Below are 1102756 nucleotides of genomic sequence, written 5' to 3'. Positions count from 1 at the left end.
TCTTGCTTTAAGAATGGAAAAATCTGAAAATTAAAGCATGAATGCAAAATCTTAAATCAATGGAAAAATTAGAAAATTTAATCATTATGCATGTTTTTTAATATATATTTTTATGTTTTTTTTTAGTTCCAAATTTGCCATGTAATTTCTGTAGTCTAACTTAAATATTTATCTATTTTTAAAATATTTATATTGTAGCTTAAAAACTCAACAATGAAATTAGGCTGAAGCGAACATCATTTTATTTATTTACTTCAGCAATTGAAAATAATATTTTCAAATACTTTAGATATTCTAGAATTTGTATTCAATGTTCTTCAAAAGAACATAATTTTCAAATGAAATTAAATAATATTAATAATGCAAGAATTTCAAGCTCTCTAATTTCATTGCGTTGATACTTAACGAAAATGAGTTTTGAAGTCAAAGTCTAATAATTTAAATGAATTGCAGAGCTGAAAGCAATCGACAAAGTAAGCTGTCTTTAATCACTTAGTAATCGATTCATGTGAAAAAGTGCTTGCCAAAAATTGGTGTGTATGTGTGTCAAACGTTGTGTGTGTGCTTGTCTAGGCGGCGGACCAAGAAATTCATGTGGGCGAAGCTGCTAAGTGGGCGCGGTTAGGCAGAGAAGCTATAGTACGCTGTTGCCCAGCTTGGAAGTACTATTTGCACTCAACTGTTGCTCAACAGTTGCACAGTTTCAAGGCTTTGCATTCGGGTAATCAAAGTATTGTGCCTGAAAAAATGTCATGCCAAAAATTTTTATGTACATAAGTGAACCAAATTATGCTTGGATGCTTGACTAGGCGGGGGACCGAGATATTTGAGAAGGGGAAGCTGCTAAGTGGGCGTGGTCAGGCAGAGCAGCTTCACAAAGTTTGATGTGCATGTGTTAGTTTGAGTGTGTGTGTTTCTTATTTATTGATACTCAACAGTTCAGCTGCTAATGAATTATCACTCAACAGTTGACTATTTTGAAGGCACTTCAACTAATCGACTGCAAAAATGTCATGCCAAAAATTTGATTGTACGTGAACCAAATTTTAAGTGGATGCTTGACTAGGCGGCGGACCAAGAATGCGAATAAGCGAAGGCGTTCAGTGAGCGTGGTCAAGCAGAGGAGCTATAGTAAGCTATTGCCCAGCTTAGATATGATGCTTCTACTCAACTGTTGCTCAGCTGTGCAGTATATCAAGGCTTTGCAATGCATTGGGGTAATCAAAGTATTGTACCTGAAAAAATGTCATGCCAAAAATTTGTGTGTAAGTGGCCCAAATTAAGCGTGGATGCTTGACAAGGCGTCGGACCGAGATATCAGAAAAGGTGAAGCTGCTAAGTGGGCGTGTCCAAACAAAGAAACTTCACAAGGTTACTCAGCTTACATGTACATGTGTTAGTGTGTATGTGTGTGCTTCTAAAAGCTTCTTAAAAGTAGCCAACAGTTCAGCTGCTACTCAACTATTACTCAACAGTTGCCTCTTTTGATGGCATTTCAACTGATCAAGTGTAAAAATGGTTTGCCAAAAATTTTAATCTATGTCTGCCAAATTATGCATGGGAGCTTAACTAGGCGGCGGACCAAGATATTCAAAGCAGCGAAGGCGTTCAGTGGGCGTGGTCAAGCAGAGGAGCTTGCACAGCTTAGCTTAGCTTAGATGTACATCAACTGCTCTTCAACAGTTGAGCAGCACTTTAAGACATAGCATATTGTATGTAACGACTGAGAAGTGAAGGTTGATTACTAAGCAAGTGCAAGTCTTTGAGGTTTCACTCAACAGCTGCTCAACAGTTGTGCAAAACCTCAACGTGTTGTAGCTATTCACTTAGTAAACCATCGCGACGTAAAAATGGCATGCCAAAAATGTAAGTTAATCGATGCTAAATGCATGTCAATGTGTTTGGCTAGGCGGCGGACCAAGATATTAGTGTGGGCGGAACTGATAAATGGGCGTGGTCAGGCAGAGGAGTTTCACAAAGTTGCCCAGCTTCGATGAGTATGTGTTAATGTGTATGTGTGCATTTCTAGTCAAATGGGACTCAACAGCTCAGCTGCTACTCAACTATTATTCAACAGTTGCCCATTTTAAAGGCATTTCAAGGCTTCAGAAAGGTTTGCAAATTATTTAAGTGCACATGTGTGTGTGTGATCTAATAATCAGCTCCCTTTGAGAATGTCACATAATTATGCACTTTTCTATCAAGAAAAACTTTGCACAGATCTGAGTCATTGCGATCGATTATAAAATAGAACTATTATCTGATTTGATAGATGTAAATTTAATGCTTGAATTCTGTTAATTGAAAGTTGCTTTCAAATAGAATTATAAACTCAAAATATGAACAAAAAAGCCACAAAAAAAAGTCTGGAACTTTGCTAAACTCTAATTGTAGTTTACAGTAATAAACAAGTAAGAAAGCTCTTTATTTTTTGAATAATTTACATAATGTTTATTTGATCACAATCAAATTCTCAGGAATAATAAATACTATAAGTAGTTATTATTATCTGTACTAAAATTCGCGACTCTTGTGAATATTTCGCTATTGAACTCTGTGCTGTTTATTATCATATTTCATGCAGAAATCTTTACTGTCTTAGTAGTTTTATTGAGTGTTGTAAAACTTATGCTAGTTGATCTTTAGCATTAGTCATGCCTTGAGGCTTGAGGCATGCTTAAATGGATGCTTTTATGGATGCATCAACTGCTCCAATTACGTTCGATGCCATTTGTGATGCTGCGTTTTCGACTGCCGTTGGCTGCTGCTGTGGCCAATTAAGCCATTAAAATCTAGACATGCACCAATTTAGGTGCCTTCAAATTATTCGGCGACCACACATTATAAATTTTAAAGCAGCAAACCATCAAAATACCGACAACGATCACGAAAAAAAACAACGACAAAAATGTCAAACTGCTGGTGATTTACCTTCAGTGTCTGCTGGCAATCGAATGGAACACAAAAAACTAAACTTGATACAGACGATCCAGCAAAGGTCTCTGTTTTGAGTGGCAACTTTTGGGTGTCTTTCTGGCTGCTATGATGTTTGATTGCCGAGAAATTAAAACGTTACGCTACCCAAAAGTGAAGTTGACATCCTACTTCTTTTTTTTTTAGCTTTTCATTTTATTCCTTGGCCATCAATCAAGCTGAAAGAGAGAGAGAGAACAAAAAACATAAACGACTTGTCGACAGTCGAAGGCCAAAATGCATTTCTTGCCCATTTTTACTAATAAAATTTCATGAATTATATGCAAAGCATTATTCAGTCTTGTTGCAGTCTCGTTTTGCGGGTGGATCGAATGCGATCCGAATGCGTTTTCAATGCCCAGCGGCAACTTGGCAACACTCAGTCGCTTTTTTTTTTTTTGGTTTGCTGCACAACTCGTGTTATTCGCATTATAAAACTTTCAACACCTCTGCGAACGTACAACTCAAATGTTTATTGCAGCGAAGGTCTCTGTGTCTCTTTAAATTGTTTCTGATTAGCTGACTCTCTGCACTGCAATGAAGTCTTCAAGCCGATACGATATATTCCCCCCTGCCTCAAACAAGCGAGAAAACTACAGTTGAGTGTGCTTGACTGTGGAATACCCAAAGATAATTCTTAACACATACCAAATGACTTTTTTGGTATATTTATATAATATTACCTTCAAAATATACCAGAGACTATATTTGGAATACTATTACAATCAAAATATACCATATATTTAGTGTACTGAAAAGAGACTGAAAACATACCGAGTGCTATATTTGGTATATCGATATATTATTATTATTATTATTACCTTTAAAATATACCAAAAATACTACAATATACCAGAGACTATATTTGGAATACTATTACAATCAAAATATACCATATATATAATATACTGAAAAGAGACTGAAAACATACCGAATGATAGATTTGGTATATCGATATATTATTACCTTCAAAATATACTATACCGAAGACTATATTTAGTATATCCACATACTATTATATTTAAAATATAACATAATAATATACTGCAAATGTACTGAAAATATACCGAGGACTATATTCGGTATATCCACATACTATTACATTTAAAATATACCATATATGTATGCAGTATACTGAAATTTACTAGATATATACCGAAGGCTATCATTAGTATATCGATATCTTAGTGAATTTAAATACAGAGTTATATACTGTACTCTTTAATATTATTTAAATGTAATAGATATTCGATATACTACAGATAGCCTTCGGTATATAGGATGACAATCTGTTATATTCTGTACACTATGGCATATTTGAAATTAAGATTGTCAACCAAAGCAACTAAGACTCAACTACAGCAGCCTTTGCTATAATACCCTTCAATCCTATGGATATCGGGTATAGAAACGTTGTTCAACTGTTGTCCAGTTGCGTGTTGCTGCATCCATCCTCTCTCTCTGGTGATATATCTGCCATTGCGTTTCTTGCATATATAATTAAGGCGTTAGTTCTGCTCCGCATTTTCTTCTGGTCAGTTATCGACACCCAATGCGAAAAATACAGAAAGTAACTTAACTTACGACAAGCTTGAAGTTTAGTTTAGTTGCTTAGATTCAATAATCAAATAATTCATATTTACAGCACTTTCCATCATTGTTGTAAATTAAGAAAAATGAATAAATTGCAACTTTACTATTTATTTATTTGATCTTCACTTTAAGGCTAACTTTAAGTAATCAAATCTTATCAAAAATTAAAAATTAAATATAAATGTATCAAAGTTCTTTCTCTTTTTAGGAGTTGTCTCTTCATTATCATCATCACATGCAATTTGGTAAGTGATTTACTTGATTCGTATATAATTCGGCAGAAAATATAGCGACAATCTATATTATTACTAATTTTATTAATTGCGGTTTAAAATTATAAAGACATTCACAACTCATTTTTAGTTGCACAATTTATTATGATCACTTGATGTTTAAGTGCATTTTTTGTTAAAACTGCCAAATGCAAAAATTTGCCACAATATTGTTATTTCATTAACATAATTTTTATTTGCATTTTTATTTATCTATATTTATTTTTGTATCGGGTACAGAGCATTAACGATAATAACTATATTTTTTATGATTCCCGAGGTGTAAATACTTTTTGTATGGGCAAAAAATACTTATTTATTTTGCACTCCATGGTATATTTGAAATGTACTAATATATCAATATACCAAATATCAAAGCCATGATATATTTATATTATTTTGACGGTATATTATTGTAATATATTCTAAGATTAATACCACACTGTTTTGCCTCATTAAAAATGTTTAGCGGGTATTTCAAGTCGAGCATACTCAACTATAGATTTCTTGTTTCAATTTGTTTTGCTTAGCCAATTGTCTACTGGGGCTTTTGCTTAGACCAGCAGCACGCAACTTGCCGCTGTTCTCCCCTTCCCTCTTCCTCTCCCCCTCCACCGTCTGTTGCACCTTGCTGACGCCCTCGCAGACAGAGTGAGACAAAATGTGGACGCTCGCTGTCTCTGCTCTCCAGAGATTGTCATCATCTGCTTGGGCTTGGACCTTGCTGCTCTTGCACTTCATCCGCCTAACTTGTATATTTGGTGTACAAACACACACACACACACACACACACACACATCCTGTGCGTTGGTTGTGTTAGAAGAGGAAGAGAAGGAGGGGAAGCCATCAGCCATTCGATGCCTAATGCAATAACAAATATTTATACTTTTTGCGATAAATGTTTGCGTTGGTTAATAAAGCGATTTGTTATTTCAGTTTCGTGCTCATAATTTATATGCTTAAATTGGATTAACTCGCCGACTGGCTACACGCATGCCCCCCCTTTCCCCTTTCCCCTGGCCACCTCCTCCTCCTCCTCGATCACTTTACTTTTTGTGTGGCTTTTGCGAAGGCGTTGAGTTGGGATTGGATTGGATCTGGTCTTTTGCTTTTGCAGCATCTCGCTAGCGCCGCAGGCTAAAAATGAAAAAAAATACTGTGAAGGTGTGAAAAAAATAACATTAAAAAAAGCAACTCAAGCAAGTTTATTTACTTTTATGCCGCGCTGGTTTATTTTATTGTTTTTCGTATTTTTCTCCCTTGAACGCAAAACGATAATTTTGATGTGCAGTTTGTAGCCTTGTTAGAGGATACATAATTATTTTACAACGCGATGTGGAAACATTTTTCACACTTTCCACAACTAAGTTTAAAGCTGAAAGTGTTTTTAATTTTTTTTTTACTATACTTTACCTTAAACATGTAGTTGAAATGTTTAACGTTTGTTGCTTGCTTTGTGATTTAAATTTAGTTTCATTATTTTTTTTTTATATTTTTTACACTTTCTACAACTATGCTGAAGCTGAAAACTTTTACTTTACTTTATTTTCGATGTGTAGTTGATATTGATAACATTGATAACATATGATAATTGAGTTTCCTTTTCTATACAGCAAAAAAGATCGCCAAAGATTAATAGAAGTGCTTGAAAATTAGTTTGGTTTCTTGATGTCTATCAATCAATTACGTAATGAAAATTAGTTGAAATCTTCTGGATGTATTGTTAAATGGTTTCTTGATGTCTGGATGAATTTATTAAAGCACTGCAGCCAAAGCTCTGATTAATTTCGTCGATGAATATTTGAATTGTTTCTATTGAGAGGTATTGCTGATTCTGAAATACATGATGAACCCATTATATTTGAAATCGTTCACAATCTTGCATAACTGACTTGGTCTATTTACTGGATATTTGGTTCTTTGTTTCTTTCTCGGCTCGATCTTAGTGCCAAAGAAGTGCAGAAGCTGAGAATAATGTATTGTTGATAAACATAGTACACAATTTTGTTGCTTTTATTTGCTCAATCTCCTCAGTTTTCATTATCTCTCTTAAGTATATATATTGAGTACATACATATTTTATATTTTATGTTGAATATTTTTTTTAACTTATAATATTGTTTGAATGTCTTGATTGAATCTCATTGTATAGTTATTTCTTGTGGCTTTCCTAGTAAAGTTGTATTGAGCTTCAATATACATTTAATCCCTCTAAACATTTATATCGAACACTTTGTATTCTCTGCCAACGAAGTTCGTTCTCCTTCCTTTTGGGTTTTATTATTTTTTCTTATTGTTTTTAGCATTTTAATCTGTGCAAGTGCTTAATGGTTTTTTTTTGTTGGTGTACATGGCAAATTACTTAACCGGCAATGTTTAATGACAACACCTACAAAATGAAAAGCAAACTCGGAGTCGACGTCGAAGTCGAAGTCGGTGTCGGAGTCTAGCCAACTTATAGGTAGCTGGGAGCCGAGCACAGCTTGAGAGTCAGCAGGAGCTGTTGCTGCAGCAGGAACTAAGCGATCATTTACAGGCAGCGATCATTTATTTAAAAATTATTGCCACATCGATCACAGCAAGACACACAGAGAGCAAGAAGAGGCTGCAACTGAGACAGCAAATGCAACTGAGACGAAGACTGAGACAGAGACAGAGACACACGATCATCGTTGTCCGTATTGAGAGAAGAAGAAGGAATCAGGAATCAGGAATCAGACTTTGGCACTGCCCTCGTGTGCCATTTCATTATTATAGGGCATGTCTCTTTGCTAGATTACTACAGATCGTTTCGTCGTTTGACTTTGTTTTCTATACCCAGTCGTGCATAGCGAAGAAGAGTATTTTTGTACATTGATAATTGGCATAGAGATTTCTCTTGTTTGTTATGTTTAGTTATCAGTCTGACCGTTCGATGAAATCATCTACTAATTTCATAAAATTTTATAAGAATATTCACTTGGGTATTTTTTCAAAAAATCCTTAATAGAATTGACATCTTTTGTTGTCTTGAAATGTATAGAAAATCGCAAATTTCTCTGCAAATTAAAAATATTAAATCAATTTGGAGATGCACGCTGCCCGTTTTTAATTAATTTACTTCAAAAATATACCAACAAAAAATACCCATAATATACCGAAATGCATGTTTGGTATATTCATATAACTAGTGCTGACGAACAAAAAAGTATATATAGAAATATATATAAAAATATACCGAAAATACTTCAAATAAATAAAGTAAATATACCGAAATGCACATTTGGTATATTGATACAATAAGTGCTGTCGAACAAAAAAGTATATATGCAAATATATATAAAAGTATACCAAGAATACTTTAAATATACCAACTAAATATACCAAAAATATACCGGAATACATATACATACATTATATTGATATAACAAGTACCCTCTAACAAAAATATAATTAGACAGGTATATTTTATAAATATACCAAATATACTTTACTCGAACAAAAAGTAGATCTACAAACAAATATTGATTTGGTTTTGTATAAAGAGTACCATAATTTGGAGTACCGGGTATTCTGAAGTTGATTGTGCACTCTCATTGTTGTTGCACTCGGTTTTCTTGCACACACACACACATTTGATGGACCTGCCGAAGTGAATCTGAAGCCGGGCATCGCATCGAGTCGCATCGGATCGCATCGCATTGCTGGCGGACCGGATACGCAGCACACGCACCAGCCGAATGGACTACATTTATTTATGGATCCGCCTGCTCGATCGCCCGCTCTAACTGCTGCCTTCTCCCTCTCTCCCTCTCTCTCTCTATCTCTCTATGGCTGCCTCGCACTTGCAAAAATCAATTGTAATCTTTGAGTTTGATGAATTGATTTAAGATTGCGTAGATTTTGATAAGTCGACTACTTGTGCTTCGCCTTTGCTGTGGATTGTGGACTGTCATTAGATCGCCTTGCGATCGCAATTAAGCACACACACTTCCCTTCTCTCTCTCTCTCTCTCTCACTCTCCTGCTCTCCTGCTCTCTTTCGCACTTGAGGCGATAAGCATAGACATTATAGGCAATTTGTTGTAATTGAAAATTAAAGTGTCAGCCTGTGGCATTCATTAATGCAACAGCCACAAAACAGCGGGCACGCCTTTGCAACGTTGCTTGGGGTACGTGGACAGTTTTGTCATCGGGGCATCGGACATGATCGGCTGTGGCGATAAGACGTCTCTCTCTCTCTCCCTTTCTCTCTCTCTCTCGTATGGAGCTTTACAAAACTGTGCAGATCCCTTGGCCTTACATTAAGCTGATATGCAAATTATGCGGCTGGGGCTTATTCCAATGAAACTCCTGGCTTGCCTTGCCTTGCCATCGCATCGCATCGCATCGTTTAAATTAGCGTTAGTAAAAGTATGCCAGGGACAGAGACAGAGACAGAGACTCGCGATCCCAGGGCCAGAGAGGATCACTGCAGATTATCGATTGATTGCCCTTGCTCTTGGTCTCCTTCTCTGTATTTGTATTTAAAAATTTACAACTTTTTGTTGTGTGCGCCCTTTGCCAACAACGTTTTAATAATGTTTTGATGAATTTTATATGCGCCGCTTGTCGTCGCTGATCATCGTGGCTTTGATCATGGCTTTCGGCGCTTAACCGATCGATCGCTGTCTCCGACTCTGACTCAGTCTCAGTCTCAATTCGAGGCGCGAGTGTCAGTTTATGAGCTTCATTATTTTGAGCTTCTCTCTTTTATACTCATGTTTTTTTTTTTGCTATAAGCATCAGCACTTTGTCATCAGTCTGCACAAATTGCTGATCGACAGTTTGAGACAACACTCATTGCACTGTTCTCTTCTCTCTCCCTCTCTCGATTGATTGCGCCAAATTTGTTGATAACAGTTTGAAGCTCAGTTGCGCTTTCAACTTGACGCGACTCTAATTGAATGTAATCATTGCGCAACTTTGATTGATTGAAGCGGACTGCAAAACAGCTTCAACATTGATGCAATTGAAGCAATTTACGCATTATTGAATTCATATTCATATTAGAATTAATTAATAATATTAATACAGTTTATTATATTCGTTGTTGCCGATCATGTTAAAGTGTATTCCATGAAAAGTTTGAAAAATCAAAACAAGAGAGCTAATGGGATTCACATTTATTAATTATTAATTAATATTGCAAATATATGAATATTTGTCAAATGAATACAAAAATATATATTATTCAGTATATATTTAGTATACGAATTTCCTCATTTATGGTATATTTTAAAGATATTAGTATATCGATATATTAAATATAGCATTTGGTATATTTTAGTATTTTTTAGTATATTAACTTGATACTTATTAATATATTTAAAAAGTACTAGCAAATCGATATATCAAATATCGCATTCAGTATATTTTTTGTATTTTTTCAGTATATAATTTTGGTACTCTGATGTATGTTTTATATATAATAGTATATTTATATACCAAAGGATTCAGTCCATTTTAGAATTGATTTAGTATATTTGTTACTTTAAATGTAACTGTATATGAATATACCAAATATAGCATTCAGTATTTTTGAAGAAGACTAATAATGTAGTTTATAGTATATTTTAATTTTAATAGTGAATCGAAATGCGAAATGCGAAATTTAGAATTCAGTATATTTTTAGTATATTGATTTAGTATTCTATGGTATTATAGTATTTTATCAGTATATTATCTGTATTATCTGTATTTAAAGAATAATATTGACCTATTTTTAGTTTTATTGGTATCTCACAGTCGATCACACTCAACTGTAGCTTTATTACTTGGTTTCTTTTGTTGCTTTACTGCCAAGTTGCTTGCACTTTTAATAGGCAGCGGCGCATTGTCGCGATAGGCGATCAATGGAACAGAGCAGGGCAGAGCAGAGTAGAGAGAGCAAGTGAAACAACTCTGTTGTTGGGGATCTTGATCATTGATTATGTTGTTGGCATTTTTAACGATCAGCTATGCATATGGATGAGTTTGTCTCCTCTCTCTGTGTGTGTGTGTGTGTTTGTTACTACTTTGTCCTGGCACTGTCAGCCATTTGACAATGCACTAATTTACGAAACACCGTACACCGCACACCGCAACGCATCGCACACACGGGATCGCTTGAGAAGATCTCTGAGAGCGATCGTTAATCGATTAAAGCTGCTTCGCGAATCAGCTTTTGTCCCCTTTTGTGTGCTTTGTATTTATTTGTGTGGCTCGTTGGCTAATAAAGAACGTGATAAATTACACGCACACACAATGTCAAGCCAAATTGAAATTGTTGAATACGGTTATACGACTAACTACACTGTAGTCCCCACTTCCACTTCTATCTCCTCTTTCCTCTCTTTTTTTGGGAGCATTTTCCCAGATTGAAGAGGATCACTTGCTGAATTGATTGTTGTGTTGGGGAGGCGCATCTCTGGTGGCCACTTGCAGCAACTTAATTTCAATCGTTGTTTCGGTTTATTGTTATGGGTTGCTCTCTGTCTCTCTCGCTCTCTCATTTGCCTTCTCGCTTGCACTTGCGTGTGTCCTGCTGTGAAAACAATGGAAACTAAAACAGAAACTCAAACTGAAACTGAAACTGAAACTGGAACTGGAGCACACCCAAGCTGCATGCGGCGATAATAAAGTTTAAGGATCTGCGACGATCGCCGATCAAACTGCTCCATCTCTCTCTCCCTCTCTCTCTCTCTTTTTACGCTACTTCTCTGTCGCACTTGCTACTCGCAAATATCGCAAGTCCAATTATAGTGTGCGTTGTTGCAATAAATTCGTTTATCGCCGCTACGTCAGCCAAAATCATTTAAAAGCGATCATTTTTTGCTCGTTTTTCGTTGGGCTTTTTGTAGTTCAGATTAAGTGATTGGGCCAAAAGTTTTATGGGTAGTTGGTAGTCTTTTCCGTCTCTTCGAATTATACTCTCTAGCAAATGGAAAGCATGCACAATTTTAAAACATTTGAGGAGCATCAGAAAGACACAAATGTAGCTAATAATAATATGCTAACTTCTTCATTTCCTATTCTTAGTAAAATAAAAAGTTTTTAAAATTAAAATTTAAAATTAAATCCTAATGCTAGCAATTTTTGGTATTATTTTGACAAATTTGGCATTCTTTGTTTTAAGAATTTGTTTTAAAAGAGTTCTAGTTTTAAGAACACAATTTTAAAGACAAATGTTTTACTATCTTTTTGTTTGCCCATTATTTATGATGAAGGAAATTTGTTATAAATTGTTAAATATGCATCAGACAATATTCATCTGGGCACACTGTCAGTAAGTATCGATAGTTTGATGGCCTTTATAAAGTAAAAGTATTTCTTAAGTTTTGCAACTACTTTATATATTTTGAATGCATCAATAAAAACTCTGTTATAATCAATTTACATCACAATTATTTAGCTCTGTTTAGCATAACTTTTCTCTATTATTTTCTACCTTTTATTTATTTTAATTTATTATATTAAATCTAGTATTTAATACAACGCTTAATTTGCTGGTGCCTTTGACTCTTTATTTTCATAATTATAATTGGTTAAAATCAACAAATATCATAATAAAAAAAATATGGAAAGAGTATTTGCGTCTTCGTCTCTTCCTTGTCTTTCGTCTTTCAGCATTTGCTGTTGTTTTTGTTGTTGCTTTTTTTCTGTTCGGTTAGTTTACAAATTGATTGAGTTATGTAATTGCGTTTTCAGTGGACTCGCTGCTTTACATGACTGCGCTTCACATTTTAATTAAACAAGCTGCGCGGAGTTGAGAGAGAGGATCAAAAATGGAAATGGGGCAAGGAGTAGGGAGAAGGGGGAGAGAAGAGTGCAGTTGTCACAACAGCAACATTTTGGCATTTTGGCAGCGATCAATGCCATTTCACGTGGCTTGTCGAACGCTGACTACAAAAGCCCGAGTGCCAAGTGTTGCCTGCTCCTGTTGCATGCCACCTCCTGGCTGCCTGCCTGCCTCCCCTCTCCCTCCCCTGCTTCCCCTTCCCATACGCCTGCAGTGCTTGAAGCACATCATAAATCACGCAACACATCGAAGGCAACAGTCAACGACGACGACGACGTTGACGTCGCCGTTAACGTTGACGTCTCTTTAGCATTTCAGCGCGCACTTGCTGTAAATTTCGTCAGAAAACGCGTCGACGCTGGACATGCACAAGTGTGTGGCTGCCTGCCACTGGTTGCTGCTGCTGCTGCTGCTGCCACGTTTCGTTTCGATTCGTTTCGCTTTTATATCCGGTAGCCAGAGGATTGAAGGGTATTATAACTTTGTGCAGAGAGAAAGAGGCATCTCCATCCACATAAACTATATTCTCGATCAGCATCAACAGCTGAGGCGATATAGCCAAGTCCGTCTGCCTGTCTGTCCGTCTGCCTGTCTGTCCGTCAGTATGAACACCTACAGAAATAAAGCTATCTTTCTTTGTCGACAGCACGCAGATCAAGTTTGTTTCAAATTTTTGTAGAAGTTTTTTAAGAAATACTTTAGTACGTAAAAAAACGCCTTTTATATGTGGTACTATATCAATATACCAAATATAGCCTTTGGTATATATTCAATATTTTTGCGGTATAAGTTTGGTATATTTGTAGAATATGGTTTAATTGAAAATGGGTAGCGGTCAAGTACATTCGGTATGTTTTTAGTATATATGCGGTATATTAATTTGGTATATTCAAAGCATTATACCGAACTGGGCTGCGTTTATTCAAAATGTATAGTGTGTATCTCACAGTCGGTATATTTGTAGTATTTTTGTGGTATATTCTTAGTATAAATGTAGAATATATTTTTAGTGAACATGGGTAGCGAGTATTTAACAGTTGTGCACACTCTGTATATTTTAGTATATTTATATCGGACATACTCAGTATATTTATGTATTTGTAGTATATTTGTAGAATATGGTCTTTATTAAAAAATGAACAGTCGAGCACACTTGGTATATTCTAGTAGTATTACGGTATATTTTTGGTATATTTGTAGAATTAGGTTATATTACAAATTTAATTTCAGTATTTTGCGATATACTATTGGTATATTTGTACCATATAGTTTTATTAAAAATGTGTATCGGGTGTCTCAAAGTCGAGCACACTCGACTGACGCTTTCTTATTTCTTTTTTTTTCTTTTTGCTGCCACATGACGTGCGCACAATGCGTGCGCATAATTCAGTTGCTGTTGCCACGGCAGCCACAGGAACAACAACAACGCATCGTGTTGCATGCAACACCATGCCGCCCCATGCATGCTGCATGCTGCATGCTGCATGCTGGAAGCGCAAGCGCAAGCTCATTCATTCATGCAACAGGCGGAGGCAGAGAGTTTTAGGCTCATTGATTCACGGCGTGCACACACACATTCCTTTTGCTTGCCACTTGTCAACACTTCATTGCAGTTGTTGCTGCGGCTGCGGCTGCCGCTGTTCAGTCAACTACTCCTTTTGATAAGTCAATCATGCCAAGTGGCAAGTGGCAAGTTCGAGTGTTGCTGCTGCTGCTTGTGGCATTGTTTGTGCTAAATTTCGTGCTTGGCTTCAAGTTGTCTTGGGCTCCGCTTTTGTTCTTGGCTGCTAGCTGCTTGCTGCTTGCTTCTCAAGCTTCTTATTGTTTGATCCTTTGGGCATCCTTTTGACGATCCTTCGATTTGCATGACGTGCAGCATGCAGCAAGTGCAACAGAGCCAAAGTTCCATGGGAAACACTAATCGAATCGCATCGCATCGCTTCGCATTCATTAAACACTTTACAGTGTCTATAAATCGCGTTGATTGATCCACGTCTGATGCACAAAAATAAGTGTGTTAAACATGCAAACTGAACAATAACTTAACTTGGCAGCCATTCAAAATGTTTGCAAAACAACTTTTTCATCAGTCAACAAATGAACCAAAAATAAAGATTACTTTTATTTAGTTTTTAAGTTTTCATTAAATATTTATTCATTTTCAAAACTCTTTTATAAAAAATAATGCTCATAACAAAATTATTTAGATATTTCAGAGCCCAATAGCGGCTTCTATTTTGTCACTTTCAACTATACATCTGTCTGTCCGTCCGTCACTTTAAACAGTTGCAGCTCAGAGACTGTCAGAGTGAGCGCCAAACAATTTGTGCACTAGATTATTTAAGTACACAAGCATCCGAGAATAGTTTTCTCTCACATGCTTTCGCTATTTCTAATACTTCTTCACTATCGCATAAAATTAAAGTGCTGAAATGTCCTTTAAAGTAATTGGCTTAAACCGAGATATTTAGTAAGATTTTCCACTTCGCATTCCATTTTCCATTCAACAATAATTTGTTGATTCTCTTAAGTAGTTTTAACTATCTGTCTGTCTGTCCGTCCGTCACTTTTAGCAGCTGCAGCTCAAAGACTGTCAGAATTAGCGTCAAATAATTTGTGCACATGAATCTTCAAGTATAAAAGCATTCGAAAACAGTTTTCTATATATATATATATATATATATATATATATTTTTTTTCTTATATATTATATTTTCTTAAGTTTTCACTGCCATTGACAAAAAAAAACAACCTTCAACTTAAATAGAAATGTCATTTTCAGTATTAAAGTTTGCTAGTTTTAGCAACTGCTCCTAGTTGGGTGCTTTAGGAACCTTTTTTTTATGTATAAAACAAAAAAAAACATGTTGCTCGACAGCAGTCAAAGCACTTTCGCGTAATTTGCTGCTACTTAGTTCGAAATATTTAGCGAGATGTTTCATAATTGTGGTGTTGTGCTTATTGTCTTATCCTTATTCTTTTCTCTTTTAATAAAAATCAAAAAATCTCTTCTAAGTTACGAAATGTTTATGAAACAATTCATTTGGTATCAATTTTGTCAAAAGTTCCCACTCCTTTTATAAAAATAGCTTAAACATTTTAAATTAAAATATCTTTTTGCCGCTTTAGCAACTTAGCTCCTAACTGAGTTCTTTAGAAAACTTGTTTGCACATTTTATAAAACGCCAAAAATTTGTTCGAAAGCCGTTACAGCGCTTTCACGTAATTTGCTCCCACTTAGCAGCGAAATATTTGTCGAGATTTTCCATTTTGGGGTATTTTTGGTTTTGCAGATCCTTCTTCTTTTTTTTGTGGTTGTTGTTGTTGTTGTTGGGGATAATCTCGAGAGCTGAGCTGAGCTGAGAGCAAAGGTAAACGTGCCTTTGGCTTATCTTGTAAAGTGTTGCTCCAAATATTTTTTCACAGCTCATTAAAATGTAATTTGAGGCGCGAAATGTTTTGCGCTTTGCGGCAAAAGTAATAAACCGTTGCAGCGATGTTATCAAGAGAGAGTGAGAGAGAGAGAGAGCGGAGAGGGGAGCGAAAGAGAGGGAAGCTAAATGGCAACTTAGCGTTGCACTTGCGCATTCAACAATTTAATTAAAATGAAATTTTCGAATCACAGAAGAAGCAACAGCAAGGACTGGAAATGCAACAGCGATGTGCTCAAGATAGCACTTAGTTGGTGGTAGAGAGAGGGGAAGGAGGGGGGGAGGGAGGGGAGCAACTGAGTGGTTGTAATGCCGCCGCCAAAGTCAAAAGCTTTGGGTTCCCCCAGTGCTGAGACGATGATCAATGATTGCAGCGCCGCAGCGAACGCAACACGTGATAAAGATCACAGCAATGACAGAGAGAGAGAGAGGAGGTGAGAGAGGGAGAGGGAGAGAGGAGAGAGGAGAGCGAAGCATAAGCGGCATGTAATGCGCCATGCATTACGCGTATCTCGTGTTGTCATCGTGTCAGTTCACCTCGCATATTATTAATTGGCTGCTCCATAGAAGTGGCAGCTAGTAAAAGCTGGAAAGAGAGGCGCAGAGAGAGGGAGAGTGGGGAAAAGGAGAGGGGGAGAGAGGGAGAGAGAGAGAGAAGCACACTCTCATAAATGCGCTAGAATTTATGTGTTAATTTGTCTCGCCGCCAACTGTTGATTTATTTGTAATTATTTTTGTGGGGCAGCCACAAGTTGCACTGCTGACTTGGTCTCCTGTTTTTGTTGTTGTTGCAAGTTGCAAGTTGCTGCCTCCAATTTGTTGCATTGCCCAGACATCGCAGACAGACAGACAGACGGACAGACAGACACATAATCATTTCTTTTGTGCGCCGCAATTTGTATTGTTCGCATAATTAAATTGACGCTTGGCATTCCAATGCAGCCAAGTTGCAAGTTGCACAGTTGCAAGGTCTGACAGTGACACGCGCAGTTGCAAGTTGCAAGTTGCACAGTTGCAAGTTGCGCGGTATAATTAGCAACGATTAAACACTTGTCCCACCCAAAGCTGCTGCTTCTTCTGCTGCAACAAAAGCTACAAAAGCATTTTGCCGACATTGTGGGATTCTTGCAACGAGCTTCGCTTCGCTTCTCTTTGTTTCTCTCTTTCTGCAGCTCTATTTAGCTATTTTATGAGGCACATTGTGCTTTGTGTGCGCCACAGCCTCCTTGCATCCATTCTCTGTGTTCTCTGTTCTCTGAGTTCTCTGTGGCTGGCTGGCTTGAGGAATTTGTCAAGCGCAAGGACACATTGTTGCCGGCAATTAGGAGAAGCTTCGGCTCCCAATGGCAATTGTTGTCAGCCTTGTTTGATTACCATGTAATTGCTCTCTCTTACACAGCGACAGATAGAGATAGATAGACATATAAAGAGACAGAGAGAGAGGGAGAGCGATACATGTAAATACTCAATTTATTGATTTTAATGAACGTTATCAATTTGCAATATTAAACTACGAGAACACGAACAACAAAAAGCCAACTTAACCAGCAAAGATCACAGGCGATGTGGCAGACTAGCAAATACCCTGCAAATGTGAGCAACACATGTTGCTCAACTGTTAAAAGAAAAGCTAAAATGAAGTGAAGTGAAATGAAATGAATTGAAACCGAATGAACTAGAATAAAAAAAAATTTAATGGATTGAAATTGAATTAAATGGAATGAAAAGTAATAATATAAAAAAATGGAAATTAAATGATAATAATTGAAATGGAAATTAAGAACAAATGAAATTGAACGAAGTGGAATGACATAGAAATGAAATGAAATAAAATAAAATAAAATGGCAATGAAATGGAAACAAAATATAAATGGAAATGAAACGGAAATTAAATGGGAATGAAATGGAAACGAATTGGGAGTGAAAGGGAAAGGGAAATGAAATGAAAATGAATTGGAAATGAAATGGAAATGAATTGGAAATGAATTGGAAATGAAATGAAAATGAAATGGAACGAAATGCAATAACATGGAAATGAAGTGGAATAAAATAAAATAAAATGGCAATGAAATGGAAATAAAATAGAAATGGAAATAAAATGGAAATGAAACGGAAATGAAATGGAAATGAAACGGAAATGAAATGGAAATAAATTGGAAATGAAATGGAATTATAATAGAAATGGAAATGAAATGGAAAGGAAAATGAAATAGAAATGAATTGGAAATGAAATGGAAATGAATTGGAAATGAAATGAAGGTAAAATAGAAATGGAAATGAAATGGGAATGAACTGGAAATGAAATGGAAAGAGAAATTAAATGGAAATGAATTGGAAATGAAATGGAAGTAAAATAGAAATGGAAATGAAATGTGAATGAATTGGAAATAAAATGGAAATGAAATTAATTGGAAATGAAATAAAGGTAAAATAGAAATGGAAATGAAATGGAAATGAATTGGAAATTAAATGGAAATGAAATAAAATGGGACTGAATTGGAAATGACATGGAAATGAATTGGAATTGAAATGAAAATGAAATGGGAATGAAATGAAAATGAAATGGAAATGAAATGGGAATGAATTGGAAATTAAATGGAAATACAAAAGAAATGGAAATGAATTGAAATGAAATGCCTCTCTTAACCTTAGCTCCGTGTATACACAGTATAAAAATGTTTCAACAATATATCAATCAAGCTCTTCGATGGCATCAGTTTCGTCATCATCATCATCATTATCATCATCATTAAGTAACAAGGTCATCGTTGCTATCCATAGGCTTAATTACAAGTCTCAGGTCACATCACTTGTCGCTCTCTTTTTGGTTGGTGTCGTTTATGGTGGTCGTTGTTTTTACTTTTTAATGTGTAGCTGCACTTGCAATCACAATTGGATCGCAAACTGTTGAGAGCAGCAACAGTACTACTATTTAACATCTTGTTGTTTTAATCGTTGGCAACATTCAAATTCATATTCTTGTCTCACTTCCCATAGTGTATAAGGGTCTATCTGTCTATCTGTCCGTATAATTACTTATGTATATTTCAGAGTCGCGATTTCTCGTAGAATCAAATACATATTGTAAAGCTAGTTAAGAAATACTTTATCGATATACCAAAAATAGGCTTCAATATTTTTGTTTTATATTTGCATTATGTTATTTAGTATATTTTAGGAATAATACCACACCGCTTTTGCTTTTATTGAAAATTGTTCACAATTGACTGTTATTCGCAAATTAGATATTTACTAAGTATTTCATAATAATTTATCTTCATAAATACCCAAAAAGGTTGATCAATTCAATATCTCTATCTCTTAAAGTCTATAAAATCTAGGTGTTCATACGGATGAATAGACAACCGGATTTGACTTTATCGTATCGTTGTGGACGCTAATCAAGAGTATACTTTATAAGGTCGGTTTATGGACATAAATATCCCAAACTTGTTAGTTAACATTGCGCTCAATTCATGCTCAATTATTTCTACGACAATTATAAACCTATTCGATGGCATTTTGTCGACTGCTTCGAAATAGTATGTAAATGTTAAGAGTGCTGGTGGATGGAGGAGGGGGGGAATGCGTGAAGCCGAATGGCAATTGAAAGCTGTGCAAACAGTGCGCCGAAGTCAAAGTCGAAGTCGAAGGATATGCAAACAAATAAATAAATATTTATGAGGAAGAGCGTCGACGACGACAGCGACGAAGGAGCTCAAGAAGCGAAGGACACACACACACACACAGAGAGACACACACACAGAGACACACACACACACACACAAACAGAGACACGCGTCAGCGAGGCAAAATAGACAAACAACAGCAAAGAAAATAGACAAGCTGCAAAATGTGCAGAAGGAGACACAAACACCGTTAAGAGGACGAAGACGAAGAGGAAGAGGAAGACACTGATTCGGTGGCAGCGGAGTGGAGTGGAGGGGGCTGAACAGGAAGAAATGTGCAAACGCGTGCCCCGATGCCACTTTGCGTCTCAAGTGATAAGAGGGAGAATCGAAATGGGAATCGAAATGGGAATGGGAATGGGAAGGAGTAAAAGGACTCTCGACGACGACGACGCCAGGAAAATATTAATTTACACGATTTTTTGTTGTCAGCTGTCAAGGCAAAGCAAGCTGGCCTCGAAAGGGCTACGAAGAGTGAGCGAGAGAGACAGATAGAGTGAGAGAGAGGGTTGCAGTCAAGGTGCAACTGTGCAACAGCGGCACGTCCTCAATGTGGCATGTTGTGGCATGCGACGCGCCAAGCAAATATAAGAGAAACCCAAGCGCGACACGTTGCTAACCCTATCACACACGCACACACACACACACACATCGATACACACACCTTTGAATACACCTCTCGTTGTTGTTGTTGTGCATTGGAATCAAGCACGAAATCAAAGACATTAAACAGCAGTTGACAGGCGACGCCCCCGACATGTGCAACATTGCGTTGCAGCTTGTCTACGCTGATGGCTATGATTAAGCCACACACAAACACACACACACACACACACACACTCGTGCGTTGCACACTTGTGTTTACTTGCAACATGTTGCCAAAGGGCTTCAGCTTCTGCTTGCAACTAGAGCAACTTCGGCTGGGGCGTCGCTCAACTTGTTTGTACTCATAACTACAAACGCTTTGCCACCTCGGGCGGCTGCTGCGACATCACTTAGATCTAATCTCGCTGGGCTAATGAGTGGAAAGCTGCAAGTTGCAAGTTGCAAAGGGAAAAATGGAATGCGGAATGAGGAGAAAAGAGTAGCGAAAAGGAATGAAGAGGAGTTATGAACTCGGCTTAACTAGCAATTAAAAACGATGAATTCTTGGAAAACGATTAGAAAATTGTTTGAATCAAATAACTTGGAAAACATTTTATTTACTCTCTATTACTAGTTGAAAGTTTTTATAAATGAGTTAATGAGTTAAGATAACTAATTTTAAACTACAAGATTTATTTATTTAAAATCAGCCAACATAAGTAATCCACTTACAAACACTTTGAACTATAAATTATTATGATTTTTGCTGTTGTTACAAAAATTCGAATAAGCAAATGACCCGGATTTATTTATTGATGTATGTTTCACTGAAATTATTTTCTAAACATTATATTTACTCTCAATTTTTAGTTGAACTTTCAGCATGAAGAGAACTAAATTTTGACATGTTTTTAACATGTGAACTTATTTCCACAAAAGCGTTGAATGAATAAAGTCAGTAATAGTTTAAGTTGCTTTTATTCATTGCTTAATTCCAAAATACATTAAACAATTTAGTTTTTAAATATGTTTCATTTTAAGACAATTGGCAAATTAACAAAATTTCAATTGGCACAACATATTTTTGATTACTTTCTAATTCAAAATATGCTGAATTAGTTTAGTAATCGTTAGATACTCTCAATTACTTTGCATGTATACCAAAATCTTTTGTCCTCAGCCTTAATAATCGAAATCTTTTCTAATAACCTAAACTTATTCTCGCACTAACAAAAATTCCGCTAAACAACTGAGTTTGAAATTAAAGCTTAAAGTTTTTATGTTAATATTAATATACGAAAAATATAAGTATATTTTAATATTGTATATCAAAATGTATCTTAGCTAATTTGCAAGTTTCTTTTATCAAATTTTCATTTTTACTTTTAAGGTTTCAGTTCTAAAAATAATTGAAGTTGCCTTTACTTTTGTTTGATTTCAAAATTTATTAAGCAATTAAGTTTTTAAATATGTTTAATTTTAAGACAACTTGAATTATTAAGGAAAAGTAGGCAACAAACATTTCAAATACATTTCAATTGCCACTATGAAGCAATAACTTTATTATCTGACAGCTAAGATATAAAGGAATACTCTTATCATACAAAATAAATTTGATTTTAAATAGATTTCTAAATCGTGTGAATTATTTACTTAATATATTTTCTAATTTTTAAAGCCCTTCACTTTGCTTGGTATTTAGCAATCGCAAATATTTCGTTCTTGTTCAGCATTCAGCTAATTACTTTGTTATTTTATTTGCAGCATATTTTCAGAGCAAGTTCAAATGTTATTTTTGATGCTTGTAAATGGCTTCAAATCTTTGCTGATCGCGATTGTTTTGTGTGTGTGTGTTTGTTTATGTCATAATTGTGGGCTTGCATTTGCATTTGCTTTGGTGGTCTTTGGTGGATTTTTGCAAATGGGATTTGCATTACGAATGCGGCCGCAAATTATGCAAAATTCCCTTAAAGATTGCCGCATAGATTAGAGAGATCGATAAGTAGAAGATTCTCTTTATTTCTCTCTGCTCTGCTCTGTTTCCTCACTCTAGTTGGCTGTTGGCTTAGCCGCAACTAAATGCGGCTTATGCGTCTTGTTAGGCGTGAGATTTGTGTTTTGTGGTCTCGTTTTCGTTTTCGTTTTGCGTCGGCGAAATTTCAAATACGCATTTTCCGGGAAAATGCCAAAAGAAGGAAAGAAAGAAAATGCTTGGAATGCAGGCCAAAATATCAATAGACACAATGACAAGAGTTGTTGCTGTTGTTGTTGTTGGTCAGGATATAGTTTACATATATGCATATGCTAGGATTTGTTTACACATCCTCGTGCCTGTGTGTGTGTGTGTGTGTGTGTAACTAGTATGTGTAACCTGAGCCGTCGACACGAGTCTCAAGTCTCTCTTCAAACTCGGCTGATGTTTATCATCAGCTTGCATCAGCGAAAAAAGTCAAAGAAATACTAAAAGTCAGTTGAGCCCGAGGCAAAACACATCCTGAAAACACAACTGAAATCATCTCTTTGCCATCATCAGATACGAGTACGAGATGTTGGCAATCAGCTTTAGAATCCTTTCATGTCAGTTGGCTATAGACATATATTATATGGTGAGCCTCCTCAGCAGGCTGTCTCTCCTTTTCATTTCAATTCCTTCAGTCTTTTTGTTTTTTTGGGCTGGCTGCCAAAATAATTAAGTCGTTTGTGCAACAATTAAATAAAATTCTTTGCCCAAACGAGAATTAAACGAAGAAAACGAGAACGACATGAAATAAAGTTCTTATTTCGAAGCGCATTTTGCTTTTTGCTTTTTGTTGTATTTGTGTTTGGCTCGCAATTTGTTTAATTGCGCTTCTGGCTGCAAGCGACAGTTTAACATACGAGACGACGCCTCAACACACAGCGTGAGAAAAGCCCAAAGCATTGTCCCACTGCCTCGATCGTGGACATTCATCATCCCATGCCGCGCACACTGACACTCAAGACTTGGTTAAGGATATTCAGAATGAATGCTAGAAATTTTGTAAATATAATTTAAAAGTAAGAGTCGAAGGCAGCCAGCGTTCTTTTTTTTTGTATTAATATAGTAAAAAATAAATTACTCAAAAAATACTAAAAATATACTAAAGACAATAATCAAAATATACCATAGAGTGTATTATATACTATATTGTGGGGTATAATTCTTCTAAAATATCATATTAATATACAAATATATACCGAATGATTTATTTGGTATATTAATACAGTAGACTATTACATTTAGGGCATACCACAGAGTGCATAAAATTCTAGATTGTGAAGTGTCGTTCTTAGAATATACCAAATTAGTATACCGAATAATACTAAAATATACCGAAGCCCATACTTGGTATATTGGTATATTACTACATTCAAGACATACCACAAAGTACATAATATACCAGATGGTGAAAAAATACCAAATATACCAAAGACTGTATTTGGTATATTGATATAGTACTACATTCAAAACACACTATAGAGTGCAAATTATACCAGATTGTCAAAATATACCAAATTCTGCCTTTCACATACATTTCCTCAAGGCACAAAGCTATAATATCTTTTTAACCTATGGGTAGCGATTATAATAATGAAATTATGTTTGATATTTCTTTTTAATTTTTTTATTTATTTTTTTATTTAGCTTGTTTCCACGAGTTACTCTTTCGATTTTGTTATTTTCATGATTCCCAATAACCCATTTCCTTTCCTTTCCTTTCCCATTCCATTTCTCTCATTTGCTGTGTTTCATCAGCTGTTACTTTATCATTCAGATTTGCATAGCCTTTTTCTATAGTTCTGCACCACTGTGCTGGGTGCGTGGAGCAGGCGCTGTGGTTGTGGTTGTGGCTGTGGCTTTCACTGCCGCCAGTGGCAAGTTCATCTCTCTGTCTGTCTGTCCGTCTGTCCGTCCGTGTGCCTGTCGCTGTCGCTGACGACGGCGTTGGCAGCCAGAGACTACTGTGCAACGCCCACTTTTTAGGGGCGCGCGCATAATTACGTTTTATTTTTTTGTACGTTGTTGTTGTTGGCCGCAAATTCCAGGAGCTGTCCAGGCTCTCGTTCTTTCTCTTTCTCCTTCTCTCTGTCTCTGTCTCTCTCCCTCGAGCGGTGGTCAGCGGTAGTTGAGAATGTCATTGCTGTTCGCTGTTGTCTTTCAGTTGGTGCGTGCCGAGCGGCAATTGTCATTGTTCCGTCCATTGTGCGAGTTGAAAGAGACAAGGAGAGAGGGGAAGGGGAAGCTGATCGCAGCACTCGAGACAATGTCACATATGTGTGTGTACATAATGTGGGCGTAGTTCGAGCAAATCGTCTTAGGTCTTAGCCAAAGTCCCATTCCGAGTCTAGTTTGTCAAAGGCAATTAAGTTGCTTTTTGTTTCACGGGGCGTGCAAAGCGGTTTTAAAGATCTACGGATAACACCAGAGATAGATCACACGTACATCTATGTGCATACACGTACATATATCGCAGTGCTCTAGTTTAGTCACTGCAATTGAGCCAATTTATGTCATACACTTGGCTCTTTGTCCAGCGATTTCGCAGGTTTGCCAACATCACCCATTGTCACATGGAAATCTTTGAAAACTCAACAAATCGGATGATCTAGTTCTGCTTTAGAGGCTTGACTTTGCCGCCAGTACTCGTATTTCACGGTTTACAGATTTACCAAAATCCGCTGATCTAGTTCGACGGCAAAGCCAAAGAGGCTTGACTTTTGTCACATGTCCACATCCTATTAAGAGTCCACATTGTTGTTCCAGATGCGTGAAGTGTGAGTGTTAAAATAATCGCAATTTTTTTGGTCACGCAAGTTCGCTGCCTAAGTCATTTGTGCAGTCTGGAGCGCTGCCCAAGTCAAGTTTGCTGTCTAAGTCATCTGTGCAGTCGAGTTCCTTTCAAAAGTCATTTGAGTAGTCTAGGCCGTTGCCTAAGTCTAGTTCGTTGTCTCAGTCATCTGATCAGTCTAGTTCGTTGTCTAAGTCATTTTGTATAGTCTAGTTCGTTGCTTAAGTCAAGTTCGTTGCCTAAGTCATCTGAACAGTTCAGTTCGTCGCCTAAGTCATTTGTGTATCCTAGTTTGTTGCCTAAGTCATTTGTGTAGTCTAGTATGTTGCCTAAGTCGAGTTCGTTGCCTAAGTCATTTGTGCAGCCAAGTTCGTCGCCTCAGTCATTTGCCACAACAAGTTCGCTGCCCAAGTCGTTTTATCTCGTCAAGTTCGTTGCCAAAGTCTTTGCAATCCAAGTTTTTTGCTTGAGTCACTTGCCCAATCAAGTTTGTTGTCTAAGTCATTTTGCAAATCAAGTTCGTTGCCTAAGTCATTTGTTTTTGTTTGCAATTTTCATCAATTTCTTTTGTTTTTTCGCCAGTTTTTGTTACTAGCATCCTCTACCCTCCCTTTCCCCCTCTTTCCACTCCCCTCACTTCTCTACCGCCCGCTCCAATCAATCAAAGTGATGCGCTTTGATTCGACATATCATATAAACGAATGCACCCGAATCGAGAGCATGCGAAATATATTTAACTAACAAAGCAGCAGCAAAGCGAATGGGGGAACAAAAGTTGCGGGAAGAACCCGTCTCGAGATTTTTTTTTTTTGGTCTTCCTTGTTTTTTTAGCATAAAAGCAATCATAATCCCCACACAGTGCTGACAAAAAGTTGTCAATTAGGTTCATCAAAAAGCGCGCATAATATTCAGAACCCACAATTCCGATGATCGCATGATCCACATACGAGATTTCGAACGTTTCAACGTTTTGCTTCCCCAAGTGTATGTTAATGCGGCCGCCCGAGTAGTCAAATGGATCGCTCTATGCAGGTCCATCGCATCGTTGTCTGCATCTCCAGCATCATGATGTTCATAATAATGATCAACTTGATCGTCGTCTTCGTTGTTGCTGTCGTTGATCGTCAGGGCCAACCACCCAGGCAGCGATCGCATTTATTATGATTGCATTTTCGGGCAAATATTTGTTGTTGTTGCTGCTGTTGCTGTTGTTGTTGCTGTTGCTGCTACCCCGCAGCTTAGTTAAATGAGACATCAAGAAAAGAAAAAGCAAAAAAGAGGAAATAAGCGGAGCCTCAAATCCAATTGGAATCACATCGCATCCCATTTTGATTTCCATAGAGTTGGCTACCGCAGTAGCTGTCGCTGATCTTGGGCATCTCTCTCGCTCTTGCTCTTGCTCTGCACTTGCCACTTGCCACTTGTTGTTGTTATTGTTAATAATGATGTTAAGTTGTTGTTTTTGCATGTAATGCCCCCTACAACTCGCTCCCTCCTCCCTTTCTCTCTCTCTCTCTCTCTCTCTCTCTCAGTGTGAGAAAGCGAATCGTTGCAGACGCAGCAACGCTCAGCACATTTAATGTCTTCATTACGCTTCTTCTCCCCACAAAACAGACTGAGAAAAAGTCGGGCTACAGCCTACGCCCGATTCCGATTGCGATTCCCAATCTCAAGTCCAAGTCCAAGTCCAACGTTGTCGTCGTCGTCGTCTTTGCTTTTGCTCTTATATTGTTTATTTATGAATGTCATTCAATTTATTATATCATTGTATATTTGACTTGAGAGGGAAATGAACGCATTTGTTGCTGTCTTCTGCCACAGCGCAACAAAAGGGCGCTGACCAGACAAACACACACACACACATACACACATAAACAGATACAGACATTCGCACACTAACGGGCACTTCTTGTAGGAGTCGTCGGATCGTTAGCATCGTCATCATCTTCCGACTTTTGTTGGCTGCTTTGTCGTCGTCGTCGTCGTCATCTCTGTGCAGCATTTGCATCGCCGAAGCTCATCTGATCATCGTCATCATTTTGCTTTGCGCTTCCGCTGCGAGTCCACTGCACAACTGAAGCATCAGAATTAAGAGTAACAAGTGTTGTACACAAAAATTAATTAGAAATTTATAGACGGGGAAGCAACTAAAACTAAGCGTAAATGAATGAGGAAATAACTCAATCAAGACAGCCAAATAGAACTGAGTTTTGTGCTTAGTAATGCTATATCTTAACTTAACAAACTTTTAGATTATAGATTGTAATGTTTGCATAAAGAAATATAGTATAGAAAACTTTGATAATAATATTTTTATTATTATAGATTATTATTAAGCAGCTATTATTAAGCAGCTTATTTATGTAGTTTACCTAAATTATGTTTACCATTTCATTAAGTTATTTAAATAAAATAAATATTCATATAGTTTTTTTCTTCATTTTAATTTCAGCAATTGCAATGATTTTTTGGAGTTAACTTATTATTATTTTGCATATAAATACTTTGAAGAATAGACTAGTATTGTAATTTGTGGGAACTCATATTATTTGATATACTTTGAAGAATAGCATTTTGTGGGGTTTTATATTATTGTGCCATGATTATTTTACGACAATTTTTAATGTATAAATCATAGATAAGTGCATTTCTATTATTTTTCCTAATGCTTAAACATATCTCTCTTAATTGAGCAGCTCATTCATATATTTAGCGTTTCTGTGCTTCAAATTATGAACACAACAAATTTCCAACAAATTTACTTCATTAAATTCATTTAAAATTATTATTACTACAAAATTGTTAACTACAAATCTACTTTATTGAATTCTTGAGACATTTTTTTGATTTAAGTTGAAATTGAATAGTTTTTTCCCTTAACTATATTCACTTTTTAGAGCATTCATTGTTCGTTCTGTTTTTGGCAGCGAGAACGGGAATATTTAGCTTGTGTTCTGATCGCGAGCAGTGCTCGATTATTGTATATCATCATGCTATGCTATGCTATGCAATGCTGTGTGTCTCCTCGCACCTCCACGGCAACGTCAAAGATCTCTTTCGAGGCGCTTAACAAGTTTGCCAATGCTTATGAAATGTGCGTGTCTCTCTTGCTCTCTGTTGCGCTCACTCTCTCACACTCGCATTGCATAAGATAATTGGTGATTTTCATATCGATTTATGCATCCTGTGCTCGGCTCGAATGTTTTGTCAAAGTCTGATCAAATGTCTGATAAAACGTGAACACACAGCGGGACACAGCGTATGAAAACAATAATTAAATCATAAATTTCTGTGTCGAGAGCGAGTTCGAGGCGTAGCTAAATCAATGTCAACACGAAGAATTTATTGCTCTATTTTGTGGTGTGGTGAAAGTGATCGCGACTTCCAATCAAATCACAATAAAAATAGTCACACGCCCACATTTAAGTTGTGAGATTTTCGGGCGCTGATAGCCCGATGAAAAGGCAAAACATTTAGTAAATATTTTCGAAAGGATCAACGTAGCCCGCTGTGAGTTTGCTTCTTCGCGGTTTGACTTTCTCTCGATCCGACACGAAAAACGAAAAACGGGGTGTAAACGTTGATTTTCCATTTCTTTTTCGAGCGAGAAAGGGTTTCTTATTATTATTTTTTTTTTTGGCTGCGACGCGTTTCTCGGAAGGTCCTTCGAGGGGGCTAACTTGGCTTGTTAATGGCCATCATAATCAGCGCAATTATATTGCATTTTCCACATTTTGCTTTTCCAAGAGTTCTTGCTTGTTCAACAAATGAGCCGCGCAGCCACTTTGTAGCGTGCCGCCGATATCCTTGTTATCCTTGCCGCACCGCGCCATGCAACCGCACAAATGTACTAACGAATCTTGCAGCCGTCGGTCGTCGATCGTCGGTCGCCATGCACAAACATTGCCCAATTAACGCGAAGTCGCAGTGTGCGCAAACTGAAATCGAAACTACGAAAAACTACACTGGAAAAACTCTCGATTGCCGGGGCGTTAAACGTTCTCGCACCTCGCTGACTCGCTGACTCGGCGAAAACACATAAGAAACAAAACACAAAAAACGTAAAACGAAACACAAACTGTAATCCTCAAGCCTTCGAAATGAGCGCAGCAAAACCTCAAGTGATCGTGATCAAGTGCTTTGCCCACAGACTGCCACTGTTTGCTGTTTGCGCTAACTGTTGCTTCTACCTCGACTTGAAAAGGTCGATAAAGTAATGAGAATGTTGAAAAAGTGTTATGGATGCGAAAGTTGAAGACTGATGATGACTCTATTCGCGGCCATATGCTGAAGACGATGTCTGAGACTACGTTTGAAATCATTTTCATAGTCTATGTTATATTTCGAAAGTATATTAGTATATCAATATACCAAGCATACAGTTTGGTATATTTCAGTAGTTTTCGTTAGTATATAAAATTGGTTAATTTTAACCTTGCTATGTAATTATATATAATTTGCGGTATTATTTTTTAAATATACTGCAAAATACTGAAAATATACCGAATGTATATGAATTTGGTATATTTTGAACTAATGCGAGCACTGTCGACTTTAAATTTCTTATTAGGTTTTCATTTATTTGCCATTTGCGGAATCATCATAAAATATATTTTTAAAAACTACAATATACTGAAAATATACCAAATATATATATGAATTTGGTATATTTTAAACGAATGTGAGCACTGTCGACTTTAATTTTTTTTTAAAGGTTTTTATTTATTTGCCATTTGCGGAATCTTCTTAAAATATATAAAAATATATATACTAAAATATACTGAAAACATACCAAATATGTATGAAGTTGTTATATTTGATTGAATGCAGAGCGCAGTCGACTTTAAATTTCTTATTAGGATTTATTTGCCATTTGCGGAATCTTCTTAAAATATATACAAAATAATATACTAAAATATACTGAAAATATGCCAAATATTTATGAAGTTGGTATATTTTAATGAATGCAGAGCGCAGTCGACTTTGGCTTTCTTATTTGTTTATTTTTTATTTAAAATATACCAAATTAATAAACTGAAAAATACTAAAAATATATTAAGTGCTATGTTTACTATATCAATTGCTTTCTTTCTTTTTTATTTGTTATTTATTTACTTGCAGCTTTCGTTATTATGCTTGAAATATACCAAATTGATATACTAAAAAACGCAGAAATTATACTGAATGCTACATTTGGTAGATCGATGTAATATTTCATTCAAAATATTCATGTTAATTATTCAAATTTTATTGCCAAACCAAAGATGAATCGATGTTGACTGCAGCTAGAGAAATGTTCGCACTAATTATTCCTGATGCAATTGAGATAACTTTGCTATCATTTCTTAATTAGTCGACTATGAGTTTCGTTACACAGCTTCATAAACTCTGCAGTTAAATGCTAAACAAAGTAGCAGTTGATGATGTCTGCGACATTAGAATAGCAGCTACTATGTTAGTTGTGCTCGAGTTTGGCTTTCGTTTTAGCTGCATTTCCACAGAAGGCGGTTCATTAACTGCTCTGCGTCTGTGTGCGGAAACGTGTTTTAATTTAGCTGAACCTGAAACTGAACTCTGATTTGAATATAAAGTATGGTCAGAATGGTTGTAATCTTTCTTCTTGTTGTCCCTTGTCTCCTGCTCCCATCTCTTGCTCTTCGCTTTTCATTACTCTGCTTGGGTGGTGTGGACATCGAGTGATCCACTTCGATTTCGATTTCAAGTTCGACTCTGCGACTTTGCATATCGCATGTCTCCAAATGCGTGCGGCTTACAACATTGAGTAGTGAGCGACACTAATCCTGAACAGATCCGATTACTCTTGACAGCATCAGCAGCAGCAGCTCCAAAGCAGCTCAAGACATTTGCCTGACAAGTGGCGAAACATCTCTTGCCTCAACGGATTGGCAGTTCGACATGCTAAACTTGAGTTGAGCTACAGCAAAATCAGCGACTTTCAGTCTTTGGGGACCTTAAGTGCTATCTGCACATTGGGTGGGAATCGCGTCCCGCCAAGAATTTCTGTCTTTTCCTTTTCCTTTCAAACATTTAACTCAACGCTGTGATGATCACTTTCTATTTTAGTGGAGAACAAGTTCTTAGCAATTTAAAATTGAATTCATTTTGCTGATTAGTTAACGTTTTTTGATCTCATGTTAATATTATTGGTTGTCTGTTTTACCCTTTTATCCGTTATCCAACGGATATAACCTCCAGCAAATATATGTAACAGGTAGAATCTAGTATATTTTGACAATCTGGTATATTTTTCAATCTCTGGTAAATTTTAACTGTCGTTCTATATCAATATGCCAAATACAGCCTTTGATTGTTTTGTAATATTTTTGCGGTATATTCATTTTGTATATTTTAACAAGTAGAATCTGGTATATTGTGACAATCTTGTATATTTTGCACTATATTTTGAATGTGATACTTTAGCAACATACCAAGTTATACTCTGGTATATATTTTAATGCTTTGCTGTATATTAATTCAGTATATTTTAATATGTAGAATCTGATATATTTTGACAATCTTGTATATATACAAGTAGTATTTTTAATTTGGTACTATGCCAATATACCAAATATAGCCTTTGTGCTGTGGCTTATCAATTTGTCATTCAAATCGAATGACATTAGTATTAAATACTAGATTTAATATAATAATAAACAAATAATAATAATTATCATTAGCTTCACTTTTAACCAGAAATTTGAGTTAGGTTAATCACTATACGATTTAGCTTTTGTGAAGAAGAGAACGTTTCTTATTGTTTTTATAGTCTTATTATCTTTTGTCAATAATGCTTTAAAATGATGTCTTTGTGCTCCATTTATTTTTCTCCCTTGAACTTCACTGGCATTACTCTTTTTATTTATAAATTTTCTCACCTTCTTCTCAGCAATTTCTCCCCAGACAATTTGAACCTCTTTCACAGCTTGTGAAATAAGTCAACTGTTGGATATTAAGTCATTATTCAAGCTAATATAATAAAGACGCGGCATTGTTAGCGATCTCGCCATGTGATCTATAACATGAGCGCGAGTCCTTGCTACAGAAAGAGTGAGAGAGGGAGAATGAGAGAGAGAGAGCTCCTAAAGAGATCCTTGTTAAACAATTGTTTCATTTGTTCTTTGCCCCCATATAAGCATAATCATTGCTGTGTTGCATTGTGTTCTCGGTTGCGCTGTGCATTGTGTCATAAATCGGTCGCTAATCGTTCTAGTATCCTGGCATTGTCCTGTGCACTGATCTCATTAGTACGCCCCATTTAACACCTTTTGTGTGCTGTTCGTTCGTTGGTTGCCGCGGATCAGGTGCATCGGCTTGCTTTTGATCTATCCAAGGTGAATTTGTGTAACGATCTATTGTTGATGGGCCACAACACGCCCCACTTTCCACTAATGATCCTCGAAGGATCTCTCTTCAAATTGCGTTGCTTCACTTTACTTTGCTTTGCTTCTCACGCCGCTGCAACGAATCGCAACGGCTTTCACGCTCCCATCAAATGACCATTAATCGTTTGCTCAGGATGTGAACTGAGATATAAAATTGAAATGTGAGAAAGAGAGAGAAATGGAGAGAATGGAATTTTGCTGGGCAAATATTTGCATAAGCCTTTGCGGAAACCGGAAAAGCAAAAACCGCTAAAAGCAACAGCATTATTTCCCTTCCCACACAGACAGACAGACAAACAAACAGAGAAAGGAAACCGCTTTAGCGGATTTTGATCTACGTTTTACAGCTAAGCAAATATGCGTAGCGAAAAGATCGCATTCGATTTCCTTACCCACATCAAAATCAAACAGATTTTCGATCGATCGATCGACTGAGTGTATTCATGAATAACCATTTGGCAGTGGCTGACTCACAAAATTGATTTCAACGCCCCCGCCCCCGCCCTCGCCTGCAGACCACGCCCAGCGATCAACAGCTCATCAGCATAACAACAAAAACAGATCAAAATCGAAAACCCTTTTTTGGCACTTCCTCCCTTGACGTGCCTGCAACAGAATTTCATTTAATTTTTTTCCGTTTTCACACAGGTGCTTGGCATACGCAGCATTATTATCATTATTATTCTCTTGTTGTTGTTTTTGTTGTTGGTTGTAGTTTTCCTAGAAATATGCGCAGCAGCCAAAAATTGATTCGGATGCGTTCGTTCGATTTGCTTAATTGAATTTCGTGTTCAGCTCAACGATCGACGTTCGACGTTCGATTGTAGCCAAAAACGAAAAAAAGAAGAAAAAAGGCGGCTGCCACTTTAATAGATTCACACGCACGCTATAGATCACAGGAAGAGCAGAAAAGAGAGCGAAACAGAGAGAGAGAGAGAGAGAGAGAGAGAGATAGAAAGAGGAAGCAAAGGTAATAAACTATACAACATTTGCCTTCAAGTTATTTGCAGATTTTATTATAAAACTATATGTTTATATATTAAAATGAAGGTTCAAAAAGAATTCTAGCAACTTCTATAATTGAAGTCCTTCAAATAGGTCAGAAAAATAAAATTTGATTCGCAAAGAAGAATTACTTTCTAATATGTTGTATTTACACTGAATTTTGAATTTGTATTCTTTATTTACCCAAATTCGGAATATTCTAGTATATCCTTTCTATCATTTTTAAAAACAGCAACAAAATGAAATTTGATTTTCAAAAGAAGAATTTCTTCTGAATATGTTTGGTTCTAATTTGATTAATTATAGAATTTGATTGTTTATATTTGTGTACTAATAATATAAATTTCATTGCTTTTTAAACAAAAAATATATACTTTTTAACATATAGTAAAAGGGATAAATTAGATTGGGAATATTTTAGTTATCTGTTTATCTTTTGTTAGCAAACATATGATTCAAGTATTTAAATTATTAAAAGCAACAGCAAAATAAAAGAAGAAATACTTTTCAATATGTTGTATTTAATAGTTTTAATTTGGTTATGTAATAATAATGTTTATTGTAATGCCTTTTTAACAAAATATATATTTACAGCACAGAGCAATGAATTAAGAGTAAGATATTTTAGGTATATTTTGATACATAAATTTCTTATTTAGCTGCTTCAAATAGTTTGCTTGGTTTGTTGATTAATTATTTAGTTTTGCGAAGCATGTTTTGTAGCAACTTCGAATGCCACTCGAACTTAAAGTGTTGCAACGATCATTAGTTAGTTATGAGATCCATCAAGTGGATGTTTGTTGGACACGTTCTCTCTCTCTCTCTCTCTCTCTCTCAGCATTTTGGAAGTCGGAAAACATAGAAGTTGGCATTCATTAGAAGCGAATCTCTGGTCAACAATGAATGCTAAATGGATATTGTATTGCGGGTCACCCACTGACTTCGTCGTAAGATGCGCGCCAAAGTTGAAAGGTTTCCATTTCCTATGGCTTGCTGACAAGACTGTGGCTTCTGCTCCTGCCGCGTGTCAACTCAGAGATAAAGAGAGAAGGAATGAGTGAGAAAGAGAGTGAGAGAGAGAGAGGGAGAGGGAGAGCGGAAGAACAATGGCAAGCCGGACTCGCAATTAGAAACACATTTTTGGGCGCAACCTCTGAAGAGGCTTACAAACGCCTACCAAAAATGTGAAAAGAATGAAGAGCAGAGGGGAGAAGAGCTACAGAAGGGCCTTATGCAATTTACGCCGACTACTTTTCATTATTAACAATTGTCATTGTCAATTGTCAACCGGACAATGGGCTGTCTGATTCTCAGTTTGCAGGCCACGTGCACATCCTTGGAGAAAGGATAATAGTTGTTCCTTGTTGTGTTTGCCGATTTGGTTTCTCGGTTCTCGGTTCTCGGTTTCTCGGACATTCGCCACACGCTGCTTTGGACCGATGTTTTGGCCCACGGTGAATTTACTTGCCGATTGTCAAAGCGAAGCCGTGAAATGATCTGCATAAATGTTGCACAGCTGGTGAGTTGCAACTGAGAGTTGCTTATGCAATGACTTTCAACGGAAGCGCATCTTCAAAGCCATGAGCCGAATAATTGTCTCTCCTAGTCTTTGCTTCTGACCTTGCCTCCGCATCCGCATCCAGATCCACATCCACATCCGAAGTTAAAGTCGTCTGTCATTCGATGCAATCATAACATTTCATTGCCATAATTTCTTATGCAAATATCCTGTGGCAGCGTTGCGAATTTATTAATTACTCGACAAATGCCCGCAACAAAATAAAATTCGCAAAAAATTTCGAGTCTACTACGAGAGATCGCTGTCTTCTCTTGTTTTTTTTTTTTGGTTTTTGGCTACCGGTTCCCGAATTCACAACTGGAAACCTGGGCGCCGTCTCTCATCTCCCTCTCTCTTTCTCTCTCTGTCTCTGTCTCTCCATCTCTATCTCAGTCGCTGTCTCAGTCCCTACTGTATAATTAAAATGTTAAAAAAGCGACAGTGTTCATTTTTTCATCATAAATTTCAAAAAGATTGCAATTTTTGCCAAGTTTTTTTTCGCTTTTTTCGCTTTTTTTTTTGGTGAGTCGCGCGCGCGTCGCCCATTTGAAGTGAGCCGCATGACGCGCGGCAATGACAACGGCTGTAGTGGCTGCTGTGGCTGCCACAGATTGGGGCAATATTGTGGAGAATGGCAAAAGCTTAATGGGAATAGAGCTCTGAGCGTTGAGACGCAACTCGGATCATGACTTGAAATACTTTTTTTTTTTGGTTTTAAGTTTTGAATTCAGTTTCGAATTGTGCACTACATTAAATTGGCAGCCACTGGCGTACGAAGTCAACGAAAAACCAGTTTAGCAATAGCCAATCTATTCGACATTTTGATGCTCTGTAAAGAGAACTAGATTCAAAGACTGTATCATGTTGAATATTACAAAGAACTGATACTTAGAAAACCATATAAGTTATAAAATTGGCAAACGGCGGGAAATAAATTAATAATTTATCTTTGCTAGTCCAATTAAACTCGGGATCTGTGGGAGTTAGAGTTCTGAAATTTTGCACAAAAGTGCTGACGATTAAGATAATACAAATTACATAGAGAATTCTTTAATAATAGATATGATTGCTGGTGAAAGTGCAAAGTAAATATGATATAATATAAAATTTTCAGAAAAATAATAATCTATAAATATAAATGCTCATATTGATACTAATAAAACCATATAATAATATAAATAATACAAGTAAGTTGGCTAGCGGCAGAAACAAGAGTGAAATATTTTCTAGTCTCAATGAACTTGGGATCTGTGGGAATTAGAGTTCTGAAATTTTGCACAAAAGTGCTGACGACTAATCTAACACATATTATGTAGAGAAGTCTTTAATAACTGACATAAGTGCATAAAAAATATAACGATATAATATAAAATGTTGAGAAAACTAATAATCTATAAATGTAAATGCTCATATTATATCATTAAACTAAGTAAATAACTTACAGATTGAATAATAACAGGCAAGTTAAAAAAAGCTGGCTAAAAAAGTGAGGAAATTTAACTTGAATGTGCTTTCAAAAAGAATCTATAAAAAAAATTGGAAACTACAAAAATAATGCTAGTCATTTGAATTTAAATGGATTGAAATTACATTTGTTGGTTTGTTAAAGAACATTATTGTGTTGTTTACATTGTCTTATAACGCTTGAAAACTTATTACACTACACTATAAATATCCATTTATATTTTCTGATATATTTAGATTTTATATTATATTTGATTCCATTTATATTTGCTGGTAGAGTTTTCTCTCTATGTATGTGGATAGATAGTAGCTACAAATTGAAACTGAACTTAATTGTAAAGTTAGTGAAATACATATATATACATATATGAAAGTTATACTCGTATTTTCCTTACCTCTCCTCTAAAATACTGCGATCCGGCTTTGATAATTTTCAAATTGTGCAGAGAGAATTACCAATTACAGGGTATTTGTTCGTGTCGCATGTGTCACAACAACTAGAGCAGTTTCACTTGGGGTTTTTTTTTTGTTGTTGGTGTGTTTCGAGTAATTTTCAAATCCAACCAAGGTCTGGGACTGTCCAGGCGACTTGAGGCGATGTTTTTGGCATGCGCGTGCGCAGCGGCAATTTGATGAAATACATATGAAATCAAAAGTGAATTACCGAGAGATTCGCCGGCAACAACAACAATAACAACAACAGCAACAACAGCAAGTAGCTGCGCCAACATTAAAAGTCAACTAATTGGAACAGTCACGCAGCATATATGCACAATATATATTCACAATAGTGCAATGCTGAATGTGGAATGTTGAGAGGCTGCTGCAATGCCAAATTGATGGACTGATGACATGAATCATTGGCAGTTGTCTAGGCAAGGAATGCGCTTGAGGGTTTTGGCAATTAAATATTGTAAATATCATTATAAAAATATAAAACTAAAGTTTGAAATAAATGAAACTCTGTGACGCACACGCAGCTATCAAAAAAGAGTGACGCGATGGAAATTTAATTTCAACTTGCTCTCAAATTTATTTTTGATAATGAACTATTACTTCTTTATTTACAATCCGTCTTGCGATAATAATTTCAATTTGTAATTGAGTGCAAGCTGATTTAGTAAATAATTTAATCAATTCTTTAACTTAGCTGTATCACAATTTGTTTCCATATTCATAATATTTATACCCATAGGGTCAAATCTGGTATACTCTTCGGAGTACTTTGAATGTAGTACTAAATCGATATGCCAAATAAACAATTTAATATATTTGTAGTATTTTTTTCAATATATTAATTTGGTATATTTGATATAATAAATAAATTATTCGGTATATTTTTAGCATTTTTCAAGTAAATGATTGATTGTAAAGAATAAATCAGCACCTTTTTACTTGTATTATCGATATACAATATCATATTGTATATTAATTTGATATATAGAAATATGCTGCACTTTTTTTTTTTTTTAAATTAAAACGTGTATTTCACTTGCCTGTATTTTTCTATATTGTATATATTGTATATTGTTATTATTATTTGTAGCTTATCTTAAGTACTTGTTATGTCTATAAATAACTAATTCATTAATTCATTAAATTGCCTAAGATCTTGCTTATCCACAATTATTTGTATTTTCTCTTTTACAGAAAATTAATACTCTGCAAAAGGCCTATCAAATTAATTTCTATTGACAATGGTAAGTGCATAACATTATTTTAAAGTTCAGTATTAAATATACTACAATATATTCATTGAAATAGTGCATATTTACTCATTCATTCATTCATACAAAAAGTTTTGTTAAGCTTCTGCAACTTGAAGTTGATTCTACCAACTCTGCAACAAAATGAAACTCAACTCAACTTTGTTCTGTTGCTGTTTCTGTGTTTTCTTTTTGGTGGCAATTAAATTCTGTGGCAAAAAGACTACAATTAAAGGAAAATAATACAAAAAGGGCGAAGAGCCAAGGAGAAGTGGCATTTTTGTGATGAATTCGCTGCTCACTTTGTGTAATTAATTTAAATAATTTCGTTGGCCCCATTTGTGTATATGCAGAGAAAGTGCCTCGAGCTAATTGAGACATTTGTCGTTGTCGGCAATTAAATGCCAAAAACACAACAAAAAAACTTTGTCAAATTCAACATCATGCTTTTTTTTTAGGGTAGCAACAGCCAAAGTGCAGCTTTTTCTTCAGGCACTTTTAAAGAATACTTTTTGCGTATGCATTTATAAGCAACAAAGTTATATGATAGAAATTTGTAATAATTCGAGTTTACTTTTTCGATGTTGACATTCTTCATTATTTTTGCATTTGTTTTGAGATTGGAAAAGTATAAAGTTCTATAGAAATCGAAGTTTATGATAGATCCAGTTTCAATATACCGAATATAGTTAATTTAGTTTTATTTTCGTTAATATTTGTTGGTATATCAATTTGGTATATTTTATGTATAATACCACACTCTATTGCTTTTACTTAATATCAGTTTCTCACCTGTTTATTTTGAGCCTAGCTAAAATATTTGTTGTCAAATTTTGTATTTTTTATTAGACAACTTAAATAATCTATTAAATATCAAATTGTGCTGCATGATTTTCCTTGAATTTTCTACTAATTATGTATTAAATACAATTCCATAATAATGATAAATTCTAGATTTAAAAATATCCCGCTTAGTTTCAAGATTTTCACTCATCTTTTTGCCTTTCCCATTCTCCTACGACGATCATGAGCTCTTTAAGTACTTAAAACGTAATTTATAATAGTTAATTTTGAATAGCTATCTCTACAGACCCTGCAAATTGAAGATTGTGTAATTGTCACTGTCCAATTTAGCTGCATTCAATCCAATTACTTATGAGCAGCGGCACACTCGACTAATCTCCCTTTCCCCGCCATTCAATTGAATCAAGTGAGTTCCTATTGTTGATTTTTCAGCTGGAAATCGACGACTATCAACCCATCGACCTGTCTCTACTCAGCTCTAATCAGCTTAGCTAATGAAAACTTCACAATCCCGAACAATCGATGACACGCAATGCGAACGATCGAAAGAGATCGTGCAACACGCAATTGTCCTTTTTCCCATCCCATTGCTCCAGTTCGTGGGCGTTTTTTTTAATGGTTCTGCTCATTGGAAATTTTAGGAAAATTGTAACAATAGCTAAGCGGTTAATTTACGATCACAGCCAGCAACAAGTGGATGAAATTCTCGTTTGACCTGAGGAACAAGTGCACGAACGAATTCTTGATAGTTTGAGCAGCAATTGTTTGGCACTGGCAATGCCCACTTTTGCGTGTCAATAACTGCAATTGGCAATCCAGCAATCAGGTGACAATATCTCTTTTTATCTCGTCGTTTTCGTCGAATGCTGCACTTGTTACTTACTTCAACTATCTAAGGATGCCGTTCAATTGGTGCCCACTTTTTATGACGGGTTCTTGCAACCGCAGTCGAGGTGACAATAGTTTCATTCTTTTGCTATTTTCAACTACTTCCCACAGTATATTTTACGCTTATGATGATTACCGAGCGAGTTCACTTGAAAAATACTTTGTATTATTCTTCACTTATTATTTCTTACTTAAATATAGTTGTCTTAGTTGCTTTGGCTGACAATTTGGTATATTTTGTAATCAGTGGTATATTTTCAATTTAATACAATATCGATATACCAAGGTTGCGGTATTTTCTAGTATTTTTGTGGTTCATTATTAGTATATTTTTTATTTTTTATTTTAGAACACCGCACTGCCTTTCAAGGTATAGTATATATATATACCGAATAAAGTTGACGGTATATTTTTTAGTATTTTTGTGGTACATTTTCAGAATAATACCGCACTGTTTTAAGGTATAGTACTTAGTATAAAGATATACTAACTAAAGTTGGCGGTATATTTTTAGTATTTTTGTGGAATATCATTTGGTACATTTTCAGAAAATTATCGCACTGTGTTTCAAGGTATAGTATATAAATATAGCAAGTAAAGATGTCGGTATATTTTAGTATTTTGTGGTATATTATTTGCTATATTTTCAGAATAATACCGCACTGCCTTTCAAGGTATAGTTAATAGTATAAAGATATACCAAATAAAGTTGGTAGTAAATTTATTAGTATTTTTGTGGTATATTATTTGGTATATTTTCAGAATAATACCGCACTGTGTTTCAAGGTATAGTATATAGTATATATATATACCAAATAAAGTTGTCAGTATATTTTAGTATTTTTGCGGTATATTAATTTGGTATACCTTAAGAGTAATTTGCTTGTATACAAACTGAAAAGAGCACACTCAACTGTAGCTTTATTTCTTATTTCTCATATGTATGAAAGATTTTGTTTTTCATTTGCTCGAATCTTGTAGTTGAAGATAAGTTTATTAACCCTTATAATATGATACTTTTATCTCCCTCGTTATTCTTTCCTTTTTGGTTAAGCTATATAGCTTTCTTTATGCATTTATATTTCTTTTTGCTGTTTCTATTCTGATTAAGTCAGCAATTGCTCATTTTTCTTTTTATATAACGCATACACTTTGTATATCCTTGGCTTTCTCCCTTCTCGACTTCTTTCTCTGGGTCTCTGTCTCTCTCTCTCTAACCCTCTTTTGCGATATCAAGTTGGTAGTTGGTGAAATCTGCCAGCGTTGACAGGCAAAAATGTCACATAAATTACATTATTCTTTGTCAACATTTGTGAGTCAAAAACCGTGTTCAGTCTTCATGTTAAACAAATAACTCACTTGCTCTGCTCTGCTCTGCTTTGCTGTGCTGTGAATGTTTTGCCCCAGCTTTTATTCAATGTTTTTGCTGCTGTTGTTGTTGATGTTGTTGTTGTTTATGCGAGTGTTATTTACGAGACATCAGTCTCTGGCAGACGATGAAGAAGATGCTTTTGCAGCTCTCTCGTGTTGTAATCAGAGCATCCTTAATAAATCATAAATTTATACGGCGTATACTCCTCGTCGTCATCTTCTGTCCCCCCCCCACACTTTATCACCAGACTCCGTCACACACTCCAAATGCATGTAAAGGAGTTGGCCTCAGTTTCGCCTCGAGTCTGGATGGACCCAAAGGCAGCAACTTATCTCGCTCTCGGCTCTCGGCTCTCGGCTGCAGGGCGCATGAATATACTTTTGCTTTGCCCTGGGGGCATTCTGCATAACAACACAACACAACGCAGAGCAACTCGATCGCTGGGGTTTCGTTTCACATTTTGATCATGTCAAACGCGTATTATTAACTTCACACAAAAAGCGTTCGATTTTGCACCGTTTGCTGTCGCCGAGTTTTGTCGTATGTCGCCCAATGCGACCGCCACCAAAGGCTTCTCTCTCCCTCTCTCTCTTTGTCTCTGTGACTGTCTGTCTCTTTCTCTCACTCTGTTGTTGTCTCTTTCTGTGCATATATTATGCTGGCGCAAACCGGAAATAATAATTCGATAAATGCGGCATGAAGATGCGGCCCCAAAAACAAAACCGTTTCTTTTAGCTGCTGGCTGCGTTGCGAATTGTTTTGCCAGACCCACAAAAAAAACACACACACAACAACAAAACAAGTAATAAAGTTACATTCGAGTGGGCTCGACTGTGAGATACCCGCAAAAATACTTAATTATACCGAAAACTATATTTGGTATATCGATATATCACTTTAAAAAGCAGTGCGGTATTTTTATATAAAAATGTACCAAATTGATATACTGCAAAGATACTCAAATATAACAAAAATTTATTTCCATAAACTATTACGTCGAAGTTCAGTGCGGTATTAATCTGAAAATATAGTATATCTAATTTACATACTGAAAAAATACTGAAATATACCGAAAACTTTATTTGGTATATCAATGTACTATTATCTTGAATAGCAGTGCGATATAATTATTAAAATATAGCTCATTATTATACTGAAAAAAAATACTGAAACATACCAAAACATACCATACATACTGTTACGTTAAAAAGCAGCTTAGTATTCCTTTAAAAATATACCAAATTCGCATTCCGCAAAAATCCTAAAGCATACCGAAACTTGTATTTGGTATATTGCTATACTATTATGTTGAAATCAGTGCAAAAAAAAACTGTGTTTGATATATATATATACTATTACTTTGAACATATACCATCGCGTTAAAAATATACCAGATTGTTAGTTAAGAACATATACCACAGAGCTAAAAATATACCAGATTGTTAGCAGCACTAGCACTATCCGATATAAATGATTTCTTAAGCTAAACTTTCACACTTTTTTGACGTTGATTATGAATATCTGCACTTTTTGGGATCGTAGATGAATCCACAAAGCTGTAATACCCTTCTACGGGGCTAAAAACAAAGTAAAGTCAGAACATGCAACGTGCAACGCAATTGGAAACAAGTTGCAGTTGCAATTGTAGTTATAGTTGGAGTTCGGGTTCGGGTTCGGGTTCGAGTTGTTCCCCATTTCAAAATGACGGAAATGCGTATGCCAATTCATTGATCTATTAATGAGCCGCCTTCTGCGAGGCAGAGCGAGACAGACAGACAGACAGACAGAGAGAGAGAGAGAGAGTGAGGTGAAACAGACAACGGAAATGCGCGTGGGAGTCTTCTTCTGGGGCTGTCTAGAATCTGCAGCACATCCTGAACTGAACAGGACATGGCTGCAATTGTTGTCGTTCTTCTGCTTCTTCGTCGTCTTCATCTTCTTCTTCTTTTTCTTCTTCTGCGTTGTTATCTGGGCAAAAAGCATCGCGAATCACAATGCAGCCGCCGGCTTCCGTTCCAGAGTCGCCCCAAAAGCCAGCACAAAAAAATGCAGCCCAACAATTCCCTTTTGGAGCAGCACTTTACTTTACTTTAGCTTTGCTCTTTTGTCTCGCTTTGTTGTTTTTGGGGGCGATGCACAACAAGTTGTTCAGATTTTGTATTTTTTACTTTACTTGCACATGCAGATGATTAACTTCTCATTATGGAAGCGTAGTTAATTACTTTACTAAGAAGCAAATTTATTGATTTTTGTTAAATATTTTTTTCTTTAAAAGTCGCTTTGGCAAGAATTCATAAAATTCGTCATAAATTCATATTATAGATTGTTCGAAAAAATAAACAAAACATCATTTTAACATTAAAATAAACTGTATCTTTTTGTGTTTTTTGTAAAATAGTTTTTGGACTAAAAAATAGAGTTTTCAATTCAATTTTTTACAATTTTGCCTTTCATTGAAGTAACTTTTTTTGTATTGCAAAAAATGTTGGGCTATATACTTGAGAATGTTACTTTATTCTAAATAAATTACAGTTTTGTATACAAATTTATAGATCATTAAAAGTATAAATACTTTTTTAAAAGTCTCTGTAATCAATGGAAAATCATCAAGAATTTTCTTGATTCTTTTCTATATTCTAATACAAGTAAAGAAAGTCAAATAATTACAACTTTGACCGTTTCTCGAAGAGTATTTCATCGTCGTTATAATGCCCGCTGATTTAGTTATACGCGAATTGAGATTGTGTTTTGCATACATTTTGCACATATCTCAAAATTAGTTCAATAAAGCAGCAGCAGGCATAAAACTGCGGGTATCGATCGATTGAGATCATTTTCGAATTGTCGGCATTCAATGGTCGGGGCACAAATAAAAACCTTTTTCTTCATTCGATTGATTAACTTGCGCTTCATATGCAAAAATGCAGCAAGTAATTTAGCAAGTAAGGAAATAACATAAAATCGTTTGCATAATTCACTTTGCCGGACGCATTTTCTCATCTGCCACTACAAATTTGTCGCAAGTAGCTAAAGAAGAATGTAACGGGAAATGTACTTTCAAATTGACAATAAAAGACGATTTAATTTCGTGAGTATATTCATTGGTTTTCGGTATCTGACTTAAATTTTAACTACGCCATTGTTTCGATTTGCTTAATGCTTTCATAGTCCACAGGAATTGCAATTTTTAAGCAAGGTTTGGTACAATAAAAAACTATAGTATTTATCCTATAAAAAAGTGTTAAACTTAAGAAAACTTAGTTGCTTTGGCTGGCAATCTAGTATATTTTGTTTTCTATGGTTTATTTTGAATGTAGTGCTAAACAAATATTTTATTTTTGTGGTATATTATTCGATATATTTTATGCAAAATAAGTAGCGGGTATCTCTCGAGCACACTCGACCAATATACCCAAGCATAGTCTTTGGTATACTTTCAGTAATATTTGGTAATTTTCAAATGATTACCGCTCTTTTTACTTTTATTTAAATTGGGTAGCGGGTATCTCGCAGTCGAGCATACTTGACTGTAGCTTTCTTTCGTGTTAATTTCAATTGTATTGCAATGAAATCTAAATAATGAATGCTTAAAGCTGAACGTAGTAAAAGAAAATTATTGTAATAAGTTTAAAATACAAATGAATAAAACTCATTATTAGAGAATGCTGAAAGTCGAAAGTTGGCTAAAAATAGAAGTCTTAGGTATTTTTTAATATTTAAACAATTTACTAGTATTCAAGGCAAGTAAATTCATTCACAATTTATAAATTAGGTTTTGAAATGCAACAAAAAATCCTTCGAAGAGAATTGTATAAGTCGAAAGTAGCAAAAAAAAAAAGAAAAAAACGTTGGTAATAAGCTGAAAATATAAATCTTTAGCATGTTTCAATGTTTCTCTTTGCTAGTTTCCAAGGCAAGTAAATTCATTTGAAAATTTATAAATTAGTTTTGTAATGAAATGAAAATTTCTTTAAAAATCAATTCGTAGAATGAACAGTCAAAGCAGAAAGTAGTAAAAGTACCTTTACTTTTACTTTACCTTTACTTTAAACAAATAATTCAAAATTCTTTTTTGAATTCTTTTAAAATTCTTCCCCAGCCCCAAACAGAAACCAAATTTGTAAATTCTTTTTAAAAATTGTTTTTAGCTATAGCTATCAGTTTAATGTCCTCCATGTTTGTTTGAAAAAAAATTAACTTAAATATTAAATTGTCTTCCATATTAAACTAAGCCTTATAAACTATATAAAAATATAAACACAGGCACAAAACAGCGCTCTCTCTCTCTTAAAAATAATTTGTACAAAAGTCTTTGAAAAAAAAAAAATGCAAATAAATAAAATACTTTGTGGTTGCTGAGGTAATACTTTGTCAGTGGTTGTTGTTGTTGTTGTTGTCGATGGTGGGCGTGGCAGTGTGACTAGTTGTAGCAATAAGTTGGCTGCTATTTCAACGATCTAGAGATCGTCCTGCCAGAGTGAGATGTAGTCAAGGATGTCATCATCCTCGGCGCCCGAGCTGCACGAATTGTTGCGATAATCTTCGTAGCTGCTGTTGGCTGTTGTCTCCTGCTTCAGTTGTGTTGCTGCTGGCGTGCCATAATAGTTGCTGGCGGAGGATGAAGTCGAAGTGGAGGTGGATGTGGAAGTGGAAGAGCTGCAGCTGCCGCTGGGCGAAATCATTTGCAGTTGCTGTTGCAGCGCATAGAAATGTTGCTGTTGCTGCAACTGTTGCTGGTAGCTCAAGTGTTGTTGCTGCTGCTGTTGTTGCTGTTGTTGCTGCTGCTGTTGCTGCTGCTGATCGTTGTCATCGATGAGTCGCTGCAAACGTCGAATGTACTCCACAGCCATCTTCAGTGTGCTCACTTTGCTCAGCTTCTTGTTGGCACCGGGTCCGATGCCTCGTCGCCCGTTGCTCAGATCAGCGATGATGGCAACGGGAATGTGCTGACGCAGTTGGCTAAAGCCGTTGTTCACCTGCTTGACACGATTGCGTTCGCGTGCATTGCGACGCACAACGGAGGCGCCACCAACCAGCATCGATTGCTGCTCGCTGCCATCCAGCGAATCATCGGAAAGTTCGAAATGTTGTTGCTGTTGCGGTTGCTGATGTGACTGTTGCTGCTGATGATGATGATGATGATGATGATAGCTTGGCTTGGTGTATGGCGCAAGCTGATGCTGATAGTGTTGCTTGTGGCTGCCCAATGCCATTGTTAAATAGTTAGTTGTAGAGTATAGAGAGTGTATAGAGTATATAGTTAGAATGTAGAGACGACTTTTGTGGTTGTTGCCCCTGCGAACGCTGTCGCTGTTCTGATGCCCTTCCCTGCGCCGTGCTCTCTTTTTATAGGGCTGCAGCCCCCTTCGACAGCAGCAGCGCATCTCTCGGTTCTGCTCGATTCTCAAATCTCACCTGCCTACCTGACCAAAAGGTGCAAACCCAGCAACGACAACAACAACAACGACCGCAGCAGCAGCAGCAGCAGTCAACAATAAAAGGCAGCATCACTCAAGGATCAGCAAGTCAGTTTGTTCACTCACTTGTTTTACTCGCTCACTCAGCTCATTGAATCACTCGACTCATTCCCTCACTCTCTCTCTCTCTCTCTCTCTCTCTCTCTCTCACTCTCTCTCTCTGCATCTCTCTCTTTGGCTCAGTTCGCTCACATTGCATTTGCACTCACACTCAGTCGTAAGATATCTTCGGTTGTAAGTCCTTAGCTCATTTCTTTGATTTCTATCTAAAATTCACACTGTCTTTGCTTTAGCAATTTCATTTTACTGTGTGTAACATCATTTTAGGCTTTTACATTTAAATACATGCTTTCTTTATATTCATAATTGCTTTCATGTATATTCATAATTATACAATAATTTGTAGGCATTTGCATTATTACAAAATATATAAACATTTGTAAATATATTTATATAACTATTCGCTTTCCTTATTTGCTTTTTTAGTTTTTTTTTTTTACTTCTTTTATTTAGTCTTTGATGCCTTCACTTATTGTTCAATAATTTTCGCATTCAAGTTTTCAATGCAAGATTGCTCTCAAGCTAATTATTATTAGATATTGACATTTTCGTTTATTTATTTATATTACACTTAACTTGTAATAACAAATGTGAAAGCAAAGTTTATAATAATTTTTAATACTTTTTTTAAATCTCTAGATTGAGAGATTATGTTAGTTGAACATTGTTGTTGAGAATGAACTAGGAAATATGCTGGAAATATTCCAATAATGAATAGTCTGAAGACCTTTGTTAGTCTAGCTATATGATTCAATTGCATTATTTAATTCTAGTCTATACAATCATTATCAAAATCAAGAAAAAAAGCATGCCAATAAAATTGGCAAATTGCAAAAGAAACTGGTATCAATCTCCATTCGCTTCTTTGGATATTATTAATATTGTTATTATTATTTTATTGAAATATTGAATACCATTCCTTATTGCAAAGAAATGAGCCAGAACGACAAATATCCTTGTGGTTATTAAGGCATTAATATTTAGGTGTTTGTAATAGAGATTAATATTATTTCTTCACTCAAATGCTTTAATAATTGATTATTATGATATAGACTGAAATTATTTTTTGTACTTAATGCTTTAGTGAGTGATTATTATAATAGAGATTGATAACATTTCTTTACTCACATGCTTTGAAATTTGATTGTTTTAATTGAAGTTGGTATTATTTCTTTACACAAATGCTTTAATCATTTTTTTTTTATTTATTCTATTTATTATATTATATCGAGTATTTAATACTACATTTAAATAGAGAATAGAGTACTGGCTGCTGGGGCCTTCGACTCGGCTTTATTAATCTATTATTTTAATAGAGATTGATATTATTTCTTAATGAGATTGATGTTATTTGTCAACTTAATGCTTTACAAATTTGTTATTATAACAGAAATAAATATTATTATTTTACTTAATGCTTAAATACTTCTTCTACTCAAGTATTTCAAATTAGTTGTTTAACTATTATTTTCAGTCCTCAATATTTATTGCTCTTAATGTTGTTATTACGTCGAATCTTCTTTCACTTGTTCACATATTCGTGCTTCATTCAGTTTCTGCAGGCTGAGTTCTCTCTCGCTTTTGAGCTGCACTTGAACATTGAGTTCTGAGCATGTTCTTTTTTCTCAGTTTACAGTAGAGTAAAACTCATTTTGAGTGGAAGTTGAGATCGAGTTTCTTTTAGTCAGTTTTCAGAGTTCTGTTTGCTCTCTTTCTTGCTGATTTTGACTCCAATTTGAGCTGTCTAATGGAGTTGTAGCTGGAAAGGAAGTTGGAATTGAAGTTGAAGTTGAAGTTGGAATTTGAATTGAAGTTGGAGTTGAATTCGCAATTTATTTTTAGTTTGAGCTGAGTTGATTCATAAAGTTTGAGCTGCGTTTATTCACAGAGTTTGAGCTGAGTTGATTCATAAAGTTTGAGCTGCGTTTATTCACAGAGTTTGAGCTGCATTTCATAGTTCGTAGTTTCGAGTGGAAGTTGAAGTTGGCGCTGTGATCTTTTAGCTTGGCTGCAGCTGCTCCTGTGATTATATTGCCAGCCCTACAGCTTGATGTCGCTCTCTCACTTTTTGCTCTCTTTCGCTCTCTAGCTCTCTGTCTTTCTCTCTCTCTCTGCTCGCTGTCGCGTGCCGCGCTGTGAACCGGTTAACTTGGCTTTCGGCTTCGCGTTTTTGCGGTCGTGTGGCTACGATCACTGCTCCTTCTTCGCCTGCCATTTCAGTGCTCCCTTTCTCTCTCCTCCGCCCCAAAAAGTGGCAACGAAGACGTTTAATGCATTAATAGCCGCCGTCTCTTCAGTCTAGCTATAAATTAGACCCAAGACAGCAGCAGACAGCAGACTGAAGGAAACTCAAGGTCTGCTCCTGCTGCTCGACGGTTCGACACCTCGACCCGCCGGAGGCAGTTTTCTATTAACACTTCTAATGCCTCGTTGTCCTTTATGAGCAACGTTCTCTCTCTATGCAACGCAACCTTGTGACAACACTAACGAAGGCTACTCGAAAGCATTTTGAAAGCATTTAGCTCATTTACGATTTTTAGCATTTCAGCATTTCAGCATTTCAGCATTTGCAGCATTTGAACATTTGGCATTCGTGCTGTTGTTGACCTTTTATGACATCCTCTGGTTGCACGCTATGCCAACCGTGTCAAACTGGACATCAGATCACAGCTCATGCGGCGCATGCTGCGTTTGCATTTAGCATTTAGCACTTGGCACTGCTTGGCAGCTTCAACAGCGGGAGATTCCAACACTGTGACACAGAGATTGCATATATTCTATACTATATATAATAGTATTCAATCAAAGAGTCAACCAGATGGTCAGATGGTCACAATTTCCCTTTCCTTCACTTCTAATCTGTATTTCGTCCTTTGGCGACCTTAGCGAATCCTTGTTGATGCAATAGACATTCGCTGTGCAACAGTGAAAGGATCGTATCGATCCTGAGATTCTTCCCTCTCTCTCTCTCACTTACTTCACTTGCTCTCTCATATAAATTGTAAATTATTTTTAAGTTTTTAGCATTTCGCGTTTCATTCGAACGTTAAGCAGGCCGGTTCGGCACGCTTAATGCCGCCTGAACAGGCCACAAAAGCCGCCAGCATATATTCCCCCTTTTTTTTTTGTTGAGTGTACGACACTTGAATGCTCTTCCTTATTATTAACTTTGTACTGGCAAGAAATGTAGGAAGGAAGAAAGCATCTCCAACTCCATAAAGTATATATATTCATGATCAGCGAGACGATTTAGACATGTTCGTCTGTCCGTCCGTCTGTCTGTCCGTACGTATGAACACCTAGATCTCAGAGACTATAAGAGATAGAGCTATAAATATTTTTCGACACTATTTGAGCTGTTTGCACACAGATCAGGTTTGTTTAAATTTTTTGCCACGCCCACTTCCGCCTCCGCAAATTGACAATAATCGAGTAACAAGCGTTATTTTGAAGCTAGAGTCGCGAATTTTGTTGTAGACAATAATAACTATATTATTTGTGATTCCTGAGAATCGGATAAAAATATGTATACGATTTTTCAGAAAAACTTTTGTATGGGCAAATTACGCCTATTCCCTACAGGTCTCTGTAGCTTTGGCAGTAAATCTGGTATATAATATACTGATGGTATATTTTAAATGTAGTGATATATCCATATACCAAATGTAGCCTTTGGTATATTTTTAGTATTTTTGTAGTATTAAGTTGGTATATTTTCAAGTTAATACCGCCCTGTTTTGCTTGTACTCAAAATGTAGTGATATATCCATATATAAAATGTAGCATTTTGGTATATTTTTAGTATTTTTGCAGTATTAAGTTGGTATATTTTTAAATTAATACCGAACTCTTTTGCTTTTATTCAAAATGTAGTAATATATCCATACCAAATGTAGCCGTTGGTATATTTTTAGTATTTTTGCAGTATTAAGTTGGTATATTTTTTAAATTAATACCTCACTCTTTTGCTTGTATTCAAAATGTAGTAATATATCCATATACCAAATGTAGCCGTTGGTATATTTTTAGTATTTTTGCAGTATTAAGTTGGTATATTTTTAAATTAATAGTGTATTCACAATGAGTAGCGGGTATCTCACAGTTAAGGACACCCGACTGTAGCTTTCTTACTTGTTTAATAATTAAACATGTTTAAATAGTTTGTATACCGAAATCTGAAGAATTTACTCAGAGTTGTTTCTCATTATTTTGCCAAATTATTCCAGTATGCTTTTAAAGTTAGTGCTTCCAATTATGCTTTATATATTAGTATTCTTTCTAAATTATAATTTTATAATGGCAAGTCACAACATTAATAGAAGACAGCTAAATTAAACATTAAATGGCATACATTAAACTTTTAACTTTTATCCATGCGAGGATTTTTGAATTTCATTTAGCAAAAGTCTGTGGCAAGTTGCCTCGGTTAGCTGTTGTTGCCACCAGAGCAGAGAAGATTGCGACGGGGCCATAATCAACAACTGTGGATGCCGCCACCGTTTCATGGTGGTAAGGTGAGAAGCTGGAAGAGCAGAGACTTGGCTGGGAAGGAAAATAAAAAAAAGCTGTTGTGGAGGCAACAATAACAAGAAAAGAGAAGGAGAGAGAAGAGGATAAGAGCAGAGAAGAGAAGAGAAGAGAAGAGTTGAGGGCAGCGCATGCAGATATATTTTGCGATCGGCAGCAGGCGCTATCATTATCTGACACAAAAATTTAATATAAATTATGTTGACATGTTGGCTTAAATATGGGACTGAAACTGGCAACTGGAAACTCGAGAGCGCAGAGCGCAGAGCGAAAGGGATGGCGAAATAATTGTGAGAGTGAGACACCGAGACACGGAGACTTGAGATTGAAACTCCTAGCAGACTAGACTTCGAATTCTGATCCCTGAATCGAACAGTAATTGCTAGCAAGACGGAGGCAACAACAAACAACAAAACGCGATGCCAAAAAAGAAATGAAATGAAATCGTATTCGTATTCGTATTTGTATTCGTATTCGAAATGTGAATCGATGCGAATGGATTCGAACCTTAAGAAGCGGCGACTGCGAATGGCAATCGCAATATCCGCGAATGAAGTCGTCATTAATATCGACTCGGGCCTGTCAATAACTTGACATCGCATCATCATTTTCTGTTTCTCTTTTTTGTTGTTGTCTTTCCTCTCTTTCCTCCTTCTCTTGCTCTCTCTCTCTCTCTCTCTCCGTCTGTAACTGTCTCCAAGCGGCTCCTGGAACTCTTTTGCGACTGCAGTTCTGCAACTCTCGATGTTGTTTTTCTTTTTTCGATATTTTTGTTAACTTTCAGACACTTTGCGGTACGAATTTTGACGCGCCCCAAGCCAAGGTCGAGCTGCCACGTGTTTTTCTTGTTGTTGTTGTTGTTGTCTTCTGCGTCTGTTGTTGTTGTTGTTGTCATTACTGCACTTTGCATAAGTTGAATGTTAATCACATTTCGACTGTGTCATTTTGAGTTTTCAATGTAATGCGCCTCTTGATGTCGATGTATGTTGCCCAACTGACTTCACTTCAGTCCTTGTCGCTGTTTCAGTTGTTGTCGTTGTTGCTGTTGTTGTTGTTGCTGTTGCTGTTGCCGGCCACAGGCAACAGGACATCAATGCAATCGATCGCCAGCGATCTTTCGATTTTCGATTTTTGACCACACAAAATACACGAAGACTGACAGCGACACTCAGTTATTATCATAAGTGCGAGTAAAAGTGCTTGAATTATAAGTGCATTCCTCATCAAGTAAAAAACACGATCACGTTTTCAAAATGAAACGAATCAAATTAAAAAGCAATTTTTATTTCACTTTTCATTCATTTGAAGATCAATGCGTATAAATACTTAGTTTGTTTCTAACTAAAAGCCAAAGCAGCCAGCGCTTGGAACTTAACACTAGATTATAAATTCATTTGTAATCTATGCTTTAATGATAATAATAAATACTTAGTTTGGTCAAACGATTTAGGTTTCAATCTGATATGGTGGCTTATATGGTGCTGTTCATTTTATGTTCCTTAAATTCTTTTTTCTTTATTGAATTTGTTTAAGTGGAAAAAGATGTACTCTTGATTTCTTATGTTTAGTTTAAAACGACTGTTCAAAAATTCCCATATAAGTTGTTTATTTATTTGCTAAATAATATCGAATAAAAATTGACTTTTTACATTTATTTAATATACTAAAATTAGTATTAAATTCTAAATGATATTATACATTGAAGAGAGTTCTAGCTGCTGAGGCCAGCGACTCAATAATGGACTTTTTTTTTTAATAATATTCAATGTGATTTCACTTATTGCATAGAAATATATTGAATAATTTGAGGCACCGATTTAAATACTAGTTATTTCTTTATTTGATATAACTGAATATTTTTGTATACCTGATACATTTTTAGAGTAATTTAAATAACAAATACGTTCGTATAGCTAAAAAACGTCTACGGCAATCGGTTCTTAGTTGTTTTAGCTGGCAATCTGAACTATTTTGCGATCTTTTGTACGTATATTTTTAATAAATTACAATATCGATATACCAAATGTAGTCTTTGGTATATTTCAGTATTTTTTAGGTATATTTTCAGAATATAGTTGTATGGAATGTAGTACAATATACAATATACCAAATATAGAATGCGATATATCTTGGTATTTTTTCGGTATATGTTTGGTATAATTTAGCTATATTTTTAGCGGGCAATCTGGAAGTTTTGTGCTCTTTTGTGTATTTTGTATGAACATTATCGATATTAGTACCAAAAATATATCGTTTGTTATGTTTTAGTATTTTTTCGGTACATTTTTGGTATGTTTTTAGAATATGGTTACATTAAAATCGAGGTAGCCGTAGCTAGTATTTTTGTGGTATATATTTGGTATATTTTTAGAATATGGTTTTATTGAAAAAGGTCACAGTATTTCTACTCTAGTAATTTTAAATGGAATTTGAGTGAATTCACTTATGTAACTATTCCAACATTTTGTATAAACATATTCATTATAATAAGCATATCATATCTTAGACTTGATAATAGAAAATATTTGTAGTTTTTGCTGTATACAACTGCAAATCTAAAATTTAATCTTCGATTAACAAAACCTTCAACTATGCAATAGAATCTAAAAACTTCTTCATATATAAATCAGTAACTCAATGTCTCGTCTTTAACTTTTCATTACTGATGCCGAACTTCCTCCCAATATCTCTCTCTCTCTCTCTTTCTTTTTCTTCTTCCCTCTCTGTTTTTGATTTTGTGTGTGTTTCGCTTGCCTTCTCGTTCTGTTGATGATCGAATTGTTGACATCTCGACTGTCAACTGTTCATGGCCATCAAATTGCCGCCTGGTTGATGCTCACTTGAAAGCGCAAAAGCCGCAAAAGCACAGCAAACTTCAGAGTGACACCCACTCGCAAGAGAGAGAGAGAGAGAGAGACAGAGAGAGAGATAAGGAAAGAGCAACAGCTTGAACTGATTTATGTGCGCCTGTCAGCGGCTGCTTCGAAAGCGGCTTCTAAGGTGCGCATTTTGACGCCGCCGCCAATTCTATTGGCCACAACATTCGCAATGATATTTATGGCTACAACGCGAGAGAAAAGAGGAGAAGATGAAGGAGGGGAATACATATATAGAGGTTGCTCTGCGATTTTTGATTAATTGTAATGCGAGAACTTTGATTAATTGCGGCCACGTTGCGGCCCCAACATAACAATTTGTTTTCGCATTGCATTAAATCAACGAGAGCAGCAGAGCACAGAGAGGTTTCTTCTTCACATCGATCGATCGATCGTTCGATCGTTCGTCTCCCGCTCCGTGTGATTGTATGGCCAACACCTTGCCTCAATGCTATCGATGCTGCGATATATCGATAGTATTTATGAGTTGTTTGCCTGAATTTATGAATGGCCCCCAAAAAAAAAAAAAACATATATCCAAGCGAACGTTCGGCAATTATGCAAAAACTTGTCAAATGGGGCATGGGGCAAGGGGCAAGGGGCAAGGGGCAAGGGGCAGGGGGCGTGCCTGCTGTGACTATCAACGAATTATAATCAACAACATATAATGACAACAACAACACGACGACGACGACGACGACGACGAAAAAAAAATTACCAAACGAAAATTGTACCAGTTTTCGTTATTCGGCCAGCAATTTACATGTCGTGCAACCGTCTCCCCCTCTGTGCACCTCCCCTTTGTCTACGCCCTTTGTTGCCACACTGTCTTCATCCTCTTCAACAAAACCAATCAACGCGTCTGTCAGTCGCAAGTCGCAAGTCGCAAGTCGCAAGCCGTTGCCGCTTATCGGTAGCCGCGCTGAAATCAGCTTCTGGCACATCACGATCACGTTGCGGTAACCCTGTTGGCCCCCCTTCCCCTTCCCCTTCCCCTTCGTTTGCCCTTTCTCTCGACTGTATGTGTGTGCCTCCCCCTTTGGTCTATATTTGCCAGCCAGTGGCCGAGCCTTTGGCGATCCGTGCTCGTTGCTCCTGTCACAATTACAACGGCAAGTGCAGCAGACTAATGACAACCACGACGACGACGATGACGACGACGGTGGCAGTTGCCACCGCTGCACAGTGGTGCAAAAGCACTTGAAACAAGCTTGAAAAATAAAGTATAGTGTTTCTGTAAAATTTAACGACGTTCAACAAAAAACAAACAGGCAAGAAAGCTACAGCTGAGTGTGCTCGACTGTGAAATGCTCGCTACCCGCTTTGAATAAAAGCTAAGCTCGGCATATTATTCTTAAAATATACTAAGTTAATATACCAAAAAAAAATCTAAAATACATCAACGCATTTATTTGGTATACTAATATTAGGTTGGCCAAAAAGTCTTGCGGTATTTCCGATAGGTGTCTTTGCAAGCGCGTAGTTCTAGTTCTATTTATCGAATCGGTTCATGCGATACCTTTTTGGAAAGCTCTTTTCCCGCGCTAACACGTGTTTGATTTATTGTTGTTTGTCTTGAGTCGTTCGTGAGTTATAGCGTCACAAACATGGAGCAAAATAAAGAGAAAATACGGCATATTTTACAGTACTACTACGATAAAGGCAAAAATGCAACTCATGCTGCCAATAAAATTTGTGCAGTTTATGGACCCGATACAGTTTCCATTTCCACCGCACAACGATGGTTTCAACGTTTTCGTTCTGGTGCAGAGGTGGTCGAAGATGCGCCACGGTCCGGAAGGCCTGTCGTCGAAAATTGCGATAAAATCGCCGAATTGATCGAAAGAGATCGGCATAGTAGCACCCGTAGCATCGGCCAAGAGCTTGGCATGAGTCATCAAACCGTTTTAAACCATTTGAAGAAGCTTGGATTAAAAAAAAAGCTAGATGTATGGGTGCCACACGACTTGACGCAAAAAAACATTTTTGGCCGTATGGATGCATGCGAATCGCTTCTGAATCGCAACAAAATCGACCCGTTTTGAAGCGGATGGTGACTGGCGATGAAAAGTGGATCACTTACGATAACGTGAAGCGCAAACGGTCGTGGTCGAAAAGCGGTGAAGCTGCCCAGACGGTGGCCAAGCTTGGATTGACGGCCAGGAAGGTTCTTCTGTGTGTTTGGTGGGATTGGCAGGGAATCATCCACTATGAGCTGCTCTCCTATGGCCAAACGCTCAATTCGGACCTGTACTTAACCGCTTGAATGCAGCACTCATGCAGAAGAGTCCATCTTTGATCAACAGAGGCCGAATTGTCTTCCATCAGGACAACGCCAGGCCACACACATCTTTGGTGACGCGCCAGAAGCTCCGGGAGCTCGGATGGGAGGTTCTTTTGCATCCACCGTATAGTCCGGATCTCGCACCAAGTGATTACCACCTATTTCTGTCCATGGCGAACGACCTTGGTAGTCGGAAATTGGTCACAAGAGAGTCCTGTGAAAATTGGCTCTCCGAGTTTTTTGCCAATAGAAAAGCGAGCTTCTATAAGAGGGGCATTATGAAGTTGGCATCTCGTTGGGAACTCGTCATCGAACAAAACGGCGCATATTTGACTTAAATCGCATTATTCTAACCAATTTTATGAACAATTGAAAATTCAATAAAAATACCACAAGACTTTTTGGCCAACCAATATAATACTATATTTTTAAATATATAGCGTAATTCGCTATACCTCAAAAATACTAAAACAAAATGCCAAGGACTATATTTGGTATACAGATATGGTACTACATTAAAAAATATACCAAATTAATATACCACAGAAATAATAACAATAATATACATTGGGCTACATAAGGTATATTGATATAGTACTACATTATCAAATATACCAAATGAATATACCATAAAATACTATTAATATACCAAGATATATGTTTGGTATATTGATATACTACAACATTGTTAATATGTATAAAATATACTATATTAATATAACCTAAAAATACTAAAATATACCAAAGGCTTTATTTGGTATACTGACATAGTGTTACCATATATACCACATAGTGAAAAATATACTATATTATCAGCCAAAGAAACTAAGTTCGTTTTTACCCATCTTAACTATGTTAACTTCTACACATTTGAACTAATCGCAACCATATTTATTTTAAAATAAGCCGCAAAAATACTAAGCATATACCAAATACTATATATGGTATATTGATAAAGTACCAAGTTTTAAATATACCTTAAAGTGTAAAATATACCAAACAGACGGACATAATCAAGAATATATGCCTTCTTCTTATAATACCCTTCAACCCTAAGGGTAGCGAGCCTATACATAAATATATTTTCTATCAACGTTCGTTTAATTAAAATTAGTTGAACTTCGTCTCAAGATTTTGATGGTTAGTATTGTAGGTATTTGCCCACTGTGCGGCGGTGGCTGGGGCAAGTTGACACGGAAACTTGATATGGCACACACGCGTCTTGGCCCGCGACTTGTTGGCTTGCTTTAGCTTGACTTGGCTTCGAGTTCGAGTTGGAGTTGGAGTTGAAGTTAGTCGTCTGGCCTGTGGCGTGCGCGTGCAGCGCAATTAACTTTGTTGTAAGGCAACCAGGCAGCACTTTGACATTGACTGGCTGCCCCTGCCACTGTTCACTTTACACTGGTTTTTTTTTGATTTTTTTTTTTTGTATCAAAGTGTGGAACAGAGATCGACTGAGACGGAGACTGCGACTTTGACTGAAACTTGGGGCGCACGGCGACAATTTCACCTGTTGCAACGTGCAACGCGCGCTGACATAGTAACTTATATTATTTGCATGCCACTGCAACAGACTCTGCTCTGCTCTGCTCTGCTGTGATGTGTTGTTGATGCCAACTGGTTTTTGGGAGTTGTCAGCGAGCAAAATGATGGCGTAATGAGCCATAGCCGAAGACGAAGTCGTAGCCTGTTGCCTGTTTTGCCTGTTGCCCGTTGCACGTTGCCTGCCACGTGCAATGCCAACAAAGTGGGCTGTGCCCCCGGGTCAGTGGCTAATTAGAGCACAACATTATATTCAGAGATGAGGCGAAACGAGGCGAAACGAGGCGAGGCAAGTAGTGTAGAGCAGCTCTCGATAACTAGATCACCCGCTGTGTGCGAATCCAGCCCTGAAGTGAGCCCAAGCTAATCCTTGTTGGGTCTAGGCTAGAACAGTGCTGACTCTTTAGCTCTTTTTCTAGCTGACTCTTTAGCTCTTTTTCTAGCTGACTCTAAATCGAAACAAGCCACTTTTGGCTGACAAATTTGCAAAGACAATTGCAGCTGACTTCAAAATTTGTATTACTGCAATTTTTATACCCGAGATATTCGGTAAATATTTGGTATATTTTGCACTTTATGGTATATATCGAATGTAGGATACTAGAAATATACCACAAAAATACTCGAATATACCGAAGGCTATATCTGATATATCGATAAAGTGGTATATCAAATATATCTTCAGTATATTCTGGTATTTTTGTGGTATATTTTTAGTATATTTGTAAAATATGGTTTAATTGTCGACTAACTCGACACTAATATTCTTACTTTTTATAAATTTTTCCATTCCATTTACTATCCCGATTATATTCATTAAATTTATTTCTGGTACTTAATGAAAATAGAAAAACCCTCAATATATTCTGGTATTTTTGCGGTATATTTTTGGTGTACTCAAAACTATTTTTTATTATATCGATTATATGTATTAAATTTCTTTTTAGAACTTAATGAACACATAGATATAAGTACGTAGTAAATGAATACTATACCATTCTAGAAAACTCTTTATAAAATGTGAATAATTCTAGTTAAGTTATTCTTTTCTTTTCTACTTTCGATACTTTCTGAAATATTTATGCTTTGCAATGTTTAGCTTTTATTGATAAATAAGTAGCTGATGTCTTGTGGATTGTTATTCATACAAATATTATATAATAATAGTAAAATATACCGAAAGCTTCATATTGAATTCTTTAAATATATATATGTACATATTTATGCCAAAAACGTTTAATTGTCTTATCGCTGTTTTTTTTATTCACTCATAAATCTGCATCATAAATAATAATAAAATAAATATATATCTGCGCCAAATTTCTTCTGGCTAACTACAAACACGTTTTAGCTGTTATTTTAATAGATCCACAACTAATTCAAGCTGAAAATCCAGCTGAAATAGCTGCTTGCCGCTGCCTGATCTCACCTGTAATGTAGCTACTCCTTAATGAACCCTGAGCTCTTCCTCTTGCTACCAAAGTGATCCTCGCTGACCTCGCCTCGCCTCGCCTCTCTGTGTCTCATTTGCCAATTAAATGTGGGTCAGTCAGCATTGCAATTAATATTTGCAGCTTAGCACATCATTAGAAGCAGCAACAAGCAAACAGACAGCGGACAGACAGACAGACAGACAGCTATGTTGCATGCCCCTCAATGAGCCGATTGCGTGCATCTTTCGCTCTCTGTTGCTGTTGCTGTTGCTGTTGCTGTCTTTGTCTTTGATTCTCGTTTCATGTGCAAGTTTGTCTCTGCTTTGCCGTTGCGTCAGTCTTAACTGATTCTCATTGATTAATTGCCATCATTAGCATATGGAAAGGACAACGCCATGATTGATATGATATGGCAACTTAGTGTACGAACACTCGACTCTCGGCCCCCAAATATGGAGAGGAGACCACACAACGAGGCAGCAAGGCAGCAGCAACGTTGCAGCAACGTTGCAGCAACGCGGAATGCGGCTCTCTTAATGTGGCCGCCTTAAAAGGGCTTTGGCCCAAAGACAACAAGTGTAGCGCCAACTTTGCAGCTTAGAGAACGCACGCAAAGCAGAGCAGGAGGAGGGGGGGAAAGAGAGGGGGTAGGGAGTTGAGTACTGGGGCCAAGACCGAGCGCTAATTGTTAACAAATTGTGGGCCCAAGCAATTGTGGCCCTGTTTTCCCCTTCGGCCAAATGCCAACGACACGCAACGAGACGATGACGATGACTTCGAATCTTTGACTCTGACTCTGCACCTGAAGCTGCAACTGCAACTGTGGAGCGACCTCCAAAAGGAGGGGAGGAGGGAGAGGGGAGAGGGGAGGAAGAGGGCAACAAGTCGCACGCAATCCGCGCGTAACTGAAAATCCATTACAAGCGGGTCACGACACGCCACCAACAATCCAAGCAACGAACTTGCAACAAATCGTGGCACCAACAATACAGTAAAACAGTAGCCAACTGTCTGTCCTGTCCTGTCTCCGCTTGCGTTGCAATCTCGGCTCAATTTGCGGCGGCTTTTGCGGCTTTTATTAGACGCGTGCAACAAAATACGCGCAAGGTTGTTGCACCACAAACATTGAAGAAGAATTGAAGCATTTTAAAGAAGTGCAGTTGAATTGAAAATACAGTTTGAAAAGCAATAAACATTTTATAAATTTACTACTAATTTCACCTTTTTCTACATTTTCGTTGCTTTATTTTACCCATGTTATATATATTTTTTATTTATTTACAATCTATCTATCTAAGGATAATAATTAAATTCTATGACGAAGAGAATGACAGAAAACTTTTAATTCCCCATGTTATATGTTATTTTAAAATATTGAAAAGCATATACAGCTGTGAACTTTGAAATAGCAGTGCCTACGACCTACGCGTTTAAATTTTAGTGCAACTTTAAGCATATTATTATTATTATTATTATTTGATAACAGCTTAGTACATTTATTTTTAAATAATTCAACAATTTGTTCATTATTGGTAACTCAATATGATAAACTTATTCGCTTCAGTTGAATTGCAACATTTCCATTTGGGCTAACTTATTTATAAATAAATAAAGAATAATACATAAATGATAAGATTTAAGCAAATTTATTTGGGTGTTTGTTCGGTTTACTACATAGCAATTATTTTTCGATGCACTACATTTTGATTGTGATTAGTTAAAATGTATGTAACATACAATTTTAAAGACGAAAACGTTGTATTACAAAATGTGGCTGCTAGAATCGAGTTTTAGTTGATTTATTTGGTAATCTTTGTTTACTCTTTCGTATATTTTCAACGTAATAGTATATCGATATAGATCATACCATATACATTTCAATATTTTAGGAATAATACTGCAACCTTTTTGTTTCTATTAAGAATAAGTAGGTTGTTATTCTTAGCACACTTGAATGTAGGTTGATATTCTTAAATATATAAATATATATATATATACTGAACAAATGCAAAAATATACAGAAAGATATATTAAAAACATACCACATTAATATACTGCACAAATACTAAATTAGACCTGAAGCTTCATCGAGCACATCCGACTGTAGCTTCTCATTTTTAAATACTAATATATACCTGAAGCTTCATATATTAGTGACTATCTCATAGTGAAGCACTCGACTGTTACTTGTCATTCTTGAATATATACCAAATTAATATACTGAAAAGATATACCAAAATATATCGAAAGCTATCACACTATTTTTGTACAAAATTCAAAATGAAATTAAGAAGATGTTGCTTATTGAGTTATAATACAATTTTACTTACATATTCATCTGTTGTCTATCTATTAAACGTTTTTAGATTGTACATCATTAATATTATGTGTTGTGGAAATGTCATGTAGTTTAATTTGTATTTGAGAGTCATATTTATAGCCAAGTACAATTCTTAATTTCACTCATAAAACATCAACTTCAACTGATTAATTGCCAATTGCAATTGGCTTTGTGGTTCATCATCATCAGCAGCAGAATATGCAAATGACTTCCTTAAGAGCGTTGTTGTGTGCTCTAATTAAAGTTCGATTCGCATACGATGATTGTCAAGTTCCGTTCTGCTTTTTTAGTTGCAGTTGCTTATTAAGAACAAAAAATTAAAACGAGTTGTTTGCTTACAATGTAAGTCAAGTTCTGCGCTGAGAGAAAAAGAGAGAAGTGAGATTGGATTGTGCCTAATTTCTCTGTCGAGTCTTTTCGACTCGTCTTTCAATTTCGTTTTGGCGCATTTGCACGTTCCCATTTATGTGCAGCTTGAGTTTTCAGTTTTCAGTTTAAAAGTTGAACTAATTGGCCGCCTATAGGTCGCAAGTAAGTATGTTATCAATGGCTAGATTGCCGCCCCATAATCTGCGACCATCATCATCAAGTAGCTGCTGCTGCACTTGCTGCTCGCTTCTGGCTGCTGCTGGCTACCGATCATCGTCAATAACTTTCCATCGAAGAGTTTCAATTTCAATATTTTTAAACGCACTTCTGATGCGACAGTGGCAATTGCTTCGATCGCTGCGATCGCTCCGATCCATCCATCGATCGCCGGGTAAAAGTGAATAACTACCTGTTTTTTTTCCCTCGCTTTCTGGGATGATCAAGTGGAGTCTCCCTGGTCATTTTTTTTCTTTCTTACTCTTTTTTTTTTTTTTTTTTTTTGGGTTTTTGTGTTTTGCCTTCGGCCCCATTGGAAATTCATTTTCACTCTGGGCGCAGCCGCAAGGCAACTTCATCATCAGCTTCATACGTTCGTCGTCGGCGTCGTCGTCATCTTCATCATCGTCATCGGCCAGATGATGATCGACCGCAGGCAAAAGTGTGCTCCAGTTTAATTGAAAGCGGTTTTTTGTGTAACGGCCTTGATGACCAACAACAACAACAACAACAACAACAACAACTCGTCCGTGGCATGCTTCCAGTTCAACAGAGGTGTGAGGCTTTATCAGAGAGCCCCAAACAAATATGCACTAGTTACACACGCCAAAAGAGCTTAATAACACTGCGCTCATGTTGGCAACAGGCAACAACAGGCAACTGGGGCGAAAAGTTGTCAATAATATCTCACATCTGTTTTGCTGACTGACTGACTGACTGACAGATATCAATGCTTACAACTCGATTAACTCAGCTAAAGCTAGAGCTAAACGCATGATTTTATTTTGATTTTTGTATTTATATGAAAACGAAATTGCACTTACTACGTAAATGACAACAAGTGACAAAGATGCTATGAAATTGTTCATTTGATTTATTTATAATTATAAATAATACACGGAAATATGTTGATCATATAAAATTGAGAAAATAATGCAAATATTTAAGCATGTTTATCAGTCTGTTTGTTTGTCTGTCTTTCGTTTTAATTGAAATGTTAAGATTAGTCATTAATACTATGTTAGCTGTCATTTTGTAAGCAAAATATAATTTGAATTCTGCCCTATTCGACTGACTTCAACTGTTCATTGATTTACATGCTTCGATCTCGCAAATGCACTCAAAAAACGAACACTTTTCTAGATCTAGATCTAGAACATTCATCTTCATCACAGTCTTTATGTTTGCTGAAAATTTGTTTCGGTCGGATAAAAATTGTAAAAGTTACTTATGAAATAATTTTATATGTTTACTCTAAGCTATATTTTGAATGTAATTTTAGTATTCTTAGTATATATTTCCGATAATAATATCGTACGGCTTTTTTTAATGAACATTTTTTCCTCTATGATATATTTTCAGTGTAATCAGAGTATTTTTTAGTATATATATTACTTTTTTAGTATTAATTCGGTATATATTGAGAATTATACCGCATGAATTTTCTTTATGTAGGTATATTTTTACTATATCTTATGTTTTAATGCAATTTTTGTATTTTCTGGTGAATGCAGTATTTTTCAGTATTTTGATAATACTACTGCACGACATTATTTAGGTATATTTTTGAGAAAAAAACGCGTTGTAGTTGGTATATTTTTACTCTATGGTATATTTTGAAAGTCATTTTGGTATTTTTAGTATATCTAGCATTTTGTCAGTATTTATTTGGTATATTTTGAGAAGTGTACCTCCTGATTTTTATTTCTTTTTTAAATTTGTATAGTATAATGTTAGTATTTTTAGTATGTTTTTTCAGTATTAATTCAGTAAATTTTGAGTATAACACCAAACGGTTTTGCTTTTATTGAAAATAGGTAGCGGATATCTCACTCGACTGTAGTTTTATTATATGTTGTAAGTTGATTAAATGCTGGATCAATAATCATTATTAATAGGTGAAATATTTGAAATATATTATATTTTGTAAATAATTCCAAGGCAAACACAACTCACTTACAGCATATCACGTAGTCGAGTTGTCTTTGTAGCCGCTTTCTTACTTGTTTCCCCACTGGCTGCATTTACATTGATTGTATTGACGAAATGGAAATTTGTCAATTCTCACCTGGCAGCTGAGAGATGAGAGCTGAGAGCTCGCTCGCATATTTGTGGTCTTGTGGCAGCTACTAAATTGAACTGAATTAAATATATAGCTGAGAGTCTGAGCTTTTTCTTTTGCGGCTTTTTGCAGACTTTCAGTTTTCGAATGCGAATGCGGTTGACCCAGAGCCAAGGTCGCAAGCAGCTGAACGCTGGACGCTAGAGGGGAAAGCAGAAGAGAACAGGAAAAGGAAAAGGAAAGAAAAAATGGGCATGAAAAGTCTTTAAGATAAGTTGCGTTTGCGAGTTGCGTTTCGAACAACTCAATTGCAATTCAATCACAAGCAGCGGCAGCAACAGTTTCAGTCGTTTATCAATGGGTTTTATCGTGTCGCCGAGTACAAGAATAACCTTTTAATTAAACCATGCAACAGTTATTGCTGGAGCGACAACGATAACAAAATCGTTTGACGCTCGCTCTCATCGCTCGTTCACGCGTGTTTGTCATATCGGAAACCCGACTCTCGACTCTCAACTCTCGTCTCGACCGAACCGAATCTCCGTCTGAGACCGATTCTGATGTCCTATCCGCATTTCATATCCGACTTTGGGCTATGCCACATTTTATCGTCTCTCTCTTGACCACGATGACGATTGTCGCACGCAGCGTTTGCCTCGCGTTGCACGTTGCACGCTGCACTTGTGTTTTTATCAATGAACGATTGAGCCAAAGGTAACCCTAACTCTCAACCCTAAACCCAAACACAAACCCAAACTCAAACTCAAAACCAAAACTCTAAACCTCAAACTACAGCGAAAAAAGAAGAGTGTATAAAACGCTCTCATGAATGAATGAAACTGTTGCCTTCTGGCATTTGGCAAGCGATTAGATTGCGACTGCGTTTTGATACCCAGTAAACAGAGAAAGCCGAAAGCGGGTAGAATTGACGAGACTAGAGAGAACTGAACTTGAATAGCAAAGCAATGGACTGAGTTGTTTTGAGAATCACGTGGAATATAAAATAATTAAGAACTTTACATTACTAAAAAACAATTCAGCTAGTTGATTTTGTTTTTGATTTTGATAACATGAAAATATTATTAGAGAACTAATTTAAAGAGGAGATATAAATAATATATTAGCATATAAAATGAATATAATATAATACGTAACTTTAGATTTAGTTATTTATATTTATTATTGATTTTGTTAAAATTGAAAAAATATATTACTTTTCTTGGAATACTGAAAAGTGATTACAGATTCAGCTGCTTAAATTTGCTTTTAATTTTAATAGATTAAAGATTTAGCTGACAATATGTGAAATATAAATTTGTATTTTATTTATTTTTAGGAAAAATTAAAAAGCAATGTTTGTGAAATAAGCTGATGGCTTGCGCAGCAGTCAAAATCAACTAAGTGTAAAATTTTTGAAGATTATTCTTTTATTTCAATTAAGTCTTCAACTTTAATATCCATATTTTTAAAAAGCTGAAATTGATTTGAATTTTTTGCGTAAATTATGAATTTCAATCGAAGCTCATAGAAAAAAGGGAAAATCATTTTCAAAGATTATTCTCTAAATTGAATTAAACTAAAATCTTGAATTTATAGTATACATGTTGAAATGATAGAAAACGTTTACGCTAAGGAGAAAAGCGTTTTCAAAATTATTATTATCATTGTTGAATTAAATATAAGGTATATTTTGTGCTCTATTATATATTTTAAATGTAATTTCATTACATTTTTAGTACCGATTCGGGAGGAGAAAAGTGTTTTTATAATTATTATTTTCATCAATGAATTAAATCAAAATCATCTAACATTAATAGACAACTTTTTGGAAAAACTGAAATTAAAACTGAATAAAATTTATTGTATAAAAAATATGAAATGCAATTTATGAAGAACTAGCATTTAAATGCATTTGCTAATAGTAAAAGAAATGCTTCATGCGAACTAATTGAAGCTGATCTAATAATATGAGCAATTCTATAGGGTAGAAGGACAGTGTTGCTTGTCATTGAGTTTGAGATTGAGGCAAGTGCATTAGTTGCTGTTGCACAGCTGCATTCGATTTGATGATCGAATGGCAAAAAGAGGCAGGCAGAACAGATCAGAACTGAGCAGTCTAAAGGCAGAGACGGAGGAAGAGGCGGAGGATCTACCTGAGAGATACACGCGTATCAATGGCCAAGATACAATTGTATCTCATACTCATCATGTGCGTGTGTGTGTGTGGCTTTGTGTGTGTGTGTTGCTTGGACACACGCGACACACTTGTCCAGCCAAATATCCGACTATCAGCAGCATTTTTTTTATGCGCTTGCCACCAACAAAGCAACGTAGAGAACTCTTCTTCTTCTTCTTGCAATGCAATGCAAACAATTTCTTTAGTTGTCCTTTGATGTTGTTTTTTGTTGGTTACGTTTAAAGCGGCATAAAATGTCAGTCAATCAAGATAGTTTTCGCAAACTGAATTGAGCGATTAAAATGCACTTTCTTTTTATGTAGTTGTGTTGTTGTGTTTTTTTTTTTCATTTTCTTTACAGCTTCTTTTATTCACAATGCCATTCAATGAGTATTCAGGTTTATTTCTGTTTAACGCATTTCACGCCTTCACTTTTTACCGCTGCCATCAAAATCAATTACAACTTAGTTAAAAGACGCATAAAAATTGTTTACGCGTCGCTTTTAATTGAAAAAATACAAATCTGTGCGATGGCGAAACGAAAGACTTAAGCAACGAACTTGCCCCGACTGATGACTTAAGCAACGAACTTGTCACAGCGGGTCACAATTGTTGTTCGTTTGAGTGTGTGTGTTGCTGTATTGTTGGTGTTGCCACGCCCCATAGCCAGCGCCCGCTGTTTGTTGGCGCCTTCAATTAAGTAGCTCTATTTACAGCGGATGAGCTGCAATAACAACAACAACAACAGCAACAACAACGAGAGAACGTCAAGCTGCTGCTCAATCAGCAGCGGAAGCCATAAATGGCAGCTTGTTATTAACGCCGTCTAGCAGCAAATTAGCAGCAAGCAAAAAAAACTGAAAACTGAAAACAACCGCCAAAATCAGCGGCCAAAAGAACCGCACAAAAAAAAAATAAGTGCAACTAAAATCGAGCGCAAATACTCGCGATTTATTGCATTTGAATAAGCGAAAACCGTCACTAATGATAGTGCTCAAGCAGTCAGGGAAAGAGGGGAGAAAGGGGAGTAGAGGGAAGAAGGGGAGCAGAGGGAAAGAGACGGGTGCAGAGGTAGAGAAGGGAACTAAAAGTAGGAAGAGTGAAGAAAGATGCGTGGAAGAGTGACAGATATAGGGGAACTAAGAGCAAGAAGAAGGAAAAGAGAAGAGTGAGGAAAGGGAAGAGGAGGAAGAACTAAGGGGAGGTGGAAGAGCTAAGAGCAAGAAGAGGGGTGACCGAAGAGGGGAGCAGTCGGGAGAACTGAGGGAAGGAGAAAGACCTAAGGAGAGGTAGAAGACCTAAGGAGAGTTGGTAGAACTAAGGAGAGGTAGCAGAGGTAAGAGTAAGGAGAAGGCAGAGAGAGGAGCGAGGAAGGGGAGAAGGAGAAGGAGAAAGGGAAAGGGGAGGAAGAGGAAGAGGAACTAAGGGGAGGAGGAAGACCTAAGGAGAGATGGAAGATCAGGAGAATTGGAGAAAGAAGAAGATAGAAGAGCTAAAAGTGAGAACGTAAAGCTACCTAAATATTTGTTTAAGCTGTCAGAGGTGAGGGGAGCAAATGAAGAGAGGAGGAACTGAGAGCAAGATGAAGGGGAGGGAGAACTGCGAGGAGGAAGGAAGGAAGAACTAAGGGGAGGAGGAAGACCTAAGGAGAATTGAAAGAACTAAGAGTAAGAGTGAGAAGCTAAAGACTATCTCAATATTTGTTTTAGCTGCCAGTCAATGAAAATTTCTATAATTTGCATGCGGTGTTTTTTGCTGCTGCTTTGCTGCTGCTGTTCGGGATGCGCTCGCTCTAAAGCTCTTTTAGAATCCTGGCCAAGCGCTGCCCTATGTAAATCATGCCACAACACAAACCGCAAATTAGCCACACGTATTCCGACTGCCGACTGTCGACTGCTGCTGTCCAATTCCAGAGTACGTTTCTCGTTAACTCGATGCGATGCCTTGTTGTTGTTGTTGTTGTTGCTGGTTGCTCGTTGCTGGGCTGCTTAATGTTTTTCAATAAATTTTCAGACACGATTCGCGCGATTCACGATTCGCGGGGAGGAATCGGAATCCGGCAGCGTCAGACGCGTTAATAGAGCAAGTGTTGTTTTGCTCACTTTTGGCGTTAAGTGTTTCGCACAGCAGCCGCAAGGGAGATGGGGAAGGGGAAGGGAGGGGGGACAACGGCAGTTCGTAATCAAAAAGTAAATAAATGCCGGCCAGAGAGTCTTGAGCTGCTGCTGCTGCTGCTGCTTGGCTTTCGCCTTGTTTGTTTTGCTTGTCTGTTTTTCCCATTGCGAAAGTCACAAGGCAAGTGTGCCACGCCCACAATGCAGCACGCCCGCCCGGTCGCCGGCATAAATCATGCACCTAAATGACGCAAAGAGAGTGAGAGAGAGAGAGAGAGGGGGTGGCGGGTTTGGCAGACATCGCTCACAGGCAACTTTGCTGAAGCAGAAGCTTCGCAGAGCAGTTTCCCCCTTTGTAATTATGTGTGAATTTTGGCACAACCAGCGCGATGTCTCCCCCCTTCTCCCCTTCCCTTGCCCCTCTTTGGCAAGCCAACCCAGTTGCCACTTTAGTAGCTGCCCATTTCGGTTCGTTTTGCGTGGCGGGCGTGTGCATGCAAATGACTTTGGGATGCGGCGCCGACAGAGAGAGAGAAAGAGGCAGCCACAACCACCAAAAAAATAAATGCATTTATATTCGCCAACAAAAAATAAGATGAAACGAGTTTTTAGTGCTCTTCAACGATGCTGCCGTCAGCAGTATTATGAATCAATATTCACATTTGAATGCGTCAGTGAGTGAGTACAGCCGCCATTCAGTTGCGAGTGCCACTTAAAGCGATAGCCAAAGTGCGAAATTTTTTCATTGCTTGCATTGCATTTTGAGTAGTCCTAAAAGTATGCTGCAGTTTTTGTTTGTGTTGTGTGGGGCGCCAACTAGCGGCCATATTCAGTACTGCAGTGCTAAGTGGAGCGAGCAGCTAAAAGTATGCTATGAAAAGTGAAACCTAGCATTTCATTCATGAAAAACTTAGAAAGATGTTTTTAGTATTCAGTATTAGCTACTCTACTTACTAAAGTTAAACGATTTGATACTATTACTTAAATATATTTATTAACATTCAATAATGAGTGCTTAAATGAACCATAATGCACACAGAATTTGTAAATTCACAGCACAATCAATTGAGCATACAAAGTTAAGAAATTCAACTTGAAAAGTGCAATGTAACAGTAACCATAGAACTTGATTTGGAATGTGGCATTCACGTCTAAGTTTTGTTGTGCCTCAATAAGGACATTAATTAAATATTTTTGATCATTGTGTGGGGCGCCAACTAGCGACCATATTCAGTACTGCAGTAGTAAGTAGAGCGAGCAGCTAAAAGTATGCTATGAAAAGTGAAGCAACAAAGAAAGATCTCATCACATCTCTACTCTAAAATTAAGTGAGTTATTTTCTACTATTAATTAAATATATATATTAATATTCAAAAATGAATACTTGACTACTAAATAACTTGAGCTATGCAACATGTATATTGCAACAGGAACTTGTAAATTAATAACACAATGAATAAATATAGAAAATGATTTGATTTTTTTCAACTACAAAATTACTTTTTCTAACATGGCGTTTATATTATATGTAACATAGTAATAGAGATAGAAAATTTATGTTATTAAATGAAGAAATTTAGGTATTGTTAATCTTTTTGGAACAGAGATAGATAGATACTATAACAGATTATAGTAATAAGTATAGAATATAAACGTTATTAAATGAAGAAATTTAGGTATTTTTAATCTTTTTGAAACAGATAACTTTGTGGTAAATTATTTTCTATGGGTTGTATTTGCTTTTTTCTGACAATCTGGTATATTTTGCAGTCTATGGTATATTTAGAATGTAGTACTGCATCAATATTCTAAATATAGCCTTTGGTATATTTTTTAGTATTTTTGTGGTATATAAATTCGGTATATTGTGAATGTAGTATTATATCAATATACCAAATGAAGTCAACTTTAGTATATTTTGGTATATTTGATATAACCAAATATAGTATATTTTAATATGTTTGGTATATCTTGAAAGTAATACTATATTAATATACTAACTATAGCCTTTGATATATTTTTAGTATTTTGCAGTATTTTAAGTTGGTATATTTTAAATGTGGTACTACAGCGTATAACCAAATATAGTATATTTTAGTATGTTTGGTATATCTTGAAAGTAATACTATATCAATATACTAACTATAGCCTTTGATATATTTTTAGTATTTTGCAGTATTTTGAGTTGGTATATTTTAAATGTGGTACTACAGCGTATAACCAAATATAGTATATTTTATTATGTTTGGTATATCTTGAAAGTAATACTATATCAATATACTAACTATATAGCCTTTGATATATTTTTAGTATTTTGCAGTATTTTGAGTTGGTATATTATAAATGTGGTACTACAGCGTTGTTTTGCTTTTATTCAAAAGGGGTAGCGGGTATCTCGGAGTCGAGCACACTCGACTGGAGCTCGTAGAATCAATGAAATAATTCCAGAATCGATAATTATGAATTGAAATAAAAGAAGCGACCGAAGTTGTTTACAAAGATTTAATTTATTTATTTCTTACATGACTATAATGCAGATAAAATAGACAGCAGACAAAAAAAAACAGAGACATGAATAGTTGGCAATTAAAAAAAAATTAAAAACTTTATGAGTGTATGTGTGTGGGTGTATTTGTTTGTTTGTTTGTGTGCATCAAGTAGAAACAGTGCTGAAGTCCTTTTGTGATGGGTGAAAGCAATTCGTGGAGCGCTCTCTGCTCTCTGCTCTATCCTTAACCCTGATGATGATGATGCCACCAGCCGGATTGACGGGCATTCACATAGCTCTTGAGCGCCTCTCGCTGCTGTGGCGCCTGTGGCTGATGTGTGGGAAAGAGATGGGGTCCGCTCGTCTCGTAGTTGATGCCGTTGTGCTGATTGAACACATACGCCTTGGGCACATCCAAACCTCCGTTCGTTGAAGTGGAAACACTGACGCTTGAGACTGGCGATTGTCCAACGCCAGGGGCTGAGACGGCGGGCAAATAGGTGCGCGGGGGCGGTGGCGATGGTGTCCAGCTGGTGGAGAGCTGTGGCTTCTGCGGTGGTCGATACGGTTTGTAGATGGGCGTGACAACGGCGGGTTGTTTGGGCAGCGAGACCGCGTTCGAGGGTCCATAAGCATTGTTGCGCAGATCACAAACGGTATTCTCGATGAGGGCGCCCAGGGGTGCGGTGTAGATGCGGAAGTTGACATCGCTGTAATCGAGATCGGAGAGCAAAAAGACCGGCATCCGATCGGATAGAACCCAAACGTTCTTGTGCTCATCGATCTTGACGTCGGCGGGGAAAACCAAACCGACATCATCGCGATCAACGATGCCATGGAATTGCGGTGTATACGGCATCGACGAATGCCAACATCCGATGGCATTCTGATCGATCAGATTGAACAACTCGACACCATCGTCGCTCATCACACGCGCCGTTGTGTGCGCATTGCTGCCACGCTCATCGAGGGCAATGAACTCATGGTAACTGTCCTCGGTGCGCGATTCGTCGCGCAGAATGCGTGTCGACACAGCGAACTGACGATGACTGGCCAACGGACTGAAGTACAAGGTGCGATAGCCATCCGACCGGATGGGCGACAACGCAATGCCAAAGATGCCCTCTTCACCCCACTGGAAGTTCAGTCCAGCAATGTTGTAATCACCGCGCAGGGGATCGGGGAAGAAATATGAATGAGCGGAGAAACGCCACGATTTGTTCTGTTCCCACGAGTAGGCAATCAGTCCGTAGCCCAATTCATCCGAGAAATACGCGAAAGCATCGTCACAACTCTTTCCAATATCCACAGCGATGTTGGCAATAAACGTATTCGGGTTTGTGTCATCGCTGCGCAATTCGTAGCGACGAATGCGTGTGTTCGTGGTCAAATCAAACACATTCACCGCATAGGGACAGGGATTCGTTGTTGTGTTTCCGATTCCCACGGTGCCGGTGTCGAGCACCCAAAGACGTCCGCATTCATCGACTTTGATGCGATACGCTGTCGTTATGCTGTTCGCGCAATCTCCGGCCGTATTGCTGCGCCAATCCGGATACGGTATCAGCTCTGGCGACCCAGTCAAACTGTGATCCATATTGATGTAGGTCAGTGTGGCCGGAATGCCTGCAATAAACAGAGAGAGACACACAGAGAAACACGGCAAATTAGTTAATTGAGGAGCAATTATCGTTCGTTGTCATTAGACGGTAATTGCAAACAACGGCAAGAAGGCAATGACATCAGTTTAATTATATATTTGCATCATCATTAGACAAAGCTTTAAACTGTGTGTGTTGAGAGCATAGCAAAGGAAGACAACAGCGAAGACAGCAACCAATAATACAGTCGTGAATAAAGCATATGATAGGTAGCCGAGACATCAGCCAAGATAGCAGGCAAGACAGCAAACAAAACCACAACCAAGACAGACAAAACAACTACCAAGAAAGCAGCTAAGAAAGTAGTCGAGATATTAGTTACGGAAGCAGCCAAGATGGCAGTCGAGACAACAGCAGCAAACAAGACAGCAACCAAGACAGCAACCAAAACAGCAACCAAGACAGCAGACAAGTCAACAGCAAAGACAGGAGTCGAAACAGCAGTCGATACATTAGCCAAGGCAGCAGCCAAAGCAGCAACCAAGACAACAGCCAAGATACCAGTAAATACAGCAAACAAAACAATAACCAAGACAGCAGCCAAGAAAGCAGTCGAGACATCAGCCAAAGCAGCAGCCAAGACAATAATCAAGACTCCAACCAAAAGAACTCCCAAGACAGCAACCAAGACCAAGACAAGCAACCAAAGCTATCGAAGACACTATTCACAACGAGCACAACTTCATCATCTTCATTTATAAATATTTGATATATATATCACATATTCAATGTACTATTGAAAACCATAGCAAACACAATACACTAGGCAGCAGCCAACAAAGTAGCTAAGACAGCAACCAAGACATCGACTAAGCCAAGATAGCTGTCGAAAAGATCAGCCAAGACAACAGCAACAGAAGCAACCATGATAGCCGCCAAGACGATAAACAATGTCTCTACGGGACTTCATCATCGTTATTGATGAATAATTGATATTTATATCACATATTCAAATAGCAAACACAATAAACTAGGCAGCAGCCAGACTGCAGACAAGCCAACAGCCAATAATATTCTTTGGTTAGTGACAGCAGCCAATAAATCAATACAGCAGCCAAGAATATTAGTGACAACAGGCAAGACAACAGCTAAGACAGCAGCCACTACAAAAGTCAAGACAACAGTCATCAGCAACCAAGACAGTAGCAAAGACAGTAGCTAAGATATCAACCGATACAACAGCCAAGACAACAATTCAAATAACAATTAAGACAACAATCAAGACAACAGCCAAGACAGCAGTCGTGAGCACCAACAATAGCAGTCCTCAGCAGCCAAGATAGCAGCTAAGACAGCAACCAAGACAACAGTCGTCAGCAGCCAAGACAGCAACCGAGACAACAGCCGAGATAGCAGTCGCAACATCAGTCAATACAACAGCAACAGAAGCAACCACGAAAGCAGCCAAGATGATAAACAATGTCTCTACGAGACTTCATCATCGTTATTTATAAATAATTGATATCACATATTCGATGTACTATTTAAAACAACAGCAAACACAATAAACTAGGCAATAGCCAAGACAGCATTCAAGACACCAGCTAAGAGCAACACCAACAAAAAGATCAACACAAATAACGGATATAACATCACAAGTATTTTCATCATCATCAAAGTCTTCGTATTTGTCATGTTTGAGCCATGTTTAGCTTTGACTGTCGCATTTCCGCTCCAGTTGACGCGTTTTGCGGGCGTTTGTTTTTGCTGCCACCTGCCACTCTTGCCAACTCTGTAAACGTCTTGCCTAGATCCTCCTTCCCCTCCCCACCTCCCCCAACACAAATTGTGTTTACAATTCTTTCGTTGCGCTTTTATTGCACATTAGCTCCGACAATTTTGATTGTTCCTGCTGCTGCAACTTGCTTGCTGACTGCATTTAGACTTTATTAACTCGATTACCAGCATAAGATACACATCGCTTGAGCTCTGTGTTGCCACGCTGTTTGCCGCCGTGGGGGGCATTTGATAATCACCAAGCTGTGGCAAGTTGTGTGCCATAATTATCACTTGATACCCGTTTGGCAGCTGGTTTTGTAAATTGTCGAAACATTGAATATTAGTCGTGGTATTCTACAATTGGTCTTTGAATTGAATGTTCAAATAAATATAATTAAATGGATTTGTAAATATAATTACGATATTTTACATCGATTGCTGGAAACTAACAGTGTAAGACTTTAACATTTTCTAATTTATATAAAAATTCTTTTTTTTAAATTAAAAATCTTAAGTAGTACTTAAGAACTTTCATATTGCATAAAAGAGTAACTTCTCATACAATATTTTTGAATTTCTGTCTATTCGCTACACTTGATTTTTATATACAATAAGTTCAGTCTGATACCCCTTCAATTTAGCTTGAAACTAATAGTTTAAGACTTTATATTGATCCTTTTTATATTGCTTATATATAAATTGATACATTGAAACTTTGCTAAGCGAATTAATCTATAAAATATAAAAGAAACTCTAATATACAATATTATATGTAGAATATTTCGAGTTAATACATTTTTTTGGTATACTTGGTTTTTTCTCGATTTTTCTTTTCTAGAAGTGATGTTTGGTTAACAAAGACTTTAGTTTAATAGTTAAAGACTTTATAATTTCATATAACAATATTAGAGTTTTTTTTTTTCATAGAATATCTTTGTCTTGCTATCGATTTTTCATTACTAGAAATAAAATTTATGAATCGAAGATTTTGCTGTTACTTTTGGCTATATTTTGGTGATCGATTCGATCGATTTTCAAGCAGCCTTTAAAATTGAAAATGCCATTTTCATAGCAATTCAATTCATATTAAATTGAAAATAAGTAAGAAATGAATTCGTATTTTTGTTGGAATTGAATGCAAACTTATTCAATCAATTCATTCGCTTAAACTTTGCAGTAAAGTCAAAGATGCTTAACTTGAAATTTTCTCCAACTTTCCCACGTCGAGTTTGTGGCAACAATGTTGCAAAGTTGATGCAGGTGGCATTTAAATGAATGTGATTGGTAAATTTGATCCATTAGCTTGCTCAACTTCAGCACAAGTTGCATGACAGTTTCAATCAAACTCGTATCAAAGTTGAGCACACTAAGTGGATTTTTTATGTGTTTTTGTTGTTATTAGTGTAACGACTTGGCAGGCAATTAACTAGGCAAGTATCTCAATCTGAACGCTAAGTGGAGGATCAGTTGTCCAACAAGCTGTATCCTGGATCCTGAATGAACATTTGATTTAATGATGGGTTTCGGTTAACGCCCGAAAGCGTGGTAAATTTAACGTTTTTCTTCAAGTTTTGACATTGGATGCTTGTCAAGGCTGTCAAGCGAACAAGCGATCAAATGACCAAATGTCCAAGTGATCAACTGATCAGGCGTTCAACTGGTTGTTGGCAATCTATAGAAATTTCCAGTTGAATGCATATTGCAGATATTTTGCCGCCTGTGTGGTGGCAATCCGCAAAACGTTTGTTCCGACTGCAACTTGTTGCCTGTTGCCTGTTGCTGCCATCTCTCCACGAACAAAAACATGTGAGAAAGCTACAGTTGAGTGTACTCGACTGTGAGATACTCGCCATAAAAGTGCGGTATTAATATACAAACAAAAATATTTGAAATGAATATATGAATAAGATTTGAAATATACCATAATCAATATTTAGTATTTTGCTTGACTGTATTATTGGTATTATTATACAAATATACCAAAAATATACCAAAATCAATAATAGTTGAAATGAATATATAAAAAATATTTGAAATATACCATGATCAATATTTAGTATTTTGCTTGACTGTATTATCGGTAGTATTATACAAATATACCAAAAATATACCAAAATCAATAATATTTGAAATTAATATGTAAATTTTTTTTTTGAAATATACCATAATCAATATTTAGTAATTTGCTTGACTAAATTATCGGTCTTAGTATATAAATATACCAAAAATATACCAAAATCAATAATATTTTAAATTAATATATAAAAAATATTTGAAATATACCATTATCATTATTTAGTATTTTGCTTGACTGTATTATCGAACTTAGTATACAAATATACCAAAAATATACCAATATCAAAATTTGGTATTTCAAGCGATTATGAAATCCTCGTCATATTGGTGCGGTAATATTGTAAACATATATCAAATGAATATACCAACTATACTTAAATATACCACAATCAGTATTTGGTATTTCGATTACAAAATATACCAGATTTTCAATCAAAGCAGTCGGAACAGTGCGGTATTATTATAAAAATATATGAAATGAATATACCAAAAAATACAAAAATATACCATAATCAATATATGATTATGATATTTCCATAAGTCATAGATTACAAAATATGTTAGATAACTAAAGCTTAATTAAACTCAACTGCGGTAGCTGCTTTTTTTGCATATGAAATGTTTTGCTAAATAACTTTTACAATTTTTATTTGATAGCAAATGGGAATAAGCAATCATAAAATCTGTAGGTATGCTTGCATGTGAATTACGCTTCCTATTCGATTCATTTCATCTAAAGCAAACTTGATCTGCATGACGCGGATTACGAATAAATATGTATTTGTATATACCGCATATATATATAATCTACAGCTTATCCAAATACCAAATATTGATGATGGTATATTTTGATACTTTTGCTACATTTATCTATTATATTTGTATAATAGTACCGCATTATTACGGCGAGTATCTCGCGGTGAAGTGAAATACTACACTTGGATTATGGTATATTTTAGTATTTTTGGTATATATTTGTATATTAATACGGTCTATCGCACTTAAAATGTCGAAATACCAAATATTGATAATAGTATATAATAGTATTATTTGTTATATTCATTTTAGTATATTTTGATATTTTTGGTATATACATTTTTTATATATATTTTTATCAAGTCGAAGGCCCCAGCAGCCAGTTCTCTCTCTTCTCTAATAAATGTAGTATTAAATACTAGATTTAATATAATACAATAAGATACAATTTTTATAGGAATTAACACTTGACACTTGCTGATGCTACCCTTCTAAGCTATAGCTACCTCGTATCAAACACCGAAAACAGAAAAATGTTTAAAAAGCAATATCAAAACAACGCGCGGTGGCACATTTGATAAATCATTAACAACGCTTAGCGCATTTGCAAAATATTATATGAGTGTGTGTTTGGGTTGGGGAAAATGGAAATGGAAATGGCCAATGAATTTAGCGAAAACATTGAAACAAGCATTGAAACTTGAGAGCAAACAACCAGTTTGTCAAATCAAATCACATAAAGCAGCACATTAAAAGCTAAGCTCTGAACGCTCTGGCGATCGGTGGATCGATCGATTTGTAATTCAATTCGTTTGGTCAATTGCAATTGCAAATGACATGACAGACAATTTGTGGCGACTTCGATTCTGTGTTTGGTTTTTATTTTTAAATAATGTGAGAACTGCAATCATCGAGCAAACATTATTCAAAAAATCTGTCGTGTCGCATAAAAATCACAATAAACAGAAAATATATTGATTCATTGATACACATTTGATTGAGTATAACTTGTCAATTGTTGACATTGTTTGTTTGTTGCAATTATGAGTTTTACTTTTGATTAGCTAATTGATCTCTCTGTTTTGTTGTTGTTGTTGTTGTTGCTGTTGTTGTGGCTTTTGTGACTTTCGCTCTTTCGCTTCCATTGAAGCGAGAGATCATTGATTGTTGTGGCTTTTTTTTTTCGTTGAACCCTCTACTCATTACTCGATTTTCGACCTTCTGGGCCTAGCGGATATTAATGCAGACATTGGCATTCCAATTTTTTTTGTTTTATTTTTTTTTTTTTTGTGGGCATTGTGTTTGCCATTCTTAAGTAACCAAGGCCTAGGCTGGAAAGTTACTCAGGGATTAGCCCCAAAAAATATAAAAATGTAAAGTGCTGTCGAATGAGATTTTATGAAAAGCGAACGATAAGACAAAGATAAATTGCTGTTTAATACAAATTTTGAGACTCGGAATTTAAACACTTCAAATGGGAAACAATTCAACTTTAGCTTAAACAGCAATTTAGCTAACTACATTTGTCTTGTTGTCTTCAAAATGTAAAGAGAAATAAAGTAGTTTTGTAAATATTGTAAATTTGTAAAATGTATTTGTAAACTGGGGAAAAATGCTGAATAAGTGAATAGGAAAAAAGTATTTTATAAATACGAATACGAACTACAATATTTGTGAAATAAACTTTTTCTATTTTCATTTTCAGCAGATTCCAATATTTTGAAAATACATTTTTTCGATTCAAAATTTTTTTAAAATACTTTTTTCTATTTCCTTTTTTAGCAATTTAAAATATTGTTTAATACCTCGTTTCGCTATTTACATTTTTAACAGCTTACAATATTCTAAAACACCTTTTGTGGGTTCTAAATTGTTAAGCAGCTTACAATATTTGTAAAAAGCTTTTTTTTCTTTTTAAAATTTTAGTAGCTTACAATATTTATGAAATACTTTTCTTGCTATTTTAATTTTGAAGGCAGCAAGTGAAATGCAGTTAGAAAAAGTGCTGTTTAAGCTGAAGTTAACTTGATTTCAATTTAACTGGTTTAATTATAGTCACAAAATCGGTATTAAACAGCAAATTTATCGTTGTCTTATCGCCAACAGTTTACAATGTATTCAAAAATACGTGTTTTCTATTTACAATTTGGAGCAGTTTACAATATTTGTAAGATACCTTTTTTCTGTTTACATTTTAAGCAATTGACAATATTTCCAAAAATATTTATTTTCCATTCAAGCCTTTAAACAGTTTACAATATTTTCAAAAATACTTATTTCTGTTTAAATTTTAAGCAGTTTACACTATATTTTAAATACTTTCTTTACATTGAAAACATTGAAGAGTTTACAATACTTTTGAAAAACATTTTTTAAAAACACTTTTTCAGCAGCTTGCTATATATTCAAAAATACTTTTTTCCCAATCAAAATTTTTAGTAACTTAAAGAATTTTGTAAAATACTTTTAAATTTTCAACATTTTTCAGTAGTTTATAATATATTTTAAATAAATGTTTCTATTTATATTTACAGCAACTTTAATGAATAGAATTTATCACGAAGCGGAAGTTTGACTAATATTATAAGGTTAGTCTTGAGTAATAAATTTGAATAATTTAAACAAAGTCTGCACTACTTTTGCTTCATTAATGCATTCAATATCGATTAGTTTAATTGATGAATTTGCATTATGAATAATTGCAATGCAAATATTTTTATTTGGTGGCCAACTCCCTTGACCACACAGAGCAAAAAAAAAAAAGAATAGAAGAGGTTAAGCCAACATTCGAACTCAAGCTCGAACATTCGAATACGAATATGAATATGAATGCGAATGCGAGTATTCACACTCGTTGCACTCGAAATGCAACTCTCACTTTGCCAGCTAAACGCGATACGCGATACGTACTTATATTTATATTTAATTTTGTTTCGTTTCGATTATTTGTTTTTTTTTTTCTTCGCATTTGTAACGGTAAAGCTATAGTCAAGGCTATGAAGAAGCCTTCACAATTGGCACTTGTTATTTATTTCGTTATTTATTGGTTCGTTTTGTTTGTGATGAAGAACCAAAATCAAAACCAAACTCAATGCCGCATTCATTCATTTAAACACTTTGCTGTTGATTTCAACTGTTCAATTGCATTTATTTGCTAGAAATTGGTTTTATTTTTTTGGGAAATTCTAACTCTGCTATTATTTTTTGTGTGCTGAATTCGTTGTCATTGTATTGGCTTTTTCATGTTGTTTAAATATTTGTTTAGTAGAAGAAAAGTGACCAAATTAATTTAAAACCAAGAAATTCTAACATTTGGCATTCGCATTTTCATAAAAATTTTTCTTCATAAATATTTTTATTTGAAAAAATAATAATTTGCGGAAATATTTCTCATGTATTTATTATGATCTACAAAAATTTGTTTTCACACAGTTTAAAGAAGCTTTTATTAATAAATTTGTAATATGAATTTTAAACTTACATAATTTAAAAGCACAGTTTAGGAAATACTTCATTTTTTGGTGAATTAGTAATACGAATTTTTATCAGCTTTAACAGCATTGAGAAATTAGTAAAAATATACTAAACAAATATATACCAAAGATTCTAAAATATACCATAATTAATATTTGGTATTACACTAAAATAAAATGTAATTAAAGTCTTGAGCTCAAAACAGATTTAATAAAAAAGAAAAATCAGCTTCAAGAGCGTTGAGAAATTAATAAAAATATGGTCAATGAATATACCAAAAATTCTAAAATTATACCAAAAACAAAATTTGATATTCCACTAATATAAAATACAATTAAACACTTAAAGACAGAAAACAAGATAATTACAGAAGGAAAAATCGAATTAACGGTTTGACTAGATAAGACAAGATAATTTAAGGAAAAAGAAAGATCTAAATCAAAAAAATGTGAATTAGCTAATTAAAACGCAGCATCGAAAACAAGTGAAAAATTGCTTGAATTCTTGCGTGTGGAATTAGCCAAGACTGCTCTGTTAGCCTATAGGCAGATTGTCAGAGATTAGCTTCAGCGAAGACAAGTTACCAAAACCAAAACAAACAAAAAAAACTTGCATAAATTGCAGCAGCAGCTAACTGTTTGTTAGTCAGCGTTAACTGTATTCACTTGATCAATTTGTATGCTCGACTGTGTCACGGGGGAAAACAGAACGAAATCGGAATTGGAATCGCGAATCGCGAATCACGAATGTGCGAAAGATTTCCTTTTGAAAAGCTTTGCTAATGATGACCAAAGCTGGAGGAAGTCTCTATTTGTTTTTTGTTTCTCGATTTTTCTCGATTGTTTCCACATTTTGTTTATGGATGTATGCAACTTACCATCACGCCAACGGGGAACGGTGACAAACAGACGATTGCCAAAGTGCTCGACGCCAACGGGCAGAGCGTTCTGTGGAATGTAATCGCCGGTGGCAATCGCCTGCTCCTTCAGCCTCTCGCTGGGGAACGCAAAGTCCAGTTGATTCCAGCTGTAACGCTCCTGCAGCTTGTACGCAGCTTGCGTTAGGCTGGCGCAGAGCAACAGCAGAAGAAGGATGTTTTTAATTGCCTGTTGTGCGTACATGGCGTATGCGCAATTTAATTAGTTCACACACACACACACACAAACTCAGTGAGCAGCACACACCAACAACAGTAAAAAAAAAAATGTGTAAAGCAAGTGTTGTCCTTTAGCTTTTTTTTGTGTATATATATTTTTGTGTTTTTTTTTCGGCTTTGAAGTTTGTTTTATTAGAAATTTAAGGACTCCTTTTTTTTGAGTAGTGTGTAGGGGGGAAAACTCAGCTCAAGCGGCTGCCGCGTTTCTGACTGTGTGGCCATAATTTAGCGTCGACGTTTTATATAAACTTATTTTGCAGTCAGCGTCGGCGTCGACGCAGCCAACGCAACGCCAAGCAGAGCAGAGCAAAGCAAAGCAGAGCAACGCCTCCTCTTCGGCGAGGCTCGTTTTTTGAGCTTCGTCTTCGTCGTCGTCTTCGTCGTCGTCTTTGGCGCGCAACAACTTCGGCTACGCTTCGGCTTCGGCTTCGGTTTCGATTTCGGCTTCGACTTCGGCTTCACTTTAACTTCAACTTCCACTTCGACTTCGGCTTCACTTTGTCTTTCTTCCATGATTGATTTTCACGCATGTTTAGATCTGTCGCTGCCGCTGCCCCGCTGCTTGCCTTCTCCCCGCCCCTCTTTCCACCCCACCGTTGAGCAATTGCAGTTCCGTTTAATGAATTCGCCTTTTAATCAAAACATGGCCAAACTGAAACAAAAAAGCGGGCAAAAAGCCACCCGTGACCTAACTGACCACGGCCCCTCGCCGACGCCTTTCGCTGCGTTTTTAATTGGCCTCAAAAACAAAAACAAAAACAAAAAAACCAAAAAGTTTCTTACCGCCTTTTTGCTCGCTTTGTTTGACTTTGATGACTCATCGCCGAGGGTCAAAAAAAATAGTAAAGCGCGTAGTTTCCGCCTAAGGTGCCTGATTACATACCCTTCACTGCCCAAAGGTTCCTCTCACACTCCGATGCCATTTAATTCTTCTACTCGTTTTCTTTCAGAACATTTTCAATTCTCTCATTTTGTTGGGCAATTTCAATTGGTTTTCCACCAACAACAAAGTTTGCGGAAATGTCAATGAATAAATTTTATTAAGATGGGGAAAAATTATATATAAACCGAAGATACTTTAATTGACATAATCTAGACTTTGGGGAATGTATTTCAATACATATAACAATATATTTCAATTAAGTTTCATTCAAATAAAAAACTGGTACGCAAAAGTTTGCAAAATTTCTTTAAATTCTAGCAACAATATTATGTTCAATTTTAATACATATCAAAAATACAATTCGCAATTAAAAACATTAACTCTGATAATATTATTAAAAATCATATAATTATATTATATTTTATTTTATTTTTATATAGTTTTTATAATTTATAATTGTATTTACTTTTATTATTTAATTAAAAGGAAACTACAAGCTAAAAAAAAAATAATGCTTAACCTAAAAGTAGAAGAATTTTTTTTTATTTCTAACAATATTTTTAGAAGTAAATTTAATCACTTTATTTAATCTAATAATATTGTATTTTTCAAATATAATTTTATAATTTAATATTATTTTATTATTTTATGTAATTTTTGTCTTATTTAATTTTTTAAGTGAAAAAAAACAAAGCTTTACCCAAACGTAAGAGATATTTCTTTTATTTCCAACAATATTCTTACAATGGCATTTAATTTTTTTGGTTTATTTAGTTATTTTTGTATGTATAATTTTATAATTTATAATACTGAATACTTTTATTATTTAAACTACAAAATACAAATAGAAAAATCTAGAATTTGAATAATATATTGCAAAAACAATAATAATGCTTCATGTAATTTTGAATACAGCTGAGTTATAATTTCGAAAACGTCAAGAATTAAATGCGATTTAGTTCACAATTTTATTAAGCTGATTTTGTCGTTGTCACTGTTGTCTTACAACTGAGAATGAATTCAAGATTCCTGTACTATAAAGTGCACACCTTCGTTAACAAATAAAAAATATATGTGACAGTTGTTCTCAAAATGGCAATTAACTCAAATCAAGTTCAACATTTCGCATTTATCTTTAATGTGCAGCTAAGTGTTGAGGCATTAATTTTGTATAGAGTAAACTTGATGCGTTGTTCAACAATTTGCTTTTTCTGCGATTGGCAAAGAAATAAATTGTAATTGCTTTTTTGGGTTTTTTTGAATTGTTTACGCGTGAACCGGAGCTCTAATCTCGCAGCTTAGAGACAAGCTCTCTCGTTGCTATGTTTTAGGGCCGTCGATCAATACAGCTAAGCAGGTGTGTGTATCGGTGTGTGTATCGGTGTGTGTGTGTATTAGTGTGTGTGTGTGTGTGTTTGGCTTAGTCAGCATTGCAGAAAATTATCTTAAGATTTTGCCAATTTCTCATATGAAGCACTGATTTATGCAGCTGCCTAGAACTTAATGCTTTTGATAGCCAATGCAACAGTTGCTAGGTGAGTGAAATTATTTCATTCCAAGCAACTAAGCTGAATGCCATGGTTGTTGTTCTTATTGTTATATTTGCTACATATAGGGTAGAAGAGTATTATTATAAGTCCAGGAAATGTATTTAACGGGCAGAAGAAATCATCTCCGATTCCATGAAGTCTATACTATATAGTATATACTTGATCAGCGTCAGCAGTCGAATCGATATTCGACTATGTACATCTGTCTGGTATATTTTGTACTCTATTGTATATTTCGAATATAGTATTTTGGTATATTTTTTTAGTATTTTTGTAGATAATCTTTATACGAATTTCAATAATAACAAATACTGTTATATCAGTGTACCAAATAGAACATTCTGTATAATCTTAGTATAATATTGTAGTATATTTCAAGAACAATAATTAGTACAATATTTTATCAACATACCAAACATAGAATTTAGTATATGTTAGTATTTTTTATTTGGTATTTAGCATTCTATGGTATATTTTGAATGTATTACAATGTCAATATACCACATATAGCCTTTGGCATGTTTTAGTATTTTTGCAGCATATTTTCGGTATATTTTCAGAATAAAGTTTTATAGAAAATTGATGTTGGGCTATCGAACAGTCGAGTATATTTGGTATATTTTTGTGTTTGCGGTATATTTTTCTGTATGTATTTGTAGAGTATGGTTTTATTTAAAAATAGTCTTGGGTATCTCACTTTTAGTATTTTTGCAGTATATTTGTGGTATAGTTGTAAAATACTGTTTTATTGCAATTATGTAACGGGTATCTCGGGTCGAGAAGTCTCGGTATATTTTAAGTATTTTGTGGTATAATTTTGGTATATAGAATATGGACATATTGGTGATGGATAGCGCGTATCTGACACATATTTCGGTATATTTTAGCTATATTTGTATAATTTGTATAATCAGGTATCTCACTTTTAGTATTTTTGCGGTGTATTATTTGGAATATTTGTAGAATTTGGATTCATAGAAAATGAGAAGCGGGTATCTCACATATATATGTGTATATTTTTGGTATATTTATAGAATATGAATTAATTAAAAGTATGAAGCGGGTATCTCACAGTCGATCACACTCGACTTTCCTAATTTTTGTTGTTGTTGTTGGGGCCTCGTCAAGGTGTTGTGAGTATTCAACAAACCGATTAAAGTGCCGCCAAAAATGTGGCCGCATTAACGCATTTTCTGCATATGAGCGACACGGCATGTGGCATGCAGCATGCGGCTTGTGGCTTGTGGCAGCATTAACCAAAGCGGCAACAAAATCACACAAACACTTGACACGACTCGCGAATGAGCGAAACGCGTTGCTGTTTTGCCGCGTTGCAAATGCAAATTAGCTCATAAATTACACCTTATTACTTTGCACTGACCGCAAAGCCAAAAAGAAGCCGCAGATCATAAAGAGTTTGATGCGGAATGCGAATGCGAATGGAAATACGAATACGAATACGAATGCGAATGCGAATGGTTGTTCAATCATTGAAAGTTGCTACTCAACATCAACATCAAAACATCAGCATCGACATCGACATCAACATCGACATCAATTGATTTATGCCTTGCTTCCATTACAAATGTGCCTCACTTTATCATCAACGAACTACGCAACTTTCACTTCACCTTCAGCAGCCAAATGCCAATTAATGTGAGGGAGGACAGCAAAGGCAGCAGACAGCAGACAGCACAACTGCAGCATATTTGCCAGTCGAATAGACTTGAACAAACTTGTTGTTGCATATTTTTGATTTATTTTTTCATTTGCTTCTAAGCACACCAAACTAAGGCTTAACATACACTAACCTTACTATTTTAAATATCCAAGTCCTACACTAATAAAATGTTTCTTTTTTTTATTTTATAACAATGTTAAATATGGCAAAAATCAAAAAAATATCACGAACTATTTTGTTGATCTTCAAATAAGAATTTGCGTCTAAAATGTGGGTCTTAAACGATATAAAACACATCTTAATTTCAAGAAGATTGAATATAAGACCAAGTTCTTATTAATAAGAGGAATAATTTTTATATTTTTTTTATCTTATGATAAGATTGTTTGTCTTACAACTAGTATTATTAAAGCATCAAAATAATAATACAATATTCAATAAAATTATTTTGTTTTTTTCATGAATATTTTATTATTTTATTAGCTCTTTGAGTCATTCAGTTGTATGTTTATCACTCTATGAAATTCTTAACATTAAATCGAGCAACATTTGAAAACCGAGGACTCGACTAACGTTCTAGGTTTTAAGAATTTGATCTTCAAGTGGTCTTATTTTAAGAACGCATTTCTTACGCTATGCAATTCTGCTCAACTGTTCAATAACAGTTGAGTAAAAGCATCTCAATTTAGTTGCTTCCTATTTTACTGAAGCCCTTCTGTCTGAACACGCCCACTTAACAGTTCCGCCCACAGTGATATCTTGGTCCGCCGCCTAATCAAGCTTCCATGCATAATTTGGTCCGTTTACATTAAAATTTTTGGCATGCTATTTTTACACTCAATCAATTGCAATGCCTTCAAAATGGGCAACTGTTGAGTAATAGTTGAGTAGCAGCTGAGCTGTTAGCTTTTGATTAGAAGTACACACATACGCACTAACACATGTACATGTAAGCTGGGCAAACTTTGTGAAGCTCCTCTGCTTGACCACGCCCATTGAACGCCTTCGCTCCTTCGAATATCTTGGTCCGCCGCCTAGTCAAGCACCCACTAAAAATTTGGTTCACGTACAGTCAAATTTTTGGCATGACATTTTTGCAGTCGATCAGTTGAAATGCTTTCAAAATAATCAACTGTTGAGTAATAGTTTAGTACAAGCTGAACTGTTGAGTAACAATTGATTATAAATGCACATATGGGTAATTCCATGACGAGACTCTTTACATTGAAAATAACATAAACCGAAACAATTTTGAAAATAAGAAAAGTTGATTTTTATAGCTCTAGACAAGTACTTTAATTAGAGCTAAGAATGGTTTTGGAATTTTCGTTCTGTTTTGTTTTCTGTTGTGATAATTGCAAAAATTTATCAATTTGTACGCAAAACCAAAAAATGAACGAAATTATATATTTTATCGGAAAACAGATCAAGTTCCTAAAATGAATCTTAGCTCTAAATATAGTGCTTATCTAGAGCTTTACGAATAACATTCACTTATTTTTTAAATTGTTTCAGTTTATGTTATTTTCGCCGTGGAATTACCCATATGTATACTACATACTGCACACACTAATAAATGTACATATAAACTGGGCAATCTTTCTTTCGCTTCTCTGCTTGACCACGCCCATTTATCAGTTCCGCCCATACTGATATCTCGGTCCGCCGCCTAGCCAAACACATTGACATGCATGTAACATAGATTACCTTAAATTTTTGGCAAACCATTTTTACGTCGCGATGGTTTACTAAGTGAATGGCTACAACACGTTGAGGTTCTGCACAACTGTTGAGCAGCTGTTGAGTGAAGCCTCAAAGACTTGCACTTGCTTAGTAATCAACCTTCACTTCTCAGTTGTTACATACAATAACTTCTACTATGCCTTAAAGTCCTGTTCAACTGTTGAGTAACAGTTGATGTACATCTAAGCTGATCTAAGCTGTGCAAGCTCCTCTGCTTAACCACGCCCACTGAACGCCTTCGCTGCTTTGAATATCTTGGTCCGCCGCCTAGTCAAGCTCCCATGCATAATTTGGCAGACATACATTAAAATTTTTGGCAAACCATTTTTACACTTGATCAGTTGAAATGCCTTAAAAATAAGCAGAACTGTTGAGTAATAGTTTAGTACAAGCTGAGCTGTTGAGTACCATTTGATTAGAAGTGCACATATACTACATACTTCACACACTAATACATGTACATCTAAGCTGGGTAAACTCTGTGAAGCTCCTATTCCTGACCACGCCCACTTATCAGCTTCGCCCACACTGATATCTCGGTCCGCCGCCTAGTCAAGCATCCACGCATAATTTGGTTCACTTACATAAAACTTTTTGGCATGACATTTTTGCAGTCGATTAGTTGAAGTGCCTTCAAAATAGGCAACTGTTGAGTGATAATTCATTAGCAGCTGAACTGTTGAGTATCAATAAATAAGAAACACACACACTCAAACTAACACATGCACATCAAACTTTGTGAAGCTGCTCTGCCTGACCACGCCCACTTAGCAGCTTCCCCTTCTCAAATATCTCGGTCCCCCGCCTAGTCAAGCATTCAGGCTTAATTTGATCCAAGTACAATAAAATTTTTGGCATGACAGTTTTTCAGACACAATACTTTGATTAACCCAATGCAAAGCCTTGAAATACTGCACAACTGTTGAGCAACAGTTGAGTGGAAATAGTACTTCCAAGCTGGGCAACAGCTTACTATAGTTTCTCTGCCTAACCACGCCCACTTAGCAGCTTCGCCCACATGAATTTCTTGGTCCGCCGCCTAGACAAGCACACACACACCGTTTGGCACACATACACACCAATTTTTGGCACATCATTTTTACACATGAATCGATTACTAAGTGATTAAAGACAGTTTACTTTGTTCATCTTGCAATTTGTTGCATTTTATTCTTCTTTTAATTTCCTCCACCTAAGCTGAAGTCCTCTGCAGCCAGTGCTTTATAAATATATTGCCAATTTTAATTATATCTAAAAAAAAAAATTCCTCTACTAAAATCGAGTCATTTGAGTGCAAAGTTCGTATAGAAAAAAATTTAATTTGAGGCACTTCTTGACTTTATAGAATTTTCAATAAGTATCATAGTAAAAGGGAAAATATTTGTAATATTGTTTTTTTAATCTCGAATTTCTATTTTACTAACTGCTCTACAAGCTGTAACAAAATATGAAATAATTTTTAAGTTTTAAACAAACACAAAAAGTGCAGAACTAAATTTCAAGAGTATAAATTGGACTTTTCCTTTATAACGATGCGTATTATATACTATATACGTAAGAATATACTTTAAAGTATTATTTTTCCTTTATAGACTTTTTCACAACGTTGCGAATTATTCATATCTTTTTGATTTGCTTAGTTTGTAATCTAAAATTCAACACTATAAAAGATAACTTTTCGTTTCATATTACTAATTTGTATTTATTTCATTTAGTGTTTATTGATCAGTACATAGTAGAAATTGAAGCTTCACTTTAGAGACTTTTTGCCAGCGTTGCGTATTATTAATTTCTCAAATGCAACAGTTTTTCCTTATCTTAAAAAATAACTTTTTTTTAACTTTATATTATTAATTTCTATTTGATTTACTTAATTTTTAATTTAAAATTAAAGAATACAAAATATAATTTTTCGTTGCGTATTATTAATTTTGATTTTATGTATTCTACTCTTATTCTCAAATTCAAGAGTTTGAAGTAGAATTTCGGTTTTTCCTTAATTCAAAAAAAAGAACTTGTATTGCTTAATCACATTTGCATCGTAAATAAGCAATGTTCCACAATATGTGAAATCCGCTTTAATTAATTAGTCAATCGCCATTTAGAGATAAGATTAATTTCTTGGATTTAGCCGAGCTTGAGTTGAGTTAATCCAATGGGTGGCCATTTGCTATTTATGGATCGAATCGGATTATAGGCAGACAGCTGAATTTGGGCTTCAAAGGAGTGCGACAAATGCGACGAAGAATGCAATTTACCAGTGTTAAATCGAGGATGCGAGAAGCGGGAGTTTTAATCGTTGTTGTGTGTGAGATTGTGGAATGTGGAATTACCTTTTTTCTTATGTTTGAAATGTTAGAACATGCTTTGCGCATTTTCTATGCGCATGTTATTAATTAATTTTGATTTGTACGAACCAAATTGCAAAATTGCATTTGTTGAGGTTTTTCTTTCGTCTTTCTGTTTTTCCTTGATTTTCCACGCACACCACACACACATAATTAATTAGCTGTGTATTGACAGACGGTCAGCCGTAAGGAGCATAACAAACAACCGCAACAGCAACATCAAACAACATGTGGAATTAAATACACTGCAACATTGTTGAATAAGTTGCCAGCGAACATAATAAAGAGAGCAGACAAAAACTTACATTCAAGATGGATGGTTAATGATGTTGATGTTGTTGTTGTTGTTGCTGTTGTTGTTGTGATGTGGTGGTGGGTCAGTTGTTGTGGTTGGCTAACGAGTGTGTGCATGTCGAGGAAGCTCACAATGTTTAGACCGCTCTAAGGGGGGAAAGGGGACCAGACGATCTTCAAGTGCGATAGTACTCGTATTGAATTAATGCTGCATTTTCATGTATTTACTTGTATATGTATAATTTATGATTTTTGCTTCAACGCTTGTCTCTCTGCCTCTCCTTCTCTGTTCACTTCCCCTCCCCACCCCCCACGAATCTCTTTCTGCTTTGTCGCATTGCACAAAGTCACATTCGGCAAAAACAATTTTCCCAATAATTGAAACAAGTTTTGCCGCCGTCTCATTTCGCCTCATTTCGTGTCGTTTCGCTTCGCTTTTGAGTCAGTCGCAAGCAAAACAACTTTATCAATTGGCCAAAAGCGATTGCTCAAAGTCTTCACATTATATTAGCTGCATAAACATATGTGTGTATGTGTATTTGTAGACATCCATATATTAGCTGCATCCTCCATTCCACACATAAACAACTTTGTTGCAGCTAACACCTGGAGGCGTCTTTCCACCACCCATCTCGCTGTATATCGGCTTTTAATTTCCATTTCATTTGCATGTCGCCTCAAAGAAAGTCCTTTTGCTTGAAGCAACTGCAGCTGCAGCTGCAGCATCGAAGCCAAAATGCTCTAGACAGCCCAGTTTTATTTGCAGTTGTTGGTATTATTAGCATTGTATAGTATATTTATAGTATTATATTTGGTATACTTAAATGGAGTTTAGAATTACAATTGATCACTTCATTTAATAGCAGAAAGTTTACACAATTTGTAAATGAAATTGATAGTGTTTTTAGCATAGTTATTTATATAGTAGTATTAAAGTTAGTAATTTAAGCATAGTATAGTATATTCATAATAATAATAATTTGATATAACAATCGATCATTAGATATAATAGCAATAAGTTTATACAAATTATGAACGCAATTGAAAGAATTTCAGCAGAGTATATTTTTAGTATTATATATAGTATTATTAAATACGATCAAGAATTACAAGTGTGAATGCAATTGATGGTATTTTTAGCATAGTACAGTATATTTATAGTATTATATTTAGTATAGTTAAATTCAATCTTGTGTTACAATTGATCAATAGATTTAATAACAGAAACTTTATACAATTTGTTAATGAAATTGATAGTATTTTTAGCATAGTATATTTTAGTACTATATATAGTATTATTAAATACAATTTGGTATTACAATTGGTCAATAGATTTCATAGCAGAAAGTTTATGCAATTCATGTAATGCAATTGATAGTATTTTTAGCAGAGTATAGTATATTTATATAGTATTTTTTATTAGCAAAAAGCTATTAATATTTATGAATGTAATTGATAGTATTTTTAGCAGAGTATCGTATATCAAGAATAATGTATTTATGGTATTTCAATTGATCTTTAAATTTCATAGCAATAAGTTTATACAATCGAAAGTTTTTTCGGCAATTGAAAGTTTTACGGTACTATATGTAGTATTATAAAAAACAATTTGGTATTCAAATTGGTCATTAGATTTAATAGTAACAAGTTTATACAATTTATAGTATTTTAGTGTAGTATATTTATTGTACTATTCAAGACAATTTAGTTTTACAATTGATCATTAGAGGTAATAGCAAAAACGGAATACAATTTATGAATACGTTTCGTTGTGGTTTTTTATTATAACACAGCTTATTTTATAGTATTATATATAGTTTTATTAAGTACAATCTAAAAATACATTTAAGCATTTACTTATTTACTTATATCACTAAATTTGATTCTAAGAATATATGCACTTATTATCCAAATTTCGATTTATTGCATGCCAACTCTTAAGTCTAATCCAGGCATTGATTAGTGAACATTCAGAAGAATATGTAAATACTGTACTAAATAAATTCAGTATTTTTGACACAGCAAAACAGAGCAGTATTAATTTTGAAATATACTGAAAACATACCAAATCAATACACCGCAAAAGTATTACATATATGCCGAATGTTATATTTGTCATATTAATATACAACATTTGTTATATATTGTATACTAACATAATACACTTTAAGTATACCAAAGTGTGCAAAATATACCAGATTGTCAGCCAAAGCAACTAAGACCTCTACTAAGTTACTATATATAATATCTTCGACCCTATGGGTAGCGGTGTAAAAAAACATTACCTTATTTTAAAGGAAAAATAAATAGGAATTTTGATAAGCTTTTAATATGTACAACGAATTTATGACAAAAGTTACTAATTAATTAAGAAGAGAACCAACTTGAAGTCGGCTGCCGTTTGAAGTCAGAAATAGTGTAATTCAATAGACAATTTGAATGGTCTTCAGTCGAGTAGAAAAATGCACTTAATGCATGCTTAGCGAGGGCTTCACGCACAATTTCAGCTGCCAGCTGCCATCTGCCAGTTGCAACTTGCAACCGCTTGACGCATTGGCGTTATCTGTTTTGGTTGCAGTTGCAGTTTTCTATTTGTAGTTTGCAGTTTGGGTGTGTTGATGCTGTGTGTTGACTTTTGTTTTTGGCTTGTTGCTGCCACTAATTATCTGCTTATAACTGTAAATGGCGGCATTCACATTTTCCGCATCCATTTGGCTCTGGAAACTGGAACCCGAACCCGATGCCGCAGCCCCTGTCGCAGTTGCATCCACAATCGAACCTGAACCTGTTGCTGCAACTGGCAACTTGCAACTCGCAACTCCCAAGCTTGCAACTCCATGTTGCAAATGCCGCTGCAGTTCCCGCTTCAAGTTCAATGTCATTGGCCGTGACATGCAAGGCATTTGTGTTTTTTTTCGAGAGTTTGGAGTTTTGTTATACCCGCTAACCATCGTGGGGAAGGGTATTATAATTTAATGGCTGCAAGAAATGTATGCAATAGGCAGAATAAGGCATCTTCTCAGTGTTGACAGCCGAGACTTTATATTTTGAATGTATAATCCTATCAATATATCACATATTATATACAGCATTTATTATATTTGTAGTATTTATGGTATATAATTTTGGTATATTTGAAGAAGTATTATATAATAGTATTATATAAATACACCATTATAATATCATATACCATTTGGTCTAATTCTTAGTATTTTTGGTATATAATTTTGGTATATTTCAAGCATATGATTTTATCAGTATACCATATATATTAAATTTGGTATATTGGTAGTATTTCGGTATATTTCAAGAATACTGGTGTTATATAAATATATCATATATAACATTTGGTAGATTTGTATTGTTTTTGGTATATTTCGAGAGTAATAGTATTATATCAATATACCACATATATAATTTGGTATATTGGTGGAATTTTTGGTATATTATTTTGGTATATAGTCGCGTTGCTTTGCTTTTATTCAAAATGAGCAAATGGTATCTCCACCAAAAGTTATATTTGGTATATTTTAGTATTTTTGGTGTATATTATTTTGGTATATTTTAAGAATAATACGATTCTTCTTTTATTCAAAATGGGCAACGGGTATCTCTATATATAGCATTTGGTGCATTTTCAGTATATTTGCGGTATATTGATTTGGTATATTTTAAAACTAATATCACAAATAATGGCTAGCGGGTATCTCCAAGTCAAGCACACTCGACTGTAGCTTTCTTACTTGTTTTGTTTATTTTTATATTTTTTTTGTTAGCTTTGATTTATTTGTTTTTCGAGCGGTTTTGTTGTTTTTTGGTGGGAATAACAACAAGACTTTTGTCATGTTGTTTGTTGCCAGTTAGAGCGTTGTGTGTGTTTCTGTTATCCGCTTAGATTTCCTGGTCCGATGCAAATGCTAATGAACGTCTTGTGGAGTAGAGTATGCAAAAACACAATAACGCAGACACAGTCACAGTCTCAGTCTCAGTCGCAGCCACACGCAAGCACGCTTCACTCATTTGGTTAACCAGGCTGGCCAACTAGCTAACTGGCTGACAACATTTGGCCAACAACAGCGACACAACAATTGCCACAGACAGTCATAGACATAATTTGCTTGCAATTTTTACTCCTTGTGTCAGCGCGCAAACTTGTCGATGAAGTTGAAATTGAAATTGATTGCATTAATCGCCGATGCCGCCTTCTGTTTGCTGTTTGCTGTTTACTATTTGCTGTTTACTATTTCTGTTTCTGTTTTTCTACTAATTCTTTTGCATCACCGCCAAATGCAGCGAACACTTCACTTCACTTCAGTTCAGTTCAGAAGCCACCGCAATAGTCACAGCCACAGACACGAAGTCTGTGTCTGCCTCTAAACAACAACTCAATTATCTAAATCACTCGCTTAGCTCACAATATACACTTGACAATCTCACAAACACACATACACTCGAACACACACACACACTCGCAGTGACGGACAGCTTCAGTTTTGAATGGTAAATGAATGAGCGAATCCGATAAGCATTAACAAATCTTTCAGACACGAGCCAAAGTCATTCCAAAGACATTCGCGTTGAGACTCATTCTCCACGTATCGTGCATACACTATGAATGTTATTTTATTAACGAATGCTATGCAAATTAATGTGTTTCATGGTATAAGTTGGATGTAGTAGTATATAAGCTATACTTACTATAGCTTTTGGTATATTTTTACATTTTAGGTATGTTTGCAATTGAATGTTCTATGGTATATTTTGCATGTAGTAGTATATAATAAGTACAGATTTTGGTATATTTTGTATGAGGTATTATTTACAAAATTTCTCAATTTAATTCAAATTCAAATATCGCTAAATTTGAATTTAAACTGCGTATTTCTTTTGTGTATCTCAAACATTCAATAAAGTAAAATGTTTTATTTTATTGTATGGAGAGTAGCAAGACTTGCTGGAATTTCATATGATTTTGAGCAATTATTTTAATTAAGCTAACAACTTTGCTTCATTGTTGAAAGAGATTGTTATTAGTACTCAGTAATATATCCAAATCAGAACATCAGGGTAATTCTTCGTCGTTGTGACTTCTTAAGCCGTTTAAAGGAAATTCCAGTAGCTCTAAGCATAAATCATATGATAACTGACTTAGCGAGAAGTGAGCAAGCATGTGTGTTGTTTAGATTGTGAATCTTCGCACAGTGGCAAAGAGAGAGTCAAAGCACTTTGGTATAATAGTTTTTTTGTACATAGAGTAAAATAAAGTATTTAAGATACTATACAACAAATGTCTTAGTATTTTATGTAGCATATTTTAGTAGTGGTTTTTTAGGATAACAAGTCGCATAGTATAAGTAGGAAACATAAACAAACCTTGGTCTAATAGTTCTTTTTACAAATATACAGTACTTAAGAAAGTATATAACAAACGTCTTTTTTATTTTTTAAAATAGCAAGAAAAGTAACTTTTGGTATAATAGTTTATGTGCACATCAAATAATATATAGTATTTAAGATAGTATATACAAGTGGCATAGTATTGTAGTAAACAACAAAAAGAAAACTTTGTTATAATAGTTTATAAGCATAGAAAATTTTGGTATAATTTCAAATAGAATAATATATAGTATGTAAGACAGTATTGAATAAATGACTTTCTATTTTATTAAATAACAAAAGACACACACTCAGTATATAATAAATGACTTAGTATTTAATTAAATAACAGAAAAAAAATAAACTTCGGTATAATTGTTTATGTGCACATAGTATATAACAATTGACTTAGTATTTTATTAAATAACAAAAAAAAAAACAACTTAAGAGCCAATTAGGAATGCAGGATCTTTCACAAACTGAAATGTTGCTATCCTTTACCACCACCAGGGATGTGGTGCAGGTGTGTAATCGGCGACATCGATATAATCGGCAGCCACAATATCGGCTTTGGGCTCCGCAACCTCCACAACTGATGCACTCGAGTCCTGGACTTCCTCGGCGACTTCGACGGCATCGACGGGCTCGATGGCCGCTGTCCAGACCAATGGGGCAACCAGGGCCAAGACGAAGAATAGACTGAATACAATGTGCCACTTCATGGTGTTCCAAAGCGAGATTGTTATGTGCTCCATTCTCCCGTTTCCCAGCTGCTTATATATGATGTCTTCCCGAGTTGAGTGCGATAACTGAAACACTTTTTTTTTTTTGCACACTTTGCATTGTTTGTTATCGGAGACAGTTTGTTTATCTTGAAAGTGGGTTATCTCTCCTCTCTTCGCTCTCTTTATCTCTGACTTGTAATGGGGTTATTAAACTGCCACGATCTGTTAAGAGGTTGGATTTATTTATTGGAAATTAGCCGCTGCGTTAGTTATTCATAGTTTTCAAACACCAGCAACTATTAATCATAATTTAAGCATTCATCATCATACTTAGTCATAATAATAATAATAATTTCGAATCCAATTACACTTTTTCTTTTGGGCTCAGATAATTTGTTAATTGCGTGGAAAATTTCATCGGATTGTTCGATCTGGCTTCAACTAGTTAAAAGCACATGTTAAGCCCATCTCAATGCCAAAATGTTATGATTCATGAATATGTAGATATAATTGCCTTTATCTTGGGTGGCCTTCTTCTCAATAAAGTTAAGCTCGAAAGCAGACAGATTGTAAAATAAAACGATTTGATAACTTTTCGTTCTATTTTCTCTCTTAACCTTGAAATAAATCCATTTCGGGTTTTATCTGTTGTGTAAGTTATTTTTAACTATTTTTGTTTTCTTCTTTTCAGTGCAGTGCAGAAAAATAACACAACTCTATTGTCAAGGTAAGATTTCTCTATTTTTTATTTCGATCCATTTTCAGAAATTTAGTGCACAACTTCAACACATTTAGATTTAATAATTTTATTGTGACAAGTCTTTGGCATATTTAAATTTATAAATATCATAACTCACATATTTAAATATGGGGAGCTGTCGATATCGCATCGATAAGAAGTCAACTTGTCCGGCAAGCTAGGAAATCTCGCTGACAAATGGGTAACAATTCGCAAATTGGAAATTGAGCAAGCAAAAAAAAACACGAAAGACACCAAAAAAAAAAAAGAAAAATATCGAAGAAAATGTGAAATTCGAAATGCGAAATGCGAAGTTTAATTGAAATTGAAATTGGACACTTTGCTCGCCTTGCATTTTATGTGCGTGCGAATTGTCTATGTCGATCGTCGATCGTCGATCGTCGATCGTGCGTACGTTCATTATGTTCGTTATTTATTTGTTATTTTGTTTTCCTGGTGAAAAGTTGTCATTGTTGATTTGTTGTTGGTGTTGCTGTTGTTGTTGTTGTTCGTGTTTGCTACTGCTGGAATACATGAAGTTGAGACAAGACGATATATCAGCCAGTTGCCAACTTTGTCCAGTTTTGGCACTTTTCAGCTCAATTAGTTTTCAATTAAAAACTATTTAAATCGCCTATCTGCGCCTGCTAACGGGTTACATCTCTCCTCATGCACCATCGATTCCCGTTTGTTTTGACGCCATTCGCAAAATTCTTCGAATTGCCATTAAATATTCGCAACAAATCCAAAATAATAAGGAAAACTTAATAAGTTAATGATGCTTTTACAGTCTGCTCTCACTAAACACAATAGAAATAACATGCCTATGAAAATGCACTATTATTCCAAAAATATACCAAATTAATATACCGAAGACTATATTTGGTATATTTTGCTATATTCTCAAAATGATAATCAAAGCAAAACATTGTGGTATTATTTTAAAAATATACTAAATTAATATACCAAATGCTGTACTTGGTATATTTTGCTAACTTCTCTCTAACGGATAGCAGATACAAAAATGTCAAAATTATAATCAAAGCAAAGCATTGCGGTATTATTCCAAAAATATACCAAATTAAAAATAGCGAATACTATATGTAGTATATCCTTATATACAAATGTCAAATTATGGTATTATTATAAAAATATACCAAATTAATATACCAAAGACTATATTTGGTATATACTTATATCTTCTACGCCACAAGAAGAAGATATACAAATTTAAAATTGCTGCATTATTCCAGAAATATACCGAATTAATATACCAACGGCTATATTTGGTATATTTTGCTAACTTCTCTCTAACGGATAGCGGATACAAAAATGTCAAAATGATAATGAAAGCAAAACATTGCGGTATAATTCCAGAAATATACCAAATTAATATACCGAATATTATATGTAGTATATCCTTATATAAAAATGTCAAATTTGTGGTATTATTATAAAATATACCAAAGACTATATTTGGTATATCCTTACATCTTCAGATATAAAAATGTCAAATTGCAGTATTATTCCAGAAATATACCAAATTAATATACCAAACACTATATTTGGTATATCCTTACATCTTCTACACCACGAAAAGCGGATATAAAAATCGAAAAAACGATAACAGCTTTATGTCGACGTTGATTGGCAAATTAAAGATTTGTTTATTCCCTCGATAAGTCAGTTGAGTATGCAAATCGCGCAACTCAATGATCATGATCAGCGCATTATGAGCTACTTAATTTTAATGCACTTCAGCTATCAATAAAACTCAGTGCACTTTACCAAATGAGCTACTTAATTGATGATTACCAGTTAAGTTAATTCAAATCACTGAAAGACGACGCTTAACATGAAAGTCAGCATAAACAGTGATTAGCTGCAATGCAGATTGGTAAAATTAATAAAATATTTGTATATACTTTGAATAACTTTGTGAGTATAGGCTGATAATCTGGTATATTTTGTATTTGAAATAGTATATGGATATACCAAATATATCATTCTGCATATTTTAGTATTTCTTCGATATAAATTATTCTGAAAGTAATTAAAATCTAACTTTCGGTATATTTTAGTATTTTTTTCGATATAAAGTCCACATACCAAGTACAGCTTTCAGTATAGTTTAGTCGCACTTAGCTTTTATTAAAATTTGCTATATGTGGTATATTTCTGTATTTTTCAGTATACTCTGTTCGGTATAATTTAAGAATAATACCACACTTACCCTTATTAATAGGGTATATTCGGTATATTTCAGTATTTTTCGGTATTTTAAGAATAAGATCGCATTGTTTAGATTTTATGATTTAGTTTTTATATCGAATGATATCATAAATATTGAAATGATTTTTTTGTTCTACATCATAATGCTAAGTGTGAATTTGATATTTGCTTAAAATAACATCAATAATTTTCCAGACACTTTAAACTCTACTCTACCGAGAGCTCACTGTATTGGTAAGCCTTCTGTCAAGTAAAATTTATTTCATGCCAATAATAAATGGATATTTTTACTAGTTTTTTTTTTATGTCAACAATCGCTCCACTTTAGTTTTGGTATTATTAAATATTGTTTTCCGTATTAAATACTGAAGAGCCAATGAAAACTAATTATGATTTTAATGTTTGCTTATTACATATCTATTTATTGAGACCTCACTGTGTTGTGTTTTTTTGAGGAGGGGGCAATTATCGAGCAACGATGATCGGCTCGTCTAAGATACAAGTGTTCCCCCTCATTTGTGAGTTAGTCTCTTTAGTGTGATAGTTAAGCAACGTTGGTTGGTGGCACAAACTGCTTTCAACATTTAATTGCCTGTTACGAGTGTGCGCGCTCACATTAGTAGTTGAGCACCCTGCTGGCAATGTGAAGGACTTGGATATTATTATCTGAGTTTTTTGGTGGGGGAAACGCCCAAATACTTGACGTCTAATTATGCATAGAAACAGTGCTTTTGTGTAATTTAAAATTGGAAAATGTAATTGTAACTCGATAGCTTGTAATTGGTAACCCATCATGAAAAGCAAAAGTAACGCCAGGGCAACATTTAATTAAGTTGGTATTTATGACAGAAGTGAACCAAAGTTGAACTGTGTGTGCGAGTATTATTCGATTATTCGAGTACTCGACTCGAATCCAAATGACAGCTAGTTTGGCTAATACTTGTCGATGTCGATGATGTTTATACAACTGGCTTCAACAACATAAACTATGTTAAATGAAGTTCGCTCTAGCTCTGAGTTCTCTTTGGCTTGGGGCAGCCCAGAGTGACGATGTCGATGTCGATGTCTCGACCTTGTCACGGTTCTGCTCTGCTTCGTCTACAGCACTTTTGACGACAGACTCAACTGCTACAGCTACAGCTACTGAGCTCTAGGCATTGCAATGCTCGACGATCGCTAACTACAAAATTCATTTGGCAATTTTTGCAAATCGCAATTGCAAATCGAAAGTGCCAAATACCACAAATCTTAAACCATATCTGATTAGAGAGAAGTCCATTCCAATTCTATTTTTGTCAATTGACACTACACGCTACCCATATTTTATAAAAGCCATACAGTGCGGTACTATTCTTAAAATCTACCATAAATAAAATACCAAAAATACTAAAATTTTAATTAAAACCTAGAGAGTGCGATATTATTATTACAATATACTGAAAATGATGTACAAAAAATACTAAAATATACCGAATATATCACATTAAGAAAAGCTAAACAGTGTGGTATTATTCTTAAAATATACCGGAAATAATATACCGAAAATATACTAAGACGTACTGAAGGCTATATTTAGTATTATTTTTAATATACTAAAATATACCTAATATACCCATTTTTTATTTATGCTAAATAGCTCTGAAGTATATTTCTGAAAATATACCGAAAATATACTAAAATATTCTTCATCGATATACAAAATGTATGTTACTTTCAAAATACTTCATACCGAAAAAATCTTTAAATATACCAAATATATCACTTTTTAAAAAAAGCTAAACAGTGTGGTATTATTCCTGTAATATACCGGAAATAATGTATCGAAAATATACTAAGGCGCACTGAAAGCTATACTTAATTTCTTGATGTAGTATTACTTTTAAAATACTTGATAACGAAAAATACTAAAATATACCTAATATACCCATTTTTTATTAAAGCTAAATAGCTCCATCAATTTCTGAAAACATACCGAAAATATACTAAAATATACCTCATACATTTTATATATCGATGTACTATTACTTTCAAAATACTTCATACCGATAAAATACTGAAATATATACCAAAACCTATATTTGGTATACTATTACCTTCTACAACACTTCATACCGAAATAAAACTAAAATATATAATATAAAATATACATTCAAAATACTTTATAGAGATGTTTGATTTCAATTCTTTGCTTAAATCGCGCTCAAAACTTCACTAGATTACTTGTTGCATCTCTGAAATTCACTTTTACCTATTCACTTTCGCTTTTCACAGCTATTTTTGTCGAATATTTGTTAAATAAACTGGACAATAATTGTTGTAATTAATGTTGATGATCTGCAGAAAGAGAGCCCAATTACAAAATTGGTTAGTCATTAACAAAAAGCAACAACAAAATCAAATCTAAGCAGCTCTGGGCTGTCGAAAGGGAATGATAAATTTCCATGTTAAACAGAATTAATGCGGAACTCTTGTTCAATGCGTTCAAAAATACGTTACTCTATAAAATGAATTTCAATTGCTTGACCAATGGGCCATAGTTCACTTACCGTTGCACTGATTGCGTATACGCCCCGTATGGCCGTCAAGGCTACTCCATAGCAATGAATTGGGTGTTGTGAATTTGCCAATTTTGCCAAACGGATGTTTGCTGCGTAATGGTCCAAGAAAAGTGCCCAAGTGCCCAAGCACACAAAACAGAGAATGCTGCAGCAAATTGAGCAACAAAAGCCAAACAAAGTGCCAAAAGTGACCCCCGCCTCACCCCTCAGTCGCTAGATGGCATTGACTTGTTGTTTGCAATTCGATCAATCAATCAAATGGCAAATAAAAACTGCTGTGCAGCATTTCACTTTGCAACCGCCAAAAATAGTAACCCAATAAAGATTGTGAGTGTGGAGTGAGAGAGAGATGGCAATATAAATGAAATATAAATAGAATTAAATGATAAATTAAATGATAAATTATATTAAATAAATATTATTTTGCTTATTTATTAAGCCAACATCAACATCAACTAGAGCTTGACAGAGTTCGAAAACCAACCAACCGTAGAGCTTACTCTCAAAAGCTGCCTGCTATGCTGTGGTGTTGGTTTGTGTCGTGGCTAAGCGCAGCCTTCTCCTGAGCTTTGTGTTGTGTTCACAACTTGGACTTGGACTTAAAGCTAGTTGTAGAGTAACGCAAAAAAAAAGGAAGTTAAAAGCGAACTGATCAAAGTGTATGCAAATAAATATGCATCAAAAGCTGTGTGCACTTTAAAACCACCAAACAGGCGGAGCTGGAGTATTGTCCGCCACATCAATATAGGCGGGATTCACTTCGGGTGGTTGTGACAACGAGGGGAAGGTGTTTTGACGTGGCTCTATTGGATCCAGGTACTCTTCCTCCTCTTCATCTTCCTCTTGCAACTCGAGCAGTCTGCTGTTGTTGCGCCATTGCAAACGCTTGCTGTTGCTGCGCTGCGGGACGTTGTCGTCGGGTGGTGAAACTTGGCTACGACGACGCTGCAGCTCGGCCTCATTAATTGCCTGAATGGCGACCGCCCACAGGCGCATTAAATCCCGATTATCCACATCTGCAACAGCGGAGGCGGGGGCGGGGGGCGGACTCGGGAGAAGCGGCACGTGCGTTGACTCTGTGGCAACTGATGCTGACTGAAAGTAGCGACACAATAATCCACAGGAATTGCATGTTGCTGCAGCCGCTGGAAGTCGTTGATAACTTTTGCTCGGCTCGCGACTTCTGCGCTCAGCTTTTATACTTGTCAACTCGAGGTGGGTGCGTGGGTGAGGGAGGGAGGCAACTAGAAACAGATAAATAAATAAAGTGCAATAGGCGAATGTTAGGCAAGTCTTGACATCGATTCGATTCTATTTGAATTCGAGAGAGAGATAGAGATGTTATCAATGGAAGTGTTTCCCAAATAGTACGCGTCTCTTGCTTCTTACGTTACGTAACGCTGACCATGTGCTACAATTAGGCTTACGCCATCTTACGTCATCTGCCAGCTGTCAGCTTTTTTGGCAATTGAATACACAAGGCAGTCAAAGAGGGCTTGTCATCACGCCAAAAGGTCAAGATCATCTTCATATCGAGTTCTTTGTTCTATTGACTCAACGTAGAACGCATCGCATTGCTTCAATTCACTTTTGTTTACATTCTCAGCATTTTTACAGGGTATCATTGAGTTGTGTAAACACACACTGACTTTTCAAATACAAAGTTATTTATCTAAAATGCAATATTATCATTCAAATCACTTTCATTGTTGATGAAGTCAGGGAAGTTGCAAGACTAGTAAGTCCAGGAAGTCAAAGCACAGTGGTATGTTTACTTAAAATAGTACAATCATTTTGTGAAACAAGGGAGAAAGCTACGGTTGAGTGTGATCGACTGTGAGATACCCTCTAACAGTTTTGAGTGAAAACAAAAGTGTGCAACATTAATTTTAAAATATACCTAATAAATACTGAAAATATACCAACGGCTATATTTTGTATATGCATATATTAATACCCTCAACGTATACCATAGAATAGTGCGGTATTCATTTTAAAATATACTGCCAAAAATACTAAAATATACCAAATTCGATATTTGGTATACTGATATAGTTCCACATTTAAGTATATCACACAGTTCAAAATATACCAGATACAATTTTTACAATATTTTTTTATTTCATTACGAAATTTATTTGGCAAACTAATTTTATTTATATTTACTATATCATTTATTTTCATTGTTACCATAAATTCTTGCAAAAGCTTCAAAAACATTCGTCTTAAAAACTGTGTTTTTAAAGTACGACCACTTTAACGACAATAAATACAACAATAACAAAATAAAAGCAATATAATACGTATAATGTAATATTTTTGTAATTCTTTAACTAGCTTTTTGGTCTTAAAACTTTAAGATAGATTCCCTTTAATTAAGAAGAACTTTGGTTTTATATAAAATGTTCCAGAAATCAAGATGTGTTTTCTAACATTAAGATTTTCATGTTCATGACGCACTTTTAAGACCAACATTTTTAGTACTAAGACTAGTACTAAATCTAGATTAGACTTATTGATTAAACCTATTTTTTTAGTGTAGTACAATTTTACAATTTCAATTAACATTATACTTCGCATCAAATACTTTACTTTACTTACGTGCTTGCACAGTTTGTCCCACTGTGCGCACTGTCGAAATAATGGGAACTGAGTCGAGACAATTAATGAGCCACCAGCTGCTGCTGTTGCTGTTGCTGACGCTGCCTTTTATTTTTTGACTGCTGCTCTGGGTCACAATAGCAAAACGTCAGTTTGCCAGTCCATTGCCCCCCATTCGAATTCCCGTCTCCACTCTCCACTCCACCCCCCCCTCAACATTGCTGGGCTATTTTCTATGTGTGCACGTGCTGCACATTATAACGGTACATTTGCTCACCGACTCGAACGACTCACGACGATTCTCACTCGAAGTTTGCCGAGCTATGCGCACAATCGTTGAGTGAGTTTAAGTCTTCGGCATTTGAGTGCAAACAAATATGGGGAAATTCTCTGCGTTTTGGGAAGTTTTTTTTGCTGTTGTTTATGATTTGCAAATTGCCGGCAATTGGACTTTGGCTTTCAGTTGTGGCCAAAGGCTTCCATCTTCGCCATTTACGCTACTCGCACCCCGAGGGCCAATGAATGTCGAGCTGCTCAGCTGCTGAGCTGCACGTGTTGATTTCCATCTCGACTGGGACACATTTTTGGCAAATGGCGCTGGCTGAGCTGACGAATTGACCATTTTTATTAGACATCAGAATGATACAAATATTTCCTATTTCATATTTTTACTATTTTCATTTTAATCGATTTAATGCTGACTACTTTGCTTTAAGTATAAGCTGCTTTGCCTGCAGATTGCATCGGACTGCAGTTAAGCCTTTGCTACACAGAGAGAAACAAATCTAGATGGAATAGTAGATTGAAAATTTTGATTTAAAAACTTGTAGATTTAAATAAAATCTTGAAACAAGATTTTTAGGCTGCATAAAACACAAAACAAGATTGTAGTTGAAAAAAAAACAGCACAAAAACAACATTTTTTTATTCAAGCTTAGTTTTTGGATTAAAAAATTTTCTTTTAAGATGGCAAAAATCTCAAATTCACACAGAAAGAAAAAACGTGCTAAAATAAAGAAAAATAATCTTAAAACAACAAGATTGTTTGCATCGCAAAATTGAACAAAAAAGGTTGACTCTTAAATCAAGATCAAAAATCTACAGAAAATCTAGATTGGTTAATCTTGAAATTCAAGAATAGAAAAAGCATAAAATGAAATTAAGATTGTCAAATTTTAAATCAAGCTCAAACGTTCTAGATTAATTATGGATTGTAATTACTTCATATAAGATTGATTGTGACTCAAATGTGAAAATGAAAAGTTTCATAAATTTTGTTCTTATTTCTTAAAATGTTGGGATTCCTTTTCTTGAAAACTAGAACCTATTTTTTATGGTGATATAAGATTTTCTATTCTTGATTCAATTTTGAGAATTTTCCATTCTTAAAACAAAATTTCACGATTTTGCGAATTCTTTTAGAGTATTGATCTTGATATAAGAATAAACCTTCTTTATTAAGTTTTGAGATACAATCTTGATTTAAGAAAGACTGTTTTCTTGATTTTAGCGCGCTTGTTTTTCTATGGTTCAAGGTGGACATCTTTTAATATTGATTTAAGAGTTCATTCTTGTTTTTAGTAGGGTTTTCCTTCTGTGTACTTATTTCTATTGAGTTAATCGACTATAGCTTAATGTCTGCTGCTGCTCAGATTTCAAATGTGTTGAACTACTTAGAGCTGTTTTCAGTATGAAGAAAACTCAACTTGAACTATATCAAATTGCTGTTCAATTTGTTTTCTTTTTTTAAATGATTTACACTGCATCTCATTCACTTTTGGTAATCCATTTCAAATTGTTTTAGATTGACTAAAGAGTACAATTTATTGAACAATTTATTTGAAGTTGCAGTTGATGTTCACTCTGTCTGGCTTTTATTTATTCCCCACTTCCCTCTCTGAAAATACTGTTGGATTCCGTCAGTAGTTTTATCTACTACAAGTGAAGCAAATACTTTAATGCAATCAAGCTTATCCATTCGCTCCGTTGTTGCCACTTTTTAATTGTCTGTCTGAGGGCAGGGAAGAGCGATTCATCATCATGGCAGCTTATTGCTAATTTCATTTATAATTGCATAATTAATGCTGAAATGGAGCTGTAATTGCTGTCGAATAAAAAACCATTTGTCGAAATATTTCTTTTTACTTATTTTTTGTTGTTGTTTATTTAAAAACGTATAATTAAAAGTCGTTTGTTTATAGTGTATCAAAAAAAAGAAGTGGGAGAGAGAGATAGAGAGAAAAAGGGATTATATTATAACATCTTGCATAACATCGTGCAAGATCTTGAGCTCTGTATTATCATCTCTGACATGCCCAACATAAATGGAATTCTTTTTTCTTTTCTTTTTTTTTATAATCTTAACGGTCTACAAGTGGCTGCGTTTTTTGCGTTTTTTTTAGTTTTTTCCATCGTTTAGTTTTTCTTCATTTTGGTGACTTTTTTTTTTGTTCACAAAGTGGTAGACAACTTAAATAATATATTTCAATATTTTAATTATTGTATGTGTAAAAAGCTAATCGCGTTTTAAGAACGAAAACAGACAAAAGAGAGAGAGAGAAAGTGTTGTTAATGGGGAAAAGAAATAGAAGCAACATATTACAGAAGATATTTATCGCTGGCCGAGTGCGCCCACAGAGGGCGCCACTCAAATTAGGAGTGTAGCAGCACAAGAAATTGGAATTTGAATTGGAAGTCAAAGAAAGCGCCAAAAAGCGTCGAAAGGAAGTTGAAATAGAAAAGGAGACGAGAGAGAGAGAAAGAGGGCAGCGGCGGTTGGCTGTGGGCAAGGATTGGGGTTTAGAGATTGTGGGGTAGAAGAAGAAGAATAAGAAGAAGGGCGGAGCGGGAGGTGCAACTGCACTTCCGCTACAGCTTCATTTCCGCATCATCCGTTGAAAGTGTCACGCTGGAAGTGGAAGTAGACGGAAGAAAACGGGCTGATGCTGCTGCTGTTGCTGTTGCTTTTGCTGTTAACGGGCTAACGGGTTAACGGGTCAACGGATGAACCGGTTAACCGGTTTACAGTATGGTGCCGGGCTTTCGCAGTGGCAAACGACGACGCTGTCCAAGCAGACCCAAACCGCGTGCCTGCTGCTTTGTGGTGGCCTCGGCGGGCTCAGTTGTCTCCTGCTCCTTGGCCTCGCCGGACTCCTCAGAGTTTGCCGCAGCGCCAGCATTATCCTTGGCTGCTGTCTGCTCAGCGGAACCATCTGCGTGCTCCTCCTCGGCGGGTGCTTCTGTAAAATAGACACAAGCGTTTAGTAGATTAGAGTAAAGAAGAGTAAAGTAGAGTAGAAGAGAGAAGAGTAAAGTAGAGTAGAGTAGAGTAGAGTAGAAGAGAGAAGAGTAGAATAGAGTAAAGTAGTAGGTGCGGAAGATCCTTCGGGAGGAAAACTCTGAGAGGAACTTAAGCGGAGTTCAAGAAGAAACAAAATCTAAAGGAATTTTAGACTTGTGATAGAAGAGAACTTAAAGAAAGCTTGAAAGGAAATAAGCTGCTGAGCAACTCTTCGTACTTAGTTGTGAAGTATTTCAGGAGGAGCTTAGGAGGGATGTAGAATGAGAGAATCATCTTGAAATAATGATGTGATTAGATTACTCAGGGAAGATCTGAATTTGAAAAGAGCTTGAAAGAAGCTTGACATCTCGGGAAAGGCAGTAGGAAATAAGCTGCTGAGCAACTCCTCCTACTTAGCTCAGGGGTGTCTCTAGGAGGAAGAGAAAATACTTCGGATGCAAATGAAAAGAATCATTTCGAAATAATGATGTGATAAGAATACTCAGGATAGTTAGACGAGAACAGAATTTAAAAAGAGTTGGAAATGAACTTGATAACAAGGTTGAAACACTAGGAAATAAGCTCATTCCTCGTATTTAGTTCGGAAGTAATTCAAGATAAGCTCAGGAGAGGTGTCCTTACGACGAAGAGCGTATATTTCGGTTGTAGATTGAGAGAATCATCTTGAAATAATATGTGATTGAAGAATGCTCAGTGTAGTTAGAGGAGCTTTGGGATTTATCAAGACAGGAAAATATCTCAAGGTATTTCAGTTCAGCAACCTACCTGTGGTCGAGGTAGCCGCTGCAGCGCCACCAAGATGCAGGCGACGCTTGGCTAGCAGCGGATTGATTTTGCGGGGCGCCACCGCCGCTGACGACGACGACGACGACGCTGGCGAGGCGGAAGCAGCAGCTGGTGCGGCACCGCCGGCTACTGTGGCTGCGGCAGCCGATTTCGACTTGGCCGCATCAGTCTTGTGCAATGCATTGAGGCGCGGACGGTTCTTGAGGCGATTGAGACCGGACACGGGTCCGGCATGGTTGGCAGCGCTGCCGGCAGCGGCATCGCCTTCCTCAGTCTTCTCACCGGTCTCGCCGGCCTCCGCCTCGTTGCCCTTCACATCATTGTGATGGCTGCTATCCGCTGCCGAATCCTCAGCCGCGTCCTTCGGTGCCTCGGTGCTGGCGCCAGCGCGTCCCAGTTTGCCACGTGGCAGCAATCGATTGCCACCGGCACGATGCAGATTGAAGCGTGACGGACGCACAGACTCAGCACCAGCAGCAGCTGGCGCGGCTCCTGATGACTTGGCTGCCGCCTCCTCACCCTGGCTACCCTCCTCGGCAGGAGCACCGCTGTCGGCAGCTGGCGCCTTGGTGGTGGTGATGCGACTGCGTCCACGCAGATTCAGTCCGGGACGACTGCGCAGTGTGCTGCGTGCTGTGGTGCTGGGTGCGGCATCTGCAGAGCTGGCTGCGCCATCGGAGCTCTCCTCATCGGCTGAACCGGCGGGTTTCTCGGTGGTTGATGTGCTTGTGCCGCGCAGATTGAAGCGGTTGCGTGCTGTCAATTGAGGCGAGAAGTCAGAAGATGTCTTTAACATACGGAAGCTCAGCTACTTACGTCTGCCACGTGCAAAACCTGAGCTCACGGGCTTCACTTCCTTGACGGGCGCAGCTTCTTCCTCAACAGCAGCTTCGGCTGCGGGTTCAGGGCTGGCGGTGGTGCGTGCACCGGGACGAGAGCGACCGCCAATTGAGGGACGCGAGAAACGATCTGCGGAAGAGAGAATCTAGGTGAACAAGCAGTCTCATAATGGTAAAAACCTTGAAGCTGTATTGGGAGAATGATGAGTGTTGCAGACCAGCCAGGAACTGTTTAGGTAAGATCCTTCAATTGCCCAAAATACAGACTCTCCATGAAACTTTTAGAATTTCTGAACTCTCTTGGTAAAACGTCTTGAATAAACTCTATGCAAAAAATCTTCAAGGTTCAAAAACTATACTAAACACGCCGGGGCAACCTCTTAGGAATTGAGCAACTGCCCAAAATACAGACTCTTCATGAAACTTTTAGGACTTATGCACTGTCTTGGCAAAACTTCTCTATGCAAAATCTCCTTAGGTTTCAGTATAAAAACACCCCGAGGTATATAACCAAAATGGGCTAAGGAACTTTTACTTTACGGGATGATCAGGATTAAGAGAGTATCCTCAATATTTTAGAAAGTGTAATTGAGGTTCATGTTTAAAACTATTTAAAGAGGACTAAGGGACTTTCACTTTATGGAATTATCAGTGTTAATAAAGTATCCTCAGTATGTTAGACAGTTCAGACATTCAGAAAAATCTAAAGTGAAAAACCCAATTTCGAAGTTTATCCCTCCTTGAGCCTAGGGACTTTCTGCTTCACTTACTTCTGCCAGTCTTGGTGGGTTCTGTAGGCGTTGACTCAGTGGTTGTTGTGGTGGTTGTGGAGCCGCCCTCGCGCAGCTTGAAGCGATTGCGTCCGGCGAGACCATTGAGACCCGATCGTCGGCCGCCAAAGAGCGAAGGTGCCGCTGTTGTTGTGGTTGTGGTTGTGGTCGGTGCCTCTGTCGTCGTTGTGGTGGTGGTTGTGGTCGTTGTGGTTGTGGTTGTCGTTGTCGACGACAGCTCCTCGGGCACTGTGGTGGCATCGTCGGCATCGGTGCTGGCGGTATCGGGACTGAGGGTGGTCTCATCGATGCCATCGGCAGCGGTTGTCTCCTCCATGTTGAGATTCTCGTTGGTCAGTATGGCATACAGATCGAGGGCAGCCTTCTCCATCGATGGCGTTGTCTGTTCCGTCTCATCATCCAACTTGGCTGTGATCTCGCTGTCGCTCTCGCTATCACGCTCCTTTGCCTTTGCTGCTGCGGCGGCTGCTGCTGCGGCAGCTGCCTCCTGTTCGACGGCAATCACGGGTTTCAGCTCCTTGTCGCCGTTGCGTGAACCCTTCTGCTGCTTCTCATCGGTATTGAAGGTTTCGCTGTCGACCAGTTCGAGGCTGGGACGTTTGACGCTGATCTTCTTACGTTCTGCGGCCGTTTCCAGCGAGTCCAGCGCCGGTGTCGGTTGCACATCGATGTTCTTGCCGCGGCTGGGGAAACGAGTGTTCAACGGCAGACGCTCGGCCTCAATGTCTTCGGAGGTATCCACACTGTTGCTGGCCGCACGTCCCTTGGCCTTGCCGCTCTGCAGACTGTTCTCACTGGGCGTGGCCGCTGTGCTGCGATCGATGTTCGAGTAGCGAGTCTTGCCACGTGTGTCCAGATCGGCGGGCGCTTCAACGGCAGCGGGAGCGGCCACAGCTGGCTTTGCCTTGCTGTCGGTATTGGCATCCTCTTCGTCCTCGTAATAGTAGACATACTCGTACTCGTAGTCCTGGCCGTTGGGTCCCTTTTTGATCTCGATGCGTGACTTCTTGTTGTTCTCGCTGCCGGCGCCGTCGAGCGCAAAGTTCTGATTGACAAACTCATCGTGTGGATCGACCAGCATGTCATCGTCCAGATTATCGATCTTCTTGGCCGCCGTTGGCTGTGGTGTGGTCAACGGCAGGGCTGGCTGATCGGTGCTCGACTTGAGAGCCAACTCAGCTTGGGCAGCCTCCTCGATTTCGCGACGCACCTCGGCGAGTTCCTCCTCCTCGATGGCACGCTTCGCCTCGATGCTCTTCATCACATCCTCGTTGATGAGCGCACTGAGCACGGGATTCAGTTCGGGGCGCTCCTTTGTGGCCAGCAAATTCATGGAGTAATCACCGCCATCCGCCGAACGAATGCTGATCTTGTGCGATGTGTGGAAACCTTCATCGCCCTGCGAACTCGCTCCTGGCACCTTGTGCGCTGTCTCGAACTCTTCGCGCTTCACCAGCGGATCGGACAGTTGCTTCTCCAATGGCACCGTGGCGAGCTCCTCGCTGGCCACCAGCATGGCCAGACAGCCTAGTAGACAACTGCAAAGAAGGGAAGAAAATGTGTTCAATTAGTATAATTGATTATATTGATCGACTTCAAGGGAAGCTTTTTTATTCGGTCAGGGTAAAGTTTTTAACCAGAATGCTCTTAAGGAATAAGTCAAGTAAGTAGAAATATTTTTATAGGAGGCAAGATATGTGTTAGATTTATTATTGTATTATTCAGCAAGCTTTTTGAAAGGTTATCAATATAACTTCTGTTTTTGGAATACACGTAAATTATTCCTTATGATTCCTAAGCAAATAATTCCTTCTCGGCAGAATTCCTTTCCGTTCTTTCTTTCCATACTTTCCATACTCATAGAGCAGAAGTCTTTAAGACTTAAAACACATTTAACTGGCATTCCTCACTGAACCTCTTACATCAGAGCTTGACCCTGATTAGCTTTATGTATTGCAATCAAATTGAATAAAGATGCATCTGCTGCGGGTTTGTTAATCAGCTAGCTAGGAATGAACTTGACCCACTCTCCTAATGCTGCTATTGATTCAATGAAGCCAATCAAGCCTTAAGCTCTCCGAAAATAAAAGTACTAAAGAGTATATTGTATTAAAAATCAAGTCTTTCTCTATCTGCATTTCAGATCAGTTTCGTTGTTGTTTGCTTTGGTTTGGTTTGGTTTGGTTTTGGTGTCTAGTCAATGTCTACGGCGTGTCTATTCAAACTGTCTGCTGCTAGAGTCTCGGTTCACTATGATCATGACCTAGTCTCCCATTGCGTTCCCCCAAATTGAACACTGATTGGGTATAATTAAATCATTTGATCAAATTACGTCCGAAAATAATAATGATTGTGCTTATCTGGTTTGAAGTGGAGCTAAGCTAAGGAGGGGATGATTGATTTGGCTTTAGGCAAAGATCATCGCGTGCTGATCGCCGCCTAATGATCAATCATGTTTGGACGCCGTAACGCAGAGTGATTGGAGTGATGTCGATATGCTGCTTGTGCAGATGCAGCATCAACACAGACAACAACAGAAAAAAACCTTTCACAATTTCATTACTCCAATCTCTTTGGTCTTTTATGTAGATGAAGAGATTGTGCATGCGATCGTCATGTCGTGCAATTGCAGCAATAGTTCATTGGGCTTTGCGAATCCGCATTGCGATGCAACCAAATAGTTGTCGATGATGATTGTAGGGAGAGAGAGAAAGGGAGGTGGATGTTGAGAGGGGGAAAGCAGCGAGTTGCCAACGATGGCTCAAGGCAAACCACAAAATGAAAAGCAGAGAGACAGAAAGACAGAGAGTAAATAAGAAATAAAATCAAATAAAATATTGACCACTGGCCACCGGCCAGCTGAAGTCCGATGTCGGGAAACTTGAGACAAGGAATATACATACATATATATGTATATACGATACATACATATACAGTATAGTAGACAGATATGTGCATATAATGCGCGTAGTAGTCGATGTTGTTAACGTTCATGTTAATGTTAACGTTAACGTATCGAACCGAATCGAACCGGTTTTCGAACAAAAGGTGTTAACCCATTTCGAATTCGATTTCAATTTCAATTTCGATTTCGATTTCGTTGGCCATTTCAACAGAGCCCAGCCTCAGTCTCGAGGTTCAACTCCCGAGCCGGCAAATGTTGCTGCGAGTGTGTTCGATATCTTAAAGACAAGACTCTCGAGCGGGGTCGCGGGTCGCCTCGAAATTCCCTCCCTCCTCTCTCTCCTGTCTCTCTCTCTCTCTCTCTGTCTCTCTTTGCTTCCCAATCCATATGTTGGCGCTCTTGACGATAACTTTTAACATTTTGAATTATGTGCAGTTGGCATCGTTTTGCAGCCCCATTCGCTTTTTTTTTCTCTCTTTTCTGTATGGCGAACAAGTTTCGACAACAGCTCGTTGTAAAGGTAGACAACTTCAACTTATTTTAATTGCAACAGCAACAGCTAAAGCTACAGCTACAGCTACAACAACACTAACACTAGCAACAACAACAACAACAACAGTAACAACTGACAGCCCAAATGGCCCAAGAAACAATAGCTCCAAGAAAAGTTATAATTATGTCTACACATCGTGCAAATTGCCAGCAGAGGAGCAATTCTTTTTTATTTTCGCAAATACCCAGCAACTGTTAAGCGAATGTCGATGGGATGTGATGAACGCAATACAAACAAAATTGTATTTCAGTTGTAATTCATAAATTCCAATTACAATTTTCTTATACACAATTCTACAGAGTAAATACTCAAATGGTCAGCTTAGCTAATTAAAGTGAAGTGCTGCTAGTTAAAGGTCAAATTACTTAGTTATTCAGCTAATATTCAATTTATGATAACGCTATAAAATACTATGTAAATGTGATAAAGCTAGTTAAAAACCTACTGTAGCTAGAGATGCATACAAAATTTAATATATTTTCAATCAGTAAAAACTCTGTAATAACTAATTAACGAATTGCCTGTAAATTGAGGAATCTTCAAAAAGTTTTCAACATTTCCAAACCATAAAATGTAAGTCGTTAAATGTTAAATATTAAAAGAATTTTAAACAACTTTTGAAATGTTTGACTTTATGTAAATAACAGTATTACAATGTAACTAGTAAGTGACCTTTCAGTTCCTAAAGTCTCCGAATAACCTTCAAACATTTCCAAAGGCATAACATTCAAGACGATAAATGTTAAATATTCAAAGGCTCTTAAAGGAAATTAAAATGTTTAAAATCTATTAAGAGCTTTCAGTAATTAATAGCATTAAAATTAATTATTAAATGACCTTTCTCTGAAGAAGTTTGCAGAAGAAAAATAGAAAAAGACTGAAGAAGAACAGGGCATTTGGCATGTCTATAACTCGTCGATATAGTCTGGCATTCGCTTTAGCTCTAATTGTGTTGTCTGAGGTAACAGCAAGCCCAAGCCAAGGGAGGGGAAAGGAAGGGAAGGGGAGGCAGGTAAGCAATGGTGTGCTTGTGGTTTTCGAGTCAGCTGTCCGACTTCTTGGACATGTTATGCATGAGGTGACAATGCGCACATCGCCACACAGACACAGACACACACACACTGACACAATATACCTAACACAATGCAAGAGATCCGCACTGAGCAACAGCGAACAATGTGCAATATTGGCGTGCTGGCACAGTGGGCTGGCATATGCCAAAAATGGCACGAAAAAGATTGAGGAAAAACCATTAATACGCCCACATGGCGAATAATTGTTGACTTGATTTATCGCTTGTTGTGTCGCTCGACGGGAAGAGTGCAACTTACCCAAATGATTGATTGTGGTAGATAATTTGATGACTATGCCATCGTAACTGTCACTCCTTAAAATTTTACTTCATTTTTTTTATGTGCTTGTTTTACTATCTGTTTATCTGCACATTTTTCACAATTTGCTTTGGCTCACAGTTGCAGTTTTAAAAGTTGTGAAATATGTCAAGCTTATTAGAGAAATATTTGCATTTAACATAGTTTTGACTTTTCCTTTTTTATTTTCTTTTTCTTTTCAGGAACAACTGTCAACTATTGAATTTGTTCGGTAAGTTTGATAGACTTTTTACAAATATTTGCGAGAATTGCGATTAATATGAGAAAATTCTTTTAACTTTAATATTAGAATCATATTTAATTTGAGAAATAGGTGAGAGGGAATTACTTTAATTTGTAAATAGTGAGCGCTTTAAAAGCAATATAACCTTGTATTCTTATTAGCCATTTATATTATAAAAGTAATACTTGGTTTTACTTTTTAAATTGAACGAAGATCAACAAATTATTTTGATATTAATTTTATTAAAGAAATACTTGGTTTGACTGTTTTAAAAAGAACAACAATTACTTAGATTGACATTTTATATCAATATTATTTTAAAACACTCGAGTCCCAATAGAAATGTGTTCATTAACATGACTAGCGTGTCGTAATTAGAATTCTTTAGAAATGTAACCGGCTTTAGCTTGCACCTTTGAAAAGTTGTTCTCTAGAGAGTTACATTGAACTCTCAGCCAACCTTTCTATCACAGCTTTTACAGTCACACCCCTCGGACATTCACTTGACAATATTCTAGGCACACACACTTTTACTTCCTCTTCGAGTTAATTTTCTTTGCGTTGCGTTGCATTTAATGTGACATTCTATTTTCAAGGCGTGTTCAATTGATTGTGCACCACGGTGACACAATGTCAGAGAGCAAAGCAAACGACAACAACAACAGCAGCAACAACAACGGCAAGTGTGTTGTGAATGTGAATGACTGATTAACCGTTAGAGTAGGAGTAAGTAACGGGACTGAGCATTTGGGGGTGAGTGCGCCAAGTATTGCGAGTACTTTTGAGCATGTAACGTTAGACTGACTGACTGACTGACTGAGTGAGTAAGCGAGCGAGTGAGCGAGCGAGAGAGTGAATGAACGAATGACTCGCATTGCCAGCAGCTGCTGCTGTTGTTGTTGTTGTTGCTGCCCTCCCATTGTGTTGTCTGTTTAGCTGGCGATCTCACATTGGAAAGGCCACTTGGCAACTGGGCGACGTTTTTCTTATAGCTTCGCTTTGATTGTGGGGGAGTGTGTATGTGTGAGTGTATGTGTATGTGAGTGTATGTGTGTGTTGGGTGTGGCATGCATGCGATTTGTGTTTTTCATTCGGCAATTCATTTGTTGGCCACAAATTAAAATACAAAAAAATGCCAAAAAAGCTTAAAGCCAAAAATGAAGCGTGGCAGCCGCGCATGCGTTTTGACGCTTTTTGGCCATTAGATGCGGCGTCGTTGTCTCACTTCACGTGTGTGTGTGTGTGTGTCTTAGCTGGAGGCCATTGACGTCGTTGGGAGCAGTGAAGCAGCAACAGGCAGCAGACAACAGACTCACAGACAAACACCAGCAACAATGTTGCTCAAATGTAAAATACGTTTTTTATTTATAATTTTTTTTTTTGCATTGCATTGTTGTTGGATGCGTTGCAAAAAGGTTTTTGACTCCCCATCTTCGAGCCCAACGCTTTGCCTCGCGTTGACCTTTCAAACACGCAGCAGCAGCCGCAACAAGAGAAACCAACGCTGAAGCTGAAGTTGAAGCTGAAGCTGAAGTTGAAGCTGAAGCCGAAGCGAAGCCAAAGCCAATTAGTAGCTGGCTTTTTGGGAATTTTTGGCCTTTGCATTTGGCCTTTTGCATAACCGTTTAAAAAGCAGTCAAAAGGCTGTCATATTTATTTATTGGCCAACTAGTTGACTAAACAACTAACTAACTCACTAACTGACTGACTGATTGACTGACCACAACTGATTGACTGCCCGTCTGTCTGTCTGTCCGTCCGTCTGTCTGTTTCACCGTTTTTAATGCCCAAGCAAAGCAAACTTGTTGACCAAGGCCAACACAATCTGCATGCCAAATTCATGTGCTGTGTGTTTTCACTGCTCTCGAGGCTGCGCAGCTTTGGTCTGTCATAAAAAGCTGCAGCATCGCATTTTTATGTGCCTGCTGCAGCTGGCTCACATTGTAAACCAACAGACAAGATGGAGAAGAGGGAGACGAGGGAGTGGAAGAAGAAGACTTGCATCCTTTTACTCAGGGATTATTGCCTCAAACAACAGCAACGTAAACATCAACAGCAACAGCAACAACAATGTTGTGCCCGAGAGTATGTTTATGGGTAATCACTGACCAACAAGTTGGCCAAGTTAACAACAGCAACAAAAGCAACAACAACTCCTCGGTGTGTGTGGCTAATGTCAAAAGGTGCTCGCTGCTGTTGCAACTTGTGGCCAAAGCTGCAAAGCTGGCATCCAGAATGCAGTTAACCGTAAAATTGGCCAATTGCCCAGACGCACACGCTGCGTATACGCAATGTGCTCGAGGGACTTTTGTTGCTGGGCAGTGGATAAGCGCGTCAAAAGCGACAAGCGCAACTTAAACAATACTCCACAAAAGAAATAGTAAAATGAATAAATACCACAAGCAAAATTTGTTTATCACAAATTAAAAGGAAGAAACGAAAAAGTAAACGAAGTGCAAGAAATTTGCTACTGAGAGTAAAGAAATCGAACAGATTTGGGAAAATTATTACTCAGCTGAAGACAAATTAAGAATTGTTATTCTTACAAATAAATTGAAAGTAAAGCAGGCTTAAAACAATTAATTTAATACTTCATTTGTTGCATAAAAATGAGTGAACAAACTACGAATACTTCTCAAGCTTATTCAAATACTATTAACATCTTTTTGAAATGTTCAAACTTGTTGCACTTCAAAGAATATAATTTAATAGCAATAATTATTTTGAATTTTTTGTGCTACTTCTTTACTTTAAATTCATATTCGCATATTTAAATATGATATTTTGTTGTCTATAATTTTCTCAGCTTTACTTTAGCATATTTCTGATTTGACCGATTTATGTTAACTGCAATTTGAGACAATCAATTCTTTAGACATTTTTATTAAATCATTTTTAAACAGATTTTCCAAACATTTCTGTGATCAAATGCTGAGCTTTGTGAACTTTGCGGTATTATTGTTAACTTATGACAAATACATGCATATACCGAGAAAGCTACTACAATACCGAAGGCTTTATTTGGTATATTAATTAGTACTATTTTAGTTCTATATAGACTACTAAAATATACTAGATTGTCAGCCAAAGCAACTAAGAACAGTAGTTTCTCATGCAAATGCATTTATTAAACCTCGCAAGTATACAAATTGTAAGAACAATTTGGCAGTAAAGCTGGAAAATAATCCCAGTTCCGAATTCAGCTTTTTCGCTTAATAACAAGTAAGAAAGCTACTTATTGTCAATGAAACTATATTCATTAAAAATACCAAAAAGATACCGCAAAAATACTCAAATATACCAAGTGTGCTTGACTTTTACAACCAATCACAACTTAATTTTACATGAATAGGAAATACTATAGTTATCATTTTCTATACCAAAATTGGCGACCCAATCTCCAAAATTTTTGACAATTTGCTAGGGCCGAGGGTGCTACGTAGCAACCATTTGCTGTTGAAAAAAAAGTATAACTCTATCTCTTATAGTCTCTGTGATCTAGGAGTTCATACGGACGGACAGACAGACAGACAGACAGACGAACACATGCTAATCAAGAATATGCCTTATAGGGTCAGAGATACTTCCTTCTGCCTGTTAAAATACACTTTGGATATTCAAATTCCAATCTCTCTCTCGCTGATAACTGATGCGTTATGGCTTTGATGGCCATCAAAGAGCTTAATTAAAGTGTGTTCTCGCATTTTTGTGGTTCATTTTGTGTAGCAAACTTTTTAATTTAGATCTGTCCTCCTCCCCACTTTTGTGGCAACGTTTTAGGTAATTGAAATGTAATATTGAATACTCACATTTTGAGCAGCATTTTAGCTATTTGTGTGATTGTTTGTTGATGTTGGTTTTGTAGTTGTTTTTGTTGTTGTCTTTGCTCCTGCAGCAGCTCAAGTTGTTTTCGTTATTTGTTGTTTGTTGTTTTATTTGAATTTGCACTTTTGAAAGTCAAATGTTCAACTATTGAAAAATAAAAACATTAAAAAAATGAGAAAAAAATGTAAGTAAAATTGATGCATTTCTTTATTGATTAATTTCGCATTTATCGATTATTTTTGGCGAACGCGAACGCGATTCAATTCGATTTGTTTTTGATTTTGTTTACTTGTTTTTTTTTAGTATTTTTCGTTGTGCTCTTGTTATAATTTGGTTGTTTTGTTATATTCACAATATTGTGTGTGTTGTTGTTGTTGTTGCACTTTCACTTTTCACTTTGAAGTTTTTTTCGACACAAAATCAATTAAAAATCTCCAAAAATCAACTTCAGCCTCCCCCCAACGAACGAAAAAAAAATATAAAACATTTGCATGTGGCTGCGCTTCTATGTGTGAGTCGATGTGTGTATGTGTGTGTGTGTGTGTTAGAAATTTTTGAAAAAATTACCCAACGAAAAAAAAATTAAATACAAAAATTGAAAATGGAATTTAGTTTGAAAACAATTTTTGATATTTTTTTCTGTTTTTTTTTTCGCGGAAATTTTGTTCAAGTTTGTTTTTTGAGTTTTTTGTTTGTTCGCGTTGCATGTAAAATGAAGTCGCGGCACTTGAAGCGGCTGCCTTTATATGCGGCCAACACACACACACACATACAAGTACACACACACACACACATACACACGCACACACACACACAGATACACACGCACAACTGTTGCTGCTTCTTATACCATGAAATTGTCGTCGTCGTCGTCGTCGTCGATCTCTCGATCGCTTCGCCTTTTTTTTTTTGCCTTCGCTTACGCGTTTCAATATTCAATATTTATTACTTTGTTTTAATATGATTTATATAATTTCGTTTAGTTTTCAATTTTTTAGGTTATATATTTTTCTTTGTTGTTTTTTTTCGGGATATATTTAATATATTTTTTTTTGCTTGTGATCTTGGCGCAGCTTTTTCGGTCGGAGCAATCACTTTCGATTTCGCTGCCAGCTGAACGTGAAATGGCAAAATGATGAACGCAACAACCATCGAAAACCGTTGCTGTTGCCGTTGCCGTTTGCAGTCGCAGTCGCTGCCAGCGTTGACGCCGACGCCGACGTCGGCTGAGCGGCAACATAACTGTTAGAGCGAGATGGCGCGAGGCGGCGCCGAAGCGTTCAGCAGGAGCGCGCTGTTGTTGGCTTTTGGTTATGGCCATGTTAACACTAAATCATTCACACCTGCTGCTGTGGTTGCTGCTGTTGCTGTTGCTGTTGCTGTTGCTATTGCTGTGGTTGCTGCTGTTGTGGTTGCTGTTGGTGTTATACTTTCTGAAACGCAGTCGTGTTTTTTCAATGGCGCTGCGACTTACTAGGAAGTTCAGTCAGCGCCAAAGTTGCAGCACTTAATAGTTGCTCAGCTCAGCTTTGGTTGCTCTGGTTGCTCTGGTTGCTGCTGCTGTTGAGGGGGTAAAACCCAGCAGCGACATTCACTTGCATTTCGGGGGATTCTCTGCGATCAGCGATCACTGCTCTACTCTACCAACGATCTCTCTTTCCCCCTCTCTAGCTCTCTCTCTCTCCCTCAGTCTGTCTCTTCTTGCTTGCTCTTTCTTTGGTATTTCGTAAGCACAAACCAAACTGGTTGCTGCTGCTGCTGGCCTCAAGGCCGTTTATCGCCGTCGCCAACAGCAGCAGCAGCAGCAGCAGCAACATCATGATCATCATCATCATCAGCATGATCATTATCATCGTTGATTAACCGCATTACACATACGACGCGTTGGCTTCGCTACGCTTTGCTTTGCTTGCAATTAGCAGGGCAACTCGATTGCCGAAGCTAAAGTTGATGCTGAAGCTGAAGCCGAAGTCGAATCCGGGCAGCAATCAACGACGATCGCAGATCATCGCCATGTAAATTATGCCAAAGATTTTGTCGCTACTCCGGCCGGCTTCTCCCCTCTCTCTCTCTCTCTCTCTCTCTCTCTCTCACTGTCTGGACCAACTTGATCAAGTTGACCAACCAACAGTTGTTGTTGTTGCTGTTGTTGTTATTGTAAATATTATTATTCAATCTTTTTTAGCTTATTGATTAACCGTTGTTCATTTGCCTATTTATGCAATTTTATCATTTATGCCACACGTTTTTTTACTCTCCACTCTTTGCTTTAAATTTGTCTTTGTGTGTGTGTTTGGTCTCATGACTGCGAAATGCACCAATAAACGGGAATCTTAATCGAGATTGTGCTGCGCTCATAAATGACTTTCGATTTTTTTGCAAAGAAATGCCACAACGTATTGCACCTAGATTTTCAGCTAGCTTCTGCTCACTGTGAACCATTTGCAAAGTGGTTCTCGAACTTAGTTCGACAGAAAAGCTAAATAGAAGAGACGAAAATACAAATGAACCAAATACATAAGTAAACAAGTAAGAGAGCTACAGTCGAGTGTATTCGACTGTGACATAAATATACCAAATATACCAAATGAATATACCGCAAAAATAATAAAACATATCAAAGGTAATATTTGGTGTGTTAATATTTTACTACATATAAAATATACCAAAATAACATACCGCAAAAATACTAGAAATATACCAAAATCAATGTTTGGTATATTGATATAGTATTCAATTATAAAATATACTAATTTCATATACCACGAAAATACTAGAAATATACCAAAGACAATAATTGGTATATTGATATAGTATTAAATTATAAAATATACCGCAAAATACTAAAATATAGCAAATACAATATTTGGTGTATTAACATAGTAGTACATTATAATTATACCAAAATAATATACCACAAAAATACTAAAAGTATACCAAAAGATATATTTGGTATATTTATATATTTATTCTTGAAATATACAACAAATACTGAAAATATACCGAAGTCTTTTTTTGGTATATTGAAATAGTACTACATTCAAAATATACCTTATAGAAATTAAATAAACCAGATTGACAGCCGAAGCAAATAATCCAAAATAATAGAAAGTCTTGAAATCGTTTCAAAAGTGGTTCAGCAGGAAATCTAGTTCTCTTGTTATCTGAATATATCATTCTAAGACCAAAGGCTTGATTCACTAAGACTCAACTCATTGCAATTAGGAATTGTATTGTTGATTTCAATAAAATAATAATAGTAATATAATCCTTAGCATGAACTTCAGCTCAGCAGTTCACAACAAGTGAAAAATAATAACAAATGTTCTTTAAACCGTTTCTTGATATATCTAAAATAAGTTCACCTAACAAGCGAACTCGCAATTGGACCACTTGAAGCAAAAACCGGTTCACAACAAAATTACATGTTTCGAACCGTGAAAACTGAGTTTGAAATAAATAATAGAAAATAATAAACCGTTTTAAAAATAGCTCTTCATATATCTGAAAATATCCTAAGTATAAACTTAAATTCAGTTCACCTAAGAAGCAAACTCGCAGCACTGGCACACTTGAATCAAAAACCGGTTCGCAACAAGTGGTTTACCCACAAAATTGCATGTTTCGATATGTCAACAAAATATTGGGGATTCAAATGTAATCAGCTTATGACATTAAAAGCTAATTATCGTCATGTGTATTAACAATAATATTATAGTATTCAAAATAATCCAATGCGAACGAGTTGCAAACCGGTTCAAAAGTGGTTCAGCTCAGCTCTGCTCTGCTCGTGCAAAAGTGCAAAAGCATCGGCATCGACAGTTGTTGTAATGCTGAAACTTTTGTTGGTATGCTGACTCCAAGTGTGAAGTTTCGGCGAATGGAGATCGAAGTAAACTGGTTCAAAAATGAGTCAAATGTATTGAATTTCACACTCTCACACCACCTACACTAGTCGACAGCCAGAGATCGGAGGAGGAGGAGGAGGAGGAGGAGGAGTGAAGAGCAGAGGAGGAGAAGAGTGCTGCGATTGAGTTGAGGCGAGTTCGAATGGCATCACTTAAAGGTGTTTTTTTTTTCTTTTTGTTAGTGGTTTTATAACGCGACAAAAGCAAACTCGAGCTTGGCTTATTTGGTTTTGTTTGGGCGATTGATCAATCGATTTTCTAATTAGCATTGATCGATACTGAAACTCGAAATGAGTGCTCTTTTATTTATTTTCAATTTGGGGGAATGCGACAAATAATCAATATTTGCCTTGCTTAATGGATGTCACATATTTGCAATATTTACAGTATGTGTGCAAATACCTCCGAAGATCAAATATGTATGCAAGAAACCAAACCAAAAAACCAGGCCAGCGAACCGGGAAGCAATCCTGTTGAAACAGCAGAAGAGAAGCTCTTCATTCTCTTCTCTTTGCTCTCCTCTTAAATAATGTTGGTCATGTAACTTAACTACAGCAGATTTCGGTTTGGTTTTTTTTTCCTTGGTGTATTTTCCCTCCTCATTATTGCAATCTTTCCTTTCTTGGCCTTGACGATGGCAACGTTGGCCAGGCCGATTAAATTTCAAGTGATCGTCGTCGCCTGGAGCCAGAACAGCTTCAAAAAATGAGTCAAGTTATGTCGAGGTCACGTTGATCAAGTTACCACAGAGAGTCTCGTTAACAGACAAGACAAGTCAGAAAAACAAAAGCAACAAAGAAGCAGGACAAGCGAGGAGCGAGTGTTAATGCCACATGCAAGATTGGGGCGTGGCGACAGTCGAAGGACAATGCTAATGATCATAATTGTCCATTAAAATAATGATCGTCTTTTGAAATAGCAAACCTCTTGGGAAGCCTCTTCAAAAGCCTCACAAGTGTCAATCAATGCATCAGTTTGCAACACGCATTCAGCAGTTTCTTTGTTTGAGTTTTCAAATAAAACATATAATATATGATTTCTTAAACGAACTCAGGACAACGAGCAAGATGAGAGAATATAAAAAAAAACATTTTCAAGAATAGGAAATAAAAGCTACACAAATTTATAACAAATCCTGTTTTTAAATATCAATTTTGTTTGCATTCATTGTCAAAGTGTAAAAGGAATAAAAACAAGAAAAGTTGATGCGGTCAAGTTAATGATAGTGAAACAGGGCGGTATTATTCTTAAAATATACCAACTTCATATACTGACAAAATTCTAAAATATACCAAAAAAAATTCGGTATATCAATATACCATTCAAAACACTTGTTGTGGAAATCATTCACTTAGACCTAATATACCGAATAAAGACTCAAATATACCAAAGTCTTCATTTGGTATACAAATATACCACACAAAAGTCTTGGTGTAGAAATGATTCGCTTAAACTTAATATACTGACAAAATGCTAAAATATACCGAAGTCCACATTTTGGTATATCAGCATATCATTCAAAACACTTATAGTGGAAATGATTTCCTTAGACTTAATAGACTGACAAATTCTAAAATATACCAAAGTATTTATTTGGTATATCAATCTTCCAGACAAAAGTTTTCGTGTAGAAAGGATTCTCTTGGTATATACATAAATATACCGTTCAAAATATTGTTGTGAAAAGGATTCACTTTGACTTAACGTACTGAAAAACTTCTAAAATATACCAAGGTCTTCAATTGGTATACGAATTAATATTAAAATATACCAAAGGGTTCATATACTGACAAAATACTTCAATATACCGAAGTCCATATTTGGTTTATCAATAAACCATTCAAAAGACTTAATGTGAAAATAATTTACTTAGACAGTTGTAAGCTCTTGTGGATTAATTGCTAAAAACGTTAGGAAAGTTGCAAGCTTCAAAACAAAAGTTGAATTCACATTCACACCTAAAAATAAAGACGCGGTTTATAATGAATGTTTGATGAAGTGAAATGACTTTAAAAAACAAATTGGGTCTAAAAGAATTTGAAGAATTTAAATCACATTCATTTGTTACCTGCGTAAAGTTGTTGATTAAAATGTGTGTGTGTGTGTGTGTGTGTGTTGGAGCTGTTAGCAAATTGTGACAAATGTGTTAAACTTAGTTAATGCTCAGTTAACACTCGAATGAGAATGAAAAGCAAACAATTCATTTTTAGACTCTGCACAACAACAACAAAAATAAGGTCAAGGTCAATGCAGAAGCAGTTTTTGCCTTTTTTTTTTTGGTATTCGCTCTTTGCTTTTTGGCTTTTGCCTTTTTCGAATAAAGTCAGTGAAAGAGAGTTGCGATGTGGCATTTGAAATGCAACTCGCATCTTTTGCAACTTGCAGCATAATCGCGATGTTGATGGCGATAATCTGATGCATTTTTTGTTGTCTCTCTCTCTCTCTCTCTCTACGTCTCTCTGTCTCTATCTGTCTCTCTTTTGAGTTGAGACTAATTAAGTCGGGAGTTAGGTCACAACTTAAGCCGTTGAGTTGTTAATGGGATATTTTGGCGGAGCACTTGAGCGAGACTTTTATCTTCTTGACAGCATTTAAAACAGTTTTTGAATCCGAAAAGCGAAATAAAACAAGAAAATAAACAAGCAAATGGCATTCAAATCTTTTTGGTATGCGCATCGTTGACGTTGACTGTTTTATGAGTGACCAACACAACGCGAATGAATAAAATAATAATAAAGAAATGCAAATAAAATTTCAAAGGAGTGACCAACTCGGTAAATGAATTAAATAATACTATAGAGTAATAAAATCCAAAAGAAATTCAAATACAATTTTGAAAAGGAACTTTCAGAGACAGTGTGAAGAAAATCAAAACTAAAGTTTGATAAGTAAAAAGTAAAACAAAAATATGTAATAAAAAACAAAACAACAACAACAACAACAACTGTTATTCAACAATTTGTGAGCAAGTGTGTGTGTGTGTGTGTGTGTGGAGTGTATAAATAAACAGGAGTGGCCAACTTGGAATGTTAATGCGCTGCAATCGCTGGTGTTGCCGAGAGCCACTCCAAAAAGAGTCGCACGTAGGCAACAACAAGACCGACAATGACGTCGCTGTCGCTGTTGCTGCCTCTGCCGCTGCTGCTGTTGCTGCTGTCGACGTCGCTGCTGCAGACGCTGACAACGCCAACGCTCGTTGGCATCGCTTACAAAGCTCAGCTTGCCTCGCCTTGCTTCAGCTCTGCTTCTGTCTCTGCCTCTGCCGCTGCTCGTGTCTTCTCGCCTTGGCCCTGCGTTGTGCCCAAAAGTTACGTGAACTTTGCACAGGGCAAAGCAAAGGGAGTGGGAAGGAGGGAAAGGGAGAGATGGAGAGGTAGAGAGAGAGGCGGGAGTGATAGGAGCTAAAGGCGCAACAGAGGCAGAGAGAAAGGGAAAGATGACAAACGGTGCCTGTAAGGGAAAGAGAGAAAGACAGAAAAGGAGGTAAAAGTGACTGAAAGGGAAAGAGAAAGGGAGAGAGAGTGAGAGAACAGGAGATAAAAGTGACTGAAACGGGGAAAAAAGAGAGAAGAAGAGGTAAAAGTGACTGAAAGGGAAAGAGAGAGAAAGAGTGAGAGAAGAGGTGATAAAAGTGACTGAAATAGAAACAAAATAGAGAGGAGAAGAGATAAAAGTGCCTTAAAGGGAAAGATTGAGCGAGAGAGAGCGAGAACGAGAGTGAGATAACAGGAGATAAAAGTGAGTGAAACGGAGAAAAAAAAGAGACAAGAATAGGTAAATGTGACTGAAAGGGAAAGAGAGAAAGAAGAAAAGTGACGAGGAGGGTCAAAGAAAGGGAGAGAGAAAGGATGCAAAGATATAATAGAAAGAAAGGAATGAGAGAAAGGAAAGAAAGAAAGAAAGAAAAGAAAAGAAAAGAAAAGAAAAGAAAAGAAAAGAAAAGAAAAGAAAAGAAAAGAAAAGAAAAGAAAAGAAAAGAAAAGAAAAGGAAAGAAAAGGAAAGGAAAGAAAAGGAGACAGAGAGGAGGCCGAGGTATAGCTGAAAGGGAATAGACGTTACAGGGAGAGAGTGCATAAAGGAGTAGTAGAAAGGCAGAAAGAGAGAGGTGATGGGACAGTCTCAGTAGAATAACCTAAACAGGACTAAAAGAGAATTAAAAAAGGGAGAGAAAGAGAGAAGACAAAGGGAGAATGTCGAAGATATTGATGAAGGTGCCAAAAATTAAAGCGAACTAGAAAGATAAAGAGCCAAAGAGAGTTGAGAGAAAGAGAAAGAAAGGCAGAGAGAGACACAGAGAGAATAAGCGAGAAAAGAAAGAAAGAGAGATGAATAAAGAGAGAGCTAGAAGAGTTGCCTGCTTACAGCCGCAGAAGGAAGAAATGGGGGAATTCAAGTGAAGAGCCGTCTCTCTAGACGGCTGGACAAAAGCCAAAAGAATTAACCGGCCTGCAGTGTAGCCTCTCTCTGTCTCTCTCTCTCTCTCTCTCTCTCTCTATCCACTCCCCCCCCGCTGTCAATCTAGTAGTTGAGTCGCATGTGCATGTGTGTGTGTGTGTGTGTGTGTGGAGAGACAAGTAAAATTTATAACTGTCAATTATTATGCAAGAGTTGTGAGCAGCAACGATTGCTGATCCCGTCCTCCTCCCGCCACGCCCCTCTCCGGCTCGACGTGTCGCGCAAAAGCAATCAGGAAATACCCGAATCCAGAGGGAACGAGACGGAGACGGAGATGGAGTGCGAAAGAGACAGCAGCAGCAGCAGAGACAGCAAACTAAAGTTATAAACACTTTACACACACACACACACACTCACACACACACACACACACACACACCGTTACAAGTTTAGCCCAAAATAAGTGCCGAAAATAAGAAAGAAACAATTCCCTATATCTAGAGTTGAAGTAAGAAGAGGGAGAAGTAGTAGAAGAAGAAGAAGCAGACAATGAAGCGTACCGCAATCCACTCGCATAATCGAAGCACGTAGTATTTTCCTACCCCTCCCCCTCCTCCTCCTCCTCCACACTTCTCACTCCATATCCCTCAACACTCCCTATTCCCCGTTCTCCATTCTCCACATTCCCGTTGCGCGTTCTCTGTTCTTCTTTCCCCATTCCCCATTCTCCATTCCCTGTTATCCGTTGTCTGCTTTTGTTGGAGTCGCCGCCTGTTGTTAACAGTTTGTCGCGTCTTCTCGCATTATGTGTTCTTTGATTTTTTTTAGTACTTCTTTTTAATACCCTGTAGAGTGTTGACTTTCTGCACGAATCTTCTGCGAAATCACAGCTAATAAGCTTATGAATTTTATTTCATGTATCGTAGTATTTTCTTGTTGTTCCCTCATCTCTCCTCCACTTATCTCTCATCTGCATCAATATCTCATGTCTGCAATCTTTTCGAAAACGCAGACAGGATACGCTACTAATCTGTCTTAAGGTTGTCAAGTACTCTGAGGAAGCTTGACAAAAAAAAAGCTTACACTTTGCGCTACTCAACAAAATAAACCAACTTAAAATTTGGAAAATTATTCAAATAATTTCGTACTATCCAAAGAATGATTTGTTTTATTGATTATATTGAATCTAGTTTTAAATACTACATTTAATTTTAGATAAAAGTGAGTCCTGGAGTTTTAAAACTTTATTTCAATAGCTTAAGAAATATCTAATCTGAAAACACCGAAGCGCAAGTAACTTCATTTAAAGATTCCAAAAGCGTTCATATTTCACTACTTAAAAAACCAAGATCAAATTTTTACTATTTCTTAGGAAGTTTTGATCTACTTATGTATTGTGTATTTTTTTCCTTTCCTACTCTAACATAGCATTTTGTTCCTTCATAATGTATTTCATATAAATGAAATAAATTTCTGCTCTATATATCGCTTTATATCTCATCAACTTTGTAGGGTATCTGCCAGTCACCATACTACATTCACTTTAATTATTTAAGCGTCCACTCAATTATTTGATGACTTCTTTTTTTGTTTTTGTGTGTGTTTTACACGCAAAACACTTTTTATGTTGAGTATTTTTGTAAATTGTTTTGTTTTGTTTTTTTTTTATGTGGCTTTGGGCTTATTATATTGGCCATTGGCGGCGTGTTCTTGGGAGTGCCAAGTGCCGGTCCAGGCCAAACCCTCAGTTCTCGGTTCTCAGTCCTCGGTCCAGTCGCAATCGCTGTCCCCATCCCAATTCCAGGCAACGTTGAGGTTCAATGTACGTTGTGAAGAACCTTAAGAGAGTAGACAGCCAAAAGAGTTAAGAAGTCAAGTGGAGAGTGAAGAGCGACGACGACGGGGCAAAAGTGTATTTACTTATTTCGTGTTTGTGTGTGGGGCGACAATTGTTGACAGCAACAGCAACAGCAACAGCAACAGCAACAACAACAATAACGAAATCATCATGTTGCTAATGATGATGATAGATTTTTGATGTCGGCTGACATTTAATGATTCACTGCAACTGTTGTGACTGTTTCTACATTTAAGTTTTTTCCTTTTTCTACCCGCTACCTATAGGATAGAAGGGTATTCATGGCTTTGTGCTTGCTGGAAATGAGGCAGAAGGAGGTATCTCTGACATATCTGTCTGCCTGTCTGTCCGTCCGTGTAAACACCTACATCTCAGAGACTATAAGAGATTGAGATATAATTCTTTTCTTATAATGTTCATGAAATATTTTTGTATGGTAAAAAAAATACCTACTTAATACGGGACTTAGTATATGGTATAATGGAATGGTATATGGTATATTTTAAATGTTGTGCTAGATAAATATACCAAATAGAACTTTGGCTATATTTCAGTATTTTTGCAGTATATAAATTTGGTATATTTAAAGTTTGTGCAATATTATTCTTAAAATATACCAAGTTATTATACTAAAAATACCAAAATATACCAATATACTCATATAACTACGGGTCTTATTATAAGGAATTAATCATTAATTATTAAATATACTGATATATAAATATACCAACTACAACTTGCCAATCAAACACGACTGTTGGCATATTTTTGGTATTTTTGCGATATATATACTTGGTATATTTTAAGTTGGTGCGATATTCTTATTAAAATATAGCAAATTAATATATTACAAGAGTGCTAAAATATAACAAAAGTTACATAACTACACCTTATATGATGGTGTATTGGTATATTTTAAGTGTAAGGACTTATAAATATAATAAATACAAAATTCCAACCAAATACAACTTTTGGTATATTTTAGCATTGTTGCAGTATTTAAATGTGATATATTAAACTTTATGTAGTATTATTATAAATATACCAAACTAATATACTACAAAAATACTAAAATATACCACAAGTTACATTTCGTTGAAAAGTTGTTCAGTCTTGCTTTTCTTCAAAATGAATATCAGGTATCTCACAGTCGAGTACACTCGATTGTAGCTTTCGTACTTGTTTTTTTTTGCGACAACATTGAAAACTTGGAGTTGATTCTGATGCAAACACACAAAAAGCGAGTATTGCGACCTTCATTGATGTTTTCACGATTTCCGGTCTGATGCGAGGGTATTTTTCAGTTTTTTCGTTATACTTTTTTCTTGGTATTTTTAGTATTCCACGAGTCACAATCTTCAATTTTGAAGTTCGAGTAGTGCATAATTAAGTTTGCAAGCTGCTGTTTTTGTTTTTACGTTTCGTTTAGCAACAATTGGAGGTCTCTTTGATCAATTTATAGATCAAGTCGGTGAAGTGTGAAGCATCAGAAGCAGCAGCAAGCGAAACGAAAATGAAACTGAAACTGAAACTGAATTAACTGCATACTAAACAGATCATCGAGAAGGACAAAGATCTAAACGAAACGCAACTAAGCAGCATTAAAACAGGAAGACAAAATCTAGATATTTTATAATGACAAAGATGACAGATGTGTGCTAACAACTTGAGTCGAAAAGCAAAGCAAAAAACGATAAAAATAAAAACCAAAATTAATATATAAATGCTAAACGAAGTAGGAATTTAGAAGATAGGTCAAGCACTATTTAAAAAAAAATCTTAGAATATTTATTATTGAAAAATGTAAATGGGGAAAATAGCAAGGAAATCTTAGTAGGAAATTAAATAATAGAATTAGTATTAAATCACATTACAAATTTAAATGCAGTTTATCTCAATATATATTTATGTAAGAAAGAAGAAACCAACCTCATTTAACAAAGTAAAACATGAAACCGAATCAATGCAAAACTTCTGTCAACGGCGAATATAACAAAATTAGGATGCCGAACACTACAAAGATACATCAAGTTATATATTTCATTCACCAATATACCTTAACATTCGGAATAAACCAAACGTTACACAGTAAGATGCGAAAAAATACAATGCGGTATATATCGAATGTTATGTTATGACAATCTAGTATAATTTGTAATATATGGTATATTTCGAATTTGATGTTATGGTTATTGGCTTATGAAATAGATATCTTGGTATTTCGTGTGTCGTACATTTGGTATATGAAACATATATTTTTCATATTTATATTTCATATTCCAATATACCATAACATTCGAAATAATCCCAAGATATAGATTTTATCGTGCAAATATACCATATCATACAAAATATACCATACTTTGCAAATAAAGATGCCGAAAAGTAGAAAGAGGCATATTTTGAATGTTATGGTATATTGGTATAATAAATATATATGTATCATAGTATAACATATATTTCATATACAAATTCATATTGTACCAAGATATATTTAATTCATATACCAATATATCATTCTTTGAAAATATACCATACATTGCTAATTATACCAGCTTGTTACCCAAACTTCAATCGGTTTATACTTCATCAAATTATTGCCTGAACAATAACTTCAAAGATTAAACTGATCGCAGTCAATTTTTAGGCAATCATAAAAAATCATATACATTTTTTGCATATTTCCTAAAATTACATTGCTTAGCAAATTCGTTGTGCATTTTAATTACATTTCTTAAAATGAAGCCTACATTTCTCATTTTAAGAAATGCAATTAAAATATACAAATAATTTGCTTAGCAATGCAATTTAAAGAAATATGAAAAAAGGAATATGATTTTTGTTAGACACAAAACTAAATGCAGTCTTTGTTTTAGTGATTTAGATAAATGAGCTTCGCCTAAAAACAAATGATCAAGTAATTGTAATAAATTATTAGTTATTGTTCAGCTTGAGCTTCAGCTTCATCTATGTTATGTGCAGTGTGTGTTTATGTAATTCCCCCCAACTTGAGGCTGAACTTAACAGCCAAGGTCTGAAGCTTAAACATTCTGCACGTTGCATCGTCTTTGTTTTTGTTTTTGTTTTTGTTTGTTGGTTTCTGAACAAGAAAAGTGAATCATGCATTCATCATAATGAGTCGTGTTTTCTTTGGGTCAAGTCTTGAGTTGGTCTTGAGTCTGCGAAATTGTTAGATCATAAATCTTGAGAGCGAGAGGGAGAGGGAGGAGAAGAAGAGGAGGGGAGGGGAAGGGGAGCAGCAGCGGTTTGGTTGCGACTCCCCGCTGCTGTCTAATGACTGTCCAGTTGCAGTCAAGTCACTCAATCAAGCCAGCGCAGTCGGTCAATCAATCAATCAATGCGCCATTGAAATTATGCATCAACAGCAGCGACGCCCAGTCTCTCTCTCTCTCTCTCGCTCTCTCTCTATCTCTCTCGCTCTCTCTCAAGTGCAAAAAAAAAAAGAAAAACTCAAATATTGATTATTAAATTATGAGCCAGTTTTGTGTAGTCAGTATTCCACTTTACACTATTCAGTATTCAGTATTCAATATTCAGTATTTGTTTTGTTTTTTGGGGTATTCAGTATTTTTAATCGCGTTGTAGTTTTTGACCCACTTTGGTAGTTGTTGTTTCCTTTTTGCTGTGCGCTCGCGCGCTCTTTCATTACAAAATTTGTTTAATTTTAAATTGTTTAACTTGAAATTGAGTCACGGCATCTGACTGCGCAGTCAACGGCGACGCCGACGCCGACGTCGACAGCGCAGCCTCGAGAAGTTACATAAAATGGCATTAAAACGATTCAAAGATTGAGTTGTGGGGACCAAGCATAACGGCGGCCAAGCGATGAAGAAGAAGAAGTGGAAGAAGAGGAAGAAGCAGAAGACATGGAGAAGAGGAAGGTGCGGAGTGGGGGAGGTGAGGTAAGGTAGGAGAGTCTCTCCTGAGGCGAAAACCTGATACAGAGTTAAAGACGAACAGACATTTGGCATTTGCATGCAGCCCAAGAGTGTGTGTGTGTGTGTGTGTGAGTATTGAATATATGTATGAGTGTGTGTAAGTATGCAATGTATGTGTGTGCGTGTCGATCAGGTGGAACAGCAACAACAACAACAACAACAAGAGAAGCAGCGAATGCAGCGATTGACAGACAAAAGCGTAAAAGGTGAACAACATTTTTGCCAACTCCCCTCCCCCCTCTGCACTTGCCCTTCCTCTCTCGCCCCTTCTCTCCCATTGTTTTCTCACTTTTCTCGCTTTGACATTTAGCACTCAAGTGACATTATGGCCAAAGTCAGTCAGCAGTTGATCACTGATCACTGATCACCGATCACCGATCATCAATCTTATGCTAAATGCTTCAAGCTAACTTCTTTGACTTCTTCCGTCTTCTTCTTCTTCTTTTGCTTCTTTTTCTTATGCTGCTAATGACGCTTCTTTCTGCCAATTGACGACAACTTTATTAAAATGATTTCTGCTCATTTTTTTCCATCTTTTTATTCTTCATTTTTTTGATAATTTGCATTAACTCAAAACTTGGTCTATTTTTTATGGCCCAAGCCATAATGCTGATGGCTGATTGCTGATGGCTTCAACTCTAGGCTGAAGCTGATGCTGAATCTGAATCTGAATCTGAAGCTCAAGGTTAAGCCCAGAGACGTCAGTCAGCAGTAAGTTAGCAGCATTTCAGTATTCAGAGTCTCAGCCTTAGAGACAGACAACTTTATATGCTAACTAACTAGTTGAACTAGATTTTTGTGGCCCGGTTTGAGTGTTCGATATTGAGATCAAAAGCGTCAAATCGAAACCGGAGAGGGAAGCGGGGGAAACGGGGAGAAACGCGCTGATCGAGAGATGCTTAGAGATGCCAAATGTTTCTCTCACTCTCGTCTCGTGTTCGCCATTTACAATACAATTCTTTCACGCTTTTCACTGTGATTGAAGTACTTTAGTTCAACAAATAATATAATACAGTTTTTGTTTTTCAGCAAAATCGTGACTGATGTGAAAGGGTAAGCTTGTAAACAAATTTCAATTCTTTTTGGTGTCGATTAAGTGTTATTTAAATAAAGAGAAACATATTTCATTATTCAGCAATTGGAAATAAAGAATTTAGGTAGAGAAATTTAAGTTTAAAAAAAATATTGTAAGAAGAAATAAGGAAAAAAATGTAAAAAGATAGAGTGAACTTTATTATATTATTCAACAATTAAAAATTTAAAATTTAGATATTAAAACTTATTAATATTCAGCATTTGAAAGTGCATAATTTAGTAAGCAAAAGATGCAGCTTCTTAATTAAAAAAGAAGATATGTTAGAAAAAAGAAGGAAACATCATTTAAACCCTAAACTACGGAAGAAATTAGAATGTAAAAAGTGCGATTTAAAGACAGAGAAAGATATTCTATTATTCAGAAATTATGAAGTAAGGAATTAAGATAAAGATTCAGTTTATGAAACTAAAGAAAAAAGAAGGTAACATCATTTAACATCCAAACTAAGAAAGAAATAAGAATGTAAAAATTGGTATATAAATAGAAAGATATTGTATTATTCAGCAATTGAAAGTTAGGAATTTAGATATTGAAATATATTTATATTCAACAATTGTGAAATTAAGAATTTAGATAGGGAAAGATGTATTTTTTTAAACCAAAACAAAGAAATGTTACAACAAAGAAGAGAACATAATTTACCACGCAATCAAAGACAGAAATAAATAATGTGATTTAAAATATTCTTAAGAATTTAGAGAGAGAATGATTTAGTTTATGAAACTTAAAAATAAAGAAGGTAACCATTTGAATCATTCAACATCCAAACATTACTTTCTTATTAAAAAGTGTAACTTAAATAGAGAAAATAATATTCTAGTAAATCAGCAATAGAAACTGAAGAATTTAGATATTGAACGATATTTATATTCGAAATTCAAAATTTGGAATATAGATATTAGATTTAGATTTAGAACATCATTTAACACGCAAAAAACAACAAAAAGAGAAGAATGTAAGAGAATTATATTATATTATTGAGAAATTGTGAAAATTAGAATTCAGATAGAGATATTTATATTTAGCAATTGAAAATTAAGAATTTTCATTATAAAGATTAAGTTACAGAAAGATCTTCATATTCAACTAGTTTTTAAGTAAACGTTATGTGGGATTAAATACAAATTGCAAAAGCAATTTATTTGCAATTCAAGTTAATGTGCAAATCGAAGTCCAAGAAATTAATTTCTCGCATTACTTTAAGTAGAATTTAAGCTAGAGAAATATATATTGTATGAATGAGATTAATTATAAGTTACAATAGTAATTTAATTGCCATCAAAGTTTGCAAATCGATGTGAAAGAAACTAATTTATTGCATTACCTCAAAATTCAAATTGAATCGTTTGCTTTGCTGTTGAATAATACAAATCTGTCGCTGTTCATAACTAAACTACAGATCAAGCTGCACATTGATATGGAAATGAACTTGCAGCTGTTTTATTTTTTGTTTGCATTTTCGAATGGAATTCAAGTCAAGATCAAGTCGATGTTCGTCTCTATGAAAGTGAGAGTGAGAGATTATGCTAAAGAAATGCGAGTTGAATGAACGCAAGAAAACAAAAACAAAAAAGAGATTAAGTTGAATCGATTTATAGATTTGCTAATTTCGCAGCTTAGAGTTCTGCTTTGATCTAAAGCGATTTAGTTGGAATTGTGAAGTGATCGACGATCGGTGAAGATCAGTAACCGAATTATCAATAATTGCAAACCGCAAAATGCGATGATTAAGTTGAGTTTGAGTTGATTTTGCTCGGTGTACTTTTTTTTTGTGTGTTTGGGTTTTGTGGTGATCGGTGATCGTGATCTACTTGTCAACACCTACACGATTTTTGGGCTTTTTTTCTTCGAGTTGTCGCTGGTTCCGGTTTCCAGTTGCCGTTTGTCGTCAGTCGTCGATCGTTGATCGTTTTGTTATTTGCCTTTTGGCCATTTGCCTTTTGCCGTTTGCCGTTTGGCGTTGCGGTTAAGTGAACAGAGCGCTGATCGCTGATCGTCGATCGTCGATCGCTGATCGCCGATGGTCAGGTTATGCATTTGGTCATTTGGCATGCGGCTTGTGTCTCGTCTTCACTCTCGACTCTCGAGTCTCTGTCTCTGTCTCTGTCTCTGGCATCCACTTAGCCTACAGTCTTAACTAATTATGTGTGGCCCGAAGGGAGGAAGACACAAAACACAAGACACAGAAGACAGAAGCGTTAAAGGGGAGAGGAATCGATTTTGATTTTATTTTCTTGCTGTTGCTTTTATTTTTGTTTTTGCTTTTTGACGCTGACGTAAGACTAAATTGATAATAAAAACAAAATGATGATGGGCACCGAAAAAACAAAAAGAAACAAAAATTAAACACACATTTTTGTTTTGTTTTTTTTTTTGAGGTGCTCGCTTGATTGGTGAAAAGTTTTTGGCATGTGAGTTGCATAGTATTCATAGTATTCATTTGTAGTCAACGTTTTTGTTGTTGTTATGCTTGTAGCCTCTAACTGTTGCTGCTCTCATTGTTGTTGTTGTTGTTTCGGTTGTGCATGAATGGAAAGTGCACTGAAGATTCGCCATCTATTCGTAATTGTGAAAGAAAGTTGTTGTGGATGAACCAAGGCAATTAGCGACACAAACACACACACACACAAATACACACTAATACATTCAAACACTTACCAGCCAAATGAAAATCGCCTTTAACATTTTGGTTATCTTAAGCGTTAAGTTTAAGCTCTGCACATTTGACACTGACATTTTAATACGCAACAAGCCGGCTTTTGATAAGTGTGCATAATTATGAAGCCAGTTTGCTGATTTAGTTTCAGCTTGATATCTCATTTAGATCCTCAGATATCACATCGAACCCACCAAAGAACTCATTTCGAAATTGCTTCAAGTTGTCAAAATAGTATGTTGATTTGATGTAGAACTTAGTTTTTATAAAGTTAATGATGTTTCTCAATCGTATAACAAATTTTACCAGATTACCTTAAAAAGATCCTGAGATATCACGACGAACCACCAAAGAACTCATTTCGAAATTGCTTAAAGTTAGCAAATGATGTTGATTTGATGTACAACTTAGTTTTAATGAAATTATTTTGGTAAAGTCTCTTAGTTTAACAAATTTCAGCAGAATTGTTTAAAAAGATCCCGAGATATGACTAAGAACCACTAAACATCTCATTTCGAAACTGTCAAATTATGTTTTATTGAATGTGTATCTTACTATTTATCAAATTATTCTGGTAAAGTACCTTAGCAAAAATTTCAGAAGAATATTTCAAAAAGATCCTGAGATATCACACCGAACCCCCAAAGGACTTATTTCGAAATTGCTTCAAGTTGTGAAATTATGTTTATTTTGATTATAGAGCTAAGTTTTTATAAAGTCCCCTCAGAGAATGATGTTTCGCAATCGTATAACAAATTTGACCAAAATACTTCAAAAAGTTCCTGAGATATCATGAAGAACCTTAAAAGAATTCAATTCGAAAGTGTCAAAAGATGTGTAGCCTCATTTTTATTAATTTATTTATTCTCAAGCACATTGAAACATTTTGCGGAAATTTAATATCCTAAGGTATCTAAGGTACCATCAAAGAACTCAAATTTCCACAAGTTTTCAAATGATGTTGATTTAATGTATTGGCTAGTTTTTATGAAATTATTTGGTAAAATGTCTTAGCAAATTTCAGCAGAAAGAACCTTCGACGAACTCATTTCGAAACCGTCAAATGATGTGTTGTTGTTCAATGCTTAGTTTCGTTTTTATTACATTTATTTGGTAATGATTTTTCTCAATTGTAGAACAAATTTTAGCAGAATACTTTAAAAAGATCCTAAAATATATTCGGTTGAAACCCTCCAGAAGCCAGCTTATGAAACTTCTGTTAAATTTAATGAAGATGAATGAAGAGTGATGATATCAATTATTATTCATCTTTAATGGCATCGCTTTCTTGTGCGTTCATTAGTTGAAAAATGTTGTAAAATGATTGAATAGAAATTCACACATTTTGAATAATTGTTTAAACGTTGATAGAGTATTTATTTATGGCGTGAAACAACTTTTGCGCTGTGCAGTTGGAATTGGAATTGGAATTTGATTTTCCACTTTATTTCGAATTAAAAATTGCACTTGCAACTTCCACTTCCACTTCCACTTTGAAATCGCGAACATTGCTTGAAATCACGAGTCCAAAGCGAAGAGTTTGTGCTCTTGAGACTCGATGTTGCTCTCATCTCGTTTTCTAAAAACATCAGTCAAAGTAATCACAACAACAACTTGCTGGAAGTGGGCGACTGTTTCAATTTCAAGGCTAATTGTGTTGGCCACAATTCGCAATTCGCAATTCGCGATTCGAGGTGGCCATTTATTTGTTGTCCAGCATCATGAATTGATCATGTGATTGCAATCGTACTTGCAACAAACTTAGAAAACTCGTTGTCTGCGACTTTCATTATTCGATGCGATGCGATGCGATTGAACAATCGATCGAACTTGTTGTTTTTGTTTTTGTTTTTTGTATGTTTTGGAAATTGGCAAAAGCAAAGAAATTGCCGGCAATAAATATGGCGTAGAAAGACAGAAAGAAAGAAAGAAAGAAAGAAATAAACAAACAGTGAGTGAGTTGTACTCATGAGTACACTCACAAGTGAGTAGTGAGTATTGTGAGTGCGCCGAAACGAAATGCACTTAAATGGCAAAGACCGTGAAAACAACCGACTCTTAGGAATACAAAAAATAACAAAAAACAAAACGTCTGATCGCCTGAATACCCTGTAATGTCTAAGCAGAGCGGGTGGTTGCATTTGTTGTGGAAAATAAACTTACTCCATAACTCCATTCGTAATTTTAGAGCACTCAAAACAATATTTTAGTATATATGTGATATTTTGGTACATTTTAGTATATGTTTAGTATATTTTTGTCATTTAAAGCGAAGTGGTAAAAAATGCAATTCAATTCTCAATTCTATTCTAGAAGTTCAAACAAAAAAAAAAACACTAAAACATTGTTTTAGTATATATATTATAATATATAATATATATTTCTAGTATAATATTATAAATATACTAAAAGAAAGAAAGAAAAAGAAAAAACCATAATATTATACATATATACTTAAATATTGTTTTTATATTTAATCGAAATGTTAAGAAATTGAAATTGAATTCTCAATTCTATTCTTGAAGATAGTGCAAAAATACCCTGTAATGGCTGTAAAAAGTGGATGGTTAAATTTCCAATGACAAATAAAAGGGGGAATAATACTAGGTACCATTTATAGTATACTATAAATATACTAAGAATATTGTTTAGCATATTTAGTATATTTATAATAAACAATATTTTAGTATATTGTATTATATTTATTATATACTATAATTAGACTAATGTATAATATGTATTTATGTTTTAGTATATCAAATATTGTTTAGTAAATATACTAAAATATTGTTTTAGTATATTTAAGCGAAATGTTAACAAATTCAACTGAATTCTCAATTCTATTCTTGAAGCTAGCACAAAAACAACAGTTAATTAAAAAAGTGCACTAAAATATGTTCTATGCTGATAATCAAAATATTAGAGAGAAAAGAAAATTAGAGAGAAAGAGAGAGAGAGAGAGAGAGAGAGAGAGAGAAACTGACTTATATCGAATTAAGCGAAAGAAATAGTCGCAAAGTAATCAAATCATAAATTGAAGTTACGAATTTAGAAAATGCTTTTTGATTGAGCTGAAATTCAATTTTATTTATATACTAAAATATGGTTTTAGTTGCATACAAATTCAATTGAATTCTTAATTATTCAATATATTCTTGAAGCTAGTAGAAAAATACCCTGTAATGCATGTTAATTTGATTGAATTTCTAATGAAAGAGGAAATTATACTATCTACTATTTGGAGTGTACTAAAAATATACTAACATATTGACTAAGTTTATTCAAGAGTGTTTGTTAGTCTAAACTGTTTAAAGTCTACTTTCATCTTTAGTCTGTTTTATAATATTAGTATTAGTTTGTCAAAAGTTATTTGCAGAGTTTGCAAGTTTTACAGGGTAGGAGAATCTTCGATCAGCTTTGCTTTGCTTACCGCTTTTGTAGTCGCTGTCATCAATAGTAAATTATGCGAAATATTGATGAGTGTTGATCGAAATGATGTTGCAACAACCACCGCAACAGCAACATCAACTTGGACATGAACAGCAAATGTTGATGATAATAATAACAGTAATATGTAGTTGCAGTAACAACAACAACAACAACACATAACACATAAAGATAACAACACTTCACTAAGCGCCCTTTTCACTTTTTATTGGCGTTCTTCAGCAACAGCAACAAAATGGTAATAATCAAAAAAAAAAAGAAAACAAAAAACAAAAAAAAATGCATTTGTTTGGTTTGTTTAACGTTTTGTAGCGAAGCTTTAAATCAGCGTTAATAAAAATCCAGCGAATGTTGTTGGCTTTTGCTTAGTTAATTGCATAGTTGTTAGTGTATGCGTGTGTGTGTGTGTGTGTGTGTGTTTTCTTTTGTTTTGTTTTTTTATGTTTATTTTTGCAGCACACTCTCTTAGCTTCGCTGCTTCTGCTTCAGGGCTTGACTATCTGCCCATCATCATCATCGTCGTTTCACTTCCTACAACCCACACTCTCCCCCTCTTCCCCCTTCCCCTTCCCCTTTCCCTCCTACCACCTCCAAGTGTTACACACACACAGACAGACAGACACACTCTCTTAAATATGCACAGAGCTCTTTAAACGCGTCCAATTACCTCAACAGACTTTCCGTTAATGTTTCGAATTTCGAAGAAAACAAAACTGAACAAAATAGCAACGGGCAACAGAAAATCCAAAACCCAAAAGCCAAAACGCCAAACAGCAACACAATCAAAATACAAAAACATAGCAAACAAACATAACTCCAACACACACACATACAGATACAGGTACAACTATACGTATACATAATATATGCCAAAGTAAACTGGGAATGGAAAATGCGAGTTGAGTTTGGAATTAGATTGAAGCGTGGACTCTGCAACATTGAGTGGGGGAGTGCAACAGTTGTTTGCCTCTTGTCACACACACACACTAACACACACACATACACACACACATACACACACACCAACACACACACATACACACACACACAGAGGACAACAGCAGCCTGCAAAAGTTTAACTGAGATCGAAAAGCAAACGCTGAATCGTTGACTGCGACGTCAACTGCAACGGCGACTGCGACGTCGACTGAGACAGAGACTTGGTTGACTGCCTCATGGACTCTGTGTGTGTGTGTGTTGCCAACTGTTGCACACACGTCGCCATCGTCGTCGTCGTCGTCGTCGTCGTTGCTGGCGAGACCAGAATTGTTGATTTTGTAATTGTTGTTTGTTGCATTCGGTTTTTCTTTTTATACGCTGCGGTTTCTTGTTGTTTTTTATGTCTTTATTGCAGTCTGCTCAACTTGCTGTTGACTTTTTTATAGCTATTGTTGTTGTTGTTGTTGGGCAAGCGAAGTCGAAGCCAAGCTTAAGGCTCAAAACAAAGACTTGTCACGAAGATCATTTGAGATTGTCTGCGCATGAGTCACATTCACCTACTACACATACATATATATGTGCTTTATAAGAATCGAGTCTTTGTGCTGCACTTAAAACTGCACTATGTGTGTGCGTGTGTGTGTGTGTGTGTGTGTGTGAATGAATCACAAATCAATTGGCAATTGGCAATTGGCATGCAACACTTGGCTTTCTTAATGAACTTCCGTTCGTTAACCTAGAAATTGGCGATTGAAATACCTTTTGTAGCTTAGATCAATTCTTTAGCAATTATCTTTCATTCATTTGATTTGGTTTTAATTAGGTTTTGCATAGTTTTTCATACAAGTTCTCTTTGAACTGCGCGCTCTTTTACATAGCAAGCAGCTAACATACAATATTGTGCATAGCAGGCAGCTTTTTTTTTGCTTGTTAGTATGAGTCTTTGCTAAAGTTTAGGCGGGACTTTTTTTTTGGAAAGTGCTAAACGGTTAGATGCGTGTCTAAATAAGTCAGAGTGTGCTAAAATAGCTAAGAGAGCGTTGAGAAGTAATGAGAGGCTCCCTTAAGGTGAAACGGTTATGACTTAAGTCAAATGCTTGGAGATTACTTGTGATTTTTTGTAGTTCTTTGTTGATGTTGAATACTTATGTATATGGGAGGAATAGTAAATAGGGAAAGGAATAGATATGGTCATAAATATGATAGCGTAAAGTTGTTATAGTTGTTGCCTTAGAATTGTTTTTAGTTCTTTTACATACAACTCAACTGGAATGTAAAATACTTTTATGGGGGAAATGGTAAATAGGGAAAGAAATATAGATAGCCATGAATAAGATTTGAATTGTTTTTAGTTCTTTTACATACAACTCAACTGAGATGTGGTAAATAGGAAAACAATAGGAATAGTCATAAATACTAAAGCCAGTTTTACATTTGAATTGGTTTTAGTACTTACATATATGAGGGAATGGTGAATAAGGAAGCAATAGGAATAGTCATAATACATTTGAATTGCTTTTAGTTCTTGTAGCTACAACTCAACTGAGAAGTGAAATATGTACTTATATGATATAATGATAGGGTAAACTAGTTTGAGTTTTAAATTTGAATTGTGGCGCCTTCTTTGTGCTCTTTCTAACTACAGCGCAGTTTAAGTGCATGACATAGTCTCTTATACTGTTCGTCAAGTGTTCACGTGCTGCTTTAGGCGGGACACAAACCCAAGCACCAGAAACTGTTCCCAGCGGCGCTACAAATGTGTTCCACACTTGACGAAGCAAAGCATGCTGAAATGCATTGCATACTTTTGGGCGCCAATAGAAAATTGTTATACTACTCGAAAAAGATTGGAAGTCATAAAATGAATTAAGATTAGATAAAAACCAAATTGCAGATAATAATTGGTGAGCAGTAAAAGCATAAAGTATTGTGAATCATTATGCTGAGTTGTGATTTGATTTTACGAGCATTTAACAGACATTTAATGTTTTTTTTTGGCAATTTAGTTTGTGTTTGTGTTGGGAAATTTGATTAGTGGCTTTGGCATTTATTAATGACGGGGCTAATTTCGGGGATATTTGGACTGCTTAACTGGTTTTTCCCCCCCCCCCCACCAATTAGAATTACACTTGCTTTGGATAAGTTATCCAGAGATCGAGATGACATCATGCGCTGTTTGAATGAAATCGATCGCATGAATGACCTAATAAAATACTACAATGTGAATATGCTATGAATCAACAACAATGTACAGTAATTTGCCATTGGAATTGCACCCGAAAGTGCAGCGGAGAGAGGGAGCAGAAGAGGAGGAGGGGTGGTGGGGAAGAGGGAAGAGGAGAGGAATATTTCGAGCCAGACTAACGCTTTGAATTTCATCAGAAACAGACGCGGTGTCGCCAGTTCCGCCACACACACACACACACACACACACACACTTGCCACACCCATCACACGCCTTTTACCAGCCTCCCCTCCCCCTTCCCCTTCTCCAGCCTACCTCACACCCCCTTTTTTGCACCCTGCTGTGTGTGTTTTATGTGGGCGTGTTGGGCATCAATTGGACAACGCGTGACGTGAGCAGAAAGAAAGATTGAGTGAGAGAAAGAGATAGAGAAAGGCTGTGTGGAAAAGAGAGAGAGAGAGACAGAGAGAGAGAGATCGTTTGGAACGCAGTGTTAATTAATTGCAATCGTAGCAATAAAATATTCCAATTCGTTTAATCATATCTTTTTTAATTGCCTCCTCCTCCTCCTCTTCTTCCTCCACCTCTCCTCCTCTTACCTTCTCCCTTCTCCCACGCTTCTCATTGCAATGGGAAAAAATCGCAATCGGCATCGAGAACACAGTTCATCTTTTCTATTACGCATTGGCCTCCATTGAACTGCGTTGTGACGCCTTCGATTTACTTTTTGTTTATCATCACACACACACACACACACACGTACACACACACATACACCTACATTGATGATGATACAGGCAAAAGAACACCCACAGCTGAAAGTAGGAGGCAGCGTCCAGTTGAAGCACCTGAAGAACTCATCAGACTAAACTAAACTAAATGTGAATGTGAATCACTTCGGCTTTCTTTTGTTTCTGCTTCTCATAACGACTAGGAGTATACCCTGTAATGGAGAGAGCGAAGGCAGAAAGTGTTAACTCTTGAAAATGAAATATCTGCTAAAGTTTACGCTGGTATCGATAGTCTCACGCATTCAAAAATGAATCGATAGTATGAATGCATGCAATATATGCAATTCGTCCAAGTTGAAATGTGATTCAATTGCATGCTTTCAGCTATCTATTGAAGTTTTCGATTGCAGCTCAAAAATAGCCAACGATAATTCACACAGTTATCGATAGTCTCTCAATATAGGATAATAATAAGAAAGATAGTTATAGTTAAAGATAGTTTTGATGCTTAATCCATAATCGATACAAAATGTATCGATATCATGAATATATCGATGTATACATGTTAATATGTGAGTCAATTGAACGCTCTCATATTAGTAATATTATAAATGCACTCAGCTTTTTGTTGAAGTTTACGATTGCAGCCTTAAAGCCGTCAACGATAGTTCGCAAAGTTATCGATAGTCTCACGCGATTCTCTAATTAGTCTGAAACACTAATATAAGCTAATAATAATAATAAAGATTAAGTTATATTATGCTTTTAAAATTATATTCAAATCACATTTCTATAATCGATACAAGATGAATCGATAGCATGAACGTATGATTATATCGATGTATCACATATTAATAAGTGTTATTCAATTGAATGCTTTCATATTAGTAAGATTGATAAGCACCGAAAGTGAACTAATAAGAATAATAATAATAATATATATCACGCTTAGTGTGCACTGATGACACATTCGATTACTCTGCGTGGTTACTATCGATGACTCGTGATTGATAGTCTAGATTGTGAGACAATATTTTGACGCTGACTCGCAACAAAAAAACATATTAATAACGATTAAGTTATGTTAATGCGACTCAAAATAGAACACAATAAAATGTGTGTTATCATCAAAAAAAGAGCGAGAGATAAGCACACATTACTTTTCAAAAATGTTTGATCAATTATTTGAAAGATTAACAAAAGTGATTCGAGTCTTTGCACTTTTTATATGACTGTCATTAAATTTCGAGTTCAAGGAACGGAAGCTCTAATCAAAAATGGGTTAATAACTCACCAAAACTGAGCTGTCTGTCTGCAATTGAAGACGTCGAGGCATTCGCTTTGTTTGGAATTCCCCATAGACGAAATAAATTAGATCAAATTTCGATTTGTGCTCCTGTCTTTTATCATGTTCGCAATGTGATTCCCACGATTTATCAGTTGCCTTAATTTATGGCCACCCTCCGAGAGAGAGAGAGAGAGTGAAAGAGAGGGAGAGAGGGAGAGAGATAACTATTCTAACTAAAACTTAAACTCTGATAACTTTGCCAAATTCACATTTGCGTCATTACGCACACATAAACTAATATGCCCGATGGCGTCTGAATTTGAAAGTTGAATTTCCATTCGACCAATTTGCATTTGCATTTCCCCCATAAATCGTCAATGAACTTTTAAGATGGATAAACGCGTAATTAGAATCCCCAAACAGCAGTGAAATGAAAAATCAACATTTGAATTGAGAACGCAAAACGAAATCGAAATCGAAATACAAATGATTTTGAATGTGGAATGTAAATCAATTTACGATTTGATTCCAAATCAATTTTTCAACTGCGCCCACAATCATAATAATCACAGATGGTGAGTGGAAGCAGGGAGAGGGACAGAAGAGAGGGGGAGAGCGCAGCTTTGTTCATTACTCATACGCCACGTTGGCCAATTGACGTTGTAAAAACGTTGGATAATAAAACGCTTAAAGCTAAACGATGTTGGTGTCGCACATTATTGCCCAAGGCAAGGCAAGGCAACTCCCCTAATAGCCCCCACACCCCACCACCCCCCTCTGTGTCACCCACCTCTCCTCGCCCCTTAGCAGCAGCAGCTTGATAAGTGCAGACAACTGCATGTACTAGCGCATACCCTGGAATTAGGTGGATTGAAAGTTGTAAGGAAAACAAAAAAATATAGATTCGGCAAATTTGGCTTACTTTTGTTACACTGTATTCCTATAAAGTTTGGTATTTTATTATGGTTTCTAATCTGGTCACACTTGATCAACTGCTTCTTTCCTTTCTTTGATAGATTTGAAAACTTGCCTTACTTTTATAAAGACCTTCAAAGTTTACCAATGAATAAAATAAGAAATGTGTTGAACTACTCCTATTCAAATGTACAAAAATACAATCGATCAATTTGAAGTGTTGGTATTTGATTATGACACCTAAGCTGGTCACTCTTGATATTCATCAACTGCCGCTTTTTTCCTATCTTCTTTGATGTATACGAAAACATGGCTTTAAAGTTTTTTACAATGAATGTTAAAAATGTAAAGAATAGGAAATGTGTTGAAGTACAATAGTTGAATATTAAGTTTGGTATTTGAGAGATTCGAAAACTTGGCTTATGTGAAGTGGTTCAATCTTTAAGAAATGTGTTGAAATACAATACAATTTAAGCTGGTCACACTTAATCAACTGCCTCTTTATTCTTTGCTTTAAAAACATGTCTTACTTTTATAGAAAGAGCTTCAAAGTTTTACAATGAATGTAACGAAATGTAACGTAAAAATCGCTGACTATATTATAAGGATTACCTAAGCTGATCACACTTCATTGAGTGTCTCTTCTTTCACCTTTCTTTTTTGATGGATTCGAGAACTTTGCTTACTTTTGTCGAGAGCTTCAAAGTGTTAAAATGAATACAAAAAAATGTCAAATAAGAAATGTGGCGAAATACTTATATTTAAATATACAAAACTACAATCGATCAATAGTATATTTTGGTATTTAATTATGATAGTTAAGCTGGTCACACTTGATCAACAGCCTCTTTCCTTTCTACATTGATAGATTCAACAACTTGACTTACTTTTATTTAGCGATTACTTCCAGAGAGCTTATTATCCACTTATAGACAGTGCAGAGTATCTGCAAGTCAGTCATCGTGTGAAAGTGAGTTTGTAGCATTCTAGCTAGTTGAGATTTTGTATTGTTTTTATGGGGATTTGATGATGTGTGATATATGACACGCAATGAAAAGCACAAAACATTATTATGCAAATGCGACGCTTTGTTTTATGGCCCATAAAAGCCATCAACTTGCAATCGTGTGTTGCCAACTGTTGCCAAGTGTTGCCAGGTTGCAAGCACAGAGACTGAGACGGAGACGGAGACTTCAACTGTGGCAAGCTGTGAGGTTGCAACGGCAACTTTGACTGCGACTGAGGTAAATTAATTGCAACTAATTACAAGCAAATGCCACAATCAACAGCAGCAACAGTCGAGGGAGAGGGAGAGGGAGAGACCACACGTGCTGAACGTCTGCGTCTGTGTGGCATAAGCTTAACCCCGTTGCCACATGCCACATGCCGCATAGTAGGAAAAACCCGGAAGATGATGCTGCACAATTCATGCGCTTCTCCGTCTGTCTGTCCGTCTGTCTGTCTGTCTGTCTGTCTGTCTGTCAGAAGAGTGGCAGCTAGAGAAATGGCAAATGCGTTGATTAAACCAAGTTGCAACAACATTTGCTTGCGCTTCGCGGCACGTTGCAACTGCAACTGCATTTGCAACCGCAACAATAAATGCAGTTTCATTGAAGTTAATCAGCCATCGCCCAGTCGAACAGTCGCTGAACCCGATCCCGATCCCAATCCCGGCGCCGATCTTGTCAAGCGTTTTGCATAAGAAAACAACCAGCAACCAGCAGCAACAACAACAACAACAACCAGCAACATCAACTAACAGCAGCAACTTTGAACAAGCAACAACAACACATAAAACAAATTAACAAATTGAATGAAGCATTGAGCGTTGAGTTGAGTTGCATCTGAATACACTGACAAAAACTTTAAACGAGTTGCAATTTAAACGTAGTGACAAATTCAGCTGCGGGTAAACTAAATTACTCATTACTTAGTAATATATATATTATATAGATATTTTAGATATATTTATAAAATGCAAGTTTAATTACAACTAATTCTTAGCCGACAAAATTCATCAACAAATAATATTTCTTTTACTTTTTTATACTGTAATTGATTTACAATTCTGTGCATATGTATAAAGAGAACTACTTCTATTAATAAAAAAGTAACACCTGAATGCTGTCAAATACTATAATTATCTTATATATTACTTTGTAGTATAACCCTTTTGAAGCCATGGCGAGTGCCAAAAAGTGAGAAGTCATCACTTGAAATACCAGGCGAACAGAAATCAGCAGCAAGCAGAAATAGAGCAAGTCACTTGTTTAGGCAAAGAATGTAACGATTGTTTTTGAAGTGTGGTCAAATTTAGGCTCATAAATGTAGAGAAAAACGGTCACACTAAAATTGGTCAAAGTAGCAAAATAATTCGCTTTTTCACAAGTCATTTAATTCGTTAATCTGCGAACAGAACTTAAGAACTTCTTTATTTTTCTTTTACCATTTCCCTGTCAAATTTAGGCACATAAAGGTTGATAAAAACGGTCACACCAAACTTGGGAAATATTTAAATTTTTTACAAGTCATTTAATTCGTTCATCTTTAAGAACTACTTTCTTCTTATGGCTTCTGCTTTTCTCTCACAGAGTTGATTGACCCACAGATTTCTCTCAGTGCAGCAAGCTGCATATGTGACTGCTGCTGCTGCTGTTGATAGGGTCAACTGCTGTTGGCATGTTCTCTTTTCATTTTTCGCGAATACGCGCGTTCATTTCTTATTTCATTTATTGGAATTTATTGTGGACGTTTGCATATTTATGTTGTGCCCCTCGCTTGCTTGCTCGTTGTTGTTGGTGTTGTTGCTGCTGTGTTGCATTAAGATGAAGCAGCTCCGATAATGTCATTTGTACTTATATTCGTCTCGCAGCTGAACACTGAGACTCTGAGTTGTGTTCTGAGCTGTGTTGTGTCCCTGCCATTTGAATTCAAATTGGAATTGAAATTGGAATTGAAATGACTTTGTTGCAATGTCGTCCAATCAAATTCACATTTCGCTTCGGCGCCGCCATTGAATTGTCTGCCAAAGTGATTGTCTCCCTCCTTCTCCCCTCTCTTTGCTTGCAGTTACTGTAATTGCTGATAAGCTCAAACAATTAAATATTGAATATAGTCTCATTAAAATTAAACAACTTTGCAAGCCTTTTTTCGTTGCATGATTCATTCTCAACTTTATGGGAGACGCTTTTATTAAGTTCAAATTTGAACTGAAATCAAGTTAAGATAATCTTCAAATCTTTGAAACTTTGTAAGCATTCTAAATGCAAAGTTTAACCAATTTTTTGCTTGTTCACTTTTCTTGTTTTACTTTTCACTTTTCTACTTAATTTTAGTTACTTCATTTTTAGTTACTGCAAATATATCCTATGTGTTGGATATGCATATGGCAGCATATAGCATTTATTTGGGCACACTGTCAATAAGTAGCGATAAGTTCGATCGATAGTTCAATACAATTCTTTTTGAAGTTAGTTACTTTTAATACATACTATAAATAAAAACTTTGCTATAATTAAATTAAATCAGCATGTTTCAATTACCAACTATTATTTCTTCTTTAATAACTTGCCTTGTATTTCTTTATCTTCTTCTTAATTACACAGAGAGAAAAAAATCTATATTGAAAAGTAGATTGACAATCTTGATTTAAGATTTTTTTTATCTTTATGCTAAATGTGAATTTTAAGATTAAAAAGTAGATTGCAAATCTTGATTTAAGAACTTTTTCATCTTCAAAAAATCTTGGAGCAAGTATTTTGTGTTGAAAATATGTTAAAATACGATGATGTTCCTTAATCATTGCTTTGAGATTACAAAATCTTCTTTGAGATCAAAAAGGTCGCAAATTCAAGAATTTTTTTTTTCGTTTCTTAAAAACATTGGAATTCCATTTATTGAAAATTATTACCTAACTAGATCTTGATTTACGAGTTTGCCTTCCTGGTTCAATTTTGAGATGTTTCTAGCCTTGCAACAAGATTACAATTTTAAATTTCCAGAATTTTTGTAGCATTTTAATCTTCACGTAAGAATAATGCTTCTTGGTTCAATCTTGATTCAAGATTTTATTCTTGATTTGAGTCGTTGGTTCTTTACAGATATTATTTTGAATATAATTCACTACAATATTTTGATCGTTATCTTTTCTTTTTCTTATTACAGCTGCTGTCTCCAAGTTGAACGTGGATTGCAAAAAAAAGTGGATTACGCATCGAATTTATTCGTAGAATATCTGAAATGTGGAATTGGAATGCTGTTGTAAATAAAGAAACTAAATATAGCATTTGATTGCATTTCGATTTTGATTTGGTTTTTTTGTTTCAGTTTTATTTTGACTACTCGTACTTTTGATAGCTCTTCAGAGAGAGAAAGATTGCAGGGCAAACTGTTGTTGTTGATTGACACAAAGCGTCAATAATAAGTTGCATAAATAATAAGTTCAGCCTAAACAACTCGAGACAGTTGATGTCGATGTCGATGGCCTTGTTGACTTTGCACAACGCTTTTCGCTTGGCATGTAAAAAAGTTTTTCCGCTTTTCCGTCCAGCCTGCAAAAGGAATTCAACACTGATTGGCAGCGTACGTGCGGGCGTGCTGCAAACTTGCCCCAAGAAGGGGGAAGAGGGGAGAGGAGGGGGAGAGTGCGTTGTTGTGCCTAGTGTCAATTATAAGACATGCCACAGCGAAAGAGAGATAGAGATAGAGCTCTTGGCCAAGTGCTTTGGGCGTAATTTATGCATGGCTCATGCAAATATTTACAAAGAGTGAGGCAAGAAGAAGGAGGAGGCAAAGAGGTGAAGAGTGGAAAGACATTCAATCGATCGATCGATCGATCGATGGATGGCTGAATCGTCGTGGATCTATCGATGCCATCGATCAATTGCAAAAGTCGAGAAGCGAGAACCGAACCTAAATAAATGTCAAATAAATAAAATGAACAGGCAATAAAAGCTGACCAACAATGCCAACTTTATGGGGTGGGGAAGCGAGAGGGGAGCGGGCAGGGTGGCCACTTCAAATGGAGGTGTGAATGTGGCCACTTTAATGAAAACAATAAATCTTCATCACTGCTTGCAAAAAACAAAAATAAAACAAAAAAAAGCGAAGCGAAGTGAATCGCATCGCCGCACAATGAATTCAACTGGCAACAAGTTGCAACTGGCGAGTGCCTAGGGTTGCCGCCAGGGTTGCCGCCACAACCGCAGCACTCTACTTGCCTCGCAATTAGTAATTTATTGAATAAAAATGCACTTACAATTCAAACGAAACAATTTATGTACCTCTCACTCTCTTTCTTTTTTCGCTCTGAAACGGAAGCGTGATATTTTTTATTAATTGAAATGAAAATGAAAATACATAAAAGACACATCAAATCAAACAACTCTTAAATAACAGACGCATAAATACCCTGTCAATATAAGATAACAGTTCCCAGTAGAGAAGAAGTGAAGGAAGAAGTTACCGAACTTCTCTTTTTTTTTTACAATGAAATAAGGTTCAAAACATAAAAATTATTATCAGACTTGGTAAGTTTAAAGACGATTTAAATAGCCTTTTGGTATTTTATCTGCTGATTTTGGTTTTTTTCTAAAATATCAAAAATAACTACAGCCACATGACCTTACTGAACACCAGAAAATTTTAATTAGTAATGAAGTTCAACTAACAGAAAAGCAAATCCAAAATTTTGAAAATAACGTACAAAAAGTTTCAAATTTGAAAAATTTGTAAAGCATACTTTAAGGATGCGACAAGAATCCTTTTCCAAAAACAAGCCATATCTCGGCCATATCCTGTCGCATTTTCAAAGGACACGTATTGCTAGGATTGCAAGGACTTCCTCTATCGATCGGCATCAACAAATTATTTGGTTATCTAAGGACCCAACACTTCAAATTTTTCGGTCTGGAGGCCACGGGAAATTGGCGGAATTCGAAAATTCCAGGATAACTCGAGAACTGCAAGGACGATTTGAATGTCCTTTGGCACGAAGATAGCTCTCATCAAAGGACTTCATTTGACATAGCACCCGCAAGGATCCGACAGGATATCACCGAGATATACGTAATTTTCTCTACGCGAAAAAGTCATTCTATTTCGAGTCCTGTAAGGACTTTCGTCCTTTTTCGCACACCAATCGGTTTATATTTATTAATATTATTCTTGTGCCAAAGGACATCCTGATCGTCCTTGAAATTGCTGAGATACAGCGAATTTTTCACATTGTTGGCTATTTTTCTATGTGTACCCCTTTCAAAAAACTGAAGGTCCTTTTTTTGAAAGATCCTTGGAATCCTTGAATGGAAATCGATAGTCCTGATTTCGGTGATTACAGAATGGTAAGTCCTGTTAAGATCCTTAACGATTTGGCGGAGATATTGTAAAAAAACGAAATAAGAATAATACAAAATAATTTTTGAATTTTAACGAATTTGTTTTTTTTTTGTCGCTTACTTTCAAATTTAAAATTAGCGCCAACGAATTGAAAATTTTTGTAGCATACTTTAAGGATGCGCACAGGATTCTTTTTCTAAAACAAGCCATATCTCGGCCGTATCCTGTCGTATTTTCAAAGGACAAGTATTTCTAGGATCGCAAGGACCTCCCCTATTGATCGAAATAAAAAAATATGGGGTGATCAAAGGATCCAACACTTCTAATTTTCCGGGCTGTGGACTAAAGAAAACTGATCAAAATCCCAAATTCCAGGATAACTCAAGAACGGTAAGGACGATTTGAATGTCCTTTGGCATGATGATAGTTCTCATTAAAAAACTACGATTGACACAGGACTCGTAAGGATCAGACAGGATATGACCGAGAAAAACGCTACTTTCTCTAAACAAAAAGGTCCCTTTATCTCGGGTCCTGTAAGGACTTTCGTCCTTTTGAGCACCCCAATCAGTTTGTTTTGATAAAAGCAATCCTTGTGCCAAAGGACATCCTGATCGTCCTTGAGATGACCGAGATACAGTGGATTTCTGAATTTTTGGCCATTTTTTATACTAACCCCTTCGAAAAATATTTTAAGTTTCATTTTTGTAACTTTGATGGAATTTTTGACAGTTACTTTTAAATTTGAATTTAGCGCCAACCAAATTCAAATTTTTATAGCATACTTTGAGGATGCGCCCAGGATTCTTTTTCTAAAACAAGCTATATTTCGGCTAAATCCTGTCGCATTTTCGAAGGATATGTATTGCTAGGATAGCAAGGATTTCTTCTATCGATCGGCATCAATAAAATATGAGGTCATCTAAGGATCCAATACTTGAAATTTTCCAGGATTTGGGCTAAAGAAAACTGACCGAAATCCAAAATTCCAGGATAACTCGAGTACCGCAAGGTCGATTTGAATGACCTTTGGCACAATGATAGCTATATTCAAAGGACTTTATTTGACACATGACCCGCAAGGATCAGACAGGATATGGCCGAGATATACATAAGTTTCTCTACGCAAAAAAGTCATTATATCTCGAGTCCTGTAAGGACTTTCATCCTTTTTGGAATACCAATCGGCTTATATTCATTAACATTATCCTTGTGCCAAAGGACATCCTGATCGTCCTTGAAATGACCGAGATACAGTGGATTTCTCAATTTTTTGCCATTTTTTTATACTTACCCCTTAAAAAAAATTTTAAGTGTCATTTTTGTAACTTTAATGGAATTTTTGACAGTTACTTTCAAATTTGATGTTAGCGCCAACCAAATTCAAATTTGTATAGCATACTTTGAGGATGAGCCCAGGATTCTTTTTCGAAAACTAGCTATATCTCGGCCAAATCCTATCGCATAGTCAAAGGACATATATTGCTAGGATCGCAAGGACCTGCTCTATCAATCGGCATCAATAAAATATGGGGTCATCTAAGGATCCAACACTTGTAAATTTTCAGTCTGCAGGTTAAAAAAAAAATGACCGAAATCGAAAATTTTAGGATAACTTAAGAACTACAAGGACGATTTGAATGTCCTTTGGCATGATGATAGCTCTCATAAAAGCAATTCGATGGCCGAGATTTACGCAATTTTCTCAATTCAAAAAGGTAATTTTATCTCTGGTCCTGTAAGGATTTTGTTTGTATTTTCTAACAATTTCCTTGTGCCAAAGGACACCGCGATCGTTCTTCTAATGACCAAGATACAGCGGATTTATTAATATTTACCCATTTTTCTATACTCACCCCTTTACAAATTTGTCGGTATAATTTTTAGATAATTTAACGGATTTTTTGTTCTATTTTTAAATTTTAAGAAATAAAATATGCAAAAATATTTATTTTTATCGGCTTTTATTTTAACATCTTAATGAATTGCATTTTTTGTTTGCTACAATTTTCAAATTAGCGCCAAGGAAACTGCAATGCTAATTTGGAATGCAGCTTGTGAAGAGCTTAGCATATATTCGCTTTGTTCCAGCTTGCCCTCGTTTATCAGAAGCAGCTGCTCCTCGTCCGGTCGAGTTGATGGCATGCCTAGGGTGTCACCGACTCTTCTTGCAGTTCACTCTGAGTTTTTTGTTGTTGTGGAAGACACCGTGTGATGATATAGCTGTAAATGATATGAAATAATGAATTTAGCAAGTCTGATGAGATCGATATATCTCGACTGTAAACTAACAACTTACTCTGTCACATTTGATTTTGGCTTCGTTAAGTATAGTCTCCAATCTTGTCAGCCTGGACTCGGTATAGCACGCAATTATCCAATTATCTTCGGTCATTTTATGCCTAGAGACCGTCATCAACGTCCCGACAAAGGGAGCCCAAGCACGTAGCTGCTCCACCTTTGCCCGATATGGTGAGTCCTCAATTACTTCGATAACCTCATCTTCCGTGTCCTTTTGTTTAATGCTATTACGATAGATGGCGCCGCTTGGTATCGTAGCGCGTTCAAATCGCTCAGCTTGTGAAGAACTTAGCATATATTCGCTCTGTTCCAGCTTGCCCTCGTTTATCAGAAGCAGCTGCTCCTCGTCCGGTCGAGTTGGTAGCATGCCTAGGGTGTCACCGACTCTCCTTGCAGTTCAGCCATTGGCTGTCCGTTGGCTTGCTCAGACTCCTTGAGGATTTCCTCTAACTGCGCACAACGTGCGCCAACGCAAAGCCTGTTGTGGAAGACTCCGTGTGACGATATAGCTGTAAATGATATGAAATAATGAATTTAACAAATCTGATGAGATCGATATATCTCGACTGTAAACTAACAACTTACTCTGTCACATTTGATTTTGGCTTCGTTAAGTATAGTCTCCAATCTTGTCAGCCTGGACTCGGTATAGCACGCAATTATCCAATTATCTTCGGTCATTTTATGCCTAGAGACCGTCATCAACGTCCCGACAAAGGGAGCCCAAGCACGTAGCTGCTCCACCTTTGCCCGATATGGTGAGTCCTCAATTAGTTCGATAACCTCATCTTCCGTGTCCTTTTGATTACAGCTTCTGGTGACATGAAACGAAATTCAAATTTTCAGGAATCACAAATATAGTTATAGTTAATTTTGTATATACAAATTGTCTATTGTATATAAAATTCGGGACTCTAGCTTTAAAATTACGCTTGCTATAGCTCTATCTCTTATATCAACTTGATTTATGTTTGCCTGGTATTTGAGCAGCTGATTCAGAACTTTTTGAACTTCACGAGCTTAACTGTAGTAGCGATCGATACCCAAAGATGGCGCCACATGAGCGACTTTCTATATTCTCACTCGCTGCTGATTTATGTTCGCCTAGTATTTCTGCTGCTGTCTTTGCATTTTTTGCCTTTATGTGTTGGTTGGGCTACAACCCAACCCTTGAAGCCGACGCCGAATCATTAATTGAAAAATAGGCAACCAGAACTACAGCAAGCCACTTGCTTACTTAATTAATAAATCGTTTATTGCTACTTAAAAGGAATTGACTTGTCGGAAGGATCGGGAATAACATCGCAACTGAGTGATCAGGCAGTGTTGCCAGCACATTGAAGTGGACGAGTGCTTACAGGGTATTCTCTCGCATTATTGAGCAGTTGGGTGCCGAGTTAAAATTAGCAATCACACGTAATTGCCCCGCAGAGTGGGTGTGTCTCGCCAGCCAGAGTCTCCGAAGCAGGGGAAAGCAGGTTGGCCATCGCATCGTCGTCGTCGTCGACGTTGTCGTTGGCGTCATTGGCACTGACAAATAACTGAAGAGCCGCTGAGCTGTGAGATGTGAGCTGTGAGCTGCTGTGAGAAATGATCTGTCAGACGACAATTATGCAACCCATTTGCCATTTGCCACTTGCCAATTGCCCAAATGCCATTTGAATTTCCCCATCAGTCGGCCTCCGTCTCATCGCGTCTCATCTCGTCTCCATCTCATTGCCAAATGACAGGCGATAAATCTGCGGATAGTTAAATGCAATTTATCGATACATTTCGATCGTTTGTCAATCGATCAAGCTGCATTACCATAAACACCCAAGTCGATAAATTGCATTTTATTTGTGATGGCATCCGCTTAATTAAACCAGCTGCAAATAACACTTAATCTCACATTCCAAGTGCCAAAAGATACGCAGTTAGTTTGTTTTCAATCGAATTGAAGTAGAGAAAAGATGCAGAAATAAATATGACAAGATACAATTAAGTGCTTGGGATTATGTTTTACGTGATTTCGCTAACTAATTAAAGGGTGTGTCCTCCCTCTCTCTCTCTCTCTATCTCCTATCGCCTTCCCTGTTCCCCGATTTTCTGTGTCTTTCTGTCTGACCCCAGCACGCGCCCAGTTGTCGGCAATGGCGATGGCGACAACAATTCACAATTGACATTCACCGGCGCAATTAATCATCATCACCGACTGATTGACAAACGAATCACAAATAAATCAAAATTCAAAGCGACAACAACAAAAACCACAGCAACAACAACAGCAATAACAAGATATATTGCCAGTGACCACGTAATGTACAATATTGCAGTTTCACACACCAAATGGGGTATGCTCGAAATGTGTGATACCCTAAGACAACAAGAAGGGCAAGTCCAAAGGTGAGGAAAGCTAAACTGTGAAGTATTATCGTTAAATATACCGAAATAATATACTAAAAATACTGAAGATATATAGTATATATAACAAATATACCGAATTAGTATACCAAAAGTTCTAAAAATGTGTCACTTGTTGTATTTTAAATACAAGTAACCAAAATAGTTAAATATGCCAAATGTGTTCGTTAAAATATGCCAAATTCATATACTAAAAATAAAAATAACACGCCATTTTGCTTAGATTTATGTACTGCTCTACATAAATAGTAAAAACATATAAAGCAAAGCAGTGTGGTATAATCGTTCAATTATATCAAAATAATATACCAAAAATACTACAAATATACCTCATGCTATATTTCGTATATTTACGTAGTACAAGCATATCAATCAAAGTGGCGTTGTATTATTGTTAAAATAGAGCTAATGAATATACCAAAAAATACTAAAGATATGCCACATATATACCAAATTAGTATACTCAAAGTACTAAAAATATACTATATAATGTATTTTAAATACAAGTATTTGGTATATTTTAACAAACATATTTGATTTATTTAATACCAAATATGTTCGTTAAAATATACCAAATTCATATACCATAAATACTCAAAATATACCGCATGCTATTTTTCGAATATTTGTATCTACTCCGCATAAAAATTTCAAGTATATAAATACTTTGAAAGGGTCTAATTAAGCGTAGACTTATCTCTGACTTATATAACCAGAAGCAATAAATCTGTAGGTAACACAAATCATGAATTGAATATATATATCTTAGCCCTGCATTTACAGGGTATTGTTTCGTAAGCAATTAACAGCTTCGCTAAGCTATGCAAATGAACAAATTTGTGCCATGTTTCATTTGAGCTGACAGCATTTTACAGGGCAAAACTTATGCGTCTTATTTGATTATTATGTAATTATAGATATTTTGATGTAAAGCCCCTCTTCTATTGCAATGCCTTCACAGGGTATCTGTCTACTCCAGTTGACAGCAGAAATCAGCGGCCAGTGTACCGCAAATAAATCAATCAATGGCAACAAACCCGAAACCGAAACTGAAACAGAAACCCAAACTCAAACGCAAACTGAAGTCGGGTTCCAACGAACACGCGTTCTGTCGTAATCGTGTAATCCTGTAGACCAGGACTTGGGAAAGTGGGAATATTGCACGTTGCATGTGTGGTGGCAAGGTGACAGAGTGGCAAGTGCGTGCCGCATCCATGTGTGGCAACAGATGACGCACGTTTTTGTTTTAGCCCGCGGGGAAAACCCCGTCCGACATCGACACTCCGACACCGATACCGTGTGTTTTTCTCGATAAACTCAACGCAATACAATAACCCAAGACACAGCGATGATCTACAAGAGACAGCGAGACAGAGAGAGAAAGAGAGCGAGCTGCTTGTCACCATATGGGTTAAGGTGCCGGGAATTCCCAAACCCGACCAAGGAAAACAGGTAGCCGAACGGAGAACGGGGTCAGGTCAGAGATCGGAGGTCAGCACCGGGGGACAGGTCAGTTTGACAGCTTCGATTCGCAATGCAGCGTTCGCAACGCCCGCCAAGAAGCCAATTTAAATAAGCAGCATAAACAAAGGACCAAAAAGGACGCGACACACAAACGTCGATGTTGTTTTTATGACGCCGCCCGATGAGGACCGATTATGAGGTAGCCGCCGCGTCTCTCTGTCTGCCTGTCTATCTCTCTATCGTATACAGCAGGTTCCTCACATTCTGGGCTTTTCCCACGGCCCAAAAATCGCATTTCTCACCTCGCTGTTGCTGCTGCTGCGCCCCGTTTTATGGGCCACTGCGACACCGCACTGCACCGCACCGCATCTGTTTTTCGCACTTTTCACGTCTCACAATTGTTCTTCTTCTGGCTGTTTTTATGATCCGCCGCCGCCGCTTCTATGGTGGGAATTTACGTGTTTCCGCAGTTTCCGCGGATTAAATCAACCTTGATACCTTTTACCTGTCTCCGTCTCCGTCTCTGTCCACACAACAACACAACACAACCCACCTATAACCCAATCCAATCCGAAACGCAATAATCAAACACTTTCGACACCTTTTGCAGCAACCGCAGCGAAACCGAACCACAATTCCCTGACTTTGTAGTTGGCTTATGAGTTCTATGACAAAAAACTTCGTTTTGCCCTGACTCCAGATCGATCAATTGTTTGTCCAGATCTCCGCTAACTCCCGTATAGATCCACAACAAAGTGTAGTCCATGTTCTTTGTGGTTTTGTCGAGGATTATGAAGCATTTCAGCATTTTTTTTTAAATTGCTCTTAAGTACAATACTTAAATTAATACAATTAAATCTGTATGTTAAAACCGAAGTATAGGAACTATAAGAAATTACTGTATTAAAAATAATAATAATGCTAATACTAATGCTAATGGTAATATTAACACTAATACTAATGCTAATGCTAATGCTAATACTAATGCTAATGCTAATGCTAATGCTAATGCTAATGCTAATGCTAATGCTAATGCTAATGTTAATGCTAATGCTAATACTAATGCTAATGCTTACAATAGCATAGCTAATGCTAATGATATTACCAAATACCGCAAAAATACCAAAATATACCGAAGGCCATATTCGGTATATTTATGTAGTACATTCAAAATATACTATAAGGTACTAAAATATAGCAGATTATCAGAAGAACCGTAGTAAGTAGGCGTTTTTCTTATACCTTAGAGGTAGCGGGTATATAAACAGTCCTTTGCTAATCCTTAATCCTAATCGAAACATAACTCTCTATATTATCCCGCCTTTATTTCAAAAGTGTTCTAATATCCCTTTCTTCTGACTTCCCTTATCGATCTGAGCCTATTTATTTGCCCAATATAAGTTTGTCGCCTTTTATTATCCTATCTATTAACTCAAAAGTCCTACTCAGCTACCAAAAGCTGTACTCAGATTTAATTCGCTGAAACTATGAGAAACTATCTATAGTATATAACAATAAAAGCGAACCGCTGACATATGTGAATTCGATGGTCGATTTTAGTGTTTGTTTTTGTTTCTCAGCACACATATTTCAAACTTAATGGAAATAGCTGAAGTAATTGCTTTACTTAAGATTATTTGTGTGATATTTGTATGCCCCTCACTCCTCACTCCTCTTCCCTGGCACTGTGATATTGTTGTTTGTCTTGTGATCATGTCGCAAATATTTGAATAATTTTCGTACATTATTTTGTTGATTTGCAATTCCCAAATGGCGGCGAAACAACAAAATTCTTTTTTTGAATGCGAGTGTTTTGTTTCGCCAGTTTTTGAATTAAAACTTTCGCATGGCTGCCACTTGAAAGCAGTCCACCTCCACCTCCACCTCTCTTACCCCCCTCCCTTACCACCACCACCACCCGCTGCTAATGTTGGCTCCTTTTTGACCAGCTGCTGGCTTTTAAGCTGCTGGCGCCGGCGCCGTCGGCGTCGTCAATCTTGATGGCACTTTGAGCGACATTTCGCTTGTTCAATGTCCGATTTCTCTATGTGTGTTTGTCGTTTGTGTCGATATATAGTACTTGTGTCTATTATATTGGGATGTAGCTACACACAAAACAATAACAACAAAAAAAAAAGAGAAACACACACAAAAAACGGCAAATGATCGGCGCCAGACGGGCATAAAAAAAATGCGCCAAGCAAGGAAGCAACAAGCGGTGGGTAGTAAGAGGGGGGGATGGGGGAGGGGAGCCGTGGGAAGCGGGCGAGTGGCGCATTCCCATTTGTTTATTGTTCAAAATGAATTTGTTTTAATGCTTTTCCTTTCAGTAACAACACAATTTTTGGCAGCTTTATTATATGCTCTCGGACCGGATCGAATTGGATCAAATGGGATGTGGGGATCGGACCATAATGCCATGCATGATACCATAACATGCCATAATAATAATCAGCAGCAGACTGGGTGGGTTGGGAAAAGAGGAAGAGAGAGACAGATCCAATTAATGCGATGCGATTTACTTTTTATCTGATGCTGATGATCTTTATAACTTTTATATCGCATCTTTATCCATTTTTGCATTTACTTTGCTCTCCTTTACGACTGCGCATTAATAAATGATCTATGTATGCCTTTCCCTCTCAGTCTTGCTGTCTCTATCTATCGAGTCTATCTGTTGGCCAAGTCAATGCCATTAATGTGGTCATAAAGCAAACATTTTTTGTTTTTCCTTTGCTGCTGTTTGATTTTCGTTGTCTGTCTGGCTGTGCTGCTTTTGTTCTATTCGGTTCTTTTCTGGCAGCATTCGGTCGGTCGGTCGGTTAGTTCATTTAACGCCCACTCCCACGCCCATTGGCGAATGCCACGCCCAATATGCCAATTGCCAATGTCGTTTCCCCAGCCAAAACCAAACTGCCCCGTAGCCGTAGTCATGATTCATTAAAGAGTCTAAAGAGCTAACTAATAGTCGAAAATTTCATTAAATTTGCGTGTTTCCAACTTTTTTTTTTTCGTTAATTTTTTTTGTGCGGCATACCCTGTATTTATATTTATACACCAGGCATATAGTGGGTAGTTGAAACTCATAACTGGTATCAAAAGGATTTTATAGCAATACTATGCATAATAATAATATTGCATTTTGAAAATATCTTTAGAATGGCAATAAGAGAAAATAAGTTCTTGAAGGTCTGTCGCAATCTGCTGATATCATTGCACTCTAGGATTTAAGTAAATTGATATAATGAATGATAAACGCTTACCTCTGAAAAGCTTATTTCAGTCAACTTTGAACTCAGGATGGAAAGCATCGAAGGTCACATCAAACTGCAAAAGATAAGAATAACTAATTTATACAACAAAATGTATAAAATATAATAAAAAGAAGAAAGATATATAGATAATACATATATGAATATACAACTTTACAATAGCTAATGTAAAACGGTGCTTTAATTAAAAGCAAATCTGAATTCTATGAACACGAAATCGCTTCTCGAAACTTTTCGTTTAAACAAGTAACACACACGACTGTAAGATACTCGCTATCTCTTTTGGATAAGATCAAAACACTGTGGAATTATTCTTAAAATATACCGAATTAATATACAGCAAAAATACTAAAATATAACAATAGCTGTATTTGGTATATTTATAAAGTATTACATAAAACATTTTCAACCATAGAGATAAATATAACAAATTTGTCCGCCAAACAACTAAGCCCGTAAAAAGTAGGCGATTTTTTCCCATGCAAAAGTATTTCTTTAATAAGTGGGTGTGAAAAATACATTTTGTTTCAAAAATGTCGAGTGCTGTCGGAAAAAATGATATAGTCTCTGAAGTCCAGGTGTTCATGCGGACAGACAGACGGACGGACAGACAGATATGGTAATATCGTCTCGACTGTTAACGCTGATCAAGAATTTATATACTTTATGGGGTCAGAGATGCCTCCTTCTGCCCATTACACACATTTTCTAGAAGCAGATACTCTAGGGTATATCACAGTCTCGTTACTTAGTTAATGTAAAATGATTTTTAATAGAAAGCTAATCTTAAACTCTATTTTTGAAGCATTCTAGGGTATTTTGTAGTCGTGCACACTCGATCGCTGCATAGTTAGTTGGCTTTTTTATTGTTGTAGATTTCTGTTGCGTTTTTTCTTCTCATTTTTTGCGCCCATTTCCATTTTATTCGTGCTTTCTGTTCAAAGCGCTCGACATTACGCGCAACAACAACACTATGGAAAATGGGGAAAACAAATTTATTGTGCCCGTGAGCATATGTGTGTGTGTGTGTGTGTTTGGTTGCCTTTTGATTTCGCTAATCGTCAACAAAAACCAACCCAGAGATGATCTAATTATTGACGCACGAATCCGCAATGGCCAAGCAACAACAACAACAACAACAAAAGCACAAAAAGAAAATTTCTCAAATATTGTATCTAAGCAATTTTTGTTTTCTTTCTTTCTTTCGTTTTTTTTTTTTTTGGGTCTATTTGAAAAGCCAGTCAGACAAACAAAAGACGAGACCAGCCGCAAAAGAAGGAGGAAGAGGAGGAGCCGAATAGGGGAAAGGGGAAATGGCGAAGCAGCAGCGATAGGGGGCGGGGTCGGGGGCGTGGGGCGAGCGCATTAAACATGGCAAATGAAATGAACGAAATCAAAAATCATTATCCAAGTCATTAGCTCTTTGGCGGCTGTTGTTGTCGCCTCGATATTGTTGTTGCTGTTGTTGTTGTTGTTGCTGTTGTTGTTGCTGTTGTTGTTGAGTATAATAAATCTGCTAATGTATGCGCCAAAAATAAATTGGCCCGCTCGAAATCGTTTCAAGCGTTCCAAAAACGCTGCCAAAGGAGGCGCGCGTTTTTTCCACGCGTTTAAAATCGCGCCATTATTGGACACAGTTTTATAATGTTAAAAAACGCCTCGGAAAACGAACGACTCTAGTCGACATAGCTTGCAATGTGAGCTAAACAATAACAAGCAACACGCGTTTTTCAAGCGTTTTTTTCCACGCGTTTAAAAACGCACGATTACTGGACACAGCTTGTTAATGTGATCTACACACTAATAAGCGTTTAAAAACGCCCCGAAAAAAACGCGTACGCCTTCGCTCAACACTGCTTGTAATATGAACTAAAGATTAACACGCGTTTTTTCGACGCGTTTAAAAACGCCTCTGAAAACGCGCCCTTACTCAATTGTTTGTAATGTGAACTAAAATCAACGCCTTTTGAAAAACGCGCGCGTCTTTGAACGCTTCAGCAGCTGCTGCCCAGCATTCACTCACACACACACACACACACACACCCTCACACACACACACACACACACACTCGCTCTGCCTCTGGTCTAGTGTAGTTCATATTTGTAGTTTATGGCGAGTGCTTTAAAATTGGTTCATGGCCAAAAGCAGCTTTTGGCCTCGACAGATAATTTTCTTGTTGCTGTTTTTTTGTTGTTGTTGTTCGTTCGTTTGTTCTTCTTCTTCTTCTAGTCAGTTGTTGTTAGTTCGTTGCTGGAGGTTTTTGCTCTGCGAAGATTTAATTGAAAAATAAACAAATTAACTAACTAAACAAGTTGACTAAACTTTACTCACACCCCACTGATAACACACATTGGTCATATCTCCCTCTCCCTCTCTCTCTCTCTCTCTCGCTCTCTCCTTCTGTTTTTCTCTTTTTGTTACTCCGAGATCTTTTCTTTTTGATCGCAGAAGAAGGTCTGGAAGATTTTCCAGACGCTAAAAATGAATCTGTTTGATTTGGAAATCCCCCCAACACAATAATAAATAACAGCTAAGAAAGCTACAGTCGAGTGTGATTGACTGTGAAATACCCGCTACTTATGTTTTAAAAATATACCACAAAAATACTGTAATATACTGAAAGTTGTATTTCGAATATAGATATAGCACTACACTCACTATTTTTATAAATAAATATTTATATTACAAAGATTTCAAATACTCCCACTTTCATCATAGATATTTAAAGTGGAAAACATAGTTTATTTAGAAACACAAAAGTATGGTGTATAAAATGCAAAAATTTGTAAATATTTTCTTGGCTTGAAGAGTAGAAGAATAATATTATTATATAAAAAATACGAAGCAATAAAATTCATTACTCACATATTGATAATGAAGTATATTAAGCAGTATAGTTTATAATTTAAAAGATTTAAGCTGAATTTTGAAGCAAAGATAATAAATAGTTAGAGTGTCGAAGTTTTCAACAAATTTTCAAAATTATTAAGCAAGTATAAGTACCTACAAAACGAGTCGAAGTTTATATCAAGTTTTCAACAAATTGACAACTATATTCGATTTTTAATAAATTAAAACTCATGATATGAATGCATTATACAAGTATATTCAACATATTGAAATTCATGAAATTTGAAACAAATAAATAAATAAATGAAGTAAGGAATAAAAGATATTCGCTTATTAATTTAATCCAAGCTATATAAATATCTGTATTTGCATTTATTTTCAAATTGTTTCAAATTTCATGAAGTGTGTTTGAAGGGGATTGAACAATATGTTTGGAAAAAGTTTAAGAAGACTAAACTAAAGGAGTCGATAGACAGACAGACAGACAGACAGACAGGGTTGAAGGCAATATTGTGAATTTACGTGATCCAGATTAAGTTGTTGGCATTATCGGCTGTAATGACTATGTGATTATGATCATTATTATCAAGAGCAGACAAGACGCAAAAAAACGATGGCGACGGCAGCAATTTCGCGCTTAAAATAAAAAAAACAAAAAGCAGGCCAAAAGGAAGGCTGTTGTATTTTCGTACACATATGATTATAAATATTATTGCAGTGTTGCATTTTGATACCCGTTACCTATAGAGAAGAAGGGTATTATACCTTTGTGTCTGCAGAAAATGTATGTAACAGGCTGAAGGAGACACTTCAAATCCCACAAAGTATATGTATATATTCTAGTATATTTTACTTTTATGGTATATTTTGAATGGTATTTTATTATTTTTGTGGTATATTAATTTGGTATATTTTGAAATTAGTACTTCATCGATATACCAAATATGGCTTTCGGTATATTTTAATATTTTTGTGGTATATTATTTGGGTATATTTTGAATTAAGTACTTCATCGATATACCAAATAAACCCTTCGTTATATTATTAGTATTGCTGCGGTATATTAAGTTGGTATATTTCATATGAGGTATTTCATCGATATACCAAATGTGACGTTTGGTATGTTTTTGTATTTATGCGGTATATGAATTTGGTATATTTCGTATATATGTAGTATTATATAAATTCACGAAATACAACATTCGGTATATTTTAGTATGTTTGAGGTACATTTACTTGGTATGTTTCGTGTGTTGTGATTCATCAATATACCAAATATGACACTTGGTATATTTTAGTACTTTTTGTGGTATATTAATGTCGTGTATTTCGAATGAAGTACTTTACTGATGTGTTAAATATGGTGTTCGGTATATTTTAGTATTTTTGTGGTATTTCAATTCGGTATATTCCACACGAGATACTTCATCGATATACCAAGTGAGTAAGTATTTTTGTGGTTTATTAATTTGGTATATTTCGTATGTAGTATTATATAAATTCACCAAGTACAACATTCGGTATATTTGAGTATTATTGTGGTATATTGTTTTGGTATATTTTATTGAAAATGCGTAGCGAGTATCTCACAGTCGATCACACTTGACTATAACTTGCTTTTTTCTTAAGCTGACAACTGGCAGCAGAAGAAGAGCGACAGCAGTCCAATGATAAGATGTCCCTCGCCCTCCCCCTCCCTCACCCTCTCTCCAATGCAATGGGATTGCTGGGGATGATGATTCCGCTCGGTTCAGCTTCAGCTTCGACTTCGGCGTGCGTATCAAAATATATCCATAATAAAAATGCTCGTAATGATGCATCATAAATCGCGCCAAATGCCGCCGGCTCGCGCTTTTTTTTTTGTTTTGTTTTTTGCATGATGCGACGACTAAGAGGAGGCGAATTAAAGCAGTACAAAGAGAAGGGGGAAGGGAGCGGATTGAGTGAGGTATGTGTGTGTGTGGGATAGAAGACCTACCTGTGCTGCCATTTTTCATCGTTGTTGTTGCCGCGCTGTCAATTCAGTGTAAATTTCAACTATTAAATGCCAATTTATGGCGCGTAGCTTACAATTTTTTATTATCGTTTTTATAACACCTTCGCCGAAGTGTGTGAGAGAGAGGGAGAGAGAGAGAGGTGAGGGCGGGGCTTGACACTGGCTGGCAATGGGCGTACACCGTTTAACCAAACTGAGGCCCTTCAGCAGCATTCCGCCCGCTGTCTCAGCCTCAAGTCTCAAGTCTCGATCTTCGATCCTCAGCTTCCTTCCTCATCCCCATCCTCATCACACAATTTGAGTTTTGTTTCTCGCTTTGCTGTGGCGTGAGAAGAGATTGAAAGAAGGAATTTACAGATAAATCACACTAAATCATTTCAATGCTGCCCCCGGTACCTGGCGCATGCGGCAATGCAACTTGCAGCCTGGCAACCTGGCAACTTTGCAACGTTCGCAACGTTCACAGTTTGCAGCGTGGCAACAACGAGCGGCAATGAGCGCTGCGAATTTTGAACGCCGGCGCGTACTAATCACTCGCATTGTTACACGATCACGGCGCAACCAAGTGCAACAGAGACAGCAACAACAAGAGAGAGAGAGCGAGGGGGAGAGGGAGAGGGAGGGAGAGTCAAGCCAAGTTGAAAGTCTTGCCTTGACTCTGTGCGCGAGCGAACAGCAGACAAACTGGAGTCCAACTCTGACGCTCAATTTGCAATTTGCTGTTGCAAACTATTCACATACCCTGCACTCACTAAATTGTTGGAGGAGTATGCACGACTATTCTAAGTCATTGCAAACAGAACTGCAAATGAAATATTGTACAGTTAAGCTATAAAACTTTGAGAACATATTTGTGACTTATGTAAATTTAATAAAAAAACATGTAATAAAGCTTCTCATTTTCAATAAAACCATGTTCCAATAATATACCTAATTATTATACCTATAAAATATTAAAATCATATTCTTAAATATATCTAAAATATACCAATTTACTACAATATACTGAGGGCTATATTTGGTATATCGATATAATTAAATAAATTTAATAAAAAATAAGAGAGCTACCCATTTAAATATAATCATATTCTTAAAAAATACCAAATTAATATACCAAAAATACTGAAATTTACTAAAGGCTATATTTTGTATAACGATATACATTCTACATTCAAAATACATTCAAAACAAAAAATTACTAAAATACATTAAATGCTATATTTGGTATGTCAAGAGGACAACAAATACTAGATTGTCAGTCAAAGCAACTAAGACCCTATTGCAATAGTTGTATAAATCATACACTCTGTAGTTTCATTATTATGTGTACCAAAATTGGCGACTCTAGCAAAGCAAATAAAGTGTGGCAAAAATTTTAAACAAATAACAAGTAAGAAAGCTACAGTCAAGTGTAATCGCCTCTGAGATACATGTACATATACAATAGCTAAACAGTATAGTATTATTCTTATAATATCCTAAATAAATACACCGCAAATATACTGAAAATATATCCAATGGTATAGTTGGTATATATATTGATATAATACTATATTCAAAATATATAATGTAATGTCAAATATACCTGATTGCAAAACCGTCCAGTATTTTTCTTATAATATACCACAAAAGTATTGAAAAATGCCAAAGACTGTATTTGGTATATTAACCTAAATTGAAAATATAACATGGACTGTCAGTCAAATTTGGTATATCCACACAATATACTAAAAAGTTCAAAATATATCAGATTGACTTGTTTCCTATTCTCATAACGAAATTTAGATTTCAATCGTTATTCAAATTATGTAGAAACTTCGTATTAAAAAATAAAGGCAGCCAAATCAACTCAGACTCTCATGCTGAGTAGAATACTTCAAACATTTCAAAATAATTATTGAAATTGTCGTGTTGAATTTGAAATCTTTCTGATTAGTTTTTGCAATCAAATTATTTGTATAATATTCTATTTTAATTCATAACATTTAACCATGCTTCAATTTGAGATGATCGTCAATCTAAAATCGTCTTAAATCTGAGACTTGCGCACTTTTTTCTTAACTTCTTAAAGGTTTATCAATTGCAACTCAGTTCCCACAAGTTCTTCCCCCCACACATCTTTCTCTCTCCCTCTCCCTCTCTCTCTTTCTCTTTCTCTGTCGGTGTCGCTGTCACTGTCTCAATTCCCATTGGCAGCAATTGGTCATGTGCCCTGTGGAAAAGCACGCACTAAATTGTCAATTATGGGAAACAAATGAAAAGGGAACAAACAAAGACAACTCGAATCTGAGTTGCCGAGTTTCAAATTGCGCTAATAGAGTACTTAAGCTTTTCAGCAAGAGCAAGAGGAATGAGGAATGAGGAGAGGAAACTGAAGGAGAAGTAGAAGCAGTAGGAGTTCTCCCAGCTCGGGGAAAACATTTCGACAAGCTCAGAGGGAAAAGTTCAGTACTCCTCTTCTCGATGATGATGATGATGACCAACGCCCTGGCTCTGGCTCTGCTCACCAGCTCAGCAGCTGTCAGCAGTGACATGCACAATGTCCAATGTCCACTGTCCACTGTCCAGAGTCCAGTGTTCAGTGCAGAACTCTCGACTCGACTTGACTCGACAGACAACGCGGTGGCAGGCTGAATGACTGCCTTCCTCTTCAGTGTGCAGTGTGACTGCCTGGGCTGAGGCTGAGGAGTATTAAAATTCCAACAATTAGGGAACATTTCACATGCCTTTCTAATAGCCAACAACGCAGCCAACGGCCACTGCAACACAGCAGAGATCGAAGAGGGGGAGTCACAGAAAAAAAGAGGGAAGCGATGCAACAAGCTGATTGTTGAGCTTCGACTGAAGCTGAAGCTGAGGCAGCAGCTCGTCAAGCGGCTTTGTTCCTGTTGTTATACCCTGTAAATAGCAAGCAAGCGTTGGGTATGTACAACTAACTACAAGTTTGTCTTTGCTTATCAATCGAGGCAGAAAAGTTTGTTAGCTTAGCAAATGCTAACTTTGATTGATTTTCTTAATAATAGTTTGAGAATTTCTTAAAAAAAAGTTTGTTTTTGCTTCTCAATCGAGGCAGATTAGTTTGTTAGCTTAGTTTGATATACCAAATATATATTTTCAATATATTTTAGTATTATTTGGTTTATTATTGTAAATGTAGAACTATCATATATGGATATACCAAATATATCCCTTTGATTGATTGATTTTCTTATTTATGCAATTGGTTTGTTGGCTTAGCAACTCTGCGAACTTTGATTGATTGAATAACATTTTTCCAAAATTAATTATGAATTTCAATTCATTCGTAGCATAACTGTTAGTTGATCAATTTTAGTCAGTTTGTCCAGGCGCAAAACTATGCAATTTCATAGCAAAGTTCTCACATACAATAGACTGGCGAACAACAGAGCAAGGAGTCTCAGTCTCAGTCTCAGCCTCAGCTCCAACTTCGTCTTCGTCTTCGACTTCGACTCAATTGCAAACCCCAATCCCCAACTTAAACTCCATCTACAGCCCCAGAGAGCAACAACATGTTGGCATGTCAATAATCTTGTAGTACTACAGCATCAAGCCCAGCCTCAGCCTCAGCCTCAGCCTCAGCATCAGCTTCAGCTTTAGTTGCCTGCCATCTTCAGTTTTCTGTCCTCGATCTACTGTCTTCAGTCTTCAGTCTTCTATCTTCAGTCTTCTCACTCGCGGTGGGAGTTGCTGCCTGGGCAGGAAAGGAAAAGTGCGCAACAACAACAACAACAGCAAAACATGAATAGCATGCGCAATTCAAGTGAAGAAACGACTAGAAAATACCCTGTAAAGCTTGAATAATACCTTCATACTTTGACTCTTAGAAGTGCATTAAATAAAGTCTAGAATAAATCTCAATAATTTTACTTTACATAGTGAAGTAGTAATGTAAAGTTATGGAAATTTATTTTAAACTTTATTTAAAGCAATTCTTAGATACATTTATTATAATATATAAATATAATATACATAAAAATAAATCTCACATGAGTTCCAATTTGGCATGAAAAAACCCAAATGATATTTCGAAAATCTCAGATTATGTAATTTTGAATGTCTTTGTTTTGCACTATGAATAATTTGAATTGAATTTTATGTAATTTTATAAAAAGTAATATGAGTTTACTAATCTAAATTACATATCTTAGACTTTACTTGACATTTTATGTAATTTTATTGAATTGAATTTAAATTATTAAATTTGTATTTAATTTGTCAGGTATTTAGACTTAACTTTACAATTCAAATATATCATTTATTATTTTAAATGTGTCTTTCATTTAAGTTAAAGCCGAAAACTTCAACTGTAATTATTTACGCTCTAATATTAATTGAATCTAAATTATATATAATTTGTTCAGTATTTAGACTTTAATTTAGTCTTGAATCTCAATTATATTTGATTTATTCATTATTTTGGCATTAAATTACAATTCAAATATAAAATATATGTATTTATTATTTGACTTCAATTATTTACACTCAAACTATTTCTATTATTTTGTGTCTAGGTTGTCAATGAGGGACAGTAAGCATAAGTTTTTTTCTAAAAAATTTCCGAAATACTGAGATAATATTGCATTTTGCGCTCCTAAACTTAAAATGATAATAAATGATAATGAGAATACTTTTAAAATGCTTAACACTTAAAGCTTTTTAAATGCACTACCAACAATCAAACATACCCTTGTTTAGCTCATCCTTTTGTTGGCTACAGGGTATGCGAAAACAAGTTGGCATTGTCGATGTTGTAGTTGCTGTGGCAAGAGCAACCGTTGCTGCTGCTGCTGCTGCTGCTGCGTGTCAGCGATCGCAGTGCGAATGAGCCTGAGACATTGTGAACGCACACACACACACACATTTTGAACAGTGTTGTAGGTGTGAGGCAATCAAACATAGACGATGCTGATTTGAATAGCTGCGAAGCACAAAAACAACAATATACTATATACTTCTACTTCCAAATAGTATATACTTCTACTACAAAACAATATATACTTCAACTATATATAATATATACTTCTACTGTATTTGTTTGTAGTAAGATATGCCTTCGACCTGTACGTGACTTTTGATTTCCGTTTCAGCTGCTGCTTCCACTTTCTCTACTACAAAATTTTCCAACTAAAAATGCGAAAACAACAACAGCCACAAAAAAAAAAGGAACAAATTGAAAATACAATTGAGAAGTGGAAAATCGAAAATACCAAAAATACCAAAATGAGGCGCAATCCGCCGTCACATTCATCAATTATTTTAGCACACACACGACGACCCGAAACACAATCATCATGCTGCTGCAGTCTCATCATTATCATCATCATCATCATCATCGTGATCTCTGATCTTCACCTCTCTTGTCACGCACAGCGACAGACAGACAGAGAGAAAGAGAGAGATCGCGTGGGTGCGAGAAGGAAAGAGAGGGAAGTCAAGATAAACGTGCCAAATAGAACGAACACGCACATTGACAACAAAATGAGTCTGACTGAAATTGCAATAGAATCAAGATATTCGAGTTGCGTCTCCCTCAACTCGATCACGCGGTCACCCCGCCTTTTGTCGCCTTCTTTTTTGTTATTTTGCGAACGTGAGACGTGGCCAAGAGACTGACCAACAACAACAACAACAGCAAACAAGTCAACATTGTTGGCCCTCACACGTGCGATTCCATTGACAACCAAATCAAACATCACAGCAGACAGCAGACAGCAAAAGCAATAGCAAAAGCAACAACTATTTTGATAGAGTCACATCCATTGGCAGACAATCACATCCGATACACGACTGTGATTATTTATCGGCTAATGTATGCATCTATGTTATCGCATCAAATTGCGATTGTACGCACAATGTGACCACAAGTTTGGCCAAGTTTGAAAACATACCAATGTTGAATGCGTTAAGCATAATGCATTCCATTCTAATGATGATGCACAAAATAATGATAATGACAATGCTAAACATTCAACTTAGGACCACCTCAATAATAATGGTAATGATAATCACATTGCTGAGCATCAACACTAATGAAAATATCTTTTATGATAATGATAATGCTGATAATAATACTAATAACAATGCTGAACATCTGACTAATGACAATGATTACTTCAATGAAAATGATAATTCTAGCAATATTGTCACACATTGAACCAACGAAAAGTTTAATAATAATGCTAATGATAGTACGTATAAGAAAATTGGATAGAAACTACTGACAAAATCAATGATAATGATCATCATAAATGCCAAAAAATCCTAATACATAAAATATTTTATGTTCAATGAAATTATTAAGACTGCAAATTATGGTGTTCATAATAATTCTATGGATTGATGTGTGATGTAACGTAAACCCTACAGCTAATGCAGCAGCAAACAGAAATGGAAATACTAATGAAAATACTAATGCTAATGCTAATGCTAATGCTAATGCTAATGCTAATACTGATGCTAATGCTAATGCTAATGCTAATGCTAATGCTAATGCTAATGCTAATGCTAATGCTGATGCTAATGCTAATGTTAATGCTTATGATAATGTTAATGGTAATGCTAATGATAATGCTAATGGTAATGCCAATGCTAATGCTAATGCTATTACTAATACTAATGCCAATGCTAATGCTAATGATAATGGTAATGCCAATGCTAATGCTAATGCTATTACTAATACTAATGCCAATGCTAATGCTAATGATAATGGTAATGCCAATGCTAATGCTAATGCTTAGGAAAATTCTAATGCTAATGCTAATAAGAATGATAATGTTACTTTCAATGCCTAAGCTAAGAAAAATGCTAAGGCCTATGCTGTTAATATTATATTAATGTATAAATAAGTTCAAAGTCAAATTTTGTTTCCTAATTTGCTTACACAAATAATTAATTTGCTTAATTTGCTTACACAAATATTGAATTTAATGCAAATGCTTGCCAATGCATTAAATAATAACACAAGCAATGCTGATATCAACGAATGCCAATAAAAATTGCAAACTTAAGATTACAACACAAATAATTGCTAATGGTTAAACCAACTCATAAAACGATGATGAACGAGAATTATAATTATAATCGCAACGACAGAATCTCGTCACCAACTAATTATAACAATTATATTTCTAATTGTTCTCGAAAATCGAGAATAAAAACACTTTTGACACAGTGGAAAAATTACAAAAATGTTTGGCTTCTCAAAGCTTGTCAAAGATTTGTACAAACATTGCGCATACGTCGTGTGATGGCAAATATTGCGATATTGCGCATACGCCGCATAGTACAGTGATGTACTATAGCAACAGTAGAAAAATGAAAAGATATCGATATGAAATTGACTAAGAAATATTTAAATATATTTGTATTTCTATTGTCGTTTCTGGTACTGGTACTGCTGCCTCGCTGCCACGCCCCCTCGCAGCAGACTCGTAAATAAATAAATAATTACCCAACAATTTTTGGGTGCTGTCTGCAAATTGCGATTGTGATCAATGAAAAAAGTTCCGAGGCGCAATGGGCAATGCCTTCTTGCCACTTGGCAGCAACATCGCAACATCTCTGTGTGTGTGTGTGTGTGTGTCGCAACGCAATGTGACACACACACTAGAAGAAATACTCTTACGTCTTACGTGTACGTAAACTATTGTCTTAATTATGTTGCTGTGGCTGCCGCTGTTCAAGGCATGACTATCTAATGCTAGACAGCCGCAGCCGCTTCGCTTACTCATCGCCTCATCAACACACAGAGATGTAGAGCTCTCCCCCTCTCTTGCTCTCGCTCTCCCTTTTCCCCAAATAAAAAGCGTTACGCTCTCGTTGCTGACCATCGGCATCATCATCATCATGATCATGATCATCATCAGCACATCGCGATCGGCATCGGCATCAACGTCACCGGCGGCCGCCACTTGTTTATGTCTATTTGAGACTCTTGCAAGATCACGCGCCGTCGCGATCGCTGATAAAATTGTCTTCTTATTGTTGTTGTTGTTGTTTCTGTGTGTTGTCTGTGACGAGATGAGATCGACTACGAGTTGGGTGCTTGCTCTTAATCTTGCGACTGTTCTAATTTAACGATACACCACAACAATAAACTAAAACATCCTTTACACAAAAATATGTTGCATGCAATTGATTAATCATCCGCATACCTCATCATTATACTCTCTCTCACTCTCTCTCTCTCTCTCTTATGTAAATATAGTTGCCTTAGAAAGTATTTTTAATGCCAAACTATTTATATAATTGCATATACTAACTCTGTTCTTCAATGATATTAATGAAGTACAATAATAATAGCAAATTTTACTGGGCCCATTCTTCCCACAAGCTATTCATAAACTGGAGGTCATTAGACTACCACAGAAATCAGCTAAATTTAGCATTGATGTGTTCTGATTGATTGTAGAGATCGTTTTTGATGTTCCCAAATACTCATTGACTGACAACTGAAATGCTTCAATCATAAAAAGTTGCGCCAAAGCAATTGTTTTCAATATTTTTGTTTCTATGCTGATCAGTTTCGAGAAAGAAATTTCATAATAAGAAGTAAAATTCAGTATATACCACATTGCGAATTTTATACCATTCAATGGATCTATCAACACTGATGAGTTTTAAGAGAAAGCAATTTCATAGGCTGTCAATTAAATAAATATTACACACTTAGAAGTACGATTTAGTATATACCACATTTCGAATGTAATACCATTCACAATAACTTGATCAACAGATCTATGGATCTATCTACGCTATCTACGCTACGATAAAGAACATTTCATATTACGAATAATGCACAGTAAGAAGCTAGAATATTCCACATGGTACACCACATTTCAAAGTTAAATACCATTCACAATAAATGAGATCTATGATAATTATAAACCTATGCAAAAATAATTCAGTTTCTATCAAACTATGTCATATATAAAACTGACAACTCTTGAGTTCAATGAAAGTATTAAAGTATTTATATAAGATAGATGTAAATAAAATAATATAACAAATAATACAACATCTCTTGTAAACCGAAATGTATAAATAAAAAAGAAGGATTAATTTGACAGAAATGAATAAAATAAAATAAAATAATGAATAATACCCTATATAAAAAATACTCTTCTTTAAGCTGGTGTAAACCCAAATATACTATTTCAAATTGAATTGAATTGAATCTGCAGACATTAATAAATAAAAAAGTAGGAAAGCTACAGTCGAGTGTGCAAAAGAGCAAAGCAGTGCTGTATTATTCTTTAAATATATCAAATTAATATACATCAAAAATACTGCAAATATACCAAAAACCATATTTGTTATATTGGATATTGTACAACATTCTGAATATGCCATATAGTGTCAAAATAACATATTTGGTATGTCGATATAGTTCTTTCCACATTCAAATTAAAAAGTGTAAAATATAATAAAAACAAGTAAGAATGTTACAGTCGAGTGTGCTCGACTGTGAGATACCCGCTACCCATTTTTAATAAGGGCAAAATATTGTGGTATTATTTTCAAAATATACCGAAAATACTAAAAAAATACTAAAAATATACTAAATGGTATGTTTGGTATACCGATACAGCACACCATTCAAAATATACCATAGACGGCACAATGTACCAGATTGTCAGCCAAAGCAACTCAGACCCCTAGTAAGTAGGCGTTTTTGCCCATACAAAAGTATTTCTTTAATAACTTCCACAATTTTTATCTGATCGCAACCAAATTTTCAGGAATCATAACTACTATAGTAATTATAGTTTATACCAAAATTCACAGCTCTAGCTTTAAATTTACGCTTGTTATTCGATTTTTTTTGATTTGCGGGGGCGGAAGTGGGCGTGGCAAAAATTTGAAACAAATTTGATCTGCGTGCAAACATAACAATTGCTGTCGAAAAAAAAATATAGTTCTATCTCTTATAGTCTCTGAGATCTAGGTGTTCATACGGACAGACGGACGGACACACAGACGGACAGACGGACAGACACACAGACGGACAGACGGACATGGCTAGATCGTCTCGGCTGTTGACGCTGATCAAGAATATATATACTTTATAGGGTCGGAGATGCCTCCTTCTGCCTGTTACATACATTTCCTGCCGGCACAAAGTTATAATACCCTTCTACCCTATGGGTAGCGGGTATAATTACTATACATAAAAAATACTACAAATATACCAAAAAACAATATTTGTTATATTGATATTGTTCAACATTCTGAATATGCCATAGTGTCAAAATAATATACTGAAGACTATATTTGGTATGTCGACTATATTTGGTAGTTCTTTCCACATTCAAATTATACCATAGAGTGTAAAATATACTAGAACTGTAGTAAGTATACTAAAGTATTTCTTAAACGTCTTCTATCAGATCGCAATCAAATTTAAAGAAATCATATTGTATATACCATTTATTTGTCAGAGTTTCTCATTGCTAGCCCTTTGTTAACCCTTTCATGCCCAAATTAAACTGGGGACACATAGAAACTATTTAATATATTTAATGATTAATAGGAGCCCCAAGTATCTATGATCAGGAAATGGGACTGTTACTAATTGTATTTCGGTATCCCACTCACACTTCCATTTCCATTTCTACTTTCACTCCCATTTCCATTTCCTTTTCCATTTCGATTGCCTCTCTTTCCGAGTGTCTAATTTCAGATATATGGCCAACGTGGTCTCGGTAATTATGTCCATTCGCGTTCATTGTTTGGATTGCAATAAGTTATTGAGGCATTTTTGTTTTGTTTTTTTTTTTGTGTTTTTGGCATCATGTGCTTAGCGCTCTGATTTATTTCGATCTCGGGATCTCTTCTAAACACTCACAGTGTTGGCAAAGGGAAGGAAAGGGAAGCGGGGTTATATTTTTGCAGTTAGCGTCAAATGCACGTGCCGCATTATTTATGATCGCGTGTTCTTTGTTTGTTTTTGTTTACTTCGCTATCTCGCGTTGGCTTTTCGACTCTTTTCAACTCTTCTCCCCCCACAACTACAAAATGCGCTAATTGGCGCGGCATTCTGGAATCGCAGATCGCAGATCGCTGCTGATCACCGATCGCTGCTGATCACCGATCGCTGACCGCGTGCGCCATTCCCGAAAAAAAAACTACAAACAAATAGAAAATGTATGTAGTACAGCCCAAAAAAAAAAATGAGTCTAAGCAGCAGCTGATTAGGCGCTAAATGCTTGGCAAATATTGCGAATACGAAATGGTAAACACAACTCAGTTTGCTCTCATTGCTGTCTTCCTCCGGAATCTTAATGATCTGGTCCAGCGAAAGCTATGCAAGTAGAATTCGAAACAATTTGAACTAGCAACAATAGTATTTGAAGCAAGGCAACACAAAATCAGGGAATTTAAAAGTGAGAAATAAATCAGTTCAATGTGGTAATTAAAACAATAGTAAGGAAATCATTTGGAACAGTTGGGAATGATGTAAAGTTAAAGTTGGAGCAGTAAAATCAGGGAATATCAAAGTTTACATTCCAACAAAAGAGTGAGAAATTAAACAGTTCAATTTGGTAAATAGTAAGTGGAGAATTGGGACACCTGGAAGTGAAACTGCAGATGATATTTCATTGAATAATAAGACTTACACTACTTAACGTTAATTAAAAATAGTGTCGAATAATTTGGAATTAAGTAATATGTGGAAAGTTTAAATTTGGGATTCAAAGTAAGAAAATCTGAGTATTTGAAAATGAAAGATATTAGAATGGTTTCAAAGCAAACACTCATATTCGAAGCACATGAATTTAAAGCACTTTGAATTCTCTACTTAACTTTCAATGTAAAGCTCGGAAGAATGGGAAGAGAAATTACAAAAATGGGACTCAAAGTCAAAAAAAACTATGGAACCAAGAACATTTGATATCGCTATTACTTAAAAGCGTTTAAATCACTTTCATATCAAACTTGATATTTATTAAAATAATGGCAAATGAAACAGTGCTATACAGGTTGGAAGAATGGGATAATAAACTGCAAAAATGGGACTCAAAGTAAGAAAAACTAAGAAAGCACTTTTGAAGCGATCTTTTTTACAAATCATTGAAATCACTTTGCAATGGACCGATGGCAAATGGAACAAAGGTCTGCGAATGTCGTCATCATCGTCGTCATCAGCTGCTTTAGACGTAGTTCAGTTCAGTTGAGATCTGTTCTGATCTAATCAATTGGCAGTTGGCCACTTGGCTGCAACCCTCTTGAGTTGGAGTAGATGCTGCTGCTGTTGCTGCTGCTGATGGAGTTGCAGTTGCAGTTGCAGTTGCAATTACAATTTGCTGACTGACTCGACTAAGCATATTGAAAGCGATGTCTGAGTAGTAGACGCCGGATCGTGACGGAATATGAATTGAAAGGGAAACCAGATTAGAAGTATGACAACGACAATGAGTGTGAGTGTGAGTGTATGACTATGAGTATAAGTATGACTATGACTACGAGTGTATGAGTGTGAGTGTATGTGAGTAAGTGAGTGCTTAGGCTAGGTAAATAGTTGGTTCGCTGGGCGAGCACTCAACGTCTCTCTCTACCACGAGACACATTCCATGCACACAAATGTTTTACGACTATTTTTAGCTGGCAGTCTCGAAATGCATAATACATTCTAAATAGACGTAGTATGCACTTGCATATCAGCTGCTGCTGTTGCTGTTGCTGTGACTACGACTATACTTTAAGTATACAAAACACAACGCAACACAACTACTCAGAATAGTCGGTTGGTTGGTATCTAAATTTGTCTAGGCAAACAACAACAATAACAACAGTGAACGCGACTCGTGATGAGAACGAGAAAGAGACAGAGATGGAGACAGAGACGGAGACGGAGAAATGAGGATGAGAAGAGGCTGACGATGATGGATCATTGTGATGGCATCTCCAGCATTTCTCGCCAAATGACGTCAGCAGCTGCAATTCTCACACACACACACACACACACACACACACACACACACACACACACACACACACTCAAACGCTGCACATGATCATCAGTTTGTGGTTAAGTTTGGGGCCCGACATTCCAAAAATATCGCCGCATATTTTTGGCCAAAAATCAAAAAACATATTTGTGCAATATCCTTCAAAATATTTTATTTCGATTTACAGATTTTCGTCGAAACTGATCAATGGAATGCTTCACTTAAAGATAGTCTACAAAATTTGATCTCAACTTTAAGATATTCTCAAAACTGATTAATGGATTGATTTACATAAAGATATCCTACAAAAATTCCATCTCAACTTTCAGATTCTCCTCGACTCTGATCAAATTGAAATTTCTTACAGATATCGTACAAAATATTCCATCTCAACTTTAAGGCTTTCATCGAAACTGATCAATTAATTAATACACTTAAAAATATTCGACAAAATTTCATCTAAACTTTCAATCCGTTTTCGAAACTGATTAACCTGATTCTTCTTGAAGATATCCTACAAAATATGATCTCAACTTTCAGATATTCTCAAAATTGATCAATAGATTTCATCATTTGATAAAAATATTTCAGCTCAACTTTCGGATTCTCCTCTAAATTCGATTTAATTCAAGCTAACTTCAAAATGCTCCTCGAAACTGATTAATTAATCAATGGATTAATTAATGGATTGCTCTATTTAAACACACCCTACAAAATGCAATCTCTACTTTCAGATTCTCTTCGAAATGAAACCAAAATTCTAACAAGCTTTTTAGACTTCTTTTCGAAAAATCACTTTGGTTTTGTATCTCTTTTAGTGTCCACAAGAAAAGTGACTGCATGACTTTGTTTTAATCTAAAGAATTTCGTTTATCTCTAGTCTAAAAGCTGCACCCCACCCCCCAAAAAAAGAAAGAACATAAATGTTTGTCTTTGAAATATTTGTGCACAATAAATGACTGCTCAACTATGTGGCACCTTATGACATTAAGATTAACAGTTTCATTTGTTTACCGTGAGACTTTCAAAAGACTTTGCTACTTAGCTGTGAAATGTTTGCTCGACATTGTGATACCCTGTGATAAGTTGAGCTTGGGCTTAATAGAAAACGAACATACTTAATGTGATTTCTCAAAATTAAATAGAGTCTCACAGGAATTTGGTTTTAATTTCGGAATATAACAATAAAATGTTGAAATATTTAACTAAGAATGTACTTTATCATTTTCCCCATTATTCAGTATATTAATATATTGAAATATATAAATGTATATACATATTTCTATTTCAAGCGAGTATTCAGTATATTAATATACTGAAATGTATATACATATGTTTATATATTTTTCTATTTCAAGTGAATATTTAGTATATTAATATATAAATGTATTTATATGTTTTTCTATTTTAAGTGTATATTAATATACTGAAATATATGAATGTATTACACATATATTATATATTTTATTCTATTGAAAAATGGGTAAAAAATAAATATATATTTGTATATTGCAGTATATTAATATACTGAATATTGTGAAAACATCACTTGAAATAGTTTATTTAATATATTATTTCATGGGTATACATCACGAAAGATTTACATGTATTATATATTTATATATTTTATCCCATTTTCAAATAAATAAAATATTTAATTGAATTATTTGGTGTTTAAAATAATATTTCATTACATTTCCAGTAAATGTTATAAAATCATTTTAACAAATTTCAAGAAAAAAAAAGTTTACTAATGAATTGAATTTCAATAAAGTTCAGTTCAGCACAAAATAATGTACTATGAAGTGATCATAAGCTATTAATTACATCATCTTTAATGCAACAACTGCAAATCAATTGCTTCTTCTCAGAAAATAAACAAAATTCCCCTTGATATTTTAGATCGCTAAATATTTATTACAATTGTAAATAGAAATATTTTCTGAGAGACCGTCAAACTCTTTTTCACCGCGTTTCGTTTTATAGGGTATTTTGGTGCTCATTGTTTTTGCAGCGATTCGAATTTCAATGTAAGAAACATTTGTGCGCATACATTGCGCATACGCCGCGTGCGCCAATACGACGCTGCCTGTCGTAGGTTAGTATCGAGTTGCTGCGTTGGGGCTTGGGGCGTGGAATTGAAATTAGAATTGGACGCGGGCTGGGTTTTGTGCTTTAGCGTTGAGCGTTGAACGTTGAACGCTACGACAGCAGCAGAGCACGCTTCATTGATCAGCGCCCGAGGCAGCGACGATCGATCGTCGATCGATGGATTAATCGAAGTGCGCGGGTGTCTCAGGTGAGAGCGGCAAGGTTGGGGTTGACTTGGTTGGGTAGCTGGGTGGGTCGAACGGGGTTTAATGGCTGAAAACGAAGCGATTACCACGTTATGTGGTAGCTGAAAAAGCGACAAATGAAATTAAAATCCACAATAAGCCAAAGAGCAACAACAAACTAATCCAGTAAACCAAATAAAAAGAAAAAACCGAATACAACAAAAGTTCCACAACAAAAGAACGTCAACGTCAGCGTTGACGTCGACGTCGACGGGGGCTGCGACGCCAGCGTCGTCGTCAGTGTCAAGAAGCGCAGCTGTCGGTCGTTGTCTATTTTGCGATTGTCACATAGCAAAATGTATAAAACAAAAGCAGAAAGAGCGCAAAATTTGATAGAGCAATAGACAGAGAGTGAGAGAGAGAGAGAGCGAGAGAGTTTTTTGGGGAGAGAGCAAAGCTGACAAAGCAGCGAACGCCAGCAGAGCGACAGCGACGGCGACGACGCTTTTAATCTAACATCAGTTTGTCCAAGATCGCGAACGCCGCTGGGAAAGACGAAAGACGAACGCGCGCGCGACAAAAAAAAAACGACGCAAAACGCAGCGAGCGAAAAAGAACGAAACAGAAAAATAGCAGCAACAGCAGCAGAAGAAGAAGAAGAGACAAACCCTCCCCCCACGAACCGAAAAACGAAAACACAAAAAAAGAAAACGCGCGAAACACGAGACACACGATCCGAATGTCCAGCATTGTGTCCTGCAACACAAGGAAAAAGGAAAAGACGGGCAACATTTTCTCCAAGTGCGAAGTGAATAATTAATAATTATTAGAAACCACGATATATAAAATCGATAGCTTAAGAGAGACTCCATCTATACAGTCTATATATATTCGATAGCATAAGTAAGGGGCAACCTCACTCACTCACTCTGCCTGCACTTTAGCCGCCAATTGAAATGTTGTCGTTAAGCCCCTCGCTAAGTATTTAAGGTATGCTAATCGCCGACGTCGATGCCAACTAATCAAAATTCACATAAATCGTTTCAACTTAAGCATATTCTACATACATATCTCTTTCTATATGGTCCCATCATATGCTAAAGCACATTCCCAGCTAATTTGAACGAGTTATTAATGTGTTCAGTGTATTTTGTGCACTTCTCCCAACTATGCTCTGCACAACTGTCCAAGTGAACTCGACTTGTGGAGTAGTTACGAACATGAAACTTGGCATAGTTAGTTCTTACGATTATATTTAACGAAATATATTGAATTGAGCTTACAACTTTAGTTGTAAGACTATGCTTGGTACAACAGTCCACTGGAACTCGGCTTGTGGAGCGGCTAGGAACATGAAACTTGGCATAATTGGTTCTTATGATTGTATTTTTCGAAATATATTGAAATGAGTGGACAACTTTTAGCTGTAAAACTATGCTCGGTACAACTGTCCAAGTGAACTCGACTTTTCACGTAGCTAGGAACATGAAACTTGGCAAAATAGGTTCTTACGATTATATCTAACGATATATAGTGAAATTAGTTGACAACTTTAGTTGTAAACCAACGCACTTCACAACTGTCCAAGTGAACTCGACTTGTGGAGCAGTTACGAACATGAAACTTGGCATGGTTAGTTCTTATGATTGTATCTAACGACATATAGAGAAATTAGTTGACAACTTCAGTTATAAATGCTCGGTACAACTGTCTAAGTGAACTCGACTTGGGGAGCAGTTACGAACATGAAACTTGGCATGATTAGTTCTTTGGATAGTCTTTAACGATATAAATTGAAATCAGTAGACAACTTTACATAATTAGCTGAGTAATGATATCATATGATATTATATTCTTCGAATCAATTATGAATATGAATCTGAATCTTTCACAACATACAATTCCTTAATGAAATAGAAAGTGCATACACTAGTCACCATTTCGTGTTGGTTTTTTTTTCGGTTTTTGGGCCGCAGGAATGCTGTGATATCAGAGCCACAGAGCCAAGGCCCCATCATAGCACTTAGCCAAGACACACACCCCAAAAAAAAAAAAAAAAAAAAAGCGAAATCAAAGAAAGGAAAAATGCCAATTATCTGGCAATGAAGTTGGCTTTTATTACTATGTTTAGACTGAAGGGCGACCCAAAAAACAAAAAAAAATAAAGAAGAAACAAAATTATGTACAGTGAAAAAAAGTAGAAAAATCAATCGATCGATTGATCGTTTTAGTTTTTGTTTTTTGGTTTTGTAGATGCCATCGAATCTCTGTGGCATGATGAAATGTTGTTGGAGCAAAAAAAAAAAGCACAATTTACAATTTACAATTCAATGGCTGCTCGGATCGCGTCGGGCATTAGCAATTGGTGTGACTTACAGCATGGAGCGATCACTGATCGCTGAACGGTGATCACAGCACAGCACAGCACAGCACAGCACAGCACAGCAGAAGGGCGTGGCAGGCGGTGGCGACATCGAATAGAGAGGCGGGGGTTGCTGGGCTAACTGGCTGGCTGGCAACAGCAGCGGAGGGCGGACGGTTGAGAAGGGGGCGTGTGAAGGGGCGGGGTGGACAGCCGGCGACGTTGGCATTAAATAAGCACATAAATTGCTGGCGCTGTGATGACGCAGCCTTTGCTATTTTTTCGTTTTTTTTCTGCTTCTGTGTATGTTTCTTTTTTTGCTTATTGCTCTGCCTCCAAACACATTCTTTGGGTATTTCGCTGTAGTTGTTGTTGTTGTTGCTGTTTGCCATTTGTTTTTTAAATGGTGCGCCACATTGAATGCACTTTAAAAGTCGACCTTAGCAAATGCCAACGAAATGAAACAGTGGAAGTGGAACATTAGCTAGCAAATCCAATCAAGTTGAAAGTGATGAGTGAAATGTGGCTGGGAAATGGAATAGAATTTGTTAGAGAAACAGTGGAAATGGAACATTGTGGAATTAAAACAAAACACAAATTACTATTCGAAATGTGGGTCATTGAAACGGGTTTTCAATCTAGAGAAATTATGGGAATGGAACATTGTGGAATTGAAACAAAACACAAATTAGCTTTCTAAATATAGGAGTACTAAACACTAAAAGATATTTATATTCGAAAATATTCGAAACATGTTTGAAAATGTGAAACGTTGGCATTGGAATGAAACGAAAATGAAACACAAATTAGCTTTTAAAATACAGGAATACTTAACACTAAGAAATATTGACATGGAGACATGCTTGACAATCTGAAACGTTGGCATTGGAATGAAACGAAAATGAAACACGTCCATAAAGCGCTTAGAGTATAAAATGACTTTTCATTTGCAAACTGTTGCACTTGGAATAATACGAAACAATGGAAATCAAACACAATCCTAACACAAGTAAACTTCAAAAGTGTGGAACAATGAAAATGCAACACATTTGTAATAAACAGAAATATCAAATTGAATGCAGGGTAGTTTATAACTGGGGAGACTCGTATTTATTTCTCTTTTTTCTTTTTTTTGGTAAAACCCCCATCCATAAAAAATTGGATGATTGATTGTTCAGCACTTTTGTTTTCTAATGATTTTCCCACAATGAATCATCGTCGAAAAGAAGCAACGTTGAGTCTACCATCAAAATGCTTCAATCTAGTTCTGGAGTCTTCCATATTCATGAGCTCGAATTACACTCGGGTGATGATCATGATCATGATGAAGATGATGATGATCAATGATCCATACTGTCACACATTAAAAATGGTTTAATTTATGCAATTTGGCACCACTGTGCAAGCGTTCGTTCGTTCGATCGATCGATCGATCAATTGCGAACTGTGATCTATGGGATTGGATCAGACGCTGGCTTTAACGGTCGTTGTCAGCCAGTTGTCAGACGGTAAATTGGCGAAATAATCGCATAAATATTCATACAACTCAATTCGTTGAATGTCTTGATTCCACTTTAAACTTTCCCAACTTTAATCACTTTTCAAACGCACACATGACGTATACTTAATATCAGGCGTAGCGCGCGCGCGCGCTCTGTAGATAAAAACAGCGTAACCAGCGATGGGAGAAGGGGGGCAGTGGCAGAGGGGAGAGGAGGGGGTGATGAGTCAGAACCGCAGCTGTGATTAAGTTGTTACTAAGTCATAAAATAATAAAGAATTTCGCTTACCCAAAAAAAGTGACACAAGCTGAAACCTGAAAATAAAAGTGTAGAAAAATCATGATTAATATCTAGTATGTAGATTAATCCTTAAAGATTTTTTAAGCTACTCTTCTGCTATGAATTCGAGCAAACTATAGATGAATAAACAATTGCACATGGCTTTCAATATGAATGAGAAACACATGTGCAATGCAGTTCAGTTTAAACTTTTGCTGCCTTTTGCCATTTAAATCAGACACAATTTTTTGTGATTTACTTTGATTGGCATCTAATTTATGATTGACAGTTACAAACGTTGCGTCGACGATCAACGGTCAATGAGCAATGTGACAACGAAAACGACAACAGCAGAGGCAAAAAAAAAAGATAGATAGATACATTTGAGCCTACCGCAAATGCGGATGCAAGCAAATAGAAATTAAGATGAATTCAAATATAGAAATACACTCAAAGATACAAAGGGTTAGAGCGTTAACTTGACTAAAGTAGATGCAATTGATTTTACAGAAATCAAAATGTAGTTCGAGATGAAGCTCGGGATGCATAAGATATAATAAGAAATTCAATGTAGTTATATAGAATAAAAAAAGGGAAATAAAAACTGGCGAAATAAAAAGTGCTAAGATGAAGAATGAAATCTTGAATCTAGATTATATGATGTCAAAATATAAGCATTCTTAAATTCTTTTTAAATAATGATAAAAATTATAATTTTAAAGAAAAAATTCCATCATTTAAAAAAAAAAACAAAAACAAACCTTAAATTTGAAATGTTTTCGATCTTAAAAGAAAATTGATTAATCTAAAAACGATGATTGACTAACAAGATCTTGATTGAACATTTGTCAACCTTGAAATCTTTTTCCAAGATTTTGTTTAAGATCGAAATGTTCTTAAATCAAGATTTGTATTCTTCTTTTCAATCTAGACTTCTTGAAACAAGATTTTTATCTTAAAATAAGATTTCATAATCTTAAAATTAAAATTTAGCATACATATCTTGGTTTAAGATCTTATCAACCTTAAACTTTATTTCAACATTTTTCATAGATCGAAAAAATCATTAATCAAAATTTGCAATCTAGATTTTTAGATACAGATACTTCGGGGTAGATAGTTAAAGATTTCAATATTTACAATTTATGCCAAAACATGTGAAGCGAATATAGATAAAACTGCAAATTCATCCACACATTTAGCAGCTGCCATTTAAATTACATTAAAGTACAAATGAGAATATCTAAGAAAGAAAGAAAGAAACAGTGGAGTGTGCTCGACTGAGAGATACGAGCTGAACACTTTGAATAAAAGTATTCATGAAGTATTCATTTTCAAATATACCAAATTAATATACCCCAAAAGACTGAGATATACCAAATGCTAGATATGAAGATATCTGCTAACCACTTTGAATAAAAGCAAATATTATTCTTAAAATATACCAAATATTAAATACTAAAATTCTAAGAATATACCAAACTCCATCGATATACTGATTAAGTATTCAAAATATACCATAGAGGATAAAATATACCAGATTGTTATTGCTTCTACCTTCAAAATTACCTTTCTTATTCGATTATCGTTGATTGGCGGGGACGGAAGTAGATTCAGAAACCGATTTAAAGCTAATGAAATTTATATGAATAGTGGATATGATTTAAAAATATATCTAAATAAATATTTAAATATTCAAATACTCAAATATGTGTTAACCTCAGACATGATATAAGTGATTCTGGCAAATTAATAATTGGATTGAATCACAAATTTAAGGGAAACGAATAGTGAAGGAAAACAGCGAAAACAGATACAAAAATCCAGACATAAAGTACTTAGAAAGGTTGATAAAAAGGCAGAGAGATAGAGAAAGAGAGAGGGAGAAAGAGATTGATGGAGGTAGTGAAAATTGTCTCGTTTGGTTTACCTGATTGTCAGTCGATGTCGATGTCGAAGTCAAAGTCTGAGACGTTGTCGATGTCGATGTCGATGTCGAAGTCTCCGACGATCGCTGCGGTTGTCGGTGCGTCAAAAAGCCAAGACACGCTGCCAGCTACCGTTCGTTTCGATGGCTATATAGCATACATATACATATACATATCTCAGTCGCAGTTGCAGTCGCAGTCTCGGGTCTCGGTGTCTCGGATTACGCGTCGTATGCGCAACGTCAGTGCAAAATGTGGCGGCAAACTGCATCGAATGTTCCAGTTATCAGTCAACCCAATTAGTTAGCGCACACACACACACATTCTGGGCCAAGCAATTACATCAACAACAACAACGAAAACAACAACAACAACGAAAACAACAACAACTGCAACTGCAACTGAACAATAATCAATCAACGCAATAATAGCGATGATATAATTCTTAGACTAACGATCAATTCGATGTCGTCGTTGCTACCGTCGTCAATTCGGTGTAAACACATTAAAGTCTTAACTTGGACAACAGACCCAAGATCGATAAGCAACTAATCTATATATGCACTTTATATATATGCAATTTATTTAGTCGTAGAGTGCAAAGCTTTATGCAGTTACTAATAATTCTGATCAGGATTCGTAATGGGAAATAAAGTGTCTATGAAAATGTTATGTACACATAAATACATATACATATATAGATTAGTTAGACTCGTGCATTCATTCAGCTAAAATACAATTGCACTCATCTAGAAGCAGTTTTTCCATCGATCGCTCAATATCTCAAGTCTCAAGTGCTTCCCCAAAAACTTGTCAGCCAAATTGTTTTTCGTTGTCTGTTTAGACAAAAGAATTACTAAGAGTTGAATTTATGTATGACTGTATAATAGTAATATTATAGTAATTTTCAGTTATCTCAATGATTAAATTACTCCTTTTCCTAAATCATATAATTTCTTATTAAAAAACGAAGGAAATTACTTTAAAGTCAAACAAACAGAAAAGCTACTGAAATGAACCAAAGACTATACTCAAAATATACCAGGTTGTCAGTATCTATTTTGCTAATGAACCATATTCTAAAAGTATACAAAAATATACACTTGGTATATCGATGCAGTACGACGTTCAAAATATACCACAGAATACAAAATATACCAAGTTGTCCGAAACTACATTTTAAAATAAACTAAATTGATATATCAAAAATACTACAATATACCAAAGGCTATAATTGGTATATGGATACAGTAAAACATTCAAAATATACCAAATTATTAGTCGATGATAAATTTTCTTTACATTTTCCAGCTTCTTACACTTTTTCAAATCATTCTCTAAAAAAATGATATTAGTTTAATGTCATTTTTCTTGTTGCTACTTTCTTCTAACTTCTATTGCTTAATTTCCAATTTTCTTGTTGAAATATAAAACTTACTTCGACTATATTCTTCCAACTTTTATCGCTTAATTTTTAATTAAGTCATTGATATAGAAGAAAATTAATTGAAATCCTGTAATTTCCTTTTTTTTTGCTTACTTTCTTTTCGTAAAAACTTTTAGAACTAAATAAAAATTATATAGTACTCCAACAAAGATTAGATGAAGAACAAAAACTAAAAGACTCGCTGCTTCCTGATTGTTCCTATGCTAATATCACAAGTCGAGAAGTTCTTTAAGAGTCAGTGAGAGAGACAGAAAGAGAGAGAGAGAGAGGGAGAGAGAGAGAGATGGAGATAGAGAGAGAGAAAGAGAGAGAAGTTAAGTGAAACAATCTTGCGGCTAATTTGCATGGAAGTTAGTTGCTGCAAGATGCTGCTGCAAGTGCAACACGAATCAAATTCAGTCAGCGCTGTGTGTGTGTGTATGTATGTGTGTGTGTGCTGCTACAGCGCTGTCTACGCTGACGCTGACGCCGACGTCAACGTCGCTGTTAACGTCGATCGCTAAAAGTACATAAATCAAAGGAAAAAGCATTTTTGCTGTTGCTGTTTCATTTGCCCCGTCTAGAAAAACAGTTTTCTTCATTCCCATTTCAATAATTCTTCTTTTTTTTTCCTGCTTTTTCGTTCGCTGCCTCTGATTGTTGATTGCCGTCTGTTTGTAGTATTTGTTGCTGTTGTTGCTGTTGCTGCTGATTTTGCATTAGCATTTTGTACGCATGTTTCAGACATTTAACATTTCTTTTCATATTATAGACAAGCGACAGATATCGCACTTCTGCACAGATTTGTATATCACACACACACACACACACACACACACACATACGTAATATATTTCATTCTATATGTTTGAGGCCAAAAGCATTTATAGGAATATTTCGACGTCGCTGCGAGCAGCGCTTTAAATGAGGCTGACAACAAAACACAGAGCAAAAAAAAAACCAAAAAGAAACGTGAAGTAAATAAAACACAAATATTTCTAGCGTAAAAATGCTATGCAAAAAAAAAAAAAACAAAAACGAAATATGAAATGGAAAAGCGGCTAAAAGCCAAAAAAAAAAAGAAAACTACCGAATACAAAACAAGAAAAGAGCAAATAATAATAATAAATAAATAATAAAATGAAAATGCGTGTAGCTGTCGCTTTAGTTGTTGTTGTTGTTGTTGTCGGTTGCCATCTGCCTATTTTCGTGCATATTATTTCATAATTTTCTATTCTTTGCGCTTTAGTTGCCTCTGCAACTATTTTAATTTGTTTTATTTTTGCTTTAAGAGTGACAGAAATTATTGTTAACGATATCGCCCGCGATTTTATTGCCAACGCCTGGCGCTACATTTTAATTGTTGTTGTTGTTCTTGTTGTCGCCGTCTGCTGTCTGCTTTATGTTTTTTTTTGTCTTTGCTGCTGTCTTCTGCTTGTTGATAATGAAATCGACATCGAAAGCAAACAAATTAATTAACTAAACGCCCTCTTCTCTCCCACTCCAACCGTCGCAGTCAGCAGCAACAGCAACAGTTAGCGGCAATCGTCAGTCGGCACTCGTCACTTGGCACCCAGAGTACAAGAGTTTTCTGTCTGACTCGAGTTTGTGCATATTTATACTCTACCCAAGAACCGGGTATTCTCATCCCACCAACTGCTTTGCAACAATTTTAGCCATCAAGCATTTGTGCAACTTCTCTTTTATCCTAGCTAACTATAGGAACTCAGTTGTTAGCAATAATATCATTACGAAATATTATATTCCCTTTTCCTAGACTATAGGAACTCAGTTGCTTGCAATGATATCATTATGAAATTTTGTATTCCCTTTTCCTACATTAAAAGAAGAAATATCAGCTATAAAGCATTTGTTCTATTTCTTTCCAATTCTAACTAACCATCGGAACTCAGTTTTTTGCAATGATTTCGTTATGAAATTTGTTATTCTCACTTCTTAGACTAAAACAAGAAATATCAGCTATAAAGCATTTGTTCTATTTCTTTTCAATTCTAACTAACTATAGGAACTCAGTTGTTTGCAATGATTTCGTTATGAAATTTGTTATTCCCACTTTTTAGACTAAAAAAAGAAATATCAGACATCAAACATATTACTTACTTCTTTTCAATCCTAACTAACTATCGGAACTCAGTTGTTTGGAATGATATCATTACAAAATTTGGTATTCTCCCTTCTTAGAGTAAACGAAGAAAATTTAGATATCAAGCTGCTTTGCGCTACCTTTCTTTCATCATAACTAACTTTTAGAACTCAGTTGTTAGCATTAATATTATTACGAAATTTTGCATTCCCTTTTCCTAGACTAAAAGAAGAAATATCATCCTAACTAACTATCCGAACTCAGTTGTTTGCAATAATATCTTTACCAAATTTGTTACTCCCACTTCTTAGATTAAAATAAGAAATATCAGACATCAAGCATTTGAGCTAGGATCTCAGATGTTTGCAGTGGTATCATTATGAAATTTATTCTAGTCACTTTTTTAGGTAAAAGCTATGATTTATGATTTTCGAATGAAATAATAACTAACTACCTGAACTCAGCTATAGTGGCACTATCTAAGAAAGTTTGTATAGCGACTTCTTACGCTAAAACCATATTATACACAAAAAAAGGGAATTTAACTTTCATCACATATGAAATGGCTATTCGAATTCAGCTGTCAGCAAAAATATCAATATACGATTTTGTAGATCATTTCTATACTATAAGAAACAATATACGCAATAAAAAATGATTGCTTATCCATCTATCTTAAATCTTAACTATCTGAACTTAGTTTCCAATGAAGCGATTCCACTGAAATTTGATAGAGTAGCTTCTAGGTGCATTAAAATCGAAATCGAAACCGATACGATTTGTTTGAATAAAACAGAAGAGAACGTTAACGACCTTGATTCTATTTCGACTTTTAGGAAAGCGCATTTCGTATTCGAGGTGACCGCATTTAAGATGCGCCACTCGCATTGTGAATGTACATTGTCATAATTTCTTTCATATTTTTCTTTTGCTACATTATTTATTACTAATACTTAATATATTTGTGACCATTTTTTTAATTGCGCTCACACGTGCCACAAGAGAGAGAGAGACAGAGGGGAAAAAAAAGAGCAAACATATGAAGACATAAATATGCGAAACATACTACTTATGTTATGTCTCTTCTACACTTTTATATATACACTTTTTTTTGCGAGTGTTTTCTGGCTTTAAAATGATATATCGGCGGCCATAAAGGGATTTGTCGCCAGCCAAGCAACCAGTCAGCTAGTCAGAGAAGAGCAAAAAAAAAGAAATTAAATGAAATGAAAATCAAATCAAATGAAATGAACAGAAACGAAATGAAAATGAAATGAAATGAAATGTGAAAAATGGCCAAAGGAAAATTTAGCGCAAAAGTCAAGTCGAATGTTTTTTGTATGATTAATCTGCTGATTTAGTCATTCCCAGAATATTTTCGTCTTGTGTAGTATTTTTCTGTGGTCCGTGGTTAATTGATCGTATAATCAAGAAATTAGCAGCTTTTGATTAACGCCTTGCCATGACTCTGCAAAATTTCGCATAATCAAATCTCGCTGTATCTTCTCTCAGCTGGTCCTTGGCATAAAACTCAAAAACTAGTTTCGATTAAACCAACTGCTGCACAGGGAATTCTTCAGGAAGAAGATGAAGATGAAATGAATCATCATTATCATCATCTCGGAACCACTTTAAACCAAATGTTTTAAATTGAATTTGAAATGCAAATGATTTTATAATGTTGCTAAAGAAATCCATAAAAAATAATATACTATTAGGTTGGCCAAAAAGTCTTGCGGTATTTCCGATAGGTGTCTTTGCAAGCGCGTAGTTCTAGTTCTATTTATCGAATCGGTTCATGCGATACCTTTTTGGAAAGCTCTTTTCCCGCGCTAACACGTGTTTGATTTATTGTTTGTCTTGAGTCGTTCGTTAGTTATAGCGTCACAAACATGGAGCAAAATAAAGAGAAAATACGGCATATTTTACAGTACTACTACGATAAAGGCAAAAATGCAACTCATGCTGCCAATAAAATTTGTGCAGTTTATGGACCCGATACAGTTTCCATTTCCACCGCACAACGATGGTTTCAACGTTTTCGTTCTGGTGCGGAGGTGGTCGAAGATGCGCCACGGTCCGGAAGGCCTGTCGTCGAAAATTGCGATAAAATCGCCGAATTGATCGAAAGAGATCGGCATAGTAGCACCCGTAGCATCGGCCAAGAGCTTGGCATGAGTCATCAAACCGTTTTAAACCATTTGAAGAAGCTTGGATTAAAAAAAAAGCTAGATGTATGGGTGCCACACGACTTGACGCAAAAAAACATTTTTGGCCGTATGGATGCATGCGAATCGCTTCTGAATCGCAACAAAATCGACCCGTTTTTGAAGCGGATGGTGACTGGCGATGAAAAGTGGATCACTTACGATAACGTGAAGCGCAAACGGTCGTGGTCGAAAAGCGGTGAAGCTGCCCAGACGGTGGCCAAGCCTGGATTGACGGCCAGGGAGGTTCTTCTGTGTGTTTGGTGGGATTAGCAGGGAATCATCCACTATGAGCTGCTCCCCTATGGCCAAACGCTCAATTCGGACCTGTACTTAACCGCTTGAATGCAGCACTCATGCAGAAGAGTCCATCTTTGATCAACAGAGGCCGAATTGTCTTCCATCAGGACAACGCCAGGCCACACACATCTTTGGTGACGCGCCAGAAGCTCCGGGAGCTCGGATGGGAGGTTCTATTGCATCCACCGTATAGTCCGGATCTCGCACCAAGTGATTACCACCTATTTCTGTCTATGGCGAACGAGCTTGGTAGTCGGAAATTGGCCACAAGAGAGTCCTGTGAAAATTGGCTCTCCGAGTTTTTTTGCCAATAGAAAAGAGAGCTTCTATAAGAGGGGCATTATGAAGTTGGCATCTCGTTGGGAACTCGTCATCGAACAAAACGGCGCATATTTGACTTAAATCGCATTATTATAACCAATTTTATGAACAATTGAAAATTCAATAAAAATACCGCAAGACTTTTTGGCCAACCTTATATATTGTTTTAAGTGCTCATTCATTATCAAAATATTTTTTGGTGGAAGGTTGAATTTATTATCTCAAAAAACTGTAATACGATTTAGTTTCGGAATGAAAATTAAAAACTTTAACTAAAATGGAATAACTCTTTTTTTATTATTCTAACATTTGTATTTAAAGTCGATCAAAATACTTTTGCAGAAGTTTAAAATTTTAATATATCAAAAATATAGTTTCCGAATGGCAATTAAAGAATTTTAGCTAATATCTAATAAATCTTATTTTTGTAGAAATTTAAAGTTTTAATATCCCCAAAGTTTAGTTTCTTTAACTTCTTCCTAACATCTAATAACTCTTATGTTTATAAACCAATCATTATGAAATTTTTAGAATAGATGAGGCATATCAAATGCTTAACACATAATAAAAATCAAACGAAATAGCTATAGAAACAAATTTATAGATTTATTACACAGAAAGTCGAGTGCATTATAATGAAGTTGGTGAAAGAGATAGCAACAAAAGCATCCTGGCGCATAACTCTATTTTTCTCGCTCTTTCATATTGAAACGAATTAATAGCAGCTGTCAATAGGCATTAAAGATTAAAAATGTCGATAGTTGAGCTCAAAAATTAAGTTTTTCCTTTAACTGAAATGTTTCGATATTAAATATTGTCATTATAAGAACTAAAATCGAAAAGATTTCATCTAAATTATGAAACAGACAAAAAAGTAGAGTGTTAAGCAGTGCGGTGTTCTCTTTCAAATGCAAGTCTGCGATTGGTGCACAGGATGCGCAACTCACACGCACACACACACACACACAGAGACGAAGACATAGAGTGCATAGAGTGTGTGCCTATCTCTTTCTCGCTCAGCCCGCAGACGCCCATGCAACTTCATTTCCCTCGCCCACTGAGCTGCTCATAGAGAGGCTGACGCTGACGTTGACGCAGCCGCTCACGCCTACGCACAGTCAACGCTACGCAATTTGCACAAGCAGCGAGCCAGGTAGACAAACACAGACGGTGGTCAGGTGAACGGGTGGCGGGTTAGCAACATGTTGCGGCAACATGTTGATACGTGTTGAAAAGAGATGCACGCAATGTTTGCCAAACGTTATGAAGTGGGCGGCACTAAAGAGGGCGAGGAAGAGAGAGAGAGAGCGAGTGTGTGGAGGGGGAGGCAAAGTGTTAAGCGAAGGCGAAGGCACGCATGCGCCGCATTCAGTGCTCATTCAACTTTGCATTGAAGCGTCGACGTTGATGTTGATGTCGACGTCGACGTCGATGCGTCCGTCGTTCGTCATCATCAAGCGAGCATCGCTGTGACACGCGACTCAAGCAACCTCAAGCAGCCTCAGCCTCAGCAGCAGCAAAGTTTAGCAAACAATAGCAGCAAACAACACACAGCAATAACAACAACAACAGCAACCACAAAGCAAAATGAAAATCGCTGCCGCAGTCGCAGTCGCTGCTGCTGCTGCGGTTGCTGCTGCCCAAAACCGCTAGCGACAGCCGAAGAGCCGAACAAACTCGCGCACGACGACGACGATCAGCAAAACGACGAAGCAAACGACGACGACAGCAGCAGCCGCAACTTTGTTGCTCTCTCACAAATGCGCTCTCTCGCGCTCTCCGTATGTTGCGCTCGTCTCTCTCTCTCTTTGCCTCTTTCACGCTGTCTGCAATTTTATTTGCCTGCGCCTGCTAGTCTGGCTCTGCGCTGCGCTCTCTCGCTCTCCCTCTCTCTCTCTGTGCTGTGCTGTGCTATTGATGTTGCGCTCTCTCTTGATGTTGCGCGCTGCTTGCGTTTGCGCTGCTTGCGTTTGCGCTGGCAGCGCTGCCAACGTCGATTGCGCTTTAGTTTATTTATTCAAGCGACCGATACCGTGTGTGGACATTATTTTTCTAAACGTTCGCAACCGCACAACAAACACACACGCACACACACCGACACGTAACGAAACACGCAAGTCGTCATCGCAAACACATACACACACACATATACGCAAACGCAAACGCAAGCAGCGACAGCGCAAGCAGCGGCGCAGCAGCCAACAGAGCCCATATACTCGCCGTGTGCGCCCCGTGAGCTATCTAGTAGATAAAAACTCGCCGACTCGCCGACAACAAGCAACAGACAACAGTCAACAATCAGCCAAGAGGCAACCAACACACACATACACACACACGCACACTCACACTTGAACACACTCTTAACAACAACAACAAACTTAAGTAAATGAATTCTTTTTTTCCATAAATGTGCAAAAATTGTGTATTACAAAAATTGCAGCCAAAAATGCAAATCGAAGATTAACAACAAAAAATCAATTACTAAGATTTTTGTCGAATTCAATTACAAAATTTCGGTGGCAAAAATAAAGTGCAAGCAAAACGAAGAAGCGAAAAAAAAACAACACAACTGAAAAAAAGGCAAAAAAAACACGCGTGTGTTATCTAATCGTAAATATACAGAAGAGAGAGCGAGAGAGAAAGAGTACAACAAAAGTCTAGTATATGCGAGTAATAAAAATAATTATAATAATAATAATGATATACAAATATCGGAAATAAAAGCGAATTGCTCAAGAAAAGTCGAAGAAAGCAATAACAACAACAACAACATCACAACTTTCGAGTGCTTTTGCGGTAAAAACGGTTAACGGTAAACGGTTCGGTTTCTCGGTTTTCGAATACAAAACAACAGATATTTTCATAACGTATTTTTTTACTGTTTGCCCCAAAAAAATTGTAATCAATTTATATTTTTTTTTGCTGTGGTGCTGTGACTAAAATAAAAAGTTCTTAACGAAAACAAAACAAATCCAAATCAAAAATGAATGATAATAATAATAATAATGCCGCCTTGGCCACGGCCACAGGAACAGTGCAAACCCTGGAGAACAACAACAACAACAGCAGCAGTGAACAAACAACAGGAGAAAACAACAACAACAACAAGAACAACACATCGAACCACATCGCATATCATTATCAGAGCAAATTGCATCACCTGCTGCTTGTGGCGCTTCTCATCTGCCTGTCCAGTGTGACCAGCTGGCCCCAAACGGTGCAAGCGCGACGTCATGCTCCGCTCATGTTCGAGGAGGCCGACACGGCCAGACGTTCCAATAGACCAGCTGGTAAGTCCAATTCTATATATCTATTTAAATACTTGTAATATCACATTGCATTGCATAAGTTGAACACTCAGATTGCGCATACGCAGGGGCGTACACAACAACAAGAAGAAAAACCTGCGAGGGTTTTTCCCCTCAGTACGCAGGTACTCACTAAGGTTCCTTAGGTCGTCTTTCTTCAGCCCTGCTCGCACCCTTAATCCCCTAGCTCAGTAAAATGTTCGTTCGGGGTTTTCCATTCTTGGGTTTCGGTTTCAGGGCTGCGTTTTTTATTGTACTCGGTATGTGTGCCTGTGCTAATCCGGAAAACGGGAATTCCCTTCCGCTTGCACTGACCTGACCCAGAGACACAACGGCGACTACCCAAAAAAAAGAAGAAAGAATTCTTTCTTTCTATTTCTTTCTTTCTCTGTGTGTATTGTGTTTAAGCTGCTTAGTAGCTGCTGCTTTCAATTTGTTACAACTCAGTTGCTTGATTAGCTGCATTTCCTGTTTTTGCTACCTTTACCTAGCTAATTCCTTTCGTTTAGTACATTACTCTTATTATTATTTGTATTATTATTGTTCACCTCTCTCTTTCCCTCTCTCTTCCTCGCTCTTCCATTGTTTTCAATTAAAAACCGATTGCGGTTTTTTTTTATTTTTTATTGTAACGACTTTGAGCCGTTTCTCATCTTACACATGCAAAAAATACGCTTGCTGATGATGATGATGATGAGTGTGTAGTGCTCAATAAACTGTAACTAACCACGCTAAAACAAAAGTCTTTAATGCAAACAACCTATTTCCATCTCTAGTTATGTTCCACTTAATTTCACTGCAATTCATAGTCATTTAACCAAAGTGATTCAGTTTGAATGAGGTTAACTTTTGATTAAACTGCATATTCTTATGATTAGTAGCATGATGTGAAATTTCAAAGCATTCCTACGTCGATTAACAGAAATTAGATTCAAGAAATGAGGCTAGAGCTTATTATTTCGCGTAACTAACCACGCTAGAACAAAAGTCTTTAATGCAAACAACCTATTTCCATCTCTAGTTAGGTTCAACTTAATTTCACTGCAATTCATAGTCGTTTAACCAAAGTGATTCAGTTTGAATGAGGTTAACTTTTGATTAAACTGCATAGTTTCTTCAGTACTTGCTTTAAGTGAAATTTCAAAGCAATCCTAAGTCGTTTAAAAGTAGTAGTGGAGACTAAAACAGATTATAATGTTTAACAACTTTGACAAACGACAACAATGGGGAAGGGGAAGGGGAACTGACTATTCATTCAAATTGTTAATGGTAGATATGTAAACCGTTATTAGACGAGTATAGGTCGTAAAGCTTGAACGAAATGATCGTTGATCGTTAACACAAAGGCGAAAAACAACTTAAGATTGGTTCAACTTCATAACTTAAAGAGCTAAAGAGCCAGAGAAACAAATCAATGGCTTATCACGGCCACCCACACAACAACGTATGAGGAACGGACAGACAGACGAATGGACGGACGGACAGACGGACGGATAGCGACACCCATTGCACCCACTGAGAGTTGATGGATGTGGAGAGCAGAGAGTGCTAATTAAAAGCTCAGCATAATTTAGTCGTTAGTCGTGGCCCACAGACGCGCTAGACAACAAATTCGGGCAACGGCAAATGCCACCAACACACAACATGGCACAACAAACACACACACACACACACACACACACACACACACACACATTCGAACACACTCAGCCTTATAATTTTTTTAATGAATGAAAAACCAACGCAAACACACTCGCTTTTCGGGGAGTTCAAAATAGGGAAGGGGGGGGAAAGAGATGGAGGTAGGCTAATCAAACATCAGAGCAACCACGCACGTTTCGAGTGTGCGAAAGAGAGGGAGACAGACATACAGAGAGAGACAGAGAGAGAGAGAGAGGGAGATCTGTCCAACTACTAACTACCAATTCGTTTTGTTCATTTCGCATTTAATTTAGCTGATTAACAAGCGTTCGCCCCCTCCTCCCCTTCCCCCCCCCTCTTGCTGCTCCCTGCCGAGCTGCCTACATGCTGCTTCCCCCCCCCCACCCCCTCCCCACCTCAGCTGTTCTGCTTGTTTGGGCATTGCTTTTGGCCCATTCGCCATTCGTCAGCATAATTCATTTATTCAACTGTCTGCCGCCCAGTTAGGTGTTAAAAAGTTGTTAACTTATTTTTAATGAATGCGTGTAAAAGACAACAATACACAACACAACAACACAGCGCAGACCACAGCAACAACAGCAACAACAACAACGATGGCGACGACGTCGACGAAAATCAAGATGTGCCTACGTAAAGCAGCAAAACGAGACGACGACGACGACGATGAAGCGTTCCGTTTTGGCATCTCGGCAAACATATCCATGATCTTTAACGAATACAACAAGAAGATGAAAAGCAACAACAACAACAGTAACAACAACAACAGTAACAACAACGAAACACGTTAAAACGTTAAGTCGCAGTCTCAGCCACAGTCGAAGTCGAAGTCGAGAGTCAGACTCAGACTCAGACTCAGAGCAACGACGTCTGTCAGACGCCAAAAGTTTTGCCTTCTTTTTTTTTTGTACCCCAACGATTTTTTTGTTGTTTTCTCATACACTTTCCATTGGGAGTCGATCGCTTTTCAGCTGTCAAAGGCAACAGACTTTTATGAACAATTTTAGTAGACTTTCATATTTTCATGTTGAATTTTTAATTTCGAAAATTTTAACTAATTTTCAACTTTTTCCAATATTTAAATATTTTCGATTTTTTCAATTTACTTTATTTTGCAAATTTTGAACTTTTATTTCTAAACTATTTACCGATTTTTATCTTTTTTTGTTTTTCAATATTTAAATTCTTTGTCGAATTTGATTTTATTTTACAAAATTTGGACTGATTTTTAATTTTTTATTTCGAAAATTTTAACCGATCTTATTTTTTTTTGCAATATTTAAATCTTTGTTGATTTTCCAAATTTTTAATTATGAAAATTTTGGCAGATTTTCCAATTTTTATTTATTTTACAAATTTTGTCAGACTTTTAATGGTTTATTTTGAAAATTTCGAAATTTTTCTTAAATTTATCAATACCAAATATAATGTTTGGTATATTTTTAGTACTTTTGCAGATATATATATATATATATATATATATATATATATATACATAAGCAAAATAGTGCGGTATTATTCTGAAATTATGCCAAAAAAAACATACTGAAATATATCGAAATGATATGCCTCGATGTAGTAACACATTCGAAATATACCAAACATAGCCTTGGCGGTATATTTCAGTATTTTTGTGGTATATTATTGTGTATACTTTAAGAACAATACATTAATTCAGTATTTTTTTGGTATATTATTTAATAATACCGCACTGTTTTGCTTTCATTCTAGTATTTCACAGTCAAGCACACTTTGGAGTAGCTTTCTTACTTGTTTTGAATTTTTCTTAGTGCTGAGTCTTTGCTTTCTCTATATACCACTTTATAATAACTGTTTATAGGTTTTCTTATATTTTTTCTTAGAGTTAAGTTTATATATTTTTTGAGTAAGCGCATTTAAAGTGCGTCTAGTTGAGCTTCATTTTAGTGTGTTTGCTGTTTTGGGGCTGTCGCGACAGCCTCCCAAAAACGAATGAGCCTTCCGTCCGTCCGTCTGTCCGTCCGTCCGTCTGTCTGTCTGTCCGTCTGTGCTGTGCTGTCGTCGTCGTCAGTGTCAGTTGCATGTCAGGCAGGCAGGCAGTCGAAAACGAAAAACGAAATGCAACCAATTTGTTGCCGGTTGCAACAACGGCAAAACAACTGCAATATAACTGCAACAACATTGCCACAGCCTTTTTTTGGTTTGGCTTCGAGACGAGGCGTCGCCATCCTCTGCGATGCGATTGCAAACTTAACTTGCGGCGGCTTAACTTGGCTTAGCTTCGATGTATGTGTGTCTGTGTGTGTGTGTGTGTGTGTAGGCAGAGGAAGCACTTAATGCCCACAAAAGTGTCAAATTGCAGCAGAGAGTTCGAGTTCGACTTCGTTCGAGTTGCACTTCGAGTTTTTCGCTTTTTTCGTTTTTGTTTTTTTTTTCGGTTCGCCCACCCAAAAATACAAAAAAGAAAAGCCAGACGCATGGCTAGAAAAAAAAACAACCGATTATGTGTGTGTGTTAATTAATTTGACTCTTTTTTTTTTGTCGATTTTGGCTGCCGCCGCCGCGTAGGCAAATAAGATACAGATACAAGCTATAGATACAGATACAAAGATACATCCCCAACAGAGCTCGGTTGCTACAGATACGCTTCACAGATTTCGTGGGTTTCAGTTTCAGCTTTTTTTTTTTTTTTTGGCATTTCCGCTCCGCAAGTTGGAGGGGAGGGAGAAGGGAAGAAGGAGAAGCGAATGCAAATCAAATGCGAGTTTGATTTTCATCGTCATTTCATTTTAGGTTTTTCATTGATGAATTTATTCGATGACGAATTATCTATTGCACCAAAAGACGCACAACAAAAAAAAAATATTCACGGCAGTTGCCACTTTCCACTTTCCACTTGCCTCTTGCCACTTGCCACTTGCCACGTCGAGTCGCTCGCTTTGCGTTTGCTCTACTCGCAATTTCACATCGCCGCATTTCGCATTCTTGTCATGCATTAATTATCAAGGCGCAATCAGCGCCTCTTTTTTTTCTTTTTGTTTTTGCTTTGCAACATTCTAAATAACTTAAGAGATTTTTCCTTTTTGTTGTTGTTGCTGTTGTTGTTGTTGTTCGGCTGCGCATCATCAAAATTGTGCATCTCTGATACGAACAGCAGCAAGCAGCCTTTGCAGTCAGTTTCTATGATGTGTTTTACATGTGCAACTGTTTAGACATTTTCTTTGTGTGTGCTGGCAAATCGCAAATTTCCCCAATTTGTGCACCGACTTGCAAAATACCCTCGAAAGCACATTAAAGCTTTTACATGAATCACATTTTTGATGCTTTATTGTACTTTAGGTTATTTGTCAGACAAAAGCTAACCGAAATTGAATTTCCATTCTCTCGACACACACAAAAAGCACATTAAAGTTTCGAATTAATCACTTTTTTAATCTATCTAAGCATTGCAATTATGTGTATTTGACTGTTAAAAGCTGCTAAAAGCTGTCGACTCTAATTCCGCTCTACTCTAGCACAAAAAGCACATTAAAGCTTTTCAAACTTATCAGCTTTTACATTGATCACATTTTGTACCTTTCTAAGTATTGCAAATTTGTTGCATTGCCTGTTAAAAGCTGTTAAAAGCTAATCCGAAAGCACATGCAAGCTCTGCATTTCATTCAAACAAGCTTAAAGCTGCTTATTTTTGTAATTTATTGAACTTTAAATGTCAATTGAACATTCTCTTGCATTCTTGTTGTTCTATCAAGTCGCGTGCAACGCGCGATCATCATCGTCATCATCATTATCATCAACGTCATCAGCAGCTGCCCCCAGCCCTCAGTCACCCCTCCCTCTTCTCTCTTCTCTTCTTCCTCTTTTCCTGCAGAAGACTAAAAAGAATAACAACAACAACAAGAACAACAAACACACATCCTTAGAATATTTGTGCAACTTATCAGCGCATTTAAAATTAGCAACAACAACAACAACAACAACGTACTTTCGTCTGCTGCTTCTGCCTCTGCCTCAGCCTCAGCCGCTGTCTGCGTCTGCGTCGCTGCCCGCGTCGCTGTTCACGTCTCTGCCTGAACTTTTGACGACATCTGCGACGACGGGGCAAAAATCGCAGTCGCGTGATTTGTTTTGTAAATGAGGAAAAATGCAAAACTAAAACCAAAAACCAAAAGCTCAACAACAACAACAAGAGAAATACGCTAAAAACAAAACCAAAAAAGCACAAAAAAAACAACAACAACAAAATAAAAATAAAAATAGTCATTGAACATGTTTACGGCCGCCAGAGACGTTGCCAATTGCCTTTTGCCTCTGTTCCAAAATAGCCAACACACACACACAGACACACACACTCCAACACACACACACACACACAGAGAGAGAAACACAGACAAGGGGGAGAAATTAGCTGCTTTGGTAGACCAAGCGCAAATTGTCTAAACAAATTTCACAGACACGAAAAAATAATTGCAACCGCGTTCGATCAACACTGCCTCACAGCAAGCAGCGCACACACACACAACAAACTCAACACTGCTGCACCAAAATGCACACACACACAACATTTTGTATAGAAAATTATGCGCAGCAGTCGAAGAAAATTCAAGCAAAATTCACAAATTTCTCTCGTATGAAGTTCAAGCTATTATTCTTATATTATAATATTTTTCATTTAAAAAACGATTTTTTATATAGAAAAATCTACACAAATCTTTGAATATTATCGTTTAAAAAAAAATTGAATATAGAAAATCTATACAAATCTTTGAATATTATCGTTTTAAACATTTTTGAGCTAGATTTGATTTTTCCTTCCACATTTCATTGCTAATTTCTTCTTAGTCTTCTCTTACATCTTTCAAAACTTTCGACTATTTCGACATGAAATTTTCAGCGACAATCTTCCATTAAAAATTTTCTGCTTGTCTGCCTTTTAAAGCCAGTTTTAGGTTAGTTCTTAACTTTTAGTTATAGTTAAGTCTTCTTTGAATCTATTCACTATTCTATTCAATATTGAAGCGCCAATCTTCCGTTTAAGCTGCTAATTTCTTCTTCAAAATGTTAAGTACAAAATATCCTAAAATATTTGACGTTCTTTTGAAAATCCAGAATATGACAGTCTTTTAATGTCGGGTTTAAATAAGTTCTTTAACTTTATAGTCACTTTGACTCAATTAACTTCAATTTAAAATGCCAATCTAATGAGAAGAATATTATTAATTATTGTATACTTCAAAACATTCGACTATTCACTTCAAGTTCGTCAATCTTATATTTTAAACTGCAAATTTCTTCTTCAAAATATAAATTTCCGGAATTATTTGACTACCTTCAATTTGAAGTTAGTTCTTAACTTTAACCGATTTTATGTGAAGCTTTTTTTTAAGTCAGTTTTAGGTTAGTTCTTAACTTGAACCGGAATTATTTGACTTTCTTTGAAATTAGTTCTTCAACTTTACAGTCGCTTCCAAATCTAGTTAGTTAGTATAAAAAATTATTTCTTCACTACTATTTCCGTAATTCCTTCCTTCAAGTTTTAGGTTAGTTCTTCAACTTTACAGTCTCTCCCAAAATTTGTGTCTTTCTTCTTTGACTACGCTTCGAGCAACCCTTTTTTTTCTGGTTGTTGTTTTTTTTTTTTTGCTAGCGAATATATTGAGTATGGCAACCATCAACGATTCGATTCGAGTCGAGTCGCGAGTCGCGTCGCCTCGTCACCGGATGCGGTTCAGTTATATCATCTATATATACTATATATGTATATGTATTGTATGTGTGTATAAGATATATAAATTGTATTCTGGGTTATGTGTGATGGGCCACCAAACTTTGCTTGGCTAATTGCATAGCAATTGTCACTCATTATGATTGAGCTGCTCCCCACTCCGCACTCCCCCTTCCCTCCTCACTTCGCTCCTCTTTCGTTTGCCTCTTCCTCTTTGACTTCCTTCTTTGTTGCTGTTGTTGTTGTGTGTTTTACATAAGCAGCAAAAGCAAAGCGCACAATGTTTTTCGTTTCATTAGTTTGTTCGTTCTTTTTGGGCAATTGTTGTTGCCAAGGCAGCAGCAGCAACAACAACCGTTGAACGAGCCCCTTTTCGTATGTGTGTGTGTGTATGTGTGTGTGTGTGTGTTGTTAGCGATCGACGCGCGCGACTTTTGCTAGCGACTTTAAACGCGCGTCGCTCGCTGCGGCTTTTTCACTTTTGAACTTTTTCTTTTCGGTAATGAGAATATTTTCGAAGTGTCAAAGGAGGTGTAGTGGAAAGAGGGGGAGAGGAGGAGGGGAGTGGGGAGTGCTGTCTACAGGGCGTGAACAACACACACACACACACTCACACACATCTATGTTGTGTGTTTGTCCATCGGCAACGACTTTTTTTGTTTGCCGTCGCCGCCGCCGCCGCCGTCTTCGTCTGTTTGCACTCTCTTCCCCCTCTTCTTCTCCTGCTCCTCCTCCCCCCACCACCATCAGCGTTCTCTATCTCGTCTCACACCTACCGCAGCTGTCATAAATTATCAAGAACAAGCAAGCCAAAGAAAAAAAGACTCCCAACTTCGTGGCGGCCGCACTTAATCAGCCATTAGAGATCTCTTCATTTCTCCGCGAGTCAAAAACAAAGAAGAAACACTTCAAATTGAACGACTAAGCAACTACCCTGGCTTTCAAGTGTGACCGTACTATGCAGCTAAAGTGAGAAAAGCTGCAACTTTGCATTGCTTTCATATTAATGACATTCCTTGCTTTAGCTTTAGTGTGACCATGCCAAGTCAGAAGAGCTTCTAATAAGATTGGTGTGTGACCGTACTAAGCATTGGTGTGACCATGCCATGTGATAAAAGCTTTTACTTGGCAAGCATTCACAGTCCTTGCTTGCTATGTCTCAAGCGTCCTCAGAGTAAGCATTAGTGTTTCCGTGTCATGCGAGGAAAGCTTGTAATAAGATAGGTCTCAAGTGTGACCGTACTAATGTTACTATTCCATGTGAGAAAAGCCTCGACTTGACAAGCTTTCATAATCAAGTCAAGCCAAAAAGACATTCTTTGCTTGCTAGGTCTTAAGTGTGACCGTAGTAAGCAGTAGTGTGACCATGTCATATTTAAAAAGCTTTCACTTTACATTGCTTTCATATTCATGTCATCCATAAAAGACATTCTTTGCTTTCTAGGTCTCAAGTGTGACCGTACTAAGCAGCAGTGTGACCATGGTATATGAGAAAAGATGTAACTTTGCATTGCACTCATATTCATGTCATGCAAATAAGACAAAAGCTTGTAATAAGTTATTTAGTGTGACCATATTTTAACGGACAAAAACTTTAGGGCAGGGATGCTCAACACCTATACACTGAGTGCACTTTTGTTTTTGTAGATGCTCTGTGCTTATGGCTAGTGCGCCCATACGCACCGTGCATATGGGCTTCGATTTGCATGCGAAACAAAAACAATTTTGCTTGTTTCTCCATTCCATCTCTTTCCGTCGTCACGCTTCGCTGACCGCAATGTATTTTGTTTTTGTTTTTTTCTCGAGCACATGCACTGGAACTTATTCTTCTGTCTGGGTTGGGTTTTGATTTATTTCGTGGTCGACCATCGTTAGCGTTATGTTAAATTTTTTGGTGGGTTAGAAAAATGAGTGATGAATTGGAGAGCACTTTTTTTTACCAAAAACTTTAAATGTGAATATAATGCGAAATATGCTTCGTAGTTCTGGATGTAAACACAAAATAGAATCGTAATTTCTCTCAGTGCACAGCTGCGCCCCAACACAAAAGCGCCGCTACATATGTACACGTTTTCTTGTGTCTGTGTTAGTAAACGCACTGCCATAAGACGAATTTGAGCACCCTTGCTTTAGGGTAACAGCAAATGATTGAAATGATTGATTGATTGATTGAATGAACCTTAAACGAAATATAATATTTTGTAGTCAGTGTTTTATTTGATGCCACCCTCTTTGCTCTGACTCGCTTTTTACAGGGTATGTGCAACTGTGAAATGCAGCGCGCAAACATTTCGAAGCGGTTGCTGTCGTTGTGCTTTGTTAGCTTTGCACTTAAATAATTTAATTGCTTATAAAATAAATAAACTGGGGCGCGGTATGACGAGAGAGAACCGAATGTGTGTCTGTGTCTGTGTGTGTGTGTGTATGTGTGTGTGTGTTTGTCGCTTTTCCACCGAATGCATTTTCCAAAAATAAAATCACAAGTGAAAAGGCAAAACACTCGTATATATAATTTTTGTTGGTTTACTTTAGACAGCGACTTGTTCATAATAATAAATATTTGTGTGCGCTTTCTTTTTGTTGTTCGCCGCGACGATCGATCGATCGATCGATCGATACGATCAGCGATCAGCGATACGATCAACGCGATTCAATTCGTTTGGTTTGGTTTCGATTCGATTCGATTCGATTTGATTGATTGCCCCCATTGACTGATTGACAGTTCAACACTTGCAGCTGTCAAATTTGTGAGCAACGCCAATAAAAGTGCCGCAACAACAGCAACAACAACAACAATCAATCTGTGGGCGTGGCACAGCAAAAGTTTGTATTTATTATATTCGGTATTTTTTTTAAGATTTTTTTTTTTTTGAGTTAATCGCTCATCGTCGTATTTTATTGCACTTTATGAGCGACAACGTTGAGCTTTAACTTTTGCGCTAATTATTTTGCAACAATTTAATGAAGGCGCAAAAACAGAAATAAACATTTAAAAGAGCCAAAGAAATGACTAAATGACTAACTGACTGACTGACTGACTGACTGAGTGTTCTATATAGCGCACAGACCATGGCTATATGCTAAAGTTGATGCCGATGCTGATCTGTGTTGATCTTTTAACTCAATTAAAAGCGCGCAACGCAGCCAACAAAAACGAAAACTTGCCTCGACTCGAAGTTACCCTAGAAAAGCAGTCTTCTTCTTTTTCTACTTGTCTCATTTTCAAAGGCATCTCTTTGCGTGCGTAGTATTTGGGACTACAACAAAAAAAGGAAAAGAAAAGAGAGAGAGAATACAGAACGACAAAGTGCGCCAAAGAGACGCCTCTGCCGCAGTCAGCGTCGACGTCAGCAGCGAGGTTCTGCGTCATGTGAGTCAGCAACGCATTTGGCAAGAGACACACAAGAAGCGAACAAAAACCAAAACAAAAGCAAAAGCAACAAAGAAAAAGAACAAAAAAAAAAGCCAAGGCAAAATTCAGTGCGCTGCAAACAAATGACCACAGCAAGACCAAAGACACTAATACACACGCACTAGTACACACACACACACACACACACATATACAGTGGGGCCACGTGTTGGCGATGTTTGTTAGAAGTTGAAATGCCTGTCGCTGCCTTTTGACTGTAATTAGCACATTGTGCGACTGCTTCTCATCTGTTTGTTTGTTTGTTGCACACACACATACACACACACACACACACATATACACACACACACACATGTGTTGCAAGCACATATTGTCTCTGTTGTTACCAACCTAAAATTTGACATCACTCAATTCGAATATTTTAGGATGAACTTTTGCTTAACTTGAGCTTTGGCTTAAATAAGCTTTGTAAAACGTAGCCTGTGGCTTTCTTCGCAGTCCATTTCCCAAAAATTATTATTACTCCATTGTACTTTTATAATCACAAGTATGTTTGTCTCAACTTTTGCTTAAACGAAACTTAAGCTTTGGATTAATGCAGATTTTCACAAAAAAAAATGTAGCTGTGTCCTTATTTCATATTTTGTTTGCACTTTTATATCCACAATTATGTTTGTCTCAACTTTTGCTTAAACGAAACTTGAGCTTTGGCTTAATGCAACATTACAAAATTTGTAGCTTATGATGTATGCTTATTTCATATTCTGTTCTTAGTGTGTTCAACTTTCCCAAACTAATTAGTCAGTTGTACTTTTATATCTATGAACTTGGTGGAACTATCGATTAAACTTAAGTTAATGCTTCAAAAGCTTTGTTAAGTTTGCAAGTTTGACTACTTTTAAATTTAAATTGAAATTAAATCAGTGCTTCAACTGTTTTTAGTAACTTTTTAATAATTCAATGAACTCAAATTGCATTTAGCTGCAATTGCAGTTGCTTGAAGAGCTTTAAGCAACTTTATGCTAATAAGCAGCTTTGATAAGTACAACTTTTTGCTAAGCTTTCAGTTGCATTCAATATAATTTCAGCCACTTTTTAAGCTGCACTTTCAGTTGTTTGAAAAGCTTTCAGCAACTTTCGGCTATTAAGCATCTTAAGGTAGTTTGGAAGTAATTGCATATGTTTAAAAAGCTTTAGTCCTGTGGAAGCTTTTCTTCAGTTTCTTTAATTGCTGCAGCATTAATTTGTTGCTTGTGTGTAAGTGTGTGTGTGTGTGTGTGTGTCAATGCACTGCCAAAAATAAAACAGCAATGCGAACAAAAAGGCGTAAATTTATTTGTAGATCTTTCGTCTGAAATGCAAATTATAAATAACACACGTCTCCTCTTCTCTCTCTCTCTCTCTCTGTGTGGCGCACTCTCAATGCACTTGTATAAAAAGAGAGAGAGAGAGAGAGCAAGAGGGAGTGCCACGCCCCGCATTTTTGGCATTATTGTTACGTTGTGCATCGATGAATGAATTTGGCACAAACAATAAATTCAGTCTGGAAATGATTTCTTTGCTCTGCCAAATGCCAAAATCAAAACACAAAGAATACTATAAGCTAAGCCATAAATCAAATCAAGTCTAGACAAAATGCAGCAAATACATAAAATACATACATATATAATATATTGCCGATGCTTTTTTGCATGGACAAATAAAGAGCAATAGATCGATCAGTGCATAATTAACAGCTGGCTTTTAGTTGCTTTCTGCTGTTGCTGATGATGAGTTTGTTGGCTCTCGACTCCAACGATCAACGATCAACGGAAATGAGGGGCGGGTCGGCAAAACGGCAAACAACAACAGCAAACAGCAAACAGGAAGAGGAAGAGCGAGAGACTGTGTGTTAACATTGCAAAAGCAGAAGCAGAAGCAGAAGGCAAAACTCGCAATGTTATTGGCTGCACAGCTGCTGCAAACGGAAGCAGCGACGTCGGCAGCGGCAGCGAGCAACGGCAGCGAGCAACATTTGTAGCTGTAATGTAGCTTGGCAACATTTGCTGCCAACGCACGCAGCGCCAATGCAAACATTTGATGCCAGGCAACATTTTTAGTGCTGTAAAGCTTAGCAACATTTGTGATGCAGTGTTGCCAACATTTTTACTATGAAGTGTTGCCAACCTTTTTTTGATGCTGTAAAGCTTAGCAGCATTTGTTGCCAACGCAGCGATATGAAATGAAGCGCAGCGAGTGCAATTATATAAGTGGAAACCCAAAAAAACAAAAAAAAACGAATGATAGAAAAATACTTAATACATATTTAACATTTTTGGCGACTCTTATATGTATATAAGAGAGAAGAGGAGACACACACACACACGCATACACATAAATATTTATAAATCTATTGCGCGTAAATCGGCAGCTTGTATCAAAGGCGATTCCGTTGTCTCTCTTCTCGCTGATTAAATTTCTATTGTTGTTGCTTGCATTTAAATTGTGTTTCTTTATTTTCGCACGCAAATAAAACTGGCGCCAATGAAAGCAACAACAACAGTAACAGCAGCAACAACAACAACAGCAACAACAACAAATTATAATAAGACCGCCACTTGATAAACGTCGCGCGTCGTTAGCGCCACTTATCACGTATACGCCATGTCGGGCAATGCCGCCCCTGCTTGTTCGGCTAAGGTTGCCGTTGTTGTTGTTGTTACTGCTGTTGTTGTTACTGTTGTTGTTGTTGTTGTCGCTGCTGAGGTTGTTTCGTTGTTGCTCTGATGTTTGCCTGGGCGTTGTTTTCATTTTTTTTTCTGCTTAGATAGTTGATTTGTTGTTGCTGCCTTTTTTCTTCTTCTTTTATTTATTTTTTAGTTTAGTTTATTGGTTTTGTTTTTTTCGGTGATTTTTTTTGTGTGTGTGTTTTAGTTAATCAGTTGTAGCCCAGTTTCTGCCAGCGTTGCTTTTCAATGATAACGCCAAAAAAGTTGAGCAACTGCAAGAAGCAGAAGCAGAAGCAAAAGCCACACAACAATCCATCAAGCAAGCAAAAAATACGCGCTGATATTTACGCCCCATTCATTGCCATCGATTTTAACTATTCCACTTAATACCCTCGACCATCGATCGGAGGCGGCATATTAGCTAGCAATTTAGCTTGAAAAAAGCCAAATTCAAAAGCATCGAAAACATTGCATTCTTTAGCTATTTTTTTTAGTTTTCATTTTGGAATTTACTTGCCAACTTTTACGCAGTATTCTTAAGCAATTTAGCTTGAAAAGAGCCAAATTAGAAGCTATTTTGTTAATTTTCAATTTCGGAATTAGCTTTTAAACTTTTGCACAGTATTCTTTAATCTAGCTATTGTAAAATTAGCAAAAAAAAAACAAAAAAAACCATATCAAAGCATAGCAATTGCAAAATTAGCAATTTAGCTTGAAAAGAGCCAAATGAAAAGCATAGAAATCAACGCTTTCTTTAGCTATTTTTCTATGTTCCATTTTAGAATTTACTTTTGAGCTTTAAAGAGGTATTTTTTAGTCGTGAGCTTGAAAAAAGCTGAATTAAAGCCATTTTTTCGTCTTTGGAATTTATTCTCGAACTCTTACGCGGTATTCTTTAGTCGTGCAGCCCCCGCCGTCGTTTATTTGGGAATTTCTATTAAGTATTTTGAATGTTTCTTTTTATGGCTGATGTGTGGCGCCAAAGAGTTTAAAGTTTTAGCATTTGTAATTTTTTGGAGAGACGAGAGCTAAGCTGCCTGTGTGCGCCTGGTAATTAAAATATATTAATAATTTAACGCGCTTTTGCCCGATTTGCATACCAAATAACAGCGCCACACAAAATGCCATCCAATTAACAACACCGAACAGCAGCAGCAACAACAGCAACAACAATAATAAAACACAAAATGCCGCTAATGAAATTGAGTCTAAAAGTCAAATCTTGCCGCCCCCCTTCTCCCCTCCCCACCCCTTTCCCCTGCTAACAAGTTGACACTTGCTGGCGCCACAAACAATTTTTTTTTCTGTTTCTGTTTCATTTGTAAAATTGTAAAAACGCTGCCTGCCGGAAACGATATTTGAATGTGGCGCCAGCTAGCAACATTTGTTGCTGCCGCTTGGCAACATGTTGCGATACGTAGTCTCCTCTTCCACCTCCCTCTCCCTCTCCCCCTCCTCTTAACTTTTCCATTCCCATACTCGCATTGACATTGACTAAATTTCATTTATATGGGCAAATGCAATTAACTCTGGCGCCAGCATTTTCAACAAAAAACAAATGCAACAACAACAACAAAAAAAACCATAAAATTGTATATTTAGACAAATGGACTTTTATAGCCAGAGAGCAACAACAACAACAACAACACAACTGGCAATTGATGCAATGCAATTTAATTCATATAGACAAACTCTATTTGCTTTTTGTTTGATTTTTAATTAATTTTATATTTATTTTCTTTGCAGTAACCGAATGTCAATTTGGCAAAGTTCTTCGTGAATTGGGCTCCACTTGGTATGCGGATCTTGGGCCGCCTTTTGGTGTCATGTATTGCATCAAATGCGAATGCGTTGCGGTAAGTCAAAGCTCTTTATTTGTATTTGTGTTAAGTTAAGTTTAAGAGGGAACTACTTCATGAGTGAAGCTTAGCTTTCCTAAGCTTTAGTTAAATTTAAATGCAATAATACAGTGAGGAAGATTTCAATGAGTGTCTAGCAACTTGTCAAAGCTTTCAACGGCTTTTTTAATGAAACAAAATACAGCAAGAAAGCTGCATTTAGTTTTGTCAAAGCTTTCGATCAAATTCAAAATCAAATTGCAGCAGTTTAATAGCAATGTTCAACGGTGTAAAGTATTTAGTTTAGCCAGCGCAACTTTAAGTGAGATTTAATCAAACTTTCAGCTGCAAAAATCGAATTGTAGGAGCTTTAGATTAATGTTCAAGTATCTAGTTTAGTCAGCTCAATTGTCAGTAAGCTTTCATCATCTTTTTTGTCAAAGCTTTCAACAGCTTTTAAATGCAGCAAAAATGAAATTGTCGGAGGAAGCAAAATAAGTCAATTGCAGAGCTTTCAGCAACTTTCAGCAACAAAGCTGTCGGCTGGTAAAGTAAGAAGTTTGCTTTAACTATTTAGTTGTGTGTTTGCGAAACTTTCAACAGCTTTAAGTAGTTTTTTTAAATAAGAACTTGCTGATTTTCGAGATACTTTTGTATGTCTTTGTTTGTGAAACTTTCAGCAGCTTTTGAGTAGAGCTTTCAGCAGCTTTTCAATGAGAACTTGCTGCTTAATAACTGCAACAACATCAACCATTGCATATCGATTTAAGCTACTCATTTTCGAGATACATTTGTATCTAATTTTTTGTTGTGCAACTTTCAGCAACTTTCAGTGAAGCTTTCAGCAAATTTTAAAATGAGAACTTGTTGCAACAACAACTATTGCATATAGATATGCGTTATTCATTTTGCACGATACTTTTGTATCTCTTTTTTTTTTGGTTTTATTGTGCGACGGCGACGGCGGCGGCTGACTGAACAAATTAAGTCAAGTCTGCGCTGATAGGCGGCCAACTAATTGACTAATGACTGCCGACATTTGCTACAAGCGACAAGACAGAAAGAACAACACAACAACGTTGCCAAAAAATACTATAAAAATATCGAAGGAAGGAAAATAGGAAAAATTATTGGCGAAAAATGTATTTTCACTTAAGTTGGGGCCAAAACGTGGCAATGGAAGGCAAAAGAAGAGGCGCATAATTTATGGCATTTTTACGCATGATTAATATTGATTTTAAAGCTCTTTTTATAATGGCGAATGCGACAAAAACGACGAATCGTATACTCTATACACACACACTTAGATACTTAGTATCTACGTAGAATTCGAATTCGAATGCGAATGCGAAGAAACCAAATACCAAAACCTTTGCCAAAAACAAATTGAAAATTGCGTTTTCCTTCCCATTTATTGTCGTGGTTGTTGTTGATTGAATTGTTGTTTAAAGCGAATTTTTTTTTTTTGCAATTACGTCGACCCACAAAAAACCGAAAAAAATCGAAAAAACAGCATTGAAAATGTCAAACTTGTGTGTGTAAAAATAACAAAAACAACAACCCAATTTATACACATCAAATATCAAATATATATTATTCCCCCCACTCTCTCCCTCTCTCTCTTTCATACTCTATATATCATATATAATATATATAAGCAGGCCCCGAAAATTAATTGACGCCATAAAGTCTTCTTATTGTTGTTGTTGTTGTTGTCATTGTGCGTCTGCCATCGACCAGACGACCCACACAGACACAAGCCCAAAAACAAAACAAAAAAAAACCAAAAAAGAGCCCCACAACAAGTACAACAATATATCTTCAGATCGTACAAATACTGATGATATAGCCAAACAGTTGGCTACAGACTTCAATCAGATTTTTGAGATATTTCGATATTTTGAATCCTTACTGAATCACACACATTAATTCCATTATTTTCAAATAACTCTTTTAATTCTATCAGATTTTTGAGATATTTCGATATTTTGAATCTTCCTTATTTAATTTCCTTACTGAAGTACAAATTCATTTGATTCATTTTGAAAGAACTCTTTTAGTTCTTTAAGCAGATTTCAATCAAATTTTTTAGATATTTCAATACTTTTTTACCTTTATAACCACATATTCATTTCAAAGAACTTTTTTAGTACTTTGAACAGAGTTTAATCACATTTTTGAGATATTTCGATTTGCTTCGAATCCTACAAATTAATTGCATCCATTATGAATGAACTATTTAAGTTCTTTATCTAGACTTCAATCAGATTTTCGAGACATTTCGATATTTAGAATTCTTTTTTTTTACATCCTTATTCAATTACACATTCATTTAAAACATTTTAAAGAACTCTTTTGGGTCTTTAAGCAGACTTTAATTAGATATTTTTAAGATACATCGATTTATGCTGATCTTCTTAGAATCCTTTTTCAATCTGACCCTATAAAGTAAATATATATTCCTAATCAGTCATTAACAACCGAAGTAGTAGAAATTATTTAAGAAATACTTTTGAAGGGTAAAAAAAACTTAGACTTGGTTGCCTGAGCTGACAATTTGGTATATTTTTCCATGCTATAGTATATTTTAAGTGAAGTAATATATCAATATACCAAATATAGGCTTTGATATATATTTTAGTATTTTTTCGTTATATTAATTTGGTATATTTTAAAACGAATACCGTAGTGTTTTGCACTCTTTTTTAACTTTAATATTCATTACCTATTCAATGCTCTGATATCTAACTCTCTCTTCATGGAAAACCATCTTTCAATCTATAAACTCCCATTCAATCCTGCCTCTAACATTCGTATCTAAATAATGAGTGAACACAGACAACTCGTAAAGTTGTTAAAGCGTCGAGCATTTGCGTTGTTAAGTTGTTTAATGAGTTGGTTTTATTTATGTTTTAATTTAAGCAGTTGTACTTTTGGTTATTAACTTTTCTCTCTTTTGCAAATTGTCGAGCTAATTGAAGAGCTGTCTTCTGTCTTCAGTCTTCTGTTCTCCCCTCCACTTGAGTGCTCTTCTTTTGAAGAGAGAGAGAGAGAGGAGAGCGGAGAGAGAGGGAACGAAATGATCGTCAGTTAGTCGCAGTTTCTTCGACTCGATTCGCGATTCGCGATTTAATGGACCTGTCCAGCCACTGGGCATTTGGTCATTTGGTCATTTGGCCATTGCATAAAAGTCAGTTTTGTATTAATTAATTATAATTTATGTGGCTGCAAGACTTATAAACGAGCACATCATAAAATGATAGCTGTGCTGCCTTCGCCTTCGCCTTCTGTTCTGTTTCTGTTTCTCTTCCTCTTCTCATCTCTTCGTCTGTGTTTTGCTGTAAGACTTAAAAACTGATATGCCATCGTTAAAAGCAACAACGTTGGCAGGCCAATAAAAATGAATTCATATAAACATCAAAAAGACAACGACACAACACTCTCAGTCAGTCCAGTTTCGACCAACCAACCAGAGATCTGAAATGAATTAACACAACAGAACAGAAAAAAAAGAAGGCGACACGCAAAATGCCAAAAAAAAAAAAAAAAAAAAATAAAAAAATACAAAATAAAATGGAATGATATAGAAAATTATAAATATATTCATATATTTATATTAAGAAAATCGCAATTTGATTTAGTTCTAAAATTAAAACAGCGCTAACTCTAAACTAGACAAAAGTGTGTAGTATAGAACACCCAGATACTCTGTAAAACTTGGTAAAATTTCGAGAACTCCTAAAGCATACATTCTAATTACTATATACGAAATATAGGCAATGTAACCTTAGTCGATCAAAAGTTATGTAACTTCAAAAGTACACACTAAAGTCGAGGAATAATGTAAAAATTAGCAAGTTATTATCAAACATGAACTTACCAAGCAAATTCCAGTTAGTTAGCATCAACCGATGCTGAGTTCACTCGGTCAGTTTGAGCTGCAATGGCATAAAATGACAGGGTATGAGAGCATAGAAATGTTTAAACGTATGTGTGTTGGAATGGCAGCGCTAATTAATTTTGCGGCTACAGAAATTATATAAAAAGTGAATAAAAAAATAAATAAAATATACAGTAATGGGCATCAGGACAGACAGAAGTGACACATTGGCTCATCCACTCAGCATAACTAATGAGATATTATATACAAAAAAAATGTTGTCTTTTTGTTGTTGCTAATAAATGTTTTCATTTTCGTTTTTTTTTTTTTTTTTCTTGCAGATACCGAAGAAGCGACGCATTGTTGCACGTGTGCAATGTCGCAACATTAAGAACGAGTGTCCGCCAGCTAAATGCGATGATCCCATCTCATTGCCCGGCAAATGCTGTAAGACCTGTCCCGGAGATCGTAACGGTAAGTGAAGAAAACATATCATATCATATCATAACATATATACATATATACTTTCTCATGCCATCGAGATGCGTCATCATCGCGTCAAAAGCAATCAGAGAGTCGAGTCTCGGGGATTATAAATTAGGAAAATATCTCAATATTTTGACACATGCAATTGTTTGTTAAGCATCATAAAAAATATCAAAAACATATACAATTGGATTATCAGACAGGCTATAAAAATGATATGACTTGCTGTTGCTTGTTGCTTGTAAAGAATTCTGTTGAACTCAATCTATATAGTAGATATATGCTGTGTATCTATGAATAATTAAGCGTAGCATCCACGGCAGCTGTACAACACTTTTTTTTTGTTTTGCTCAGATCACATAATGTCCAATGTATATAGAGCATATATATCTGTGATATGTATATATGTATACAGATATATATGTATGCAGATAGTTCGAGTATGAATCGCACCGCAACGAAACGCGTAAATTGTTTATGAAAAATTACTTGGACCGAAATGAAGGTCAACGCTACGCAATTTATAATTCTTTTTTATGCCATTTCGCTGTGTTTTTTTCCCCTCCATTTTTTGTTTTCTTTCTGTCGCCTACCCCCAACAACAACATATTTCGATCTACATACATATAGATCACCTTTCCTTCCCCAAAACGTTTCATCCTCTCTCTCTCTCTCTCTGGCTTTTTTTCTCACAGTCTGTCGCTTGATGTATGTTATTTCACTTTTTTTTTTTTTTTTGTGTTGTGTGTTTTTTGCATTTATTTATTCGTCGACTTTTTTGCATGTTTCGTCGTGTTCGGTGTCGTCTGCTCCGATTTATTTTATATCGCACAACTTATGATCGTCCGTCTGTTCGTTGTATGTTGCTGGTGTATTGTGATTAATAATATTATTATTATTATTACTATTCGGGGAACTGGGACTCGCGACTTTTCTTTCAAATGGTTCATGATGATGGCATTGAGCGCATTCTTCGACTATTCCAACAGAATTTCATCTGTTTTCGGCCGCGCTGATCCCATTGGGAACACACACGTGCCATGCCATTAAAATGTTGTTTTTGAGGCTGTCAACAATCAGATCATTACTCAAAATAAACCACAGATGGCAACCCTGAGAGAAAAACATAAAAAAAAAGTTTCCAATTCACAAAAAATACATTTATAAAGCTCTCAATTTGTTTCAAAGTTCTTTGGCAACCGGCGACAACTCTATTTCATGTACTTGGCAACCCTAAAACTGACCAGGTGGCAACGCCAAATTAAAGCTTCTTCAGCTTAACTTGATTAAGTTATAAACAAGTCGAATTTGCAACTCTACACATATTTTTCCTTTTTTCTGGTATGCTTGGCAACCCTAAACCCGTCCAGGTGGCAACACCAAATTGAAGCTTCTTTAGCTTAACTGGATTAAGTCGAATTTGCAACTCTATTCATATTTTTTCTTTTTTTTGTGTGCTCGACAACCCTAAAACCAGGTGGCAACGCCAAATTAAAGCTTCTTTGGCTTAACTCGATTAAGTTATAAACAAGAAAAATGAGCAGCTTTATACATTCTTACCCCTTTCTTTGGTATGCTTGGCAACCCTAAAACTGATCAGGTGGCAACACTAAATTCAACTTTCTTCAGCTTAACTCGATTAAGTTCTAAACAAGTCAAATTTGCAACTTTATACATTCTTACCCCTTTCTTTGGCGTGCTTGGCAACCCTAAATCCGTCCAGGTGGCAACGCCAAATGCAGCTTGCTGCTGAAGTTGAAGTTCAATATGCAGCGATCGCACTGAATCACTGGGCAATTCTTTGGCTTTTGCTAATTTTCTGCATGAATTGAATTCATAATTAGAAAAGCAGCAAAAAAAAACTTATGAGGAAAGTCGTCGCTAGTGTGTGTGTGAGTGTGTGTATAAGTGTGTGTGTGTGTGACATTTTTCACATAATCAGGCGAGTGCTGGCTGAAAATTCCAGTCAGCCGTTTTGCCGCTGTGTGGCATGAAGCTGCTGAAGCTGAAGCTGCTGTTGCTGCTGCTGCTCTAAACTGGTTGCAACTGCCACAACGACTTGCAGCAAGTTGCAAGCAAGCTGGCAGCACATCATTAGTTTCCGTTTTGCGGCAATATTTCATTTGCTTATGCAAAGCCGTTGACCTTTGGTCGTCCCCAATTGGCTGCCCCAATCCCTGTCTCTTTCTTTCTTTCTTTCTCTCTCGCTCGCTCTCTCTCTCTCTAGCACTCTCTCGCTGTGTCTCGCTGAAGATTTCACTTTTATTCCAAGTTGGCCAAGTTGCCACAAATTGCGACTGCCACGTCAAAAAGCAAAAAAAAATGGCAACAGCAGCTTCAGCATCGACTTCGACTTGGTTGCAACTCGTTTGCCATAAATAGTTAGAAGGCACGGGCGCGGCCCCAACTTGGCTTGCCACATGCCCCTGCCCCTGCCACATGCCCCTGCCCCGCCGCTGTTTTGCAGCAAGCTCTGTGGCAGCTATTGTAAAAATATTTGCGAGCAGCAACAACAGAAAACAGGCAACGAGCTGCTTTTGATTTACCAAAGTTATTTCTATTTTTTAGCCTAACTTGGTGCATGCCACGGCTGCCGCTGGTTGCATCTACCACACACACACACACACACACACACACACACACACACACACACACACACATGCACACATATTTATGTATAGCCAAGTTTAGTGAAGCAACTTGCAACTCGCTCTGCAAAAATTGCACCAACGTTAAATGCCCATTTTTGGGGGCAGAGCCGAGCAGCAAAATGTTTGTTGCTTCTTGCCACATCTCGTTTCTCTCTGCATTAATTTATGCATTTTTTCGTCGCTTCTTTGTGGCTTCTTTTTCGCTGTCTTTCTTTCTTTTTTTTTTATAATGACATAACTCGAGCATTTTAACGCTTATTAAATTATCTCATTTGCCGCCGCTAACAGCGGGCGGTCCACAGATCGACCAAGATATCGATTTGAAGATGGGAACACAGGGAAGAGTGGGAAGAGGGACGGGACGGGGGGGGAAAACATTTACCAGGTAGAGACAATAAAAGTTAATGTCTCTTGGCAATGTCAATCGTCGTCTGCAATCATTTCCTCTCATTTTTGCCTCTTTTCGATCCGATTCGATTCGTTTTGGGATCCATTAAGAGAGAGAGAGAGACGTTGGCGCATCGCAGACAATTCAAGTTGATGACATCTTTTGTGGTCAATGCGTTTCCTTTTTAGAGCATTTTATGGCCTAACCCCAGGCCAAAGAGATTCCCAACATTCCAACATTGTAGCCAGCCACACAATCAACTCAAAAGGATTGCCCAAAACAAAAAAAAAATAACGTATCAAAGATGATTATCACAGAGGCGTGAGTCCCTGTTTCTCTTATCTGCTTATAGCTATCTTTATCTACCTTCGCCCCTCTCGTTGCCTCTGGGCCATAAAAATTTCAACTTTATCGTTCGGGCATCAAAACGGAACTGTCTATTAAAAAAAAAAACCAAAAATCAAAAAAGATCGAAACAACAAAACTCAAACTGTGCACGATCGCATTTAGATTGCTCACAAAACGCTGTCTTCAGGTAGTTTCAGCTCTGTATGTGTGTGAGTCTGTGTGTGTGTGATCTCTTACTCTCACACACACTTAAGTGATCATCATACAAAAGATCTTCAGCTTCAGTTTTTTGCAAAAGTGCATTGATAAAAGCTTCTCTTTTCTACACAAACAACTTTGTATTTTATATCGCAAAATTTGCTGTTTTGAGTTTCAAGATATATTTCCCATTATATTATTATATTCCACATTGAGCTAAAATTCTTCTTTTAGTTTCAAAATGTTCTCAAAAAATCTTTCCCAATATTGATATGTATTATTACATTAATTTTTCCATACCACTTTTATATATTCAAGATTATTTCATAATGCAAAATTTAGTATTTAAAAAAGAAAAAAGATTTGCAATGCAAAAACTATAATACTTCAGATAAGAAAAGAAAGATCACCTCTTCATCTCACACTCTAAGCTCAATTTGATCCCACCAAAACTCTTTAAGTCTTTAGTCATCATCAACTAGCAACGCTTCCTCTCGCCTTCGCCTTCTTCTTCTTCCTCGCCCCGCCTCCTTGGCCACACCCCCAGCCAAGAAAAAAAAAAAACACTTGGCTTACTTTTAAGCAGCTGTAGAGCTCGTTTCATTAGAGCGAAGAACTACTAAAAAAAACACTTTCCAACTTTTTGTTAATGAGCTGCAAGATTTGAAGATTTCAAGATTCTGATTTCAGTTGAGGAGTGTGGGGACAGAGGGGAAGGGTAAGGGGAAGGGGCAGGGGTAAGGGTTAGTGGAGAGGGGGAAGCCAGCCACATACCAAAGCGTTGACTCAATGCCGAACGAAGGTGTCGTTTGTCTTTTCCACTGGCTTTGTCGGCTTCTGTCCAAACGTCCAGCTGACTGTCCGTCTGTCTGTCTGTCCGTCTGTCTGTCCGTCCGTCTGTCTGTCCGTCCGTTGCTCGTTGTGCGTTTATCGTGGTTGTCATGATGGGCAACGTGTCGTCGTCTTTGTGCGCACCAAAACTCATTTATCTTGGCTTACAGAAAATACAAAAAAACACCGAAGACCAAGACTGAGACTGAGAGAAGAAGAAGAAGTACCACACACGGCATAAAAATGAAACGAAACGAAACGAAATTCATTCATCTGCAAAGCGAGCGCGAGTCAAGGGCAATGCCGAGGGTCTCGCTCCCTCTCGTTCTCCCTCTCGTTCTCCCTCTCTTTCTCTCTCTCTTTTGGGGTCCCGGGGACCTCTGAAGCTGGGATCTTTGTGCTGCGATCGACCGATCGACCAATAAGCAAAAGAATGCGCCGCAGACGACGCGTCAAATTGAAAAACGCAAAGAGGCAAGCTGATGAAGGAAGGAGAGAGGAAGGTGGTGAGACAGGCGGGGGGAGGGAGTCAGAGGGGCCTTTCGGTCAGAAGTGGCTCGTATTAAGATCAGGCGATAAGATCGGACAGCGAGAGACATTGAAGCTACACACACACACACACACACACACAGAGACACTAATACAAACGCAGTCGGGCAACCGCAACGCGGTCTTGGCCCCTTCCCCCTTCCCCTTTGCCACCGCCCCTCTTCAGCGAGTCGATATCACCTCGGCCTCGGCTCAATAAAATGCTATACAAGGTGTCAGATTTGTCGCCCTTCATTATGCGGCAAGAAGTTGATTTTATTTTATTTTTTTTTTTTTTTGCCCTCACTCTTTTTTATCGGCTTCTTGTGCTTTTTTGCGGCTTAACGCAGCATGAGAGGTCGTGAGTTTGGGCAAGAGATCGACTGCAGAAGGCGATGAACGAGGAGGAGAAGGAGGAGGGTAGAAAAGAAATAATCGAAATTCCAATGCAGCATCAACTTCAGCTTTAGCTTTAGACTCGAACACAACTTCTTTGTGCTTTGTGTTTTTCTGTCGAGTTTATTTTTATGTCGATACCCTGCAAGTTTCAACAACATAAGCTTAAGGGAACCTGAGTTACTTGGGGTTAAAAGCGAATATTATGTGACCATTTGGGAATAGAGTTGTACAACTGAAATAATTCGTAGATTTAAGTTACTAGCTGCATATTCTGAAAGTTTCAGCTGCATAAGCTTAAGGGAAGCTGAGTTACTTGAGGTAGGCAAAACGGTGTAGAACTGAAAATTATGGGAAAATTCGATACTAGAATTGCACAATTGAAATAATTAGTGGATTTAAGTTATTAGCTGCATGTTCTGCAAATTTCAACTAGATGTTCTTAAGGAAAGCTGAGTTACTTGAGATGTAGAACCGAATATTATGGAAAAATATAATACTAGAGTTGCACAATTGAAATAATCTGTAAATTTACGCAATTATCTGCACATTCTGCAAATTTCATCTGCATTGATTCACAGAAAGCCGAGTTACTTAAGATGAGCTAAAAGTTTATGCATATGTTCTGCAAATTTCAACTGATTAGCTACACACCAAACCGAGTTACTTGAGTTGGGTGCAGTGTTTATTGCAGGGTATAACTGATTGTTGTGTGCAGAGCGGCGTTCTAGGCTCGTTTTTTTTTATAATCAGCTTTAGGAAGCGACTTCTAACGAAGTTGAAGCTGAGATGGTGATTTATGTGCCACTGTCAATCAACTCTTGTGTTGTGAATGCACAGACTATGTGTGTGTGTGTGTGTATGGTGTTTATGCCTCTGCCCCTTGTCACGCCGGAAATGTCCACCTACTTTCACGCCAAGCCAATTCCTGGAAGCTGCATTTCGGGTCTAGTTTACCTGCTGTGTCTCAATTTATGCACGATTAATGAATGCCACCTGGACGCACACACACACACGCACAGAACTCCCTCTGTCTCTCTCTTTCTCTCTTTTGGGTTCGTTTTACCTGTCCTTTATTCAGTTCATTCATTCATTCAGTATTTCATTCAGTGCGTGCGGCATGCGCTTTGAACCTCTGCATTCCAATGTAGAGCAAATTCCAGCAACAACAACTCAACAACAACTACAACTGATTTCCCATTCATTTCATTTCATTTACAGACACGGACGTCGCTTTGGATGTGCCTGTGCCCAGCGAAGAGGAGGAGCGCAACATGAAACGTAAGTAACACCATTCGATTATTACATTATTAACTATGCATGCGATATATCGGTTATAGATGGCAATACTCAAACTTAACCATCGATCTTAAAACAAAGTCAAACATCAAAGTTCATGAAGAAGATATTTCATTTTACACGAAAAACTATCTTAGTAAAGTGATTTTTAAGAATACAATTCCTTATTGCAATGAGGCGTTCAGTCTAGTTTTTTAAACACTAATTTCTTAACAGCTTTGAGAATAATTTTTGCGATTGGCATTTAAATCCTTAAACTTTGTGGAATACCAACAATTTTGCAACTATCAAGTTTCTCACGATAATCGAAAGTACCGATACTACAAACGATTATTAAACAGGCAATTTCTTCAAACATTTTCTCAGCTAAAAACTAATGCAACATTTCCACAGATTCAACAACATCTGCTCTACTATAATCGTTTGTATACTCAATAGTTAAACTGGTTCCGATACTATAACCGATAGTAAAACATCCAGTTTCTCTTTTTCTACATCACTCAGCTTCAAAACTAACACAAAATTTGACCACCGTCAACAACATCTTCTCTACTATAATCGATAGTTAACCCTGTACCGATACTATAACCGATAGTAAAACACGCATTCTACATCGCAATTTCTTCATCAAAATTTTGACCACCACATCAACAAAATCTTCTTTTCCCAAAATTAGATTACGCGGCTCTGCTAACGGGACGCACATCCTACTTCCTGAAGGGCGAAGAAATGAAATCGATGTACACGACATACAATCCACAAAACGTTGTGGCCACCGCCCGCTTTCTGTTCCACAAGAAGAACCTCTACTATTCGTTCTACACATCGGCGAAAATCGGTCGCCCCCGTGCCATACAATTCGTCGACGATGGCGGCGTCATCCTCGAGGAGCATCAACTGGAGACGACACTCAGCGGCACCCTGAGCGTGTATCAGAATGCCACCGGAAAGATTTGCGGCGTGTGGCGACGCGTGCCACGCGATTACAAGCGCATCTTGCGCGACGATCGGTTGCACGTCGTGCTGCTGTGGGGCAACAAACATCAAGCGGAATTGGCCCTCGCCGGAAAGATCGCCAAATACACGGCTCTGCAAACGGAACTCTTCAGTTCACTGCTGGAGCCTCCACTCACGGCTAGCGGTAAACCCGATCCTCAGCTTGCCGGCGCCGGTGGCACAGCGATTGTCTCGACATCGAGTGGCGCAGCGAGTTCGATGCATTTGACCCTCGTTTTCAACGGTGTTTTTGGTGTCGAAGAGTTTGCCGATGCAGCGTTGAATGTGCGCATCGAATTGCCGGAACGCAAAGAACTGATCTTCGATGAGTTGCCCCGTGTGCGAAAACCCTCAGCTGAGATCAACGTACTTGAGTTGTCCTCTCCGATTACCATACAGAATTTGCGTCTGATGTCGCGGGGCAAACTCCTGTTGACCGTCGAGTCGAAGAAATATCCCCAACTGCGCATCCAGGGACACATTGTGACCCGGGCGAGTTGTGAGATCTTCCAGACACTCTTGGCCCCGCCGCATGGCAACGAATTGAGCACGAGGAGCAGCGGTTTGGCTTGGGTCTATCTCAACACGGACGGTTCGTTGGCGTACAACATTGAGACGGATCATGTGAATACTCGCGATCGTCCGAACATCAGTCTGATCGAGGAGCAGGGCAAACGCAAGGCAAAGCTCGAGGATCTAACGCCCAGTTTCAATTTCAATCAGGCCATCGGCAGTGTGGAGAAGCTGGGACCCAAAGTCCTAGAGTCTTTGTATGCGGGTGAACTCGGTGTCAATGTGGCCACCGAGCATGAGGCGAGTTTGATACGCGGTCGTTTGGTGCCACGTCCTGTGGCCGATGCTCGCGACTCTGCGGAACCAATTCTCCTGAAGCAACACGGCGAGGGAGCAACTGGAGCCATGGCCATGGCCTGGATGTCGATTGACAACGAATGCAATCTCCACTACGAACTGACGTTGAGTGGCATCAACACGGCGCAGGATTTGCAATTGTATTTGGAGGAGAAACCAATTGAGGCAATCGGGGCACCGGTCACACGGAAATTGCTCGAGGAATTCACTGGCAATTACATGGAAGGCTTTGTCCTCGGCATGCCATCGGCGGAGCTGATTAAACTCGAGACGAGTGTCTGCTATTTGGAGTTGCACACAAAGCACACGCATCAGTTGTTGTTGCGTGGCAAGCTGAAGAGCACCAAAGTCCCCGCGCATTGTTTCCCCATCTATACGGATAATAATGTCCCGGTGCCGGGGGATCACAACGATAATCAGATGTTGAATGGCGGCGAAACGAAATGCTTTCACTCCGGTCGCTTCTACAACGAGTCGGAGCAGTGGCGCAGTGCTCAGGATACGTGCCACATGTGTGCGTGTCAACGGGGTCAAGCGAATTGTGAGCTGATCAAGTGTCCCGCCCTGAAGTGCAAGGCGGCCACCGAACAGTTGTTGCAACGCGACGGCGAATGCTGCCCCACTTGTGTGGCACGTCGCGAAACCGCCGCCGATTGGCATGCCACAACACCGGACGGTGCAAGTTCATCCTCATCATCCTCGTCGCCCGCTTTGAATGCCAGCGATCTGCTGTTGCAGCCACGTCGTGGCTGCCGGTTGGGCGATCAATTCCATGCCGCCGGAGCCAGTTGGCATCCGTTCTTGCCACCGAATGGCTTCGACACGTGCACCACATGCAGCTGCGATGCTGCCACACTTGAGGTGCGCTGCCCCCGCATGGTTTGTCCCCCCTTGCAGTGCAGCGAGAAGCTCGCCTATCGACCGGACAAGAAGGCCTGCTGCAAGGTTTGTCCCGAGGGCAAACAGAGCAATCATGGCAGCAAGCATACGCCCAGTAATCCCAATGTGTTGCACGATCAGGCCATGCAACGTTCGGCGGCGCATAGTGCTGAGGAAACGCTTGCCGCCGGTGGTTGCAAGGTGGTCAACAAGATCTACGAGAACGGACAGGAATGGCATCCGATTCTGCTGTCGCACGGCGAACAGAAGTGCATCAAATGCCGCTGCAAGGTAAGTTTCAATCAACTTGGTGTTAAACACACATATTTTCCCAACAAAACAAACTTCATCATCACTTTAAATATTTGAAAAAGTTCGAGAAAAGTTCTTCAAGTTCAAAATTTCACTTTAAATATTTGAAAAAGTTCGAGAAAAGTTCTTTAAGTTCAAGAGTTCACTTTCAAATTAAGGTTTTTATCATTCTACAACAAAGTCTGAAATTTTATTGAGTAATAAGAATTATTTGGCAATTTTATTTCACAAATTCAATTTAACAAATAATTTAAAATTCTTTAAATTCAATTTTAGCTTTGAAATTAAGGTTTTTATATCCACATCAAAACAAATTCCAAATTTTACAGGAAATTTTATTTTGATTAATTCAATTTAAACTCTAATTAAATATTTTTAAACTTACATCATAAAATTTTTATTTTAAAAATTTGACTCTTATTTAAACGCAAATTTCGTCTCTTTAATTGGTATTATACAAGTTTGTCAAGTTCTTGACAACTTATAAATTTGTGTAATACAAATTATTTGACAATTTTTCTATATCCAAAAACAAATTTCGAACTTCAACTCAAATTTAGTATTTTTAGTATAAGTTCAAATACTAATACTTAAATTAAGTATTAATACAAATACAATTCAGCATTTTGAATATGAATACAAATACTTAAAATACTAAATTTGATTATAAGAATACCAAAAATACTACATTTGAGTTGAAATGCAAAATTCATTGTTAGAAATAGAAAAATTTTTATGAAATTTACTAAATTTGAGACGAGTTTCGAAATTCGTTTGTGAAACTAATAAAAAATAGAAACATTGCCAAAATTTAAGATTTCAAATTTCAAATCACAATTAGAAATGTTCTTTTCTTCGACAATCAATTTGATTTTCCCTTTAAATAACAAATACTGCAGTTCAACTGTAACTGCAATGTTGTCTTCTAAAATATATATAAACCTTACTCTGTACTAATCACAATTTTTTCCTTTATTCTTTTACAGGACTCGAAGGTGAACTGCGATCGCAAACGATGCTCGCGATCAACGTGTCAGCAAACGCGTGTCTCGAACAAGCGTCGCGTGTTCGATAAACCTGGCAGCGAGTTGGCAGCCCCGCCAATCGATGAATGCTGTTCGACGCAATGCCGGCGATCGCGGCGTCATCACAAACGGCAGCCGCATCATCAGCAACGTGCCACAAGCAGCTGAGCGAGAGACAGATAGCGAGAGAGTGAAAGAGAGCGAGAAGAAAACTTGTATTATATGAAAAAAAAAAACTGGAAAACACACACAAACACACACAGAACGCACAGAGAATGAAACCGTGAGAGAGAGAGAGAGAGAGACAGCGAGCGACAGCAAGAAGGAGTGATCGATAAATCGATCGATATACGATATATGATACACACATTATATGTAGGCTATAACCAGTGCAGAGTTGGCTTTAACAACAAAAATTCTCTTCTTGTAGCGCGCATTTTGTTCGATCTATTTTTTTTTTAATTTTTGAAGCAAAACAAAAACGAAAAAAAAAACCAAAATCGAAATCGCAATCGCAATTCTCCCCGCTTCTACTATGCACAATCTATTCTGCTTCTTCTTCTTCATTTCAATGAATTTAAATTCACATTTAAATTGCAATTTGAAAGCGTAAGAAACAAATCAATAAAAAAAAAAACCAGAAAAAAAGAAAAATAAAAATAAAGAATAACAAAAATACACTTGGAAAAAAGAAAAAGAAGAAAAATACACAAGCGATATATATCGATTATAGTATATCGAAAGATATAGACACCACATACATACGAGAGCATGTATATACATACATAATATATACGATTATATGTCTATATTATATACTTTAATCAAACAATTTTTTTTTTCTAATTTATGAGAAACAAAACGCAGTGGGAAACGCTTTTGGGCGCGATTAAACGCTTGTTATCGTTATCGTTCGTTCACTTTATCGATACACAAACCCACACATACACACACACACACACACACACACACACACACACACACACACACACACACATAAGCACGCACAACCCGTCGCGGCGCCAACCAAAAGTTTCGACTGATTGACTGAATGGCAAAAAAAATATCTAAACAAATATTTTTTAGTGAATAAGCAAAAGATTTTTTTTTTTGTTTTTTTATTTCGTGGCAGAGCGAGAGAGAGAAAGAAAAAATGCAAAAAAAGAAAATGAAAAAGAAATTGAAAATTAAGCTTTTCAATAGTGAAATTATTTTGTACTAATTGTTACTTACTCACACACACACACATGCATAAACACACACACACACACACACATTTGAGCGTATTAAAAGAAAAAGAGAGAAAAAACATTTTTTTTTTATAATAAAGAAAAAAATTATGTACAAAATTTGTTAAAATGAAAAATTCGAAAGCAAACACGAAAATGCCATGTACACATATTTATACACACACACACACACACACACATGCAATGGAAATGAAAAACAAACAACAAAAAACAAAAATGAAATTGTATTAATTTTTATTAAATTTTATTCTATTAAATTATTCTTATTATTATAATTTTTATGTTTATTTCTTGTAGCTTATAAATATATACATACATATATCTATATATATATTGATATATTGATGAATTAATTGTAAACAATTCATTGCGAAATATTTACTAAAAAAAAAACACAACAAAATAAAAAAAAAACCAACACCAAGAAAAAGAAATTATGAGAAAACGCAAAAAGCAAAAACAATTGTACTAATAATTTACATTTAGTGTTTATAAATTTAAAACAAAAACAACAAAAAAAGCAAAAACCAAAAACCCCAAAACAACAAAAAACCAACACAATAAACAACAACAAAAAACAACAAAATACAAAAACGATTCTCGATTATTTTTATTTTTTAATTTTTTTTACTACATTTTATTACAGTCCAAAATGGAAAAAGAAACCATACAAAACAAAACAAAAAAATCCATGAAAATAAATGCGAAAATTTATAAATATCAGTTTATAAAAATATTTAATAACAATTCTAAAGTGTTTGTTTTTCTTTTCTCTGGTTTTCTGGGAAATTTCAGATTTATAAACGAGGAAGAAATTTAAAGTCGACTTTGCTCGACTGTGCAGTATTAATTTGAAAATATGCCAATTTAATGCACCGAAAAAATACTACAAATATACTCAAAATATTATAACATTTTACCCTATGGGTAACGGTGATAATTACCTCATTTAGCAGCGGACACTAATTTACAGGGTTTCGAAAGAGAAACAGATGTATAAACAAGAAAAATAACCGATAAATTAAGTTGAAAATATACCGAATTTGTGAAATATACCATATAATTATACCAAAGAATACTACAAAATATATTATATGTAAACACAAAGTTATAATACCCTTATACCCTTTGGATAATGAGTATAATTCTTTTAGTCGACTATTCCCCATTTAGAAGCGGACACCATTTTACAGGGTATGCGAAATGTTCATGTCTTACATACATTGAGTATGCGAACTTGTTGTTAAAAGTATTTAAAAACAATTCCAAATTTGGTTTTTTTCCTGGCAATTTTTAGATGTAGAAACAATTAAGAAAGTTTAAAATATACCAAATTTTTAAAATATACTAAATTTTGTACTACAAAAATACTACAAAAAAACAATATGTTGGCACAAAGTTTGAATACCCATCAGCGCGAAATGTGCAAGAAGAATGAAAAATAGGTAACAACAATTCGAAAGACTTTTTTTTTTGTTTTCTAGGAAATTTCAGATCTATTGCGGTATTAGTTTTGAAATATACCACAATGAATATACCACAAAAATACTAAAACTATCTAATATCGAAGTTAAAAGTTATAATGCACTTTTACCCCTCGGATAACGAGTAAAATTCTTTTAGTCGACTATTCCCCATTTAGAAGCGGACACTATTTTACAGGGTATGCGAAATGTGCATGACTTACATTGAGTATGCGAACTTGTTGCTCTCTAAGATCACAATATCGTGCATATTAGGCTGCAAATGATGATTGCATGACTCGAAATGGAGAGCGTCGATTGCCCATTTAAAGTGCGCCGCCTCTTTTCTCTCTCTCTCTCTATCGCTATCTCTATCTCTATCTTTAGTTGGGAACTGTTTTGCGATATATCAAGATCCGACATCCGCCGGAATCGGCGAGGCGACAATTTTGGCCAAAAGTCGTTGAGGCAACCAATAAAAGTTGATTGACATGCGACAGTTTTTTTATGACTGGCCGAACAACAAACATATTATGGAATTAATGCGATTCCAAGTTGATTGAAATGTGAGAATTGCAAATTGGAAAGCGCAAAAGAATCGAGTTTCCTACTTCACATCCTATACTATATAAATATATATTTCAATATTATTTTATTATTGCCAATTTAAATAAAAATATGTTGAAAGTGCATCTGAACTTGCTGAAAAGTGAAATATATGGGAAAAAAGACTAAAAGCTAAAGAGTTACTTAAAAAAAAATGAATGGAAAAGTTAAATTTCGAATTTCATAAAATTTAAACAAAGAAATGCATTGAATTTTAATAAGAATATTTCAAATAAAATTAAAATTTAACAAAGAAATATACATTCGACTTTAATGAAAAGATTTCAACTTGAAGTCATAGAAATTAATGATATTATTATAAGAAATTGAAATGTTCTTATTGTATAAGCATCTGACAACCCTTTTTATGTTAATCTGGTCACACTGTGTATAAGTATCGATACAATCTTTTTTGAAGTTAAGAGTCTCTCTTAAATTCTGAATGTAACTACTACTTCATAAAGTTTTAATACACATCAATAAAAACTCTTTTATAATCAAATAAAATCCAAAAATATTATTCAATTCCCATCATTTGACTATCAAATCTTTGCTGACGTTTGCGCACTTTATTTATAGTGTTTTAGTCAAATGTTTTGTACGCAAATGTTTAACAAATTTTAAGCAACATCAGCAGCAACAACAACAATAAAAGCATTAAGCTAACGTAAATAGTTCAGCTAATGCACTCATTGAACGAGCGACAGAGATAGACTACAAAGACTAAGAGAGAGTAAGAGCAAACGTTACATCAAGTTCGCCGTGTGAAAAAGTCTAGTTGCTGACTAAGAAATACCCTCTAAAATGAATGTATCATTTATATGTTCAAGATAATATACGATGTGATTTTACGATGTTTGAACTAAAAAAAAATGTTAGTATTTAGCTTAAAAAGCTAAGATTACAATAAAGTTATTATACAGAAGATATAACAAAAGTTTACTCGAATCGAGTATAATGTACAATATTGTCTAAAATTAAAGTTTCTTTATAAAAGAAATCCCAAAAATGTGTGCATCTACTATAAGAAACTCTCCTTTAAGTTTCAACTTGATGACAACTTGATAACTGACATTAGAAAAAAGTCTGATTTAATAAATTAGAAGCAGCTAAATCTTATTTTGTCATAGAACAAATAATTGTTATTAACCTCACTAATTTTGTGACAATTACATTTCCTTCTCAGAACAAAGTTACTTAAATTTTCAATATAAAAAGGAAAGCTGTGCTTATTATGAATTTTAGAATCAAACATTAAGAAACGATATAAAAATTAAATCTGTTGTTGCTTATTATGAATTTCAGAATCAAGCATTAATCAACTCAAACGAATCTATAAAAGTTGCTATTTAAACTTTCGTTTTTCTGATATAAGAAATTGTATAATATAATTATAACATATAGAACTCGCTTACCTTTAAAAATTATTGAAGAAACTTCGAAGAATTGAGCATTTTAAATTTTGTAACACAACAAAAAAAGCACTTTGGCTGTCATCTGGAATAAAATAAAGTAATTATTAGTACATTATAAACATACATTTCTTAAATGATGAATGAAATGTAATTTGAAATTTGAAATTGATGAACACTTGGCATACCCTTTGCACATTGAGAGAGGTTTGCAGGGTATGCGTCGACTAATACGCTGGCTGCGCAGTTTGCTTTTGGGGTCCGAATGCAAAAAGCAAATGAAATCGAATAATTAAATATTGGCATAGTCACACCTTGTTGACAATTATTGACAGGCTGATTGGCAAACAGCAAACAAATGAATACGTCGCCATTTGAGGTGACGACTAAACACAGAGCGAGACGGAGAGTTTGGCAGAGAGGGGGAAGGGTTAGGGGTTAGGGGAGAGGCTGCTGTGGTGGGTGTGGCCCACAAAAGGCAGCTAAAGTATGTGTTAGCTACTGTGCAAAGACACAACACGCAAGGGTCGAAGCAGCAGCAGCAGCAGCAAATGCAATCTGCGATCGAAATGCAAAACAAAACAACAACAAAAAACACAAGCAAGAAAGCTACAGTCGAGTGTGCTCGACTGAGAGATACCCGGCTATCATTTTGAATAATATGTAGTAAGAGTTCGTTCTTCAAAATATACTGAATTAATAAACCACAAAAATACTAAGATATACCAACGACTTTATTTGGTATATTAACAAAGCACTGCATTCTGAATATACCATACATGTAAAATATACCAAATAAGCCATCGTAAAATCAAAACAGTGCGGTATTATTCGTAAAACAAAATAATATACCGAAAACATGCTAAAAATATACCAAAAATAATATTTGGTATAACGATTAAATATTTTGTATACAGAAATATACCAAACAAACCCGATACCAATTTCGAGTAAAAGCAAAAACAGTGTGGTATTAATTTCAAAATATGTCAAATTAATATATCAGAAAATTAGTAAAAATATACCAAAGACTACATTTGGTATATCGATGAAGTACTACATTTGAAATATATAGAGTAAATATATAGAGTAAAACAAATATACCAAAGGCTATATTTGGTATTTCGAAAATATACCAAATTTGTGAGGCAAAGCAACTAAGACCCGTATTAATCAGCCATTTTTCACACAAAAGTATTTGAGAAAAACTTGATCTGTCTGCAAATATGTATAACAAGTTCTGTCGAAAAAGAATGATAGCTCTATCTCTTATAGTCTCTGAAATCTAGGAGTTCATATAGACGGACAGACAGAAAGATACACGGATACATTGTCTAATGTCTACAATATTGTACATACGCTGATCAAGATTATACAGCTGTGAACGTTAAAATAGCAGTGTGACAGAAAAAAAACTAAATATCGAATTTTTTGCATAATCCTTTTTGTTAGTTGATCCCTGGCACATTATTTTTGTAAAATGGAGCATGGAGATTTTTCAATTTGAAATGCTAGTACTGCTATTTCAAAGTTCACAGCTGTATATACTTTATAGGATCGTAGATGACTCCTTTTCTTACTGTTACATACAAAGTTATAATACCCTTTTGTCTTATAGATAGCGGGTATAAAAACACCAAAACAGATGCGAAATACAGATAGAGGCAGCATAGAGGAAGGGAGAGATAAAGAGGGAGAGAGAGAGGAGAAGAATTGAGCCAAGTATGGCTGCAAGTGGCGCTTGTGGCGTTGGCGTCTGTCGTGTTGACAGTTCGAGATGGCATCTTATATTGACTATATATGGCCGATAAATCGCATCACATCGCATCGTATCGTATCGCATCGCAGGGAGACACAATTGTCATTTGCATTGATATCAAAAGCAAAGCACAGCGAATCGCATTGAATGGCATCGAATGGAATGGAATTGGCCAAACCTTAAAGCGCCCACATTTGGTGCTGTTGACTGACTGACAACAACAACAACAACAGCAACAACAACAACAACAACAACAGCAACAACAACAACAAGCGCAGCACGAATCGCTTAGATGATATCTAACAGCTCTCAACTCTCTATCGACTACTCTACAGACTATTTACAACTACTGATAGCTGAATTCTCATGTGCTCGACTGCGAGATACCTGGTAAATTAAAGAATTTGCTAGCAACAATTTCATTGTTCAGAATACAGCATACTAACTAATACAGAAAATACTAAATTCTGTACTTAAAGCATACTAATTAATACTGAAAATACCTTACTGCGTATTTTTGTTGATTCAGAAAATAGCAATTAATTTTAAACTCTTTAATTGATAATAACACCGAATATACTATGTTAAATACTTCATTTATCAATACTGCAAGTAATAAATACTACTGAATATACTATTATGTAGTATTTTATATTTTTAGTATTTTATACTAACTAAACTTAAAAATGCTGTAGTTAATCTTTAATTCATATCAATACAGAAAATACTAATATTTGGATTGATACTAAAAAATAGTGAAAGAAACCAATAATACTGAATCTAGTATTTTTATACTAATTACGTTACTTTAAGTATTAGTTAGATTGCAAATAATTTTATTTTAAGTGATAATTACTATTATTAAGTATTTCCGCAATATTAACTAATACTTAAAGTAGTGTAGTTAATGTTTAATTCGTTCTAATACCAAAATACTAATATTTTAATTGATAATAATTTAGTTATTTAGTATTTTTTTTATACCAACATACACTTAATGTAGTAATAACGAAAATACTAATATTTTAATTGATACTAACTCATACTTAAAGTGTTAAGTAATACTTAAGTAATTAATAATACTGAATATACTATTATTTAGTATTTTTGTATACTCCTCCATAGCTACTCAGAATATACATAGCTATTAATTTGACACTCCTTAATTGATATTAACTATTACTGAATATACAATTATTTAGTATCTAACTGATTCTTAAATATAGTCAATCATTAATTTATACTAATACTGAAAATACTGACATTTTAATTAATACCGAAAGTAATAAGCAATACTGAATATACTATTATTTAGTATTTTTTTTTTATATTCAGCATTATTTATTACCTAAGTACCTACTTAATACTTTCAGTATTAGTTAGTATCAATTAAAATATTAGTATTTTCGTTATTACTATGAATTAAAGTTGAACTATAGTACTTTAAGTGTATGTTGGTATAATAAAATACTAAGTAACACCATATTCCGTATTCTTTATTTCTACAAGCAATAAATTAATAGGAATTATGAGTTTTACAGCTTGCAGATTACAATTATTTCTATTTACAATTTATATACATTTGATTTTCTCATTGAATCTTATCTGTCTGTCAAATTGAACTATTTTTGTGCTCCAAACATTCTTCCATCTCTAAATTTTCACACACACTCATCATGCCTTGTCAGCCGATCGAATAGGTCGGGTATAGCAACTATAGCATTGGCTCACTTGATTTACGAGACACATCCAATCCTACATGTGTATAAACATACTCGCATTCTCATTCGCACTCGCACTCAGCGGTTGCAACAGTTATAAAAAACAGCAACAACAACAAAAAAAAAAAAGAAGAAAAAAAAACTTGCTCACGACATTTAACCGACACTCATAATCATCAATTATCTCAGCTGTCGACTCGGGCGATTGAAATTGAACATGAAATTGAAATTGAAAATGAGAATGAGATTCAGATTGAAAATGCTATTGCAATTGCAATTGCAATTGTAAATCCGATTCTGATTCGGAGTCTGATTCTGATTCCAAATCCATCGCAATTTCATTTGGAATTGGAAGTGCGGCAAATATGCAAAGCATTTTTCATAACTCATTTTATTGATCTCAAGTTACGACTACTAAGGATTAATTCCCCCTTCCCTCTTCCCAATCTGTTTTATTGATTCTCATTCCAAATCATTCGCTGTTTTGACTGCAACTGTCAGCCAATTGATTGCTTGATTAGTTGAATGCATGATTAAGCGATTGTTCTTGGATTGGCAATATTTGAATAAAAGATACATATTGAGAGATTATTTTATTAACTGTTGAGAACATTTTGTTCTTTACTTTTGCAAGATTGAAATAAAATGTTCAATATATAATAAATTGATTAAAATAAATATAATAGAAATATGATCAATATCATTTATTGAATCATAAAATGATATAATAATAATATATTAACAAATATATAATATAATAAATGAAAACAATAAAATATAATATACATTTTTATTCCCATCTTCTAATAAGATTTTTTCTTCTTATTTATAAAAAATTGGGTCGCATATTAAATGTTCTTTAAGCTAAAAGCCTTTGCATCCATTGCTTTAGTATTGTTAGTATTCATTTGAATTATAGCCAACCCTATTAAATAAATAAATGTTCTTGAAATCAACATGTGTCTTCTAACATTAAAATTTTCATGTTCCTGACGCACTTTTGAAACTGAAATTCATAGTTCTAATTCTTGATTTTAGCATTTTTTTCTGACTACTTAATTGTAAATTTGTTTTTATGTTAAAATCAAAATACTTTAGTTAATTGATTCCTTTTTAATGACTGAATATTTGACCAACTTTTGAGACCAAAATTAATAGTTCTAAGATCAAAATCTTGACTTCAGAAGTTTTTTTCGGAGTACTTAAGTGTAAATTTGTTTTTTGTTTGTTAAAAAACTTTAAGAAAAATACCAAATTTCTTTTAATGACTGAATATTTGACCAACTAATTGAAATGCCAATCGATTATTCCGGCACACACTCAACATTGATCACTCAGTATGCAACATTTGGTATTCAACATTGAATTGAAATTGAATTTCGTTGCAAATTCGCTTCCTTCATCTGTTGTTGTTATTGTTTGCTTGATTGCAAATGCAAATGCGGCAATGGGTCAAATCACGTTGACACTCGACTGTCGTTGGCTAATTGCTGCAACAAGCAACGACAACAACAACAACAACAGCAACAACAACAGCAACAACAACAACAACAACAATGACAGCAATAACACTTCACTCCACATGAACATCATTGTGATCTCAAAGTGAACCCGAGGGATCGCCTAAAAGTTACTTGAGATCAGCTTGATCAGCTGACAACACCCATTTAATACCCTATAAAACATATGGATAAGAATGCAAACTGGAGAGAACCTAAACTTCTGTGTGATCTTTTAGTTTAAAATCACTTCTTCTCTGACATTTAGAATTCAGATTAGAAACTAAGCTAAAAATAAATAAATAAATGTAAGAATATTATAAAAACGTTTCAAACTAAAAGTCTTTAGACTATTTCTTCATGCTTTAAGCTAAGCTTAAGTATCAATTTCTGTTTAAACTTTTCTCAAATAAATGAAAATAAATGTAAAATATTGAGAACTGTGAAAAGTTTTCACAAAACAGTTTACAAAAAAGGAAACAGATTCAAATATGCATTTACAGAAGAAAGCTTAAGTGTTTTTTCTATTCAAAGTTCATCTTATAAAGTAATAGAGAATTGTATTCGTTATTACAATATAATAAACAAATAATAATGTAAGCATATTATTAAAAGGTTTCGATCTGAAAGTCTTGCTTTAAGCTTAGCCTATTATATCAATTGCTGTTTTAACTTTTCACAATTAAACTGTGAAAAGTTTCCACAAGAGTTTACAAAAAAAAAGGAAACAAATAGGCATTTGCAGAAGAAACTTTAAATGCTGAATACAAATTTAGCGAGCGTAAAGCTTTTAGCTTTTCTAAATTTTTATAACTAGACACAATATGTTTGAATAATTCATTTAGAAAAGACCTTTTGGTATATTTTAGTACTTTAATTTAATATGGTATATATTAATGTGGTATATTTTAATGATAATACCGCAATATTCAGCATTTATATGTTGTTGATCACATGGAACTTATGGCTCTGTGCTAATAAAAATTCTACAACTTATTAGTTAAAAAGAATTTAGATATTCTTTAGAGCAATTAAAGTTACATTGAGATCAAGCATTTTCGAAAGTATTAAATATAAAATGAAAAAGTGTTTATAGTATAAAAACATGCTAAAACCAAGATCTATTTACAACTTTGGAACGTTACTAAACTCTTTTTATTCACAAAAAACAAAAACAAAAAAAAAAAAAACAATTCATTATGATATGATTGATTTGCAGCTTATTGGTGATAAGCTATATATAAATCAATTATCTATGCCATATTGTGATATATATATATATATATATATAGATATATTTAGAAAAAACCCCAAACAAACTGAACATTATTATTATTATTTCTTTTTGTATTATGATTGATGCCAACGACTTGAAATTGAACTTGCAACTTCAATTGAATGAAATTGACAATTGGACAACAAACGGCAAATGGAAAACACAAAACACACCCCACCATCAATCTAACTGTAAAGCAAGAATGGAGAATGTTTTTTTGTTTTGTTGTTGTTGTGTTTCGGCTTGTCTTTCAATTTGCTTTGCTCCAGTTTCAACCGCAAAAGCGATTTGCTTTCAACCAATTTGTTGACCACGCGCAAAACAAGAAAAACTCTACAAAATTCGACAAATCAAAATAATAATAAACAAAAGAGTGCTCTCAACACAAACACACACAAACAACGACGAGCAGTTACCCTGGAGAGTGAATGAAAACACAACAAGTAAGAAAGCTTCAATCGAGTGTGCTCGACTGTGAGATACCCGCAGTAACGCACTTTCAATAAAACCATATTCTACAAATATACTCAAAATATACTGCAAAAAAAACTAAAGTATACCAAAGGATGTGTTTCGTATATTGATATATCACAAATATACTAAAATATACTTCAGTCTATATTTGGTATATCGATAAGTACTGTATTCAAAATATACCATAAATCCATTTTCAATATATGTATGTATATAATATTTTCAATGTTATATAAATATACCAAAAACTATATCGCAAAAATACTTGAATATACCAAACGGTATATTAGCTATATTGATATCGTACTACTTTCAAAATATACCATAAGCATATATTATCAATAAAACCATAATCTAAATATATACCCAAAATATACCGCAAAAAATATTAAAATATATCAAAGGTTATATTTGGTATGTCGATATTGGACTGCATTCAAAATATACCATATAAACCCATTTTCAGTATAACCATAGTCCACAAATATACCAAAAATACTGAAATCATAACAAAGGCTACATTTCGTATATTGATATTGCTCTACTTTAGAAATATACCATATGAACTTTTTACTTAAACCATATTCAAAAAATATACCAAAAATATTGGAATATACCGAAATATGTATTTGGTATATTGATATTGTACTACATTCATAAGTCAATTTTCCCTAAAACCATATTCAAAAAATATACCAAAATATGTATTTGGAATAAAGATATTGTACTACATTCTATTTCAATGAAACCATATTCTACAAAAATATACCAAAAATACCACAAAAATACTAAAATATATTAAAGTCTATATGTGATATATCGATATTGTATTACATTCAAAATATACTATAGAGTCCAATATATACCAGACTCTCCAGGCAAAGCAACTAAGACCCGATTGCAGTAGGAGTTATTTTGCCTTATAAAAATAATTCTTAAGGAGAATATGGATACATTATAAGATCAGAGATGCCTCATTCTCTGTCTGTGGAACACATTTCCTGCAGCCATACAAGTTGTTCACACCCTAAAGTGACTCGAATGCAGGGTATGACCGAAAAAAGCAAAGCGAAAAATTTGATCATTTTTTTTTGTTTTATGAATTTTACGCCAATTTGGCGAGAACATGTTGACCAGGCCAAGACAGGCCAGGCCAGGCCAGGCTGCGTCGAACTGGACATGACCAAAAAAACCGGCTGCAAAGACAAATTTGGAGCTAATTATAAATGCAAGGCAGGCGGCGGGCAGCGCCGAAAAAGTCACTTTGGCCAGGTCTCAATCAATTTGTGGGCGGACTACTGCCAACAACCAACAAAAAATTTCAACGAAGCAGTCAATGAATGGAATCTAAAGACCGGATGGTTGGCTCTGTTCATGAATGAATTGAATTGAATATGAGAAAAGACAAGCTTCAGCCTCTGCTTCAGCTTCAGCTTCAGCTTCGTTCGTTGGTGTTCCGCTTGTGGGCGAGAAACTTCACAGAATCTCGCAATATTTTGTTGTTGTTGTTGCTGTGTTTTGTGGTGGCTTTTGGCAATTTGGCGATTTGCAAAGTGTGAAACTAATTTGTCAGCATGACAATAACAGCCAAAAGCCATAAACATCATAATAATATTCAATAAACATCAACAAAATGCGACAATTAGTTGCCACCGATTTTGGCCAGCAGCAAAAACAACAACAGCAGCAAATGCAAACAATAAACGCACCACGCGGCGTATACGTAATGTGACAAGGGCAGCTGCTTCTTGGCTGCACTTTAACACATTGCTTTAACTTTACTTGCTTAACTCAAAATTTGTATAACAAAAATTTGGTCCACAAAAAAAATCCTCCAGAAAAGAAATGCGAAAATAATTTTGAAATTGCTTAGCAGGCAATTCTTTAAAAAGACAATTGACAAAAAGGAGAAGTACACATTAGAAAAATTACGTAAATGAAATGAAAATTTAAAGGCATCATTATCCAAGTGAAAAGATATGAGTAATGAAATTAAGATACCACAAATCATATAAATATTCAAATTAATTGATAACTTCTAAAAAATATATTGTATATGAAATAAATTAAAAGATTTTTTGATCGCTTAAGAAGTTAATAACTAAAACCCACTAAAGATTATATGATGTTATTGAACAATAATAATAAGAATAACTCAAGTAAACAAACAAAAAAGTTTATGATATTTACTACTAAATAACAAGAAAATAGAAGAAAAAACTCTACAGACTGTGAGTTACCCGAAACCCATTTTGAGTAAGAGCAAATTAGTGTGGTATAGATTTTAAAATGTACCAAATTAATATACTACAAAATACTAAAAATATACCGAATGCCATCTTTTGTTTATTGATATATTACTATATTCGAAATATAAATTATAACAAATTAATATACATCACCAGACAAAGTAACTAAGACTAAGGATTTTTAAGGGATCATAAAAACTATGGCTACAATTTGAAAGCTTGAAAATTACGTTGTTATTCGATTTTTTTGATTTGCGGAGGCGGAAGTAGGCGTGGCAAAATTTTTAAACAAACTTGATCTGCGTGCAAACATAACAAATGCTGTCGAAAAAAAAAATTAGAGCTCTATCTCTTATAGTCTCTGAGATCCAGTGTTTCATACGGACAGACGGACAGACAGACAGACAGACGGACATGGCTAGATCGTCTCGGCAGTTGATGTTGATGAAGAATATATATAATTTATAGGGTCGGAGATGCCTCCTTCTACCTGTTACATACATTTCCTGCCGGCACAAAGTTATAATACCCTTCTACGCTATGGGTAGCGGGTATAAAAATCTATCTCTATCTCTTATAGTCTCTGAAATCTAAGTTTCAGACGCTGGTCAAGAACTTATATACTTTATATCTATATCTTAGATCTGAGATACCTTCTATCGAAAATAATGCTAACAAATTAATAAAAGAGATTATACAAATCAAATTCTAAACAAAAAAAAACAATGAAAATACTTAATTTGATTGCAGTTAAATCAACAAACAAATTGCAGTTGGCTGCAACAGAAATTCAGATGAAAACTGGAAGCACTTTAGCGTCAGCAGCTTGTAGCCATAGATCAAATGGATCGATTGCTCGCTTAATCCGGCTCGATGATGATGTTGATGATGGAGAGAAGAGAAGAGAAGAGGGGTCGGAGATGGAAATGCTGTTGGTACATTTCATAATTATAATAATTGTCTATTTGCTGTGTGTTGTTGCAACAATTTAATTGAATTATAAACGTTCGAGGCTAATAAAATCGATGATGTAAATTGCGCTCGCTTGCATTTAACACCTTCGTCAATGGAATTTCATCTATTTTTATTTATGATCCATACATGTTGAACAAAACATGTTGCCCACTCCACTCTACCTCCAACCTCCCGCCTCCATCCTCCAGCCTCCATCCACCCCCGCACAGTTCCCCAACTCAGCAGCCGGGTTGCCGTTAATCGCATGCAAATTGTATGCAATCGCAAGCGCTAAAACAAAACCAAATCAAATCGTATCGCATGCGACAGCGATAGAGACTGAGACAGAGACAGAGATAGAGATAGAGGCACAGATTTACAGCGATATGCGAGGTTAGTTTGATGTACTTCATCAAATATATTTTATAAAATATGCTCTCTATAAAATTCCCCCCACTTGGATTAAATTTCTGTCTAAATATATTTATAAGAAGTCTGTTTCATGGATGTTCAATAGGAAAAGAAGCTCTACAAACAATGAAACAAGTAAAAAAGCTGTATTTTTTTTTTAAATATACCGAATAATATACTACAAACGTACTAAAAATATACCGAAGGGTATACTTGATATATCTATGACATTCGAAATATACCATATACGTAAGATATATCAAATAAAATACCGTCAATTTGATAAAAAAAAATATATTTCATATTTAGTATATCGATGAAATACTACAATCGAAATATACCACAGAGGCAAAAATATACAAAAAAAAAATATAAAAAAAAATATACAGAAAAAATATTGAAAATATATCGAAGGCCATATTCGGTATACTTGCCATACATACATACATAAGTATTAATCAAATAATAACATAATCTAATGAAAATTAACTTCCACCTAACCCAATTGCGGTTCAAATGTAAAATATGTCCACTTTTCATTAAAATTCACTACTGAATTCTTACATAAAATTTAAAATTTCGTAACTAAAAATCTATAACATTATAGAGCAAAGCTTTTAATTATCAATCATTGGGAATATCAGTAAATGAAGCGTCATCTTTAGTAATCGATTTGATAACGCAAGTGCAGCCTTATATCGATAGCAATTTTAAGCAGTTTAAGACAGTTAAAAGCATGTAAAGTGTATTTTCAAATAAATAAAATAAAGAATTGGCAAATAAGTAAATGAAACGTGGTATTCAGTGATCAATTTCAAAACAAATTACAGCCTTAAATCGGTAACAATTTGAAGCAACTTAAAAGCTTTCAAACGTTTGCTGTATTTAATACAATTTCAAATTAATAAAATAATGAATCAAGCTGAATGTGGACTATAAAAATATAAGCTGTGCCATATCTCAAATGAAATTTTGATATTTACCGATAGTAAAGAAAATAGCTAACAGCAAGCGATAGTAAGCGATAACATTATAAATATGATTAAGCGATAGTATGCGATGGCATTATTGAAATGTTTGATCGTTGATCAATGATTAAATAAAACTACTTAGCTAAATCAATCAAACGTCCCTCGATAGAGGGAGAAATAGTTCAAGACTGGAAGAGAGCTCATGAGAGCTGCTTTGATATCGTAAGTGTGCATATCGTAGTATCGCATGATATCGAATTGTATCGTAGCGTGTCGTGTCATATTGTTGTTGTTCTTGTTTTTGTTGTTGTTGTCTTAGTCTGGTCTCGTTGTCTCTGTAACAGCAACTGCATCAGTATTTGTATTTTCATCTGTATCTGCAACTCTGACTCTGTCTCTGTCTCGTTGCCTATCTCGCTGTCCGTCCGTCTGTCTGTCCATCCGTCTGTCTGTCCGTCCATCCGTCCATCCGTCTGTCTGTCCGTCTGTCTTGCTCTGTGGTGGCTCTGGTTAAAACGCCTCGAAATGCCGCCGGGCTGTGTAATTGTAACGCAACAATCAAAATCAATTGCTATGTAAATAAAATTGCAAATTAAATTACAAATTGATTACCTCACTGAGTCATTAATTAAATCGACAAATTCAAGCAATGACAACAACAACAACAACAACAGCTGCAAAGACAGCTTACTGAGGGGAACTGAACTGTTAACATTGATAGATGAATTCAAAATATTTTGCTGATCTCACTAAGTAGTTCGATTAACTAAAAGTAAAGCAAGTCTAATTCTGATCAATTTTTTAATTCGATAAAAGTTTCCTTAGGGATCATCATCTTTTTCTTACGTTTTTTTCACCTTTCTTTTTCCAACTTTATATTTTTTCTTTGTTTTCTTAAGATTCTTAATCTTTTTCCTTCTGATTTACAGTTTCACTTCCTTTTTCACAATTTTTAAAAGTTTTCTTGAACGAATCATCTTTTTCTTATCTAATCTTTCTTCTTCAGACTTTCTTTTCACTTTCTCAAACAATTTTTAAAGGTTCCTTTAAGGAATCATCTTTTTTAGGTTTCTTTATCTTTCTTCTTGCGATATTCAGTTTCACTTTGTTTTTCAGTTTTTAAAAATGATTTTTTTATTACTTCTTTGCAAGAAATTTTAATTTGTTATTTTTATTTTATATTTGAAACTATTTCTTTAACATTATTTTTAACTTTTCTTCAACTTATTTCTTTCTAATTTAATATTTTCATCACTTTTTAAACATATAATGCTGTCTTTAATCATTTCTCATCGCTTTGATAAGACAAACATTATATCCCCTAATAATATTTAACTATTAACTTTTGTCTTTAAAAATTCCTTAGCTCGCTTCTTCTCATATAAATTCATTTATTGCATTTTCCATTTTGAACATTAGTTTAGCTCTTAGTCAGTTCTTCTCTTTAGCTTTACTACAACTCAGTTCTAGGAATTTACGAAGTTAGATCTATAAAATCATAAATCGAATATCAAAGTATTGAACTTTAGTTTAGTTCATAGTTATCTTTAGATTTTTAGCCACAATCTCATTTACGTAATCTTATTCATAAAATCGTAAATTAAATATCAAAGTATTAACATTACTTAAGTTCTTAGTCAGTTATTGTCTTTAGCTTTTCTACAACTCATGAAGTGGTAGTTTAATATTCATAAATCGAATATTAAAGTATTATATTGATTTGCGAAACATATTCAACACGTTGTTACTTAACAAATTCTAGCAATCAGTTCTTCAGCTCTTTCTGCGCGTTCCAAGACCGAATTGCCATTAACTATAGAGAATTCATGCTGTCAATGAGTAAGTCGATCCATCGATCAGAGTTGATCAAGTCGATCGATCGCTAATGGAGCAGCAAAGCCAAAGTGGCACAGTGGGTAAAATGCAATCAAAGCAACAAAGTCGTTTAACAAATGCTCCAATTAGCACAAAATGTGGGCGACGAGAGGAAGTAGAAAAAAGAGAGGCAGAGATAGAGACAGAGATAGAGAGGAAACTGCGACGCGTGCCAAAAGACTTAATGAGCGGCGAGAGGAAGGCAAAACAACAAAGAACAGAAAGAGACAGAGACAGAGAGGGAAAGAGAGAGAAGTTGAGAGCTCGTGTTTCGGTTCTAGGTGGAGTTGCATATTGTGGAGAACTTTGGGCGCAGCAAGCCAAAACAACTTGGCTACAGAAATCACAATAACATTTTTCGGGCGGGGCTCAACTGAAATAACTAATAGCAAATGCACGACTAGCAAATACCCTAGACTAGCCGATAAAGACTAGAAAAAACTAACAAGAAAGATCAACCTATTTACCGAAAAATACAAAAAATATACCGAACGCCGATAAATAATCAAAAACATCGCTGCGAAACAATATTAAAATATACTGAAAGCTATAATTTGTATATCGATATCCTACTACATTCAAAATACACCAATTTTTAAAACAAAACAGTAGCAAAAATAATAAACAATATTTAATAGAAACAAAATAAATGCACGACTAACAAATGCCATAGACTACACAAAAACAAAACAAGCAAAAAAAAAAAGCTGACCTCAACTCATTGATCTTAAAATATACCAAACTAAGCTATAATTATTTATCGATATACAAACAATAATAAATATATACAAAACTGACATACCGAAAAAAATACTAAAATATGCCGAAAGCTATAATTGGTATGTCTAAAAGTTTGAAAATATACCACTTTTTGAAACCAAACTGAAGAACAAACTATATATAAGCAACATTTAATACCAACAAAAAATACTCGTTAACTTTTAAATTAAATTTAATTCATGTCACACATATTTGAAAAACACTTAGAACTAAACTAAATGAAAAGTTTCGTTTAAATGATTATCGCAATAATTGAAAAAATACTAACGCATACCGAAATATATAATTGGAATGTCGATACTTTAAAAATATACCAATTTTGGTATATTTGTAGCAAAAATAATAAGCATCAATTAATAATCACACAAAAAATAACAACTTCTTAAGCTTCAGTCAAAATTTGTTGCAGAAATTTGCAGTATTTCTCTGTTATATGTATATTGAAATTAGATATAATCATATAATCGTTTGCATTTGGCAACTTTTGATGCTATCCAATTACCACCTAAAGGGGTGTTAATTATCAAAAAGACAAATATATCTCATTTGTATAACTTAGATTGCCAAAAATATAGCAACAAATTCAATACAAATGTTTACCAAATATTTGCACAACTAATTTATAGAATAATTACCAAGAAAGAGGTGTAAAGCAAAAAAAACCTCTTCAAGGCAATTTTGGAATAATCGTGAGTAGCAATTGTTGTTAATGAGGTTGAGGTAAATTAAAAGATACTTTTAATAATGTGTAGTCAAATTATAGATGACTTTGAAATTATGCTTCACAGCAATATTTGACGAATATAAAATAACTATTATATAAATTATTTATTTATATCTAAAGAAAAACATTATCCAAAAAGAACAAAATTAAATAATAACTATATCATTAATAGAAACTTTACTTTGAAAAACTTATCGCGAGTTGTCTGAAGTTGGTTAAAGTTATGTAATTTTAATTGTGATTTAATTGTGAATTATTATAATCAAAAATTAAGTTAATTTGTGAGCTATATAATAATAATAATAGTAGAAAATAATGTAATAGAATAGAATTAATAGAAACATCGAAATCGTGAATTACTTTTTATTATTTACACAGAAAGAAAGAAGTTTTAAATTCAAAAAGTTCTAAATTCAAATCATTATCAGCCACAGATATGTTGGCAACCCTTTTGCATCATCTGGTCACACTGCCAATAAGTATCGATAGTTCGCTACAATCCTTTATAAAGCAAAAGTCTCTAGAAGTCTTTTAAGTTCCACTTTATATAGTTTTAATACACATTACTAAAAACTCTGTTATAATCCAATCACTTCATGTTTTATTCATAGAAAAATGTAAATATAAATTAACAATTCCAAATTGACTTAATGCAGCACCTAACTACCCCATTCACTCACCTGTCTAGGGTATCTTTGAAGCAGTTAAATGTGTGCACACAATAGTCAGAGGCAGAGGCACAGAATTGTTGGAGCCAAGATCAGTTGACTGTTTGTTGTTGGCACGACATTTGGCTAAGTTATGGCCTGACTCCAAGCCTGTGCTTCAGAGCTAGGTCACACAGCAGAGTGGAGAGGGAGAAGGGGGAGGTAGGTAGGTAAGCAGGGGGGGAAGAGGGAAAGGTAAGCAGGGAAAATCGACGCTTTTAGCTGTGTGTGTGTGTGTCGCTTGACCAAACGAGGACAGTTTGTTCAATCTGTTTTGCGTTGACTGCAATTTGGACAAACTGCTCCCCGCGACCCTCTCCTACTACTTCCCCTTCCCCTACCTTCTCACTCCTCTTCTCACTATGTGTTTTCTTAGCTTGAACTCCCTCGCCAATTGTTTAGCTTTTTAGCCGTGCCCAAGCCTGGCGCTGTGTCAATCACCAGCCGAGGGAGAGGGAGTGGGAGAGGGGCAAGGGGAGGCTGTCGGCCAGTTATGGGGCGTGCCCGACCCCAAATGCCAAAGCCGAGTTTGTTGTACGTTCGTTCGTTTGTTTGTTATTCCCGGTACTTATTGGTTAGAAGGGTATAACATAACTTTGTGCCTGATGGAAATGTATTTAACAGACAGAAGGAAGCATCTCCGATCCCATAAAGTATATATATTCTTGATCAGCATCAACAGTCGAGACTATATGACCATGTCCGTCCGTCCGTCCGTCCGTCCGTCCGTCCGTCCGTCCGTATAAACACCTATATCTCAGAGACTATAAAAGATAGAGCTATCATTCTTTTAAGATTACACACAGATCAATTTCGTTTCAAATAATCCCAAAAATCAACAAAAGTCGATTACAAAAGGTATTTTTAAGGTTAGAGTCGTGAATTTTGGTACATACAATAATAACTATAGAATTTTTTATTTCTGAATTTGATTGCGATCAGATAAACAACGAAAAAGTTATTTAAGAAATGCTTTTGTAGAGAAAAAAACTTCAATACTTCATACTTCAAATCTGGTGTTATTTATTTTGGCTAAGAATATGGTATATTGTGAACTCTATGGTATATTTTGAATGTAGTACAGCATCAACTGTTGTATATATTTTAGTACATTTTTAGTATTAGATGCTTTGACTGACAATCTTGCAAATTTTCCATATAGCACATATACCGAATATATGCGTTGGTATATTTCCAATATTTTTGTAGTATACTAATTTGATATAATTTGAATAATAATACCGCTTTGTTTTGCTTTATATATTTTAAACGGAATGTAGTTTAAAATATATACAAAAATATACCAAAAATATATAATTCGATATAAAATATAACACATATACAGTCGAAAAATACCATGCATTCGGTAAACAATATACCAAATTAATAACCGACAAAATACTAAAATATACTGACATCGTACCTCATTTTAGTATATTTAAAGAGTACAAAATATACTGGAGACTATATTTGGTATACTGACACAGCACATTGAAAATATGCCAAAGAGTAAAAAATCTATCAGATTCTTTTGCTTTCATTAAAAATGCGTAGCGGGTATCTCAGAGTCGAGCATACTCGCCTCTAGTTTTCTTACTTGTTTGTTGTTGTTGTTGTTGCTGTTGTTGTTATTCTCTTTCATTAGTCGTGATTAGTTTTGAAAAGCCAAAGCAAGCAACACAACCAACGAATGGCAAAAATCGCTGCCAATTTTAAATTGTTGTTATTGTTGTTGTTGTTATTGTGTGACTGCCACACGTCGCGAAGAACAACAACAACAACAACAACAACAAAGAGAACAAGAAACGCGGCAACAAACAAATCAAGCGCCACTTGCGACTCTTGACAAATTGTGAGCAGCGTTTGCAATTGAAACAATTTAATCCAAACAGCAGCAGCAACAACAACAATAACAACAACAATCAGAGCAGCAACAACTCCAAAATATATACAACGCACAGTGGGGCGAAAGCAGCAAACACACATTAAATTGCAAATTACGAATGAAAATAAATATTAATAAATTCAAAATTTAGTTAAAGAAAATACAAATGTTGTAATGAAAACAAACAAAAATAAATATTTTAAACTGAGTAAAAAAAATAAGAAATACTAATAAAAATAAAGACAATAGATACAAATTAAGTATTATTTCAAAGTGTTTAAAAATAAATAAAAAGTTTAACATTTTCTGCAAATTAAAATCAATATTTAAACAAGTTTGAAAGTTTTTCTGAAATTTTGATAGATACTGATAGAAACTGAGCTTTTTGCTATTGATTCAAATTACGCATACGCAATGTGCACACAAGAGTCTGAATAATTTTATGTTTAAGCTCGACAATATTGCATTTTATAATTGAAATCTCCAAAATTGTTCAAGTACCAAGTATTTGTCAGTAAAAGAATGAATATATATTTTCTCAATATATTTCTAACTATTATGGAAATGCAAAAAAATTTGTGTTTAATCGAGCTGGTGATGAATAAAAAATATGACTAAAAGAAAAGTGAACGTAAGCCTAAAAAAAAGAATCCAGAAATAGAGAATTTCAATACGTTACGCATTGGAACCAACAAAAAGAACTAGTTCACACAAAATCACACAAAACTGGATATGGTAAAAGAGAGAATGATAAGAATTTGTGTTTAATCGAACTGGTGATGAATGCAAAGTGTGTAAAAAAATTAAAGAAGTAAAGTGAAGTGAGTAAGAAAGAAAAACGTAAATGAAGAGTTTTGATACCCTACGACTTGAAACCGAAAATATAACTAGTTCACAAAGAAAATATGAAAACTTTGTTATTAATCGAATTGCAGATGAAAGCAAAGTGAGTTGAAAAAAGTGAATGGAGTGGAAGTGAGTAAACCTAAAAAAAAAAGAACACGAAATAGAGAACATTAATACTTTGCAAATTGGAAGCGAAAAATAGAACTAGTTCACATTACCAAGATTGCAGATGATAAAATAAAATGCTAGAAATAGATGATTTGAAAAATTTGATGAAAGAAAAATGTGACTTAAAGACAAGTGAATGAAGTAAGTAAACCTCAAAGAGAGTTAAGAAATATACAATTTAAATATGTTACGAATTGGAACCAAAAAACAAGAACTAGTTCACACAAAACCCTCAAAACAGCAGATGGCAAAAGAAAATGCTACAAATTGAGTGAATGAAGTGAGTAAACCTCAAAAAAAAAATCAAGAAATATATAATTTAAATACGTTACGAACTAGAACCAACAAAATAAAAAGAACTAGTTCACACAAAATCACACAAAACTGCAGATGGTTGAAGAGAATAATAAAAATTTGTAATAAATCGAACTAGGAATGAATAAAGTGAATATAAGAAAAAAAAATGAAGTAAGTGGAAGTGAGTATAGCTTAGAAAACATAAATGAACCGAAAAAATAGAACTAGTTCATACAAAACTGTGGATGACAAAAGCAAATGTGAAAAATGTGTGATTAATCGTGACTAAAGATAAACGAATGAAGTGAGTAAACCTTCAAGAAATAAAGAATTTTAAACATTTTGAATTGGAAACGAAAAATTGAACTAGTTCACATAAGCACATAAGATTGCAGATGACAGAAGAAAATGTGAAAAATGTGTGATTAATGAAGCAAAATGACTAAAAGAAAAGTGAATGAAGTGAGTAAAGTGTTTATTCAGATCGAATGCTTAGGCATTTAAGTGCACTGAGGCAAAAAAACATAAATGAACCGAAAAAATAGAACTAGTTCATACAAAACTGTGGATGACAAAAGCAAATGTGAAAAATGTGTGATTAATCGAACTGCAGATCAATACAAAGTGAGTAAAAGAAAAGATAATGATGTGAGTGGAAGTGAGTAAACCTAAAAAAAAAAAAGAATACTTTGCAAATTTGAGCCGAATAATAGAATTAGTTCACATAAACAGAGAAGACTGCAGATGGTAAAATAAAATGCTAGAAATGTATGATTAACCGAGTTGGTGACGAATTAAAAATGTGAATAAAAGAAGCGAGTAAGCCTCAAGAAATAAAGAACTTTAATTCTTAACAAATTGGAACCAATAAAAAAAGAACTAGTTCACACAAAACCCACAAAACAGCAGATGGTTAAAGAAAATGCTACAAATTTGTGATTAATGAAGCAAAGTGACTAAAAGAAAAGTGAATGAAGTGAGTAAAGTGTTTATTCAGATCGAATGCTTAGGCATTTAAGTGCACTGAGGCAAAGAACTGGTTCATTGGAGATAACACACATTTAGCACAACGTTCACAACGATCGAAGTGAGCACTCAAATGGGACATTAAAATAGCAAAGGCAAAGCCAAAGTGATTAATAGCCATTTTACCGTTTCAAAGTGTGTGTTATCGAGTGCAGCAATAAGTGAATAAGTGAATAGTTTATGAATCAACGAGTGCTATTAATGCGCTCGAGGAAGCGATTAGCAGCAAACGAAAGAGTGAGTGAGTGAGCGGGTGTCGAAGTCAACGTCGAAGTTGTGTGTTTGTTATCGATAACAACAAATTGCAAAAATGCTGCATGCATAAACATGTCAACAAGTTGTATGCAAATGCCTCAGCGAGCAAACACATGTCAAGAAAATCAAAGAAGAGAAGAGTAAAGAGTAGAGAGAAGAGAAGTTAGCGCTCCTTGTGGCTTGTAACACCGGGCGTATGATGAATGTGCATTTAATTGCGCCCTGCCAACGTCTTGGGTCAATGAGAAGAAAGGGCGACAGAGAGGTGGAGGGGAGGGGGAGGGGCAGGGGGAAAGGCAAGTTGTAGGCGATCGCTAAATGTTTCCATTTATTCGCATTAAAGATTAAATTCTATAAACAAGTGCAAAAGGCATTGCGAACACGACAGCAAAATAGATAATAAATAAATAATAAATAAAGTAAACAACCCGAGCAACAACAACAACAACAACGACAACAACAACAACAACAACTGCTCATTTGCATATCAACATTTCACATTCAATTCGTTTGAAAGCTTTTCTCACTTTAGCGTCAATTTTGTCTTTTTTCCCCATCTTTTTTCCATTTGTTTTGTTGTATATTTTTTTTCTCTTCTTATTTTTTTAATTTTTACTGAAATTCAATGAGTCGCATTTCCAGCCACAACTCGCACTTACCCCAACGGATCCCGCAGCACATGACAGCTAGAGATGACACCGTGAGCAGCCAAACACAACACACGCGACGCGTGACACGAACGCGATATTAATCAGCACGAGTATGAAATGATTTAGTCACGATAGATCGTGTGACACGATCACGAAATTTGACAATGAAATGATCGAGTTACGAGTAAGACACGAAAGCACGAGCACAAAAGCGAACTAAGAGTCACGATAGACGAGTAAAGAACTAAAGCAAATTAAGGGATACGATAGACACGATGAAAACACGTGACACGAACACAAATCGAAGACACGAGGACGAAACGATTATCAATGAATGAAAACGATGAAACGATTAAGTCACAACACAACACACAAGACGCGTGACACGAACATGAAATGAATGAGCACGAATATGAAACGATTGAGTCACGACTAGGCGAACTAGGAAACACGAAAACGAACGTATAAATCACGAATCACGCACGCAGGAGACAAGAAACTTCACAAAACGAAACTGCAAAGAAAAAAGAAATACAGAAAAGTTTTCAATTAGAAACCCATTGTACGTCAAAATACATATTTTTCATAAATTCAAGTGTTTTTGGCATTTAAAGCAGGCAGCAAATGTTGGACTATGAAATACTCTGTAATTTAGTTGTAAGTAAGCAATATATCGAAAAAAAAAATGATTAACTAACGCAAAGATTACAACATACAACCAAAACTCACTTAACGGCCTCAATAAGAATTTAAGTTTTCTGTGCTTTCTTTTTAGACAGTAAATTTTAACTATGAGATACCCTGTAATTTAGCTCTAAGTAAACAATAAAACAAAAAAAATGACTAACTAATGCAAAGATTACAATATACAACTAAAATTCACTTAACGGCCTCAATATGAATTGCAGTTAAGTGAATTGCATCCAATTTGTAATGTTTGATGCACTCTTCCATTAGGCTTTGTATTGTTATGAGTGTGTAATGTGGTTTGAGAAATGATGGTAAAAAAAACAGCGTTGCCACTAAGTGCAGCAGAGTGACCATTAAGTGAGAGTGTTAAAAAAAAAGCACCCAAGCAAATTTTGATTGTTTCTCGAATTTGAAAAAAATTGCACAACACGACATGCGCTTGCATGTCACGACATGCATCCCGACCATCGCTATGGCATCCGATGCGATCAGTTTGCTATCGATTCTGATGCCCACTAATGTATTTATTGGCATTGATTTACTCGTACGCCCTGCCCCAGGGGCCATACTGCTGTATGGCTGCCACAAGTATTTATGGATGGCATTAAGTAAATGCCAGTTGCTAGTAAAATGCAAAATAATATGCAAAACGTAAATTGTAATAAATTATTGTTTAGCACAAAATTAACACGAAATATAACACAACATAGTTTTATCTCGTTTCGCATTATCAATTAACACAAACGCTGTCTGCGTTGTGTTGACAATTTCAAGTGAAAATGTGAAATGTCACACGTTCTTGACGGGCGGGGAAAAACCTAAGAATTATAAATTAAATACATTTTTCACTCAATGAAATTAGTATTTAAGTTGGTGCCTAAAAGTATGCCACACTTTTTGACTCTATAAAAATTTAACGAACGTGGCGCAGTAGCCGAGACATATGTAGTTAGCGCACACTTAGCCGAGACACGCACCCTTAGCTGTTGCTCACTCAACGAAAACTGAACGCGTGTCGCTTTTAACAGTCGAGCTGAGCTGCTGTTAACAGCAAACTGTTATCGATAAAATGGAGCGGCAAACATATCTGTGGACAATATTTATGACACATTTGTCAAGCTTTAATTTCTCATGTTCAAATTTAAAGAAAAAATACAAATTTATATTTGTATTGTATATTCAAATGCTAGCAAATAGTTTGCTTTGACAATCAAGGCAGCAATAAAGTTACTCAAAAAGTTGCGCAAGTCTTAAAAACATAGCCGAGACATAGTTGGCACACACCTAGCCGAGACACACACCCTTAGCTGTTGCTCACTCAGCGCCTTGCATTTAACAGCTGCTGTTAACAGCAATAGTTACACCTGTTATCGATAAAACGATGCGGCAACCATATCCTGCGGACAATATTTGTGACAAAACAGTTTTGTTTTTTTTGTTTTAAGCTTAAGTTTCTCATATCTTATATTTGTCATGGTTAAAAAAAAATGCAATTAATTAACTTTTAAAAAGTATTTTCGATTGCTAACAAAATAGTTTGGCAGCAATAAATGTACTCAAAAAGCTGCGCAAGTCTCAAATAGCTTGCGGTATATTTTGGTATATTGTTTTTACGTTAAATAGGATATTTTCAAAATGGAAGCAGCGGTCACGCTGCTTGGCAACATTCCCACTGAAAAGCCGAAGACGACGGCAGCAGGATCGGTCGGTTTTAAGTTTTGTGAATTAAATTTCTTGAATTAAACACTCACACTCACACACACATTTAAGCTTAGAAGTTAGCCAGCAAATTGGTGCAAATATTAGTTGTTGTTGTTGTTGTGTTGTTTTTTTCCTGACTGCAGCTGACAGTGACAAATTAAAGTGAAGCCAACTTAAAGTGCGAATTTTTAATAAATTGTCTTACTTTTTTTTGGCAATATTTTTGCATTAATTGTTGAATATGCAAATGTGTGTGTGTACCGAGTGATTGTGTGTGTGTGTGTGTGTAAAGTGTGTAGTTGTAGTTGTGCTGCTGTTGGCAACGCCAACGCATAATTAAATTCAAGTGAAAAATCAATACGAGTGTATACCGTTAGGTATAACGATAGTTAGTATTTTTTTGTGCATTGCGCACACAGCTGCGTGCGTGTGTATGTGTATGTGTGTGTGCGTGTATATTTTGTTGAATTTGAAAGAAAAGCATACAAAAAAGCAACAACTCGACAAAAACTCTTTTACCTAGCTTTGTGTGAGTGTGCGTGTGTGTATGTGTGGTATTTGCTGTTGCCAAGCAAACGCATTTGCCTGCCACTCCCCCCCTTCCCACCCACCTGCCATCACTCCTACTCTGCCCACCACATGCAACTCGTGCCAACTCGTTCTTACAGTTATCCATTATCCGCTTCCTTCTTTTGTTGTTGCTGTTTTCCGTCTTGCTTTTTGTGCTCTTCTTTTTAGGTCACAGCCAGCAACAACAACAGCAACGAGAAGAAGAAGAACAGTCGGGATTCGATTTATACGCCTTCATCATCGTCATCATCTCTCTCTGCTCCTCTGTTCTGCTGCTGCATTTGTGCATTTGCTGCTGCCGGTCACACACACTTACACACACACACATAGATGCAGTGTGTATGTATTGGTGGCAGCATGCTCAACACTTACGCAACGCTGGCGACATCTGACGGCGACATTAGTCAACACTAAGCCAGCAACGGAAAAAAGTTTCACACCAACAACAACAACAACAAAAGCAACAGTAGAAGGAGCATAAGAGAAGGACAGAAGAAGTAGTGGAGAGAAAGAAGCGGAACGAAGCGGAGCAGGAAGAGAAGTAGAAAAACAAACAAAAAATAACTAGGCACAAGTTATTATGGCAACCAACACGAGCATCTCGTCGGCGACGCCATCGTTGGCCACAACGCCGGCAACAACGCCCACAGCAATGACAACAGCAGCGACGACAGCCAAGCGACTTGGCTACACATCGCCAGCCGTGTCCTCGTTGTCAGCTGCCTCTGCCTCTGCCTCGGCTGCGTCGGCGTCGGCAGCATCGGCGACCACAGCATCGGTCATCTGCGAGGAGGTCTTCGACGAAGCCTGCCTCCCATCATCCGAGGGTGAGTCGAGTCCCTCTCTCCCTCCCTCTTCCCTCCCGAAGATGTCGCCCTAGATACTATTTTCTGTGTTTCTTATTTTGCAAAACCCAAGTCGAACTTTTAATTACAAAATATAAATTTCATGCTCATTAAAATGCGAAAAAGTCAAAAAAGTTGTACATAATATAAATATCACAGGAAAATGTTTATATGGTCTCTTGTTATGCAAAATGTATAAATTTTTATTATATTTTAACTCACGTAGTTTTAAAAATTAATTAAATATATTTTTGGTTTCTTGTCATCCTATGAATGTATACATTATTTAAGTTGAACTTCTGTAGTGTTATTTGTAATATTTTATGTTGTAGAAATGACAAAATTTAAATTTTTATTAAAAAAATTCCAAGTCTTGTAAAGATCAAAGATAAAAAGCATAAATTATAATTTTTGTTTTTTTTTTATATTTTGTAATACTTATTTTGATCTTTAAACGCAAAAATTATAAAATCATGAAATTTTATTTAATTTTTAATTATATTTGTAATAATTATGTTGTAAATTTAACTGCAAAATTAATAACAAAAAAAAACTATAAAACTTTAATTTTTATTGTAAACTTTCAAATAAGTTTGAAACATAAAAAAATTCAGTTTCTCGCAAAACTTCAAAAAAAGCATAAATAATATTATTTTTTTGATATTCTTGGTAACACTTATTAAGTTATTTAAACGCCAAAATTATAAGCTCATGGAAATATTTTATGTTATAGATTAAAATGAAAAATGAATATAAAAAAAGAACATTGAATATTAAAATTTTCATTGTAAAAACTTCCAAATAAGTACCCAAATATAAAAAAAATCAAGGTCTCGTTAAAGATTGTTAATAGTAATTTTTTTTATACTTATGTTGTTTTCTTTTGTAAAATCATGAAATTTTAATTTGTTTAAAAAAGTTATTTAATTTAATTTTTTGATTCTTCAATAAAAATGTTAATCAATATAATTTCTGCATCTTATTTTTTGTTGGTCAAGCTAAGAGAAAATGATATCGATGTCACGCGGTTGTCACAATCTTAAATCAACGCTCTTAATGTCCTGTTGTCAAACTAAATCCGTCACCTTTTTCAATTTTATGCAGAATGTCATTATTGAAATGCGTCATAAAGTTGCACAAGCTGTCTGTCACCGACAGTTAAAGACTTTTGCCAACAGACAGACAGTCAATCCACGCTATGACGCATGACCCTTTAATGGACGTTTTATGCAAAACTTTGTTGGTGTCATTTTGCAGCTCAAACGATTTCCAATAAGTTATGCAGGCAAAAGTTGCAATTGGTTTCGGTTGAGTGTGTTTAGAGATAGAGTCATCATATTTAAAAAAGCTACAATCGAGTGTGATCGACTGCAGGATACTGATTTTCTGACCAAAATATACCAAATGAATATACCAAAGGCTACATTTGGTATATCGATGTAGTAAATTAATATACCGAAAAACGATTGAAATATACCGAGGAATATATTTGGTATATCGATATAGGAAATCAATATACCAAAAAAATACTCAAATATACCAAATGGCAATATCACATATCGATATAGTACATTATTCATAATATAGTAAATTAATATACTAAAAATAATACTAAAGTGTACCAAAGGCAACATTTGGTATACCTTTATAGTAAATTAATATACCGAAAAAATATTTGGAATATCGACATAGTAGATAAATATATCAAAGACATACTAAATGCTACATTTGGTGTATCGATTTAGTCTATTCAGACATACAACAGAATTTCTTAAATATCTTTTACAATTTTTATATAATGGCAACAAAAATTTCGGGAATCATAGATACCGTAAACTTGATCAGCGCAAACGTCGAAAATATATTTCGTATAATTTCATAGATATAGGAGTTCAGACGGAGCTGACTATATCGTCTCATCTGTTGACGCTGATCAAGAATATATGTATATACTTTATAGGGTCGGAGATGCCTGTTTCTCTGCCTGAGAAACAAAGTTATAATACTCGTTTCTTTAGAGTATAAAAGTGTTTCTGAAAACCCAGGAAACAGAAACCACAATAATTACACAAGAATGTTTCGGAGTCTTTCGATGACGAAATTTGTGAAATGTCATCACCTTTTCCAAGTATGGGACTATCTATCACTCGAAGAGGTCGTAAAAAGGAGAAGCAAAGTAGTTGCTTTGCTTCAGAATGCAATTTGCAACATATTCCGAAGCATTCACTTAAGATTGCATGATATGTCAAACCGCAGTCCTAACCGCAGCCATAAAATCTTCTTTATGCAGCAGACTATCAATCAACTATAATTTCTATCCTTGACCTTTCCTTGATTCGAATGAGATATTTCTTCTTCCGTCTGAGATTTATTCTTCTTCAGCAATTTTCACTGTACGAGGGCTTAATGCGATTAGTTTGTTGACTAGAAATGAAATGCGATTACATGATACTATATGTATATACTTAATTATACACCACCACCGCTGTATATTAATTATGAAGTATGTTATATTGTTTGCTGGTGGTCTGGGGCGTATTTCTCAGTCCTTGGGGTTTGTTATTTAATGCGTTTAACGTTGTCCTTCAAGCGCGTTCGTTTTTAATGGGTCAACCTGCAATGCTTTGTGTAGCCAACAACAACACCAACAACAAAATGGGGGTTGTTGTCTCCCTGCTTTGTGCCTTTGTTTTTGTTTCCCCTTTTCGGTTTAGGGTTTGGTTTCGGTTTTGGGGTTGGAGATGGAGGACACCAACAGCTGTTCCGGGGCTGGAACTTTATACTATAGAGAGAGTGAGAGAGAGAGGGAGAACAACGGAACTACTCGAGCTTGTGGAACATTCGGTGACTGTTGTTGACATGCCTTTTGGCTTTCATTGTTACCACAGTTGGAATATTGCAAGTTGTCAAGACCTGACTGGACCTGCGCCTAACCAAAATTGTCTCGTCTCAAACGTGAGTGTGCCTGAATGTGCCCTTAAAATAACAAATAACACCCCGTTGAGAAGTGCGTGGAACTACAACGTAATTCAAAGACTTTCAACTAATGCGAAATGATAATTAAATACCCTATAATACCGAACACTAAGAATGGCTTTAATAAAACTAATAAAAAAAAAGCTACAGTCGAGAAAGCATAACAGTGCGGTGTTAATTTGAAAATACCGCGAAAATACTAAGAATATACCAAAGGCTATATTTGGTATATTGATATAGTACCCGCTAGTCATTTTGAATAAAATGAAAATTGTGCGGTATTATTTTCAAAATATACCAAGTTAATATACCGAAAATATACCAAATAATATATTTGCATGAAAATTATACCATAGAGTGTACAATATATTACATTGTCAGTCAAAACAATTAACACCAAAATATACGAAACGCTATCATTATCATTGATATAGTACTTCATGCAAAATATACCAGATTGTCAGTGAAAGCAACTAAGACCCGTAGCAATAGACATTTTTTTGCCAACAAATTCCACAATTTTTATCCAATTATATATACAATACCAATATTCGAGACTTTAGCTTCAAAATTACGCAAAATTTACATAACTTTAAAATACTTTCATTCCAAAATATCAATCGTAAAAATTACTACGACACAACAAAGTTGTACAGGGTATTGAAAAGTTGATTCAATATACGTTTTTAAATTTAGTGGTTGGATTGCAAATTTAAATGAATATGAATACAAAATATGAAATACACAAAGAAAAAAAAAATGATTTTACGATATCAAACTTGTTGATAATCTTAATGATTAATAGGAATTACTTAACTGTTTCTATAAAATTCTAAGCCAATGCTGATTATTCTCAGGTTTAAGTTTAGAATATTATTTTGTGAAATGAAACATTTCAATCAAGTGAATTTGGTTTCTTAATAAAACCGAAATGAAAGAGGTTTTCTTTTCCGAAATGCAACCTGATAATTCTAATCGATATGTTTACAGAGTATTGATCAATTGAGAGCTCTGTTACATAGTTGACATGCGGTTGTGCATACCCAACTAATTAACAGGCAAATATAAGCAAATGTTTTCGTGTAGTGCTTTTGCTCATTACCTCGATTCGTTGTGTTTATAAAGTATTCATCGATTGAATACTCTGTTACATAGTTGACATGCGGTGTACATACCCAGTGTGTGACTAATTAACAGGGTATTTAGCAAGTTTTTGTGGTGCTTTTGCTCGTTGCCAGTGGAAACGCATAAACTGACCGCTGGCTCAAGTCTGCTCTTGTTGTGTGGCGTCGACTGTAGTGTCAAGTCGTTGGCGCCGTTCAGTGGTTGCAGTGGGTCAAATAAAGAGACAGACAGAGAGAGAGAGAGCGAGGGAAGAAAGGGAAGGAGTAAGCTGAAATCGATAAGCGTAATGCAAAATGCAGGCGACGTCAACAACGAAGAAGAAGAACAAGAAGAAGACATTCTTAGCCCGGCTTTTGCTTTGCTTTTGCCCACAATTGGATGTGTTTACCCAACCAAATGGAATTTTTAAGCATTTTCAGTTTCAGTCTCAGAGTGCAGCTTAAGCTTCCATTGAGATTTTGTGATTTGCGATGCAAGATTTGAAGCTTTGTTTGTGCCCTCCTCAATTTCAATGAAAGGCGCGACGCTCCATTGAAAGCAAGGAAAATCTCTTTCACTTTTATTCACATTTTTTTTCTCATTTATTTTTGTTGTGTGTGTTTAACAAGGATTTCCTTTCACTGCTGCATTGACGTCAGGCACACGCTTTGACACAGTTTGTAGTGCTTTCATTTGAGTTAATTGCTATTATAAATATTATGTCAGCTAACTGGGCCAGCTCAGTTCAGCACACGAAACAAATAAACCCAAGGCACAGTCTTTAGGAATTTCACAAAGAATTGCAAACAGTGCTCAATACGTGAGGATAGATTAGGGAGATTAAGAGCCAGAGATTTATTCAAAAAACATACCGAAACGGTTTTCAAAATTCAGTATTTTTTTATTAAAATTTTAATAATAGTTTTACAGCAACACATTTTTGTATTAGTTGCCAAATCAAACAAACAACAAAAACCGATTTAAATTAAAGTCAAACTCTTCCTCAAATTGAAATATAATTCTCTCATCGGTTTAACGAAATTCAATTCAAATCATTATAAATAAACTCTTCTAGAAACACTTTACAACAAACTTTATTACAATCAATATCCGTAGCTTTAAATAAAACTCCTTCAAAAATTAACAAAATAACAAGTGAAACTAACCATTAATTTCTCAACTTTAACTTCAATGAAAATATTACATTTATCGCTTATTAAATGACTAGAAGAAAGTGAAATTAACAAACAAAAAACGAGTTTAATTTGTAATTTTTTTGTTTCCAATAAACTTTAAAAATGGAAACGAATAAAGCGCGCATATTTCCAAATAAATTTGTTCCGGCTTGCAAAACAAATGTACCGCAAAAATACTAAAAATATACCATATTTGATTAAAATGCAAAGTGAAATCAACTCCGTTTACATTTAAAGTAAGTTGAGCGCGGTATTAATTTTAATATATACCACCAAAATACTAAAAGTATACCAAAAGCTTTATATATATGACAGAGTGCTAAAAATACCAGATTGTCAGCCAAAGCAACTAATACTACAAATATACCAAATGATATATTTGGTATATTGATATAGTACTACTATAGAGTGCAAAATATACCATAGAGTTCAAAATATACAGCCAAATCAACTAAAACCCCGTAGTTCAAACTTTTCCTGAAAGCACAAAGTAATAATACCCTTCTACAAAAATAAAAAATGAAATCAAGTCAGTTTAATTAATTTTAAGAATTTCCCATCACAATTTTAGCATTTTCAATGAAAATGAAAATGTATATAAACGGAAATACAAAATAGATTTTATTTGTAACACTGCTAAAAGTTGAATTATTTTTCCATATTGCAGAGATCAACGATTATGCGACGCTGATTGGCATTGAGCCCGGCAAGGAGACACATTTGCTATACCTGGCCAAGGAAGGTCTTATGGCCGCCCTGCCGCCCGAGTGGAAGATCTGGTAAGTCCTCCAAACAAAGCCAAAATGCAAAACACAAACTAAGTGAAAGAATTGTCTTCTAGCTACTCGGAGGAGAAGAGCGGACATTACTATCACAATACGCGGACAAAGCAATCGCAGTGGGATCATCCGCTGGACGCCGTCTATCGTGAGCTCGTCGAGCAGACGCGACAAAAGCTCGCCACCGGAGGCAGCGTCGGAGCAGCGACTCCCATCATTGACAACTCGGATGATGTGTCGCAGCTGGACTCGGGAATACGCAGCATGCAGGGCACCGACGAATTGCTCGACGACATGAGTTCACCCCTCAACAATGGCAGCAGTCAGAATCAGCATCAACAGCAGCAGCAGCAACCGCAACAACCACAGCAATTGAAAGCGAGCGGAGCAAATAGTTTTCCCGGTCCGAGCGGATTTAGCGGCGGTGTCAGTCGCTTTTTGGAGTCGCGCAGCAAGAACTTTGGTCCCATCTTTCAGCCGGTGAAGAACACACGCTTCGAGGTGGCCAAAACGAATTCACAAATCAGTCTGGCCATGAAATTCGGCGGACAATCTCCCGCAGCTGCGGGTGGAGAAACACCGGGAGCAGCGGGGGCGGCAACGCAACGTTCAGGCGGAGCATTTCAATTGTCCGGCACCGGGGCCATGTTCCTCAAGTCGCGACGTCACCTCGAACAGCAGCAACAGCCACAAACTGTTGCCCCGACAAGCTCGGCAGCAGCGACAGCAACTCCGCCTCCCATTGAGCTGGGCAGCACACCGGGCGTCAAGGGAATTCTACGCGACTCCAGTTTAACGGATATGCGGCGACGTTTCGATCGCGAACGCGATCGCGATGAGGATGCTGTGATTGTGGTGGGTGCCAGTGGCGGTGGAGAGGATAAGAAGAGCGTGCGGTTCAATCTGGAGGACACGATACGCTTGCGTAGCTCACCCGAGGAGGAGGATAACAACAGTCTGCGCAAACTCAACCAAAGTCCCGAGTTGTCCATCAACTCTGAAGACGAGGGTGGCGATGAATCCGAACGCGATGCTGACAACGATGACGAGGAGGAAGAAGAGGAGGAGGAGGAAGACGATGACGATGACGTCTGGGATGAGGATGTGATTGATCCTGATGCCATGGAGGGCATGTGCAGTCTGAATCCCTTCATCAGTGATGCCAACAAATCCATACGCATCATCAATCTGCCCAAGGCACAAACCATACAGATGCTAAAATCCGCACAGAGCTCCGTTCCCGAACTGGAACCCGTCAAGCTAGGCGAGTCGAGTGGCAGCGGCGGAGGGGTGACGACAACAGCTAGCAGTTACCTCGACAAGCTGAAGGAAAGCGCCGCTGTCAAGCCTTTATATGAGGACACCGACTCGGATTCGAAGGGCAGCTCGGTGCGCAGTTTCATCATCAACAAATCGGAGCAGGAATCGCTGCACTCGTCAACTACGCCCGCGGGCAACAATCCCTTCGATCTCGACGAGCTGGGACGCAAGCACAGTCACGAATTGGAGCAACTTCAACGCAAGTCCGCGCAATCCGCGGCTCAGCTGGCAACCGATAAACTCGGTCTGCGGTCCCTGAAGATGGCCAGCAAGCTGGTGGGACTGCTGAAGCAGAAGGACAGCAACAGCCAGTCGTCTGCAAGCGGCGAGGGAGTGTTGAACGAGGCCGCAGCTCTGCAGCAGCTACAACAGGATATGGAGCACGTTAAGCGCGAGCACGAGACGCGTCTGAAGAGTCTGCGGCACGAGTACGATTTGCGGCTGACCTCACATCAGCATCAGCTCGAGGAGGCCTTCGAGCTGCAGCTAGAGGAATATCGCTCACAGCTCGAACATCAGCTGCAGGCGAAGCGCGCTCAGGTTGTCAGCGAGCACAAGGCACGCATGGCAACGCTGCAGTCGAATCACGCGGAGCTTTTGCACGAACTCGAACGGGATTTGCGCAGCGAACAGGAAATATTGCGACGCGAACATGCCGCAAAGTTGACGCAAATGCGCGACAAGCTCGCCCACGAACTGGAGCTGGAGAAACAACGATTGCGGGACACCGGTGAGGAGCGATTGTACGAGAAGGTGCGCTGCGAGAAGCGGCTGCTTGAGGACAAATACCGTTGCCTCAAGGAGAAGTATGTGCGCCTGAAGACCGACGTCAAGTTGTCGCTGGAGCGACGCAGTCGTCGCCGCGAGGCGCAGGCGTTGCAACAGCACAACAACGCCCATCATCATGGGACACATCACGGCCATCACAACAATCACACCAATACGAATACGACAACGGGTTCCGAGACGGAACGTTCGATCTCGCAGAAACCCTCGATCGGCAACAGCGAGAATCGTTCGCTTAGCTACTCGGAGCAAGCGACCGCCGCCGGTGGCCTAAGTCCCGCAACGACCGGCGGCAGTCAGGGTGCAGCGGCCAAGGTGAAGCCACCGGTGCCCCCGAAGACGCATCTAAGTAAACCTGGGATTGCCAGCAAGTACATTAAGACACTGCAGCTGCAGGACGATACGAACACCTCGTTGAGTCAATCGGACACAACGATCTCCAACAATTACAGCAAGGGACGGTATTTGGCTGCGATGGCGACACCGACGGCGACACCAACGCCCTCGGCATCGGCGGTGGTGTTGAGCGATAATGGGAATTCCGATTCCGAGGCGGTGGCTCTGCAGCAGCAGGAGAACAACAACAACAATAACAATAAATCATTGTCGGTGGTGCAGCCCCGGAAGAAACTGTTTTCGCGCACCAAATCCGCGTCGACCTCACGTCTCAATTCGGACAATTCGAACAACTACGGCAAGCAGCAACCACAGCAACAGCAGCTGGTGGAGCAACGTCCCTGCACACCGGTGGAGAATTTGCGACATCAATTGCAGAAACTCGAGGATCTCGAGGATCAGTTTCCCGAGCATACGCTCGACACCACCTATCATCTCCGTTATCCCTTCACGGACATTTCCAATGAACATGCAGCGGTCGTGGGTTCGGTGGTCGGTTCCGAACTGGAGTTCTTCAAGCATCGCATACACCTGGAACGGGATTCGGTGAGGCGAGCCAAGGAATCGTTGCGCACGCAACGCACCAACTTCCGGGCACGTCAGCGTGAGATTAAGCAACGCCACAAGACAATTGCGTTGGCAGCACCGCGTCACTCGCTCGATCAACTGATACAGGAGGAAAAGGAGCTCACCGAAATGGAGGTGAATTTGCATCGAACACGCGCGTTGCTCGGGGAGAAGGTGATCCGATTGCGACACCTGGAGCAGAGTTTGTTGCGCATCTACGAGAAGGAGAAACCGACGCTAGAGCAAGAGCCCAAGGACGATGCGACCACATTGAGTGATCTCTCGTCGCACTCGAGTTCGGGTTTCAGCAGCACGGACTTTGCCAGCGGTGCCGATTTGCACAAGCGCAAGGAATACTTTCAACAGGAGTCAAACGAATGCATACAAAATCTCGAGATACTGAATGCCGAGATACGTGAAATACTCGACATACTAAGCCAAAAGCAACAGCACCAACACCAGACAGCCTCACATCAGGCATTGTCCACGCTTAACATGGGCATGTCCATGCCCCCGATGATATCCCCGAATGAGCTCAGCTGGTCGCACATGCTGAGCCAACAGCAGCAGCATCAGCAATCATCGTCAGCTGTCGCTGCAATGCCAACGCTTCAGAGCAGCAGCTCGACACACAGTCTCAGCGGTGCCACAACTCAACAAACCCAGGCAGCTGCTGTGGCAGCAGCGGCGGCAGCTGCAGCTGCGGTCCATGCCCCACAATCGATACCCACGCTCGCCGATCGCCTTGAGACGTATCGCCAATTGGCCGCCGGCCGCATGCACAGCTCGATGGGCGGCGCCATTCTGGCGGCCAACACAATTGTCTCCCAGAGTCCTCGGGCTGTGAACTACACCACAAGTCTGGTGGAACGGACCCGGGATTTACGCAACTGGTTGCGTCAGGCGAAGACCGAGCATGAGCTCCTCACCGGCATGGGGATGCAGCATGGCCTGGCGATGCACTCGGCCAGCGGTGCGGGTGGCATCAGTGGCATTGGTGCCGCAATCGGTGGCAACTCCTCCGGAGGCTCTTCGGCTAGCGGTGGAGGCGGTGGCGGAGGCGGTGCCACCGCTTCGGTTGTTGTCCCAGCTGCGGGAACAGCAACAGGTACAGGAACAACAGCCGGAGCAGCGGTTGCAACTGCGGCAGCCGCACAAACTAATTTGTAAGAGAAACATATTCCCCCTTATCATTATATACGTTACGTTTCTATTTCTAGTCAAGACTATGTTAGGACTTTTAGTTGTTAATTGCTGTGTATATATGAAACGCCTTTTTGCCTCTTTGCCTTTTGGTTGCAAACACAAGATTTAACTTAAATAACCTGAGCTACTTTGGGAGTTATAAACTTGTTTTTCCCCCCTCACTCCCAGCAAATAATAATTTACTCGTTATAAATTAAAAGAAAACTCTCGTATTGAATAATTTAACTAAGTAAATTAACTCAAAGTTAATCTGACTGTCATAGTTAATTAACAAAAAAGAAAAGAAAAAACCAAGTGAATGAAAACAATCCACAGGCTACTAAATAATTAACGTAATTATTACATTTTTATTAATTGTTGCAAATGTTTGAAGCGTGCAAATGTTTAGACTACAATTCATAAAGAAATGTTAATTCCGTAAAAGGAACTGACACAAATACCCTTGCTTTCTCACTTTCAAATACATCTAAATATATAAAGTGCATTAACTGTGCCAAGTTTCAGCTGAATCTATTGAGAAGAAGCCAAGTTACATTAGGCTAGTCATCGACATTTTTACATCGAAAACAGAGCATTGAAATTCTCAAACTTCATCAACTGATCTATATGATTACAACATATCCTTATAGCACACCTCATGAGACACAACTCTACCAAATTTCAGTTGATTACCTCTAGTAAAAGTCCAGTTCCCATAGGATAGTTCCGATTAGCTATATTATAGACTGCAAGGGTATATGCCACTCATCAAATAATTACTGATATTATGATTTCTCAATGTGACTCGTAACTACAAAAAAAAAAAGAATGCACAACTAACTATAGTAAGATATATAAGACGCTAATCAAATGTAATTCGTATTATCCGATATCAGAAACGAGAAAACGAAATCAAACACTACAAATACGTAAGAGAAAGCAACATTGTTTTCTTCAGAATCTCCAATCTATAGTTCTATCAACGATATTACACTTAGTAAAATATCTCAAATTTGAGCGAAGCTCGGAAACAAAAAAACCAACTTTACACTTCTCGAAACTATTTTCGATGTCTCTAAAGTGAGTTTTTATCGCCGTGCAACGTTTGAAAAATCTCGATTATATAATAAACGAAAAATAAGCAGAAAAGTTACAGTAATACATAATAATATTATTGAATGTTTAAATGTTTTATCTTATAGATATAAACCAGAGAGCAAGTTTGAATAAAGAACAAAAACAAAAACAGAAAAGAGAGATAGACAGAGAGAACAGAGTGGAAGGGAGATGGCAAATCTCAAGCACAAATATTGCAGGAAATATTATTGTTGAAGGTTGTTTTACTTAGGCATGGATGAAACAAATCAAATATGATATCGATAAAGCAAAATAATACTTATACAATTTAGCTAAACGAAGATACTCTAAACAATTAGACGAGATACACACACATATGTACGTATTCTTCCCTCCCTCCCCCCTTCCACTATTCTCCTACTTAACCAAAACCAAGCTATCGATATATCGAAATTAGCTAATGTTTTTTCGAAATATTTTTATGATAGACCATCCACAGATACAGCAGATAATACTCGATACTTTTTCTACTATTTTCTATGGCATTTCTAGAGTATTACATCTTAGAAACTTGACACTATTTCAGTTCCTGACCATACACACACACACACACATAACATACATCTAGATATCGTAGAAGGTTAAGTCTGAATCTGAATTACCGACAGTTGTGCCCCCCATCATCAGTGAAAGTATCAGAGAGAAACAAACAAACATGATAGCGAGAAAGAAAGAAAGAGAAAAAAGTGTGCCCATATATGCCATATATAAATATATAGATATACGATTGCATACGATTATTATCGATCGATTATCGATTACCGTTTATAATATATATGTACTTATGTATATGTGATGTTGTGATATTTGACTCTAGCGATATAAGGCTTATGTTCCATTGATTTCAGCTTTTACTTCCGTCCTGAGTTTGTTTTCAGTTTCTGTTTGTTTCCCCCAAAATCCCCAATGAAATAAAAAGACGGCGTCAATTGGTTTTCCTAGATACCATACATACAAATATATTCATGTGATAGTTACACGAAAATTGAGAAAAACTTACGACTTTAACTTTAACAACATTGCGAGTTCTGTTTGTTAGATAAGTATTACCCGATATTAATCTATATATAGTATATAGTATGAAATATCGATTATGATTCGAGTGAATTATGTTTGAAATGCACCGCTAAAAATCATACAACAACAATCTATGTATATCAAGTAATACTTATCGTGAATCGATAGCACAATTTACAATTAGTTGCCCACGATTCCCGCCACCCCGGTGAAAATTGTAATACTACTTATAATGGATAATGAGAATATTGAAATTTGAAAAATTGTTGTTTCGGTTTTTTGTCGATAATTGAGTACAAAAAAAGTAAAATGTATTTTGGCCTAAAGCAAAAATCAAATGAGAAATTCTATGAATAATGCATTAAACTATCTGAAATATAAATGTGAACAAATTATTATATTGATTGATTATATATATACACATTATATGTATGTGGTTTGTGCAAACTATCGATAGCTTTTTGCTACATTCTCTCGTAAACACTTTCAACTATCGTTAGTACTATCGATAGTTTGCCTCAATCCCAATATATAGAATACGATATGCGAACAGCCTTATAAAGCAGACGATGCGCGGCCACAGAGAAAGCGAAGTGATCGACACATTAGAAGAGAGAGGGAGAGAGCAACATCTTGGCCAGTGAATGGATCTAATGAATTTTGCTTGAGAAAACAAAAACACACACATACACACAGAAAAAACAAGATAAACGAGATTCCCATAAACCAAATAGAACGAAAAATAAATAAAACAACAATTAATGAAAACAAACTAAATAATTAGCACGAAATTTAACATGAATTAGTAAAGAATGGCAAATAAAGCTAAATAATACAATTATATTCACGTGTCTTTCATTTCTATCTTTAGACTTTTTAGCAAATCAACTTGAATGGGAATTCTTTTCTTCGATATATTGACCAAAAAAAAAAAAAATGTAATAAAATTAAAAAGCGACTTACTGAAATAAAAACACATCTTTCAAACGTTTCGTTCATTCCATATAACATAATTGTAGCATATTTTCAGGAACCACATAGAAGACGCTTCATCGTAATCTAAAAAAAAGTGTAAAAGAGAAAATATATTAAAAACATTTCTGAAATAGAAAGTCGTCTATTATCAAGGTGAAGTTCAAGGTGGAAAAACCGGTATTAAAACATTTTTAAACTAAAATGCATTACAACAAATTAGGTATTGTCAAGACTGCATTTTCATCATTGCTTCAAGTGTTAAGCCCCCCTCGTAAGCTGCGTAAAAAATGCGCCCTCTGTGGGTGAGAAACGTAAGTGCAAGGTCAATTGTTTTGTCATAGCTGTAGCTCTACCTATCGGCGTATCTATCTATCTACCATCAGTAGTCTGTTATTTATGTTCGTTTTCAGACTACTCTTTACAACCTTGCAAAGAGTATATCGGTTGACTTCAGCAAGCTTAAAAATCAGAGTTTGTTAATGGAAAAGTATTTAACATTATATTTATAAATTTAAAAACAAATTTTCTTGTTATTTTTTTTTATATTTTTATTTCCAACTTTTGATAAAATATTAGAAATTTGCAGAAATTATTCAAGTACAACTTTAAAAATCATCGTTGGACAAATAAATAAAATTGTGATATAATGAAAAATGTTTATTAAATTTTATACATTTTTAGATCTGATGATATTTTGGAATCTAAGAAAGGGTATTCAGTCGTTATCAACAGCGAGTTAATTGCACGATTCAGTTTTTTAGTCTGTTTTTTATGGCCATTTGCTTGCCAATATTCTTGTCAATTCGATAATGAGTGTGTGTGTGTGTGTATGTTTGTGTGGGCCATGGGGACACCCAGGGGCATGCATTTGGCATGCTAACGTTGCTTGTTGCCAACACAGACAAAAAGCTGGCGAAGAATCGCAGAGGAGCTGAAACATTCGCCATTCGTTGATTACCCGCGCTCATAAGAGCACAACCCACGTCGTGTTCTGATTTACCGTTACGCAAAGCAAACGCAGCAACAACAACCATAACAATAACAAGAACAGCAACGAAAAGGTTTTATCAATAATTCTTAAGCATGAATTACAATTACCTTTCCCCGCCCGCGCTTCAACACGAAGAAACTAACGAACCGCAGCAAAATCAACAACAGCAGCAGCAGTTGTCGAACAGCAGCAGCCGAGTGTGCAGTCGGTCGGCTTCGCCTTGTCGCCGCGGTCGCGAACGTGAGCGCGCCAATTCGTTGACGCCGCCGCAGCAGCAGGAATCGATTTCGCCGCTGACGTCGACGCCGACGCAGGACTCGATTTCGCCACTGCCGATGCGTAAGCGTCCACCCCCGAGACCAACAACAACAACAACGTCGCAGCAGCAGCAGCAGCTCAACGAGATCTTTCGACCGCGCTGCAATACAGATCCGAGTCGCAGCCCAAATCACAACGGTAAAAAGCCGACAGTGACACGAAGTGTGTTGGGCTCGCTCTTGCGCCAAACACTCAAGGTGACTTCGGCTTCGGTGGGCTTCAGCGCCAGCGAGGAACGGTAAGCTTTAGTTAGTTGATCAAAGCTTTTAAGTCGCTTGTGCATGTGTGTTTGATGAACTTACATATGATCAAAGCAAAACCCAGAGTTGACCTCATTTCTCAACGTTGCGCTCTAGTTTCCTCCCCCTGCGCCCCAGCCACCTCTTTCTGCTGGGTCATGGCATTAAAATTTGCATGTAATTGTTATTGTTGAAATATTTTGTTGTTGGTATTTGTAAAACATTTGCAATTACATTGCATTTCGTTTAGTTTTTGTTTTGTTTATCTACATTTTTGGCGCTGTTTGAACATTTCCTCACCCTCTCTTCTCCAACGATTCGTTGCCAATTAATTTATTGCATGTGCTTTTCGTTTTGTTTTCGTTTGCACAATAAACAAATGCATACAAATACACACGCACACACACACAGTGAAAAGCATGTGATTGGTTGCGGCTGACAGCCGATAGATGGCAGTGCCGCAAACTTACATCAGCTGCTAATGAGCTTGACCTTTTGCGTCTTTGCATTTTTGCTTTTCTCACTCACCAATTGGCAATTGACGCCGCCACCGCGGCGTTAGAGATGAGCGCACGCTGTGAGAGATCGCTTGAGTCACGCGAATCACGCAAGCAAAAATAAACAATTACATACATACAATGCGTGTGTGTGAGTGTATGTATGGATACGTGTGTACATGCGATTAGCAGCAAGTCTGTTAATTTAGTTTTGTTGCCAAGTCATCTGCAGTCATTAATTAAAAGCACTAGAATATAATTAATGTAAAACCTAGTGGGGGGACGACGTCGACGACAACACACGATAGTCGGTGACATCACGTGTGCATCTCACAGCCGCGCCCACAACACACGGCATCCAACAACAACTACAACTTGACTGACACACACACACACACACATGCATATATACTCTGTACAGCATAGACAAGCTGCTCCTGACCTCCTACATAATCGCTCACACATGCATGTGTTTGCTTGTAGGTGTGTGCATGCGCAGATTGCGGTAAAAGAAAACAAGCCTTGCTCCTCTCACGACGAGAGAGTATGCGACAAAATGCCGGCCACCAAAGCAGCATCTGAGCGCGGCTCACCAATACTTGCATACAGACATCTGACGCCTGCAACACACACACACTTATATGTACACGGTATATATATAAAATTTCTATTTGCATATTCTGCTCTCCAACATGCATTGCTGACGCTCTTCACACAGCACCATGGGGTGTTTTGCTTGGTCACTCGCTCTCTTTCTTTGCAAATTCTACTTTTATGGACTCGCCATTTTATAAATGGGGGTTCGCCTTCCATAAGCTGTATGTAACAGTAAAAATACCAATTGGACTTACCAGCAAAAGCGTTTGCGAATGTTTGCGTGTACCACTGTACCACTGTAGCAGTGTTTTTTCGAGGGTTGCTTGCAAGCTTACACATCTGGCGCCCACTGTAGTGGGTTCGTTCTGTTCTCCCGCACAACGCACACACACTAAATTCACCACCACCCAGCGCAGCAGCTGCGACGTCGCTGCAGGCTCACGACGCTACTTGCTGCTGCCTGGTGCTGCTGCTGCTGTGAATGTCATAATGCCTCACATAGACAGAGAAGCAGAAACAGAAGCAAAAGCAGAAGTGTAGCAAGCACACACACACATACAAAAGAGCACCAAGCAGCAGCGGCTTTATTTTCACATTTTATTTGTGTAGTGAACTCGACGGCGCGTTGTTGTTAACGAAACTTACGGCATTCGAATATTATATTCGCGAAATTTATATTTCGATTATTATCCCGAAACACAATAAAATCGAATTTGGTTTTTTTTTTCCGTGCGCGCCATTTAAGCTAAACACGCAATTCCGCTCGCTGCGTTCTGTCCACTGTCTGTCTTCTTAATAGTCGCGCGTCCCATTTGCCATTTTTTTTTTCTTGTGGTGTGGTCGCCTAGCGTGTGTGTAAGAAGAAGAAAAATAACTGTAGCGACAAAAGGAAAGGCAAAACGAAAAGTTAAAGCGCACGCACAGCAATCTAAACACAACAACAATTCACAAAAAGTGCAAAAAGTGTCTGGAAAACTTGTATCAAACGCAACAGCATGTAAAACTATTTCGAAAATTTGGCAAAAATCTGTGTGCGAATGCGAAATCAAGGTGAGCAGCACTCCACCACCTCCCCTCTCACCAACATCCTCCGCCTACTCACCTCATCTACTCCACCTTCTTCGCCTTCAACATTCACTCTCACTCTCTTTGACTCTCTCTCTCAACGGAGGACGCGCGCGTGTATTTGATGTGTGCGTGTGTCGGCTTTTGGGCAAAGTGATGAGAGGAAGTAGAAGAAGAGCTGAATTTTGTTGTTGTTTGTTTATTATATTTCCTAATGTGGGCTGCTGCTGCTTGCAGTTTACCTCTGCTTTGTTTTGCCATTCCCAAGTCCACCACACACACACACAAACTCACACATATTTATACGCATACAGGGGGCTTCCTTCTGATTGTGTAATTGTGAATTATGAAAGTGCAAAGCACAAAGCGCAACCTTTAGCTTTGTACCTGGCTGTGTCAAGGTTTGCACAGTGGAACCACACTATGTGAAAAGAGTTCTTAGATCGTTTTCATTGTTATTTCATAATTAATTTAATTTCTTATAATTTAATTTTTGAAAAATTTAAATTTGAGGGCTATTTTATTATTCGAAGCGATAAGCGATAATATAAGTCGTTTTTACATAATTTTATATATGTATATTCAAAAATAAATTAGCTAGATTTTAATATATAATGTATATTATATTTGTATTTATATTTGTGCTATTGTATTTATTTAAAGTTCCCTTTACATCATAAAATTGATGACTTTCGATTAGACAATATTTATTTTCTTATAATTCAAGTGTTTCTAATTGTCATCTGCTTTCCACAGATTAACACAACTTGCCACAACTGGTTCGCTAGGCGACAATGCGAAGCGGAAGCACTCGAGGTGAGTCTATAATTGATATGATAATATCTAGCAATAATAGTTATCGTAATCGTCATCATCATCATCATCAACATCAGTTACCATACACTTAATGGGCAGATGTTTAAGGTGTGCGTCGAAACAATTACACCAATAACAATGAATAATATAATATAATGGGACGACAAAAGTGTTTTTATATAAACATTCTGCTGAATTAGAGATTTAATCTCTTCTTCTTGCGAGTGTACTCTAGGGTTCAGAGAGTCGTTATATGTATGTACTATACAAACTGATTATTTGATACGCCTGCCTAGGTCATCAGATTGAGAATTGGGCTCAATGAACGACTTGAACGACTTTGGAATGAAAACAATAATAACAAATCACTTAATCACACTTCTGCCACATTTCTTCACTGAGTACATCGTCAACGCAATCTTCGAAGTATCGCCCCCGAAAATACAAAAGTGGATTGATTATACATACATAATATATGTAACATGAATCTTTCCATCTTACTACACACAAGCAGAGTATTAGACCCCCGCTATCATAGCGATAGACGTGCCTTTGCTATATATAGATCAGGCATATATAGCATGCCGATTTGCCTGCGTCAATTCCAATCCCAAAGCCAAAGAGCGAGTTCATTTTGATTAGAAAACTCTTTCGTCATCAAAATTGTCTTGCCTTCTTCTTATTAATATACCCTAGATGAGAGTATCTCTATTATTCACACTTAATATTTTCGCAACTAATTAAATATTTTCGCATTGTAAAGTGTATTGAGGCGTCGACAAACGTAAATAACAGAGCTGCTCAGTTTTCTTGACATCAACTCGCTTTGCTCGTGACTGATAGCTATGAAGAAGCTCTCCATTCACAGAATACTTACATACATATATATTCAACTGTATATATAGATCATAAATTTGTACGACTTGTGTCAAAATATTTGGTTGCGCATTAAAATGGATCTGTCAGTTGAAAGCCGGGTGGTCTTTTCCCAAAAGACGAGTCAACTTATCATCCGTAGCCCACGAATCGAGATAAAAGCATCTATTTTTATTGCAGAATTCTACGTAGTTGAATTCTTTATTTACTAACACTGAATACGTATACGTATACATGAACTTGATTTCAAATTGTTGTAAGTGTGGCCACATTATGCATAACAAAAGTGACTGAATTAAGTTTAAGTTATCCTTTACTTTTTTGTATGGTCACACTTGATCTTCACTCTCTCTTTGCCTTGTAAGTGAGGCCATATTATGCATAACAAAAGTGACTGAATTAAGTTTAAGTTATCCTTTACTTTTTTGTATGGTCACACTTGATCTTCACTTTCTCTTTGTCTGTACATTCGGTGTGGTTAGATGATATATTTTAAACTAAATCGATGTGGATATTGGCTATCAAATATAAATTAATGTTTTAACAATGAAATTTATAGCGTTGTGTTCTTCAAGTACTTGAAATTTAACCCAGTTTCCATAATCTATCCGATCGCATTGATTTTTCCTAAAATCAAAAAAAAAAGAAGAAATTAAAGTTTTCACAATGAATTTATATCGCTGATCTGTATTTAGTTTTACTTCAATTACCTTTGATCAAATCTAAAATCCATTTAATATATTGATATAAATTGACAAAGAAACCACGTTTCATATGTTTTAGATGTGCTTTGGATGCAGCGAACATTCCCACGACAATATTTTGCGATTCATTTGCATTGTGTATAACGATGGGACTTCCAACATTTGCCACGTCCGCGAGTTCTTTTTTATAACGCAAAATAGACAAATCTTTACCGAATTTTGTTACCTTCGTTTCCACAAATCCTAAAACAATGTCCGCCGAGTTCTCTAGTAAAATTAATAAATTTTTGTTTTATATATGTAGATGTAAAATTCAATTATGAATTGAATATGCATACGTACTATAACTTTTATGCCATCCAGATATGATCATATTTTGGCCAGCGTAGGAACTAATATCGGATTTGCGTGGTAGTAAAGCTGCTTGAACATACTCATTGAATTCCAGATCATAGGGTAGTACAATGATCCCTATATTGTTCTCTAAGGTAACAGGATTATAATCTGCATACCGCACAAAACCAATTTCGCTTCGATTTAGGGTAACTTGAGTTTGTCCTATTTCGCATGGATTTGAAATATTGACGGCGCCAAAGTAAATGCGTATCAAGTCGCTTAGAAGAAAGAGAATTGAATTTTGTTGTAATTAAAATTTATATTAAATTCCCAAAACTTACAACTTGGTGTCCAGACAAGAAGCTGCTGTCCCAATTCCATTTTTTGCGAAGATTGTGCCGCTACACTGAGGACTCCATTGTTGATCGGTTTGCGAATAATTGGCTATCGAATAAAATACTTGATATGGAAATTGTTTGGGAATCGCCCACTTCAATGCTAAGTGCTCAGCAGGGATGTTCCAAAATAGGATTAGAGAGGTCAAGAAAATTAGCAACCAACTCCATTGTTTCACCATCTTCAATGTTAGTACAAGAACTGAAATATCGAATGAACAATTTCGATCTTTAAGCTATAGTATTTAAAAGAATGCAACTAGTTGATGGACTTATGAGCATGATAACGTTAATTGAATGTCGACTTTGTTAATTAGTAACAATTTGCAACTTGCAATATAGAACCTAATCTATAGAAGAATAAAGTATAAGGTTTGTAATTCACTTTGAAACCAACATATTTGTATATGAAATACGGTACACTGAAAAAATATTAGTTTCTAAAATCAAGAAATTGCGTCTTAAATATTGTGTTCTTAAAATAAAACTATTTTAACAACAAATTCTTAAAACTAAGAACATTAGTCTTAAAAATTTTTAATTCTCAAGATATGACCATTAATACCAAATTTTGTGTTACAAAGTTCTGTAATCCACCGAAATTCCTATAAAGTTTTTATATAGCTTTGAGTGTTTTCGTTTATAGCTTCGTTCCATTCTATATAAGAAAAATGGTCGATGATAAGTATTTCGTAAGTAAATAGATTAACATACAAGTACAATTGAATAATAATAAGTGCGCTAATTAAATACAAAAGTATTAAAAACAAAAAACAATAAACAAAATAATATAAATAAAATATATAAATGTGATCTTATTATAAAATGGTTTTGGTCTTAAAACTACACGATTTTGAGTCTTATATTAAATGTTATTGAATTAGGATTTCTACCATTAGGATTGCATGTTCTTGACGTACTTTTGAAATCTAAATTCTTATTGATTTTAGAACTTCTTTTTTGCAGTGTATTAATTTGCAACTTGCAATATGGTATTTTATCTATAGTAGAATAAAGAAGATGGATTGGGATGTGAACTAAATATTATATATACGATCTGCAATAATTCAATGCCAACAAATCTGAAAATGGAATACAGTAGACACCACTTAATTACTTTCTTTTGTTAGAATTTTATTGATAGCATAGCAAATACTATTTATAGTATAGAATAGTTAAAGATGTGAAAAATGAAGATTGGACGTTACTCAATTAAAAAAATGAGACCGTTAGATTGCGATCCGAAAGTTATCGACCTCTATTAGTCACTTATCAGGTGTTAGACGACGTTCTACTCTATAAGTCATATTCTTCCGGGTCTAAATTGGAAATTCATTATTTCATTCATTATTACAAGCAATGTCAGTGCCAGAGACCACCTGCACGGCAATGGCTATATAGATATTGATATAGATAGATAGACAGGTGGGTGAGTGTGTAGTTTTTCTTTTTTTTCGGGGTTCCTATCATAATTTATTTGCTCGCTTGCTTCATTCCGACCAGGTGTACAGCATATTGTATGTTGACTTGTCGCGCGTTGTCGTCGCATTTAACACCTGGAAGGCATTAGTCATATGATTTTGCCAACAGGAGTACAAAGATTAATTCAGTTTTTTTGTTATTTGTTTTTACTTTTTGCTTTTTTTTCATAGCGCTTAGCAATTGGCTCTTACGCAAGGGGTTCTATCAATGACGTATTATCGACACTATCTTGAAAAATTGTTGTTGTTGAACTTTATTAATTGCATTTGAAGAGCTTTTCTTTTCTGTGATTTCTCTAAAAAAAAAACAACAAAAAATTTCCTTGCTTTGTCATCTTTGATATGCATGTTTTGAGGCACAAGTGTGTCATTGTCTCTCGGATTTTCTTCATCTTCTTTTTAATTACACACTTCTATAGATAGATGAAATATTGTAGTTTTTAATGAGACTATTAAACCGAAAAACAAACACACACAAACAAAAAAACGCCCCATGAAAGTGACGCCCCACATTAAAACAAAGCATAAATATTTGCATCGAGTATGCTCGACTCGGGGATGCCCTGTAAGTGGTGTAAAATAGAGAAATGAAGTCTATTTCTGTAAAAGTATAGTTTTAATCGTTAATGTTCATACGATCCCAGTTCCATAACATTCTTCCTGTGATAAACGAGAGAATTTGATAATAAAAACGAATGTGCAAGCAACTTGTTATCGCCATCCAAGCGGTATTATCTCGCAATTCTTTCAAAGATAATCTTAAAATGTCGCCGTAAGCTACACATTATATCTGTCTTTATAATAATACGAGTTTTTTCCAGATAAAAAACGTTCAATAGAGTAAACTGGACAACTTTACAGCGTATTTTATATCTGTTTTTGAAGTATAACAAGATTTCTTAAAGACAAAAAGAAAATGTTTAATACATTAAACATAAAGTTTAAAACTTAGTAGTTAGACCAAATTTTTGTGAGAAGAATTGTGCATCATAAAAAGTATCTTTGATTACTTTACTTAAGAGTAAAGTCAATTGCCAGACAATTTTTACTTATTTTAGTAGAACCAATATATTTAATTTTATTAGTTTATTATAATGACTAATTTTCTATGAATGAGTTGAAAATAAAATGTCTGAGGCCTGTACTTTTCTAATATTATGTAAATGCGGTCACACTTGTGAAATATTATAAGTCACTCAATTTCATAATTAATACAAGCAACCTCTTAAGCTGCTGATAATTAAAGGGTATCAGATCAAAAGTTAGACAAAGCGAAGGTTCCAACTGATGTTTTTGTTGTTGTTGTTGTGGTGGGTTGGATGTTGCGGTTTTGAGCTGGCCGCCAGAGGCCGCTTTGGGGTGACCATGACTAGAGGGGTTAGGTTAAGCAGTCGAACTTGGCAGCTGCGCTTCTATAGGTGTGTGTGTGTGTGTGTGTATACGTGTGAGGAATGGTGCCATAATGTCACAGGCAAAGCAGTGCTGCCATATCGATAAATGGGCCGCACTTATCTTTGCGCTTTTATCAAATAAAGTGCTAAAAGTTCAATTACTGCTGAACAGAACCTTGCGCTCTGTTCCATGGGCGTGGTGTGGGTGGGGGCGGTGGTGAAGCACATGCAATTCACTGTTCACCACGTTTCTTTTCTTCGTTTTTTTCCTACTTCTGTCGTTTCGCATTATTTTAATGCTGTTTAGTTTTTTTTCTCCCTTCCTTTTTTTTTGTGTCATTATTTTTGCACAATGACAAAATGGAAAAAACTGACAAATCATCATCATAGGTAAAAAAAAAGAAAAAAAAAACTAAAGAGCTGCACGTGTGTGCTTGTGTGCGTGTGTTTGTTTGTATTGACAAATTTGTAGTTTTAGGGTCAGTCCAAGAAGAAGACAACAAAAAGTTTTGCGAAAGCAATGACAAAGAAACTTGAAGCTCTGCTGCAGATCTCTTTGACATCCATCAGCTGCTCCTTTCCAAGAGGGAGAGAGAGAGAACGGGCGCAAATATACTCTGATGAGTATAGTTTGTGTGTTGCTTCTTCTTCATCTGTCTATTTCATTGTTGAATTTCTTAACAACAATAACAATAACAAGGCAGCTAGCTAGCAGCAGCTGCGACGCCAACGCACGACCGCATGATAAGCAGCCCATCGAAGAAGAAGTTTAATACACACACACACACACACACGCGCGCACACACATATACACGGCAAGCATACATATTTATAGTGCCGTTGCGACGCGTCGCCGTCGTCTCGGATGTTATTGTTGTTGATGTTGTTAGGCCGCCGCCGCTGTTTCTGCTGCTTCTGCTTCTGCTGCTGTTGCTGGACGTGCGGTCGCCGTCGTCGTTGTCGGTCTGGCAGCAACGGCGCTTCAATTTCAAATTCAGTGCGAAAGCGAACGACAACGCGAACGGGCAGCACACAGCGTGAGAGAGCGAGCGAGCGAGGGAGAGCAGCGAGCTTTTTTTTTTTAAAGCAGCAGCAGCAAAGCAGAAGGCAGCGTTGGCCGCTTTTCCACATTTCGTTTCTTTCGTCTTTTTTTTTTTTGGTTTAGTGTTCTTTTTTTTGTTAGTGTGTGCGTGTTTTTTTTTATTCTATTTGGTGTGTGCTGCGTGTGTGTGTTTATTTTTTAACGTTTTTGTTGTTTGCTGCAGTACTCGGAAATTTATCAACAAATACGAAAAAAAGTTATTTATATGCAGACAAACACACAGTCAACAGAAAAAAACACACTTATACATAGAACTTGGTTTTTTTGTATATGAATTACGTTGAATTAGTTTGCGCGTTAATAACAAAACAATAGTTAACCAAACAGTGTAGTAATAATAACATTATTTCGCCGATCGGGAGTTCAAGTGACATCATAAAAATACAAAAAAAAATATAGCAGCAAAGTGACGGAAACTATTGTTGCCCATTTTGCCATTCACCGTTTACCGTGTGTGTGTTGTGTCGTGGCCAAAAATAAATGCAAAAACAAAACAAAAATACAATATTCAGAAAAGCAAAATAAGAATTGTACTCCAAAGAACTACTAGAAGAAGAGGAAGAAGAAGAAGAAGCAGCGGCAGCAGCAACAGCAACAACATGTGGTAAAAGCCCAGAGAGTTTTTGTTGCCTAGTCCATGATACAATAACACAAGGTAGTCTCGTCGTGTGCCTTTTCGTTCGGCTTCGAGCCGTTATCGCTCAGTGCGCTCGTGCTTGTTGAAGGGAAAGGTTGTATGCGGACGATCTTTTCTCTAAATATTAACCCTTGCGCAAGGCAAAAATGTCAGATTGCAATTATATTATATATATATTTGAACTTTATGATAGAATTAAAAAACCTGAACAAAATAATTAGTAATCAAAAACAAAAATAACGATTACTATCAATTTCTAAACTGTAAAAAATTAAATTATAAAAACATTTCAACTCTTCTTAATACAGTGGAACAATTAAACCATATGCGCCATTTAAGGGTTAATCACAAAGCTCTACTGTCGATTCTTTCGCACTCACTAGGCGCAGTCGTTTCACTCGCACTTATGTATGGTATAGATAACGGATAGCTTTTGCCGACGAGACTACCTTGTGTTATTGTATCATGGCCTAGTCAAAACAAACCAACAACAGCTCTGTGTATGTGTGTGTGTGTGTTTGGCGGTGGGAGAGAGAGTTTGTGTAAGCAGAGAGAATGGGAGAGAGCGAGTGAGCAAGCAAATGGATTCATTGAAATGCCGGGCGGCTGCTGTGTGGCGCCATCTATGTATGACCGGGCAACAGAACAAACAGCTGATGTGTGAAACTCAACAACAATGCAAATCAACAGTGTATAGAGACAAAAAAAAAAAGAGAGGGCGACAACTGTTATTATTATCTATCTTCTATTATATCATGATACAATTATAGAAGGTAGTCTCGTCGGCAAAAGCTTTCGTCAGTACGCATTCGTTTTTCGACGCAAGAGGTTGTCTGCGGACGAATTTTTTTTCTGCAATTAACCCTTGTGGAAAACGACATTTTGCAATGTATGCCGTAGACACGGATAGAATTTAAACATTTCGAGAATTAGAGAATTCTCATATATATTATTAATATTGTTCCTAAATAATTTACATTTTAGAAATATGTCAAAAAGACATTAATGTTAGCTTAAAAATATGTAAATATTAATATCATCGTATAAGGGTTAATGCGCATTTCATTGTCGTCTCGCTCACACTGCTGTGCTGAGACTCTTTCACTCGCACTCATTTGTATGATTATAGAGGTTGTGCTTTTTCCGACGAGACTACCTTCTATAATTGTATCATGTATTATATATTATCTAAATCTAGACAAAAGCAATGATTGATAATTCTAAATAATTATCAGCATTTTGTGTGGTACCTAAAACAAAAAAAAAAGTTTCGCGTCGAAATCGAAAATCTAAATGAGAGAAAAGTGTCGAGCTTGTATAACAGTATAGCTGTAAAACTAAAAAAAAAAACCCAAAACATTGCCCATAAAACCAAATGTGTTCGAATTCTAATTTTGACTGCTGCATGCATAACAAATTCCTACGAAATTGGAGCTTAAGATGATTTCGATACCAACAAAATTTCTATTTCCGGTTTCATCAGTAAATTTGGGTCACCAACGCAAACGATGATGGATCGCCACAAAATTGAAGAGCTGTCTGAATAAGTGTTCTATTTTTATGGTCTCCTCGACCATTTAGCAGTTTATTGCATATTAAGTAATAATAATTGCATGCAAATTTGATTAATCTCGATGTTGAACAGTTTTTTTTTTTGATATGTAGATGCGTTTCAATTAAAAAAGCGCTTGCTCGCTCATTGGGGTTAATGGGTGGTACTTAGGGTTATGGTGTCCTACAAACTGTTATACACCCACAAACACACACACACAAAGCTTTCGAAAGCTCACTAATACTAATGCGTGTATAACCTGAAATCATTTCTTTGCGCTAGTCCAATGAACTGATGATGATGTGATGATCATGTTGTTGATAGTGAAAATAAGCAAAAGAACAAAGTAATCAACAAATCAAAAAAGCAAAAAAAAAAGACTGTGAAATCAAAAGCAACAAGCTAAAGTCGAACAAGAAAGAAGAAGAAACTACGCGAAGAGGAAAAGTAACTAGCACAATGTCCACGATCAGCGAAAATGAGGCAGCTTCAACCGAGGGCGAGAGCACAGAGAGTACTCTGCAGCAGCTGAAGGCCAAAAAGAACAAATCCAATTTGTTTCTCATCAAATCGTACAGCTTCATTGACAAAACCAACACCATCAATAACAATAATAATAACAATAACATCAACAATAATAATAATAGTAGTAAACATAATAATAATAATATTAGTAGAGCATGTGCCAAGCTGACAACAGCTGAGCTGCTGTCGCCCGACTTGGATCCCTTTGTCGATATTTCATCCCTGGTTCTCTCGCAACCCGATGCCGACAAAAAGCAATCGCGTCTCAAGAAGCCCAAGAAACAAAAGCCGCCCAAGACAAAGACAAAGTCAAAGGCAAAGACAACAAAGCAACCGCAGCAGCAACACGAAGTGGATGAAGAACTGGAGATCAGTGAACAGGAAGCGATGCTCTTGCGTCGCAATGCGCCCCATGAATACGAGGAGTTATTGCAGCATCTGCCCAACGCCAACGGTGGCTCATTGCCACGCCCCCAATCGCTGCCAGCCAAAGTCCACTTGGAGGCGGCGTCCAGCGTTCTGATCGCTCCTCGAGCCCCAACGCCAGCCAAGCGTCTGAGCAACAACAACAACAACATCAAGCGCGAATCGTTTTTGCGCCAGAGTCTGCAGTCGATACGTCGCAGCTTTGGCTCCAACAAACACTCGTCGAAGCTAGCGATGATCGCCGCCTCAACGGCATCATCGCCAACAGCATCGCCGCTGCCTTCGCCATCGCCAAAGTCGCGTGTCTTCTCGAATGGTTCGACAACGTCTTCGGCTTCCACCACATCGTCGACGACGTCGTCGTGCTCCTCGTCGGCGGCCATCAGTCTGCTGATGAAGGCGCAGGCTCACAATCACATTCTCGACGAGTTCCTGCCCACACCTGTTGTTCTGCTGCTCAACGATCATTCCCAGGATGTTGGCGATGCGGGACGCCTTTCCAATAGGTAAGCGTCGGTTATTCAAGTTCAAGTTAAATCTTCAGTTTTAATTGAGATATTAAACGAGAAAAGCTTGCGGTCTTAAAGTGCTTTGAAAGTTTATGCCTAAGCTAACATATGTTGTTTTTGTCTAAATGATTTTTAAAGCTTTAATGCGCTTTTACAATTTTACAGCTTTCATGTGCTTTTAAGCTCCGAAAATGTATGTAGTTAAACCTTACGCCTCAATTAAGTTTTTCAACGAGCAAAGCTTGCTCTTTTAAAAGTGTTTGTAAAGCTTATAACTTACGAAGCTTTTTTTATATTTTTACATAGATCGTAAGAAAAGGGTTATTGGTATTGGCTTTTGTCCAAATGAGCTTACAAAGATTTACGCATTACAATTGATGCGTTGTACAGCTTTAATGTGCTTTTAGCAACTTTTAAATGTGCTTTCAAAGTCACCAAAAAGGTATTGAGCAATTGAAATTTTATAAATCAGCCAACAAGGGTTAACGGTTATACGTGTTTGTCTAAATGATCAGTAAAGCTTTAATGCGCTTTTACAATGTTAACGTAGTTCATAGCTTTAATGCGGTTAGAACCAATTTCAAATGTGCTTTCATAGACAGCAATAAGCAAGCTTCAAAAATGTATTGAACAATTGCGTTGTTGCAATAAAGTTGTTGAACGAGCAAAGCATGAGCATAAACCTTTTCATATTTTTACGAAGCTTTTTCATGTTTTACATAGATCGTCAGACAAGGGCGAATGGTTATACAATGGTTAAAAGTTTAAAAGCTTTAATGTGCTTTTAACAAAGGATTACAAATTATTACTTGTGTGTCTGAATAAGCTTTAAAGCTTTGGCATGTTTTTTACAATTTTAATGTGCTTTTAACCAAATTTAAATGCTCTTTCATAAAGAGCAAAAATGTATTGAATAATTGAAGCTCCAAAAATGTTGCACTAATTGAGTTGCCAAATAGCGACAAAATGCCAACTCGTTATTTTGTGATTGGATTGCTTTTGTATTACCTGATCTAAGATCTAAAGTGATCTTAGGGGGACAACAAACGACTTCCCCAAAAAAAAAAAAAATTGCCCATTCGGCCATCCGTCAATGGGGGGCAATTGAGAGACCGCTTGATGATATTCCGATTTGCATTCAATTCGTGTGTCTCATTCCCAACAAATACAGTAAAGTGAATGAGCGATTGACTGAATGACAAGACGAGACATCTATAAATAGATATATGGATAGACAGATAAGTCGGTGTATGTGTGTGTGAGTATATATATAGTATGTAATTACGCAAACATCGGCATAATGCCGTCACATATTTGGTATCCATATCATATCGTATTTGGGCGCTGAAATGCAATTTGCCGTTGCCAAAGTTTTGCGATGGAATTTATCATTGACGTCACACAACAAGAAGCTTCAAATTTTTTTGATTGTTTTAGATTCTAAAACATTTCGAAGAGCTCAACTTACAGATAAACTTTGGAGAGACAATACAAAAGTTCTCTAACTTTTATCAATTTAAAGATTTATTTTTTGAATAGAGTAATTTATTTCTAGTGACGTGTTAGCAAAAAAAAACAACAAGTGTTTTTCCACTTTTCACATTTAGGAAATATGCAAAATATTATTTTCTCACTTTTTTTCTCAGAAAATATTGTGGGAATTTTGATCGTGTTGAAAGCAATTTATGTTGTTGTTGAACATTACATTGCAGAAATCTTGAAATGTTTATGAATTTTGTTTATAGAGCGATGCGTCGCTATAAATTCCACTATTTTTCTATTTTTTATTGACTATGCTCGTTATGTGTTCCTAGAAATGCATTTCTTTATAATTCGCGTTGCTTTCGCTCGCATTCTATTATTGAACAAAATGGAACTATAAAGGCTGTTGTAAATCTTTTTATCGCACAAGAGAAAGCAAATATGATGATGTATATACAAAGTGTCAAGTCTGAAGCGAGAGACTTGATGGCGCATTTATTACGCACAAGAGTGAAGTGTATCAAGTGTGCTTAACCCTTTAGTGCCCCCGCAATGCTTTAATGCAATCTGAGCAATTGAGCATTAAGATGCGTGCAATTTGTTGCCGTTGTCCATTGCACTCTGTTCTGTTGTGTGCTCTGTGCGATTGTGGGCGATTCACTTAACTTGAAATAGTGCAAAAAATAAATATATGTATATATATTTTGAGTGCATTCGCGTTGATTGAATTTGCAGCGCTCTTTTGTTATCAGAGTAGCACCCTCTCACTCTTCCACACTCTCTCTCTCTCTTTCTCTCTTTCTCTCACTCTTGCCATAACATTAACACAAATAGGTCAATTGTTCGTTATAGGTTTTGAATTTCATTGCAATTTGTTGACAAATGTACAAATTTGTTGTAAATTTGCTAAATAAATGCAGCAGCAGCGAACGCGCAAGTGAACGCAACTAAACTGTGCTTCTGCCTCTCTCTCTCGGCTGTGCAAAGTTTATGCAAGCTGATAAACAGCTCATAAAAAATGCTAAAAATAATTCACTTTTTTTTGTTTTGTTATTATTTATATGCACACACACATACAAACATTTACACTTAGTAAGAATCAACAGCAGTTTGTTTATGAAAAGTGCTGCTGCACATTGTCGTGCTTTTCACGATAAACAAGTGGATCAAATGTAAAACAAAGCTTTATGACAGCGCAAAGATTAAATGTGCTTTTATAAGCCAATTACGTTTCCATGCAGTTGGCAAGCTTAAAGGTTGACAGACATAATCTTTTGATATCGTTTTATAATAGTTGCTTTAGAATTGCTTGGCTTAAACTGATTTACAAACTAGTCAAGCAGCTTTAATGTGCTTCCACAAAGTCTTTCATGTGCATTCATGACTCAAATGTTGTCTAACTAAAAAGTTGTATTACTCAATTGATTTCCTTAACAATTAATGTGGTTTTAAAATAACAAGAAGCTTCTCGAACTTTAGAGTGCTTTTCACAACTAAATTGAATTTATATATTTATAATATTTTCCAGTTTTTAATAGTTGCTTTTTAAATTTTGAGCTGTAACAGATTTGTTAAACAAGTAATCCAAATTTATAATAATGAAAAGCTCATTTATATAGTTGGGAAGCTTTAATGTGCTTTACACAAACACATTGAATGGGAAATGGAAAGTTGCTTTAGAAATTTGTAGCGAAAACTGTGGTTTTAAAATAATAAGAAGCACTTTTAAATAGTTGATAAACTTTAATGTGCTTTGATTAGCTTTTATGTGCTTTTCGCAAACAAGTTGAATTGATTTATTTATAATGTTTTCTTATTATGGAAAGTGACATTATAAATTCTGAGCTTAAATTCATTTGTTTGCCAATTAATGTAGTTTAATAATGACAAAAAGCTACTTTATATAGTGTATAAGCTTTAATGTGCTTCAAAAACCTTTTGTGTGCTTTTTACAATCAAATTAAATTGATTTATTTAAAATATTTTCTAAATATGAAAAATGGCTTTATAAATTCGAAGCTTTGACTGCTTTAATGTGCTTCAAGAAGAAGCTTTTATGTGATTTTACTTATTTAATGTCTGATTATAGATGTCTATAACATTTTCATCAATCAATCGAGCTTTATTTATTCTGAGCTAAGACTGTTTTAATGCGCTTCAAGAAGAAGCTTTACTTATTAAACTCCAGCTTATAGATTTCTATAACATTTGCAGCCTTTTCATCAATCAATCGAGTGCAACAAATGCTTTTGAGCTTCCGCTTTTCAGCTGGTGTTTGTTGTTGGTTAGGCGTGAAAGCGTGTTTGATTGATGTGCGCTCCAGTTGAGGCAAAGAACAATGCGAATTTTGCTCGCACAATCAGCTGACGGTGTTGTCGTTGTTCTTGTTGTTGTCGGTGTCGTTGATTACACACTTGTGTGTGTGTGTACAGTGGTTGATAATCCATCCCGTTTCCATCTCCACCTTTGTCTTGACGAGATTAGCGTTTCGTTTAAAGATAATCGCCTGCATTTAAAGCATTTGCACTCGCAACACCCATAAAGACTGCTTGTGTTGTCCCCCTCCCCTTCCCCTTTTTTGTTCCCCCCTCGGCGTTGTTGTTGTTGCCCTGTTTCCATTCAAAAACGTTGCGAGCGAGCGAGCGACAGACGTGAAGCACACTTCGCATTCAATTGACAGCGATCCGCTCAGTCTCTTATTTGTCTCTGTGTGTGTGTGAACACACATAGGGTGTGTGTTTGTGTATTTGTAGTTCTACTTAGATGCTATGCCATTGAATGGATTTTAATAATTTCACATATTTCAGTCTGTCTGTCGAGTCAGTTTCAGTCGCCGTTGAGCGGCCGGCGAATTCAAATCCACAACAAAACGAAACGAAACGAAACAAACACATACACACACACAGAGAGAGAAACAAACACTCAATCATCATAATAATAAATAGTAACAAACAGAAATAAAATGTTATAAAAATACTCGGCGTATTTATTTAAACACATTGCAACAAAGCACGCCTCATAAATTGTATTTTGGGTATGTTTTAATTATCATTAATTCATTTATACAAATATTTCGCTAGCCAACTTTTATTTCACTTGTTGTGTTTTGTTTTGCTTCGGTTTTTTCTGTATTTTTTTTTTGGCTGTCAAGTGAAAGTGTTTCGACGATTTTATGTGATATTTTTGATGAAAGTTTTAAGAAAAGAACGGACAGAAACAGCAGCGAAAAAAAAAAACAGCTGTGTGTTTGGGGTGTGTCGAATGCGAGAAATACACTTTGCGAAATGCTTGTAGTAAAGAAGCTTTTGTAACAACTTTTGAAGCTGATTAAAGATCTACCAAAGCAGAAACTGGTAAGTTTGAAAGACACAAATTCGGTTTGCTTGCTTTAAATTATAAATTATTTTACTTACTACGATTTCTTTTAATCAAATGTTATGTTAATGTTGACAAAGCTGCTTAAAGCTCCTTAAAAGCTCACACTTGTCAGCAAAAGATACATTAATCTTGAAAGAAATGAAATTTGGCTTGTTTAATATTTATTTATTACATTAAATCAAGTATTAAATACTGAATTTAATTTACAGAAAAGAAAGCGCTGTCTGCTAGGGTTTTCGACTCGAAATTCAGCTTATAATCAAGTACATTACCTTCAAAAGTTGAAAAAATTATGCTGACAATGTTCTACGATCTAGTTGCTTCCAGTTATATTCTCTGAGAGTTCAAATAAGTAATTATTATTTCAACTTCGAGCGATATAACTTTAGCGGCAAAGCTGCATAAAGCTCGCTAAAAGCTCACACTTATTAACAAAAGCTATATTAATCTTGAAAAAAAGGGAAATTGATTTATAATCAAGTACATTGCAAGCAAAAGTTTAATTACTTAAGCTAACATTCATATATATATATATATATATATATATATATATATATATATCTAGTTGCTTCCAGTTATATCCTCTGAAAGTTATTCAAATAACCAACTATTTTGACAACTTTGAGCAATCTAGATTTATAGAGAAAGCTGATTAAAGCTCGTTAAAATCTGCATTAATCTTGAAAGAATGGAAATTTGATTTATAATCAAGTACATCGTATACGATCTAGTTGCTTCCAGTTATATCCTCTGAGAGTTCAAATAAGCATTTGTTCTGTCAACTTTGAGCGATCTAGCTTTAGCGAGTCCCAAGTTCAGATAGGCAGGAAGATAGTCGGACAGCCTCCGTGACTCGTTAAGCGTTTCAACGATAAGTGACTACAGTGGGATCTCACTCACGGAGATAATAAACAATATGTTTTTGCTGTTGTTGTTGCTGTTGTTGTTGTTGTTTGTGATAAGCGCGCAAACACAAATGAATTCTTTGGGAAAAACGTAGCTCCCACACACTTATATATATGTATAGCTTAATTTAATGTCTTTTAAGTGTGAACCGGTTCGTTATAAATGTATATACTACTATAGTATAGAGTAGGGGAAGGAGAAAAAAAACTAAATTATCGTCAAGTGACAAACAAATAAACAAACAAACAAACGGACAGACATCCGGACGAACGGACATTGAAACTTGGTAAATTGTCGTAATTATATCATCACAATTATAAAAGAACGTAACACACACACACATTATATTGTCATAAAGCATTTCGAACTTTGCGCTAAACTATTCAGATACGTTCCGTATATAGTATAAATATAGCAGTCCGAATGGGAACTGACTGAAAATCATGTTCACGGTTCTATTGGCTGCCTGACTCATTAGCAAAGCCGTGTCTAATGCGGCGTTTCTTAGCCAAGTTGTTCCACCATCATCAGAGCCATGGCAAATCAATGGAACCACGTAATTGGAATTAAATAAAATGAAATCGACATGAAAACATTGCGAAAATAGAAGAAAGAGTGAGAGAGGACAGAGAAGGGAGAAGAGAGAGGGAAGTCAGCGGAAAACAATCATTAACTAACTGTTTATATCGTGTGTGTGGAAAAATAATTGCTTACGATACATTATAAAACACTTTTTTATTTTTGGCCAGCAGCTAGAAGAAGCGTTGAACAATAGAACAGTCAAATAACACGGTGACTAAGGGAAATACTGTTAGAATTTTGGAGGGAGAGAGAAGGAGAGAGAATTTTAACCATATTTATATACCCTGTAATTCGGCATTTGGTAAGCAGTACGCATAGAATAAATGTTATTTTTGCTTCTGCGGTATATTAATTTGGTATATTTTTATAGACAAAGAGAAAGATAGAGATCAGAGGGGAGATTTTTAACCATATTAATATACCCTGTAATTAGTACAAGTTTTTTTTAGCTGTAAGCATAAGAGAATTAATGTTCTGTGGCTCTGCTCTATACACTTTTTCATAGTATTTTTGCGGTATATTATTATTGGTACATTTTTGGAGAGAGAAAGTGTGAAGGGGGGAGATTTTTAACCATATCAATATACCCTGTAATTATAAACACTTTGTTTAGATGTGTAAAGACATTTGGTAAGCAGTAAGCATAGGCAAATAAATGTTCTTTTTGCTACTGCGGTATATTAATTTGGTATATTTTTCATAGAGAAAGAGAAAGCTAGACAGAAGAGGGACGATTTCTAACCATTTTAATATACCCTATAATTATTAAAACTTAAGATGTGTAAAGACATTTGGTAAGCTGCAAGCAAATACATGTTCATTGGTAGTGCTCTTTGTACTTTTCAGTATTTTTTTCAGTATATTAATTTGGTAGATTTTTAAAATATGGTTTTATTGATAATTGATAGCGAATATCTCACAGTCGAGCACACTTGACTCTTGTTTTGCTACTTGTTTTTAGTATATTTGCGGTATATTAATTCGGTATATTTTTAGAATATGGTTTTATTGACAATTGGTAGCGGGTATCTGCTTCCTTACTTGTTTGTAAAACCAATAATGCAAATAATAAATATTAAACATTATTTATAGTTGTAACAAAAATAATATAAAAACAGAAAATTCAAAAACTAAAGAAGATAAACGCTTTCAATGTCACTTTATTTAATTTCTCAGTTAAATTTACACATAGTTTGCACTTTACAGCATAACTGCTAGTCGAGCATCTCTTGTTGTTGCCCTGTTGTTGTAGCTGTGTGGGCAAATAAAACAACGGCAATAAATCGACAAGCATGCCAATAATATATACAGTTCAGAGGCCCAAACAATTATTTATGATATCGCAATGAACTTCAAAGCTGACGCAAGCGAAAATTGCCAATTATTTGCCTAAACCCGCCCCCTTTATCTCTCTCTTTCTCTCTCTATCTGTATACATATATATATCTCGATCGTTCCACCTTCTCGATTTGTTTGGAAAAATAGCACATATTTTATAGAACAAATACAATTTTGCATCTCAGAGCGCCCAAAATATATTTTTGGTTAGCCGGTAATGCAAATCGCATGTCGTTTCTAGATTTTTGCGATGGGATGGAATGGGATGGGATATAATAATAATAATAAATCATAAACCATTGGAATATCACATAGTATCTCTAATCATTTAGGTAACTAAGAGCTCTGATTACATTTGCTGCTGCCACCAAGTGTAAATTTGCAATGGAATGGGCAACTGGATAATTTGTGGAGTCATGATACGATAAGTCTTTATTAGTGATTGCTTTATAGTCCGGCATTTGAAATGCCCTCGAAATCATTTAAATGTGTGAAAGCGCGATACAAAACGAATTTATTTTTAAGTTTATACTTGTTATCCATAGATTTGAAGGGTATTATAATTGAAGGAGTCATATCCGACCACATAAAAGGTATATATTCTTGATCAGCAGTTGTCCGTCTGTCTGTCTGTCCGTGCGTATGCATACCCAGATCTCAGAGATTATAATAGGTAGAGCTATAATGTTTTCGAAAGTTGTAAAAGCTATTTAAGAAATACTTTTATATATTTATAATAGCAAAAATTCCTACTCCAATCGGATCTTAGTTTGCTTTGCCTGACAAACTGGTGTATTTTATATTCTATGGTATATTTTGAGTGTTATAAAATATCGATATCGATACCAAACAGTTGTTGGTATATTTTAGTATTTTGCGGTATATTTTTAATGTTTGGTGATTATAAATTTAATATATAATATATATTTAATATTTAATTTATATATTTTTGCATTTTTTGTGGTATATTTTTGGTATGGCGTAGCGTAAAATTTTGGTAAATGTGTAGCGGGTATCTCATAGTCGAGCACACTCGTCTGTAGTATTCTTACTTGTTTTCTTACAACTATAAAATTTGCATGTGAACTTAAAATATGTACATATTCTCTATAAGAACATTGCCGATTTGAATGAGACATAGTTTAGTATTTAATTGACAAGTTCTACTATTTGCATAGCCATTAATGAACATCAAAGAATAGTAATTAGAAATGACAAGTTCTCATGGAAATTATTGACTTCCAGGGTATCTGACAGTCACGCGCTTTCATTCACACTTAATTGAAACACACACACACACAACCAAAAAGTCGCTGAACTGATAAGCAGTATTGATATTATGTATAAACATTTAACTGCATACATATATACATAATAAATATATATCGAGACTAGGTATACATATACGTATTGGATGACTCATTGTGCTATTTGTTAATGGGTCAGAGAAAAACCCTGAGATATATATTATTATTATATATATATGTAGCTATGTGATTTTGTTTTTCACTCTTTTGCTTTCTTGGCATCCATAAAAACAGCTTGTAGTTGGATTCTTCCTGGATTCTGTTGTTGTTGTTGCTCAACTGATTTCCAAGATATTTACGAGCGACGTCAAAGCAAATATTTGTTCAATTTGGCACCGCGCACCCCACACAGACACATTTTCTCGTTTTACGTTTTTGGCACAAAATGAAAATTCATTTTCATTACTAAATGTGCTTTGATTTCAACGTAAATTCCATAATTATCAAACTTACAGAGCTAAGGAAGTTTATACACAATTTTTACTACAATTTAATGCTACAATTTCCGCTAACAAATGAACAGAAAAAAACCGCAAGAAAACAGAAATCAAATGTCTTCTTTCCGTTGGTTAAAGGTTTTGTTGAACCTTCTTAAAATCAATACTTTGATTAGCTTTAAGCTCTTGAATCGGTTCTAAAAATGATTTACCTTTAAATTATGCAGTTTAGTAATCAATATAGTAATAATTGTGTATGCCAAAAGCATAAACAGTATTTAAATTCCTTCCTGAACCGGTTCACAAGGCGGTTCATTGTGTTATCTCTGCTCCTAGTCAAATGTCATACTTATTAAACAGAAAACACACATCTTTCCTGATCTGTATTTTAATAATTTGGTATGGCAAAAGAAGAGTCGTTGGTTGAATGTCTTGTTGAACCGGTTTAAAGCCAATACTATGATTAGCTTTAAGTTTTTAAACCGGTTCTTAAAATGGTTCACTTGATTCACCCTTAAATTAGTTGTTTAAAAATTAATACACTAATAATTGGGTATGCCAAAAGCATAATTAGTATTGAAACTTCTTCCTGAACCGGTTCACAAAGCGGTTCAGTGCGATACCTCTGCTCATAGTCAAATGTCATAATTAGCGTACTTACAGCAAGGCAAAAACAGTGCGGAGGAAGTTAGTTTATACACAATTTTTACTACAATTTAGTGCTACAATTTCCGCCAACAGCAGACAGAAAAAAAATCCACAACAAAGCAGAAAGAAATAAAATAAATAAAAAATCGCGCGTTTTTCTCACTTTGTTGCAGCGTGGATGGAAAGGGGAAAGAAGGAGGCAACTCTGGTGTGGAGACAACGTCGTCGACATTTAATTAGTTGCGTGTCTGACTTTCTGTCTGCCGCCTCTGCCACATTTGCTGCCGCCTCACCGTTGCCACTTGCTCCGCTGGTAAAAATCTCTTTTATGGCCGCCAAGCATGAAAATTTAATGCTGACCTGTCGCCACATTGCCCAGTCACCAAGAGAGGGAAGCGAAGGCGGGTGTGGGTGCAGGGGCATCTCTCTGTCTCTTGGTGCCTGCTTAATGCAATTTGCGTTGCATTTCTTCAATATGATATGGTCCTCTCATTCTCCAACTCATGGACTCACGCGGTGGTTGCACATGCCACACAATGGGTTAATAAACTTTGCCCTTGCTCGGCTTGCAAACTATGCAATTGAATGCTGTCAAAAGGGTTGCGAGGGTGCTTCGTAAAGTTGCGCGATTTAGCGAAACATCAATTTTAGATTGAGTGCGAAATAAAATAATGTCAAACTGATTTGCAACGAATATCTTTATATTAACTAAATTCGAAAAAGATTTTTATAAAAAAAAATATGAAGCAGTTAGTTTTAAAACACATTTATCTCTAATAAAATTTTTTGAATTGATGGGAAGTAGACTACAAACTGAATTTGACTTAAACTGTCTATTCTACAAGATTTTATATAGAAAATTAATGAAGCAATAATTTCTGAAACATATTTATTTCAAATACTTTGTTTAAAAATGATTATAGTTTTACTATAAACTGCATTTGTTTTCTACAAGATTTTATAAACAAAATATAATGAAGTAATTATTTCTAAAGCAACTTATAAATGTTGGAATTTATTTATATAAATCACATTTCATTTGCGCTGTTGCCAAACAAAAAAGTTTAAAAAAGTTGCCATTCATTGCTAATTTCTATTTGTTCCAGAAATTTACCAACATTTTCCGTAATTTAAATATTACACATATAATTAATAATTCAATATTATGCTAATACAATATTTTGAGCCATATTTAAATTCCATATAACTATTTTTCAACATTCTTCCATTTCAGTCTCTTTTGTATTACGCAAATTCAATAAATTTTTCAAACTGCCCTCGCAACTGCTCGTTTCGTACATGCTTGTGAAACTTGGCAACTATGTTGCATAAGTTCTTCAGGCACATAAGCCACACTTTGGCAATCGATATTGAAATGCAGAACTTGCTGCTGTTGTTTGGCTCACTCGTCTTTCTTCTCTCGTTGCTCGTTTCTTGTTGCTCGCATTCTCTTCTTACATTTCTTGAGCATTTCGCTTTGCCATTTTCAATTACGAAAATCGAGAATGCAATTCACAAAAAAAATGTTTCAGGGACAGGGCCATGGGAACTTAGACAGCTGTCAATTGTGCATTCAGCTCGCTGGGGAGAAGAAGGAGGAGAAAGGGGAGGCGTTGCTTTTATTGGGTTGGGTTTCTCCCGACCCTGAAAATGCAAATTAAGTGTTGCAAAACGTTCTATATTTAACTCATTGTTGGCTTCGCGTAATTTCCTGGTTCACACAAACTTTGTGTGTTACTTGTATAACAATATTTATCATTTGAATTAAACGTGTGTTCCAAAGTCAATGCTTTAACTTGCTGAACCGGTTCGCTCTCTTGGCGTTTAGAATATGTTGATTTATTATCAATTTATCTATAATTTAATTTACCACAAAAACAGTTGTTGTTTATTCTTATTTTTGAAGCGCTTCAAATTCAATGATATGTTAAACTTTTATTTGCTGAACCGGTTCACGCAATGTTTTGCCTCGTTGAGTTTTTTACCTTCAAAATATGTTCTTTTCGTATCGGTATTTCTATAATTTGGTATGTGAAAAGAAGATTTGTTGGTTTAATGTCTTGTCGAACCGGTTTAAAGTCAATACTCTAATTTTCCTTAAGTTTTTGAACCGGTTCTCAAAATGGTTCACTTGATTCAGCCTTCAATTATGTTGTTTAATAATCAATACAGTAATAATTAAGAATCCCAAAAGCATAATTAGTGTGGTACTCCTTGTTGAACCGGTTCACAAAGTGGTTCAGTGCGTTATCTCTGCTCATAGTCAAGCTACCTTGTTGAAATTTGGCATGCACGAAGCTCAGGTGCTCGTCCTTTTTGCGCATTCCGGTTGCGGTTGAGTGTGTGGCGAAGCAGCCCTGGTTTTTGGCCCTAAGGCGGTATAAAATTGATGTGTAGGCTCATTTGGGCCAACAGTCAGTGTCGTGTTCTTGTGCCGTGCTAAGCAAAAATGCTAATTACACTTCAGAGTATACGAATAATCGTGAATGCACTCGAATTTGTATTCGTTGTCGTCTTGGTATTTGCATTTGCATGCACATAAAATGCAAGTGGCTATTACATTTTGCTTATTTGTTTGTTTGTTGTTTTTTTTCGTGGAATACAAAACCCGAAGCATGCTAAATTCAGAGACTCTTCGTGTGTTAGTGTATATGTGTGTCTATTTTAATGCTTATCGCAGCGTTTAATGCTCACACACCCACGCGACCATCAAACTTAATTTAATTAAGTTATCACAAGCTGCAAAATTGGACGCGCGCACATATCTTGCGGATACTTTCGTAAAATCCAAAAAGAAAAACGAAAAAAAAAATGTATCGCACAGGCAGCGGCAGCGCTTTGCTGTGTCTCGCTCAGAGTTTAACTGCTAGCCACGCCTCCAACTGGAATCGACTTGGCCACAACACTGCCAACGACCAGGATGTTATACCAGAGCAACAAGAGCAGCGACGCAAAAATGGCAACAAGCGCATTTTACTCAAGGCCAGGTACGCAAATGATTAAAGTCAGAGAGTTGGGAGGAAGATTTTGTTCCGCCTCCAAATAGAGATGCTCCGACTGAGGTCATCACTGAAAATGAGTCAGGCAACGTTTTGTTTTGTCGAGAAACGTTTCGAAGTTGAAACTCGGAGATTGCAGGCTTTGAAATGGAATATTTTGGAAGTGAAATACATTAAAAGTGCATTCTACAATATACGATACGAATTTAGTAAAAGGAAGATTCTACAGTTTGTTTATGCGAAACATATTGGAATGAAACAGAAATTATGGGTCAGGCAATGTTTTGTTTTGTCGAGGAATGTTTGAAAGTTGAAACATTCGGAGATTGCTAATCTTCAAATGGAATATTTTAGAAGTGAAATATATACATTAAAAGTGCATATTTGTTGGATACGAATTTAGTAAAGGGAAGATTCTACAGTTTATGTGAAACATGTTGGAATGAAACACTTCACTGCAGTTTGCTTGCTTCTAATGAAGTGAAATTGTGCTTAAACATTTTGATTTTGAAACAAGTTTGGAGATTTTGTTAAATGAAAAGTAGTAGAAAATGTAAGAATGACTTTAGTTTAGTTGTTTGTAATCAAATGAAATGATTCTGAAAAGGTTTGGAATCGAAACATGACAGAAAGCTTTCTAGATTTTATTTAAATAAATAGTGGTTGGTCACGTTTTGGAAACACATTTGCATTTCTTGTCGAACTTATTAAACAAATTTATTGAAATATTATTAAAAAAAAACATGCTGGAATCAAAAAAATAGTTCGGTTGTTTCCAATAAAATGAAATGATTCTGAAACAATGACAGAAAGTTTTGCAAATTTAATTTAAATTAAATTTAGGTGTTTCAAATGGAATTAAATGATGCTGAAACGGTTTGGTATTGAAACATGTTTTTTAGATAATTGAATAGTATTACGTTGGTTACATTTTGTAAAACCGTTTGCATTTGTTAATGAATTTGATAACCAAATTTATAAAGATTACAGTTTGATGTTCACGAAACATGTTGAAATGAAACACTTCACTTTAGCATGCAATAAAATTAAATGATTTTAAAACGATATTGAATTGAAACAGTTTGAAGTTTTTTCAAATTTGATTGAAATATATTGTAATACTTTTAAATTTGACGCTTGCGAAACATGTGAGAAAAGAAACACTTTACTGTAGTTTACTCTGAAATACTTTCGATGAATTTATGCTTGCTCCCAGCTGTAAGATTGTAGGATAAAAACACTTTCCAGCATTTTCTTGTCAGTTTACTTTTGTTTGCTCATCTAGAATTTTGGGAGTTCTTGTTCGAGATGTTTCTGATTTCTCCTCTCGAGAGACACAAATGGTTGCATCATAGGCAACTGAACTGAAAAATACACAAATGGATGCAGAACAGAAAAGAGAAGAAGAAAGTCTTTCGATATAGCTGATGATGATTTTACTCAAATACACAATTTACACTTGTGCAAAAAAGGGAATGTGCTGGCATTATTTGGAATGTGGAACATATGAAGTGGATTGCGAGTTTTTTTCTCTCTCTTTTCTAAAGGAAACAATGTAATACAAATATATTGAATATGGAATGCAAGTGTTAATGCTTTCTTTCATAATGTATTCTGCAACTGTGGCATTTGTGGCATCATCAATCAGATGACGCTGGTGTATTCGTATGCCGTTTGCGTAGACAAGTGCCAAGGGCCTCGTAGCTGAGCATCGAGGTGGATGCCAAATGTTGTGAACTGCTGCAGAGCTTCACCGGTGATTTACCCATTTGCATAAGCAACTCTTCGATGCGTTCCGTCTTCACCTTGATGATGTTCTCCATGTGGGCCAAACGCTTTTGATTCGCATCGATGATCGCCTCTTTGGCTAAATTATCACGTGCCATCTTCTCGTACAGCGAATAGAGAATCATCTTTTGTGGCACCTGAACGATGCCATCGCCCACCTGTTTATTGACCACCACCGTTTTCACCTCATCATTCTCCTCCCAGATCTGCTCTTGGGCCAAGATCGCATTCCGTGTCTCCACCACACGTTGGCGTTTCTTCAATCGCATTATCTCATGCAACATCACTTCCGCGGCTCCGTGTGCTCCGGTTGATAATTGCTCCATGAACTCACGACTCAAATTCAGATTGAATTTGGCCAACACCTTGTAGTTGAATGTCTCCCAATTGGCGATCTTCAATTGAACGCTGCTTCGCTTTGGGAAATTGTTGAGATCGATCAGTCGCGGGTGATCGCGTTTCATCATCTCGGCGAGGGGCAAAACATCGGAGAAATCGCGACGCAATCGTGATGTATTGATGTCGTTATGTTGCAGCCATTTGTGCACATCGACAATCTCCTCGTTGCTCAGCGTCTTGTTGCTTATGGTGTGCATTGTATTCTCTTTTTCCTGTTCTGTTGATTTGTATATATGTGGTTGGTATCCACACACTCCCACACACACACACACACACACTGGATAGGTAGATCGCACGTGTATCGAGCTGTGTGAGAGCTGTTCGTTTTTTTTTCGAGCTAAGCTCTCTCTCTCAATTTCAGTTGCACTGTTTGCTATGATTTCAAATTTATTTTTCTTTTCTTTATTTGTCACAAATCGCAGTTGCGAATATAGACAACAACACTGGGTGATACTTGCTGCTCAAAATAGTATAAATATACTAAACAAAATACTTAAATATACTAAATGTTTTATTTGGTATCGAGCTCACATTCAATAAAAGCAAATTCACATTCAATATTATCGTTAAAATGAACAAACAAAAAATTTAAATATATACCAAATGTTGTATTTGGTATCGAGCGTACATTCAATTAAAGAAAAACAATGCCAGAGCCCTATAATCGTTAAAATATACTTTAAAAAAATACGCAAAAATATACCAAATATCATATTTGGTATCTTGTTTACATTCAATAAAAATAAATACACATTCAATATTATCTTTAAAGTATAAAAACAGTAAATTTAAATATACCAAAAGTTCTATTTGGTATCGAGGTTACATTCAATAAAAACAAATTCAATTTCAAAAAAATCAATACAAATCCAGGGTTGTATTATCGTTGAAATATACCAACAAAAAATACATTAATATACAATATATTATATTTGGTATATTAAGCTCACATAGGTCAGACTGGCATGCAAACTCAACTGATGCGAGCTTTCGCTCAAGCTATTCATTAGAGCTTTCCATAGTGCCAAAGTTCATGGACAAACGCTTTTAGTTCGTAAACTAAATGCAAAAGATAAGCTAGGAGGAAGTGATTACTTGAAAACTAGCTAAGGATAAATCTCAAAAATTAAGCTAAACTGCTGCGAGCTTTCGTTCATAATGTTGCAATGCAACTAGATTTTATTAGAGCTTTCCGCAGTGGCAAAGCTCATAGACAAGCGCTTTAGTTCGTAAACTAAATGCAAAATCCATAAAGATAAGGTCGATAAGTTGATAGCGATTACGTAGTAAAGCCTTCAAAGCTCAGTGATAAGCTTCGATAATGCGGGCAAATCGATTACGTATTGTAATTGTGATAAACGCGTGTGATAACGCAAAAAGTGCAATTAACAATGACAGCAAAGCTTTTGCTTTTTTGTTGACTAAAAGAAAGAAAGTTGATGGGGCTTTTTTGCGCAAGTAGCTTAATGAGCTTTAAGTTTAAGTCAAGCTGTTATCCATTTAATTGTAAAGTGCATTAAAGCTTTGGAATTGATTTGATCTTTATCTTTATTAATGACAAATTCAAAATTTAGCACAATGCGCTTGCTTATATTTTGTCCGCTTAAGTGTAAAGTGCATTAAAACTTTCAATAAGATTTAGCCTAGGAAACTTTGCAATTGATTTGATCTTTATTAATGGTGTCAAACTGCGTTACGAATGACAAATTCAAAATTTAGCACAATTCGCTTGCTCATGATTAAGTGTAAAGTTCATTAAAGCTTACGCTTAGCTTTGGTATTAATTTGATCTTTATTAATGCTGCCAAAAATGCGTTACGAAAGACAAATTCAAAATGTAAATTTAAGTGTAAAGTTCATTAAAGCTTTTGCTGAACTTTGGAATTGATTTTGATCTTTATTAAGGCTGCCCAAAATGCGTTACGAATGACAAATTCAAAATGTAAATTTAAGTGTAAAGTTCATTAAAGCTTTTGCTGAACTTTGGAATTGATTTTGATCTTTATTAAGGCTGCCCAAAATGCGTTACGAATGACAAATTCAAAATTTAGCACAAATCTTAATAGAAAATGTGTAGAGCTTTCGACAGACAGAAGAAACGAGTGCTTCAATGAATGTGAAGTGTGTGTGAGAGTGTCAAGTAAGTGTGTGTGTGTTTCGAGTGTGTGTGTTTCAAGTGTGTGTGTGTGTTAAGTGAGTGCATGTCTCAAGTGTTTGGTGTCAATTTGAGCGGAAACGCAGCAGCAGCAAAGCCAAAGCCCGGAATACGAATTCTGTCGGTCAATGCTTGAATTGTGCGTCTCGTTGTGGCGCGTTTCTTGAGACGCATGCAACGCTTATGTTGCGTGTTGTTTTTGTGCTTGTTGTTGTTGTTGTTGTTGCCAGAAGTTTCTGCTGTCCGCTGTGCTGAATCAGCTGGTGGATGAGGAGCATGAGGATTGAGGCGGGCCACCTGCTGTTGCAGCTCATCGATGCGTTCGCACTTCAATTGCAGCATATTCTCCAGATGGGCGCTCAACTGATTGAAGCGTTCGATTTTATCGTTTCTTTGCTGCAGCTGCTTGACGGCCTGCATGTAATGGGAATAAAGTACCGTTCGTTGTTGTTGTTGTTGTTGTGGATGTTGTTGTTGTTCACCTCTTTGCTGTGCACCTGTTGCCACCAACTCCTCAGCCTGGCTTTGACTTTGACTCTGGCGTCGCATTGTCGCACTTGTCGCACTTTGAGCACGCTCCGAACGCCTCAAGACCGCCTGCGCCTGTTTCAAAGTGCGCGGACGTTGCGCATCGATGTCCCTCTGCAAGGTGAAAGCATTATTGTGGTCAACATTTTATCGCGAACTATTCTGTGAGTACTTGAGTACCTGCTACTCAATTTTAATAAGGGGAAAACAATGACAAGGTCGTATCATCGTTAAAACAAATAACTAAATATACCAAATGTCGAGTGTGGCTTCCTAATTTAAATAGCGTTATCATCATTTAGATACACGAAAAATATACCAACTAATATACTGAAATATACCAAATGTGTGAGATACAGGTTAGCTTATTTCAATAAAAGCGAAAACGGTATTATCATTTTATCAAGCCAAAAATATACCAACAAATATACTGAAATATACCAAATGTGTGATATGCAGATTACCTAATTTCAGTAAATGCGAATGCGGTATTATCACGTAGATACACCAAAAATATACCAACAAAAATACTGAAATATACCAAATGTTATATTTGGTATAGGGTCTAGTATGCTGGAGATACAGGCTGACTAATTTCAATAAAAGCGAAAGCGCTTTTATCATTTAGATACACCAACAAAATACTTAAATATACCAAATGTTTTATTTGGTGTGCAGTCGAATGTGCTCGACTTTGAGACACACAACCTTAACCCAAAAACGGTATTACATTTAGGTACACAAAAAATATACCAAAAAAAACTTAATTATACCAAATGATGACTACCAAATTTAAATAAAAGCGCAAACGGTATTAATATTTAGATACTCGAAAAATACGATATATTATTACCTGAAAATATACTATAGGGTACTAGTATATTTTGCATTGTAGTTGTAAATACATATATCGTATTTTTGAGGTATCTAAATGATAATTTCATATGGCCTGCCAACAGGCTCAACTGTGGCGTTTGGTTTTTTTTATACTACTACATTCAAAATATACTGTAGAATAAATAGCATTTTACTTCACTACTATATAGTACTAGTATTTTATACTACTACATTCAAAATATACTATATAGTATTAGTATACTTTCAGTAGTACTATAAGGTATATTTTGCAAGTAGTTTTTTATACCATAGAGTGTTAGTATATTTGGAATGTAGTAGTATAAGATAAACCAGAGCCCAAAGTTGTAGCATTTGTCTGAGCATATGACATTAGTCTATGAATAGCTTTGAATATTTGATGGATATGGCTACATTGTCGCGGCTGATCAAGTATATATATCATTTCTAGACTCTACGATGCCTGTAGGCACAAATTTTGAAATCCTCTGAGTAGCAGGCTCACTTATTATTATCGTTATCGTTATCATCATAATTTACCTCCAGCAATTGCTGGCTATCTGACTGCTGCTGTTGCAACTGCAACTGCTGTCGAGCGGCTGCTTCTGCCTCAGCTTCAGTCGCATTGTCCTCATCATCGGCACTGCTATCTTTGGCCTCACGGGCCTTTCGCTCCGCCGCCAGCTGCACACGCATAATGCTGTAGAGCAGCAAATCCACGGAGCCGGGAACACTGCGTGCCACACGCACCATTTGATCGCGCGACAAATGGAGACCGAGTCGGGTTAAGACACGCTTATTGAACGACTCCCAGTTGCAGAGTTTATTGTGCACACTGTTCCGTGGCGGATAATAGTTGAGATCGATCAGATCGGGATAGTAACGCGATAGGAGACGCGCCAATGGCAGCACATCCGTGAACGAACGTCGCAAATTATTCGAATGGATTTCATTCTGTTCGAGCCATTGATTCAACTCGTATTGCTCCATCGCAGTGAGTGCAGTCTTTTTGCTTGCGTTGCGCCCCCTCCGCATCTTATCGCAGCTGAAACATTTCAAACACATAAGTTGATTAGTCGGATTTTGTTTGTTAGTTGTGTGGCATTTCTTCTTTCACCTCTCTTTCGATTGGCTTGAGGAAAACTATAAGAAAACTAAAAAAGGAAACACTGAAATTCGTTTGCTACTTAAATTTTGTTGTACACTTTTATTCAAACTCTGTGAGCTATTCCCAAAAAAAAAACTACATCTGATTTCTAACACTTTTTTTATCTAATACATTAGCTTATTGAGGAAAAGCCAACTTAGATGAGAGTAAAATTTAGTTTTTATTTTGATTGAGTTTGTACACATTTCAATTCAGTCTATTATCGAGTATGCCGAAAAATACTATAATATACCATAATATACATTTCGTATATCGCTAGTAGTATATTTAAGATGTTCAATGTAGATAGCCGAAAAATATTAAAATATACCATAATATTTCTTATATCGATAAACTACTTCAATAAAAATATACCATAAAGGGTACAAGAAACTTAATGTCGATCGTAGACGATCAAAAAGTCTATAATCAATGAGCTACTGTCGAGTGTACCAAAATCCATATTTCGTATAACGTTATACTACAGACTTAAATTCTGTGTATTCCTATAAAAATGAAACAAGTAAGAAAGCTACAGTCGAGTGCACTCGACTGTGAGATACCCGCTACCCATTTTGAATAAATGCAATATATTTTGCGGTATATTTCTCAAAATATACCAAATATACTACAAAAATACTAAAAAAAATACCAAATGGTATATGTGGTATATCGATATAGTACCGCATTCAAAATATACCATAGACGGCACAATGTACCAGATTGTCAGACAAAGTAACTAAGACCCCCAGTAAGTAGGCGTTTTTGCCCATACAAAAGAATTTATTTAATAACTTCGACAATTTTTATCTGATCGCAACCAAATGTTCAGGAATCATAACTACTATAGTAATTATTGTATATACCAAAATTCGTAACTTTAGCTTTAAAATTACGCTTGTAATTCGATTTTTTTGATTTGCGGGGGCGGAAGTGGGCGTGGCAAAAATTTGAAACAAACTTGATCTGCGTGCAAACATAACAAATGCTGTCGAAAAAAAATTATAGCTCTATCTCTTATAGTCTCTGAGATCCAGTGTTTCATACGGACGGACGGACAGACACACAGACACACAGACGGACAGACGGACAGACGGACATGGCTATATCGTCTCGGCTGTTGACGCTGATCAAGAATATATATACTTTATAGGGTCGGAGATGCCTCCTTCAACCTGTTACATACATTTCCTGCCGGCATAAAGTTATAATACCCTTCTACCCTATGGGTAGCGGGTATAATAAAAAAGCTACAGTTGAGTATACTGAAAAATCTCAAATATACCGAAAACTATATTTCGTATATTGTTATACAACAAACTTCTACATATATATAGTATTTGAAAAAAAGGCATAAGAAACAGACATAAATTTTCAACTGTGCGCATAATTATTGAAATTATCCAATATGAAAAATATACTGAAATATAATTTATAAAGTCTAGATTAAAAAGTTCATGATATGATTGAAAACTCTGAAATATTTATTATTTCCGTTGATATTCAAATCGAAATTCATTCAATTTAACGTTCTTAGCAAAACTTTTCCACACCAAATAATTTGAACGTCTTTTGCTTGTGAAAGTCATTTCAATAATCCAAATGAGTTTTTAATTGAATTGATTGCCCACAAATACACAAGTCGAGTCGAGTCGATCTCTATGTTAACGGTTTACCACATTCCACATGCCACATGCCACATACACACTTAATTGAAGTCGTCATTAAATCGACAAACTCGACAATTTGCGACTAACAAAGCAAAAGTTCTATGGAAAGAAGGCGATGCGCAATTTATCGTCGCATCGGTGAAAGCAAATGTCCTTTTGCATTATTGAAACGCACGTGTCGAGTGCATTGTCCAGTCCAAATAATGCAAAACTGTCACGCCCCTTCCTCTACCCCATTGATACGCCTTCATTAAGTTCGTGTGCAGCTTGTTTGCAGTGCTAGTGCAACACCTGAGACAATACAAAAATGCATAATTCAAAAGTCGAATCGAATAGAACTTTAGCGTTGACTTAATATTAAAGGAATTATCGAAAATTTGTGGTGGATTTTTGGATTCTATTCAATTTACTTACTTTTATTAAAGTTCCAGTTTAAAAAATTCAAATTTGTCAAATGACTATGGAATACTCGCGGTATTAATATACCAAAAAAAAATACTAAACAAAATACCTAAGATCATATTAAATTTGATATATCAGTGAAGTTTCCTGCCTGCTCAAAGTTATAATACCACAACATGGCGGTATTATTCTAAAAATATATCATAAAATATAACAAAAATATTAGATAATACCGAAGGTTATATTTGGTATATTGATGAAGTTTCCTTGTGGTACAAAGTTATACTAAAACAGTGCGGTATTATTCTAAAACTATAACGAATAATATACCGCAAAAATATTTATAAATACCGAAGGTTATATTTCGTATATTGATTAAGTTTCTTACTGGTACAAATTTATAATACCCTTCTACCCAATGGATAGCGAGTATAAACGGCAGTTTTTCTCAAGAGAAATCAGTTTCATTTTGTAAAAGTTGTGCTTGTGGAAAATTGGCAAAAAAAATATATAAAACAAACTAGTCTTTAGTAACTCGAATAAGCAGACAGACAGTTTCCTTGGGAAATAAATGCGACCTCGACAATATAAGTTTATTTTGTGTATACCAGAGAATTAATTAGAAAGAGATATTATTATGAAACTTATGCCAAATATATTCCTTTGATTTTGTCGCTTCTACTAACATATTATTACCATATAAATGTTCAACTATTTGCTGCCAACTTTCATAAATAAACATTTTGCTTACAATGCACACAAATTTCGCGCTTCACATTTTCGTTGTTTCTCTGGATTTTTTTAAAGTCTTCGCCTAAAAGCATGCAGCACTTTTTTGTTCGTTTGTTTTCGTTTGGCTTGGCCGTTGTCTGTTATCGCCATTACTCATACGCCGCATGGGCGCGCATGTTTCGATTTGAATTGCAGATCGACGAGCAGCGTGGTTCATACAGTCGCCAATGGTGGCAACAGTGTCACCGATGAGCGTGCATCGACTTCCATGGCACCACTGCAGTTGCCCTCAAAAGGAGCAGCAGCAGCCAACGCAAACGCAATCGCAACAGCCAAGAACAGCTCAGGATCAAATCCAACAACAACAACAACTGCAGCAACTCGAAGTGAACTAAGTGAGGAACAGCGACTACAATTAATACAGCAGCAACAACTTGAACTGCAGCAAAGGCGTCTGCAATACATACAGCAGCTCAGTCTGCCGGAAACATTCGATCCAGACGATAGGTGAGTGAGGCCAATTACAGGGTATTCTATGGTAGTTGTGAGTGTGCAAGGATTTAAGTTGGAAAATGTTTAATTCATAAATAGATGTTAGTGTGATGTGCAATAGAAAACTTGGAAGTATTTTGAAAATTTAAATTTTTAGATTTGCTAGAAGATGAAGAAAATAACTTCCAACTATCCATAGGAATTCTAATCTTGTGTCTACAGGAAATATATGTAACAGACAGAAAGAGTAATCTCCAACCCCATAAAGTATATATATTCTTGATCAATGTCAACAGCCGAGACGATATCAGTTGTAGAAGTTATTTAAGAAATACTTTTGTATTGCAAAAAAACGCCTACTGCAATCGGAGTTGCTTTGGCTGACAGGTTTAGCACTCTGGTATGTTTAATACTCTATGGTATATTTTTAATGTACTATATCAATATATGTACCAAATATAGCTTTTAGTATATTTTTGTATTAGTTGCTCTGGCTAACAATCTAGTTTATTTTAGCATTATATAGTATAATTTGAAGAAAATACTGTATAAGTATACCAAATACAGTTTTTGGTATATTTTAGTATTTTTTGCAGTATAATAATTTTAAATGTGACCCTATATAAATATAGTCAAATATAATCTTCGGTATAATTTAGTATATTTGCAGTATATGAGTTTGGTATATTTTAAGAAAAATACCACACTGTTTTGCTCTTATCTTTTCTATTTGATTTAAATATAGTCAAATATAATCTTCGGTATAATTTAGTTTATATCAAACTAATATACTGCAATATCAGTTTGGTATATTTTAAGAAAAATACCACACTGTTTTGCTCTTATCTTTTCTCACTCGTTTAAAATGATTTTTAAGGCACTTTTGTTGCCAATTAGATATGATGCAGTCTGCCAAATCTTTCTCAGAACTGTATCTCAATGTTTAGAGTCTTTTCATGAGTCTTTTCCGGCCAGAATAATCTTGTATATACATACTTTCTATGTATTCTTAACTTCCTACCATAACCAAGATTGCAGCCTTCGTTTATGACCAACTTCCCAATTGACCCATTTTTCCCCCGGTTGCGATGCAAGCTCTGCGGTTGCTACAATTGGCATGGCAATTGGTGACCCTCGTCGATTGGACGATAAGATAGAGCCTAGGCTAATGCGCACCTAACGACGACACACTGATCGCTACTTTTTTTGCCCACCTGTTGGCACATCGCTTATCGAACACTCGTCTCTATTGCTCTTTTTTGCTTTTTGTTTATTTTGTTTGCCAGCTGGCTGAGGGAAGTGATGAGTATGTGAGGGGGAAGGGTGCGATGAAGGTGTTGGCCAAATGGCAGAGAGTAGTCATGGGGTGGTGTGTATATTATTATTGTTTTTATTGATAGAGACGAAACATTTCTGAGAATGGCAAAAAGACCGCAGCCAGACTGTTTGCCACATGTTATTGTCTGCTCATAAACTTCAAATCGAGTTCTCTTTTTTTTTTTTTTGGCATGTGCCAGGTGGTAACTTTACCTTTTTATATGTACATCATAGATTACTACTATGCGTACAGGCAGCTGTGGAGTTTCGCAGCTCACAAGCACAACCAAATGGTAGGAATCGTAATCAGTTGTGCAGATAAGTTGGTTGGCCCAACTGTTTTGGTCTATGCAATGAGCTTTTTACATTGTCGATTTACGCAGAAAGCTTAACTCGTTAAGGGAGAAGAGCGAGTGAATTTTCTTGGAAGTTCACCTTGTAAGCACCATCAATGATTTGGGCGATTAGATAGCACTTGTGTTGTCTTAACTCATAATCTACAATCAGCTTGGAGCTTTGTATATTACATGTATTTTCAAGTGACTCGTTATATTTAAATGTTCACTCGTCAACAATTCGAGATAACAATGAATGAGTGGCTGATTGTATTAAGAAGACTTGTATGTAGCGAGTGGATTACTCGTTAGGTGATCGTTGAATCGTTATAGTATCAAGCGATTAGCTGATGATGTCTTAATAGTTTTTGTAACTTATCAGAAGACTCGTATGTCAAAGAATCTTGTAGTCGCTGGTATTGTAACGAGTAAATAGACACATTATCGATAAATCGATAATTCGTTACTCGTTACATTAATGTTACGTTTTAATTCATATTCAATATGCACACTTTATTACATCGCCAACGTCATAGGCTAAATTGAATAATTGGCTATCATGTTGTCACATTTGTTACAAAAGTAACGAGTAGATTAGTCGTGTCAAAGTTAGTACTTCTCAATTCGTTGTTTTTATTAGTTGATTTATTACACACTGATTACAACTAAAGAAATGCAGCGAGTTAATACCGCACCTCGATTCGATCATACTTCTACTCGTTACTTTGCTAAGCAATAAATTATAGGCAGCAAATGCGTAGCACAAGTAGCGAGTAGATTTGTCACCACTCGACAATAACATCTGCGGTAAGATAGACGCCTTCCCTCTTGACACATCATGTGCTCCCCAAAATAAAAATTGGAGAACTCGCTGTGCTTGATAAGAAGAAGGCAATGAAAGTTTTATGGATGGCACGTGTGTGTGCAGCTGGTCGATCGTTGGTATCGTCGATGGCTAGCTAAACATATGTAAAGAGATGTGTGTACACCATTTATGTTTGATTTCCACTCGAAAGTGAATTGCATCGATGTTGGTTCTCGCTTAACGCGAGATTGATAAGACCGACCGCTGCTTTTTGGTTCACATGATTCACGGCTCACATGCTGATGTGATAAAACCGAGACCGAAATGTAGAGAGACGTGTGCGGTGATGTCGTGCCCCCCTCTCAACGTCATGTGATGATTCACAATTGGTTTGAAGAGGTAGCCAATTGTACAAACAGTTAATGTCAATGCATACACACACACAAATAATCAGTGGCTGATATTTTATGGGACCCCTCACTCGACTCTTTACGTTGCGTTGATGAATCATATTTGCCACTAGGCACACTTGACGATTTGCCCCGATGACTTATACATGCCATAGCGCCTTTAAGCCGAATCGATCAATCGCAAACAACATTCCATCGATGAGCATCGATATGTTAGATAGAAACAAACGCGTGGCGAGAAAATGAAAACGGAATGATAATACCCGAGTATTATCTATTATCGTTTGGAACGAAATGTACTTGAAACACATTGTTTTGTTTGCATTTCGGTTTTGTTTGCTATCAGATAATTGAATAATTAATTGACACTTCGTCCATCCGTTGGACAGCATAGCAATTAACTAATTGTGTGATAGAAGTAACAACGCTGCTATCTCAAGGTGTGTACAATCTCTACCATGAGAAATGGAGCAGAAAAACCTAAGGTAAAAAGCATTCGCATGTACTCGGAATACCCTGTAATATGTGTAACAGCGAATCAGGTGTCACACATTTGGTACTTTTGGAAAAAAAAGTGTTTAATTCAAATAAATTGTAGCATACTATTGGGCGCGTTAGAAGAGGATCAGAAAGTAAACAAGGTGAGAACCAAGTTTGCTAAGTTAACTATGTAAATATTAGCGCTGTTAGTAACAGACCTGGGAGTGCTGTTGGTTTACATTACTCGCTAGTAACAGAGTTTAACATAATGTAATCCTTTGCTCTATTTAACTGACTGTTAATGATTAATAAAACCAGCAGCAAAATCGCTTTTCTGTTAGCAGCATTAACAGCAGAGTTAATGAGTAACATCTTTACAGAACACACTCATGCTGATAAGCAAATATCGTTTGATTAGCTGACGACGGTTTACGACGGTGTATTGAAATCCGTTATTAGATATTGATTTCATTTACAACAAATATGTTTATTAACTGCTTATTCACATTTCTTTAAATATAAATTCATTTTCCATTATATTCATTACATTCAGTCATATTATTTCTGTTTCTTAATTACCCACAAATATGTGAAGAAAAGAAATAATCATAATTCCAAAGACTCGCACTGTTAATTACATTTACATTGATAACAGACTCGGACTAAACGATCCTTCTGTCATGCTTTGCTGTTATGCAAGCGCTGTTAACAGCTGTAAGCCGTTTAACATAATTAGATGCTTTCGCTGTTATTCGTGACTGCAATGCCCTGATAATAGTAGTAAACAAAGCAAGCAATCGAACCGCCGCGGCTCGGCCTCTGCTACCGTTTTGTTGCTGTTGCTGACGCTGCCAGCGTCGACGTTGACGTCAGCGCTAGAGCCCAGCTAACTGGCATTGCTGGCGCTGTCAAACGTCGTTTCAGTTAATGCGAGACGCTGGCGCAGACACGACCAGCGACCGGCAGACGACGTCGACGAAAAAACAACAAAGTGCAAAAACGAAAAAAAAATAACAATAAGAACACCAACACTAAAAGAATAGAATCGACAAAACAGAATTCAAAACAAACAAAGCGAAGGCACAACTGTTGAATGCAGAAGCAAGTGCCGTTAGTAACTGTTAGAGGTCGCTCTCTCGTTCTCTCTAACTCCGCCTCAGCCTCTCGCGCGCTCTCTCTTTAACTCCAGCAGCACTTTGGCTTTGTTTCGCTTCACTTGACTTTGAGTTTTCGAGTGCGTTTTTTTTGTCTTAGTTTGCTTTCATCGAGCTTACAGTGCGCGCGCTTTTCACTTTGTCTAAATAGAATAACAAATATACAAACATACACTATATTTTTTTGCAAGTTGGTGCTGTGCAACGATAAAGTGCTAATAACAATAGCAACTATTGAGTGAATCGATAAATCGTAAATAATGCACGTGTCCAGTGAGAATTCGAATACGCGTGGCAGTGGCCGGCTTAGTGTCTTCTTTGAGCAGGATCTCTTTGACGACGCCAACGGCGACAGCAACAACAACAACAGCAGTAAATCAGAGCGCGTTGATATTCGCGGCGTTGCCAACGAGTCACTGGAAAGCATTGATACCAACAACAATACGCATAATGATAGCAGCATCTTGAGCAGTGAGCTTAACGATAGCACTGAGCCGCCGCCGGTAATGCGACGTCACAAGAGCGATGGTCGCCATCATTCTCGCGAACGGGGCTTTGTCAATGCTGCCGCACGCAGCGTCGCGCGTTCCATTAAACGCATGTCGCTCATTGAGTCCAGCAGCAACAACAACAACAGTAACAGTAGCGGCAGCGGCAGCTTTTGCAACCTTCGCGATAGGACTGCTCAAGAGAGCGGCTCACAAGATGGCGGCGATCACTTGAAGGCGAACACAAAGCATAAGCAACACTACAACTCCACGCCGTAAGTGTAAGAGAGATAGACAGGCCAAAATTGCAGGCAACTTAAGTATAAGAGTGGTGTATAAGAGCTTACATTGCAGGCGTAGGGCAAAGCAGAGCATAGGGATAGAGCAGCTTATACACAAAGGTTTTGGGTGCTTTATAAGAATTTTAATTATAAGAGATGCTACGGGGGGTGAACAAATTGCAGGCATAGAGTAAAGTAGAGCATAGGGATAGAGCACTTAGAACTTATATGTACATATAAGTTTTGTGTGCTGCATGAGAATTTTGACACATAATTTATTATAAGAGATGCTAAGGCAAACTTTCATAAAGTGGGGGTGAACAAATTACGTCTAATATCCCATATTTGTGCTTTAAAGTTGAGCTTTAATAAGCTCTTCTATGGTAATTCCATTCTTTACGTATTCTATGGTAATTCGTAAGTAATGTCACAGTCAAAATCTTAATATTGTAAACTTTGTATAATCCCGCACATTCTGTGAAAGGAAATAGAAGAATTGCTAAGCCATAAAATGTGCTTGCATAAGCCTAAGAATTCTCGTTAGCAACGTATTTAAACTCTTTGCTTACTTGCTGTTTAAAATGTTGCCAAGAATATTACGAGAGACGCTTGATATATTTCATAATGTGTGTAGCCAATATTTTGTAGAGATAACCAACGAATTTACACGCTGACAAGCTCTTTGACTAAAATACATTCATTGTTGGGGAAGTGACAATACAATTTAGATGAGTCGCAAATGGATGATGTAACGTGAAGACGTGGAGACGTGGAGAAGGTTGAAAGCCAAGCCAAGCCAAGCCAGGTCATGCTCATGCTGCAAGTTTTGCTTAACCAAAACAAAAAGTGGTTCAGGCAGGTCATTCAATTAGAAATTAACTAATTACGTTAGCTCGAAATTTCGATAACTGATAACTGAGTTTAAAGTCGAAGGCATACACGAGTTTTGCTGGGATTAAGTTGAAGCTTATCTCTTTATTTATTTTATTTTGTTGTCGTATGTTTTTACAGTTATTTATATTTATTTATTGTTTTTGTAAGAAGACGTTTCTTTAGAGCTCTGTCTTTTTCTCAATGGGGGGTTCGACAGCGTTCCCAAGCGTTTGCTGATTCACTCCCCGTTTCGTGGTATAGATAAAAAAAAAGTATGAAAAAAAAGCATAATAAATAATAAGAAACACACGAAGAGAGCAAATAATGCTTATCAGTTGAACTATGCGGAATGTGTATGAAGTGAATACTGATGTCCCAGCCAAAAAAAAAAAGAAAATATAATATTAGATCATTGGGAGACAATCTGCAGACGATAGCGTCAGAGAAACCGAAAGAGATGGAGAATCATATATTGTGTTGATATGGAGGAGTATCATAAATCTTGGCACACGTTTTGCTTTTTGCGTATTTTAGTGCGTTTTACCCCGATAAGCGGTAACACCATCAATATCATCCAATACCAATCCATCATTGCGTCAGTCAAGCACTCAGTATTGAGCAGAGACGATCAGCTGGATTGAATTGAGTTGAGTTGAGTTATCATTGAATTTTCATAATGCCTATTAGCCATTACGCTGCAGACTCGGCCAGTATTAACACCTGACAGTCGGCAGGCAGCACCTGTTGCCCCCAGACCTCTTTCTATATATCGCTAATTGTACTCTCAATTGCGCCATTAAATGTCGTCGCTGCTGCTTCCCTCCCAACTGTGCTTTTGTATACCCTATGCGATCATCATCCAACAGCAGCTGTAACTTTAGTCAGCGTGAGAAAACACAATTTCCACTTATAAACACATAAAATTGATACACTTGTGCCTATGCTGTATACCCTGTACATTTTGTTAGAGCAATCGGGAGTCTACATTTATTTGATGCAATCATTACAGGGTCTAAGCAAGTCGTTCAACTTGCAGTTGCTTTTCTGTTTTCCGTAGTTTATGGCCTCTCATCATAAAAAGTAAATGACGACTGGCCTGCTTTTCTAGTGATAGGCCACAATAGTTATGAGCTCAATACCCTGTTACAGTCATCCATCCCAAACGGATCTAGCAAGTGTACTTGTACTTGTACTCGGGGTTTCGCTTTATCTTCGGACCTTGCTTTTGTGTAACTGCCAGCTGTGATAATTCCACTTGACCGTGGTCAAGTTATCGTTGTCCCAGAACCGCAAAACTTCTCGTACATTTCGTAACGCATGTAACGACTTTCGGTGAAGCTTAAAGCTAGCAATATCGTTAAGGGAAATATTTCACGCTTTTAATGCTATTTATTATGCATCGAATATGCATATTGTCTAATCTTTTAAGCGTAGTCTTAAGGATTAATCAACTTAGCTGAGTTTGAAGCTATTTCAAAGGCTACAGTTTAAGCTTATAAGCTGCTGTTTAGCCTAAGCTTTAGTTTAGCTTCAATGAACTTTCTTATATTTTAAAGCTCCGAGCGTTTAGCTTCGGTGTTATTATGTTTGAAATGAAAAATCTTGAGCTTTTAAGCTGATATTTGATCTAAGCTTACGTTTAAAGAGACAATTAAGATTTAACGAAATTTCATATTTATTAAAGCACTGAACGTCTAATTTTTTAAACCTTTCCTTCAGGATTAACCAACTTAGCTGAAGCAACAATTTGAGCTTATAAGCTGATGTTGAGCAAAAGCTTTAGTTAACGTGGTCAATGGGCCAAGATTGAACGAGCTTTCGTATATACAATATTAAAGCTTTGAGCGTTTACCTTTGCTGTGAAGGTTTTTCCAATCCAACAGCTTGAGCTTTAAAGCTGCTCCTTAACCTAAGCTTCAGTTTACATAGTCAATCGGTTGCGCTTAATATATAATATATAATAAAGCTCTTAGCGCTTTCCTGGTAAACCAAATTTGCATAGTTTTTAAGGGATTTAATTGTTGTTCTATACAAGCAAAAAATAACTTTTAAAGATTTATCTGCCAAGATTAGCTTTTAATCTGATTAATTGATTAACATCTTTGTTTGTAACTTCCTTAGTTGATATCTTTAGAAGTGTTTCTAAGTAATTCCTCTTATAACGATATTTCTTTATTCTTCTTGCTTGCAGTTCCTTGCCTCAGAGCTACGCCAACTCAGGTGCGCCGCTGCAGCCGAGCGGTAGTGCCCACAGTCTTGGCAGCAGTCCCAATCCCAGTCCGCGCAGCAATCAGAGCAAAGCAGGCAACGGCGGAGGCGGCGGCTTAACAGCCGGCGGTAAAGGCCTCAGCACGGCGAAACATGATCAGCAAACGTCCGCGGCGGCAGCAGCAGCGATCTCATCCACATCTGCCGCCGCTGGCACCTCCGGTCACCACCACTCCGTTGTGGTAGCGTCCACAGCATCGGCAAGCGCAACAACGGGAGCGACAGCAGCAACTGCGACGCCTCCCGAGAAGGAGAAAAAGCGCAAGGAAGTCTCCAGTTCGCGTGTGAAGAAATTCCATCGACACTTCTCACAAGTCTCCAAGGATGAGAAACTCATTAACTGTAAGTAGTCTCCATGTTTTCCGAAAATTATTTTATTTTGTTTGTTTTTCAAATTTGAAAATATTATTATAATATAATATTATATATTATTATGCGGTATTATTCCCAAAATATACCAAAATATGACACCAAAGGCAACGTTTTAGTATATTATTGAAGTATATTGAAAGGTACAGTATAAGTATACAAACTTTCGCATATCTCAGTATTTTATCGATATGTTAAATATACCAACAACTATGTTTTTAGTATATTGATATAGTATAATGAATGGTACTATGTAATTATACTAACTTTGGTAGACTTCAGTATTTTTGCGGTATGTTAATTGGGAATGGTACTATATTGATTACTAAATGTATAGGAAATGTATATTTCAGTATTTTTGCGCTTATATTATCTATTTTTCAATGTAACAAAATATATCAAATTGCCAGCTAAAGCCTGATTTTGCTTTTGGCATAAATATTTTAAGAAATATTAAGAAATGTCAACACACTTAAGTTATAGTTATGCAAAGAAGAGAATTTGATGTTCAGAGCATCAATAATTTAGCTTAAAGATATAGTTTTTGTTTATAGTTCATAACGTAACTTAAGTTTTCAATAGTTAAAATTTTCCAGTAATGAATGTAAATATATATTATTTTTTTTCGTTATCTCATACATATATTAATCAAAACTAATGTAATTTCATTTTTCTTAAGTTATGTCAATAAATAAAAATTTTGTTTCTTAATTTTTGCAGATTTTTCGTGTGCTCTTGTTGGCGACATTCCGCTTCAAGGACATCTCTATATAACGGAACAGCATTTCGCTTTCTATTCCAATGTTTTCGGTTATGTAACCAAGGTAAGTTGAAAAAAGCTTGCTCCGTCCGTCTGTCTGTCTGTCCACATGCTTGGAAGTCTGTAACTCGAATACTATGAGAGCTGGAACTGTAAAATTTTCAGCTCACACTCTGGTCATGATTAACTTTAGGTTAAAAGCATAGATATTACCGATAAATCTTAAAGTCTGTCTGTCTGTCCACATGCTTCGAAGCCTGTAACTCGAATACTATGAGATCTAGAGCTGCCAAATTTTAAAACTACACTCTGGTTTCATTGCATATATGTGCTTATAGAGTATCTCAAAGTCTTGTTGTTCGACTTTGAGATACTCTGTAAGCACTTCTATTCGCATTTATATGCCTTACTAAAATCTTTTGTGTTTTTTTTCCCAAATTTCTTTTAGGTTGTAATACCCACATCGTCGGTGACGAAAATCTCAAAGGAGAAAACAGCAAAGATCATACCAAATGCAGTGGGCGTGGCAACCGCCGATGAGCGTCACGTCTTCGGCAGCTTCATCAGTCGCGAGGCCGCCTTCCGGCTGATGTGCACCGTGTGCACTCAACTGGCGACAGGCAATGAGATACTCCCAAAACCGCTGCCCGTCGATGTGGAGCTACCTGAAGAGTATCTGCTCGATGACGACAGCAGTTGCTCGATCAGCGGCAACGAGAGTCCGCCACATTTGCGCTCAGCAGCCGCAGCGGCGGCGGCAGCAGCAACCGAACAACAAGAGATGCAGCTGAGGCAGCGCAACATCGCCGACCGACATTCCGGTAAGCAAACGAAATTGAATTGAAGTTGAGAATTTGAAATTGAAACTTGCATTCTTTTCTGATCTTTTAGATCTCCCGGGCAAGAGCACGCTGGGCGTGGCCAATGAGTTGGATCAGGTGACCATCCGCAGCTCGGCGCCGCCCATCGTCCACTATGAGGAGCAAACGCAGCAAACATTTGTCGCCGCTGCTGCTGCTGTGCCACAACTCTCGACTTCCGCGCTTCCTTCCAACACAATCACAGCAACAACAACAGCAGCGACACCCGTCAGAATTTTAACTGCAAATGCAACAGCAACAACAACAACAGCATCAGCGAGCACAACGTCGTCGCTGCGTTCGCGTTTGAGTCGCAAGCTGCCAACGCTGACCGAGTTGCATGTGCTCTATTTGGGCATCATGTTGGCCATTATGCTGGCGCTATTCTCCGTCTTTTTGCTCTATCGCATACTGGACATTGAGGCCAAAACACATCTCTACAACACACCAGTTGATTTCAATTTGGTAAGAAGATCCTCACGCTCCTCTTTGTGACTCTTTAAGCTAAGCTCTCGTTTCGTTGTAGCGCTCGGGCAACGATGACGATATTTTTGCTGATGCGCTGCGCTGGCAAAAGGAGCTGCAGGATAAAAGCACAGCCGAAGCTCAGCACATTTTATCGAAGAATCTGGAACAAATATCGAAGGTGAGCAGAGGAAATGTCAGCAGAACTTGAGCAGAAGTTTCCATTGTCAAGAAGAATTTTACATACAGGAAATGTCAGCAGAACTTTTCATAATCATCAACGACTTTACGTACATGAATTGTCAGCAGCACTTCAGCAGAACTTTCCATATTCATCAAGGATTTTAGGTGCTGGAAATATCAGCAGAACTTCAGCAGTAGTTTCCACTGTCGTCAAAGACTATGAATAAGAAATATTAGCAGAACTTTCCAAAGTCATCAAGCACTTTACGTGCAAGAAATGTCAGCAAAACTTTCTATAGTCATCAAGGAATTTACTTACAGTAAATGTCAGCAGCATTCAACAAAACTTTCCATAGTCAGCAATGAATTTACTTACAGTATATGTCAGCAGCTCTTCAGCAGAAGTTTCCATAGTCATTCAGGATTTATCAAATTAGTTAGTTACTTGCCATAGAAGAGTTTACTCCAATTACTATTGGCATATATTTCAAGTTTTCAATATGTAGTCAAACTGCCATTTTTCGATAAGTCAATGAGGGAACGCGTTATCACTTTTCTCTGTTATATATGTAGATAGTATGAGTTGCATTTTGTGGCTATCTGTTGCCTAAAGCTTTGCTGCAGAGAGAGAGTGAGCTTTTAAGCAGTGATAAAAAGTACTGAGAGACAGATAATTATGGACACCAGCAGCTAAGCAGCGACTCTTTGCATAATCTTATCAATGCGGGGCAGACTGAATGGCTGGCTCGATAGAGCGAGTCATAGGCAATAAATCCAAATGCTCTCAACTTGAGATAGTTATCAGTATTAGCAAGAAAACTTCTACTAAAACTTGTTGATGTTGTTTATGATATTTATTTGGCATTATCGTTTATTGTTCGAACAGGTGCGTCGCAGCCTGGAGACGCTTTCGATGCTCATCCACGATCGCCGAGCGGGCTACGTGCAACCGGAGACAGCGACCCAGATGCAGATGCAGATGGATCTGGAGGCAACGGATGGAGGAAGTTCCACAATTTCGTCCACCTCCTCCGCCATTCCCATTGACTGATTTTGCTCCATTTTTTCATCTTTTTTTTGTGGTCAATTCTCTAGTTGAAGAAACAATTTTACATAGTCATATAGTCAGGATAAACGATTAACGATAAAACAAAAAGAAAAAAACAAACTGAATTATCTAAGGAAAGGTCGTCGCCTATTGCGTGATTAGTCTTAAGACTCCCAACTAAAATATGCATCAAGCCTAAGTCTCTATCTCTCTCTTATTACGTACATACGTATATATATATTTATATATTAGATCTACATATACATATATATAATCGAGGAAACGTTTGATAAGTAGCGCCTGAGCCTGATCCTGATCCTGCTCCTCTAATCCTGCTTTTGCTCCAAATTTTCCGCGCATTCTTTGATTTATACTTTGTTTTTGGGTTTCATGAAATAATTGAAATGAAATTAAAGTTTTTCCCTCCCTTTTTTTTTCTTTTTCATTTTAATTTCAATAACGAGCAACAACAATTTCATTTGTATAAATAATAATCCTGTGATATGCATATTTAAGTTTTAATTTTTTTTCTGTTTTTTTTTTTCGCTATATTATCTAAGTCGAAAACTTTATCTCTATATATCTATAGGTTAGCTAAAAATTGAGTGGAAAAAATATTGAACGAATTTCTTTGTTTTTAGTTGAATTTTTTTTTATTAGTTTGTAACAATCTAAATATTATTAATTATAAATTATGGATTATGAATTTGTAAATTTCTGTATGTTAATTAAATCACACACACACATATATATGCGAAGCAAAGATACCCTATATAATTACTATACTCTATATATATATATATATACACAACTATCGCTACAACTACAACTACATATACTATACTCTATATATTTATGTAATAAATAACTAAGTGAATCAAAAGCTACAACAGTTTATTTCATTTACAGGGTGTTTTCATTCGTTATTCAAATTAGAAAAAAAAAATTTTCGAAGAGAAAATTTTTGCTCTGAAAATGATCCAAAAACATAAAATCCTGAATAACTCGGAAAGTAGCAGGACGATTTAAATGTCCTTTGGCCAGTCGATAGTGCTAAGGATTACCTATCGTTTGACACTCATGTCAGCCATGTCCTGTCAAGGACCTTCGAGTTATGACGAGATTTTTTAAAACGAAAAAGTCCTTCTAACTCGCAGGTTTGCAGGACTTTCAAGGATCTAGGCACAGTTTCTGGAAGCTTATCCTGTCAGCTAACATTCTGCCAAAGGACATCGAAATCGTTCTTAGAATGGCCGAGTTACAGGCGATTTTGTGATTTTTAACCAAAATTTGCATGCCTCCCCTTGAAAAATTTGAGGAATTTTTTTGTTGCATTGCGGAAATTTTTGAATGCAAATCGATAGCCAGAATGATGTAGATTACGAAATGGTATGACATTTTGAAATCCCGCAGGATACTGCCGAGTTATGCTATTATGAAGATATCCTTGCAAATAAAAATCAATGAAAATCCTCACGAATTATTGTGAATTTCGTGAGTATTCAGTTTAAGGATATAGACAAGCAGCTGCATTTTTTACTGGCGCTCAAGGACATTGGCTTTGGTACAGGATATCAGCAAGGATAATGAAATTTGAAAGGTATATCCTCTGAGCAGTGAACAGAACTTAATGAAAGTAACTATTTTGAGTGAAAGGACCAAATTCGCCAGGATACTGCCGAGTGGTAGCCATTGTTAAGTTATTCTTGCAAGTAGAATTCATGAAAGTCCTTACAAATTGTTGTGAATTTACTGAGGATTCAGCATAAAGATACATATATAGTCAAGCAGGACATTGGCTTTGGTGCACGAAACCAGCAAGGATAATAGAAAAATTCACAAAATTAAAGGTATAATAGAAATGACCAAAAAGAGCGAAAGAACTATAAAGAATATGACAGGCACTTTCACTGCTGCAATACCAGCTAATATCATTTTACATAAATTATTATAAACCAGCAAGGATAATAGCGCAAATTTAAAGGTATAATATAGTAAAAATAAAAATTGTAATGAAAGAACTCGTTAGAAGTAAAATAAATATGACAGGCACATCCAGCAGTTCCCCTTTTTGACATAAATTATTTAACTCATGCGGCAGCTTAACTCTGTTAAGTCCTTGCAGCCAGCAAGGCACCAGCTTTATCAAATGTCTAGTTGCATATTTATTAACTAGTAGCTAACTAACTTAACGACTTAATCGACTACGGTTTACGGCATTTCACAGGAGCTGAGAGGGCGGGCGGGTGTTTGTAGCTGTGACGTTTCATTTGCTGCAAATTGCGCTAGGCAACCGGCTGCAGTCCCATCACATTGAAGATTGTCGGCTCGGTAGGCGGCACCTCCTTATCAGCATGATACTGCAGCAGCTTAAAGATGCCCGTTCCAATTCCCGCCGGCATGCCCAAGATGATGCGCTCTGAGACGCCATTGATGGCATCCGTTTGTCCATAGTACGCGGCATCGAACAGATGATCTGCGGTCTTCTCGAACTGCAAGAGAAAAGTAAATAGTTTAAAACAATCGAATAGAAAAAATGTTAAAATTCAATTGACTGAAATCGCTTGTTGGCTAATTAAACGACACTGGGGGAAACCTCTCAAAGATAAAGAGGTGACACACAGAAATACTTAAAGAAACAATTTTTGGCTTTCTTGAACGTCATTCATGAACGTTTCACTGGCTGATGAGACATAAATTAATTAATTTGGAATCCGATTCTAAGTTTTTGTATACTTCTATACTACTTTTTCTAATAAGAACTAAGGCATGAAATACTTTGATTCAACTTTTTTAGTCTGTCTCATTTCGGCTTTCTTAAGGTCATTCATAAACGTTTCACTGGCTTCTTGGGCATTTCTTAATTTGAGATTATGATTCATAGTTTTTGGATACTATCTGTTCCTCATAAACTTTTTTAATCCTTTTTGAAACTTTTATCATCCGTCATCTATTTCAGTGCCTCCTTTAAATTTTTTTCGTGAACGTTTCACTGGCTGCTTACGCATTTCTTAATTTGATATTATGATTCATAGTTTTTACATACTGTCCCTCGTCAACTTTTGCTTATCCAAACAAATTTTAGTCTACCTGAACATAGAAAATGGCAAAATTCAATCGACTTACCGATGCCAAATTGAAGACGCTCTCCCGCATCTTGGCCAGACCGTGTCGCGTGATGCCGAGCACCTCGCCACGCGCTGTCATCTGGCTGGCGAGGAGCATAATGTGCCGCCAATCGACGCTCATGCCGTGACCCTCCATCACATCGGTAATCTCACCCATGATGATGGTGCGCGCTGCTTCAATGCCGAGCGTCTGATAAATCTCACAAATGTTATTGCTGCGCGTTCGTTCGCCAACAACGCCATGCGTGGCAATCACTTCGCGCAGTCCGTAGCCCTCGATGCACAGCTTATAGGTGGGCGGCTGATGAGCATCGTCGACAGCGATCACAGCGCGGGCGATATTCGGCAGCCCAGCGACAACGACATTCTGTATGGTGGTCGCAAGGCGAGCGAGTTCCGCATTAATAGTCGCATTCCGAGTGGTCTCAACGCAGACGATGATGCGCGATTTCTTTGGCACCGTGTGCACCTGTCCGATCTTGATGCGTAGCCGTGACTTCAATATGCTCATCACAATCGTGTCGAGATCAATGTGCAATCCCAGCACCTTAATGCGCGCCATATCGATGCCAATCACCAGATGGCAACTGGATGGGGCGCAAACAATCTCCACATACGATGAGAGCTCACCGAGTGTTGTCTTCTCGATGCGCGCCTTCACCTGGCGAGCGAACTCCATGCTCGTATTGTTCTTCAGTTCAGCGGTAATAATCGGTGTCGAAATGTTTTTCGTAGCATTGATAATCTCCACAATACGTGGCACGCCCTGGGTGATGTTCATCGATGCAACGCCAGCGAAATGGAAAGTTTTCAGTGTCATCTGTGTTCCCGGCTCGCCGATACTCTGCGCCGCAATGGCACCGACAGCGGTGCCTGGTTCGCTGACAGCGCGATTGTAGCGATCGTTGATGCGACGCAAAAACTCGAGCAGTTGCTCGGCACTGAGGCATTCGATCTGTTGGCTCAACTCCTTGTGATCGATGTAGCGTTGCTGCAGCTGTCCAATGCGCTTGGCCACCGTCTTCAAATGATTGCTGCAACATAAATTTAATCGTTACTCGTCACTCGCTACTCGTTGCTCGCTCTTTTCTCATTCGTTTATATGTTCATCTCTACTACTCACGTTACATCCAGCTTAAAGTCGCTGCGCGCTTCGCTAAACTCCTCCAGCTTGAACATCGCTTCCGCTTTTTCGAGTATCTCTTCCGCTTGCAGTGCTGGCTGCTCGCCGCGCGGCAGCTGCGCTCGCAGATTGTCGTATTGATGGCTCAGATCGACGGGTTTGTTGCGCGTCTCCATCGACACGGGATCGAGACCATCGCCACCATAAATGGTATCGACCATTTCGTTGATTGCGTTGCGCACTGTGCCATCGTAGTGCACCACCAAATCCTCCAGGCACTTAACCAGACGACGCTGCAGATAGCCCGTCTCGGCGGTCTTTACTGCCGTATCGACGAGACCCTCTCGTCCGGCCATCGTGTGAAAGAAGAACTCAGTTGGCGTCAAACCTGAGTAGAAGCTGTTCTCGACGAAACCACGCGCAGCAGGAATGGCGGCTACAAGAAATCAGACAACAAATTATAAGTAACTAGTTCACAGTAGCGAGTATTATAGAAAATCGTTTTAAACAAAGATGACTCCTTCATAAACAGTAATAATTAATCAGCAAACTATAACGAGTACTACAGAACAATTAGAACTAAAATACATTAAAGAAAAACATTGCAACGAGTGAATAAAAGAAAAACAGCAACGATAAATAAAACAAAATGAAGGCGCTATATAAAACGAAAAACCAATAACGAGTAAAACGGAAATCTAATCTGCGTTACTAAATGCATACGGGGGACGAATATTTTAAATGGTTTAAATTAAATGGAAATAACGAGTAGCTTATAACGAGTAATAAACCATTAGAAAGGACACGCTTCAATTAGTTTAAATAATATTTCAGGAATAAACTATGATGGCAAAGCAATAACTAGTTTTGTAAAAATGCATGTAACGAGAAGTTAGTAACGAGTAGTCAATAACTCTATTTGCCATGATATGCAAAGCAATTAACACTATCAAATAAAATAAAAGTAATGAATAACTAGCCCTTAATAATAAAAAAAGTAACGAGTAGCTAAGACCGAGTAACGGTGCATTAGAAAGCAGACGACATTCAATAATTTGAAGTGATATTTCATGTATGTTCAATGCGGACATATATAACGAAAAGTTAGTAACGAGTAGTAAACAACAATGAGTATAACTAAAGTAATAATACTATGAAATAAAATACAAGTAACGAATAATAAATTACCAATGTGGACTGAGAAAAAACTAGTATCATATAAATACAGGCAACGAGAAGTTAGTAACGAGTAGTAAGGAACTCTATTTGCCTTGCTAAGCATGTAATACTTTTTAAGGAAAAAATACATATACAAATAAATGTTACTTTCATGAATATTACTCAGCGAAAAGAATAACTATCTCTTAATAGAAATAAAAAAAAAGTAACGAGTAGTACTCACAGTGACGATCGAAATGAGGTAGAGCGCGATTCTCGAACCCGTTGGGCACTCGCTTGCCACTGATGGCCTGTTGGCCCACACACGCGATCATCTGCGAGATGTTGATGTTCGAACCCTTCGAACCGCTGAGGGCCATAATCAAGGCGCTGTTCGTCGGATGCAGTTCGGCGAAACACGTCTTTGCCGCCTGCTCACGAATGCCGGACAATTCACGCAGCATGACAGCCTCGAGGGTCTCTTCGGGTGTGCATCCGGGTTGACACTGAAGTGTGCCTGCCTTCAATTTGTCGATGTAGTCGTTGCACTTGGCATAGCCTCGATCCAACAGGATGCGCTTGTGATGCAGCAGCTTGGCACTCGGTGTCACATCGCTGATGCCAAAGGAGAAGCCACGATTCTGTATGAAGAACGAGGCAATCTAAAAACACAGGCAACACAATAACATTATGAATTATTTTACAATTTAGTGTTAAATTGATAATTGTTGTTTAGTCGTGACGAGTTCCCGAGTATTCGCAAAGCCCCCGACTCTAAATTGGGCCGTAAAATCGCGTCATCCCGCATACCAACAAACCAGCAAAAAACAACAATTCTGGCGAAAGTCACTTAAAAGATTTTGATACGACTAAAACTCAAGGATGGCGAGGGGATAGATAGAAAGAAGAGGGGGAGTGGGGAGAGGGCGCCACGACTTAAGCACGTAAATACCTCGTTCTATAACATTTAATTGACTGAAATCGCTTGTTGGTACAAGCAACCAGGTAACGAGAGCTAATTAAACGACACTGTTCAACAAAATGCGGGGGAAAAACCCTTCGAAGATAACGAGATGAGACATGAAATACTTTGATTCAATTAAAGAGCGAGTTGAGGAAATCTTTTGTTCACTTTCTTGACGTCATCCGCGAACGTTTCACTGACTGCTTGGCATTTCTTCATTTAGATTGTGATTCTTAGTTTTTGCCTCATCTACTTTTTCTAGTCCCCTTATAAAGTTTTTCCATCCCTCATCTATTTCCGTACTTTCTTAAAATTGTTTTCGTCAACGTTTCACTGACTTCTTAGGAATTTCTTAATTTGTGATTATGATTCTAAGTTTTTATATACTTTTATTCCTCATCTACTTTTTCTAATCCCTTCAAAACTTATGTTATTCCTCATCTTGTAAATCCTTTTTATCTTGTGCTTCAACTTTTCTTTTTTCATATTTTTCTTATATTTTTCATCTTGTCCTTGCTCTATTCGAAAAGCATACAACTTCAGACACAATTTTCTTGATTTTCCTATCAAATTTCAAGTGGCGCAAATTGATAATGGTAATGCAAATATGCCATCATCTATTACTTGTTATCAACAATTAACGTTCAACGGGAGCTATCAGAGCAGAGTTTATGACTAATTGAACATAAACGAGACATTCTGATAAAAACAATTTGCCACCCAAGAAGCGGGGGTGCACTTATGCAAAATTTGCGGAAACAATTTGCGAATCTATTAAGTGGCGATTTAAAAAAAAGAATTTTTCTAATGATATAAATACAATCTATTAGCAGGAATTTGCCAAATTTTTAAATAGATTTATCAAGCAATTGCATCGAAAAGAATTTTTGGAACGTGCAGAAAGTAAGGCAATCAATTTACGGTAATTTCCCAGACTTTTGTTTCATAGTGTAGCGGAGGCAACAAGTGTCAGTGTTATCAGTGATAAGACTTTGCCTCGCTGGTTGGACAAAAGGAATTGACAACGTCTCGCCCCAAAAAAGGGAGAGAAAGAGAGAGAGAGGGTCAGAGGCAGGGATTTTGTGCGCAAGTGAGACAGATAGATTAAAGTAAGTAGGCAAGCAGCCAAGAGACGTGTGAGTAATTAATCTTATCGAGCTGCGCTGCTGCTTGCTGCTGGCCAAATAACAAGAGCACGACACAACACAGCTCGTATTTGTTAATAACAAATTGTACAACAACAAAAAGAACAGAAAATATGACAGACGAGAGAAAGAGAGAGGCATATTGCATATAATTGCGAAAATCGAAGCAATTTCGCGCAGACGGAAGCGAGCAACAAGAGAGTCTACACCATTAAAAAAATAACATAAACAAAAACGGAATGAGAACGATAGCAAAGGATCAACAATTGCTGAGCAGTCGAGTAGTTATTCTGCTGCTAATCGCCGCCTTGCTGGCCGAGGCAGCGCCACCACAGCAACTAGATCAGGTAAATCGAGTCGACATCCCAGTGGCATCGCAGCGGAATTCCCTGCTGACGACCCTAGGAAACCATCAGCAGTCAGTCAGGATATTAATTCTCCGGTGAATTCTCTGCTGACGGCTCTAGGAAAAAGTCACCAGTTAGTCAGGATATGAATTCTCGGCACTAGGAAAACGTCATCAGTCAGTCAAGATATTAATTCTCCGGGGAATTCTCTGCTGACGATCCTAGGAAACCGTCAGCAGTCATTTAGGAAATTAATTCTCCGAGGAATTCTCTGCTGACTAGGAAAACGTCACCAGTCAGTCAAGATATTAATTCTCAGCGGAATTTACTGCTGACGGCTCTAGGAAAAAGCCACTAGTTAGTCAGGATATTAATTCTCTGGAGAGTTCTTTGCTGATGGCACTAGGAAAAAGTCACCAGTCAGCCAAGATATTACTTCTCGGAGGAATTCTCAGCTGACTAGCAAAACGTCACCAGTCAGTCAAAATATTAATTCTCCCTCTTTCGTTTAGATTAAAGGACGCATCATTACGGGCACCGATGCTTCGGTTGGACAATTCCCCTGGCAGGTGATACTCAAACGCGATGAATGGGATGATCTACTCTGCGGTGGCTCCATTATCTCCGACAGTTGGGTGCTCACCGCTGGCCATTGTGCCTATGGCCGTGACTCGCTTTACCTGGTCTTTGGCACCATTGAGCTGAACGACGAGAGTGCCCAAAGTATGACCTCAACCAAGTTGTACGTGCATCCCAACTACAACGATAAGATGAACAATGATGTGGCGTTGGTTCAGTTGCCACAACCTCTGACCTTCACCAACAATATCCAGCCCATTACGCTGGTGTCCAGCACACAATCGGTCAACACTTATGTGGGAACTGAGGCGACAATTGCCGGCTTTGGCCTGGTGGACGATGAGTATCTGGACTATTCGCAGGTGCTGCAATACGCTCAGGTTCAGGTGATTGCCAATGACAAGTGTTCCGCGGTGTTTGGCACCAGTGTTGTCCTCTCTTCCACAATGTGTGCCCAGGGCAATGCGGGCAGTAATATGTCCACTTGCTCTGGCGATTCGGGTGGTCCGCTGATCATCAATAACAATGGCGCTTGGCTGCAGATTGGCATCAATTCGTTTGTCGCCGAGGATCGTTGCACCACCGGACTGCCGTCGGGATATGTGCGGCTCACCTCGTTCATCGATTACATTGCCGAGACCACTGGACTGGCGCTCAGCTGAGATGAGAATCGCAAGAGTTCCTTCTTCATTAAAAATAAAACGCAAATATTCCACACACCACTCGAAGCACACAACAACAACAACAAATGTGTACGAATTTCCACAGACTCGCGCAAGTCGCGCGCAGAGATACAGACAGATAAGATACGTTTTATTCTTTCTCTCTGAATAGGCGCTTATCATTCTCAAGTGCTGTCTTCCCATGAACAGATTTCAATTTCTTTATATCGTCACATTGCATCTTATCGTTATCATCGATTGGCCACAGGGGAAATTACTTTAGCACCTCTTTACAACTGCGGTTGGTTTGCTGTTGCTACCTTGTAAAATTAGTTACTTTAGTGTTATCGATCACATATCGATGTCGATAAACTGACACTTAGGGATTATGAATTCAGTTTTACAGCACTTTAGTTCAATAATTTTACATGCAACTGCGGTTTAATGTTGCCATCTTGAAAAATTTAGTCAATTTAGTGTTATCGATCACATATCGATGTCGATAGACTGCTAAATTTGATCTATTTATTATTTCGAACCTTTATGTAGAGCAACTCTTTACATCTGCGGTGGTTTGCTGTTGTCACTTTGTAAAAGTGGTCACATTAGTGTTATCGATCACATATCGATGTCGATAAGCCGATTTTTAGGGATTATGAATTCTGTTTTACAGCACTTTAGCTCAACGATTTTTTGTAGAATGTATAATTTCGGCAATTTACCATTTCATATCTTTAGCTATATCATATTTCGTGTTATCGATAACATATCGACATGTGCCTTTTGAACTTAAGAGTGCGGCAATAGAATTGAGCTTACTTATATCAGTCTTTTTATAGTTGTTGACAGTTATATAAGTTATTTTTAGCCGTGCAATAATATCTTGGACATTTGCAACGGCTTCTTCTTCACTTATTGTAAGCAAGTAATGTAAAATCTTATCTATAAGTCCAAAATCTAGTATAAATTTCCACATATTTCAGTTGAAGACAGCAATTTAGTTGCCTATCAGCTCGAAAATTAATACTCTATTAGCTGTTCTTAAGCACAGGGTCGTTACCCATACAGCAAGACAAGGGTAAAAGAGAAAGAGAGTGGGGAGCAGAGAGAGAGAGGGAGAAAGAGACGCAGAATACAATTGCTTATCAGCTTTTGATCCTCAAAGCGTGATCTATCCATAAAATAACTGACTATTAATTGCCTTTACTACAGGGTCGTCAAATACAAGAAAAAGACCAAATAAAAGTACAGCTAGCGGTATGTATATAAATAGGTGTAAATAACAAAAAACAGCTTCGAGATACGTACTTAATATAGCCACTGTCTTAACAAGTAAAAAATCTACAGACGAGTGTACTCGCTACCCATTTTGAATAAAAACACAATAGTAAGGTATTATTTTTAAAATATACCAAATTAATATACTGCAAAAATATATCAAGGGCTATACATAGCATATTCATGAAGTACTATGTTCGAAATATACCTTGGAGGTCAAAATATACCGAAATAATATACCGAACAAATACTAGAATATATCGAGGGCCATATATCGATGAAGTACTACGCTCGAAATATACCATAGAGGTGAACATATACCAGATTGTCAGCCAAAGCAGCTTAGACCCGTTTACAGTATTCCTTAAATAACTTTTACAATCTTAATTCGATCACAAGAAAATTGTCTATAGCAAAGTTCTCGCCTCTAGCTTCAAAATATGGTAACATGGTAGGAGCTGTCGATACGAAATCGTATCTCTTTTTCTTATAGTCTTTGAGATCTAGGAGTTCGTTCAGACGGACGGACGGATAGACAGACATTGCTATATCGTCTCGACTGTTAATGCTGATTACAAACAGATATACTTTGTGGGGTCGGAGATGCCTGCTTCGTCCTGTTTCAAATACATTTTATGCAATCACAAAGTTATAATATCTTTATAACCCAAGATCAGCAGATATAAAAATGTTACCTTTAAGTATTCAAAAGAATAGACTCGGCAATTGCTCACACTACAGAGTAAAGCAGAAGAACATTATGAAGACTACTTTTACAAGGTCAGCTTGAGAATTATTACCCAGCACTTCATAAAGCGAAATACGCTGTGGCATAATAAATTTAACAAGGTTGCTTAGCCTGCCTTCAAAAAACGTTACCCAAGAGTCCACAAAACACAAACATACCCTTTTAACTAACTAGCACAAAGGGTCGCAACACGATGCAGAGAGAGAGTAATACAGAGAAGAGAAAGAGAGAGGAATACGCACCCGTGCCAAGCGCCACATGGCCTTGGTGGCAAAGGCTTCGCCAAAGTCGCGCAGCAGCAGATAGAAGATGCACTGTTTGGTGCCCGATCCCATCGTCGCCTTGTCCATGGTGCCGCACATTAACTCCGAGTTGCGTATGTGAATCCCTAAAAAACAAAGGAAATAAGTTAGATAGAAAGTTAGCCGAAGTTAGCGTTAGTGTCTCACTTACAGGAATCGTTGACACACAGATCCAGGTTGCCGGTGTAGTTGCGTCCCTTGTTGACCATGTTAAGACGCACCTGGGAATCGCTGTTGGGTCGCATGAGCAGATTAAACATCTGTTTGCCCGTCCACAAGCGACGCGGCTTCCAAATCGCTGGCGGCGGCATTTGAATGCGCATCGTCGAGTCCTCGTTGGCCAGAAAGCAGGCGGCCAACTGCATGGCCTCCTCTTTGGTGAGGAACACCTCCTTTTGGGTCAACAAATATCCCCCAGTGATGAAATCCTGTGTGGCAGCAATGAGTATTTCACCATTCTTCGGTGTCACCAGATTCGATTGATTGCCCATCAGGATCAAGGCCTCGGCACGCGCCTCCTCCGTTTGTGGCAAATGCAAATTCATTTCGTCACCATCGAAATCCGCATTGTACGGCGTACAGGCGCATTCATTAAACCGGAACGTACGCTGTGGCTGCACTTTGGCCCGATGACACATGATGGACATCTTGTGCAGCGATGGCTGTCGATTGAAGAGCACAATGTCCTCGTCCCGCAAATGCCGCTCCACAATGTCGCCGCACTTCAGCTCCTGGGCAACTTTCTCGCGATTGCCGTAGGCCAGATACTTTTTGAAACTGGAGCCACGTTGCTGGACATAATTGGCGCCCGGATGCTTTGCGGGTCCATTGCGCACCAGCTGCTTCATTTGCCTGATGTTGGCGGGATTCACACGCTCCGGATAGGTGAGTATCTTGGCCACACGCTCCGGCACGCCCACCTGATTGATCATCAAATTGGGATCGGGCGAGATGACAGTTCGTCCACTGAAATCGACACGTTTGCCGGACAGATTGCCACGGAAACGTCCCTGTTTGCCCTTCAGTCGCTGCACAATGCCACGTGTTGTCTTCTTGGGTGCCATATTCAATGGGATGCCACTGATTTCGCTGTGAAAATAGAGCGCCACATGCAGCTGCAGAAAGTCCCAATCCTCGTGTATCAATTCGATTTTGCCACCCGTTGCCATATGCCGTTGTATCACATCGTTGATCAGCAGTATTTCACTTTGTTTCATCGTCAAATCATCCTCCGTTGTGCCCGCCTTCACCTCGGACAGCACCGAGGGGCGGATACAGGCGGGCGGCACAAACACGCGCGTCACAATCAAATGCTTGGGATGCGCTCCACGTGAACACATGCCCAACAGCGCCACATCGCTTTGTGGGATCTGCTCAAATAGATCGAGCACCATGAGCGGCGTTAGCTCTTCGGCGGCGCTGTAACTGCTCAGCGTTAGATTGAGATCACGATTCAGTTCCGTGGAGCGCAGCATTTCCTCCATCAGGGTGGTGAACGTGGCATCCTTTTTGCGACCCTTGTACGGATCGTGGAGGATCTTCAGCAATCCTGGGCCCTTTTTGACGCCACCATTGGCTGCCGCACAGTGCGGACATTTGGTCACCTTCTTGGCCTTGGTGAGCATCTGCGAGTGCAGCGCCTTTTTGCCCAAATACGAGAAATTCGGATTGTGCAGCTTCTTCTCGAACACCGCACGATCCTCGGCCTTGAGCATGACGCGTGCGCATGTCTTGCAGATCATTTGCAGTATGTTGATCGTGGAACGAAAGTGTCCAATGTGAAACACGGGCAGCGCCAAATCCAAATACCCAAAGTGTCCAATGCATTCGTTCAAGCCTTGGCCGCAGGTGTCGCAGAGCGCATCCTTGGTACTGATGCCCATGCGACGATCGAGGACGCCATAGGGAACCGGCTGGCGTTGGGCCTGATACAGATTCTTTGAGATAATGCGCACCAGAGACTCTTGTTGGATTTCGTCTGCGCCGCTAACGCCAAACTGCACATGTGAGCTATTGTTGTTGTTGGTTGCCCGGCAAAAAAAAACGTAGAGAACACAGAAGTTACTGAATTTGTTTTAAACCGTTTATCGTTGTACTTACATTTTCTTGTTAAGCGCCGAGGCGCGAAACTGCTCCTTGGGCATTGCGTTACAATAAACTGTGCGATAGTTGCGTTCTAATATTTGCGAAAAGCACAATCAAGAGTTTTGCAATTTATTTTTGAAAAACCATATGACAACACGCTGACGACCACGGCATGCAAAAGTATCGTCTATCGATTACAGTGCCGGCACATTGCAGTGTTAATAAAATCGAATAACAGCAATCATTCGACCATGTTGTTATTTATTGAAAACGGTTTTATTTATTTAATTATAGTATAGCTTATTAATTTTAATGGCCAAATTAATGGAATGGATGGCCATCTTTCACCACCTATTTGTTATTTTTGTATAAAAATATCGAAGATAGTTGTTAGTATATTTTGAATTAACAAGATAAAGTTTTGAAGAAATAAATTTCTATAATAAAATAAGTAGTAAATAAGTAAATAACTCGGCCAGAATTTGGTAGCACAACCCATAATTTATTTGTTTTTATTTATAAGCAAACAACTAAAAATCACAAGCAATTTTTTTAAATTTGATGCACTCAAACAATATAAGTATTTAATAAATTATTTTAATAAAATTATTATATAATAATCATTAATTTAGTTCGCTGATGTCAATTGAATTTCAAATTTATAAATCAAATGCTCTTTACAAGCAAATAAAAGAATGCAGTGCAGTAATTCCAAACGTTGCGCCATCAAAAAAAAAGGGTAACCACATTCCAATAGGAAAATTTACAGTGTTGGCAGTTGTGAACTGTGCCAGTGGTATATTTCGGTATATTTGTCAAATTAAAATGTGATTTGCAAATTTTGTTTTTTGGTCACACTACCAACAACAGTTTGTCGTCGTTCTTCGAAGAAAATCCGCATTAAAGTTGTATCAACGTTTACAAATTTTCAAATTAAAATCCTGTATTGTTTGCGTTTCATAAAAGGTAAAAATATAGCTTGAAAACAGACACAACCTCAAAAATAGTAAATGGCGTGGTTTTTATTGTCGCAATGTCATTGCATCTGTGTGTGTGCAGTAAAAAATAATTACGTGCAATGTTGGCAGTACATATCTATGACTTATGTATGTGAAAGCCCTCTGTTAATGCACTTAGTGGACATTGTGTTGATAAGGGTACCAATTACTTTTTCACGAAATTGCAAATCACGCACATCTGCTCATCGTACTCACGAATTTAATGCGTGCATGTGCATGTGCGCGCGTGTGTGTGTGTGTGTGTGCATAGGCCATAAAGTATTCGAGAAGGAAGAGGAATACCCCACACACATACAGACGTTTCGTATTTTTAGTGTACTGCGCACGTTTCGTTTCATTTCAACAGTAGCAGCAACAACAACAAGTTGGACAACGATATGCCTACACAAACACACACACAGATAGACAGAAGACAGACACACACAGCCACACGCACGTTTGCACACTCTAACAGCGAGTTAACAGCAACAGCTGAGACAGCCAACGACTGTTAAGCAACATACGCCATTTAACATTTTTGCATATTTTAAACAATTTCATCAATACGAACATATTTATTATTATCACAGTCTCGCTTACTTATCGATCGCGATCGTAATAGCTACAGTGGAATATCGAATTAATTCGCAATCATTTTTCCGTTTGATCAATATAATTGCAGAGTTCTTTGCCTCATCTGAAGCAGCAATAAGTAATAACAAAACCGAAAATTATAAAAGCAATTAAAAGCCATTGGCGTGGTTAGCGTTGCCAGCGGCCATCGCAAGAAAAAAGTTGCGCGAAATTCTCACGTGGCAGAAAAAATTAAAAGTAAAAAAAAGTGAATAAGAATCAAAAGAAAGAGAATTTAAATCTCTGTTACGCTCACATTTAAAACAACAACAAAAAAAAAAAGGAAAAACTACAACGCAAGCAAAACAAAAGAGAGGAACACAAGAAGATCGACGAGTACGAGAACAACAAAAATAACAGAGATCGTTGACAATTTCGAAGGCCTTGAAGCAGAGATTTTGTTCATCAACTTCCTTATCTAATTCGTGAGATTGCATTGCGCACCCCAAGCAGGGGAAACATAATATCTTATATGACTTTTGAAAGATTAAGTGGTAAGTAACCAATTGTCAATTAAACATACATACAAACTATATATAAGATAGAAATAAAAGCAAAGTAGTTGTGTAAGTGCAGCTACAAGTGGGAGCGAGCGAGACAGATACAATAATGCTGGAACTATTTATAAATTTTCTATTTTGTAAATTGTTTATTGGGTTATTTTTTCTTTCGCTCATTTCGCATTTTTTTCCCCAAATAATGAGTAAGCAAGCGCGTCTAGCATTTTCCAAAGCAAAGATCATGAACGCAAAACATCATTATCGCAGACACAATCACACTCACTACGTGGGCTTTTTTCCCCCATTAACTGTGTGTGTGTGTGTGTAATGGGATTTGTTGTAGTCTGTTAAGCTTAAAGTGCGCATGCCGTAACCGATCAACATACACACACACAAACACACACTGTCTGCACATGTGTATATTTTTTTTCGCACACGGAACCAATGTTAAGTTAACAGCGCGCTGTTAGCTGCCTACCTTTGCTCGTTGGGTCTGCTTAACAGAGCACTGTTAACACACAATACGCAATCAATCCATCCATCAAATGTCGCTCTCCCCTCCCCTCCCCACCCCATCTTTTTCTCTGCAACCATGCTCTCGTTTGCTCTGCAACAACAATGCCTCAGTTTAGTTACCAGTTCCATTTGCATTTAGTTTACCAATTGTCTTGTTGTCGATGTTGTTGTTTTTGCTTTCTTGTGTTTGCCATTTTGCAAGCGTGCGCAAACAATAACAACAAACACTGATAAAAATAAAGTAGAAACCAGTTTATGGCATTGGTTCGACTCGACTGCTTCCCCTCCCCCTCCCCCTTTCGCTTCAACTGTTTTGGGTATCATCACATGCTTCACTTTCAACTGCAAATATTGGTCTCTCTTATATTGTGTTCGGTGTGTGTTTCTGTTTAACTTAGTCGATTGTCACTGTACTTGTTACAGTTGCTGGCAGTTAAATTGGTTTTGTTTTCGTTGTTGTCATTCACTTTTGGGCCACTTGTTGCCTCTTCCGTCTCTTTGCTGCGCCATTTTTCGTGTCAAGCAACAGCTTTTGCTCGACAACAATAACAGATGGCAACTCTCTTTATTGCTGTCAACAAAGGGGCAACGCTCAAAATAGTCTGACCCACCTACTCCCCCAACCCCTCTTAATGCATTTGCTTTTATCTACATATGTACATACATGCATGTATGCATGTAGAACTCTTTTCGCTTTGTGAATTCAAAAGAAACAATGTGAATTGTAATAGTACAATATGTATGTATATATTGAATTATGCGCCCTGATTCATTCGATTGTATTTTGGGGCAGATGAATTGCATTCTTCGGTCACGCCGCTATAACCATGAAATCAGGCACAACAATATATATAATAATAAGTGTATTATTTCGCTATAGTTTAATTACATTCGTCATGTTGCTATAAAAAAATATACAAATATACTTTCCACTCATTCGTCATGGTTTGCTCTTTATTGTTTCTGTAATTACATCTTATATCACCCATACCTTGCCTTGCAAAGCCCATAGCTATAGCTGCAAGTGAAGTTCGATTGATTCAGCTTCCGATACGTCACGAACACTACTCTCTCAGCTGTTCTTGCACTCTTCTGCTTACTCTCTTTACCACACACGTGAAAGCTGTGCTTGCATTCGCTCTTTTTGACACACACACGCAAACACATGTGCAAGCATGCGCTTGCGTTTTCTCTCTTATTGCATGACCTGCAGTTTAGCTCTTCTGATTTATGGAAGAACTGAGCTCTTTTTTTGGTCATACTTTTGGGCGGGCAACAAAATGCTCTGACCTGAAACGCATTGCAGTTAGTGGAAGGAAGTGGTTGGGTGGGATGGGCGGTGGGCAGTGAAACATCTGGTTTTGTTGTTGTTGCGACCCCCGTCCCCCCCTTCCCCACAGCATAGCACAGCACATGCGCAGTGATTGGACAACGAACTGTTGTTCGTTGGTCCGTTCGGCTGGCTTCCATCCCCATGGAAGGACGACATCGACGACGGCGAAGGCAGCAAGCAGGACCTTAGCAGCAGCAGCATCGCTTCAAGTCAGTTTATTCGTCAGCGTTAAACCCATCGCAAGTTTTTCTTCGACCATTTTCCGCATAGTACGCGCAACGTGAAAATTTTCCATGCTTTCTATTTGTGTGTGTGTGTGTGTATGAGTGTGTGTGTGTTTGACACAAAAGGAACAAAGTATTAAGCCAGCTTTAACGTTTGCTTTTGGCTTAAATGCAACTGAAAAGCGCTGAACACGCGTTTTTTTTTATTCACCAAAAGATTTTCTTGGTTTTCTTCCTTTTTTTTTGGTTTTGTGGGGCAAATGAAGACATGCCCTGTGCCCAATTGGCATTGTAATTATTGGATTTTTCCTCAGTTCAGCGTGTGCGTGTGTGTGTGTTTGCCTACGTGAGTGCGTGCATATGTGTGTGTGCGTGTTTGAATACATCTGTGTATTTCTCCTTCTCCCCACCTCCTGTTCGTCATTGTTGTTGTTGTTGTTGTTGCGCTACTCACATGTACAACAAAAAAAAGTACATTCAATTTGTTTGTATTGAGTTCTCCTCGTTTTTTTCAATCAATTCGAAATTTACAAACATTGTGTGCGGAATATAAAACAAAAAAATTGCTTTGGAACAAATCTGGCTGACAAAAACTACAAAAAAAAACAGTTACTCCCGTTCCCCTCACACAACATACCACAGAGCTTGAAAAAAAAACGATACAAAGAAAGCAAGAAAAGCAACGATAAGTTAATCGATAAATAAAGTGCAGCATCCCAACAGCAGCAGCAACAACAACAACAACAAGTGCATCAGCAGTGAATTTCACTGTTTTGTCCTTTTCTCTTAAAATTTGTTTTTTTTTTTTTTGGTTTGTTGGTTTTTTCTTTTGCATTTTTCTTGAACTTGACGTCTTTTAATGCTATTTACGCTTTGTCGTTGTTGTTTCCTAAACTTTCGAAAATCACGTTCATGTCAATGCGTGGCAAAAAAATTCCCCCTCATCGACACCGCAACGATAACGATATCGATAACAATTCGGAAAAAAGAACGAAACGAAAAGAATTGAATTCAATACAACAAACAACAAGAAAATCAACAAAAGCAGCAGCAGTTGAAAAAAGCACTATTGTTGTTCCAAACATTATTCTGATCGTCATCGTGATAGTTGTGATCGTGTTGTTGTTCTTCCTGGTGTTGTATACGACTCCTGCCGGGGAAAACGACATCAACCTGACGCCGCCGAAGCAATTGACGTTGACGTTGACGTTGCCATTGCTGCTGCAATTTCTGGCCGCGCTCGTTCAGCTCCTGCTCGTAACAACGAACTTCAAAAGCGAGCTGCATCATATGCTGTGCGATTTAACCATCCAGCGACATACTGTGGCCATTACCTATGACCTCAGCGGTGAGTTTGCCAACAACAACTTAAAACACCAACACAACATACACAGCTTTAAATCGCTTTTATAAACGATTGTTTTGCGCCTCTTACGGGTATCGGCAGATCCTCCACTCCTTCACCATATCGATTAACTAATGCGGCTTTTAAAAAATATACTGTCGCACTTTATCGATTAGATCCTCGATTAGTCAATAGGTGGTCACACTTGCTTTTATTTTCAGTTGCATAGTCATGTGAATGACAGACAGAGAGAGAAACAAGCAACCTTAACACATCAACTCACAGTTCAGGCTTGAAATTATTCAATATATATAGTCTAGGAAAATTCTCAGATTAAACCTCAAATTTACAGTAACTGGCACAGAATATTTATTTTGTTTTTTCCCTTTTTTTTTTTGCTTTATCACACTTTTCCCACCTTAAACCCGTTGGCGAACAAGAAATGCAGATGCAATTCGAACATAAATTGACCGTGGATACAAGATAACTCTCAACTCTTTTGTTTTTGAAATCATTTATCGTAAGCATCGATCTCGATCGTAGCATTTTTGATGTGGTCAAATTTCTGGTTAAGCTTTGGTTCAAAATTATTGCGTATCAGAAGAAGAGTGCGTCGATGCTTTGCTGTTTCTCTCTCGATGAGCTCTCGATGAGGCGGCATTGACATAAAGCCAGGCCTAAGAGCGAGCAATCGATCGGTCGTGTCGTTCTTAACCACAATAAAAACATCAACATTCAAGATTAAACCCTCTGCAATAAGAGAGAGAGAGAGACGGCAATTGTTTTTTTTAGTGCTGTGTGTTCTCAAGTGTTTCGAAGCGTGGGGTCTTTCCAATGTTGTTTACTTGCTATGCACCGTTCCCATCGCTGGCCTAACTGTATACCTATGTGGGTAAGCTACTCAATAAACGAAATCGGGGAGTCCCACACAAAACATCTCCGATACTTCTCTCTATACATACATATATCTATCTCTCTTTCTCTTACGCACTCTGATTTTAATGTTACTTGTATTTTTTGCATTTGCAGAAACACCAGCAAAAAAAGGCGCACCTCCAATTCCACAAAAACGGAGTAAAAGCTTCGAACTGTGCATGAATTCAAAGAGGCGAACTATAAGTCATCGGTAAGTAACGATTAAAAAGCAAATTTACAATTTATACTTATCCGTCTGTCTGTCTGTCCATCTGTTCAATTGCGTAGGCAATCAGGAACAACAAATGCTAGCGTCATGAAATTTGGTGACAAGATTTCTAGGGTGTAAGCTAACGAGTTCTAAGAACTTTATGTGAATTGAGAACACATTTGTATGATGCAGTGGAAATTGTTATATTTCGTACATTAAATTGTGCCGCGGGTGTTTTTTTTTCGAAATGCAGCTTTCTTACATATTTTTTTTTTTTAATGGGTTACGCAGTCACTATTGATTGAAATGCGTGCCTGGGAAAAGCTTTTGCTTCAATTGCTTTGCTGCAGTGTTGAGCTGTCGACAGCTTTCCTACCAACCAACAAGTGTTTATTGGTTATTAATTATGCAGTTTTCCTTTATATGTATACACATATTTTTCCTATTCACGTTTGATTTCTTAAGTAAATAACTCTAAAAGAAGTAGAAGATGTTAATGATTAAATAATTGAAATTGAAATTAAATGTATTCCAAACTCCATAAATTTATTTTCGTATTGAATAATTTAAGTTGAAACGAAATGTTTTTCAAACTCTTTTCATTTGCAGGACTTCAAGTAACAGACATCGGAAGTTACAGCCGTTCAGGTACACGTGAGCCAACCATTGTACCGTTCCAATAGTTTTTTACTAAAAAAAATTACAAAAATTAAAAAAACACATAAAAACCAAAAAATTATAAAAAAAAAACAACCTAACATCCTAAAAACTACCATAATTAAAAAGAAGAAAAGAAACACCAATAGTTAAGACTATGCCAGATATATAGAGACAACATATGAAAAATACACACTACAGTTAGGACCGCGTGCACTACATGCGAAAGGAGAGGAAGACATTGGAAAGCCCGAGACACGTAAACGTGGTGGAAAGCAACAACAACAACAGCAACAACAATAAAACAAAACAAGGAAAAGAAATCGCACTCACTAAATAATAATAATAATAACGTAACAGAAGAAGAAGTGAGGTTACGTTGAAAGTGTTTTTTACTCGAAAATAGTTCAACACAAGAAGTGAAACCATTTGTTGCCACTTGATGCACGAATCGTCGATGCCCAGTGGACGTAAAGCGAAATCCAAATCAAAGTCGGACTCCGAAATACAATCGGAATCCTCTTTCACTTCGATAGACAGCAGCAGGAGGAGGATCGTTATCGGATCAGTAACATCAACGAGTAATCAGCGAAAGCAGCAAAGTTGAAGGAAAAAGCAAATTTAATGAACGGGAACGAAAGGCAAAACAATTGCAAAATAGCCGCTAAAGTCAACAAATTGGCGCTGCCAGCCGCACAATCAGCCATAGACACAACATAGGCAAAACGTCTGAGCTGAACAGAGAACAACACACTTCGCAGAAACCAACCAACCAACCAATAACACGAAAGTGAGCGAGATAGCAAAGATTTCCCCCCCTAAGTCCAACTCTCAACTCGAACTTCTTCCCGACAGTCGCAAGCAAAAAATAAATAAAAACAGTCCGGCAATAAAAAACAGCACCTGAGACACACATCAACATTCTCTCTCTCTTTCAAGGCGAATCAATAATATTACCAAAAAACCAAACAAATTCAAAACTATAAATAAAGCAAAAGAAGAAAGCGAGCAATTGAAAAAAAACAGCTGCAAAATGGCGACCGTCAATGTGAATCGCAGCGTTACGGACATCTTCTATCGCTACAAGATGCCGCGTCTGCAGGCCAAGGTTGAGGGCAAGGGCAATGGCATCAAGACCGTCCTGGTCAACATGGCCGAGGTGGCGCGTGCTATCGGCCGCCCGGCCACCTATCCGACCAAGTACTTTGGTTGCGAATTGGGTGCTCAGACGCAGTTCGATCATAAGGTAAGCAAAGAAGCACCAAAGAGTTGCAAAATCTAGCAAAAATTGTACTATCGACAGTTTAGCAATAGAACTTACTAGCGATAGTATAGCCAATGAACAAACTATCGATAGTTTCAATCTTTCGACAAAATGTGGCATAAATCGTACTGTTGATAGTTTAGCCAAAGAACATACTATCGATAGTTTCAATCTGTTGACTTTACTCAACTTAACTTTTCTCTCCTCTCCGCACACAGAATGAACGCTTCATTGTGAATGGCTCGCATGATGTGAACAAGCTGCAGGATCTGCTCGATGGCTTCATACGCAAATTTGTGCTGTGCCCCGAATGCGATAATCCGGAAACCAACTTGACTGTCTCGGCCAAGAATCAAACCATTTCGCAATCGTGCAAGGCCTGCGGTTTCCATGGCCTGCTCAAGGTTAATCATAAGGTGAACACGTACATTGTGAAGAATCCACCATCGTTGAATCCGGCTGCCCAGGGCTCCTCTCTCACCGAGGGCAAACGTTCAAAGAAGCAAAAGCAAAAGAATGAGAACTCCGATGGCTCAATGTCCAACAATTCGATGGCCAACAATTCGGGTGGTGAATCCGATGGCGGCAATGGCACCAATCATGCCAGCCAAACCGAGGCAGAGATTAGCGCTGCTATACCCGAGAAGAGTATTGCCGAGGACGATGATGATGGCGGGTGGAGTGTCGATGTGTCCAAGGTGCGTTACAAGTTCTTGAGAGTTTTTAATGTAACATTGATATGTTTAACATTTGAGTAACTTAACAGCTGTTAAATGCGAGTTCTGACAATGTTAACAGCATGAGGTTAAACTTGTGTGTAACAATCTTCACGTTAACAGCATGAGGTTAAACTTTTGTAACATTCGCCATGTTAACAGCATTATAAACTTGTGTTTGCAATTCGCGATGTAACTATTTGGAGAAGGAGCTGTAGAAAAAACAATTGAGCCACTGATATTATTAACATTTGAGTAACTTAACATCTGTTAACTGCGCGTTCTGACAATGTTAAACTTTTGTTGTAACATCCGCCATGTTAACAGCATGATGTTAAACTTTTGTTTAGCATTCGCCAAGTAACTTCCTAGAGAAAGAGTTGTACAAAAAGTTTTGTTAAACAATCGCCATATGAACAGCATGATGTTTAATGATCGAAATATTAAATGAATAATGTTACATTTCTGTTTAAAATTCCCCAAATGTTACTACGTGGAGAAAGAGTTGTAAAAGAACAACTTGAGCAGCAAAATATATTTAAAATGTTAGAAGAGCTTTCACTCATCACAATCATTTGCACATTTTGCAGGAAGCGATTCGAGCACGTTTACAGGATCTGACCGATGGCGCCAAGGGCATGACGATTTCCGATGATTACGACAAGACGGAAAAGGAGCGCATCGACATCTTCTACGAGCTGGTGAAGAACAAGCGCGACAAGAAGCAGCTGGACGATGTGCCCACGCACAAGGATCTGTTCATCGAGGCCGAGCGCCTGGACATTGTGAACAAGGCGCCCCTTGTGCTCGCCGAGCTGCTCTTCACCGAGAACATCATCAACGATGTGCGCAAGAATCGCATTCTCCTGTTGCGCTTCACCCACAACAATCCGAAGGGACAACGCTATCTGATTGGCGGCATTGAGCAGACCGTCGAGCTGCATGCGGCCACATTGATGAGCAAGGTGGCTGGCATCTTTAAGGTGTTCTACGATCTCGATATACTCGAGGAGAAGGTCATACTGGAGTGGGCGCAAAAGGTGAGCAAGCGTCATGTGTCGAAGAAGATCGCAACGGAGATCCATGAGAAGGTGCAACCGTTTGTGCAGTGGCTTAAGGATGCCGAAGAGGAGGATTCGTCGTCGGATGATGACGATGATGCGGGCAATGATTCGGATGTGGAGATCGAGTACGATGATCGGGCACGTGTCGAGTCATTGAAGGTGGTTGCCGCTGTCAGTGCTGTGGCTGCGGCCAATAAGAAGAATGCTCTCGATGATGAGGATGGCGATGAGATCGATATTGATGAGATTTAAGATCAGCAGTTGCAATTCATCAGTCTATGGATCAGGGGTAGGGGACAGTAGCATCCAAAACGACCGAAGAGGAGAGAAGAGAAGCGAGTGTAATTTTGTGTCTTTGTGTGTCGTCTTTTACCCCGGCGATCAATCCATCCCTTTCACCCGACAACAACAGCAACTGGATGGCGCTCCGTAACTTTGATGAATCGCTCGGCACGATGTTTCGATTGTAATTTCATTGCATTCTTCTTTACTACTACACTATATTGCATCCAATTTGTAACAACAGTGACACACACTCACACATCAATTTGAAATTAAATGCACATATTCCTATATGGCGCTGAGTTAAAACTTCAACTTCAACAACTATAAAACACAACATCAATGTTTTTTAATCAAATCTTCGGCTTTCAATTGTAGTGTATTTCTTTTTAGTCGATATATATATTTTTTTCGTATCTCTCACCCTCCAATCCAAGAAACACACAATTTTTTTTCTTTTTTTTACATGTTTTAAATGTTTAATTAATTTTAAGTGCAGTACTTAAGCGAAAATGCAGAGATAATGATCAATTAATTTTTCCACCATTTCAATTCGATTCTATCAAATATGTCAAATATTAAATATATTCACAAACAATAAATTGCAATTAACAAAAATACCAACAGCAGCAGCAAAAGAAAAGATATTCAGAATTCAGCTAAAAACAATTTTTACATACATTTATTAAATATATACTACACATAAACAAATATAATGAACATTAATAACTTTAACCAAAATATGCCTAAATACAACAATTATATATACGACTCTAGCTGCATTTTTAACTAAAATCACAGCAAAAACAACAAACAAATATGGCGTGGGAGAAACTTTTCCCCCTAAACTCCATTGATAATCAATTTTCTTATTCTAAGTTATTATTTAATGATAAACAAACAATCCCTACTTTTTTTGTGCAAATCCAAAATGCTATTTTCATGAAATCTAATAAATAGAGACTTATAAAATGTAAACAAACAACAGTTGTTATTAGAAATCTCGAAAGAGGAATTATTTCTAAAAGGTTTGGAGAGAACCGGCTGTCCCTAAGAGGGTCTGAGCATACGAATAGTGGAGATCTGTTACTGTATGGGTATAAATTGGGTTCATCTCAGAAAATCCAGCAACAAATTAAGTGACATTGCGATTCAAGGTATTTCAGCCGGAGTCAGAATAACGAACATACACAGAGGAGTTGCTTCTGTTTTTCCTTAACTCCGGTCTTGTGACATTTCCTACACTGATCACTAATGCATAACTTCACCGCATGAGCAGCCTACACACTATGATCACTAAAAATTCCGAGCATTAGCCTGCAGTCTTTCCTTGAAAGCTCTATGACGTACTTGGTTAAGTTGATATTTATTGAAGCACACATCAGCTTTTCCGCTTTACATGAGTTGATAAAGCACCAGCTCACGTCTAACCGAAGCTTTGAGCGTACCTCAATTACTCTACTAAGATGGGGTAGGACTCGATATCAGCAACATCCAATATCCCTGAGATATGGATCCAAAATGTTCCTACATATATCCCTGAGATATGGTTATCCGAACATTATGCATGTTGTTGATATCGAGTCCTAGCCCATCTTAGCAGAGTAGTTGTTATTAAGTCTTACCTCCTCTTTCGCAAGGGTATTTTTATCATCTCATTGCCATCGATGCTCTTCTGGAATCCAATAGTTACGCCTGAACACAGAGAAATTCAACGACTCTATTGCTCTTCTGCCCTCGAGGACAACCTTGAACTAGTCCACATCAGAGTGCAATTGTATCCGATAAAGTTGACAAAAATTTCAAATCATAAAAATATATTGCCTACAATATTATTTTACATATATTTGTTTTAATAGTGATTTGTTGTTTCTTATATACTACATATAGAGCCCCCATGATAACTTTAACAAACTTCCCGTACATAAAAAGTTATTGATTACAATTGTACTCTACGTATATATTTGTTTTAATAGTAATTCATTTTTAAAACACGATGATTTTGTCGTTTCTTATGAAAAGTCTACTGAATATAGATGCCATTTCTTGTGTTGGTAATCGTCGTTATCTTGAATCTTGAGTGAAGTGTGTTCTACAACGTTATCTTGGTACAAGAAATTTCGATCTAACTACGGAACGTTTACAAACAGCGTTAAAATGCAAAACAAAATTTAAAATGCCACAAAGCAGTGGACGAACGAGGAGGAGGATCATTCAACAGTTGTCTGACTCGTTGGGTGGCAATATCCTTGCATCTCCTGTCACATTAGCGGGTTGCACTGGCGTTGTCGCTAGGTTGATGGGTAAATTGAGAGCCTTCAGCAGACAACCGAAGTCAATGACACGTCCTTTGTACTGGAAGGGCAACTTGGGGCACAGCTCGAAGGCGTAATTGATGGGCGGCATATCGCAGCCCTTGAAGCACGAGACATCGATAAAGTTCATCAGATCACAGACCTCAATGTCATCGCAATCGTTGCGATTCAGCACCGACAAAATGTTATCGATCAGCTCCAACGTGAATGGCATACGAAAACCTCGCAGTGTCGATCGCACCTGTGACTCGGGCATAAATGGTTTATTCGTGGGATTAATGTGATGGAAATGCTCCATCAGCTCCTCTCGACCGTTCCACAGCGCACGCTTGATCTCCAGATGAGCGGCAGCTCGAACTTTGTCGCGTGAACAAGCATTCGGTGGCGCCTGTTCACCGGAGAAGTGCCGGCAAATGGTGATAATCTCGTGATCACTGATCGTCGTACCCATGAGTGCGACCAGAGCACCCTTGAGACTCTCGAAGGATATGAAGATGGCACGCTGTTCCAACTTCTGGTCGAGATCAGTGCATTCGGGCACACAGCTGGACACAAAGTCCGACATCCGTGTCTCGAGCACCTTGCGCACTTTCTCCAGTATCAGATCGATGTTGGTGTGTGCAAACTGATCGGGATGATGTTCCATGTACATGAGCGTAAACTCATCGGCTGATACCAGATGAAAGATGAAATCCTTGATGGACATGGTGCCGCCAATATAGAAATTACATGGCCGATAATACAACGGTTGCTTGCACGAGAATTTCTCCTGGCCGGGTATTAAAACGCGAGTGCGCTTCATGAACTCACCGCCAAGGAAACCCGAATTGCGGACCGCCACCTCCTGCACCTGCATGGTATCATCGCTAAGGAAATAGCTGATGACAAAGATGCGTTCGCAATTCTCGCGTATGGTGGACAACATTTTGGCCCCAAAACGCAGCACATAACGATCGAATTTAATGAATTTCCTAAAGTCCGTTTTGGGACGTTTTATCACAATCGACATGCAATTGCCGGCGGAATCCTCGTAGCTGCCCCAGCCATTGTACGGCGGTAGCATGCGACCCGATTTGTCGTACGGCGCACAAACGTCCGATCTCGTTGGCTGTGGCAGTGGCGTAAACTGCTCGATGCCGTAGTGATCGCGATAGTATTGCCGCGTAAATGGATCCATGTCCGTGATGACCACAGCACGCCCGTAGATATTGAGTACGCTGCCTATTTGCAGATCCCGCTGACTGTAGTACAGTATCTCCTTGTTGCCCAAATTGAGGGGATCGACACAGTAGCGCACATTGCGCGACGATCCCAGCACATTCAACAACGTCACCGGCGTCTGTTGACCCGGCAGAAACATGCCATCGAATTCCTAGCAAACGTGAAGGTGAAGGTAAGTCACTCTGTTATCAGAGAAGGGAATGATTTGTGGCCCACTCACCCGCTGCAAACGTCCACGCTTGAGGAACGTGCTAGGCCCATCCCGACCAGAGTTACGTATGTGGGCCTCCTTCACCTCGATGGTATCATCGGCGAGGTAGTAGCAGATCTCCAGTTTGCGCACATCACCCATGTCGGTGCGATCATCCCAATAGGCCTGGAATTTCAATATCTGACGGTCGTACTTCAGGAACTGCGCAAACGGATGACGTTTCTCGGGTGGTGCACTGGACCTTGCCTGTCCCCGCTTGCGTACAGCTTCCGCAGGGTCACTAAAGACGAAGCAACGCAGGATTAAACATAGGGATAAAGATAAGAAGCAAGAGAGCTGCAGTTTAACAGTAATTAACATTACAGGTTATGAAAGGTATAACATATACAGGTTATAAAGACCAAAAAGCTGTTAGATCAAAAGCATTGATGCTGATCAGTAGTTGGAATGGGAGAAAGGTCTGAAAGCTGTTAGATCAAAAGCTTTGATGCTGATCATTCATAAAGTTCAAGGGGCATAACTACACTTACACGGCCGGTGACACTGGATCGGACACCACAATGCCGTGCTTGTTGAGGAATCTGCGCGTGAATTGATCACAATCGTAGATGTGATAGTTGCGATCAAATATCTGCACCGTCTTGTCCACATTCAGATCGACAATGGAGATAAATTCATTGTCACATGGCGGGGGCTTTGGCACCCGCTGACGATGCAGCACACAACCCTGTACAATACCCGAATTCTCCACCTTGGGTTCGTGTATATCGAGCGTGCCATCCTCCAGATAGTAATAGATGTTCACGTTGCGCACCATATAGGGGGCATGGAAGTTCTCCTGCAGCGTTTGCTTGAAGTACGCCTTAAAGCTGAGCACCTTCTTGTCGTAGGCCAGCCACGGCGGCAGCCGTGGACCCGTCCGTGGCGGATATAGTGCCTGGGCTTGGGCCGGCGGACAGCTAATATCGACAACAACACCAGCTGGATCCACGGGCGTCGACTGTAGCCGATCGCTCAGCATGGGTATGCCTCGGAAATTGAGTAACGATTGCGATTTCGGATAGTACACTTTATTAACCTGCATATTACAATTAGATTGGTGACTTTTCCTCCCAATGCAAATTTCGTGGTTTTACTTACATCGCGAAAGAGTGTGCCCGGCAAAAGGGGCATGCCTGGTATGCGCAACATCTTGAATAATTTAATTTATTTTATGTATATAAGCTGAATTATGCTTTTTTACAATTGTGTATTATATTTTCAAAGTGACTACTAGTTCGTGCGACTTAACATACTAAGTCTGTGCTTAGAATTATTCCACATTTTGCTAAGCCTACTCTGTCGATGATTCAAAATGTCAACATTTGCGCGCCTACATGTTTATCGATTGTGTTGTTATCGCTATTGTGCCTAACAGTTGAGCAGCCAACAGCGTCGCTGTTAAGAGCTAACATGCTGTTGTGCCAGCTGTTCGAGTAGTGTTATCGCATTAAGCGCATGCTCTCTCTCTCTCTCTCACGCCTGCTGCTCTCGCGGTCATCTCGCGTGTTGTTGGCAAGTGTTTTTGTTTTTGCATCTGGCCAGCTTGAAGGGAAAGTGTAAAGCTTATTAACTAATACACAGTGCTCGCGCGATGACAATTGAGTTATTTAATTAAAATACATGAAACAGCAAGTGCACAAGTACACAATAATAGCAGTGTGTAATCGGTTTATTATTTAAATCACTTCATCAATTACATTGAAGCGCATACAACGTGGCGAGGCGAGAACGTTGAAAAGAGTATGCGAATTTCGGTGTTGCGTCATTGTTGGCTAGTTTTCTTGCTTTCCTTTACATTATTTTGATTCGCAAAACGGTAAAAACGTGCGTTGTGAACGGTCGAATTTGTGCTGCGCCTTTTGTTATTGTTGTTTAATTCAAAAAAGCTGAAATCAAACGAGATTCATTTCAATTTAAAAATATATAAATATTATACACCATATTAGTGGAAACTTTCGCGAATGCTATTTTTATAAACAATTGTGAAACAAAAGCATAACAAAAGAAAAAACAATGAATTAAAAGGAATTGGTGAAATTGTTTACAACAAAAACACATTCATAATAGTGTATTGTAAATATTTATACAAAAACAACAACCACCAAGTGCCTTTTAGGAAGCCAATGTCAAGTAAGTGGAATTGTTTATGCTCAAGAGACTTCACATGGCTACAAAACTGTGTTCCCCCCCCCTCCCCTGCTGCGTGCTCTCTTCACAGCTGAGCGTGAGCTGCAGGAGAGAAGGGGAAAGCTTGTTGATGATAGATGGTGTGAGCGGTGGGGAAGAGGGGGGAAGCACTTTTGACTCTTCCATCTTTCCATTGCGATGCTCTCATCATGTTTTTCTTTCGTAGTGTTTCTGTTATAAATCAATTAGTCTGGACATGCCCGTTAGCTAAATAATACTTATACACCACTTGAACATGACAATTGCTACACACATATATATGTATGTGTGTGTGTGTGTATTTGTTTGCCACTCCCACACATTCTGCAATTAAAACAAATGCCAACGGAAATTAATGCAGAACAAGTACTTTTCCAAAAGTTTTGCAAATTAATTAATTTTATTAGTTGGCCACCTGGAAACTTTAATATTACCAAACTATCGAAGATAAATGCAAACACAAAGCAAATTTAATTAAATCACTTTTAACTGTGAAAAATCCTGAAGTAGAAGATTTGGGTTGTCGCATTGACTAGTGTTAAACATGTAGTATAAGTGTTAGCTGCTTTGTATAAGATCCTTGGCTGGTAGTCTTATACCTTTCACATTCCCTGCTGTATAAGTTTCTAGTTCTATTGAATTTGATCGTAGCTTGGCAGACTTATAATTTTTTAATGCGTAGTAGCTTAGGCTCTTCACTTTAAGTCTTATAAGTTGCCGTATAAGTTCCTTATTCTATTGTATTTGATCGTAGCTTAGTCTTATATTTTTACGTTTCTTAGCAGCTTAGGCTCTTAGCTTTGAGTCTGATACTTTTCATATTCCCTGCTGTATAAGTTTCTAGTTCTATTGCATTTGATTTCAGCTGGCAGTCTTCTAATTTTTCAATGCGTGGTAGCTTAGGCGCTTTACTTTAAGTCTTATACGATTCACATTCCTTGCCGTAAAACTTTCTAATTTTATTGTATTTGGCAGTATCTGACAGTCTTATATTCTTAAATTTCTTGGCTTAGGCTCTTGGAGTCTTATACTTTTCACATTCCATATTGGATCTTAGCTAGCTGTCTTATACTTTTATGCTTATGCTCTTAGCTTGTCGCCTTATACGTTTCACATTCCTTGCTGTATAAGTGCCAGTCATTATTATTATTGTTTGTTTATTTGTAGCGCATATTTGCGAGTTAATTGTTTTTGTTGATTTTTGATATCGTTTTTATACGTTTGCTGTGTTTACTGTAATTGCAGCATACGAGTATTTGCTAGTCGGGCAGAGCCCTTTTGCCTCATTGTTATTCTTTTGTCTGCACATTCAAAGTCAACATAGTTTTCTCAGGTTCGCGTAATCTATAGAATGTTTTATTTAGATTATACGTATATGGTTTATTGGAGGCCCAGCCAGGTAACTCTATATACTCTTTGTGTCTGATAAATAACCGCTGCTGAGATATTTCCCACTAAATTGTGACCTTATAAACGCAAAACGCTTCACTGGCTTCGTTTTTATTTTCCATTTCATTTCTTTATAAAACCAAACAAAAAAGTCTTGCATCATTCAAGTGCTCATTATGATGAAATGTGTGTGTGTGTGTGTGTGTGTGTGTGTTCCACAAGTGGGGAACTCGTAATCTATTTTAGTAATTATATGGGACTATCTTTAGCCCTATCTCAGCCATCCATCTATCGCTAAAGAGCACCACGATTTGCGTCAGACTCAATCAAACAATTGTTTTAAACTTACTTTTGTTTTAACTTTCAACTGTATAGAAAAAAGAAAAAAGAAGGATGACACATCAATATGATATGAATCAAATCATCAATCTATAGCTAACCGATTGTAAATATACGTATATACAAGAACATTGAAACATTGATATTTCTGCACGCAAAATTCTTAACGTAGCCAAAAACTTGAAGTGGCCATAAATAGCCCCTACTAACAATATCCCACATTATTATGGTCGTCACAATAAACCTTATCGGTCCCAAGACCTACGTCTATGCCATTTAAAACGTGTCCGAACAACTTGACGACGACTCAGATGCCGTTTCATCGCCATCCGAGTCGCTCAGCTTCAGCAAATTTAAAGGGTATTCCACAAAAATCAAAGAGAACTGATCCTCTAGAAGATCTTTATTTGTGAGTTCGCCATACAGCTCATAAATAAGTGCAAAGTATAGTGGGGAGTTTTTGGGAATTCAAAGATCAGATGTTATTTAGGATATTAAGATTAGATATGGTTATGGAATGGGTTATGTCTTATAACTGATAAATAAGTGAGTGTAGTGAAAATATTTATGCAATTCAATTGAAATTCTTGAAGATTACTTCTTTTTTTTAAGTATAAGTTTAGTATATAAAAATAAATATAAGAATATTCTTGAAGATTATTTATTTTCTTTAAATGTAAGTTTAGTATATAAATAGATAACAGAAATAATGAAAATAATTATATAGTATAAACTCATTTTGATATATTTGTGGCTTAACAGAATTTGTAATATTCCGATTGTAATGAAATTTTGAAGATAACACGGCGAAAGATATTAAAAAATTAAGAGTACCCTAGTATTAGATTGTACAGTATTAACTAGTTTTAGTATATTTGTACTTTGTCAGTTAAGTTATAATCTGATTCTAATGAAATTTTGAGGATAACAAGATAAAAGACTTTTATTGAAGTGTGCTATAAAATGAAGAGTACCGAAGTATTAGACTATATAGTATTACTATAGATTATATAGTATATAGATTATATTGTATAGTAGATTATATAGTATTAACTAATTTTGGTATATTTGTGCTTTACCTTTCATAGTCCGATTGTAATAAAATTTTGGAATAACAAGATACAAAATGAAAAGTTCCCAAGCATAAGATTGTATATGTTTACGTTGATCTTTAAATCTTTAATCTTCCGATTGTAAGCAATTTTGAGGCAAGTCTTAAAACTTTTAAAAAATGAAGGAAATTTTGAGGATATCAAGACTAAAGACTTTTATTGAAGTGTGCTATGAAATGAAGAGTAACCAAGTATTAGATTGTATACTATTCGCTAAGTCTGGTATATTTGTTTTTCCCTTTAACAAATATTCCGATTGTAATGAAATTTAGAGGATAACAAAAAGAAAGTCTTTTAAGAATGAAGAGTACAGAAGTATTAGATTATATAGTATTAATTAATTTTGGTATACTTGAGCTTTATCTTTTTAATAATAATCCTATTGTAATGAAATTTTGAGGATATCAAGACGAAAGACTTTTACAAACGAAGAGTAATTAATTATTAGATTATATGGTATTAACTAATTTTGTCCAAGTATTAGACAAAAATGGGCTGTGCTTCTTTCTCCTTTCTCTTGTTACATACGTGTTGTCTGCTTCGTTATGCCCGCTTTGGGGTTAGTGCATCAATGAAAATGTCTGCCAATAATGGTAGACGAGAAAAGCACACGGCCCCGCAATGAAAAGGCAAGTAAATCCACTCCATCAGTCGGCACTCAACGATCTCTCAATCGCATCGAAAGGGGTTCACGATTGTATTGCGATTTGTTGTCTATTTGGTTGATTGTTTGTCGTCGTCGTCGTCGTCGTCGTGACGTTGTTCATCAGCCTCGTTTGCAGTGTAATCGAATTGCGATTTGGCTATTTAAAAGCTGGCCCACAATTAATTGCACCCGACAGTCCAGTTGCCAGTTTAGATCAGAGCGAAAGAGGTAGGAAGAGAGAGAGAGAGTATAAACGCTTTATCTGCAAGCTGAGATTGCACATGTAGCTGATAACTAGAGTACGAGACACAATATCAATTATTATCATGCATCATATATCGTGACTTTTACAGCTTTGCCTGGCATCATAAAATCATCATAGAGGCAGCCTAATCATCAGCCAACAGCGATGTCATCAACAGCCACCAACAGCAACAACACGGATCACAGCAAGCTGAGCGATGTGGGACTGATCGAGGTGCAACTCGATAGCTTGGACTCCACGCACAATTTCGCTGCCTCGAATGGCGGAACACCTCGGTCCAAAACCCAACCGGATCAAAAGAATGTCTTCAAATCGAAGGTGTTCATCATTGCAGTGAGTTTCTCCTCGGTCCTCATGATTGCCATGTGCATTGGCTTTCTCGTTCACTACGAATTCGCCGGCGATGTCAGCGACATGGAAACCGTTGCCTATTGGCACGTCAAACTCCCGGAACAGCAACAAGTGTGGTACGATCGGGGAATCGATGAACTAAGGCTCGCTTTAAATCGTGAACTCAATCGCCGACGGGCCAAGAATGTTGTCCTCTTTGTCGGCGATGGCATGGGACCCAACACAGTGACCGCAGCTCGCATCTATCGCTACAAGGAGGAAGGTTTGCTCAGCTGGGAGCGTTTCCCGCACATGGGACTCCTGAAGACGTATTGTGCCGACAAACAGGTCCCCGATAGCTTCTCCACAGCCACAGCGCTCTTTGGCGGCGTCAAGGTTAACTATGAAACAGGCGGCGTCGATGCAAATGTTCCGCTTGCCAATTGCACAGCCTCGCTCAACGAGAAGAATCACGTTCAGACGATACTCAACTGGGCCCAAGTCGATGGCATGCGCACAGGATTCGTGACCACAACTCGTGTCACGCACGCAACGCCAGCCGCTTTGTACGCTCACGTCGCCGATCGTCGCTGGGAGAGCGAGGCCACAATGCCAGCGGAGGCACTGCAACAGGGTTGCCTCGACATTGGCAGGCAGTTGGTGCAGCATGCAACAGGGCGACAGATCAATGTAAGTTGCGAATAAGTAAAAACAAAGCAAGTATTTAGAGAACTTCTTGACTTTACAGTCGAATGTTAAACCTCTTAGTCGTAAGTTAAATAACAGTGTTGTTACTTTTAATGCTGTTGAAAGCTTAAAGGGTTCTTAGATTTTAATTAACAGCACTTGTAACATTAACTTTACAGTCGCATGTTAAACCTTTTAGTCGCATGTTAATTAACAGTGCTGTTGAACTTTCGTCTTGCACCTTGCTAAATTGTTTCTTCAAATACTTCCACGACTATTGTCCGATTCTGAGTAAGTTTTTAGAAGACAGATATTCCCAAGTTGCAGAACTTGTAACATTTGACTTTACATCCGACTTTTGGTCGTATGGTCATTAACAGTGCTGTTAAAGTTAGCTTGTGCCTTGCTAAATTTTTTGTTTTCAAATATTTCTACGTCTATTGTCCGATTGTAATTAAATTTTAGAAAATGAAAAGCTAACATTCACAGATTATCGGAAATTGTAATTAACAGACCTTCTAACAATGACTTTACAGTCGTATGTTAATCCTTTTAGTGGCATGTTATTTAACAGTGCCGTTAAACTTAACTGGCTATACTTTAAATACTTCTAAATGCTAATACTTCTAATACTACTAAAGGCAAACATTCACGGATCTTCAAAAATTGCATTTAATTTAACTTATAACATTGACTTTACAGTCGTATGTTAAACTTTTTTGTCGCATGTTTGTTATCAGTTCTGCTAAACTTTCGTAGTGTTTCTTGTTATTGTCCGATTGTAATGCAATTTTATAAAACCGTTTGTATCATCATCATTTCTGTATGTGTACGCAAAAGCTAACATTCACAAATTGCTATTAACAGAACTTGTAACATTGAGTTAACATTCGTATGTTAAACCTTTAAGTCGCATGTCAATTGATAGTGCTGTTGAACTTAGCTTGCTAAATTGTTTATTTTCAAATACTTCTTTATTGTCCGATTGTAACTAAAATTTTAGGACATCATCATTGATGTGTACACAAGCTTAACATTCGCAGATCTTCGCAAATTTCAATAAACATTACTTGTAACATTGACTTTACAGCCGTATGTTAAAATTTTCAGTCGCATATTAATTAACAGTGCTGCTCAACTTAAATTCCATGTTTAAATACTTTCACGTCTATTGTTAGATTGTAACTAAATTTTTAAAAAATATTTGTGTCATCATCAATGATATGTACACAAAGCTTAACATTCGCAGATCTTCGTAAATTACAATTAACAGCACTTGTAACATTGACTTTACAGTCGTATGTTAAACCTTTTAATCGCATGTTAAATAACAGTGCTGTTTAACTTATCTGTTATCGTCACAATTTATAATCTCTCGACTGTTGACTCTGATCGAGAATCACTTCCCATCCAAATTTCAAAGCTTTAATGCGTACTTTATTAACAACTCCCTCCACTCACTCACTTGGCAGGTCATTATGGGCGGCGGTCGTCAGATGCTTGTCTCGAATGTCACCGACTCGGCCAGCGATCCGTTGGACACCTGGGCAGGTCACTCGACCGATGGCCGTAATCTCATCAAAGACTGGACAGACTACAAAACCGATCAAGGCGTCTCGCATGCTGTGGTGCAGAACAACGGCGAGCTGCGGCAATTGGATGCCCAGAATACGGACTATGTGCTGGGGATCTTTGCCAACGGTCATCTGAAGTACGATCATGAGCGAGATCAGAGCGATGCTGGGATGCCGTCGCTGAGCAACATGACGATCAGAGCATTGGAGGTGTTGGGCAACAGTGACAAGGGATATTTGCTGGTGGTGGAGGCGGGAATGATCGATCAGGCGCATCATCGTGGCAATGCACGCAAAGCACTGAGCGAGGTGATTGCCCTCAACGAAGCTGTTCAAGCGGTTCAAGCGTATCTCAAAAAGAAGTAAGTTTAACTAGATATTTATTGTAATTAAAATTATAATTGCTATGGATAACCACAAACAGAGATCAGCTAGATGAGACGCTGCTGATTGTGACCGCTGATCATGCGCACAGTTTGACCATTAACGGGCATCCGGATCGAGGTGCAGATATATTGGGCATGGCGGGCACATCGAAAACCGAGGGCACGCCGTATACGACGCTCACGTATGGCACCAGCTATGAGGGCTTCCAGGTGGATGCCGAGCGAATGCAGCGTAAGAATCCAGCACTTACCGATACCACAGATTGGGAGTACACGCAACAGGCGGCGATCAACACCAATGAGAATCTTCATGGCGGCTCTGATGTGACGATACATGCTCGAGGTAAACTCCATTGATTAATTGCTTTCAATTGAATATCGAATTAATCTATTTACATTCTGTTTGCAGGTGCCATGTCGTATCTGTTTCATGGCGTCCACGAGCAAAGTTATGTGGCCCATGTCATTTCCTATGCCCTGCGCATTGGACGCTTCCGTGATAGCACAATTGCCGAATCCCTGGCAGAGCTGATGCCGTTGTAGCTTTAAATCTCGCATAATGTTGCCTTGGATTTATATATATACCTTTTTCATCTTATTTACATATTGTGATAACTTAGTGTTTTTTTTTTTGGTTTTCTAGTAATAAGCGCAAAATAAATAGCCAATGAGCGATAGAGATATTTAAAAATAGCGCTCTTGTTGTTTGGCGTTGCCATCCAGTAGACCGGGGCGTTGCCAGACATTGATATTGTTGTGCAATTGAAGTTGCGAAAAAGATGGATGTCTGTATATATTGTTAATTTCGTAGCAATTGGTTTTTAGTTTTCTATCGTACAAAAAAATTGATAAAACAAATTGTTATAGACTGCGTTTAGAGTTCTTAAAATGCTAAAAACAATAAGTTATTTAAAATACCGCGCCTTATACCCATATTGTTTAATATACCAGAACCCATATGTAGTGTGACCAGTTGGCAAGCCATCAGGCTTCTGTATTTTGGTATATGTCGGTATATTTTAGCAATTCAGTTTGCGGTCACGCTGTTTGTTGTGAAGTTCTGCCTGCTAGATTGTTAAAAGTGCAATTGTAACAAAAAAAATTAAATAAAAACAAGAACAAAATACGCATTGATTTCCTATAAAGAGTTTGCATATTAGAGCTGCGTTTTCGCTGACGTTTGGTGCCGAGTTATTCTTTTTTTTTCGTTTTATCTTTCGGAAAGTGGGTGAAAAAATTGGCAGTGTTCATTATTTTGTTAAAGTGTTTGTTTGAGTGTTGCGTGTGCGACGGTCGCATAGAAAATACACAAAAAAAGAAAATCAAATAAAATAAGAAAGGAAACGAGTTAAGTTTGCAAAGGGCTGAAAGCCAGAGTGACAAAAAAGCAGCAGCGAAAATGGCGTTGAAAATGTTGGTTGGCCAGAGTAAGTGCAATGACAAGTGTTCTAATTGGAGTTATTTTTATTTGCTGCCTTCTCTAATTCTGTTGTGACTAACACACTCACACAGCCATACCCATACATACATACTCAAACATAGCTATGGACAAGGTTGTGATAAACATGACGCCCCATTTAAATTCACTATGACACACATATGTATTGAATTCGTATTGTACAGAGTCAAGTTGATATGCAAAAAAATATAACAAAAAAATGTCTGCATTTGCATATTCTTATCAAATGAGCAGCAGCAGCAGCCCCACACGGTGTCCATCGATTTTTCCAACACACACATACAAGCTCCCACCCTAGCGACGCCGACGCGCAGCAGAGCCAAAAACGCCAACGCTTGTTCATGGTGTAGGTGGCTTCTGTGTCTCTGTGTGTGTGTGCGTGTGTGTGTGGGCTGAGACGGTGACCTTTGCCGCAGGATAAGCGCTGCCTGTTTAGTAGATGTGGAATTCATTTATCTCTCTTGGCAAGCGTTCGCAATTTGCAGTATAACCGCTGATCAAAAATAAAATCAATCAGGCGACGCCATTTACTAAACGGCTTATTTCAAGCATTCTTGTTGTCTCTCTTTTTTGTTGTTATTTTCGTAATTGTTGTTGCTGCTGCTGCTGTTGCTGTTATTATTATTGCTGTTTTTGTGGATGAGTCATAGGCGGTGCTTATGGAACAACGCTTTGCTTTATGAGTAATACTTTTACCTCATCTCTCTTTACCCCTGCCCCACCAACGCATTGCAAAACGTCTTAGCTGCTTATGACATAGTTTTCCCCCCTTCTACCCTTTAAACCAACTTAGCAAAGGGTATGCTATGGAATGCAAGTCAGTAATTGTTTTGATGCTTTATTGGGAGTTATCGCAAATATTAAGTTATAATGAAGAGTTATTCATCTTATTGTGTTTGCTACAAACCTATTTTTACAAATTTGATGATTGTCGTGTTTTCCAGATTTATTTCATTGAAATAACGAATACAATCCCTTTAAAATGTATTGCCATAAAGTTGCACTGACTGTAGGAAATTATTAGCTTAACTATTATTTCTAATAAAGTTATTCTTCTTATTCATCACATTGAAATTCCATTAGCATGATGTGATCTTCTGGTTTATAGATAAAATCGCACCTAAGGTCGGAAATACCAACTATTTTTAGTGGTGACACTAGCAGCTACCCTGTAATTTAAAATTAAACATTTTTAATCTATTGACTTAAAATATGAATTTTAATTGGATTTTTGTTACGATGTAACAGAACATCAGTTTGATCGAATAGTAGTGGGTACACTAGCTGCTACACTGTAATTTTCAAATAAAAGCACTTTTGATCTTTCTATTGTCATAAAAATGTATTTTATTATGATATTGTTATATATTGATATTGATATATGTTGCGAAATAATTTTAAAACGATTTTTCGATCTTTCTAGCACAAAATATGAATTTTGTATTAGAAATTTGTTGCGAATTAACAGAATAGTAGTGGGTACACTAACTTCTACCCTATATTTTTTTTTAAATTACAGCATTTTTGATCTTTCTATTCGGATTAAATCTTTATTTTGATTAGTATTTGTTGCGAAGTAATTTTAAAAAGCGTTTTTAATCCTTCTTTTGGCAGAAAATATTAAGTTTCATTTGATGTTTGCTGCGAATACGAAAATCTATCCATATTATATTGTTTTAGGGATATAGCATATAAGTTGACTGATTATTGAGGTAATTTCTTACGATTTCCGGCAATTGTAGTAATTATTTCATAGAATCTCAAGGGAGTTTATATAGTACTAAAAAAATAGAAATTGAAAATATAATGATATAAGAGGAAATTTCTCTTTTGAAGATCTTTTAATAGATTAGGATATACATCACAATGATAAATGACCAATTTATTTAGCATAACAGAATTTCTTTCAGTGGACAGCATGACAATTTTTACGTTTAATCATTTTAATCAGTCGATAGTATAAAAATATATTATAAGAGTATAAAAGGAAATTTCTTATTTGAAGATCTGTTAATAGATACGGCAGTTAAACGAAGTACATAACGAAATTTCGTTCAGTGGAAAGCGTGACACTTTTTTATCTGAAATATGAAATTTTCTTCTTTAATAAGCCGAAGGTATAATAATAACTACATACATATATAATTTTATTCCAACTTTTTGCAGAGATCATGAACGAGGTGGTGAAGTACAAGCCGCCGCCACCCAAGAAGGCGGGCGCTGCGGCAGCTCCGAAGGCAGCCGGAGCCGGTGGCATTGAGTGGCGTGTCCTCGTTGTGGATAAGCTGGGCATGCGGATGGTGTCTGCTTGCACCAAAATGCATGAGATTAGTGCCGAGGGCATCACCTGTAAGTCGTTGACAGTTACACACAGAATGATAAAGATTAATTATCAATTTGCATTTGCAGTGGTGGAGGACATCAATAAGAAACGTGAACCGCTGCCCACAATGGATGCCATCTATTTGATCACGCCATCGGATGAATCGGTGCGCTCTTTGATTCGTGACTTTGAGAATCCGGCACGTCCGATGTATCGCTATGCGCACGTCTTCTTTACCGAGGGTATGTGTCAGCCGTTCAGTCGGCCAAAAGATTCTATATTTACTTCTATTCTATTCTTTTCGATACAAAAACCAAAAAAGTCTATTGAAGAAATTGCAATCGTTATATATAGTATATTTTTGGCTATTTTATCGATACATTATCGATAGTATTTTATTTGATTTTCATTTCTTGTATTTATTTTTTTTGTTCTTCCATGAATTCAACACAATCTCCAATCCATAAAACCTCTGCACACCCCTCTCTTCTATATATAAATAATATTTGATCGTATGAATGTGTAAATAACGTGTAGCGATACCTCCGCGCATATTTGAAATGCTGCAATCGCACAAAGACATTTGTCGGCGATATGTGCGCACCTGCAAAGAGATCAATATTGCCTTTTTAGCCTATGAAGCACAGGTATAGTTTCAATGCAATTAAATCAATTCCTCAGACTCCCGACTTTCGACAGTTTTCGTCACAAAATACACATAAAACATATACTACTCGTTACTCGCCACTCGTTACTCGTTGCTTTGTTGGCACACACACGTTGTTGTTGCCGGTGTCCTCCTGACTCATTCTCTTTACTAAAAGCTGTGCCAATCGTTTCGTGAAACGATGTGTCCTCTTAAGTGCTTACAACTAACTACAGTTTTTGTTGGGTGCTACATCAAAATAACTGATAAACGATATAATACACTTGCATTACCCCCTCCACGAATTCATTCATAATTTATTTTGTACGATTTTGCGTTTGCGTTTTTGTTTGTTATTTGTTTTTATTGCTTTGTCGCTCTGCCAATCTATAGAAATGCCTCTTGTCTCTTTAACTATATATATACTATCTGTCGATTTCTTACTCAAAAAAACTTTACGCTCAATGAGTTTACTTTACAGGATTTTAGACACTAAGCAGTGAATTGAACTATGGGTGCTACGACTACGTTTAGTCTTCGTATAACTCTTAACAAAATCGAAAAAAAAGCATAACGATAACATCTATTGATAATCAAATATCATGCATCAATTGTAGTAATGATAAGCAAAATTTTATATTATTTATAAATAATTATAGTTTGCCCGGAGGAATTGTTTAACGATTTGTGTAAATCGTGCGCTGCAAGAAAGATCAAAACTCTAAAGGAGATTAATATTGCATTTCTACCATATGAATGCCAGGTGCGAAAAATAAAACCAAAAAAAACCTACAAATATTTACAAAATATTCGTGTAAAATACAAAAAAAAACCCTTTCTATCTATCTATATATCTATCTCTCTCACCCCTTCTCTCTCTCGTACTAGAGACAAAGACATAGTAAATATAGGCATCTCTATCTGAGCGATTTAGCACTTAATGCTCTCTCTCTCTCTCTCTGTCTCTTTCTATTATATTTATCGCTTTCGACTTGTATCTTCAAAGTCTTTGTATTGTGTATATTAACTGTCTCTGTCTCTGTCTCTGTCACACACACGCGCTCTCTATATTTCTTTTACTGTCTCTGTCTCGCTGTTTAAATATATGTATATGTACTATATATGTGTTGTACTTGCTGTTGTAAATAACCTGAGACACTTACAATTCAATTCAATTAAATCAATCTATCTGGATCCCCTGGCAACTCGTTAACGTTAACTTTTAACCTGGTATTTACCAACACTGTTTTTGTTTTACCATCCAGCCAGTTAGCGGTCCAGCCTAGTGAAACGATACTCTTCTAACGAGTCTATAATTTAAGTCTCAAACCAAGATCTCCTTAAGTTTTGTTAAACTTGTTTTGTAGTGTTCAATTTAATGTATGTAAATTGTATACAGAAAAGCAAATCGTGCCTAACCTATATAACACTAATATCAAACAATAATACCAAAAAGAAAAATAAAAAAAAGACTAATCCTCATCAATCATGAATTAACTACACAGTGGAATCTCTTTGCGAGAATCGCACTTAAATCAATAATAAAAACGCTACTCGTTTCGCTAGACACAAAGTGACCAGGAACGTTTAAGTTCAACTCGCAACGAGTTGCTTACTCGTTATTCGTCATGTTGTGATGCGGCGAGTACAACTCCAGGGCGCAAAAAAACCAAAAGAAAACAACAAATAAGAAAAGAAACAAAAAACCAAAACTAACTGCAAAATATGTTTATTATATTTATTATTATTATTCTCATGCTACTATGTATTCAACTTTTATAACTGTATAACAATTGTCAATTGGTTTCGTGTTCTCTCGCATACTGTTAACTGTATATATATATATATTGTAACTCGTTAGCGTTAAGTACACACACACACATATGCACACATTCTAACACAATCAGATTTACACTTGCGTACAGCCAATTTTATGCAATTTGGTTAAAATAATATGCATAAATATATTAATGCAAAATTGTGCAATCTACTAATTGAATTTAAAAACAAGAAATTAACAACAACAACATTTTGCATAACCTTGGCTGTGTTTCCGTTTTCTCGTGTTGAGCTCAGCTTGTATTCGTTCTATTTCTCTCCATCTGGCCATTTTGGCTTGCGCTGTGGCGTTGCCACACTTGCGCACAATCTCCTTTAGCAGGAGAAAACGGAACGACGCGCTTTTCTAAACAAGCTTTCTCTTTCATTCATGCATGCTGCTCTTTGCTCTCTTTTTTCTTGCTATTGGTGTGCGTGCGCATAACATTTAACAAACGCTCGAAGGAGACGCCCAGCAGGCAAATGCAAATTGTGTATTACATTCAAAATTGATCGACAATAACCGAGCTGCAATGCTTGCTGGACTGCTCTGACAACTGCACATACAAGCTCAAGCACTTGCTGTATATCGATAAATTGCTGCATTGCTGTTATCGACAGAGCAGGAAGCTTACGCTTACACACACACACACACATCCATACATATTGCACCGTCCAATGACCGAGACAACCCTGAAATAAGAAAAAAACCCCCATTCGAGATATTCGATAAATTTCCCCAAATCGAAATCGAACAAAAAAGTTCGCCCCGAATTAATGTGAGCACTCTTTCTGTCGGTTGTCCGGTCACATTTGGTTGGTCCGCATGGTCGCCATTTTGTTTGTTGTCGCAGGTATTCTCACTGGACTCGCCGGACACGTTCCAATGCTTGTACTCGCCGGCCTTTGCCTCCATCCGTGGCAAGCACATCGAGCGCATTGCCGAGCAGATTGCAACGCTTTGCGCCACGTTGGGCGAATATCCGAATGTGCGCTATCGCAGCGATTGGGATCGCAACATCGATCTGGCTGCCTCGGTGCAGCAGAAACTGGATGCCTATAAGGCCGATGAGCCAACCATGGGCGAGGGGCCGGAGAAGGCGCGATCCCAGCTGCTCATCTTGGATCGTGGCTTCGATTGCGTCTCGCCATTGTTGCACGAGCTCACATTGCAAGCCATGGCCTATGATTTATTGCCCATTGTTAACGATGTCTATCGATACACGCCCGGACCCAATCAACCCGACAAGGAGGTCCTCCTCGATGAGAACGATGATTTGTGGGTCGAACTGCGACACGAGCATATCGCTGTCGTCTCCACCCAGGTGACGCAGAATCTGAAGAAATTCACCGATTCCAAACGCATGAGTTCCAGTAAGTGTGCTCCACCACATAATAGGATACGACATAAGTTAGAGTATTGAATAAGATTAGATTAGATTAATTTGGGAGGGTTTTTTGTTTTTATACAATACACTTATTACTTATTTAAATTAATAAATTCACATTAGTTCGATTAAAACACAAACCATAGCAAGTACTTCAACCAGTGCTTATCGAAGACAAGAACCAAAAATTCAATTCTTACTACTTATTTGGAATAATAAATTCACATTAGTTAGATTAAGACACAAACCATTAAGACTTTACATTAAGACTTCAACCAGTGCTAATCAAAGACATAAACCTGGAAGTGCAACACAGAATCAAAATAAATATATGTATATGCAAGTGTTGATCTACAAATGTATCGATATCCGATTGCAGCAGCGGACAAATCATCGATGCGCGATCTGTCGCAGATGATCAAGAAGATGCCGCAATATCAGAAGGAGCTGTCCAAGTATTCCACCCATTTGCATCTGGCCGAGGACTGCATGAAATCGTATCAGAACTATGTGGACAAACTGTGTCGCGTTGAACAGGATCTGGCCATGGGCACCGATGCCGAAGGCGAGAAGATCAAGGATCATATGCGCAACATTGTGCCCATTTTGTTGGATGCGGTAAATAGAAAGAAACAGTTTAGTGAATTCTTCGTGCTCTATAATTAACTCACTCTTCCTTCTGTGTAGAACGTGTCGAACTATGACAAAGTGCGCATCATTTCGCTGTATGTGATGATCAAGAACGGCATCTCCGAGGAGAACTTGACCAAGTTATTCACACACGCTCAGCTGTCGACCAAGGATCAGGATATGGTGCGCAATCTGAGCTATTTGGGCATCAATGTGATTGCCGATGTAAGTTGAGAGCTGAGTGATGAATGATTTTTCGAATGATTAACCTAATCGAATGGAGTTTGTGTTCGATAGTCACGCAAGAAGATTTATTCGGTGCCACGAAAGGAGCGAATCACGGAGAGCACATACCAGATGTCACGCTGGACACCGGTGATCAAGGACATTATGGAGGATTGCATTGAGGATAAGCTAGATCAGCGACACTTTCCATTCCTCGAGGGACGCGCCCAGAATACGAATTACCATGCACCGACTAGCGCTCGCTACGGCCACTGGCACAAGGACAAGGCGCAGACGCAGGTGAAGAATGTGCCGCGTCTGATCATCTTCATTGTCGGTGGCGTTAGCATGTCCGAGATGCGTTGCGCCTACGAGGTGACCAATTCAGTGCGCAACTGGGAGGTGCTAGTCGGCTCATCGCATGTTCTATCGCCTGAAATCTTTCTCAGCGATTTGGGCAGCCTCTCCAAGGAGGATTAAGCAAACCAAAAACAAACACACCGAAACACACACATACACACACACACACACACACACAATCCTTCTCCTTAATTTTCCGGAATCAAAAAGAAAAACCATACAGCATAAAGAAGGAAGTGAAAACTATGCTTATTACATCTAGCCAGTCTGTAATTTGTTATTTGATATATATCTAAACATATATGTACTTTGTTCGATATTCATTATAAGCGTATCGATCTGTTCCATTATTGTTCATTGCTCACCCTACACAGGTGGTTATAGACGACTCTATATATAGTATATATACGCACCTCTTGAACTAACTAACCCACAGATCAAAAGAACAATACAAACACACACATACTTATCCAATAATAACTATGTACACTCATATATAACTGCATATATATATCTAGATAAACAGTCCGATGTATGTATGTCAGCCCAACTTCTCCGATATACCGTATATATAGTTAGTTATATATGAATGCATATAGATTTGTCAGCTATTTATGTGTGTCAACTCGTTTATTAATTTATAGTTCAAAAATAGTTCGTTGTTATTACCAAAATGAACTTATTTATCCGCTCTTTAAATCGAAAGTGGAAAAATTACAAGAAAAAAAAAAAAAAAAAAGAATTGATAAAGATATATACTGTTTGTTGTTTATGTACATCACAAGAAAAAGAAAAACGAAAGGAAATTAGTCAAATGTAGTTATGCTAAATGCGAAATTCAGTTAAAACAAAACAAAAAGAAATTCAAAATAATTATTAACGAGCTGTTATTGAAGCACGGTTAACAGAGGCTGCAGAGCCTCTGTGTGTTTAACAGTATGTTAACATTAACAGTTTAACAGTATGTTAATTGCTTCTCGATGTCGAAATGCAAAATAGTTTTTCGAAGTTTCATAAAGCGATCTTGCACCATTAACATAAATAAATTCAACACACACACACACAAACGAACACTTAACAGTTAATGTTAACAGCATGTTTATTCTCTATATAAAGGATCGACACACACACACATACAAATGCGCTCATATACACAGTCACTTAACATTAGCTCAGATACAACGCAAATAAAAAAAACGGTTCGCGTCGTGTTGGCAAAACTTGTGATTCGAAAATCGAATTTTAATTTAACAAAAAAAAAAAGAAAAAGAAAAGAAAACAACTTTAAACGAAACACAATTAATTGCATAACAGCATTAGCTTAGCATTTTGAAAAGCAATATTTAAATTTGCAAGAAACAAAACAAAAAAATAAAAACATGGTATATGTCTTTCAATTGAAGCCAATAATATTGTGCGCCTTCCTCACTAGAAAACGAAAACGAAAAAAAAAAGAAAAACTTGAGAAACTCAATACTTAAACTACGTGTATTCGAAGTCAAATGCAACATACAACTTTTTCAAACTAACAAAAAGAAGCTTTAAATCTGTTTAATAAATAGTCATTGAACTAATTGGAAAGGCAATTGTTAAACAAAACAAAAAGAAGAGGGAAAACTCGTAATTATACAAAAAAAAATATACTAAACGCTCTATATACATATAAAAAAACATGCATATAAAATACTTATACTTACCCTTATAATTCACTCTTATACTTCACACTTATACGAATGCCACACACACATAAGCGAGATGCATTCCGCGATTGGCAACGTAGCGATAAATTGCATTTACTATAGTACAACAACAGCTACAACAACAACAAGAACAACAACAACAACAATATTAATGTGTATGTGTATGAATGCAATAGCACTTCTCCCTTTCTCTTCTATCTTATGTATTATTAGTTTTCTCCGCTCTTGTTATTTTTTTTATATACATATATATATATCCCTACTATATCATAATAATAATAATAATAAAATATTTAAATATACATATATCTCTATATATTTTCGGTTGTTGCATTTTTTTCCCCTTCATTTTCTTTTCTTATATTGAAATCTTAGCTAAGTAAGTTCTCTCGTAAATAATACTTACATATATTATAAAATGAAACAAATATAAATATTTAAAATATACTATGTATGCATTAGCTCTAGATGACGCCTAGTCCGATTGCACACACACACACACATACGTTCACTGCATACGCACACACACACACACAGAGAGAGTTACACCTTGCACTGTCACACGCACACATTCTCGTAGTGAGCACGCGTTTACCAACACTGGTGTGGCGCACAACATACGAACATCCAGTCACCCACCCCCCGCACCATCCAACCATCGGGGGGCGCGACAGCGGCGTCAATTTGCACGCACACACTCAAACAACATCCGAGTTGCCAACCAAAGAGGATCACACTGGCGAACTGGCGCTTGATGCGCGTGTGAGCGGGACAGCGAGTGCTTCACCTGCAAGTATGTGTGCGTGTGCGTGCGAGTTCCTTTCTATGCATGTGTGTGTGCGGATGTTTGCGTATGCATGTATGTGTGAGTGTGCGTGCGTTTGGAGTAGGCGACGTATTATTCAGAATTCACGTTTAAATGTTTATTGCTTGAAATGAAGAAAAAAAGATGAATGGAAGAAATTAGAAAAGAAGGATCATAGGAGTATATAGTATATATTAATTAATGTCTAGCTCTTAAGCAAGTATTCTATAAACATAATACATATGAACAAACAAAAAACAAACTCTTACATATTTATTCAAGATTTAAGCGAAACAAAAAAAAACAAAGAACAAATTTAATTACTTTACAAGCAACAAATTTCACAATTCTTATCATATAGTGGAAACGGAAGGAAGCAAATGTGTTTTTTTAGCATAATTGTCAAAATGAAATTATTAGTGAATGAATTATGATATATACATTTATATACATACATAAATATATATAGTAAATATATATATATATATATGAAGATTTAAACAATTTTTGCAAATTTACATAACAAGATGAACAATTTATACATTTTAAATGATTATACGATAATATACTTAAGAATTGCTGTCAATTTCTTAAACATAATTAACAATTAATGATTACTAGTAGCAACAATTGAAAAACAAATGCGAAATACGAGATTCGAATCACAAGTTGAGCATCAAAAACCAGCGAACCGATAATAGTTAAACGATTAACGATAACCGATAACAAGAAAAACAACAACAAGAAGAAGAAAAAGAAAACATAACCAAAGCAAAACAAAAACAATAACAAACAATTATACAACAATTTCAGAGTTAGCAAATTCATATACTAGTACGATTATACAATACAATATATATACAGATACTATATATTAAATAATATAAACAACAATTGAAAGTTTTAAAATTCAATAAACTTTTGCTGTAAAAAGCATAAACAGTCACAATTGCAAACAGGGTGACGGTACAGCGATAACCGTAGCGATCACAGGGTGATTGTGATTGTGATTGTGTCTGCCACAAGAGAACAAAAACAACAACAAAAACAAAAGAACAGCAATCACAATAGCAGTGTAATTACATAACTTAATTAAACAGCAAATTATAACAGTGACAACAAATAAAATCAACTTTGCATTGCAAAGTTAAATAAAGAAAACAAGCATTTTTTCCCATCAACATAATTCTCGCATAAGGACGACGATGATTACGAAGATGGAGATGAAAAGAACGAAGAGGACGAAAATATACAAAATATTACGGGCAAACAAAATGCCTCGAATTTAAATGCAATTCTATTCATTTTTATTATTATTTATTTCTTTTTATTTTTTAGATATTAAATTTTATTTTTAGTTAATACACTTTCTGCTGTATTTGAAAAATATATTTAAAGTGTCATTTTTAAAGTCAAGCTCTTCATGCAATTCCGAAAGCATACTTTTAGAAAGCGACCTCAGCGGCAATAATCTGCAAAAAGCTCAATTTTAGTTTAGCATACTTTTAGGATGGCCAATTATGAGCGAAACCAATTATTTGCGGCATACTTTTACCTCCACTTCGGACTTTCTGCTACTGTTTTTTTAAAGCATACTTTTAGGAGGTACCTTAATGGCAATGATGCGGCACATGAAATTTAAAATTGCCAAAATTTACTGTGGCATACTTTTAGGGTGTGAACTTTTTGTGATTTTTTTGCATCTGCGTGCTGCTGATTTATGTTCGCCTGGTATTTCACTTGAGCCAGTTGGTATTTTACAAGGCAACTTCGATGTCGTCGCGGATTCGTGGCCACCCAATCGTTGGGCAAATATTCCACTGCATACTTTAGGGGTGCAAGTAATATGGCATATAAAAACGAAAAATGCCTATATCTCGGCTATATCCTGTCGCATATTCATCGGCCTTGTATTGTTAGATTCGTAAGGACCAACTCTATCGATTGGCATGCAAAACTTGTAATTTTTCCGTTCCGTTAGCGAAACGAAAAAGGCGTAAATTAGTAATTCAAGGATAACTCAAGAACCGCAAGGACGATCAGGATTAAATTTGGCAGGATAATAGTTCTCACGAATACGCTTCGATTCGACTCTCAAGGATCACAAAGGATATGGACGAGATTTACGATGTTTTCTGCATACCATATTTTCTGCACATAAATATTAAAAATCATTATTTCTCGGTCATATCCTGCCGCATTTTCGAAGGACCTACATTACTAGAATCGTTAGGACCAACTCTTTCGATTGGCATTGAAAAAATATGGCATCATCTAAGGATCCAACACTTCTCATTTTTTAGTCCGAGGGCCAAGCAAAAATGACCGAAATCACAAATTCCAGGATATCGCGATAACCGCAAGGACGTTTGGAATGTCCTTTGTCACAATGATTGTTCTCAGGAAACGACTTCGATTGAGACAGGACGCGCAAGGATCAGACAGGATATGGCCGAGATATACGCAAGTTTCTGTAAGCAATAAAGTCATTTTATGTGGAGTCCTGTAAGGACTTTCATCCTTTTGAGTGTACCTATCAGTTTGTTTTGATAAGAGCCATCATTGTGCCAAAGAACATCCTGATCGTCCTTGAAATGACCGAGATACAGTGAACTCTCGAAGTTTTTTTCCCTTAACAAAAATTTAGCTGAATTTTATTGGAATATCCTTAAAAGTTAATTGGTAGAACTAGTTATCCTGATTTTAAAAAGGTAAGCCAAAGTGAGATTCGTAAGGATTTGGCAAAAATACACAACATTATCAAAAATCCTTGAAAGCAGTTCGCTAGTTTAGCTTGTTAGGAGCTTTAAAAAGCATGTCCTTTTGAGACCTTTTTTAAAAATATCGGAGTTATAGCAATTACAAGAATGTCCTTTTTGAAGATATAACGTAAAGTTGAAACAACTCGGCATATCCTTGTGTTCGCTAGATTCCTAAGGATAATCATGAAATGAAAGAACATCAGAGGATCCGAATGTCCTTTTGGTTTGTATAACAGTAATAACAACGCATTCATTTTCGTTTGTTGATTGTTTATTTCTCTTGCTTAAACATAAATACATATATAAAATTAAAATGTATAATTGGTTTGCATTTTCTGTTTGTTTATATTGTATATATATATATATAATTATGTATATAAATTATATAAAAAAAATTACTTGCAATAAATTTAGTGGTTGGTGGCGTGCCGAAAAGGATATTTGGGGATAATTAAGTGTAAAAAATATACATGTCTAGAAGGCGCAGCAACAAATACATAAATAAATATATATTTGTATATTTATATTTTATATCTATATATATTTATATTTAAATATAAGTATATATTTTGGAAACATTGTGAATTTAAAGCGTTTCGTATTATATATTATTTATAACAACAAGTGTTTTTTGTTTTTGTTTTGTTTTTCTTTGTGTTCTTTTGAAATATTTACAATGCACAGAGACGATATTTCTTTTTGGATGTTGAACTTTAACAATATTAATAGTATATAGTATATTTTTCAGCGCAGCCCTGTGTGCGTGTGTGTGTGTGGTGTGTGTGTATAACTGTATGACTGTATAACAGTTTTGCGGCTGCTTGCACTTAGTCGGTATAACTTGGCTCTCTCTCTATGCTTTAGCTTTAATTACAAATGTATGTATGTATATGCCTAAGCGGTAAGTGTGTGTGTGTGTGTGTTCGGGGGTGGGTTTCGTATTTGTGCATGTGCATGTGTGTGTTTACTACTCTATTACGGCTATGATATGTCTAGCATTTCTAAGGACCAGTCGGCAAGTGTTCTACACACTTTTAAAAGTTCACTTTGGGAGGCGAATCAAAATAAAAAAAACATACAAAAAGAGACAGACACACACTCGCTATCGCTATCGATATCGCTCTCTCGCTCGCTCTAACACACACTCTACACTCCCTGCGATCGTTCGCTCTCTTTCGTTCACGCTGACAGACACAGCTGCCCTCTATTAACAAATACATACATAATAATACAAATTGAGTTTTACAGTTTTACTAGGATATTCAATCTAGGATATCCAAATCTAACGCTCAGTGCTGCTCCATGCTCTCTCTCTCTCTCTCTCTTTTGTTCAGATGGACCTCGCTAGATACATTATCGGATATAAAGCTGAATCATCATCATCATCATCATCATTAATAGCGTCCATTGGTCGTATTTCCGTAATATGAGGGACGATCAGGCAGCTTTGGTGGCGCATTCATTCCAGGTCGACTGCGGGGAAAATATGCAAAAATTCGCAATTAATACATTTGTATTTTTTAATGAAATAAAACAAAAAATGGAAAACTTAATAACTACATACGCTTAAAAGCAGAGTTTTGCATGTGAAGAAGAGATTAAAATGTTAAATAAGTTAAAGTCGTAGTGTAGTTAATTGATAGTTGATTAAAGGCAACTCACCGACACAGCAGGAGACACAGCAAAACGAAATATTAGTTGTTGACAAAATTTGCAACAAGTGAGTGAGCGGAAAACCAACACCAACGAAATAAAACAACAACAACAACACGCAAAGCAACTCTGTTAAGGACAAGCTCTTACATCTCTGTCTCTTTCTCTCTATGTTAACAGTTAACAGTGCCATTCACTGTAAACGGAGGCAAGCACTAAAAACAATGAATGCAACAAGTCTTTTTCTTTTTTAATATATACTTTTTTTTTGTTTTTATTTTTTTGTTTTTCATTTTTTTTTTTATTTATAACATTGTAGTTACCCCTCAGCATACACTTTTTTCATTTTAACGTATTTCATTTTCAATTCAATAAACAGCAATTAGTAAGCGCTACACTTGGTTGGGATGTTCTTCTCAACGTGGAGGGGGGGTGTTTTTTTCTTTCTGTTTGTCATCTCTCATTCTCATATAAGTACATATTTATTTATATATAAATATATGTATATATATATATGTATGTACGTATGCATGTATGTATGTATCTATGTATATGCTCAAGGCGTCATGTATGTGTATTGTGTTAGCTGTGTGTGTGTGTATGGGTATCGGTGTGTGTGTGTGTGTGTGCTATACTAAAACAAACACATAGAGGAGCTAAATACTTGTGACATTTCTATATATCGTATATATTGTTAAGTATATACTTAATTTTTTTGCCATTATCGTAACGCGAGAAGATGTTGGAAAAAACGGTTAATTTGCAGTAGTTAGCATCGATTTATCGATTTAATTATCGTGTTGTGTTTTGTCGATAATCACGCCATAAACAATAATTGTACATAGCCATAACATGCATATACTAAATATACACTATACATACATACATATGCATCTGTGTCTGTGTGTGTGTGTGAGTTATACTACATCAGCAGATCAGAAATCTTTTAAAAGCTATCGTCATGTATATCATCTTCTTCTATATAATGCTGTCTCTTTTTGTACAGACTACAATAACAACAAATAATGGAAAATTGTTTCGAAAAGATTTTACACAGTTCAACACACACATATTCGATATATATGTTGTATATATATATATAAATATCTATATAATATGCATAGATCTCAAGCTGAATAAATATATTGCTTTAGTTTAAGATGCAAAATGCTGTTCTTTTTTCACTTGTTTTCACTTTTCTCCATTCCATTCCATTCATGGGCACATTTACAGTATCGAGAGGGGGAAGGAAACAAAAATATCGATCTTCAGTATTATCGTTTATCGTTTTGTGCTTATTTCGAAATACATTTACATACACATACATATTAACTGTAATATTTCATTAGCCTTTTACCAAACACCAAAACACACACTCCCTTTCTTCTTCTTTCACCCTCTCTCACTTACTCATTTCTCTTAACTGTATTCTGACTCTTATATGTATGTATGTATGTATGTATTATGTATAATTACCATATGCGCTTTCATCAAATATTTGCTGCACTTTGTATGTATGTATGTGTATTTGATTCAATTGTTCTTTTTTTGGTTGGGGGGGATATCATTAAATGTACTTTAATAGTTGCTGCAGCATTAACAAATACATATACATATGCATATACACACATATATTCATTTAGATAAACACATATGCATACATTTTATAAGGTGGTTTTTAAAAACTACACAAAAACACATTATTCTTTTTTCTTTTTTTTGGTTTCTTTTTTCATTTTTTTTTTGTCGTTTTTTAGCAACAATTACAATGTTTTTTTTCTGCATTTATGCAAAATTTTCTAAATAAGAGACTATGTATTGATGTATGTATATATGTTAGTCATGTATGGGTTATGTTTCTATGTATTTTCAGCTTGTTCAATTTCGCATTGCTTTTTTTTTTTTTTTTGTTTTAATCGTAAAATGTAATTAACAACTTTGAGGTTAGGATTTAGAGATTATTTTTAAGAGATTCATTGACGAGTGTATGTATGTGTGTGTGTGTGAGTGTGTTGTATACAAATGGAATGTTGAATAAACATAAACAACAAAACGAAATACGAAATAAATATACAAGCTATATTAGTTAGCCGATTTTAATCAATAAAACGCAACAACAAAAAAAAACGGAATGTGATTCTTTTTTTCGTAATACATGAATTTAGTTTCACACACACAAGGACATGGTCACATCACAAAATATACAATAATAAAGAACACAAAATAATAAAAAGAAAAACAAGAACACAAAAAAGACGACAACACAGTTACATATGTAAATGTAGTTAATAAATAAAATAAAAAACACAACAACAAAAACACAGTGTTGAGATAAGCAGAAGAAGAGAGTGTGAGATGGAGCCGAATGCAGTTGCAGCCTCGCCGCTCTCTCTCTCTTTCTCTCTTGCTTCGATCTTTGCTTTTGAGTGTGCGTGACGTGCGTATTATAATTGTATTTGTTTTCGGTTGCGTAGTTGCGCTCTCTCTCTCTCTCTGATTTTGCTTTGCACACTCTCTTCGCTTGTGATATAGTTTTGGGTTGTTTACTTGAATCGGGTGGCAAAGACGTTGGAGAGTTCGCTCATTGCCGCCTGGCCAACAGCCTGGTTCACTTGTCCACGCATGCTCTCCGGGATGTATCGATTGGCGCCCGATTGTTGGGTTATCGCTCCGCCGACGGCTCCAGTGACGCGACTTGAAAGGGTTGCAAAAAGTAGTTTGTACTGTTGTTGTTGGTTCTGTTCAATTTGCTTTTTTTTTGTTTGTTTGTTTATTTGTAGCTTTGCGCAAAGAATTAGGCTATACTAATTGTTAACAACAACAATATAGAGAAGAAAAAAAAAATGGCGCTGCCGCTATGCAATCAAACAGTTATCGGAACGCTTGAAACCCCTTTTTATCGATTTGTCTGTTTCACTTCTGCTGGCTCTGTGGTGTGTGTGTGTGTGAGTGTATGTATGTGAGTATCAGTGTGTGTGTGTATGTTTATCGATTTAGTCACAAATTATGAGAGAATCAATCAAGTTCAAAACGAAAAGCAAAAGCAAACAACAACGCAAAAATAAACAAGATCAAAAATATAAAAGTCAACATAGCTGTTATATGTATGTAGATAACATCAACAAAGCAAAACTCTGATCGATTAATTTGTTTTGCTACAACACCCACACACACACACACACACTCGCATTCACCTACTCAAGGGGGGCAGAGAGCAACAAGAAAAACAACAAAAAAAGAAAGATGGCCGACGCGCTTTACAACACTGGAAAAAAGAGTGAACGCGAAGCTCTCAGCTGGAGGACCAATAATAAATGTGAATGTGAGAATATGTGTATGTCAGTCTGTATATATAGGTGTGTTGTTAGTGTATATCTATATATCTATATATATCTCTCTCTTTTACTTGTGTATATATATAAATTGTTATGCATCTATAATTTTCTTCTTTTTGAGTTTTTTTTTTTAACTATATTGTATTTATTTTTCATCTTGTTGCGTACACATACTGAACAATTAATTTGTAACTTTTTAAATAATTTGTTATCATGTATTTTATGTAGTGGAATGTTTTTTGCTGCTTCATCATTTTACATATACATATTGTACATATACATACATATGTATAAATGTTTTCACTTTTGTTTTTACTTTATTAGTATTTAGTTTTAACTTTTGTTTTTTATTTAACGACAACAACAACAACACAAAAAAAGGTACTTTAGTTAACTTAAGCATAGTTCTCATATCGTATATGGTATATATTATATGTTATGTTGCATGTTTTCCTTTTTTCATTTCTTTTTCAGTTTTGAGAATGGTATTTTTAGCATTTACAGGACACTCTGCTCACACTCTAGTTTTCCTTCGGTCTTTGTCCGTTCCTCATTTAGCAAAACTCAGCTCAGATCAGGCCTCATATCTAATTTATATATAGTATGTATATGTCTCTCATGATAAAAACTAACAAACTATGAAAAGTCTAAGGAGTAGTAGAGCGAGCGAGTTACAGTTCTCATCTCCAATATAAATATATATTGTATATAGATCGTGATAAACTCTGTGCTTCTTCTTCTGCTTCATTATTTGGGATCATAAGCTTTATTTCGTCATCACCGGCTATTTGTGTTTTAATTGTTTGTTTTTTTGTTTCCATAATATTTATAAACTGTATAATTCTATATAAATATTGTATATCGTTAATAATCAGATATTTTACGTGTGTATAAATATGATATATATACGGAGAATATTTACGATATTTTTTAAATCATTGAACGCTTCATTAAATTTATTTTCGGAATAATACTAGACTATAAACGGCGCGATCTCGTTGTTAAGTTTTAGTTCACTGAGCGAGCTTTTCTATAGGACACTGTGAGAGAGGAGATTTGGGGGGGTGGAAGAGAGAGAGCGCGAGCGCGAGCTTTAGCCTGAAGTTTTGTGTTTTTCAAAATATATATTTGTACTTAAAAAGAAGAGTTTTCGGAGATAATATTCGGTTCATCATCATCGATTTGTTGGTTTTCTTTTCTTTGTTTTTCTTTTTGTTTTGGTTAAAGCGAAAGCGATTTTTTGTTTGTGGTTAGTTTAGTTTTAAAGAGAGTAAATGCCTCGGCTGTGGCTGTGGCTGACAACTTAACGACGTCTGTTGTGTGTTTGTGTGTTTGTGTGTGGGCAAATTTACAGTTAGCATTTCACATTGAGGTTAGGTTGAGTTGTGAGTCGTGTGAGTGTGTGCGTTAGATATTATTGAAAATGAATTAATTCATTATTATTATTCGAATATTCGCATGTTTGGCGTTGTTGTTGAATTATCGCAATATATTTTTTTTTTTTGGTTTGTGAGCGAAATAGAGAGAAAAAAGAGAAGAAACAAAAGGTTTTATTTTGTTAAGTTTTTCGGTTTTTGATTTTCGATTCTTTTCGAGAATAAATTCTATGAGAGCATAAAAAAGGTTTCACAAATCAAAAAACAAATAAAGAAAAATCTTGTTTATAGCTTGCCCTCTGATATCTAATGAAATTAGTTAAAAAAAAAGATTGTTATTTCTTGAATAGATATCTTTAATGAGGGCAAACCAAGAAAATAAAGCTATTCACAACAAACAAAAGATTATTATACACAAATTATAAGGGTAACACAAAAATAGATTAAAGCGATTGAGACAAGTAGTATTAATAGTATGCACATAAAGTATTATTACGTAGATATGTTTTTCAGTGTTTCAAAATGTGAGCGTTCTTTCGCCGCATATAAAAAGAGGTCCCAATCGTCGATTCAACTCAAATCAAATCATGAAAACTATACGTAAATGAAATAAAGCACTATTTTATTGAACTGTTCTGAATTCCTGAAATTTAAATTTCCGATTATTGTTGCCACCAAAACCTTAATTTTGTCTAGAAATTCAGTATAGTTCAAAGCAAAATAAAATAAAGAAATGAACTAAAGATTCAAATAGAAGAGAATAATAATAATACAAAAAGGAGACGAGCGAGTTCTATATACAAAAAACTGTACAGAGCGGCGCACTTACAGCCAACAAAAGATAATTACGATTACGAATAAAATAAAGTGTACAACTAAACACAAAGCTAAATTCAAATCAAATATATATATATATAGAGTATGAATATATGTCGTATATATAGGTATATATCGGGACTACTTACGATGGTAGCAATGGTGGTGGCAGAGCACCGCCTGGCCGACCGCCTGGCAGCGGAGGAGCACCACCGCCTGGGCGGCTGGGAATTGCGGGCGCTGGGCGTCCAGTTGCCGGCGGCAATGGTGGATTGCGACCACCCAACGAGCCCTGCAAACCAAATACGAAAGGTGCTCAATTATAGTATATTCTAGTATAGTGTGGTATAGTCGAGTATAGTATATTAGTGTAGTATAGTATATTATAGTATTATATTAGTAATATACTATATTATTGTATTTTAGTAGTAGTATATACATATGTAGTACTATACTATATATACTATAGTATAGTACAGTATATTATAGTATGGTATATTATATTATATTATAGTATGGTATATTACAGTACATTATATTATAGTATAGTTTACTATAGTATAGAAAAGAATAGTATAGTATAGCATATTACAGTATAGTATATAGTATAGTATAGTATGAATCTCAGACTCTTTTTACCTGTGCGGTGGGTGCTGCCTTGCGTGGGCCACCGGGGCTGGGCGGCGATAGATGTGGATCCAAGCCACTTGGTAGCCAATCGTTCTTCACGGGCGGCGGCAATGGCGATGATACGGTTGCCATTGAAACGTCACCTGGTTGAGAGAGGGAAAACAGTTATGATTGGTTATTATTGATATTATATAAAAAAAATAAATGAAATAATAAACTTAGAAAACTCTCCTCCCTAACACTAATACTATCAAAATATAACTTTATATCATCTGCAACACTGTAATCATCAACCACTTATAAATATTTTAATAAACATCAGTTCTTAAGCACACATCATGAAAATCACATGATAACGGGCTCACTTATACACAACAAGTAAGAAAACTACGTATTTTTTGAAATTAACTGCATAAATAACTAATTATAGAAAAGGTATATCGCAATATACTAAAGCTACAGTCAAGTGATCCATTCTCAAAATGAGAAAATAGTTGCGGTATTATTTCTAAAAATTACCAACCTACAATACCACAAAAATATTAAATTCTGCCGTAAGTTATCTTTGGTATATCGATATGCAGGTATCCGCTATCATTTTTCTTAAAATATACCAAATTTATATATCGCACAATTACTAAAATGAACTAAAAGCTATATTTGGTATATTGATATAGTTCTACATGCAAAATATGCTAAACAAAAAATATATCAGATGGTTGTAGACGTTTCTTGCAATAGCTTAGTATTAATCTATAAATGCACCTACTTATTATACCGCAAAACTACTAAATAATACCGAAGACTACATTTGGTATATTGGTATAGTATGACGGACAGACAGACGCACAAGGCAATATCCTGTCTCGACTGTTGACCCTACTTAAAAACATATATGTATACTTGATGGGGTGGGAGATGCATGCTTCTGACAGTCAAATACACTTATTTCTGGAGGCAAAAAGTGCTAATACCCTTCTACGAGTATAAAGAACCTTAGCATCGTGACTAACTATACGATAAACGCGCGTTGGATTAGTAATCCTATATACACTTACCGATAATTTGCAAAGCATCCTTGCAGGCGCGATACATGCGCAGCATTTCCTCGCGTCTTGTGGCCGACTCCGCGGACTCTTCCATCATTTGTGCCTATCGAGAGAAGATTATAGAAATATGAAATGTAAAAAGTAGTTGAAAGAGTACACACCTGATCACCAGAGGCATAGAGATGTGCCAATAGCTCGCCGTTGATAAAGTCCTTGGCATTGTTGATGATCAGCATCATAATTGCCTTGGGCACCATATCTCGTGTGGTCTTTGTGACGATTTTCATGTACGAATCGACCAGATTGCGAATTGTCTCCACCTGACGCTCCAGTTGTGGATCCGATGAGCTTTCCTCATTTGCCGACTATTATAGTTTTTTTTTTATTTTGATTTGTTCGTTTTGTTCATTTTAATATTTCATTTTTGTAATGTAATCACACATCGATGGAGGGGGAATTTTTTATTTGGTTTTATGTAATTTCAGGTTCAGTTTTTTGTTTTTTTGGGGAGGGCGCAAAAGTAATTGGAAAAGAATACAAACAAACAATCAATTAAAAAAGATAAAAGAGTGTGTGTGTAGAGGTGTAGGAAATATTGTACAATTGAAAAATGCCAAAAACGGTGCATCAGACAAAAAGTAAAGCATTATTAATCAATTTGTCACATTACATTTCATCTATTTTTTTATCGTATTATCATTGAGGTTGGAAAATTTTAGTGTTACGAAATTGTAAATCAAACCAAAAACAAAAATAACAACAGTAACAACAACAATTATGAATTAGAAAATAAATGGAAGCAAGCTAGATACGGTTTTTTGTTTTTTTTTCGAGTTAGTGGTTAATAAATATAAATAAATTGATGGATAGTTTTATTATCAAATTGTAGTGCTGATTAGTTTTCCAAGAATTTTAGATAAACAAGTAGATAATTTCGATAGTGAGTGTGTGTCCCAACCTAGTTTATTGATTTCTTAGAGAAATATTTCCCGAGGGAGTTTCAGAACTTCAAAAATATCAGAGATCATCAACTTATGGAAATTGGTCTTTGAATATACTATATTAATTATATTAGTGGATCGCTGTTAAAAACTTTATGAAAAGTATTTTGAAATTTTAAAAGAGTTTATGAAAAAATTCCCCAAGGAAAAATTTTAGAAAAATTTAAATGTTTATCAAAATTTCCCAAAAGAAATTATTTTCAAACTGTAGTAAAATTTTAAAGACTTTATGCTAAATTCCATGGATAAAGTATTTGAAAATTTTAGCTAAATTTATTAGACCTAATGAAAAAGTGTTTTCAAATTTATGCAAATTTTATAAGACTTTACGAAAAATTCGTTGAGGAAAAAGCATTTTCAAAATTTATGAAATTTAAAAAAAAATTATGAAAATTTCCCCAAAGAAAAAGTATTTTAAAATTTTTGGAACATTTTCATAAAGAAAGTCCTTTTTTTAATTTTAGTAAAAGTTCAAAATTTATGAAATTTTTCCAAAGAAAGTATTTGAATATTCCCACAGAAAAAATATTTTCAAAATTTTATCAAAATTCAAAGGTTAGGTCTACGAATATGATACAATAGGTGGCAACCCTGATCAGTGTTAGAAAGCCCTTCAAATAACATAGTTTTAAGATGCGTGTGAGTGTTTCTCAAATATGATATGCTACACTTTAGAGCTGATCAAAGTTGTGACGCAGCTGCTAAAGGACAATTGTAGTAGAAGAGAACAAAATGTGTGTTTACAAAGCGTTTTCAAATAGGATAAAGGCGATAATAAAAACGTAAATCTAATTAATTGTACTTGTTTTAGAAGCTTTTATCAAACTTTAACTCAACGGAAAAGCAAAAAATAATGCCAATGTTACGTAAGTATTGGGATTTATTTTTTAAGATTACGAATGCATAGGAGAATAATCGAATAATTCAAAAGTATTGTGAACCATATAAAAAGAAAACGGAAAAATTAACATACTTTTTGCTGTGAACGTTTTTTTTTGATACATAATAAATTTGATGTTTAGTTTTTTGTTTTTGGGTATTACAATCATTATTTGCATTGTAATTTTCAGCATATTTGTATATGTATTTTTTATGTGGTCATTTCGTTTGGTACGTGGACGGGAAAATAGAAGAAAATAATTCATAAAAAATATTGTAAAATCAAAATTATATTTTTATATCGATATATTTTGTTTATATTTAAGTAGAGTAGCAAGATATAAGTATAAGAAGTATGCAAATATATATATAGATATATATCCATATATATATATACATTTGATACTTTAGGCTTAAGTTGAATATATAAATGATAGTAGAAAACGGAACAGGGAACAGGATAAACGAAGGAAGCAAATGATAAAAGTTACTCGTAATATGTGTTGTTAAACCCAATCGATAGTCATGAATTACTTCAACCCACAAAATTTATTTGGTTAGTGTTGTACAACGGCAGAAAGAAAGGAAAACAAACGAAATAAAAATGTTAGGTGAATAGAAACGGAAAGGTAAATAACTCAACGGTTTTGTTTTCGATCCCCCATTCGATAAATATACAGAAAGCACGACGATCAAAAACCCTGTACACCAACACATTTACTATATATAGAATTGTTAATAACATTTTCAACATTATCTTTTCGATTAACAGATATATTTTCTTTTCTTTCTCCCAATTCTGTTGAGTGTACAGAGTATTTGATTGAAATCATAATTTGTTATTCGATAAGAAACCAAAGAGACAATTGCAGAATCTACGAGTTAAATAGATAGAGGACAGATATAGACAGAAATATAGAGAGAGAGCGTAGGAAATATGCAAAGTATATGCTAAAAATGATGAAAAGAAACAAACCTCTTGTCCTTCCTGCATATATTCACAGAGCAAATATAATATGCACATTATTAATCATACACACACGTTTATATATATATATATAGCAGAGACGTGTAGTATTTTTCATATATATATGATGATATTTTGTGGTATTTTTATTTTGGAGCGCAACGTTTCGAAAAAAAAAACAAACAAACAAAAGAAATATTTGATGAGTTATTACGGTATCAGAGAAATCGTTTCTTATTATTTGTTTCTTGTTTAAATTAAGTAAGAGTTTAAGTAAATTTGCAAATATATTTCAGAGTCCATTTAATACACAATATACAAGAATTATATATATATATATTTATGTAAATGGATGTATGAAATTGCGGGTTAGTAATGATATGTATGCCTTGTAATAAGATCATGATCTTCAGAGATAAAGGATGGGGAGAGCAAAAGAAAGAGAGGGTATGAAAATGAAAGGTTCTATAAGAAGGGGACAGAAAGATTGAGTCACATTGAAATGAGGTTCATCGAAGGAATGAATTACTTTTATATTTCGCAGTTTATAGAGCAGCCACAGGCTTTGTTTTATTAACTGTTAAACGAGTATTTCGTATAACAGATACTGTTATATTAACACTGTTAAACGAATATGGCGTAGAACAGAAACAGATACTGTTATATTAACACTGTTCAACGAATCTTTCGTATAACAGTTACTCTTATACTCACATATCTGTTAGTCACTGTTATATTAACACTGTTTAACGAATGTTTCGTATAACAGTTACTGTTATATTCATAAAAGAGTTACAGCCACTGTTATATTAACGAATACTAAGTATAACAGATACTGTTATATTCACATATCCGTTAGCAACTATTATATTAGCACTATTAAACGAATATGGCGTATAACAGATACAGCTACTGTTATATTAACAATGTTAAACAAATTTGGCGTATAAGATTTTCAGTTATATTCACATATCCGTTAGCCATTGTTATTTTAACACCGCTAAGCGAATATGGCGTATAACAGATACAGCTACTGTTATATTAACAATGTTAAACGATTATTGTGTTTAACAATGATTGTTATATTCACATAAACACAACATAATCGACTCTGTTCTGATAACAGATATATGAATTTCATAACAGTCTTCTAACATTAAGGTGCATAATATGTAATGTTATTTTACATGACTTTAACAGTTAAATTTGACTGTTAAAATAGCTGATGCTGGGAATTGAATAGTTTTTAAAGGAACTGGGTTACATTTAAGGTAATTTTGGAATTGATTTTGAAGGAGGAGTGTTAATACGTCATGCCCAATTAAGCATTTGGTTAACTTGGCTTGTTTCGCTGAACATGATTGTGTGCAGTGTGTTAATTAGTTGTTGACCTTGTTGTCGCTATTATCTAATCAGAGTAGAGCGTATACACGACGTACATACGAACATTGAGGACTTAGTCTAAGCTAAGCGAGTTTAGCACTCAACTAACGATATTCATTTATAGATATATATTCAGACATAGATATAGATATGGAATAGATAGATAAAATAGCTTTGTACGCACCTCGTCGCCATTCTCCTGAGTCTCCTGCTTCTCGGGATAGACGCCGGCGCGGAGGAATGATGCCTTCCAGGACTCCACATCCTCGACTGTCTCGCACGACAACTCCAATTGTTTATAATCCTAAATGTGTGGCAAGTAAGTGTGTGTACGTGTGCGTGTGTGTGTGTTTGCGAGGGGGAGAAAGAAGAAGAAGCGTCCAAGCGCAAAGAGAACAAATGGATAGGTATTTTCGTCAAGCATTTGGTAAATGGGACAACGTTTTACGATTACGATTACGATTACGAGTACGATAACGATTACGAGTACTTGGACGGGTTGTGGTGGCATTTGGTTGGCTATCGGTTATCGGTATTCGGTATATCGGTTTATCGGTTTTGGATTGGTTTTATCTTAACATTTTTAACATATTAGTCTAGTGGTTAGTTTTTTTCGCAGCTGCGTGTGTCATTGGACCAAAAAGGTTAGTTAGTGTTCTTGTATTCGGTGGCTGTATATATAGTATATATATATATTGATTGATTGATTGGTTATCGGTTTAGCGAGGGATGTATATACGTATATATAGTTTCATTGATTATGCCTTTAGCTTTGGTATCGATTGTATTTTCAGGCTTAAGTTTTGGTGGTTGTTTCATGCTCGACAAATCAGAGGCACAAAAGGAGCTCAACGCAAGAAGCTCCTTTTGATCCTTTGACTTGAATCTAAATGTTGATAAAAACATAGTAATTTTTATCTTATACAAAAAAACTCAATCAATTAATGAATTCATTGCGTGCGATCCAAACACAATGCAAATTTCTTGAATGAAATTTGCCAAAAAATAAATTAAATATTTACTACATTTTTTCTTTTTTTTTTTTGGTACTTTGTTTTGGAACGCAAAACTTGAATTGTCAACAATTTGAACAAATTTCAAAGGAACAAAAGAAACACAAAATGGTTGAAAATAATTGGAATGTTTTTTCGTTAACATCATCATCATTTTGTTGCTACAACAAATAAATATCTCTTGAGAATTATTTGTTCTAGCACAAAAATAAATGAATTGTTCTCATTTTTCTGTTTCATTTCATTCTCTTGTGGTCTTCTATTAGTTTTTTTTTTCTTTTTTTGGTTTTTGCTTGGAATTTGTCATTTTTTTGTATGCTAACAAAAATTACTAACCTTATAAACATTACGTCCATCGGGACTGAATAAAGCAAATGTAACACGTCTAGACATTGACATAAAGCCCTGCTCAATATCGCGCAATTTCAAACCATCCAACGGCAACATGAATTTCTTCTCCTTCTCATCCTCGTCCTTGTACCAGGAGATGCTCTCCGATGTGAGCACAAACCAATAAGGACGCGATCCTCCTGTGAACAAGAAAACATTTCATTGTCAGCTCAATTTTCGAAATCGAAATCGAATTCCAAACACACAAACACACACACAATTTTAGCCCAGGCAAATGCAATGATCATTGATGATCAGAATGTGGATTAGAGGAGATGGAGGAAATGAAATGAAAGTTTGGAATGAAGAATGTTAAGTTTTAGCTTTCGGTTTTAAGCTTTTAAAAGCAAGCACAACACAATGTCGTTAAACGATTCAAATAAAAACTACACAAAACAAAAAAAGAAAGTTGGCAAAGAAATCATTGCATACAAACCAAATAGGCGTGGCAAAAATCTCAGCAAAGCTTTTAATATTCCACACCCAAAGTTGTTAGAAGTGTGTGTTGAGGTTCGAAAAGGGCAATATAAAAGTATAACAAGAGAACACAAAACCGAAAGGAAGAAACAAAAAAAAAAAAATATAAAAGAAAACTAAATAATATAACTCAATGGAAAAAAAAGAGAAAGAAAAGCACGTGATAAAGCACATAGAAGCAAATTAAAGACAATAAACAAAACTCAAGTAAAAAGTTAATTTTGAAAACGATAGAAAAGAGTGCTAAGAGAGCCTGAAAATTCAACGTTGGCTTGAGCTTTGTTCGAAACATGCCGCATGCCACATGCCTCACTGAGGGAAAAGTGCTATTGAGTAAGAGTGAGAGGACAAGATAAGAGAGAGACAGAGTATTTGGCTAAATAATCTAATCGATTTCACCAAATAGAAGTAAATAAAAAAAAGAAAGCTACAGTGCGGTATTAGCTTAAAAATATACCCCAAAAATACTAACAATATACCGAAGTATAGAATTGGTAGATTAATATACGTGGCTTAAAATTATGCTAAATTGATATACCCCAAAAATACTAACAATATACCAAAGTATACGTTTGGTATATTCATATAAGCAGTGTTAACTATAAAATATACTGAATTAGTATACCGCAAAAATACTGGCAATCTACCAAAGTCTATATTTGGTATATTAGTATATGCAGTGTTGACTTACAAATATACCAAATTAGTATACCGCAAAAATACGAGCAATCTACCAAAGTCAATATTTGGTAAATTAATGTAGTAGTTGGGAGATGATTATTTTTGAAGATAAAATTGATTTAGGCAAAAAAATAAAGACAAACAAACTTCAGCTTACTTTTTGTATTTTACGATTACTTCAACGAACCGACATCTATCAAGGGACTATAAAATAATACAGCAATAAAGTGTGATCAAATGTGATCAAGAGACAGCGTGCAAGTTAGTAAATTGATTAGTGGGCGGTGGATTGATTTGTCAGTGCTCTGTAGGTGCGGGAAGTGCGTCGATTGTTGGTGATGCAATTGAAGAGGGAGACAGAGAGTGAAAAAGTTGTGGGTGTGTGGCAGGTGTGGCAAGTAGTAGGGTGAAGAAGTGTGAAGAAGTTGACTGACATACACAGACACTAAGACAACAACAGGATGCTTGCGTAACGCGGCGTTCGTGTTCGATTGTTACAAACTCATGGCTGGAAGGCGGCTGAAAGTGACGCTCGACACACTCTACATACCTTTCATGATGCCCAAGTTTTGGATGACCATGTGACCCTTGCGAATGACTTGATTGCCCAACTGTCGGGTGCCGGTCTTGTTAGCATTCTCAGATTTATTCTGAGCACTGTAAGATTCGAACAAAATACGAGTAAAGTAATAACAAAATAACAAACCAAAAAAACCAAAAAGATATCAATCATCTACAATTCTCATTATTCACATACTTGGCAAAGCCAATGAAATCCTCGTGATTGGTATTCATGTAGGCGAGCTCAAAGTCAATCAACAGCAGTATTTGCTCCTTGCATCGCTGCTCACGCTGTCGCACATGTGTGGTAATGATGCGTTCAGTTTCCTCACGCAAGCGTGGATAGCGATTCATCTGGGAAGTAAGAAGAGCAATCAGTAATCGAACATAGATTAAAATAAAGGTATTCGCACCTTATCGGTGCACATGCGCACGACTACGGACAATTCCTGCACGACTAGATCAACACACTTGATCACTGGCTCCTTGAGCAGCGCTATCTGCCTCTTCACAATCGCCTCGAAGGCCATGTCGGGCGTGAAGAGACCGACACGAATACCATGAATGTTGCGAATGGCAAACGAGATCTCACGGCGCAGCTCCTTCTCATCACACGCCATTTTCACAATCTCAAAGCGTAGACTGTAAACAAAAAAAAAGAGAAAAACAAATTAGTATAAGTATATGAAAGTATTCGACTGTTACTCAATATGTTAAACAATTTAGAAACCTACTCAACTTTGATATACCCGCTACGCATCTCTAATAAAACCATATTCTACAAATATATACCTAAAAAAATAATCAAATATACCAATCCCCGACTATATTCAACAAGAAATATACCACAAAAATAATCAAAAATATACACATCCCCAATTAAACTATATTCTATAAATATACCGTATAAATACTGAAATATACCGACGGATCTATTTGGTATATTTATTTCGTACCTATATTATAAATAAACCATAGAGTACTAAACTTTCCACATTGTCGCTGTCGAATAAGAATGATAGCTGTCTCTCTTTCTCTCGCTCTTTTTTATAGTCTCTGAGATCCAGTGTTTAGTAAGGACAGACAGACGGACATGGCTATATCGTATAAGGCTTCCTTCTGCCTGTTATATACAATTCTATCAGGCACAAAGTTGTAGCAACCTTTGGGTGTAAAAAACTATTCTCTACCTTCAAATTTAGGCTCATAAACTTGTAAATTAAATATCTACTACATACGGAATTACAAAACAAAAGTATTGTTGTTAGATTTGTGCTCAGAAAATGCAGTTTTTAACTTTAAAATGTTGCTCACAAGTTGTAGATTAAATTGATTTTGCTATAAGCTTTGTAGACTGTAGATATAGACAATCTTTAGAGACAGAATTCTAGTTGATACACTCAAAACTGTAGCGCATGAAATACTTAACAAAAATTGAAATGCATATAGAGCTATATTCTATCTATTCTAACTATATTCTATCTATCTATTCTAACTATATTCTATCTTAACGCTAGTTTCTACACTCAAAACTACACAACTTGAACTGCATATACAATAAATCTCAACCAGTTAGTTAGTTGTCTCTATTTTCTACACAGATTGAACTGCAACTTTCAACCAGATAGTTGGCTATATTCCTTATAATCTATATAAGCTCTCTCCCTTTACACTAACGATTAATTTCTTTACATTAATGATTAATTTCTTAACACGTGACGATCGTGAAATATGCGATTGATCTTAAGGTTAGTTAGTACACCCGAAAACTGTGAGGCATAACATTCTTAATACAAATTAAACAGCGACTATTCTATTCTATTCCTTCCTCTAATCTCTAAGCTCTTAATGATTAATTTGTGAACGCGTACCGATCGTGGCATATGCGATTGATCTTAACGCTAGAATCTACACTCAAAAACTGTGGCATATTAAATGTTTAACACAAATTGAACTGCATTTGGAACTCTTTTCCAGTTTGTTGGCTCTATTCCTTATAATCTCTCTAAGCTCTCGTTCCATTTTCCTTTTTCTTTAATGATTAATTTGTGATCGTTCATACCGCTCGTGGAATATGCGATTGATCTTGGCGCCGCCAGAGAGCTCATTTGTGTTGACCAATGCGGAGCCGCTGCCCTCGATGGTTCGCTCAAAGTCCGACTGCAGCTGCTGTATCATTCTGCAAAAGCAAAACGAGAATTATTTATTGAATATGATATCCGATATATGATGATCGTAGGGCAAATACTTACTGCAACATGGCCTTTGTCTTGATGCTGGCATCGCCGGGCTGAAAATGCTTAAACTCCTCCACCTCCTTCTCGAGGGTGAGCATTTGCTTTTGCAACTTGTCACGCAGACCCGGCAATGTGTCGCGGATGTGATTGGTGAGCTGTTGGTTCAGCACACGCTGCAAATATGGTGTGCCCAGGCGATCGGCCATGTGGCGATACGATGGATGGCTGAGAAAGAATTTACGCTCAGCGGCCAGCGCCTGATGGATATCCTTCCTGCCCTCGATGTCCTTTTGCGATCGATTCACAACGCCAATGTAGCCACGCCGCAGCGGCAACAGCTTGTTCTCGAGTATGTCACGGGCATCGGTGCCCTCGTCCATGAGATCTAGCTTGGTGATCACACCGATCGTGCGTACGCCCTGGGGATCGACCTCTTTGGCCAGCTTGAGGGCATCCGAATTGGCCAGATCGGTGTTGGCCGGCGTTACGGCCAGAATGAGACAGGTCTCTTTGCGTATAAATTGGAATATCATTTGCTTAATCTGCTGCTCAATATCAACGGGCTGATCACCGATCGCCACCTTCGTCAAGCCGGGCAAATCGATGAGCGTCAAATTGAGCACGTACGGCGAATAGACGCGCAAATTAATCGGAATGTTTGAGATGCCTTTGTTGCTGCCCGTCACACGATCCGTCTCATCCTCAATCTCTTTGCGTATCTCATCGAAGCTGGAGAACTTTTTGCCCTTGCAATGCAGAAATTCGCCATATTCTACAAAGAAAATACATCGATTCGATATTATTATTAATATTTTGCTTTTTGTTATCGCTCAACTTACCGGTAATGCCGTTAATCAATTGCAAAATCAAAGGTCTGCGCGTTACAATGCCCGAACCTCGAGGTAAAAAGTCTCTGCAAATAGAATTAAATTGAGGAAAAACAATGAGCTCTCAAATTACAATTGTTCAATGAGTGTGCAAGTGTGTGAGTATGAATGTATATGAGATTGTATGTATGAGTGTGTGTGTGAGTGCATTCAAGTAACTTTTTTTGCAGGTGTTCTTTCTTCGTTGTAATGGAAAAGTTCAATTCAATTCAAGTGCTAATCGAACTATCGCACTGTTATGTTGAATCGATAACGATAACAATTTGCAGCCAACTTAGCATATGCAAGTTTTGACGTGCGAGAAAGAGAGCGCGCTATAGCTGTGCCTATTTAACAAGGGAGCGCTTAATCATTATAAGTTATACTATAAAAAAAACAATAACTTTGTAATGATATTTTGCTTTATAGTCATAATGATGATTTAATAGATTATTGATCATATTCATTATTTTTGGAGATACAAAATTAAAAACAAATAATAAAAATTGACAAAATTGTATAATAGAAATATAAAATTTAAAAAATTATTTAGTAAGGAATATATTTAAGGAAAATATTATATTTCATATGCTTAACTCAAAAACAAAATAATAATGATTATTAGTTTAGATCAACAAAATTTTCATAATACAAAATATCGAAATTCAAAAATTATTTACTTTTTCGGAAAATATCAGCATATAATATAAAATACAACAAAATAAAATAATAATGACCAGACATAATTTTTATAAAACAAAGTTGTATAATAGAAATATAGAATTTCAACAATTATTTAGTTTTCCGAAATATTAGCATTTTGATTTGCTTAAGTCAAAAAAATAATAATGCATTTTGTTTAGATGAACATACATAATTGTATAATAGAATAATAAAATTTCAACAATTATTTAGTTTTCCGAAATATATTAGCATTTTCATTTACTCAACTCAAAAAATAATAATGCTAATGGTCTCAAATTTATTTAATTACTTGAAATTCATTAATTTTCATAGAGGAACACTTTATTTATTATGAACTGTAAAAACATGGATAGAGATCCAAATCAGAAATAACGATTTTATTGCAATTCATTTCATTCTAGGTAAAATATTCATTGTTTTTGGTAACAAGCATATATAATTTATGATAATACCAATATTGTTTTTTTCTTTTGGCTCGTGCCAAAGTCAAATTTACGAGAGCTGTTTGGAATGAGTCATTTTATCAGGCCACTCAAAACACTCGATTCGAAATGATCAATTGTGTTTTGATTAGCTGGGAAAAGTCGATGAAAATCAGCCAAACAGCAAACAGCAACAATGTGCGATTAATTGACTGGGAAAACTTTGTATGTGTGTTATAATCAGCAAACAGAGTTCAGATCCTCTATAAAAAAAAAGAAATATGTGTGTGGGTGTAACCACTACACTAGAAAGATTGCTACACACAACACAACAAAACACAACGTTTGACCTGTTTTCTTGTGGCAAACAAATCCGCCAAAGTCAACAAAATCCACATACAATATTCATATCAACAACAACAACAACGACAACAACGAAACAACGGGAGCAGTAGTTGAAGAAGAAGAAGAGAAACACGAACGGTTCTTATCGATATCGCATACAATATCAATTATAATGACACAAAAACATGAATCATCGAAAGCAAATTTTAAGCGCAGGCCACTTGTTCAAGCTGAGGGGTGGGGCACCGAAGAGGAAGAGGAAGAACGAACGAACAAACGAAGAAAAAAAAGAACGCTTGATAAAACAAAAATTATACAAATTGCGGAAAACAAAGTATAAATTCTAATCGCACACGCACTTGCATAGTTGTAAATTACATAAAAATAACTTGCGATGAGTAATAACACACACACACACATACATTCCCTTATATGCAATGAAAGTTAAGCGCAGGTTGAAAATTAGTTTGATGATATCAACAGCTTTTCTATAAATATAATCACACAAATGACTCAAACACACACACACACAATTCTCGGCAGTCCAACATTAATAATAACAATATAATAATAAAATGTATAATCACATTACATATTTTGTTTGCTTTTTCTTTCTGCTGCAAACAATTTAGCAAAGAGGTCAAAAGCACGCTGCTGAAAGATAAACTCACTCGCTTTAATGCTCTCTCTCTCTGTCTATCTTAGTGTAATGCAATACTTTGCCGGTTGCAGCAGTAAATTAACTGATCGCCTCTCTTTGGCTGCTGCTCCCACCACACACACACACAGACACACACATGGGCACGCATACATACGAGATCAGCTGGTGCTCTGCATTCTTGTCTCCCCTATTTCGTTTGTTTCGTGCTTTCGCTGTCGTTTCATGTTTTGCAATTTTGATTTGATGCGTTTTAACATCTCTTCCAATGTACTTTTTTTCGCTTTGTTTTATTTCAATTAAATGCGAGTGTGTGTGTGTGTGTGTTTGTGTGTGTGTGTGGCATGTGGCAATCCAAGGCTACAACTACTGTTCATTTTAATAGGTTTCATTTGTTTACTTGTTACAGTGGTGTTCAATATATTGGGAATGCCAGCAAAGTGCTTTTAATATTGGAAAGTTAAACCGCAAGTTTGTACAGTGATTAGTAAGTTAAAATTATGTTTCATAAACCACATGTATTGTAAATTCAATTTAAAAATAAAAGAAATTCCTGCGAATTTTATGTGTATTTCCTGTATTACAAACTATTCTTTATATAGCGAACGCCGTTGTGTGCATGCACTGTTCATGCATTCCAGCCTCCCCCTCTCAACAACACAATCGCCCAATTGCTAATCGACAACTAACCGTTACATACATGCACTTGTGTAGGTGTTTACAGATGTATGTATGTGTGTGTGTGTGTGTGTGTGGAGAAGAAAGAGCGAGAGCAAGGCAGCATCAGAAAATGCCATGAACTATTGACATTTCGAACAAAACGAAGAAGCTTTTGCAGTTGACTGACATTGAATACTCGTTCCCTCTCCCTCTCTCTCTCGCTTGCACTTTATCTGCTTTTCTTGGCTCTCTTTGTCAGCTTACAGTTTGAGCTGCATATGCTGCAGGCAGCATCATCATTAACTGACATTGATGACAACAGCACAGCGCAGCATAAAAAAATAGCTGCATCAGCATAAGTGGGCATAAGAAAAAAGAATAAAACTAGGTCATTAACAACACTCTCTACATACATACAGCGTTTGCTATGTATTCTTACATATGTATGTAAGAATTATTAGCTATGTATATACATGGCATATACTTCGCATGAGTGTGTGTGCGTGTAGCCGGCGCATGCGAAATCTAACAAACTGCGCTTGACTACAAAACTGCTACTGCAGTTGTGGTTGTTGTTGTTGCTATTGTTATTAACTGCAGCGCCAACTTATGTAAGCGTAACTGCATGTCAAACTGTATGTCACAAGGCACACACACATACATACATATATACATACATAGACATGCATGTGTATACCAAAGTGTCAAAAGCACCCACGTTTTTACTAATACACACAATTGAATGTTTTTGTGCGTGTGTGTGTACACCACCAAGGACTTGTGTTGAAGCAGGCCAGAGCATAGAAAAGCTACAAAACACGATGTGCATGCGTGTGAGTGTAATAGTAGTAGTAGTAGTAGTAGGTGGAGACACTGTCGCAAAGGATTATAGCGCAACATTATATAATTTTGCAATTTTGCATAAAACAAACATACACACACACACACACACAACTAGATATGTATGTGTTCAGTGTGCGCTGCTTCCATTCATTAACATTACAACAGTAATCGAAGGGACGGGGTTGGTGGACAGCATAAAGGGAACTACAGAAATGTAGGCTAGCGTAAGCGTCAACGTCGCAGTCGCTGTCGACGTCAACGTTGGCAACAATCGCGATAGCGATAGCATTGCATAAATGTCAAAGTGAAGTGTGTAGCCAACGTATAACGGGGGCGAAGTGGGGTGGTGTGGTGAGTACGGTAAGGTAAGGTACGAATACAAAGCCCCATTGGGCAAACCGAGCGAGCGAGCAGGAAACAACAAAAGCATGTGCTGTGACTGCGACGCCGACTGCGACAGCGACTGCAGGAAAGGAAATGTCAACGTGCATTGATTTTTTTCCCTATCGCTCTGTTTTTTTTTTCTTCTTTTTTTGGGGCGTAAGTATTTTTGTGGGTTTATTGTATTTGTTTTTTGGTCGTAGCATTTTTCAAGGGGCGGGCGAAAAGCCGATAGATAAAAACGAAACGAAGCGCATTGCGAGAGCGTGCGTCGCGCATTCACACAGAGAGAGAGAGAGCGAGAGTGAGAGAGTGTGTAGAACCAAAGCAAGCACACATACACACAGCTGTAGTATCGTTAAAAATGTTTCGTCTTCTTATTGGAACTGAGTTTATCGCACTCATAACTTCCAACTCCCAACACATACATATGTGAGTATGTATGTGGGTCTGGCATGTATGAGTAACTTTTGAAGTTTGTAGTAAAGTTGACAGAACATTATTTGAGTCCACTGCTGCAAGTGGGTGTATTTCTATGCATGTGAGTGCAAGGTGGTTGTTATGCTGCCGCTGCCGGCGTCGCTGCCAACGTCGCAGCTCACTGACCATATAGACATGTACATATGTATTTATACATAGGCAAAATAGGGGAATTATTGATGGCCACCTGCTGGCAGAAAAAAACCAAAAAACACCCACTGACCAGGCAGCGAAAACAACAAAACAGGAATGCTGCTTCATTGATTATTCACCAAAAATTTAAACACATACACGCACATGCTTGCCGAAGTGAGAGCGCTCAGAACTCTCTCTCTCTCTCTCTCATTCTCACACACATAATTGTAGCGCTCAGAACTCGCACTCACACACATACTTGGAGAGCTCAAAACTCTCTCCAAGAGAGGGAAGCTTTTTTTGGGCAAAAATATGGATTTTCTTGTGTATGAAATTGTTGAGCGATGACTTTGGATTCTTAAGATTTTTTCGTTCTTGGTTTTTTTTTCATTCAGGTGTGATTGATTTACTTACTTGCCCACAAAGTTCTCCAGCACGGAACTCTTGCCCGCTGATTGGCCACCGACGACGGCAATCTGTGGCAAGTCCAGTTGCATGTGCACACCCAGCGATGTGAACGCATCTTGCAGCTTATTGACGATCGGAATCAAATTATCCATGATGACTTGTTCTTAGCTCGTTTAGTTGACTTTTACGTTTCTTTTTCTTTTTCTATTTTTTTTTTTTTTGGAGGGGTTTATCGATAACGATCACGAATTTTTCGTGGTTACGACGTTTACGTTAGCAGCGGACAGCGGACAGCAACGCCTACGCCACACAGCCTCTCTGCCTGAGTTGTGGCTTTTTTTTGCACTCTGCTTTTGCTTCGTTTTGTTGTGTTGTATATTTTTTTGCCTTTTTGCTTTTTCAGTTATCAAAATTGATGTGTGAATGTTTTGCGCTTGCTCTCACACAACATACACACACACACGTACGCACGCACGCACACACGCGAACTGACGGACGAACGAACTGAACGCTGTTCTTCCTCTTCTCTCACTTGCACTCTCTCTCACTCGTTGCCGACACCAACAAACACTGCCACTTGTGTTTTCGTTGTTGTTGCTGCTGCTGCTGTTGTTGTTTTAATTGGAAGAAAGAAAATTAAATGCGTAAGTTGCGCGAAAAAACACACAGTGCATAAAAAAAACCAAAAAAAAATTAACAAAGACAACAGAAAAAAAAGATGAACAAATTTTCTTATAAGAAAATCCAGCACACACACACACACACCGACGTGGTGGTGGGGGGATGACACGACACGACGTTAACTCAAGAGCGGCATCGAGCGCGTAAGCTTAACGTAAGCGACTTCTGGCTTGCTGCTCGAGACTGCGCTGCTTTCTGCGCTGCTACTGCGCTCTACTGTTCTGCTGATGCTGCTTCTGTCTGATGACGACGACGGTGGAGACGACGCGTTGGGGCGGGTTTTAATGTTGCTGCTGCTGCTCTTGCATATGATTTTTTCTTTTTCGTTCTTTCTTTTACTTTACTTTTCTCTTTTCGTTTTTATTTGTTGGTATGTGCGCGCAGGGTTATTTTGTTGTTTATCAAAAAAAATGTACTGCGAAATTTAGCTAACCGATACCGATAAATTATAAATGTTAAAATTTTTATACAATTTCATTTGATTTCAGACACACAAACAAACTGTATATATGTGTGAGGAAAAAAAACCGAAAACTATAAGCATTAATTTGCTAAAGACACATGCACCCACACAATGACACACTGAAAAAATTGGTTTTCAGCGGAATTATACGCTAAACTATAATTATTTTTTTTGACAAATTTTGCAAGAAATATCAATACAAGTACCGCAACGTTTTGTCGAACGGACAATGACCAATTTATTACAAATATATTACGCGTACCGAGCGCTTTCTGCGTCCGCCCCTTTTGGCTTTGTTTTTGCTTCTGAGATTATTCGCTCATCGAATTCCGATGACAATTACCATTCATTTCTCTGCCATATCGATAACGAGCAACAGGACAGCAAAGAATATAATATCGCCATTGTTCCAATATCGACTGGAATGTGCACTCTACATATGGGTGAATGTGTAAAAATTTCATGCGCAGCATAAACTGGAAATAATGTAAAAACTGAACTTCATATGACCAGCTGTTTTTTATTTTTCGCAATGTCTAATTGGCGCAAACGATCTATCGATTTTTTCTGCTGGCCAACAGTGAATTATTTGTAATTAGATAATTTAACCAATCAAAAGATATTTTTAGATAATATTATTTAATAGGGTTGCAAAAAAATCATTTAAATCTTCAAATTTATGTATTCATAATCAGCTAATCAGTTTTCGAATATGTATGATATTCGTTATGTTATATATCGATATTTGAAATGTCAGATGCGCAAATTTAACAGACACATATTTAACATTATCTTAACAGTCAGTACTCAAGTAGTTGGCAACAGTTCTTGTGAAAAATCGATGACTTCTGGAGCCGAAGAACGAAAGGTGAATCCTATTATTTAAAATTATGAGGGCACTGAAATGGTTAGAAGAAATTATCCAAGATGGCGATTAACTTTTCGCTCGGTATGAAGAATGTCGCACTTTTTCCAATGTATTTTAAAAATATACCAAAATACCAGGCAAACACATCGATACTAGCTATAAACAAAATGTTATCGTTTTTAACATCGATAGATTGTCTATCTCGTAGCCCTTCCAATGAAAATTTAGCACTCTGGTTTCAGTGTTCAAACAGTGCAGACGATTTTTAGCAAGTGCAATATTAAAATAAAGATAACTTGAATTAATTTATAGTGCGTCAAAGTAAATAAAAGGTATGTACATATACATATAGATATAGAAATAGTTATATATTAATAGTAGTACATAAAGAACTCTCTAGAAACACATCAATTTATATTGAAGTTCGTTGATTAATAACTCACCACAATGCAGTTGCAGCAACAAAAGAGAACAAAGAAAAATACATACAATACATGCACACAATTGTTGTGTATGTGTGTATTATGGTAATGATTAGTTACTGCAGAAAAGACATCTGCAGTGCTAATTTAAATTTGTTTTGTTCATTTCCTGTTTTGCAAAACGGGAAGTGTAAATATAAATATAACAAAGAAATGAAAATTTCTTGTTGACGCATACACATGCAATATGCGCATTTGAAACGCCATTTTTTTCATTCGACTTCAAAATGGCGACAAAGGTAATGAAAAAGTGCAGTAAAGTAAAATGGTGCATACGCATATACTAGTGTGTATGTGTTCTGTGTGCATTGTATGGGGTTGATTAGAAAAACCGATTAGTCATCGTCTGGCATTGAAACGAGTGGTGAAATTAAGAGTCGATAAACATTTTAGCACCCGTTATGTTATCGCAAAGTGCCTCAACTAATATTAACTGTTGGGTCAGGGGGCCGAGACGACGCCAATGCTCTAATTAACAAAACTAGGTCACGACGCAGAAAAAGTTACTGCGCACTTTCTTTTCCAACCCAGTGTTGTGTGTATTCAAAATTACCAGGAAATATAAAATCCCCCACTTGGAAAAACAAAATAAAATGAGTTCCAAGAACTACCCATAAGAATTTTTTTCTCCAAATTTATGCTTTTAAAAAATTAAATAATAATCGTAATTCATGAGCAACAAATAAATTAAGCTTATAGTTTTTATTTACCAAGACCCCAACGGAAAACGCCTTTTATAAATAAATTGATGTTTTAACCCTTATTTTTTTTAAAGGAACAGGAAATATGCAGATCTTTGTAAAGACATTGACTGGCAAGACCATTACCTTGGAGGTTGAGCCCTCTGATACCATCGAGAACGTCAAGGCCAAGATCCAGGACAAGGAGGGTATTCCCCCAGACCAGCAGCGTTTGATCTTCGCCGGAAAGCAGTTGGAGGATGGACGTACCCTCTCCGACTACAACATCCAGAAGGAGTCAACCCTTCACTTGGTGCTCCGTCTGCGTGGTGGCATGCAGATCTTCGTCAAGACCTTGACTGGTAAGACCATCACCTTGGAGGTTGAGCCTTCTGATACCATCGAGAACGTCAAGGCCAAGATCCAGGACAAGGAGGGTATTCCCCCAGATCAGCAGCGTTTGATCTTCGCCGGAAAGCAGTTGGAGGATGGACGTACCCTCTCCGACTACAACATCCAGAAGGAGTCAACCCTTCACTTGGTGCTCCGTCTGCGTGGTGGCATGCAGATCTTCGTCAAGACCTTGACTGGTAAGACCATCACCTTGGAGGTTGAGCCTTCTGATACCATCGAGAACGTCAAGGCCAAGATCCAGGACAAGGAGGGTATTCCCCCAGATCAGCAGCGTTTGATCTTCGCCGGAAAGCAGTTGGAGGATGGTCGTACCCTCTCCGACTACAACATCCAGAAGGAGTCAACCCTTCACTTGGTGCTCCGTCTGCGTGGTGGCATGCAGATCTTCGTCAAGACCTTGACTGGTAAGACCATCACCTTGGAGGTCGAACCCTCTGACACTATCGAGAACGTCAAGGCCAAGATCCAGGACAAGGAGGGTATTCCCCCAGATCAGCAGCGTTTGATCTTCGCCGGAAAGCAGTTGGAGGATGGACGTACTCTCTCCGACTACAACATCCAGAAGGAGTCAACCCTTCACTTGGTGCTCCGTCTGCGTGGTGGCATGCAGATCTTCGTCAAGACCTTGACTGGTAAGACCATCACCTTGGAGGTCGAGCCCTCTGACACCATTGAGAACGTCAAGGCCAAGATCCAGGACAAGGAGGGTATTCCCCCAGATCAGCAGCGTTTGATCTTCGCCGGAAAGCAGTTGGAGGATGGTCGTACCCTCTCCGACTACAACATCCAGAAGGAGTCAACCCTTCACTTGGTGCTCCGTCTGCGTGGTGGCATGCAGATCTTCGTCAAGACCTTGACTGGTAAGACCATTACCTTGGAGGTCGAACCCTCTGACACTATCGAGAACGTCAAGGCCAAGATCCAGGACAAGGAGGGTATTCCCCCAGATCAGCAGCGTTTGATCTTCGCCGGAAAGCAGTTGGAGGATGGACGTACTCTCTCCGACTACAACATCCAGAAGGAGTCAACCCTTCACTTGGTGCTCCGTCTGCGTGGTGGCATGCAGATCTTCGTCAAGACCTTGACTGGTAAGACCATCACCTTGGAGGTCGAACCCTCTGACACTATCGAGAACGTCAAGGCCAAGATCCAGGACAAGGAGGGTATTCCCCCAGATCAGCAGCGTTTGATCTTCGCCGGAAAGCAGTTGGAGGATGGACGTACTCTCTCCGACTACAACATCCAGAAGGAGTCAACCCTTCACTTGGTGCTTCGTCTGCGCGGTGGAAATTAAATTTGAACACAAGAAGTTGCTGCGATTATTACTGACTTCGCTTAGCAACCTTTAGTCGTCTAAAGTGTATTCACAGTAATTAATATTCCATGTAATTTGCAAGTTAATTGATAAAGATATATTCAATGGTAAAAATAATAATAAAATTCATTTGTGTGCATTAAAAAATGTGTCTTATTGTTATTGGAGTATTTGGGTTGAGTCCTAAGGAGCAATGGGGAGCACAGTAACAGTCCCAAGTTTACAGCGACTGTTATTATGTTAACTAACAGTCAATCAGATGTTTGAATATCACTGTTAGAAGTAACAGCACTTGATCAAAGATTGTTTATGATATTTTTGTTAAAGATTTTGATTTAATTAGCAGTTGAACCAGTACAGCAATAAAACTATAACAACTTTTAGGGAAAACTCATTCAGGTCATAACCTAAGGACATATTTAATGTAGTTCCCATTTGAATAAACGTTTTGGCGAAACCTTGACGCTGTCAAAAATGAAGTAAATATTATAATACAAATTTGTTGTCGTTCGTTGTGAATATTTAGAATAAAATAAATTAGAAGTTTGCTTTGAATTTGTATAATACAAAAAATATGTAAATTAATATTCGCATAATATATTTTGGTATTTTCCGGCGCAAATTATTGGAATGTAGTGCGGAATATTTTGAAAAGCGAGTTGCGGTCACACTGCCAGCGATTGCAGGCATCCACAGATTGTTTCACTACAGACTGCAGTTAATTTAATAGCTACAACTCGATCAAAATGAGCAAGGAAATTAGTTTGGCCACCGTTAAGGAGCACAGCAAACCCAACGATCTGTGGATTGTGATTGACAATAAAGTCTACGATGTGACCAAGTTCCGACTTGAAGTAAATAGAACGCAATATACAATTCGATTTACGCATTCACATGATGTGTTCACCTCTCTACCTATCTCTTCCGCTCTCTCTCTCTCTCGCTTTAGCATCCTGGTGGCGAGGATTCGTTGACATCGGTGGCTGGAACCGATGCAACCACGGATTTCAATGATGTTGGTCACAGTGCGGAAGCACGGTAACAATAAATGCAATTCAATTTATTCGATTTGATAATTATATTGTATTTTTGTGATTTTAGTGAGCTACTAAAGAAATTCTATATTGGCGATTTGGCTGCCAGTGATATTAAAAATAAGAAGCCGCCAGTTGGGTGAGTTTAAAGTCAACGAGCGAACAATTCAAGAACATAACCAACAAATATGAATCGATGTGCGATTAACAAAGCATTCCAAGCATGACTATTAAGCTGCATTCCATTTAATCAGAAACAACAGCAACAGCATCATCATCATTGTCATCTAATTAAACAACTAATTATCACAATCTCTAATCTGCTGCATGACTCAGCACGCAAACTTGGAACTGGTTTATTCCTTTCTCTTTCTCTGTCTTTCCGCCTCCCCTTGCATGCCCTCTCTCTTTTTCATTTGCTTTGCTCTTATCCATTGTACATTGATTCGCAACAAACAAAATTTCCAGTGATTGCGATTACATGTGGATGCCATTAGAAAACGCCATTCACAATGCATGTGTGAAACTCAAATTCAAAATATTCTATTCCAAATTTCATCCATTTTGAAATTTCCCCCATTTAAGGAGTATTAGTATTTAATATGAGACTTTCGTCTGGTTGTTTTTTTTACTCAGCAAGTATTTTTTAGGAGTCTCTTTAATAGCTAATGTGCATGTTGCTGGTGGCATTCAAATTATATTTTAATTGGTTTACTCTGGGTTATATTTTTGCGAGCTTCACAAATAGGCGTTAAATTGGAAGTTATTTTAGTTGTTGAGCTATTAAAAGCATAGCCAAGGTCATGAAGGACAAACATCTATGCATGTTTTATTGGGTTAGTGGTAAGAAACTGGTTGAATATAATATAAACTTTAATATGTCATAAAAAACAATTCAATTTTAGAGTTGAGCTACGCTATCATAGAGAATATAAACAAAGTTAGGAACATGAAATTAGTAAAACTTTGTATCTGATTTTTATTTTATTCAAGGTACACGAAATCAGTAAAATTTTGCATCTAAATTTGATTTTTTAAGAAACTCTAAATTAGTAAAACCTTGCATTTGATTTTGATTTTATTTGCAAGCTACAAGAGCTTCTCCAGCACCAAGGTGCGATTCTACAGGAGCTAAGCAAAGCAAAGGATCTTTATACAACTCATTTCTAGACTAGTCGTAAGTGTGCAGTGAACATAAGTGTATATAACTGTAGCATAAAGAATATTATATACGGTATTATATACTATATTTTATACTGTATTATATATGTACTATATTTAATACTGTACTATATACTATATTTTATACTGTATTATATACTATATATCAAGCACTTATTGCATGTTATTTCTCGTTTTTTGCACGTCTCTCTCTCTCTCGGTTCGTTTATTTCTTCTCTCTTATGCTTGTTTTTGCAAATTCTCTTTTGTTTCTCGATTGTTGGAAATAGTGCCACTCCCACTACTGACACAAGTGAATGCGGTGTTGATGCCACGCCTCCTGCTGCCCCCAAACAATGTTGCATTTTGCATTAATCCGTTTCCCATTTCCTAATCCTCCTCCCCCTATCCTTATTAATACTAATTGATGATCCCAAATGATATATTGTTAAATATGTTTTACGTCTTCTTTTCTCTTTGTGATATTCTTGCTGCAGTTGCAGAGAAATTGGCATCGCTGTGGGCGCTATTTTATTGGGCATGGCCCTCGTCTATGTGATCAAGCGTGGAACGGCCAAAAACTGAAGAACTGACGATGATCAGCGGACCAAAACAAACAAACAACTTACAATAAACGAAAAGGATATTATTCAGTGTGTGCTTAACCTCATTCCGTGCTGACCACAGAACAAACAAATAGTCGTAAAGTTCTTTGATATTACATTTGTAAAGCTTGTTGATATTTGAACAAAAAAAATACGAAAACGATAAAAATAAAGCCAATACGTTACGTTATATTCGATAAAGGTCTGTCTCTTTCTAAGCGGTGTTATGTTATCGATAACGCTGCTAAAGTTACCATTACCATATTTTCTTTCTCGCTCTTCCGCATGAAAGGAATGCAATTGCATTTAAACTGCATAGCAAAAAAAAATCCCATCGCTCCGTATCATCCCTTTCGTTATTTAAATTAAATATAATAATAAAAAAGTTGCATTTATCAGAAAAAAGTTGAAATTTATTTCATCTTTGCGGCTTTTCATTTTCTTTTGCGCAACCCGCTCACAACAGTATTTTTAGTTTTTGTTTTTTTTGCAAACATTCGCCGATCAAAACTGTTACTTAACATGGCGCTGTTAAATTTAGCATACGGCTTAACATGCCTATGTAAAATGCATGTTATGTGTGTGTGTTTGTGTGTTGAAAACATATCTATTGCAATAATATTTACGTTTTATTTGTTGTTTGTATATTGTATAATAATATATATAATATTAATGCTTGTTTTCTTTTAGGAGTTGCGTTTGTTGTTTTTGAGTTGTCCATTTTTTGCTTAATATTTGTTTTGTGAGTGTACAAGAAGTGTGTGTTTGTTTTGTTTTGTTTTTGTAATATACTTAATGCCTTATGTATATTTCTAGTTTTTTTTTTGCGTATAATTAAATCCTCCTCTCTCCTCTCTCCTCTCTCCGCCAATGCCCTAGCTCTAGTTCTCATCGTAGAGGGGCGTGGCATCGCCCAGATTCATGGAGTGCGGCGAGGTATTTGTGCGCGGCGTGCTGCGCACCGATGACTTGGAAGTGCTGCCACCTCCCACTGCTCCACCTGTTGCTCCACCAGCACCAGTTGCTCCTCCTGCTCCACCAGCCGCCGACGATGTGGCAACGCTACTGGCGGCAGCAGCAGCGGCAGCACTGCGACTGCTGCTGCTTGTGTGATACTCATTGGTGGGCGTGGAGCCAGCGCCGAGGCCGAGCTGTGACGATGAGGACGACGATTGCTGGGATTGCGACTGCTGTGATTGTGATTGGGATTGCGATTGTGTTGTGGTTGGCTTGCGACGTGCCCACGAATCGTTGGCCAGCTGCCAGTCGAGGTTCTCTTTGGCACGTTGCTGCTGATGTTGATGCTGCTGCTGTTGATGTTGATGGTGTTGCTGATGTTGATGCTGATGATGTTGCTGATGGTGTTGCTGACTCTGATGATGATGGTGGTGATGGCTGCTCTGATGATGACTGCTGCTGCCGCTGCTGCTGTACGCATTCGGTGGCGCACCCATGTCATAGTAACGTGGCGTCCCTCCGTAATGTTGTTGTTGCTGATGGTGTCGCTGCTGCTGCTGCTGTTGCTGCTGCTGATGATGATGCTGACTGCTGCTCGACTGCGAGCTGGGACTGGGCACATTGTGACCATATCGGGGCGTCTGTGTGCCATGCGGCGTATAGGGAGTCATGAACGGTGTCTGACCGCTGGGCGTATACGGTGTATTGATGTGGGCCGCAAAGCTCGGAGTGCTCCCACTGCCATAGGGATGATGGGACATCGAATTGCCCCCGCCGCCGCCGCCAGAATTGTAGCCGCCGGCCATGGAATGCGTTAGGGAGTAGGCACTGCCACCGGAACTATTGCGGAGCATATGATCACCGCCGCCCATGCCGCTGCTGCTGCTGATCCCGCTGCGCGGTGTCCCGCCCGAGACGCTGCCAGCGCTGCTAAAGGCGCCACTGCCCCCGCCGCCGCCTCCCAAGCCGCTCAGCGAACTGAGCGACGCTATGGCCGGTGGTCGCATCAGTCCGCTCGGTGTATTGTTGCCCGCCGGTGTGCTGGACTGGACAATTGAGCTGCTGCTGCTCGTGTGCGTGGGCGCATCCAGCCAATGCTCCTTGAACCAGCGCAACAGACTGCTCACGGTATCAAAGATTTGGCCACGAAAACGATAACCCTCAGGCATCACGGTGACGTACTCGTGTCGCACCTTCGTCTTGGGCAGATAGGAGAGTAGGAATTTCCCCGGCATGCTCTTCGATGCGCTGAAGAAGTAGTGTATCTTCTTGGGATCCCGTTGCTTCTCCTCGCGCAATATCTGTTCCATAAAGTCGCGCTCGTTGACATTCTCGGGCGCCGTATTCGGTTTATAGTATTTGTATTGGAGGAGTTCGCGTGCGGCCACCGCCATGGGATTAATGTGGCGAGCGATGATCTCATCGAGATCCTCAAACTCTTCGGTGCCAATCCACAGGCTGCGACCCAAACTATAATCATTCTCTTTGCCCTCCTCACGCACATCGATGTGCTGGAAAATGTCATCGGCCACCTTCCAGGTGGCGGTCAAATGATCCTTGGACTTGCTGCTCGGTCGCAGAGCAACCTCACCCTGATCCGCTTCCGCGAGCATTGCGATCACTTCCGCATACGATTTGTTGAAGAAACTCGGATGCGCGATGACGCGACGCGCGTACGTTTTGCGTTTCATTGCCTTCGCCTTGGCGTCGGTGACTTTGCGATTGTCGAGCTCCTCGGTGACGAAATCGTAGAAGGCATCGCGACGCGGTCGCCACTCGTTGTTCACGTCCTTGAGATCGGCCGTCTTGCAACTGCAATCGACCGAGAACCGATCGATGTCAATCTTAATGATGCGCACGTGTATCGTTTGCGAGACCCGAACACGTTCCTCCGGATTGCGCACCTGTTTATCTGACAGATTCTTGATGTGTATGAAACCCGGCAAACCGTTTTCGAGTCGCACCCGCACACCCGACGCTTGACCCGGACAATTGTTGTCATCGAAATGATTCCACACATCGGAGAGTTCGGGGAAATCATCCTTATTACAGAACGGACACTGCCAGCTATCCGTATCCTCGATGCGCACCGGATTCGCGTGATCCAGTTGATCGCCCTGCGGCCGACGATAAGTGAAACCCGTGACCATTGCCGTCACACATTTGCCCACATAGAACGAATCGGGCGTCTCTTTAGTTAACATATCGAAGAGCTCCTCGCTGCTCGGTTTCGTGTACGCCGCTCGATAGTCCTTGTACAGACTGCTCAACTCGTTGCGTATGTCGTAGAGCGTAATGCTCTTGCTGCCGAATCCCTGACGTTCCAGCTCCACCGCAAACGCATCGAGATCCAAGTCCTTCAGTCGCTCCGGTGACTCGAGTATCTCCTCCAAAGCACCGGCCGGATTCGTTTCCTCATCGTCGTACTCCATGGCATCGATGGCCATTTTGCGCGCCCATTCATACGTCTCGGGATGCACTCGGGACCCGTCCAAGACCTCCACATACGCCTCGGTGCTGTCGCCCAGCGAACTCGTATCGATCTTGATGAAGCCGCTGCAATTGATGAACACCTTCGGTCCCAGATGGCAAACCGTGACCAGTTGTGTGCGATTCTCGAGCCGTTGATTGCTCTGCTTCAGGAGTTTGAGCAACGCTTGACCCTTGCGGGGTCCGAGACCGCAAATGTACTGCAGCAAATTCACCGTACGCGAATTCTGCACCATCATATTGATGTCGAGACCCACTTCGCTCGTCCGATTGATGAACTCCAGACTGAGTTGCTCCAACAGCAATTCACGGGGCACTCGCTCCTGCAGCGGATGATAGCGGAGACACAGGATCTCATCGTCCGCATCGCACAGCTGCGAATACTCGACGAGGGGATCCTGCATTTTGCGTGCCAGCGATGCGGCTTGCTTCAACAGCGGCGGATACTCTTTGAAATCGGCTTCACCCTTCTTCGAGTTGGCATAGATTTTGGCCAGCTCATTGTCGACAATCTCGACCTCGATGGGTGGAAATTGTTCGTTCACCTCCAGATCCTTGAGTATCTCCCGTATGTCCGTCTGCAGCATTTGTGCATCCCGCGACTCGGCGCCAATGACCACAATGTGTGGCTTCTTCGACTTGATGAAATCACTCAGCTTGCGCAAATCGGCAATCTTTTGCGCCTTCTCCTCGGCGTTGTGCGAACTCTTGCGCTTGAGGATGCTCGGCAAGCGCAGATAGTCGCTAATATCACCCTCGACGCTGGCGACGGCACAAAACGCGGCCACCGCCGGATCGGGATCGTAGGCCAAACCCAAAGCCCGAATGCCACGCAACGTGCTCCACTCCTCGGAGTTGTGATGCTGGGGCAACTCGGGTTTATACGGCGCCACCTTCAGCCATTTGTAGAGCTTGGCGATGCACGAGCGCAACACAAACTGTTGCGCCTCCTCGTGCAACGTGGCACGCAGCTCCTTGATCAGATCGGGAATAACCCACTTCTTAAGCGCCAACTCAACGCATTCGGCACGCAGCGCATTCCACTCGAGCACGTTCGTGGCGAACTGATCGAGGTGATACAATTGTGTGGCATCCGTCACATAGTCCGTCGGCTGGCCATTGGCATTCGCATTGCCCTCGAACTCATCGAGGAACGTGAGCTCCAGCAGTTTCTCCTCCTCGGCCATCAGGAGTTTGATGAACTGATCGCCAAAGAGATCGCCCACCGGTTTCTTAGCCACATACTTCATCGAATAAACGGGCGAGTTCTCATCGATCAGGACCATGCCATTCTTGGTGGGTCGGATATTGAGACGCGCCCGATCAAAGTACACCTCACGCATCGTTTTGCGCAACAGCGGCTCCTGGGCCAATTGACGAGCAACCACATATTTGGCAGCGTGCAGCACCTCGTCGACGGTCATGAAACGGGGCGAGAGATACTGCTTGGCCAGATCGGTGGGACTGAGACTCTCCTGATTCACCTCGTTGCGCTGATAATTGTCACGCAAATTCTCCGCAAACTGTTCGGGCGTCAAACCCACATGCTTGGCAAAGCCACAGATGCCCGCCTTGCGGAACACCGCATAGGGACTGCTGTTGGGTGCCTGTTTCAGCTGTTCATCGGCGGCGAGCTGGAGTTGTTCGGCCTCCTCGAGATCGAGGGCATCGCTATTGGGTTGTTCGCCATCGGCATCGCTGTTGTTCGCCGCCCTTTTGCGTGCTTCGCGTCGCTCTTGCAACTGTTTCCGACGCTGTTCCGCCTGCATTTTGGGCAACTCATGCGAGTAGTTGAGCAGAAAATACATGTGCACATCCTTCAGCTCCTCCATCGATTGCACATCGTTCAAACGCTCAAAATCACTGTCCAACATCAGGCGAACATCGTCGGGTAACGGTTTATCGGGATCATCGCACAGCGTTTCCAATTGAAATTGTCGCATCTTCTCAAACAAGAGTTTCAATTTGCGTTTCCGCTCGTTGAGCTGACACCAACGTTCGTCGTAGTAATACACCTTCCACAGATCATCGATATTCAGCTCGGGTTTTACGTACTCCTTGCGATAGAACGCAATGAACGGCACCTCCAACTGTTGATTGCGCAGAAACTCCAGCGTTTGCTTTATCTTACCCACAGCCGTCGGTGGTTTGCGCATCTTCTCTCGGTTATCGGATTTCTCTTGCTCCGAAACAGTTTGTTTGCAGAACGCAAAGCGATAAATCCAATTCGCCTCATCGTCCAGCTCATGTGAACCCTCCGGCACCGGTGTGACGGGCACTTGACGGAGCTGCATCCGTTCGGGAATATCGGTTTTGCGTATCTCATTGTCGAGATCGGTGAAATGTCCGCGCTTGAGTTCGCTCGGCTCGTAAATGTCGAAGATGGTCTTTTTGGTCGCCTTCTTTTTGGGGGCCTTCTTCTTTTTCGCCGCACGAAATTCATCGCCGGGCAAATCCTCGTCGTACTCATCGCCCTCGGACTCGTCCTCGTATTCGTCCTCCTCGGGCTTGTAGAAATCATCGTAGTCAAAGTCAACGCCAAAGATGTCCTGACCCTCCTGCAGCGATCTGTATTACGAGAAGTAAGCAGAATGGCACTTGAATAAAAGTGTGTAAGAGTTTCTTGGAAACAAATTGACACTAAATAAAAGTGTGTAAGAGTTTCCTTTCGAAACAAGCACAGTAATTACTACTAAATAAAAGTGTGTAAGAACTTTCTTGCAACACAAATTGTCACTTCAATAAAAATTTGCTTTCCAATCTTGGAGATAAATTGTCCTTTGAATAAAATGTGTGTAAGTATTTCCTATCTAGTCTTGGAGACAAGCAACTCTTTAAAAAAGTTTTACCAATGCGCGAATTGTTAACAAAAATACATCTTAAACTTGCCACAAACTACTTTTAACTATGAATCACATTTAAGAACGATTTGCAAAACATTTTATACACACTCTCTCTCTCTATTTAGACGTTGATTTACTATCGACAATACCCTTAAAATGCCCATCAAAATACATTTCTGAACAGATTGTATTAATCGGAAACCGCAAACAATTTATAAGACATTGGGGAACTAAGAAAATAAACTGATAATGGAAAAATATATTTTATACTAATAGAAAACAAATATTTGTATGTATGCAAAGATTAAAATAACTAAATACTAAATATTGTAATATACAATATGATTGAAATTCTAGATAAATAAATGCAATACAAAATCGCAAATTGAAATATTGAAAACTACAGAAACCTAAATTCGATAGACAAGCTTGTTGGTATAAAGTATCTTCGATTGACAATTGTATTACATGAATCCCAATCTAATCTATAGGATTACAAATTGTATTGCACAATAAATTGGACAGCTCATTAATTAGTTGTCTCGAAAACAAATTTCTATACAAAAACCAACTAAATGCCATAGGAGATAATCAAGTAAATGACAAGCTGTATTTTACTACAGTTTGCACTTAAAAATCAAATGATTTTATAGCTGACTGGCACTACACAATGTAATGTAGATTAAACTAAGCACAAAACTGTAGAAGAAAGAAGCTGAACTATAACTATTCGACTCTCCACTTAAATTTCATTCTATAGCAAACTATTTTGAGTGACAATTTAGTTCAAGTTTCACCATAACTAAATGCTACTTACGCATCTGTAAAGATGGGCTTGCGTTTCTTTTTCTTTTCAGCAATGGGACGTCCATTGTCGTCCACAATAAAATCATCGGCATCGGACTCGCTGTCCTCGTCATCAAAGGCATCCGCCTCACGAATACTGCGCTCACTGCGACGCTCTATGCTCTGCTATAAAATGAATTCATTATTAATCGTTTGCATATGATTTTCTTTAAAATATTGTGCAGCTTACATCATCGTTCTCATCGAAGAGCTGCTCGGCGATTTGTTCACGTGCCAATCCCTCATCCACGTGCTGTTCCTCGCCATCGCTTTCGTTGTCATGAATGCGTCGCAGGCGCTTGAAACGTTTCTACACCAAGAAAAACAAAAACAAATTCTATGAACTAATATTCATTTATAAACAATTTGCTCTCTACACTTACCCGACGTTCGACTTTGACGCCCAAATTCTCCTCAATCAGATCGTAATCATCGTCCTCTAAACGATCATCTAAATCATCATCTTCGTGCTTTTTACGCTTCTTGCCACTTCCTCCACCTCCCTCTTCATCACCGCCACTCGCCGTGTCTGAGTCATTGTCGCTGCCGTCGTCCTCCTCAATGGGATTGTCATCAATCAGATCCTTGAGTTCTTCGCGCAAGCGTTCATCATCATCTAAACAAAATTTAAATTTATTATTGCATTTACATTCATCATCAGCTGCATTTTTATAGTTTTTTTTAGTTATTTTATTAGCATCTTTTAAATAAGTGTATTCGTAATCTGTCTGTCTGTCTGTCCGTCCGTCTATATAAATGCCTAGATCTAAAATATTAAAAGAGCTAGAGCCAACAAAGTTACTGACAATAGCTAGCTTTATTTTCAAAAACCAATGAATAACAATTTCAGTTGCAGAGCGCTAAATAAATTTAAGTTTTACTCAATTTTGTAAAAATCATTTCCGTATTTCTCTACTAAAATAAAATTACGGTTGGTTACAAACTTCAAAATTATGTAGAAAATCAAGTATAATGCAAAAATACATACCAAACATAAAATGTGTTAAAAAGTGCAAGATAGAGTATCTAATAGTTCAGTACACTCGACTATGTTTTAGTTTTCGGTTTTGCTTTTTTTTCGCCTTGCCCAACACGGGCTAACAAACATAACCTCAAAGTGGTAAACAAAACGTCGACACCTGCGCGGCCCCCAAAATGCATATAATGTGTTTATATACATAACTATATATACATATATTCGATAGTGCAACACTGGGAAATGTTTCTTTTTTCTTTGATTTAAGCAAAAGCGAAGGGGAAAGGTAAACTGATTTAGCTGCTTGCGGGCGGGCAAAAAAACTACAAGAGATTTTTGCGATTGCGAAATTAGGCGGGAGTTGTTTGTAGTCCACAGACAATAGAAAAACACACACGAAACAAATACATACCTTCTTCCTCTTCACTGCTGTCGGAGACTGCGGCTTTTAATTTTTTCAGCTTTTTGCGTTCATGCACATCCAACTCTTCCTCGTCCTGTTAAATTGAAAAGAAAGAAAAAATGCAATATATATATATATGTCCTCACACATACACTCATACACACACGCGCAACACACGCAAACCGACGAGAGCAAGCGAAATAATTTAGCATTTAGCGCGGCAGCGGCGGGGCGCTAATGAGAAAATAATACAAACAAACATACCTCGGATTCTGAGGCATCGGAGTCCAGAAATTCAGCCATTGTAATAAATTAAATAACTAAATTATATGCTAAAAACGAATTTAACTAAAATGAATACACAATAAACGTCGCTTGCAGTGTCACAATAAAAAAAAAATTTGCTCATCAAGAAGCAGAAACGTCAAAACGTTGTGTGCACAGCCAGTAGTGTTGGAAAAGCGCATGCCGCTCTCTCGAAAACACCGCACTCTATACGATAGTTATCGATTGTAATCGTCATGTACAGCAATGTTATTAAGCAGAACAGCGTGCTGCTCACCGGCATAAATCAGTACTAATAGTAATCAATGCGACCAAGTTCTTATAATTTTTTATATTTTTTAATAAAAATATTGAGAGAACATTTTGAAATTTGTTAGTTTTAAATCAGTTGAAAGAATTTAAATATTACAAAAATGTTTTTAGTAATAAAAACGGCAACCAAAGGCAAACGAAATACTAGCATATCTTATCAAGTGTGACCAGCTACAGATTTTGTAGCTTGGTATATTACCGACGTAAAATAGCGTATTTTGAAATAGAACTTGCGGTCACGCAACAAGCACACGACTCGAGCGATAATAAAAATAAAAAAGCGGTTCGTGTGTGCGGCGCGCTCGCTTGTTAAATAGTTATAAACACAGCTACTACCTATTACTATACTATATTAAAATAAATAAAATTAATTTTTTTTGTTGTTTATCGTTCGCTTTCAACGCGCTACGTTTTAATACAAAATCGGCTTACGCTCAAATCTGAAGTGTATTCCCATTACTGCTTCCAAATAATTCTATCCTGTGGCGGCCTCTGGTGTTTGTAATAAATATATATTTTTTTCGGCGCGTTTATAGTGCGTAGGTGTGTGTGTGTGTTTCTCGCAACTCGTGTTGTGCCTGAGTGTGTGTGTGTGTGTTTTTTTTTGTTGTTCTGTCGTTTTGCTCCAGAATTCCATGAAACGACAAAAGTATGCAAAACATTAACTAAAAAAATTCACAATAGCAGAAAGCACAACCAATTGTTACAAAAAACAAAATTATAACAGCCAGTCTAAACCAAAAAAAAAAAGAAAAATACCAAATAGAGAACAGGCTGTCATCATAATATAAAAGAAACTCCGCGCAGCATGGACATAATCAATAAATTCAGCGGTGCATTTTGGAGCACGCACATTTGGCTGCCGCCAAATACGACATGGGCAGATATTGCGCCCGGTTCGCGTCCCGACGTCGTTCATGCCGACTATCGGCATTTAATTTGGCCAATTCCGCTGGCCGCCGTCGTTATGCTTGTGCGTTACACATTGGAGCGGTAAGTGCAATGAATTTCTCATTCATCATTCACCAAATATCGACATTACTTTTATCGAAAAATACATACGCCCTTTTTTTTCATTCCTTCTTTTTCCCCATTAAACTTATGCGGCGTCTGTTTGTGTGTGTGTGAGTGTGCTAGTTCCCATTGACCGCATCACTTCGCTTTCCAGCACACGGACACACCTACACTCCACTCACACACACACACACTCACATATAAGCATTTGTTTGTTTGTGTGTGCATTGTGTGTGCAAGACGCCGTCACACATACACGCAAGCGTGCATATTTTTTTTTAAGCCAAACATAACCTCACGTGGAAACGCCCAACATTGTATGCGTGTGTGTGTGTGTGTTTGTGTTGTTGCCTTGCCTTTACTTTGCAACTTTATGTTTTCCTTCATCCACTTCTTCAATTTCAATTCCACAAACAAATAGCAACAACAAGAGCGTTAATAGGGTCACACTGTGCGCTACGATCCAATACGAATACCAGAGAATCTCAATTTCCCACAATGTACACAAACTATACGGATACACATACCCTCCCCCTCCTCTCACTCTGCTTAGTTACAATGCTGACTAATTGTTTAGTTAAAAAAAAAGAGAGAGAACAAAAAAATGCTATTTGTTTATTCTTGTATGCATTATACGAACACTAGCATTAACAGTAAGAACACTAAAAACAGCAGCGGACGCGACGGCTGCATGTGATTTTTTTTTGTTTTATGTGTGCCGCACACTGGGCTCAAACTGTGCGAAAAATGAGAGAAGCATAAGTTGGGGAAGTAAAGGGAAATTGATATATTTACTGTCAAAAAAATTATTGATTCTTCCACTGACTAAAAAAGTTTTATTCAATGTAATTATTTACTTAATTTGTATTGTTTTCGATATATAACATAAAATTCTATACATTGTCTTGAGAAAATTCGATTTCAATTGCTTTCCACAGTTCCTTTCTAATTTGTAATAACTAAACAGCTTAGCTTATTGTATCACGCCATGTAAACTGTTTTGCTTATCATCATTACCTATGCTTTTTTCAATAAACGAATTCGAAGATAAAGAAATTATTTGAATTCGATTGGACTAATTTACAAACTTGCTGAATTTATTTCCAATATTACTACTTTAAAGTATTCTTTTTATTTGTCTCGCTTCATGTAATTGTGTAAACGGTTTTACTTATCATCATTTTAGTTAATCAGCCAATGAATGAACCGAAAGATAAAGAAATTCTTTGTATTTATTGGCTGTAATTTCAAATCAAATTCGAATTGTTAAGTACAAAATTTGGTTGCAACTGAAAACTATTTGTAATTGTTTTAAAATAACATTGTTATTCAGTATTTTTATGTTGGGGACTTTTTAAAGAGAGGGGAGAGCGCGATTGTGGTGTCGCTTTTTAATTTTCGTTGTCTCTTGGCCAATTAGTCATTTGGTTGGCTTATCATAAACATTTGCTATATGAATGATGGGACTAATTTGTGGCTTGATGGCAATGGCATTCGGTGTCAATGTGCAGCAGACCATTTGTCGCTTTTTGGGCCAGCACTCTTAACGTTTGTTTAGCATACAACACACACACACACACAGATGCAAAGATCTACATACGTGTGTTGCGTGTTAAGTCGCCTGCATTTTGCATGTAATTAACATAATTACAAGTGTTCACGTGAGTTTTTCGCTAACCACCACACAAACACACACACACACACACATACCTACGTACATACATACATATGTCATTGTTTTCCAGTGTTTCCACACCTGCAGATTAAATGTCAAATGGCGCCAACTTGAGGTGTTTTTTTTTTATTTTTAAATTAAAACCCTATTTTTTATTGACGTCGAAACAGCAACTAACACTTAAATTTTTTATCATGGCAGTCTGGTTTTTGGTTTTTGAATTCATTTTTTTGGTTTTACATTTTTACTGATTTTTCTAAGACTTAAACGAGAATTGACTTTCAGGGTCGTTAAGCAAGCATTAATTGTGAATGTGTGTGTGTATTTCTTTAGATGTGTGTGTGTGTGTGTGTGTGGCATCGACAGAAATTGAATAAAACTTTGGCGCCTTCGTTGTTTCCTCTTCTGTTCTCTCTTTTAGACACAAGTTGTTGTTTTATTGATAAGATTTGTGTGCAAGATTTACGTAAAAGTGAAATAAATTTGATAATGCTCGCTATCGCGATTACGTTATGACCATGTATGTATGTGTGTGTGTGAGTAGTGTGAGTGTGTGTGTGAGTCAGCAGTGACTCAGCTTTCGTTGTATTCCATTCTTGGATTCTTGTATCCGAAAAATTGTCGCACACTGGAATGTTGCAAACCTAATCAAAATGACAAAAGCAGGCCAGCAAACACATAAAAACACCAACACACACACACAAACAGTTTACTTTGTGTGTGTGTGTATGTGGGTATACAGCGATTACGTATCACACATAAAGTGCGATATAAATTTTAAAGTTCGCTATTAAAATTGGCCTACCTAACATACACACACGCACACACATAGACAGACAGATAAATGCTCAGCCGCAGTCGCAGTCGCATCATTTTAACAGCTAAATCTAATCAGGGTCAGTGAGCCGGCAACAACAAAAATCCCCATGCATGCGCTTGTATGCGTGTGTGTGTGCTTGCTTGCTTTGGTTTGTAAGTGTGGCTGCACTTTTTGTATAGTATTTGGCGCATCTTGTCACTTCAAATTTCCAAGAATACAAACAACAAACACACATAAATCACACATACAACGAACGCATACATACATGTGCAAACATGACACTTGTAGTTAAAGTGTTGTTGCCTTTGCCTTTGCTTTTGCTATTGCTCTCTGCTGTTGTTCTCGTCGTTAGTCTAAATCCAAACTTGTTTTACTTTGCTGCTTTATTTTATTTTCATTTTTTTATCGCTCTTGCCGATTGCTCAACAACAGCAGCAGCAACAGCAAAAGGCCAAAAAGTGCACGTGCTTTACGCACTTAGAAGGTCACACACACACACGCACACACACATCGAGCATAGAGCTGGTGGTGTGGAGTGGGGGGTGCTTTAGAGTGCAATATGTTAAATGTCCAATTAGCATACATATCATTCATCTTTTGTCTGCTTGCTCGTTTTCTTTTATTTCTTTTTTTTTTTTGTACTTTTGGGGGTATCAGCTGTTGTGTCCGCGGCCTTTGAACAGCGCAATCGATAACGAAACCGTTGATTCGAAATGATGTTATTATCGCTGAGAGTTGAGCGTATTATTTTTTGGCTGGAGATGGCCCGAGACTAAGGCATGACTCATACAATCAAAATGAATAACATCAAAAACATACATTAATATGTATGTATGTTTCCTTTTTTGGTTTTGTTTTAATGCAATCGTCCAATCGCTTGCGTGTGGAATTATCGCCGGGCAAAAACAAAACAGAAATTAAGGGCATGAGTCTCCCTGTGTAATTCGCCAAAAAAAAAAAACAACAACAACAACAATGAAATAACCACTGCATGTTGCTGCGTCTGATAAGAGCGGGCGGGCAATTGCTCACTCGCCTTGCAGCTAGCTTGTAATAATGTGTGTACACACTTTTGCCGCAGGGTCCAGTGTTGCTCTACTCGCCTTTTTTTCGCGACTGAATTTTAGCTTTTTTCTAAATAAGCGATAGTCATTTTTAGAGATTTTGAGTATGTCGAGCCTCTTTTGAGCGCAGAAAAGTACTAAAAAATAAAGCTGAAAAAGTGTTTGTCTTTTATTAATATCTTATTATCGTTTTAACAAATTTATATATAGAATCTAAACGATTATTTGTCAGGAGAATGGGAGATGTTGTTTTCCGCAAATTATCAAATAAAATTGTTGAATATAAATAGATAAAATAATCATTATTTTACGAATAGCTTAGCTTCAATTTTAGCTATATTTTAAATAGATAAAAGGATCATTATTTAAAGTATAGCTTAAATTTTAGCTATATAAGAGCGCATTTCTTTTAAATAGATAATGGAATGATTATCTGAGGAAAAGCTTCGCTTCTTCTTTAAGTTATATTGAGCATTTCTTTTAAATAGATAAAAGAATCAATATTTGACGTATTGCTTCGCTTCTATTTTATCTACATTAGAGCACATTTCTTTTAAATAGATAAACGAATAATTTTTTGAAGTTCTAGCTTCGCTTCTGTTTTGGCTTTTTGTTTATTAGCTGTTACAGCTACTATTTGTGGCATCGCTGGTAAGGCCCCCGTTTTGCTTTGTCAATAGGAATGGTTAAATAATTGTGGCATTTATCGCTAATTGCTAATCGAGTAGCCGCACTTACACAAACATACAGTCATAGAGGTAACGTAACTATTATTAACTGCACGCACATCGATAAACGATAAACGCCGACTGGGGCAGACTGTCTGATTGTGTATTAGTAACATTATAACATATATCGTTATAAACAGAAAGGAAAGATGAGGATGCGTATTTTTAAATGGTTTTAGCCAAAGACGCTTATCGGACACCTCGCAACAATTTATTACGTAGATATGTGTTTGATAAATTGCTGATCGTCGTCATGGAATTCAAATTGTATTAGATATGCCCGATAGAACGTGATGGCGGCAAAACCACATGTCTTTAATAAACCCAAAGATGACATCCATATTCAGGTAGCTGGGATCCCGATTATCGCCAGATCACCAGATCATCGTTCAAAAGTGATCAGTTTTTATACCCGCTACCCATAGGGTAGAAGGGTATTATAACTTTGTGCCGGCAGGAAATGTATGTAACAGGCAGAAGGAGGCATCTCCGACCCTATAAAGTATATATATTCTTGATCAGCGTCAACAGCCGAGACGATCTAGCCATGTCCGTCTGTCCGTCTGTGTGTCTGTCCGTCTGTCCGTCTGTGTGTCCGTCCGTCTGTCCGTATGAACACCTAGATCTCAGAGACTATAAGAGATAGAGCTATAATTTTTTTTCGACAGTATTTGCTATGTTTGCACGCAGATCAAGTTTGTTTCAAATTTTTGCCACGCCCACTTCCGCCCCGCAAACCAAAAAAATCGAAAAACAAGCGTAAATTTAAAGCTAGAGCTGTGAATTTTGGTATATAGTATAATTACTATAGTAGTTATGATTCCTGAAAATTTGGTTGCGATCAGATAAAAATTGTGGAAGTTATTAAAGAAATACTTTTGTATGGGCAAAAACGCCCACTTACTAGGGCTCTTAGTTGCTTTGGCCGACAATCTGGTACATTGTGCCGTCTATGGTATATTTTGAATGGTGTGCTGTATCGGTATACCAAACATACCATTTGGTATATTTTTAGTATTTTTTTAGTATTTTCGGTATATTTTGAAAATAATACCACAATATTTTGCCCTTATTAAAAATGGGTAGCGGGTATCTCACAGTCGAGCACACTCGACTGTAACTTTCTTACTTGTTTTTTTTTGATACTCATTTCGTTAGTAAAATCTTGCTACTTGTGATTATTGTGCCTTGAATTTCGTTAAAATCAAATTTTCAAGGTTGCTTTGTTGTAATTATTAGTACTTGCTGTTGATATTGATTGATTGATTAATTGACAGCTGCAGGAGCTGAAGCACGCACCCATAACGCTTCCTAGAAGTGAGCATTCCGAATTCTAAACATGTCGCTCCAAACGAAAAATGTTCAGAATTATTTATGTATAAGCGTGCTTTTAATAGCAAACACGCCCCAATACAAATGCTCAAATATTTATTAGTATATTTATGTTGGCCTATGCGGGTTGCCAGAGTAAATTCAATGCAATATACACTGTGAACCAATTGGATACATTTGCAATTGCAAGACAATTGGTAATCCAATATCACTGAAGTGACAATGTCCAATTGGTTGTGGTTTATGTTGCAGTTCAATGACTTGGAATGATATGCGATCAAGACACTGCCAAACAATGCTTGTTGATTCTATGCCCAATGCGCGCTGTTGCCAAATTTCAGAATCTTACCCCACTCCGCGTTGTTGCCAATTTTCGGCATTCTGACCCACTCTACGTTGTTGCCAAATTTCAGCAACTTTCTTTACAACACAATGTAATCATTAGATTCTTAGCGATAATTGTAACTTTAAAAATTAAATGCAATCTACATTCTCTAAGTATAGAAGAGCATCAGTTAGTCGATTATAGCTACATTTATATCACTTCCTGAACTTGAACTTGATTCAAACTGTTGTGCTGAGCTATGGGATATGGGTCATCGGCTGTGTAATGAACTTAAATGTGCAGTAAATCAAAATGAAATTCAAAATTAATTGGAAATTAACGTGAAACCAGAACGCGCGCTTACTTACGACTGCTGACCCTTTGGCCTGCCCCCATCTCCACATATGCCACCATGAAATGGAGTTGTATCGATGAGTGCTTCCTTAATTGCAACTCGGGTTACGACTCGCGTCTGCTGCTTCGCATATGAAATTAGTTAGAAAACTGTAATCGAGTGAGTGCACGACTATGAAATACCCGCACCCATCTCTGATGTGTAGAGGAATATAAAATATGGAATTATATATTTTTAGCAAACGTTTATTATGCAAGGCGAGATTCTAACCCAACTTGAGCTTCTAAAATTTGTGTCTGAGATTTCAAACGTCATTTATATGCTTCACACTATCTTGTAATACCCTTCCACTCAACCCAATTGAGTGCTGGGTGTAAAAAAAAGGGGGAAAACCAAACAAATGAGGCTGAAGCTGGAACTGATTTGAAATGCCAGACGCGCAAGCTGGCAAGCTGGATGTAAGGGATTGTGATATTGAGGGAGCGTTTCGAGTATTGAGACGACGACTATTGTTATATTGGGGACTGGCCAATTTCGTTTTCATTAGCAAATTAACTTCCGAAATGCGTCGCAGCTGCTTGCTAGAGTACATAGTCGAAAAGTTTGAGATGTGTTGGTGTGCCCGGCACACACTTGATTATGCATGGGCGCTAGCATGCGAGCTGTCAACGACATCGAGACATCGACAATCGACGCGGGCATCACATCACATCAATGTCTTCTTCTTTTCTCCATCCAGCAGCTGCCGGTTGCCATGGAATTCGTGCTGAATTCAAATGGGCACCAGAAACAAAAAGAAAAACCCATAAAAAACAATGTCCGCAATTTATAGGCACAAATTTTAGCAATTTTTGGCCATGTTATAATTCTTGCTTAACCAAATTTCGACTCTTTCCACTGCGCGCTGTTGCCAAACTTCAGCATTAAGCTCCACTATGCGTTGTTGTCAAATTTCAGCAACTTTCTTTAAGCTGTGATGCTATAAATAATAAAGTTGGCAAAAGCATAATTGAAGAACATCAAGCATTTAATGCAAAAGACTGCAAAACAAAACGAGATTCGAGGCGTCGCCTTATAGCTTTAGTTGGGCTACAGTTCTACTTACAGAGAATGAAAGTACTTACATAAATGAGTAGAATGTGACTACTATAAAAAGCAGACTTTGTAGTCTGTCAGTTCTTTTCTTCATCCAAAACTAAAAGATATTAATAGATATTACGAATCCAGTTTAGATTGACAAGTTAAACTCCGCATGACAAGTAATTCTCTTTTTTTATAGTATATTATCTTTCACTGCCTGTGTGCAACAAAACTTAATGATTTGCCTAGTTTTATGAGTTGATAGCACCATAAAATTTGCGGTCAAATGAACTAATGCTGATGGGGTGGTTCTGGTATTTCACAAATTACCATGTGTATTACTTTTTACGGTCGTCGGTTGATAAATTTGTGCAAGTCAAGATATATTTGCAAATCGCCTATATCTGAATATGCCATAAATAACTATCGAATGATGTTGACACTTATATTTGTTTTTGTTGTTGTAACTCGTTTCAGCTTTTGGATATCGCCAGTGGGTAAATCGCTGGGCATACGTAGCTCTAGACCTAAGAAAGCGGCAAATGTTCCTGCATTAGAGTCGGCATATGCCAAGTCAACCCGCTTGGATCACAAATGTGTATGTGCATACTATCGCTTAACAATCGATAAATCGATAAATGAATTTTGCATTTTATAGCTGGCTCCGCTGGCGAAGCAGGCGGACATGAGCGAACGTCAAATTGAACGCTGGTGGCGTCTGCGTCGTGCTCAGGATAAGCCATCCACTCTGGTCAAGTTCTGTGAGAACACATGGCGATGCATCTACTATCTGTATAGCTTCATCTTTGGCGTCATTGTGCTGTGGGACAAGCCCTGGTTCTGGGATGTTAAGAGCTGTTGGTATGGATATCCTCATCAGGTGAGTGGAAAACCGTTTGGCAGATAGAAATATCAATTTTGAAGTAAAAAAAAGAACTAGTTAATAGACAAATACTAAATAAATAGCATTTCAATTTATTCAAAAATGTATATTCAAATAAAATAAATGTGGATGTTTGGAATACATTTTTTTAAGGAACAAAAATATAGTTTGTTAGGAAAGTACAAAATAAGTAGCATTTAAATTTAATCAAAAATGTCGTTAAAAATAAAATAAATGTTGACTTTTTGAATACATTTTTTTAAGGAACACAAAACTAGTTAAATAACAGAATAAATAGCATTTAAATTTATTGAAAAATGTGCAACGCCTTCCAAAACTGTTAAAAAGAGAAAATCCTAAGCACACGCTCTCTTTGCATGCGCCAGCGTTGCCACCTTGTGACAACTCGTTATTCTTGTATTTCATTGCTTGATTATTTCAATTGCAGTCGGTGAGCAACGACATCTGGTGGTATTATATGATATCGATGTCCTTCTACTGGTCGCTAACTGCCACGCAGTTCTTCGATGTGAAGCGCAAGGACTTCTGGCAGATGTTCATCCATCACATGGTCACACTATTGCTGATGTCCCTCAGCTGGGTGTGCAATCTGCATCGCGTTGGCTCTCTCGTTCTCGTCGTCCACGATTGTGCCGACATCTTCCTGGAGGCGGCCAAACTAACCAAATATGCCAACTATCAGAAGGTCTGCGATGCCATCTTCGCCATCTTCACCGTCGTCTGGATCATCACTCGCCTGGGCTTCTATCCGCGCATCATCTACAGGTTCACAATTCATTTCTTTCTTTGATCGAGTGTGTTTTGGAATCAATCCTAACTTGATTCTCTGTCGTTTTGCAGCTCATCTGTTGAGGCACCACGAATTCTGCCCATGTTCCCAGCCTATTACATTTTCAACACGCTGCTCTTGATGCTGCTCGTCCTGCACGTCATCTGGACCTATATGATTCTCAAGATTGTGGTCGACTCATTGCAAAAGGGACTGGTAGGTTTATAACTCTAGTAGTTCAACGTTTGATTAGCTTTTCAAAATGGTTGTTTAATGGAACTAAAACACAAACTTATATGAAAGCAGAATATTTGAAAAGTGCAAAGTTTTTTGTACTTAAGCAATGTAGTTAAAGAAATATATGTGTATCTATGTAAATGAAAATTAATCTAAAAGATTATTAATTTTCTATTAATTAGTAAGTTTATTGTAATGTCAAAGCGACTATAACTTACAAGCTTTCTGTAATTGACAATGTTCAATCTAATCCATTATAGACAGAGCAACAAATTAAAAGAAAATCATAGACTTAAGTTCATACATAGTATTCGTTAATAGTTGAGAGAAAGTTGAGAAGGTATAGAGAAGCCATAAATTAAATGAGCTATTGATTGATAATAATCGCAATATACAGAGCAACAAAGTAGTGAAAAATCATAGAGTGAACTTCAAATAAAAAGTAATTGTAATAGTTAAAAGAAAAGGTAGAGATAAGTCATCAAATAAAGTATGTACTATATATCTTATAAATTGATTAACTTACTTTGATTAACCAAAATGTAAAGTAATGTAGTTAGAAGAATATTAATGTTGTATATTTAATATGGCGCTTTTTAGAAGTTATTGTAAAGTTAGAAATATAATAAAATAGAATATAATCCTAATAGACAGAGCAACAAAGTAGTAGAAAATCATAGAATGATCCTTTTTAAATAGTATTCATTAATAGTTTAAAGGCAGAGAGAAGGGAAGGGAGAAGGGGGTAGAGAGAAGGGATCAAATATATTGATAGTTGTATGGGAAAATCTCTGAAGGAATTCGTCGTGTGCGACAGTTTTTAAAGTGAAAAAGACAAATACTGATACTATTTTAAACATTAGTAAAGTTTATTCGTATAGCTCTGAATTAGCACTATATTTAGATCTAAGATTGATTTAAGGAACTTTTCTTGTTTTACGATAAATAATATAAGTAAATTCGTTCATTTTTTGGTTTTAGTACGAATTCATTCATATCTTAAAACAGACAAATAGTTCCAAAATCATTCTTTTACCTTAATTAATGTGCTAATCCAGAGCTATAAGATTTATCTTTACTCAAAATAAAACAATGTTCTGGCACGCGACATTTCCACCAGAGAATTACCCATATATAATACCTATATATTATACCTATACATTACCATATATATACCTATAATATACTCATATATTGTATATCATAAAAATTGATTAACTTGGTTTGAATAACCATAAACTATAATTTTCCCGTTTTGTATCGTATATTTAATTGGTACACTATAATTATTGAGTTTAGGTAAAACACAAGCTGCAGCAGCACAAGTTAGAAAGAGAGGCACTGATTATAAAACTCTGTTCTGTTTTGTACTGTTCTATTATTAGTTTCCTTCTGACGTTGTTAATTGATTATATATTCTGCAAGTTAATAGTCAATAACTAGTCTTAATTAACTTTGTAATTTTGTGAAGATTTTAAACAACTGTTTTGCCAAGTTCAAGTTTAATGTTTAAGCTTTAACTTTAAGCAACTAAAATAAGAAATATGCATATTTATAATTGCATTTTCGTTGCAGATGTCCGGCGACATTCGGTCGAGCGATAGCGAGGATGTCACAGATAGCTCAGAGAATGTGCGCGTTGCCAACGGAGGCTCAACGCGTTCCAAGTCAAAGGCGGCAGCCGCAGCTGCAGCAGCTGCAGCTGGAGGAGCAGGAGCCGCAGGATCGGGAGGCGTCACTCAGAGGAAGGTGAACAATCACACAGCTGAGGGAACGGCGGCGACGGCAAAGTAAAAAACTTTCAACGAGGAGGAGTCCAGCAGGAGGAGGAGGAGAAGAGAAGCAGGAGGAGCAGGACTAACAGAAAAACCGAGACCAGTAAAAAAAAAAACAAGCATAAAACACAAGGAAACGGATTAACACCAACACCAACAACAACAACAGCTAAAGAAGAAGCAACAAACAAACAAAATGAAAAAAGAAAAACAAAACGAAAAACAAAACAAACAAAAACCAAACCAGTTGAGAACGTTTTTTTATGTTAATTATTATTTTTTATATATTATAAAAAAAAAGTATATAGTATATTTTTTTTTATGAAAAAAAAACCAACTAAATTTGAATAAATGCGAGCAAATAAAACGCAATTAGCATTTCAAATTATTTATTAAAACCAAAAAAAAAAAAACAAAAACGAGAAAAAATGAAAAACAAAAATAACAAATACAAAATGAAAAGCTAGGAGTTAATTTAATCAAATTAGTTCGAGGCAAAAGGGCAACAACAACGGAAAAAACACCAATTCTACAATACGAATTATTGAATTAAACTCTTAAATCGCTTAGTCAACTACTATAAACAAAAAAACAACGTAAATAAAATTAAATTTAATAAATTCAATTGAAGAAAGAAAAAGAGAAAACAGAAAAAAACCAAATACATTCAAATTCTATTGTAAATATTTTAAACTGTACGTTTCCAAAGCAAAATAAATAAATGTATGCCAAGAAAATTTTTATTGAATTTCAAAACAAGATGGTAAAACTGAAGAATACAATATTGTAAATTCCTTTTCTGTGGCATTCATCTAATGCTGGAATTGTTCTGATCTCATATGAAGAACCTTAAAAATAGACTCTTGAAATTCTATTTCGTTTACTTTTGTGTTAGCTTTTTAAGAACATGCTATCGATAAGGAAAATATTTCCTTTTGCTGCTTCAAGGATATCTAATAGTTCTTTAATAGAAATTAGCCGTAGGATTCTTTCAAGAAATTTTTATGTAATTCATCTAATACTGGAATTCTTCTGATCTAACAGAGTCTCTTAAAATTCTTTTCTTTGTATGGCTTAATATGAACATTCTATCGATTAGTAGAATATTTTCTTTACTGCTTAAAAGGAAGCTGTCGTATTTAAGATCCTTCAAAAATAACTAAAAGTTCTTCAGAAGAAAGGCGGAACAGGATTCTTTATCCTAACTAATTTAGTTATCCTAGTGATAGAGAAATGAATATCAATAAGGAAATGATTTGGGTTTGCTGCTTAAGAAAACTGTCGTATTTAAGATCCTTAAAAATTAGTCTTCAGAAGAAAGTCGGAGCAGGATTTTTTAGCCTAACTAAATGCTTTAGGATACTATTCCTGTTATCCCAGTGATAGAGAAATGACTACAATATATTTATAATAAATGTAATACATATTATAAATATTTGATGCTTCCAAGGAACAATCTCTTATCGATTATTATATGAAATGATTCGATTACATGAAAATATTTCTTGTTCTTGTTTTCATCTTTTTATTGGATCGTCTAATAAGAATGAGAACATTCTATCGATAAGAAGCATCTTCAGGATGCATTAACCCAAAATATGTCTAAGAACACTAATCCAGTTATCCCAATGGTAGAGAAATGAATTTATATGATGCTTTCAAGCAGCTAAGCTCATTCTCATATAGATTACAAATTTTTCTGGTTTCTTGTTTTCATCTTTTTATTGGATCGTCTAAAATTGTATAACTACATGCTAGGCGCGCGTCTGTGATTCAGGGATGGGAAGAGACATTAGTACTGATAGCCATCGGGTTGATAGGGACGAGCATAGGGCGCTGGTGCAAAGGGAACGGGCGGAGGACGCCAATTCGTTGGCGGGGGACGCGGCGGCGGCGCTGGCATGCCGGGAGGCGCCCATGCGTTCGGCGGCTGCATCATGCGTGGCGGTGGCGGAATGCCCATCGCTGGCGGCAGCGGCGGTTGTCCACCGCCCATGGGGGGCAACGGAGGTGGCGGTATGGTAGCTGGGAACGGTGTCGGTTGTGGCACAGGCGGCGGTGGCGCAATCATGCTCATGTTGGTCGTGGACACGGGCACCACGGGCGGCGGCGGTGCCATCATCGGTGGCGGCATCATTTGTCCCGGCATTACGGGCATCATGTTCTGCACCGGCGCATCGGCGAACAATTGATGCGGACGATCCGCATGCGCTGAGGGATTTTGTGCGGCCAAGAGACGCTCCGCTGCGGAGCCGTGACGTTCGCCCTTGTGATCCTTTTTGAAGGCATACGACACGGAAATGGGACGATTGCATAGATATTGGCCATTCATGGCATCGTTGGCCGCATCGCTGGCCTCGAAACTGGCGAAATTGATGAAGGCAAAACCCTTGGATTTGCCCGTCTCGGGATCACGCATAATTTTCGGTGTTTGCAGTATCACACCGAAGGCGGAGAATGTATCGTAGAGCAGCTTTTCATCGACTTCAACGTCCAGATTGCCAATGAATATGTTGGCGCCGACGTCGAGATTCTTTTGATGCGCCGACGCCTTATTCACACGTATGGGCTTGCCATACAACTTGATCATGTTCATAATTTTGATCGCATAGTCGGCATCCTCTTCGCTCAGGAATTCCACAAAGCCGTAGCCTTGATGCATCTGTGTGACGCGATCCTTGGGCATGTGAACGTTGACTGCAAGATTCGTGAAAATCGTTAAGCTATTGTCTCGCAATGGTGTCTTTTCATTTAGCTTACCCACTGGACCCGCCTGAACAAACAGTTCCCAAAGCAATGTCTCGGACACTTTGTCGTCCAGGCCGCCGGCATAAATGGTGGCATCTGTTAAAAATGGGAGGGAAACGCGGCATGTTTATTATAACTTCTAGCTTTGCCTAATAGTTGTGTATGTGTGTTCGCTTACCTTGATTGCGTTCGGCAATGGGACCTGCAGCCATTTTGCAAGTCAAAATAATAAATAACAATTACAAATTATTTCTACTACTCAGTCGTGTGCCGACAAAATCCAAACACGGCGTTTCAATGTTATCGCCCACAGGGTTGCAATTATATTCACTTGCAAATATACCAAAAATAAATGAGTGCAAATAACACTACGGTCACGTTAGCGCTATCAGCTTGTCGACAACAGTGTGACCACAAGCTGCTGTAAAATACTCATTGTGTACGCCCCACATAGCGCAGCAATTAACGTAAATCAAGTAGTAATTTTTTAAATCACTTTTGTGTAGCGTAATAACAGTGCAAAAGTGAATTATTGAATTGGTTGCTTGCCTGTATTCTGTAGTATATTCGTTGTGTGGGTGCAAAATTAGTACATTTCGTACATGCGCGCGCGCTGGTCACGCTGGCTAGCGTCCATCTGGCCTACATTTTTTATGTAATGTCACTCCACTTTGTTGTCGTTTTTACAAAGAAAAAATCGTGCTAGTAACCAAACCAAAGAACCCAAGAATATTACTTTGTGCGCTGTGATGTGATATCCCAATTAGAACACAATAATGAATTGTCATCAAATACTGAGCGGTGCCTGCAATGCAGGTGACCGGTGCTTCGCAATTGGCTCCGTGGAAGGCATACCTTTTACAGTAAGAATTCAATATTACGATTTTACACACACTCTACTCTATACTCTGTACCTGAACGAGTCAACCAAGTATTCAATTTTTTTGTTCGCTCTATCATTTCTATTTGATTTTAACGTTTTTTTTTTGTTGTACGTTTTCGTTTTTATCACGCATCTATCATACACACGCATACTATGAAAAATAGTGGCGACACAGTCATGCAAAAGTATATAATGTACGTACAAATACATATGTACAAAGCTATGTATGTATGTGGGCGACTAACGACGTTAGGTACTATAAGGGTACCCACAAAACTATGTGTGTGAGTGTGTAGTATGTACCACATTTTCCAACATTGGTTGGCATTTTGGTGTTCCGCAAAAAAATACAATTCCAATTGGAATATCCAATTCCGATCAGAGAGCACAGCCACTGGGGGATTTTTAATGTTTTTATTTACATATTCGTACTTGTACATTTATATTGAGTATGTGTGCGAATGTGTGTGTGTGTGTGACCACATATAAATAAATGTGATGCTTGGCTGTCTCTGCTACTGCTGCTGCTGTGTGGTCAATTAAATCAAAAGCAAAAGGCGAATGATGAGTTTGAGAACTTTTGTTTTTTCATTTGCACTTTGTGTTTTTTTGTATTATTTAGTAGGGGTAAATTTATTTGTTTCTTACAACAATTTTCCATTTGAAATCGAATGTGTATTTAACATGTTTTTTTGTTTGTGGGCTATTAATTACATTTAAAGGTCAAGTGCCTGGCTGTTGTTGTGTGCGTGCGTGTGTGTGTGTGTGGCTGTAAACAAGCCTCTCACGTTGCCTTTACGCACTCACACATACACACGCGCATGCATTGCGATACATACGAATGTATGCGAGTGTGTGTGTGTGTAGCATTCGATTGGTCAAATGGCCTTTGATGCCCTAAATTCGATAAACACACTAACACAAACACACACATACACGGTTGATGCAGGTGTGTGTGTGAGTGTGTAGATTATTTATTGCCTGCAGCAAAAATCCTATTCCTAACAAGCAGAGGAGACAAATTATTATTTGTTGCTGGGAAAGACGAACCAAACGTCAATAACAAATAAATTATACACGGCCCATAAAATGCTGCAAAAAAATGTGTTTTTTTTTGTCGTGAGCACGCAAATATAATGTGCTCGCGAGAAGGAGATGTGGGCGGGGGCGGCGGGGGTTCTTATTGGGTGTACTGGAGTCGTTTATTTTTATGATCGCATACATGCTGTATATGCAAGTGCCTGTGTGTATGTGTGTGTACGTACATATCAAATATTAATTACTAACCGCCAACATTCCCCCTTCCCCTCCCCTATCGCAGTCGCAGTCACAGTTTTTGTGTTTGCGTTGATATTTGTTTACCGCTATAGCGCCTGAGGTCTGTTTTCTTCTTCTTTTCGCGATGTGTGTGTGTGTGTGTGTGTGTAATTTACCAAAGCCACAAGCATAATTAACTTATAGTACAAAAGTGTCCCGTGTTCCCTGCACACACACACACGCACACCCTTTGGTGAAAAATTCATTTGCAAAGCCAACAGCTGTGTGTGTAGGTGTGTGTGTATGTGTATGTATCTGCATTATTTTCTGTAATGAGCTGCTTCTTCTTGCTGCCGCCCGCTGTGTTGACATTATTGCCACCCCTTCATTTTTATTTAACTAAAATGCTATCATTTCAATTGTTATATTATTTAGTATGACTTCGAGTGTATGTATGTATGTATTATTTGCATATAATATTTATAAACACGTTGCGACATGTTCTATCTGCCCGCTAACAGCAGCCAAAGCAACAACAACTAGGCACGGGCATAGTTTGAACTTGAAAATAGACAAAACACACATACACACACACAAGCACATTGGCAAACAGATACAAACACACACACATTCACACGTACGCAGACACAGTGGCGCCATCTGGCCATGACGTGCTCTGGTGGTTGGGAGTCGCATGTCCCCAAGTTAGTCCAATAGAGTATCATAGCAATCAGCTCTGCGTCAGCCACAAATAAGAAATGTCCGCAGCGATATCGTTGTTCTTGTTCTTGTTGTTGTTGTTGGTTTTGCTGTTGTCGCCTTTTAATCGCCTTCGTCGCCATCTCACACACACACTTGAGATAATGTACATATCAGAGAAAACCAGAACTAGCAAAAAAAATATGTGTACCTTAATTTTTCTAGTTAAAACTAACGAAATCAAAGCACACAAAAGGCAAGCAATACCCTGCAACGGCAATAAATATTATGACAGCGGCGCGGCGGAATTTCGTGTTGACATTTCTTTTTTTTGCATTGCGCACTGACAAAAGCTCAACGACCTGCATACCCTACAAATTGCTTTAACCAAAATATCTAAATAGTTCTATGAAATTCCTCACGATTCTGTCCCATAAATAGTTCATCTGGATTAAATCTGATTTATATCTAAGCTTCATTCTTAACTCTCAACTAACAGCATACCCTATATTATTTGATAATTTTCATTTATATAAAGTAGAAATTGTCAATTGTGATTGATGGATTAGAAAATAGTACTATTTATCTATAAAATTCAGCTATTTTTAATTTCATTCTTAATCTCTTCAATGTCAAGTTATAGTTGACATAGGAACAAAAAGTAGAATTATCAAATTGATTGATGGATTATAGTAAATAATGCTATATTAACATGAATTGCATAGTGTCATTTGTCTCTCCCTATGGGGTACAGGGTATATTTGATTTCTGTGAAGAAAATAACCGCACAATTGGGCAAATGTTTTTTTGCACACACTTTTCACTTAGAGATAAGACTGTCGTTGATTGGCGTCACCATTGCGATAGCCGAAAGAAAAGTAGAAGAATGTACGGGAGAAAAAGACTGAAAAGACTTAGCTTAGGGGGGAAAAGAAAGGAGTGTATCATGTTTGTTTGTTTAAACCCTTTCTTTCCTGTGCGATCCGGAATCAATTCAAAATTCCTAAACTAAATTGAGGTTCCGCAATTGACGCCTACATTCTAGTGGGTTATTGAATCTACAAACAAATTTACGTATCCCCCAATTTGTGACTCGGTAAGCTTATTCTCTTGGGGGGTCCTCGAAAAATGCCAGAAGTCTTTGCAGTCTCTCCATAGACTACCTTTCTAATTTGTAGCTTGACCTAGGTCTCTCATGTTTACTTAAGCAATTAACATTATCGTCATGATGTGATGATGATGCCTTTCATTTATATATCTTTTATATATTCTACTCAATATAACTTCCCTTATGCATTTGAATTGATGATAAAAACGAAATGAACACCCATAATCCTTTTTGGTAGATAAGTAATTCCTGCGATTGCCCAACTAAAACCCCATCAACTGTTGTGACTGAGATTACCGTTGTCATCATATTAATTCCTCACCTTTTATGAAATAATCAATAACTGCACAATCACAGAGCCCTAGGCAGATAGCTTTAGCCAGGCAATCGATGGCATATTATAAATATACGTAATAATTATTATATTATGCAATCTTTATTCGATTCTTTGATTTGGAGGTAATTCCATTAAATATGGCTAATGAATTAATGTGCCAATAATATAAAAATTCATCAATTGACATTTGATTTTATTAGCTTATCGCATTTAAACCAACTCCATGGTTACTTTTATTGTATAATCATAATTATAATGACACATTTTTTTTTATGCCTCTTGCCCCGATAAGTTAGTCGTCAATAAAAAACAAGCTATTATATTTATTAAATCAGCTGACAAGGTGTAGATTAAGAAGGGTCTAATCATCATCATTGAATCCTCGCCACATTATTGCCAAATCATAAGCGTAATCGAAACAGATAAGCAAACAAAAAAGTGAATGAATTGATAAGATTTAATTGTGGTTCTATTTTCATTACTTTTTCTAGGCATACGCGGCTGGCTGCAATGTGGTCATCCTGGCGAGCACATTTGAACGCGTCCAAATCATACCGGGCGCCAATCATGGCTATGTGAAGATCTCCGCCTTGGACTGCAGCACCGATACGGGCAAAATCGCGGCTGCCTATGAGAATAAGATATGCATTTTTGAGCCGACGCCGGTGATTGAGTCGAGCAAGCACAACACACACTTTCTCGACTACAGGTGAGTGCAGCTCAAGATGAATGATGACGGAAGAATTTTATTACCAACTTTGAGAAAAAGTGCAAAGAAAGATGACGACAGAATTGAATCCACCTCGGGAATTAGGTGCAACGAATAATGGCAACAGAATTGAACTTACCTTGAGAATTAGGTGCAAAGAAAGATGAAGGGAGAATTTAATCCACTTCGAGAATAAGTGCAAAGATGACAGAATGTAATCCACCTTAAACATTAGCCGCAAAGAACAACGAACTTTTTATAGCAATAGAGACTGAAATCGTATTTGTTATTACAATAAAATAATAACAATGAAAATAATATGATTATTCTGTGACAGAAGGATAATCGAGTTGTAAACACCATTTAATAAGTTAAATTATGTCCTCGTTAGGAAATTGCAAAAATAGTAGAGTCCGCATTCCTTATCTTTCAGGAGAAACCCTATTTGTAATAATAATAATCATTTGATTATGTAGTTCAAAATTCAAAACTATATTCCTAAGATAAAACTCGAACATTACTAGATCTTAGGCAGAACCCAGGGCTGCCCCTAAGTGGGAGGGAGTATAGACTAGTGGAGGTCCGTAGTTGTTGGTTTTATCTTAGAAGAAGATTGTTTAGACACAGGGATTCAAGGTATTTCAGTCTGAGTCAGAGCATACACAGAGGATATGCTCCACTCTTTCCTTAACTACGGACACGTTATATTTCCTGTCCCGATCACTATTCGTGATGCTCTCAATCTTACCGCTTGAACAGTCGACAACAGCGACTCGTCATTATTAATAGTTTATCCAAATTATGCTCTCAATTCGTTATTATGACAGCGTGAGGAAATTGGAAAAATAAATAGTAGAAGTTTTCAGCTTTCAGAAGAGCCTCTTTCCAGATGATATTAAGTATATTAGCCATTTGATTATGTAGTTTAAAATTAAAAACTAATATTCCTGAGTGGTAAGGTAAAAGTCAAACAATAAGAAACTTCGCTAAAAATGCTCTTTCGTATTTTAGTATGAGAATTAATTTGATTTGTTTAAAAATATGACTATTAACAGTGCATGTTTATGATTATCATCATAAAGTGCACATTTTAATTAATATTGTGTGAGTCACTTAGAGAATAATCGTAACGAAGCACGAGTGTTAAAACTACGCTCATAATTCGATTTTAAGAGCGCGTTATGCAACCCAAAAACGAATTTAATCTGTGTGTTATATCGAGTATTGAGCTGGCTTTAATACTTGTTAAGAGCTCGAGACTAATAAAGCTGGCTATTGACATCAGAAATGAGGTAGGTAGGTAGGTAATGCATATTAAGTATGATTGCCTTAGATATGACAAAGCGTGTTTAGGCAGAGCCAAGTGTTTGAGGCAGCTAAACATATTAAATGTTGTACTTTCGAAATACTTTTCATAACATTTTGGAAGCAATTAGAGTGCAATTGCAATTTTTTAATTTCTTTGCACTGAAAGGAAAGATTATATTATAATACGAAATGTTTTGTAAACAAAACTCTTTATTAATTCTTCTAAATTAATTTCATTCCCTTTAAAGTAATCCCCTTCACACTTATGGCAATGTTTTTTGAAATTCTCGAAACATGTCAAATAGTCTCTTTCCGATCATATCAGTAAGCTGTCTTATCAATCAACTGACGAGTTTTGAGCACTAATTCCTTTGCTCAAATTCATCACCACGTTTCCGATGCTCTTTGAAGTCTTTGTACCACTTATAAATATTTTTCTCCGAGAAAAGGCCTTTCGCAACATCCTCAACGTTTCCGCAGCCAAAAATTTCGTTGCGCAAACCAAATTTTGATAAATTGGTTACTGATAATCATGAAATTTCGCTCTGATGTCATTAAAAGTCCTGCCAACTTAAGAATAAGAGAACTAGCCCGTAATTTGAAGATCGTGATGTTTGGATTCAACTTTTCTCCTTACTTTTTGCCAACAGTTGTTGTTTTATACTTTGAATACATGCACATTATACTCCCCACACTAATCTGATGTAAATTTGCTCTCTTGATCGCTTTAGATGGGTGCAGACGGGCTCGTTTACCAGCCACTCGAATGTGGTGACATTGTCGTGGAATCTGGAGGGCACGCGTCTGCTCACCGGTGGCACCAACATACAGCTCTGGAAGAGCAAATCGCCCACACATCAGCCCGAGGAGGAGCACACTGGTAAGCAGCCTAATAAAAATACCAATTCATATACAAATTAACTTACCAAATTACTCTTTTTTTGTTAGGCGTCAAGTTCGAGATTGGGGAGAGCAAGGAGCCCAAAACGCCGGCGGCGGGGCAAACGGATGATGTGTCGACGTGGGAGAACATTTGGTCGTGCCAAACAGCGATACCCATTTACCACATGGCATTTAGTCCCGATGGCACGCTCTTTGCCACCTGCGGGCGCAACGATCGTCTAGTCAAGATCTGGTACGAGAACAAGCAGGTGCTTTTCCCAGCCAAAAGCACAAGCACTGCTGCGGCCACCAACAATGCAACAACAGGAGCAGGAGCAGCTTCCCAAGGAGCACCAGCGAGTGCACACGATGGCAGCGGAGGCATCGCTGGCGGTGAGCTCAACTTTACGTACGTGTACATCGCACATCCGCGCGCCGTGTCGAACATTGTGTGGCGCAAGACGAGCAAATATATGCCCAAGGGATCGGTGGCCAATATGCTGGTGACCTCGTGTCTGGACAACATTTGCCGCATCTGGATTGAGACGGTGCTGCCGGACGATGGCATGGTCAATATGACCCAATACGATCCGTTGGCCTCGCAGAACCCCAAGTTTCGGACGCATCGGCACAAGCATCGCTTTATGCAGCGCCTCAAGCACATGAAGACCTGTTTCCATTTGCGTCGTCACATCAAGGCCGGCGCCAATGCGAACATCGGTCCCGGTGGACCTCATGGACCTGGCTCCGCTGGCGGTGGTCCCGGAAGTGGCGGAGGCGCTGCGGGAGGTGGCCAGGGGGATGGGAGGTCTTGGTAGTTCACCGGCGAGTTTCAGCAACTATCAGGGACCGATCCCTTCGCTGCCGTCGTCGTGCAGCGTGCATGACTTCCATTCGTATGGCTTTCAGGGGTCGGGCGTTACGCCGGGCATGCATTTCCATTTGGCGGCGTCGATCAATGCCGAAACGGATATACCGCTGGTGCCGTCGATGCAGACATCGGATCCAACCAATCAGAATGTGTTTATATTGCACTGGCTGAACAACAAGGAGATGCATTTCACGCTGCAAGCGGAGGCCATACTCCAGGAGCTAACCAAAAAAGGTGATTGACGAGGAGAATGGCAACGTTCACGAACGATCCACAGCAGCAGCAGCAGCCGCGGGTGTTGATCTGCCCGATGATGCAGCCGTCGGGCATCATAAGAAACAATTTATGCGCAATTCGAAATCGGTTTCGGTCGATGACAGCGGCGAAGAGTTTAGCAAGTATTCACAGCATACGGCGGCCACAGCGGCCGGACTCCAGCTGAATTCCATGTCGAATACCACATCACAGAATTCGCTGAACAACGATCAGCAGCAACAGCAACAGCATCCGATCACCCAACTGGTCGATTCGCTGGACAATAAGATCGAGTGTCTGCTACGCGATTGGCATCAGAGTCCCGATCTCCTGTTTGCCATCCATCCCGTTGATGGCAGCTATTTGATCTGGGTGATCGAGTGGCTCGATGATTACTATCCGGGCTCGTATCGTCAGGCGCAAGTGTCGTTCTCAACGCGCATACCTTCGGCATTTCCGCTGGGCGATGCCATGTCGATGTCGACAACGGTTAGTCTCTTCAATACGGGCACACATCCGTTGGCCTTCCGCGACATTGCGAACAATGTGCGGAGCAAGGATGAGTTCCACAAAGGCGGTGGCGGCGGCGGCAGCAGCGATCAGAACTCGTTGCGCAGCGATCAACAGCATTTTGACAAACACGACGAACACGACGAGGATGGCGAACAGCCGGATGTCGATCAACCCGATGAGGATAACGACGACAACGGTGGCGATGCCAATGAACGCAGCGCTGCGGCGAGCAGCTCACAGGATTCGGGTGCCGCTGGCGGTGGCGCCACAGCGGCGTCAGCACTTCCGCTGAATGTGTCGCCATCGGTGTCGATGGTCACGAAACATTCGAACGGCACGCTCAATCTGTGGCAGCTGACGTTCGCCTTCAAGACGAAGTTCACACAAGTATTAAGCATCGGCCATGTGAGCCGTGCGTCGGGACATCGTTTCCGTGTCAATGACATCACCTGTCATCCGGTATTGCCGCTGCTCGTCTCCACATCGCATCACAATCTGCCCGACTCCGAGGCCAAGTCACCGATGTCGCCCTTCGAACAACCCCTTGCCGGCAGCTCAGCGATGGGAGGAGCCGGAATTGCTGGAGGCGCCGGTTCCCCAACGGGTTCGGCCAATGGCGGGGACAACAAGGATGTGTTTACGCCCACGGGCTTTTGCTCGGAGCTCATATTGTGGCGTGTCGACTCCGTCGGACCGTTGTGTCATTCGGGCGGAGTCAGTGAGCTGGCGCGTATCAATTCGCCGGAGATATCGGCGTTCAGCAACGTCGCCTGGATACCCACGCTGTTGCCCAGCACCACCTTGGGCAGCTACAGCAACTCACCGTCGGCGTGCTTTGTGGCCAGCGACGGGGAGAATTTGCGCGTCTATCAGGCGGTGATCGATGCACGAACTTTGCTGGCGGAGATTAGTTGCTCGGAGAATTTGAATACGTTGCACAAATCGCATTCGTTGTCCTCGATGATCTCGAATGCCTCGTCCACGTTGAAAGCACAACGTTCGGCGCTGCATGACAAGCTCAAGGTGGTCTCACAACAGTCGACCGCACGTCCCGGTTGCATACTGCAGCTGGATGCAATATCGGATGCCAAACACGATTGGCAGAACACACAGTTCCTGCATGTGTTCCAGGCGCAATTGATCACAGGCGGACAGCGTGCCGTCTCGATTGATGCGCACGATTTGGAGGAACCGAAGATGAATGCACTGCTTGAATCGGACATGGATGCCATTGTCGATTTGCAACGGAATGTGGACTTTGAGGAACCGTTCTACATTGTGAACATCGAGAAGACGCTGCGCGGCAGCACCATCCACATGTGGCGCATTGTCATCAGCTCGAAGCAGCAGAGTTCGTTCCTCTCCGAGACCGCAATGTATGTGCCGGACAGCAATCTGACGCAGGAGACCGAGGAGCAAGAGCAGCAGCCGCGTCGCATGTCTCAGGGTGCCGAAACATTGACCGGAGCCGAGCACTTTGGTCCACAAGTCGAGGCACCGCACATTTCGATCACCACCAAGAAGGTGTGCACCCAAGAGTTGCCGCTGCCCGAGGGCGTCGATGTGATACACGCCTCGCCCGCTGCTGGGCATTTGAGCAGCTCGAGCATTTATCCTGCCTGCTTTGCGCCTTATATCATTGTCACCGCGTGCTCCGATTCGATATCGCGCTTCTGGAAATGCGAACCCATTGGCACCGATGCCTATCACTGGTCCGAATGGAAGATGTTCAGTCGCATCCAACAGTCGGCGATCGAGATTCCCGGCCAGCCGTTGAACATCAGTGCCGCGTACTCCGGTCGCATTGCGTGTGCCTACAAGTATGGCAAGAGTTTTACGCGTCCGAATCGCGGTGATCCCGACTCGCGTTACGTCAACCTCTGTGTGGCCATCTACGAGTGCGAAAGCTCCGGGGGCAGTGAATGGGTACTGGAGGATACCATTCACCTCAAGAACGTCCATTTGCCGCGCATCAACATCGGACATGGCATCGACTTGAGCTATCTGCATGATAGCCGTCTGCTCGCTAAGAAGCAACGGTTGAATCAGGTGCTGCACAATTTCGCCCACGATCCGGAGAGTCGCTCACCGCGCAGTGGCGAAACCACACCGGAGTTGACAACCGGCGGCGTCGGCGTCGGTGGCAAACAGTCGGCGAATGTCTCGGGTCTGCTGACGGTGCCCAGCTTTAGTACGTTGCAATCGTTGCGCAAGAGCATCGCGGAGAATGGCAACACGTGTCCGCTAACGCAAAAGCATCTCGTCCAATTGGATTGGGTGTCCAAGGAGGATGGCTCGCACATCTTAACGGTTGCCGTTGGTAGCAAAATATTGCTCTATACGCCTGTCAGCTCGGACATTGCACAGGCCAACATAAAGGCAATGAAGGAATCACGTTCGGTGAATCGTCCCATCCTAAGGAAGGCCAGCAGCTTGGCTCAACCGAATTTCGTTGATGAGATACGTTGGATGAAGTTGCGACAGATTGATTTGCAGACCGCCGACGGTTTGCCGCCGCTGCCAATGCAAATCAGTTGGGTGCGCGATGGCATCCTCGTGGTGGCCATGGACTCGGAGATGCACGTCTATTCGCAGTGGAAGCCCCATTATGGCGCTCACTTTATGTCCGTTCAGGGATCGAACACAATGGGCGACGATGTGCCCGATACGCGCAATTTACGCGATGAGGATTTGCGTTCATTGGCCAACGAGTCGACGCAGCTGCGACTGAAGAATGTCGCATCGATGCCGCTCATTAGCAAGGTGAGCACCGCCAATCTGCAACTCTTGTCGCACGACAAGAAACGTCGCTTGGCGGCCAACAGCAGCATGGCCAACATGAATGGCGGTGGGGCACAGCACACGGATGGCTTCGGTGGCGGTGGGAATGAGGCGCCCGCTAATGATGATTATATGACCGATTTTGGGCTGTTTCAAGCGTCGCGCATTGCGTGTCCCGTGCTGCCGCAATACCATCCCAAGCAGCTGATGGAGCTGCTCAATTGCGGCAAGATCCGTTGGGTCAAGGCGATCCTGGCGCATCTGGTGCGTTGCATGAGCGGCACCGGGAACAGTGCCATCAGCGGTTTGCCCCACGAGGATGATGGCAGCACCGGCGGTGGAGCTGGCGGCGGTGGCGGAGGAGGTGCGGCTGGGGCCAGGCAACGCAGCTGGTCGCGATCCCGTACGCTGAGCATTAGCTACACGGCGGACACAAGCAATATACAGGCCGAGCATCGGGGCAGCACAACGCAAATACCCGAGGAACTGATGTTGGACTATGCGGAGATCAACTCGATTCCGCCGCTGCCGTTGTGGGTGCTCCTCAATGCGGATCGCGAGCAGTTGGGTGGCAAGGCACCGCATGCGGCCGAGAGTGACAAGGACTATGATGAGCTCTTCGATATGCACAACTCGGATGACAATCTGGACGACCTGCTGAGCGATGGCGAACAGAAGCGTCAGGAGCGACGTCTCTCGCTGCCGGAGAAACAATCGATATCGCATTTCGGTCCACGTCAGGGACAGCTGTTGTCGCGTCTCCTGACGCACACCCATCTGCCGGGTCTGTCGTCGCTGGATCAGATGCATCTGTTGGCCCTCGCCGATACAGTGGCCACCTGCAATACGGACTTCAGTGATAAGTTTGCCGCCGACCTGGGCAAGAGTCAGGCTGCAGCCGGCGGTGCCGTCGGTGTGGCGGGCAAGGCACAAGCGACCGATTCATTGGATGATTGTGGACTGCGCTTTTTGCTGGCGATGAAGCACTTTACGTACTTGTTGCGTTGCCTGCCGCTGGCGCAGCGGGCGCAATTCCAGCGCCAGGGCGTCGGCACTGCGAACATTGTGTGGGCCTATCACTCGGAGAGCGAGGAGGAGCTCCTGAACCTGATACCCAGCTACACCAAGGGCGATTTGCGTTGGGGCACGCTACGGGATCTGGGCGTTGGCTATTGGCTGAAGAACATCAATACGCTGCGACGTTGCGTCGAGAAGCTGGCCAAGTGTGCCTATCAGCTGAAACAGGATCCCCTCGATGCGGCCATCTACTATCTGGCCATGAAGAAGAAATCTTTGGTCTGGGGTCTGTTCCGTTCGAAGCGGGACGAGAAGATGACCACGTTCTTTGGCAACAATTTCGCCGAGGATCGTTGGCGCAAGGCGGCACTGAAGAACGCTTTTGTGCTGCTCGGTAAACAACGATTCGAGCATGCGGTTGCTTTCTTTTTGTTGGCCAATTCACTCAACGATGCCATCGAGGTGTGCATGAATAAGCTCGAGGATTTCCAGCTGGCCTTGATCATCGCTCGGCTGTATGAGGGCGATGCCGAGGGCTGTTACTATCATCGGCTGCTCAACGATCACATTCTGGGCACCGATATCGATACGGGACGTTGCGACTTGACGCGTGCCCATCCCGATCCGTTCTTGCGCTCCATGACGTACTGGAATCTGAAGAAGTATCAGGACAGCTTGAATACGCTGCTCCTGAATGGTGTCGGCAATCTGCATAGCAGCTACCGCGAGGAGGATCTGTTGCGTCCCGAGATGCCGCATGCCACCAATCCGAATGTATTCAATTTCTACATCTACTTGCGCACACATCCTTTGCTCATCCGGCAGAACATCGCGATATCGGCGCAAGAGAAACGCATCGCACATGTTGTGCTCTCCGGTTTTAGCTATGCTGGGGAATCGAGGAACGCCACCGCGAATGCGGCAAGCGATAAACAGCTGCAATTGGAGGACTCCATCACACCGATCGAGCGGCAATTGTACTTTACCACAGCGCACGGACATTTCAAGTCCGGTTGTCCGGCCCTGGCGCTTGAGGTGCTCAACAAGCTGCCCATGAAGATAAGCGACAACGATGGCGCCGCCTCAAGCATGGCGGGCAGTCAGGCACCTGATTCGGAACATCAGGTGGGCGCCAAAGATGAGCTGATCAACTCGGGCATTATGGATCAGTGGCAGACGTCGTCGCCCAGCCAGGCGGAACAATTCGATTGGAGTGCGCCTGTTGCCTCGAGCAGTGCCAATGAGGCCAAGTTTGAGATCAAATGGGATGACGAGGACGAGGAAGAGGAAGAAGATGCTGACGATGGTCAGCTTGATCGGAATAATGATGCTGCAACACCGCAACCAGAAGCATCATCAGCAGCAGCATTGGATCATCTGGGTAAATCATCATCGGGTGGCGATTGTAAAATGGACATTATGGCGCAACAGCTGAAGTTTGTCGCCTGCCTAAAGATCCTCATGGAGGAACTGTCAACGCTGGCCACCGGCTTCGAGGTGGATGGCGGCCAATTGCGCTACCAGCTCTATATGTGGCTGGAGCGTGAGGTGGAGGCTCTCAAGCAGTTGTGCAACTATTGCAGCTCGGAGCAAACGAACGATGCCAACGATCCGGATGCTGGTGATGCCAAGGATAAGGACATGAATGCCAGCATATATCCGAGCACGGAGCGACCGACACTCCATGAGATCCTCATGCAGGACAAACAGGACTTTGAGGCCAAGGTGATGCGGGCGGCCAAACGCAAGCGTTGGCTCAAAGGTGAGTTGGGATCGGAATTGGGATTGGGATTCAAACTAGGAATAGATGCGAGCTGAACATGTTAAAGGAGTACTTTTCTGGGGTATTTTTCTGTCTGTCTGTCATCATTGTCATTGGTAAATTGTTACCTTTAACCTAAACGTGATTATTTTAAATGTGTGCAAACCGCAAATTCAGCTTAATCGATTTGCTTGCCTCATTTCTTTTGAATGGTTACAAAGCTTTATCATCCTACACATCATTATAGACTGTCACATAGAAACTACAATTGCAAATTCTCAGTAAAAGTAAATATTGCAGCTCAGTATATGATAAACGAGTCATTTCAACCTTTTTCCCCATAATTATCTAATTAACTTTTAGTTTTTATGAAGGCGGATTCGCACAGTCAGTAAATCATTAAGAGTAGAAACTGTTACTGCTACAGCGCTTACATATATTTACAGTATTTACTCATTAACTGCATTTTTTTACATAACATAGCTTATGATATTTGCGGTATTATTGAAAAAACTAAAGCAACAAATTTATACTCGTATTGCAAGCAGTAAAGTTGTGTTGCAGCTTTTAGCTTTTGTACGCATACACAATCCTGTGCACTATCATAGCGGCCAGCTGTTGAGCAAGCAGTGCTTGCATAAGCTGTGCATTCCTGTGAGGAAAGAGCTAGAATTTTTTTCATCGGACCTAATTTTGAAATACTATATATAATAACTTCTTTATCCTTTGCAGCCAACGAGACATTGTTGCGAACACTACTGAGCTACTGTTCGCTGCACGGCGCCAGCGGCGGTGGCTTGGCCTCGGTGCGCATGGAATTAGTATTATTGCTGCAGGAGTTGCAGCAGGAGAAGACGCAACAGCAGCTGCTCAGCCCGTTGCCCTTCCCCACCACCCTGCCGCTGTTGAGTGCATGTGTGGCGGGCAACAAGACGGTGATTGCGGATCCCATCAAGTATCTGCAATCGCAGACTGTCGACATGCTGCAGAGCATCATCAAACTGCTGCCATTCCCCGGCATCGAAACGAGCGCACTGAGCGAGATCTTTGTGCTGCGCGATTTGGCCGTTGCGTTGTCCAGTTGCATCTATCAATCGCTGTGCGATTCGGAGAGTTTTGTGGTGAACAATGCCAGCTTCAATGGCTATCCCAGCCCAGGGATCGAGAACATTGCCAAGATCAATTCATCGTTCGAGTGCAGTTATCTCGTTGGCAGTCGCAATGCGTTCAATCGTCGTCGCAAGTATTCCACCGATGAGCCCGCGGGCATTTGCACCACGCCATCCAAGTGGCCGGGTGTCACCAATCTGCGAGCGCTTCTGGCACGCGAAAAGGACGAGGATGTGCCCAAGTTGAATGTGCTGTTGCTCGAGTCCTTTGTGTCCACCTACATGGCGTTGTTCATCTACTCGCTGTCCACCTGTGACAGTCGTCTGTTGTATCGCCTCAGCGGTCAACAGTTCTCCAACGACACTTGGTCCACGCTCTTTGGCGGCGGCATGAAGAAGCTCCTGATCAAGCCAGCTGCACAGCCTCAGCAAACGCAAGTGCAGTCGCAGGCTTTGGTCGCAGGAGGCGAGCCAGAGGATGAGAACAGTGTGTGGAATACGGTGACATCGATAACGAAGCAACGCATGAAGCTCAACATGAAGATACTGGGGAGCTTCAGTCAGAACAGCACGTCGAGCAACATGAAGGAGGACAAGCCGACGTATCGCGAACAATTTATGCCCCCGGAGACATCGATGCTCTCCTACTTCCTGGCCAAGCCCACCAATACAGGTAGCGGTCCCTCTCTATCTCTTTTTGCATCCTAACGAATTGAATTACTCACAACGAGCTTCTCTTGCAGATTGCGATGAATACGATACGGATGATTCGCATGAATCGGACGGCGAGGAGGAGGAAGATGATGATGATGATGTCAATGTGAGTCGCTCGCAATTGAAATCCAAAGACAATACCGAGCACGCCAATCCCATGTCCTACTCGTGGAGTATATTGCGCTTGGCGCTCATCAAGAACAGCACACACAAGATCCAAGAGTTTGTCAAAGTCGCCGGCATCGAATTGCAAGGTAAGGGAAAGAGAGCACAAAGAGTTGCAGTCCATCTTTAATAATCACTAATTACCATTTGAACAGATCTGCCTGTGATCAGTCCACTGTCGCATGAGGTGCTGCGCACCTTGAATCGCTGGCAGGAGTTCGCATTGAACGATCTGATCAGTCGTGGTCCGCCGTCCCGACATTATATACCCGGCTGTTATGCGGAAAGCGGCATCAATGGCCTCGCCATACACAAGTATCGTTCGCTGCTGAACAAGGACAATACACCGTTCATTTCGGGCTCGGCAGCGGGTCCCATTCGTCGGCTGTGGAACTATTTGGTGCGCCAGGAGCCGACACAGGAGGTCTTCATCAAGAGCATCTTTGGCAAGAGCTCGGACGCGAGCACGCGCAGCTCGCATCATAACCAGCATCATCAGCACGACAACGAGACCGATGAAGGTCGGTATTCATTTTTCATTCTTATTTGTTGCTGTTGCAATTGAGTTTTTTTATTCTCGTCGCGAGTTTTTTGCCCGTTTATTTTTTCTTTCCTTAATTAGTTTTATACGATTTGCAAGTATTTTTTTTTTATTATTATTTTTTGGTTGTTGTTTTCCTTATTCTTTTTTTTTTGTATTGTATGAGATAAGTAGCATAACTTGCACCTTAGTTGTTCGCCGTTATGGTATTTCTTTAATTAGTTTTAATTTTGGTTTTTTTGGTTTGGACACTTACACACACACGCAAACACAGAACACAACACACACATATATATATATATTTTCTTTAGAGCAATTTTTTTAAATGGCGCGGGCAAGTTAAGCAGTGTTGCACTGCTTGACAGTATTGTAGCACTGCTTAACGCAGTGCAGCTGGCCAGTGTGACCCAGCAGCAGTGGAAACACTGCTTTGCTTTGCAACACTGCTTTGATTTGCTTGTTTGGCGCCACCTTGTTTGAAAGCAATGTAAATACGTATGTATGTACAATTTGATGTATGTATGTATATATAAGATTGCAATTGCACAAGAAAACAAGTTGTATTATTTTCTAAGTCAAATACGAAAATTGTCAATGTCAATGTGAATGTAGCAGTAGCTGTAGTAGCTGTACATGCAACACACACACACACAAACACGCACACACACACACGCGCGCTATACACAGCACACAGAGAACACACAAATGCAATGCTCACACACTAGTTAACATGCACAAAACAACAAGAACAACAACAACAATAACAGTATGCAACACAGTTGAACAGTTTTTAAGTTTAAGCTTAAGAAGAAACAAAAGTATAAAAGAATAAAGTATTCTGCCTGCGACAGCGAAGAAACACACACACTAATGGAATTTATTTAATTTGTATACTGCACCTCACACACACATACAAACACACACATACACATACATTGCATGCACCCATACATATTTATTTAATTTGGTCACACTTGTTAGCGAAACAGAACAACAACTACAACAACAACAACAAATTGCCTTCATTTCTAATTCACACACACACACACACACACATACAAGAACAACAATTAGAGTAGTGGAAATGAAATTGTTTGCGAGAAAACTGCATGCTAATGATTGCCTATCTCTCTCTCTCCCTCTCTTTCTGTGTCTCGCTCGCTCTCGTTCTCTCTCGCTCTCACACACTGTTTTGTGCATTCGTCGACTTCACTCTCTCTTTCCCTCTCTCTATCAATATCGCTCGTCTCTGTCTTTTTGATATTTGCTTTTAGGTCAATCGCATTCAACGAACGAGAATACCGATCACATTCGGATCATACACAAGGATCATGAATCGATACTCACGTTCTGCCTGAAGAACAACAGCTCCTCAATGATTGCGTTCGCGAATCCGCGCGAGATTCAGGAATTCGATATCTCGCTGCTGCTGGAATCGCCCAATTGGTATGAGGATGAGTGTGACTATGATATGATGAATCTGTCCAAGGATGCGGACACCAACAGTTCCGCCTTCCTCATCATCCAGTCGCAGGAGCAGTGAGTGTTCTCCATTCTCCCTATTTTATTCCTCCCCCCATTTGTGATCCACTTATTTCGTTTTCTGCAATTGCTAATCTTTTACTTTCTCTCTCTTCGTCTAGAGCTCAATTTGGAGCTGGCTCCACGTACAGTGAAGCTACGGTGAGCACGCAAAGCGCTTCGCAGTCGGGACGCGGCACATCTATGGTGAGTTTATTCCCGTATTCCTTCTTTCCTTCCCCTCATTATAACTTTCGCTTTTCTCAGGTTCTGCGCCACAAGGTGGACAATGTGAAGCGGATGAGCGCACATCCCTTGATGCCGCTCTACTTGACCGGTGGCCAAGATGGCTCGGTGCAGATCTGGGAATGGGGACATCAGCAGCCGGTTTGCTGTCCCCGCACCTCGGGCACCTTTGCCAAGGTGACGCGTTGTCGCTTCTCCGAGCAGGGCAACAAATTTGGCGTCGGCGATGGCGATGGCAACCTGAGTTTGTGGCAGGCGGGCATCGCCTCCCAAAACAATCGACCCTTCATTGTGAGTAGTACTAGTAGTATCTCCCTCAGCTTACGATCTTCACTGGATGATCTTCTAATGCATTCCATTTCTCACCTTTGCAGACCTATCAGTGCCACAATAAAGCGCTCTCCGATTTCGTATTCCTTGGCTCTTGCAGTTTGTTAGCCAGCGGTAAGTTTAAGCGATGTTTTCACCTCTTAAGGATTCCCTTGACTAATCTAAATTGATTCCCTTCGCAGCTGGTCAAAGTTCTGAGAACAAAAACATCAATATTTGGGACACTCTGTTGCCGCATAAGAAGTCCTGTGTGTCTGGTAAGTTTAGTTGCAAAAGGCTGAGGAATTAACTCAGTGCTCTGAGCACTTCTTCAGAAAATAAATTCATGAATTGCAACTCACTTTCTCCCTCTTTTTGTAGCCTTCACCTGTCACGATCAGGGTTCTTCGTGTCTGGTCTTTGCGCCACAGCATCAGGTGCTCATTTCATGTGGCAAACGCGGCGATGTTTGCGTCTTTGATGTGCGTCAACGCACGCTGCGACATCGCTATCAGGTGAGTCTCTTCGAAGTGTGGCGGAAACTCTGGCAAAAAATGTCTCCTGAGGCAATTGTGGATATTAAGTAAAGTTTATTCTTGCAGCTCTGGATTAGCAATCAATTTAGATAGCTAAGATTGACTTTAGCAACGTTTTGCTGTCTTACGATAAAATATAAATTAATTAATTTTTGGTTTCAAAATCATTCTTAGCGCTAATCCAGAGCTATGAGAATTTATACTAAAATGTACCGAAGGCTATATTTGGTATATCGATATGGTAGTACGTTCAAAATATACTGTACAAGAAACAAGTAAGAAAGCTACAGTCGAGTGTGCTCGCTACCTATTTTAAAAAAAAGCAAAACAGTGCGGTATGTTTCTTAAAATAGATCGAATAATATACCAAAAATATACTGAATTACACCAAGGGTCATATTTGGCATATCAATGAAGTGATACAATCGAAATATACCATAGTAAGAAAATATACCAAACTATATACCGACAAAATACTGAAGTAAACAGAAAGTCTTATTTGGTATATCGATGAAGTAGAGGTGAAATATACCAAATTATATACTACAAAAATACTGAAACATACCACAGACCATAATTGGTACATCGATTAAGTACTTCATTCGAAATATACCATAGCGGGAAAATACACAATAATATACCGGTAAATAAACTAAAATGTACTAAAGGCTATAAGTATTTGGTATATTGATACCGTAGCACTACATTCGAAATACACCAAATAGGTTCAAATATACCAGATTGTCTACCAAAGCAGATAGAACTTGAACTTGCAGATTCTCACCAGAGAATTACCCATATATAAAATATATTTCAACTTTAATTCAAATTAAAAAAAATACGTAAATTTCTTCCAACAGGCTCACGATAGCACCATCAAGTGTATTGCACTTGATCCCCACGAGGAATTCTTTGTCACCGGCTCCATTGAAGGCGACATCAAGGTGAGTTCTTCAAACTTGAGACTCCACATATCTTCTATATTACATCTTTGATCATTCTCCATTGCAGATCTGGGATATGAATCAGTTTATGCTAATCAATACGTTCCCCCACGAACATGCCAAAAATGGTTTCTTCAAGCACACTGGCCAAGGAGTCAGTCAGGTGTATGTGGATCCATTTGGACGTCTCTTCTCCTGCGGCTCCGATGGCTGCATGAAGGTGCGCCTGCTCGTCGAGAAGGATAACATTGTGCACTCAGTGTATTAAACAAAGAAATAGCAGCAGCAGCTAAAGCTACAGCTACAGCTACAGCGGCAGCAAAACAAACAAAAAAGAACATTATGATGTAACTAATTAAGCATTAATTGTGTGTGTGCATTGATTGTGTCCGTGTGTGTGTATTTTGTTTTTTCCGCGTCTCCACGTTCGCGTCTCCGTTTGCCACGTCTCTCGTTGTCCTGTTTGTCCCCCAACTTTATGTAAATTGTAGCACGTGTGCCAGAGAGAGAGAAAGAGAGTGTATGATGTGTGTGTGTGTGTGTGTGTGAGGAGTGTGTGTTGTGTGTGTGTGTGCACACGTGTGTGTATTTTATTACTCCATATATATTTTTTTTTTGTTTGTTAAACGTTGATTATTATATTTCATTATTATATGCATACATGCGATATATATATAGTATATATACACATATATATATATATGTATATCTTATCTTTATCTTTATATATTCTTTCGTCGCCTTTTCCAACAACAAAAAAACGAAATGCAACTACAACAAAAATTGTGCGAAAACGAATTCGTTTATATTCTATGAGTATTTCCTAAACAGACTATATACATACAATACTACTTATATGATTACTATATACCTATACATATAAAACAAGAAAAAAAAACATACATATACTTAGATCGGATGTAGATATATATCTGCGCAGATCGAGCAATGTATACATACTACTTATATGCTTTAAATCAATTATTAATTATTATATACAAGACATTCTGCAGTATGAGATATAAATGATATGCTTATTCGGAATACATATTCTATATATTCTATATACAACACACACACACAATCTATTATATGCATATGCATATGTGTGTGTATGTCTTTGTGTTAAATATATATACATACTTACTTTGTGCAACTATTTTGTCTGTTAAATCAATCAAGATCTATGTATACCTAAATCAATTACCTAAATAAAGTGCAAAATAAACAACAAAACGAAAAGTATTACAAACAACAAACACACATGATTTGTGTTTCCACTTCTTCCACGATTTATCGAATACTACTTACGTATTTTAGATCTGATAAACGGAATTATTGAAGGTAGGTATATGGATATATTACTTTTAAGCACTCAATTCCAAATTAGTAATACAACATTTCCGAAACTAATTAGTTTTCATTTATTTCATATTTAGTTATCTATATAATATAATATTTTATTATATATTTGTTTATTTCATATTCAGTTATGTATATAATTACCCATCTCTAGCGTGAAAAGTGAAAAAAATATATACAAAAATATTTTTTTTTACGTTTTGAGTAAAAATTAATCGTATAGCTTTTGAATAGAACGTTAATCAGAGCTAAGAATGATTTTGGAATTATTTTTCAGTTTTCAGATAATTCAAAAAATTAACGAATGTGAACGGAAATAAATTTTATCTTAAAATTGAAAAAGTTCCTAAAATCGTTCTTAGTTCTAAATTTAGTGCTAATGAATAACCTTTACTTATTTTTTAAATTATTTTAGCTTATGAAGAATTGCAAAGAACTACCCCTATATCATTTTTTTTTAAGTATTTCATTCTGACTCATTCATCAATTTTAAGTTGAAATAAATTTGCCGATTTTAAAACGAAAACTAAAATACATTAATAAGAAATAATCCAACATTTTGGTTGGTAAAAATGTTTAGTAATTAATTTAAAATTTAAATTTTTAATAATGCTTCAGTTCAAGTTATTCAAGAGGAAATGAGTTAATAGCTTGTATGCCTATAACTAAGCCTAACGGAAACTGTATTCAAATTTGATATTATAATTGTGCTTGTGTCTGATTTATGTTACGTTAGATATTTTGTTGTATTTGTTGCATTATGTCATCTCTCATTTCGTTTCATTTGATCTTATGTCTTGTCTTAACGCATCTTTCGTTTTAGAGCAATCATAAACACGAATCTATCAAAACATTTAACACAAACATGTTAAAGGAAATTAACACAAAAATGTGCTTAAAACAATTTCAACTCACATGGAAATCATGCTTAAACATTTAACACAAAAATGTGCTTCAAAGAATTTGCATTCACATTAAAACCATGCTTCATCAAATCGTCTAAGGAAACTACTTTATATAGTATATAGATCGGAATGCCAAGAGCATCTGCGGTAAGTACTTTTTCTTTATACGTTATATTTCTATCAAAAGAAACTATAATACGAGCATCATATTTATACCACGATCATCTATCTGAATTATCCTTGATCGTGTTTCCTTTTATACGCACATAGAGAAAAGAAACTAGCAAAAATCCCGTTAGATTTGGTTTGTCTTTCTGCTGTTCACTGAAATAGCAGTGTTTTATTTGCTTCACACACATTTTTCATACGCCCCGTGCGCCCGCCCGACCCAGCCAAAATCAAATATCTCTTTGGATATATATTTTCAATTCGTTTCCATATATAGGTATGATATTTGTGTGAGAAGCGTGGGTGGAATTACATAGATAGTTGTTTTTGGGGTTAAGGCTTGAAAACGATTTAATTGAATTAGTTTTTGACGGTTCATTTCCGTTTGCCGTTTGAAAAGTGTTTTTCTTAATTTTTGCTTTTTTTTTTTTGTTTTTGTATAGTATTTTTCTTCATTTTTGTTGTTGTTGTTTTTTATTATTGTTAGACAATCAAACAAATTAGACGCTAAGCCTTTTATGGGCCTTTAATGATAATAGAGCAAAAGAAAAAAAAAAAAAAAAAAAGAGTTTGGAAAATGGAATTATTTTGTTTGTTTTTGTTTAGCCAAAAGAGGAATTATTATTATATGATTATAGATGTAGTTGTTGTTTTTGTTGTCGATTCCATCCGTCTACAGAATTGTTGCTGTGGTGTTTTTTTTTTTTGCTTAGCTAGCCGGAACATGTGGGGTTGTCATCGTCATCATCATCATCATGATCATCATCAACGTTGAAGTCGTCGTTTTTTTTTTCTTTTTGCCGTTTTGACTTATGACCTCGGTGGCTTAATTAGCTTGCTAGTGGGCGGTGGCAGCTTGCAGAAGCCAGCTGCATCGAATACGGGCAAAAGTTCGCGCACACGCCCCGGTATCGAGCCATCAAGCATGCTGCCAGAGACAGAGACAGAGATAGAGAGCGTAGTTAGACAGAGACAGAGACAGAGAGCAAAGAGAATGGGAAAGGAAGTTGTTGCTTACCGACGCTTGTAGTCGATCTTGGCGCCTTTTAGGGAGATGTTCGCCTCGGTGGGAAAGAATGTGGCATCGTAGAAATTGAGACCGTTCTGCAGCAGTATGTTGTACTCATCCATCGAGGCCAGTGTGATGCGTATAACAGCTGGCGGCAGCTCACGACGTTCCGGACGCTCCGATTTCTCAATCGCATCCGCCACAATTCCGACCCCTCCGCCGCCTCCGATAACGCTCTTGGCACTACTGCCTATCCACCGGAAATGTGCATAATACAATTTCAAATTTCAAATCAAATTCATATATTCTAAATGCATGTGTGTGCGATTTGTACTATATCGATTAACCTATTAGCGAATAAACTAATACTGCTTACAAGCAACAAAAATGTAGTATAGAGTGCAAAGAAGTTTTCAGGATACAAATAGGAATCGATATAGGAAAAATATATTATTATGGAAAGGAAATTATATTAAAGGAAAGGAAATTATATTAAATATTGAAACCTATCAAAATTGCTTACACTAAGAAATCAAGCATTGAGAGTTTAAGTTCGAGTTTAGAGCAAAGAAGTCTTCAGGGACAAATCGGGAAATCGGTTATATAGTAAAAAGGAAAGTAAAATAAATGTGTATAAGAAATATATTGGTGAAAAATCAAATCAAAATAATAAAGAAAAGAAATTGAGAGTTTAAGTTAGGAATAGGAATCGATATATAGTAAAGAATATATATTATATTATATCAGAACCTATCAAAATTGCTGACACAAAAGAAATCAAGAGTTTTAGTTAATTTAGATAAAAGAAAAGTTTTCGGGGACAAATGGGAATCGATAGTATGGGAAGGGAAAATATATTGTGTGTATTATAATCAAACAAATATATTTTCGGGGACAAATGGGAATCGATACTAATGGAATCGATAGTAAAGGAATGAATATTGAAACATATTAGCAAAAAATCGAATATTACTGGCACTCAAAATAATCCAGCAACTAGGTTGAGAATTTTAGTTTAAGCAAATAAGTTTTCGGGCACAAATATAATAGAAAAAGGAAAAATAAATTACTATATATCGCAACCTATTCTCAAAATTGCTTACGCAAAAGAAATCAAGCTAATAAATTGAGAGTTACAGTTAGTTGAGAAAAAAGGAAAGTTTTCGGGTAAGGAATCGATAGTAATGGAACCGATAGCAAAGGAACCGATAGTAAAGGGAAGGAAAATATATTATATATCGAAACCTATTATAAAAATAAGAGTTTTAGTTAATTAAGAGAAAAGAAAAGTTTTCGGAGAGAAATAGTAAAGAAAAGGAAAATATTTTATATATTAAACCTATTATCAAAATTGCTTAGTTTTGCGGGAAAATAGGAATCGATATATGTGATATATGATAAAAGGATAGTTGTGGATGTGGAATATTGGTTGTTGGGATATTACTTCGTATGGCGGCGCGACGTAGGGTTTGCATTTGAGTCTGGCTGCTGCTGATGCCCGTCAGCTGCTGCTCACCTTCAACGCCTCCCTTGTCCAGGCCGACGCTGCCGGAGATGCCTCCGCTGCTGCTGCTGCTGGCCAAGCTGGGACTCGAATAGATGTGCAATCGGACAACCTCGACAACCGAATCGAACTTGTACATCGCATGCCTGATGTCCTCCACAGGCAAATCTTCGGGCACATCGAGCACGTAGAGCGTGAATGTTTTCCTTGGTCGACACGGTATGGCAATCTATGTGGAAATTATGAAAATAGTGGAAAATAGTCTCAGTAAACCAAAGAGAGAAAGAGAGAGGAGAAAAGAGAGAGATTAGTGTACACAATCACAATTTGCATTCAAATGGCAAAACGTTCTCTACTATGATTTTTGGTTACAGTTGAATGAATTGATTTTGTTTTTTTTTTTTTTGTTTTTGGGATGGTGATGATGTTGGCGATATTCTCGGTTTATGTCTTTGCCAATATTGTACCCACACTGCGCGAGAATGTTTGCTGCAAAAATGTGGGAAAGATTCAAGTTTCAGATTTCAGACAATCTCATACTAAACACATATTCATATTTGGATGAGGTGCCTGGACAGAATGAGCGCTACTACAACGAGGGTTAGATTAAGCTACAACTACTGGATTATACAAATTTTGGAATAGTTATTTTACACAAACATTGATCGTTCATTTACCTTATTGCATATGGTGAAGGGTCTTAATTTAATTTCAATTTCTTTGTAAAAACAAATATTTCAGAGATTTCTCTACTTTACTTGAGTAATTCGTTAATCCTTTTTGGAATATTAGAATGAATTATATCCTATGATTATTAAAAAGTGGGAAATCTATACGAAAATTTAAGGAAGATTGTTGATCTTTTTTTAAATCTTAAATCTTCGAAAGTATTTTATCCTATAAATGGGTTGTAAATCTATAAGAAATTTTTGGTAACAATTTTATCCTAAGATTATAAATAAAACTATATGAAATTGTTGGTAAGATTGTTGATCTTCACTTTTTTTTATTAAGTTTCAAACAATAACTATTTAATCATTTCAATCATTTTTAAATCTCTTAAATAATTCTATCTTAATTAGTTTCAATTCTATTGGAATCTTATTATTTTTATTTACTTCTAATCGACAAAGGCATAAAACTCATTTAACTTCCCATTTGAAACCTAAATAATTGCTATAGCTATTCCTTATTCTTATTCAAGTTTTAAAGCTACAATATCAATAAATTTCCGATAATTTTCGAAAGTACGATAATATTTATAAATATATCCATGACTTCTCAAGTTAAGCTCAGATCAAGAATATATTATATAATTTGATACTATTGAAAGTAGAATATCTTAAAAAGTAATAACACTACACTTTGCTATAATACGATCTGGAAAACTACAAAAATGAACTCTGCCAAAATCTGCTCTAACTTCATCTTAGTATATTTCATGTTGAAATTTCGTACCCACTTTAAGAGCGACCTTCAGGAAAGTGTAAATGATTTGTGTGTATAGGAAAAGGAGGAGGAGGAGAATAATGAACTTACTTTGCGATAGAAACGTGCACCGGTCACTTTGTGGAATCCCTTCTTGAACACCGCCTGATAGTCATCTGGATGTGAGAATTTAAACAGAATTCCTGTAGCCGTTTTCGTCAAGCTGAAACATCCCTTGAAACTCATTTTTTCACAAATTAGAGCAGCTCGTTCCATGGATAGTTCATAGGATGGTGTCAGTAGAAAGGCGCCTGTAAGTTGTGATGAAGTTTGTTTTTGTTTTGTTTGATTTTAATACAGTTAGTACACTATATGATGGGTTTTTTGCTAGTTCTAGTTCTAGTTGATGATGCTTGCTACAGTTATTGTACTTTTTTACACTTTAACCATGCAATTATTTGAATTATCTTGGAAAATGTTGTAAATAGCCAATGAACTCTTGAGTGAATTTCAATTACAATTGATTGAGCTACTTGTTAAGATAAATTTGATAGCTATAGCTCAATCCATTGCTGAGTTCAAATAGGTCAAAAATACACATGGATAGTACATAAAGTTGGATTTTCGCCTGGGCACCTTTGGTTAGGAAATTATTAGGCGAGGAGACTTCGGAATCGGGATCATCCTCGCACTTTTCTTTTTTACACATTAACCATGCAATTATTGGAATTAGATAGATTCTAATCTGTAGATTACTTCGAAAATATTGTAAATTTGCCATGAACTCTTTAGTGAATTTCAATTACAATTGATTAAGCTATTTTATAAACTAAATTTGATAGCTGTAGCTCAATCCATTGCTGAGTTCATAAAGATAGTACTAATAAATTGGACTTTTGACTGGGCACCTTTGGTTAGGAAATTATCGGGCGAAGAGACCTCGGAATCGGAATCATCCTCTCGTTTGTCGGCCCACTTCGGCTCCGCCGAAAGCTTGTGGGCGGCCATTTTGGTAACGATGCCCGTCGGACGTTGCGGCCTCGGGAACTCGTTCTTTTCACACTCCAAATCCGATGCGTTGCCGATATAAGACATCTTAGCGATTTCGATTTATATATATATATATATATGGTATATCTTTTAACGATTCACACACACACACACAAAAAAAAAAACAAATTTTAGCAAAAGAAAAAAAAAAAAAGAAACGACAAAATCAAAATCAAAGGAAATTAAGTCGACTTGAAGAGTGCACGAAAATTTGGAAGCAACTGAAACATGGAAACGCTTCTGCCATGGCTTTTATATGCTTCGCTGAGTCGCTCGATCACACAAACACAGATCGCAGATAGAAATGAAAGTCGAATCAAACACACACACACACTTAGACGAGATCTTTTGGTGTGGCAAAATGTCGGTGTCGTCGGGTTTTTTGCTCAAATTGGAAGTTCTAACAATTGGAATTAGATGTAGAACGCACTTAAATATGTTTTTTTTTTTTTTTTTCATTTTCATTTCGTATTGATCCTCGGTTTAAGTGGGCGGACATGGCCATTGCTGTTTGTGCTAGAAAGGGGCGTGGGCGATCGATCCGGTGTCTGTCTGTGGGAGGAGGAAGAGAATGAGAAGAGCATCGGGTTCGGATCTTGGGTTCGCTTACGTTCTTGATAACGATGCAGGTTGACGCCATCGTCGATCGTTGGATCGTTGGATCGATCGCCAACAATCGTCGTCAAGATCACGCGTCAAAAGAAGCGCCAAATGTTGCGTAAATTTCAAGAACACAACTTTATAAGGCCAATTGGCAAAATATATTGTGTTGTCTATATAGCGAAACGCATCTGGAGCTTACGTATAAAAATACAGCTTGTATATGGGCGATAAACATTCTCATATAAGCTCATTTCTTGTTATAGTTATTGGGCTTTTAATCAAGCAACTAAAAGTCAACTCGATTATACATTGATTGAAGAACATGTGCTTAGAATTTTGTATCATCTGCTCTGCTAATCTCTCAATTCCTACGGCATAGTTGATATTAGATCATTTTAATTGCTATACAATTTAAACTTATTTTGTATTCAACTAAATAAATTCCGAAACAGCAGCTGTTATACTTATTGGAGATACAATAATCCCTATACTCATGTGTTTCTTTTCCTATTAATCTCTTTTATTCTTAGATGTAGTTTTTTTAAATTCATAGTTTCGCTTTCGATATAAACCTTTAATGTTTTTATTAAATTAGATGCACAACAAATTTCATAACTCTTACTTTGGTAATCTCCGAGATCATTAAGGAGAGTTGAAGTTCATCTGTTTTGTTAATCTCTCAATTTCTAATTAATTTGCGAATTGAGATCATTTTTAATTGCTATAAAATAGAATTTATTTTGTATACCGAAACAGCAGCTGTTATACTTTAATCTTTTTTATATTTTTCTTCTTGCTGATTTTTCTTCGATATTGCCAATTAATAGTTTCGCTTTCGATGCAAACTTTGATATTTTACCTAAAGCTGCACAACAAATTTCGTAACTCTAACTTTGCTAATCTCCGAGATCCTTAAGGATAGTTGAAGTTCATCTGCTCTGCTAATCTCTCAACTCCTAAGATTTCAGATCAATTTTAAGTGCTATAAAATTGAATATATTTTATATTCCAATAATCTCTTGTATACTTAAATGTATCTTTTCTTCTAGCTGATTTTTCTACGATATTGTCAATTAATAGCTTCGATTTCGATACAAACCCTTAATTTGTTACCTAAACTAGCTGCACAACAAATTTCATAACTTTAACTTTGCTAATCTCCGAGATCCTTGAGACTAGTTCGATGTTCCCCTGTAATATGGGCAGTAAATAAAACAACAATGGTTTGGTTTTATGTCATTTCATAATATGTGGTTTATTAATAAATTATTTTATTTAAATTAATATTTCAGTTTTTGAATATTTATAGTATTTTTTATCTTTCAATTTTTGTGTTGTTTTTTTGCATTTTTTGTTTTGTTTTTTTTTTGTATTGGTTTTTCTTGCTTCAAATTGATTTGAATCGTTTAAACAAAATGTGTGTGTGTTGTTCCACTTAATAATATTATAATAAGTATAATAAACTACTAAAGTGTTTACATGGCAACTATAATTTCATTTTTTCATCTGTTTTGTATACATCTTTTGCAGTTTTTTTTTTCGCTTTTTTAAAATTATTTTTTTTTTGTTTACTATTTTTTCATATAGATAACAGAATTGTAAATCAAAAACAAAAATATATATGTATAGATATATATATATATATATAAATATGTATATATATAGAGATATTATAAAGAAGCCAAAAACAAACGGAATCCGATGAGCAACACTTAAGAACTGAGTACAGTTTAGGCGCAAAAGGCAAGCGGTTGGTGCGGGGGCGGGGCGAGGGGAATGAAAAACGGGGGCGTTGCCAAAGGGCTGAGTGAAGTGTGTTTAGGAGGAAGTACATGTATATGTATTACGATTGATATACATTTATATATATAGTATATATATAAAGATATATATATATATATTTAGGTTCCTTATATATGCTGTATATACCTTATATAGTTATATTTAGAAGCTTTGCAGCAATTGCTTAGGGGGGAGAACGGGGCGGGGGATCAGGCGTAACATTGAGAGAAAAGATGAAAATCGGGAATCAAAAGAATTGGAACCAAAAAAAAAATACTTAAATACTATCAATCATGCGCTCCAATCACAATTACAAAAAAAAAAATATAAACAGATGGAGAATTATCGATTGATTTATCGATATATTCGAAGCACACATTTACACATACCTTACATACAATACATACACAACAACTACGTAATAACTGATACAATGTTAACAATTATGCGGCGGTGGCTCTTCTTCTTCATCTTCATCTTCATCTCTTCTTCTTCCCCATATATTTCTTATTATCATAGATTTTTGTTTTTTGGTGTCTTACATTTTGAGGCAAAGGTGCAAATTAGCAGCAGCGAGGGGGAAAGGGGCAAAGGCAAAGGTTGTTTTTTTTTTGGTTTTCAGTGAGAGAGACGTTAAGAAGCGGGGGGAGGGGGGTTGGCCAGGCAGGTGGGACATTCATGGAACTTACATACTTAACGAATTTCGATAATTATTAATCGATGCAAGCATCGATAAATGTGTGTGTGTGTATATATATGCGTATGTATATCGAGGCGTTTCACATCGATATTTTACACATCGCTCAATGCTTATCGATATATCTTTTTTCTTTATATATTTTACTGCTTTATCATATAGAGGGAGGACTCGTAGTACTTTTTTTCTTTAGTAGTCTCGTGTGCCAAGCGAATTAATTTCTTACGCGTTTGTTTTTGTGTATGCGTGTCTGTCTGTGTGTGTGTATCGTATTCATCATACACGCACACATACATCAATGTGTTGTATATATGTGTATGTAAGCAGCTTAAACAATTTGCATTTTTGCAATTTTTTTCGTTTTTACGTTGATAATTTAGATGTATTACGATATTTTGTTGTCGCCTCTCTTTATCGATACACACACATATACATATATCTATATATATTGTTGTTATCGATATATTTTTGTTTTTCTTTTCTTTTCTGTTATTATTAACTATATTTTTTGTTTATTACGATTTTAGCCAAGGAAAAAAAAACAGGAAGGGAAACACAAACAGAAAAATTAAACAGAAAATGGAATCATCTTCTTCTCGGTTTCAATTTCTGTTTTACTTTTTCTTTTCCTTCTGTTTTTTTTTTTGATAATACAAATAGTACATTCATATATGTATATATATATATTTATATATAGCTTAGCCTTAGGATTGTGTGTGGTTTCATTTTCTTTGTTTTTGTTTTGTTTTGGGCCTGGTAAAAAGCATGGCAAAAAATAATGATTGATTGATTGATACTACAAGTACAAGTACATATATGTATATATGATGTATATAATGAATATATGAGTGTGATGTAACAAAACGATTTGTACGCTTCGAACTGACTAGAAATTCGAAAATTGTTTCTTATCATATCATAAATTTCTGAGATATAAACAAATAAAAAAAAAATAAAAATACATAATTTATTTAAATAATTGTTTATAAAATATATATTACTAAACATAATAATAAAAAGTCTTTGTATTGGAATCGTTACACAACTTAAGTGTGTGTGCTTTGTGTGTGTGTGTTGTATGTAAGTGTAAGTGTGTGTGTGTGTGTAAATTTGCTAAGTTGATCGATTGATCAATCATCGGTCGTCTTGGACGCGATTGAATGGTGTGCCGATGCGACTGTATTTTATGTTTTGTTTTGTATTATTTTGTTGCTTTACTATTCGCCAATAATCAATGCGTGATTGATCAATCATAGCTTCTTATATCGAATAACATAGAATGATGGATGCTTGCAATACGTTTCGATTCGTTTCGCTTCGTTTCGTTATATATACAAATACGGCTATTTTTTTGTTTGTGTGTTATTTTGGCTACCATCAATCATACATCAATCAGCCGTCAGCCAGTCAGTCAGTACCTCGGCGTTTCTCTATTCATATTTTAGTTTTTTATGTTTTTTTTTTTAAATGATTTAATTCTACGCATATAAAGTATGGAGGGAGAGAACAAGCGTTTCAGCTCGTGTTAAGCTCTAGGCACATACAATAATATGCCAAATGATTGACGTCCTCTTCTCTACGAATGATTGATTTCTAAATATGGCACTAGCACATAGCACTGGGGATGGTTTTTTATGGACACGGCAAGCACTACTGCATTGGTGTGTGTGTGTGAATGTGTGTATATTTGTGTGTTTCTCTGGGTCTGTGTGTGTTAAAGAAATGCCCAAGTCTGTGCAGAATTTGAGATACGATAAGTTTTATATCTCAATTTTATATATACGTACATACATTATTATAATACTCTGTAGTCCCTAATATGATTGAAAGCGATATCGAGTGAGAGAGATCTTTTGCAGTTTGATTTTGGGATAGACTTTTAACCAGTTTATATTGTCTCTTCTTTAAGTATTCATTCTGATGCCCTTTTTATATTAACTAGATTTCACAGATCGATTCCTCAGGCTTCTCAAATTTTCAATTTCTGAAAATGTTTTATAATTAATCGTTTTTCTCAGCAGTTCCTCATATAGGGAGATGATAATTGTGTATGGCGTTGTCTTAAATCTAAATGCGTTCATAAAAGTGCAGCAGAATACTCAAAGAAACATCTTTGTGAAATTTTTACAGATCTCTTTAATTGGTTGATATATAAGAAGTAATTTCAGATATTTTCTAGTTTCTTTTTGTTTCCTGCGATTTTTAAAAAATGGGAAAAAGGAAAACACTTTTTATACATTTTGTTGTGGAAGGATTTTGGACTACAGAGTTCTATAAGAATTAACGTATATAGATATAAAGTTAAATAATTCTAAATAGATAATAATAAATGATTTTTGTGATGTATGTGTGTGTAGTTAATTTCGATGCTGAGTTGTTTTCTTGTACATACAAAAAACGTCAATTGCTTTTTTTTTTTGCTTCGCGCTTATTTAGTTTTTTTTTTGTTTTGTTTTAGTTATTCAATGATTTTGTTTAGTTTTTTTTTATATTTCGTTTCGTTTCTTTTTTTTTTTTGTTTTGTTTTTCGTTTGTTGGACGGAACAATTTACAACATATGATTATGAAATAATGTTTAAAATGATGTAATGATGTAACACAAAGTAATACTTCAACTTGATAATATAAAAAAGAAAAAGAAGTCAACAAATATAAAAATGGATATTAGCTATCAATATATATATCGAGATAGATTATCCACGATGAGTTAATGTGCGAGATATTAAAAAACGAAGAAGAAAACTTTTGCTAATGGAATGAATTAGCTTTCGGGTTGTTCTAATATATCCTTCTCTATATATCGAAACGATAAATTACACAAATCATATAGCTTTAGCATTTTGTTATACAGTTATACACACACATATATATATATCTATATATATATAGGGATATGCGTATGCCATGGGTTCATTTTTTTTTTCTTTTTGTATATATAGAGCATGAGTGAGTTACACATACAGTTAGTTTATACATACATCTATATACATATATAGTTGTACATATATATATATATATATATATCGAAAATGTGGCATATATATATTTTCGTAATTCTTTTTGCATCAGCGTTCGAAACGATTTTTTTTCTTTTGCTTTTTTTTTGCACTTGATTTCTCTTCTTTTCTTTCTTGTTGTATAATAATTGATTTATGTGTTTTTTTCTTTTGTTTTTTAAAAGATTTGTTCAATAATCATAATCCAAGTATAATAATAATAATAATTAAGTAATCATCAATGATAATAATAATAATAATAATAAATACGCATGTATACCCTAGAAATAGTTTAATATTAATATTATATAAAGCTTAAACGCTCGGTAATATCATATAATATTTTTGGTTACACATTTCCCATGCTTTATCGTCGCTTCGGTTATGCAAATCGTTCAAATAAAGCTCATAAGCGTCTATATACTTTTCATTTCTGTTCTGCTCCTCTCTTGATTCTTTCTCCTTTTTTTCGCGTTTTTTTTTTTCTTTTTTTTTTTTGGATTACCATTTTAATAATATTTTGTAATTTTCATTTTTATGATTGCGTCAACTTATATAGTTATAAAGCGATCGATATTTTTGTTTGTATTATAAATATTCATATCATATTTTTTGTTGTGAAATTCTTCCGCGTTCCCCCCGAGAGATATACATACAGTTTTTGTTTTTCCATTTGGGGATCGTACACAGACACATAGCACAAGTGGGGGGCGTGTCATACAATACATATATAATTCTTGATTTTATTTAATTGGTTTTTTTGATTTTCAAAAAGAAACACGAGAGTTACACCATAACAAATACACAAATGCAAAAATTCAGCTTGAATGGTTTGTTGGATTTTCCTTCTTTTTTTTCGTTTTGTTTGTTTCCTTCTGGGTTTTTTTTCCCAGAGTTCTAATAAGAGTTTAGAGATATGCATTTGAGGCCGAAATCTCGTACAAAATATGTCGTTTTTATTTTTCTTAACACTTGTCCGTTTCTTGTTTTGTTTTTGGGTTAAGTTTAGTTATTCATTAAATTTGTTCTTTATATATAGTATTTTGTTTTTTGGGGTTTTGTCATTTGCAAAAAGCATTTTCATAAGCAATAATTGTGTGTGTTGAAGCAATTGGAACAAGCTATGCTTTCAGATGCTTTCATTTCAAGCACTTTATACTAAATATACTGCAAATATACCACAGTTAGTATATGGTATATAAGTAGTACAGAGTTTCAAAGGTGTGACACCCACTTGTGCTAGGTGTGTGCGATATTTTGTTATCGGTATTATAACTATACGTATATATAAGTACATATATATATATATATTTGCTTTCTATATGAACTTAGTCTAGGCAATAAATACCTTTGTTTTTTTCTTGTTGCTGTTGTTGTTGTTCTTGCTATATACTTGTTAATTTTGTTTACTTTTTTTTGACTTGATTTCAGCGTCGAGAGAGTATTTTCTTTTTCTTATTTTCATATTTTGTTGCTTGCTTTTTAAACATTTTGGATTGCTAGAATTGCGTTGAGAGAGAGAGAGAGTTGTGTGTTGTTGTGTGTGTGTGTGTGTTTGTGTGTATGTGTATTTTAGTTACCCTTTTGGACACCTGCAACGGCCACCTCGACGAGCTGATCAAGCATCTGCATCTGCTTCCTCGTCGGCGTTGTCATGGGCGTAACGACATTCTGATATCGTTGATGAAATGTTGACAATATCTCGCGAATTTTAGCAATTATCTCTTGTACTCAGGCATTTGATTCCTACAAAAGATATAAACATTATTATTATCATTATATATTATTATCATAACATCATTAAGGACTAACAGCATTGTAGAATTTTCCAAAAATCTAATTCTTTTTTGAAGAACTTTTCAAGTAACGTTAAAAAAGTCCAAATTATTTAATTTGTTGAATTTTCTCCATTAAATGAACATGAAGTTTGGTCCAAATAAGTTTTTCCCCTGTGTGGTTATAGTTTTCTTTTCTTCTTGCTTTACTGGTTCAATACTTAATAATGAAATTAAATTTAATAAATAAATTTTGGGCATTAGGCTATTGCTATTATTTCTCATACTTTTCTTTGACCATTTTCGTTTGACGACACAAAAATTTAAGAGGTATCTTATAATTTGAAGCAAATAAATCTAAATCGTTATATCTAAAAAATTTCGTACGCATTTCTGAAAATATTGATTTTTGTCATGTTGGTAAACGTTTGAATGAAAAAAGTTCAAATTGTAGGTTCAAATTTACACAACTTGTGGAAGCACGAAACACGTCTCAATGCGTTTTGGTTTTGTATTTTTATGACAAAAAAAAAAGATGTATTTGTACTTTTAAATATATAGTATGTTTCATTCATTAAACCCCATTTCTGGTCACAAAATAATGCCAGAAAAGCCAAATTTCCTTCATTCCTTCTAGTCGAAAAATAATCCCAAAAAAAAAATCCAAATTTCATTAATTTACCCCCAATTTCTTCTCGTATAAAACAAATCGCAAAAAAGCCTTTCAAAAAGCAACGATTACTATAGTGTTGCCCCTTAAAACATTTCAGTTAGTCTCTTCTTACCTTTAGGTTGTCGAAATAGTGCATGATTTGCTCGTAGTCCATGTCGAGATCATCAAGTCCCAGACGCTCGCCAGGTGCCAATGTGTCATCAACAGTTGCCGAGAACATCGGATTGCCCACAACTGTTGCTCTCTTCACACGCGATGATTTTGTTGTTGGCTCGCTGCTGACAGCAGTCGAACCTCCTCCGCTTCCGCCTCCTCCGGCTGATGAGGTCAAGGTTCCCGGCGGTGTCGGCAGCCGTACAATCTTGTCCGTGGCATTCGAATTGGCCGCATCGGCAACGGTGCTCAATATGCTGTGGTTGTGATTCTCTGTAAGGCAAAAGAGATTTTGTAAAACTGCACTTTGTATTCAATATAAATCAATCGATATTGTGCGCTTGGCAAGTTATATCAGCTTAATCTGAACAATTGGGAAAAATACTACGAAATTGCATAAGCCAAAGACTGTTCAATCAGATTACTATTGTAGAGACTAAATTCTCAGAAATTACACAAGTCAAAGTCAGTTCATCAATCAGATTAATTCTTCAAATACTAAATTTAATTATTAGTTACAAAAACAAGACTGTCTTGAAATGAGTTTTGTGCCACATTTATACTTAATTTGATTAAGGCCTTGAGTCAAGTCTGTCTGCCTAATTGGCTTTCTATTCTAACTCAAAACAGTCTCCCAGTTCTCGATTAATTTAACACAGAGCAAGATGGTGGCAAAAAAAGATGTAAAAAGCTGCACTTTGTATGCAATAAAAATCGATATTATGCGCTTTTCAAGCAGTCAGCTTTCACTGAACAATTCGCAAATCATTAACAGTCCTGACAACAAGAGGAAAAATGAACTAGACGAAATGTTGGCTCACAAAGTTTAGATTGCAATTTCTCCTTTTTGTTTCTAGGTAAAGCACTCTCTAAGCTCTCAACTAAAGAATTACAAAACTTCATTAAGATTAAGATTTGATTTGTTAGATATCAAGTCAACTCTGTCTGGCTTTCTATGTTTCTCTCTAAGCTCTCAACTAAAGTGTTACAAAGCTTAATATACCTTGAGTTCTCAAACATAAAGTGAAGTCTGTCTATCTTACTTTTTTATGGAAAGCCCTCTCTAAGCTCTCAACTAATGTGCTTCAAAGCAAACTTAAATATTCTTTTCATATATCTAAGTTCTCAACTAAAGCGTATTTTTGAGATCTCCAACTAATATGCTCCATATCAGCTATCTCTTGCTTCGTTTCATTTACCTTTAATTTGTGTTATGGCTGGCGATGTTGGTGCCACAATTGTTGCTGCCGCTGCTGAGTTGGCTGCTGCTGCTGCTGCGGCGGCTGCTGCTGCTGCCTGAGCAGCCTGAGCGACGGCCGCTGCTTTGGTAACTCTCTTTGGTGTCAGCGAATCGAATTGAAATGCATTCTTCTGATGCGGATTTGTGTACTCCACCAGCTTCTCAGCGTTGTGCAACTCTTCGTGCTGTTGTTGCAGCTGCTGCTGCTGTTGTTGTTGCTGCTGTAGCTGCTGCTGCTGCTGTTGTTGCTTCATCTTCAAGTGAGCCGAACGCAGCACTGGCTCATGCATAAAATTGTGGCTATGACTGTGACTGCGTTGATGCTGATGATGACGTTCCGGCTGCTGCTGCTGCTGATGATGATGATGCAACTGTGGCGGCTGCTGCTGCTGCTGTTGTTGATGTTGTGGCTGCTGCTGTTGTTGTTGTTGCTGCTGCTGCTGTGGCAACGACTGCGCAGCATTGTTGTTCTCATTCAGCATATGCTCGCGCTTAAAGTGCTGACTATGCCGCTTGTTCAGCAATTCCTTGTCCTAGTAGAATGAATAATATTGTGTAAAAAGAAATTTCTTTTTTTGTATTGCAAGTTTATCTACCTTGATTGACACTGTCTGCGGTGGCAACTGCGGTGGCAACATGGCACGCGTGCCCACATTGCGATGCGGCGGCACTGGCGGCTTATAATCCAATGCTGTCTCCTTGCGCTCATTGGCCAGATAGCTAAAAAAAAAAGGTTGTATTTCATTAGTATTGTTGGTTGCAAGTTGCAAGTTGCTGTTGCAACTTACTGTTGTTCCTGATGCAGTTTGTTCAAGTTGGAAGCGGGCACAATGTGTGTCTGCAGCTTGGGCTGCGGCTGATCAAACGAACTGATGCGTCGTCCATTGTCGTAGGTGATGATCGGATTGCTGGTGATGCGCATGCGAGAATCTAGAGAAAAATAGGATGAAATCATTGAGAAGACAAGTAAGAAGAAAGCAAAATAGTGCGGTACAATGATTCAAATAAACCACATCATTATACATTACTTCTATATTTGATATATTGATATGGTATTACATTCAAAATATAGCAGACTGTATATACCACAGACAATAATTGGTATATTGATATAGTATAAACCATAAAGTGCAAAATATACCAAATTGTCTATGTGAACAGTTGCATTTGGTATATTGATAAAGTAATACATTTAAAATATATCATAGGATATACAATATACCAGATTGTATATAACAAAGGGTATACTCGGTATATAAATACAACACTACATTCAAAATATACCACAGATTGTTAGCCAAAGCAAATAAGATCGCATTGCAATATTCATAATTTGCCATAATTCTTATTGTATGTTTCAAAAATTGCGACTCTAGCTTAAAAATTACGCTTGTTATACGATTTTCATCGCTTTGCGGGGGCGGAAGTGGGCGTGGCGAAAATTTTAAGCAAATTTTATATGGGTGCAAACATAACAAATGCTGTCGAGAAAGAATGAAAGCTTTAGCTTTTATAGTCTCTGAGATCTAGGTTCATACTGACGGACGGACAGACAGACGGATGGACATGGCTATATTGTCTCGGCTGTTGAGGCTGATCAAGGATATACTTTATAGAGTGGAAGATGCCTTCTTCTGCATGCATTCAAATGCATGTAAACATTTTCTGCAGTCCTAAAGTTATAAAACCCTATGGATATTTTTGTTTTGTGCTTACCACGCGCATTGATATGCTGCTGTTGCTGTTGCACTGGCTGCTGCTGTTGTTGTTGTTGCTGCTGTGGTGGTGGTGCATCCACGGCCACCGACTGCCGATCGATTGTGGAGCGTCCCAGCCAGACCCAGTCATGGGCATTCGTCGTCGACTCCTTGAGACGCACATCACGAAAACCTCCGCCACCGCCAGCTGCACCATTATTGCTGGCATTTCCCTTGCCACCGCTGGATAAAGGATCCAAGCCCGATTCAATCATGGCCGGACGAAATTTGGATGCATAAACCACGCACGAGATGACGAAGACAATGATGGCAAAGCAGAAGGCGGTCAGGAGAACATACATGCCCAGCTCCATGGAGGACATGTTGCCCCCAGCAAATCCACGATTACCATAATGTGACTTGTGCACCGCCTGAATACTGGCGCGATGTTGACGCGCCTGCACCGTGGGCTCATATTGCTGACTGGAGTCACGCAATGGAATGCCAACTGTTAAGAAAAGAAAAGTGTTGTCAATGATGAAGATGATCAAGTGTTTCTTGAGAAAGAGAACTCACCAATAATGTCCGCTAAATCCCCAGTGTTGCGATAGTTTTTGCGTTCGCGTCCCACGGTGCCATCGTTCTGTATCGATTCCTGTTTGCTCACAATGTCCACGTTGTTAAAGTCCACCTCAATGGAGGCCAAAGCACTTGCCAGCGGCGCAGCATTTGGTTTATTCTGCTTGACAACGCCAACCGACGCACTCGATGCGGAACTCGAGCCGGCTCCAGAACCGCGACGCAAGCGACATTCCTCCGAGAGCAACAGAGTGACACGCAACAGATTTCCATTGCCCTCGCCGACGGCAATAACACGTGGATGATGCGATGCCAGCATGGGTGCAAAGGCCACCACTTCAGTGTCCAGACTCTCCACGAGAAGGAAGTAATCCTCGACAGCAATATCACTATGCAAAATACAATTTTCGATTATTACAAGTCGTATAATTCAATAGCTTTTTGACCTACCGCAAAGGCGTCTTTGAGCCATCGCTAAACTCTAAATCAATATCGAGCAATCCCTCTTGATATTGTGCCGTCAACTTGTGTGTAACTGATGTCTCGGCTAGATAACCATTCTCAATGGCATTCTCCGGCGTTATGGTCAATTGCAATCCCGAGATGACGCGCACAATCAACTTGGATAGATTCACTTTGTCGCTGCCGACTCGGATCTCCTTTGTACCAATCACTCGTCCTGTAATCGGTGACAACACTTGCACATCGGTGCGTCCCATCGATTTGCCCTGCAGAATGCGTCCCTTGAGTGAGGCAATCTTGGGATCTGCCACGCGAAGTAACGGCTGCACAAGGTCTGTGACACGCAATCCGGTGCGACGGGATATGAAGTAGCTAATGCGGCCAGAGTTCTGTAAACAAGTATGCACACAAATGTTATAAGTTTGCTTCGCTTTGAGTATTTGTTGCTCTCTCTCTAAGCTCACCTGATCGATGGCCAAGAACTTGGCGTAGACCTCAACGGGACTCTGCTGGTAGCGTGCTCGACAGATGCTCTTGTCGGCGCCCACATTGTTGTAGTAGCTGGTGCCGTGCTGACTCCACATGTACGATCGCTTCTTGCGACGACGCGATTGTTTGTTGTGGCTAATTAAATGGAGGGGGAGTCAGAGAAGGATTAGATAATGTCACATGTATTGCTACTCGTTTCATAATTTCAATTCTCTCGTCTTTATTCACTTTTTTGTGCTAATCCTCATACCCATATACTCGTTAATTTATTTTGTTGACTTTTTCTAATCTTTACTATTTAATTTATACGAAATTAATTCTTACTTTTCGTTTAGTTAATCTTGTTTTTGTGTTCTTCAGTTCATATTTTAATCGTTACTCGTTAGTTTATTATTCCTGCTAGCTTTCAGATTTCACTCCACTCGTTACGTATTCAATTCGTTCCTCTTTATTGTCGATAATCTATATCATTAAATTACCAACTATCATAAATTGATAAAAAGAGTATCGACAATAAAGAGCGAATTAAAAAAGTAACGAAAAGTAAACTTTTGGCTACTCTTTAGTTATTGTCTAGTTGTTTTCTTGTCAGTTTCACTATTCGTCAGTTATTTGCTATTAGCTTATTCGTTAATCGCTACTCGTAGTTTAATCGTTACTCGTTAGTTTAAAATTCCTGCCGGCTTTCTGTTTTAATTTTTCATTACTCTCGTATGATTTTGCGACTCGTTACTTTTTTTAAATTCATTCCTCTCTCTGTTGTCGATACTCTTTTTATTATTGAATAATAGATTTTGACTGGCCCTGCATCGCTACTCGTAAGTTCTCTCGCTTGCTTAACACATTCGCTACTCGTTAGTTATTTTCTCCTAGTTTATTTGTTATTCGACCCTTGTGAGCTACTCACATGTAATGATTGTCGTCGGTCACTTTCCATCCCTTGATCTGGGACAAACGGAAATCGGATATGTAGACTTCAAGTGGAAACTCGGGCATCCAGACAATAAACTTGGCCACGCCCACATAGGTGCCATACTTCACAATGACCGAGGCATTCGATGAGCCACGCTGCTCGGAGCCATCCACGTAAACGGAACTGCACGACGATGAAACCTGTGTAAGTGACAAGATTGTTGATTATGAAATCAAAGTTGAAGTCTAAGGTTCTCTCTATGTCTTGGGACGCACCTTGATGACGCTCTCGTCTTCGGCATGGCACGAACTCTGAAGCGTAACGTCCGCCACTTTGCCGGCCTGCGAGACAATGAAGACCTTCATGGCCTGGGCAACTTGTCGGCCAGTCAGCACCGCCGTGTTCATCACCTCCCAGATCTTGGCCATCGGCAATACGGCCTGAATGTCATCCTTGTTGATCTCGAGCTTGGCAATCAAACGCTTTTTCGTATCATCCGGTGCTATCAATTCCGACGAGTCCTTATCCTTGGGTGCATCATACACATGGGTGACGGACCAAACAATCTTGCCCCCATCGAGTATATCGTTGCTATCATCAGCGACTTCCAGCAGCCACGAGAAGACCTCATAGACCTCGTTGCCATTGCCATTTCCATTGCTACCGCTGCTGCTGCTGTAATTGGAGCGACTCTCCATGCTGGAAGTGCTGCTGCTGCTGGCCGAGGAGTCAATGTCCTTGCGAAAGGCTGTGACACGTGCGGTGGTATGCTTGGGATTCTCCTTCTCAATGCTAATGCTCCACAAATCGCTCGACGCACTCGCACCCATAATCCTCAGTCCGGCCTTGACGCGAGCGCGCACCGTAAAAGCGGCGACACGTTGCTCCTGCTCGGCATATTGATGCAGAAAGACAGGGACATGCAGCTTGGACATGGGATACAACGGATGTTGGGGCAACAGGAACGTAACCGAGTCATCGGCACGCAATTCCTTGAACGCAGTCTTGGCGGCCAACAGCGGCACCTGAGCGAACGTCGTCAACGGTTGGATTTGTACCTTGGGCTCGCATTGTTCGGGATTCCGCAGCGGTGGCTCAAAGACGCTGTACGACACCTGGGCGTAACGTTGCGGTGCCTTCGGCGGGGGCAGCGGTGATTGGGCCGCATTCGCTCCGTGACGTGGCGCTGGCAATGCGGGCCACCAGCTGAGGGGAATTACGACCTCGGCAACGCAGACCCCATCCTCGCCCTCGGGCATGCAACGACCTTTGAGAGGCTGTTCGTTGGCCATGGCCACGTGAAGGAGCACACACACCTTTTGGCGCTGCAGATGGCCGCCAGGATCGGCGCCGGCATGGAAGAGAACACGCAACACGGGGGAATCCTGGGAGACGGTGTTGCGCACCAAATGCGCCGAGATGTCCAAATGCATGTTCGGTTGCTGCAGCTCCAGCAGCGTCGCCGTCGAGTTCTAAAGTGTGTAAAATGATTGAGTGATTGATGGAGAGCTGGGTAGATGGAGTTTACGACTTACGTTCACATAGTCGCCTGCCTGATTCGCTGCGTCCATGGTGTCGGGCACAATGTAGCGAGCGGGCACAGTTTGCTTCGTCGAGAAGGGTCCGTAACTGGCGCGGATCGAGACGGGTTGCGTGGTCTCGACGACGGTGAAGCGATCCAGGGACAGCACCGAGTCATAGTTGGAACGGGTCTTCAGCGGTGGCAGCGACGATGATGTCTGTTGCACGTTCGCGATCTCCGGTGTCACAGGTGGTTGGCGAGCGTGCTTCAGAAAGAAGCCGCTGTCCGGTGCCTCGAAGTGCACTTCAACGCAGGCGCAGAGCTCTAAGAGGCGGGATGACGATGATTGTAGACGGGGGGGGAAATTTAAAGGAAACGTCGAGAAAAAGCATTTCAATCAAGGTGTCAGTCAAAAAGGGGCACACCCTTGGGAGCGGGGTGCATTATCGAAGAGGTGGAAGGAAGAGGTGGTGGTGAGAGGGGTAAGAGGGAGGGGGACACTCACCTGCAATCGCCAGCAGCATCCACGCAATTATTACGCAGCACTTCATATTGTGCACTGCTTACTCGACTGCTTGCCTCACTGATTGATTGATTGATTGATTGAAGTTACAATTTCGCTGTTACTACTGCTTCTCTTTCGCCTTCTCCTTCTCCTTCTTCTACTTCGTCTCCTGCCACTTGCAGTTTTTTCTCTTCAACGTTTTTTTTTTTGCCTTTAGTTTTTAGTGTCGTGTGTTTTTTTTTCGCTTTTAACTTTTGTGGTGTTTTTTTTTTAATTTTGAATACACAAAATCGTTTTTGAAAATTACATTGCGAACGCACAAAGTAGAATGCACAATATTTTGTTGCACCTGCAGCTGCTAAATTGAAGCAGGTGTTGTTGCTGCTTTTGCTGTTGCTTTTCCTTGCTTCACAGTTGCAAAAATCTCCAGCACATCCTTTATTGATTCTTTCAGTGTGCAGGCGCTCACACCAACACCAACACCAACACACACACTACGTATTCAGGCAAATACGCATGCACATACACAAACACCAACCAACTCACACACACTCACGCGCGCTCGGTTGGTCGCCTGCCTTGCCTTGCCTTGCCTTACATATACACACACACTTTTCACATTTCATTCATTTAGGCCGTAGTATAGACACATCTTCCTTCCCGAGAGTCTCTTTTTCTTTTCTTTGGTATAGCTCGCTCTCACGCACACACAATACTTAATGCTTTGCTCTCTATCGAAATGTGCTTATTAATTTTGTCGTATTTGGTGTGCACTTTTTGAAATGGTTGCGGCCACTTCACTTAGTACTAATTAAACTAAGCGTTTAATACATAGTTAGTTTCGTTTAACTTTGAATTTTTTACGCAAATATCGAACATTTCCAAACACCCCAAAACCAGCGTGACCGCACGTTGGAATTTCAAATATACCACCAATATGTATTTGATGAGGTGCAAAACATCGTATCGCACTATCGATGCAACGATGAAGCACTGAAAGCATTCTTGTTGTTTTTGTTTTGAGGAAGCAGTTAATTAACTTCACTATAATGCATAATAATAGAAATTGTTCTATTCGGTATATTGAGTCTGCATTTTAAATTTGAATTAATCTTGAAACCAAGCCATCGATTATTCTCCTTATCTAGTAAACGATTGTTTTTATACCATAAATGGTCACACTGCTTGCAACTTCACTTGCATTAGCGCTATCGATACACATGGTTGCCATACCAACACATCTTGTACTACTCGATGTTGCACAGAGGCGCCACCGTTATTTTATTGTTTCATATGACACATAGAGGGCGCCACCGGTACTGCAATGAAGTTGGCGCGTAATAACAAAATTTTCAAATGTGTATAATGATGAGTACCAAGTAGAGCATTTTTTCTTGAGAGCGGCTGCAATTGCTACTACTGAAGTTGCTTTGATTTCAAGACGGCCAAAATGGCAAATAAATTGCAAGGAACGTGCGAAGCATATTTAAAATTACAACAGCAAATATATACACTTTATATAACTGTAACTCTGAGAGCAACTGCATTTAATATTGCCCTCCCACAAAAAAAGAAAGAAAATAAACATATCAGGCATAACCTTAAAATGCCATGCACTTTGAAAATGCACGCCATTTTGTTGGTGCATGGTGCAGAAGGCAAGCAGGCAAACGGGCACCCATACGTCTGTAAGTAGGCGTAAGTGCGAGCGAGCTAGCAAGTTGCACAGCATCCGATGCATGGCCAAGTGTGTTGTGTATGTGACGTTGCATTCTCATTGGGTGCAGCGAGCATTGATTTCTTGCAACGAAACTTGTTATGACAACAAAATGAGAGAAAATATGCAGAGCTGTGTGTGTGTGTGTGGGCAATGCAATCTGTTGTTGTCGCTTACGCTTACCAGACAACAACAAAGCATGCATATCATTAAATGAAACTTTGGCAAATATTCAATTTAAACATGTGTATGTATGTATGTGTGTGTGTGTGTGTGTGTGTCAAAACGTGTACGCATGAATTAATTAAAAATTCCGTTGGTGCCCGCTACGCGAAAGTGGCTGGCAACAATAACAACAACAACAACAACAATAATAACCAATTCAAGTCTTTGTGCTGTTTCATCACCCTTTTTGCCCATTGATCTCGCAATATTAATGAAAGTTCTTGTGAATTCATGTTTTCCTGCCTTTCCATCTCTCTTTCTTTCGCCCCGAACAACCAACACTGTTGAGCGCCATTATTTAGCACTGAACTTGTCAATCGCTGCCAATCGATAATTGCATGTTAATCGATAATTGCATGCATAGAAAGGTGTTTGCGAAAAAAGTGCGTGTAATTGTGAAAAAAGTTAGCAAATCGCATAAAATGCGTGATTTACGGCATCTAATTAAAGTGAATTGTATTACCTACGTTCGCGGCATGCAGCATAGATCGTGGCAAGCGCGTCAAACTAGAATTGAAATAAAAACCAGACAATTGTGCTTAAATTCAATGCAAGTACGCATGCGTGTGTGTGTGTGTGAGTGAGTGAAGTGCAAGACCAGCTGTATGTGTGGGTAAGTTTGTATGTCTGTGGCCTATTGCCCGCCTACCTTTTTCTTTGCCTTTGCATGGGTATGTGTGTGTGTGTGTGAGCAACGCTGCTACTTACACACACATTAAACTGAGATACGATCGAGAAAAGTTACGCGCTGTTATTGTTGTTGCTGGTTTTCGTTGCTGCTGCTGCTGCTGCTGCTGTTTTTTGTTGCATGTCTGCACGCGCAACGCACTTGACTTGAAGTTTTGTAGCTGGGGCCAGTTGAATGACGAGCATAGCGACACCTTTTCCATACCAAATCAACTCAATGTGGCTGCGACGCCAATAGAAGCTGCTGCTGCTTCTTCTTCTTCTTCTTTGTCCGTTGGCTTCGTCTTCTTCTTCTGCTTGCTGAAGATGTTTGTAATTTAATGGCCTCCTTTTGTTGTTGCTGTTGCTGTATGGTGTGTGGTGTGTGGTTGCCACTGTGCACAACAATTATTATTCAAGTGTTGCGCAGCCGCCGCAACATTTCTCTCTGTCAATTGATCTTTTGTTCACTTTTCTTGATAAAAATGGGCCTCTTTACACCTACCTCCCCCACTTCATTCGCTGCCTCTCCCTCTCTCTTTCTCTCACTCTCTCGCTGCCCCTTCTGCATTGATCTCGCTGTCAACTCTAGCAGCAAAGCAGCGTTTAGCTCTAAAGACCCAACTGTATAAAATGCGAGGAATTGCTGAAGGAGTTGGCAGCTACTTTGATATTGCTGTAGTTTGTTAGAATGCAGAATTTAGTCAATTTTAACTAATTTCCACTAATTTAAGTATGTATTTTTTTTATATTATTTATTATTTATGTTTTTTTTTATCATATACATATATTAATTGTTTTATATTATACTACTACTATATTTTTACAAACATTTGAATGAGGGTTAAGACAAAATTTCAATACATTTCATTTTACAGGCTAAATATTATTTGTTTACGCTTTACATTCGCGATCAGTTTCCACTGTTGAGTAGCTACGTTGTCCGCTGATCAAATACAATTGGGTCTGTTGGCAGTTTTGGGCTCGTCCACACACTATAGTACATAGAGGGCTTCTTCTCTGTAAATTTATGATGTTTCATTAGCATGCAAAAAGAGTGGACAGCCAAATGGCCAACGACAAACGAGCCATGTTCTTGATGATGGCTAAATCGATGGGAGGGGGGATTAAATGATAGGGCGGGATGGGATAGCACTTGACCAAATCCATCTTGGGCTGGGTCTCGTTCGGTTCGGTTCGGTTCGCTTTGGCTTGTGGTTGGGGTCAAAACTTGGCGGCATTTGTGCCCTGATTTATGTTTCTATTTTGGGCTTAATCTTTACAAAATACGATTTACATATTCCAATCCGATGTAACCTCCATTCATAGTACAGTATTTTTGTTGTTTTTGTGCGTTGCTTTATTGTTTTGTAGACAATAAATTCGTTGTTTTGTGTCGCGCGCTGGTAGAAATCTTTTAATATTGCTATTTATTCGCTGTCATAGGTCAAATTCGCTTTCCTTCTACCACTACCATAATAATTATACCCTGTAGACATACAAATGTGACAAGTCGGGTAGTTTAAAGATGCAAATTCAAAATTATTACACAATTTTTTTGATTATAAAGTTAAATATTACAATTTTGTTTTAAATAAAATTACAAAATTAGCAAATGCCAATTTTAAATTTCGGAGTTAAGTTCTCCAAAGTTTTCACAAGTTTCGCCTGTCTTACCACCACTAAAAAGCTATGAGCTGAAATTATCTACTCAAGTCTTCTTCGATTATACAGGGAATCAGCTCGTTTAGCAGCCTTGTTTAGTCGCTGCTTAATGGCTTGACTCAGCGAATGCTGCAGGGTCGCAATTATAATTAATTTCTAGCACCTCGGGCGCCCAATATGGGGCGCCTAAAAATCAGCATATAAAATTGGAGATTTGGAGATACTCGTTGTGGGTAAATCACAAAGTTTATTCTCTTTTTGCATGCTAACTAATTAAGAATTATTGGAAAAATTCAACAATTTCTTGGAATAGTAATGAATAGTAAAACTGTTAAATATATGTAATATTGTTTTATTTATATTGAAAGTGAAAGTTTTCGTAATTTTTAGAAAATTGTGCGAAAACACAAACATCGAATATTTCCTACTAGAAATCTCAGTCATTATCCTGGTTTCAAAATATGTGTGCTCTGTAGATCAAATTTAAACTCTTTTTACTTATCAATGCGCCAAAAGTGGGGCTTCTTTGTGTACAATCGATTCCGGCCTATTCGAGATAAGCATAGCGAGGCATGTAGAAAACTTTCGATGTTTGGGCTTAATGTATTTCCCAGCCGCTCGATGGTTTTTGCGCATAGTTTAGCGAATATGACAAAGCGACACATGCCGCAGCCCAGACAAAGAAGCTCGAAAAAAAAGAAAGACAGAGACGATCGGGTCGTCGAGAGCTATGTTAGCCCTTTGACCAAAAAACTTTCTTCCGCTTTATGTGGCCACAGCACTTTTTTGGGGTTATTAATTGACCATTGACCCCGGCATATACCAAAAAACGATCGAAGCGATCGATCGATCGGGCCGAAAGGCTGAAAGTGTGGTTGGCGAAAACGAGTTCTTACAAAGAAATTATGAATATTTATCTCTGTGCACATTCTATGCGTGTAGAGTGAATCGTTCACTCTGACTTGACTGTTTGTTGGCCTGATGAATAATTCAGATCGCAGCGTTTTTCTACTTTTTTTTTTTTTTTTTTTTTTTTTGTGCTTTTTTGGCAATTAGCTGTGGGTCAATAGGTCCAACGGCGGCGAGCTAATATAAGTGGCAGCCACAGCAGCTTCGGTTCAGTTTAGTTTTCAGTTAAGACGAGATGAGGCAACGCTGCTTCTTAACGCTATTTGTGGCCAGCATTGTGTGGCTGGCACTGGCCAACAGTGCCGCAGGCGAGACAAGGATCGAGGTGGACGAGAATGGAGATGAATACGAACTAAAACGTTTCTACATCCAGGGACGCCAACTGAGCGGTACCGGCAGCAAATCCCAATGCGTGGTGACGCGTCGGAAGCGCGCCAGTCGATCCATGGCATTGCCTGCCGCTGGCGTGAGTGTCAGCTCGCAGTCGTTGAGCTTGAGTGCTGCTCTGCCAAATGGAGCTTCCGAGCATCGGGAGGTCGTAACGGACAACAGTGGAAAGCGTCGCTATGTGGCACTGACTGCGTTGCAACTTGAGAATGCCGAGGACGATGATGAGGAAGAGGATGACGATGATGATGACGAACAGGATGATGAGGAGGAGACCCAGCATGATGATGAAGAGGAGGAGGACGAAGACGATGTCCAGCAACTACCACAGATTGTGCCTGTCAAGGTGGTTGAACAGTCGCCCCCACAAACGAATCTGTTGGCTGCCACCTTTGCTCTGCCCGCCACCTCGCAACCGAATGCCGCCCACTTGCCACAAGGCGTCAGCGTTGTGGCCAATGCAGCGACGCATGCCAATGTTGGCGGCGATGCGGGCATTGTGGTCATCGAATCCGAGCAGCCACCCAAGGTGAATCCTAGCACACATGCGGTGTTCGAGCTGAAGCCCCTGAAGCAACAGTTGGCCCCGCCACAGCCCCTCGAGCTCCAGTATTGGCCACAGGATATGCGTGAATTTGTCAATGATGCCGATGCTGATGATGAGGATGATGATGAGGACGATGAGCTGTTCTACTATGGACCGGGTTACTATGATGAGTATGATCATTTCGTCACCGAGGACAGTCCGGTGAGCACCTCGGCCATTTGGAGCACCGATAATAGTGATATTCACCCGGTGATCAATGAGGTTAATCAGCATGTGAATGAGGACAAGAAGAAACAGAAGCAGAAGCGCAGAAAACCCAGCCAGGAGCCCACGGGAGTGAAGCGCAAGTCGCAGCTGCAGCAGCAGAAGAAGAAGCGTCCCATTCAGCAGCTCGATGAAGAGCAACCCGTCAAGGAGACATCTCAGAAGCGTAAGAAGCAACAGCAGCAGCAGCAGCAGCAGCAGCAGAGCAACAGCGTCAGCAGCGGCGTTCGACGCAAGCCAAGCAAGAAGCCATCTAGCTCTTCTGTCGGCTCTTCCTCCGGCTCAGCTTCCGCTGTGAGTGCCGCCTCTAGCTCCAGCTCCGACTCCGAAAGCTCCTCAGCCGTGTCCAACTCGAACAAGCGCAAGCGTCCCTCGAGCGGCGGCAACAACAAGCGCAAGACGAGCACAAGTCAGCGTCAGAAGCCGAAGAAGAAGAAGTCAAAGAAGCCCAGACCCAGCAACGGTGTCTCCAACTCTAATCCGAACAAGCGTAGACGTCCCAGTGGCTCCTCCTCCTCATTCTCCTCATCCTCAGCCGCCATCGGTGGCTACAAGCGTCGTCGTCCCCAATCGGGAGCCGCACTGGGAGCGGGCGCAAATCTGACCCCGGCGCAGCGTCGTCGTCGCAAGCAGCAGCAGCAGGAGAAGCGTCGTCGCCAGGAGCTGCAGCGTCGTCGTCGTCGTCGCAACAAGAATCGTCAGAATGGCGGTGGAAATCGTCGTCGCTATTACGGCGATGAGCCCATCATCAATTGCATCTACATCAACAAGGATCCACCGGCGACCACAACCACAGCGCGTCCCTTCTGGAACATCCTCGGACGTGATGCAGCCAATCCTGCCAAGGCAGCACCAGCTGGATCAGCAGCTGGAGTAGGAGGAGATGTTGCCGGTCCAGTTGCTGGCGACTTTGGACTTCGCAAGCGCACAAATCTGCGCTTTGTTGCCTAAGCGGGGAAACGAGAGAAAGTGACGGGGAGAGAAAGTGTGTGTCCCCATCCACATAATTTATTTATTTATTTTTTTTTTTTTCGGAATTTTTTTTTTCATATTTATTAATTAATTTATTTGCGAGCAAACTGAGTTTTTGTTTTGTCGACCAAAGTTCGAATGGGAGGGAGGGAAAGTATTGATTATTTTGGAGTGAAGCTCATCTAAAATGTGCAACGCTTCCCCGCCCCAGCTCTTCTCCCACTTCTCCCCTTGCCACGCGCAGGTGTGTAACTTGAATCCTCCCAATTCTCGGCTCAGCCTTGTGACGTGTCCACCCCGCAAAGGACAATGGAACGGGGTGGTGGAAGGAGGTCGCACACAGGATATATGCATGAGTGCGCGCACACAACAATCAAAGAGACAGAGAGTGAGCGAGAAAGAGTGAGAGGGGAGAGAGAGAGAAAGCGAGTTTGCTTACGATTTCCGACGCTAGATGGCGCCATGGCTATTGAATCGCAAATGTCATCGGACAATGGACAAAAATGCGCTCGCTGCCTGACGCTGCGGCATTTCCGTTGAGCTCCATTCCTTTCTCCTTCTCCAACCTTTTTATGGGTGTCCTTGCTATGCTATACAGTGCGTGCTAAAAGTGTATGCACACACTTATTTTTGCTTCATTCTTTATTCTGATGCTTCAGATTTCATTCATTGACAAAAATTTCGGTTTATGAATATTTAAAATACTCGCATTTAATTTACATATTGTCGGTATTTATGTCAATTAGGGAGAAGAGTGAAAGTTTTGCTTGTTTGGGTTTTTTAATATGAATCATCGCTCTTCTAGATTCAAGTTGATAACATACTGCTGGCCATCACTGTAGGCGAGACTAGTATATATATTTACACACACACAGTTGTAGGTGGGCGTGAGTGTTTGAATCGATCGATATTCGTGTCCAGCAGCAGCAGCAGCAGCAGCCAGGCAGCTGTACATTTCGTGCTAGTTGCGGTTGGCAAAAGTATCTATAAGATACTACACACACACACACACACTCTCTCCTAGTTTGGGGCGTTTTTGGTTAGGCTTCCGCCCAAGGCAAAAGTTTCCGTTCTCGTGTTTTTTGTTGTTATTTGTTTTGTTCCTGTCATTTTCGACGTTGTTGTTGCGCGCTCTGCAAATAAAAAGCGTGTGTGCACACACAGGACACAAAAGAGCAGAAAGCACCAGAGCGGGGTTAAAGGTGCTCTCAGATAACGGGAATGACATGGAATTGGAGCGTCATGACTGCATTATAGTATCAAGTGAAGCCCTAAAAACTCATTGCGCCTAACTTAAATGCTTGAAATGCAGTTATTTTTAGGGTGTTTCTTTTCTCCCTCTACTGCAGAAATACAAGTAAAATAATTCCCAAAGGAATTGTAAAGAACTCAAAAGTACTTAAAGAAGTTTTGTCCATTGTCCGCCATCACCAAATATCATAATTCTAACTCCATCCCATTCTTTTCTTTAACATTTAAAAATTACTAAGATTATGAATATTTTATTGAAATAACGAATACAATTCATTGCAATGCGATGAGCCAGAGCTTCTAAGGACTTTAGGCAAAATATTAAAATTTGGTGGCAATTATGCTAGGTACAATTTCTATTAAATGTAGAACTCATATTTACAATCTCTTCTTGATATCCTTTCTTATACGTATATCGAAACTATTAATGTTGTTCAATATCTAATTAAATATCCTTTCTTATAAGAATATCGAAACTATTTATATTTGTTCGACTTCTTTTTGAGCTTAAGTCGAACTATTTTCCAACTTTGGGTACTTAACATTTAACATTTGCTGGCTTGTCTGTTAGCTACAATCTCTATGAAATGTGTAACTCATATTTACAATCACTAATTGATATCTTTTCTTATGAGTATATCGAAACTATTAATTTTGTTCAATTCCTTTTCCTGAGCTTTAACCGAACCTATTTCCCAACTTTGGGTACTTTATCATATTACACTTGCGGAATAATTTATATCTCATGCAGTCTCATTATCTTAACTATAGCGCATGGGGCGGTCAATTGTGTAAACAATTTCGAGGTTATGTTACAATTATTTGAGGTTAGTTTAGGCTTTCTCACGCTTGCTTTCTCGGGGGTGTGCAGTCAAAGACTAGGGATAACAGGGAGGGGGGTTTGAGTCATTGATATCGTGCGATGATTGTTACTTTTGCTATTGGCACGCTTTTTTATGGCGTGTATTTTTGTTGTCGTTGCTTTTTTGTAAATATTGACGCGACTGCGGACGCTCTTTTGCGGTATTTGTTTGCTGGAACACGAGTGGGGAGAAGGTCCTGTGAGAAGGTTCTGAGACTGAGACTGAGAGACTGAGACGAAGTGCTAACTGTATGCTGTCGCTTAATGCGACTAGTTTGTTGTTAGTTTATGGCTTTGTTTGGCTACTTGGCTGCGTCTTGCTACTTTATGTAATTAATAACTGAAAGAGGTCCTTGCACTTCGGGTAGCAAAGCGAAACAGGAGCTGTAGGAATTGTAAAGAATTGAGCTGTTCGAGCCGCCTGGGATCGCAGCTGCAGCAAGGAGCAGCAGCAGCAGCAGCAGCAGCAGCACCGCAAGCAGGTCATTGGCCACATGAAACTGGTCCTAATTTGTTTTTGCGGTCACTCAGATGTGCCCCACTTTGTGTGGCACGAGCTAAAGACAGGCGAAGCAAAGAACAATACGCAGAAAATATGCTACAGTTGAGTGTGCTCGACTGTGAAATACCTTCTAAATGAAATTCAAAATTCATTTGATATGTTGACGAATTTACTTAAGGCAAAACTAACAAAAAAAGACAAAGAATAGCAAAGTTCTTGAATTAAGAAAAAATTTCATGCTTACAAAAAAATGTTCTTTAAGTATGAATCAAAAATACTTATCATTGGATTGGAATTGGAATTAGGACTTTTCGTTCAGAAATTGAGAACGTTTTATCGCATTTGAAGATGAGTTTAAAGATATAAAGAATTTTGTTTAAGGCAAAACGAACAAAAGATTAAGTTATTGTATTAAGACAACTTTTATTTTCTATAACTAAAATATTCTTAAAGAATATTTTTAATATGAGAATTTCAGTTAAATCATAAATACTTATCAAAAGAATGGGTATTTGGACTTTTCGTTTAGAAATTGAAAATTTTATCTTCAGGTAAGATACATGAGTCATGAGATAATGAGTCTAAAGTTATAAAGAATTTTCTTTTAGGCAAAACGATCAAAAGATTGAGGTCCTTGAACTAAGAAAAGTTTTCATTCTTATAAGCATGCTTTTAATTTTAAAACAGTTACAACTAAAATGAGTATTTTTCAGAAGACTTGAACTAAGAAATTGAGAATCTTTTTTTTATTTTCTGAAGATGAGTTTAAATCTATAAAGAATTTTCTTTAAAGCTTTTAGCATCTTGATTCAACATTTTGTTCATGATTTTAGAACCTTTTCTTTTCGCTCTGTGTAGCAAGAAGAGGAGAAAGCAATTGGAATTGTGGAGCAAACCGTTCACTTCCACCGCGTTTCGACACACTCGGTTAGTCCCTACTGATTTATGGCAGCGTATTGATTAAGTCTCGAGCTGCGACTCTTCAACTGCGAGTGCGCGTCTCTCGAGAGGTTCCTTGGCCCGTGCCCTGTGCCCCATTCCCCATTCCCCCTTCTCCCCTCTAGCTGCCTCAAGGTGTGAGCTCAACCCTCGCAGCGTATTTTGTTGTGTTTTTTTTTATGCCAGTTGCTGTCGACAGATTGCCCAAGGGTTCGATCCCTTTGGCAGTTTCAGTTGCCTCGGCAGATGTTTCACGAGCTGCTCCTTTTTTCTCTGTCTGTCTGTCTGTCTGTCTGTTTTTCCTTCTCTTCTTTTTTCTCCTCCTCCTTCTACTCTTTGGTTTGCTCTCGTTCCTGCTGCTCTTGGCTTGTGCCTAGTTACGCAATGATTTGAGCAAAGTCAAGAGCAAATGCGTGGGCGTTGTCCCAAAAAAAAAAACGAAGAAAGAAAGAAAAAAAGGTGCGTCTATTTAGTCATAATTGGATGCGTAATTGGGCAACTGACGTCTGCGATGCCTTTTTGTATGTCTGTCTGTCTGTCTGTCTGTCTTATGATGATGACTGCAGTTGTAGATGTGCCTCACATTAAATGCACATCGTAAAGATCAAAAGGTGTGAAAAATCAGCAATTTAATAAAGTTTGAATGAGCGATACCGTTAGGGATCAGCTGCCAGAAACTAATTAGCGGAAAAACTGACTGACTAACTAATAAAATGCAAAAATTGTTATACCCGCTATCTGTAAGAAAGAAGGGTATTATAATTTTGTACCTGCGAAAAATGTATGTAATAAAGTATATATATTCTTGATCAGCATCAACAACCAATACGATATAGCCGGGTTTTAGTAGTTTTAACTTAGAATCTGGTATATTTTGCATTCTATGGTATATTTTGAGTGTAATATTACATCAATATACTAAATATTGACTTTGGTATATACAATCTGATATATTTGGCACTCTTCGGTATATTTTGAATGCAGTATTATACCAAATATAGCCTTTAGTTTATTTTTAGTACTCTTGTGGTATATTAATTTGATATATATTAAAATAAATAACGCACTAATTTGCTTTTATTCAAAATTCGAGCACACTCGACTGAAGTTTTTTTACTTGTTTTATATTTCAATTGTTAGCCAAGCATTTTTACGAAGTTCTTTATAAAATTAGTGAAGTTGTCTTAATGAATGTTTAATGTTGAAACACAATTAACGTTGTGCTTCGCAGATATCAACGGTTCTATATCAAAATATCTCAGTGAATATTTGCAGTATTCAAAATAATAACTAGAATTAGCTGCAGATCAGTTTAAGATCAAAGATTCTTTCAGTTCTTAAGGTTTCAACTGCATTAAGTTGCATCAATTCGATGCTTGTCTTGTCACGTGAAATGGACATTGATTAGTTAGTTAGAAAATAAAAAGATAATAGTAATAAAAAGGTCGTCAGTCTTTGGCGCAAAGATCAGCTGCTTAAACCTTGGAAGATCAAGGCGCAGCACAAGCCAAAGGAGCAGCTGCTTTTCTGGCGCTCCTCTCGGATGCTGGCAAAAGACAAGAGAGGCAGAGCCGCAAAACAACCGATCGTCAAGTTAATTATAAAGCAGCAACAGCGGCAGCGGCAGCAAGATGCAGACTAACCACTCAATGCTGTTGTCCTTGCCACGCGCTAACTTGGAGCCTCTCACGAGGCAAGCGGTGAAAGGAGGAGGAGGAAACGAAACCAAAGATCAGGGAACTTGGTAAACGGGAATTGAGAATTGAGAATTGGGAATTGGGCACGAGTCAAGAGTGGATAAAATGCAGCTTGCAGCTTGCTGCAAATGGTCAACGGTAACACAACAGGTAACATGAATGCTGCTTGCCGCCTGTCTGCTGCCTGCAACATGATGTTGCAGTTGCCCAAGATGTTGTTCATCACGAAGATGATGGAGCAGGGGCAGCAACAGCAACAGCGGCAGCGGCAAGTGCCGACTGCAGACAACGGTTTAGGGGCAACTTTAGATGATGATGATGACGAGAGTCGAGCGTTGAGCGTCGAGCGTCGAGTAGAACAAAAGGGGCACGTGGCCCGTGTCTCGTTTTATTTACGATACGATGCAAGGATGCAAAAGGACCTCGCTGAATGCAACATCCGCGCAGAAGGGACTGTCTGGCAGCAACTGCACCTGTTATAGCCCTATTAAATGGGGTCCAAAGTGAGCAACAATAATGCAGTCTACCGTGTCTTCTCCTCTGCAGCACGCTGCACGCTGCACTCGCCACTAGGTTCATTGCACCGAGCATCAATGTAGAATGCCCCCGTTGCGACTATCGCTAAGATCAACAGGCTGTTGCGGCAGCGTCCGTTCTCTCTCTCTTGTAATTGTCCTGCGGGAATAGTGCGTGCTATTTTTTATATCCTCTTGCAGATAATTTCGATCTCAAGGCTAACAAAGAATTACAGAATTTGTGCTTCGATGTCCTCTCCTGTATTCTCCTGTAGCTCTTTTTGAATATTTTGTCAGTCTATCAAAACGTTTTTCCTTATCGAAATTCGTTTCCCCGAAAAGGTGGAAAACTTTATTGTTTAGCCTAATTTGTAAGTTGCTTATAAGATTACTAACAAGTACTTTACAAAGCTTGCTTATTTTTTTTTTTAAATATGTTACTTTTTTATCGTTTTGAATATAAATGATAGAAATATCCTCAGTAAAAGCTTCCATAGAAAATTTGAATTGCAAAATTAAAGCATTAAAAGCAACTAAAATTTACTGAGGATAATACTAAGGATATTTTTATTCTAACTAACTCTAACGATTTTTAAGGAATAATACTTAAGACATGTTCTCAAAACAATCCTGTATAGTGTTCAGAGATACTTGTGATTGTTTTCCACTCCTTCGTTTAAGCCGCTATCCATAGCATAACACATAGCACATTAATAATATACCATAGAAGTTATTCAGTTTATTTAGATTGTTTAAATTAGCAAACAGCTTAACCTAATTATATATTAAAAATTTCACATATTGATTATTATATAGTAACACAGTGGTAGATCAGGACTAGACTTACAATACGTTTAGAGTAATTTTTATATATATATACATCACAGACAGATTAGGATATAAGCCTAGCTGGCAAATCCGGCGGATGTAGCCTTTTAGACGCCTTTTGCCCTTCTATCTCATGAGACGTTGAGCAAAAACATTTGGGTGTAAGGTCAGGTCATTAAAATAAATCTTGTTCAGCAACTGCAAGATATCTCTAACTTTCGGAACCTCTAAATCTCTTTCGATACCCTTTGGCCTCATAAACTATCGGGGTTTGCATATTTTCTATTAAATCTCATCAAATAGTTGCAACCGCTTTTGATTCTTATTCTTTGAAAATATGTTTCAATTTCAAATATAAGATAAAGTCATTAGCTCCAGTTGGTTAATGGAGCTTCTTTCAGCAACAGCTGGACAATGTCTATGATTATCAATTAGAGCGCAGAGTTAACCGATGTTTTTCCCCCCGTATCTAGCTGCCGTCTGTTTTTTTGTGTTTCTTTTTTTTAGCCATGGCTCAAAGTGTCCCCATTGCGGCTCGAAGGCAACTGGAGACATGTGCATGACTGCTTAATCTAATTTAGCTGCAGTTCGGGGTTCGCTTTAATAGGAATACAAAAAATACACTCCATTGTAATAAAGGAAAAGAGCGGGAAACGTAAGAAAATAAGGGAAAACCTGCGGGACAGGATAGTCTCTGTGTGTGTGTGTGTGTGTGCGGACTGTAGAGAGCAATTAAAGAAAACAAAGTCAAGAATGACAAAGAAGAAGATGATGACGATGTTGATGATGATGATGAAGTCAAGGAACGGGTAGGAGAGAACAGTCAACCGCAGCGCCGGAAGTGCAGGTTACGCGACACACAGCTACCAGAGGGAGCGAAAAAAGAGAGGGAGTTTGCTAAGGAAATGTGTACACTGGGAGAAAAGAAGAGGGGAGACTTGGACTTAATTAAAAGGAGACGCGAGGAGAGACTTAAACTTAATGAAAGTGAGTGAAGAGAATAGACTTGAACTTAATGAAAGAGATTTATAATGAAGTCAAGGATGAGATATTGATATGATTTGAGATAGACTGACTGAATATATATTTTATTTTAAAAAAACCGTTGATATTTGATATTGTATTGGAAAGAAAAGTGGAGTCAGATATTAGAAATTAAGTTTAAATTTAAGCACGGATATTTGATATTGTATTGGAATACAAAATTGCAGTCAGATATCAGAAATAGTGGAATCGGGATATTTAATGTTGTATTAGACTGAAAAGTGGAGTTAAATATTGGAAATTGTGGAGGCAGGATATTTGATATTATATTGGAAAGAAAAATGGAGTTAGATATTAAAAATTGGTTTTGAAATTGAAAGAAAGTTTATAAACGCGGGAGGACTTCACTTTAAGGACTAACTATAACTTTTTTAAACAAACTAAATATTTAATGAATTGAAAATGTTTTATATGTAGTATGTAGGTTTTTTGCGCAGTGTACAGGTACAACAAGGGCCTGGAAGTCGAAACAGGCATTTCGAGAAAGAAGCAGATGAAGAAGCGCCCATAAAGATAGTGAGAAAGAGCGGGAGTAAGGTAAAGGGAGTGAGGGAGAGCGCACAATTGCTGGAGGTTGCATCGGACAGTGCAAGTTGTTCTTGTTATTGTTGTTGTGGCATCTTCGCGTGGCATCGACGACTTGCATTTGGCTCGTCATTCGGTTCGCTTTGCGTTTCGCGCTTCGCTTGAGAGGGCACGTGCCCCTCTTGAGTGGTGCCCTCGATGAACCCACATGACATTTTTTTCTTCTTCTGTCTTCTGCTCTTCGCTCTTCTTTCGTCGATCGTTGTTGTTGATCTACCCTGAAGCTGAAGCGTCAAGCGTCAGATGTTGTGACTCGGAGTCTTTGAACTCGGGGCTGCTGCGCTATGGGCATAGTGCATAGCACAATATCTTCCATGTAATCTGTCATCTAAAGGTAGCATAAAAGAGAGTAGGAGTGCGAGAAAGGTCAGGTGTCTGCTGCTTGGTGAAGTTAAGCAGCTTTACTGGCAAAAAACGAAAAGAAAAGTAAAGCCCGAGAGCAGCGACCCTCTAATTTGGGGTGACCCTCGACAGCAACCCACATGAAGCTATCAAGATGACAAGTTGCACGTTGCACGTTGCACGTTGCACGTTGCATATTGTGTATTGCAAGTTGCAAGAGTCTTTTGCAGCTGGTCAATTTGTGGTGCTTCTTGACGAGTAGGTGTCGAACGCTTGAGTGATCCAGTTGATTCTAGCCCTGTGGGCATGCTTCTAATCTCTGGCTTGGTACGCGCCAAACGTCAGCTGGAACTGTCATAAAAAAAACAAGGAAGAGTTAGACGTGTCCTGGCTTTCCTTCATTTAATAAGCCACAGGCCGTTACATGAGACACAGCAGGCGATGTCAGAGAGAGAGAGAGAGAGAGAGCTCACTCGCTCGCTCGGACTCTTATCGCAGGCACAAGGCACAAGAAACAACTGTGACGGTTTTTGTCTTGGCGGTTTGTCTTCGCTTCGCTGAGCAAATGGCGGGAAAAATCCACGCAGCACCTTTTGACAGTCGGAGAAACGAACGAACAGACAGACGATGGAGGCAACCTTTATGAGGCTCGCTTCTTATCAGCCAAGTAGTTAGTCGTTCGCTTGGTGCTTGGGAACACTACTCAGCACACACTCATCACTTGGTATTCCCTATTCAGTATTCAGTATTCAGTATTCAGTATTCAGCACTCAATGCGGGTCCGCAAAGCTCCAACAAGATAAAGTTTGCTCTGGTTGCGTGGGAAAATCAAGACGCCCAATTGTGGGAAATTCCATATCGCGTTTGGGGATATAAAAGTTGCTAAAGTGATCAGCTCCTTAGCCAACCCTAGCGAAAGTCGAGATACAATACCGAATTGAGTATTGCAGTAAAAGTATTTTGGGGTCGTATTCCTAACTGAGCTTCTGAGTTAAGTTTGGCATTTACTGATTTCATTTTAAACTCAACCGAACCGAGTATTGCAGTAAAAGTCTTTTGGGGTCTTATTTCTAGCTGAGCTTCTGAATTGAGTTGACTTCAACATTTATTGATTTTATTTTAATCTCAATCACTTTATCCCTATTAATTTATATTTATACTTCGGGTATAGTAACTATATTTCCCTTGTTTTGTTGAATGTATGCATTTATTTATATGGTATCTGTAGTAACACACACACAAACATAACACATAATAAATCATTTGTAATTTGCCTTTGATGAGCCAAGGTAATGAGCTCCTTATTCCTTAGCCTAGCGAGATACTGAACCGAGTTTTTGGGATCTTATTCCTAGCTGAGCTTCTGAATTGAATTGAGCTCAACATTAACTAATTTCATTTTAATCTCATTGACTTTATCCCTATTAATTTCACTTATTTACTTCGGGTATAGTAACTATTGACTGTATTTCCCTTGCCTTGTATTTATGTAGTATCTGTAGTAAATACTCGTAACACATAATAAATCGTTTGTAATTTACCTTTGATCGTTGCGTTTTCGATGAGCTCAACTCAGCTCAGACACCTTGAGATATTGTTATGTGATTTGGTAATCTGCTCATTGCGATTACCTCTTACTTTTTTTTTTTGCTACTGCAGCTGCTTCTGCTTCTTCTTCTCCTTTACTGTACTGCATTGCGCCTCTCTCTGCGCTTCTCACAACACGCTTCTCTTGTTCATGGCATGCACGTGATAATTGCGTTTGCATTTTATGTGATTTTTGTATTACATTTATTTTCATTTCTCATTTCTTGATGTTTCTCCCGCTTGCTGCTGTTTTTATCTCGATTTCGTTTTCGTTTTTATTATTATTTCCATTTTCATTTTCATTATACATGTAGCTGGATTAAGTATATATAATATAATATATATATGTGGGGAATGCTTTGTAGCGTAAAAAATGTGAAGAGGAAGCCGTTGCTGAAGTTCCTGGTCGAGTTGTGGGTTTATCGGCTGAACGGAAGATGCCACTTCCCCAATGTTGTTAACGTTGTTGCTGTTGCTGCTGTTGCTGCAACTGCTGCATGCCCCGAAAATGCCAGTCTCAGTCTGGCACTAAGGCCCCAGAATATGACTTTGTTGTTACTTTGTGTGCCGTGCCAAATGCAATTATGTTAGATGAAAAAGAGCGCAGTCTGCATTGAAATGCCAAAGCCGCTGGGATTAGTCAGCGAGTGTTGCAAGCACTTCAATCTGTTCTGACGCAATTTCAGTCGCAGTCTCAGTCTCATTCGTTGTGCAGTTGCAGATGCTTTTTGGCTGTTGCCTGCCACACCCTGACTTGCCCCCGCCGCCGCCGCCGCCTCTCTGTCTCTGACTCTCGTTTGGACACCCTAATGTCAGGCATTCAACTTTACCCCTTAACGCTAACGCAGCGTTAAAAGTCACGATTAAGCGTCGACACTCGCCTTATGCCTGCTGTTTCCACCTTTTTTTTTTTTTTTTTTTTGTTATGCCACTCCCCCACTTATCCTCTTTTAATATGGCAGCACCCCCGCTACTTCGTAATGCTGCACATCCCACAAGCTTACATCCCGCCCCAGAAGAGTTTCAGTTTCAGTTTGAGTTTCAGTTCAGCGCTCCCTGCGCTCTAATCCTTGAGGGATGGTTTGGCTTTCGGGTTCTGGGCTTGGCTTTCGACACATAAACTGCGTGAAATTAAGTAATTAAATGTGTGTAAAGTTCAGGTCACATCATCATCATCATCATCATCTGCCTTCTCCTGCTCTGTATGCTGATCATCCTGTGGCGAAAGCCCATTAAATTGATGAATGTCCTTAGATTTATCAACTAAACTAACTGTTATGCTATTTGTTCTCTCTCGATTATTCATTGAATATTTAGTTGTCAAATAAGCAGATGCTGCAATTAGTCCAGAAAATAGTAACAACAAAAGTAATAAGCAAGAAAGCTACAGTCGAGTGTGTCCTACCGCGGGATATCTGCTAATCATTTTGAATAAATGCTAAATTAATAGAGTAGTATATTTATAATATAATATAGAATAAAAGTAGAACACTGAGATATTAATATTAAAATATACCAAATGAATATACCGCAAAATGCCAAAATATGTCAAAGGGTATATTTGGTATATTGATAATACATTTACAATACATTAAAAATATACCCTTCAGTGCAAAATATATCAGATTGTATTTTCCAAAGTCTATATTTGGTATATTGATATAGTACTATATTCAAAATATATCATAGAGTCAAAAATATACTAGATTGTTAGCAAAAGTAACTAAGACCCATATAAGGTATACATTTTTTGGCATACAAAAGCACTTCTTAAAAGTTAAAAGTTATTACTTTTACAATTTTTATTTGTTCGTAACCAAATCAGGAATCGTAAATACTGTAGTTGTTATTGTATGTATTAAAAATCGGGGCTCTAGCTTCAAAATTATGCTTTCTTTTTGATTTTTGTCAATTTGTGGGGGAGGAAGCGATAGTTTATTAATTGATTATGTGTTATTAGGTGAGCTCAGAAATAAATGTTATGACTAGAGCAGCTTTGGATATTCGTTTGATGTATCTGAATTTGTTTTGAAATAGTTAAAATGGTGCAAAGTTTTTTTTTTTTTAATTTTATTGTGTTTATACAATAAAATTTCTTATTGTAATAAAATGAGCCCTAGAGCGTCTAAGGCCTTCAGGCTTATTTTATGGTTTTAGTACAACATTTCACAATTCAAAGCTCATCTCTTTAGTTATCAATATCATATAAGAGCTGCAGTTAATGAAGCCAAAACTTTTCATAATTGTAAACAACTTCCAATACTTTTAATGACTTTACAATATTGCATACATTAAATTCAGGATTGCACAATTTAATGAATTCGTTTAGAGTTTGGCGCCAAAATCGCATCAAAGCATATAATTGAAGTGGCTGAGCAGTGCAGAGCAGGGAAGGGAACTAGGATTGAAGTTGGGATTGCGATTGGGATTGGGTTTTGCACTAGGACCTACAGCTGTGTGACTGTTGATTGCCGCGAAATATGTCTTATTTCTTGTGGGCTAGACAAACGAGTTTCCTCTTCGACTGAGAGAGAAACTTTGCTTTGTTCTGTCTTGTCTAGTATGCACAGTATTCTAGAGCGCAGTGTCCAATGTCCCATGTCCTGTGTTCTGTGTTCTGTGTCCTCTCCAGCTTGGTGTCCGACATGACATAAGAAAACAAAAGACAGCGTCTAAACAATAGGTCCAAAAACTGCAGCAGAGAGAGAGTATTGAAAAAGTAGTTGACCAACGGTCAGTTCCCATCGCGTAAATAAATAAAAAGCTGAGAAGGCGCCAAATGCAAATGAGAAGCGAAACGAGAACGAGGCCGAAAACAAAAATGAACTCAAACTCGAACCTGAAGACCTTAGCTCTCTCTCTCTCTCTCACACACTCTTCGTCTGTCCTTTTCTGTCTTTCGGGTGCCACTAAGTAGCCGAAGGAGGGTCGCGGGTCGCGGACTCGCTGACCACTGTCCAGTTTGCTCCGAAGGGTTGCTTAATGCAATTTTCTTACGCAATGTCCTTTGCCCCTTGCCCCTTCCCTTGCTGATGTCCTGTGCTGCTTTTGCTCCCATTGTAATGAGTTGCGCTTGTTTCACCCTTTTTTTTGGGCTGCTGGTCAGTTGGCCTGTTAATTTACGGACTCCTGCCCCTGTCCCTGCCCTTGGCTCTGGCCCAGGAACTGATCCGGTCGACCTCATTTGAATATTAGTTGGGTTGGTCAAATGATCCTTGATTTGCTCGCTGTGAAATTGCCCTAGAGTCTTGCTCTTGCTCTTGGTCTTGGTGTTCGTCTTGATCTCGGACAACTTGCAACTAGAACGCATTCTCACATCCTTTGGCATTACACGCTTGACCAAGCCTCTTGCCTCTTGCCTCATGGCCCCTACCCCTGCTTCTTGCGACCTGAACTCATATTTCATGCAGCGAGGTCCAGTTTAGAAGATCTCGACCATCGCTGGGAGGGACATGCGTATTACAATTTGATCCTCGATCCTCCTGCAGTTAATTCAAATTTGTTTTATGACTGCGTAATTTCTCGACCGTGTGTGTCCGTTAAAATGATAATTTATGGATTGATCCGGTCAGCCGGTCTTTTCCTTCACTTCGGGTTAATGAGAGTTTGAACCTTTGCCCAAGTTTTATCTTTGGTTTATCGCCTTAATTCCACTTCATTAGCTCAAGGTTCAAGGCGATGGCAATTGTGTTATTTATTATCTCATATCATCTTATCATTAATTTTAAAACATCGTCTTATAGTTGATTGATATTATTGATGGGTGTAGAGCTTATTGAAACGAAATCACATCATCTTCATGTGTTGAAAGCTATTTTCCTTTCCTTTTGGGTTTTTCTAAATTTTGTGGCTTATTTTTCTGATAACTGTTCGAAGTAGAGCAAATTTTAAAAATTTACATTTACTTGGCGTTTATAGTCTTTGGGTCTCTTGAGATTTAAAGATATTTTCATAATTTTAAACCTATTGCGAAATTTTGAATTTTGTATCAGGGGTTTTTGAGACTTCGTTCGAGTTCCAATTAGGAAAACTAAAAAATGTATTTTTTTGCATTTAATTGTCACAAAGAGAATATGTTTTTTAAAACTTACTTAATCTCTAATGTAAGTATAAACAATTCTAAATGAATATCCACATACTAAAATGTTACACACTTTTTATCATCTTTTGCAAAGATAAGGAACTGTTTTCTTAGAGCATACTTATTTTCTCAAGTAAGCATTAACTAAAATATTACACACTTTATCATCATCTTTCGAATTGAAAATCTGTTCTATTCAAATGAACTTATTCTGTAAACTAAGCATAAATATTTCCAAATGAATATTTATATACTAAAATACCACACGCATAATACATACATATATTAAATATAGTTATTTGTAAAGCATACTTATTCTGTAAAGTAATCATTAACTAAAATTACGCACTTTATTTCATCTTTCGAATCGCTCAATTTCCTCCCTCTTCTATCTCATCTGTTGCCCTTTCGAATCCCAAAGGACTTTGCGCAAAGGGCAAATCTAAGGACGAACTCGATTGAAATGAGGTCAGTGACTGCGCGGAATACGGATAGTGCTGTCTGTCTGTCTGTCCGTTGTCCTGACGATCTGCCTGCTTGTCTTTGAGGGTCAGTTTCTCGGGGCTTTGTTTGTGTTGAAGTAACGGTTTTCGTTTTCTCAGCACTCTGCTAAAACGGGACGTGTCCAATAAAAAATGAATGAAAATTAGAGCAAGGCATCTAAGACAGGTTTGCCCTGAGATTAAAAACAAGCTAATACCTAACGGTCAGTCGAACAGAAAGAATAAATTAGCGAGACAGAGGGAGAGAGGGAAATAAGTAGAAGAAAACATAAAATAAGACACAGGACGTAGTGAAGGGAAGACCGAATGCAGAAAGTTAGAGTACAAAAGAAACTTTGAAAATAATATTTGAAAAAGTATCACATTAAAATAATTTTAGTGATGTTTTAAAGAATAAGCGTAAGAACGTGGAAAGTAATACTAATAAATATAATATTAAATAGAGATATCAAAATTTCGCATTAAATCAAAATAACTCTGGATCTCTTTCTTACAGGTCAAATGCACGCCATTTTGGGTGAGCTCAGTTTTCTAATTGGTCCAAGGCTATCATGACATCAACATCATCATCATCATCATCATCGAGGGCAATCATAATGTGCCAAGAAAAACTGACATTTTCTAACCCAAAAAAGCCATATTTAATTGCCTTGATTCGCAACCCTGCTTGACTAAGGTCATCCACACTCAGGATAGAGGGATGCCACACCCCAGAAGAAGCGCAAAAGGTAAAGGTACAAAATAGGACATTTTTAATGAAAAATGTCGAGATCAAGATCAGGTTCAAGATTCAGAGATCAGAGATCTAAGAGCAGCATATTCAATTAATGTTGTTTTTTTTTCTTCTCATTTTCATTTTAGCTAAAAACTTTATCATTTGCGCACTGGACATTGGTCAGCAGTGTCGTTGGGATCATTCTAGCGTGACGAAAAGGACATGCGGAAAAGAAAAGAATACCTTAAGGTAAGGCAGCAACAACCCTTATAAGAAAAGTGAGAAAGGTGACCTAAGTCGATAAACTGGTTTACATTTGTTGATTTATGGGTTCGCGCAACCCTTTTGGGATGGAGTTTGGCCCCTTTTTCGTTTTACGGTATTGCGAGGCCTGCGGCGAAAGTAGAGCGAGCAATTCAGGATCAGAGCATTCCAGCATCCCATTAAGATGATGTTTAAGATGCAGATGAAGTACTCGGTGTGTGCATTGTGTATGCATTGTGACTGGCCGCAAGATCTTTGCGTGTTAAAATACCTTGTTTGGGGTGGCAGCTTAAGACGGATTGTCCGTGCGATTAATTGGGTTACATTCCAGGTCGCAATCGCAATCGTAATAGTCTCAGCTTCAGCTTCAGCTGTCGCCTAATTAGTCAAGAGGTTCTTTCGGCGCCTCGTAAACGAAACTGTTTCTTTAAAAAGCGAGCTCGCGCTCCATTTGGGAAACTGTGAAACAACAATTTCATATTTCCCAAAAACAGAACAGAAGTAACGAACGCTTAGTGGACAGCTCCCAAATGTGAAACAAGTTTTCGTTGGGGTTAGCACAATTTCAGCATCATTGTCATTATGATCATCATAATTTTATTTGCTTCATTTTTGTGGACATCGCTCTTGGGGTCTTTTTTCGTCTTTCGGGTTCTTTCTCAGCACCTTTTGACCCGTGTCGTTGGATTTTCGGTTTTTTTTTTGGTTGTTTAACTGCGCCCCAGACTAACAAATGAAGCGACAAACTCCACATGTTTTATAGCCATAAAAGATACTACACACAACATACTTATACACTAACATTTTAGATGAAAGCTAGCCGAGCTGCTCCGCAACTGGGAAACTGACCAACTGTTTCCAACTGTTTTCGGCTACACTTGGCCAAAAAAATACGGCAGTTGTTGCGGGCACAAAATATATATTTCGAAAAAAATGATTATGAAAATACTTTCTATAGTAATTCATTATTTATTAATTTGGAATTTGACACAAGTGAAATTTTCGTTGTTTTACGATATTCTTAAATTGTACATTTTCTTTTAGAACTAATTACATTTTGTATTATTTATTTATTTATTTTACAATAATTTCCTATTTTTCCCAACTTTTATATCATAGATAATCTTGAATATTCATCAAATACTCTCAAGTCTTTCTTTCTTATTCTTGAATTTTGAAAATCAAATTAGAACTAATTATAAAATAATTTACTTCCTATATCTCAAAGACTTCTTCTCTTTATAGCATAGACAATCTTAAGTATTAGTTAAAATCCAAAAGTATCATATTAACACACTCTTTCGCTCAGTGCACCAATTGCCAACTACCGATTGTCAAGTCAGCTCAACTGGGCGGTCGCTTGGTCGGTCAACAGTTTCCGTTAGCCCTCTGCAACTTGTCCAGCTTGTAGCTCCAGCTTTGCTTGGTATCTGGTCTCTGGTCTCTTGTCTCTTTGGTAGCTGTAGCTCGTCTCGTTGCGTTCATTTGTCATAACTCAAACGACACAACACACATTTTTTGGTTTTAGTTTTTTTTTTTTTTGGTCTGTTGACAAAATCACAAAGAAACTTAATTATGTCTTACATGTCTGTCGCATTGTCTCTTTGTCTGTCCGTCTGTCTGCGTTTTCCATTTGCCAGGCACTCACTTGAACTTGCGCCCAAGCTGGGAACACATCGGATAACAACATCTTCAGTACCGTCGAAAGTCATCGAAATTGAAGGTCAACACCAGATTAGAGCTGAGCGATTTTGTTATGCAACGTTCATTTAAGTTTTGCAACTATTGCAACTGTGTATTAGAATTTTAAACTAAAAGATAATATTGTAGCCATAGCAAACAATTTGTGATGTAATTTAACGGAAAGGTTTTTCAGCAACAATCTGAAATTAAGAAATAGAATATATTTTGAATTATTTCACTTCGCCATTCCATCGTTTAGATTTGCCAAGAACTGTTTTACATAAAACTTAACTCTAGTAGAACGTTATTTTACATTTTATTTCGATTTCTATTTATATTTATAATTACAAAAAATATAAACATTTTCTTAACTTTTGTCATAGAGCACTTTTGGATAAATTTTGTAAAATTTATTTGGCTTTGGCTGACAATCAGCTATATTTTATACTCTATAAGTATACCAAATCTTGCCTTCGGTATATTTCAGTATATTTTTAGATTATTTTTAGACCTGTTTTATACCTATATTTTGAATAAAATAGTATATCAATATACTAAAGATATTCTTTGGTATATTTTAGATTTCTTGCTGTATATTTTTGGATTATGTTTAAACTTGTTTTGATCACTATGGTATATTTTGAATGTAGTACTTCATTAATATACCAAATATGGCCTTCGGTATATTTTAGTATTTTTGTGGTATATTAATTCGGTATATTTCAAGATTAATAACGCATTCTTTTGCTTTCAATCAAAGGGGGAAGCGGATATCTCGACTGTAGCTTTCTTACTTATGTTTTAAAGACAACGAATAAGGCAATATATTATCGACTTATTTAAGCGCATTATCCACAAATATCTTTATCAAAATAGTTTGTTCGTATGACAAAACATATATGAACATTGTTATTATTTTGTCAATGAAAGACAGACTTAAAAGATAGCATTGGGTTGTTAGTTGAAAGTGGATTGCGATTGAGCTGATCCATTGGTCAGCTCGTTAATGTGGCATGCGGCATGTGGCATGTGGCGTCGAGCTGGACCGGTAGACTTTTGAAGCATTAAGCTCAGTCTGCACAATTTGCCCAGTTTTGCAGTATACTTCCTCTTGAGTTGCATTTTTGTGTGTTTAATTACAACAGAGGCAACAAGATGCCGCATTGCATTATTAACGAAAATCAAACATGCAACACACAGACGGACAGACAGACGGACAGACAGACGGACAGACAGACGGACAGAGGAGCAGACACAGATGGACTGTTGCAGTTAAAGGGGGATGAATGGATGGATGGATAAGTGACGCGATGTGCTGTTGAAGTTGAGCTGCCTCCATCATAAACTCATACTCAAAAAAAAGAGCAGCCAAATAGTTGCGCCATTTTTCAATTATGAAATTGTTTTGTTGTTTTATTATTTTGGTTGCACTTGTTGTTGCTGTTGCTGCTGTTGCTGCTTTCGCGAATTGAGAGCTGGTTGTGTTTGTGTGTCTTGGCAAAGTGCGCCCATGTGCAGTGATTGCGGATTATATAAAGCGAAACGCGAGCGTAAATCATAAAATATATAACAATTTGACAGGCAATCAACTAGCAGATACCCTGCAAAAAGCAGTACAAAAGTTTGAGACACTATAAAGAAATCTAAAATACTTTTATACAAGAGTGAAGTTTAGCAAACTTTTACAGAAAAATGTGGCAAATATTAAACTTGGAAACATTTTGTTGATTATGTTGCTCAAACAAAACTATTTGAAGAAAAGTCTGCAAATAATGGATATGTATTTATATATATCTTTATTATAAATTTGTCAAGTGAAGCCATCTAGTTATTATTGAAATTTATATGTTAGTAATTGTTTTGGAGTGTCTCAAGTGGGTTTAGAGTATTTCAATTTCTGAAAAAAAGTTAAAAATAAACATGAATATCTATTAAATAGGTCGCCAACAAATTAATTTATAATAACTATATGTAAATATAGTTTCCATTTCAATAGAACCATAATCTATAAGTATACCAGAAAAAATACTAAAACATGGTAAAAGTAATACAGGGCTTATCGATATTGTAGCACATTACCTATTATCAATTAAAGCAATCGAATATACCAAAAATATACCACAGGAATACTTAAATATACAAAAAAAAGAATATATTTGGTATATCGATATTGTTCTACCCATTTACCCATTTTCAATTAAAACATAATCTGCAAATATACCGAAAATATACCGCAAAAATACTAAAATATACCAAAAGCTATATTTGGTATATCTATATTGTACTACTTTAAAAATATACCACAGAGTACAAAATATACCAGATTGTTAGCCAAAGTAACTAAATATTTCTTAAATATGTAACTTCTACAATTTTTATCTGTTCTCAGTGAAATTAGGAAACATAAACACTTTAGTTGGGCTGTGTAAAATTTGTATCTTTATCTACTTCAATGCCTGTTGTTGCTTTCCGCTTAGCAGCAGGCAACACTTGGTGTGCAATTACAGGGTATAACATGTGCCAAAAGCGTTGCTGCGCTGGTTTGTTGTTTGCGCCAGCAGCGTTTGTATCTTGCAGATACGAAAATTGCATCGCATCGCAGCTCGCAGCTCGCAGCTCGTAGCGCGTGCCGGCGCCGTGCGCGCCAAACGGCCGTTAAAACAAAAAGCTGCAAAAAGTGCAGAAAACAAAAACAATAACAAAATGAAAATGAAAATTGTTGTTAGCTCATCGCCAGGCAACAGCAGAAGCAACAGAGGCAGAGGCAACTGTGGCTGTGGCGGCTGCGAAGGCGGCAACAATGTAGCACGACAACGACGGGGTGGGCGGGGCAAAGCAACTGCCTGTTGTTTTTATTAATTACACGGCAACAGTAGCTACGGAGGGTGGAAGGGGAGAGGGAGAGGGAAGTGGGTTGCGGGATGGCAGCAGCTTCGTTTTTGGTTTTGGTTGCGCATGCGCCACAAATTTGTTGCATTTATGCGAGATTTTTATTATGATTTCATTTTCATTTTTGATTTTCCATTTTCCATTTTTGTTTCTGCTGCTGCTGCTGCTTTTGTCTATCGTGTTTGCTTTGCGCCTCTTTGTTGTTAAATCAACAGCAACAAAATGTGCAGCCAAAAAAGATTGCATTGCAGCTCGTTTGCAATCATTGAGTGATCACAGCTAAGCACTGAAAATAAGCGATAAGTTGATCACTGAGAACACAGTTTGCCAATCAATTTGAAAGCGAAAAAACCGAAAGAATTGAAAGATTTACAAGCGAGTACAAAGTTAATGCATTAGTCACTGGAATTCTCCATCATAATTTTGGCATTTCTATGCCTTCGAACATTATCATAATGCTAATCAATCATTTGAGCCATAAAATAACAAGTAGTCTCAGAATAAAATCGATAAAGATTTCACTAGCACTTAAAGATTGCAATTTATTATATTGCATCATTTACACTGAAAACAAAAGTTTTAAAGTCGAGATTTTTGCTAAGAACTTTGGTCTAAAAAGAAAAGAATACATCTTGATTTCAATAAGACCCGAGTTCTTATTAATAGGAGGAAAAAATCGAATAGTTTTAAGACCAAAAATCTTATTATAAGATAGAACAAGTATTACATATTATTTATTTTATTGTTTTTTTTTTATACTTTTAATTTTGTATATTACAATATGAACTTAAATCGACTAATGTTTTTAGTTTCAAGAATTTGTTTTTAAAGACAATTTTTAAGACGAATGCTCTTGACTTTAGAAACAGGTGTTTTTTTCAGTGTAGAGTCAAATTTTAAAGCAGCCAAAGTTTTCAGTAAATTAACATAATATTAGCAAAGTAAAATGCGAATAGTTAAGGAGTCAGACATAGATTTCCAATTTATCATAATTGAAACTCAGCAGCTTTCTTTTTTATCACGATTAATATTTAAATAAACTAAAATCATTTATAAATCCAATTGATTTACGTAATACACTTCCTCAAGTGAACTCTGAGATCAACTTACACACTTTGCATACAACCGGATAGACCTTGAGAATATTCTGTCAAGGTGATCCATATCGCTTTCCATACACGCTTTGAGAGTTTCCTCTGCAGACCACAAAGTCGCTGCCAATGCAGTTCCCAAAGACTGCAGCAGAGACTCATGCTCAGATTACCACACACTCCTGGCTTAGAGTTCTTTTGGGCTTTTGGTAAGACGATGCTTTTCCTTAGGTATCAGGAAGCTGTAAATTAGCTAAGCTGACGCACGACTTTAGCAATTTAAATAAGTTGCAAAATGAGAGAGATTATTATGTAGAAATTTGGGGAATTACTTAAGAATAAGACTTAAAATTCATTAAATTAAAAGCATTTTTTATTAAACTAACTATTTGAACTCAGCTGTGCATTAGGCTTAAGCATGTAATTTTGATTTAAAGAGTATTTTATCGTAATTTATGGTCAAACTTTTTAAAGGGTATCACCTAGTTGAGTTTGCAGGCTTTAATTTACCGTGTGAAAGCAAATCACACATTTTTATAAGGGTGGAAGGGTATTATAACTCTGTGTCGGCTGGAAAAGTAAATATGAATATACTATAAAAGGGAGAAGAATACATGTACAATGGAGGTTTAGCTGCTTTGGTTGACAATTTGAAATGTTTAATACTCTATGGTATATTTCGAATGTAGTATTTCATCACACCAAATATGGTACTCGGTATTTTTTATAGTATCTTTGTGGTATATACTATATGGTACATATATTTTGAATCTTGCACTTCATAGATATACTCCATGGTATATTCTGAATTTAGTACTTCATTGACATACCAAATATGGCATTCGGTATTTTTGTGGTATATACTCTATGGTATATTTTAAATGTACCACTTCATCGATATATAAAATTATGACATTCGGTATTTGAGCACTAAATTTAGCAATTCATTGATATACCGAATATAACATTCGACATTTTTTAGTATTTTTGTGGTATATTATTTGGTATATTTTTAGAATAAAATCGAACACACTGGACTGTAGCCTTCTTTGTAAAAGGTTTTGAGCTTGAAGTATTATGGAATCAGGGTATCTAAAAGTCGCAATTCGAGTGCTAAAAATTAAATGTGTAACTTTTTTTTCTTTTTACATATTACCATAAAAGTAACAATGCAATGCGATTACAGGGTAACTGACGCGTCGAATACTTTTCGATTTATTACAGGGTAACTGCTAGTCAAGCAGATAATGCAGCACACTGTGCTGTAGTTATCAGCTTTCAAGTGTCGCTGCCAAATTGTGCTGAGTGTGTCTGAGTTTAGTTTTCGTAATCGGATGAGAAAATGAGAAAAAGAGAGAGAAAGCGCACGAAGGCGACAACGTTTGGGATGGAAAATGCACACGAGGTGAGTTTTACAGTTAATCGTAGTTTATCATGATTGCCAGCTCCCTCTTTCACACTCTGTGCGTGTGTGTGTGTGTGTGTGATATTAGATGTTGTGTGGGTGAGGATTTCCTGCAAGACGAAATTAAAAATCGCCTGGCGTTCGCCACCAACAAGAACAACAACAAAAGAATTGACAGCAACTCTTTTTGAAAAAGTTCTTCAGAGTCTTTTTAACTAAACGTTTTCAGTTACTGTTGCTGCTGCTGCTGCTGTTGTTGTTGTTGTGGTTCTTGTTGTTATTATTTTCGAGTGTGTGCTGACGACTGTCACGTTCCCTACATAAATATCCATAAAAAGTAATGCTCACATCCGTCCGGATAAAATGCGTTCGTGTTCGGGATGAGAGGCAGAGAGAGAGAGAGGGAGATGGCAAAGATTGTTTTTTGAAAAAGATTCTTCAACACTTTCGTTCGGTCAACTCTCAATTCTCAGCTCTCGAAAGGCATTGCACAGTGTCATAAATACAAGTAATAAACGATAAGATAACGTACCATAAACAGCAACAGCGAACGTCAAGGAAGCATTGAATTGAGAATTGAAGCATCCGCTGGTCGACTGATCAAATACCCTTACCAGCTAGAGGAGTCTTTGCTTTTTGTCTATAATAAGTTTGCTACCAATAACAAACTTTAGTGGGTATAAAAAGACCCGTTTATAAACGAACCGACTAGAGCTTGAACCCAGGACCAACGAACAAATTTATTGAGCTAAGAGCAACAACAGTTGAAACTAGGCTCTAATTTAATAGGTAGGGAACGTTCACACTTCCAAGATATTAGATTCTTGTTGTATGAAAAAGTACAGAAATTTGGAATTTGGAAGCTTTGCTTAAAAGAAGATTCTTAAATCTTAAAACGGTCTTGTTTTGTTTAAACATTTATTTAGCCTACATTTTTTATGTCAAGATTGGCAATCTTTTAGATATTTATATGTTTAATAAGGTTAGTTGTAATTAAAATTAAAGCTAATACTATTCCTGGCCTTCAATATAGATACATATAATCTTCATTTTGTGTTTTTATAATACTGTTATAAACTTAAGGGGAAACCCATTGTTATATTCAATTTTAATTAAGTGCTTTGTTGTTGATATTTCTTTAAACTACATTAACGAAATTATCGGTCAAACTGTCTAAATAAGCTAGCATACCCGTTCCCAAAGTAGAGTGCAATAACAATTTGGTTTTGCGGCATTCACACGATCTGTGAGCAAATTCAAATAGAGATACTATAATCACAAACACTATTTACCTGGGATGCCAATGACGATGACGATGACGATGGTAATGATGATGTCAATGTTGATGCCCCATGCCCACAGCATGGTTACAGATAGATAATCATATTATGTAGGAGAAGGGGAAGAGAGAGAGAGAGAGAGTAACGGACAGATAGATACGAACGTTCTTTAGCTCAATTTTTGAGTCAAGACAAACAAATTCGATTGACTTTGCTAACTGATAACGACACATGCAGGTGTCCGTCTTGTGCAATGGAAATAGTCTCGATAGAGAGAGAGAGAGAGAGAGAGAGATCCCAGTTTAGTCCCGCGCTTCAGTTGATTCAATATTTGGCCAGCTTATCGAGCACCCACATAGACCACATAGACCACAGAGAGTACCAGAGTTCTGTGTGATGTGTCAATAAAGCAAACTCGATTCCTATTCCTATCATAGATCAACAAATTCTGTGTGTGCACACGCTTGTGGGAAATTGTGTTGGGATTGTTAAGCCTTTTCTAACTGGATGCCACGCAAATAGGGAAATGGGTGAACGGGCAGATGGCCCATTAGATAGATGAACTGATTTATCTAGCTATATATGTATATAGAAAAATGAATGCTACCTCTTTGTAATTATGAATATTCTATATTATTTTAGATAGTAAGCATTTATTGTTACTACTATAACCGTTACTTATAGGATAGAACGTTATTATAATTTTATGATATTAAGGCTAGCGTCGTACAGTGTTAACTACAGTGTTTGTGATGCCTGAAAACTTGGTTACGATCAGAGAAAAATGTTTGATGCTATTTAAGAAGTACTTTTGTATGGCAAGAAACGCCTTCTGCAATCGGTATATCCTTTGGTATATTTTGAATGTAGTACTATATCAACATACCAAACATAATCTTCGGGGTTTTTAAGTATATTTTAAGAATAATACCGCACAGTTCGAATGTAGCTTTCTTACTTGTTTACACCATGGTATATTTTGAATACAGTACTATATCGATATACCAAATATATAGTTCGGTATATTTTTGGTATTTTTGCTGTACAATTTAGGTATATTTTAAGATTGTGTTGCTTTAGGTATCGAATGGCTTTCTTACTTATTTACTCTATGGTATATTTGGAGAGTAGTACTATATCGATATACCAAATATAGCCTTCGCAATATTTAAGTATAAATTCTTCTTTTATCTTCTCACATTCAATCAATAGAACAATCATTATAACAACTATTTATATAACAATATATAAATGAAAATTTAGTGCATTTTAAATTGATGCACTTTATGAGTAGTTGGTTGTCTCTTCTCTCTTGAATTCTCGTTCAATATTTCCAATGAGTTGTAAAACTTCCAAGGTTGACAGTAGATGGCGCCAACGTCAATTGACTATGTATATATTTAATATTGAATCTCGTTCGCATAACTCGACTAATTAACTGCAGCGAAGGTTCTGTCTTTAGTTGGTTCTTGGTTCTTGAACGCGTTTCGCATTCGTGTTAGCCACATGCAATGCCAAATGTGCAAGTCAAGCCAAGTTAAACTGTGCACATCCGCCCACCCAACAACCGAACACCCCTTAACACATTAAAGACTTGAAAGACTTTGAAGACTGAAGACTGAAGTGAAGACTCGTCTCCAGCCGCCCGATTGAACGATGATGATGACTCATTTGGCGATGCCTTGAGAAATCAGCGAAGCAATCGAACAGCTCAAGTCAAGGGGAGTTAACATCCTCCTAAAGAGCAATTATACGTACGGTATTATTGTATTGTATTGTATGTATTATTATTATTGTTATTGGATTCTTGGGTTTAGTTTAATTCAATTAAAAGTCGATTCGCAATGAATCAATGTTGAAGTTATTAGAGCGCTGAGAGTTTGCAAGCGCAGCTAAAACGAAGTCATTGCTAAAACTCTAAAAGACAATTAAATTAAACAATTATTTTATAAATAATTATAGATATTACAGTGAAGCTACGTTTATGAAGAAGTCGAATATAATACATTCATTCCTGTCTGTCCGTCCACGCTTTTGAAGACGCATTTCTCAGTGATTTCTTAAATCAGATCAATCAAATTCATTTTGCATGTTTCTACTAGTATTAGAAAGTAAATATAGATATTACAGTGAAGCTAAGTTTACGAAGAAGTAGATTCTAATCCATTTATCCCATTATCCCATTTCTGTCTGTCCACGCCTATAAAGAATGATTTCTTAGTCACTTTATAAAGCAGAGAATTTAGTGTGCATATTTCTACAATTAACAATTGAAATATTAAGAAGCAGTTACTACGTTTATCCCACGCCGTCTGTCTGTCTGTCCACGCTTTTAAAGACTGATTGCTCAGTGATTTCTTAAAGCAGAATAATCAAATTTAGTACGCACATTTCTACAATAAGGACACATCTAGTTGCATCCACAAAAGTTAATAAATCGTAGCTACATTTAATTTATGCGTTTATCTGCCGCAAACAGAAGGTTCCACCGTACCGCGTGTCAGTCAGCGTTAGCGTTAGGCACATCATATAAATTGTATGCCCATTGGGCCGGGGCCAACAAACCCATTTAACCTACAAGTGGCCAATGTCTTGAGCTGCGTCCGTTTAATTATGGAAAATGATCGCGGCAAAGAGCATTTCCTGTCGCATTGTCATTGCCTCGATATCTCGCTCTCTCTCTCTCTGTCTTGTCACTACTTTTTTGAGTTTGCGCACACACAGTCCATTTTAAGAGGTAGTCGTTATATGTAGTCTCCCCTCCCCCTCCACCCAGCCAACTACTTACTTACCTACTCCTCCACCCATATGGCACACACACAGAGAGAGACATCGCTTATCTTTTGTGTGCGAGTATTTCTTCATTTGGCCTGTCTTTGGGGTCTCTCGTCTTTCACTTTGATAATTTCTCCGCACTTTGGCGGCAAGCCATTGCCCATTGCCCATTACCCATGGCCAGTGAACAGAATGAAACAGAGTGAATGGAGTACTCAATGTACTCAGAGTGCCCATTGCCCATTGCCCATGCCCATTGTCCGATGTCCGATGTCGAATGCCTTTGTCTGGGTCTCTGATTTGCTCTTAGAATTTTAAATAGGCTGCTCAGATCGGTCTATTGAACAGAAAATCTGGCTGCCTGCCCAACACAGTCCAAATTTGTGTGTGCCTAGCCTCCGTGTCTTGAGTAAATGGCTTTTTATACCCGCTACCCATAGGGTAGAAGGGTATTATAACTTTGTGCCGGCAGGAAATGTATGTAACAGGCAGAAGGAGGCATCTCCGACCCTATAAAGTATATATATTCTTGATCAGCGTCAACAGCCGAGACGATCTAGCCATGTCCGTCTGTCCGTCTGTGTGTCTGTCCGTCTGTCCGTCTGTGTGTCCGTCCGTCTGTCCGTATGAACACCTAGATCTCAGAGACTATAAGAGATAGAGCTATAATTTTTTTTCGACAGTATTTGCTATGTTTGCACGCAGATCAAGTTTGTTTCAAATTTTTGCCACGCCCACTTCCGCCCCCGCAAACCAAAAAAATCGAAAAACAAGCGTAAATTTAAAGCTAGAGCTGTGAATTTTGGTATATAGTATAATTACTATAGTGATTATGATTCCTGAAAATTTGGTTGCGATCAGATAAAAATTGTGGAAGTTATTAAAGAAATACTTTTGTATGGGCAAAAACGCCCACTTACTAGGGCTCTTAGTTGCTTTGGCCGACAATCTGGTACATTGTGCCGTCTATGGTATATTTTGAATGGTGTGCTGTATCGGTATACCAAACATACCATTTGGTATATTTTTAGTATTTTTTTAGTATTTTCGGTATATTTTGAAAATAATACCACAATATTTTGCCCTTATTAAAAATGGGTAGCGGGTATCTCACAGTCGAGCACACTCGACTGTAACTTTCTTACTTGTTTCTTCTTCTCTTCTTCTTCTTCTACTACTTCTTGTTCTTCTTCTTCTCCTTCTTTCTTGATCGCTTCTGACAGGAAACTTTGCTTAGAGATTCAAAATGATAACCAACTACAGAAGCTAAGAGATCTCAATCAAATCAGAAAGAGTAGATTTTGTTCATAACGTGTGGCAGATCACTTTTTAAAAGGGTTATTTCGAATTCAAGGAAACTCCGATCTAATTCTCTAAATTTGGTATTTGAAATTTGAAGTAAATATCTCTTTGTATTCATTTATAAATTTAGGTAATGATTAAGTATTTTTGGTTTTTTTTGTTTCAGGAATCACTGAAAAACTATTTGCAACTTAATAATCGGTAAGTTGAAGGTTATTTCGAATTCAAGAAAACTCCGATCTAATTTTCCAAATTTGAAATTCAAGATTTGGAAGAAACATCTCTTAACTTAACACAAAGTTTATTTTCATTTATTAATTTAGGTAATGATTAAGTATTTTTCTCTTTTTTGTTTCAGGAATTTGAGGAATCATTTTATTGCTTCACTGAATAACTGTTTGCAATTCATTGATCGGTAAGTCGATTATAATCTATCTATATTACGTCTGTGAAAAGGGTTCTTTAGAATCACTTGAAAAGTTTGAAACATTGTAGACAATATTTACGACGCTGCAGATTTATCCGTCTGGATAATAAAATGCAACGACTCGGGATGGTTATAGCCAGCAAAAGAAGAAGAAGAAGAAGAAGAAGCTGTAGAATATTAGAGGCAAAAGGTAGTTAAAGCAAATGAATCGTCAAACGTGTCAAACATAAAAAAACAAAGACGTCAAGACTTGCTTAGATCAAAGGTAAAGACAAAGGCGTGGGCGTGAGCAGTGAGAGAGTGAGAGAGCGAGAGGAGGAAGGAGAGGTAGTGAGAGCATCATTACGAGATCCTCTTGAGCGAGAGAGAGAGCCATTTCCTTTTTGGGGGCACTTGACACTCGAGCAGAGGGGGGAATGGGAATACTGCGTTGCTCTTGGCATACTAATTGGCATTTGGAGCTGAGTCTGTGTGCCATTAAATTTGGTACTTGATGGCAGGAGAAGTAAAGTGAAGAGAAGGAAAAGAGAGAGAGAGAGAGGATGATCATCATCATCAGCGTTGATCATGAGCATGATCATTCAACATGTTTGTTTGTCGTTGCCATTTTGAGGTCGTCTCTTGTCGCATCGTCGTCTCTCCGCACAATTTAATGGCCCCTGTCAGCCCGCTCATCGTGCTGCATACTAATTGTATGATTTGGCTTTGCCGGATGATCTGTGCATCCGATTCCAAAACCAAAACCGATGCGATGCGATGTGATGTGATGCGATGTGATGCGTTAGGCAAGCCTCAATGTGAGAGGCCTCTCAACTTAACTCAACTGCGACTCCGACTCTGACTCTGACTTCGACTCGCATCTTCCTTTTCTCTGCCACCGACCGCCTACACTCTTCGGCCCCTTCGGTAGCTGCGCTGCGTGGGAATCACTTAAACAGGCAAAACAGCTACAAAAAAAAAAAAAAAATGAAAAAAACCAAAACCTCAAAACAAATTTCAGTCGAAAATGTATTTTATGTGGAAAACGTGAGGATGCCTACTCGCTCCATCTCGCTCAAGCATCTCTCTCTCTCTCTGTCTCGCTCTCTGTGATTTTTGGGCTTATTTATATGCCAGTCGAATCATCAATGGCCCTCATAATATGCGCACGCCAACTGACATTCACCGACGACATCGTCGACGACTTCGACTTCGACTTCCACTGCGACTATTTTTTATACCGATTCCGATTCCGATTTGGTTTCGGATTTGGATTCGGTATTCGAAGTTTTGTTTTTTGTTTTCGTCATTGTTGAGGTGACATAATGAAAACAAACAACACTGATTGCTATCGCTGAGTATTATCGACTTGCAGAGACCCTGTACTAGAATTATATGAATTTTCTAGTTGTTGATTATTTCTGTCAATGTTTTTTAAATGAAGATTAGCAACGACTGTTGTTTTTGAGTTAAGTGGGAAGTTTTCGATATTGTAGACGTAATATAATCAAAGCAAACAATGAGTACTATCAACATGCAGAGACCCTGTACTTGCGAGTTTTAGCTTTAGAGTAATTCGAATTTTCGATGATTGTTTTTGAAATGAAGTTTAGATAAAGCTGCTGTTTTTGAGTTAAGAAAAACATGCTTTGAATTACTTTTGATTATCAACTGACTTTTATTTAAAATATTAATGTAATACAAACGAAGTATATCATGATCAAGATATTATATCGTGATTGTTATGCAGTCGCATCACTTTTTGCAAATAGTCCTTGGACTAGAATAGCCTTCGAGTACAAACATTCCTTTGCGTTCGGCTCTGAAGAGTTATAGTCGAAGTGTTGTAGCGAAGAGTATGCTCGAATTCAAGATGCCCTGTAGGAAAGTTATGCGATTGGACTTTACTTACATTGTTAAGATTGTTGTTGTGTTTTAGATACTCTGTAAATTTGGAGTACCTTTTACTTTAAACACAATGTTGTGTTCTCACATACTGTGACGTTTTTTTTGTATACACTGTACATTTTAAATACCTATTACTTTTGACACAATGTTCTGTTCTCACATACTGTGACGTTTAAATACCCTGTAATTTTGGCAGAATGTTGCGTACATCGAAAATTCCATCATTTTTGAGCAACTTGATAGATAATTTGTGCTTCTAGTTGGCTGATGCTTGTTATTGTTAAGCTTATTAAACGAGCTGTTGTATTTGTGTTCTCACATACAGTTAAGTTCTTTTGGATACCCTGTAAATTTTGAGTAACTATTACTTTGGACACAATGTTGCATACTTCTAAAGTCCCTTCAACTTGATAGATAAGTTTTTCTTCTAGATAGCTGATGCTATGATGTTATATACTCATTTACATTACTATATGAGACTAAGCCACCCCATTGCGTTGGTGTGTATAGGGTATAGGGTAGACACACGCTGTGACAGATAGCCAGAGATACGCACTTGAACCTCAGGCGCGTGAATGTGAGTACCGTTGTTGCTGCTGCGGCAACAGCAACAACAACAACACATCCTGAAAGAGGTCAAGTGATTGCCCAATGCTGGCTCAGTTTCTGTCGCAGTCTCTGCCTTGGTACTTGTAGCCACTCTTGTATCTCATTGTGTTTTCTCATCAGGTGCCGTTGCTGATGTTGATGTTGATGTTGCTGTAGATGTTGCTGTTGCCATCAGCGTTGCCATCACAGTTGAAATATGATCCACATTGTGTATGCATGATCGTATGATCGTCCAATGTCCATTGTCCAATGTCCAATGTCCGTTGTCCCAATGTCCATTGTCATCATCAGGCAGCATGTTTCACGAGACTTCACACAACAACCGTTTCATATAGTTTCGACTCGTTTCGTTTCGGATCGATCAACGAATCATCCCCCAACTACTACGCATGATCATCACCATCCCTAATTTAATCCCAGACTGCTTGGGATGCGACGTGATCAGTTACCATTCTCCTGTTGTTGTTGGGGGCATCCTGAGGAAGTCAGGTGCCTAATTGTTTCCGTTTATTGTCGCCAGTTCACAGTTTTTTTTTTTTTTTTGTTGCTTGTTCGCTTGTTTTTTTTTCAACACTTTGTTCTTTTTTTGTATTGTCGTCTTATTGATTTCATTTGCCGCTTTGTGTGGTTTGCGTTAGCGACACCTGATCTCGATTGATAAGCTGGAGTCGAGTCTTCTACAACTTCTACTTGATCTTTGCTGCTCTTTTTTCGTCAGCCACTTTTTCTGGCTGTTGAGTCTGAGTTGTAACCTTTTGACATGCCAGCAATGATGGGAGAACTAACTGGCTTGGGAATCTGCAAGCGTAGGGTTTCCGTAGCTACACTTTCCTTCTTCATCTCCTTCTTCAAGCTGTCAGCCGAGTTCAATGCAACTTTCCAAGGAATTTTTGAACTCTAGATATACATAATATATCATATGGCTAGCGCTTTGAAGAAGGATATAATTGAACTGTTGTACACGCATTTTCCACGAAATGAAACCCCAATTGTCACTAGTCTATTACTTTTTTGAGGATGCCACAAAAATGCGCTTAGGTCAAAGTTTTCCCTTTTTGAAGGATATTCTTCCTTGTTCCTCTTTTCTTTTTAAGCAAATTATGTTCTTCAATTTTTAATGAGCTTCAGGAGTTGCAATCCACTTTGGTTCAAGAAAGTTCGTTTCCCGCTTTTTATACTCAGTAAACATAGGGTATTATAATCTTGTCCCTTCTTCTGACATATATTTTACTCAATGCTATATTTTCAATTAAGTACTATAGATTATGGTATATTTTTAGTATTTCTGCGGTATCGCACTGACTTACTTTTACTCACAACGTTGAGCTCTATATGATATTTACTATAACAATATACCAAATGAAGCTTTTGGTATATACTAGTATTTTTACGGTATATTAATTTGGTATATTTTAAAATTAATACCGCATTGTTTTGCTTTTATTTACAATGTTGAGCTGTATGTGATGTATAATATATATACTATACCAAATATACATTTTGGTATATTTTAGTATTTCTACGGTATATCAATTTGGTATATCTCCAGAGCAATATCGCAATGTTTTGCTTTATTCATAATGTTAAGCTCTATTTTAATATACCAAATAAATCTTTTGGTATATATAATGTTGAGTATTAAATTATCCAAATCAAGTTTTGGTATATTTTTAGTATTTTTGTGGTATAATATTATTATTAAATGAATAAAGCACTGTTTTGCTTTTATTCACACTCATCTAGCTTTCATACTTGTTTCTTTACACATTCATCGGTTGTCTGTAAATCTCCCAAACAAATACTAAAATCTTAAATGATTCGCTAAAGAAACTTTTCAGTTGTACTTATCTGATAGCACAAAGTAATTGGAAGAAAAGCAGCAGCAGAAATTGCTATTGAGGAGATTGAAGTATTGAGAATTGCATTGGAAATGCGATATGTCAACGGGGATGTTTACATATGTGTGCTCATTAAGGTAACAGAGTCAGAAAGAAGATAGTATTGCATAGATAATAATGGGAATTTGTTTTTGGGTGAAGCTTTCCCACTTGATATGCCACATTGGATTATTCAAATTAATACGCTAAGTGCTGTGCTATAAGAATATCTTTTACGAATTGGAGCAAAACCGACTTCGCTGACAAGTGTTAGAGATAAGAGCATTCAGTCATAGGGGGGAAGAGGAGAGGGGAGGAGGAGGAGGAGGAGGTCGCCTCAATTGCAGTTTTGACTTGGGACTTGTTTACCCAGGTACAAGTACAATTTGGTCGATAAAGAGCAGACGACGAAGACGGGACAAGACAATTGACACGCTGCATGCTAATTGGAAAATGGAGGCGCGTTTCCATTTAATGAACCCAACCAAAAGCTAGACGCGAAAGCAAAGCAAAGCAATGGAAACCAAACCAAACCAATCCAAGTCAACTCAACTCAACTCGTAAATGTTGGGCGCTTTGTCTAATTAACATAAAATTAACTTATAATCATTGCGCCAATTGTCGCCACAGACTTCAAAAAAAATAAAAAACACTCGCAACATGAAACCCACAAAAGCGGGTTAGAGTGAGAACGAGACAGAGACAGAGAGAGAGCGAGAGCGAGAGCACGAAAGAAAGATAAACAACGGGGAAAAACTGGAGCAAAATGGGCTGTGTGTGTGAGACCGTGGGAAACGGCGAGATTAATTTTATTTTAATTATTTTATCAAAACGTTTGCGGCTCCTCTGCGCCTCGCGTCGCGTCTCTGTTTCTCTCACTTTGACAGTGGCTGCGACTTTTGCATACTCTAACCAGCTATCGGGCATAACGGCTATTGCTCTTATCTTTTATGTATAATTTTCGGGTTCGAGGTCAGATCTTGACAACTATTAGCGTTGCTTTTTGCTGAAATTTGACAATTGGGTTGAAGAAACTATTATTAATGTCATTATTAAGTGGAGTAGATTGAAACACACAAAATTGGGTGTAAAAAATGAAATATTTTAAATTGAAAATTAAAAAGATTATAACGGAAAGAATTCATAGTTAGTCCAGTACATATTTGGATTGTGTTTGGTTGAAATAAAATTAAGAAAATGTCAAGGAAATACTTGTTTTCGAAAAAAAATAGAGAGAATTCTGAGTTATGGAAAAATATATTTAGAACGTAGTCAGAATTAAAATTAAACTAAATAATATTCAATTTAGGTAAGAATAGCAGATTATTGTAGAGAGAGAATTCAGAGTTATGGAAAAATATATTTGGAAAAGGTGTAGATAGTAAAGTATTAAAAAAATATTAAAGAAAAACGTAGTCAGAATTAATTTATTAATTTAGATAATATTCGATTTAGAGAGTGAATTCAAAGTTTTTTTTTTTAAACATCGAGAAAAGATTAAAGAAAAACCTATGAAAATTAAAAGAGATAATCTTCAATTCAATTTAGCTAAAGATAATAGATTATCATAGAAAAAGAATTGCAAATTATTGTACAAAGCATCGCTGAGCATATATTTTGATTGTGTTTGATTGGAATAATATTCAGAAAATGTCAAAAACTGTGGAGAAAATCTAGAGTCGAAAAATATTTTTGGATTGTGTGTAAAGTGTAAAGTGTTAAGAAATGGTTAAAGAACATCTTAAACTAGATAATCTTCAATTCAATTTAGGTAAATATAATGGAATATTGTAGAGAGAGAATACAAAGTATCGATAAATATAATTTTAGAAATGTAAGAAAAGTATTTAGAAAATGTTATAGAACAACTTAAGGTCAAAATGAAATTGAAACTAGATAATGTTCAATTAAATGTAAGTAAATATTTTGTCTTAATGTCTAGTTATCTACTATAGTGAGTGTATTTGTTGCTTCGGTGTGTCAAATTTGCAGTGTTGTTTCATGTTTTCTTGGCATTTTATTACATGAGTTATTTGACTGGCGATGTATTATCAAGCGACTTGTGAGCTGTTAGCTGTTCAGAGTGACGATGGAGAGTGACGATTGAAGAGTAGACAGGGAGGCAGCGGGAGGGAAGAGGGGGAATCGAGAGTTGTCGGGCAGGTTGTGGGTAACCTCTGAATGGGTCTGCTCTGCTTTTTGTCACATAATGTGGCCCAGCAATTAAACGAAACGGCTTCGAATTAAGCCAAGTAGCTGTGACGGACTGCGCACTTTGCATACCAATTTGCTGCTGTTGCTGCTGCTGCTGCTGCGATTTGCCCACAAAACAACGAAATGAGGGCGAAATCGAAAACGAGAGTGCTACAAAAAAACAGAGAAGAGAAAGACAGAATGATGGACCACCAAAGTCAATGGGAACTGCAATTAAATGCATTTAAAAGTAAATGTAAAGCATGGATCTGTAACAAGTTCCCTAAAACACATAAAAACAAAACGAAAAACAAGAATGGGAAACATTCACCATAGTCATAAGAAGTCATAAAGGATGAACAGTAGCGCACAGTCTAAAAAAAAAAACACGAAATGTTGTAGAGCCTGTGTCATAACTTTTATGAAGATGATTAGAGCCGTAAAACGAGAACTGCAGCGGCGACTTACAAAGTGAGAGAGAACGACTCCAAGTTGGTCTAAACGGGTGGCCTAAAATCAGATATCAGATGAAGATCACTCGCTGCGCCGTCCGTCGGCTGCTTTTGGTCTCTCTCTCTCTCTTGCCTTGGAAGGAAATTGAGGAAACAGAGGAGAGGAACTGTCGCTGCCTCAGCTTATCGCATCTTGTGAACAAATATTAAACATCTCTTGTGCCAGCTTTGACGCCGTTTAATATACAGCTCTGTTTCTCCGTCTGTCACACTCACATATTTTGGCATCTCAGTCGCTTTTTCGTTGTTGACTCTTGGCGGCCTTTTGATCTTTGTGCTTTATCTGCTACACTCTGTGATGCTCCATATATCTACATGTATGTTTGCCTTATAGATATGTGTATATTCATCATTATGATCGTAAAGATGTTGGCAGGTTAATGTTGATCATCATTATGGCCGGAACTTGCCACATGCCAAGCTCATTGCGTGGCCAACATCTTTTTACGGCCTGTTGGTTCCTGTTTAACTGTTTAGCACTCGCTCTCGATAACGAATATCATCGTATTCAGAGAGACTGCGGATCACTTTGTGGGTTTGGCAATGTCAAAAGAAGATCACATTTTGTGTGAGAAAATGAAGCTGAAAACCAAAAAAAAAAAATAAGAAGATGGGTAAATTACTATAACAAAAGCAGAAATAAACAATTCAAATTTATTTGTTTGATAGATCATTTTTGGCAAAGCAAATATGGCGATCATTTCGCAGAAGATGAAAGTCTTGTAATTGACTTTAACGATCGCGTTTAAAAATGTTTTAGAAATTGGTTTCTGTTTAACTGTTTAGCTCTCGCTCTCGATGATGAATATCGTATTCAAAGAAACTGCAGATCACTTTGTGGCCAAAATATCAGTAGAACACAAATCAGACTACACAGAAGATCAAATGTTGTGTAAGAAAATAAAGCGAAAGATCACTTTAAACAAAAAATAAACTTGATATTTGAAGATAGGTAAATGAACAGCAGGAATAAACAATTGAAGTTAATTTTTATGATAGATAATTTTCGGCTAGGCAAATATGAAGATCACTGCACAGAAAATCAAAAACGAATGCATTGTAAAATGATTCGGAAGTTGTTGAAATAAAATTAATTAAATATATTGAATTGATTCAATGAAAGAACAGATTTAATAACCAGCTGCAACTCAGCTCTGTAGATCACTTTAATGGACCTTAGACAAAGATCACAAAAAAAAAAGAAAACAAACAAAGAGTACAAAGATTAGGCATACATAAATTGCTGATTTTCTTATGGACTGTGCAAGATTTGTTGTCATTCATGGATCATGGTGTGATCGAATATCGCGTGTCATTTAGCGATCATTGGCGTTAATAAAAACAACAACGACAACAACAAGATCGGATAAGTACTTAAGCTGACGCATTACGTTGCGTATTAATCGGTTGACAACTTGCTTCGGGTTCAATTGGGTCAAAATCAGCATAAAAATCCGTATGTGATGGGCCGTTGATTTCAACGGATCGTATCGGCGGATTGTATCGACTCGGATCGTATCGGATCGGATTGGATTGGATCGGATCGATTGCTTTGGTGGAACTTGGTCTGTGGCAACTTATTGCAATTGTAATGCGTTGAATATTGATGAGTGACAGATATTCAGATAGACGAAAAGGTTGCGAAGTCGCCACACAGACAGACAAACACACACAGAGACACAGACAGAGAGAAAGAAGACTCATAAATGAGACAATATTAGTAGCTTGTACTAAAATGTGAGCTGCATATATTTTATATTGACTCGCTTGGCGATTTACCTTGAAATTACAACTAGCACAAGCCAAGCTCTCTATAGTATTTTCCTTTGTGTGTCCGATTTCCCACTTGAGGAAACGAAACCAGAAGACAGAAGCCAGAAGACATGCCATTAAAAAGTGAAATGAAGCTTGCAAATTTCGAAAATTTCAACACATGATGCCTAGATTTTTGACTAGGCCTACAAAAACAGACAGAAAATAATTAAACTAAATAAAGTAAAGAGTGAAATTCTGTGAGTCTGGCACAGCTAAAGATGGTGGCGTGAGTAGAACTATCGCATAGCAAAACGATCGCTGACAAAGTGAAACGGAAAAAAGTAGAGGAGAGGGAAATATATAAAATATGAATCAAAAAAACCTACATACATATGTACATATATCTAAATTTGTGATTAGCTAAACAGAAACAGGCACTTTCGACCCTATAAAATATATATCGTATATAAAGCATCAAAAGTTGAGATTATACATACATATGTATATCCGTTAAAAATTGTAAAAGTTTTTTAAGCTACAAAGTTTAAGGTTATTTTTACTACGGGTCTTAATTGCTTTGGCTGAGAATATGGTATATTTTGTACTCAATGGTATATTTTAAATGTAGTACTATGTAAATATACCAATTATAACCCTTTTTTTTTAAGTATTTTTGTGTTATATTTTAAGAATAATACCGCACTATTTTGCTTTTATTCAAAATGTAGCAAATATAGTCTTTGGTATATTATTTTTATTTTTTTGGTATATAAATTTGGTATATTTTAAGAATAATACCGCACTTTTTGGCTTTCATTATCTCACAGTCGAGTACACTCGATGTAGTAGTATATCAATATACCCAATATTTCATATGGAGTATATTTTAGTATTTATTCGGTATATTATTTGGTATATTTTCAAACTAATACCTACTTAACTGCTTTGCTTTTATTCTAAAAGTATCTCACAGTCGACTGTAGCTTTTTTACTTGTTCATTCCTATAATTGATATTGCATTCGTCAAATTGTACTTTAAGCTTCTTTATGATATTTTAACTTTGCATTTTCTAGTTGAATCCAATTATTAATTCAGTGCATCAAACAAATAGTTTTAGACGTTCTTATAGTAGATTTCTTAGTTGTTTTTACTAGTATTATCAAAAGAACTGAGTTACGTTTATATGTTTATTAGATTTGATCTTGAGGCGTAACCTTTTCGCATTGGCTCCCCTTTCGCATCCGTCTGTCTCTCTTTAGCCTACCTCTGAGCTTCCCCTCATTGTGTGTGTTGTTGAACGCTGAATGTTTCGCGTGTTGTGCTTGCTGCTGATCTATGCAAATGAATCGAGTCGAGTCGTCGACAGGCGACAGGCGACACTTTGCCCTATGGAGATACGAGCAGAACCTTCTCGTTGTCGTTGCTCCTCTATAACGATGTTGTGTACTTTTAAAATATGCACAGACAGAGCAGGAGACAAACACACACAGAGAGAGAGAGAGAATGATAGACAGCAATTCAAAGCCAAAACCCAAATAAAATAGAATTATAGAATTGCCAATTGTCGTTGTTGAGGGCTAATCGAATTTCCGTTTCTGTTTCGGTTTTTGGTTTTTATCTGCTGCTGATGTTTTGATGTTGATGTTGGTGTTGATGTTTATGCCGAGTTCACTAAGTGCTCCCAGTTTCACTAAAAACTCCATTGCGGGAAGTACTTCCTGTTGTCTGAAATTGTTTTCAAAAATGTTGCTGGAAATGTCGTAAATGTAAATGTAAATGACATTGGCATTTGGTTGACCTTCAATAAAGATGTCAACCGCAAAATGGGCACAACAACAACAACAACACACACACAACAGGATCAAACTCAGTTCTCTCAGGTATCAGGGCTGCTCATTAGGCAATCTCGGTTTAGCAATTTCCGCTACTGATCATGATCATTGCATTTATTATATGCACTTCTGTTCCGCTCCGTTCTGTTCTATGTTCTCTGTTCTGTTCGGTAGCTGACTCAGTTTCCTATCTCGTCCAAAATTGACCCACAACATGCGTAACTCAACTCAGCTGGAGTTTCAACGCTGATTCATTTATGGGCATATTCATTTGAACTACCTAAGTAAATTTGATACTAGTATATCATTATTATCAATCTAAAATATGGATGTATCATCATCCTTTGAATATTTATTTTAAATCATTAATTGGTATTTCATTTTAATGAAGCCAATATTTATTAAATTATGAATTTTTGCATTAAAATTAAATGCATTTTTAGCAAAGGCAATGACAAAGAAATTAATGAATTATGTTACTTCCAATATTATAAACCATTAAAATAAAATATTTTTAAAATTTAGGAAAGTACATACGACGAGTACCTGACAAAGAGATTAATGAATTACTTTGATAAGTCATACATTTAGTTTCATTGTAGCTCAACTAACCTTTGACAAACGTCTCTGATTATTGTTTTTATACCCATTACCCAATCTGGTATATTTCACTCTATATATATTTGATATATTTGGAATGTAGTACTACATAAATACACCAAATATAGAATTTGTATATTTTTAGTATTTTTGCGACTAATTAATATGTATATGAGATGACACCTTCTGCCTGTTACATACATTTTCTGATATCCCAAAGTTATAGAAAAACACTTTCTATATAAAATATAAACTTTGTTTTTGGTACTCAAAAGGTAATATTTTAAAAGTGCGTGTGTGCTTTTAAAATAAATAATAAAGTATATGTTTTCCTTATCAGCGTCAATATCCAAGACGATATACATACAAAAAATGGTTGAATTTAAGTTTATTTTTAAATCATATGATATATTTTGAATGAATATTTATATACCATATATAGCCGGTATATTCGGTATATTTGTGTGGTATATTTTTGGATTATGTTTGTACTCGCTTTTCCACTCTATTATATATACGGAATGTAGTATGTATTAATATACCAAACATAGCCTTTCGTATATTTTTAGTATTTTTATACTCGCTTTTGTACTCTATGGTAAATTCGGAATGTAGTATGAATTTACCAAACATAGTATTTGGTATATTTATAGTATTTTTGTGGTATAATGATTTAGTATATTTTTTAATTAAAACATCACTGTTTTTCCTTTTATTCAACATGCGCAGCTCGTATCTACTAGCTTTCTTAAGTGTTCCTTCCATTAATTGGTATTAAAATGCACTTTAAGGTTCTTTACCTTAACTTTGCATTGCTAGTTCGAATAGAATGATAAATTCAGTGCGTCAAAGTCTTTTACATAGAATAGAAGACTCTCTTCTAGCTTGTCGTAATTGAATACTACGAATATACGAATTATAGACAAACACTTCCTGCTCCCATTAAGTAAGGCTTTGGATAGTTGACGATAGGTCTGACTGTCTAAATTTCTGTGGCTGTCATTCGTGTCACGACTGGCAAAGACACATTACGCGCTGTCATCTCTACGCTTAAGAGTCTTGAGAGTCTTCGACTCTCTGGCCATTTAACATTATATATTCAGTGCGTTCAGTTAGGTAATGTAAGATCTACACAACCACAAGATTTCCAAGACTACAACCATACAACGTTAGTTGTTGCTGCTGCTGTTGCTGATGTTGCTGCTGTTGTTGAGGCATGGCACAGCATTTTAATATAGAAATTTTCTTATTATTTTTAGGCCAACGGCCTACAACGGCCCCGAGGCCTCCAACTGCGATGGCGATGTTGATGGCGATGGCGACGTCGTCGTCGTCGTCGTCTTCGTCGAGTGCCAACATCAACAACATCCAATACACAAATTCCAATTGGAAACCAACGCCAAAGCCAATCAGACGAAAGCCAAACTATACAAAAGAGCTCTTTGCTGCAGAGTTGACTCGCGCAGCCACAGCAACAATCACAAATCGAAGTCGAAGTCGCTGCCATTGAGCAGCCATCGACAATGCCACTGTCTGTCTGTCTCTCTGTCCGTCCGTCTCTCGTTTTTCTCGCTCTCTCTCTCCATCTCGCTTTTGCTTGCTGTCTCCCAATGGCAAGCACACAGTCCATAGATGGCGAGCTGTACCTCCTGCTCCCCCCTTCTTCAATCTTGACAGCTGGCGACAATTTGGTCAAAAAGAAAGTCGTTGTCGTTGTTGCTGCTGTTGCTGCTGTTGGCTTATACCCTATAAAAAGCTCTGCTCACTTGGTACACATGCCAATCAGTTAGGTGTGGAATTAGAGATATATTTATTTATTAAAAAAACCAGATATAATTCAAATTAACACTATCGTATTTCTAAAGTCTTTGGCTTGAATTAGATTTACTTTGGTTTGAATTTGTGTTCATTTTTTGCTTCGACTTGTTTAAGTAAAGAATTTTATTTTACGAATAATTATGCTTAGAGTATTTCTCTTAGAGTTTTATGCTGCAACTTTTCCCACTGAATCTGTATAATTCTTCTTTACTTCTACTTTTTTTTTTTTAGAAGTTCTGGCCTTTTGATTATATTTTTCTGTTTTTAGAGAGATTCGCTTTGGTATCAATTTGTTGGACTTGTTTTGATTTTACGAATTTAACTCTGCTTTCAGTTTTTGCCTTAGAGATACATGCTTTCCACTGAATCTTTAATTTATATTTCTTTTGAATTTAGTTTTACTATTGTGCTGGCCTTTCGATTGTTCTTGATTTGCTTTTAGGGAGGTTTACTTTGGTGTTAATGTGTTCGAATTGTTTTAGCAAAGAATTTTATTTAAGAATAAGTATGCTTAGAGTATTTCTCTTAGAGTTTTATGCTGCAACTTTTCCCACTGTATTTTTATAATTCTTTATTACTTATTTTTTTTGTATATTTTTCAGTTCTTAGAGAGATTCGCTTTGGTTTCAATTTGTTGGACTTTTTCGGTATATTTTTAGCATAACAGACGAATTTCAGTATTTCGGTATATTTTGGTATATTCTTTGGTATTTTTAGTAGTTTGTGGTATATTATGACACCGTCATCGGTATATTTGTAGTATTTTGTGGCATATTTCCAATATATTTTTAGTACATTTGCAGAATACTGTTTTATTAAGATGTAGCTTTCTTACTTGTTATTTTTTGGTAAGAATGCTAAAGTCTATGCAAAATTTGTCGAATGTTGATTAGAACTGAACTTACTTCTTTTGTTTAGTTGACCCTCATAGGGTATTGGCTCGTCGATGTAGTCTGATGTGTGTCTTATGATTGGACCTTGGGCTTTGATTTTGGCTTTGGTTGTTGGCCCATCACTCATTGAAGATTGGCGTCGCAGCAGCAGCAGCCGCGAATCAACATCGAATCAACGACAACAGCGACTTCGACTTCGACTTGGACAGCAACATATTGTATTGTCGAGACTGAGCGAAGAGAGGGAGGAGTGAAGAAGTGGGGACTTATGCAGTTGGGAGAGCTGGTGGTTAATGGGGTACGACATCGCCATCGACATCGACATCGGTTGAGCCATCGTTTGGGCCATCGGTTGTCATGGCGTACGTTTGGCTTAAAGAAAACACACATCATGAATCTTTAATGAAGAATCACCAAGTTTGGGGGGGCAAGCAACGCTGCTGGTGGGGCACGACCATAAACGTTGCCGCACATTTTCTTTTATTGAGCCGTAAGATTCGAATTGTTTGTGCTGCTCTTTAACGAGTAGTGGAAATACCCTGTACCCTGAAGCAAGCAGCAGAGGGTAGCTAAGCGAGAAGTTAGAGAAGTTAGATGAAAGGTTAAAGGAGTTAGTTAGTTAGTTAGTTACATAAAACTATTTCTTAAAGTAACGATAAATTTGAAGAACATTATTGACTCCAATTGAGTTAATCTTAATTAACTTTATAACGTCTAACTTAGCTAAAGGATTTGTAATGAAAAGTTAAAGGCGTTAGATGAAAGGTTAAAGAAGTTAGTTACATAAAACTATTCTTTAAAGTAGCGATAAATTTGAAGAACATTAGTGACTCCAATTGAGTCCAAGTTCACTACAGGGTCACTCCGAGTCGATCAGCCTTTGCTGTAGCATTCTTTCATGTTTTGAAGTTTTGTTGTTTTTGGTTGTGATTTCGTATTTGGCGCGGCGTTTGAACACCGGCAACTGAAGAGGCAGCCGGGCCAACAGCAGCCATAGCCACTGTGGTGATCGTGAAATTGCGGATCGCTAGAGTCGCCGCCATCAGACATTTATACATATGTACATCTACGTAGGGCTCAGCAGCAGGTATTGATACCTGTGCTTAGCTGTGCCCATGTCGATGCCCATCATCATCATCATCATCGTGCACCCATCGCAATGTTAATGTATTTGGAAATCGTGATCGGCGCATTGAAAAAAAAACAGAATGGAGTGGAAAGCTAACACCCCACACGCATACACACACTACGACGTGTGTATGCTTTGTTTCCGCAGTTAGCGATAAATATCGATAGCGATGGCGATAGTACTTGTCGAATTTCACTATTGTAGCAAGTAGTTGCTAGATTCTTTCCGGTGATAACTTCGCTAACTATTATCATGCTAACGATTATAACTATCCAATCGATAGTAAGGTTGATCGATATTTATTTGGTTTATCGATATTTACTACATACTATTATTACTTGTTCAATTCTTTGCCATGATGAGCTTGATATCTTTTGCAGTTTATCGTATTATTGATAATCATTATCTTATCGATAGTAAGGTTGATCGATATTTAGTTTGAAGTGAAGTTTGGGGTAAAACTATTTCAGTCGAATTCAATTTATAGCTAGAATTTTACTATCATTCATTATTTGTTCGATTCTTTGAGATGATGACTTCGATAACTTTTGCAGTTTATTGTTCTAACGATTATAACTATCCTATCGATAGTAAGATTTATCGATCTTTATTTTGATGTGAAGTTTGTAAAAAGTAGCTAGAATTTCACTATAATTTATTACAAATTCGATGCTTTCAGCTGATGACTTTGATAACTTCTTCAGTTTATCGTTTTAATGACAATAATTAACCAATCGATAGTAAGGTTTATCGATGTGTATTTTAAATTTAAGTTTAAAAATAGAATTTCAGTTCAAGTTCTGGATTTGTTTTGAGTATTTAATATTATTTTCGCTTGCTGACAATCAAAGTACCAAGTTATCGTTGTCGTTATCGATATGGTAGGTAAATATTTTGACATTCTCGATAACTTTTACAGCTTATCGTAATAATTGGCATATTGATAGTAAGGTTTGTCGATATTTAGTTTGAAGTGAAGTCTGTAAAAAGTTGTTCATTTCCAATTCTAGATGTGTTTTGTGTATTTAATACTATTTTCGGTTGCTGACAATCGATTTTTAAGTTATCGTTGTCCTTATCGACATCATTATAGGTAATTATTTTGCCTTTCCTGTCTAGTAAAGGCGTTATGGGGCTTTGTAAACTATTTCTGAGATTAGTTTCGCAGCATTATTGGTTTCCTCACCTGCTGATTGTTTGTTAGTTGACAATCGTCAATAATCGATTATCGATCAGTGATCGTTGATCGACTCGCAGAGATGCCCTACAAACAGCAAGCGACAAAATCGTGTCTCTGCTGAGACGTGTGACAGCAGAAAGTCACTGAGGAGGTGGAGGTGAAGACAGTGGAGGCATCATCATAAAAGAAATTTATTGACAAACTATGCATTATTAAAAAATTATATGTACATGTGGTGTGTGGATTGTGTTGGATTGTTGTTGCGGTGTTCGATGTGTTCGGTGTTCAGCTGCGTTTGAGATTTGTTTAATAATAAATTCATTATGCGAGACGAAGGCGGAGAAATTAAGCATGCATAGATATGTATGGGTTTTGGGTATGCTTTTTGAGTTTGAGTTTAAGTATGGGTATATGGGTTTGGGTTTGGGCTTGGATTTGGATTTGGATATGCGTATGGGCGCAATGCGATATTGATATTGGCTGGCGGTATGAACAAGAAGGTGGCGGTAGAGGTGGCCCATGGTCAACGAACTGGTTGGTGGACCGAGAAAGTTGTCTGCGCAAACGCACACGATTCTGACCCAAAAAAACATGAAGACGACAAACATTAAATGTTCGTCGTCGTACGCAGCACAGACAACAAAAAATGAGCAATTCCAAGTGATTTCATTATGATAATTGTAGAAATTAAGCAATTTATTGATGACAACAAAATATTCAAAACTAGCCAAGAAAGCAAGCGATGAAGTGACATCAAAATTGTTTAGCTATCATTTCACTTTACTTATTCATCATTCTTTAGTCGGGTGAAATTCCAGCATCCCTTCGAAGAAGCTTAACTAGCTAAGTGTGAGTGTGAAGAGTTTGCAGATGAAATTGTTTAGCTATCCTTTCACTTTATCTTTGGCAATTGTCGTTCTTCACTCGGGTAAAATTTCTAACATCCTCTCAACCTAAAGATCCCATTGAATCTGTTGAGTTGATTTCTTTCTCAAAAAAAAAAGCTTAACTAGCCAAAGATCTCATTCTGTCTGCTGTTAGTTGATTTCTTGACTAAGAAGTTGCTGCAAATTAAATGGTTTAGCTATCATTTCACTCATTACTCCGGTGAAATTTTAGCATTCCTTCGAATCCCTTAAGCAGCTAAAGATCGTTCGGAGTCTGCTGTTAGTTGACTTCTTTACCCAAAGCGTCAGTGGAGATGAAATTATTTAGGAATCATTTCACTGTATTTCTCTTCACTCAGGTGAAATTCCAGCATCCCTTCAAAGCTTAACAATCTAAAGATGTTTCCGAGTCTGTTGATTTGAGTTCTTTATCAAAAACCTCGATGAAGATGAAATTGTTTAGCTCTCATATCATTTTATGTCTCCTTACTCTGGTGAAATTCCAGCATCTCTAAAGCTAAAGGTCCCTCCGAATCTGTTGAGTTGATTGCTGTACTCAAAACGTCAGTGGAGATGAAATCGTTTAGCTATCATTTTATATCACTTTATCTCTCTTTACTCAGCATTATTTCAAAACTTAAGAGATCCCACTGAGTCTGCAGTTAGGTGATTTCTTTACCCAAATCGTCGGTGAAGATGAAATTATCTAACTATCATTTCACTTTATCTGAATCATCTCTTTATTCACTTTGGTAAAATCCTTCGAGTTGACTTCTTTATCAAAAACCTCGGTGCAGATGAAATTGTTTAGCTATCATTTGACTTTATCTCTCTTCACTCAAGTGAAATTCCAGCATCCCTAAAGCTTGAGATCCCACTGAGTCTGCTGTTAGTTGACTTCTTTACCCAAAACGTCTGTGCAGATGCCTTTCAGCTGGTGCATGACATGGGATATGCGCCTTGTAAAGCTTCCCTGGCTGCTCCTTGGCTCAGGCTCAGGCAAAGGGAAGCAGCGCAGCAGTCGAAGAGTGGGGCATCCAAGTGCAAAGTCCAATCAAGCATTACAACGCCACGTTTCCGACTTCCGATGTGAGTTTCATATTGCTGAAATGTGAGCAATGCCAAAAAAAAGAGAGAGAGAGAACTGTGAAGGGGTCGCAGCAAGTGCAAGTGCAACTTCCCCTCTCTCTCTCTCTCGACTCTCAACTGAAGTTTAACTGCCGCCTTCCACTTGATTAAACACTTTTATCCAAGCAAGTTGTGTGTCTTTCTCTATCTCTCTCTCTGTTGGTGATTCTGTGAAATGTGTCAGGGGTCTGGCAGGACATTGTCCGAACATCTCTCTCTCTCTCTCTTCCTTCCTCCGTTCTTTTGCTGTGTAATTTGATGCCAGACAATGATCCGTTGACGCTTGATCTGCAAGCTGCGCTGAGTCAACAGTCGGTTGGAAAAACGGTTACCGCAATGACAGGTGCACTACTCCAGCTACAGCTACAGCTACAGCTGATCATCATCATCGTGATGATGCAAGGATGCACCTTTCTGCAACTGCAGCCACTTGCCACCAGGGGTTGCTCGAGTCTCCTCCTGTTGTTGTGTGCGCTCGAGTGTAATGCAAAACGTGTGTCGGGCGTTAAAGAACTCGAACTCGAACTAAAAGGCAACAGCAGACGTGGCTGGCAGACGTAACTGAAACAGGTACAACGCAGAAAAACCGTTCAAAAGGAAGCAGCTCGGTCAGCTCCAGGGACAGGGGAAGGTTCGGGGGAACTTGGAGTTGGGGGTAAACAGCCTCTCTCATCCCTCATGCCGCCAGGACGTTCGGCGTTCATTCAACTGCTGGCGCAGAAGCAAACGCTGTTGTGTGTCCTTTGAGCTAGGCCAGGATCAACGGTCGCTGTTCAGTTTATTGAACTATAAAATGCAGTTGCCTTCATCATTATTATTAAAGTAGAGTCCTTCAGCTGACACACACCACACACAAGGAAGACTAAGAGGCAATGAAGCAGGAGTAGTAACAACGCCCTCTGTTCGTTCGCATGCCTCGAAAGGTCAAACAGTTTTACGTCTCTCAAATTGCGAATGCCCATGCAAAACTATTCCAAAGTATCTATATATCCATTCCCTTTGTATCTACAAATTCCTTCTACACAATTTACTTGCCTTTCTGCAATTGTAATCGGTTTATTTTGCAAATTATTTATCAGTTTCTTTTTGTGAAGTTGCACAAACTGCGTACACTGAAAACAAAAGTTTGAAATGGAAAATTTGGCTCTTAGTACTAAGAATTTCGGTTTCTTAGAACAGTAAAAAAAACATCTTGATTTTATTATTTATTGATTTTATTACTATTTATTATTTTTTTTGGTTTTCTTTGTACTATATATTGATTATTTTAATTTTAATTATATTTTCGTTATGCACTGCGCATCTAACCACACCGAAAAGAGTGACTTGAGATCAAGTAGAAAGAAATATTTAAGATCAAGTATGACCATATAATACAACAAAGTAAAGGATTTATTTAAAACTTAATATCTAATATGCTATTCTTTTAATATATATTTACAGATAAGAAAGATGTTTAATGTATACGTAACCGATGACATATTTTATTCGTATTTACATACAGAAGGAATTCAGGAATATTTCTTATTTGGTAGGTTCTTTTTTATTTACAATCATCATAAACGCTTACTAAAATACATTTTTGTTTTTCTTATTTAGGTGGATGACTACGCTTATTATGGAAGGTTCTTGTAGTAAATGGATGCTTCGACTTCAACACATCCTTCACATCCTGGACATCAACGTGGCGTTGAAATGCTTGATTCACATCCTGGACATCAATCATATATACATAATTTGCCAATTTACAAGTACAGCGTTCAAATGATCTCTAATCTAATCTGAAATATGTTTTACCAAATAAGTAGTAAATAAATTAGCTAAATGACATTTGTATATTGTTAATATTTTGTAAAATACTCAGACACACTCAAAATAAATAAACTGTAAGCAACACATTCCTAATTAACGAGATATCTCAGAAATTTCGATTCATATCAATAGCTTTGGTCCTTACGACTCTAGCAATATGTGTCCTTTGATATTGTGTCAGGATATGCTTAAGATATAGCTTATTTTCTGAAAAGGACATTCGCTTTTTCGCCATAACTCCGTCAAATCCTTAAGGATCCGGGAAGGACATACTTTTTTGTAATCATTATAATTAATATTATCGATTTGCATTCAAGGATTTTCATTTTCCTTGCCAAAAAAACATCTGAAAATTTTTCAAGGGGTAGGTATAGAAATATTGCCAAAATTTTGAAAAATCCGTTGTATCTCAGCCATTTGAAGGACGATCGGGATGTCCTTTAGTACAAGGATAGTTCTTGCAAATCCAAACCGATTGGCATTTTCAAAAGGACGAAAATCCTAACAGGACTCGAGATAATAGGAAATTTTTTCATACAGAAAATAGGCTATAACTCGCGAATGTCCTTGTGTATCCTGGCAAGCGATATGTCAAACGGTGCGTATTAAAGAGACCTATCGATTGGCCAAAGGACATTCCAATCGTCCTTGCGGTTCTCGAGATATCTTGGAATTTGTGTCTTCGGCCTGTTTCCTTCAGCCCTCGGACTGAAAAATTCCAAGTGTTAGATTCTTAGATGACCCCATAGTTTTTTGATGCCAATCGATAGAGGAGGTCCTTGTGGTCCTAGCAATATGTGTCCTTTGAATGTGCGGCAGGATATGGCTGAAATATAGCTTGCTTTCTAAAAAGGATATGCGTTTTTTCGCTATAACTCGTCGGAATCCTTAAAGATCTGGCTAGGACATACTTTTTTAGAATCAGGATAACGATTAGTAACGATTTCCATTCAAAGATTTTATTCTTAAAAAAAAATTTCACCTCATATTTGCTTTCAAGGATTTTTATTATGCTTCGGTTTTTTGCTTTTAAATTTATTTTATTCTAGCACCATTTTATAATGAATTATCGTGACAATGTTATAGGATTTTGTTTAGTATACATTTTAGGACATTAAAAACAAACATTACATAAATGGTATACAGTAGCTGCAATTAGTTTTTCACGATGTGAGCCAAAGCGATGATGCATAGTAGACACTTTACTGCAAGTACAAAAAGAAAACACACAAATTAGTTCAAAATGAATTGTATATGATTTTCTTATAATAAAATTCAAAGTATTTTTATGGCATAGATTATTTTCAATCTTATAAATCGATCAACAAGTAAGAAAGTTGTAGAGATACACATTAATACACATTTTAAATACAAGCAAAAGAGTGCGATATTATTCATAAAATATACCAAGTTATTACACCACATAAATACTAAAAGTATACCAACTACTATGTTTAGTATATTATTATAGTACTACATTCAAAATATACCATAATCATTAAAAATATACACGATTGCAAATACCAAAAGCTATATAGTATTTGTTATTTTAATAGTTCTACACCCAAAAATATATTCAAGAAAATATAGTACTTAATAGGGTCGGAGATATGTAACTGCTTCTACATACTTTTCCTGGAAGCACAAAGTTATAATGCCCCTCTATCCTATAGGTAATGGGTATAAAGATACATTTGATTATTGCTGATAGAAATGAAAAGTTTATTCTGTGTAAATTGCACATTATTAATGCAATTACTGTTAAATTTGAATGTTGTCAATGTTGTGAACTGATGACATCGAACTATTTTCAGTGAAACTTTGCTTGGGATGTACCCGAGTAATAAAGTTGAAGAAGATAACTCATCTGTGTGCAAACAGAGGTGCGTCAACTGTGAATATGAGAGTGTGAGTATTGATTACAAGGGCAACCTTAACCCAAGCCAAACAAGAAAGAAAAAAAAAACCAAAATCTAAACAACATTGGCAAGAAGGTGTGTTGTTTTGGGTCTCTGCTGACGTTGACAGAGACGTCAGACCAAAAAACGACAATCGACAGACGAGAGTCGCGTCAATCGGCGTTGAGTCAATAGTTTAATCAGTTCAAATATGAGATACAAGATACAACATCAGTCTTTGACTATGAATTGCGAGTTTCGTTTCATTTCGTTTCGTTTTAGATTTGAATACGCAATGCAGCCGGCGTCGCTTTTCTCCAGCTCCTTTTAACTCCCTCAATTTAGGGTTGGGATTCGAGTTTTGGGATTGTTTTTTGCCACGCTAAGTAAATATTTTAGTTGAATGATAAAAACGAAATGAAACGAGTTGCAGTTGCAGTTGCTGCTGCTGCTGCAAGAGTGGGAGTAACAGGAGCTGTGGCATGCGACGTGTGGCATGCCACACACACACACACAGGGAGGGTAAAAAAAGCGCACGCAGATGCATTTGTCGAGCTCGTGTTTATTTTGCTTGTCGCCTATTGCGTGGGACAGCGACATGTTCGACTGCTGCAGATACAGATACAGATACACATATGCGACTATAGATACAGATACAGATACGGATACGGATAGAGATAGATACAAGAACATGGAAAACTAAACTAAAGATTGTTGCCATGGCTATCGAAGTCGAAGCAAACACATGAATATTCAATCAGTTTGTAATGTTGCGAGGGTGGCTCGCAATCGTGGCTTGAACCGACCGTTAGCACCGCCAGAGGGTGAATTTCCAGAGGGGTGAGTTCAACACAGTTGCTGGTTGGGGAGTGGAGAAGACGAAGGGAGTAGAAAGCGGGGAAAGAACAAGGGAAATAAGTCACACGTTTGTCGTGAGCCGCAAAATTTAGCTCAAAGCAAGCGAAACTAAGTAAATCCAGGGATAGATGATATTACAAAAAAGAAATATTACTACGAAATTGAAGGAGAAATTGTAACAGAAGATAGAAGAGAAGAAGAAATAATGAAGAATTAAGTTGTATAAATAAAGAGAGAAAAAATACTAGTACAAAAGGGAAGGAGACTGTAGCAAAACACAGAATAGATGAAATACAAATTTAGAATATAGTCCTATAAAGAAAAAGATTCTAATATCTAGATGTAGCAAGAAGTCTATTAAGAAATTGTGATATTTAGAGAAAGGAATGAAGATCGCTTTCATTTAGAAAAGTAAATACAGGGATAGAAGATATAGCGGAGAAGAAATACTTATACAAAATGGAAGGAGACTGCAACAGAAGATAGAAGAGATGGAAAAAAAAACCTAGAATTAAGTCCTATAAAGAAAGATATGCTAAAAACTAGATGTGACAAGAAGTTGTGATATTTACAGAAAAGAGTGAAGATTGTTTTCATTTAGAGAAGTTAATCAAAGGATAAAAGCTATAAGGGAGAAGAAATACTTTTACAAAATTGAAGCAGATTAAAAACTAAAGACAGAAGAAATTAAAAACTAACTTAGAATGAATTGCTATAAAGAAACAGATTCTAAGAACTAGATATGGAAAGTAGGCTATTAAGAAGTTGTGAAATTTAGATAAAGGAATGAAGATCCCTTTTACTTCAAAGCTAAGGAGACTAAGGAAGTAAGCCAAGAGATAGAAGATATAGTGGAGAAGAAATACAACTATGAATTACAAAAATATATCAAATTAATATACTAAAAATGCTAAAATATACCAAAGGCTATATTTGGTATAAAGATATACCAAATATTCTCCACACCAAAGAATTTCTTGAATAACCTCTACAATTTTGATCTAAAAACTTAGAATGAACGGAGAAAAATTACTACAAAATTGAGACAAACTTGCAATGAAGTCCTATAATAATATTCTAAAAACTAAAATGTAGGTTGTGATATTTAGATAAAAAAAGTGAAGATCGGTTTCATTTAAAGTAAAATATAATGTATGTATAATGGAATAGAATTACTACAAAATTGAAAACAAGACTCTAACTGAAGTGCTATTAATAAAGATATTTTAAGCAAGAAACCAATTAATAAACTGTGAAGTGTTAAGAGAAAAGAGTAAAGATCGTTTTCACATAGAGTGAATACAAGGTGACAGATAATAATTTAAACAAGTTTTCAGCGGAAGAGAAGGTGAACGTTATTTATTTCAACATTCGTTGCAAGAATCGTATGTTAGCAATGCTTTTTATAATATGTAAGTGCAAAAGAATAATCCCGAAAAGTAATCAGCGAATGACTCACGGAGAATGAGAAGGAAAAGACAGCTATCGACTTTAGTTCGCCCTTACGAAATATCTATAGGCGATCCATTATCATTGTGTTCGTCCCCCCCTGCTCCTCCTCCCTCTCCTCCCACCGTACAATATTTTGATCTTGATCTAAGCGAATCGGGGTTTCCGTCTCGTTTGTCATTTGTCCCAGGCAAAGGCAAAGGCAAAGTCAACGCGCTTCGCGTATCGAACATCAGGCAATAACCCAAAGTCGAAACCTATCTCCACTAATAATATATACTCTACACACTAAACTTTACTCTACTCATACTTTATTATTATATATACTTACGTCGTTTCTTATAATAATAAAAATAAGTTTTTGTATCTGTATGTAAGTCGGTAACACACTATCAAGAGAATAGATAACGCGTGAGCAAACGTCTCTAGCTTCAGCTCTAGCCTCGTTTCAGTTTAACTCTTAAAAGAAAAACCCAAAGTAGTAAGCACATCGAGTATGCACGACTGAGCGTATACCCTATATTCCTTTAACTAGTATTGTTTTTTAAATCGTATTTATAAATTGATGTGTATAAATGTGTATAAAATACTAAAGAAAATACTAATTTGGTATGCTAAAAAACACACTAACATATACTGCAAAATATTAAAAATACTAATTTGATATGCTATAAAATATTAAAGCAAATACTAAATTTGAATCCATTAAGATACTGACTAAAATACTAAATTGATATGCTTTAAAATACTAAATTGCCATATTATAAAATACTAAGTAAAATATTAAATTGATAAACTATATAATTCTACAAAAATACTAATTTGATATGATGTATAAAAGTAAAAATACTACATTGATATGCTATAATATACTAAAGAAAATACTATGTTTATATGCTTTAAAATACTAGAGAAAATACTAGATGGATGTACTGTAAAATATTAAAAATACAAAATTCATATGATCTGAAATACATACTAATTGATATGATATAAAATACTACAAAAAATACTGAATTGATACGTTGAAAAATATTAAAGAGTCTCCTAAACTGACGTGCTATAAAATACTAAAAAAAAATACTAAATTGATATGATATAAAATTTTAAAGGAAATACTAAATTGATATGTTTTAAAATATTAAATTGTTGCTAAATAATAAACTAAATTGATATGCTGTTAAATATTAAGGAAATAACTAAATTGATATGATATAAAATACTAAATTGATGTGTTGTAAAATACTAAATCGATGTGCTCTAAAATACTAAAAATACTAAATGATATACTGAAAAATACTAAACAAAATTATAAATTGATATGCTATGAACTACTAATGAAAATAAATTGATAGTGTCTAAAATACTATTCTTCGTATTTTTTATGGAGCAATGTATTTATATTTACAGCTCTTGCTTAAGAGAAATCAAAGATATTTAATGAGAGATCTATGATTCTTTTACTATATATAAGCAACAAACTATTTCACTTTCAATTTCCTAACTCTGCTCACTTAGTTACCTTCTCAGCAGTCACTAATAGATTACAGGGTATGAACACGCAAACAGAAGAGAACAGAACAGAACAGCATAGAACCCAAAAGCCATCGACAATGCCGACAACAAATTCACCTGATATCAAAAGTCGTCGTCGTCGTCGTCGTCGGCTTAAATCTCAAGAGCGCGCACACATACAGGAAATCTTCCCCCTTTGGCCCCCATCGAAAGAGGTGCTGAGTGCGGTGGCTGCTTGCTAGCTTGCTAGGTAGATTGTTGAAGGTGGAAAGTATATCGCTTATCGCTTGGCAAAATCATCGATCATCTCAAATTCACGATCCATCATCATTAGCGATAAGACTCTGTGTGTGGACTCGGTTTGCTCCAAATACGCTTGAAGTTTCCACATTTTGCCGCACGCTTCGCACTCTTCATCCCCCCTCCCCGCCCCGCAAAAGAGCACCTTAAGGTCATCGAAGAAGCCAAAGTGCAGATCACCAAATCAATAATATAACAACAACAAGAAAACAAAAGAACAAAACAAATGATCTATTGTGCTCCAAAGGGGCTACGACTATCTATCTAACTATAGACTCTGTCCTCCAAGTCCGAAGCTATCTCTTGCATTGCACCGACGTATCGCTACACAGCGAGAAAAACAATAGTAAATACAAAATTAGAACTTATTCAATTACATGAATTAATCATATTGTGATCGATTGACTGCTTTTATTATGTTTAAAGTGACTTCTGCATTAACTTTATTAATTATATATTATATTATAAGTCTTTTTTATTTATTTATTTACTTCAATTTGATTTAATTATATTTCTGCTTATCTATGCCTATTTATTTTGTATATTTGTTTAGCTTTATTTTAGGACTTATTATTTATATTAAGTTTCTTTCAGTATTTATTTTTTTTATTTATTTTTTATATTGAAGTCAATTTAGTGTCACGTTTAAAACTCAATTTTACCGATTATTATGTTAAATGCGACTTCTACATTAACTTTGTTAAATAAAGAAATTTTGTTTGATTATTTTTCTATTTATTTTACTTTGATTTAATTATATTTCTGTTAATCTAGCCTATTTATTTTTTATGTTTTTTTATGACTTACATTAATTTTTATTTTCTTTGGTTTTAAGTTTCTCTCAGTATTTATTTCCCTTATATTGAAGTGAATTTAGTGTCACGTTTATAACCCAATTATTATTATGTTAAAAACTATTTCTACATTAACTTTGTTAAAGAAAGAACTTTTTTATTTCATATTTGCTTTTATTATATGGTATTTATGTTTATCAACGTTCGTTAAATTATATTTGCTTCTCTTTATTTCATGACTTTCGTTTATTTTTGCTTTATATTTTTGATATTAAGTTTTCTTCTGTATATTTAATTTTTAATTTTATGTATATTTCATTTATATTTTCTTTTTGAATTTTTTTATATTTTATTTATATTTTATTTTTTAATTTTTATTATATTGTCACATTTATAACCCAATTGTAATATTCAAGTGATTTTAGTGTCACGTTTATAACCTTGCTTTGCATTACCAACTTTTTCTCGCTGTGTAGAAATGTATTCTATTGATGGGTACAAAGCTAAGCAAAATAACTCGTAACCCGTAACCCGTAACCCGTAAACGTAGCCGTAACCGCAACCGTAAGCAGAGCCGTAACCGATTCCATGGCTCGATTCGCCTTGAGTCTTCTGGCTGGCTGGCTGGCTGGCTGTTTATCTTTATTGTGGCCTCATTTTTCCCCACCTCGGAATTCGTTTTCGGTTTTGTTTTGTGTATTTTTTTTTTTTATAATTTCTAAGACGCGTTGCGCTCCCAATTGATTGGCCGCTAAATCATGTCACGTGCTCGATTATACAGTCGAGATATATACACAATAAATAATCATTCCGAAATGCACTTCTAATGCGTCTTTGCTTCGACGTCTTCAGCGTCTTTTGCTCTCTCTATCTCGGACTCTTTACACTATATAGTATGTATGTATATCTCCTTCTCGCTCTCTATCTGCGCCTCGCCAATTTTTTATGATACCCTCGACTAGCCTGGTTTTCCAACTTGTTGTTTATGCCTCTTGTTTTTATGAAGCTATTTACACTTGACAAAAAAACCAAAAACCAATTGCAAGAATTTCAATCCATCATCGACCCAATGACTCATTGAACTGTGAGAAGTCTTCTCATGGTGTGCTAAGTTGATAACTAAAGTTGAACTACAGTTGGACTGTATTCTGAAGGAAATCTTTCCTTCTTTCTGATGGAAAAGTCACCAGCTCCTAATTTCACTCCCACAAGCATATCAAAACTATGTAGATACTTCTCAATTGTTTTGTTAATTGAAGGCATATACACAATCGGCTTATACTAAAAGTGAAGACTGTATTCCAAAGGAGACTGTACTCCTTAGGAAATCTTCCCTTCTTTCTCATGGAAAATTCTCTAGTTCTTTAATTTACTAACTAACAGCATAACAAAGATGTAAAGTTTATTCTCATTTGTTTTGTAAATTGAAATCATAAATATAGTCGATATATACTAAAACTAAAGACTGTATTCCAAAGGAAATCTTCCCTTCTTTCTGATGGAAAAGTCACTAGCTCCTAATTTCACTCCCACAAGCATAGCAAAGATATGTAGATACTTCTCAATTGTTTTGTTAATTGAAATCATAAATACAATCGGCTTATACTAAAAGTGAAGACTGTATTCCAAAGGAGACTGTACTCCTTCGGAAATCTTCCCTTCTTTCTGATGGAAAATTCTCTAGTTCTTGACAAGTTGAAGATAATATCAATTGTAAGTTAACTCACCAGCAGCATAACAAGGACTTCAAAGATACTTCTCAATTGAATACTGAAATTAAAAGAAGATACAAATGTAGATTGAAGAAATTTACAAAAACTATTTAATTGCAGTGTAGTGGAATATTGTATAAATAAAATTGTTTATAGGAACACTCGATTAGCTGTGTGTGCAGATGTGTGTGATGTAAGAGGCAGCTGCCATAAAGCGGCAAAAGCGATCGCTAGATCTATCTATCAATCGATCTAGAGATAAGAGATATTACAGTTGAGTTGGCCAAGATAGTCAGCACACTTTACAAATAAAAAACAAAACAAAAAACACACGCTTTGAATTGCATTGAGCACTGCAAAGTTGAGTTGACGCCAATCGTTGAGCCCCAGCAAAGCCCCCCAAAAAGTATCTCTATCTATCTATCTATCTATCTATCTTACTAGCTACCTCGCGTATCGTATCTGTTTGTATATTTCTCTCGGGGGATTTAGTTCCAAAGACGCTGTAAACGATTTTTAAGCCTTTTTCCCCTGCGCGTGATAAATGAAAAAAAAAAAGGTACAACACAAAGTTAAGTCGATGTTACGATATTATGATATGCGATGGTTGTCAAATGTTGATTGAGACTTTTGTCAATACTCGATTGCATCAGTGATCGCAATTTGGTGATCACACACATTTCCCTCACTACTTCTTTCATTTTTCATTTTTGCACTGACTCAGCTGCCTTATGAAGCATGAATCATCCATCGGTTCAGGGTCTGTTTTGGCTTCTCAATGGGGGTTTTACGTAGTGCTTAACACTGCTCCCTATCAGTGCCAAAAACAAAACAAACGAAATAATTTACGTTTACTGTATCTATCTATGGACAAACCTAATCGCAGCGTACATCATTTAGTTGTAGTTTATTTTTTCGTTGTCTTGTCTCTTTGAATTGGCCAATGACGCTGTCGATAAGCGTCCGTGTATGTGTATGTGTGTGTGTGTCTGTGTGTGTGTGTGTGTGTTTGAGTGGTGTGTGACCAACATTTGGGCCCATAAATCGTTTCCAGTTAAACTCATTATATAATTGACCATTTTGATGGCATATTACAATGTACTTTGGCTCCTCATACATAATTACCGAACCCAATTTCGAGTGCTTCCTAGATGTCCTGTTCTGTGCTGTCCTATTCCTCCCTCAATCAATAAATGCGAACGCATAATTCATGGAGAAAACCTCCCGAAACCGATTCCCACATCTAGTTTGCCCACCTGTCCATCATTTATGTATTATCGATTGTACACTGAGTGAAATGACGAGTTTGCAATACAGTAAAGTGCACATGAAATATTTGGTCTAAATAAATATTGATTTGGTAATACTTTTATCAAATATTGCATATATTTATTGAAAAGAAAAGTTCATTTGCCCACTTCACATTATATTAAAGATATATAAACCGATGCAGCTGTTATGCATCTAGAATTTAAAGAAATCTAATACAACAACTAAACAGCTGTTATAGATCTGTATCATAGATTCCATATGCGGAATATAGTTGAAAAAACTCATCTAATGGCTGAGTTCACTTGGTTAGTTTTACTGCAAAACTTATGATAGTTTACTTAGTCAACAACTATTTGTATATAATCGTTTGGAAGACTATAATAAGCATATACCGAAAATTTCAGCTGCTTAGCTTTACTCTTAGCCGAGTTCAGTTGGTTAGTTTAGTTATATAGTTATTACAGATCTAAAATATAGATTCCATATGCAGAATATAGCTGAATAGCAGCATTTCCAGCAGTTTGCATCTCAAAAACTCATCTAATGGCTGAGTTCACTTGGTAAGTTAAGCTGCAAAACTAATGATAGTGTACTATATCAAAAGCTTTTCGTATATAATAGTTTAGATGACTATAGTAAGCACATCCTAAAAATTTCAGTTCGATAACTTCACTCTTAGCCGAGTTCAGTTGGTTAGTTTAGCTATAAAAATAAATGTATGATAGTTTTATATCGGAAACTTGCTTTGCATTAGTTTCATATGCGATATTTCTATGATATATAATTAAATATCACTTAGGTGTCTACTATTTTCACTCAGTGTACACTTTGCTTCACCCCCTCCTCCTCCTCCTCCCCCTCGCTGTCTGGCCAACTGAAGAAGCACTAAAATGGGGATAACATTGGTTTTTGTGTCTGCTGCTATTCCACCCACCCATCCACTCTGTCTCTTTCGCTCTCTCTCTCTTCCTCTCTCACTCTTTATCATCCCCTCTGTGTATAGGTGTGTGTGTGTGTGTATCTTGCAGATACCCAGATACACAAGTGTTGCCCAGGTAACTAAAACCATGAGAATTGTACATAACAAACCAAAACGCAAGTTGGGAATGGGGCAGCTCTTCTCTTCCTATACATACATACATATGCTTTTATATATAGGGGTGGATCCCTCCTCCCCTCCTCCCCCTTCTCACATCCCCTCCCAGACTCGCTCTGCTCTGCTCTGTGTGCTGCGGGTGCGCTACTTTTGCTGCTGCTGCTGCTTTGGCTGATGTTGTCATTGGCCAGCCGCCACCTTCAGTTTTGTTCGCCCGCATGATTTCATCTGAGCGAAGAAGAAGCAGCAGCAGGTAAAACAAGCTTACGCTGCTTCTGCTGCTGGATGCAATAACAGCAAATCGATAAACTGTTCTCGTTTCAATCGTCTCTGCAGCTGCGAATGTTTTGTGGTTCGTTGACTAAATGCGGGCGTGTGCGTTATATATGTACACACCAACACACACACACACATACATCTGGCATGACTAGTCGGGCATTATGCTGTGTAACAAACAACAACAACAACAAAAAAATCAATGCGCAGCAGCAGCAGCAGCCACCGCAAGCAGAGCAGAGTAAACGAATCACAAAAACGCAAGTCACGCGGGAGATGTATGTACACTAACCCACACTCACACACACATACACACACACACAGGCAGACAGTCGCGCCATCATTGCCCATGTGCGTGTGTAGAGAATAGAACGACGATGTAAATGGTCGGTCCTGCGCAGCAGCAGAAGCTGAGACAGAGATAGCAGCAGCCGAGAGGCTGCTGTGGTTGGTTCACACACAGACACAGCAGCGATACATGCACACACACACACATCAGCACAGACAGCGACTGCGCTGCTCCTGCGCCACAACGAGAACAAATCTCAAATGAGCAAAAGGAAATACATACAGACATACGAATGCGAAGGAAACACACGGCGCCAAAAGCTGTGCTGCTCGCAGCGACGTCGTCGTCAGCTGCTGCGGCTGCTCCTCGTCTGCCCAATTGCCAGGCAGCAATTTATCAGCAGCGTTTCTTGCCCAACACAGATGCGACGTCAACGCAGCAGCAGCAGCGTGCTGCCGTCGCCTGCGTCAACGTCAGCGTCATGCGCTCTCTTGCTCTCTTCGTCGTGTGCTGCAGTCGTCGTGTGTGTTGCTTGCGCTCTCTCGTCGCTCGTTTTGTCTTCGTGCCTGCTTGACGTATCTATGTGACTTATCTGTGTGAGCGCTCGGCATGTGTGCGTCTGTGTTTCACTGTCTCTCTCTGCTGCTGCTGCTGCTGCTGTTGATGTCGAGAGAGAGGAACACTCTCTGCTGCTGTGGCGGCTGGCTATGCGCTTTGATTATACCTAAAAGTGCTGCTGTTTGGTTTGTCTTCGGCAATGTCGTTGAACGCAAGCCTCGTGTCTTCTCGTCTCGCCTCGTGAGCCGACGACGTCGACGTCGCTGTCGCTGTCGCTACTTCAATTGAATTGTAATGAGCGTGTGGCGGCAATGTTGTTGTTGTTGTTATTGTTGTTCTTCTTGTTGTTGCTTTTGGAAAATTTGTTAAAATTTTCGTCGCCAGGTTTACGGTTTTTTGCGTTTGGCTGTTTTTGTTGTTGTTGTTAATGCGTTTTACGCTTTACGTTTTATGTTTAATGTTTCATTTTCGTCGCCGCTCTCGCTGTTGTCATCTTCTCTCTGTCTTTCTCTGCCACCTTTTGTGACTCTTTTCTTCTCTGTTACTCCAAACTTCAGCTTGAACTCTAATTTGTTTAAATTGTTTTTTAATTAACTATCAACGACATTTTCTTTTCATTGTTTGTCAGCAAATTTTCGTCTCGTTTCGTTTTATTTCTCCCTCCTCCCCCTTTTTTTTTCCTCGTCTTCTTTTTCTTTCTTTTGGCTAGTTGGTTCTGAGTCCCCCCCCACAGTTATAATATTCATTTGTAGTAGTTGTGGGCCATAATGAAGCTGTAGCGAGCGAAAGTTGATGACAGCGATGAATAATGCACAGTTAATTGGGATCTGTCTCATTTCGGATAAGCTGAGGTCTATTATCCGAAAGTTGACGAAACATTATCCAGTACTATACTAGTTTGTTTGGATAGTACTCGATATTGTTTTGGATGATTTCGGATAATAGATAGCAACCTATCCGATAAGCTGAGATCTATTATCCGAAGGCAGCCAAAACATTATCCAGTTCTGTACTAGTTAGTTTGATGATTTCGGATAATAGATAGTAACTTATCCGACAAGCTGAGATCTATTATCAGTTCTGTACTAGTTAGTTTGGTGATTTCGGATAATAGATTGCAACTTATCCGAAATAATAATAATAACAATTACTTGATAGATCTCAATTTATCCGAAATAATAATGATAATGTTAAAATGCGTTACTAGGCAATACATTTTTTTCTTTTTGTTGTTCGTCTATCTATGATGAAATTATGAAAAATGAAATGAATTTTATAAATATATTCGATTGCTTGGATTATATAAATTAAAGACATTACATCTCACAAAACAAAAGAAAACCTTGAAATGGATAAAAAGACTAGAAAATTATTGTTCGAGAAATCGAAAAAACATATAAAATAAAGATTAATTATATAATTAAAATATGTTATTTAAAGAATTTGAATATGAATTTTCTAAGCTAATATTACACCAGAAGTCTGAATAGTGTTCAGAAAAACAAAAAATTCATTCTACATATTGATTAATCAACTGAAAGAAACTTAAGAGAAAAAACATATATGTATATACATACATAGTATATATAAATATATTATTGGAACCATTATAAAACTGCAAAGATTATTCTATCGCATATTATTAAATCTTGATTCGAACAATTGTATAACTACAAAGATTACTCCATTGCATTAATGAATCTTGAAAATAATAAAGAGTCATGTTTTCAGAGCAAAGTTTAAAAAAAAATCGATTCTAAATTATTAATCTTAAAACGAATAAATAGTCATGTCTTCAGAGCAAAGTTAAAATGTATTCCTCAGTTATGACAATTGGATTTCAAGCTCCAACGAAACTATGAAATTAATCATTGATTATCCTTATCGATTTTGTTGCTTGTGGTTTTTCATTCTTTTTGTGTGTTGATGAAATCACAATGCTGCGATTCCAATGCACTCGTGACTCATGCGATTGAGTTGAATGAGTTGGCCAACACGGAGCTGCTGGAATACCTAAAGATATGTCTTCTATATATACATATATAGTCTATAAGTTATTTATAAAATTATTCAAATTTATTAAATTTTTCTTTTAACACTGCTATTTCAAAGTTGTTCACAAAGCACACAATTTCTTTTGTTATTATTCACTAACATATTGAACAAACCAAAATGAAAAAAAATGTTTAATTATTAAATATTAAATACTTTAAGCTGTTATAACTAAATTGTCTCTGGAAGTTGGGTTTATAATAGTATAGTCCCCAGCACTGCTATTTTAATGTTCAGCTCTAATCGCTTTGGCTTTCCCCGACTTTGCTCTGACTGCATTTTGACTGCGTTGTCCTTGACCCTGCTGTGAATTGTTGTTGTTGTTGTTGACTAATTGCGGCTGGCAGTTTTTCCAATTTCCACGCTCACCTCGCAGCAGACGCGACTGCGATGCTAGCGTCGCTTTTCCTGTTGTTGTTGTTGGCTCTTTGCTTGTTCTATTTTTAAAATTGAAACACGCCAACGAGACGCGTAATAACCATAAATAGTTCCAAATATTTCACTGCCCGCTCGCGTGCTGTCTCTCTCTCACTCTTTCTCTCTCTTTCTTTCTCTCTCTTTCCGTTGTTAACTCTCCAAAGTTCTTTTAGGTGCAACAGCAGCCAAGTTCTTTGCTGCTTGTCTCATTTGCCAAAAATGTTGTTGTTCCACCCACCACCCCCCCGCTCCACTAACTTCTCCTACTTTATCTATGCTCTTTCTCCTTCCTCTTTATCTGCGCGTTGGCTTTTGGTCAGCTTTTTGGCCGTCTTTGTTGTCGCTTATCTCTGGGCCACAAATGATTGAACGGCTGCTGTTGCTGTTGCTGTTGCTTTTGTTGTTGTTGTTGTTGTTGTTGTTGTCCCCACATCCTGTACTTTTGCTTTGTCTTCTCATCGCTTTAACACCCACTTTTAGCTTTACTTTCTACCTCTTGAACGTTAACTTTTTGCTCGCCTATTACTTATCCATATGAATTTGTCTTTTCTTATTCTTTTCCATTTCTTTTTTGCTATCATTTTTGTCTCCACCTTTTCCAGTTTGCCTTATTATTCTCTACTTTTATTACTGCTCATCTTTCAGCCTCCATTTCTTCCCCTTTATCGATGCTCCTCCCAATTTTTCAACTTTATTTGTGTCTCCCTCATTAAGCTTTACTTTCTCCCTCCTTAACAATAAGTTTCTCCTCCTCTCCTCTTACTTATTATCCATTTCAACTATTTCTTCCACTCTTTGATCACCTCATGTTTCTCGCTTTTTTGCAATTTATTTTCTCCTTCTGCTCGTCAACCATTTTAACTCTATCTTTCTTTGATTAGTTTTTCTTGTCTTCTCTTTTTCTTCGTTTCTTTAAGTTTCGTCTCCTCCTTTCTTGCATTTTTCTCCTCTCTTTTTCCCTAATCATCTTTCAGCTTCCAAATCTTCTCCTTTATCAGTGCTCCTTCTTTAATACCCCCTCTTCTAGCTTTTCTTTCTAGCTTGTTTACGTTAACTTTTTGCTCTCCTATTATTTCTCCATTTTAACTTTTTGTTCACTCTTTTCATACCTCATCTTTTATAGATTATTTCCTATTTCTTTAATTTGTTTTATTTCACTACCTTTTCTTCTTTCCTTTAATTTTTTCTCCTCTTTTTCTATTTTAGCCTTTTCCTCCTTTTTCTTTTCCTGCTCATCTTTCAGCGTCCACTCCTTCTTCTCTATCGGTGCTCCTCTCAACTTTTTCTCCCATTTTCACAGCTCTGCCCCCTCGCTCTCCCTTCCCACTCGCACTCTCCAACAACTGTTGTTGCGCCTTTGATGTGGTCGCTTATCTAATCAGCATTCATCAGTTGCCGTCGCCGTCGCCGTTTTCCTCTTTCTCCTCCCTCACCCCTTCCTCCCCACGCAAGATTAGCGAAGCTGCGACGCCACAAAACTGAAGATAGCAGATACCAGAGTGCGAGAAAGAGAGGGAAAGAGAGTAAGAGAGGGAAGGAATGTGAGGGGGAAGCTTTGCTGTGTTTGTTGCCTTGTTTCATTGGCTTCTGGTTTTTTTTTGTTATGTTCTGTTCTGTTGTTGTTGTTGCCCCCCTTCTACCTGTCATCTTCCCCTCTTCTTTGGCCTTGCAATCTCCTCATTTATTTTTGGTATTTTTATGACACCTTCCGATAGGCACAACAATTATAAGAACACACATACCGATTATTTAACGAACGCCAGCAGATAACGATTCTCACTATCGACACCTAAATACCCTGGAATATGTATTTTGTTCATATTTTTGGAATAAACAATTTGTGCTTAAATTATTTTTGTTTTTCTCTTCTTTTATTTCCAACTTAACTGTTTTTAAAACTTGAGTTCTATTTCAACAATCATTATATTATATAATTATTTTTATTGATAAATAAAATAAAATTAACAACTTTTTCCACTCTAAATTCTAAATTCATTCTATTAATCAATTTATGCAATATTGAATTCACTAAAATAATTAGCAAATTAAATAATTTTACTCTAAAATTATTGTACTTTAATCCAAGAAATTTCTGTACTAATATTTTTAATCTATATTTTTTTTAAATGAAAGTTTAAACTATAATTATGTGAAATCTATTTACGCAAACTCAAATTGTAAGAAAATTATATGTTTGCATAGACATATTTATATATTCTTGGGTATTATCACCATCAACAATGCAAACATTTACTTAAAGCATAGTCTATTAATATTCTTCTCATCGATTTCTGTCCCTTCTATAAAACCTTCTTTTAGATTTTATTTCTCTAACCTCTAACGTTAACTTCTTGCTCTCCTATTAACTATTTTCGATTTCAACTCAATTTTCTACTCTTTTTCAAATTTCTTGTTCTTCTCTTCCTTCTTTCTCTATGCATTCGGGTTGTCTTTCAGCAATTACAAGGTATCTAAAAGCAAATGTGATCTTAAAATAATTGAAAAATTTCAAACTAAAAGCTGTGTCTAAAGCTAACGCTCTTCCATACATATTTTAACTTAATTTCAGGACATTAGAATAAGATTCCCTTAAAATTAAAAACTAGTTACCCTATTGTGCCTTCTGTATGATTTCAGGGTATCGAAGTGCATATATTTATATATTGATTTCACATGTTTCATGGCATCTTTATCTTTTCTTTAAAATTTCTTTTTCTCCTCTTCCTTTTTTCTCTATGCATTCGAGTTGTCTTTTAACAATTACAGGGTATCTAAAGACAATTGTATGTTAATACGGTAATTGAAACATGTTCAAACTAACTCAATACAGTTTTCAACATAATTACAGGATAGAAAACACTTTGAATTTGTATGATTAGAAGTCTCGCCAGTTGCCCGTTTGTGCCTACTGATTACAGGGTATCGAAGTGCATATATTTATATATTGATTTCACATGTTTTATGGCGCGTTGCGTCGTCGTCGTCAGTCGTTGTTTCCAGCTTCAGTTCTAATTCCAAAAGTCACAAGGCAAATGACGAGATAGAAGAATGGTGAATGGTGGCGTAAAGGATGGAGAAGGGAGTGGAGGCGAAGGGTGAGAGGGGGGGAAGGGGCGAGTGACGCATAGAGAACGCAACTGTACTTTTCATTCAATGCTGTTCCCACATCTTGCGCAAGATTCGATCATAAACCACAAATGTGCACGGCTCTTTCTCTTTGCATGTATGTGTGTGTATGTATGCGTGTGTGTGTGTTTGTGTGTGTGAGTGCGTAATCAATGAAACTGTGCGCTGATAGCGCTTGGCATTAACTCTATCAAGGTGTTCGAAGCTATTCATATTAGCATAACGCTTCTAATCTTGCAGACTTACCCCGCATGAATGCTCCACTTTTTTTTCTGCCACTGTATGTGTGTGTGTGTGTTTTAATATATGTATATGTATATAGATAGGTATATACATATGTATGTAGGTGTATATTTAGTCAAGGTAAATCGTTTATCTGGCGGAGGGAAATGCCAAACACTCAGATTTCGATTTCGAATTTGATTCTCATGCTCGCGATGTTCATTTTAATGCAGAAAATACACTGCGCGAAATAATTTCATTAAAACATGAAGCAAATGAAACAAATTTTTTCTTAACTTACTTCAATATAATTTTATTAAAATATGAATTTGAGCACATGAACAATTTTTTGATTTTCAATTGTTTATACTTCAATATAAATTTACTCCAAAATTATTTTAGCTTTAAACTAAAGTATTTCTGTATTACAATATTTATTCTATATTTTTTTGAATAAAAGTAGAAACTTTTATTATGTGAAATGAAATCAAAAATAGAATACAAATTGTAATACAGAAGTATTTCACTTTAAAGTATAAATAATTTAAGAGTAAATTGTTTAATAAAAGTAAAAATTCAATTTCAAACTAAAATAAAATTATATTTTTCCATTTCAAATAAAATTTACTTAATCACCTTATTTGAGAAATTCTATCATTGAAAGCTGGCAACTTTAATAATATTAAATACCAATACTTCAATATAAATTTATTACAATATGAATTTTAAGAAAGTGAAAGAATTTTACTCCAAATTTTTGTTTTATAATTTGTATTCTATATTTTCTATTTGAAATTAGAGTAATTATGTGAAATTTTTTCCTCAAACTCAAATTATAACAAATTTATATTATTACATTTAAATAATATTTAAGATAGAAATTTTACTATTTTTAGTTAATAATAATAATATTTTAAGGCTGTTTAATTGGTAATTTTAATAAATATAAATATAAACTACATTTTTGGGAAATCTTTTTGCTCAAACTCAAATTATAACAAATTTATATTTTGGAATAAAAAATAATATTTGAGCGAATCAACATTTTTGAAAAATAATAATATTTTAAGTGCCTTAAAATGACAATAATAATAAAATAAAAATTTAAGTACTTACATTTTGGTATAGAATACGTTTAAAATATTCTGTAAAGAGAGAGAAAGGTATAACATAAGCATTTTCATGTTTTAATGTAATTAACAAAATATTTTGAGCTATTTGCAGTCTTAACTAAAAAATATGCACATTAACAATCTAATTCGAGAGTATTTCTTTCGCTCAGTGTATTTTGAATGTGAATTATTTTTGGTATCTGGAGCCGAGCTGACCGCTGTGTCACGTCATGTTCTCTGTTCACTGTTGAGCCATATATTAATAAGGGGGCTGGCTTATGCAATAGTTGGTCAAAACAGGAAGACGTGTTCAAAGTCAATTTCTGTGTTCAATGCAATGCAATGCAAACAAAGTCAAGACAATTCGTGCTGCTTCCTCCGTTTCGACCCCTTTTTTCCAGCCATAAGCTCAATCCCTCTGTCTTACTTCCCCCCACTCCCCACACTTTGTACCGACCCCCCCGCTTGACTACTCTATAAATTATAGAGTATGGCATGCTGCAGCAGTCTTCTTATCACCCGTTGAACACATAACAAGTTAAACATACACTCACATATTTTCGCTGCGAGAGGAGTTTGAGTAGTTTTCATAAAGTAGAGAATGTCAAATAATAATTGCAAATAATGCAAAATTATAGAAGAGAAACATGTTTAAATTGTATATTTCATTTAAGCTACTGAAAAGGTTTTATGTGATAAACTTCATAGAGAAAACTTGTGGGAAAAAGCAAATTTCAAGGAAAGTCTGTCGTTAAATGTATTTTTTCTTACGTAAAGAATTCAATTTTATTCAAAGACTCTCTTACTATATTCAAAAATAATTTATAGACTAAGGTCTCCTTTTTAAACATAACAATTTTGTTCAAATAATCTTTAATTATTCGATATAAAACTAAAAATCTCCTTTTCAACTAAATAATTCTATTAGACAAACACAAACTTTATTTTACAAATTGTTTTCTATTTTAATTGTTGATAAAATTATGATTACGATTTAAGAATCAATTAGAATAGATTTATAATTAATTATTAATTTTTTACCAGCTAAATTTGTTTAATAAAAAGAAAAATTTTATAATGATATTATTATATTATAGAGAATAGGAAGTGAAGTTTTGAAAAGCTGAAAGAAATGTAAATTGTAAAATTGCACTGGCAAATACTGCAATGACAATCTGGTATATTTTCACCTTTATAATAACAAATATCATATCGTAAAAATACTAAAAATACCAATGATCATATTTGGTATATCTATAAAGTACTACAAATACTATTACTACTACTACTACATCCAAATATGTCAGAATGAAGTATTTTAACAACATATCAAATATAGCATTTGGTATATTTTTAGTATTTTATAGTATATTATTTGGTATATTTGCCATATTTTTGTGGTATATTATTTGATATATATTTTTTAGAATAATACTAATAGTACTTTATAGATATACTAAATATGTCCGTCGGTATTTTGTAGTATTTTTTTCGGTATATTATTTAGTATATTCTTAGAAAAATACCGAATTGTTTGGCTTCAAAATGGATAGTGGGTATCTTCTTCCTTACATATTTTACTTTTGCTTGCTCTAAAACATCAAAAGAGTAGCAAAATATTGTGACTCCCACTTGAGCTGCCCTCGCGATTGTAAATGAGTATTTGATTTGAGCGGGTATCTGCAGCTAGTAATCCCCAGTGTCTGAGTGCTGTGATAAGCGATCGATTGGCAATAGAGAAGCCAGCACACATACGTATGATTGTTGTGTGTTTGTATATGGAAACTGAAACTCATCAAGTATGAATTGGAAATGCCTGAAAGTCATAGAATGTAATCGGGCCATTAAATGTATCTCATGACATGAGCTCAACGAGTCAGTCAGGTCTCTCTCCATATACAAAATATATATACGACTGCGAAACGTGCGCTACAAAAAATGCAGTTTAGTTCCTCAGTTGCTCAGTTCTTTCCCCTCTCTTCCCCCTCTTTGCAGTGTTCTATACCCTGCACCTGTTTGTTGCTTGCCATCGCCATCAGTTTCGTCTCCGATTTCGCATTTCACATTTCGCAGCCTCATGGCGCCACGTAACTAGAACACAAACTCATTTTGAATTGGTCAGCAATTCAATTTTTTTAGTGGGTTTCGTTTGTTACCCAATTTGTTGCTTTTTGCTGTGCTCCATTATGCTCTCATCATCGCTCTCTATCGCTGACTACGTGCCACAAAAATGCTCGCATAATGCGTCTCCATGCGAGAAGAACGAAATTGTTGCACCTCTGTTTCTGTTTCAGTTTCTGTTTCTCTTTCTTGCTTATTGTTACCATATTATAAAATATTTTCTAGCATGCGCCGCTTGCATCACAAAGGCAGCGCACAACACGCTGAATGTGAGGTGTAAAATATTACATGAATACTCGACAACAACAACCAAAGCGAACAAGTGAATTTGCTGCACTTGCTGAAAACGTTGCAAGAATTTCATGACTCTCAAGCTAAATCGATCAGAACTCAAATATATCTCTTAGTATCTTAACATACACAACATAAATCTGATATAAATATAAGCTGGAGGCAAATATCTCACTATTTTTTACATACAAAAAATTAAAAATAAATCTATAATAATATAAATATATGACGAAGTCTTTTACAAGTAGAGCTTTTAATTACATCTAATCTTTTTAAATAAATCAATTAAAATACAAATATTTTACAATTCCTTGCTAAACTTGTAATTTAGAATGAGCAATTTGTGCTTCATCAATTTTGCAAATGACTCATTTGTGCACAAAAGTGCAAGCTATTCATTTTCAATAAAACCATATTCTAATAAATAAGCAAGGCTTAATCGAGTGTGCTCGACTGTGAGATACCCGCTACGCATTTGGAATAAGAGACAGTGAAGTATTGTTCTAAGAATATACCAAAGAATATACTAAAAATATTTATTTTTATATTTGGTATATCAATAAAGTAATACTAGTATTGTACTAAAAATATACAGAATAATATACTGAAAATATACCAAAAATATATTTGATATATTGGTATAGTGCTGAAATCAAAATATACAATAGAGTGCAAAAGCGGGTATAAGAATAATAATATACCAAAGGTTATATTTGGTATATTGATTTAGCTACTACATTCGAAATATACTAAAAACGCAAAAGAGTATTAGAATAGCCCAAAAATATACCTCGAAAATACTAAAACATACCAGTGACTATATTTGGTATATCAAGAAAGTAATACATACAAAATACTGTAGAGTTTAAAGTATACCAAATGGTATTTCTTGAATAACATCTAAAATGTTGATATATCGGCGCTCAATAAAACCATATTCCAATAATATACCAAAATTATGCAGCGAAAATAATGAAATATACCGAATGCTATATTTGGTATATCGATGCTGTAATACATTCAAAATATGCCAGATTTTCAGCCAAATTTTCTTAAAAACCTACTTTATAGGTAGATCAAGAATATACTATATTCTTTATGGCGTCGGTTATAGGCAGAACCTGTTACATATATTTCCATCCCCCAAAAAGTTATATAAAAACTCACTTTCTAAGTAAAATTTAAACTTTTTTTCACAAATTCTATTTCAAAAGTGTGTATGTATTTATAATACGAAATAAAAGATCAAAGCTAACTTTTCTTAACAGATTGATAAAAGTTTAAAAAGTCATATTTTATGTAAATGCAATTTTTCGAATACTTTAAAGTGCTCAAAAAGTTTGTCAAAAAGAAATAAGCACTGGCAGAAGATAAAATAAGATTTTTACTTTTTACTATCCATAATATACAATAGAATAAAGAATATAAAAGATTCGTTGGGAATTCGTTTATATAGCAAACGTTTATCATGTCCTTATCTACATCTACATAAAAGTATATTTCATTATTTTGAAACCAAATAAAATAAATTTGTATTCAAGTGAACCGAAATACTTCAATACTAAAGCCGACAATTTGAATATAAATCAGATATGATGAATATAGAACAGATTTCAGATGAATATAGAACAGATTTCAGAGTTATAGGTTACATTTTTTAACATATAATAAATATATCGTGTTTGAAAAATTCTCTTTCCACTTAAATTGCACAACTCTTTAGTTAATACTCAACAAATTATGCAATTATTGTTCGAGTTGTAAGGGGAGAAAGAATAAGAGAGTGTTGAGAGTGTGAGAAACCTGAGCAAGTGTTATGCATATGTATATAACATAGAAGAGAGTGTTCTCTGGCCTAGTGGAAGCAACTTGACTTGCCTTCGTCTCACTTTCAGTTTTCAATTAAGCTGGACAAATTCTTGCGGCATTGTCATAAGATAGTCGAAGCAACAACAGCAACAAAAGCAACAGCAGCGATAGTTGCTTGCTTTTCTTTTTGCCGCGCATTTTCTTTTCATTTTCATTTTCGTTTTCATTTGCAGTTGTTTATTTTCGTTTTCCTTTGCCCAATTTCCATTAAGAAGTAATTACGTTGCTGCTCATTAATTTCGTGATCGCATGCCATGTTCAAATGCACGTGAGACAACGACGAAGACGACGACGACGACGACGATGAGCTGAGAATGGTGACGGAGGGAGGGAGGAAGACTACTAAACTACTATTACAACAAATATGAGCACGAGTCCGGTCCGCAGGGACAACAACAATAACAACAACAACAAGAAGACGTTGCTGCAACACCTGCCACATTCAACTGCAACGGGGGGTAAAACTCAACTCACAACTCACAACTTGCAGCAAACTCGCAACTCGTTGCAGCTGCCTTATTTTATTTATTTCTCGTATTCATTTTTTTCTTTTTTTTTGGTCTCCCTCGCTTCGCGTTGCGCATACGCCACGTGGCACTCGAAATCTAGTTCAGTTAACAAGCTCCACCCAGCAAAAAAATAAGAAATAATAATGAACAATGGTCAATGAAGCCACCCATCGGAGGCGACCGCTAATCAATCATGCCGCATGACCACAGCACCAACAACAGCAACAGCCACAGCACCAACAACAACAGCAACAACTACAGCAACAACGAGAATCGAATCGTAGTTAACCTTCTGCGTTTAACACAGTTTAACACGGTTCAGCAAATGGCACTTTCCAATGAAAGAAAGTTGGCTAACAGAGAGAACATTTTCAACAGGTGAACAACACAGCACATCACAGCACTTACAGCAACTGCTTTTCATACGTTTTAACTCCAACTTCACTTGAGTTGTAACCCAAAAGATTGAAATGGAATGAAAATCTCTATAAAAGAAAACATTTAAAATATTGAGTGTCTAAGTTATTACCTAGTTTTTACAATTTTGAGAATGACCAATTTATGATATTACAGTTGAGTGGGCAATATTGTGAAATTAATGAAAACAAAATAAACTGTCAAATACAAAAATATACCGAAATCTATATTACAGAGTGTGTAGACCATATTCCAAAAATATACCAAAAATATACCGCGAACATACTAAAACATACCGACGGCTATATTCGGTATGTGATTTTATTGAACTATCTTCAAATTGTACCAGAGTTCAAAATATACCAGATTATCAGCCAAGAGTATTTTCTTAAATACCTCTTTCAGTTTTTGTATATCCAAAAACATACCGCGAAAATACAAAAATATACCGAAATCTATATGACAGAGTGTGCAGAAATATGAGAGGCTTCCTACTACTAACAATACTAACAATATACTAAAAATATACCAAAAATACCGCTAAGGTATACTAAAACATAACGAAGGCTTCATGCAAGTTACCCATTTGCAATAAAACCAAATTCTAAAAATAATCCAAAAATACAGCACAAAAATATACCGTAGGTTATATTCGGTATATTGTACTACCTTCAAAAAATACCATGGAGTTCAAATTATCAGCCAAAAGTATTTCTTAAATACCTTTTATAATGTTTGTATATCCAAAAATAATTCTAAAATATACCAAAGACTATATTTGGTACATCGATATTGAACATAGTTATTTTTTAAGCGCTTAAGTTATTGTCTAGTTTTTATTTAGCCCAAAATGTAAATTGTTATTATATTATAAATATTTCACAATTCTAACAGATAAACATTGAATTTTGAATAAAATACCAATAAATATACCAAAGTCTATATTTGGTATATCGATATTGTACTAGCATAAACTGTTCTGATCTGCTGACCTAGTGAAAGCTTCACAAATAAATTGCTATCATGTTCTTTCTAATTTATCATTAATGTTTATAGATCAACCTGAAACTTTTCGAATATTCAAATTGTTAAACATAAAAACTGAAGCCATAATTATTCCGAAAATTTCATCTACCACATCGAAGACTGTATTTGGTATGAACAATATAAGCAGCCAATAAAATAACAATAAAACCCAAAGGTCACATTGAATAAAACATAAAACAAAATATGCAAATACATCAAGCCCAACTCATATAAATTGAAGATTTAGCTGCTCAAGTAGCTAGAGAATAAAACTGAGCTGAATAACTGCTGCAGTTGCTGAGTTCCTATAGGTTTTGTGCTGCTGGAGAAGCAGATTCCAAAAGCTGGGAACAATGGCGAGTCTGTCCAAAAAGTCGCAAATGTCCAATGAGAAAGAGCGAGAGAAGAGGAAGCACAGCAAAGAACGAAGAACGAAGAACGGAGCAGACCTTGAAACAGTTCAAAAACGTAAACGGTTCAGTGATCATTGGATGTAAAAATAAAAAAAATATATAAAAAAAAACACACACAGAGAAGAAAAGAAATAAACGGGAGAAACTGAACAGAAACAGAAACAGACAAAGCAGAAGCTGGAAGATAATGAGCATGAACGAACGAAAGAGAGAGGGAGAGAGGAAGAAAATGCGAGAAAGAGGGGGAGAATTGCGGCACAACATCCGTCATCTTGACTGTGGATGAGCTCCGACTTTGACTTCGACTTCGAAGCTGACTCTGGCATGCCATGATGATGATGATGATGATGATGATCATATAGAGAGAGAGACCCCCTTTGGTCTGGTCTGGTCTGGTCCGATCTTCGGTCTCGGGTCTCGAGTCTCGAGTCTGCACCGGAGTCGGGGGTCTTGACTTTGGCGTGCGCGCTGATCTGCCTGACTGCCTCGCAGCCGCCCCGCCAAGAGGTCGACAACGACGACGACGACGACGACGATGTTGCCTCTACTCTCCAGACTGAGTCTGAGTCTCTGCTCTTGGTCAAAAATCGTTGAGCCGTTGAGAGAGGCAGTCAACAACAAACAGTCAAACAGTCAGGCAGTCAGGCAGCCTATTACCCATTATCAGTGTTGGTAAACGTCAGTCAGCTGTGCAGCTTTGCTTAGCTGCAGTTGCCATTGTGGTTGTTTTTTTTTTCTTTTTATTTCTGTTTTCCTTTTCTTTATGCTACTCTTCAACCTGACTCGCGGAATGGATGCGAAATGCGCAAGATCATAAAACGCCATTCAAATTTTGCAAAGTCGCACGATGATTGTGTCAATGACTGCACTAGCAGATACCCTGTAAGTTCACACTTTTGTTGTTGATCGTTCTATAGTAAACTTATATTTGGTCTTAGTCAATAAGAAATTGTATTCGTTACTTAAATAAAATAATAATAATTTGGGAGATATAATTTGCAGTAATTATGAAAAAAGCGTGTTAAGTTTGTCACATTGTAATGCAAAAGTGCTTGACCGACTAGTAGCTACCCTGCAAGTCACCGACACTTCGCATTGAGAATGTAAATGTTGAAATTTCAAAACTTCGTGCTAAAAAATGGGGAATACAGATTGTTTGATAGAAATAGAATGCAAAAATTAAGGGTATGCTGAACTGGCAGATATCCTATAACTCTTTAACTTGCACATATTAATGCATAGCGGCGATAACTTACTATTTTTGATATAAGCAAACAATTTCTATAAGAGCAACATACCGCAAATGATTGCAGAATATTAAAAACAAGTAAGAAAATCGAGCACACTCGACTGTGAGATGAAAGTAAAAGAGTGCGTTACTTAATGTAAAATATACCAAATTAATACACTGCAAAAATACCAAAATATACCAAAGGCTATATTTGGTATATTGAGATACCTGCTATCCATTTCGAACGAAAACTTAACAGTACAGTATTATTCTTAAAATATACCAAAATTAATATACCGCAAATATAATAGAATATACCAAAATCTATCCTTGGTATATTGAAATGGTGTCACATATAAAATTGATATACCGCACATTTGAAAATGATATACTGCAAAAATATACAAAAGGTTATTTTTGGTATTTTGAAAAAGTACCACATTTAACATTAATATACCGCAAAAATACTAAATTATATCAAAAGCTATATTTGATATATTGATAAAGCACTGCATTTTAATTATACCATAGAGTACAATATATACCAAATCATCAGCCAAAGCAACTAAGATAGGTGTTTTTGCTCATAAATAACTTCTACAGTTTTTGCATGTATCATAAATTCTGTATAAATACCAAAAATAGCTCTAGCTTTAGCTACAAAATTAATCTTGGAATCTTCTCAAGTCATGTCTACTTTTCTTGCTGTTAAATCAAGAAAGTAATCAAAATAAAAGTAAAATAATTACAGGATCTGAATTGGCAGATTAACATGAGCCTAGTACAGAGGATCAGTATTAAACCTCGATCAGCGCTGCCATGGAGCAACTCCACAGTTACACAACGTGCATTACAGGGTATTTAAGCAGTGCGTCAAAGCTGTTGGCTGCAACTTTTTTGGGCGCCGAATATTCAGCCCCACAAAAATTTCCATCTTTCGCTGAAGATGTGCCTAGCTCTTAGTGTTTTGTATCTTTCAATGTGTATTTGTATATGTATCTGTATCTTTAACTCTAGCAATGGCTGTGTATCTGTATCTGTATCTGTATCTGTGGCTGTGACTGGCTTTAAGTCTGGGTCTGGGTCTCTTTTAAGTGCCCCTGGCAATGTTGGCTGCCTGACAACGCCCCGTCGCCGTTGCCAGTTGCCCGGTTTACCAGTTGCCAGTTTGTCGTTGTTGTCGTCTTCATTGTTGATGTTGTTGCTGCCGGTAATGATCTTTAACCAAGCGTAACGTTTGCTTTCAGTGCGTCCACATCTGCGTCGTCATCATTGCCGCCACCACCAAACAGCAGCAGCAACAGCAGCAACATCATCATCATCTCAGTCACAATCATCATCATCATGATCATCTTCCAGGCAGACATTAACCTGGCTTCAACTCCTCCCGTTTCGTCGCAATATTTCGTTGCTTTTCTCCCTATTTTTTTTTTTTTTTTGTTTTGTTGTTGTTAAATGGCGTCGAGTCAACGCCAAGCTTCCCGGCCAGATAAAAGATACAGTCAGAGCTACAGATACAACTACAAGTACAGATACATATTTATTAATGTGTGCTTGTGTGTGTGTGCAACATTAATGATCAGCGAGGCAGTCAGACCTTGATTTTTCATCAAGTTGCCATCTACCACTCTATCCATGTGAAGCCGGTTGCTGTTGCTGTTGTTGTTGCTGTTGCGGTTGAGGGGAACTGCCCCTCGATAACTGCAGATACACCACAGAACAACTCTCGCGAGAGCGCGCGTTAAATGCAAAATGGGGCATCCAAGTGAGCAAATCATAAACTCAACTTCAACTCCAACTCCAACTCGAACTGAACAAAGTCATAAAGTCATTGAGAAAACGAAAAAATACAGAAATACAGAAATATGTATAACAGCTTTTGCCAATGTGAAGCATTCTGGGTATTAACAATCTTAATTCTCGCTCAACAATAAATAAATAAACGCAGACTTATCTGATAGCCTTCTCGGGTTTGTGTGATTCAATCACATAACATATTTAAAACACTGTCGAAAAAATAAATAAACCAACACTAATTAATGAAATAAAATTTAAAGAGCTGTACAAAAAAATAACTCCAAATGAATAAAAGAAAAGTCACAAGCATAAAAGAAAGCAACGTTTGGAAAAATCAAAAATAAAAATATTAATATGCAATGCAGTCAGATAAAAAGAAATTAAATAAAATGGAAGGGAATGGAATGGAAATGAAATGGAAATAAAATGAAATAAACTTTAAAAGAAATACTTGAATTAAACATAATAAAATGAAATATATGTAAGTGAATGGATAAAATGAAATAGGATGAAATGGAATCAAGTGAAATTAAAAGAAATTAAATGAATTCAAATGAAATTATTAATTAAAATAAAATGAAATGAAATAGAGCGAAATGCAATGGAATAAAATAAAATGAAATGAAATAAAATGAAATGGAAATGAAAATGAAATGAAGTCAAAACAAATGAATTGAAATGAAATAAAATAAATTAAAAAGAAATAGAATAGAATTAAATAAAATAATTTGAAATAGAGCAGAATAGAATATAATGGAATGAGATGAAATTAAATGAAATGACATGAATGGAATGGAATGCTATGCATTGGAATAAAATAGAATAAAATGAAATAAGATGAAATGGAATGGAATTAAAAGAATTCAAATGAAATTAAATCAAATTAATTGATATTAAATGAAATGAAAAGAAATAAAATAGAACATAATCCAATGGAATGGAATGAAATGAAATCGAAATGAAATGCAATGAATTAAAATGAAATAGAATGGAATACAAAGGAATGAATTTAAATTAAATTAAATAAAAGGCAAAATGACAAAAATGAATAAAGGCAATAACTAATAAGAATACAGACTTCATAATAAAATGATAAAAGAAAAACATAAAATAATAATAAATGCAAAAATAAATAATAATACAAATACTAAATAAATAAAGCAAATATCTAAAAAGAAATTGTTTTCTTTTTTTATCAAATAGAGCAAATAAAATCAAAAATTTTGCAATTTAAAGAATTGAATTTTGTCTATCGTTATCAATAGTGAGTTGAGCTTTTATATAGATACTAATATATACAACTAAAGCTAAAACTGGATGTATGGTTATACTATATATTCGATTTGTTTTCGCACTGTGTAGCTAACTAGCTGGCTGCTTGGTTGGTCAGAAGATTGCTTTTCAAATGGAATTTCAGAGAATTTCACAGCCACAGACAATGGCGAATTAAGAGCGCCAATACACAGTTTAAAGATATAGCTACAGCTAAAGATACAGATACGGAGATACAGACAAGAGTGAGAATCGCAGACAAAGTCAAAGTCAGGGATGCAGATGCGGATGGACAGAAATGCAAATGGTTCTTTTTTTCTGTTGTTTTTTTGCTGCAGTCAATGCCAAGTGACCAAGCGAAGTGGACAACAAAAGAGGCGGAAGACTTAAGCGCAAGTGTGGGAAGATTGATTCCGCCTGCAGATTTAGCAGCTCATCTAAAAGATACTCAACTGCTGCTGCTGCTGCTGCTGCTGCTGCTCCTCCCCAGCGCCATCACAAAGTGAAAGAGAAACAAAGACAGAGAGCGAGAGAGAGAGAGAACGAGTGTTGATACTATAAATAGCTTTGTGTTTGTGGTGTGACTCGCCTTGATCTTTGCTTTACAGCCATCACAGCGAGAGAGCTATAGATACAGATATAAATACACAGCTACAGATACATTTACAGATACAGATACAGATACACGCACAGCTACCAAGCCATGATGAAGGCGTCGAAATCTCGGCAACCGGCAGCCAACAGCAAATAAACAAGCAGCAGCAACAGATGATGATGATGATGATCAACGCGCACAGCCGCCACACACAGATACAGATACAAATGTATCTGCGCCCATTCGTCTGTGTGTGTATGTGTGTGTGCTCACCCATAAGTGCTTCATTAATCTCTGTCAGCGTTTGCTTCGCTGCTCCCCAGCTCCCTTCCCTCTCCCTCTCCCTCGTTTCCTCCTCATCGTTTTTTTTTTCGTTTCTTTCGCTGCGGCTTTAAATGTTCGCTGTATCTGTATCTGTTGCTGTAGCTCTATCTGTAGTCTGTATGTGTGTATCTGTATCTGTATCTGTTGCTGTAGCTGTCTGTGATTTCATGTCGCCCCACAGCACATGGATTTCCACTTTGACTTCATCTTTGTTTGCCACGCAAAGCGGGCAAATGTCGCTTGTTGCTTTTTATTGGATCTCTGATTGCGATTGCATCTCAGCAACTGCAATGCGATTGGCTGCTGGTCCAGCACAACTTTTTGACGGAGTCATTCGACAAGTAACTGGTGAACAACTTGTCCATAAATTAATTAACATCCGTTAAACAGCATGAGCTTGGTTCAGTTCAGTTTAGCTTTATAATTGAATGTGCTTCACATTCTTTTATAACTTTGTGTCTCCAGAAAATATATTTAACAGGCAGTGGGGGGTATCTCCGATCTATATAAAGTATATATATATATATTCTTGATCAACGTCAACAACCGAGACCATATATCAAAATTCTAAAAGTTGTTTAAGAAATACTCTTGGTTTACCAAATATAGCATTTGGTATACCTTTAGTATTTTTGTGGTATATAAATTTAGTAATTTTTAAAATTAATACCGCACAATATTTTGTAATCGGCGGTATATTTTAATTGCATTACCACATCATTATATCAAATATAGCATTTGGTATATTTTTAGTATTTTGTGGTATATTTTTTAATTATTTGTACACCCGCTTTAGGACTCTATGGTATATTTTAAATATATTACAGTACTAATATACCAATTATATGATTTGGTATATTTTTAGTATTTTTTGGTATATCGTGTGGTTAATTTTTATACCCGCTTTTGCAGTCTACTACAAACATATACATACAAACTATATTAATACACTAAATATACCATTTTGTAATTTTTTTTTAGTATTTTTGTGGTATATTATTTGGTATATTTTTGAAATAATACTGGTTATTATTGAAGAAATTTATGAAAAGTGTTAGCAACTTTTTGACAGATTAAATTAACAGACAAATTTCAATTTCTTAAGTCTCGTAATATGAATTAAGTAAGTCTTTCCAACTTATTGTTGGTTGTTATTCAAATCCTATTCCTATTTTAGTAAAGCTTAAGATACTTTAATGAAAACCTATCTTTTTCTGCCGAGCTGTGTTTCCTCTTTTCGCAATTCGGAGCAATTCGCCTTTGAACCGGTTCCTCTTCTAGCAAAACTTGTTGATAAGCTGAGGGTCAGCCTCAGACTGTGTTGGCCTTCTTCACCGTCTAGACTGTAGAACACTGTAGACGCATCTTCAGAGCAGGCAATTCATTGGAATCACCCTCCCGCTGTCTACCTCTGTCTCTTCCTCTTCCCACTCCCACTCTTACTCACTCGATGTTTAGCTGGCGTTACGTTTGAGTGCACAGCATGTAAAAGACGCTGATGACGACAAACGGACGGACGGACAGACAGTGGTAGCGGAAGTGTAGAGAGAGAAGAGACTGGACTGGATGCGAAGTGAAAGAGGGGGAAAGAGTGGCAAGTGGCAAGTGAAGGAGCGAAGCATGCGTGCGTTTGTTCGTTCACTTTGATCGCGTGCGCCAAAAAGGCAAAATACGAAAATCAATAGCCAAAATATGAGAGGGAGTGAGAGAGAGCGAGCGGTGGAGAGGCAGATGCTGGCTGTGTCTCTGTGGGGTTGCATGCCACACCCATGCATCCGCTGTGCCCACAATCATGGCATATTCCCTCTTCCCTTTCCTCTCCCTTTCTTTCCTTTCCTTTCCTTTCCTTTCCTTTCCTTTCCTTTCCTTTCCTTTCCTTTCCTTTCCTTTCCTTTCCTTTCCTTTCCTTTCCTTTCCTTTCCTTTCCTTTCCTTTCCTTTCCTTTCCTTTCCTCTCCCCTCCATTCCTTTCCTCTTCTGTCCTTTCCTCTACTTTCCTTTACTCTCATTTCATTCGCCTCGCCATATTCCCCGACCCAATGTCATTGACACACCTTTGGCAAACAGAGAACAACGCAGACGTCGTCGCAAGGAAACAACTTCCCAAACTTTCCGACTTCCCAACCGAGCTTACAACGCGGAACCAACGACCATGAATAATCCTCAAAAAAAAAAACCAAAAATAAGTACAAAACATGCGCATACAAATACAGCAGCTAAAATATCTTTTAAATTAAATGCAAATTGATTTTATTGTTACTGTATAAATACCGGATTTTTAGAGCTTACAAATCGAAATAGAGACTTAAAGCTAATTCTTCTTATTTCAACATTTGAATCAAGTGAAGCTCCCGAAGAAAGTATTCAGAATTGGAAACGAACTGATGAAGGTTTTTTTGTTAAGAAATATGTAATTTATACTACGAGTGAAAGCGTTAGCAAAATCAGTGTTAAACAAGATATTGGTCATAGTTTTAAATGCTTATAATTTATAAATTAATACCATAATATTTGTACAATATTATATAAATTATAATTTTACCGTCTGCCCATAAGTTGTAAGGGTTTTATAATATAATGTGCCTTCAGGAAATGTGTGTGAATAAATCTTACTACAGATCTTATTTGCTTTGGCTGACAATCTGGTATATTTCGCACTTTATGGTATATTGGTATATAGACTTTGCTATATTTTTGTATTTTTGTGGTATAATATTTTAAAATGTAGTACTACATAAATATACCAAATATTGACTTTGGTATATTTCTGTAATTTGTAGTATATTAGTTTGGTATATTTGAAGAATAACACCTTACCTATTTCTTACCTATTTCCTCTTATTGTTAAGAACTTGGGTCTTATTTTAAATGCTGTTTAAATCTATATGTGTTTTCGAGCAATAAGAATTTTATGTTCTTTAGATCAACATTTTATTCTACAACGATTTTTTTTGCAGTGTAAAAGTCGCAGTTGAAGTTGGAGTGTGCAACGCAGCATGTGCTCTGCTCCACACACACACGCACACACACACACACAGAGACATACTTTTCTCACTCCCACACTCACATATTTATGTAAGCTCAGAGGTCCCCGAGCAAACAAAGCGCCATCAACATGAACTCACGCACACCAAAAACAGAGACAGAAAAAGAGAGAGAGGGAGAGAGGAAGAGAGAGGGGAAAATTCTCCTGCCATGCGGCGACACGTTAAGCCTCAGCGTCATCATCGCTAATGGAAGCTCAGGGTCTGTACTTGCTATAAAGTACTATGTACAAAGAGAGAGCGAGAGAGAGCAAGAGAGAGAGAGAGAGAGACATATGTAGTACATGTACAGTCAGCTAATGAGGCTCAACTCCAGCAGCCTTGGCTTGGGTTGGGCTGAGTTGTTGTCCCAACCAACTAAGGAACCATCCATCCGTCCATCCATCCATCCATCCATCCATCCATTCAACCATTCAACCTGAGTCACCTGAGAGTGTTGTGGTCGCTGATTATCAGTGAGGACATGCACACGAACAAGCTCATTAGCTGAATCCTTGGAGAGTGCTCTAGACACAGTCGAAGGGGAAGAGAGGGGATGGAAGGAGAAGGGGAAGGGGGACAGTTACAACGACATTTGTTGACTGCTTTATGATGGCGCTTTTGGGCCATATGAATAATGATGATGACGTTGCTGCTGCTACTGATAATAATGATGATGATTGTCGCCTGCCCTTTTGACCAGTTGATGGCACGAACAACAACAACAACAAGCGAAGGGCGGCAGGCAGACACTCGCGGGAGGGGGGCAGGTGGAAAGGTGGAAAGTGGAGGGAGGGAACAGCATTGGAAGCTCTGACATGCAATTCAAGGAGAGCTCGCTGTGAGTGTGAGTGAGACAGAAAGCAACGCAAATTGTGTAAAGCCAAAGAAATAGTATATGCATTCAAAGCTCGAGCGAATTGAAACATTTCAGTTTATAACTAAGAGAGAGACTTAATTGAGAAGATACTATATTATAAATGAAGTTGAAACTAAGCTGCTTTTGCATCCCAAACTAAATACTTCTATCACTCCAAAATTAGTTAATATAATTGTATATTTTCTAACAAAGCTAAGCAAATCTAAAATCAATTAATAAGATTGAACAAAATAAAAAATCCGAACACTATTTCTACACGTTACACATTCTCAATAACACCATATTCTACAAATATATCAATGTATAGTACAAAAATACTAAAATATACCGAATTGAGGTATATTAATATAGGACTACATTGAAAATATACCATAGAGTACAAAATATACCAGATTGTCAGCCAAAACAACTTAGACTTGATTGCTATTCGATTTTTGTGGATTTGCGGAGGCGCAAAAAGCAAAAATTTGAATCAAACTTGATCTGCGCGCTAAAATAACAAGTGCTGTCGAACAAAATTATATCTTTATCTCTTATAGTTTCTGAGATCTAGGTGCTCATATATACGGCCAGACAGACAGACAGACGAAGAAGAATATATATACTTTAGAGGATCGGATGTTACTTCTTCTGCCTGTTACATACATTTCCTGGAGGCGGATATAAAAAGCTTTGAAAATCTAAAGCGAATTGGTAAGTTTAAACAAAAAGTCAGAGATTTTAGCTCAATTTTTAGAATAAGAATGCCAACCTAGGCTTTTCTTGAATTGAATGCAGCTCAAATATGACTTTAGCTTACTTTCAGTGTATAAAGTTTCAAAATTAACTGTTTTCATTATCAATTTTACTGCAAACATTTTCTTTACTTGTAATATTTACTTGATTGACAATCTATCTTGCAATAGTAATTAAATGTTGTGCTACAAAATCCTTTTGATCATAATATCTGGGTTGTATAAGATGCAAAACTGTGTTGTTAAGATACACCTTTTGAAGAAATAAAAAAACTATACAAAAAATAAATTTTACTATAGAAAAAAATAGCACGAAACTGTTTTGATATATTGAAAGAATAAGTTGAACACACTTGGATTCAATTGCTTTGCGACAAACGAAAGTTTTAGGAATTGAGATTCTTTTTACAAGCGATATTCGAATTCGAGGGTGTTGATGAAGCTTCTGCTGACTTTAGCTAAAATAGAAACCATCTTGAGATGAACTCAATTCTAATTGGTGGCTGCCAACGGAAATCGTGTGAAAATCATCATCAGCAACCCTGGAGAATTTGGCAAAGCTCAAAAGCGACGCCATTTTGTAGCTAAAGCACAGCAGCTCTCAGCTCAATGATGTGCTTTGATTTAAGCAACCCTCTCAGTGTATAACAAACACCCCCAACCCCACCTCTCCCCACCCCTCTTTAGAGGGTGATTCGAATTGAAATCGCTGGAAATCACGTGGTGTTGTCTCATTGCGTTGCGTTTTGCAGATTTGGCCAACCAAAAGCGAACAATTCGCCAGCTAAGCGAAGGCAATAAGCATTAATTACACACACACACAGAGACACACACACACACATGCATACACGCAGGGGTGAGGTTGCACAACCCTCGAGTGGCGACACGCAAAACAAAAAGCAAAGAAAACACAGAAAAAACTTTGCTGCTTTTTTTCGGATGCAGACAAATGCGACAGCAACAAAAAAAAAAACGAAAATAAAAATAAAGCGGATGATGGCAATGGGATACAAAAGTCTAGATAGGGTTGCTATAAGAGCAAGCAAGGGGGGGTTGTGGGGGTGGCATGGGTTGGGGGTTGCAACCCCGTGTCACGTACTCAATTCGTGTCCATGTCCATGTCCTCGCAGTCCTCCCTCCCCCTGTCTCCTTCACCGTCTCCGTCTCCCCTCGTCATTGTCCTCGTCACAAAAGTTGTCCTCTGCTTTTGAGGTGGGGTGGGAGGGGGAAGGGGAGGTGATGTCGTTGAAGGGATGTTAGGGGCATACTACGACACTGACTGTATCGTATCTGCAAAAGCACATTTTGAGCTGCAAACGGAAAAATCTATTAAATCAACGTTGCTGCGGCAACCAATTGCGGGCAAACGAACGAAACCACCGAAAAAACGGCAACACGAAGTGTTGTTCAACTGAACTGAGCGATGGGGAGGGGGAGTAGGAGGGGGGAAGGGGAGAGATGGAGGCTAGGGGTTGTATATGAGACGAGTCACCCCCGTGCTCGCTCGCATTGGTGTATCTAAGTAGCGCACAGATACAATTTACAGCTCGCATTTCGTATGCAAAAACGCTGCAAGCAAAGCAAACTAACTTGGCTAACGGACCGTGGCAAGTGTGCTCGACTTCAACATACCCGAACATTAGTAGACATTCTGATTTTGTATATAAACATACATCTTAAGCGTTAACATTGCTAAATTTGGTCGGAAATTAATGAAAATGTCATTTGTAAGAATCAATTCGATAGAATATAAATTGTGATATGAATTGATACCAAAATAAACAACAAGAATGAAAGTTACAGTCGAGTGTACTTAACTTTGACATACCTGTTAGCCATATTCAATGAAATCATTTTCTAAAAATATGTCACAAAAATAATGGTATACTTTATTATATAGATTATATATACCAAATAAATATACTAAAGTCTGCTATACAGCAAATAAATATACAGAAAATATACCGCCAAAATACTGAAATATGCCCGAGGCTATATAACTAATAAATATATCACAAAACAACAAAAACATTCCGAAGACTATATACCGAGAACATACCTCAAAATACTAAAATATCTCGAAGGCTATATAACAAATAAATATGACGAAAATATACCGCAAAATGCAAAAAAATACTACATGATTCATATGAATATATAGATAAAATACCACTAAAATACTAAAATATACCTAAAATACACCATAGACTACAAACGCATACCGAAGACTATGTACCGAAAATATACCGAAGGCAAGTAAATATACCAAAAAAATACCACAAAGTCCAAAAAATATACCGTATGATCTAAAATGATGCTGAAAATGCATTGCAAAATACTGAAATATATTTAAGATGATATTCCAAATAAATGTGGAGAAAATATGCCGCAAAATGAGAAAATAACAACATATGATCCAAGTAAATATACCGAAAATGCAGCTCAAAAATACTGAAATATACCTAAGGCTATATTCCAAATAAATATGCTGAAAATTTACTGCAAAATATTATACAAAAAAATATACCAATAGCTATAATTGGTATATTGACATAGTACGACATTTTAAATATACTATAGAGTAAGCTACAAAATATACCATATAGTAACTTTAAGCATACCATAGAGTAAAGTACAAAATATACCATATAGTTATTTTAAATATACCATAGAGTAAAGTAAAAAATATACCAGATTGTCAGACTCTCAGATTGCTTAAACAAAAGCTTTGACAGATAAAGAGCCTAAGCGGACAGCAAATAATAGAAATTCTTTATGCTTTCGACTGCTACTGAACGATGTTACCCTTGCAACCCTTTTGGCTAATGGGTATGACGAGGGTTACAACAACCTGGCGAACTTTTTTGCCGCACGCCAACCGCAGGCAGGGGCAACAACAGTGTTGTTGTTGTTGCTGCTGTTGTTGTTGCTGACTCTTGGCCCAAACGGCAATCGTCAGATACATTTGCCTCGAATTTATCGCTGCTGTAACTTGGGCCTCAATTTAATGCGCTCAGTTCTCTCTCTCTCTCTCTCTCTGCTCGCTCTGCGTGTTTCTCAGTTTGTGTGCGCGCAAAACTTTGAAAGCAGGAAATTGTCGCATAGAGACACCCTCTTCACTTGCCTCTCCACCCCTCTCCCTCCCCCTCCCCATGCCACCCTCTTTGCCACATGCTGAGTGTGCTGCCCCTAACTACGACTCAAGTCTGTTGCCCACGCGTAATGCGACCTCCATTGAACATCCCTTGCGACGCCACAAGATGGCAGACGTTTCATTCTGACTGAAAAAGGATTTTGAAAGCTACGCTGATAGGTTGACTGAAGAAATGCAGCTAAATTTGGCATCCCAAAATCAAAGCAAAAGGAGGATATAAAAGATTTCAACAGTCCAATTAAATTCGGGGTATACTTGGGGGTTTTCTTTCAAGTATTAAGATTTATTCAAAGCAGAAATCTAAAAAAAAATATATTCTTTAAACATAATTTTCTAATCTCTAAATTTCGAAACAAAAGATTTCAATAATCCAATTAAATTCGGGGTGCACTTGGGGGTTTAGTTTCAAGACCTAAAGGTAAAGAATATATTAAACATTATTTTCTAATCTCTAAATATCTTTTGATAACCTGAGACCCCCTCAAAATTTTAGCAAAAACCCAAGACAAAATAATAATTCAAACATAATTTTCAAACCTTTAAATCTAGAAGATTTATTCTTTAGAAAAAACCTAAAACAAAAAGATATTCATCATTTTCTAATAAATATTTCTCGAAGATTTATAAGCAAAAAGCTAAAATACAAATATATTTTTTATACATTATTTTCTAATCTCTAATTCTCAAAGATTTATTCTTTATCAAAAACCTAAACCAACAAGATATTTTAAACATTATTTTCTAACTAATATTTCTGGCAGATTTATTTTGTGGAAAAAACCTTAAAGAAAAATATATTTTAAACATAATTCTAATCTTAAAGTCCGCAAAATAACTTGCAATCTTTTCGCTTTATTGCACAATCTGAGACCCGAATGAAAAAACATAATTTGCCAAGTTCTAAATCCTTTTTGCTTTTCGGCTCACATTTACAGGGTATTTTCTGCAGTCATCATCTTGAGTCCTCTGCCTGGGATGGCATTGCTATGCAAATTTTCTTCCACTAGAATTATATCGAAAGGCGTTCTCGAGCCTTACGAAATCCGCAAAACATTCGCATTGAGGATTTATGTGACATTTGTCGCTGCTGTTGCCAAAGACGGAGTAGCATAGACCAACTAGAAATCTAGGTATGCGGTTGACGGCGTTGCAGCTACATTTTGGGGTCATGTTTTGTTGACATCCAACGCTAGAATGCAGCTGGCATTCTGGCAACAACGATGACGACGACGATGACGATGGCGACGCCAACGCGTAAATCATGTTGACTGCAACTGCAGCCTTTTTCTGACTGCCTTCAGCCTTCAGATAACGTTGCTACATGAGCTATTGCTATTATTATATGTCCTTGGAGAGGATAGGAAGTCTCCCGCCCACTTTTTGCCAAGAGTAATTTACACCTAGGCATATCATTTTATGTTTTTTTACGGTTTGAGTTTAACCTAGTTTTATTTTTGATTTCTAGGGAATTTTCCTAAGGATATCAGGCATGATTTCCATTAGCTTTTTTAGTTGAGTGTAATTAATAACTTATTTTGTTTTAATCCAGCTGCAACTCGGCTGTAGCCTAGTCAATTTTCCTCTAGCTTTTTCATTACTTTTAACTAAACGTAGTTAACAACTCATTATTGCAGCTGCAACTCGTCTGTATCTTAGTTTTAATTCTTAGGGAATTTTCCTCCGGCTTTCAGGCATGATTTCCAAAAGCTTTTTCTTTACTTTTTCCGCTAAGCGAAATTAACAACTTATTTTGTTTTAATGCAGCTGCAACTTGGCTGCAGCCTAGTTTCATTTTTGTATTCCTAGGGAATTTTCCTCCGGTTTTCATACATGTTTTCCATTAGCTTTTTCAGAGCTGCTCTTCTTTGCTTCCACACTATCAGCTTTAGTTAACTACATTAAGTGTGTTTATCTCCCGGCTTAATGGCCATATGCTCTTCCTTTCTTTTATGTTGATGACTAATCGCTTGGCAGAAGGTAAGGATATCAGTATTTCATCCACCTGCCGCACGCAATGCAGCAAATCAATGCGCAATAACCCAAAAAAAACCCAACCAGAGAAGAGGAGAGCAAAAAAAAAAGAAAGGAAATAGAAGAAAACAATGTCCTGCTACCATTTGGAATAGCCAGCCCCTTGCTCCCCGCTCCAACTACCGCAATCTGCTGTACCTCAAACCTGGCAAGGCAAAACCCAGAGCCCAGAGCCGAGAGCCCAACACTCACCACCCCAGTAAACAACAAGCAGAAGAAGAACAAGCAAGCAAGCGGCCCCACTTCATCACGGCCCATGTCAGCCGCTTGTCATTCGAGTTTGAGGCAAAAAAGCAGCAAAGAATTTCAGATTCATGGCTTTGGTTTTCTGCTCCTATACCCTGTCGGGGATGTCTACTATAAAGGGTAGCATGTTGATCAAGCCAGTTTTATTATATTTCACATATCTAAAATAAAACCTTTGCTTACTAAATTGTTTGATAGTTGTGAGACTTGACTTGCTATTCTGATTTCAGGCGAAAACCTCCGCACTTAGTGGTAAGGATTAACAATGTTTTTTTCTTTTATTGTAAACAGCTTTTGTTAACTAAATTGTTAGATTTCTAAGCTCATTTTTTCTGTAACTAAAGTTTTGAGACTTAGCTTGATATTCTGAAAATTTCAGCTGAATAGCTCAGCAATTAGTCAAGTTATAAAGAGGTAAAGATTGGTAGCCTTTCTTATTATCTTTATCTGTTGCATTCTAAACAGGCTTTGTTAACTAAATTGTTGGGTTTCCAAGATTTTATTTTGCTGTAACTAAAGTTTTGAGACTAAGCTTGATATTCTGAAAATTTCAGCTGAAAAGATTTGCAATTAGTTACCAAGAGGTAAGGTAGAACAGACGTCTAATTTTTTATTCTAAACTGCCTTGCTATCCAAATTCTTGGATTTCCAAGTTATTTTTTCGCTTTAATATAGTTTTCAGCCTTGGCTTGATATTCTGAAAATTTCAGCTATAAAGCTTAGCTATTAGCCAAGTTACTAAAAGGTATGTATTAAGAATGGATTTTTATTATTCTAAACAGCGTCTTTTAACTAAATTGTTAGATTTCTAAGCTTCTATTTTGCTCTAAGTATAATTTTGAGACTTTTCTCGATATTCTGAAAATTTCAGCTGAAAAGCTTAGCTATTAGCCAAGTTATGAAGAGGTTAGGATTAGGAGCTGTATTTTTTATGGGGTGGCTGCTAGTCGCGCACGCTGTTTGGGCGTATGCGAACTTGTTGTATTTCTGTTTGCTCATTTCCGTTGCACACACACACACACACACACACACACATACGCAGAGTTGGGAATATGCGACGCGCCATCATTTAACGTCTGGCTGCGTGGCGTCGTCGTTGACTGCGACGTTAACAGCACCCGCATGCCTTCCCTTCCCTTTCCTTCTATTCCCTCCCCTCGCCACGACCTCCAACAACGCTACTTTTGTCCAGCCAGGCCGACTGTGCAGCCACCCTCGCTTGTCATTAATTTACCTGCCAGCCGTAAATCCCCAGCCCCAACCCCTAGGTCTCCCCTGCCTCTACCTCCCTCTCTCCCACACACGCCCTTGGGCTTTGCTCTGCCTCCGTCTCTCATCCTACGCACGCAGCAGCGTAGCAGCGGAGCCTTCATTCATTCAGTCAGTCAGTTTCAGTTTAGTTTGCCTTGTCAGCTCGTCAGTTTTCAATTCCATCCCCTCTCGCTTTCTCTCTCTCTCACTCTTGCTTAGCTTTTGCTCTCTCTCACACACTCTATCTCTCTCTATCTCTATCTCTTTCAGTGTGTGTGTGTGTGTGTGTGCTTTGACAGGTGAATTATTTCCCTCTGTGCGCATTTCTAATTGGATTTTCCCTAGTTCTAAGAAAAAATCTATGAAATTTCTGTTGCTCTGTTGTTGTTCTTTTTTTTTGTCGACCTCGCTCGCTGTTCGGCTCTCGGCTTCGGCTCGGCTTTCGTTGGGCGCTCGTCTCATTTCGTCTCGTCTCGTTTCGTCTCTTGTTACAGGTAGCTTTAACTACCACCACTGAGAAATCACCCCCAGCAGCAGCAGCAGAAGCAAGAACAGAAGCAGCAGCAGCAGCAGAAGCAAACGGCAGCTGCAGCAGCTCAGCCACTACCCTCTATGTGACCTCTACTACAGCGCCCACCAAGCCACCTGACACAGACACCAACACCAACACCAGCACCAGCACCACAACCCCTCTCCTCACCTCCCATTTCACTCCCCTTCCTTCCCACTGTGTCTGCTTCTTCTTCACTTCCACATCATGCACGATGACGATGACGTCGTCGTTTTTAGTCGCTTGCTTTTACAGCTCTTCTCACCTGTCGCCTCCTCCTTCTTCACTCTCTCTCTCGCTCGCTCTTGCTCTTGCTCTGTTGCCACACAGTTGCCTTGGCCGATTCTCAGTACATACACAGCGCATATATATACATATACATATATATGTAAGCTTTATATACGCTTCTCTATATACTATAGCCACATCATGGCCACAGCGCTTTGCGGGAGGGGGGGGAAGGGGGGGAACACAAGGGAGGCGCGCAAGTTCTTCTGAATTTCTGATGTTATTCTGATAAATTCTCCCCTGTGTGTATGTGTGTGTGTGTGTTTTACTGTTGTTGTTGCTGTTGTTGTGTATCCTCCTCTGCCTACCACGGTGCGCCCCCCTCTCTGCTCCCCCCTCTCTTGCCCCCACCACATCCGTAGCATTTGTTCTCGCTTTTACAGCATTTTCTGCTGCTCTTCTTCGTCTGCGCTTTCGTCGAGAAAAATCAATATAGATGGACAGAGACTAAATACATATATACTATGTATGTGTATATGCATATGTGTGTGTGTGTTTTATGTGCTGGCACATTAGGATGCAGGCACATTGTGAGGTTAGATTGAAGCCAGATTACACTGAGAATGAGGTTAGCTGAGACAGCAAGCAACAACAACAACAACTACAGAAAAATAGGTACAGTTGAGCTTTAGTTGAACTAGCAAAACAACTGCGAAAATAGTAACGATAAAATAACGCTGATGTGTTTTGAAACATTTCAATCAAAACAAAGAATTATATTTAATCTTCTAATTCAAATTGAAATTATGTATAAACTGTAAATCGCTTAATTTTTGTTTATAATTACAATCGAAAATAAATAAGAAGAAAGTAAAGATTTAATCTGTCTTTTAATTAGAATACTTTAAATTAAATGAAAACATATCTAACTCGCTTAATTTTTTTTATAATGTCAATCGAAATTAAAGAACTATATTTCACCTGACATCGAATTGAAATTATATATACTCGTATTTTAATAAAAATATGCTTAATTTTTTATAATGTCAATCAAAAAATAAAGAACTATATTTAATCTGATTTCTAATTGAAATTATATATATTTAAACTGAAGTCATGCTTAGCTCGCTTAATTTTTTTATAATTTCAGATCTTACACTTGCAGTTATACAAAAAAAGAACTCTACTCTCAATTTAACTCAATTTCCACAGATTCAGCGAATTTTTTTCTTTGTTTTTTCGAAATATCAAAGAGAAAAAAAGAAAGGGAAAGAGCAAAGTGTAGAACCATCCAGCGACGGTGTCTGTAATATGATACACCCATGCGATATGGATCCGATATGGTAATATATCTTCTGCGCAACGCAAGGCGGTACCAAAAAATTGCATTCGCAAGATAAAATTCAGGCCAAAAACGAACGGAAAAGCAAAATGAAACACACACACACTTAATGAAGAAAGACAAAAAATCACTGATTATAATAAAAATACGAATATGAAAAGAAGAAAAAAAAAACTGAAGAAGAAGGCGACGAATAAAAAAAATGATATATTCGAGTATTATGTGTTTGCATATCGGAAATTATTGAGTGCGCAACATCTTTTGTTCTGTGTTCAATGACATCAGAATCATTACATTGCGACATGGTCAAGAAGATATTGAGAACACTGAGAACAAATTGCCGAGTACTAATTAGAGCTAAGAATGATTTTGGATATACCAAATTATGTGTTTGGTATATAGATATTCTACAAACATTCGAAGATATACTAAAGGGTCTTTTGGTATATCGATTTAGTGTTACGTACTAAATATATCATAGAGGACAAAATATACAAAATATATATTCTATAAATATACTAAAAATATACCGCAAAAATACGAAAATATGTCAAAGGTTCTATTTGGTATATCGATGTAATACAATATTCTAAATATACCATAACAGACAATTCTAAACCATATTCTAAAAACATACTTAGATATACCAAATGATCTATTTGGTATATATGTTTGTATGTCAGATGTAGTACTACATTCTAAATGTACCATAGATCACAAAATATACCAGACCATATTCTACATACATATATACTAAAATATACCACAAAATACTAAAAGTATACTACAGCCCATATTTGGTATATAGATGAAGAAGTACATTCAAAATATATTATAAATCACAAAATATACCTTACCATATTCTACATATATACTGAGATCTACCACAAAATACTAAAAATATACCAAAAGCTCTATTTTTTATGTAGGTAAAGTACTGCATTTTAAATGTACAGTATTTTAATTGCATTTTCTTTTTGTAGTGCATCTTAATGAAATCTCTGAAACTGATTGATCCCCAAAGGTGTATGAGTTGTTATAATTGAGTTGTGGCTATGGTAAGGTGCGAGCATGCTTATGGAGCATATAACTGCAGGTGCAGCGACAAAGAGAGAGAGAGAGACAGAGCATGAGTGAGAGTGACAAGTGCATGTTCAAAAGCGCATGATCCCCCTCATATAAAGATATTATAAACCAACCGCATGATCAGTGCAACTTTAGAGTGCAACAGTAGAGAGAGAGAGAGAGAGAGAGAGAGAGAGAGAGAGAAAGTAATCAGATACTTTGTAGCACACATATGAAACACGTGCTATATTAAGAATCTCAGACAGTAAGTAGAACTTTAGCCAGACACAGAATCAGAATCAAAAGACTGACCGCTCAGTCAGTCATCATTCAGTCGACGGCTGATATGCTTATTTATTGTTTACCCGATCTGCAGGTGAATGACACTTGCACAGCCAGAAAATGGAGTATGCAGATCAAAAATAAAAACATATTGCTCAGCACTAAATTCAAGTGCATATATGTATTTTCAACTGTAATCAGCAAAAATCTGCGCAACACAATTTCTTTTCGAACAAATTCTCTCCTTAAGGTAAAATTCTTAAATTTACTTTATAACTATAACTTGAAAAATAAATGACTCAAGTCTGTAAATGTTCAATGCTTAAGCTTTGAAATCTCGTCATCATTTTAAAGAGAGTCCCTCTCTATAAGAAGACATCCTATACCCAGTGCATACGCAAGCTCTTGTTACACAAAAATATAAATGTACATAAATATATAGGAACAGGTAGAACGTTGCTGATATCGCTGTTGTTTTCTGTGTGATTTATCGTAGTTGGATTTCGCTGATGTTTCGCATTTCGCTCTCTCTCTCTCTTTCTCTGTCTATATAGATCAATGCTCGCTCGGCCATATAATCGGATTTGATTTTCATAAAATGCATTTTTTTGCCAACTCTTAAGAATTTTCAATATTTTATTCAACTTTGTTGGCACTTTTTTTCTCGCATTTTGAATGCAACATAATTCTCGGAAATTCTTGTGTTCTTCTTGTTCTTCTTGTCATCATAATCCAGCCCCAGACCAATTATCATCGTAATCACTTGTTAACTTCTGTTCCCATGAGCCAAAAGTCAAGCACTCACTCCAATGCCAAACAAGATGACCGCAAATTTTCAGTGTCTTTTATCTTAAGTATAACAAAAACCAAAAACTACTCAAAATAATCATAGTATTATGGTTATGGTTTTCTCTCATTCTGAATTGCTCTGTTAGGCTACTCGAAATGTTGCCATGCCAACCGCAAGCAAGTGACAATCTATGTAATTTGTTTATTCTCGAAACTACTTTATTTTATAAGTTACAGAGAAACACCCTGGAAATATAACCACCAAATATACTAAATATAACTCTTGGTATTTTTAGTATTTTTGTGGTATAATAACTTTAAATGTGCTCCTATATCAATATACCAAATACATTACTAGGTATATTTTTAGTATTTTTGTAGTACGTTATTTTGGTATTTTTTAAAAATAATACTGCTCTATTTTGCTTTTATTCACAATCAAAAGAGGGTATTTCTCGTCTGTTGCTATCTTACTAGTTTTTATTATTATATAGCATATCTAGCTCTTGGTATTTTAAGTATTTTTGTGATATGTAAATTTAGTATATTTTAAGAATAATAGCGCAATGTTTTATTCAAAATTGGTAGCGAGTATTTCAAAATCGATCACACTCGACTGTAGCTTTATTAACTATTTAAACTCTCTCAGATATTAAAAAGGATTGGACTTGATATAGTTATTTATCGATCTATATCATTTTTCAAATTTTAACCAGCTTGAATAATAATTCTTTAGCGTAGTAAATAATCGCAATATCTAAAATTTTATAGAAACATTCGAGCAAGACTTGAGCTTCAGTTTACTTGACTTATCACACATGGAGCGCCATGTGTTCTTCAGCTGCTATCAGCAAAAGTCTTTCTGGGTCTCTCTGCTCCGATCGTCGTCTCCGATCAAAACTGTGACCACAAACACAACAAACCGCAAGCTTCAGTGCCTAAGTGTAGCATTAAGGTTTGTCTGCTTGCGGTTTCTCGTATTCAATTTGTGCTGGGAATTTAAAAACACAAAAAAATTGGGTATTCTTGTCTTATTAGTTGTTGTCACAGCTTCTTCAGCAGATGTCCAACTGCCAGCTGCGATTGACAGACAGACAGACAGACAGACAGACAGAGAGAGAGGGAGAGAGAGAGAAAGACAGAGATAGAGCATGACCTTCGCTGCGTTTTGTTTACATAAACTCGGACTCGAAATGCTTCCTTATAGCAGTCATAATAATCTATCTGCACACTCGATACTATGTAGAGCCGATAGCCAATAGCAACATACTGCAAATAGCAGATACTTTGCGTTTGCCTTTGGCTTTGGCCGCTGCCAATTGCGCCTCCAATAGCACTTCTCATGCCAATACCCTAAGCGTGTGTAACAGCGGGGTATGCTCGACTTTCTAAGTTCAGTCCAAGTAAAATTCCAAATCATTAAGTGTGCACATTAGAAAAAAGAAATACTCTACAAAAATACTATATAGTATATAAAAGAATACTAATTTTAAAAAATACTGTATAGTATTATTGCATTATTTTGTTATTAAATGAAATATTAAATATCATATAAAATTCAAATCATTAACTCTCCACAATGAAAAAAAGGAAAACTATAATACTACAAGTATATAGTATTTTTGTATAATATAGTACAGTATTATATTTTTTTAGAGTATATACTTAATGATTTGAAACTTAAATTTAAATTATCTTTAATCGCTAATACTCGTACTATAGAAATAATATATACAAAAATACTAAATAGTATGATAGCATTATTTTAAAATTGAAAAATATGAATGAAAATTCTAAAGGATTATGATAAGCTATATATATATATATATATATATATATAGATTTACAGTTAAATTTCTAGGGTACTAAGAACTTTAGTAAAATATACGTGAATTTCACTTTTATTATTTATCAATCAGCATATTTCAAGTAACAGAATCAGCAATCAGAATTTCTTTTCAGACATTATCTATAAACAATCCATTATTTGAGTCGAATAAATCAAATTTAGTATTTAATACTAGCTTTAGTATAATAAATAAATAAATAATCCATTATCATGTATCCACCTCAATCTGTTTGTTGCCCTTACAGGGTATTAGGCAGTCGGTCAGTGAGTTGAAGTTACGTTTCACTTAAATCTTTGCTCAAAACATTTTACAATTGTCGTCGAAATGCAATTAGCTGCAGATTGCTGTTTCGCTATCGACACACACGCTCTCCCTTCTATGTTCTCAGTGCTTCCTCCCTCTTTCTCGCTCCCTCTCCTTTTCTATCTCTTTCCCTCTCTAGCAATCGTTTGCAGTGTGTTAGCCTCCTTTTCGATGTGTTTAATAGCTTTCAGCTTGCAGTTCTCAGTTACGATTGCCAATGCATACACTTTGGCTCAATTATCCCAACCTAAATTCGACAAGCATTTTTAATTGCAAATCTAAATTAAACTTGAGCTAAATTATAGAAGAAAACGCAACTCTAAGCTGCTTTAATATTTAAGAAAAATTTCAAGTTTGTATAATACACATTTTAAATTCAAAAACAATACGTTAGCTTTGTGATTTAATTAAAAAAAAAAGAAATTTCAAAAATAAATTAATAAATTATAAATCTTTTGAGAATGCTGCTAAAAAACATTAACAAAGAAATATCGAAAAGAATTAATAAATTATAATTCTTGTAAGAATTATGTAAAAAATATATATAATAACGAAAAGAAACAAATAAAATAGAACTCTTGTAAGAATGATTCTAAAAAAAAATGTTCCATACTGAGAAGAATTTGAGGTCTCTTCCATATTTCAAAACGGAAATGAAAGTTAAAATAAATAAATATAACAAAGAAATGTCGAAAAGAAATTAATAAATAAGAAATCTTTTAAGAAAAATGCTACATAAAAATATATATTCAATACTCGGAATAACTTGAGATCTCTTTTCTACATATTTCATATTTAAAATCGGAAATGAAAATTTAATAAAATAATGGACATGCTTTAGTAAAGTTGATCTAGATTCTATAGATTGTCATGTTGTCTCCCTCTTTTCCTTTACCATTGTCTAGATTCCTTCTCTCTCTGTCTCTCTCTCTTTCTCTCTTTGCTGCTTACTAAACCTGGTTACACACACACACACACACACACACACACAATGAATACCCCAGTTAAGACCTTGTGTATTCGAACATGTCTATAGATAGATCAATTGTGACTGCGTCTGCCGCCTTGGCAATCAAAGGGGAGACGTAAAGAGGGGTTAATCAAGTGGGGAAAGGGGCGGAGGGGGAGGAGGAGGAGGAGGAGGAGCAGCTGGGAGCTGGCTAGCTGCTTGCTTAACAGATGTTGCGCTTATCGCTGGCTGTCGTCGCTGCTGATACGAACAGCATTTTGTTCAATGTATTTCGTTGTGTTTTCTTTTATTGGCTCTTTTATTGGTTACACTTTACTCAACAACGACGACGACAGCACTAAAAACAACAACAACAACAACAACAACAAAATGAAAAAGAAAGAAAAAACAATCTGCAATCAGTTCGATTCGTGTTGACTCATTCGGTCTCTTCTCAAGACCCAATATTCCGTAGAATCCAGCACTCGGCACGTTCATTGGATCATTGGCTCAACGAGTCCGATTCCGATTCCCATGTTCTCCAGAAATCTACACGTACATCCCCCACGAGCGGTACAAAGCGATGCCAAGCCTGACTTCAGCTGAAAGTTACATTAGAACCTCCATCGATTCAAGTTTCTCCGCTAAAACTATTGAGGAATTTTTGTGTGCTTTGCATTGGAAGTGAAGAAAAGGTTTAAGAAGCAGCTATCACAAATACATATTTACATTCCTTACTCGAAAAATTATTATTAAATGATTATGGCATCAATATATTTTGCATTTTTCTCAAATACAATTCAGTGCCATTAATTTACCAGTACAGCAACATTGAAAGACTAAACAGGTTCATTACAAACTGAGTAGTTTATTTTATAATGTAAATAAGTTGTAATATTGATATTGTATTCAGATCTCTTCGGACATTTGTCTCCTATTTCCCAACAAAGTATATTTGAAAATTTCATCACCCTTTCTTAAAGATGCATTGTAAGCATTTGACCTAATCTTCCGCTGGTCATTTCATTTGTTCGATTTCTATGGCATTCTATTGGCATTTGTCATACAATATGTAGAGCCCCACAAGGCGAGTCAAAGTCGAAAGATAAAACAAGTAAGGAAGCTACAGTCGAGTGAGCTCAACTATGAGATACCCGCTACCCATTGTGAATAAAAGCAAAACAGTGCGCTATTCATTTCAAAATATACCAAATTAATATACTACAAAAACACCACAAATATACCGAAGGTTATATATTGTATATTGATATTGTAATGCAGTACAATACTAATTTTAAAATATACATACTTAATATACCAAAAATGCTAAAAATATACCAAATTATATATTTTGTATATTGATATAGTACTGCATTTAAAATTAATGTACCACAAAAATACTAAACATATACCAAGGGTATATGGTACAACAGTCCAACATTAATTTAAACATATACCAAAATAATATACCACAAAAATTCTAAAGCTATACCATATATGGTATGTGGTACGACAGAACAGTATTAATTTGAAATTATACCAAATTAATATACCCAAAATTATACCGAATGCTATATTTTATAGTACTACATTTAAAATGAATACACCACAAAAATACTAAAAATATACCAAAGGCTATACATGGTATATAAATATTATACTTCAGTGCAGTATTAATTTGAAATTATACCAAATTAGTATACCCAAAAATATCAATAATATACCGAATGCTATATTTTATAGTACTACATTTAAAATTAATACACCACAAAAATACTAAAAAATATATATATATACCAAGACCTATATTTGGTATATTAATATATATAGAACTACATTCAAGAGTATAAAATATACCAGATTGTAAGTCAAAGCATCTTAAGCCTGAATATATCTACTCGCAGGAGATGCTTCCTTCACTACATTAGAATACCCTTTTACCCTATGGGTAGCGGGTATAAAAGAATAACAACGAAGAACGAAGAAAAGAATATATGGTACAATCATTCGGGGTGAAGGTAAATTAACTGTGTGTGAGTGTGTGTGTGTGTGTGTGGTTGCTCTCTGCACCCTCTCGGCTTCTTTTTTTTGGGAGGCGAATTATTCATGTGGCTGCCACAACACAGAGTCGCAGAGTCAGAGTGACGACGGCGCCTAGCAACTTAACCAAAGCTAAAGCCAAAGCCCTTCGCACACCTTGGAACACGAAATGCTCAACGTCCAATTATAATGAGCCACTTGAGCTTCGGAAGAACGCAGAAGGGCGGAAGACAGAAGACAGAAGGCAACGCAGAAGACACAAGACAGAAGACGACAACAACGACGACAACGACGACTCAATGGCAGCGATTGTTCAACACACACACACACACACACACACACACACACACCCAGACACGGAGACAGTGAAAATAAACACGGCCCACATCGCTGGCCATTTTCTTATTTATTTTTATCAAAGGCGACGCCAGATTTTCTACATTTGATAAATGGGGGCGCACATTATGGATTTTGTTGGAAGTAAACAGCGAAACGCCCTAGAGACGCACACACACTCACACACACACACACACAGAACTAAGAGCCAAGTGCAAACGACAGAGATAGCTGTAGCGGAATAGAAATCAAGAGAGAGAGAGAGAGAGCAAGGTGGCGAGAGAGACGCAGATCATGGCGAGGCAAAAGACGATCTATTTAGAAATCTATTTAGAGCAGCAACAACAAAAACAACAACAAGAATTTTGGGGTTGGGGAGCGATACGAAATTCAATTGGTAGAGCTGCTTAAGCGATCAGTCATTGCTCTACTCAATAACAAGATCCATTGTTGTTGGGGACACTTTTTTGTTGAAAATACTGACAGCTCCGTTGCATCACGAGAAATTCCAGCAGATATCAAGCAGTCTTTTTATTTTTTGATACTCCCCAGAAACTGAAATGATCATCGTGAGTCAACAAAAATCTAGCAGCTAATCTACATTTAAATATAAGCATATTTCTATTGAAAATAATGCCAATTTTCTACAGTGATTCATCTTGGTTACAGAAAGAAAACCATTTGTGCCAATTGGTTCAATTTAGTTCACTTTAAATCAAATTCAAATCTCGAAATAATATCAAATAATATCAATTTTCGAGAAGTTTTGTCGATGCTTTATCCTGAACTTGTATCTTAAGCAAAGATATTTGAAAAGTGAAAATAATAAACTTAGCGAGATACTTCAAACTAAAGACAAGCAAATGATTTGTGAGATGAACCATATCTTATCCTTAACTTTATTTAAACGGTAATAAATTAATTTGTAAATCATTATTCAATTAAGATTTGAATGATAGTTAAACGATCTGGCAACTCTCTATAGTAAAAAAAAGCTTTGACATCTCTTTTAATCCATCTCCAAAGGAGCTTTATCATTATCCTTACCTCATTTATTAACTATTATTGAATTAAGTTTTATAGATAGTTTTAACAAAAAGCTTGAACAAACAAAATTTTAATTCCATTTTAGTTCTTCCCCAAAGGATATTTGTCGTCCTTAACTCAAATGGCAGATTGTTCAAAAAACATTAAAATCTCACCTAAAAAATTCTATGCAATGAAAGCATTCTTATACATTTAACTTGAGCCAACAGCAATAATATTTTACAAGAATGCAAATTCCTTAAAAGCGGCTCAAATTGTTAAAAATATATCTTTAAATTTCATGTTAAATATTTTATGCAATAAATAAATACAATGATACTTTAGAAGAATTGAAATTCCTTAAAAAAAAACATCTTTCAATTTCATTGTCAAAATTCTATGCAATGAAAACATTGTTTTAATTTACAAGAATGTAAACTGCTTAAAAGCTGGTCTGCTTATCAGATCAGCTTCTCTGCAGCAGATCTGGCAACGCCGTGCGGCGTCTGTGGCAAGCAGCTGTAACGTTTTGTTGTGCAAAGCGAGCAAAGCTTGCCAAAGAGCGGATATCGGATGTCGACCAACGACCGACGACCGACGACACGCTGCAAATATTTAACCTAATTAAAGTTACACCTAGAAATAATAATAATAATAATAATAATGCTCTCGCTCGCTCGCTGACTGCAGATAACTGAGCTTCAGAATTTCAATAACTTTGGAAGAGAACTTCTAGGCCTTGTCAGGTATTTTTTTTTTTGTTTTGTGTCTGTCTGTCGCTAACCAAGTTACGCGCCCGCACATAAAAAAAAAGAACACACACAGAGGGGGGAGATATTATCTAATGCCACGACAAATCCCCCATGCTTATGGCGAGACAGAAAGAGCGAGAGAGAGGCAGAGTGGGACAGGGAGAGGAAGAGGGAGGGAGCTAAGAGCTGTTGCTGTAGCTGTGGTAACTGTAGACATATGACAACAGCACATCATCATTCAAAATATCTTATCAGACTCAAACAACATATAGTATATATAGCAATGGAAGAGCGAGACAAAGAGAGGGGGGAAAGAGAGGGAGGTGGAGAGGTGCTTGGGCATCGAAATGTATTGAACAAAGTGCATGGAAAAATCATGGCGAAAATCGTGTCTAAAGGCGCGTAGCTTAATGCTCACAATCTCTCTCTCTCCCTCTCCCTCTCTACCTCTCTTTCTCTCTCTTCCGCTTGTGTGCTCTATTTGCCAATAACTTAGAAGATATATGTGTAGCGAATGAGTTTGTAACTTGCACCGATAATTTGTAATACCTTTTGCTCTATATATTCCACTTTATTTTTTTTCTGTTTGTCATCAAGTCGTGTCGGCTTTCCGTCTTAGAAGTTCACACAAAAATATGGTTTTTTTTTTGTGTTGTTTGAAGACGCGCAACAGTAATAATATATCTATAGTCTATAATAATAATGCCACAGAGAGAGAGACGATGAGCAAAAACTTGGCGGATGGATGACAAAGTCATCGCCTCGCACTTTAAACAGAAATATCGTAAAAAGCGAGTTGGGGGAAGATTTTTTTCTAACAAAACGTCGGTGCAAAGTCGATATTATTTTTTTTTTTTGTCGGATTTTCTGTGGAAATTACGAGGCGCCAGCTCACTGATAACTGCACCGCCCAGAAACACAGCAAAACACGCCCAACACTCTACACTCATAATCTCTTCACCTTAAAAACAAAATCTAGTTCCGTTTTATGTGTGCAAAAAAATAAAAAAAAAAAACCTCCCATTGATGGAAAATTTTCGAGAAAACTATCGATCGTGATTGATTAGAAATTGCTTATAAAACAGCACAGATAAAAAAAAATGTACAGAAGAATAAATTATTCAAAAAAGTTCATGATTATCAACATATTATTATTTTTTTTCGTCTCAAGTACAAATTTGATTTGATTTGATAGTAAAAATCGAAAAAAAAAAGAAATGTTAATTTTAGTACAAGTGGAAAATACGCGTCACATTTCAATCAAAACGTAAATTAGGCGAGAAATGCGATTGGGTTGGCAACAATGGGTTAACGTAACGCCCGCTTCGCTGCTATCACAAGTGAGTATCAATAATTTCGGGAATAGGAAATGCCAAACTTCTGTTGATAAAACTCATTTAACTTTAGCACCTGAAAAACCGGACAGAGGCAGTGTAGCTATCATACGGTATATACTGCAATATATGGTATATTATATGTATATTATGTATATAGGGTTAGACCAGAAACGGATTTCGGATGTGGCTTATCTACGAATAGTCAAGGAACAACAGCATTTCGTATGAAGTCGAATGTTGAACCAGACAGTGGCAGAGTAACTATCATATATTTAGTATATACTGCAATATATGGTATATTATAGTTAATCCAGAAACAGATTTCGGATGTGGCTTATCTAATGTGGCTGTGATCAAGGGACAACTGCAGCTCGTATGATGTCGAATGTCGATGATGATATCGATTCGATAGCAGTTATCGGTTTAAGTTTGTTTTTTCGCTGTCCCCGACGTTCACAACACTTGATATTTTTGATTTCCTACGCCTTCCGATGCCAAAAAATTCTATTTATACGAATCTTTCGTTGCAGATACCCTAACACAAATGGAGTCTACCTATTGTTCTATAAAGAATGTGAAGGAGAGGAGAACTTTTTGATAATAGTAAAAAGGATTGATTTTCTAGTTGCCTAAAAATATTATAAAAGTTTGTAAGCTATTTCTAGTTATTATAGTAAAATTCTTACTCTTTTTATTAGTGTCATTAAAAAAAGTTTTAATGAAGATTTGATAAAATTTTAGATATTGAATCATCGAAAAATGTTCCGAATTTATATATAGAATTTTCTCTTTAAATTTTCTATTTCAATATTTTCAATCTGTAAAGAGTTCTATATAATTAAAATTTCAAACAGGCAAAAAGGAAAAGGTTTTTAAATATTTATTTGTTTGCTATTTCAATATTTCAATCTTTTAAGTAAAATTTTATATATAAACAAAATTTCTAAAAAAAAAAAAAGAAAAAAAATAGACAAAGAAGAATTTAACTATTTCTACTTTTACTATATCGATATTTTATTTTTTTAAAGTAAAGTTTTCTAAATAAATAAAATTTCTAACAAAAAAAGATAGAGAAAAGAGTATTTACCTATTTATTTCTACTTTTACTATTTCGATATTTAAGTCTTTTAAAGTAAATAAAATTTCTAACCAAAAAAAAAAGGGTATTCAACTATTTCACTGCAACTATTTCCATTTTTTTTCTATTTCAATTTTTTAAAATAAAGATTTTCCCTATGATTCAAATTTCTATAATAATTTTGACTATTTCAATGTTTCAATCTTTAAAAGTAAACTTTTCAATATTATACAAATTTCTAACATAAAAGGAAAGGGTATTCAAGTGTTGTGCAAGTGTTTGGTTTAATCTATCGAACATTTCTTTGTCGCTGCGGACTTTTGGTTTGCTTTCGAAATCGAATCGAAATCTGTAGCACTGTGACACGTATCTCGGAGCTCTATCTCGATGGGGCCCATCCGCCCAATGCGTGTACTTCTTCATGTGCTGTGTCTGCTATATTATGTGTGTGGTAAAGTCCATCATTGGTCAGCGTTTGATTGATATAGCTACAAAGTTGGTGTCAATTCTCAATCACACTTAAACACCTTGACTGAGAGGCAGTTTCAGATGTGGGTGGGTCGAAAGGGAAAGGGAGTAAAGAAGGGGGGAGAATAGACTACGTCTCATGTCGCATTCAAAGTATCTTTATCTGCTAATGAGTTGCTGAGCGATGTGGCGCGACCACCGATGATGATGATCATGATGACGATGATGATCATCATGATGATGACACACCACACAGTGTTGGGGCCAACACCCACCACAAAAGTTGTGAAAAAGATATCGGCATTGTGTAGCGAGCAAATACTTTGGGGAGGTACTTACCCCACATACATTCACAACGTATCAGCGCAGCGATATATCCACATCCATGCATATCCACAACATCCGTTATCAGTCTCAGTCGCGGCTTCTTTGATCGCCCAAACTGACAAATGTAGCCGTCGAACTCAACTCAAACAGCCAACTGCCAACTGCCAACTTCCAACTGACATCTGATTGCGTTGTTTTAGATTTTAGCCACAATTATCACAAATTCACTTTCACTCACTTTATCCTTATTAAATTTTACAATAATAAGAACACTTACATATATAAATACACTTTTCACTTTCGCTTTATTATTGAATTTGTTAATTTCACTCACTTTATTTTTATTACATTTTTCAATAATAAAAACACTTCTTTTTATACACTGCACTTTCACATATATTTTTACTAACTTAATCCTTCTTCTTATTCACTTTGTTCCCATTAAATTTCACGTCCACTTCTATACACTGCATTTTCGCTCACTGCACTCCTTTTTAAGTTTATTAATAATACTACTTTTTATAATTTTGATTTGAATTTATTATAATGCCACTTTTAAACACTTTTCACATACACCTTCACTCACTATATTCCTATTACATTTTTCCTCCACTTCTGTTCTCTGCACTTTCACTTTCATTTTTTTATAATAATGTCACTTTTATACACTTTTTACTTGAACTCACTTTATTCTTATTAAATTTCATATATTTCACATCATTTTGAAATCCGTTTTACTATAATCATTTCGCTCTTTCTATGTGTTGTTGTTTCATTCTATTTGTTGTTGTATCATTTATCTGCAAAGAAAATTTCGATTCAATACAAACATATTAATATCACTTTTCAAGTATAGCAAGACCAAAGAGATAAAACAAATAACAGAATGCAATGAAATAGAATATAATTAGAATATACCAAAATATAATATTCCTAAAATGCAAAACTATACCAACATGTATATTTGGTATATTTAGTATAATGTATGAAAGTTACGAAATACAAAACAGAATTAATCTGAGTCATGCTTAGTTTACAAATACATATTCCTTAGCTTAATTAGCTTAGTTTATAACCTAATATTTATGCAGTGTACTCGACTATGAGACACCCGAAAAGAAAATTGTGGTATTATTAATAGAATATACCAAGATACAAAACTATATAAAAATGCATATATAGTATGTATATTAATTTAATGCACGAACGTATCAAAATACAACAAAACAAATAAAATATTTCAGTTATGCTAACTTTACAAATAGATAGCTTTCATTTTAAGTTTATAACCTAATGTGTATCCATTTGAATATACCAATATACAATATACCAAAATGTATATTTGGTATAAAGCATGAAAGTTACAAAATATAATATACAAAACCCGAATTAATCTAAAGTGTAACTCTAATTTGTAGCTTAGAAACCTAATATTTAGGCAGTCTGCAAATATTCTCATTTTAGCAAGCAGTTTAAATGAATGTTTACTGTGGTATATGGTTTTTGTAAATAGAATAATATTTTCCTTACTGCATTTTGTAGAATTTAAAGGCTATATTTCATTTTTGAAAAACTTCTTTCCTCATTATTCTAATCAAAATTCTCATCTAATTGCATGCCATGTATTTCCTGTCAAACAGTTGCAACTTTTACCGCTCAGGTAACTTTGAGCATCCACAACTAACATATTATCATCAGGCAGAAGATAGTTGAAGACACTTTGTCGCGTCAATTAACCGCAAATATTATCATCATTTCTTGAATTGATCCCAAACAAATGAAATCATAATGATGTTGTGCATGTTTTGTATGCATTTGCGCAAGTGTGTGTATTGTGTGTGTGTGTGTGTGTTGTGTGTGTGCAATGTGTTGTGAGTGTGATGAGCAGATGAATGAGTAAACAACGGCGCACAGAGACTGAGAGACCAATATTGTTTGCCATGCTTATTAGCAAATATTCTTATCAGTCTCTCAGTCCGTCTGTCTGTCCGTCCGTCTGTCTGTCCGTCCGTCCATGCGTCCATCTGTCAATCAGTCAGTCAATTGCGCAGGTCTTCAAGTCTGTGTTGGCGCTGAGAAAACAAAAGTGAAAGAACAATATGTAAGCGCAGGCTTAAACACAGCCAAGGCTCAAGACGCACAGATACCCTAGGAAAAGTGAAGAGCATAAAAAAACAAGAAATAGTTTCCTGAAGATAAAATCATATAGAAAACCAAATATATATCGAATATATATGATTATCATTCCATATAGCTAAATGTTTACTTCTTTACATGTTTAACTAGTTTACAGGGTATTTTCTACAGCTCGAAAGATGCAATAATCGATAATAGGAAAGGGAACACTGGCTGCACAAGAAACCAAAGCCAAAACAATAACAAACTTAAATAAAAACAAGAAATTCAACGCGTCTTAAGAAAACAATATCCATCCACAAGATATGGATACAGATACAGCTAGAGCTACAGCTAAAGATACGGATACAGCTACAGCTACAGCTACAGCTACAGATGCAGATACAGATACAGATGCAAAGCTAAACACGCTTATTTGCTTAAGTGTAGCTCCAGTCTCGAATTGAAATTGAAAACTTCAGACTTCCAACCTGGCAAAACCAAGCGATGGATGCGACTGATGACTGATGTGTGATGTGTGATGTGATGGGAGCTGTTTTCAGAGCTGGGGGATGGATGGATGTTTTAGTTCAGTTCAGTTGAGTTGAGTTCGGTTCGGTTCGGTTCGGTGAGTAAACACTGATCAGTTGACAATCAACGTTCAAACAATAACGACGAACAAAAATACTTTGAACTGTTTTTTTTTTTGCTTTTACTCTCTGTCTGTTTTCACAGATAAAAGATACAAATAGCGCAAGGTACAGATACAGATACACAGCTCAAGATACAGCTGCAGAGATACATCTACAAAACAAAAACAAAAACAAAAAAAAACAAGAAAGGAGAGCACAATTTTGCGATAAGCTCCAAAAGCTGGCAACTCTCTTCCGCCTCTTTTCTCTTCCTCTCGCCAAGTGAAAACTCTGACCAGGTTCGAACCCGAGGCCATTGGAATCGAACGTATGTCGAATATATATATAATATATATCTCAAATAATGACACACGGTACAGAGCGCACGTCTCGCTGTCTCGTTATATGCTTTTTTCGGGCATATTGAAACTGCGAGTTCAGTTTAATGTGGATACCCTGTAAAGCCCTGTTCCAAATGGAGTCCATTGAATAAGATGCTAAGCTTATAAGTATTTTTAAGATTGCAAAAAAACTGAAAACAAGATTTGATATCTAATTTTCTATTTAAAATAAACCAATCTTGAGTACAAATCTTGATTCTTTTTTGCTTAAGATCAATAAAAAAAAACTTAAATCAAAATTTGTAATCTAATTCTCGATCTAAAATAAAACATTCCTGAATCACGATTTTAACTTTTAGCATAACAAATCCTCATTTAAGATTCATTCAACATAAAAATCTTACTTCAAGATTGTATTTTTTTTAGAATCGACAAAATCTTAAATCAAGATTTACAATCTAATTTTCAATATAAAATATGTTAAAGCATTCTTGAGTAAAAATCTTGATTTAAGATTATTTCAACCTAAAAATCTTATTTGAAGATTGTTTTTTGCTTAAGATCGAAAAAATCTTAAATCAAGATTAGCAATCTAATTAACTAGAATTGTTTTTAAAAAGTTCTTAGAAGTACTTAGCTTACAGAGACTTTAATATATTTCAAAAGAACTGTCAACTAATTTTATCACGACAGTTATTGAATGTTTTCTAAGCAGTTTAAATTTGCACTTAGCAAACGTGAACTTTCAAAAACTTGTAGATTAATAGTTTAATTAAATATCCTTCAAATTTCAGCTTGATTAGTATAATATATTCTGATATTTTCCTAATAATTTCAGTTCAATTACATATCCTATACATTTCAGCTCGATTAGTATATATATATTCTGATATTTTCCTAATAATTTCAGCTTGATTGCTACAAAGAATAGTTTGTTTCAGTAACTTCTAGTCTAGCAATCCTAGACTTGAAACATTTGTTGCTGCTGCTGCTGCTGCTGCTGTTGATGATGATGATCAAGTCTCACGCTCAGAGCGGGCCACAATCATTACGAGCATCTGTGTTGTCGCATTTACAATTTGCAATTACACTTGAGTAAATATCAACAGCAACAACAACAGCAACAACAACAAAAACAGAAGCAGAAGCAGAGACAATGACAACGGAGATGGCGTGAAGATCGAGAGACTGACAAACATGGAAACTCAAAACTCTCTAGTTGCGTTTTGCGTCGTCGCGTCGCGTCGCGTCGACAACAACCCAAAACCCCTAATGAGCAATGTTTTATTTTGGCACAGCCTCGTCAAAAGAGTGGGGGAGATGGAGGGAAGTCTAGGTGAGACGCTGCCTCTGATATCTGTCAGAAAAACAAAAACAGAAAAGCTATCGAGCTATAAACATTCTCAGACAACTTCATCTTCAGCTTCAGCCAACATCTCCAATTCGCTTGTCATGTGAGATAAATCTGGGCAGCAACAAAACCGGCGACGCTTTACGACTGATAATGCGATATGATCATGTCTATATATATATATATATACATGTATATATATTAAGCAAATATATCAACTATCTGACAGCTGTCTTTGCATTTGAGAAGCTGTGGGAAAAACACAAAGCTCTCAGATGCTCACCAGATGAGTAATCAAATGACAAACGTTTTTCTTAGCTTTTTATACCCGCTATCCATAGGGTAGAAGGGGATTATAACTGCGTGCAAGCAGAAGGAAGTATCTTCGATCCTATTAAGTATATTGTATATTCCTAAAGAATACTTTTGTATGGTCAAAAACGCTTATGTACTAATGGTCTTAGTTGCTTTAGCTGACAACATATAATTTGGTATAATTTTAATGTAAGTCTTTATCAATATACCAAATATTACCTTTAGTATATTTTCAGTATTTTGTGATACATTAATTTGGTATATTTTTATAATGATATGTTGTACATTAATATACCAAATGTTACAATTTATTTTAGTATTTTTGGAATATTAATTCAGTATATTTTTTTATAATAACATGTACTCAATCAATACACAAAATGTAGCCTTTGGTATATGTTTAGTATGTTTTGGTATATTAATTTGGTATATTTTAAATAGTTACCGCACTGTTTTGTGTGAATGTAGTTCTAAGTTAATATACTAAATAAATATCATTTGGTATATTTGCAGTATTTTTTCGATATAATAATTCTGTGTGTTTAAAGAATGATAATATATTTTAAGAATATATTAATATACCAAATACACCTTTCGGTATATTTTTAGTATTTTTAATATTACCGCTTCGCTTTGTTTCCCACGTTTTTTCGTTGCTTCCAGGATTATTACGGTTATAACAATTATAATGTTGCAATTTCAATTCAACTTAATCATTAATTAAAAGCAACAACTGACGCAATGCGGTGCTGCAATGATCAAAGATCTTTGTCGCTGATATGCGATCAATGATCTGTTAGTGGTCTTGTTCTGGTTTTTCTTTCTTGCCAGCTCTTATCAATGCTTATATGGATGTAGATATTGATCTTTATGATAACTTGGGCATTGGCTTGATTTCACACCCACACAGCAGAGCAGAGAGAGAGAGACACATCACAATAATAATAATAATAATAATGATGATGATACACACCTTTGTTTGCGTCTCGACAGCCGATTATAGATGTCGGATCCAGAGACCTAGAAATATATATGAAGATAGATAGATAGAGTAGGAGTTAGAGAGATAGAGAAAAAAGTAAGAATGGATTTCACAAATTCGAAAGATCTAAGATAATGACAAGCGTGTTAACAGAACAAAGTTGTAAAATGAGTGCGATGATTTCTAGCGAAACCGAAGCTAAACACTCCATCAGAGTTCCCCTATCAGTCCCTCCACACACACACACACACATATAGTACTTAGAACGTAGCAGCTGCTTATCGTTTACGAGCTTTGGGCGCGGTGGGGTGTTCGATATTCAATGAACGTTACTGCTGATGATAATAATGATGATGGTGACGATGGTAAAGTGAAGTGAAGAGGGGGCGGGCGGGGCGGGGAGTAAAGGCAACCACAAGTGTGTGTACTTGTCGTCGTCGTCGTCGTTCTCGTCTGATTCATGCCCAGATACAGATACAACTACACACAACTACAATAACCCAAAACTCATTGACCATGATGATGATGCATATAATATCAGATCGACAAACTGGAACATGATGTATTGTTACCGATTGACGAAATAACTTCGATTCTTTGAGTTCTCAGTTTTCAGTTCAAGTATGGGAAAACCCAACACTCTCCCTCTCTGTTTCCAAAAATAGCACACAGTTATTCTTATAGATACTGGGGAGCTTAACACTCGCTTATCGAACAAAACCACACTATACAAAATTTTGAAAGAAAAGTAACACACACACACACACACACACTCATCACTAAGATTTAGCTGGAAATATGGCAAATTCATTCATTCTTATCAGTTCTCTGGTATTATTTTTACTGTCGCAAAAATTCATTTCATCTGTATTTCATATCGATCGAATTGAATCAACATTTTTCGCGCGTTTTTATCACCACCTTCTCATAAATTAACGAATCTGCTGACATCCCAACAACATTATCGGAAAGTTTGCTACCGCATCATGTGCTGATGATCATTTGACCTAATTGCGATCGAAAAACCCAACGCAGAAAACTTCGCTCGTGACTTGAATTATAGACGTCGCTTATCACTTAACTTAACTCGAAATGGTCATTCATGTTTTATCAGCTCTTTTCGTGTGTGCGTTTTTCTTTTTTTCCTTTTTGGCCTCTCAAATTGCATCAGCATCAGACAAATGCCATAAAATGTCTGACCATATAATTTGGGTTCTACCTGCGCCGACAGCGACTGCGACTGCGACTCGTGTCGCTAATCGCTGTTCAATACCAAAACAAGAAAAAAAAAAAACAATACACAAATGATGGCCAGACTCCTGAGAAAGAGAGAGAGAGTCCTAGACCTAGAGCCAGACTCAGAGCCAGACCCAGACCTCAAGACAGAGAGACACCTCGGAGAGCCGTCAATGATCTGACAGTCTGGTGTCGTTGATCCTTCAGAGTCAATTGGTTTCTGATGAGCTTAGCTACCGTATTGTAAGTGTATGTGTTTGTGTGTGTGTTTTGAAAGAGAGATTGCATAAGCTGCATATGGAATTTCAGAGTCTCGGCTATTTAGATTATATGTATACATATAAACTGTAAACTATTAATTGCCCAAGTGATAAGTACGCTTACTGAGTCATGTCTTGCATTCTTTATCTTGCAGTCTAAGGTGCATTTCTCATACATCTAATATTTATCTGCAATTACTATTTATCGATATGCAGTATATATTTGGTATATTGTATTTTTACAATTTTACTATGTGCAATTACAATATTACTATGTGCAATTATATTCGTTCAATTTAAATTTAGCATTCATTTTCGGTATACTGTATTTTTACAATTTTCTGTTGGTTCGATTTAAATTTATCTTTAATTTTAGGTATACTGTGTTTTTATTTTCAATTTAACTGTGTGCAATTATCTATAGATTCAATTTAAATGTACTATTTTTTCTCTTTTTTTTACTTTTTGCCATTCTATTTAAATTTATCGTTAATCAATATATTTTCAGATAAATCCTTCATTTACATTTATTTCTATTCACAAATATGTATATGAGCAAATGTTTTTTTTTTTAATTAAAATTGATTTATAATCAGCACTTTTATCAATAAACCAAACATCAGATGTACTGCATTTATATATCTTTTTTTTTTTATATATTTAACATATAAAAAGTTCAATATAAACGTAAATTATTTAAAATTGCAGGTATTTAATAATTAATCGATAAATTTATCGATTACATATTCATACATCTCATAGTCAACATTTGCTCGCTTTGCTATTTTTACCCTTCAATAATCATAACAAGTATCATGATGAAAATGCATTTACTCTCGCTTACTCTCTGTCTCTCTCTCTTTCTCTCTCTCGCTCGCTTATTCTGAAGCTGGCTCATTTAACCGCTGATCCACTTGTTGAGTCCCGCTATTTGCATTTTGTCTGCTCCCCTTTTCGCTTAAACAGCTACCCCTCCCCCTCCCCCACCCCCTCTCCCATTCACAACTTCCTTTTGCTTAACTCTAAGGTATTCCGCCGTTAGCCGTAAACTCTGACTCATGCTAACGTAACGTACTTCACACACACACACACACACACCCATGCAAAGCGCGGGTGGTGCAAAGTTTAAACACAACAAAAAAAGTAAAACATACGAAAAAAAAAAGACAAAAACAAAAAGAGGCGCGCGCGCGTTATTCAATTGTTTTACTATACACAATAATTTGTTGTTTATCAGCAACAATGACGAACAAATGTTTATGCTCCCCCCCCATCACGCTGTTGTTGCTTTCGTGTGTTGTTGTGTTGACTGTGCATGAATTTGCACAGTACGAATTTTTGAGTGCGTAGCTGTATGTGTGTGCGTGTGTGTGTGTAAGTGCGTGTGTTTGTGTACTCACCTTGACATGTCAGACGCCGCAATTCGAAGCTTATTAAATCCATTAACAATAACACATAATAGTTGTAACGCACGTTTAATTATCACAATTACTTGGATTTGTTATTCCCGCAGACATCTCGATAATGTTAACAACTGGAAATCGAAAGTGCATTTCTTTCGCTTTGATTTTCTTTTTTCTTCTCTCTTTTTCGCTTGCATTGCAAAAAGGGCAAATCACAGACTAAAATGGAAGCTGCTGTTGAGCCGCGATTGCTGTTAATGCTGCTGTTATGGCAATGTTAATGTTAAGCGTGGGATCGAAAGAGCAGAGAGCTTTTGTCTACTATGTGCACGCAGGTGTGTGTGTGTGTGTGAGTAAGTTTTATGCAAAGTTAAATGCTGACTAAATGCTTGCAATTAAATGGTAATGTCGCGCACTCTTCTTGTTACTATTGTTGTTGCAGCTTTAATTATGTTATGTTGACTGTTGACTCGTTGTTGCTGTTGTTGCTATTGTTGGCTGCCCATTATCACTTTCAGTCTCATTGAATGGCGAACAATTGAAAACAACAAAAACAAAAAAAAAAGCGAAACCGAAACCATTTCTCAGCTGTTTGCAAACACACAGGCAGCAGCAAGAAGAGGAAAGAAAATAACGTAAAGTAAAAATTGCACCGTTGCCGTCGTCGTCGCCGCCATTAATGTTTATTTAACACGCATTGCCACACGCGCTGTCGACGTCGCTGCCGGCGTTGCCGTCGCGTCGCCCGCCCACGCGCACACTGTGATGCGTGCCTAGGCGAAAAGCTATTGAACGAAAAAAAAAAACAAAAACAAAACAAAATATTTGATCGACATATTCTGCAGGTGGCGAACCACGGTGCCAAATTGCGCATAGCACTTATTTCAAGTTCATTATAAATATAAAACGTAAATATTATTAAATTTATACAAACAGTGCTTGATCGACACTGTTATTGCACGTGTAGTGCGCTCTCTTTCACACACACACCCTCTCCCACCACGCGAGTGCGTGAGTGTAAGTGTGTGTGTGTGGGCGAGTGTATTGAACTCTTGCTGCATTTTTTGCACAATATCTTCTGCATTAATACATATGTATGTATGTATGTATGTCTGTATGCTCGCATTTAATATTTTTGCTGCCTTTTGTTATTGCAATTGTTTTAATTTTGTTGTTGTGTGTTTTTTTTTCGCCGCCTTTTGTGCTTATTGGCAATAAATTTGCGTTCCGCCTGCTGTTGCTGCAGTTTATCGGTCATCGTGCTATCGATTGATTGCACATCGCGATGCTGTTAACAGAGTTATCGTCAGTGCAAGAACAAGCAAGCAGGCGTATGTATGTGTGAGTGTGTGGGAGAGAGGCAAAATGACGCCAGCCCCTCTTACACTCATTTGCATTTTTCGGCAGCTGACTGCGTAAGTGTGTGTGTGTGTGTATGTCTTGCACACCTTTGTTGGGGCGGTCAACTGTGACAAGAGGAACAACAAGAACAGCACCATTAGCAGCATGGGCAACAACAACAACAACAACATTAACAGCAAGAGCGACAAAATCATGCGAGAGTATGGGAAGGGGGGACCGAGAGAGACGTCTAAAGCGTCTTCTTTGACTTCCGTTTTCCGAATGAGTTTTTTTTTCAAGTTTGAGGTGAAGGTTGAGGGAAAACGCATTGTGGACGCCCCTCTTGATGTGTAGTTCCAAGTGCAGACGATTAATGATCGATTGAAGCGACGGAAGAAACTAAATAAATGATCCCAAGAATTGCAACGCTGCTGAGAATAAATTTGAAAATAATGCTTACATTAAGTTCAGGAAGAGTTCATCATTTAATACTTTAAATAACTTAACACAGATTTGAAGATATCACAATTATTTTTAATTTTTATAGTAAACGATAAAATAAAGTAAAAAAAAACAGTAGAATGGAAATGCAGAAAAAGAGCTGATAACAACACTTTTAACATTATGATTAAAATCAGAAAATAATATATATAACATTTTATTTAACGAAAAAAATAAAAGGTCATGAAAAGAAAATACGAATTAATTCAACATAATTATCTTAAACCGCAATGGACAAAATTCCAAATAAAACGGAATTCAAATTTAAAATTCAACGAAAAAAAGAGGAAAAACAATTCTAAAGAGAAAGCAATTAACCACATTTTGCTTAGCGCTCCCAACTAATCTCTATAATTATCCTAACGAATAATTATCTTACAAGAAAATCAAAACACGTATCAGAAAATAAATTAAATAAAAGAGCAACACATTAATTGTGTATTATTTAAGATGCACGCTAATGAACTCAACGACAGCCAATAAGTAATATGCTAATTAACTTTACGAAACGCAGATTTAGCGAAACTTAAATTAAGAAAAAACAAATAAAAAAAAGATACACTACCAAAAAAAAAAATAAAGAAAAATACAACTATCGCCACGAACGGCAGTAAATTGCAAAAGCAAAAAAAAAACATCTGAATTAACATAACGAATGCAGAATGCAGCAGATAAATCAACTGAACGAAAGCCAATAACTCTTGCATTAACTTTACGCAGCGGCAGCGAAGCGCAGTCGAGAGACAGTCCAGAGTATTGTAAATCTGTCAACCACCAAAAGTACATAACACAGAAATACATACATGACTGACTACACATGCATACATACATACATACATACATGTATACATATGTGAAAAGGAGAGCACTTCTCTCCTGGTGGCTGCATACATAATATGCACAACCCAAGTACAAACAAACAAACATACATTGAATACATACGTATGCAATGGTACATAGCGCCTTCTCGCTTTAGCACACACGCGCGCACGTACGCAAAGCACGCAAGCGACATGCGTGTACCCAACACACACACACACATACATCGAGCTGTAATCCTATTTGCCTCCAAAAATAAAACGAAAGAAAAATCCAAAGAAAGAAGCGGCAAAGCTGCTGCTGCTGCTGCTGTTGCTGCTGCGGCTGCGACGTCTGCTTCCTTTTACGCCAAAGATTTGATGGGAGAGCGAACGACGTGACGTACGCGACGTCGACGACGACGACGACGACGACTGCGCTACTCTGCAGGTTTTTATCTAACCAATACCAATGCAAGACAACCACCAACACAACAACAACAGCAGCCGCAGCCACAGTCGCTCTCACACACACACACACACACATGCTCACGAATGCTAAAGCAAGCAAGCAAGAGGGGCAGCCATTGCGTTCTCTCTCGCATTTGCTCCGTCTCGGGTTTCGCTCAGATGTCCGATGTTCGTGTCAGCTGCTGCTGCTGCTGCTGCTGCTGCTGCGCTGCCTCACGCTGCTCTGAGCTGGGCTGCGTCGCGCTGCTGTCGACGTTGTGGTGGCTCTGCCGTGCGCTTTTATAAATACAACTTCATAGATGCGTTCAAATACAGTTCAGAAGTCGAACCGAAAAGACGTCTTGAATTTGTTATTTTCTTCTTTTTTTAACACACACGTTACTCACACACTTCGTCTCGTACGTGTCTGCAGCAGAGCAGAGCAGAGCAGCGGGAGCTGCACACACAAATTAGATAAAAAAAAATAACACACAACCGAGACTCAACTCAAAGTCTTGCGCTGCGGCTGCGCTCAGAACTCGTGTGCGCGTCAACGTGAAAGCATCTGCGGCGCGCTCCGAAAAAACATCAAAATAAAATAAACAAACACAATATAAATAAAATACAAAAATATACAAACACTTAAAGGTGCATATATTTTTTTTTTCTTGGATACTTAATACAATTACTTCAAATATTTATTTTAATTTTTTTTTTAAACAACAATTGCAAAACCAAAGAGAAAAAGTGTATCAAAAAGTGCAACTAAAACTAAATTAATGAAATTAAATAAATAATTAAACAACCAAGTGACTTCAAGTGACCAAGTGAAACCACAACAACAACAGCAACAAGAGCTACAACAACAACTGCAGCAGCAACAACAACAATTTCAACAACTACAGCAACAACTACCAAAAAAAACACGGCTACCAAAAATTCGAATGCCGCCGCCAAATTGTTCAAATAACCAAAAACAAAACAAAGGTAAAAATCCAAAATAAAAATAAAATGATAAATAAAATAGAAAAGAACGAAAACATAAATAAATAAATACTCTATTATTTTTTTCTTGTGCCACACAAAAATTTGTCCAAGTGTTTTTGTCAAAAAGTGCAATTAACTAAAAATGCAGCAGCTATGGATTATTAATCTCAAGTTTCCAAGTTACTTTTATTTTTTTCCTCATCGGATTTTCATCAATTTATTTTTTGGACAGGTTTTTCCTAGATTTAAATTTGCTTTTCATTTCCCTATTGGATATATTTTTCAAATTATTTGTTAACTTAATTTGTGTTAATTTTAAGGGTTTCACACGCAATTGACCTTTCTGATGTTTTACGACCTTAAAATCCTGTCAAAGTTCATCTTTGATTGACCCTTTTTTTTTTGGTTGAACTGTGAACTTCACCAAAAAAAAAAAGAACTAAAAAAAAGGGTTGAATTGTTGTCACAATTTGTAATTGAAAAGTGTTCCGACATTTCGTCAGCCACATGAACGCGATTTGATTGTCATAAAACTTTGTATCGTTTAGATATGATTATCATGCTGAATAGTTCAATCCGTAATCAATGAATTTCCTTACGAAATCGATTCATAATTGGGGAAAACCTAAATACACATTTCGGAAAGCTTTAATCATAAAAGTAATTGATTCATAAAAACATTTTTCCTAAGAATTTAATTAAATCATTTTTCTGTTAATATATTTCGATTGTTGAAAGTTAAAAACTTTAAAACTCTAGAAATTCACCAGATTTTCATTCAGTAAAAACTTTATGAGAACTATAGAAATTTTGAAATATTTTAAAAATAATTTGGAAATACATAATTATTATCGTAATATGAAATTTTTGTTTTTATATTTACTGGATTTTCATTTACCAAAAAACAGTTTAAAAACTTAATGATAACTTTAGAATTTTTTAAATATTTGGAATAATTTTTCTTTAAATATATTTTTTATTCTTGAAAGTTAAAAGTATAAGAATTTTAGAAATATGAAATTGAAATATTTTATCAGATTTTCATTCAGTAAAAACAGTTAAAAACTTTATGAGAACTACAGAAAATATTTCAAAATAATTTGCAAATGATTTTTATCGTTATATGAATTTTTTTAGCTATTTTTCCATATAGGATTTTCATTCAGTTTATAACTTTATGACAAATATTTTTGAAATAATATGAAAATAATTATTATCGTAATGTGAAATTTTTGTATTTATTCAATCGGATTTTCATTAAGTAATATATTGCAAATATTAAAAAAAATTATTTATTTTCATTTTAAATATATATTTTATTGCCATTTCAATTAATTTCTTTAAATATGTGTTATATATTTTATTCTCATTGATATTATTTGATCTATATTAAATTCAATTGCTTTAAATTTATCACCAATGGGTTAAACGCAGGCATCAATGGGTTAACTGTATGTGGGGCTTTACTTAGCTTAAGGACTAGGGCGCAGTGGGCGTGGCTTTATCTCAATGGGTTCTCCGTGGCGATGAGTCACGGACGAAATTGAAATCAGCCAACCAAAATGAAAGAACACAAACAAAAACAACAATAACAATAATAATAACAACAATAATACAAATAGAAATAGCGAAAGAGAGAGAGAGAGAGCGAAAGAGAAAGGAAGACACTCGTAGCTTGTTATCGCTAAAGTTTTATTTTTAAAAATGTCAAGTTGTCGCTGTTGTTTTTTTGTCGCCAATTCAAAATCCTAAGCGCCAGCAGCAGCAGCAGAAAGCAGGAGCAACAACAGCGACGCAATGAAATTGCCAACTGATAAGCGTTAAATGTTAATGAGCAGCAAATGGAAATGCAACAAATACTCAAACACACACACACATACAAGTACCGATAGCAAATCGATACGCACAGCGTGTGCAAGCGAGAGCGAGCGAGCAAGCAAGCAAGCAAACGAACTAGCAAGAGAGCGCGTGAGCACACTCAAAGAGAGAGCAACTCTCTGACTGCATGTGCAGTTCACTTCGCTCTCTTCAACTTCGACTTCTACTTCTAGAAGTCTTCTTCTTATACTGCTGCTGCTATTCGCCTTTGACTTTAACTTCTGCGCTTGAAGTGTTGATTTCATTTCAACTGAAATGATTTGAAATAAAATACAATATATACCATATATAAAATACTTTACAAATTAAAATTTCTGCAACTAAATATTTGCGTAATTCAACATCATGTTCTATAAGTACTCAGTACTCTTCTACTTCGACTTCTACTCCTAGATGTATTCTTCTTATACTGCATACTTCTACCTCTGATGCTAAACGTGTAACTTTCATTTGAACTGTTTCTTCTACTAAACTGATTTTAAATAAAGTATAAAATACAACATATGTAAAATAATGTCCAAATTCCAATTCCAATCTTCAACTAAATATGTATTTATCTACTTATACTCAAGTACTTCAACTTATATTTCTACTCCCACCCCCACTCCCACTTTTTCTTATTCTACAGCCGTCTACTACTCTCTCGCTTCTTAAAATTTGCTTTCTTTGTGCACTAGAAGGCGACGGCAATAGCAATAGAAGAGTGTGACAACTGTTTTTGAGCGTCTCATTTGACAAATTCACTGTAGATCAGCTGTTTAAACTTTTTTCAGTGTGATCCTCATAACGTTTACTTTTCTGTTGCTTTTCGCCAGAAATTGAGATACGATCAGCGTCTCAAAGATCTTGATGATGATCGTTCCCCTTAAATCAACAGATCTAATAACCAATTCCAATTCCAATCATCAATGACTGATTTCGATTATTTGTTTTCTTATTTGTTTGCCATTATTCCAGGAATTACAATAATGTTCTCCTCCGATATCTGCGCTTTAGCTTTACTAAGAACTTGCAAATTACTTTTAAATAATTGCAATAGCTTTTCACTTTCCACAACTCTTGTGTTTATCAAGAAATCTAGATGAAATTTTCAGAATATGCAGTTAAAGTCGAAATCTTTGCATTCGCTTTTAAACGAACGTTTTAACCAGAAAAATTGGTATCTTAGAAGGATTATAATAAATTGTTTATTATGGAAAATGTTGAAAATTTTACTATAATATTGAAAAATGTTTAGCAAAGCAATTTTCCAGTTATTAAAACAAACTGTAGCCGAGTTCATTGGGCTTACTTAAATAGTTTTTTTGAGAATATTATAGAAAACAGTTGAGATTTCTATTAAGAACAGTGAGAAGCTAGAGAATATAGATTAAAGCTTAAAGAATTTTCAAAATGTTTATTTTGAAGCACTTTTCATGTAATATAATATAATTAGTGAATAAAGTATAATAAAGTATCAATCATTTCTCATATTTTATATGATCTAACAAATTTGTTTTTTTTTTTTTAATAATTTTCAATCTTTTATCGTATTTTTAAGAACATCAAAACATATTTTAAATAATTTTCAATACTTTCGCATATTTAAGAACCTTAAAACATATATTAACACATTTTCAATCTTTTATCGTATTTATAAGAATCTTAAAACATATTTAAAAAGAAAAAAGTTCTTATATTTCGAATAATTGTTAATCCCTTATCGTATTTTTGAAAACTTAAAAAAGAAAGTTCTTATATTTTAAATAATTTTCAATACTTAATCGCATTTTAAAGAACCTTAAAACATATTTGAAATAATTTTCAATCTTTTATCGTATTTTTAAGAACCTTAACCTTGTGACTTGAACTAACTTTACAACCCATTTATCTCAATCTCTTTCGCAGTCGTTAACGATCTCAATTAGCCAAGTTTTAGCAGCCAAGTTCATAAGCAAAGCAAAACAAAGCAGCAAAGATGCTGGCCACACAACAACAACAACAGCAACAACACACAGCGACAGCAGCAACAGTTGCTGCCGCAGCGGCAGCAGCGGCATCTGCAACAGTTGCCCACAGCGATGATGGGCATAGCTTTGATGGAGAGCGACAGCGACGTGATTCGACAACATCGGAATCATCGTTGGAGCATCTCGATTTGGGACGCACACCAAAGAAGCTGAGCAGCAGCAGCGGAGCGCCGCAGCCGACGTCGACGCCACACGAGACGTCAACGTCGACGGCGACGTCATCACGCAAACGCAAATTGCGACAGCAACAACAACAACAACAGCAGCAACAAATGTCCGATGAAGAGCAAGAACAACAACAGCAGCAGCAACAAATGCAGTTGGAGACAACTGCGCAGCGACTGCGACACAAGCAGCGACGCAACGTCGCAGCCAGCGCCAGCATCGTTGTCGATTACAGCGCCAGCGGCGATGCGAGTTCGCTGCGCAAAAAGTTTCGTCTCAATCGCAGCAGCAGCAGCGCAGCCGCCAATGGCGATCTCTCCGAATCGGGCTTCGTCGATGGCAGCAGCGCCAACAGCGGCTATTTGCTCAGCAGCAGCAGCGGCAGCGGAAGTAGCAGCGCAGTCGCTGCCGCCGCCGCAGCAGCAGCCGCAGCTGCAGTTGCAGCACAGCAACAGATGTCGTCGAGCAGCTCGGGCGGTTCATCGCCTCAAGGCGGACTGAGCTTGTCGAGTGCCGAGTCCGGCATCGGAGCTGGCGATGAGCACATGAAATACTTGTGCCCCATCTGCGAGGTTGTTTCGGCCACGCCCCACGAATTCACCAATCACATACGCTGCCACAACTACGCCAACGGCGACACCGAGAACTTCACCTGCCGCATCTGCTCAAAGGTAAGTGTTAGGGTATTCTATAGTCGAGCATATCAAAGATTTTTATAGAATTATATCCCTTATATATAGAGACTTAGCCTTGAATACCTTGCAGCGCTTTCTTGAGTAGAAACAAAGGGTCTATCACAGTCGATAGCACTGCTATGATATGCTAAGCTAAGTCTCTTAATTTTTGAGAACTATTTTCTAGTCAAAAAAGTTGAAATGAGATCAGAAATTATATTCTTTTATTGTTACTCAAAAAGGGTCTATCACAGTCAAAGCTTATGAAGTATCTTCAATATTGTTAAAATGAGACAAGAAATTTGTATAGAATTATATATGTTATATAATCAAAAAGGGTCTAGAATTATATTCTTCACTTTTAACTCACAAAGGGTCTAGGTTAGGGGGTCTATACTTTAAGAAGCATGTTTTAGTCAATAAAGTTTAAATCAGATTTGAAATTTTACAAAATTATATTCTTTTCGTTCTACTTAACATAAAAGGTTCTATCACAGTCAAAACTAAAATGTCTATACATATTTTAAGAAGCAGATCAGAAATTTTATAGAATTATATTCTTTTCTTTTCACTCATAAAGGGTCTATCACAGTCAAAGTCATATTAAAAGTGAATAAGAAACTAACAATGACATAGCGATAAAGAGTCAACTAAGGCTGAAAGGGTCTCAACAAGTCGAATAAGTAGTAGGAAAAACGCTTTACTTTGGCCTGTTGAAAGGGTCTTCACAAGTCAACTGTAATAAGAAAAACACTGTCAAAATATTGAAAGGGTCTTAACAAGTCAACTAAGTAATTAGCGAATAAGAAAATAATAATTGTATAGCAATAAAGGGTCTTAGCGACTCAACTAAGTAGTAAGAACAACTTTTTTATTTGTAGTCTATTGAAAGGGTCTTTACAAGTTAACCAAGTAGTAGTAAGAAACCCGCTTTTTACTTGAGTTCTGAACTGTTGTTGAACTGTTGCCTAATACCTTTTTTCTCTTTTCTCTTCCCTCCACCCTTCTCGATGGAATGAACAGGTGCTGTCGTCGGCCTCGTCGCTGGATCGTCACGTGCTGGTGCACACTGGGGAGCGACCCTTCAACTGCCGCTATTGCCACCTGACATTCACAACGAACGGCAACATGCATCGTCACATGCGCACACACAAACAGCATCAGCAACAGTCGCAGTCGCAGTCACAGTCACAGTCACAGCAGCAGCAACAGTCACAGTCGCAACAGCCATCCGCACAGCAGCAACAGTTGCACTCACAGCAGCAGCCACATCAGCGACGTCAGCAACATGCGGCAACAGCTGCAAGTGGAGCGCAGATGTCTGCGACAGCATCGGGACGAGCGGAGAGCTATGAAAGCGATGCCAGCTGCTCGACGGATGTTTCGAGTGCAGCGAGTCACAGCAGCAGCAACAACAGCAGCCACAGCAGCCAACGTTCCCTCCACAATAACAACAACAACAACAACAACAATAACAGCAAGTTGAACAACAACAATGAGCTAGACTTGGAGTTGGACAACAAACAGCGACGCCACAAGCTCATCAACATCAACAACAACAACATCGCCGAAGATCAAGATGAAGCGGTGGAGCAACCACAGCTGAAATCCGAAGCCGAGCACGATGAGGATGAAGATGAGAATGTGGACAGCGAATCGGAAGTGACGCAAGTCATCACAAGCACTCCCGATGTGGCCACATTGCTGGCGAGTTCCTCCCGATCGGGGGGCACAACACCGACGCAGTTGCTCAGTTGTCCCGCCTGTGCGGCGGATGATTTCGAATCGTTGCCTGCACTCTGCCAGCATCTGGATGCCCAGCATGCGGATATACCGGCGAAATGTCGCGAATGTGATGTGATCTTTGGCAGCCATCGTCAGCTGCAAACGCACAGCTGTCGCATGCAAATGTTGCCGCTCCTCGGCGCCAGCTCATCCCCATTGCACAAGCAGGAACATGACGACGATGTCGGAGATGAGGACGTTGATGATGAGGAAGTCGCTCCAGATGATGATGATGATGATGCGGAGGCAACAGCGCAGCGACACAGCGAACGCAATGACTTCTTTCAGCAACTGTATCTCAAGGGTAAATCCTCAGCGTTGGCACAACAGCAACAGCCCTCGTTGCCTTCGCCGATCAAACACGAACCCCCGGCGAATGCGAATGATAGTCGACAGGATTTGGCGGACATTCAAAGCATTCTGAACATGACCAGCTCCAGTTGCACCTCGAGTTTTTTGCGCAACTTTGAGCAATCGGTGAACACTCCCTGCTCCAGTCAATACAGCCTGGATGGTCGGGATGGCGATGAGGAGGCGCAGGATGCATTCACCAGCGAATTCCGACGCATGAAACTCCGCGGCGAATTCCCCTGCAAGCTCTGCACCGCTGTTTTTCCCAATCTTCGTGCGCTCAAAGGTCACAATCGTGTCCATCTCGCTGCCGTGGGTCCCGCAGGTCCGTTCCGTTGCAACATGTGTCCCTATGCGGTGTGCGACAAAGCAGCTCTGGTGCGTCACATGCGCACCCACAATGGAGATCGTCCGTATGAGTGCGCCGTGTGCAATTATGCGTTCACCACGAAGGCGAATTGTGAGCGACATTTGCGCAATCGTCATGGCAAAACGAGTCGCGAGGAGGTGAAGCGTGCCATACTCTATCATCCCGCCGAGGATGCCAGCTGCGAGGATGCCAAATCCTCTGGACAACAGGAGCTCGCTGAGCTCAGTTATCGCTCGGCAACGCCGCCGCTACCGACGACATCGGAGTCAACGAGTTCCCAGCTGAAGCACATGTTACTCTCGGCCGAAGCACCGAAGATACAGGTGAAGAGTCTCGATCAGTTGGTGGAGAAACCAACGGCAGCCATGGATCTCAACATGGATGTGCTCGATCTGAGCAAGAAGCCAACGCTGGCTCAGGAGTTGCTCGAGCAGCGCGAACGTGAACGGGAGCGGGAACGAGAGCGAGAACGTGAACGGGAGCGTGAGCGTGAACACGAATTGCTGCTGCAGCAGCAGCAACAGCAACAACAGCAACAGCAGCAGCAACTCTTTGGCGCTGGCGAGGCAGCCACACAGTATATGCAGCAATTGTTTAGGAATCTCATGTTCCAGCAATCCCCGGGATTTCCCTTCTTCGGTTTCATGGCGCCGCCCAACGCAGCAGCAGCAGCAGCCGCAGCAGCAGCCACACCTGATAAGTCTAGCTCTACAACAGCAGCAGCCACAACTGGCACGCCCCTTGGACTGCCACTGCCCCTCCCGAATGTGGGCGTTCCGGTGCCAGCCGGCGGACCCGTCAAGATGGTCATCAAGAACGGAGTGCTGATGCCGAAGCAGAAGCAGCGTCGCTATCGCACCGAACGTCCCTTTGCCTGCGAGCATTGCTCGGCGCGTTTCACGCTCCGCTCCAACATGGAGCGTCATGTGAAGCAACAGCATCCGCAGTTCTATGCTCAGCGTCAGCGCAGCGGACATCATGTGATGCGGGGACGTGCCGCGTCCTCAAGTGCCGCAGCCGCAGCAGCAGCAGCGGCGGCAGCAGCAGCCGCAGCAGCCATGTCCAATCTAAGTCAACAGCAGCAGCAGCAGCAACAACATTCGCATCATCCACATCATCCGCACATCTCGGATCAGGTGAAGTACGCGATACTCGCTCAGCAGCTGAAGGCCCGCAAGGACACGGATCTATTGCAGCAGGCGCTCGCTCATGGCTCCAGCAGCGTGGTTGGTGGTGTGGCCAACGCCAGCAATCCGCTGTTGCACTTTGGCTACAAAGCTGCGAACAGCAATGGCCAGAGCAACGGACATCATGCCGCGACGCTCAACGATGACGATGAACCGCCGAAGCTGATCATCGACGAGGACGATGAGGATGAGTTCGATGAGGTGGAGGATGAGGATGATGAAGACGATGTCGAGGAGGAGTTAGATGAGCAGGAGCAACAGCCACAGCCATCGCAACAACAGCTGGAGGATCAGACTGAACCCGAGCTCATCGAGGAGTCGACGCCCCGCAGCTCTACGCCCATTGAGGCAGCCAAAAAGGTGGCCGAGACCATACTCGAGCAGGCCATCAAGGCAGGCAAATCCGACACAGCGGCGCTCTCCAAGACTCCAGTCTCAGCCACTCCCACCCCCTCAACACCTCCCGCACCGCATTCGATGAAAACCCTAATAGCCCAAGCCGAGTCAGTAGCCAAATCGCTTAAGGATGTGGCCAGCTCACCGTTCAAAGATGAATCTCAGGATCTGGTGCCGGTGTCGAAGCTAGTCGATAATGCCACCAGCAATCAGGTGTCGTTCAACAGCTACTTTCGTCCCAGCGATGTGGCCAATCACATGGAGCAGAGCGATGAGGAGGGCTTAGTTGCCTCCGGCAGTGCCTCCGAAAGCAACAATTCCGGCACCGAAGATGTGACCAGCAGCAGCAGCAATGAACCGAAAAAGAAGTCCGCCTACAGCTTGGCCCCGAATCGTGTCAGTTGCCCGTATTGCCAACGCATGTTCCCCTGGAGCAGCTCGTTGCGTCGCCACATCCTTACACACACCGGCCAGAAGCCGTTCAAGTGCTCGCATTGTCCGCTGCTCTTCACCACCAAGAGCAACTGTGATCGCCATCTGTTGCGCAAGCACGGCAACGTCGAGTCCGCAATGAGCGTCTACGTTCCCACCGAGGATGTTAGCGAACCGATACCGGTGCCGAAGTCCGTTGAGGAGATCGAATTGGAGGAGCAGCGACGTCGCAAGGCTGCCGAAATCGAGTTGGAACGTGAACGTGAACGCGAGCGGGAATTGGAACGTGAGCGGGAACGGGAACGCGAAAGGGAGCGTGAACAGGAACTGGAGCGTGAACGGGAGCGACGTCAACTGGAGCAGGAGCGTGAACAGCAGCAGCTGATACAACAGCTAGCGGCAGCAGCTCAGCTCAGTCAGCAAATGGCCGCAGCGGCAGCAGCAGCCGCCGTCCTCAATGGGGAGAATGCAAGCTCAACTGCTGCAGCTCCGGGTGCAGGCGAGGCACAAGGCAGCGATTTACCCTACAAGTGTCATCTGTGCGAATATTCGTTTGCGGAGCGTTTGCAGTGCTTGGATCACATCAAGCAGCAGCATGCACAGGAATTTGCTCTGCTCCTCGCCAAGGGCGCCATCGAAACCGAGAGCGGAGATCAACAACAGCAACAGCAGCTGCCTCCTCCTCCTGCTCCCGCTTCCGATGAGGAAAACAGCACCACAAATCCGTCGTCACGCAACAAATATCCCGACTACAGCAACCGCAAGGTGATCTGCGCCTTTTGCGTTCGTCGCTTCTGGTCCACCGAGGATCTGCGTCGTCACATGCGAACCCACTCCGGGGAGCGTCCCTTTCAGTGCGACATTTGCCTGCGCAAGTTCACGCTGAAGCACAGCATGTTGCGGCACATGAAAAAGCACAGCGGACGCAGTCACAACGGCGAACAGGGACAATCCGATTGTTCCGATGATGAGCAGAGCGCTCTGAATAGTCCGCCCAGCACTCCTACGCCCACGCATAACAACAACAACAACAATAACAACAACACCAGTAACAACAACAACAACAACAACACTTGCCACAACAACAACAACAATAACAAGCAGAGCTTGCGTCTGCCCAAGTTGCATGAGCTCCTGGACAAGGCGAACGAATGGCGCGAAAGTCATCTCGGTGAGCACAAGGAAAACATCGGCGAAGCCAGCAAACCTTCCTCTGCTGCTTCTGCAGCTGCAGCTGCGGCTGCTGCCGCCGCGGCGGCTGTGGCCAGCGGTGATCTGATTGGCAATCTGCTGGGCATCAGCGATCAGGGCATTCTCAACAAGTTGCTCTCCTCCGCTGACGAAGCAGCCAAGCTTCTGGGCGTCGACAAGTAAGCGAAAGAAGGAGGGTGCAAGCGATGACCGCTGGGGTAAACTAACCCCACAAAACGTTGCCAGATACAACATATACTAACAATATATACTAAAAAAAAAGAAGAAAACTAACACCACACCCAGCTCAGTAGTCTATAAAGAAAACCCTCACACTATAGTCAAGTCGAAAAAGGTGCTTCGGTCTGGCCGAACGATGGTTATGCCCTTGCAGTCGCGCACAGACAGCGATAGCCAAAAGCTATACCAAATTTCAGCTCGCTAACTCAACGGGCAGCTGAGTTCCTTGAGTTAGGAGTTGTTAGTAAAAGCTGTATAGCAAATTTCAGCTCGCTACCTCAACGGGCAGCTGAATTCCTTGAGTTAGGAGCTGTTAGCAAAAAGGAATACCAAATTTCAGCTCGCTAGTTGAACGGACAGCCAAGTTCCTTGAGTTAGGAAGCGCTGCAAAGCCAGTTCCAGTCATCTAGCTCAATGGGAAGCTGAGTTCCTTGAGTTAGGAGCTGTTAGTAAAGATTATATACGAAGTTTCAGCTCGCTACCTCAACGGGCAGCTGAGTTCCTTGAGTTAGGGAGCGCTGCAAGGGTTCTAACAGCATGTTCCAACATTGGAGCATTGCTAAACTTTGAACTGTATGCGAAAAACACACACAGAATGTTTGTAATTTTCGCCCCCGTATACATATACCAAAGCCTAAATAGTTTTTTGCTAAAGCATAAAGAAAAAGCAACAGAAAAAGAAAACTGTTATAATAACTATTATTAAATTGATTATTATTATTATAATTTTTTTTACAATTATATAATTTTTTTTTTTTGGTTTTTGCTAGCAGAATTAAGCGAAAGTTTTGTGTGCGGTACAACCGAAACTGAAACAGAAACAAAATGAAAACGAAACAACAGTCAGTTTCAATTCCATATTTGCAACAATTTCGCAATGAATTTCGCAAATTGTTGCCAATCTTGGAATTGTCAAATAATTAAGGAAAAAATCTGATAAATGTCAACGATTAATCAAAATGTGCATTAAAACGCTCTAAATTTTAAGTACAATTTTTTTCAACTATTTTTTTTTTCTCTAGTCTTAAGTTCTGATTAAAGTTAAGAGAAACCAAAAACACAACAACGAAAAAAAAACATAAAACAAAAAAAAAAAAAAACAGTAAAAGACTTGATAGAAAGAGAAAATATAATAATAAGAGTAAAACTTGTACAAGAAAATTGCCTTGGTAGTGCTCTATGTGTTTTACATACGTATATACATATATACTATATAGATATATATTTCTAGATATAGATAATCTGATTGATCATTGGAAAATGTACATTTTGAGGCCTTTAACCGCAACGTGGCTTAATAATCATAATTGAAAATGCATGAAATACGCATTCCATATTAATTGTAGTCGATTTAGTCTTAAGTGGCTTTTTTTTACTATATATATACAACTATATTATACATACTTATATACAATACTTATACTATATATATTTACATTATTATTATTATTGTATCACTTGGGAGAACTCCCTGAAAAAGGTCGAAATCATTTGCTGTAGCTTAAAAGAAAAAACACAAAATTAATTTTTAAAATTATATAAATATATTATGCATACTTATACACATAGAATACATACACTCAAAGACACACACACACAATTATACATAATTATATATATAGAGAGAAAGCAAAATCATATAAAGTAGTCGACATTTACAGCAATAACCAAAGCATTTCACATATAAACGAGTTTTATTCAAAAGCGAAACAAAAACACACACACAAAAACCACATTATTGATCAAATTAAATTATATGTACTTAGCGGTTATATGTACTTAATAAATTAATTAATTATTTTACGACAATTTGAATTATTACTATGGAAAATAAAATGTAACAGTTGCGAACAAAATATTCCTTTAAAGCTTTGTCATTTTTTTGGACGGACACAAAACATTTTCATTTCAGGTGCAGGCAAAGGAAATTCCCAATTTCACTTTCCCCAAATTTGGTTAAAAATTATATTCCAATGTAATACTATATTAAATAATGCAATTTAAAATAATAAAAGACTCAAATATATAAAAAGGAGTTAGTAATAAAAATCAACATAAAGATAAATAGAAAGGGATCTCTTTGAAAGATTACTCCAAAAAACGCAGCGTAAAAGTATGCTACACTTTTATTTACAAAGTGTTCAAATTTAGACAGACCAAAAGTATGCTACACTTTTTGTTGCGGCTTTTTAAAGAACGCACTGAAAGTATGTGGCTATGTTTTGTTTATTAATTTGTATTATACATATGTACATCAATACATACAATTTATGAATGATGAACAATTGCTCATAATTGTTCATCATTCACAAACTTTATGTATTCATAAATGTACAATATGCATACGTATACATATCTATATTATTTGAAATTCAGAGTATTTATATTTTATGTTAAATAAATATGAGACACATTTATGCACTTATTTAAGCATTAAAATATAAATACATACACACAAAATTGCATATATACAGGTAAATATGTATATCTACATGCATACATACATATGTATGTACATATTTTCAAACGCAAAGCTGTAAACATAAAACATATGATTTTCGTTATACACGTGTCCACAATTGTGAATACATACACACATTTTCATAAATAGACATACATATGTATGTACATATGTATGTTTGTAACAGCGTATGTCAGTACAATCACACACACACACACATACTGACATATACAATTGGAAATGGAAAACAAACGTCGCAAAAATAAACATACACACACAAACGAGCCCCCAACGAACGAGTTAGCGTAATAGACAACAACAACAAACAGCTGCGGCTTCAAGTTCTTGGCTGCGCCGACACACATACACATATATATGTATATCCACATAGGCACTTGCTTATGTATATGCAAGTTTGTATGTACAGCTAGTATTATAACGAGACGAGGCACAGTGGTATCGCTTGTAGTTTTTAAATATATGAAAATACATACATATATGAAAAAAAATAAATAATAATAATAAATTAAATAAATAAATTTATGAAAAAATAAAAAAGATTTACATAAAATAAAATTTTGAATTTCAATATTTGTAAACAATTGCTTTATGTAATTCATGCCCCACTGTGCATCGTGGAACACACGACGATTCGCCGGTCAGAACCGTTGTCGCTGTCGTTGTCGTCGTATATCAACAATCACACCACCACACACGCCACACGCGCTGGGGGCCCTAAGTGTTGGCGCAGCTTCAGCTTTTGCTTTCAGTTCTAGTGAAACCACCGGTTGGGCCAGCCGCACCACCAGAAGAGCAGTATTTCCACATTCTCCTAAGCTACCCTGACCTTACGCTCACCTGTGCAAAGATGTCCTTAGTGCGTTTAATTGGTTCCGAGGTGAGCACAAAAAAATTCCACATAATTACGTTTTTCACTTTACGCTATGCATTAGCTTTTTATCGATAATTCGTCTTATTAGAATAAGTGTTGCAAAAGCTCAAAGGCACTGCACAAATTGCACTCACTTTAAAAGTGGGCGTGTGTGTGAGTATGAGAATGTGTGCATGTAAATTTACCTTGCATGTAAATTTGAAATGCACAACAACGTGAAAGTGTGTTTGTATGTGTGAACTTGCAGCAATTGCTCAATTAAGCGAATAATAACAAGAAAAATAGAATAGAAAAGAATTGATATGGAACGAAGCACATGTTACGTAATTTTTGGTTTGCAGCAAATCAGATAATACGACGATCACAACAGCAAACAGAAAAACTCGCTGAAGACATAGAAAAACACACACACACACGCACACACATGGACACAGGCAATGTCTCTCCCTGGAAGGCGTGATAAATTGTTCGTGTGTGTGCGTGTGTAAAGCGTTTTTTATTTTAATTAGACAAGCCATATAAATGAGCCGCTGTTGAAGGCGGCTGCTGTCAGTGATAAGCATAGGCGTGGCGCACAGCTGTGCGCCCTTAACTATGTCAGTGTGTGTGTGTGTGTTTATTATCATGTTGCCAGGCAATTTCTTACCTGTGTGTAGTGGCCATACTAAAGCTCTTAACTCGAAAGATATAAATTTGGTACAGTCCAGCCTACCTATGTTGACCGATACGAGCAGCTTTGCATATTAATCTAACAAAAGTGCACACACATTTCATTTTCATATTCGCATTGATTTCGTTGTCCGTTTTTTCGATCATTTTCGCCTTTCGATAATTATCCTGATTTCGATAGGTTTCACCTACGCCTCGATGCACCGTTTAAAATTCGATGTCGTTTTCGATAATTATCCTGATTTCGATAAGTTACACCTACGCTTTGAATGTCGATAACAGATTTGCTGCGTTTAAAATTCGAGGTCGTTTTCGATATTTATCCTGATTTCGATAGATTACACCTACGCTTTGAATGTCGATAAGCTATTTGCTGCGTTTGAATTTGCGTTGCGATGATTACATAACCATAACGATTTCTCCATGATTTGATTTGAATTTCGTTTTGACAGGCGCTGATGATGGCCAAACGTGGCTATTCATCCGCTGCTCCAACCACCAAGCTCTTCATCGATGGCAAATTCGTTGAGTCGAAGACCAAGGAATGGATCGATGTGCACGATCCGGCAACCAACAAAGTCGTCACCCGTGTGCCCAAGGCAACACAGGACGAGATGCAAACGGCTCTGGAGTCGAACAAGAAGGCCTTCAAATCGTGGAGCAATCAATCGGTGCTGTCCCGTCAACAGGTCATGTTCAAGCTGCAGGCTTTGATCAAGGACAACATGGGTGAGCTGGCCAAGAACATCACCAAGGAGCAGGGCAAAACATTGGCCGATGCCGAGGGCGATGTGCTCCGTGGTCTTCAGGTGGTGGAGCATTGCTGCAGCATTCCATCGCTGCAGATGGGTGAGACCGTGGCGAATGTGGCTCGTGATATGGACACCTATTCGCTGGTGATGCCACTCGGTGTCACCGCTGGCATTGCTCCCTTCAATTTCCCCGCCATGATTCCGCTGTGGATGTTCCCCGTGGCCATTACCACCGGCAACACAATGCTGCTGAAGCCTTCGGAGCGTGTGCCCGGCGCCACGATGCTGCTGATGGAGCTGCTCAACGAGGCCGGTTGCCCGCCCGGTGTGGTCAATGTCATCCATGGCCAACACGATGCCGTGAACTTCATCTGCGATGCACCCGAAATCAAGGCCGTGTCCTTTGTGGGCTCCGACACCGCCGGCAAGTACATCTATGAGCGTGCCGGCAAGAATGGCAAACGTGTGCAGAGCAACATGGGCGCCAAGAACCATGGCATCGTCCTCAGCGATGCCAACAAGGAGAACACATTGAACCAATTGGCTGGCGCTGCTTTCGGCGCTGCCGGACAACGTTGCATGGCCCTGTCGACGGCGGTGTTTGTCGGTGATGCCCAGCAATGGATTCCCGATCTTGTCGAGCGCGCCCAGAAGCTCAAGGTGAATGCCGGACATTTACCCGGCACCGATGTCGGACCTGTGATCAGTGCCGCCTCCCGGGAGCGCATCAATAAGCTGATCGAGAGCGGTGTCAAGGAGGGTGCCAAGCTCATTTTGGATGGCCGCAAAATCAATGTGCCCGGCTATGAGGATGGCTACTTTGTGGGTCCCACGATTCTGGCCGATGTCAAGCCCAACATGCAATGCTACACCGAAGAGATCTTTGGCCCCGTCCTGGTGATCCTCAATGCCGATACTCTGGACGATGCCATCTCCATTGTGAATGCCAATCCCTATGGCAATGGTACCGCCATCTTTACCACCAACGGTGCCGCTGCCCGCAAGTTTGTGAACGAAATCGATGCCGGTCAGGTGGGCGTCAATGTGCCCATCCCAGTGCCATTGCCCATGTTCTCGTTCACCGGCACTCGTGGCTCCTTCCGTGGTGATCATCATTTCTATGGCAAGCAGGGCATCAAGTTCTACACACAGACCAAGACCGTTACACAGCTGTGGCGTGAGACCGATGTCACACACACACAGGCAGCTGTCTCCATGCCCACCATGAAGTAAGCACAACACATACATACATATATATATATATATATGTATATGTATTGTGCGTCAACGGACGATGAAATTATTGCATTTATTTTGTGTGCCTAATTAGAATTTAAGCTAAAGTGTAAAGAGAATTAAAAAGTGTATAAATAAAATGAAACAAATTCTTTTTGTTAAAAAACGATCCGTTTTTTCTTTTTCCGTTGCTTTTAACCATTTTCCCAGCCAGCAGTGTGACCGCGTGGCTTCACCATTAAAAATATCCCAAAATAATTATACCAACAAACGTGGCACTTATACAAATATACCAAGAAAACTGGCACTTATACAAATATGCTGCTTACAATTTATAATTTTGAAACTAAAGTGCAGCAAAGTGCACAAAAGAAAATATAAAAAGCATTTTTGATTCAACTATTACAGTTTTGATCATTGGCTATAAAAAATGTATGTAAGTATTAGCCTCTTCTCTATACAATTGTTGCTTTTAATATAAAGAGAGCTCAGCTGGAACATTTTCACTTCAATGGCGATCACAACTGTTTTTTTTTTGTTGCTTTTTCAAATTCATAATTGTACTATGTGAATATCTAAACTCAAACTGTCATTGTCTTGTCCCATTATTTATTTCTCTTTTAGTTTCTATATGTTTACTTTTTTTTTTGAGTGTGTGATATTTTCGTCTTAGCTTTTTCAATTTTTTTTTCAATCTCACTTTTTACAAAAAAAAGTCCGATCATTAGTTTAGTAAGAAACTAATCAAATATCTATAAGAATACAATATACCTCTCTCTATGTATGTATATATGTAAAAAAGAAGAGCGTACGAAACCTTTCTGTTATCATCGACAAAAGATTTGAGAGAATCAGAATCCATACTGATCACATGTAATTTGGACAACTGAAATTTTTTTCGATTGAATATTTGTCAGAACTAGTAGAAATTTTGGTATTGGTCTAAGCCATCATTGTTGTATACTACTGAACGAACATACTCGATACCGCTCGTACTCCATATACTCGATACTTTACTGCGATCCGTTTTCTCTGTTCCTCTTTTTCAATAGGTTTACGCTTATCGTCGTGGTGGTCCTGGCGGTGGGGTTGGCGGTTGTCTCGTCGGTGTACGTTCACCTTCACTCTCCGCGTCCGCATATTCTCCCAGCCGAGCGGGCGGCAATCCGCTGGCGAAGGCTTGCATCGACACCAACTCTCTAAATGCACCATCTGGATTGGCCATCAGTGTATCGTAGTTGCCCTGTTCAATCACCCGACCACTGTCGAGCACAGCGATATTATCGGCACCATGAATGGTGCTCAAACGATGCGCAATCGTTAGCACCGTACGTCCTTCGATTAGCTTATCGAGCGCCACTTGGACCAGCTGCTCGGACACCGAATCCAGTGCACTCGTTGCCTCATCCAGGAGCAATATGCTTGGGTTCTTGATCAGGGCACGGGCGATGGCAACACGTTGCTTTTGACCACCGCTCAACAACATACCACGTTGTCCCACAATCGTCTCGAGGCCGTCGGGTAAATTTTGTGTAAACTCAATCACATTTGAGTCCCGTACAACTTGCTGCAACAACTGCTCATTGCCCGCCTCACCGGGATCCAGGCCGTACAAGATGTTCGATCGTATGGAGCCAGAGAATAACACCGGCTCCTGACTGACAGCGCCAACGTTGCGACGCAACCATTGAGGATTCAGGGTGCGCACATCGACACCGTCCAAATAGACGGCTCCCATCATGGGATCGTATAGTCGCATCAGTAGCAATGCTATTGTCGATTTACCGGAACCCGAGCGTCCCACAATCGCCGTGGTTTTGTGCGCCGGCAGCGTCAGGCTGAAATCGGTCAGGACTTTGGTATCGGGTCGCGATGGATAACTGAAGTCCACATTCTCGAAACGCACTTCGCCAATTACTTTGTTCGTCGGTATATGTCCCAAATCAATGGGTATTTGGTATTTACGATCGAAGATCTCCCAAATGCGCTCCGAGGCGCCAATGCCTTTGTTCATCTGACTGTAGAAATTGGATAGACCATTCATGGAGACTGCCACATAGCCGGCATACATCAAGAACGAGGTCATCGCACCGATTGTCAGCTCATCGCCGAGCACAAGAGTGCCGCCATAATACAGCACGGAAATAATGATAAAGTTGCCCGAGAAACCAGTCTGAAAAAAATGAAAGGGAATCAGTAAAAGAAAAAGGACGACACAGTCGAGTGTGCTCGACTATTACATACTCGCTACCCATGGAGATCGCATCCAAACTTTTAGGAGTCATAAATAGTTTACTTATTATTGTATATACAAAAAATCGTTGGTCTAGCTTCTAAAATTAAGCTTGATATGCGATTTTTGGGGACAAGCAAAAGTTTGAAACAAATTTTCAAAGGAACGGACGGACATGGCTATATCGTCTCGGCTGATCAAGAATAAATCTAGTTGATAGGGTCGGAGATGGCTTTGTATCCTTATAATACCCTTCTATGGGCAGCGGGTATAATGATTAAAGTAATGGCATATTTACCAAACCAAAGAATATGGAACGGGCACGCGTTTCCTTGTAGCCGATTTCCAGAGCCTCATTAAGCTTTTGGTTAAAGTCCTCGACTTCCTTTTGCTCGCGACAGAAGAGCTTGACGGTGCGCACATTGCCGAAACGCTCCTCGGCATACTTCATAATATCAGCGTATTTGTCCAGCTCAACACGCGTAATGCGACGCACATAGCGACCATAGACAATGGCCATGGTAGCCAAGGCGGGCACAACCATGGCACTCACCAAGGCCAGCTTGGGTGAGGTAAAGATCTGCAAGAGACATCATCATATAGTAGTAGAGTAGTAGTAAAGAGTAAGGAATTTAGAAATAGAACTTACCATCATGGCGGAGCCAACGGTAATCATCGCAATGGAGCGCATGCCATCGGATACATTCTGACTCAACGAGATGCCCACCAAGTAGGTGTCGTTACTCAGACGATTGACCAACTCGCCAGTACCGCGGGAATCGTACCAGCCCACCTCCTGAAGCAGCATCGATCTGTACAGATTGGAGCGCAGTCGACGCACAATTCGCAAAGCTGCAAGCGAAGACAAATATGGGAGTTAGGGATATTTTTAATTAGACTTAGATATAGATACTACTGTGAGAAAAAAGTCAGGTCAAACAAAGACAAAGAGATGTGAGAAAGGGATAATTTCAATTAGACATATAGATAGGTAATGCTGGGGGGAGAAAAGTAAGGTGCTGCAGACAAAGATATAAAGATAGGGATATTTTAATACACATATAGATTAGATACTAATATAGGGAAAAAGTCAGGTGTGGAAGACAAGGATGGGAGATAAAGATATTCTATTAAACATATAGATATACTTTAAAAAGTAAGGTGTTGCAGAGAAAGACAAAGATAGAAAAATAGGGATATTTTATTAGACATATAGATAGATACTAAACTAAGCAAAAACCAAGGTGTAGCAAGGAAATAAGGATATAGGGATATTCTATTAAACATACAGATACTGCCCCAGTAGAAAAAATAAGGAGTTAAGTTAAACTTAAGCTTCTCGGACCTTACACATGACCAACACATCAATGAAGTGAAGGAATTAGTGCTTTAAAATTGTCAGTTAATCTTACTGAAATGATCGGAATATTAAAAGGATCTGTTAGAATTGTTTTCAAAGATCATTTGGGTCACATCTATTATTGTAAGTGAATTACAAATTTAGCCTTTTTTAAATTAATTTCACTGAGTCAAAAGTAATCGAATCTCTATAGCTATATATAAACAATATTTATAAACTAAAAAAAGAACTGATTTTTTTAAATGATCGCAAAAGAAGTTGATCCACAAAACCGTTGTCCTTTGTCAAGGGAATACTAAATATTTACTATATATTCAACTATACTGTTGTCTTATGTCTATAATATTGAAATTTCTCTACTGTACTCACATGCGGAGCCGAATAGATAGACGCGGGCAAAGTTTGCAAAGCCACCGAGTGCAAAAATCCAGAATAACATTACTGAATATTCGCGTAATTTATTCATTGCAGCCGAATCCAGCGCGTTCTTGTTGAACACCACATCGACCACTTTGCCTATAAAATACGGCACGCACATTGTGATCGCCGATGAAACCACCAGACAGATGAGACCCACTGAAAGAGAGAGAATTGTAATGGAAAATTAGTGAAAGAGCAGTTAATATTTAGCTTATTTATAAGGAAGCGTATTACAAAGTTGCTTATTATGATGTGTACGAAAACGTAAATGGCTAACTTGAAAAGTTCGATTTACAATAGGTTTTATAGACGGACAGATGGATCGATTGTTATGAAACTTTCAGAATCTATGAAGGAGGAAGTTATTATGATGTGTATAAAATTTCTAGTTGCTAGCTTTACATTTGCGGTTGGCATACGATTTATATCGAATTGAGTAGCAAGATTTTACAAGAAATTTTACGTGGTACAGAATTTGGTGAGTTCAGCATAGAACGAAACTTTTTTGGGTAGCGATTGCTCTTAAACTTTCAGAAACTTGGTGAAGCCTCGACATCAAGTAATGAGCTTTAAAAGTGAATTGTTTTAAGCGTGACCGAAGGCTAAGCTGCATAAGAAAATTGTCACCAAAAATGTTGCTGACCTCTTAGCTCTTACAGCGGCAGAAAACGCAATTACGTAAGGCTGGATAAGCGACATATCCTCTAAAAATAAAAGAGAAACCTTGAATAACGGATATACTATATCATTTAGCTTACCGAGCAGCACCCATTTCTCAGTCTTGATCAAGTTGTAGAGACGCATATACTCCGATTTGCCCATTTTGATGCGCCTAGCTGGTGTAGTCACTCCACGCGCATTTTTTGTTAACGCTCCCTTTGCCTTGGTGGTCAGGCAACGTCTGAGGTACAGCAAACGGGACGACCAACGGGATCCAAAGACGGACAACGACGACGATGACGCGACAGTGGAGGAGGAGGAGCCAAGTAATTGACGGGCGGCAGTTGCAGCTGGCTGACGTAGGCGGAATAGTTGATGATAGGGGCGATGTGGGCGGATCAGCAGCTGCAGCAGCGGTTGCCGCAATAGTCCGCAATTGTTGTGCAGATTTAATGAACTAAAGGATATGTATCGGATGCCGTTGCAGGGAATTTGGGATACCCGTAAAGTTGTACAAACGTGTTTCAGCCGTGTGTAATTTAACAACATTATGAATGATGTTAAAACTCTTTCCTACTTTATATGTGTAAAATCAACAAAAACTAAAACTATAAAACCAATACAGCCTTGATCGGATTGTTATTCTCGTTCGTCAAAAACAAACAAACAAACAAAGTACTACAACAACCCGAACGGCCCAAAAACAAAAATGAGCCCAGGCCAGCTATATAACAACTTGTGAATTTTGAAACAACAGTAACAGCTGATTTGCTTGCGAGCCGAAAATATTCACACAAGTGTAAAGGTTACATTTGCATGCCAACGATCCGAAAAATTCCGTTTTTCCGTATTAACAAAACTGCTTTTTCCTAATTTTAATTGTGTGTTTAATTCACATTTTCCAATTTGCAATTAATAACCTCGTTTGTTGTCTGTCAGAAGATAACAAAAAAAAATACGTAGTGTTTACAAATGACGGCACAACCTTCACATTTTCTCACATACCCTGCCAAATGCAACGCTGCGTGCGATAACATGAATCGATTACAATTGCCAGGCCGTTGAGCGCAACACGTGCACGTAAATCGTAATCGTAATCGAATTTTGTATTTGCTTTGCTGCAGCAACATGGAAATTGATCAAGGTAAGACAACAAAAAAACATAAAAATCACTTAAATACATACATATTTAATGCAGAGCTCAAGTCATGGCTGAAAGACAAAAGCAAAGCGTACACATCACGCCTGGAATTTGCCATCAAAGTGTGGCAATCGGCCGATTTCAGTTACATCAACAAATACGAAGTGATCTGTGAATGGTTGGCAAAATCGCTGGCCAAAGCATCTCCGCTGCCGGCGGACGAGCTGCGTCAGTTGTTCGCACTGCGCGCCCAACCGGGACTGGTAAGTGTGCAGACCAAAACACAGTTAATACAAGCGCTCCTCGAACGCATCACAAAGGAGGAGGAGCAGGAGGAGGAAGGTGGAAAGAATGCGCATGCTGAGCTGTTGCAGAGTGTGTTGAACTTTGAGCTGGTGCAGGATGTGCTGCGTGCCGACTACACGCTGCTCATGACCACATACGCCACACTCTTCGCCAGCTACGAGCGGCGTCTAAAGCAACCAACTACGATTCCCACCGATCCGGCGAGTTTTGTGCTGCCGCTGCTGCAACAGCTGCGGGATTATGTGCAACGCGCCCAGCATCGTGACCGTTTGCTTGAGGCATACACAACAACGGCGCTGCAACCGCTGTGCGAACTCCTTCTCCAGCTACGCGCTCAACCCAATGCGATCTGTGGCTTTGCCCAGTTGGCGGCAGTTGAACTGCAATTGACCGAAGACCTGGAGATTGTGGATGCCATCAAACGCCTGACCAAGCAGCCAATGCATGTGCGTCTGCTCACACTGGAGGCGGCATTCTACAACCATCATCTGGAGCCCACAAAGAAAGCCAAACTGTTGCACTGCGCATTCGAGAGTCGCGCCCAAGGCGATGATGAAAAGGCGGCCGCCGCTCGCTTGACGATAGCGATCCACACGCTGGAGTCGCTGCGCAAACACAACGTTGAACTGCAGTTCCAATACAGCGAGAATAGTACGGCGGTGGAGTTTCTAAGCAAACGCATCTTTGGCTTGGTCAACGAGTGCAAAGAGCTGCAGTTGCGTGAGGTTTTGATGCTGCTTCGTGGGGCGCTGCGTTTGAATCCGCTGCTGATCGAACCGAATGTGTATCAGTACACCATTTGGATGATGACGCGAACGAAGAGCAACGAACAGGAGCTGAGCTTATATGCCGCTTATCTGGTGCAATTGCTGGACATGTTTCGACGCTTGGGACGCACCGAACGCTTTGTGATGCAGCTGCTGAAGGCGCTGCGCGATTGGTTGCGTCGCTTCGAGTTGCGTTTGCCCAACCACGATAGCAAACGCAGTCGTCTAGAGGAGCCGGACGAGGAGAAGCAGGAGCAGACAGAGAAACCTTCACTAATCGACTTCAATTGCTACATGGAGCTGATCTTTCAACCGCATCTCGTTGCCACCCAACCAACGAGCACAACAGATCGCTTAGCTCAAGCCTGGCCAAGTGCCACAGCGGGCGCCGCATTCACACGGCTGGTGAGCAGCTTAACGGCCAAGCAATCGATTGTCATATGGAAAATGCTGCTGCACACCTTTGATGAACTTCTGGAGCCCAAAACGAAGGCGGTGCGTCACATAAATTTGAATTTCGCCATCGAACTGCAAGTAGCTCTGCTCTCGCAATATTTACTCGGCAATCGCCTTGCCGAGCAGGTGGCACAACATCAAACGGAACTGAAAGAAGGACGTCGCCATATGGCGCAAGTGCTGCAGAAGTTTGGTCGTCATCTCCTGGAGCGTGAACACAATCGCAGCACAATGAATGCGTTCCTCGAGTGCGTCGAACGTGCCAGTTGCTTGGAGCTGTTGCTCGCCTACTATTGGCCCGATGGATTGCCTCGAGAGCAGAAGCACACCGAGGAGGAACTGGAGGAACAGCTGCCACCATTGCAGCAATTTCTGCCCAGCGATGAATGGGATTTGATCCGTCAGCGTGTGCACAATTTCGGCAAAAGTTTGTGTCGTCAGCGTTTGCAGCGCTTGGAGTTGCAACTGGTCCAAGCTGGTTGGTTGCTCCTTCCACAGCAGCGTCATGAACCGTGTCCCGCTACTTTGGTCGAGTTGCTGCCAAGTCAACTGTTGCCACATCTGAGTCGCGATCAAAAGCAGCTGCGTTGCCGCTCCTTGGAACAGCGCAGCGAATTGCTGGCGGATGCCGAATGTGTTGAACTCTTGGCCATGCAACTGCTGCAGGATTATGCCACCAACTTGAAGGCCGAGAAGGTGAAACACACGCTGCTCTGCAAGCAGCTGCTGGCGGCTGGAGAGGATACTTTGCCATCGGAGGCAACGTTGGCAGCTGCCTTGCGACAGCATTGTGACAGCGAGAAGCGACCAACGTTGCCTCTGGAGGCGACTAGCGAATTGATTGCTGCTCTGCAGCAGCTGCCGTTGGCGCAGCTCGTTAGCAGCATCAAGTTGCGGCTGTGGCTGCTCATCTTCACCCTCTATCTCGATGTGAGACGCGCAGAATTGCAGCAGCAAGCGGATCAGTTGCTCGAGCAGCTTATAGGTGAGTAAAGGATTCAAAAAATCACTTTTTTATAAGGGTAGAAGGAGGCATCTTCCACTCTATAGAGTCTGTCCGTCCGTCTGTCCGTCTGTATAAACATCTAAATATCAGAGACTATAAGAGATAGAGCTATACTTCTTTTTCGACAGCATTTGTTATGTTTGCACGCAGTTCAAGATAGAAAATGTAGTAAAACGAAGTTATTTAAGAAATTTCTTTTGTGTGGGGAAAAAACTCAACTTGATATCTTACTTGATTTTAATGATAATCTGGAATATTTTGTGTTCTATGGTATATTTTGAATGTACTACTTCATCGATATATCAAACGTAGAGTTAGTTATTTTAGAGGTATGTATATTAATTAGGTATATTTTAAAATGAATACCATACTATTTATTGGTATACCAAATGTAGCCTTTATAGTAGTAGTAGTATTATATTAATTTAGTATGTAGTATATTAATTTGGTATGTTTTAAAATTAACACGTACCATAGAGGTGATATTTTGAATGTACTACTAAATAGAAATACCAATTATAGTCTTTGGTATATTTGTAGTATTTTTGCGGTATATTAATTTCATATATTTTTAGCAATAATACCACACAGCTTTGCTTCCATTAAAAATGGGTAGCTGTTATCTCATCCATGTACCAAATACAGCTTACAGTATACTTTAATATTTTTGTGGTATATTCATTTGGTATATTTTTAGAAATAATACCGCATTGTTTTGCTTTAATTAAAAATGGGTAACATGTGTCTTATCAATACACAATATAAAGCCTTTAGTATATTAATGGTATATTAATTTGGTATATTTTAGGAATAATACTACACTATTTAGCTCTTATTCACAATGAGTAGCAGGTATCTCATTAATATACCGAATACAGCTTTTGGTATATTTGTGGTATTCTTGCGGTATATTAATGTGGTATATATTAAGAACAATACCACACTGTTTAGCTTTTATTCACAATGGGTAGCCACACTGATAACCGAATCCACACGAATTTTAAATACCCTCTTCTAAACGTTTTTTGTGTATTTCTCCTCTCCAGATCTGCTTCACTTTGGTCAGCCGCTGCCCATCTGCAGTCACTTCCCGCAGCTTGCAGAACTGCTGCAGCTGGTGCCCATCGATGACAGCGACTCCGTCGCCTGGCGCTTCTATGAGACGCTCTTCGAGCGTTGCATTCGACGCCTCGGTCCTGGCAGCGATCTCTTTCTCGCCAGCTGTGCGGATCATTTGCGAGCATCTTCGCTGTCGCTGCAGCCGTCGCAGTGTCGTCTCCTGCTGCTGGCGATTGAGACGCTGGCGAGTGCAACGGGCGCTCAGGCGAAACGCATGCAACGTCATTTGCAGCCACTGCTCGAGATCTACGGCCAGTTTGTGGCTCACAAGTTTCGATCGCTGAAGAAGACGCCATCGGATGCTGCGGAGTTTGTGCAGCAAACGATCGCCGGATTTGGAATCTATCTGAGCAGCTGCATCAATCGAGCTGCGAAACAACAACGCGAGGAGGAAGAGCAAAAGAAGCAATCCAAGGAGAACGTTGAGGATGTGGAACTGGAAATCAAGACCAAAAAGAAAGAAAAGAAGTCGAAGAAAATTGTGCAGGAAGAGCAGTCTGAAGAGCAGGAGAAGGCATCAAGTGAGACGCCAAAGGAAGCGACAGAATCTAAGCTGGCGCCCATTGATGAGAATCTGCGACGCATTTGCAAAATTTATATTGGACATTCGGTAAGCAGATCTTCAAGCTTCAAATTAACTTTCAAATAAGCGGAGTTCAAGACAAGAATTAAAGTAAAACAGTGCGGGAAGTGAGTATACCGTAAATATACTAAACATATACCAAAGACTATATTTTTGGTATATTGATGAGAGGCCCGCCAGCCATTTTAAATAAAAGCAAAACCGTGCGGTATTAAATTTTAAAAATACCAAATTAATATACCGACAAAATATACCAAATACTATATTTTTGGTATATTGATGAGATACTCCTACTCATTTTAAATAAAATCAAAAGATTAATATACAGTAATTATACTGAAAATATACCAAAGTATATGTTGGTATATTGATTAAATACCTGCTACTGATTTTATGTAAATGCAAAACAGTGTATACCAAATTAATATACCGTAAATATACTAAATTATACAATATTCGGTATATTGAGAGGCTCGCTACCCATTTTGAGTAAAAGTAAAACAGCGCGGTATTAATTTAAAAATATACCATAAATAAACTAAAAATTTACCAAAAGACAACTATATTTACTAGTACTATATCCAAAATTTATGGATACAGAGGGTAAAATATCCCAGATTGTCGGCCAAAGCAATTAAGGTACTCAAATATACCAAGGGCTATATTTGGTATATTTACATAGTACTACATTTCAAATACATTCCATCAATTAAGACGTCTTCTCTAACTCCTCATTTTAGCTGAATTACCGCAATCCACATGCGATTCGTTTGCTGAATGTGGCGCTCACTTATCGCCAGCAACTGCATCTGGATCAGGACGAGATCGAGTTTCTGCTGGACAGCTATTGGCGTCAGGTGAATGCAGACATTGAGGCGGCCGCATTGGATATTGACAGCATTGACGCAGCGATCAAACTGATCATTGACTACAAGACAAACGAAGATTTTCTGTTGCTCTTGCGTCGCCTAATCGCACAACTCGAGGCCCTGCAGCGTCCAGAGACGGAGGCACAGCATCGCAGTCTGCAGAATGTGCTCATCCTGCTCCAGCTGTGCTCCAAGTGCACGCTGAGCGGCATCAAGGGAGCGGTAAGTTCAAAAAGTCATGGTTCTCCGGCTGTCCGGATACCGAATAAAAGTTAGAATCGGAAAATTTTAAAGTACAACTTTTATAGTTTCTAAAAAGTGATACTTTTCTTATTATATATTTATTGCTTGCTTAGCTTAAAACTAAACCACAGCGAGTAATTCAATCAGAGCTTAGTGAAAGCATTAACCACTTAAACATATTTTACAAACATAATTATTATTATGTATTTATTATTGGCTTAGCCAAGGCTTAAACCTGTGCTTAGTGAAAAACAACAAGTACTTTAGCATATTTTCCAAATATTAATACGTTTCTCATTATATATTTCTTAATTGCTTAACCAAGCGTGTAATTCAACCAGTGCTTATTAAAAGCAGCAATCATTGATTCGTTTCTCATTACATACTTGTTGTTTGCTTAGCTTAGACCTAAACCATAGCGAGTAATTCAACCAGTGCTTAGTGAAAGCAAAAACCATAACATCATAAGTTTTACAAACATTATTCACATCCCTTCTTAAATTTTGCAGATGCTCAACGAGCACTTTGAGTTGATCAATGGGATTGTGTCGCAGCGTCTGCCTGTCGTCGGCGATGCCAACTATCGTCGCCATCTGCTGCGTCTGCTGGAGGCACAACGCGCTCTCGCCGGCAATCGAACGGTGCCGCTGACCGGCGAGACGCTCGACACGCTGCTGGGCACGATGCTGGACATAAATATCAAGCGATTGATGAGCACCGGCGGCCAGCTGGAGGATCTGCAGCAACTGCATGCCGCCATCTCAGAGAATTTGCTGCTGTTGTTGCGTCAACATGCCACACTGATGTCCGATCGCGCTGCACAGTTGACGACCTTGGTTCAGGATCTGGTCGAGGCGATTGTTTGCTATCGCAGCGATCGCCAGCAGGCAAGTAGTTTGACCATCGAGGAGCTGGATGCGTTGGCTGAATTGGCCCTGAAGGTTGTTACACTTTTGGCTGGCATTGCTGCGGGTCCACAGGCGTTGGCCATCAAGCGTGTGGCGCCCTTCCTCCTCATCTCGACCATCAAGCAAATGGTCACCACCGAACGCTCCACAACGCTCTTTCCACAGGTAAAGTGAATTCGCTTGATTCTTCTTTCCATTCTAACCTCATTAAAAATTTGCATCTCCTTTCGTTTCTTCACAGATCAAGGTACATTTGGATCGCATTTGTCACGAGCTGATTGGTTTGTGTGATCATCGTGCCGGACACTTTATTTTGCGTTCCAGCAACGAGGCGGGCGCCCGTTTATACCAGGATCTGGTCAAGGAGCATGACAAATTCCACAAATTCAGGGGCAAAGTATAAGTGCAAGAATTATTTGCTGACCTACTCGTATTTTTTTTTATCTATTATAACATTCGTTATTTTAATGAATAAATATAATTGTTTACCTAAGTCCTTTGCTCTTGGCTCTCCATTTGTACTCTTGACTCAATTTTGATTGTAATTGAAATTCGCCATTTTGACTTTAAATTTTTCGATTAGTTTTTAATTATATTATTTACATCAAATGTATGATTACATCACTTTGTGTGTACTGCGTCAACGCAGTCGCAAAATCCTTGTAAAGCGTTACGTTTTTGGTATTTTCTTTTTCATTGCCTTTCTTTTTGTGTTAACTTCCAATTTTGACATGTGTATTTATGTATTCTTACATGTGATGTGTTTGTGTGTGTGTTTCGCCATGGCTCGATGTGTGTGTGCGTGTTTAATACTAAGACTATTTCCATGAAACAAAACACACGCATCATTTACTTGCAATTTGCTTTTGTACTCGTTTGGTGGTGTATGTGTGTGTGTGTGATGCGTGCTCTTCTAGTCTTTCTCTGTGTGTTTGTGTGTGCGTTCATGAGTTGACAGCTTTCAGCTTTCAAAAGAACATTTGGCATCTCTCACACAACGGACGTTCAGCTTCCTCAGGACGATTGCCACTGGAATGCATTGGAATATTTGAGAAATGGAAATTGGGAATGGGCATGCGCAGCTGACTTACAACAAGGTTACACACGTGCGGCAAATAAACTTCTGGCACTCAACGCATGAATAGCCGCACTCTTCACACAAATCAAATGTGCAATTTGCGCATGCGGCGCGTATGAACGTTGGACGACGGCAACACTTGGACATGTGACGCACCAGCTCGGGATTTACGGCATCCGGATTCAAGTCGCGCAATATGAGATTGCCATCGCCAATTAATTGATATTGTTCATAGGGCTGCAGTTGACGGCGCTCAGATGGCGTGTTTTGGATGCCATTTGTTGTTCCAGCTTTTGTTGCTTTCAAATCGGCCGCCGCTTGGAATAGCATTTTTGTTGTTTTTTCTGCATTTAAATGATACAAATTTCATATCAAGATTATTATTATTATTGAATTCTTTATTGTACGCACCATGCACAGCTTTCATTTTGTCGGGATCACGAGATTCAAGAATCTTCTCGTTGACCCAAACTTTTGTCTGTGTAACATTATTGTTGCACTCTTCGTCTTCGGAGCGCATACGTTTCAACGGTTTGACTTCCATTTTCTAAATTTCTGTACTTACTCGAATTTTAATAATGTTGCAAAAGCCCTTAGCCGTTGGTTGTTTTTTGGAATTTTTTTTTGCCGGCTGCTACTGCAACTTTAATATAAAAATGGTGGTTAAAGCAGTGTGACCGCGACATAAAGCTCGCAGTATACCAAATATGAATTGTAATATTTATACCGAAAAGTATTGAGATCAATGTGACCGTTACAAATGTTACCTTAAGTGTTGCCACACTTTACAATTAATAAATTTGAATGTCACGAGAGGAAAAGAATTTCCTTTTTGAACTTATTTGTGATTATTACTCAAAATTTACTTATCAAAACAAACTAGAAATTATATCGAAATGACTAGTTTTTTATTAATTCAGTTTGCTGACATGCTTGCTATGATTTTCGTTTTTAAATATGCATGCGAACATTTCGTTTATTCCCGTTGCGCACCTTCATTATTTTTCGAATGTTTTCATTGCTAGTATTGTTGTAGTAGCTATCGTCATCCGACTTGAGAAACTGATTGGCCCCGAGTGCAGATTTTCGATTCTTCTTCTTCTTCGTCACAATGTCATCTCCCTTCGATGGACTCGAGGGAGTGGATTTGCTGTTAGATTTGAACGATTTGCTAACTGTAATAATGGGAGCCACCAATGGCTTCGGATTATTATCTCGCTTCGCAGCCAAACGGATCTCAGCAGCTGCCTCTCGATTCTTACGCACCAGCGCCAACCGAGCTAGATCCGCCCTGACCTCGCTCACAGTTTTCTGAATGTCAGTTCCACGTCCCTTTTCAATGCAACGCTTGTTACAGTCCTCGACCAGCAGCAAATCGTTGACGGATTTGGATTTATGTGGGCGATTTGGATTTGAGATCACAATGAGTCCTTCGACAGGTCCGCCCACCTTCTTGATCCTTTGTATATCGGCATTTGTGTTATTAAATTGATTGAACACATTGTCATTGTTATCGTTATCTGACTGACGCTGCACTCGATTCCCATTGCCTTCGCTCTTTACATCGAGATTCACTTCCAGCTCTTGTTCCCGCAGCAGCTCTTCGATGGGTGTAAACTGGCGGCTGCGACCTTTGTGGTTCAAGAACTTACCGCGTGGCATTGCTAATTGCTAATATAGGAAAGCAATATAATAACTGAATACCTCAAAGGAATATTAGTTGACAAGCCCGTGCGACAATTGAGACTGAATTTCAATGTGCCCTGGTTCATAAAGAGACACATAGGGCAGTGTCAACTTAAAATAAAAAGCGAGACTTCAAATTGCATAGGCGCACATTTTAAATGTTTGCAAAAGTTGGCAGCACCGATGATGTTATCGATAGGAGACAGAAAGTACTTTGTCGAAGCATCGATACCCGATTGATGGTGCCATTTATTAATGTGTCAGCGGTGTTTACTGTCAGTGGTCCAGTGTGTACATATCAATAATAAAAATAATCGCAAAACGTCTGTGCCGTGGTGGAGTAAGCAAATATTTTAATAATTTGTGATTAATATATTTAAGTCGCAAGTGAATCTGCCTCCTTAATTTATGCAAAGTATAATTAAGATACAACAACAACGACAACAAAGACCGCAACAGGTAACCCCACAGAACAGCGTGATACATATGTAAATACATATATATTAGTACATCAACAGCTGACGATATCTATAAAAACAACAACAACTACAAGTACAGCGACGACGTCGACGTCGAACGACAGTGACACCAAACGGAGTTATCGACTCAAATAGAGAGTGCAATATAAAAGCAAGTCGCAGTGTACGACGAGCAGTCCAGCCAGCAAAGTGTGTGTGAGTGAGTGTGAGTGTTGTACTGTTGTTTTACTGTTGTAATTAAATCATGTCGAACGACGAAAATACGCCCGTTTTGCGTGGCTGCATCAAGCTGCCGCTGGCCAACGATGAACTGCTCGAAGTGACGTCCAAGGCCAAGGACTATGCGATAATGCATGGAGCCGCAATGCGTTCGAAAACCGCCTTCAGTCCGGATTCGTTAAATGTGAGTGTGTTTGTGTGCTGAAATCCCAATTGGATTTGCCAGTTAACATGAGAATTTGATGTTAGTTTGCGCCTTTTGTGCTGGTGCCATCGTCGTTTCCGCGAAAGGAGTTCGAGAAGGCGATTGCCTTGCAGCCGATAATTAATCGATTAATGCACAATGTTGCCCATGACGAGGAATTCATTACAACAACACTGGCCGAAACGATTAAAGTGGACGAATTTACGGCGAATCTGTTTAACATCTATCGCAAGGTGTTAGCCCATGGTTTCACACAGGTAAGAACGAAATAGCTAATAGCTGTTATCTTCTTCGCTCACACACGCCACCCACCAAAAAAAGGAAAAAAATACCATCCGTCGTCACATCCCCAAAGCATCCGGCATTTTTTTTTTTTATCATGTGCTCCATTTTTGATCAGTAGTGGATTCTCTCTCTCTCTCTTGCTCGCTCGCTCTCTCTGTGTCTCTCACTCTCTCTGTCGCGCTCTTTAAAGCCTACCCACCCCAGTTCCTGAAAGTGCTTCTCCCCACTTCCCCGTCCCCCCGGCCAACACAATCGAGTTGAAACTTAATCGGCGGCTATCTTATCGCCTTGCAGCTAATCTCAAGTTGCGCGCACAATTGATTTATGCGCTCATCCTGGACCCAGGGAACGCTGTTGTCAAACGCCATCGCTAAAAAACTAAATCGCTCTAGCAACAGTTGCAACATTTTCGTTTTTCCATTTAATTTTTTTGTTTAATTATTTTTCACTACATAAAAAACCAAAACAATGTCCTTGCATTGTTGTCAGTGTGACCGCTGCATGATCGACCATGAAACGGTCACTCTGGTTGTTGTTGTCCCCTGATGTTGTTGTTGTTGTTGTTGCTGCTGTTGCTGCTCTACTCTTGCACTTGGATCTGCCAAAGCTACCGATAACTTCAAATGAATGTTGCACTTGAAATCAATGTTATCGAAACAGCAAGTAATATCGTTGGCTTGGCAGCTCTAATTGCTTATTTTTTGATGCTCCTTTTTTAGTTTAATGTTTTTAAGCCAAGAAAATAATTACTTACACATTGATTTGACTTTTCTGCTTTCCTCGTTTCAAAAAAATTAAAATAAACATAATCCAAAACTAATCCAATCCGAATCAATAATAAAACCCAATAAACAAAATCTCAAAACACGAACACAATGTATCCACTATATTTGTGTTGCTTCCTGTATTATCGTGAACATATAACACACACACACACACACACGTACACACTTACACACACATTTGAAAACCAAAAGCGCATTTCATTGGGCATGCTGCGCAGCGATCTGATGCTGGAATCCTGCTGCCCGGAGCTCTCGCCCATGTTACATCACGTGGAAAACAATATGGCGGCATCGACTGCAACTGCTGCTGCTCCTGCTCCTGCTACAACAACAACCGTTGCTGCTGCTACCGCTGGCGGAGGCGGCGACGACGACGACGATGTGGCGGAGGCAAATGGGAAAGTGGATAATGTTGGCATTGTGCGTGCGACTAAATCGGCCTATTGCTGCTGGAAACAAGTGGAGATCAATACGATAGCATCGGGTTTTGGCCATTTGGGACCAGCAAGTAAAACCATACAAAGGTGCTGTCTCTCTATATCCTCACTCTCTCTCTCTCCTCTCTATCTCTATTATCTTTTTTCGCCCTATATCTATATATCTTTTATCTCGCTCGTGCATTCACACGCATTGCCTGTAAAGCCTAACAAAAGCCATAGACATACACAAACACACTACTACTACAAACACTACACACATACACACACACACATACACAGACAAAGTTTAATTGCCCATAAATGAAGGGCAAATTTAAAAATACCCAAATTGAATTCCCTAAAGTCGATAGTCAATTCCTGGAAATCGATAACTAAATGCATATGTATTTACATACTATATGGAAATTGATTTATATTTGCATACGTTCATTATGATTTATAATACCCGTATGATGATGGATCAGCTGAATAAATAATCTGTCGAAATACTATATTAAATTACTCACTACTACTAACATGACTTGCCTCTATTTTTCACTCTTATATTTTCTGTCTCCTATTCTGTATGTGCGTGTGTGTGCGTGAGTGTGTTTGTGTGTGTCCTATTACTTATTATCTATTTTTATTAAAACTGTTCGTTCTTTAAGTATGAGTTGTGAATTGCAACATTTGTTTTTTTTTCGTAGTTTTCAATTATGCTTGAAACGCCGCTCTTCCCGCCCACTTGCCTAACGCCCGCCACGCCCACAAGCCCGTCTGCCTGCCTCTGCTTGCTGTGCTGCTCTGCTTCTTCCTACACCTCTTATCCCTTTAACATGTCATTATTGCTATATATACAATTATTTATTTCGTGCTGTACATACATATACCTACTATATTTAAATGCTATTTATTATTCTCGTGTGTTCCAGAATGCGCAAAATCATTTGAATTGTGCGTTGCCCTCCCACTCCTGCTCTTTCTCTTTCTGTCTCTTTCTATTCCACATTGTTGCGCATACGCATGACATGTGTGTTGCTCACCCCCGCCTCCCGCCCCCTTTACGTTATGTGTGTCTTGTTTTTGAAAAACTGCTGAGTAATGATTATTCATCTGTCTTTCAAATTTATTTAGATTTTGGTGTCGTTTGTTACAGCGCAAATAAATGTAGCAAAAATTATAGAAGAAAGCTGATACAAATATTTAACAAATATGTTGAAATACAAGTGCATAAATTGCGCTGTCATTCAAACACACGCACACAGACACACACAAACTAGTCTTATCACCAGTTGACCATAAAACTGGGTAAAAAGCAAATGAGAAATAAACACCGACACAAACACACACATGAACAGGTGTTGCGGTATTCGCTGATGAGTTGGTGTTGAAAAACTCCAATTTCTATTTATAATTACTTACGAGTGCCGCTTAACAAATCATTCCATATTAATTGCAGCTTATGCAATAACAGCTATTCCAATTAATTTCTGTCTCTTGTTTAAATATCAATTTTCAATGTCAATAGAAACAATATCCTTTTGTGCATTCACACCTGTTTCTATGTGTGTGTGCGTTTGCTTATTTGTTCAGTGTCATAAGCTCAGTGCTAGGAACAGAATTCGCTGCAATATGACCAAAGCCTACTCAATATTTTGGTATTCAGTAGAAAATTTGACGCGCTCAAAAGTTACATGCTTTGTTGTTGTTTTTATCTAGCCAGCTTGGCAGGAGGAAAGAGTGAGTGTCATTACACCATTTAATATGCCCAGCCATCCATACATTAAACCAAAACCACCCAATCAATCAAAATAATTGTAATAAATTATATTTTAGAATAATGGTAGAACAAGAAACTTAAGTTATTAAATAGCATAATATACACAATTTGCTTTGGTTCTCATGACGCTTTAATTGGAAGAATAGTGGACACACTTTGCTTCGCTCTCTCTCTCTCTCGTCCCTTGATATACGATCTTATTTTATTTTTCAGTTATCTTCTTTTTAATTTACTGTATATTATTATTTTAGCAGATTCATATAAGACACTTACATAAATTTAGTTTAGGCTAAGGGCTGTGTATTTACATATACCATAAACAATATATAATGTAAATTGATCATAATTGCAGGCTTATAGCGTCGGTCTATTACGTTCTGACTATTTGGCTCACGTGTACGAGGGCTGTGCAATAAAGCAGGTTGAAATCAACACGATTGCCTCCAGTTTCGGTGGCATTGCTACACACTTGGTGCCTCTGCAGAAGTATTAATCGCTCTTCTCTCTCTATCTCTCTCTCTCTCCATCACTTTCTTACTTACTGTTTACACTGCACTTCTTTTAGTATTTAAATACCATACATAATTGCACACACACACACAAACACACACACTCCCATTAGCAGCACGAACTCACCTCGGTGGCCCACACAAGATACGACATGTAAACAAAAGGATCGTGTGTGGGCGCCTTGATTAGCACCGTTAGTCACATTTTGGTCCATGCTCATGTGCGTTTGTTTACTGCCTTCTCTCTCTCTCTCTCTTTCTCTCTCATTGGCATGCAATAGCTCTCCTATCTGTCTCTCTCTTCAATTCACACACAAAAGCACAGAACAAACAAAGAAAAAAACAAAACAAAAACACTGGTGTCTCACTCACACACACACATTTTGTTGGCTTACAACGGTTATTGGCTTTGACTTGAGCTTTGTGGATGCTACTGAAAAATCAATCCTAACTATTTTGATTATTGCCCGTTGTTGTAACTCCTGCACTCCCAATTCTTTCTCTCTCTCTAAAATTGCCTGCTAATAAATTTTGTTGTACGTAACCCTTCTTCCCAGCAAAAAAAACAAATTAAAAATACTTCACCTGTTGTTTGTTATTTACTGTTTTACCTTGTGTTGTGTCTTTGCGTTTGTCCCTTGCCAAAACTTATATCTCTTTTTCCCTTCTCTCTCAACACCGACAACAACAATAGCTTTGTGCTAAGAGAATTGGGACATGCCGAGAAGCTCAAACACGTAAGTATATTTTTTATCGATTATCGTTTATCGGCAGGACTATTAAGTATTTTTGTTATCGCTTTGCAGATGCCGAAAAACGATGCACTGGCTGGATTATGCGATGGCATGGTCAAGGCGTGGGATATTTATGGCAAACCCGAATCGGTTATTCTGTTCATCATTGAGGACATCTCCTACAATATATGCGATCAGCGTTTCCATGAATTCTACATCCGGGAGACGTATCCACACATCAAGGTCCTGCGTCGCACACTCACCGAGGTGCATCGCGAGGGCAAACTTGGTCAGCGCAAAGAGCTGTTGCTGTAGGTATCCGTAAAGGGAAATTATTCCAAAAGACTTCTTCATATGATTCTCCTCCTTGCAGTGGCACAACGGAGGTAGCTGTCATCTATTTCCGTGCCGGCTATGAACCAGCGCATTATCCCACGCAAGGCGAGTGGGATGCACGCTATCTGATGGAGACCTCGTTGGCCATCAAGTGCCCATCGATTCATTACCATTTGGCGGGCACGAAGAAGGTGCAACAAGCCTTAGCCCAACCGGCTGTACTGGAGCGTTTCATCAACGATCCAGAGGAGATTAAGGCGGTGGGCAAAATCTTTACCGGTCTGTATTCGCTGGATGACAACGACGCGGGCAATGCCAACTATGAGATGGCACTGCGTACGCCCGAGAAGTTTGTGCTCAAACCACAACGCGAAGGTGGCGGCAATAATGTCTATGGCGTCGATATACCCGATGCACTCAAGGTATGTAACACACTCAACATTATCGAGTTATAGTACTTCATTGATTTCCTCACTCCTTTGCTTGCAGCGCATGACACGTGTGGAGCGATCCGCTTGGATCCTTATGGATCTGATACATCCGCCTTTGTCGCAGGGTTATATGGTCCGTCCGGGCAGCGAGATGCCGCCACAGATTGTCGACATGGTGTCGGAGCTGGGCATCTTTGGTGTGGTCATCGGGGATGCGGATACCATTGTGCACAACTATCAGGCGGGTCACATGCTCCGCACCAAGCTGTCCACGGCGAACGAAGGTGGCGTTGCCGCCGGCTTGGGCGCCTTGGACAGTCCATATCTGATCGACAGTGACGGGGAAGAAGGCTACTATTAATTGTCGACAATATATATATATATAAATATCGTATATATGTGAAGCATTCCCTTGCCTTCAAAAAGAAAAACTTACTTAACGATTGTATAAAATATATAAAAATTATTTTTGTAATGCTTGTAGAGTTGTAATTGATGCAATAAATTTTAAATGTAAATAAGACAATAACAGTTGTTAGTATTCAAATTCTATAATATAAGCTACAACCCAGTGGACTCACGATTTTTTAACAGTTGTCCATAAAATTGCTAAGAAACCATATAGTTACTATATAATTACTATATCGTATGGCAACCTAAAGTTTGTTAAGCCCGTTATTGCATTTTGAGAAACAGCTTTTGGTTTTTAAATATCTAAGTTAAAAATCATTTAACAATTGCTTAAATTTTGACAGCTTTAGCTGTTCTAGAACATAGGAATACTTTATGGGATCGGGCATAGGTTTCTACTTGTAATGTATATCAAAATGTAGTACAAAAAACGTAGTATACATTTGCTTTGGAATGCTTGTCGAATGAAGCCACACAGACGACTCCAAAATTAGCACCGAGTGAGAAAAGTTTCACATTCCAAAAAATTACTACCGAACCATTTGACGGAATGTGGCATCCATGAAGCGATCGACGAGACTATCGATGGGATGCACAATCAGCGGAATGCTTGCCAAACCGATAACCGTGGGCAGCGTCTTCAGCACTATAGCTGGTGATTTGCGTAGCATCAATTTGCTCACCGCCGTGATGCTGTAATCAAAATGTATACATTATATACATACATACATACATACATATGTAAAGGAGCACTCTTTTCATACCGATTGATGGCCAACCCGGGCAGTATGACGGATGCAAGCATTTGCCAGCTAAAGACATCGGCCGCTCTTATGGCCACTTCACGTTGGCTGGAGCCCGCCATCTGAGCACGCAAGGATTTGTCAAAGGTATCGGTGCAGACGTATCCAATGGCCATGCCATAGGATGCGGCCACTATCGATTTGGGCACTAGTGGTCGAAAGGCTTCGCCCACTTCATTCGAATAGCCTGCAATTAATTAGTCATAGTAGTAATTACTATATCATCATCGTCATCTCTTAATTTATTTACCCATGTAGCGTATGAAAGTGTCGCGATAAATATCCACATCTAGAGCTTGTACTTCCTTACGACTGGGATTCGTTGTTGTTTGTGTTATTGGGACTTCTGTCGCCTGCTGTTTGGCCTGTGTTTCGTCCATGATCAACTTACTTAATTGCGTAATAATGCAAACTAAATTAAACAAAAATACATTTAAATATGAGTAAGCTCCGGTAATATGTTGCCTTTTGAACAGTCTGGCAACGCCAAAGTGCTGTTTTTGACATGAGTGCAGCTAATCGATATATGCGTATGAGTTATCGTTGCACCACCACACAAGAGATAGTTATCGTCACAAAACGTCAAGCGTATCTAGTTAAATTTTTTTTTTTGTTAATAGTGAGCGTGCGTGCGAGTGTTTCGTTTGAAAACAAAAGATTCCATGAAATTGTAGCATTTAATTAGTGTAAGTTTGTGCACACATATTTATTTCAGCGCCTAGTGTGTTTCACAGTAAAGTGCAGCAAACTTGCTGGCACTAAAATGAAACGCGAAAAAAATGCTGCTTGTGCGGCGCGCGCGGCAAAAGGCCACAAGCCGCACACAAACACACACACACACACATATAAGCAATTGCAGAATAAAAACAGACACATGCAAAACACACATACACACGCATACATGCAGATGATGCAAAAACACAAACAACTTGTACCAAAAGAAAAAAAAACGAAGAAAACTTGTATATTAATGCGTGTGTTTTCGTGTTTTCTTGTTTTCTTTTGCAGCTTGGGCAGAGCCAGCGTACGAAAAAGTATTTGGTTTTATTTTCGTTCTCCTCCGCCCCCGCCCCCGCTCGTTTGGCGAAGGGCCGTTGTTAAGTGACGCTCCTTCTCCCCGCCCGCTTTGCCTCACCGCCTCGCTTGTGCTGCTTGCTTTAAGATCCCCCCACCACACAGCTCCTCCACTCCCCCCACACACACAACACATTGTCACAATGGTCGACTACAGCGATTTGGATCGTCAAATTGAGCAGCTGAAACGCTGTGAAATCATCAAAGAGAACGAGGTGAAAGCCTTGTGTGCCAAAGCACGCGAAATCCTTGTCGAGGAGGGGAATGTGCAACGTGTGGACTCACCGGTCACCGTATGCGGCGACATCCATGGACAGTTCTATGACCTCAAGGAGGCTGTTCAAAGTGGGCGGCGATGTGCCGGAAAAGAATTATCTATTTATGGGCGATTTTGTGGATCGTGGCTATTACAGCGTTGAGACATTCCTGCTGCTGTTGGCGCTGAAAGTTCGCTATCCGGATCGCATCACATTGATACGCGGCAATCATGAATCTCGCCAGATCACCCAGGTATATGGCTTCTACGATGAGTGCCTGCGCAAATATGGCTCGACAGCTGTGTGGCGCTATTGCACCGAAATCTTTGACTACCTCAGCCTATCGGCCATCATTGATGGCAAGATATTCTGTGTGCATGGCGGCCTCTCGCCCTCAATACAGTATTTGGATCAGATACGGAGCATCGATCGCAAACAGGAGGTGCCACACGATGGACCCATGTGTGATCTGCTGTGGAGTGATCCCGAGGATCAGACTGGTTGGGGCGTCTCGCCACGCGGAGCTGGCTATTTGTTTGGCTCCGATGTGGTCTCGCAATTCAATCGCACCAATGACATCGATATGATATGTCGTGCCCATCAACTCGTTATGGAGGGCTTTAAGTGGCACTTTAATGAGACCGTTCTAACGGTGTGGTCAGCGCCCAATTATTGCTATCGGTTCGTATAATTGTCTAATATTTGTCAATGTTTCATTTAACATTCTCTGCCTTGCAGCTGCGGCAATGTGGCAGCTATCTTGGAACTGAACGAGTACCTGCATCGCGATTTTGTCATCTTTGAGGCCGCACCACAGGAGAGTCGCGGCATACCGTCGAAAAAGCCGCAGGCCGATTATTTTCTTTAAGGCGCAAAATGGGAAACTGAAATGGGAAACAAAGCGCGGCTGCAAATTGCACTATGACTTCTTTTTCTTTTTTTTTTTTGCGTGTGTGTGCTTTTGGCCGCAAGCTGCAACATTGATAACTGCCTGCCTGCCTCAAGCAAAAACAAAACAAACAAAAAAACAAGAAATTAATCAATTATTATAAACAAATACACAACAATGGGCCACAACAACAAACACGCAGACAAACTACTACAACAACTCCCTCCCAATCAACATTTTCATCATCATCATTTTCATCATCACTCATTCAAGACACTCCAAATTCACTTCTCACATCAACTCGGATCATTTGATAAGCCAACCAACGTTGAAACGATTCCTATTTGTAAGCATAACATTTAAGTTTGCGTTTCTTTGTTCTTTTTTTTTTTTAATATACACACATAGATACATATATATATATATTTGTAATTTCTTTGGAACATGCAAAATATATATATACATATATACTTTCCAATTATTGTCCGCCACATACAAACAAAACTAAAAAGCGATTTGCGATTTGTAGTTTTGTTTGTTTTTCCTTCTTTTTTTTAGTTCTTTGCTGCTCTATCTCTGTAATTTACCTATTAGATCTACATATTACATATATAAATATATTAGAATCGGAACCGATGCAAACACACGGTCCATTAGTTAAGGTAAAACAAACACACCCAACACACAATAACATTGTAGTCTTGTAAGTTCATATAAATCAGTAAAAAAAAAACAAAACAAAAATAATAACAAAAAAAATTTAATAATAATGATAACGCATTGTAATAACTGATTATTAGGGTTTAAGCGGATGATGATAAAATGAATGCGTATAATTATTTAAGTACACAATTCTTACTCACACAACATCGACAGCTATTTAATAATAGAATTTGTAAGCCAAATGCATTTTGATTTTTTTCGTTGTTTAATTTTCTTTATCGAACCGTTTTTACTTTTGAAGAAATTTTATAGAAAATGTTGAATGGGTAAGCGAATGCATTTGGTTTTTAGTTTGCGTTTTCCAACGGCGGCTAATTGTTTCCTGAGAATTTGATCTACGATTGGATACATTTTAAAAGTTATTTAAGAAATACTTCTGTAAGGCAAATTATGCCTACTGCAATCGAGGTTTAGCTGTTGATATCTTTTGAGCTCGTTGGTGTATTTCGAATGTATTATTTCAACAATATACCAAATACGACATTTGGTATATTTTAAAAACTTTTGTAGGATATTCGTAGAATATGGTTTGGTATATTTTGTCATCAGTATTCCGAATGTAGTGCATCAACGATATACCAAAAATGACCTTCGGTATATTTTCAGTATTTTCGCGATATAATTTTAGAAGTATGGTATATTTTGATCTCTAAGGTATATTTCGAATATACATCAACGATATTCCTAATATGGTATATTTTAGTATTTTTTTCGGTATATTTTAAAAAATGTACCGCACTGTTTTTGCTCTCATTAAAAAAGTGAGCTGCGCGTATTTCACAGTCGAGCACACTCGATTGTAGCTTACTCGAAAGAAGTACAAAAGTTGATTTCTTGCAGTTGACACAGATTTATTCAGTTACGACTTAGGCACTAGAGTTGTATTAAGTACATATTAAAAAAGATATGCTAGAAGCATTTTATTGCCAGCGTGGCGCTTGTCATGAGGGTCTTGAGGGATACGCAGTTATAGGTCGGATCACTCGATCACTTAGATCTCGGCGAGCGACAAACCGTGCTCATGCAAGTGCTCCACAAAGCAGCTCTCATAGGCAGCAGCCGCATCACAGCTGCAAAGGAAGGAAGAAATGAGCGTTAATCAAATGGGAAATCTCCAAAAAAGGAGTCGGGAACACTCACTGATCCTCGGGCACCTCGATGGCTTCGCATTTGTCGACAATTTCAGCGCCTGCTGATTCCTTCTCGGCATCATCCTTGCTAATGTGCTTGATCAGCTCCAAAGCGTGCTCCTTGCTCAGTTTGCCGGCATCATCCATCTACCCCAAAAGAGAAAGAAACGGTTAATTGGATGAGGAAGACATTGGAAGATAATTTGCACCTACAATCTCGAATTTCTTCATCATACAGGCACGCAGACATTTGCCCTCATGCGATTCGGTTGGCTCATGTTGCAGCATATGCTGCACATCCTCATCGCTGGCTCCCGTCTCCGTTTTGCACTCCTGCGCCACCTCGGCGGCATGCTCCTTGCTGAGGTCCTCATGAGGTGCTCCCGAGACTGCGACAGCGACCAGAAGTGTGGCAAACAAGCAAGTGTAAGGCGACATGTTGAACGTTGGGTGAATGATTTGCACTTGATTGCTTCACTGTTGGTGGCGTTAGCATTTTATAGTTTGTTCTCCACCCTCAACTGGACCGAAGGGGGGGCAAATCACCTGAGTGACGTTTTGAGGGAGGCGACAGCGATTAATTGCAATTATAATTGGGCATGATGATGATGATGGGATTTCCAGTTGCACCAAAATGAGCAGCACATGACACTCGACGGCGATCTGGACGAGATCCGCCGGAGATCAACTTGACTGGGCGACGTGGGAACTTCTCTCACCCTCCCTTTTGTTATACCCGGTAGTAAGATAACGGAAGAGCATGATTGGTCACTGGCAAATGAAAATGTTTCTAGAGTGTAAGTAACATATCAGACTATTTCTTTTAAAGGTTTGGCTGGAAAATATCTAATAAACCGAATCCAAAATGATCCTTAACCAAAAATCGAATTGCAAATCACAAGCACAGCTGCATATTTTGTTGACCGGGTATTTTCGAGTCGAGCGAACGCAATTGACGCTTTCTAAGATCGCTCAGTTTCTAATTGCACATTTAATTAGAAGCTGCTGGTAATGCAAATCTTTCAAATACAATGCGAACCGATCAAAAATTTGATTGACTGACTGGGACAGGGACAGTTTGATAGTTGTTATAAGTAGTTCAACTATTATTAAAACAATACTTACTCATCTTAAGTGAATACTACCGCACTCGCAAATACCCTGTACATTCTTTAAAAAAAAACCTAAAAGAGGTTGTTAATGAAGTAATTCAAAAGAGCTGCAAATGAAACGTTGCATAATTTTGGGCTGCAACTTTAAATCTCTTCTGCACACCCTGTTGTCATCTACTTTGTAACGATCACCCTGTTCCATAACGGTCAATGTCACTGTGTGTACGCGTGTGTGTGTGTGTATTGCACTGCAAAACAGCTTTACGAATTTTTCCGGTCGCAGTTTGGCAGCACGCTACAGATTATCAGCTTGAAAAGGCGAAGTTCAAGCAATTAAATACAAATTAAGCTGAGCTTCAAAACATTCGCAAGCAATTATACGATTTCATATTGACGTGCGTTTTAATTGTATATTTTAATGCCTATACATAGTATAAACATATATGTACATACATACATATATGTATGTATAGAAACTCGTTCAAAGGAGGCAGCGCTAATCATACACGTGTATGTATGTATGTATCTTCTTTGAACGAGTTTCTATATTTGTAACAATTTGGCAACACTTGCAGACAAAATGACGTCCTTGCTGCTTACCGAATTGTTGCTGCTCGCTTTGCAAGGCAAAGTTCAACCAATTAATTGCAAATAAAGCAGCACTTGAAATGATTATTTCGTATTTATGTGACTCGTAAAGCGATAATGATTAATTATACATTTATGTGTGCATATAAAATGTTTGTTCAAGCAGCGTGCGATCAAGCTTCGAAATTCACTAAGGTATGGAAACACTTGCAGACAAAATGGCTGCTTGCAGCTTATCGAATTTTTTATGTCTAATGTCTGAATTGTTCACAGCAATTAAAAGATGTTGATGTGAGTATTTTTTTAGACGTAAATTAATTCTGTTTATTTAATTAAATTATATTTTATCTAATTATATTTATTTATATATGTATAACGTATATGATATCGACGTTATCGATGATCAATTATCGAACTTTGCAAAAGTTTGGCAACACTTGCAACCAAAAAGCGGCGCGCGAGTGTCTTGTGATAAAATTTGTTCAAAGCTATTAATAAATATTAAATACGTGAGTAGCGAGACAAGTAACTTGTGAATTTAACCATCCAAAGGCGTTTTCAACGCCACCGGAGGCGCAGCTTGCTTGTCGTCTTCATTAATTCGCGGCTCAATTGTTGGTGCATCTGCTTTTGGTGGAGACGCCTTCGGTCTGCCGCTGGGCAGCAAAAGTGTTTGAATGCCACCCGTGGGAGCCTCAACCAGAATGTACATCAAATACGACAACAATACGGTGAAGCCAAAGTCTGGCCAGAAGCGCAGCATCTAAATCGTAATTTCCATGTAAGTGAATGCAAATAAAATGATGAAGCTCTGATCACTTACCACTTGATAGTCACTGAAGTAGGTGCTTGTGTGTGTGCTAAAGCCATTGAGTTCCTCGATAAAAAAGTGCCAAATGTAGGCGCAATACGAGAGCTTTGACAGCGGTTGCCACAGCGGCGAGGAGAGGAAACTGTTGGCCAATCCACCGTAGCCATATTTGCAGGCAAACACAACCCAGACCAAAGCGAGTGGCCACGCGATGCGAGTCAGCGTCACGTAGAAGGCTTCGTTGAGCGTGGGCAACTCATAACCATTGGCTGCATATGGATAAATGCCAAAGAGGCAGGCAAAGATCAATGCCAAGCTAAAGATCCAACCAGCCCAGACTGCCAAAGGTTTCAGCTTGAAGGATTTTCCGCGATTCACGTGCAAAAAGTAACCAAAGAGCAGACCAATTATCCAAGGTGAGGCACGCGTGTGTGTCGTGTAGTAAATCTTATTGGAATCCACCATTAGTTGCCTAAGAAGAAGTGGAAGTGTTAAAGCATGTCCAAATGTAAACAGGACAAAGAAGCAAACTCACAAAGTATAACCACGGACCATCATCATGCTGAAGAGGCAGGCGGCGAGGAGCAGCATGAAGACCACAATGCCAGCGACTGCCTTCTTACCCCACTTGTAAAGCGCCAACAACAGCAGCGGTGATATCACATACAGCTGCGTATCGACGCCCAGATACCAACTGTGCGCCAGACACTTGAATGCGAAGTAGAAAGCGGGTTAGATTAAAAGCAATTCCCAAGAAATGTTGTATCACCGTTACCATTGTCTCGCCCGCCACATAGTTCTGTACATAGAGTAGCGTCCAGAACCAAGTCTCCTCACAGTTCGCCTTCTGGGCTAGGATGACGCTGCTGTAGACTGGTCCACTTCCTATTATGGGCAAGATTGCCATGTACCCGAGTATGCCCAAGGCTAGGACAGGCGTGAGACGCAGGAAACGATGCAAATACATCAAGGGAACATTCAGTTTGCCTCGGGTTTTTTCCATGGTGCGCAAAGCGACGAGGACAATGAGCAAACCACTCAGGAAAAAGAACGTATCCACCGAGAAGAGAGCGTGGATGGTGAACATGCTGTACGGAGATTTGAACCACTGGAAAAACAGAGTTCGAACCCACTCGAAATTGTAGTTGAAAAGGAAAAAGTGTAAGCGCGCGCAATGATTTCTTACCGGCACAATGTCCACCAGATTGATGTTAGGCGATGCAGCCGCCATCAGATAATCATGACCGTATATTACCCACATAAGCGACAAGCCGCGTATTCCGTGCAGACAGTCGATAACATTCGGATTTGATTTGCTGTCCGAGATACGGAACAAGGCACGAGAATTGACACGTGCCGAAAAGATTTGCACCACAGCGGGGAGTCGCTCTATAGAATATTATTTTTATTAGATGGTTTTTCATTACAAAACACTCACTAGCTGGAAACTCACTTTGATCGTGGCAGAAAAAGTAATCCCAGATGGTGGTCAGTAACATGAGGCCAGCGAGAATGCTAAAGAGCACACTGCAAGGAAAAAAAGAGGAAAGTAGAAAACTATAGGTGAGTGTGCTCGACTGTGATCTATTTCATTTATATAGAAGTATGTATTTCTTAAATAGACTTCAAACATTTTTATCCGATCGCAATCAAACTCTCATGAATCAAATATACTACTTCTACTTTATGGGTTGCGTTTATAAATACCCTTTTACTTTATGGGTTGCGGGTAAAAAAACTTACATAGTGAAAATCGCAAGTCCATCCAAAGGCTCCTTCTCGGCCGTCTGGCAATTGGCTTCATTGATTAGCTGCGTGTTCACCTCAATGTTGAGCAGCTGCTGCAGCAGTTGACCCAGCAAGGCGTCGATGTTTTCAGCCGAGCAGGAGGCGGGAAAGCAGACAGCGGTCTGTGCACTGAGTGAACTCAAAGCCGGAGAATTTCCACCCAAAACGCTGCCCACAGGCAGTTTGGCGCTGCAATATTTACCGCGTAGTAAATGACCTGTTGTTGTCATTTCATGCTGAATACGAATGCACTCATCAAAATTGCCCAAATCCTTGAGATTGCCATGAAGCAAACCGGATGGCAATCCACCCCAGGAATCAATCACTGCAAGGGACATGAAAGTGAAATTATGTTATTACCTTAACGAATACTTTTCGTTGATGACTGTGAGATGAGCCAGGTGTCTTCAGGATTTTGTGAAAGTGCAGACACTTTTGGAAGTGTTTAACGTTATTATTTTAAGGAATAGTATTCCTTATTGCAATGAGATGAACCAGACCGACTAAGGTCTTTAGGATTATGTGAAAGTGAATGAAGGAGACACTTTTGATGTTATTATTTTAAGGAATACTATTCCTTATTGCAATGAGACCGACTCAGGTCTTTAGGATTAGGTTATGATGATGTTAAGCAGACACTTTTGAAGGTGCTTTTTTTTACATACTTCGCAAGGCCCAAAGACTTCCTGATTGCAGTGCCTGTCCAAGTTGCTGCACCTCAGCGGCACACAATAAATCCTGTTCCGTAGGAATTCTCGGTTTTAAATCCGTGACCGTAACATTCTCGTAGAAGTCAAAGAACTCGACCGCCAAATGGCGTAATTTCATCATACGTTGATATGTTGCCATGCTCGAGTTGCCATTCGTGATGTCGCTGCTGATCACTCCGACGATCGTGGCGAAGAACCAAAGTGTCCAATTTAATCTAGCCATGACAACGGCGGAGGCTCCTTGACACTCAACTTGGCTTGACGGTTGCGACTGATCGAATCGATTTGCGATCGCCAGCTGGTTGGCCTTTTTTATACATGGCACAATGTAAGCGTGATAAAGTTGTTAGTATTTCCATCTGACTCTATTGCCAAATAATAAGCGATTAAAGTTAATCATTATTATTATTATTATTATTCCTTGAGATAAGCGATAAGCGGTAAGCGGTCCCTGAACGCGATCAGTGCTTGCGAGTTCTATTTATGAGGTTTGCTGCTTATCTCACTCGTCGCACTCGCAAGCCACTTGAAATTGGTTTGTCTGGCACAGGCAGGGAGGAATATATGTGGAATAAGAAGCCATAACCAACTTAGTCATTCATAGGTTCAAGAGGTTCAATCGTAGTGATTTCACCAATCGATCGATTGATCGATCGTATGGAAAACACTTAAGTGTTTCATTGATTTCCGATTGTCATCGTTAGAACACTTCCAACCGGAACAGGGATACAAATATGCTAAAAAAGGGTCACACAAAAACATGTTGGTGAAAAACTAATTGTGAATTGTGAATCTAATCAACACGTTTCTCCGGAACGTTCGGGGTAATTAATTTTCAGATTTCTGGGAAGTAAACAAACAAAACACACAACCAGAATAAGAACTTAGTCATTTGTACTTGGACTAATCCAACACAATATTTATGGAAAGATTGGCGTTTTGCATGACCAGCATGATAGACAAAACAAATTTTTCCAATTATTATTTGTTACGAATTCTGCGTGGGTTTTATTCGTTTTTTATACCTGCTACCCATAAGGTGGAAAGGTATTATAACATTGTGCCCTCAAGAAATGTATGTAACAGGTAGAAGGAGGCATCTTCGACCACATAAAGTATATATATTCTTGATCAGCCGAGACGATATATTCATCTCAGTCTCTCTGTCTGTCCGTCTATATGTACACCTAGATCTCAGAGACCATAAGAGTTAGGGATATAATTTTTGTGATCAGCACTTGTTATGTTTGCTTGCAGATCAAGTTTGTTTTAAACGTTTGTCACGCCCACTTTCGCCCCCCACAAAGTTAAAAACATCGAGTAACAAGTGTAATATTGGTTAAGACAATAATAACTATAATATTAGTGAATCGTGAGAATTTGATTGCGATCGGTTAAAATTGTTAATTTAAGAAATAGTTTTGCATGACAAATTATACCTACTGCAATCGAATCTAAGCTGCTTTGGCTAACATTCTGGTATACTTCGAATGTTGAACTTTATTGATATACCAAATATGACCTTTGGTATACTTGTAGTACTTTGTGGTATATTTTATATAAGTATATTTTCAAAATAATACTGCATCTCTGTTATATTTCGAATGTAGGATTTTTATCGATATAGCAATTATGTAAGTCGGTATATTTTTAGTATATTTGTGATATATCAGTAGGTATATTTTCAAAATAATACTGCACATAAAAATAAAATAAAATGGATGTCGGGCACTTCATCTATATACTAAACATAGCCTTCGGTATATATTTTTTTTTTTAGAATTTTTGTGGTATATTTATGCTTCTATTCAAAATCTGTAGCCGGTATCTCGCAGTCGAGCACACTCGACTATATATTTCGTACTTATTTTGATGTCAGACTGGTCAACAGGCTGGGCTGTGCTGTAATCTAATCGAGACCCAGACCTACACGCGAAAGCGAGACGGTCCGTCTTTGCATCGTCCATCAGATTGGCGTCAAGGCCATTATTCCCATTCCCAGACACACACACGGTGTAGACTTTGAACGATCGAGTGAAAGTCCCAATTACAACATATAGTACATATATTATTGCTTGTCTGGCGATAAGAAAATATCTAAAGAATGCGAAACTTTGCCTACTTTTCAGATTTTCAGATTTAGTGTCCTTGTAACTTTTTGAACTCGCAAATACGGAAATGATAACGAGTTATTTTGGATAAAGAAACCAAACAAATTGATAAAAAGAGAAGCGACATTTTGAATACCAAAAATGGTTATAAAACCTCAAGTAAATTTGTTAACAAAAATTGGCTGAAAGAACAAATTCCAAAAAAAAAGGCATAATTTAATGCCTAATTCAATTGTTTGGCTAAAGTTTGATGAACGAACAAATTCCAAAAAATAACCGAATACTTAAACGGTTGATGTCAGAACTATGCCAAATTTCATAAGCCCAAAAAACCAAATAAGACATTCAATTAGCTAATCTTTTTATGGAGTCTGGTACGTTTCCCCTTATGAACTTTCCACATGAATATAAAACAACATTGCTGACTATTTGTTCGTAAGCAGTATTTTATTCTAAAAAAAAAACTTCCATCTTATTAACTAAATATTTTCTATACTATATTCTAAATCTAGGTCACAGTCACAGCTTTCGGCTCAAGCTCTGGGGCAGAAGCTTCTTCGTTGGCTAAAGTTTTGGGTTTCGCTTTGCTTTTGCCACTGGGCAAGAGCCACGTCTGCAATCCGCCCGTCGGAGCCTCAACCAAGATGTACATGCCATAAGCCAACAGCACGGAGAAGCCAAAGTCCGACCAGAAGCGCAGCATCTGATGAAAGAAGAAGAAGACATAAGTAAGTACTTGAAATTCTCATTATATCAATTTCAACTTACCACTTGATAATCACTGAAATAGGTGTTCGTTCTGGTTGTGTGAGTGTTGAACTGCTCAATCAAGATGTGCCAAATGTAGGCGCTATACGAGAGCTTCGACAGCGGTTGCCACAGCGGAGAGGAGAGGAAACTGTTGGCCAATCCACCGTAGCCATATTTGCAGGCAAACACAACCCAGACCAAAGCGAGTGGCCACGCGATGCGAGTCAGCGTCACGTAGAAGGCTTCATTGAGTATGGGCAGCGAATAACCATTGGCGGAATATGGATACAGGCCAAAGAGGCTGGCAAAGATGAGAGCCAAGCAAGAGATCCAACCAGCCCAGACAGTCAAATGATTCAGCTTGAAGGATTTTCCACGATTCACGTGCAAAAAGTAACCAAAGAGCAGACCAATTGCCCATGGCGAGGCACGCGTGTGAGTGGCAAAGTAAATCTTATCCATGTGATTACCCGAGTTGCTAAAGTATACATAATTTAATTTATTTGTAGGATATGATATGCTTGTATTTCAATACTTACATGGAGTATCCCTTGATCACCATCATGCTGAAGAGACAGCCAGCGAGCAGCAACGTGAGCACCACAATCACAGCGACAGCTTTCTTACCCCACTTGTAGAGCGCCATAATCAGGAAGGGAGCAAACAGATACATCTGCATGTCCACGCTCAGATACCAACTGTGCTCCAAGCACTGCAGAAAATAAATTGCATTTTGAAATTATAGATCAACTTTGGCAATGGATTTTTATGAGGTATATATATTCTTTATCACCCATGTTTATAATTCAAATTTTGTTTTTTTGGTGTTCACAATAGAAACTATAGGATGTATGATTCCAGAGAATTTGATTGCGATCGGATTGTAAAACTTAGCTTTGGCTTGTAATCTGAATGTAGTGCTATGTCAATATACCAAGTATATCATTTGGTATAATTTCTGTATATTTAAGGAATATAAATTTAGCATATTTTAACTTTATCATCGCACAACTTAGCTATTGGTATATTTGCGTATTTTTGCGATATATTTTAAAATTAATTCCGCACTGTTTTGCTTTCATTCCAAATAGGTAGCGGTTATCTCATCAATATACGAAATATACCATTCGGTATATTTTTAGTATTTTTGCGGAGTATTATTTTGGTATAATTTAATATGAATACCGCACTGTTTTGCTTTCATCCAAAATACGTAGAGGCTAGCTCATCAATATACCAAATATATCATTTGGTTTATTTTCATTATTTTTTCAGTATATTATTTCGGTATATTTTAGCATTAATACCACACTGTTTAACTTTCTTACTTGCTTGTTTCTTTTTTTGTTTTACACTTACCAATTTCTCCGGCACCACATAGTTTTGCAAGTAGAGCAGCGTCCAGAACCAGGTCTCCTGGCAAGAGTTCGAGTTGCTGGCGGCGAAGGACTTGAAGAGCGGACCAGTGCCCAGAATGGGAAGTATGGACATATATGCGCATATGGCCAATCCCACCATGGGTGTGAGACGCAAATAGCGATGCAGATACATAAGCGGCACATTAATTCTGCCTTTCGATCTGTGTTAAATGATAATAGAAATGTTAAAAGATTGTCACATTTTTAGGTTGGCATTTGTACATACTTTTCCACGGCGCGCATGGCAACCAAGACAACGAGCAAACCACTCAAAAAGAAGAAAGTATCCACCGAGAAGAGACCGTGGATAATGAACATGCTGAAGGCCGATTTCATCCACTACAAAAGAGACAGAGAGAGTGGTAAGTAAATGTACCAAATTTTTTTTTTAAACATTTAAATAACAACTCAAACTTTTAGATATAACTAAAAAGCTCTTAAAAATGAGATTAGGATTTTTTTTTTTGTTGTTGTAAGTTAAGCAAAGAATTCAATACAATGAATTCTTTTGTTAGTAAATTAATCATATTTCTACCTAGCCAGCGATAGTAAATTTACGCTAGGCTATAAATTGATTTGTAATCTATAAACCACTTTTGCTTACTGGCAACAAGTCAACGATATTAATATTGGGTCCCACAGCTACCAAGGCATAGTCATGGCCAAAGACAACCCAAATAAGCGACATACAGCGTATTCCGTGAAGGCAGTCGATAACGTTTGGATTCGTTTTGCTGTCCACAATGCGAAAGAGTTCGCGCGAATTGACGCGTGCCGAAAAGATCTTAACTATGACGGGCATATTCTCTGTAGAGTGAATAAATGAAATGAGTAAAGCAAATAGAAATATATCGAATAGAGAAACTCACTTTGATCCTCGCACAAAAAGTAATCGTAAAGTGTGCAAAGCAGCAATATGCCAAGCAAGACACCAATCAGCGTGCTGAAGGAAATATTGAGGATTAAATCACAAGGATAAATAGGATTAAGTGAACTTGTACTTACACCGTGAATATGGCCAGACCATCTAGGGGCTCCTTCTCGGACGTCTGGCAAGTGCCTTCGTCCACCAACCTTGAGTTCGCATTGAGTTCAATGTTCAACAGTCGCTGATACAACTGACGCAGCAATGTGTCCATATGATCCGCAGTGCAGGCAGAGGGAAAGCAGACGGCAGTCCTGACTCTGAGCAAGCTCACCGACACAAGATTGGCGAAGCAGTATTTGCCGCGTATCGTTTGTCCCGTCAATGCAATCTCTTGATTCACCCGAATGCACTCATCAAAGTTGCCCAAATCCCTCATGTTGCCATACAGCAAACCAGCTGGCAATCGGCCCCAGGAATCAATCACTGCGAGAGGGAGAAAAGGAAATTAACATTAAGATAATGTTATTGAAATTTCTCGCAGACGTCCTGACTACCCCGAAATGTTAAGTCCGCAAAGTTAAAATTAAACTTTACTCCTTAACTTTTGGTCAATGAAATTTCTCCCAGTTGCCATGAACAGTTCTGAAGGAAGTACCCCGAAATGTTAAGTCCCTAAAGTTGAAATTGATTTTCACTCCTCAACTTTTACCCATTAAATTCTTTTCAGATGTCATTAAGAGTCCTGAAAGAACTGTCCCGAAATGTTAAGTCCTAGAAGTTGAAGTTGAACTTCAGTCCTTAAGATTTTGTCGTTAACAGTCCTGAAGGAAGTACCCCCTAAATGTTAAGTCCGTAAAGTTGAAATTAAACTTTACTCCTTAACGGTTTGTAGACCGAGGACTTTTCAATTCACCTGTTAGTACACTTACTTCGCAATGCCCAAAGGCTGCCCGATTGCAGGGCCTGTGTGAGTTGTGCCACTTCGGCCAGACATTGCAGATCCTGAAGGTTGGGCAACCTTGTTCCGGGCACTATCAAATCGGTCGCTGTGATATTCTCGTAGTAATCGAAAAATTCGATGGCCAAGTGACGCATTTTCATCATGCGTTGATAGCTGTCAGTGTTAATCTCCTCCACATTTACATCCCTAAGCTGTTTCACATCCTCGATCCTGGCGCTGGCGATCCCAAGGATGCACAGTAGCACTAGCGTTAAGTGGCTGCCAACCATTGTGCTTCAGCTTCTGTGATTATACTAATTGCGTTGGCGTTGCGCAGCTGGATATTTTATAGTGAAAACGTTTGGGGAGATAAGGACTCGCCGAAATAAATAACTAATCAATGTATTCGAAACTAAACCAATGCGATAAGCTCAGCGATCAGCGCCTACTTTATGGCTGAAAACCCAACCACTTGACTTAACCAACTGCCCGTCGCTTGTCTGGCGGGGACACCAGCAGCGATCCACCAATCGACTTAGTCATCAAAAGGCGCCCTGTCATTTTATAGCATTCAAATTAGTAGTTGGAGCACCTAATTTATATGCTTGGCATATTGAATTATTGCTTAAGTCGCATTAATTGTGGATTATGACTTTTGTAGAATTGCCAAATTAAAATTGTATCTAATCAAAGGTTCGCCATCTATTCGGTGGAAAATGGAACTTGCACAATTTCTATTAAATTGGGAAATACCAAAATGAACTTCAAAATATAATGTCGTTTAATCTGGTCAACCTTTTTATGTGCACTTTTATTTTTCTGGCCTTTATCGATTGTCACATTTCACGTGTCGTCACGTGAATATGAGTAATGTTGTTATTTGAAGTTTGGATGTTGTTAAACTGGTCAGCAGTCTTTAATCTTATCTATCACGAGGGTGCTCTTAAGATCATTATATTAGCATATATATAGAGTACAATTTGATATGAACTAATCGAGAGCGCCACGCACGAAGCCACTTGCGAATTCCTCACGTAATCTATGAATGAAATAAGAGCTACGATGAAAGATAGAAAATACAAGTGAAAGTATGCAACACTTTTTTTTATAAACCACCCTTGAAGTAGGCTATACTTTTTTGCATTAGTTCAAATTGTGAAATAGCCGTATTCAGTTTGATTTTTTTTTTTTCTTGTCATTTTCGCGATAAGATAAATCTGTAGCTACTTAAAAATCAAATAATTGAGCTATCTATATGCCAATAAAAATATTCAAAGTCATTGAATGATAAGATTTGTAAGTAAGAGAGCTACCAAGGGACTTATTATCACAAGTTCCTAAAGTGCCATTCAAGTTTGACAAAATAAATTATTCATATTTATAAACTGTACTTCAATTTAAGTTCTTGGTTATTTTTTATAAAATTAATGCACTCAAAGTTGTTAAACGCAATTAAGTAGAAATATTAGTTATTAAAATTAATAAATTTGAACCTAGCGATTGCATTGCTTTTTGTAATAGCAGCGCCTGCTGCTGATTTCTGTTGGCCTGGCATTTCAGCTAGTCGATATTTAGCTCTTCGCGCTTTATCAGCGTCATGATTATGATTTACTGCGCTGTGAAGAGAGGTGTGAAGTGTGATGTATGCAAATCTGATATACGATGAATAATAATAATGATGTATGCAATAGCTCGTATGTCGCTCATCATGCTTAAGCATCCTCGTCAACATTGTCAGTCAGCTATCGACGCGAAAGCGGTCGAAATGAGGAAAATCGCCTATTGAAGTACCAGGCGAACAGAAATGAGCAGCAAGCATCAACAAATTGATTAAGTGCAAAAATGCGCTGAATTTTCTGCATCGAGAGAGATGAAGTAAGATGGCGGCTGCTTGAGTGAGAAGTTCCTAAACGATAGATTTGCTTTTTCGATATCTATCCGATACAATTAATTTGACAACTATCGAAAAAATTTTTATTTTAAACTAAATTAAAACAAGTAAGAAATTTACAGTCAAGTGTGCTCGACTGTGAGATACCCGCTACCCATTTTTAATAAATGCAAAATATTGTGGCATTATTTTCAAAATACATATACCGAAAATACTATATATATTCTAGATTGTATATTTGGTATATCGATATAAAACCGCATTCAAAATATACCATAGATGGTACAATATAAAAGATTTCTTTAATAACTAAGACCCTTTTAAGTAGTCTGATAGCTCAACAAAAGTATTTCTTAAATCATAACTACTATAGTTATTATGGTATATACATGTACCAAAATCTAGCTTTAAAATGAAGCTTGTTATTCGATTTTTTTAATTTGCGGGGGCGGAAGTGGGCGTGGCATACATTTTAAACAAACGTGATCTGCGTGCAAACATAATAAGTGCTGTCGAAAAAAAAATTATAGCTCTATCTCTTATAGTCTCTGAGATCCAGTGTTTCACACGGACAGACGAACAGACGGACAGGCGGACATGGCTAGATCGTCTCGACTGTTGACGCTGATCAAGAATATATATACTTTATAGGGAAACAGATGCTTCCTTCTACCTGTTACATACATTTCCTGCCGGCACAAAATTATAATACCCTTCTACCTTATGGGTAGCGGGTATAAATATTGAAAAAATGTTTATATTCTATTTATAGCATAAAAAATGTATGTACATTTTTAAAGATATTTAATTCAATTCAAAATATTAGTTGACATTATATGTAATTAAAATTTAACTTTCTATTTTATTTTTTATTTCTAACTAGATAAATAAGCACACATATTACCAAATAATGCAACTTCACTCTTTGAAAATTTAAATGGTGTGCGAAAAATTGTGAAGCGTTGCCAGCTAGATGCACTCAGAATACAAACAAAAAGTTGCCAGATAGCGCAAAAAAGAAAACAATTTTGGCAACCACTACAAGCAAAGTAAAATTACTAGTCTAAACTTAAAAATACAATTTGTTAAATAAAGTTAAGTGAAAATTGCAAAAAGAAAGTGCTGGAAATGGAAATGTAAGTGGAGTGGGATCAACAGCAGTAGCTCAATTATAAAATGAATGCAATATTCAACAGTGCAAACACTATTCATCATGAAAACGGTTTAACCGACATTTTGCCGGCATCCTCGTTGGCAGCCAGCAATCAAACGGCCGCCATAATCGCCATGGCATCAAGCACAGTAACCATAACACCGGTGGCGGCCAATGCCAAGTTCATTCTGTTAAAACCATCGACGGCAACTGACAGCAAACACCCAACGCCAACCGAGGTGAAGATCGCATAGAGTGCGAGTGGGAGAGAGCGAGTGCGAGCACTTGACATTAACATTGGGCATGTTAACTGGCTGTTATCTACACTGTTGATTTCCAGGCATACTGTATTTACTCGTAAGAAGAGAAAGGGATAGACAGATTTGATACTTTGTCGTATGTGCAAACAGTTTGCAATCGCACACACACATATGTATAACTACATGCATACATTATTTGTCCTACACACACAAATACACGTGTGTAGTGCTTAGTTAGTTTTTAAATAGATTTTTGTTTTGTTTTAATATTTCCATCGTCATATATATATATGTAAAACCATTTCAATAATAATACTCAGCTCAACCGAAACGTAGCATTTAAAAATTTTTAAAAACGATAAATGTATCTTAATTTTGTTTAATGTACTCACACAGAGACAGCAACATTTTTGAATTTGGAAAAAGCTTGCTCCTGCAGCGCGTTGCAGGCTGTAAAAAGCTTACTGCTACGTTAACAGTTTTATTGATTTGAGTAGTGTTGTAGTTGTTATTTATGATCTCACAAAGCTATCAAAAAAATATGTCTCTATTTACATTGTGCCTCGGGAACGCGTCTAAAAACAAACAAACAAATTGTCTGTTGATCAAATTATTACTTTTTAAATAAAAATCAAGAAAATCCGTATAGAAAGAACTTTTCGGTAAATTACAAAAAGTAGAAAGCTGCCGAAACCCGGGATCGAACCGGGGACCTTTAGATCTTCAGTCTAACGCTCTCCCAGCTGAGCTATTTCGGCGCTGCATTCGTCCCGCTTTCTAATCGATGACAGAGGAAGCGCAATCGTCACGGGTATCAAAACCCGAATCGTACACCCGAGTTCACAAAACGAGTCCAAGATAAGTGTGATGTTTGACGTTTGATGAACTGTCACTTCCCGGGATGAACTTTGTTTTTTTTTGCGTGTGCTTTTTTTTTGCAAATTAGTCACCGGCGCGTGCTAATTAAAATCTTTGCAAGAGAGGAAGGAGAAGGGAAGGAAATCAAATCAAATTCCGAAGGGTGTTAAAACTTGTCGTAAAACAACCCAAAAATCAGAAAGCATTTCAAGCATTGGGGAGGAGGAAGATTTTAAGTTGAGTCCGTTGATATTTTTAGTAGCCTTCTTTGTGATGATGTATCGAATGAATTTGCGCAAATATATAGATATACGTAATATATGTAAATATATTCATGATTTGTGATTCATGCCTAATTGCAGGTGTTTCGGTGCCGTACTGCAATTAGCCTGGTTAACTTACGAGATCAACTCTAACGGCACTCTACAAAGCAAAAAGGTCAGAGGGCATAAGACCCCAAATACATAGTTCACTGAAGTTAACCTATATAGAGAAGAGGAAAAATTTAATATTATTTGTAATTGATATCAAACACTTACTTAAATGTATTTTAAATATATTCAAGAAAATAATGTAATGTATTTTAAATATATTCAAGAAAATAAGTTGTATAAAAATTGCGGAATATTTTACTTTGTTGTATAAAAACTAAATTCCAAGTAGTGCCTCTTACCAAATTTCAGCTCTGCAGCTCACCGGAGAATCGAGTTCACTTAGTTAGGATCGATCATAAACACTAAACAGACAGTCTTCGAATCGCTCACGTAGCCTCTGCCGGGTATAGAACACAAGGTTTCGCCTTGGGAGTCGCTCAAGCAAAACTTTCGACCACAGAACCAACCACCCACGGCGCTATGGCAATTCCCCAGCTCTCTGGTACCGCTCTGGTACTGCCACGCCTCTTACGCCAGCACTGCGCTGACGTCACAAGAAAACTGGCTTAAATTCTGTACAAGAGAGAATTACCGAAAGACAATGCCAACACCTGAGGAACCCACAACAATAACAATAACAATTCAAAACAGCAAAAACCAAAAAAAAAAAAAAAAAAAAAACCCCTATGTTTCCACTAAAACTGGTTTTCTACAGTCTTTAGTTACGAGTCTTCTGTCTGCCGTCTTCCAGTCTTCAAGTTACAGCGTATGAGTAAGTCTGAAGTCTACAGTCTTGGTCAGGGATACGCATAAACAGTGCCTGCCAATTTAGTGCACGCACAACTTGCCCCAAGCTTCGATTCCTTTCTGCAACTGCATGACAATAAAAAATCCAACAAAATGAATTGAAACTAAGCAAACTAAAACTGGATTTAATCCCCAACTTGTCGGGTATTACAGCTGCAAAGACTATCTTCCAGAATCTAGTTGTCTACGTAATTTCTTGGGGAAATCTGGGTGAAACTTTGGAAAGTTCCCACTGTGTTGAAGAAAATGGGAAGAATTCTTAACTATACTACATTTCCATATTCACAGATTATAGAGTTAGGGTATTCCAAGTGCGGTTAGCTGAGTTGTTTGCTCTAGATAGCTTGTTATTTTTAACGACTGTGTCGAAAGTCGAGCAGAACATCAACTTGAGGAGTAGAAGAAACAAGCCTACGATGAGGGTTACTCAGAAGAAAGATCCCATAAAGAAGACTGTGATCATGATGATGAAGCTGAGGCTGAGACTGAGGCTGCGATGTTGATTATGAAGCTAATCATTTTGGGGGAACTACGAGCAGGTGACGACAATCGACAATGTTGCGTGGATTTTTTTTTTTTTTTTTTTTTATACAATCTTAACTGGTTTGCTTTTGCTACTCTCTTCTCTTCTCAGTAGCTTCGTCTTTTTCTGGGCGCTCTATGAATCGAATATTTAAATTAGCAATTTGTTTACAAAACGAACAGCGTGTGTTATGAAAATGATGAACAGCATGACAGCGGACTGAAGAGAGTGCGAGAAGAATTCGAATCATCAGCGTCTCATCTCAGACTCTAAACGTAAAAGTCGAAATTAATGCATACAACTAAAGCAATATACAATATATATATATATATATATATATATGTAGAATCACATGCCTTTATTGCCCTGATCTTTTGATATCATCTTATTATGTATTTGCATTTTTATTATTATTTATTTTGTTTTTATTTTGGGTGTTTTATCGCTCTTATCTGTCCAGTTAAGTATACGCTGCCCCTTGCCGGGTATTTTTATTTCTTCATAGACGAAAGGTCCTTGTAAACTTGATAGATGAAAAACTTCTAGCATTCTTTAATAATCAATAAACTAATGTGTTTGCAATTTAAATGAATATAAAAGTAATTTAAGTTTTACATTGCCAATTTTCGAAGTCTTTCGCAAACTACTTGCTACATCACCGTTTCCTATTATCAATTCCAAGCTCACAAAAAAACTGAATTTCTTTTAGTATTCAAATATACCGCTGCACTGCCTCAAATATACTGTCACACTGTATCCTCAAGCTAAGATTAATTGATGCTCTATTTTACAAGTATTTTACGACTGTCACAGGCTCCTTGATATATCACCGTTTCCTTTCTCACACAAAATGCGGCATTCTTTTTTGCTGCCACACTGCATTTAATAGTAGCGCGGCGCGTTGTTGGAAAGCGTATTCGTTGTGCGGCAATTAATTTGATTTATTAATAATTTATTTTTAGTTTAATGTTCTATCTGGTTTTTATTAATGTTTTACATTGATCCTTACACAAGTGAGGAGCACTTGGAGCTGCAGAGCGTTGACCACATTCACCATGTTTTGCGTTCAGTGCAGTGAAATGTCGCCATCTTTTATTTTTTTTCCTGTAAGTTTTTGCTCTTCCTTTCACAACTCCCTTGACGCCTGCGCAACGGTGCATCCTTTTGTGTGTGCATGTGTGTGTGAGTGTGGGAGCAAAAAACTATTCTTGGCATTCTAGACGCATAATTTGTTTTTGCATGTCATGCAATTAACGGATGTCGCCCAAAAAACACACGAAGAACGCCAGCGCACAACAATGAGAGATAGATCAAAAGAGAGAGAGAGAGCGAGGTAGAGTGAACGAGCTTCGGGCAAGCTGTTCTCTTTGCGTTGTTCGTGTCGCGCTTTCGGTTTCGGTTTCGGCTTTGCAAATTTGTATTGTTAGCTGCGACTGCGATGTCGACTGCGACGCCGGCGTAGACGGTGACGCTTGGGCTTGGGCAAATTTCCTTTTTAAAAACGTTGCCGCTCGAAGCCGCGTTTTAGTTCTGTTTGCAAAACGCAGCCAATTGGTTGTGTGCCAAGCAAAGAAGAGGTGGAAGTTCACTATAACAACGAACTGATCCAAGTCAAAGTGGAAGCTGAGCGCGAACTCGAAATCGAAGTGGTGGAAGTGACAGAAGCATAAGAACAAAAAACTTTTGCATTGAAAACTTTTTTTCACAATTTTTTTTCTTGCTGCAATTGTGCGCGTTCTTCGTCGTGTTCAATTCACATCAATTACCCCAATTGATAGATCGAAATTATAAAGACATTGCGTAGCGCATTTGACTTTACTTTATAAGTTTGCGACACGCGACTCGTAAAACAAAAACGCGCGACAAGCGAATCTTCTATTTTCCATTGTTCCAGCGTTCCCGCATTCCTGCCGTCCAGCTCCTTGTCCGTCAACTACAAAGTGTGAGTGTTGTTTTTTTCTTCTTATTAATTCAATTTAAAAGTGCCGTTGTTTTTATTAATTTCAATTGAAATCTAGTCCAACGCATTTGGATTAATTATTAAAAATTGATGGATCAATTTATGTTAAAGATTAATTTAAATTTTCCAGGGATAATAGCTCAACTTAAAAATAATTGAATCCTGTTTTCTCACAATTAGTGTCTCTAAAAGTGAAGAATAATTTGTTTTAATCTGGTTGTTTTAAATTAAAAAAATTGTTTTGCTCAGTTTTTGTTTAAAATTATTAAATAAAGATTTTTTTTGCTAAACTACCTAATTTTATAAAACTTAAGCATCTTCCTGTTCCAATTCGGCTCGTTTTTCGTGATCTTTTCAAGTGGCATTGCCCTTGAACTTTAACTCTTAAAGCCAACTTTTGATGTCTCACCTCGATTGCGCCATCGATATCAATATTGATACGATACGATTGCGATTGTGATTTCACTTGCGAGTTGAAGAGGCACTCCACAGGTTACTTAACTTAATTTGTTGTATTTGCTGTTCAATATTTGCGCGCGACAACAAAAACCTGTACACACACAAATTGCTAATGGCAATCGATGGGGGAGATGCCCACAGAGCTTTCTATCTCGGTCTAGGTCTAGCGATATTGATATCTGAAACTATGCCACGCCTCCAAAACAAATAGTTGACAAGACTGGGCCTTATCAGCGGAAGAAGTCAATCAATTGAGACAATTGGGAAAATACCCTGCGACATTTTCTGATTTCTCATTCCTTTTCAAAAAAAGGCGGGCAAAATGTTATGCAACTACATTTCTAATTTATCTCAACGGTTGTTAAAACGTGTAATTCAATTTATCGAAATATGCGCGATAAATTAAAATCGCAAATTCTTCCCACACACACAAACAAACACAAACACACGGAATATGCTGGACAGTTGGGCAAGCAAAAGTCTGTGGGTTGTGCCTCGATCTGTGATCACCTGTCACGAACATTATTGAAATTGTAATTCATTAGGAATTGAAATGTTTTTTTTTTACATGGTACATCGCATCTGTGACGGCATTCGATTAACATTTGATTCATAATTTATCTTGATATTGTTAATTTGTATAATAGATGTGCAAGAGACTCGGTTGCTGTGAATTCATTGTCTGAAGCAGCTAATGTATTATCGATCAATGCTATCGATCACATGAAGAGCGGCTACTAATTGTGTAAGAGGTGTGAGAAGAGCGTTGAGTAATTAATAGAGATTAATGATTTCATCTAGTTTATGTAAAGTGAATGTTATTTTACTATCGATAACGCGCAAAAATCGGTTAAGGATATAAGATATTCTACGAAGAAGTTGTCAATTGTATAAATACGTGTTATCAATGAAGTTATCGATCATATGAAGAGCGGCAACTAATTGTGTAAGAGGTGTAAGAAGAGTTCTTAGTTATTGAATTAAAGATTGATGATGTTATGTAATAGCTAAAGTAAGGTTTAAGAAGAGTTTCAAGTAATTGGAATAAAGATGTATGGAGTGTGATCGATAAATACATCGATAATTCGGAGTAAATAAAGAATAGTTTATGAAGAGTTTCTTTAGATGCAGATGTGTTAAAATGTTAAATGTGTTTAAGATATGTTAACATTCTGATCAGTAGCAGCGAAATATGCACTTAATTAGAAGTTGTGATCAAGTTTTAGTACCAAGAACTGTGCTGCGATATCGATAAAAGGGTAAATGCCAAACGATGTTGTAATTGTTGACTATTAAATGTTGAATGCTGAGTGGAAAATGACAGATAAGAATGTGACAGACAGACAGAAAGTCAAGGAAGTGAAGAATGAAGGGAATTGATTAAAAACTAGAACAACAAGTCGCCAGATGTAAGAGAAATCAATCAAAGGTTACGTTCTGCATATCACACAAAGTGTCACAGACACACACAGACTGCATTCTCCAATTAAGAATGTCGCTCTAATTGCATAGATGATCAGCGGTGGCGATAATTGGACACACTTTGCGATTGAGAAAGGGAGGCAGCAGGTGAACTTTATTTGCTCGAGATTGGAGATTGTTAATTAAGTTACGAGTGACTGGTCACATTTTGCAATAGCAATTACCTTTTACTTTCTCAGTGGCGACAATTGAGAGTTCATTACTGAATTGATGAAACATTCTCCTCACCTGTGCCAAACTAAGTTCAGGTGTCATAATTATCTGCGACTCATATCCAACCAAGTGTAATTATGCGAGAGGTCCAGCAATTAGACAACTTCTAATGCCCTCTCTCCCATTACTCGATCGTTGATCGTATCGTAGTATAGTATGTTGTATCTATACGGCGATCATGGTATTTATCGCTAATTTATTGACCCGGTCACCAAAGGCACTCACAGCTAGAGTCTAAGTCTAAGCTACAGCTGTTCACTTTAAACTCTGTGCAATTATCTAATAATTAAATATAATTAATACTTTGTTTTTTTTTTTTTCTTCTTATTTCGTAGCTGATTTGTTTCCAAGTCATTCGATGTCTCAGGTTCTTTCTTATACACTTACAATAGGCTGTGTAACTTTGCTTTTGCAGCTGGGCGTTTGCTTCTCAGTGTCAAGGCAAAAAATACTCAGATACTTTGACTGACAACTGACAACTGGCAGATATTTTCAGTTACGAAATGCTTGGTGAACTTTTAGCTAGTTAAAGATACTACTACTTTAACGTTTTAGATACTTTTGGAATAGTGGAAAATATTCCAGCTAGTTGAAGATGCTTTAAGAACATCTTAGATACTTTTGGAATAGTTAAAAATATTTCATAGCTTCTTGGATACTTGAAATAGATGCTTCGTATTTCCGAAATTGTATCTTTAATTTAAAGCGTATTCAATCGTCGGTTTTTTGATAGTTACTGACTTGTTAAAGCCGATCTTTCTTGTTTTATTTTTGTCGTCCGCCTTGATTTGAATTTGTGGCACATGCGCATTCGAGGTAATTACCCGTGATTCGGGTTATCAAGAATTATATATGTACATGTATATGTATATCTACATACATATGTATATACTTTGCATCTGTAGATAATAAGCGATCGAATCATCATCGCCAGATGTGATTCGCGATACGTTTTCGATTGCCACGATCGCCACACGATGAGTTTGCAACTTTGAGTGCTGATTCTTTGATCATCAGCCCATTTTCCAGTTTCCCCAAGTGAGTTTCGCGCATTTTAACTATAAATTTATGCAAATGTCAAGCACTTAAACAATTAACTGCCCTATAAGTCAAATACATTGCGCTCTCTCTCTCATAGTTATTCAACTGTTGCTGTTACCAAGTACTCGAACTTGTTTTGCATATTTAGGGTTGCCACGTGTGCACGACAATCAAGTGCATGATGAATGGGCGACTCTAGAAAACTCAATTCCTAATACTCGTCATTGTCATCGTCACATTCCGATTTCTAGTTTCTTTTGTTTTTGCCTCATCAAGCTTTTAACGATCAGTGATGAGTGATCAGTAGCTAATCAGTTCGTCTATAAAATTGGTGATTTAAGGGTGTGAAATTTCGACAAGTTCATTAATTGATCACTTTGTCGTCAAGATTAGCAGATGAGAATCAATTGAACATTTTCACACGCAACTAAATAGCGATAACTAAATTTCCAGTTTAATCACTCTTTACTTTCTTGTTTGCAAAAAGATTCCCTTGATCAGTGAAATATGACTTATAATCATATTATTTTTGTTGACAAGATGACTAAGCTATTCATTTAGCGACACTTTCGTTAATCGGCTTAAGGAAAGTTCTGTGAATCGAGCTCAAAGTGTGTGTGTGATTTTTGTTACGCTAAATGTTTCCGGCGGGGGATTAACCACAATTTGAATATTGTTTTTATCTTGTCTGATTGGCAATTCAATTTGCTTATTTATCGACCAGACGCAGCAGCCTCCGCCCCAGTTTTTTGCTGTTTTTTTATACAAGTTCAGGTTTAGGTTAGACTTAATGACACATTTGGTGTTTTTCCGGTTTGAGTCCGCAACAACAACAACAAGAGCAACAGATGAGTTGTCTCGCTGTTAATGTAACTGACCACTCTCAATCAACAACACTCCAAAGCAGCAGATTGATAAACACAGATTAAAATCACTTCAGATCACTTGATGGCTCTATTTGCTATGGCCTCAACTAGTCTACGGGGCGTCACCTGAACCACACCCCCCAATTAACATGTTACATATGCCACCGAGTTGGATGGATTTCTTTATAATAGACAACTGCTGCATAGCAAGCGGCATTGCTCGCGAGTGAGAATTGCTATATTTTCAAGTCAATCAGTCAATCATACACATCAATCAAATAGGCGACGCTAGACAGGCAATCCAAAATGGTAAATAATGTCTGTATTAGCTGTAATAGTTGAAAACTCAAGCAATTTAATGATTCAATCAGCCAATTTATATGTCAATCAGTCAATCATACATATCAATCGAATAGGAAACACTTGAATGGTAAATAATTTATAGAATTAGTTATATTAGTTGAAAACTTTTGCAAAATAATGATTCAATCAGTCAATCATACACTTCAATCAAATAGGCGACGCTAGACAGGCAATCCAAAATGGTAAATAAATTCTAGTATTAATTATGTTAGTCAAAATCTTCAGAAATTCAATGATCAATCACCCATTTTATAAGTCAATCAGTCAATCATACAGATCAATCAAATATATTAAATGGTAAATAATTTCTATTATTAGTTATACTAGTTGAAAACTTAAGCAATTTAATGTTTCAATCAGTCAATTTATGAGTCAATCAGTCAATCACACAGATCAATCACATCACATCAATCCAAAATGGTAAATAATGTCTAGTAGGAGTTGTAATAGTTGAAAACTCAAGCAATTAGTGATTCAATCAGTCAATTTCTGCCAAGCAATGCAATTGTTTAGTCAGTCAATCGGCTGTCAATCAATCTAGAGACACGAAAAGTGAGATGCTTGCGCCTGATCGAGCAAAAACCGTACGTCAGTCAGTCGGAATCAGTGAGCCAAGTTGGCAGCTGGAACGCAACACAAAAGTCGTAGTGATAATGATTGATTTAGCCATAACTCTTGAGCTTGATCAGCCAAGGCGACGGCTAAACAGCGATTGCAGCACGCGAGATTCGAGCCTCTAATTAGATAAGATTGATAGAAGAGGAGGAGGTAGAAGGGGATGTGTGTGTGTGTGGGTGGTGTTAAGTAACTGCTAATTGGCAGCGACTATTAGCCAAGTTAGCAGCAGTTGCTTTGAGACACCTGTTGCGACGGTTTTGGTCTGTCGCTTTGCGATATGCAATAATGCAATAATAAATATTCGTAAGATTTATGCAAGGAATCTTCGAGTATTCTCGTTGAATTGATAAAACATTGTAAAAAAAGCGCCACCTGGCGTCAGCTAATGAATTCATTTGCCATTTGCATGCAACGGTGTCGCATTGCCTTACCTCCCTCCCCTTCCCGTTCCCCCTTCCGCTCCCCTCCCCACGGTGCGCGACTCCACCCCGAAGACAATGGCCAAAGCAAAGCAGCCGCCGGTTAACCTTGACTGCGGTTACAATGCGAGCGTGTGAGCGAGAGGATGAGCGTAACGAGTGAGAAAGAGAGAGAGCGAGTGAGAGATAGATACAGAGAGAGAGGGAGAGGGAGATAGAGGAGGAATACTCAGTTAGCGGTTGAATCAATGTTAAACCGCATTTTTAGCCAAGTTAGTTAATATCTAGCGGAGCGTTCGGGACGGGGGCGTTAAGGGGGCGTGACGTTATGATCATGCTTGAGCGACACTCATTATGCGCTTACGTGGCGAGCACTCTTCAAGAGCCCAATTACCACAACAACAAGTACGCATGTCGGCACGTTAATATAAATGTTAAGTGTCTACTTCATGTGTAGAGTAGGAAATGAGCAATCGATCGACTTGTGACTCAGCTAAAATATCAGATTTGAACCCATTAAGAAGTGAGGCTGAGTTTTGAAACTGGCATCTCACTTAGCGGCCTCAGCTGGTCACTAAAAAAGCGCAAATGCTTTTTAAGTTTTTATTGTGAAAATGTATTCATAAGTTGTATAAAAAAGTTATAAGATTATAACAATTTTTAAGTTTTATTAAATTATGATTGATTATTGGTTTTAAGACTTGGTAAAAAGTTATTATTTTCTCAGCTGATCACGAAAAGTGGCCGCTAAGTGAATATACATAATGTGAAGAGTATTCATTATATAGTAAAGTTATAATATAATAACTATTTTCAAGTTTTATTAAATACAAAAATGATTAGTTAGCAATGAAATATATTTGAGTAGCTTAAATACTTGTTTTATGATTTCTCTATAGTTTCTTAGTTTCGTGTGTGGCCGCTAAGTGAATTAGATTCTAAATTTGTGACCGCTAACTGAAAATTACGGTTCTACAATAAATTGTGCTTAACTGCTTAACATTCTTCGACACAACAAAATTAATAAAGATAACTTTTTAATGTGCGATGAGTTATTGGAGACAGCACAATAAGTGACTATTAACAGAAATTAGAATTTTTCAATAGACTTTACATATTTAATGTCATTTAAGTTTATTGCATTTTGTTGTGTTGAAAATAATGAAGCAGTTAATCACAATTTATTGTAACATCATAATTTTCAGCTTACATATTTAATGTCTCCATAATACAGATGAATCACTAAAGCTTTGATTTGAATACATTTATATTCGTTATTAGATTTATTTATATTTATATTTTCGTACTCTTTTCTGCAAATAAGCTGAACCAGTTTTAAAGTTAAATTAGTTGAGATCCGTTTCTTGAGCTCGGCAAAAATGTAATTGCGGACTTGAGCTTTGCAGCGTTTCCAGTTCAGTTGGGAAGCATTTTGCAGTGAATGCCAAATCGTATAGGCTAGCTCTATATAACTATAACTAGCTAATACCCTTGTGTCAGTGTGTGTGGCTTGTGGGGTATGCTGAGACTGAGACTGAGACCAAGGCGTAGGCACATTACTTAGTCACGTTTTGCGATTGAATTGATTGTGAATGTGAATGCGATTGAAACTGTGATCAGTCAAGCGTTTGCAGCTTGGACATAGTGATGCAAAAAACATCCACCTACAATCGATACTATCGAGAGGCTTTTTGTCGATACTCTTGTTGATAGTAAACGGCGTTAAAATATGAATTTTTGTTTATACATATCTTTAATTGAATGTGCATAAATGTTGATTGAAATGAAAAGAAAGCTTCAAGTATTCCTTATTCCGTTTCGACTATTGATATTCTTATCGATAGTCAACAGCGTGAAAATAGGACTTTTTGTATATATCTATAATAGAATGTGCATAAATAAGGTTTCAAATTTAATATATCGAAACAATCAAGGATGTTTTGTTATCCCAAACATCGCTTCGAGGCCTTTTGCATCACTATTTGAACTGAGGTCTGTCCATAAGTATGTGTGTGTATCTCAATCGCTAAGTGTGTGTACTTGGTCCAATCTTGTCACGAACATGGGCGAGTTGCTGCTGTCCAGCCTCATCGAGTGTTGTGTGCATGACTCGCGAGCACTTATTACAGCAATTGTTGCTCTGTGGCATTGCATGTGGCAAGTGCAGCAAGTGCCACAGACTGTGTGTGAGTGTGTGGGTTGCTGCACGTTCGTGGAGAATGTCGTCTAATCACATAGCCAATGACATAGACAAATTATCTGTGAACTTGTCACTATCAAAGTCTCTGGTGACTCACGAGACGTCGACTAGTCGATACCCTGTAGATAACCTGCAATTTAATTTGTAGTCACTTTAGACTCTCTGGTGACGGACGTGACTTGACTAGTTGATACCCTGTAGTGTGGATTCATCGTAAAACAGCTAGCAAATAATCTGTAATATATAAGTTATGTGTTGTAGTCACTATCGAAGTCTCTGGTGACACATGAGACTCCAATTGTCGATACCCTTTAGTGTAGATTCATCTTAAAGCAGATAACCTGTAATATAATGTGTGTGTTGTAGTCATTGGAATATTCAAATCGTATTCAATTGGAAGCTAAGAAAGGCTAAGTACCCAACTAGCTGATACCCTGTATCCTACTGAAGTTATTTGCACCTCAAACACCTTCTAAATACAAAATAAACTTAAACTAGCTAATACCCTGCACTAATTCAGTGCTTTCATTAACATTTAACATATAATTTGAAGGGTATTTCTTAGTATATGTAGTAGACCATCTAAACGGCACGTAAGCCATAAATCAAGGCTCTACCTTAAGGGAAGCGGTCGTAAATGATATTACAAGTATTGTAATTGGCCACAGACCTTTAAAATGGAAATAAAGGAAAAACAAATCGCATATGGTTATGCAGTTCTATGATACGCTCATTTAAGTTACAGTTATTAGTGGCAGGGGTAAATCAAAACAATAAAAAGAACGTCTTATTAATTGCATTGGCGTTTTTGCGGCGCTAATTAAATGCAAATTATTAAATCGCGACCGTAAAGCAATTTCAATTTCAATTCACCAATTGCGATTGCAATTTGAATTTCCATTTCAATTAGAATTTGAATTTCATTGTTCGTCGACATGTAGCATTAAAAAGACATAAAAAATTAGCACGAGCTCTCGAAGTGGCAAAATTAATCGCCTCAATGCATTTGCAAATGCAACATGGCAACGAGTCGCGTGACCTTGTCGAAGAAAGCCGCTCGCTACTCGCCGTTCGCTACTCGCCATTCGTCACTCGCCATTCTCCCCATTCATTCACTTGCCACGCGTCGCATCGAGTCACGTCTTCGATTGAGTCCGGTTTTGTTGTCGATTGCGGGATCAAGAGCAAGTGCCGTTTTCTCTCAGCCTTGACATTGAACTAGAAATAGAAATAGAAATGGAAAATCCGAAATACGATTGGCCTTCTGCTCTTTGATCTGTTAATCGTCTTGCAGCAATTAGAATTGTGTCAGCAATCTATCAAATTTATTGACCCTTGATCACATTCCTCATTTCATTAAACACTATTATCAGTTGGTTTGTTGAAAATAGCAAACACTTTATTAATAGTTAGTCAAGTATATAAATAAATGCACGTGGAATAACTTATTTTTATATGATATGTATGAGGAATACTTACATTTGTATAGAAATTGAAGTCCACAGTAATAATGAGATGAATATGCAATAGATAACAAATAAAATAAAGCAATTTTACTAAGTTTTCAAATGAACCGGTTTAAGATCTTTGACGAACTAGTTGAGAGTTATATTTTAGAATTGAATAATATTTTTATAGAAATTGAAGCCAAAACTAACTACCAAATAAAGTAGAGCTAACTCTTTAAAGGAACATTTAAACTGCAGATCAAATGAACCCTTTAACGGTATTTTGACTCTTTCGAACTAGTTGAGAGTTCAAAAGAACTGAAAATCATGTGATTTGATTTCGCGTGAACAGCTTTGCACTTGAATAAGCTAAAGTTTTCGGCTTGAACTTCAGTTGGCTCGGAACATGGAACAGGTATTTTTGTATCGAGTTATGAATCAAGCCGCATCAAGGCTAATACTATAAGCGTACTACAGCAAACAGTACATTACATGATGCATGATTATGACGACGATTATGATTATGATAATCAAATCAAAGTGCCATTAGACCGCGGTCAAATGGCGCATAAAACGTGTCAGCACGCGTTTGCATTTGAATGGATGTCGAAACTTCGAATTCGGAAGCGGGGGATTAACTCTGACTGACTGTTTGACTGGTAAGATCGTTAGAATGTTTTTTTTTTCTCTATGTTTGTAGTACAGCATCCGCATTCTTAGGCTTTTTGTTTAGCTGCCATATCCGATCGATACATTTTGTATCTTTTTGTCTAGCCTTGACAGTTCATTGTGCTGAACTATTCGTTCCGTTCCTGACCTTGGCGAGTATGTAAAAGATACGGATACGCGCAAGTATGTATCTGTAGCTGGTCGTAAGTAATTTTTGTATCTTTTATGGCAAATAAGAAAAAAAAACCAACAAACCAACACAGCAATTAAATTAACTTGAAATTTGATTGATTAAGCACAACAACAATGAGAAATTCTCTCAAACTCAAGCTCGCCTCCAGCTCGACGTCCAAAATGTATCTGGGAAACGGGCAACAAAAAAACAAGAAAAAAAAACCAAAACATTTAGTTGTCAGTCCACGTTGTAGTTGGAGTTAATGGCACTTTGGCCAAATTGATTTCGCCAGCTGTAGATTCATTAGACATCTCTTTGTGGTGCATATTTGCTCTCTACCTTGTGCCCACTCAAAACTCAATCTCTAGCCGGGTTTCATAATAATAGCTAACATCGTTGGTGTCATTGTATCTCTTGACATTTTGACAATCTTTTCAAGAACTTGAATTGCAGCTATTAATACAACGCATAATTAACTGAATTCTTCTTCAATTTGCTGTTTTTTAAATTCTTTTTAGATCCTCTAATCAATTATGAACGAAAAATATGCTAGCTTAAATGGTTTCTTCATTTTAAAGAATTTGTCTACACAAGTTATCCACTTAAAGCTGAAGTATTTGGCTGTCGAGCAAGCTCACTTTTCATTCCATCGCCATGGCTAATTAGTCGATTTACTTGTGGTTTCTTCTGGTTTGCTACACGTGCGCAAGGCAGCCATGAATCAAATATTTGCGTAGGTTATTTTTTTGCGTTGTCTTGGGGATTTAGATTGAGATATGTGCGTACTTCCGTTTGGCTGACCATTTAGCGCATAAATCAAAATGCTTGAATGTTGAGTTAACTTTAGCGACTCCGCCCGTTAATTGCCTTGGGCTGACTCAACGCACACTCCACAATCTCGAGACACACAAACTTATATTCCATATTCCATATTCATATTCGTAATCGTAATTGTATCAAGAGTGCAACAAACGCCTTTCACATAATTCGAATGCAATTTAAGCCGAGTTTCGGTTACTCTATCTGGAAACTTTTAAGCTCAACTTGTGCAAGCTTTAGCTTCAATCGAATATATCAACCAATTGTGTGAGCTTTTAAGCTATTGTTCATATCATCGCTAAAAGCATGAAGCTTTATTAGAGTATTCAGCGCACACATCGCGTATACGCAATGTGGGGGAAACGCCTTCACTTTCATTCAAGTCAAGAATTATGGCGCTAAATCTGTCGCTCGACCGACGCGATTCCAGTCACGATTTGCATCTTTTTTGGATCAATTAAATTTGATTGCCTTGCGAGGCGGCAATAGCTAAGTGAAGGGAAAGGCAAGGAAAGAGACAAGGTAACAGGTAACAAGTCATTAATTAGACGTCTCTTCATTGTTTGTCATTATGTCGCGATGCTTGATTATAACACAACGACGAGTACCTGAGCCACATGTGTTGAGTCTCTGATTACAAATGGGGGGCATTGCTTGTTGTCTTCTATACAAAGTGAGCGAACGAGCACAATCGCTGAGCACAATGGACTTTCTACCCTCGATGCTCTGTTTAAACACTTAGCAGAGATAGCGAAAACAAAGCTAAGAGAGCAGTTTAGTTTATTCTTCTTCCAAGACAGCATTTGAGACTCTTGTATTTTCGTAATCTCATTAAAATGATTTTTGTATATATTCCTATCTCTCACTTTGCTCAAACTTTGTGTTGCTATCTCCGAATTTAAATTGCTTACGTTATTATTTTGTTCATCCCATTTACTTCCAGGTATATTATTTAAGATCCATCTGATGTTTGCTCTCTTTATTCGATCTTTTCGCTAAAATACCAAATGAATCTTTTGGTATATTTTATGGATCAAGACGCTTTAGCACAATTTTGCTTTTCTTATTAAGAATTTTACCGTTTAATATATTTTAGGTATATTTATCAGTATACTTGAACAATCAAGTCGTTTTCCGCTTACCTCGTAAAATATACTAAATATTGTTTTATGTATTTGGTATATATTAGGTATATTTATCGGTATACTTCATGAAGAAAAGTAAAAATTGCTTTACGTAATAAGAATTTAAATGTTGCAAATCATAAAAAGTATACCGTTTACTATATTTTAAATATATTTTCTATATGTATATATTACTTTCCACCTTCTTCATAAAATATTGTAAATATTCTTTTACGTAAAACTCAACTCAAATTTCTTGCGTTATTTTATCCCGTTTCTCTCCCTAAGCTGCCATAAATTGTTACTCATTCGCTTTTCCTCCTCCTTTTTCCTCTCATTGCAGTCACAATGATTCCGGTTCTGGACAGACTAAGCGGCTGTTACAATGCCTATGTGCTGGGCATACTGACCATCGGCTATATCCTGGGCGAGCTGGGTCATTATCTGATCGGTGTCACCTCCAAGCAGACCGCCATTGAGCTGGACTACGGTGATCATGGGTGTCAGCAGAACAACAGCATGTTCAGTCGTCACGAGCTGACAACGCAATGCGGCGACGTCAAGAACGAGACAAGTTGCTATGCTCTCGATCTCAATGGCACCGGCTACTGCGAATGGAACTACAATGGCCTGGGCATCGATTATCAGATTCTTGCGGGTCCCACATTCATTCTGGTCTTCACCATAGCCGGTGTCTTCATGGGATTTGCGGCCGACAAATACAATCGTGTGAAGATGCTCACCGTGTGCACGGTGATCTATGGCATTGCGATCTTCCTGCAGGGCACCGTTAAGCAGTATTGGCATCTGGTGATATTGCGCATGATAATGGCAGCCGGTGAGTCCGGTTGCAATCCCCTCGCCACCGGAATTATGTCCGATATTTTCCCGGAAAGCAAACGCGCTTTGGTCATGGCCATCTTCAACTGGGGCATCTATGGCGGCTATGGCATTGCCTTCCCCGTGGGTCGTTACATTACCAAGCTCAACTTCTTCGACTTGGGCTGGCGTGTGTGTTATCTGGGTGCCGGTGTCCTGACCGTCATTGTGGCCGCACTCACTGGATCAACGCTGAAGGAACCGGAACGGAAGGCAATCGGTGAGGGAGATCGTCAAACGGCCAGCGGTAAACCCGTCACATTGTGGCAGGTGATCAAGAGTCCTGCCATGATTATGCTGATGATTGCCGCCTCCATACGTCACTGCGGTGGCATGACGTTTGCCTACAATGCGGATCTCTATTACAACACCTACTTCCCCGATGTCGATCTCGGCTGGTGGCTCTTTGCCGTCACCATTGGCATTGGCAGCGTCGGTGTCGTTGTCGGTGGCATTGTTTCCGACAAGATTGTCGCCAAAATGGGCATCAGATCGCGTGCCTTTGTCCTTGCGCTTAGTCAATTGATTGCCACGCTGCCCGCCTTTGGTTCCGTCTACTTTGATCCCTTGTGGGCCATGATCACGCTGGGCCTGAGCTATTTCTTTGCCGAAATGTGGTTCGGTATTGTGTTTGCCATTGTCGTCGAGATTGTCCCGTTGCGTGTGCGCTCCTCGACCATTGGCGTCTTCCTCTTTGTGATGAACAACATTGGCGGCAATCTGCCCATTCTTGTGGATCCCGTTGCCAAGATGCTCGGCTATCGCGGCTCCATTATGATCTTCTACTCGGGCTTCTATGGCATCAGTAAGTTTGATTTTCACACCATCTTTTGGATTGCAACTAATACATATATTTACAGGCTCAATTCTTTTCCTCATCACTTGCTTCCTGCTGGAGGGCAAGCCCAAGACAGAGGAGGTCGTTGCCGCCCAGGAGTCGCAGCACAAGGGACTCGGCGGCGATGCTGTTCTCAATGCTCGTCCCATGCACGGACATGACAACTCGGTGTTCAGCGTGGACGAAACACTGCCCGCTGCCAATGGTCGTCCTGCCCAGCTGCAGCCTCAGCATCTGCAGATGTCGAACAATGGCTACGACAAGTCGATGCCAGCTCGTCACAATGGCGCCGCCGAGAGCAGCAGACTGTAGACTCCTTCCTCTTCTTCTTCGTCCATGTAGTATTAGACAACACACAAATCTCTCCACCCCGTCGACAAGTGCTTTCTGCTGCATATGTTATATATACTATATGCATATCGATATCTATCTAGACATAGACATTAATCGTATTCTATATATATAAAACGTTTTTTTTTTTTTTTTTTTGTATCGCATGTAATATAGTAATTGATCTTTATTATTTTTGTAAAAAATGATCTATTCATAAGTCTGTGAGCTGTGTACAAGCTATAGCCAAGTACACAGACTTGCCCAATTGTACCTTATACTGCGCATATCGGTTATATGCAGCGAAAGAACAAAATTTCATTTCGATCTTTGCAAGTTTTTTTTAAATTAAAAGCTTAGAGAAGAACTATCGCTATTAAGTTGTTTTGATTGATTGCAAAATGTTAATAAATGACTCTCTTAAATAAGCACTAATGATGTACTTAATCGATTTTAGTAAATATAACCGATATATGCATATATATATATATATATATAGAATCATATGACTATCAAGTGTTATATCCGTACAAAAAGTTGAAAAATTTTGGTTTACTTTACAAAAAATCAACTAATTAATGTTTTCGAAATTTAATTTGTATACACAATAGTTTGGAGTTTTCGTCTCAAAAACCGGACGGATATTTATGTTCCGGATTCTACTGTATATTGTCTACATATTGTGGGTAAAAAGTATTGGGACTTTAAAATCTTAATTTATTTTTCGAAATTTATTTCATACACAATAGTTTGGAGTATTTAAAATATACTAAGTTATGTTCCGGAATATAATTCTTCGTCCATCCAATTACTTATTTTGGTTAATTTTCCTCTTTTTTTCGTTCCCATTAAACCCAAAAGGTTTTTTTCAAGTCATTTTCACTGATCCTTTCCATCGATCGAGGATCAATTTTTGACATTATTCGGTGTCCAAAGTTCGTGGAAATAAAATTGGCCCAGTCCCAATGCTTTTTGTCGAAGTAATATAATAGTTCTGAAATAATTTACAAATATGTACACTGTTTTATTTTGTTATCAATTATTGTAGTGTCCGAAATTGAGATCAAGGGCAGAGCGCGAGAATTCTTGCGCAAAAATTCCGACATTCTGAATAAATGAATTTTATTATTCCGGTTTTGATTAAATAGAATAGATTTTCAAATTTGCGCAGCCGAGATGTAATCCAGTCAGCGGATGAATATCAACTGACTGCTCATCTTCCCCTTTTAGCTTTGTTTCGTATGAAATAGCTAGTTTACTCAAAAAGTGGCCAGCTTAGCCACAAAATTGCCACTGTGGCATCACTGTTGATATGCCAACTGCGAAAATGCAGAAAGAAAGATCAATAAAGTCACACCATTTTTGTCCACTACACTAATAACACAACGACACAACTGTACTTGCAAGAGCAAAGCGCAAATGGAAACTGAACGTAAAGAGCGCTAATTTTCAGTTCACAAGGAAGAAGCAATAGCAGGAACAAAAACACAATCACCTCTCACACACACACTGCTTGCGGCGAATTGAAAACAACGCGTTGCGGCGAATTACAGCAACAAATTTATGTATACATACACACACACACGTACATAATATGAAGATGTGTGAGAATGTGCTTGCGAAAGAAAATGTTTGTATGTACATATTTAATATTTTTCGTATGCGTTAAATTAACAATTGAAACAAATCGGCATAAATATATTTTATGAAATTATTGATTTCGATTACTTATAGATAATAAATGAATACATACATATGTATTTAACATTGTCTTTGTCCGCTGTGACGTCACAATTGCATGCTCTCTTGCTGTCTTCAAGAGAGCGCTTTTGCTCACTAAATGTGTGCACGATTTTCGTCAGTTGAGCTGCAACTTTTGAAGTGTACGCATCACGCGATTCGCGCGGTTAACGGCAGAAGTGACAACAAGAACAACAACGCTGCGCTAGCACACACAAGTGCACATGTATTAGAAGTGATTTTAAAAAAAAATTCAGCACCCAGCCCTTAATGGTAAGTAAAGCATAAACAAATATTTTCTTTATGCACATATTGCACTTGGTCGTGTGGTGATTTATTACGCGTATCAAAATTCAATATATGTATGTACGTATGTATAGTATATATGTATAATTATTAAATGCGTCGCGGCATTTTTTTCTTCCCCTTTTTCACGTTTCTCCGTCGCTGCTTTTTTTTTTCTTGCAAGTGAGAAGTATGTGAGTGTGTGTGTGTGTGTGTGTGTGTGTGTGTGTGTGTGTGTGTGTGTGTGTGTGTGTGTGTTGCGTCTGCTTAAGCTTGAAGTACACGGTATGCGATCGAAAGCTGTAAAACCATGTATTTAAGTTTTAAAACGAATATACATAAATGGCTTATCCTTTTATTTTATCCAAATTAAAAGGTTTGAGCTCTTGATAAATTACTTATTATACAATTACTTTAAATAAAATATTTGTTTTATTAATTTGATTATATTTGGCAATAAAATGTTAAGTGTTATATTTAAATTAAAATTAGAATTTTCTGTAATCGGAGTCTTTCAGAAAAAACTCATGTTTTTTGAAGTATTTCGATCTAGCTAAGATTAATGACTAGACCCTGAATGGTATACGAAAAGCTTCAAATTTTAAGCACTTTGCTTTTAAATTTTTTAGATAATGTCTAGACCCTGGATGGTATACGAAAAGCTTCAAATTGTTAAGCACTTCGCTTTTAAATTTTTTAGAGTTTGTGATGAAATCAATTCCGGGAACACTTACATACTATAATAATTTTTTCTTGCCTCTGAAAGCAAGCAATAATTACACTTAGAGTCTTATTGAATGACGAGGTTTCGTCTTTCATCGATCGTGATCATATTTCTATTCAGTCTTTTATCATGTAATTAAGTACAAGTGCGAATATACAAAATTGTGATGTTTAATTAACTGTAATATTAATATTAATATAATGATAATAATTTATTAATATGTTTTTAAAAAGTGGAAACTCAAGTGAAAATCACTAAGTTCCCTTAAAATGCAACAACATATAAATATGTTGTTAATTAAATTTATTATATAATCATTTAAAACATTGACTGCACTGTATGAAGACTTCAAACATTCTCAACTATAACTAATCAGAATTTGGATTCATTGCTTTGATTTTGTAATCGAGATAACGATCAATGCGTTGACAATTTGAAGATATACAGTGCCGAGCACTAGTGGATACACTTCTGACTTTAAGTTGATGTAAAATTCGTAAAAATATGTTAATCGATTTAATTTTTTTTTCCAATAGTCTTTAATTATTTTAATATATATAAAAAGAAAAAATTTTCAAAAAAAAAAGTAGTTTATATTTAAAAAAAAAAATTATATAAAAAATGCCAAAAATAACCTTTTTCAAATTTGGGCTTTTTTATGTTTTTTTTAACATTTTTTCTAATTTTAACTTCTGTTAAATAGTGGAAACCCGAAAATTTCGATATTATTGTTATGTTACTTTGTGTTAAGCACCATTTAATTATTAAAATGGACGCATATTGATCGTCTTTTGTGATAATCTTTAATTTCTATAAAAAAGAAAAAATTCCACCAAACTTGGAAAATAAAATTGTGGAAATGACTAATGAGAGCAAGTCCGGGTGGGACGTCACCAAATCGTTAGGTGTTTGTCCACGAACTGTTCTCCAAATCAGAAAAATGACGCAAAGTGACCACGGTCCCTAACGGGGGGCTATTGAGCACCTTATGACCATAAAGTAGAAGATAATCCTTAATCCTTCTACCATAAACAAGTCCATAAATTATCGTCAGCACGCAGAGATCTGCACAGCATTGGACTGACATCATCACTTTCAACGAAAAAAACCTGCTCCCTCTGAGACGAGATCGAAATAAACCGCTTTCAGTCCAATGGCAAGGAGTACTACTGATACCGACCACATGAAAAATATCACGTTAAGTAAACCATGAGGCATGGAGGACGGTCCTTGATGGTGTGGGACCGTGTCACGTGATGAAGCCAGGGGCAGTTGGTGAAAATCGATGGCATTATTCGAAAGATCTTGATATTTTGGAACAAAATTTCGTAGCTTTCGTTGACAAAAGTGCTCATCCCATAGGTGAAAAGGTTCTTTGACAAGATGGAGACCCCAAACACCCGGCTAAAATCGTGACAAATCAGCTGACCAATCAAAGTTTTTAGCTAATGCAGTGACCAGCTTAGAGTCTGGATCTGAATCCTGTTAAAAATCAATGAGATCTGCAAAAAAAACGGCTGGTAAAGTACGAAAGTTCATCACAGGGGTCTGATGACCTTTGACCCAGGATACAAACGGAGCGAACAAAAATTCCAGAAGAAATTATGCAAAATTAAGTTAATTATATGCCTATACACATTAAAAGTGTAATTAAAGATTAACCCTTTGGACCAAATATTAAAAAAAATTATCAGGCATGCTCCGGTTTTCACTTTCGGTTTTCGTTTTCGTTTTGAAAACGACCGATAAGTCCGACACCATGAGTTATCGCCTAAGCTGCCATACTTTTGATAGAATGAAAAAGCAAGTTAAAAATACTTGTATAATCAAACGGATGGCGATAAATTTGTTGAAGTTGGGTAAAATTTGTTTTTTAAAAATTAATTTATTTAATTTAATTACTTATACGTTAAAATTTTATAAAAAAAATTGTTGGAATAACCGAAATGAAATGCATTAAAAAGGTGGCATCCCCATTTTTTGTGGGAAACAGCTGATTGCCGTTCAACTGATTTTTTTAAAGAAAGTTTAAAATCTTTCTTTGCAAAAAAGACAAAAGGCAAATATATTTCATTCAGGGGAAGCATAAATAAACTATGCAGGATAAAAAAATCCTTATGTCCTTATCCTTATCCAATCCACGCACGAAATTGGACATACCAAAGACATTTTTTTAGCGTTGTTTACTTTTAACCAAAACACAAGTCAGCTGTTTTAGCAGTAAAAAATGAAACGTTCCGATAGCAAAACGATGACCAATAACGTGTGAAAACCGGAGCACCTAAAAACGAAAATCTCGGTTTTGGTCCCAAAACGAAAACGAAAACTAAAAGTGAAAACCGGAGCATGCCTGTATATTTTAATATGAAAAAGCCCAAACGTAAAACAGGCTGTTTTTGGCATTTTTTTTAATTAAAAAAATATACAGTAGAATCCGGTTAAAACGACTCCGCTTATAGCGTCCGACCGGTTATTACGACGAAAACTCGATGGCTTGGTTGGTCCCCATACAAACTTATATTTTTAAGACCGACGCGCGTTATATGAAAGCGCCTCCGCTTACAACGTCTCCGCTTTTAGCGACTAACCGCTTATACCGACGAAATTTTTCAGAATTCAACCGGATATAGCGACGAAAAAAAAATTCAGCGTAAAATTGCCAACAAATTTAAGCATCAAACGGCGTAATTAGAAATGTATGTATTTATCAGTGATCGGCGCCCTTGCTTGTGTGCGTATCAGCGACACGAAGCCCTTAGACTCTCTCTGTCCGTCTTAGCCGTCGCCTTAGCAACGCTGCTGTTAGAGAGAGAGACAGTCGAAGTGCAATGCTGACGTCACACAAATGTTTACAGCGTGCGTGTGCAGACCACATAGCCTATTCCGTTATATTTCTAGTTTTTTCTGCTTTTTGAATGCGTAATTTCGCCAAATGTGAGTTAATGCGCAAAATGCGCAATGAAGAGGTCATTTAGTTTAAGCTCGACCACTTGTGCATTACACCCGCAAAATGTCTCAAAAAACTTTTTTTTTATTTAAAAATTAATTTGTTTTATTTTAGAAGCCTATTACGAACTGGCAACCATAAAATAAACAAAAAACAATTTTTTTTGCTCCTTCCGGTTAGTGCGTCCTCCGGTTATAACGACGTAAAATGGTCGATCCCTTGAAAGTCGTTATAACCGGAATCTACTGTATATATATATGTATATGTATATGCAACTTATTTTTTGTAAATTAGTTTTTTCTATATATAATTGAAATAATTAAAGATTATTGGAAAAAAAGAAATTAAATCGATGAACATATTTTTGCGAATTTTACATCATCTTAAAGTCAGAAGTGTCAAACATGTATCCACTAATGTTCGGCACTGTATATCGTTAAAATAACTGTGCACGAAAACTGATTCGATATCTAAGAAATACCCCCATGACAAGAATTTCACCATGGAGGTTGCGATCGCAAGCGTGTGGATGATGAGGCTCGCCAGAAAAGAATTGATTTCCTTGGACCGTCTGGACTTCTGCATAGTATTGGGACGACATTGATATTCATCCTTAGCGATTGCTGGACTTTGGATATTAAAAATTCTAATTTTGATACATATATCGAGGCGCAAAATTTATGAACTTGGTCACAACTAAGTTTTGAAAGTTGTGGCATTAATCGGACTAGATAAATTGTGGAGCCGCTAACAATTTGGAGATTGCACTCATATAATACCAAATAAGAAATTGATAGAATTTCCTAATAATACGCAGCCGCTCCGATGTAGAACATATAAATGTAACCAATTAATTATAAACAAGGGAGTCATCCAATCATATATAAATTTAAAACTGTCAGTAATTTTTCATTTTGTGGTTGTGGTGAGCTTCGTTTGGGTCTTACCTCGATAAACATGTGGTGAGTGATAAACTGTACCGATAAATGTTCGCCGATATTTCCACATTTCACATGCAAAGATATTTTCTTATGGGATTTTATAAGGGGCAAAGGTGACACTTCAAATATATTAAAATATGTCATGATAACTGTGTTTTTGGTGCTATGGAATATTAACTGTCTAAAATCTAAAGTACAAGGTCAATAAAGTAAAGCTAAAAAACATTATTTATTATATTTATTTATTTATTTTATAAATTATTATACAAAATAATATAATAACTAAAAGAAGGGAGTGCTAGCAACTAAGGCCATCGTCTCGAGAATAAAAAAAACTCTTGCATTTTCTGCAATTTGAATTGCTTGCAATTTCATATGTTTTAACATTGATCAACCTATTAAGAAAACTGATGAGTAAATTATTATTTGACTTATCAATTATAAACAAAGGGAAATTTACAAGCTACAAACACACAAACAAGAAAACTAAAATAATTTCGACTTCATATTTCATACTGAACTTCAAAAGACGTCGGAAAAGCAAAAGTAAATATGGGTAGGAAAATAGTAACCTTATAATGATCGTATTACTCTTTCTTTGTATCATATAAAAAATAAAACTGTGCAAGCAGAGTATCAAATTCATAAACCCAGTACATGAAGTTATTATTAACTTCAATAATTTGCTATTGAGAAAAATATAATACATATTTTTACCTTCAAGCATGAGTATTATTATTTAGCTATCTATCTAATCTATTGAGTGGAAAAGAGTGTGCCCCTTCAATCTATTAGTATTAAGGGAAGGTCGCAGTATTTTCAAAATACTATTTTGTCTTGCGTCTCTGTCAATTTTCCATTCGTTCACGCCACACGTCAGCTGTCGACAACGATCAGAGACTGACCGCTGAAGTCGTAGTCGTCGACTGAACGGCGAAGAAAAGGCAGCAGAAACATAACAAGGAGGCAGACGACTTAAAAAATCGAAAAGTAAACAACGATAAGCTAGCTCTGTTTGAGACGAATTCATGGATTGCTTGCTCACTCGTCGTCTGTTTCGATTCTTGCTAGAAGGTCAATACATACATTTAATGCGAACGCAATTTTAGTTTGCTGCCGAGTGTTGTGGCGTCACATTGTGATGAGAGCGCGTACCTTCTTTTTTTTTTACAAAAACGCTTTAACAAAACATTTTTCATCATTGAAGCTTCGATTTGGATACTGTGCACATCGTTTGATGTTGAAAAGGAAAAGTTAATATTACCCAGGTAAGCTTACCAAAGCATATATTTATTTAGTATGCTAGCTGCTTATTGATTTAATTGTTTATTTGCTTTCGTTTTGCTATTTTCGACGCCAAATTATTTGCAAGAACTATCTCCAATATATATTATACTATGAACATGTGAATATTTGTGTGTATTTTACTTGCGCAACCTCTATCAAAGTGTCGTGTTTGTGAGCGTGTTCGTGCATGTGCGGGTATTTGTATTTGTATTTGTATGAGCGGCGGTTTCGTTTCTCTTTCGTGTTTCGTGTTTCTTAAGTGAGCGACGTGACGAACAAGGGGATGTGAGAAATCAGTCAAAAGAAGGAGAGCAAGTGAGTAAAGAGAAAATGTGTGACCGCATTTTGGAATGCTGATGTCACACGATGGTTAGCCGAAGTTGTTCGGTTTTTTTTTTATCCACAGATATAATCAGTACATTTAGGAAGAATGTGCTATATGTATATTATATCTTTGAAATTATGAATAAAATGAAATCCCCCATTCCGAAATGCATTATTTTTTTTAATAATGAAGAAGCGACATACATTTACTAAGTGGATGAGAAATAAAAAGGCATATATATATATGATTGGACAAATTATAAAGATGACAAAAAGATGCAATGCCAAAGAAAATAAAAAAAAAAACAAGGAATTTATTACATTTAAAATCGGAAATATACAGTCAAATGGAATTACAAAATTATTGGAAATTGGAAAAGAAACAACAAAACCTTTATTATATTACTTCAAATCCTATGAAAGACAACAAATTGGGATGAAATATTCTATATTGGATGACAGAACGAATTGTTTGTATACTTGATCATGGACCATAGTCTTAATCATTTAAAAGCACTGCAGATTTTGGCGAGCTGTATAATGAAATTTTAAATTATAATTGTAAACTCGAAATGAGGCAAATTACTGTTTATAGCTGTTGTTGTAATAATTCTGCAGAATAGAAAACATTTCTTGTCTTTCGAAAATTGATCTTTTGAGAGCTCGATAAATTAAATCGAATAGGAATCCAATTGGGCTCTATGGAATTCAAAAATTAAAAAAATATTTTAAAAATTAGTTTGCTTTTTATATTATTGATAGCTTATGGAATTCAAAAATTAAAAAAATATTTAAAAAATTAGTTTGCTTTTATATTATTGATAGCTTATCCATAAATAATAATAATTTATATATGAATAATTTATATTTCTGTAAATACATATTTTCAAAGTATTCATTAATCTGTCAGTGATCAACATTTCAAATCGCGGCGTTAGAGTTGCAGTTTTTTTTGCAATTGCTGTAATTATTTTTTTGCTCTTTTTGTATTTCGTACCCCTGTTCTGTTCATGATGTTTCAGTAATAAAAGCTAACGGAAGCTTTGAGCGATAATGAGATATCATGACCTTGTAGACAGGATGTGACTATATAGTTGGAATTTATATTACATTGCATTGATGCAGCCAGTTGTCGTCTATAAGCAATACAGCTATCAGCATTCGGTCACTTGGAAGGTTTTTATAAATAGCAATTATAACTTTAGAACCAGATTACTGTCGGAATAAAATGTGACAACATTGATCAAAATTGCTTACGGGTGCTATCCAAGAAATTTCCGAGAATATAGGCGACTCACCAGTTTTTTTTTATATTATTAAGTTTCTGTTTATTATATGGGTAATTCTCTGACGGATATCGCGTGCGACCATCTTTACAGTGAGCAAAAAACATAAACTGAAACAATTCTAAAAATAAAAAGAAGGTAACTCTTATAGCTCTAGATTAGTACTTTAATTAGGGCTAAGAATGGCTTTGGAATATGTTTTCTGTTCTGATAATTGCAAAAATTTATAAATTCGTGCGCAATGTAAAATGAACGAATTTATATATTTTATCGTAAATAGAACAAGTTCCTAAAATCAATCTTAGCTCTAAATATAGTGCTAACCCAAAGCTTTAAGAATAAGCTTCACTTATTTTTAAAATTGTTTAAGTTTATGTTTTTTTCAGTGTGAGAGTATTACCCATATGTAAATATTAAAAATATTTTCACAATATTAAAAAAAACTGACAGCCAAGGTGAACACATTTTCGATTTGACTTTTACTTTTTACTTTTACTTCTTTCACTATATTAAATTTCTCCCAATATTCGAAAGCCATGATAGCGCTTCTATTAAAGAGGGGGGAGGTATCTAAAAAGCAATCGAACATTTTTTCTGCATCATTCAAAGCACATTAAAATAATTGTTGAAGACAAGAATTTTGAAATCACTTCATTTCAGTCGATTTCATTCCCGAGAGATTAAAATTTCAAATAAAACGTAATTAACTAATTATATTATCCGACAACATTTGTTATAAAGAAAGTAGTAGAAGAAATAGGACACATGTCCAATGTGACATAATTAATGTGAAAATAATTAATTTCGGCACTGTAGTATATTTGTAAATATAATGCTGAGTATGCAGAAAATTTTGCTGAATATAAAACTTTGTTTTTGTTATGTTTTGTTTATTTAATTCGTAAAATAATTTAAAAGTAAATACATATTCGCAATATTATATTATATGTATATGTATGTATGTATGTATATTCCGATACTCACTGTTGGTCACTCGGATGCGTATGTGTGTGGGTAAAATACGATAAGCAAGAAGCACCAAAACTTGCATGTGTGTGTGTTTCGTCCGGACGAAAAATGTTTACATATTGCTCTCAGTTGAGTGTAAGAATGTGCACAGCAAAAGAGATCGTCAAAATGAGGGCGACATGTTAGCCACCCTGAGAACGCTACACACACACACTTACGCAAGCGCGACAAACACACAAACAAACAGCGGCGCCAACAGCAATGCCACCAACTAAATGCACGACAAGCAACAGCGTCAAAAAAGAACAAAACGAAATACGGCGAATTCGTGACCAGCTGCTGTTGTTGAGCTGCAGCGAGTTGCCACACTGTTCGTCTTTCGACTGGACATTTTTAATAAATGAAACGCAATTGTATATATGCAGCAAACTGTTTACATTTGTAAATAAAATTATTTGCAATTATTCCTTACGCTTACGCAGCGTATTTGTGAAAGTTGTGTTGAAAAGAAATACAAAAACGCAGTAGTCTGGCAACTCGACAATGCCTTTGGCTCACACATTTATTTACTTTGATTCTCAATTGCCATTCGAATTTCAACAACGAAGGAACTGCGCGTCGATTTTAGTTAAGCGCGTGTTATGTTGTCTCGCTAAATCTCCTTTTTTTTGTGTTTTTTTTTTGCGTTGTGATATAAAAATAAAAATAGTGTGTAATATTAGTGTAAATATTGCAAGTGTGTAAAAAGTGCAACTACAAATAAAAAAGACCGGCGCGTGTGCTGCAAATTTTACTGTTGTTGCTGATGTGCTTAAGGAAACGGTGCGTAGAGTTTTTTCTCTCTCCTTTTCAATTTTTTTTTTATTTAATTTTGTTAACTGCAGTTGTAGTTGTAGTGCGGTCAAAGTACCTGTGTATGTGTGCATAAGCTGAGCCGCCGTTAGAAACGCATATTAATTTATGTTGGCGGTGTGCAGAAGCTTTTGCTAGGCCGCAAATAAAAAAAATTACCAACAGACAATAGACGTTGTTGTTGTGTTGCCTGCCAATTCGTTCACATGTGTACGCGTATGCCGCTTACACACACATACATACAAACAAATAAGCTTGTATTCTAAGTAACAAAGCATCATATGTTTCTCGAATGCAATTCTAGAGATGGTCGCGTGTTTTGTGTCATTTCGTGTCTGCTTTTTGGGCAGACTTTATTTTGCGTTTACGACATATTCATAATCATAATCACTAATGAGAGAGTAATGCGAAAAAAAGATTAATGAACTAAATAGAAGAGAAAATTAGTTACAGAAATAAAAGAGAGTTTCCGAGAAAACTTAATAACGACAAAATACTATTTTTAGAAGATATCGTTTGAATGTGTCTAATTTATCGGTTTAATATAGATTTGGATCTTGTTAGGCGAATTGCGCAACAGAACAGATAAAACTTTAAGGACTCGATTTTCGGAACAGACAGAGAAAGAAAAATGGAGAGAGGGAAAGAAAAAGTAAGAGCCGCATAAGAAATGTAGGTTCAAGTGTGACCGTAGATTGAAGAAGAAGAGAACACAGTTACATGACAACTGTCATACTGTAATGTGAGCCTAGAAAGAGAAAGATAGAGAAAAGGAATTGTCAGAATGACAGTCTACATTTTCAGCAGTTTAAAAAAAAGTCTGAACAACTAACAACTATCAAGTTTAATATTCTTAATTTGTATACCCATAAAATAGAAAGGTATTATAATTTAGAGCCGGCAGGTAATGTGTGTAACAGGCATAAAGTATACATATTCTTGATCAGCGTCAACATCTGAGACGATTTAGCTATGTGCATCTATCCGTATGAAACACATAGATCCGAGAATCTATAAGATATAAAGCTATAAATTTTCTACAGTATTTGTTATGTTTGCACGCAGTTCAAGTTTGTTTAAAATATTTCCACGCCCACTTCCGCCTCCGCAAATCAACAAAAATCGAAAATCGAGTCGCGAATGGTATACAAAATAAAAACTATAGTAATTGTGATTCCTGATTTGGTTGCGGTCAGATCTAAATTGTCGAAATTATTAATGAAATACTTTTGTATAGGCAAAAACCCCTACTTACTAGGAGGAGTCTTTTTGTTTTGGCAATCTGGTATATTTTGCACACTACAAATAAAAAGTATATCAAATGGTATATTGATATGGTACTATATTCAATAGTATATCTTGAATGTAGTACCATATCATTATACCAAATATACCATATGATATATTTATTTTTTGTATTTTTAGTGTGCAAAATATACCTGATTGCCAAAGCAACTAAGATATCAAGATATACTATTGAATGAAGAACCATATCAATATACCAAATGTTGCAGTATTATTTTTAAAATATACCAAACTAATATACCACATAAATATTAAAAAATAAATATATATCAAATGGTATATTTGGTATATTTTCATATATATTTTTTATTTTTAGTAATTTTGTGGTATATTATTTTGGTATATTTTGAGATCTCACAGCCGAACACTGCAGCTTTCTTACTTGTTATAATTTAAAGCCTAATTATAATATTTATTTTTTTCTTTTTTCCTCATTTGGGGATTTCATTTCATGTTACCAGAACCTGTAATAGAAGGGCCCAACAATGAGTGACACAGGGGATGATGTCATCGAGGTAAATGGGGACTCCCCATATAGTCGGGCAAAGCTGCAGCAGTTACGCGCTTGTGCTCCCTTTGTGAGGACCTTGGTCACGACCTTTAAACATAAGATGGCCGAAGAGCAGTGGACAAAACTTAACATGCTCATGGAACTCTTGGAGAGCGAGAAGTACTACATTTTGCTACAAATAATCATAATTTCAATACTAATCAAATCTTCCTAAATAGCATGTCGTCAGCGATGTTTGCGCGCTGTACGGAGTCGAAGCTGACAAATATTGAGACGATGATAAACAAAGTCAAGTCCAAATATGAACCTGTAAGTAGATAGTTTATCGATCTCATCGGACTTTCTGAACTCATTATTTCATTCATTCATTTTCAGTTATTGCATCCCACGGAGGTGATCGTTATAGATGGCGACCAGCCAAGCACTTCCACAGCAGCGAGGCGCAATGCAAGTAGAGCGAATAAAGGCAAGAGTCAAGAGGCTAGCACTTCTGCAACTGCCACTTCAAGTGCCGCCGCCAAGACGAAATCGCCGGCAACGTTGCGCCGTTCAAAGACTGTGGCCCCTGCTGCTAAGGCGTCAGAGACGAAAACCAAACCCTTTGTGCCGGCAGCTAAATTGCCAACGCCAAAAACAGCAAATCCAACAAATTTGGAACCAGAGCGATGTGCTAATCTACCAGCTCCAACGGCTTCAAACCCAAAGACAACAACAGCTAAAAATGCAGCTGAGAAAGCGCAGCTAAAGGAGATGTCAACTGCTGTCAAGGAAACAATTCCTTTGAACTTTTGCTCAATTGCATCACAAAAGCGTCGTGCAAATCCACCAGCTCCCAGTCCTGAGTTAACAACTGTTCAGGACGACCTGTTGGAAAGGAGGTCGACTGCTGCCACGATTGTTGATCGTGAGCCTGTAGCAGCAAAGATTTCGGCACCTAAGCCTGACTTTGAGCGTCGCTCGAATCCGCCTAAACCGACAAAGCCAACAAGTGGTGTAAATCTGGGTCTCGAACCCTCACTTGCTGCCCGATTATCCGACATAGACTCGTCGATTGGCAGCAGACGCGTGGATTATGTGCGTAGATCTCCAAGGAACACACAAACGCCAATGCATCCAACTTCGTTGACCGATGCCACGTTACCCAAGTCGTCAGTTTTCGTGCGACGACCAGCGGTTGTTCCCGTTCCAATAGCTGATGCGGAGACTCAGCGCCGATCGAATCCTCCGGCACCTGCTGCTTTAGAGGAGGCGCGCAAGAAGTTGGCGGCATTGGCGGCTACACCGGAAACAACACCTGCTTCACCATCTGATTGCACTGATCCACGTGGTCGCAGTGGAAGCTATGCCATCCAAATACCACCCAAGGCAAGTGTGTCACCCATTCAATCGAGTGCGAAAGGTCCGACTAGTTGGCCCCGAAAGGAGAACATTCCAGTTAAGGAATTTCCATTACCTCAGTCCATTCCAGTGATTGGATCACCCAGCGGTAGTTCGGCAAAACCAACGACTCACACATCGCCGCCAACTACCAAATCGATCCCGGTGATTGGCTCTCCAGCAAACATCAACAACAACAGCAAGCACAATGTCAACTTGAACATGCCGAACGCATTGCATGGTTCAATCAATTTGAATAGGGCACCGAATCTGAATAACCTGTCGACAGGTAATGTTGATGGTTTTGCCAACGGATTTAATAATGGACAAGAGGCCTCTAGTACTCGACGCTATGGCAATCTTGGTGCAATCAACGGTGCGGGCTCACGTGATCCACGTCGTGCTAAATGGGGTCAGAGCAATGGACCCCAACAGCAGCAGCAACCTCAACAACACCCAACAGGATCACAGTATTCACCACAAGGCGGCCAACGGCGTGGAGGTCCATCCGGTTGGCAGGCATCCAATAATCCAGGCAACTACAATAGCTACAATCCCGGTGGCAATCCGAATGGAGGGAACACCAATAATAATAATCCAGGCTGGATCAACAACAATAATAACAACGGTCACTTTATCAACGGAAGTCCGAATTTCAACTACAATAACCGACCCATGTTCAATCGTGCTACAAGTCTCGGTGGCGGTGTATCCAATGCCCCTCAAGGACCCGGCAACAACAACATCAACGGTCCGCCATATTCAGGGGCACCGCGCACTTATCGCGAGCATCTGGCGGCCAAGGCCAAGCAGCAGGAGATGCAGCGTCAGCTGGAGGCGAACGAAAAGCAGCGTCAGCATGAGGCAGCCGAAAAGCAACGTCAGCTTGAGGCAGCCGAAAAGCAACGTCAGCTTGAGGCAGACGAAAAGCAACGACAGCTTGAAGCCGCTGAAAAGCAACGACAGCTGGATGCGGCAGCGGCGGCAGAAAAAAAGCGAAAGCTGCAAGAAGCTGAGAAGCAGCTAGACGACGGACAAGCGGTTGCGGCACCATCCCGCATGGAGAGCGATAATGTCCAACTAGACACATCGTATCGAAATGTGGTGTTGACGGGCACCACCAACAAGAAGCTCGACTTCAAGATACCAAAGAAGGCGAGTTTGGAAAAAAGTTTCGCGAACAAATGAGGTAAGAGGTCAGAATAGTGATAAAACCAATAAGTGCGAAGAGTCCATCGGCGTTGACAATAATAATAGTGAAGAGCAAAGCTCCAGCAAGTCGAATAAAACAAACAAATCGAGTAAGAGCCATAAAGTGGCAAAAACCGTTCATTTTGATAAAGAAAAATCGGATAGTTCGGAAAAAGTGCCTAAAAGTGATAAAACGGTTGATAAAGAAAAAGCGGACAAGTCGAAGAAAGTGGTTAGAGTCGATAAAGCTGACACGGATAAAACGGATAATTCTGACGGAAAGCATAATTCGTGTAGTGCGGCGAAAAAAAACAAATCGGAAAATAAGAAAGACGAGGATGTCGACGAAACGTCCAATAAACCTGAAACACCGGAAAAAAGAAAAGACAAAGCATTCGAGCAATGATAAGAGTCCAGCGGAAAAGTCGAATTCGACCGAGAACAAGGAGAAAAAGAAACCGACGGCAGATAATACAGACAACGTTGAAAATGAACCACCAAGCGTGGTTGAAACTCACGAGCAACAATTAGCGAACAAACAATCCGAAGTGGAATCGGCAGACTCGGATCAAATGTCCGCAAAACGCAATCGCAGCCAAAGTAAACATCCCAAGGGCAGCAAGTCGACTGCAAGTCCAACAAGAAAGGACGATGAACCGCAGGAAACTGCCGTCGAAGATGATCCGGTACCGACTGTGGCTCAGCCGAATGTTGAACAAAATGCTGAACACCGTGCAATCGAGTGCAAGCAAGAAAAAGTAGGGTCCGAAGGGATGCCCAAGCTGCCAAAGCTAAAAGTAGTGCTGGGACCCAATGCGCACGCAATGGTTGTTATACCGAGCGATGCAATAAATACAACAAAGTCACCATTGAAAGAAATGCCAGAGTTGAAACGCATATTGAAACGTCGCAAATCGATGATGCCGACGGCGAGTAAACCGCTAGTCGATAAGTTGGAACTCTTTGGTGGTGTCAGCCTCAATTACGAGGATCTCGTCGACCATCGACGAGAACAGCAACAGCTCAATGCTAGTGACGAGGTGACGGCTGAGAAAATTGAAGTTGCGCAGTCCTCGCAGCAACGTGTCAATAGAAATTTGGCCAACATGTTCGAAAAGACCAGCGACAATTGCAGCATCTCAACGCAAAATATTTTGGCCGGCAAGCGGCGATCGCGCCTGAACGAGCTAACGCTGAACGAGACACAGCTCAGCCGGAATGTCTTCAATCCGCGGACAATCAGGCCAAAAAGAGACTCCTCAAAGGCTGCGGCAAATGCTGATTCGCCCAAACGCAAAAGGGGGCGACCCCGCAAAGACCCTGACGAGTCTCCAGACAAGGCAGTAAATCAGCCAGCGGCAAAGGCCGCAGTTCCACCAGCGCTTGCAAGTGATGCTGAGAATCTGCTCCCACCACCGCCCAAGAAGAAATCCAAACGCAGTGAACTGGAAAAGCTCAACGATGACATTGCCCAAATGTATTATGCAAACGATGTGATTCACGCCACCGGACGTCGGGCATGCTCCGCTCAACGACGCGGGAGCAGCACAAGTAGCAGTATTAGTAACAGCACCAGCGCTGAGTTTGCACCGTATATACGTAATGTGGCGCGTCGCGGACGTCACTATGAGGCTGGTCGGGGCTTTAATCGTGCTGCATTTAAGGCACAACAGGTTTTGCGTCGTAAGACAAACAAGAAACTCCGAGTGCGTGTTGCACGTTGTGCTCAACTAGAGCAAATGCTCAAGGAGTCGAAGAAAGAAAACAACTCAGCTCGTACGAAGAATGCGACGTGTCTGGTGAAGAACGTCAATCCCGAATGGCATTCACAGTCATCGGCCGTCACCAGTTGTGTAATTTGTGCCCAGGAAGTTAGATTCGCAATGTCGCATTATGTTCAACATCACGGCGAGTTCTACGGTGCTCGTTTGCCACCTAACGAGCTGGAGAACTTGCGAGCCGGGAAGCTCACGCGTCCAATCTACCGCACAAGCGGATCGCTTCCCAAATATAATCATGTGTGTGTCTTTTGCCAGAAGCAGCTGGAGATAGCGAACACAAGTTGGGTTGAACATTATGCGCGTCACACCGGCGAATTTAAATTTCAGTGTTCGAGCTGTAAAAGTCCCCGGTATCGTCAACATGAGGGGGATCAACATGTGTTGAAATGTAAACCCGGAGCGCGCTTAATAACTCTACCGTCCTATCGACGGACTGCACCGGTAGTGATCTATGTATGTCGCCTTTGCAACTTTTGCCAACTGAGCCAGCAAAATTTGAAGAAGCATCTGCAAGTTCATCATGAGATCTCCGAGCCCACGCAGATGGATCTCAATCAGCAGCTCACTATCTATACTACCGAAAATGTGCCCGCGGCCAATTCAAAAGCGGCAGCCAAGCGCTTGATTGCACGTCACAAGAGTGAGATGGCGAAGCTTAATAAAAAGAAACAGTCGCCAACATCCAAGACGAATCCAAAAGTGCGCACGAAGCCTATCAGAAAGAAGGCCAAGACGGAGCCCCCTGAGCAAGCCAACAGTCAGCCAGTGACTGAGCCTCAAAAAGAATCGATGGGCAGTGTCACCCTAGGCATGCCGCCAACTCGGCCGGACGAGGAGCAGCTGCTGGTAATCAATGAGTGCAAGCTGGAACAAAGTGATTATCTACAGAGCTCTTCGCAGGCTGAGCGAGTTAAAGACACTACGATGCCTCCTGCAGAGGCAGAGTCGGATTCAGACGTAGACGTAGAAGTAGAGCTCGATGTGGACGACACACCATCTCCAAAGCTGGAAGTATCAATTGCTATATCGGCTTTGCCTATGCCAGGGAATTATTGGCTAATGTGAGCGTTGCGGAAAAAGATCCATTATCAACAGCTGAAGAGTTAATACGGAACGTAGAGCAAGAGGAAGTACCGGAAGTAGCTCAACAACCGGAGCCCGAAAAGGAAGTAGAGCAACCGCAGCAAGTGGAACAGCAAGTAGAGCAACAACCGCAAGTCGCAATAGAACAGGCAGATGAGGAAATGTCAGAGTCGCAACCGGACGCAAACCAAGACTTGGATCAACAACAGACGTCTGAACAGAACATAGAGCAACAGCAGGTGTTAGGCGTGGACGTGGACATGGGCGTGGAACAGGAACCGCATGTGGAGGAACAGAAGGAAAATGAATTGGAGCCAGATGAAGAGGAAGAACTGACGTCGGAACAAAGGCGTAAGGGTTCCTGCAGCAGCAACAAGTCACTATTCCGCAACTTTAACAAGTTTTGCAATAAGTTGAAGAGTCGTGGAAGTCGCTCCTCTACGTCGAGCAGCACCAATAGCATCGGAAGTGCTAGCAGCAGTAACGTCAAGGGCAAACCCTCAAATTCACCCGACCACAGCTCCCTCGAGTGCGAAGTTCCGGAACTAAATTCCCAACCTGAAGTGATAGTCGACCTGCCATCAGCGCCTACGGTATCGCCATCTGAAACCGAAATAATCCCCATACAGTATATGATTTGTGTGCAGAATGTTGCATTCCGTTTGCGAGGCTCACCGACCCTGAAGCCTGCATATTATTGCCGAGTTCCAGACTGCTTGTTTCTCTTCTCGAATGAGATAGAAGGTCTGGAAAATCATTTTACACGCAGTCATCCGTCGCTGCGTTGGAACGGCAGCTGTACTGAGTGCAGTCTACCCGTCAAGGAAGTGCCCGATAATTTGAGCATTCGCGAGGAGCTGCAGCATATGGCGTTAGTGCATGTGGCTGAAATTGTGGCGCCTAAGCCACCGGAGCCAGCTGTTGAAGTTGCGCCACCAGAACCTGTGCTGCCCAAGCTGCGTGTGCGTCGTTTCACAGGAGATCGTTTAGTCCCAGAGGCCGAGCAAGCAATTGGAATCGAATCGGAAGCTGTGCCCCGAGAACCCGTTGACGAGAATACAACGCTTAGGAGTTTGTTACTCGCCCAATCGCGTCCGCCAAGTCACCAGCAACAGCAGCTGAACGCCGCCGGTGTCGGAGAGTTTCTGTGCGCCAAGACACCGCCAACGACTGTGGATGTGCCCGATGTTATAAATCGCGACTCGGAATTGGGACTCCAAATCAATCATGTATATAGTCTCGCTGATTCATCCATTCCTCTCATAACGGGCGAGACGGTGCCTTTGCCTGTCGCCACCAATGATGACTACGTGATTACCCAGAGCCTTACCCAAAACTATGAGGGTCCCATTCCGGCGGAGATCAACATTTCTATTGAACACCGACCGACAAGTTCACCACCAAGGAAAGATCGCACACAAATCGCTGGCAACCGATTCCGTTGTATGGCGCCAAATTGCAATTACTGCTCCCACACAGTTATGTGCATACGGGAGCACATGAAGTTCCACAGCTTCAGTTTCGGACCGAAGGACTATCTGCAGTGCTCTTATTGCACTCATGTCGGCAAGGATGTCGACGAATATGTTCAGCATGGTGTTCTCCAGCACGGTTTGGCCAGTCGCGAGGAGCTGCAGGAACCCAATTTGTCCACCTCTGTGGCACTAAGTCAACGCATACGAGATGTGCTCAAGGAACGACGTGCTCCATTGGCACTCAGCACAAGCGCAGCAACCGCGAGCGACACTAATCAAACGATTATTCTAACAACGCTAGATGAAGTAACGACGAATGCGGCGGAAGCAAACAACAATACGTCCATCTGTGCTATAATCGACGAGCTACTTAAGGACACAGGATTTACCGGTAAGTGTCCTAGATCATTTTATCAAATAAAAATATCGAAGGGTATCGATAAAGTTGAACCACAGTTTGAAAAGCAAAAATCTAGAAATCTTTAGAGGGATTTGATAATAGATGTTCCTTAAGAGTCCCTGTAATCTCTATAATAGCGGGAGTGGGGTAAGATTATAAATAGAATACCTTAGTTGATCAGGGATCAGCACACAATACATTGAAAAGTCAGATCCCATTTGTGTGAGTCGGAAAAGCCTGAGCATTTCGAGCGAGTTCCTTTGTTTCTCTAATTCACTCAAGAAAAACTAACACTAAGTAGCTTAACCTAATGCGTTTTTTTTTTTCCCAACCTTGCACAGACGACAGACTTTATGCGTGTCCCTTTAAGGGATGCAATGTCAATCTGACCGAGGAGGCATTTGTCAACCATGTGCGTTACCACAAGAGCAGCAATCCAAACGCAGGTCCATTGATCTGCAAATTCTGCAGCCAGATGTTCGAGAAACCCATAGCACTGCGATCCCATCTGCAGCACATGCATCACCGTCACGAATACTTTTGCAGCATTTGCCTGGAGACGACCGTGGATCAACGTTTAATGCTACAACACGTGCGTGCCGTGCACAATTCGGAATTCCAGAAGCTAAACTGTCAGCAACACTTCCTCGACCTCACGGCCGCATTCGATGGGGTTGCAATGCCCAAGTGTTGGGTTAGCGCCATGGAGCAACCGTTTGCTCAGAAGCAAATGGAGGATTTCCTGAGCCGTTTGATCGAGGAGTTGCGTTTGCGACGAACTAACAACAAATTGATCTACAGGCCGAGTGAAATGCATCTGATTGCCAAGACACACGGTGGTGGCCAAGGACAGTTGCATTGTGGGGAATGCCAGCATTTAACCTATTCCAAGGATCTCTATAATCATCTGCTGCAGCATAGGGAGTTAGCGGTACGTTTAGCGTATCCCCCCGAAGAAGCGATACCGGATGTTCGCCAACCCAACCAACAGGAGCTCGTCACCACAGTCGAGGCATCGACATCAGCCCAAAGCGTAGCTCAGCCAAATGCCGGCGAGGTTGAGTTGCCTATTGCGCCGGTAGCTGGAAAACAAATGGTGGTCACGCCACGCTTTCACTTTGTGCGCAAGGAGGTGCGCTACAAGTGCGGTGTACCCGACTGTGGCCAGCATTTCGACACAGAGATGGGGTTGAGCCAGCATCTGAGCACTCAACACAGCTATGGAGATTGCTTTAAGTGTCCGCATTGTCGCTATGAGGATCATCTACTAATACTGGAGAAGGTGCTAGAACATTTGAAGTATCATAAGCGATACGTTTATCAATGCGGTGCGTGCAGCTCGTTTGCGCCGAAACGCTCCCTAATCGATCGCCATATTCACATCAAGCATGCCTCAAAGTTGGGCGCTGATGTCGATGTGATTATCCATAAGCGTGATGATTTGACAATGCACACCAAGCTAGCGGGAGTTCGTTGGTTCAAGTCGCGTAAGTTTGTCTAAAAAATACAATAACTAACAAAATATACCAAATACATATACCATAAATATATATTGAAATGTTGCACAAGTTTGATTTATTATACTATGTTTAACTACACCTAAAATATGCTAAAAAAAAAAAAAATTCCACACGTTTGATTTTATATACTAAACGTTGTATTTGGTATAACAATAACAATGTGAAAGATACAGTCGAGTGTGCTTTGTCTCATATAATTTTCCATTCTTGTTTAAATTAGTGAATCTGCCGCACACTTCGACCGATGAATGGTTCTGTAATCTATGCCACGCTGTGCTCGCCACCGAGCAACAGATGATTGGACACACGGCGGTGGCACACCAGCGTATGTATCAGTACTGCTGTCCGTATTGCGATTTCGGCTACAAGGATCTCACGAGAATCATCAATCACATACGTCGTAGCCATGCCAGCAAACGCATCCAACCGCTGCAATGTTATCTGCGCATTAAGTGCAAAAATCGCCAAACACTCGGTTTTATTTGCAACACATGCTATGAGCCGACCAACAGCTTACACAAGATGGGCAATCACTGTCTGCAGGTTCATTTGAATCGCTTTCAGTACAAGTGTCGCCACTGTGACTTTGGACACACTCAGTATCGCCCTGTCGCCGTTCATATGACGCAGGAACATCCCGGATTGCCAGGTCTACCCATTCAGCAGTTCGATCGCTTGTCCAATGACATGCCCGACGATGACTTTTGGAACATGGCCCAAATATTTTCGTCAAAGGGTCACGTTGAGCCACCTGAGGCAATCGCTTCCAATAACCATGCGCAGGCCATTCAGATCTTTGAACCCATCGAGTTGTCGTCGGATGAAGAGGATGACCAAACGAATAACGCTGCGTCTGCTCAGGTACGTTTTTGTGCTTCTACATTTATATTACTATATTTATCGGTATCGATAGTAACGGATAACTATTTAGTTGGGGGCTTATTTTATAGGCTGTTTGATTTGTAATTTTAAAAAAAATTATAAATCAAGGAAAACAGCCAATTCAATCGATATCTGACTACTATCGTTATCGATAGTAACCAATAGCTGTTCAGTTGGAGGCTTAATTTATAGCTTGTTTTATTTGTAATCTCTAATAAAGTTTACCTAATCGACATCTCGCTTTCTCTCTCTCTCTCTTCCTCTCTTGCAGAAGCAGTACGAGTTCGCGTGCTCGCATTGCACGGAGACGCGTCACAACATTGACGAACTGAGATCGCAACACTGGGCGATCAAGCATCCCGAGCATCCCTTCTACTTCTGTGTGCAACCACAGCTGTGCTGTCCGGTATGCTACGGCTTCAAGGGGAGTGCCAAGGCACTGCTAGAGGAGCACTTGCCGAATGTCCATCATCGCCGCACGTTGGTGGCCTGTGATGTGCGTCAAATGCGTGAATGCGGCTACTGCGACAAGACGTACAAAGAGTGGCCAGAGTTGGTGCAACACATGACAGTCGAGGCGCATCTGGCCAACGATCTAAAGAATCTAACAGATGGCGAACTCAACGAACTGATCGAAATGGGAAGTACCGAGAACGAGTATTATCAATGTAATCTGTGTCGGGTGTTGATGCCATCGAGTGTGGCAATTGCGCAACACGGAACCGTGGAGCATTCGGATGCAGAGGATACATTTAGCTTTCGACTGGTGAAGAACACGATTATCTATCACTGTTCGTTCTGCATGTACGCCTCGGTGGATGAGTTGGAAACGTTGCGTCACATGCTCGATCATTGCAAACGCTTTGGCACCTGCCACTTGTGCGCCGAGCACTTGAACAGCGGATTCGATGAGTACATACAACACTGCTATTCGAGTCATCGCGATCAAGTGGATAACTTTGATGTCATCCATCCGTATGATGACCTGAAAAAGTTCCTTATGCAGGTGCTGTATCAATTTCAAAACGGACTCATCATCAGCAAGAGCAGTTTACGTGACACTCGCTTTAGTCACGAACGTGCCATCCATCAGCTATACAACGAGCTACGCAGAAAGGCGGCCAAGCCACCAATACCGCGAATGCTTTTCAGTCAGCTGCAGTCACGCAATGTCACCGCCACGCTGCAGTTAAACACAACGACGACGTCGACACCGACAACGATGCCTCGGATTCAGCAACGTCGCAAGACATTGAATCCTAACGATATGCAGCAGTTGTTCACACAACAACAACAGCAACAACAGTTGGCGGTGCGTCCCATCAACAAACCCAACGTAATCTGGCACACATCGTTTACTGGAAAATCAGCAACTCCTTCCCAGCAGCAGCAGCAGCAAATCCAAATCCTGCCGAATTCCTCGATTGCCGTCGCTCCCCCCCCCCAAGCCGCTGCCCATTCTGCAACGCATCGCCAAGCGACGCAACACTTATGTGGACCCCGGACAAATGTTTTTAGCCAAACGTCCTTGTTTGCAATAGACAGTATAAAACCTTTTTAAGCAAACGTCCTTGTTTGCATTAGACATGAACTTTAAACCGGATTAGACCTGAAACCATCGCCACATGGATCAACATTGTCATAGTTCATAAAACACACTATATTTTTTTTTTAAGAGTTGACACACACTCTTGTTAATACGTAATAGGTATTTAATATCGTATTTATAAGTGAAGTGATATATGCTCAATTAATATGTTATACATTACACAACAAATGGTGTAGATTATAGATTTGTTCGGCAGTTTAAAACCCTGATGGAACAATGGAATAAGTTCTATTATTATTATGACGAGCATACTTTGTCGTTTTTTAATATGTCTTGTCTATATATAATGTTATGCATAATACATCTATGTTACATATAGACAAGACACACTTAAAACTCACAAAGTTTGGTCGTCATAATAGTAATAATAACTTACTCCATCAGGTTCTCAACTCTCTAACAAATCTATAAACCATATAATTCGTTGTGTAATTAGATTATGAATCACTCTCTAATTATAAACACATTTTTTTTTCATATTATCAGTTAAAACATTTTTGAAATAAGCGTTGATGTACCATAATTAAGAATCACTCTTGAATTTTAAGCCCTTTCTTAAATTATCAATTCATCTATAATCTATATAATTCGATGAGTAATTAGATTATGAATCACTCTCTTAATTATCAACATTTTGTTATCACTTTTGCAGTAAGCGTTTATATTGGATAATTTAAAAAAAAAAGCCACATTGAAATGTCAATTTGTGTTTATAATAATTAAGAATCACTTCCTAATTATAAACACATTTTTGTTACTCATTATCAATTCACAAAATTATCGTTGATATTGCACGTATTTTTGTTCTTACATTATAAATTCACAATTCATTGATTTTCTTCCGTTTGTAACACTTTTGAAATACATAGGCGTATATATTCCACAATTTAAAAAAAAAACACATATTAAAATGTCCAAATATGTTTATAATAATTGAGAATCACTTCCTAATTATAAACTCATTTTTGTTACACATTATCAATTCATATTCCACATATTTTTGTTCTTACATTATCAATTCACAATCCATTAATTTTCTTCCATTTGTAACACTTGAAATAAACGTTGATATTACACAATTTAAGAATGTCAACCAATACATTACTTAGATATTTAGATAAACTTTATTGTGGAAGCACAAGTAAGACTAACATTGATTATATTTTTAAGCCTAAGTAAACTATGTTGTAAGCTCTCTCTCTGTCTCGAATAAGGGATTTTTGATAATTATGAGGAGCGCGAGACTGGCTCAAGGCAAAGAAGAGCACATTCGAGTTGTATATAAATCGAGTGTACATACAAAAAAAACTGATATTAAAAACTACACACAAACACACTCAAGTTGCATGTGGAATTGTGTGCCATCTATGACTAATTCAATGTATATTATTTTAGAATGAAGTCGAGATTCAATCTCTGCACGCAGTGTTGTACATTAACTCGAAGCTGGGAAGCTTTGCCACTGCTGCAGCTGTTTTTGCCACTCTTCGTGCCACATTGGTGCAACGCAGCTGATTGTAGTACTCGCAGGGCGTGGCATAGGTGATCGGTTGGCCATTGCGGAGCACACAAACTGGACGATAATAACGTGGACAGCTGTACTCACAGCTGTTGGCATCCTCACCAATGGCTTCGATGTTGTCGCCACGCTTCACCTCAAGTTCCTCCTCCTCCTCCTCGCCCTCTCCCTGATCATCATCATCATCGCCGTCGTAGCCATCAGATTCGTCGAACTGTTCCTCGATGCTTCCGGGCTGGAAATAAATATCCTCGCTCCCAGCCGACGCATAGCTAACAGCCTGCTCTTTTGCCTTGGCTGTCGCTGTCGTAAAAGCCAGTAATCCGATCAACACCAATGTCAAAGTCTGACGCATGTTTGCACTCTAAACTCCTAAGCTCCAATTGACGTCCCCTTTATATATAGAGAGATTGCTCTCTTCTTTCTTCATTTTTTTGCGGCCAACAGTTGTGCAAATACCCAAATAAAAACAAAACACTTTCGTCGTTCTCTTCGGCTCTCTCCTGCTCTCTAAATTTCTGTGTTGTTGGCCATATGTCACCAGAAATGTTGGCGTCATACGCAATTCAACAAAATGTGAATCAAGGTCAATCTACTGCCCTCACTTTTCACTCCTCCAACCACAACTCCCAACTTGGAACTCAACTATAGCTTGACTTTGCTGATAACACTAACTACCCTTGCCCTACCTGACGTAAGCGGGCATAACCCTGTCGTGATTTCGTTTGACGCATGTGAAATTTGATCCGGTAAGTACTTGCAATAATTTCTTTCGGACAGACGGACATGGCTATATCGTCTCGGCTGTTGACGCTGATCAAGAATATATATACTTTATAGGGTCGGAGATGCCTCGTTCTACCTGTTACATACATTTCCTGCCGGCACAAAGTTATAATACCCTTCTACCCTATGGGTAGCGGGTATAAAAATAGCATAAGCAAGGAAAAAAAAGAATAAATAAGAAAGAAAAGAAAGAAAAGAATATTACATGAGAAAGGAAAAGGAGAATATCAGAAGTCAAATTTTTGTTTATAAATATCTCAAATAAAATTCTGTTTTTAAATAAAGTTAAATGAATACTGAACCTGGCTTTTTGTAATACATGAAATTGGAGTAATAATAAATCTAAAAAGTATGGTTAGTGTATTTGCATTTCGCCATTGCTAAGCAAAAAAAAAAAACCCTTCAGCGAGCTGCTTATCAATTGCGCAAAAAAAGAAACTACAAAATTTAAATAATTGTTTACAAATTGCCATAGATTACTGACGGCTTTTTATAGACTTTAACAATTGTGTGTATATTTAGGAAATTACATTTCATTTTGATTATAATAGTATATAAAATATATTGCAATATTGTGCCATTCTTCGTAATAATAATTAGATGCATCACAAGTTTCTAAGTTTCCACAAAATATAGGAATGAAGGCAGTCGGGGTAATCAAACGTCTCTGATAATATTGGCACGTCGGATTTTAGATTAAGATTAAATCCAATCGAGATATCCCTGCTCATAAGCATGACGCACCATGGCAAACATGCGGTGATTGGCCTCGTCACCGGCTATATCGATCGACAGCTGATGGAACTCCGGGCCATGCATGTCCGTCTCAAAGAGCTTAGAGAGACGATCGCAATCGGCCTCGTTGCCCAACAACCAAGGCAAAAAGTGCAAACAGATCATGACGCCATAGAAGGCATAACGTTTGAAATGCGCTTCAAAGTTTTCAAAGCTGCAAAACCAGAGAGAGAGATTAGATTAGATGATTTGGTAATGTTAATGTTAATGCTAATGTAATGAGGGTTCGTTCAACCTGTAATCGTTGAGCAGCTGCTCAAGCTGCTCCTCGCTAAGCGAATCCTTGTTGCGCTGCAACACCAACTCCAGCGTTTCGTGCATCTTCTTGTGATACAAACGCAACAGATGCGGAAAGATCGTTTCACGCTCCTCCGGTGGCGTATTCATGTACAGCGTAAAGCTCAAATCAATGGCCGTTGTGCTATAGCGCAACTCCTGGAAATCGATCATCTTGATGTTGTCAACCTTGCCGCCGTCATCCTCGCGGAACAGAACATTATTGCGATTGAAATCGCCATGCAAGAATGTGCTAAAATTGCTCGACTGAGAATCGGTGCGAATGTGCTCCAAAATCTCAGTTGGCTGCTCAAAGTATCTTGAGCGCAGCTGTTCCAGCTTTGCGGCGAATTTCACATCATTCTCCCCGTCCGACTGCAGCAGTTGCTCCCGGCAACGATCGTAGAAGCCATAGAAGCGATCAAATGCCGCACGATAAAGAACTGCGAAGAGATTCGCCTCGTCCGGCTTGGACACAAACGACAAATCAACCAATCCGGCCCGCAGGCGTTGATGCACCTGCGGTTGCAGGATGCGTATCGCATAGCCGAGCGCATGATAAGGACCCAGGACACCGAACATGGCGTCCAGCTGATCGTGGCGCAGCGTCAGACGTGGTCCAAGCGCATAGCCAGCGGGCTTCAGATGCTGCAAGGCCAGCACAGCCTCACGCTCCTCGCTCAAGCCTGCAAGAGAAGTAAAAGAAAATGGATGAGGAAATGTATGATGTAATTTCTGGCGACTCACCCTCAATGATGCCAAACTGGGCGCGATAATTGCGCGGCACAAACTCCTCCACCAGCGTTGTGTTGAGATGGCTGCTGCGCAACAGTTGCTCGTAGGCGGGCAGGATCTCGGCATAGAGGAAGATCTCGTTGGCGAACTGAACGTACGCCTTGCTCGACTCACGGAACGTCTTTTCACCCTTCATGAACTTGACAAGGACGAGCTCTTGCTTCACGCGACTGTCGTCGATCTGCAGATCGAGTTCGACGGTGTAAACCGCTGACATGAAGCCATCGAGACCGGTGGAGCATTGAACGCGATGGGCGATCAAAGTTGTATCCTTGCCAAAGTATTTGGAGATATCGTAGACGAGATGGCGCTCAATGAAGTCCAATTGCTGCTGGGGCGTTGACATCTTGTTAAGTGTTCTTGTGCGTACTTTGCTCACTATGCGAATGATTGAGTTACGCACAAGGCGATCTCTTTCATCAGCTTCAATTAAGGCTTCAATTATCTAAAGTACACGTAGGTGACTGTTATCGAAACCGATTGAAGCAGCCAATTAACCGGTTTAAATACACACAATTGTCTTTGTTTGTTTGTTGCACCATCGTTATCATTATCGATAGCATTACAATTGGTGATTGCCTATCGAACCGCCTCCACTCTATGCATTCGCCTATAAGTTGCAGCCGGTAATCCAATAATTTTCTAAATTAAACTTGTGACTTCCATAAACAATAATGCACTATTGTATTTATTCAATGCATATTCATTATCTACTTTTGTCGTGCATGTTTGATAATACATCCGCTTCATTCGATTGGGCAGCTGCATCGATAGTTGACACCCACCCAGTCAGTGTGGCCATTAATAAAAATTAAGAGATGCAGTATCTTTTGGTATGTCTTCAACATCGTACTGCTGTCACTTACCAATCTTCATTTCACCTCTATTCGTAGAAAAAAACAAAGATTTTCGTGTATCGCATTTAAATTAATAAATTGCTTACCACATTTTTGATTTACTCGAAGACACATACAAATAAAGTATCAAATCAGTCACTAAAAATTTTATTATATATAAGCATCATTGGCATTATTGATAGCTAGCATTTTCAAAAAGCGGCGCCCGACCCAAGCAAAAAGTGTAACCAGCCAAGTCTTACGCAAGTGTTATACTTGGTATATTTCTGAAACTGCACTTGTGGTCACACTGCCACCCAGTACTGGTAAACAAATATTGGCAATTGCCAGCCCTGCTCTCTGGCTGGAGTAATAAATAAAAAACTCGAATTTGTTTTAAAACGCAAACGCTCGGAAACTAAAATAATGTTGATTTCAATTAGCACTTCACGATAACGCAATTGTTTATCTACAAACGGGAGGTTCGTTGTCGGGTGTGCTCAGTGTTGTCAGACAGCTTGTGATTTTTAAATAACGCATAGAAGAAAGATGCAAAGCATATATGTATATATATATGTATATACATATGTACATATGTGGAAAGAAGCAGCAGGCAGACTGGCGTCAAAAATCTTAAGCCAAGCTCTTAAGTAGCGCTTAATAAAGCAAATTTGAATTGACAAAATTGTGTAGATTTGTTAGTGGCGACCTCTAATAACCGAATAAATAATACAAAATCAAAACAAGTATATGAAACTCGTAATAAAAATGCATTTCCAGCATGTCTGTCTCCAATAAATGTGTGGGTGTGTGTATGCAAGCAAACGAACAGTTTCCAACACTTCCCACGATTGAGTGAGTGCGTGTTGTAGCACTTATCAGCACTGCTTTGCTTGCAGTATTTTATGTGTATTTTGCACGTTGCTGGTATTTTGGTATTTTGTATTTCTCTTCATTTTCGTTTTGCTCTTTGGTCCGTTCAGACGTGAGTTGAGCGCGCGCGTTTTTCGTCGTCGTCCCGTCGTCGTCGTTGATTTTTCGTGGTTTCTCTCGTCGCCCGTTATTTATTATTATTATTATGTGTGTGGTGGCAACAAATATCAAAATATGAAAGCTATACAATACAATACAACAGCAACAACACAAGCAAGCAGTACAAACAGAATGTACATCATATGTAGCTTGCTTTAACTACTAACAAAACGCTCTTTGCTGCCTACCGTGTTTTTTTCATTTTTTTTGTTGCCCGTCGTTTTTTCTTGCGCATGGTTCCAACAAACGCTGCAGCAGCAGCAGTAAAAAGGTTGGTGAAAATATTATAGACGACGTCGTCGTCGGCCCGTTCTCGTTATCGGCTGCCGTCGCGTTTGTGTGTGTGTGCATTATTTTTTGTTATTGTGTTGCGGTATTTTCTCCTCTTCTATGTTTTTTTTTTAACTAAAACTAAAGTTGGCTGTTCACAAAAAAGTGCATTTAGTTATCGGAAAAGCAATCGAAAAATAACAATAATGGAATTGTCTGTGAGCATTTCTTTTTCTTTTTGCTTTCCGCCTCCTCCGCTGTTGCGACGCGCTCTTTTGAAAGCCGCAGCGTCGTCGCTGCTGCTGCTGCTGTCGCCTTAGCTGTCTGTGTATGCGTGCGACAGCATTTTTTCTGTTTTTTTTTTTTTGTATGTGCTAAAGTTTATTGTTGAATATGTTTTAATGTCTCGCCCGCTCTCTCTGCATCTCTCTTTTGCTGTTTTTATATGAATTTATATATGTACATTTTAAAAACGTTTTCAGCGTGAAAAACAACAAAAACAAAATCCAAGTGTATACACACACACACACACACACACAAACATACATATGCCTGCATGTGTGTGCGTGTGTTGGTAAGCAGAAGGAGAAGCAGCGCAGCAGCAGCATCGCCGTTTGAATCCAAGTGAAACATGTTTTTAATATTACCCACAGCAACAACAACAATAATAATACAACAGCAACAACAACGTTAATTGCAAATAAAGAGCAGCTGCAACAACAACAGCAAAAGCATAAACAGCATTGACAACAACAACGACAACAATCATCAGTCAAAATGTAAGTGCTGCCTTTTATTAATACATGTATGTTTGTGTGTGTGTGTGTTGCGTCTCATCAGCAGCATCAAATTTGTTTGGTTATGTTGAATTGGCGATGCCGCTCTGCTGCTGGCGTCAACGCAACGTCGCTGCCGGCGTTGCCACTGTGTTACATTTTGCGCGCATACGGTGGCAGCGCTGTCACCATCACTGCTGCTGCTGCTGCTTGCTCTATGTATTGGTCCACAAACATATTGGATTTGTTGCCGGCATTTTTCTCTCGCTCTCTCTACCTCTCTGCGTGTACCTATGTATGTGTGTGTGTGCAATTCTTTTTTCTGTTTCTGATTGGAACGAAGGCATGTGGTTTTTGCTTGCGGTCTGTAAATGAGTGAGCGTCTGTTTGCATACATGTGTGTGTGTGTGTGTGTGTGTGTGCACGCCAGGTAACAGCGCATCAGAAACACACACACAAACACAGACACACGCACACACAATGCTGGCAAAAGGCAAACAAGAATTAAATAAAAAAGCCATTGACGCCATCAGAACGAACGAGCGAGCGAACAGAGAGAGGGGGCAGCAGCGCTGCTGCAGCGGCTGACGAACGAGCAGCGCGTCATTGAAGTTGAAACAGCAAAACATACACATGAATATAAAAATATACACATACATATGTACATATTATATAGAAGTATAGGTAGACGGCCGTGTACAGCTACAACTACAACACAGCCAGGCAGGCTGGCGCTCTCATTCTGCTCTCTCACTCACTCTCCCTTTACCAGCGACGACGTCGACGACGTGTTGTCTGCACAAAGAGTGAGTTAACGACGCTGCTTTTATTTGTATTTGTCGTTAGTCTTGTTGTTGTTTTTGAACGCATGCATAAATGCTAATTGAAATTATAACTAAATTGTTTAATTGAGAAACACACACATAAACAAAGAGAGCCAGCCAGACATATGTTTGCCCATGATAAGAGAGCAAAGAGCGAGCGTTGTTTCTCTCTCGCGTGCTCAGTATTTTGCAGACTGCATTTTAATTACAGTTTGTGTGTTGTTCACCAAGAACAACAACAGCAGTAGACACAAGGGATTCGTTTTCTGAGAGAGGGAGAGAGAGAGAGTGAGCGCGCGCAAGGTACAAGTGTGCGCGCAATAATATTTTGCTCTCTCTCGCATTGCTCGCGAGCTCAAAGCAAAAGTTTTCAACAACGTTGCCGGCGGCAGCGGCAGCAACAGCAGCAGAATAGCCACCTCTCGTTCTCTCGCTCTCCCCGTTTAGTCCTCGGACTTTTGCTTCAGCCAACTGCAGTCAATGTGCAGTCCGCATGGTCGTCAACAGCTGGACAGTAGAGGGCGCCAGCAACAGCAGCTGTTTGGCAATTGGTCACATTGAACAAATGTTGCGATGCGAGATGCGTTTGTTCAGTTACGTTGGGTCATTGCCTCTGCTTCTTCTTTTGCTTCTGCCCTTGCACTCATGGTGTTTGTCTCGTGACTCGTGCCTTGTGTTTCGTGCTTCGTGACTTTTACTCCTCTTGCGTTTTATTTGCCCTTGCATTTTCGGTTTGTTTATGTCGTTAGTTGTTATTTGTTATTGCTTCTGCCTGCCTGCCTGCCTGTTTGACTGACCATTTTTCACTGGAAATACGCTCACGCATTTTAGCGGAATAATGCAAAACAATACTTTTCCACATAAACAACACGAAACACAAACAATAAACGCAACTAAGATGCATAAGAAAGCGTCGTAGCAAAAGGAAAAAAATATAGTAAACGCTAAATGCATTCACCACAAACAGGTGCAACAACAGTGCCACATTTTTCAATACAAATTATAGATACAAGATATTGAAAACAAGAGAAAGAGAGAGAGAGAGCATAGAAGATATTAATCTACTGACATTGATCGTATCAATATTAAATGTTTTGCATTAATACAAATAAGACTAGAAAGACGCTTTTGTGGCAGAAAGTTTAACCTTAATTCGAACGGAGAAAAAAAGAGATTCAAAATAGTATAATTAATTTAAATTATATGTTATATAGAGAAAAGTTTTGGAATATTGCTAATTCCAAGAGGGAACCCAATTCCTTTAGCGAGTAAAAAATAGAATTTAAAATTATATTCAAGTATCGAAGTTGTTGGGATTAGTCGAGCAGTTGGATTTTCTGAACTGATTGAGAAATTCAGTTTTTGAGTGGATAATTCTGATTATCGGAAATCTTACTCAATGTTTCTTATTAAACACAAAATTCAAAATATTATTTATGAACTTTCGCTCATAAGCACATTGAAGCTATAATTTATTCAATTAATCGAATCCTGAATTTAAAGATTTAGCTTTTTGGCGCTTAAATAAGATTTGGAGAGTTTACTCAACGTTTCTTCTTATTTAACACAAATTTCAATATAAATTTCCCAATTTTCAATATATTAACAATGCATTTTCGCTCAAAAGCACATTTTGAAGCATTGAAATTGAGTAAATACACTTATTTAATTAATCGAAAGCTTAAATAAGATTATTGGAGAGCTTACTCAATGTTGCTTATTTAACACAAATTTCAATATAAATAAATTTCACAATTTTTAAAATATTAACAATGAACTTTCAAAAGCTCAAAAGCACATGGAAGCTTTCTTCTTCCACTTAATCGAATTGGCGCTGAATTTGTATGCCATTATTTTGTTGACAACTTCGTTCAACTGCTGCCTCGGCTTTCTTCCTGGCCTCGACAGCAGCACGAGCCGCTTGATAGGCCGCCGCCTTGATCTGTTCGCAGCCGCGACGCATGTTATCGATTTGGGATTGCAGACGATTGTTGCGTCGCTTGGCGGCCGCAATCATTTGACGCTTCTCATCGCAGCCCGCCTGTACCAACTTGCTTAGGCTGGCGATGCCGCCACAAATGTTGCGATGGAGCGACTCCCTCAGGTGAGCAAGTCGCTTGATATGCTCACTCGATGCCTTGATACCATGCTCGACCTTCTGTCTATGGCACTCGGTGTGCTGCAGCGAAGTCTGCACTTGTGAGCGAAATGCTTCCGCCGAACGCAGCTCATCGTGCAATGCGTTGACATAGGCTCGCTTACAGGTGACAACCGCTTGCACGGACTTGGAGGCTTGCTTCGCCTTCTCAGCCAACTGCATTTTCACCTGCTTCGAGGCCAAGGCTGCGGCATGCGATTGCTCATCGTTGGCTGCTGTGGCCTCCTGTGCCGCCTTTGCTGCCATCTTTGCGATAACGATGTCCATGTCCATGTCTGTGGACCTTTTCAAGTTGCATTGCGTTGTCGTTGAGATTGAGATTGAGACGTCGTCGTCGACTTCCTCATCAGTTGCTTCCTCGTCGGCCACCTGCTCCTCAAAGTGCGCTTGTGGCAGCAACAGGATTAGAACAATCCAACAAATCCAATTCATATTCCGAATCTCTCAAATCGTTTTTGAAATTGATATCCCAGCGTCTCTCGAAGGGAAATAGTTTATACAGGGCGAAAACGAACATGTATATCTATTATTTTTTTACCTTACATATGTCAAATCAATATTAAAGTCTTGCTATTAAAACTTTATTATTGGGGTAAAGTAGAAATATTATCATTTTTATATAAGAATTTGTGGTTTCCAATATTATTGAGTATTTATTAAAAGAAAGAAAGGAATAAAGAAAGAAGGAATAATTCTTAATTTTAAATTTGTTATCCATATTTTATATATAAATTTAAAATAGAAAAACCATAAAATAAAAATTGTTTAGACATTTTTATGCTCCGTTTCATTCATTCATTCATTATTCATTTCAAATGTCACATTTGCCTCATGTAAAAAAAAATAAAAATAAAAAAAATAACTATGTGACAATATCGATAACAAACGTAGAAATATCGAATATACTTTTAGGGTATATAATTTCAGTCATCCGATATTTTATCGAGATGAAACCGAAACAGAAAAATTTATAATAAAAATGGGTGCGAAGCTATGCAAATTGCATTACTAATTTTTTAAATTTATTCTTTTTAAATTTTTTGAAGATTTTAATCGCTTATTTATTGATCACTTGGTGCTAAATAAATACCATTCAGCTTACCCCATGTCATCGATAACTATTACTAAATAAATACTAACTTGCTCCATGTTATCGATGATGCTTGCTTTGGCTTCTGTTCTTGTGCACTGCAATTAACAGGACTTCACGCTGTTAAGTAGCCACTGTTAAATGCAAATGAGATGAATGAAGACGCTTAAATGCGTGTGAGGAAGAGAGAGAGATAGAGAGAGAAGTATTGCATTAGCACCTGTGCGACGCAGCTCATTGCAGTGCCACTTAAAAGCGCAGATTAGTTAAATGCGTTTTAAATGTGTACAAAATTGTGTATTGGGGCCTTTTGATTTTTATTGCGCAGCAACTGAACGCGATGACGACGCTGCCAAATCGAAATAACAACAACAATAACAAGAAACGCAACGCAGACACGTGAGTCGAGACTCTTGGTGGGTGGGACAGAGAGTAGGCGTTGGGGAAGGGGAGGGGAAGGGGACGTTGGCTAAGGGTTATTTGATCACACGAAATGCATTCAAAACAAAGTTGACAGACACTTTACACGTGCTGCCGCTGTCGCTGCTAGCGTCGCAGTCGACGTCGCTGTCGCAGTTGCTGTCGTTGTCGTTGTCGGTGGGTGGCGCTGACTGGAACTGCGCTTTAAAAGCGCCACAACAAATACACAAAGATATGCGCGATGTGTGCGAAAAAGTGTCGCGTCATTGTCGTGGGACGAAGACGACGACGACGACGATAATGAAGAGGAGGTGAAAGTATTCCGAAAATAAAGAAACGTCATTTCTTTTGTTGTGCTATTATTCTAATCAGCGCAAGCAAGCGAACCAGAGCAACTGATAGCTGAAGAGTGAGAGAGAGACAGGGAGAGAACACATGTGAGAGCGCAGACGATAGCATGTGAATGTGTGTGTGTATAGAATAAACCGAAATAATAACAATAATATAAACAACGTTCTTGCAAAGTCGCAATTGGAATTGGAGAGTCGCGAGTCGGAAATATCTAATTGGAATTTATTCTACGAACTGCACTTGCTGTTGACGTCGTCGTCGTCACTGTTGTTGTTGTTGTTATTATTATTGTTTGCATGATCACTCAACGCAGCCGACTAGCAATTTCAATGCCAGTGTCAAAGCCAAGCGTCGCCGTCGTCGTCGTTGTTGTCATTGATGAACTCACGCACACACTCACACACAGACAGGCAGAACGTCACACGCACGCATATGCATGTGTAATGAGAATTCTGACTGCAATATGGCGGCGGCAAAGCTTTGTTTTTGTTAGTGCGAATATTTCGATAAACAGCAGTTATCGATTAGCGATTACAGGGCCAGTTGCTGTTTTCATTTGATGTGTGTTTGCTGCTTCCTCTCCTTATGTTTTCTGTCGCTTTAATTAATGCTTATTATATTTTTGTGCTATTGCGCTTCGGGGCGCAAGAGCGACAGCGACTTTGTGTGTGTGAGTGTATGGTTTTTTTATTGCGCTGACCTTGTGTGTGTTTAGTAAGCAACAGCAGCAGCAAACAGCGGCGGCGGCGACGACGACGACGACAAAAGCGCAAACAAAGCTTGCGCGACTCTTTTTTCGCTTTGTCGTTTGGCGACTGCGCCGCCGAATTCGTTGCGGCGAAATCGGTCATTGAACTTTGAACCAAACAACAACAACGACAGCAACAAAAATAAGAGAATGTATGTGAGTGTATAATAAACGAAGCGAGAATGTAAATTCTGTTGCTGTATGTGTGACTGTCTGTCGGCGTGTCTGTATTTGTATTTGTTTTGTTGCCAGCGGGCATTCCGTTACGCACTTAAGCGCAAGACAGAGACAACAACAATAGAAAGCATCTGCTCTCACTTACTCTGCCCGCCTCACTTCCTCCCTCCCCCGGTCTTGGCCCTTCGCTTACTCCGCCACTTGTGCAATCCCAGGCCATTAAAAAAGTAAAAGAAAATGCTTTCAAAAGCGCAAAAAAAACCGTTTAATGTTGTTGTTGCTGTAGTTGCTGTCGTTTTTTATTTTGTGGCTAATCAGCGCAAACAGCGCGCACCGAAAACGCCTACAAAGTATTTTTAGTACCAAAAATACAAAAAGAAATGGGAACACACTAACACACAGACAGCACAGACACTCGCACGCATGCACACGTACACAGGAAGGGAGAGCGCGAGTGGGAAAGAGTGAGAAAGCAGCAGCAGCAGCTCGTATAATATTCAATAACCAAAATGTAGTTTTGTTGTTGTTGTCGCCCACATGTTGCGCAAAAGACTTGCTTGCCTATGTGTTTGTGTTTGTGTGTGTGCGAATATTTGATGAATTTAATTTGAATTGATTCAATAAAGAAAAGTATAATATAGCCCAAATTCTATAATATACGAGCAATAAGAAAGAAGAGCCGAGCAACAACTATTTGGGTCACGCATAACGCGCGCTTCTTCTTCGTCTGCTTTGACTAGAGCATGCGTGCGTTGTTATTGTTGTTGTTGTTGCTGGTGGTGGGTGGCTTGGCCAGCTAAAGAGAGCGGAGGAGAGCATAAGAGTGGGAGAGTAAAGCGAAAGCAGAAGAGCACGCGCTCGCTCACTCTGCGCTGACGTCAAACGGTGCTGGATCGTTAAGTTTTCTGTTTTCTTTTCTTTTCTCTCGACTAATGCACTCGAATAGCAGGAGATGGCGGTTCGTTGATACATTGTGGATAGCGAGGGGGGAAAGGAGCAACGGCCACCCACAAAAAAAAAAGCAAGAAAAAAAGAAGCAGAGTTGCCAGCTGCGCGTGAAATTTAATTGGCGTCGTTGTCGTTGTGTGGGATTCTGTGCGTGGGGGGCGCTGTTGAATTTTGAATCGCGCCGACCAAAAATAAATTATGATGCATGCAAAAGTTGTTGCTGCCCTGACTAAAAATACGCACACAGACTCAAAGCTCTCTGTTGCTTATGTTTGAATTATACATGCAAACACAAGCTGATTGCTGCGACATTAGAGTAAATGTTGTGACGTCACAACTGGACTGGACTTGATCTATCGATCGGTCACAAGCAGAACTCGTGCAATTGATAAGCAGCAAACACGACGACGACGACGAGCATACGCACAAAGCAAGTTAGTGTTTAACTGGCTGTGATTTTGATGGATCACTCGAATAGTGTGTTGCATGTTGTGTTGGCCAGTGTTGTCGATGATGATTATCAGATGCCATTTGAATGTCGTCGCGTCGCCGTGACGCATCCGCCAAATGTTTTTTCCCCTCCTTGTATTTTTTTTTGCACCGTGTGAATCAGAAACTGAAAGAATCATTCATGGGATGGAGAACTGGTTTGTTTGTTTCTTTTTTTTTTTTAAGATTGCAATGTAATGTGTGTGTTTGTGTATGAGTGAGTAATATGTTTTTCTGCAGAATTGCAACAGTGTGGCAACGCTGGCGCGCATTTGCATGGCAACGGCAAAGCGAAAACAAATGCCAAAATAGTATGTCAGAATAACAACAACAAAGGCAACGGCAACACAGCTTTTAACTGCGACCACTTTCACCACAATAACAACAACAGCAAAACGTATTTGCCGCTCACTTGCGAGACTGTTTGTATGTATGTATGTGAGCTTGTATGTGTCAGGGGTGCCAGGCCAAGTGAATTGACTGTTCAACTCATTAAAACATTTGTGCGCACACAGCAAACACACATCTAATTATAATAAAAAATAATACTAAAAACTTTCTTTGCTTGGTAACAACACAGAGGGCGCTTAACAGCTGTGACATAGCACAGAGCTTTGAGTCAGGCTTTCTATGCCAGACAAAGTCTGTGTACGTCTCACTCTTGCTGTTTCTCTCTCGCCCTCTCTCTGTGTATGTTGCAATGACTGAACGTGTGTGTGTGTGTGTGTGCGCGTGGAGCTCAAGCTAAACACAGACACATACATGTATGCAAACTTGCTCATGGCTCAAGCTGCTAGAACACACATACAAACACACACAAGCGACAGTCATGAACATTTACTGCGACTCACATGCGTCGCGTGTCGTTCGTTCACCTGCCGAGCTCTGAGAGCGCGCGTGCTTGCGAAGATAGCTTGAGAGAGAGAGTTCAGTTTGCAAAGAGAGCGAACAAGTGTTTGTGTATGTGTGTGTGTATGAGTTCTTGGAGGCCAGCGAGCGAGAGCAGCGTGTGAGCAGCGCGTGTTTTTCCTTTATTTGGTTTCTTTTGCGCCGCGCAAAATGTTATTGAATTATTGCACTTTGAATACTATACATATGTCTGTGTGTGTCTTTGTTTGTATTGTTTATAAAATGCCCAACTAAGCTTTTCTTTATTCTATTTTTCTTTGCAGCTCTCGACGACGACAACAAATCAAGTAAAACAAAAAAAAATAATAAAAAGTGTAAAAACCAAAACAACAGCAAACAACCATCAACTGGAAAATCCATCAACAACAATTGTGTTCAAAAGCTAATAATATAATCATAATAATAATAATCGTGCGTGTAATTTGTGTGTGTTTGGTTAAAATTGGTTTTGCTTCTCGTGAAATGTTTGTTCCCATGCAAAATGTGCACATCAGTACTTTGTATTAAAACTAACAACAACAACAATTTAAGTAATAACCGCAAAAAGATCAACAACAACAACAGTAATAAACTCACGACCACAACAATAACTTAAGGGGAAATTATAAAGTAGCTTTTTCGGCATCTGGCGGCGGCATTGACCAGCCAACATCATATTTCTCTCTCTTTCCCTCTCCTGAGAGGCGCTCACATTTCGTAGTGTGTGTGTGCCAGTGAGAGAGAGAGAACAAGAGCGTCCGCGAGCGAGAGCGAGAAAAGAAGAAAGTGTTGTGTTTGTTTTTGTTTTCGTTTTGGGCGCCCGCGCGCACACACACACACACGCACGCACACGGATATACGCACATGTGTGTGTGTGTGTAATGGATTTGCATTGTTCTTGCAATGAAACAGATATTATTGTAAAACAGAGTGCGCGAGTGTGTGTGTAAATAAATGAAGTAAAATGAAATGAAATGCGCAACGTCATCATTGTCATAAAAATTGCACCGAAATTTATTCACATATGAAGAATAATAACAATAACAGCGGCAGCAGGAATGTAACAACAACAACAAGAAGAAGAACAACAACAACAGCAGCAACACCAATAACATAACAGTAACAGTAACATAACAGCAACATAACATAGACATACACAACATTCAAAGCAAAAATCCAACAAAAGACTTAAAAAGTGTGTTCATTACTTTAAACAAAAACAAAACAAAAAGCGAGATCGAAGAAGGATAAAATACATACAATATACACATACATAAATGCGAAAAGCGGATAAGCAAAAAAGTATTTGAGAAATCGAAGAGAAATCCAAAAAAATATAATATATATACATCTATATATATATAAATTACATACGCGAACAAACAAACAAAACAAAATCAGTTACCAAATTAACAACGACAAAAAAAAACCCCGATTAACTGCTGCAACAACGTTAATTTAATTTGTAATTTCATTACCAAATCAACAAAACAAAAAAAAAAAAAAGAAAGAAAAACTAAACACATTTACCATTTATGATCAAATAAAACGCAATATATATAGAAATATAGAGATATATCTGGATTAACTGGATATATAAGTATATGTATGTACCTATAATTAGGTATACTACACTCTGCAATTCATCATTATAAACATTAAACCAGCAACAACAACAGCAGCCACATGTATAGATTGGAGGATACGAATAGCGGCGCCGTTATGGATAAGAACAAACAGAAATGTAAGTAATCGATTAACGATATGTAGAGAATACCTACATAGCATTCAGCTTTTTTGTTTGGTACATTGCTTCTTATTGGGATCATTGAGAAAGTAGGAATTGCATTCACAACATAACACAGTGGGCGATTTGGTCTCGCTAGCGGCATTTAATTAATAACTTCTAAACTAAAATAGATGTCTTCAGTCGGTTTTTTTTTCACTGATCAGAGAAAAATCAGAATTTTTTAAGTTAAAAAATATTTTTTTTTTAATTTGAATTTTTATTTTTTTTATAATTAAAAAAATTTTTTTTTTAAATTTAAAATTTTGTTGTACTTTTATTTTATTTGAACTTCAATTAACATATTTCATATATAAACTTTATTTAAAAAATGATGGGATGATGGAAAAAAATGGGATGACTTCTGAGTGCAATACTAAAAAAAGATACCTTTTTTGCTACTAACACTGTGTCTAAAAAGTACCATAGTTTGAAGGCTAGCAGGTACTAGCAGTTAATATTACACATTTTGGACGCCACTGATTCACACTTTCGGCTAATTAAAGAGTTAGACTGAATCCACTTGAATAAAGTAAGTTCGACTCCACGAAAGACAGGTGTACGCTAATCCGGACTCGTTGTTAATACACTGAATTACCACTACGTTTTATGAGCTACACATTTATAGACCGGTCACAAACATTGATTTTTTTTGGAAATACATACCTTGAATATAATAAAAAACCAAACTTCTAACAAATTTACTAAAAATTGTAAATTTCCGAGGAATTCGAAATCAATGCACGAAAAAAGAAAGAATTTTCTAGAGCTCTTTGCAAAATCATTTCGTGTGTTTGACCGTTCACAGCTGATGATCAGTTCATCGTAGAGCTTTTAAAAAGCTTTTAAAAATCTAATCAAAGCATCTGCTATCGATATGTGAAAAAATATTAACGGTTTTTTAAATTTGAAAATTTGAATTAAATGCCGCTAGCGAGACCAAATCGCCCACTGTGCATACGCACAAAACAAGTGCTTTGGAGTCCTTAAGCTAATAAATGCTTTCATAGCATTCAGCTCTTCGTTTGGCTTCAGCTTGTTGTTTCATAGCAGTCAGCATTCTTATTGCAATCATTACGAATTGTTAATGGGGGAATGCTTTGCTAATAAGCTGAATGTTGCGAAGAAGAAACTTAGAAAAAAGGCATTAACAAGTTCTTTACTGCATTCTAAAAAGAAACAATATTTATTGTGATTAAGTATAGTTTATAAATGCATGTTTTTTTCTGCTACAATTTCTGCCAGATTTGAGTTCCGTAGCACTCAGTTGTTGCTTGACTGCACCTGTTGGTATCTCACTCGCCGCTGTTATCGTTTTTCGCACCTTTTGCGATTTTGTTTGGTTTTCCTGTCGTGACTAAAGCGTCAATATGACGCTTTTCCGTTATAGTGGTTGTTGTTGATAATGATGATGATGTTATAATCTAGTGAATTTTTTTCCACGAATGGAGGAGGGAAGAAAAGACAAGAGAGAGGTCGCTCGGGTGGTTGTTGAAGCTCCGGGGGCGCCGTCTGCCCGGCAATTTGTCAAGTGATTGTAAATTCTGAACTGTGCGGCGACAACAATTGCAATCATTCATGGGTCATTCATGTGAGTCACTTACTTGCAGTATGACCGACAGAGAGAGAGAGAGAAAGGGGGAGGGAAGGGGAAAGTGCGCCGGATGTGTGGTGACAAGTGTCGCTAGTAATCCAGTTTTAGTGATAACATTCTTTAGTTTCCCACATTCGCATTGAGCATCGCAATATTGCACACACACACACTCTTCCTCCTTCCTTGCGGCGCATTTCTGCTGCGATGTGAAAATGTCGTCGCAACTATTTTTGGGCTCAGGCGGCGGTCGCTCGATAGACGCCACAAGGAACTCAAAAGAATTTCAATCATAGCAAAGTTAGAAATTTATCAATAAAATTTACAAAGTTGTTACAACATTTCAAAATGCCAATTTCTCCTTGATCAACCCTCGTTAAATTTCCTTAATGAAGAAGACAACAAAACCGATCGCAGACCAGAGCTTTGCCTAAAAATAAACCGCACACACTTCCCTCGGAGAGTGAGAGAGAGAGAGAGAGAAGAAGAGAAAGAGGACAAGGGGAAAAGGGAGTCTTCCAAATATTCAATAATAATATTCACTTGCTTCTTCCTTTCCTTCATCTGCTGTGTTGCCAATATAGCTATTTTCTAACCAGATTCGGCTCTCAATTTAGCAGGTGACTTTTATTTTTAGCTAATTCACAAAAATAATTAGTTATTTTTCAGCTATTTTAAATAATTTGTAGTATATGTGTAGCTATCGATTGAAACACGAATTGTGTATTATTAGTACTAAAATATTATTTACCCTTTGTAGTATTTGGGTATTTTCCGAACATCGTTTCGCGATCGCAATGCTACCATCTCTATATTTAAATTAACTAATTTTTATGGTGATCGTTTGCAAAAAAACTGATTCAAATAGATAAACAAAAAAATGCTCTTGGTTGGAAGATGCCCAATTTAACCACTGCATTAAAAAAGATTTGACTTGCATCGAGCTGAGAAATGCTGTTTTGAGTACGACGTTCCAAATAACTATCTTACACAGATTGGTATAATAGGAAAGTACTTAAGTTCCGAGGAGGTTGGTCAAATTTTAAACAATTAGCTTAATAAAGAAATACTGTACAATTGATGCACAAAAATTTAATTATTTTGTATTAAAAACTAGTGGGTATTTCAAATTACTATTTTTTAAGAAATGTAGCTATTTTTTTTTTTTTTTTGTAGCAACACTGTTCATCTGCCTTTTTGTTCGTTTTTAGGTGAGCGGTCTGTGGGACAGTGATGCCAATTTGTCCTTTTTCCGGACAGATCTGTCCTGTTTTTAACGCTTCATCCGGAAAAAATTGAAAATCATCCGCATACCTGAAATCTTTCCTATTTTTAGATTTTTCATCCGGAAATCTGTCCTTTTTTTAAATCTAATATTAATTCTTTATTTTTCTAAAATAGTTGCTTTCGCACTCCAATTTAAATTTATTATCAGCTGTAAAATATGAAACAGGTGGCAACTTTTCACGTCTGCCATACTTATATCGGCAGTTTGGTAAAAAATTAATCGAAAAACTCTATTTACGGTTTACTTGCACTCTCTGTTTCGATACTGAACACACAATTTTAAAATTTGTATTATTAAATTAAAAATGTCAAAAAAATGTAAAAGCAAAAGTTTCGGGACTGTTGGCTACTGCAGCCCGATTTTAAAGATTGGATTAGCCGACATAATTCAGACATTAACAAGGCTTATTTCAAATACTGCAAATGCAGTATTAACTGTAAAATTGACCTATTAAGAGTGCACATGACGACAAAAAAACATACGCAAAATACATCAAGTTTAGTGAAACAAAGTAAAATTTGTTTCAAGCCGGTCAAATCTTCAGAAACTTGTCGCCAAGAAGCTGCGATAGCTATGTAGCCACCTAAGTGAATTAGTAAAAACACATTTTGACGCCAAGAAGGTTAAATTGCACAGAACCAAGTGCACTAACCTTATTAAAAATGTAGTGTCTTACAGACACTCTGTGCCTGAAAAGTATCTCCAAATAATTGGCTCTATGGTTACTTATGAGGACAGCAATAATGACGAAGGAAAAATAATCGAAGCTGCCTTAAAACTATTATCTTAATAATAAAAAAATTAAATTACTGTAAACAAACTTTTTGCCCCTTTTTCTATCCTTTTAATAATATTTGCATCTTATTTTTCCTGTTTTTTTCGAAAAAATATTGGCATCACTGCTGTGGGAATGCAAGAAGTCTCCTCATTAGTCCCCCTCACTCTGCTCGACATCATCGTTGTGGTGGCTGTAATTAAAATTAAATTAATTTCGCATTTCATTTACGCTTTGGACTTCCTTGACATTCTTAGCTGGTACCTAGGAGCGTGTAAAGGGGGTACAAATAGGGGAACTACACCTAAAAAAGGGTTGGACTTGATATATTTCATTTATATATTGCGTTTGTTTCTCTTCACCTTTTGGGTTTGTCGTGACAGGAGAAGAAAACAAATGAACTTGACTTTAACTTTCTTACTTCCGTTAACATTTGTGATCATAACGGAATTATTTGAATTGCAATCTCGATTGGAATTTCGCTTATCTCTAAAGCCATGGAAATTCTTTCACTTCCACATGGAAAACATTTGGAAATGCCAATTGAGTTTGGTAAAACAGCTGTGGCAACAACTGAATCCAGCTGTGCAAAAAGAAAAGCAAGCAGCTGCTTTTTGTTTGTAAAGAAATTGATTTTTATTTCTAAACTCGAAATGCTTCAGAAGTTCATTTAATTTGGACTACGAAGTTCTTATTAAGCTTTGTAATTTTGCAAGTTTCGTGTTTTAAATAACACTTGAGGCAAATCTCTTCGAAATTTTGATCCCTTTTTATATTGCCTATAGCATGTAAAAAGTTTCGTTAAGTAATGGAAAAAGCTCTTTTAAATATATATCACGGATATTTCCTTGAAAAGCTAAATAAACTGAGCTTAATTTCTTACAAAGCTCATTTTATACAGCTTTCAAACTTTTACAGTAAGGTACGTTTTAATTTGATCTTTTTGTATTGCTTAAAACACCTGAACAATTTCGTTAAGTGATGCTCTTTGAAATGGATGCTATTTGCGAATCACGCAAATCTGCTTTAAAAGATAATTGACACTTAGAGCTTATTCTCTAACAAAGCTCATGTTATACAGCTGTAAAGCTTTTATTGCTGGGTAAATTTTAATTCGTTATTTTTATATTGCCTAAAGCACCTGTAAGCTCTTTGAAATGGATGCTGAAAGCTATTTGAAATGGATGCTAAAAGCTCTTTGAAATGGATGCTATTTGCGCATCACGCCAATTTTCTTTAAGCATCGAGCAAAAGCTCAACAAGATTTATCTATATACTGTGTTCTGTGTGCTTCTCTACCCCTGGTTGCTGTCTGATTTTGTTTTTGTTCGCTCTGTGTCGATTTGGCAGCGGAAGAAGAAATGCAATGACAACAAGAAGACGTAGAAGAAGAGGAAGAGAAATGCGATAAAAATGAACGTGAACGCAACGTATAAATAAAACAGACGTCGCGCCTCGAGACTCGCGACTGACTTGTTGCTGGCTGCCTGATGATCGCTTGTCGACTTTGGGGCCAGAAGCTAAAAAAAAAATTGACGCAGTTTGCGTTGAAATTTCACGCGACGCAGATCGCGCGAGTAGTCAACGAGTTGTCGCCCCGATATAGATATATAAAATATATATATATTTATATATAGTATAGATTTAACATATGTGGAACAATGAAAGTGCAGCACAAATAAACAATAATTGATTAAAGCAGATGGAAAAAGCAGCTCTACAAAGCCGTGAAAAGAAGTCGCTTATTCGACAGATATTTAAATTAAGTTCTGATTAGTTTCGTTCCGTTTCGTTCCCCAGTGTTTCTGCAGTTTTGTGTTTAATTTCATTACGTTCCATCTGAATGTAAAGGAAAGAGAAGGAACACATTAAAAAGCAACTCTATAAGAAGAGAGTGAAAAGGCATCCCAGATATTTCAGTTAAGTTCCTGCTGTTTTGTGTTCCATTTCATTACGTTCCGTGCGGTTCGGTACGCGAAATGTCCGCAACAGCAACTGCTTTGCTCTACTGGCAATCATTGAACGGCGGCAGCCTCGATGTTGATGTTGATGATGATGATGATGAGGGGACACAACAAACAATCGAATTGCTGCCATCTGCTGCAGGCTCAGCTTTAACTTCAGCTGTGACCGGTTGCGATTGGCGGCAACTCCAACAGCAACAGCGACCGTCTTACGCTCGCAACTGGAGTGCCACATGCAACATAGCAACAGCAACAACAACACAACCAGCTCATTATCATCTGCAGCTGCAACAGCCGCATTATTTGGCCCAGATCGGATGTCAGCACACAGTTAACAATTTTGATGGCAACAAAGCTTCTTTCAAGCCAGCGACGACAATCAAACAGCAGCAATACGATTGTAAGCTTAAAGCGTTGAAAGCCTCAGCAAATAAGACCATTGAAAACGTTAAATTTTTAACTTATCGATTTACATTTCGATTGTTGCCAACTTTAGCTTTTGTAGTCTCTGAGATTAAAGTGTTCAAATCAAATTTTGATAATTTCCGAATGCAGACAATAATAACTAACGAGTTTATGATTCCTGAAAATTTGGTTGGGATTGGATACAAATTGTAGAAGTTATCAAAGAAAAATATTTGTATGGCTTAGTTGCTTTGGCTGGAAATCTGGTATATTTTGCACGTAGTACTATATCATACTACGGTATATTTTTAGTATTTTTTGCGGTATAACTATGGTATAAGTTGAATGTAGTACTATCCCAATATACTAAATATATAATTTGGAATATATTTTAAATGCAATACTGTCACAATATACTAAATATATCATTTGGTATATTTTTAGTATTGTTGCGGTATATTAGCGTTGATGTATTTAGAATGGAGAAATATATGAATATACCAAACAGAATTTGGTATGTGTTTAGTATTTGTACGGTATATTTTAAAATTAATACTGCACTTTTTTTGGCTTTATTAAAATATATACCAAATATAGCATTCGGTATATTTTTAGTATTTGGCAGTATGTAATCTGCGATATTTTTTGTGTGTATTACTATATAAATATAACTAATATGGTATTTGGTATATTTTTTTGTATTTTGTGGTATATAATTCGGTATATTTATATATCACAGTCAAGCACACACGACTGTAATATTGAAAATAGCATTCAAATGTTAATTTTAACACTTGTATATTTTCATATTGTATTAAACTAGCTTTTTATTTAGTATAAAATTACGAAATTCATGTTAAAATTTAACAATTTAAAGCTCAGCTAAATGCAAGAGTTAAATTAATATGAAAAAATTGGCAACAAAAGTTGTTTTGCGATGTCGGAATAATTTATTAAGCTTAAAACTCAATTAACAACTTTCAATCTAAGCTTTGGCTTAGAAAGCTCTCCCAGAATTAAGTGAAAGCTGTAGTTTAATGTACAAAATGTCGTTTATACCTTTTGTTGATATATAGATTCCTCAGACAGTTGTCGCTAGTGCTGCTGCTTCTTCTTCTTCTACCAGCTGTCAGCGAAATTGCGAAATGCAATATCAGTTTCGGCCCCCTCTCACCCTTTGGGCTATGCTATTTTTGACTCGCAGCAAACCACAACACAAGAAAGAGCAAAAAGAGAGACAGATAGAACTTGTCAAGTACTCGCTATTGCTGTCTCTGTCGCTCAGTCTGCTGCCTGCATATTGTGTAATAATTCTCGTCCTCTTCCTCCTCCTTCCACCATCTCCGCGCATTCTCAGCACACTGTCTAGAGGGTAAATTTAGACGGCGCAACTTATTTTTGGGATGCGGCAGCTTTTTGGGTTTCGTTGGCGAGTCGCGGCCTCCCTCAGGTGCGACATCATCGCGTCAGGTGCAGAAGCAGAAGAAGAAGAAGCCAACGGTCAATGAACCACAAAGAAAGCAATAAACATCAATTATTCACTCACTAACATTCTAACACTCTTTTGCTCTCTTTTTTTGCAGTATCCGCTGGATATGGTTCCAGTGCGGGCGCCGTGGAAACATCGCAGGGCAGCGGGAGCGGGGGCAGACAGCGACATGCGCCGCTTTACGGTCGCTTTGTGGTCGAAGAGGATCTGCCTGCCACGCATCGTGATGTCATGCATCATGTAAGTGAATAGTTAAAAAAACAACAATCAATCACAACATAATATATATATATCTTTTTCTTTTTGTCGCACACAGCACTCTAGTCCTTCATCTTCGTCGGAGGTGCGCGCCATGCAAGCTCGCATTCCCGCACACTTTCGAGATCCGGCCCTGGCACCATTGCGCAAGCTCAGCGTCGATCTGATAAAGACCTACAAGCACATCAACGAGGTAAGTACTCTTCACCCTCTTTTCACCCGCTCTCTCTTCTTACTTGCTACCTTGGCAACTCTTCAGTAATGCCAACGGCGCGTGCCTCCCTCTCTCTATCCTTGACCCGCCGCTCTCTTCAACTTGGCATCGCCATCGTAGACGGCCACACGCAACTGACAACACATATAAGCTGCCAAGTTCCTAGTTCTCATGTCAGGAAATCATAGAAAAGCAACTACAAAATTAAAAGTCACACTTCTCGCTCACTCTTTAGCTAACCGAACTTCTTCTGGAGTGCGCCTTTTTTTCTTTGCTTGCTGTTTGCGCTCTCTTAATTGATACTAAGCAAACCGCATGAAGTTGTTCTCTTGCAAAGCTTCGCTTGATCAAGCTGTGGTTGTTGCGCTCTCTTAAGTTGTGCCTGCTCTTTGGGCACACTTTGAATTTGTTTTCACTTGTTACGACTGTTTATGCGGCATACATTAAGAGAGCAGCAGCAAAACAAGCAAATCAAATCGAAATGAACTCAAATCGAAGTCCGCGAAATGGAGAGAGTGTAAAATGCATAAATGTATAATGCATGAAGCAAAGACAGCAGCCGCAACAACAACAACAACAGCACAATATAAACAACGTGCAGCGTGTAAGAGATTGAGGTTAGAGTGAAAGTCGATTCGCAACGAATCGTGTTGTGTTGTTGCTACTGCTAATGAAGGTAACACCTTGGCACGCTGCTAATAACAATCATCATTATCAACATCAGCGTTTAATTGGCCAACAAATTGTTGCACAAGAAAAGGGAGAAGAGCAAAGTAAAAGAAGAAGCGCAGCAGCAGCAGAACCAAACCCAAAGCGCACTTGAGCTCGCTTTACTTGTTACATTGTTCATATATACATATGTATGTGTGTGTGTCTGTGTTTGTGTGTGTGGCCTTTTCACAGCCTTATCAAGGCATATGCAGACATCGCAGCATTGTATGCTACACTTTTCAGAGAGTAAGAGTGAGAAGAACAAAGAGTGCGCGCATATCATGGCGATTAACTGTGACGTTGCTGCCCCGAGCTCAGCATATACGTCATTGCCAGGCAACAGCAGCAGTCGCAGTCGCTGTCGGCAGCGACAGAGCAGCAGCAACAGCCAGCAGAAATGAAGACAGCGGCAGTTGTGACGCCGGCATACACCCATTTTCGAGCATTGCTCTCGCGCTCCACATGATTATTTCTACAACAAGAACAACACACACACACACAAACAAACGCAGTCAGCCCCCAAAAATGGGCATAGCAAGCAAGCAAGCTAAGCAGTTGTGTGCAGCCTTCTTTTAGGCGTTGTTGAAACTCGCTCTCTTTCTCTCTCTCTACACCAACGTTGTGCTCTGCTGCGCTGCAAAGCGCGCTCGCGCTCTCAGCGGCGCTCTGCCGCTGTCGCTGTCTCTGTCGACGGGCATATGCAGCGCAGCGCGCTCTTTCGCACCGACGCTCGCATGCGGCGTTAGCAACAACTTTTTTTTTCTCGTGCCAAGCAGCAGCAGCCAGCTGCATATCAAATTTTTCACCAAACCAATGAGCAGGTTGTTGGCCAGCAGAGTAACAATGGGGAGGGGAGAGGCAACTGTAGGGCGAGGGCCGAGATAAGGGCAGCGTTTTGGCCGTGCGTGTGTGTGTGTGTGATCTGCATAAAAATGAGAAGCACAAACATAAATTATTTTAAATCAAATACGAGGCAGACACAACGCAATTGATTAAGAAAAAAACAGTTTCGTACAATGCAAATATATATTTGTGTGGGTGAGTATGTGTGGACCGAATTACTTATACGTTAATGCTAATGCAACAGTAAACAGCTTTAATGCGAGCTTAACAGTAGGCTGTTAAAAGTGCAGGCGGCTGTTCACAGTGCAGTAGACTGTTAACAGTGCAGTAGGATGTTAACAGTACATTCGGCTGTTAACAGTGCAGTAGGATGTTAACAGTTCAGTAAGCTGTTAACAGTGCAGTAGACCGGTAACAGCGTGAGAACAAACTATCGATAAACGCACTTTAAATTCAAATGCGCTTAAAAACCATTCCGACTGTCAAATTCTCTAGATATGTGAACTTCTTTATTTATGTTCGAATTATATGAATATTAATGCAACGGACATTTATCTTTTACACTTATCAAGGTTTATTATGCGAAGAAGAAGCGTCGTGCTCAGCAGACACAAGGCGAGGATGATTCGTCAAATAAAAAGGAGCGTAAATTATATAACGACGGCTATGATGACGATAATCACGATTATATAATCAAGAATGGCGAAAAGTTTTTGGATCGCTACGAGATTGATTCATTGATTGGTAAGTAATCGCATAACTATCGATAGTAGCTATCGATATACAATCGTTAATTTTTTTGTTTTATTTAAACAGGCAAAGGCAGCTTTGGTCAGGTGGTCAAAGCCTACGATCATGAGGAGCAATGCCAGGTGGCAATCAAGATAATTAAAAATAAGAAACCGTTCCTAAATCAGGCACAAATCGAAGTCAAGCTGCTCGAGATGATGAATCGTGCGGATGCTGAAAACAAATACTATATCGGTGAGTAATCGAATTTTGCATTAATTGATTGAGATCGAAATTTAACCGATTGTTGTTTCCTTCGATTTTTTAGTCAAGCTCAAGCGTCATTTTATGTGGCGCAATCATCTGTGCCTCGTCTTCGAGCTGCTGTCGTACAATCTGTACGATCTGCTAAGGAACACAAATTTCCGTGGCGTATCGCTGAACCTCACGCGCAAATTTGCGCAGCAACTGTGCACGGCTCTTTTGTTCCTGAGCACCCCCGAACTGAACATAATACACTGTGATCTGAAGCCCGAGAACATATTGCTCTGCAATCCCAAGCGATCGGCCATCAAAATTGTTGACTTTGGCAGTTCGTGTCAATTGGGCCAGCGCGTAAGTCTTGAAATTAACATTTTTGCGTCTTTTTAAAGTCAAAACTATTAGCTAGGGTGTTGATTAGAGATGGAGAACAATAGACCCCTCCTGCGATACTATCGATTGTATAAAATTCAATATCGTCGAATATCAATGACGCTAACTAACGATAGTTCTCCACCTCTAGTGTAGTATATTACAATTGCTTGTGAATTGAAAGTTAATAGTTTGAGAATCGTAGAGGAGAGCGTTAATTCCTTAACTAGATAATAGATACGCCTCTTGATGATTCTCTTTTTGTTAATTTGGCAATTGTGAATTGTAAATTATAGCTATATATTTTGAGTATTCCACAAATTTTAGATTGACCGTTTTTAGTTACATTTGTGAGACTAAATTTGGTACTGAAATTGTAAGCAACAAAAAATGTGTGGTCAATTATTAAAAGAAACAGATGACTTACATTCGTTCCCTATTTCTGTGATGAAAATATGCCAAGATCAAAATTGTAGAAATATGTATTTTAAAAAGTGCTTTCTCCAAAACATTTGTTCCAAAAATGTCAGAGTGACCGTTTTTAACGAGTTTTGTGTGCCTAAATTTGGCACACTAGTGAAATAAAAGCGATTTCGCTTAGCTGGGAACATATATTTATAAATCATGTATATCATGGAATATTTTTATGACGAAAATATCCCAATATGAAAATTGCGAAAGTCTAAAAATTAAAAATTGGTTTCTCCAAAATATTTGTTCCAAAAATGTCAGAGTGACCGTTTTTAACTAATTTTGAGTGCCTAAATTTGACACACTAGTTTATATATTTTGGGTTGCTTTTCTTACCTCGTTAATCAATCAAAATTTGTGTTACTAACCTCTCTCTCCATCTCATCTCCCCACACAGATCTATCAGTACATCCAGTCGCGCTTCTATCGCTCCCCAGAAGTGTTGCTGGGCATACAGTACGATCTGGCGATCGATATGTGGTCCCTCGGCTGCATTCTGGTCGAGATGCACACCGGTGAGCCGCTCTTCTCCGGCTGCAATGAGTTCGATCAGATGAACAAGATCGTCGAGGTGCTCGGCATGCCGCCCAAATATCTGCTGGATCAGGCGCACAAGACGCGCAAATTCTTTGACAAAATTGTCACCGACGGCTCCTATGTGCTAAAGAAAACGCTCAATGGTCGCAAATACAAGCCGCCCGGTTCCCGCAAGCTCCACGACATCCTTGGCGTGGAGACGGGCGGACCGTCGGGTCGGAGGTTGGATGAGCCGGGTCATTCGGTGGCGGATTATTTGAAGTTTAAGGATCTGATATTGCGCATGCTGGACTTTGATCCAAAGACGCGAGTCACACCATATTATGCCTTGCAACACAACTTCTTCAAGCGCACCACGGACGAGGCGACAAACACGAGCGGAGCGGGCGCCAATGCAGCGAATGCGGGCGCCGGCGGAAGCGGATCATCATCTGGCGGTGGATCAGGTGGAGGAGGTGCAACTGGAGGAGGCAGCGGATCAGGTGGTGGAGTTGGAGGCGGAGGAGGAGGAGGCGGGGCAGCGAGTGCAAGTGGCGGATCAACGTCGAGTGCTGTCCTCGGAGGAGGTCTTGGCGCCAGCAGCAGTAGCAGCAGCAGCGTTGTCTCTTCCAGCGTCGCAGCTGGCGTCGGCGGCGCAGCAAGCAGCGCAGTCAACGCAACGGCACAGCAGCAGCAACAACAACAACAACAGTTGATGTCCAGCAGCGGCAGCGGCGCCGCCTTGGATCCCCAATGTCTAGGTGAGTTGCACACACTATCCGTCTCTTTCTCTCTTTCGGGGTGGAGATCTCTATTCTCATCTCGCTCTTTCAAGTGCTCGCTGCTTCTTCTTTTCGTAGAGTAGTTCACATTATGTAGCCGCCATTTTTTTTTGTTCTTTTTCGTAGTGAATCACTTTTTATTTTCAATACATGTTTTTGTTTCTGTACATAAAATATTCTTAGAGCGATTTGTGAACGTTTTTATATTTTGTTATCGATCAAGACAGAAACTTAGACCCAGCTGCGAATCTAAAATGATTTTCCCTTTGCATGACTTACAAAATACAAAATAAAATATATATATCACAATTCATTTGTTTGTATGTATGTGTGTGTGTTATCGAATAAAAAAAACAAATTGGTTTCAAAATAAAAACATGAAAAAATTATGAAACAAAAATTCTTATTATTTCACTGACAAATTTGTAAGAAAAAAATTGAGAAAAATGTGAAAATTGTACAAGTATTATTATTATTAATTATGTTTATGATTTCAATGAATATTGATTAATTTGCACTTTTTGAACTATTTTTATATTACATACAACTTATATTATTAATTAATTAATTACAAAATAAGCATAATACACAAATTATTATTGTACGTGTGTTTAGTTCGTTGCTTAGCGGTAGTTTTCCTCTCTCTCAGCCAAAAAAAAAAACTAAAACAAAAAACACAGTGTGTTGTCAAACGTAGCTTTTATTGTTTTACTATTTTGTTAAAGACCAAAAAAAAGGCTAAAATGTAAGCACTAATTTATGCTCAAATCGTATGTTCTCTCTTTTTTTATCTTGTTAAAACAAATCAAATGAAATATGCATATAAAATCAAATCGAAATCAAAAATAAAATGCAATTACAAAACCGATAACGATAACAGATGAGCGCCGATGACCAGCCGCGGCAACGAGTGCGAGTGCGACAGCAACAACAACAACAACAACAGCGACAGCAAAGACAATGGCGAATTAGTCGATAAGAAGAAGAATAAGCAGAAGGAGAGGATTACAGCCGGCAGCATTGGCAACTGGCATATTAACATTAACAGACGCTGTTAAGGGCTAGTATGTTATCGCTCTGTAAATAGCCAGAGGCTACCAAAAAAGCCACCCATCACAATTGTTTTCCTAATGTGTGGCGCGCGCGTTTAAATCACGTTCGTTAGTTCGTTTTTTTTTTTTTTTTTTTTTTTTTTTTTTTTTTATTTTTACTATACATACATGATATTTAAGATATACATATATATATATATAAATATATAAAAAAAAAAAAAAAATTATTTTTTTGCACTTAGCATACAGTTAAAGTATAAAGTTGGGATATACAATCGAATGTTAGAAGCAAATGTTTAATCTGTTTTGATTTACATTTTATTTATTGTATTTTTCCTTTTTTAAATTGATATGACGCTAACGGCTAAGCATTTAATTGTAAGCAATTAGGGCCATAGTATTGTACAATTAAGCAACTTAAAGAATAAACAAAAAGTAAACAAACAAAAAAAAAAATGAAAATGAAAGATAAAAATCGCAAAAAAAAAAAAAGACAAAAATGAAAATAACTGTTAAAAGTATAAGCGAGAGGAATCCTTAAAAACCACTTTCTTAATGACTGCCATACATATGTGTATGTATTCCACACATTCACATTCAAATATAAATCGATATATATATATATATGATAAGTGTAACGATAACGATTACGATAACAGCGACAGAAGATTTACATATGTATGTGTGAACATAAAGATTGCAATAGTATGCAATGCCGCATTATAGATTGTACTCTCTCCTTATGAATGAAATATCTATGAAGATAACTGTAATTTACACACACACACGCATTCTCTCTCTCCATCTCGTTGTCTCAAACATTAGTGTTTGTCTACTCTTTTGGTTGTTTACACTCACAAACACACACACAAGACATCTCTCTGCCTCTCTCTCCCCACAAGCATTGACGAGCTATAGATGTGGATAACTATCGATAGTGAGCCATCGATAGTGTCGATAGTGCCATCGATTGTTCTCCCTCTCTACTAGAAACATACAAACACACAAATGTTGACATATTGCCTTGTATTATTGTAATCTTTGCCGCAGTCAAGGTATTTGGTTGCGCCACTATCGAAAGTATGTGCCACTATCGATAGTGCCATCGATAGTTCTCCACCTCTAATGAGCAATTTCTTTTCTCAGTTATTTCTCGATTCGAAATCGAAGCCACGCATCTTCCAATGGCAAATAAACTTATGTTAATGTCAAAGTTGATCAAAATCAGTTCACATCCAAAAGCAAAAACAAAAACAAAATGGTTGTCAATGTGTGGTTGATTATGCGATCAGTTCATTTTTATCCAGTGTGTGAATTCAGGCGCCGCTTTTTGTGATATTCCCGCCCATTAAACTCCTTTGATCGATCACTCTCTCTCTTTCTTTCCAATTCTTTAAATCTCATTTACACCCAGAGAGAGGGAGAGTTACGTTCACTCAAAGAGAGAGAGAGAGAGCTTTCGTTCACTTCGCTCAGAGTTAGACAACACACATTGTGTACATAATTACATGAAGAGTGCAACCCCCTTCCCCTCAAAAAATGTCCCCCTTTCCCCCACAAACATTAACATTCGTCGCATACGTAAAACCAACAATTCACCAGGAACATGCAAAATCCCTTTAAAATGAACAATTTGCGCTTAATTTTATGGTAAAAGCAATGTTAAGTAACAGAGCTGTGCGACTGTTAACTAACAGCCCCGTTAACAGCAAAAAAAAAAACACATCAAGTTTTTATCGAACCGAACGAAATGCGGAGATCGAAAGCGATCGATAAAAAATATGCGAACAAACCAAAAAAAAAAACAAAAATCTAAACACAAATCATAGTTTTAGGCATGTAAAAATAGCAAAAATTAATGAATATACAACAAAACAAATAAAACCTAAGTTAAAAACAAAATCAGCAAAAACGAAATAAATAATTGAAGCAAAGACAAAACAAAGAAACCAAAAAGTTTAGCATTTAGAGATCGATAAAGCAAAAACAAAAAGAACAAGAAGAAAAAGAAAAAACAAAGAAAATGAAGAACAAGAAAAACTTAAATCAGTACTAAACGAAAACTTTAGCATTTAACAAATAAAAAATAAAACACACACAGCCATATACATACATACATACATACCCCGCGATACATATATTTATACATACATACACACATATGTGCATATGTATGTTGTAGGAGTATGCGTATATCGAAATGCGCGATATCGAATCGATAACGAACAAAAAATCAATTAATTTACTAGGAGGCACAAGGACACAGAAAAGACACACACACACACACACAAACACACAGAGACGCAATCGAACGAGAATATGCATATGTATATGTGTTTAAATAATTCAACAATTTAGTGGTAGACCGAGAAAACAATTCAAGAATTTAACAAACAAACAACCAGAAAAGAAAAGTAAAGAAAAATGAATATATAATTAATACAACTTGCTAAAAGAGTTATGTAATATATTTAAAGAGTAAACAAACGCAAAACGAGTGTTACAAGTTTAAGTTCATTACACACACACACACACACACACACACACATGAACACACTCACAGACACAGTTGAGTTGGGGGAAAATAAAAAAAAAAACGAAAAGAAAGGCAAACTAAAAAGAATTACAAGCATTTAGATTTAGGCAAAAATGAAGAATACCAAAAACGAAAAAAGAAGAAACTAAAAATGCATATTTAGAAACGGAATCACACAGCAAAATTAAAACAAAAGCGAAGGGTTAATAAAAACAAAGCGAAACAAAGCATAAAAAGAAAATACAAAAAAAAAATAAAACAGGCGTCGCCTCAGCGTATGCAGCATGTTGCTAACATTTCAAAGCCGATTAACAGCGCATTAACAGAGGCGAGAGCAAGCGAGATCAAAAGAGAGTCGCAAGCAAGATGGCGGCCTACCGAAAACATGTCTCTTGATTAGCATACACACACACACATGCATACACATGAACACTCACACGTATGTACATACATAAACATGCATAAACGCAACGAGAAAAAAAAGCATTCATATTTTTTCCGGCAAAAATCATAGGCGAAACAAAAAACGAAATTTACATACATACATACATAGCTATGAGCGTTAAACAAAACAGTATTGCGAGTAAACAAAACAAAGAAACATAACGAAAGAAGAGCGAAGCAAACTGGCTTTGAAATATGAAATGTAATGAAATGAAATGCATTTAGTTGTTTAGCAATGTAACGATAACGAAAACAACAACAACAACATACAAACAGCAAAACCAATTCACTCTCACACACACACACACATACACAAACACATGCATACACTCTCACGCATATGTGGCATTTATATAAATATAAAGAAAAAAAATAACATAACAAAGCTGATGGTTTAAGTTGAATAAGTACGAAATAATTGAAAACAAAAACGATTACTAATAATAAGTTAAAAACCAAGAAAAACAATTCAAACTGAAAACAAAAAAAAACAGAAAACTAAAAAAAAAACTAAAGCAAAAAATTACCAAAACAAAAAAAAAAAGCGAAAAACCCTTCAATAAAAACTTATGATATAATCAACAAAAAAAAAAAAAAAACAAGCAAATACAAAAAGGAATTGTAGTTAGAGGGCGACAACAAACAAAATGGCGCTGTTATTTGCAGTCTCTGTTATGCAAACGTTTAACAGTTTAACATTTGCATTTTTCAGGTCTGTTGCTGCATCACGCAAACAACAACAACAACAACACAACGACGGCGAATGCCATGAACTTTTCGGCTCTCAGTCTGCAGGCGCAGCCAACGACGACGGCGGCAGCAGCAGCAGCAACAAGCATCATCCACCACAACAACAACAATAACAACAACAGTCTGAATAGCTTAAATCATAGCAGCAACAACAACAACAGCCGGCGAAATATGTACATGAACAACAGTTATCCGCATGCCATGGACTGCGATCCACCGCATGCTCAGCAAATGCCGCCGCCGCCGCTGCCGCCAGCTTCGGCTGCGGCCATGGCAGCGGCAGCGCTGCGACTTGGCCAGCCGCCATTCGGACGCATGCGCAGCGTTGGCGCCCATCAAAACTTTAGCACGATCAAGCATAATGGGGCAGCGCCGTTGCTGCTGCCATCGCTGCCACCACCCGCCGCCCATCAACAGCATCAACAGTTGCAGTCGCTGCCGCAGCCGCAGCAGCATCACAGCTATGCGCCGGCATCGCTGCCGCTCGATCTGATGCATCACTATGGCAACATGTCGGCAGCGGCGTCACACCTCATGATGACCGATTCGAGTGTGATTAGCGCCTCGGCTGCCGGCGGTATTCCGGCTGGCTCGGGTCCCGCTTCCTATACGGCGCTGCTCTACCATCCCCAGCTGGCACCGCTGCCACTGCCAACCTCGGCGTCGGCCTCGTCGCCAGCATCGCTGCCCGCGTCGGCAGCTACGCCGAGCAGCAGCAGTGTCGCCACTTCAGTCGGCAGCGGCGTCACCGGCGCCAGCAGCGACGCGTCATCGTCGTCGCCCATGGTGGGCGTATGTGTTCAACAAAATCCTGTAGTTATACATTAGCGTTACCTGCCTGCCGTCTCTACTATATACTATGCATAATTTAATTATTTTATTTTATTGCAAATTTTTTTTCCCTGTTTTTATTTTTCGTTTTCTTAATGGTGTTGTACTGTCGATCGCAAAACAAAAGCAGCACACGCACACACACATATGCATATGTAAATATACATATGTAAGCTTTCGTTGTGAATGGCTTTTTGTGTGCGTGTGTTTATACCCGCGCTACCCATAAGGTAGAAGGGTATTATAACGTTGTGCCGGCAGGAAATGTATGTAACAGGTAGAAGGAGGCATATCCGACCCTATAAAGTATATATATTCTTGATCAGCGTCAACAACCGAGACGATATAGCCATGTCCGTCTGTCCGTATGAAACACTGGATCTCAGAGACTATAAGAGATAGAGCAATAATTTTTTTTCGACAGCATTTGTTATGTTTGCACGCAGATCAAGTTTGTTTCAAATTTTTGCCACGCCCACTTCCGCTCCCGCAAATCAAAAAAATCGAATAACAAGCATAATATTAAAGCTAGAGTTCCGAATTTTGGTATATATAATAACTACTGAAAATTTGGTTGCGATCAGATAAAAATTGACGTTATTAAAGAAATTCTTTTGTATGGGCAAAAACGCCTACTTACTAGGGGTCTTAGTTGCTTTGGCTGACAATCTGGTATATTGTGCCGTCTATGGTACATTTTGAGTACGGTACTATGTCGATATACCAAATATACCATTTGGTATATTTTTAGTATTTTCAGTATATTCGGTATATTTTGAGAAAATACCGCAAAATATATTTCTTTTATTCAAAATGGGTAGCGGGTATCTCACAGCGAGTACACTCGACTGTAGCTTTCTTACTTGTTTTGTCTTGCGTTCTCGTCAGCAAACACTGCTATTTATTGCACATCCATACGCACCCACACAAACACGCATTACACACACACACTTACAGATCTAGCTAGCAAAAATTTACACAGTCACTCATACACACACACACACACATAAGCATCGGTTTATTTAAGTCACACTCATAATGCAGCCGTCTCGCTCGCACTCACAGCCTCACACGACGTGCATCGCGCTCAAGTTTTTTTTTTATTTTTACATAGTTTTAATGAACGTAAAGTTATGCTGTAAGTGTAATATTAACGATCTACTTTTACTTACTACTAAATCAAAAGTAAATTTTATTTAATTTTTAATTTAAATTATGTAATTTTATTTGAAGAACGCGTAGTAGTTGTAAAATGAAAACAAATTTTGCTTAATTTAAGCGAGAAAAAAAAAACACGAGAAATCAGTATTATTTTTTTTATTGTTGTCGCCATGCTCGAGTGACTTAAATGAGCACCTGAGCACGATAATGCTTCTGCAGCTTATTGGCCTTGGTGCCCAGCTGCATTTGCCATTTGGACTGCACTCGCTTCATCAGATGAATGTCCTTCGCCTTCCGCGCCGCCGCCTGCTGCTGCGTCTGCGTCCAGCCAAGTGCACGATACTCGCTCAGCACACGATGCAGCTTACGATCCGATTTCTTGAGGACAACAGCGCGCTCGGGATGCAGACGTTGTTTGTAGTAGCGGAGCAGTGAACGATGCCCGATTACGGCGCCAGAGGGCAGCACCAGTTGATATTCGTCGCCATCTAGCAGCTCGGGCACAACCTCTTCATCGATATCCATGCCTTCTTTCTGCGCATGCAAGAGAGCGAGATGGCATTAGTAGATGCATTTCATTGTTATCGATATACCACTTACGTTATCGGGATAACTGCTGCTGTAGTCATAGTACTCGGCGTACTCGGCAAGAGCGACACCTTCGTGCAGCATCTGACAGTGACCCTTGTCCAGCATGTGCTTGCGCACAGCGTCTAGGGAATAGAAGGTTTTGCCGCGATCATTGCACCACAAGCAGATGAAATAGTTGGCCACCTTTTCGCCCAGATAGTAGATCAAGCCCTCCATATCTGTGCAGTACTCGGCATCGGGAATGAAGAATGAATGTGCCACCGACATGTGCTTGAGGTTCGCCACCAAATCCTCGCTTTGCTCTGAACAAAACAAGCAATCGCGTTCGCTCAGCGGATTCTCGGCAATCTTATCCCATTCATCAGAATCGATCTGCAAGAGCAATAACAATGTCAGCGAGTGTCATGCCAATCAGTAAATTGTCACGATGTAAAAAGCTTACCTCTTCCTCTTCGATATCCTCAAAGTCGGCATCGTCATCGTCATCAGCATCCTCATCGATTTGCATTGCGCGCTCCGCGAATGCAAAGCGACCTTTGCCAGCTGCAGCCGCCGCCAGTGCAGGATGTGGGCGTGGCTCAACGCGGCTCTTAACACACAAAGCTGGCGACGACGATTGCGGCTCAGTTTCCACGAAGCGTGCAAGAGCATCTTTATGCTTTTTGCTATTGAGGTGATTGTCGTGTGCCTTTTGATTGCCAAATTGTTTGCGACAAGCGGTGCAATAGATGCTCATTTGTTGCTCTTCGATTGCCGTCTCTGTCGCACTGCGGGCGGTCAGCACACGCTGCTGGAACTCCTCGGCTGCCACTGGTGGCAACTGCGCCACGCGCCTCTTTAGGTTGTAACGGTGCCAATCGGTTTTGTAGTGTTCTCGCTGTATTTCGGCATTGGCGAAGCGAGCATCGCAATTGATGCACGTAAAATTCGACATTTCTATGCTCTGGTAATGTATTGTGTTTTTTATTTCTATAAGCAAAGTGTTTTGGAATTTCACAACGAGTTTATGATTAACTGAAAAACAACAATGAGTGCCCCACGTTCCTCGTGCACAGGGTGTTTCGTATTTTGGCAAGTTCGAAAAGCACTAAATTACGTGCGCAAATATACTGCCAGGTATGTTGGTATTTTTGCTAGTTGTATTATTTTCTGTTTTATTTAAATTTGAAATGACAGGACTTTTTAATTGAATTTAATTATTAATTAATTTAATATAATTTATGTTCACATTTATTGCATTAATAATTCAAAATAGAAGCCATCGGCTGCTGGCATCTAGCAAAGTGTTCACTGTGCAAAGCTGGTTGCTTTGTAACGGCAACACTGGCACAGCATTTTTCTTGGAAGCTACGGTCACACCACAACTCAAGAATAGTTCAAACAGCTATTTATGTTTAATGAATAAAAGACTGTGCTGACGTTTTCTTACATGAGGCAATGCAGTGAGTACGCATAAATAGTTGCAACAGCATTATGTTAAATGTATCATCACGCAGGCGTTCTCGTGCGAGCAGCACGAGTAGTGGCCGCGTCTCCCACAGCCAGACGCCGAATCAACAGCAACAACAACACCAACAGCAGCAACAACAACAACAGCCGCTTGAGGCACTCAAAATAATCGTAATACATCCGGGATCACAGTATTTGCGCATAGGACGAGCAGCTGACCTCAATCCGCTGACACTACTTCATGCCGTTGCCTACAGATGCCACAACAACGACAACAACGATGCTGCACTGCAGCCGCATCACGATCCATTGCTGCCGCCGCTGGACAACGCAACAAATGCTGGCAGCAAACTACAAACAGAGTTCGAGGAGCAACGTCTGGCCGTCTCCCGGATGCTGCAACATTGCATTGTCGATGAACAGAATCGATTGCGAGTGGCGACGCCGCCGCAGCAATTGGCGCACTTTAATCGTAGCAGCGTCGCGGAGCAAGTGACGCCATCTGAAGCCGATGAAGACACCGATAACAACGAAGATGCCAGGGTGTTGTACGATGAGCAAATACTCCGGCTAACTGCTGCCGAGGCACGCAACTATGACATTCACTTTCCCATTCAGCGAGGCGAGTTAAATGTTCACGCGGGACGTGGAGGATCTTTGCAGGCGACACTGTCGCATGTGGAGCGCATTTGGACCCATGCCCTGGAGCAGCGTCTGGGCATTGCGAGACGTGACCTGACCACACACAGCGCTGTCCTTGTGGTCAACGATGTCTATGTGCGACGCCATCTGCGGGAACAAATGACGCTGCTGCTGCAACGGATGGGATTTCAGCGTTGCTTCCTCGTCCAGGACAGCGTGGCATCCACGTATGGCGCCGGCCTTGGCTACGGTTGTGTGGTGGACATTGGTGCCCAAAAGACATCGATTGCCTGCATCGAAGATGGCATCTCTCAGCTGGATGCGCGTGTGCGTCTCAATTATGGCGGCGGCGACATCGATCAAGTGCTCTTGATGCTGTTGCGCAAATGCGGATTCCCTTATCGCGAGTGCAGCGTCGAAACGAGCTATGCGGATGCCCATCTGCTGGATGAGTTGAAGCAACGTTTCTGTCATCTGCATGCGAATGTTTGTGGTGCCCAGGAGCAGCAGTTTACGCTGCGCAGCGAGGCGGGCAAATGGCTGCGCTACACTCTGCAGCTGGGCGATGAGGTGATCATGGCACCGCTGTCGCTCTTCCACACCGAGCTGCTCAACATCACCGGCAAGACGAGAGCGGTGCACACGCAACAATCGGCACAGGAGCAATACGATTGCGAGGATTGCTTCGATGGCGAGTATCTCAAGGAAACGGGACGTCGCAATGGCGTCCGAACTGGGGATCTTAGTCTGCTGCCTGCTGTGAAGAGTGGACCACAACAGCTGCCAAACATCATTACAGCCGACGATGATGATATGCTGATTGTCGTTGATCAGGATGACACCACAGTCAGCAGCAACAGCAACTCGCAGCAACAACAACAGCATCATCATCAGCAGCAGCAGCAGCAGCACCAACAATTGCAATCCAAGTCGAACAACTCTTGGTTCTATAATGTGGGTGGCCAAGTGGTGCCCTTGGATCAGGCAGTGATCCGTGCTATTGGCCGTTGCCTCAGCTACGAGACGCGTCGCAAAATGTTTGGCGCCATTCTTCTCGTCGGCAGCAGCGCCAAGCTCCGTGGCCTTGCCGCCTGGCTGGAGCAGCGGATCAGCCAACAAGTGCCGCCGGGCGTCGAGGTGAATGTCTTCACCAAGGGCATGGATGTGGGCATGGTGGCGTGGAAGGGGGCGGCCATAATGTCGGTGCTGGAGAGTGCACGCGAATTGTGGATATCGCAGCGCGAATGGCAGCGCTATGGACTGCGTATTCTGCGAGAGCGGTCGCCGTTCTTGTGGTGAAACTGCCAGTTAATTAAGTATTTTTGTATGTATCTCTATCGAATATGCGTAGCAAATGATGAATATGTGAATATTGTACATTGCATACATACTTTATCTTAGTAAACTCCCAATCACTTTCCATTCTAATCTGCACTTGAGATAAGATTATAGCTGACTCTAAATTTAGCTCATTCAAAACAAGCGCCAATTCGATAATTATTGCAGATTGAGCAATCGATAACAAAAGCGCAGCTTTGAAAACAAGCCCACTGGCGCCATCTATTTGCGTATCGATTACTGACCTGGCTTGAGAAATCGATAGCCTAAGCAAAGCTCATGGCAGAACTTTATCGATATAAAAACATCGGTGTTCCTCCATCTCTATCGAAGAGATAAAGTGAAAACAACGCACATACATACATGTTAGTATGTAAATTTGTATTTATAAAAAAGTGATAACAATTGCAAAAACTAAGACACAAAAAAAACAGATACTTAAGCCAAATAAGTGGGTGCACTAGAGCCCATGTAATGATAAAGATCGCCCAAAGTGGAGCGGACTAGTTTCGCTTTTATGGTTGGTCTGTTCAAGCGTTTGTAGGCCTCAAAGCGATGGCAGCCTCCGAAGCTGAAATAATAGTTGCCGCCGTTGCTGCCCGTTATCCACAAGATGTCAACCGGTGGCACATTCTTCTCTCCCGTCTCCGCCTGCGCGAATTAATAGAAGGCAATTAATTGAAGTGTGATAGAGAGAGAGTGGCGCAAAAGTGAAACGCACCTTGATGGTGTCCATGAGTGATTGCACTTTCAGCTCATCGAGAACCGAGGGAATGGGTCGCTTGATCACCTCCATGGGCACATTGTGAACCTCGGCAATGCCAGCGGAGTGTACTGAGGTCTCCATCCCAATTTGTGCCTCTTCTCCTGCCATCATCATGGTGAGTGTGCAAATCGAAATAGTAGCAATAGTAATTAGTAAGTTGTAGTTGTTGTTGTGAAATAAACCAATGTTGGGAAATTCCATTGGCACGCATTTATGTAGGTAAATTGTAACTGCTGTTGTTGTGTGGCGTTGCCACCCTTCTTACTCTTGTTTGTTGTTGCTCCCCGCTTTATAGTTGTGGTTGCGGTTGTGGTCACTTGTGGGTGGCGTTGTAGGAGAATAAAAGGAGCTGCTGCTGCTGCTGAGCTGCGTCTGCTCGACTGCAATATGAAATGCCTAATGAAGCTCATGACAGGCCAAAGAGCTGCCAAAGTCGACGACGCGTTCAAACTTGTTTTTATGTGTAGCTTGTATTTTTACCGCTATGTATTTATTTGCATCTACACATGTGTGTGTGTATGTACAATGTTTTGTTGCACTGTACGCGCTACTTGTTTGTTTTCTTTTGCTTTTTATATGTATGCGTTGATATGTAGTACTTTTGTTATTTTGTTTTTGCTTTTTGCATAATCAACAATCTTGTTGGACCCCAGGGCCCCGCCTAGTGCAGCCACTCATAAGAAAAAAACACAGGCAGGCGAGCAAAAAAAAGAACAAAACAAGATAAAAGTAAATGAAAACGAAATTCTAATTCAGTACTATGTTCTTTTCTTAGGCTTGGTTTCCACACACACACACACACATGCATGTAATCTAACTACCTGACACACACACACACACAGAGTGCGAGACACTTTGAGCATTTTGATTAGCTTGGCGCGACACCCTGCGAAGCAGTTGTTGTTGTTATTGCTGCTGCTCTTATCACAAGATAATACTTGCAGTATAAACAAAAATTAATGGTGCCTGAAGTGGGAGCAAAGTGTGCAAAAATTATTTATTGTCAAGTTCATTCGATGCAAGATCAACAGCAGCATCAATATCTTCATCCCTTGGAGCACTGCCATTTTGTGTGTTGCGTTGTCCAACACTGAAATTCAAATTCGAAATTTGAAAGCGCGCCAAGGTTAACGTACAAAAATGGGCCAAGGAAATGTTGAAATTGAACTTGTGCAGTTATTTAAATTTTGAAGGTCAACTTCAAAAAATGGGCCAAGGAAATGTGAAATAGATGTTGAAGTTTAAGTTGTGCAGTTATTCCCCTTCGATTGAGAATTTTGTGTGAATCAGCACACTCAACATCAGACAAGAAAGAAGCGTTTGCGTTTGGAAATTAGAATTTTGTTTATTCTATCGTCAGTGTATCTGTATCTGCTTTATCTGGGCAACAAGATTGCAAACAATCTTCAATTAACCATTACGACTTGTTCGACAAGGAACACAAGCGAATTCTAGCCAATTTTCTCGAATTTTCAATCGCGATGCACGTTTTGACAGACAAAAAGGTAACCGACAGCGGAAACTCATCAACAGTTTGATTTTGGCATTCTTCAAGCAAAGAAATTGCCTCCAAGAAGCTAAAATTTAGAAGCAAAAAGAAAAGAAACTATGCATATTAGTTTAGTCAAATCGATTGTATTGTTAATTAGCAGCCTGATTATTGTGCAGATCGATGGTATTCAAGGTGCTGTCCACTTGTTGCATGCGACCTGGCCACTTGTTGCTTGCGACCTGTCCACTTGTCGCTTGAGGGCTGCCCACTTGTCGCCTGAGGGCTGTCAACTTGTCGCCTGAGGGCTGTCCACTTGTCGCCTGAGGGCTGCCCACTTGTCGCCTGAGGCCTATCAACTTCTCACTTGAGACCTGTTCGATTGTCGCCTGAGGGCTGTCCACTTATCGCCTAACGGCTGCCCACTTGTCGACTGAGGGGTGCCCACTTGTCACCTGCGGCCTGTCCACTTTTTCCAACTCTACTCTAATTCTTTTCTGTTTCTATTTGCAGATGCGGATGGCAAGCGAATTGTAAGCAAATACGAGAGCATCAGCCAGCTGTATCCACAGCTCACGAGCAGCAGTAGTGAGTCCTCGCAATGGCGCTACGCCGACAAGGACCTGCAGCATCCCTGCAAGCGCGACTGTGCCGAACAGCAGCCCATGACCTGTTACTACTACATGGTGGTGCACTACGATGATACGATGACCGACACCTGCAAACGCTATCTGCAGTCGAAATATCGTTTCAAGCTAAATGGTCGCGAGTACATCGATGCCTTCAAGCTGGCCGAATTGGAGCCGCGGACCAACGATGATTGCAAGTATGCCGATGGCCTTGAGTCGCCCATCATGGTGGTAAACGGTCAACTCCCGGGCCAATCGATTGAGGTGTGCTACGGGGATACGATTGTGGCGGACATCATCAACAGCATGCACGAAACGACGACGATTCACTGGCATGGCATGCACCAGAGATCGACTCCGCACATGGACGGAGTGCCGCATGTGACGCAGTATCCGATTGAGCCTGGCCAGGCGTTTCGCTATCGCTTCGAGGTGGATCATGCGGGCACCAATTGGTGGCACAGTCACACCGAGCATCAGCGTGCCTTTGGCCTCGCTGGGCCGTTGATTGTGCGACAGCCAGTGAAGCTGAATCCGCATGCGCATCTGTATGACTTTGATAGGTCGGAGCATGTGATTATGATACAGGATTGGGTGCACAACTTTGATGAGAGCGTGGCGGAGAATATACTGATCAATGGGCGTGGCCGCAACATGAAGAAGGACACCAAAGCGAAGCCGACGTTGTATGCCACCTTTGGCGTCATACGAGGCGGACGCTATCGCTTCCGTGTCATCTTCAATGGTGAGTGTGCTAATCGACAAAAATGCCAACGCATCACATTAACTGTTGCTCGCTCTTTGCAGGTGTCTCCAATTGTCCCATCAGCATGAGCATTGACAATCACGATCTGGTTGTGATTGCCAGCGATGGCAACGACATTGAGCCCGTCGAGGTGCAGAAGATCATGTTCCATGGCGCCGAGCGATTCGATTTTGTCCTCCACGCCAATCAGGATGTGGCCAACTATTGGATACGCATCAAGGGCTACAGCTTTTGTGCCCGCAATCAACTGCATCAGGAGGCTGTGCTGCACTATCAGGATGCCGACACACGTTCGCTTGATACGCACACGCTTAACTATGCCTACGATCCACCTGGCATCATGTTGAATGAGCTGGGCGACGACGCAAATAGTGATCAGAGCATCCCGCTGGTCAGCCTCAATGCGCGACACATTGAGCCAGCGTTGACGCCTGCGGTTACGTATTATACCAGCATGAATGCGTGGGAGCTGCGCGGCGAGGGTTTTCGCTTCCAGATGGATGACATTACGTTCAGCATGCCGAAGGTTTCGTTTCTGCAGACCCGCAATCTGGGCATTGGCCAAATGTTCTGCAACAGCTCACAGCAAGCGTCGCTGGGATTCAATTGCAAGAGTCGTCACTGCAAGTGCTCGAATGTCATTCATGTGCCGGCGAACAAGAATGTGGAGTTTGTCATCTCGAGCAAATCGAATACTCCGCATCCCATCCATTTGCATGGCTACACGTTTCGTGTCGTCGGCATGGGCGTCCTTGGGGAGCAGCGCATTGGCCAGATCGAGGAGATTGACAAGCAGACGCCGCTGGCTAGGCGTGGCCGAGGTGCTCCGTTGAAGGATTCTGTGCAGGTGCCCGCCTTTGGTTACACCATCATTCAGTTCAATTCAAACAGTCCCGGCTATTGGATGTTCCACTGTCACATATCGCCGCACTCGGAGAATGGCATGGCTGCCGTGGTGCGTGTGGGCGAAGATATCGAGATGAAAATGTGCCCCGTTAGCAACTGCGGCCTTTGTAGTTCTGTAACATAAATACTTTTTTTTTTTATTAAATATTAGTTATAACATGTCATGCAATTTATCGCTCTCGGTTTGAATCTGCCGCCACATCCAGTGCTGCCCATCATCGCAAGCTGTCCACTGCTTGCTAGCACTGCTTGGCAGCACTAAATGTCCGTAGGGTCAAAAATACTAAAAAATAACACAAAAGCATATACACATTCGAGGGTATATTTTAAAAATAGTTCTGTTACGTAAATGTTTTTTTTTATTAAATATTAGTTATAACATGTCATTCAATTTATCGCTCTGGATTTGAATTTGCCGCCACACCCAGTGCTGCCCATCATTGCAAGCTGTCGACTGCTTGGTAGATCTGGCAGCACTTAATATGCGTAGGGTCAAAAATACTGACAGATACCAAAGCTTATACACCTTCGAGAGTATATTTTGAAAATACTTCCTCTGGTCACACTCGTTTTGCAATAACTTAGTTTCTGATTTGTTTTTGAGGCAGACGTAAGGAATTTGGTAAGAAAAATTGAATTTTCTGATTGCGACTGAATGAATAATATTGTTTGTTTGCGGTTTAGCATTATAAAATAAAATGGCAGCTATGGATTCTGACTCCGACGAAGAAGATATGGCACAAATGCGTCAATTCATGGAGGCCGCCGACCACACGCTGCTCAACAACAACATGTTCCAAAAGCCGGCCACAGATCTGACGAAAACAACGAAGCACGTGTCTTCATCGACTGTTGCAGGTGTTGCAACTGTTGGCGCCCCACTGCAAGAGCTGCCCAAGAGCGAGAGATATCTGGACGAACACAAGAGTTCGGGTGACGCCGATTTACAAATCACAGAACACATGCAGACACACATTTGGAAGAAACTCGGAGCTATTATCGAGAAGCAAATCAAATTCGTTGCTCCGGAGCCTGCGCCACTGGAGGAAAAGACCACAGCAAACCCCAGTAATGTGTTACTTCTTTCGGGTGCCGATTGTTTTATTCAATTGGAAACGCCAGAAGAAAAGCTGCCGACAAAAAAGCCAAAGATTAAGCGACGTCGCTTGGAGGATGATGCACCTATAACAAACGCTGCACTGGCTGGGGTTGTTGTCAGCGGGGATGTAATACTTAGAGGGGAAGATATGCAACATTGGCAGCAGCGTAAGCCGAAGAAGAATAAACTTTTTGAGTACAAATCCTGTGATACCGAAGGACGCAATCTGCAAGCAATAGAACCAACCAATGAATTCACCGCGTTGCGTCTCAAAAACCAATGGGATGAGTCCAAGATATGCAAAAAATGCAAAAAGAAGATTAAAATCAAAGAAAACTAAACACATTTGTTTTTGTTTTGAAATGTCAAATTGGCATGTTTACAATTGCTAAAGCTTCACCATCAGCTGGCATGATTTGCAAAAAATTGCATACTTTTAGCCTGCAACTAAAAACCATTGCATACTTTTAGGCCGCGCACTGAAAGCCCTTAACGCATTAAAAACCGTGGCATACTTTTACCACGAGTTGCTTCTAACATGCGCCTAAAAGATGCACACTGAAAATTAGCTTTGATGCCTGCTGCTCATTTCTGTTCGCCTGGTGCTTCAGCTGGCATTTTCGACTTTTGCGGGCTGTCGATGTGGTCGCCGCGAGCCTCAATTTTGAGCTCGAGCACTAGGCGAACATAAATGAGTAGTAGGTATAAAAACGGCATATGACAATTTTTTGAGCGTGGCGGTAAATTTAAATTTGAGTGCTTTGAGTGGAATTGCAATTGAGTGAAATTAAGTAGGATTGAAATGAAAAGACGTTGGCATATTGTTTTAAAAGTCTTTAGGATTGTTTTATTGTGTTATTTGTTAACAAGCTATAATTTATGATTAGGTTTCGAAATTAACCTGATGGCTGTTAACATGCTTTATTTATTTATTATGTTAAATCTAGTATTAAATGCTAAAATTTAATTATACATTCATGTTCTGGGTTTCACTTTCACAAATCGTTGACCAAAAAGTTGAAGGAAAACGTACGATTTGGTCCCTAAATTTAAACGGAAAGTGAAAACCGGAGTTTGAAGTTATTGGGATTGTTGGCACCGGATCCGTGCCTTGGTTGGTGTGCCGTTGTCCACTACTCGAAAACAACTATTGGTAGTGTGTCAAAATCTGCTGAAATCTTTATTTTCTCCATTAAATTTTATACATTTCATTAGTTTTCGTATTTCTACTTACATTCGTGCTCTGCGCACACCTTCAAATCCCTATAACATATTTTCTTCACAACATTTTTGCCTCTGCTTGGGAATCACCGATTGGGAAATGCGTTTGCAAAGCCCCGCCCCAGTGGAAAATTTAGTTCGCCCACCAACAGGGATGAAGGAGGAAAACAGCGGCTGTCCTCATGTGGTTTGTGGTTTGTGGGTTGTTACTAACTACGTTAATTACTACAATTTTTAAGATTAGGTATCGAAATTAGCCTGATAGCCAGAACTGGAGGCAGGCACATTCGATGCTGAGGTTGAATTGGTGTTGTTATTGGTTAGTTGACCTTCGAGAAGACCATACAAGGCATTACTGCTAATCATCTGCTGCTGGCTGCTGCTCACGTTACTCAGCGAGATGCTGGAATTGGTGCTGCCACCCAACTCCTGCAGCATCTCGCCCATAATGTTGCCCATGCTGTTGCTGCCCGTGGTGCTGTTGTTGCCATCTTCGACGACGCCGCCGCCGCCGCCGCTGTTTCCGTTGCCCGGCTGCATTTCGAGTATGTTGAGAAAGTCATGGCCATTGAATTCGTGATGATTGTGCTGCTGCTGCTGCTGTTGATGTTGCTGCTGTTTCTGCATACTGCTTTGGCTCTCCTTCATCAGCTTGTCGTACTCTTGCAGCACGCTGTTGAACTCGGCAATCTCAGTGCGATTGCGCGTTATCACTTTGTGCTTATAATAGTTGTGCACCTGGGTCAGCGATGTGCCCGTCATGCTGAAGTACGCCTGCTCCAGTGGCTGCAGTCGCAGCATTGTAGACTTCTGCAGCTTTGGCTCAATGTCATAGAAGCCACGATACTCTTCCACAAAGCTGCGCATAAAATCCTCGGCCGCATCTGTAAGCAGCACCACCGCCGTCTCCGAGGAGTCGGTGAAGCCGGCGAGTCGCAACAGGCCGCACATCACTTTACGCAGCGTGTGTCGGCAAGTGTTGCTCGAGAGCTCGGGATACGATTGCGGATCACCGCGTGAATATGGCGTATCCACTGTGGGTATAAACCAGATGGGTTTCTGAAACTTTTGCTCGCTTACCAGGTCGGCGGCATTCTCTGGCGGAAAGTCCACTTCCGGTATCATTTGGCAGGGATTCAGCAGATAGTTGGAGCTGCCCTGTAGACGGTTAACTTAGTAAAATATATATGTTTATTGTTGCTAATTCGAGACTTACGTTCTTCGTCGAGTAGGTGTCAATGAGGGACTGCAGCATTTCGGTTTGTTTCATCACTTCGATGGTTTGCGTCACCACCGAGCTCTTTAGCTCCACTGTGTGGCTGTAAAAACATTTTGTTATATGTAAATATTAAAAAAAAAAGACGCTCGCAATACTTACTGCAAATCTGTCACCGGGAATTGTTCACCGCGTTGTCGTATCTCGTCCAGCTTGGGCTTTTTCGCACCGGTGGCCACATACTTGTCGGCCGGTAAGGCACCACTGTCGTCATCATTGAGCAAGACGCCCCAGTGTTCGGTTTGCATTATTTTAATGTATTTCTCTCTACTTAAAGTGCTATTATTTTTTTTGTTTATGGTCGGTCTATTGCTTCTTGGTTAGAGGTGGAAAACGGTCGATAGAACACGCGAGTTATCGATTTTGTTTTAATATCGACGTATCGTTTAGCCACCACAAATAGTTTAGCCAATGACAGATAGCTCACAAGATGGCGCCAACATTTGAATTTGATATTCATATATTTTAATGAACTTATTACACAACTGATTAAAATAATCCATACATAATTGTATATTCTGTGTTTATATATATCTAGAACAAAAACTCTAAAATAGTTTAAATAGTCTAAGGTGTCAATCATGCTGATTTCAGCTTCTTGGCTTTTTTAGGCTTCACTACCGTCTCCTCCTCATTGGACTCCGCCTGGCGCTTCTTCTTCTTATAGGACGATTCTGGAGCTGGAACATCATTATCGACCACACCATTGGCTTTGCTTTTGCGCTTCTTTTTGGGCGCTTCTGGCTCGTCATCGTCACCGGTTGTCAGATCCACATAGCTGGGAGGAACAGTTTCGGCCATGAACTTGGGCAAGACACCAGTGAGCACAGACTGACGCACATCGTGTTCCTTCTCTTCCAGTGTCTGTGTGGTGGCCAGCAACTTGCTGCGTATCTTATAGAAATTCGAAGTATTCCGCAGTCGCACCGTCGCCTCGGAGCTCTTCTTCTCGGCATGGCGCAGCTGCTTCGATGTTTTCTTGTTCACTTCAATGCGTTCCTGATAGTCGCGGCCGAAGAACGGATGACGCACCGGCAGCTTGAACTTTTGTGGCCTGCTAGGCTTGGGGAATGCGCTGCTTTCATCGTCACCGTCAGCATCTGCGTCGGGTTTCTCCTGATTGAGGCGCTTGCTCACGATCATGTGACCGGCCAAAGGTACACGACGCAATGAGTACTTGCCCCTGGCATTCACGAAACCAACCGACTGCTGCAACGGTTCCGCATATGGAGTAGCCCGAACCTGCAGATCGCCAACGAATCGACGTCCAGGCATCTTAATGCGTTTGCCGGCCAACGAGGCGAGGTCCATTCCCTTGGGGCACTGCAGCACCCAAGCATCATGTATGGCCAGATCGAACTCTCCGAGTTCGGAGGCGCATTCGCTGTCGAATTCGCTGCTATGCACTTCCGTGTGCTCGATCTCTTCCAGGTATTTCTTTTTACACGCCTTGTTCAATTTGTGCGCGCTCTTTGCATCGTTGCTGCCCTTCGTCGTTTCGCCCTTCACCAGTGAAACGTTAAACTGTAAACCAGGTGGGAGTTTTAGCTTGTTGCCCTAATTTATGTATAAAATACTCACATCTTTGCTGTCGTTAAATTCGGGCATTATAAACAACAAATGCAGCGCACTTTCGAAGAAAAACAAAAGTACAAGCAGCTGCGACGACTGCACGTGGGGAGTTCTAGTGTTGCAAAACGGACAAATCGATGGAGTATCGATAAATCATTTGCAGTATTATTATTGTATTATGGCCACACTGATGTGGCCATCTTCTGCTGTTGCTGCTTCTTCTTCTTCCTTCAATTGCGCGTGCTGCGCTCGCACGTATTTTTATTTTGTACACACGCTTTTTTGTGATTGTAATTGCGTTTCGCCGCCATGAGCAGCACACAACAGAAAACGCTGCAGTTCCACGAACTGGAGCTGGACCAGCGTATTCTCAAGGTGAGTGGAGTGAAGTGGCTTTTGCTGGCTAGAATATTATTCGAGTCGATGGCCTTAGTAGCTAGCACTCCATTCTTATATTATTTATATATAATGATTAAACACGTAAATAAATATAATAATAAATATATAAAACGATCAATTAATTGGACAGGCAATAGCTGCACTTGGCTGGTCGCAGCCCACGCTTATCCAGTCGACGGCGATTCCGCTGCTGCTGGAGGGCAAGGATGTGGTGGTCAGGGCACGCACAGGTTCGGGCAAGACGGCGGCATATGCACTGCCGCTAATACAGAAGATTCTCAACTCGAAGCTGAATGCGAGTGAGCAGTGCGTTAGCGCTTTGGTTCTGGCGCCCACCAAAGAGTTGTGCCGACAGTCGCGACAGGTGATCGAACAGCTGGCCGAGTCGTGTGGCAAGGTGGTGCGTGTGGCGGACATTGCGGGCAGCACTAATGATGTGGCCACCCAACGGCACGCGCTCGCTGAGCGTCCCGATATTGTCATCTCGACGCCAGCGAAAATATTAGCACATGCAGAGGCGGGCAAGAATGTGGTGGACTTGAGGCACATTGAGACGCTGGTGGTTGACGAGGCGGATCTGATCTTTGCCTTTGGCTACGAGCAAGACTTTAAGCGTCTGATCAAACATCTGCCGGCCATCTATCAGGCGGTGCTCGTCTCGGCGACCATTTCGGATGATGTGGTGCGCATGAAGGGTTTGTGTCTGCACGATGCCATCACCCTGAAGCTGGAGGAGCCCGACTTGGTGTCGCTCGAGCAGCTCACGCATCAGCGCATTCTCGCCGAGGAGAACGACAAGCCAGCGATTTTGGTGGCACTACTAAAGCTCACACTCATCCAAGGCAAAAGCATCATCTTTGTGAACAACGTGGATCGCTGCTACAAGTAAGTGTGAAATGGATGATAGATGGCAATAGCAAATGATGACAACAATTATCTTCAAAATGGGAATGCGCAGCCTGGCAACAGTTTGGCGCATGCGTGACCTAATCTAATCTTCTCGCTGATCTTTATCTGCTCGTGTATCTCCAATCCATACAATCAACTGTCTATTAACACTGCTTCTTTTTTTGTTGTTTCGTTTAGGGTTCGCCTGTTTCTGGAACAGTTTGGCATCCGTGTCTGCGTGTTGAACTCGGAGCTGCCGGCAAACATTCGCATACACACGATCAGTCAGTTTAATCGCGGCAGCTACGACATCATCATTGCCTCCGACGAGCACATGCTGGAGAAGCCAGGCGGCAGCAATAAGCGCAAGGCGAACGCAAAGTCCAAGTCGAAGAAGGGCGACATCGAGTCGAGCGCATCGCGTGGCATCGATTTCCAGGGTGTCAACAATGTGATCAACTTTGATTTTCCCTGCGATGTTACCTCGTACATTCATCGTGCCGGACGCACAGCGCGTGGCAACAACAAGGGCTCCGTGCTCTCCTTTGTGAGCGTCAAGGAGTTGCCCCTCAACGAGGCTGTCGAACAGAAGCTGCGCCGTTGCTTCGCCCGCGAAACGTTGCCCAAGTGGGATGATGCGCCGGCCAAAAGTAAACCGATTACCAATCCCAATGGGGAGGAGACGACGTTGTCGAAGGCGGACACCAAGCTGGTGGAGCAATTGCGTCGCAACTATGTGGAGCGACCCAAGAAGGTGGACAGCAACGATATGATCAAGTAAGGAGACATTGAATCGCAATCTCTCACTTATTTTAATAACATTTTCCATTTGCAGACTTTATCAATTCAAGCTGGAGGAGGTGGAGGCGTTCAGGTATCGTGCCCAGGATTGTTGGCGTGCTGCAACTCGCGTCGCTGTCCACGACACTCGGCTGAAGGAGATCAAAACGGAGATCCTGAACAGCGAGAAGCTCAAGGGATTTTTCGAGGAGAACAAACGTGATCTGCAGGCGCTGCGACACGACAAACCGACGCGCACCATCAAACAGCAGTCGCATCTCAGCCACGTGCCCGATTACATCCTCCCCAAGGCGCTGAAGCGTGTTGCGGTCAATCCACGACCAACTGGAGCCGGTTCGTCTGCCAAACAGCCCCGCATGTCCGCCGGCAAGGCGGCGTTTCAACGCCAGAGCAATGATCCCTTGATGGTCAGCGAAGTCGACTACGGCAAACGACGCAATTTCACACAGCGCAAGAAGAAGACCAAGTGAGCAAGTGAACATGCAACATGGAAAAGCTCTTTATCTGCCTTGATGTTGATCCTAGTTAAGATTATTATGCGTAGTCTGTAAGTGAGCTGTGAGAGCTGTCGACTCCTATTCAGCGATGTCTTTTACTACTTTTCAAATAAAACGTAACGTTGACAACTCGATGCGATGCATTCTATCTCTCTCTTTCAGTTTCTGCGTGCCTGAAATTTAAAACAATTAAAAAAGATACAATCGAGTGTGCTTAACTGTGAGATACTCATTGTGAATCAAAGTAAAATAGTGCGATATTAATTTCAAAATATATACCAAATTAGTATACCGCAAAAATACTAAAAATATACTAAAATCTATATTTATTCAAATTATACCGTAGAATACCAAAATATACCTCAAAAATACTACAAATATACCAAATTGATATAGTACCACACTCAAAATATATACAAATATATGTATACAAAAACATAAATCAAAAATACTAAAAATATACCAAAGCATATAATCAGTATATTGATATACATAGTATTCAAAATATACCATAGTGTGCAAATATAAATACTAGTTAATCAAAGCTTCTAAGACCTGTAGTAAGTAGGCGAGTATGCTCGACTGCGTGATACCCGCCCGCTACTCATTTTAAATAAACAATAGACAGTGCAATACTAATTTAAAAATATACCAAATTCATATACCACGGAATACTAAAAATATGCCAAAAGTTATATTATTTATATATCCATAGTTTCTACCCTATGGGTAGAGGGTATAAAAACAGCAACTAGAGTGTAAATATTTCTATCTCACTCACCTTTCTTCTCTCTCTCTCTCTACCCTCTTTTTTTTTGTGTGTGCCTCTCTTTCCAACTCGTGCCAGCTGTATTCCGTAATAAAGTAAATTGCAATTGAGTTTTTCTATTTTTTTTTTAACATTTTATTATTGTCATTGAAATAGTTAACATTCATACAATTGATTCGCATTGATTTATTATCGTTACGTTTATGACATATGCAATGTATAGTTGTTTGTTTTGTTTTTGTTTTTAGTGTTGTATTATTCAATTACACAAATATAGCACAAATTCAACTGTAAATTTGTATTTTTCTTGCTTGGGAGGGACACGAAAAAACCACGAAAAAGTTCGATTTAATTGCAGCGATGCAAAGTTTGTTTTTGTTTTTTTCCTTATCGATAATCAATTTATAGATATATGCGATAAAAACTGAACACAACGGAAACGAAGAGAGAGAGAAAGGATTGAAGGTGTGTGAAGAGCGAAAGCGAGATTAACAAGTACAATGTGATTATTTATCAATTCGTTTACAATCTCTAAATTAAAAATACAATAAAAATAAGCATAATCATAATAATAATAATCGTAATCATAAACATAATAAATCATTAGGTTTTTGTTTTTAGGTGTATCCCTGGGTGGCATATATATTTTATATACTATATATATAGTATCTTTTAAGAAGGAACAGAACTGCAATTGAGAGACTGCTTAATGCTTAAGGGAACATATATCAAATAATAGTAATAGATCACACAGAATGAGGAGGAGAAAGCAGGCTAAGCGCATACGAATACGAATATCGAATATGAATACAAATACAAATACGAATACGAGTATGACTTGTTTTTTTTTTTTTTTGTTTCTACAAAAAACACACACAACAAACAAAGTTGAAACGAGAAGCAGAACAATTTCAATGGACTAAAATGCAGCCACAGACTCTATTGACTATACATATATATGTATATCTTCCTCTCTATATATTTATGTATATATATATAGTAATATCGTATATAGTATAAACAGCTTGCTCTCGTATATTGTATATAATATTATTATTATACTTTATCCTTACGATTAAGTTGCTAAAAATGTCATGTGTGTGTGTGTTTCGTGTTTCCGCGTCGCTATCATTATCATCATCTTCATTATTATAAATCATTCAATTATTATTATAATTAACTAATTTGTTCTCTTTTCCTGCTGTAAGTTTAATAATAATCATTTGGTTTTGGGCTTTATTTGCGGTTTTGCTGTTTTTACTTTTACTTTTTAAACATACATAGAGAAGTCGAACTTGATTTGAATATTATTACTACATTACTTTGAAAAAGGAATTAAAATATTTCGCATATGATTCTGTTTTCTGTTTTGTTATTCATCTCAGTTCAACTCATCTTATCTCATCTCATCTCATTTCACTTTACCAAATGCGTCAAGGTTCTTCTTCTATATATGTTAACATATATATATGTATGAATATATATAATAGCCGCACGTCTAACATTAAAACACACTTAGAACGGAACAAAACAGTTAATTAAATGTAACTCCTCCAAACTTCAACATCAACATCACCATCATCATCATCTCTGTCTGTCTTCTGTCACTTGCTTTTTCGTTCGTGTCTTTAGTTTCGCTGTCGGGTGTCGATTGTTGGATGATGTGTGTGGATCGAGAGTCGACGATCGATATTAGCTAAGATCGTTTAAATGGGCACATAGTTGCCCTTGGGAGTGTAGAAGATCTGGCCGCGGAAGATGCGTCGACGAATCTCGCTGGCCAGCAGCCGTTTCTCCTTCTTGATCTTCTTGAGCACACCCTTGTTCTCCTGCGCACGACGCGACAAATACGGCAGCACCTCCTCGACGGGTCCGTACGGTATGTACTTGTAAGCCGAGTAGCCAGCTTGACCTGTAAGTCAATTTGTGTTAATTGTTGGTTGCTTCACTCCACTTCTTCCACTTACCCAGTGGGAACGTGATGTAGTCGCACATGCCGAGCAATTGGCCAAAGCAAATCACTTTGTCCTCGGGCGAGACGCCAATCGATTTCATGTTCTCAATGGCAAAGCGCACCGTGTCTTCGTTGTGCGAGGCAACCATGATGCCAATTTTGCCAGGTTCATCACCACAATCCTTCATGACCTGAGCAAAACAAACATTCATTAATTTTTCAATGTTTAAAAACTGTGATTAATGATTGGGGACTTGCCTTGATGCGACGCAGACACTCGGCGAGGGTCTTGTGATACATATCTGTGGTCGCCTCGTAGTTGGGATTCACGGGATCAGCATAGCCCAAAGCCTGGGCACGTGCACGCTCCTGTTCCATGTACGCGCCACGCACCAGCTTGGCGCCAAAGTAAAAGTTCTGACGCTTCGCCTGCTCTAGATCGTTGCTCACCTTTGGGATGGTTGAAAATTTAAATGTCATGTCATAATGAATTATGAATTTAATTCGCTTACCTCACGGAAAGCTTCGCGCAAATAGCATTGATAGGTGTTGAATACTATGGCCTTGTTCTTATTGTACTTGCGCATCATCTCCAGCGTAATGCGCGAGATCGCTGGCTGGAAATAGGTCTGCTCCGCATCGATCATGATGCGCACATCCAACTCAGCGGCAGTCTAAATAGAGAGAGTGATCATTAAGTATTGAATGCAGTGAAGTGAAGAAGTGAAGCATTTAGTTTACCTTTACAATTGTGTTTAGACGACGTATCATATTTCTAAACATCTCCTCCTCTTTGGGTGATATCTGTGAGATCAGTCGACGCATCTGACCTGTTGTCGGATCGGGCACCCGAAATGTTTCGCTCAACTGCGAATCCTCGTCCACAATGCCAGACCATGGAAACAGATGCAATATGCTGCAATAGACAAGAGACAGATTGATAAACAACTTTAGCCAACTTAATAATGTTGCCACTTTGCTGTGGCTCAGATAAGTTAACAACTCTTGCACGGCGCAGCCAACTTAATAATGATCTAGCTTCGCTGTAGCCAACTTAACAGCACTTGTCTGTCTAGCGCAGCCAACTTAACATGTCCGTTTAGCACATCTAGCTTAAAGACTCTGTGTTGTGCAGCCAACTTAACAACTCTTTGTAGTGCAGTGAACTTAATAATGCACTTCTATGTGGCGCAGTCAACTTAATAATGTAAACCAATGTAAACTTACTAGAGGTCAAGAACTATCGATAGTGAGCCATCGATAGTGTCAATAGTGGCATCGATTGTTCTCCCTCTCTACTAGAAACAATCAAATTTTGACATATTGCCTCGTATTCTTTGCCGCATTCAAGGCATTTGGTTGCGCCACTATCGAAAGTGTGTACTACTATCGATAGTGCCATCGGTAGTTCTTTAGATCTAAAACTTACCCCTCTTTGTCGGATGTGACATTCTGCAAGAACTGTTGGACATCCTTGTTGTCGTGAACGCCAGCGTAATACTGCTCGAGATCCTTGATCGTCTTGTGATGGGTCAACACATTGCCTTGACCGCCGACAAGTGCCTCCATGTATTTACGTGTGCGCATAATGACCTCGGATAGTTGCAACTGTGCAGCGGAAAAATACCAAAGAGAGTCAGTGGAAGATGCGATAAAGAGGGGGAAGAGAGAGAGAGGGAGAAGCTTACCAGCAACTGTGGACGGCCCAAAGCGGTCAGTTTGATGGCGGTGATGCCAGTGCCAAAGGTGGCGCCTGTTTATCGTAATCGTTATCGTTGGGTTCGGAAATGAGAAGCAGTTGAAAGGTAAGTGAGTGATTGAATGCACGATACGAAGTGCGGGAGAAGCCCAAGAGAGAGAGAGAGAGGAAAAGCTGAGGAAGAAGGCAAAGCAACGCAAAGCGAAAACTAGACGACAAAAGCAAGGCAAGGCAATGCGACATTGTAGCTTGATACTCGATAGGCATGCAATCGGCACACACACACAAAACATTTACACACGCACACACAAACACATAACGGTAGACGTAAACTAAAAATACAAATACAAAACAACGCAAAAGACTAAACAAATAAAGAAAGAAACACACACGGGCGAGACAAATGAAATCAAGATTTTGAACCAAAATCAAATCAAATACAAATCTCTCCCCACAAATCGATTACTCGATTACACAATTGGCTTGAGCTTTCGATTTGTTTTTGGTTCGATTTGAAACGTTTTTAGTTTGGTGTTTTTTTAATGACAGCTTACCAGTGGCCTGAGCACGCGGCTCCTTGGCATCATCGGCTGACGACACAACACAACACGCGTTAATCACATACACCAAAGCATCAACATCAACATCAACATCACCCAGAACCATCAACACAACATTCACAGTTACCCATTATCGATTCGATTTTCAAATGCGCACATTTTGTTATTCGAGTAAGTTCAAGTTTTAGTTTTCGATTTGTTAGTTGCATTAATAGGTTATTGTTAATCGGTTATCGTTTATCGGTTAATATTCGTTTTGTTTCATTTGATAGAAAGGGAGGTAAGTGGATAGCACCATCGTCGATTTGCATTGTGGAGCGTTACGAAACGGTATTCAAAATGAATGTGGAAAAGAAATTCATTCGAGAGAAAATTAATCAAAATTATAATCGAATCAATCAGCTTTTTTATCACAAGTATACGGAAGAGAATAGCAAATATTGTACTACATATCGAAAAGCATCTACAGATCTCATGCCAGAAGAAAACGATTTACCACTTCCCTCGATAATTGAATTGCAATGAAAATCGATCAAATCGATAACAATATATATCGCCTTGTAAACTTATCAAATAAGCCAAGAGGTTACTCAAAAAATCCTTCAAGCAAATTCGTGCATTTTTATCCCCCAATCGATAACACAGACTATCGATAAGAATCGGTTGACAAATTTATCAAACCGATAACAATATATATCGTCTGGTAAACACATCAAATGAACCAAGAGCATTTCTATCTTTCAATCGATAACACTGTCTATCGATAAGTATCGGTTTGTCTGGCAAACATCAAAAAACCAAGGTAGAGCTTACTCAACAAATTCTGCAAGCAAGTTCGTGCATTTCTATCCCTCAATCGATAACAGTGTCTATCGACAATTATCGATTAACAAGCATTTAAGGTTAATATTTGCATTCAATGTGCAAAAACTTCTAATAGATGTGATAAAGTATGCAACATAAACTGGAAAAACATGTTTCAGCGAAGACCTTTGCAAAAATTCCAAATGCAAAACTTATCGATAGACAAAGTTATCAAGTTTTCAAAAATATGAGAGTGCTACTCAATGCCTAGCATGCAATTCGTTTGGTCAATGTTGTTCGTTGCTCTGAATCAATTAATTGCAGTCTGTTCCCAATTTAACTTTCACTTTGACAATGACAATGACATTTTTTAGTTCAATTCCGTATTCGATTGATCGCAACGAATTCCGCTGCCCTTAAAAGCGTATGTTAAAGGTCATTTCCTGATCGATACAAAGTAAAATGGAAACATAAAAAACCCGAACAGTAACAATTGGTGCAACTATCGAAAAACACAGGATGCATTGGGTTATTGGGAGTACACAGGGTGATTATGCACAGCGCATGCATTGATTATTTGTTGATTAACAATAAGAATAAAATTAGGAAGGGGGAAGAGAGTAGCAAATGGTGAAGTGGGCACGCAGACCCGAAACATACCCGAAACAGCTTCCAGACACTTGATGAATATCTCCATGTTGCGCTCACAGGTTGCCTCATTCAGATAGAAATAGGTACGAGCACTGCTCACCTTGTAGCGACGATCCGCAAACGATTTGTCGACATGATACTGAGGCAAGGCGCCAGCGTCTTTGTTGCCATCATCGCCAGCGCTCGAAACGGAAGATCTGCAAGCCAAATGGTATGAAATGGCATGGAACGATAATTGATATCGATCGATTAATCGATCGATTTGTCAACGACGTACTCAACTTCACGCTTCTCGGCCTCCTCCTGGGTGATGTCCTCTTCGACGGAATAATCAAGGATGGGCTTAACGCCAAACGAGCGAAGTCTGCGAAAAAGATTAGTGACGATCAGTGTGAATTGAAACGGAACGGAATAAAACAGAAAACTGGATGCGAGCAAAAAATATACAATTATGGGTGAGGAACGGTTAGGAATCGAGCATATTGTTGCACAGTGTGAAAAGTGGGTAAGTGTTGTTATCGAGTAAGTTTGTTGGACAGTGTAAAAGTGTTATTGCTGTTCTGAGGTGTCGGTTATTTGGGTTGTTTAACAGTTTAACAGTGTGGGGCCGTAAACATTGTAAAAACAAAATAATAATGATTATATTTGAGTTGTGTTAATCTTTTTTTTCTCAACGATAATGATTTGTTTTACGTAATTTGATAAATTTTACAAGCAAGTAATAATTAAAATCATGATTTATAATTTTTATTTTCTTTGCTCAAAAATATAACTCGTAAATCATTTATTAAATTACTTAAAATGAATCATAATCGTTCTAAATCATGCATGATATCATTTTAGTGTAATTGATTTTGCTGTAAGCGTGTAATTTTTTTTATTTCTAAATCATTATTTTTGTTTCATGATAATAGTTTTAATCTGGTTTTTGTGGTTATGCGGGATTGAGGAAGGCGGACGACAAAAAAAAAAAGAAATCATGCCACATGCCACATGGAATTATTATCAAAAGTTAGTCAAAGTGAGTGAGTTAAAAGCATTTGATTTTTTTTCGTTTTTCTTTTTTCTGGGCACCTCTCGAGCGTGGGAACAATCGTGTGGCGATTTTCGCCGGCCACAAAGTGTCCATAGAAGCTGGACTTCATCAGCAGGACGAACAGTTTGCTGCCCAATACGGTGCGAGCAACTTTTAAAAGCTAATCGTTTATCAATTATCGGTTATTGGTCATCGGTCATCGTTGGCATTTATCGGTATCGGTATCGGTTTTGTTTTTGTTTTTTTGTACAGCAAAGCAGTAAGGAAGTAAGTGTGTGTGTGTAGAGTGTGTGTGTGTGTGTATGGAAGAAAAGAAAAGAAGAGAGAAGAGATGGCGTTAGTTCAATCAAATGTTCAGTTTAACAATTTACCTTTTCAGCGTTGGCTTGATCTTCTCCTCATCCTCGCCAGCAACAAAATGGCCATAGAATGTGGCCTTCATCAATACTGAAAATAATTTTGTACCGAGGACTTTTTTTGCCGCCTTCATCAGCTGTGTGATAGCGGTATATTTCGATATTCGAATGAGAAACAAACAAAAACAATTTTAAGGATAGCAGCAGCAAGGGAAGAAGAAAAGGGTGGGAGGTGGGAAGAAAGGCACACAAATCATTTAAAATATCATATAACAAATGTGAAATGTCGAGACGAGAAGAATAAGTCGAAAATTTAATTATTTGTAGATCGTGTTTTGTTGTTGTCTTGTCTTGTCCTCGTCTCTATGTTTTTGTTGTTGTTTGCAGCTTGTTTGTTTTTGCTCTTTTCGATACACATAAATCAGTTGGAATAGCGCCAAAACAATAGCGAGAGAGAGACGATCATATTGTGTCAAGGCCAAGCGCATAATATTGATTCGTTGCTGTCTCCATTTCTGTCACACTCGCTGGTCTCTTAGACAAGTGATGCCATATGATGATGAGAAGGGGAGGGGGAAAGAGTGCAGCACAGCTGCTGTTAAAAGCTTTCACACACACGAATCATTTAAAGGAGCTTTGGCGAGACAAGGCACGTGTTGATGGACGATCTGACGACTCAGTGAACCGGTTAAGCAGGTTGAACAGCCAAGAGGGGAGGGGTTGAGAGAAACGCGATCAGAATGACAAAACAGGAGACGGGGGGGAAAAAAACGCGCAGCGCACATCGATAAGTACAAAACGAATTGCTTTTCAGTGAAATAAAAAAGAACAGGTTACATAAAATTTGGCAATGTATTTCGGCTGCTAAAACAACATAAAAATGTCAAATAAAAAGAAGTGAGCACAGGTGTTCAATGCTAATGCTGTTGGCTGTTGAGTGCTGCCCCCGCATCACGAGACCAGACAGTAAGTAAATGACAAGAATAAGAATAAGAAGAGAGAAGACAGTGCGGAAATAGCACAGCGGAAATGCGACAAGCAGCAAGAAGCTGAGAGTAATTATAAACACTCGTGTACAAACACAAATACAAATGCTTCACTTGTCTGCAATTCGTTGTGTGTTTATTTGTGTAGTCATTGCTTTGCCATTAAATCGATCAAACACTTGCGACTCTGGTGTCATAATAATCGATAGACAGTTGCAAGTCGCATATGTAATACACTCACACACATACACACACACTCTGACTCATGTGTGCACAATTTGCATGTGTGTGGGTGGGAGAGAGAGTCCACTATCGTTGTTCAGTTTTGATTGGCTCTCTTTTGGGGGCCCGCCTGTGTCCGTGTGTCTCGGCAGCGTATGCATGTGTGTGTGTGTGTGTGTTTATCGCTGCTGGCGTCTACTTGGCTGGTGCAGTAACAAAAGCAACAGCAACAAAGCAGCAGCATCGGCCTCCCACAAGGTCGTCAAAACGCATTTGATGATTTACACGGCTCACTCTCTGTTTCTCAACTAACTGAACTCACACAACAATATTCTCATATTGCATTTGTTTTTAAACGCCAAGTAATGCCCAAGTCATTCATAACATTTCGTTTTTCTCTTGCTTCGCCCCTTCAAAAAAACAAATCACGCATACAATTAGAGATGCATTCAAATTTTCTAGAAATGCCATTTAAAAGCACAAATACGAAAATAAATATCTGCTGTGTATTGAAAGAAGACGAAGAAAAGTACAAGACATTTCAAGTTACTAATTAACCAAGTTTAGCGTGTATAAAATGACGACCGCATTACTTTGTAATAAAGGGGAACTACAACAGCTGCTTAGGGCTTGAGGCGGAAGAGAGACGGCAAATACAAGTCGGGTAGCCGGCAAGCAAAGAGTGCTGCCAACTATAAAAAAAAGCGAGTATATTTTTAAACAGCCTTAAAGAAGCTAGACGTAAAGCTAGAGCTATTATTAATGTCTGTTGATTCAAGTGATATCACTTTTGCAAACTGATTTGCTGGAGCTTTGCCTTTGGGTTTTTTTTGCTTTTATTAGATTTAATCTTGTATTTAACACTATATTTAATAGAAGAGAGAGTACTGACTGCTGGGGCCTTTGGTTTGAAGTAAAGTATTTCCAAGTAATAGAAATATGAATACTAACTTGCGTTTATAAAAAGCGACGTCGCACAGTTTGACATTTTACGAACTTGTCTCTAAATGTTCATATTTTTTTTTTTAAACATTATTGCAGTAAGTTTTCTCGCCAACTAACAAGTCATCAATGCATTATTATTATATAAAATAATATAATTAAAATAAGGGAGTGCTACTAAGGCCATCGACTTAATTCATCAATTCACGAAATAGATTTTAAATGAAATCAAAACTAAAATTACATAGAGCACATATTCGGCCAATTGAATAAAAGGCCATATGTAGTTACAAGTTTGGCTAACTTGACAGCTCTGCGCGCAAAGCTGAGCTTTGCGGAAGGCGCGAGAGGAAGGGCGAGAGATACTACAACTACCGCAATGAGTATAACAATATTGCCAACTGTTATACGATCAGCGTACACATGTCACATTGCATTCGAATTTCGAACTCACCTTCATATTGTGCTCCACGAGCTTCTCGCTGCTGCAGATCATGTAGACCATGTAAGCACGGACCAGCTCCCAGGTTGTCTTGCTCTTGAATGCCGCAATGGGATCATTGAAGCTGACATCGAGGGGGATCGCGTTGCGGCGTTCCTTCGAAGTTAGGTGGCGCTCTCGCAGCGCCTTTTGGCCTGCGACCGTCTCCGGCGTTCTTCTCATCTTTGCTCTCGGCGAGCGCCGCTTGAGCGTGTTGCCGCTGCTGTTCGGCCGAGTTGAGGCAACGTGCCCCCAACAAAGGGGATTGCCAGAAGAGCTGCTGCTGCAGATGGCGTTGCAGAAGTCGTTGCTGATGATGATTAGATTGCTGTTGTTGTTGCTGCTGCTGTAGGTGGTGTTGTTTGCGGTTTCTTAAGGCATCGGTATGGAGAGGTCGCGAGGCTGCCGCCAAGAGACCGCTGCTGTTGCCTGGACTGTTGCAAGAGTAGTAGACCAATTTAATTGAACGTTGACAGCTCACGGATCGCAGTTGAGCCATTACACTGCTCTCACTTTCGTTAGCTTCTTTTCTCGGTTGTGTTATTAGGTATTTATTTTTTCTTTACTACGCTTTGATTGCTAATACTTGGGCACACTTTTCACAATTGACACTTGAATCTTCTCTTATGCAAAAAACAATAAATAATTTCGCACAGCTGACTTTACACTTGCTTTTTCACGTTTCTTTCTTTTTTTGTCGATGCGTTTGCTGTGTTTACGGTTAATTTAGAGCTTTTTTTTTTGCTTGCTTGCTTCCGTCCTCCTACAAGAAGCTGTTATACAACAATTGCACAGCAGATAGCAGCGAGAGTGAGAGCGAGAGAGGAAGAGACATAGAATAAAGAGAGTAATGTTAATAGTGCTGGCGAACAAAAAAAATCACTCGCATACAAAAACACACGTTAATTGCGCTCACTCAACAACAGACACACGTACCACACACACACACATACACACAACACAACACTCACGCGTTTAGAGCTAAACAATGTGTGCATAAAATTAAATTAAAAACGAATTTCAATTTCAGTTGCTAAGCTGCTGCGCTTGAATTGTTCACATAGTATTTTTTATGCTTGATGTATACCTGCCTGCTTTTCTTCTTTTATTGCTCTGATTTTGTATGCGCGCTGCGTATACGTTTTACTACGGCAAAAGCACAGATCAAACTGTCGCAAGACGATGGCGGCGGCGAAATGGCAACCGAAAGCGCCCGTTGCTCAGCCGCCCGTTCACGAAAGCAAAACGAGCGCAACACGAACATCAAACGAGCAGCACACTGTGCTTCGGCTAGGCGAAAAGGAAAAAGACGAAGAAGAAAAAGGCATTCATCCTGCGCTGCTTACATAACAGTTGCTGCTGCCTCTCTTCCTCCCATTCAATTGCCCATTCGTTGCGTTGCGTTGCGTGACGTCACGCGCACAAGCCCCCTGCTTGTTCGTTGTTCCTGCTGTTGTTTTTGCTTTTGCTATCACGGCAAAGCAACGGGGTGGCTTTGATTGTGATTGCGATTGTGATTAGGGCGGCTGTGAATTTTTTTCTTTTTTTTGGTAGATAAATTGTTTTTGTTTGTTGTTTTTTTTTGCACTGACCATTTCAATTGAAATGCGCCACAACGACAATTGCACATTCTATGCTAATTGGTGTTAATTACGAAAAGCAACAACAAGAAACGTGCAAGTGAAACCCATTTAAAAGATTGTGATTTGCTTCTCTTAATTTATTAGCATCATGCTAAACTCACAGCAGACAAAACGTCGCAGTCGCCGTCGTAGTCGAAGTCGAAGTCACAGCAGCCGCCGCCGCAATCAAATTAAAATCAAACTTAGCGGGTTTCCATTGCAAGCACACACACGGAGATTTCATTACGCTTAATTATTATTGTTGCTTGACTGCTGACTGTTTATATTACGTACTTACGTATATACGTACGTACGTATATATGTATGTCTGTTTATTCGCGTAGTGCGAGAGAGAGGTGGAGAGCAAGCGTAAATGCGTTGGCGTCGCGCAATTGGGCAAATGTGCAGATTCATCAGAAAAGCAACACTTCTTGTTGCTAGCTAAAATCCCACTCTCCCTTTCCCTTTCCCGCTTCTACTCTTTCTGTTCGCTCGCTCGTTTTCAGTCAGTCATATTGCATGGATAGTTATATAACTCTCTCACACACAGATCCTTTTATTACGCATTCACATGTAGTTCGCACATACATACATATGTTCACCTATACACACATATGCATATGCATATTGACGTCGCTGCTGCTGCCGCTGCCACTGTCGCTGACTAGCGATGACACTCGTCACCGTCGCCGTTGCGGCTTCCCCCTATTTAAATGATTTATTTATGTACACATTGTATACCTGCATGAAAGTATGTACACACTCTCTTCTTGTGTTGTTCTTGCTGTCGCTATTTTGTTCTCTTACTCACAGTGCACAACATTTACCAAATGTATCTATGCTGTTTTTTTCACATGCACACACACACATACATACGCGCTTTTGGACACAACGAACTTTTTTTTTTTAATTTTGATCAAATAATAAATAAGAAGTAAGAACAAAACCAAAATACCAAAAAAAAAATAAAAACAAAAAAAAAACTTTTGAAATGCAAAACAACTTGAGAAATATTCAAAATGAAATGCACAGCATTCGATTCCTACCTCGTTCAAATTTGTTCAAATATTTCTCGCTTGCTGTTCTAATTGTCGATGCTTTTTTCGGGCGGTTTTTGTCAGCATGTATTTATTTATTTGGTAGGTTGGTTGGTGTTGGTTGATGTACAAAATACAATACATGAACTGTAAGGGTCTGAATGCGCGAACAAACTAAATTAAGGCCAACATTGAAGCGAAACTGCTGGCGAAAGCTCACGCGACGACGAAGCTTGCGAATGGGTCAAAACCGAAAGCCGAAACCGCGTGGAGCAGCGACAGCGGCAGAGGCAGAGGCGGCGACAGAGGCTGCGACAGCAAAGCGAGTGCGAGTACGGGGAATAGAAGCAATGGCGGCTATGTACACACACACACTCACACACACTACACATGTGTGTAGCAAAAGTACCTATCACTATGTGCGAACGACAAATGACAGCTGTTTGTTGTTGCTACTTTGCACGTGAGCTGTAGCCGGGTGCACGTAAATCACGCGCCAGCCATCTTGTTTGGCAGTACTTTGTGTACTGTGAGTAAGCATGATCGCGATCCTCACACACTCTTGCGCCCAATTAGAATGCCTGAGCTTATCTATGCAGTCAATGGTTGGTTGTCTAGCTGATTGCTTTCTTATCTTGCAAAACAGTCACATACGCACACACGCGCATGTAAGCCGGCAACTATTCGGTATTCGGTAAGCATAACAGCAGCAGCGCATCTGGCAACGCTGACGCGTTGCGTTGCCCACCCCCGAAAAAAGTTACTGGAAAATCGATATCGCTATCGATTGGCGGCAAATTCAAAAGAAACACTAATCGATTTTATATGAATATGTTGTGGTGTATATAATATGTATGTATTATGTATATGTTGTTTTTGCATCTATTCCACTTTCACAATAGATAATAGATAATAAATTACAACTACAATATATGTTTTAGAAAAATAATAATAATAATATTAATTAACATTTAATAAGCGCAGCACATATGCATCTCATTTCTTTTGTGTTCTTTTCTATTTCATATTCCTTTTGTTTGTATTTCTTGTTGTTTGCATCTTGAAAACTTAACAAAAACAATTGAGAAAAAAAATAGCAACAAGTTCATTATTCAATTATTGCGAGAGAGAAAAATGTAAAACAAATAACAAATTAGTTAAAAAAAAAAGAAAAACATAAACTTGTCTCTTTCAATTTGATCTAAAATTTTGTTTATACATATGCGTGTGTGTGTGTTTGTGTGAGTGTGTTCGTATTATATTATTGACTAAAATTGTAGATCAACGAATGTCTATTTACTCTCAGTGTATTACAGTGTCTCCATTTACAGGCACGACGAATATATCATCAACATTATCTTCATCATCTTAATCAGCAAAGAAAATCAAACAATAACAATTAGTCTAGTATACAATATATATATATATATATATATATATATATGATATATCTGCGGATATATATATATATATAAGTACAGCCGCAGCTCTTCTTTCTGCTCTCTCTCTGCGGCCTCTCTAACAACACAAGACAACAACGCTGGCTGAGGCTAATTCGACTTGGTCAGCTCAGTGCGATTGGCGGCCACTTCGGCCAGTATTAGAAGATCTGAGGTAGTGGATGTCACATCGTATGCCAAGTTAACAGCAGCAGCAGCAGCAGTTGTTGCTGCAGTTGCACTCACATTTCCAGTTGCAGTTGCGATTGCTGCTGCATTTCCTGCTCCAACTGTTGTTGGACGTGGCGGCAGCAACTGGGCCTGATTGAAATAGTAGCAGCCATTGATGGTCAGCGGCAGAATGGAGGCCACCTCCTGCTCAATGGCGCTGACATCGCGACGTGTGATGCTCTCCTTGCGCGCCTTGCGCTTCTGACTGCCAACAGCAGCCGCGGCAGCTGAGGATGAGGATGATGAGCCTGTGGGCGATATCATAACCTCAGACTCGGATTTGTTACGCGTTTGCTTGCCGGCAGTTGGCACGCCTCCAGCGGCAGTTGCTGCTGCTCCAGTTGCTGAGCTGGTGCTGTGCGAGTTGCGTTGCTTTTTGTTGCTGCTGAATTTCTTCTTCTTTTTGGTGCTGCGCTTGCGCTGCAGATAAACATCCAAGCTTAGCGCTGGCAACTCCTTGATCTTCTCCTCCAGATCAAACTCGACACCGACACCGACTCCAACACCCAATCCTCTCGCTGCTGCTGCACGAATTGCGCTTGTGGTTGTCACTTCATGCTGTTGTTGCTGACATTCGATAGCAACTGTTGCTGCTGCTGTTGTTGGCGATATTGGAGGCGTGTTGCTGCTATTGGCATCGTTGCTGCCACTCCCATTGCTGCTGCTGCCGCTATTTAAGCGGCATTTGCTCTTGCTCTTCGCTATTGCCGCCAATTGGCCCGAATTGATCAGCTCTTGATATATTTTGCCTTTGCACGAACGCGATGATTTGAGTTTTTTACATGGAGAGCCGCGCTCCTCCTCCTCACTGGAGTTGCTCGCACTGTCAGCGCCACGTTTAACATTATTGTTGTTGTTGTTGTTGTTGCTTTTGTTGCTGGTGGGCATGTGGACGTTAAGAAACTGCGACGTTTCGCTCAGCGCCTGCTGCAGCGCATAATCTTTATCCTGGACATTGAGCAACACACTCAACTCGCCCATCTGCGTCTCGTCAGCAAATTTAAAATAATTACGACGCAGCACATGCGCCACCTCATTGGGCTCCCAATGCAGTTGCTGCTGCTGCTGCTGGTGTTGTTGTTGTTGTTGCAACTGTTCGTCGCTTTGATGTGCGGCTGTTGTTGCTGTTGCATTGCTGGGGCGTGTTGCAAGCGTACGCAACGGCGGCGCTGGCAGTTTGTACCATTTAAAATTGGGATTGGCATTGAAGAAAGCGTCCTTGTTCTGCAATCAAAACAAACCAACACATTTATTTATTTACATATTAAATATTATACCAAATAATATAACTAAAAGAAGGGTGTGCAAAGAATTTGATAATTAGTTTTACATTAAAAAAAAAACAACACTAAACTGTGAGAAACAAAGCAAGTTTAAATAAGAGTGAGAGAGCAACAAAGGACGCGGCAAATTTCAAATTTGAATTACAAGTGTTGCCAGATGTCACCATGCAAGTTCTTCAACAAGCGATCTGGCCACTTTCGTACTTGGCAAAGTGCAGCAAACCAAAATGGCGACCACTCTGCACTAATATTATGCAAAATAAATGTTTCTCACCTGTTGCGCCAGATCGGTGAAGCACAGCTTCTCCTGCTCGTCTAGGGCCGCCCACCAGTCGCCAAGTATCTTGGTTATAGCACTGCGCATTGAAAAATCAAAATTGATATTTTTGTTTTGTTTCGATAGTTTATCGATTTCTTACCGATTCTCAAGCGACTTGTAACGCTCCTTAACGATGGCGCGATGACGCTTGCAGAATATAAGAAATGCGTTCATGGGGCGACGAGCATGATGCTCGGGGCGCATGATGAGCTGCTCCTGCTCCTGTTCTATTGGGTGTTGTTGTTGTTGTTGTTGTGGCATTGCTGTTGTTGTTGTTGGTGTAACAGTGACTACATCGACCTCCACTTGATCTTCTTCATCCTCTTCGTCGACGTTGTTGTTGTTGACTGGTTGACGCTTCTTCTTCATCTTTGCTATGGCAGCATTCAAGTGAAGTTCCCTCTCATCATCCTCCTCCTCCTCTTCATCATCATCATCGTCGTCGTCGTCATCATCATCATCATCTTCGCCCAACTCATCGCTGCTGATGTCGTGATGACGATGATTACTACGATGACGTTGATTGTGGTGTTGATGATGATGTGAATGTGGATGATGATGATGCTGGAGCTTGGCATAATTGTGCACATCCTCGATGCGGCGAAAGGCATTTTCTTGGTCCTCAGTGCGTTGTGGCACTGTTGTTTTTTGTTGTCATCATCACTTCAATAAAGGCACCTTTGGTTAATGCTGTTGTTGTTGTTGTTCCTGATTGCACCTGTTGCTCTTTGTTGTTGTTGTTATTGTTGTGGTTGTTTTTGTTGTTGGTTGACTGGACGTTGAGTTGGATAAAGTGCTGCGGCTCTTTGGTGCTCTTTGAGGTATTTATACAAGTCGTTGTTGACGATGATGGCAACCCTGGCACCACCCAATTGACTACAGCTCCCCCCCCTTGCCCACCTTTTGCTGATGCTGATTTTGTTGCTGTTGTAGGAAATGTTTGCCCTCAACAACTTCATTTTGTGTGATTTTAAACAGTTTCGCAGTTGTTGTTGTTGTTGTTGGGGCAGCACTGTTGATAGTATGATTATTGTTGTGGCTTTTGTGCTCGATTGCTGTTGCTGTTGTTGTTGATGCTGGCAGCATTTTAAGACCACTGTTGTTGTTGTTGTTGCTGCTGTTGTTGTTGTTATAGTTGAAATGCAGAGTTACTGGTGTGCCACCAGCAGCAGCAGCAGCCGCACTTACAGCACTGTAGCTGTTGATCATCTTGATCTCTCTGTCTCACTCTCACACACTGTCACTCTCTTCTATGTCCTGTTTGGTGGTTGCATTGATTCTTGTTGATTTCGTTGGCGACTGCAATAAGAGTAACAACAACAAAAAAAAAAGTGAGCAATAACACAATAGCAATGAATTTCACAAATACCAACAGTGCTGCCATTCCAATTTGATTGGAAATTGCGAGTGTCTGGCAACACCGTTGCTCTGAGTTGTTTACAAAATAAAGCAGCGAGAGTGGGTGGCAAACGGCAATATGCGAGCGTTAGAGTGAGATAGATAGAGTGCACAGATGATATTCGCATTCGTTCACGTATGTGTGTGTGTGTGGAGGAATGTGCGTGTGCGCCAACCACTAACAACAACACGTATCAGCTGTGTGACGTTTGAAGTGAATATGCATGCGTATGTGTACGTGTGTTTGCCATTGGCCCGTTAGTCGCAAAACAAAAATAAAACACAATTTGCACACTCTCGCATTATTGTGTATTACGATTGAAAAATGTTTATCAAAATAACAAAAAAAAACCCAAGTTTTGATTTTGTTGATTGCAAACAAAACTCTCACTCTCTTGCTATGCACAAATATCCATGTATGTATGTATTTATGTATATTTGCATGTATGAACACAGCATATGAAATATATGTATGTGTATACATACATACGTATGTGTTACGTGCACAAACAATTGAAACGTCAGCGGCCACATACATACATATATGTATGTATGTAATTTTATTTGCAATTGCATAAATCAATTATCAATTAGAAGCAAACACACACTACATAATATTTAGTGGAAACGCACTGTTGTAAATCACACGAACGACGAGAATTGAGAAACGGGGGAAAACAGCAAAACGGCAACTGCGACGCAGCGCGAAAACAAAAAACGAAACGTTTCCAATTGCAAATACGCGATATTTTGCAACACTATCTCTACGTGTTGTCAACACTGAATGCCAGCTAGCCAATTTATTTACTTATTATTATTTACATATATTATTGCTTGTGCAGTTTACTGTAAACTTTGTTAAAGTTAAAGTTTAACACATGTTAATCAATTAACAACATTTTCGTTTAGCGCTCACTCTTTAATTCTACGACTATTGCACAATATTTGCAATTTGCTGACTTTTCTCTTCTTTCTTTTTTTGTTGTCTGCAACCGTTGAAATTCGTATAACAACAAAAATAAAAGCTACTGCGAGCATTCACTGCTGCTGCTAACTGCGCTGCCACTGCGCCTGCTACGTGTACAGAGATGTCGTTTACACGTATGTGTGTGTCATGTCTGTGTGTGGGAGAGCGAGAGTGCGAATGCGCGCAGTTCTTTTGTATGTGTGTGTGTGTGTGCGGGAGATGCCGTTGCCCGTTTTACGTGTGCGATTACTTTGAACTTGATTGTGTGAGCGCTTGTATTAGTATGCGGGAGACTACGACGACGACGACGTACTGCGCTTAAACGTTGTTTAATCACACACCAGTACTCGCATGTGTGTGCGTGTGTTCATGTACACTGTACACTTGTCTTGGAGCACCATCTCCACCCATCAGCGTTGCCACTTGACGCAATTGCACTGTCAAAAAGTGCAGTCGCTGTCGCCATCTCTGTCGCTGCCAGAAGAGCGCGCAGCTGTCAGCTGTTACACCGTCGCTTTTCAGTTGTTGTTGTTGCTGTCGCAGCACACGGTCAAGGCCAAAAGCAACGATGAGAGACAAGTGGAGTGCAGAGGACGATGGGATGGGAGGGGTTGGGGGCTGCACAGTGGCGCCGCCGTCGCAACCTTCAAACACACACAACAAGTTCTCGTTCTAAATTCTCTTCTAGGTTATGTGTCGCTTTTTTCGTTTCGTTTTTTTTTTTGCTACGCGACAAATTAATTGGGGTGGGGAGAGACGTTGATGTTGTGTATGCGGGAGGGGGAGTGAACGAAGAAATGGGAGGTGTTGCCTATCTGAGAGTGCAACAATTTATTAGACGTTCTATAACATTTAATGTGATATATTTTCACAGCTTTTTTCAGCTCTATATGAAAACAAAGCATGAAAGCAGCAACGCACACTCACACACACATGCGTACATATAATAGAGGCAACGTAGGCACACGCACACACACACACACTCATACACCCACAGCACAGAACAGCTGATGACGTTTGTTATTTTGTTCGCGCTGATTATTTTTGCAAAGAAAAACAAAAAAAAGTACAAAGTGAACGAAAAAAAAATAAAACGAAATGCAAATGTCGCTTGCAATTATTATTTGGTCAGATTGTTAAATGAAAACTTTCGCAGCGTAATGGCGTATTAATGAAATACAGTTGCAAATTGGGAGTCAATTAAATAATTTACTTTGAATTTCACCAAAGAATTCGTAATCGGTAGGAGAATCGTAATCGAACTCGAGAACACTGCTGCTTGCTTCTTTTTTGCTCTTGTTTTAATTCAATTTCAATGTTGATGATGTCAAATGAGAATGAAAACTGACTGTTTTTGTATTGTGCGGTCGACAACGACAGCGACAGCGACGTCGTCGTCGTTGTTGTCGTCGTTCTGTTTCGTTCAATTGAGCGCAGCAGCAGCAGCGGCAAAACAACGAAAACTGTATTCTCCTCTCGCTGTTGCTGTTTTTGTTGTTTTTGCTTTTGCACCTTACATACGTTTGCTGTAGCTGTTTCTGTTTTGCCTTTGCTGGTGTGTTTGTGTTTTTGTGCTCACGACGCTTGCTCTCACTCTCTCAAGTTTTGGTTTTTGTTATTATTATGGTGTTGTGCTCTTGCACTTGCGTGTGGGGCTCAAACTCAGCTGTTTGCCTCTTTTGTTGTTTTGTTGCGAAAATCGAGTGCAGCTGATTTTCATATGCAAAATGTTTTTCCAAATAAAAGTTTCCCGATCGTTGTCTTTGCGTTTACTTCTGTACATATGTACGATTTCTTTATGTGTGCGTGTGTGTGTGTGTGTGTGAGGTTTTTGACTGGTCAGTTGTTTTGTGTTGTTTACCTTTTAGTCTTTCCCCTCTGACATTTTGGCAAATTGAAAGTGGAAGCTTCGTCTATTGCATAATCATTTCAACAGTTTGTATTTTTTGTGTGTTGTTTGTTTGCATTTGCATTGCCCAGCGCGAGCTGCCTACACAAAAGCAAAGCAACGAGTATTATTGTTTTTCAAGGTCACACATACATGCAAACACACGCCACACACACACACACAAAACGTCCCCAACACCCACCGACCATCATCATCATCATCGCATCGACATCAGTTGAGTTCAATTGTTCTGTCTTTGACGTTCGATGCGCTCTCTTTTGACACTCGTTTTGCGCTCTCTCTCGCTCTCACAAAAACAAAACTTGCCGGGAGCACAACACAAGCATTCAAACTTGCTATCTCACATACATACATATATACATATGTGTGCGTGTGTTTTGTTGTTTGGGGAGCGCAAAGGCAACGAGAGGATATACCGTTATGCATTTATATGTGTGTAATTTTGTGTGTGTGTTTGTGCGTGCTAGTTTTCAGGGTCAGGGAAATTCGATTTTTTCGTTGTTGTTGTGGTTGTTGTTGTTAAAAAGACTTTAATTTAAGACAATGACAATGCAATCATTTTTGAAGGGAGCAAAACAGCAACAACAGGCTTGCAAAAAAACAACGCGAATGTTAATGAACTGTGTGCACAGTAAGTACAAAAAGTTTGGACGCTAATTAATTAATCAATTAACTAATTGAATATAAATATACTTTTATTGATTTGAAACTAAATAAAAATGTGATTAGACAGAAAAATGCAGTTGATAAGAGTTAAAAAGGGGGCAGCTTATGAATTTAAAAATGCATAAATCATAAAGAAAAAGCTATGCGTCACACCAATACATACATGATGCACTGTACACACACATACACATGTGTATTTAAATGAAGGCAGCTGACTTCCGCGCATTATAACCGATAAAGCAGCATATACAAATATGTACATACATATGCAGGCAAACAAATGAAATATATGTATGTATGCATGTGTGTGTTTTGCTTTTTAAATCTATTTCAAGCAAAACAAAGAGCATACTCGAATGCGAATGATAAGGCGACAACATTTCAACGGGCAAGCGGAAGAGGCGGAGACGCGGTAGAACCGTGTTATCGACTAAGGCTCGATAAGCGCACAAAACTGTTGTTGTTGCTGCTGCTCTGATAACGCTGACGGAGGAGGGATGCTGTTGTTATACAGCGCGATCCTATCTTCTATTGCTCTGAACACTCACTCACCTAGCGTTTCAGCACATCAATGAATGTATCGTGGGGCACACGAATGTTGGCAATCGAGCGCATCTTCTTCTTGCCCTCCGCCTGTTGCTTCAGCAGCTTCATACGACGCGTCACATCACCGCCATACTATTTATCGTATATCGAAAAAGAGACAGATAGAAAGAGAGCGAGTGTTATCGAGAGCAAACACCTGTTTGCTGTGGTCTGGCAACGCTTCTTACCAGCTTAGCGGTGACATCCTTGCGATAGGCTTTTATCGTTTCACGCGCCAACACTTTGCTCCCCACACAAGCTTGAATCGCAATCTGCACCATTTGCCTGGGAATCAGCTCCTTCAGTTTGTTCACCATTTGTCGTGCCACGCCCAACGCCTTGCTCACGTGCACAATGCGACACAATTCCTCGCAATTTCGTCCATTTAAATGAATATCCAAACGCACCAAATGTGTTAAATGATATCCATGATCTTCGTAGCTAAAACTTGCATAGCCCGAACTCAGCGATTTGAGGCGATCGTGAAAGTCCAAGATAATCTCACTCAAGGGCAGGACATACTGCATCAACATGCGCTGCTCATCGATATTCACACAGCTCTGTTGCACTCCTCTCCGTTCCACACAGAGTCCAATGATCGGACCCACATAATCGCTGGGCGTGATGATCGTGCCCAGCACCAGCGGCTCATGGTACTGCTCAATGCTGTTCGGTTCCGGGAGCAGCGCTGCATTCGAGATGTCCAGCGTATTGCGTCCATGCTGTTTAATCAGCCGGGGATTGCTGAGAACGATGCGATAGGTGACCGAGGGTGCTGTGATGATGGGCTCCACATCGTGTTCCTGCTGCAGACGCTGGCAAAACACCTCCAGATGCAGCAGACCAAGGAAACCCAAACGCCAGCCTTGTCCCAGAGCCGGACTCGAATCCACGCTCACTGTGACCGCGGAATCGTTGAGCACCGTCTTGTCGATGGCACTGCGCAAGGCAACGTGACGCGATTGATCCACCGGAAAGATGCCGGCAAAGACGATTGGCTGTTGTGGCTTATAGCTGCCGGCGGCGGTGGCAGCCTGATGCTTCAGATGCAGCGTGTCGCCAATGATGCTCTCCTTGCTGTTCCGCATGTTGCAGGCCAACAAACCCACTTGGCCAGCGGACAATGTTTCCAATGGACACTCGGCGGGACGCAGCAAGGATAACGTCTTCACATTGTACATCTTCTTGGTGGCCAGCGATTGTATATCCTGACCCGGCTGCAGTTGTCCATTTAGAACATAGATCAGATTGAGTGCTCCGCGATATTTGTCAAACCAGCTGTCAAAGATGAGCGCACGAAAGTCGCAATCACGTTGCACTCGCGGATGTGGAATCGTTTCAATGACACGCTGCAGCACCTGCTCGACGCCCGTGCCCAGTTTGGCCGAGACACGCAACACGGAGGCGGGCTCAATGCCGAACAACAATTGCATATCCTTGGTCACCTGATCGGGATTAGCATGCTTAATGTCGATCTTATTGAGCACTGGCACAATGGCCAGCTGTCGCTGCTTGGCCAAATGATAGTTGGCCACCGTTTGGGCCTGAACGCCATGGCAGGCGTCCACCAGCAGTATGACACCATCACAGGCAGCCAGCGATCGAGAGACCTAAAAGAAAATGGAACTTCATTTGGGGGATCATTGAGGAAAGAACTTAACGCACCTCATTCGAGAAGTCCACATGACCGGGAGTATCAATTAGATTCAGCAAATAGGTCGCGTTACGATGCTTATAGAATATGGAAGCGGTTTGCGCCTTCACCGTGATGCCGCGCTCCCGTTCCACCTGCAGATTGTCGAGCACCTGATTTTGCCCAGCATTGCGCGCTATGGCGCCCGTTAGCTCGAGCAGACGATCGGCTAGCGTGCTTTTGCCATGATCCACATGCGCAATGATGCTAAAGTTGCGTATACGCTCCACGGGCAGCTCTGAGAGTTGACGCTGCACTGCGTCTGGTGACAAGGTCGCTGCATCGGCTGATGACCTCATTAACGTTGTGCAGAGCGCACGATAGGCGGCCAAACGTTTCCAGCTGCATTGGCCGGTGGCCTGCCTCAATGTCCAGTTTATGCTCTTATACATTTTCGTTTCGCTTTGGTTCCATCCTATTTTTCACATTGAAAATACTACCGAAAAGTAAATCAGCCGGCACGTTGCGAATGTTACCGCACCAACATGTGCGCGCAAGTGTGACCGTTGCTTACGAAAGCTCGGAAAAATATCGCATGACTATCGGCTTATCGATTGGGCTTTTGCCAGCTCACTCCCATATACAACCATCTGGCAACACTGTTTCAAATTCAAATAAGCCGGTTACATGTAAAACAGAAAAGACAACTTTGTAAATCGTATAAAAAGCATATATTTATATATGTATTCATAGGAGTAGCAATGTAAAGGATTAAATTGTACAGAGCAAGAGGAAATAGGACTCGATTAACATTAAGTGCGGCGCGTTTTTTGTTTTCTTTTAAATACATTAAGCAATTTTACTGCTGCGAGAATCAAGAATGAATAATTGATACAAAAAAATGTCAAATACATTTACGATATACAAAAAATATAGTAAATTGCTGCGTCGTTTACAAAACACATTTCGAGCATATGAACGCACACAAAAACTTAAAAATAGTATAATTAAAAGATACACGAGACTGTTTGTTAAATTTTTGGTCACAAATTTGAGACTGATAAAATATGAATTGTTTAACATGGTAGGTTTGAATTTGTTATGCGTTTCACTTAAATTAAATGCAGTACACAAATACACGTTCTAAAATTGAAATGTTAATTAATATCATGTCGCTAAAATACATATAATAGGAATACAGTTTAGTTAATAAATCGTTTTCGGTTCTTTTAGGAGTGATATGAAGTTCGAGTTTGTGTGTGTTTGTCTGTGTATATGTGAGTGAGTATGTATGTGTATGTGTGTGTGTGTGAATGTGTTCAGTTGCCTTGAGATTTGATTTTACATCTTCGAGTAGTAGGTATAAAAATCACTTTAGCTAAATGTATATATATATATATATATAGAGTTATAGTTATATCATGTCTTACACATATGTACATATGTATATAAATATATACATATATATATATATCGGTTTATATATACATATATATTGATATATAGAATGCCAAACAAATACTTGATCAACTTAGAAACTGCATACAAAAAATATATATCTTTGTTGGTTTTTATATGTAAATTGCACAATCGTGCGCTCTCTCTCTCTCTTCGATTCTATATCAATCTCTCACTTTTGCGCCTGCATACGCGCCTGCATTTGAGCTAACATCTCCTGCATGCGTCGCAGCTCCGCCTCCTTCTCCTGCAGAATGCGATCCTTCTCCGAGAGCACACTATTTGCCACCACTTGTTGCGTGCTATTGTCACGTCCATGGTCCGACTTGTTGCCGATGCCATTCTCCTTGCCGCCGGCACCTTTAATGATGCTGCCCTTGGCTAGACGATCGGAACGATAGTTCTCATAGTGCACCTCTTGTGTCACTTCCTGCAGATCCTGCATGTGTGTGATTAGCATGGTGCGTAGCTTAATGAAATCACAATGCTCGGGATTCTCGACCTCAACAACGCCCCAGGGATATAAACGACCGCGCACCTTTTTGCCCTTGACCTCGAGCAATGTGTTGGCGCCACAAACGGCGAAAGGCACAGCTTCCTTCAGTTGCTTCACCTGCTCCTTGTAGTCCTCATCCTCATCGGAATCACAGTCGGGCAGTGGATAAATCTTAATGCCATGGCTCTCAATCTCCTGCATGATGCGGCACTTCAAACGTAATATCTCCTTTTTGGTCAAACAATCGGCCTTGGCAATCACAGGCACAATGTTCACCTTCGAGTGCAGCTTCTTCATGAACTCCACATCCAAGGGTTTCAGGCTATACAGAAAATAATAGTTGTAGGGATTGCGATTAAACAATTTACGGTATACTTTCAACTTACCCATGGCCAAAGGGCGATATAAAATAGAAGCAGCAGTGTATGCGATTGTCCACAATGTTGCGACGATTGAGACCGCTCTCGTCCTGGAGAAAGCGTTCGTATTGCTCATCGATGTACTCGAGTATGGCGCCAAAGCTATTCGAATTGTCAATGGCATCGCCAAAGCCCGGTGTGTCCACCACAGTCAGACGCAATTTGACGCCACGTTCTTCGATCTCCACCGTCGATGCCTCCAGCTTGACAGTCTGCTTCTGTTTCTCTGTGAATGAAGTTAATGAATGATTCACTTCAATCCGTTTGTGAATTCATTGACTCACCTATGGCATCGGGTATGATGCGTTCGGGGTAGAGATCGGTGAGAAACAGGCTGTTGACCAGCGTCGATTTGCCCAAACCGGATTCACCGACCACCATCAGCGTAAACTCGAAGCCCTTTTTAACGGACTTGCGATGCACCTGATTCGGCAGATTGGCAAATCCCACATAGCCGGGTGTTTCAATGCTCGAGAACTGCAAATTGAGAAAAGAAAAGGGACAAAGTGAGTAAATATATACTGATATTTAAATATATCCTAATTTAATAGTTCAAGCAGCTGTAGATACCCGACAGCAAACAGAAAGTACTTGGCGTGTGCTCGACTGTGAAATACCCGTACCCGCTATCCACATTTGGTAGCTCTAGCTCTCCTATTTCGCAAAATACAGCTGTGTATAGAGCTGGACAGACAGAACGCCGGATGGCTTTTGGTATTAATTGACAGCTAGTCAAAACACACATCGGTTAACGGGTATAATTAGAGAGTGGCTTGAGGAAGGGAACGGGAGGGGGGCTGGCTTTGGGAAAGCCTCGCTCAATGAAAGTGTAGACGGCGTCGTCGCCACATTGGAATGCGCAGACACGCACGAGTTTCTCTTGCAAACACACACACACACACATACGCATACACCCGCACCCGCACCCGCACACACATGTGTGCATACCAGACTTAAGTATGTCGGCGGCAGTCTTAAAGCCAATGACACTACACAGCAGTGCATATTTGCGTACGTACGTACTTATTTATTATGTATGTATGTACATACTGTTTGTGTTAAGTGTGTACATACTTGTATGTAGGTCACAGGCAACAACACAACACAACAAAGGATGGCCACACATCAATGCACGACATGGCACGAGTTGACACGACACAACACGACCCGACACGACATGGCGCAACGTCGACGCCGACGCCTTTTGGTTTTTGCCGGCTAGTGTGTGAATCATGCATGCACTTTATTGAATTTACTGCTTGCTGCTACACAGATCTCTCGACTGCGACATTTTTAATTAACAACGCATACTCACAGTTTTTTTTCTTTTTTTTGCTGATAATGTCTGTGTGTCTGTGCACAATGCATTTCCATGCCAAGGAATTTGCATGATAAGCAATAAAAACAACAAAAAGGAGGGGGAAGACGAAGACGAAGAACGCCATCTCAATACGCGTCTTGAAGCTCGAGTTGCAACCGCGCCCAGAGACCAAATTCAATGCTATCCATTGATACACAATTACTCTCATACACACGCACATCTTGCTTCACTTGCACTTAGCATTTTTCACATAGTTGATTGATTGCAAAATAAATCATGTACTTACGCCCTTTGTATCAGCCATTTTAAAAAAACAAAAATTAAACGACGAACAAAATATGTTGCTCATGAACTGAAATGAACTAGCGCGGCAGTGTGACCGCAAATTCAATTTCAAAATATACCTTTGCGCTTTCAACTCAAATGCACACAACTTGCACTTGCGCAGTGCAAAAATACCGCCAAATATACTGACATTTCTTGTAACTTTAAATGTTTTTTTTTTTTGTTTAATTTATTTATATTTGAGCTAAAACTGGCAATTAGACTGTTTCGTAAACTGATGGTTAGTATATAAAATGCGTAAATAAATTATAACAGCATAATTCGATTTAGCTGTACAGTTTGGGGTATATACGCCAGTGTTGCATAGCACACCGGCAATGCATTTGATCTCAAACTGTACAGTTTGGTGTTCACAACAAAAGAATTCGAAATCAGTTTGGCTTTTATAACTGGTAGTATTTTATTTTGAAAACAATACGACATATTTATATGTATGCTGGATCGTGACGCACATGCACTTAAATTCAAATACAAATACAAACATCGATAAAATGAAGAAAACTCGATAGGTTTATGCGGCAACCGTTACCGTTTCATGGTTTCATTCGGGTTGTTTTTGTTCTTTAACTTTCTATCATTTCATTTCATTGGAATTTTCTTGTTCATGTTGGTTTTCAATATGTGTGTGTGTGGATCGTTAACTATTTCATAGTATACATATACAGATATATAAATGTGTGTACGTATGACGTTGACAAAACATCGACTAGAATATGCAATTAAACAAAAAAATAATAAACGAAATAGAAAACAAAATGCAAATGGCAAAAAGGAATACACATAGATACAAATATATATGCTATATATCGTGTGTGTGTGTGTGTGTGAGTGTGTTTGAACTAACGTCGACTATCACTGCTCCCAATATTCTCTCTCATGCTCTTCCTTCCAGATCTTGATCCTAATCCTGTTGCTCATCCCTGATCCCCTCGATTATGTTATCAACCGTGGCGCATGCAGACCGTGCACATTCTCTATGGGCGGACAGTGGGTGGCACCTGGTGGACCCCAGTCATGCAGACCCCTCGAGTTCGCCAGCCGATGCGTCAACCGATGTGCGATGCTAAAGCCGCCGCTGCCCTCCAGCTGCGTCAGCACAATGATCACTTGCCTAGGGGTGAAGAGAAGGAGAAAACGATTAAGGATATTGAAGTAAGCATAGAACTTAAAAACTATTGCAGTCATAGAAAATATAGATAGATAAAACCGTAGGCGTTGGGGTTAAAATTAAATTGCAATTATATAAAGGAAGAATTATAATTATAAGTAGCAAAATGTTTATCAGTATCAAAGAGAGATTGTGCCAAATAAAATTGAATTGAAAGATATACTAGACTAGAAAACATTTATTAAATAGTATCATCACTCAGTCAACATTAGCTACTAGTATCAGTAAATTAGTTATCGATTACTATAGCACTATGTATATAATATAAAACTATCGATTGCTGCGACTATTACTATCGACTATAGCTAGCTATCTTCATCAATGGTTATACTTGGATTCACTGCGTTGCATCGATTAATTTGTAAAACGTATTCTAAAACTATCGATTGTTGCGACTATTGCTATCAATTATCGTTAGCAAGCTTATATAAGAGATTATGCCAGATACTATAATTTAATTCAAATATAGACTAGAGTAGAAAATTTGTAGTAAAGTGACTTCAGTTTATAAACTCTAGCTTGTATCAGTGAATTAGTTATAATTGAAATATCTGCTTTCGATTAATTTGTAATATATATCTAATCTAGTATATATACTATCGATTGTCGCAACTATTAGTATCGATTATCACTAGCAAACTTATATGAGAAGCTTTAAAAAAAAATTTAGCGAAGTAACTTCAGGTTATAAACTTCAGCTTGTATGGGTGAATTAGTTGTATTTGAATTAACTAATATAATATATATACTATCGATTGTCGGGACTATTACTATCGATTATCGCTAGCTAGCTTCATACTCAACTCACCGTTGCAGGGGCGGCACCGAGTCCACCGTTTTGAGCTCACCGCGCGTCGACACCACATTGTAGCTCTCCTGGCAATCGCACTTCACATGTATCCACTTGTTCTCATGCCGGTTCTCTACCATTACGACCAGACCAGCCCAGCCCTGTAGACAAAATTAGAAAATAAGATGAATAACAACTGAGGAGTGAAAGACTTACCTTGGTCAGGTAGTAGGCGGTCATGCCCTCGCGTCCCTCGTGCCGTTGTCCCTTGGTCAGTGTCAGACTGATGATGGCATCGGCGAGCAGATGCGGCGATGGCGTTATCTGCTCAACGAGCAGACGCTTCGAGCTGTGTATGGCCAATATGCATTGCGGATACTGATGCGGATCCTCGATGCCCGTGTGCCAGTGATTGAATGCCAAGCAGACGAGCAAATAAATGTCACGCTCCAGCATCTTGTGGCAGCCAACAAATCCACGAACCTATGAGGGGGGAAAAACGTATCGTTTAAAAGTTAAAACAATAATTATAATCGCATGATTTTGTGATATCGTTTTTGATAATCAAAGTGTCATCTCTAGCAAAATCAACCCTGCTTGGTTGATCAGAATGAGATAGAGGGAAATTTAGTATAGTTTGTTCTTACCTGTCGCTTGCTGTGCTCCACGAGTCGCCCAATTTCGGGCGCCGCCGGCGAGCGTGTGCGAAATATCACAACACAGAGATCCAGCTGGGAGCGTTGCGACTTCTCCGAGTTGCGTTGCCCCTCCTGGAAGAGCGTAAACTCCGCCTCCGTTGGCTCCAGCACCGTCAGCAGCACACATGATATCGAGCAGAGCGGCTGAAGAGTGCCCTGCAAGCGCACTTCATTCCAACCGGAGCGCACCTTGCAAATGTCAATGCAGTCGAAATAGTTGAGCACATCCTCGAACGAGATCCAAAAGACGCCCTCGGAGGCGCCATGCGGCATCAAAGCATCCCGCAAATCATCTGTCCACAACGTCGAATCATCGGACCAATCGCCTCTCCACGAATAATGACCCCATGGATTGCGTAGCTTCAACAGTCGATGTCCCTGGATGTCCTTCACATCGAGCACCGAGTAGGCGTGACGTGGTCGCAGTCCCTTGTGTTGATACTCCTCCTCGTCGACCTTCATGTTGCCGCCGCCGCAGCTGGCGCCCATCAAGAAGCGCACACAGCGCGAGCTCAACAGCTGCGCCCAAATCAAGTCCTTGTCCAGCTCATCCTCGCTGGGCATGGGCAACGAACTGGCCTGCAAAATTTGTGTTTAGTTAAGTGTGAGTTCAAGCTACGGACTTCTATTCTATGCTCCGCTTCTCTTAGGAGCAACCGGTTCTACATAATCCTAAACATATGTAAGTTCAATCGGTGTTTCTCTTTTTGTATATCAAAGACGGTGACGGACCTTTACAGGTCTATGCTCCGACTCTCCTAGGGACAGCCTGTTCCACCTAAACCTAATCCTATGTAAGTTCAATTGGTTTTTACATTTTTGTTGACAGGAGGTGATGACGGACCTTTCCAGGTCTATGCTTCGCCGTTCTAGGGACAGCTTAAACCCAAACCTGAGACCTAAACTTAAACCTAAACCTCAACCTCAAGCTCAACCTTAACCTTCACTCGGACTTTTTCTTTTTGTTGATCGGTGAACCAGGTTCAATTTTGTTCCTTAGATTAGAATTTGTTGTTCATCTTTCTTTTCTTTCTCTCCTCAACCTCAAGCTCAACCTTAACCTTAACCTTGGCTCGGACTTCTTCTTTTTGTTGATCGGTGAACCAGGTTCAATTTAGTTCCTTAGATTAGAATTTGTTGTCCATCTTTCTTTTCTTTCTCTGAATCAAGTTATGTTCATTCTTTTAAAAATTGTTTTATCTTCTACCGGAACAAAATCGATGAAGGACCTTTACAGGTCTATGGTTAATTTTAACTTTTCTGTCTTTCCTAATCTCAATTAAGTTACATTCTGTTAATTCCTATAAGGATTGCCTGATCTTCCACCGGAACAAAATCGGTGACGAACCTTTACTGGTCTATGCTGCCCTCTCTCCTAGGAACAGCCGGTTCTACCTAAACCTAATGTCAGTTCAATCGGTCTTTTTTCTTTGAGCCTACTTCAATTTTATTCCCTAGATTGTGTTTCCTAATCTCAATTAAGTTACATTCTGTTTATTCTTAAAAGGATTGTTTCATCTTCTCCCGGAATCGAACTGGATAACGGAAATGAGGAAAATCCCCTTCGAATTACCTGCAATGGAATGCTCTCGCAGGGCGCTCCCGTCAGGGTGGCGAGTCCCTCGATGGCACGACCCGAGACGAGGGCCTCGTAGCAGCCATGAATCTTGGCCACCGCCTTCTCGATGAGCGGCACCCAGAGTTGCTTGCGCTTGGCCTGCGAGTAAACCAAATGTCCGCGCTTGTCGCAGGGCAACAGATCATCGACTAGGACTGTGGTCCATTTGCCATCCTTGCACAGACGCACCTGATAGGCGCCCTGAGCGCAAATCTCCTTCGTCACCAGCACCTCCTTGACGAGATCCTCGCGCTCGGCGAGCACAGCGAGCGCACTGAGCAGCCAACAATTCCCCAAGACACCTTGACAAATGTCCGAGGGCAATGGGGTGCGAAACACAGCCCACGGTGGATAGGCGCCGCCATCGCAATTGATCTCGTGGGGACGTCGCCATTGGACAACAGGATTGCCGCCATCCAAGGCACTGCTTGCCGGATTGTAGTAGAGGCTCTTGGGTGCGGGTGGAAACGAGTCGTCGACAAAGAGTTCGTTGTTGTCGCGACAATATTGAATGATGTTCTGCCACTTGGTGAGCGCTTCGGTCTCCTCCAGCTGTCGCAAGTTCTCCATCAGTTTGCTCTCCTGCCGGAACTCGCTGAGATTCGTGACGCGCATCGATTTGCGTGCCAAGGCATCGGAGAGCACCGCGTTGACCAAACCACGCGAACTCGAGCAAATCTCACAGACCACCGAAGCGGCACAGTTCTCATACGTGCAGGCGGGACATTGCCACTTCTTGACCGTAGATTGTTGTTGCTGTTGTTGCTGTTGGAGATTGTAGCTGGAGTTGGAGCTGCTGGCAATGTTAAGCGGATGTTGCTGACGTGGCACAATCGAGCCCCCAGTGCTGTGACGCTTCGGAATGGCACCCGAGGAGCTCCGTTGCGTCGGTGCCTGAATCCCAGCCTGTTGCTGCTGCGCTGTGGCGACACAAGCTGCCGGAGCTGCACTGGCCATGGGCGCTGTGGCCACCGGGAGCGCAGCCCGAGGCGATGGACTGCGCGAGAGACGCGTTGCCGGCAGTGGCAACTGGAGCTGCGACACCTGCGTCGGCGGTGCTTGAGGTGTTGTTGTTATTGCTAGCTCGCTGAGCGACTGAGTGATCAATGATGATGCATGATCCTGCTCCTCATAGGACTGACCATCGGGACGTTCGCGAACCGCGTCCATCATCACCGGAAGCAGACGCATCGATTTGCAGGCACTGCACAGTCCGACGGCGAGCGAGTTCTTCAGCGTGCAGTGGCTGCACGTCCAGAATTCGCCCTTGCGCAGCGTCATGTCCTCGATGGATGAGATGCTCTTCAGCTTGGAGCCGCCGCACACGATGCACGCCATTGCCGTCGCATAGTTGACCAGCGTGCACTTCTTGCACGTCCACGGCTCATCGTTGCGCGGCGACAGCGCGCCAGGAACTGCAAAGATGAGGATCAATGAGGAATTAGTGGGGATATAAAATAAACATAAACAGAGCAAAGATGAGGATCAATTAGTGTCGATATTTTGTTTTCTATACTTTTATTTACAATCTGTCTGTATTAACAATAATTAAATTGTATAATGAATATTAAAATTCACTGAAAAAGCAGTTATCCAATGAGTTCTGTTGCTTGAATTTATTTAGTATGTGGAATCTTTTCAGTTTTCTTAGTATTTAATTGTTGTCTACAAGACTTATGTCGATATAAAGCATAAACAGAACAGTCTTTTTATATGTTCCCCATTTTCTATTATTCATGGTTAACTAAATGCGTTTGTTGAAAAACAACTTTTGGATTAATAAACAACTAAAAAAGCTACAGACGAATGATCTCAACTGTGTATAAAATCAAAAGAGTGCAGTATTCTTAAAATATACCCAATAAATATACCAAAAAACACTGTAAATGTGCTGCCTATGCTCGTCACGCTTTTTAAATAAAATCATATTCTAAAAATATACCAAATTAATATACCTCATACGATATTGAATTTATACCAATTGGTATATTTGGCATATTGATGAGATACTCGCTACCGATAGTCAGTATAAGCAAGCCAGAGCGGTATTATTCTTAAAATATACTAATTTAGTATACGAAAATACCGAAAATATACTAAATTAATAGACCACAAAAACACTACAAATGATATACTTGATATATTGATATAGTGCTACACTCAAAATATACCATAGAGTGCAAAATATACAAGATTGTCAGCCGAAGCAACTTAGATAAGAAATAACTTCCGCAATTTTCGCCCTGCTCGCAATCAAATTCTCAGAAACCATAAAAATCGAGACTCAACACCAAATTACGCTTGTTATTCGATTGTACTTGACTTGCGAGGGGCGGAAGTGGGCGTGGCAAAATTTTGAAACAATTATGATCAGCGTGGAAACTTAACAAGTGCTGTTGAAAAAAATTATATCTATATCTCTTATAGTCTCTGAGATCTAGGTATTCATACGGACGGACAGACGGACATGGCTTTATAGTCTCGGTTGTAGAGGTCAGAGATGTCTCCTTCTGTCTGTTACATACATTTCCTGTAGGCACAATACTGTAATACCTTGCCATATGGGCAACGGGTATACAAAATAACACTTCAACGTCTTGAGGCATTAAACAACCATTGTAAGGTTAACAATTTGAGAATCGCAAAGGAAGGCTTGAATTTGGCATACTGTAAACGATAATCAGAACTAACTACGGGTTTGATTTCCACTGTGATGAATCATAAATGGAAACAACTTCTCAGGAATTTCCCATATTATAAACACTTTCTTCTAGTATATAATTTACCCTTATAAACCCGACGAAAAGGTTTCCATCATTAAAATTCCCAAACACAACACACACAATATTATAATGAAGAACTCTTCTGGCTTGTGACTCACCTGGTGCTGGTTGATCTTGCTGCGACTGAGACTGCGGCGATGGGTCGCACATCTCACAGGACTCGGACCAGAGGCGATTGTAGGCGTAGGAACATTTGCCGCAAGTCCGCAACTTTCGGCTGCCCTGGAGCATCGATTGCTGCTGCTGTTGTTGCTGTTGTGATTGCTGCGTCTTATTGTCGTTGCGTGGCGCTGCTGGAATGAGTCGAGCACTCACTGCTGCCGCTTCATGCGTGCTATAGAACAACAACGAGAACGAGAGCAAGAGCCAAGAGTGAGTAAGCTTGAGAGAGTCTACGCTTGCATGCACAAATAAAAACAACAACAAAATAGCAACAAACATAAATCGACTCTTGTTAATTAGCAATAAAAGTAACAAAGAAATACATACAGCAAATTAACGCAAAAGCACAAATAAAAAAAAAACCGCAAATTGACTTCGGCCTTATCTTCGGTTAGACGAAGTATCGAAATGCTTTGATTAGAGCGAGCGTCGCATGAGTCAAGCTGACATGATAATAAAGAGACTCCTAGTGTATTGACTGCTGGAGACCCTTTCAAATATGAAATGTGATTAATAAAAGGGAATAATAAAGAAAGCATCTCACAAAGTATTGACTACTAGCGACCCTTTTAAATACGTATAGCTGGTATAACGGTAAAGAGACACCCAATGTATTGACTGCTAGAGACCCTTTAAAGTATATTTCAATTGATTAATAAAGTGTCAAACAATGTATTGACTGCCAAAGACCCTTTTAAGTGTGCAACGAGAATAATTGAATTAAATAATAAGGTATGACCCTTTGTATTGACTGTTACAGACCCTTTCAAGTATGAAAAGAGAGTATTTATATTAATTAATAACTCTTCACTCGATGTATTGACTTATAAAGACCCTTTTCAGTATGCAATGCAAAATGTATTGAAAGCTAAAGACCCTTCTATGTTTTTAAAAAGCATATTTAAATTGAATAATAAAGTGTGACGCATTGTATTAACTGCTAGAGTTAAGTAATGTAATGAGAGTATTTGAATTTCGTGAATTGTTAATTAATTCAAAATACATTACTACGCAATTCGAAGTATTATTATGAATGTAAAATGAGTTCCAAGCAATTGCGTCTTTCAAATACAATTGCAAAGTTCCAAAGCACTTTTTAAACGGCTAGTGAAAATACAATTGAATTTTGAGTAATTAATCCCTAAGCACATTTTGAATTATTTAGAAATGAAACTCGGAGAGTTGAATTCTTAGTGACAAATAATAAATAAACTGCATAAATATAAATATCAATATCTCTTATAATCGAAATGTTTTACTTAAATAATAATAACCACACCCATAAATATTAAAATCAATTAATTTAAGACATAAATATGAATATTCATGTAATAAAATTATTAATTTAAGACATATACATAAATATTCTATATGTCTTAAATTAATAAATTGTAATCTAACTAATGGACTCGCTTTTTTCTTAGTGTAGAGCATTCGATCAACGAAGCGTGGCGCATGGTGAGCAAGCAATAAAGCGAACGATCGTAAACTGCAAACGTTCTTATACGATATATGCACACAGCTATATAGATCTAGATATATATATTATAGATCTATAGTTGCGTGTACATTTGCAATTTTCATTCGTATGACTAATCAGCAAATTAAGCAGAAAACGAAAGAAAAAAACACACAATCGAAAAACAGAAGCGCAATTGTTAAGTGTGCAATTAGTTGTTGTTATTGTTGCTGCAGCAACAATTGTTGTGATTGGTTGTTGGTGTTGTGGTTGTTGTTGTGGTTGCTTTGATTGATGCCTACATTTTGGATTCAGTCGTTTTGCGCGGTCCCTTCCACACCTTGGCATAAATGGAATGCTCGGAGGCCGCATAAAATTCACTTGCTGCACTTACAGCTGCAACTGTTGTTGCTGTTGCTGCTGTCGATGTTGCTGCTGCTGTCGATGTTGTTGTTGCTGTTGTTGTTGTTGACTCCGAGGGTTCCACGTGCGCTTCATGGCTAAGCTCGTTGCTGGCCGCTGCAGTTGTTGTTGTTGCTGCCGCTTCGCAGCTGCCGTCGATCAACTCGAAGCTGCTGTTGTTGCTATTGCTGCTGTTGTTGTTGCACAGCAGCTTCTTCTTGTGCAACTTGTGCTGCTTATTCACCTGCGCATAAATCGGTGTCGTCGTTGTCACCTGCTGCTGTTGCTGTTGTTGCTCCAAGCGCAGTTGCTGCTGTGCAATGGCAACGCATTCGTTCTCATAGAGCTTGTTGCTGTTGACATTGTTGTTGTTGTTGTTGCATGTTGTTGTTGATGCTGTGCTTGTTGTTGTTGTTGTTGATGATGTTGTATCACAGTGCTGCGGCATGTTGCTGCTCCAATCGTTGACCGCTATAAAGACGCCGTTGCGTGGAATTGTGAACTGGGAGCTGCTGCTGCTGTTGTTGCTACTCGTCGTTGCCTGACGCTGTTGCTGCTGTTGTTGCACCTGCTGCGATTGTTGTTTGTGTTGCTGCTGCTGCTGCTGATGTTGTTGCACTTGCTGTTGCTGTTGCTGCTGTTGTGGTTGTGATTGTTGCTGCTGTTGCTGCAACTTAGGCGGCAGCTGACGCAACGGCTTCGAGACAACACTTGGCGGTGGCTTTTGCGCCGATCTCGACAGCGTTGTGATGGTAAAATTATATCTTTTCTTGGCGCACGCTTCGCGCAGTTTGTTGTTCTGATTCTTGTTGTTGTTGTTCTGCTTGCGTCGACAAAACGTATCATTGGCAATGGCAAAACGCGAATTGCTGGCAATGGGCGTTGGCGTCGGATTTGCCACAGCAGCCAAGGGCACAGCTAACAAAAGAAGAAGAGACAAATTAGTTAGTTAGTCATTGATTAATTCATTTTCAATTTCAATTCACTTACCTGGCGGCAGATTGAAAATGTCCTTGCTAAAGTTGTTCACGTAGCAAACGTGACAACTTCGTTGCGTCGCTGGATGCGCGCTCTTGTCAATGCTTGTGCTCAGGCTTTGAGTGCGTCGGAAGCTGAAACTTGTGCGTCGTGACTTCTGCTGACGTCGATTGGCATGTGCCGCCTCCAGTTCCAGTTGCTCCTGCTCCTGTTGCTTCTGTCTCTGCTCCTGCTCCACTTGACTGCTTAACTCCAATTGCACTGCTGCTCCTCCTCCTCCTCCAGTTGTTGTTGTGGTTGTCGTTGTGGTTGCCTCAGCTGTCGTTGTTGTCGCTGTTGTTGCCTCATGACGATGCGTATGCAGCGTCTCCTTGTAAATGGGCGCCAAGTAGCTAACCGTGTCACAGATCACACAATGCCAGGTGACCGAATTGTTATCGGCCTCACAGGCGCGACAGCTCCAGCGACGATTGAGTGCCGGATTCGAAAAGTGGCGATACAGCTCAATGGAGTTCTTGATATATTTGCGCGTCTCCTCGCAATTCCCGCAATTTGCGGGCAAATTTTGGCTATTCCGTTGCGGTCGCTTCAAGCAGCCGCGTAGCAGCGATTTGTACACATGTCCGTGCTTGTTATCGATAACAATGCCACTGCCTGGCGCCACCTGTCTGCTGTCCAGAGAAGATCATTGCAAGCGGTAAGTGAACAGAGGAGTGAAGAGAGCGGGGAATAAAGACAAAACAAAGGGCCACCACACAGCAAACTTAGCTCCACGTTCTGTTCCTTCTTCTTCCCCCCCTTCTGCTTCTTCTTCTTCCACTGTCTGTGTAGTGCAAGGTTATTTCAATGTGGTCGCAATTATTTTTGTTTCTTTGTACTGCTGCTGCACTTTGTATTCTGTTTCTTTTTTTTTTCAATTTAAATTTAACTCGTTTGCTTTGCTATATTTTTTTTCTTCTTCACTTCCTTTGGCGAGCGCAATCGATAAAATTGTAAACAAAGTTTCGCTTTGTTTCCCCAAATCGATTTTCCCCCCAAAAAAAATATATATAAAGTGAGTTCCTTTTCTTTTTTTTTTGCTGCAGTTGCTGCCAATTGTTGTTGTTGTTATTCAGTGTGTACACACTCACATATAGACAGGCAGACCGACGGACAGACAGAGAGACATACATAAATAACAGTTAGACAGAGTTGCCAACGAACGGAACGAACAAACCGAACGAGAGAAAAGGACAAACACGGCACGCACACACACACACATACGTATGCAAGTTGGGCAAGCTTTTGTGTGCTTGCCTTGCATATCACCCACACACATACATACGTACACGTTTACAGTGCATGTGTATATGTAAATCCATGCTTACCTGGTCACAGCTTTGTGCTTATCAACAATTGTCGCGACCTCCTCATCACACTCAGTGGCCAACTCCGCTGCAGCCGTCACCACCCCCGCGACAGTGGCTGTGCCCCCGCCTCCTCCTCCTCCACCTCCTCCAGCGTTTTGTCGTTGTCGATGATGCTGTTGTTGTTGCTGTCGCGGCGGCTGCATTTGCTGTGATTGTGACTGCTGCTGCTGCTGGTGATGATGATGATGATACAATGTTGCGGTAGGACTGGGAAATACCTTTCGAACGGTGCCGCAATTGAAACATTTTAGCGATTCCGTTGGATTAATTGTATTGCATTTGCTGCACGACCATTGTAGAACCGAAGATATTGTGCCCATATTGCTGCTGCTGCTGCTGTTCTATCGAAATTCAAATTCACATCCAATTCGCACACAATTCACGATGCTGTTCTGTATATGGATGTGTGTGTGTGTGAGAGTGTTTGGAGTGTGCGATTGTAATGTGTGTGAGTGGAGAGTGTAGAGTGGGGAGAGAAGCTGCTGCTGCTGCTGTTGATGATGATAATGATGATGTTGATGAATGATTGGTGGAAGGAAGTTCGCTGCTCCGTTCACAGCCAGCAGTTGTTGATGATAATTGCATTTAACTCGTTCACGCCGCGCGCTGATTTAATACTTTGAACTGTTGCACCACAACACAGCATATTTAGCATATAATGTGTGGGCCAACCTTGTTGTAGATACAGATCCTTAAAGCAGCAACAACAATAAGCCTAGCGCCAGCCAGCCATCCAGCCCACCAGCGTGACCGCTATTTCTATTTTGAAAATATACCCATTTTCGACACAAAAAATGCCAAAATGACTATTGCCATTTGGCTACACTTCCAAGGAATACATTGGTATTTTCGCAAAACTGTATATAAAACGGCAGAACTTTTTAAAAAGCCCTTTTCTCTATTAAAAATAAAAATGTCTGTCATAATTATATTAAATCAACATTAATTTATTCCAACTAAATATTTGCCTTATTGACTGCAAGTAAACCAACAAATCGAATAATGGAATTTAAATTTGACAAGAGTTCAGTGAGCTTTTATTGCAAAATACTAAAAACTACCTTTTCCGATAGTTCGCAACTCGCAAGGATATCGATAAGCTCAAAATATACCGTGTGTGTGACCAGCGACTAGTATTTTAACTATCGCAATCAAGTTGATATCGATATCAATCGATAGCCTGACAGCTGTAATCGCTGTTCCGCGTGCGAACCCAACGTGTTTTGTCTGTGTTTAGCTAAACAATAAAGTCAACAGATTGAATTAATAAGTTGTGGCCATGCAAAAGCAAAAACCTAAAGGTGCTGGCAAGCCAGGACCACGTCCAGCCAAACGCGACAATCACAAAACCGGAGGAAAACCACAGCATCAATTCAAGCAGAAGCGCTCCAAAGAATTTGCCATCTCGAAATTGGCAGCAACAGATGCAGAAATTGCCGAATTACGTGCAAAATACGCTGACATCGATGCTGGCAGCATTAAAACCTTTTCAGATTTTCCATTCTCACAAAAGACCAAACGAGCGCTCACCGAATCCAAATACACAGTGCCCACGGAAGTGCAACGTCAAAGTATTGGACCCGCTTTGCAAGGCAAAGATGTGCTTGGGGCTGCAATAACGGGCAGCGGCAAAACGTTGGCTTTCCTCTTGCCGGTAGGTGGCGCATTCGCTTTACAATCTGTTTACCTTAAGTTATTGTTGGTTATTTTGTAGGTGCTGGAGCATTTGTATATGCAGAAATGGTCCCGAACCGACGGCGTTGGTGCCATCATCATTTCACCCACACGTGAGCTGGCGTATCAGATCTTTGAGACACTGAAAAAGGTGGGCAAGCATCATGACTTCTCCGCCGGCCTTATAATTGGTGGCAAAAACTTGAAATTCGAACGCACACGCATGGATCAATGCAACATCTTGATTTGCACACCCGGCCGATTGCTGCAGCACATGGACGAGAATCCGCTGTTCAATACCACAACCATGGAGATGCTGGTGCTCGACGAAGCCGATCGTTGTCTGGACATGGGATTTGCGAAGTGTCTCAACTCTATACTGGAGAACTTTCCGCCCGAGCGCCAAACGCTGCTGTTCTCAGCTACACAAACGAATTCACTCGCTGACCTGGCCCGCCTGAATCTTAAGGAGCCCGTCTATGTGGGCTACGAGCAGGCATCCAAGCAGACCACATCGAAAGCGCTCCTTGCGCTGCCGGAGCTGCTGCAGCAGAGCTATGTGGTGTTGCCGCTGGAGGAGAAGATCACCATGTTGTGGTCGTTCATCAAGAATCATCTGAAGCAAAAGATCATTGTGTTCGTTGCCAGCTGCAAACAGGCCAAATATCTCTACGAGATCTTTTGCAAACTGCGTCCGGGTGTTGGTCTCCTGGCGCTCTACGGCACTCTGCATCAGGATCGTCGCATTGCCATCTACGAGGATTTCTTGCGCAAAAGTCATGTCGTGATGTTTGCCACCGATGTGGCATCGCGTGGTCTGGACTTTCCTGCTGTCAATTGGGTGCTGCAACTCGATTGTCCCGAGGATGTGGCACAGTACATTCATCGAGCCGGACGCTCGGCACGCAACAAAACGCGCGGCGAGTGTTTGCTGGTGCTGACGCCCAACGAGGAGAAGCATATGATCGATGCCCTGCAAGAGCAGTTGAATCTGAGCATACGCAACGTACAGATCGATCCCAAGAAGCTGTTCTCGCCACGGGTCAAGATCGAGGCATTCTTGGCACAGTTCCCAGAGTTGCGTGCCTCGGCGCAACGTGCGTTCCTCTCCTATCTAAAGTCTGTGTTCCTGATGCGCAACAAGCGGCTGTTCAATGTTGCCAGCTTGAATCTGGATGCGTATGCGCAATCCTTGGGTTTGGCGGTGACGCCGCGTGTGCCCTTCATACGTCACCACTGGCTGCAGAAGCAGAAGGAGCAACTGCAGCAGCAGGGAGAGAAGAAGGACGAAGAAGAAAACGAGGACGTCGAAGTGGAGCAGCAGAAGCAACAGCAGCTCACAAACTTTGCCTCCGACAGTGAAGAGAGTGGCGACGAGGACGATGACTTCATCAAGATCAAGCGACGCGATCACGACGTCGAAGGTGCTCCTGTGGACTTGGCTGCCTTGGACGCCGTTCGGAGAGCAACTGGAGATGAGGATGAGGAGGAGACGCCGCTGGTGGTGCCCAAACGTGAAGCGAAACTGGTGACAAAGGCAGCGCTGGCAAAGAAGGCGCTGAAAAAGCAATTGCAAGTAAACTCCAAGCTGAAGTTCGACGACGAAGGCGAAACGCTGGCAGATGAACGCAATCAAATGAAGGCGCTGGCCACGAACAAGAGTCAGCAGGATGACGATGGCGGCATCAATTTGATGCTGTCCAAGGCGCTGCTCAATGAGGAGGATCAGTATGATAAACAACGATTCCGCGAGCTCGTGAAAAAGCGTCACAAACTGCAGCGCGAGAAGTTGCGCAAAAAGGTCGAGGAGCAGAAGAGTGACGGCGAAGATGAGAATGAGGAGGAACAGGATGAGATGGCTGTGGACAGCGAGAGCGAGAATTCTGTGGATCTCAGCTGGTTGCCCGATCCCGATAAGATCTACAACAAGAAACCTGGCAGCGGCGTTGAGAAGCAACAGTCAGCTGATGAGCAGGATGATGTGGAGGATGACGATAACGATGATGACAACGATAGCGATAGCGATGACGATAACGATGAGCCAGCGTTTAAGAAATCACGTATCACGCAACGATTAACGTTACTCGATACGGAAGCCATTGCAGCCAATTTGTTGGCCAGCTAAGATGGCGCCACCTGTTGGGGGTTTATAGGGGGGATAATCGATAAACGATAGTTGAATCATTAATAAATAAACAAATATAAAAAATGCAACCGGAAATGCTTCACAAATATTTGGAAAATGCCCACAAATTTATTTTTTGTTTTCTTCTGCTTCTTCTTTCACTCCTTTTATAGCCATTTCGCGCATGTGATACACACGTTTGCGATAGAGAGAGAGAGACACACACCGTGAGATAGAAAGGGATAGATATGAGTTGGTTAGTTAATGGAAGGATACCTTGGAGCGAGGGGCCGGGGGGCTTGTCGTGGGTAGGGGAGATTTGGATATATTGTAGTTTTTGGAGGGCGCGTAAAATTTGCTTTTAAAAATATCATTACACATCACGTCGAATTACATTTTTGTTGAGACATATTTTGTTTTGTTTTTTTTGCATTTCTTTTTTGTTTTCTCTTGTTTTGTTTTTGTTTTGTAGCGTATATAAATAAATGCATACACATACAAGTACATATACATATATAGCTTTGCATCCTGCGTGTATATGTTCATATATACATATATTGTATATACATATATGTATGTATGTATGTGCATGTACATTCATGTACAAATAATGCAATAGACACACATCTATACAAATTATACTATATATTGGTTATTTTGTTTGCGTTTTTTTGTCATTCTCTTCTCTCTGTTTTTTTGTTTTGTTTTGTTTTTTTTTCGCACATCAATTTTTTTTTATTTAGTTTTACTTTTTTTTCTTTTGTTTTTTTGTTGTTTTGCTTTAAGTTTGAGGTCCGTTCAGACACAAGATACACAATTATATAATTAGGTTTATAAAAAATTAATGCTCAATTACAAGAAATAACACTTACGCTTACGTTGTCTACGTTTTTTGTTTTTTTTTTTTGTTTGTTTGCTTTTTAGTTAAAATACACATATATATTGTATATATATATATATAGATATATATGTACGTATATATACATATATATTATATATATATATCGAAGTTGTTGTATATGAGTTTTGTTTTTGTTTTGTGTTTGTTTTTTTTGTTTATTTTTTTGCCATATGTAAGAGTAGAGCACACATTTATAATAGCTGAGAGCCTAGAGACAAAGAGAGTGAGTGAGATAGACAGCATACTGCAATGCTGTTGCATGTCATATGGGCCGCGGGGGGTGGTGGTCACAGGCGAGGATCAGGGCTGGGGGGCGGGGAGTACCATTGTTTTTGGTTTTTTTTGTTTATCAATATTAGCGCTAATTACTTAATACACATGCTTGCCATCTTTTAGACACAATTTGTTTTGCTGCCTGCTTAATACATACACAAACACACACACGCACATAAATACACATAAAAGAACAGGACATTCACTCGCTCGCTCGCACATACACACACACAGACACAGACTCACATACAATAAGAGATTCACATTTAGTTTAGCTGGAATTGGTTTTGAGTTTGCGTTTTAAATTTTGCATTTGCATTTGCGTTTGCGCTTTACTTTGCAGCTCATCTTCGTCTTCTTCGTCTGCTGCTTCGTCCTCTAATTAGACATACATAGCAAATATATAGATATATATGTGTATATGTAATGCTTTAGTTTATGCTTTGTTTATGTGTTTTGTTTTTTCTTATTATTTTCTTGTTCTTTTAACATACAATACACAATTAATACATTTATTGAATTTTTCTCTTCTGACGCCGACGACAAACACACACACCGATGCACACACGCACACACTGAACGAAGCAAGTGTTGGTGAGCAAAGCCAAGTTCAGGAGCGGTTCAGGCGTGGTGCGGGGCGCGTTTGTTGTTGGGCGCTTTTGTTTGTTTTTTTTGTTTTGTTCTTTACGCATTATGCGTTTACATATATCACGGAAACACAACAAAGCCATTAAATACAAAATATGTATATCTATATATGTGTATATATATGTATATATTAAAAATACAAAAAAAAATACAGAATTAAAATACAATAAAATCAGTTAAAATGTGGTTAAATACATGCATATATAGATATACATACACACATATCAAAAAATAAATATATACCCTACTTAACTAATTGGTTGCTCCTCCTCCTCCTCGTCTTCTCTTTATATACTTTTCGTTTCCATATCAAATACTTTACAATACAAACGCATTCACACCCACACACACACGCACACACATACATTCATGCACTCATACTGTTGCGTTTACAAAAAAATGGCGACTTGGCTGCCTTCATTTCATTTTGAAAAGACCCTTCACACTTTTGCAACAAAGTAAAAAGGGTCTCGCTTCTTCTTCTTCTTCTTCTTCTTCTTCTTCTATTTAGCTGTCGTTATTGTGATTTTGTTTTTGTTTTTCCTTTTTAATGATCTGTAAATCGATCGATGGGTTCATGATGGTGCTGCTGCTCCATGAGTGTGTTTAGTCCTCGCAAGCCTTTTTCTTCGCTAGACTCTAGACCATGACAAAGGCATCCTTGCCGCAAAAGAGATACGGGAATTGATCAATCATCGTCTGGACAATGTCCTCGAGATAGGGCCGCAGCTGCTCAAAGTGTCCCATGTCGGTAAAATCGATGGGTATCAAGGTGGGCCACCAGCAAATGGCCAGATTCTTGCTGTCCATGCTGTTCAGCTTTGAGTTATCCGAGACACTATAAGAAATTGATCCACGATTAGATTTAGTCTACTATATATACATATGTAGTAAAAAAGTTTACTTACTGCACAAAGTGCTGGAATATGTATTTGAGTATGGCAAAGTTGATGGTTGGTAATTTTTGCAGCAAGGACTTTAAAGCTATTAAACGGCAGCTGCGATCGGTTTTAACCTCAACATTCAGCTTGGACGAGCCGACGCCACGAGAGCCTGAAGAAGGGAGAAAAGAAGTGAAAAAAGATTAGTATATAAAAAAAAAAACAAGAATGAAAAAGATAAAATTGAGGTATTAATTTTAAAGTATACCAAATTAAGAAACCGCAAAAAATGCTATTAATATACCAAAGGCTATATTCGGTATATTGATATACATTCAAAATATACTAAAGTTTGCAAAATATACCACAACAATTAAGAACCTTTGTAAGTAGACGATCTTTCCCATACAAAAGTATTTCTTAAATACTTCTACAATTTGTTATATGATCGCAACCAAATGAAGGAATCTTAAGGGATAACACCACTGTCGTTTTTTTCTCGTTTTTCCGCCTAATTTTTTTTTACTGTATTCTAGGATACGTAAACTATTTTTTAAGCAAAAAATTGATTTTTTTTTTTAATTTTAATGATGTTACCAATCAAAAAGGGTTTAATTCTATAATTTGGTTCATTCTTTTTTGTCTTTCGGTTTTCTTGTTATCTTTCCCCTATTCTTCTCTTGCTACCCACCCGCAATCTCTTCGAGCTCCTTGATGATGTCCTTGCTGAACAGCGGCGGCAAACGTTTCGAGAAGAAATCTTTGAGCGCCGTGGCCACAGCATTCACTGGAATATCGAGCACATCAATCACCGTGTTGGTATCTAAAAAAGTCATTAGAAACAATATTCATATTATAATCCAATTGGGGACTCGAGAGATTTATGCGACGTACCCTCTTCAAAGCGCTGGAAGAGCATGTCGACGTGAGCTCTGCTGCCGGGGACACGATAAATGCCCTCAGAGTCGAGACCTTCCTTCTCAATGAACTCCACGCACTTGATGAGGAAAATGGGAATCTCGTCCTTGTCGGATGTGATCATCAGTTTGCCAAATTGTGCCTCGGTTGTCTCGGTCAGACCCTTGGCATTTTGTTTGAGCTTACGCTTCAGCTTCTTTTCCTGCTCCTTTTCACGCTCCTGTTGCTTGCGCAATCGTGCTGTCTCCTCCTTGATGCGTCGCTTCTCCAGCTTCTCAAAGTCCTTCAAGCATTTGGCATTCATATTGAACTCCGGCGAATTCTCCGCACCAAAAATACCCGCTGCCGTTAACTCGGGCACCATGGAATACTACAAATTGGCAAAAGATTAATATTCAGATTGTTTGAATGCAATGAATTTATGAGCAAACGTTCTCACCTCGGGCGATTTGTCGCTCTTCATGAAGTCGGGCACAGCCTCAGCTTTTTCTACAGGCAGAAAGCGAGTGAGAAAATGGGAAAAATGAGAAAGTTAGAGGGAAGTTCTTAATAGTTAAGATATAAATGTAAATGGGAATGCTACGACTAAACATATTTTAGAACTAGGATACGTTAATAAAATAAAATACTAAATGATAATAATCAATCAGAAGTTATTCTTAAGTAAGTTCAAATGAAATACTTAATTATAATAATCATTTTAGAAGTTTTAAATTATACTAATAATTATAAAATTTACAAAGGATTCACAAAAAAAACAAGAAAATCTTAGCGCCTGTTACACATTTTCAATAAAAGCAAAAACAGTGCCGCTTTATCGTTAAAATATACCAAATTAATATACCAATTGCTATATTTAGTATATGGGTAATTAAGAATTTACGTTTCCTTTTCGTTTTTTTTCCCTCAATATTTGGGGGAATATAATAAAAATAGTTTAAGTCGGTATAAGTACGTAAAACATAACGTAATCTTAACACAGACCATCTTAAATGAGAACTAATTAAGTGAAATGAAATGAAATAAAAAAGAACACGACACATACTCTTCTCACCTGCAGCGGCAACGGCGGCCATGCGCTGATAGTGCGACGGTATCTCCGGGGGACTGACGTAGGATCCAAAGGGAGGAACGCGTGGCGTTTGCACCGGAATGGCGACCTTCTTCTTTTTGTTCTTCTTGGTAGTAGCAGCCTTCTTGTTGGCCTTGTAATAGGCGTTCTGTTGTCGCACCCGACGCTCCGTCGAGCTGGCGCAGCTATCCGACTCGGTACAGTCTAAAGAAAAAGTTTGGGAGAGAGAAAGAGAGTCCGATATTACAATCCAGAAAGAATCCAGTATTCAAGAGGGACCTTTCAACTTTACCAGGCTAATTAAGAATGAGTCTAGTCTTCAAAAAAGACCTTACTAGGACAATCAAGAAAGAGTTTACTATTCAAGAGACCTTTCAACTCTACCAGGACACCAGGACAATAAAGAAAGAGTCTTGTATTCAAAAGTGACCTTTCGGTATTATCAGGATAATCCGGATAAATAAGAGTCTAGTATTCAAGAGAGTTCATTCAACTTTTACCAGGATAATCAAGAAAGAGTCAAGTCTTCAAGAAAGACCTTCCAACTTTACCAGGACAATCAAGAAATAGTCAACTATTCAAGAAAGACCTTTCAGTATTACCAGGATAATTAAGAATGAGTCTAGTATTCAAGAGAGACCTTTTTACTTTACCAGGACAACCAGAAAAGAGTCTAGCATTCAAAATAGACCTTTCAGTATTACCAGGACAATCAAGAAAGAGTAAGGGTATTTGAGAAAGAGCTTTCAAGTTTACCAGGACATTCAAGAAAAAGTTTACTATTCAAAAGAGACCTTTCTACTTTACCAGGACAATCAAGTAAGAAATTAGTATTCAAGAGGGACCTTTGAACTTTGAGGACAATGAAGAAGAAGTGTAGTATTCAAGGGAGTCCTTTCAACTTAATCAGGATACCAAAACAATCAAGAAAGAGTTAACTATTCAAGAGAGACCTTTCAATATTACCAGGACTCTCAAGAAAGAGGCTAGTAGTCAAAAGTGAACTTTCTACTTTACCAGGACGTTTACTAATTCTGTATAACATCGAAAATATAAATCGTAAAATTCCTTACCTTCGTTTTCGTAGATTTGTTCGTACTCGGCCAGCTCCTCGGAGTCCTCGTCCTCGCCATCGAGTTGAGCGTGATCGTAACGCTTGGCATCCTTATCGCCGCCAACACCAACACCAACAATGCCATCGCTTCCGACACCGCCGACGCCACCCAAATAGGATTCACCCATGCTGCCGCTGCTGGTGAAATTCATTTTGGCGACGGCATCGCTGACCAGCTGAAAGTTCTTCATATTCAGCTTGCCCGGTTGCTGTGTGGGTAGCGTGAAAGTTGAGGAGCTCATGGCACAGTTTCGACTGGGCGCTTCACCCACCTTAAGCGTTTGGCTCGGTCCCTTGGGCCGTATCTTATTCAAATTGGAATCAATGTGCCGCCTCCCTGTGGTATAAGCATGCGTCGATCCGCTGAAATTATTCCATATCGAGTTCTTGTTCATGTTGCTGCGACGCGGATCGTTCTTATCCTCGAGCCATTCTGCAATTATGCCGCGATCATAAAACAATCAAAATTTCATGTGTTCAATTGATGACAGAACAATAAGAGAGAAAAATATAAATAATAAAAAAAAACACTAAGCACTAAGAGCAGCTAAGAAAGGAACGAGCAGTGCAGTCGGGGTAAGTGGTGAGAGGGGAGAGGAAGAGGCAGGGAGTACTTTTTTTTTTCTTTAGTCTAATACTAAGTGCTCTAGGCTCTACGGCAACAAAAAGGCGGGCGACTCTCCAAAGTGTATTTTTTGTTGGTTGGGAAGAGGGGGGAAGAGCGTGAGTGAGGTAGAGAGAGAGAGAGAGATTGAGAGAGGCAGCTACAATTCGTGCAGGAATGTGTATGCATGTGTGTGTGTGTGTGTGTGTGTTAGACAGAGAGAATGGTACAGAGAGAAGACAGACAGACAGAAATGCGGGAAGAAACGACTAAGAGTGAGAGAGAGAGAGTGGAATGTTAACCTGCATCATGGGTGGCCAATGAATCCTTCGACCCGCTGACATCCGCTGCTTATGAAATGCATGAATAGGATAAAAAGGAAACGAAACGAAAGAAGAACGACAACAACAAGAACAACAAGAAGAAGACACAACGAAATTATAATTGGCATCAAAATTGATCGATATCAGTTTTCGAAGCTCAACTTTCGGAGCTTTCTCATCTAAGCTTAAAGTTAGATTCACAACGCAAAAACTAACAACAAAAAAGAAAACCAAACAAAACGGAAACGAATTTAAGAAGCAAAGCAAAAACACGCACAAAAATCATACGATAAATGAAGAAAGCAAACGAAATCGATAACGATAACGCTGTACTTTTGTAAGTGTGCCGAGTAGAGTTGTTGTAATTTGTACATTTTGTCATTTTGTATGTGGCGTAATGGAACAAAACACATCCAACAACAGCAACAAAAGCCAAGCTATCGATTAATCGAATGTGAATTATTCGCTTCACAATTCGACTACGCGAGACCCTTTTAAACTGAGTTCAGCTATAAAGAAGTGATTCATTTCGAACTTAGCACAGATCAAAAGCAGTTGAGTTTTTCCCAGATAAGTATGCCCGCAAATCTTTGCAGTTCTCGGTATTTTATTCGATTACAATTCTTTTCTGTAGTAAGTAGTTTACTTTCTTTTTATTAAAGATGTGCATCTTTTTCGAATCTATAAACTTCCAATTACGCCTACTGCAAACGGGTTTCAGCTGACAATCTGGTATATTTTGAATGCAGTACTATATTAATATACCAAATACAACGTTTAGTATTTTTTTAAAAGTATTTTGTTGTATATTTTGTACTCTATGGTATAATTTTAATATAGTACTATATCCATTATAGCATTTGGTATTTTGTGGTATATTGTTTGGTATATTTTAAGAAAAAATACCACACTGTTATTATGTCTAGCGGGTATCTCACAGTCGAGCACACTCGCCTTATTACTATGGATCTTAGTAGCTTTGGCTAGCAATCTGGTATATTTTGCACTATACGGCATATTTTGTAGTATTATATCGATTTACCGAATATAGTTTTCGGTATATTTTAGTATCTACTGGTTGTTATTCAAGTTGAATATCGGAAAAAACCTAGGTAATAATTTGTAAGTCTATAATTGTTTATAATATCTGAAATCTAAGCTTTGCTTCGACTTTTGATGCTGCTGTAGAGTATAAAGGTATCTTTATAGAGGAGTTGCGAATATTGAGCGCAACGTGACGTTTTTGTTGTCGAGACACACAATATCAATTGCAGGTAAAATATGTACATACAAAAGCGAGACAAAGAGCAACAAAAATACAAGGATATATAATACAGAGAATTGGCGATTGGCGCGATTTTACAAATTTTTGTATATATACAAAATACGTATTATGTACATAGAACAATCGTGAGTATAGTATTAAAAAATCTATATGTATGCTATTTATGTTTGTTATTTATGTACATGGAGGAGAACGAAAAGGTTCGCGAATTGCGATTATTATTCACAGTTTGCGTTTCGCATACAAAATGAACACAATGAACGTAGGCAAAAGGAAGAGCAATAGAACCAAAAGGAAGACTTCACAAAATAACAAACGAATAAGAAGAAGAAAAAAACGATTACGAATAAGAATACGAAACGTAAGCGAAATTCGAATGGAAATCAAGAGCGTTTTGAATTGAATTGAATTGAATGTTTACGATTAAACGAGTATATAAGAAAATATTCAATTAGTTAGATTACATGTTATTTCTTCCAAACTTGATTCTGAAGCCGAAACGAATTGACTCTTATATGTGCATGTAATGAGCTGATGATCTGGAGGGGCTGGCTCTGGAGGAGTTGTTGGAGGAGGGAATATCTGGAATCCTGTTTTTTTTTTTTTTTTTTTTTTGGTATTTATAATAATTTTTTTGGTTTTTTTTTGGTATGCAATAGGCAATGACAACAACAAATACACACACACAGAGATAAATCGATATAAAAAAACACAAAAAAATATATGTAATTGTTATACGGTTAATCATTAATCAGATGTAATCATTATAAGAGATCATTAGAGAGTACTTATATAGATATATAGTATGATACGGGGGACGAGACAACGCGAATACTCTGCCTAAAGTTTAGCTTTCTGCTTGACTTTGTAAATTATATTAACCCTCTAGTGCCCAATTTTTTTTTGTGTTTCTTATCTCTTAACAGTAAAGGATTATTCTCAATTTTTTGTTTGCTGTTGTACGTATTGAGACTTATAAGAAAAAAACTTTAGATCGCCTTGTTTTGCTTCCTAGAGACTATCAGCAAAATTATAGTTATTTTATGTTGAACAACAAACTTCTTAAAGTATTAAAGCAAAACATTTTTTTAGTCGGGTTTTTGCCAAAATAATTATTTTGACCAAATTGCACCTTTTTTTCAACTTCAAACGATATCAGTAGCTGACGAAAGCTCTGACATCTATAGCAATAAACATAATTTTTGGACTTCCCTGAATTAGAAAAATTATGAGTGAAGATCAAAAGCAATAAGTACTGTGAATAACGGTGCTTGAAAGGCGGTCTTGGGGACTAGAGGGTTAAATTCGTTCAGTTCAAATAGATATTACTATAAACGACTAAGTGGAAAACCTTGAAATATTATTGAAAAGTGAAAGCAACCATTTCTTTTAAACCGAATAAGAACAAAACTTTTGCTTAGCTTTCTTTTCTGTCGGTTTAAATTCGAAATTCTGTATTCTAACTGCAACTTTCTTTTCATAACTAATATACTTTTCTTGTTTCTGAGGCGTCTCGAGTGATTCGATTCATGACAATACGTTTTTTTTTTTATGTACAATTGTTATGATATTTTTAAAACTGAGGGAGACGACGACGCATGATAAAAGATGATATACATATCGATTTTATGGTTGAATGTCGTATAACTGAGGTGTCAATTGATTGGACAATATATAGAGAGAGAGCGAGAGAAATATATATAGAGAGAGAGATAGAGAGAAAGGGGGCTGAGAAGTCAACGATGATGGAACTTACTTTGATGCAGGTGCTTGGGTTTTTCGTTGTTGTCATCATAGATTTCATCTAAAGATATATCTCTTTCTTCTGCAAAATAAAATATAAAAAAAAAACAAAGAGATTTAGAAAATTCGAAAAACGTAAAAGAAAGAAATATCGCGCTTACCATTTAATGAGTTGAGAGATCTTGTAGGAAGCATTTCGTAATTCTCACTGCCGGAACCATCTGTACCAAGTGTATTGGATAGCATATAGCTTTCGTGTCTCGGTGGCGGACGTGGCATTTGATTAACTGAATTCTCAAGCGTGCCTTCGCCCGAATCTAAAGTAATTGACTCCTCCACATGCAGATTCTCCACCTCGTATTTGTTGTCCCAGGCCGTCTTCAGGAATGGATTATAAAAAGGCAACTGAAAAGGAAAGTAAAGTTAGTATAATAGAAAGTAAAATGCATTCTCTGAGCACTTACACTTCACATACTGATCGGCGGAGAAGGTCATGAAGCTGCCCTTGAAGCGATCGGCCAACGCATTGCCCTCGGTGATGAGAAACTGGCAAATCTCATTGTTGAAGAACGCATTAACGCCGCCGCTCTCCGTTACCGCCACAATTTGCAATGGAATGTTGGCATTCTGTGCTGCCAAAATGCTGAAAAGAAAAGGTAGAAGAATAACATTCAGTCTATACACAGTGGCAGGCAAAGTTTTGCTACTCACTTGAGATTGGCCAGCGAAGAGCGTCGTTTGGCCGAATAGATGTAAATATAGCCGTGGATGAGCTCATCGCGATACTGATTGGTGCCATGATACGATGACAAAATAAACTCAACGCGTCGCTTCGCATCGCCAATAAAGACATCAACAACGATGCAATGCTCGTTGGCCTTGACCAAACTGGACTCGGCCAACAATGGCTGGACAATGTTCTCGATGTCATACTGATCGCCGCAGTAGATGCAAACCAAGATGCGTAGATCGGTGTGATTGGACGATGGATATGGCTCGTAGCTTTTCATTTCGCTCAATTTGAGCGATAGAATGACAATGTTGAGTATATCGTAGACGTATTTCTGATGATTTTGCGTATGATCAATGAAATCGCAGTGCAACATTTCCGATAGACGCATTCCCTCGCTGCGCAAATACTCGACTTCGTTCTCCTTGAGATCCTGCGGCTGATAGACCAACACAATCGGTAGATTCTCAAACTTATCCTCCAGCTCGAGATTGCAGAGCAAAGTGCGCTCCAAGTTGTCTTTGAGCGTCTCAAACGATTGCTGATTAGAGTACACACAAATCAGACCTGAAAAACGATTCGAAAAAAAGCAATCAAAATCGATATTCAAAATCATTTTATAATCCCATACTGACCACTCGAATAGACGTCGATGGCCTTGAAGGCCTCCATGTCGCCGTTCGCAATGCGATAGTTGAGATAATATGTTTGATTCTCGTAGATGTATTCGCCCTTGCTGCCCGTGCAGATGCGTATATCGTTGAGCAGATCACTGGCCAAATGCTCCGAGCCCACGATCAGCAGATTCAATGTTCGATCGCTGCCACTTCCAGGTGTCGATTTCCAACCCCCTCCAACTTGTCCCCCAGCATGTGACGACTTGTGATTGCCAGCCGAAGATTTGTCGGAGAGCACCTCCTCGATCAAGTTATCAACGCAATTGTTGAAGAACGGACAATGATCACGTATGGGGCAATGGATGAAGCGCAAATGCTGCACCAGCATCACTCGTCGCTCCTGATCCAAGCGATCGAGCATCTTGTAACGCGAATCCTCCTGTATCACATCCGTGATTTGCCGGACATCCTCTTGCGTGATGATATCAACGTTCTTGAACTGCAGAAAGTATTGCGCATGCTCCAGCAGCAGCTCAACGAAATTCTGTTTGCTCTTCTCAATGATCTCATCCTGATGTATATCGTAGATCTGTTGGCAATCGTGCTCCGACAGCGCCTCGAAGCACTCACGACCCATGAACAGTACCCGAACCTCCGACAGCTGCTTTCCGGGCGTCACGAAACCGGACTCCTCCAGCAGCATCTTGAACTGTTGCTTCCAGCTACGAAACGACAATGGCAAAAGAATATGGTCAAGAAAGTAAAAAATTAAAACTTTGTTTGCAGTGATGAATAATACTTCATAAACGAAGTATAATATATTTTACTTTCGAGTAAGAAGAGAAAAGTTATTCAGCCTAAGATGAATCTATGATGAATCTATCTATCTATCTACATGTAATATATTTAAAACCTTTAGAGAAAAGTCAAAGGCGGCCGTAACAATAAATGCAATTTAGTTCTTACATGTATATATGGAATATAATCGGACAATCTCGTATATTTTCCACTCTGTGGTATATTTTTAATGTCAATATCAATAGCATTTAATATATTTTAGTATTTTAGAGGTATACTTTGTACAGAGAAAAGTCAAAGGCGGCCGAAGCAATAAATGCAACTTTGTTCTTAAATGTATATAAGTTATATAATCTGAGAATCTGGTATATTCTCCACTCTATGTTATATTTTCAATGTCAATATCAGTATGCCAACAGCATTTAGTTTAGTTTAGTGTTTTTGAGGTATATTTTGGTTTCTATGGTATATTTTAATTATAATATTATATAAATATACTAAGTAAAAATATACTGAGTAAATTGTTTAATATTTTGCAGTATATTCATTTGGTATAAAATAAAAATAATACCGCACTGTTTTACTTTCATTATAATGAGTAGTGGGTATCTCATAGTCTTCTGCAATCGAGCGTGCTCGACTGTGCGATACCCGCTAGAATTTTTAAAATATGCGCATATATTAGAGTATTTTTGGTATATCGATAGAGCACTACTTTGAAGGTATACCATAAATATTCGGCACGCATTTCAAATAAAGCCATATTCTAAATGTGTACCAAATTAATATACCAAAAAATTCTGCAAATATACCGCGGACTATATTTGGTATATATGTAGATATGTTGCTACATTAAAAATATACCATAAAATAGAATATTTAACAAATTATCAGCCAAACCCTTTGAGCTGTACACAATTATTTCGTAAAATTTTAAACATTTATTTCACCCTTCGGTTAGCGGGTATAATACACGACTAAAGGTACATCCATGCATAACATTCAGCTATAAAAGTTATGGTCAGTAACTCGCACGTAATTGAATCCAAGAAAGCCTATTGGCTTAGAAATTTGTTGTCAGTTTCGCTGATCTAAAACTTGTATTGTTGGAATATTGTATATAGTGTAGAGAGTATCTCAATTTCAAATTGCAAAAGCAAAAGTATCTACATTCACACTGTGTTGAGGTGTCAGCTACATACGAGATAAGTTGCAGCAAAGTTTCAATGATCAATTACTAGATACAAATTGTATCTAATTACAGACGACTGTGACTCAAAGAAGAAAAATATGTGCGATGCTTGTGCACAATTCTAAGATACTAGTTGCGACATAACAATTTACTAATTACTACAAAATATCTGCTGATCTAATACTGAAATGCGAGATGCTTTTGAGTTAACTGCTGATTCAAGCTTGAGATATGTATTAGATGCATAATTGTAGCTGAGTTGCTAATAGAGAAATGCGCAGCTCAAGGGGCTGATGACTAAGAGAAGACCTAAAAGAGAGATCGTATGATCAAATATACAGATCTACTATAAGGAATTTACTTAAACTATCTTGAGCAGATCAAATATACAGACCTACTATAAGAAATTTAATGAAATTATCTTGAAAAATCGATTTACTGAAGAACTTGACTACTGACCGTGAAGATCGTTTTGGGTAAACATTTTACTGATCGAGCATAAAGTAAAGGCGATAAAACTTAACTAGATAAATGTATCTCCAAAGTAATATACTGCAAATTATTGGTATTATAATTTGAAAACAAAGAAGTTAACTACTGATCGTAAAGATCATTTAGAGTAAACATTTTACTGATCGAACATAGTGTAAACTCAGTAAAATTTAACTAGATAAATGTATCTTTAAAATAATACACTGCAATTTATTGATCGATCGATGTCGATTGATTGATCACTCACCCGATCTTCTTCTTGTCCTGCTGCACCGAGTTCAAGTAGTTGCGGAAGACGGTCTCGGCCTCGTTCGTCTCGAGGACATCGAACGGTATACGCGCCTCATCCTCAGCCTCATCCATGTCCAATAGCTCGGTCCATGTGGCCTGCGGACACTCGAAGAAATACTGCTCGAACTCAATGTGATTCTGCAGATAGTTGCGAGCACATTCCCACGCATCATCATCGCTAATATTGAGCGCACTGATATCGGGCAGCAGATACTCGAGGGCCAATGCAAACTTATCCAAATATTGATGCAGCTTCTTGTTGAGATGATCGTCGCGCAGCTTCTTCATGTGGCGACGGAACAACTTCTGACCGGCCTCGTGTCCAAAAATGTTGAGGAACTCGTTCCATTCGCGATACTGCGACAGCATCTTGGAGCCCTGTGACCACAGCACATGATAATCGGTAATTTGATTGCGTATCAGCCGCGTGACCGCCTCCGATCGGATGTCGAGAAGTTCTTTGCGTGATTTCGCCGATTCCTGATATGAAATGATCTTGACGCGATTCTTCACCTTATCGATCATTTGGGCAAGCATCAGAAATGCGAGATCAATGTTGATGCTCTCGTGCGCCGATGTCTCAATCAACTGCACCGTACTCTTGTAATCCTTCCGTTGACTGATCTTCTCCGCCTCCCGCACATACAGCTCATAGGCATCATCGTTCTTTGTGGTCACCAGCACAAGGGGTTTCTTGTTCTTCAATATATTCGCAATGGCATTCTGGACAAACTCCACCTGTTTCTCCACACTGCGATTGGGCACGGGACTCACATCGAAGACAACGACGAAGCCATCGATACTCAGCCGACCGTCGGGCATCACTTTCTGTTCGTATTCCTTTTCGATGCCCAGCTGATTTTTGCATATGTACATGAGTTTCTCAGCGGAGAAGACTTTGGTGGCGGTGCAACGCTTCAGATATGGATCCATTTTGCCCACTTTGAAGGCCTGGAACGTCGAATCGTCCATGAACTCGGTCTGCTCAATGATATTGAAATTGTATTCGACGCCTTCGTCGGTCGTTTTGCGCACCTCGCCCCAATAGAGAAAGTGATCATTGTTCACGATGCGACCGCTGAAATCGCTCTGGCTGAGCACTGATATGTGATCGATAAAGTAATCGTCGGCCATCGGCCGCATAAATCTGTTGCACAAACATGACTTGCCCACGCCCACCTGGCCGCGATCCTTTTCGGTCCCGGATAGTCCAATGACCGAAATGTTGAATTGACGCATCTTGACGCACCTGTCGGAAGGGAGGCAAACAAAAAGCAATTTAGTTGGGGGGTTCGATTGGCAGATTCCCTGCTAGGGTATACTTGACTAGCAGATACCCTGTAGTATAGAGCAAACATCATTTTTCTTACTTCACTTGACACATTTTCAATTAAAAGATACAACAAAATTGATAGGTAGGTTTGACTGACTAACGAAGGCACACAAACAAAAAGCAATTAAGTTGGGGGGTTCGATTGAAAGATACCCTGTTTTTAATATCACTAGGGTATGCTTGACTATCAGATACCCCGCTTTTTATATCACTAGGATATGGTATTAAAGATACCCTGTATTATCGATCAAAAATAATTTTCATTACTTCACTTATCACATTTTCAACTAATTCAGTCACTTTCACAAAGATACAACAAAAGTGGTACGTAGGTTTGCCTGACTAACAGATACTCCGTATAATTAGGCAAAATGAATTCCTTTTGCATTACTTTTAAAAGTTAATCAAAGTGAATCCCAGTGAATCACTTTATAATTATTCTTTATATTAAATGGAGAATGCTAGACTAGCAGATACCCTATAGATTTAACACTTTGAAATAATTGATTTAACGTTATTTAAAACATATTATAATAATATATAATATTAATATCGCATAAATCGAAAGACAGTTGTCCTAGAATCATTTCGAAGCCTAGAACAAAGACAAACCCCAATTTGAATTCAACACTAATAAAACAGATTGATCGACCACCAGTTACCCTTTTATTATCTAATAAAAACCTTCAAGCTTTGCTCATAAGTATTTATCAAAAATATATAGGAATACAATTAATAGATTGCTCTATCGCTAGCTATTTGTGATTATCATTGGATTACAGAGATAGTGTGAAACGTACAATGTAAAACTTGCAACTCCTTTGCTATTCTTTCAGTCTATGATAAGAAAAGAAAAACCAAAAACAACAGCGGCGATAATAATAACAAGCGCAACCACAACAACAACAACAACAACAAGCGCCACAAGAAAGAAGAGGCAGAGAGAGGGACTGAGGAACTGGGGACCGCATAGGGATACATCCACGACTGGACATCTCCGCTGAGAGGAACTGAGAGCTGTGCTGTGCTGAGAGACTGCGCTGAGCGCAGGCACACACGAACACACGAACAATTTATACGCACACACAGCCGGCGCAGGCGAATGCAAATTGCCACCTGCCCCCACCTCCCTTCCTTCATTCCTTTTCATCTCGTACTCACGCGCCCTATGCACACACACACACACACACTGACACACGCACACAGTTTGTTCAGTTTCAATTAAACAGAATTGTGAAATGTTTTTTTTTTCATCTCATTTGTTTGTTTTATACCTCGCTCTTGTTTTTTTGATTTTGTTTGTGTTATTTTTTTTGTTCAGTTGCACAACATTATTAATTATTAATGTTAAGATAGTGTGTTGTTTTTGTGGTAATTTGCACACAAAAATGTCTGGCAACAAACTGAAAAATCCTTTTTCGGCTACGGCTGCTGCGCTGCTCCTGCTGACAAACGGCAACTAAGCTAGAAATACAGAGAGCGCACACAACTGACCAGCAAGCTGAGCAGAGCAGAGCATAGAGCAGGAAAACACAACAGGGGCACACTGGCTGCTAGAGAGCACACACACAAACACACGCATGCATATGCAGAGCCAACGAGAAAGAGCGTGCTCAAATAAGGTAGGTGGACGAGGCGAGAGAGCACAGTGTGTGTGTGCACAGGTTGAGAGAGAGCAAGCAGTGAAGCAAAAGCAAAAGCGTGAGAGGGAGCATCAAAAGTTCGGTAAAATGTGGGTGGCTTTGTTGTTGTTGTTGTGTGTGCATTTTTGTTACTTTTATCCTGCTCTTTTGACTGCTGCTGCTGCTGCTGCTCTCTCTGTCTCTGGGGCTGTGAATGAAACGCAAATCCTACAAGCAATTGCAACTGTATATGTGCGTGTATGTGTGGGTGTGTACTTCAATAAAAATCAACATCACTCGAACTTTAATTGAGTTTTTCCGGCTATATAAGAATTACACAAATATGCAGTCAATGTTGACGTCGCATTTGATGGGGAAAGTGCAGCTGCTGCTTGCTGCAAGAAGTGCAAGTGCAGCACGCAGAATCATCAAGTTCGCTTCATGCTGAGATGTGCTAAGAGTTTCCCAGCAACAGATTTCCTGTACAACACATACACACACACACACGCACACATATGTATGTACATTCCCGGGCTGCACAACAATAACAAAAGCAACAACTACGATAACGACAGCAACGACGACGACGTCGACCCTTGTTCAAAACTCTCTTCCTCTCGCTCTCTCTCGCCTTGCGTTGCCATACACGTTTTGTTGTTGTTGTTGATTTCGTCTCAATTGTCTTGGGCGCAGGAGTGGGCGTTTCGGGAGAGCCAAAGAGGGGAGGCAGTGGTGGCCAAGGCAGAGCGAGAGGGAGAAGGAACGTTTCAGCTGCATGTGCAGCGAATGTTTAATGTGTGTCCAGTCAATTTTTCGTAACTTCATTGAGTTTTTTAGCCAGCCCCAACTACTGTGTATGTGTGTGTATATGTGTGTGGTGCAGAGGGGAACGAAGGGGGCGACAGACACTGTGTGATTACCTGCAACTGCGCACAAAGAAAGCGGCGGGGCGCAAAGAAACAGAAACGGAGTAGCAAAAAAACTAGAGTCCAGTGGTCGATTCACCGATTCCGATAGCGTTGTGTGTGCGCGTTTGTCTGTGTGTGTGTGGAGATGGTGACTGTGTTGTGGATGCTGCGAATGGCATCCAAATGTCTTCTTCTAATACTCCTTTCCAGCCATCAGTAGCAACAGCATCCACACACACATACACTAACAGAAATACACACACTTATGCATACTAACAATCTGAAATCACAATGCAATCACTGGATGTATTTATTTTGATGCACAATATAATTATGAATTGCCCACTGCGGAACTCTATGAAATGTGTTACAAATTGGAGTTTGTTCACTTATGTATATTATTTGCTTTAATTATTTTCCAACCAAAGCCAGCAGCAGTCACAAAACACATACCACCTCAACAACACTGGCACACACACACACACACGCGCGCAGCAAAGACACAAGAGAGAGAGGAAGAAAGAGCGAACGTGTATACAACAAGACAATTACGAATCAGCATCGTAAATACAACAAAAAATGAAGTGAAGCCAAATGGGAGAGAGCGAGAGAGAAAGAAAAACTTCCGACGCAAGTGAAAAATTTTGAGGCGTAAACGACATTTTTCGCAATGGAAATGCCACCTGCCGTTTACAACACCGATATCATTTACTCACAATTATTGCACTTGCACAGCTCCAATGCGTTTTGAACCGTATTTAAATTAAGAGAAACTATTTTATTTTAAATTTTCTCATCCGAGCGTAGCTTAAACTGCAAAAACAACTCTGCAGCCAGCGTGACCGGAGATTGAGTTTAAAAAGCGGACTAATTGATGTCGCAAGAAATGCTTATAAAAAAAATGAGCTGGTAACACTCCAAATGCTACAATCGTATTTTCTCACAAATGCGTTTTAAAAAGTGCGCGACCTTTTGAACCAAATTATATTTCATTAAAAATTATGTCTGAATCTACCTTTAGGAGACCACTTCTGAGCAAATTGTTGAGGGCGTATGGTAGAATCGAATTAAGATTTCTTTTATTAAAATGTATGCTATGAATTTATTCGATATTTTTCAGTGTTTCTATATTCTTAAAAGTATATAATATACTAGTTGTGTTCGAATCAGTTTTACAGTCAGTTCTATTCTTTAAATTAAGTTAATTGATGTATAAATTAATAAAATTGAGCAAGAATTATGCATGTGTGCCTATAAGAATTGTGTGGTATATTTAAGGGCAAAATCGTAATCACCCTGTGCTTAGGAAATCCAAACAATCAAAGGCTCACTACAAATAGTTATCGATGTGCGGCTCCAAATATCGAGTGGAAGCGAAATTATATTTTAATTCAGTTTTAAGTTTTAATTCTGTTTTAAATTTCATTGATTGTGCTGATTTAGCATTAGTTGCGAACCAGCCAAGAATTCGATAGATCGATAGTTAAATTGTGCTCAAATATTTATTTGTTTTCGCATTGTTTTTTTTATTTGTTGTTTGTTTATTAATTATAAATACATTTAATAAAAAAAAACCTAAATAATGTAACGCTTAGATGTTGTTGTTAAAGAAAGAAAAATATTTCGTGTTTCTGCTTTAATATACTCGTATGCATTATAAGCCTTTCTTCTGTTCTTTTTGTTGTTGCTGTTGTTGTTGTTGTAGTCATTTGCCGATTGTTGTTCATGATGGCTGGAGAAGTCGATAGCTGCCTGCGCTATCGCTATCGCTACTGTTGCCCCAATAAACAATGGCGCCATTCGACTGCAGTTCAAACGCTCCTAGCATTTGCGCTTCGGCGTGCGACGTTGCTTCACGCCGCCGCAATTGTTGTCGACCTTGTTGTTCTTGTTGCCCTTGGCAATGGCCAGCAGCTTCACCAGCTTCTTGTGCGAGTCACCAACGATCCAGCCGTGCTTCTGATATTGCTCGCTCTCCTCAAAGTGCTTGGGAGCTGATGTTGCTGTTGCCGTTGCCGTTGCTGTTGCTATCGCTGCAGTTGCAGGCATGGTTGTTGCTTGAGAGGTTGCTGTTGCCGTTGGCAACATTTGCAGCACTGGATCAACGCGGGACGATTGTTGCTGCTGCTGCTGCTGATGTTGGTGCTGGGGATGTTGCTGCTGTAGCTCATCGTCGTCATCATCATCGTCACCCGCTTGTTGCTCCGCTGCATGCTCGTCATCATTTCCATCCGCATCGGGGTCTACGATGCGTCCAAATTCATCGTCGCTGGAGCTGCTCCAGTAATACAGCTGCTTCTCGCTCGCCGGACGCTTCCGGCGCGCCGGCGACTGACGATTCGTTTGCGACTTGCGCTTCGTCTTCAGGTTGAGGTTCTTGTTGCTGCTGCTGCTATTGTTGTTGTTGTTGGCCGCAGGAACTGCTGTAGCAGCAGCAGTAACCAGGGGAACGGCCGGAGTTGTGGCAACAGTTGAGCGGGGCTTCGGCTTAGGCGGCGCTGTCTCCTGGTAGTGATTCACCTCCGAGTCCAGCGGTTGCTCCTTCGTCTGCTGTCGTTGCTGGCGACTGCTGCGCGTGCGTTGATTTGCTCGATCCGCACGAGACTCGGCTGCAGTTGGTGCTGCAACTGGCGCAGGAGGAGGAGGAGGGGGAGGAGGAGTAGGTGGTGGAGCAGCCGCAGTCTTACCGCGCTTTCTGCCACTCGTTGTAGTCGCTGGCAGCTTCTTTGCCGATGGCTTGCCACGCGACGCCTTCGCGGTTGCCTTGAGGGGCGTGGTGGGGGGCACAACTGCATCCACCGCCGCAACACGTTGCCTTGAACGCTTGCCAGGCGTTGCCACCGTCGCAGGAGGCGGAGGAGGTGGCGGTGGTGATGGTGGAGTAGGAGGTGGTTCCTCTTCCTTTTGCTGCTTCCGGCTCTTGCGACTTTTTGCCGGCACCGGTGGCATCGTTTGCGTCGACTTCTCCCGATCCGCACGACGATTGGAAGCGGAACTGACGCCGGTTTCTAATGTTTGGACAATTGCCTCGCTGGTCTTGCGTTTGCGTCGCTGCTCCTGCTGCTCCTTCTGCTCGATGAGCGCTATAATGTCCTTGGTGGAGAGGAACTCTTCGTATTCATCGGAACTCCATGTTTCCACCAGTTTCTTGGGACGATTCGTGGCACAGCGTCGCTTCGATTTGCGTTGTCCCTCATCGATCAGCTGCTTGAGCTCCTCGGGACTCATGCCCAACTCCGTCTGCAGCTTGGACAGATCTTTCCGAGGCGCTGCCGCCGTTGCAGCTGCCGCCGCTGCTGCTGCAGTCTTACGCGCCGAACTCTTGGGAGGATTAGCTGTTGCCGTAACTGCTGCTGCTGCTGCCGCTGCTCTTCGGTTACCGCTCTTGGCTTTACTTCCCTTAGCAGTGGCTGTTGTCACAGCAGCTACGGCCGCTGACATTGCAGCGGTTGGTGGCGTTGATGCCGCCGGAACTGCCAAAGGTTCCAGCTCCATCCAGCGCTCCACGGTGGGCACTGCTACCGTGGCAGCCACCGACGGAGCAACTGGCTCGGAATGTGGCTTGGCAGCGCCACGCAACTCATCGAACAATTGATCCAGCTGCGCTTTGTCCTTGGGCGCCGTCTTCACCGGCTGCACAGCGGGCAACACATGCGGATGAGCCGACGACGTTGGCTTGCTGACGTGCTTGAAGATGCGTCCCATGATCAGGGACTTATTCTCGAAGGTTTTGGCTGTGGCCCGACTCGAATTGCTGCTGCTGTTGCTGCTCTGCTGGGACGTGGAGCTCGCCGAACTCGAGCTGCTCGAGGCGGACGTCGTTATTGCCGAGCAACCGACAATCACTGCTGGCGCTCCGGTTCCTGTTCCTGGTCCCGTTCCCGTAATCGTTCCCGACTTCAGACCCGTTGCCATATTGTGCTCTCTTTGCTCTCTTTGTCTTTCCATTTCCCGTTCCCTTTCGCGCTCACGTTCCCGTTCCCTTTCCCGCTCCGCCTCGGCTTCCACCTCCTGTTCATCCTCGCAGCTAAGCGTACCAAAGTCGTAGTCATCGCGATCCGAGTAGCTGGCCGTCGACACGCTGTTGTTGTCCTCGGTCAGCAGATTCACCGTCGTCTTCGGTTTCTGGAACGTTATGCTCGCCTTCTCCTCCAGCCCAATGTTCTTGAACGGACGTTCCGGTATTATGATGCGACCCGAGACGGGCGGCAAATTGGCGCTGCTCGCTGCCGCCGTCGCTGCGGTCGCTTTAATGATCGATGAGGCATGCATGATCGTCTTCGAGGATGTGGAGCTCTGTTCTGTGGCTTGCACAGCCACCGCCGGCGTCACAGCGGCCCCAATATGCGTCCGCGGTTGTTGCTGCTGCTGCTCGGTTGCATTAATGCTCGTCGCTGGCTGCTCAACATTGCTGCTTGGCGTTGTCAGATAATCGACGCCCGGTGGCTTTTCGCTCCCTAACGCAATGTCCGCCAGCTCGGTGAGTTTGCACACCGCACGCGTTGAGGATTTGGCCAGGACATCGACAACATCGAGGTTGGTTTCGTAACCCTTCATGGCTGCCTTCGTTTTGAACCGTGACGTCGTCATGTTCGTTACCGCGGACACCGAGAACTGTGACATTGCCGAGTAGCTGGGCGACAAGCGATGCTGATGCTGATGCGACGGCAGATGCTGTTGATGATTGAGATGCTGCTGCTGCTGATGATGATGATGATGGTGCTGCGTATGATGTTGCTGCTGCTGTTGTTGTTGTTGCTGGTGATGATGATGAGGATGCTGGGCTTGCAACTGTTGCTGCTGCTGCTGATGATGATGATGATTCCTGTGAAAACCGAATGAAGCCAAAATTAATATCAGTTTAGTTTATTGAGTCTGCAACTCCTCATCTAACTAACCTAACCTAACCTTAGACCGATTAAAATACTTAAGGTTATTACTATGTTATTCATATATTCCGAGTACTAACCGGTGCTTGATAGGAGATTGTAGACTGAGGAATTACCTACACAAATTAGGAAGAGCTAAAAGTGCAACTTTTCTATCTCCGGACCCCGTACTTTTTTTCGGGACTTTATGATATCTCCACCAAGAGGAATTTTCATAATTATATTTTTAATGCTGTATATTTCTTTATTTGATTTTGATTTACTTTGATTGAATTTCTCCTGACTTCGGACTTTCCTTTCTCCACCGAAAGGAATTGTTTTAGTTATATATTCCTACAAATTCCTGACTCTTCCTGCACTGTTTCATTATCTTCGGACTTTCTGATATCACCCTGAAAGAAATTTTCTTAGTTATTCCTATTATTCCTATTACTTCTTTCCAGACTCTGGACATTCTGATATCACAAAATTCCTGACTATTATTTCCTTCTTTTAATATCTCCGAGCTCTGCACTTTCTGTTTCTCATCTTCTTTACAAATTCCTGACTATTTTTTCCGGACTTTCTAATACCTTCCCCTCCTCTCGTGATTACTTACGTAGCTGCCGTTGTGGGTGTGGCTGCGGGCGGATTGCGGAACAGCTGCTGAATGACGGGCTGATGGCAGACAGTCGGCCCTGGAGGAGCAGGCACTGGAACTAGGGCGGAGGCAGCAGGTATGGGAGAAGCTGCAGGCGTGCACGCTGTTGCCGGAGGTGGTGAGGGTGACGCCGGCGTTGCGGGTAACTCCTGAACTACGCGAGGTGCTGTCGGAGTCGGTTCCAATGTTTTGCGAGCGGCGCTAACAATCACCGAGGGCGTAGGGGTTGCTGTAGCCGTTAGGGTTGTGGTTGTTAGGCGCGGGGTCTCGGCACTCTTGAGGATGTTGCAGCACTCGTAGAAGAGCCGCTCGTCGGGATTGAGATTGAGGCGGGCGGCGCTGTGGGCGGGACTCGTTTGCTGTTGCTGTTGTTGCTGCTGTTGGTTGTCGTGGAGTCGCAGACTCGCCTCAGTGATGACATGATGGCTGGCATTAGCAGCAGCAATTTGAGCGGGGGCGGGATTCGGCGTTAAAACGGAGGCAGAAGCAGAGGCGGTGGAGGCGACGGCAGGGACAGGCGGCATGAGCACAGAGGCGCGCAACTGTTGCTGTTGCTGTTGCTGCGGCGGCGGCTCCACACTAAACTTAAGTGACTCCTTCACGGCGATAGCTTCGCGGGGCAACTCTCCCGTGACGTCCTCCCGTGGCTCTGAAGAGGCTCGCGGACTTTTGGGACTCGGTGGCGCATTGCTCTTCGATTGCAAATACTCCAGTTCCGATAATTTCGAGACGTGGGCCAACGTCATGTTGTGCTTGGACAGCGAGGTGGCACTGTAGAAACTCTTGCCGCACAGCTGGCAGGCAAACTTCGCCCCATCCTCACCCAGCTGCTGGGCGGTCCTAGACGTTCGCTTCTTGGGACGTCGTGTGAACAACACGCTACGCCTGCGACGTCGTCGTCGCCTGCCTAAGCCCGAACGTCCCAAGTCCTGCGAGTAACTGGTGTAAACACTCATCTCATCATCGAGATCCATGTCCATCAGTTCGGTGTTTGTGTTCTCGCCATCATCGTCCTCGTCATCCGAACCAAAGTTCGAGTGCTCATCGTTCAAGTTCGGTGCGCTGCGGACGCTCATTGAGGTCGGAGGACGATAGAATTTGTCGTCGTTATCCTTCTCCTGATCGAACTCATCGTTGGCGAACTCAAAGTCCTCGTTGTTGGTGGCCGACATGATTTTCTCGTTCACATTCTTTGCAATCTCGGTGAGATAGTTGTCCTCCTCCTCCAGATGTTGTTGCTGTTGCGTTGTCTCTTGTTGCTGCTGCTGTTCTGCCGATGGTTGCTGCTGATGTTTCTGCTGTTGTCCAGTTGCTGACTCTTTGTGTATGTTTTTGTTGAGCCTCGGATCGCGACTGTAAGTGGGAGCAGCAACTGTTGCAGCTGCAGCGGGCAACTGTTGCTGATGCTGCTGTTGTTGCTGCTGCTGCTGTTGTTGGTGTTGCTGTTGTTGCTCGCGCTGCTGTTGCTGCTCCTTGGCTGCTGTGCACAAAATACTCGGACGTAGAATGCTACTCGTTTGGGTCTTGGCTGCTGCCGCTGCTGTTGCCGCCTCCTTTGCCAGCAACTGTTTCTCGATGCCGATGGAGAAGGATTCCAGCGAGGATTTAAGTGCGCTAATGTTCGTCTCCGCCGGCGCTTTGCCTCGACGATAATAACAACTCTGACGTCGCTTTGGTCTGCCGCGAGTTGCCGTCGGTGTCGTCTCGTTTGCTGTCGGCTCCAGTTTGCTGCGCTTTGCTTCGGCAGCAACAGTTGCTGGCGTTGCCGTCGCCTGTTGCTGCTGCTGTTGGAGCGTTGCATTGCGCTTGGTGCTCGACATGAGCAACATTCCCGTGAGCAACAGATCCTCGCTCTTTTCGTACGCCAGATTCTCCAGCTTCTTCAGATTATCGCGTCGTGCATTGTCAATCTTAAAGCTCTCCAGCAACTGATCCGCCACAATTGCAGCCAATTCGTTTTTGCGTCGTCGTCGCTGCTTCTTCTTGTTGTTGGGATCTTCTTTGATCGGTTGTTGTTGTTGTTGGAGTTCCTCCGCTTCAATCTCCGCTTGAGGAACTTTTTGCTCCTCAAGCAATTGTTGCTGCTTTTCCAGTTCCTCCTTTTGCCGCCTTTGTTCTTCTGCTTCCGCCTTTTGCTTCTCCTGTTCCAGCTTTTTAAGTTGCTCCTGCTGTTGCTTCTGTTGCTGTTCTTCCAATTTCCGTTGCTTCTTCTCCTCTTGCTTCAGGCGTTGCTTCTCCTTCTTCTCCTCGCGCTGCTGTTGCAGCTTCTCTTCCTTTTCCCTTTGCTGCTGTTCCTGCTTCTCCCTCAGGAGTTGCTCTTTCTTCCTCGCCTCCAATTCCTGTTCCTCCTTTTCCTTCGCAATGCGCTCCCTCTTTTCCTGTTGCTCCCTTTTTTCCTGTCGCTTTCTTTCCTGTTCCTGACGCTCCTGTTGCTCCCGTTCCTCTTGGGCCCTGCGCTGTTGCTCCCTTTCCTTTTCTTTTTCCCGCTCCCTTTCCAGCAGCAATTGTTGTTGCTGGCGTTGCTGCTCAAGTTTCTCCGCCTCCTCCTTGGCCAGCCTTGCTTCTTCTTCCTCCTCATCGTCATCGTCCTCATCTTCCTCGACGTCGTCGTCCTCCACTTCCAGCAGCGTCTGCGGTTGCTCCTCGTCTTCTTCTTTGGCGCTGGCAGGCGCCAGACTGTGAAAACCAGACGAGGTGTTGTTGTTGTTGTGCATATTGCTGCTGTGCTCCTCCAGCAATGAGCTGCTCGGCGTGGCGCTGCGACGCAACAGCGTTGTCGAGGTTGTTGTCGATATTGAGGTTGTGGTTGTTGTTGTTGTTGCAACTGCTGCTGTTGTTGCTGATGCTGAAGTTGGTGGTGCCACTGAAATGACTGAAACGGGCATTGGAGCAACTGTTGCTGGTAACTCTTGAGGTGGTTGCTGCTGCTGCGGTTCAGTCTCGAACTGCGGCAATGTTGCTGGCGTCTCAGCAACCGTTGCAATCCCATTTTGCTCCGGCAGCAGCAATGGCAATGGTATTGGATTTATGGTTGCTGGCAGCGGCAGTGTTGTTGTTGTTGCTGTTGTGGTTGCTGTTGGCTCCGTTGGCAGCAGCAACGCTGAGCGGCAGTCAATTGTCTTTGAGCGCATGTTGCGCTTCTTTGGCGTCAAATGCTTGGCGGGTGCAACAACAGCAGCAGCAGCCAGTAATTGCTGCTGTTGCTTGAGCAACTGTTGCTCAAGTTCCTCCTCCTCCTCCTGGACAGCAAGTATCACCGAATTGATGGCATCATCGATGTGATTGTTGATCACCTCGTCCATTCGCGTTGAACTTGGTTTCTCCTTCTTGCTGTTCACATCCGAAGCGCGTTTCTTCGATGGCGTCTTCACCGGTGCAGCAACAGCAGCCGCAGCAGCAGTCACAGCAACAGTTGTTGCTGGCTGTGGTTGCTGCTGCACAGCAGGCATTGCTACGGGCAATGGCAACACGGGATTACGCACTTGCGGTATTTTGAGCAACTCCAGATTCGAATAATAATGCGCTGGCAACGGCAGCGGTAAACCGAGTGGCGGCAACTCCTGGCAACTGTTCAATGGAAGAGCAGCAGCAACTGTTGCCGCTGCTGCTGCTGCTACTGCTGGCACTGGCGATTTGCATTGCTGCGACTTCTTGGACAAATCCAACGGTTGCATTTCATCCAATTGCAGCAAATTTCGCGCCTCAAAGCCGCAAATCGTTTGACGACGCGCGGGCATTGCTGAAGTGCGTGGCTGCTGCTGTGCATGTTGCTGCTGCTGTTGCTGGGGATGCTGTTGTTGTTGCTGCTGCTGATGTGCCTCGGCGGCCACAAGCAGCGGCGGCTTTACATGACTGAGATTCAACGGCTCCAACACGTAGCCAGCAGCAACTGGCATCGGCAAATACAGCGGCAACTTTGGCAGCAGCAATGTGGCTGCTGCCGCCGCTGCTGCTGCTGTTGCTGGCGTACCGGCTGCTGCTGCTGCTGTGGCGCTGACAGCAGCCACTGTTGGCGGCGGGGGCAGGGGCAACGTTAGCGGCACAGCGAGCAACTGTTGATGTTGTTGCAGCGATTGTTGTGGTTGCTGCTTCATTGGTTGCTGCTGTAGCTGATGCTGCTGCGGCTGCTGAGATTGCTGTGACTGCGCTAGCGACGGCGGCAGCTGTTGCTGCTGCTGTGCCTGTTGCCGCGGCAATTGTTTTGGCTGCGGTGGTTGCTGCTGTTGTTGTAACTGTTGCAACTGTTGCTGCTCAAGTGCAAATTGCTTGATTTGCGGCGCTGCCATTTGCTTGGCTGCCGCCTTAGTGGGCGTGGCACGTTGTGTTGGCAGCGGCAGCGGCAATTTCAGCGTTGGTTCAACAGCAACTGTTGTTGCTGCCAGCAATACGGCCGGGTTGTTGGCTGCTGTTGCTGCCAGCAGTGTTGCTGCTGCGGCAAGTGTTGCTGCGGGAGCTGTAGCGACTGCTTGGACAACTGTTGCCGCTGTCGCTGTTGCTGGTGTAGCAGTGGTTGCTGCTGGGAGTGTTGCTGCTGTGGTGGCAGCAACTATTGTCGCTTTAGCTGTGGTTGCTGTTGGCGTTGTTACTGTGGCTGTTGTGGTTGCTGCGGTTGTTGTGGTTGCTGTTGCTGCTGGTGTTGTTGCTGCTGTTGACTCGCTGTTCGATTTGATGATGCGCCTGGAGACAGCTTTGCGCTTTGGCGTCTTTGGCGGCAACTGTTGTTCTAACAATTCTGGCTGCTGCTGTGGTTGTTGTTGTTGTGGCTGCTGTGGCTCCTTGTCGGGTGGCTGCTGTTCAGTCTTGAGTTTCTCCTCCAGCTTGCCCGTTAGCATTGCAATGCAATCGCTAATGCGTTTGCTGCGTTTCAGTTGCGGCAACTGTTGCTGCTGCTGCTGCTGCTGTTTGCTGCCAACTGTTGCTGCGGTGACTAAAGGTGTTGCTGTAACTGCTGCTGTTGCTGTTACTGCTGCTGTTGTTGTTGTTGTTGTGGCTGTGACTGTTGCTGGCGCTGGCGTTGTTGGCGGCGTTGGCATCAACTGTTGCTGAGCAGCAATTGTTGCTGTTGTCGTCGTTGTTGTTGCTGCTACCGCTGTTGTTATTATTATGGCTGTGGTTCCTGTTGTTGTGGTTGCTTCGACTGCTGGTGCTGGGGCAGTGTTGGTTATTGTTGTTGTCAGCTTCGCTTGCGTTGGCTGCTTGCGGCGATTGCGCAACTGTGGCTGCAACTGTTGCTCGCTGCCAGCAACAGCAGTGGCTGTTGAGGTGACTGTTGCTGTTGCTGTTGGCTTGGCACGCACGAGACGCGCTCGCGCTCGTGTGTTGCGCAGCGCATGCTGATGATGATGATGATGGTGGTGATGATGATGATGATGATGGTGATTGTAGAGTTTTTTAGCGCCACGCGTTAGCTGCTTGTTCTTCTTCTTCATGTTGCTGCCAGGCTTCACCTTGCCAGCCTTGGCGCCCTTCGAACGTTTCTTGTTGTCCGTGGGAAAGATTTTCTTGCACACACGCTTCGCCGGCAGATTCTCCAGCATTTTGCGTATGGATTCAGCTGAAAGAGAAGAGAGTGAAAATAAGTTGTTGGTTGTTGTGATTGCTGGTTGCTGGTTGCTGGTTGCTTGGACTCACCATCGCTGGGACGTTGACGTGGCGGCGTTTTGGTTTTCTGGCAATTCGAATTCAAATTCGAATGCGAGCTCTCCTCAGAGCCAGCATCGTTGTTGTTGCTGTTGCTGCCCGGCTGCAACTGTTGCTGCTGTTGCTTGGCTTGCAACTTTTTGCTATTGTGTTGCTGCTGCTGTTTGCGCAACAACTGAGCAAAATTGCAAGCATTGCGACGCTTCTTCGAGCCACAATAGTAGCGATATTTACGCTTCTTTGCCAGCGACCAAACATAATCACCGGAGCAATCGAGCATGTGACGATAGAGATCCATTAATCCGCTGCATTTGCGTCCGCATTTCGTGCAATTGCTGCTGCCGTTGTTGCTGCTGTTGTTGCTGCTGCTACTGTTGTTGCTATGGCTGCTGCTACTGTTGCTGTTGCTGTTACTGTTGCAATTACTATTGCTGTTGCTGTGGCAATTGCTGTAGCTGCTGGCTGGCGACGCTGAGCTGCAACTCGCCTGCTTCACATCGCTGCTGCTGTTGTCATTGTCATTGTCCTCCACAGAAGTTGCATGGCTGTTGCTGTTGCTGTTGCTATTACTGTTGCTGTTGCTGTTGCTACTGTTGCTGTTCGATGAACTCGAGTTCGCTTCTTCCACTTCCAACAGTTGTCGCTCCTGCTTCGTTGTCAGCAACTGTTGCTGCTGCTGCTGTTGCTGTTGATGTTGCTCCGCAGCGTAGCGACTTAATGCACGTTTGGGCAAAAACAAATGACGCAACAAATTGCCGGCGAGCAACTCGCGACCAACCAGCTCGTAATGCGTGGCATAAATGTGCGAATGTCGAAACGTTTTGTGCTCCTCGAGAGCTTTGCGTTGCTCAAACTTGGCGCCGCAACAAATGCACAAATATAAACGTGGACGCGCCCATTCGCCGCTTAAAACTAGCCGCGACGTTTGCTGCATTGCTGGTTGCAACTGCAACTGTTGTTGCTGCTGTTGCTGTTGTGGTTGCAGCTGCAGCAGTGCCAGAAAACTTTGCTCTGCCCCAGTTGCATTCACATTAACTGCTGTTGTTGTTGATGGCAACGACGACAAAGGCAACTCCAGTTCACACTTGATGATCGCTTGTTCGTTTTGTTCGCGCGTGATTTGCGGCAACAATCGACGATCGAGCAACTGATGCAGTTGCTGCAACTGTTGCTGCTGCTGTTGCTGTGCCAACTCCAAGTCATGCTTCTGCCGCATCGTCAGCTGTGTCCACATATCCAATCGGGACAAATCTCGCAATCCCATAAACGGTTGCTTCAGCTTCTTCACCAGCCGCCCGCCCTCGTTGATGATCGTGAACTTCTTCACATAATCCCATTTCCATTTCCAGCTGTGCTTCGTGTGCGGCCGTCGCGCCGCCTTCACCAACGGCAACGGCAACGTGTCCAGTCCGTGGCCCAGTTCACCAAACTGTTCGGCTGTCAACAGCGTTGGATACGCGGCTGTTGTTGTCAGCTGTGGAGCAGGCGTCGTTGTTGCTGTTGCGGTTGCTGTTGCTGTTGTGCTCAACGGTTGCGGGGGCGCGGGGCCGCTGCGCAATCGACCGTCGAGATAATGCTGGAGATTGTGACGCACATTGAGCACCACATCCTGATAGAAGTTGTCGTCAAACACATGACTATGGCCGGGCATCCGAAAGAGTTGCTCATCTGGCTGCGATGACAGCGCATTTGTGCCTGTTGCTGCTGCTGTTGTTGTTGTGCCTGTTGCTGCTGTCGTTGCATTGCTGGCTGCTGATGCGGATGCTGCTGTTGCTGCCGCCGCTGCGGCTGCTGCAGCGGCTGCTGCTGCTGCTGCCTGTTGCCGCTGTGCAGCGCGACTGCTGCTTCTTGGTTGCTGCTGCTGTTGTTGCTTGGGCACTGCAGCAGCAATCTCCTCCTGTTGCTTGCGATTGCGTTGTCGCTGGCCCGGCAAACGATTCTGCGTCAAGCCCAAACGAAACAACACTGGCTCCTCGCCACCAATCATTGCCGGCTGCTGCTGTTGTTGTTGCTGCTGATGTTGCTGTTGCTGCTGCTGCTGCTGATGTTGCTGCCGCAGATGCGTGTGCAGCTGGTGGACATCCCCGAAGCGCAGCTGGCATTGCTGACAACCGAAATACTTGTCGCCATGATTGCGTATCAAATGCTGAAACAATTGCTCCAATTGTGGCGATGGCAAACAGACGATTGCTGGCGTTGCAGTTGTTGTTGCTCCACTCGATTTGCTGCAGTGCTGGCAACCGGGAAAATTGGCGCTGCCACTCGGCTGGCCGGCGCTGCCAATCGAATTGTGGCTGCCAGCGCTGTTGCTGTTGCGATTGCTGCAACGTCGCTCTTTGCGCTCCGTATGAAATTTATCCACATGCTTCGCTTGCAGCTTGCTCGATGCGAACTTCTTATCACAGTACAAACACAAGACTTTTATCAATGGCGTCGTCTCCAATTGTTGTTGCTGCTGCTGCTGCTGCTGCTGTTGTTGCTGCTGTTGTTGTTGCAACTGTTGCAATTTCTCGAGCAAACGCGGCAAACGCTCGAGCGGCACGCTGCAAATGAGCGTCGGAGGCGCTTGCTGTTGCTGCTGTCGATCGAGTTCCAACTCCACATCGAGAGGTTCCGTTGGCAACTGTTGTTGCTGCTGCTGTGGTTGCTGCGGTTCTCTGGCCAAGCTGTGATTGCGTTTTTTGCGCGGCGGAGTTGCCAACTTGTGTGTAATTCCAATTGGAACACTGTTGTTGTTGTTACTACTGCTGCTGTTGTTGTTGTTGCTGCTGCTACTGCTGCAGTTGCCATTGAGCTGCTGTTGTTGTTGTTGTTGTTGTTGTTGCTGTTGCTGCTGCTGCTCCTCGGAGAATTTAAAGCCACGGCGCAGGCCAAAGCGCGACATCGTCTTCATGTGTGCGCCTTTGCCAGTGTTGCCACTCCTGCTTCGTCTTATCGTATATCTTCTAACTCACTCGCTCTCGCTCCCACTCGCACTCGCACTCGACGCTCTCTCGCTCGCTCTCCCTTGCTATGTTAAACTGCGAAAAATACAATAAACAAATGCCAAAAATTTACAAATTGCAATGTGTGTGTGTGTGTGTGTGGTTTGTCTACATTACTCTATGCGCGTGTGTGTGTGTGCGTCTGTGTAAGCTGTCAGTGTGTCCACAACTGCTGCAGCAGCTTAAAATCAATAAAGACACACACAAAACAATCGCGAGACAAGGCAAACAAAAATACAAAATAAAAATGGCTCCAGCTTTGCACAATTTGTTGTTGACGAATAGTGCGAGAAAGCAACAAATCGCAAAAACTACAAAACAACAGCCAGCAGCATATAAACAAAAAACTATACACACACACACACATGTACGCTGTGATACCACCAACACACACACACGGACACACACGCGACGACACAAGTGTGTATGAGTCTGTGTGTGTGTGTGAGTTGTAATGAAAATTATACAATAAACATTTTTTTTTTTGTACACACTATTATGTTTTTTTCTTGATGCTCTTCGCTTTTTGTTGTTGTTTATGGCGTATACCCCGCTTTTTGTTTGCCGCCTGTGTGCGCTGAGCTGCCGCCTTTTATTATATATAGTACATTTATATTAAAAAAAAAAAAACGTTTTTCGTTGCGTTTTTTATCTTCCGTTTTTTTTCGTTAGTTGGGCCCTTTTGTTATATATATTTCTGTTTTTTTTGTTTTTTGTTTTGCTGCTCGTCGTTGTTTAGCGCCACAGTGCTGGCGTATTATTTATGTTGGGTTTGGTTTTTGATTTAGTTACGTTTTTAGTTCGTTTGATAATATTGCACTTGCATGTGAATTTGTTGTTGCATATGGTTAAATTGAATGAAAAAAATGCACAGCATTTCTTCTCGTTTTCTTCTTTCGTTTTTTTTTTTTATTTATTATGATGTACTTATTATTTTTTCCACCCTAACAACTTGCGTTAGGAGGTATCTAACGTTTAGCCCAAATCGATGCGTGCGTAGAGAGCAGCGGCAGCAACGACGGCAGAGGCAGAGACAGAGGCAGCACCAACCAGAAGCAGCGGCGTCGACAGCGACCACGACGACGACGACGGCGACAGGACACTGAGAGAGTTAGAGGTGGTGAACGATTTTTCTCTGGCACGAGTCCATTTCCATTTCACTTGCCGCATTTCCAATACAACAAACTGACAAGAAAACGAAAAAGAAACAACACTAACCCATCACTTTGAATTGTCACTAGGCATTTGGGGCTTTTGTTTTTGTTTTGTTAACGATTTTTAACTAGATTATTTATTTGTCAATTCTTCACGCACGCACGCACACACACACACAGCAGCGAACGACAATGGCACACACACATATTTATATAGTTAGATATGGGGCCCCCAAAATAAATGTGTTTTTCTTATGAGAAAGAATCGAAAATCGGCCACACAAAAATGGTCGTAGTGCAGTAGGTGAAACAGTGTGTGCATGCTGATTTTTGGTGAAGAAGAAAAAACTCTGATTGGCAGGTATCGATACCATGCACTCCCGGCAACCACACTAATATTTCACGAATAACATAAGCAGCAAAACAATATCAATTTTATAATCACAATTACCAATTATATGCGCGTAGCAATTAACATTTTATTCAAAACCAAAAAACAAACAAACACTTGAAAGTGACACAAAAATATCGATAGCAGCAGTGTGACCAAGATATTGCTTATACTACCATTTTGTGCAATTGCGTCGGCCACACCGAACTGTGGTCAGCTTGTTTTTGACGAGTCATTTGGATTTTCTGCTTGCTGCTTACAATTTATATTTTTTGTGATTATCATCGAACAAGCGACGGCGGCAATACAAACAAATTACTATTCAGCTTTGCATTAAAATAAAGTGAAAAAAGAAAACAACACAACATGGACATGCTGCTGGCAGCCGAAAGGGTAAAATCCACCTTTCAATTTACGGCAAAAATAGCAAAAGTTAATCGCCGAATTTTTTGTTGTTGCAGGATGATTTGGAACTGAAGCCAAAAGATGCGCACAGCTCGCTGGATGAACTGGACATGGATGATTTGTATGTGCGATACAAGGTAAGCGAGTCTAGCTATAATATAATGTGAACCCAACATAAAACACTTGATTGCTTGTAGAAATTGCAAAAAACACTCGAGTTCATTGAGGTGCAAGAAGAGTACATCAAGGATGAGCAGCGCAATCTGAAAAAGGAGTATTTACATGCACAAGAGGAGGTGAAACGTATACAGTCTGTGCCCCTGGTGATTGGCCAGTTCCTCGAGGCTGTCGATCAGAACACTGGCATTGTTGGTTCCACCACCGGCTCCAATTACTATGTGCGCATCTTGTCCACCATCGATCGTGAGCTGCTGAAGCCATCGGCATCGGTGGCACTGCACAAGCATAGCAATGCCTTGGTCGATGTCCTGCCCCCAGAGGCAGATAGCTCCATTTCCATGCTACAGCCGGATGAGAAGCCCGATGTCAGTTATGCCGACATTGGTGGCATGGACATGCAAAAGCAAGAGATACGCGAGGCTGTTGAGCTGCCTCTGACCCACTTCGAGCTGTACAAACAGATTGGTATTGACCCTCCGCGCGGTGTGTTGATGTATGGTCCTCCCGGTTGCGGTAAAACGATGTTGGCCAAGGCTGTGGCACATCACACAACGGCATCCTTTATACGCGTCGTGGGATCAGAGTTTGTGCAGAAATATTTGGGCGAAGGACCACGCATGGTGCGCGATGTGTTCCGCCTGGCTAAGGAGAATGCGCCAGCGATCATATTTATCGATGAAATCGATGCCATTGCCACGAAACGTTTCGATGCTCAAACTGGCGCCGATCGTGAAGTGCAGCGTATTTTGCTGGAGCTGCTCAATCAAATGGATGGCTTCGATCAGACGACCAATGTGAAGGTCATCATGGCCACCAATCGTGCCGACACTTTGGATCCCGCTCTCCTGCGTCCCGGTCGCTTGGATCGTAAGATTGAATTCCCACTGCCCGATCGCAGACAGAAACGTCTTGTGTTCTCGACCATCACATCGAAGATGAACCTCAGCGAGGATGTCGATTTGGAGGAGTTTGTGGCGCGACCCGATAAGATTTCGGGTGCGGATATCAATGCCATTTGCCAGGAGGCGGGCATGCATGCAGTGCGTGAGAATCGTTACATTGTCCTGGCCAAGGACTTTGAGAAGGGCTACAAGAACAACATCAAGAAGGACGAACAGGAGCACGAGTTCTACAAATAGAGCGGACCGATTAGCATTACACTTTTCTTTCCCTTCCCCCCATTCTCCCCCTCATCCCGTTGGTAAACTTAATGCTACGACTAATAACAAAATAAAAAACAAATATATATATTATATCCTTTATAAAGGCGAAGTGTTTATACTCTTTGGGTATTTAGTTTGTGGGTTCTTTGTCTTGACTCGATCATTAACTATAAACTCATTATCACAATGGTACGAGCTGGAAGGCTGAAATTGTAACAAACGACATTGGATTGTAATGATAACAAATTTGAATATTTCAAAAGTTTTAAATATGCCGAAAATATTAATTTGTGATTTTAAATTGAATAAGAATTTGGTGCAACTCTCTATTCCAGCAGCCTCCTAGCTCTTACCATGTAGCATATGTGTTGATTATTCCGTTCATGAGTCAGCACAAATAATTGTATAGTAGTCTGTCTGTCTGTCCGTCTGTCTGTATGAACACTTAGATCTCAGAGACTATAAGAGATAGAGCTATAATGTTTTTTCAACAGCATTTATGTTAACACGCAAATCAAAATTGCTTCAATTTTTTGCCACGCCCACGTCCGCCCCCGCAAATCAACAAATATCTAATAGCAAGCGTAATTTTGAAGCTATAATTGAGATTTTTTGTACAGACAATAATAACTATACCATCTATAATTCCTGAAAATTTGATTGCGACTTGATCCTTCTTACTACGGGTCTTAGTTGCTTTGGCTGGTATATTTTGCACTCTATGGTACATTTTGAATGTAGTCCTATGCTCATATACCAAATGTAGCCTTTGGTATATTTTCGTATTTAAGTTGCTTTGGCTGACAATCTGGTATATTTAGCATTTGGAACTCAGCGGCATATTTTGAATGTAGTATTATGCTAATATACCAAATATGACACTCGGTATATTTTAGTATTCTTGTGGTATTTTATTTTGGATTATTTAAAAAATTGATACCGCACTGTTTTGCTTTTATTTAAAATGGCAGGTATCTCACAGTCGACTGTAGCTTTCATACCTGTTTAATTTATATAGTAAACAAAAAGATAGAAAATAACTGAATGAATTTTTTTATGTGAAAAGTTTTCACTGAAAACATTAAATTAAAATCCTGCGTTTAAATAAATTCAGCACCTCTCTTAGTTTGGTCAGTGTAACGATTTAAAGCTGTTTGTTGGAGCTTCTTGAAATAAGCTGTGATCCACTGTAGAAGAAGTTGTCTGATTAGACAGCTAATTTCAGCCAATCTAAAGATTTCTCGATCGACATATATATGCATAATATATATTATATTCAACAATAGAGTGTAAAAAGTACATTTTATTAGCCGGTCACATCCAATAATCGAAGCGCTAATCGCAAAACTAATTTAGAGCACTAGCATAAAAGTTCGTTCCTGATCCTGTGTCGTCTTGTCTTCGTTTCCGTCTCCTTCTCCGTTTCATCTCGCCTGCTTACTTCATTAGCGAACTGACGACGGCATTCACATTGATGGCCTTGAGGTCCGCATATGTTTGTCCGGTGCCCACAAACACAATTGGCTGCCCGGTGATGTAAGTCATGGAGATGGCGGCGCCAACTTTATCATCGATCGTATCGAACTTGGTGAGGACGATGCCATCGATAATGTGGGGATTCTCATGCGATGAATAATCCGCCAGCGATTGATTGAACTTGACCAGCTGATCGACAGCCTCATTTCCCACCAAAGCCTCGCCGACAAACAGCACCAGATCCGGATTGTTGACCTTGATCAACTTTGAGAGCGAACGCATCAGCGGCTCATTGTCTTGCATGCGTCCCGCTGTGTCAACCAGAACCACATCGACCTTGGTATCGTGGGCAAACTTAATCGCTTCCATCGCAATGCCAGCGGCATCCTTGCCATAGCCCTTCTCATACAGCTGAACCATCTGACGATTCTGATGCTTCGCAGGCGGATGCAAGGCATTCAAGTGTCGCGTATGCGTGCGCAATTGTTCCACGGCACCGGCACGGAATGTGTCGCAGGCGGCGATCAGGACATTGAAATCGTTCTCGATGAGCCAGAAGCAAATCTTGGCCAGATTCGTTGACTTGCCCACACCATTGACGCCACAAAAGATGATCGTATAGGGGCGTCCGTTGCGCTTCGATTCCAACGCATCGCGTATGATGTCAATGCGTCTCTTGGGCGACAAAATGCGCACCAACGATTGCGTCAAAGCGTCGCGCACCTGGCTGGCAATGCTATCGAAGGTGCCCAACTGTTTGCCCTCCAGCGAGGTGGCCACCGAATCGCACAGTTTCGCCGCAATCTCTGAGGCCACATTCTTTGAGATAAGATGATCGCGCATCTTCTCCAGCGCCGGCTGCAATTCCTGTCGTGTCATCGTCTTGGCGCCCACAATTCCCTTGAAGTAGGAAAGCAGACCCGAGGAACTTTTGGGCTTGCGTTGCGTTGGCGCCGCCTGACGACGCTGTTGCTGCTGCTCCTCGTAGTCATCGACATCGCTCTCGTCGCTTGCCGAATCGCTCTGCTCATCCAGATCAGGGATTTGACCCTGCATCGTGCCCACCAGCTACACATAAAACGATACAATTTAGTTCAGCAAACTGCAAATTGTTTTGCTTTGCTGCTCTCACCTCATTGTGAATGCTTGGCACTTGCACTTGATCCTCGGGCGCATCCTTGGAGCGATCAAGCAGCACTGCGTCCTTGGAATTACCGCCCAGATCCCAAACACGCGGCTTCTTGCCCGCCTTCTCGCTCTGCGTCGACTGCTGTGCTTTGCTCGCACGCGACTCTTGCGCCGCCTTCTTGGTGGGCGTGAGTTTCTCGCGCAGCTTGCGACGATTCTCCTGGATAATGTCTTCGTTGCTACGCGGTGAGCCTGCTGTTGATGATGGCGGACTTTCCTGTATATTGACGCGCTTCTCGCTCGCCGCTGTCGTCGCCGACGATGACGACTTCTTGGGGTCCTCTATCATGGAGGCAACTGTTTTCTTGGACTTTTGGGATTCGTTGTAGGAGCGCATCGCTTTGGGTGCTTTGCCCTGCTTGGCTGAGGCCTCTTCGGCCGCGCTCAGCACACTGCGAAACTCCTGCTCAAAGTCATAGTCGTTGCCCAGTGCAATCTCGGAGAATTTCTCTTTGAACGCCAGCTGCATCTCTGTAAGAAAGTTGTCCAAATAGTTGAGTTTGATGACCTTTTGGAAAACGGCCGCGTAAACCAAATCGAGTTCATTGTCCAGCTTAAATTGCACGGCCAGATGATCCTCCTCAAAGTACTTGGACTCTGTATTACGTTCCTAACAATAGAAAACATCATTTATTAACAACAATAACAATAACAACAAACGAAGTTTTACTTGCCTCCAATATGACGCCACGTATCAGGCTGTTAATGCACGACGAGTAATTCTGGCCGGATTCATTTGAATTCCACAGCACGACACCGCCTTTCGTGAAGACCACCACAAAGTCCAACATTTTAATAACCAACTAAATAACTAACAACGACACGGCCACAATATTCAACAAAAATAATACGTTCCACGTCACGCACAGCGTGACCGCACTTCAATACACTTGAAATATATACCATCGTGCTAAGAATATACTAGAGTATCAGCAGCAACACTTTTGCCGCAAAGTGAGAGACAATTTTTATATTTTCTTTCCATTTATTTTATTACCTGTATTCCAATTTTCTTAGTTGAGCGATTTAGTAATGGATATCTGCATAAATAAATAAACTGTTCTTTCATATTTCTCTTTTACACATACAAAATATTTATAGCTATCGATCGAAAAAATACCAAGCTCCAGTTGATGCAATGAAAACGTAAACGGTTTGAAATAAATTATTATTTGTTAACTGCCTTTCTATTTAATTAATAGGCAATATATATTATTAAAAATGTATATAAACAAATTAAATTTTCTGTCATGTTTGTGTGCCACATATTCCACAATGTTCATAGCTATCGATAATTGATCGATACAAATCCCAATCTGCAGCTAAAACGCAAACGGCAGAATACGATACACTGAGCGAAATAGGTTTGAAAAACGAAAACTGTAATAATTCCCAACTGAAGTATATATGTATGCATTAACTCAACCAATTGGACGCATTGCATTCATTCAATAATTTCAATCGTTTTCTCGGTTTTTATTATGACAGCTTAATAACTAACGTTCATGTTGCGTGTGAATGGAATTCTCGACATTATTGCAATACATTTCACAAATACATGAAAATTTTGTTACAAAAACAAATGGACATTCGTTGAATGTACATAATGAATGGGGGAGGTTAACTATACAAAAAAAAATGTGTATAATCTATATAATGTCGTTGTTGTTGCATCGGCGCGAAAGAAAACATTTTTGAAATATACTAGGCATTAAAATGATGATTATTATTATAATTATTGTTCTTCCAGTTCTGCGCCTACTGCCACATATATATAGATATATATATTGTTGATCTCGGCTTTACGATCCCACAATGATGTTGTTGATGGGAATGTGTATCAGCTTGACGAAGAATCCAATGAAGCCCATGATGCAGAAACCAATCGCCGTGGCAATAGCAATCTTTTGGAACTCCTTGCGGTCTGGCTTCGTGCAACGTTTGACCAGACGAATCGAATCCTTGGCAAACAGGCGACCAGGCTCAGCGAATTTAACAACTTTGTCCATAGTTCTTTTGTTGATTTATGTGATCAAGAGTTGATGAGCTGCAAATACAAAAGGATAAACATTCAGTTTTCGTACTTCAGCAGTTACATATGTATGTCGGTTAAAAACAAAAAAAAATAGGATCGACCTGCGGCCACTTTCATACACTTATATGTAGGTTAAACACAAGAAAAAAAAAAGAATCGACCTGCCACCACTTTCACAAACAAAACACGACGACGGCATCGGCAACGTCACGACGACGACGTCGACGACGCTGCCACGTCGCCAAAAGAAACGAAGTCAACGTCATAGGTGAAATTTCGCTTGACACGAAGCCGACAGCTAACTGATAAATACAACTCTTAAAACCAAGCTTAAACCTTAATTAACTGTCTTTTGCTAGCAAATTCTTTTAATTAATTAAATTAAGATTTCTATTGCGGCGTCGACAGCTACGCATGCAAAAACATTGCACTTGTTGCAGCCTTTATACAAATTTTAAGAACTTTTAACTTGCAGTTATTATTTGTTCAGTAAAAGTAAACACACATTAATTTTGTATTGTAAATATCAGCCGAACTTTTAAGTGATTTACTAAACTATTATTTGTTTTAGGCGAGTAGCACACACAGCAAATTAAAATCCAAGCACACGCACGTCCACTTACTTTGAAAATTTCCACACGAATGATTGTTCGTGCAATATCGTGCTGGCTGCTACAACACGAATTTGTTTTGACAACTGTCCACGTCAAAATGTCAAAGCGACAGTGTTGCATGTCGCGCGGTGTGACCAAAGGCGCTTATGCAAGTGTCAGTTGACATGACTTTTGATATGTATTCAAGTTAAAAGTGCACTAAATTTCAAGTTGTTTATCAAACGCATATACAATTATTAAATGCTGTATGCAAATGTATATTCGTGTAATTTAAATAAACATATATTTGATTGAGGTGACTTATATATGACAACGACTATGATGTGGTCACACTGCGCGGAGTTCATGCAAAACAGCTGATTGGCATTGCTCTAGGCCGACATCTTAGTTTTCGGTCGGCATTTTGCTGCTTGTCAGTGTTTTTCTTTTATTGTGATAATTGCAAATTTGCAATACGAATATTTTGCCCGGCGATTAATATATTGTAAGACGGTGTTTTTTTTTGTTCAACTTACATGCAAATCTCACTTGCACGCCACGTAAACGAAATAGAATATTCCAGATAGGCGCAAAAACTTTTACGGTACATTTCACAAAATAAGTTGTAACGTTGTAGTTGTTTTCATTTGTGTGTTGTGCTTTTGTTTCTTATACCCGCTACCACAGTGTAGAGGGGTATTATAACTTTGTGCCCGTGAGAAATGTGTGTAACAGGCAAAAGGAGCTATCCTCGACACTATAAAGTATTTATTTTCGTAATCGGCGTCAACAGAGACGATATGCAAATATTCGTCTTACTGTCCGTATGAGCACCTAAATCTTATAGGCTATCATAGTAGAGATACAATTGTTTTGTACAATATTGATATTGTTGCACGCATATTTACCAGGCCCACTTCCGTCCAAGAAAACCGAACAAAAAGAATAGCAAGTTTAGTTTTAAGGCTCTAGCTGCGATTTTTGGCACACACAATAAAAGCCACAGTCTTTATGATTTCTAAATTTGGTTGTGATCAAAAAGAAACTTAAAAGTTATTCATGACCAAAGCTGACTGTAGTTGTCGGGTTGCTTTGGTTGAAAATTTCGCACATTTACTATTCTATGGTATATTTTGAATATCGTAGTATATCGATAAACGAAATATACATTTTTCTTTATAAATATACCAAATTTATATTGATTTGGTATACTTTAACTATAATATCGCAGTCTTTTGCTTTGAGTGAATATCTTACACTCAACTGAAGTTTTCTTACTTGTTTTATAGGCACAACGAAGCTTACGAGATGAGTGCACAGCCGAGTCCCTGCATGAATCCCCAACAGCAACAGCCTACCGAGCAGGAAAAGGTAAAAAGAGTGATTTTCTGTCAATGTGTACATTGATTTATATGTATATTGTTCTCGTCGGTAGGTTTATCAATGGATAAACGAGTTGGCGCATCCGGATACAAGAGAGACGGCCTTGCTGGAGCTGAGCAAGAAGCGTGAAACGGACTTGGCACCGATGCTGTGGAACAGTTTTGGCACCACTTGCGCCCTGCTTCAAGAGATTGTCAACATCTATCCATCGATAATGCCACCGACACTGACGGCGCACCAATCGAATCGAGTGTGCAATGCGTTGGCGTTGCTGCAGTGCGTCGCCTCGCATCCGGAGACGCGAACAGCGTTCTTGCAGGCGCAAATCCCATTGTATTTGTATCCATTTCTATCGACCATTTCGAAGACGCGGCCCTTTGAATATCTGCGCTTGACCAGCTTGGGTGTGATTGGTGCGCTGGTGAAAACGGATGAGCAGGAGGTGATTACGTTTCTGCTGACCACCGAAATTGTGCCACTGTGTTTGACCATTATGGACAGCGGTTCGGAGCTGAGCAAAACCGTCGCCACGTTCATCATTCAAAAGATCTTGTTGGACGAATCGGGATTGTCGTACATTTGTCAAACCTATGAGCGTTTCTCTCATGTGGCCATTACGCTGGTAAGTTGAGTCCGCTTTGTAATTGTTCTCACTTCATTTCGCTTACTTTTGCTTTAGGGTAAAATGGTTATACAACTGGCTAAAGATCCTTGTGCGCGCCTCTTGAAACATGTTGTACGTTGCTATCTTCGACTCTCCGACAACACACGGTGAGTAGTTGCATCTCTTTCGCACAAACTGGCATATCATGCTGTCCCTTTCTATTGTATGCAGTGCCCGCAAAGCACTTGGCCAATGTTTGCCTGATCAGCTGCGCGATGGCACATTCACACAGTGCCTGCAAGATGACAAATCCACTAAGCAATGGCTGCAGATGCTCATCAAGAATCTAGAATTGGGCGCCGCACAGCCGCCAGGCGCAGATCCCCGTCAAATTGGCATGTCCCCACTGGGCTCCTAGACTGTACATATGTATATCATCAACAACATCCCAAACAAGAGAGAGAGATAAAGTGAGAGAGAGAGAAAGAGAGTTGAGAGTATATCTCAACCCCAAATACACTACTTATTACTGCCCAGACTCTATCTAAACAAAACAAAAACACATACTAGCAGTTAAGCATTGTTTGGTTAATTATTAAGTGTCCTCCACCTCAAGCCCTGCCCTGCGTCCGCACTGCTGCTGCGATAGTTAATAAATTATATTATGATCTTAGGTTCTAAGAACTTTGTTAATTCGAATAGAGCTTTGCATATATAACAAAATCATACAAAACAAACAAACAAAACACTAAAATACTATCGAAACAATACTGTTGCTCTTTCCAAATACCATTTACAAGTCCTTAGCTGTAATTACACCTAATTACAATATAAATATATTAATGTATATTAACTGATTACAACATGTATACATTTAAATCAAATAAAAAACAAATTTGTCGATTGTGAAAAGAAAAGAAGCAATAACAAGAAATGACCTTGCTCTTGCTGTCGTTGGGCACAACTACTCATAGATGGCGCCAGTTGCAAGTGCGCCTATAGATGGCGCATGCAGCACAATTGACTGGCTGGCACTGTAGATGGCGCCAGCGTGGCGAACGTTACTTGCTGCGCATTTAAACAAAAAAATTTGTTAATTGGACTTTTGTGTACTCTTGAAACTTGTTTGTTTATGCATCTGAAAAGCGTGCAATTTGCACTAGATCTGTTGCCTGTCAACCGACTGACAAATGGCCTTAGCTTAAATTCGTTCAAAAATCAAATGCGATGGCTGTGATTTTCAATTGCAACGTTCAAAACACATATTTATTATGGACACACATAATACACATGTATATATACACATATACAAACAATACAGATATATAATATATATATAATTAATGACAACATCACAAGTACACATTTAATAAAGATTCTACATAGCAACAGCTGCGACCACAAAAAAATTGACGACGCACCACAAAAATTGGGGAGCAAGGGGAATTCCCCCTCCCATTACAATTGGAATTATTCAGCTTTACAGTGTGTGTGTGCAGGATAATCTATGTATGAATGTATGCGTAAATTACTCGTATATATCTAGGTTGAATACAATATATGCAGTTTTCTTTTTCTTTTTACTTTTATAGTACAAACATTGATCACATCAAGGTTTTCAATTTCACTTGCGTATTATTAGCGTAATTATTATTATTATAATGTGATTCTTTTGCCGCCCCACCGAGAAACACGGCCACGCCTTCAAACGGACAGCAGCGTGACGAGAGGGGTTGGATGGAGGGGAGGTAAAAGGATCACATTTTGCGTATTATGCACATACTATATACATACTTTTTTCTCATTTCGTATAACTAACTTTCGTGTGTGTGTAAATCGACAAAATTACTTTACTGCTGCTGCGGCTGTTGTTGCTGCTGCTGCTGCTGTTGTTGTTGCTGTGGCGCAGCTGCTCCGTCTATGGCCGAGGCACGACGTGCCAGCTCCGCCTGCGACTGCAACGGTCCTTGCAACTGTGGCAAGGCGCACAGCTGATCGAGGAGCTCAAAGCCGCTGCGCCATATCAAGAGATTCGCACGCAATTTCAATTTATTGCGATTCTTAATCAAATGCCGTTCCATGGCGAATCCTTGTCGGGCACAGGCAAAATCGCAGGCACGCTGCCGCAGCACGGGACAAATATCATTGTTGCCATCGCCCACATAGAAGACGTGATCGTAGCGGATATTGAAACGCAAATCGCGTTCAATGACAAAATGCTCCAGCACACGTCCTTTGCACAAATTGCTGGCGCTGAGTTTGCAATCGGTTTGCTGATGATGCGGACGGACCTGCAGCTGTCCGTTGTCATCGAAATGGGCGGGATTGGTGAAGATGCCGTCGAAGCAATCGCATAGATTGTGCGCCCGTAGCCATTCCTCAATGAAAACGCTATTCGAATCGCTAATGATGATCAAATCAAAATTGAGACGCTTCTTCAAATGCTTGATGAGACGCACAAAGCCGGGCACTTCGGGTATGCAGCGTATGGTGTCGCGTATACGCGATTCGGCCACTTGTTGCACGTGCAGCAGACGAAACACCTCGGACATGTATTCGGTCCAGCAATCGTTCTCCATCAACTCGTTGAGCAGCGTCGAACTAATCAGTTCGTTGGGCAGCAAATCTCTGACCACAGTGTCCGTGTTTTGCGACACAATTGTGTGATCGAAATCAAAAGCGGCCAAACGACGACGCTGCTGCTTCCCAAGGCCACCACCAGTAGAGTGGGTGGCGTTGGCGGTGCCGCAGGCGTTGGCAGAAGGGGAGGGGGCGGGAAGGTTCGCTGCAATTGCGTTGGCGTCGCTGGAGGACATCTTTAAATTTTTGTTGTTTTTTTTTTGGTTGTTGGCCTGTTGCTGACTTTGGCACTGCTGCAAAGCACAACACTTTGAAAATAAAAACAAATTCCCAACTGCTTGGCAGTCGCCTGCTGCTATATTGCAGTTGCAATTAATATTTGGCTTTTCTCTGTATGCGTTTTCCAGGCGTAGGCTTGCGCTTTTGCAGCAACTTTATGCGCGACGGCAGCGTTGCCATCCGTTAGGCTGCTCAACTCAACTAACTGACAGTCGCTGACCGTCTGACAGTCTGGCAAGGGGTAAAGGACTAGAGATGGAGCAAACTTGATAGTTGGCGCCATCGATACCGGACGATTGTGTTTTTGTATGCCATCGATAGTTGTCATCAGTATCGTTCACTATGTCTATTTATAAAAATAATCTGTAGGTTTTATAAAAATATTTATTTGGGTATTCTTAGCAGTAAACCTTCTTCATGTTCCGAGCTCTACTTTCAGAAGCTAACATATTTGGCATTCAAATAATTTTACTTAAGTCCCAAATGATATAGACAAAATCAGTGTTATAAAACCGTGAAACAGTTATAAACGCCTGTGAATTCAAAACGGACGAATATTAGTTGTTTGCATAAATTCAATGCAATATCGGCAGTGAAGAGACTCCATTCCGAGAAAGTACTTGGCCATTAATAGTGCTGGAAATGGTATCGATATTGCTTCACCTATAGAAGAACGCGCCAAATTATGTTTCCAACAGTGTGGCTGTTTCGCCCTAGTAACAGTTGTACTTTTCTTTTGGTATTTTTGCAGTTTTGGTCCTTTTTGCATTTTGTTTAAAAACTTGGTTTTTTAAAATTATTTTTCATTTATATTTTCATTTTGAACTAAATTATATTTTAACTAAATAAATAATTATTTTGAAACTAAAATATTATGAAGTAGTTGTATGATTAAATTAGAGCTAATTACATATGTTAATAAAGTTAATAGTAGTTAAAGTTAAAAAGATTCATCAATGCATATAAAATAAATTAACTATGTTATTTTCCTTAACTTATTATTTAAACTCAGATTATATTATTCAAAATAAATATTATTTTATTTATTTTTAATTATACAATCAACAAAGTTTACTGTTTATAATTTAAAATGGGAATTTTTGCTTCAAATATAAAATAAATTTTAATTTAATAATTATATATGTATTTATTGGCAAGCTTATTGGTAGCCAGGCAGGCCTATTGGGATTTGTCAAAATTTAATTATAATTAATATATAAAATAAACAGCAGTAGCAAACACGCTGATTGCAAATGCTGTTGAATGTCCTCGTGTTATCGATAAACATTGAATTATAGTCGAGTGTTACTCATTCTTATTGCGTATTTGTATTATAATATATTGTGATAATACCTTTTTTAATGTGTTTAGCTAAGTTAATTCTTAAAAAAAAATAGGAAGTGTTCTTATAATGAAAATTTGCAATTATTTAAACCGAATGCGATAACATTTAAGAAGCACGCTTGCACATATTCGATTTAATTTCGATCAGACAAATGAATTTGTATTATTACTAAATTTGGTGAAAGGAATAGATTACGTTCAATTCGTTTGTTTTCTGGTTGTGGCAAGAAAAGAAAAACGCTATAATATCAGAGCTGGTATATTTGGATTATGCTTGCGCATTGCGGAAGTGACGGTATATTCAGTATATTTTGTGAGCGAAAATGGCTGATTTTGGTGGGAATGGCTGCGGTCACGCTGTTAGTGTTATATTCCAAGCGAAAAACCCAAAAACACTGGCAGACAGCGCGAGCAGGGCATATATATACATTTATTTAATAATGAAATGTTAAAACCGAGAGGTGCGCGCCGAATTTGCAGTTTGCGTTTACACATACATACATATGCGGACAATTCAAATTGTTAACAATCAACAAACAAATTTCTGCGTCGTCGTTTTGTGTGCTGTTCGCTCGCCTCGAAATCGTTAAAAAAAAAAGAAAAAAAAGTGCGTGGAAAAGTGTACGACGAGAAACCAATACACGGAAAGTGGGACAACCGAGCAGCGCTACGCTTTTGGATGTATGTGTGTTAATATTGTGTGTTGTGTGTAGTGTATGTGTATATGTATATGTTTAGTGTGTGTGTGTGCAAGTACGGGTAATTTGTACCGACTACAGTCACAGCAGAAGCAGCAGTCTCAGTCAGCAGCAGCGGCAGAGTCTCCTCACAGTGTGTGTGTTTTATTTTACTTTTTTTTATTAAGATATACATATACACATACATATGTATATTCCAACAAATGAAGAGTAATATCAACGACAAGAAAAAATAAAAGTGCAACGAAATGTTGACAAAAAATGTGTTGTCTGGCTGCAAATAAAAACAAAACATGTTCAATGGCTTAACACACAAAGACACGCGCACTCACACACACACACACACACGCTCGCACACCGTTGTACTACGTTATACACGCGAATTGCATGCAAAGAGAAGGCGCTCAACTTCTACTCCATCTTCTTTTGTCTGACGTTTTGCCGCATGGTGAGTTTATTGCCTGACTGCTGCTGTTGTTGTTGTCGCTGTCGTTGTTGGGTCAGTTTTCGGCGTCTTGTTGTGTTGTGCGTTTTTTGCTGTTGTATTTTTTGCCCTATTCGCTGTTTCTTCGTATTTTGATTTTCTTTTCTATGATTTTTTTGCGCATAGCGCTTAGCGCATGTATTTTGTGTTTGTTTTAAGAAACTGTTGTTGGACAAACGCCGTCATTTCGTTAGTTGCGCGGGGGTCGTCGCCAAAGCAAATGCAAATGCATTGCATACATAAGTATGCATGTGTGTGTGTGTGCGTGCATAAACGTGCATATGTGTATGTGTATGTGTATGTATTTTCTCCATGCAGCGCTGCGGCACGGGCGATTGCCTTTCATATGCTAGTATTGGTGTCCATCTCTGTGCGCGCGTGTGTGTGTGTGTGTGTCTGCTGTGGTGAATTTGTAGCTCGTCTCGGGCCCATGGTGAATTTGTGTGTGAACAGTGTTGCCAACACATACGTCATTTAGCAGCGCTCTCTATGTGTGTTGTGCACTACTGTTGTTGTTAGTGTATGGCTGGCGTACCAATGTGGCGCGGTTTTCTCAATTTCTGCCTGCTCTGGAGCAGACAGCTGTGTTGCCGCGCATGTTTCCACGCTTACGCAGCGCATTATTAACAACGTTTGTTGTTGTTCTTGTTGTTGTTACTATTGCAGGCTTCCCCAGCCAGAGCTGCCTAGCTTCTTCTTCTTCTTGTTTTTGTCGGTGGTGTGCGTTGTCGCTGCCTTTTTTACTGTTTACGCGGCAATTCTTATTCGCCGCTTATTTCATGCGATCTCCGCACAAAAACCACATTTAATTATCTTTTTCAAATATTTAAATTATTATATATCAACTTGAGTTAGTTATCAACTAATATTTGAGCAACTTATTTGATATTTATTATTTTCGGGGAGGGGAGTGTGTAATAATCAAAATTCGTAATTGCCGGCATAGTGAGCATTTTTTGTTGTTTGTTGTCGCTGTTGTTTGAAGCTTTAGTTACCGTTTGCTGAAAAAAAAAACAAAAACAAAACAATACAAGCGCATACACGCTGCTCTCTCTCTTTCGCTCTCCCTCTCTCTCGTTACTACTCTCTTTTGCTTAGCTTTCACGCACACAACGAAATAATATGTATGCTTAATTGATATGCATATGCAAGCGGCAATCCCTATGTGTGCGTGTGTGTGTGAGAGAGAGAACAAACATTAAGCATTGCGATTTCATTGAATTTATGTGCAGCTAATCAAGCGATTACTATTATTAAAATCATAGACACAAACAAAGCTAGCAAATTTCCATGCACACACACACATACAAATTACTTACAATGTGTATGTGTGTGTGTGTGGAAGTTTGCTTGCAATTGTTTGCGTGTGTGCACGCTTTTTGTTGTTTGTCTCTCTTGTGCGTATGTGTGTGTGTGCGTTGAGTTCGTTCTCCTCGCTCTTCGTTGCATCAAGCGATCTCTATAAACTCACACACACACACATGCTTCTTCTTCTTCATATTTGGCATCCTTTGAATTGTTGTTGCTGCTGCTCAGTTATCTCATTCTCCTGTTGATCGAACTTTTCTTCCCCGCCATCGCTCATGTCCAAGTATTCCGAATCAACTTCCATCGCAGTCTCATCATCGTCACTCTCTTCCTCCAGACGCAACAACACATCCAACTGACGCTGTGTAAAACGCAACATGGGCTGCAATCCACCGTTATCCTTGCCTCCCCCTTGCCAATAGATTTGCTCCTCGTCACTTTTCCACTGTTCACTGTGCTGCTCCAGTTCCAGTTCAGGTTCCATGTCCAGTTCCGAAGTAGTTCTGCTATTGTTTGTTCTCTTCGCTGGCCGTTGTTTCTCTTTCTCCTTGTTGCTGTTGTTGTTGTTGTTGTTGTCCTCGTCGGCCAGCTTGCAGCAAATGACACGAAAAAGCAACCAACCGCCGGCCAAAGCCATCAACAGCTGTTCCATGCGTCCGAAACGCATCCTGCTGGATGCCGCAATGGATCCCGCTGGAAGCAGAATTAAATTTGTGCCCGGAATGCGTTCGCCGGTGGCCAAAGCGCGAAAGAGGCAAAGATGCTCCATCAACGGATGCAGCAGTGACATCAACATTTGTTCCTTTCTTTTTTGTGTTTTCTTTTTTCTCCAAAACTAACTATTGGGTAAACAAATAATACGCTTGCTGCTTGCTGCCTTGATACTCGATAATTTTGTGTGCTTTTATTTGTTGTGTTCACCCTGTTTTTCCCCTTTTTGCTTGACGATTCTCAGCAGCTGCTCTTCTCGCTTCGAGCGGCGTTTACACGCTGTTAGCAGCTGCGTTTACACGATCAAGAACATCTTGATTTACAATCTCTAGGAAAAACCTCAGTTCATTTTGCGTCTCTTGAGACATCTGAAGCCAAGTGGTGAGTGCAGTATATATGCCCTGTATTTGATAGCGAGTAGATATTCTTCGAAATTTTCTCTAGTTTTCCACAGCACCATAAAACTCCGGTTTTCTCAGTTCAAATGTTACATTTGCTTCATGTAAAAATCTATAAGAAAAAAACTCGAATTTTTTAGTTTCGTAAGCTTTGTGAACATATCGATATCAAGCGTAGAAATATCGAACACACTTTTTGAATAGTCACGCCATATTTTATCGATGTGAAATCGAATCGGAGCTCACCATATCAAAAATTAATAATAAAAATGGCTCGAAGCTATGCAAATTGCACTACTGATTTTTTAAAAATCATTCTGATTATATTTTTGATGATGATCGCTCATTTATTGATAATTTGCGCATCTGTTTTGCACTAAGAAATTTACCGTTGCAAATTTGTTTTCCATTTCGTGGTTGTGGAAACGCCAAAACGGGACTTGAATAACTATATAAAAAAAAAAATGAGTGACTGTGGAAAACGGGGCATTAAATCTTAGTATTATGAGAATGCGAATATTGATCTTTCTCTCCCGCTCTCTTTTTTTCTCACGGTTCTTTCTTTGCTTTACTTTCATTGTGCAAACATTGTTACCATCTTAAAGACTTAAGCTGTGGATAAATTTATTAAATCTTAATGCTCTATTAGTTCACCAATTGATGCCATTTATTAGCATTGTTTTTAACTTAGCTTCGGCTTTTGATTTGAGTTTGCATTGCAGTTGCAGCTTTGCAGTTAACTGCTCTCTCAGGATAATTGCCAAAGAGAAGACGTTATTTAAGCATTACATTCATAATCATGAAATAAAACTGTTTACTGAAATAAACTGTAAACGACTCTATTTGATAGCCAGTTAAAGTAATGAAACATATAATGCTTAAAGAGTGTTCTCTTTGGCATTTAACCTAAAACTGTCGCTAAGTGCAAAGCGCTAAAGTTAAAGCGTCATTAAGTTAACGCTTGAATAAATTTATAGTTCTCAAAGCCACTTTCAATATCTCCAACTTAGCAGAGCGAAAAATTATAGAAAATTGTCATGAATTTCATAATTGATGCAGTTATCTTGAATGTGCAGTTGAGTGCATTAATAGAAAGGTTACTACTCTGAAGACTTTAGTCTTATCTTATTGCAAGAAGGATTTGTATTATGTATATAAAGTTATAATAATATAAATATTGCAATTTATCTTTGAAGCTCATTTTTGAATTGTTTTATTGATTTATTTATTATATTTAATCTAGTATTTCATTTTAGAGAAGAGTTTACTAGGTTTCTTTGATTCGAAAAAAGTTTCTACACTTATTATGAATAAAGTTTAGTTTTGATTATAAAATTGTACATTTTCATTTATTTTTCATTTGTTTCTACTTATTATAAATTTCATCAAAGGAAACATAATGGAAATGTATACTTTTAATGGAAATTCGAATGCTCTTTAATTTTAGACAAGCATCAAGACTATGCTTTAGTTTATTGAATTTGTTTTTATTAATTATACAAATCCAACTAATGAAATCGTTTTTCTCGTTTCTTGTTGCAGGCAATTGCGTGTGGTGTGGATAAAGTTGAAAGCAATGAATGATTTACGCCAGCAACAGGTACAGGTAGCAGCAACATCGTCTTCAGTCAGCAGCCTGGCAGCAGCTCCGCACTGCGCCGCCACCAACACAAGCAGCAGCAACACCAGCAGCAGCAGCAACAGCAGCAACACAAGTAGCGCCAACGTGAGTCCACGTTCGAGCTCCAATTCGAATTCGAATTCCAGCAACGGCAGCCGGAGCAGCAGCAACACCAGCAACAACTACAAAGCAGCAACAGCTCAGCGACAAAGACAGCAACAGCAACAGCTTGAAGAGGAGGAAGAAGAGCAACAGGAAGTGAGCTCAACATCGTCGCCGGCACAGCGACAACAACAGCAGCAGCAGCCAGAGCAGCAGCAGCAGCAACAGTTGAATGTGTCGCCAGCAGCAGCAACGCACCAACAACAATTGCAGCAGCAGCAACAGTTGCAGCAACAGCAGCAGCAACATCAACAACAACAGCAACAGCAGCAACAGCTGGTGGGTCAAATAACCAGCACTACAGCATCGCCGCCGCAGCAACGACTGCGCGACGATGCGCAGCTGCCAAACAGCAACAGCAACACGAACAGCAACAACACTGGAGCAGCTGCAGCAGCTGAGACAACAACTGAGCTGCCTCCGGTTGTCGCAGCAATGGCCGCCACGGCCCTAGACATCAATGGCGAAGAGAACAACAGCAGCAGCAGCAGTAACAACAGCAACAGTAGCAACAACAACAACGTTCCAACAACCACAACAACAGCTGCGCTGGCAACAACAGCAGCCACAACAGGAGGAGCTGTTGGTCACAAGATCATATTGAAGCTATCCAAACATGGCAGCGAATCTCTGTCGTCGTCGTCCAGCAGCAGCAACAGCAACAATGACGAGCGTCGCGTTGAACCGCTGCGCATACAATTGCCAACACAATTGCCCAGCTCCTCATCATCCACCTCCTCCTCAACAGCAGCAGCAGCAACCTCCTCCGCATCAGCAGCAACAGCACAGCAGCAGCAACCAAGTCTGGTGCCAAAGATTACCATCAGACCGATAAAGCCAACAACACAAGATGCTGCCAATGCATCCAATTCGGATGCCTCATCCTCCTGCTCCTCATCATCGTGTGCGGACGCTGATGTCGATGCCGATGCCGATGCCGATGACGAGCAGCTGCCGCACATTGTGCCCAAGCTGACGATACGAGCAGCCAACGAGGAGCGTGTTAGCAGCGTGGTGCCCAAGTTGATTATCAAAATGCCCGATAGCGGCGATGGCGGAAGTCCCCACAAAAGTGCTGGAGGCGGAGGAGGAGGAGGAGGAGCAACAGCTGCTCCCACATTGCTGCCCAAGCTGACCATCAAGACGACAACGAAACTGGAGGGCAACGGCAGCGAGACGCAACTGTTGAGCTGCAGTTTGTCGCCCGCCTCAGCGAGCAGCTCTTGCGCCTCATCCACAAGCTCAGCTTCATCGTCGGAGCAATTGACGGTGCCGAAGCTGATGATCAAGACAACGCACGCTGGCAGTAGTTGCATCAGCAGTGAGGAGCAGCAACCACAGCAGCAACAGCAACAACAACAGATACCAAAGCTAACCATCAACATTAAGGAGCAGCAGCAGCATCAGCATCAGCAACCACAGCAGCAACAACAACACACGGTGATCATGACGCACGATGCCAAGAATGCTCAGTGCATACCCAAGCTAACCATCAAGACCAAGTCCATAGAACTGGACGAAGAGGAGGAACAGCAACAACAACAACAACAATTGGTGCCCAAGCTCACCATCAAAACGACGAGCAACAGTGAACAACAGCAACAGCAGCAACCGCTGCTCAAGTTGACCATCAAGAATCTATGCTCACCCAAGCACAAGGTGCGCGCTGTGCTCGAGGAGAAGGTTGTGACGCACACCAGCTCCAAGCTGACGCTCACCAACGGCGGCGATGTCAGCAGCAACAACAGCAAAGCGGAAGCAACTGTTGCTGCTGTTGATGATGAGCTGCGTCGCAACTCGGATGACATGGACATTGATGATGCGCTGTCCAAGGAGCATGATCCCAAAATGTTTCACAATCTGCCAGCAGCAACAGTTGCTGCTGCCGCTGTGGCTGCTGCCAGCAATGGCATCGAAGCCACACAACAGCAGCCAGTGCAACAGCAACACAACATTGTTGACATGGTGGATCTGACGTCGTCACCATCGCCCGGCTCCTCGCCAGCGCATGTTGTCAATAGCAGCAGCAGCAGCAACAATTATGCCGCAGCAACAGTTGCTGCCAGCGGCGGCGGCGGCACAACGAACAGCAGCGATTGCGGCTTTACGTCGGGGCAAAAAGAGAATCTGTTGCTTGAATGTTTGCGCATGCAGGCGGCACAAGCAGCAGCCGCAGCAACCGTTGCGCCCACAGCAGCAACTGTTGTTGGCAACAACATCTCAAATATATTGCTCAGCCAGTTGACGGCGCCGCCGAAGAATTTTAGCGGCCAGAACAACAACAAGAACTCGAACTCTGCTGTCGCTGCCAAATATCCGCAGCTCACCGAACGTCTCATGGCCAATGGCGGAGCAGCCAAAGATGCCGCAGCAGCAACCGTTGCAACTGCCACAGCAACAACTGCGCCATCAGAATCGATCATCGATTCCATTGAGATTCTGGACACGCCCGAGGGAAGTCCACAGTTGACGCCCTACATGCAAAGTGCCTACGACGAGTCAACGGATGCTCCAACAACGCCACCGCCACCAACACAGCAGCAGCAACAACAACAACAACAACAGCAGCAGCAGCTGGAGCAACAAGAACAACAAAAGTTGCTTGGCATTTACCAAGCGCATATGAATCTAAATCTGAATCTTAACCAGCATCGTAACCACAACAAAACAACAACAACTAACGACAATCAGACGTCGCCACAGCAACTTCAATTGCAGTTGCACAACAACAATGACAACAACCATCTGAAGCGACAGCAACAGTCGCCGCAGCAGCTGCAACATCATCACCATCAACAGCAACAGCAGCAGGATCTAAACGCAGAATCTCCCAGTGGCGTAAGTGTAGCATACAGAGACGATCTAAAGTATGGTTCGAAATTTATAACGCTGAACCGGTTTTTTGCATTAAAAAAAAATATAATTCGCAAGTTTCTCTAAAATTATCTTGTAATTTGTAAAACGGATTAGTTTAAATCACTTTGAACACTTTAGTTCTCAAGTTGAACCGGTTTTTGAACCAACATTTTCTTCACATCTTTAAGACAATTTGTTGCAGCTAAATTTGTATCATTTCCTTTCCTTTCCTTTTGTTTATTCTCAAATTGTTGCACTGAACCGCTTTTTGAACCAGTTTGAATGAAAAACTGCTTCAGTTTTGTCATTTATGTAAACGATAAGTTTGAATAACGTTTAAAACAACAAAAGAGGATGATTAGGAAACGAAAGCGAATGGTGAATCGAGAAAGTGAACCGCTTTGATTATTCAACTTAAATCGTTTCTACTAAGCTGAACCGGTTTTTCAACCAATCTTGCAAAACTTTTAAAATGGTTTACACATTTTAAACTTTATAAACCAATCAGAGCACAGATAACTATTGTTAAGATTTGCTAAATTTAGTTGAACCACTTTGCGAACCACTCCCAACATAAGTTGAACCACTTTATAACAACTTTAGAACAAGAAAGCATTTGAATAACTCGCTTTATTGTCGCTTTGCAGTTGCCGCCAAACAAACAGCGGCGCCTGGACAATAATGAGAACGACCAACAAACGCACAACTGCAGCAACGACACACCAGCAACAGTTGCTGCTACCGTTCAGCAGCAGCAACAGACAACGCCACCGACGCCGCATCGCAGTCGGAAGCAGAAACACGAGCGGATACTCAACACGGATTTGGAGGAGCAACAACAGCAGCTGAGCAATGGCAATCTGTTGCTGTCGTCGGTGGCAGCAGCAGCCATTGATGTGAATAACTTGGATGCAACAACAACAGGGGCAACAACAGCATTTCCTGGCACGCCCGCAGCAGGAGGAGCAGCAGCAGCCACGACAACAACAACGACGACAACTGGCAAAAGACGCGGCAGACCGAAGAGAAATGCAATTGACACCGCAGCAGCAGCAGCCACAGCGGCAGGAGCAACACCCGGCACACCAGCAACACCAGGCACGCCCATCAATGCGCAGGCCGAAAGTGCGGCCAAGTCGCGTCGTGTCCAGCTGCTGAGGAAGCGACTGGCCATCGATATGGTGCACAGTGCCGAGGAGCAGCTGGAGAGCAATGCGTTGTTGCCTGAACATCATGCGGAGCATAATCACATGGATGGCAGCAGCAGCGAAGAGGCAGCCCAACGTTTGGCCACAATGCTGACGACGACGACGACGACATCATCATCGACGGCGACGGCGATGTCAGGGACAACAACAACGCGACAACGCAACGATCATCGGCAACTGCGTGCCACACGACGCAGTGTTGTTGCCTCGCCAGCGGCCGCAACGCCAGCGAAGGCGACGCGCAAACGCATCAGCAAGGCTTCGATGTTGGCGGTGGAAGCGGCAGCGGCACAGGAGGCAGCGTTGCGAAATCTCTCGCGGTTCATTGAGGAGACAAACAACAACAACAGCAGCAACAATAACAGCAACAGCAATAGCAGCAGTAACAACAACATGTTCGCTTTGGCTCAAATCGATTTGACCATGTGCAGTTCCTCTTCCTCCACCAGCAATGGCAGCGCCGCCAACACAGCGTCATCAGCACCGACAGCAGCAGCAGCAACAACAACAGCAGCAACTGCAGCAGCGTCAGCAACAACAACGATTAGCTCCATGTTGCCGCCCACAACGATATTGTCGTCGTCGGATCCGCTGCCCGATGTCATCTTTCAGCCCAATGACTTCTCCTCCATCATGGCAACGCAGCAGCTGCGCAACAACAACAGCAGCAGCAGCAACAACAGCATCATGCACTTTCCGCACACGACAAACAGCTCGAGCATCAGCAACAGCGACTCCCACGACGAGGACAACTTCAGCGCACTGGAGCATTCTGGTGGTAAGCTTGCAAAAAATACTTATTAAAAAGTTGCAATTTAAACATTACTTGAAATTTACGCCGTTGGTTTGGTCACCGACAATGGCTTAGGAGACCAAGAAAAACCGACGGCGGCGGCGTAGCCTTTGTGGTGAATCGGCGGCTTCGGTAGCTAAGCCGTCGATTTTATCGGTGGCCTGCGGCGTATGCAATTTATCTAATTTTGTTTTTCAAAAAATATTGATTATTTGAATCGATTATTTAAAGAAATATTTTTTTACATTTGACGATATAGGTATGTATGTATTTACATCCTTCAAGGTCTGCAATTTATGCACTTTTGTTTTTCAAAATATATCGGTTTTTTAAATCGATTATTTACAGAAATAATCACATTTTACGATATATTTGTATCCTTCAAGGACTGCAATTTACACAATTTTGTTTTTAAAAAAAATATACATTTTTTTAAAGCGATATTTTTAAAGAAATAATTTATCACATTTTAAAATACATTTGTATCCTTAAAAGTTGTACGAAATGTTCACACGCCAAACGCTGCTGCGCCGTTATTTACGTGACCTGGCGCCGACGCGTTAGAAAAGACCAAAATGTTTCCTTTGTAATTCTTTTCAATTGCTTTTACAACAAATAATAACTAGTACAACTTGCATTTACAGATGAATCCTCGGCCCAGGGCAACAATATTCTCGCCACTTTCGGCGGCAGTCCAGCCCCTGCCACGCCCACTGGCCGTGGTCGCGGACGTGGCCGTGGATCCAGGGGAGGCGCTGGCGGCTCAGGATCTGCGCGCAGTGGCAGCGCAACGGGACGTGGCGGCGGCAACAATGCCAGCAATCTCGGCCAGCCACGTTTGCCGCGCATGGGACGCGGCGCCAGCGCCGTGGCCAAAGCCATCGCACTCAGTCGACCGCGTTGCGTCGGCGGACTCAAGCATCAACCAGATCCAGAGCGACTCAAGGGTCTCTTCAGTCCGGTGAGTGGCATTATTGTATACTGTTTGTTTAAGATTTCGGGAAGCATTTCCGACCCCATATGGAATATATGTAGTTTGTGTAAACATTCCGACTCTAAACACAAAAAACTAAATTTTGAAAAATTTAAACTGCATCGTTCATTCTGAGCTGCTTTCAAGTTTTATTTCATTTCAATTTAAATGGCAAGAAATTTAAATGGGTATAAAAAATGTCAATATAAAGAGCGAAACTGACTAAGAAAAAAAATAGAGTGTGAGAGAGAGAGAGAGAAAAAACTTAATTTGGCGGTGCGCACAGCACATAGAAGTAGTCTTTAAGGCCAAATGCAGGGTATGCGCATTTCAGTCAACATGAAAGTTTTTAGTTTGTGTGCTGCTTCTTCTTCGCGGCATGATTCATTCAAAGGATGTCACATTGTCTGTGTGGCCAAGCACATGTGCGTGCGTGTGCGAATGTCTGTGTGTGAGTGGGAGGTATTCTATGTGTGAGTTCGCTCTTTATTTTTTGGCTAATTTTCATTGTCTTACTATATTGCATCTTGTTTATGTTTTATTACGTAAAACTTGCTTACACCCAAGCAAGCACACACACACAGAACTAAACCAACCTACACACACACACACACACATTGCACAAAGTGCGCTCTGTGTGTGTACGTGTGTGTTTGTGTGTCGTAATTAAAATCAAAGGCGCGCGCGCGCTGCATTCATTGCCAACTGCTACCAAAAACGCAACCAATTGCAACAATAACAATAACAGCAACAGTAGCAGCTCTACTAACTACACATCAATAGCAACAACAACAACAAGAAAAGCAGCGGCATCGACAGCAGCATGCGAACGAAGCGCGACGTTATTGTTGTTGTTGTTGTCGTCTCTTCACCTGCGATTTTAATCAGCTGAACAATTTTTTTTGTCTGTTTCTTTGTGTCACTGTGTGTGTGTGAGTGTGTTGGTGCTTTTTTTTCGCTCGCTCTCTTTAATATGCGTCCGACGGCAACGGCATGCAAAAGCCACCTTCACCACACCTGCTGCGTCGAGAGAGCATCCAGAGTGCGGCAGAGCGAGAGAGGGAGAGAGAGAGAGCGCACTCAACAGAACCACGCTGCAGTCTCCCCACGGTTTGCTGTTGCTGTATATTTTTTGCATGCTGGCAACGCTGTACTCACTCGCTCTCTCTCCCTCTCTCTCTGTGGGACGCTAGTGCTGCCGGCGTCGCTGCTGCTGGTTGCGCAGCTTCGGCTGGCGCTGCTGTTTGGAGCAGAGCGCGCGAAACCCAAAATCAATGCCAAAAAAAAAATGAAAACAAAAGATTACTGCAAAATGTCCTAAATAGAAAAGAGTTTGTTTACAAATTTGATTACATTAATAATTGTTGTGTTGTTGTTGCAGTCGCCGCAGGTGTTTGAGGAGGACACACGGATGAGCGCCGATCTAAACAACAGCAATCAATCAATGACCAGCATGGAGCCACCGTTAACGCCGCAAAAGTAAGTAAACTGTTTCTATTTTCAATTGGGAACATTTATTCACTATCTCCCTCTCTCTTAGACAACAACTGGACTTTCTCAACAACGAGGAATCGCAATCATCGATGGTGAGCAGCGTCAGTTTGATGGATTCGAATCAGGGTCAATCGGTGGACGCCATCATCGGTTCGGCGATGAAGCGGCCCAAGAAGAAGAAGATGGAGATTTGCGTAGCCGAAGAGTGAGTTGGAGTTTCGCTAAAATCTTTGCCGTTTCTAACCTCACAATTTTAACAGTACGGAATTTAATGCCTCCTCGATTGCGGAATACGATTGGCCGCCACCCAAGGGTTGTTGTCCGTCCAAGAATCGGGATACATTCATGATCCAAGAGCAGGTTGCCCTCTACTTGGGCATCACCAGTTTCAAGCGCAAATATCCCGATTTACCGCGACGTCCCGTCGACATGGAAGAACGCAATTGGCTCCAGGAGAAGGGTTTGGTCAGCGAGAAAATGTGCGATCTGGGCATCACTGCGGTCTGGGCCTCCGACATCTTGGACATTATGTATGCCGATTTCTATGACAAGTACGAGGAGTACAAGGAATACATACGCCAGAAGCATCTGCGCGACATCGAGGCCAAGCAAAAGGCGCTCGGACTCACCGTGGGCAATGGACGCGGCTTGCAGGCCCGCGATCGTGCCATGCTCTCCACCAGCAAATGGAACGTCTACTTCAACAAAACGTAAGAGAAACCATTCTTTAAATGGACATTATCAAATTGGTTAAAATACTTGTTTTGTTTAATGAAGTTTTTGTGTACAGAAGAATCTTCTTTATAAGAATCTGTTGTAATAGAATATTCCTTTTTCTATTGAATGTCCCTTATGTAGAAGAATCTTCATTTTGTACAAGAATCTTCCTTCTGTAAAAGAATCTTCTTTCTGCAAAAGAACCTTCCTTCTGGAGAAAAATATTTCTTTCTTAGATGAAGAATCTTCCTTTTGTAGATGAATCTTTCTTTAGAAAGAACTCCCTTCGGTAAAAGAATCTTCTTTCTGTAGAAAAAATCTTCCTTATGTATACGAATCTTCCTTCTATCGAAGAATCTTCCTTTTGCAAATGAAATCTTCCTTCCATAAAAGAAGACTATTTTCCAAAAAGACTGTTTTCGAATGAAGAATCTTCTTTCTGTAAAAGAATCTGTTTTTCTGTAGAAGAATATTCCTTTTGTGAAAAACTATTCCTTTAGAAGAATCTTCCCAGGCCTCCCAACTTCTTTACAAATAATATTTGCTAATCTTTTTTATTTGATATTTGAATATTGAATATATCCAGCTAAGTATTATACATTATTTCCAAGTCTTTTCCAAAGATCGTCAGTTAAGTTATTCAAATCATTTCAGTGAATTTTCTCATGATTAGAATGGGAGAATCTTGAAGTTATGCTAACGAGTATCTCACCACAGTTGTTCTCTTTCTCAACTCTGTTCCCACACTAATTTGCAATCCTCTTCCACGTGTCATTTCTTTCCGTTTCTTAGGCGCAAGGAGGAGCGTGTGGCGTGTCTCGATCTGCAGACGTTCACAATGAATCTACCGGTGCCGCGATCGGCGCCCAGCTCGACGTTGTTGCATCGTTCGATCACGAATGCGGTGCGATCGGCTGCCCAGGCGGAGAACATCCCGGAGCCGCCGACATTGCTGCCGTCGCGTGTCTACGATGCCGGATATCAGCGAGTCGACTACGCCTATCCCTTGGCCTTGGTGCCTGGTCAGTTTTCGTCCAGCTATCGCCAGCTAACGCCCGCCGAGTTACGGTAAGTCCAAAGATGAGAAAAACAATTTATTTCTACCCATAGGGTAGAAGGGTATTATAACTTTGTGCCGGCAGGAAATGTATGTAACAGGTAGAGGGACTATAAAGTATACATACATACATATTCTTGATCAGCGTCAACAGCCGAGACGATCTGGCCATGATCGTCTGTCTGTCCGTCCGTCTGTCTGTCCGTATGAAACACTGGATCTCAGAGACTATAAGAGATAGCGCTATAATTTTTTCGACAGCATTTGTTATGTTTGCACGCAGATCAAGTTTGTTTCAAATTTTTGCCACGCCCACATGACAAAACTCGAATAACAAGCATGATTTTAAAGCCAGAGTCGCGAATTTTGGTGTATATAATAATAGCTATAGTAGTTGTGATTCCTAAGAATTGCGTTCGTTGCGATCAGATAAAAATTGTCGAAGTTATTAAAGAAATACTTTTGTATGGGCAAAAATGCCTACTTACTAGGGGTCTTAGTTGCTTTGGCTGGTAATCTGATATATTTTGCACTCTAAAAATACTAAAAAAAAAATATGTATGTACATGATATGGTATATTGAAATGGTACTACATTCAAGATATATGTACTAATGAATGTAGTATCAATATACCAAATATACCATTCGGCATATTTTTGATTTTAGTATATTTGTGGTATATTATTTTGGTATATTTTGACAATAATACCACAGTATTTTGCTTTTACTTAAAATGGGTATTGGGTATCTCAGAGTCGAGCACACTCACTCGACTGTAGCTTTCTTACTTGTTACTAATTGCTTTTTCTGGAATTTGCAGAGCTTATCCGCTAAACACAGTGCTGGAGAAGCCGCAGCAGCCAAAACAACAGCAGCAACAAGAAGAACAGCTGATTGATGCTGTTGTCAAGGCAGAGCCAGCAACAACAGCAACGGTAACGGTAACAAAAACAGCAGCTGCGACTGCAACGGTGCGACGCAGTCAGCGAGCTGCGCGCCAGCATCGTCACAATGATACAGCAACAACAACAACAATGGGAGCAACAGCCAAAACAACGTCCAGCGGCGGCGCATCGTACTACAGCGGCAGCAGCAGCAGCAGCGAAGCCAGCAGCAACAGCGACTCGGTAAGCACGACGCGCACTCTCACTCTTCCACTCTCTCTCGCTCTCTCTCTGTCTTTTTGGCATTCTCTTACGCTCTTTATTAACCCACCCCCAAAAAAAATCATATGCAAATTTTGCAGGAGAGTGATGGCGACAGCGACAGCAGCTGCAGTAGCAGCAGCAGCGCAAGCAGTGCAAGCAGTCGCAGCAGTAACGAAAGCAGTCGCAGCAGCAGCGGCAGCGCAACGAACTCGCAGTCGCAGCAGCGGGAACAGGACGCAAGATTAACGACGACGACGACGAATTGTGGCGTCTGTTTGCGCAGTCAGCATCGCAATGCGAAAAACATGCCCGAAGCTTTTATACGCTGCTACAGCTGTCGGCGTCGAGGTAAGTTGGAAAGCGATTGCTGTCAGTGCTGCCAACTTGTGTGAACTTGTTAATCGCTTTAAAGCTAAGTACAAACGATGCAAACAATTTGCAGCAAGTTGAATACCTTTTTTTTTTTTTTTTAACTTAATTAATCTTTATTAAGTCTTGAACCAGTACAGCAAGAAGAAAAGAAGAAGACTTATTTGAACCAAACTTTATATATCATTTAAATTGATTACTGCAATCAAATTTGCACGTACATTATCCATATTAGCTAAAATATTGAATTAGCCAAAGTAAAAATTAAATACTTTATGCTGTTATAACTAAATTTTATCTGGAAGTTGTGTCGCTAGTTGTCGCTAGCATTGCTATTTCAAAGTTCACAGTTGTATAAAAACGAGTGAAACCATTTTGCTGCAAACAAATTGCAAATTATTTTCTACTTGCTGCAAATTGTTTGTTGTGTTGTGTGTACCTAGCTTAAGAATACAATTTTCAATGAAATACTTATTAAATTTCACTTTTTTACAGTGCATCCCAGCTGTATTGAGATGCCACAGCGCATGGTTAACCGCGTGCGCAATTATAATTGGCAATGTGCGGACTGCAAGTGTTGCATTAAATGCCGCAGCAGCCAGCGACCCGGTAAAATGCTCTATTGCGAGCAATGCGATCGCGGCTATCATATTTATTGCCTAGGCGTCAAAACAGTGCCTGATGGTAAGTCTCTAAATTGAAATAGAATTGTAATTGGAACTACAACTAATCATAAATTGTATATTATTTTGTAGGTCGCTGGAGCTGTGAACGTTGCTCGATTTGTATGCGTTGCGGTGCCACACGACCCGAAGGATTGCCAACGATTGTCTCACCGCCCAACGGTGTCGCCGTCGATGGGTCGTCGCTGGTCAAACCGGTCAAGCACAAAAAGGTGAAATGGATGAACGAGTATCGCATCGATCACATCACCAATTTGCGCGAACACTGTTCGATGCTCTGTGTGCCGTGTGCACGCGCCAAGCCCACCAAACGTACGCCAGCTGTTCCTGCTCCAACTCCAACTGCAGTTGCGACTGCCAGCAACAATCAGTCGTCTCCTCCGCCTCCTCCTTCTGCTCCTTCAGCCACGGCAGCAACAGCAGCTGCATCGCCAGTTCAACAACAACAGGCAAATGGGTCTACGACAACAACAACGGAGCAAGCTTTAAGTCCCACAGCGTCTCCAATGGTGCAAACGACAACGCTGCCCGTTGAGGCGGTCAGCAATACGCCTGTGACAGCGAAGCGACGGCAGCTGACGACGGCAGTCGAGATGATAAATGAGAGCAACAGCAGCAGCAGCAGGGAAGCGGCATTTGAACCCATGTACATTAGTTATAAGAAGCAACAGGATAATGGCAGCAATGTGGTGGACAGTGCTCTGATGTTGGTTGCTGATGGAGGAGTGGCTACGTCGACTACAGCAACAGCCACAGCAACAATCACGACAACAACAACAACAGCAACGTCCTCGTCTTCGTCATCGTCATCATCAATTGGGATAGCGCCTCCGCCGGTTGTTGCCTGAGTGGGGGTTATTCGTTATTGTGCCAAGCGCACTCTAACGGACTTGTAGTAAGAGCGAGCGAGCGAGCAAGAGAGAGAGAGAGACAGAGAGATAGCGCGGGTCGCGGTGCAGTCACCACACCCCCCAAAAACACCCACCCAATCCCCTCACACACACACACACATACACAAATGCGTGCATAGTATTAACGAAGAAAGGAGGAAAAGGAGAAGGAAAAGAAAAGAAAGCGCCGCTATTTTTGTACATGTCTGCGGTTTGGCGTATGTTAATAAATAATTATTATTATAGTTTTTTTTTTTTGTTTAATTTGTAATTGTTTTATATTATATTCACATACAATTATGTTACTTAAGAGAGCAACAAGTGCGAATTATGCTAATTACAACACACACACACACTCACACATACACATACATGACAAACACACACACACACAATAACAAATTACGAAAATGATCAACAAATTATGTTCTTTCTATGCCTAAGTTCAATTGTTTAGTATATTTAGCAATTAAGAACACACAACTTTCTCACACACACACACACACACACACACACACACACATGCAACACACTCACACACATAGACACAAAAAAGAGTTCATTAGTAGCTGCATTTTAGTTGAATTATTTTTAATTGTTTTCTGTGTGCGTCCCTTTTTGGCGTTGCCAGACTGTTGACCATCATCATCGTCATCATCATGTAGTGTACTGTAAACTGTCTGGCAACTCTGCGCTCTGGCTGCAAAGAAACAACAACAAACAAGCAAACAAATCACACTTATGAAACGTATTTACAAACTTTAGTATGTGTTTTAACTAATTTAAATTACAATTGTTATCCGTGTTGTCTCTACACACCTCCCCCACCCCCACCCCTCATCATCCACTCACACACACACACACAGCAGACACTGTGTGCGTTCGAAATAATGCAAAAGAGAAATATCATACAAAAATCATGTCTATGTATGGCTAGCTTATACAATTGTACTATACAAATAATATACATATAAATACATATATATATATATATACACACTATGGATAAATTAAAAAACAACTAACATTATTGTATGTAATAATAATAAAAACAAACAAAAAAATTATTGCGCTAATTGGGCTGAAACTTTTTTTTATATATACACATACATATATATGTATAAACTACTACAAATTGTGTTTATACTTCTAAATACTACCTAAAAAAACAAACAGAAAAAGAAAAAAGAAACTAATTATGTGTATTTTGTTTAAGTTGTAAGTTTAGTGATGTAAATTAATTAAGAGCCAAATACAAATGCAAATGCACACGCATGCATATGTGTGTGTGGGTGCGTGCGTGTGCTTATGTATGCGTGTGTTTGTATGTACATATTAGTAGTGTCTTTAACAACAACAACAACAAGAATATTTACTATGTATGAGAGATTAGATATTAAGGATGTATTATACATGTAATTAACGCTAATGCTTCACACACACTCACACTCGTATATATAAAATCTTTGAAGCACAAGCAAAGGAAAGAGAAATGAAAAAGTGTGGCCACACTTGACGACGTAACGTGTAGCGTAACGTAGCGTAACGTAACGTAATGCAATCGGTCTACTTAAACGCATCAGCAGTGTTTGGTAAAAATCTAATTTTCCATTCAGAAACTCGTATGCAATAAGTCCTTTATTAAGTGAATTATTATAATACACACCCAACAAACACAAAAACAACACACACATACACTTATAGTATATATATATACATATATATATATTTACGCAGAATAAGTCGAAAATAAACAAGCAGCATTAATAATTTTGCCTTACCAACAAATTTTGATTGCTCTGTGTGCAACTACAACGATTACGAAGATGAAGAAGATGATAAAGATGATGTAGAGGATGAAGATGAGGAAGTGGAAGTGAAAGTGGATTCAAAGCAGCCAGCTTTTTCTAGTTGCTGCTGCAGATCATCGCCATCCCGCCAGATCAACACTTGAGCCTGAATCTCCCCCCCATGGGCGGACAATCGATCGTGAAGCTCCTCGCCATGCCGAATGCAAGCGAAATCCTGCGGACGCAACTGGAGCATGGGACACAAATCGTTGCAGCCGTCGCCGCAGTAAACAATGCGATCGTAACTTTGCTGCGACTGGTCACACTGCATCAGGGCAGCCATTATGCCGCCTTTGCACAAGTTGGCAGGACAGCGATCGCAATGCGATTGCTCTTCATACGGCGCCAATTGCAATTCCCCATTTTCCAACACGTTCGCCGTGTTCGTAAAGATCCGCGAGGGGGGAAAAATATCAGTTAAACCATTCGCCTCGAGAGACTGTCGTATGAAATAACTATTCGCATCGCTGATAATGCACAGATCCGTTTCCGGTCGCTTCTCCAGTCGTCGCAGCAAGCATTCCATGCCCGGCATCGTTCGTAACTTTCGCACACTTTCCGCTATCTCCTCGACCCGCACTCCTTGCTCCTCTTGCAGTGTTTTTAGCAGACATTCGATGTACGCCATCCATCCGAATTGTGCTTTCAGCGAGTGCAACTCGTCGCGATTGTAACGCGGATCCAAAAATGATTCGATTGTCTCATAGCAATCGCCATTGAGAATCGTGTGATCAAAGTCAAAGCTGGCGAGGAGTCGTTGATGGACCAGCCTAACACTCCCCCAAGTTCTGTGTCGTCGCAGCACGTGTCCAGCAATCTTCATTATCAGCATCGTTTACGTATACAAAATATTTGTCAAGTGTGATGGAAAAAACTAACCTCACTTTTTATAGAAAATATGTATTCAGTGTTTACAGGTTTAAAAACTCAATTTGAATATCATATTTCAAGCGGTTTAAATAGTTAACAGCAGCTCAAAGTAGTTTTAATTTAATAAAATATTCGTTCTGTATGATGGGAAAAATTAACCTCACTTTTCTAGCCTTTGAATTTGAAAATGTTGCGTTTGAAAATTCAATTTTGATATCATATTTCAAGCGGTTACAATAATTAACAGCAGCAAGTGTAGTTTTAATTTTGTTCATCAGTTATACGTAACAAAATATTTCTAATGGGAAAAACTAACCTCACTTTTCTAGCCTTCAAATTGAAAATATACATAGTTCAACATAGTTTGTTGTCTTACTTTTGTAATTCTCCGGCGGAATTTGTGGCGTGTGTCTCTAAAAAAAACACAAACTCAAGTTATTTTAAATATAAGTAAAAGTTATTCTAATATCTTTAGATTAGCTCTACATATATTTAGAGCTAAGATTGATTTAAGGAACTTTTCCTGTTTTACGATAAAATATATAAATTCATCAATTTTGTATCCTAAAACAGAAAAATAATTTTCAAATTTTCTTAGTTCAGTTCTAATTAAGAGCTAAAAGATTCGTCTTTACTAAAAAAAAAAAACAAATTTTGTTGGTCTTTGATTTTTATACTTTAGATACCAAATAATTATCCATATGTAATCATTTTTAAAATTTATTCTATAAATTATATTAATATATAATATAATTATCACAAAAAATCGAATTTTCATCAATGAAATGCAACTCAAAATAATCGCTTCATTTTGCACTCGATTTGCAGCTGTTGCTCAAAATTCAACTCAAGCTCTTGAGCTGTTGCTCCTCATTTGTTGCTCCTCAGCTGCTTAAAAAGCAGTGCTTAGTAAGCAGTGCTTACTTTGCCCGCAAAAAAAAAAAAAACCATTGCATACTTTTGCTGTCAAGCATTAATAACTAGCGCCTAAAAGATGCTCGCTGTATTTTAGTGCAGCTGCTTGCTGCTCATTTCTGTTCGCCTGGTATTCAGCTGGCATTTTGCATCGATTGCCGGAGCTGCAAACGAGACGAACACACACACACACACGCACACACAGACATGCACAGTCGCAATTAATGTTCTAATCTAGCGACTCAGCATCTCGAAACAACATTTTTTTTTTTAATTTGATTTATTGAGTAGATGAATCAGTGCAGCAATAAAGTAAAATAAATGGAAAAAAATGTTTTAAAAATTGCATCAAAATGGCCAAAAATGACAAAATCAGCTATAACTTTGCCATTTGCAGGACGATTGCGATGTCCTTTGGCATGCACAAAGTGCTAATGATATGCTAACAGAATGCGTTTTTCAAAGGACCAAAATCCTTTCAGTTGCCAAGTTACAAGGATCTTTTTGTGTAGACAAAATACCACATAACTCGGTTATGTCCTTGCGTATCCTGGCAAGTCGTATGTCGAAAAACGAGAAATGATGAGAGTTACCATCTGATCAAAGCACATTCCTATTGTCCTTGTAGTTTAGCTGTAATCCTGAATTTTGTCTTATCATGACCTTTTTCGAATCAAAATTTTTCAGTTGATTGTCGATATCCTTGAGTGTCAAATTGTTGAATGTCCTGGTAAAATTTGTCAGGATATGTTAATAGAGAATATAGAATTGCTAAGATCAGAATTTAACGAACCAACCAAATAAAAAAACCGAGTTCTTCGAATATTTCACAATATAATTCAAAAGCACATCGATAGGTTGTCTCTCTCTCTGCTCTCTCTCCCTCTCACTCCTGCCACAATAATCGTTTATCGATAACAACTTGATGTCGATTAGCATCGATTTTAATTAGTGCAAAAGCTTATTCAGTTTTCAGGTGCTTGTTGCTTAAAGTAAACTTTCGGTCTTCGAGCGTCCTTATCAAAATTAGATCACAAATTGATATAATACAATATATATATATATACTTATAAATGACTAGATTTAAACGGGAAGCTCTTTTGTTTTTTCCTATGCACATTTCGATAATTCTGCAAGCGAGACAAAGTGCGTGTGTGTGTGTGAGTGAGAAAGCCAGAGAGAGAAAGAGAGAGCGCACATTCATCTTGACATCTTTGTCAAATTGGCGAACAAACATTATTTGAATATCTTTTCTTTTTTTAGTTTTTTTTTGTTATGATACAATTATTAAGATTGGCGGACAATTTGTATGTGTGTGAGTGAGTTATTAACAATATAACGACGTACAACATTTATAGTAGCGTAATGCAAAAATTTTAACTTTAAATATTGTCACCGAAAAAAATCTTTACAGTTTTTCGCTTTCTTTTCTTTTTGATTTTGTTTTGTGTAATCGTTTTGCACTTTTGCAAAATGATATCATATTAATAATATTATGTTTTTGTGGCCATTTCATTTGCTGGTCCACACACAACAATGCGCAAAATATGTTTCCAAAAAGTACATTTATAATCGTTAATTAGTTATTACAATATTTTCATGTTTTTTTTTAGGTGTGTGTAATGCAAAAAAGCGATGCAAATGTAAAATGCAAAATGGAAACAGCATAAAACCGATTTCAATATGGAATACATATACATATATATATCAGCATTAGCGAATTTCATTTGCTAACTATAACATTCTTCGTTCATTTAACATAACATTGCTTATGCTGCTTTTCTCTATATTTTTGTTTGGCCTGCCAAATCGAAGCTAGTTTTGTTTCTTTTACTGAGCTCTAACTAAATAACAACCTTGGAACTCGCTTCAAATGGCTGGTCCACTTGCTCTTTACAACTTATTGAAGCTTCTCCTTTTCATGCTTGAATCCTTCCACGCTTATACTAAATGCTTCTTCCGTCCCTTTTTCAGCTGCAGCCGAAATCATGAACATTTCCTTTTATTTCGCTCTTTTTCCTTGCCTCATTTAGACCGTCGTCTGCACATTCTGCACCGCCTTGGAGAGCTCCACCTTGGAAGGTATCAGATAGAAAGCGGGCGTCATTGTCTCGCCGCAAGGACACTGACAAGCTGCAATAAATAGAGAGATTTAAATGAATGATTGTCCACTATTTGTTATATAGATACTGTTACCATTGACCCAACTAAAGTTGCCCAGCTTCTGTTCGCATTTCGGACAATAGAGTCGCCCTTGAGTGTTGAGCATGATGCGATGCATCCAGGCAATGGGCTCCACAAAGAGCAAACTCCGGCATTGGGACGTCTGCTCATGACTGGGCGAACCCAGCGATGTTTTTCTTATACGTTCCGCCAGCTGTTCGAGCAGTCGTGGAGGTTCCGCTCCCTCTGCTGTTGCCGGAGCATCTGTGGATGGCGGCGGCGGTTGCGATTGCGGTTGCGACTGCGGTGGCGCATTGCGAGCCCGATGCTCGAGCACATGCGACTTGGTGGCGAGGACACGACGACAGCGTCGACAACGAAACACAATTGGCTCGGGATTCTCGCGTGTTATGTCCGGATCGGGACGTACAACGTTGTGAAAGCTTTGCGGCAAGATTTTCGCTTTGCGCATCTGCTCGCCAGCCAAACGCAATCGATGCATTTTATAGCGCTGATAGCCGGGATCAATCTTGTAGCCCATGCGACGAAACAACTTCAGCTGGGCCACAAATCCCGCATTCGGTTGGACAAAGCGTCGCTTGGCACGCACCATCTCATAGGCAGCCTGATAGTCCAGCTGATGCGCCTTCATCACATACGCAATCACCGCCGAAGAGCTGCGACTGACGCCGAAATAACTGATAAGGGATTACAACATGGATTAGTATTGAGAGTTTAAGATTGGGGCAATTGTTTTTGGCTTACCAATGCACAAGCACATTCTGTTGCTGTTCCAGCGCGTTAGCTATGAACTCCACGCAGGCTTCCAGATGCTGTAAGATGTCCTCGCGCGGCATGTCAGCAACTGCAATGGGAGGAAGAGATGAGCAAGAGTTGCAGACAAAGTGATTAGCATTGGGTGGGAGGATTAACAAAAGAAAGACGAGAACGATTGAGCAGGAGGTGCAGGCCAAATGAATAGTATTGAGAGGGAGGAATAGTAGATGAAAGAAAGGCGAAAACGATCAGAAGTTGAAAGAGCAATAAAATGGATAAAAGAAGCAATAGAAGCACATAAAGGAGAATAGGCTTAAATGGCATAGAAACGGAATGGTAAGAGAAAAATATGAAAGAATATAAAGTCAAGGATTAGGAGGAAACAAAGGAGGAGGTAGGAAGCGAGTGAGAGGCATAGGAGCAGGAAAAGGAAGAGCTACAAAATGAATAGATGGAAAAATAACAGGCAGAATAGGAATACTAGGAGAGAAATAAGGAATAGTAGCTTGATATTGATATAGCAGAAATATGAAAGAAAAATGGGAAGGAGCCAAAAAACAGTAGCTGAATTGATATAGCAGAAATATGAAAGGAAAATAAGAAGCCAAGAAACAAGCAGGAGAATAGAATTTCTTCCTTTTTCTCCTCCTAGGAATGGGAATGGAGCAGGAAAAGGAATAAGTTCTGTGGTTTTCCTGCTCCTACTCCTCATTCACAAAACTTCTTCCTTTCCCTATATCTTGTCTCTTGACTCCTTATTTTGCTTGTAATAGATGGAAAAATAACAGTTGGAACAGTAAAACTAAGTGTGAAAGCGAATATAACAGCTGGATTGATATTGCTGACATAGGAAAGGAAAATGAGAAGTGAAGAAACAAGCAGCAGAAACCGGAATATGAACAGAAAGAAGCACAGAAGTTGTACATGGAAAAATAAGAGCCGGAATAGTAATACTAACAAGGAATGTGGGAATAATAGCTGGATTGATATAGTAGAAATACGAAAGGAAGGTGAGAAGGAGCTCATAGACGCTGAGGAGGCATAGAAGCAGGAAAAGGAAGAGGCACAGAAGTAGTAAGGAAGCACACAACGCGCACTCACTCTGCACGTATTTGGTGGTCAGGAAACTGGTGTCCACAATGTGCTGTGGCAACGGCACCGAGTCCAGCGTCAGAATGTGCGTGATCTTGAACGATTTGAGCGTCTCCATGTGCGTGGCAGCCGTCAGATTGCCTGCAAGCAGGGTGCGGTGCGGGAGCATTAACACATGGCATAGAATAGAATAGAAAGAAAGTAACTCACCTAAGAAGAGACCCGTTTCCACTTCATCGATGCTAACCGGGCCGCCATCAAAGTCATCGCGGGTCAGGTTGCCCGCATCCTGTGGCTTGCCACACTTGGTTGCAGTTGCTGCTGCTGCCATGTTGCAAGGGCAACGCAAACGCAACTGTTGCACGCGCTCGTTCCGCACCGTTTGCGCCTCTCCTAAACGCTCAACAACAAATGTGGCTGCATGGTAGCGACAATTGTAAAGAGGTTGCACTCTGCTGCTGACCTCAGTCGCCAGTCGCCACTAGACCAGGACTGGATAATGTTTGTGCACCGAGTTTCCTGCTGTCCTGATCCGCTTGCAAAATGCTCTATGCTGCATGCAGCAACAACGAAGGCCAAACCGAATAATTTTTGTGCGCAGCTTTGTTCAACGGCCACTGCGCATCACGACGTCATTTGGCGGGGGGGAAACTCACTCGATTTCAAATTAAAGCGCGCAATTTATGACTTGTCCCACAAATGTTTTGCTGTAACACACAATATATTATTTTTTGTTCTTGCTTCTTGCGCATATTATTACACTTTTCTTACAAGAAAAACAACTTTTGTTTTGTTTTGTTTTATATCCAATGACGCGTGACGTCACGACGCTTACTGTAACTTGAGCCTGTGTCAAATGAACTAGTTAAACTAGCAGCGACCAAACAGCAAGCAGTTCGTGCGAGTTCAAGTGAACTTATTCATGCACGCCAGCAAGCAGTGCACGCGTTCAAAAGAACGAAAACGTGACCAGCTCGCAAGTGTCAAGTGAGACCACATTTGTCAAATATCCACATTTTACATGGCGCCTTCATTCATATAACTAAAAGTGCAGAATTATAAAAGAAAATTTCATTTTTCACACTTCGTTAAATTTTGAAAACCAAATTAAATTACTCCCTCAAAAATTTGTGGTCAATAGCAAATTTCAATAGCAAATATACTAAACACGATTATCGGCCGCTAGAAAATACTTTAAGCAAAAATACTACCACACAACAAATTGTGCGGCCACACTGCTGCTAATCCCATTCAGGGCGCCCGGTGTCACAACAAAAATAAGCAACAAGGTGCATTAATTAATAATAGCATAACAATGACCACGCTGCGGCCGTTTACTTGCGATGACCTATTTAAATTCAATAATGTGTACGTACTAAAGTGTTCCATATATGTATGTATGTATTTAATCTGTTTTGTAATTCATTGCACTTCAATCTATTGCTGCAGTAACTTCGACCCGCTGACTGAAACTTATGGTTTATCGTTCTACACGCAATATCTGGCCAAATGGCCAGAGTATTTTCAACTGGCGGAGTCACCCAGCGAGCACATTATGGGCTACAGTAAGTTCATCGATAATAAGAATGTAATCGATCGATGATTGCAAATGCATTTCTCTCTCTCACTCTCTTGCATGCTCTGTGCGTTACAGTCATGGGCAAAGTAGAGGGACACATGGATAATTGGCATGGACATGTCACGGCGTTAACAGTTTCGCCCGATTACAGGCGATTGGGATTAGCGGCTCTGCTGATGAACTTCCTCGAAGACATATCTGAGAAGTAGTTGTTATAGCAACCAATCGAAAAACTCAATTATTATCGTTAATATTTATTCCGACCATTAGGAAACGCGCCTATTTTGTGGATCTATTTGTACGCAAGAGCAACAAGGTGGCAATTAACATGTACACTAATCTGGGCTACATCATATATCGCACTATACTTGAATATTATTCCGGCGATCAAGACGAGGATGCGTATGGCAAGTGAACTCCCATCATTAATTCACTCGAATCTCCTCTCTAATGTCAATCTGAACTCGTTTTACAGATATGCGCAAGGCGCTGTCACGAGATGTGAACAAAAAGTCGGTTATACCGTACACGCAGCCAGTACGATTGGAAGATATAGATATGAATTGATACATCCACCCGATACCAATACCAATTTACCAATACAGCCCGCATTTATGTCTAACTGCAAAAGAATTCTATAAATTACTGATTGATCACCCAAAGCTGATACTCCTCCTACTCCTATTAGTCCTTTATACCTGGAAAGATCTTAGTTATTAAATTTTCAATTGTATCTAATTGAGTTCTCCCCTCTCTAGCATTTCTAATCCGGTCCCAAAATTTAACTTATCTTGTTGTTATGTTCATAATACTTATTACATACATATATATATATAGACATATATAGTATCTACTCGATTTTGTTATCAGAGTTCTTAAGCCGACTGTAACACTGACTTTATTTTCTTAAAGGTAAATAATAAGAATAATCATAATCACCAGTTTTCTCATTTTCAACATCAAAATGTATCTAACCGAAATGTATCTAAAGATGAAAACAAAGCCTATCCATACATACATATATCCTAATATCGTTGACTGACTTTTACAGATTACGATGCGCGAACTGCGTCACCAACTGCGTCACGATGGCTATTAGCCCAGCAAAGGAGTATCACCAAAACTATATACACGAAGAAACCAAAATAAAATAAAATAATTCATATTTTTATTTCTCCTCTCTTTTGAGATTAAATTAGCTATTATCATTTTTTAGAGATGACAAATTCAATTCACCAGTTGGTAATCAGCTCTCAAATTGAAGACTGCGTTGAAAAATGTTGAATAAATGTTTTTGGATTGAGTATTGAACATTTTATTGTCTTTTAACTTGTTTATTTGATTTTCCAAGTTTGCTAATAATTTGAAAAATAAATTATGGAATGAATATTTTCAACGATCAGACTATTCTATTTACAAGTCAAGCTTGTGCGATGCCATGAAATATTTTTAGGTCAGGAAATAAACTTTTCTAACCATATATAAATAAATTCTCGTTAACTACTGTCTTAACTGGATAAATTTGAAATAATTCTAGGTCACAAAATACATTTTTCTAATCATATATAAATTGAAAGAAGAAAATAAAGTCTTCTTAAATACTGTCTTAAGTAACTGAATAAATTTTAAATATTTCTAGGTCAGGAAATAAATTTTCCTAATCATATATAAAGTAAAAGGAAATAAATAAATCCTCATTAATTACTGTCTTAAGTAACTGGATAAATTTGTTGAATATACAAATATAACTTTTACTTTAGCATTAACTGACAATTTTTTTTGCAACCATTACCACTTGTATGTAATAATCGTTAAAATAATAATAATGTTGAAATCGCTGATTCATTTAAAAAGCCTCAAAGGACACAAGTAAATGTCAATATGGGACACACGTTTTTATTATTATTATTGAGGTCTAATGAATAGTTAAGCAAAAAGTGTGTCGTCGCAGCTTTTAAAGTGGAATAACGGGTTTCCATTTACATAGGCGACAAGTGTTCTGCCGGGGGCCGAAGCCGCCTTTGGTAAAGTTGTTCAAAGTAGAATCCTGCTACAACAATAACGAATAGCTAAAAATAGGTATGTAAATATTTCATTCAATAAATTGCCTGAATGACATTTTAACACATTTTGCGCTATAAAGGAGGAAAATACAATATTAAATATGGCATAATTTGCGGGAGCAGCGAAGAGGACAAGAAGAGGAAGAGACATTTTGCGAACTCATCAAGCAAACACACAAGCAACGTGCGACTTTGGCTTCTCTCTTTCGCTCTCTCTCTCTCTCTGTCGTTCTGCTCCCCTTATTCGTTTATTGTGTGTGCATTCGTGTGTTACGCTCTCGCTTTGCTGTTTGCTGTGTGTTGTCGGTATGCACGTGTATGTGCACATGTACATTGTGTGCATGGGTGTGTGTGTGTGTGTAAGTTTGTCGTATATCTAGCGCTTTGTTAAAAACGAGCAAAGAAAACATTCAGCTTGCCATTGTAGGGTATCTTAGCGTGAAACAAGCGCAATGAACCACTCCGCAGTCGCTGTCGCTGTCAACGACGCTGCCGACGCTGCTGCTTTATCATCATTTGTCTTCTCATCTAATTATCATTAATAATTTCAGTACACACCAACAACTGACATGCTGTCTGTCTGTGTGTGTGTGTGTGTGTTACCGTGAGTAAGAGAGTCAGCAACAACATCAGCAGCAGCTTTGAATTTCAGATTCATATTTTCAACATTTCATTTCATGCATGTTGTGTAAAACTCGTTTCCAAGTTGAGACGATGTGGCAACGCCGCGCCTCACAAAACAATACATTAACATGACGGATACAGATGTGCCTCTGTCTATGTGTTGTGTGTTGTGTGAAGCGAACGAACATAGGGTAAAAATAAGCGAACCACAAACAGTCAACAGCGCTACAGAGCTAAATTGCAGCTGCTATACGCGTCGACGACGACGACGACGACAGCGAATAGGGTAAGTAAAATGAAGGCAGGCAAGCAGGCAGGCAGGCGGGCAGCAACAACGACAACGACAACAACAACGAAGCATGAGCGCAAAACGCAAATGAAGATAAAACCGAGACACAAGGCGCAGATGGCAAACGAACGAAACGAAACGAAGCGAAATGTGAATGCGAACCACGAACCACGAACGGGAACGCTGAACGCCGAACGTACACACACTACTCGAGTACGTAGAATGCAGGCAATGGCAAAAGCAGCGGAGCGGACGGAGCGATAAACTGTCAGAGGCGTAACGTGATTAAAGCACAGCGGGGACAACAACCAAATATACTAAATACTTTATACTGAATACTAACTAATGTTGCTTTGGTCTTAGAAACGTAAAAGAACTGAGTGACAGTGAAAATAGCCCATAAGAATGAACTAGTAATAAGTTTATATTACTAAAATACGCTTAGCGGCATATTTAGCTTTGAATAAAAAAGAATGAATAATAATACATTACGAAAATTCGCGTAGACAACAACCAAATATACTAAATACTTTGTACTGAATACCAATTAATGTTGCTTTAGCTTTACAAGTTGCGTTTTTTGCTTTTTTTTATAGTCGTTGGCCTTAGTAGCTAGCACTCCCTTCTTTTGGTTATATTATTTTGTATAATAATTAACGTGTAACATGTAAATAAATAAATAAATAATTTTATTTCTGGGCATGTATTAATAAATGCTTAAAACAGACTAGTAATATGTTTATATTACTAAAATTCGCTTAGCGACATATTTGGCTTAGAATAAAAAAAATATATTATTTATTTACATGTTTAATTATTATACAAAATAATATAATAAAAAATATAATAAAATAAAAAAAAAATAGATATATGTACAAAGAAAATATAAAAATGTGCTTCACTTTACAATTGTTGCGCTTAAGCAGTTGAGATCGTTAAGCGATTTATTAAAAAATATTCTTTGATCACATTGACAGAGACAGAAAAAGTGTCTAATTAGTTTTGTGCATGTCTTGACAGTCGTTTAATCGTCATCGACATCGACATCGCCATCGACCATCTGCATTGCCAACAACCCCCATTTTAAACGACGTCGACGCCGCTGTCGAGGTGCCTTTTGCGGGTAGCAGCAGCGTCGCTTGAAGCGAACAGCGACAGGCATTGAATACGAATGAACGCTCGAAAGTGGAAACGACGATAAAGCGGTGCGCACACAGACGTGCGGCTTTGGCTTTGAGGGGTGCGCGCGCTCTGCTGCTGCTGCTGCTGCCGCTGTTCTTATTGTGGTTGTTGTTTTTATTATTGTTTTAGCTGCTCTGCTGAGAGCGAGAGCAAGAGCAAGAGAGAGAGCGAAGGCAGCGTAATTGGATTCGCGAAGGCAGCTGCATCCTTTTTGCTTGAATTACGAATGCGGATGCGAGCAACGAAAAGCGAAAAACGAACGACAAACACTCGACAGTTAAAACCCCGCTCAGCGACGCCACTGCCAGCGCAAGCGAGAGAGAGAGAGGAAGGGAGGCAGAGCGGCGGCAGAGGAACAGAGAAGCAGCTTTATTGCTGGCTGACTCGACTCGACTACAGTGGCTCTCTCTCTCTGTCTCTCTCGCGCTGGCTGACTGGCTCTCTGCTCTGCGCTCTGCGTTTGGCTGCCTTGGCTCGATTGCTGGCGTTTGGCTGTTTGGCTGACTGCCTCGCTGTGGACAGAACGAAAGACAGGCGGCAACTAACAGCGGCGGTCGCAAGCGAAATTGTTTTTAATATTAAATTCAAATCCGAAACTAGAGAACAAACTCTCGAGTACATCCCACATATATATACATATATATATCAATAATAATAATAATCATAAGAGGAATATAACCATACATAATCAAAGAAAACAGCGCAACGCAACGCAACGAAGCACCAACAACAACAACAAATATACAGCGAAACAAACGGATAACGAAGAGCGGCGGCTAAAAAAGCAACGAACGTTGCTTTTCTTATTTTTTGTTGATTTGTTTCTGTTTTATTTATTTTTTTTTTTTGTTGTTTTTTTTGATGATACAAAGAGGTAAGCACCACAAAACAACTACAACAATAACAATAATAACAACAAACAAGAGCATCAGCATCTGCTGCATACACCGAATATATTTTATTCACGGTTCGCGTTCGAGATTCGCATTCGCAAATTCGCCAATTCGCTGCTTGGTGGCCTCTTTGGCACCCGTCTCAACCAACCAAGCAACAACAACAACAACGACGGCAAAGACGACTGAGAGACGGCCACACTGGCAGCTCTGAACACTGAAGAGCTGCGATTGTGACGGCACGACTGTTAATGTGACTGACAGGCAATGTTGTTATGTTTTTAGTTTTGTTTTAGTTTAAAACCGAACGCATATTTCCAAAATGCAATATAACAACAACAACGACAACAGCAAGCAAAACGAAAACGTATAAGAAACGAAATTTCGTTGCCCCGTTTGCAAGCAGTGTGAGTGTGCCCGTGTATGTGTGTGCGTTTGCCTGTCAGTCACTGTGTGTATGTGTGTGTGTGTGTGCCTGCTAAAGCTGCCGCTGCCTAGTGTTTGTGTGTGTTTGAATGTGTGCGTGCGAAAGACCGACACAAGCAACGACAACGACGTTCGCCGACAACGAGAAACAAAAAAAAAAAAAAAACCCGACTGGTGCGAACCAAGCGACAACGACACAACGAAAGCAGCGACTGCGAACTGCAACTATGCTGCTGCCTTGCTTTTGCTTTTGAGAGTAAAAATTCGATTTGATTTTTTGTGCCTGTGTGTTTTTTGTGTGCGCTGTGCTGTGTGTGCTGCCCTGAAAAATTGCAAATTTGCAAACGAAATGTGATTATCGTTATTATTATTGAAAATGCTGACAAATTCGCGACGAAATTGAAACACACACAAAAAAGAAACAATAAATATATCCCCATCCAAAAAACGACACAAGGCGGCAAACAGCAGCAGCTTGGCTAGTCAGACGGACAGTGAAAGTAATTAAATTGTTGTTTCTCACATTTTTCGCAAACATTTCTCGCCGTCCGTCACTCACACGCACACGTGCAACAACACACACACACACACACTTATATGCAGCAACGCTAGAAAAGAAAAAGAAGAAAAAACGAAAACGAAAAAAAAAAGCTCTCATTGTCTGCTGCGTTTTTAAAATGTAATGCTAATTTGTGTTCTCTCTTTCTCTCTCTCTCCCGCTCTCTTCGTTTGCTGCTGCTGGTGCTTCTTCTTCATCATGTGCTGCTGTGTGTTCATCATCATGCCAACGTTTCGCCGGCGCATCACCAACAACAATAACAACAACGACAACAACAATCATCAATCGACATATTGGCATATATCGATAACACATTGTTAGAGATACACGCAAGGAGCGATAACTGGTAAAGTGATAAACACAGAGACAGAGATCGATATACATACACAAACACACACACAGACAAACAGACGACTAAGAAAGATGGCAAACGGCAAAGCGACAGCGTCGTTCTTCGAGAATGGCAGCACCACACAATTCGAATACTGCTACAAACTGTATCCAGAGGTGCTCAAAATGAAGGCTGAGAAGCGCAGCAAGAAGCCCCAGGAGCTGATACGACTCGATCAATGGTTTCAAAACGAGCTGCCCACGTTGATCAAGGCACGAGGGAAGGACGCCCATTTGGTGTACGATGAGCTCGTTCAGGCGATGAAATGGAAACAGTCGCGTGGCAAATTCTATCCACAGCTATCGTATCTGGTCAAGGTGAATACACCACGTGCCGTCATTCAGGAGACAAAAAAAGCGTTCCGCAAGCTGCCCAATCTCGAGCAGGCGATCACAGCGTTGTCCAATCTAAAGGGTGTGGGCACAACAATGGCATCGGCTCTGTTGACCGCCGCCGCACCGGATTCGGCTCCGTTTATGGCCGACGAGTGCCTGATGGCCATACCAGAGATCGAGGGCATTGATTATACGACCAAGGAGTACCTCAATTTTGTGCAACACATACAGTCCACAGTGGAGCGTCTAAATGCGGAGGTCGGCGGCGAGACGCCGCATTGGTCGCCGCATCGTGTCGAGCTGGCGCTCTGGGCGCACTATGTGGCCAACGACCTCAGTCCCGAGCTGCTCGACGAGATGCCACCGCCGGGTGTGGCGGCCACAGCGATGGCCACAAATGGCAAGACGACGAGCAGCAAAGTGCTCGATGGCGATGATACCAACGATGGCGTTGGAGTTGTCGATGACGAAAGTCTTGGTGCAGGTAAAATTCAATCGGTCACATCTCTCTCTTTTGTGTGTGTGTGCTAATCTCTTGCTTCGTTTCGGTTTCTTGCAGCTGCTGATGACAACATCAATCCGCCGTTAGCAACGAGCGTCAACGTTGTCGGAGCTAAGAACAACAGCAACAGCAACAACAACGCTTTGCAGGACGGCGACTCGAATTTCGTGTCGAATGATTCCACTTCGCAGGAGCCCATCATTGATGATAATACCACACAGACCACGGCCACCACCACGTCCACAGAGGATGGCGAGGACAGAGGACCTTTGGCCTCTGACGATTCCGAAAGCAATCTTGAGGCCCCACCACAACAACAACAGCAACAACACAAGAATCATCCCCAGCCTGCGGCAGCTGGAGTCGCTGCTGAAGTGTCTCCACAACAACAACAACTCAATAACAACAAGCAGCTCAACAACAATGGCGAAACAGTTGCAACCACCACCACAACAACAACAACAGCTGCTCCTGCTTCAGTAGTTGATGGAGCTGCTGCTGCTGATGGAGTTGGAGCTGCTCCTCCGCCGGCCAATGGCAATGGAAAAGCTGCTGCGGCGTCGGCGACAACGGCGCAGGATGAAGACGAGTTGGATGACGACGATGTCGATGATGAGGACGAGGAAGACGATGAGGAGGAGGATGACGAAGACGATGAGGATGAGGAGCTAGAGGCTGATGAGAGCAACAGCAGCAGCAACAATTTGCGTGCCAGCAGGAAACAACTGCAGCAGCATTTGACAACAACAGCGTCAGCAGCAGCGGCAACAGATAGTGCAACGCTAACGGCGCCATCTATTGGCCAAAAGCGTACGGCATTGCACTGCGAGTTGGATGCCAGCTCGCCAGATGGCGCCACTGCTGCAGCCGCCACAGGCGCCGATAAATCACCAGAGCTAAAGAAACTGCGCAGCGACTGAGCTGCTCATCGAACACCCAACCGCCCACACACAACACAACACAGACAAATACACATACATCCAGATCTGTTGGTTGGGTAAGGGTAACAACAACAAAAAACAACAACAACAACAACATATAAACGTAAGAGAAGAAAAAAAGAAAAGCGAAAAGGATAACTGGTGGAAAGACACATTGTATGTATGTAGTGCAGTTGAGTCGACATTGATTGAGAGCAAAACATTACCTACACTTTGCCACAACAACAACAACATTCAAGAAATTTTACTATTAAGCAAAAAAAACAACTAATTATACACATATAATATATATATATATATACAACTCACACACACACACATATAACGAGATCCCCACACTCACACCCACACACACAACATACGAAACTTAACATAGCAAGGAGCACACAGCACACCAACACACACACATACTAGAGCATAACGTAACATAACGTAAGCATAACGGAAGAGAAGAGACGTAAGAAAAGCCCCCATAACAGAGAACCACAAATACACAACGCAGCAGAACCATTTCACGTACACACAGACACACACACACACACACTGACATAGAACGTAATGCTAGGAGCAAGCGAGAATCAACAAAAACAAAATATATTTAGTGCGAGCGAGAGGAGGCAAACATAAAACATAAAAAAACCAAGTAACTGAAGTTGGAAACGAATTGAATGTTGAAAAAAGCAAAACAAACACAAACAAAATAGCAAATAGCCATACACACAACAACAACAAAAAAGTCCCCAATTTGCCGCAGCGATAACGTAACGTCAACGTAACGTGAAAACACGTGAAGAATTATGTAGATGATGAGAAAACGAAAAGCAAAATACCATATTACCATAAAAATACAACATAGTAACTATTAAAATCAGAAACAAATTGATATTTTTACACAGTCAAATGAGAAACGAAACGTAAAACAAAAACAAATATGAGAAATCAACATTTAAATATTAAAGAAATTTACAAATGCCGCAGTTGCCCACTACAAGAAACATACAAGAAACGGATGAAAGAAAACAAAAAAAAAACAATAATTATAATAAAAAAAAGTAATTTATATAAGTATTTAAATTTAACAATAAATCAAAACTTGTCGCATACAAATTCAGAGCTCATCGTACACCCCTCGCCCCGCCCCCCTTCAACAAGAAAAAAAGCCGCCTGCCGCTTGATCGGCAAGCGTTCTCTCTCTCTCTCACACACACAGACACGTACACAGACAGACACCCACATCTCTAACTCCCTCACACATACACACACACACTCATGGAGCATTAGACGCCGCCGTCGACTAAGCAAAAAGAATGAAATGAAAAAAAAAAACAAACAACAACAACAACACACACTCATTTGAAACAGTACGAAATTTTTGTGGTCGTAATTGTAATAATATAATTTATAATTTATGTGTACGACGTTTTTTTTAATACTATATATATATATAATACTGAATTTTTTATAATTTATACGATAATTTTTCATTTGATTTAACAACACAACTACAACCTAAATTTTAATAGCATTAAAAAAAACAAACAAACGCATTCATTTTTGGCGCTGATCTAACAAAACAAAACAACAACGCAAATTGCAGTTGGAGTTGCAAATTGTAATTGTGGAAATTTTGGAAATGGCTATTGGAAAGTGTGAGTGAGTTGTTCACAGATACTTTCCACCAAATAGGGGAAACATGAAATTAAATTCCTTAGAATCACTTAGCATAAGCCGCAATGGATTGTGAAATTATACTGCAAAAACAAAATGAATAATCCAAAAACAACGATACCTCTTCGTTAGCATGGAACAGAACATAGCGAATTTCTCTCTTTGAATGTCCCGCAGAAGTACCAATAATGCAATCAAGTTGGACTATCGACACACCGCCACTCTGCCAATCGATATCAGCATGTGTGATGGTTGGGTTACGTGTCGTTTGCCGACTTTGGTATTCGCATATTTTTCAAGTGTGTTCGACATGCAGAACAGACTTTCATAGTATGTTATTGGCCTGTGAATTTGCTGCTGGTGTAGCCGGCGTTAGTTTTATTCAGCAATCGTGTTTTATCGAACGCAAAAATATACTAAAACTGAAATATACCGATAATAAGAATAAAGTGCACGGCGATATCTATCGATAGACTGCAGCTTCATCCCTATTCTAGTATTTTGTTATTTATTTATTCTCGCCAAAAGGAACGAGAAAAAAAGGAAAAACGGAAACTGTGTCATTGCATTGCCGTTTGTGTTGTTTACGTTGTTGTTGTCGTTGTGGTTAGCAATGAAGTGCCGCGCAATAATGATAAGCATTAGCAGCTAAAGCGCTGCTCGTTTGGTTGGTGACTATGCGACGACGAGCCAAACGGCTAAAAAACGCTCAAGCAACAACACTCCATTAACAAGCTGTGCCACACACACATACACACACACACATACACTCTCGCACGCACGCACACCGGACACGACACCCGCACACACATACACACACACACACTCACACGCAGGCAAGCTATTGTGAGTTGGAGAGTAGGAAAGATTTGCAGCAATGTTGCTGGTGCGCCAGCTGTTTGGCTCCTCATCCAATTCCTGGGTACGTGCTCTCATCATCTTTGTGCTTGCGTGGGCGGTGCTCGTCTACGTCTTCGTGCTCAAGTTGACCAACACACAGCAGCAGGCTGCTGGTCAAGGGCAAGGTGGACAGGGAGGCCAGAGTTATGGATCCGCTTCGCTGGGATCGAATGGTGACAATGAGCTGAACACGCGACGCATCAATCAGGCGATGCAGCTGCTTGAGCACACGAAGCAGCGCAACGAGGAGCTCAAGCTGCTCATCGATGAGCTGATGAGGTGAGTCTGCCAAAAGGGGAAACAACGCTGATGACACGTCGAATTTATTGCCGAGATCCTGTCTTCGAAGTCTCCATTTAAATCGCTTTCTAATCTTCCATTGAATTCGTCTGGGCTGGTTCAACAAAAAACCTTCAAAGTTCTTCTAAAAACGCCCCTTAAATACTACTCAAATTTCCTCATTGAAATCACCTTCTACAAAAGTCCTTTTGGAAGGTTGAGGTTACCTCATTGAAATCTTCTGATTTGATCACTAGAATCACTTCCTAATGTCCTATAAGATTTCCTAACAAACGTTTCTTAAATTCACATAATGTTACCCCCCATAATCTTCCCTGAAAGCAGCCTACTAATTTCCTATAAGATTTCCTTAAGAAACGTGCCTTAAATACGCTTAATGTTACCCTCCTAATCTTTCTTAAACAGCTAAAAATACCATTTGAAATCGACCTTTCAAATCTCCTGGGAACGCCGCTGTAATTTACCTGCTTAACTTCCTCTTATGCTGTTTATGTGGTTTGCACAAACCGATATTAATTTTTATCGCAAGTGACCCTTGAGGTTATCACATAAGTTTTGTTGAAACCATGAGCTCAGAAATTTGGCCGTGAAAACGCTCCATCGGAAATACCCTCGATTTAGCTTTAAATTCATCTCCAAAACTATGCTCGAGGCTCCGCGTGAAATCGCACTGAAAGTACCCAACAATCTCTTTCAAATTTTCGCTATAATCCCCATAAATGCCACCTTGAAACTTCACTGAGATCACATGATATCACCCTGAAGTCTCCCCAGGAAAGCGCGCAGTTATATTTCAGTATCCAACAATCTCTCTTAAGCTTCCGCTGTAATCCCCAGAAACTCCCTGAAGTCTCTCCAAGAAAGCGCGCGCAGTAAAATTGCTTCTTAAGTCATCCCTAACAACACCTCAAATCTCAGCTGAGACCTCGTTGAAATGACCACCGAAATCAGCACAGAAATCGCCCCAAATCCGCACTCGACATGCTTTTATAATCACGTGGCATTCATATGCTAAACGGCCCCTGACACGTTGGTGTAATGAGGAATTATTCACGCTAGCAGTGAACACGTCACACATAAACCCACAAAGTCTGTTCTTTTGCATTCTCTCATTCTCTCGGTTTCTTTCTGTTCTCCCTGTTCTTTTACAGTGAGCAGCTCGACAAGCAGAGTGCTTTGAAGCTTATCCAAAGACTAGAGCAGGATGCTGCACCCAAAAACGGAGCAGGAGGTGGCAACGATGCTGGACTTCTTGTGGATGATACGCTCTTTGAGGTCGTGCCCGCCGACTCGGACATGGAGCGTGGCCTTGAGGCAGCGGGCGGAGCTGCAATCGACTCAGGACCAGCTGGGCAACCTCCACTTGGCGGCGTGGCGGGCGTCGAGCCGAGTCTCGAGTATGAATTGGCACGACGTCGGGTGCAAACAAATGTCGCAGAGATTTGGAATTATTTTAGCAGCGAGCTGGGCAAAATACGCAAATCTCTCGGTCCGAATAACGCCGATCTCGAGGAGTCCATACAGCAGGTGCTGCTGCAGGGTGCCGAGCACAAGCGTTCGCTTCTGAGCGACATGGAGCATCTTCGTCGCGTCGATGGCTACGAAGCGTGGCGTCACAAGGAAGCGAGTGAATTGAGCGATTTGGTGCAGCGACGTCTGCATCATTTGCAGAATCCCAGCGATTGTGCCAATGCACGAAAGCTGGTCTGCAAGCTCAATAAGGTGAGGGTCCTTTTACTCTCTCTCTCTCATCGTTCCTCGTCTCATCTCTCGTCTCGTTTTCCAGGGTTGCGGCTACGGTTGTCAACTGCATCATGTGGTCTACTGCTTCATTGTGGCCTACGCCACGGAGCGTACGCTCATCCTTAAGTCGCGCGGTTGGCGCTATCACAAAGGTGGCTGGGAGGAGGTTTTCAAGCCCGTCTCCGACAGCTGTCACGATGCTGGCACCGCCAATGCGTACAATTGGCCGGGGAAGCCCAACACTCAGGTGCTGGTGTTGCCCATCATTGATTCGCTGATGCCGCGTCCGCCGTATTTGCCGCTGGCAGTGCCCGAGGATCTGGCGCCGCGATTGAAGCGTCTGCATGGCGATCCCATTGTCTGGTGGGTGGGACAGTTTCTCAAATACTTGCTGCGACCGCAGACGAGCACACGCGACTTCCTCAACTCGGGGATGCGCAATCTGGGCTGGCAGCGTCCCATAGTCGGGTAGGTACACTGAACTAGATTAGGATTAGGACATTGCTCTACAATATTTGCAGCTTGAAATCACTTTTTCTATACCCATTTACAACTTTTCCGCAGCGTACATGTCCGACGCACAGACAAAGTGGGCACCGAGGCTGCCTTCCACAGCATTGAGGAGTACATGACCCATGTGGAGGATTATTATCGCACGCTGGAGATCAATGGGACGAGCGTGGTGCGTCGCATCTTCCTCGCCTCGGACGATGCGCGTGTCATCGAGGAGGCGCGTAAAAAGTATCCGCAATATCGGATCGTCGGTGATCCGGAGGTGGCACGCATGGCCGCCGTTTCCACACGCTACACCGACACCGCTCTCAATGGCATCATCCTGGACATTCATCTGCTCTCGATGTCCGATTACCTGGTGTGCACATTCTCCTCGCAGGTGTGTCGCGTCGCCTATGAGATCATGCAAACGATGTATCCGAATGCCGCGGATCGTTTCAAGTCCCTGGATGACATCTACTATTATGGCGGACAGAATCCGCATAATCGACGAGCGGTAATTGCTCACAAGCCGCGATCCCATGAGGATCTGCAGCTGAAGGTGGGCGATCTGGTTTCGGTTGCGGGCAATCATTGGGATGGCAATTCCAAGGGCAAGAATACGCGAACCAATCAGGGTGGATTGTTCCCCTCCTTTAAGGTCATCGACAAGGTCGAGACGGCCAAGTTGCCCGTTTACAACGGTGTCTAAACGTCCAACAACAAATAACAAACAGCAAAGCAACAACACAACTCCTAATGAATCTCGCACTATTTCTCATTCCACGTAACGCGTAACGTGACGTAACGTAACGTGACACTTTTGATGATATTAATCGAGAATTCTCTTTTTCTTCAAATTCGCAACGCATTCGAATCTCATTCTTAAGCAAAACAAGTAACACAAAAACAAAACAAAACTAGCAAGCAAATGTTGCATTTCTCGTAAGCCGCAGAAGTTAAAAATAATGTTGACAAACAAGAAAAGAATATATACATATATATAGTAATATTATAAATACACAAATATATATATATATATATATATATATATATATATAAATTAAATATATATATATATAGACTAAGTTTAAGCATGCAAAAGTAGGGTTCAAAGTACGCGCAATATAGTTTATCCTCTGTAACATAGACAAAAGAAACGACAACAACAAATAAATAGTAATGTTTTAATTTAACAAACGAAACATGGATTTCTTTCATTTCGACAGCACAAAAGTACCAATTACAATTTTACAGGCAACAGGAAATGGGACAAAGCAAGCAAAGTACCATTTGCACTAATTTGTACCGAAGAAGTTGCCGAGCTACAAAAAGTACCATTCATATTTACAGGCAACTGGATACTAGGCGAAAAGTACCGGAGCGAAATGTCCCATAATCATAGCTATGCAATTGCTGTCAATTACTTTGCAAAAGCAAAAAGTCCCATTTGCGAAAAAATCTTTTTTAGTAAAGCTGCATGGCAACCTTCAATTTCCTCCACAATCCTATTAAAAAACCAATTTGCCAACGCTGCAAATAAAGTACCATTGCATGCCAACTGCAATAGCAAAATGTACAAATGTAAGAATAGACCCCGCTGTGAAAAGTACCAACGCACTGCTGCCATTTTGAGTAAAGTGTCAATGACACTTATCGATAAACAAACGCACGCATGCGCACGCACATCATCAAATATCGATTGATATTTTGAACTTTTGGCGCAAAGGTTGAAGATCCCACAGCAGCCGGTTGATTGTTCGGTGAAAGTTTGTAGATTGTTTTTTTTTATGATTTGTGTGCGAAATGTTGAGTCAACGTTGAAGCAACCACAGGAATGCCAAAACAAAAAAAATAAAGAATTCCCAAAAAAGCCCAAACAACAATCACAACAACAAGAATTAAGCAGGCGCCAATTGACAGAAACAACAACAACGAAATGGAAAACGTGATAAGCGCCAGCAGCAGGCTCATAAAAAACGCCTGTGTTTGTGTGTGCATCAATTAACAATTAAAGTATTTCACAAAATTATTTATATGCGTGTATACTGAGCGCGTAATATAATTAAGTACTCAATGAACCGCAGGGAAGTCGAAGTCAGCAGCAGCAGCAACAACAACAACAAACGGACGGCAACAAAACAAAAAGTCGCCAAACAGGCAGCTGTCGCTAAAACCGGCATGGGCGCGAAAAGGAGCGCAATATTGGGGATTGGGATTGGACAAGGTCAAGTTCGGTTGGCAGCTTAGCTCTCGATAAGCCGCAAGTCGACGGCGTATTTTTTGTGATTGTGATAACAAAGCGTATAAAACATTGCCGCATTCACAGAATCAACAGCACTTGCCGTCCTACAATCCAATTGTGAACAACACACACCAACAGCAGCATCAGCAGCAGCATCACCTTCACCTCAGCAGCAGTAATAACAAGAACAACTACAACTACAAAATGGCGCACTTCAAAATTGTCGCTTTCTTCGTTTGCGCTGTCGTTCTCTTCGTGCTCAGCACGAAGTCTGCCGAAGCGGCCATTGCACGCGTCAAGTTTAGCAATCCTTGTAAGTGGCAATTTATAAAGAAAATGAAAAAAAACATAACTTACTTATTTGTAATCGCATCGATGCTTTTTTTGCAGCGTATCCCGGCAAATGTGTGCTCAACTCGAACGTGATTATGTCGCCTGGACAAACTGGCAAGGCACCCGATCATCTGTGCGCCGGCGTCACTTGCTTGGAGAACGGTTATGTGGAATTCCGCACTTGCCAGGCAAAGGCACCGCCAAAGGGCTGCAAGCAGCGCGATTTTGTGAACACGAACCGTAACTATCCCGAATGCTGTGAACGCTCGTATGATTGCACCAAGCACATTTAAGCTTTGTCATCGATAACGATAACAGCAGCGATAACTCACGTTGTTGCACTTTTCTGTTTCTGTTTTTGTTTCGTTTCGTTTTTTTTTTGTGTATTTTTTTTATTTATTTTGTATACTACAACATAACAATTAAAATGTAAACGCTTAGCAATATATTTAAATAATTTAATAAAATCGTTAACAGAAAATACATATGCATCTATGTATGTTTGTTTTTGCTTGATTTGTTGATTGGTAGTTGTTGTTGTTGTTGGTGTTTTCTTATTCCTCTTCACTCACTCGTTATGTATGTCGAGCGTGGGGGGGGGAGTGGGCAAAGGGGGAGGCAAAGGCCTTTTACGGTTCGTACTCACTACTACTACTACTCTCACTACTACATGCACATCTGTTGCCTTCTCATATCTTCTCATGTTGTAGTTGTGCTTCTTGTCGTTGTATTATTGGCGACAATTCGCGTTTAATTGTATGTATGTAAGTAAGTATGTACATAGGTAAAACTAGCATACTAATTATATGTATGTATGTATGTATGTAGTATATGTATGTTTGGGTGTATAGTATTAATTTCTACACTAACTCCTTCGATTTTTTTCATTTCAGCTCTTGTACATACACAACATAATAATGATGTGGAGATTTCAAAAAACAAGAAAAAAAATTAATTGTACATACAAACAGAACCGAACCGATTGCTGATTACACTTTGTTGTTGTTATTGGTGTGTGTGTGTGTGTGTTTGATACGTATTTTATGTGTGTGTCGTTTAATTACTTTTGCTAATTTTCGTGTTTTGTGTGTGTGTTTATATGTGCAAGTGTTTGTGTTTGTGTTTGATGTGCGTCTTCCGCTTCCTATCGATGCCTATCGACTGAGATTGTTGATGTAGAGCGCATGGAGTTCGGTGCGCGGAGTATTCTCGAAGAGGGCGGCACGATTCTGTCCCTCGCCCTTCTTCACCCAATGGCCGTAAACGCGGAAAGCGCAGCCATCGATGACCTGCAAAGTGAGAGGTGAATATGTGTATGCTTATGTATGTATGTATGTGTGTGTGTGTTTGCTTTGCACTCACCTTGCGCAGCACTTTGACGCGATATGGATCGCGTATGGCTTCCTCGACATGCAGCGGCTCTGCAGTGTAGCGCAGTCGACGTATCCTGATCACGGCACGTATCACTAATATGGCAAATTGGAACTTTTTGCGTGCATTGAAGCGACTCTGTTTCCGCAGCTATATTTTTTCCATATGAATACCACACAGAAAAAAAAATAAAGAGAAAATTGTTAATTAATTCATATACTGATATTTATAGTTTATTATTATTTTCATTTGATTTATGTTGGGTTTCTTATTTTTGTTTTTTAGTTTAGATTTAGTTTCCATTCGCCATTTTGGGGTTAATATGAATGTTAGAAGCTGTTTTTGATACAACAAAATGTGTGTGTGTGTGTGTGTATGTGTGTGAGTAATAATTTTGTTTTTCATTTGTTACGTTACGTTATGTTGTTAGACGGTTACAGCAATAAATAGAAAAGTGCAACATAACTTGCGCCTTAAGACAAATGTACAGTGTGCGTGTGCGTGTGTATGTTTGTGTGTTTACCAAAGAGACCAAGAGAGAGAGATCAAGATAGAGGGTGGAAAGACTTCTTAGGCTAGACTTTTTTTTTGCATTTGCATTTGCATGCTGTGTTAACTGCAGTGTGTGTGAGTGGGAGAACGAAAGCTTTCGCATTGCTTTGCTTAGATCCTCTTTCCTCTCCCTGAACTACGCTGCATTTGTGTTAGTGTGCGTGAGTTTGATGTGAAATGTGAAGAGGGGGAGTAATTATTCAGTTTCTTGTTATTTGTAAGCAAAAGCAAATAAATATAATTAAAACAGAAAATTTGTATTAATTTTGACAAAATATGTAGTATATAGTATAATGGGTGAGCGACACTCTAGGACAAAACACACACACATATATAATAGAGAGATAGAAAGAGAGAGACTAGTATATGTATATGTATGTATGTAGGTGTATGTGTGGTAGGTGTAACTAATAGTTTGGTTGGTTTTTTTTTGTATATTCTCAGCATTTTTCTTTGGTTTACTCACAAGGGAGTCTCCACAACACCGACTTATAGACACACATCCTATAAGGGCGTTGAGACTCTGACAATATTGATAGAGAGAACATGACAGACACACAAAACAAAACGTGTATATCAACAAATCATACAGAGGAGAGAGAATTAAAACCAAAAACAAAAGACATCGTCAGTGAAAATCGGTAAAGCGTATAATTTTTTTTTTTGTTTGTTTATATCATTTTTCATTTCGATTCGTAAATGGTGTATTTGTATTTGTATATAGTATTTTGTGATGTATTAAACGCTACGCTAAAAATCGAAACTTAATCAAGTGGCATGCAAGAAAGAGACAGATAGCATGAGAGCGAGAGAAGAAATCAAAGTTAGTTACACAGATTGAGCCAATTATTAGTGATCGGGGTGCAAAAGCGATACTTAAATAAAAACCACCATCAAAATTATCGTTTTTAGATATAATATATGTATAATAATAAACTAAATACTTCTACAAAGGTGCATATAATACAATTTACTTGGCTAAAACAACAAAAAAAAAAAAGAATTAATAATATAATAATAGTACAAGGTGTGTTTCAAAAACTAAACATTAACATTAATGACTCCAATTACCAATAATACAATCGATATATATTATATAGTATAGTTATAGAAAGAGATAGTGGAATATGAGCATGATTTTTCAAGTGCCTTGACGCCGTTGTGTAAGTGTATTGGTGTATTTGTGTGTGTGTGTGTGTGATTTTTGATGGCTTTCATCTCAGCGTGTGTGTGTTCAACATAATTTTCAACAACTCAAAAGCAACTAAGTGTGTGTGTGTGTGTCAAAAACTAAGTAAATAAGTTGTACGTGGCAATAAAAATAAGAAATACAAAACCAAAAAGGATAAGGAAAAACCTGCCTGCACTGTGGGATATAATAAATGTGCTTGTTGTTGTTGCTGTTGTTGTTGTTTGGCATTTGCATATATCAATTTATCGTTATCGATATCGCCGCTTATCGCTGGTATCGATGCCTGTTGCTGCTGCTGCTGTTGTTGTTGTGAATAGTAAACAGTCGCCGTTAGCGTCATCGACGAGCTGCCAGTGTTGGAAAGCGACGATGTTGCTGCCGTTACTGCTGCCGCTGCAGCTGTTGCTGCCTCCAACACTTGTTGCTGTTGGAGTTGTTGTTGTTGCTGTTGGAGTTGCTGTTGTCGCTCGGCGTCGGGCGAGAGCGCAACATCCCGCAATCGATTCGATGAATAGGAGCTTTGAGGTGCACTGTAGTAAATGTAGGAGGAGTTGTTGTTGCCACTGTAGCTGCTGCTGCTCGTTGGCTCCATGATCGCATGATTGAGGTAGGTTCGGCTGGATGTGGTCGCTGTTTGCGAATGCTGACGCATCGCTGGCGGATGCCACGCCATTGTCAAATCGTTCATTAGAACCTGAGATCGATAACCGATCGATTTTGTTTTTTTGGGTGTTTTTTTGGTTTTTGAGGATTTACGATTTTGGTTTACGAAAGTGAAATCAAAAGAATTTTATAAATATAATCAAAAATGGTATACAAATAAAAATAATACCTAAATTGTTTGCATTTGAGCGACATAAATCGATTTATTATTTAAATTATCAAATAAATATAGAGTACATAAATAAATAAATAAACCTAAGCTAGCTTAAAAGGACCATTTTCATCATTGCTTCTTTTACTATATGCACCTTGTATCTTGTTTTTTTTTGCTGTTTTTTTCGCTCATTGCACGCACACATACAAAAGGACAAATGGGTTCGTTAAATGCTAGACAGAGATGGCATGCATGCACGCGGCTTTTGTTATCGGTTGTTATCGTTATTGTTATCGCGACGACGGGCGACACGATCACGAAAAGAGCGAAAGAGCGAGACACAAACAAATTAGACAAGCAAAATAATAAGTAGAAAAGAACGCGACAACAAAAACAATAATGTAGAAATAAATAAATAAAAAGTAGGAAATGGGAAGCAGCAACAAACGATTAAGTAATTAATTCATTAATTAACTATATATTTGTTTTTTTTTTGTTGAAGGTTATATATAGAGATGGGACAATGCTCAAGCTTAATCCCTGAGCAAACACGAGCACAAGCACGAGCACGAAAACAGGAAGAGATCAAAAAATAACCTGGTGTTAAAGAGTTGAGAGTTATTCGGATTAGACAAGTTTTGATTCGATTCGATTTCGATCAAGAACAAAATGCAACAAAGTTGATATGTATGTGATTTGTTGTTGTTGTTGATTTATTTATTATTATCATCGATATTATTATTATTATTGTGGTGGTTGTGGTAGTTATTATAGAGTATTTGTTAGTCCAGACATTATTCGTTACCAGTGCGATTTCAGTGATGCGACTCATTCTTCTGGACTTGGTCGAGAGGCTGCGCTTGAGGCCATCAATGTTTTGCTCGAACAACTACGTGTGTTATCGAATATCGATTATTCGATTATTGACGTGAGAGACAGAGGTACGATACATTTGTATTTGGTTTTGTTTTTTCGTTTTTTTTTTTATTATAATAATTGCATGTTTTTTTTTTTAAGTTTTAAGTAAACGTATTTAATATGTAAGAAAAAGAGAAAAATGTACGTATATATAATAATAATAAATTCTCAAAAAAAAAAAAAAAAAAAATAAAATAAAATAAAATAAATTAAGTAAATAAATACTAAAATAAATGTAAAACAACGAACGAAAAAAAAGTAGGAAGGGAAATCAGTTTCATTGAAGGAAAAAATTTGAAATAGAAAATGTGTCGACTCCCAAGGTGCAGTACAATATCAATTGGCTTGGATTATATATATTAAATATGTGAATATATAGTTGGAAGTTTATAGAAAGAAGAAGAAGAAGCAGTTAATTGGCTGTTTTGTTTGTGTTTTTCCGGGAATATGTGTGAGTCACAATTGTTGAGTGTTTTTGTGTATAATTCTAATTCCTGAAGTTTGTTGGACTTAAGAATACAAAATATAAATACGCATAGATATCTATTGTGTGATAGTAGTAGACCTGAACACGACTAACGTTATGCCTAGGGGACCGGATCGGGGCATTTAGAATGGTTTCTATGGGATCGTCACTTACCATTTGATTGAAGAATGGATGTCTTAATACTTCCTTGACGGTGATACGTTGCGCAGGATCAACGACTAGACATTTGCGTATCAGATCTTTGGGATCCTCTGTCGAGAATGAAGTAAAACCATGGATCAACGATAGATTCGATTAAACGAGATGTGATGTGATAAACTTACCTGAAATATCGGCCCACTCCGGTGAGGTAAAACTGTATTTACCCTCCATAATATTGCGCAGCATGACCATCTGCTTACGATGCCAGAACGGCGGACAACCGACAAGCAAAGTGAACATTATAACTCCGCAGGCCCAACTGCAAAACAATACAAAATACCATAGTTAAAAATAGAACTTCGATTTCGATTTCCTTCCTTACATGTCCACCTCCTGTGAGTAGCCTGGAGAACCTTCGAACATGTTGCATTTGAGCGTCTCGGGGGCCAAGTAGCCCGGTGTGCCGCACAGATCTGTATGGAATAGAGAGAGACAGCATGATAGCGATCAAAAGTGAAAGAGAGAGAGACAGACAGAATGTGCATGAGCATCAGTTGGAAATGCATTTCACATAACTCAGCTAATACACAAGCTAGGCTTATGAAATTTGAAAGACATATTTATGTTAACGAAAGAAATGCATAACTAAAATCTTTTTGGTGTAGATCATATTTTAATTTAAATGTAAATATAAGGTAAATGGTAAAGTAAACGTTAAGTCAATGTTCTATAAAATGTTCTATTAAAGAAACTCTAATATTTGGGGAGAATCAGACAGAATGTGTATAGGAAATAATTTGGAAAAGCATTTATGAAATGCTATAGAATAGTCTCTGTTCGCGAAAGAAATTAACCACTAAAATCTTTTTGGTGTAGAACAAATTATAATTTAAATATTATAATTTAAAGTTAAATGGTTAAGTCAATGTAAAGCGAACTTTATATAAAACTAACAACCCACTTATGAAATTCTTATATTTCTCGAGAGACAGACAGAATTTGTATGAGAAACTGCATGAGAAATGCATATTATATAACTCAGCTAATACACAAGCTAGTTTTGTGAAATTTTAGAGAACAATTTCTGTTAACGAAAGAAATGCACATCCAAAATCGTCTTAAATTAGATCGTATTCTAACTTGAATATTCTAATTTAAAGTTAAATCGTTAAGTGATTGTTGTTAATATGAACAAATTTAAATTTAATTTAAATTTAATATACTTGATTACTTCTTTCTTCAATATTAGGGTTCCTTAAATAGGCGCTTATAATAGCTTATTAAATAAATTCTAATATTGAGGAAAAAAGTAGTCAAGTATATAGAAAATTCTCTGTTTGAATAGAAAAAAGAAAACCTTATATTAAGGAATGAAATAGTCAAGTATATAAAAGAAAAATCTCTGCTTAAATATGCGCTTATAATAGCTTATAAAAGAAATTCTAATATTGAAGAAAGAATTAGTCATGTATGAAGAAAACCCGAATCTGCTTTGGGAATGTAAAATCCCTTCCTTACCCGAAAGTTTCTCGCCATCATGCAGTTGGCGTGCGAAACCGAAATCTGTGATCTTGACATTGTGATTCTCGTCGAGCAATATGTTCTCGGGCTTCAGATCGCGATGGACAATGCTCTTGGCGTGTATATACTCGACACCCTCAAAGATCTGTCGCATAATGGTGCGTGTCTTCTTCTCGGATAGCGTAACCACCGATGTCAGATAGTCGAAGAGTTCGCCTTTTGGGCACAGCTCAAAGACGAGAAATACAAATGCATCTGATTCAAAGACGTCCTGCAAATCAACTGAGGAAATAGAAAAAAAAAAACAAAGATTATTATTAATGTTTAATTTAGTTGAATATTACGACTCACTTATATAGGGATGACCCATCACTTGGCGTAGAATTGAGATTTCCTGTCGCGTTGCCTCGAGCATATGATATGGATTCGTTTCGCCCGCCTCCGTTGTGGCGCCCAGATCGATGATCTTAGCGGCAAACTCTTTGCCCGTCTCCTTCTCGATGCATCGTCGCACCGTCGAACTGATGCCCCTGTAAAAATGTTGAGTCCGAAATTAACACACTGTTTGAACATGCTAGTTTATCAAAAGATACGACTTGGAGAGGATATTACGATCATAATCACTTTTACAGCTTTACGATCTATTTGCCTCGCTGTGAAGTTCAACTCAAGGTTGATCTCGATATCGTAATGTAACAATGACAATTCTCACACGTCTCCACATGTGCCTCTGTCTCTGAGTCATAGTCTTATAGTCTTATTGAGGCAACCCTTCTGCGTCTTTTCTCCAATTTAAAACATAAACAAAAGTCTAGAATTCTGCAAACTCTGCATAAAGCCAACGATAATAACATTAAATATGTTATGCACCCCGCATTGGATCTTTCGATTTTGGGCACAATTCGCACCCACAAATGCCCTCTCGATATAGCGCGATTTTGTCTAGTAGGTGAAAAACTATATACACTAAAAGATTGCTTATAATTTATCATTATATTAGTTCAATATTTAGTTATTTTGCACTTCAAATTAATAGTTTTTCTTGTTCAAAATTTCAGTTTCTTGTTTCTCCTTAAGAAAGAAATTAATAGTTTTTCTTCTAACATAATTTTAGTTTTCTTTTTCTCCAACTTAAGGGAGAATTAATAGTTTTTTAAAAATAAAAATTGTAACTTTCTTATTTTCTAGCTAAAGAGAGAAATTAATAGTTTTATAGGAAATTAAGGTAATATTTCAGTTCCGATTAATTCAATAAAATGTTGTATACGATAACATAATAGAATAATTTTAGCATACTTTTCCTATAACTTAAAGAGAGAAATTATGAGATTTTATAGTAACAAAATTTTAGCTTACTTTTCCTCTATCTTAAGGGAATTTTTCGAATTTACGATTAAACATAACATTTCATCTTTATTTTGGAAATAAGATTTGTTTTTAATATTTAATAGATTATTTATTTAGAATTGTGAAGACACATTCTATATTTAATTATTTTTATATTATTATAATCAGAAAACTCGTGTAAAATAAAAAAAAAAGAATAATAATCAAATATCTGATAGTTTTATATGATTATTACTCTTTTAACTTAAAACTCAAATATCATGAACAGAATTTAATACTTCTAAATCTATGTATCAGCAATATATCTTCTAGTTTACCTTAAAATATATCATTTTAATAGTTATAGTCCCAAAACTCGTTTGATTTATTCCATGTTCCAATTCTATACAATTAACAGATATTCGCTCGCTTATTATTCTTTTAACTTAAACCTTGAATATCACGAAAGTCATTTGATATTTTTAAATCCATCTATCAGCATTATGTCTTCCAGTTGAAAATGACTCAATTTAAATGTGAAACAATTCTACATTATATGCCCAAATAAGAAGAAATATTGTAATTCTAGCCCACTTCTAGCTAAATTCGCAGTAAGTCTAGTCTTCCACAAAATTTACTTGTATGAGTAATTTTTGTCGATCGCATGAAATTGTTTTGCCCAAAAGGTCAATGATATGTGTTGTGGGGCGTGTTTTGCTGAGGTTTCTGACACATTATCTCTATAAGAAACTAGCAAAGAAAGGTCTCATGTAACCCGAGTTGTGACTTAGGAAATTTAATTGGAAATTCGTAATGTTTAACTTCGAATAGTTTTAAATACTTTATTTTTTAAAGTAAAATATTTAAGAAATTGTCTTTAACTAACCAGGATCGTACTTTGGAATACTTTTTCTCCCTATTAAAATATTTAAATCTTCTTTATCTGCTTACTTTGAAATACTTTTTTTCCTCAACTAAAATGTTTAAGAAATTTTCCAGCCATGGTACGCCTAAAAGATTAGCCGAAATTCTCCCAAATACTTGGAATAAATGATTACCTGAAGTAATTACATTGATCTATATCAAACTATATTATTAATAATTCATTTAATTTTGTTTTGTCTTCTCAACATCTATCTCTATAAGAAACTAGCAAATAAAGGTCTCATATAAACTCAGTTTTGAATAAGGAAATTAAATAGGGAATGAACAATTTGTAAGAATTAGATTACTTTTTGTCAACATACTTTTTGACAACTAAAATTTTAAGAAACTGTCTTTATCTAGTCAGAATGATCCTTAAATTTCTTCTTTATACTTAGATTAAATGATTACCTGAAATAATTATATTGACCTATATAATATCTATCGAAATAAATTTATATCTATATAATTGATTTAATTTTGATCTATAAGAAAACAGCAAAGAGAGGTCTCTTGTAACCTGAGTTGTAACTAAGGAAATATCTATCTAATAGGAATGGGAAATTTGTAAAGTCTATGATCTATAATCTATAATATATATGTAAATTCAATGATTTCAATGATGATATCTAAAATTATCTATCTATCCTTATTTAGCATTCTTCAATTGTATATAATACTAATATTTTCTTCAGTCATCTTTAGTATCTATCAACTAAGATATATAAAATAATCGTTTTAGGGGTTATATGAGGGAGATCTTACTAAAGAATTACCTAAAATTATTTATCTATCCTTATTTAGCATTCTTCAATTGTATATAATAATCATCTCATCTTAAGTCTCAGCTAAGATATATAAAATATTCGTTTAGGTGTTATATCGAGCTGATCTTACCTGCCCAGTATTTCCTTGGGCTCATATTTGGCATAGAAGCCCTTGGCCGCATCCTTGTCGGGCAGCAGATCATCCTCCTCGTCTTTGGCCATTATATCCAGTGAAATTTTGGCGGCGTTCTCAGCAACTCGAGACGTCGCAGCGACACCAGCGTCGCTTCTGTCTCACTCGCACTTGCTGTTGTTGTTGGTGTTGTTGTTGCTGGTTGCTTGTGCTGTTGTTTGTTTGTTTGTTTATTTGTTGTTGTTGTTGTTGTTGATATTATTGTCGTGTATGATTATTGTTGCTTTTGTTGTTGTGGTTATTAAGTGTAATCCAAATCCAACACAGAATACAATGCTCTTTCTCTCCCACTCACTCAGTCTCGCTCACTCCTTGGCGTGTTGCTATTTTTGTATAAAACGACGCAAGTTGACGCGACGCGACACGATCAATGCACGAATTGAATCTGTTCCGTTATACGACGTCGTCGCTTGCCGTTTGCTGTCGACGTCGCTGCTACGCTGCTGCTGCTGCGTAGTTGTTGTATTTGCTTTACTTTTAATTACCAACAAATCGCTGGCAGCGCTGCTGCTGTTGCTGCTTTTACTGTTTCTGTTGTGCCGGTGTTTTGCAGCTTGGGCTGGTGTAAGAAACAATTACTGTTGTTGTTGTTGCTGCTTTCGTTGCTGGTGTTCTTGTGGAAGTCAAAAGTGGGCTGCTGTTTCTGCTCTCTCATTTCCACATTGCTCGCTCGCTCGCTCTCTCTCTCTCGCTCGCATTCGCTCGTTCACACTCTCAGCTGTTGTTGGTTTGTTAAAAGGCTGCGAGTCGGGTGCTGATTTAATTAATAGCGAATGCCAACAACTACAACAAATCGATTTAAAACAGAACACAGAACAGAGAAGAGAAATCAAATAAAATCAAATTGAAATGAAATAGAATTAGCATTCACATTCGCGTTTGCCTTTTTTGCTCTGCCTTTGCTTTTGCTCTTCTACTTCTATTTTCTACTTCTGAGTGAGTGCGCTTTATGAATGATTACACAACGCGTCGTCGGCCCAATAAATCTAAACGGCGACAAATGCTTTCCAACTTTATCACATTTTGTAATTACACACAAACACACACACACACACATAGAGAAACACATACGATCGCCCTCCCCCACTCACTCAGTCATTCAATAATCACACCCACACTTAGTGTTTTGCCTCGCTCGCTCTCGCTTTTGCGCTCTATCTCTGTTACCGTTACTATTTTGACTTTGGTTTGTTTTGATCTGTTTCTCATCTACTACTGCAACTAAGCCGAGCCACAGCTGCAGTCGCGCTGCCGCAGTCGCAGTTGCCGCCGCTGCTTTCGTTTCGTACATATCGACCTGCCTCCACCACCTCTCTCCCCTTTACCATTCCACGAACACAGCAGGTGAGTTTCAGTTTCGTTTAATCTTTTATCATTTCACACTCTTTTCATTTTTCGCATTTGGAGTTTTGGGGGCGCGGCATCAGCAACGGCAATGGCGACGACGATAATCGTTTGTAAAGCACATGTGTCACAAAATACAAAAATACAAAAAAAAAATAATAAAAATTCATTGGGACCCTCTGCATGCAGTTTATTTGTCTTTGGTTTGTTCTCCTTTTCTAGCACACACTCACACACATTGAAACAGACAGAGAGACGTCGACGCACTGTCTCCGCCTCTAGCAGCGGGTACATTTCAATGTCAACTAAGGTTAAAAGTAATACTCTTGTCCATTTTTTGGGGGGAGTTTAACACATTTTGCTGCACATACGTCTGCCGAACAACAGTGCACTGTTATCTTGTGTTGTAACAATTCCGGTCATCACTTTGCGGCTTTGCGATTTACGGTCAAATTTAAACCAAAATAAAAATAAAACACAAAACCTGTATTTTGGGATCACACACAATCACAAATAGAGGTGGTGAAACATCGATGGCACTATCGATGCATCGATGCTTTTGCAATTGCTCAAACACATCGATGTTTTATGCAGCCAAATAATATTATCAATTCATTTATTATTGAATCAATAATTCTTTTCGATGATTTCCGACTTTTTCTATCTTAAAACAAGAGCTTTCTTAACACCTGTGATGCAGTGTGACCACAAGTCATGTTTCTAAAATATTCGTTTTAACGTCATTGTGATATACCAAAAATATACTAAAAATTGCCAACGGGTTACACTGCCATCGATGTTGCACAAATAATTACCATCAGTTGTGTAAAAATATGGTTAATTTTAAGCAAACATTTATATTATTTTTATTCACTCTTTCATTACAAAATCCAGTGCAGCATAAGCAAAAATAATTTCGATAAGGTTATCGCACACAGTTGCCCATATGCATATCGATATGCGCGAAGCAACGTTGCGATACAAGCAGGGCTGCCACTGCGTCATTGGTGCGCCATTTGCGGATTTAAATTCTAATTTAAATGTATTTTTGATTTGATTTTATTCTTGACATATATGTTTTTGTATTTTGTATGTATATATATTTTAATTATATCGGTTTATGGAATACAATTGTAAAAAATTTTAAATAGACGCTAATGTTTATGCATGTAATATTTATGAGGCAAATGTTTAAAAAATTTTCGGTTTTTGGAATTAATGATGGGAATAGTCTTTCGCTTATGGGTGGATTTTGGTGTTAAAAAAAAGTTTGCAAGTGGGTTTTGTTTGCTTAATGCTTATGGTTTATTAATACTCCACACAACGGGGCTTTTTAATTACCAGTGGCTCAACCTCGGTGTTTACATGGTTTTCTTTTCTCTCTTTCTCTCTTGTTTTTTTTTTGTTTTCTTTTAAAGTACACAATCATAAGTATATTTGTTTAAATATAGTATGTATAGAAAAAAAAATAGGCTTGTAGATACTGCTTGCTGTATATATGGAATACAAATACAAAATGCACTTGCCACAATCATAATAATAGTAATTATAATATAATAATAATAATCATAATAATATATGTATATGTATGTAGTATTATGCCATATGTAAATATTTATATATATATATAAAAAAAAAAGTTGCAATTGTTTTTTTTGTTTATCATTTCTGTTGTTGTACACATATCGTATTATTTTTTTTTTTGTTTAGCCCTACAACTTACAAAATAGTAATATATATATATATATATCTATAAATATATTATTATAGATAGATCAGTATCAGAGGCGAGGCGAGGCGATGGAGTCTCTCGATATCCCAGATCGATTCAGTACAATAAATCCGTCTTTTGGGCGCCCTCGCTATAGACAGACGCCAGCGGATATTCGTCCTCGTCTCGTGCCCCGTTATCGTCCGCCTTGATGAGACCCTCGCCAATGCCGACAATGCTGCCATTGCCATTAAAAGCTGTTCCTCCTCCTCCCGCTGCTCCACCGCCAGCAGAGGGACTGCCATTGGTGCTGCCGGCGCTGCCAACGCTGCTGTTACTGTTGCTGTTGCCGCTATCGGGAGTCGTGTAGCGTGTCACGCCCAGCTGAAAGAGGCTGTCCATGGGCGATGCCTTGACGGGCGTGTAGAAACCTAAAGCCGTGGAGCCTGCAAAATGGAGAATCTAATTAGTTTATGATTGCAATTGATTTGATTCATTGATTGATTGATTGATTAGTGTTGGTTAGTGGCACAAAACGCTGAACAAAATTGGTTAATGTGCAAATTGAAATTGAAATATCAAGTGTGTGTGTATTTGTGTGTAGTTGTGTGTGTGTTCGTGTCTAGTTGGGGGTTAGTTACCTTAAGAAGTAATATGAATTGGCGATTAGTTTTGATTGGAATTGTTAGACTCTTCACCAACACCAGAAGCGGTCAGCAGCGGATTGGTTAGATTGCTTGGCTGATTGATTGATTGATTGACTGCATTTTATATTTCATTTCATTTTACAAATTTGTTGGCTTCTGTTTTATTTCGTTATATTTTTGTTTTTTTTCGTTATTTCTCTTCTTTTTTTTGTGGTTATACAGTTTATATATATATTATTATTTCAAAGTATATTGGATTTGGATTTTTTTTTTGGTTTTTTTTTATTTTTTTGCTTAGCTGTCTGTTATTTAGATTTAAATAATATCTGCAAAAAGAAATTAGTATAAAACAAAAGGAGCACAAAACGAGGTTGTTGGGAGCATGAGAAAAATACAAAAGATCAAAATGAAAAAAGAATATCGCATTTAGTTGTATGTATATAAATATTGATGATGGATTGATTGATGATGGTTTTTACGCTACATTTTTAGAAGCTACTGCTAGGGATGCACTACAAAAAAAAAACATTACATAAAATGTGCAGAATTCGTTGCGTTGCCAGTTCGCTTGACTTGGTAACGAGTATTTACAGTTTACATGAGGAGGATTGTGAGTGTGCGAGGGCGAAGGGAGAGATGCAGTTTTTTCTATTGGTTGCGTCAATGATGTCAATATCAAGTTAAACAGCAGAGCCAACTGATCAATCAAGGCGAGGGCGAGTACATGTGCGTAGTGACGAGTACCGAGTGACGATTAGCGACGGATTAGCAACAAAATACCACAGTGAGTGAGGTACGAGCTAGTTGTGGGGCTTTTAACCAGGGGCCAATCAACAAGTAGCGATTAGCGAGTAACGGGAAAACTTAACGAGTAACGAGTGTAATTTGGAGTTTTAGGGACCAGTTGACGAGTAGCGAGTAACGAGTGTAATTGGAATTTTAGGGACCAGTACCGCAATTGTGTAACCTTCAATAAAAAGCAGCAAGTCACGCTCAAAACTAACGAGTCGAGTTAGCAAATAGCGACTAAATAAAATTCACAATTATTTGGTTGGGATTTTAAGGGCCAATACCAAAGTCGAGTAACGAACACTGCGAGTTACCATCAACAACAACTGCAGTTAGAGGGCCAAATACCAGAGCACTTGTATAACAAGTAGCGAGTAACGAGAATTTGATAGTGTGGAGGGAATATACGTTTTAAATAAAAGCAATTGTGCTTGCCTACGTTTCGTTGACATAGTTAGACGGGAGAGTTGGAGACGGACGAGTTCAAGTACAACAACACACGATTGAGGATTTTGCTGACGACGAGTGATTGTTGGAAGGATGGAATCACACATAGTAAAGCGTGTTGCCTGGTATGCGTGCCTGCAGCAATGCTGTCGTGGCATTGGGTAGCGCTAGCGACGTGGACGTGGACGCAAAGGTGCTGCTGATGATGCTATTGCTAGGCAAACTGGTGCGACGGCGACTGGCGAGGGAGTTGGACGAGGACGAGCTGCTGATGCTGCTGTTGGATCGCTTGCTGCTGCTGTTCGAGGTGGTTGCTGCTGTTGCTAGTTGTGTTGATGGTGTTGCATATTTACTCTGCTGCTTGCCACAGAAGGAGGCCGCTTTGCGTGCTGGATGCGACGACGACGAAGGCTGCACTGCATCATTTTGTAGAAAGCAGGCGTACTGGGGCTTCAACAGCACCGAAGCTCGACGCCGTTGCGTTGGATTATTGCTGTTGAGACTGATGCTGGGCTTGCTGCTGACTGCGACGGCAAGTGGACGCGACGACGTCGTTGGCAATACCTTGGGCGGCAGCGGCGACGGTTCCAGCTCCGTCTCCGGCTCTGGCAAAATAATACCCCTCCCTAAACTTGGGTAATCTGCAAATATGCGTGAGGCTTTTTGTGTGTTTGTTTGTTTGTGTGATTTCTTTCAGGGATCGCAAATAAGAGTTATGCAGCTCATAAATATTGAAACAGTATAAATTTCCATTACCAATTCATAGATCGCACGTAACTCTTATTTGTCTCATTTAAAACTAACGACAACAGACGACAGCTGCGCTGCGCTTGGACTGTGCGGGGTCGGAGAAGAGATCTCGGGGTTCAAATCTTAGGGGGGTTCGGATCTCAGGGTTTGAAAGTCAGAGCGGATCTCCGGGAGGAACGGTCTGTAGCTAAACACCCCTAAAGCATATGGGGTCGGAGAAGAGATTTCAGGGTTCAAAATCCTAGGGTTCAGATCCCGGGGTTCAAAAGTCAGAGCTCCTGGGTTCAGATCTCCGGGAAAACGGATCTTTGGGTCAGGTCTATGAGCTCAATCTTCGGGAGGGACGGTTCTGAGGAAAAATGTAAGAACGTTTTATAGGTTTAACACCAAAAAAAAAAGGAGCAAGTCAGGTAAGGGGTTTAGGTCTTTAGCGTAAGGAATGGAGAAGAGATCTTAGGATTCAAATCCTAAGGTTCAGCTTTTACGTTTTAAAAGTCAGAAGTCAAATCTCTGGGTTCCGGATGTCTTTGTGTCAGGTCTATAACACCAAAAAATGTCAAAGGATCAAGTCAGGTACAAGAGGTTGAGGTCTATAGCAAATGGGGTCGTAGAAAAGATCTCAGGTTTCATACCCTAGGGTTTAGATACCGGGGATCAAAACTCAGAGCTCCTGGGTTCAGATCTCCGGGAGGAACGGATCTTAGGAAAACATTGGGTCAAAAAAATGTCAAGGGAGGAAGACAGGTAAGAGGTTAAGGTCTATAGCGTATACATAAGAGGGCGCGGGGGACGACGAGTGGCTTGGGTGGAAGTGGAAGTTAGCTACGCACACCCACCTGATAAGCTGGCTGAGTTTGCGTAAGCTTTTGAGCAGTTGCCTGCCGTGTGGCAAGACGAAGAACTGCCAGGACTGCTGCACTCTGGGCCAACAACAGCAGTTGTCACAGTCGCCGCTGCCGTTGCTGCTGCTGCTGCAGCCGCAATGTGCAGCCCTGGCACTGTCCCTGGTCATGGTAGTTGGTTTGGCTGTGGGCGTGGCAGTGGCAGAGACGGATTCGGATACTGCAGCAACAGCGGCAGCAGCAGCAGCGACATCAACATTGTGGCCTGTGCTGTGCTTAATCGCTATGTTAACTGTAACAGTGGCGTTTTCGTTTTCTGTAAAGTGCAGAAATTTGTTTTTTTTCTTTTCGTTTTCGTTTTCGTTTTGTTTTGTAAAACTGTCTGGCTGTTTGGCAACGCAGGCAGGGCGGTAGTTAGAGGACATGCAAATGCTAAGGGCTATGAGATAGTGTGAGTGTTGTCAAAAAGCTGATTGCTATGACACGCTAAGGGCTATGATAGTGTGTTGTCAAAATGCTGAATGTGTAATTATGTATGTGCGTGTGTGTGTGTGTGTGTAACAATAAGGATGCTTAAAGGGAGTGTGTGTGTGATGTGGTGTGGTGAGTTTAGTGTTAATGTTTGACCCCCCCGCGACAAAAGTGTTAAACGATACAAAACTCAAGAGAGCACAGCATAACTACAGTATGTATGGTTGTATGTATATAATTTGAAGACACACAGAACAGAAACGGAGAATTCAGAGAGATAAAATAAATAGAGGCAGACAGCGACAGAGAGAGAGAGACGGAGAGAGATAAAGATAAAGAGAGAATGATAGTGTGACGGGCAGACACGACAGGCAGCGATGTCGCGACGACGAAGGCGACGACGACGACGGCGGCAGGCAAAGAGCGCATATTTTTTAAGCCATGCTCACATGCATGCACACACACACACATACTTAGAAGTGTGTGTGGTGTGTTGTGTTGAATTTGCAGACTTACCTAGTGGTAAATTCCCCAGCATGCCGCTGGTCGCTGATGTTTTCGTCGAGGATGTCGATGGCGTTGTTGTGGATGTTGGAAGCTCAATTATCTCATCGACAGTCACATGATGGTGCTGTTGTTGTTGTTGATGCTGTTGCAAAATGAGCTGCTCCTCATAGAGCAGCTGATGATGTTTGTTCACATTGCCGCCATAGGGATCGGCATACGGTGGGTCATCAATGATCTGCGATGCCTCGGAGGGATATTCAAACGTTGACGTTAACGTATCGTTGAATTGTACGCGGAACTGTATCGAAATCGAGTTCAAGACAAACAAACACATTGTTATTTGTTGTTATTAGCAGCAAAATAAAAATACATATAATAAAAAAAAAAAACCTGTCGATATCTGTCCGATTGATGAAACGCACCCAAGGCCTCCCCCTCCCTCCTTTCTCATACTATTGTTAAACTCACCACACACACACCCCTCCCCTTCTCCAACAATCTATTTAAGTCGCCACATAAGCCACTTATAATGCAGTTTGATTAATAATAGCGACTGAATAAATAAATAAGTAATGATAACGCACAAGGAAATGAAAAACGCGACACACAAAAATAAAACACTAACTTATGCACGACTATTGAAATACCCTCGACAAGTGCTAAAAACATGCTAAAGCATGTCAAATGCCGTGTTAACAGCTTGTTAACATCTTTTAATCTGAGCACCGATTACAAATGTATCGAAAGACGATAAACAGCTTCGAAACGAGACAAATGAAAGTGGCTCAAACAAATTGTTTGCACTTAATTGCAAAAAAAAAAGAAAAAAATTTGCGACATTAGCTTTTGCACACAGTGCGAGTGAGATGGAGAGATTTGGACGATAATTACTGCTAATTGTTTTGACAACACTTTTTTTTTTGTTACCAGCGATTAAAATACCAAACGAAAGTGAAATGTGGGTCACACTCAGCATACCCTGTGGGCAAAGAAATAACTAGATATGTATGTGTTATCTACTTATGCTACAGACACCACCGGAATGGTCAAGCATAAAATTTGTAGAAATCGAAGCCGTTTCTTTTATTACACAAAAATGCTTGCGACGCCGACGAAAAATTATTGGAAGCCCAGTCAGCAACCAATCTTATCTTATCCTTTGCAAATACACAATACACAAAAAAAAATACCAAAAAAAAAAGAACCCACACTATCGGTAATCAAGTGTGTGTGTGTGGTGGGGGGGTCCGATTAGTCACAGCCTACGTACTAAAGCGATAGCGATAATCAAGCTTCAACATGTCGTTAGTCATCATATCATCATTGTATTGAGGTCAATCCCAATAACGCATTTCCCATTTCCGCAAACACTAAATGAATGTTCTTCATATGTATGTATACTCACCGATGAATCTTTGGCTTTTTGTCGAATACTCGACTTGCCATCGATCACAATATTTGCATTCTCGAATTCCACATCGCATGGTGATGGCGGGCACATGGAGTAGTCATCGTAATCGGTGTCTGTCGATGTCTCCACCGAGAGGTCGCCCAGCAACACGAAGCCAGGCTCATTTGGCTGTCAAAAACACAAGAAAAACAAAAAATACGTTTTTAAAAGGAATAACAGTGAGTGGTATGGATGAGGAGGGAATGGGAGGGGGAGAGCAGAGAGTGGGACAAGCACAAACTGAATCACAGCTGTCCCATTTCTCGCCATGTCAGAAAACGGCAGATAATAATAAAGTTCAGGGCACAGATAACACAAAAAAAATAAAAAACATACAAAACATAAAGAGACCAACAAGAACAAGCACACAACACACACACATACAAAGCAAAAAGCTACCGACCAGAATTGTACATCAAAAAAGAATTGACAAAATTGAGTTCAGTGCCGGAGAGAACGCAAAGAACGCATACAAACAAACAAACATACATCAGACCAAACGAGTTTAACAGCTTAGGCCGAGAGAGCTTGCGCGCAAGCGGGAGAACGAGAGTGACAGCACAACACGAGAGAGTGAGCGAGAGCGGGAGCAGTTGAGTTTATTCAACATGGTTACTTTTTCAAAACAGCTGTGCACCCAAATGCGTTGTCCAACCGTTTTCCACTCCCCATTTTCTCCCCGGTGTACATTGCTTGCTATTCACCACAACAGCAGCGGCAGTAGCACTCCCCCTTCTCCCCTTTTGATTGCCTTGCCTTGCGTTCACTGCTCCTGCTCCACCACGCAACAGTCTACATACAAACATACATATGTACATATCTTTGTCTGTCGCACATAGTAAATATGTACAGATGTATGTAATGTATGTATGTTTGCATGTGTGCATATAGAGCGGCAGCAGGAAGCAAAGAATAAAACGAACAAAAAAAATATCGCAGCACATGCTTGACATATGACTGTGTGTGTGTTTGTAAAGAACTGGTTTTTCGCAATGCAATCGCAGGAGCCAAGAATTTGCCAATCGCAACATGTTTTAATATCAAACAAAGCAACTGCCATATGCACGCTACACATACACATGTACATATGTACATGTATGTATTGTGAGTTGTGCATAAGGCAAAATGAATCAGCTTGCATTTGCATAGTTTGCAAGAATCGATTAATCGGCTGCGTTTCAATTGCAAGGTTGGAAAGAGCAACAACAACAACAGATGAACGTCAAACGTCAGGCTTGGAAGAGCGCATGCAATTTGCACACACACACTTGCATAGATGCACATACATGGAGCATCATCATCACGTCTTCTCGCACATTTTAGAAGGTCACGAAGACGCCTAGCATAGTGTGTGTGAATGAGAGAACACGAGTGTCGTAAAAGGAATTGAATTTCAAAACTGTTTGCGTGTGTATGTGTGTGTGAGTTTGTGCTTCCTACATGTCTAAAAGAACAATATATTGCTGATTATTATTGCCATATTTAAAAATGAAGGATCTATATACAACTGTAAATACAGCTGGAAATTGGAATTGATGACCATGGGAAAGCCCAAAAGTGAGTTGTGACATTCTTAACATATTTGCTGTTCTTCTTATTGTTGTTGTTGCTGCTGCTGCTTGAACTTTCCAAAATGCGCATGATCTCTTCCACGCTCTTTTCGACTCATTCTAGCTCTGCCTATGCCGCTCTCTTGACTTGAACACACGCTCTCTCTCGCTCTCGTTCTCGCGCGCACAGTTGGTGGGCGCTTTGTGTTTTCGTATTTTGTTGTTTTTATACGGCAGCGAAACGAAACGAGACGAGAGAACACAAAAAAAACCACAAACAAAATGTGTTTGTATTTGGGGCTTTGTGTGTGTGTGTGTTTGTAAGGGGGGCTTGCAAAGATTAAGAAGCAAAATAATTCATAATGAAAATAAGCATGAATAATGCGCAACGGCGCCACATTCCAGGGGTGGAAAGGGGAAGGGGGTGAGTGTGGGTTGGGTGATTTTCTGCTGCTGATAACGAGAGAAATGAAAGCAAAACAGCTGCTGCTGCTGCTGGGTGAGTGTAAGGGAGATAGACTTACCTTTGGCAGTTCCCGTTTCCGCCTGTAGATCACAACGTCGCTTTCAATGTAGTCGGGCACCTCCTTGCTGCTCTTGGAGAAATTGAACACCATCGATGTGTTGTTATCCGCCAATGAGTTGCCATGTCCGCCACCTCCGCCTACACCGCCCGCCCCACCACTTGCTGTGGGCTGACGGCGTTTGCGCAAGTGTGGCCAGATCGGTGAAGCATTCGATGCCGCTGCAGCAGCTGTGTCCGTTTCGCTGGCATCCTTGTTCGTATTTATCACGTTATCGAGACTAGGGTTGCCACCCCCCCTCCAGAGGCGGCGGCGGCGGCTAGAGCAGCTGCATCAGCGGCCAATGCGTTTGATTTTTTTCATTTCATTAATGCGATTCTTTTCAATTTCGCGACTGGTTAATTGCGTGGATGATGAAGAGTTGTTGCTGTTGCTGCTGCTCGTTGCTGCTTGATTTAAGAGCGGCCGTATAACACCAACTTGTTTGGTCGTCACGCTCGTTGTTGTTGTTGTTGTGGTTGTATTGTTTATCGATAAGGAATCGTTGTTATCGGCGCGTTGAGGCAATTTTCGGCTGTTGATGTTACTGCTCGTCGTTGTCGTTGTCGATGTTACGTGCGCATTCTCTTGCAAGGCGCTCGCGAATGAACGCTGAACGCCTCCTCCTGCTGCTGTAGACGTTGTCGTCTCTTCCAGCGACTGCGCTGCTGCTGCTTTTAACTTATCGCCGCCTGCCGCACCCAACTTAACGCCATTGCAAACCTCGTCAATGTTGTCGGCGTTGTGCTCATTACTATTATCAGCTTCGTCTCCGTCGTTGCCGTCGTCTCCGACTCCCTCTTCGTTGTTCTCCTCCCCAACGTCTTCGGCTGCGACGGCGACGTCATCGTCATTGACTTTGTCTTCGTTGTTTTCATCGTCGTTGTCGCTGTTCTGATCGACGACGACGACGCTGCTGCTGACTAAGCGCTGTTGCTGTTGTTGTTGCTGTTTTGCACCCCCAATTTCAACTCCACCTCCACCGCCGCCCACAACAATTGCAGGCGAACCCACCTCAGTCTGTTGTTGCTGCTGCTGCTTGCGTGCCAACATTTTGCCAAGCATCGGCGATTCATAGTTGTTGGCATCCAATTGACGCGGTATTATATCCGGCACATTGTTGCCATAATTTGTCGATGAACGTTGATGTTGTTGCGTCTGCTTCGGTGTTGAGGCAGCCAAAGCGCCACCCGGCAAACTTATCGAATTCGAATTCGTATTTGTATTCGATTTCTGCTCCTTGATTATCGATTTATAATTGGCCACCTTGCTGGCAACGCCGCCAACTCCGTTGCTGCGCTGTGCGCTGCGCGGTCGCCGATTGGCGCTCGCCTCAAACATTTTCAACGTTTGCTTAACCAAATCCGGAGGCGGACGTTCGGTGTCATCGATTATCGAACTGAGACGCTTGGGGGGCGCTGCATCGGTGCCGCTGTGCAAGCGTTCGCGTGCATTATTAATTTTATCCTCGATGGTGACCACATTGTTGCTTGACGGCGCCGCAACTGAGGCGGTCATGATGTTGTTGTTGTTGTTGTTGCTGTTGTGATTGTTGTGGTTGTTGCTCCACGGTGACTTTTCGCAGAGCAAAGCTTCAACGCTGCGCGCTCGCTTCATCACCTCGTTGCCGCGTTTAAAGTGACGCGAACGTTGTTGTTGTTCCTGTTCGATTTGTTGCTGTTGTTGCTGCTGCTGTTGGTGTTGTTGTTGGCGCAGCTGTTGTTGAGCAATGGTTACGCTTTTAATATAACCGCTGCCTGTGGTTGCAATTCCCGTTGGTTTCACGCCCAAAATGGGCGGCGGAGCAACAACAGCAGTTTTGCATTGTTTAACCGGCTCCTCGACATCGACATCGTTATCGACGTTATCGTCGTGATCGTGATCGTTATCGCTGCGATCGAGCAGCGTATTGAGACTGGTCGAACGCTGCAGTCGCTGGCTCTGCTGCTGCGATTGCTGTCGCGTCGCCTCGCAGCGCAGCGCCAAGCTGAGATAGCGACAGCGCAGCTTCGACACAATGCCGGGACCGTAGCTTAAATCCTCGACGCCAACGACGACGCCGCCGTCGCCACCGCCACCGCCGCCATCGATGCTAACGACGCCAACGACATCGTCGTTTTTCACATTGTGCTGATTGTGATGATGATGATGGTGGTGATGATGATGATGATGATGACGATGTTGGCCATTTTGTGTTGTTGTCTTTTTCATTTCTTGCATGGCGACCATTGTTGTTTTTACCGCTACTTTCGTGGGCGATGCAGGCAATTGTTGTTGTTGCTGCTGCTGCTGCTGTTGTTGCTGTTGATTTTGTATGAACTTGTTGCTCTGCAATTTATCGGATATTTTCGTTTTACAATTTTTATCAACAAAAAGTGTTGTTGTTGGCAAGATCGCTGCCGCTGCTTCAGCACCAACGCTCTGGCCAAGTTTGCATTTCGTTTGCAACTGATTTGCTGACGACGACGATGTCGCCGCTGTTGCTGTTGCTGCGCCGACGTCGCTGCTGCTGCTGCCCAGTGCTGTTAATGCTCCAGTTGTCGCTGTGCTAGTTTCAACTTCACCACCACCACCACTGACGACGACGCTGCCGCGAGAGCGCACTCGATTGCTGCTGCTATTCAACATATTCACCACCTCAACGTCACGCTCTCCGCACGCACGCTCTCTTTCACTCTCTCGCTCTCCGCGCTCTGCAGAGTCCAAATTTAGAATCTCTTGCTGTTGCTCCTTGCCAGTTGATTGACTTCTTGTGTTAAATAAACTTGATCGCTGCTTTGGTATTGGTGCCGTTGTTGTTGTTGCGGTTTCTGCTGAAAATGCCGCGGTCGCTTCTTTGCCTTGTTGTGTACTTTGGGATGATGCTGTAGTTGTTGTTGTTGCTGTTGCTGCTGGAAGCGTTTGATGACCTCCAGCTCCAATAAAACATTTCTCAGACTTTTCCTCTGCTGTTGGTGAAGTCTTTAATGTTGTTGTTGTTGTTTGGCTTACATTTCGTTTCACATGCTTCTGTTGTTGTTGCTGTTGACTAGTTATTGTTGTTGTTGTTGCTGCTGCACTGGCGTCAGTCGCACCTGACTCTGCAGAAGCAGCGAAAAAAACGAACAAAACACAAAACACACAACAAAAAAAAAAAGCAAAGGTAAAGAAAAGAAAAGAAGAAATATACAATGTAGAAAAAGAAATGATGACAACAACTTTAAACTATGTGAATTGCTCAAGCTCGAAAACTAACTGTCAATGACGACGGACGAAAAAATATTATTATTAGTAAAAAAAGTCATAAATGGGGTACGAAGCGAATTTTCAGTGCCAAGCCAATTATTAATTGATAAAGCATCGTTGTTCTTCGCTCTTTGCTTTGGCTGGTGATAACCAAACGATTGCGTTTGTGTGTGTGCGTGTGTATCAGTGATGCTATTCTTAGCTATTTTATGGCTAGATCTAGCTGCTGATAACCAAGCGATTGCGTTTGTGTATGTATATCAGGGCTGCCACTTTGGCTGCTTTATGGCTAGATCTAGCTACTTTTAGAGTGAGTCATTTCAACACTAGATTTACCAAGAAATTTTTATACCTATTTATACCAACAGCAGTCATTTTGACTGGCTCGATAAATCTAGTGTTAACTGTTGCATGTTTTGTTTAACTATGTTGTGGCTAGAATTAAGATATATTTGTTTTTTTTTCTATCAATCCATTTAATCGTTATCTTATTTTATGCTAATTTCTAAATTTTTGTGTGATTGTGATGTCATTTTGGCTACTTTATGGCTACATCTAGCTACTTTTAGTGTGAATCATTTTAACTGTTGCATGTTTTGTTTAGCTAATTTAAGAGAACTGCGATTGATGTGTTTTAGCTATCTATAAATTTAATCGTTTATGCCAAATTCTAAATTTTTATGTTTGGTTGTTTCTCCAGAAATTCACTTTAATTTTCAAAATTGTGAATGCACTGCTGTGTTGTTATCGTTATCGATAGTCGATAGCACAACTCAGATGCGGCTGCTTTGCAGTTGCAATAACATTCAACGAAACACAGCTGTTGATAATGATTATTTTTTTTTTTTTCGTTTTCTGTTGTTAACGTGGCTAATTAAGCACCAGCTGCATTTGTCACTTTGCACATTTGCGATTTCATGAATCGATATCGATACCTCGAAACATGAACAAACATGCACACGCACACGCACACACACACACACACATATTTGTCTTGTTCTGATAATTACTCAAGCGATCTTTTTTGCTTTTGTCTTGCTGATAACTCTGCGAACCGGTTCATGAGCAAAACTATTTGAAAGCTGTGTGTGAATTGATTTGAAAGGCGATGAACTACTTTCAAAAAAACCTATGATCCGGCTAAAGAGTTCGATGCGCTTCAAATAATGCTGAACCGGTTCAGAAAGCGAAAGGTTATTATTGTGCTGTTAAAGACGGAGCTATGTATGCAAGTAATTTAAAAGGGTTTAGGAATAGTTAAGGTAAATAAGTAAATACTAAATACTGATTATTACACCTACAACAATAAATACTTTATGGAAATGCTGTGAACCGGTTCAATCCAAAAATACTCTATGGAAATGCTGTGAAACGGTTCAGGAGCGTTTGTAGTCATGCTCTTTGAAACGCGGTGATCTAGTTTTAAAAACATATGATCCGGCTAAAGAGTTTGATGCGCTTGAAGTAATGCTGAACCGGTTCAGAAGGCGAAAATGTTAAAGTCGGAGCTATGCAAGTGATTTGAAACGGTTCAGGAATTGTTAAAATAAATAAAGAAATACTTTTTACTGCATATTACTTCCGCAACAATACAAAAATACTCTTCAGAAATGCTGTGAACCGGTTCAGAAGCGTTTGAAGCGTGTAACTCGCTTCGTAGTCATGCGACGTCATTGAAATTTGATATGCTGACTGAGACTGTGAGCTAAATGCATTCTAGTTTGCAGTTGCATAAGAGCATTTGGAATCAACTCACCTGCAGGTTCAGTGAAAGCCATGCAACTGCTGCTGCTGCCATCAGCTGTGGACGCTGTGGGTGAGCTGGCGGCTGCATTTGTACGTGCCACATTCGTTTTGCGTCGCTGTATCAAATCCTTCTTCCATTGCGGCATATCGGGCAAAAATCCAGCGTTGCCATTGCTTCCGCCGCCCAGCGGAGTTGTTGCCGGCGAACAATTTGAACCCGTCTCAACTCCAGCTCCAGTTCCAGCTCCGGTTCCAGTTCCAGCCCCTAGCTCGGCAGTAAAATGCAATGAGGAACGCTTCGGTTGCTGTTGCTCCATTTTTGGCTAACGACGACGTTATCGCTGCAAATGATGGCATGTTATGTTAGGTTATATCTTTAGTGCATCTTCTTCTTTTTGACCCTCTCCCAACGAAAAAAAAAAACAACAACAACAACGTATTTAACGTCTTGACCCAAACGCGCTACCAAAGAGACTGAAGCGTAGCTTTGGCTTGCAGACCTGTCAATAGCTCTGGCCCCATAAATGGTACGGAAAGGGTCTAGACGAACTTTGTATGAACTCTATTGACAAGCAAACTTTTCATTTTACATTTCCATTTTAATTTATTTTGGATTTTGAAATAAAAATAGGAGTATTTATTTTCATTTTCATTTTTATCAATTATATCAACAAATTCATTTTAAATTACTAATTTTCATTAAATTTTAATTTTGAAATATAAATGGAAATATTTATTTCAATTTCTTATTTCAATTTGTCAATTAATATATCATCAAATAATCTTTGAAAAATAGTAGATTACTTAACGAAGTTTAAATAATTTAAAATTTAAAAATTCGCATTTATTTTTAATATTAAAATAATATAATTTGTTTTAATTCCTCATAATATTAATTAGGTCTGCATCAATTTATCCTTTTCAAATTACAAGTTACTAATAATTAAACAAATTCAAATAATTTAAAATTCCAAAATTTATTAATAAGTTTGACCTCTTTCAAACTTTTGGTTTTTTTTTTGGTAAATGTAAAATGTTTTTGTTTAGTTTTTGTACGAAAAATTAAAAAAACAAATGCAATATTTTTTAATAAATAATTTTTGCTTAATATAAATGAAACATTAAACAAATTAAAGTTAAATTCTTAAATCATTTTGTACATTTTATAAGAACAAAATTCTTAATTTCTCAAGTCAAAATGAAATTTCAAAGTTATCATATATTTTTATTACAAAATAATGCATAACAATTATTTTTTATTTAAGAAAAATTGAATTTCTTTTAAAATTTATTAAAAAAAAGTTGAAAATGTTGAAATTGATTAGAATTTATAATTCATATTTTGTATTTCCTTATTCCTATGCTAGAAGCAACAAAAACATTTCCTGTAGAGTATTCGACAAGTCGACTTGGCTACGTTAGTTTTTGTTATCTTGCATTTTTGTTAATTGGATTAACTGTTGTTGTTTTTCAATATTTGCAAATGGTGGGCAAGAGACGCGGAACGAGGAAGCCGAAGCAGAAATTGAAACTGAAGCAGAAGCAGAAGCAGAAGAATGTGCTAAATATGAAGATATAAAAATGCAAGTGAATTACTTTTCATTTCATTGCGTATCGTTTGCGTTTCGTTTTATTTTGTTTTGTTTTTGCCGCTATCAGTCAAAACGATCGGCAGCGAAAGAGAGCGAGCGAGAAAGAGGATTGTTTGCTCAGGATACAGCGAGGCTGAAGTGTAAGCGGGATGCCGCTACACAGAGAGAGCGCGAGTGTCAAATTGAGAGCTGAGCTTAAATCATAGTTTTTAATATTGTCTGCATTTAATTGTGAATGTGTGTCTGTATCTCTGTGGGCATGCCTGACTGTCTGTCTGTCTATGTGTGTGTGTGTGAGTAGTCAAGGGTGCAAGTAGCGTGAAACGGTAGAGTGAGTGAGAGGGAGAGAGAAAGGGCTGCAAATTGCAGACGAAGCATAAAATAAACAAGCGTTAACGCTGCGCTGCTGCTGCGCTCTGCACATTATCGATTTTTACAAGAGCTGCAAGAACTTTTGAGCCAACATACACACACACAAACACCATGAATTAAAAATTAAATACACACACACAAACACATAGATAATATACATTTGTAGCTTAATATGCATATGTATTGAAAGAGCACCCAAGTCTGACATTTCGAGTTGGGAAAGTGTCTAACACAACACCAACAACAGCAACAACAAAAGCCGCACATTAACATGTTGTTTGACTGCGGGAAAAATGGTAAATAATTGCCTAGCCATTTTTTCTTTTTCATTTTTCACGATTTTTTTCTACACACTTTGTGGACTAAGCGTCCTTTTCTACTTCTTCGTATTCCTATTGTTGTTGTGTATCCTTTCGCCTTGCCCCTGTGTTTATTTACTTCGGCACTAATAAACATAAACAAATTTGCTTTTTTTATGTTAAGAATTTCTTACTTTTACGTCCAATTTGAAGTGGTGGGATTTATGTTGTATTTGTGCACATAAGTCTTATAGTTGTCTGCGCATTTGATAATTTTTTATTAATTACTAATAAAATTAGTTTCGTCTCTAATAATTTCTATATACGCGCACTTTCTTTCACTGCACCCAAGGGTGACCGCAAGTCCGATTTCAAAATTTGCTACGTAAAGCCCACAAACATACCACAAAATATACTGCTTTCACAATTAACTGCTGGTCGCACTGTTCAAGGTATATTCGAAAATACCAGAGCTAGGCGACAGTTATTAAAAATTAAAAGAACTGTCTGAATAAATTTGTATGTGAATTTAAATTGTAGAAAGATTGTAACGAACAAAGAATATTATTTCACCGTTGTCAGATTCAGTAATGATATCCGTTTCTATTAAAATGTGTGTACTATTTAGCTGGTCACACTGCAGTCATTTGCATTTTCATTAATTTGGTATTTTTATGCATTGAAATTGGGATTTTTTGTTAGCAGAAGTGTAATGCATTTGTGGTATATTTGTTGATCGAATATGGTGTGGTCACACTGGACAGTATAAATCATTGCATTTCTGTAAGTTGTTTGTTATTTGATTTTGTGACACATTTGCAATTGCAATGAGCATTAACTGGATTAAGATCACCGAGCGGTAAGCGTAAAGTTAAATTGACTTGAATGCCCTTATTCCTCCATATTGTTGTTTAGGGCACGCGAGGGCATCAAAATCATCAATGCACTGCCCTACGAAACGTTCACAACGGTGCTGCTCTATGTGCATCGTCAAATGAGCCCCTCGAGCAGCGCTGCCGCAAGCAGTGGTGTAGGTGGCGCCAGTGGAGCTGGTTTGCCAGCGCCCAGCATTACAGTGGGCACCAGTGTGACGACTACAACAACGGAGCGAGCTGGCAGCAGCACAAGCAGTGAACCGGAATATACGCTGGAGGAGCTGGAACGTTTGGTGGGCGTTCCGCGTGCCGACTTTCTGCTGCTAATCAAAACGTTCTCTTACATTTTGCGTCGCATCTCCACGTTCATCATCAAGCCAAGTCATTTGCAGCGTGAGCTGCGCGAGAAACTCCAGCTGCAGGACGAGGCGAAAATCGATGCCATATTGCGACTGTGGGTGCGTCAAACGACGCCCATGATGAACAACTTGGCCAGCGAACGCTACGAGTCGAATGTGATTGAGGACATGGCATGGAAATTGAATGTTGAGATTGCCTCGCATTGCCAGCAACGGGAGAAGACGGCGCTGGCAGTGCTGCAATTAAAGACGGGCGCCGGCGAGGATATTAATTTTGAGATGACGCAGCCGGAGCTCCTGCAGCTGTTCAATCAATTCGAACATATTCAGTCTGAATTGGACGCAACGCTGGCCAATATGAAGGCATCAAATTAGATTGCATTAGTTTTAGTTTACTCATTTCTGTTGTGCCTAATTTGTAAGATAATGTATGTATATTTAATTGTTATAAACAAAAAAGACGTAATTTAAATTGTAAATCAAAATCCTCGCTTTGAATCAGCCGCCAAATCATTGAGATGTCATCGATAAAAGTGAAAGCCTGCAGTATATTTTAATCGATATTAATCAAAACTCAATCTATATTAGGCGCAAAATAAAGCTAAATTAAAAACGATTTATGTAGAGAATTCAAAACGGGAAAAATTTGAATGTAAGATCAGAATCATCGCTTTAAATTCAAACATTAGATTGCCATCGATAACTGCTGGCATGCAGTATATTCCAATCGATAAACATAATATACTCTCCACTGCATCGCTAGTAATGCGTTAAAGGGCGCCAAATAAAACAGTGAAAGTGATTCCGTTAGAATACATTTGGTGAGTTTTGCGTTTTTAATATGCATTTTTCATTTTCATATCATAATTCTACTGATAAACATTACAAATAATTATTACAATGATATAGACGTGTGTGTATTTATATATATATATACGTATTTATATATGTATATATTGCATATGCATATGTATTCCATTCATATATAGTCTATGCTTCTATGTATATCAAGTCAAGCATATGTATGTGTATGCGTTCTCTACTACAGACTTGTTAGTTATGTGTTTGCATATGTGTTTTGCATATATGGTATGTATATACTCGGTATGTATGACACTTTGTGTTTGTGTGTGTGTGTGTGGGGGGAGGGGCAGTTTGTTTTCGTTGTAAGTATTGCATTTTGTTGATGTGTAGTATTAACCTAGTCTAAAAGCATTTCTATTGCACTGGCAAATTAATTTGACTACATTTTCTCTATTGCTACATTCTCATGTTTATTGTTTTACACACTTCCCTACTCCATGTCTGTGTGTGTGTGTGTGTGAGTGTGTGTATTGCTTTGGCACCTGCTGAGCACTAAAATGTAAATCAGCCATGTTGTATGCAAGTTTCCGTAACTTGTACTTGTACGTATACATACAAACATACATACATACATATACAAGGCAAAAGAAATGTAAAATTGTTGTTTTTGTTCTGTTTGCTGTTTGTAAATGATTATCGCCTTACAAAATGCGCGTTGGTCATTTGTTCTCTTCATGTTTGTTGTTGTTCTTGTTGTTGTTGTGCTGCTGTTGTCGGTGTACAGTTCGTTAAGCTAACAGCGTCTTGTGCTTTCAACAGTTATTGTGCGCTGTTAGCCATGTATTGTTTTTTCTCTCATCGTTATCGTTATCGTTACCGTAATCGATAAAAATTCAAATCAACGAAAAAGAAACACAAAAATAAAACGATGATTTTTAAATAAAATTCTATATATATTAATTATGTAGAAACAACATTAAAGTAGCACATACATACACAAAATTACACACATATACAAAGATACTGTTTACATATACAGTAAGTAGATTTAATCGGTAAAAAGTAAAAAGTAAAAAAAAACGGGGAATATGGACTAAAAATTAATTCTTTTCTCTTTTGTTGTTATCATTTAAAAACTATGTAACTGAATTATTGCATTTGATTACATACATTTATATGTACATATGTATATAATTTATATATGTATATATTTTCAAGCATTTCGGTTTAGTAGTTATTTGACGCCCCAATATCGGGCATATATACCCTAAATCTTCATATGGTATATATAGTATATATATATATATATAGTATATATGTATATAAAAAAAACCATTAGCGCTTTTCTTCTTCAACTTCGTCGTTTTCAACTAACATTTAGTGTACAAAAATTGGAAGATACATACGATATATATATATATTGATATCTATATATATATATATGGTATATAGTGTATATATTGTATATATATATATGTATAATTATATAACATTACAAAAAATTGTGGCTAGCAATAAAAATATGTTTAGGTTGACAATCAGTTATATAATATCGGTAGTATCAGTATTTTAGCAGCGATTACAAATTACAAATACAAATACGGATAGTACAAATTACAAATACAAATACAGGATTGGATCATTTTAGTAGATATTCTAATTTTATACCCTTTAGCGCACACCTTGACAGAGAGCGAGCGATGCATGACTTTATTATACCGTGGAACTTATTGATTTGTAGATATCTTTTAAATCGGAATTGGAATATGTACTATATTATTGCTTTAAGATCGTTGGGTAATTCTAAAAGTAGAAATCGGACTTATTTTTGGTTGAAAAACTTCTTTATACCTGACTATAACAAATTTAAGCTTGGCTAGGGAGGGAATTATTTAAAGTGAGGTTATGAAATGGTTATTTTAAATAGATAAAATCATTTTATAAAAATGTTTCTTCTGTGTAATTTGTAGAAGTTATAAGCTCTCTCTGTAAGGGCATTAAAACTTCGGCTAGCCGCAGTTGAGTTCGTCTTTGTTTTTCTGTTTTTTTTGTTTTCGAAATATTTTAGATTTTTCTTTTTCTGAGATGTATGTATAAAAGTTGAATTATTGCGCATCCAATCCAATTCAATGTTTTTTTTTGAGTGGGTTTCGTATAGTACGTTGTACGATATACGATATATATGGTGTACGATATATGTATATATATGTATATATATGATGTATCAAGTATAATATCAAGCGTTGCTTTTCGAATTACTTAAGTAAATTAAATTTGATGTAGTGTTTTTCCTTTTGTTTTCTGATGCTGCGGAGGGTAGGCAAAGTTGGGGGGAGGGCAGGGTTTGAGGAAGAAACATTGTCATTTACATGCCCGATTCCGCGATGCCTTCGTCATCTGCAAAAATGGAAAGTTCAAATTAGTTATTGGACTATGTTGACGAGAACAAAACCAAAAACATGCTACAAAAAAAGTATATAAAAAAGTTTATAGTAAATAAATAAAAAAAAAAGCGGCAACAAGTTGCATGCGGCATACAAAAGCAAAATACAGAGATACACAGAGAGAGAGAGAGGGAGAGAGAGTGAGAGCGAGAAAGAGAGAGATAACATACCAAAAAGAAACAGAGAGAGAGAGAGGGAGAGCAAGTATGAGAAGACTACAAACCCATGAAGGGATTGGCATAGATGATGCCACCACCTCCACCACCGCCACCGCCACCTCCTCCACCTCCTGCGTTGACTGTTTCACCCACAGTTACAGCATTATGCTGAGCATTAGATGGCACATTAGTTGACGCATTTGCCGACTGATGTTTGCTCGATAGCTTGGTGTAATTATCCCCATCACCGATGAGCGTGGCAATGTCATCGTCATCGCCATTTCGCGTCGTATTGCAACTGCTGCCCAAGAGTTGATCGTAGCAACTGACATCGGTGCTAATCACATCCACCTCGATGTCATCGTCATCCTTCTCCAAGCTGTTCCGATTGCTGCCACCCAACGAACTGTGCAGAGCATGGGAATCCTCATAGCTGCCGCCTCCGCTGTCATCGTTGGCGTTATTCGACTTGGCATCGATGTGCGTCTCGAACTCGTCGTGCAAATAAAGATCTTCCTCTTCGATTTCCTCCTCCTCCTCTTCTTCTATTTCCTCCTCGAGCTCCTCCTCGAGCTGCAGTTCGACGCCCTCTTCACCCGCCTCAACACCGAGCTCCACTTCGCTGAGGATCGAGCGACGACGTCGAAAGACATCATCTTCCATCGGAGGTGGTGCAACTGTGTTCGTTGCCACAGCTGGGGGCAATATCATGACATCCTCCTCGGCGAAACTGAGACGCACATTCGCCCGACTCGCTCGTTGGCTACCGGCACCGGAATTTCCACCGGAATTCGCAGCGGAGGAATTCGCAGCAGCTGCTGCTGCTGCTGCTGTTGTGATGAGCTCATGGCTTAGACTGTTTTTGATGTCACATGAGCTGGCGCTGAATGTGATCAGCTGGGATTTGCGACGATGCTGCAATGTTGTGTAGCCCCCATTGGGGGCAATGACTTGATTGGGCTCCTTCTTCACATCGATATCGATGCTGCTGCCCTCCTTGCAGATCATTGAGCTGGGCTTGTTGTCAACCAGAACAATAACCACCGAATTGTTGTTATCACTCTGATTGACAACCGAATGTCATCTGTCCTGTGATGTCTGATCCTGTCCGCCACCTCCTCCCGTTGATCCCGCCGAGGTGTTGTTGTTGCCCACCACACCGAAGGAGCTCATCGAATTCGAGGCCAACTGCAGTCCCAAGCCATTCGTTGCCCCAAAGCTTGTCATGTGAGCACTAAAGCTGCTCGTTAGCGGCTGTTGATCGTCGTGCAGTATGGCGGCGTTCTCATCGTCGATCGCTTCGGCTTCGTCCGGTTGCAGCAGCAGCTGCTGATGTAGATGATGTTGATGATGTTCCTCAATGGTCGCCACAATGGCGCCTTGTTGCTGCATTTGACCATCGCCGCCTACTCATTTTCGTTTTCGTTTTCGTTTTTTTTTTTTTTGTTTTGATGATGCGTGTGCAATGTATTTTGTGTTAGCAGAAATTTGTTTGTTAGAAGAGAGAGAGAGAGAGAGAGAGAGAACCCGTCACCAAATTGTGGATTTTTCATTGTTTTGAGGAATTTCAGGTTAGGATTAGTCGCTTTACCAAAAACCAAAGCAGGCCCAGCACCAGGCAACGTAATTTGTTTTGTATAGGGAATAGGGAAGGAAAGGGAAGGAATGAAATTTGGGTACATACCTTCGAAGCCCTCGTTGTCTTCCATGACACGGGCGGGTCCCACGATGTTCTCCTTGCCCTCGAGCACCGCCAGCAGGCACTGATGTATGCAGATATACTGCTGCTCGGTTTGCACCATCCAAACGCGCTCTGCAATGCAAGGAAGGGAATAATTAATGTCCTCAATTCAGATGCCCAATTTTGAACCGACCTTTGCGCATGGCATAAACGATGCCAAAGATGTCCACGTAGTCGGACGTATTGATCTGCTGCAGTATGCGATCGAGGGTGATGAAGGTGCCCGATCTGCCAACGCCAGCGCTGCAGTGCACCAGTATCGGACGCTGCTCGGCACCGATGCGATCCCGGAAGGCGCGCACAAATCGCACCAGCGTCTGCGGCGGATTTGGCACTCCAAAGTCCGGCCAGGTGATGAAGTGGAAGTGTCGCAGGATGCGCTGTTCACTGCCCTGTGGGCGAGAAGAGAAGATGGCGAGAAACAAATATGAATATTAATTGATAAATAAGATCTGAAGAGTTGATGAAACCTGGGTAGATCAATTGAGAAAAACCTCTTTAATAAATATTCTAAGAAGGCTTCTAAGGGAGGTAGAGTACCTCTTCAATAAAGACTGGACAAATCAATTGGAAAATACGAGAAAGACTTCTAAGAATCAAGAGCTGAAGAGTTGATAAAACCTGGGTAGATCAATTGGGAAATACTTCTTAGGGATACAGAGTTATTCTTCAATAAATATACGAGGAAAACTTTTAAGGGAGATAGTATTCCTCTTGAATAGAGACTGGATATATCAATTGAGTAATACGAGGAAAACATCTAAGGGAGATAGAATTCCTCTTCAACAAAGACGAATGGGAAAATATTAAGTGGACAAAGAATACAATGGATAGGAGAGATCATGAAATCAAAAAGTATTTAATTGAAACATAAATCTCGAAGATTGGGATACAACAAACATACCGATAGGATAGGAAACAAAGATCAATCATTAGGAAAACTTCTTAGACAAAGAGAAGCAAAACATGGATAGGAGCTTGTTTTGAAAATAAAACGAGAAATCGAAAAATAAGACTTTGACAAGGAATATGTGGACTCAACAACTTAACGGAGTCACTAGGATTCAATGCTTTGAGTCAAGGACAAGGAATATACTGAATTAACAACATAAAGGAGTTAATAGGATTCAATAGAAGATAGGAATTGGAATTGAAATAGCTTGCATGAGGAGGACAAAAATGAGGGGCGCATGGTAGGTAAGGAAAGGAGAGCGAGCAGGACGGAGGCAGGCAGTAGAAGAAGAACTTACCCGACACAACATGAACTCGGTCATTACCCAGTCGGCGTAATGACTGTCGTTGAGTATCTGCACCTTGATGTCGCCATAGAAGACGGGCACCGTATCGTTGGGCCAATACTGATCACACTTCTCGCGTCCCTTCTCAAAGCAGCGCGTCAGCATGACGATGGCACGCGAGTTGCTCTCCCAGCACATGCGCCAGAAGTCGTCGCGTGTGGAGTGCAAAGGTCCCTGGGTGACAATGAATTCCCGCGGCGAATTATGGCCGGGCACATAGTTGGCATTGATGTAATCAGAGCCCTCGTCATCATCAACGGGTTGCAGCTTAAAGCGCGAATGATCGTAGGGAAGAATGTTGGTGAAACGATTCTTCGGACGATTGCAGGGTAGATCAGCGAATGTGCAAGGTTGATCCCGACCCACATGTTTCAGTTCCTCGAACTCCTCGCTGAAGCGAAAGTCCGAATCGGCGGACATTAGGCGATAGTGTTCGGCAAAGTTCTTGATCAAAATGGGGCGATTCTGTTCGATGACACTGTCGGGCAGCGACATATTGTCGTTGGCACGCGAATCCTTGGTCGTCTTGCGGCAATTGTTGCGTCGCCGCTTGTAGAACATCAGTGTGACCAGCAGCACCAAGATGATGGTCAACGGCACCGTAATAGCCACAATCAGCGATGTGTTGTCTTGATCTAGTTCGTTTGAGGGGGGAATAAAAGCGAAAGCGAAAGAGAGTTGATTAGTTAAATGCAAGCAGTAAGGAATAGGAACAGCAGGTTTTGGTTTTTTTTTTTGTTGATGATGAAAACGCAATAAGGTGTCTTACCCGGTGAGCTCAGCAGTTCTATTATGAACGTGCAAAAAGGCAAGACATACGATAAGGGGTTAAAGTGGATAAGGGTTGTTATATGATTAGGTGCGGGGGCGGGCGTAAGGTTTGCCAATTTAAACATACCTGTTTGTATGGGAAAACTGTAGGCGGTGTCCGTGAACTTGTCGGGACCGGTGAAAGCGCGCACCTTAACGCGATATGTGGTGCCCGATTTGAGCGGACCATTGCAATAGCCCAGCTTGTGATTGTCACAGTTCTCGGTGCCAATGGTAAAGTCCTCGACCGAACGATTCTCGAATGGATAATATGGATCGATGGCCTGATACGGCAACCAAACGCTATACGATTGCACATCCAGCCAGCTGGGCATCTCCAATCCGGATGCATTCTTTGCATCATCCTCGGCCACAATGATCGTGTACATGCGCACCTGACCATTCTGATCGGAGAAATAGTTCTTGCGGAAGCGGATCTGTATGGTTGACGAGCTGCGATACACCTCAGTCGGTACCACCTGAGTGGCTGGTCGAGGTGGCGCCAATATCGGCATCGTTTGCTTGTACTCACGCTCCGGTCCATAGCCAATGGCAGTCTTCGCTTGAATCTTGAACACATACGTCTCGCCCGGCTTGAGGTTCTTGATCACACCGAACGACTCCTCGGAATCAAAGTCCTGGGCTCCCGCATCGCTGGCGTTATTCACATTGCTATACGCTATGGAGAATTGCCTTATGACGCCGTTCGCCTCGCTCGATGGCAATGACCACTCAAAGTTAATCTCACTCGGTTGCACGTCCATGGGATGGAAGCGTTCCACGCGTCCCGGCACCGCCTCATTCGTCGTAAAGCTCGCCGAGAGCGGTGCACTGCTGCGCAGTACCGATGACTCGGTTCCGGAGCGCACCACAACGGTGAAGGTGTAATTGCGATGGGGTCGCAGCTCGTTGATTGTGATCTCGTTGCGTGTGGTCATGTTCTGGGCCAAGAGATTATCGGCCGTCAGATAGGCAATGTCAAAGTCATTGTATTCGCCCTTGGGCAGATCCCAACGCAACGAGATTTCCGTATCCGTAATATTTGTCGCATGCAGTTGTGTAATCGGTTCGGGATAGAGACGATCCTGTCGTTGAATGGGCAAACTGGCAACGCCACCGCTCACCGTCCACACGGTGATGTTGTACAGACGTCCCGGGACCAAGCCGGTGAATGTCACCTTGCGATCGGTGTCATTGGCCAGCTTCTCTTTGTCCTTGATCTCGGCATCGCCCAGCGAGAAGCGATAGATGTCGAACTTTGACGACGACTGGGGCGTCGGTGTGTAGCTCAGTGTGATTGTATCCCGTTCGTCCTCCTTCTCGCCATTGGCCACCACCACATCGGATTGTATGAGCGGCATGGTGCGGGGATAAAGGCTCGTAATGCCCGACAGAATGCCGTAGGATGTCGTCTGAATGTCGAACTTGTACTGCAGTCCGGGCATCAGGTCGCCAATCAGCACGCGCACCGTCGACAGATCGTCCGCTGCAAGAAAACGGGTAGCAAGAAGTCGTTTATAAGTTAAGGGTTTATTTGAGATGACACATTTTGGGCAATGATGTTCCTGTGTTTAAGAATTTCGGATTTCAAACGCTTTGCTATTGATTTGAGGGGTTATATTTAATTGTGGAACTGGGTTTCAGGAATTTGGCTTATCTTATGAGTATGCATTTCTCTGGGTTACTTCAGAGCAGCTTTTTATAATCTATTAAAAGTCTATTTATTATGCTTTCCTAAGCTTAAGCTATTATTGTTTTCTGTTCCTCCTTTCTTTAGAAGCCTAGAAACGATCCTTTTGCCTCTATTAGATTAGATCGGCTCGTCAGGAGCACTCAACAGTCTGCTTTCTACTACTTCTTTGATTTTTGCCTTAGGCATACTTTCGAAATGTTCCTGCTTTCATCCGAAACTATGAATCGATGCTTTCGTTGTACTTCTCACACATTTCGACTTAGATTAGACCAGCTTGACAGTAGCATTCAACAGTCTTCTTTCTGTCTTTATTTCTCATGCTCGGATTTTTGTAAGTAGTTGTTTGTTTTTGTCTTAGGGAATCTTCCGAAATGGTCCGATTTCTCCTGAAGCTTAGAATCGATACTTTCGTTGTTCCTCTCGCATATATCCACTTAGTTTAGATGTACTCGACGGGAGTATTCAACAGATTACTGTTTTTCATGCTTTCTCATTCTATTATTGTTTCCTTTGTTGTCTTAGGGATATTGCCAAAATGTTATTGCTTTCTCCTGATGTTTAGAATCGATTCTGTCGTTTTTCTTCACACACATTTTTACTTATTTTAGATCTAGTCAAGAGGACTTACCCGACTTGTTTTCCGAAACATTTTTGGTTTGCGCCCGACTTGGATTGTCGCTGGGCCACCACTTGAGGATGTAGGACTCGACGCGACCCTCGGGTTTGGGCCACTCCAGCGTAATGTTGCGCGAGTCCACCAGCTGAATAATGTTCGAGACGGGATTTGGCGGCACTGTGGTGTTGACCTCCTGGGGATTGGGACTTTCGACGCCAAAGCTGACGGTGTTCACTTGAATGGTGTATTTCTCGCCCTTGGTCATGTCTGTGATGTCGGCTTCGGTGGAGCGTACGCTAGGCAAACGCACCCACTGCTGTTCACTGTCGGTGCGATAGCGTATGGAATATTCGGTGAACTCGCCACTTTCCGGTGGTGACCAATGCACAAGCACCGAATTGCTGCGCACAGTTTCAATCGTCATGTTGCGTGGCGGATTGGGAACTAAACAAAGAAAAATTTGAAAAATTGAGTTGCGGTAAAAAATGTTGCATATGTAGTATATTGTGTACTCACAGACTGCTTGGAAGTAAGCATGTGGTTCGCTTCGGAGCTCGTGACTAACGGCAAAGACCTTGAGCTCGTAACCAGCGCCTGGTTGCAGATTCTTGATGACCAAACGCGACTCCTTGGTGATGAGGGTGCGCACCTCGCTCGTTCCGTTGCGGGAATACAAAACTTCGTATTGTTCCTGCTTGGAGTTGACATCGCTCTTCCAGCTTATGTTGAGGCCCTGACGTATGCTCTTCAGATCCTCAATGATCGGTGATGAGGGACGCGTGACCACAAAAATGCTCGTCTCGTTCGATTCCATTGTCTTGGAGACAGCCTGGACGGAGAGCGAGTAATTCCTGCCTGGCAGCAGACTCTCGAGTGTGAAACGAGTGCGTCCTGTGGTCAGAGTGCTGGTATCGCCATTAAACGTCTCCAGCTCGTGGTAGCTAAGCGTAAAGAAAGTTTAATTTAGGTTAAATCTGATAGAGGAAACCTCAGGATCTAGGAAGAGAGTTGAATTGAAGTCGTTTCCAAAAGCGACAATCACAGGAATTTGACAGGGAGCTTAATTTTGATTAATTTCGACAGATGCAACTTTAGGAATTGAATAGGGAATTTAATTTGGATGAATTCCGAAAAATAACTAGGAAAGTTAATTTTGATTAGTTCCGGAAGAGGTAACCGTTTAAATTCTGCAGGGAGTTCAATTTTTCCTTTTCTGGAAGAGGCAACCTCAGGAATTCGACAGGGAATTAAATGTATATGAATTCCGAAAGAGGAACTAGACAGGGTACTCAATTTTGATCAGTTCCGGAAGAGGCAACTGCAGGAATTCGAGAGGAAATTTCATTTAGATCAGTAATCGAACAGGAAACCCCAGGAATTTGGCAGGGAGTTTAAATTCGATCGCAGGAATCTCTCAGGACTTTGTCAATCCGTACTTACACAATGCGATACTCATCCTGCGTGCTTGCCGCATCTGCCTCCCAGGTGATGATCATTGTGTTGGTCTTGTCATCGTTGAAGCTACGCAAATTGCGCACCGGCAGCGGTCGCAATGTCACATCGCCCGTGGCGGGCCACGAGGTCACTTTGCCGGAGACTGTCTTTACAATAACATTGAACGTCTTGCCCGGCTCGGCAATGTCACGGAAATCAAAGTAGGCAATCGGTTCATTGCTACGGGCCACTGTCGACTGTCGTCGCGTTGTGGCCACCGACACTTGATACTTGTCAAATTCGGAGATGCCTTTGGGCGCCTCCCACAGCACCCGAAACGAATTGGATGTGATGAAATCTTTATCGAATGTCACATTTAACGGTCGCAACGGCACTGTGCGATATTGTGCCGTTGTTGGCAGTGAAATCTCATCCTCGGACATCGTTTGCACCGATATGTTGTACGCCCGACCGGGCACAAGACCCTTGAAGGCCGCCTGCGCCGGACCGGGAGGTTCGCCTTCCTTCTCCACATACAGCACACTGTCGTTGGCATCGGGCGGCTCAATCGAGACCTTGTAGTGCGTGTAGATGCCCGCTGGATAAGGCGGTTGCCACAGCACCAGCAGCGTTGTCTCGTTCCTGAACCACACAATGAATTTGCCAGGTGTGTTGGGTTCTGAGAGCGAGAGAGAGAGACAGAGAGAGAGTGAGTACAGGATTAAAATAAAGGGAATGTTCCTTTAGCGGGTTGCGTATACGACCCATTGTACCATGCATATGCTAACATACAACTAACGTATGTAGCTTTGACTGATGTGCAAGCAAACAAGAGTATTCTTTGTACAGTTGCACAGTGGTTATAAAATTCAACAATGAATTCAAATTTGGTAGGTTAGGTTTATTACAAAGATATAAATAGTTAAATAAAGCTATCAGTTGTGATTAGTTCAAATGAATAGCTACATTTGACAATAGACGGATTAGTTACGTAGTTTGACCCACTCAAAGTGGGAACGCATTAAGTTTGTAAAATTTTGTTTGTTAAATGAGTTCTTCTACAACGTTTACCTAACCCTACTTTTGGGTTTTTACCTTTCATTTATTATGGTTAATGTCAGCCGCAGCCAACTTAATAGGCTTATGAAACAGTATTGCCAAATGGTCATATTGCATAGAGTTGTCGCATCAGCATAAAAATCCATGCAATTCATGGCTTAAATGTTCAACTGTGCAGCAGGGATATAAGGATATTTGTGTATGTAATCGCACTTTGTTGTGGTGGCAAATGCAAATAGCGTGCACAATGTGGGTTGAGGTTAAGGCCGATGGAGCCAGGGAAGAGAAAGAGTGAGAGGGAGCGACTGTGGTTGGAGAAAGTGCCAAAATGGTTGCTGTGCAATTTCTTTCTTTTTTTGCTTTACTTTTTTTTGGCTGGTGAAATGAATTTGGCGCATTGCCAGCGGTCAGTTTTGGTTGGCTTGGCTTGGGGTCAGGGTTGCACACCAGTCAGGGGTGGCAGTTATAGTATAGTAATTTAAATAGAAAAACCAAAAAACAAAATACAAACAACGACGAGCAAATTGTGCGGCATGCAATTTTTGTAGACGAACCGAAAATTTCATGGGATTACATTACCTCTCAAAATTTTAATATCCAGCAATTCTTTATGCCGCGTCCTTCGACCTTTTTATATTGTATTTTTTTTGTATTTTTTTTAGTTACAATTACAAGAGATGCACACAAGAGAGTTAGGAGTGTGTAAAGAACAGAGAATAATATGGTTGTTGTTGTTGTTATAGTTATTAATATTTTCCGACACCAGAAAGCAGAGAATGGAAGAATATAATTCAATATACTATATAACTCACTTGTGGTAAAGTTTCGACTCGTATAGGCGACAGACTCTTTGCCATCGTAGATGGTATAGGCCTGCACTTGATAGGTAGCGCCCGGTGTCAGCTCCTTGACACTGTGCTGGAATGTATTATCGTTGACTTGGAAGGTGCGATTGTAGCTGCTCGATGCCTCCGAGAGGCCAAGCACCTTGATCTTGAAGGCCGTATAGCTGCCCTGTGTGGGCGGTGACCACAATACGATTGCATTTTTTCCGCTGCGCACCTGCACCGACAGATTCGATGGTGGATCGGGTGCTGAAAAGTTACAAAAAAAAAAAAAAAAAGTTAGTTTTGCATCGGCCGGGAATCGAACCCGGGCCGCCCGCGTGGCAGGCGAGCATTCTACCACTGAACCACCGATGCTTCATGCAAGCTTGCAGCTTAAAAGCTTTCACATTATCAATGCTGTTTTGTGTCTCTCCCGCACTTTCAGTCTGTCACTCTAGCCATGTCTGCCTGTCTCTGTGTGTGTGTGTGCGTGTGTCTATTTTTAGCTAAGCGCCATAGTTGAGTGCTCGCTCAATCGTCTCGTCTCTTTCTTGTAGTTGTTGTTGCTGCTGCTGCTGCGCAGCGTGTTTTTGCTTTTGTTTTTGCATTTAATCGTGCGATCTGCTTGCGTAGCAATCTTTCACTTTCTACTTTTGACAGCAATGAAAACAAATTTAACGACACAACGGCACAAAAACGAGTGTGCGTGCGAGAGTGAGATAACACTATGCAAGATATAATAATATCGCATAAATATATGAGTTTAAAGTTTTCTTTTACGCCTTGGTCAACGACAAGTGGGTGCTACGAAAATTTGTTGACCTCAGTTACGTCGATATAAAAACTAAGTTGTTTTTTTTTTTGTTTTTTTGTGGGAAAGTAATTCAAAAAAGTGTTTTTTGCATCGGCCGGGAATCGAACCCGGGCCGCCCGCGTGGCAGGCGAGCATTCTACCACTGAACCACCGATGCTTCGTGATTTCGCCAACACACGAAAGCTTCATTAATTTTGCCCCTATTGACATCTATTTTTTGACCGCAAAGATAGGAACTATATTTATTGATCTGCTTAAGACCTTTTTCAATGTTATGCGTTAAATAAACAACGTATTGTAAAGTTTATTTGTTTAGCAAAGTTGTTGAGAATTTATAAAATAATTTCGGCATAAATAGATTGAGTTGGTGATATTTCTAAATAAAAATATAATGAAACCGTACTGTAATTGACAATTCTTAAATTCTCTCTCTATTCTTTACTCTTAACAAGTTTTCCTTGAAGCTGCCTAGACAATTTCAAATTTATATATCGACGTTTCTCAGTACTTTTGTGTGTCTGCCCTCTTGAACCCTTCAATCTCAATCTCTCTGACATCAAGAGTGGTTTTTACTTTCAGGACTTTTATAAATATACCCAAGACATTGTAAATCTAAGTAATAGATAATTTTGAATCCCTATATAGAGTTATTTACGTGAGTATTAGACAATTTCAAATCCGTATAAAGACTTATTTCCGTCTTTCTGTCTATCCGCCCTTTTGAACTCTTCAATCTATAAGATTCGACGCGGTAATAACATGAAAAGTGGTTTATTCTTCCATGCCTTTCATATAATAATTTAAGTCGCCACAATTTAGATAATTTCCAATCCATATATCAAATATTCTTCGGCTTTCTATTTGCCTGCGTTTTTGAACACGTCAATCCTAAGGACTAAAAGAGTTATTGACATAAAAAGTGTTTTTTACTCTCATGACTTTCATAGATTTACCTAAGACAGTGCAAATATAAGTATTAGATAATTTCAAATCTATATATCGACATTTTTGCGTCTTTCTGTCTGTCTGCGCTTTTGAATACTTCAATCTCAAAGACTAGAAGAGTTATTGGCAGCACAAATGGTTTTTACTTTCATGTCCTTAATAGATTATTCTAAATTGAGACTGGAAATTTACCTGTTGTTATGGTTACCGTCCAGGTGAGCCAATCGTGATGCGTGAAATTGGTGTAGTACAGCCAGAAGTTGTATTTGGTGCCGGGCAAGGCGTTGGAGAATTGGATCTCGTCACCAATGTCTCGCGAGGCAATCGTTGTGTTTGGCTCCGGCGAGCCCGAGGGCGGGCTATAGTCCAGTCGATAGGAGGCGCCATCGTCTAGGCCCGGATTGTTCGGTATGCTAATGGCTAGATCTGCGCCAAGAGCGTGCTAAAAGAAAAGAAGCGGACAAAACAATGTGAATATACTCGTATAGTTGGGACATTTATTTCGCAGTGTTGGGGAGTTAAAGTTGAAAAGGGAAGAAAAGGCTGCAAAAAGTGCAATGACATTCACAATAAGCCGGCAAAAGTAACAAGCTGACAATAAAATGGCGCACGGCGCCTGATGACTGATGACGAGTTGATGTTGGGTCCTTGTTGTCCTTGCTGTCCTTGCCTGGTGGTGGCAGACGCCAAATATTAACACCGCAAACAATGACGCTGCTCGTTGCTCGCGACGTCGCGAATGAAAATCATAAAGAGGAAGCTGCAACACATAATGAATGCAAGTCTGGGGAAGGAGGAAGGGGGAAGAAGGGAACAGGGGGGACAGGGGAGCTGGCGCCACCCGTTTAATGGATTAAAAGAGCCGGCAAGTTGTGCACACAAATTATGCACTATTGAAATGTTTGTAGTGTTGCAAAGTGCGCAAAGAGTGTGGCATTAGTTGTTTGCTTTAATGCACTGCGCTGGGCACGCCCTTGCTCTCAATGCTCCGACCTCGACTCCGACTCCGACTCCGTCTCCGACTCCAGTCTGTCTGGCTCTTGAGAACTTTCGTCCGTCCCTCAGACTGGTTAAGTTCGAGACTTGCATTGTAACTTCAAAATGTCGGCGCTAGCAGTGTTGTAAAGAGCTCAAAAGAACCGTTTACCAATTTTGTACTGTATATTTATTTATTAAGCTTTATTTGATTTATAATTAAGGTGTGTAAAATTGTTGCCTGTCAAATTATAGCAAATTTAGTTAATTTGCAGCGTTGTTTAATTGATCATAAATCGCTGTCGCATCATTAAATTCCCAGTCCCCTTAATTTGACACTGCAGCAAATTGTTTTCACTACGCTTTCCACTAAAATCAATAGTGTGGTTTTATTTTGTTGCGCGAATTCGGCAAAATTTTACGTTAATTGTCAACCATTTGCGCGCAGCTAACAATAATTTATGGCAAATTGCTTTTTTCTTCTTTCAAAAAAAAAAAACGTATAACACGAAAAACGCTCCGAATTTCATTTGTTCAATTGAATTATTTGGCTGCGAGGACTGCAATTTAATCAAATCAACAAGGCAACGGACAGACGGACAGACGGACGCATGAACCGTTGCTCTGTGGGCGGGTCGCAAAATGGCGGCGCGCAGTCAAAAAGCACGCGCTCAAATGATTGATGAGTAGCGCGAAAAAAGCGTAAAATGTAAATAAAATTACATGCGGCAAACGTTTATGCGTTCAGTGTGTAGTTCATGAACTGAGGAAGGTTTTAGACAACCATTTGTTAATTTTTTTAATCTTAATTTTAATTTAATTTTTATTTTGAATCTTAAATAGTCATTTGTAAAATTTTTAGATGCTTAAAGAAAAGGTTTTTTTTTTAATTTTCATATTTATTTTTGCTTTTTTTTTTTTTTTTAGAAATGAGCACAGCTGATTTTTATTTTATTTTTAATTATTGAAAAAAGTAAATACTTTCGGTATTTAATATCTCTTTTAGTTGTCCCAATGTAGTGATTTAAAATATGTACTACCAAAACATAGTTTATCTTGATATGCGCGCACGCATAAACGCGCTGCCTGCATTTCATATTGTGAGTCGATAGCGGAGAGCACGAACATAGAGAAGAGCCATAAAACTTGTCACTCTCCAGTTAAGTGCAGAATGATGGCAGCATAAATTAGAAACCCAAGCTACATTTCAAAATTTACATCATCTACTGTTATTATGGCAATAATATGGGAGCAAAAACGACTAAAAAAAAAAAGTGGAATGAGCATATCAATTAAGTCAGTCAGTTAATAAGTTAATTATTTGCTTCTCTTTCACATTTCATGCATATGCATTGAAATTGCAAAGCTTTTATACGTTTGCCGCTGTTACTGTTATTGTTTCTTTCTCTTTCGCTCAATTAGCTGCTCGCTGTCTGTCATCACATAATCAATTACTTTGTGTGCAATGTTACACTTTTCTACATTTCTGCTTCTATTTGTTGTTTCTACATTTTTCGCAACATTTTTTGTAACAAGTTTTTTTTTGTTTCGTTTCGTTTTTCTTCTTTTTGTTGCCATTGTTGTTTTTGTTGTTGTTCAACTGGGCGGCAATTTGAAATGCAATTTATGTTGCGCTTTCGCTTACACACAACTTACACACACACACACATACACACGTGCATGCCAAACATAAGTAGGTAAAGAAAAAGTAGAAATGAAACACAACGAAACTCGTCGAAACGGCGGCGCCTGAAATGACAAAAACAGCAACACGAAAGAAAGCTGCAGTGGCATGTGCTCGACTAAGAGATACCCGTGATTCATTTTTAGGGAATTCAAACTATAATTGTAAAATCATTTTCATTTTACTTTATTTGTTTACAGTTTGAATATATAGCTGCTTAATAATAATGTACTTATTATATATAATTTATGTATATACCCTTTAGTGCTTTGCTTGATCAGGGTATCATAATAGCAATATGGCTGGCTGCTAAGCAAAGTAGAAAAGTGTGTGTGAGTGCGCGCCACCTGCTGCCCTCTCTCTCACACTCGCACGGTCTCGCTTTGGCTGCATTGCATAATTTGTGCGTTTCATTTCTTTGGCTGTTTTTTTTTGTTTGTTTCATTTTTCGCATTTGGGCGCATTACATGATGCTTTGCTTACTGTTGCTGCTGCTGCTTCTGCTCTTAAGACATTCGCTGCTGTGCTTTATGAATGCGAATGCTGATAATCATTATAATTAGCGCACACACATCGTTATGCAATTGCCAATACTCGCAGCAATGGAGTTAACGATTATCGACAGCAACAACAAAAAACGCAAAGCACAACTTAAAGCTCTTGCGATCTTTTGGTAGTTTGCTCTTTCTCTCTCTCTCTCTCTTTAATAGTGAACGTCTTGCTATTGGCAGAGTTAATTATTGGGCATTTTTGTCGCTTAATGTGACTCATCGCCCGTCACCTCAAATTGGTTCAAGCCAACAACAATTACCAGTTATTTTTTTGATGTATTTGCAAAAATTACCAACAACATCAACAGTAAGAGAATGAATTAATAATAATTATCAACAAAAGTGGCGGTTAACCTTCGCTTTTGATTTTCGCTTTGGCTTTGGCTTTGACTCGTCCAGGGTCGTCTTGAAACTTATCGAGTATATTCGAGTATATCGTGGTCAGCTATGAAAAAAAGTATTTATGAAAAGGAGAGGTCGCTTTGGAAGCACTTGAACTACTTTCTGTTTATTTCAACAACGCCATCTATGCGGTCAACTGTTGTACTTGTTATTGCAATCTACGCATTAGAAATAAATTAGACAATTATTGCAAATATTTGCAATTTCTTATCCCAAGATACAAGTATAAGATAATTATTGTGGACATATGTACGTCTATACTATATAACTAAACTTTAACTTTGGCTGCATTGCTGTTGTGACAGGCGGCAAACAAAGGCCAATATAAACAACAAGCGAGTAAACAAAACAAAACAAAACAAAACCAAAGCAAACAACAACACACAAACATGTCAGCAGCGTATGCTAAAACAAACAACAATGAATAATACACAACAACAACAACAACAACCATAATAAGCAAACATTATTTGAATAATTCAAGCAATGTAGCCAGAGTCAACCCCAAACACATGACAAGATACTCTCATTGCATTTGCTGCATAGAAAATTATACTACTCGTTAGCAAATAACTTCCTTATTGCGGCACACAAAAAGTATGCTATAGAAATTGTGCTAATAATAACAGGATAATGCTTTAATTTGATAATTTGAATGTGTGACAACGCTTTGCGTGCTAATCGATAAATATGTCTATCGATATGTCACTACCAACAGGTGGCCCCCAACCTTTTCCTTGCAAATTTCTAATGAGTAGTTGTCATCAGCCATCTTGTTGTAGCCTGTCGCATTCGCACTTGTAAAGGCTTCGCCTCCTCAGCGCCATCTATCGCATTTGGCATTCCCTTCAGTAGTTGCATTTTTGTTTTTTTCTAGTACGCTGCTCACCCGCACTTGACTTTTCGATGGGTCCGCGCGCGCGTTGTAGTTGTAGTTGTTGCTTTTTTGCTACCTGACCAAAAGGCAAACGTAGCGCAATTAGCATAAAGTGCTGCACTGACAGACACGAATGCTTTGCTGAATGTAAATGCATAGTTGGTTAGTTTGCTGCCGTGTTAAAGTGTGAAAAGTTGGCTGCAAGTTTCAGGTTGACTGCCTTGGCGATGACGACGACGAGAATCCACAAAGCGCAGCACAAATAATAGGTGAGTGAGTGAGTAACTGAATGACTGACTAAGTGAGTGAGTCAGTCAGTCACTCTGTAAGCTAAGCCCAGTCTAGATGTGGGTGTGTGTGTCTGTGTCTGTCTGTGTACCTGTGCATTGCGTGTAAGAAACCCCACAAACACACCTACATAATTATGTAGTTCTGTGTGTATGTGTGTGTGTACAACACCCAGTCCAATTCAGTCAGCCCTCGTTTAATTTATGCCCATTTATGTATGTATGTACAAGTAGTTGTTGTCTCTGTCTGTTGCTACTGTTGCTGCTCGCTTCCCCTTTTTGCATTTTTTTCCTTCTTTATTTTCGGTTAGTTTTTGACATGCATTGCACGTTCCATTCGCATTGCCGCCTCTCCACCAGCAGCAACAACAACAACAACAGTACAGCTCTGATCTGAGCTTAGTTAAGTTGAGCGAGCGCGCGTCTGTTCAACTGCATTGCTCTCAGTTCTCTTGCGCTCTCTCAGACTTTTCGTTAAGTCGCGCTCAGCTGATGCTAAATGTGTGTGCATATGTAGGCACATAGGTATGTGTGTATGTACTAAGTGTGTGCGTGACTAGAATTGTTGCTTGTTTGTTTGTTGATTGTGTTGTTGTCATAACAGCGGCGCACATAAGAAATGCGCGACAAAGCAACAACAACAACAACAGCAGCAACAACAACCACAATAACAATGTCAACGACAATTGCAGCGCAGCAACATAAAAATACTTTAAAGACAGTGGGCACAACAGCAGCAGCAATGACAACAGGAAGCTTGAATTAAATTGAAATTGCTTCAGGGGCCATTGGATAGTCGCTTTGCGTATGTGCATGTGTGTGTGTGTGTGAGTGCGTGAGTGCACAATAAAAGCGCATCGATTATTTATAGTTCCATAGTGAACTAGTTCTTGTGAACTCTTAGCTTCAACTTCAGTTTCTATTTTGATTTTTGCATAATTGAAATATTACAATAACAAATCAATTATCATAGCAAATGAACAACAATTGGACAATGCGAATTAGATACTCAAACAACAACAACAACAACCAATACACAATACACAATACACACACAAAGTCATATAGTCATGGAATTAGAAAATTGCCTCAAGCTATTTGCAAGGTTCAGGGCACGGGAGTGAGAGTGAGATGACATGACTATACACTTAGACATGGCACATTTGGTCTCCTCTTGGATCGCAATTTTGCAACGCAATTTGCAAAGTGTTGACAAGAGCCTCGCACACACATCACTCTCTTGTGTGTGCGTATATTTGTGTGTGTGTGTGTGTGTGTGAATGCGAAACTTGCAGTCAAAGTGGAGCAGAGAGTAAGAGAATTTATTAGTTGCCTTTCACAGCAAATATTGTGACAAATAGGAATATAAAAGAAGCTTTGCTGAATGGTTACGACTTCCAGAGGATGCTTCCTGGTGGCTGCCGGGAGGGGGCGAGGGAAGAGAGCAAGCAGCTTTCAGGCTCTGTGCGTGACAACGAGCTTCATTTGTGTGTGTGTGTGCGTTGAAAAGTTGCGACTTAAGTTTTATGCTGATGCTCTGAGGCGCCATCTTGTTAATTGCTCTCACACTCACTCTAGCCCCATAAAGTTAGAGCCTAGACAATTACAAAAGATGGCGTCAGCGAGTTCGACTGCAGTCCAAAGTTCATGCTCATTTCCCTTGCATACTTTTCATACAGTTGCACTTAATCCCTTTCATTTCGACGAGAATAAAGAGTACCGAAAGAGAGCACATGTCTTTATTTGTACCATTTATTTATTTATTTCTCTCTCGCCTTCGATGGCACAATTGACAACTTGTCAGTTGGAGGCAGGTACGATAGGCGATGCCAGGGCTGGGTTCAAATTATCGCAGCCCAGTAGCATTGCTGCAAATTGAAAAGTCATGCATAAATTATAGACTCGTTGTTTGTTCGCATGCCCTGTAATGGGGCTATCAGCTATAGCGGGTATATTGTGTTGTTCCTAAAATACACTTTATTATTATTACATATATATTTGAATATACGAAAATGTGCATTCATTATCCGGTAATGCATATCTTTGTCGGGCATTTTTCTCTTTGACATCGTGCCAACTGCTCTCTTACATGAATGTGGCTGATCTCGTTACGAACATACTCGTATATTGACTTTTATGTCGCACTGTTGCCTTCCGCAAATGTTCTTGCATTATTGAACATTTCGCGCGCTTTCAGGAGTGAAAGAGAAGGTTTCGCAGGGTAGAAAGAGAGGCAACGAGTGGCAGACAGTTGAACATTTTCATATTCACACATTTTTACAATTTTTTTTTCCTCTCGTCGTCGTCGTCGTCGTTTCCTGCCATTGGGAGGGGGAAGGCAAAAAGTATGAGGAAAGTTGGGAGCCGGTCTGCGTTTATTTGTTTGTCTTGTTGGGAAAAAAAGAGCATTTTGCATTATTTAACGTGCTCGCCCAGTCGAGTAATTAAACACCTCACAAACAACGTATTAAATATTGATACAACAACACGCTCGTATTCGTTTTCACTTTGCACTGTTTACTGCAATCAATCAATCAATCAAGCCATCAATCAATCGCCTTCAACATTTACTTGCAATTATACCGCATATAAAAAACGAAATTTTCGTGTGGTCGACTGATTTATTTTATAGCGTAACTTCAATTTTTATTTTCTTAAATTTTTACGTCTAATTCGGTGAGTTCATATAATTCTACTACTTTACTTTGCTATTGTTTCCTATCTGCAATAAACTTTAAGCCAACCGAACCAATAGAAAACGTTCATAACTATAAATATAATGTTCATTTAATTTTGTTGCAGTCGAATAGAAAGTAAACTTGAGTAACTTTAAGGATATGCCAGAAAAAAGCTTTCATTAAGTTGGCCCAAGTTTACGACTGGGTCTAGGGCTTGGCCAGAGTTTGCCATCTCAACCCACAAATAACCGCACACATTTGCTCTAAAGTGCATAAATTATGCTTGCCCCCAAATGGAGTGGAGTGAGAGAGACGGAGGTAAGTTATTGTATGTGTATTTTATGATTGTAGCGAGTCGATGGGGTCACAAAGGAGGAGGGTAGAGTAGGAGGGGAGAATCATTTGCATAGCACAAGAAACGCCTGGCAACAATGAAAATCAATACTCGTTATGACACCAGGAGAGAGAGATGCATAAAAGCAAAGCAAAAAAAAAGATGAAAAAAGAAAGAAATATAGCCACAAAGAGAGAGGGAAAGGCAGAGGGAAGAAATGAAAATAGTACGAGTAGAGAGAGCGATGGTAATCTATTATGGGAAATGATATACTGCCCGATCGAGTAGTATTCCAATAAATGTCGAAAATATGTGCAATGCATGCAAATTGATGGTGCAACTTTAAATGCTAAATAAAAATGTGAGTTTAGTCTAGGAATAGATGGAATAATATCTCTGAACGGTTGTCGGATGATTTAGGAAAGAACTAGGAAGTTTCCCATATCAAAAGTATTCTTATTTTTTTAATTCCCCTGCGTTTTTTACACTGATTGGTAAATCCAAAGTTATGAGTTTATGTTTCTGGTTGTGTGTTTACTTGTTTCTCTTTTCTATGTTTATGATTTTTGTGTGTTTTTTTGTGTAACTCGTAATATTTTAACTGGCGGAGCAGGTCCGCTAATTGGCCATAACAGTTAATTGTATAGCTCCCCAATTGGGAACAGTTAAAATGCCCAAAAAGAAACAAAAAACGTTGAAATCGATTTAACTTTTATTAATGATTTATATGGTAATCATAGCTTAGCGCGGAAATGGCAAAAAAATCAAATTGGCCAGGCAACAAATAAGAAGTATTAACTGTCAGAGACCCTGTACTTAGTTTGAATTGTAAGTGGAATGGATTTTAAATGAAAAATGACAGAACTTTCAAAAACGAAATGCCTTTTTTTCGGTTATTTTGGTTTGGTATTTGTTCTACATAATTATGTAGTATGTAAATTGTTTTTTTTCGAGATTGCTTAATTACAGAATATTTTGCGAAAAGAAAAAATGCCTACTTCAATCGGGATTTAGTTGCTTTGGTATATTTCGAATGGAGTACCTCATCGATATACCAAATATGACATTCAGTATATTTTTCGTATTTTTTGTGGTATATTCTTCACTATATTTAAGAATAATGACACATTGCTTTGTTATTTGGATATCTCTGTGGTATATTTCGAATATAGTATTTAATCGATATACTAAATATGGCTTTCGGTATATTTTGATCTCTATGGCATATTTCGAATGGAGTCCTATATCAATATACCAAATATGACAGTTGGTATATTTTAGTATTTTTGTGGTATATTAATTCGGTATATTTTAAAATTAATACTGCACTGTTTTGGCTTTATTCAAAATAGGTAGCGGGTATCTCACAGTCGAGCACACTCGATGCATGTTTTAGTATGTAAATTGTTTATTTCAAAGTTGCCTATTTACAGGGTATTTCGCAACAAAAAATCTAAATGCAATTAAGTGAAATGCGAATACAACCATAAAAGAGAGAGAGAGAGAAAAAGAGTGAGAGTAAGAGGAAGGGAATTACAATTGTTGTCGTTTAGCCCTTAGACTCTTGGCATTTAAGCGCAAAGCGTTTTGGCTTTCTTTTTTTTTAGTTTTTCTTTTTGTAGCTTCTCAAATGTCAGTTGGGATTGCGATTTCAAATTGCCGTTGTTGTTCTTGCCTAGCGAAAACTAATTAAGTCAATGTCAGTTGCGCTACTACACAACAAATAAGCAAAACCGAGTTACGACTTTGATGAGCTGCATAGGCAGCAAAAGAGGGGGGCGGGGTAGAGTTTGAGGAGTTGTGACGGTGTCCAATTGTTGGTGCAGCAAACTACATTAATCCTAATTAATGCTGCACAAAAGGGGCATGCAAGAACATTTTAATTAAGCGGCAGGCGACTTGAAAGGATTCGATGCCGATGTTGTTAGCCTGGCTTACCGGCTGGTTGCCTGGCTGCGAATTTGCTGCACTTGCAACAGCAGCTGGGGCAAGCGCATCTTAGCCCAGAAAACTAGCTTGCAACATTGCGACCCAAATGCTCGTATTGCCAACTCAACTCATAACTCAACTGGCCAAACAATTACCAAGCTTACAGACCGATCTCTGAATACTCTTTATAGCGTTTTTGATTTAAAGAAATACTCTAAAAAACAAAGTGCAACAAGAAAATAAATATATTAAAAGAAAGTAATTGATTGATTGATTGATGCATCCCATTAGCTTTACAGAAAAAGAAATATTAATTCAATTGCAGAATGATATATTTGACTACCATTATAATGTTAACTTGATTGATTGATTGATTGATTGATGTATCCCATTAGTTTTACAGAAAAAGGAATTTTCATTGATTTTGCTTGATTTATCAAATTAGTTCTGTAAAAAGATATATTTGATTGATATTGATTGATTCAATGTAAATATAAATGATTGATTGATTGATACATCCCATTAGGTTTACAGAAAAAGGAATTTCGATTGGTATTGCTTGATCGAATGTACCAGAAAATGATTGATTGATTGATGCATCCCATTAGCCTTACAGAAAGAGGAATTTTGCTTGATCAACTTAGTTCTGCAAAAAAATATATTTGATTGATTAGTCAAATTAGCTCTGCAGAAATATATATAATATTTGACTATCATTATGTTAACTTGATTGATGGATTGCTTGACTGAATGTATCTGTAATTGATTGATTGATTGATGCATCCCATTAGCTTTACAGAAATAGGAATTTTAATTGGTTTAGCTTGATTGATCAGATTAGCTCTGCAGAATAAGATATTTGACTATCATTACAGTGTTAACTTCACTGATTGATTGATTGATCATATTAACATTCTTTTAATATCTCCAAAATACGTCAAGTTGCAAGCAACAGTCGACATTTCCCTTGGTGTAGAGTAGTTAGCTTATGTGGCCTTAATTTGCTGGCACTGAGATTACGTGTAGCGTTTGGCAAATGTTTTTGCCTGAATGCAACTGTTTAGCGCGCGTTAAGTGTGCTCGACGACCAAAATACCCGGTTAAAGACAAATGCGAGCGCAATTAAGAGCTTACCTTGTTTTATTTAAAGAAAATTTAGTTACTTAGCAGTTTGCACACAATATTTCAATGAGAAGTTAAAAAGCGATTAAATGGATTTGAGCAGAAAGTAAAAGGAATAAGGGCAACAAAACTATTCATGAATGGAAATTTGTTGCGTATACTTAATGCGTATACGTAATGTGGAATATAAACCCAAGGATCTGTGGAGTTTTATCAGTTGCTCTTCAAACACATCTCAGATGTCTAAGCACTACTAATCACACTTAAAATCATATTACAATTTAGTTTTGAATTTAGTGTAGAAGATGAAATTTCTTGTGTGTTGGCAAAAAAGTGATCGAATCAATTGATTTAGTAATTTGACAGTGGAAGAGGCGACAATGTGTGAGGCGCAGAGGCTGCTGGATGAGTTGTATGCAACATTTCAGAGATATAATCACCAACGATGCATCCAACTGCTCAAGATCTTCAGTCAGGTGCGTTGCTGCGAGTGCGGCCATCGAATGCGCATCGAGATTGCACAACAAAAGGCAACGGCCAAAAGTGCCGCATCTCGATATCAATTCGTCAATTGTAAATTGCCAATTGTTTGCCTTGTTGTCATGCTGCTCATCATCATCTACATGATCCATTTGGCCAGGCGTTACAATCGTGCCATCGCCTTTGGCAGCTGTGCCTGCATCTCCACGTTTTTCTACACCAACGATGATTGCGAGGTGGTCGTCTAGCCAGAAGTGTTGCCTTCTAATTGATTCTCCCCAATTGTGTAGTGTAAACATAAATATACTACGATGTTTCTACAAATTGTTTTCTGTTTCAAATATCAAGAGTAGATGAATTGTTTGACATTGATTTCATGCGCTAAGACTTCTTGAATCTAAAAAGTTGTATACCGACTACTTTTAATAGTGTAGAATCTGGTGTATATATATAGTGTATAGTGTATTTTGTATTCTATGGTATATATAGACTGTGGTATATATTATAGGTTATGGTATATTTTTAATTCTATAGTAAATTTTTTAATTTATGGTATTTTTACACTCTGTTTTGTTATGTACTCTGTAGTAGCAATATATTTGAGTATTTTTCAGACTTTTTTACGATTAACAGATTTTAACATAATTTTCAACTTAAATCAAGAATTTGAATTGCCGCACTCATTGTGTGGAATCTGGTATATTTTGTTATCTATGGTATAGTTTATACTCTGTAGTATATTTTGTAGTCTATGGTATATTTTATACACTGTGTTATATATTGATATACCTTCAATATTTTTAAGTATTTTTCAGACTTTTTTAGGACTAACAGATTTTAACATTATAACTTTCAATCAGGACATTGAATTCCTGCAACCATAGTGTATAATCTGGTATATTTTGTAATGCATATTTTTAATGTAGTGTTTTAGTATTTTTTTAAAACTTTTTTTGACAGTTTTTGGCATTGCAATTTGCAACTTAAATCAAGAATATGAATTCTTTAACATGTAGTGTACAATCTGGTATATTTTGATTGTAATAGTATACTAATATACTTTCGATATATTTTAGTATTTTTTCGGACGTTTATGTAAGACTAACAGCATTTGGTATTATAATTTGCAAAAATTCAAGTTTATATTATCATTGTTTTGGAGTTCCTTAAGCAAGAATGCAAATTTAAGAATTTGTTTAGGATGTGAACTAAATGTTTGCACATTCTTAATCAATCAATGATTTTTTTGCAAAATGGAAAATATGTTTCCCTTGATTAAACGTTTTTCCCTTCGCTGTGTGCAAATTCTCTGTGTTCATAGCATTTTCTATGATCCGTAAGTCGTTTTGTTCGGTGTCTCGAACAAAACTATCATAAGCTTATGCTTGTCACATCCAAAAGCAATCTATGAGCAAAAACAAATGCTCCAAAGACCACACAAAAAATGCCTTTAAAATTTGCTAAACACAAAAATGTTTGCGCAACAGACTCCGCCCGCCTCCGCCTCCGTCTCCTCCCCTCCCTCTCTCTCCGTCAATCGTTCTCAATGCTCGCTTTATGGCAACATTTTAACTAAAATCAACATTTGCCTAAACAAGAAAAAAAGGCAGAAAAAAATCAACAAATGCGCAGCATAAACTAAACTAGAGCATGGGGAGGGATGGTGAATAGAGGGGAAGAAGAAGAAGAAGAGGAGGAGGAGGAGGGGGAGGAGCAACACCCACACATACACTTGTGCATGAATGAGCAAATGATGCCACGCCCACATGGGCGAGCTCGTTGAGGCGTTGCGTTTAGTTTGCTGAATAGTTTTTCAGTATAATTTTCCCATTTTTTCTGTTTTTCTGTTTTTCTGTTTTTTGCTTCAGAGTATTTTCTTTATGAATGGAACACAGCTCCGTGTGGCCAGAGGGGCACAAATGTGCGGAGGGGAGTGGATTGGAGGAGGTTGCTCGTTATTGAGGCAGCAACAGCAGCCGACACTTGAAAGTGTTGCAAGTTTGTTGCTGCTGCTGCTGTTGCTGCTGATGTTTTTCTTATTCGCCGTTCGCTAGTTTCAAAACACACACAAACAGACAAACAGACAAACAGACAAACAAACAACAACAAAGGCAACAAAAGCGACAGCCGTGCGACATTAATTGAAGTTTGTTGAACCAAAAGCTGTTTGCATCGTCCCTATTCCTAGCTAACATACAAAAAAAAAGCATCCCCAATTCCAACCCCAAGCCTACTTCACATCACCTGCTGCATTCCGAAGCTGATGATAGCTGATAAAAACAAAGAACGACAAAAAAGAGGCTGTGAACACAAAACAAAAAGAAAACATGGAATACGTTCTGCTATCTTGCTCGATAACTTGCAATCTGTTTTCTATACGTGTCAGGCTCTTTAATCTCTGTAAAAGCCAATCTAAGCCAGACATAGCAAAAAGCTTGGACTTCTGCGATGCACTTCCATTTGTCTGTCATTACTTAGAAAGAAAAAGAGAGTGGAAGAGGTAGCTGGGAATCCTGGGATTGAATGAGATCAAGAAGAGAAGTAAAATAAAAACAGTTCCACCATTGATTGATTAATTGATTGATGCATCCTATTAGCCTTATTAAAAAAAGGAATTTTTATTGGTATTACTTGATTGACCAACTTAGCTCTGCGGAAAGAGATATTTGACTATCGTTAACTTGATTGATTGATTGATGCATCGCATTAGCTTTACATTACGAGGATTTTGATTGGTATTATAATATTGATTGCTTGATTGATCAAATTAGCTCTGCAAAAAGAGATTTTCGACTATCATTACAATGTTAACTTGATTGATTGATTGATTGATCATAAAAAAAACGCTTGATTGGTGTTAAAATGTTGTCTTGATTGATTAACTAATCATATGAGTTGTATAGAAATGCAGTATTGATTGATTATAAATATTGTTAAATGGTTGATTGATTGATTTGTATAATTAATTGATTGAATGATTTATTGTTAAATGATTGATTGACTGGTATAATTTATTGATTGTATGATTGAATGAACATAATTTTTGGTTGATTGATTGATCATAATTGTAGTGAAATATTTGGTTGATTGATTGATTGGTATTATGGATTGATTGATCAAATGAGCTCTACAGTAAAATGTATTCAAATGTTAAGTGGATAAATAGCTTAATAGTTTGTCAATCCCAAAATTTGTAACTGATTTCCTGCTAGATGATTGACTAATTGATTGAATGATTGATATGCGTATTTAATACACACTATTCAGTTGCTTAGTAGAGCTAAACAACGATTGAGATAAAAACGAGCAAATAATGTGAGATCATCAAAGATATTTAATCAACTTCCGCCTTTACTTTTCTGTTTTTCTCTGTGGAAATCTGGGCATTTTTTGCTTTTTGTGAGATTTTGATTGGATTACATTGCTGTGAGGCAACTCGAGTACTCGTAGCGTCTATCTATGCAGCTAACAATGAAAATGGGCGCGACAGTTGCTCTCATGATTTAAATTGTTGTCGCGACTTGGCGAAGTGCCACTCTCTATCTTCCTCTCTCTCTCTCTCTTTCTTTCTCTCTCTATCTGTGTGCCCTTCTTCTTCACTCTTCACAGCTCGGCTGCAGTTTCGCGCATTGTTACATTTCCATTAATGATGCAATTAGTTGTCTCTTTTTATGGGGCAACAATTACAAAAGCAGCAGCAACATCAGCAATGACAGCATTTCCTACTTTCTGCCCTTTTTTATGCCTTGCAGTTGCCTAACAAAAGACGCTACTTTATTACAGGGTATTCAGCGCGTCACTCCCAAGGAAGTTTATGTTGTGCAATCTTCTTTTTGGCCACTTTTGTGTGTCGCCGCAGCAAGTTCAAGAAACTTTTTGCTTAGCTGCCGCCTGCATTAAATGCGCCACAAAGTTTGCACACCAAAATGAAACTATTTGCCTCGCCTTTCTGCATCTGCAACTTTACGATTGTTTCGCTGTCGAGACGTTGCTACTTGCAACGCGGGCAAATAAAACTTGCAACCACTCGTTTTACAGGGTATTTTGAGTAGATAAGCATTTTTTTTTGTTGTACTCTTCTGAACTCTTGTTATATCCAGGTAACTTTAAATATTGCATAAGAGCGATATTATTTTAATGTACATATTAAATTTGTTTTTTTTTTAACTTTATGATATAGCAAAAGGCTCAGATTTGTGTTAAGCTTTATTTTTAAGCTTGGCAAAACTGAAACAATGTTCAAAAGATGATTCTATGATATACATTTTAGATTATACTTCAGTTTTAAAGTTGTTCTGTTCTGTAATTGAATAATATTCAGTTGTATAAGTTCAGTTTACTGCTGCCAGGGTTGTCATCAATATCTTCAACTTTACAAAAACTGAAGTATTGTTCAAAACTTTATTCTATGATATAAAATTCATATTGTAATTCAGTTTTAATGATATTCAAATCGTAGCGCGCTGTATAAAATCCATTTGCTGCTACCAGGGTTGTCATCATGAACCAAACTGAAGCAATGTTTAAAGGAATCGCTTTTTAAACTATTGCTGTGCAAATTGATGACATTCAAATCGCAGCGCGCATTATAAAATCAGTTTACTGCTGCCAGGGTTGCCATCCCTATTTACAACTTCACTAAAAGTGAAACAATGTTTAGAAGATGTTTCTGTAATATGAAATTCTCATTCGAATTCACATTTTAAGTAATTGCTGTGCAAATTATTGAAATCAGTTTACTGCTGCCAGGGTTGCCATTGTTATCTTCAACTTGACTGAAACAATGTTTCTTTGATTTACTGTTGGCTTTTGAATTATGCAGTTTTATTGTATTGTTTTTATTGCTGGACGCAGTTTAATTGCCGTCTTTACTGCCAGGGTTGTCATCACCATCTTCAACTTTACCAAAACTGAAACTTTGTGTCTCTAATTTTGCTTTCAAATCTTGTGCAAATTAATTGCATTCAGTTTTGTGAATTATAAATTAAAGCACACATTGAAAATGCTGTTTGCAGCTGCCAGGGTTGTCGCTGTTTCCATTTTTGGCCAGCAAACAAAATGGCGTCCATTTGTAAGACGAATTTTGTATTTGTTGCCGTTGTTGTTGCTGTTATTTGTTGTTATTGCCAGTGGCTATGTGCCACCTGTGCGCTGTGAAGTGGCTACCCTATCCCTACACACACACACACTCACACACACACACACCAACACACACGCATTCTTTCAAGGACACTTTTTTAGCTATGAATTCTCCCACTTTTTGCTTGCCTCCGCATATAAATCAACGTCGTCTGCCTCGTCGCATTTCTCTTTTTACTTTTGTTTAATTCTGTTCGCCATTTCTTTGACTTCTTCTTCTTCTTTTTTTGCTGCTGCTTCTTCCTTCTCTCCCTGTGCTTTGTTTCCTTGTTTAGCACATTTCCCCAGACAATCGAAATGCGAGAGCAAAGCAACAACAAACACTCCATAAGCATTTGCTAGGTTCCTCTTTTACTTTTCCGTTTCTAGGGTTGCAAACGTGCAAAGCACACGAAAATGCTCAAACAATTAAACAAACAGAAGCGTGCTCGACTAGCAGATACTCTGGGAAAAGGAGATTTGAAGAAATTAAAGTATAGAAATAAAATAAATCTTATAGAAGTGAAGATTCATAAATTCATAACCTCAAAAAGAGAAATCAAACTAGAAGACTAAAATAAATGTTATAGTATTCAAGATTTGTATCTCCATAACCTCAAAAAGAAATGAAAGAGAACTACTCCCCAACTTTATTGGAATTATAAAAGAACAAACAATGCAATGTTATAGTTGACAAATCTCAAATAAAAACATATCAAATTTCTCTCTGCAAAACGAAGCAACAAGAAGAATAAACATAAGATTTCAAGTTTTGGGGTGAATGCGGGAAAAGTGAGGTTAAATCCGCTTTTTTTATTGCGCTTATCCTTTCGGTTTTATGGTTGGCCATTAAACCATCAAATTCGCATAGAACTCACATCAATTTGGCATTTGGCATTACGTGTCCTGTCCTCACATCCTTAACATGGGCCATTCAGTTTGCCTTGTTGTTGTTTCTTGCGTTATAAGAAACGCATTTAGCAAACAACACAAAAAAAAAAGGGTTGAAGAAGCGCTCTGAGGGTGGCGCAAAGATTTGCGAGCTCTTTGCTGCCTGATTGATTGATTAATCAATTGCGACTTTAACGGCGGTCACGAGGCCAAAGCGCATACGACTTGAAATAGATCGTTTTTGCTATAGAAGGGATAAATGCTGCTGCAATTGTCCAGTTTTAATTTGGTTGACAATCTGGTATATTTTGTATTCTATGGTATATTTTGCATGTAGTAGTATGTCGATATGTTGATACTTTTTATATTTTCAGTGTGGTAGTACATCGATATACCAAATATTGAATTTGGTATATTTGATTACTTCTCGGTATGTTAATTTCGTATTTGCTACTTTTTTGGTGTGGTATATTTTGAATGCAATACTATATCTACATACCAAATATAGATTTTGATATTTTTTTTTTTTGGTATATTTGGTACTTTTTATAGAATATTAAACCTTAACCTTAAAAAACCTTTGGTTTATTTTTTTACTTATTAATTTTCTATTTTTTGATATAGAATATTTTGAGTGTAACAGCATATCAACGTATTAAATATAGATTCTAGTATATTTAATTACTTTTCGGTATATTAATTTGGGTTTTTCTACTTTTCTGTTTATGTTTTATAACATTAAGTATTTTCTAATGTGCTCTCTTGATCCAGCTTCCATTTAAACAATTCGAAATATATACAATGTAAATTTATATTCGCCTTTTAAAAACTCTTCCCTGTTCGCTCTACTTTTCGATTATAATAGCACTAAGCATGCGAAGATGAAATCGAATAGAATCCAGTAGAGTGCGCAGTATTATCCCACGCATCAAATTCCACATCAAAAGCAAATGTTTGCCTATTTCCAGGCATATTTTCTAAGCCTGAGCAGCATTTTCCCCGCTGGCTAATCAACGCATTGAAATTCAAAGGAAAAACTTTCACTGCACCCGAAAAAAGAAGAGAGAAGGAACGAAAAGGGAAAAGCAAAGCAAGAGAACAAAAAGTAAACGCCAAACGCACTTTAATAATTTCAAGCCTACAAATATTCTTGGGCCAAAAGTACGTTTGTCTCCTTCTCCTCCCTTCTCTCTCTTGCTCTCTCTCTCTATCTCTTTCTCGCTGACAATGCGTCTGAGTGGGCGGCAAAAGAAAAAAAAAAGTCTTATGTGGGTGCTGAGCTTTTGTGCGGCGGCTGCCTTTGACAGACAGACAGACAGACAGACGGACAGAAAGTGAAGCTAGGGCTTCGGCTTCAGGTTCTGGCTTTTGGGGTAAATCGTAAATCTCGTTTCCAGAAGCACCTTCACTTTTGCCTGTTGCCTCAAAACTAGAAAATGACAGCACACAAAACAACTCTTCATATGGCTTTTCCCTAGCATTTTCCCAGCGTTTCCACGCAGGTTTTCCTCGCTCTTTTCGTTTCTTTTTAGGGCTTGAATTGAATTCGAGCAACTCGGCAAAATGGTTTTTTCATGGCCTGAAAAAGGTGCTTGGCACAGCAATAACGGCAGACACAACAACTCTAACACACACACACACACCTACATCTACACACACCCACACACAGACACACCCACACACACACACACTGACATAGTCGAGAGGCAGCGGAAGTTGCCGGCAAGCAAAAGCGGAAGTGCGAAACAGCAAGCAAAATACATAAAAACGAAAAGAACTCTAATACACAACGATATTGCAATGCTCTCAACATACAATGAGAATAACAATTTAATTCGCTTGAAATTTGTATAGAGACATTTTTAGTCTTTCATTTATAGAATTATATATTGAATTCTTGATTTAAATAAGTTAAAGTATTTGGCAAATTTGATAAAAGGCTCTTCGACATTTTCTATTTATTTCACACATTAAAAACTCGCATAATTTGATCAATTTATGAATTCGTTGTATGGGCTTTAAATCTAAAAATCATTAAATAATGAGAAAGTATGCTCGACTGTGAGATTCTCGCTTTCCGTTTTCAACTATAGCAAAATAGTGCAGTATTATTGTGAAAATATACCGAATAATACTGAAATATACCGAGAGGCGTATTTGATATATTAAATATATCAGGCTGCTAACCATAGAACATAGACTAATTAAGACTCGACAGCTGCTTCCAACAATTATACAACAACAATATACTTAATTAGTATAGGCTACATTAGGTATATTGATATACTATTGTACTAAAAATATACCATTAAGTACAACATATATTAAACTATCAATTAAAGCAACTGCTATCGTCGATATACTAAATTGATATACTATTGCAATCAAAATTTACCATAAAATACAAAATATATAAAATTGTCAATCAAAGTCGGCAAGATATTCCAAATAAATTTACCAAAGGCTATATTTGGTAGATATTCAACAACTACTACAAAATATACCATTTGCCATTCCAAATTATTTCTAAATGAAGAGTTACAGTTAAAACAAAAACCTGGTTTGATAACCATAGAAAAATCAACTGGGGAAATTAAATGTTAGTTCATTCGTTGTAAAAGCTTATACATTGAAAAAACTGAGTGCTTGTTTTGAACTAATTTAGCACAATTAAAGATTCGGCTCTGGAAACTAAAGATTCAACCTAATGTTTAGCTGGCAACATCGATGTGATCGCCTAGCATATACCCTGTAAGCAGCTCTCACTTAGTCAAGCAAATTTCTTAATTTAATTTCCCATTTTGTTGTATAGTGAATAGAATTGCAAACCTTTTTGTGCTGAGTTGCAGATTATTTTCACCGTTCAGTTCGCAGCCTTTAAATGCATAGTTTGGATGGTTATTTAGCTGCAAGGTGTTTGCAACTTGTTTTTGTGCAAAATGGCAGCGCACAACAAAAATGGCAAAATGCGAAACTTTATCAAGCATACGACATGTGGGCTGCCCGAGTTGAGACCTCTGCTGCAGCTTCTCTGCTTCCAATAGTTGCCCATTGTGGGCATATATATATATATATATATATAAATATATATACAAAGTTGTTGTTGTTGTTGGCAAGAAAATGAAAACCGGCAGCAGAAAAAAAACGAGGCAAATGAAACTTTCATCTGCAGTTGGCGGCTGCTGTTGCCGTGGCTGTTGTGCCATATCTTGAAGCGACAGCACACAAAAAAAGTGTCTGACAAAATGTTGCCGACAACAACAACAACAACAACAACAAAAACAAGAGCAACAACAACAACAATAACGAACTACAACAATAATAAAAGCAAGCTTGGCAGACGACGACAAAGCAGCGAGAATGCTCAAAAAGGAGCAGAGAAAATCAATAGATTTCGGCAGATACACACACAGAGCAGAGTACACACACACACGCACACAAAACACAAGCACACATACAGTCACACACATACACAGCGACAGAAAGACAGACAAAGGCAACTTCCTGATGCTGCCGGCGACTTTATGTGATGCTATTATGTATACGCAATGTTGAGCAGAGGCCAAAGCAAAGGCAAACCGAAAGAGAGACAGAGAGAGAGAGAGAGAGAGTAAACATAAACATACAGGCAAAGATAGAGAGTACAGCACTCAGAGAGAGAGAGAGAGAGCGGAGCAAGGCAACGAGGGAGGGAAAAATGTTGCCGGAATTTGAATTTTGATGGTTATGATTATTTTTATTATAGTGTTGCTGTTGTCATTATACATCTCTGTGACTGTTGTTGTTGTTGCTGTCGTAAATATTTGCTCATCCCCAAATAAATTACCTAACAACAACACTCTCTCTCATACCCTGTAAATGAAATGAACAATGAATTTTTATGCGCACTTTAAATACGCGCAATTTCAAATTGATTAAAGAACAATATGGATTTTTTTATGCACTCGCATAGTTAAAGTAATATACTTTACTATGTACGGTAAAAAAAATCTTGAAACAAGATTTTGGTTATAGTACTAAGAATTTTGGTCTCTAAAGTGCATCAAAAACACGAAAATCATAATAATAGAAAACACAAGAACATTTCCTATAAGACCTAATTTCTTATTAATAAGAAGAAACAATCTTATAAGTCTAAGATCAACAATCTTATTATAAGATCAAAAAATGTATTATAAGATAAAAAATCTCATTATAAGATCAACAATCTTATTATAAGATCAAAAAAATATTATATATTGTTTTTTTTTTTATGCTATTTTCCAATTTAATGATTTCATTAGTGCATTAAGTTATTCAGTTAAGTACCCAGAACATTTCCTCAAAATTTGGTAACCTAAATCCAGAATTTTTGGTCTTATTTTGAAAATTTGGTATTATTTAAACAAATTTTCGTAGTTTTAAGAATTTGCTCTTCAAGTATTCTCATTTCAAGAACACATTTTAGAACTGGGATTTTTTTCACAGTGTATACTCAACATTTTCATTCATATTGCACATCAAGTATACGCCATGTGAGCTTCAAGTGCCCCTGCTTGAAAGTATCTTGAAATCAAAAGCATTCGCATCGCCGACTTTTGCTGTAGTTTTATTTCAAGTTACTTCGAGCATAACTTTTTTTTGCTTTCAAGCACATTTGCAATGAATTCAAGGGTTAAATATTGCAGTTTAAGTCTCTTTCAGAATTTCTGCCACATTTATAGGGTATGTTAGCGTCAGTTAAACTTGCAGCTTTTACTCTTTATGCTGTTGTTAGTTTACTTTACATTACTGCTAATTTTTTTTTTGCTTTCCAAACGCTTTTGGTATTAAATATTTCAGTTTAAGTCTCTTTCAGTATTTACAGGGTATCTTTGCGTCAGTCAAACTTGCAACTCTTGCTCTTTGTATTGTTGGCATTTGCTTTTGTTGCGCTGTTGCGTGCTTCGCTTGCCTTTGTTTAGCCTTTTTTATATTATTTCCAATTCTGACCCATTTTACCAGCACCCCACCAAAAAAAAGGGAAAAAAGGAGCTTTTCATTGATTATCCTGCCCAGGTGTGTGTGTGTGTGTTGGTGTCAGCGAATGTTTGTCCAGCATTTGCAGTGTCCATTTTTCATATATTGAATCTGTGCAAAGTGGTTAAATCAAGCGTCACTGATGCAATTAAAACGAGCATCGAGCAACAAAAATCCCATCTCTGGGGTACAAGGAAAACACACACACAGGACACACAGGACATACACACATCCTTTCGCTCTGTCTGTCGTATGTCGTCTGTCATCTGTCTAGTGTCGTTTGTCCCCCATCGTAGACTAAACAGACTGGGAAATTGCATGGAAAATTAGCTTTGACTGCGTCCATTTCCAAGGGCAACTGTTCTGACTTTGGTGTGAAATCAAGCGAGAGCGAGAGAGAGGAAGAGGGAGAGGCAAAGAGTGAGAGAGAGAGAGACACAGATTGTGCCACTGAATGGTAGCTAATGCAATCTTATTGCTCTCAACTTCATTTTTGCATATTGACTCCACTTGAGTCCTTTTCACATTTGCACCAAGTGTCATTCGTTTGCTGGCAGCTCTCTTTTCATATGTAACTCCTGCTTCTTTAATAGCTACTTCACTGTAAACTTCTCTAATGAGTCTCTATCTGCCTGTTCTCTTAACTTCTTTCGCTGTAGCTCTTCGGACTTCTCCACAATCGGAATTAAAAGAGGAATACTAACTTTTCTGAGGAGTACACCTATTTTACTTTTCCTTTGTACTTTTCTAATCACTTCTTCTCTTACTTCTCTTTTTACGTCTTTCCTTCCATCTCTTCGGACTTGTTTCCAATCTTCTTCTAACTTATGAGCACTGACTTCTCTAATAAGCCTTGTCATTGCTTTCTCGTTTATTCTTGTCTTTTTCCTTATCTCGCACTTGTACTTCTCTAAACACTTCTTCTCTTACTTCTCGCTTTACTTCTCTCTTTACTTCTTTCGGTGCATCTCTTTTCACTTATTCTCAAACGTCTTTAAACTTTTCTAATCACTTTTCCCTATACTTCTCCAAACTCGAACCCTTCGCATTTACTCTCTTAATTTCTTGCATTGCATCTCTTCTAAACTTCTCCTTAAACTTAGTACTGACTTCTCTTATCTCTTCTCTTTCATTGCAACTTTCCTTTATCTTTTGTTTACTGACTTCTCTAATCATTCTTCCCTTTAGTTATTCCTTTGTACTTCTCTGATCTATAACCCTTTGCATTTGCTCTCTTCAATTCTCTTCTGAACTTCTCCTTCAAATTTGTACTGACTTTTCTAAGCTCTTCTCTTTATTTTCTTGAATCACTTCTTTACAACTTTTCTCTTTCTTTCTCTTCGTCGCTTCTCAATGCTTCTCTCTGTTACGCTTCTCGCAATCCTTTCATCATTTCATTTGCTATTGAAGCTTCTCTTAATGCTTCTCACATTGTTTTCACTATCTGTTGCTGTGGCGGCTCAACAACAAGGGGGCGTCTAACAGCCACGCCCCTTTTGTCTGTAACGGAAATGTAGGCAACGAGACGACAACAACAACAACAGCAACAAACAGGGAATGGGAATGGGAATTGAAAGGACAACAGATTGCAGATTGCAGGCAAATGCAATTTCCTCATCGCACAATGGCCGACATTAAGCGACACCTGGCGGCCGGTGGCAAATGCTCTGCGGCAAATTACAGGAATTGCCAGCAAAAGCGGAAATGTTTGAGGCAACTCCTTTGTTAACGACTGCAAAATGAAACCGACTCGTTGAACTCGTTGCTAAAGCTCTCTTCCCCCTTTCCCATTACTTCTCTTCACTTCACTTCACTTCTCCGATTCTCTCCTATATTGTTGAACTATTGCCGAACCGCTAATGATGCCGCTAATGAGACAAACTACGAGGCAATCGCTGTAATGTTGCCAACTTTTTGCTACCCGGTGACCAAATGCTTAGAAGGGTATAATCACAATTTGGCTAGATTAAAAAACAATTCAAAAATTTATGAATTTAAAGTCCTTAGTTGGTATATTTTGTGTTATATGATATATTTTCAATATTGTAGTCGATAAACAGTGGTATATTTTGTACTCTATAGTATATTTTTAAAATTGTTACATACAAGTATATCAAAAATTTGTATATTTTGTATTCTATGGTATATTTTCAATACTGTAGAATATCAAGGATATTAACAATGGTATATTTTGTGCTTTATGGTATATTCTCCATGTTGTAGTATATCAAGTATGTCAACAAATATAAGCTAAGAATGCTAGAAATGATAGTCGAGAACATTTTAAGAACTTTGATATTAAAATTTTAAAAATTTTAAACTTTCGTTGCATTTTTTTGTTTACATATTCTCAAGTGTCTATTAACTTTCGACTACTCACTTTTGTAATCAATTATTTTTCCTTATAATTTTCTAATCTCTAACGCTTTGCTTTTGCTCTCTTCAATTCTAGCCTTCTTCTTTAACTCAATACTAACTTCTCTAATTTTTATTCGAACTTCTCTCTTATAACTTCTCTTTTATTCTGGTATATTTTGTACTCTACGGTATATTTTCAATAATCTGGTATATAAAATATATCAACAAATATAAGCTAAGATTCTTAAAAGTAGGGTATAATCACAATTTGGTATATTTTGTATTCTATGGTATATTTTCATGTTGAAGTATATTCATTATATATCAAGAGTCAAGAAAATTTGAGGAACTTTATTCCATTTAATTGCAACTGGTATTTTACAGTTGAGCAGTCTTATTTTCTCTTTGTTTTTTCTTTTTGTTTTTGCAAAAATGTTGCCAAACTCTTGAGAGCTTTTTGGCAACTGTCAAACTGACAAATAAACAAGTTGGCCAATTGCCAGCGATTTGTAAGCTGGCTCTCAATTCTGATTACAATAATCAACGCGAACCAAAGCGCTGAACCACTTGATAAGCCCAAAGATGATGATGCTGACAATGAGCAATTGACATATGTCTCCCACTACATTGCATTGTGTGTCGCCAGTTGTCTCTGAGAAATGTCGTAAATCCAAATGGATTCTTGCCAGAGACGGGTGAAAGCAACAGGAAGAGCAGAGCCGCCATTTACACGACGTCGACTTCCACTTCCACTCAAGACTTTGGCTGGCGTCTGGCTTCAATTGTGTGTCTTTGGTTTGGCAGCCAGTAAATCCCATCTTGCTGTCTGCCAAATTTCAGTGAACGAATTTTGTGGTCATGAACCACTTTTGAACTATTTTATGAACCACTTGAGAATCATTTGCCAGCCAAATGGGAAATGCTATTTCAATATTATGCTCAACTTATTTCTCTCATTTTTATAGTAGATTGTCTAGCTTGTTTTTTCGATTCTATTCTAATTCTATCTCTCTTTTCTTTACGTTAATATGTAGCTTACATCTTTATGTATTTTCTTTATTCTTTCTGTTATGTTTTAAAAGCCGGGTTTTCAAATAATAATCGAAATTTCATGATTCCTATTTCTTGTTCTTGACCAAGTTTTAATGTGAATAATCATTGATTTATTTTTCAATATTATGCTGAACTTATTTGTCTCATTTTTATAGTATTTTATCCAGTTCTTTTTTTTTTGTAAAATTTCTATCTTTCTTTGCTTTGCATATAAAACATATAAATATCTAATATATAAGGATATATTTTCAATTTTTCCTCCTTAAACGCTTATAGAGCGTTTTTATAATTTTGAGTAATAATCGTTATTTCATGATTCATATTTCTTGTTCTTCACCATCATTGTTTAATTTTTCAATATAATGCAGAACTTATTTCTCTTTTCTTTTTTTTATAATATCTTGTCTAGCAACTCTTTTCTTTTCGTATACAATATCTAGGAAAGGTAAAAAAAGGATAATTTTGTCATTCGCTAACAGATATCTTTTCGATTCTCTTTCTTCGACGTTTATAAAGTGATTTTATAAGTTCAAACAATAATCGTTATTTCTTATTCTTGACCAAGTTTGAATGCCAATATTCATTGTTTTATTTTCGAACTATGTTCAGAACTTTACTTAGAAGTTGCAAACGCATCCATTACCTTGTGATTACATATTCTTAGGTGCGAAATGTTGGAGAGTCTGTTTCATGTTGTCGATTAATAAAGCCGAATCACAACGGAAATGAGAAATGAGTTACAACACCAACAACAACAACGAGATAAGATGAAAGCAATGTGACAGCTGTCAAAGCACAGCAGGATTTTTGTTGGTAAAAGGGAAATAAAGGGGGAAAGGCGATGGTAATAGTAAGAATAAGGAAAAGCTAAATAACAGAAGCACACTATGGGAATGTGAAAGGGAAGAGAGCGAGGGAGGGAAGGAGAGAGAGAGAGAAGAGTAAGGAAGAGATGAGGGAGAAAGAGAGAGAAAGGGAGATGAGAGTGAGGGAAAGGGAAAGGGACAAATTCATAGAGAAATCCCGAAATTATCAGGGAAAACCACCCGAAAATCGAAGCGAGGGGAGCAGCTGCTCTTTGCTTGTTGCCAAAACAACAACTACACACTTGATGTTGATGTTGATGATGATGATGCTGATGATGAAGGTGGGGCGCATAGAATGGGGCGCAAAAAGTGCGACTCGGGGGGTTGGACTTGGTTGCAGCACAAAGTTGTGTTTAAACGGATTTCGACACTGGCACGAAATTCAATTTAATTAATCAGCGGCAAAGGCAACAAAACAACCCCTCAAGATTGCCAAAGACATTCGGCTCTACTCAACTGCAATATACCTGTGCCAAGCAAAAGAAAAACGAAAGTTTGATAAATTTAAAACACTCAAGACTAACTACAATTAAGTTTAAAGTAGTATTTATTTTTATTTAAAACACTCATAAACTACTTAATTGCATTTTATATCCGCTTTGGTTGACAATTTGGTATATTTGTTGGGCTGTGGTATATTTTGAGCGTAGTAGTATACCAATATACCAAATATAGACTTCAGTATATTTTAATAGAGTAATTTAGAAAATTTTAAAAGTAAAACTGCGAAGTTTTGCTCTAATTGATTTACTGCCTAGTATATTTGGTACTCTATGGTATATTTTGAGCGTATTCAGTATATTTTATTATATTAATTTAGTAAATTTAAATTTCAAGAATTATAGTGCACAATGAAAATGGCTAGCTAGTATATATGTTATTCTATGGTATATTTTGAGCATAGTAGTATAAGAATATACCAAATGTATCCTTTGGTATATTTTACTATAGTATTTAAGTGTATTTTAAGTATAATACCGCGTGGTTTTGCTCTAATTGAAAATAGCTATTGACTATTTTTCTTACTTGTTGAAAACAAATTTTGAAATCTTGTGAAAACTAAAAATATTGTTTAGTTTACTGACATGGTTGAAACCTATTTAAAATTATTACCTTCAAGAAGTTTTTTTTATACTTTTTACAATTAGCAACACTTTAACTAGCCCAGGTAAAAGCCAAGAATATTCAGCTTAACTCTATCTGCTCATGCTACCCTTTTGCATACTTTAACTACCGAGTATTTTGCGTAAGAAACAGCGCCCAAGGGGGCGGTATAGCTTTCTTTCTTTCTCTCGTGCTGCCAGTTTATTTTGATTTCTTTTCAACAACTTTTGGGGTTTGTTTCTGATATTTCTGCCATCTACCTGCAAATGCAATTAATCATTTTGCTTTTAACATTTCGCTTTCCGTTTTTGTGTATCCTTAATGGCTTCCACTGCACATCTTCCGCTTTATTTTTGGTCACACACACAAAAAAGTGTAACTGTAACTGTTGCACAATTAAGTGTGACCTCGCCCTGCGTCACTCGAGTTGATGATTAGCCTTCGCTTTGGGCAAAAGTTACCCTCGTTGCATCCCATTCAACGAGATGATGATCGTTCGCATCACACGCATAATTAGAACAATTTGCATATGCGATTTAAGTGTGACCAGCAGAAGCCACAGTTAATGGCCCACATCTCTCATTCGCTCTCTCTCACTCTTTGACCAGACTGCGGTTGACCCTTTCTTGCGGTCTGGTCACCCCGTCAACATTAATTGATTGAATTAAGTCGTCAGGCAGAGCAATAAACCAGATAGAGAGAGAGAGAGAGAGAGAGAGAGAGAGAGAGAAACACACACTCATGCTCGAGATTAGGCTATTTGAAGAGCTTATGCAAAGCGCTTTGATTAGTTTCGATTAAGGAGGAGAGTGAGAGGCAGAGAGGGAATAGCTAATGCAACTCTTAAAGCAAAGAGAGAGAGAGAGAGATGGAAGTGTTATCAATAATTTTGTTTATTATTATAGTTTGTCTAATGTGAACTAATATACTATATACCTATTATATATACTATATAATATACTAGATTATGGTAAAAGAAATCACTTTGCATTAATGCAAAATTTACTCACTCATTTAACTTCTGTTTCTTTGCAGTTTTTCAACAATTGTTGTGAATTCGAAGAAATCATTTTGCCAGCCAACATTTGGTAAGTACTCTCTAAACTTATCTCAATTATAACGCAAAAGTTTGTTAGCGATAACACTTTCGTAATGCAGTCGCTAGCTCGCTCGCACATTTAACGAGCTGCTAATTTATTTGCTGAATGATCAATTGACAGTTTGCACGACCCTCGTGCTATTTGCATTACCTTTACCAGCCACACAGCACTCCACTACTACGACTACAACCCAACCAACCATCGAGCAAGTCAACAACAATCCAGCCATCCATCCAATTGTCAGGGTCGCGCATGCCGTTTCATTTAGCACCTGGGCGCCAGCCAAAGTCAGGCAAAGAGATAGAGAATAACTGCTACGAATGGGGCTCAAAAAAACATTGCAGTGGAGTGTGCTCGACTGTAATGTGATTTTACTTTTTTCGCGATTACTTAGATTTTTATTAGGGATGCTAATCTTAAACTATTCTATTCTTGTTTTTCTTGTTGCCAAGATTTAACTATTAATGTTAGTGGACAGACGGATAAGGGTATTAAATATATATTTTGGATACACAATCTAAGCTACTAAGAGCAGAAAGTATTCTGAGCAAGTTTGCTATTTCATACTATTATAGTTTCTTAGATAAAGATATTAAGGGAAGCGGTCAGACGGATGAAAGTGATCAAATATGAACTTATTTTCGACTATGATATGTTAAAATACATCTAGCATATTTGAGATTTCTAACTCAAAATTATTCCTACCAATTTTCAAATTATAGTTTCCGAGTTCTAGTTGTTAATGTAAGTGGACAGACGGATGAGAGTACTCAACACAGAACTTATGGTCGGCTGTGAAATGTTAAAATATATGTAACATATTTGAGATTTGAAGCTCAAAAGTATTCCTACCAATTTTCAAGTTTGTAACTATCATAGTTTCTTAGTTCTAGTTGTTAACGCAAGTGGACAGACGGATGAGAGTACTCAACACTTATGTATGGCTGTGAAATGTTTAAATATATTTAACATATTTGAGATTTGTAACTCAGGAGTATTCTTACCAATTTTGGTATTTCTAACTATTCTAGTTTTCGAGTTCTAGTCGTTAATGCAAGTGGACGGACAGAAGCTAGTATATACGAGTAGCAAGGATGAATGCATATACTGCATATTCTACTGTTTGCTATCACTAAAAAGTGAGCATACCCGCTGCATAGCACACTCATTGAATGGGTATGCGAAAAAAAAATTAACTGCAGTGTATAAGCCAGGGTAATAAATCTGTTTTAGGCTACGTGGTCCGACGAGCGACGCAGTTGCTGTCGCAATGATAATGCACACTTACACACACTCACACACACACACACACAGACAGACAGTCACACCTCTGCAGTGCGTGTGTGTGTGTGCGTAGGGAGAAAAAGACCAGCGAGTTTGAAGGACAGAGCAGACGAAGCAAGAGCAACAACTGAGGACAGAGAAGCATTTAAAAAGCGGAAATCAGGCAGACGACAGAAATAAACCACAGAAAAGAGTGCAAAACAAACTGAGAGGGAAGTGCCAAAAGGGGAGTGAGAGAGAGAGAGAGGGTGAAACTGGGAATAAAGAGTGGGGAGATTAAAAAGGGACACGGACACAGGTTGCTAACAAGTGCAATGTCGCCTAACAGACGGGAAGGCGGAAAGAGAGTCAGGCAAACACACTGAATAGGCGAGTGTTTGATGTGTGTGTGTGTGTGTGCGTGTGTGTTTGTGTGTGCCACGCCCCACATTCAATTGGGGCTTTTGGCTTTGTGACTTTGCTTGTGTCGTTCTTCGCATAATTGCATGCAAAGCGATTTCTCTTTCCCATTAGACGCCGCACTTGAAAAACGTGTGCTAAAGGAAGCGAAAGCAGTCAGACGATAACACTTGCAGCGATAGCGCGTATATCGATAACACATTTTAACGGTACTGTTGAAAGAAAAAGGAAATTTAACAGCTAATGAGTTTAGTATTAGACTAAGCTCACAACTAAAAATATTATATTATATATTATAATAGATTCTCATACAATATTGCTTACTTTGAGTGCAAGACGTTGAGTTTATTTGAATAACATAAAACAAGTTGATAAAAATGAGGTTTCAAATTCAAATATTGTTCAGTTATTTATTTGCCTTGATAAGCCAACTTTAGAACTAACATTTTCATAGCGAAATTTCGATTACTACACAACACATAAAATATTGAAAGTAAATAACGAATGCAAAACATTGAAAAGTTATTTGTTTGCCTTTATAAGCCAGCTTTAATTGTAGATATTCATTTAGAATAACCCTTTTCATTGATATTCACATACCGAATAGTACAGAAAACACAATATATCAACAGTAAATATGGAATATCAAATATCGATAGGTAAACAATTCATAAAATATCGATAGTACAAAATAAATGACAAATATCAATTAGTGCACTATTTATGAAATATCTGTAGTAAAAAGGAATGTCAAATATCGATTAGCATAGAATACATAAAATATCGACAGTAACGAGGAATATATATATCGAGGAATATAGATATCGATTAGTAAAGTATACATAAAATATCGATAGTAAATATGGAAAAAACTGGTTAGAACGTAAGCTGAAATATTTGGGGAAAAGGTGAATTCAAAATCGTCCTTCTGTTTGCGCCTGATTTAGATGCAGACTTGTGTGGGCAGCAGCCACCTTTTATGCATTCATACAAGCGAAAACACTTGACTGCGGAGAGTGGCTTTTGTTTCCTCCTCTCCGCTTGTCCCGCTGTGGCAATAAACTTGAATTATGGCCACAAGACTTGTGCATAAATGCATAAGTCCCCAGCTTCCATAAGTCTATGCCTGTCTGTATCTGCATTTGCATCTGCATCAGCATCTTTAGCTGTATCTCTATCTGTAGCTGTATCTGTAGCTGTATCTGTGGCACGCTTGCTGTCAGCACTTGTCGACAATGCAGAAGCCGTGATCTGAGCTTTAGTTAAGCTTACCGCATTGTTCTCGACCCTTTTTTTTTGTTTTTTATTTTCTGTAACCCGCGAGGCAAAAGTGTTACAGGTAAATGGAGAAGCATGTTTATATCCACATCAAGTTACATACCTGAAACGGGAATAAATTAGTTGAAAAGAGTATTAGTCGAGAATATACATATATAGTAATAATCACATAATTAAATAATAAAAATATTTGCATGCCTTGGCCTCTTTGCCCAGTTCTCAACAATTGCAATTGTTCTTTATGATTCATGCGAAAATTCTTGATGCTTCTTCTCCATTGAGTGGAAGACGTAAGCTTATGAAATATTTATTAAATGCTTTGCATGTTGAGCAACTATTTGGCGCAATTGACACGCCATCAATCAGGCAGCCAGTTCACTTCAGTCCACTTTAGTCCAGTCAATCAATCAATCAATCAAAGCCAGCTAACAATGAGCGAACATTGCAAATGCTTCAGATTGTTTTCATGTTCAAATTATGAGCAAAAAAAAAAGAACGAATGTCAATGGCAAAGAAAACTAATGAAAAGAGATAGAAAAAGAAAAAGAGATAGATAGAGAGAGAGAGAGAGATAGAACAACTTAATTTGATGTCATGACCGACTGCAGCGGAATTGTTATTGCTGTCATTATAAATGCTCGACCCGAGTTCCTCTTTTCTGTTCTTTTTGTTTGCCCCCTTCTTGTGAGTTTGTTGTAATTGTGCTAAGCATTATTAATGTCATTTGTTGTTGTTGTTGTTGTTGCTCGCTTGATGTGTGTGTGTGCTGCATTTAACCCCTGGCGCAATGAAATTAGAGCGCAAACATTTCAATTTTTATGTCGCCTGACGCAGGAGTCTAAAGAAAAGTGACAGCGTTTTCCGGGTGGTTGTTACGGACAGACGGACAGACAGACAGACGGACAGACAGACGGACAGACAGACAGACAGACAGACAGACGGACGGACTGACTAGCTGACTGACTGGCGGGTGGGTGCATTAACCTTTCCACAGACAACAGCAAAACCTTGCAGCATCAAGTTTTTCCGCATTTCCACGCATCATTTTCGCTGCCATCATCACCTGACCGTCAAAGGGAAAACAACAACAACAACAAGGCGATGCTGTGTGTCACATCTGTTGGCATCTCTAAATCAACTTTGCCCCTTCTGCACTTTGTGTGTGTCCCTTTTTTATAAGCCCTCTCTGCTTTGCATACACAACTCAAAAAAATAGCAGTGCAGTGCATATGAAATATTTTTTGGGTTTCATAGTCCCCAATGGATTAAAGTCAAGCAGATGAACGTGGCTCAAAATGTCGTTAAGCTTAGGCTAGCTGAGAGGATGGGAAAAGTGCTCAAATCTGCTCAGATAAAAACATATGTTCCTATAATGATTGTGAACTATCTTAACTTAACAGTTTTATCAGCTATATAGTGATATGATGCAGATCAAGTTTGTTTTCAGTTTTTGCTTAGTTGCTTTGTTTTTGTACTTTATGGTATAATTTAAATGTGATAGTATATCAATCTACTAAATGCAGTCTTTGGTATATTATTGAATATATAGTATATTTGAAAAGTAAAAATATATCTTTTTTGCTTCAGTTTTCAATGTGGTATTCTATACTCTGTGGTATATTTTCAAGGTAATAGTATATCTTAGTTACTTTAGTTTAAAATCTGGTATATTCTGTACTCTGTGGTATATATTTTAAATGTATATCAATATACCAAAAATAACCTTCGGTATATTTCAGTATTTGTTAGTATATTAATTCGGTTTATTTTAAGAATAATACCGTATAGTTTTTCTTTTTTGAAAATACTTGTTAATTTTCCAACTGTAAACTGAAATTTATACCCATCCAATATGGGACAAAACAAAAGGTACTTCCATGCCTTAAATAAATCTAAGCTTAATAGAAGTTAGATTTTTGTTATGAATAATAATAATTGATAATAATTATACTGAAACTTATTTCAATACCTAAGTAAAGACTACGCAAAAATACATCAATTTATTGTGATAAATGCATATAAAAATTACTAACTAATACAATCAGTTTGATCGATCCCTTTAACTAGATCGAAGATACATTTTTTATATGAATAATAATTACTACGAATATTATTATTATATTGCAACATAATTAAATGCCTAAATGACATCAATTTCATTGAAAGGACTGTTTTAAAAAAAACCCCAAAACCAATTAAATTCCAATCTTTTTGGTTAATCATTTCGATAGCCTTCAAAATTTTGCCGCTGGCTATTATGAAGCTGCAAAGATTGAGATTTTAAAGTTGCGTAAAGTTGGCACGACAAAAAAAAAATAGCAGGGAAACGATAGAAAAGCACCGAGGAATAGCAGACAAAGGGGAAAAGCAACCCCTTAGAGAGCGTTGACAGCCCGTGTTATTGGCAGCCGAAAAAAAATATATATTCTCTCGTATATATATCCGCCACAGGCCCAATCGAATGCCAATCGATAAACAATAATGGCAACGCGGTATGCGATGGCAGCAGCAACAGCAGCAACAGCAGCAACATCAACAGCAGCAGTTGCAAGATGCGAGTTGTGAAGTTAGCCGGCGGCCAGGACACAGAACTCACCCTGAAAGGACGACAGACACGAAAAGCGAGTATGACAGCGACTAAAACTATGAGTGAGTGAATGAGAGCCTGCCACCCCTGGGAAAAGTGAGCGAAATACATAAAAAAAAAAAATGAAACAAACTGCGCGTTGCAAAAGTGTTAAAAATGCAGGCCACAACCGAAAAAAAAACAAAGTAAGCAATTTACAGTCGACTTTGAGATACCCGTTACACATTTTCAATAAGAGCAAAACAGTGCGTTTCAAATATACCAAAATAATATACTGCAATTTAGTGAAATAAGATATATTTTGTATATCAATATGCCACAGACAGTACCAAATGAATATACTGAAATATACTAAGATATACCGTAGGTTGTGTTTGTTATATCAGTATGCTATAAATATACTATAATAATATAATTAATGTATTGAAATATACTAAAATACATCGTAGACAATATTTGGTATATCAATATACTATAAATAAAACAAACAATATACTAACATGAACTGTAGGCTGTATTTGGTATATGAATATACTATCGCGTTGAAAGAATATCATAAAATATACTAGATTATCGACTCTGAGAGGCCGACGCTATCAATTTTGAATAAGCGCAAAACAGTGCAAAATTATTATGAAAATATACCAAATTGATATACTGAAATACACTAAAAATATACCGCAGGCTGTATTTGGTATATTAATATACTACATTGAAACTATAAACTATAAGCTTGTTTTTCCTTGCTTTTACCGCTGATCAAGAATATATATACTATATATGTAATATACATTTGCTGCAGGCACAAAGCTGTGATACCCTTTTATACCCTATGTGTAACGGGTATAAAAAAAAAACGCCGCTGTCTACACTGATTTGCTGCACATTAGAAGTGAAGCAACTGTGGCACGTGGCAAGTTCGGCAAAGGGGGGGAGGGGGACGCGAAGTGGGCAGCAATGTAACTCAATTGCGGCTTGAACGAGTTGCGAATTACAAAGGAGGCGTCCTCATAAGTGACGCGCCCTTGCCCCCCCTTGTCTCTAGTTGTTGCGAATTCAATTTGCCTTTGCGGCGAGGCAACAGCTTCCAGTGCACTTTAGCACGTAGTTGCATCGCATCGCATTGCTTGAGTGTGCTCGCTGTTTATGCAAACAGTTTAGATGCAGTGCTGAGCTGTGCCTCCTCGTATGCTAAACGTTTGTTTAACCTGCAGTTACATGCAACAACAGCAACAACAACAACAGAACTCAAGATGCAACACATTGGCCAAATGCCAGATGCAAGCAGCGACTCTTCTCTTCTGAGGGATGCAAAGGGCACAAAACTATGCACCAGGGAGTCGTAAATTTCGTGGCAGGCAGACGATATAATTGCCACAACACACACACACACAAACACAAAATATAGACAGACGTGTGCAGCAGCAACACTTGGCATCAACTCAAGTCCGGATACGGATGCGAATACGAATACGAATACGGCTTTAGCTCCTTGCAAAATATATGCACATTACTCTCAGCCACTGTCACGGACAGACAATCCCTTAAGCACTTCCGAACTTCCGACTCCTCACTCCTCACTCTGGACTGCTCTTGGCAGCCATAATTTATTTAAAATTAACTGGCAAACAAAATGCATGCATATTATTCATTCGACTGATTGGCAACTAAATTATTCACAAACATTTCGCATATCCTAAGAGCCATCAATTTCATGTATAAATAATGCATAACGTATTTAGATCAGCTATTGAACCGATTTTAGAAATTATAAAATGTGACAAATTTTTAGTTATACTTTTTATATCATCTTATATTCAAGCAAACTTTCTGGTCTTTATTTATGTTAGGCAAGTTTCTTAAAGAAATCTATCTTCTCTTTTTTTCTTTTCGCCGATCTCTAAATTCTGAAAAAATTCGAGTTCTGGAAATAATTTCATATTCAAGCAAACTTTCTTCTCTTTTTTTCCTAAATTCTAGAAAAATTTAAATTCTGGAAATAATTTTATATTCATCCCAATTTTCTTTCTTTCTTTTTGTCAATGTATAAATTCTAGGAAAAAAATTGAATTTAGAAAATAGTTTTATATTCAAGCAAACAATTCTCTCCTTGTTTCTTTTTCAATCGCTAAATTCAAGAAAAATTCGAATACTGTAAATAATTTTCTATATTTATGTAGAAAAATTGTTCTTCTCTCTTTTTTCTTCGAAATTCTTAAATTCTGGAAAAATTCGAGTTCAGGAAATTATTATTATATATTGAAGCAAACTTTCTTCTCTTTCCTTCTTTTTTAATTCAAGAAATAATTTAATATTCAAGCATGCTTTATTGTCTTTCATTTTGGCAATCTCTAAATTCTAAAAAAAAAAGAATTTTATGCATTTAAAAAATTGTTCATCTCACATTCTAAAAAACTACAAAAGCTAGAAATGAATTTGATATAATTTCTTCTCTTTCTTGCTTTTTGTCAAACTCTAAATTCTGGAAAAATTCGAGTTCTTCATTTAATCAAATTGTTACTGATTTGCTTTCATCTTTGCGCAGTCTTTATGTGATTTATCAGCATTTAGCTATTGATCCAATTTATGAGACAGTACCTTAAGATCTTCTCAATCGAATTATTGTATCCATATCACAGAATCTGCTGGTGCAATATATATTCTGTATTTTATTGGGTTAGCCTCAAAGATATTCGATCAAGGTCGAGTCGAAAAGTTGGGGGAGGCAACACTACTGCAGGGGTTGGACAATCCCAAAAAGAAAACAAAAAAAATTATAATAGACGACGGAATGAAGAAAATTGAGAGTCACCCTCGCATCGCTCGCGATACCAAATCGGTCATTATGAGTACATGGCACGCATTTCCTGAACTCGTTTCAATTGTAATTCCCTGACCCCGACCCAGATGAGACCTCATTCCTTCTTTTTTTCTGCCCCCTTTTGCGATGCGTAGTCGTTTTCACTATTCGATTCCCGTTGCTAGAGCAGAAACTAATAATTAAAACTACAAATGAATTCACACCCCACAATTCGAGTGTGGGATGAGGAAATGAGTAGTCGCTTAGGCTATTGACATTTCAGATGCAACAATTCACAGTTCATTACAATTAGAGAACGCACAAGCTTATAAAGCTTATAAACTGAATGGATGTCATAAACTTTGCATGTTCACTGCAACAGAATGCATTAGTTATTCGATTCGCTTTGATCCAAGTCCATTCACACTCATAGTCAGAGTTGTCAGAGCTGACAAACTGTCAAATTCTTTGACTGACAGATGCGCTAATATACAAGGCCCAGTTTTGTTGCGTTTCTCTCTCTCTTCCTCGCTGCCAGGTGTCAATCAACGCACACGACTGGCCACACTGCCAATTAGCGATAGTTCTCATGCACTCACGTGACTCACGCAGACATCACTACTCAAATGATTGACAGCTCACAAAGAAACGCAGTGAGATGAGTTTTCTTATGATCTTACGAGAGTTTTTTTGCACAAGTTTCGAAATATTTAGAACTTTTAGCCGAGATTTCAATATTCTTGCTTTAATACTTATTTCGTGCTCTGGTTTTTAGTTGCCTAAAGTCTTTGATTTGGTTTGTTATTGTCTTCTTGCTTTAATACTTATTTCGTGCTCTGGTTTTTAGTTGCCTAAAGTTTTTGATTTGGTTTGTTATTGTTTTGAAAATACAATGCAAGTGTGCAAAGCACAATATCAAATTGCACTTTCTACAAACACATTTAATCTGAGCTAGTCACACTAATTCATTTGCTCTTTGAGATGGCACTCGCGTGACTCACGCTCATATCACTAAGCTGCATGTTTACGTATTCTCTGCGTCTAAATAATAGTTTCTTTCAGAAGAACTATCGACAGTGGGCGCCATCAATATTCGACGATTGCCAATTATGAGCCATCGATTGTTGCCGATAATATCACCCCACATACAAATCAATACAGTCAAAGCATTTGGCAAATTTTTAGTCGACTGACCTTTTAAAATATTTCCAGACATGTGAAATTTTACTCTTTTTTGTAGTACAGAATTCTGTGCTGTTGCAATCGCAGTCTAACATCTCTACGACCATTCACGTTTATCTTAAATTCGACACATTATCGATCAAATTACTTATGTTAAATACTTTAAACAAACCCATTTTAAAAAAACGATCCATATGTATTTATTTTTCTTAATTGCTGACGGTTTTACACATAACAATGTGCTATCGATAGTGTCTGTTGCTATCGATCGTAGCTTGTTAGCGTCTTACTATCGATAGTGCCGATAAAGCATTCTTTTGAAAAGCTTTTAAATTTGTAGAAAATATGTAAGTTATGATGTTCTTTAACAATACGATTCTATCTTTAGCATATGAACTGGCGAAATATTTAGATGTATTGAAGTGTTTTTCACATAAAAATTAAAGTCAAATAGTTTGGGATGTTCACTTCTCTGCTCTTTATATAGAGTATCGAACTAGATTTCGATCGGATATGATTAAGAATTTAGTTTGGCATTCTTTTGCTGGGGATTATTTAATAATAACTCAAGCACTTCCTCGGCAACTGAAGTGTTTGATTAAAATGGCATTAAAACTCTCGAATGGCGCCCACAAAAACAAAACGCACTGCGAGATGCTAATGGGGAAACGGCTGCAGACAGCAGGCTAATGGAGTGCGTAGTTGAAAGGAGGGAGAGAGAGAGAGAGAGAGAGTGGGAGAGAGTGGGAGAGAGGGAGTAGGATGCAAAGAGATGACCGAGAAGCAAATCAGAAATAATAAAGTCAAGGGGCAATATCCTGTAATCATAACAGACGGCAGCAGCCTCAAGTAGTCGCTGTATTGGGGAGTGTAAAGAGCCTATTCCCCAACCCCCCCAATTCCCCTTTCTCCCATCCCCAGTCTAGGCAACAACAACTACAACAACAAGAACAACAAGGCGGGCAATTGCAATGAGCACTCAATAAATTTCAATTAAGCAAACGTCGGCCAGTGCATCGTATTTTCCCACTGCAGTTGACTTGCTTTTATTGTTTATAGTTTTTCTTTTGTTTCGCCTTCTTTGCTGTGCATACCCTGTAAAGTGCCCAAGAAGTAGGGTCGTTTTGTTCCTAAGCTAATTAAAGAATTTGATCTTTTTACTGAAATCAGACAACGAATGAAATCGAAATACTTTTCAACAACAAATATTTGTATTATATATATATATATAAAATATTCATTTTTTTAAAAATATAAATTGAATATTAAATATTCTCTTTTTAATATATTAAAATGCAGTTCAATTTGATGATATGAAGTACAATTGAATTGAACTTTAAGATATGAAAAAGTGAATATTTTTTATATTCAAAATATCTTTTAAAAAAATGTATATTATATTCAATAAATATCTCAACAAGAAAATAAATATATTTTATTTTTTTAATATCTCAAAAAAAATTAATTAGACTCAATAAATATCGAAATTTCTTTGTTAAGAGTATAAAGTCTCTGCATTTCATACTATGTTGTTAAGTACACAGGGTATCTGCTAGTCGCACACTTTTCGCACTATTGAAATTGCTTTCATTGTGCTTAGCACATTGCTCATTGCTTTATGTGGCGTTGCAGCATTGTGGAAATCGATTTCAATTTCATTTTTGTTTTTTCGCCTTTTCAATATGCTAATTACGTAGGTGTATTACGAATAGTTGCGAGAGAAAGGGAAAGGCATCTAATTTAATTTTATTTCATTTTTATAGAGAAATAAAATCAAGTATGAATAGTTTATTAAATTACAGTATAGAGTTCCTCTTAAAGAAAAGCATTTAGTATGCCTTGAAACTAATTTCATTTCATATTTCTATACAAATTTCACATACTCTGAGCTTATTCTTTTCTCAGACTTCAGAGCTAAAACAAACAGCACAGCCAAAAACTAAAATTGAAATTTTTTTATTTAAATTTGAAAAGTTATAAATTATTTTTGTTGTGATTAAAATGGATTCGCAAAGAGAAACGGGAAATCGATTCAATGGAAACCTTATTGAAAATCCATCGAAGCCAGCGGAAGTTTCAAGTTTTTTATCAACCTTGCGTGAAAAAGAAATGGATATTTTGAAGAGAGAAAATGATTGCACTAAAGATCCTCATAAATTCGACTTTAATTCCGTTGATAAACCGAAGGAGATTATTTATCCTATATTTTACAATGATCCCGAAGGCAACAATAGTCTGTATGTCGAACGATAATATGATGAATGTCTGAACTCCTCGAAAATATGTTTATAAGTAATATATTTAAAAATGACTTAAATATTCGAAATATATGTACGTGATCCTAGTTTCTATGTTCTGCATTTTTAAACCCACTATTAACATGTAGAAGGTGGCATTTCTGACCCCATAAAATACATATATTCCGTCTGTCTGTCTGTCCGTCCGTCTGTATGAACATCTACATCTCACGGACTTTAAGAGTTAGAGATACTAATTTTTCCGACATCATTTATGTTTCCACGCAAATCAAGTTCGTGTCAATTTTTGCCACGCCCCCTTCCGACCCCGCATATCGATAAAAATCGAAAAAGAAGTGTAAAGTGATAGTGATCAGTTAAAATAGTCGAAGTTATTAAGGAAATTCTTTTTCTTCCTAGGAATCTTAGTTGCTTTGGCTGACAATCTGGTATATTTTGCACTCTGTGGTATATTTTGAATGTAGTACTGTAGCAATATACTCAATATAGCATTTGGTATAATTTTAGTATTTTTGTGGTATAATAATTTGGTATATTTTTAAAATACTACTTCAGTTTTTCATTATTTTCTTCCTTTCTTTCTTTTTTTTCAATATTTTCTTTATTACTTTCTTTTTCCATCATTATCTTTATTTTTCTTTAACATTTTCTGTTTCTTTCTTTCAAGTTTTTTTATTAGTTATCTTACAATTATTTCTCTGCTTAGCTCTTCTGTGTACAGGGTATCTTGCAGTCGCATACACTCCACTCAACTCTTGGCTAGCTGTAATAATTTTATGAACTTTGCTTTACTTCGGAGTTATTACGAATTTAGCAAACATTTTCGACATGTTTTGTGTGCTCTGCTTTCTGTAGCAATATAATTAGTTCACTATACACCGCCCGAAATAGTTGTGCCATAATATTTGACAATACTTTTGAGCGAAACAAAGTTGAGGCATGTTTTCGTCAAGTGTATTTCGTTGAGTATTATATTGCATTGTTTCGCTGTGTGTATCTAATGACTTTAATAAAGTTGAAGTGGGTGCAAAAACTAGCGACACGAGGGCTGAACTCAGACTCGAATCCCAAAAGCCCAAAATATATCCAGTGGCCAGGGGCGAGTCAAGGCTGGGCGTGGCGGATCAGGGGGCAACGGACAGTTCACCCTCGACGTGGCGTCGTGTCTCAGAGTCTCAGTCCATCATACATAGAAATGCATGATTCATGCTACACTTACAACATACAACTAAATATTAAGAGAGCGAGAGAAGAGAAAGAGGGAGAACACTACACTACATTACACTAAATAACACACACACACACACACACACTCAGTGCATCAAAAGTCACCCCTCGCTGACTGAGTGTGGGAGCAAATAATATCCAAATACTCACACAATCTTCTTCTTGCCCTTTGCAACGGGTCTCTAAGGCTTAGCATTGTTATTAATTTTTATTTTATTTTTGTAGAAATCTAGTAAAAGTTTTATTTACATTTATGTCTACGCAGCTAATTCAGAAAGTCACTCGAAATTAGTTTCTAAACTATTTCAGTTATTAGATAGGGTATGTCGGCAAAATATACCAAATAAGCATACCGACAACATACAACAAATATACCAAAATACATATGACCATCTTTTCAGTGAACAAAAAAAAACATAACCTGAAACAATTTTAAAAATAAGAAAAGGTTACTCTTATACTAGCCCTACATAATACATAAGTATGTTACTTTAATTAGCGCTAATAATGGTTTTGGAATTTTCTTTCTGTTTTGTTTTCTGTTCTGATAATTGCTAAAATTAACAAATTCGTACACAAAACCAAAAAATGAACGTATTTATATATTTTATCGTAAAACAGAAAAAGTTTCTAAAATCAATCTTAGCTCTAAAAATAGTGCTAATCTTTAGGAATAAGTTTCACTTATTTTTAAAATTATTTTAGTTTATGTTTTTTTTTATCTGTAAAGGTGGTCGCGCGCGACATTTACCAGAGAATTGCCCATATACTATTTGAATCTTAGTATTCAGTTTAAAAGCCTTCAAATATGCCAAATGAACATACAGAAAACATACCGTAAAAATTCATAATATCTTCGAATTTTCGAAATCGATTAAATAGCTTCCAAGTATACCAAAAAATATCGACAACATACGAAAATACGCCATAATCTCCGCATTTGAGAATTAGGTTAAATGGCCTCAAAATATACCAAATAAATGTACCGAAAACATACATAAAATATACCAAAATACAGCATAAAAATGCAGAATCTGTTCAAATTAAACTGCCTCAAAGATATTATATGAATATTCCGAAAACATACTAAAAACATGCAAAAATATACCGAAATAGGCATTTGAGAATTCAGGTTAATATTCTCAAAATATACCAAATGATCCGAAAACATACCAAAATATATCAAAGGGCACCATAGAAACGCATGGTATCTTTGAATTTCAGAGTTTAGCTAAATGGCCACCAAATATACCAAAATATATATTTTAATATTAGAATACAGTTAAACTGCCTCAAATACTATATGAATATACCAAAAACATACCGAAATTATACCAAAAATACACCATAATCTTTTCGAAATTTCGAATTCAGTCTCAATAGAGTAGGGTATTTATATTTAGCATTGCTGCTCGATACGTTCTTAGACTGCTTTTATTATCCAGCTGCAGTTTGATGGGAACTCTAAAGGGAAGCGAGGGAGGGTGGCAAACTATTGCTCTGTATTTGAATTGTGTGTGTGTGTGTGTGTGTGTGCAAAATACTTCCGCGATTTGTCGTCGTTTAGTTAGTTGTTTAGTTGGTTGTCAACACTACTTGAATGCAACTCCTACCGAGATAGCAGCCCATAAATGAGTGAAGTACGTTACGATGTAAGAAATATCACTCAAGTTTGTCTGTCTGTCCGTCTGTCTGTCATGTCTGTCCATCAATTTCATTCGACTCGAAAATAAAAAAAATAAAAAAAAAAGTGGCGTTTGCCATTTCCGATGTCTCTGGCACTTCAAAGTGGTCTCGCTGCATGTTTCTCTTAACATTTTTCTCGTCTTTTCACTTTTCCTTTATCCATATCGCTGTTTTGTGTTTTTTTCTTTCTTTTTCGCTTTTTGCATTTGATGGCACATTTCCGGCAAACTTGATGTTGATGTTGCACTCTATTTTTGGCTTGTGGCGCACGCAATGCGCGCAGACCGCAGCAGCAGTGTTGTAGTGTTGATAAACGAGATAAAGTACTTGAATCTCTTCTAAGCTGATGCTTAGAGTGCGACAGCAGTGTTGCAAAGTTAGTAAACATCTTAAAGAGCTTGACTCTTTTGTAAGCTGAGGCTTAAGTTATGTTAGCAGTGCTACAGTGTTGGTAAACGACATAAAGTATTTTAATATTTTCTAAGCTGCGGCTTGTTTTTAGTATACTCATATAGTATATTTAGTGTTGGTATACGACATAAAGCGCACTTGAATATATACTAAACTGTGCTTAAATATCGCAAAGAGATCAAATATTTTATAAGCTGAGGCTTATACTGTATCAACAGTGTTGGTAAACAGCTTGAATTTCTTTAAGCTGCGACTTAGACTATTACAGCAGTGCTGTAGTGTTGGTAAACGTCTCAAAGAGCATAAACTTTTTTAAGCTACCGTTTAGGCTGTAGCATCAGTGTTGTAGTGTTGGTAAACGTCTTAAAAAGTTAGAAACTAATATACGATGCGGCTTAGACTGCGACTGTAGTGTTGATAACCGTCTTAAATAGTTTAAATCTACTCTAAGCTGCTGCTTTGACTCCAGCATCAGTGTTGTAGTGTTGGTAAACATTTTAAAAAGTTTGAATCTTATCTAGGCTGCGGCTTAGACTGCGACATTAGAGTTGCAAGGTTGGTAAACGAATCTGCGTTTTAGACGGCTTAAATCTTTTAAAAATCGGAGACTTAAACTGCGACAGTAGTGTTGGTAAACATCTTAAAGAGCTTCAATATGTTGTAGTGTTGATAAACATCTTAAAGTGTTTAAATCTATTCTAAGCTGCGGCTTAGACTGCAGCATCAGTGCTTTAGTGTTGGTAAACATTTTAAAGAGTTTGCATCTTTTCAAATCTGCAGTTTAGACGGCTTGAATCTTTCAAAAATCTGAGACTTTTACTGCAACAGCAGTGTTGCAGTGTTGTTAGACGTCTTAAAGAGCTTAAATCTCTTGAAAGCTGCGGCTTAATTGATTTGCAATTTGCTGCCCTTCAAAAGTCTCTCCCCCTCCGTTGCTATTGCTGTTGAGTCTGTTAGTTTTGGGCAGCCACGTGGCACGTTTCAGTGTGGTGGGCGGACTTTATCTGCGACACGCATCTGTGGCCATGGCCTTTGTCTCTCTCTCTCTCTCAGTCTTTTGCGGACGTGCATTTAATTGCCATGGAGCCCACGCCCAGAAAAAAAAGATACAGCAGCAAGTAATCGGGGAAGAGAAACGGCGAAAAACAAACAAGCCAGACCAGACCAGACCAGATCAGATCAAACCGGGCCAGACGCACAATTCCACAACCAATTCCGATTTCGATTCGGCCGATTTCAATTCCCATACCGAATTGGCCTCGCTTCTGTCTGTCTTTTTTTTTTTTTTTGTTGCTGTTTCGGTTTCAGTTTCGGATTGTGTTTAATTGTTTTTCTGTGCTGTTGTTGTGGCAAATTAGGCCGCATTTTGCGCTTAATTTATCAGCTAGCGTTTAACCCTTTGCACTTAGCCATCATCGGTATCTGTAGCTACGTATCTTTGTATCTTTTTGTCTCTTTGACATTATCTGCACTGCGCCAAGCAGATAAACGCTGTCGCCTGCTTGCCGCTGACAAATCATTTCGAATATTCAATTAAAATTATACACTTTAGATATGCATAACATTTTATTTGAGAGGTGAAACTTAACTTAAATGAATGTTATATAATTTGAGTAGAGTTTTCTTCTTAAAGAGTTTAACTAAAGGAAAAATAATGTGTTAAAGTAAACATTTTGATGGAGAAATCGAATTTGTTGGAACTAATCCAAGTATAGTAAAATTACAACTCTTTTAAGTTGCGACTAAGACTGTTTCAGTGTTGGTTAACGTCGAAATAATTGTTCAAGCTATCAGTTAACTATTGATCAACAAAAATTAGTTAATAATATCGATTCTTAATGATAATATTTGGCAGGAGAAGAACAACTATCTCCAATTAAAAAAAAAAAAAGGGAAACAGACGTCAAACAAATAAACAAACATTTCGGTGTTTTTTTTTGTGTTTTTGGCAACAACTTTCGCAGTTCGCTGAACCAGACAAACCTGAGTGCAATGTTTGCTTTCAACCCATGCACATTAATATTAAATATATATATATATATATATATTTATATACTATCTATATAGCGTAGGTACTACCTATATATGTATATAGTGTCTGTTTGTATGTTAAGAGCGGGTGCTTTGCTTTGGGTTATTATAAAGCGCCGTGCGGCGTACGTGCCTTTTGGTTGCTTGTTTTTGTTGGGCTCGTAATTCGTCGTCGTATGTGACTAAATGGCGAATTTTTGCCAACATTTATCGAATAGACAAAACAATGACAATTCTTGCGATTGTTTTTTATAGCCGCTATCCAAAGAGTGGAAGGGTATTATAACTTATTGTCTTCATGAAATGTACAAGAAGGAATATACAAAAAATCCGTTATTTAGTTTTTTTCACTGCTATTTCAAAGTTCAAATTTTTGTTTCAAATTTTTAGTCCTGAAACATTGTTTGTGACTACATGCAATTTGTTTTTAAAGAAAGTTGTTAAAGAAATACTTTGCTATTGGCAAAAAAAAACCTACTAACTAAGGGTCTTAGTTGCTTTAGCTGACAATCTGGTATATTTTGCACTATATGGTGTATTTTATACTAAAATATACCGAATATAGCGGAGGGTGTATTTTTAGTATTTTTGTGGTATATCAATTTGGTATATTTTAAAATGTATAACATAATTTTATACCATATTTTTCATATTTTGAATACAGTACCAAATGGTACATTTTGGTATATTTTTGATATTTTCGTGACATGTTGTTCTGGTATATATTAAATAATATACCGCATTTTTATAGCATATATACCGTATTTTGCATATAGTACTATATCGATATACCAAATGTATGATTTAGTGCAGTTTTAGTATTTTTCTAGTGTATTAATTTGGTATATTTTAAAATGTATACCGCATTTTTATACCATATTTTGAATATAGTACCAAACGCACCATTTGTTATATTTTTAGTATTTTTGCGGTATATTAATTTGCCTAATTTGCTTTTATTCCCAATGGGTGGCGTTTATCTCACAGTCAAGCACTCTCGACTGTAAATTTCCTATTTGTTAGCACTTTTTGACCTGTCCTACAACGCAATCAGGAACTTGGAGAGGAAGTCTATTTATTCTTTGCAATTTGCTAAACGCCACTCGCAAAATTGATGCGAATTTCGAAATGCTAAATAGTAAAGTACTAAACATGTTTCGCCATTTATTTATGACGAGTACGTGACGTTGATTTGCTATTTGCCAGCAAGTTAGTTTCTTAGTTAGTTAGTTATTGCAAACTCCTCCTCCCTTAAAAAGCAGCGCCCTTAAATTTCAGCTTTACGATCCGAGAGCGCTCCTAATGAGCACATTCCTGTTTCTTGCCTGCCTCGGTAATCATTCGGTAATCGGTTATCGCTTGCACTCGTAAATAAACAGCACACAACGAAACAATAAAGATGCCTTTCATGGCAAACTGCTGGGAAATACCAGGAAAATAAACACTCAACTGCGTCAACTGTAATATATTTATTATATAGTACAATTTTAAATTTATCTAAATTGCATACATTGTAATACATTTTTTTTGCAATCATCAATCATTCTATTTAACATCGACTTACTTGACAAATGTACAAAACTCTCTGAACTCGGCGAATGTTTAGAATTTATTTCATAGATTTTGCTGAATGGTATTATATTGTAAAGAATTTACCAGTATAAAGTTACACAACATTAGAGTTATAAATACTGGAGTTTAAATAATAGCCTTAAAAAAAAATTACTTAAAGTAGAAAGTAATAGACTATTCTATAAGGATTGAGAAAAGCTCAACTTAATGAGAAAGTACATATTTTTTTTTAATTTTTATGATTTACAACAATGTTCAGGAAAAAATGTGAAATTATAGAGTTTTTCTATAGAGATTAGGAAAAACATAATTTAAAATAAAAAGTAATAAACTTTTGGAAAAGATATTGAAAAAAAAAACTTAAAATATAAAAAAATTGGCTATTCCTATTCTATAGAGATAAAAAGTAAATCTTTCTTTTTTAATTTTTTGGTTAAAATTTTTTCTACACTTATTTAGTGTATTGTTCTGGATATTCAAATCGTGGATAGTTATAATAGTCTTTTAATAGTAAAGAATTTTATAAAAAGAATACGAAAAGCTTATTTAAATTAAGCATAAATTAAGCTTATGTTTAAAACACAGAATTATTTAGCTTATCTAGCTTTTCTATTAGTATAGTATTAACTGTTTTTTTTTTCGTTAGATACAAAGTATATATAATATATGTAAATTTAAAGAAGTTTTTAGGAAGCTTCGAATTAAACTCAAGCTTAGAACGCAAAATTATAAAGTTTAAACAATATGAAATTGAAGAAGTTTTTGCACACAAAATAATATATTTTATAAAATATATTCAATATGAAATTGAAGAAGTTTTTGGGAAACTTTGAATTAAACTCATGTTTATAAAAAAGGTTTTTGAGAACTCAAGTTTAGCACACAAAATGATCTATTTTATAAAATATATTCAATATGAAATTGAAGAAGTTTTTGGGAAGTTTAAAATGTATTATTTTGCTATTCTCTATTGTGAACTTTAGCTAGGAAGTTTAGTATGCGAGGCTATTTCTGGTTATTCGTGATTGATTGATTTAGAGCTTGCTCACGTTTTGGCAAAAAATACAGAAAAAAAAGCACAAAAATTGTAGATAATCAATTGATGTGGAAGGCTTCATTAGGAGGGCGCTTATGCAATTGGTTGGCAGTGCAATCTAACAGTAAATAACTAAGCAAGTATCTTGTGATCGACAACATGCGGGTATCGCAATCTGCCAATGTATCTGTATCTGTATCTGTTGTTGTTGTTGTTGCTGTTTGCTGTCAGTATCGAATGCATATTCATTTCATTCACTTTAACTGGCTTGCAAATAATTCGCTTGCCTAACTCTCAAGGTCTCTCACGACTGATAGCCCGACACTCCCTTCCGCTCTAGCCCCCCCTCTCCCCTTCCCCATCCTCCCCTATATACTTGTATGTAGTTACCAGCGTTCTGTGTGTGTGTGTGTGTGTGTAGAGAATACAAGTTTTGCAAGGCGCAAACAAAACCAAAAACACGATGCGAAATAATTGAATTTAATTAACATGGGAAATGTGCGCTCCACTAACAAAAACAATGAAAGACTCCAGCAACAACAACAACAACAACACGTGCACAAGAACAGACAGAGAGCTAGAGAGTGGGAGAGAGAGACCAGCATGTGAGCACGCAGCAAGTGCAGCTGTGATTTATGTATGTACACACATCTAAGACTGTCTCTCTTGTGCTTGTGTGTGTGTGTGTGCGTGCGTGTGTGCTGCCGAAATGCATGTTGCTAATGTGGCCAGCCACGCAATATGTTGCTAAACATTTATTGCGCGACTCAAAAGAAAGTTGATGATCGAAAAGAAAAAGCTTTTTGCTTTTGCTGCTTACCTTCGCACAAAATGCAGCCAAAAATGTTAAACTCCAAATCCAGCGATTATTTGTTGTTGTTGTTGTTTTGAGTCGAATTCTTGTTGTTGCTTTGCTTAGCGTGTACAACATGTTGTGGCCGTCTTGTTGCTATTTGGCTTCTTCCTCTCTGATTGCTGATGTTGATGTTGATGTTGATAGGTTGTTGCTGCTTTTGCTGTTGTTGTTTTGGTTGTTGTTGCAGCCTTTTATAGGTGTGCTAATATATATTTTGATGCTTGCTGAGACGGCTTTTGGGCAGCGGCGGGGGGGAATAGCACTTTTATTTTTGTTGTATTCTTTGCTAATTTCTTTTGAGTTTCGACATTCTCAAGACGAGCGTAGTTTTTGATTTAAACAAATGCATTGTTTTCAATTTGTTTTGTTGTTTCTTGGCTCTTATATGCACAACTATATGTATATCTCTGTGTGTGTGTGTGATTATGTGTTTGTGTGTGTGGGTTAAATATTATGAACTTTCCACATGTCGAATACTGTGCGAGAGAGTTAACAAAAATGTTGTTAAGAGAGCGCGAAATCAATGCGAGAGAGCGAGAGAGAGAGCAGGCTAGACAGGTAAACACAGAGAGTGTGTGTGTATGTGTGTGTGTGTGGTAAGCTTAGCTTTCCAGCCAAGCTTCGCCTTCGATCGTTCGCTCTCTCACTCTGGCTTATGGGTTTGTCCATTAAATTGCTGTTGCCAACCTCGCAGCTTCTGCTGCTGCTGCAGAGCTTTCAATGGGTTTGTGCATGTGTCTGTTTGTGTGTTGTTGCTGCTGTTTTGCAGACGTAACAACAATAACAATAACATAATGACTATTGTCGATTGCATTTCTGCAACTAATTTGTGTTGCATTGCGCAAAATGACGTCAAAAAACACTCACGTATATTTACATAAATATGTATGTATGTCTATAAGTGTTCACGCATTTACATATGCGCATTAATGTATATAATGTAAATATGTATGTATTTAAATGCCAATGAAAAGAAAACAACAATTTTTACGGCAAACCAGTTTAACATTTTTATGTGATCAGCAGCTAAAGCTGCCTAGGAACTGTTGTGGCTATTTTTGTTTTTGTCGTTTTTGTTGTTGTTGTTGTTGTTGTTGTTGTTGTTGTTGTTGTTACTACTCCGTAACATTGCCGTATGCAAAAGGCCTTCAACTTTGTTGCTGAGCTGCAGCTCCAAGAGAGCAAGAAGAGACCGAGAGAGCGAGAGAGCAACGGCTCAGAGAAGAGAAGCTTGGAAGCCAAATCCAAAATCAGAGCTTCAGCTTAGTGTTGCCATTGTTCTGTCATTTATTAGAACAACAACAACCATGGCAACAACTATGAAATGTGCAAAAAAAAGCAATAACTTTAAAGCTCCAACAACAACAGCAACAACAACAAGAAAAGCTCATAAAAACGAGTTTTTATTTCATTTTCCATTTGTTGTTTTTGAAGTGAATTTAGGACAAGTTTCTATGCTCAACAAGCAACGGACAAAATAATAAACATCAATTTCAGTTACTTGTAGCTCTTGTTGCTGTTATTGTTGTTGCTGTTTGCGTTTGCAGACTTTTGTTGTTTCTTCAATTCATTCACAAATCAAATCACAGGGGAGAAATTTCATTCAAGCAACAACTGCAAGCAAATATTCAAATTTGCAACGGACAAACAGACGAAATTGCAAATCGGCGGCATTAACAGAGAGCGCCTGTTTGTGAGTGTGTGTGTGTGTGTGTAAAAGTGAGAGAGTGGGTGTGTTAGAGGCGGGCAAGAGGTGAGCATGGGCACGCAAAAGAAAGCGACGGCATGTCAATCGACAGCAACAAACAACAACAACAACAAAAAGCTGCTGCCGGTGATGCCCATAATGCGTAGGTGTAACTGTTGTTGGTAATGTTAGTGTTGCCAATGCTTGTTTTTGTTGTTGCAACGCACTCGAAACGCGCTCAAAAACAACAAAACAAACACACACACAAAAAAACAACTCTCAATTTCTGCTTTTACTTTGCTACGCTTTGTTGGCCAAAACGAAAAAACCAAAAAAAAACGAAAACGTCCAAAACCCCAAAAACACAGTATACAGATGATGTTTAAAAAAATTCGTTTGTATGTATGTATGCGTGTATATTGTATAGTATTAAGGTGAACACAACGAACTTTTCTTCTTATTCAATGTGAATAAGTTTTTTAAAAAATTTTTCTATATATTCATGAACATTATACATATATTTATGTATACATCTATATATATTTATAAATATGTATGTATGTATATGCTGTATACATTTGCGTTCAAAAATTTTTTGCTAACTGTCGCCAAAAATACAAAAAAAAACATACGAAAAAAAAAAACAACAAAAACGTACACTACTCAGACGCAGACGCACACACACGTAAACAACAGACGGGGCAACACCGCTGACGCTAACGACGACGGCGGAGACGACGACGACGATGACGATGAAAGCGGCGGCGGCGACAATGACAACGGACAACGGACGAGAGAGACAATGACGCGCACCTGAACACGCTCACGGCCAAAACTCAACTGAGTAGCAAAAGCAAACAGTATAGCGGATATTTTGTAGCGCTTGGCGGTGGCTGCGACTCTGGCTCTGCTGCTAACTCTGGCTGCATCTGCAGCAAGTCAGTCCACTGATTGAGCAAGTGTGCGTGTGAGTGTGTGCGTCTCCCTGTCTGCCTGTGTGTGTGTGTGTGTGTTTGTATGTGGGAGAGCCCCCAGTGCTGGGTGGTTGTTTCTATGACCAGTGCTGCCATATTCGCCGCGCTATTTGAAATGCTAACAAGCTAACGAGCTTTCAATTATATTTAAAATTGCCTACTAGAAAACACAAAATCAGCACCGTTGGCAAATGCAAAACTAAAAACCTGTTAAGTTTAATTTTTATTGTTATTCGCCGTTTTTTTACCTATGCGATAATATATTGCAAAAAAAAACGGTGATATATCGAAAAACCGCAATCGATTATGTGAGCAATCGATATGTTGTCAACTAATTATTTTAGTATATTTTGGAAATATTCAATTGCTACACGTATATTAATAATGACTGATGTTTAACAAAAAATATTTCCTTTTATGTTTTTTTTGCAACAATTTTCCTTTATTATGCAGTATGAAAAAGCAGTATGACAAATGTTCAAAATGTGCCGTGAATGCAACCATGCAAGGTATATTTCCAAGGTAAAAAATTTGTGCATTTTGCGCTGTTGCCTTTTCATGCATCACCAACAACACACACAGCTACGCTAGAGCGATTTTTTTTTTTGCAAAAACTATTTGATAAAAAAGCAAGTATTAAATGTGTGCGTGTGTGTGCGTTAAACAATATACAATTAAACAATAGCCCGAGGAGCGTATATCAACCAATAAGCACAATAAGGTGTGCAGGGCAGCTGGCGTTGCTTACAACAAAAAAGACCGGCAGCAGCTTCCTCGCTCGCACGCACACACCCACGCACACATACATACATGTACACGAATCTATGAGAGAGCAGTATCATCGTGCAAAAAAAAAAACGAAGAAAAGAAAACGACAGCAACAATAAGTAAAGGTGTTGGAGTGAAAGAGCGAGGGCGAGAGGGAAGCAGTGTGTGCGATCATCAGATCAGCTTTAGAGGCCATGAAGAATGTATTGATGGTGGCAGAGAAGCCATCGCTGGCTGCCTCCTTAGCTGCCATACTCTCCAATGGACGCTCCACGGCGAAGCGAGGTAAGACCGGAATCTCAATTCAAAATATGTATTTATCAATAATAACAATGAATTTTGACAGGTAACAACGGTTGCTCCACCCACGAATGGACGGGACACTTTCGCAATGAGGGCGCGGTGCATTTTCGGATGACATCGGTGTGCGGTCATGTGATGTCATTGGATTTCACCAGCAAATATCAATCGTGGGACAAAGTGGATCCCGTCGAGCTCTTCGATTGCCCCACCGAGAAGAAGGAATGCACGCCCAAGCAACAGATGCGCTCATTTCTGGCCCACGAAGCACGCGGCTGCGATTATCTGGTGCTGTGGCTCGATTGCGACAAGGAGGGCGAAAATATTTGCTACGAGGTCATGGATGCAGTGCAGCATGTCATACATAACGTATACAGTCGCAATGTCACGTATCGTGCCCACTTTTCGGCCATCACGGACAAGGACATCAAGGGCGCAATGGAGTCGCTGGGGCATCCCAACGAGAATGAGGCCAAGTCGGTGGATGCACGTCAGGAGCTCGATTTGCGCATCGGATGCGCCTTCACACGCTTTCAGACCAAGTTCTTTCAAGGCCGCTACGGCGATCTGGACTCCTCACTCATCTCCTATGGTCCCTGCCAGACGCCCACGCTCGGTTTTTGTGTGAAGCGTCACGATGACATCCAAACGTTTAAGCCCGAAACATTCTGGTATCTGCAGCTGTCCGCCGGGCAGCCGGAGGTGACGCTCGAATGGGCGCGTGGACGCGTCTTCAAGAAGGACATTGCCATCATGCTGCTGAACCGTGTCAAGGAGCATAAAGAGGCCACGTAAGTCAAGTAGAGTAGAAAGAGAGGGAGAGAGAGAGAATGTAATTATTGTAACCAGAGCGACTTTCGAAAAGTGCTGCCTTACTTAATTGTCTCTCTTAACTTAAGTAAAGTTTAGTGCGCAAAAGAAAGTGTTTTTATATAAAAAGATTCAATTTATTTTGTATACAATAAGTAAATGTAAAGAGGCCACGTAAATTGATTAGAGAGAGAGAGCAGATAAGACTATAATTAGTGTGACCAGAATGACTTTCAAAAAGTGCTGCCTTACTTAATTGTCTCTCTTAGGTTAACTTTTAATTTATTTTATATACAATTCGTAATTATAAAGAGGCCTTGTAAGTCGACTAGAGAGAGAGGGAAAGAGTAGAGCAGAATGTAATTAGTGTGACCAGAACGACTTTAGGAAAGTGCAGTCCTATTTAATTGTTGTCTCTCTTAGCGTATCTTAAGTTTAGTGGGCAAAAGAAAGAACAATCTTTGTATTCAATTTATTGCGATAAAAGAAATGTAAGTTTTTAAAACAAACTCTTCTACCATTATAATCAAAATGTCTTGAAATAATCCATTTTCTCTCTTCTCCTTACAGCGTGGAGAGCGTGAGCAGCAAGGAATCGTTCAAGAGCAAACCGCAGGCGCTGAACACCGTCGAGCTGATGAGGATTTGCAGCTCGGGCCTGGGCATTGGTCCCTTCCAGGCGATGCAGGTGGCGGAGCGTCTGTACACGCAGGGCTACATCAGTTATCCGCGTACCGAGACCAATCAGTATCCCGAGAACTTTGATCTGCACGCCGTGCTCCGTGTGCTGCAGCCGTCGAGTGAATTCGGCGACGAGGCGCGATCGATTGCCTCCGATTTCCAGACGCCACGCAAGGGCAAAGATGCCGGCGACCATCCTCCGATCACACCAATGAAGCTGGCATCGCGCAACGACTTTGATCGCGACACTTGGCGTGTCTACGACTTCATATGCCGTCACTTTATGGGGACGGTGTCGCGTGATCTAAAGTATCGCACCACAACGGCCAAGCTGCGCGCTGGCCTCGAGTCATTCTCGTGCACGGCGAATGTGCTGCTCGATGCCGGATTCACCAAGGTGATGACATGGCAAGCCTTTGGCAAGGACGAACCGGCTCCGCCGTTTGTCCAAGGCAGCCAGGTGGCCATCAACGATGTCCGACTCGCCGAGTCTCAAACGGGGCCACCCGATTATCTCACCGAAGCGGAGTTGATAACGTTGATGGAGCAACATGGCATCGGGACGGATGCCTCGATTCCCGTGCACATCAATAACATTTGCCAGCGCAATTATGTTCGCATCGAAAGCGGACGCAAACTGATACCAACGACTCTAGGGATTGTCCTCGTCCATGGCTATCAGAAGATCGATCCGGAGCTGGTGTTGCCCACAATGCGTTCCGAGGTGGAGCGCATGCTCACATTGATTGCCAAAGGCTCGGCGGATTTCAACGATGTGCGACGCCATGCAACGAAAATCTTTAAGCTCAAATTCATGTTCTTTGTGCAAAACATTGCCAGCATGGACATGCTCTTTGAGTCCTCGTTCTCCCCCCTCGCCGAGTCGGGGAAGGCGCATTCGCGTTGCGGCAAATGCAGGCGCTACATGAAGTACATTCAGGTGAGTAACTAAGACTTTTAAGTAATTTAACTCAAGTATAATTTGATATTCTTACAAAAGAAACTTTAAGTGATCAACCAGGCTCGCTTTTGTTTTTTGGACTTATAAATAACTTCCATATAGAAAGCTATTTATAGATTATTTCCTCTTAGAAGAAGTATTTATCGAAGCCATAAATATTTGTTTTTTGTTTTCTAGTTTTATTTTGTTTGCTTAAAAGTAATATAAACCTTAATCGTCAATAATATTTATTTTGAAATTTACTCCTTTAAAGTGTTGATGATTAATGATTATATTATTTTATGAATATGGTTTAAATCAATCGGGTCTCAGTTGTTTTGGCTGACAATATGGTATATTTTGTACTCTATGGTATACCAAATAAAGGCTTTGGTATTTTTGCGATACATTTTAAGAATATAGTTTCAATTAATCGGGTCTTACTAGCCAAAGCAACCAATCTGGTATATTTTAAATGTAGTGCAATGTCGATATACCAAATATACGGTTTTTGTATAAATTATTAAGTATTTTTGAGGTATGTTTTTTTGGTATATTTTTACAGGCACACACAATTTATCATTTGTTTTACAGAATGACAAGAAAAATAGTTAATCCTTGTAATGCAAATTTAGTTATTGCATTAAATCTAGTATGAAATACTAAATTTAATTTAGAGAAAAGAATGCTGGTTATTTGGGTCTTTGACTCGAAAATAACTATGTTTATCATAAATTAAGTTTAATTATACCCGCTACCCATAGGGTAGAAGGGTATTATAACTTTGTGCCGGCAAGAAATGTATGTAACAGGTAGAACGAGGCATCTCCGATATATATTCTTGATCAGCGTCAACAGCCGAGACGAGCTAGCCATGTCTATGAAACACTGGGTCTCAAAATATATTTATTTTATTCAAAATGGGTAGCGGGTATCTCACAGTCGAGTACACTCGACTGTAGCATTCTCTTTGTTTTTTATTATAGAATTGTACATTTTCATTATGTTCTCCTTAGAAGGAGTTCCTTGGTATATTTTTAATTGTTTGCGGTATATTTTGATATGGTTAGGAAAATTGTAGAATTTACTTAATAAGTACTCTTGTCTGGCAAAAATTTTGAAAGAGTAATTTGTTCTATATATGTATATCTTTAAAGTCTTTTGTTCTCTTCTCTTGTAGACGAAGCCAGCGCGTTTGTATTGCTCGCATTGCGATGAGAATTATACTCTTCCCAATGGCAATGTGAAAGTGTATCGCGAGTTCAAATGCCCGTTGGATGACTTTGGTCTGTTGGCGTTCTCCACGGGGGTGAAGGGTCGATCGTATCCCTTCTGTCCGTATTGCTACAATCATCCGCCGTTCAGGGATATGCCCAAATTTGGCGGCTGCAACACCTGCACGCATCCCACCTGCCCCCATTCGTTGAACACGCTGGGCATCTCCAGCTGTGTGGAATGCGAGACGGGTGTCCTTGTGCTCGATAGCACGCTCTCACCGAGCTGGAAACTCGGCTGCAATCGCTGCGATGTTATCATCAATTGTTTTAAGGGTGCCACCAAAATTGCAGTTGAAGGTAAGCACAAATGCAATCTCTATAAATCTCGCTTGCTTATTAATTATTCCCTTTCGTGCAGAATCCAAGTGCAGCGATTGCGGTGCCCAACTGGTCAACGTCGTCTACAAATCGGATAAATCCAAGTTCAAGGATGGCAGCGAAGAGAAGACCGGCTGCATTTTTTGCTCTGCCGAATTCTCGCATCTGGTGGAAAAGCATCGCGCTGTCGCCTCGCGTCAGGTGCGCACAAATGCGCCACGCGGTGGACCCAATGCGGCCGCAGGTCCTGGAGGTCCTGGCGCAGCTGCTGGCGGCGGAGGCGCTGGACGTGGCGGACGTCATGGCGGGCGACCGCCCAAGGATAAAATGGCTCAGCTGGCGGCGTATTTTGTCTGATTGTCATCGTCATCATCATCATCGTGTTGTCGTCTTGGCTCTGGAATTTGCATTTTATTGTGTAACTCGTCACGAGCGAGCATCTTGGCAGTAAAAATAAACGAAAACAAAGTTTGTACAAACGAGTCCTTGTATAATGTAGCCTTGTTAACTCTTCTGAATTTTGTAAACAATTCTTTTGAATTTTGTACACAACTCTTCTCAAATATTGTACAAATGTCCAACATAATGATATCAATTGGCTACATCCGAGTCCTTGTATAATGTATCCTTGCGTACGTTCTTGTTAACAACTCTTCTCAATTTTGTAAACTCTTCTTAATGTTTGTACAAAATGTCCAACATAATGCTATTAATTGGCTTCAACTGAGTCCTTCTATCTTTGCGTACCCTTTTGTAAACAACTCTTCTCAATTAGCTCCATAATTTAGATAATTCGAACACGTTTTTTAATGCAGTTCAGTAAAACAAATCCTTAAAAACAAAGCAAATCAAGTCTCGTTCAAATAAGCAAGGATTAACGCAAGTTTGATCCTTTTTTCGAAAAAGGATAATCTAGTTTTAAATATGACTCCTTCAGAATCCTGTAAGCACATATATTTTTCTGTTCACGGTAAGTAATATTATCGAGTGGCATTCAAGGATTTTCAGAATATTCCCCAAAATTTGGAGTCTAATTTTTCTAAGGGGGTTGCATAGAAAAATTGGCCAAAAATCGCCAAATCAGTTGTAACTTCGTTATTTAAAGGACTAGAAGAATGTCCTTTGGTACACATGTAACACTAGTTGAGCTCTATTGAAATGCAAAATAAAAAGGACGAAAGTCCTTACAGGAGCGAAGATAATGTGCATTTTTTCCTAACACAAAATTCGCTATAACTCTTCTATATCCTTGCATATCCTGGCGAGTCCTGTGTCAAACGCTGCATATTAGTTGGGTCTATCGTCTGGACAAAGGGCATGCAAATCGTCCTTGCGGTTTGCGAGTAATCCTGGAATTTGTGTTTTTGACTCATTTTCTTCGGCCCTCGAACTGAAATTTTCCGAGTGTTGGATTCCTAGATGACCGCACATTTTTTTAATGCCGATCAGTAGAGGTTGTCCTTGCGATTTGAACGAGACATGTCCCGACATCCTGCGGCATGATATGGCCGAGATATGACTATTTTTGTAAAAAGGATATTCTTATTTTAGCTGAAACTCGGGCATATCCTTACAGATCCTGAAAGGATGCATATTTTTATGATCACGGTAACTAATACTATCGATTGGCATTCAAGGATTTTCAGGATATTCCCAAAAATTTCGCCTCAAATTTTTCTAAGGGGGTTGCATAGGAAATTTGTACTAAAATCGAAAATTCCGCCGTAACTTCGCCATTTGCAGGACTATTGCGATGTCCTTTGGCACGCGGGTGGCCTTTTTGATGAGAAGTTTGCACATGCAACTCCGAGGAAGATAGTCCTTGAAACGGCGTAGTTACAAGGACTTTCCGCTATGGAGAAAATAGGCTATAACTCGGGAATGTCCTTGCGTATCCTGGCAAATCGTATGCCAATCAACTTGTCTCACTTAGGGCTACCATTTGGCCAAAGCACATTCAATTCGTCCTTTTAGTTTTCGAGTTATCAAGGATTTTGTGTTTTGAGCGAGTTTTCTATAGCGAAAATGGTTTTGTAGATGACCATTAAATTATTTGATGCAGATCTGTGTGAGAGGTCCTTAAAAGGCTTATAGTACATTGTGTTGATAAATACCGCAAGGATAAAGGCTAGCTAGAGATTTTTTTTATAAAAGGATACTGAATAATGTTCAAAAAACACGAAATCACGTGTTTCTTGATGAATTTAAAGATTAACGTGATATCCTTTGGTTTACACATAGTCCTTAGAGAGCTTTAGCTGAAGATGCAATTCAAATGAAACAAGTCCTTCCGCTAAATAAGGATTAACGTAAAAACCTTTGATCTAAATACACAACTTTAGCTTAAATTATAACTCAAATGAAGCAAGTCTTTTTAATAACTGAGTTGCAAAGACTCTTTGGTTGAACGGACATTGCGCACAACATAGCTCTATCCTTACGTATCCTGCTTGTCAAATGGACATTAGCTTAGTCCTTAACAGATTGTATGTATTTTCAACTTCACATTATTTATTGCTACAAATTAACCGAAGAGCTGTAACTTCTTGTCAAACTTATATTAGCTAAAAGCAACGGGTTTAGGCGTCTAAAAGGATATATTTCAATTATCCAGAAGATAAAGCTTTATCCTTGATAGTGAAGCAATGCATAAGGAGTTGGTTGAGCAGGACAACAGCTCCAAATGAAATGAAGAAGAGCAATCCTCATCTTTGTTGTCCCGTTGCCGTTGTCCTGTTTGCTTCTTGACCTAGTTCCTAATGATAAAAGTTTGTTGTAGAGGAAGCGCTTTGTCCAGTCCAGCTGCTGCTTCTGATCCTGTTTACTATGCTAGAGGAGGAGTTGGAAGAGGACGACGGCTCAATAAACGTCTTTTACATCTTGGTCTTGACTGGCTGCCGCTTTGTTGTTGTTGTGTGTATTTTAATTTCAACATATTTATTGATGTAATTCAAAAAATTAAATATAAGTTATGTGTATAATTATTACTGCTTCTTAATATGCAAAATTACTTTGCAGTTTTGCGTTTTCATCTTGTTTCTTTTTTTGTTTTTTATTTTCTTTTTGTTTTTTTTTTTTTTTTTTTTTTTTTTGTTTTCTGTTTTGTTTTTGTTTTTTTTTTTACTCTTCTCTCTCGCTTGGCCTTACTTGCATCATGATGTTCACTTTTTTTTTGCTTATTTCAATTTTAATTAGTTATTTTATTTTTTTATTGCATTTGCATATGCATTGTTTTTGTTTTGTTTGTTTGTTTGTTGTATTAATGTTTCGCATTTTATATGAATCAATTCAAAATATATATATGTATATATATATACGGCGATATATATATATATATAGATATTTAGTTATATATTTATATATGTATATGCAAATATACACATACGAGAGACAAATTGTTGTTTGTGTATATATGTAGTTGTTGTTGTTGTTATATACATATATAATTTGCATTTTATGTTATTATTAATATTAATATTATTGTTATACATATATATATGCGTGTATATATATACTTTGTTGTTGCTGTTGTTGATGCTGCTTTTTATCATAATTGTTTGTTGCTTCTTCTTCTTCTCTCTTCTGCAGCATCATTTCTCCAGGCTGCAGCGATTCTCTCACTTTATTATTATTATGCTAAGTTTAGCTGTTGCTATGTTCGGCGTGTGTATGTGTGTGTGAGTGTTGTGTGTGTGTGGTGTGTGTGTATGTTTGAAGTTGTTGTGGTGAATTCCATTTAGATATATTGTTGTTGTTGTTTGCTTGCTTGCTTGTTTGTTCCTTATATGTTTAGTATTGAATTTAAATTAATATTAAGAAACATCCTAACTTTCCATCTTTCTCCCTCTCTTCTCTCTCTCTTTCGGCATGTCCCTCCCTCTCGCTCTATTCTGCTCCGATTCTGTTGTGTTTGTTTTTCTTTTTGAGAGCTGCTCTCCTACATCTTATCTCATCTCATCTCTTAATCATCTGCTGCTGCATCTCTTCATCACCATCATCATCTCACGCATCTGCTTTAATCTGTGAGCAGCGGCTTGATGGTCGGTTTCTCTTTCTCCTTGTCGCGATCGTTGCGCGGCTCCAACTGCTCCAAGAGATGAGCAGGATTCGCCTGATCCTGATGGGTCTTCTGCTTCAGCATTGTCCAGTCGTAGATGTAATCATATTGATGGTTCAGCGTTCGGAACAAAATGCTAAATAGAAAGAGAGAAAAATGCATGATTATTAAGGAATATACATATATAGCAATTATATAGCATTTTACTTACCGGAACAATTGACGTAGGTACATGTAGTCGGGCTGTTCCTCAAAGCGCAAGCTACGACAATAGTTCAAGTACATGGAGAATTCAGCTGGCGAACCCTTGCACAGCACCTCGATGGGCGTTGACATCTTCTTCTCGCTGATCTTTTCATATTTCTGCTGCTTTGTGTTCGCCTTCATGCCCTGCCAGGGCAGCACACCCCGATTGAAATACATCATAACATAGCCGAGCGATTCCATATCGTCGCGACGCGACTGCTCGATGCCCAGATGAGCGTTGATCGACGCATAGCGTGCGGTGCCCGTCAAGTTCTTGTCCTCGCGATACAAAATGTGAACACGCGATTGGGGATCACGGAACTTCTTTGCGAGTCCGAAATCGATCAAGAAGAGCTTGTTGCAGTGCCGACCAATGCCCATGAGAAAGTTATCGGGCTTAATATCACGATGAATGAAGCACTTCAAATGTATGTACTCAAGGCGTCCGATCATCTGATCGACCAGCATCAGCACCGTCTTGATCGTAAAGTGGCGCGTACAAAAGTTGAACAAATCCTCGAGTGATGGTCCCAACAAATCCATCACGAGCGTATTAAAATTGCGCTCCTTGCCGTGATGACGGATTCGAGGGAAGCCAACGCCACCGCTCAATATGCGATACAGTTTCGCCTCGTACAGCAACTGCGGATGGCGTGCGCTGGCGCTCTCCATCTTGATGGCCACCTGCTCGCCGGTCTGAATGCTCATGCCCAGATAGATGTCGCCGAACGAGCCGCTGCCTGCACACGTTGCATGGAAAGAAAGGAAAAAATTATGGATTAAGTTAGGTAATAAGGAGAGTTTTTATTATAGTAAAAAGTAATAAATAATATATTTGGTATAGAATACTAGAGTGTATCCAATGTTATATTTGGTAGATTTATAAATTGTTAAATTACAAAATTATAACATTTAGTACTAAAATATACCAAATAATATATTTTGTGTATCGATACACGAACACATTGAAAATATATGCCATAGAGTACTGGAATGTATCAAATGATATGTTTAGTATATCAATATACTGTTAAACTCCCACATATACCAGAATATACCAACAATATATTTGGTATATCGACATACTACCAAATGGATAATATACTAGGATACTAGAATAATATACTATTAAATTCCGAATATACCAAAGAGTACTAAAATATACCCAATAATATATTCGGTATATGGTTATACCGAAATTATATCACAGTGTACAAACAAGTTAGAAAGCTCCAGTCGAGTCTGATCGACTGTGAGATACCCGCCAACAAATTTGAGTAAGAGTAAAACACTCCGATATTAAAATATACTGATTGCAATATTTAGTAAACTGACATATGTATGTAGTACTACATTTTAATAAAAGTAAAACAGTTCAGTATTATTCGTAATATGCGTGATGCTATACTAAAAATATGCCGAACAGCAACTAAAACCCGATTGATTAAAACCATATTCTTAAAATATACTACAATTATTCGAAAATATACTGAATACACTTTTTGGTATACTGACATAGTAGCACATTTTGCATAAATGAAAAGCAGTGCGGTATTATACCCAAAAATGTAGCGAAAATTTACAAAAATTATACTGAATGTCATATTTGGTACATCTATCAAGTACTACATTCAAAATATACCAGATTGTCAGCCAAAGCAGCTAAGAACCGATACAAAAGTATTTCTTGAATAACTTCAACATTTTTTATCTGATCGCATCCAAATGAACGATCAAAAAAATGAACGAATTTATATATTTGATCGTAAAACAGAAAAAGTTACTAAAATCCTTCTATGCTCTAAATATAGTGATAATCCAAAGCTAGAAAAATAATCTCTACTTATTTTTAAAATTGCTTCAGTCATGTTTTTTTCACAAGCGATAAATTCTACTAGATAATTACCCATATCAATCTTTTCCATCTTTACTACGATTACTACCCAATAAGATTCTTCAATTATGGGAAAATTGTTGAGTTTGAGTTGTGATCTATCGATGGATTTGTCAAAGTATTCAATTACCATAAAAGCATTGTTTAGTCTAAGAATATTTCGCTGATCTTTATTGCAGAATGCAAAGAAAGAAAGAAACGAAGTTATAGAATTTACATAGCTCAAATTGCATTTTGTTGTCTTTGGTCTCAGTTGCAACTATGGAAACTCTCTCAGATAACACACTACACATTTAAAAGTTTCTAGAAATAAACCTTTAGCTTTTCTCTCTCGACTCACAGCTCGAATTTCACCACGAATCGAAATCACAAATGAACAATACGAATGTGAATATGAATATATGAGCTGAAGCTTTTCTTTTGTTTATAAGGAATAGTCGCCTTGACACCGACATTCTAATTAATCTGCCATATCAATTGTAATTTTATACAGCCTGGAATACTATTTTGTCACATTTGAGAAGACAAAAGGCTGCAATCATCATGAAGTTATCAATATAGATTTTATCGATGTACTTAAATATATGAAAGTTAGTCGAAGTTTGCCTTATATGCAACGCGATATTTATTAACTTAGTATTTTGGGTTGTAGCTGAGCAATTTTTATAAACTTTTAATTCCCTTAATATATGATCTCTGACTAAACTTGTTAATTCGCTCAATATTTTATCTATAAGTTAACACCTGAACTATAGGACAGCCTAAATTCGCCTTTTATCTGAGTAATAACTTTATTCGAGCTTTAACTAACCACTTTATTCTGCACGTGAGAAATCGAACATCAACATTCGACAATTATCTATATTATTTTGAGTTGTATATAAGCAAACTTTTCAAGTTTCATGTTAATGCGCTCAATATATAATTTCTAAGCTAACTCTTTAACTATAGGGCAGCCTAAATGTTTCCTTATCTGTATGATCAATTTATCCGAGCGTTAACTAAAACTTTATCCTGTACATAAGAAATCGGACACCAAAATTCGACATCCTATAGGATATGCTAAACTTTACTTTATCTCTATTATAAATGTATATCACAGTTAACTGAAAAATCAGACATAGAAATTTGATATGCCTAATAGATAAATGTAGATACTAAACAATATAATCTAAATAACGATTTAGTTAAATGTCTGGAAGTTAATTGTAGTTTACTTTTTATACAAGACGAGCTAATATATTAACTTTATTACTTTGAATTATAGATAAGCAAACTTTTAAGTAAGCACTCTCAGGGTAATTCTCTCAATGTTTGATTTATAATTTAACTCGTTAATTCGCAGAATATTTTATTCCTAAGTTAACACTTTTAACTATAAGACAGCCTAAATGTTACTTTATCTGTATGATAAATTTCTGCTAGCGGTATCTAACTCCACATTAAAATCAGATATCAAAATTCGATATGCCTATTTAATTATAGAACAGCCCAAATTCTATATGATCTGCTATGATTTTTTCCATCGTTAACTATCACTTTATCCTGTACATGAGAAATCGTGGAATGAATTGGATTTAATTGTGGACACAAAACGTATTTCATTTAGCACGTGTGATGCTATATCTACATATATAATATATTCGATATACATATTTATGCTGGTCTCAAAGCAAACAAACAGTTAAAAGTGACTTCTTAAGTAGTTCGTATGTATGCTTTGTATATAGCTTACCGATCTTGCGTATCACCCGATATTTGCCGCCGATAATTATCTCGGAGCGGACGTCCTTAAGCAGCCGCATCTTGTCCATGTTGTCGGTTGAATAGTGAAGATCACTCCTCCGCCTGTTGTGTTGTTTCGCTCCTCGTGTCTCTTCTTGGGTTCCTCCTCTTCGGGGGGTTTTCGATATCGAATGCGACTTCGATTTCGATTAGTTCGGAGATGTGGAGAATTGAAGAAGTTGCAAGATTTGTTGGTTCGTTTTTGTTGTTTGTTGTTATTGCTTTTCCTTTACGAATTATATATATTTATACATATATATATTGTTGTTGTTATTGGTTTATATATATATATATATATCAATTTTATATATATAATAAGGCAGACGATCTCTTGTTTCCCGACGAAAAAAAAAATGAAAAGAAACTGTGAAAAGAAGATGAAAGAATATATAAATTAGTTTGCGACATTTGTGAAGTTGGCGCCAAGAAAAATAAATACAACCAAATAAAAAAAACCCACTACTAAACACTTTCTTTTTGAATTTTTGGTTTTTTTTTTCGATGTCTTGTTTTTGTTATTTTTGTTGTTGCTGTCGCCGTCGTCGTCGTCGTTGTTGTGGTTGTTGTTATTGCTTCAGTTGGTTGTTGCTGTTGTTACATTTTTGTGACTGCGACTCGAGATTGTTTTTGTTATGGTCTTTTTTCTGCTTGGCTCACTCTCTTTTCACATTTATGCTTTCGTCTCGTTTCCCCCAAAAAAAATTGTGCGAATATTGCGCATTTTTCATAACGTAATTAAAACATTTGGAATCGATAGACCGACCAAGCATACACTGAGTTTGTCTCTCAGCCTGTCTGTGTGTGTGTGTATGTGTATATTGAACAGCTACAACAACAACAGAAACAACAATAGAGAAACAGCAGTGTCGTATAGTCATCAGAGAGGAGACGTAAACAGACTCTTTCAAATTGTTGATCGATTATTTATTTTCATATATGAATTTCAATATAAACAGACGGACCACTGATAATCGATAAGCAACGGCAACTGCAACAACAATGACAACGACAACAACAGCAACAACAGCTACGATGACAGGTACAACGTACTTCGCTTCTTCTTTACCCCGTTGGAATGCACATTACACATACGCACACACACGCATACGTATGCACATGCAAACGCACACACACACATAAGCAACAACAGCAGCAGCAGACACCAACACTTTAGCATTGATACATACACACACACATACACACGCACACACAGCATATACACACACATACAGCTGCAAGCACTCACACTCACTCACTCTCACACACACACACAGATATAGTTGCTACTACTGCACCTTACATGTTTTTTTTTCACATCGCTTTTTTTCTTTTCATTCGTTTTTACACAAAAGAAAAAAATTGAGCCCGCATTGGAATCGCATGTTGCGATTTCATTAAAAATTTCCCGTTTACGAATATTATTTTTGTTGGGGCGAAAATCTTACCACGAAACAACGAGAGCGAGAGCAGTGAAACTGTTGGAAACTGCTGTGCTGGGTGTTTTTCTCAAGGTTGGCGTTTTTACTATTTTGTAGGAGGGCCAAACGACGAACGACAAAAAAAAAAATTGGAACTGAGCAAGCTATATGTGTGAAATTTCGTATCAAATCGTAGTCTTTAAACAGCGAGCAAGCCCGATATTGTACTTGCAAACGGACGCGTGAATGTCTTTTTTCACTTTTTCGTACGCGCACAACGAAAAAAAGAGGAAATATATGTATTTTATTAACTAAAATAAAATGGTTAGTAGAGCTGTCTCCAGTGTGGCCGCAAGTTCCATCTCAAAATATACCGTTCTGCAGCGCACAATATACCACTTCCGCAATGACAAAAATCATCTAAATTTTACCACAATCCATTCGCTGGTTCGTTCGTAGCGCGCTGCTGATTTGTCAACAACGGCGCAACATTTTAAATGGCTAATTATTCCATATTGTAGTTATATTTCTATTTTACTAACCAAAATTATGTTCATTTAATTTAAAAGTAATTAAACACATGGCTTTTATGGGTTATGTGGTTTAACAGATGTTCAAAATAAATGAATGACTAATCTGAGAGCTGGTGAACTTGTTCCGACGATACCATACACAATGCGTATACGCCATTTTTGTTTAATAAAAGTATACAATTTCGAAATATAGACAAATTACTCAACACGACCAACAATACCACAGCATGTATTTTAATTGCATTATTTAAAAACTAAATAATTGCGTATTTTATTTATAAATAAATACGGCAACAATAAAAAAATTAATATCGATGCATCGGTGCTTTTTTTACATATTTTTTTGCGTCAATGAGCGAAAACAGTATATATTATATATACCAATTAATTGCTAATAAAATGCTTAAATTGTAAATTGTATAAATTTGTCTTGTTTATTTGTAAAATGCTAAACACCAAAAAGAGTTTGGTATTTTTATTACGATGTTGGCGATTTGGAAATATACCATAAAAAAAACTTCTGGTAGATTTTATTAGTATTTGTACGAGTCGATGTTTGCAACACGAGTCATTCGTGAATTATCGACTACAAATTGAACGAATAATTGGTAAGCACGCGTGACTATCGATTACCTGTTCGTGTTGGCAATGCAAGTACAGTGTTGAACAATGCACTTTAATCAGTGTAAGGTGCACTTTTGAACCAGGTCTCAGCAAAAAATCAGTTAAGCTTTCTTACGTACCAACAATTGTTGTTCAATGTTATTTATCAACGCTTATTGAATAGTCTTGATAATCCACGTAGTAAATGTACAAAAAAATATAAATTTAAAATATTATTGGTGATAAGTCTAATTGTAGATGTTTTCGATTTGTTTGTTGAGAGCAGACTGAAAAATACGAAATGCTTTGGATTTGAATTGAAAACACAGAGAAAACTTGGTTTGTTTTTTTTTTTTTTTTTTTGTTTGTTTTTGGTCTATATATTTTTATTAAAAACAGTTTTTTTGTTTGGTTTTTTGTTGTTTTTTTTGTTTGTTTTTTGGTTTTTGTTGTTTTTGTTTTTGTAAATAACGTGACGACTTGAAAACAGAAATTAAATAAGTGTACTTTACTCGTAATGTAGTAGAAAGTGTTATAAAAGCAATATTACAATAACTGTGGTAGAATTGGCTCCTAAAATAGATATTTTACAACTGATACCACTTTTTGTCTTTATATTTAAGCATTAATTGATGCGCTGTACCGCTGAAATCTTGAGCTGTATTGGCCATACGCTCCGCGCGCTCCTCCAACAAATTGAGCTTCTCGCCACGCTCCATGGCCAACTGATGCGCCCGGCTAATTTCCGACGCCGCTGTGGAAGCACGTTGACCCAACTGCTCCAAATTGGGGCCGGGTATATGCCGTGCAACGGAACGATTTGCTTTCCCGCTCTGTTCACCAACTGCAAGCAAGAAAGGAGAATTTTGAGATAGGAGAAATATGCAATATAGATGGAAATAAGAAATCTTTAGAAATGAAAAGTTAAACCAATTACAAGTAGATTTACTTACATAACTCCTCGCGATCCAAAAGCTTGGCGCCACCGCCAAATAGACCCTTAAAGAAACCCTCCTTCGGCTGTTCGGGCATTTCGTGTACCGTATATAACTCACCCATCATCTCCAAAATAAATTGACTGCAATTCAAAGAGGCAAAGAGAAATGATTTTAAGCAAATTTGTAAAATACACATAACTACAAAAATGTTATTGTTAATGCAGAGTTTTAGCTTTGGAATATATTACACTTAAATTGAGAATGATACGTTAGAGTGTGCTCGACTGTGCGATACCTGATACCCATTGTGTATTAATTTTAATATATACCGAATTAATATGTTATACCTCAAAAATGCTAAAATCATACCAAAAGCTATTTTTGGTACAATTATATTTAAAAAAAAAACACCAAAATAATATATTTTAAAAATACTTAGAATATATCAAAGGCTCGACTGTGAGATATCTTATACCCATTTTGTATATGTAAAAGCAAAACATTTCAATATTAATTTGAATATATACCAAATTAATATACCTCAAAAATACTAAAACTATACCAAAGGCTATATTTGGTACAATTCATTTTTTTGAATACAACAAATTAATATTCCGCAAATACTAAGAATATACCAATGGCTATATTTGGTATATTTATATGTGGGCGAACATTTGAAATAAAACTTGATCTGCGTGCTAACATAACAAATGCTGTCGAAAATAAATATTAGCTCTATCTGTTATAGTCTCTGAGATCTATGTGTTCATACAGACGGACGGACGGACAGACAGATCCATGTCCATCTGTCTGTCTCGTCTCGGCTGCTGACGCTGATCAAGAATAAAGTCAGAGATGACTATTTTTGTCTTTTACATACAGGTGTGAACTTTGAAAAAGCAGTGCGACAGAAACAAAACTACATAACGGTTTTTTTTCATATTCTTTTTTGTAAGTTGATCGCTTGCCATTGATTTTGTAAAATTGAATATTGAGACAAGAAACAAGCAAAAATCTGGTTAGGTTTCTTTAGTTTTTGTCTAATTTTTAAATTTATAAAGTTCTAATACCCTTCTACCCTATATATAAAAGATATTTTAAAAATATTACAATGACGTTATTTCGAATTTAATTATGACTTACCAAAATTCCGATGATATCGTGAATTTTTGAATTTCGGTGGGCGATGCCATGTACAATCCATGACCTTTATGACTAAAGCAAAATATTTTTGATATTCTACAACAAAAAATAAAAGAAGAGAAGTTAAATAACAGTGAAGGATTCTATAAAGCAGAGAAAACTCACTGAGTTGTATCTTCATGAACAATGATCTGTTGACCCCATATCGAAAGCATTGGATCGACAATTCCCTGTTTACATTTGGTTTGAAAACTGAAAGAAAAAAAACGGCAAGAAATGAAATTGGATAATATTGTTACATAGATCTTTAGCTCACCTTAAGTCCATAAGCGGTAAGAAATCAGTATCCAATAACAGTTTTAGACTAGGAAGACTATGTACCATTAGATGGCCATTCGAAAGATAGGTTGCTAAGCAAGAGCCATCTAGAAAGGAAAACTTAACTTTAATAATATTCTCGATTAAACTAGTTTATTTTATAGATTAAGACCTTTCATCGTGATAGTTTCTGCCTTGACTGCAAAATCCATTTCCGATAATTGTATGCGATTGATGCAGCATTGATTTGCCACATCGAAGACTTTTGTTTGCTTTTCGCTGGCTATAACGATATATTGTCGATCGGTGAGTGTTTCCAGGCCGGTGCTAACGCTGCCGCTGATGCCGCTGCTGCTGGCGCTGCTGCTGCTGATGCCACCGCTGATGCCACCTGCGCTGCTGCCTCCGCCGCCGCCTCCGCCGCTTCCAGCTGCAGCTCCAGTTGCGCCTCCAGGTGCGCTTCCGCTGCCGCCAGAGGCGCCTCCGCCACCAGCCCCCGCTGATCCCGCTGCTCCACCGCCAGCTGCCCCCGCACCGCCAGCAACTGAAGTGTTTGATATTGTATTGGCAGTTGTTGGTGTAAATGTGGGACTGGTGCGGCTGCTGCTCTTAGTGGGAGTGCCTGCAAGAATGAGTTAGCGAATGATTACAATTCATTGTTTTCATATTTCATATTCGAAAATTGCAGTCAATCAAGTTACGTGTGAAGCAGGTGAGGATTTGCTGGCGGACATGTCAGCCAGAGTGTCAGATTGTCAAGGCGCCCTCTAGCGGACACAAATTGCATTCATGGCATTATTTTGTCCACTAGAGTGTCAGCTTGACAGAGCGCCCTCTAGCAGACATCGCCATGACAACAATATTTCAACAGGCAAGGAATTGCTAGATGACATGTCAGTGCTTTTGTCAGCCGCAGATTCAGATTGCTAGCGCCCTCTAGCGGACACCAACTGCACTCATGACATGTCAGTGCTGTAGTCAGCCAGAGTGTCAGATTGACAGACATCTTGATCACAAAAATTTCATATTCAAAAATTTGAATTAATCAGATTTGTACCATTCAGGAGGTAAGGAATTGCTAGATGCCATGTCAGCCAGAGTGTCAGATTGCCAACGACTTCTAGCGGACATCGTGATTACTACAATTTCATATTTGAAGATTTGAATGAATCAGTTATGTGCCAAGCAGACAAACATGTCAGCCCTTGAACCACTCATGAGTCATGACATGTCAGTGCCTTTGTCCGCTAGTGCCAGATTGTGAGAGCGCCCTCTAGCGGACAACTTAGAAATACACCAACAGCACTCATGACATGTCAACGCCTTTGTCCGCCAGAGTGTCAGCTTGTTATGCAGCACATAACCCATAATCGATATAAACCGATTCATTATCATATATATATAATAGATAAAATTGTGCATTGAATTTACGATCTTTCTTGTCCCTGTTCTCATCGCGCCAAGGCTCAAACGTGTAGGGTATGATCGAGCCGTAAGAGTCCAAGAAGGACATGGAAGTAATGGAGCCTTTGAGTCGTACCACAGGACCGCCTACCAAAAATAGAATCAAACAAGAAACAGAAATGTATACAACAGTCCATAATCAATTAAATGAATATAAATTTACCGTTAATTGTAACCAAGACGGGCTGCGATTTGCGCATATCGCGCTCCGGCATTGTGATGAACAATGTCAATATTGAACCGAAACTAGTTCCAATCCACAAAGTAGGAACGAGCGATAAAATATCTAGAAGAGAGAGCAAAATATCGATATCGATAAATGCAATGGTTATTCTTCTTAACTGGTCACACTTACCATTGCGTTTAGCATAACTCTCGATAAAAGCTAAACAGGTAACAGATTCAGAGGAAGACATATCAATGCTGGACATTGATGACGATCTGGATCTCGAGAATGTGCCATCCAATTTATCTGCAAGGCGGATTGGGGAGTGAAGTGTGTGGTTGAGACAACGATTATTGCAAATGCGATATAAATGAGGAGTTATCGATAACGATATTTATAACGGGACAGCAAAGAGAGAGAGAGAGATAGAAAGAGACAGATAGAGAGAAAGAGAGAGAGAGAGAGGCAAACGATTACACAATACAATTTGTAACAGAGAGAAAGAATTTATAGAATTTAAATTATAGAGAGAGAGAGAGAAAGAAATATATATTGAAAGAGAGAGAGATAAGGAATGAAGTAAGGAAATACAGACTGATAGATCAAGAGAGAAAGAGAGAAACAGAGAGAGAGAGTGAAAGCGGCGGGCGGTAGTAGGCATAACTTTTGCTTAGTAATTATGTTAATCGATTTATTTAGTTTCTCTTTTTTTTTGTCGATTGTTTATTTGTTTTTTATTTATTTATTTTTTTTTGTTCTTTTCTTGCTGCATTATTTTCACTAGACTGCTAATTATTGTTGTTGTTGTTGTTGATCTATGTGAAAATGTATGTGTGTGTTAGTGACTGTTTATGTGTGTGAGTGTGTGTGTGTGTCCTCAGGTGTTAAGTGTGTGTGTGTGTGAGTGCGTGTGAACTATGCAAAAATACGATTTGCCAATGCAGAATTTGCTGTCGAGCTTTGATATTGCAATTAGTAGTTGTTGCTGCTGTTGTTGTTGTTATTGTTGTTGCATTTTAAATTGTTGCTTTTGTTGTTGTAGTTGTTGTTGCAATTATTTATTAGTTGCTAATTAGAAGCGTGCACAAATACCGAGAGCGAGCGAGCGAGCGAGACAGAGAGTGTGTGTGTTTGTATATGTGAACAAATTACATTAACATATTTAAGAGATATATAGAGAGAGAGAGAGAGACAGTCATAGAAAGAAATAGATATATAGAGACAGTAGAGTAGGGAGAAAGAAAGAGAGAAAGAGAGAGAGAGAGAGAGAGCGAGCGAGCGAGCGAACGAACGAACGAGCGGAAGGATTGAGCGAGCGAGCGAGTGAGTCAGACTAAGACTAAAGTCAAAAGAGAGAGAGTGAGAGCGAAAGAGGCGAGCGAGCAAAGAAACGAATCCATCCTTTTACAAACATATGCAAACGACACCAACCCCCAGCCCCCCTCCACAATCCTTAGACCTCCCCCTCCACCCCTCCCCTACTACTACTAATACCACACCTCAAACATCAAGCAGCAAACGAAATGCGCAACAGTCAACAGGCCGCCATCTTGCTGCTGAGCAAAAGCACCCCGCCCCCCTCCTCCATCAATCGAGCCAGCCCACCAACGATGAGCAAACAACTGACACAAATTACAAATGTTAGCCAAAAAGGAAAATTAATAAAATAAATAAAACGAAAATCAATAACAATATATAAAAACGATTTCCGAGAGTTGCGATCAAAATAAAAAATAAAACAAAAACTAAATGCGCCGTCGGTGTGGGCGGCGGAGGAGAGGGAAGCAGACTGAAGAGTACAACAGAGAGACAGACAAAGAGCGTGTGTGTGTGAGAGAGAGAGCAAGAGAGAAAGAGTTTGGCAAACCACAAGCAATGTGCTGCTGCCTGCGTGTGCATGTGTGTGTGTGGGCGTGTACGTGTGAGTGAAGTTTAATGCGTGGCGTGCCATGTGTGTATGTGTGTGTGTGTGTGGGTGCGTGTGATGGACTTTCATTGCTTACACACACAGACAAGAAAATTTGCATTTGTATTTGATGTACTAGCAAATGCAGAGAGAAGAGAGAGAGAGAGACATATGTTAAGATAGATAAAGACTAAGAGAGAGCGAAACGAAGAGATGCTTTTTTGTTGTAGTTGTTGTTGTTGGGGTGCAATTGTTGTTGTTCTTGCAGTTCTTGTTTGTTTGTTGTTGATGTTCTTGTTGTAGTTGTTGTTCTATTTGTTGTTGTTGTTGTACTTGGGTGGTTAACAGTGCTCTCTTCTGTTGTGCTCCCACCTTGAGATTTGGACTTTTTTTTAGGGACTCGTACGATGTCACTGACTGCTGTTGCTGTATAACGGATGTTTGATGCTGATGCTGATGCGGATGCGGATGCTGATATTGATGTTGATGATGCGCACCTGCTGATGCACCACCACCACTCGCTATTGCAATTGCCCAATCACCGGAGGACTCGGCGTCAAACGAAGAGAAGCCAATCAGCTGTTGCTGCTGCTGTTGTTGCTGTTGTTGTTGCTGCTGCTGCAGCTGTTGTTGTTGTTGATCAACGCTGCCGCTGCCACCGCCGCCCGCAAGAGCTTTGACACTAACACCACTACCACGAATACCACCAACACCAACACCACCGCCACCGACACCGCCACTAGCAACACCCGCACCTGCATCGTCCGCACCATAAACGCCTGACGACGACGACGCCGCTGCTGCTGCCGACGATGACGTCGACGCCGCCGACGCCGCTGCTGCTGCTGTCGCTGCTGCGGACTGAGCATCGCCAAAGCTCTGCTGCTGCTGCTGAAGCTGCTGCTGTTGTTGTTGTTGTTGCTGCTGCTGTTGTTGTAGCTGCTGTAGCTGTAGCTGTTGTTGTTGCTGCTGCTGTTGTAGCTGAAGCTGCTGTTGCTGCTGCTGCGCTGCTGAAGTCGCAGTCGCAGTCGCACTGCCGTTGATCTGCTCAAATATTTGCAAAGAAAATAAACACAATAATAATGGAGAGAGCAGAGATACACACAGAGAGAAGAGGAGAGAAATAGAGAGAGATAAATGCACTAAATGATTGGAATGGAGCATCATAACATTTCATTTCATGTTGTTGCTGTTGTTGTTCTTGTTCGTTTTCGTTTTTCGTTAATTATTTTACTTCTTTTTTTTTTTTGTTTTCTTTGCTCTGTGCGGTTGTGTGTGTGTTTTACATGTACATATAATTTGTGTGTGTGTGTGAGTGAGTGAATGTGTAGCATACTTTTTGCCGTTATTTCTTTTTTTCATTTCTTCGTTTGTGATGTGTTTGTGTGTGGGGAAAGAGGCGGGGAAGGGGAACGCGCATTGAAACTAAACGAATGCATAACGTATTCGTGTGCGTGTGAGAGTGTGTAAGCTTTGTTTTGTTTGCTGTGTATGTGAGCAGTGTGAAGTAGTGACTTACATTGTGAGTGAGTGAGTGAGAGTGAGAAAGTAGTATAATGCCCGCTGCCCGTTTTAATATTTGCAGTCAAGTGTTTTTGTTGTTGATGGTTTTGTGGAGTGCCATTCAAGCAATTGTGTGTGAGTGAGAGGGGTGAATGCAAATGTATTTGGTATCGATAACGATAACTCTATCGATAGGTGGATTGTGCATGGTACAATGTGTATGAAACTGAATTGGAAGTAACAAATTTTTTGTTTTCTTATTATTATTATTCACAACACTTATGAGAGACTTTTGATAGACAGAGAGACAGTAACAGAGAGTGTTTGTGTGTGAGAGAGAGAGAGAGAGAGAGTGGGGAGCACAACGGCTGGTGAGGGGCAGGAACGAAAAAAAAAAATACATATATTGTATGTTATATGAGACATTAAAGCACGCGCAACGAGAACAAGAACAGTAATTAATTCGATAATTATAATAATAGTAAATTTGAAATGGTAAAAAAGAGTAATTACATATACATATATATATGTGTATGTGTATGATATAACATAAATAGACTGCTTACAAAAACGATAGAAGCCTAGAAATATAGTATATCGTAGTTGTATTATACATACATAATATGACATGACTTTGATTTCAAGAGATGGCTTAATTATTATAATTATTATTTAGGTTGACGGTTTTTTTTTCATTTTTCATTTTGTACAGTGTGTGGAGAGCAAACAAAGCAACGATAAATGGCGTTGCAAGCGATTTTTTTGTTGGTTTATCTTTTATCGATAACGAAATAAAAGTAGTACAAAGCGAAAAAAACAAGAATAAAAAAAAGAAAACGAAATTGAAAGCAATTCGTATATACAAAAAGGAACGAGTTTTCGTTTAGTATTAATAAAGCTTAAGGCACTAGAGAAACAAAACTAATGATCGCAATATTTATCGATAACGAATATACAGAGTACGCTCAATCGATCACAATCTGGCAATCGATATTCGCGGCAATTCACAGCGAACGAGGGACACACGACAAGTTATCGACTATCGATATTTGAGGGGGTGTGGTGTGGTGGTGGTGGGTTGGGAGTTGACAGAGACGAGACATTCACAGAGCGAACGCAAGCAAACAAAGCCCACGCATTCACACAGCCATTCAAATTGTAGTATTTTGTTGTTGTTGTTGGTATTTTGTTCGTTCAACAAAATGGCGGACGCTGCTTTGTCATAGAAACGCTTTTGTTTTGCGGTGTTGTAGTTTTACGTTGTATGTTGGTAAAACGAGCCGGGAATATTCACAGCTGGATTTTATATTTGCTTATGTTTGTATGTTGGTATTTGTCGTTGTTGATATTTTATAGTGTTGGATGATGAATAAAGTTGAATGTAATGGAACTTTGACACACAGAAAAGTGTAACGTAACAACAGTCATTAACAACCCATTTAGTAAATTTGAATATATAATTGTATATGTCTTCCTTTAGGAAATTTTGGTTTTGTTTTGCACAGTGCATACACAGAATACGATTTTGAGGATAATTTTTTGGGTGAGACAAATATGTTATGCTTAAGTGGTTTTTTCTTGTGTGGTTTGGTATTTTTGTTATTTTTTTTTTGGTTTTTGCTTTGGTTACAACAGTTATGCATACTATATAATAGGCGTTGTATTTTGATTTATTTTTGTTTTTTGGTATATACACGCATACATATACACACATTTATGTATATTTAGAGTAGAGAGTAAAGAAAGAGAGAGAGAGAGAGATACAGTGTGATAGAGAAAGTCAGTGTGGGAGTTAGAGAAAGAGAGATTTTACAGTTTGTCTTCATTCATAATTCTAAGTTTTTGTTCTTTGATAATCTCTTATTGCCGCCACTTTGGTGCTTTGTTTTCTTGTCATTTCAGTTGTTGGGCGGAGGGGGTTGGAGAGGGGATTAACAGACGCGGGGATATCAGATTTTGAGGTCACACTACTAAGTATAAATACATAACATAAGTGTGTGTATGTGTTTATGTGTAAGTTGGTTGTGTATGCATGTCTATGTGTGTGTGGGTGTGTGTGATACATTTTCAATATCTCTTCACATCATCTTCTTCGTTTCTACAACTCACAATTTTGCAAGTGCGAAGTGAGAGTGTGTGTGTGTGTGTGAGTCAGTGAAGGTGCTCGTATGTGTATGTGTGTGTGCATTTGTGAATGTTGTTGTTGTTGTTGTTAGAATTACCAAAGAACTTCCATACAATCACATAAAGGCAGTTATATTGCAGCTCTTCTGCATCCGTTGCCTAGTTGTCAGAAGAGGAGAAAGAAGCAATAGATAAGAATTTCAATTTGAATTTCAGTTTGATTTTCATTTAGTTTTTGTTTTTGCTTTTTGGTGCATGTTGCGCTTATCAGTATTATGATTATTATTATTATTATTATTACGTAGTATTATAATGATTAACTTTATTGTTTTATTATCATTGTATTTGGTTGTAGTTGTTGTTGTTGTTGCTAAATGTTGTAATATAAAAGTTCGCTACATATTGTTGTTATAGTTGTTATATTGTTGTTGTTCACTATACAAAATGCAATTTGAAAAACCAAAAAATGAAGCAGCCCCAAAAACTCAACTTGTTTTCGTTTTTTTTTTTTAATTACGCTCTCTAAGTGAAAAGTGTGGGGCGGGGGTTGAGGGTGGAGGTTAAGGGGTATTCTTATTCTTATTATTTTCGGTTGCATATTCTACAACAAATACAATACGAGTGTTTATTAACTACGGCTTGCATACCAATACATACAAAGCATCCGTATAAAAGCCAGAGCACAAAGAGCACATGGGGGGGAGAGAGAGAAATACAGAGAGATAGAGAGAGACAGAGTGGGAGATAGACATGGAGCGAGGATGGAGACGACACGACCTAAGTAAGAAACGCACACGACAAACACGAAAAATCAAAATCAATCTAAATAATACAACAACGAAAAAGAAAAAGAGAACAACAAATATGCCCATGGTAAATCGTAAATCTTGTAAATCAGCAGTCAGCATCAGCAGCAGTCGCAGCAGCACTCTGTATGTGTGTATGTGTTTGTGTGTTTGATAATTTGAAACTAAACTTGACGTTCGACTCTCTCTGGTGCTTGCAAATTCAAATTCAAATACAAATACAAATATACAACTCTACACAACTCGCTCTCTCGCAGCCGCAGTTGTCAACGAAATTGAGGGTGGGTCAGGTCGTGGGCGAGGGGGTCGGCCAAAAAGTAGAAGGAGAGAATTTTGGCACACGCATTGACTGCCATTTGTTTTTTTTTTTTTCATTACACTATCGCTTAAATTGCCTTTTTGTGCTGGTCGTTGAGAGAGAGAGAGAGAGAGAGATAGACAGTGAAATAAAGAGAGAGTTAGAGAGAGAGAGGGGGGGAGTTGGGAGAGGAGAGTTTAGGTTGAGCTTTTGACTGGCATACTTACGTATTTTTTTGGATAAACTGCCGCTCATCATTGGCGACACATCGTTCTTGTTCACCCGCCCACCGCTGCCACTGCCGCCGCTGGCAGCGCTGCTTATGCCAATGCCTAAGCCAGCGCGTTGCTCTCTAGGCTGATATTTGATGTTGGGCACTGAGAGCAAACGTTGATCGCGTGCCTTCTCTTTGAATTTCTGACGCGTTGGCTTCAATGGCGCCTGCTGCTGTTGTTGTTGTTGCTCGCTTAATGGCAAATTGCTGGGTCGCTCTCCGCTCTCTGGCGGCTGCTCAAAATCGACGCGCTTCTGCGTTGGCGTCGGCGTCACTGCCGCCTGCTGTTGTTGTGCCTCAGTATCACAATTGAGCATTGCAGTCGCTGCAGCTAAGCCGACATCGTCTTCGCGACATTCGAGCGCTTCGCCTGGCGTCGCCTCTTCGCTGGCGCCCTCGGGCGAACTCTCTTTGGGCGTGGCATAGAAAATGGATGAGCTGCCGCTCTTGATGGCCTCCAGCTCTTGATTGAGACTGCCGCCGATCTTCATATTGACTTTCGATAATTGACGCTTTAAATTGAACGTTTTCCATGACATCGACTTGCGGCGATCTTGCAGCTCAGCTTTTGGCGCCGTCGCCGCCGCTGCCTCATCTCGCTGCGGACTTTTGGTGGCCGCCAATGCAGCCGCTGTTCCCATCTGCGCCTGAGCGCCACTGATCAGCATCTCCTTACTGCTGTTGATCACCTGTTCGATGGCCAGCGGCGACGTTGGTCGCGATGCCGATGCTGATGAGTCCGCCGCTGCCGCTGCTCCTGATCCTGGTGCCGCACCGCAAACAGACGCCTCGTTTGCCTCCGGTATGAATTCGATCGATGGACTGTCCGGACTTGTGGTGTCGTTAAGCTAGAGATCGACGAGTGGGTTGAGGGGAGGAAGGGGTGTTTGTTGGCACAAGTTTTAATATCGTTGCGGCTTAACAAATTGACGACTTAAACTGTATAGATTTCTTTTATTGTTTTTGGGGGAGCGTGTTTTTATTAGGGGCGTGGCGACAAATCCAAAAAAACAGACGTGCGCAAAGCAACAAAAACGAGGCAAGCGCTAAACGCAACAAACGACAACAGCAACAACGAGATCGTAAACGAGAACGAGACGAACTATAACGAGTTGCCAAGAGCGAGCGTAAAGTAGCGAGTCGAATTTCCTAGGCTAAATTTGTTGGTCGCGTTATCGATTTGTTCAGAAATTAAGCATTAAAAGCTTGCTAAGCGTTCCACGAATTAACGAGTGCAATGTACTCGTTACATTTGTTAGTCAGAAATTCATAAAATATCGTATATTAGTCAACTTGTTAAGTAATAAAGCAAATGCAAGTTTTGCGACAATGATGTGCTGAAATCGCATTCGTTAGAACCAACTCGCACTCGTTGGAAGGAACAATCTTGTACTCGTTGGAACCAATTTGCACTCGTTGGAACCAACTATTACTTTTTGGAACAAACTAATACTCGTTGCAACCAATTCGCACTCGTTGGAACTAATTCGTACTCGTCAAAGATAAGATTGAAGCAATCGCATATTCAATTAAATATTTGATGAAAACAAATGAATTGCTTCAATCTCTAATATAGAATTTCAGTCATGATCTACTTTACGCTGCTTTTGCACTTCACTTTGTCTTACTCGTTGCATTCTTCAGCCTTCTCGTTGATGTTGTTGTTGTTGTGTGTTTGTCTGACGCATCTTTTGCTTTGCTTTCAGACGCAAATATTGTGTGTTGTGTAATTAATTTTATTCAATATATATATAGAGAGAGATAGAGATACTTATATAAGTGGGATTGATAGAGAAAGAGTGTGTGTTTGTGAGAGAGAGATAGAAAGATATTAGATAGAGAGAAGAAGGTGGGTGGGAAGAGTACGGGATAAAAAAAACAGGGTTTAGTTGACATTTCGTTTCAACTTCACAACTCTAAAGTACATACAATCAGAGTGGAGGCGGAAAACTTGGGGGGAAAACTTTGGAGTTTAGGCAACGTTTTGTTTTGTTGTTTTTTTTTTTATAATTTAGACTGTTATACGTAGAACAGTAATAGTGGTGGTAGAATGTAGTACAATATAACAGTTATGCCGCAGGCAATTTAACGAGGTTTTCGTTTTTTGTTTGTTTTATGGTTTAAATATGTATGTATATAATTTACGAACTAATTTAGAATAGTAATGAATATAGTAAGAATATCAATCAATGTCAATCAATATCAATCAATGGGCAATTATACATAAACACTTATAAACAATTAATCGTTGTAGTTTAAGGTTAAGTTTAGATTAGTTGGTTGGTTAATTTAATTAGTTTAGTTTTAGTTTAGTTTGATTTTTAGTTTAGTTTTTGAATTCGTTAGATTAGAATGTGGATAGTAAGAAATGTTAGCTTGGTGGATTGATCGGCGGAGGGTGGTTGGATTGATTTGGTATGTTTTTTTTTTATTGGGTGTTTTTGGGTTTTAGACGATCGATTATTTGTTGTCAGAAAAGATGTACAAATGTATGGAATTGAGATTTAATGATTAATACTTCAAGGCCTCACAACAAAACATACTTATACACACACACATACACGAAAAACACGCACATCAATCAATCAATCAATCAAAAAGAACTTGATGTTTATACAGTTTTACAACTACTTAGTGGAGAGAACAGACAGAGAGAGAGAATAGAGAAATAAATGTAGGTCTTTGTTGGGTGTACGCTAAGGTTTCTCATCGAGAAACAAAGAGAGAGAGAGAGACAGACAGAGAGAGAGAGAGTGAGAGGCAAAGAGAGAGAGAGAGAGAGGCAACAGAGAGATGTGACGCACAACACAAAGAGCAATCAAAAACCAATCAATCAAATGATGTACAACAATATCGATGCGATGCGATGCGAGCGGTGAGATGTGACAGCGTGTAACAATCAATCAATCAATCAACCAATGTTAGTCGATGCAACGTGCAAAACATACACACACACACACACATCCATCTAAAACCATATTATGTATGTGTATGTGCATTAAAATGAATTTTCAAATAATTTACTTTAAATTTGTATGATACATTAAATACATATTAAATCAATCAATCAATCAATTATGATTTACCATGCAGACATTTGTGCATTTTCTTTGGTCAAATAATGATACGATTTTAGTTTGAAAACAGACACAGAGTGAGAGACAGATGGAGAGAGAGAGAGAGAGAGAGCGCATTTGAAAGGACCTGAAAGTTCACTGTTCCTCAATCAAAATCAATCACGGCACTATATAGCGTATATTTAAAAGATAAATTACTAAATAGCTAGCAAATAAGATAAATGGAAAATAGTTATTATTTCGCTAGCAAATTAAAAGCATCAAAGTGCCAAAAAAAAATTAAGAAAAAAAAACAAGGACATTGAGACTTCTAAATATAGAGAGAGAGACAGACAGAGAGATAGAGGTAGAGATTGAAAGTTAGTTGTACGGTTAGAGAGCGTTAGAAATAGAGCTAGACCCGGGACGCGTTTAGGTCGGATAAACAAAATGATAAACATACTTGAAGAGAAAGTAAAATGAATGCTAATGAGATAACGATTTAAAAGAAATACCACTACTTGGGCAATAAAGTATATTATATATATATAACTGTATATAGGCTACATAGGAGTACGATATATATATATATATAGATTATAATAGATGTATATATATTTATTTATATATTTTGTAAAGAGAGAGAGAGATAGTTACTTAGATGGTAAGAGAAATGTGTCTAAATGCTTTTTGTATATTTTGTATAAAATTTGTTTTTTTTGGGCTAAACACTTTTGTATGTAGCTTGCTTGCAGGTGTGTGTGTGTGTGTGTGTGTGTGTGTAGTTGTACTTGTTGTTGTTTTTGTTGTGTGGATGTCTGTCTCGTTATTTTGTACTAAAAATGAGGGGATCAAACTCAAGGGAAGGGAAAAGTGTGTTTGTGTCTTTAAACTAAAAACTTTCTTATGCACTTCAATCAAAAAATGCCAGACAAATGCAAATATGTGTGTGTGTGTGTGTGTTTTGTTATATATGTTTTACTTTTTTGGATGGTTGGCAGTTTGAGGGGGAGTTTTGGTGGGATCGGGGGAATATTTACGAGTACGGTATTAATAAGTTAGCTTAGTAAACTAATAAAAGAAATGCGTATTGTTTTATTTTTTTTTTTGTACTACATGTTTCATGTCCATCATCAATCATCATAAAATTAGTAATCAATCATTAATGCATATATATAATAATATATTGTAAGTTGATTAAAATATGCGTGTAGTTAATTTTTCTTTTTTGTTTTGCTTATTACTTATTTGTTGGCTCAGATATTTGTCAATTTGTCTAACACTTTATGAGTGTGTGTGTTTTTATTTGTCTGTCACTGTATGTATGTGCGTGTGTCGGTGTGCTTCTCAGTATGTGTGTGTGTGTGTGTGTCTGTGTGTATGTATGTGTGCTTGTCACTGATTGAAGGCGGCAACAGCATTTAACACTGATCAATCATTGCTCACGATTATTGTGCACAATCATGGATCAGTTGAGTGCTCAATAATAGTTACTTTGGCCAAATCCAATGTCATCAATCATGATCAATCAATTGTCATTATTTAGCATTTGGGTTAAGAGCCAACATCATCATCATCATCATCATCAGTAGTAGTTATAGTAACGTTCAATCAATCAATCAATCACTTACCTGATCGGAACTGGGCGAACGACTTTGCTCCTCTTTGCTCTCAATGCGTTTGGGACTTTTTGGTGTTCGCGAGTAAGGATCGTGTGCGCCATACAGATCGGGACATGCAACACTCAATAGGCAAATTTTTTGGATTATATCAATTATGACAAGTCCATATTCGGTACCATAAGCCATTCTATAAACAGAAAAAGATAAGAACACGGCATCATGTCACAATAACACAACGGCATACAGTCAAAAATAATACCAACAAAAAAATTTGAAATGAAAATGGAAATCGAAACAAAAAAAAAGGCCAAATTCCGAACAGAACTCAAAAAGTCCAATTCAATAAAACACAAACCAAAAATCTAATATAATTTTCTGATATACTTGAAATTCATTGTTGCGTGACACACACGCACATTTGCACACACACACGCACGCACGCACACAAACACCAGGCACTAAAGTCGGTCAGTCGTCGGAAAAGTACTGTCTAAAGCTTTTGACTAGTAAACGTAAGAACGCAAAGAGGGAGTATCAAACTAACGAGTAGCGAGTGAGACTCAAGTAGCGAGTAACGAGTAACGAGTGTTGAGGAGCAAATGCACTCGCTTCGTACTCGTTCTAGCTGTATATTTGTAACTACGTGGACTGCTTAAGGCAAAAACAGAGACTAGCGAGTAGCGACTGACGAGTAACGAGTAATAGCAGCTATATCAAATATTCTAGATGTACGTATAACTAGTAACGAGTGTGTCGGATTGTCGATTGTAACATAGCAGCAGCTACAGCAAGTAGCGAGTAACGAGTAACGAATTCCATCTGTTCTCGTTCTCTTTGGCAACTACGTTCAATAAGGCAAGGCAAGACAAATCAAATCACAGTTAAGCGGGGTTTTTTTAGGGAAAGGGTGTGCGCGATCTAAGAACAACGTTGGCGATTCGTTCGCGTTGGTGGAGGATATAGATATAGGGTATTGTTACTGTTCGACTAGACGCTAAGTTAAGTTTTTGTTTTGTCAGGCGTTTTTTTTTTGGTTTTATTTTCAGAGAACGTGTCATGCACAATATAGATATACGCATACAAAAACTACAAATACTTCACTAGTTGATTTATTTTTTTTTGTCCGCGTGTCGGCGCTGTGTGTGTGTGTACGTGTATGTGTGTGTATTGAGCGAGAGAGAGACAGAGAGAGAGAGAGCGAGTGTGTGTGTGTGTTTTTAGGTGTGTATTACTTACAAGCCATAGCTAGAGTTGATGCACAACGAGGTAACCTGCACGGTGCGACGATTCGGCCCCGTGGTCAAACAAACCAATTGGGATTGAAATCCCGGCGGCTTACGCTGAGCCCCAAAACGCACCTTGAGCGTGCACTCCGTCTATGATTTGAGAAACGAAGAGTGAGAAGGTTAATTCGCATTATTATTATTAACCTTATTTCCACACCTTCCACCTTACCTTATCTGAATCACTTGATTCGGTTTTTTGCACCTGATGTCCGGTTAGGAAATCGCATTCGGGACTGGTGCCATAATTGTCATCAAAATTCTCATAGAGTATTGGTATCTCGAGCACCAGGACCTCCGATGTCGATTCGACCTTGCGAAATTTGAACAACATTACCTGACCCATCGCACCGGCGACACAGAGGCGACGTGACTCCGAGCACAAAAATATCAAATGCACAGCCAATGGATTATCGCTGTCGGTCGCGTGGCTGACGTGACGCGGCTTCTCAAACATCTTGGCTGTCTTCAGTTTGTACAGAATCTGCAGAGATTACGAATTACAATTACAAATACATCAAAATAATTTCTCTTTCACTCGATTAGGCACAATTTTTAGCCTCCTAGCTCTTACACTTTGGATTGGCTTAACAAAATGATCTATATACTGGCATATATTGAATCTACAGAATCTGAGACTAAGAACTTGAATTGAAAACCTCCTAGCTCTTACACTTTAGATTGAATGAACAGAAATTATATAGTACCTAAGATTATCAATTGAAATTAAAAATTTAAATGCATGCAATTAATTTCCCTTTCACTCAATTTTGGATATTATTATGTTAGGCACAATTTTCAGCCTCCAAGCTCTTACATTGAATGTACAGAATTTGTTTTGATTTTTCAATTTCAATTTCAATTAAAATTCTAATTACAATTACAAATGAATGCACTTCATTTCCCTTTCACTCAGTTGAATTGTCAGCCTCCTAGCTCTTACACTTAGTTCATAGCTTTGCTGTACAGTCAGTTAGTTAGTGAACACAATATGTTCTATACACAGACATAGATTGAATGGCTAACAAGACCATTGTGTAGACTTCAAACAATACAATATGCTTATTGCATTGTGTATCCTTTTGCAACGTATGCAATCTGAAAGCTTTGTTGAGTTCACTATCAAAGTTGAGTGGCTATCAAAGTGATTTCCTCTCTTTAGACGCACCTGGAGTGTGCCAGCGCCGGAGTCCCAAAACTTGAGACTGCCGTCCTGATGTCCTGTGATAACAATCTCCGAATAACTGCAGGAGGCAGGTGACCATTCCCCGCCAGATATGGGCCATTCACGCTCCGAGAAGCCCGTTTTTTTACTTGTCGTTGTGCGACCAACCTGAAGCATATAAAAAAATAAGAAATATCAAGCAAACAAATTAGAAAGAGAACAAAGACAAATACTCGAAATGAAAAGAGAAAGAGAGAGAGAGAGAGAGAGAGTACTCACAGAATAGAAAGCAGGAACCAAATCCGATGGGCAATCGGTTAAATATGTGCAACATGTAACAGGTGATTCGTGTAAGTCCATTGGATAAGGCGATTCAAAACATGGAAAACCGGGCGTTAATAAGTCTATTAATACTAAGTCATATTGAAGCAGCACAGCTATCGCATATGGCTCCTGTGTTTCTGTAAACGCAAAAGCAAATATGATATGAATTATGATATTATAATAAAATTGTGATCAAATCAAGTACAACAAACTGAAGACTAACCGCAGGGCCAGGGATTTTCGCAGAGCGTAATGAAATCGCAAACGGCATGCTCCATTTCCAGAACAGTTGTGGTCTTACCCACCATAACGGTGATGCAATTCGACTTTGAGCCCTTCTCCGATGGCATGCCGCCAGAGAAAATTGTAAAGGTTTCGCTACCGAGAAAAAAAGAATTGAGTGAGCTATCTCCTTGTTTGATTGAATTATAATTCTTACCCAGTTGTGCTGGACTTCAAGTCAACTTTATAAATCGGTTTGCATTTTTCCGCATTGCCATCCTTGTTGATTTTTGCTATACGAAATGGAAATACGATTTGTTATTTTATCGAAACTTTGTTAGTTTCTACGCTCACCATGCGGACAAACTTGGGACTGGGGCTTCGGCTGCGGCTTGGTGGGCCAAGAACAAATGGAACCATCTGTGTGCGATGATACAAAGTATTTGCCCTCATAATGCCAGGCCAATGATTTAACCGCCTCGGCTGCCTGCCATCGTATCTCAGCGCATTTCGCTTTCAGATCCCATAACACAAGCAGCCCACACTCAAATGCAATAAGCAACTGTTGATGGCAACAATTAGATTAATTAAATGAAAGAGTAAGTACAAAGCATTGATTTACCTTGTTTGCATCCAATGGATTATCACATAACGCAATCACAGCACCTGGATGACTAGTTCTAACCCTGAAATAGAAAAAACACAAATCAATTTTAAAGACAAAAAGTAGGAAATGGTCATGAAATCAATGTAAAGTATAAAGCATCGTCTTAGATACATGTGAAAGATTATCTCTTCGTTAAGTTTAGCCACGACACAAACCAGAGCATGTGTTTTAACCAATTCTTATCTAAGACATGAACTTCATTTTTATCAGACTTAATCTAGACATGAATTTTAAAGCAAAAATGTATTCTTAGATGAGAAATGTATATGGTGACAACATTCTATAAGGTGGGAATTTAGCTACATAAGCGAATATTGCTTTATATAATTCTTCGTTAAGTTCAGCTGCGACACAAACCATAGCATGTGTTTCAACCAGTGCTTATGGAAGAATGAACTTAATTTTGCTCAGACTAAATCTAGACTTGAATTTTAAGGCTTAAACGTATTCTTAGATATCAGAGATTAATTTGGTGTCAATATTCTAAAAGACGGGAATTTAACTATACTTCTTCGTTAAGTTCAGCTGCGACACAAACCATAGGATGTGTTTAAACTAGTGCTTATTGAAGACATGAACTTCATTCTGATCAGCCTTAATCTAGACAAGAATTTTAAAGCAAAAAACGTATTCTTAGATATTAGCGATTAATTTTATGTCAATATTCTATAATATAGGAATTTAACTACACTTCTTCGTTAAGTTCAGCTGCTACTCAAACCAGGGCTTATTGAAGACATGAACTTCATGCTAATCAGACTAAATCTAGACATGCATTTTAAAGCTAAACGTATGCTTAAATATCAGAGATTAATTTACTGGCAATGTTCAACAAGACGAAATTTTTTCAATATGTATTTCTTCGTTAAGTTCAGCTGCGACACAAACCATGGCATGTGTTTCAAAGACACAAACTTTATTCTGATCAGTTGAATACTTACACTTCAATTGCTTTATTCCAGTTAATAATATATCCACTAAGTGCAAATGTATCTATGTGAACGACGTGTATGTTTCCCTTCTCAGTGCCCACGTACAGCCATTTGCTGCCCACGGGCAAGTGTATGCATGTGACCCTATATTACAAAATATAGAAAATAGTTTGTATTCAATTGAAATAAGTGATAAATATCAGTGGAAATGTTTACCTCTCGCGCTGAAATTTGAGGCTCTGCACTATGCGCGGCGTCTTTTGGCGTATGTTCCACAAGTGTATGGTGTCATCGGCGGTGACTGTGACCAGGGCTCCCTCATTGACCAGGAATTGGGCAAAGAGCACAGCGCACTCGGATTCACCCTCATGTTTGGCATGTGCGTCAACGCCCGGTCGTCCCAAGCTGCGTATTGAAAGTCCAAGTCAATTAAATTGTTTACATCTATTAAATGTGTTATATGTGTTATCTATCTATAAATGATATATCTATATCTTCTTAGTGACTGACACTAACGGTAAGAGCTCAGAGGCTGCAATTTCTTCATTGAGGAAATTCGATCATTATGCAAACTTCTTCGTATAGTTAAGCCATGTTACAAACCTTATCTAAGACACAAGCCATGTGACTTTCAAATGGAATGGATCAATCTAACTAGTTTTTATTATATTATTAAATGATTGCTACAATTCTTTATAGGTAAGGCTAAGAGGCTGCAAATTCTACACAAGTTTTTTCGATGTATTTCTTCATTAAGTTCAGCTACGATATAAACCAGTGCTTATTCAAGACACAAACCACGTGGCTTTCAAATGCAACTGATCAAGGTAACTAACTTTCTACATATTTAAATTATTACTTTAATTTTTTTATGGTAAGGACCAAGAGGCTGCGATGTCTACACAAGTTTTTGGAGGAAATTGAATCGTTCAGAAATTTAGCTACATATTTCTTCATTAAGTTAAACCACGATACAAATCATAGCATGCGCTGCAACAAGTGCTTATCCAAGAAACAAACCACGTGGTTATATTCCATAGAAATTTAACTAAGCAAACGGACTTTATCCTATATATTTCTTCGTTAAGTTCAACTACTATACAAACCAATGCTTATCCAAGACACAAACCAAATGGCTTTTAAATTTAACTGATCAAGCTAACTTGTTTTTCCTATACAATTGAATGATTGCTGTCTAGCTCAAGCTCCTTAGCTTGCTTTTAGCAAATAATGATTAATAAATGAAACTACTTACATGCGTATATAGCCGGATTTATCACCAATCGCTAATAGTTTTTGTACTGGATCGAAGGCAAAGGATGTGGGTGAAAATGGGAAGCCATGGCGAAAGGTCTGCAAAAAAAGAATTAATCAATTTGAATTAATTGTGGATAAACGAACATTGATCGAGAGTTGTTTTTTATTTATTGTTTGTTGCTTTTCTAACAATTCTGTGATAGCCGCGTGTGTCTTATGATAGATACGATTGCAAAACAACTACCAAATAAAACATCCGCTAGCTACCACAAATGTTCATTAACATTTCTCTCTTTCTTTCTTTTGCACACTAGTTTATTCTGTTGCTCTCTTTCTCTTACTTTCTTGAGTGTGAAATGATCGGCCTTCAATTGCTCCTGGATCTCCTGCTCCTGTCGTATGGCTTGAGGCTGTACGGTTTGTCGAAATCCATCCAGAACTCCTTTGAATGTGAACTTTTTCATTTTTCTAACATGAGTCTGCGTCCTCCGCTTCGCCCGCTGCCTGCTCTAGATATTCTCCAAAAAAAAAAACCCAAATGTGGTTGCTTTCTTTTTTTTTTCTTCTCTAAGCTTTGTAGCTCTTTTTTTTTGTAGCCAGATCTTTTGTGTTTTCACAGGAAGGATGAGAAATCTCAAGAATCTGCTGCTGCTGCTGCTGCAGTTATTTTTCTTCTTCCTTATTCACTTGTTTTTTCCTTTGTTTGCTTTAATTATTATTTCGGGGAGTTTTCTTTTGTTGTGTGTTGTTTTTGTTGTAGTTGTTGGGGAAGTGAAACTAGGTTAGCAATAGTCGAATTAAGAGCTGTAAGCAAAGAAAAGTACATCGTACATTAATCGCAAAGTTTTGTTGCATGTTACCGTGTTAATGGATTGTTGCTTACAACAATGCCTTACACACACACACACACACATGTATACAACACTCATCAATTCCTGTCTGACAATGTGATGATGCAATAGTGCAAACACACACACACACATACACACACACACACACTCGCACACATCGAACAATTGAACGGATAACGAGAGCAAAAAAAAAAACCACAAGGTACAAAATCGTTAGCATACTTTTCAGCTGCCAACAAAGGACAAGGGAGGGGAAGAGGTGGCCCATTAAGAGGTCTCTTATCTTTTAGAGGTCATCATGATTTCAATACACATTTTGTGCTCAATAAAACTTGTTGCTTTCGATCTTTGAGTGCGTGCTTCAACCAAATTACAAGACTCAAATTAAATAAATCACTTTGCGATATGAGATCGCCATACACTCACATATGTACATACATACACACATTGGCATTCTTTATCTCCTATCTCCCGCTCTTCATTCTATTTACTTTAAATTTAGTTTTTACATTACACTGTACTATACACATTAGTCATACTAAATAAAAAAAAAAAAACACACATATATGTACATTTATCGTTAACGATATAAATGAATTGAGCAAACGCTTTGCTCAAGTGTCATCTTCATTTTCATTTTCGTTTTCGTTTTCATTTGCACTGCAATTGCTGTGATTGGGTGAGAGGGAAGGGGGGGTGCTAACATTCAAAAGGTGCGCGCTATAAAACGCGAGCTGCGTTTTCGACGCCAGCGTCGCTGCTTGCACAGCCTCTGTTACAGCTACTGTTACTGTTAAACTGAGAGCGAGTGAGATGGCAGCATTAAAATGCCAATGGGGGATGGTAATGAAATGTGTGTGTGTGTGTGTTCGTGTGTGTGTGTGATAAATGTGACTGTGGGCAGTGTCAAGAGTCAAATGTTAAATGGATATAATTGAAAATCGCTGTTTGCCACACATGTTGTTGCACAACATGACAAACACTCACACACACAGACAAGTAAATTTATGTATATGGATATATAGGTTATACATACAGATATATACTTATGTGTATGTAAGTGTGTGTGTGTATTTGCACTTATTTTTGGGATGGCACACAAATCGATTTTTCGCACACTCATCGCAGCCATGTTGCCTTTTTCTTATTTGCAATTGTTTACGCTTTGTCAAACAAACGAACAAACATACACACACACACACACACAGACACATACACTTGCTTGCTCGCATATGTGTGTGTGTATTTAGCTGGGTCGTCAGGACACGAAGCGCGCAACAGTAAAAAAAAAAGAAAAAGTGAAAAGAAAAGCAAAATCGCTGGCATACTTTAAATTTAATTTGCGCAAACAAAAAGCACACACACACATATTGGCGCCTGACCGACGACAACGACAACGACGTTGGGTGGGTGTGTGTGTGTGCTGCCTAATGATGATTAAAATACCATCGCTTGCTGCTGCTGCTGTTGTTGTTGTTGTTGCCTGTGTAAACACCGCGCTTGGAGTTGGGAGGCTGAGCACACACTCGCACACATACAAGCGCCTCTCTGACTCTCGCTCTTACGCATGTGTGTGTATGTGTATGTATTACATGTATTTATGCCTAGAGAAGTGTATGTGTATGTGTGCACGTATAGATAACCTCGATTTACAGATTTTTCAGACACACACACACACGCACACTTGAAACTTGCGATTTGTTCCGTTTCTGTTTCGTATTTCTTTTAGTTCAAGTTGCTTGTTGCTACTCACTTGATTGATAGGGTTGAAGGGGGGGTTTACTACATCTTTATTAATATACGCTTGACGCCCGCGCCCGCTCCTTCTTCTGCTTCTTCTTTTGATTCGTCAATTCTTTGTGCCGTTTTTATATTCGTATTCCTTATTCTTATACTTTTTGTGCGTTTTGTGGTAACAACTTTTAGTACACAACAACAACAGAAAAAAAATAACCACACACGACTTGAAACAATTGCGTTATAAAAGTTATTTTCAATTTCTTGACTTTTGTTTAGTAATTGTTTTTATTTTTATATTTATATATTTGGTTAGCTATTCACATTGGTATTTTTCATAGCATATTTAAGACATTTTTTGCGCACTAATAAACAAAAATATGTGTATCAATTGATTTTTCACTAGAAAAAACACACACACACACACAAGCACGCTGACAGAGATTCAATCACATACACACACACACACACACACACAAGGAGACAACGACAACGAGACAAACGGCACAAAACGCAGACGGAGTCGAAAGTCGAAGTCAAAGTCTCAAGAACAAGCACACAAACATACACACAGGCACAGTAAAATACGCATACACACGCACGCACGGGGGATATGTTAAGACGAGAAAAATGCTGCTGGTTAGCTGGTTGTTAGTTGGCAACTGGAGCTGCTGCTCAAGCTGAAACTGATGCCAAAGCTGCTGAGCTGCTGCTGCTTCAGCTGCTGCTGCTGCTCCTGCTGGATCGTTCGTCCCGACGTCGCGTCGTGTGTAAAGGCATTTTTTGCACCTTGCGAGAGCAGCACACATGAACACACGAACACGAAGACGAGCCGAGCTTGCTCACTAGGCCGAGGACGTTTTAGCAGCGCGCGCTCGTGTCAGTGTCATCCCTGCCTGAGTGCTCTTTCTTTGTCTCTCTCACCCACACACACAAATTATAACTCTCTCTTGGTTGGCACGCGCTCTCCCACACTGCTCTTATAACCCAACTCCCACCCTCACTCACTAACGCGCTCTCGCTCTCACTCTCTCTCTCACTTGTGTTACAGTTATTGTTGCCTAACGCTGGGCGCTGTTGTTGTTATTGTTATTGCTTTACTGTTTCTTGCTTCCTTCCTGCACTGTCAACTGATTGGATATTAAGCAAATGCAAAATCTTCATGCTTTTTGTGTGTGTTTGTGTCGTAGTAGCTGCGCTGATGCGCATGCTTACGCTACGAGGTGGCGCCCCCTGTCGTCGTAGTCGTCGTCGTTGTCAGGATAAAAGTGTCGAGGAATCGAGATTTTTTTTTCGTTTTCGTGTTTTTTTTGCGCGCGCGGTCACATGACACGATTGCCACACATACACACACACATACATATATACACAGAGGAACTCTCAGTTACGCGTACACACACATAAATCTGTTGAGGTAGCAAGCGCAAAGCAAACAATTCCTCGCCCCCTTCCGCCACCCACAACAAGCTAATCACAAACCCCTTTGGAGCTAATAGTAGTAACTTTGATTTTATTTAAACTAACGTACATAATTTAGAGGTGTTTTAATGCGTGGGTGTCTTTTATAAATTTATTTATTTTTTTGGTTTTTTTTTTGTTTTAAGTTTAGTAATTCACTGTGATGCACAGTAAAGAGGAGGAAAACGTTTGCACGTTCTTTTTGGCCAAAAGGAAAGTCGAAACTGAAACTGAACGTGCACGTTCATGTTCACGTTCAACACTTTTCGCTTGCCTCTCAACTGTGTATGTATATGTGAAATACACACACATACACACTCACTGAGTTGGTCAGTTATGCAAAGCAGCGTCGCGTCGCGTCGCGTCGCTTGGCATCGTTTTAGGGTTGCCGCAGAGCAGCGCTTTGATTTTTTTTTGCGCTAGGCCTAGTGCGCAATATTTCCTTTTTTTTTGTGGGCGCCCAGCGGCAATCCTGACGTCCCATTGGTCTGCAATCAATACTTGTTGTCCTTACACACACACATACACCATAAATCCCCCCCCTCACTCCCTCTCGACATACATCACAAAAATTTAATCAACTCAAATGTAAATACGCACACACACACACACGCAGCTTAATGGCAAAAAATTTGCATTGAAATTGTAATGAGTTATGCCGTAAAATGTGCTCTCTCTCTCTTTTCATACTTACAATCACTCTCGCTCTCTGCCTCTCGTTCTAACACATGGCCAGCAGCGTAGCTTCGACGGCCATATTAATAACAGCTCTCACACAGCGAGTGTGTATGTGTGTGTGTGCGCGCGTGTATGTGTGTACACTCGACCCATTAACACACAGAAAAGTATGCAATAAAAAAAAATGGCACAAGCTCTTGCGTCATATGCCCAGGAATCATCTTGGAACACACACACACACATACGCAAACGCATTGCGCACACACAATCACGCACAGTTTATCATCCCAATAAGAAACTTGTTGGGCTGGCACGCGCAACTCATCCAACAACAGCAGCCGATGCCGCTGTCGCAGCCGCAGTCGGCGTCTCTGTCGCAGTCGACAATTGGCGGTCAGAGCGATATGAGGGCGTCATAAACAACAATACGATTGTGCGCCCCTCCCACCGCAATACGTGTGTGTGTGTATGTATGATTATAAAAGACTTCATCATTTTAGTTTAAGTGATTCACTCAGCTCAAATAGTTGTTTTTTTTATGATGCTGCCGCGGTCAACGCCGCTGCTGCTGCTGTTACTCACTGTCACACAAAGGCATCAAATAACAGCACACTCACACTCGCATAGAAAACATGTTGTCATTTTTATCAGCAGATGTGTGCATGTATGTATGTGTGTGTGTGTGTGTGTTTTGATGTGCGATTTGCAATAATAAAAAGGGGGACAGAAAAACGCTGACGCTATTTTTCTTCTAAACTGGACAACAGCACGTCTCTTTTTTTATTATTATTATTTTGCCTTGCACAATTCATTCGCATAACATCATCGGCAGCAGCAGCAGCAGCAGCAGCGTTTTTTTTTGTCCACATCACATCAAATACCAAACAAAATACCAACAAATACCACACAAAAATACGACACCCCCACAAAAAGTGCGCCCACCTGTTTCATTGCTGTCCGCTGCGTTGCTTAATGTAGCAAATGTACAAAAAAACAAAAAGAAAACAACAAAATAATGGATGACAACAAACTGTTTGACACCTGGCACGCGTGGCCAATTTAGTTAATGCCAATGCATTGCACGACGCAATTATAACTATTTCGCGTATTGCAACTTCGCACCTGGAGCGAGAGAAAGAAGAGAAGAACGTCGTCCAAAACGCGCACACAAAATGTTTTCTGCTTCTTCGTTTTCTTTGCCTTCTTTTCGTTTCTGTCTCTCTCTCTCTCTGTCTCTCTCCAAAATTTGTTGTACAACTACAGCGCAATCGTAGCAATTGAAGCTGACTGAAGACACTAACGCGAACGACGACAAGTAAACAAACGTAGTTTGCGTAAAAAAAACACCAAGCTTTTCTAAAAAAAAGCTCAACACCTGTAATGTGGTGTGACCACAAATAACACTTCCAAATGTACATTTTAACACCCGTCTCGTATTTGGTATATTTCGAAACATGTATAATATACATTGTATATATTAAATGGCGCCTCATTCTAAGCAGCTTTGTACATACTTTCTGATAAGTTTAGCAGCCGTGTGGAACACATATACTTACCATTCAAGTGTGTTTCTTTTGCTACTTAGATTTACGTTCAAAAAGAGCAATTTGTTGGTAAAAATATGAGACCGCAAAATGAGTACCGTATTTCTTTTGCCGTACGAATGTCGGTGAAGTAAAACCTGGTAAGTGACAAAAGTATGAGAGCTTGAAAAATACCAAAAAAAAAACTCATCTTTTAAGTATATTGATTTCAAAAAGTTTCTTCGTTTGCGGCATCGCTCTGCTGTCTTTTCATATAAAGTTAATTAATTTTAATTTTCTAGATAGTTGCTGTTTGTTAAAAACAATATCGATATTTCGATAAGTCGATGTTCAGCCAGCAGTTGAGCAGCTTTCACGTGAATAAACCGTTAACATATGCTGTTAAAGGGCGCGAAATAATCACACAATTGAAATTTCGAGTACAATGCAGATTTATAAAAGTTTTCATAATGCACAGTTACTTTATGCTTATTTACATATACATAATAAAAATTGCTTGCAATATGGTACACTTTCGGATAGATGGCCTTAAGTTACGGACAAAGCGAGCAAAGCGATTAGGGGATATGATAACGATAAGTAGGAAAATAAGCAGGCAGGGGAATTATTATTCCCCTTTCGACTCGCTTAATTAATTCGAGATGAGTATATTTGGCTCAATGGAGTGGAGGACGTTGAAGCCCTTGTGTAGAATGCAGGTGCGCAGCACACCACAGGCAACCAGAAAGTGCGAGAACTGCGAGAAGAAAGAAAGAAGAGAAAACGTTTAGAATTGTTTAAACTTACAATGCAATTCAGTTACAACTTACCTCCACGGCATGCTGATGTATGTTGCTGACACAGACGACAATGCGACCGCGCAGTTGTGCCTCCAAATAGGGCACATTGAGGGCCTCGAGACGCTGCTCGCCAAGGAGCACCGTCGCAAACGGAATGTTGATGCTATGCGGCACATGGACCCGGGAATACTCGACAACGCTGCGCAGATCGATGAGAGCGAGCTCGTTGGGCGCCTGCTGCAGCAGCTGGTAAACATCCTTGGCACTGATCCGAGGACACTGCTCCGACTGCAGATGCTGCAGCTCCACCTCCGCCAGTCCAATGTCCTGCAAGGCAAAGTGAGTAAGAGATCTTCGAGTTGAAGTCACGATCTTACCAAAACATGCGGCGCTTGAGTGCGCAATGCGTGCTGTCGATGCGTGATGCTCTTGGGCGTGCATTCGTACATCTTTTGTGACTCGATCACACAGTTCTCCATGACAATGTCGGGCAGATCGGAGAAGAGCAGAATGCACTCGTTGAAGCCCGAACTGAGCAGCGTGCTCTTCAGCTGCTTCAGTATCGCAATGCCAATAAAAAGCGGATACGAACTATCGCCCAGCATCAGTTTATCCCACAGATGCAGTATCTTGTGCAGCGGAAATACATCTACAACAAAATGATAACTATATTAACAATTTGCTGGAATTGAAATGCTTCATCTACTCACGCGAGAACATGGTGAGAAACCAGGGTATGGCAAAGAGTTCGGGTATAAAGTTGATGCTCGATAAATGCTGGGCGAGCAGCGGCTCATGAAATGCGCTCAGCTGCGAGAATTTACTCAGGTATTCCTTGATGATGGCCGAGTTGTCCTTCAGGAAGAACCACTGCAGATACTTCGGTATGAAGCGAAACAAACTCAGAAATGCTAGCTCTGAAAAAGAAGAGAATAACAGGATCGTCAATCAGTCAGGCATACGCGATATAATATCAATGATAATAATGGAACTATCGCTAGTTTAGGGCAACCATCTAGAGTGTATAACATAATTAAAATGAAATCAAATTGATAATTTAGCTACAAGTTTTAAGTACAAATAAGAGAGCTTCAGCCAAATGTGCTCGACTGTGAGTCCACTAAAAACATATTCTGAAAATATACCAATTACGCATTGGTATATTTAAAATATACCATAGCTTACAAAATATACCGGTCAGCAAAAGCAACGAAGATACGATTGCTATAGCCATTTTCTTGTCATACAACAGTATTTATTAAATAATTTGAGCTTATGAAATGACTAATTTATATTAAATACAATTTTTATGTGTTCGCAATGAAAATTTAGGAACCATAAATATTGCAGTTATTGTTATATGTATCAAAAATCACGGCTCTATTCTTAAATTCGAGCTATTTTCGATTTGCGATGTTGGATTTGACAAAAATGTGAAATAAACTTTACTTGCTTATAAACATAAAATCTGCTGTCGATAATATAGCTAAATCCCCCTTAGGCTCTGAGATCTAGCGTTTTTTATACGGATAGGACATGGTCATATCGTGCCTGCAGGCACAAAGTTATCTACCCTATGAGTAGCGGGTTTAAAAGGGGGCGTCAACATACTATAAACATAATTTAGTATCAATAATTATAATCGAACTATGAACCTGTAACTATAGCCCATAATCTAGCGTTAGCTTGAGGCATGATTTTAGTTTTGTTAGAGCTTTTCTATCATAATAGTTATAGTATTTTTACAAACAATATACTATAAATATCATTTAGTATCAATAAAAATAATCAAACTATAAATATAGAACTGTAATCCTAATTTACCGTTAGCTTTAAGTAAGTTTATAAATAAATATAGAACTATAATCCTAATTTTTCGTTAGCTTTAAGTAAGTTTATAATTTTGTTAGAAGTTTTCAATAATAATCTAACTAGAGAGTATTTTATATAAACTATTTATACAAATAATATACTATAAACATGATTTAGTATCAATAATCCAACTTGAAATGAGATGGAATGGAGTTCCCTTAAAATAATATAAGATAGAAAAATTAATTAATTAATTATTGACTATATTACTATATATAAACATGATTTGATATAAATAATTATAATCGAACTATATATATTATAATTTTGATGAACTTTTCAATCACAATAATAGTCTAAGCAGTCAGTATTTAATAAATACTACTTATACAAATAATATACTACAAACTTGATTTAGTATTTAAATCTATAATCAAATTATAAATAGTTCAATAACTCTATATCTTTTCAGGAAGATAAATGCTTTTCAATTACAAAAATAATCTATCTAGATAGTATTTAATAAATAGTACGTATACAAATAATATACTATAAACTTGATTTAGTATCTACATATAAGATGTAAATCTATAATAAAGATATTCTAATATACAAGCTTTTCAATTCAAAAATTTATAAACTAACTAAAATGCAAATAAAATGAGATGGAAAAATGCGAATTAATGATTGAGGATATGAAAGCAGCAAACTCTTGGCATTTCCTCAAGCATTAAGTCGCCTCTTTTCCACCTCATTTTAGACTTTGCTGCCTCGATCTCACTCTTGAGTAAGCAAAGATCAGAGATTAGAGTCAGAGTTAATGATGTTCTTATTGCATGCTCAACTCACCCTCGTTGTTGAAGTTGAGATAGAGAAAGGGCGCCGTCAGCGAGTCGAGTCCCTGCCAGTAAACGTACTGCGGATGGGCGGTCACCCAAGCCTTGAGCAGACGTTTCAGCTTGCGATGCCCGTCGGGGGAGGAGAGCAGCTCATCATACTGATGACAGCGGGGAATATCGACCTCGATCTGTCGATCGGTTGTAGTCGCTGTGAACTTATCGATCTTCCCATAGCTGGCATTGGGCAGGACACCGAGGAGAGCGGCCCAGACGGGTCCGCGCAACAGCGGCGGAATATCGATGGCTGCCTCACGTTGCAGCTGCTCGGCGGTGTGTGGAAAGCCGTGTAGAAGGCGGGTGAAGAGACGGACGCGTCGAAATTGATACTCGATGTCGCGTTCCCTGATCAAAAGTGGCAGTTGTTGTTGCAGCTCTTGTTGCTGCTGCTGTTGTTGTTGCTGCTGTTGTTGTTGCCGGCGTGGTTGCGACTGCAACAGCGGGAAATAAACGCTGGCGGGGAGGCGACTCAAACGTTGCAACAGCGGCTGCAACTTCAGCAGCACAATCCGTTCGTCCATCAAATACGATTGACTCCGAGGCGGACAAACGCTCGATCCGCTCAGTCGAACAATTTGCGGGAGAGCCAATATCGGCGCCTCGCTGCGTATTAATCCCTCCTTCTTCAGCTCGGCCTGGACATCGCCGCCAGCCAGCTGCCACAGATGATAGATCTGTGCCAGCGGACAGCGCAACAGCAGCGGCAATTGCTCCAGCTGCTGATGTTCCGAAGCCGCTTGCAACATTTCAGCGGCATCGGCAAAGCATTTGTGCTGCAACAACTCCGAGGGCAGTGGACGCTGAGCTGGCAACACACTCAAGCAACGCTCGAGCAGGTGACGCAACTCGTGGGGCAACTCCTGATACATCTCCCAGCGCTGATGTTCGCGTGCAATCTTCTCCAGCACCAAAGCTCCGCCGCTGCTGCTGCTGCTATTGCTGCGCACAAATGCCAACAGCTTCCAGGCAATGTTGCTCAGCTTGAGACGGGGCCACAGTTCCACATGCAACAGCTGCTCCAGCAGCAACATCCCCCACGACCACACATCGCTCTTGATGCTCCCGTTGGCGCCGAGCAAACGTTCGGGCGCCATATAGCGCACATTGCCCAACGGAAAGGGCACATAGGCGCCGCCCTTGGTCATGTGATGCAGGCCATAGTTGAAGAGCTTTACCTGCTCCAACTGTTGCTGCCGCTGCTCGATGAGTATGTGCCGTGGCTCCAGATTGTGGACGACGAGTTTGTGCGCATGCAACACGTCCAGAGCGTTGGCCACCTGATAGAAGATGCGCAGCAATTGTGTGTTGCTCAGCGGTGTGTTGGCATGCCGCTTCACATGCTCCTCCAGCGTGTGGCCCACATACTCCGACACCACAATGGTGCGTTCTAAGAACCCAAAGAGAGGAGGTAATTCATAGAGTTAAAGGAGATCTCTTTGCTTACCATGCTTGCCACGCACCACATCCAAGTACTGACAGAGATTCGCATGTTGCAGCTGCTTCAGTCGCTGGGAACGCCCCAGAATTGCAATCGAATTGGGCGTTAAAGGCAATCCATTGCTGCCACACACATCGCCCGGATGCAGCTTGGCAAAGAATGTTAAAGCGCACAGGCGTCGCGTCTCCAATTTGTTGCTGTTATTCACTGCTGATGCTGATGTTCCTGTGTTTGTTGCTGCTGTTGCGTTGGCCATTTGCAGGGCACACACAAAAAACACACACACACAGAGCGAAGAAACAAAAAAAAACCGAAACACAGCACAGCAACAATTACTTGTGGACACTCATCAAAAGCGGCAACAGCTGACTACGCTAACAGTGTTATCGTGCAATCGATATCTTTAACAGTCTCATTGTCTGCTAACGCTAACAGCGCAAAAGTTTTTAAATGGTTGGTTAATTTTAATAGCAGTTTTCTTTAGTAAATCCCATAATCCAACTAAATCGTTTAGGCAATTGAAAAAGCAATTAATTGTGCTCACATTTTAGTGATAATTAGCTTGCTGGCTGACTAATAGCAACAGTGTAAACTTTAACAGTGACATCTGTTAACACTAACAGAGCTTCAATTATCATTTTTATTCAAATGCAAAACCAAAAATAAACGTTATTTTAATTGTAACGTTAATTTATTTACTTTTATAAGAACAAAATTAAATATTTAAATATATTAAAATAAAATACATTTTTCACTGGTTAGAGTATCAACTGTTCGATTTTTTCCGACTTTAACTCTTCATATTGATGCGGTTTAATTTGCTATAACTAACAGATTCCTCGATATGCCAATTTAATTTAAGTATAGCTGGTGACGTTGCTGAAACATTTTTATTTGAACATGTCTCTTCTTGACAAAATGTCGTTTCTGGTAGAATATACGGAGCCCCAATGGCGGGATCTGGATATGCGTTCACTGCTTGTGGATCAAGCCTTTGTATATCTGGAGTCGCAATATCCCGAAACCACTTATCTATATTATCTGACCGATCACTGTTATACGGTATGTGCTTTACAATTTGATCCTTATTGTGCATTTCAATGATTTTTCTTTGCAGTGTCCTTACTCCATGATAAAACCTCTGCCGGCTGGTAACATTTCTGCAGAGCCTGTAGACACTGCCTATGCTGCAAGCTGGAAAATATATAGCGAAGATCAGGGGCCATATGGGTTCGATAATGTGTAAGTTTTGGGTCAAGCTTGAACTCTTTTTTTTAGAGGTTGCTTTAAATACTTTTCTATTCATAATGCAGCTCTGCAATGTGCACGGTGTCTCGAGCACGTCTGGAAGAATTTAGTGTTCATAATTTGACGCTTTTTGCGAATGGCAGCTGCAACTTTGTCATGGACAAGCCAGGAGTGAATGTCAATTACGGTTTGTATCCAATTTGTCGCCGTTAAATTTAAATACTGGCTCGGCAAAGAGCTGCCAACTTAGGCAAATTAGTAGGACTTTCAATCCATTGGCATGCAAAATTAAATTAAAACCAACACAATTTATAATTTACACTTACAGCGTTTCTCTCTGTATTTCTGATAACGGCTGCATTTCTGCTGCTATTAAAGCTTTTCTGCTACGGCTGGCGACGTTATCGATATGCGAAAACTATCGTCCTTGCCGATAACGCAAACGATGAAGCCGACGAATCAACGCAACAGCGCAAGGCGCGTCTTCGCAGCCTGGACACATTTCGCGGGTGATTTCCATATTCGAATTTCGATTGTGCATTTTAATTTCTCACTTATTTTTGACAGTCTGACCATTGTGCTAATGATATTTGTGAACAACGACGGCGGTGATTACAAGTGGATCGCTCACGCTTACTGGAATGGCATCAACTTAGCGGACATTGTCTATCCCAACTACATGTGGATGATGGGCGTCTGCATTCCGTTCTCGATCAAGGCGCAACTGTCGCGTGGCATCAGCAAATCCACGATTTGTTGGCGCATCTTCTGCCGCGCCTGCAAACTATATGCTCTGGGCATATTCTGGAATTCGATGTTTTCCCTCCAACTGGAAAGTATGCGTCAGATGGGCGTGCTGCAACGTTTGGGAATTAGCTACTTAGTGGTTGCCCTCTTGCAAACGCTGTGTACTCGTCGCAAGCTGCTCGACGGCCGTGATCTTCTTCCATTTTGTGTGCAGCTCATCGTGTTCCTCGCTCTAGTCGCCACCTATCTGGGCGTGACCTTTGGCCTCCCCGTGCCCAATTGTCCGCTGGGTTACCTTGGCCCCGGTGGCACGTCACAGAATCTTGCCCATCAACTTTGCACGGGAGGCGCCGCTTTCCTAGTGGATCGGCTGTTGGGCACGATGAACTTATCTGAAGCATATGGTGCGACAGATCTTTACAACACGTATCCCTTTGACCCGGAGGGTCCCTTTGGTAAGTCTCTCTGTTTCGGTCTCTGTCTCTTTCGGTTATGTGAGCAACACACCCTTATCCATCACACTCTCACACAGGTAGTGTGATGGCCGTGGCGCACGTTATTCTGGGCTCCTTTGTTGGCATCTCCATTCAGTTGCTTCCCGCTTGGCAGTCGCGTCTCAAGCGCTGGTTGCTCGGCGCTTTGCTCTTGGGGTTGCTCGGTGGCGGCTTGTGTGGCTTCTCCAAGGAAGAGGGCCTCATACCCCTTAACAAAACTCTCTGGTCGCTTTCGTTTGTCTGCGTCATGGTTGCCATGTCTTTGGTGCTGTACTCGCTAATATACTATGTGGTTGATGTGCAGCAGCTGTGGTCGGGATATCCTTTCACTGAATGTGGCATGAATGGCATCATTTTGTTTTTGGGTCATTTGTTTATACTTAATGTGTTACCCTGGCATTGGGCGATTGGAGCGATGAACACGCATTTTCTGCGGTTGTGCGAAAACGTATGGTGCACTATGATTTGGGTGGCCATTGCTCTATATCTGCATAAGCGAAAGTTCTATTATCATCTTTAATTGTCAAGCATTACAACAAGTAATTTGAAAAATTAATGATTAAAAGATATTAAACTGAACCGTTTTTCATTCAAAGTTTATAGAAATTCAATAAATTGAACGAATTTGTTTAAATAAGCTCATAATATTTACTATTATACGTATACGTATTAAAATTTCAATTTTCAAGTCAGTGGCGCCAAATTGCTTAGAGCGGCCAACAGGCACAGCGCTAAATGTTATCGATTAGTTTAACATTAACATCGGCATTTTGCACAACACAGATCGACCATTACGCAACACTATAACGAGTTTGTGTCAACGGCACTTGCTATGCAGAGCCTTATGATTTCTCTGTTCAAGTTGCAGCGTACTTAGAAATGCATTCCAAATATATTATAATTGTTGCAAAATAAAGCAAATGCTTATATATAAGTATACATTTGTTGCTGTTGTTTATTGATTGACTTTAGCTAATCACTTTACTCATCACAACACCTCATACAATGCCGAATTGTGTGGTAAGTGTATTCAGACGTCGTGATTCGAGGCATATCCGTTCTTGTTTTTGCTTTTCTTTTCTGTGTTGTTTGTGATTGTTGTTATTGCGGTTGTTGTTGGACTTGCGTTTTGTTTTTATTGCGCACTCGAAATAGTTTCGGTTTCATTTTGTATACACGAAAAAGAGGCGTCGATATGGCAATTTTGCAGCGCAACTTGAGCGCAGTTAGTTTAGTCGTCAACGGCACCATATCGAGTGCAAAATAATTCACATCGAGTGGCTTTCGACAACACAATAATAATTGACCTCGTGTACCCATAGTCACAAAACAAAACAAACAAACAATGTCGTTTCTGGTCGAGTACACGGATCCCCATTGGCGGGATCTGGATATGCGTGAATTGAGCGTCGATCAAGCGTATTTGTATCTGGAATCACAGTACGCCGAGCATAGTTATCTCTATACGCTATCGGACAACTGCTATACGGTATTGTGGAACTCGTTTGGCGCCAATTAAAGGTCTCTTTTTTTAAATGTGATATCCTCTTGCAGTGTCCCTATACCAAAGTGAAGTCTCTGCCGCCTGATACTGGGGCGTTAGTGGAAACGGTTAGCTCAGACTACGCGTTGAGCTTTAAAATTTATGCACACGATCAGGGTCACTATGCCTACGATAATGTGTAAGTCGCTATACGTCGTGTGTGTGTGTACGTGTGTGTGTGTCTGTGTTTGTGTGTATTTACGACCCACTTGTAAGTGATTAGCTGCTTTGCTCAATTTTACATCCTTCATCAGTCCGCCAGAGGGCGCTTTCGACACTCGGACACTCTGGCGGACTTGAGTGAGCATGTTAAATTGAAGATGACTGCGATTACGTTATCATTGTCGTCATCATGATCATTATCATCATCTGCTTACGCCTCGTTTTCCTGCCAACAACAATTGTTCTCACAATGCAACTTTCGCTCTTTCCCTCTATTTATTGTATACATTTTATGGCCACATACACACACACACACACCTACATACGTATTGTCTGTGTTTTGTTTTCGATCAACTCTATTGATTTCTCTTTCTTGCACCTGCTATACCACCCCCCGTCCGTCCCCCCCACGCCATCAACCGGCAGTTCAGCTTTGTGCGCGTTGCGTCGCAGCGATCTTCAAGAATTTGGCGTCTACAATCTCACACTGCTCTCAAACGGCAGCTGCAACTTTGCTGTGGACAAACCGGGTGTACCCATCAATTATGGTGAGTAACCAAGCGTTAAATCTCAAATCTCAAATCACATTCAATTTCATTAGAAAACAACAAATTGTATTCTAATTAAACCTTTAGCATTTCAAATGCTCAATTTGTACAATTCTGATTAGCATAATTTATCAACAAAGCTGATTAGCATCATTTTATTGAACAGTGCTTACTTTTGCGCTGTTAACTTGCTTTGCTTTTATTTTAACAGCGTACTGCACTTGTTTTTGCGCTGTTAAGTCGCCTCATTTGCATAGTTTAGTTAACAGCTGTTGCTTGCACTTTACAGCATTCCTTTCTGTATTCGTGTTGCACTTGCTTGTGCGCTGTTAACGTACGTTGCTTTTATTTTAACAGCGGCCGCACTCTTTTTTGCTCTGTTAACTTATCTCGTTAGCATACTTTAGTTAACAGCTGAACTTACAATTTACAGCATTCCTTTCTGTACTCGTTCCGCACTTGTTCGAGCGCTGTTAACTTACCTTATTAGCATACTTTAGTTAACAGCTGTTACCTGCACTTTACAGCACTCCTTTCTGTATTCGTGTTGGATTTGTTTTTGCTCTGTTAACTTGCCTTACTTAAAAGCTGTTATCTGCTCTTTACAGCATTCCTTTCTGTATTCGTTCTGGTGGCCGCATTCCTCATTCTGCTGAAGCTTCTCAGCTGTGCCTGGCATCGTTATCGCTATGACGAAGCTGCCGCCGTTGCTGATAGCATTGGCGATGCTGCCGCTAAGGCGACGCAGCGCAAAAGGCTGCGCAGTCTGGACACGTTTCGCGGGTAAGTGAGATGCTGTTAAACTAAAATTGGCAACTAAATGAAATCTCTGTTTGTTGCACAGTTTGTCCATTGTGTTGATGATATTCGTGAACAGCGGCGGCGGCGGTTATCAATGGATCGAGCATGCCGCCTGGAATGGTCTCCATTTGGCCGACATCGTCTTCCCCAGCTTCTTGTGGATCATGGGCGTCTGCATTCCGCTCTCGATCAAGGCTCAACTGTCGCGTGGCATCAGCAAATCTCAGATTTGCCTCCGCATCGTGTGGCGTGCCTGCAAACTGTTTGCAATCGGTCTCTGCCTCAATTCGGCGAGTGGCCCGCAACTGGAGCAACTGCGTCTGATGGGCGTCCTGCAGCGTTTCGGCATCGCTTATCTCATTGCCGGCGTGTTGCACACGCTCTGCAGTCGACGCGATCAGCTGAGTCCACAGCGTGCCTGGCAACGTGCCATCTACGACATCTGCCTCTTCAGCGGCGAGTTGGCTGTGCTCCTCGCCCTCATTGCCACCTATTTGGGCTTGACCTTTGGCCTCCCCGTGCCGGGTTGTCCGCTGGGCTACCTCGGTCCCGGGGGCAAGTCACAGAATGCCGCCAATCCCAAGTGCATTGGCGGTGCTGCTGGCTATGTGGATGAGCTTGTGCTTGGCCAGGCGCACATCTATCAGCATCCGACGGCCAAGTATGTCTACGATGCCACAGCCTTCGATCCCGAGGGCATCTTTGGTGAGTACTATAAAAAGAACTTATATATTGATATAGATCTAGATCCTAAATATACTACAGACTGGAAAATATACCAGATTGTATTCATAAGTGAAATCTATACCAAGTAAAAAAGCTAAGAGAGGGTATTATTTTTCAAATATACCAAATTAATACTCCGCAAAACTACTATAAAAAATACATTTTGGTATATTTCGAATGTACTTTTGTAGTATTTTTGGGGCATATTAATCAGAGTCCCAAAAATACCAAACTATGACTATATTTGGTATATTTATATAGATCTAGTTCCTAAATATACCACAGATTGCAAAATATACCAGATTGTAGGCATTTTTGCCCATACAAAAGTTTTTCTTTCATAACTTTTACTATGTGATCACAACCAAATTTCAATGAGTCATAAAATATTATAATTGGTTAGTTGATTGCGATCAGATAGAAAATGTAAAAGGTATTCAAGAAATGCTTTTGTATGGCAGAAAAAAAAACTCCTACTTAGTTGCATTGGCTGACAATCTGGTTTATTTTCTAGTCTGTAGTATATTTAAGATCTAGATCTTTATCAATATATCAAATATAACTTTTAACACATTTTAGTATTTTTGTGGTATATTTATTCGGTATATTTTTAAAAAATAATATTTACTTTTATTCAAAGTGGGTAGCGTGTATCTCATAGTCGAGCACACTCGACTGTAGCTTTCTCACAAGTTTTAATTAAAACTTGTGTAAAAATATAAATTTGTCAATGAAATTGACTTTTTACTTTTTTTTAGAAGATAATCCTAAATTGTAGAAGATAAGAAGCCATTAAATTTAATTTAACAAATTTAAAAAATGTAATTTGTTAAACAAATTTACGAAAACGAATCCTTCTTAATTGAAAATTATGTAAAATTTGAAAATTTGTTAAAGAATATTCTTTTTACTTCATTAAAAAATAATCCTTTATTTAAAATTTAAAATTCTATACATTTTTGAATATAGTCCTATAAAAATAATCTTTCTTTTAATTGAAAATTATGTAAAATTTGAAATTGTTAAACAAATTCACTTCTCTTGCTCTAATGAACTTTCTATTTATATAGATCTATATCCTAAATATACCACAGATTGCAAAATATTCTAGAATCTTTATTTTTTTAATTTAAAATTCTATACATTTTAAAAAGATTCCTTTTTTAAATTAAAAATTGTGTAAAAATATAAATTTGTCAAAGAATTTTACTTTTTACTTCATTAAAAAATAATCCTTTATTTAAAATTTAAAATTCTATACATTTTTGAATATTGTCCTATAAAAATAATCTTTCTTTTTATTGAAAATTGTGTAAAATTTTAAATTTGTTAAAGAATATTCTTTTTACTTCATTAAAAAATAATCCTTTATTTAAAATTCTATACATTTTTGAATATAGTCCTATAAAAATAATCTTTCTTTTAATTGAAAATTATGTAAAATTTGAAATTTGTCAAAGAATTTTACTTTTTACTTCATTAAAAAATAATCTTTTTTTTTAATTTAATATTCTTTACATTTTTGAATATAGTCCTATAAAAATAATCTTTCTTTTAATTGAAAATTATGTAAAATTTTAAATTTGTTAAAGAATATTCTTTTTACTTCATTAAAAAATAATCCTTTATTTAAAATTTAAAATTCTTTACATTTTTGAATATAGTCCTATAAAAATAATCTTTCTTTTAATTGAAAATTATGTAAAATTTGAAATTTTCTAATCAAGTTCCTTTCTTTACTTCTCTCTCTCTCTCTCCGTCTCCGTCTCGTTCTAGGCTGCGTCTTGAGCGTGGTGCAAACTTTGCTGGGCGCCTTCGCAGGCGTCACTCTGCTGGTGCATCCCACTTGGCAGTCGCGTCTCAAGCGCTGGCTGCTTGGGGCTTTGCTGTTGGGATTGCTGGGCGGTGCCTTGTGTGGATTTTCGAGGGAGAACGGAATCATTCCGGTGAACAAGAATCTGTGGTCGCTGTCGTTTGTCTTTGTCACAGTCGCGTTGGCTTTGCTGCTGCTCTCGCTGCTCTACTATGTGATCGATGTGCGTCAATGGTGGTCCGGTTATCCATTCACCGAGTGCGGCATGAATGCGATCATCATGTATGTGGGACACACAGTGATGCATCGAATGTTGCCCTGGCATTGGCGCATTGGGGCGATGAACACGCATTTTCTGCTGCTGCTCGAGAGCGTGTGGAACACTCTCGTCTGGGTGGGCATCGCTCTCTATCTGGACAGTCGACAGTTCTACTACAGTCTCTAATTCTAATTCTCAATGTACCATTCTATCATCGATTAAACGTGGAGCGTGTTAGCTCAATCTAGACAAGAAGAGTTTTTGTGTTCTATCTCTTAATCTTAGATGTTCGACAATTTGAAATGAAATTTCACCAAGATGAGTTTTTGTGTTCCTAAGTCTTGATCTTAGATGCTAAACAATTTGTGTTCTATGTCTTAATATTAGATGACAAGTTTTAATTTAAGTTTTAACTTTAGGTGGTAAACAATTCGAAAGGAATTTTCTCAAGGAAAAGCTTTTGGGTTCTTAAGTTGTAATCTTAGATGCTAAACAATTTTAAATGAAATTCCGTCAATAATTTTTGTGTTCTATGAATTAATATTAGATGCAAACAATTCGAAAGATAATTTCCCCATGAAAAGTTTTTGTGTGCCTAAGTCTTGATTTTACTATAGATGTTCAATAATTTAAATGGAAACTTCAGCTAGAATTGATTTTTTGTTTTAAGTCTATCTTAGATGTTCAACAATTCGAAAGATAAATTCTTAAGTTTTGATTTTAAATGCTTAAAAGAAATTTCCTAAGATCAAAGCAAGCGGTGAGAATTTTTGATATGCTTTGTCGCTCAGTCAGTCTAAGCAATTATTACAATTCGAATTTCGGAGAATTTTACATCTCTACTAGACAAATTTCTTAAAAAAAATATTTATATATATTGTAACGTTTTATAAATTTTAATAAAGTTACAAGTTTGGTTACATTAAACAGCGAGTGGTGAGTACAAACAACTTTAATAGTAGTGTCTATAAAGCGATCAACAATCTCTCCCTCTTTAATCTTAAGTATTATCTAAGCTACGAACTTGCATGCATGTTTAAAGTTCTTTAAGACATTTAAATACTATTAATTCTCATAGTTTTGTTTTTCATTAAAAATAAACAGCGGAGATTTACAAATGTAGTAAACAGATCAGAAATTATTATAGTATATAGTATACAGTGAAGTATCGCCATATAGTATGATCTTAATTTAAATGAAAAAGAAGAAGAAGTAAAAATAGACTTTCTACACTTCTATCCTTTAAATTGAGGGTACTCTCAAACGCGGTTAACAATTCCTTGTTGATAAACGTTAATCTTAAGAATTAACAAAGCTGTTTATTTACAATTTTAATATTTTAAACCACCATAGTTTTGTTGTTAATTGAACATGAATAGCGTAGATTTGCAAATACAGTAAACATTTAGAACAGGAATCGAATTTGATTAATTTAGCTTATTGGATTTATCTTAGGAGTAACTAATCTAATTCTTCTAAATTTAAAAGGAATAGAAGATAGATAACAGAAAATAGTAATAGAATTCCTATAGTATACATTGGATTAATCGCGTGAGTAAGTACTTTAATTCTTCGAAATTCTGTCGGAAATGAAGATAGATAACAATAAAAGAATTAAAGAATACAGAATTCTTACGCTTCTTTTGAAAAGATTAACTAAAGAATTTCCACACTTCTCTTCTCCAAGAGGTTTTACATCAAAGTAACAGAAGATAACTATCAAGATGAGTAGATCCACTTCTGTCAGTGCTCAGTATGTTCCGCTTTTGGACAGCGATAAGAAGTCGCCTCGTTTTCTGTTAAATTGGGTCTATGATGAACTTGGTATTCAGCTCGAGGATCTCTGCGTGATGAAGACCGGCGTCATCTACTGTCAGTTGGTGCACAAACTCTTTCCCCAAGTGATGGATCTGAATAAGGTGATCTTCAATTGCACTTTGTCCGTTGAAATCGATAAAAATTTTTGCCTATTGCATCTTGCATTTGCCAAGCTACGCATCTTTCGGGATGCAGCGCAGCAGGAGTGCATTAAAAGGTTGACCAACAAAAAGTTTTTGCTCTGGTTTCATAAATTTTACATGCACAACAAGAAGAACACGGAAGAACGAATCAGTAGAAAGTCGCGTCGTTTATCGAACGAGCAAGTGAAACGCAGCAGCAGCATCGTGATCCCCTCCAACCCAGCAGATCAGCAGGGATCACACAAAATTCGTGTGGCGCCGCGTTCACAGAGTCTGGTCAATAGGCCGGAGATGCTAAGTAAAGATGGTAAGTAAAGATTCAATGTTAACAAAATTGCATTCATTTGTTTAACCATAAATTTCCTTCATATACCAGCAGCATCTTCATTGGCTGCTGAGCCTTGCATGATGGATTTCGTCTCGAGGATTCCTAAGCTCCGCTTGACCAAATGGAAAAAAGTCGAGACTGACTCCATGGGAAACAGCTATCAGATGTTCGCCACATCATCGAATGAGGCATCAAAAGAGATCATAGAGATCTTTTTCAATAAATTTCAGACAGCAGGGAAATCCATTTCACAGAAAGAGTCTGCAAATAATGATGCTCCAAAGCAGGAAGAGTTGTCGAATAAAGATCATTCTAAGCAGGAATATTTAAACAATGGGGCTTCAAATCTGGAAGTATGCTCAAACAATGACGCTTTTAAGCAGGAGTGTTCAAATAATAATGCTCCAAAGCAGAAGTCCTTAAGCAATGATGCTCCAAAGCATGAAGAGGTTTCAAATAATGATGTTCCAAAGCGGGAGTCTCCAAACAGTGATAATTCTAAGCAGGAATCTTTAAGCAATGATGCTCCAAAGCAAGCATCCGTAAACAATGATCCTTCAAAGCAGGAGGAGTCTTCAAACAAAGATGCTCCAAATCAGGCATGTTCAAAAAAAGATGCTTCAAAGCAAGCATCCTTAAACAATGATCCTTCAAAGCAGGAGGAGTCTTCAAACAACGATGCTCCAAATCAGGCATCTTCAAAAAAAGATGCTTCAAAGCAAGCATCCTTAAATAATGATCCTTCAAAGCATGCTTCTTCCTCAAGCAATGATGCATTAAAGCAGGAAGAAGCTTCAAATAATGGTTTAAAGCAGGAGCCTTCAAAAAAAGATAAAGATAAAGTGTCAGATAAAGTGTCACCAATGACAGATGTCGATGCGATGGTCGATCCTAGGATCAGCAGAGACCACCTGGACTCAATTGTCAAAACTCTGCGCTCCTCTGCTGCTGATGATGATGATGGCCATGGTGAAGCAATTTTCGAGCTGAACGAACGGAATAATAGACTTGAGGAGATAGTCAATAAGATAAGGGGCTATGTTACCGACACATCGCTAAAATCCAATAAGGCAGTGTATAAGACCCGCAAGACTTTGTACTTGTATTATAAGAGCAGGCCTGAGCTGGATCACGAATTTTAAGCACCGCAGCAATTCTTCGTTTATTCTAGTTCTTCTTTTTACTCATTTTCTGTGAAATTTTGATGTTGTGATCGTTTCTAAAGCTGACAACAACTTAATGTTAATTCGTTACAACGCAAACAAAATAATTAAATTAGATATGATGAAAAATTAAAATAAAAACGTAAAAAAATAAAAATACACTTTGCAAAAATAAATGCAAGTTTTTCTCAACCGTTAAGTTTCAGCTGGGGGCCATTTTGATTGTGTGTGACCAACTTCAGTTACATTAGAAAAATGCTGCTTTCTATGTTAACAGCGCTGTTGGCAACCGTCGCTTCAGTTCGCGCTATTTTTTTAGACGCGTGTGACGTGTTTTTGGACGGTGAGAATAAATTATATTTTTTTGGTTTTTGGTTTTGGCGCCATCTACGATGCGAACGCATTGTGAATGGCAAAAAACAAAACAAATTGAGTGTTTTTTAATGAGTTATATGTAACGTGCTAAAACAAAAATATTTGCAAACTAAACTCATGCACAATTTAAACCAAACCGACTTTTGTCGCTGGCAAACTTAACAGCACTGCTAGCGACAAATGCTGTTAAGTTTGCAAGTTACTTAACAGACTTTGGATATAGCGGAGCTGCTAACTTGTTGAAATTTGTTTGGCGCCATCTAGCTGCTAAAGGTTCTTGTAAAAACAAACGCGCGGTTAATCAAATGATTTTCAAATAAAATAGATCGCTTTTAATGTGATAAAAACCAACGCTGCAGACGCGGTGATCGCTTCGAGAGCAGCTCGAGGCCAAAGAGCAGCGTACTCAGCAACAGGCCAACGAGCACCATCACGAATATGACATACAACTGTTGCAGGCCAAACATTTCAAAGTTGTTCGCCAGCTGCATGCCCGAAGAGTTTTCGTCCAATTCCCAGCGTGCCCAAAAGGCGAGCAAACCGACGGAACGCATCCACATGATTTGATCGTTGAACTCGTCGGTGAGAAACGAATGCTTGCGCAAATACATCGTCAACTGCAGATCAATGATGTCCTGCGGTATCAGCTCGAAGCTCGGCGGCGTCTCCTGCTCCAGTTGCGCTTGATACGCAGCCAAGCGATTGAAGCGCAAAAAGAAATCGAGCCCAGCGGCGGCGACCAAACGATTATCATACGGTCGGGCGGCCAAATACTCTAAGCTCTCCATGGGCGTATTCCGTCCGCCCAGACGATGAAATCGCATGAATTCCACAGTGGGAATCTCGGCGAGCATCTCATGTATCTCGTTCGACAGCACGACGGTGTAGTTGTGCTCCACCAGCTCATCGATGGACTGCGGCAGACGATTCAATTGATGCGTGCGTATCAAGTGATAGAGTTTGCCCTGGTACACGGTACGTATGAGCAATGTGTAAAACATGAGCATAATGCAATAAATCCGTTTTGTATTGTAGCGCGTGGGCGCCTGCATCATAGGCATGCCCACAAAGATCAGCTGCAAGTTCAGCAGATGCACAATGAACTCACGCACCGGATGCGAAGGCAGCAGACGCTCCAGCGTCAACTGAAGAAGAGCGGCGAGCACAAAGACGCCGCCAATGCCGAGCCAAATGCTCGTCGGATATGGATAGAGTAGAATGTCCAGCGAGCTGAGCTTATAGCTGGCACCGAGGACGCCAAAGCGCACACTGGTCTGATGATAATTGTGCGTCGAGGTGGCCACCAAGCTGCGAGGCACCGTTTGACGCACGCCGCCCAGGCAGAGATCGACTTCATGGCGTTGCAGCTGGCAAGGAGGAGGCAATGAGGAGATATAGAAAAGGAGAGAGAGAGAGAGATGAACGGATTAGATGATGCTTCAATTAAAGAGTGAGAGGAGTGAATTAGCTGCAGTTTCTACTAGAGAGAGAAAGAGAGACGAACGGATTAGCTGCAGCTTCCATTAGAGATAGGAAGAACGACGAACGGATTAGATGCAGCTTCTATTAGAGAGAGAGAGAAGAGTGGACTGGCTGCAGCTTCCATTAGAGGAAGAGAGATGAGCGGATTGGCTGGAGCTCCCATTAGAGAGAGATGAACGGATTAGAAGAAGCTTCAATTAAAGAGTGAGAGGAGTGGACTAGCTGTAGCTCCCATTAGAGAGAGAGAGAGAGAGAGAGAGAGAGACGAACGGATTAGCTGCAGGCTGCAGCTTACATTAGAGAGAGAGAGATGAACGGATAAGCTGCAGCTTCCTTTAGTGACAGATGAACGGATTAGATGAAGCTTTTATTAAAGAGAGAGAGGAAGGGATTAGCTGAAGCTCCCATCAGATGAAGAGAGATGAGCAGATTCGCTACAGCTCCCATTAGAGAATGAGAGGGAGAGACGAGCGGATTAGATGCAGCTTCCATTAGCTAGAGAGAGATAAGCAGATAAGCTGCAGCTCCCATTAGAGAGAGAGAGAGAGAGGGAGATGAAAGGATTAACTGCAGCTCCCATTAGCGAAAGAGAAATGAGCGAATTAGCTGCAGCTTCCATTAGAAAGAGAGATGAACGGATTAGCTGCAGCTTCCTTTAGTGACAGATGAACGGATTAGATGAAGCTTTTATTAAAGAGAGAGAGGAACGGGTTAGATGCAGCTTCCATTAGCTAGAGAGAGATAAGCAGATAAGCTGCAGCTCCCATTAGAGAGAGTGAGAGAGAGGGAGATGAAAGGATTAACTGCAGCTCACATTAGCGAAAGAGAAATGAGCGGATTAGCTGCAGCTTCCATTAGAGAGAGAGACGAACGGATTAGCTGCAGCTGTCATTAGAAAAAAAGAGAGAAAAGTTCGAGACCTCGACTCACCATCTTGATAGCCTCATTGCTCATGGGCTCCGCCTCCTCGACTGGCGGTGGATGGATGACGATGCTATAGTTGAGGCGCAGCGCAAGCGTTTGCAGCAATCGACCCTCGAGACCGCCGCTGACATGAGCCTGAGGGCCGCTGCCCTGCAGCTAGATGAACGGCGGCATGTGCCACAAGGCGGCACGCAAGGGGCAGCCATAGAAGTTGCCCAGTTTGCGGGGAAACAAATGCGGATGCTGCATCTGGCTGCCGTTGTAGTGATTGATCAGCGTCGGCGTCATATTGGCACAACTTCCAACGCCAAAGGGCAAATACGTGTACAACTTGATGTCGCCATTCGCCGTCTGCACCTGGACATTGCAATTGATGAGCTGATGTCGCCAGCAATGGGCGAAGATGCGTCGCATCTCGCTCAGCAGCATGTGATCGCGTGCCTGCAGAAAGATGTAATAGTGCTCATTGTAATTGTACTCCTTGGAATACGCTTCCACCTCGATCTCCGCAAACGCTGCATACGAATCGGTGAAGATCATATTGTAATGCCGACGCCCGGCCACATAACGTTGCCTTCCCACGCCCTGTTCGACGGTGACAATCTGCAACGCAGGCGCAATGCCCCAGCTGCGAAATAGGATGCTCATCATTTCGTTGTAGAAGTTGCACGTGTGATTGTTGCGACAACACAGCGTTAGCACCAGCGACGGCGTCACGCTCAGGATGTGTGTGTGAACCACGTGGAGCAGAGCTCGGGCCACATACTCGTTGATCTGATTCATCTGTTCGCCGGAGCGATCCTGGTAAGTGGCAACCAATTGCGTTATATTCATCTTTCGATAGCCGTTTCAACTGTAAGCGAGTTTCGTTTGTTTCGCTTTTGGGTTTGTCCTGCGAGTCGATGATTAATGATTCAACTCGAAAAAGTTTCGTTGCGTGAAACTTTGTTGTTTGCTAAGCAAACGATGGCGCTGATTAGTGTTTAGTGTTTTCGTTTCGGGGTTTTCTCTCAGTTAGTTTGTTGGTAAAACTCATTCGTGGCACATTCAACTTTGTCGCAACCGCATACTAAACACATTCGTCAGTCCTCCTTTGCAGTACCATCCACATTTATGGAGGTTGCATACTAAGCACACTAAACTGCCAACTGTCAAGCTGGCGCTGCCAACTTAACGCATATCAGAGCTGCCAGATCGCTGTGCAATATTTATTGCTTTACAATTGTTTTACAATTAATGCAACTATAAAAAATAAACTTTACCTTCTTGATAACAATCACTTCATTTGTTCAATTTATCGAAACAAAGCATGTGAATTTTGTTAAATTTTTAATTGGTTTACTTACTGTGAACTGTAATTGTTGCGCTGTTTAAAGTAATATTTAATATTGTCTTACTTTTACGCTTAAATAGAAATTATTATTATCATAATTAGGCAGTCAGAATGTGAAGTTTTGTGTAGAGTGTCTTTATGATTCTTAAAAGTTTGCAAATAGATAAATATATCAGAAGTTCTTGAATTTTATATATATTTATATACTTTGGTTAACGATTTAGTATATTTTGCAATCTATGGTATATTTTCGGAATAAAGAAGTATATCGATATATTTATTTCAGATTCTGAAAAGTTTGCGATGAGATAAATATCTCAGAAGTTCTTGAATTTTGTATAGCAAAAAAATACGTTGGTTAACGATTTAGTATATTTTGCAGTTTACGGTATATTTTGAATGTACATAGTAGTATATCGATATATTTCAATCTTTTCTCGGTTTGTTAATTTGGGTTATTTTTTATTATAATAAAAATACTTCAGTATTGTCTAGGTATATTCATATGGTATATTTTTACGACAATCCAAATATGGCTTTCCATATATTTCAGTATTTTTCGAGTATATCATCCTCTTTATAATTCTTTGAAGTTTGCGATCAGATAAAGAATATCTTAGAATATATTGAAGAAATTATTTGATACAGCAAAAATACTTTGGTTAACGATTTAGTATATTTAGCACTCTATGTATGTTTAAATTTTAATAGTATATCCATATACCGAATATATATTCCAGAATACTTCAGTATATTTTAGCATTTTCACATTTGTTGAAAATGCAAATAACTAAATATAGTTTTCGGTATATTTCAGTATTTTTCGGTATATCCATTTGTTACATTTTACTGATAATATCGCAGTCTTGCATTTGTTGAAAATGCAAAGTAACAAAAACCGCTTTCGGTAGATTTTTGGTATATTTGGTATACTGTTATATGCGCTGATTTGCTTTCGTTGAGGACAACGTTCCATTTTAGCAGCCACGGTTCCAATTTTGTGAGTTGTAGTTGCAGGACTGCTGATGCTTCTACATTGTCCGTTGAGGTGGCTAAAAATGCTGTGTTGTCGGCGTATGTAGCAATAATGAGATCATCTCTTTCAAGCACTGGAATGTCTGCAGTGAAGAGGGTGTACAAAATAGGTCCTAACACGCTTCTCTGGGGTACACCTGCTTTTATTTCAAAAATTTCGGACTCAGCCCACTCGCATCTAACAAAGAATAGGCGCCTATGCAGGTAGGATTTCAGCAGCAGGAAGAATGGAGCTGGTAGCATGGACTTGAGCTTGTAAAGCAAGCCTAAATGCCAGACTCGATCGAATGTGATCGAATTTTACGTCTAGAAACGCTGCGGAACAGTACTTCCTGTCTTCAAATGAACTTACAATCGTTTGTGAGACTCTGTGACATTGCTCAGGGGTTCCATGCTGACTCCTAAAACCACATTGGTGCTCTGGAATTAATGTAGCTAAATATTTTTTCTATTTGGAGCTTTTTATTTTGCAATACTATTCATATAAAATTTGAAATATAGTTAAATATTTTAGTAGCTAAATTTTTTGCTTTTTATTTTGTAGTTTTCCACTTAAAAATAGATAAAAACTTGAAAAAGTTTTTGCTTTTATTTGTCCACCTAAAATTTGAAAATAGTAGTTACAAATTTTTAGAGTTAAAGTAGAGGGAAAAAGTAGTTAAACATATTTTACAATTTAGTGCTTTTTATTAAGCGGAATTCTCCACTTTAAAGTAGATAAATATTTTTAGAATTTTTTTCATTTATAGAATAGATAGAATGTATAAATATAGCCGATTTACGCACGATATGTAATATACAGATCTATATATATGTACTTATATACACCTCCACACCTCCAGACTGAGAAGGCTGTTGTCCAAGCAGGCTTCCAGTCCTAGTCTGCTCAAGTCGGGCGATGGAGTGTGGACGGAGAGTAGTGCTGAAACTCTTGAAGCACTGCTCTCAACTCATTTCCGGGATGTATTGGAATAGAGAACAGTGACTGGCAGCTCTTTCCTATTCTCCCAGTTATGAGACCCCCTGCCGGTCTAATTACAAATAATAAAATAATTTGGGCTATCGACTCCTTTGCGAAGGTCAGGTCGCCCGGTCTCGATGGACCAGCAAGCCCACGATTGTTCCGTGGCTATCGGGTATCTATTCGGCGTGTCTCGCATGGGGTCATATCCCCACTCTTTGGAGGACCTCGAAAGTCATTTTCCTGCCCAAAGCGGGCAAATGCAGTCATGTGGTTCCAAATGACTTCCGGCCTATCAGCCTAACCTCTTTCCTGCTAAAAACATTTGAAAAGCTACTTGATTTGCACATCAGAAGCAACTCAATGCATCTGTTGTCCCCAAATCAGCATGCGTATACTAAGGGCAAGTCCATTGAGACAGCCTCCATCGAAAAAGCAGTCCATTACAAAGAATATGCCTTGGGTGCATTTCTAGATATTTAAGCCGCCTTCAATAACGTCACTACTGACGCTATTATGAAGGGCCTTACCTCTGTTAACACGGCTCCAGCGATCCACAAGTGGGTCAACCGCTAGACGATGACATTAGCATTTTGATAACTGGGAAATGCCCAACCACCCTTTCCGTTCCGTAATGGAACTTACTTAGCTTACTTACTGAGCCGGGCTCAGCATTAACGCGGACAAAACGGAGCTTATCCTCTTCACGAAGCGGTATAAGGTACCTGCGTGGTCCCCCCAAAAATAGGCTGCACTATGCTATAGCCGATCCAAGCAGTAAAATACCTAGGTGTGGTCCTGGACAGCAAACTGTCATGGAAGCTCAACGTGTTAGAAAGGGTGAAGAAGGCCACCGGAGCCTTGTACATGGCGAAAAAGATGCTTAGTTGCACGTGGGGCCTCTCTCCTAATCTAATGCGGTGGATATACATCTCAGTTGTTCGCCCTATCCTCATCTATGGTGTTCTAGTGTGATGGCAGGCCACGGAAAAAAGGACGTACCTATCCATCATAAAAAGGACACAACGTCAAGCGTTACTGTATATCACAGGCGCTATCAGGTCGACGCCTACTAAAGCCCTCGAGGTAATAGCTGGTGTCGAACCGTTGAACCTATACGCGCAATCCATAGCCGCAAAATCGTCCCTAAGGATTGCCGCAACAGGCAATTTGGGTCTGCTAGGCTATGGTCACAGCGCCATTGGTAGGGAGACTAGTAGAGACTTGGACTATACTATCCCCCTTACCAGTACTGACCATATAAAAACAATATTCTTGGAACCGGACTGCTGGCGGGAAGGGCTATGCATTCCCGAAGCCCTCAACGTCTTCACCGACGGCCGTATACTGGGAACCCGGTCTCCAAACATTCCTATAAACTCCCAGACCATTGCAGCATCTTCCAGGCGGAAGTTTTTGCAATTGGCAAGGCTGCTGAATTGGCTCGGGGTTTACAGCGTAATCACAACTCCATTAACATCTTTGTTGACAGCCAGGCTGCAATAAGATCAATGCACTCTGATGTGGTCAAGTCCAAAGTTGTCCTGGACAGCAGAAGAGCAATAGAGTCGCTGAACGCATCTGCGTCGTGCGTATCTATTAAATCCCAAGCGACCAGGGCATCGATGGCAACGAGATCGCAGACTCTCTCGCCAAAGAGGGAATGGGGCTCGATGTCGGTAACATGTGCAATGTTCCAATATCCCTGCGAACTCTAGGCAGTGAAATTGAGGTGCGCTCTAGACTTCAGTGGGACGCGAGCTGGCGCAATGCCAACTCGTGCAAAACTGCAAGGCTGATGTGTGCCTCTACTAACAAAAACTTAACCGAAATTCGTCATGCAGCTTTCAAGGAAAGACTGCAGGCTAATGCTAAGCATTTTAACTGGTCACTGTCTGTCAGCTGTCCATGCTGTAAAGCTGGGTATTACGAACAGTGATCAGTGCAGGAAATGCAACGAGCCCGGGGTTAAGGAAACACTTGAGCATTTTCTCTGTAGATGCCCAGCGTTATCCCGACTCCGGCTAAAATACCTCAATTCGCCGTGCCACAACGATCTACGTGACGTTTCACGGCTACCTCCTAGGATGCGGCTGGCTTTTGCCAAACATGCATCCATACTGTGCGACTTCTGAGACGAAGATATGCTCTACCGGTACAGCTACGGAGCTCCACTGGTCTATGCTTTGCCCCGTACAGGCGCAGCCGGTCCCACCTAACCTAACCTATGTACTTATATATACAGTTATACATGTGTAATTTGTAATTTCCATAGTTTTTTTTTTTTGCATACAAAAATGTTTTGGTTTTTTACCTAGTTTAAATGTTTTTTCATTATTTTTTACATATTTAATGTTTTTGTTTTAAATTTTAGTTGTGATTGTAGAGTATTAAATATTTTGTTGGGGAGGAAATATTTAACATGCAAGGCAACGGTGTGTTCCAAGTTCTAATATGATATCATATCAAATTCATATATAGTTATAGTATTATTATTATGTTTATAGATCTATATGTACATGAGGCAATTTTAACAAAAAAGCTTATCGACAACCATAGAATTATAGCATAATAGGAAAAATAATATATATATATATATAGAATATATAATAAAAAAAATAAACAAAAAAGATTTGATGACCAGAAATCCCAGCACAGAGAATCCCTTGACGTCGTTGTTGTTGTTGTTGCAGCAGTATTGTTGTTGTTGTTGAGTGTTTTGGTGAGGATTAAGGATTAGATTGTTTTGTTTTTTTCTTCTTAGTTTTTGGTAGTAGAAATTAGCAAGCACATCATAATTTGGATTTGGTGTTTGTATTGCGGGCGAAAAAGATTTCGGGATCCTTGTGCGGCCTTTGGATCTCACGATAATTGTTGACTATCTTCTTGGACTCGTCCTTGGGACACGATTGCAGATTGCGAAACACGCTCACCTGAAATATAAAGTGGAATTAGTTTTCATTCATTGTACATTTCAATTATATTTAATATCTATCAGCAACAACATAAAACAATTCTATATGCAAAGATGTACTTTAATTTATTTTTTGAATTTTTGGAAATTACCCAGAATTTCTTAAGAATGAATGAACAAAAACTTAGATCAAATAATATTAATAAAAAGCTAACAAAAACTATTTTTTGTGGGTTTTGCGTCCTTGCAACTATCAGCCATACGATAGTAATAATAATCTACCTGATTCAAAGCAGCAAAATTAAGTGAGTAATGTTTGATGATGAAAGTATCAGTAGTAGTAGAATTATGAATTAAATTTAAACCATTTAAGGAGCAAAGAGAAAAGATTTTAGAAAAATTACAAATATAAAGAAAGCGTTGAAATAAAAAGAATCGAACATAAAGTTAATAATTTACGTTAATGAACACATAGTAATAAAATGAATTAGTTAAGAAGAATGTGCCATAAAGTTAATGATTGAGTTCATTTAGTTAACAAAAGACAATAAATAAATCAATTACTTAAATAACAAAGTTCTTTTTTGGATTGTATTCTTATAACAGAAATGTAACTTGTCATTTGTTGCATTTAGAGCAAAAGTGTTAATGAAATTAAAAGGTTAAAACCTGTCAATTATAAATAAAATGTTTGTATAAAGAGAATTTATAATTAAGGTAATGATTTACGTTAACGAATACATAATAATAAAAAGAATGTTCCATAAAGTTATTGAGTACATTTAGTTAACAAAAAACAAGAAATAAACCAATGAAACAATTCAAATAACTTTAAACGTTTTAAATGATATGACAGAAGTACTTTGTTACGATTTGTTTTTTTATAATATGATTACAGAGCAAAAGTGTTCAATAAATCAAAGTGTTGGAGTTCTTTTTATTCTTTTTACATATATGTATATAATTATGAAGGCTGGAGTACTTTTTTGATAAGTATTCTTTTAAACATATGATTCGAATTTATCATTTGTTGTATTCCTTTACTTTCTGATTTGATTTGAAGTGTTAGCAGCGCTTAGGATAATGTGGCTGGATTTTAATTTTACACATATGATTACAATTTGTCACTTGTTGCATTCAAATCAAAAGAGTTCACAAATTGAAGTGTTGGAGTACTTTTTTTGAATCGTATTCTTTTACACATATGATTACAATTTATCATTTGTTATATTCTTGTAATCTTTTTATATTGAATTGAAGTGTTAGCTGCACGTTAGACGATGTGGCTGGCTGGCTGTTGAGCTGCTTACCTGACCGCGGGAAACGTAGATGGGCGTTCGATAGATGATCCACGTGACACTCTCAAAGTACGGCGCCGTGGTCAGTGATCCCTTATAGGTATAGTAATGCTTGCTCAGCTCCTGCAGACCAATCCAAGATAGGCAATCTAAAAGATGAACAGATGGATGATTAGCAATCGGAATTCAAAACATATTTCCAATAAAAACCAAAACTTACCCGAGTCCAGGGAGGCGTTCGTGTGTATCTTTTGGACAATGCGAATGCCCTCGGTGATCTTTTTGAACTCGGGACAATCCTTGTCGCCGCAGGCTTGAATGAAGAATGCAACAACCGCAAGACCGTCGGGTTTGTTTTTGGCCTCGGCAAAGTCCTTATACTTGGCATTGTAGTGAACGGCATGCGCCTCCATCGAGTACTTCATGCCCTCGAGCGTGTGCTCGCAGCCGGACTCATCGGAGTCGGACCAATGGAAATGCAGCTGTTCGAACACATACATATTCGTATCGAGGGCGCCGCCAATGATGTACGGCTGCTGTTTGCGTTTGCTGAACGTGACCATCGCCGAGGTGCCAGTGTTTTGGACGCGGGCAACGCCAACGGGCTCCCAGTGGCCATGATATTCGAGTGGATCGACATCGTCGATATGCTCGATGGCACGATTGCTGATCTCGATTGGCGATTGCACTGGCATAGCTATGACTTCTTAAGCTGCTCCTGCTCCTGCACCTTGCTGCTGCTGAACGTTCTTCTTCGTTTTACTTCCACAAAAAAAATGAAGAAGAACAACAACTTCAACTTCAACGACGACGACGATGATGACGATGCTCAACCTGATCTATGTGATGTGGGCGTTGTTGAGGTATTTCTTCTTCCTCAGTTTGTAGACACGCCCGCGATCGCCAGCACTGGCGTCCTCCAAATGCTCGGCTGTCTGCGGCGGCGCTTGCGGCGGCGACGTCGTGATGGCGACTGTTCCTCTCGACGCCGGCGTGTGTAAGTTCCTAATGCGACGGCACTGACTTAAAGTCCGTCCGTCCGTCTGCCTTTGCTGCTCCTCTCCTCTCTAGCAACTCTTTTGCACTTGCGTTTCCGCTTTCGCTTCCGCTTCTGCTTCTTCCGCTTCTGTTTCACTGCCTGCAAATGGAAGTAAAATCATTTAATTTGTTTTTCTTTTGTTTATCTTTTTGTGTTGTTGTCAAATGGAAATTGAAAACTGGCAGCCAGGCAGGCAGGCAAATAATATCATTAAATGGCTTGCGTGACAGAATCGAAAGAGTTTCGCTTTGAGTGCATCTCGTGCACTTTACTTAGCCATGTTTGATTACCCATTTGACAAATTGAAAGAAAAGGTGTGCGTGAAAAGTGTAAAGCAAGAGGTCAATGTCAATAGACGCTTCCTTCACCTGCTGCTTCAACTACTTTGCTCGCTTTAAATATTCAGTTAGAGCCTTCAGTTGTCGTGTTTGCACTTTTCTCACTCTCTCTCCGACAATTGCATTTAATATCGATTCGTTATCTAATTGCCAGTTCTTAAATATTTGATAAACAACTATTGAGGACGTCAGACACAGCTAGAGACACAGCAACAGCAAATTGCGTGTGTCCCAACTGAGTCGTTTACAATTAAAATAAGTGCTTAAGCCATGGCAAATAACTCTTCATTCTTTTACGTTTGTTATCAATTAACAATCGCTCCACAAATTGATTCATTTCAAATGGCTTCATTAAAGGTGGACAACTTGTTTCCAATTAAATTGTCATTAATGCACTTGTTCAACTTGATTGATTGCTGCGCATAAACATAATTCCGAAAATACACATTTTATGAAGAAAATATATATATGATACTGTCGAAATGTTATTAAACTATTTTTAATATATCATATATTTTATATAAATGGCATTTCAATCATCATATTGTATTCTATGTTCTATATCCCTTATTAAATCTTATCTTTATAGTTATTTAAACTATAATTGATTAAAAGATAGATTCTATATTATGACATATGATATGATACCGATATCGAAATGTCTTTAAACTATTTTTAATATATTGCTTTGGCTGACAATATGGTATATTTAGCTCTTTATGGTATATTTTGGCAATAACAATATACCAAATTTAGTTGTTGGTATATTTTTAGTAGTTTTAGGCATACTTTAAGAATATAAATTGCATTTCAATCATCATATTTTATACTATACTAAAACTGTTTCGATCTCTAATCTATTATCTTAGTATTGTATAGATAGTCCTTCAATAAATGTGTCAGACAATACTTTTAATATATTAACTGCAATAGAGACTATCTTTAAAAGAATCGAGTTATAGTAAGAACAAGTTTATGCTTTAGTTGAGGCAATTCCTTAAATTTTGAATTTAAGCTTATGAATACTAAAGATCTTAACTTGCAAAAATTAAAGTTGAAATACAACTGAAATAATTATAAATTGCAACAACAGTTGTACAGAGTATATGAATGGATATAAATGTGAATAAAAAGAGCTTTGCCTTACTTTCCAACATTTATGTAGATTTATGGCTAATGTTTAGCTTAGCAATGCTTTGTCTAAACATCTTGATAAGCCAGGGAAAAGCGAGATAAGCAGATGTGTTGCTATTATTAGCATTTACCTTTTTATGATAGTTCAACAATTGTGTAAACGAACATTAAATGAATTGTATAAACATTTGAACATTCAGTGAGTGATTTGGATTGCATTTCTATTTGAATCCTTGAACAAATATCGATTACAATAGATATTTATCACGGCATTCGCGGAACTCGAGTTTTCCCGTAATGTGAAATGAGCAATTATTAACAAATAGTAAAAAGAAAAAAAAGAACGAAAATAAACAGCTCACAAGTGCTTGCTAATTAACGAAAGTTAATGCCACAGAGCTGGTCATAAAGCAATTCTTTATAGCAGGCGAGATTATACTAATGCTATATTATTCTAGAACCAACTCGACACATTTTTATGGTGGGTAAATATGATTTTAATTGACAGTTATACAATCCAGTAAATTCACGCGACATCAGCTGCAATCGCTCTTCAATCGCCCACTCAGACGCAATTTTGGTTCAAGTTATCGCCTAATGACGACCGACGCTGCAGGTTAAAGCTAGTTCCAACTATATACAGCTCCATCTGAAGTATTTAGTATTTTGTCGCCAGCTATAATTTACGACAGATACTGATATCGAAGCAGCGCTCTGGCGAATATTTTCTTATTTTCTATTTCTATTGCCATGATGATGATGACGATGATAAGCCAAGGCAAAAGCCAAAAGGCGGTCAACGTCTGAAGTTTTTTTTGTGTCGAGTCACAGCGAGTCAATCAAATATGCAGACTATATCGATATATAGGTATTTATATAGATACTATATATATACGTTTTAATCTGGGATATGTGGGCGTGTCTCTCTCTCTCTCTGGATGTCCTCAGATATCCGATATCTTATCTCCGACATCCATTGCACCGACTTTACCGACAATGTACTCCGTTATCATTATGCCACATGCGTCACGTGGCACATTTTAGCGGTTGATGCACATGTCACCAAATTGGCGATATCATTCCGTTAGTTTGTTTGTAGTAATCTATCTATTAAGCTGACATATCGCAAATTCATTTCGTATCGCTTTGAACTGTATTCTTTTCTTTTTTTTTGCAACTAATTGACGAACTCTTTCTGTTTTTTCCAGACATTACCTAATCTAGACTTCTTTTGGCTTCGGAAATTGCCTTCGTCTATATTTAAAGACAGCGCCAGGCTTTATCTAGCTTATGCTGTTTGAATTGATAAGTTCAATTGTACCGATTGTTCATCCAGATTAAGTCCAAAAAGTTTCTTTTTCATTTTCTGTTTCAAATGTCTCCAAAAATAAGTTCCATATCTTTTTGTTCCTTTTCTGTTAATAAATCATTCTCAACGCATTTCGATTGTGAAAATAAAACATCCACTAATTATTTTCGATTATCCTTTCTTTTTGTATGAGTTGCCATAAAATCACATGACAAACATCATCTATGGAATCTTTTTGCACACATCAAATCAAGAACAAATAAACCGGTTCGAGATTGTAACATTTTTCTTGGAGTTGTTTGTTTATTTGCTTTCATTCTTTCCGCTGGGATTTATTTTGTTTGTTTTGTTTTCATCTTCATTCTGATTCTGTGAAATCATTTTGCAGCCAATCTTCGGCTTCTTTCTATCTATCGTCACAGCTAGTTTGAGTCAGTTATTTTGCATTCTTTTTTGCGTCTAGACGTTTCGTAATTAATGAAACAAGTATCTCAGTTATTTTCCTCTCTCGCTCCGTCTCTCTGGTATTTATATGCTTTATAAGAAATCGAGAAATAGAACATTCTTCATTGCGTTCCTTGGATTCATCCTAAAAGAGCGACACGTTTAAGAAGCTGACAGCTCATTATTTATTATCAAAATACAACTCACCTTGTTTTCGTGGCAACTTTCTTATCTTTCTGTTTTTCTTTTTTCATTTTAAATGTAGTTACACAGTTCTAGGCTTGATAAACAAGCTGCATATATGCACTATATGTTATAGAGTCGCATTCATTATCGTGAGTTGGTTATGCAAAACGGGAAGCAAAACAGCTGAATTGACATAACAATCGGGGAGCGTCGAGATAAAGGCAGCACGTTTTGTCAGAGATCTGTATAGCGAGATATTCGGATATGGCTATGGAATATTAGAAGTGGGCGGAATTGAAGTGTTGCCCACTTGATGTTGGGTTTTATATATGTATTTAATTTCTGATTTAGTTTTTGGCAACGTCAGAGCAATGAGGTCAGCTGATGGTAGTTGGGCAGTTGGCTTTCAGCCTGATTGATGGATCAGCCAATGAGAGTGAGAGCATTGGATTGATAACGACAGAGTTATCACTGCTCAACTGAGCGGACAGACAGGCAGACGGACAGCGTTCGCTAAGTGTGACCGTGTAATTACTTAAATGCTATGATAAACCTTATCGCTCGTATCAATGTTGGAATAGCCATGTAAACGAAAATAAAAACGATAAATACGCGAGAGCGAGACGGAGTGAGAGTGAGAGACAACAACACAACAGTAAAGTAATGCCAAATGAGCAAGTGCGTATATGGATATATGTGTGTGTGTGTGTGTGTGTGTGTGTAATATCGGAAACTGTCTGACAGGGCCAAGAATAGAACTTGTAACCTGGAAGTGGCAGTGGCATGCAAATTTGCTAGGTCGACTACGAAATGACCTCATCCATTAAGCATGCGTTAGATGTGTGGAGGAAGCAACAGGAGCAACAATAATAACAACAACAACAACAACAACGAAAAACAACGACATCAATCGACCAAATAACTCGAGTTCAAAGCTGCGTTTTCGGCACACACCACACCACCCTACGTTAGATGGCGCCACCCACAGTCGCGATTGCTAGGCTTACTTGTATTTGTTTTGTTTTTCCTTTTTTTGGGAGGCCACTCGCCGCTAGAAGACACTTGCCAAGTGCCAAGTGCAATTGAATGCAAATGTTAACTTTTTTCTATTTATCAATTGTCGCGCTTGCTCTGGGTCCTTATATAAATAGGGTATAACAAAACTTTATGTTTGACAGCTGTTTTTTTTTATATATTTTTTGTTGCTGTTATTATTATTATTATTGCTACCGACGGAGCAGTAGTTGTTTTTGCTTTTCGCTTCGGCTCGCTCTGTTGAGCAAATCAATAATTTAGCGGCAAGTGCAGGGTCACCCCTCCCTACCGCGTTCTCACTCCACGTTACTTACACACTGAGCTGACCTTCGCACACAAAGTGTAGAGTGTGTGAGAGAGGTGGGGGGATGGGTAAGCCGGCAGTATGGAGCTGAGAAATGTGATTAGCAAAAAGGAGGGAGTGATGGAGGGGGAAAAGGGGGCAAATTCTAGCGCCCTCTATAGTCGCATTTCACTTTACACCTTGGAAATTTTGAAGCGCAATTAAATTGCTTGCACTGTCACTGTTATTGTTGTTTTTGTTGTTGTTACTCTTGCTGTTGTTTCTGCCGGCTGCTGTTGTTGCTGTTGTTGTTCTCTTTTTGCAGACATTTTTAATAACTGAGATGTCTGCCACTCACACACACGCATACTATTGCTATTTACACACGTACATGTCACGCATTTAATATATATGTGTGTACGTGTGTGTCTGCATGTACATATGTTATTTGCAGTTATCTGCTTGACACACAAACATACATATATACATTGCTTTAGATATACATATGTATATATTTATTTATATGAATTGTATATTTGTATACATCATGTGTCATCTTTATTGTTGCTATTTACCTGTTGATTTTGATTTGCCTTTTGCTTTTGCGTTTGCTTTTGTACTTAATTGTCGCGACCTGCGCTCGATGTTCCAATGTTTCAACAAAACTTTAAACGGCCACAAAATAATGTATTCAAATGCAAAAAAAAAGATGTTCAGCACACACGCGCACCTAATTTGATTTATTTCAGTGGTATTTTTTCGGTTATTTTCCCTTTTTATTTGTTGATGTATATCATTTGTATCATGCGGAACCGTAACAACTATTACCGCACTGCTAACAAATGCGTACGCAGTGTAAAAAACCGATTTTAAAAAAAATATTCGATCAGCGAGGACAAGGGACAGCGCAGTGTTGACAAAAACTGAGAGCAACAAAATTGATATGTTAACTAACAGTAGCTTTCCTCTGCACGACAATTCGCACAAAAAACTGTTAACGCTACTCTGTTAGCATTAATTATGTTAAATCACCAAGCAATGGAATTTTTTAGGATACAGGGTTGATGTCGATACATTTTTAAGTAAAATCGATAATCGATTTCCATATTTTATTTGCTGGGACAATATATAAGTAATATTTCGTTTAACTCCTTTTCACCTATAGATTGAGTTAAATAAAAATATGTTAAGCATTTCTTAACTTTTCATTTCTTTTTTGAATAATACGTGTTTAAAAAATTGCGGCGTTTTGAACACTTTTTTTTTAAATAGCAATTATTAAGTGTTGCTAAGCATAAATATCAAATATAATATATTTGAAGTAAAGTTAATATTAGCGAATCGAGTCAAGCTGAGCTTACTGTCAGTTTGAGAAATAAAATAAGCATTCATGTTCTCTATATTAAATTTAATGTTTAAATAAATGGATAAGAAACGCTATCGAAACATCGATTGAGTTATCGATGTTTGGTCATCTCTAGAGGAAAAACATAGCCGAGAGAAACGCAAGTAAGGTACAAAACAAGTCAATAAAAAAGTCTGGAATTTAAGCAAACAATTCGAAGCATTATTGTTGTCTTGCAATAAGTTTTTTGGTTTATTGTGTCAGGTGCGTGTTGTGTTTTAGTTCCACACATTGCTTACTATTCTATATACTTTTTATTTCGCTCTTTTTGTTCAATAATCCTTGCAAAAAATTCGGGAAAATAAAACTTATCGATTACATGCTAGTTAACAAAAAAGACAAAGTTATCGTACAAAGCAACGTAATTTCGCTATTGCATTCATTTCGCATTCTATAAAAGAGGTAATTTTTTTTTTTATTACATAGTTTCGCCGCGTGATTCATCAAAGCCGAAAACATTACAAAGAAAACTTTGAAGCCTTCTAATAATTTTCAATTGTGGTAAGTGCATCATCATCATTAATAGGAAATGTGCGGGTAGTAAGAAAGATGGTGGGGTGAGTAAAAGCATGAGACGCCATCTCCAAGTTGGAAAGCATGAATGTGTGTGTGTGCAAATGTCTGTGTACTGGAATATGCAACAACAATATGCATACGCATGACTGTGCACATGGCGGTCCTTTGTTTTTGTTGTGTGCTGTGGATTCCCAAAATAGTTATTTGATATGTAACATTTTTGTGACTCTCGCTGTAGATCAATATGCCGACCATCAAGTTGCAATCCTCCGATGAGGAGATTTTTGATACTGATATACAAATCGCCAAATGCTCTGGCACCATTCGGACCATGCTCGAGGATTGCGGCATGGAGGAGGATGAGAATGCCATTGTTCCGCTGCCCAATGTGAACTCCACCATATTGCGCAAGGTCCTAACCTGGGCGAATTATCACAAGGATGATCCACAGCCCACCGAGGACGATGAGAGCAAGGAGAAGCGAACCGATGACATCACATCGTGGGATGCAGATTTCCTTAAAGTGGATCAGGGCACCCTATTTGAATTGATCTTGGCTGCCAACTATTTGGACATCAAGGGATTGCTGGAGCTAACGTGCAAGACTGTGGCCAACATGATCAAGGGCAAGACTCCGGAGGATATACGCAAGACATTTAACATCAAGAAGGATTTCACGCCAGCAGAGGAGGAGCAGGTGCGCAAGGAGAACGAATGGTGTGAGGAGAAGTAGAGTGCTGAAGAGTGGATGATGGATGCATTCTTCGTCTGTCAGTTGGCTATAGTCGGAACAGAGAAACAGGAGGATAACAATGCGCGCTAAATTTAAAAACAGCTTCGTTATTTAACAAAGAATATAAAGAAAAACATAACAAAATACCTAAATAAAAAAAACACAAAAAACAAAAACAATTGATTGAAAAATTCGTTTTCGCGAGTAAAATGAATTTTGCTTAAATATCAATTACAAAAATATTAAAGTAAGAAACACAATCTCCAAAAACAAAACGACGTTTCTTTGATTTTTTTCATCATCACTTCACATTATTTATTGAGATTATTGACTTGCGATTAGCGATTTGATAAATGTGCCTGCATTAGTCACGATCGTGATCATCAAACACTTCAATTGGAATTTATCGATAGAAAAGTTACCTTCAAATTGCCAATTGTCAATTTTTTTTCCTCTTTTAGATATGGGAACAACTTAAGCGGTTTTTTAATTAAGTAATAGAAATTGCATTTCAGTTAAAGAAACAAAATGTAAGAATTTGTTCGACAACAAAACAATATCAATAAATAAGTTCGTAGAATTCCAACAAAATCTATATATATATAGTACATTCGCAAAGAGTTATTCACAATTTCAAGTTTTCGTTTTTTTGGATTACAACATTTTTATTATTATTATTTCTCTGGTTTTTATTTTTTGTTGTTGAGTGCATTGTTGCCATACTTCTCTCAATCTTACTCTCTCGCTCTCATGCATTAGCGCTATCCTTCTCTATTTCGACTGTTATTTTGCATTTGTGTTTCGTGTATTTATTGGTAACGCATTTTAGTTAGTTTTTTTTGTTAATTTTATTTAATTGTTTTAAACACTACAATTAATTTGTTAAAAGGCCATAAACAAAAATTTTTTTTGTTCTGAATGAGTGTGTGTGTGTGTGTGTGTGGAGAGGGGCGCATTGGGTGCATGTGTGTGTGTGTGAGTTGTTTGTGTGTATTTGTTTCGCTAATGTGACATGCATTTGTTGGTTGTTTATGACTTATGCTTTTAACATTTATCATCATTTTCGCTGGCTCTTATAAATTACAATGGCAAACTAAAATTACATTCACTTCAATATGTTTTATGCTTTCTGTTTTTTCTTTTTTTTTTCGCTTGTTTTTCATGTGTTTCATGTTGAAATTGTTTTTTTTTTAAATGTGTTGCAAAAAATTTAATATCTGCATAACATTTTTATGCACAGGTTGGGGGATAAGTGTTGTTGTATGTGTGTGTGTTTATGTAGGATATACAAACATATATATATATATATATATCTCAATATATATATGTAAGTGTGTGTGTTAGTTGCTTGTTCATTTTTTTTGTTTGTTGTTTTTTTTTGCGTTTGCATTTTTTTGGTTGTTTTTAAAACGTTTTTTTTCTCAATAAATTATCAATAAACAATTGAAAGGTGTTTGAAATAAAAGTGTGCTTGGCATCCAATTGTTGTTGCTTGCACTTGCTGCACAGCTGTTTTCTTCCTCTTCACCGTATTCTTCGGCTTCTCTTTCACTACCTCCTACTTTTGTTTCTGTTGCTGCAGCTGCCTACTTCAGCTGCTGTTGTTGTTGTTCTTTTGTTTGTGTTGTTGTTGTTGCTCTTCTTTTAGTGTGGCCGTCAATTCAACGAAGGCATGTGAGCATCATGCCAATTGATCTCAATGTTGGGCCACTTGGTCTGCAGACAAGTGACCATGGGATTCGAGGTGCATATCGACTTGAGATCACCCTCCAGCAATATGGCCGAGCCACAATAGTAACGCACCTGAGACGAATAAAAACTTATTGAATTAGTCATACATATGTTATTTTTCAATGGTTATAAAACTTTGTAGTCTAAAACTAACTTGAGCTGCGTAGAACTCACAAGAGTGATGTCAGCAAATTTAACGACGCTAGCTTTCATAGTCGTCAAGTTCCAGGTGTTTTACAGCCTGGACAGACAGACAGACAGAAATAATAGATGGTATAGAAAACGCCTAGAGTATAGTCAGAAGTGACCTTTGAAAACTCAACTTATTTCAGGGACAGCTAGAGTTATTTCCCAAAGTCAACACCTCATTTCACCTAAATCAGTGTTGTTATTCAATATTGCGATACAAGCTTTTATGCACTTTCTGTGCCAAGTGTTTATATGAACGGACAGACAGACAAACAGACACAGATGGATAGACAGACAGATTACAGATAAATGGTATCCCATAGACGACGCTTAGTTTCCTAAAATTGTTCAAATAAGTGCTGCTACACTCCAAAATTTTCGTTTGAAAACACACCTTATTGTTGTCATTGGAGCCCGGTATGCCGTTGTAGTGCATCAGCTCGAATGTGTCCGGTGTGGACCGACGCTCCTGCGGATAGAATTCATCCATAAAAGCATTGAGGAGTATAATGCCGAGATTCTCGGGATCCAGTCGCTTCTGCATCAGACTAACGCTGTGTGTTCAATAAAATATGTAGATACTATCTTTATATGTGTCTCTCTCTTAATATAGTAGACAACTTACTAGCCCGGCTCGCTGACCAGATGCAGTGTGGCCAACACATCACGCAGCAAGGTGCTCGATATGAAATTATTGCCTTCCGGATCGTACGATTTGAAGACGCGACGTCCCGTTTCCGATGGTGTCTCCGGCGACACGAGCCTCTTTTCGTTGCTAAACAAAACTACAACGAAATAGCAGCTTTTAAATGTGGAACAAAGAGTTAAGATCAATGCAAAATGGTTACCAGTTAAATGCGTATCGGAGGCCATAACCCAGACGGGATAGCGTGGATTCTTAAAGAATGAACCGACAGTGCAATAGCGCATCTGTTCCATTAGCGTTATGAAACCAATATCACTCTGCTCAGAGATGCCGCGCAACTTGAGCCCACCGACATCCTGCTCATTGTCCCAGACATGGGCGACAGCCCGACCCGTCAGCATTAGATTGATCAGCGATTGAGCGCCATAACCGTATGTGCTATGTATCAGCGGTTCCGATGTATCCGATATATCGGCATTCACCTGTTCCGTGCCCTTGGTTAGGAATACCGAATACATGAAGAGCAGCACACCGTATGTATGCGATAGTTGACTATAGTTCTGCATGTAGAAGCGTGCCACATCGGTGATATGATGAAAGTGCACCGTATGCAATCCATCATGGAATTCATCTGGCGTTAGCGTCAGATTCAGCTGCATGCGTATCACCAACGTTGTGCCGTCAGCAGCTGTTTCGGCTCCTGCTCCTCCTGCTGTCGCTGTACCTGTAGCTGAAGCATCAATTCCCGTTGCACTTGCATTGCCAGTTGCCATCTCAGTGGCTTGCTCTTCGGCCTCAATGGCCGCTTCGACGGTAGCATCATCGGCAGTAGCAGCGCCAGCCGGATTTGTTGTTGTGTTTGAGGTGTTGGTGTTGGCGGCGGCGGCGACACTTGGTGGCGTCAGGCGACGCTCTTTGGTTGCACGACAATCAGGGTGCAGGGTGACAATCTTATAGCGATGCGCACGGCAATTCTTCAGAATGTTGCACAGCGCACGTATCAACAGACTTTCGCACTCCTCGCGTGGCAGCTAAAAGAGTGTGAAGGGGGGAAGGGAGTGAGTGTAAATGCAAGCTAGAGACGCTTTGGCGAACTTACGTCGATCAGCTGGATGCCTGGCTTGTCCATGATGATTCTCTTCAGCAAGTACGCCTGAACGGGCGCTATCACAGCACAAGGACCGCCCTGTTTTTGCACCAAAGCTGACGGCTCCACATCACTAAATTCAAAGCCTGTAACATAAATGCAAATAGATGCATATATAGCGAAATCGACACGCACAAACATGCACGAACACGCACAAACACGCACGCACGCAACAGCGAAAAGCGCGCGCGTTGCATTAATTTGGCTTTTTCTGTTTTTTGTGTTCTGCTTCTGCTTACCTTGAGACCAACGCGTGAAAACATCTTCGCGCACATTATCGCCCCACAGCAGCTGCTTAATCTCGCGCAGCTCCCGCAAATCGCTATCACTGGGACGCTGTTGACGTCCAGCAGCTGCTGCTGTTGCTGCACTGCCACTTGCCATCGATAGCTCTTGCTGTTGTTGCTGTCCTCCAACTGTGACTGCGACTGTTGCTGTGCTGAGTCCCAAGGCTGTTGACGCCAACGTCATCGACGTCGCTGTCGTGCCTGCTGCTGCTGCTGTTGCTGCCGATGCTGCTGCTGATGCACTTTTCGGCGAGGCGCAATTTTCGCTGCGCTGCTGTTCGCGTTCACGTTCGCGTTCGCATGCGTCGCTCAACTTTCTTTCCGCGTCGCGTTTTCCTCGTTGCTCAGCTTACTGCACTCTGCGCTTTTTTTTTTGGGCGGCTCAACGCGGCTCGTCGGCGGCGGGCGGAAAGGGCGGCGGGGGGTTAGACGTCACTACCTAAATGTATTCGTCTTTTATCGAAATCGAAATGCAACAACAACAACAAACAAAATTATGTATTTATGTATGTATTTAGGTTGGCATTTTTTTGTTGTTTTTTATTATTTTATTTTGGCCTATGCATTTGCGAAATGCAACAGTGTAGGAGGGATGTACGAATTATGGCGCCAGCGTGACCGCAATTGCAATCGCCAAAATGTCTTAATTAAAGCTGGGTTACAAAAAAAAATATACCACCAAGCAGTGCATTAACAGCGCGCATATTTTAAAAAACTTCAAACTTTTGCTTACACTATAACAATAATAAATCTATGTACATAATTATGTAAATATGTAAATACTAAGCTGAAGGCCTTTGCTGCCATTGCTTTAATAATAGCGTTAGTATTAATTTTAATTATAGCTAACATTTATATAATATAAAAAATCTATGTACATACAAAGAAATAAATTTGTAGCAAAAATGTAGAAAACACATTGAAAAGCTTAATCTGAACTAACGACTTTTTCGCTTTTCTATGAAACGACGTTGTCTTCGGAATATACCACAACAGCGGCGCCTGCTAGTATGACCAAATTACTACTTTTGGGTGCAACCAAAATGCCTATCGATAATTTACGTGCACACAACTGCAAGTGCTGCCAATGTGCAAGCTGCTGATGATGTCAGTTTCATTAAACAACGCCGGTGGATGTCAGTTTATGTAATTTATTATAAATAATTGATTTCTTAATAAATATATATTTATTCGCAGTTATTTACAACTACCTACAATGCACTTTGAAATGCATTGCAACAGTTGAAAGCAGTTTGTAGATATCGATACACCGCCAAATCTCAGTTATCGATACCATGTCAACAAAGTCGGGTTAAAATTGCAAGCAGTAAATAGTAAAATTTGTAAATCAAAATGGAGCCAAAGCGTATACTACCCAAGGCACATTTGGGTAACAACAATAAGAAAGGTGCACTCGCTGGCCTTATACAAAATGCAAGTACGAAAAAACGGCAATCCTCAAGACGACGCTACTTTTGCCGGTGTTGCTTGGTCGCTTTTTCGCGCTTTCTCACCTGCAAGACGCATGAACAGCTGTGCGATGCTCGCATGGAGCGACTGCACATGTGCAAATACTGCCTAACGCTCTTTGATGATGAGGAGCTGCGCCAGCGGCACATGCAACGCAAACACACCGACACACGCTACATGTGCCTGCAATGCGGCACAGCGGGCAAACGTTATAGCTCCCCGGTTTTTCTCTATAAACATGTCGTATCTTGGCATGGCGAACACTCGCTCTTTTACTGTGGAATGTGTGCCGACGACAGCTGCAACGATGCCCGCGCGTTTAGCTCGATGAGTCGCCTATTGGAGCACGCCGAGAACGATCATCAGGTGCATATTAATTGTGATGGCAGTGTGGTGGACGAAACGGAGGATCTGGAAATGCTGGAGGAGAACATCGACGAACTGCTGCCAATGCTAGACTGGGACGATGATCTCACGTTCGGCTGGCCCATGGACCTAGACAAAGAGTCGTGCATTGCCGATCCCAAGCCCAAACCCAGTGCATATGTGTGTCCCATTTGTGCAAATGGTTTCACTGGCGGCATCAGCCTCTTAAACCATGTGGAGCAATCGCATCAACGCAATCCACTCGATTGCATATTCTGCGGCAAAACGCACAAAAATCGAGAGGCAATTCGTGCCCATCTTCAGCGTCAACATGTCCTGTTGCGTGCCCACATTTGTTCCGAATGCCAGGCGGACTTCACCACGGCCGATCATCTGCTGAAGCATATGCGCAGTCAGCACATGCAACGCACCCATCATGTCTGTCCAGAGTGCGGCAAGGCGTTTGCCCAGAGCATTCACCTGACGGAGCATCTGATGTCGGAGCGTGGTCACATCAAGCACATCTGTCAACTGTGCAACACGCAGTTCTTTCGATCCATTGACCTGTTGCGCCACAATCAGCTTAAGCATAACTGGTGAGTTCCCAAAGGGTTCTTTTAATATAGTTATAGTTCAGTTCAGACGTGTGACGAGATTCTAATAACAAATTAAATCTGAGCTCATAGGAAATGACTCCAAATTTAGAGTCTTTAACTTTAATCATCTGTGAGAATTAGGTATTTTGACTACCGAACAGGAGACAGACATGGTAGCACTTAGTATCAGAGATCTAGGTGCTTAAACAGTTGGTTCTGATTAAAAGAACAAATTTAAAGTGTTTATGTGGTATTTATTTCTTAGTAGTATCTGTTTTTTTAAAATATGCATTTTGCACAGTTTTATTTACGATTAATAACATATTTACGCGTAAAACCATTGCAAAGGAAAAAACAGTCGTGTATTTTTGCATATTAACATTTTGGCGCCTGCACAAACTCTGTTAATTAACAGCGCACCTGCTGCTGCACCCAGCAGCAATGTTCGCTCGCACCCACACACGTACGCACGCATACGCCTTAACAGCAGCTGTAAAAAGCAAGAGACGATCGCAGCAGCCGTGCGAGTTAGTGAGCGAGAGAGTAGAAGAGTGGGAGAGAAGCACGGCAGCACGCACTGAGCGCAACAGCGCGGCGAAAAAAAAACGTTATTGTCATTTAAAGTCGCGTACTTGGCCCACACAGACGACAGTTTTGAACGAAACGTGCTAGTGTTTGGATTATTAACCGTTGTGTGTTAGTGACGACAACTGTGACTGCGACGCCAACGCAAAACATCGTCACAAAAAAATATAAAGAATTAAAGCATTTTTGTTGTGTTTTTATGTGTGCGTGTTTTACATTATAGTGTATTTATTGTACGTGCACATTTTTCTACTCCTCTGTTAACAAAACTTCTCCAAAGTCAACAGCAGTTTGTATTTGAAAATTTTTGTTTTGTTTTGAACGTTCTCCAATTGCGATAACAACACAATTCGCGTAAGTGCATTCACATTTTATGCAAAAACAAAAAACATAAACAACAACAATAACCGAGTTTAACTTAAGTATAATTAAGTCAAGCAAAGTTAAAACGAGTAGCGAACCTCGAACGCCAACAACTTTTTTTTTGTTATTTGTTGTTATTGTTAAGTTTATTTGTTTTTGGTTTTTGTTATGTATAATGACTTTTTCATTTGGTTGCTGCTGCATTGTGACTATTGCTTTTGATTGTGGCTGTTTCTTTATTTTTATTTTATTTTTTTATACATAATTTACTATTGCGCTTTGAAATCTCAAATGAGAACAATATTTTTATCAGTCATCGCCGCAAGTTGTAATTGCTTTTTTGCTTTTTTTTTGTGTTTTGTTCTCTGTTTTAAAAAAAATCACATAAAAAACCCGTGCAAATCGTTGCGCTTGACTAAACCCCTACAAATGCGTGTGTGTGTGTGTGTTTAAACGTGGCTTAAAGCAAGCATGAAAAAGCTGCAGTTCAACTGCGAGATACCCGGCAATTAATTAATATGTTACTTTGGTAGTTGTAGCTTTAATAGTCTACGAGATTTCGACGATTTAGCAAGTGGACAGACAGACAGACGGACGGAATTAAAGATGTTTGCATTCTGTAGATTGAAAAATTATACCCAATGTCCGTTACCTGCATTTCCACGTGCTATCAACTGATCCGACTCTCTTCCCTAACTGGTCAGAATGTCTATATATATTTTTAGGCGCCTAGCTTAATGTGCAAATTGAATTAGCTAAATCAACCAAGATGTGAATAACGCATGCTGTTTTATTTTATTTTTTAAGTGAATGCGAATAACAATCACAATGTAATTGCAGCTTGAATGGTTGTGTTTTGTGCTGTGTTTATTCACCGGAATGAGTGCTCCATATTCAAACGGAAATCCGACTCATATATATTGTATTGAAAGACCATTGTCAATCCTGATCTATTTGCTAATTGTGCACTTTCACGACCAATCTAAATCATTTGTCACTTGTGTTCAGTTTTCGAAATACGTGTTTTGGTGAAATTGATTAAAAAATAAACAAAAAATAAATTGAGAACAAGTCTGTGATAAAAGACGTAAGCAATACCGAAATTATATAGTATTGAACTTTTAAGCCAAAACTGGTTATAATATCCAATTTCATTACTGCGAAAGCGCGACTGTTTTCGTTTTATAATATTCAGGTTTGCAAGAAAACTGAAACATAAATATTTACTTTTATCTTGATACCATCTTCACTATACATACTATAAATATTATCGATCGGGAATCCAATGGCTTTTGGATCACAATTGTCTTATCGTCTTCTGCCCCTGTTTATGTTATTGTCTGCTTATCGTTCACACTCGCGTTCTGTTTCAATTGTTTTCCTGGGTTTATGCCCTCTCGACCAACACCGACCACCGAGTAGACCGCTTGGGGGGCCATCAAATCCACAATTTATCTTGTAAAAAAAAAAAAATTGTTTTACATTTACAGAACTCGCCCTCAAGACCCTGTGTGTGTCTCTGAAATCCCCCTGCACACAGCATCCAGTATCCCGCAGTAGCCCTTTACCTCAGTTATAGCAGACATGTTGTTATATTAAGCGTTCTACGAATATTTTCCTCTTGATATGTAGGAATTATTACCACACCCTGTACTCTCATGACTAAGCTGGTTAGTTAATCCAGTTTTCATTTTGAATTTTCCGTAGTAAAAAATTGATTCATTTCATTTTAAATAAAAATTCCCAATTGTTTCATAATTTGTATATATGAAGATAAAAGTTCAAAATAATTTATATTTTTTTACTCATAAGTAAAACTTTTGATATAATTTGTATAAATTGAAATGCAGCAACTGTTTCATAATATTTAATAAAAAACTATGCTAATTTTTTGTAATTTTGTATACAAAATACAAATTGTAATTGCATAATAACAGCTAAACGCATATTTGCAGGGTATATCGATAGTCGTCAACTGTCATTGCATTCTACTCCTACTTGTTTTCATAATTGTAATTGATTTGCATTTTCTGTGCGTGAGCTGCGCGCAGACGCTGCTGCTGCTGCTGCTGCTGCGACAGCGGCTGCTCTTATCTTTCCCTGTCTGTGTGTCCCTTTTGTTTTCTCTTCGTGCCTCGTCGCCAATGCGAATGTTGTTGCTGTCCCTGTCACAGCTATTAGGGTGGCATTGTTCTGGCAATTGAAATTGGCACTCCTTTGCACACTAACACACGCAAAAGCGCACACACACAGTGTGGCGATCGCTTTGGTGGGAGTTTGCTTGATCTGGCAACTCTGAATGACAACCTGGCGGGCGATGTGAACCTGGGCAGCAGCATGACGCACCGTTCAGCGATGCCTCTCTGCTTCTGGTGTTGTCGGCGCCGATGGGAACGATTTAAACCGCAGACACACATACATAATTAAAACGTGCTTAATTTTGTAATCTGTACGCAGGCAGCGTCGTCATAGACGGCATTGACATGCGCTGTCGCAGTCGCTGTTTCTGCCTCTGCTTCTCTGCTGCTACATAAGTAAATAACCCACGTACATACATATGTTAAGTGATAAGCAAAGCCGGCGGCTGCGCAGCAGCAGAGTGTAAGCACGTAGCTTTTGTCTAGGTACGCGCACACACACAGATGCATATAACACATGTGTTCAGAGCTGCATACGAAAATATGCCGAAAGCACAGACGGCGACGACATTTTTCGTCTTGCAGTTTTAACAGCCTTGAGTCATGCTAACAGCGCACTGTTAACAGAAAGTCTGTAGTTTTTTTTTTTGCTTCCTGCAGCCACCCATGATGAATCATATAGCATGCAGGTGGGTGTGAGCAACAATAACAATATCTTTGGTTTTGTCATATCAATCAGCATTTGTTTGCAGAATGGGTTCATAAGAAAATAAAAGCACAGCATAAGAGAAAAAATAACAAGATGATAGCGGCAGCAGCACCGCAACAATAACAGTCAACTGTGTGTTTGGTTGTATGTGTAGCGCTGTGCAAACAAACACCTGTATGGAGTGTGTGTGTGTGTGTGTGTGGGTGCGCGCGTGCGCCTTGTGCGTGTATTTTGTGCTTGCTCAAGCTGTTCGAAAGTTTCCAAGGCAAACTCTTCCCTTGCTAACGGTAAGGCTGCTGTATGAAAATCGCAGCTTAAGCTATTTTTAAACACACGCAAGCGCACACGCACACACACACGAACACCAACACCAACACCAATGCAGGCACACGCCATATCTTTGTTGGTATTCCACTTCTGGTATTTTTCGCCTTGTTTTGTTTTAGTTCTTGTCGTTGTCGTTGTTGTTGTTGTTCTTGTATGTGTTGTATGCGTGGCATTCTTTGCTTTTGTGGGGGGGCTCATTTTGCATATTGTTGCAATTTTATGAATGAATCGCAAAGCATTGTTGTTGTTGTTGTTGTTGTTATTATTATTGCTGGTGCTGCTGTTTAGCTGATAAACTGCCTTGAGCCGCGCTATCAGCACAAATACACTTGCATACAAAATACTCCGTGCATTGTTTTTGTTATTATTTCTGTTATGCGCAACATTATCGACAATCGACTGAGCAGCAAACAGCTGAAAGTGAAACTCTGAAGCTCGCGCGCTCACTGACCTATAATAAGAATTTTCATATTTATGCATCGCAATTTCCAAAACAAACACAAATACATTCACACACACACACACACAAGCGCAGTTTGCAAAAAGTTTGTTTTCCTTTTTAATGTTTACGTTTGCACAAAATGCGCTCCCATGGCTTGGTTATGACACTAAAATCGATACGCCTAGTTGCCTATCGAAATCGATTACTTTACTTTGATCGGTTCTTTGCACTTTCTTCTTCTTCCTTCTTTCAATTCATTCACAAGCAAAGGTGTTCAACAAATTATTCCTTTATGCGTCAGTTGCAGAAGTATTTATGACAGGAAATTAGAAAGTCACAGCGGAAATTGCAACTTGGCTAGTAAACAATTAGTGCAAATAAAGTTACATAAATGTAATAATAATATCTTCTCCATGAATCAGTCTTTCCTCAATAAAAAATATAAACTAAACAATATTTGATGACATTGCTTCATGATAAGATTATCAATTTGTATTATTATTATACAACTTAAGGGTATTTAATCATCAGCACCTTGCGGATCATTGGGTATGAGTGTATCCCGTAGACTTATTGTTGTCATTGTTATTTACTCTCCCTCTCTTTCTTACGCTACATGTCTCTCTGTTTGTCTTTTTCTATTGCTTCCTGCAACGGAAAGTAAACACGCAACTTTTATCAAAGTAATGATTATTAAATCCAGTCATAGGTCCACTCTTGGCCAGCTGATTTCCAATTCAAGCAACCAGGCCAACAAAACAAACGGTGTCCATTCATTGTTGCGACCAAAAATGGCTCAAAGTGCCAGGCAATTCAATTGTACATGACAAATACCCTGTAACGGTATTAGCTCAAGGGGTATGCTCGCATTTGTAGCAAACTATTGCAACTAGTTGAAAGTTTTAAGAAGCAAATTAAATATTCAAATGAGATAAATGAAACCGCATGACATTATACACAAATCACAAATGGAACCACTGTAGAGCACAAAAATCAATGTGTTTTTATAAAAATGTTCAGTAAAAAATGCTTAAATAGATTTACAAAGAAAAATAGATGTGTTTTTATAAAAACTTTCGGTAAAAGAAAGCTAAAATAGATCTACAAATAAATCATTTGCTTTATTTCATGACACATCGAACATTATAGAATATTTGTTTTTGATTTTTCATAGTTATTGTTTTCTTACTTACAGAAAATTCTAGTAAAAATTTAAATAAAAATGTATATTTTATAAAATGTCTCACTTGAATAAATATTTCAGTACAGGGTATCTTCTAGTCGATGTCGTAATTAATTGACGAAGTGTCATGTAATCATTTTGATGGTTTTCTTATTGATATGCCTGACGCATGATTGTGAGCACACACACACACAAACACACGCAACCTTATACGCATGCATGTATGTGTGTGTATGTGTGTGTAGGTGTATTCGTCTGTGTTTAATTATGATAACGATGCACTTGCCTCTGCTGTTATTGTTGTTGTTGCTGTTGGCTCTCTGTTTTGTGTGTGTGTGCTTTTGTATCAATGTCAAGTTAACCATAAAAAGGTTTTGTCATTTACAGTTGACAACAAATATGTATAACAACAAATACTGACCCCAATTCTTCAGTGTCTTCGTCTGTCTGCCAGTGGGTGGGATGGCGTTGTATAGTCGTGGGGGAAGGTGGAGGGAGAACACCTGTAGTCATAAATAAATCGAGAAGAGCACACACACACACACAGCTTACAACTCACAACTCTTGGGAGCCATAAATCAGAAAAGAAAAGAAAAGAAAAAAGCTTTTAACTTACAATACAAATACTATCTCGAGCTCCAACTAACTCTTTTTCCCCCTTCATTTTGTTCTATTTGCAGTCAAGAACAATAGTCAACACGATAACAGCAGCGTCCTCGTGCCGTTAACAGTGGTTTAACAGAGAGACATCGCTTAGCAATGACACGAACCCAGCACACGACACGCAGCTGCAGCAGCAGCAGCAGCAGTAGCAATGATTTACAGCATGCGCAACAGCGACGTCGCCGTCAAATGTCAACGCAGTTTTTCGCATTGTTGTTGCTGCTTTTGATCAGCTGCAGCGCAGCGGCGACTGCGCAGTCCCGTTACTACTACACATCAACATCGGATGCACAACATGGCGCCAGCAAGGTGCGAACACAGCGTCAAGCAGCAGCGTCAGCGGCGACAGCAAGTGTCATCGATGAGACAGCAGATGCGTCGAGCTGCTGCCAAGGCGCTGCCGCTGCCGGCGCTGAGCCTGTCACGGTGAGTAAACGCTGTCAACGCAGCCGCAGCAGCAGCAGCAACTTTTAACAGTTGGCGCCACATTGCGATGATGCTGCATTATTTGGGTCAGCAGCAGGCTTCAGTTACAGTCGCTGTCTTGATCATACTTTTGTTTACATTTTGATAACGCACTGCAAATGGACAGCGGCGCCTCTGGCTGTCTGCCACCCCCCTCTTCGTAGCCCCCTCGTCGTAGCTGACATTGATAATGGCCGACTTGGATTCCAAAAAAGCAAATACGCGTGTTGTATCACTTGCATTACGCTTTTAATTAGGCGTTACTCATATTCATCTCTATTTGCGCTCGACATTTTCTTGTGTTTGCGAGCCAATTAAAAAATGAGATAAGTCCCGAATCTCCCCTCCTTTCTCTCCCTCTTCTCTCCCGCCCTCAACTTCGATTTCTAATTTCGCCGCAGCGGAAACTGTTTTTGCGATTTTTGGCAAAATAAATAAGCATTAACGCTATAGACACAGCTGATGATGCATATAGAGATAAAGAAACAGATACAGATACAGTTACAGTTACAGCTGCAGATAACAATTCTTTAAATGTAAATAATTCGATTGGAAAAACAAACAATTCGCATGGTTAAGCATCGCATTTCCCGCCTTTGTTTTGATTCCTTAAACGCAACTGTACCAAGAATTCGATTTGCGTCGTGTTCTCTTTAAGTAACTGATCGATTTATCGATCACATGTTTTGCAGAGCTTAAAATCTCCACAGAAAGCGGCTGTGATGCATAAATCTACCTTACAACATGATTTCAAGATTTCAATCTTTCAAATTTAAATCATTAACATTCGTTTTCTTTATGAAAACAGCATTTTAATCTCATTTTACGAGCATCATTTGAGTTTATCTACACAAATTAACTTATCAATTTCGCTCTCTGAGAGTTTTCCCAAATAAAATAATATAAAATGCTTTAAAAGCTTTGCGTTTGCACTGCAACACGTAAAGTTTGTTAACCTCACTTTGGCATTTATGCAACCCTGGCAAGGTCATGCTATTAAGTTGGCTGCGCCACCTGAAACAGTTAATTTCATAGAGAGAGAAAAAAAAACGGTGCTAATGAGCAAAACGTGGATTTAGCGAGAAAAATTCCACAACAAAAATATGAAATCAATTGCAAAAGCAAAGTATGAGAATAGAAATAAATAATGAAATAAAGAAACAGTTGATTAGGAGAGTTGTACAAGAGAATTCAAAGTTTAAGCTGAGGTAATAGTTACTATCAAAAGTGTGAAATTTAATTAAGAATTTCAAGTCTCAAAATTATAGCTGTAGATGCTTTCTTTGCCGGCCCTGAACTTTTATCCCAATGTTTGCATATGAATGAATATAGTTTGTTGTTTTGTTAACGATTAATTAGTTAACCACTAAATGGCGTCGCCGTCGCCGTCGTCGTCGTTGTCGTGAATCATGGCCAAGGCACGAATGGAACAATGGAACAACAAACTGAAATACACGCGACGTGTCAATTGGTCAATTGGTTAACAGATGTCGACGTCAATGTTTGTTGCCTGGTGGCGATTATGATTCTACAGGGAATAGATTTGAGCCACATACACATACACATACGCATACACCTGTAAAATGTCAGTTGGTTTAGTGCAAAGTTGACTCAGCTGTCGCCAAAGATGTTTCCGGTGCTCTCTTTGCCAGAGACATTTCAATAGCGAATTTCTATGCGCTGCGCGTGTTTCCATTTAATTCGTTGGAATGTCTGATAGCGACGTCAATCGCTCGGTTTGCGTTGTTGTCGTTGTTGTTAACCTGGCCAAATGACTAAGCTGCCGTTACGTTAAGAGTGAGGAGATCTCCCCGCTCCACCTCTCCATTGAGTGATTCCTCAGCTGTTCTCATTCTTTGACAAGCATTTTGTTTTGGTTTCGGGTTGCTTTGTGCAGCTGTTTCGTCGCCTGGATGAAATGTGTTACGGTCTCTCTTATCGACTACAACCTGTTGACATTTGCGCAGCAATAAAGCGGGTGAAAGGTCACGCTTGATGTATCAAACGCAAGTTGCTGGAACTATCGCTTAAGCGCATTTCTCGTTGTTGCCGCTAACGATAATATTTCGAAACGTGATTTTATTTATTTTTATACGTATGCATATTTGTTTATTTTAAAATATGGTTGATATACTTTAAATATTTTGTAGTTTATATGCTCAAGCATAACTTTAACGCTTTACGACATTGTTCACTTAACGGCCACATTCACTTAGCGGTGAATTATAAGCTTTGTTTTCAAATATGTCTTAGATACTCTTCATATTTTATAGTAAATATGGTTAGTTTCTATCCCCAAACATAACTTTATCATTTAACGTAATTTTCACTTAATGGCCACATTCACTTAGCGGCATATTGTGTGCTTTATTTGCCTATTTAAAAATTTGGCTAAGATACTCGTCATATTTTATAGAGAATATGATTAGTTTTTATTCTGAAGCATAATTTGATTGTTTTGCGTTCTTTTCACTTAATGGCCACTTTCACTTAGCGGCAAAATATGGCTAAGATACTCTTCGGATTGTATAGACAATGCGATAAGATTATATCCACAATCATAACTTTAAATCTTTACGTCATTTTCACTTAACGGCATACATTATCTCACTTAACGACCACACAAAAAACCATATCTTTAAATATATCTTTGTATATACATGAAAGAAGATTTCTGTTGCTTATCTCAATCTCAGGTAACTGCGACTGTGGAATTAGGTTGTTAAGCGAGATAGAAGTTACTATAATCAGCTACTAATATCTTTCTCCCTCTCTCTCGTAGCTGTCTCTCGAGCTAAGCAATGTGACGACAGAGTACACAGATGTTGAGGGCAAGAGCAGCTCGAGGGGTAAGTGTACACAGATGAACTTCAAAGTGCGAAACCATTAATAAACTAAAAAAAAAAAAACTTGTTTCACAGAACAATTTAAGCGAAGTGCCGATCAACCGCCTTTGGCGATGGCCGCCAGCTGTTCGCCACAACCGACAATCGTGGATCTAAATGTGGGCCAAGAGGAGGCGGAGCAAAGTGGCGGCAATGTGCGCTATGCTCCAGTCTGCACACGCGTCAATCGCTGCAGCGGCTGCTGCGGCTCCACGTTGATTGCCTGCCAACCGACGGAGACGGAGGCGTTGCAGATGCGAGTGCGTAAATTGGATGGCAGCAATAGCAAGAAGAAGGTGTATGTGATTGTGACGGTGGAGCAGCATGTGAAATGCAAATGCGATTGCCGGATACGTGCCGAGGATTGCAACTCGTATCAGGAGTATCGCAAGGATCTGTGTCGCTGCGAGTGCCAAAATACGGATGCCCGTGACAAGTGCTTGGAGCAATCGGAGAACAAGTATTGGGACGATGCCAATTGCACCTGCGCCTGTCGCTACAATCAGAGCTGCACCACCGGCACCATCTTCGATGAGTCGCAATGCAAATGCACCGATGTGAGTGGACAATCCCCCGTTCTTTCCCTCCTCCACCCAGCATCAGCATCATCGACATTTTGCATTTAGCTATTCAACGTTTTTGCGCTTACCTTGAAATTTACCAATTTGTGGTGGTGGATCCTTTTTATAGTTTGTGGTTGTGGTTGTCCTGGTCTCTGGTTTCTCCGTTCCGTTATTTATTTACACTTCCACAATGCAATTGCTTTCTTTAATTGTTCAAATGTTAAAGTTTTGTTGTTGTAGTTTTGTATTTGAAGCGTTCTCAATTTCATGTTTTTGATTTGCGGTTTGTTTAAGCAACACATACTATGATTAGTCTAAAAGGTATTTCCATGTTTCTGATTTAAAAATTACATTTTTATACACCGTATTATAACTTTGTATGTACCAGGCAGAAGGAGTCATCTCCGACCCCATAAAGTATATAAATTCTTAGATCAGCATCAACAGGCGAGACGATTTAGATATGTCTGTCTGTCTGTCCGTCCGCATGAATACCTAGATCTCAGAGACTGTAAGAGCAACTCAAATGTCAAGCATAATTTTGAAGCTGTAGTCGCAATACATATAATAATAACTATAATCTTTATGATTCCTGACAATTGGGTTGCGATCATATACAAATTGTAGAACTTATTTATGAAATAGTTAGTTGGTTTGGCTGACAATCTGAATTTTGAATGTAGTACTATATCAATATACCAAATATAGCCTTTGGTATATTTTCGTAATTTAGAGGGATATTATAACACTAATTATTTTCATATAATTCTAATATTTGACAACACAAAGTGACTAGGTAACATTTTTCAAATAGTTTATATTGTAAACATTTCATTAATTTATTAGCGAGTCTCCAAAAATGAAGTGAACAAACAGTATTCGATACTGATAATTTGAAATGTTGCTAGACTTGAATAGGTATTAAAAATAACTTGTTTTATTATTTTTAATTTATATTGTGGACAACACATAAAATCGTAGAGTTACTTGTTGATTTCTCGCAATAATAACTTATTATATTTTTAATCATTTATTCAGTGGAGAACCTGTACTGTAATAAGTACCTTAAGAACACTGGGATAGTAATTGGAAATTAAAGCAAACGTCAATCCAAAGTATGAGGAATAGATAGTATACGTTTAAATACAATAGTAATACATCTAATAATAATAATTGTGACAGAAGTATAAATATAATAGTTAAAGTTTTCTCTATTCTGGGGAACATCAGCTCTAGATTTTGCACAGCTTCTTTTCCCTAAAAACATTTGTTCAGTTTTTCACTTGCGTTAACGTTGTTTCATTGCACATTTGTTGTTCGTCCTGCATTTCCTTTAAAACTGTTTTTGTATTTGTTTCTGTTTCATTTTAGATCAAAAGTCTCGAGTATTATTCCTAAAAAGAAAAAAAAAACACACACACACACCTAAACATTGTTGTTATTGTCTTGATGTTCAAACGTTTTCCAATTTGCGAACTTTTGCATATGGGATTTCGTTTGAATATTGTGAAATTCCGTGATAAGAATAAAAGGCAGCTTTATTTCAAGATTGTTAGGAATTTTCACTATTGACACTATAAAAATAGCCAACAAAATAGCTGAGTAAAAGACAAATATAAATTAATCATTAATGTTAACAATCTTTTGGACCGTTTTGTGATATGTAAGAAAAAATGTAAAACAAAAATGTAATAATTATTGGCAATGTAGGAAAAATGTTTAAGGCAAATTGTAAACTTATAGCTGAGTTGAGGCCCAAAAAGTAAATAGGAACAACAATTGTATTTGTTGCATTGTGTGAGTATTTCATGTTTATCAATAATTTGTAATTCCTTCCTTGCATGTGCTTGCGTTCCCCCAAAAATCCCGCCAAAGATCCTCAACGATTGTTTCGAATTCGTGGTGAAATTGTCTATATTAATTGCTTATCCAACTAACGCTTTAAATGTCAAGCATATGCTGTTTCTTTGTTTTATTTATAATGTTGTATCTTCTCTTTATTTTGAACAGCCATCAGCACCTAGCGACTATTCGGATCGCAGACGCTTCATTGTCCAGGCCATTCCAGTAGAGCCGGATAATAGCACCCTCTACACCGTCTAGAAGGAGTTCTGGGGAGGAGCATTGAACTGTCCTGAGCAGTCCTTTTCGATCGTACTGAATACACAACTTATACTACGAGTGCTTTACCCACAATTATTTATAAAGAAAAAATGCAAAGAGCAACAAAAAAAAAAAAAAAAGAAGAGTATCTTTAGCTTAATATCACTTAAAAAGCATCCACTTAAATTTCAGTATTTTTCTTCCCACGACCATTTGTTATTTTTTAATCACGTTTGTTCATTAAGAAAACAAATCGTACATTCCATTTTGCCCCACTTTTTGTGCTATTTTAAAGTCTATTTTCCCATTTTAAACATAATCTTTGTCCACGTTTAGTTATAGGCTTAATCATTGTATGAACTAGTTTAAGACAATATCCATTATTGATGTATTTCTCTAATAATAATATTATATTATTAATCTTTGTTAGTTTTGCCCGCATTGTTATGAGCAATAGCAAATAAATCAATTATACAACAGAGTAGTTCTCATTGAATCATGACCTCACATGGTCCTTACATCGGTCATTTGAAGGACAACAAGGATTTTCTTTGGCACACATACACTACTAATCGAGGTTTATCGAACTGCAAAACAAAAAGGACGAAGGTCCTTACAGGAGCGGAGATAATGTGAACATTTCCTCCAGCTAAAATAGGCTAGAACTCGGCCATATCCTTGCAAAAATATCCTGACAAACGTTGGGTATTGGATAGACCTATCAGCCAGCCAAAGGACATACGAATCGTTATTTCCGTTTGCGAGTTATCCTGGATTTTGTGTTCTTCGCATGTTTCCTTTGGTCTTTACAAATGTTGGATTCTTAGATGACCCCATGTTTTGTTGATGCCGATCGATAGAGTTTGTCCTTGCGATGCGAACGAGGTAGCTCTTGACACGAAATTATAGAATCAATTGGAAAAAGGACGAAAGTCCTTACAGGAGCGGAGATAAACGTCATTTTTCGTATACATAAATTTGTTGATAACTCGAAAATCCTTTGAAGGTTCCGGTTGAAACTAGTGTCAATCAACGACTTTTGATTAGGTCTTTCAACATGCCAAAGGACATCCAAATCGTCCTTGTAGTTTCTGAGATATCAAGGATATTTCTGTTTCTGGCTGTTTTTTTGGCTTTCACATTGCCCCCGAAAGTATGCCATGATTTTTGAGAATTGCCACCAATTGAGAGATGGCTGTAAAAGTATGCAATGGTTTTTTTAATCAGGCAGCTGAGATTGTTAAATGGCGTAGCGCAAAAGTATGAACTAGTTTATAAGTTTTAATGCTGCAAAATGTTTAAACAAACTTTTCAAATTAGATTTTTCATCACAGCACAGCTCTCCCTTTTTTATGATGAATGTATGCCAATTAATATTTTATTGTAAGTGGTAATAACCAAGGAAGAAACAAACGTCAAGTATCAACTTAGAATTCAATGCTTTTATTATTGATGATTGAAGCATTACATTTATAATAATGATATCAAAAGCAAATTCTTGTATATTGTTTATACTAAACTGTTAATGTGTCATACTATAAGTTGATCTGTTTTTCGTTCCAAGAAATACGTTGAAAGTGAATTTCTAGAGAAACTGTAACTGGGACCACGAAAAACAAACAGTTGGAATTTCAACATAATAGAAATAAACCCAGATAGTAGAGTAAATATAGTTGTAGCAATCGGTGGTCATCCTGGTCATAATTAAATCAAATCAAAACAGAACAAAAACGACATTTGATAATGGGTATTCGAAGAGTCAAAGCCACAACCAACAATAGCGCAATGATGATAGTAATGAGAATTTCAACTGTAAGTGTGATAAGATTGGATCAATGTCGTAAATCGCACGCGTTTCTTCGAGTGTCGATAAGATATTCGCAAGGCGAAATCTTAGAGGTAACAACAAATAAGCGAATAGTTTCCAAAGCGCACCCTGAGTGCTCAAATGTGCACAATAAATAACTTTGGAGAGCTTAGTTGGGTTTGCCATAAAAGTGCAAGTTCGTCGCTGGACAACTGTCAGTTGTGAACATGTTGCTCCAAGGAATACTCTCAGTGCTTTTGCTCGCTGTCATCGGTTGCCAGGCGGCGCCCAGCATCGATGGACGTGTGGTGGGTGGTGTGGATGCCACTCAGGCGCAATTCCCGCATCAAATATCGCTGAGGAACAGTGGTTCACACAGTTGCGGTGGCTCGATCCTCTCCAGATACTGGGTACTCACTGCTGCCCATTGCGTGAGCAATTCGTATGACGATGGCACCGTTGTCGTCTATCCCGCCAGCAATCTCAACATTCGTGCCGGCACCAACGATCGCTTCAGTGGCGGAGTTTTGGTTCAAGTCGTCGAGATCATTGTGCACGAGAATTATGGCAATTTCCTTAACGATTTGGCTGTGATGCGGGTGGAGACTCCGTTCATCTTCTCGGAGAACATTCAGCCCATTTCATTGCCAAGCGAGAATACGCCAGCGGATGCGGATATCATCATCTCCGGCTGGGGTCGTCTCAGTGCTGGCGGTGATCTGCCACGTTATCTGCAGTGGAACACCTTGACATCGATGACGCTGGAGGCCTGCAATGCTAGCATCGGTTATGGCTATGAGAACATGTTGTGCCTCTTGCATCCGGCCAACAATGGCGCCTGCAATGGCGACTCTGGTGGTCCAGCGCATTACAATGGCGAGGTTGTGGGCATCGCTGGCTTCGTCTACGGCGGTTGCGGTAATGTTTATCCCGATGGCTATGCTCGTGTCTACTACTTCAACGACTGGATTAGGGCACACACCGATCTTTAGAAGAGCTCATGAAGTTTTCCTTAGTTGCAATAAACTTTTTTTTTACCATTTACTTCGTTCCGTTTCTCTACATAAATATAAATTTTTGTTGAATTCTTACTATGGCTGCTATAAGCTATAGTGTTTCGATCCGACTGATATTAATATAGTAATATATGATGTATAGTGCACTAAATATCGTCGCCGAATTTCATTTAGATACCTTCGACACAGAGCGAGCAATTTGCATTCAAACAGGCGGACAGACAGGCAGACGGATGATTTAAAAACTTGTCAGCATTGAGTTGATTTTTGACTTTGATTTGTGCCTTGGGGAATCTCTAATCGATGCCTTGCGCAATTTGTGCAATATTTTTAGCATTTCTATATTTTGCTATAGCGATAAGCTTTAAGTGGAAGAGATTCACGTTCGCTGCGTTTGCTGAATTAAGCTTATCGATTGCAAGCGTGTGTCATTTTTGTTTATAGCTAGAATTAACTCGCTAGCAAATGAACAGTGATTTGTTTACGTGATAAGCATAAGAGATAAGAGAGGCCGCTAAAAGTTGGAAGCCTCAAATGCTCAGATCTTACAGACGAAATCTGAAATCCTTATATATCTTATAAGGTCGGAGATGCCTCCTTTTGCCTATTGCATACATTTCCTGAAGGCACAAAGTTATAATACCCTTCTACCCTATGTGTATCGAGTCCAAAAATGTAATTTTAAAACAGAAATATAGAAATTACTTTTAGCCTAATCATAGTTTGCATATTTGCTCCCTGCTGATTTATGTTCGCCTGCTATTTCACTTGCTGATTTAGGACTTATTGCGCTTCGCGAGCTTAATTGTAGTTGTGATGTCAAACATCAATCGGTGGTCATCCTGGCAATAATTAAATCAAATCGAAACAATTGATAATGAGAATTCGAAGAGTCAAAGCAGTAACAATGATAGTTTGATGATGAAAGTAATGAGAATTTAAAGATTAGATCAATGTCGTAAATCGCACGCGTTTCTTCGAGTGTCGATAAGATATTCGCAAGGCGAAATCTTAGAGGTAACAACAAATAAGCGAATAGTTTCCTAAGCGCACCCTGAGTGCTCAAATGTGCACAATAAATAACTTTGGAGAGCTTAGTTGGGTTTGCCATAAAAGTGCAAGTTCGTCGCTGGACAACTGTCAGTTGTGAACATGTTGCTCCAAGGAATACTCTCAGTGCTTTTGCTCGCTGTCGTCGGTTGTCAGGCGGCGCCCAGCATCGATGGACGTGTGGTTGGTGGTGTAGATGCCACTCAAGCGCAATTCCCGCATCAAATATCGCTGAGGAACAGTGGTTCACACAGTTGCGGTGGCTCGATCCTCTCCAGATACTGGGTGCTCACCGCTGCCCATTGCGTGAGCAATAATTATGACAATGGCACCGTTGTCGTCTATCCCGCCAGCAATCTCAACATCCGCGCCGGCAGCAACGATCGCTTCAGTGGCGGAGATTTGGTTCAAGTCGTCGAGATCATTGTGCACGAGAATTATGGCAATTTCCGTAACGATTTGGCGTTGATGCGGGTGGACCCTCCGTTCATCTTCTCGGAAAACATTCAGCCCATTTCATTGCCCAGCGAGAATACGCCAGCGGATGCGGACATCATCATCTCCGGTTGGGGTCGTCTCACTTATGGCGGTGATATGCCACGTTATCTGCAGTGGAACACCTTGACATCGATGTCGCTGGAGGCCTGCGAGGCGAGCATCTTCTTTGGCTATGAGAACATGTTGTGCCTCTCTCATCCGGCCAACAATGGCGCCTGCAGTGGCGACTCTGGTGGTCCGGCGCATTACAATGGCGAGCTTGTGGGCGTCTCTAACTTCGTCTACCGTGGCTGCGGTAATGTCTATCCCGATGGCTATGCTCGTGTCTACTACTTCAACGACTGGATTAGGGCACATACCGATCTTTAGATTTACTTTGTTTTGTTTCTTTATTTAAACAAAAAGTTTGTAGAATTCTTCTTATCCCTGATATAAGCTATAGTGTTTCGATCCAACTGATATTGATATAGTAATATATGATGTATAGTGCACTAAATATCGACGCCAAGTTTCATTTAGATCCCTTCGACGCAGAGCGAGCAATTTGCATTCAAACAGGCGGACAGACAGGCAGACGGATGATCAAAAACTTGTCAGCATTGAGTTGATTTTTGACTTTGATTTGTGCCTTGGGAAACAGTTTCGATTACAAGTGTGTGTCATTTTTGTTTATAGCTTGAATGTAGAACAGTGATTTGTTTACGCGATAAGCAATTACGGAGGAGAGAGCAGAGAAGTAGCAGGAGATGTTTGAGACTTTAAAGTGTTGGATATGCCTCCTTCTGCCTGTTACATAGTGTCGCACGGAACATTATTCGCCAGAGAATTACTCATATATAATAGAATACTTTTAAGTCTAATTATAAGTCTAGACACATTAAAGATCGGTATCAAAATAGTATTAAAAAGCAACATTGATCTTACATTTTGTGCGCGGTATATTCACGTTGACCACACTCTTTATTTAACTTACTATTTACTTTTCTTTTTGCTGACAATGCTTCTGGGCCTCAGCTGCTGCCGTCCATCAAAATGTTTGCTCAGTGTTTGCATCAAGTTCATTGAATATTCACGTTTAATCTTTGAATTATTTTACACAATTGCAATATAGTAGGATATATATATTATTATATAACGTTTTCAAAAATGGAGCATTATTTAGTTGCTTTTCGCTCCATCATTAATTGGAATCCGAACATTGTTAATTAAGGTAATTGAACTCGTCTAGCTCAGGACACATCATGCACTTTATCCATTCTTAAACTGTATTCTCATCATCATCTTCGTCATCATCGAGTTGATCGCTGCCTTGGTGATGGCATTGCATGTAGATCTGTATGTCTAGTCTATAGCTAAATTGCTCGAGCCGCTGTCGAGCGAGCGGATCTCATTTGACATCGAGCGTGCGCTGAAACATGTGCATGGCCAGGGATCGCAGTCCCTCGCTCACCAGCGGCACGTTGCGCGGAAAATCGCATTCCCTGGCAGGTAAACCGCACAGCTGCCGTCGCAGTCGCAAATCCTGACGAGCGCTAAGCGCCCGACTGCCGGGACCACAGACATTGCCCACAAGACGCAAACGTTCAGCTGCCGCGCTTCGCAAACCCATCTGGACGCAAGCCAACGGCTCCACATGCTCCGGATCGAGGAGTTCACGATAATCGTGCACAGGCGGCTTCTTGACAGCGGATGTTGCTGTGGTTGTGGTTGTCGATGTTGTTGTGGTTGCTGCCTCCATTTGCGGTTCGGTCTTGATCAATGCCAGCTGCTGTTGTTCCTTCTCCTGGCGCAACTGTTGACGCGCCTCGTCGAGCACACGACGCGCATACTCCGGCCCAGCCATCTCAAAGCTGATGCCCATGTCGAGCAGCACATGATGCGGTTGCCAGCGTTGTTTGGCCGATGTGTTGCGCTCGACGCCTTGCTGGGCGGCATGATCCGTGGCCTGCTTGCGTGTCTCCGCTATCAAGCCTTGCCAGTCAACACCCAAAGCATCGCCAATGCCTAGAAAAAGAGGGAGAGTGAAAAGTGTGTTGGAAATGTTTGTTTCGTTTACTTTTACCTTTGTGCCTGGCGTCTTCTTCGAGTTCGCCATCGGAGATCTCCTCAAAGTCGAGCACTTCGTCCACATCCTCGCTCTTGATGCACGCCTGCACAGCTGTCGCTGGAGTCAGTGCAGCAACAGTTGCTGTTGCGCCAGTTGTTGCCACTGCTGTTGGCGTTGGCGTTGTGGCTGTTGCTGTCTTCTCGGGCTCGCTTTTGATGTGCTCATCACTGTTGGACAACGCATCCGCGGACAGCTCTTGTGCCACCTCCAGCTGCAGCTCACACTTGGGCTTCACCTTGTCCGTTTTGTTGAGTATGTCATCGTCGCTGTCGCTAATCTCGCTCAGCTCTCCGTTCGTCTTGGGCTCCTGCTTCAGCTGCAGCTGCCGCAACGTGGCAGCGTCTGTTGCTGCCGCCGCATCTCCGGCACCCGTCTCGGAGGCGTTGCCAATGCTGCTGCTTGTGGTTGTGGGTTCGGGTGTGCCCGCAGAATCCTCGCTGGCATCCTCCTGCTTAATGCTCGTCGTCGCCAGCTTGCTCACCTGAGCTAGAATGCCCGGATTTGTGGTCGCATTCGCAGCACTTTGTGCAGCTGCCTTCGCTGCTGCAACCGCTGTTGTTGCCGCTGCCACAGCGCTGGCCTGAGCTGCCGCATTGCTTGGCTTCGCTTGGCCATGTTGTTGTTGCTGCTGCTGCTGTTGTTGTTGCTGCTGCTGTTGCTGCTGGTGTTGTTGATGTTGCGTCTGCTGCAACTGTGATGCGGCTCCCGCAGCTCCACCTCCGCCAGCTGCTGCTGCAGCGGCTGCTGTCGCTGACATGTGCGCATGCTGCTTCTTGAGGAAGCCACCGCCTCCTCCTCCTCCGCCATAAGGCAATCGCTTGTGTGGAAAGCCGCGCGAGCTGCCGTGATAGCCACCCGGAGGTTGCACGGGCAGCGTCATCAGCGGAGGCGGATGCGAGCGATAGCCACGCTCGCCATGCTCGTGATTGTGGGCAGCGCCTCCGCCACCGCCGCCACGTCGAAAGCCGCGTCCGGCGCCGCGTTCGCCACGCGGATGCACATGATGATGCGGCGACGAGTTGGCCGCATGATGTGCCACCGAACCGCTGTCGTTGCCAGCGTTCACATTACTCTGGACGCCGCCACGTCCAAAGCTGGGCTCATCATTGTCGCGCCAATCGTTGCTCGATTGCTGCCAGGGACGTGAGGGTTTCTCGCGTTGATCATGCTCCAGCCAGGCGGGCTCATTCTTAACACCATCACCTCCGCCTCCACCACCGCCGACGCCATCCTCACGCTCATCGGCATCCCAATCGGGTTCCGAGGCCGAGTGATGTTGCTGCTGCTGTTGTTGTTGCTGCTGCGCTGACTGCGCTGTCGGTGGCTTTGGTCCGCCGCCGCCACGCTTGGGACCGCCCACAAAGCCGCTGGCACGTCCTGGCGTTCCATTACCACTGCCATTGGCGCCGCCACCGGCGCTTGGACCGATGCCACCGCCACCGCCGACGCCGCCATTGTCCTCATCCCAGTCGCGTTCCCATTCGGCGCGATAATCGCCACGCGCTGGCAAACGTTCGCGTTCTCTTTCTCGCTCGCGTTCGCGATCACGCAAGATGCGCTCTCGCTCGTCGGCATAAAGCGCCACCTCGGCGTCCAGGTCGCGATAGTCGCGCATTTCGCGCGCATCGAGCCAAGCTTCGCGCTCCCGCGAGTAGCGTGCATCGAGATAGGCGCGTTTGTAGGCACTGTAAAAGATAAAGGCAGCAAGTGTTAGAAGTGTGTGGAAGAGAGAGAGAAAGAGAGTTTATCTTCAATATTTAAATTTACTCCAGAGTATTTCTTCTTTTAGTTAAGTTTAAACACCTTAGCTGGTACATACTTCAGAACATATAAAAGACAAATGATGTATTTATGATAAACAGAATTCGCAGTTCTTAAAAAGGTAACTTCTGAAACCATTTTGCTATTGCCATTTTCTTTTATGCACCTTAAGAAGCGCTATCAGCAAATTTCGTGTCTCTAGCTGTCAAAGCAGCAGAGTTCTAGATGATTAAAGAGACGGACAGACAGACAGCAGGATAGAGAATTTGCAGTGTGTGTCATTGGTGAAACTATTTTCTTTTAAGCATCTTAAAAATCACTGTCAGCAAATTTGGTGTCTCTAGCTGTCAAAGCAACAAAGTTCTACATGATTAAAGAGACGGACAGACAGACAGCAGGATAGAGCATTTGTAGTTACATATTTCGAAATGTGTTTTTGGTAAAACTATTTTCTTTTAAACATCTTAAAAATCACTGTCAGCAAATTAGGTGTCTCTAGCTGTCAAAGCAGCTGAGTTCTAGATGATTAAAGAGACGGACAGACAGACAGCAGGATACAGAATTTGTAGTTACATATTTCGAAATGTGTCATTGGTGAAACTATTTTCTTTTAAACATCTTAAGAAACGCTGTCAGCAAATTTGGTGTCTCTAGCTGTCAAACCAGTTGAGTTCTAGATGATTAAAGAGACGGACAGACAGACAGCCGGATGGAGAAATAAAGAAGTGACATATTTTGCATCTATCAAACGATTGTCTGTCATTTGACTGTTGATCATTTGACTTACCGCTCGCGCTCCTCCTCCGAGTAGATGTCGCGTGGATCGCGCATGCGCTGTGCATAGTGTTCGGGCAGCGGACTGAGCTCTCGACGCCTCTGGCCACCGTAGCGACGCATCTCGTCGATCAGCCCATGACGCTCCGCCTCCAAGAACTCCTGCTCCCGCTCATAGGCGTCCAGTTCGCGCTTGTCGCGCACATGTCGTCCGCCCACACGGTCCACCGTCTCCAGGGAGCGCTCGCGACTTCCGTATGGCTGCATGGCCATGTCCAGCTCACGCACACTGCCTCCAGCGACGCCATACGGTCCACCCTTCTTGCCACCGGCCACCGCTTCGTCTTCTTCGGCCTGGCGACGCATCTTCTCGCGAGCCAAACGCTCGCGTTCACGCTGTCGCTCCTGACAACGGGCCAGCGCCTCGGCGCGCTCTTTGTCGCGAGCCGCCTCGCGCTCAGCACGTTCGCGTTCACGCTCGCGGCGATCGCGTTCACGTTCGCGCAGCGACAGATCATCGTGCCGCTGCAGCTTGTGCTCGTGCTGACGCTGGCGCTCATGCTCGCGCTCCACACGCTCGACGCGTTCGCGTTCTCGCTCGCGTTCACGTTCACGCTCCATGCGCTCGCGTTCACGCTCACGCTCCAGCGACGGTGTACGTCCGCGTGTGCGCGTCTGTATGATGATCTTCTCGCGCGACATCAGCTGATGATGCAGCTGCCGTGCCGCGGGTCCGCCATTGCCGTTGGGACCCAGGCCACCGCCGCCAAGGCCACCGGAGAGGCCACCGGCGCCCGGGCTCTTCTGCCGCTTGCCCACCACATCCTGGTGAATGCGTATCTTCGTCGTTGTCGTGGTGCTGCTCGCTGCACCCGTTGGCGACCGGCTGCTGCCGCCCAACCGATGATGATCACGCTCCCGTTCGCGCTCTCGCTCGCGATGCACGCTGCGCAACTTTTCGCGCTCGCGTTCACGCTGCTCCTTGCTCTCGGCCCGCAAATGCTTGCGCTCTGCCAGCTTCTTGAGTTTGGCCTGCGTGGCTGGGGACAACGCTCGGTGGCCGTGGCCACTTAAGGCGGCTGCAGCGCGTTTCTTGAGACGCGCCTCCTTAAGTTTGCGCTTGAGATGATTGCGCTTGGCCACCAGCTTCTTTTGCACATGATCCCGATCGCGGTCACGCTCACGTTCGCGCTTGTCACGCTTCCGTCGCTCGTCGCCGGACGAGCTGCCCGCTCGCCGTGAACTCTTCTTTTTGCGATGATGCCGTTCGGCCGAACGTTGCTGCTGATGCGGATGACCGCCGTGGCCGTGGTGGGCCTCCCGTTCGCTGTCGGAGCTGCTGTACGAGCTGCTGCCGCTATCGGTGTCGGTGCTGGAGCTGTCGCTGCTGCTGTGCGCATGTCGCGACTTCTTATACCGACGCAATTGCTCTTTGGCCTTCTTCTCCATCTCCATTTACATGCATGCACCACACACACACTCACACTCACACACACACACTCACTTTGGTGTTTAATCCGCTATTCGCGCCTTTTTCTTGTCACTCAATTTACAATGTTTTAGCTGTTTATGTTTATGTTTATGTGGCGTCGTTTATTTTGCAATTATGTTGCTGCTACACACACAAGTGTGACCGCACCGCACAATCGCGCAATATACCAAAATATACACCGCGTCTGCAAGGCATGTTGTTCACAAATATACCATTGCTATATTTATATTCATTTGGATTTTCGTCTGAAAATATAACAAAAACATTTAAATAATTTGTTAAATATATCGGCGTTTAATGTGATTAATTTATTAATATTACAGGCATTTGTTTTTTGAACTGTATAGTTTACAGGCATAATTGACAGGGTTGCATAAGCCAATGCGAGGGCCGACGAAAAATATATAAATGTGAGCTTCATGCATACCATAAACTACTGTATAATGGAACATAATTTATTGATACTTATAAAAAAAAACCTGTAAATACATAAAACGAAATAGTTTCGGGCTGTACGGCTTTCTGCGTTGGAATCAGCTGGCACGCGTAGCTAGTTCAGCGACAGGTGAACGAAACATCTGTGCATTGCATTGCTGCAAAATTCCCCATAGATGGCGCTAACAACAGGTTCCTATTTGGCGCCACACAATTCAAATGAATACACAATTAGAACTTTGCAACAGTCCTTTAAATCCTTGGCTAATCACTAAATATATGATAATACATTGGAATAATTTATTGTACATCTGAACAGGCTTTTTGTTTGTCGTTTTGTCTGTTTTGTGCAATTGCGCTTTAAGCGTTTTTATAATGTTGTGTTAGTTCATGCCAAAAATAAAAATTCACGAAATTTAATTTATAAACAAATATATAGAGGGTAGGTAGTATAGGAATTACAACAGCAATACAGAATGAATGCGTACTACAATTTGCGTAGCTTTTCGGGTACAATTACTGGATTATCGCGACGTATTTCGCTGGCACCCAATTCGCGATAATCAAAGCTGCAATCATGGCGGTCGCTGTAACGATGAAAGGCGCAAAATGTGCCACCACAGCGACACGCAAATCCGCCGGTTAATCCAAATTTCTTGCCGCACTTGTCACAACCTTTTGGCTTCGGTGGCAGCTCCTCCGGTTGTTGTTCAGCTCCGTTTGCAGCGCCGCCAGCACTCGAGACGGCAGCTCCATTGTCTTCATCGGCAGCAACTGGTTGGACTTTGCTCTCGTCCTGATTATAATGACTGTTCACTGAAGCAATATCGGCCATCTGTTTGTCACTACCGTCGAGTATATCGTCAGCGTTGATTTGCGGGGAGGAGCTGCTATTGGCAGTTGTATCAATTTGGGTGGCTATCGCCGAGTCAATTTTGTCGATTGTACCATCCTTCGGTTTACCAAAATCGCGCATATTACTGTTTTCCATCTTTGCCGGTTATTTGTTTTCAGATTGGTTTTGTCAAAGCCTTCAGAGTCTTCAATTTGTTGAATTTTGTTGCCTAAGTCTACTGTGACTGATTACTGTTGCCGCCTTGAGATGCTAAACATTGTCAAATAGAAAAACAATGAAAAACAATCTTTTCGTAATCTATCGATAATCGATTATACTTACCACACTAACGAACATTGAACAGCAAGCAGCATCGATTATTTATTTTGACTTTACTTTTAAGCGTTGCCATTGATTATATCCAGCATATAGTGTCGATACCAATCGCCCACTGGAGTGCGCAGTATACATACAAACGCCTTGTAACACCAGTCGATGGCGTTGCCCGTCGAAGTGCGCCGAGCATGCGCATTGCAGCCGCCGATGACTGGCAAGGCTTGCTCCACATTGAAGCGATGTGGTCCACCGTAGGTCTGCACAATGCGCATGGTATTGAAGCCATCGTTATCCTCCCACAGCTGCAGCTGCGTCCAAAAGCAGTGCAGATAGCGTTGCACCCACAGCTCGTTCGCATACTCGAGCCGATCGAGTGTTCGTCTCTGTTCGGCTGTTAGCCGACCGCTGTGAGCGCATTCGTCACGTGCGCGCACTATAGCCAGCGATTGTGGCGACCTCGCGCGCAGTAGCGGCAGCAGTGTGAACTACAAAATTCAAAGTTCGATTAACTGAACTCAACTGCTGTTTATCGACCTATCGGTTTTGAACTGCATGTAATTTTTTTTTTATCTATGTGACAGCTTAATTTAGTTGTATATATACAATTTAATTGTTTTCGATAGTTGCATAAGCTGCAATTTATCTTAGCTTAACTGGTATAGAAAATAATGGTATAAATCGACTTACGAGTAACGTTAATACGAACTGACATTGTATTAATATCATCTCGGGTCCACAGATGAAGCTGCACTGAGACGAAAAAACATTGCAAATACTCAGAGATTTAAATTGAAAGCAACTATTAATTTAAAGACTGCACTTATCTCACTTGAGGATTAACTGGAGAGCAGGCAGCCCAGTATTCTCTATTCTACTCATATTGGACTGCTGCAATCAGTGGAGCGTGGCAGGAGGGAGGTTAATGTGACGTAAGCAAGGGGCATTTGGCACGTTAACGTAACGTGAATGAGAAGCCCAACAGCGATGCGATATCCATATCCAGTTGGGTAACCAAAGCGAATTCGATTGGCAGTCACAGCTGCTGCTCGTCATCTGTTTTATGTTAACACATAAGTCGCAAAGAGTGCGGTGTGCTGTATCTGTATCTGCCGTACATATACGATTATAGCCAGATAGATGTACGATCTACGATGTGTCTATGTGGATCATGTGCATATGGAACGCAGCGGCAGCATTTCATTTTTCCTAAGATTCCAACGTTCGCATTTTGGTTGCTTGTAAACAACTTTTTTTTCCTTTTTTGGTTTTTTGGTTTTGTGTGTTTCGACGCGATTTTCTCGATTATTTTTTGTGATCTTGCAAATGCCAAATTAAAAAAAAAAAGAAACAAGGAAAAGAAAAATCCATAACCCCCACTTCGATGCTCTCAGTGCCAGATCCAAGTTCACATCGAAAAGCAAATCAAATTGAATTCGATTCGACAGGCAACCGAAACGAGCGCAATAAAATTGATTGCGTTTAAGTGTATTAAAATCAAATAGAAATTTAGCAAATCTCCTCGGGTTCTCTATATACACTATATAGTCTGTTGATTGTAGACGGGCGCGGGAGGGGATCTGCCATCTGGACGTGATCATTGAGGGGCGATCGCTTGCAATCTCTTTGAAAATGTCCATGTCGCCCGCACATTTGACATTACGATAAACCAAGTTTGGCATGTACCAAGATCAGTCAGTCATACTATAATATGCCATCGATTGGATTAACCAGCAGAGAACACAAGATGCGGCAATGAATGATCGCGTCTTGCATGAAGGACGTCGACTTATTTGATCTACATATAATCATGAAGTTAAGGAAATAAAAATGGCCAAAAATCTCACAATAACTTGATGATCGTATCGTTCTAATTAGAATCCATTTGCATCGCATTCCTTTCTGTTGTTTTCCAGGAAGTCAAACCACCAAAGAATATAGATCTATATAAATAGTGTGGATAGATGAGTCAGGCAATTAGGCTAATGGCAATATTAGTTTGACATTATCAGTTGTCAGCGTTGACAGCTAAATGTGCAAACCAGGATTTTGATTTTACCATATTTCGAAATTATTAACTGACAATGACAAGGTATTGCAGGTATTGATGATGGCTTTGTCAGGCACTTTGGCTAATGCAAAATGCAATTGGACAATGTGGTAGAATGTCACTCAAGTTTGACAAGCGGCAGCGACAGGTGAGAGAGAGAGAAATATGTATTATATGTATAGAGGTGGTTGCACATTTGGTTGTATGCAACGGAACAGGAAAACATTTCGTTCAAAGTATTGCATTTAATTGCAAATTTATATGGCACACTAGTTGACTGCGGTGCGTATGAGTATGAATGGGAGGGGTTGACTGTGGGGCGGCGGGAGAAACGCTGCGGGGCAATGTGGGCATGTCAACTCAACGCCAAATTTGCCGCCATCAACTGACGCCGTCGTCGCCATCATGACAAAGTCGCGCAAATATTTTAATTGCAATTTTTTTCTCTCATATTTGTTGTTGTTGTTGTTGTCGGTGTTGTTGTTGTTGGTCGCCGTCGTGACCGTCGTTGGCGTTGGTCGCTTCGCATTTTGCTACCTTAAAATTATAAGTAAAATTAACAATTTTTAATTGACTCTGAAAATTAAAACAGCAGCATCGCTGCCGGCGAGCTCGGCATTCACAATTTTCAGCAAATTTTCATAGATATATGTTTATTTTTTTGTGTGCAATAAATTGCAAAATATTATTTTAGTATGCAGATGTTCGCTGCAAAGCGCTAGATCGACTACATTAAAATGTTATCTTTGTTACACTTGCTGTTTGAATCTGGTGTTCGTTACTTAGTTATCGAACGATCTCCTGCATAAATTACTTATCGATGACAATAATACTAAGCTTTCGTTATAGTTATCGAACGACCTCCAGCTAAAATTAGTCATCGATAACAATAATACCAAGACTGCGGCATAGACATAATTAGCACAACGAATAGATGTATTTGTTACTGTTAACAGGGTATGCTCAATTCGATCATTTTGCCATGAGAACACTCTCACTTGTTGTCTTTGGGCATTTACAGCAATTTGTTGCATTTTCGGCCCACGCGACGTGTTTTTGTATGTTGTGTGACACACACACACACACGCGCACCCATACATATGTATATACAGTCAGACATGCCAGTATTTTTTTTTGTAGTATTTCTTGTTGTTGTTATAGTATTTCTGCTACAGCGGAAGCGTTGGCCACATGACGTTAGGCCAGGTTGGCAAGTGGAGCGCTTTTTATTTGAAGATTGCCGTAATGCTGGGCTGGAGAGTGGGGGAGGGAATAGCGTCGAGATCTGTTGCGATATTAGGGCGACAATTTTTGACATGGACGATGACATAGCAATGGCGTCACATTCTCAATTGCCAACGGCGCGTAACGCAGGCGCGTGAAAAAGCGGCAACAAATAATGCAAGCATTTCATTTCGCAAGGTATTTTGCAATTCTTGAATTTTATTACATTATTATGAGAATGTTTGTTGTTGTTGTTGTGGTTGTTGTTGCCTACAATTCCTACAATTGCCATTAATAGTACACACACGAGTCGTCCGCTTGATTTGTTTTCATTTATTTCAATTTTATTAAATTAAAGTTGTTGTTGTTGCGGCGCTTTCGTTGGCAACGCGAATCTTTTACGTTGGCAACATTTTTCGCCAATTTATAGTCTACGATGCCTACTGAACCAAATAGTCAATGTGTCAAACCCGTCAGTATGGTGGGAAAGTGGGGGACAAAGGTGGAAGGGGGTGGTGGTGGTGCTGCATGAATAGTGCAAACAGGACATGTTGGCGGCATGGGCGTTAGTCAATTCGCAAGTTGTTTTTGTCTATCAAATATTGTTGGCATACTACTGGTAAATGAATGGGAAGGTGCACGTGATTTCCTATATGTACATGCAATTAAAAACATATGTACATATTTACATATATGTAAGTATGTATTTATATATTTATTCATTAGACCCAACTGTCAGCTAATTAAACTGTTTTGAAATGTTGCCGCATCTGCTATGCAAATGAATTTAAAATTAAGCTCATTTTGTTCATCGTTGAATGGTCAATTCGATAACAACTATGAACATTTTTATCGGAATTCAGCTTGAATGTTTGTGCGCATGTATAAGTGTGACATTGTTTGGCATGCATGCATTGATGTGAGTGTGTGTGTGTGCGTAAGTAACTCACGCACGTGTTGCTGCAGAGCAAAAGAGCAAGCGCGTCTGCCATATTTTTGTTGAGCATGCGCGACAGAGAAGCAGACAACTATTGAAGTTCATGTGCATGTGTGCTTACTACATACTTATAGCTGTCCCGTTCACACGTAAAACGGGCTGTCTGCTGCGAATGTTTCACAAAATTGTTGCATATTTATTGACTTAATTACTTGAATTAGTACGAAATTTGCAAATACCTAATAACAACAATAATAGATTATCTGGTCGATGCTATTTGCTTCCTGAGCGAGATGTCATGTCCGACGAGGCGGTCGGCCGTCGACAATCGGCGCATATTTCACATATTATTATGTGACGGACGAGACGATTAATTACGGATCGCATCGGGTACAACAATCGAGAAACAGCAAACAGCAGCAAGCCGAACAATTCGCAAGGAATGTCAGATGATTTAAGCTCTCGAATGTACATATGTACATACATTCATACATACATATGTACATCAACGGTACACACTTTTCCCCTCGATCTCTGGTTGCAGCAAGTGTTTCAGTCACCGTATCGCTCCATTCGGCATTTTTGGCGCAACTCCAGAAGACTGTCAAAATTGCACAAATCCGTGACGATGCCACCGGGGGTGAAAGGGCGGTGAAGTGCGGGGTTGGGGGGTAGTTGTACCGCCCGAACTCATTCGTCCATTCAACTGGGCGGGCAGCGCATTTGAGGCATTCAACCGCACGGGGCGCGCAAATGTTTGTTTTGCCTGCGAAGTGTGTAGTATAAATGTGTACACATGGATGTATGTATGTATGCATGTATGTACACATGTAGTGGTGCTACATGCTCTTCTGTAGGTACATCAATCCATCCAGCAATAGACATCTGCAGCCGTTGCTGTCAGCTATGTACGGTGGCATCGTTAATCTTGCCCGATCGTTGCGCTTAACACTTGTAATCCGCATTTGCCTGGCTGCCTGTTGAGTGTCTGATGATTGCCAAGCACCGTACCCCACCCCATCTCACCTCACCTCACCACACTACTCACCACGCTCCATCGTCTGACAGGAGCGTAGGTGTAGCTATAGCTGCACTTTCTCAACTATCGCCGTCTCTGTCGCTCTAATCCACACGCTATCCCTTACTTTGCCTCACCTGCTCTCAATGGCAACATTTCAAAGCGGTTTCAACTTGTTCGATTCTTAAAACTGTTTCGCGAAAGCAACTATATTAAATAGATATAAGTGATTCAACTGATTCTATGCATTGATTCTTAATTACTTAAACTTACATATATAGAACATAGATTCCATAGATTGTTTACTTTATATTCTTAAAAAAAAGTTCTTATTTTCATGTTCCACTTACATGTACTTAAAATTCAATATCAAACATTGTCATCTCGTTGTGAATGAAATATCTGAAATCAATTGTTGAAATTAATATTTGTCTTCTTAATATATGTAGAAAAGATTTTAAATAATTATTTTTGTATTTTTCTACATGAGGTGTTAACATTTAGAAAATAAATTCGAAATTCGAATGAAATGAATGAAACAAATTGTAATATAAATAAATAAATTACACACAGCTAATTTAATTATTTAATTAGTCTAGTCACATGTAAAATTATAATAATTTTAATCGAAAGTAATCTAGGCATATGATTATCGTACTGATCTTAATGATCATTATTAGCGTTATTAGCGATCTTCAATGATGGGAAAGAACTTTTCTTCGCATTGCCGCCGCAGCACGTTCGCCTCACCTCACCTCACCTCACCTCCCCCCGCCACGCCACGCCTCGCAACGTCGTCGTCGGGCAAGCAGCCGAAATGCCAAATGAATTTTCGGCTCTTGTGCGAAAACATTTTCCGACATTTTCCGACATAAAAATCATGTAAAACTGGAAAACGGCGACAGTTTGCAAACGGCAGCCGCGAAATACGCGCCAACCAAAAAAAAGAAAAGAAAAGAAAAGAAAAGAGAACTCAACAAAATTCCCCCAAAAAAGAAAACTTTTTAAGAATTTAAAGTGCGATTCCAAATTAATTGAAAATTTATTGAACTGACTTTTGAGACTGAATATTGAAACTGTGTTTTTTTTTTTTTCTTGTTATTGTTGTTTGTGAACTGTGAGTGTGAGTGTGTGTGTGTGAGTGTTCGTGTGTGTGTCTTTAAACACTCTCAAGGCTGTGCATAAAGTTCGATTCGTTTCGATTTGAAGTTGAAGCAAAATGATTTGCCCGAAGCGCACATCGGAGTTGCTGGATCTGCATCTGGCGCCGTTCAAGGACAAGGATCCCGCCTGGGAGGTGGGCGTCTCGAAGATTGCGGGACGCGGTGTGATGGCCACTCGACATCTGAAGCGGGGCGAGATCATCTTTCAGGATAGTCCGCTGTTGATTGGATTGGCTGCCCACGAGGAGGATTCGTTGAACTCGTGCAGCGTGTGCTTCAAAGTGCTGCCGGATACGAGATTCATGTGCCGCCAGGGATGCGGTTTGCCCGTCTGCAGTCTGTGCTCGAAGAAGAAACAGCACAAGTCCGATTGCGATATGTTCAAGTCGTGGGGCCCCAACGAACCGGATGTGGCCAATTCCGTGATCATTCGTTTGCTATGCGTTGCGCGTGCCATCAATTTGTCGAAAGATCAACGCGATTTAATCTATTGCCTGCAGGCCAATTTGGACAACAATCATCGCACCGAAGTCCGCAATGCGGCCAAATGCTTTAAGAATTTCCCCACCGACAAGAAGCTGGTGGAGATCATGAATCGCACCGTCGCCGTGTTGCGTACGAATGGCTTCGATAAGACAACGGACCGGACGACAGACAATCAGGAGTTCAACTATCGCGCCCTCTATCCCTTGTTTGGTGTGATGAATCACGATTGCATTCCCAATTCTTACTACACCTTCGATGAGAAGACCAACAATATGATCGTGCGTGCCGCTGTCGATATCCTCGAGGGCGAGGAGATAACCACAACCTATACGAAACTCTTCACCGGCAACATTGCGCGACATCTCTTCCTCAAGATGAAGAAGGGATTCACTTGCAAGTGTCCACGCTGCTCCGATTCAACGGTAAGAAAATAATTTTATCAATATGTTTCTTGATTTGCAGCAAACACTCAAACATAGGGAATAATTTATAATCTAGGGAATAATTTATAATCTTTAAGATTTTCAAGTTGAGAACTTGAAACATTTAAATTCAAGATCCATGTTTAGCTAACAAAAGAGTCAGAAACATTTAAAACAAGTGGGAATATTTTAATAGAATGCTGTAGTAGAAAATGTATTTTAAAAGTGGTAAGATTAGAAATTCTTTAATACGAAACGAGGCTAGTGAAATAATAAGATTTGATAAACAATATTGAATGAATTTTTAAAATGGAAATGTTTCTTCAAAACGAAGTGAAACGGATAAAATAATAATTTTCGATATTCAATATTGAATGTATTATAAATGCGGAAAGATTAGAAATTATATTATTTAACATTCAATATTAAATAAATTTAAAGAATGGAAAAGTTAGAAATTTTTTAAAACGAAGTCAAACGGATCAAATAATAATTTTTGTATTTTAAAAATGGAAAGATTAGAAATTCTTTAATGTGAAATCAAGCTGATATAAACAAAATTTTTGATATTCAATATTGAAAGAAATTATATTATTTAAAATTCAATATGGAAAAATGGAAAAGTTTGAAATTCTTTAAAACGAAGTCAACGGATAAAAGAATAATTTTTTATATTCAATATTAAATGTATTTTAAAAGTGGAACGATTAGAAATTTATTAATACGAAATCACAAATAAAATAATAATTTTTGATATGTAATTTTAGCTATTGATTAACATTATTGAAGACAAATAATTCTTATTGAAGAGGAAACAGTAAATTGTAGATGCAAAATAAATTTGGCAAGCGTTTAGTGTAGAAATGTTAAACTCAAAGTAAAATAAAGTTGGGAGTGTTTTAAAACAAATGATAATGAAATAAGAAAAGTGATTCAACTGAACTTTGGATTTCAAGATATGTAAAACATATTTTAATGGATCAAAAAGTAAGAATACAAAAAAAAAGTTAATAAATTTTGATTTTCGTCTCAAAAGTGCGGTAATAATATAAAAATCTTATTGTTAGAAAACACATCTCGATTTTAAGCCCATGGCTAACTGAGCTATGAACGAAAACTCTCAAATCTAGATAATAACTTAATAGGAATTTCGATGGATTACAGAATTTTGTGACCCAAATCCAGAAAATTTAAAATTTTTAATTTTTAGACTAATGTTCTTCGTTTTAAAAATTTGTTTTTAAAGAGGTCTTATTTGAAGAACACAATTTGTAAGTCGAATGTTCTTGGTTTTAGAACTTTGTCTCTTTTTAAGTATAGAAATAGAAATATTGCAAATGGAGCTACGAAATTTAAAAATAATTCCTTGGCAACTTTTGACTTTACAGAACTTAAGATTCTGGATGCTTCAGCTGAACAAATTGCTTATTTAAGAGGAGAGAGAGTATCCATCAGTCGAGTCGAGAAGCGGCCTCTGTGCAGTGTGCAACGATTTATGGGATCGTTTTGCTAGTTAAGACACAAATTGCAAATGCAACAATTACTTTTGCGGCACACTGTTTTGACTTTTGATTGAGTGTGGAGAGCGATCCCCAAAGACTGCGATCGCAATTGCGATTGCGATTGCGATTTCGATTGTGTGTGATTGCGAGAGATTTCAACAGAATATCTCATCTCAATCGATAGGCAATTGTGATGAAGATGTCGATTGATCCGAGCAGCTGTATAAACTACTTTACCACTTGTTCGACTACAAGTGTGTGTGTGTTTGTTTTGATAGTGTGCACATATCGAAAGTGAGGTAAATGGAATGAATTGGGCGATCTTATTTGCATGGAACTTACCATCCATCCATCAAAGACAACAATCTTCCATACCAACTACAAATGTAATTGTAGTTGTAGTTGTAGTTTAGTTATTTCACTTGAATTTTCTATTTTTTCTACCGACGGCTTTGTCTTTGTCGAGTCTTCGCTTCGAGCAGCACAAAACAATGAAAATGCACATTAAGGATTTCCTGTGCCCATCGCAGTTCATCCGGCAATTAAACACACAATGTTTTTGTTGCTGTTATTGTTATTTGCTGTTGATGATGTCGATGTTGATGTTGATGTTGTTGATGCTGCTGCTGCTGCTGATGTTGTTATTATTTTTGTTGGCCGTTGTGGCCATAAATTGCGCGCAGCTTCCAGGCGCAGCAGCAACAAGTGGCAAAAATTGCAAAACGCGCGCGCAAAAACAACACAAAAATATCAACAACAACAACAATAACAACAACAACACAACACAAATGTGAGTGTGTGTTTATTTTTAACAACAACGCACAGGCAATTCAATTAAATCACAAATAAATATGTATTTCGATACGCTTTCAACTTGCATAAATATCTCAAATAGAATTTCGCATGCCTCCAAAATCGGTATCTGTATCTGTATCTTTGCAGTCGTGCGTTTCAGGTTTAATATATTTCTATCGATTAATACTATCGATATTTTGAAAGTCAGTTTAAGTTAATTATAAGTATCAAAATAGTCGAAATCTTTGAATTATTACCTGATGATCGACAGTCATCAAAAACTGACTCTTTTCGCACTTCACTCGAAAGTCAATCGAACGTCCCTCGCCTTGCCCCGTTACTATCGATTAATACTATCGATATTTTGAAAGTCAGTTTAAGTTAATTATAAGTATAAACATAGTCGAAATCTTTGAGTTATTTCCTTTTCCAACTTCACTCAATCAAAAGTCCCTCGCCATGTTCCGTTACTATCCATTAATACTATCGATATTTTCAAAAAGGTCAGTTTAAGTAAATTACAAATGATCAAAGCTTTTTAAATATTATTTGTTTTTCCCATATTTTTTGTTTATTTGTCAAAATATCGGGCTTCGCGATTTTTTTCTTCATCTAAGTAAATATCTCAAAGACTGTATCTGTATCTCTTTACAGTCTTTTATCTCCCACAACTTTTAGAACGAAATAATTATAATCTGAAAGCTTAAAAAATGGTTTCATTTGGCACTTATCTCAATCGAAAGGCGTTTAAAATATAAAGTTGTACTATCGATTAATACTATCGATATTTTGAATATAGTCGAAACCCTTGAATTAATATCTGTTGTTACTCTTTGTTAAAGATATAAAGATAAGAATAACTTTGTGATTTTTTTCTTCATAACGAAAGTAAATATCTTAACTGGAATTTCGCGTGCCTCTAAAATCTGTATCGCTATATATATGCAGTCTTCCACCACTTTTAGATAGCTATATGATGATGATCGACAGTCATCAAAATTGCTCCCCTTTGGCATTTCGTTCAGCCACTGTGCTCAATCGAATGGCCCTCGCCTTGTCGCGCGCGTTTTATGACTTTTCATTTTTTTATTGGCATTTCTCAGATACACAGACATCTACAGCTACAGCTAGAGATCTTCTCTCTATATTTTTTTTTTCTTGGCCATGGTCAGAGAGATAGAAAGCGTGTGGTTTGATTTGACATTCGTTCTGTTTACTGTTGGCTCCTCGATATCATTAAAAGCTATTTAAGTGCCACCGAAATAATTGCCAGCATCTTCATCATGGCGCTTAAGTACATCATTTGTCAACAGGCAAACTGCTGTTTGCATGTGCCTTAGATTGCCTTAGATTTGGTGCCCAAAAAGGCTGCGTGGGTGCGAGAAAGGCCTCAAGTTCATCGTCGGTTCACTGAACTTGCAATTAAATGTTTTAGGGCCTCGCTAGAGATGAGTCACATGCTAAACTATCGAATGTGCTTGAAACTATCGCATTTGATGAATTAAAAAAGAAACCAACGCAACTTTAAAGGACTTTGAAACGACGCTTTAAATTATTCTGTCAAAAGTAAACGCCATGAATATATTTCATTTTGATGACAAATATTAATAATGTTTTTCATTATTAACTGCTTGCGGGAAAAATATAGACCTAATATAAATGGTATAATATTGTATTTATTTAAATTTAAATGTGAGTCAATTGTACAGTGTACAACAGATTTAACATATAAAGTGGCAGCACCGGAATGACAAGTGGGCAGCGTTATAGCCTTAAGTCAGACAGACATTAAAGTTCGAGAATTTGAGGCAATTGACAACACCGAGTGTCGACGCCAAAGTATTTATCGTGCACTTGCCAAGGCACATAAAATGTTCAGATGCATATAGTCGATATATGCGAATCAGTTGCTGGGAAAATAAACGCAACCATAATTCAAAGCATTGTACACAATTAATTTATTACTGTCGTACTTTTCGTTGAAATTTATGGCTTGCAAATTAGCCGAAATATTCCAAGATCTCGTCAGCTCAAAAAAAAAAAAAAACGGGGAAAAAAGGAACAAAAAAAATTGAACGAATTAAAGAAACGATGACGTGTCTAACCTTCGAAATGGGGGCAGCTAAAGCTTTTGAGATCTTTTCAAATCTCGTCGATCGGTTTTGGCATTTTTGGATATTTGTCAGATCTCGAAATGATCTCTCGCTCGCTCTCTTTCTCTCTCTCTCTCTCTCTCTCTCCCCTTGTCTCTCCATACAATTCGTTAATAAGAATCACCATGTTTTTTATGTGTCAATTTATTTATGATCTGCATAGAAACGTAAACGTGCATATACATATAAATTTGAGTTAGCTCTGATATACTTATAGATAGATGGACAGATATATATCTCTGTGGCGTATTTTTAGCGCATCTGTTCAAGCAGGAATGTTAGAAATTTGTTTGCCTTAGCGAACCATTTGAAGTGACTTCCAACTAATCCGTTTGAAATCTCTCACATTGTTGATTGCAGGAGAAAGGCGCCTTCATATCGGGTCTCTACTGTCGCGACACCAATTGCACGGGTCTCGTGGTCCCGGAGATAACGGGACTGCCGCATCCCAATTGGAATTGTTTGGTGTGCAAGCAGAAATCGACGCATGCTCAGATGATGAAGTCACAGGATTTCGCAAGCGGTGCCATCAATGCCAAGGCCAATTCGAATTCGTTGCGTACGCTGGTGCATTATTTGAACGAGAAGAGCGACAGCTTCATACCGAACAGCAATTATGTGGTCATCGATGCCAAGATGAGTGTCCTCAATCGCCTTGCCGTTGGTCGCGAGGATTGCAACGAGGATCTGGAGTCGAGTACGAAGTGGCGCTATTGTCGTGACATCACACAGGTCATGGACAAGCTGGGCTTGGGTGATTCGCTCTTGCGCACACAGCTCGAGACGGTGTTCCGCAAGGAGGAGGAGCGTCGGGCCAAAAAGCAACTGGAGCTCGCCGAGAAGCAGCGTCAACAGGCCGAACTCGAGGCGAAGGCAGCCGAGGCCGATAAATTGCTTGCCGCCTTGGCTGTCGAGGGCGATGGCGATGCAGCGACCGCTATTGCCCCAGAGCAGGCCTAAGGATCTGCTATCCTGCTCTGCTATCCTGCTGGGTGCTAATGCTCCCTCTTTTTCCCCCAATCCCAATCCCAGCCCCGACAGCAGTTCACTTCTCGTATTTTTTTTTTTGTGTTTGTTTTACGTCGTCTCGTATTTGTATTTATTTATTTATAATCAATTAAAATATATATACATACTCGTACATACTAAAACACTTTCGTCTCTTGTTTTCTTTTGAATTCGCATTTCTTTTAAATTGTTTTGTTTTGTTTTCTTTGCACCTTGGGAACGCCAGACACGCATTGCTTGCTGGCTTTAGCATCGATTTGTCAAAACGTTTTCTAATCCCAATGTCAGCGAAAGTTTCTTTATGAATATTGTGATAATTCTTAGTTCGCTATACCCTGCATACATTCCGAAAATGGGGTATATTTCGTGGATAGAAGGCATGTAACGCGTCGTAAAATGTGAAATTTCATGTATGAAATTTTACTATCGATTAATACTATCGATATGTTCTGCAAGTTGTAATTGGTTCTACACTATGGAATACTGATTTTTAGTAAATGTGAAAGAATGTTACAAATTGTATCAAAAGCTAAAGTCGGACTATCGATTAATACTATCGATATTTTCTGAGAGTTGTAATTGGTTTAACTGAATGGAAATGTTAGTTTAAGTATGTATATATAGAAGTCAATTAAAAAAGGGTGGAAACAGGAACTAAATTGCAACGATTTTATGTTTAAAAATCCTTCTATCGATAAAGTATGAATCATAGGTTGTGTATCCATATATAAAA

General features: G+C 38.5%; 98 protein-coding genes, 6 long non-coding RNA genes and 3 other non-coding genes across 177 annotated transcripts; 49 read left to right on the top strand and 58 right to left on the bottom strand.

Annotated features, from left to right (window-relative positions):
• Positions 1-45497: 45497 nt before the first annotated feature.
• LOC133848556 (achaete-scute complex protein T5) lies at positions 45498-46653 on the bottom strand. The gene has a single exon (XM_062284178.1). The coding sequence runs from the start codon at positions 46559-46561 to the stop codon at positions 45806-45808; it is 756 nt and encodes a 251-aa protein (XP_062140162.1). The 5' UTR covers positions 46562-46653; the 3' UTR covers positions 45498-45805.
• Positions 46654-71530: 24877 nt separating this feature from the next.
• On the bottom strand, positions 71531-82356 carry LOC133848914 (protein yellow). Its single transcript, XM_062284657.1, has 2 exons — positions 81877-82356; positions 71531-72939 (listed from the first exon to the last, which is right to left on the bottom strand). The coding sequence occupies exons 1-2, from the start codon at positions 82118-82120 to the stop codon at positions 71558-71560; spliced, it is 1626 nt and encodes a 541-aa protein (XP_062140641.1). The 5' UTR covers positions 82121-82356; the 3' UTR covers positions 71531-71557.
• A 24414-nt stretch (positions 82357-106770) lies between these two features.
• On the bottom strand, positions 106771-120599 carry LOC133848225 (mucin-19). Its single transcript, XM_062283707.1, has 6 exons — positions 120350-120599; positions 119484-119643; positions 110582-112140; positions 109789-109941; positions 108952-109728; positions 106771-108124 (listed from the first exon to the last, which is right to left on the bottom strand). Exons 2-6 carry the CDS (start codon positions 119495-119497, stop codon positions 107907-107909), a joined length of 2721 nt encoding a protein of 906 aa, XP_062139691.1. The 5' UTR covers positions 119498-119643; positions 120350-120599; the 3' UTR covers positions 106771-107906.
• A 35127-nt stretch (positions 120600-155726) lies between these two features.
• Positions 155727-157459, bottom strand: LOC133848590 (uncharacterized). Its single transcript, XM_062284219.1, has 5 exons — positions 157321-157459; positions 157155-157253; positions 156873-157092; positions 156100-156328; positions 155727-156023 (listed from the first exon to the last, which is right to left on the bottom strand). Exons 3-5 carry the CDS (start codon positions 157037-157039, stop codon positions 155961-155963), a joined length of 459 nt encoding a protein of 152 aa, XP_062140203.1. The 5' UTR covers positions 157040-157092; positions 157155-157253; positions 157321-157459; the 3' UTR covers positions 155727-155960.
• A 25868-nt stretch (positions 157460-183327) lies between these two features.
• LOC133847625 (dorsal-ventral patterning protein Sog) lies at positions 183328-230584 on the top strand. 3 transcript variants are annotated; one of them, XM_062282789.1, is made up of 7 exons: positions 183328-183548; positions 198126-198466; positions 213674-213783; positions 217987-218119; positions 224693-224752; positions 225447-227806; positions 228814-230584. In XM_062282789.1, exons 2-7 carry the CDS (start codon positions 198160-198162, stop codon positions 229018-229020), a joined length of 3177 nt encoding a protein of 1058 aa, XP_062138773.1. In that variant the 5' UTR covers positions 183328-183548; positions 198126-198159; the 3' UTR covers positions 229021-230584. The 3 variants fall into 3 exon arrangements, with proteins under 3 accessions (XP_062138773.1, XP_062138775.1, XP_062138774.1); XM_062282791.1 differs by having other exon boundaries at positions 183328-183555; XM_062282790.1 differs by lacking the exon at positions 183328-183548 and having other exon boundaries at positions 197230-198466.
• Positions 186898-254538, bottom strand: LOC133847626 (uncharacterized). The gene is made up of 4 exons (XR_009895181.1): positions 254120-254538; positions 233587-233668; positions 217646-217703; positions 186898-186925 (listed from the first exon to the last, which is right to left on the bottom strand). It is a non-coding gene; the product is annotated as an uncharacterized LOC133847626 (long non-coding RNA).
• A 1868-nt stretch (positions 254539-256406) lies between these two features.
• Positions 256407-271005, top strand: LOC133847395 (kinesin-related protein 4). 2 transcript variants are annotated; one of them, XM_062282395.1, is made up of 4 exons: positions 256407-256504; positions 257240-257898; positions 263860-263971; positions 264034-271005. In XM_062282395.1, exons 2-4 carry the CDS (start codon positions 257652-257654, stop codon positions 268208-268210), a joined length of 4536 nt encoding a protein of 1511 aa, XP_062138379.1. In that variant the 5' UTR covers positions 256407-256504; positions 257240-257651; the 3' UTR covers positions 268211-271005. The 2 variants fall into 2 exon arrangements, with proteins under 2 accessions (XP_062138379.1, XP_062138380.1); XM_062282396.1 differs by lacking the exon at positions 256407-256504 and having other exon boundaries at positions 257005-257898.
• Positions 271006-272422: 1417 nt separating this feature from the next.
• On the top strand, positions 272423-321705 carry LOC133847397 (GRAM domain-containing protein 2B-like). 7 transcript variants are annotated; one of them, XM_062282401.1, is made up of 9 exons: positions 272423-272901; positions 275818-275877; positions 308760-309071; positions 317391-317809; positions 318557-318660; positions 319045-319417; positions 319488-319921; positions 319983-320102; positions 320991-321705. In XM_062282401.1, the coding sequence occupies exons 1-9, from the start codon at positions 272438-272440 to the stop codon at positions 321153-321155; spliced, it is 2451 nt and encodes an 816-aa protein (XP_062138385.1). In that variant the 5' UTR covers positions 272423-272437; the 3' UTR covers positions 321156-321705. The 7 variants fall into 7 exon arrangements, with proteins under 7 accessions (XP_062138385.1, XP_062138386.1, XP_062138382.1 ...); XM_062282398.1 differs by lacking the exons at positions 272423-272901; positions 275818-275877 and adding exons at positions 282275-282766; positions 284634-285808; XM_062282402.1 differs by lacking the exon at positions 308760-309071.
• Positions 277304-278390, bottom strand: LOC133847403 (mannan-binding lectin serine protease 1-like). Its single transcript, XM_062282414.1, has 4 exons — positions 278135-278390; positions 277800-278071; positions 277464-277724; positions 277304-277380 (listed from the first exon to the last, which is right to left on the bottom strand). Exons 1-4 carry the CDS (start codon positions 278368-278370, stop codon positions 277358-277360), a joined length of 792 nt encoding a protein of 263 aa, XP_062138398.1. The 5' UTR covers positions 278371-278390; the 3' UTR covers positions 277304-277357.
• On the bottom strand, positions 300302-301435 carry LOC133848834 (sperm flagellar protein 1-like). Its single transcript, XM_062284528.1, has one exon. The coding sequence runs from the start codon at positions 301270-301272 to the stop codon at positions 300529-300531; it is 744 nt and encodes a 247-aa protein (XP_062140512.1). The 5' UTR covers positions 301273-301435; the 3' UTR covers positions 300302-300528.
• LOC133848501 (sperm flagellar protein 1-like) lies at positions 303051-305889 on the bottom strand. Of its 2 annotated transcripts, XM_062284102.1 has the most exons (4): positions 305731-305888; positions 305154-305658; positions 303713-303872; positions 303424-303644 (listed from the first exon to the last, which is right to left on the bottom strand). In XM_062284102.1, exons 2-4 carry the CDS (start codon positions 305646-305648, stop codon positions 303613-303615), a joined length of 687 nt encoding a protein of 228 aa, XP_062140086.1. In that variant the 5' UTR covers positions 305649-305658; positions 305731-305888; the 3' UTR covers positions 303424-303612. The 2 variants fall into 2 exon arrangements, with proteins under 2 accessions (XP_062140085.1, XP_062140086.1); XM_062284101.1 differs by having other exon boundaries at positions 303051-303872; positions 305731-305889.
• Positions 321558-334874, bottom strand: LOC133847396 (DNA-directed RNA polymerase III subunit RPC1). The gene is made up of 7 exons (XM_062282397.1): positions 334687-334874; positions 332738-334596; positions 332527-332672; positions 326806-327223; positions 325404-325839; positions 324279-325314; positions 321558-323644 (listed from the first exon to the last, which is right to left on the bottom strand). The coding sequence occupies exons 1-7, from the start codon at positions 334728-334730 to the stop codon at positions 323438-323440; spliced, it is 4146 nt and encodes a 1381-aa protein (XP_062138381.1). The 5' UTR covers positions 334731-334874; the 3' UTR covers positions 321558-323437.
• LOC133848705 (brachyurin) lies at positions 328834-330329 on the top strand. The gene is made up of 2 exons (XM_062284361.1): positions 328834-329017; positions 329530-330329. Exons 1-2 carry the CDS (start codon positions 328910-328912, stop codon positions 330256-330258), a joined length of 837 nt encoding a protein of 278 aa, XP_062140345.1. The 5' UTR covers positions 328834-328909; the 3' UTR covers positions 330259-330329.
• Positions 334875-335507: 633 nt separating the features above from the next.
• LOC133847404 (uncharacterized) lies at positions 335508-342149 on the top strand. Its single transcript, XM_062282415.1, has 4 exons — positions 335508-335637; positions 336352-336796; positions 341250-341346; positions 341956-342149. Exons 2-4 carry the CDS (start codon positions 336775-336777, stop codon positions 342002-342004), a joined length of 168 nt encoding a protein of 55 aa, XP_062138399.1. The 5' UTR covers positions 335508-335637; positions 336352-336774; the 3' UTR covers positions 342005-342149.
• A 151-nt stretch (positions 342150-342300) lies between these two features.
• LOC133847402 (eukaryotic translation initiation factor 5) lies at positions 342301-345947 on the top strand. Its single transcript, XM_062282412.1, has 3 exons — positions 342301-343249; positions 343486-343965; positions 344574-345947. Exons 1-3 carry the CDS (start codon positions 343037-343039, stop codon positions 345297-345299), a joined length of 1419 nt encoding a protein of 472 aa, XP_062138396.1. The 5' UTR covers positions 342301-343036; the 3' UTR covers positions 345300-345947.
• A 1321-nt stretch (positions 345948-347268) lies between these two features.
• LOC133847398 (EF-hand domain-containing family member C2) lies at positions 347269-350375 on the bottom strand. Its single transcript, XM_062282406.1, has 4 exons — positions 350217-350375; positions 349607-350154; positions 349086-349356; positions 347269-349016 (listed from the first exon to the last, which is right to left on the bottom strand). The coding sequence occupies exons 1-4, from the start codon at positions 350265-350267 to the stop codon at positions 347544-347546; spliced, it is 2343 nt and encodes a 780-aa protein (XP_062138390.1). The 5' UTR covers positions 350268-350375; the 3' UTR covers positions 347269-347543.
• A 305-nt stretch (positions 350376-350680) lies between these two features.
• Positions 350681-358691, top strand: LOC133847401 (alkaline phosphatase). Of its 2 annotated transcripts, none has more exons than XM_062282410.1 (5): positions 350681-351248; positions 355124-356055; positions 357525-357988; positions 358051-358355; positions 358422-358690. In XM_062282410.1, the coding sequence occupies exons 2-5, from the start codon at positions 355180-355182 to the stop codon at positions 358553-358555; spliced, it is 1779 nt and encodes a 592-aa protein (XP_062138394.1). In that variant the 5' UTR covers positions 350681-351248; positions 355124-355179; the 3' UTR covers positions 358556-358690. The 2 variants fall into 2 exon arrangements, with proteins under 2 accessions (XP_062138394.1, XP_062138395.1); XM_062282411.1 differs by lacking the exon at positions 350681-351248 and adding an exon at positions 354901-354998 and having other exon boundaries at positions 358422-358691.
• Positions 358692-359036: 345 nt separating this feature from the next.
• LOC133847399 (protein ROP) lies at positions 359037-368322 on the top strand. Of its 3 annotated transcripts, none has more exons than XM_062282408.1 (8): positions 359037-359439; positions 361638-361820; positions 361881-362036; positions 363100-363203; positions 365113-365632; positions 366026-366264; positions 366334-366501; positions 366574-368322. In XM_062282408.1, exons 1-8 carry the CDS (start codon positions 359412-359414, stop codon positions 366979-366981), a joined length of 1806 nt encoding a protein of 601 aa, XP_062138392.1. In that variant the 5' UTR covers positions 359037-359411; the 3' UTR covers positions 366982-368322. The 3 variants fall into 3 exon arrangements, with proteins under 3 accessions (XP_062138392.1, XP_062138391.1, XP_062138393.1); XM_062282407.1 differs by lacking the exon at positions 363100-363203 and adding an exon at positions 362332-362441; XM_062282409.1 differs by lacking the exons at positions 359037-359439; positions 361638-361820; positions 363100-363203 and having other exon boundaries at positions 361884-362036.
• Positions 368323-372381: 4059 nt separating this feature from the next.
• On the bottom strand, positions 372382-397955 carry LOC133849507 (dynamin). 12 transcript variants are annotated; one of them, XM_062285630.1, is made up of 17 exons: positions 397886-397955; positions 396486-397085; positions 391416-391489; positions 390592-391348; positions 390402-390518; positions 388753-388981; positions 388536-388693; positions 388329-388435; positions 386567-386760; positions 385402-385521; positions 383844-383855; positions 381149-381352; positions 380997-381090; positions 379948-380081; positions 379458-379600; positions 376329-376475; positions 372382-373601 (listed from the first exon to the last, which is right to left on the bottom strand). In XM_062285630.1, exons 2-17 carry the CDS (start codon positions 396629-396631, stop codon positions 373523-373525), a joined length of 2715 nt encoding a protein of 904 aa, XP_062141614.1. In that variant the 5' UTR covers positions 396632-397085; positions 397886-397955; the 3' UTR covers positions 372382-373522. The 12 variants fall into 12 exon arrangements, with proteins under 12 accessions (XP_062141614.1, XP_062141613.1, XP_062141616.1 ...); XM_062285629.1 differs by having other exon boundaries at positions 397830-397952; XM_062285632.1 differs by having other exon boundaries at positions 396486-397082; positions 397830-397911.
• Positions 397956-398676: 721 nt separating this feature from the next.
• Positions 398677-401529, top strand: LOC133848690 (polyubiquitin-C). The gene is made up of 2 exons (XM_062284347.1): positions 398677-398821; positions 399748-401529. The coding sequence occupies exon 2, from the start codon at positions 399760-399762 to the stop codon at positions 401359-401361; it is 1602 nt and encodes a 533-aa protein (XP_062140331.1). The 5' UTR covers positions 398677-398821; positions 399748-399759; the 3' UTR covers positions 401362-401529.
• A 345-nt stretch (positions 401530-401874) lies between these two features.
• Positions 401875-404383, top strand: LOC133848693 (cytochrome b5). Of its 2 annotated transcripts, none has more exons than XM_062284352.1 (4): positions 401875-402236; positions 402332-402420; positions 402484-402555; positions 403868-403991. In XM_062284352.1, the coding sequence occupies exons 1-4, from the start codon at positions 402129-402131 to the stop codon at positions 403950-403952; spliced, it is 354 nt and encodes a 117-aa protein (XP_062140336.1). In that variant the 5' UTR covers positions 401875-402128; the 3' UTR covers positions 403953-403991. The 2 variants fall into 2 exon arrangements, with proteins under 2 accessions (XP_062140336.1, XP_062140335.1); XM_062284351.1 differs by lacking the exon at positions 403868-403991 and adding an exon at positions 404075-404383 and having other exon boundaries at positions 401884-402236.
• A 563-nt stretch (positions 404384-404946) lies between these two features.
• LOC133849447 (transcription elongation factor SPT6) lies at positions 404947-413119 on the bottom strand. 2 transcript variants are annotated; one of them, XM_062285544.1, is made up of 6 exons: positions 412962-413119; positions 412707-412791; positions 411702-411934; positions 411509-411628; positions 411290-411444; positions 404947-410197 (listed from the first exon to the last, which is right to left on the bottom strand). In XM_062285544.1, the coding sequence occupies exons 1-6, from the start codon at positions 412998-413000 to the stop codon at positions 405064-405066; spliced, it is 5766 nt and encodes a 1921-aa protein (XP_062141528.1). In that variant the 5' UTR covers positions 413001-413119; the 3' UTR covers positions 404947-405063. The 2 variants fall into 2 exon arrangements, with proteins under 2 accessions (XP_062141528.1, XP_062141529.1); XM_062285545.1 differs by having other exon boundaries at positions 411290-411441.
• A 441-nt stretch (positions 413120-413560) lies between these two features.
• On the top strand, positions 413561-425967 carry LOC133849448 (ceramide synthase 5). Its single transcript, XM_062285548.1, has 6 exons — positions 413561-414287; positions 422165-422285; positions 422346-422567; positions 423019-423356; positions 423432-423576; positions 425173-425967. The coding sequence occupies exons 1-6, from the start codon at positions 414103-414105 to the stop codon at positions 425389-425391; spliced, it is 1230 nt and encodes a 409-aa protein (XP_062141532.1). The 5' UTR covers positions 413561-414102; the 3' UTR covers positions 425392-425967.
• Positions 425968-427075: 1108 nt separating this feature from the next.
• Positions 427076-428444, bottom strand: LOC133849194 (splicing factor 3B subunit 4). Of its 2 annotated transcripts, XM_062285103.1 has the most exons (3): positions 428299-428444; positions 428133-428216; positions 427076-428069 (listed from the first exon to the last, which is right to left on the bottom strand). In XM_062285103.1, exons 1-3 carry the CDS (start codon positions 428330-428332, stop codon positions 427165-427167), a joined length of 1023 nt encoding a protein of 340 aa, XP_062141087.1. In that variant the 5' UTR covers positions 428333-428444; the 3' UTR covers positions 427076-427164. The 2 variants fall into 2 exon arrangements, with proteins under 2 accessions (XP_062141087.1, XP_062141086.1); XM_062285102.1 differs by having other exon boundaries at positions 427076-428216.
• Positions 428445-428741: 297 nt separating this feature from the next.
• Positions 428742-448895, top strand: LOC133849193 (dmX-like protein 2). The gene is given in 17 exon segments (XM_062285101.1): positions 428742-428983; positions 432896-433113; positions 435153-435301; positions 435370-436100; positions 436102-436401; positions 436403-442502; positions 443235-444284; positions 444355-444579; positions 444646-445011; positions 446306-446570; positions 446675-446759; positions 446820-447089; positions 447173-447242; positions 447311-447385; positions 447489-447622; positions 448504-448587; positions 448655-448895. Coding segments are annotated over 17 exon segments (10410 nt in total). The 5' UTR covers positions 428742-428896; the 3' UTR covers positions 448856-448895.
• A 2376-nt stretch (positions 448896-451271) lies between these two features.
• Positions 451272-463532, bottom strand: LOC133847192 (uncharacterized). Of its 5 annotated transcripts, none has more exons than XM_062282062.1 (6): positions 463440-463532; positions 455075-455274; positions 454007-454024; positions 453476-453764; positions 452041-452281; positions 451272-451950 (listed from the first exon to the last, which is right to left on the bottom strand). In XM_062282062.1, exons 2-6 carry the CDS (start codon positions 455237-455239, stop codon positions 451833-451835), a joined length of 831 nt encoding a protein of 276 aa, XP_062138046.1. In that variant the 5' UTR covers positions 455240-455274; positions 463440-463532; the 3' UTR covers positions 451272-451832. The 5 variants fall into 5 exon arrangements, with proteins under 5 accessions (XP_062138046.1, XP_062138045.1, XP_062138042.1 ...); XM_062282061.1 differs by lacking the exon at positions 463440-463532 and adding an exon at positions 455872-456211 and having other exon boundaries at positions 453548-453764; XM_062282058.1 differs by lacking the exon at positions 463440-463532 and adding an exon at positions 455872-456208.
• On the bottom strand, positions 461565-473017 carry LOC133847191 (transmembrane protein 132C). The gene is made up of 13 exons (XM_062282057.1): positions 472100-473017; positions 471608-471918; positions 470348-471544; positions 470067-470272; positions 469135-469294; positions 468659-469059; positions 468206-468597; positions 467649-468137; positions 466721-466862; positions 466529-466652; positions 465892-466465; positions 464652-464965; positions 461565-463837 (listed from the first exon to the last, which is right to left on the bottom strand). Exons 1-13 carry the CDS (start codon positions 472143-472145, stop codon positions 463823-463825), a joined length of 4371 nt encoding a protein of 1456 aa, XP_062138041.1. The 5' UTR covers positions 472146-473017; the 3' UTR covers positions 461565-463822.
• Positions 473018-474387: 1370 nt separating this feature from the next.
• On the top strand, positions 474388-502035 carry LOC133849195 (uncharacterized). The gene is made up of 4 exons (XR_009895340.1): positions 474388-474654; positions 494684-494915; positions 495049-495151; positions 502016-502035. It is a non-coding gene; the product is annotated as an uncharacterized LOC133849195 (long non-coding RNA).
• Positions 477481-479551, top strand: LOC133849377 (uncharacterized). The gene has a single exon (XM_062285419.1). The coding sequence runs from the start codon at positions 477517-477519 to the stop codon at positions 479428-479430; it is 1914 nt and encodes a 637-aa protein (XP_062141403.1). The 5' UTR covers positions 477481-477516; the 3' UTR covers positions 479431-479551.
• Positions 502036-507751: 5716 nt separating the features above from the next.
• Positions 507752-527852, top strand: LOC133849500 (uncharacterized). The gene is made up of 3 exons (XR_009895380.1): positions 507752-507792; positions 507950-508006; positions 527763-527852. It is a non-coding gene; the product is annotated as an uncharacterized LOC133849500 (long non-coding RNA).
• Positions 527853-529227: 1375 nt separating this feature from the next.
• On the bottom strand, positions 529228-585265 carry LOC133848695 (uncharacterized). Its single transcript, XR_009895290.1, has 4 exons — positions 584995-585265; positions 547082-547110; positions 536673-536715; positions 529228-529336 (listed from the first exon to the last, which is right to left on the bottom strand). It is a non-coding gene; the product is annotated as an uncharacterized LOC133848695 (long non-coding RNA).
• Positions 585266-597042: 11777 nt separating this feature from the next.
• LOC133847961 (uncharacterized) lies at positions 597043-608433 on the top strand. Its single transcript, XM_062283308.1, has 3 exons — positions 597043-597693; positions 601459-602416; positions 603443-608433. The coding sequence occupies exons 2-3, from the start codon at positions 601529-601531 to the stop codon at positions 608312-608314; spliced, it is 5760 nt and encodes a 1919-aa protein (XP_062139292.1). The 5' UTR covers positions 597043-597693; positions 601459-601528; the 3' UTR covers positions 608315-608433.
• A 1221-nt stretch (positions 608434-609654) lies between these two features.
• LOC133847971 (uncharacterized) lies at positions 609655-612544 on the bottom strand. The gene is made up of 2 exons (XR_009895203.1): positions 612371-612544; positions 609655-609871 (listed from the first exon to the last, which is right to left on the bottom strand). It is a non-coding gene; the product is annotated as an uncharacterized LOC133847971 (long non-coding RNA).
• Positions 611572-614547, top strand: LOC133847966 (probable methylmalonate-semialdehyde/malonate-semialdehyde dehydrogenase [acylating], mitochondrial). Its single transcript, XM_062283319.1, has 2 exons — positions 611572-611730; positions 612846-614547. Exons 1-2 carry the CDS (start codon positions 611701-611703, stop codon positions 614376-614378), a joined length of 1563 nt encoding a protein of 520 aa, XP_062139303.1. The 5' UTR covers positions 611572-611700; the 3' UTR covers positions 614379-614547.
• Positions 614548-614947: 400 nt separating this feature from the next.
• LOC133847963 (ATP-binding cassette sub-family B member 10, mitochondrial) lies at positions 614948-619913 on the bottom strand. 2 transcript variants are annotated; one of them, XM_062283311.1, is made up of 6 exons: positions 619153-619290; positions 619038-619098; positions 618344-618550; positions 617264-617466; positions 616913-617194; positions 614948-616554 (listed from the first exon to the last, which is right to left on the bottom strand). In XM_062283311.1, exons 3-6 carry the CDS (start codon positions 618510-618512, stop codon positions 615442-615444), a joined length of 1767 nt encoding a protein of 588 aa, XP_062139295.1. In that variant the 5' UTR covers positions 618513-618550; positions 619038-619098; positions 619153-619290; the 3' UTR covers positions 614948-615441. The 2 variants fall into 2 exon arrangements, with proteins under 2 accessions (XP_062139295.1, XP_062139294.1); XM_062283310.1 differs by lacking the exon at positions 619038-619098 and having other exon boundaries at positions 619153-619913.
• Positions 619914-620050: 137 nt separating this feature from the next.
• On the top strand, positions 620051-627481 carry LOC133847962 (uncharacterized). Its single transcript, XM_062283309.1, has 6 exons — positions 620051-620198; positions 620253-622709; positions 623777-624459; positions 625173-625523; positions 626054-626617; positions 626694-627481. The coding sequence occupies exons 1-6, from the start codon at positions 620183-620185 to the stop codon at positions 626853-626855; spliced, it is 4233 nt and encodes a 1410-aa protein (XP_062139293.1). The 5' UTR covers positions 620051-620182; the 3' UTR covers positions 626856-627481.
• LOC133847969 (apoptosis regulatory protein Siva-like) lies at positions 627011-628167 on the bottom strand. 2 transcript variants are annotated; one of them, XM_062283325.1, is made up of 3 exons: positions 628096-628167; positions 627544-627874; positions 627011-627481 (listed from the first exon to the last, which is right to left on the bottom strand). In XM_062283325.1, the coding sequence occupies exons 2-3, from the start codon at positions 627858-627860 to the stop codon at positions 627421-627423; spliced, it is 378 nt and encodes a 125-aa protein (XP_062139309.1). In that variant the 5' UTR covers positions 627861-627874; positions 628096-628167; the 3' UTR covers positions 627011-627420. The 2 variants fall into 2 exon arrangements, with proteins under 2 accessions (XP_062139309.1, XP_062139308.1); XM_062283324.1 differs by having other exon boundaries at positions 627942-628096.
• On the bottom strand, positions 628096-629407 carry LOC133847968 (28 kDa heat- and acid-stable phosphoprotein-like). 3 transcript variants are annotated; one of them, XM_062283322.1, is made up of 2 exons: positions 628289-629407; positions 628096-628167 (listed from the first exon to the last, which is right to left on the bottom strand). In XM_062283322.1, the coding sequence occupies exon 1, from the start codon at positions 629190-629192 to the stop codon at positions 628482-628484; it is 711 nt and encodes a 236-aa protein (XP_062139306.1). In that variant the 5' UTR covers positions 629193-629407; the 3' UTR covers positions 628096-628167; positions 628289-628481. The 3 variants fall into 3 exon arrangements, with proteins under 3 accessions (XP_062139306.1, XP_062139305.1, XP_062139307.1); XM_062283321.1 differs by having other exon boundaries at positions 628096-628173; positions 628298-629407; XM_062283323.1 differs by having other exon boundaries at positions 628298-629407.
• Positions 629408-629518: 111 nt separating this feature from the next.
• Positions 629519-635927, top strand: LOC133847964 (glutathione synthetase). 7 transcript variants are annotated; one of them, XM_062283313.1, is made up of 8 exons: positions 629519-629675; positions 629735-630098; positions 630164-630376; positions 631382-631713; positions 634592-634634; positions 634704-634942; positions 635005-635389; positions 635457-635927. In XM_062283313.1, the coding sequence occupies exons 2-8, from the start codon at positions 629940-629942 to the stop codon at positions 635757-635759; spliced, it is 1674 nt and encodes a 557-aa protein (XP_062139297.1). In that variant the 5' UTR covers positions 629519-629675; positions 629735-629939; the 3' UTR covers positions 635760-635927. The 7 variants fall into 7 exon arrangements, 6 of the variants coding, with proteins under 6 accessions (XP_062139297.1, XP_062139298.1, XP_062139296.1 ...); XM_062283314.1 differs by lacking the exon at positions 631382-631713 and adding an exon at positions 633741-633874 and having other exon boundaries at positions 629724-630098; XM_062283312.1 differs by having other exon boundaries at positions 629724-630098.
• A 66-nt stretch (positions 635928-635993) lies between these two features.
• Positions 635994-637103, bottom strand: LOC133847970 (mitochondrial fission process protein 1). The gene is made up of 3 exons (XM_062283326.1): positions 636863-637103; positions 636574-636799; positions 635994-636502 (listed from the first exon to the last, which is right to left on the bottom strand). Exons 1-3 carry the CDS (start codon positions 636990-636992, stop codon positions 636340-636342), a joined length of 519 nt encoding a protein of 172 aa, XP_062139310.1. The 5' UTR covers positions 636993-637103; the 3' UTR covers positions 635994-636339.
• A 45-nt stretch (positions 637104-637148) lies between these two features.
• LOC133847967 (serine/threonine-protein phosphatase 4 catalytic subunit) lies at positions 637149-639602 on the top strand. Its single transcript, XM_062283320.1, is given in 4 exon segments — positions 637149-637298; positions 637621-638021; positions 638023-638624; positions 638682-639602. Coding segments are annotated over 3 exon segments (924 nt in total). The 5' UTR covers positions 637149-637298; positions 637621-637829; the 3' UTR covers positions 638812-639602.
• A 779-nt stretch (positions 639603-640381) lies between these two features.
• On the bottom strand, positions 640382-641161 carry LOC133848692 (general odorant-binding protein 19d). The gene is made up of 3 exons (XM_062284350.1): positions 640899-641161; positions 640696-640832; positions 640382-640625 (listed from the first exon to the last, which is right to left on the bottom strand). The coding sequence occupies exons 1-3, from the start codon at positions 641121-641123 to the stop codon at positions 640547-640549; spliced, it is 441 nt and encodes a 146-aa protein (XP_062140334.1). The 5' UTR covers positions 641124-641161; the 3' UTR covers positions 640382-640546.
• Positions 641162-641276: 115 nt separating this feature from the next.
• LOC133848696 (uncharacterized) lies at positions 641277-643569 on the top strand. Its single transcript, XR_009895291.1, has 2 exons — positions 641277-642311; positions 642373-643569. It is a non-coding gene; the product is annotated as an uncharacterized LOC133848696 (long non-coding RNA).
• LOC133848689 (nose resistant to fluoxetine protein 6-like) lies at positions 642857-645984 on the bottom strand. Its single transcript, XM_062284346.1, has 8 exons — positions 645650-645984; positions 644940-645309; positions 644650-644723; positions 644383-644585; positions 643972-644304; positions 643732-643904; positions 643209-643668; positions 642857-643148 (listed from the first exon to the last, which is right to left on the bottom strand). The coding sequence occupies exons 1-8, from the start codon at positions 645915-645917 to the stop codon at positions 642924-642926; spliced, it is 2106 nt and encodes a 701-aa protein (XP_062140330.1). The 5' UTR covers positions 645918-645984; the 3' UTR covers positions 642857-642923.
• Positions 645985-648233: 2249 nt separating this feature from the next.
• LOC133848654 (nose resistant to fluoxetine protein 6-like) lies at positions 648234-652113 on the bottom strand. The gene is made up of 9 exons (XM_062284298.1): positions 651771-652113; positions 650979-651324; positions 650843-650916; positions 650578-650780; positions 650200-650312; positions 649915-650134; positions 649095-649267; positions 648574-649033; positions 648234-648508 (listed from the first exon to the last, which is right to left on the bottom strand). The coding sequence occupies exons 1-9, from the start codon at positions 652069-652071 to the stop codon at positions 648314-648316; spliced, it is 2085 nt and encodes a 694-aa protein (XP_062140282.1). The 5' UTR covers positions 652072-652113; the 3' UTR covers positions 648234-648313.
• Positions 652114-655770: 3657 nt separating this feature from the next.
• Positions 655771-655843, bottom strand: Trnaf-gaa (transfer RNA phenylalanine (anticodon GAA)). The gene has a single exon. It is a non-coding gene; the product is annotated as a tRNA-Phe (tRNA).
• A 3328-nt stretch (positions 655844-659171) lies between these two features.
• LOC133848280 (putative metabolite transport protein HI_1104) lies at positions 659172-674030 on the top strand. The gene is made up of 3 exons (XM_062283776.1): positions 659172-659589; positions 671847-673187; positions 673243-674030. Exons 2-3 carry the CDS (start codon positions 671852-671854, stop codon positions 673530-673532), a joined length of 1626 nt encoding a protein of 541 aa, XP_062139760.1. The 5' UTR covers positions 659172-659589; positions 671847-671851; the 3' UTR covers positions 673533-674030.
• A 1334-nt stretch (positions 674031-675364) lies between these two features.
• Positions 675365-689286, top strand: LOC133847076 (putative mediator of RNA polymerase II transcription subunit 26). Of its 2 annotated transcripts, none has more exons than XM_062281839.1 (4): positions 675365-675563; positions 686672-686880; positions 686940-687030; positions 687097-689286. In XM_062281839.1, exons 2-4 carry the CDS (start codon positions 686696-686698, stop codon positions 689284-689286), a joined length of 2466 nt encoding a protein of 821 aa, XP_062137823.1. In that variant the 5' UTR covers positions 675365-675563; positions 686672-686695. The 2 variants fall into 2 exon arrangements, with proteins under 2 accessions (XP_062137823.1, XP_062137824.1); XM_062281840.1 differs by lacking the exon at positions 675365-675563 and adding an exon at positions 684666-684875.
• Positions 689287-689627: 341 nt separating this feature from the next.
• Positions 689628-698386, top strand: LOC133848777 (uncharacterized). Its single transcript, XM_062284473.1, has 5 exons — positions 689628-692014; positions 692116-694019; positions 694370-695515; positions 695769-696409; positions 696702-698386. The coding sequence occupies exons 1-5, from the start codon at positions 689628-689630 to the stop codon at positions 697989-697991; spliced, it is 7368 nt and encodes a 2455-aa protein (XP_062140457.1). The 3' UTR covers positions 697992-698386.
• A 718-nt stretch (positions 698387-699104) lies between these two features.
• Positions 699105-700208, bottom strand: LOC133847075 (uncharacterized). Its single transcript, XM_062281838.1, has one exon. The coding sequence runs from the start codon at positions 699911-699913 to the stop codon at positions 699449-699451; it is 465 nt and encodes a 154-aa protein (XP_062137822.1). The 5' UTR covers positions 699914-700208; the 3' UTR covers positions 699105-699448.
• Positions 700209-700796: 588 nt separating this feature from the next.
• Positions 700797-702737, bottom strand: LOC133848691 (uncharacterized). The gene is made up of 3 exons (XM_062284349.1): positions 702163-702737; positions 701375-702101; positions 700797-701293 (listed from the first exon to the last, which is right to left on the bottom strand). Exons 1-3 carry the CDS (start codon positions 702554-702556, stop codon positions 701047-701049), a joined length of 1368 nt encoding a protein of 455 aa, XP_062140333.1. The 5' UTR covers positions 702557-702737; the 3' UTR covers positions 700797-701046.
• Positions 702738-703385: 648 nt separating this feature from the next.
• LOC133848688 (serine/threonine-protein kinase minibrain) lies at positions 703386-733433 on the top strand. 4 transcript variants are annotated; one of them, XM_062284343.1, is made up of 10 exons: positions 703386-703528; positions 705002-705127; positions 713502-714961; positions 722610-722755; positions 722832-722966; positions 725114-725285; positions 725358-725525; positions 725599-725885; positions 726772-727651; positions 732417-733429. In XM_062284343.1, the coding sequence occupies exons 3-10, from the start codon at positions 714904-714906 to the stop codon at positions 733280-733282; spliced, it is 2712 nt and encodes a 903-aa protein (XP_062140327.1). In that variant the 5' UTR covers positions 703386-703528; positions 705002-705127; positions 713502-714903; the 3' UTR covers positions 733283-733429. The 4 variants fall into 4 exon arrangements, with proteins under 4 accessions (XP_062140327.1, XP_062140326.1, XP_062140325.1 ...); XM_062284342.1 differs by lacking the exon at positions 703386-703528 and adding an exon at positions 703998-704349; XM_062284341.1 differs by lacking the exons at positions 703386-703528; positions 705002-705127; positions 713502-714961 and adding an exon at positions 720622-721021 and having other exon boundaries at positions 732417-733433.
• LOC133849066 (uncharacterized) lies at positions 707609-708618 on the bottom strand. The gene has a single exon (XM_062284916.1). It carries the CDS (start codon positions 708536-708538, stop codon positions 707768-707770), a length of 771 nt encoding a protein of 256 aa, XP_062140900.1. The 5' UTR covers positions 708539-708618; the 3' UTR covers positions 707609-707767.
• Positions 733434-734377: 944 nt separating the features above from the next.
• On the bottom strand, positions 734378-736087 carry LOC133848126 (cytoplasmic 60S subunit biogenesis factor ZNF622). Its single transcript, XM_062283523.1, has 3 exons — positions 735480-736087; positions 735047-735409; positions 734378-734980 (listed from the first exon to the last, which is right to left on the bottom strand). The coding sequence occupies exons 1-3, from the start codon at positions 735969-735971 to the stop codon at positions 734630-734632; spliced, it is 1206 nt and encodes a 401-aa protein (XP_062139507.1). The 5' UTR covers positions 735972-736087; the 3' UTR covers positions 734378-734629.
• Positions 736088-736338: 251 nt separating this feature from the next.
• On the top strand, positions 736339-738926 carry LOC133847578 (actin-related protein 8). Its single transcript, XM_062282727.1, has 2 exons — positions 736339-736479; positions 736534-738926. Exons 1-2 carry the CDS (start codon positions 736475-736477, stop codon positions 738425-738427), a joined length of 1899 nt encoding a protein of 632 aa, XP_062138711.1. The 5' UTR covers positions 736339-736474; the 3' UTR covers positions 738428-738926.
• Positions 738827-739321, bottom strand: LOC133847579 (sulfiredoxin). The gene is made up of 2 exons (XM_062282728.1): positions 739188-739321; positions 738827-739117 (listed from the first exon to the last, which is right to left on the bottom strand). Exons 1-2 carry the CDS (start codon positions 739311-739313, stop codon positions 738905-738907), a joined length of 339 nt encoding a protein of 112 aa, XP_062138712.1. The 5' UTR covers positions 739314-739321; the 3' UTR covers positions 738827-738904.
• A 1440-nt stretch (positions 739322-740761) lies between these two features.
• Positions 740762-743227, top strand: LOC133847577 (uncharacterized). Its single transcript, XM_062282726.1, has 3 exons — positions 740762-740916; positions 741235-742095; positions 742158-743227. The coding sequence occupies exons 1-3, from the start codon at positions 740841-740843 to the stop codon at positions 743144-743146; spliced, it is 1926 nt and encodes a 641-aa protein (XP_062138710.1). The 5' UTR covers positions 740762-740840; the 3' UTR covers positions 743147-743227.
• A 329-nt stretch (positions 743228-743556) lies between these two features.
• Positions 743557-744477, top strand: LOC133847315 (uncharacterized). The gene is made up of 2 exons (XM_062282279.1): positions 743557-743644; positions 743707-744477. Exon 2 carries the CDS (start codon positions 743721-743723, stop codon positions 744459-744461), a length of 741 nt encoding a protein of 246 aa, XP_062138263.1. The 5' UTR covers positions 743557-743644; positions 743707-743720; the 3' UTR covers positions 744462-744477.
• A 984-nt stretch (positions 744478-745461) lies between these two features.
• On the bottom strand, positions 745462-746963 carry LOC133847313 (uncharacterized). The gene is made up of 3 exons (XM_062282277.1): positions 746721-746963; positions 746559-746661; positions 745462-746500 (listed from the first exon to the last, which is right to left on the bottom strand). The coding sequence occupies exons 1-3, from the start codon at positions 746864-746866 to the stop codon at positions 745583-745585; spliced, it is 1167 nt and encodes a 388-aa protein (XP_062138261.1). The 5' UTR covers positions 746867-746963; the 3' UTR covers positions 745462-745582.
• A 144-nt stretch (positions 746964-747107) lies between these two features.
• Positions 747108-748320, bottom strand: LOC133847314 (uncharacterized). Its single transcript, XM_062282278.1, has 2 exons — positions 748200-748320; positions 747108-748142 (listed from the first exon to the last, which is right to left on the bottom strand). The coding sequence occupies exons 1-2, from the start codon at positions 748224-748226 to the stop codon at positions 747198-747200; spliced, it is 972 nt and encodes a 323-aa protein (XP_062138262.1). The 5' UTR covers positions 748227-748320; the 3' UTR covers positions 747108-747197.
• Positions 748321-748405: 85 nt separating this feature from the next.
• On the top strand, positions 748406-750909 carry LOC133847312 (probable ATP-dependent RNA helicase DDX56). Its single transcript, XM_062282275.1, has 4 exons — positions 748406-748565; positions 748720-749474; positions 749676-750254; positions 750313-750909. The coding sequence occupies exons 1-4, from the start codon at positions 748500-748502 to the stop codon at positions 750746-750748; spliced, it is 1836 nt and encodes a 611-aa protein (XP_062138259.1). The 5' UTR covers positions 748406-748499; the 3' UTR covers positions 750749-750909.
• Positions 750910-751946: 1037 nt separating this feature from the next.
• On the bottom strand, positions 751947-764077 carry LOC133848966 (proline dehydrogenase 1, mitochondrial). Its single transcript, XM_062284741.1, is given in 14 exon segments — positions 751947-753456; positions 753512-753689; positions 753757-753948; positions 754011-754172; positions 754240-754414; positions 754928-755106; positions 755187-755251; positions 755752-755787; positions 757222-757409; positions 757490-757576; positions 758287-758408; positions 761209-761334; positions 761336-762008; positions 763904-764077. Coding segments are annotated over 13 exon segments (2115 nt in total). The 5' UTR covers positions 761735-762008; positions 763904-764077; the 3' UTR covers positions 751947-753250.
• Positions 764078-764858: 781 nt separating this feature from the next.
• LOC133848776 (myb-like protein AA) lies at positions 764859-768375 on the bottom strand. The gene is made up of 4 exons (XM_062284472.1): positions 768067-768375; positions 767267-767817; positions 767122-767203; positions 764859-766788 (listed from the first exon to the last, which is right to left on the bottom strand). Exons 1-4 carry the CDS (start codon positions 768373-768375, stop codon positions 765445-765447), a joined length of 2286 nt encoding a protein of 761 aa, XP_062140456.1. The 3' UTR covers positions 764859-765444.
• On the bottom strand, positions 768266-774887 carry LOC133848967 (translation factor waclaw, mitochondrial). Its single transcript, XM_062284742.1, has 4 exons — positions 774357-774887; positions 772880-774301; positions 772659-772784; positions 768266-768465 (listed from the first exon to the last, which is right to left on the bottom strand). The coding sequence occupies exons 1-3, from the start codon at positions 774774-774776 to the stop codon at positions 772659-772661; spliced, it is 1968 nt and encodes a 655-aa protein (XP_062140726.1). The 5' UTR covers positions 774777-774887; the 3' UTR covers positions 768266-768465.
• A 146-nt stretch (positions 774888-775033) lies between these two features.
• LOC133848973 (septin-1) lies at positions 775034-778444 on the bottom strand. Its single transcript, XM_062284754.1, has 4 exons — positions 778305-778444; positions 776982-777174; positions 776665-776923; positions 775034-776600 (listed from the first exon to the last, which is right to left on the bottom strand). The coding sequence occupies exons 1-4, from the start codon at positions 778365-778367 to the stop codon at positions 775955-775957; spliced, it is 1161 nt and encodes a 386-aa protein (XP_062140738.1). The 5' UTR covers positions 778368-778444; the 3' UTR covers positions 775034-775954.
• A 294-nt stretch (positions 778445-778738) lies between these two features.
• LOC133848960 (calpain-D) lies at positions 778739-790594 on the bottom strand. 3 transcript variants are annotated; one of them, XM_062284725.1, is made up of 9 exons: positions 789789-790594; positions 788434-789092; positions 787344-788361; positions 785519-785754; positions 782593-784052; positions 780969-781598; positions 780538-780804; positions 780340-780482; positions 778739-779474 (listed from the first exon to the last, which is right to left on the bottom strand). In XM_062284725.1, exons 1-9 carry the CDS (start codon positions 790148-790150, stop codon positions 779297-779299), a joined length of 4953 nt encoding a protein of 1650 aa, XP_062140709.1. In that variant the 5' UTR covers positions 790151-790594; the 3' UTR covers positions 778739-779296. The 3 variants fall into 3 exon arrangements, with proteins under 3 accessions (XP_062140709.1, XP_062140710.1, XP_062140711.1); XM_062284726.1 differs by having other exon boundaries at positions 788434-789089; XM_062284727.1 differs by lacking the exons at positions 787344-788361; positions 788434-789092 and having other exon boundaries at positions 789789-790585.
• A 419-nt stretch (positions 790595-791013) lies between these two features.
• Positions 791014-793716, top strand: LOC133848965 (probable ATP-dependent RNA helicase DDX10). Its single transcript, XM_062284740.1, has 2 exons — positions 791014-791484; positions 791545-793716. Exons 1-2 carry the CDS (start codon positions 791110-791112, stop codon positions 793627-793629), a joined length of 2460 nt encoding a protein of 819 aa, XP_062140724.1. The 5' UTR covers positions 791014-791109; the 3' UTR covers positions 793630-793716.
• A 366-nt stretch (positions 793717-794082) lies between these two features.
• On the bottom strand, positions 794083-812243 carry LOC133848961 (rho GTPase-activating protein 190). Its single transcript, XM_062284728.1, is given in 14 exon segments — positions 794083-796289; positions 796360-796504; positions 797024-797155; positions 797227-797620; positions 797690-797739; positions 798296-798526; positions 799396-799869; positions 800343-800387; positions 803405-803473; positions 803553-804034; positions 804103-804688; positions 804757-805460; positions 807468-808760; positions 812091-812243. Coding segments are annotated over 13 exon segments (4794 nt in total). The 5' UTR covers positions 808751-808760; positions 812091-812243; the 3' UTR covers positions 794083-796090.
• A 727-nt stretch (positions 812244-812970) lies between these two features.
• On the bottom strand, positions 812971-827005 carry LOC133848956 (pneumococcal serine-rich repeat protein). Of its 2 annotated transcripts, none has more exons than XM_062284717.1 (4): positions 826020-827005; positions 822535-825563; positions 816862-822457; positions 812971-816199 (listed from the first exon to the last, which is right to left on the bottom strand). In XM_062284717.1, exons 2-4 carry the CDS (start codon positions 825434-825436, stop codon positions 813196-813198), a joined length of 11502 nt encoding a protein of 3833 aa, XP_062140701.1. In that variant the 5' UTR covers positions 825437-825563; positions 826020-827005; the 3' UTR covers positions 812971-813195. The 2 variants fall into 2 exon arrangements, with proteins under 2 accessions (XP_062140701.1, XP_062140702.1); XM_062284718.1 differs by having other exon boundaries at positions 826746-827005.
• A 285-nt stretch (positions 827006-827290) lies between these two features.
• LOC133848972 (26S proteasome regulatory subunit 6B) lies at positions 827291-828923 on the top strand. The gene is made up of 3 exons (XM_062284753.1): positions 827291-827465; positions 827534-827614; positions 827675-828923. Exons 1-3 carry the CDS (start codon positions 827439-827441, stop codon positions 828794-828796), a joined length of 1230 nt encoding a protein of 409 aa, XP_062140737.1. The 5' UTR covers positions 827291-827438; the 3' UTR covers positions 828797-828923.
• A 1147-nt stretch (positions 828924-830070) lies between these two features.
• LOC133848984 (signal recognition particle receptor subunit alpha homolog) lies at positions 830071-832369 on the bottom strand. Its single transcript, XM_062284769.1, has 3 exons — positions 832159-832369; positions 831429-832094; positions 830071-831364 (listed from the first exon to the last, which is right to left on the bottom strand). The coding sequence occupies exons 1-3, from the start codon at positions 832273-832275 to the stop codon at positions 830258-830260; spliced, it is 1890 nt and encodes a 629-aa protein (XP_062140753.1). The 5' UTR covers positions 832276-832369; the 3' UTR covers positions 830071-830257.
• Positions 832370-832939: 570 nt separating this feature from the next.
• Positions 832940-834292, bottom strand: LOC133848982 (protein transport protein Sec61 gamma-2 subunit). The gene is made up of 2 exons (XM_062284766.1): positions 834143-834292; positions 832940-833531 (listed from the first exon to the last, which is right to left on the bottom strand). Exon 2 carries the CDS (start codon positions 833491-833493, stop codon positions 833287-833289), a length of 207 nt encoding a protein of 68 aa, XP_062140750.1. The 5' UTR covers positions 833494-833531; positions 834143-834292; the 3' UTR covers positions 832940-833286.
• A 179-nt stretch (positions 834293-834471) lies between these two features.
• Positions 834472-836659, top strand: LOC133848977 (CCR4-NOT transcription complex subunit 9). 2 transcript variants are annotated; one of them, XM_062284761.1, is made up of 5 exons: positions 834472-834617; positions 835402-835483; positions 835548-836117; positions 836175-836266; positions 836331-836659. In XM_062284761.1, exons 2-5 carry the CDS (start codon positions 835421-835423, stop codon positions 836515-836517), a joined length of 912 nt encoding a protein of 303 aa, XP_062140745.1. In that variant the 5' UTR covers positions 834472-834617; positions 835402-835420; the 3' UTR covers positions 836518-836659. The 2 variants fall into 2 exon arrangements, with proteins under 2 accessions (XP_062140745.1, XP_062140743.1); XM_062284759.1 differs by having other exon boundaries at positions 834492-834716.
• On the bottom strand, positions 835655-839194 carry LOC133848976 (pyridoxal phosphate phosphatase PHOSPHO2). Its single transcript, XM_062284758.1, has one exon. It carries the CDS (start codon positions 838913-838915, stop codon positions 837950-837952), a length of 966 nt encoding a protein of 321 aa, XP_062140742.1. The 5' UTR covers positions 838916-839194; the 3' UTR covers positions 835655-837949.
• A 1476-nt stretch (positions 839195-840670) lies between these two features.
• Positions 840671-859539, top strand: LOC133848957 (supporter of activation of yellow protein). 2 transcript variants are annotated; one of them, XM_062284719.1, is made up of 12 exons: positions 840671-840983; positions 845444-848522; positions 849188-850526; positions 851186-851502; positions 852896-852993; positions 853055-853213; positions 853269-853718; positions 854518-854793; positions 855604-855910; positions 856030-856279; positions 856796-856984; positions 857056-859539. In XM_062284719.1, coding segments are annotated over exons 1-12 (7242 nt in total). In that variant the 5' UTR covers positions 840671-840981; the 3' UTR covers positions 857832-859539. The 2 variants fall into 2 exon arrangements, with proteins under 2 accessions (XP_062140703.1, XP_062140704.1); XM_062284720.1 differs by having other exon boundaries at positions 840671-841448.
• A 32-nt stretch (positions 859540-859571) lies between these two features.
• LOC133848978 (uncharacterized) lies at positions 859572-860845 on the bottom strand. Its single transcript, XM_062284762.1, has one exon. The coding sequence runs from the start codon at positions 860553-860555 to the stop codon at positions 859692-859694; it is 864 nt and encodes a 287-aa protein (XP_062140746.1). The 5' UTR covers positions 860556-860845; the 3' UTR covers positions 859572-859691.
• A 1484-nt stretch (positions 860846-862329) lies between these two features.
• LOC133848974 (dual specificity protein phosphatase MPK-4) lies at positions 862330-866465 on the bottom strand. Of its 2 annotated transcripts, XM_062284755.1 has the most exons (6): positions 866312-866465; positions 865751-866247; positions 865550-865681; positions 864437-864536; positions 863705-864369; positions 862330-863641 (listed from the first exon to the last, which is right to left on the bottom strand). In XM_062284755.1, the coding sequence occupies exons 2-6, from the start codon at positions 865869-865871 to the stop codon at positions 863538-863540; spliced, it is 1122 nt and encodes a 373-aa protein (XP_062140739.1). In that variant the 5' UTR covers positions 865872-866247; positions 866312-866465; the 3' UTR covers positions 862330-863537. The 2 variants fall into 2 exon arrangements, with proteins under 2 accessions (XP_062140739.1, XP_062140740.1); XM_062284756.1 differs by lacking the exon at positions 866312-866465 and having other exon boundaries at positions 865751-866260.
• Positions 866466-866721: 256 nt separating this feature from the next.
• Positions 866722-868394, top strand: LOC133848980 (N-alpha-acetyltransferase 20). 2 transcript variants are annotated; one of them, XM_062284764.1, is made up of 6 exons: positions 866722-866908; positions 866990-867105; positions 867195-867324; positions 867390-867526; positions 867595-867656; positions 868171-868390. In XM_062284764.1, exons 1-6 carry the CDS (start codon positions 866856-866858, stop codon positions 868216-868218), a joined length of 546 nt encoding a protein of 181 aa, XP_062140748.1. In that variant the 5' UTR covers positions 866722-866855; the 3' UTR covers positions 868219-868390. The 2 variants fall into 2 exon arrangements, 1 of the variants encoding a protein (XP_062140748.1); XR_009895314.1 differs by having other exon boundaries at positions 866732-866908; positions 867595-868031; positions 868171-868394.
• A 3387-nt stretch (positions 868395-871781) lies between these two features.
• On the top strand, positions 871782-876793 carry LOC133848971 (uncharacterized). 3 transcript variants are annotated; one of them, XM_062284749.1, is made up of 3 exons: positions 871782-872151; positions 873477-874365; positions 874441-876793. In XM_062284749.1, the coding sequence occupies exons 2-3, from the start codon at positions 873579-873581 to the stop codon at positions 875301-875303; spliced, it is 1650 nt and encodes a 549-aa protein (XP_062140733.1). In that variant the 5' UTR covers positions 871782-872151; positions 873477-873578; the 3' UTR covers positions 875304-876793. The 3 variants fall into 3 exon arrangements, with proteins under 3 accessions (XP_062140733.1, XP_062140735.1, XP_062140734.1); XM_062284751.1 differs by lacking the exon at positions 871782-872151 and adding an exon at positions 872428-872577; XM_062284750.1 differs by lacking the exon at positions 871782-872151 and adding an exon at positions 872929-873096.
• A 679-nt stretch (positions 876794-877472) lies between these two features.
• On the top strand, positions 877473-881348 carry LOC133848968 (alpha-(1,6)-fucosyltransferase). The gene is made up of 4 exons (XM_062284743.1): positions 877473-878171; positions 879344-879914; positions 879979-880403; positions 880500-881348. The coding sequence occupies exons 1-4, from the start codon at positions 877870-877872 to the stop codon at positions 881137-881139; spliced, it is 1938 nt and encodes a 645-aa protein (XP_062140727.1). The 5' UTR covers positions 877473-877869; the 3' UTR covers positions 881140-881348.
• Positions 881349-882608: 1260 nt separating this feature from the next.
• Positions 882609-883521, top strand: LOC133848775 (uncharacterized). Its single transcript, XM_062284471.1, has 3 exons — positions 882609-882659; positions 882757-882985; positions 883063-883521. Exons 1-3 carry the CDS (start codon positions 882609-882611, stop codon positions 883296-883298), a joined length of 516 nt encoding a protein of 171 aa, XP_062140455.1. The 3' UTR covers positions 883299-883521.
• Positions 883079-895251, bottom strand: LOC133848969 (phosphorylase b kinase gamma catalytic chain, skeletal muscle/heart isoform). 5 transcript variants are annotated; one of them, XM_062284745.1, is made up of 10 exons: positions 894930-895251; positions 893152-893997; positions 890356-890534; positions 890002-890286; positions 888866-888956; positions 888666-888802; positions 888496-888593; positions 886290-886814; positions 884368-884526; positions 883079-884294 (listed from the first exon to the last, which is right to left on the bottom strand). In XM_062284745.1, the coding sequence occupies exons 2-10, from the start codon at positions 893241-893243 to the stop codon at positions 884160-884162; spliced, it is 1701 nt and encodes a 566-aa protein (XP_062140729.1). In that variant the 5' UTR covers positions 893244-893997; positions 894930-895251; the 3' UTR covers positions 883079-884159. The 5 variants fall into 5 exon arrangements, with proteins under 5 accessions (XP_062140729.1, XP_062140728.1, XP_062140730.1 ...); XM_062284744.1 differs by having other exon boundaries at positions 895043-895251; XM_062284746.1 differs by having other exon boundaries at positions 895064-895251.
• Positions 895252-895839: 588 nt separating this feature from the next.
• Positions 895840-911867, bottom strand: LOC133848983 (homeobox protein 5). The gene is given in 6 exon segments (XM_062284768.1): positions 895840-896715; positions 900732-901020; positions 902128-902301; positions 904247-907365; positions 909267-909597; positions 911714-911867. Coding segments are annotated over 5 exon segments (4218 nt in total). The 5' UTR covers positions 909574-909597; positions 911714-911867; the 3' UTR covers positions 895840-896386.
• A 352-nt stretch (positions 911868-912219) lies between these two features.
• On the top strand, positions 912220-913238 carry LOC133848979 (uncharacterized). The gene is made up of 2 exons (XM_062284763.1): positions 912220-912378; positions 912435-913238. Exons 1-2 carry the CDS (start codon positions 912347-912349, stop codon positions 913126-913128), a joined length of 726 nt encoding a protein of 241 aa, XP_062140747.1. The 5' UTR covers positions 912220-912346; the 3' UTR covers positions 913129-913238.
• Positions 913239-915510: 2272 nt separating this feature from the next.
• On the bottom strand, positions 915511-979345 carry LOC133848959 (tyrosine-protein phosphatase 10D). 3 transcript variants are annotated; one of them, XM_062284722.1, is made up of 14 exons: positions 979156-979345; positions 976775-977286; positions 927589-927838; positions 925623-925904; positions 925390-925437; positions 923758-924430; positions 922834-923258; positions 922330-922761; positions 920097-921494; positions 919968-919985; positions 919151-919833; positions 918034-918292; positions 917844-917972; positions 915511-915954 (listed from the first exon to the last, which is right to left on the bottom strand). In XM_062284722.1, exons 2-14 carry the CDS (start codon positions 976883-976885, stop codon positions 915923-915925), a joined length of 4740 nt encoding a protein of 1579 aa, XP_062140706.1. In that variant the 5' UTR covers positions 976886-977286; positions 979156-979345; the 3' UTR covers positions 915511-915922. The 3 variants fall into 3 exon arrangements, with proteins under 3 accessions (XP_062140706.1, XP_062140707.1, XP_062140705.1); XM_062284721.1 differs by lacking the exon at positions 915511-915954 and adding an exon at positions 917080-917565; XM_062284723.1 differs by lacking the exons at positions 919968-919985; positions 925390-925437.
• On the bottom strand, positions 925942-926012 carry Trnag-gcc (transfer RNA glycine (anticodon GCC)). Its single transcript has one exon. It is a non-coding gene; the product is annotated as a tRNA-Gly (tRNA).
• Trnag-gcc (transfer RNA glycine (anticodon GCC)) lies at positions 926538-926608 on the bottom strand. Its single transcript has one exon. It is a non-coding gene; the product is annotated as a tRNA-Gly (tRNA).
• Positions 938482-939044, top strand: LOC133848981 (uncharacterized). The gene has a single exon (XM_062284765.1). It carries the CDS (start codon positions 938616-938618, stop codon positions 938961-938963), a length of 348 nt encoding a protein of 115 aa, XP_062140749.1. The 5' UTR covers positions 938482-938615; the 3' UTR covers positions 938964-939044.
• A 706-nt stretch (positions 979346-980051) lies between the features above and the next one.
• Positions 980052-985047, top strand: LOC133848964 (DNA topoisomerase 3-beta). Of its 2 annotated transcripts, XM_062284736.1 has the most exons (5): positions 980052-980524; positions 980586-981330; positions 981920-982970; positions 984151-984544; positions 984606-985047. In XM_062284736.1, the coding sequence occupies exons 1-5, from the start codon at positions 980434-980436 to the stop codon at positions 984920-984922; spliced, it is 2598 nt and encodes an 865-aa protein (XP_062140720.1). In that variant the 5' UTR covers positions 980052-980433; the 3' UTR covers positions 984923-985047. The 2 variants fall into 2 exon arrangements, with proteins under 2 accessions (XP_062140720.1, XP_062140721.1); XM_062284737.1 differs by lacking the exons at positions 980052-980524; positions 980586-981330 and adding an exon at positions 981518-981523.
• Positions 985048-987583: 2536 nt separating this feature from the next.
• On the bottom strand, positions 987584-994324 carry LOC133848975 (casein kinase I). Its single transcript, XM_062284757.1, has 4 exons — positions 993993-994324; positions 992498-992911; positions 988834-989608; positions 987584-988758 (listed from the first exon to the last, which is right to left on the bottom strand). The coding sequence occupies exons 2-4, from the start codon at positions 992574-992576 to the stop codon at positions 988581-988583; spliced, it is 1032 nt and encodes a 343-aa protein (XP_062140741.1). The 5' UTR covers positions 992577-992911; positions 993993-994324; the 3' UTR covers positions 987584-988580.
• Positions 994325-995437: 1113 nt separating this feature from the next.
• Positions 995438-1022616, bottom strand: LOC133848962 (syntaxin-binding protein 5). 7 transcript variants are annotated; one of them, XM_062284729.1, is made up of 24 exons: positions 1022236-1022610; positions 1016911-1017373; positions 1016568-1016665; positions 1015529-1015717; positions 1015322-1015456; positions 1014336-1014399; positions 1014068-1014275; positions 1013931-1014006; positions 1013715-1013869; positions 1013447-1013628; positions 1013171-1013335; positions 1012175-1012486; positions 1011956-1012095; positions 1010729-1010906; positions 1005995-1006889; positions 999320-999436; positions 999128-999250; positions 998932-999051; positions 997673-998122; positions 997499-997607; positions 997348-997434; positions 997183-997278; positions 996055-996179; positions 995438-995945 (listed from the first exon to the last, which is right to left on the bottom strand). In XM_062284729.1, exons 2-24 carry the CDS (start codon positions 1017031-1017033, stop codon positions 995689-995691), a joined length of 4404 nt encoding a protein of 1467 aa, XP_062140713.1. In that variant the 5' UTR covers positions 1017034-1017373; positions 1022236-1022610; the 3' UTR covers positions 995438-995688. The 7 variants fall into 7 exon arrangements, with proteins under 7 accessions (XP_062140713.1, XP_062140716.1, XP_062140715.1 ...); XM_062284732.1 differs by lacking the exon at positions 1005995-1006889 and adding an exon at positions 1001792-1002080; XM_062284731.1 differs by having other exon boundaries at positions 1022416-1022610.
• Positions 1022617-1023250: 634 nt separating this feature from the next.
• Positions 1023251-1028124, bottom strand: LOC133847978 (TBC domain-containing protein kinase-like protein). The gene is made up of 6 exons (XM_062283336.1): positions 1027769-1028124; positions 1026278-1027711; positions 1024327-1024533; positions 1023994-1024265; positions 1023647-1023943; positions 1023251-1023573 (listed from the first exon to the last, which is right to left on the bottom strand). Exons 1-6 carry the CDS (start codon positions 1028016-1028018, stop codon positions 1023469-1023471), a joined length of 2565 nt encoding a protein of 854 aa, XP_062139320.1. The 5' UTR covers positions 1028019-1028124; the 3' UTR covers positions 1023251-1023468.
• A 532-nt stretch (positions 1028125-1028656) lies between these two features.
• LOC133848717 (heparan-alpha-glucosaminide N-acetyltransferase-like) lies at positions 1028657-1030802 on the top strand. The gene is made up of 6 exons (XM_062284374.1): positions 1028657-1028824; positions 1028880-1029004; positions 1029076-1029197; positions 1029339-1029519; positions 1029578-1030212; positions 1030290-1030802. The coding sequence occupies exons 1-6, from the start codon at positions 1028663-1028665 to the stop codon at positions 1030769-1030771; spliced, it is 1707 nt and encodes a 568-aa protein (XP_062140358.1). The 5' UTR covers positions 1028657-1028662; the 3' UTR covers positions 1030772-1030802.
• Positions 1030803-1031367: 565 nt separating this feature from the next.
• On the top strand, positions 1031368-1036360 carry LOC133848163 (heparan-alpha-glucosaminide N-acetyltransferase). Its single transcript, XM_062283607.1, has 6 exons — positions 1031368-1031740; positions 1031806-1031933; positions 1032383-1032504; positions 1033113-1033287; positions 1033349-1034010; positions 1035808-1036360. The coding sequence occupies exons 1-6, from the start codon at positions 1031597-1031599 to the stop codon at positions 1036287-1036289; spliced, it is 1713 nt and encodes a 570-aa protein (XP_062139591.1). The 5' UTR covers positions 1031368-1031596; the 3' UTR covers positions 1036290-1036360.
• A 552-nt stretch (positions 1036361-1036912) lies between these two features.
• On the top strand, positions 1036913-1039714 carry LOC133849380 (micronuclear linker histone polyprotein-like). The gene is made up of 3 exons (XM_062285423.1): positions 1036913-1037039; positions 1037791-1038371; positions 1038441-1039714. Exons 2-3 carry the CDS (start codon positions 1037828-1037830, stop codon positions 1039532-1039534), a joined length of 1638 nt encoding a protein of 545 aa, XP_062141407.1. The 5' UTR covers positions 1036913-1037039; positions 1037791-1037827; the 3' UTR covers positions 1039535-1039714.
• A 548-nt stretch (positions 1039715-1040262) lies between these two features.
• Positions 1040263-1043455, bottom strand: LOC133849161 (uncharacterized). Its single transcript, XM_062285067.1, is given in 2 exon segments — positions 1040263-1041297; positions 1042343-1043455. Coding segments are annotated over 2 exon segments (1863 nt in total). The 5' UTR covers positions 1043171-1043455.
• Positions 1043456-1047991: 4536 nt separating this feature from the next.
• On the bottom strand, positions 1047992-1050618 carry LOC133847933 (carbonic anhydrase 2). Its single transcript, XM_062283233.1, has 3 exons — positions 1050098-1050618; positions 1049890-1050026; positions 1047992-1048598 (listed from the first exon to the last, which is right to left on the bottom strand). The coding sequence occupies exons 1-3, from the start codon at positions 1050570-1050572 to the stop codon at positions 1048458-1048460; spliced, it is 753 nt and encodes a 250-aa protein (XP_062139217.1). The 5' UTR covers positions 1050573-1050618; the 3' UTR covers positions 1047992-1048457.
• A 6474-nt stretch (positions 1050619-1057092) lies between these two features.
• LOC133849499 (S-phase kinase-associated protein 1-like) lies at positions 1057093-1058574 on the top strand. Of its 3 annotated transcripts, none has more exons than XM_062285613.1 (3): positions 1057093-1057254; positions 1057477-1057551; positions 1057805-1058574. In XM_062285613.1, the coding sequence occupies exon 3, from the start codon at positions 1057811-1057813 to the stop codon at positions 1058297-1058299; it is 489 nt and encodes a 162-aa protein (XP_062141597.1). In that variant the 5' UTR covers positions 1057093-1057254; positions 1057477-1057551; positions 1057805-1057810; the 3' UTR covers positions 1058300-1058574. The 3 variants fall into 3 exon arrangements, with proteins under 3 accessions (XP_062141597.1, XP_062141598.1, XP_062141599.1); XM_062285614.1 differs by having other exon boundaries at positions 1057137-1057159; XM_062285615.1 differs by lacking the exon at positions 1057093-1057254 and adding an exon at positions 1057390-1057411.
• LOC133848774 (ubiquitin carboxyl-terminal hydrolase MINDY-3 homolog) lies at positions 1057803-1063003 on the bottom strand. The gene is made up of 7 exons (XM_062284470.1): positions 1062976-1063003; positions 1062252-1062647; positions 1061965-1062098; positions 1061068-1061896; positions 1060845-1061004; positions 1060614-1060773; positions 1057803-1060102 (listed from the first exon to the last, which is right to left on the bottom strand). Exons 1-7 carry the CDS (start codon positions 1063001-1063003, stop codon positions 1059956-1059958), a joined length of 1854 nt encoding a protein of 617 aa, XP_062140454.1. The 3' UTR covers positions 1057803-1059955.
• Positions 1063004-1063628: 625 nt separating this feature from the next.
• LOC133849496 (zinc finger protein 343) lies at positions 1063629-1071287 on the top strand. Its single transcript, XM_062285609.1, has 2 exons — positions 1063629-1064731; positions 1071159-1071287. Exons 1-2 carry the CDS (start codon positions 1063653-1063655, stop codon positions 1071169-1071171), a joined length of 1092 nt encoding a protein of 363 aa, XP_062141593.1. The 5' UTR covers positions 1063629-1063652; the 3' UTR covers positions 1071172-1071287.
• Positions 1071238-1077300, top strand: LOC133849497 (platelet-derived growth factor subunit A). Of its 2 annotated transcripts, XR_009895379.1 has the most exons (5): positions 1071238-1071567; positions 1074389-1074455; positions 1074528-1075048; positions 1076426-1076851; positions 1077065-1077300. XR_009895379.1 is itself a non-coding variant. In XM_062285611.1 (4 exons), the coding sequence occupies exons 1-4, from the start codon at positions 1071238-1071240 to the stop codon at positions 1077155-1077157; spliced, it is 1011 nt and encodes a 336-aa protein (XP_062141595.1). In that variant the 3' UTR covers positions 1077158-1077300. The 2 variants fall into 2 exon arrangements, 1 of the variants encoding a protein (XP_062141595.1); XM_062285611.1 differs by lacking the exon at positions 1076426-1076851.
• A 1826-nt stretch (positions 1077301-1079126) lies between these two features.
• Positions 1079127-1080013, top strand: LOC133849498 (serine protease SP24D-like). Its single transcript, XM_062285612.1, has one exon. The coding sequence runs from the start codon at positions 1079192-1079194 to the stop codon at positions 1079954-1079956; it is 765 nt and encodes a 254-aa protein (XP_062141596.1). The 5' UTR covers positions 1079127-1079191; the 3' UTR covers positions 1079957-1080013.
• Positions 1080014-1081016: 1003 nt separating this feature from the next.
• LOC133847959 (serine protease SP24D-like) lies at positions 1081017-1081897 on the top strand. The gene has a single exon (XM_062283306.1). The coding sequence runs from the start codon at positions 1081133-1081135 to the stop codon at positions 1081895-1081897; it is 765 nt and encodes a 254-aa protein (XP_062139290.1). The 5' UTR covers positions 1081017-1081132.
• A 971-nt stretch (positions 1081898-1082868) lies between these two features.
• LOC133847646 (fl(2)d-associated complex component) lies at positions 1082869-1087893 on the bottom strand. Its single transcript, XM_062282818.1, has 3 exons — positions 1086184-1087893; positions 1083591-1085320; positions 1082869-1083532 (listed from the first exon to the last, which is right to left on the bottom strand). Exons 1-3 carry the CDS (start codon positions 1087623-1087625, stop codon positions 1082916-1082918), a joined length of 3789 nt encoding a protein of 1262 aa, XP_062138802.1. The 5' UTR covers positions 1087626-1087893; the 3' UTR covers positions 1082869-1082915.
• A 454-nt stretch (positions 1087894-1088347) lies between these two features.
• On the bottom strand, positions 1088348-1089199 carry LOC133849385 (uncharacterized). The gene has a single exon (XM_062285429.1). The coding sequence runs from the start codon at positions 1089086-1089088 to the stop codon at positions 1088585-1088587; it is 504 nt and encodes a 167-aa protein (XP_062141413.1). The 5' UTR covers positions 1089089-1089199; the 3' UTR covers positions 1088348-1088584.
• Positions 1089067-1090333, bottom strand: LOC133849386 (uncharacterized). The gene is made up of 3 exons (XM_062285430.1): positions 1089956-1090333; positions 1089278-1089753; positions 1089067-1089202 (listed from the first exon to the last, which is right to left on the bottom strand). The coding sequence occupies exons 1-2, from the start codon at positions 1089992-1089994 to the stop codon at positions 1089331-1089333; spliced, it is 462 nt and encodes a 153-aa protein (XP_062141414.1). The 5' UTR covers positions 1089995-1090333; the 3' UTR covers positions 1089067-1089202; positions 1089278-1089330.
• Positions 1090334-1095404: 5071 nt separating this feature from the next.
• On the top strand, positions 1095405-1102168 carry LOC133848249 (SET domain-containing protein SmydA-8). Its single transcript, XM_062283742.1, has 2 exons — positions 1095405-1096565; positions 1101376-1102168. Exons 1-2 carry the CDS (start codon positions 1095714-1095716, stop codon positions 1101973-1101975), a joined length of 1452 nt encoding a protein of 483 aa, XP_062139726.1. The 5' UTR covers positions 1095405-1095713; the 3' UTR covers positions 1101976-1102168.
• Positions 1102169-1102756: the final 588 nt, after the last annotated feature.

The sequence above is a fragment of the Drosophila sulfurigaster genome, chromosome X, assembly GCF_023558435.1.
Source record: "Drosophila sulfurigaster albostrigata strain 15112-1811.04 chromosome X, ASM2355843v2, whole genome shotgun sequence".
Lineage (NCBI taxonomy): Eukaryota > Metazoa > Arthropoda > Insecta > Diptera > Drosophilidae > Drosophila > Drosophila sulfurigaster.
The sequence above is the reverse complement of the archived record's forward strand: the minus strand, read 5'-3'. Positions and strand labels throughout refer to the sequence as shown.

Excerpts from the sequence above, each read along its gene's own strand:
- LOC133848556 (XM_062284178.1), bottom strand. The coding sequence starts at position 46,561 with ATGGCATTGGGCAGCCACAAGCAACACTATCAGCATCAGCTTGCGCCA.
- LOC133848914 (XM_062284657.1), bottom strand. The coding sequence starts at position 82,120 with ATGTACGCACAACAGGCAATTAAAAACATCCTTCTTCTGCTGTTGCTC. Across the intron at positions 72,940-81,876 it reads CGTTCCCCGTTGGCGTGATG|GCATTCCGGCCACACTGACC; the intron begins GTAAGTTGCATA and ends TGTTTATTGCAG.
- LOC133848225 (XM_062283707.1), bottom strand. Across the intron at positions 109,729-109,788 it reads AGGTTTTGCACGTGGCAGAC|CACGCAACCGCTTCAATCTG; the intron begins GTAAGTAGCTGA and ends CTCAATTGACAG. Across the intron at positions 108,125-108,951 it reads AGCGGCTACCTCGACCACAG|AAGCACCCGCCGAGGAGGAG; the intron begins GTAGGTTGCTGA and ends TCTATTTTACAG.
- LOC133848590 (XM_062284219.1), bottom strand. The coding sequence starts at position 157,039 with ATGACGCCAACGACAACGTCGACGACGACGACGATGCGATGGCCAACC. Across the intron at positions 156,329-156,872 it reads ATAATGCGAGAGAATACCCT|AAGCTGTAATCAAAAGGACA; the intron begins GTAAGCACTCGT and ends TCATGTCACCAG. Across the intron at positions 156,024-156,099 it reads CCAAAATCAAATGTGACAGA|CTATATCGTCACACGGAGTC; the intron begins GTAAGTTGTTAG and ends TATCATTTACAG.
- LOC133847625 (XM_062282789.1), top strand. The coding sequence starts at position 198,160 with ATGAATGATAATAATAATAATAATGCCGCCTTGGCCACGGCCACAGGA. Across the intron at positions 198,467-213,673 it reads ACGTTCCAATAGACCAGCTG|TAACCGAATGTCAATTTGGC; the intron begins GTAAGTCCAATT and ends TTTTCTTTGCAG. Across the intron at positions 213,784-217,986 it reads TCAAATGCGAATGCGTTGCG|ATACCGAAGAAGCGACGCAT; the intron begins GTAAGTCAAAGC and ends TTTTTCTTGCAG.
- LOC133847395 (XM_062282395.1), top strand. The coding sequence starts at position 257,652 with ATGGCAACCAACACGAGCATCTCGTCGGCGACGCCATCGTTGGCCACA. Across the intron at positions 257,899-263,859 it reads CTGCCTCCCATCATCCGAGG|AGATCAACGATTATGCGACG; the intron begins GTGAGTCGAGTC and ends TCCATATTGCAG. Across the intron at positions 263,972-264,033 it reads CCGCCCGAGTGGAAGATCTG|CTACTCGGAGGAGAAGAGCG; the intron begins GTAAGTCCTCCA and ends ATTGTCTTCTAG.
- LOC133847403 (XM_062282414.1), bottom strand. The coding sequence starts at position 278,370 with ATGGTGAAACAATGGAGTTGGTTGCTAATTTTCTTGACCTCTCTAATC. Across the intron at positions 278,072-278,134 it reads TCTTGTCTGGACACCAAGTT|CGACTTGATACGCATTTACT; the intron begins GTAAGTTTTGGG and ends CTTTCTTCTAAG. Across the intron at positions 277,725-277,799 it reads TGGATGGCATAAAAGTTATA|AGAACTCGGCGGACATTGTT; the intron begins GTACGTATGCAT and ends TAATTTTACTAG.
- LOC133847397 (XM_062282398.1), top strand. The coding sequence starts at position 284,811 with ATGTCCACGATCAGCGAAAATGAGGCAGCTTCAACCGAGGGCGAGAGC. Across the intron at positions 309,072-317,390 it reads ACATTCGATCCAGACGATAG|TTCCTTGCCTCAGAGCTACG; the intron begins GTGAGTGAGGCC and ends TCTTGCTTGCAG. Across the intron at positions 318,661-319,044 it reads TTTTCGGTTATGTAACCAAG|GTTGTAATACCCACATCGTC; the intron begins GTAAGTTGAAAA and ends AATTTCTTTTAG.
- LOC133848834 (XM_062284528.1), bottom strand. The coding sequence starts at position 301,272 with ATGCACACCATAAGCAACAAGACGCTGAGCAACGAGGAGATTGTCGAT.
- LOC133848501 (XM_062284101.1), bottom strand. The coding sequence starts at position 305,648 with ATGCGGAGGGGGCGCAACGCAAGCAAAAAGACTGCACTCACTGCGATG. Across the intron at positions 303,873-305,153 it reads ATAGCCAGCAATTGCTGGAG|AGGGACATCGATGCGCAACG; the intron begins GTAAATTATGAT and ends TTCACCTTGCAG.
- LOC133848705 (XM_062284361.1), top strand. The coding sequence starts at position 328,910 with ATGAGAACGATAGCAAAGGATCAACAATTGCTGAGCAGTCGAGTAGTT. Across the intron at positions 329,018-329,529 it reads CACCACAGCAACTAGATCAG|ATTAAAGGACGCATCATTAC; the intron begins GTAAATCGAGTC and ends TCTTTCGTTTAG.
- LOC133847396 (XM_062282397.1), bottom strand. The coding sequence starts at position 334,730 with ATGCCCAAGGAGCAGTTTCGCGCCTCGGCGCTTAACAAGAAAAT. Across the intron at positions 325,840-326,805 it reads ACCTCATTTCGATCGTCACT|CCGCCATTCCTGCTGCGCGT; the intron begins GTGAGTACTACT and ends GATTTCTTGTAG. Across the intron at positions 323,645-324,278 it reads GCGTCTTCAATTTGGCATCG|TTCGAGAAGACCGCAGATCA; the intron begins GTAAGTCGATTG and ends TTTCTCTTGCAG.
- LOC133847404 (XM_062282415.1), top strand. The coding sequence starts at position 336,775 with ATGACTTTTGAAAGATTAAGTG. Across the intron at positions 336,797-341,249 it reads GACTTTTGAAAGATTAAGTG|AAACACCAGCAAAAAAAGGC; the intron begins GTAAGTAACCAA and ends TTGCATTTGCAG. Across the intron at positions 341,347-341,955 it reads AGGCGAACTATAAGTCATCG|GACTTCAAGTAACAGACATC; the intron begins GTAAGTAACGAT and ends TTTCATTTGCAG.
- LOC133847402 (XM_062282412.1), top strand. The coding sequence starts at position 343,037 with ATGGCGACCGTCAATGTGAATCGCAGCGTTACGGACATCTTCTATCGC. Across the intron at positions 343,250-343,485 it reads AGACGCAGTTCGATCATAAG|AATGAACGCTTCATTGTGAA; the intron begins GTAAGCAAAGAA and ends CTCCGCACACAG. Across the intron at positions 343,966-344,573 it reads GGAGTGTCGATGTGTCCAAG|GAAGCGATTCGAGCACGTTT; the intron begins GTGCGTTACAAG and ends CACATTTTGCAG.
- LOC133847398 (XM_062282406.1), bottom strand. The coding sequence starts at position 350,267 with ATGTTGCGCATACCAGGCATGCCCCTTTTGCCGGGCACACTCTTTCGC. Across the intron at positions 350,155-350,216 it reads CGGGCACACTCTTTCGCGAT|GTTAATAAAGTGTACTATCC; the intron begins GTAAGTAAAACC and ends TGTAATATGCAG. Across the intron at positions 349,357-349,606 it reads GATCCAGTGTCACCGGCCGT|TGACCCTGCGGAAGCTGTAC; the intron begins GTAAGTGTAGTT and ends CTTCGTCTTTAG.
- LOC133847401 (XM_062282411.1), top strand. The coding sequence starts at position 355,180 with ATGTCATCAACAGCCACCAACAGCAACAACACGGATCACAGCAAGCTG. Across the intron at positions 356,056-357,524 it reads CAACAGGGCGACAGATCAAT|GTCATTATGGGCGGCGGTCG; the intron begins GTAAGTTGCGAA and ends CTCACTTGGCAG. Across the intron at positions 357,989-358,050 it reads CAAGCGTATCTCAAAAAGAA|AGATCAGCTAGATGAGACGC; the intron begins GTAAGTTTAACT and ends AACCACAAACAG.
- LOC133847399 (XM_062282407.1), top strand. The coding sequence starts at position 359,412 with ATGGCGTTGAAAATGTTGGTTGGCCAGA. Across the intron at positions 361,821-361,880 it reads TAGTGCCGAGGGCATCACCT|TGGTGGAGGACATCAATAAG; the intron begins GTAAGTCGTTGA and ends TTGCATTTGCAG. Across the intron at positions 366,502-366,573 it reads GCATCAATGTGATTGCCGAT|TCACGCAAGAAGATTTATTC; the intron begins GTAAGTTGAGAG and ends TGTGTTCGATAG.
- LOC133849507 (XM_062285630.1), bottom strand. The coding sequence starts at position 396,631 with ATGGATAATTTGATTCCGATCGTCAATAAGCTGCAAGATGCGTTCACA. Across the intron at positions 388,436-388,535 it reads GATTTCATTGGCTTTGCCAA|TGCTCAGAATAAATCTGAGA; the intron begins GTATGTGAATAA and ends CGAATCTTACAG. Across the intron at positions 385,522-386,566 it reads ATGGACGTAATGTTTATAAG|GATTATAAACAATTGGAGTT; the intron begins GTTAGTAATTTT and ends CCACACATTTAG.
- LOC133848690 (XM_062284347.1), top strand. The coding sequence starts at position 399,760 with ATGCAGATCTTTGTAAAGACATTGACTGGCAAGACCATTACCTTGGAG.
- LOC133848693 (XM_062284351.1), top strand. The coding sequence starts at position 402,129 with ATGAGCAAGGAAATTAGTTTGGCCACCGTTAAGGAGCACAGCAAACCC. Across the intron at positions 402,421-402,483 it reads GGTCACAGTGCGGAAGCACG|TGAGCTACTAAAGAAATTCT; the intron begins GTAACAATAAAT and ends TTGTGATTTTAG. Across the intron at positions 402,556-404,074 it reads AATAAGAAGCCGCCAGTTGG|TTGCAGAGAAATTGGCATCG; the intron begins GTGAGTTTAAAG and ends TTCTTGCTGCAG.
- LOC133849447 (XM_062285544.1), bottom strand. The coding sequence starts at position 413,000 with ATGGCTGAATTTCTGGACTCCGATGCCTCAGAATCCGAG. Across the intron at positions 411,445-411,508 it reads TCTTCGATGAGAACGATGAT|CAGAGCATAGAGCGTCGCAG; the intron begins GTAAGCTGCACA and ends TTCATTTTATAG. Across the intron at positions 410,198-411,289 it reads AAGCCCATCTTTACAGATGC|ATCGCTGCAGGAGGGTCAGG; the intron begins GTAAGTAGCATT and ends CTCGTAATACAG.
- LOC133849448 (XM_062285548.1), top strand. The coding sequence starts at position 414,103 with ATGGACATAATCAATAAATTCAGCGGTGCATTTTGGAGCACGCACATT. Across the intron at positions 422,286-422,345 it reads CCCGCTTGGATCACAAATGT|CTGGCTCCGCTGGCGAAGCA; the intron begins GTATGTGCATAC and ends TGCATTTTATAG. Across the intron at positions 423,357-423,431 it reads TATCCGCGCATCATCTACAG|CTCATCTGTTGAGGCACCAC; the intron begins GTTCACAATTCA and ends GTCGTTTTGCAG.
- LOC133849194 (XM_062285102.1), bottom strand. The coding sequence starts at position 428,332 with ATGGCTGCAGGTCCCATTGCCGAACGCAATCAAG. Across the intron at positions 428,217-428,298 it reads CATTGCCGAACGCAATCAAG|ATGCCACCATTTATGCCGGC; the intron begins GTAAGCGAACAC and ends CATTTTTAACAG.
- LOC133847192 (XM_062282058.1), bottom strand. The coding sequence starts at position 456,058 with ATGTCTTATATCGGCAACGCATCGGATTTGGAGTGTGAAAAGAACGAG. Across the intron at positions 452,282-453,475 it reads ACGTCGCGCCGCCATACGAA|GCAGTAGTGCCAAGAGCGTT; the intron begins GTAATATCCCAA and ends TCCGGTGGATAG. Across the intron at positions 451,951-452,040 it reads AAGATCGACTACAAGCGTCG|CATGCTTGATGGCTCGATAC; the intron begins GTAAGCAACAAC and ends TGTCTCTGGCAG.
- LOC133847191 (XM_062282057.1), bottom strand. The coding sequence starts at position 472,145 with ATGAAGTGCTGCGTAATAATTGCGTGGATGCTGCTGGCGATTGCAG. Across the intron at positions 470,273-470,347 it reads AAGACGAGAGCGTCATCAAG|GTTTCATCGTCGTGCAGTTC; the intron begins GTGCGTCCCAAG and ends TCACTTACACAG. Across the intron at positions 466,653-466,720 it reads AAACTGCATCAGGAACAACA|CTATCTGGCCAATGAGCGCA; the intron begins GTAAGTTGCAAC and ends TTTTTTTTTTAG.
- LOC133849377 (XM_062285419.1), top strand. The coding sequence starts at position 477,517 with ATGAGGCAACGCTGCTTCTTAACGCTATTTGTGGCCAGCATTGTGTGG.
- LOC133847961 (XM_062283308.1), top strand. The coding sequence starts at position 601,529 with ATGCTGGCCACACAACAACAACAACAGCAACAACACACAGCGACAGCA. Across the intron at positions 602,417-603,442 it reads CCTGCCGCATCTGCTCAAAG|GTGCTGTCGTCGGCCTCGTC; the intron begins GTAAGTGTTAGG and ends TGGAATGAACAG.
- LOC133847966 (XM_062283319.1), top strand. The coding sequence starts at position 611,701 with ATGTCCTTAGTGCGTTTAATTGGTTCCGAG. Across the intron at positions 611,731-612,845 it reads TGCGTTTAATTGGTTCCGAG|GCGCTGATGATGGCCAAACG; the intron begins GTGAGCACAAAA and ends TCGTTTTGACAG.
- LOC133847963 (XM_062283310.1), bottom strand. The coding sequence starts at position 619,603 with ATGTTGTTAAATTACACACGGCTGAAACACGTTTGTACAACTTTACGG. Across the intron at positions 617,467-618,343 it reads CTATCTATTCGGCTCCGCAT|CTTTGCGAATTGTGCGTCGA; the intron begins GTGAGTACAGTA and ends CTTCGCTTGCAG. Across the intron at positions 617,195-617,263 it reads CCGTTGGCTCCGCCATGATG|ATCTTTACCTCACCCAAGCT; the intron begins GTAAGTTCTATT and ends TGTCTCTTGCAG.
- LOC133847962 (XM_062283309.1), top strand. Across the intron at positions 622,710-623,776 it reads GTTGCTCGAGCAGCTTATAG|ATCTGCTTCACTTTGGTCAG; the intron begins GTGAGTAAAGGA and ends TCTCCTCTCCAG. Across the intron at positions 626,618-626,693 it reads CCACAACGCTCTTTCCACAG|ATCAAGGTACATTTGGATCG; the intron begins GTAAAGTGAATT and ends GTTTCTTCACAG.
- LOC133847969 (XM_062283324.1), bottom strand. The coding sequence starts at position 628,074 with ATGGAAGTCAAACCGTTGAAACGTATGCGCTCCGAAGACGAAGAGTGC. Across the intron at positions 627,875-627,941 it reads CAAAATGAAAGCTGTGCATG|AAAAAACAACAAAAATGCTA; the intron begins GTGCGTACAATA and ends ATTTAAATGCAG. Across the intron at positions 627,482-627,543 it reads CGCACGTGTGTAACCTTGTT|TGGCAATCGTCCTGAGGAAG; the intron begins GTAAGTCAGCTG and ends AATGCATTCCAG.
- LOC133847968 (XM_062283322.1), bottom strand. The coding sequence starts at position 629,192 with ATGCCACGCGGTAAGTTCTTGAACCACAAAGGTCGCAGCCGCCAGTTT.
- LOC133847964 (XM_062283313.1), top strand. The coding sequence starts at position 629,940 with ATGTCGAACGACGAAAATACGCCCGTTTTGCGTGGCTGCATCAAGCTG. Across the intron at positions 631,714-634,591 it reads GCAAGTAAAACCATACAAAG|CTTTGTGCTAAGAGAATTGG; the intron begins GTGCTGTCTCTC and ends CAACAACAATAG. Across the intron at positions 634,635-634,703 it reads ATGCCGAGAAGCTCAAACAC|ATGCCGAAAAACGATGCACT; the intron begins GTAAGTATATTT and ends ATCGCTTTGCAG.
- LOC133847970 (XM_062283326.1), bottom strand. The coding sequence starts at position 636,992 with ATGGACGAAACACAGGCCAAACAGCAGGCGACAGAAGTCCCAATAACA. Across the intron at positions 636,800-636,862 it reads CACTTTCATACGCTACATGG|GCTATTCGAATGAAGTGGGC; the intron begins GTAAATAAATTA and ends AATTAATTGCAG. Across the intron at positions 636,503-636,573 it reads CCCGGGTTGGCCATCAATCG|CATCACGGCGGTGAGCAAAT; the intron begins GTATGAAAAGAG and ends TTTTGATTACAG.
- LOC133848692 (XM_062284350.1), bottom strand. The coding sequence starts at position 641,123 with ATGTCGCCTTACACTTGCTTGTTTGCCACACTTCTGGTCGCTGTCGCA. Across the intron at positions 640,833-640,898 it reads TGATGAAGAAATTCGAGATT|ATGGATGATGCCGGCAAACT; the intron begins GTAGGTGCAAAT and ends CTTTTGGGGTAG. Across the intron at positions 640,626-640,695 it reads ATCGAGGTGCCCGAGGATCA|CTGTGATGCGGCTGCTGCCT; the intron begins GTGAGTGTTCCC and ends CTTCCTTTGCAG.
- LOC133848689 (XM_062284346.1), bottom strand. The coding sequence starts at position 645,917 with ATGGCTAGATTAAATTGGACACTTTGGTTCTTCGCCACGATCGTCGGA. Across the intron at positions 644,305-644,382 it reads ATCTGGTGGACATTGTGCCG|TGGTTCAAATCTCCGTACAG; the intron begins GTAAGAAATCAT and ends CTGTTTTTCCAG. Across the intron at positions 643,149-643,208 it reads ACTTCAGTGACTATCAAGTG|ATGCTGCGCTTCTGGCCAGA; the intron begins GTAAGTGATCAG and ends ATTACGATTTAG.
- LOC133848654 (XM_062284298.1), bottom strand. The coding sequence starts at position 652,071 with ATGGTTGGCAGCCACTTAACGCTAGTGCTACTGTGCATCCTTGGGATC. Across the intron at positions 650,917-650,978 it reads GGTCTGGCCATATTCACGGT|CACGCTGATTGGTGTCTTGC; the intron begins GTAAGTACAAGT and ends TATTTCCTTCAG. Across the intron at positions 650,781-650,842 it reads CTTTTTGTGCGAGGATCAAA|AGAATATGCCCGTCATAGTT; the intron begins GTGAGTTTCTCT and ends TTCACTCTACAG.
- LOC133848280 (XM_062283776.1), top strand. The coding sequence starts at position 671,852 with ATGATTCCGGTTCTGGACAGACTAAGCGGCTGTTACAATGCCTATGTG. Across the intron at positions 673,188-673,242 it reads CTCGGGCTTCTATGGCATCA|GCTCAATTCTTTTCCTCATC; the intron begins GTAAGTTTGATT and ends ATATATTTACAG.
- LOC133847076 (XM_062281839.1), top strand. The coding sequence starts at position 686,696 with ATGAGTGACACAGGGGATGATGTCATCGAGGTAAATGGGGACTCCCCA. Across the intron at positions 686,881-686,939 it reads GAACTCTTGGAGAGCGAGAA|CATGTCGTCAGCGATGTTTG; the intron begins GTACTACATTTT and ends CTTCCTAAATAG. Across the intron at positions 687,031-687,096 it reads TCAAGTCCAAATATGAACCT|TTATTGCATCCCACGGAGGT; the intron begins GTAAGTAGATAG and ends ATTCATTTTCAG.
- LOC133848777 (XM_062284473.1), top strand. The coding sequence starts at position 689,628 with ATGTCGACGAAACGTCCAATAAACCTGAAACACCGGAAAAAAGAAAAG. Across the intron at positions 694,020-694,369 it reads TAAGGACACAGGATTTACCG|ACGACAGACTTTATGCGTGT; the intron begins GTAAGTGTCCTA and ends AACCTTGCACAG. Across the intron at positions 695,516-695,768 it reads AGTTCGTTGGTTCAAGTCGC|TGAATCTGCCGCACACTTCG; the intron begins GTAAGTTTGTCT and ends TGTTTAAATTAG.
- LOC133847075 (XM_062281838.1), bottom strand. The coding sequence starts at position 699,913 with ATGCGTCAGACTTTGACATTGGTGTTGATCGGATTACTGGCTTTTACG.
- LOC133848691 (XM_062284349.1), bottom strand. The coding sequence starts at position 702,556 with ATGTCAACGCCCCAGCAGCAATTGGACTTCATTGAGCGCCATCTCGTC. Across the intron at positions 702,102-702,162 it reads CCAGTTTGGCATCATTGAGG|GCTTGAGCGAGGAGCGTGAG; the intron begins GTGAGTCGCCAG and ends CTTCTCTTGCAG. Across the intron at positions 701,294-701,374 it reads CAGCTGCTCAACGATTACAG|CTTTGAAAACTTTGAAGCGC; the intron begins GTTGAACGAACC and ends CTGGTTTTGCAG.
- LOC133849066 (XM_062284916.1), bottom strand. The coding sequence starts at position 708,538 with ATGAATTGGATTTGTTGGATTGTTCTAATCCTGTTGCTGCCACAAGCG.
- LOC133848688 (XM_062284341.1), top strand. The coding sequence starts at position 720,637 with ATGTCCGCAACAGCAACTGCTTTGCTCTACTGGCAATCATTGAACGGC. Across the intron at positions 722,967-725,113 it reads CCTACAAGCACATCAACGAG|GTTTATTATGCGAAGAAGAA; the intron begins GTAAGTACTCTT and ends ACACTTATCAAG. Across the intron at positions 725,526-725,598 it reads TGAAAACAAATACTATATCG|TCAAGCTCAAGCGTCATTTT; the intron begins GTGAGTAATCGA and ends TCGATTTTTTAG.
- LOC133848126 (XM_062283523.1), bottom strand. The coding sequence starts at position 735,971 with ATGTCGAATTTTACGTGCATCAATTGCGATGCTCGCTTCGCCAATGCC. Across the intron at positions 735,410-735,479 it reads AGGATATCGAAGAGGAAGAG|ATCGATTCTGATGAATGGGA; the intron begins GTAAGCTTTTTA and ends TTGCTCTTGCAG. Across the intron at positions 734,981-735,046 it reads GCAGCAGTTATCCCGATAAC|AAAGAAGGCATGGATATCGA; the intron begins GTAAGTGGTATA and ends TTGCATGCGCAG.
- LOC133847579 (XM_062282728.1), bottom strand. The coding sequence starts at position 739,313 with ATGGAGACCTCAGTACACTCCGCTGGCATTGCCGAGGTTCACAATGTG. Across the intron at positions 739,118-739,187 it reads CACTCATGGACACCATCAAG|GCGGAGACGGGAGAGAAGAA; the intron begins GTGCGTTTCACT and ends TAATTCGCGCAG.
- LOC133847577 (XM_062282726.1), top strand. The coding sequence starts at position 740,841 with ATGCATATTAGTTTAGTCAAATCGATTGTATTGTTAATTAGCAGCCTG. Across the intron at positions 740,917-741,234 it reads GCAGATCGATGGTATTCAAG|ATGCGGATGGCAAGCGAATT; the intron begins GTGCTGTCCACT and ends TTCTATTTGCAG. Across the intron at positions 742,096-742,157 it reads CTTCCGTGTCATCTTCAATG|GTGTCTCCAATTGTCCCATC; the intron begins GTGAGTGTGCTA and ends CGCTCTTTGCAG.
- LOC133847315 (XM_062282279.1), top strand. The coding sequence starts at position 743,721 with ATGGCAGCTATGGATTCTGACTCCGACGAAGAAGATATGGCACAAATG.
- LOC133847313 (XM_062282277.1), bottom strand. The coding sequence starts at position 746,866 with ATGCAAACCGAACACTGGGGCGTCTTGCTCAATGATGACGACAGTGGT. Across the intron at positions 746,662-746,720 it reads TTCCCGGTGACAGATTTGCA|CCACACAGTGGAGCTAAAGA; the intron begins GTAAGTATTGCG and ends ATGTTTTTACAG. Across the intron at positions 746,501-746,558 it reads ACACCTACTCGACGAAGAAC|GGCAGCTCCAACTATCTGCT; the intron begins GTAAGTCTCGAA and ends AACCGTCTACAG.
- LOC133847314 (XM_062282278.1), bottom strand. The coding sequence starts at position 748,226 with ATGCCCGAATTTAACGACAGCAAAGAT. Across the intron at positions 748,143-748,199 it reads AATTTAACGACAGCAAAGAT|TTTAACGTTTCACTGGTGAA; the intron begins GTGAGTATTTTA and ends CCTGGTTTACAG.
- LOC133847312 (XM_062282275.1), top strand. The coding sequence starts at position 748,500 with ATGAGCAGCACACAACAGAAAACGCTGCAGTTCCACGAACTGGAGCTG. Across the intron at positions 748,566-748,719 it reads TGGACCAGCGTATTCTCAAG|GCAATAGCTGCACTTGGCTG; the intron begins GTGAGTGGAGTG and ends TTAATTGGACAG. Across the intron at positions 749,475-749,675 it reads AACGTGGATCGCTGCTACAA|GGTTCGCCTGTTTCTGGAAC; the intron begins GTAAGTGTGAAA and ends TGTTTCGTTTAG.
- LOC133848776 (XM_062284472.1), bottom strand. The coding sequence starts at position 768,375 with ATGATCAACAGCTACAGTGCTGTAAGTGCGGCTGCTGCTGCTGCTGGT. Across the intron at positions 767,204-767,266 it reads TACAAGTCGCTTGAGAATCG|TGCTATAACCAAGATACTTG; the intron begins GTAAGAAATCGA and ends TTCAATGCGCAG. Across the intron at positions 766,789-767,121 it reads TCACCGATCTGGCGCAACAG|AACAAGGACGCTTTCTTCAA; the intron begins GTGAGAAACATT and ends TTTTGATTGCAG.
- LOC133848967 (XM_062284742.1), bottom strand. The coding sequence starts at position 774,776 with ATGTATAAGAGCATAAACTGGACATTGAGGCAGGCCACCGGCCAATGC. Across the intron at positions 774,302-774,356 it reads ATGTGGACTTCTCGAATGAG|GTCTCTCGATCGCTGGCTGC; the intron begins GTGCGTTAAGTT and ends ATTTTCTTTTAG. Across the intron at positions 772,785-772,879 it reads AGGATGTCACCGCTAAGCTG|TATGGCGGTGATGTGACGCG; the intron begins GTAAGAAGCGTT and ends TACGATAAATAG.
- LOC133848973 (XM_062284754.1), bottom strand. The coding sequence starts at position 778,367 with ATGAGCAACATATTTTGTTCGTCGTTTAATTTTTGTTTTTTTAAAATG. Across the intron at positions 776,924-776,981 it reads CATCATACCCGATGCCATAG|AGAAACAGAAGCAGACTGTC; the intron begins GTGAGTCAATGA and ends CTTCATTCACAG. Across the intron at positions 776,601-776,664 it reads ATATCGCCCTTTGGCCATGG|CCTGAAACCCTTGGATGTGG; the intron begins GTAAGTTGAAAG and ends TTTTCTGTATAG.
- LOC133848960 (XM_062284725.1), bottom strand. The coding sequence starts at position 790,150 with ATGGGCACAATATCTTCGGTTCTACAATGGTCGTGCAGCAAATGCAAT. Across the intron at positions 785,755-787,343 it reads AAAACGACTGAATCCAAAAT|CACGCATGAAGCGGCAGCAG; the intron begins GTAGGCATCAAT and ends GTTGTTCTATAG. Across the intron at positions 779,475-780,339 it reads TCGGTGCCGCCCCTGCAACG|GCAAGTGATCATTGTGCTGA; the intron begins GTGAGTTGAGTA and ends CTTCACCCCTAG.
- LOC133848965 (XM_062284740.1), top strand. The coding sequence starts at position 791,110 with ATGCAAAAGCAAAAACCTAAAGGTGCTGGCAAGCCAGGACCACGTCCA. Across the intron at positions 791,485-791,544 it reads CGTTGGCTTTCCTCTTGCCG|GTGCTGGAGCATTTGTATAT; the intron begins GTAGGTGGCGCA and ends GTTATTTTGTAG.
- LOC133848956 (XM_062284717.1), bottom strand. The coding sequence starts at position 825,436 with ATGAAGACGATGTCGCGCTTTGGCCTGCGCCGTGGCTTTAAATTCTCC. Across the intron at positions 822,458-822,534 it reads ACGTCAACGTCCCAGCGATG|CTGAATCCATACGCAAAATG; the intron begins GTGAGTCCAAGC and ends CTTCTCTTTCAG. Across the intron at positions 816,200-816,861 it reads ACACCCACAACGGCAGCTAC|GAATCATCATCATCATCAGC; the intron begins GTAAGTAATCAC and ends CGGTTTTCACAG.
- LOC133848972 (XM_062284753.1), top strand. The coding sequence starts at position 827,439 with ATGGACATGCTGCTGGCAGCCGAAAGG. Across the intron at positions 827,466-827,533 it reads TGCTGCTGGCAGCCGAAAGG|GATGATTTGGAACTGAAGCC; the intron begins GTAAAATCCACC and ends TTGTTGTTGCAG. Across the intron at positions 827,615-827,674 it reads ATTTGTATGTGCGATACAAG|AAATTGCAAAAAACACTCGA; the intron begins GTAAGCGAGTCT and ends GATTGCTTGTAG.
- LOC133848984 (XM_062284769.1), bottom strand. The coding sequence starts at position 832,275 with ATGTTGGACTTTGTGGTGGTCTTCACGAAAGGCGGTGTCGTGCTGTGG. Across the intron at positions 832,095-832,158 it reads TACGTGGCGTCATATTGGAG|GAACGTAATACAGAGTCCAA; the intron begins GCAAGTAAAACT and ends TTCTATTGTTAG. Across the intron at positions 831,365-831,428 it reads TGCCAAGCATTCACAATGAG|CTGGTGGGCACGATGCAGGG; the intron begins GTGAGAGCAGCA and ends TTTTATGTGTAG.
- LOC133848982 (XM_062284766.1), bottom strand. The coding sequence starts at position 833,493 with ATGGACAAAGTTGTTAAATTCGCTGAGCCTGGTCGCCTGTTTGCCAAG.
- LOC133848977 (XM_062284761.1), top strand. The coding sequence starts at position 835,421 with ATGAGTGCACAGCCGAGTCCCTGCATGAATCCCCAACAGCAACAGCCT. Across the intron at positions 835,484-835,547 it reads AGCCTACCGAGCAGGAAAAG|GTTTATCAATGGATAAACGA; the intron begins GTAAAAAGAGTG and ends TCTCGTCGGTAG. Across the intron at positions 836,118-836,174 it reads CTCATGTGGCCATTACGCTG|GGTAAAATGGTTATACAACT; the intron begins GTAAGTTGAGTC and ends CTTTTGCTTTAG.
- LOC133848976 (XM_062284758.1), bottom strand. The coding sequence starts at position 838,915 with ATGTCCTCCAGCGACGCCAACGCAATTGCAGCGAACCTTCCCGCCCCC.
- LOC133848957 (XM_062284719.1), top strand. Across the intron at positions 855,911-856,029 it reads CCAGCAGCAACAGCGACTCG|GAGAGTGATGGCGACAGCGA; the intron begins GTAAGCACGACG and ends CAAATTTTGCAG. Across the intron at positions 856,280-856,795 it reads CTACAGCTGTCGGCGTCGAG|TGCATCCCAGCTGTATTGAG; the intron begins GTAAGTTGGAAA and ends ACTTTTTTACAG.
- LOC133848978 (XM_062284762.1), bottom strand. The coding sequence starts at position 860,555 with ATGCTGATAATGAAGATTGCTGGACACGTGCTGCGACGACACAGAACT.
- LOC133848974 (XM_062284755.1), bottom strand. The coding sequence starts at position 865,871 with ATGGCAGCAGCAGCAACTGCAACCAAGTGTGGCAAGCCACAGGATGCG. Across the intron at positions 865,682-865,750 it reads GGAAACGGGTCTCTTCTTAG|GCAATCTGACGGCTGCCACG; the intron begins GTGAGTTACTTT and ends CCCTGCTTGCAG. Across the intron at positions 863,642-863,704 it reads CAACTTTAGTTGGGTCAATG|CTTGTCAGTGTCCTTGCGGC; the intron begins GTAACAGTATCT and ends TATTTATTGCAG.
- LOC133848980 (XM_062284764.1), top strand. The coding sequence starts at position 866,856 with ATGACCACGCTGCGGCCGTTTACTTGCGATGACCTATTTAAATTCAAT. Across the intron at positions 867,106-867,194 it reads CGAGCACATTATGGGCTACA|TCATGGGCAAAGTAGAGGGA; the intron begins GTAAGTTCATCG and ends TGTGCGTTACAG. Across the intron at positions 867,527-867,594 it reads TCAAGACGAGGATGCGTATG|ATATGCGCAAGGCGCTGTCA; the intron begins GCAAGTGAACTC and ends CTCGTTTTACAG.
- LOC133848971 (XM_062284749.1), top strand. The coding sequence starts at position 873,579 with ATGGCAAACGGCAAAGCGACAGCGTCGTTCTTCGAGAATGGCAGCACC. Across the intron at positions 874,366-874,440 it reads TGACGAAAGTCTTGGTGCAG|CTGCTGATGACAACATCAAT; the intron begins GTAAAATTCAAT and ends GGTTTCTTGCAG.
- LOC133848968 (XM_062284743.1), top strand. The coding sequence starts at position 877,870 with ATGTTGCTGGTGCGCCAGCTGTTTGGCTCCTCATCCAATTCCTGGGTA. Across the intron at positions 879,915-879,978 it reads TGGTCTGCAAGCTCAATAAG|GGTTGCGGCTACGGTTGTCA; the intron begins GTGAGGGTCCTT and ends CTCGTTTTCCAG. Across the intron at positions 880,404-880,499 it reads TGGCAGCGTCCCATAGTCGG|CGTACATGTCCGACGCACAG; the intron begins GTAGGTACACTG and ends ACTTTTCCGCAG.
- LOC133848775 (XM_062284471.1), top strand. The coding sequence starts at position 882,609 with ATGGGCGCGAAAAGGAGCGCAATATTGGGGATTGGGATTGGACAAGGT. Across the intron at positions 882,660-882,756 it reads TTGGGATTGGACAAGGTCAA|AATCAACAGCACTTGCCGTC; the intron begins GTTCGGTTGGCA and ends CCGCATTCACAG. Across the intron at positions 882,986-883,062 it reads CGTCAAGTTTAGCAATCCTT|CGTATCCCGGCAAATGTGTG; the intron begins GTAAGTGGCAAT and ends CTTTTTTTGCAG.
- LOC133848969 (XM_062284745.1), bottom strand. The coding sequence starts at position 893,243 with ATGGCCAAAGACGAGGAGGATGATCTGCTGCCCGACAAGGATGCGGCC. Across the intron at positions 888,957-890,001 it reads TGATGGCGAGAAACTTTCGG|ATCTGTGCGGCACACCGGGC; the intron begins GTAAGGAAGGGA and ends TATTCCATACAG. Across the intron at positions 884,527-886,289 it reads TATTATATCCCACAGTGCAG|CTGCGGAAACAGAGTCGCTT; the intron begins GCAGGTTTTTCC and ends GAAAAAATATAG.
- LOC133848979 (XM_062284763.1), top strand. The coding sequence starts at position 912,347 with ATGAGCATTAACTGGATTAAGATCACCGAGCG. Across the intron at positions 912,379-912,434 it reads TGGATTAAGATCACCGAGCG|GGCACGCGAGGGCATCAAAA; the intron begins GTAAGCGTAAAG and ends ATTGTTGTTTAG.
- LOC133848981 (XM_062284765.1), top strand. The coding sequence starts at position 938,616 with ATGTGTGAGGCGCAGAGGCTGCTGGATGAGTTGTATGCAACATTTCAG.
- LOC133848959 (XM_062284721.1), bottom strand. The coding sequence starts at position 976,885 with ATGTTGTACACGCTAAGCAAAGCAACAACAAGAATTCGACTCAAAACA. Across the intron at positions 923,259-923,757 it reads CAGGATGAGTATCGCATTGT|CTACCACGAGCTGGAGACGT; the intron begins GTAAGTACGGAT and ends CTTTACGCTTAG. Across the intron at positions 917,566-917,843 it reads AGACAACGAGGGCTTCGAAG|GCGGCGATGGTCAAATGCAG; the intron begins GTATGTACCCAA and ends GAAAATGAGTAG.
- LOC133848964 (XM_062284736.1), top strand. The coding sequence starts at position 980,434 with ATGAAGAATGTATTGATGGTGGCAGAGAAGCCATCGCTGGCTGCCTCC. Across the intron at positions 980,525-980,585 it reads ACGCTCCACGGCGAAGCGAG|GTAACAACGGTTGCTCCACC; the intron begins GTAAGACCGGAA and ends GAATTTTGACAG. Across the intron at positions 981,331-981,919 it reads AAGGAGCATAAAGAGGCCAC|CGTGGAGAGCGTGAGCAGCA; the intron begins GTAAGTCAAGTA and ends TTCTCCTTACAG.
- LOC133848975 (XM_062284757.1), bottom strand. The coding sequence starts at position 992,576 with ATGGACAAGATGCGGCTGCTTAAGGACGTCCGCTCCGAGATAATTATC. Across the intron at positions 989,609-992,497 it reads TCGGGTGATACGCAAGATCG|GCAGCGGCTCGTTCGGCGAC; the intron begins GTAAGCTATATA and ends CAACGTGTGCAG. Across the intron at positions 988,759-988,833 it reads TACCTACGTCAATTGTTCCG|CATTTTGTTCCGAACGCTGA; the intron begins GTAAGTAAAATG and ends CTTTCTATTTAG.
- LOC133848962 (XM_062284729.1), bottom strand. The coding sequence starts at position 1,017,033 with ATGAAAAAGTTCACATTCAAAGGAGTTCTGGATGGATTTCGACAAACC. Across the intron at positions 1,006,890-1,010,728 it reads GTTCGCCCAGTTCCGATCAG|CTTAACGACACCACAAGTCC; the intron begins GTAAGTGATTGA and ends GTCGATCTCTAG. Across the intron at positions 997,608-997,672 it reads AGAAACTATCACGATGAAAG|ATGGCTCTTGCTTAGCAACC; the intron begins GTCTTAATCTAT and ends TTTCCTTTCTAG.
- LOC133847978 (XM_062283336.1), bottom strand. The coding sequence starts at position 1,028,018 with ATGGCCAACGCAACAGCAGCAACAAACACAGGAACATCAGCATCAGCA. Across the intron at positions 1,024,266-1,024,326 it reads GTTTCTCACCATGTTCTCGC|ATGTATTTCCGCTGCACAAG; the intron begins GTGAGTAGATGA and ends ATTTTGTTGTAG. Across the intron at positions 1,023,574-1,023,646 it reads TACATCAGCATGCCGTGGAG|TTCTCGCACTTTCTGGTTGC; the intron begins GTAAGTTGTAAC and ends TTCTTCTCGCAG.
- LOC133848717 (XM_062284374.1), top strand. The coding sequence starts at position 1,028,663 with ATGTCTCTTCTTGACAAAATGTCGTTTCTGGTAGAATATACGGAGCCC. Across the intron at positions 1,029,520-1,029,577 it reads AGCCTGGACACATTTCGCGG|TCTGACCATTGTGCTAATGA; the intron begins GTGATTTCCATA and ends TATTTTTGACAG. Across the intron at positions 1,030,213-1,030,289 it reads TGACCCGGAGGGTCCCTTTG|GTAGTGTGATGGCCGTGGCG; the intron begins GTAAGTCTCTCT and ends ACTCTCACACAG.
- LOC133848163 (XM_062283607.1), top strand. The coding sequence starts at position 1,031,597 with ATGTCGTTTCTGGTCGAGTACACGGATCCCCATTGGCGGGATCTGGAT. Across the intron at positions 1,031,741-1,031,805 it reads TATCGGACAACTGCTATACG|TGTCCCTATACCAAAGTGAA; the intron begins GTATTGTGGAAC and ends ATCCTCTTGCAG. Across the intron at positions 1,032,505-1,033,112 it reads GGGTGTACCCATCAATTATG|CATTCCTTTCTGTATTCGTT; the intron begins GTGAGTAACCAA and ends TGCTCTTTACAG.
- LOC133849380 (XM_062285423.1), top strand. The coding sequence starts at position 1,037,828 with ATGAGTAGATCCACTTCTGTCAGTGCTCAGTATGTTCCGCTTTTGGAC. Across the intron at positions 1,038,372-1,038,440 it reads GGAGATGCTAAGTAAAGATG|CAGCATCTTCATTGGCTGCT; the intron begins GTAAGTAAAGAT and ends TTCATATACCAG.
- LOC133847933 (XM_062283233.1), bottom strand. The coding sequence starts at position 1,050,572 with ATGCCAGTGCAATCGCCAATCGAGATCAGCAATCGTGCCATCGAGCAT. Across the intron at positions 1,050,027-1,050,097 it reads GAACGCCTCCCTGGACTCGG|ATTGCCTATCTTGGATTGGT; the intron begins GTAAGTTTTGGT and ends TTCATCTTTTAG. Across the intron at positions 1,048,599-1,049,889 it reads TCTACGTTTCCCGCGGTCAG|GTGAGCGTGTTTCGCAATCT; the intron begins GTAAGCAGCTCA and ends TTTATATTTCAG.
- LOC133849499 (XM_062285613.1), top strand. The coding sequence starts at position 1,057,811 with ATGCCGACCATCAAGTTGCAATCCTCCGATGAGGAGATTTTTGATACT.
- LOC133848774 (XM_062284470.1), bottom strand. The coding sequence starts at position 1,063,003 with ATGCGCGCTGTTAATGCACTGCTTGGTG. Across the intron at positions 1,062,648-1,062,975 it reads TGTTAATGCACTGCTTGGTG|CTGAGCAACGAGGAAAACGC; the intron begins GTATATTTTTTT and ends GAGTGCAGTAAG. Across the intron at positions 1,061,897-1,061,964 it reads CAGGCATCCAGCTGATCGAC|CTGCCACGCGAGGAGTGCGA; the intron begins GTAAGTTCGCCA and ends ACACTCTTTTAG.
- LOC133849496 (XM_062285609.1), top strand. The coding sequence starts at position 1,063,653 with ATGGAGCCAAAGCGTATACTACCCAAGGCACATTTGGGTAACAACAAT.
- LOC133849497 (XM_062285611.1), top strand. The coding sequence starts at position 1,071,238 with ATGACACGAACCCAGCACACGACACGCAGCTGCAGCAGCAGCAGCAGC. Across the intron at positions 1,071,568-1,074,388 it reads CCGGCGCTGAGCCTGTCACG|CTGTCTCTCGAGCTAAGCAA; the intron begins GTGAGTAAACGC and ends TCTCTCTCGTAG. Across the intron at positions 1,074,456-1,074,527 it reads GGGCAAGAGCAGCTCGAGGG|AACAATTTAAGCGAAGTGCC; the intron begins GTAAGTGTACAC and ends CTTGTTTCACAG.
- LOC133849498 (XM_062285612.1), top strand. The coding sequence starts at position 1,079,192 with ATGTTGCTCCAAGGAATACTCTCAGTGCTTTTGCTCGCTGTCATCGGT.
- LOC133847959 (XM_062283306.1), top strand. The coding sequence starts at position 1,081,133 with ATGTTGCTCCAAGGAATACTCTCAGTGCTTTTGCTCGCTGTCGTCGGT.
- LOC133847646 (XM_062282818.1), bottom strand. The coding sequence starts at position 1,087,625 with ATGGAGATGGAGAAGAAGGCCAAAGAGCAATTGCGTCGGTATAAGAAG. Across the intron at positions 1,085,321-1,086,183 it reads TCGGAGGAGGAGCGCGAGCG|TGCCTACAAACGCGCCTATC; the intron begins GTAAGTCAAATG and ends TATCTTTTACAG. Across the intron at positions 1,083,533-1,083,590 it reads AGAAGACGCCAGGCACAAAG|GCATTGGCGATGCTTTGGGT; the intron begins GTAAAAGTAAAC and ends CTCTTTTTCTAG.
- LOC133849385 (XM_062285429.1), bottom strand. The coding sequence starts at position 1,089,088 with ATGGAAAACAGTAATATGCGCGATTTTGGTAAACCGAAGGATGGTACA.
- LOC133849386 (XM_062285430.1), bottom strand. The coding sequence starts at position 1,089,994 with ATGATATTAATACAATGTCAGTTCGTATTAACGTTACTC. Across the intron at positions 1,089,754-1,089,955 it reads AGTTCGTATTAACGTTACTC|TTCACACTGCTGCCGCTACT; the intron begins GTAAGTCGATTT and ends TGAATTTTGTAG.
- LOC133848249 (XM_062283742.1), top strand. The coding sequence starts at position 1,095,714 with ATGATTTGCCCGAAGCGCACATCGGAGTTGCTGGATCTGCATCTGGCG. Across the intron at positions 1,096,566-1,101,375 it reads CACGCTGCTCCGATTCAACG|GAGAAAGGCGCCTTCATATC; the intron begins GTAAGAAAATAA and ends TGTTGATTGCAG.